The sequence below is a fragment of the Cydia fagiglandana genome, chromosome 18, assembly GCF_963556715.1.
Source record: "Cydia fagiglandana chromosome 18, ilCydFagi1.1, whole genome shotgun sequence".
Lineage (NCBI taxonomy): Eukaryota > Metazoa > Arthropoda > Insecta > Lepidoptera > Tortricidae > Cydia > Cydia fagiglandana.
In genome coordinates this window covers 8,607,125-9,521,131 of record NC_085949.1, presented here as the reverse complement: position 1 = coordinate 9,521,131, position 914,007 = coordinate 8,607,125, and the positions used below count along the sequence as shown (strand labels likewise).

General features: G+C 38.2%; 24 protein-coding genes, 1 long non-coding RNA gene, 1 other non-coding gene and 1 pseudogene across 30 annotated transcripts; 12 read left to right on the top strand and 15 right to left on the bottom strand.

Moving 5' to 3' along the window:
* Positions 1–35,446: 35,446 nt before the first annotated feature.
* LOC134673209 (CAAX prenyl protease 2) lies at positions 35,447–41,847 on the bottom strand. Its single transcript, XM_063531157.1, has 6 exons — positions 41,599–41,847; positions 41,280–41,524; positions 40,728–40,895; positions 39,376–39,444; positions 39,152–39,214; positions 35,447–38,226 (listed from the first exon to the last, which is right to left on the bottom strand). Exons 1-6 carry the CDS (start codon positions 41,712–41,714, stop codon positions 38,024–38,026), a joined length of 864 nt encoding a protein of 287 aa, XP_063387227.1. The 5' UTR covers positions 41,715–41,847; the 3' UTR covers positions 35,447–38,023.
* Positions 41,848–42,206: 359 nt separating this feature from the next.
* On the top strand, positions 42,207–381,144 carry LOC134673527 (F-box only protein 11). Of its 2 annotated transcripts, XM_063531526.1 has the most exons (15): positions 42,207–42,592; positions 45,519–45,759; positions 46,148–46,315; positions 47,057–47,261; positions 48,681–48,945; positions 49,693–49,917; positions 50,811–51,055; positions 51,597–51,923; positions 52,370–52,564; positions 53,348–53,653; positions 53,813–53,993; positions 54,586–54,733; positions 55,342–55,440; positions 55,559–55,692; positions 381,135–381,144. In XM_063531526.1, the coding sequence occupies exons 1-14, from the start codon at positions 42,496–42,498 to the stop codon at positions 55,686–55,688; spliced, it is 2,832 nt and encodes a 943-aa protein (XP_063387596.1). In that variant the 5' UTR covers positions 42,207–42,495; the 3' UTR covers positions 55,689–55,692; positions 381,135–381,144. The 2 variants fall into 2 exon arrangements, with proteins under 2 accessions (XP_063387596.1, XP_063387595.1); XM_063531525.1 differs by lacking the exon at positions 381,135–381,144 and having other exon boundaries at positions 55,559–57,384.
* On the bottom strand, positions 66,040–70,477 carry LOC134673495 (uncharacterized). 2 transcript variants are annotated; one of them, XM_063531488.1, is made up of 8 exons: positions 70,304–70,477; positions 69,897–70,079; positions 69,553–69,783; positions 69,124–69,264; positions 68,470–68,575; positions 68,241–68,385; positions 67,872–67,928; positions 66,040–67,755 (listed from the first exon to the last, which is right to left on the bottom strand). In XM_063531488.1, the coding sequence occupies exons 1-8, from the start codon at positions 70,415–70,417 to the stop codon at positions 66,162–66,164; spliced, it is 2,571 nt and encodes an 856-aa protein (XP_063387558.1). In that variant the 5' UTR covers positions 70,418–70,477; the 3' UTR covers positions 66,040–66,161. The 2 variants fall into 2 exon arrangements, with proteins under 2 accessions (XP_063387558.1, XP_063387557.1); XM_063531487.1 differs by having other exon boundaries at positions 66,041–67,755; positions 68,455–68,575; positions 70,304–70,476.
* On the top strand, positions 71,597–74,820 carry LOC134673483 (RAB6A-GEF complex partner protein 2). The gene is made up of 6 exons (XM_063531478.1): positions 71,597–71,905; positions 71,980–72,185; positions 72,412–72,692; positions 73,308–73,460; positions 73,751–73,937; positions 74,403–74,820. The coding sequence occupies exons 1-6, from the start codon at positions 71,784–71,786 to the stop codon at positions 74,609–74,611; spliced, it is 1,158 nt and encodes a 385-aa protein (XP_063387548.1). The 5' UTR covers positions 71,597–71,783; the 3' UTR covers positions 74,612–74,820.
* On the bottom strand, positions 74,760–79,068 carry LOC134673484 (RRP15-like protein). The gene is made up of 4 exons (XM_063531479.1): positions 78,881–79,068; positions 78,440–78,804; positions 77,863–78,182; positions 74,760–74,859 (listed from the first exon to the last, which is right to left on the bottom strand). The coding sequence occupies exons 1-4, from the start codon at positions 78,924–78,926 to the stop codon at positions 74,799–74,801; spliced, it is 792 nt and encodes a 263-aa protein (XP_063387549.1). The 5' UTR covers positions 78,927–79,068; the 3' UTR covers positions 74,760–74,798.
* Positions 82,067–96,502, top strand: LOC134673041 (DDB1- and CUL4-associated factor 5). The gene is made up of 15 exons (XM_063530981.1): positions 82,067–82,333; positions 82,803–82,960; positions 83,529–83,688; positions 84,437–84,566; positions 86,317–86,479; positions 88,461–88,584; positions 89,122–89,240; positions 89,853–89,978; positions 90,510–90,714; positions 90,975–91,083; positions 91,405–91,528; positions 92,269–92,406; positions 94,192–94,300; positions 94,810–94,905; positions 95,119–96,502. Exons 1-15 carry the CDS (start codon positions 82,144–82,146, stop codon positions 95,778–95,780), a joined length of 2,613 nt encoding a protein of 870 aa, XP_063387051.1. The 5' UTR covers positions 82,067–82,143; the 3' UTR covers positions 95,781–96,502.
* On the top strand, positions 97,335–99,340 carry LOC134673480 (tubulin--tyrosine ligase-like protein 12). Its single transcript, XM_063531475.1, has one exon. The coding sequence runs from the start codon at positions 97,413–97,415 to the stop codon at positions 99,252–99,254; it is 1,842 nt and encodes a 613-aa protein (XP_063387545.1). The 5' UTR covers positions 97,335–97,412; the 3' UTR covers positions 99,255–99,340.
* On the bottom strand, positions 99,364–103,006 carry LOC134673479 (zinc finger protein-like 1). Its single transcript, XM_063531474.1, has 6 exons — positions 102,756–103,006; positions 102,260–102,371; positions 101,845–102,038; positions 100,865–101,072; positions 99,974–100,094; positions 99,364–99,728 (listed from the first exon to the last, which is right to left on the bottom strand). The coding sequence occupies exons 1-6, from the start codon at positions 102,855–102,857 to the stop codon at positions 99,545–99,547; spliced, it is 921 nt and encodes a 306-aa protein (XP_063387544.1). The 5' UTR covers positions 102,858–103,006; the 3' UTR covers positions 99,364–99,544.
* On the top strand, positions 103,151–106,267 carry LOC134673658 (small ribosomal subunit protein uS5m). The gene is made up of 7 exons (XM_063531667.1): positions 103,151–103,399; positions 103,480–103,699; positions 103,996–104,129; positions 104,415–104,509; positions 104,674–104,809; positions 104,966–105,165; positions 105,861–106,267. Exons 1-7 carry the CDS (start codon positions 103,246–103,248, stop codon positions 106,215–106,217), a joined length of 1,296 nt encoding a protein of 431 aa, XP_063387737.1. The 5' UTR covers positions 103,151–103,245; the 3' UTR covers positions 106,218–106,267.
* Positions 106,946–144,054, bottom strand: LOC134673042 (autophagy-related protein 2 homolog A). Its single transcript, XM_063530982.1, has 38 exons — positions 143,644–144,054; positions 142,827–142,995; positions 141,309–141,449; positions 140,056–140,158; positions 138,904–139,491; positions 137,133–137,287; positions 136,415–136,570; positions 136,179–136,264; positions 135,686–135,840; positions 135,066–135,241; positions 133,625–133,742; positions 132,804–132,968; positions 131,995–132,169; positions 131,300–131,400; positions 131,007–131,212; positions 130,446–130,569; positions 129,716–129,864; positions 128,411–128,592; positions 127,770–127,920; positions 127,000–127,184; positions 126,338–126,522; positions 125,165–125,426; positions 124,040–124,229; positions 123,457–123,564; positions 122,597–122,847; positions 121,355–121,563; positions 119,959–120,093; positions 119,493–119,685; positions 118,987–119,154; positions 118,158–118,317; positions 116,876–117,043; positions 116,244–116,415; positions 115,076–115,222; positions 114,231–114,358; positions 113,263–113,417; positions 112,745–112,909; positions 112,029–112,235; positions 106,946–111,169 (listed from the first exon to the last, which is right to left on the bottom strand). The coding sequence occupies exons 1-37, from the start codon at positions 143,809–143,811 to the stop codon at positions 112,035–112,037; spliced, it is 6,450 nt and encodes a 2,149-aa protein (XP_063387052.1). The 5' UTR covers positions 143,812–144,054; the 3' UTR covers positions 106,946–111,169; positions 112,029–112,034.
* On the bottom strand, positions 144,486–147,028 carry LOC134673609 (uncharacterized). Its single transcript, XM_063531608.1, has 3 exons — positions 146,847–147,028; positions 145,453–145,536; positions 144,486–144,772 (listed from the first exon to the last, which is right to left on the bottom strand). The coding sequence occupies exons 1-3, from the start codon at positions 146,971–146,973 to the stop codon at positions 144,486–144,488; spliced, it is 498 nt and encodes a 165-aa protein (XP_063387678.1). The 5' UTR covers positions 146,974–147,028.
* On the bottom strand, positions 150,709–154,571 carry LOC134673608 (carboxypeptidase B-like; annotated as a pseudogene).
* LOC134673656 (glucose-dependent insulinotropic receptor-like) lies at positions 154,612–161,803 on the bottom strand. Its single transcript, XM_063531664.1, has 4 exons — positions 161,013–161,803; positions 159,546–159,680; positions 158,372–158,521; positions 154,612–157,576 (listed from the first exon to the last, which is right to left on the bottom strand). The coding sequence occupies exons 1-4, from the start codon at positions 161,281–161,283 to the stop codon at positions 156,618–156,620; spliced, it is 1,515 nt and encodes a 504-aa protein (XP_063387734.1). The 5' UTR covers positions 161,284–161,803; the 3' UTR covers positions 154,612–156,617.
* Positions 165,042–167,891, top strand: LOC134673540 (large ribosomal subunit protein mL40). The gene is made up of 5 exons (XM_063531538.1): positions 165,042–165,174; positions 165,256–165,345; positions 165,443–165,613; positions 166,667–166,865; positions 167,726–167,891. The coding sequence occupies exons 1-5, from the start codon at positions 165,140–165,142 to the stop codon at positions 167,840–167,842; spliced, it is 612 nt and encodes a 203-aa protein (XP_063387608.1). The 5' UTR covers positions 165,042–165,139; the 3' UTR covers positions 167,843–167,891.
* On the top strand, positions 173,258–176,405 carry LOC134673607 (mucin-2-like). Its single transcript, XM_063531607.1, has 3 exons — positions 173,258–173,922; positions 174,415–175,296; positions 176,374–176,405. The coding sequence occupies exons 1-3, from the start codon at positions 173,274–173,276 to the stop codon at positions 176,403–176,405; spliced, it is 1,563 nt and encodes a 520-aa protein (XP_063387677.1). The 5' UTR covers positions 173,258–173,273.
* Positions 178,016–179,248, top strand: LOC134673606 (salivary glue protein Sgs-3-like; the record flags this gene model as incomplete). The annotated part of the gene is made up of 1 exon (XM_063531606.1): positions 178,016–179,248. A coding segment is annotated over one exon (1,233 nt), but the record flags the coding sequence as incomplete, so codon positions are not given.
* Positions 215,098–676,807, top strand: LOC134673531 (uncharacterized). The gene is made up of 26 exons (XM_063531531.1): positions 215,098–215,275; positions 448,147–448,513; positions 644,695–644,894; positions 646,455–646,556; positions 647,939–648,021; positions 651,628–651,705; positions 651,787–651,863; positions 654,618–654,682; positions 655,574–655,739; positions 660,772–660,908; positions 662,100–662,304; positions 664,215–664,379; positions 664,838–665,031; positions 665,616–665,712; positions 665,968–666,216; positions 667,017–667,197; positions 667,952–668,057; positions 668,728–668,861; positions 669,558–669,712; positions 670,833–671,033; positions 672,111–672,255; positions 672,676–672,877; positions 673,329–673,464; positions 673,948–674,074; positions 674,873–675,008; positions 675,985–676,807. Coding segments are annotated over exons 1-26 (4,311 nt in total). The 5' UTR covers positions 215,098–215,273; the 3' UTR covers positions 676,586–676,807.
* Positions 241,997–449,590, bottom strand: LOC134673532 (uncharacterized). Its single transcript, XR_010099495.1, has 2 exons — positions 449,539–449,590; positions 241,997–242,112 (listed from the first exon to the last, which is right to left on the bottom strand). It is a non-coding gene; the product is annotated as an uncharacterized LOC134673532 (long non-coding RNA).
* On the bottom strand, positions 589,736–599,084 carry LOC134673551 (carboxypeptidase O-like). The gene is made up of 8 exons (XM_063531548.1): positions 598,710–599,084; positions 598,150–598,342; positions 597,241–597,316; positions 596,913–597,118; positions 595,625–595,709; positions 594,687–594,741; positions 594,019–594,185; positions 589,736–589,746 (listed from the first exon to the last, which is right to left on the bottom strand). Exons 1-8 carry the CDS (start codon positions 598,877–598,879, stop codon positions 589,736–589,738), a joined length of 963 nt encoding a protein of 320 aa, XP_063387618.1. The 5' UTR covers positions 598,880–599,084.
* A 21,857-nt stretch (positions 676,808–698,664) lies between the features above and the next one.
* Positions 698,665–726,846, bottom strand: LOC134673528 (lysM and putative peptidoglycan-binding domain-containing protein 2). Its single transcript, XM_063531527.1, has 4 exons — positions 726,635–726,846; positions 726,250–726,536; positions 702,667–702,891; positions 698,665–700,525 (listed from the first exon to the last, which is right to left on the bottom strand). Exons 1-3 carry the CDS (start codon positions 726,803–726,805, stop codon positions 702,684–702,686), a joined length of 666 nt encoding a protein of 221 aa, XP_063387597.1. The 5' UTR covers positions 726,806–726,846; the 3' UTR covers positions 698,665–700,525; positions 702,667–702,683.
* A 686-nt stretch (positions 726,847–727,532) lies between these two features.
* Positions 727,533–858,199, top strand: LOC134673530 (myosin-I heavy chain). The gene is made up of 40 exons (XM_063531530.1): positions 727,533–727,792; positions 765,045–765,096; positions 812,643–812,764; positions 813,520–813,582; positions 815,459–815,548; positions 816,309–816,468; positions 817,005–817,195; positions 817,409–817,630; positions 818,711–818,875; positions 820,605–820,847; positions 821,330–821,455; positions 822,258–822,377; positions 822,806–822,946; positions 823,484–823,617; positions 824,487–824,690; positions 828,510–828,651; positions 829,021–829,253; positions 831,641–831,875; positions 832,132–832,555; positions 832,864–833,017; positions 833,917–834,145; positions 834,715–834,892; positions 836,998–837,152; positions 837,323–837,451; positions 837,544–837,783; positions 841,381–841,616; positions 841,893–842,031; positions 842,486–842,662; positions 843,106–843,253; positions 844,511–844,682; positions 846,699–846,935; positions 847,585–847,753; positions 848,223–848,408; positions 848,748–848,933; positions 849,751–849,958; positions 850,364–850,496; positions 850,829–850,964; positions 851,569–851,802; positions 852,539–852,742; positions 854,134–858,199. Exons 3-40 carry the CDS (start codon positions 812,648–812,650, stop codon positions 854,257–854,259), a joined length of 6,786 nt encoding a protein of 2,261 aa, XP_063387600.1. The 5' UTR covers positions 727,533–727,792; positions 765,045–765,096; positions 812,643–812,647; the 3' UTR covers positions 854,260–858,199.
* LOC134673690 (U6 spliceosomal RNA) lies at positions 778,349–778,459 on the bottom strand. Its single transcript, XR_010099500.1, has one exon. It is a non-coding gene; the product is annotated as a U6 spliceosomal RNA (small nuclear RNA).
* LOC134673529 (DNA-directed RNA polymerase II subunit RPB7) lies at positions 838,857–859,514 on the bottom strand. Of its 2 annotated transcripts, XM_063531529.1 has the most exons (7): positions 859,377–859,514; positions 859,186–859,295; positions 858,950–859,109; positions 858,813–858,863; positions 858,592–858,729; positions 858,207–858,298; positions 838,857–838,871 (listed from the first exon to the last, which is right to left on the bottom strand). In XM_063531529.1, the coding sequence occupies exons 1-6, from the start codon at positions 859,386–859,388 to the stop codon at positions 858,248–858,250; spliced, it is 522 nt and encodes a 173-aa protein (XP_063387599.1). In that variant the 5' UTR covers positions 859,389–859,514; the 3' UTR covers positions 838,857–838,871; positions 858,207–858,247. The 2 variants fall into 2 exon arrangements, with proteins under 2 accessions (XP_063387599.1, XP_063387598.1); XM_063531528.1 differs by lacking the exon at positions 838,857–838,871 and having other exon boundaries at positions 858,204–858,298.
* A 3,338-nt stretch (positions 859,515–862,852) lies between these two features.
* On the top strand, positions 862,853–867,350 carry LOC134673234 (ras-related protein Rab-8A). The gene is made up of 5 exons (XM_063531185.1): positions 862,853–863,036; positions 863,301–863,361; positions 863,441–863,645; positions 864,183–864,323; positions 866,610–867,350. Exons 1-5 carry the CDS (start codon positions 862,913–862,915, stop codon positions 866,709–866,711), a joined length of 633 nt encoding a protein of 210 aa, XP_063387255.1. The 5' UTR covers positions 862,853–862,912; the 3' UTR covers positions 866,712–867,350.
* Positions 867,351–867,795: 445 nt separating this feature from the next.
* LOC134673232 (uncharacterized) lies at positions 867,796–869,507 on the bottom strand. Its single transcript, XM_063531184.1, has 5 exons — positions 869,308–869,507; positions 869,169–869,228; positions 868,920–869,093; positions 868,686–868,829; positions 867,796–868,310 (listed from the first exon to the last, which is right to left on the bottom strand). The coding sequence occupies exons 1-5, from the start codon at positions 869,377–869,379 to the stop codon at positions 867,948–867,950; spliced, it is 813 nt and encodes a 270-aa protein (XP_063387254.1). The 5' UTR covers positions 869,380–869,507; the 3' UTR covers positions 867,796–867,947.
* Positions 869,508–869,784: 277 nt separating this feature from the next.
* On the top strand, positions 869,785–871,173 carry LOC134673124 (protein SEC13 homolog). The gene is made up of 2 exons (XM_063531061.1): positions 869,785–870,444; positions 870,726–871,173. The coding sequence occupies exons 1-2, from the start codon at positions 869,878–869,880 to the stop codon at positions 871,095–871,097; spliced, it is 939 nt and encodes a 312-aa protein (XP_063387131.1). The 5' UTR covers positions 869,785–869,877; the 3' UTR covers positions 871,098–871,173.
* Positions 871,174–871,399: 226 nt separating this feature from the next.
* LOC134673122 (DNA polymerase epsilon catalytic subunit 1) lies at positions 871,400–912,782 on the bottom strand. Of its 2 annotated transcripts, XM_063531060.1 has the most exons (43): positions 912,638–912,782; positions 912,432–912,555; positions 911,259–911,477; positions 910,686–910,796; positions 909,968–910,086; positions 908,984–909,304; positions 908,174–908,274; positions 907,752–907,893; positions 907,185–907,317; positions 906,026–906,139; positions 905,090–905,264; positions 903,317–903,584; positions 901,583–901,692; positions 900,959–901,077; positions 900,465–900,604; positions 898,272–898,454; positions 897,555–897,673; positions 896,743–896,861; positions 896,034–896,235; positions 895,154–895,269; positions 894,472–894,677; positions 893,813–894,044; positions 890,685–890,843; positions 890,323–890,481; positions 890,023–890,110; positions 889,636–889,757; positions 888,920–889,152; positions 888,104–888,229; positions 887,222–887,312; positions 886,517–886,698; positions 886,030–886,226; positions 885,466–885,616; positions 884,485–884,640; positions 880,493–880,683; positions 880,008–880,152; positions 879,305–879,489; positions 878,647–878,771; positions 878,223–878,297; positions 875,821–875,981; positions 874,963–875,116; positions 873,749–873,927; positions 872,189–872,321; positions 871,400–871,626 (listed from the first exon to the last, which is right to left on the bottom strand). In XM_063531060.1, the coding sequence occupies exons 1-43, from the start codon at positions 912,718–912,720 to the stop codon at positions 871,459–871,461; spliced, it is 6,636 nt and encodes a 2,211-aa protein (XP_063387130.1). In that variant the 5' UTR covers positions 912,721–912,782; the 3' UTR covers positions 871,400–871,458. The 2 variants fall into 2 exon arrangements, with proteins under 2 accessions (XP_063387130.1, XP_063387129.1); XM_063531059.1 differs by lacking the exons at positions 907,752–907,893; positions 908,174–908,274; positions 908,984–909,304; ... (3 more) ...; positions 912,432–912,555; positions 912,638–912,782 and adding an exon at positions 907,492–907,588.
* Positions 912,783–914,007: the final 1,225 nt, after the last annotated feature.

Here is a 914,007-nt window from a genome sequence, read left to right as displayed (position 1 = left end):
TTAGAGCCACCCCACGCCGCGCCAGACGCCGACGCTCAAAAGACGCTAGTGTAGGGTGGCCCTTAGGCCCTTACAAGCACTTTCTAACGCCATCTATTGGCACGCCGATAGGGCTATTTACTTAAGAGCGCTATTACATTTCGGGGTTGAGCGAGTTTAGGTATTTTACGCGCTGCGGCAGGCCGTGCCAGCTCAGTATGCCGATCCCTTCTACCACACTCGCACTACAATGATGGATTAAACATTCTTGATCCTTCGCGAAGCATATTGAAATCAACCATAACAACACTAACTGTACTTAACTTTTAAAGTCCTAAAACTGTTATTTGGTAAGTACGAAAATACTAAATGCAGTGCAAATGTACATAGGGGCTGTTCATAAATTACGTCATCTATTTTTGACGATTTTTGACCGGGGCCCCACCCCTCAAATCATCCAAAAATCATGCTTCGGATGACTCTGTTTCCTCCTACGACATGCTACCATCATCCGATGTCCAGACCCCCCCCCCCCCCTCCTTCCATTTGAAACGACGTAATTTATGAATAGCCCCATACTCGTACTTATGAAGGTATATTACTCGAAAGAAATTATAGGTACTCGCTTATTTACATGTTTCGTCATTGCATTTGGTACCTATAGGTTGTAAAGTTTGTATCAACGAGGGTTTAAAAACGAACTGGTATGACCACCACCTTAATCATCATCATTATCATCAGATCCTCAGATCTGATGATAATGGTGATAATTAAGGTGGTCACGGATACCAATCAACCATGTAGTAACATGATTAGGCTCGTTTGATTCGTCTTAATAAGATCTTTGACACTGAAGATACACAGGGTCTGATGATGGAGCTGGAAGGTGGTCACCGGTACCAATCAACCATGCAACTAAACCACTTCGTGTTTGGGCTCGTTTGATTCGTCTCAACAAGATCTTTGACACAAGACAGTACTCAGGGTCTGATGATGGAGCTGGAAGGTGGTCACCATTACCAATCAACCATGCAACTAAACCACATCGTGTTTAGGCTCGTTTGATTCGTCTCAAAAAGATCTTTGACACTAGGTGATACTCAGAGTCTGATGATGGAGCTGGAAGGTGGTCATTCATCAGGTCAGTCATCATTGGTACCGGTGACCACCTTCCGGCTCCATCATCAGACCCTGAGTACTACCTTGTGTCAAAGATCTTGTTGCGACAAATCAAACGAGCCCACACGAAGTGGTTCAGTTACATGGTAGACTGGTACCCGTGGCCACCTTCGAGCTCCATCATCAGACCCTGAGTACTACCTTGTGTCAAAGATCTTGTTGAGATGAATAAACCGTGCCTAAACACGAAGTGATTTAATTGCATGGTTGATTGGTACCGGTGACCACATTCCGGCTCCATCATCAGACCTTGAGTACTATCTTGTGTCAAAGATCTTGTTGAGACGAATCAAACGAGCCTAAACACGAAGTGGTTTAGTTGCATGGTTGATTGGTACCGGTGACCACCATCCGGCTCCATCATCAGACCCTGAGTACTATCTTGTGTAAAAGATCTTGTTGAGACAAATGAAACGAGCCTAATCACGAAGTAGTTTAGTTGCATGGTTGATTGGTACTGGTGACCATCTTCCGGCTCCATCATCAGACCTTGAGTACTATCTTGTGTCAAAAATCTTGTTGAGACGAATAAAACGAGCCTAAACACGAAGTGGTTTAGTTGCATGGTTGATTAGTACTGGTGACCACCTTCCGGCTCCATCGTCAGACCCTGAGTACTATCTTAAGTCAAAGATCTTGTTGAGCCGAATCAAACGAGCCCAAACACGAAGTGGTTTAGTTGCATGGTTGATTGGTACCGGTGACCATCTTCCGGCTCCATCATCAGACCCTGAGTACTATCTTGTATCAAAGATCTTGTTGAGACGAATAAAACGAGCCTAAACACGAAGTGATTTAGTTGCATGGTTGATTGGTACCGGTGACCACCTTCCGGCTCCATCATCAGACCCTGAGTACTATCTTGTATCAAAGATCTTGTTGAGACGAATAAAACGAGCCTAAACACGAAGTGGTTTAGTTGCATGGTTGATTGGTACCGGTGACCACCTTCCGGCTCCATCATCAGACCCTGAGTACTATCTTGTATCAAAGATCTTGTTGAGACGAATAAAACGAGCCTAAACACGAAGTGGTTTAGTTGCATGGTTGATTGGTACCGGTGACCACCTTCCGGCTCCATCATCAGACCCTGAGTACTATCTTGTATCAAAGATCTTGTTGAGACGAATAAAACGAGCCTAAACACGAAGTGGTTTAGTTGCATGGTTGATTGGTACCGGTGACCACTTTCCGGCTCCATCATCAGACCCTGAGTACTATCTTGAGTCAAAATTAATACATATAGAATGTCAGGTCGTTTCAAATATTTTTAATCCTGTCCGGTAGTTTATTAAACTGTACCATTATAAATTATAATACTATAAAAACAGTGCTAGGATCAAAGTCTCTCGTTGCGGTTTACACGCACACAGTATAGCGTTTTACACGGTGCCCGCCGCACACAATGATAAAAAATCTCGTCGTCGTCGTTGAAAATGTGCGGAGCCGACCGACACACGTCCTACCTCTACAAGCTTTGCCGCGGCACTGAGCTGGCGCAGCGCGCGTCATCGGTAATATAGAGTAGTTTTCAAAAAATTGCCAAAAAATTATAGTAGAATTTCATAAACACTAATGTATACCAACAGTATAAGCAAACGTTGCAGATTGCTTGAGTATGAAAATGAATTCGATATTAAGTAGATTTTCGCAGGAATTGACACTTGTTTCGGAGAGAAAATTGAGTTCGTTTTACTTTGATTTTCTCTTTCTCAAAGGTGTGTAGGAAAAATATCGTTTGATATGCCTAAAGTACAGGGTATTAGTAATACAAAATAGCCAGGTTTAGCAGAGTAAACTTCTCAACATTTCCAGATAAGAGCTTGCCGTTCAGTGCTTCACGGGGTTTTTCGGAAACGACCATCAGAAAAAAAATCATTACTAATTTAATAAGTCCTTTTTCTAATATTTACAACGATATTTAAAAAGATAAGAAGACGCTTTTACTGGAACAAGTACTCATTGTTTCTAATAATGAGCACAAAGTCCTGAATTTTGTCGACTAGTATCATCAATTTTGCATTATTTCGACTTTTCTTGTAAGAGCGCTCTTAAAGGAAAACTTTATTTTTATTTTGGAGGACCGCAGCGTTGTAGGTATGAAAATTAACAGGCTATATTATTTACTCGTTATACATACCTAAGGCCCAATTTACACATTGATTAGTGTTATGTGCAAGTTCATACATGTGAGTCGCTTAACTTCAAACTCGGGTAAATCCATATGTCAGATTATGCGATTTTGGTATTATGAAAAGGTAATAGGTATAAAGGTCTTGTCTTGGTCTTGAATCAAACTCACTTCCAGTAGATATTTTCATATATTATTAGTGAAATTAAGAAAATCAACAGGACAAATGTTTTTCAGCAAAACGTCAATTCTCCCTCCTAATTATCTGTCAGGCTCTATTAAAAAAATAATATAGTATTGCCATATCAAAATGACGTTACCCAGTTTGACATAGAGTTGTCATATCAAAATCTAATAACACCCTAGAACATACATAGAGAGATATAGTACAGAATTAGTATTAAACTGTTATACATAATGTTATCATTATAAATGACCTTACAGCTCGGCCGTCCTTTTTTAAAGTGGGGTCCTCCCCATATAATTAATGAGAAAAACAAGTTCAGTTAAAATTGCAACATTAACACATTAAATAATCAAACAAAACAAAACAAGGGAACATCACATTTTGTAAATCTAATTACACAGTCTGTTGTGATCTACGACCATCTGTGCGGTGTTAATTGCTTAACACCATTCGTTTCTGCACTGATCACTTACAATCTAAATAACAACAATAATAACACTATAACTAATCTCATTAAACTATGTTGTTATCTACGATCATCTGTGCGGTGTTAATTGCTTAACGCCATTCGGTTCTGCACTGATCGCTCACAAACTAAATAATAACAATAATAACACTACCAGTCTCATCATAGTCTGTTGTGATCTACGACCATCTGTGCGGTGCTAATTGCTTAACACCATTCAGTTCTGCACTGATCGCTCACAAACTACATAACAAAAATAAGAACACTACCAGTCTCATCATAATCTGTTGTGATCTACGACCATCTGTGCGGTGCTAATTGCTAAACACCATTCAGTTCTGCACTGATCGCTCACAAACTAAATAACAAAAATAAGAACACTACCAGTCTCATCATAATATGTTGTGATCTACGACCATCTGTGCGATGTTAATTGCTTAACACCATTCGGTTCTGCACTGATCGTTCACAAACTAAATAACAACTATACTAGTCTCATCAGCTCATCACAGTAAATAGCCATATGTGCAGTATTAATTACATAATACCATTCATTTCTGCACTGAATATAGTCTAATCACTAAACATCCTCAAGGTAACAGTATAACAATATAACAGCAATATCTTTCATTCTTTTTTTTTTTTATATCAGGTTACTTATTATTGTTTTTTTTTTGTTAATCTTTCTAAGTTTAGCATAATAACGTTAACTTTAATCAGTCTCACTTGAGTTACAATTATCCTTATCATTCATATCACTACTATCACTGGTATAATCTTTAAAACTAAGCCAGGGGTGAATCTTGTCTAGTGCTACAACATTTTCATATTTTCTGTTTCCCTTTTTAGTTAGAGGTGTATCTTCAATTAGAAACCTATCATTCGGTAGAACTTTTATAATCCGGTACGGCCCATGGAACTTAGGGATCAACTTTTTTGATTTACCTATGTGATCCTTATCTGTAATAGTCCTTTCTACTCTAACCAAATCGCCGATATTATAAGACTTGCCTACCCGCCTATGTTTATTAAATTTCCTTCGAGAATATTCCTGTTGTTTATCTATTTTATCTTTAGCTTCCGTTCTTAATTGTATTAAATTATCACCTGTTACTCGCTCGGAAATTTCATCTATTGCATCATTTAACTTATTTTCTGATGTGGTTATAAAGTTACAGCCAAATAATAATTCCGATGGACTTTTACCTGTCGTTTTATTTACCGTAGTATTAATTCCTAATTGGATTTGTCCTACATATTCATCCCAAGTGTTATCGTTTTTTCCATGACATGAAGTACTTAAAGCGTCCAGTATTGTACGGTTAAATCGTTCAACTTGGCCGTTCGCCCTAGGTGAGGCAACTGCATTTAGCACGTGCTTAATACCTGTTTCGTTTGTATATTCCTTAAATTTAGCACTAGTAAAACAGGACCCTCGGTCTGTTATCAGACGAGACGGAGGCCTAAAATAACTAAAGTGTTCTTTAAAAACTTTTATAGCAGTACTCGTTTTTGTGTCTCTTACAGCCCGAATACCAACATACTTTGTGAACGCATCAACTATAACAAGTATATACATATTGCCTCTCCTAGAGCGCACGAACGGACCTAGATGGTCGGCATGAACTGTGTGGAAAGGCTTTTCGATCTTTGGAATCGGATGCAACAGCCCTTCCTTGCATCCTCCTGGAGCCTTATGGTGAGCACACTCAAGACACGCGGCTACGTATTTTTTTGTAAATCGCCGCATTTTTGCGAACCAATAAGTGTTACGCAATCGACTTAAAGTTTTTTCGAAACCGAAATGCCCAACATTATCATGATTCATGCGCAAAACCTGCCACCTAACACCACGAGGCACAACCCACCTTAGACTCCCGTCCTTTAAAATTCGGTATACATAATTTCCCTTCAACCGGTAATTCTTTTGAACATCTATTATCAATTTAGTATCTTCGTCTTGCAAAATGTGTTTAATACGCTTCAATTCATCATCGTCATCTTGTACTGTTGCTATCCAATCTTTAACATCAATATTCAGAACATCGATAACATGAGGTCGTGAATCATTCGTGGGGTCAGCAACAGGACCACGGCTGAGAGCGTCTACGTGTGCCATACGACACCCTGGCCTGTACTCTATCTCACAGTCGTACTCCTGAAACTGAACCCACCAACGAGATATACGAGGTATAAGATCTCTTTTGGTAAGTGTAGTCCGCAACGCGTTACAGTCAGTTACGATTTTAAATTTTACGCCAAGTAAGTACACTCTAAAACGGTTTAAAGAAGCGACTACAGCAAGTGTTTCTAATTCAAATGAGTGCAATTTTTGTTCGTCTGCAGTGGTTTTTCGACTGTAATACGCTACGGCTCGCAGCAACCCATCCAAACCACGTTGCATCAAAATGCCAGCAATGCCAAATTTAGAAGCATCACAATGCAATTCTGTTTCTAATTTAGGATCATACAACGCCAAGATGGGGCGTTCTACTAATTTCTGTTTTAAAGCGTTAAAAGCTTCTGTATGTTCGGTTGACCATTTCCATTCTAATTTAGTTCTTAATAGATCAGTTAAAGGACGTGCAATCAAGGCAAAATTTTTGACAAATCTACGAAAAAAACTAGCTAACCCAATAAAACGTCGTACTTCATGAACATTCTTTGGTGTCGGGAAATTTGAAATCGCTATTGTTTTTCGAGCACCCGGTCGTATACCTTCACCACTTACGTGAAAGCCCAAGAAATCCAATTCTTTATAGAAAAAGTAACATTTTTTTAATTTAAGTGTTAATCCAGCTTCACTTATGAGATTCAATACCTCATCTAAACGTATTAAGCCCTCTTCAAAATTACGAGCTGGAATTAGTATATCATCCATATAGATGATAACATACTTAACTTTTGCAAGCACCTTGTTCATCGTCCTTTGGAACACGGACGGCGCATTGGCTAACCCAAAAGGCATACGTTTATATTTATACTGCCCGTCCGGGGTCACAAAGGAAGTCAGATCCTGTGATGATTCCGCAATCGGAATCTGGTAGTATCCAGAGGCAAGATCAAGGCTAATAAACAGAGAATTACCTGCTAACCTGTCCAGCTGATCATCTATAAGTGGAAGGGGGTAATGTTCCTTCCGTGTTTTGCCATTCAAAGCCCTATAATCAACACAGAGTCGCTTTTCTCCAGTCTTCTTTTGCACCAATAAAATCGGACTAGCGTAAGACGAATTTGATTCACATACTATGTCAGCATCTATCATTTCCTGTACCATTGTACGCACTAACTCTCGTTCGGGATAAGACAATCTATAAGGACGATATACAACTGGCTGCTTGTCTGTCAATTCAATTTCCATCTGAACTACATTTGTAAAACCTAAATCTTTTAAGTTATTTGAGAAGCAAGCCTCGTGTTTCTTTAAAACCATTTTCAATTTTGATATTTCGTCATCACACAGATGTTCACTTATATTTAAATCCGTACAAGTATCATCTACCAGGTTGAGAGATTTTACATTGAGACAGAAATTTGTTGTTGTTACGCGAGTAACCAGCTCCCCTTTTAGCAATGTGAGCGGTAAGTCAGTGATGTTTTGTACTAGTATTCCACATTGACCTTTTTCAATAATATATTCACCCGGCAAAAGATATAATTCAGCATTAGGTTTCCCGCGCAAACCACCTTTTACATATACCGAACCTGAGTAATCTGTGTCTGATCTTACGTGAATAACCATTATTTTATTTGGTGAAATTTTTGTGTCTTCTAATAATATAAGCTGTAACTTAACCGGGAATCCTTTTTCAATAATAAGGGTATAATCAGTTTTTGTAATAATTATCCCAGGTTTCTCTGTAAAACTATGACCTACTAATACTGGATATTTAATGACACAATCATCAACAATATATGTATCTACTGTTTCAATTATATTATCTATCTCCATCTCAACGCTCACGTGACCTAAAGGCACAATGGCATTTGGTCCTATTCCTTTCAAAAGTGGAAGTTGACTATGTGTTTTCCAATTTATTCCCATCCTAACTGCCTCACTATATCTCAATAGTGTGCCTTCGCTGCCCATATCTATATAACCATGTGTAAGAAAATTATTTATTTTTATATTTTTAAAATATTTGCTATCACGGTTAGTGTCACCCTCAAAGTGTTTATCAAAATTAACACGCAGAACATTTTTTTCAGGTACACTCTCACCCCTGTCATTGCCTGGTAATTTTGGACAGTCTGTAGATAAATGCCCAATTCTATGACAAATATTACACCTTAAAATGGTTTTTGTACATTTATAACTAAAATGACCCGGTTCCTTACAGTTGTAACACACAATAGATTTTGAATGGGATTTTGAATCTGTATTTGAAACACCTTTTAAGTTATCACTTACCGCATTTGAAGTTTTGAGTTGTTTTGTCCAAGACCCAGAATTAAATTTTTGTTTTTCTGAATCCCGTGATTGTTTGGCAGATTGAAAATATTCTAACACTTGTTCTGGTTGTTGACATTTTAATGCCTTAGCACCTAACCGAACCGATCTATCATCAATTCCACTCAAAATACAATCTACAGCTCGCTTTCCGTGGATATCACAACGATTTAATAAATTTAATTTGGCATAAAAGTAAAGCTCTAAAGATTCATTATACTTAACTCGCTTATTCAGCATTTCTGTTAACAGTTCAGCATAATCATCAACGCTAGGGAATGATTCAATCAATTTTGTTTTCCATTCCGGCCACGTGAATGACATAGATGGTAAAGCTAAATACCAGTTCTTCGCAACACCAGACAATTTGGGTAATGCATAATGGATGATCTGATCATCACCCCAGTTATATAATTTTGCACACTCGTCTACCTTATTCAGCCACATATGTATAGTTTGCTCTTTAATCATTGGGTTAAATTCTGGTATTACATTGCCTAACATAGGAAATTTATTACCCTCTGGCCTGTTCTGTTTTAATGTTTTAACTAATTCTCTAAGAAATTGCTGATGTTCATTACCTTGAAATGTGTTCACATTCTCAATAGTCGTCAGAACTGGTTGATTCTCACCACTCTGCTTGGAAGTACCCGGCATGTGTGCGTGGTTGCGGCTCCCTAGATTGCGCCTGCTGTCATGAACGCGGCTACAGCTTCGTTGACTACGGCTCCGACTCTGCTGATCACATCCGCCGCTCTCACGACCACTGCTATAGCTTCCACTATGGCTCCTGTGATGACGAACACGGCTTCTACTATGGGAACTACGGTTACGTCGACCACGATTCGAGCTGCGCCGACGGCTGGTACTACGACTTCTTCGGTTTTCGTAGTCGCGTTTTCGACTGGGTTTTCTGCTTCGCGTACGATGCCGGTCCCGCCTGTGTTCGGACCGACTCCTCCGACCTTCATCGCACGCTACACGAACACTTTTCGAACGTCGATTCCGTATACTTCTACTTTGTTCGCGTTCATGGCGCCGTTGAACCTTCTTTTTCGCACGCGCCGATCTATGTTTACTGCGGCTGCGACCATTCTCTTTCTCATTACTATTCATTGTTGGAAGTTTCGTCCACAACGACGAAACAAAAATGTCACATTTATTTCAACAATTGTGGGCTTCTTCGGTAATTGTGCCACTTCTGAGTTATAAAGGTCTTGTCTTGGTCTTGAATCAAACTCACTTCCAGTAGATATTTTCATATATTATTAGTGAAATTAAGAAAATCAACAGGACAAATGTTTTTCAGCAAAACGTCAATTCTCCCTCCTAATTATCTGTCAGGCTCTATTAAAAAAATAATATAGTATTGCCATATCAAAATGACGTTACCCAGTTTGACATAGAGTTGTCATATCAAAATCTAATAACACCCTAGAACATACATAGAGAGATATAGTACAGAATTAGTATTAAACTGTTATACATAATGTTATCATTATAAATGACCTTACATAGGGTAGATAATTGCTGAGAGGGTCGAATGGATTTACCCGAGTTTGATGTTAAGCGACACATGTGCTACTTAATGCAAATAGTAAATGTCTCGCACTTAACTCTAATCAAGTGTGTAAATTGGGCCTATATGAAAGCAGGCTTGAATTAGTTTTAGCCGATGCCAGATACTTGGTGTCATCTAGATGGCATGTAAAGACTGATTTCATTTGTAAGCTCAATCATACAAAATCAAAATTTAAAAGAGAAAAATATATAAGTGTATAATTTTTGAATATTTATGTTTTAAATATTGTAAATATGTTAAAGTTGGGAGAGTAGTATGACAAAAGTATATGATTAAAATAATATGTAATGATTGTTTCAATATTTGTTGTTATATGACTATTTTAGTATAGAATCATGTATAACTTTGTTAGGGAACTTTTTTTAAATCAATAGGTTATTTGGGGGCAGTAACTAATGTTGAGTGTTGCTATAACTTAATACAAAAACAAGAATTAAATTATAAAAAATAACCTTTTTGGAAGTCAAAATTAAATATGAATGCATCCCAATTCCTACATGTATAAGCCCCCATTCGCACGAGAGCTTTATCAACGCGCATTAAAAAAGTGCTTGAATCTGTCCGCACTATAAATTCGATTTAACGACCAAGGCTTAAAGTCGAAAATCCAACAACGCTTGATAAAAAGCGCCACCGCTGTCGTGTGAATAAATAGACATACATGTGTCATTCAAACGCTTTTTTAACGCGCGTTGTAAAAGCGCCCGTGGGAATGGGGGTTAAGAATCAGGATAATAGTGGATTATCCTGAATAAAGTTTATGCAACGCTCAGGAGTGAGAAATTCAAAATAGTCCGTCGTACAGAAATGACGGTAAAAACGAAATAGGCGAGATCTTTGGTACCTACAAAGCCAGAAGGCCTACCGCGAACCACGTTCGACGTGTTGGCTCTTTGTTGAACTTGTAAATTCGTACGTAAGTGTGACAGGAAGGAAACAAGTCGAACGTGATTCGCAGTAGGCCCTCAGTTGTAGAAGGCGCTTTCGACGATGGGACGTTTCCGTTATGGAATTCGACAATCAAATTGACAGTGTCCTTTTATTTGCGCATAGAATTTCGCGGCAGACCCATTGAATCGCAGGTCCAATACCGGCAGTTTTATCCCTTTAATTATTGTCTGACATTCTAATAATTTATTGTATTTTTGTGGTAGCTCTAAGGTCCAGCCGCAAATACACGTAGTGTTAGGCCGCGGACTGGTAGCACGCGACCAGTCGACACTTCTTTCATGCCTCCCGAAGGGAGGTATGAGATGCCTTTCCATCCCTCTTGGGGATTTTTGGCGATTTCAAATCGCCGCCCGTGACTACGGGCGGGTCTATTCAGTGCCCTTGTTATAAGGGCGGGGGCTTCGTGGCCGTAACTAGCCATTTGGCCTGTCATGGCTTTTTTTCCCTTTCTATGTGGCCTTCCTGTAGCTTCTTGGACTGCGGGATCCTTAGCTACTGTCCGGCGTTTCTTCATCTCTCGCCAGTGCTCTAGGGAGCTGGCGTGATCGGCGGCTATCCGGCGGGCGTGTGTGCAGCGGCGCAATGCCCTGTAGGTGCTGGTGTCTGGAGTGGTCGGCGCGCTCGAACATTCTTTTCGATAGGTGGCTCACGAAGGCGTCCAGGCTCTGCCATTTCAGGCCTCGCTGAATATCTACGTTTCGCACGTAGCGGGGGGCATTTACTATGGTGCGCAGCGCCGCATTCTCCTGCGCACGCAGTCTTTTCTTCTGTGTTTCAGCCACCAGGGCGTACCATGCGGGAGCTGCGTACGTCAGGCGGGACCGTATGTAGGTCTTGTATACCCCCAGCTTCGTGCGACGGGGGAGGCTGCTGCAGAGCACTGGACGGAGCTGGACTCGTGCGCATTTCACGCGCCGGATCACGTCGTCCACGTGGGGCTTCATGGTTAGCCGCCGGTCGAGTGTTACGCCCAGGTACTTGACCTGTGGTAACCATTCAATCTGTTCGCCGTGCAGGCGAAGCGGCGGTGGGAGCTGGTTTGTGTGGCTGGAGATCAGCGCCTGCGTTTTGCCAACGTTCACTGACAACCTCCACCTGGAGAGCCAGTCGGGGAGTGCGTCAAGGGACCTCTGGAGTTTCTTGGCAGCGTGCTTGAGATTGATGGACGCGGCGAAGAGTGCCGCGTCGTCCGCATAGAGGCCCAGCTTGACGTCTCCAACGACCGGGAGGTCGTCCGTGTAGAGGGCGTAACAGGCCGGCGAGAGGACGCTGCCCTGGGGGACGCCCGCGTGGATCGGGTGTTCTTCCGAGACGGCGTTCTCCACTGCTACTCTGAAGCGGCGGTCAGTCAAGAAGGAGGCCACCACCTTGACTATCCGTCTGGGTGCTTCGGTCTTCGACAGTTTGTAGATGAGTCCCTCGTGCCACACTCTGTCGAAGGCCTTCTCCATATCGAGGCAAACGGTTGCTGTGTACTCCTTCCTGTTCATGGCCGCCGTCATGAAGTGTAGTACTCTGGTGAGTTGCAGGGTCGTTGAGTGGCCGTCACGGAAGCCGAACTGCTCTGGCCTTGGCTCGATGAAGGGCTGGAGCTTGCCCAGCAGGAGCCGCTCGAACACCTTGGAGAGGGTGCTGAGCAGGGTTATTGGTCGGTAGTTCTCCGGTCTTCCTCTGTCCTTTCCAGGTTTCGGCAGCATTATCACCCGACCAAGTTTCCACGGGGTCGGGTAGTGCCCCGAGCGCATGATCCCATTGAACAGGCGCGTCACCGCCACGACGGAACGCAGTGGCAGGTGACTTAGTGCCGCGTTCGGGATCTGGTCGGGGCCCGGGGCTTTCTTGTGTTTGCAGCGCCGGAGAGTTCGCTGCACTTGGCCGGGCGTGAAGAAGACCGGGTCGTCTTCTTGTCCCAGTGGCTGCTCGAAGAACCTCTCCAAGTGTTCAGAGACTTCGCGGTGGTGTGATTGGTCCTGGACTGGGTTGGGCTGGAATTGTCTGCTCAGACACTCGGCGAAGATCTCCGCCCTGTCCTCCGCCTTGTATCTGGGCAGTCCGTTGGCGTCCTTGAGTGGGCGAGTCGAGTCTCGCGTCGTGCCGAGTTGACGGCATAGACGGTGGATGGAGGGAACATCACCGTCTATGGACGCGATGTGACTCTCCCAACTCATGGCTGCGTGGTTGCTGAGCTCCTTTTGCACCTTCTTCACGAGCGCGTTGAGCTCCGCTCGAAGGGTAGGGCATCGTGTTGTTTGCCATCTCCTCCTCAGGACGTGCTTGCGCTTGATGAGATCCAGGATCCTTTGTGGCAGGAGAGGGCGTCTCCCGTCACTCCGGATGGTGTGCGCTGCTGTGTTCAGCGCGTCCTGAATGTCAGAGGTGATGGCAGCGGCTGCACTCTCCACTTCCTCTGCTGAAGAGACCGCCATGGTCTGGGGTTTCCCCTCCATGGCTCCGACGTACGTCTCCCAGCAGATACGGCGTCTGGGTCTGTTTGTGATGGCTCTCACGGGTAGGTCTTCTAAGGTCAGGAGTACTGGGCGGTGATCCGATGGTAAGTCGGGTAGGGTCTCCTGGCCGATGGCTGCGTTGATGTTCTTGTGTACCGCGAAGTCGATCGTGTCTGGCCCGTGCACGACGTCGTAGTGCGTCGGCTCTTCGGGTCCGGACACCCCGAAGTCGTGGTCCACGGCGGCTTGGTATATCACGCGGCCCGCTGCGCTCTGCCTCGATGCGTGCCACGCCTGGTGCTTCGCGTTCCAGTCCCCGGCCATGATGATCGGCAGGGGGGGACTGAGAAGCTTCAGCAGGTCTCTTTGCAGTGTGCCGGGTGCTCCTCCCGGCCTGTAGATAGCGTAGAGCCGGAGGTCGTGGCCCGAGACTCTGATGTCGACTCCCAGAGCATAGAGGGAGTCGAGGGGCTGGTATTCCACCGGCTGGTGGACGATGGACCTCCGGACTAGGACTGCGAGGCCCCGGTAAGCTGCGCCATCCTGCCGAAGCTCCTCCTTCCTGTATATGACGTAGCCGGGGATCTTGAGTGCGGTTTCGGCGCGCAGGAGCGTTTCGGACACCAGCATCACGTCCACGTTCTGCACTGCGAGCACGCGACCAGCGGTCATTCAAGGCTATTTAAAAGCACAATGGGCCAACGCCGGCCACTCCAACGGACGCATTTATGTGTTAGAGGAAGCAAGTGATATTGCTATCTCATTCTACCGCATGGCTGCGTCCCTTGGAGTGGCCGGCGCAGGTGTGATCCTCCACAGCCCGACCACCTCGTCCGATTGCGCTCAGTTTTTAATGGCGAAAAATACCTCTAATGTACTTCATGTACCTCGTCGGAAATTGAACGTACCTCTGTAGTTTGGCAGATATATGCGTTTAAAAGGGGTCCGGCTGGGGAGTAAAATCTGCAGCCGGACCACGCCTGGATCCGATCATATCTGTTATTTTGAGATATAATTTAAATATCAGATGAATGTACCTGTTACGTACCTCCGAAGAAATCGTTTTTTTATTTAAAAAATGGTCTAATAAATGAATTTTCATACATTTCATTTTTTGAGTATACGCGTAAGCGCCTGTCAAAAAATAATAGCAACATAGTAGAAAACAAATGTATTCAATTCGAGCAAGTCGTCTAACGCGTCAACTAGATACAAATGTGGGTGGTTATAGGGAGTGTTTTAAACCGACACGAGTTGCGAATTACCTTTTCGCACGTGTATTGTACAACGTTTTACAGTACACAGTTGAAATTCGCAGAGATGTTGCCGCAATAACAACAAATACTAAAAAATAATAAAATAAATATTAACGTGGGGCTCCCATGCAACAAACGTGATTTACTTTGCCTCTTTGTGCGTAATTTATAAATAAATATTAAGTATACGGACATTCTTATAGTAGACCGGCCAGCGAAAGAAAAGTGTTCTAGAAATCGATTTCCGCTCATGTCGTCCGGGATATGGGTGAATATGGTATCAATGCATTCAGTGTAATGCCTTGAACCCAAATATATGAGATGACAAGCGCGAAAGTGGTGGGGATAATTGCTGTGACGTCATAAAGTCAGCAGTACAAATATATAACGTACTGTAACATTTTCAATACTTGGTCGAACAAATTATTAGAAAACGTTCAAAAATTTCACAAACCACAGTTGGCTTCGAACTGCTATAAATTGAAAATGGCTGAATGGATTAGTCCAAAATACATACCAAATGACTGTGAATATCCTTTACATAATGTTAAAAAATGATTAACCAGATATATCAAAAAATAAGAAAAGTATATCAAGTTGGAAAAAAAGTGTAGGTCTCACAGTGTTTTATAGAAGCCAAAAAAGTGACATCCTCATTTTATTGAAGTTTAGATCATTACAAATGCGAGACTAAAATTCCCGCGTGTCCAATTTGCGTAGTTTTTGTGTAATTATTTTTTTGAAAATCGTGTTTTAGGCACCCGGATATAACGAAAAACTTAAAAAAAATTGCAAATCGTTTTATGAACTTTCCGTTGTTTAGTATTATTGGATAAACCGTTTGAAGACGCAAATTTAGAGGCAATTGTGACATCTCTAGGTATATTGGTTACAAAGATATTAATGAATTTATTGTTTTTGGTTTTTATTTTTTTTCTTCCATGTTCCGCCGTAGTAGGAGCCTGTGGGAACACTCGACTGACATCATGTGTTTTGGCAGAAACACGGAATTGTTCTGAAAAGAACAGTTTGCGATCGACTGACACTCTGCGATTAAACAGAGAAACATGACGTGCCCTGACAAGGGCAGTTTTATGTTGCTCTGAGAAGAGCACTTTACGTTGCCCTGATAAGGGCAGTTGCGTGCTCAGAAAAGAGCACTTTTATATTGTCCTGAGAAGGACAGTGTAATATCCGGAGCCCGCAGCATCCTCGTCGATCTCGTCGTGTCTTCCAACCAGCGAGCACGTACCAGCGGAGCGAGGCACGGCGATGCGACGACACGATGTTAACTCCACGGCGGCCGGCGAGCGAAAGGACACGCGCCGCCGGCGAACTCAGTTTTATTACAGCGCGGCACGCGCCGCGCCTGCGCAGTGGCACGCGCGCGCCCTCTCGCTTGCGCCCGCGCCCGCGCACCGACTATTCTCCATCTCACTCTATTATAAATATTTCTCTTTCTTGCTTTTCTTCTAATTGTGTATATATACCGTGACTTTTGTAAATAAATTATTCCATTCTTGTACATAGCAACGAGCGTTTCTCTTCTACCTAAAACCTTCTGATCCACTCATAGCCCTACCTTGCTAAAGTGGTGACCACCGACTCTGGACAAGAAGAATCACAATCAAGAAGATGCTTCCTGAAGATGAGAAGAAAAACGATGCCCCGGAAGAAACCAGTAGCGTCACCAGCCCATCTCCGGCAGCAGCACTCCTATCTCACGACGTGGCGGCGATATCACTCTCACTGCGCGTTCCACCGTTCTGGCGAGACCAGCCAATACTCTGGTTCTGCAGTTTCGAGGCGGCCACGGCAGAGCTGAAGAGAAGCCAGGCGCAGCTCGCCCAGATGGTTATCGCGCAGCTAGAGAAACAGGACATTCAAAATATCAGCGACCTAATCTACTCCCCGCCTGAAGATAATTACTACACCGCCATCAAAAACAGACTCATCTCGGTGTACGAGGAGAGCAACAGCGCGCAGACCAAGAAGCTGTTGTCCCAAGTCGAGCTCGGGGAGCAGAAACCAAGTCAGCTATTACGACGGATGAAGACGCTGAACAAGGAGAAGTTTCCTGAGTCAACGATACAGATGATGTGGCTTGATCATCTCCCGCCACACGTACGCTCCGTGCTCACCGTCAGCGAAGCGTTTAAAATTAAAACGACGCTAGAGGACCTCGCGCTGCTCGCCGACAAAATGTTGGAGCACACGCCAACATCAGCGTCGCACCAAATCGCCGCAGTTTCCACTCCCGCATCAGTCTTACCAGCTTCGCTTCCAACACCTCCACCGTCCACGTCAGCTCTCGACACCCAGTACCTCATCGGCGAAATTAGAAGATTATCACTCGAAGTCGCCGAGCTCCGTTCGAGACCACGCGAAAGCTATAATCAACGCTACAGCCGCTCTCACCGCCGTTTCCCATCACGTTCGCGAAATCATTCGCAATCGCAAGATCGAAGCCCACGCACGCAGCCGCAGAAGCTCGCCGATGCCGTATTGCCACTACCATCGCCGATTCGGCATGGACGCTCAGAAATGTGCACAGCCGTGCAGTTTCAAACCCATACCGGCAACTCCATCAGCAGCGGAAAACTAGACGTAACGCTGGCTGCGGCGGAAACCGGCGTTACAACAAGATCACACCGCCTCTTCATACGTGACCGAACCAGCAAGCTCGTTTTCTTGGTTGACACGGGAGCCAACATCTCCGTCCTGCCAAGAACACCCGGCACGAAGGCGCAACCCCTACCCTTTCAACTGTACGCCGCCAACAATACCGTCATTCCCACCTACGGCGAGAAGACGCTGGAGCTCGATCTCAACCTACGCAGACCATTCCGATGGAAGTTCATCATCGCTGCAGTATCGAAGCCAATCATCGGTGCAGACTTCCTGGACTACCACCACATCGTAGTCGACATCACCAAAAGGCGACTGATCGACGGCAAAACCCTACTGTACACGAACGCACAACTCTGTACTGCAAACATACCTACCGTGCGCAGTATAGACGTGCAACAGTCGTACCACAACATACTTGCCGACTACCCTGGTACAACTCGCCTCACCTCCATGAAGCTCAGCCCGAAACACAACGTCGAACATTTCATCGAAACAACCGGACCACCACTTCACTGCAGACCACGTCCGATTGCACCGCACCGCTACGAACTCGTGAAGAAGGAATTCGCCAACATGATGGAACAGGGCCTATGCAGACCAAGCAAAAGCCCTTGGGCATCACCTCTTCACGTCGTACCGAAGAAAAATGGTGAATTACGTGTGTGTGGCGATTACCGACGGCTTAACGCAATCACTAAGCCCGACCGCTACCCAATCCCACGCATACGTGATTTTACCTACCAACTCGCCGGCAAGCAAATATTCTCCACCTTGGACCTCAACCGCGCCTACCAACAACTACCAATAGCAGAGCAAGACGTCGAGAAGAGCGCCATCATAACACCATTCGGCTTATTCGAGTTTCCAAGAATGTGCCCCGGCCTAAAAAACTGCGGGCAGACATTCCAACGCTTCATACACGAAGTACTGCGCGACCTCGACTTCGTGTTTCCATTCGTCGACGACCTACTTATCGCGTCAGCCGATAAAGCTACGCACGAAGAGCACCTACGCGCCGTGCTGAGCAGACTCGAAGACTACGGTATCACTATCAACCCGTCGAAATGCGTATTCGGACAGCCATCGGTCAAGTTCCTGGGCTACGAAGTCAGCAAAGACGGCATTCGACCACCTACCGAGAAAGTTCAAGCAATCATCGACTACCCTAAGCCGAAAAACATCGATGAACTACGAAGATTCCTCGGCATGCTGAATTTTTACCGCGAAAATATAAAAAACGCCGCACAAATTCAAGCACCACTGCAAATACCTACACAATGCGAAGAAGCGCGACAAAACCGAAATCAGCTGGGACGGCGAAGCTAACGAAGCGTTCATCGCGTGCAAAGCGAGCATCCAAAACGCCGCTTTGCTCGCGCACCCCTCCCACCACGCCCCGCTAGCAATATTTAGCGATGCGAGCGACAGAGCCGCGGGAGCATCGCTAAACCAATTCGTGAACGAAGCTTGGCAACCACTTGGCTACTTTTCCAAGAAATTCTCCGACGCCCAGACCCGCTACAGTACATTCGACCGTGAACTACTAGCGATATACCTGGCTACGAAGCACTTCCGGAAGATGTTCGAAGGACGCGAACTTATAATATTCACCGACCACAAGCCGCTCACCTACGCATTCACCAAAACAAGCAATAACAACGAATCACCGCGCCGCACCCGTCAGCTGTTGTATATCAGTGAATTCACTACCGATATACGACACATACCCGGAACGCAAAACGCCGCTGCAGACGCCCTATCTCGCATCGAAGCCATCGCGTGTCCATCTCCTATCGACTACGAACAACTAGCAAGAGCGCAAGAGCGAGATAGCGACACCATCCAATCACTCGCACAGCAAGACAACCTATCCATGAAACAAGTCACAATTCCCGGAACTACAGTCAAACTCTACTGCGAAACATCGACGCCGCACTTACGACCTTACGTACCCGAAGAGCATCGCCGTGCCGCTTTCAACGCAGTACACAACATAAGTCATCCTGGAATCAGAACGTCACGCAAACTCGTCGCTCAACGCTACTTTTGGCCCGGACTAAATGCCGATGTAGGCAAATGGGCAAAAGTATGCGTTCACTGCCAACGTGCGAAAATCCAGCGACACACTGCAAGCCCTATTTCAAGTTTCCCGCCAACCACAAGATTCGAGCATATCCACATCGACCTCGTAGGACCGCTACCTACTGCTGCCAGCGGACACCGATACCTACTTACCATGATTGACCGCGCAACTAGATGGCCCGAAGCAATACCATTATGCGAGATCACCGCCGAAGACGTCGCTAAAGCTCTATACGAAGGCTGGATCTCCCGCTTCGGCTGCCCCGCTACCATCACGACCGATCAAGGACGGCAATTCGAGAGTCGAGTATTTGCGTCACTCACCCGCTTACTCGGCATCGAAAGAACCCGAACTACGCCGTATCATGCCCAAGCGAACGGTATGATTGAGAGGTTCCATAGAAGTCTCAAGACCGCACTCAAGGCCAGGCTACAGAACGACAAGTCATGGATCGACACATTACCTAGCGTTCTACTTGGACTACGAGCCGCACTACGCACAGACACCGGTGTAAGCCCAGCCCTACTCACTTACGGCTGCAGTGTACGATTACCCGGCGAACTGCTACTACCTACGCGCGATGACGTCACCATGGACTCCGACTTCGTCGAAAAACTACGAGCGACCATACACAGCCTAACACCGACAGCAATGATCCCGCATGGCAACAAGAAACCTATCTTCGTGCATCGTGACCTTCAAACCTGCGAACAAGTATTCGTACGAGTCGACGCCGTAAAGAAGCCGCTACAAGCACCTTACGACGGACCCTACCGAGTACTAAAACGCAACGATAAAATATTCACTCTGCAGCTACCTAATCGCCAGATGAATATTTCGATCGACCGCCTAAAACCCGCATTCATCATCGCCAACACCGAGCAAGATATACCTACAACTTCAACGACAGCAACAAATATACCTACAACTACAACGACTAGTACAACGATCGCAACGAAAATACCTACAGCTACAACTACGAGTCTACCTACAGCTACAACAGCGAACAAAACTACGCAACCGACTGTACCCACATCACAACAAAACAACAACAACAACCAACAACAGAAAAAAGGCATCCTGAAACGAAGAAATGAACCAGACACAACCACAACCACGCAAGTTCCTACAAGCGCGAGCACGACACGCCGAGGCCGCACTATTCGCCTGCCGGTACGCTTCGCTTGAGGGGGAACCCTGTGGGAACACTCGACTGACATCATGTGTTTTGGCAGAAACACGGAATTGTTCTGAAAAGAACAGTTTGCGATCGACTGACACTCTGCGATTAAACAGAGAAACATGACGTGCCCTGACAAGGGCAGTTTTATGTTGCTCTGAGAACTGAGAAGAGCACTTTACGTTGCCCTGATAAGGGCAGTTGCGTGCTCAGAAAAGAGCACTTTTATATTGTCCTGAGAAGGACAGTGTAATATCCGGAGCCCGCAGCATCCTCGTCGATCTCGTCGTGTCTTCCAACCAGCGAGCACGTACCAGCGGAGCGAGGCACGGCGATGCGACGACACGATGTTAACTCCACGGCGGCCGGCGAGCGAAAGGACACGCGCCGCCGGCGAACTCAGTTTTATTACAGCGCGGCACGCGCCGCGCCTGCGCAGTGGCACGCGCGCGCCCTCTCGCTTGCGCCCGCGCCCGCGCACCGACTATTCTCCATCTCACTCTATTATAAATATTTCTCTTTCTTGCTTTTCTTCTAATTGTGTATATATACCGTGACTTTTGTAAATAAATTATTCCATTCTTGTACATAGCAACGAGCGTTTCTCTTCTACCTAAAACCTTCTGATCCACTCATAGCCCTACCTTGCTAAAAGCCCATATTTGTATGACAGCTTCATTTATACGTCTTCTATCTACACTATTTTTTACAAGACCTAATTCCGTGGAAGATTGAATTTAAAGCCAATTAAAATTTTCGGTCAGGGCTGCCACTACCAATATCCGGGTTCAGCCGGATATAATATTAACGCTGTATACACAGTATAGCACTTTTATGGGTGGTAAAAACAAACTTTAATATGTTAATAAAAACCTACACATATGAAATAATAAGTTTTTTTAAGATTTAGTAATTTATTAGCTATAGATAACTTACAAATTCTTCCTCTTTATAATTAGGGTAGATAATATTTACATTTTGGTCGTTAGCTGTATGACAGTCAACTACAAAGAGACGTATACACTTTTGGACCTCATTACCATACAGTAAGGTGAAACACTGCTGTATATATCTGTTTTTAGTCGGGTCATCATTTTCTACTTCGAGGCTCTCTGCCCCACCTTGCACCTCGTAATAACTGTCGTCTGGACAGAACTCGGATGTTGGTGTTAGGGTTTCCTCCTGAGATTCCTGTGCCTGTGGTGATTGCGGTGCTTTCAATAAAGCTACTGCGGCAGATGGTAGGGGACGTTTTTTAATATATTTTATTCTCTGTGACATCTGTTGTTCGGAAATTACTGGATCTGATGAGACTAGTGCTCTGTGAAACAAATCAGACATTGTTTTTATCCTATCCGATTTCCGAGTATGGTGTTCTCGATCGTGACGCCAATATTTGTTCCGTGACTCTGCTGCTTGCTCGGAAAGCATACCAACTGGAACAGACGAGTTTCGAATGATTGCAGCGCCATGGGCCAAAATTTTATGTATGGTGACTGTCATAGGACACCATTTGTAAGTATTGACATATTTTTGGACTAGTTCTTTACAAAAATTGCCAAACTTCTCTGCGTCTATGGGAAGACCACCCGACAATACAACTAGAACTGTGTGGGGATCGTCCAGAAGCCACTTCTCTAAGCCAAGGATGTTTGCAAATGCTTCACGATGTTTGTCAGACAAAACTGTTCTCGCGGTATTGCCGTCATTAGCAGGGCCGGATTAAGCATGTCAGGGCCCCTAGGCAGTGCGAGGCTTGGGGCCCCCTACAGTCAATTCTGCACACAGCATATTCAGTACAGTGAAATAAGTGAGCGTTTTTAATTTCTATCTTCAGGCGTCGGCCGAGCCGATCGAAATCGAACGATGTTTTTTCACTCTTATTTATTGCGTGGACATAAAGCTTTAATTCTATCGGTTTTTGCCGATTCCGCGTCGCGTCAAGTGTGGGGAGAACCCTTTAGGCTTAAAGCCAATTCCCAGTGGAATACCAAAGATGGGAGCTTCAGCGTCACTTTCCTATCTACCTCTAATGGCAAATTTTAAACGAGGCTAAAGGCTAAGCTCAACTAGAGCCGCAAAGTAGATTTTCTCAAAAGTTAATATTTTGCGAGGCTGAACAGCAATTGTTCGACTAAATCAACCAAGTTAAAATCAACGTAATAATAAAGAACCAAAAATAAACGCGAGCACAGCGAGCGCGAAATTTTTTGTTAACAATATCGCAAATTGTAAAAGCATGTTAAAAGGCCGGGTACCGATCTTTACCTGGGGGCTGATTTTTGAATTTGGATCGCTCGATTTCGTCACTCGAAAATCGTTCGAAAACGGCGAAATGCTAATTTTTGAAATACGAGCGATAGAAATTTGGAATCTAGTGGCATTGACCACTCGTTTTTAATTCTATTGGTAGAATTTAAATGCGTAGTATTGGAGTTATTATTGAACGAAATACACGAAATCGAGCGGTCGAAATTCAAAAATCGGCGCCCTGGACCTAAAAGTCCGAAGGGCGAAGCGAGGCGAGCTTTCATGCGAAGTTAAAGCCATGCTTCATCAGGCTTCGGGATAAATAGTTGAGCACAGAGACGAACCAATGTCCGTTGTATTAAAAAGCGAGACCGCAGGCCGAGCTTGGCACAGCGAGGCCAAAGGCTAAGCTGAAATAGAGGAGATGTGGAACACAAACCAATGGTGAATTGAGGTTATCTGTGTCTATAGGGCCCCTAGATCTAACATTACTACCTTTTTTGAAAAATTAGATATAATGATGTCAAGAATAACAAAAAATAATAATCATAAAGTTATTTTGTGTGGTGATTTTAACATCAACCGCAACAATCAAAACTTAATTAATACTTCATTTGAATCTCTGTTGCTAGAATATAATTTCAAACTACAAATCCGTGAACCTACAAGGATAACCACTAAGACAAGTACTTTGCATCGACAATTTTGCCTTTAATTTTAAAACCAAAAATGTTGCAGTTATTCATGATTTAAAATTATCTGACCACACTGCCCAAACAATTGCCATACCATGCTTTAAATAAGAGAATATTAGAATCATGGTATATTTGGAAACGCGACATGAACAAAAATAACCGTAAAAAGTTTAGAGATTGCATTAATAAATTATCTTTTAGTGATACATTTAGGGCAAATAATGCTGACGAAGCATTCAGGGAATTTCATGATCTTATTACTCTATTTTTTGAATTATGCTTTCCACTAGTCAAAATTAAAATATATAACACGAGAAAGACAAAATATTAAGATTTCTGCAAAAGGTAAACGACACAGGTATCACAGATATATACATTTCCCCAATGAAAATCATAAACAAAACTATAAAACATACGCAAAACTTTAAAAAAAATGCATAGTAACTTCTCACAAAATATCAAATGCAAAATATGTTGAAAGATGTAATAATATTGTGAAAGGAACCTGGAACGTTATTAAAGAAAATACCAGTAATAAGGATTTACACGGCAAATGCATAGAATCAATACTGGTCAACAACAATTTAATTTCATCACCTGAAAAAATTGCTACTGCGTTTAATAATAAATTTATCGATGACATTAGTAATAACAGTGGACAGGGAACTAAATATACAAGTAATAGTTTAAAATCTAGTATTTATCTAAAACCAACAGATCCCTCCGAAGTCTATAGAGTTATTAAGAATTTAAAAAACACTAATTCAGTAGGCTACGATAATATTCCGACATCCCTCATAAAAGAAAATGCTGACCTACTGGTATACCCGCTAAACCATATTATCAATTTATCAATTAGAGATGGATGTTTTCCTCATAAACTTAAAGTGGCAATCGTGAAACCAATTCTTATTACCATATTACTGATATACATATTCAAACCATATTACCATATTACTGAATTATCTATTAATAAATTTAAGAATTATGTAAAGCGTAAACTTATTTCCAAAGCTTATTATACCACACAGGACTACATGAATGATAATACAGCGTGGGATTAATTGTTATTCGAAATGATTATTTATTTATTAGGTATATTTGATTATTGATGAGGAAATGGATATTCCGATGTAATATTATCTACTTGTTTGTTACTTATGCTTTTTTTTGACATTTAGATTTTATTCTAGAAATTCTAGACTAGTATTTTTTTATACAATTTTTTTTAATGTTTGACGATCCTTTTGTGAAATTCTTAGTGTTAAATTTGACATGTATAATAATCCAATTTTATTATGGAATAATATTAACATCAATAAATTGCTCTGATAATTAGATTAAGATTAATTACGATTCATAAGAGCTTGTTGCTAGGCCTACATGAATAAAGTATATTTTGATTTGATTTGATTTGATTTAAAAATGGTAAATCTTCAGATATGGATAATTATAGACCTATCGCCTTATTCCTGTATTCTCGAAAATATTTGAAAAAATAATGTACCATAGATTAATTGAATTCTTTAACAAATATAATATACTTACTAACGCACAATTTGGCTTTCGAGCAAATAAAACTACGGCTTTAGCTGTGTACGAGCTTGTTAAAATTGTCAGTCAATGTAGAGATGTCAGGACTCCTGTATCTGCTATATTTATGGATATGTCCAAAGCCTTTGATCGAGTGTGTCATAAAAGGCTTCTGGACAAATTATATGCATATGGGATACGTGGAAATTGTTATTCGTGGTTAATGCCATATCTCCAAAACCGATACCACTGTACTGAAATTCAAGCACATTGCCCAATAAATAATACATTCAATAACTACAGATCTGAATATAAAAAAGTGATGTATGGAGTACCACAAGGCAGCATTCTTGGTCCGTTGCTGTTTTTGATTTATATCAATGATTTACCGATTATAACAAAACTGTTAAGTTGTTTTAGAACGCAACCATTGTTTTTTTTTTAATCCGCCACCTCTGGCGCCTTTTTGATTGTCATCTGTCAAATGCTGTGAAATATACCGTTAAGTAAAAAGTACAATCTTTCTTTCATCAAATCACTATTAAAAACCACGAAATCCTTCATGGTAGCAGAGCGTGGTTGTTAATCAACGGAAGTGATCAGTAGTTGAAGGAAAATCCGAAGTATTTCAAGAATATATTGTTCGTACAGTACAGCGATACAGTCGCCGGGCATATCGACTGCAGATCGTCGTAATACAACGAAACAGCAATTATACCGATATCTGGACGTCAAGATGGGCACAAACTTGTTCAATTTAGAGAAATTGACCGGCCGTGACAACTATGCGACTTGGAAATTTAGTATGAAGACGTATTTGGAGCATGAAGATCTTTGGGAGTCCGTGCAACCTAGTGACCCGAACAAAGCGATAGACGCTAAAAAGGACATGAAAGCCAAAGCTAAGTTGATTCTCCTGTTGGATCCGCAGAACTATATTCATGTACAAGATTGCACAACGGCAAAACAAGTGTGGGAAAACTTACAAAAGGCCTTTGATGACAAAGGGCTGACAAGGAAAGTAGGCTTGCTTAAGGACCTGGTGAACACATCTTTAGAGTCAAGTAATAGTGTTGAAGACTATATTAGTAAAATAATGACAACCGCTCACAAACTTCGCAATATCGGGTTTGTTGTTAATGAAGAATGGCTCGGCACACTAATGCTAGCTGGTCTACCAGAAGTCTACATGCCCATGATAATGGGGCTTGAAAGTTCAGGTGTGGCAATTACCGCTGATCTCGTGAAAACAAAACTTTTACAAGAAATTAAATCAACAGATTCAGGCGCTGCCTTATACACAAACTTTAAGAAGACTAAGGACCATCAGCCTGTCAAACCTAAGGGCCCCAGATGTTACAGCTGCAACAAGCATGGTCATTATGCTAAATTCTGCAAGAATCCTAAGAAAACTACACACAAACAGCAGAAGAGTGGAGATAGTACAAATTTTGTGGCAGCGTTTTCGGCATCATTAGGAGGAGAAAGCAACAATAATTGGTTTATAGACTCAGGTGCGTCCATGACTATGACAGCTAGAAAAGACCTAATGTATAACATTGGCAAGCCACCAGTAACATCAATCACTGTAGGTAACAAAGCAACATTACCTGTATTGGGAGCCGGGTGTGTTGATGTGAAGTTGAGTAAAGGAGGGATTCTTCGACTGAAAAATGTCCTGTATACTCCTGGACTTGGTCCTAACTTGATATCAGTGAGTAGCATAACAAAGAATGGTTATGAAGTGAGATTTTTTGAAAAAGGGTGCCATGTTCTGAATGCAGAAGGAAAAATCATTTGCTCAGGAACGCAGATGAATAGGCTCTACCTGCTAGATACAGCCAATACCTCTGAAACGGCACAATTTTCTACAGCCAGAAGTGACGTTGACAATACCTTTTTATGGCATTTAAGAATGGCACATTTAAATGTATCTGATGTCAACAAGCTGCCTATTGCTGCCGAGGGTGTGACTATTGAAACAAAAAGTGACAATATCAGATGTACTCACTGTGCAGAAGGAAAACAGACAAGACTGCCGTTCAACAAGGTGGGTTCCAGAGCTACACAGCCCCTTGAGCTCATACATTCTGACTTATGTGGGCCGATGGAACACCTATCAGTCTCAGGTATGAAATATTTCATCACTTTTGTTGATGACTACACTCGTATGTTCCATGTATACTTTTTGAAAGATAAATTGAATATTTTAGAGGTATTTAAAGATTTTAAGGCTAGAGTTGAACTACAGCTTGAAAGAAAAATTAAGATGTTTCGCACAGATGGAGGCAAAGAGTACTGCAATAATCAGTTTGAAAAATATTTACGTAGTAATGGTATTATCCATCAGACTACAACACCATATACAGCTGAACACAACGGATTAGCAGAACGAGGGAACCGCACACTTGTTGAACGGGCAAGATGTATGTTGTTTTATGCCAAACTAGAGCCGAGGTATTGGGCCGAGGCCATAGCCACAGCTGCCTATATCACAAACCGCTCCCCGTCTAGGAGCCTGGGAGGTAAGACTCCATATGAAATGTGGTATGGGCGTAAACCTAACCTGTCCCATATGAGAATATTTGGCACGAAGGCCATGGTCCATATACCCAAGCAGAAGAGACAAAAATGGGACAAGAAATCGACAAAGTTGATTCTAGTGGGATACTGTGAGAACTCAAAAGGATACAGGCTATTAGACCCAACCAGTAGAAAAATCATCAAGAGCAGAGATGTTATTTTTCATGAAAATTATCAAAATAACATGTTCTATGAAAACACTGTTTCAGTTGATCTCCAAGGAGAAGAAGACCTGTCATCAGTCAGCTCCAGTAGTTCCTCGGACAAGGAGGAGAGCCCAGTGACCAGTGATGACAGCTCGAAAGGTAACACCGCAGATCATTCGAGTCCGTCAAATTCCAACAGTACACCAGGCAGCAAGGGTAAGGCTATAAAGCCTGTAAAAGATAATAACAGTGAAGATTCTAATAGTGAATATCAGACTGATACAGATGATCTTGATGAAACCTATTATCCCCCGGTAAATACAAGTTTGTCGCAAAATCAAGACAAGAAAATTACTCTAAGGCCCCGTAAGAAAGCAAATGAGAATACTCTGTTCTGTTTATACACTAATTTGTCCGATCCACAGTCAGTAGAAGAAGCCATGTCATCTCCACATGCCGCTGAATGGAAAAAGGCCATGGACGAAGAGTACAGCTCCCTGATGAAGAACAACACATGGAGCTTGACTAATCTTCCAACCAATAAGAAGGCCTTACATTCGAAATGGGTATTCAAAACTAAAACTGACCAGGCTGGAGAGGTTATACGTTTCAAGGCCAGACTTGTCATAAAGGGATTCGCTCAAAAGAAAGGGATTGACTACGAGGAGATTTACTCACCAGTAGTAAGGTATACAACCATACGCTACTTATTTGCTCTAGCGGCAAAATATAGCATGGATATTGATCAGATGGATGCTGTTTCTGCATTTCTACAGGGAGAGATAGATACGGATATTTACATGGTACAACCGGAACTATATGTACAAGGATCTCAAGTATGCTGTTTACATAAGTCTATATACGGTTTAAAGCAGGCTAGCCGCTTATGGAATATGAAACTAAACTATGTACTACAAAATATTGGAATGCAGCAGTCTAAGACAGATCCATGTGTTTATTTCAATGAAGAGAGGAATACTTTCATTGCAGTATGGGTCGATGACCTACTTATTTTTACATCTCAACAAAATGTCAAGGATATGTTGAAGAAGAAGTTGATGAAACATTTTGAGATGAAAGATCTAGGAAAAGCTAGCCAGTGCTTAGGATTCAACATAACAAGGCAAGGAGATACAGTTATGTTGGATCAGAAAAAGTATATTAATGAGGTACTAGATAGATTCGGTATGTCAGAGTGCAAGGCTGTAAAAACGCCTATAGAGCCTGCCATCAAGTTTAACCAAGAAGCAGAGCCAGACAATAAGTATCCATACCGACAAGTTATTGGCTGTCTTCTCTACATAGCTCAAGCCACAAGACCCGATATCTCATTTGCAGTCAATGCACTAAGTCGATACAATGCAGAACCGAATACTGAACATGTGACTGCAGTTAAGAGACTGTTGAGGTACTTGCAAGGCACCAAGGATCTCAGACTGAGCTATACCAAGAATGGTGACTCAATCATCACAGGATATTGCGATGCAGATTGGGCTGCGGATGTGGTAGACCGCAAATCCTGCACGGGCTACATCTTTATGTTACAGGGCGGTGCCATTTCCTGGTCGTCGCGTAAGCAGCAGACTGTGGCCCTGTCGACAGCCGAAGCAGAGTACATGGCGATGTCCTCGGCCACTCAGGAGGCGCTATGGTTGAGACAACTTAGCGCAGAGCTTGGCCAATGTCTGAACGAGCCCCTCACCATTTTCAGTGATAACCAAAGTGCGATAAAACTTTCTTTAAATGATTGTTATTTGCCTAGATCAAGACACATTGATATACGTTATCATTTTCTTAAAGAACATGTTTGTAATTCTAAGATAAAATTTTGTTACTGTAAGGGTGATGAAATGTTAGCCGACATTTTAACAAAAGGTGTAACCACCAATAAGATGTCATATTGTTTAGCAAGAATAGGCTTGCGTTCTAGGGGTGGGTGTTAAGTTGTTTTAGAACGCAACCATTGTTTTTTTTTTAATCCGCCACCTCTGGCGCCTTTTTGATTGTCATCTGTCAAATGCTGTGAAATATACCGTTAAGTAAAAAGTACAATCTTTCTTTCATCAAATCACTATTAAAAACCACGAAATCCTTCAAAAACATAAGATACTGCTTTTTGCTGATGATTGTTCGATAATTATTCGTAGTGATGAGACTGAAGATTATGAGGCTGAAATCAATAATGTGTTTCATGACGTTAATGTTTGGATGGAAGCCAATAACCTTCAAGTAAATTTACAAAAAACCAAACTAATGGAATTTTACTCACCACAGGGCAAACAATTGCAACCAAAGATTAGTTATAAGGATTGTGAGCTAGAAAATGTTAACCAAATAAAATTCCTAGGAATAATAATTGATTCACATAGCAACTGGCACCACCATACAGAGCATATTTTAACCAAATTAGCCAAATTCATATACCCTTTACGAAGACTAAAAAATATATAATCAGTACAAACAGCCTTACTTGCCTTCCACTCATATATAATGTCAAATCTGCGTTACGGACTAATAATGTGGGGAAACAGCAGCAATAAAGATAGAATCTTCAGATTACAAAAAAAATGCATTCGTTCAATTTCCGGTATCAATCAAATGGAATCATGTAGACCATATTTCATTAATAACAGAATACTTACTTTCCCATCACTTTATATATATGAAGTCTGCATATTTGTAAAAAATAATCCAGATTTGTTTCCTGTAAAAAACTCTACTACTCAACCAATCCGAACCAAATACATGTATGACATAATACCTTTGTAAACCTCACCCATAACCATACAATAAATATTTTTTGATTTTGATTTTGATTTTTGAGGTAAAAAGTGAGGCTGAAGGTCGAGCATTTCTATGAAAAACTGGGGACAAGTTCGTCTTCTTTGTTTTAATCAATAGTTCTCGAGATTCTGTGTCGAAATAACCAAAAGATGTTCGTTGTTCGAAAAAAATGGACCATTTTCCTGAAAACCCCTATTATTACAACTTTACAACAGGTACGCAGAATACGCCCCGTAAACTATAACGAACCTACTGCTTCAATTTTATTGCAGTATTTCATTTATTTAAAGAATGGATCGTACAAAAGCAATAATAAAGCATACTCATTATTATAGGAATAAAAAATTTACTCATGAATTTTGACCCTATGGAACAAAATTTTATTTGGTGTGCGCTGAGCCGCCGGGGCCCCCTAGCCGCGGCGGGGCCCCCTAGCCGAGGCGGGGCCCCTAGGCAGTTGCCTACTTTGACTTAGGGTTAATCCGGCCCTGGTCATTAGTAGTGCCCCTATTGAAACGTACTGCCCTAAATTTAAATTCCAATTATTAAATGTTTAAAAATTAAATTAAATAAAGTTAGGGTCAAGTAAGAGTTGGAGTTGCACATTGAGGACCCGTGTCATCGTACACTGTATGACATGGTAAAATTTTTTTAGACCCTTCGTGTGCGAACCCGACTCTCACTTGCCTGATAGGTACTTACTAAATCAGTTCTCGAAGCAGTGGGATCACATTTTTTTCCATATGAAGTCGAAACCAGATATCCCCAAGAAAATGGCGTATAAATAAAAATACCGAAGTGCCAACCCTAGTGGCCGGATAACCCAGATATAGTGTTTCGATGATTACTTGAATGTTTCACGGAATTAGGTCTTGTAAAAAATAGGGTGGATAGAAGACATATAAATGAAGCTGTCATACAAATATGGGCTCCTACTACGGCGGAATATGGAAGAAAAAAAATGAAAACCAAAAACATTAAATTCATTAATATCTTTATAACCAATATACCTAGAGAAGTCACAATTGCCACTTAATTTGCGTCTTTGAATGGTTTATCCAATAGCACTAAACAACGGAAAGTTTACAAAATAATTTGCAAATTATTAACGTTTTTCGTAAAATCCGGGGGCCTAAAACACGATCTTCAAAAATTTATTACACAAAAACTATGCAAATGACTAAAATGAAATGAAAAAGACTATGCTAATGAAAAAGACTACTAACTAAACTCGTGTCGGTTTAAAACACTCCCTATAACCACCCACATTTGTATCTAGTTGACACGTTAGACGACTTGCCCGAATTGAATACATTTGTTTTCTACTATGTTGCTATTATTTTTTGACAGGCGCTTACGCGTATACTCAAAAAATGAAATGTATGAAAATTCATTTATGAGACCATTTTTTAAATAAAAAAACGATTTCTTCGGAGGTACGTAACAGGTACGTTCATCTGATATTTAAATTATATCTCAAAATAATAGATATGATCGGATCCAGGCGTGTTCCGGCTGCAGATTTTACTCCCCAGCCAGCCGGACCCCTTTTTAACGCATATATCTGCCAAACTACAGAGGTACGTTCAATTTCCGACGAGGTACATGAAGTACATTAGAGGTACATTTCGCCATTAAAAACTGAGTGCAATCGGACGAGGTGGTCCGGCTGTGGAGGATCACACCCGGCGCAGGCCCATTGTGTACAGGGGCCATAATACAATAGCTCGACCAAATGTATGAAGGGCCTTGATTTGCCGCGCCGCCGGTCGCGTGCGTCCAGTCCGCTAATACAAGTGTAAACTCAGTTATTATGTGTATAAAATCAAATTAATTAATTGTTTATACACGTGTTTCATTTAACCTAGAACCCTGTTCCCTGGCGAGAGTTTCTTCCAAAGTAGGTACAACCAATATCAAACTGATGTTACGAAATAATACTCTGAGCTAAAAAAAGAAAAAGATTTATTTTCAAAATGTACAGTGTAGTGTTTATAAATATAACAATAATTTGATCATGTTGTGGCATACTAAAACTTAGTAATAACACGACTTAACCTTTTTGAGTTTAGGATCTATACAATCGGCTTCATGAGGGACAAAGTTGTTTAACCCGTTGTGCTAATATTTATACCCGAACGAACGAAAGGTTCCAAAACTGAACCAACTGAACGGTTTCAAGGCACGAGGGTTATGCTCTAGTTTCCTAGGATAGCGGTGCCGTCATATAGCGGCCGTCTCCATACAAATACTGCGACATCAATATTTAGCCGTATTATTTAGTATGGAGACGGCCGCTATATGACGGCACCGCTATCCTAGGAAAACCGATCTTTAACATATTCACTGCCAGCAACCCGCCAAACGGACGCTCTGTCCAAATCCAAAGTCGCTTTTCGCTACATATACATTTTCCCATGTAGCTAATCGGCTACGCTCGTAGCGCCTATAGCACGCGTTGGCACTGAATGTGTTAAACAAACTTTACTCCCAAATGAAAGACAAAAAATTTCACCACACCAACGCGAGTAGGTAAGCAGCCTACTTGAAGAAACAACTCAAAATTTTGCATTAGGTAGATTAGTTTGCTACTCTTGAGGATAAAATGTAACTTTCGCATCACCATCAGTATTTCAGAAGTATAAAGAGAGCCTTTACAAGCTGGGAGCCGATTTTTGAATTTCGACCACTCGATTTCGTGTATTTCGTTAAATAATATCTCCAATACTAGGCACTTAAATTCTACTAATAGAATTGAAATCGAGTGGTTAACACCACTAGATTCCAGATTTCGATCGCTCGTATTTCAAAAATTAGCATTTCGCCGTTTTCCATCAACTTTCGAGTGACGAAATCGAGCGTTCGAAATTCAAAAATCGGCCCCCTGTGTGGTGAAAATGGTATGAGTCTCATTTATTGATCGGAATTGTGTGATTTGTTGAAGTGAGCTAACTATATTTACATTCAGAAACATCAATGATATATTAGAATTGTTAATATCTAAGTTTTAAAAATGACTAGTTAAATTACATTAATTAACTCACTGCATTAACACTCTTCTTCATTGCCTTTAGCCACGGTGTAAGATAATATCATAGAATTATTTATAGTAAAAAAAATGTATACTGTATGAGAAAAAATCATGTCTCCGAGGTTGACTAACGAGCTAGATTATGATGACGCTATATAGCGGTATATGTTTTGTGATAACTTCAACTTTTGACAACCAAGATTACCGCACATTGTAAGGGGCCGTATCTAATTCGAAGCACTAATTTTTCTTAGACTTCACATCTTTTCCACTATTAATAACTCTTGGTTATAACAAAACAAGCAGTCGTAATGGTAAAAGAAAATTAAAATATTTAGATACCCTGAAAAGAAAAATATAGCTAAAAGGTATGTTTTGGACTCTGTCTAGTCTATGAGGATATGACTTGTTAAAGTGTATTTTAAATTAATATAGTCGGAAGCACAAAAATGTTACTTTCTGTGGTCGGAAGAGTTAAAATTGATAAAAATGTTTAGCTAAGACTTACGAAGAATTGTGGCATTGACATATTTCGGTAACGCGCCTGGCATGTTACTTCTATATGTATTGGGTAACGTACAAAATTAAACCTTATACTAGTGGCATAAAGTTCACTATCGAATGTACAACAAAGTTCCGTTTCTATAAGGTAAGTTCACACCATTGCGCTTTCGTATTTTAATTAAGCATCTCAGCGTTCAATATTAGAATCGCACGCAGCTTTAGGACATGCGCTATGGCAAAAAAAACGCAAGTAGAGGAAAGTACACAGGTGTGGAGTTACCTTTACATATTAGAATCGCGAGTTAGACTAGAACAAGTTAAATGTACTGAAACAATAACCTACATATAAACATTTCAAGTGACCCTGCAAAGTTGTGGGCTAGTCTATGGCACAACAAAACATAAACCTAAGTGCAGTGGGAGACTGAGGTTGAGCTACAGAATAATCTTTTTTTTTTTAATAGTTACCACTAATTAGTTGCTCATTTGTCTTAACGCAGTCCCTTACTTTAAATGGGGTTGGCCGGTCGAAGTATACACATAGTGCCAGCATAGGTGTTACCCGTCAATCGTATAAAATAGTACCAAATCACATAGAACAAAACTAGAAAAAGGAAACCTATGCGGGCGTCACCTATAGAAACCTTTTACAGTTGTCAACCCCATTTAAAAATAGTGATCCAAAAGACTCGAGCCCGTTATCTTTTTTTTAGGGCTCGCCTCATCTCTTGACGCCTAAAAGCCTATTTTGCTAATTAAATAGAAAAGGCTTTTAGGTTTCAAGAGATGAGACGAGCCCTAAAAAAACCGGGCAAGTGCGAGTCTGACTCGCGCACGAAGGGTTCCGTACCATAAAGCAAAAAAAAAAAAAAGGCAAAAAAAAAACGGTCACCCATCCAAGTACTGACCCCTCCCGACGTTGCTTAACTTTGGTCAAAAATCACGTTTGTTGTATGGGAGCCCCATTTAAATCTTTATTTTATTCTGTTTTTAGTATTTGTTGTTATAGCGGCAACAGAAATACATCATCTGTGAAAATTTCAACTGTCTAGCTATCACGGTTCGTGAGATACAGCCTGGTGACAGACGGACGGACGGACGGACGGACAGCGAAGTCTTAGTAATAGGGTCCCGTTTTACCCTTTGGGTACGGAACCCTAAAAAGAGCTAAAAGGCTCGAATCTTTTGGATCACTATTTAAAACCTTTTCTTTAAACTAATAAGCACTCAATTTTGTAAAGCCCTTTTCATATAGGTAATTTCAGTTTAGCAAACAGTTATGGTGGTAGAAGAGGTATAAAGTCTAAGAAAATGCGCGTAACTCGAATTTAACAGCTGATGTACAGTCGCCATCAGATATATCGGAGCGGCCAAGGTGCTCACAAATATCTGAGCACGCCTCTATTGTCAAGGCGTTAGAGTGCTTTGTTCAGATATTGTGAACACCTTGGCCGCTCCGATATATCTGATGGCGACTGTAGATGCCCCTGTTCGACCCTGTCCTGTCTTGTGTGTGTAATGCGGTAACAAAATATGGGGTCGTAAAACGCTATTTAGTTCGGCTGTCAAACACGGTGACACGGTTTTCTTGGATTTTATACATCTTCTAAAATAAATAAGCCTTTGGCTGTGATCAATAGATCGTAGGTCACTATTGCATTGAATCATCGAGGAGGATAAAATACTGGTTAGAGGTGCTAGCGTACTCTACTGTGTAAATGAATACCCGCAACATCGTTGATATAAGTCTAAATAACTTAGTACGATTCACAAATATGCTATTTTCATCATTATCATCATCATAATTCTTATATAGGCTTTTGTGGAATAACCGCCATTCCGTTCTTCTCTCTGCCACTGTTTTGAGGTCCTAATACATCACTACGTTCATTTTCTCTTTAGCTTGGTCCGAATGATGCGATTTCATGTGTCTAATATTTATAATACAGTGGAATCCGTTTATTATGACTCCGCTTATACTGACCAACCGCTTACTATGACGCAATTACTGTGCGAAGTTTGGTTTTCATATAAAAGTCTTTGTGACATAGTCGGATAAGATGACTTCGCTTATACTATGACGTACAAATCCTAATTTTATGAAATTATGTCCGGTTATACTGACACATTCGCTGGTTTTCGCGGCCGTCCCCACGTTTTTCCCTGCGAGGACGTTAGGTGCGTGCGTGGCGTATAAGTTGTTTTAGTTTTGATTCTCAGTGAAAGTTAATAATTTGTACAAGGTTAATAAAACTCATCTCTCATAAAGCCATTTGAGATTAATTTGGAAAAAATTGCAAAAATAAGAAGTTAATCAACTATGCTTTATATGACATCCGCTTAGTATGACGTGTTTGTCACTTCCCTTCGATGTCATTATAAGCGGATTCTATTGTACTGTACTATTGAAGAAACAGTCATAGTGATAAGTCGCCCATCTCCCATTGTATCATTTTTATCAGTGTCGTAGAGAAAAACTGTTTTTGAAGCCAGGAAATGTTTGTGATGGCAATGAATGACGAGCAAGATTGCGGTAGGCACTTCTTTTGTAGGTATTTTAGAGGCGACTACCATCTTAAAACTAAGTATAACATGAAATTTAGAGCAATCTTTATAATCATCTAATGAGCAATATTGTGAATTTATACATCTAGATAGTTTTAGTGCAATAGGTTAGTCACATTGTGATAGTAATAATTGTCTATAACTAAATACCATACAAACTGACACTGTGTTACAAAATACTGTCAAAAATAAAACAAATAAACAATACAAAATAAAATATGACAAAGAAAACACATTTGGGAAGTTTCTTTCCCAATTATAAAATTAATAACAATACTTACGTAGAACGAGACCGTCAAGTCAAAAGCAAGTATAAGCACTTACAGTACCCAGCCACTTGTAAACCTATATCATATTGATTAGGTATATAATTGTTTTGTAAATATTTGTGACGTTCCACGGCAAAAGGTACCTTATGGCGGCTGGCGCTTACTTCGTATAGCGCTGCAATAATATGGGAGCGGCGTTAATAATAGCGTAAGCGCCAGCCGCCATAAGGTACCTTTACCCGTGGGACGTCACATTTTCCTTATAAGTTCTTTATATGGGGCACTATCTATGAAAAGGGACCTTATTGTAGATGGCGCTTACGCCGCACAGCGCCGCGCGGCATTGTATTTATATCGGAGCATCGTTAATAATGGCGTAAGCGCCATCGACAATAAGGTCCCTTTTCATGGATAACGTCACATATGTGGTCATATTATCAAAAGCACGCGCACATATACAGGGCGTTTATTGGACAACTAGCCATATAGTGCAAGGTGATTATATAGGTAGGTCATAGTGAACAACTTTTTCTATGGGACCAACCCCGAAATCCCAAAAAAAATTGGCCTTCCCATAGAAAACGTCGCGTCGACATCCACTCGACCAAAGTGTATGAAACGGCCAAAATATTTTTGTGATTTCGGAGTTGGTCCCATAGAAAAAGTTGTTCAGTATGGCCTACCTAATCACCTCGCACAATATGGCTAGTTGTTTCAAAAAACGCTCTATATGTAACACTGATATATTTCAACTTCATTGCACTTGTTTCGAAAATTACCGACCGGAAGGCCACCTCTCCGTAAACTCGAATTTAAGCTGTTGTGAGACATACTAACATTGAATAATTTTACGGTTTAGACTCACTTGTTTTTAATCACTCGCGCGACATGTTTCGGAGAGCCTAGGTCTCCTTTCTCAAGCACTAACAGTGCGAGCAACGTTCACGACGGCCGTGTATCGCGTACTGCGGCTCGCGCAACAAAACATACACACACACACACATAACATATCGCATGTCGCGCGAGTGACTAAAAACAAGTGAGTCTAAACCGTAAAATTATTCAATCTCCGTAAACTCGTCCACTTATCCTACTAATACAGAAATTGAGAATGAACGATGAAAACTTACGAATTACAACTTCACGTTTCAGAGTACAATCTATTATCGTAGATATCGGGGCTGGTCATAGGCGTGAGGAGGTAGCACCACAAGACGAAGCCCAAAAGGAAGTTGAAGACGATCGTGATTCGCTGTAGAGGGGGGAACTGGCCGATCTCGCCGAAGTTGGGGAACCCCATGTGGTTGCAGAACATATGTGCGACTAGTGGGGCCATGAAGTGTCCTGAAAACAAAAAAATATTAACGTTTTAAGACCCAAGGTGCTACCTATAGGACTTATTCAGTTCAATGAAAATTAAATCATATTCGATTGCAACAGAGTTGCTTTTGCTTGGTATCGTTCAGTTTTTAAACAACTGAAAATCCACTCTATTTCCTACGCTAAAGGTTCAAATTTTGAATTTACATTTGTACGGCTGGGCCTTAGAAGGATAATTAAAATCTAGCTGGATAGGTACTTATACTCCTGTTTAGGTTTATTTCAAATGAAGGTTGTGGAACTTGTGAACAGTTAAACATCAAGTAGATTTGAAAAATCTATTAAAGTTGTAGTTCGTTTTTTTTGCATTAGAAAGAACTTGCAAGAAGGTAAGCGATCTTGACATGTCTTTTAATTGAAAAGCGCTTTTTTAAATCAAAAACTATTACTTATGAAAGCAGAAGAATATAAATGATCGTATTAGATTCATAATTGTTACAATATTTGCCGTAACTTATTTTTAAAATGTGTTTTTCAATTAAAATACACATCAAGATTGTTTACCTTATGTCTAATGCTAAAAAAAACGATCTATAGTGGAAAGTATTGACAGAATATGTTGCGGATTACATAATTTGTTGGTAGGTGACGAAGCCTGTAGCCGATTTCTGGGTTGTAACCGCGAAAATAGAAGTTCGCAAATTGCGGGCATCTTTCTCTATCACTCTTATTACGCCTTCTTTGGAGTAAAAGAGAAAAATCCCCGCCATTTGCGAATTTCGGTTTTCGCGGTAGCCCCTCTGTTTGTGTCCACTTCACGAAGCCCATGTCGCTGATCACAAAAAATTTATTAATGGTGTCCAATATTTTTTTATTGCAATATTCTATTTGGATACCTCACGACATATTGAAAGATTTAGTTATAGGTATTGTAAAACAACAAACTTACTAGTTCTGACAAAAAGGTATGCAGAATATGCTCCAAACAAACTTGTATACATGAACTGGAAAGCTGGAAAAAGAAAATTTAAATTATGTTTCATATTTCATATTAAAGACTCCATGACGTGACGTGAATGAGTGAGTATTAACAGGTGTGAGGTGAGTGTTTTGATTTTTTTTTTAATTTAATAAAAGTTGTTAAGATATTTTTTCATCATAAATAATACTTACTTGAGATCATTAATGCTGTTTTAAACTCAAACCCGGCCTTAAGCTGCTCAAACATGTGGTGGAAGTGAGCTGAAAATTATTATTCAAACGTAAACAATTTGCTTGATTGCATCCTTAGCAAAACAATACACCAGTTGGTTGTACCATCGCCCACACTGTTAAATGGTGGACCTTATGCCTTTTGTAACATAAGGACCACCAAAGTACAGTTAAGAGGGCATACCTGGGACGCCCGGTAGGGCGGAGGCCGATCGGACGTCCCAGGTACCGCTGGGGCGTTGCGGTTGAAGCGGACTTGCGCGATCTCCATGCCGATAACTGACGGGAGATGGCGCAGGATCGAGACAACTGGCGTGTACTCATGTCGGAGGCCAAGACTCATTTTGGGTCGTTGCGCCATTAAGTAAGTAAGTAAGTAAAGTACAGTTAGGAGTGTTGCTGTTTTTATGCAGAATCTACTATTCCGAATATTTATTATACAGCCAGGAAACAGCATGATTATTAAGGAATTTTTATGGAACAAAACAAACAAAGTTTGTAAGTAACTTTAGTTAGTTTCTGTACAAGTTTAATGTGGTTATGATTTAAAGTTCATACTTCAATTAGCTACAAATCAATGAGGATAAAAATTAAACATTTGTCATATTCAGCAATTGGGTTCATGTATTTTCTGTGGACACACCCAAAGTCAAAGGCTATGAAGCCAAATTTTTGATTTAAGATTCACTCAATCTACATGAAGGGTAACACCTGGGATAAAAATCATTACTTATATGCACACAAGCAGGTACCTATTATCCATATAAGAGTCATCTTTTGTTTTTATTTTGTATGTGTGGTCCTGGCTCCTTAAATGTCATAACTTTTTACTTGTATTGATTTTAAACTACTGTGTGCCTATTAAAAGGGAAGTATAGCACATGATTGTTCATACAAAAAGAGAAAACAGTTTTCCATTTCTAAATATTTTCCATTCTCCATGATTTTTTGTATGTTGTTGACACAATGAAAAACTAGGTTTATAGGATTTCCTCTTTTCAAAACTTGCAATACTAAATCTTTTTTAGTTTTTCAAAAAAGTAAAACCTATAAACCTAGAATATATTATGCTGAAGTGATCTATATCAAAAGTGATATGTTTAGATTTAGTTAGTGGAAATGTTTTTCTCCCAAAATGGATTTTGTATGAAAAAAGTTACTTTTGTCAGTAGCTATACTTCCCTCTTAAGTAAAATAAATGTGTTTAACCAGCAATGCTAAGGGAAATTAGCATAAAGAACTTGTGTGTGTAATTAGCTTTAGGCAATTCTCAACCCCATTACCAATAATAATTTAGATATAAAACAACTCACCAACACCAAATAGCAATGGGCCTGTGAAAACTGCTGTCAATGGGTCCAAGCATTGTAGTAATAGTGGCATCATGCAGGCCCGGAAGACCCATTCTTCGCTGAGCGGTGCCATGAAGTGGTTCCTCACCCAAACCCAATCCTGCCAGCTGGATACCCAGTACACAGGCTCTACAAGTACAATTTACAAATTTTGATGGTTTAGATTGTATTTTTAACATAATTAGGTACCAAAAAATGTTACAATAATTTACTAATTCCATATAAAATTTATAATAACAAATTATTTTTTGATACTACTAACTAAATTGGCCTCATAATAGCCTATTAGTAACATTACCATCAAGGAATCTGACCTAACCTGACCTGATGTGGATGAACTATCTGTATGATGACGAAGCCTGCACAGTGGATCTGAAGGTACTTACATACTGAATGTTATTATTATGTTGTTTTTTTGTGGGTCAATAATTTATTTTTTTCAAGGTATCTTAGGAAATATTTGCTTTGTTTCAGAACTGCATAGAACAGAGTAATAAATATGTCAATATTTACCTGCATATAGTTTCCAGATGCCTGATAAAAACTGCATAGTCAGAGGTCCCAAAAATAAAATAGCCGTTAGAAGTAATGGCAAGATAGAGGCACTAAAAAGCCCTGAAGTACGAAGCCCTAAGTGGTCGTATACGTCCCCGAGCCTTGTAGTATCTTCAGTGAAAAAATATTGAGTGAAGAAAGGGGCCAGAAGCATCATGCATGATACACTGAAAAACCTTCGTTTTATCGTCGAAGGATGGTCTCTGGAAGGAGAATAAACCCATATAAAGAACCTTTTAAGAATGCATATGCCAATTATACCCAGGTCGTCACTTACCTGCTCAATTTGGTTTTCCAAACGTATAAACTAGCGACATATGAGAACGTTAGAAAAATGCAAGCCAGCACTGAAAACGTACATGAATTTTGTTCCAAAAATTCAATTGAAGACATGGTAAAAGTCTTTATATAATTTTATTTTTAGTGTATTATAAAACTGATAAAAATAGCAAGAAAAGAAAAGGAAAACCTGTAAAAGGTGTTCTACTGTCTGTGTTGATTTTTCAACTTAAGTTTTTTTTTTAATTATTTGACAGTTGGACATTGGAAGCACCCCGCAGACCCTGCAATGAACTTAAAAGTAGATGTAGGCATGATGTAGGTATCTCGCTCTCTGTCACTTTAATAGAGAGCGACAGGGTATAATGATCTTGCATTCTCGAAGTTTGGGTAGCCCCCTAGAATAAATGTGAACTGTTTGTTAATACATTATTTTATGGAAATCAAAGTAATTCAGTACGTTATATGATTTACAGCAGTATTACCTAAAAATAAAAATCGTTTATTTATTTTGAGCGCATAGTAAAAAAAATCTTTACTATTGTCATTAGAATGAAGATGGCGCTAGTGTGATGGCCGCCATCTTTAAATCCGCCATATTTTGCTCGAGCAGAGTCGAGTCGCCCGTAGCTCGGCTAGGGTAGAGCGGATTTTTAGTATAATTCATTTAAATAATGATTTTTATGAGTTAACAGTTATCATTTTAGTATCAGTGATTAGTGTTTTGTTTGTAAATCTTAAATACATTAGTTTAGCAGTCACTGATGTGGTGTAATCTCTATTTCCCGTTTCGTTTTACCAATCTAATCTAAACAGAAAATGGCCGACGGTGTTGGTGCGGGTGTCTCCTTTGTTTAGTGCTGAATTCTAGTGAAAATAAGTATTAAAAGGAATAATGCCTAGTGCCTCGTTTTCCTCTTCGCGTTCTTACGTTCGCAGATCGCGAAGAAAAGGCGGACATCGCATACCATTGCCTTCTAGGACGCAATCGAGTAAGTAATCCGGGTCGGCCGATGTCGCCCCAATCCGTATGAACGGGTCATTATCGACATTTTCACAAATGAGCGATGTTTAATTTCATTGTTAAAACTATTGGTACTCAAGTGTTAATATTTTGCCACGACGATACCAAACAGTTTCTGCTAGCGCAAGTCAATTTTCCATATTTTGCAATTGTGCGAAAATCTCTCACGGTGTCTCGCTGAAAATATTTAAATCGTTGGTCATTGTTCCCGTCTGTTGATTGGCATGCTAATTCTTAGTTTCAATGTACGAATGTCTGTCGATGATATTGAATAGCGCATTTCAGTGACATTTTGCGCAATATGAGTATTGATTTAGTAGTCGAAAACTTATTTTGCACATATGATGAAACAGCTGTTTTCTAAAACGAGCCTAAGTTGGCAAAATACGGAACTACATTTTTCTGTTGGCATACTAAACGAAAACATACAAGGCTGTTTTCGTTGATTTGAAATCATGTATTCTGAAGTCATCTAGATTGAGGCACTTACGTACCATACTTATTTTATTTACATAATTACATATTGTATTTTCTTTGACCCAAGTGATAAGATACCGCAAATAACGATAAGTATATAGTTTTATATGTCAATGAAACCATTAATAATGTGTATAAAAGAAAAGGTGTAGAATTGAGTCGCTTAACTTCAAACTGGGGTAAATCCATCTGTCAGTTTATGCGATTTTGGTATTAAGAAAACGTAATAGGGTAGATATTTGCTGAAAGGGTCCAATGGATTTACCCGAGTTTGAAGTTAAGCGACACAATTGTTAGTTGTACATCAAACTTACAATTAGTCAAACTATGAGATGTTCAATTCTAGCATTGCACATGTGCGCACTCTTACCATTTCAGGTTCCTATTTTGTTACCCCCTGTATAGTTGTTTTATTTATAGGGGTGATGGGGCTGTTATAGAGGTAATTATCTCCAGCTTCAATGATACCTACTATAATATTCCAGGATTTTCTTCAGCAACCTCCTTTAATCTGTCCGATCCCAAGGGCACAAATATGTGGTGTAATTATAAGGCGTAGGTATATGGGTTGTGGGATCGGACAGGTTAACCCCCCATCCCATCCCTCTGGCCCATTGTTGGTCAGAAGTACCTTGAAGTTTTTAATTTGGAATTAAATTCTAACCCCATTATTCATAAATGCTTACTAAAGTTGACAAGCCGATTATAATCGTTTGTCCCTTTCCATGATACCAATACATTGGAAAAGGACAAACAATTATTATTGGCTTGTCAACTTTAGTAAATGTTTATGAATAAGGGGGTAAGGCTCTTTGGTGACAACCATAAGACAGTCAGTGGGAATTGATTGATTAATATTGCCCCCCATAGATACTAGCATAAAAATGTGTCAAATGTTAATTAAGGCAGTTTACCTGATGAAATAGAGAAATCCATGTTAACCTAAAATTTTAAGTTAATGTATTAAATACAAAGTTAGAAATTTTCAAGGTACATTAGATTGAGGTAGGTCAGTTTGGTCGGTGTCATTTTATTTCAAATGGTTCACAACTGTCTGTTTTAGAAACATTTTAGATAACACCCTGCCACATCTTACCTTAGCTTATTTATTTTTTATAAATGGTTTGTCTGGAATGCCCTATTTGAATATATTGTTTTGAAATCAAAACTTAACATGTAAATAGTTTCTAATCTACACAAAATAAGATTTAAAAAAACTTGTTTAAACATTTAAGACCCCTAGGGGTAATCTGGAGAGGGGAAGTTTATTTTTATCAAGATAATTTTAAGTTAAATGAAGACAAAAACATAAATCTGGGTGTTTTATTGTTGTAAGTTCCCAGACACTTTTTTGTTCTCTAGTAGAATCAATAGTACTCATGATTCTTAGTGAGATAACCTAAAATTTCTGGGAAAACCTAACAATACATAACAGTAAAAAAATGCCCATCACCCACTGCTATTACTAAAAGTTTTCCAAAGTAGGGTGAATGGAAAAGAATCAGCAAGGTTTGAGTAAGCATTTATAGCTGTTGGTTATAATGACCAGACCACTAATCTGAAAGTTTGCCAGTACAAATTTAGCTTGACAAGTTTTTTTTTAAGTAATGATAAAATAGTTTTGCTAGCAGAGTCTTCTAGCCTAGAATCATTTTTATAACAATCATAATAAAAACATAATACAACAGTAGGAACAAAACACTGAAAACATGATGTCAGCCATTTTGCATTTGGTTTTATTGGTGAACAGGTTTCCAAGAAATAAAGCAAAAGTAAGTTGAATGTGTTCTTTGTTTCGAACAAAAACAACAACATGTTTTTTCATATAAGTTAATTCTTACCTTTTCAATAATATTTAAGTGATACAGGTATTGTACCCGATGGATATTAGTAAAATCTATTTTTTGTTAAGTTCAATCTGTGATGTCAATTTGTAAAAAATATGTGGTAAATATATGAGTTGTATGTATAGTTGCAGGCAATTTAGGAATATGCCAGCAGCTATCAATTGAAAATTTTCATACATTCATAATGCAGCCACAACTTATGTAAATGGCCATTTTCATATCATCACATATTAAATTCTGATTTATGTTCAAATAAAACTTGTTAGTCCATACTGTGTTATGCAGTATTAAGTGATTGTTAAAAAAATATTATATTTCTGTTGTTGTTTGCTCAAGAAATAGGTAGGTATTTGCAATTCTAATAAATTTTAAAATTAGGTATACAACTCGACGAAAAAATAGGACATGTGGTTAATATTAACATTTGTAATGACTAATTGTATCTTTTCTAATTGTAATTGTATCTCATTGTAATTATCTAACATGAGCATCTAGCAGAAAATCTATCTTTTGGCCTGTAAACTGTCTAAAATATAGTTCCTCCTAAACACCAACCTTTTTAATTTCCAGCGGAGCCATGTGAATCAGTCCCGTGCCCGAACAACGTGACCGGCAGTGCCATGGCCGCCACGGCTTGCGCGGGCCCCAGCGGCAGCGGCGGCGGCGGCTCGCCGCCCGTGCCCGCCGCCGCGCCCGCCACCACCGCCGGCCACCACAGTCCGTACGACCTGCGTCGCAAGAGCCCGCCCGCCTACCATGAGCCCGGGCCTTCGGGTACTTGCTCACTGCCGGCCAGGAAGAGGCCTAGGACGTTAGTATACTTTTTTATTATAACTCGTCCTTGCCGTGTCTGGCTAGAGCATTTTTATAGAAAGTTGGGATTTGTATGTAATCCAAATGTATATTTCAAGATAAAATATTTTCATTCTCTTGTAGAATTTAATGTGTGATACATAAAAATGTAATCTCAAACCTTTTAATTGATTTCTAGGAACTGTAAACATTGTGTTGTTTATAGGTATTTACAATGTTTGCAAAATGCAGTCAGGGCTAGTACCTATTATCTTTATTACCCTATTCTAGAGCAAGCTGTAGTCATCTTCATTACTAAGAAATAATGTAATTCATTGCTCGACCGTTAGTAAAGTAAGTGTAACTCACTGGTAACTGTAATATGTACAAATAACATTTTTTTGTAGATCATTGTCACAAGGCGTGGACGTATGCAACGTATCTCAGTACCTCCAGTATGAATTGCCCGATGAGGTGCTTCTGTGTATCCTGTCGCACCTCACTGAACGCGATCTGTGCCGCGTGGCGCAGGTCTGCAAGCGGTTCAACACCATCGCCAATGATACTGAGCTATGGTAAGTCCTATCAACCAATTTTGCAAAGCAGTCTTGCTATATTTACCGGATGTATTAGGAATGGTAATGTTACAATGTTTGTATTTATAACGCTGGCCCATGTGGCAGCAGTGGAAGCGACATTCCGTCCTTCCTTTGACCGCCAAAAACGTCAACTGACGCGCGCAGTCGCAGCCCAATACCAACCCTTGTGCATTCTGACAGGTTCACGATGTCGAGCCGCGCCCGACATGCATGGCGTTCAAAAGGTGGAGGTTCGCTCCGAGCCAGAAAGACTCTCGCGTCTCTGTCGCCTGTCTCTGTCTCCTCGCGAACTGTCGCTTATATGTTGCCTAACGTCAAGTGACGGTCGCGGTCTTCTGTCTTGGTCGCTTCTCTCTGTCGCGGCGCGAACCTCCGCCTAAAGGGTTAATATGTATATCGATAAATTTTCGGTACCAATTCGTACATTGATTCTGACGTATACCTCGGTATTAAATTAAGACATATCGTTGCTTATCATGAACAGTGGTACAACTAAAAATGAAATGCTATTGCATTTAATATTCTATCTTGTACTGGTAAGACTTAAAGTCGAATGGCATTTCATTTTGTTTTGTGTCACTATTCATGATAAGCGTCGATATGTGGTGATGTAGAAATTCGTGTATCTGAAAAGGCGTAATCTACGCCTTGACAAAAAAAAATTGAAACATTCAACACAAACTGGTATAAAAACTAATCAAAAACATTTGATCACAGGAAAAGCCTATACCAATCGGTGTTTGAATACGACATGCCATTGATGCACACTGCGCCGTGCCAGTTCGAGTTCATGACGGCGGACGAGTGCGACGCCGAGAACCCGTGGAAGGAGAGCTTCAGGCAGCTATACTACGGCATCCACGTGCGACCCAACTTCCGTCCCAAGAAGGACTCGCGGATCAAGCATTTTAATACTATTAGAGTAAGTTTTTTTACCTTCAGTGAGACATTAATCTTTTAACCGCCAGCAATTTTTGATCGAGCATGCTCGTGTCGCCATCGACAGTAATTGTACCACGCAGAGTAAGGTTGGCATAGTTACGGGAGTTATAAATGTGCTGTACAAAACCAAATCAGATTATTTATCAGACTGTGGCGAAATGAGCTGGATATGTAATGTCTTATATGTCAGACTCTGGCGGTTAAAGGGTTAATATCAGCTCGGTTTTACTGTGAAAGTCAGGGCTTTGATGGAACTTATATAGGGTTTTAGCTCGATAGAGAGGCTGGGACATTTGCTATTTTATGTAGTTTTCTCGACACTAGTCATTCGGAAACTAGATCGAATCAACTTCTCGGTTGTTTACAATAGACTTGTTGTTTTTAAATGATTTAAAATTTGCAAATATATAGTCCGATACCTGGCGCCTATTTCACACATACGATTGTCGGGTGTCAGTCGTGGACAATTTTCTATCCATTTCTGGGTCGATACGTAACGACGGGACCTCGTGTCAATATTTACTCGTCGGGCTGGCAACGTACCGCGAATCGTCGCAGTCAGATGACAATCGTTCCATGGTGAAACGGGTACCGTCGACCCCTTTCAATCAAGCGTGGCTAACTCCGCGATTTTGTCGATTTGCAAAAGCTAGCTAAAAAAAAGTACATGTGTTCCACACCAATTTTGGTGGCTAGCCATAAGCCGCGCGTGGCGCTGTCGCCACCTAGCGGCCATATCTGTCCCGATCGTAACAGACACGTTTTGTTAGAGTGCGAGTCTTCAGTACCTTAGTACTATTATTTATTCTGTGTGTTAGTGCCGAAGATGCTAATATATAGTACATTATTGTCGAGGCTCGGAAGTAGCTACTTGCAGGCTGAGGATTCGTTTTAAACGGACGACCTTGGGAGTCCGTTTAATTGAATCCGAAGCCAGCAAGTAGCCTTCCAGCCGAGTCATATATAGTGCTTTTCTCAAAAATGGTGCAAGAAACATAAATATCATAGAAACATTTTACAAAAGCAACGTTCTTACGTATATATTTTCACAGAGAAAAGCCCTTGCCGCCTTTTTATTTTTTTAATAAAAAAATAGAAGTGTATTTTTCTGCCGAAAATACGCCAACCTATTTGAGACAACTAAATAGTCGCCGTACTAATCATCTGTTTGGCTGTTTAATGGGCCTGTGCCTTCATTTGATATGGCCATTTGAACTTTTAAAAAGTTTGGAACTCGACAAATAATGGAATTTGTATGCAACATTGCAGTCCCAAAATCGCGACTGCAATGTTTTTAACTTTTTAATTTTTGACTGACCATAAACTCCGCGCTTCGCGACCTATTTTTTAAACGGCAAAGTCGACTTTGCCGTCCATTTTTGAGAAAAAATAATTGTAGGCCGCTCTGGAGTACGTGGAGGAGCGCGGCGGGTCGACGCCGGCCAGCAGCAGCGGCGGCTCGCCGTGCGCGGGCGCGGGCGCGGCGGCGGCGGGGGCGGGGGTGGCGCCGGGCGGCGCGGGCGCGGCGTGCGCATGCGCGGGCGCCGGCGCCGGCCCGTGCGCGTGCCGCCGCGCCGCGCAGCCCAAGCCCGCGCTCGTGTTCGTGCACCAGGGGCTCTACCAGGAGGAGTGCCTCGCCATCGACACTGATGTGCAGCTCATTGGTGAGTGCTGAGCCCGACGTACCCTGGACATTGAGCCAGAAGTGTCCGGCTACTCTTTTTTTACCCCATTTCTATTGGCTGAACCGTAAAAAATTTGGTGATATGATGAGTATTGTTGTCTTTACTATTACAATACGATGTTAGAATATAAAATAATTAATATTTTTTTTGAGTTTTAAGTTTATTACTTTATATAGAAAAATCAATTTTCATAATCAGATTATGATATTATTTTCTAGACAATTGTATCAAAATTAAAGTCGACATTGACGTGATGACGTGTGATGTGAGTAATAATCCAATTATCAATTTGTTCACCGATTTAAACTAATTGAAAAAATAATCCATAGCGCTTATTCTCTAATTTTATGTCAGTTGTCAACCCTTATATTTAGTTTGGTACACCAGATTTTATACAACTTCATATACATTATTCAGTTTGGTTTACCAGATTTTAGACTCGAACAAATCTAAGATTTGCCTACAATTTGAGAACCTTTGCAATCGAAATAAGGTGATAACTTTATACATGTATATTAATAAGCGTATATATTTATTTATTTATAATCATTTCTCCTGCTAATATTAAATTCGCAATTTTTTATCGAATTATGGTTCTTATGTACCCAAAACTACTGCCCAGGCATCGTGCTAACCCCAGCCACACAGTTACAGTACTTACAATAACTCCTCTATCAGGTACTGTAACTGTGTGGCTATGTAACTATAACTACTTATCTATCCCAGGTTGTGCCGCTGGCAACGTGGCCGAGTCAGTAGTACTGGAACGCGAGGCGGAGTCGACACTGACGTTCGCGGAGGGCGCCAGCCGCGCCTACGCCGGCCACATGACGTTGAAGTTCTCACCTGATGCCACCAGCACCATGCAACACCACAAGCACTACTGCCTGGAGGTCTCCGATAACTGCTCTCCCACCGTTGATCATTGCATTATTCGGAGCGCCAGTGTGGGTAAGAATCCGGCCAGATTAGTTTGCATTCTATTTTGTTAGCGACGCGTATGCTAGACACTTAGTTTTAGGTTCGCCGCTAACTTAAAGGCGCGTCTCGATATCGCGCGGATGCCGCGCGAGCCAATGTTCGATAGCTTACCGCGCAATATGGACGGGCCTTAACACTACAAAAGCTACTGTCAGTAGCGTAAATATAGGGTGGTAAAATGCCAAGGGCCTCACTTTGACAAAGGCCGTGAGCACAGGTCCCCATTGCTGCCCCTATTTGATGAATTTGCTACGGGCCTCATTTGATATAGTGACGCCACTGGCCATTGTCTTGAAGAACAGTGTACTGAATAGAACCTTTGAACGCATGCCGCCGCCACAAGATGAAAGCGCGGTCTTTCAGAATTGCACTAGTTATTTTTAAGTCCACATTTTCTGTATGTGTCCGATTTTAGAAATGGGCTAAAGTGCAAACCTATATCCTTCTGAGCCTAAGCTGTAAAACTTATATAAGGTAGTTTACATTATCTCCTTGAAATATGAATGTAAAAAAGGAATTTAATAATGGATATTAGTGGGTACTAACATCTGGAGTTTATGATGCATCTCTAAGGGCTGATTTAGACGGCGCGCGAACTCGCATGCGATTTTAGTTACATTGCGGACTGTAGATTACGTCCAATTCAACCGACCAATCAAAACCTGCAATAGTATGACACTCGCACGCGAGTTCTCTAAGAGTGACATTCCATTTCCAAACGCGTCGCTGTCATTGTCAATTTCCATAGTAAAATGAACAGTATTGCAGCTGCAGTTGGAAATGGAATGTCACTCTAAATCAGCCCTTAGTGGGCACTAACATCCGGGGTTTATGATGCATGTCTAATACTGGTATTTCGTCAGTGGGTGCGGCGGTGTGCGTGAGCGGAGCGGGCGCCAACCCGGTGATCAAGCACTGCGACATCAGCGACTGCGAGAACGTCGGCCTCTACGTCACGGACTACGCGCAGGGCGCCTACCAGGACAACGAGATCTCGCGCAACGCGCTCGCCGGCATCTGGGTCAAGAACTTCGCCAACCCCATCATGCGCCGCAACCACATACACCACGGCCGTGACGTTGGCATATTCACATTTGAGAATGGATTGGTGAGTGGTTCTACTACTGGTGGCAGTGGGGAGACACTCCTCACTTCGGTCGAACTCGACTCCGTTCGGCTCAGCATTGCTCCGATCAATTATAAGGGTTGGCACCACTTGACTTCCTTTCGCGTGCGCGACCATAGATAAGATAATCACTTGAATTTTGACAACCCTAAATAGCCAAAAGGGATAGCATGATTCGACCCTGAACCGCTGTCAGACTTCGGGTTTGTAGGAAGTGTCCTTTCTGTACGGTAGTACTATTATTTATTCTGTGCTGGTGGTGGTAATAATAAGTTACGCAAATTCGCTCGTATCCGAATGATAAGTTAGTGCACTGCTCTGTAGATTCGAACGAGGCAAGCGAGAGGTCATTTCGCTCTCTTGGCCCTCGTACGCGATTGTTGATAGACGCTTTTACTTAAGTCATAACTAGTAATGTACTCCTGTAACGTAATAGGATGTTACTCGCATGCGTGCACCTTGACGCAGTATGTAAATCAGACTCACATTACATTTTCCTAACAAAACGCTAAATTGTTTTCAGGGCTACTTTGAAGCAAATGACATTCACAACAACAGAATCGCCGGTTTCGAAGTGAAAGCCGGCGCCAACCCCACCGTAGTACATTGCGAGATCCACCACGGGCAGACGGGCGGCATCTACGTGCACGAGTCCGGCCTAGGCCAGTTCATAGACAACAAGATACACTCCAACAACTTCGCGGGCGTGTGGATCACGTCCAACAGCAACCCGACCATTCGTCGCAACGAGATTTATAACGGACATCAGGGCGGCGTGTATATATTCGGCGAGGGCCGCGGGCTGATTGAGCACAATAATATTTATGGGAATGCTTTGGCTGGAATTCAGGTTAGTTGCTTGTTTACTTTATACTTATTATTTGATTCTAAAAGGAGCGATGAAGAATTTGACTCTTGTATGGGTATTTTCATTTTAAATTGCACTTCTATTATTCCAACTCATGTTATGTTTGAGTCTCGTAATACTTACTGTTTTGTGACTAAACATATCGTCACTTCTTGTATGTCACACTGCTGCTGCATTCAAAGTTAAAACGCAGTAGCTCTGTATGCATCCCTTAGGATGGTATTACACGTATCCAATTTGTTTGTCCAGTGTGTATAGCGTCTCACTCTCTCATTAAGCAAAATGTGAGACGAGGCCTCTCATACATCGTTACCACTACGTAGTTTCTTTAATTTAGTGACAATTATTAATAACAGTCAAGTATAAAATAGTCTAGAAAATATTATCTACATTTACAACAATATTAACGTAATAAATGTTGTGTACAGATCCGCACAAACAGCGACCCCATAGTCCGGCACAACAAGATCCACCACGGGCAGCACGGCGGCATCTACGTGCACGAGAAGGGCCAGGGGCTGATCGAGGAGAACGAGGTGTACGCCAACACGCTCGCCGGCGTCTGGATCACCACCGGCTCCACGCCCGTGCTGCGCCGCAACCGCATACACTCGGGCAAACAGGTACCCGGACTATTAGGATTGTCACGCTGGTGCGAAGACACCGTTCGGGTGTGCGCCGTGGTTATTCACATTTTATCGTATGGCGTAGTATACATAAACATTCTCAAACAATATGTAAGTAGCTAAATAAAATAATTATAAATCCACATTCAGGGTCCCGAGCCACAAGTTTACGTCAGGTGTTAATCTATACAGATCTTCCGGGGGGCCTGGAAAAGAGTGCAGAGTGCAGCGCTGTATAATATGCTCAACAGTTTGAGCCTCTTCACCGCAGTCGCAGAGCGCAGAATCCCGCCCCAGCCCCATTTATGGCGGAAATAGTTACAGCGCCCGTGACCTGTCCGTGATTCACATTCAATATGAAGAATTAAAGACAACCACAACTGCTGACACAAGCGTATGGTTTGAGGACTCGTACAACCTTGTTTCGAGTCACCACCCATTGGGGCGGCAGCATGTTGAATATTAGGCGCAAAATACCTTTCCTATTGTTTCGTAGAGTTGAAAGCAGAATAAAATATTTGCTATAAAAAATAATTTGATTCAATTACTAAAAAGTATGTAGTGTCAAATATAGAATTGAATAGCCTGAAATATAAAACCTTCCATATTTCATAGTGTGATTGTGAATATTGCGATAGCCCTTTTACTTAACATAGTGTGCATAAGCAACTCTGCCTCAGATTGATATCTAAAGATTCTAAAGCCACTTAATAACATAATTTGACACGTGATTACACACACACATACAGAACATGGCCTAATGTATTTATTTTTTCACAGGTCGGCGTGTATTTCTACGACAACGGCCACGGAAAGCTAGAAGATAACGACATCTTCAACCACCTGTACTCGGGCGTTCAAATCCGAACCGGCAGCAACCCCGTCATCCGCGGCAACAAGATCTGGGGCGGGCAGAACGGCGGCGTGCTCGTCTACAACGGAGGCCTGGGGCTGCTAGAACAGAACGAGATCTTTGATAACGCTATGGCGGGTGTGTGGATTAAGACTGACTCCAACCCGACGCTCAAGAGAAATAAGATTTTTGATGGGCGCGATGGAGGAATTTGTATTTTTAATGGAGGAAAGGTAAGTCCCGATTGTACACCCTAAATTAAAATAATACATTAAAGCCTCGTAAGTCCCCGTGTACGTGTACAAGTACAAATTGAATTCGAGTTATGATCTCTTATAGAAATAAAAGAAAGTTCCAAATTTAAAACCTATTATCTATTTTGGTGAACACAGGGAGTATTGGAGGAGAACGACATATTTCGCAACGCGCAAGCGGGCGTGCTGATCTCAACTCAGAGCCACCCGGTGCTGCGGCGCAACCGCATCTTCGACGGGCTCGCGGCCGGCGTCGAGATCACCAACAACGCCACCGCCACGCTAGAGCACAACCAGATCTTTAACAACAGATTTGGAGGTAAGATGCAGTTACTTTATTTATTTTTTCTTTTGCTTCTGATGGTCTGACAGTAAGGTTTTGTGTAGCCGATTACTGTAGAGATTAAACGGGCTGGCTAAAAAGTAATGAATTTTTTTATAAAGTTAAATTCAATGGTAGGAAATTGGCTAGGAGATTGACTGGTAGAGAATGCCTGATCGCATTAAGTCTGCCTTTTGTGCTGTAAAGATTGTTTTTGTGCAATAAAGGCTAAATAAATAAATAGTTACCAGGTTTAATTAAGGATATAACGTCAAACTACAGACAGAAGTTGGGCTGCCCGTTACATACTTTTTGCCATTTCGGACATAACCAAGAGAAGCTCTGCACTATGTTTTTAATTTTTATATGATCATCCCTTCTTTTCTTCATAATTCAATGAAAAACGCAATTTGTGTTGATTTATTGTAAAATGTGAATGGAATATTTTTATTACTAACCTATTTGATCGTAAATTTACATATTTGCTCGCTTGAAGGTTTTCTAAAAGAGATAGGATACTTGCTAAGTATTTTAGAAAGCACCCCCTTTACTTCTTTAATTGTTTCTAATAATGTCACATTGTTTCCAGGCCTTTGCCTAGCATCTGGCGTGTCGCCATTAATACGAGGCAACAAAATATTTAGCAATCAAGACGCTGTGGAGAAGGCGGTCGGCGGCGGCCAGTGCTTGTATAAGATATCGTCGTACACGTCCTTCCCCATGCACGATTTCTACAGGTAACTTTTTATATCATTGATTTAAAGTTATTTTTACGATTCAGTAAATTTTGCAGATCGTCGCAAATTTGTAGTTTAGGCCGTAACCCGTTCATACGATTAACCTCGTAAGGCCCAACGTCCTATTTTTAGGACAGAAATGTAGTCCTTCCGGCCCAAGAAACTATATTAATTTATCAATTAGCGGCCCAGAGTCCTAAAATTAGGTCATTCACTTCTGACACGTACCGATCCTTAATCCTTCCTTCAGCTAATAATATGCCAATTTCAGATTTTATAGCAAGTAGAAGGTCTGGGCCGCTATTATAAGTACCTAAAATTAGGCCGTTGGGTAGATATGATAAACGTCCTAAAAATAGCTTGGGCCTTACGAGGTTAAGTAATCGCTCAGAAATCTTATAACAACAATATAAGTTTTAATGGTTTTACCTAAAAATGTTGATTGTGTCACTATATAACATACAGGATGTAATGTTATTAATCCGTCAATTTTATTTAAATTATAATCCGTCAATGTTTTTTTAAATTATAATATCCTAAATTAATAAATCAAAACACCCCTAAACCTGAACTACAATAAAATTTCACCCATTCATTCATTTTTTTAGGTGCCAGACTTGCAACACGACAGACCGCAATGCCATTTGTGTCAATTGCATCAAAACGTGCCATCAGGGACATGACGTCGAATTCATACGCCATGATAGGTCAGTACTTTACAACAATTTTGTCCTTTATTTCAAGTTGTGTCGAGTCGGGTTTGATTGGAGAATAAATGTAGCAATAAGATGGATCGTAATAGGTTTTGTCTGTTGCCTACTGCAGATTTTTCTGCGACTGCGGCGCGGGCACGCTGTCGAACCAGTGCCAGCTGCAGGGCGAGCCCACGCAGGACACGGACACGCTGTACGACTCGGCCGCGCCCATGGAGTCGCACACGCTCATGGTCAACTGAGCCAGTACGTCCTACCCACTGTCCAGTGTCCGTCAGCTGAACCGAGACGCCGTCACGCTGTACTCTACGTCGGACGAATTATTTTTATTACCTAAATCTTCACGTTGTACATGTCATGTCGTGAGTCGCTAATATTTGTAGGGCGCTCTCCGCGCCCCCGATTCGCATTCGTGTAAACCTGTTATAATAATTAGGTACTAGTTGAACGATTGCTGGTATTTCGACGTTACGCTGTCTGTATATGTAGGGGCATTTTTTTAATCATCTGTACTTAATAATTATGTATTTTGTCGAGTAGTATCATGCATTCCCAAATTGTAATCGTACCATAATCTCAAAAATCACATTGATATATTAGAATAATGTTATTCGTTTTATAAGATGTACTGGTAGCAGTGTTTACATTATAATGTCTACTATAGTTTCATAATCATGAGGAATATTATTTTTTGTGCTCCTTCACTCTAAATTTTTCATTTCTTAATCAATATTGTTTATTATTATTTGTGTTTAGCACTTTATTTTGAAGCTACCATTTTTTGTTTCACAACGAATAATGTACGAAATCAATAGCAGGGATGACTGTGTTTTAAAATGCCATTTAAAATATTCATATAAGCCTATAAACCTTCTGTATAGTCCAAAAGTGCTAGAAGATAGGCAGATAAATTATCCTCGTATTATTATTTAGTACCTACCAAGATTTGGTTCTCCATCTGGCGACTGCGGACGTCAGGATAGCGTTTTGTAATATTTGCTGTCCACATTTTTATTGAATTGACGACACTTATTATATTTGATTTGGGGGCATTTATACCTCGGCTCTCCTGGCCCGGTGCACGGTGGCGGGAGCTTTAGTTAATAAAGATATGTAAGTATTGTTTGGGGTACAGCCGCGGTCGCGGCCGGACAGGCGCGGCGCCATTTTAATCTCTCCATTAGGAGTCTGCCTCGCCTAACTATTTTGGCGCTCCTAATGCGCTTTGTAAATATTTATGTCACACAATAATCGAAACGTAGTAATTAATGTATTTGTATCATTATATTTTTATTATTGATCACAACATGTATGTTTAATTATGGTTAGGTCGTCGTATGCTCAGAGCGGAGCCGCCGCGTTGCGGAGCGCGGGCCGGCCGGGCTCGCGCCCGCTACTGTATTATTAGGATGCAAATTTAAAGAATGTGCGTATTTAAATGGAAAAGATCTTAGGTACAATTGATATTTTATTATATTGTTAATTTAAATTTGGTATTGATATCGATCGAGAAGCAATGTTAGGAACTGGGAAAGGCCGAACGTGAGCGGCTAGAGTGCTGATAGTGATAAGTTAGCCGGTAAGCTATAATGAAAATCTAAATTACTCAGTAATCACTATTGCAAATTTCGAATTGTTAAATCGTCTCTCCATAGCACGGTATGTTCTGAATCTGCTTTTTTATAATCCTCAATCTGTGATCATCGCTAAATATGTAAGTGAAAATAATTTAGTTGGTCCCCACTACAGAACTATGACATTATTATTATAACATCAAAATTATTGTGGCGCTGATGCTTTATATAATTGAATGTGAAAAATTGTTATTTATTGAATTGTCAGTATGATCTTAATTTATTGAATTAAAATCTGGATATTTTGTTTATACATGAAGATACCACTGTAAAAGCCGTGATATACATCATATAATATTATAAATTGGCATTTTATTTACTTTGCTTTTCCCTTGATTACAATAAAATAGATCCTTTAGTGCGACTGTACCATTCCATTAGATATAATACGGCTCTACTAGCGGAAGCAGTTATAAAGTTGACCCAAAATTTTTTTATTAAGCTATGAGCTTCATCACATATGTTCCTTGAGTAATTCTAAGCATTTCAAGCCTGGGAGGCAATAAGAAATGTGTGTCTACTCGAATTTGCAATGGATTCAAATTTTCAACCCCTTTTTTACAGTCCATTTTTTAAATAACATAATATGTACTACAGTACCTACCTAATAAATTGTAAGTATTAAGTGTTAAGTTATATTAATACCTAATGTAGTTATAAATAATACCTTTCATTTATTTTCTGTAAACTGAAACCCTTTGACCGCCGTTGGCATGTATACAAGACAACGATAGAACGATACACTGGCGCCGCTGTCTTGTATACAAGACACAAATTCAACCGCTCCGTAAATGAGAAAAAACATCAATTGTAGTATTTTTTACACTCGTGTTAATATTTTTGGGTCTTTGATTTTTAAAATAATTGCATTCAAAGCAGATAAATAAATCCATTCTTTTATAATAAGGCAATCAAAAAAATTGCTCCAGTTTTCAACGTTTTTCATGTTCCTCGTCGCCGTTGTCTTGTATACAAGACAGCTAGGGATGGGAATGTTAACTCGATATGAGAATATTAGAGGTGCAACGGATAGTTGTTTGGCCGGATACCGGATATTCGGCCTGACCATCGGCCGAATATCTGGTATCCGGCCGCCGAATATTCGGCCAGCGGAGCTGCACCTACATTTCGGTTTTTCAGGTGCGCATTCTGCAGTTTTGACCTGTTTCTAAGTGAACGTTCGCGCGGACACATTTCTAGGTTCGAAATGAGTTCGAAGTCAGTGAAATCTCTAAATTGTTTTAAAATAATAAACAAGTACGATTATGACCGTGACTGTTTCTTAAATCCAATTCGTTTACTCCGAAATCAAGCAATGGTACTATCCGGTATCCGGCCGGATATTATAATACTGGCCGGATAGGCCGGATACCGGATAGTAACCGAATATCCGGTGCATCTCTAGAGAATATTCAAATTAAATATCAAGTGGCCAATCTGGTTTTATTTAAGCATTTTAACACCTGTTAAATGCCAATTGGTGATAACTAGTAACTAGAATACGTGAAACGAGAGAGAGACAGGCATAACTATAGCTGGAGTTCAGGGAACTTGTTCAGCTGTCCATAGTAGAGTCAGACAAGTAAATCTGTCCTTGTGGTCTATTTGCAGAACAAATGATTCATTTTGAGATGATAGTGTATACTGCAAAACGTAATTCAAGACCAAAAAAAGTAAGAAATGTTGCCACTTTTTACTAGCGCGTCTTGTATTTATGTACAAATAAATAAATAAAAGTACTTTATTAAATAGTAGTAGTAAAATTACTAAGCAATAAATTATCTGAGCGTGATTATTTATCAAAAGGAATTTACTATTTTACAAACAAATTATTGCAATGGCAACATTGTCGTACTTTTTTTGGTCTTGAATTACGTTTTGCAGTATAGTGGGGAGTGATACCCTGCAGTGACCGCTTCGCACAAGAATGGTACCTACAGGCGGACGCTCGGACTAGTCAGTGTCGCCTAACTATGAGAATGTTACCTATGTATTTGAAATTGACGAAAAATTATTATGGTAGGGAGGGTGTAATACGGGAACTGACAAGCTCTTCTAAGGAACATGTCGAATGTGAAACATGCATTCCCGAACATTTCTGATCCCCACCCTTTTCCAATATTATTGTTGTTCACTCATTGACAATTCAACCCACGTGCCATTTTCCCCAACGCAGTTCCGGTATATTTATGTTATCGACACACGATGCGCGGCTCTAACCTAACGCTTATAAAGTTTACGTACCGACAAGCAGGGGCGTAGCTAGAGGATATGGCGCCCGGGGCAGACACCAAATTTGCGCCGCCCCCCCCCCCCCCCCCCGCAAACGAAATGAACTTAAGGTGGCCACTGACAAGCCTTCCAACAGTCCAAATAGCGTGGCTGCAATCCAAAATCGGTCCGTGAATGTCAAAAACGTACAACGTTTAATATTAGGATGCCGTCCATTTGGATGAATCCATTGTAACGGCATCCATTTGGAAGGCTCGTCAGTGGCCTGCTTAACGAAACGAAAGGGTTATTTTTTGCTTGAATAAGTTTACTTTTAATGTAGACAAATACAGTGTAGGTACCTATGTTTTTTTAGTACATCAGTGGCCAACAAGCTTACGACCCACCTGATGGTAAGCGGTCACCGCATCCTATGGACGTCTACACTCCACTACACTACACTACACATGCGCGTTGCCGACCGTTTTAAAACGTATAAACTTCTTTTTTGGAGATCTCTATTCATAGGTACAGCGCGGCTTTGGACTGATTTGAAGGACCCAAGGTGGCATCCAGGTGCTCCTGACCAAAGGTGACAGCAGTACTCAATATATGGGATCAGTCTACCCCAGAGTAAAGTATGGCGGTGGCCTCCCTTTATTGAGCACACCGAGTTTTTTTTGATACGAGCGCAGCCTACCCAGCAAGGTGGCTACGAAATTATTGGACGTCACTGATGGAGATGTCAACACCGATCGAGGCTCCCAATTAGGGTTTGCACGACGGATCTGAAATGTATGAGAAGATCCGTGGATCCGGATCCAGATCCGGATAATTTCATACATTTCGGATCCGGATTGCAAACCTTACTCCCAATACTCCCTGACATGGGAAGGGTTGTGCCTTGAAAAATGAGGTTTTCTTAGCGGTAAACGCGCAAATTTGAGTCATGGTAGGATTGAATCGGATTAAATTGTCCTGATCCCACACCGAAACTCTGGATAGAATGCCTCGATACCTGACACAGTTATTTCTACTATTATTTTATGGGGTCACTTCCCCATCGCTATTTCAGTTCAGTCCAGTTCAGTTATCAGTGCAAATACCACGAACAATTATTAGAAGGCAGAAAAGCAAAGCAAAGCTTCACTCCAGAATTTCTTAACAAAAGTTATAAGTCTCGAAAACTACGAAAAATCGGCTAACATCTGGTACATGGGGTATATTCTGATAACCCACGACGAGGATTCTAAAAAAAAAATATGGGCGTCAAGGTTTGGACCAGCCTGTAGGTATACAGGGTGGCTAAAAAATAACTGCATTTTCGTTGCCAGGCAGGTTTTTGGATTATACTGAGCAACTTTTACTATTAGTCCAACCCCTAAGTCGCGAAAAAAATTTGGCTGTTTCCTACATTTTGGCTGGTCCATTTTCTATGGGAGGGTAAACTTTTTTTTCGCGATTTCGGGGTTAGTCCCGTAGTAAAAGTTGCTCAGTCCCAAAACCCAAAACCTCCCTGGCAAGGGGAATTTAGTTATTTTTTAGCCATCCTTGTATAGTACTGTCGTCCGCATATCGATGAATGTCGTCGATAGACAACATGTCACAGATATGCAGCAACTATTGAAGCAGCCGGCCTAGCCAAGGTTACAATCGCTATCGCTTCGACAACGAAAAGCATTATGTCTCTCTATCACTCTTCCTTATTAGTGTGACAGTGACAGTTGCGTTTCGATCGCTACAGAGCGTAAGCGATTGACATCTTGGCTACGCGGCCAGGTTCCGTCTACTACGGCTCATATGCGCCTGCCGGACCAAGGGCTAGCGATCCATTTGCATAGGTAGTCTCTTGGAGAGTCCATAAGATGGTAACTTCGACAGGAGACCCCTAACGGAAAAGACGCGCTAACACGGGACACAACTCTGAAGCACTCGGCCCGCTCGCCTTATAAAACGAAAGCATAGCAACTCCCGCCTTGATGGAAGTTTCTTGCATAGAGTATTCGCACTGCGGGATGGTGGGCGGTAGGGCGCTACCGTCGTCTGTCAAGGTCGAGTTCGAGGCAAAAAGAGTAAGAGTAAAAGATCGGCTTTCTCTTTTGCGCTGTGGGCCAGAATACCATCCGCATTTCACACTTCACAGTGGTGGTAAATATGACTGACAAAAGTTTCCCTGCTGCCTTTTAGCAAGGCGGAGAGGTACAGGTCTTTTGCTCATTTTGGCGCCCCCCCTTGGACGGCGCCCGGGGCACGTGCCCCCTCCAACCCCCCCCTAGTTACGCCTCTGCCGACAAGCGCTTACGCCGTTGACCTAGAGACTATTATTACTTAATCCGCGTGGAAACGGTCCTTGTCGGTCCGCACTGCGGGCAGTCCATGCGCGCCGTTGTCATGTATACAAGACTTCTCGTAGAGCCTAGTGCGGTGATATTACGTCATGAATCGATATTGTTTAGTGGTTGTTTTTAATGATAAAGACCTTTATTTTTAACATTGTCGTGTGTAAAAAATATGTTAAGTTTTGGCATTCTCGAAATAAATTAAAGTTGGTTGAGAACAAAGCCAAATTGAGAAGATTTTTACCATAAATTGTAAATATCGATATCACAATTTGCAATCCCTAAACTTTTTATTAGTTGTTTACTTAAAATTTACTCTGGCGTGTGAGTGAGCGTCTTTGCGGACTAGGTCCGGCGGCCAAAAGGCTGTTAGGGGATGAATTTTACAAAACGCTGAAATTACTTTTCCTGTCTTAATAATATCCCCAAATACAAAGATTCAAGTCCCGCGTTCGAAAAATTTTTTGATATCCATACAAACTTTCAACCCCTTTTTCACCACCTTAGGGGATGAATTTTCAAAAACGCTGAAATTAGTTTTCTTGTATTTTAATAATATATCGTTTTACGAAGTTTCAAATTCCTAGCTTAAAATAAAACTTGAACCCCATACAAACTTTCATCCCCTTTTTAACCCCCTTAGGGGTTGAATTTCTCAAAATCACTTAATATCTCTTGTACACTTTATAAATGTAATCTAGTGTGCAAATTTCAACTTTCTATCTTTTATAGTTTCGGCTCCGCGTAGCAAAAATCTCCAACCAAATTTTACACCTTTTTACGTTTTTCTTAAAAATTACTATGAAACTGAAAAAACAAATATCAGCAATGAATTCTACGTCTTTGGTTTATACGAAAATGATACCAAACTTGCCCTAGTACCCACCAGGATCAGAATAGATTTTTTTTAAAGATGACGGGTGGCGGCCGTCTTTGTACAAACCCCAGGCTAGAAATGCTTAGAATTACTCAAATATCAGATGTGATGAAGCTCATAGCTTAATAAAAAAAATTTGGGTCATGTATGGCAGCGTTATTACATAACTGATTCCAGTATACTGTCCAGAAATGGTTGAGTAGTCATACAAGTGTTTACCACTGTGTAACAGCTGGGAATAACCGAAAACTGCTAGATTAATCAGGATCGTAGTTATGCAGAAAACGACCAACCCCATTTTGTTATCAATGCAGAAAGCGACCGAAGCTACTGAGTTAGGATGTAAGTCACTTTGACAAAAATAAAAAGTTGATCGCTTTCTACAGAACTACGGATTGTGTACATACTCGTAGGGATACAGTCAACAGCAGAATGCAGGCGACGTGTTCAAAACGACTTAAACAATTCATATAAACACAACTTGAACTTGTAAACCGCGGGCCAGGAGCAAATATCGTCAGTCATCGCCTCCCGCTTGATACTTTGTCATATGATAGTTTAGATTTTATTATAAATAAAAACAATCGTCAGCCGGTTGTATAGCGGTGGAAAGACCGTCAGTTGATCATGTCCACAAATCCATAAGGCGTTCATTGAAATGCCTGATGAAATCCTACATGCAAAGTTTCATGATTTAGTTATTACTATAATAAAAAGGTACAGCGCTTATTTATTACATGTTTATGCAAGTAGCTGACGATCTTTCCACCGCTATACAACCGGCTGACGGTTGTTTTTATTTATAATAACATCTAAACTATCTTCTGACAAAGTATAAAACGGAAGGCGATGACAACATTTATTTTATTTTTTTACATGTTTCGGTGGCTGCCATTCCTCAACCCACCAACGGAGCGCCAGCTGACGTCCATGAGGGATTATCATACATAGCCGTTAACCAATATACGAGTTATGGTTAGGGAGGCGAATAGGGGAATTTTCGGCAATACTCGAGCGTGGCAGTTTAAGATATGAGAGATACCTTAGACCTAATAGAACAACCTTGTAAAGTATTTAGCTCTATATGTAGTGACGCGCGCCTAGGATAGACGATCAGATTAGTAAAAAAAAATGGATAGTCTGAAATACTCGAGCGCGTCAGATTAAGATATTGGGGGTTGATTTTAGTGTTTAAAGACTAAATTTAACTAATCTGACGATAAGTCCTTGAGTCCTTGACGCCGCCGAGTTATAGGGTCGCGAACTTGTAAAAAAAAAACGTTAATCCGGCATTCTCGAGCGCGATTTTTTTATTTTTTATCTTGAAGAATATAATCTAAAACTTACTAAAAATACAAAATCTGCCGGTTTCCGCATGACCGGAAGTGTGGAGGAGCCATTTCGTCTTCCTAAGAACGCGTTGCGGCATATAAGTCGCGAACGATACATTTTACAACAAAAAAAGTTTAAATAAACAAAAAAGGTTATTTTATTTTACACAAAAAAGGTCTCTTTACATTTTTGTCCAAAGTTAAAACTTTTTGACTTGAAGCATCATAAAAACTCAAACTCCCGGTTTTTTGAGTATATCTCGAAAACTGAGGGTGTTAAAAAAAATTGATATGAAATAACGGTGATTAAATTATGTGACTTTTATTATATCTCAATTTTTTTTTTCTAAAGCTTCTCGACAATTTTCGTGGACTCGGAAAAAGTTACGCGTATCTGTATACAAAAGTATTATTAACATGTACAGTTTCATGTATGTATATTATTCAATAGCCTGTTGATCCTCAAATTGTTTTTTGGACGTACCGTAAGCAAAACGAAGTGAAGAATTGAAGCAAAAAAGAGGAATTTGCCATAAACATGTAATACAGACTGAGCGCTTCGCGGAAATATGCCGTCCTACCAGTATTTTTCCTTTATTTCGCAACATTGATGGTGGGGAAAGAAGCGGTAGAAGGGAATTAATTTTCGGTACACCCTAATATATATATATATATATATATATATATATATATATATATATATATATATATATATATATATATATATATATATATATATATATATATATATATATATATTATGGTCCCCTAACGTAGACCTATGTGCCCTCAGTATGACGCCGATTGAAGAGAGAGAAAAGACCCGACGGTATATTTCTCGAATGTACAATTATAATCCAATTTTTATATCATTTCATTTTTTTATACAATAAATAATACACTTCGTACTACATTTCATCTACATTTACGTTGGTTGTATCTATCGCTTTATTGTCATTCTTAAATTCCCCGTTTTATCAAGGAGAAAGAAAGGAAAAAAAAGAAACCAAAAAACCTTTTTCGGTCAGATTAAGAGAACCCACCAACATTTTTGTCAGATTAAAAAAATATGCTTTCAGGATACCGAGATAAACCTCCCCTATGAAAATCTGACGCGCTCGAGTATTTCAAAAAAACTTTTTTTTTTGCATTTTCAAAAATTCATCGTAACTTATCGTCATGCCGAAATCGTCAGTTTTTTTAAAGGAAGCTTCCTTGGGGCCTACTTAACACCCCTTCCGAAAATCTGACGCGCTCGAGTAAATTTTTTTTTTTTGCATTTTTGACTACTTTATATGCCTACCCCCACCACGCATTCCGGCAGATTAGTATACCGTTGTTATCAGAGGCACTCGGGGCATACGTAGTATGAATATCTGACGCGCTCGAGAATGCCCAAGTAACTGTTTTTTTTAACATTTTTGAAAAACCGTACACGCCAAACCCACCGCTAAAATGGTTTTTGCCATACGAGCTTTTCTTTTCGAAATTATTTTATCTTTCGATTTTGATAGGTCGCGACGGCGCCGTTGAATTACGCCATTTAGCTACCTCGCCTCCCTAACTATTATAGCCCGGGAGGCGATTGGTCAAGAAATCTGTTCGTGGCTCGCGGTCTATTGAATGTTATGTAAAACCTGGCCAGGAATATATTGATCACGCGCCATGTTGCGGAATTTCACTAGAACTAATTTTTTCATACTTTAAAAATATACATGAGAAAAACAGTGCTCTCTGGACAATGATCATATACATAGAAGTTATGCCAACTCTCGCAAAATTGTATTTAAACGACACCTGTCAGCTCGCTAACTTTGCTACTTCTTTTGCTGACTGTACGGTATGTACATATGTGTATGATTGAGCAGTATTGAAATATTTGAAATGCACCCCTGACTTATTCAGTCGACTTAACTTTATGCACCCCGATACATAATAAGAAGGTATAATTGAGTAGCCTTTTAGCTGCCGTGTTTTTTTTTTAACTACTTGCAAGAGAGGGGCTGTAACTACGTTGTTTACCTAGGCAGAGGACACAGCGGTGGACCGATTTGTATGTTCTTGTTTGGAAGTTTATCCCGTTGCAATGAAGTCAGTACAAAACAAAAATACCACAGAGGAAGAAATCAATGAAACAACAACGCTCGATCGAAACAAATTATCTATTAGACTTTTGTATATTTATTTACACATGGCCACTTGATTCATTTAATCATCATATATCTTAAAACTTATGATTATTAAGTACAATTTCTTTCGTGCAAAATAAGATGATTGATTATTGATTAATACTAAATGAATAAAAATAAATGTAAAACTTTGATCAGTTAGCTTGTTGAGTGTACGCTCGCAACAGTTTTTGGCGCGGAGACCGTCTTCTAGGCGATACGTGTATCGCTTTGAGAGGGGTATTCGGTTTCTTGAGATCACTGGAACATGTAGGTGTCCGTAAACTTCTTGGTGTACAGAGAGGCTTCCTCAAGGCAGGGGTCATAAAAGGAGTAGTTTTTACAGGTAAAGGTTGTGGGGATACTTTTCTGATTGGGGGTGTAGTCTTTCTACACAAATGAAAAGTATCAACTGTATATTTACTTTGGGTTCCATATTGGCGGTAAGATTTCGGAGGCACGTTTGGAGGAACATCTACATTTCGGTGAGTTCGAACAGGTATGCCAGGAGCAGAGCTTTCAGTTACACTCGATTGAACTTTTGGTTTCACGTGAGCTATTAACTTCGGCTGCTTATTCAATTGGTTAACATTGACCCGAGGTCTCCTTGCGAAGCCAGAATGCGAGCTTTTATCGCTCCGTCCTGATGACTTGTCAGATCCTGATTCAAAGAGTTTGGCCTTGGCCAAAACTGCACCTGCATTCTGTTTCCTCAGTTTATTAACTGAAGGCCTCCCAGAGAGACCTGTGCTGTCCATCTCGCCAGTCTTGTCCATAAAGAAAGCTGCGGCACTCCGCCACTTCTGTTGTGAATTAGAAGGACTCTTTGTGAATTTTTTAAAATTTCTCGTAGTAACATTTTGGTAAACTCCCGATTGATTCATTGAGGTATTCGACTTTTCAGTTGAATTCAGAGTATTATTTGTAGAGTTGTCTGACGCTGTTGCGTCCCAGCTATTAATAGTAACGTTCAGAGATCTGCGCGTTGGACCTCTGTTAAATGATTTATCTAAATTATAATCAGAGTTGAGGCTGATTCGTTTACGCAACTGATACTTTTGACTAGAATCAGTGAGCGATTTGTCTGATAGTGAGGCATTGCTCTCGTTAGACTTCGGTGTCTTTGGTGCAGCTAAGTCTGGTTTGGCCGTACTGGTACGATCCCGACGAATCAGTCCCACGTAAGGATAAAATCTATCTGCGTTTTGACTAGCTTGTGACGCCACAGAAGCGTTCCATGACTTATGCCTAACAATTTTTGGAATGTTCTCTTTAGATCGGCGTCGTATAGAGCCGATTTTCCGGGCGCTCGGAGATCTTATTACCTTTGCCTGTTCATTAGGTCGTATTTTTAATTCCTTACTTAAACGTCTCGCTAAATGATCTGACGTTGGGCAGTTAAGCATCGCCACTTCCTCCAAAGTTTGCTCGTAGACACTCTGTACTTGTTGCAACGGCTCAACTCTAGGTATGACATCGGTAAATTCTCTAGACAGTCTATTCTCTATGGCGGATACTCGACTTTTGATTTCTTCGTATTCCTGTTTAGATATTCTGACATAGTCTTTGTCAGGCTTCTGGTCTGGTGAAAGGTCGATAGTGTCGTGAGCACTGAACAAACGTTCAGAGGAAGTGAGCAGGTCTTCACTGCTGGCACTTGTTTCGGAATTTTTCATATCGGAATTAATTATTGGGGTGCTTCTTGCATCCATTAAACTCAGCCTTATTCTCTTCCTTTCGGTGATGCCCCTGTTAATCATACAAGTTAATTAATGAAGTAGTATCTCATAGACCACAGTACATAGAATGATATTGATAAAAGATGAATAATGTATGTATTCCATTTACCAATTACTGTTACTTACATTTTCATTGGAGTAAACGATAGTTCTTTCTGAGGGAGATTCTTCTTTATCTCTTTTCTGTAACAAACATAAAAAGTTTATTTAAACTGTCAAACACTTTCAGAAAAATAGACATCATAAAGGAAACTCGCAGTGACCCTGACAACTTGGAGACTTGTGGTGACGGGAAAGGTGGACGGCAGACAACCTAGAGGACCAAGTCCAACAAGATGGTGTGACCAAATATCCACCCAGATGGACATCGACCTCACACTAAGCAACGCTTTCCACAAAGCAATCAACAGGGAGAAGTGGAGCTACCACATCGAAAATAAGTATGCGGAGTCACAATCCTCAGCAGTGAGAGACCGACTTAGAAGAGAAACTCACTTGGTTTTAGCTGAAAGTCCCTCATAGCTATCAAATTTCCGTTTGGACGCCGACTTGCTCAATATCGGAGTCTTCCCATTCTCGCACACAGTAGCTGGTGTATTCACACCTCCGGACACCATCTTACGCAGTCCACTCAACATGCCTAGAACAGAAAACATTTTAGAACATTGTTATCAATCGAGTTAACTTTTTAATTAATGTGCGAACTTACGATTAAGGGACCCACTTCGTCTCTTCTTTCTTCTTGCTAAATGCGCTTCTGTGTCGTCATCTAACTGTGACATAAGGTCATCAGTCAAAAGACCTATATGTTGAGAATTTTCTATAAATATCTGAAAATAAAAAAATTAAAATATTTAATATTGAAAACGCCTGGAAGAGCTTCTGGTCCATGAAGGCACTATTAAAGGGTGACCTTCCTCTGTGTCTTAAGCGCAAACTTATCGACATGTGTATTCTGCCTAACCTATGGTGCCCAAACATGGTCATTAACGGAGGCTCTAAAGTTCAAACTCAGGTTTGCTAGCGAGCGAACGCAGTATAGTACTGGCTGGCTAGGGCGAGTAGGGCGCAGGCAGATCAAAAAGGAGATGGCGGGACGGCTTGGACGCATTTAATCCGGATTGGCGGGAACATACAAACAATTGGGTTGAGTGGAGGAAAGGAGGGGAGGCCTTTGCCCAGTGGGACACTAAACCAAGCTAAAAAAACATTTAAATGGTGCCTAAAATACGAGGGGAAAATCCTGGACAACAGGATTTGAGGATTTCATCCCTTCACTTCAAAAACTGTAATTAATAGCTGCATCTGTACAAAACAAGGATAATACACAAAATTATTAAGGTTCCTTTTGTGTGGTAGCCTTGAGTTTGATATTCACCTTGACTAAAGCAACATGGTGCTCCAATCTCTGAGCAGACGAGGCAGCAGGTAAAGGCATGATGCTAGGAGCCATCACTATTGCCAGGTTTGAAGAATCCATCAAGTTCTCTTTGTGCCTTGATGCAATATAGTTGAGCAACTGAAACAATAGTCCACAATTTTAACAGTAAATCAGGTTTTCCTACCTGTAGGTTTCATCCCCGTAGTAAAAAAAAAACAAAATGTGTGACAGCCAGCTGAGGGTAGGTCACAAAAAACTCTCATTGTTAAGTAGTAAAAAATAAATTACATGAAAAACGTAAAAAATTAACTCAAGTATAAGATATTGGTTTACCTTTGACTGATTATGTTCAGCTTCATAAATATTTCCTTGTATACTAAAATTAACAAGAAAAGGTAGTATTTAAAGCAATACTGAAAAATATACCTCCATAATGTAATGCAGCAGGTGAACATGTAATACAGGTAACAGCAGCAATGTGTGCAGGAGTGGTTTCAAGGCATCATCACCAGCAGTGACCCTGCAGCGGAGGAGTAAGTCTTGCACTTCTGCACTGATCAGTGGTTCTGGTAAACATCGCAGGTAGAGCTTCAGTACACTCGCCACATCAACCGGATGATGTCCTTCTGATACACACCCACCGGCATCCAATAGTCGCTGGAACATCATTAAAACAAAATTTAAGGATATATGATTGAAAACCTTAAAATTCTCATTGTTACGCACTATTTACTCAAGTAAATACGATAAATATTAAGTTAATGGCTTACCTTTATATCCTTTTGACGAGTTTGAGACCCCGCTTTACGAAATAGGCCCTCGATGTGGGCGTTAGTACGAAGAACTGCTGACATTTCGTTTACCACTAGCGGTACACACAAATTACTCCCACAGCAAATAACACTGCCCGATGGCACTTTTGCCAAAGGAGCTCCGAATACCGTTTTGTGATCCTGTAAAGAAATATATGTGACTAAATAAAACAAGACAGCCGGCCTAGCCAAGCTTACAATCGCTATCGCTTCGACATCGAAAAGCATTATGTCTCTCTATCACTCTTCCATATTAGCGCGACAGTGACAGTTGCGTTTCGATCGCTACGGAGCGTAAGCGATTGGCATCTTGGCTACGCGGCCTGATCTACTTGCTTTTGCAATTAGACAACGACAGATCTTACCTTAACATTTTTCAATATGATTTTCTTTAGCCTATGCTTTAAACCAGCTTTCTTCAGTTCACCAACTATTATTGACTGTAATTTAGTATGATTAATCCCGTCTGATATAATCATTTTGTTTATTTGAACAAATTAATCACTAATTTCAATGATTATTTCAAACGTTCATATTCGTTACTAAACGTTCCAATTCACGATGTTAAGGAAATGGGTTCAGATACATTTCAGAATAGATAAATGCTTGTTTTTTTGTATGGTTTACAGAAATTTATGTTGAACTTTAACTGAAAAATATTAAATTTACATTTTTTTTGCTAAATATAATTCGGCATTCAGAATTCCTTATAAAATTAAACCAAAGATTGGATTTTATACAGCGTAATATGGATAATTTTCGTTTAGAAATAGTGCACATCGTGGACTTGTCACATGCATAGATGTAGGAAATAAAGTCATATAGATATGTCAATTTAACATATATTTTTTTATAAAAGGTTTGCATGTTGATATTTACTTTAATTAAAAACAATAAAGTATTCTTTGTTTGACCTGATTAAATATAAAAATAAACATAATATTAAAGTAATATTTTTTGTTCAGTTTTGAACGAATCGAGTGATACCAATTTTGTCCATTTCCCATTAAAGTGGTAAAATGTAATTCTTGCAATTCGTATTTTGGTCTTGCCCCGCCACTGTACTGCTAACAGGAATTGTAAATTACATTACAAATTATCGTATATTAAATCCAAAATGATTGGCAATAGCCATTTGTGCTGCGAGAAGGCAAAAAGAAAAAAAAAACATTATTGGGTCAATCACAATATTATTTATGTAACACGAAAGAATATAAATGAAAAAAAAATGAACTAAAAAAATTCCTTACAAAATTATTGCCATGTTTAAGCTTTTTACGTCAATAATGTGAGCTACGAAGAAAGTTGCGCCCTCCTTTAATTTCTACTCTTTCATGTCGCACTGTAGTTGATATATTAAAATAATAAATTTAAAATAGTTTTATTCCACAAGTTAAACAACAAAACTTGAAGGAATAAGAATAGGAACGGATTTTTTGCAAAAGGAGCATTTTGCGATGGGACATGTAGACAAAAGATATTCTTTCGATTTATATTCATATTATGCGCTTTAACTATATTTTTACGCATGTTTAATAAATTAATAATCTCTTGAAGTTAAGGGAAATAAATAAACATTATATGGTAACCCGTTTTTATTCATCCGTCAATGTAGGTTGTCAAGTTGTCAAAATTTATTGCCAAGAAACGTCAACTGCTTCCTTAACTTTTCCTTTCCTCTTGGGAGTATTGGAATTTGAATACAAACCATTAGTATTAAATTTACGATATTAACAAGTACAAAACTAGTATAGACGCAGAAAAACGTGAATCCTTTTTATTGGCTGTCATACTTAATAATGTTTTAAGATATAACAATCCATGGAAATAGCTCACTAAATAAAAATGATTGAGCTTTCTGCTAAGTTAACAACTGGCACAGTTTACTTAGCTGGTGAGGCCCTGGAGTGTTGTATCACATTTTGTCATACAACACAACCAGAACACAGAAATTCCCAAAGCCACAGGTATGTTAAAATAAAAACAATAATTTTCCATTAAAATCACCTCTCACTTTTGTGTTCTAACATGAATTTTACAGTGATATTTTAGAGAACTTAGCATGGGGCTCCGCACAGATCCACTGTTTCTATTCTACATCTGGGAGCATGGCTGAAAAAACACCTACTGTTGAGAAGACTACATCTTTGGAGGTGACTTCGTGTGACATCGGTGATGTGATATTTCATACTAAGCCAAAGATATTATTCTGCGACTTGACTATTCCTCTTGGGGAGACTAAAACATGTAAGTATCATATTTAATAAATTTGCCAACACCCAAACCTGAAAATTAATTATGAGTATTCTTTGCATGAATGTTTTTTTATTTCAAACCAATAACCTCATCTAAAGAAACTGCATTAAATCCTCACCTATCAAGAATTGTTATAGAGTTTACTCCAGACACCAAACACATTAAAATCATATTGTTTACATATTTTAACTAATGCCTAACATATTTTGTTTTGTAGTTTGGTACAGAGAATCATTACCAATTGAAGCACCGCCATCTTACCGTGGCACAACAGTGAAATACTCTTACAAAGTCACAATAGCCACTCAAAAAGTGGGCTCTCACATCAAAATGGTCCGGATACCTTTCCGAGTGCTACCTATTAGTCCAATAATGAACATGCAAGACCTTGCCGCGCTTTGTGGGAATGAGACAACTGAGGAGCTGCAGCCAACAAACCCATTCTCTGAAGAGAGGAAGGTGGAAACACCATTGACTATGGCTTTGCAAGTATTGCAGGTATACTTTAATATTTCTTACTTTGCCCAAACAAATGAGGTACAGATTTAGGGCATAATTATTTTTTCCATCCTATTTTCACGGAAACTTACAAACATATCTTGTTATTTCAGTCAGTCTCAGTATAGAAAGTACTGAGGTCGACTGAAGTAGCTGCTACTTGCATGACAAAATAAATACGAATGATTCTGAGAAAATACAAAATACAATGGAAAACGATTATGCACAACATCTGTATCTACATAAATGTACCTATTGTAATACAATAAAATAGAAAATGAAGATTATAAAAAATAAAAAGAAACAGGCAAGAATCTAAATCTCTTTATTCTCTTTAATATGCTATAGTATTTTTCAAATAGCTTGGGTATGGTGACAGATATCATCTCCATACAATTTGCAAAATTGTATTGAGATTACATCTGTCACCATCCCCAAGCTGTTTGAAATACACTATAGTACTGTTACTCCAAAAAAATACCCATTTAGCTAGTCCGCTTTGTTCTTTTAATCATTTTAATTAATATGTTATTGTATTTTGTTATTTACTTGTTACTCTAGCTGGATACTACCAAGTACCAAGTGTCATAGTCAACATGTATTTATGTTCTCCAGAATCTCACAGCCCGGAGGAGTCCTAATTCATACATGATAACCAACTCTAAAGGTAAAGTGGGAAGATTCTGCCTATTCAAGTCTGCCTACAAGCTGGGTGAAGATATTGTTGGGACTTTCGATTTCTCAGTCGGAACTGTTACTTGTATGCAGGTAATTAAATAACTATAATATTTGAATCATCTCTTGGCCATAGATAGTTATTCAGAACAGAATAAGGCCTCAACTTTGTGAAGAGAGACAAGTTGCTTTCGTTTTGATTTTTGTTTCGAAACCATTACTATTTTGTACTATACTGAATGTTTTATGCCTGCTATATGGCATAGTACTATTTTGTGTAGTTCTGATAAAAAAAAAGTTTGATTCTATCATGATTTGTCACAGGGCAGTGTTTATTGTATGTGTTTTGCATTATTATGCAAAGTATTTTTTTTTTCTTGTAGGTATCAGTGTCTCTACAGCCTGAAGAAATAGTTAAATCGTCACCAGCTAAAGCTAATAATAACAAAGAAACTAGCAGCAGGTCAATGACCGTGGCAAGATATCATGAAGTTACTTTAGGTCTCACCCATTCAGAGTTAATATTACCCATTCCATTGCACATCACTCCTGCTTTTGAGGTTGATGAAGGTACGTGGTTACATCTTTTTTTGAAGCTTAACCCTTTAACCATTTGACATTCCTTTCTAGTCATTTGTTTTCGAACCGTAATTCTTACAGTAGAGATGCGTTTTTGTTTTAAGTATGATGGCAAGTATGTTGCCGCTACGGACTAAAGGGTACCACATCCAAATTCAGTGTCCATAGGAAACATCAATGACTTTGTGTCATAATCATAAATCACTAAATTTTAGCGTGAGACAGACAGAACCACACCAGTCTTACTAAACTTGTACACTTATTCTTATTATATGTACCTAAATTTATAATTGAGTTACAGGCTGTCTGGCTGCTTTTGGCGTAACATCATTAACATCCTATAAGTTATACATTGTACATTTAAATTGAAAGCTTCTCTTTCCTAAAGTACGCTTGACACATGCTAGATAATTATAAAATAATTTTAATGTTTGTCATCTATTTTTCGTTTTACAGTAACACTAAAATGGCGTCTACACTTCGAGTTTGTAACCACAAATGAAAAACTACTTCCCAATCCCGAAGATAAAGATTGGAATGCACCCTTAAATGTGCCCATTGAAACTATGGTCTGGAATCTCCCTGTCAAGATATATTCTACTTTGCCCAAACAAATCACACAGCATGTGGTGGGCAATGATGCTTACACAATGTATATAAAATAATTTAATATGAATAAATAAATTGAAAAATAATACAGGTAGTGCTAACACACAATTCCATTTTTTTTAATAATTGCTATTAGCTTTTATCCAAATAAATTGCAATGTACATAATTATAATTAAATTAGACAGTAAGAAATGATTTTATATTGATTATTTATTAATGTATTTACAATTAATGTAATAAAATCATTCATCTACTGACTCTTTATCCCAGTCTTTCATCTTGGCACCCATCATAAAGTCATCTCTGAAAAAAAAAGTTATGATAATATAGTAAAATCAGTTTGGTGTCACCATCAAAGTCAAAGTAAGTCATAAAGGTACAAGTTGAAACACATTGTCATGTGCTGTGTTAATTTTGAACATGATTGCAGAAGTGTAGTGTCACATGCAGTTGGTTCCGAGTAAGAGAGGCACTGATGTGCAGTTGAGCGATACATCAATTGGCAAGATATAGAAACCAATTGCATTGTGCCAAGATATGTTGTTTGCAGTTGTACAGTCAGCAGCAGATATACCTGAGCGGGCAAGGTGTCCAAGAAAACATATACACTTCAATCGTCACAAAAATAAGGACATCTTAGTTGTCATTTTCACTTAGGCTTTCAGTTCGTCACATATACCTTAACTTCTGAGTTTTTCTTTAACACATACACCCTTATTTAATCACAATGACAATAACGGTTAGAATGTCAGTGGTAACTAAGCGCTCAAATTCAAGCTGCTGTCATTAATACCTACGCGCACTGCCAATCACGTACGTCAGCAGCCAGGGTGCCACCAGTTGCTAAGCAGTTGTTATTTTAATGGTAACTAAGCATCAACATTTTATCTGTTTAACTTTAAAATAAATACTTTCGCAGCTATGAATTGACACCTCCTTTCTTAAAGAAGTATTTTATCGTTAAGTGTCAAACTTAGACAATAAATAAGTAGGTTCTACGAGAATGATCGGTTTTTTATTTTAACTGTCATATGCGGCTGTTCTTCCAAACCGTAGAGCATATTATATATGTTAATATATTTATTTAGCCCGCTTATTGTACTAAAATATACTATACAGGGTGGCCCATTTAGATCGGCCAGTATGGGAAAATCTGATACAATAAGATATATTATCATGCCGCGATCAGAAAGGGATTAGAAATGACAGATTTCCATACACTTACGTCTAAATCAATATGGATTGACAGCTATCTCAATCCCTTTTTAATTGCGATTCAGTAATACACCGATCTCTTCTTAGGAACCATGTCATCGATTTTAGTAACACGAAAAACTGCATTCGGGAATCGAACCCCGAACGTTTTGAAAAATAAAACTAAGACTATTTCTATTTAATATCGATTGTGTAGGTTTATTTAAGCTTAAATGTTACTATGAAATATGATGTCTGAAATTAATAAAATGCATTGTTTTCATATCCTTTAATTTAATTTAGTAAGTTTTCGAAGAGACCACCATTTTTAGGGTTCCGTAGCCAAATGGCAAAAAAACGGAACCCTTATAGATTCGTCATGTCTGCCTGTCTATCTGTCCGTCCGTATGTCACAGCCACTTTTTTCCGAAACTATAAGAACTATACTGTTGAAACTTGGTAAGTAGATGTATTCTGTGAACCGCTTTAAGATTTTCACGCAAAAATAGAAAAAAAAACAATAAATTTTGGGGGTTCCCCATACTTAGAACTGAAATTCAAAATTTTTTTTCATCATCGCGTATAGGACGTGTGGGGTATCTATGGATAGGTATTCAAAAATGATATTGAGGTTTCTAATATATATTTTTTTCTAAACTGAATAGTTTGCGCGAGAGACACTTCCAAAGTGGTAAAATGTGTGTCCTTCCCTGTGATTTCTAAAATAAGAGAATGATAAAACTAAAAAAAATATATGATGTACATTACTATGCAAACTTCCATCGAAAATTGGTTTGAACGAGATCTAGTTAGTAATAGTAGTAGTACTAGTAGTTTTTTTTTAATACGTCATAACATAACATCGTAAACCGCAATTTTATTGTTGCTTGCTGCTATGGAACCCTTCATGGGCTCGCACTTGGGCGCTTTTTTCCGCACAGGAGTAATCTAAGTACCACCCACTGCGAGTTCAAACCTATTACAACGTTCTGATAGAAAGTCGTACATACGCTACATGTGACATAGCTTCAAAAATTATATACATAGCATAAAACCAAAAGACACAAATTATGAAATTAATAATAGATATGAAACCCAAAAAAAATAAAAAGCTGTAATCTCTAGGTGCGTACGACTTAGATTTGAACCCGCGGTCTCTGCTTTGAAAAGCAAACGCCTTAGTAACAAGACCACAACGTGCCTTGACAATTGGCTCTAAATTCCGCTTCAGTTAGCTTTCGCTATATGTCATTCGTTTTGACGATTCTGTTAAAAGAAATAGTTTGCAGTAAGTTGACCGAGCGCTCCTGTCAAATGGTTGAAGGATAAAACGTGAGATGGATGTATGTGATGACAAGACTGTACTGCTTTCGATGATTGTCAAAACGCTTTACCTGAAATTAGCATGGCTATCTTTCATTCAATATTCGACCATACTTGTATGCTTTAAAGTCTATTTTTCCATATTGTTCAGATATATTTGACACGTTGACCGCTTAGATACCATTGGTTTTTTGACAGCTAAGGTATCAATGACTTGTTATAAGTGTAGAAATTAATGAATAGCGACTGTTAAGATATTTGTGACACGTTAAGCGCTCACAAGTAAATACTACTATGACAGCCAACAACTTTTTGACAGTTTAAACGTTTACCTCTCTTTGAGCACCTGGAGTGTATAGCGACTTCTGCTGCTGACTGTAACACATGGCCAGGTTCCAACTTGTACCTTAGCTTCTCAATAACAACAAATTGTAAACTGGTTCAGGAGGTGTTCAGGAGTAACTAAATAAGTGTTACTTCTTAAGGAATCTTCTTAAGTATAAACTGAAATAAATGTCATATACTAAGAAAAAGTGGCTAACGTCTCTGTGACCCCGGTGGCCGAGTGGTTCAGGCACCTGCCGCGATAGCAGAGGACGCTGGTTCGATTCCAGCCTGGGGCACTGGAGGCCTTGGCCACTTTTTCTTAGTATATGACATTTATTTCAGTTTATAATTTATATAGTAGTGTTTCTACTTGATAAAAACAAATTAAAATATTTCCTGGAAATAATTTAATTTGTTCAAATACTTCATTGTATCTTCTTAAGTGTTACTACTTTAAAATACCTTAATGCATTCCACCTAGGTTTCTCTTCCTCAGACTTCACTTCATTCTTGGGAGCTTTAGTCTCCTGATCCACAACTACTGATTTAGTCTGTCCCATGAGAGTATCTAAGAATGCTCTTTTGTCAAATTTCTTTAAGATTTTCTCCTTCTTAGCTTCAGATAGATCACTCCTGTCCATTTCCTTCTCTAATGTCTTCTGCTGATTTCTGACTGCATTAAACAGCTGCACAACGCCTTTAGTTGCAATCTTGTTTAATAACCTCTCTCTATCCTTTTCTAATATGTTGGGTTTTACTCTTATTGAGGGCTTTTCATTTTTCTGTAAAAAAAACGACTTCATTATAATATTTCTGCTAAATAGTATTATGCAGATATTGTTAATACTAAAAATAAATATTTAAGTCTGTTGTTGACTAGTAAGTAGTACTTTATGTTCAATTTGCAATCCTCACCAATAATTGATTTATTAAAAAAAAATGTTTGTTACTGACTGTACATGATGACAAGTACATAAGGTACTTAAAAAAAATTACTACTTTTTTCATATTAATTTATTAAAAATATATTTCCACTCACTTTCTTTTTAGGCGCTGGTTCTGAAGTGTCTGGATCCTCTTTCTTTAACACTGGCTTTTCTTCTTTAGTTTCCCCAATCACTTCAAATGCCGGTTTTTCTTCCTTTTCTACCTTTTCTGTTGCAGAGTACTTTTTAGCCCTTGACAATACCAAAGTTTTCTTATTTTTGGGTTTAGTGGCGCTGAGAATCTTTGATATGGAATCGCCCCAGCCTTTGTTGGTCATTACAGCATCTTCATCGTCACTGTTGTCTTCTCCTGAAGCAGAGTTCCCACTTTCTTCACCTGATGCTTCAATTTCCATCCCCTCTTCTTTCTCTGAAACTTCTGATGCTTGATCATCACTTGAAGTTTCATCGTCGGACACTAAAATATTAAGACATCATAGTTTAATTGTTGTCCTTCTAAAACATTTTTATAAAAGTGTGTAAGAAACATTTACCTGAAACTTTTAGTATTGGCTTCGACATTTCTGGAGCTACCACCATCGCACATTAAATGAGTATCAAGAATGGCTTATATTTTCAGCACTAAATTATTTATCTCTGCGTAAATAGGGATTAAGAAATGAAGAAATACATAAATAAATCCTATTTCACGTGTTCTGCACCAAAGTAAACCAACACGCCGTTTTGTTTTGACAGTTTTGACATTTAAGTTGATGTTGCCATATAACAAAATATACTTTCCGTTTCGCGACTGCGAATCTACCCATTATCTTGATGAAATCTTGGCTGAATATGTAATACAATAAATACATTTTCTTTAAAGTAATTTTTTTGTAGTTAAATTGTGTTACATTTTTCTAAACTTAAACCAAATAAATCTCGTTTAATAAAAGAAAATAATCATTATTGATTTGTTTCACGTGTAAAGAAACGTAAAAGATGTTTTTAAAAATATTCTACAGTGCCTCTACCATCAGTTGGCAGAGTATTTTTCACTTACACTCTGTGAATAAACGTGCCGTGAGTCACGTTTTACGTTTCTTTACGGTCTTATGTACCTAACTTCACTCCACTCCAAACGATGCTGTCCCTTTCTAAGTATATTAAAAAACAGAGCAAGAGTTATATCGGAGTTTTATACAGCGCCTCTAGGATTCACCTAAAGAACTAAATAACAAAATTGACACATTGTCACGTCTACGTAATTTACTATCTATGCATCTCGCTCTCGCATATTAGTGCAAATGAGATGCACAGAAAGTAATGTTACATATACTGATGGTAGCCGTGAATATGGAGGGTAGAGGTAAGGAGAATCCTTTATGACTTTATGAGAAAACTCCTTTATGGGAGAATATTTGCAAAAACTGGGCACGCTGTCAGCTATTATAATTTTTCTAAATCTCTCCAGAGTAGCCAAAAAAAGAAAACCCATAAACCTAGTTTTTCATTGTATCAATACCGTACTAAAAATCATGGGGAATGGAAGATACTCGTATTTACAAGTGGAAAAACGTTTTCTCTTTTTGTATGGACGATTACGTAGTATACTTCCCTCTTAAGGTTTTTGACGGACACTTTTTCATTATTAATTACATGGAGATTGTATTCCTTACCTCTACCATCCACTAAGAGCATTTAGAAGGGAGATGTCATCGCTGTCATTTTCTTTACAAAACAGTCTGCCGATTTTTGCGGGGGAGGGGACGTCAAATGTATTGCTATTCCTACATGATTTGTACGTAACGTACAAATAGCCATGTCAGTCCATACAAAAGTTTGCACAATTGTGCAAGTTTTTCGGCAGAGGGGTAAGTAATAATGTCAGGAAAAAAATAAAGAGTATACCTACGAGACTACTACGACTATGATATTTGATTTATTCGGTTGTCAATATAAAACAAATGTAGGTGTTCTTTCTTCTCGTATGAGACGCCATTACTATGTAATCTTGCTTGAGATTAATAAACATTACCAATATGGTGTTAAAACAAGCTTTTCTTTCCTGCTTGGAACCCTAATCCTAAATCCTAACAGTAAGCACTCAATGGCCACTCCAGTTATTAAATGCTCTAAGACCAGTTTTGTCACTTTGTTACTGACTCAACCTTCATTCTACAATTTTTTAAAGATTTGACGTTGCCATAGTTACGAAAATAATAAACATCAATGTTAGTAAACAATGTATAAATTAAAATATAATTGTATTCAAGACAAAAATTGCAAAATATGATAATTACGTAAACATCATTAATAATCGAGTTATAATTATGACATTGCGTGTTAAAAAATAGGAAGCAAAGTATACGGCGCGATTATACAGGCTACATTTGGCTACATATTTATTACCTATGATGAAAATAGTACACACATGAGAAGAAATCTTAAAATATTAAAATAGGTATGTATTATAATGGTCCGCTTCAGTCCGCATCATGACAGCGGCCGTCTCCTACTGCTAAGTAACATTATCTAATAGAGTGTCCGGAAAGAGAAAAGTCGTGAAATTTAGGGGAGCCCATACATTATACCTACGACTCTTCTCTTTCCGCACAGACCCTACGTATGACCTTAATAGCGATCTTAATTTTATAGTACCTATATGATCTCGAGTATATTTCAGTGCCAAGCGCCCCATTTCCAATACAAAATGAACCCACGCAAAGGGTTTTTGGCAATAAATGTGTTTAGATCTTATTTAAATTTTCAGATTCAGAACCACCAGCAAAAGTTTTTGAAGAAAGTTTTATATTTCCTGTTACCAAGTTGACATGAAAAACGATTACCTAGGTACCAAACACAATAATTTGAACAACGGAAAATAAAATAATACTTACTTAGTAAAGAAAAATAAATAAACCCACAGAACATTTGTATATTTTATTTTATTTAAGATAATAATGCTTAATAAAATACGTAGCAATTCTTGTGTAAATATTATAATAGGTCTTGCGGTATGTCTTATTCTTACTATGTGTTATGTGCACCCAGCAACAAAAACAGCAACATGTCTATGTACCGCTCCTTGTATTGAGCCTTAATTCTTAATACATATGTAACTTCTACATGCATACATGATGCAATCCGGGTTTTCATGGAAATGTTGTTTTCAATCAGCTTCTTGCCTAAAACCAAAAACTGCTCGTAAACAATGTGATTTTCGCAAATGTAGCAGTAGAAATAGGAAAATATGATGTCAAGTATAACTCATTACCTTTGTACTAAATCAGCCTTTTATCGAACTATTAATTGATTTATCCCTTAAAGTTTTGCTTGAAGTTCACATACTGTTATAAATTTATACATATTACGTTGAAAATAGCATTAATATTCGTGAAAAATCTGCGTATTTGTTGTGTTTACAAGTTGACAGAAATGTCACGTTGGAAACGCACGTATTTTTCCATAACATCTGTCACGTTTACTCGCGTAAAGTATTTACGCAGAATAATTCTGGCTCAGTTTTCATTATATAATTAGAAAGAGAGCGTTTTAGGTGTGAAGTTAGGCAAGTATGGAAAACTCGCGTAAAAACGTTTGTAACTCATGGTACAAATTGAAATTTTTAGTTCTTTACGTGACCGGTAGAGGCACTGTACAATTACTCCATACATTTTCCTTAACTTTCTCACTATCTTCACTTCTCACTGTCATTCACGGAACTCATAGTAGAGCTACAGCTGACTGTCGACGCAGGACAGGACAAAGTTTTGATTATTCGTGAATAAATAAGAAAATGGTTGTTTAAAATCTCAGAATGGCGAATAAAGCTAACCCGTTACCATATATCCAGAAAAGGGAATATGGAATAGTGCCCGATCTTAAGGCTACGTTGTTTGAAAACAGGTTGAGTGCAGCGAAGAACCTGTATCGGAAGGATTTAAAGTGCCATTTTGGATGTGTAAATGCTATCGAGTTTTCCTGTAATGGCGAAATACTTGTATCTGGTAAATATTTTTATTATCATATGCAGTTCTTAGTTTGTTGTAATGACATTAATTAGTTTGCGGTTTTTTAAGTTCAAGCTTTTTGTACAATGGCGTCGCGACTACTAATAGGTAATCGAAAAATAAATAATGGGAACTGCTGGTATTTCGCAGAAATTATCTAATAAGGCGTCTAATGATTTATTTATAAAAAACTTATTTTTGTTTTATGTTATTTATAAACAAGTTTTGATTCAATTCCTCTCGAGATACCTACTTGTAAAATTGTTTACAAACACTTGTATTTGCCCGAATACGCAACTTAGTATTTTATTGTGCTTGCATTTCATATGATATATAAAGAAGTAGTAGTAAGGATGTGGTAGACCACATGCTTGTGATGTTTGTTGTTAACAACTAATGCAATGCTCTACACAAACAAAAAAAAAATCTACTATTAGGTATACCAAAACAATTATTGTCTTGCCAGGTGGAGATGACAGAAGGGTAATGTTATGGCAGTTTGGGCAGGCCATTGTGGATCGAGGCCAACCTGAGGCCATGAAGTCGACCCACCAGTCTAACATATTTTGTCTTGGGATTACTGATGACTCGAAGAAGATTTACTCTGGAGGCAATGATGATATGGTAAGATTAAATAAGAAAAACATGTCCCCTTGCCTTTTTATTATATTGTTAATACACTAACAGCTGAAAGCTGATGCGTGTATATCACTGCACTGGTTTTTTGTGCTGTTAACTAGGCCATCATTACTGTAACTGGACTTAATCACATGCACTTACTTTATTACTTGCCCTGATTTTTCAGCGCAGTGTTTGAGTGCATGTGATTAAGTCATCCTGTTTCAGTTTAAATTATGAATGACAATTTTATTGTGTTAAGTTAAATTAGGTCAGTTATAGGGCCACCATTGCTGTGTTGTACCTATTTAATCTCTCTGGCGTCTATTCATAACATTTAAAGCAACATTTACAACTGGTGTATGCCAGAAACTTTGAATTTGGCTAGCATTGTGGTTTTAGGGTATTTAATAATTTAGGCTCACTTGGGATCTGACTTTTTGGGAAAATATTCCATTTCTCACCTGGACGCAAGTGTTGCTTATAAAGTTATATCTATTATTAAGGAGTCCCGTCATTGTCCAGAATTCACATTATTTTGATCTGCTCAATTAATCTCCTTATGGTTTTCAAGGTAATCGTACATGATGTGGAGAGCAAGCGCCCAGTAGAAGTGTTAAGCCATCAGCGCGCCGTGTGCTGCCTCAGCATCGACCCGTTTAACGACCGTGTGGTCTCCACGGCGGGCAACGATGGCAGACTTCTGCTCTTTGATACTAGGCAATCTGTTCATGGTAAGAACCCCAATTTTTATCAAATTTAGCATGTCAATATATAGAGGCCCTCAATTAACACAATGGGAAGACGAAATTATACTCACAGTGGGACCACTCTGGACAAGGGTGGGAAGAGAGAGGAAATACTGGAAGGAGTTGGAGGAGGCCTTTGCCGACAGGCACACTGAACCAAGAGACTTCATATAAACATTCAAAACTAAAAACCAACAATCATGTTCAGAATAAAGGGCTATATAAATAAATGTCAAGATATGCTTGTCCAAGGCAGGGGGAATGACACAGATGGAAAGTGCTAGCCAGCTTTAACCCTTTTCCAGGCATAGTGCACCTAGTGACCACATACTCGCCAAGACAATTTCAACCTTAGGAATCCGATTTAAGGTTCATATTGCATTGGTCTTTGGGGAACAGTTACTTATAATTAAATGAATCATCAATGTTGCATAACTTAAATATATTTGCATTTTTTGGAAAAGCTTGGTGCGGCCTGGAACAGGGTTAAGTTCGACCAGTTAGCACATTCTTACTCACCCATCCTGGGTGGCTTGAACAACCCTGGTTTCTACAATAAATTATACTACCTAGAATAAAGCTTTTGTTTCAGACTACGTACTTAATATTAGTTTGTCTGTGTATTTTATTTCTATCATCTTATTTTATTTCATCCACCAAACGGACCATGCACATAACTTTTAAGTGTGGCATCATTGATGGCAATATGTGTACATGAATATTATTATTGTAGAGTCCTTGGTGATATCGCGCAGCAGGAAAGCCTTCCACGGTGTGATGTTCCACCCCACGCAGAAGGACATACTCGTGTCCGCAAACGCTAGGGATGGAGTCGCGCTCTGGGATCTCAAATCGCCTAAACGGTTAGTAGAATTGATGACGTTGCACACAGGCGAAAAATCAATAAAAGTCGGACAAAACCAAAAAACTTCTAAGTAGCCCCAACAGGCAAAAACCAATCTTAGCGGGTAGTTCAATAAACAGTGCACGCTACTCGCATAATCATTTTCATGTTAGAGTCATCTAAGCGACACGTTCTCATTCCAAAGTTCGACTTGTTCAAAGGCGAATATTTTACTGCTCTGCGAGTGTTACTTATGTGCTTATTTATTTATCGTTTGCTTTCAGAAAGTTGTGATTTAATGATGGATACCCTTCTAGGAGGTAATAACCTAATTACTAATAGTTACTTTTGATAGCTATGCTTTCTTGTTTATTATTAAAAAAAAATAAGTGTAATATCTTGTATTTTTTGCACATTGTTCAACTTCACCAAGGAGAAAAGTACAACTTCCTGATAGATCCGGTTTTGATATTATCAATTTTAGAAACTACAGAACCTGGGTTTTAACATGCAACCATTATTTTATGCGACCTTACGCGACGTTTTAACAAAATTTTCATTTTAATCGATGACTAGTGTAATCAAGCATGAGCGCTTAGTCACAGTTTTTTTAGGCAAATGGCTATGGAAAAGACTTTTAGTGTCTTCTGATCCTTATATAACAGGACTAAGAAAATTGGGTAGTAAAAAGTCGCTTCCCATATGCCAAAATGTTTTAAATCTTTTAGAAGGACCAGATATGATGATCAAAATTTAATAAAATGTCATAATATAATTGTAATTTTGTTTTTATTAGTAGGCAAACCTGCATTAATACGATTTCTATAATAATCCTGAATGTTTAGGTTTTGTCCGACTTTTATTGATTTTTCGCCTGTGTGCGTTGACGAGAGCATAGAGTAATATAAGTAAAGAAAGAGTGGTAACTCCATACATCACTTTTCTTACCAAAACTCGCGTTCTTTCGTAGTCGACGTCTAGCGTCACGTAGTGGTACTATGAGTACCGCTGGCACAAGTGTGGCTACTGACGAAAAATTTACTGCTAAAACAATTTACAACTAATATTAGAAGCAGAAGGTGGTGAAAATCGAGTTTCGAGTAATCTGGTTATAATATTAGCGGATAATTGTTTAGCATTAGAGTTTTTGTTCGCCGCGACATCTATTGTCGAATAGCAGTACTGATATATTCCGCTACGATGTCGACTACGAAATAACGCGCGTTTTGGTAAGGAAACTGATGTATGGAGTTACCATTCTTTCTTTATTTATATTACTTCATGACGAAAGTAAGATTTAATCGCGCACTCCTTCTTCTTCTTCTTCTTCCTGGCGTTATCCCGGCATTTTGGCTCATGGGAGCCTGGGGTCCGCTTGACAACTAATCCCATGATTTGACGTAGGCACTAGTTTTTACGAAAGCGACTGCCATCTAACCTTCCAACCCAGAGGGGAAACTAGGCCTTATTGGGATTAGCCCGGTTTCCTCACGATGTTTTCCTTCACCGAAAAGCGACTGGCAAATATCAAATGATACTTCGTACATAAGTTCCGAAAAACTCATTGGTACGAGCTGGGGTTTGAACCCGCGACCTCCGGATTGAAAGTCGGACGTCATATCACTGCTAGCGTGGGGACTATAGCCCAAGCCCTCTCGCGCATGAGAGAGGAGGCCTGTGCCCAACAGTGGGACAAGAACAGGCAAGACAGCAGTGGGGAAGATTTAATCGCCTACGTAACGAAGATTTGTACTATAATTTTGTTACAGCCCGTTGATTCGCTACTCAGGCAACGGCAACGGTCCGTTCCAAAACAGCATGTCGGTTCGCTTTAACAAAGCCGGCACGCATGTACTGGCGCTGCGGCGGCGGCTCCCGCCAGTGCTGTACGCGCTGTATGAGCAGGAGCCGCGTGCAGAGTTCTTCCACCAGGTGTGTGTAGTTTTCCCATAGACTAGGATCCCCTAGACCGAGTTTAGAGCAATTATTTCATGCAACCGATGATGCGGGGGTGCGCGGGACGAGGTGAGCGAAATCCCGTGCCGTGATTGGTCCGTTCAAAGACACGGACGTCACACAAAGACACTTTCGACTCGAACATGGAGTAAAATTACCGTATGCGTGGCAGAGGGGGTAGCGCGACTATGCTAAGTCTGGAAGATATTTTGTCTGTGAGTTTTCCCAAATTTTGTAAACTCTGCCCTTTACAGAACGGCTTGTCGGAGCGGTTTTACCCATCGAACTACCACCATACAACAAACTGACGCAAAGAAATTCGGTCCATATTGCTCTATAGTAACATGCGTTTGATACCGAGTCGCTACGAGCCAAATTGAGTTAATATCACAAGTACGAGCTCCATGTACAGGAGCCCCTACTGTCGTGTGACTTAAACATTAGTTCTACATTATACAGTAGATCTACCGTCAGGTGACGTATACATACTCGGGTTATGTTACAACTACGACCCTCAACAGAACGGCATCTCGGAGAGGGTTAACAGCGCCGAGAGGGGGGTTAACAAGCAAACCTGACACAAGTGTCGTCCTCACGCGGCTCCCGCCCGTGCAGCGCGCCTCTACGAGCAAGAGAAGCGTATACCATCAGGTGTCGTGTTATACCCGCTCAAAGTACTGCAACCGCTCTAAAATGCCGTTCTATTGCGGGAGGTGGCCGTAACAGGAATTTTAGAGCGGTTCCACAGGTGCTCGCGCGGCGGTGGTGGATTTTAGGCCCCCCCCCCCCACATCTGGCGTCTTTCGAGCGTCGGCGTCTACAACAACTGCGCAGCGACGTCATTTTCCATAGCGCTGACCAGACGCCGACAGACGCCGACGCTCGAAAGACGCTAGATGTGGGGGGGGGGGCCCTTACTGTTGCTGTACTCGCACCACGAATGAGAGTAAATTTATCCCTATATAAATCCACTTAGATTAAGTCGGCATCCTCGACTCCATTGTAATAATAATAATAATATAATAAGTGTAAGAATACAGATATTATTGAACCAACAGCTCTACCGTTAGCAGTCTGAGCTAGAAGTTGTAATTTTAGGGTATGTAGGAGAAGAAATAAATCGACTATCAAGTGGATTCTTGTGTTTTCTTTATTTTATACATTCCCCAAGTATTATGTAATCAGCCGGGTAGGTTTACAGGTTACATAATTGGCAGGGCAGCTTGTGGCGAGCTGTTGGGGAGTAACGACCCCACGGACCCGAGTGCTCTCGAGAGTCGGTCAGGGTCTCCGTCTCCGGCGTGTCTTCGTCGGTCGGAGTGGACCCCAAGGGGACCCGCAGGACTCTCAGCTCTGGCTTGCCTTCATTGGTCGTCCAGAGAGGAGTCGTTAGAGCTATATGCTCCAGGGGTGGAAGTGAAAGATGCATAAGACGCGAGTTGGCACAGTGGCTATTAACAGCCACTGGGTAGAAAGCGGCGCACACCTCTCGACACCCCTGAGCCGCTCACACCGATGTTGCTCCTGGTCGTCTTTACGACGGCAGTTTCAGGGGCCCATCTAGTCAGCGGCGAGTCACCGCCTGCCTCGATGACGGTGTTAACATTGTTATGGCAGGTGTCCGGACCTCTTTTACAATAGCCCAGTCTCATAGTCCACCCAAACTTCAATCCATAGACCGGTATACTGTTCTTTTTCTACAATAGTCCCAATGCCTGCTGAAACCGGTTCACGGGTGTCTATTGTTGCACCTGTGAACGGGTTCCAGCAGGCGTTCTACATGACATAAAAGCTCTCCAAGGGGCCTCTACGTGTTGGATCTGTGTCCCCACGCAAGCCTATCAAAAAACCGGGATTATAGGCCCGTGATATCCAAGGAGATACAATAATAATATATTATCTATGTAATACTATGTATACAATATGTAGGTATTGAAACTTTGGATTTTTTCTACAGGACTACTACAATTCGTGCACCATGAAGAGCTGCAGTTTCGCGGGCGAGGGTGACAAATATGTGCTATCAGGGTCCGATGATTTTAACCTTTACTTATGGAAAGTTCCTGAACCTGGAAGTGAAGGTAAGGTGTTAAAAGAACTGCCTAAAATCAGATCAACATTACATTAATAAACTTTAAATCCGCCTAAAAGTTGGTTAATTTACACAACGTATTCCACATTATCATACAGAGCTGGTTCCTACACTAGGGCTTGCCTGTGTCGTAGGCAGTGGCGTAGCTAGGGGGGGGCGGCGGGGGCGGTCCGCCCCGGGTGTCACCCATTTAGGGGTGACACCCGATCGTGAACATCAGTAGTGCCACAGTTCGTAAACTGAAAGCAATGGAGTAAATCCTGAGCTATTTAACAAAAATTACAATTACTCTTTTTAAATATATTTTACAATTTTGATTGAATTTTGGGGTGACACCCACAATTTCCGCACCGGGTGCCACCCATGCTAGCTACGCCACTGGTCGTAGGTAACCAATACAACAGAAAAAATTACACATAATGCGCGTAAATATAAATTAGCCTAAAAGGTTACATAACTAATGTGAATATTATCGTCTAGGTAAAGGAATATAGGCACTTCTGAAATGTATAAATATTTTGTACAGATGTGGTAGTGGAGAGTCCGCATATAGTGCTGTACGGGCACCGCTCGATCGTGAATCAAGTGCGTTTCAACCCTCAGTACTCTCTCATTGCCTCGTCCGGAGTAGAGAAAATCATCAAGGTAAAAAATATTTATGATTTCTTTCTTTTAAGCTTGAGAGTTATTAACTCAACGTATGAACTTATAAAAACTTGTAGAATTTCAAAAGAATCACTTCACGAAACTGCATTTCTCGAGAAAATAATTTTCTTAAAATGTCACCTTTTCAAAGAAACAAAAACGTTGAATTTCTCTCAATATCTACTCGGTAAAACTAGTGAATACACGGAATGCAAAAAAACTTTTTAAAATGACATGTTCTGTAGGTAGTTACTATTAGTCTGACTTTATTAGCGTCAGTTTCACCAAACTGTTCGTATTGTTAAAGAGTTCGCTAAATTTTTGTGTATGGAAAGTTTCATAGTAAAGCGCCGGCTGACGTTGATCAGTCTGTCAAATGTGGTTGGTGCAACTGGCCCTTAGTAATACATACATATTTTCAACTATCAAACCATAGGTATGCGCTAGTAGCATTTCTTCCTAAATGTGGCTTTCCATCAATTATGCTTCATGTGCAATAAGGGTAAAAACATCAGAAATTCCAAGAGAAATTGTGATATAAACGCCCTTATTGTACATTAAGCATAAGGACCCTTCTCTGATAGAAAGCCACAAATATGTTATATAATTCAGCTGTGGTCGACGATGGAGTACCCGGCGATGCGCGGCGATTTGCTAGAGAGCGCCACTGGCTCGGACAATCCGCGGGAGATCTACGGTCAAGATGACTATGTGACGCTCATGCACCTCAATGGACAGGTATGTTCTTATTACATATACAACCTTGTTTTGTATTGTTTTCTTTTATTGAGGTGTGCAATAAAGAGTATTTGTATTGTATGGTAAAGGCTTAGCTCTTTTTTGGCTAACTCTTAACAATCCCCCGTGATGCTCCGAGGTCATTCTCAGAGCGTTTAAATTTATACCTGAATGTGATTGAAATAGGGAAGAATATACATTGATAAATTTAAAGTGATCTGCGCTGCGCCCCGCCGGTTTACGCAGGCCTTAATGTGAGCAAAGAAGCTCTAGTACAGGCACAGGCCATGATTATTTTTTCTTTCGTTGTATTTACTTGTACGAGTTGTATGATACATCTTAGAAGTTTATATGACGCCGTAATTTAAGGCAATGTACACAACTTTACTGGCCTGTAGTCGTCGCCGTTTTGAATCAAGAATGATCTTCAAAAACTTGTTTTAAATATCATTAATTGGTCTCAACGTAGATTGATATACCTGTGCAGTTGTTGATGTATGTAAATCTATTAATTGTTTTTCACTTTCCCAGTACATATCGCACAACTACGCGGACCAATCCACGAGCGAAGACCCCCGAATGATGGCATTCTTCGACTCGCTTGTGCAACGCGAGCTCGAGTGCCTCGGCGAGAGCTCAGAGTCTTCGGAAGCGGCGCATCACACTGATTCCTGTGAGGAAGAGGCGCATCTACTAGCGGACTTCCTGCCGCTCGTACTGCCGCCTAAAATAAGGAGTGAGTCACAGTCAATGACGTAGTAAAGTATGAAGTGCCTCGGCGAGAGTTCCAAGTCTTCGGAAGCGGCGCATCACACTGATTCCTGTGAGGAAGGGTTAGGCAAGAAAGGCGAAGTTATAGTTTGAGATCGCTGAGGAAGTGCGAGGGTGTGCCCTGCGTTCTGAGGCATGTGCTTGTGGGACAGGCTGGGAATCAGTGAGAATAGTTCGAATGGACTCGCTACTGATGAGAGATTTATAGTACTGTTTTTTTTTCAGTAAGTAACAGCGCAAGCCGCAGTCAAAGGGGTCCAAATAGGCTGGCGCGGTTGGTAGCGTCGCGCTATCCAAAGAATTCACGTGAAGCCCAGAAAAGAGGCACAGTCAGGTAAGTGATTGAAACGAAAACCTTACTAATTAACGTTTTTCTAACCAACTTGATTTATAACACTTTAAACTCTCGCGATTTGTACACATATTTAATTACACAAACGGGTCTACCGCGATATAATTTCATTGTTTTTACCTTTAATTCCGACGTTTCAGCTGAGTTGCAACTTGCACCAGCTGTGGTCACGGAAAGACTCAACTTATTTGTACAAAAAGCGGCTTTATATGTGTTGTCAAACGCTAAATGAAGACTTTAATGTATATAGGTCGATATAGTAAGGCACGCAAGGAAGCTGAAGCGATGATAACTATGCTACAGACGCAGCAAGCACCTGGACCGGCGGGCGTTGCTCAGCAAGTTCAAGATGCTGCCGACGCGCGCGAGCGCCAAGGGCAAGCAGAGGTCGAGCGGGTCGTCGCGACGCGCTCCGCGGGGACTCGAGGTGGGTTCCTTGAAATTGAACACATTACCCATATCATTAACAATTAACCAAATAACGAATCAATAAAGATAATGTTAGTATTACTTAAGGCTAAAACAAAAACTTTAATGAAGGGTGAACTGCAGGCGTTCTAAATATAGTGTGTAGCTTTCAAGTAGAGCTCGACGGCTAATCCTATTGTCTATTGTTAAGTAAAACCGCACGTGCTACTTACCTGCAAAAAAGGGTCTTCATTATTCTAATTGGCACCTGAGCGCGGGCTAGTCCAACGCTCAAAAAACCAGTGTAGGTGCGCCCTCCGATAACGCGCCTTTGTTACGCATCTCGATGACACATTTTAGACGGGTTCTGTTGCGTTCGACTCGCCGGCACTCAGTAACCGAAGTACGTATTTTCTATGCAGGTGGTTGTGGGAAGTGGCATGAGCGGTTTTACTTAACAATAGACAATAGGATTAGCCGTCGAGCTCTATTTGAAAGCTACACACTATACATGGATTGCCGACGCGCGTGATGAGCGTCAAGGGCAAGTTTAGTAGCGGTCTAGTGGGTTTTCGCCGCCTATGTGGACTAGTGGATTGAAGATTGAATAGGTAAATGAAACGTCGAGAGGCTCGTCGCGACGTGCTCGGTGCATACTTGCCTATACGGAATATCAATGTACGAGGTAAGATTAAACTAATAATAGCGATTTAAGGTTTGCAGGACGTTTTTGATAGACGACGCTCATACCTCTTTCAGAACGGGCCGCGGTCTCGCTTGGTGCGGTGCGCTCGCGCCGGGCCGGCGGCGGCGGCGGCGGCGGCGGCGCGGCGCGACCCGCCCTCCAGCGAGCACGACGAGGACGAGCCGCGCCCGCTCTACAGACCCACAGGACGGGTGAGACTTACATACCCACTAACACGTGTGTAACATACGTGTCTGTTATTTTAGATTACTCTATAACGTATATAAAAATAAATCAAATCGGAGCCTGACAGTTTGGTATGTTTCCTTGTAAGTCAGGGGTCGGCGAACCGGGGCTCGCAGGTAGGGTTTCCGATACGTCAGGATTTGCCTTGACGCGGTGTCAGAATTTTTGCTCCTTTGTCATAATTGCGGGGCGACCTAGCGTGTTTCAGGGTTTTTAGAAACCTCAACTTACCACTGGAAGCTAATTAAAAGCTTGGCGGTGAGCAAAGGAAGGCCAGACTATGCAGCATATGGAGGCGAGATAAGGGACTAAGTGGCCCACGAAAGGTTATGGAATAACGGGTTTAACGGGCGCTTACATTTTGGACGAATCATCCACGATACATTTTTTTAGAGAAATACCCATCCTCGGATATGTCAGGATTTTAGATAGGATATTCCGTTCTTCTCTTCCACTTTTCTTTGGACATGTAGGTGCGGCTCTTTAGGGCGACAAGGTCCACGATGACTATGATGATGCTAATAATGCCCAATAAATGACACCATGCTGTTATTTTTAACTGTTAATGAATTGGAATAGTGAGCAGCGCTTGGACGTCTTCCTTCTTTCAATTTTATCTTCTTCTTATAGTTTAAGTTAACTCAGGTCCGTTACAACAAAAATAATAACGATAATCTATAACGTTTTCGGCATTGTATTGTCAATACATAATGACAGTGCACTGTCAATACATTTATGAGAAAATTCTGTATGTACATAAAAATATTGTAAATTTTAGGAAAAATTGTGAAATCCATAATATTAATACTAGAAATAAACATAAGTTCGCAGTGCCCTTCACTCGGCTCCATAAAATTAAAAAATCATTCATGGGTAATTGTGTAAGATTTTATAATAAACTTCCAAACCATATTACTGAATTATCTATTAATAAATTTAAGAATTATGTAAAGCGTAAACTTATTTCCAAAGCTTATTATACCACACAGGACTATATGAATGATAATACAACGTGGGATTAATTGTTATTCGAAATGATTATTTATTTATTAGGTATATTTGATTATTGATGAGGAAATTGATATTCCGATGTAATACTATCTACTTGTTTGTTACTTATGCTTTTTTTGACATTTAGATTTTATTCTAGAAATTCTAGACTATAGTTCGTTTTTTTTAGCATTAGAAAGAACTCCACAGAAGCAAGCGTGCAGTTTTTATCAGGCTTTTTAATTGTTAATAATTATTGAATTATCTAATGTAGCATGGTCAATACATACAATTTACTTAAAATTATTACAGCTAAAAGTGCCGGATTTGGAACCACAAGCTTACTTCTGCGAAGTTCTTTCTAATGCTAAAAAAAAACGGACTGTAGTATTTTTTATACAATTTTTTTTTAATGTTTGACGATCCTTTTGTGAAATTCTTAGTGTTAAATTTGACATGTATAATAATCCAATTTTATTATGGAATAATATTAACATCAATAAATTGCTCTGATAATTAGATTAAGATTAATTACGATTCATAAGAGCTTGTTGCTAGGCCTACATGAATAAAGTATATTTTGATTTTGATTTTTGATTTTGAATATTATATGTAATATTTTTCGAAGTCACTTTTTTGTAATGACTATTTGTGCCAAAATAGAAACAGGAAAAAAAAAGATGACGTCACTTTGCTACTGACATACTTTGCTTGACAGACTTCAATTCCCGTAATGGCATTATAAATCAGCTTTGTTTCAGAACCTCCGGCCGCTGCGCAGGCGGATGAATCTGTCCAGAGCATCAAAAAGGAAAACTAAAGCGACAAACACTAGTTACAGAAAGTCTGTTATGAATTTAAGAAGCAGTGGTAAGTTGACATGGTAAAGTATGGTTGCTTTCCCGATAGAGATGTGCTAAGGCTTACACTTTTTCTTGACCTGGTACTCTTGATAGTCAAAAATAAATACGACATTAGTACTGCTATCTGGTGGCCTAGCATAAGTTGCGTTCTCGCGCGCGAGTCCATACTTGATCGCGCTTGATGTATGACTTATGCTAGACCGCCTGATTGGCATAGATATGTCGATGCCGTACCGAAAAGTCAGAGAGGGTCCTAGCTTTTATATTCATACACAAATCTCTTTATGTAACAACACGAGGTGTCTCAAGAATCACTATATTGATAAGTGAAAACTGCATGAAAATCCGTTCAGTTGTTTTTGACTTTATTGCGAACAGACATACATACATACAGACGCAGCGGTAGACTTTGTTTAAAAGGTGTAGGATATTTTAAAGTTGAAAATCTGTTTAAATCCTTACTTTAATGATAATAAAATAAGCTAACTATAATTAAATATGTGACACTGTTTTTAGGATTCACCCAGGACAGCGATAATGGCGTTCCTCTTTCCAGTAGAGCTGACTACCTGGATGGCATGGACTCGATGACGTTACCAAGCACAAGCACAGGTAAGCCACAATAAAGAAAACAAGTATTTTAGAATAATAATGCCTAGAATGTAAGGCCAGGCAATTTTCTTAGCTTGTTATTGCCCGCTGCTGAGCGAAGTAGCATGAAACTTCCGGTTCTGTGTTAATCTCATCCATAAAATCCGCGATCTTCCGAATGCAGTCAACTCCTACACCTGAAAAACCATATACAATATCTCTGTTATTCTACAGGGTACAGGGGCGAAAACACATCGGCGATGTTCAGAGTGGCGGCCGATTCCGACGACCAATCAGGCAGCGGGTCGTCGTCCCCCGCCAGCGGCTGCGAGGGGCGGCCCGCGCACCGCGTACACGGCTTCGACCTCGACTTCACCACCCCTGGACCCTACAACATCGGTTCGTACACCAGAATGGAGGAGTACATGACGCAATACAACGGGGATGAAACGCGCGACTCGCTAATAGTCGAGCCTCCAGAGTCCGACTCCACCCCGCCACCTTTCGAAACCAGGCACCGGAGAAAAGGTAGGAGAATGGGAAGGAGTTTGAAAAGGACAGATTCCAGCGAATCGCCCCCGCCAAAAGACCAGGCGATCGTGCCCGATAGGTTATCTAAAGAGTATAATAACAGGACTATAGCGCGACTGATGAACGAGACGAACGAGAGTGAACTAGAGAGCAGTTGCAGCACCGAGGGGAGCATGTGGCCGGCGCCGGGCTCGCTGGGGACGCCGGACAGCGGCGTGGGCACGGCGGCCGGCAGCACGGAGCGCCGCTCGCAGCCCGCCGGCGATGTGTCCGATGACCAGGACTGGCAGGCGCTCAAGCTCCGGCAGCGAGTTAAAAAGGCGAGGCGCAACTATAGGAAACATATGGAGTCTGATTCTAATTAATATGAAAAGCGTTAAGATTTTATTGAGCGTCCAGGAAATAAATGGTGACTGAGCATTTTAAAAATATCTATTGAACGTCGAGGCACTTTAAGAGCAGTGTTGGGAGTGTTGGAACAACCTACGTTCGATTTTTTTTATAAATCATAATTAAGCATGGCCTCATTATTCTTATTGAAATGTATGTGATTACATCTATATTTTTATTATAGTTGAAAACTGTGCTCTTGTTTTCGGGCAGATGATTAAAACTAATTTTTCAGTTCTTGTTCAGTTGATCCAATCTAACCAATGTTAAGAGGTGAACAAAACCAAGTTTACTATGCTGTAACATTATTAAGTTGTGTAATCTCAAACCTAGAGGTTATTTACATTTAGTTATAAAAAAAGTTTGAAATGATCGTAGTCATCGTTTACTTTTACGAGTGCCCAACTCTGTTTTTAATTATGAGAACCAAAAACTATTTTGGGAAATGGGGCACTCATAGTTTTCGCCCTGGACCCTTCAATTGATAAATGTAGACACTATGCGACGACTTTTTTGCAGCTAATCAGTTTGAGTCATGAGTCTGACGGGATTCGGCGTTGATATACCCCATTATCTTTAGAGCACGTACAAATAGCAACACTCTTAACTGTACATCGATGGACCTTATTACAAAACGCATAAGGTCCACCGACAGACTGTTAACAGTGTGGGCGATGGTAGGCGGAGGTTGCGGTTGGGCGCGGAACACCGCACTACCATACTGTAAGTTGGCAGTAAAGTCGTCGTGTGGATGTGGATTGATACTAAGGCCTTGTTTTCCGGTTGACGCTTTTTTAGCTTCCAAATATGACGCATGCAGCGTGCGGCGTCAACTGGAGACCAAGGCTTAACTCGTAAACGCTCGAGTGCCACAAATGTGTATCTAATCAGTTTCCTTTTTGAATAGTTTATTATTATTGTAAAGGTATTGTGATCACTATTATTATTACTTAAATAGTCGTTAAGAGCCATCATGTTCTTTAAAATGGTTATTAGCGTTAGACCAATCTGGTGAATATATTATATTAACATAAATATTTTTGTTTATTATTTTTATATTTGGTTTTCCATATTTTCATATAAAAATACTAGCAACCCCGGCTTTCCTTCCTCAAGAATAGGTGAAAATCGTATAAAAATCCCTTCAGTAGTTTTTGAGTTTGTTGCGAACAAACATACAGACGCGGCGGGGGACTGTTTTATAAGGTGTAGTGATACCTTAGAGGATATAACCAAAGTGATACCGTCTTTCAGGATTCTAGCTTTACCATATTTCTAGTTTTCTATAATAAATAGTTTACCTGTAGTTTAATAGCCGTAACAGATTATCGCACCGCACCGCGAGCTTGGAGCTTATCTCTTTCTCGTTCCGACTTATAGCTGCGTCCTTAACACAAGTACTCCAACCACCTTACACACTATCAATACTTGCGTCGAGGTCAAGTCTGTTACGACTATTAAACTATTTTTTCCGAACGCATCCGATATGCCTTTTAATTTTGTTTTGACACTTGACGCTAGGTTAGTGATTGACTTAATGAAATAACCTAAAAAAATCAGTGCACTGAATATAATTTTCTCGTTCTTCGTTTTTACTCCCTTCCAAAATGGACGGGGTATCAAAGTATAACACATTCATAGCTATGCACAAACCTCAATTGCTTTTGTCTGGCGTTCCTGAGCACTTTTGGCCCGTTCTTTGCAAGAAGTTATACGATCAGATATTTGATTCCGGGTCCACATTCCAATTAGTACAAATCGATTACGAGGACGCTGAGAAGAAAAGCTATGATCCGCTCTGGGCCGTTGTAGCATTATGCGACATTGAACGTTCAGACCCGTCTCATATTTACTTGATTGATCATGCCTGGACTTTTAAGGCAAACAATGTTCAAAATTGTCTAAGAAATGTACCTGGACTTTTGGAAAGGATGTGTTTTCTCATGCAAATAAAGGGTGATTCAAATGAAGACAAGATTGAAAAAGTTTCAGAAAACGTCTGGAAATACGCTCACACATATGCTATTGGAGGGAATGAGTTCTCGGTTGAGGAAAGGGTGCCACTTTGGTATGTGTTAGACGAACTAGGATCTGGGATCACCCACTCGGACAACCCTAACTTTAGGGCTGTGCCATTTATATTTGTACCGGAGCAAATAACTTTCACTTTGCTCTTCCCTATTGAAAATGTGGAAGAAGGTGATTCTATTACAAGGAACTTTGTGGAGGGAGCATACTCTGATCCTCTGCAGAGAGAGGCAATGCTGATTCCTTGGAAACATTATGACCATTTTCATGATGATTTTTCTCAGAAGGAGCCTGGGCAGAATTATTTTCTAGAAGGACATATTGTAGAGACTCTGCCAAATCTTGAATTATTAAAAAATGTCCAGCGTGGGGATAAATTGAAGGTATTTTCAGAATACACATTTATAAATCAGTACTTGACAGACTCTGCATTTGAAATAGTTGACAATGAAGATGATGCTGATGTCCTGTGGTATACAACACATTTTAAAAGTTTCAAAGAATTAAGTGAATCATTTCCTTCAAAATTTGTTAACCAGTTTCCATTTGAATATGTTCTGACAGTTAAAGATCTTTTGGCTATTGTTTCGAGAAGAGCAGCCAAGAAAGATTCAGCATCTAAAGACAAGTTTGACACTCAGCCTGTGTGGTTGCCAACTACATTTAACATGAAGACAGAATTATCAAACTTGGTTGCATGTTACATGCAGAGAAAGATGGCAGGATTGGACAATCATTGGATTTGCAAACCATACAACCTTGCAAGGGGATTAGACACATACATAACTGATAATTTAGATTTCCTGTGCCGTTTACCTTTAAGTGGACCAAAGATTGCTCAGAAATATTTAGAAAGCCCAGTACTGTTTGAAAGACCTGAGATTGGTCAAGTAAAGTTTGATATCAGATATGTTGTTCTGTTGAAATCAGTTAATCCTACAAGTGTCTATGTCTATAGCAACTTTTTCCTTAGATTTTCAAACAAGTCATTTGCTCTGAGCAACTTTGAGGATTATGAGCAACACTTTACTGTAATGAACTACAATGAGAATGCAACTTTGCACAGAATGCTCTGTGCGGAATTCAAGACTGCTTGGGCTAGTCAATATGGTGACTATAACTGGGATGAAGTTGAACAATCAATATTTAAGATGTTTGCAGAATTATTTGCTGCAGCAACTAGTAAAAAAGCACCTTGTGGTATTGCAGAGAGTCCCCAGTCCAGGGCTCTGTATGCAGCTGACATAATGCTAAGTTGGGAGACTAGAGGGTCAGAAAAAGTCATACAACCCAAATTGTTGGAAATGAATTGGATGCCGGACTGTCGCCGCGCCTGCGAGTACTATCCAGATTTCTACAATGACATTTTCTCTGTTCTGTTCTTGAACAAAGAAGCAAGCACATGTATTAAAATAATGTAATATTTAAGTAACTTAAATTCTAGTGGGCTCAAAGTATTTATTATCTGTATAATCTGTATACCGTTTGTTTTTATGTTTATAATAAAGTACCCATAAAGAACAAATCTGATTTCATTTCATAACGTTTTTTATTTAGGTAAAAGGTTCTGTACAGCATCTCCAGATATTAAATTAGTATATGATTTATTAGTAATTATATATCACTATAAGATTGCTTCACTTTATACATAACATAAATAGTATAGCATTTAGCTGCTATGTTACTTCAAAATTGTATTGCTTCTAATCTGTCAGTTTTTCTGAAGAATCCTGTGGTCCTCGTCCTGAATGAACCCGAAGGGGTTTTCCTCGTCAACGTCTCTGTGGCTGAGCACTAGTAACACTATGACTACAGCTATGATTACAAACAGGAGGATCCAGTAGCGGCGGTAGATGCCTCCGGCTCTTCGTACCCGCGATGATGGTAGAGTATTTCTGATAACAGAAATAATAAATAGCTTTAGTGTTACCATTTACAGTGCGTTCAAGATAAATATGTACGTAATTAATTTAGGAGCAGGTGCTACATGCAAAGCATGTGAAAGGAAAGGTTTCTTCAATGTATTATGTTAGAATACAATTAATTCACTTTGTTGTGCGTGTGTGTGCTTACTACGCAAAGTAGGTTTATGTCTAAACGTAAGATTACGGTAGGCGCTATATTAGAATGTAATACATACTTCCACCACCGGCTGATCCAGGCGAAAGTCGATTTCTGTTTGTACTTGTTTTCGTCATGGTCGAACGTCGATGGTTTCGCATTGTCCACGGCCTTAAATCCTTTTCTCGGAGCTTGACCACCTGTTATTGAATATGGGAATAGTTAAAAAACTTTAATAATTATTATGCATGTACATTTATTACTACACTAACTTTTAAAGGGTTATTACAACATAGAGGATTCACCCCCAAGATATAGTCTAGCTAGATACACAATTAATAGCGTTGTACGACCTGCAGACAGCGGATCTAAATACTACGGGCCTCAATAGGTATATGCCCAACCAGCGGCGAGAAAATGAGGTATTGTACATCGTCCCGTTAATAAAAGAGATGCATATGTTAGTCTTCGCTAAGTATTCACACTACTTTTTCTAATTAAAAATACTCATCCCTCATTACCTCCATAAAATGTTATTGCCCATAAGCGTAATGGAAATAATTTGGCATTTCACGTAACAGCACAGGATTCATTAGCCCTCTCTGACCGGCTAGCAGGTTCTCGCGCGCGTATTTGATTAGCGTATTTGACACGCTAGATGTATGGAGTCGCGCGCGAGAACTCAACTCATAATTACTTAGTGCCGTGGCGCAGCGACCCGAAGTGGATCTTGGCCTCTGACACTAAGGAACGCCATGCTTCTCTGTCTAGCGCCGTTTCTGTCCAATCGACGGCACCGAGCTCGTTCAGATCTTTCACGACCTCATCGCTCTAGCCCAACCGGTCGTCAACCATCCGGACGGCCCGAGTACGCTCTCCAAACCGTTCGTTCTTCACCCATACGGACCACGTGCCCGAGCCATCGGAGTCTTGAACTCAACTCATGCAATTGAATAATACTTTCACTGACCTTGTAAACTGTCGCTCCTCTTGACAGAAGTGTGGTCATACATGTGTTCGTCAGGTATCTGTACTATGGAATGTTGGGCGCCGTTGTTACGTGTGGACTCATCGTCGCTCGCTCCGACCGGCGTGCCGCGCTGGGAGTCTGCGCTGGCATAGAACTCGGGCGACTGACTGCGTCGGACTGCGGCTTTTAGGTCTTGGTCCTCTGAAAGCTGTGTAGTACTGATATAGCTAAACTGCCCTCATAATGTATAGGTCTGTGAAGACGTGGTTTTTTTGCCTCTGGCGAGGCACGACTTTACATACTGAGCTGCTTCGCGCCACAATACCTTCATGATGCGGTTTGTTCTATGTATTCAACAGTATTTTTTTATTGCCAATATGATGTAACGCAAAAAGTAAATAGGTGACGCAATATTTTTAAGGTTGAACAATGATCAATTATTTAAACAATGGCCATGCTACGTACTTAGGCGGCTTGGCTTAATTAAACAACATATGTAAAATCTAATAGTGTATTATAGACCATTTGTTTTTGCTTTAGACACAATATAATGTGGAAAATAAATAACAAGGCCACATGCGAGTCTAGCTTGCATACCAAGGCACCCGCAAAAGCAGATTCAATGAGTGTGTGATGGTGAATATCTAAGAAAACTATGCAACTAATTTAGCATAAACATGTAAATATACAAAGTTATAACAATATGTTAGACCTTGATGACTTGACCATCACCATAGGTCAACCATTTGATCAAAATCTTATTATACTAAATAAATAAGGGTCAAGTTAGTCCAATTAACAGGCATTGGAGTTTTCATTGCATGGTAAGATTAATTATAGTGAGTCATGGAGTTTATATTAACATGAAAATGAATGTCTGATTCTGTAGCTCACTATAAACTTACCATGCGATGAAAACTCCGATGCCTACCGAATAATACTTAACAAGTTACAGCTAAACCTATAAAAATGTGCCTTACCAAAGGTAGACCAAGCCCCGCCCGGGCCCAGTTGACACCTGCCAGTTTTTCTCTCAGCACATCGGCCACCGGGGACACAAGATTCTGAGGTGGGAATACTGGAGTAGCACATGATGGACATTGGTAACCTGCTGGGGCCGTGGTTCGAGGGAGTGCCCGGTATCGGGCCTCAGTGCAAGCCCAGTGGAATACATCTGGACAAAATTCACTGTCATTAACCGGTGTAGAAAAAGAGTGTTATGCAAAATTTTGTTTCAGTCAAATCAAAACTTGTAAGTTGAAAACAAGAAAGTCTAATCACGCCATAAAATCAAACAATAATGTTATGAATTGTATTCCTTTTTGTATTTCCTGCAAATTCACTTCTACATATTGTTTACTGTTTGAGTACTTTCTAATAATAGAAAATACTTACGGTAACAAGTGAGTCGAATACACTCGCCCTCACTTAAGCTGTTTGTGCAAATTTCACAGATAGGATTGTAGTCACTGTCCTGTAGCCACTGCAGGTATGATTGAATTATGCACTGAAATGGTAATTGACTATTAACACTTTGACTACCGAGAACCCGCGTGGTAGGCACTCGTAATGTTTGGTCAGATGCCGGACAACCCGCCCAGCGGGTTGTTTTGTACGCAGATATAGAGGACCGGTTTCTGGGGTAGTGCGCCGTTTTTTGCCCGGTTGCGAAAGTGTTAAATTGAGAAGAAAACATGAATTCTATGTAAAGTTTGCTTTGGTTCTTACATTATTTTGCGGTCAATAATAAGATAATGAATTCCAACACTACTGTTACTAATAAATACAAATTTCATTAGAAATAAGAAATGCTGTTTTAACTGCATAAGTAGCAAATTGCAATAGCAAAATTACCTTCTATAGTAATCATTATAAAAATATAGTAAATTACCTTAGGGTGATTCGTGACCATACAATATTCACAAACATTTACTCTGTGTTCGAAACAAAACTGATTTGTAACTCGTCGTTTTGGACATTTGCAGAGACCCATGATTTACTATGACTGTTGGTATATTGATAATTTTCATAAGGTACAGCTGGTAATATTAAACACGACAAAAGTTATCTGTAAAATCCTTTTGAAGGCAAACAAAAAGCTGCACCTCAGCTGAAAGTAGCGGCCACGTAAAACAAATGTCAAAATAAGGTTGCGTTCTTTGTAAAAAATATAAGAAATTGTATCTTGGCACACCACCCGGACTTGGCCAAGATAGTGTCTCTCACAAACCGAGCCCATGCAATGAAAGTTACGGTTAAAAAAAACGCCTTTAATACGTCAAAACGAACTGTCACTTTTGTCAGCCATTAGCCTGCTGATATGCAGGCTATGGCTTTTATTTTATAAAATAAACAAAGACTTGTAAAGTAAAACTGTAATCATGACTACTAGATTACTTAGTTTGGGAAATATTTTAAGTAGGCCAATAAGCTTACTGTACAAACCAGCGCCTTTATTAGTTAACTATGCCGCTGCTAACCTCAAAAGGAACCTGGGCACTACATCAGTTGCTTGTGTAAATTTTTTCAACAAATGTAAGTAAAACGGAGTTTTATCTTATAAAATGTCTTTATTTAGCAACTACCATTAATGAGGTTATATTTTATGCCTACAGTACCTGCAGAGAAATTATGGAAGTCAGTAACTTCAGTAAGTAACCCTGGTGCTAAAAAGGGTCGTGGTAAGGGCGCGGGGCGTATCAGGATTCGTGATCTCAACCGCGGTCAGATGATTGGTGTGGGCAAGATCAACATGTTGTGGCCTGGTCTGTCTGCCCCTGTCATTCGCGGGAGAGAACTTCTGAAACAGCAACGCCTGCCAGATGACCCAGAAAGGTAAAGGAAAGGAAATCTTAACATAGATGTACCATCCTGAGAAAGACGCCTGTCTCTTCTTTGTTTGACTATGCAGTTATTGCACAGAATTGCAGCAGCCTATAATACCTACATACATTTATGTAACAGTATTAATTATTAATTTGTGATAATTATGATTTAAAAAAAATTAAATATTTTAAGAGTTAGCCTTGAACTGCCTAACAACTGAATTAATGCTTTGTGTTAAGTGTTTTTCACACCTTTTTTGTTTCCTAAATGTTATCCTACCACATTTAAAATTACTTCATATTCAGAATGGATAAACTCATTAAGCTTCGGGATTCCATGACTAAATTCCGCCGCCTGAAGCTTAGCCCTATTGAGAGAGGTTGGTCCGGCACCCGAATGCCAGGCAGAAGTATTGGACCCCCGGATCCAATTGGTGAAGGTATGTTAAAAGTTATCATCAGTATATATATTAAAATTGCTTGTGAAACCTAACTCAATACTGTAATTGCATATCTAAGAATACTTTTCTAGTAATAGTAGTGCAAAATCTAAGAATTTTGGTTAGTCTTTAACATTGCCTTAATATACAATGTTTCATACACATAAAAAAAATTTAAAAGCATAAATAATCTCTATTGATCACATTTTCAATCAATCAAACGGGAGCTGTAATTTTTGTTTATGATTGAATCTAAAGTACTAATCTTTATAATATTTATTACAGATGAATTTGTTGGGTTTGACACCAAAGTGCTCCAGCTTCGTTCCCTACTTATTATGAAAGGAAGTCTTGGCCGTACTAGGAACTACCAGGCAATGGTCAGTAAACCTTCTTAAATTTATAGAGCCATTAAACTGGGTTAACAACCATTTCAGTTGCCAAATGCAAAGTATGAGGTTGCCAGGAATTGGACAAACCAGTGTGAATACAACATAATACTATTTTTTAAATGATTTATTACTAAATATTGTTTATCATTTAGGTAGTAACTGGCAACAAGCAAGGACTGGCTGGATTTGGTTTTGGACGGTCAAAAGAGGCATCTGCTGCCCTGAGGAAAGCCAGGAATCGAGCCGGACAGAAATTAATGCATTTTGAAATTTACAATGGACACACAAGTAAGTGAGATTACATTACATTGAAACACCACTTTTTTTATGGACCTTACAAAATATTGTTTGAACATAAAATTTGTTTTGGCTGGTATTTAAATGACAAATTCAATGGAGTATTATTTTATGACAAAACTTTTATAAGGATATTTTATTTTTCAGTCTTCCACGATTTCTACACAGCATTTGGTAAGACAAAAATATTTGTACAGAAGAAAAATGAAGGCTACGGGCTTAGCTGCCACAGAGCCATCAAGGAAATCTGCGAGGCTATTGGCATCAAGGACATCCGAGCAAAGGTTGAGGGCTCTAACAACTTACAGCACATTGTAAAGGCTTTCTTCATTGGACTACTTCAACAGGTTTGTTTTGATCTTATTAGTTACAAGTATTACGACATTATTAACTATACTCCTGCAAGCTTATAGGTAATAGGTACTTAAAGGCAAAAAGAGTGGATAGTTAAAAAAACCGGGCAAGTGCGAGTCGGACTCGCGCACGAAGGGTTCCGTACCATAATGAAAAAAAAAAACACACCCAACTCACCCATCCAAGTACTGACCCCTCCCGACGTTGCTTAACTTTGGTCAAAAATCACGTTTGTTGTATGGGAGCCCCATTTAAATCTTTATTTTATTCTGTTTTTAGTATTTGTTCAGAAATACATCATCTGTGAAAATTTCAACTGTCTAGCTATCACGGTTCGTGAGATACAGCCTGGTGACAGACGGACGGACGGACGGACGGACGGACAGCGAAGTCTTAGTAATAGGGTCCCGTTTTACCCTTTGGGTACGGAATCCTATCATCTGTGAAAATTTCAACTGTCTAGCTATCACGGTTCGTGAGATACAGCCTGGTGACAGACGGACGGACGGACAGACGGACGGACGGACGGACAGCGAAGTCTTAGTAATAGGGTCCCGTTTTACCCTTTGGGTACGGAACCCTAAAAAAAGAACAGTAAATAATAAAAATGTAACCGAAAATTAACTTGATTACTACTGACTGTTATAGTTTAAAACTATTATATCAACAAAATACACTTCATTTTCAGAGGACACACCAACAGCTGGCTGAGGAAAAGAAACTTCACCTAGTTGAGTATCGCCAAGAAAATGAATACTACCCTAAAGTGATAGCAAGTCCTAGTGAAGTGAGGACCAAAGAGGAAATACGTAAAGACGAAACCTTAGACTTTATCCAGTATGTCATGAATGACAAAGTTATATTGAGGAAAAAGAAATTCCCCCGGTTTTACGAGACCATGCCTCACTACGAAATATTCCTGAATAAATATGAGAAGTTTAGGAATCACGAGAAGATCAGGAAAAACTTGAAGGTTGAATATGGAGAGGTAAAGAGTTTCCTCACTGACAAGTATCCGGAAGAAAAGACTGAGGAAGCAAATTAGATTAGTTTTAGGCCGTAATGTAATTTAGTGTTCAATAAATGTTTATAGTTCATTGTGTTTTATTTATTCACATATATATTAGTATGATAACAGTAACAAACATTAACTAAATTACTATTCAAGTATCGCCTAAAATTTGGTTAACGCCTAATACTAATTCAATTTCTGAAGATTTTGTGTACGGAATAAATTTAAGAGGCCCAGGCCCACCCATACAAATGAAAACGAAAATTTACTACTGTAATGTGAACCTATAGTGTGGGAAATAGAGTTGAACTAGTTTTGTTTGAAAATTGATTGAAACAAAAGAAATGCAACTCTATTATAATTGAATATGATTTAAATTTCATAGAATTGAATAAGTACTGTAGTAGTATGACCGTGAGCCTTAGGAGGATAGTAATGCATACTAATAAAATTACGGTGTATCATCCTCGGTTGAAGGCGCAACCCTTTTAACCTCCTCGATGTTTTGCAACTTAGATATAATCGGATATATAATTGTGATTTTAACCTTTTCGACGCCGTGTCAAACAGAAAAGCTGTCACTCGGACGCCACGTTACCCAAGTGTCAAAATTGAACTTTATACATATGCACGTAGGTCTAACTGGCTCTGTGGTCTGCGATCGATTAATCGGTCTGCAGTGCGGATATATAATTATATCGGTCATAAGTGTCCAAAAGGTTAACTGACGACAACATCATATTTTGAAATAAAACATCGAATAAAGTGTCAATTTTATTTATTTTCTATAAAGACTGACTTTTGATGAATAAACTAACATAAAACTTTCAATCTGTTGCTTCAAGATAATAACAAAATAAAATATTTCGATTGCAATAAAGTCTTAGTTTACTGCTAGAGGATCACACGTTTATAAATGTCATCACAAGAACTAATTAAATATATCGGTCCATTATTTATAAATTCTATAGAACTATATGTCAAGCAGATCACCCCAAGAGGTAGGTACCCAATTGATGGTGAAATTAGGGTTACCAGATGACAGGTATTTTCCTGACATGTCAGGAATTTTGGCCTTTTGTCAGGAATGGAGACGGAACACGACAATGTCAGGATTTTTTTAATTGCCCGACTTTTTTTATAAAGTACCATTTTATGTAATTAAATTAATCCAAAAACATTGTAAAAAAATAATAAATGAGATCCACTCAACTTATTAATAACTTCGTAATTATTAATTAAGAAATCTTTACTCAAGCATACATACATAGATGTAGGCAAGATGAAATAATGTAGGTAAAACATCTTGTTTTATCGGACTAAAGTTAACTACTAACCCACCAAAATAATACAATTATTGCACTACCTACCTGCGTATCTGGCTATCGACTTAATCGGGCCGCCATCCCGGGGCTAGAACCCCCACTCAAAAATACCAAAAGTCAGGAAAAATATTCGGTAATCAGGAATTTTGTCAGGAAATTCTAAATTTGTATCTGGTAACCCTAGGTGAAATGCACTTTAGCACTCTCTCTATCACCCACAGACCAACCACAGGCGGTTTTCTGTGCTATCACCATACGCTGGAAAATAGCAGCTACGGGCAGGGGTCGGAAACCGGTATTTGCTCCATACAAAAATACCGGTATTATTAGGTTCGGTTCGTTCTTTGGTTTATTATTTCATTTTTAGTGAGACAATCTAATAATACGAAGTTGTTACCTAAATATATGACTCGGTCCTTCGTACAAAGCATATAATAATTCAAAATATTGGTCTATTTCGGGGTTTTAAAAAAATACCGGTTCCGAGCCCTGGCTACGGGGGCTCTTTTCATGACAAAGTAGTGTTTAGGTCATTGTTTTTTGTGTTAAACATATGGCCCGCTTAGCTACTTCTGATGTCGACGATTTTTTTTCGATATGCTACCTCTAGGTATGGTTTCATAAGGAAAACACTCATACAGGTAAATTAGACTAATTCCGAGCAATATAAACACACGACTGGATAATTCCATTTATGACACTATGTGCGCTGATGGTGGTTTACTCTAACACGGACATGGCCAATACTATGACTGCATCAATATATCATTCGTTCTTCCTATCTTAGGGCAGTCTGCTTCACATCTTCAGGTAATTAAATAAAATTACTAAGTTGTGACAATAATTGAAAGTAGCTATTATCTCCATGAACTACAAGTATTTGTCACATTTTGATAGAAACAAACCGTCAGTTTGCATTGTACCATCCCGATAAACTACATACTTTTTACCCGGCTGCGCGACAGCAAAGACCGGCTTATTAAGTTTTTGGTGTGCAAAGGATACTCAATCGATGTATACATGAGACAAGTATACATAATACCGTTTAAAGGGATGTTACACCACAACGCAACACAAGTTATATAAGGTGTATTATACATACCTAATATTTAAAAATGTTATATAGAATATTTTAATTATGTTTACTCCTCTTAACATTAAGCCAGTCGCATTTGATTGAGTCAATTGCAATTCTAGATAATTTTAGACGTTTCATATCACATTTCTAAGGATGGTATTCCACCTATCCAATTTCTTTGACCAATGTCAGTGCGTCTCACTCTCTCATTAAAGCAAAACGTGGACGCAATACACATTGGACAAAGAAATGGGATAGGTGGAATACCACCCTTAGATTTTGTAAAATCTACAGGTTTTTGTAAAATCAAGCGCGTTACATTACTACTGTACTGCCAAAGTAAACCTTTATCTCTATGAGTACAAAGTTTAGAATCTAGACATCTTCCTCCTTGGTTGATTTTGGACGTTATATTCGGCCCATGAAAAAACTAAAATCACTAGGTGGCCTAGCCAAGTTGCGAATCGTTTGCTCCGTAGCGAACTATACGGTAATATCTCTCTATCACTCTTCTATATTAGTGCGACATAGACAGTTTCGCTTCGTTCGCTACGGAGCGTAAACGATTGGCATCTTGGCTACGCACCGTGATATAATGATACATCAATTTTGGATGCTACACATATCAAATGTGCAAGTTTTAAGTATAAGTTAATGTAGTTATAAGCTTCACAATCACATCCGATCCGATAGAAAGGAGTAGCTTTATACAGGGTGTTTGGTACATCGTTTGCCAAATTAAAACGGCAGATAGCTTGAGTCATTTGCTATCTTCTCATGCCTAGAAATTTTTAATTTGGCGCACATTTTTTTTTTCATTTCTATGCCAGTATATCGTAATTATCAAATTTTTACTTGCGTAGTAGTAAAAAAAACGATGGCCTTTTTTTTTCTAGGCCTGACAAGATAGCAAATGACTCAACCTATCTGCCGTTTTAATTTGGCAAACAATGTACCAAACACCCTGTATACAAAAAAGAAATTGCAATGGAAACAAATCGTCAGATTGTAAATTGTCATTTATTCACCTTTATTTGAGTTTATAAGAACTGATAGATTTGTGTCCTTAAAGCGGGTCCACTTCTTTTTGCGTATCTGCCGAAACGGACCAATTTCAAACTTTTTGAGCTAAGGAGTCATACTGGTGCAATTAATGATTATTATTCCTACGCGCTTGTATTTACAACAATATCATGTCATGGCACCAAACCCTGTCGTCACAAAGAAAATTATATTACCTATTGATGCCACATAATTTTCTTTATGGCGGTTGAACTGCTGTTCTAACAATTTGAAAAATTATTTACATCAACAAATTAAAATAAAAACTGAAACGTACAAGCAACTAAATGCTCTAAATTAAATGCTACTAAAATTAAGCACCATATATTTGAAAAAGTTTAAATCTAAAAATTTGAAAACTAATGTACCTATTAGTGAAATCCCTATCGATATAAACTATTGATAAAATTTAAATGTGTCCTTGCATTTATACGCCTATTTTAGTCGCATGGTTGTTCCACAAATACTAACCTACGAATTTTCAGCGTTCCGAAAACGCGGGTCGACGACGCGTTAGCATCGCGTCTATATAATAGCTACAGGCGCATAGCCGGCGCGCCTGCATCGCTGTAGGTGTGCAAAGGTCTACAAGCTGCGTCTGACTTGCGTGCGAATCGCGTGTGTATCTATACAAACGCGTCAATAGCGCGTAAAAAAGTCGCGATGTACAAGGGCTCTTAGGCTGTGGTTTTACTGTCACGGAGCGGAGAAGGGATGAACAAGAAAACAAGCTTTAATTCCTTCGAATCTCCTTTCATTTTGCAGTTCTTCGTGTCGGCAGAACCGCAGCCTTAGACAGGACGCAGAAAATACAAAAAGCGGTTTTCATGCTAGACCTAAGTATAGGATAATATTTCGAATATAATTTGACATCTTATGAGAACGTCAATAGTACAATGTATGGCTATGTTCTACACAAATCAGCTAGGCGATGTGTTAGCTGCCAGACAACTACACGTCTTTAATGTCCTCTTATACAGCTTGGCAAAAAAAGAGTAGAAATTAAAAAGTGGCAACATCGTAATAGTGTCGTCTCTTTCAAACCAATTTATATAAGAAAACGGGACGACACTACGGTGTTGCCACTTTTTAATTTTAACTCTTTTTTGCCAAGCTGTACTTGCAAATGTTATAATGTGTACAATATTACGTTGTAATAATTGTATTTCAGTTGATCAAATGATCACAAACGAATGATAATGACTACAAAAATACATCGTATCAAAACTTTGTTTTTGGCGATTTTTTTACAATAATTAATAATAGTAGTACCTTGAAATGTTTAAAATTAATTTATCCACCCTTTTAAGAGTGCTCGAAACGTTACATAACATTATGAAAGGGGGCGAATGGTAGGAACGTTTAGAAATTTGAACACAAGTGGATGTGATATTCCGTTGATCGTAAATTAAAATGAGCAATTCTTAACAAGTTTATGTACTGTATAATTGTTTACCAGTGTAAAGTATTGTTGAATTTTTTCTTCATCGAAGCTACTCATCGTGTGCGACGTACTTGTCCTGTAAAAGATAAAATTGACCATTAATCTTAAATAAAATAAAACTAAATAATGTGCGTTTTCCCAGAGATAGAGAGAATCAATTTTTCGTCCCCGAAAATCCACATATAGCAAATTTCATCGAAATCGTTAGACTCGTTTCCGAGGTCCCCGAATATAATTCTTGTATGTTTATAAATTTATATATAAATATACAAGAATTACGTATATAGTTTAAAGGTATAAGATAAAAGTACAATTTGAGAGTTTTCGATGGCATACGGTATCTTGTATTTTATGGTGGTGGTTCCACCACACGCGCCGCCCGTCTACTCTGCTTGCGTCCAGGCCGTGGCTGAAGGATAAGACTCAACATCCCATTAACCCGGGGTTAGGCGGTTAAACCGTTAACCCAGTGTCAAATTGTACTGGGGTGTTTACCCCAGATAAGTGAATGGTGCAAGTGGCCCTCAGTGGTTTAATTTGTTTATTTATTTGAAAACATACAGCATTACAGTCGAAACCAAATCACTGTACACATCAGATTACAGAATACATAATGTATTTACACAATTTAGGAAAATCAGATCACAATCAACTTTCGTCCATCATCTTACAGTACCGCATTAATGTAGTAGTACCCACCGTGGGACCCGGGTATATCCTTAAACTACGTCCAGGACCCGGGTATGTCCTTAAACCACGTCCAAGACCACCGGTGGACGGGCAGAAGCGTCCCTCAAATTCGGTGTACTCGACTGCGATCGCCAACCCGTCGGCCAAGCGTGGCGATTATGGCATTCACCACCCAAAAAAGGGGGAGACCTATGTTCAGCAGTGGACGTGTTATGGCTGAGATGATGATGATGATGATGACCCACCGTGTGTCAGTGCGCGCGCCACTTGTCGGCGCTGTCGCGGTGCTGGTGCGGCGCGAGCGAGGCGCGCACGCCGCCCAGCACGTCGGCCGCGCCGCCCGCCGCCAGCGCCAGCGGCGCCACCGCGGCGCCCGGCAGGTGCCGCAGCACGCCCACCCCGCTCGAGCAGCGCGCCGCCAGCGCCATCGTTGCCGCCGTCTCGGCGAAGCCCTGCATGATTATGGAAACAGCTCTTGAGGGCATTTCATTTGCAATATGTATTTAGGTGTTTCTAGAAAAAAAGTGTAACATCCTATTTTTCGAAAATTTAATAACTTGTTCACTTCTCATGCTCGTAAAGTTCGACTTTAAAATTGCTTATTATGTTCTAGAGCATAAAGTAAAATCATCTACCCATCTTGACTTAACAATAAAGTACAAATTTTGCCATAAAACTGGAAGCCATGCCGGCGCGCCCCCGATCGGCGTGTTTCCGACCGGCCCCAGTACAATCGAAGTGAAAAGTAGAGTATATAACTCAGGTATATATGTCAATTGTTTATCCTCGTCTAATATGTATATAAATTCCTTCGGATAAAAATGGATACAATCTACTTATGTATGGACGGGTACAATCTACTATTGGATGATTTATTTAGCATTCCAACAAAACTTCTATCGATACGATAACTATCTACCTCGTATACGGCACTTATTTGTACACCGCGTCTCGCACTTACCTCCTTAACGGTGTGGTAGGCGGTGGCGACGCCCTGGCGGATGTCCTGCGGCATGCGCGCGGGGTCGCGGCGGCGGCGGCGGCGGCGCTCGCGGCGCTCGTACGCCGGCGCCAGTTGTAGCGTCGGCGCGGGCGTTAGCATGTCGAACGCCGTCTCTGCCGTCGCCTGCCATAAACAAACAATTTTTATGACGCTAAGTAATGTGCTACGGAAGCCTACCATAATCTAGCGAATCTTTCCATTCCTTCCCTTATGTGTTTCTGGTAGGCTTCCGTAGCTCAATAAGGTGAAATAAAGCACCAGATAATTATTAGAAAAACACAGATAGGAGTTATTTTTGAACACAAGTTCTATTAAATAAATGGGATAGAAGACCTATAAGGGTTCCGTTTTTTCCTTTTGAGATATGATACCCTAAAAATGGTAAAAACTAAAAGAAACGCTCAGATACGTGTGTTCCAACTGTCTGGAACCGCCTCACAGTTTAATATATATACGGGCAATGAATGTTGTTAGACCTGTATGAGCTGCAGCAGACGCGTGGTGATGTCTAGCGCGGCGACGGCGGTGCGCGCGGTGAAGGAGGCGGCGCCGCGCCGCAGCCCGTGCACCAGCCGCCCGTCGCGCCGCCACTGCTCCACCGGCAGCCACACCAGGTCGCGTATGCCCGTTACTGCCGAAAAAAAACTTAATGATAAGAACGCTGGGTCAAAGTAGCCACGGAGTGGATCCCACAGAATGGATCTCGGGGCAGAGGAAGGCCCAGACGTAGATGGCCAGACAACCTCGATACATTCTGTGTGGAGTGGCGGGTGTGTGCATTAGATAGAGTCAAGTGGCGGGAAAGAGGGGAGGCATTTATCCAGCAGTGGCAAAAAAAAAGTGATAACTGGGTCTCCGAATGTGTAACGAGGTGTAGCTTGCTAGGTGCCCCAAAAAAATGTTCAGAGCCAAATCTAGCGAGGTTTTTAACATCAAAGATATACTCCTCTCATAGAGGTTTTGTAACTGCTTTCGTTGCAGGATTGTTATACTAGCAATACTGACCCTTATGAACGTGGCAATTTTTTTATTCATAAATTAGTTTCAGCATGAATCTAACAAAAAACTAAGTTATTAAAAATAAACATTTTAAGTGTAATTTTTACTCTTAACTGAAGTTTTCAGGGATGTCAGAACTGCAGCGAGTGCATGGGCCCAATGCCGCCGAGCAGGCCGGGGAGCTGGTGTCGCTTGATGTCCGACAACCACTCGTGCAAGGCCCATTGTACCAGCTTCTCTAGGCCAAGTAGCCCAAGTCAACATAAGTTGAGGATGTTGGCTACTTACTTAACTGCAGCAGCGAGTGCATGGGCCCAATGCCGCCGAGCAGGCCGGGGAGCTGGTGTCGCTTGATGTCCGACAACCACTCGTGCAAGGCCCATTGTACCAGCTTCTCTAGGCCTAGTAGCCCAAGTCAACAAAGTTGAGGATGTTGGCTACTTACTTAACTGCAGCAGCGAGTGCATGGGCCCAATGCCGCCGAGCAGGCCGGGGAGCTGGTGCCGCTTGATGTCCGACAACCATTCATGCAAGGCCCATTGTACTAGCTTCTCTAGGCCTAGTAGCCCAAGTCTGGAACAAATAATACTAAAATCAGTGTACGAGATGGCGCCACCATTAGATACACCTGAGTAAGACCCAGTTCCACCAACCACATTTAACAGACTGATTAACGTCAAACAGCAGTGTGGTATGAAATTTAACATACAAAAAAAATTGAGAACGCTTTAACGGTGACCGACGGTTTGGTGCAACCGACCCTAAGTCTACTAATTATTTAAAAAACAATCCGCTATTATAAAATTGATCTGCATATGTATTTCGGTCATGTTTCAGCAGACAAACTGCCGTGAAAGGTCAAAATAAAGTGAAAATAGTATGAATTTAGATTCTAGGTACTCACTTGTAGTCAAGCCTCTTGAGAGTGAGCTCCGAGCAGTTGAGCTGCCCCAGGCCCATGAGCAGCCCGGCCACCGGGCCCGCGGACAGGTTCACGCGCTTGCCGACGTAGTCTAACCGGATCGGGACCTCGGCGGAAAACACTACCCTCCTGTAGGAACACATGTATAAAGACAGATGTAATTCTAGGTACTCACTTGTAGTCGAGCCTCTTGAGAGTGAGCTCCGAGCAGTTGAGCTGCCCCAGGCCCATGAGCAGCCCGGCCACCGGGCCCGCGGACAGGTCCACGCGCTTGTCGACGTAGTCTAACCGGATCGGGACCTCGGGGGAAAACACTACCCTCCTGTGGGAACACATGTATAAAGACAGATGTAATTCTAGGTACTCACTTGTAGTCGAGCCTCTTGAGTGTGAGCTCCGAGCAGTTGAGCTGCCCCAGGCCCATGAGCAGCCCGGCCACCGGGCCCGCGGACAGGTCTACGCGCTTGCCGACGTAGTCTAACCGGATCGGGACCTCGGGGGAAAACACTACCCTCCTGTAGGAACACATTTATAAAGACAGATCAATTATTTTTGTTACTCGTTCATACAGTTACGTTTCCGAAGTCACCCTTTTAAACGATGGTTTCATCGAATCTAAACCGAACATGGAGTTTTTAACGGTTCCGTACCCAAAGGGTAAAAAAACGGGGCCTTATTACTGAGACTCCGCTGTCCGTCCGTCCGTCCGTCTATCGTCACCAGGCTGTAACTCAAGAACCGTGATAGCTATATACAGTTGAAATTCTCACAGATGTATTTCTGTTGCCGCTATAACAGCAAATACTAAAAACAAAATAAAATAGATATTTAAGTGGGGCATACAGCAAACGTGATTTATTTGCCGTTTTCTGCGTAATGATACGGAACTAGTCCGACTCGCACTTTGCCGTTTTTTAGGGTTCCGTACCCAAAGGGTAAAAAGGGACCCTATTACTAAGACTTCGCTGTCCGTCCGTCCGTCCGTCCGTCCGTCCGTCCGTCTGTCACCAGGCTGTATCTCACGAACCGTGATAGCTAGACAGTTGAAATTTTCACAGATGATGTATTTCTGTTGCCGCTATAACAACAAATACTAAAAACAGAATAAAATAAAGATTTAAATGGGGCTCCCATACAACAAACGTGATTTTTGACCAAAGTTAAGCAACGTCGGGAGGGGTCAGTACTTGGATGGGTGACCGTTTTTTTTTTGCTTTTTTGTTTTTTTGTTTTTGCATTGTGGTACGGAACCCTTCGTGCGCGAGTCCGACTCGCACTTGCCCGGTTTTATTTTGTAGTTATTAACCCGTTCCATTATTGGCTACCTAGTAAGCTCATACATGTTTGCACTATATGAGCGAACAGTTAGAGAGCCTTTCACAACCACGCGCATGTGCAGGCGCCGGATTTGGACGAAAGTTGTAAACGTTCGTATTTATAGATAGTTCGTATTTTAAATATTTTATTACATTTAGCATGACGTAGATGTCATTCACATCATATCTCACACATAATGCTCTAAAGTCTAAAACATACCTGAAATAAATCGGCGAGTCATCAACCGGCTCCAGATCCACCGCCACTTTAGTGGTGGGCTTCTCCTGACTGACGCCCAGTCGGTTGAAGTCCTCCTCCAGTTGTATGAGGTTCTCGGACACCAGGCGCTCGGCTTCGTAGGGCTCCATCAGAGGTTCGTCGTCTCGGATCACTGGAAATACAACCTTATTTAGTATAGTGTATGGTACAGTTTACTTCTAGTATTTTTAAGTCTCAAAATGAATACTTGCGAGAAAGAATCGGTGTCGAGTCGATCAAGTGACTCACTACACTTGTCATTAAGGGTCGGTGTGTCAAACCATCTGTCACAGTTAAAGCGTTCGGTAAATTTATTTGTATGGGAAATTTCATACTTCCCTGCTGTTTGACGTTAATCAGTCTGTTAAATGTGGTTGGTGCAACTGAGCCTTAGAGACATAGGAAATAAACCCTATTTTTAAAACCATAAAGTACACAATCGTACTAGTTTAATTTAGGATCATAGAAAGAGCGTCTCCAAGCAATTTCGATGCTGGTGGCAGGTCTTTCAAGTGATTCACTACACTGGCCAGTGATAGAACTCTGTCAGAAAATGACCTCTATATTTATAGCTTTAAAGTATACAGTCGTACCAGTTTCGTTGAGGCTCAAAGCATCAGCATCTCCCAGTGAAGTCGGTGTTGGTGGCGGGTCCTTCAAGTGGCTGGCTATGCTCATGACTGGAGGCCGGTGTGTGGGTGTGGTCTGCCGTGAGCTACTAGAGTCTGTTGACAGCCCGCTTATGCTTTTTGTGTCGTCATCTATGGAAAAAATGTTGTTGTACAGGATGTCTCTGACTATGGGGCTTTAAATCCAGGGCTCGATTCTACTCGCTAAACTGAGCTACTTTTATTATGGCACAAATCCTGAAATCCCAGAAAAAAAAAAAATTCTCATACATTTTGGCTGATCTGATGTCGACGTTTTCTATGGAAAAGCCAATTATTTTTTCCCGATTTTAGGGTTTGTCCCATAGTAAAAGAATCTCAGTTTAGCGAGTAAAATCAAGCCCTGGATTTAAAGCCCCATGGTCAGAGACATACTGTATAGTTTGGTTAGGAATTTAAAAACAAATAATTGGTATTTTAAATTTGTTATTCATAATCGTAACTCCTATTATTGTAGCATTATATTCAATATTCATAGTCATTTAATTTAGCGTTATTATTTTGTTATTAATTGCAAGAAACCGATTTTGGAGTAGGTATTAAAGAGTGCTAACGTCACTCGGATGAATAGCTCCATATGCTTAAATTATTTCATTTTGAAATGAACCATAATCGAGCGACTTAGGCTCGGTTGCACCTTACCGTCTGTCACAGCGCAAACCGTTCGATCAATTTTAAAGTAGATATGAGAAGTTTCGTAGTTTACTGCTGAGTCAGTGATCAGTCCGCTAAATATGCAACTGGCCTGGCCCAAATGCTGTCAGGTAACTTTACTATGCACGTTTATGGGAGTAAATTTGTATGATTTCATGTACATATATGTTTATTTTTTATATCAAATTCTATAAAGTTATGTACTCACTGAGTATAATTGCATGAATTATATGGTAATTTAAATTGTATTTTTCTTAATTACTCGTAATGCATGTAAATTATAAGATGTAATAATGTTTTGAAAAGATGTGTCCCGCCGAGTTTGTTGCCGGTCCCATATTGGGATACCCTCCTCCAATTGAGGGGGGATTTAAATCTTCTCGGGGCAGAGGTGTACGGTTGGAGCCGGTAAAGGTTTATTTGACGTTCATAAGCGCATTGTAATATGCCTACTTGAATAAACTATTTTTTATCTTTTATCTTTTTTTATCTTTTAAAGTACTGCAAGGAAGGAGAAAATAGGGGGGACCCTATTTCCGAATTTCCCACATACCATTGTTCTCGTCCGTGCCAAGTTTAGAGAAGAACCCGACGAGGAAAGCCAGCGTGTCCTGGTCGAGGTTGAATCGTAGCGGTAACAGTGATACTTTGAGGCAGCACTCGTGCGCGGAGAGCGCCGGGTCGGGTCTCATGTGCACGGCCTTTATCACCAACTGGGAATAAATGGGGTGGTTAATCATCCTTCAGTTGAGTTGAAGGAGAAACAGGCATAGCGTGTACGACAGTCTGAGTCTGTCATTCTAATACAGACTATCCCCCTTATTCATAAACGTTTACTAAAGTTGACAAGCCGATAATAATCGTTTGTCCCTTTCCACCGTATCGGTATGATGGAAAGGGACAAACGATTATTATCGGCTTGTCAACTTTAGTAAAAGTTTATGAATAAGGGGGTATATATATATACAAAGAAAATATCCAGGAGTAAATACTATATAGATTGTATTATTTACTTTATTTACAAGCCCATAGTGTCACCCTGCTAGGCAAAGGCTCCCTCTTTGTTTTCACGTGACCCTATCTTGAAAGTCTTCCACGTGATTCCTTACGTATTTAGTCTTCAGTCCACTGCATATTATGCCAGATTCATCGGTCTATTGTTACCTATTAGTTAGCTTTATAGCTATATAAAAAAATAAGTTCAAGGCAAGGATTAGTCAAAATAATTGCGTCTTGCATTGCAGCTATAGTTACAACTTAAGAAGGCAATGTGGTAGCAATTTGTAATAAATGTCCAAAAGAAATGCAAATACAAAGTTATTTGGACCAGATATCTTTGTAAATAGGTTAGTAAATACTTCTCGGTAATCGTCTTGACTGACCATATGAGCGTTGCTCCGTTCGGGCTCGTCCTTCAGCTTGTACTGGCTGAGCAGTTTGTTGATGTCGCTGCACACCAGCCGGTCGAGCACCTCGATCTTGCTGACGGCGAGCGTCTGCCGCGACGCGTGCGTGCCGCTGCTGGGGTATGTTTCATGTTGGAATTTAACCTAAAACAACATTTTATGTTGAAATGTGTGTTGTTTGTGATCATGCTCACACGCCTAAAAACTGCAGCATATAATTAACTATTAAAACTAAATTGTATTTTTAGCATTTGACTGATGTATATAGCTCCAAATATTAAAGAAGTAATAAAATAACTAACAAGGAAGCATACCATCCAGCTCCGATTTGATTTATTTTTATATATGTATGTTATAGAGTAGTCTAAAATGACAAAAACGTTTTTTTTTAGCTGTCCAAACTCTTTCTATTAGTCTGGCCAACTATTTTCTTTCGCTAACAAGAGACTGCCATGTTCATGTCCAGACTATGCAACACATACCTTAGTAAGACACAGTTTGACACAAGTATGGTGGTCCCTATGTCTCCCGCCCCTCGACTTGAGTTCTTTCCGCTTAGGGTGTGGGTTCCTGCGAGGCAAGACCCGCTCTGAACCGGACGACCAGCTGACTCCTTGGCGATAAGCTGCCGTGATTGCACGCCCGGCCTCGTATGGTTCGTAGTCCTTACTGCGTCTGTTGAGAGAGAAAGGCTGACTGTAATCTAATGTATAGTATTGTTTTTTAACACGAATTCGGTGCATGTTTAGGTATATGAATAATTTTTAAGAAAAAAAAACCGACTTCCATGAGGGCCGATGAAAGATTATTGTAGATGGTACACTATGTAGAAAAGGAGGTAAAACCACTTTTCTACTAGCATTTCGCTTCTGTATAATGGCAGTGTCCTTGGAGGAAGTGTCCTTTTTGTACGGTAGTACTATTATTTATTCTTTGGTAGTAGCTTACTTCGACGGCGTAGGTGAGCCCTGCTTGGTGTCGTCAATGGTGACGGTCTTTTTGGAGGGCGGCGGGTCGCCGGTAGTTTTGAAGTCGCTCCCCCCGAACATGTTCCATGTCACGCTCATCTCGCACAACGTATATCTGTTAACAATTGTATTCTTTTGTTAATATTCAGTATATTTACCGCCGTAGAAAAGTCGCTTCTATTGTAATAAGTTGTACAATGGGGTTGGCCAGTCGAAGTTTTTAGCAGATAGTGCCATCATAGCTTGCCCTGTCAATCCCTATAGAACTGTGTCAATTTTTTTGTTGTTTTAATACCCTGGATGCCAGCCCTTTAAGCCAAATCTCACAGAAAAAGGGCCAAGCTGTGATGGCGCCATCTATGCAAACTTTTGACAGTTTCCAACCCCATTAACTAATCTTAAAACTTCACAGAAAAACTGGTAGTGCGAAGTTCAAAGTGAAGGGGTCCTTGAACATATGTATACACAAGTCCAGTGTCTACCCAGTTGACGATCGGCTCTTCGAGGTTATTGTCCTCGCAGTTTCTGTGCAGTATTCATCTTTAATAATATTGCAATAGGTTCTAGAATTGACTGACCTTAAACTGGTAGAGGGAAGCTCTTCGGTGCTTTAAGTACGTCGCTACGCGCCGCGGGTACAGTGAAGTGGTTTTCGAACATGTACACGGGCCCGGGGCCTATCCAGTTGACGACCGGCTCGTCGAGGTCATTGTCCTCGCAGTTTCCGTGCAATATTCATCTTTAATCATATTGCAATAGGTTCTAAAATTGACTGACCTTAAAACTGGTAGAGGGAAACTCTTCGGTGCCTTGAGCACGTCGCTACGCGCCGCGGGTACAGTGAAGTGGTTCTCGAACATGTACACGGGCCCGGGCCTATCCAGTTGACGATCGACTTCGAGGATGTTTTCCGCGCTGAGATTTAGTGCAATATTGATCTTTATCCATATTGCAATAGGTTCTAAAATTGACTGACCTTAAAACTGGTAGCGGGAAACTCTTCGGTGCCTTGAGTACGTCGCTACGCGCCGCGGGTACAGTGAAGTGGTTCTCGAACATGTACACGGGCCCGGGGCCTATCCAGTTGACGACCGGCTCGTCGAGGTCATTGTCCTCGCAGTTTCCGTGCAATATTCATCTTTAATCATATTGCAATAGGTTCTAAAATTGACTGACCTTAAAACTGGTAGAGGGAAACTCTTCGGTGCCTTGAGCACGTCGCTACGCGCCGCGGGTACAGTGAAGTGGTTCTCGAACATGTACACGGGCCCGGGGCCTATCCAGTTGACGATCGACTTCGAGGATGTTTTCCGCGCTGAGATTTAGTGCAATATTGATCTTTATCCATATTGCATTAGGTACTAGAATTGGCTAACCTTAAAACTGGTAGCGGGAAACTCTTTGGTGCTTTAAGTACGTCGCTGCGGGCCGCGGGTACAGTGAAGTGGTTCTCGAACATGTACACGGGCCCGGGGCCTATCCAGTTGACGACCGGCTCGTCGAGGTCATTGTCCTCGCAGTACGGCTGAGATTCGATGATGCAGTATTCGTCGTCAGTGTTGCTACCGTCGCCGCCGGATTTGACCTAAAGGACAAATTATTGCAGATTTATAAGCATTTCTTAATGTTTAGTTGTTTTTCTATTTCTTTAGTTAGAGTATTACAGGCCACTATGTTGTGTATGGGTGTGTGTAATGTGTAGCTGACAATGCAATATCAGTCCAGTCTTTAAGAAAATAGTCACTAAAACAACGAAATTTTATAAACATAGCCCAAAGATATCAACTGACGCGCGCGGCTAAAGCCTAATAACAACCTTCGTGCATTTCCACAAGGTTCACAATAACGCAGCGCACAGGATAGGCACTACACTTCTTACAAAGGAACCCTTCCAAAATGGCGTTGGGTATAGAATTCATTCATAAACAAAGATGATGATGATGATGATGAACAAAGTCCTAACACTACCCTGCCTTTATATCCTAGAGGTAGCCAAACAGGTAAGGTTTAATTTCGAACAGTTCCAGTCTAATGGTGAGGAACCCAAATACAACTTTAGGCACCGCCACGAACTCCGTCCACCACGCACACGGCTAGCTAAATCTAGAAAATGTCTGCACACAATTGGCCCGAAAATCTACAACCGAGTCTCTGAAGACATAAAAACTGCGAATAGCAATAACACATTCGTACTCAAACTTAAAAAATACCTAGTCTCTGCTGCCTACTATTCATTGAATGAATTCTTCGAATAGGTGAATTTATAATAATGTATGCACTTCTTGCTTAATTTTAATAATGAAATGTATTATGTAAAATAATGTATTATAAATATAGAATAGTAATGTACCGAATAATATGACGTATAAAATTGTATTGGTTTTATGAATAAATTATTGTATTGTATTGATGTCCTCCCAGACGTATCCGTCGACGGTGACATCCTGACAATAAACAAAGGACTAAGGGTGGTATTCCACATATCCAATTATTTTGTCCAATGTGTATTACATCTCACATTTTGCTTAATGAGAGAGTGAGACGCAATGGCATTGGACCAAGAATATGGACAGATGGAATACCATACCCTAAGCAAAGTCCATAGTAAAATCCCATACCTTTTTCCGTTTAGGTTTCTTCGGCGTAGTCTTAGGCGTGGACGTCGGGTCACCCAGATCCTTAGCCACCTGCACCATAGTCGGCTTAGCTTCGAGCGCTTCATCTACCGGACGGAAGTCCTCGGAGTCCAAAGACTTGGGCTCGCATTCTTCAAGTAAGTCCAGGGGCCGTTTGGAGTTGGACTCGTCGGGGAAGAAGAATATCTCGACACCTTCTTTTTCTGTTGAACTGTGGAGGTCGTCGTCATCGACTGTAACAATGTGTTGGTTAAAGGCGTGTATACATATGGGAAGGAATGGAAAGATTCGCAAGGTTCTGGTAGGCTTCCGTAGCTCAATTGGCAGAGCTAACTCACGGATTGCGGAGATTGCGGGTTCAAGTCCTGCAGGAAGCGTAATTTTTTCATTTTTTCCTTAAATAAAAAATTTGGATTATCGCTCGCAGACGTTTCTGCATGTTAAAAAAATTGATTTAATGTATTGGTTAGTTGAGAATAGAGGGTCTCTAGTAATCCCAATAATATGGATAAATACTTAAATAAACGAAACTATTCTGGACTATTACCTATGATTACTGCTCTTAGTTTTAGTACGACGTATTGACGATCATAATGTAAATTCATATAGATTAGCATAAGAATAATTTATACTGTAATGTATCATTATGAAATAAATACACTAAACTAAATAAATAAATACATTGAAAGCATCCACAACTCAAGAACAGTGTATTTTGATCCATCCTTCTCTCATGCTTAAATTAAAAATCAGTAGGCCCATTTCATCTGATATCTGCTCTCCTCCTCATTATATAATTAAGGATCTTTAATATAATTTTTATGTTCAAGTTGAATACTTACGCGTATCGTTAGGGCTTTCTTTCATCGCTTCTGCCATCATGTCGTTCACCTGCTGTATTTCGCTGGGCGACAGTTCACGTATTTCTTCTGTTGGCCTGTCTTCTAGTCCTTAAACAAAATGGTTACAGTGAAACAAACTGTTTTGATAAAATTCATGACATACCGAAATATAACATGATACTGATCAGACAGACATATTGTGTATTGTAGTTCTAGGTGTAAGGGTGGTATTCCACCTGTCCAATTTCTTTGTCCAATGTCATTGCGTCTCACTCTCTCGTTAAGCAAAATGTGAGACGCAATAGACACTGGACAAAGATATTGGACAGATGGAATATCACCCTATTACAATAACGTTTCCCGTCAAACACTCATTCTCTCCTACGGAAAATCAGTCATGCAGTTTCCAACAAATCCCTTTAGGTGTTTCGGTATACCAAATTGTTTGGCACATCAAAAACCCATTAGACAGCAGAGTCCCAGCTGGTGTATAGGGTGACCAAGTGGTTCGACGATAAAAAACCTTTTAGGTTGGAAGTTCAGAGCGGAGGTCGAGCAGCAGGCACACCATGTAAACACTCACCGACTAGAGGCTCGGGCTGGTCGGAGCATATGCTTGTGTGCCGCGAGGAGCGGTCGAAGGGCGGTTGCGAGTCGCCGTCGGACGCCGCGTACGTCAGCAGCCGACATAGCGCCGAAGCCGAGTCCCAGCACGTGTATAGGGTGACCATGTTGTTCGATGCGCTGAGGTCGACTTGAGGTTGTTCTTTGGACTGGAAAAAAGGAATTTTGATCATTTATCATATAACAATAATATAGTACAGATAATAAGTAATATGTAGTACTACTGTACAGAAAGGACACTTCCTACAAAACCGAAGTTTGACAGCGATTCTGTCGAATCATGATATCCCTTTCTAACTTATTGCACTATCCTTTTCGACTATTTAGGGTTGTCAAAATTCAAGTAATTATCTGTGGTCGTGCACGCAAAGGGACGTCAAGTTGTGCCAATCCTAATAATTGTTTGGTGGAATGTTGAGCCGAATGGTGCCGAGTTTGCGAGGTGCCGAAATTTTGAGTATCTCCCCACTGGTATTGGCTTTGGAAATAAATCAACTTGCCAGATATGTACTCATAAAAAACAAAAACTTACGCTGTTGACTTTATCCTCCATCCTCAACGACAGCTCAAACAGGCCGACATCCACCACACAAACGTAATCCTTATGCACATCAGGCAACTTGTCGTCGTCTTGCGGTATATGAGTGTTAGGTTTCACGTTCACATGGCACAGGAACAAGGTGCATTCTTGAGCGAGGAAGCGTAGACTGGACGTGTTCGTTTCTGGGATTATGTTGTTTGAGACGCTGAAGTCGCCTAAATGTATTGGCTTTGGAAATAAATCTACTCATAAAAAACAAAAACTTACGCTGTTGACTTTATCCTCCATCCTCAACGACAGCTCAAACAGGCCAACATCCACCACACACACGTAATCCTTATGCACATCAGGCAACTTGTCGTCGTCTTGCGGTATATGAGTGTTAGGCTTCACGTTCACATGGCACAGGAACAAGGTGCATTCTTGAGCGAGGAAGCGTAGACTGGACGTGTTCGTTTCTGGGATTATGTTGCTTGAGACGCTGAAGTTGCCTAAATGTATTGGCTTTGGAAATAAATCTACTCATAAAAAACAAAAACTTACGCTGTTGACTTTATCCTCCATCCTCAACGACAGCTCAAACAGGCCAACATCCACCACACACACATAATCCTTATGCACATCAGGTAACTTGTCGTCGTCTTGCGGTATATGAGTGTTAGGCTTCACGTTCACGTGGCACAGGAATAAGGTGCATTCTTGAGCGAGGAAGCGTAGACTGGACGTGTTCGTTTCTGGGATTATGTTGCTTGAGACGCTGAAGTTGCCGAGCGTCACAACGGTGCGGATTGGTAGGTAGAGTGGTCTGAAAAATGAAAGTTTTGAGCGTTAATTTAAAGATCAGCTCTGTTTGGATTTGGGGCTGATAAAATACAGCACCAGTTGAGAAAAGGTCGCAGCGGCGCCGAGATAATACTTTCTCAGTCCAGCAAAATTCTCGCATTTATGTAGATATAGCGCGAGTAATGTATGAATTAACGAATAAGCACTGTTGTCAAATACTGATATTAGGTAATAGATCTTGTGCCTGGTTCCGTGCCTCGAAAGGAAAAAACGGAACCCTTATAGGATCACTTATGCGTCTGTCTGTCCGACCACCCCCCCTTATCTCCGAAACTACTGGGTCTAAAATTTTGAAAAAAATACATACAATTCTTTACCTATAGATGTCAGGAAAACCTATTAGAAATGTGCAGTCAAACGTGAATCGGACTTAATTACTTAGATTTTGATCCGAACCCTACGGGATTTTTAAAGACATTTTATTCACGTTCCACATAAAAAAATACATTGTTAAAAAGTGGGTACTGTACGGAACTCTTGGAACGCGAGTGTGACTCACACTTCACCGGTTTTTTTCAGTTTTATTTTTGTCATAGAATATGGAAAGACAAGAAGTCTTTTTCTGTGATGTGGTGATGAAATGGATTTTTACCAATGACTCACGGGTTTCGAATTCATAATGTTCACCTGTAGTCCACGGCGCAGTCGGCTATGTGCACGTGCAGCTCTGACAGCACGGTGGCGGGCGTGTAGCCGGGCACGGGGTAGTCCAACACGTCGAGCACGTCCATCAGTTGGGACAGCCAAGCTATCCCTTTGTCGCCACGGTGTCGCAATGTCGCTTGTTCTAAGCCCAGGGCTAGACAAGAAGTCTTTTTCTGACGAAATGGATTTTAACGAATGACCCACGGGTTTCGAATTCATAATGTTCACCTGTAGTCCACGGCGCAGTCGGCTATGTGCACGTGCAGCTCTGAGAGCACGGTGGCGGGCGTGTAGCCGGGCACGGGGTAGTCCAACACGTCGAGCACGTCCATCAGTTGGGACAGCCAAGCTATCCCTTTGTCGCCACGGTGTCGCAATGTCGCTTGTTCCAAGCCCAGAGCTATGCAGATCGTCTAAAACAAGACCATAAATCAGTTCATTGGAGGCGGCGTGACGCTTTCTATTGGGACTTTACCCAAAAAGCATAGTAAAATTTTAAGAAAACGAAGTAGCGCACAATAGGGTATTTTCCTACTAGTCAAATCAGTTACTTTTTTATAACTGTCAAAACGATTTGCTGATATGGAATTTATATGAAACATTGCATCGTGGCGTCACGGTCAACTCACCTATTTATATTTCTATCCGATTTATGAAATAGAACTTGTGTTTATAAATAACTCCTATCTGTGTTTTACTAATAATTATCTGGTGATTTATTTCATGTAAAATAATTTATTTTAAATTTATCTATAATACCCTATTTAAAGTTTAAGAAAAAGAAGTATCACACTATTTTAAGAACTTAATATTGCGTGTTAAGCGGAGTACTATTTTATTAAAATATTTACTTATCTGATTATTGTCCGCTATATCAAATCCTGTTTTACCTTTAATCCAGGTGTTTCAGAATCAGGCTCGACTTTCAGAGCCATAGAGAACATGTCCTTATTCTGATGTCGCTCCTTGATGATGACTCCCTTGCCGGACGGATAGATGGTACTCTTCAGATGTGGAGGCAGCGTCTTGCCGTATAACCTGAGGCCTGGTTTTTCGGATGGGATTGTCAGGAGAGCTAGAAAGTGAAAAATTGAAGATATATTTCCTATGTTGTTATGATATTAGAGTCAAATTGATATCAATTTAATACAAAGATGACCAGGTAGGTATAATTTTATGTATACTAATGTGTATTATACTAATCGAATGATATTAGATGACATTTCTGCATAACAACGCAGTTTTAAGCCAACTGTTGAGTTTGCTTTCTATGTACAGTCACCTGCAATAATATGTTACTCTTCGAACGCCGCAAAAATATGTGACACGCTCTTATGACCCTTTAAATAAGATCGTGTCAGATATTTTTGCGGCCTTCATTGTGTAACATATTATTGCAGGTGACTGTACAAGACTTTTTTTTATAAATTCGTGCATCTCCTCAATCGTCAAATGGTTCGTCAAGATCAGGCGAATACATCACTAACGCTTCATACGCATACCGCTCGCGCGCAGTAGCGTGTATATCTGATTTATGAAAAGCGCATCGTATTATATGTAGTACTCGTAAAAACAATAAAACAGCGCATTCACGGCGCGTTCGGTCTAGACGAACCTTTAGCCAGAAAGCCCAGCGTTATTTTAAATTGAACCTTCTTACCTTCGTGATAGAGTGTAACTTTCCCTGCGCGCATGCACAGTTGCGCAGTCTTGGGCTGCCCGTTGAGACCGCTCACTTCGCACATGGTCAGGTTGTGAGCTTCGAGTACCAATTCACCCATCTGACCGGGAACTACGCGTTTATTCGCATCCTGATAATACACACAAAAAATGGGTAAGTTTGTTTTTGCTTTATTAAAAAACACAATTTGCAAATTCTACTTGGCAAAAACGACCGGTATCAGTTAAATTTTTAATTTCCACGCATTTTTTTATGCTACGAGCAGGTCTAGCTCAAAGCAAAGCCTGAACTTTCAGTAGTATTTGTTTAGATAAATGTATACAGGGTAATTTTTGGACCGTTAGCCATATTGTGCGAGGTGATTAACTGATTAGGTAGGCATGCTGAACAACTTTTTCTATGGGACAAACTCCGAAATCACAAAAATTTTTTTGGTCGTTTCATACATTTTGGTCGAGTGGATGTTGACGTTTTCTATGGGAAGGCCAAATTTTTTTTGGGATTTCGGGGTTGGTCCCATAGAAAAAGTTGTTCAGTATGACCTACCTAATCACCTCGCGCACAATATGGCTAACGGTCCAAAAATGACCCTGTATATAAAAATATATAGCCTGACTTACCCGCACTGGTGCGTAAATAGTAAGCAATCCTTTTCCGACGCTGAAAGTGAGACAAAAGTTGTGCGTCTCCTTCTTTTCGTATAAACTGGGCTTGTTAACGCCGAGTCCCTTCTTCAGTTTGTTATCGTATGTCGAATAGTACAAGTTTTCTTCTTCCGAAGCTGAGCTTCCAGAGTCTGAATCTAAAAGTGAAACAAAATTGAGAAATATTTACGAGTACATTAATTAGCACTACAAAAATCAACTCTCTTAACTGTACATGGACCTTATTACAAAAGGCATAAGGTCCACCGATGGACAGTTAGCAGTGTGGGCGAAGGTACCTATAGCTGTCAGTAACCTAGGCAAGGTAGTATAAAGTAAAGATTGCATATTACGCATTTTTAAAATATTAACTAACCCAATCATCATAATTCAAACTTTTTAATGGAGTCATTCGACAAAATATGAAATTTGATGAGAAGTTATGAGAGAAGGCCTCATAATCGAAAAATACAGTTATATTGCTTCGTTGTATTTTATAAAAGAAATAATTTTAAAATCGAGTTTTCTATGCAATAAAACTAAATTACAGAGCCTGTCTAAAAATACTCTGCACAGACATCGCAGTAACAAAGTGCGGAAATATCACTATAAACGTAACGGCTCGGCCACGACATCGAGCGTCTTGCAACGGCGGGAGCGATAACCAAGCTCCAGCCTATTGTTATCGCACCCGCCGTCTTTTATTGCATAGAAAACTGGATCTTAATAGGAGCATTCCATGAAATCGTCTACCGTTTGTCCCGTACAAACGCGATTTTTTTGAAGATTTGCAGGTATAAGAGTTTCCTTTTCTATGACAAATAGACAAAAATATGCACAGAAAATTAATGGCCTGCTTTAAATGCCGAAAAAAAAGTCGCAACACAGGAAATTAAATGCGTTTGTACGGGACAGCCCGTGGAATGCTCCAATAGTTATTTACGATACAAGTGCGGAAAAGAGGAAATTCGAAACGAGTGGCGATAAATTAAAACACGACCGAAGGGAGTGTTTTAAATCGACACGAGTTGCGAATTACCTATTCGCACGTGTATCGTACAACGTTTTACAGTACATATGGCCCTTTAAACTTTTGACATCGCACGAAAAATGCTACTCCCCCCCCCCCCCCCGCACTAGTGCGTAAAATGCACTAGTGCGGGAAAATAGGACCATATGTACTGTAAAATTAATTCTTTTATATTTTAGGGTAGCACATCTCCCTCCTGAAATCTCTATTGTATCTTTCTTTCTATTGATAAATGATAATGTAACAGTTACCATATCCAGAACCCTTGCACATCCCGAAGGCCGGGTAGATGGTCCCGTACATGAGCGGGCTGATCTCAAACGGATCTATTATCTGAGGCTCCCACAGCAGCAGATCCGAGTTGATCCGGTTATAAATTATTTCGTACAGCTGCTTTGATCTGTGGAAAAGCATGTTATGTTACCTAACTGTCATGATTCCGAAAAAAAAAAACCACGAGTCTTAGCCATAGACAATGTATAAAACTAAGTCTCAGGGTTTTTTACTTTCCATATATTTTAGATCAGGACATAGAGGTAACTTTTCTGCTGACGCGATATCACTTCTGCGGGACTCGAGGGATTAAGCGCCTACATTATTTTAACCTTTTGAACGCCACAGATGGCAATTGACGTCAACGCAAAATCGTGACAACGACGCCAAAGACGGCATTTGACGTCGATCATTTTTTGATGAAAATCTACTGAAAAACACCCCACTTTTAGGTTGGCATTATCTATTCACAAAACTAAATTTTACCCCCGTGGCGTAAGTGGCACGGCAAATGGACGCGCCGTTTGGCGTTCAAAAGGTTAAGACTTCTTGTCGCTCTGTCTGTCGTTGCGGCTGCAGGAACGTAACCATTAAATTGAAATCTTCACAACCGTATTTAATAACAAAAGTATTTCAAAATTTAAGGCACAATGTTACGATTTAAATGTTATGATGAAGACGATCGTTTCGTTGTTTGTCAATACTTACTCGAGTTGTAGACTAAGTATGGGCAGATTGAAGTCCAGGTGGATAGAAGAGTGTTCTATGGCACTGTTACTGAAGTCATTCATCTCCTCCTCATTCCCAGGAACTATTAATTCTTCATCTTGACCTGTGAAACACAATACTCTATTCAGATAAACTTTAATTCTACTTGAAATATTACGTCGTAACAGAGGCAATACAAAGTACAATGTCATCAGATTATGGTCTGGTTTTCTAGGACAGCGGTGCCGTCATATAGCGGCCGTCTCCATACAAAATAACGACATCCATAAGGAGAACATAGGGGCCAGTTGCACCAACCACATTTAGCGGACAGACGGTTTGGTGCAACCAACCCTAAATAGGGTTTTCACAGGAAATAAAACTGGCAAAATTCTGGTTTCCCACTTGGTTGAAAGATACCACAAACAAATGCGCTGGGCAATCCGAAGATAATTTGGCTGAGATACTGTTTAATTACAATCGTAATACAGTCGGTGTTCACCCTGAAATAGGCAAGTCAGTAGAAATTGAACTCATAGACTGCTTTTCACTTTCACTTACCGTGCGGACTGCCCTCGTGTTTCGTAAAGCTTTGGTGTGCAGTTTTCTTGGCACTAAAGGGGCTAGGCTGGGAGCTGTGTAAGTTGTTCATTATGTACATTGAAGTGGTCATGGGGTTGGTGCTCACGGGCTCGAACGCTGCCTCTTCGTGGAGCGAGTCGAATGGGCCCTTGGGCGTTTTACTTGGCTTGAAAGTTAGAGTAATCCTAAAAAATAAAGTTTTTTTCTTTTTTACCATAACTTATAATCGGACTTCTATCTTGAAATTTAAGACATTATTAATAGAAACTTACATTGGCAATGGTGCTGTGATATCACCTTTTAGGACATCGCCAGCAAATGCGTCATCCATAGTAGTTTTAGCCATGTGAGTACCAGAAGATGTTTCGTTTTCCTAAAAAATATGTAATTAAATTAAAAGTCAACAACTCAACAGTGATAAATCATGATGAGCCAAGTTGATGTTTTAACGAAGATGCACTTATTCGACCTTTTCTACAAATGATTATATATTCCTGGTGGTGTAAGCATTGGCGTAGCTAGCATGAGTGGCACCCGGTGCGGAAATTGTGGGTGTCAAAATTCAATCAAAATTGTACAATATATTTAAAAAGAGTAATTGTAATTTATGTTACATAGCTCAGGATTTACTCCATCGCTTTCATTTTACATGATTTTACGAATTTTTATAGGTGGCACTACTGATGTTCACGGTCGGGTGTCACCCCTAAATGGGTGACACCCGGGGCGGACCGCCCCCGCCGCCCCCCCTAGCTACGCCACTGGGTGTAAGTTCTAGCTCCGAGAATAAACACGTTCATTGTAGTCTGTTTCACTTTAGCACTGAGAGCTCATAGTGCAAAAACATCATGTGAAGTTATCGAGAGTTCAACCTGCCCGTTTACTGTTGTAATATAGTTCGTCATGTAATAGTGTCTTCGATGTTATTTATGTTTATAAATACGATGGTATATTTTCTCACACTTACATGATAGTACAGATCTAGACTCATGGCTTTAACAGTGACGGTGGTCGGCTGCGGGCGGCCGCTGGGTGTCTGCTGCGAGTTGATGTTCACTTTCTGGAACTTGAACACGAGGTAGTCTGGTCGCACGCGGCGCACCTCGCGGCTGATGCCTGGCCGGAGGTCCACTATTGGAAACCTGAGAAAAGCGTCTCACATTTACTACTTGGGTTGTACACACGCAAATAAACCGGTGGAAATCTGTAGAGAGCTACAGATAATAAAAAAATAAAATAAATAAAGCGTTTATTCTCAAGCTTACTTACATCTAACTACTACATATGTAGTGCATAATCCTTTACCATCGTATTTTCACGGAAACGCACGACCGTGTTACGCTATTTCAGTCAGTCTTAGTACAAAAAGTACAGAGGTTGACGTTTCCAAGAAAATACGATGGCAGAGAATTATGCACTACATCTGGAATGAGATGACTTACGTAGGAAAACAAAATGTTTCGTATTTTTGCAAAAGTTAATGAAAACTTATATAACTTTAAAACATTCCCAATGTACTTAGATTTTTTCTGTACCAAAATTGTGGAATTATTTTTGACCGAGGTTCTTATTTTTGGATGGGACCTTATTTACTTAATGCTACTACTAACACATTCGCTGCCAATAACACGTACTGTAAACGGGGCGCTTGGCACCGAAAGTGTTAATTCGGTCCACAATATGTTCCGTTTAGTTTCGGTTCATATAAACAGTGACGAATGTAACTTGTGTTGTTTAGCTTTATTCAGCAATAACACAGTACAGCATTATGAATACCTTAATGTAGCGTTAAGGTCCGGGCAGTGCAGCGTACAGTTGAACTGATTCTGCGCGTTGTTCGGCGGCGGCGAGGCTGTGGTGGACGGTCCGTTGAAGAACGTGGCCGACATTCGCTCTATTATTGTCAGTTCCACGTCTATGTAGCATGGGAGACATTTTACCCTGTAATTAAATAAAATTGTGTGTGACGTCCCAAGTCCGCTCGCGTGGAACGCTAGATCAAGCCAGGAGACCTCTGAATAGCATCTTAAAGCTATGAATAAAACACAGTCGCCTGTCTCTAACAAAATTGATGTTGAATGACCAGTGTCTGTCATTCATGCCTGTGAGTAAGCCATTCATTATTGGCCACCTGTCAACGAATTTGTAATGATTTCTTAGGTATCAGGTAAGAATTTATTTATACAAAGATTGTGGCAAGCAAGCGCCCCTAAGTCCCCAATCTGTGTACTTTACATACTATGCACGTAAACTTGCTATTATTTTTTTGACAGGTGCATACGATTCCACATATACCCAAAAAAATTAAATGTATAAAAAATAAGATATAAGACCATTTATGAAATAAAAAAGACAATTATCAACAGGTGCTTAACAGGTACATTCATCTGTTATTTAATTTTAAATTATATCTTGAAATGGCGGATATCAGCGGATCCAGGCATGGTCCGGCTGCAGATTTTACTCCCAAGCCGAACCCATTCTAGGTATATATGCCAAACTACGGTGGTACATAAAGTACATATTTAAGGGTACATTTCACCATTTTCTCTGAAACCAGTAACTAAATTGTAGTATGAATAAAATGGTGGACTTACACAACATCCGTTGTGGGATAGACGAGTTTCTTCTCACCAGCGACCCGCGTGTATTTGGAAGTTTGTTTGAGGTTGATCCTGATGTCGGGTCTTGGCGGCGCTTTGGCGTCTTCATCATCTGTTCGACACATACATTTCAAGTGTTACTTCTTAAAATCTAGATTATTTTTCATTTGTGTCGCGTCTAAAAGTATGGCTCTGTTAGTAACTCATGATTTAATAACAATCTCTGTTAAAATTAAAAATTTCATTGCTGTTGCAATTTTTGACTACCGATTGTTTTATATTTGTACTATTATATCAAGAAAGTTTCAATATTTTAAATCCAAATTTCTAACAAGGACGAGGATACAATTATATACAGATACCGGCACAGGGAGAATTAAATAAATTTGGCTGAATTAAGATTCTAAGAATTACCTGCTACTTGATTTAAAAACTTAACCCACCTTTAGCTTCAAACCTCAGCAGGTCAAAGCAGACTCCGTAGTGCCACTTTCTGATTTGTAATACAGACATTCCTGTATCAGTAGTTGTTGTATGGCTGCTTCGCATACGGTCTGACTGCCTCGCGTCGTGACCTTTGATCTTCTAGACTAGACCTAACATACCTTTCGCTTCAAACCTCAGCAGGTCAAAGCAGTCAGACTCCGTAGTGCCACCTTCTGATTTGTAATACAGACATTCCTGTATCAGTAGTTGTTGTATGGCTGCTTCGCACACGGTCTGACTGCCGCGCGTCGTGACCTTTTATCTTCTAGAGTAGACCTAACATACCTTTCGCTTCGAACCTCAGCATGTCAAAGCAGTCAGACTCCGTAGTGCCACTTTCTGATTTGTAATACAGACACTCCTGTATCAGTAGTTGTTGTATGGCTGCTTCGCATACGGTCTGACTGCCTCGCGTCGTGACCTTTGATCTTCTAGACTAGACCTAACATACCTTTCGCTTCGAACCTCAGCAGGTCAAAGCAGTCAGACTCCGTAGTGCCACTTTCTGATTTGTAATACAGACATTCCTGTATCAGTAGTTGTTGTATGGCTGCTTCGCACACGGTCTGACTGCCGCGCGTCGTGACCTTTTATCTTCTAGAGTAGACCTAACATACCTTTCGCTTCGAACCTCAGCAGGTCAAAGCAGTCAGACTCCGTAGTGCCACTTTCTGATTTGTAATACAGACATTCCTGTATCAGTAGTTGTTGTATGGCTGCTTCGCACACGGTCTGACTGCCGCGCGTCGTGACCTTTTATCTTCTAGACTAGACCTAACATACCTTTCGCTTCGAACCTCAGCAGGTCAAAGCAGTCAGACTCCGTAGTGCCACTTTCTGATTTGTAATACGGACATTCCTGTATCAGTAGTTGTTGTATGGCTGCTTCGCATACGGTCTGACTGCCGCGCGTCGTGACCTTTTATCTTCTAGAGTAGACCTAACATACCTTTCGCTTCGAACCTCAGCAGGTCAAAGCAGTCAGACTCCGTAGTGCCACTTTCTGATTTGTAATACAGACATTCCTGTATCAGTAGTTGTTGTATGGCTGCTTCGCATACGGTCTGACTGCCTCGAGTCGTGACCTTTTCGCTTCCGTCTAGCGTCATCTCTGAGGCCATGAGCCTAGACAGGAAAACAGTAAATAAGCTTTTAAAGTTCTGCGTTATTTTGTTTGATCAATATTTGCGTTGGGTGTCTTATGTGACATAGACATACAAATGTATAGTACAAATGTATGTACACGTACCTAAATAGGTACGTGTTTATGTATGTTCGAAAATTATTTAACTGTACATAATCTTATTCCGTATTTTTTCTTTTTGGTTCCTTTATTATTATCACTTCTGAACACTAGTCCTTTACTAATACTGAGAAATGAGAATGCTAGGAGTTATGGATAGACACTGCACATTTTTTGTGTCAGGCAATACACCTATTGATCTTAGACTAAAAATTATCTTGCTAGCATTTTCAGAAGCATTAGGTAACATAAAAGCGTCCGTAAGTGGCGCTTTCGTGATGTTATACTACATTTGCTTGTTGATAGATCAAACTAATATATGTTACCTTAAATGGTTTCTACCGGCAGCATCTTGAATAGCCTTGTTAGTCACGGGGATGTCTTGTAATGTCTCAAAGAACTTATTTGATATCTCTTGCATTTTGCTAGCACTGACCGGTGATATGCAGTCGGAGGTTAGTGGAGCGGGGACTAAAATATCCTGAAAAAAAAAAACTCTTTTATTACTAAGTGCCCTTTGCTCGAAATTTTGTTTATTTTCATGAGACCTAAGGGCGTCCGCTAGCTGATGCGGTTGCACGAGCGGGTGAGCAGGTTAACGGAAAATAGTATTGAGCAACGCTAACTGGTGCGGTCGCATACGATAGATTTCATATACAATGGCGCCCGCGTGCGTGCGCCTAATAAGTAAACTGCGCTAAACTCACGTTCATAGTCTATATTTACAAAAATTGTGTCGTTTGGGACACAATTTTTGTAAATATCTAAAATAACCTTATCGTTATGTACCTAATTTATAATTTAGTAATCTGTACGAACCTTATGTAAAAGTACGCAGGACAGCGAGGCAACCCGAAAACTCATGTGAGATACTTCTGCTGTAGGATCGCCATCAATGTGTGGCACTGTAACAAGCAAAAATAAACCTTATACATAAGGATTTTAAGTCCATTTCTCACTCGTTCGTACCGTACATTAATAGTCATAAAAGACTTTAAATCAAATGAAAAGGGATCTTATTCTAATTGACTTAAAGTTGAAAATCGATCAATTACCTTTTTTATTCCTTTTAATTCTTGGCTGCACCGTAGGGATGTTAACGCTGGACGTCATACTTGCACTCATCGAGCTAACTGAAGACGAGAAACTCTCGGCCATTTGGCCGGGTGACGTCATGGGATGGAAGTTGTCACCTTCTGGGTCACTTTCTTCTGCAACGGACAAGTTAAGCAGATATTAGGTGAGATTAACTATTAAACGTTCGTTCATTTAAATTGATTTTCATCTTCTTGCCTCTCCTGATCTGTTAAGCATCTTACCATGTACGGTCTTGACGGAAAAAAAAAACTGCTGCATGTACACACATAATTATTAGACTTAAATAAACTGATTTGTTGTTTACACGTTTAGTACACATCAGCTTGCCTACAGATAATTACACATTTAAAGATAATAATAAGAGTCATTGTTCCGCCGTTGTCACCCTCAACTCCCCTTCATTAACCTTTTGGACGCCAATAACCGATATATCCGCACCGCAGGTCCAACGCGAAAGACGGATTAATCGGTAACAGACCACAGAGCAAAATAGACCTACGTTCATTAAATAAAGTTCAATTTCAGTTTTGACACTTCGGTGACGTGGCGTCGGAGTGTCAGCTTTTGTGTTTGACACGGCGTCGAAAAGGTTAAGACGCCACTAAGTATAATAATGTTTTTTTTAAATTCCTATTTCATAACACAAACAATATTTTTTTAACTATATTTTCTTACCGAAGCTAGGCCCGGACCAGCCATACATGCCAGTCCTCGGCTTCGCGTTCTCCTTCTCAAAGTTGCCCAGCAGCTGAGCCTCTATCAACTGGAAGTCAGCCGGCCGCATCGGCTTGCACTGCAAGTTACTGCCGCTGGGACGAAGCGGTACATTACTGGAATTATAAAAAAAAATATGTAACGCTAATTCAATTTAGAATTAAGATTATATGATGAAAGAACATACGTTTAATCATCATTGCACTAAATTTCCTCAATAGAAAATAAGGCCTGATTTATAAGTCCACAATAAAACATACCACACAAGAAGTGTTAATGTTCTTTGCGTCGATAAAAATAGGTATAAGGGCGAGGCATGAACTCTACGCTACGGTGGACAACACGATGTAGCGTAGCTATGCGTGAAGAAAAAACCAATAGGAAACTGTCCTGGTACCCTTGTGATTTTTCAACCAATCCACTTTTCAACCAAGGATTAGCAGAATTCATTAAGAGAGGGATAACAAGCCAAGTTTGCTAATGAATAATAAATGTGTTTGTTTCATCATCATCATCATCTCAGCCATAAGACGTCCACTGCTGAACATAGGCCTCCCCCTTGGACCTCCATTCGTACCGGTTGGAAGCCACCCGCATCCAGCGTCTTCCGGCGGCTTTAACAAGGTCGTCCGTCCATCTTGTGGGTGGACGTCCTACGCTGCGTTTGCTAGTCCGTGGTCTCCACTCGAGCACTTTTCGACCCCATCGGCCATCTTCTCTGCGCGCAATGTGGCCTGCCCATTGCCACTTCAGCTTGCTAATCCGGTGAGCTATGTCGGTGACTTTAGTTCGTCTACGGATCTCCTCATTTCTGATTCGATCACGCAGAGAAACTCCGAGCATAGCCCTCTCCATAGCTCGTTGAGCGACTTTGAATTTTGAGATGAGGCCGATAGTGAAAGACCACGTTTCGGAGCCGTAAGTCATCGCTGGTAACACACATTGATTAAAGACTTTCGTCTTGAGGCACTGAGGTATGTCGGACGAAAAGACATTACGTAGTTTCCCGAACGCTGCCCAACCGAGTTGGATTCGGCGGTTGACCTCCTTCTCGAAGTTGGACCTACCTAATTGGACTACTTGTCCTAGGTAGATGTACGAGTCAACAACTTCGAGTACCGAGTTCCCAACAGAGACTGGGATGGGCACAACATTGGCATTTGACATAAGTTTCGTCTTGTCCATGTTCATTTTCAAGCCCACCCGTTGTGAAACTCGGTTGAGGTCATCGAGCATCATGCTGAGTTCCTCCATCGACTTTGCCATGACTACGATATCGTCGGCAAACCGAAGGTGAGTGATGTATTCGCCGTTGATGTTGATGCCAAGTCCTTGCCATTCCAGGAGCTTGAAGGTGTCTTCCATTACGGCAGTAAACAGTTTCGGAGAGATAACGTCTCCCTGCCTTACGCCTCTTTGCAATGGAATCGCCTTCGTGCTCTGCTCCTGTACTCGGACCGACATGGTGGCGTTACTATACAAATACTTCAACACTTCGATGTACCGATAGTCAATATGGCATCGCTGAAGAGACTCAAGCACCGCCCATGTTTCCACCGAATCGAAGGCTTTCTCATAGTCCACAAACGCTAAGCATAATGGTAAGTTATACTCTTCGGTCTTCTGTATAACTTGCCGCAGCGTATGGATGTGGTCTATGGTACTATAGCCTTTTCGAAACCCGGCTTGTTCGGGAGTTTGTTTATAAATGGGTATTTAGAAGGAATATTACCTTCTATCTTCTAAATCTGGTTGATTCAGCGCATTGACTAGTTCTATCAACGTATGCAACTGCCTAGGCGATATAAATACAATAAATGATCCTAATAACATCTTCAGTTCCACCATGGGCCCTTCAACTTCCTCAGAATGTTTCATTTTGAGAGACAATTCTTGTTGACCGGTCAATTTAGCGAATAGTATGGGTTCTGGTTGGCTCGCCCTCTCTTCTGGTGTTGCTTCCCTAGACAGTTCTGGATGAGATGTCACTTCTTCAATAAGTTCTTTGATAGGATCGGATTCTATAGTTGATATGACACTTCTAGTCTCATAGAAAACATCTGAGATCATGCTTTGGTTTGGGTCCGTAGCTTCTGCTTGGCTATTTTCAGCCTTATCTGCTTGTGATGAGACTGACTTTTCAAGAACAAGGCTTCGGGCCATTGTCCGTAGTTTGGACGGAAACTCGTCCGTGTATAGAGTGACACCTTCGAATTTGATCTTTTTGTTCGAGTATGTGGCTACAATGTAGGTTTTAGTTTTTTCTGGGTCAGTGACTTCTGGAGTGGGCTCGTTTCCTGCTTCGTCGTAGTAGTCAATCCTGGAATTTCATTTTGTCAGTTTAGAAAAAAATACCTTGGTGATTTACGAAACTTACAAACTTTTGTTACATGTAAGTAGAGTAAAAAAATCTATGTATTGAATCTTATGAGAGTTATGAGTTTATGTTGGGTAAAAAAAACCAGTTTACTTATTATTATAGATTATACCTACAACTAGCTAATAATAGCAAGACATGTTAATAACTTGACATACATAATCATAATGTTGAGACCCTTTGAACGCCACGCCTATTATACATAACGCGCCATTGTAAACTTAATTGGAATGCATGAAGGTCGATATTACACTGTAACTGTACGTGTCTGTAGATGTGTTTGGGGGTCAAAGGGGTAAGTGTTTACATAAATCAATAAAAATTGCGGATTTTGGCATAATTTTATCATTGGAGTGACATAAATTACAAGGTTATCAGCTGATAGTCTAGTAGGCACGCGTGTTATAATCATATGCGTGAAGGTCGCTACCGATGAGGAAATTTGCAATAAAGAATGTGAATGAATCAATGACGAATCGTAGGAACCACGTTCATCAGTATACTCACTTCTCTATGTGTATTTCTAAGGCAATTCCTTTATTTCCATTCTTGGGAACATGCTCCAATCTTATCTTCGTGTTGACAAAACGGATTTTTACACGACTCAAAACTGCAAATATAAAAATATGAAATTAAACTATGTTTCTATGGTGCCAAACAAGCGATCAACGGGCCCAAATGTGCCATGATTAATTGCTTATCATAGTTATCTATATCATCTAGCGGCCCACCATAAAAGAAGTGTCAAATTTGAATTAATGGTATTAGAAATAGAATTGAATATAATACTGATATTATGTATCAACAATATCAACGTACAAGTATTTTAAATAAGTCTTTGGCATTGTCTGCTTTAATCCCTTTTGGGCAACATGGATGAACTTTGGATGGTTGAACTTTTCATGTTATTGTTTTGTTTCAGTTGGTAGGTATTGTGAGTAAAATCACATAAATAAATAATTAAATGACCGTCCACAGTGCACATTAGGGTTGCCAGATCGAAAGGCGCTATTATCGGGAAACAATATCAATTTTTCGGGATTTTGGGACTTAAGTCGGGAAAAAAAATTCATTCAAATTTTAGTAGGTAATTGTATTAAAAACAACGATATTTTACTTTATTGGTATTGGTATTGGCTTTATTGGCATTACGTCAGCTCGCTTGCTCGACGACAGTTCGGAACTTGAAATTATTGTTTTATAACGTGAAGCTGTTTTTCGGGACAGTTTACACTATGTCGGGAATCGGGAACACATGCTAAAAATCGGGAGAATCCCGCCAAATCCCGACCATCTGGCAACCCTAGTGCATGCACATAGTTCAACCACAACTAAATTTACTTGTGTTATTTGTACTACACTGCAAAAAATGTCTGATGAAAATACTTGATATAACTAACAGTACAGTAAAAAAATATTTTTATAAGGAACCACAAAGTTTCCTCCCTGTTTTTGTAAAAACATTCTTTGCACAGTCAATAAAGTTGGTCATTGTACACGTCACACTAGTGTTTTATTTATAAACAAAAGTTAGTTTAAATGTACTGGCATAAATCTATAACTTGAGCAAAAAACTCAATCCCCTTTTTCATTATACTTATTTTTTTCCCTTTACTTGATCCTCTCTTAGGCATAACGGTGTCTGATTCCGAAATAATGCAAAATTGGAATAAGACCATCAAGGAGTAAAAGAAACTCATGGAAATAAAACATACATATCATAAGTAAACTGTAGGTAAAATTAGCTCTAATGTACTTACTTGAATCTATGGCATGAGCAAACATTTCTATTCCCTCAACAGGGTTGGTTTCTGTGGGAGCAGCCTCTTTCCGGAGACATTCTTCAGCCAGCTGCATGGATGAGGACATGGAGGACCACATGGACTCCAGCATTGTGGATGCTACGAGCAATGTTAATAAAGAAAATGTACTAAACTAAATGTAAGTCGAAATGCATAAGATTATGGGGTAACAATATTATGTTTAACAAAACGGGAATAAAACCCTGTGTAACTGTCATCATCTCATCATTAATATTATAGATAAATTAAACAGATAATTTAAGTATGCAATATATATTTATGACGAACCTTTAGGAGATCAAATAGAAATCATCTAGATAAAATATAGATAGATAGATAGATAAAAGCTTTATTCAACCACAACTTACATGCTTTTTGACACAATAAATAATAACAAGAGACAAAAAGAAAGTTGACAAGAGACAAAAAAAAAGAAAAAGGCAACATACAATTTTACAATACAATAGCAGTAATAGCAATTTACATATTTGACATATTTTAAGTAGAGGGTCATGTGTTGTGGTAAAGAATAGGCGCTGACTCAGCATAAATACTGCGGAGACCGCAGCGCTGATCTTCCGTCAGGACCTTAAATAAACCTACAGTTATGAACGACCAGTGCAGCGCTGGTCGATGTATGTATGAAATATATATAATTAAAATTATATATATATATATATATGTATGTATCTATATGTATTTGTACATTTGTAATTGTGGATATTATAAATAATTGAAAAAAATAAAAAATAAAAATAGAATATACATAATATGTGTCGAGGAACGGTGTGTGTGTATGTGTGTGTGTGTACAAAGTATGACGTATAGTTAAATACTTACTTGTAGTAATTAAGTATTATAAGATTAATATGATGTGAACGCAAGTGGACAGGCGGCGATAGGTATAGGTACGTAACGGCAGGTAATGGCAGGTAATGGTGTGAGGGGTGGGGTTAAGTTTAAGCATTTCGTTTTTGTGTTTCTAGTAAGTATTGGCGTAATTTTTTTTTAAATTGAGGTTTACTTTTTAATATACGGATTGGTGGCGGTATGTTATTCCAACACTTTGTAGCACTATACCTAAAACTTCCCCTAAAGGCAGCAGCCCGGTATTTTTGAGGCTGCAGCATCAGAATACGCGGGGCTCTAACTGAGTGACAGCTTCTGTTTGTTGACCAAACCAATTTTTTGTATAGATAGTTTGGAGTCTGAGTGTTTATTACATCAAACAGTAAGCATGCCAACATTAGTTCCTGACGTGGTAGCATTTTGAGACAGTTACCGTTATTTATAATATAAATATCACTTAAATGCTCAAAACTTAGTAATGTAAACTATTATTTGTGAGACTACATAGTTGAATGATAAAGAATTTAAGATATACATATTATGTATGGGACACTATTTATTAAGTTGCTTGAGTCTTTATTTGGTATCTAAAAATTCCATTAAAATGACTAATTAATTATACAATACCTGGCTCCGTCGGCACTTTGGGCTGGACTGTGAGCGATAAGCCATTGACCTCAACAATGGAGTCATCGGTGAGTAATGTCGACCATGGTATTGTCACGGTGATCTTTTGCATCTGCCCATCGACAATTTCAAGTGGCCAATTTTGCGAGTCCCCCAGCTCATTGATTGCCTAGATTGTTTAAATAATATATAAGAACATGAGAAGGATTATAGCTTAGTGTAAGGTTGAGTATCAATACCCTATTACTATACCTATAATATGGTATGAAAATATACAATATCTCATGACAGTAAATAATTCATGATTTCATTAAGCCAAATTGGTCTTCAAGTAACCTGAATCAACTGAGAAATTAGCTGTGAAAGACTGTCATCATCATGTATTTATTTCAAATGTGAATTAAATGTGCCACTATTATCATTGAGATACTCCTGTACCAGATAAAATAGCTATTATTACATATTTTTCAAGTACCTAAGATGTGTGACATCAGCATATAGACATAACAATCATAGATTTTATAAATAATCTTACAGTTTGTGATAACAGGATAAATTGTCTCATGGTAATGTCAACTATGATTATGAAAAGTGTGCTATCGACATTCACAGAACAAAGCAATTTTAGAGCATGTTATTTTATTCTTCCTCAAATGAGTGCTAAAGTTCTTTGTTGAAAATCGAGCACGTGTTGATTTCGTTTATTGCGCACCAACATTTTACGGTCTATTTTTTAAATAGCTATATTTAAAAACAGATTTGGAGTAGTTTACTAATCGGGGTTAGGAATCTACTTAGAGATAAAGGAAATATTTACCTCGCAGTCAAGGCTAACGTCGCACACGGTTCCTGTACCATTGTATAGATCGACACTCAGCTGATCAAGAGTTAGTTTTTCTTCCAGGTAATTGCCCAAATAACGCTGGAGCAGATATCTGCAGGCCCTCTTCTTTATGCTCTCAGTCCCCGGCAGATACCACCGCATCTTTAGGGCTTTGGTATGTACATCACACTACAAATTTTCGCTCAATGAACTTTTGTGCGTAATGACTATTTGTGATTTTGCGTGTGATTGTCTTGAGAACGTAAATAAACATAACGTTCCGATTCACTCTTCTAATATGCGTTTCACAATTAATAAAATAACTAACTTATAAGCCGCTGCATTTTACTTTTATGATTAATGAAGGGAATAGAAATAAACTAATTAGCGCGTAATATTATGAACAATAAAACACGAGTAAATACGAGTTAAACTATAAAATTTATTTTTGGGGTTTTGACAAATTGACACTTGACAATTTTTCATTCTACCGTTTGAGGCATTGAATAAAACGTTAAGTAATACAGTGCTTTTCATAGCCCAGAATGAGCAAGTGTTATTTGAAAGCCGTAACGTACCGTACCGCGATCATGGTGCGGTGCGGCGCACTTATCGATCGTGTGTAATGTGGTCGCCGTACGTGCGTGAAGGACGCAGCTATAAGTTTGAGCGAGATATTTTGACCGAGGTCGTGGTGTGGTGCGGTAGTCTATTACGGGTTTTAAACGCCTACTTCTACGAAATTAATGAGTTAATGACTAATCTTCACTTTATTATTAAAATGAGTATGAAAACCTTGATTTAGTACCCCGAAATTAAACAAATTGGCGGTAGGCCTAGAGAGACTGATAACGAAATTCAGGCTTTTTCTTGATGTAGAACGGCATTTTCGGTAAACTTTCTATATCTTCCAGTGTATCCAGCTGTTCTTTCGTTTCGTCTTTATATTTTTGTATTGTAGGAGTACACGTAAAAATGTCCAGCTTATAGAACGTTGCACTGCCATGTATTGGAAATAAAATATTAGCGCTAAATTCTTTTGATCCTACATCATTGTAGGCTAGAGCCGCAAATTCAGTATTGTTGACTATTAAACGTATTTCTACTCTGGAAACCAGAGAACCTGAAACATAAGAAACCTATATATATATTAAGATACAGGCTGTAACAATAATAGTGGGGATCCGTTTAATGGCTCACCTATTCGGTATAGGTACCTACCTAGTGTTCAGATTAGGAAAAAGAAGAAAACATTTTTTGATGCGAATAATATTTTACAGTAGGTACATTATGGTGCTACTTTACCGCCCCAGTCTAGGGCGGGATAGGACAATACCTACGTGCCTATGTCAAATAATTAAAGGGCCATACACAAGCCAAGTAAAACCAGGGGTGCGAAGCTCCTGACTTCGGCCAAACTCGGCTCCGCTCGGCTCAGCATTGCTCCGAGCAATTATTAGGGTTGGCACCACTTGACTTCCTTTTGCGTGCACGACCACAGATAAGATAATCACTTGAATTTTGACAACCCTAACTGGCCGAAAGGGATAGTGCCATGTATTAGAAAGGGATAGCATGATTCGACCCTGAACCGCTGTCAAACTTCGGTTTTGTAGGAAGCTTCCTTTCTGTACGGTAGTACTATTATTTATTCTGTGGTAAAACGTTGTACGTTTCCCGTTAGTGTGGCCCCAGCATACTGAATTAATATTTAATGTGACACAGTTCCATCGTCTCTCCATATTCGTATCATACATACCTATATTGACTGCTATTGATAATTAAATAGGTACTATTACTTACTGTCGTTACTTTTGTAGTATATGTCCAAAACTCTGTTCAATTTGACAGTGGGCCAGACTTGTTGTTCGGAATAAAGTACTCGATCTATTAACAAAAAGTTAAGATTATTATAGTGACAGACCATCTCACGGAGACTACTAGGTACACGGAGCACATAAGACAATCAAGATCACCACACAAAAGGGCTCCCGTATAATGGATGGGACTGCGAACAACTGAAATTACCTTACCTATTTATAGAACAGAATTGGGCTTACCTATTCATATTTCAGTTGCGTCCATAATTAAATAAATAAATGAATTTAGGGGACATCTTACACAGATCAACCTAGCCCCTAACTATTTAAGCAAAAGGCGACGATATACATACTTATATAGATATATAGATACGACCAGTACCACAGAATAAATAATAGTACTAGGTACAGAAGACTCACTCTCTAACAAAACGCGTCTGTTACGATCAGCACAGATATGGCCGCTAGGTGGCGACAAGGCCACGCGCGGCTTATGGCAAACCCCAAAATTGGGGTCGAACGGATGCACTTTTAGCTTTTTTAGGATGCATTTTTATCTACCCGTAGCAAAGCGACGGAATCGCGGAGTGAGTCACGCCTGCCAGTACTTACTCGTGTAATTTAAAAATATTAACAAGAATTTAGTTTGAGCTACTCGTATCACTACACTTTATAAAACAAAGTCACCCGCCGCGTCTGTCTGTTTGTATGTTCGCGATAAACTAAAAAAAAACTGAACGGATATTCATGCGGAATCCGGAGGTCGCGGGTTCAAACCTCGGCTCATACCAATGAGTTATTCGGAACTTATGTACGAAATATCATTTGATATTTACCAGTCGCTTTTCGGTGAAGGAAAACATCGTGAGGAAACCGGACTAATCCCAATAAGGCCTAGTTTACCTGGGTTGGAAGGTCAGATGGCAGTCTCTTTCGTAAAAACTAGTGCTTACGTCAAATCATGGGATTAGTTGTCAAGCGGACCCCAGGCTCTCATCTCATGAGCCGTGGCGTGGCGAAATGCCGGGATAACGCGAGGAAGAAGACCTAATACTATATAGCGCAAGAAACATATTTACCTATAGATGTAAGTAATTTAATTGTCTTATTAGCACTTCTCCAGCGACACGATTGGTTGGATAAACTAAATATTTTACATATATATATTGTGACGTCCCACGGGTAAAGGTACCTTATGGCGGTTGGCACTTACGCTATTATTAACGCCGCTCCAATATTATTACGGCGCTATGCGACGTAAGAGCCAGCCGCCATAAGGTACCTTTTGCGGTGGAACGTCACATTAAGTACTTGATAAGTACCTACCTTACTGAGTTAGGTTAATTTACTGAGAAGGTATACAATGTAATACTTTACTTTTGCAATCTCCCAGCGACAGCAGAATTTTATAATGAGGAAAATGCACGGCTATGATAGTTTTGTCAAAATTAATCTGCCACGTGATGGTAACTAAAGTTAATAATACAACGGTTCGATGTACCATTTTAACACGTACAACTGAGTATAATGCACACCGTCGTATGGATAACGTGATAAAGGAGAGCGCGCGGCGCGATTCGGGAAATGAATTAGAGATTAACTAGAAACGATATAGTAAAGATATGTGACGTCCCACGGGTAAGGTATCTTATGGCGGTTGGCGCTTACGCTATCATTAACGCCGCTCTAATATTATTGCGGCGCTATGCGACTAAGCGCCGGCCGCCATAAGGTACCTTTTTCTATGGAACGTCACATACATTCACTATTTCGTATCTACATAGTTAATCCCTAATTCAGTTCCCGAATCGCGGCGCCAGCCGCCATAAGGTACCTTTTGCAGTGGAACGTCACATATCGTTACTACTTAATATCTAGTGAGTCTCTAATTCATTTTACGAATCGAGTCGTTAGTATTCGCAGACCAAACGCAACGCCTCATCGGCTACATACCACCATAATTACTCATTCATATTTACCTAATTATATAGATCTATATAGATCTGGACCAGGGTCATATGACCCTCAGGGTTATTAGCTATCAGTGTTCAGTCATGAAACGACCACTTGGAAATGGAAAAATAATTTCGACACCTACGTAAAAACTCCACTTCCTTCTGTAATCTGGACCTACTTATTTAACTTCTCTTCTCTATTCTTTGCCTTTCTCTATCCTATTTCTTTTCTCTATTCCTTGCTATCCTTAGTCTGTAAATTTCCTTTCCCTTTCATCCTTGATGGTGCCGCGGCCCTTTCGGCCACGACACCAATCTCTTCACACCAAAAGCAGTCGCTGGTCACTGTGTCGACCAAACTGTGTAATCAATAAAAAAAAATGGACCTACTTATTGTTTTTTACTAAGGCTTTGGGAGCCCGAATGACCATCCTATACAGGCTTCGCGACCTCCAAGGGAGTAGGTACCTACTATTATAATAACTTTATCTGAATAGTATCATTATCCTATTAGAATAATGAGATATTTTTTGATAGCGCGATTTAGGATAGTACTCGAAACAGCGCCATCACGCATACAGATGGGGAACTAAATACAAAGTGTGTTGTCTGTCTGTGTCAAGATCAAGATAACTGCCCTAACTCCTTTTGGGACTCCTCACTCTTTAAACCGGTAATTGAACCAGCTCACGTTAGATTTAAAATATACCTTAATAATAATATTCTACCTAATAATATTTTATATTTATCCTCTGACCAAATTTCATTAAGATTCGAACACAGAAAACCGCCTAGAGGTTGGTCTGTGGTTCCGAACAATACACCCAAATTAGATCTCAACAAAACAGCGCGTAAAATTATCGCGCGTGGTCTAGTTATCTAACGCTACGTCTTACGTAGGCGAACAACGCGCGAACGCGGCGAAATCAATCCTTTGATGCCCATAGAAGTGTCCTACGTAAGCGATCTCGTTGCGAACGCGGTGCGGCGCGATTTGCACGCGAATGTCAGGCGGCGCGGCGCGGCGCGGCGCGGCGGCGGCCGCTTTCGCCGCGCCGCGCCGCGCCGCGTTCGCGCGTTGTTCGCCTACGTAAGACGTAGCGTAAGGTAGGTAGGTACTCTAAAATCAAACTCAGGCAAATGTTTTGTGAATTAGGAATTGTTACTCAGTTTCTAACTAGGTGTTTCTATGGTCTATTGTTATTTGAAGACTGTTGTTACTTAGAACTAGAAGTGACTAGAAGTGTGTTGTTTATGTTTTTATTAGTTGCAGTTGCAACATAGTATCGATATGTGCATGTCGTTTCAAAACATAATTAAACTGTAAATTAAGACTAGCTACAGCGAAAGTTTACAAGCACTTAATTAAGAAGTTAGTTTTATTTTTTTATACTTGCGAATATAACTAACTGCACGGGATTTTTGTTTTATTCATCATCATCATCATCTCAGCCATAAGACGTCCACTGCTGAACATAGGCCTCCCCCTTGGAGCTCCATACGTGCCGGATGGGGGGTGAATGCCATAATCGCCACGCTTGGCTTGTTGTTTTATTACAAAGTTCTATTATCCTATGGCCAATAGGTACCTTCGCCCACCCTACGTCTCCATCATGAGACTGTAGTCGTTATAGTTTGCTATCTTAATGCATACGCCACTATAGGTTTTAAAATAAATTATAAATTGTAAAAGAAAAATCAAACACTAAAATTGAAAGACGAGAAGAGTTTATTTCAACATGTGTATCCACATAGATGGCAAGATAGAACCGTGATTAACCGCTCGCTCGCTCCTGCCGCTCGGCTATGCTATACCAGGCTAGGCTTCCTTGACAATTTGCTCCACGTACTGTGCAGGCACTTCAAACAAATAACCATGCAGTTCCAGAGTGTAGGTCAGAGGGACGCCTACGAAATTGGAGATTGACGCTAATTTCATTTCTGATCAAATCGACCGATTCCATCAGTCCCGTCTGGATACCACTTACGACACAATTCTTAGACACCGGGGGGGCCTAACCAAAATGACGACCGTGCATCGACAAACGCCAAACAAAAGAAAAAAACCGGGCAAGTGCGAGTCGGACTCGCGCACGAAGGGTTCCGTACCATAATGCAAAAAAAAAAGCAAAAGAAAACGGTCACCCATCCAAGTACTGACCACTCCCGACGTTGCTTAACTTTTGTCAAAAATCAGGTTTGTTGTATGGGAGCCTCATTTAAATCTTTATTTTATTCTGTTTTTAGTATTTGTTGTTATAGCGGCAACAGAAATACATCATCTGTGAAAATTTCAACTGTCTAGCTATCACGGTTAGTGAGATAGAGATACAGCCTGGTGACAGACGGACGGACGGACGGACGGACGGACGGACGGACAGCGAAGTCTTAGTAATAGGGTCCCGTTTTACCCTTTGGGTACGGAACCCTAAAAATTGCAGGATGATATAGATGCTTCGAAAAGTCGGTAACTATTTTTAATCATGAATCTAGTTCCACCATCTATTATATGTTTTAAATACCATAAAACGGGGTGAGTTGGGTGAGTTTTGACTTTCAAACCTCGATAAAAATTTTTTTTTACATGTGAAAACTGAATGGTGTACATAATAAGTGGTTCGGACGTTTGTATTGTAGTTTGTATTTTATTTTGGGTAGTTCCATTTCATAACTTTGACGATATAGAGGAAAACCCACCTCACCCCGTAGTGCCTCGTATTTGGGGTGAGAGGGCTTTTCATACAAAGGTGATTTTGGAAGATTGTTGGATCGATTTTTTTTTATTATGCGTATTATGTACTATAGCCCCATTTTAAATTGGAATACATTATTTTTGTAGCAGTAGCCTTAAAATCCCTTCTCACCCCCCTCTCAAACCTTCTCTCCCCATTCATAACCCAACTCTCCCCGCGAAACCTACTCACCCCGTTTTACGGTACATTATTTATTTACATTAAGATTGCAGTTTCCTATGAACGATTGACATCTTGGCTCGGCCCCTCTGATGGTCTAATCTAACCTAATTAAAATTAAGGTAATTAAACGTCCCAGTCCTCGACATGCTAATGCCCAAGTCATCATCTCTATTGCTAATATCGTAAGTTTAGTTAAAGATGACGTGCTGGGGTAATAGTGACGAACACTCAGACATCTACTTTACCTACTATATATAAGACGTCACGTAATTAAGTACTTGGTAGTACCGTCAAAGTTTGTTTTTCAAATGATTAATTAAACATTATGTAAATAAACGATGGCTGAACGCGACGCGAGGCAGGTATATAGATGGAAAAAACTTGCAAAGTCATGCTGACATTGTGCTCTTACAAAAGCTTTAAGGGCAAAGGTTATCACGATCTTACCTCATCTTGTGTATACTCATAACCGTCAGGGTTAGCGAGCGGATGACCCAGTCAATATCCAGAGGGGCTACCGCGAAAACCGAAATTCGCAAATTGCGGGGATTTTTCTCTGTCACTCTAATTACGCCGTCATTGGAGTAAAAGAGAAAGATCCCCGCAATTTGCGAACTTCGATTTTCGCGGTTATAGACCTGGGTTAATTGGCTATCCATAACTTATTGATGATATAGAGGGCTACCGGAGTAGTAATAACCCATTCCCTGGCATGACCATGGCGTCGATAATGCTGAACGGTTGTCTCAGGTCCTCAAAGCGTGTGGTCGAGATCCTTACGTATTTAATTGGTCGTCCTTCGTAACTGAGGGCGGGGTTGACTACGGTTACTAAATTGGGATGGGCATTTCTCAGGAGGGCCGATTTTACGTGTCCGGGGCAGTAATTGATTGAATTTACTGTTCAATAAATCTGAATTAATTTAGGCATGATCTTCAGCTTATATTCTGTCTGGGACACTATCAAATTATTTATTTATTATTTATATAATACAAGAAAAGAAATTCAAATGCCAAAAATGATGTTCGGTGGGCGTGTCCCGCACCCAGATTTTATGAAACAAAAAATTATTACTCAAGATGGGGCATTAGATCGGAGTTATTATGGGTATTCACGCATAGGGTATTAGTTAGCTTATCATAATCTTTATATCACAATAATGTGTTTGCTCAATACATTGAATAAAACCAAATTTACGATGTGTCCCGGGCTAGTGACTGATATCGGTGTAATTTGCAAAACATGTCAGTACTCCTTCAAAGTTGTAGACCAGGAACTCAGTGTCTCAAACATAGTATGCTTTAGTTGTGCCTTAACCGTTGAATAAAGTAGAGGTACAGTCACAGTACAATAAAGTGATTTTTTAAACGTTTCTCCGTCCTTCGCTGGGTTTGGTCCTATGTTTTTTTGAGATCGGTGGTGCAATTTACTCCGAAAGTTTTAGTGCAATTATCGTTATGTAAGTGATTAAGAAGTCATCGAAAGTACGTAAATCCAGCATTATTACATCTCCTCTGTATCGTTCATGCTATTTCTGTAATTGCTAAAAAGCGATTAATTTTGATATCGCTGGTGTTGATTTCCCTGGTTTCGGTGGATTTTTTGACCACCGATATCAAAAAAGTGATCACTGAATTCAAATCCTGCTTTGTAAACTAGTTTGTTGTACTAATTTATCATGTCTAAAAAGTGAAAGATACGTTGTACAAACGTAAAATTATGTTTGTAAGTAAATTATGTCATAGTAGGTACACAAAATCACTAGTTCACTATGAGTAGTTTTTTAATCCAGACGTATAGACCCAATGTTTCTTTCTCTGTCTTGATATTTTTTTCCAACCAATTAAGTAAATTATGTTCGTTGTCCTCTGTATCACCGGAGGCCCTACACCTCGATACCTTTAAACATGTCAGCCATGTTGAATGTGTATGTAAGTACTATGCAAGGTGAACCCAAGGGACAGGAGGTACAGAACAAGGGATTAAAAATAAAATAGCATTCTAATGTCGAGATCGCTTCAAAGGCACTGCCGGCCTAGCCAAGGTTACAATCGCTATCGCTTCGACAACGAAAAGCATCATGTCTCTCTATCACTCTTCCACATTAGCGCGACAGTGACAGTTGCGTTTCGATCGCTACGGAGCGTTAGCGATTGGATCCTTGGCTACGCGGCCTGAGCGTACCTACTGATCGATATTTCTAAAGGATAGCCATAGACACAAATTGAACACAGCAAATGTTTTAACAATCCTCAATGTCTTATGTCTTTGTCAACAACTTTGTTACAATTTAGCTCAAGTGTTTGAGGGTGCTGGAGATCATAATTAATTGGTAATTGGATCTTCAAGCATTACTCGACTACTTCAAATATTATAGTTTTAAATTGACGGAGTTCAAGCTTTTAAACTCTTTTATTAAAAAAATACTTGTTTTCCGTATTGCATCACATTGCTTTATAAGTACATTAAATATTTAATGAGCATTGAACACCACTCAAGAGTGTATTGTTTATCGGGTGCAGGTAACATAAGATTTTTTTTAGATGCGTGTGCGGTCGGATTGCGTGAAACAAACATCTTCTCCTTCATGTATATAATAATGCAATGAATAAATTATTATAATGTGCGAATTTGTGGTCGACAATGTCGACATGTCTGAAACTCGTTTCAGGGCCACACATCACCCTATTATATGAGGCCAGTCATATAGTGTGGGATATCTTCTAAAGATGTTGATTTACAAGCCATAATTTGGTTATTTTAAAATCTTGAATCTAAATCTATTAAATTTATGTAAGCTTTCGAGATCATTAGCCTTGTTACATCGCTTATCAACAAATGGGATTGAAAAATATGATTAAAATAATTATATAATTGAGATATAAAACCTAAATGTGATTTTGGTGTAAGCATTATTGAATTCGGTGACACAAATTGATTTCAGTACCTGCACATGATTTCGGTGTTTTTTAAATCTCAAATATCTTGAAAACTATAAGGTTCTAATGGAGGCCTCCACTACCAATATTTTTTATATTAAGGGTAGATTTTAGGAAATAAACTCGCATATTATATAAGTAAAAAAAAAATTTTGGCACCGAAGTCAGGCACCGAATGTCATCTCTGAGAATCGCCCGGATACTGTGCTGCTAGTTCGTCCAAGTGGTCGTTGATCCAGAAGTGAGCAAATATACAAGTAGCATTTAGTATTAGGCAATAATGAGCATCGCAGAATGCCAGAGGGATCTCAACTGATAGTAGGCAAATAAAATCACTAAAAACTGAGTTTCCTATACTTCTTGGTAAGTACCTGTAGAAAGTATTCCAGCCGATGTCTCGCCCGCTGCGTTTCGATGATGCCCTTGCAGCTTCAATTTGGGCGTCTTCATTACGGAAAGCGCTGTTTTTAAATAAAGATATTACTTCATTAAACGAGACTTATTATTAAGGAAATCCTTTGCAATTTTTTATTACTAGTTAACTTGTTTCGGTCACAAAGAGATCTTTGAGGTTCTATTGTAATTGTGCGGTGGAAAAAAATTCTACTGTTTTTTAAGCTATCCGGAGTCCTTGTTAAGTATGACTCACTCTAGAACGGCCCGGACCCGGGACGGCACTTATTTTTCTATGACAGGTGATCAGTGATCACGTGATGTTTCTATAGAAAACTGATGTATGGGCGCCCCGGCCCGGGCCCGGAGGTTTATAAAACCTTTCAAGATCTCTAACGCTACGTCTTACGTAGGCGAACAACGCGCGAACGCGGCGCGGCGCGGCGCGGCGAAATCAATCCTTTGATGCCCATAGATGTGTCCTACGTAAGCGATCTCGTTGCGAACGCGGTGCGGCGCGATTTGCACGCGAATGTCAGGCGGCGCGGCGCGGCGCGGCGCGGCGGCGGCCGCTTTCGCCGCGCCGCGCCGCGCCGCGTTCGCGCGTTGTTCGCCTACGTAAGACGTAGCGTTAATTAGCAACGGTTTAGTAGGATGCGTACATTTCAGCACGTACTCGGCTAGATTATCAATCACTTTCTTCTACGCGATCTGTCTCTCGTCGAAGTATAGTGCAGCCATTGTAGTTTTACTTCAGGAGACAGTCGCACTAAAGCTGGAAGCTGGCCCGTTTCCACGGATGGTTTTGCAGACGGAAGAAAGAATGAGCGCGCCGCGCTCTTTGTTTTGTGGTTTTGCAGAAAGGATATCCAACTTGGAGTCAAGTGACTCTATTTCCATGGGGACAAACAAGTAAAACAAACATCATGTTTTGTAATAAGTTATTTATTGACCTATTTAAAGCACTCTGTGCTTGTAAAATATTATTACTTATTTACACACACAAAATAGGCCCATTCAAAGATCTATCATCTCATCTGAATGTACCTTTATTAAAACTTCTTAATACATATTTCCAATACATATTTCTAAGGGTGTGTTTAAATCCAGAATGTCTCCACGCATAAATTAAAGGGTCTAATAGACAATTGCTTACTCCTAATAAATACAAAGGTCCTAACGTTAACATTTCTAGAGGAATGCAGTCGTACCCGTTGGTCATGATATCACATTTAACATAAACAATTATTGTTACATAATATGGAGCCCAAGTTCCAACAAAACATGCTGTAACCAATAGCACAGTCTTGACAGCTTTCAACTTACTCGGGTGCGAATCAACAGCCCTCGCTTTTCCGTAGTAGCTAGAGATCGCTTGAAATTTCTGTTTTAACTTATTTCCGATTCTCTTTTCTTCTACATTTTTCTTGCTTAGTTCATGCGTTTCTAAAGAGTTTCCAGCCTTTTCTGTTATAATTTCTTTAGATATTGTTATAGTGACCGTCGTTTTCGATTTTTCGTCAACATTGTTGGAGCTGTCTTCAGCTTCAGTTGTTTCGAACGCTTTGTTGACAAACGCAATATTGTAATTGTAGCTTTCTTTGATTTCTCTGATTCTGTCTACAGTTTTTACAGCACGGTGTAGAATAAGAAAGTACAAAACGCAAACCATAATGATGACTGATAGTACAACGACAGAGAGTATGATCAGTAGTGCTCTCGGGAACAGTGCAATGTACCAGCATCTATAGTTGGTGAAAGTCTGGCCTGTCCAACCCATGGCCGGTAAGCTTGCGACAAATATTCCTGTAAAATTTTGTTATAATAGTCTTTACATAGACTTTATTTTAAATATCGTGTGTTGGACATACAACAAAAAAGTGCAGTGAAGAAACTACCAGATTTTAGGTACAAAGTAGCTAGTATTCGTAAAACTACGTTAACACCTAGGTATAATTAGCTGACATCGTAAATTTTATAGCATTTTCGGTGCAGCAGAGTGGTGTTAACGGAATTGGTATAAACAATTTCAACCCTAATGATTAATTAGCGTTAATTAGGTTAATATTAACCTTAATTTACCATTTCAGTTGGAATTATCTATAGGTACGAATTCCGTTAACACCACTCCACTGCACCAAAATGCTATAAAATTTACGATGTCTGATAATTAGTAAACACCCGAACTATAGTTTATTGCGTCGTTTAGGTAAAGGAGCAGACGATTTATTAAATAAGTCAACTTAGAGTTGATGGCCTAGTGGACAGTGGTAATGCGACGGTTTTGAGTACGAACCCGTCTCGTAATGATGAGTTCCTTGGAACTTATGTACAGCTGCAGATAGTTGACTTCCCTGCAAATTTCTATGCATGGGGTCACATTTATCTCTGCAGGTGACTGTACATAAGAAAAGACAAATTACAAAACATCTTTTGCATTTTCCACTTGCCCTTTGGTGAACATAAATATAGAGAGGTATCTAATCTAACAGATTAATCCCTAGCTTAGGCCTAGGTTTCCCTTCCGGTAAGTAGGTATCTGCATCGTTTTGGTTGCCAAAAAGCAAGCAACCTATGCATTTATTGTATCCTGTGTTATTTAGGTTGAACCTAAACCTGAGATGGGCCTTGCTACCATAAAAGGATGAGTACCAGGATACAATACATGCAAATATTACTTACCAACGTTACTTTTAGTTAATAGAGGTCACTGAAAAATATCAATCATGTGAGTGGTTAAGGAAAAGAAAAATAGGATAACCAACGACGCATAAACTATATTTCTAAGTAGGTAATCGACTCTACAGAGAGAACTGTCATTAAACAATATATTAAAAATTAATTCTCTAAGTAATATTTTTCGTCATGGATAGGATATAGGAGCATTACTTTACTGCCCTAGTATGTTCCAAGTTCCAACTATTGGTTAACTCTCCCGGGACAAGATCATTGTGCAAATGTGCAGCTAGAACCAGATAAGAAGGAAACATTGATACTCCAATATTTCTTGAACATAGTTCGGACTGTCTTTTGGAAACCTTTATGCCACCATGCGTAAATAAGTGGATTTAATATGCTGTTTAAAAATGCCAAGGTAGGAATGCTACCTCCGAGCGCAATTCTGTACTGCATACACCTAGGGTTTGTCAATTTGTCTTCACAGAGTACAAAACAAGTGACGGTAACAAAATAAGGGAGCCAAGTGAATAGTAAACTGCCCGTAGTGAGCATAACTACGGTTATGGCTCGCCATTTGTTAGCTTCTTTTGGCTTCGGTGGGGGCTTTTCTTTACAAAACTTATTCAATATTGATTTATTTGCATAACGTTTTGACTTTGAACTTGAGGATGGGATGCTTGCTATAGAATAGTTCGATGATTCAATAGTGAAAACGCTTAGCTTGGAGTCTTCGTATTGACTTTTAAGGATTTCTTTGCTATTTTCCAAGTTTTTATTATAAGAACTGTCATCTGTGCCATTAAAACTATCATTATAAAGATCACCAATGCTTTTAGATTTTTCAGTTTTTCTTGTATATGTCCTTTTCTTCGAGTTATCACATATAGCATTAAAAGACGCACATCGTCTCATTGAGGTTTTTTGGGGTTTTGTCGGGAAAGTTCTATTGAGGTTAGTATTGCCACGATATATTCTGAGTTTTGGTGTCTCATTTGAGTTTGAATTAAAATTAACGGACTTTTCAGCTGCTTTTATCTCCTTAACGTTCTTAAGTGCACGAACTAGTATTATAGAATACAGTATAGTCACAAGTATGATAGGTATTAAACTTAAGGAGGAGTTAAAAAGTATGAGTGCGCCAGGGAAGAGTGCGTGGTAGTAACATCTAGTGTATATTAGCTCGTTATTGACCCATCCGGTAGCCGGCATAAATCCGAGGATGAGACCTGCAAAACGTTAGATACTCTGCGTTAAGTTAACACAAAATGTATACAGCACAAATAAGAAAAGCATTCATTAATTACGTACTTATAATAGCACATAGATACCTACAAGCAAAGATACGGTAGATATAGGTACACTCAGCTGCAAAAGGGCATGCTGATGGCCACTTTATGAATGAATTCCTTTCATAAAGTGAGTATGCATTTTTGCAGCTCGCTGTACGTACAAAGAGTTTATAAGTCATTGATGGGTACATTTAACGTCCAGTTGCACCAACCACATTTAGCGGACTGATCAACGTCACTCAAGTAACTTTTCATACAATAAAATTTAACCATGAAACACGGTTTGGTGCAACCGACTTACATAATATATATTAGTGTTATTTTCGACGTAATGGCAATATCTCTGGAAGTTACGAAAGTGACTTAGTTGATATTAAAGTTTAAAAACGGTTAAACTTTAATATATAAAGGAACATTTTGAACAATTCATTGCCTCAAACGGGATTCGAGTCCCCAGCTCAGCTACTATCATACAGCCTTCGGTAGGATGGTTTTCCACCTGTCAAAGTTCTTTGTCCAATGTGTATTTGCATCTCAAATTTTGCTTAGTGAGACGCAATGCACACTTGGACCAAGATGTTGGACAGGTGGAACACTAACCGTTAAACGAATGCAGTCGCCACTAATATCCAAATTAATGTGGCTTCGAATCCAGGCGGCAAATCTTAAAAATTTTCCCTTTCAAATAAAAAAATATACACTTAAGAAATATACTCGTATGTATTTTCTTACCTATCATCCAAATGATAACAATGGCAATCCTGACTCTTGTAGTGTTAAAGTATCTTTGGTAGTATAAGCCGTGTAGTATGTAGAAATAGCGGTCCACGGCTATCAGTCCCACGCTGAATATGGAGACAATCGCCGGACACACGATCATACCTGGAGATAATGTCGTTGGTATGTAAATACAAAAATACAGGGGCCTATTGCATAATAAAATACAAGTTACTACTATTAGTGATTTTGGATGAAAATTCACTAATAGTATTATGCAATAGGCCCTAGGCTGTCGCATTCGGTAGGGATCAAATGAAGGTACTTAAATGATAGAGGACCTTAAAGAATGCTACCGATTTGAACCCAAGTATTTTTAGCGAAAAGTAATACGAAGGTTAGTACGAATATAGGTAATCGTTTTAACGTTTAATAAATAACTAGACACTTGGTCAGTAACATTTTTGAAAAATTAAAATAAGTATACTAGGTGGGTTTAAAGTTTAGTTAACTGTCTCTTTTGAACTTGTGACACTTGTGTGCTTTTCGGAACCATTCTAAATATAAATTTGTACAGCCCTATATCAGTGGAATAAACTGTATAGCACATTCTCACACAGATTGACTAAGTGTAGTAGGTATCTTTATTTTTCTTTGTAGTGTGTAGTATCTTTATTAAGTAGGTACAGTCAAGGAATTAAAATTCCGACGCATTTCGTACTTTGTCACAGTGACAACCGTATGAGGTCTGTAGCGGCTTTCATATTGATTGTCACTGTGACAAAGTACGAAATGGGTCGGAATTTAAATTCCTTGACTGTACCTAACTTAAGTAATATCAAATGCCTTTCGAAAGAAACCAAACAGATACATTACTTATGTATTTTATTGCTTTGCTATTTTAAACTATACAAATGGCTGATCATAGTGTGTGTGACCAGATATTTATATCTGTCGTATCTCTCTTAATTGTACCAGACCAGCTTACTTTATGTACATATTAAGTACCTATTATTACTTAACTATTTATCTTGAGTGATTCTCAAATGACAGTAAAATTATAATCGTAATTGAGATGTTTTTATAAGTATTAGTGATTATATTTGTATAAGAGGTTTCGGCTCATGGAGTAGTGATGGCAGGGATACGGGACACTACGAATGATTAAGTACCTCAAAGTTAGACTTACCAATTTGAAAAATGCACAGTGGGTTGGAGGCCATGGAGTTGTCAATGAGAGCCCCGAAGATGATGGCAGCGCCGATGATCGTGTCCGCCAGCGACACATTTCCTAGCAGGAGGTAGGTGCTCTTGGGCTGCTGGCCTGGAAAAGTTATAAGGTGTTTTTGAAGGTGACTTTCTTTCTTAGGTCGCTTTTACAGAAAATCACTTTCTCGGTAGGTAGCAGTGGCGGAGCGTCCATAGAACTCGATTCCCATCGGCTTGTCTGATATTCAGGCTCTTGGGCCATTTTCTTTAAACTTATGAAGAAAAGGAAGGGCAACTAAGCTACGGCTTGCCTACGAACAAACTAGATGCGCCGCCACTGGTAGGTATAGGTATACCTATGTCATGTTCTTTCTAAAACGCGGATAACGTGGCAGTAAAAAGTTAAGAATTAAAAGGGGGCAATAAATTGTTATTTAACTCTCGTGCTAATATTGACACCCGAGCAAGCGAAAGATTCCAAAATTTAACCACGAGCGTAGCGAGTTGTTTGAAAAGTGGAATCTTGAGCGTTGCGAGCATTTTTTTATTTACGAGTAGTGTTTTTATTTTATTAAATTAGCCGTTTTTTAGGGTTCCGTACCCAAAGGGTAAAACGGGACCCTATTACTAAGACTTCGCTGTCCGTCCGTCCGTCCGTCCCTCCGTCTGTCACCAGGCTGTATCTCACGAACCGTGATAGCTAGACAGTTGAAATTTTCACAGATGATGTATTTCTGTTGCCGCTATAACAACAAATACTAAAAACAGAATAAAATAAAGATTTAAATGGGGCTTCCATACAACAAACGTGATTTTTGACCAAAGTTAAGCAACGTCGGGAGTGGTCAGTACTTGGATGGGTGACCGTTTTTTTTTCTTTTTTTTGTTTTTGTTTTTTGCATTGTGGTACGGAACCCTTCGTGCGCGAGTCCGACTCGCACTTGCCCGGTTTATTTTTCTTAGTGTCACCCAAGCAATTGGACTTTAAGTGAACCTTAAATATACGAAGTTTAGCTGGATAGGTACCACCGTTGTATTCTTTTGAATTACGTCACTTTCATACAATGGGCAAGTATCTATGAATTATACCTAAGCATATATTTACCTAAAGGATCCTGGTAAATATGTCACTTCACAAGAATTTCATTAAGTAGGTACTTACAGTTGACCCAAATTATTAGATCGATTAGCCTGAATGTAGTGAACGTGCGCCTATGATATATTTTACATTATAGGTAAGTAACAAGATGTCTGTACATGTTATCACCTCGTAAAGCTTATTTAACTAAAATATTAGTAGGTAACCGTTACCGTGTCAAACTCGATCTTGGATCTAAAATTGTAAGTTGATATGAAATAGGTAAATTAATGCATGACACCATACACGTTGCTTGACCTTGGCTATTATTCTAAGTAGGTATTCTAACAGAAAACATCGAAGACGTACCTCGTCGTAGTATCAGGCCGCTGGATATAACAACAATTAAATTACTTAGAATTATCAATGTACCGACAACGTATGCCACACTTTTGTACGCATTCAATTGCTCCTTTTCCTTCGTCCTGTAGGCTTCGTACAAATCGAAGAGTGTCTCTTGCTGCACTACACTTTGGTTTGTCACATTCGCTACACTAACGTTGAAGAAGTGAGCCACTTGCTTAATCAAAGTCTCATTAGTCACATATTCCATAATAGGTGATGCTGTGCTGTTCTCCATAACTTGTATGTTAACACTGTTGGTGCTCTATGAATCAGAATCTCAAATACCGCTTCACAATTTATCTTAGATCGTATAATGGCCCGCTGGACACGCATGTCAATACCGGTAACTGGTTAACGAATGAGTGTATGCCAAATATTCCGCATCTTAAGGAAAGAGGATAAGCTTGCTGTTAGAGTTTTGTTTATTTTAATGAGATGATTTACATATTTGTGGATCCGTAGGCAGCGTAGGAGATTGTTATGATTTCTTCTGAGTTTCCGCATTACTTGACGATGGCGAGCCGACCTTTCCTATGACTTTTATATTTGTGGCTGCTATGGTGACTCGTGCGTTTGAATAATATCGTCATTAGTATAATGATACCCGATTTGTTGAAATTATGGAAGGCCCTGTTCGCATATTCTTGGTAAAAACGACTTACGGGACCTTACAAAGAATGATTTTCTTTCTGATGGTAGGTAGTTTGTTATATCTACATTTTTAAGCGGTTACCCACATAGGTAGTTAGTTAGTTGATGTTGCCTGTTATTGCCAATTACTGTAATGAGCGCGCTGTAGTGCCCTGCTTTGAATACAAATTTGATGATCTTGTGCAAATAAAATGTTGCTTAGTACCTAGGTATAAGTTACCTCTATTCGCTGAATGAGATCTTAGTACCTACAAAGATTTATAAATTCAAGATGAAGAATTTGCAATAAAAGTTGGCCACGAAATAATAATTATCAACTTGGCCGGATGGTTAGCTATGTAGGTACCTAAAATGAATTGTTCATCTAGTTATAAATTTGAGTTGATTATATTTTTATTTTATAAGTAGGTAGGTTCTTACTGACACACCTGCAACCAAGTTGATCTGAAATGTAAGTAACAAGTAAATTAATTACGTAGTAGTACAGGTACTATCATCTATATGTACTTACAACAATGAACCAATACTTAACTGCATATACAATACAATACAATACAATACCATTTATTTCTCTCATATAAGCTTACAGTAGTTTACCAATTCGCTTACACGGTAAAATAGAAGATAAGACACATTAACAAATTATAAATTCAAAGAAGTAAAAACTCAAATACAGTGAAAACAAAACAAATAGAATTAGGAAGCAGATAGGAAAACAAATACAAATAGTGGCATAGCCTTAAACAAAGGTAAATATTTAATATTAACTACCAAGTTCGGTAAGGTTTAGAGCAGACATGGTGGCAATGATAAATTTCCCCAACCTGTCAGAGAATAAGTCGGCATCCGGGACCTGGGTGAGTATATTATTTATTAGAGAGATGGCTCGGGCGGTGGGCGCGTTTGCGGCATGCACAGTGCGTGTCTCAGGGCTCGCCAGGAGGCGCCGGCAACGCCGCGCGGGGCGCGCGCCGCCAGTACTCGCACCTTCCAAACGGAAGCTCGGCGTGGGAACTGCTAGACCCACCCGGCCCAAAACAGTGGGATTGTCGATCCCGCCATGGACCAGAGAATGGTAATGCACTATTAACATCAGTTTTCGTCTGAGCTCCAAAGTATCGAGGCCCACCATTCCCAGGACAAAGCGGGATGGAAAGAGGTATGGATAGTATCCATAAGTCCGTTTATAAACGTACCTAGCGAATTTTCGTTGAACTCGCTCAAGCATGAGCCCATACTTTGTTTCGTGCGGGTCCCACACGACGGCTGCGTACTCTAATCGGCTCCGAACATAAGCGTAATAAAGTGTTAAGGCTATTCTGGTGCTAGAAAATTGAGAGGCTATCCTTATAACGAATCCCAGAGCTTTACAGGCATTCTTACAGGTCATCGTCATGTGTAGTCTGAAGTCGAGTTGTGTGTCTAATGTCAGTCCTAGGTCGCGTATCTCGTGTACCCTGTGCAGCTCCGTGTTACTGAGGTGGTAAGTCGCAAAAATAGGGTTTTTGGCTCTAGTGAAAGTAATCACCTTACACTTTGAAGTATTGAATGGAAGCCGGTTGTCTTCGCTCCATTTTGCCACTGCGTCAATATCACGTTGTAAAAGTTGGGAGTCCTCATTGCATTTGATGTCGAGAAACAATTTCATATCGTCTGCAAACATTAGACATTTAGCGGCACTGACGATCTTCGGCAAGTCATTAATCATTATTAGAAATTGAGTATGTACAGAACCTTATGACTGTAGGTATATTATATTATGTTACGAATTGATATTAATCTTAATCATTATTTACTCGTAAACGGCTTAGATGTCGGTAATTCCCTTACTTTTCTCTTTAATATTAATGTTTAGGGTTCAGTAGTCAACTAGGAACTCTTAGGCGTCGTTTCCACCAGAGATGTGCGAGTTTACGGAGCGAGGGACGTGTTTGTCATGCACCAATAGAAACAATTCATTTACCTATCCTCGCTCAGCGCAGCTCTAGTGGAAACAAGAGAAGGATGTGTGCGAGGAATGAGTTGCAAGGTACGGATGAATAACTATCACCACAACTCGCTAGCTTATTTGAAAAGAGTCCGTAGAGCACGCTAAACACCCTCACGACGCATCCTCGCACATCTCTGATGGAATAATGGTCGTGTTTTAAAATTAGCCACCGTTGTTCGCTACTCGTTGCGAATTTCCTAATTTTTCCCACTTGTAAGATCGTAAATAACTATCTAACATAAGGACTGTATCGTTTATTATAAATACAGATAAAACCTGGTCTAACTGTTGACCTGTGTATTATTTTGTATTACTATGTTCTTAAGGTATAATCTGGGGGTATTTTTAAGCCATATCTGATATAAGAAGGTTTTACATTTATTTTATTTTAGGGACTTTATGATGATTTTAATACCCTCTAGCAAATGTAATTCGGACAAGCCTATCGAGCTTAATTTGAGACTATTTCACCGATTCCTTGGTCCGATTTAAAGAAACAAAAGGTTAATATGCTGCCAAAATATGCCATCTAAGGGTCCTTTTCATGATTGCTCAATTGAACATCCACAGAATAAATGTGGTGAATTTTTATCTTTACATGAAAACGACTTTTTATGCAACATTTTGGATTCCCGTCAATTTCTGACGCCAGCGAAATGAGGGAAACAGCTAAAAGAATCTACGGAAATCCAAAACCTAACGGACATTCATGGCGTTGAACCATGGCTAGAACAGGTCGATAGAAACGCTCCATGATGGTTATATCGTATACCAAAGTCGGGGTTGTCGTAAGTAACATGCCATATTCTCTAAAAGGCCACCAAGCACAGATCCAAAACTTTTTTTCCAACTAAAAGAAATGATTAGACTATGCCCAGATGTTTCGCTTTACGATTCATATGTAATTGCTGTTTACATAGTACGATTTTTTTTGTGTAATATCTCGTCTTGTTCGCAAACCGTAAATTTTCTTGTAGTATTTGTCCAAAATCGTTGTAGTTAATCGGGAGGATTGGGTAAATATTGTCCAAACCATATGCTTTACGTGATCTCCCAGGACGAAATGTTACTTATTATTAAAGCACAAATTAAACTATATGTGTAATTTTTTAATAAAAATATAATACCAGGAAAAACGGCTAAGTAAAGTTGTATTCATAACAAACGATACAGTCCTTAATATCTAATGTCATACAGTCAACATTCCTAGTTTATTTTTACGTCCACAAAACACAATTAAATTGACAATTTAATTGACTGCGATAAATTGTTGCCTACAGCGTTTTCGTACTTATCTTGAACAGACTTCATTTTAACATCCTGTCAAAATGACATCTCTTTGACAGATCTACGATCTAACATAACCTCTATTGCATTTCCAGTGTAATTTATTTAGATTAATTATAATAAAAACCACTAGTTTTTAGACTTTGCCCCGAACAGTTAAAAAATGTTTAATTTTTCTATTATAAGACAATTCTCAAGGTGCAAATTTGTTCATGTAGTTATAATTTATGATCAAATCGTATTGTTTACTGTGACATTTTAACCCGAGTTATTTTTCAGATTGTCGATATGCCCTGCGGCTAAGGTACAACTAACTAGAAATATTTCCACGACAACAGCCATTCAATTCAAAGTAACTGATTATTTATGGTAAGTTCTCAGTAGTAAGTAAGTCTTGAGTACCTGTGTGGGTCTAATCTTTTCATACATCTACAATAATACTAAAACTTTTATCATATCTTTCAAGTGCGGAACCAATGAAGAAAAAGAAAAAAATCGATCCAGCCATAGTGAAGGCGCGTGAAGAACGTCGCCGAAAAAAAATTGAAAAGCAGATCCGGAGGCTTGAGAAGAATGCAAGACAGCTTAAGCCAATAGACGAGTTGGAAGTGCCATTACATCTCATGGATCAGATACAGTAAGTGATAGTAATAAATGTAATGTTTTGTTTTTGGAGTATAATGGAAGTCTGCTTTAAAAATAATAATTTTTTGTTTAACCCTTTGAACTTTGCACCTATTATAAATAATGCACCATTGTAAACCTTATTCAAATGCATGAGGGTCTATTTTACTGTAACCATGTGCATATGTGGATGTTTTTGGTGGTGAAAGGCTTAAAAGTTTCTTTAATCATTTTCATCATTAGGCTATAGTTATTTGTTTCACAAGGGGGCAAAATTGTTGTTTTCACCGCTCGTGCTAATATTGATACCCGAGCAAGTCAAAGATTCCAGAATTGAACCACGAGCGTAGCGTGTGCTTTGAAAAATGGAATCTTGAGCATTTGAGGGTTTCAAAGCACGAGGGTTAAACAAAATATGCCCTCGAGTGAAACAAAATTATTCACCACACCAACCCAAAGCAACTATTAAATGTAAAATATCAAACCAAATCAATACCAAATTAATGTTATTAAATATTTATCATCCAAAATCATCATTTAAAACTCAATTCTACCAGCAAACATAAGAAAACAACTCAAAATTTGCATTTGATTACTTTGCCTCACATGTGAATAAAAAGCAACTTTGCTATCAGTTATTGAAGTGCAAAGTAAGCCTTTCCGAACTGGTGTGGTGAATTATTTTATTTTCGGGCTCTAATCATTTTTATTATTTTTATTAGTCTAAATATTTTATTTTCCTTATTTTGATACAAAGACCAATTCTTAAATTGCCATATTTAATCTAGTTGGTAGTGACCCTGCATATGAAGCTAATAACAGGACTGTTTGAATCCTGGTAAGTGCATTTATTTGTGTGGTCCAAAAAAATTGTTATCTGTAGTGATATTGTTGTTTAAATTGTTGGAAATAATAATCAATTTGAAAGTAAACAAATGCAAACTCTGTTCAAATTGAGCAAGCCTTAAATTGGGACTTAAAGTTGATTTTGTCAGAGATTGGAGCCTTGATATTTTTATTAATGGTAAGCGGGCTTGATACTTTACCAAATTTATTGTTTTTTTAGAAAGAGAAAGCGCCCAGAGCCAAAGCTATCAGCAGAAGAAATAGAAGCTCGAGCCATGCTACAAAAGGACTGGGCTAGGTACAAACGCGAGGAGTACATTGCCACAGTTGCCCAAATTGATAGGATCATGGCATCTCAACGGAGGGCCCTGGATAAGCTGTATGAAGTCTCCGAAGACTTGTATGATGAAGCAATTATGGTAAGAACTGCATATCAAAATTTATAAAAAAAAATTAGTATTAGTGACGTTAGTATTGTAATTGTTATTTTTCCGGTTGTTGTTGAAACTAAGTAATTTAGGCAAAGCCACAGACCAAAAGCAAAGCAAAATTAAAAAATGAATTTAGTGGCATATTAAATGTAGGAAAAATATTATTAGGTACTATTATTATTTTTAATGACATAGGAGGCAAATGAGCAGACAAATTGCCTGATGGTAAGCGATTAGCTCATAGACACCCGCAATACCAGAGGAAAATGCTCTTTTTTTGAAGATTCTATTAAGCCCTTCATGCGTCGTATGATAGTCCCTTTGACACTTCCTTCAAGTCTCTTTTGCCTGGGCTTAATTAAATAAAATAATTGGTGAAATATATTAATGTTAACATTGGCTCTGTTGTGGGTAATTTCGGACCTGCTGTTAATTTAAGTATCCCCTTCCCATCCTGTTCCTGTGGCACTGTGTGCTTTATTTTAATTATAGTTTTTTTATTGGAGAATTGTGGAGAATCGCGTATCCAATATGAAGACAGACTTAAGTTCGCCCTTCGCCATCCCTCTAGTTCATATTTATGTTCTATCTGATGTATCTGTATTCCTTTCTTCCGTACAATAAAGTGTTACTCACTTACTTACTAGGCTATAAGCGCGAAAATCGAAGTTAGCAAATTTCGGGGATTTTTCTCTGTCACTCTAATTACGCCTTCGTTGGAGTAAGAGAGAAAGATCCCCGCAATTTGCGAGTTTCGGTTTTCGCGGTAGCCGCTCAGGTGCTGTTACACTTGTAGTTATAAAGTGTGTGAAAGACGCGCGTTCAATTTATTTTGTTTTTTTTTCCAGCCTGATCTGCAACTTATCCCCTACTCAGTGAAGGGACCCGTGGCGACCCCACCCATCAAGGGATACGACTCTCCCGACGGCGAGTACATCGACGTGTCTAAGAAGTGGGATAATTAGTGGAAATATTGTAATTTATTGATAGATGTTAATAAAAATGTTGTTATAAGCACTTAGTTTTTCTTGCCTAGCCTTAATACAAATATCGGAGTAGAGATGGAATTGCCATCTTTAGGTATTTTTCTCTCTGTAAGGCCAGGTGGGGTAAAGGAAACATACTTTATTTTTCTCGGGTTAAGAGAAACCGTATGAGAATAGTCCTACGTAAATATTTGTGACGTTCCACGGCAAAAGGTGCCTTATGGCGGCTGGCGCTTACGTCGCATAGCGCCGCAATAATATTGGAGTGGCGTTAATAATAGCGTAAGTGCCAATCGCCATAAGGTACCTTTACCCGTGGGACGCCACATTTTTAAAGTTAATTTTATTTATGAATAATTTGTGAAATAATTATTATGGTAGGTACACAATTATTTTTAATATTATCATTTAATTTAGTTTTTAACCGACTTCCAAATCCCAAAGGAGGAGGTTATCAATTCGGTTGTTTTTTTTTTTTTTTTTTTTATGTTTGTTACTCCATATCTCCGTCATTACTGGACCGATTTGGAAAATTCTTTTTTTGTTTGTATGTATATGCATACAGATTGGTCCCGTTTTTGTCAAAATCCAGTTCTGATGATGGGATCCATGAGGAATCGAGGGAACTCCTCAAATCTTAAAGGCATACATATAGTGATTTTTTGTTTTTATCAACAAATTACGCATATACATTCAAAAACGTGACATTTGATGAAGTGGAACTGCTGATGATGTTCAGAACGGAACTCTTCAACGACGCATAGTTCACCTTTGGCTATTTGTCCTCTTCGTTATGTTTGTTAAGCAAGTTAAGTTTTTAAGACACATTTTTGTCAAGCTTGGGTTCTGATGATGGGATCCATGAGGAATCGAGGGAACTCCTCAAATTTTTAAGGCATGCGTATAGAGATTTTTTTATTTTCATCAGAAAATCAAGCATTTTCATTAAAAACTGTCGCATTTGATGAAGTGGAACTGCTGATGATGATCAGAACGGAACTCTTCAATGACGCATAGTTCACGTTTGGCGATTTGTCCTCTTCGTTATGTTTGTTAAGCAAGTTAAGTTTTTAAGCCACATTTTTGTCAAGCTCGAGTTCTGATGATGGGATCCATAAGGAATCGAAGGAACTCCTCCAATCTTAAAGGCATACGTATAGAATTTTCTGTATTTTCATCATAGAATCAAACATTTACATTAAAAACTGTCGCATTTGATGAAGTGGAACTGCTGATGATGATCAGAACAGAACTCTTCAACGACACGTACACGTTTGGTGATTTCGAATTTCGATTTTGACTTGGACTGGGACCCGGACTCGGACCCGGACCCGGACTCGGACCGGGACTCGGACCCGGACTCGGACTCAGAGACCCGGAGCTTGACCCGGAAAACCACTATGATACCTAAATAAACCTAATAACTAAATAAACCGCTATTATATGATTACCTACCATAAAATGTAGGTATAAAGTATGATGATGCCAAACCCCTCCCGCTCAGACCCCCGTACACGCCGTACACCGCACCGCATGCGCCGTTAAGTGGGTTAGGTTAGGTTTGAACTGCGATCCTCACAGAATCGAACAAAAGTGGGTTAGGTTTGGTTAGAACTGCGAGACTTACAGAAACGAAATGCTACTAGAAAAGTGGGTTTGGTTAGGCTAGAACTACGGACTGCAATCCTCACAGAACCGAACTGCTATCAGAGAAGTGGGTTAGGTTAGGCTAGAACTACGACCCTTACGGAAACGAAATGCTACTATAAAGTACTGGTTTTACCTCCTTTTCTACATAGTGCACCATCTACCATAATCTTTCACCGGGCCCCATAGAAGTCGGTTTTTTTTTCTTAAAAATTATATTAACCGACTTCCAAATCCCAAAGGAGGAGGTTATCAATTCGGTTGTATGTTTTTTTTTATTTTTTTTATTTTTTATGTTTGTTACTCCATATCTCCGTCATTACTGGACCGATTTTAAAAATTCTTTTTTTGATTGCATGTATATGCATACAGATTGGTCCCGTTTTTGTCAAAATCCAGTTCTGATGATGGGATCCATGAGGAATCGACGGAACTCCTCAAATCTTAAAGGCATACATATAGTGATTTTTGTGTTTTTATCAACAAATCAAGCATATACATTCAAAAACGTGACATTTGATGAAGTGGAACTGCTGATGATGATCAGAACAGAACTCTTCAACGACGCATAGTACACGTTTGGTGATTTCGAATTTCGATTTTGACTTGGACTGGGACCCGGACTCGTACCCGGATCCGGTTCGGAACCGGACCTGGACTCGGACTCGGACTTGGACCCGGACTCGGACCCGGACTCTGACCCGGACTCGGACCCAGACTCGGACCTGGACGCGGACTCAGAGACCAGGACCTTGACCCGGAAAATCACTATGATACCTAAACTAAATAAACCGCTATGATTACCTACCATAAAATGTAGGTATATAGTATGATGATGCCAAACCCCTCCCGCTCAAACCCCCGTACACCGCACGGCATGCGCCGTTAAGTAGGTTAGGTTAGGTTTGAACTGCGATCCTCACAGACCAAACAAAAGTGGGTTAGGTTTGGTTAGAACTGCGGGCTTTACAGAAACAAAATGCTACTAGAAAAGTGGGTTTGATTAGGTTCGAACTACGATCCTCACAGAAACCGAACTGCAATCAGAGAAGTGGGTTAGGTTAGGCTAGAACTACGACCCTTACGGAAACGAAATGCTACTAGAAAGTACTGGTTTTACCTCCTTTTCTACATAGTGCACCGTCTACCATAATCTTTCACCGGGCCCCATAGAAGTCGGTTTTTTTTTCTTAAAAATTATTATATCTTTAAGTACTTCTGTTTACAAGTTTCCCTACAAGTGTCCACCTTCTCCCATAGTTCCTCTTACCCCAACTGACTTTACCTCAAAAAATAGAGAAAGGGTTATATTTTCAAACAATAAACCAATTCTTTCCCTGCGTGATCTCTAAGTGGGTCATTATAGAGACTTTCGGTATTGCCCATGTAATTCAAATTTTTCGAGTTAGTTGGGGCCCATTGTTGGGGGATTTTGGACCATATATGGGTGGTTTTACGGTACTATTATAGGTATTATAACCTTTGTCGATGTAACGTGCTAACTTCTCTGTACGCACAAGTAGACATTTTAATTTTGTTGTGAATTGTAAATGTATAACGTAGGTATATGCTACTGTTTCTACTTATTATTTACATATTACACGATATCAATATGGAATATATCAAAGTCGCATTATGATTGGCTTAAAGTCTCGCACTCCTCGATACGATCGGATCAAAATCAAATTGCTCGCTAAAAGTAAAATCCCTAAACTTTTCCTAGTTACCAACTTAAAAGAAAAAAATAATTTCCTAAGATACTGGAACGTGTCATATTTTTATAGATTCGGAAATGGGCCCTTTAACTTGAAAAGTAGGGCGCAGGATGGACCCTCATCAGTACACTTGTTTTGTTAATTAATCGCCGTAAAAAATATTAAAAGAACAGGTAGACAGAGGGATTTTAAAGCGAATCAGTGCCATATCCATTAATTGCGGATGTCAAAGAAGCTTTTAATTCATAAAAGTCTTTCAAGGATTAAATCGATTTCTCTGCTTCATTGACCGCGAAATGTTTCAATAAATTCATCGGCATTCGACAACACAATGTTATATATTTTTACAGTGTATTGATTTAGGTACAGATACGTAATGTTTTTCAGAAGCTAATATTCACTTTAGATATATAATGTACTTTTACACACTGGCAATCATGATTATGCATCAAAAAATCCTTGCTAACAATAATTGCACACGTTGCCAATTACCTAGTGATGGTATGAATGTTCAAATATAAATAACTTGACAGTAAGTAAATGCCTAATCTAAACTACACTTTGTCTGTTGTGGATAGGAAAGTAACATCTTTGAAAATGGGTGTTCTGCCTTTTCGCAGAACTATTTTTGTCAGAATTTCATTTGCCAACCAACATTTCGCCGACGTTTCACTTTGACAACTAACGATTAGCAAATTTTTGTATGACAACGTTTCAATTGGTAGAATTATTGTAAAACAGATTATTATAACGCCTCTAAACTTTTGGGAGACTTATCATTTGTCAAATCTTTCACTTGGTCGAACAACTCTTGGACGAATAACGTTTCGTTGAAGCTACAGTTCGCTTTTCATACATTAGGCAAGTTACAAATAAGAAAAAGATACATACCAAAAAATCAAAAATGGCCGAGTTGTTCGACTTTTTATAACGTATATTTTAATATTTGAAGCCAGTGGCAGCGAGCGAGCGAAGCGAGCGAGCAAGACCTTCCTGGGCAAAGCCGACTTGGATATGGTTAGGTTAGAAGCTCCCGCCTTAGTCTTCGAGGTTATTTTTTTTTAACAACCTAAAAAACGTAATTACACAGCAACTTTCGGGTCAAATATCCCAACTTTCGTGTCAAATATCTCGGCCATTTTTGACTTTAGAGAAAATTTATTCCTACAAAACGGCCCCCCTTTGGCACAGTCTGACCAAATGAAACAATTGGCAGACAATAAACAACTAAGTGTATATTATGCCAACTAAAACATTCTACGACATGAAAGTTGGCATTTTGAAAATTGGCATTATAAAACACAGACCAAACGTTTAGTTGGTAACTGTGCGGTTGGCAAATGAAAAAAAACCATTTGATAAGTTGGGAAATGAAAATTCGGCGAAATAAAATTCCGTCAAACGTGAGTTGGGAAGTGATAATCGGCCATACTATTTTCGGCGATAAATAAGAGAAAAAATGATCACGGATTCACATTCATAAAGTTTGGCATTCGAGTCAGCAGCATCGAAGCATTATGGTACTTTCCTTCCTTCCTTCCTTTTCAAGATTCAAATATAAGTAGGTACGTTATTCATTGTAGGCCTAACAACAAGTTAATTAAGTAGTTAGGTACCTACCTAACGCAAAACGATAGCAAAATTACCCCGCTTTTTAGCCCAATGCACCTTACAGATTTATTCACAACTGTCCTAAATGTTTGATAATTAGATAATTCCATTGATCGGCGGACGAAGCGATCCAGATGAGTAACCATAGTTATTTCATATTAGGTAGGTAGTAGTAGGAACCTTACTTGGTAAAATAAATTAAAAACGCGAAAGTTTTAAATACCTATTATAATAATTATTATTATTTGTATAATTTCGGAGAAGGAAAATAGCAGTAGCTTTCGTAAAAACTAGTGCCTACGCCAATTCTTGGGATTAGTTACCAAGCGATCCCCAGGCTCACATGAGCTGTGGTAAAAAAAGATTACAAATTGTTTAAATATGTAAATATGTATATGACATATTTTCTTTACCTACACATTTCAGTGAAAATCTACATGACTCTTTTATATGCATGTTCGTTGTCACTGTACATTGAAGGGTCACAGACAAATGTACTTGATGACTACTCTGATAATTCCATTAAAGAGGATACAGTTAGGAAATGGATTCTTAATACAGCGAAACAGAAGAAGAAAAATATTGATGAAGCGGACACTACACATTCAACGGATTCAACTCCGAATACCATGATTGTAACGATTAGTAAGAAAATAATTGAAGAAAGACAACAGATTGACCCTGAAGACGAGCCCGTTATGTATGTAGACAATCCCGTAGAAGCCAAATTGCCTTGTCGCTGGATTAGTCGTAGCTCATTAAGGGAATTAATGAAACAACGTGGAAAGGGAAATTTTATTTCAAAACACCTAGAAGATTTAACAAAACATTGTATGAATCAAGGCGAAATGTTCAACATCCGAGCCAAATTACATGAAACCACCAAAGACCCTATTTTAGTAGTCGAAAATCCTGTAGAAGCGAATATAGCATGTTCTTTTATTTCACGAAGTAAATTAAGGACGATAATCTTAAATCGTGCAAAGGATAACATGAAAGGAATAGATAAAAACGATAAAAATTCAGTATTTTTTAGGATACCAATCGAATGTGCTAGACAACATGAAGAAATTTCACAAATAAAAGGTAAACGGGCATATTTTTTTAACTATCTTACAACATGTTGTATATACCTATACGCGCCACCAGCATGTGTATCCGAGGCACACGCCACCGTTTTAAGTCCACCGCCAGGTGGCTTGGGTTCGACGACGGTGCCGCCCTTCCACACATTGATTGAAACCACTTTTCTACCCTACCCACATATGTATTACCTAACCCTTTGCCTATGTACTTATGATTGTTTTAATGTAATACATTTTTTGCCTGTAAAAAAAAATACCTATAAGTACTACCTACACAAAACAAGTATTGTTATAGAAAATATCCATTATGAATGCTTATTAAGCTTCAATAAATATAATAGGTACTTCAATAATACTCTCTTCTTGTGAGCATGCATAACATAATTTTTTGGTCTACATATAAAATATTTTATGATTATATTTACTTTGATTAAACTTATGTAGATTAATTTTATTTGATGTCCTCTGCTCCTCATAAAATTTGCAATTACAGGAATTACGAATACATACTTTACAAGACCATCAAGATATACTTGTATGCCTCCTACAACACAAGCTAACTCTTGTAACACAAGAACTAAAACTACTGCAAGAAAATCTTTTGAATCTATTAAGACGAATGCCGCTGCTATTATTATGATGATCTTAACGACACCCAGAAATACCTTCGTACCTTTTACGACAAGAACCAACACATACATTACATCTTCAAGCAACACTAAAACTATCTTAGGAGCTCCAACAATGGGTGCATTTGTTTCTGCTGATATGCCTATTTTTATTCTTATGAATGATAACAAAATAACCCAAAGAAGTACGATCGAACCTATTACCAGTACTACAACTTATTTAACTAGGTCTTCATTCAGGCCAAGAAATACCACTAAATCTACTATATTAACAGCCTCTGTCGATACTGATAGACCCATAACGACACAAATTAATACGATTGATTCTACTGTTACGAGTACTACCTCTTATGATACTAGGTCTTCAATCAGTGCAATAAATATTACGGAACCTACTACTAAAATAGCCTCTATTGATATTAGTAAACCAAACATAACTCAGAGAAATACCTTTAAACCTACTATATCAATTTCCGATGTTTTTTTTATGTGGTCGTCAACCAGTCCAAGATTTTTCTTTGAACCTACTACAATGAGAGCCTCTCTTGATACTAGTAGAACTAAAACGACACAAAGAGATACTTTTGTTCCGACTGTTACAAGAACCACCACCACCAGCACCTCTTATTCTAGTAGATCTTCAAACACTTCAAGGAATACCATTGAACCTAATACAATGATATCCTCTGTTGACGATAGTACACCCAAAACGACTCAAAGAAATACCTTTGAACCTACTGTTACAAGTACCACCACTTATACTAGTAGATCTTCAATCCGTCCAAGTAAAAGCATCGAACTTACTACAATGAAATACTATGTTCATACTGGCAGGCCGAAAACAAATCATAAAAATACCTTTGAACCTACTGTTACAAATACCATTACTTATTCTGATACGAGTAGGTATTCAATCAAACCAAGCAATACTGAGACGAGTACTACCGATTCTACTATGACGTCTTCAATCGGCCAAAAAAATCCTGATGTACATGTTATCAAACTCTTTGCTACATCGACTACAAAGAGAAGGACAAAAAGAACTAGAAGTACGAGTAGACAGCATAGAAGGTTGAAGACCAGTACAATACCACCGTTTTCATATGGGGATTTTATATATTAAAATAAATAAGTAACATATCAAATATCAATACATACATTATTCGGGACATATTTAAAGGGATGGCTCATCATCGTGACGAAATCAGAGGGAAAATGCCAATCGTTTGCGCCGTAGATAACGAAACGGTAATCTCTCTTTATCATTCTTCCATACTAGTGCGAGAGAGAGAGACATAAATAAAGACATGAATAAATTATTTATATAAACTGATGTGATTTTGATTGATGATCAATTATAAAAGGAACTAATTCTTCATTGCTCCGAATTTTGAAGATTTATATGGTCTGGGCGATAAGTAATTAGTAAAGTGGTTCCAACGTATTCGAACGGGGTATAACTATTTTATTGACAATTTAATTAGTACTATTTTTCCAATGTTATAATGATACCTACTTTTAATTGTATATATTTCTGACATACCTAATGCATAATAATAATGTAAATTACGCATCTGTATTCTGTGACAATGTATGATCAATTGATCAATACAAATAAAGAATATGAATATGAGAATCCTTGTGAATATAAAAAAATATTCCATTCCTTCCACATTGAAAATTTGTCAGATTCCGATCAGACAAACCCTGATCTAACGATTCTAAGAATTAAACGTGCCATGCGGCATCGCCTGAGGCTAAAGTGCATACTGATCCATACATGTCTGCACTTACTTAAATGTAAATATATTTTCCTTTTTTAGTGTGGAACGTACCACATTATTACAATCTATAAATTGCCGGTCCAATGCGATGCGGAATTGGTAACGCATTGAACCGGCAATCCAAGGATGTGATGAATGACATCTGTATTTACAATTTATAGATTACTTATTTAAGATTGCATTTATATAAAGAGACTGAACGTGTGTACGTAAAGGTGTAATAATAAGTAAATTCCTAATGTAATTTAATCATTTGGGAGGGCTTTGTAACCGTGCACATAAAAATCGTTAAAGCCTTAAATCGATTTTTCTGCTTCGCTGCCTGCATTCATATCAATTTATCGTCGGTATTTCACGAAAATTGTTTTACTGGATAATATTTTGGATATGTGATCCGTCTGATGATGATGGCACTGGAGAAGAGTACGAATGTCAAGTTATTTGGATATTAAAAACAATAAATGTTATGTTTACCTGCATAACTTGACAGTAAGTAACACAATTATGGTTTAATATCTGTAACATTTATTATGAATATTTGTATTTAGTTTGATTTGCCCTAGAGTATGTATAGTTGCGAAACATAAATGTTTTATTATTTCTAAATCTTCCGCTACTCCGTAAGTATGCTTGTCCGTCCGACAGTATACACCTACAGTGTACAGTGGACGTCAAAGATATGTTTTCATTTTTGGCCTTATTACAGAGAATTAAGATGTAAAAGTGTAAACATAATATATCTTTGACGTCCACTGTATCAGCTACAACTGCAACAATATGGCGACTTTATGAATGAATTCGTTTAACAGTCTGCTAAATATCAGTCTCATAAAAAAGTACCTATATAACTTTTTCAGTGTTAATAACAATCCTGCTGTTAGCATGGAAATATGCATCAGTGTACGGTGAAGACACCAGACGACCCAATGCCGCAGAGGATCCTATCATCTTTCTAAAAAATCCTATAGAAGCTGAAGTACCTAGCCATTGGATTCCACTTGGAATTTTGAGACAAATAATGATTCAACGTGCAGAAGATAATGGCAGCCGAACTTCGAAAACTAAGGCTACAACTGCTAAATTGTATTATAGTAGTAGAGAGCGTTTAGATATAATTGCACATATAAATCCTAAGACGTTGTCGTCTTACGAGAAGAAAAACGCCGTAACAACAACCACTCGAATTATTAAAAATGATTTTATTATGAATACTCTAAGTACAAAAAGGACTCAAAACATTGTTCAAAACAGAGGAGTATCTACTATTGGAAGTAATATTATGTTGCACCATAAAATTCCTCACCAACGGCGTGATGTCATCCGTTCGAAACGTCCACGTACAAATATTATAATCCCGACTTCTGCACCCCGCTTTACACTAGTTACTAATGCTAAGGTAAAAACTACCAATCCAATTACTATTTCCACGACCATGTCGATTTTGACAAAAACTAAATCAAATCGGCCAAATGATAATATTGAATCTTCACCTGCTGTCACTTTTACTAGGACTTCCAATGATCTTACTAGAAACTTTACTAATAACATTTTGCATACAACCAAAATAATTACCAAAGTCAATACAAAAAACACATCTCAAACAACTATCACACACAATACCAAAGGTACTGTAAAACTCGATATCAACCGTTTTAACAAAACATCTAAGTCAAATCCCATTACCAACACAATTACAGCTGAAGTAGCTAGGATTCACACTACTAAGGCTAATATTACACCTGCTACAAAAACAACTGCCAGCATAACCACTACTAAAGTAACTCCTCACATTACCAGTCCTTCATCCAAAGTACCTACAAATCCCGCTACCCCTCCTATTACTACCACTCCTACCACTTCCAAAGCAACAACTCCCAAACCTACAACTAAGACAATCACCACTCCTACTACTACAACGGCTACCAAATTTACAACTAAGACAACTACCTCTCCTACCACTACAACGACAACCAAACCTACAACTAAGACAAGAACTACTACAACGACTACCAAACCTACAACTAAGACAACTACCACTACAACGACAACCAAACCTACAACTAAGACAACTACCACTCCTACCACTACAACGACAACTAAACCTACAACTAAGATAACTACCACTCCTACCACTACAACCAAATCTACAACTAAGACAACTACCACTACAACGACTACCAAACCTACAACTAAGACAACTACCACTCCTACCACTACAACCAAACCTACAACTAAGACAACTACCACTACAACGACTACCAAACCTACAACTAAGACAACTACTACTACAACGACTACCAAACCTACAACTAAGACAACTACTACTACAACGACTACCAAACCTACAACTAAGACAACTACCACTCCTACCACTACAACGACAATCAAACCTACAACTAAAACAACTACCACTACAACGACAACCAAACCTATAACTAAGACAACTCGCACTACAACGACTACTAAACCTTCAACTAAGACAACTACTACTACAACGACTACCAAACCTACAACTAAGACAACTACCACTCCTACCACTACAACGACAATCAAACCTACAACTAAAACAACTACCACTACAACGACAACCAAACCTATAACTAAGACAACTAGCACTACAACGACTACCAAACCTACAACTAAGACAACTACTACTACAACGACTACCAAACCTACAACTAAGACAACTACCACTCCTACCACTACAACGACAACCAAACCTATAACTAAGACAACTACCACTACAACGACTACCAAACCTACAACTAAGACAACTACCACTACAACGACTACCAAACCTACAACTAAGACAACTACCACTAGAACGACTACCAAACCTACAAGAAAGAAGAAAAGGTCAAAGAAACCTCGCCACCGGAAATCTACCACCACTGCGGACATTCCTTATTATTAGTTATTACTATGAATAGTACTTATAGTTCGTAGCTTCCTAATAGAGCCCGACGGCTAATCCTATTGTCTATTGTTAAGTAAAACCGCACGTGCTACTTACCTGCAAAAATAGTACATTATTGCAGAGGCCGGGAAAGGGCAATTCGTGGATGAGTTTCGATTTTGTCGGACGACGCGAAGCGGAGTCCAACAAAGAAGACGAATCCACGAATTGCTATTCCTGCCGAGGCATATATAGTGCTTTTCTCCAAACATGCGAGGAAAGAAGCTAAAATAATTATTATTTAACCATCAAGCATCACTCAAATCAAACCTTCACATCCAAAATGTCACACACAATTTCCCTCTTTAATTATTTTTTAAAAGTTAAAGTTACAAACTTATTCTGCCATTCAGTATTCGTTCATTCAATATAATTGTGCAATATAGTTGGTCAAACCAACTTTTCAGTCAGTAAGAACCAGGAAAACTATACCCATCCTTTTCTTTTGGGTGCTAGTACTAGTGTAAGACAAAGATAGTATGATTCTCTTTGTCTATGTTTGAAATGAGAAAGTCCTTTGACAAACTATATAAGCTTTATGAACAACGGATGAGATTTAAAAAAAATATAAAAATAATCTTTGATTTTATTAAGCAGTATTCGCACGATCATACACGTGAAATGATAGCTGATCGGGTCGTGTAGAAGCGGCTCGCGGCAATAATAATTGGCCGTTTGCGTTTTTTATTATTAAAAAGTAAAAAACACTACAGTAATAAGTTATTACTGTAGTGTTTTTTTACTTCCCGTCCGCTAGAACAGGACAGCGATAGTTTGATGTTTTTTAATTAGAGTTTGACATTAACGAAGAACTTCCCGTAGTATTTTTGCTACAGTAAGGTGAACATTTCCGAGCATATTGGAGAAAAGGGTCTTAATTATTCTATTTAGCACCTGAGCACGGGCTAGTCCAACGCTCAAAAAACCAGTGTAGGTGCGCTCTCCGATAACGCGCCTTTATTACGCATCTCGATGACACAGTACTGGTTCTGTAGCGTTTGACTCGCCGGCACTCAGTAACCGAAGTACTGAGTGCCGGCGAGTTGAACGGACCACACACATCGTAACAAAATTAGTTCATTTTGAATCTTATTGCAATTTCTCTCTCTAGGCTCTATTAGGAAGCTACGAACTATACCCACCTACGTATATATCTGCTTTATGATCCGCGTAGAAGTCAAATGAAATGAAATTAAAATAGTATTTTATTCAATCGTGATATGTATTATAACAGAGACTCGAAGAGTATAAGGAAGGTGTCTTGGTAGTAGGAAACGAAGCTTGCTGGCTCAAGTAAAAGAATTAAACAAAATATGTAAGTCTATTAACAAAGATGTTGGCTCGTTGATATCTATTGTAGAACAAGAAGAGACGGTCAAGAGGACAAAACCAGACCTTTTGACCGCGTCTTCCACTTGAAATATTTAACTAAATTATACAAATCATTATTTAGGTACATGTATTTGAAGTAAAAAGGTTGGCTCACTGCGCTAGAGCCGTGTAATATAGTTTTTTTAATATACTACTAGGTACTTATTTTATAATAGGTACTTATGTAAGTTATTTGTTGAATAAAGCATAAAAATATGAATAATTTATTTTTTTGTGGTAAACTATGTACTGTGAGAAATTTGACGACTTTTCCTATAACGTAACTAGCTTTTTTCCGCGACTTCGTCTGTTTGGAATTTGTACCAATAGTACCCCTAATTGGATAACTTATTTTTTATCCAACCTACTTTTTCATCAATCATAAAAGTCTTATACCTACTCCTTTTTCGAGATATTACTGTTCCTCTTTATTAACTTCCACCTTTTAAGGAGGGGGGAGGGGCTTTCCCTTCCTTAAGGGATAAAGGAACTGGTGGGAGGCGGATCAAGACCGGGAAACGTGGAAAGAGAGGAGGGAGGCCTTTGCCCATACAAACTTCCACCCCCCTTTTTTACCCCCATAAATGATGGGATAAAAAATATCCTATGTCGTGTCCTTTCCCGGGATCTACATCGGTTTAGCGGTTTATACATGAAGAAAGTAACAGACAGACAGACAGATGTAGGTACTTTCGCATTTATAATATTACTATGGATATGGCGTAGTCTACCCGTGTTATTGCTGTTAAAAAGGGACTGGCATCAAATAATAATAATATCGTTTGGTCTAGTAAATAAAATTGTTTCGGCAAGGTACAATCATTATAGGTGTTCTAATACAGTCAAATTTAAACTCTGAATACATGACACAGAGTCGAGTTTTTTTATCATTTATTTAGAAGTGTTAGACAAAAGAATTTGTCAATACATAGCTCTATTTGTGAGTAGGTAAATGTTAGTTTAACGAGACAGTGATTAGTTTTAAAATATATTTTTATAATATGTATGCTAGTTTTAAGGTATTTATGTATGGGCCACTAGTTGCCTGAAATAAAGATTTTCATTTCATTCATTTCATTTCATTATTGTATTAATGGTGATGACTGCTTCATGTGTGTAACATGTCAAAGCAGGAGTGTTGTGTCCACATTACCTTACACTTCGTTTGTAACTAACCGTAGTTTGTGTCCTGCCCCACTATACAAGTTTCACTACCAAATGAAAGAATAACACTTGCATAAGTACAGCTAAAACCTTCACCTTTACTGTACAAACAGCAACACTCCTAACTGTACAGTTAACAGGGTGGGCGATGGTACGAATACGTAGATAGAAATATATTATTCGGTCAAGATATACCTATACCTATGACTGACGATTCCCTGCGTGCAAGCTCATACTGCGTTACGCAAAATAAGGTTAGATGCTGCCAACTGCCAATGGGGTTGACCCATAGTCTAATAAAACATGGTCTTCTCTTCCCAGTGACACAAGTTAAGTCACAATAACATGGCCGCTATATATAGCGCTATCGCATATTATCACATAGCGCTGTCGCATGATGACGTAGGCTTGTGTCAGTCAGGTGACCTAGAAAAGACGGGAAGAGAGTACCAGGCGGAGTATATTAGTTATTATACCATGGGGTTGGCCGGTCGAAGTATTTAGCAGATGGCGCCAGCAAAAGCTTGCCCTGTCAATCCCTAGAATTGTGTCAAATTATTGTTTTTTTTTAATGGAATTTGATAGTTGTCAATCCCATTGGTTCAATGCAATCTTTGGGGAAAGGGAAAGGGCTCCAAAGGGCGACAGGTGATGACAGATGACGCGCTATGAGCGTAGTTGATAACATGAGAAAAACCGTATGTTGCGAAAAGCTCCGAACATACGAAGAGAGAACTACCTAGCGAGCCGCTGGCAGTGAAAATCTTTTCACTTAATTTAGTAGTGCCCAGTGCGAAAAGCTAAAATATACTGGGTCAAGCAAATCTTGTCAGTAGCAAACGGCGGCAAATTTGAAAAATCGCGGGTTAGCAACACTGTGTTCGAATAATTCGAAAATCGCGTGTCATCTGTGTTTTATCTGTGGAATGTGGATCGCGAATGACAGCCATCATCTTGTTTGTTTACAAATGGTTTACAATGTTTACATTATGAATCGATTCTATTTCAAGAGATATTTCTGCTGTGTCACCATTAAATACCAATATATTAAATAAGACTGTGCTTAATTAAAGCTAAGGTGCCTACAATGCCTACAGTGCCAAGTGAGAAATCTAATACAATATGAAAATCCAGTATGACATCTACCTGCTGAAGCAATGATTTTATTCATACATTCTTGTTTAACGGCATAGTCCATTTACAATTTTATTTTGAGATCTTCAAATTAGTTAATCATTTTTATAAACATCACACACCGCTTTTAAATTGTCCGTCCATGCGTATTAATAACAATTTCAAACATTTTCAATAGAGAATCCGCGAGTGACAATTTGAATTGACGTACGTGACAAGGCGCGCTCAGCGGAAAAAAAGTTTTGGTTCGATGTACATTGTACATTGCTGCTTTTCTTAGCGCAATACTACTCTTTGAGTGTTGCCCTACTTTAGTTTGCTTTACATTGCTACTGACAAGATTTGCTTGACGCACTATAGAAACTATTGTTAACACGTCGAATTGGAAAACATTTGAATTCAAATGAAACAATCATAAAGTGGAAAAAACGCAAAACAAAAGCCCGCTCGCAACACGATAGCAGACCGGCTTTTTAATTTTTTAAATACGCGGAAAAATGTCTCCTGGCATGATTCAAAGTACAGTCAGCACTAATACCAGAGCGGAGACACCAGTAATATCTGAAATGAAAAACGACTTTATTTTCTACGGAATAAGAAGATGTTAACTTGCACAGTCAAGATATTTACTACTTTGTCAGGTCTGAAATATTGGGTGACGACTGTACCTAAGAGCGTTATAATTAAAAGTTTCACTTTGAGCCGCGAGCTCAGCCTACATCCGCAATTATGCCGTTTGAAATGATTGCATCGCGGTTTTTCTTTAAAAGATTCAGCGCCAAATGTCCCAGGAAATGGGGTAACTCTTGAATTTAGGACAGGGATCCGTAGCTGCAAAACGAGGTTGCTGCGGAATACTTAATCTTCATAATAAAAAAAAAGTTAGCTAATCACTACACTAAAAAAAGCAAAGTCCCCCGCCGCGTTTGCCTGTTTGTGTGTAAGTATGTTCGCGAGAAACTCAAAAACTGCTGAACGGATTTTCATGGGGTTTTCACCTATCGATAGAGTGATTATCTTGAGGAAGGTTTAAGTGTATAATGTTCTAATCCGTGCGAAGCCGGGGCGGGTCGCTAGTTGTCAATAAAATAATTCCTCGAAAATGGTTTGGCAGAAAGGGGAACTCGTTTGAACAATAATAGGCATGACCTTCGGTTTAATTGGTTTTAAGTATTAGGAATTTGTTATTGAGTGAGTTTAACTAGTCAAGCGAAGATAATGTCGCAACGCAACGCAAGTGACAATAGGTGTATCAATACCTACTTTCGTACTAAAGGATTCAATTCATGTTCATTCCCTTGAGTCTCTTTATTGCTCCTCTACATGATGGGCCAACGCCGGCCACTCCAAGGGACACAGCCATGCGGTAGAATGAGATAGCAATATCACTTACTCCCTCTAACGCATAAATGCGTCCCTTGGAGTTGCCGGCGTTGGCCCATCGTGTATAGGAGCCATAAGCTTGGAATATATGTCCCACTGCTTCCGCGGCTAGGAGTATTTCAGTTTCATGAAACTTTTATAACGCGCCTTTGAGGTTAGGCTCAGGTATAAACGAGAAATGACGTGAATGTCCACGTTTACTGGGTCAAGTGAGTGCCATTGATGTCGCCGACGAGATGACATGAAGAGCTTTTTCATGAAAGGTTTACCGCGATTTGGTAGACTGTTTGGAAAGTAGGCAAGTGTAACTCGTGCCGCAAGTTGTCGGTCAAAGACATTTATCTAAATAGATTACCCAAATATTATTTGGATTAATTTTTCTAGGTGTTTACCTCCTCTTATTTGCAATTGACATTTCATTTCGAATAAAAACATAGAAATAGAGTCTGTGGAAAGAGAAGAGTCGTGGAATGTATTGGGCCCCACACATTCCACGACTATTCTCTTTCCGCACAGACTCTATTAGAATTAAGCTTAAATTAAATTCCTTTCTTTTCCAGAGGGGTTCGAAATATGAATGTCATTACAACATCGGATTTGATGTTATTATTACGCAATAATAACATTGTAACATTTTATAAAACTCCTGTAAACAGGTTCGGGTAGGTACCCGTGATCATGTCTGTGGAGTCAGCTGGCGCGGCGAGCACGGTACCTACATCCTTGCTGCTTTGATACCGTTATGTCATATAATCATATGCGTTTTATAGTGTTATATCACTTTTTGATACTAGGAAGCAAGCATGGTCAAGTGCTAAGTACTATATTAGTGGTTGGTATTTTTTTACGTCTAGGATAAACTGGGACGTGAGCACGAATGAAAAAGACCGTCTTTTTCATGCAAAGGATAGTTTCAGAGTACTTTAGAGAGTAGAGTACCTACAATATACCGTGTAACTTTAGACACAAAAGGAGACCAGTGTCTCAGTGTTAGTGCCTTTGTAAATTTAGGAAACTTCATTTCTTAATGGAGCGTAGAAACACAATGGACACGTGTTCAGTTGGTCTTTGATCTGAAAATGGTTGGAACCAATAATGATCCCATCTACTCGTAGATACTTACGTATCCAACGACTTTATCGCAAATGTATCGCAATAGGTACCTATTGAAAAATTGTTCTAAAACTTTTATTAGGGTAATGCGTACCTACGGCTCTTGAAAGGGTCCATGTAAACTTTGCAAGGCTAGTAGGTATTTCTAAAGCTAGCCGAGGTCAGAGCTGTGTGTGTGATACGTATCTTCGATTACTTACAGAAGTTAGTTGTTGAATTACACTATGTAGAACAGCCGGCCTAGCCAAGGTGACAATCGCTATCGCTTCGACAACGAAACGCTTTGTGTCTCTCTATCACTCTTCCTTATAAGTGCGACAGTGACAGTTGCGTTTCGATCGCTACCTAGCGTTAGCGATTGGCAGGTTGGCTACGCGGCCAGGTACGCTTATATATCCTGAGGGACCGGAATAAGCTATGCCGCATATGCGTGCAGGTACCTACTCGTATATACCTGAAATACCATTGGATTGGTAGTAGGGAATGCAAATCGGTTATTTTTTGTATGGTAATAACCGCGGTTTCGGTTAATAACCGATTATTTCCATACAAAAAAATAACCGAAAATAACCGATTTGCATTCCCTAATTGGTAGAGAATGCCATGATACATTAAGTCCATTTGTAGGTACCTACCTTTATTATGTGCAATAAAGTTTGAAATAAATAAATACCATGTTAAAATGTGGTATAAAAAATATAGACTTCGCGTAACCATGCGTAAAGGGGCCCACAACAGTCCGCCGGAAGGTATCGGGCTGTCAGTTAGAGCAAAATTTTGACAGTTCCGAACAACTGACAGGCCGATACCGTCCGGCGGACTGTTAAAGAGAAGGATAAATAAAAGTCAGTTATTCAATATTTGTAAATAAAACTAATATTTATTGCGCAAGACCTATCGCGCATGAAAGGAGGCCTGTGCCCAGCAGTGGGACGAACTCGTTTTGAGCCAAAAAAATCAGTTCGTCGAGTCAAAACTTTTGACTCGACTCGACGAACTGATTTTTTTAACCTGATATTTCAATCGCTTAGATACAATACTTGGATAGGTCCTACCTGGGTAAGCCAGCCTCAAAATCAAAGTGGCATGAGTCGAATTCTCTTCTGTGGTCACTAAGCGCTGGTAAAGGCAATACAGGGCCAAGGCTCAGAGTTTTCTTCAAATAGTTACTCCGGCGAAACCCTTTGCTGTGATTGTGGTTTGTAATCGAGAACGTGTCAGGAATGTTATCGGCGTTCACTTACTTTGCGAAGGGTCTCCAATGTTCCTAACTAATACAAGAGCCACGCACGTGAGGAACTTGGTAATTTCTATCAATCTCAAATAGTAAAAGCAATTTGATATGCATTATTATCAAGTAGGAAGCGAATGAAATCTAAAATATTTCGCTAACGTTAGTATATTATTATGGTATAGCTTTCTCTAGTATTTAGTTTAAAATACATTAGCTGTGCTAAAATAAGCTAAAACAGTTTCTAGTAAATAGGATAAGTAGCCACGGTGTAGGTACCGGTACCACAAGATGGGCGGGGATCTGGCAGGCCCAGGCGGAGATGGCAGGATGACCTGGACGCATATCTCAACGGCAGGCCGGAGATTGCTCTAAACTGAGACGGATGGAGATAGAGGAGGGAGACCTGAGAGGGACACCATATAGGCTAGTTAGGGTAAATCGTCAATCACTGGCCACCGGTTAATAACTGGCCACCTTATACTAGAAATTAATTCGATTCACCTAGGTATAAAAATAATTCATTTTAGTATAAGGTTTCAATAACTGGCCGGCGTTCAATAACTAGCCCACTCATACTAAAATGAATTCTGTTTCTAGATGAATAGAATTCATTTTTAGGAGAAGGTGGCAAGTAATTGAGGAATTATTCTCTCGAGGTAAAGAATTCGCATTTATTACGTTATTATTTGGGTTACCTAATGACGTCGATGTCGGTCGTCGCAACTCGTTGTTTCTGTAATATGGGGGGATTATATATTTCTTAACAATTTTCGAGCTGATCAAAAATTATTATAGGTTTTATTCTTTCTGTGAGAGCGTAAAATAAATTATCAAATAAAATCTAAGGTTAAATTTTCTAACCCAAGTATATATATAAATTAAGAAGGTATATATTTTGGCAACATTTTGTCATTTTGATTCATATATTTTAAGAGGCAAATTGTAACACATATTTGTATTTTTTTAGTCGGTTTCATCAATAAAATGTCGTTATACCTTATACCTATATCTAATAGTTATTCAGTAGGTACATAACATATAGTAGGTAGTAGGGCTCAGATTTAATTTTAGAGGAAAATGTTAGGTACCACTACTTTTGAGGTTATTAAATATCCAATCTGAAAAAAGAAACGGATTATAGTCACAATAATTAAGGGTGACCGGTTATTGCTTTATTAGGGCGTTTGATGTTTCCTGTATCACTCACCAAAAACCTCGCTAACGAACATTTTTCGTTTCGCTTCAGCGATTACTCCCCTCTGGGAATACTAATTGGGGAGAATATCTCGCAAATTGTTTGAGTAAATGAGGGGGCGTGTAAGTAAACGCAGAGGAAAAACTGAATTTATTATTTGTTACCTATGTAATGGTTTGGCAGTCCGTGTAGGTATTGAAGTTCATCGCTTAATCTTTTAATTTTATATTTAAAACCATGCTGATAGAATTATAATTTTACTTGCCACTTTGACTGGAGTCCTCCTAATAGGCGTGAAATTAAAATTATATTTTCCATTTTCCCCAGTTAAGTACAAAACGGAAAAAAAAACACAACGTATAGAAATATAATCAATCTAGTTCCAGTGTGCTTACCACGCCACGAAAGTACCAAGTCGTTTAGAGTTTATATTATTACCGAATATAATGAACACCTATGTAGTTAAATATGTCACTTATGGCCCGAGTTTAAAGAAAACTATTCGAAGCCCGTTTACGACCGTAGGAAAGTAATAAGAAATAACTATTGCGGCTCGTGGTAGTGTTTCAGTTCTACAATACAAGCTGTACAGCACGAATAAAAAAAAAACACTCGCTACGTGAAATCTACAGCAGGAATAAATCATTAAAACTCTTCATGCATTCAAAATGGAAGTGTAAGTGTCACAAAAGTGCATCGCAGCAAGCCAGACACTTCATACTTAGGTTCGCAATTAGCGGGGGCGCTGGAGTATCTGGATCACGGCTCTATTCATTTTCATAGTAATTAGTACCCGTACACAATGCTCCGAATTCGTTCCTGCATCTCACATCGAAACAATTAGGTAGTCTACTTCGATTACTCCCCGCTTTTCAAATTCGACGTGACTCGCCATTTTGCTTATTTTTTATCGTTGAAGCAATTTACAACAAGCAATTTGCAAGTTTCAAAAGAAGATGATACAATTACCTTTTAACAATACCCTCCCTTGAAGAATACACTCGGTATTAAATATGCATTCAATTTTTTCTTACCACTAATAAAAGAAGGGCGATAGTCAATGCATCTTCTGTTGTAAAAAATAAAAGGGTGATCTTCTAGCACCTATAATTAATTTTGTTAACAATCAGGCGATGACTAGATATTTTAGCAATTTTAATAAAACTGCCAAGTTATGATTTCATAGAATGCCATAAAAAAGCTTGGTAACGTCGGTATCTACTTTTGGGATTACGTAAGATGTTTGTTGGGTTATGTATGATGGAATTGATGGGTAGCCAATAAGGGGTGAATATTAGATAAACTCGCCTGTATTTCGATCGGCAGCGATGTTCTCAGGTGGTGTTCATCATTTATTTAAGGCTATGATGAAACACACATGTTTGAGAAGTTTTTTCATTTACGATTCATATCAGTGGATGCTGTAGTTATACTATATTCGTAGTATCAGTAGGGGGAAACTAGAGCGTTCGGGCGTTCTCTGCTCTGTTCGGCTCAGCGTTGCTTAGAGCTTTAGAATTATTAGGTTTGGCAAAAGATGACGTTCCTTTGCTTGCACATTGCACAACCACAAATGAGATAATGACATGAATTTTGACAACTTTAAATAGCCGAAAGGGATAGTTCCATACACAAGAAAGGTACAACATGATTCGTCCCTGAATTTTATTGCTGTCAAACTTCGGTTTTGTAGGAAGTTTCTGTACGGTAGTGCTACCTTTAATAATAGGACCTGGGCAGCAGTCGATCTTCATCATTTGTATAGGAAATTTAACTCTTCTTTTCTTAAGTTTAAATACATTTTTCTCTCGTAAAGCATGAAAAAAAAAGTACGCGCAGATAAATTCTAGCAAACAGTAATACCAAAAATATTTCCTTTTAAATTGGATCTCTCGGAATCGTACTCGCCGGGCGAACAAGACATATCGTAGTAGACGCCAAGTAAATATTTTAATTAAAGTGTACACTGGCTAAAAGGCTCGGATTTATGGTCTAAGTGCAGCTCTTCCCAACTATCTCACAGCTGAGCGTGAGAAGTGCACTGAACATATTGCACTCGATATCGATACTAAATAGTATGAAATTCGTACTTAAATAATGTTTACACTGTTTGCTGGAAATAGGTATGTTTTATTAAGGTGCAATACGTTCAGCCGGCAGAGTTTTCGAAAAATTGTAGAGCATTTTTAGTTCACAATACGGTTGCCAAAAATATTAGCAACTTGAGGCTTTTTTATACTAATTTTATCTATTTGAAAACTAATTTCTTGACTTACGCTCGATAGAAAAAAATACGAACATAAGTTTAAAATGCAACTTAAAAATTTGTATAAATTTTTGAACAATAGCTATAAATATGATAATTGCTTCGAAAATGTGCAATTTTACTTTTAATCGGACTCATTGTCTACCTACCTTAACAAATTGTTATGATGATATAATAAAAACCGGCCAAGTGCGAGTCGGACTCGCACACGAAGGGTTCCGTACCATTATCTAAAAAAACGGTCACACATCCAAGTACTGACCCCACCCGACGTTGCTTAACTTCGGTCAAAAATGACGTTTGTTGTATGGGAGCCCCACTTAAATCTTTATTTTATTATGTTTTTATGTATTTGTTGTTATAGCGGCAACAGAAATACGTCAACTGTGAAAATATCAGCTGTCTAGCTATCACGGTTCGTGAGATACAGCCTGGTGACGGACGGACGGACGGACGGACGGACAGCGTAGTCTTAGTAATAGGATCCCGTTTTACCCTTTGGGTACGGAACCCTAAAAACAAAATTTCCTAAAGAAACTCCTATGAAACAAACAAAATTTAAAAAGACATCAACGCGTGCCGACTGAACCTCATTCACTTTGATTACTATACAACACCTTATCTTAAGTACCTACTATTTAAGACTAATGCCTTGAGCATAATAACGAGGACCATCAGCATTCATCAAATCGCGCCGCACCGCGGTCACAACGAGATCGCTTACATAGGACACTTCTATGGGCATCAAAGGATTGATTGAGCCGCCTCGCGCCGCGTCCCGCCGTTTCGCTTCGGGATCGCGCGATGTTCGCCTACATAAGACGCTGCGTAAGCAAGATCCATATTTATTAAAAAACTTTCAACTTTCAAGATTCTTACAGATTCTGTCAAACAACATCCCATTTGACAGTATCTGTCAACAATAATACTTAAGTAATTTTATTTTGTACTTAACCATGACAAAATATGATCTTACACTAAATTTGACAAAAAAACTGTCAAATTTGACAGTTTGACAGGTCATGTCAATATACACTGGGACACTATAACATGTCACTTTGTACCAAATATTCCCATACGAAACCCAAAAAGTCGCCCAAAAATATATAAGCACAGCGATCACTGGGGCTGCAAGTGCGTTGCCGGCCCTTAAGATGAGAAATGCAGTCTACAAAAAATTACCCAACATTGATATTTAGTACTAAACTATGACAAAATATAATACTTTACACTAAATTTGACAAAAACGAACAAATTTGACAGTTTGACAGATTATGTCAATATACATTATGCCATGTCACTTACTAAATATTACCATACACATAAATGCATGTATATAAGTGGCGTACACGAAGAGAGGCCTATACTCAGCAGTGGGCGACTGAAAGCGAAAATGATGATGATGATGATGATGATGATGATGATGATGATGATGATGATGATTACCATATAAATCATGACCCGAACTTACTAACCCGAAATTACAAAAAAAAAATTAATCTATGTAAAACAGTCAAGTGCGAGTCGGATTTCAATATATCCATACAAAAAAGTCATCAGCGCCTGATGGAGTTAATAGCAAAGTTTTTTCGTAAATTCGTACCTTCAGAACGATATATCTCGAAAACGGTAAGAGATAAAGCAAAATGGACTTCAGTTTTGAGCTATCGTTAGTACTAAGTACTAAACGATTAATGCATTTCCGTATACATAGACCTTTTTTGGGACCGATTTGGACAAAAAAAAAATCAAAAAATTAAAAATAAAAATTTGACCCGGGTCTAAAATCTTTATTTTTAGAGCTAGAGAGATGAAAAAAAAACCGTTTCTGTAAAATTTTAATATCTTTTGTTCAACCCCAAATCCAACCATATAGTCTTGTAACTTTAATTAAAAAAAAAATAACTTTGGTCAAAAATCACGTTTGTTGTATGGGAGCCCCATTTAAATCTTTATTTTATTCTGTTTTTAGTATTTGTTGTTATAGCGGCAACAGAAATACATAATCTGTGAAAATTTCAACTGTCTAGCTATCACGGTTCGTGAGATACAGCCTGGTGACAGACGGACGGACGGACGGACGGACGGACGGACGGACGGACGGACAGCGAAGTCTTAGTAATAGGGTCCCGTTTTACCCTTTGGGTACGGAACCCTAAAAATGGCCACAATGGTACGAGCTATTATTAAAAAGAGGCGAATCGAAACGAGTTGAATGTTTTTCCATACGATATATTTGGTATTGAGCTCAGTAAGGCTATGATGGTCGACTGGATAAATGATATGGCTGTATAAATGATGATAAAACTGACATTTTATCCAGTTTTTATTGATTTGTCGTCTTTTCCACTTTTGACAGCGATAGTCGTTAAATGATTAACTGCATAACATGGTCGTTGGATAATATGTCATTTGTCTACATTTCCAACTTAAACTTAGTGGATAAGTGGATAAGTTAAATGATATAAATGCCACTTGTCTAGATTTATACAGTTTTATAACATTCATACCGTTTTGTCCACTTGGACAACAATACACGGTAAATGGCTACGATTGTTGGATAATTAGACATATAGTCGATTTTTGACGGCTAGCCTTTGATTAATTTATCGTAGTGCTCACTGGGTCACGATAAGCGCAGTTAAGAAGCTGTGATTAGTCTTAACTTAATTGATTCATTTGTGTTACGAAAATTAACTATGTAAATTGTATTGTTTGTATTTTATTGTACTTAAATCGTACACATATAAGTCTATAGCATTCGGTAACACACTTTCATGCATCTAACTTAAATAGAAATGGCTTAACTGTGGTAACACAATGGAATCAATTAACTTTGGACTAATTACAGGTGCTTAACTATGTACAAATTTTTTGCACTTCACTCATAAGCAGAGCTCGGATAGGGTGAGCTATTTGCCTTATATATGACATAAGACATGTCAAATTATAAGGCAAATAGCTCACCCTATCCGAGCTCTGCTCATAAGTCATAAGTGCTCTTGTGGTATATAAGTGGTGAAAAATGCAAGTTAAAATATCAGTAGGTAAGTATCTGTTTTTTTTCTTAAATATAATATGTATATACAATTTTAACTTTGAATTAAATTTGAATTTACTTACATATAACATTATCAATACGTACATTATTAATATCATTTCTTCTTGGCAGCTGCTGCTATCGAAGAAAAATAGCATAGATAACTCCAACGACGGGCCATTAAGGGCTACATGCAACCCATTTCATATGCCCAGCGAGGAGTTTCGGCACATAAATATAGAGTGCGCAAAGAATTGGCACTCTATTTGTGTGCCAAACTCGACGCTGACCTCAAGCCTCAACATGGCGATGGATTGCCGGCACATTTTAAAGTAAAGATACTCGTATTATGTTGCACTATTCCTCAAATCATTCTTGTCACCTTATTTAATAACGACATACCAACTTACAACTCTTTGTTTTAGGTTCTAACATCACTGCATCTACTGGCTGACGGTAGTTACCAAAGAGGAACTGGACAAGACCATGGAGAAGAAGTAGGAATAGTTGAAGTTGAAGAAGTTAGAGAAGTTGAAGTTGAAGAAGTTGGAGAAGTCGAAGTTGAAAAACTTAAAAAAGTTGGAGAATTTGAAGTTGAAGAAGTTAAATAAGTTGGAGAAGTTTAAGTTGAAGAAGTTGAAGTTCAACAAGATGAAGATGTTGGAGAAGTTGAAGAAGGTTAGGAAGATAAAGAAGTTGGAGAAGTTAAAAGTTGCTTTTTATTTATTATCCATACAAACTTCCACCCCCATGTCATCTCTTTTTCACCCTTAAAGGTAGGTATGGCTAATAAAATTGGTCACAAATACATAAACATTCTTTATCACCATACCAAATTTCATTTAAATCGGTTCAGCGGTTATTGATTGCCCATACAAACTTCCAACCCCCTTATCGCCCCCTTAAGGGGTGAGTTCTGAAATAAAAAGTATCCTATGTCCTTCCCCGGGAGTCAAACTACCCCTATACCAAATTTCAACTAAATCGGTTCAGCGGTTTAAGCGTGAAGAGGTAACAGACAGACAGACAGACAGACACACTTTCGCATTTATAATACTAGCTTTTGCCCGCGACTTCGTCTGCGTGGAATTAGTGACAGCAGCTAAAGTAGGTATAGCGCCTGGTTAATGCTAATAGCAATTATTTAATTCACGCATTGCTTACTTCATTTATTAGGTAATTCATCAACTCTTTCAATTCCACCCCCTTTGATTTTTTCCTTCCTTCCTTTAGTGAGGATGTTAAGTGCAAACACCTTTTTTTTCTTGATTAAAGCATGAAACTTGGCACAGTTGTTCCTCATATCAAATAAAGCCGATTTCGATCGGTAGCCCGAAGGAGCCCCACCGCTGGGGCCCGAGAGGGGGGGTCAAAGTACCGCTCCGCCCGGCTTCATTCTAAAAATTCTAACAGGGCCCCGTTAAGCTAATAGGTCATATTTGGTATCAATTTCGGATAAATCAATAACGTAGAATTCATTTCTGATAAAAAAAATTGCAATTTGTAGAAAAAATTTAAAAAAAAAATTAAAAAATCTAATTTTTCAAGTGTAATATTTATTTTTTATTTAGTATCAAAATAAAACTGCCTGGTTTTTCTACATACAAAAAATATGACAATAAAGCCTATTTAATGCAGATTTTAAAAACGTAACTTTTCCTTACCTTTATTAAAAGAAAATTGCATAAAAAAAATCTTATATCGTCTCGCGCGGTGAATATCTTTTTACCGACATCGGCATCGTTATGGACAACATCCGAAGTACACACTCCGGAGACCGATTAAATGTATTGTTTATTGTTGTAGATCCTTTATAGATCCTATTATAAAGATAGAAAAGTGTACAAATATTATTTTTTATGTGTCGTTCAGTAAAAAAAGGGACCTAGGAAGAAATTATCATAGAGCCTCGCGTTTGTATAGAAGCATACTCGTATTTAATTAACTGAAAGTGTCAACCACTCCATGGACTCCATGGTCGCTATTCTCAATGAATAAGAAGTAAACTGTAAGTATTATTAAATCTTTTTATTACATTATACCACACTTTAATTTTGCGACTTGTGTATTAAAAAATACAATTCCTTCCCCCGGCACATGAATGCGTACATTTCATCATTCACGTATATAATATATGTCAGTTTCAACCATATTCTGGCCACAGCAGGGTTGTCAGAACAGTTTGGAAACAGTCATCTGCTCCTTGCTTCCATTCCCAAGAAGACAGACTGAGCAAGTTTAAAGAGGAACTAACGTCTGACCCCCAAACCAAACATATAATTCTATCCTGATAAGGCTGCTTCTGTTTCAATAGTCTATTCAAGTAAAGAATTATTTCAGGCATTTTTTTTATTATTTAGGCTTTATCAGTAAGGTATTCACTTTACAAGGCTATTTCACATATCATCATATGAAGTTATAATAAACTTTTGGCGAATGTTATTTATTTACTGATATTGCTCTATCCTGTAGGAGCTTGAATCCTTGTATCGGCCAAGCTAAAAAGGGTCTATGCTTAGATCTCACTTTTATACACCGTATATTAAATGGGGAACCCGGTTCAAATCCTAGAAGGCATATATTTGTGTTTATGGTGAAAGCTTGTTCCTGAATTACCTATGGATGTTTTGAGTGTATTTATCAAATACATATTATCATATATATATCATCTAGCTTATTATCACAAGTCTTATTGAGCTTACAGTATTACAAGGTCGATCGAGAGAATGCTTGGAATACGAGTAAGACTCCTGGTGTTTCAGAGCCCGATAGAAATAAGAGTTAAATTTACCATGATGATAAGCCTCACTTATAACCACTGATCTTCTTCTTCCTCGCGTTATCCCGGCATTTCGCCACGGCTCATGAGAGCCTGGGGTCCGCTTGACAACTAATCCCATGATTTGACGTAGGCACTAGTTTTTACGAAAGCGACTGCCATCTGACCTTCCAACCCAGAGGGTAAACTAGGCCTTATTGGGATTAGTCCGGTTTCCTCACGATGTTTTCCTTCACCGAAAAGCGACTGGTAAATATCAAATGATATTTCGTACATAAGTTCCGAAAAACTCATTGGTACGAGCCGGGGTTTGAACCCGCGACCTCCAGATTGCAAGTCGCACGCTCTCACCGCTAGGCCACCAGCGCTTCCCACCACCACACCACTTATAACCACTTATAACCACTGATATTTTAATGAAACTCATTTCTATAGCACTAGGTAAATCATTTTGAGACACTGTGTTGACAAAACTTCGAAGAGTTATAAGTCCTTATTTATGCCATCGCGAAATTGTGTAGAGAAACATGTTATAAGTAATGTTCCTCGTGAGGTTCCGAATACTCCAAGAACCATGAAGAGTCCGATTCATTTCATATGATGGCCCTAGTTGCAGATGCTGTAAAACAGTCATTGCAAGGTATTGATAAGCACAGTAGACATAGACGATGTAGTTATAGCAGCTAGACTAGATTCATGCGTACGAATATTTCCCCAACTACAGGATTTGTGGGCTCACGTTGACACAGTGGAAAACTCAATTATATCACATGTCACTCCATTGCATCCACAATAGGCCAGGGAATTCTATTTTTAAGCCAATAAAATTATCTATTCTGTAAGCTACTTAACTAAACTCTTTTATTTACCCTAAAAGAGTTGAAGTCTTACCCCTGTTTCGAGCATTCAGTGGAAAGGGTAGAAAAAGTGAGTTCGAAACATGGAACCTGTTCAGAGTTCAGCCATGCTACTACAAGGATCCAAGCTCTTACAAGATGGAGCAATAGCGGTGGCTAAAAGCATTCCCCTAAAATACTAAAATGAGATATTATATGTTCGGTAATAAGTGCAATATTGAAGAAGACAAGTTACATCGGGATATTGAAATGAAGAGTTGTATAATGTTATACCTGTTCAAAAGGGAGCCGTATAAATGCCTCATTACGCGCAGTGTACCGTGTGGTTGATGTTTGGGATCAGACATTAGTTCGTCGTCAAACCGGTCAAACTTGCTCAGTCTGTCTTCTTGGGAATGGAAGCAAGGAGCAGATGACTGTTTCCAAACTGTTCTGACAACCCTGCTGTGGTCAGAATATGGTTGAAACTGACATATATACGTGAATTATGAAATGTATCCATACATGTGTCGGGGGAAGGAATTGCATTAATACACAAGACGCAACATTAAAGTGTGGTATAATGTAATAAGTAAGCAGATTAAATAATACTTATAGTTTACTTCTTATTAATAGGGAATATTACGCAAAACTCTGCGTAGGTAGCGCCACTACCACTATCTGTCAATCACTAACAATCTGGGGGTCTGCCGCGAAACAAGAAAATCGAAGTTTCGTTGTCTAATCCCTCTATCACTCTTGCATATTCGATAAAGAGGCAGATAACTTAATTTCGATTTTCGCGTTTACCGGTAGGCCCTGGTTAACAAACCGCCTTGATGCATCAATGTCATATTTTATTGTCTGTGAAAACTTGTCAAAAAACAGTTTAAGGTACAATATGTATAAGTTAGTTTATGAATTTACTAGAGTCGGTAGTGCTGCACTTTGGCGGCAGAACATTGCAGTAATATCCCCTATTGAGAACAGCGACCATGGAGTCCATGGAGTGGTTGGCACTTCTATACAAACGCGAGGCTCTGTGATAATTTTTTCCAAGGTCCCTTTTTTCAATAAACAATACTTTTAATCGGTCTCCAGAGTGTGTACTTCGGATGTTGTCTATATCGATTCCGATGTCGGTAAAAAGATATTCACCGGCGCGAGACGATATAAGTTTTTTTTAATGCAATTTCCTCTTAATGAAGATATGTAAAAGTTATGTTTTTAAAATCTGCATTAAATAGGCTTTATCATCATAATTTTTCAATGTAGAAAAACCAGGCAGTTTAATTCTGACAATAAATAAGAAACAAAAATTAAACTTGAAAAATTAGATATTTTGAGTTTTTTTTTGTTTTTTTCTACAAATTGCTAATTTTTTATACCAGAAATGAATTCTACGTTATTGATTTATCCGAAATTGATACCAAATATGACCTATTAGCTAAACGGGGCCTGTTAGAATTTTAAGAATGAAGCCGGGCGAGCGGTACTTTGACCCCCCCCCCCTCTCGGGCCCCAGAGGGGGGGCTCCTTCGGGCTACCGATCGAAATCGGCTTGGTTTGATATAAGGAACAACTGTGCCAAGTTTCATGCTTTAATCAAGAAAAAAAAGGTTCGACCTTTTTTTGTCACTTAGAACCCTAGCTACTTTGATAATTTCCAACATAAAAACTATCCTAGGTAATATAATATGTCCTTCCCCGGGACTCAAACTATCTCTATTATTCTCTATAACAAATTTCAACTAAATCGATTCAGCGGCTTAAGCGTGAAGAGGAGGAACAGACAGACAGACACACCCTTTCGCCTTTATAATACTAGCTTTTGCCCGCGACTTCGTCAGCGTGGAATTATTAATTTAGGTACGTAGCTATTATTTTGTTCAATCTGCGTTTTGTTGATTCCCCATACAAACTTCAACCCCCCTTTTCACCACCTTAAAGGGTGACTTCTTGAATGAAAACTACCATTTGTCCTTCCCCGGGACTCAAACTATCTCCGTACCAAATCTCGACTAAATTCTGCACCAGCGCCGGTCCTACACCGCGCGGGCGGGACAGTTCCTATTGAAAATGTTTGTTGTGCAGTTGTTGTTTAATTCCCCGTACAAAATTTCACCCCTTTAAGGCATGAAATGGTAGGCCCGTATTTTTTACATGTTTATGCAAGTAACTGACGGTCTTTCCACCGCTATACAACCGGCTGGCGGTTTTTTTTATTTATAATAGCATCTAAACTATCATCTGGCAAAGTATCAGGAGGCGATGATTAAAAAAAAAAAATTTGCATGTTCATGTGTTCAACTGACGGTCTTTTCACAGCGATACAACCGACTGACAATTTTTTAATTCACGATAGCATGTAAGAAACTATCATCTCAGACAAAGTATTAAGCGGGAGGCGATGACTGACGATATTTGCTCCTGCCGCAACATATAGGGCTAGTATAAGGCGACGCTTACGGGAAAGGGGCTGTGACCCTCGCTCTGGTTCTTTCTTGTCCAGCAAATATCACTGGCACATTACGTCCGGGGTACAATCCGAGTGGGGGTAATATTGTACTTGTTAAGTCATTTAGTTTTACTTATTACTATAGTTCGTTTTTTTCTGCATTAGAAATAAGGTAAACAATCTTGATGTATCTTTTAATTGAAAAACACATTTTAAAAATAAGTTACTGCAAATATGTAACAATTATGAATCTAATACGATCATTTATATTCTTCTGCTTTCATAAGTAATAGTTATTGATTTTTAAAACGCGTTTTTCCATTAAAAGACATGTCAAGATCGCTTACCTTCTTCCAAGTTATTTCTAATGCTTAAAAAAACGAACTACAGTACATATTATTCGCTGGGTCGGAGAACCACGAATCGATCGCAACGCGCACCGTGGCCCAAAAAGAAACTTTCGGCAGACCAACTGTCACTTTTTACTAGCGAGGTTTACCTACGTATCTGTGCATTTAAAGTAATAATAATAAATAAAGCACCAGCTTCCATTATTAATTTTAATGCTGACTCTCCCTTCAATTCCAACATGTAACGGTAAAGGATTACACCTAATTTTCTTTGCAGGTGCATACATTTCTTCAAAGTAGGTATTTCCCTTTTGAGTTATTTTCATTAGCGAACTATCTGGCACTAGGTCTGCCCAATTGCTGCTCTTCACTGGTTTTTGGGAAGCTTTCTTAGTAGTTGATGTAGTATATCAGAGCCGCGATATGTTTACTCCTAACGTACACACAATCACATTTTCCACTCGTAACATAACGACTAAAATCAATCTGTAAAAAATAAATTATTTCTTTACTTTCTATTACATTAATGGATCATAATATTATGTATGTACTACGTCAAAGATTGCAAAAACAGAAAAAAACACCTTACATTCAAGGACGTTTGTCACTGAAGTTTGACGAATTAGGTACACGAGCTTCAATGGTGTGGCTCTTATACATCTTGCACATGTTAAGCCAACTTATTATTATCCCTTTGGAAAAACACGAAAAGTCTGCATTATTAACGACACTACAGTCATATCTAATACCTTTAAACGAGCAATTCTTGGATATTTATTTATTTATTTCGGGGATCTCGGAAACGGCTCTAACGATTTCGATGAAATTTGCTATATGGAGGTTTTCGAGGGCGAAAAATTTGATCTAGCTAGGTTTTTATATGTTTTCCGAGCATAGGTCGGTCTCCCAGATATTTAGTTACCTATATGAAATGCGTTATTCGATTTTTATTTCTTTACTTCTCGTAAAGTCAGCCATGAGTAAGTCCGTGTGTGTGTACTACCTGAAATTTATTGATTGTGCCATTTAGAGGGGAAATGAAGATTTACATGTTCGAATAGAATATGTATATGTAAATTACAATATTTCATTGAAATTATTTGTTCTCTTCGTAATGACAGCCAGCCATGTGACACTTCAAAGTCCGCTGTCATATCGCACCCAGCGAATAGGTTATGTTTTATTTAAAAAAAAACGATTTCTTTTTCTAAACTGCAACATTCCTAACTGTAGGTACATCGGTGGACCTTATTTCAAAAGGCGTAAAGTCCACCGATGTGCAGTTAACAGTGTGGGTGATTGTACAATTCGGCCGTGCTTATAATAAGAGCAGTAGAGTCAGACCAAGAAAAGTCTGCAGCGGATTTGATAGCCCACGCAGTGCAAGTGTTATTTTAAACGTCAAACTTCTATGAAATTATAACGTATAAATAACACTTGCACTGCGCGTGCGTGGGCTATCAAATCCGCTGCAGACTTTTATTGGCCCGACTCTAACTCATTTTGAAGTATCATTCAATTGGATACTTTGTACTTGTACAATATTATGTTCACAATTGAAAGAGATTTCAAAATGAGTTACTGCTCTTAATAAGCACGGCAGAATTATTTATTTGATTTGACAGATCACCGTTTTTTAGGTTAGTAAGGTCGACTACTCTCCTTAAAATTTTGTATGACATTGCAAGCAAATATCAGCCTTTAGTCCGATAATGTATTAGCTTATTTCAAAGACTATGAATTCTAAGTACTAGAAATAAAGTAGATTTTGCGACATGATAAAGACGGTTAAATTTGAGGCGATGGAATAAAAGATTCACTTAAAAAAAAACCTTATATAAATTCAATTAGAATCTATATTTCAAAATCTTAAACCATTCAATAACTTTTAACTATCAATGCCACATGTGCATAAGTGGTGTGTGCGGCATGTCATTTAGCCTATTCATTAAAAAATACGCTTTAAGTAAACTTGTTTAGAATTGATTTTTCAAAAGCTCAATCTATGGATAAATTTAACTGTCAATGACATATCTAGATAAGTGGTAGAATGTGGTTTAACCATATTTTCTTTAAAATACACCTTAAGTCATCGAGTATAAATATGATTTTTCAAAACCTCAAAACATGTCACGCTATCATTAGTCACATATACGTTATCCTCGCGAACTATTAATTAAAATACGCTTTAAGTAAACTTGTTTAGAATTGATTTTTCAAAAGCTCAAATCATGGATAAGTTTTAACTCTCAATGACATATGTGAATAAGTGGTAGAATGTGATTTAACCATCTTTTCTTTAATATACACCTTAAGTCATCGAGTTTTAAATTGATTTTTATAAACCTCAAAACATATCACGCTATCATTAGCCACTTATACGTTATCCTCGCGACTTTTTACCGAATTATATCATTTATCAGATAGTCGTCATATCATGCATTAAATGATTAATGATACGGTGACATAACCATCATAGCCCTCCAGTTCGGGAATTGAAGAAACCCCCAATTCGTTGTGCCGAATTTGATTCAAACCCGTTCAAAAGTTTTTGTTAAAGTGATTAATAAACATACAAACATCCGATCTTAAAGTTATACATATAAAAGCTGTGTGATGGGTCTCGACATAAGCTTTAATCTCCCTAAGACCCTTTATACTGAATGACATATTATAATCATATTTAACGCTACAATACACTTAAGTGCCGGGCACACGACTGTTACTAATGTAGGCCGCAATTTAGCTCTCGTAATGACTTAATTGTTTGTGTATCTATTAACGATATCGTGGTATATTTCGGCAACACTAGAACTGAGCTTCGTACATCCAACGAGTCAAACGAGTGAGTAATTACATACCTGCATGCATAACGAATGTCGCTGGCATTTATTAATAGTGCTGCGAGTGCTAATGCTTCTAATGCCTGCCCGCCGTCGTTAAACACTTCAAGTGGTTCTATGTTTAGTAGATAAATAAAAACCTACATTATAAAAAGACTGTGATATTCTGACTCAAAAAACGTTTCCTATTTAAAGAGTAATGACAGTATAGATTAAAAAAAGGTTCAAACGAATTATTACGACGCCGACACTGGTGATGACTGTATGTGTATGGCGGTCGACGCTAACTAGCTTCAGCAATGTTTTAGTGGCCGAGACAAGAACACCTTACCCAGGTCTGTATCTTTAGGTATTAAATAAAAGTAAACAAAATCTACCCTCAAATAGTTCCTTAAGCCATTTGAGGGTAGATGAAAACATTACATGATCAAATAAGGTAGGTTAAAGTCAATAAATGTTATAAGTAACTACCCGAAAATGTACAAATTATTTGTTTACTTTTATTTAAATACCTGAAAATACAGAGTATAGGTTAAGTTAATATTATTATCGTTAAGTCTACTTAGGATATTACGTAAGAAAGACCGGCGTACCTAGGAGTGTAGCATAGCAGTGAAAGCGTTAGTATATACGGTGAAAATAATTTTCCAAAGAGGTCTGTAGAGCCAGAAAGGGACACTTAAGTGAAAGGGAAGGAACCCAAATTAAATTAACTACGCCTGTTGATTGCGAATGACAGAAAATCCTTGTGTTTACCTTCGTCAGGGTAAAAAAATCAGTGGTAATCTGATACGGGATCAACCAACTTTGTAATGTAGTCTCACATTATTTCCATCGGGAAAACCTAATTTACGTAACATACTCGTACGTACCTACCAAATCGATTTCGCTTGGCATTATTTTAAAAACGTACTAGATATAATTATAAGACTGTTGGGGTTGGACTATGAGTGTTTAATTTTTTTCCATTAAGGTACGCGACCCTACTTGGGACGAAGAAGTTTCACTTAAGAGGGGGTAACGCAAAAATATAGTTTTTATATTGAATTTTCACACGTTTTGATCAAGGGCAAAAGCCGCGAAAAAAATGACATGGAGACTAGACTAGGTATATTAAACTTATTTGTAAAGGCAGATTCTAAATAAAATTATAAAAGGCCAAAGTTGGCTCGATAGAAAAATCACGAAAACAAAATTAATTTTCATTTCTTTTCAGTTTTATATCGTTACTCTGCATACCATTGCACTTTCATTTTAGTACAAAATAGCTAGTGAAATTTTTAGAGTATTTGCGATAAGGGGTCATCCATTAATTACATCACACGTTTAGGGGGAGGGAGGGGGTCAAGAAAATGTGACATATTGTGACATGGGGGAGGGGGGAGACACAAACTTTGTGACGTCACTTTAACTTCATCAGTAACCGAAAATGTATTCAAATTATTTTATTCGCTATACATTTAAATAACAAGTTTTTAAAACGATAATCGTATTTATTCGTTTAATTTTCTTTCCTAAGCAGTTTTGGGTTATAAAATTACTAATATTTATATCGTCAAAAATATTTTGATAAAATATTAATAATACTTAGGTACTTACTTAATTCGATTTGGCGATTTCATAGAAAAAATGTGACGTCACACTAGGGGGGAGGGGTTTGCCAAATGTGACCAAGTGTGACAAGGAGGGGGGGAGGGGTCAAAAAACCTAGAAATTCGTGTGACGTAATTAATGGATGACCCCTAAAAGGTAAAAACCCGCGAAACGCCCATCCGTAGTAAGTTTTGCACGGCAGTCCATATCTTTTGTTTCCTTCTAATTTCCTAGCTATACGCCCCCTCTTAATCACCAATCAATAATCATCATTCTATTTTCAAAGTTCGAGTGTCAAAGGCCAAGACATTATTAAAACGTATTTACCGAAGCCTGTAATTATATTAGATTACGCCCGTGGAATCTGGTGCGCGACGCGTGACCAGCAAGCTGATCGGATTTAAATTCGTGACAACTACGCGTTAGGTTCCTTATTGATTCCCGATAAGGTAAAGAAGGTTCAGAATCAGATATATTAGGGGTTGAAAATGTTAACTTAAGTTCACTAAACGTAATAAATGAGATAGTTTGTTGTATTCATATTAATCTGGGAGACCGAGCTTTGCTCGGCAAACACAATTATAAAACCTGAGAAATGCGTATTTTGTCAGAGATAAGAGTTAGCTAAATCGATTTTTCACCCCCGAAAACCCCCATATAGCAAATCGTTAAAGCCGTTTCCGAGATCACCAAAATATATAAAATATATAATATCTGGGAGACCGAGCTTCGCTCGGAAAACATATAAAAACTCAAAGATGCGCCTTTTCCCAGAGATAATACCTAGCTAGATCAATTTTTTGGCCCCGAAAACCCCCATATAGCAAATTTCATCGAAATTGTTAGAGCCTCGCGTTTCCGAGATCCCCGAAATATATTATATAAACAAGAATTGCTCGTTTAAAGGTATGATAAGATAATAAGGTTTGCGCATTTATATTTACGAGTAGATACTCGTATATAGGTAAATACTCATATTGATAAAAACATATAGCAGTTATGTTGATTATTTTTTCCGAAACCTTGATTAGGTAAACTGTACAATATATTTTACAAACAGATCCCTCTATCGGAAAGCTCTCCTGGCCATATTCTAGTAACATTAAATAAAATATGTGTTGCCTTTATTTGTTTCTCTATTGTGTATTTCCTTTGAGAATTCTATTTAGCTATGTACCTAGATATCTTACACGTGGAGGAAAAAAATCCAGTAAACATTAGTACGTACCTAAGCAGTCCATACCCCGGATTTTCGGGCGCGGGACTGATTTCGTGTATTTATAACTTTGTTTATTGTAAAATAGTTACCAAACTATGAATAAAAATAGGCAGTAAGCTCCAAACGGGCTTAGCAATGTTCATAATCAAATAATTTCTTTTTTACAGTTTTTACCTATTTTTTGGCTGACGTAAGACCTTCCCGCACCTAAAAATCCGGGGTATGCTACGCACCAATTGAATGATTGGACCCCTTAATAAACATATTTCATCCTCACAGGGAACACTTCAGAGTTCTGACAACAATATAAGTCACCCGTATATTACTGGAGTCAGTTATGTAACGCTGCCATACATGACCCAAAAATTTTTTATTAAGCTATGAGCTTCATCACATCTGATATTTGAGTAATTCTAAGCATTTCTAGCCTGAAGTGGGGGGGAGGGTGGGGTACAAAGACGGCCGCCATCCGTCATCTTTAAAAAAAATCTACTCTGATCCTGGTGGGTACTAGGGCAAGTTTGGTATCATTTTCGTATAAACCAAAGACGTAGAATTCATTGCTGATATTTGTTTTTTCAATTTCATAGTAATTTTACAAGAAAAACGTAAAAAGGTGAAAAATTTGGTTGGAGATTTTTGCTACGCGGAGCCGAAACTACAAAAGATAGAAAGTTGAAATTTGCACACTAGATTACATTTATAAAGTGTACAAGAGATAAGAAGCGATTTTGAGAAATTCAACCCCTAAGGGGGTTAAAAAGGGGATGAAAGTTTGTATGGGGTTCAAGTTTTATTTTAAGCTAGGAATTTGAAACTTCGTAAAACGATATATTATTAAAATACAAGAAAACTAATTTCAGCGTTTTTGAAAATTCATCCCCTAAGGTGGTGAAAAAGGAGTTGTAAGTTTGTATGGATATCAAAAAAATTTTCGAACGCGGGACTTGAATCTTTGTATTTGGGGATATTATTAAAAGACAGGAAAAGTAATTTCAGCGTTTTGTAAAATTCATCCCCTAACAGGGTTAAAAAGGGGTTGAAAGTTTGAATCCATTACAAATCCGAGTAGACACACATTTCTTATTGGCTCCCAGGCTTGAAATGCTTAGAATTACTCAAGGAACATATGTGATGAAGCTCATAGCTTAATAAAAAATTTTTGGGTCAACTTTATAACTGCTTCCGCTATATTGAGTTCATACCTACACGGTTATCGAATTTGGCACATGATTTAAAAATAACGTGATTATTGTCGTGCCGTTTTTAAAGGTTAATTATTACTAAAAGGTAAATATAATTATTTTTTCACCACACCAGCTCGTAAAAGCTCTCTTTATTGTTCAAAAACTGATGAGAAAGTTGCATTCTATCTACAAGAGTGGCAAATAGTTAAAGTAATTTCATGCATTTGAGATGTTTTCTCAAGTTGCATGGCGAAATTAGTATTTTAAATGATGATTATCAATATTTATTAGCGTTCATTTGATTTGTAATGTATTACAGTTAGTATTTTTCTCGAGTTGCTGTGGTGAAAATTTTTGTGTTTCTGTCGATAGCAAAGTGTGTTCAACCCTCATGCCTTTAAACCCTCGCAACGCTCAAGATTCCACCTTTCTAACCACTCCCTACGCTAGTGGTTCAATATTGGAATATTTCGCTTGCCATCCTTGTAAAATCTATAGGTATTGCTTTTTAGGGTTCCGTACCCAAAGGGTAAAACGGGACCCTATTACTAAGACTTCGCTGTCCGTCCGTCCGTCTGTCCGTCCGTCCGTCCGTCCGTCCGTCCGTCTGTCACCAGGCTGTATCTCACGAACCGTGATAGCTAGACAGTTGAAATTTTCACAGATGATGTATATCTGTTGCCGCTATAACAACAAATACTAAAAACAGAATGAAATAAAGATTTAAATGGGGCTCCCATACAACAAACGTGATTTTTGACCAAAGTTAAGCAACGTCGGGAGTGGTCAGTACTTGGATGGGTGGCCGTTTTCTTTTTTGCTTTTTGTTTTTCTTTTTTTTGCATTATGGTACGGACCCCTTCGTGCGCGAGTCCGACTCGCACTTGCCCGGTTTTTTTATCCTTCTAGCTTTCCCGGATCACCCAGTCAAAATACTGCATTGCCTATTCAGGGTTGGGAACCTACTCAACTTCCGGTATCGGATCGGCACAGAAACGATCTCTATGGCTGCATTGTTATGCTTCCTTAGTCTATAGTAATAAAGTAGAATCCTGATTTATGCGTTCAATGCGGTAAGCAGCACAATACAGACTACCGTCGTCCCAACGCTGGCTGTATTACTTTATTGATGACGGCATTGTATTGCCAAAAGCTGTATAGGTGATACATATGTACATTTAATGAACTTGCATTTTGATTTACGAATATCTAATAAAATAGGTAAAGCCTTTTCAATTATATTGTAAGTTTCAAGTATACCGGGTGTGGCCTGTACCTAATATGAGTAAAAAATTTAACTGTAGGCTGTACACCTCGTACTTACTGACCAACATTTGTTCAGCGACTTTTAAAAATAACTTGTGTTTTTATTTTTAATATGCTTTAAACTTTAAAGTTTATTCCAAGACGCAATGTATTGCGAATTTTGTTATATTTAAGGCTTGACCAGCAACGTCAATCACAATGATATGGCGTGGCGATGGCATGCATTGAAGATAATATTTATTTTGTATGAAAAATAGCGAGTCTAAATACTTCATTGGACGCAGTCCAATACGTTGGTCCGACCAGATCCGCACCGCTCTTGACTCCACAGTCCACAGGGCTCTCCATACCGCCAAGGACAGAACCAGATGGGGAGAAATTGTGAGAGAGAAGGTGATTCAGAAGGGAGGTCACGACCCTCATCACTGAGGATAACGACGCAAGGAGGAGGAAATACTTCATAATTTTTAAAAGTTGTTGAACAAATGTGTCACCGTTTGAAGAGTATAATCTATGTTTTAATTATTTGCTCATGTTACAGGCCACACCCGGTATAAGTACATTGGCGTATAGTACCACTCATACATAGCTCCGCGATTGTTGCGCCATTCAGGGTCATAGCTAAATTAAGCTTAGAATAAATTTAAAAGTGGAAAAATTACTGTCTTGGGTGAGAATTGAACTCGCGGCTTCTGGATCGATACTCCAGCGCCTTGGTGGCTCAGGTGGCAGCCTGAGCCACCAAGACCTCATCCATAGCCAGCAAATCTTTCCACCATATTACGGATAAAGGGGACCCCAGCGACATCTACCTTAAGAGTGTTACATTGGAAATTCACCAAATTTTCAATTTCAATTTTAGCTAAATAGTTGTTCAATATTTACGCTATAGAATTTGGAACCCTAAATGGCATAACAATAACGTGTAACTACATTATGGCTTACGGCGTACGTCCCTGACAAACTACAATCTCATTTTCCTGACTCACACATTACTATGTCTATAATATATCTACCAGCATTTTTTTTTTCTTTCTTCCTCGCGTTATCCCGGCATTTTGCCACGGCTCACATAGGAGCCTGGGGTCCGCTTGACAACTAATCCCATGATTTGACGTAGGCACTAGTTTTTACGAAAGCGACTGCCATCTGACCTTCCAACCCAGAGGGGAAACTAGGCCTTATTGGGATTAGTCCGGTTTCCTCACGATGTTTTCCTTCACCGAAAAGCGACTAGTAAATATCAAATGATATTTCGTACATAAGCTCCGAAAAACTCATTGGTACGAGCCGGGGTTTGAACCCGCGACCTCCGGATTGCAAGTCGCACGCTCTTACCGCTAGGCCACCAGCATTTATTTCCGATAAATAGCTCTAGAGCTCTATTGAATGGCTACCCCAAGCTAAATGTCATTTTCTCAGAGATTAGGTGACGTTAGATTTCGTGATCGATATGGGTAAGTAAATGCTTATCAATCATCAATTTAAAGGATTTCAGTACCGCTAAATTTCCTCTATGTATTTTTAAAATACCTTGACGAAAACGCTTACTCAGGCAATAAAAGCAGTAATGTGACAATGTGACATGCATTTGCCACCAGGGGGCCGATTTTTGAATTTCGATCGCTTGATTTTGTCACTCGGAAATCTGTGGAAAACGGCGAATTGCTCGAAATTTGGAATCTATTGGTATTGACCACTCGATTTCAATTTAATTAGTAGAATTTAAGAGCGTAGTAGTGGAGATATTATTTAACGAAATACACGAAATCGAGTGGTCGAAGTTCAAAAATCGGCCCTGAGGGTTAAAGGTATGTATTTGATATAGGTAGATACCATTAGGGAATATTTATTTCATTCTTTATTAAATTTTAGTTGCAAACTTTATGAAGAAATAATAAAATATTTCAAGTCGACTGAAAGTAATGTAAAATTAAATGAGTAATCAAATTACTACAAGTTTCAATAAATTATTCGCGAGAAGACAATAAAGACGCAGATATTAAATTTAGGTGAATTTGATACAAGAATCTATGCCGTAAAATAAAATAAATATCACTACAAAACTGAATAAAACTAAACCTATACCTATCTAAATTAAACTATTAACTAGGTAACTAGCTTAGTACTTTAGTAACCCACCACGCATCGTTCCCGACGCAAAGGTGCCCATTACGCAGAGCCAGGAGCGACTGATCGAGGCCCCTATCCTGCAGACGACGACTCAGCTCCCAGACGAGGAAGCAGATAAGCAAGCTCTCCAGAGCAAGGAGGATGTATGTAAGTAGGTAGTTGGACAACCCCGCTTGTCCCTCCTTACTCTCTTTAGCGATGGCGCCTGTTCAGCGACCGCTCCTGCCAAGTGCAAAGTGGGGCCAAGGTGTGTGGCGGCAAAGTCACAGAACACCGCCTCTAGAAACCTAATATTGGCCATTTTGTTCCCGACGCAAATCACCAAACTGTGAGGTGCGGGAGGGGTGCTCACGGCGTTGCGATTGGTCGTTTCAAACATGGCGCGCTGATACGTAGGGATGGGACATGTTCATTACAGCTAGTGGGTACTGCTACTAGTGATACCGAAATTTATTGTGGTAAAATTGTTACCAATTTAGTATACTTAGAGTAAACTTACTTAATAATTATATTGAATAATTTAATATTTCATTAAGTAATTTAACAATGTACCTGAAAATTTTACTTAACATATTAGGGCATTTCTGTTTAAAGTACCCAGAACTTGAATTTTAAAGTTTAGAAATTTTATATTATTTCCACTCAGAATCGCAACTCTTTCGATACGAGAAAAAAAGTGTCGCCAAAATACCTATCAAAAATTTTTTTTTTGTCCCTTTTATTAAGGTCATAGAAGATTGTATTGAAAACATATTCAAATGGACCAATAACATATGCCTATTACAAATCAACTCCGAGTTCTCTCGCACTTCTTTGAAGTTCATCACCAGGTCCATCTCGTGACATGAGACCTAACTGCTCACCTAGAGGATTCTAAAAAACCCATACAACATATGTCTATCACAAACCAACACCGATTTCCCTCACACTTCTTTGAAGTTCATCATCAGGTCAATCTCGTGACATGAGACCTAACTGCTCACCTAGAGGATTCTAAAAAACCCATACAACATATGTCTATTACAAACCAACACCGAGTTCCCTCGCACTTCTTTGAAGTTCATCATCAGGTCAATCTCGTGACGTGAGACCTAACTGCTCACCTAGAGGATTCTAAAAAACCCATACAACATATGTCTATTACAAACCAACACCGAGTTCCCTCGCACGTCTTTCATCATCAGGTCCATCTTATAACATGCGGCTCCGCTGGCCTAGAGGATTCTAAAAACATATTACCTACATATTATGTCTAAAATGGTACAATACGGCATGACGAAGCACGAAGTTTGCGCAACTGACGAAACCATCATCGTCACATCACTAGTCGAAAGGGAAAGGGATAGCACATTGCATTTTCAAGTTGACGAAAAGGGACGGACTACTGCGCCTCTGCTTAGTGACCAGTATAAAATGAACCCCGCGGACAAGAAACATTATTCAATGAAATAATGAATTTTACTTTCCAGTGGGATGTTATTCCATCTGTTTTGTAAGTAGAAGTCTTAGATGACTTGCCACACCATTTTATGCTGCAATATCCCATGATTTCCCAATGAATTCTATAGTTTACGATTTATTTTCTGAGACTCGTGCACACTGCTAACAGGTCGTAATCTTGGGCGCAACTGATCGGAGTGGCGCGCGAGCAATCTTATATTTGACCTATACACCGTGCGGTGACCGCGAGTCGTCCTATAAGCTCGGTCTATAGGGGTTGGTCTGTGCGGCAAAGTACTTGCATGAAAAATATACGCAACCCATTTACAAAATATGTATACCTAAATAAAAAGTAGTCCATCGAAATCGAATCCAACGTAGATAAGTATTTAAAAAAAGTATAAATATGATATAACATGAATTTGGAATTTACCCTTCGGCCGCGTACGATACCGGAGATTCGTAACCAATTGCGACAGAAGAAAGAATCTACTTTTTACGATACTAGTTACAACTCAAGGCTTTTTTTTACTCAAACGAAACCACGTAATTCTTTCGTAACTGGTTTCGAGCGACAATTTTTATGTTTTTTCCGAAACTAGTTTCGAACGAGGGTACGCGGGATAGTAATATGTATAATTGTATATTCTATGTCTCTTAATATCTATGGCGTATTGTGCATTTAACTTGGTTGTTTTTTTTAATAAATAAAATGCCGTTAAACCCGGTAAATGTTATGTATTTGTCTTTACATGTTATTAATTAACAATTCGTCACAATGTAGAGTTCTTTCATATCAATTTATGAATAAAAAAGAAAAGATGAGGCTATACAGTTAATGTTTAGTAACGCTTGTCTCATAAGACGAACTATGTCTTGAGTATGCACTCTATTAAAATCTTCTACAACGTCTGAAGCTTCGATCAACTCCTCCCAGGCACCTGTTTCTAAATGCTCCCGGCACACACGTGTACGCTGAGGAATATAGAAATCGAAATCACATAAAAGTTTTATTCTTATCATGTTTGGTATTTCCTGCAGCGTCAGAATGTTGCATCTTTTAAAAATACATTTTTCAATGTTTTCCGCAGCTCTGATAATTGTCAACGGCTCACCGACTGGGTTCATTTCGAAATTCATAGTATCCAGTTCTCTCTACTTTTATTATCACGATAATTCAGACTTCCTTTTACGAAAATCTAACACGAAAAGATTCCTGCCGTAATCTTTAATTGTTCTAATAAAAGAAGGACGTCATTGTTGACATATACAATACCATAGATATAATTTATATATGTCACAGTATAGAGATTAGAGATTCAAACTTTTTTTTACAAGTGAAAAGTCCAGTGAATCAGTGATAATTAAAAAAATATTTACTATTTTAATATCTTTATTTAGTTTATGAATTTATATCATAACGTATGTGTATGTAATCACAGTAAGAAGAAAAATTACAAATTACTTAAACACACGGTCAAACAGCAAAGCTTTGCCGTTGGTAAAGAAAACATCTACGCTGAACTGGCTTAACTAAAAACAGAACAAAAGCAAAAAAAATTAAAATCGAAAAGGAGCTATCAATTCTATACAATGACCCACCGATATTTCGTTTCGGTTTAGTTGTGCAATTGATTGCTTAATTTCAGCCTCGATCTCTTGGTACTCCTTTGACATTTTCGTTTGTTTCTTAAATATGTTGAATAATTTGGTTTCTTTGGATAATATCTCGAGCAGTTGTGCTAGCGTCGGATTCTTTCGCCCAACAAATCTATTTAAACGGCTGTGCCAACCTTCGATATTATTTGTTGTTCTTATTTTTTCCTCAGAACAGTTACAGACTCTAACAAAATCAGTTCTTTTCATCCATTGCTTTTGGAAATATTCATTAAATTTCTTTATGTCATCCCCATGTGGACTTTTACACATCACATAAGCTTTACCTGTTTGAATGTACTCTTTTGGCAATCGAGCAAGGCTAGCACATCTTGCTACGTGCCTTCTTTTGACCCTTGTAGTAATCTTCAAGAATTTGGCTTTTCGGAACAAACACCTGTTAAGGTGATAGAAACATCCCTTGACGACCACCGAAGGAAAGACTTTTCGAATTGCTTTCATTGGGGCTAATTCAAAGTCAACGGTAATTTTTTCTGGTTGCCAGTCTTCGAATTGAGATTGTATTAATCTAAATACAATGGTGTAAGTTTCAAATTTTTTATCAGGAAGTAAGCAATAAATCAATGGTATTATATTTGACGTATGCTCGTCAACTCCGTGAATGGTGTATAATTGTTTGAAGCCTTTAGGGCTCGAACTAAACGTACCATCGCCCAAAATATGCATATATCTTCCTTCTTTGATTAATGGTACAATTTTTTTACTGCAAAACAGCAAAATTTTTCTATCGTCATCCTCATATTCGGCCAGCAGGAATGTTTTGAATTTTTCAGGTATTGTGACTTCTTTACATGATTTAAATCGTAATTTAGGTGCTCCAAGAACCCTTTTCCTTTCATTATAAAGCCCAGTCTTAACGTTCTGAAAACCGGGGATCGATTGTAAAAGGTCAAGTCCTTCATCCTCCAAATTAAATACCATGTCTTCGTATTGTTTTTGAATACTCTCGAAATTATGAGAACAGTTCCTCTTCAAAGTATCCAGTTCTTTAAGAATCCTATTGGCAGAAAAATCTTCTTTACAGGTGTCGATATGAATTTTAGTTTTCACCACTTCATTCCTGTCATTGAGAGAGACACTGCCTTTACAACCCAGGCTACTATTATTAAAACAAAGCCAAAAAGTGCCACCGTTTGCGTAGAATTTCTTTCTATGATATCTACGACCATTATTCAATAATGATCTCCCACCCCTCTTTGTGGAAATGAAGTCTAATTCCATATTAATTCTGTTTGTTCCGTCCTCTTATTTATCTTCACTTTACTTTAACTGTAATCAGCTTTTTTTAAGGTTTTGTAGATGAAATATCAGAATTAAACTAAATGCTCATTCAACACAGGCAATTGACATCGATAAAGAAATAAACAAGACATTGACAGTATAACCGGCCAACAATCTAGAGAGGGTTTAATGCTATCAATATTTAAAGAGGTTCTGATATCATTTTGAAAGTTTATTTTAGTTCCGTATTAAGAATGTAAAGTACGCTTACGTAATTCATTATTTCAATAGAAATTCCTACTTCGATACTAGTAACGTGTAAGGAAAAAAACTTATTGCTTAGTAACTAGTATCGTAAAAAGTAGATTCTTTCTTCTATCGCAATTGGTTACGAATCTCCGGTATCGTACGCGGCCGAAGGGGGAATTTATAATTCTGAAAAATGTTTTGTAAGGAATCTTTAGTTACCTCAAAAATATATTTAGGCCGAAGCACTCTAGCTGCTAGTTTACATAAGTGTGTTTAAAAAATAAGTTAATCTTAATTCGTAAACAATTTAGGAAGGTCCCTTTAAAATAGTGTCGAATGTTGCAAGTTTAAAGTCACTAGACTTACCTATAGTAGTTGTAGTTATTCAGTTTATATAAATACTTTGAAACGATCCTGTTGGTTGATCCTATCCTATCCACTGAAACTGTATAACACCTTAAATTATTAAATAACAACTCCACTGATAGCGTTATTGTTGAACGTTAAACCACAACCGCTTCAAGTTATAAGTAATTTAATTTCGATGAAGGGAGACAATACGCGTCAAGTGCGTCGAGGTGCAAGACCGTTAAGTGGTAGAAAAGGGGTGGGATAGGCGGTTGTCGTTTTTCCCATTTTCCGTACTTTGCGAACTGAACACTTCAGTACCCCGGCGTCAGTCGTAGCTGGCGGTTGTCTCTGTGCCGGTCTATCTCGCGCTCGCGAGTGTATTCGTAATACGATGAGTGGTGTATTTTATTCGAAGTGTGATTTGTGAGTGTTGAAAGTGGTTCGTGTATCGGCTGGAGGTTCGCTGCTACACTGCGCTAAAATGTGAGTTTTATTTTAAGCGAGGGTAGGTTTTGAGAGTATAAAGTTAATTTATTTGTTGATGGTAGTGACCTTAGTTATGGTTAATAGTCAGAAATTACCATTTATTATACAGGCTCATTGCATTAAGATCTAGGTGCCATAAGTGAGTCTATATGGATTTCTGAACAATAGACTATTAAATAATACTGTACAGTCAAGGAATTTAAATTCCGACCCATTTCGTACTTTGTCACAGTGACAACCGTATGAGGTCTTAGCGGCTTTCATATTGATTGTCACTGTGACAAAGTACGAAATGGGTCGGAATTTAAATTCCTTGACTGTACTATACAATTATGTCGTTATTTTAAAACTAAAATATAACATAAATAGGTAATGATGCTTTTTACGGTAGGTCTATTAAAAATATTTTTATCTTAAAAAGCAATGAGTTCTTAGTTCTGAGATTATGCGTATGTTATGTATAAGTAATGTAACATTATCTACTCTTGCAATAAGGTGATTTTCTAGGAAATCTTCCACCTACCCACGTCTTAACATAGCTCGGATGAATATGTTTTAATACCTCTGACTACTTACAGCGAATGTCTGAACTAGATAACACGTATAGATGTACCTACTCTTAAACTTCAGAAGATAGTTTTCATATAGTTTAACGTGAAGCGAGTTCTGAATTGTAACTTGTGTGTAATGTACCGTAACTTTTTTGCTATTATCTACGTAACTAAAAGGAACTATTTCCGTTGGGTTACCCCTTGCTTATTGTCGTTATTGTTTAGAAGGTTACTTAAGTGGATTGTCTAGGGGTTGTAGAAGAATATAAGAGATAGTACCTACTTGGAACCCTAGGCAATGATGTCATTTAAAGCGAGCAAAAATTTTTTTTAATAAAATCATTGAAATTGTTTTTTTTTATGTTAAATTATTTGTCGATCCCATCTTCTCTTCTGGTGAAATGTGAAATTTTGTGAGATTTGGCCCTTCTGCCCCGCCCTCCAAATCTCACATGACTTTTTCGCCACACCATCTCGGAAAGGCTTACTTTGCACTTCAAAAAGTGATAGCAAAGTTGCAATTTATTTCACATGTGAGGCAAAGTAATCAAATACAATTTTTGAGTCGATTTCTTATGTTTGCTTATAGAATTGAGTTTTAAATGACGATTTTGGATGATAAATATTTAATAACATTCATTTGGGTTTGATTTGGGTTGATTTTATTTGATATTTTACATTTAATATTTGCTTCGATTGGTGTGGTGAAAATTTTTGTGTTTCACTCGGGGGCAAATTTTGTTTAACCCTCGTGCTTTGAAACCCTCGCAACGCTTAAGATTCCATTTTTCGAACCACTCGCTACGCTCGTGGTTCAATTTTGGAATCTTTCGCTTGCTCGGGTATTAGCACGAGCGGTTAAACAACAACTTTGCCCCCTTGTAAAACAAATAACTATTTTAATGATAAAAAATAATCGGCGGCGGGGGACTTTGTTTTCGAATATGTAAGTACTGACAAATCTGATAGAGTCGTAGAATAATATCTAAAAATGGTTTGAGGGTAATTCACCGACAAGTAAAGTGGGGATGATTTTTTTTTCGTTTTAACGTTATATGGTGTAGGTGGGGTGTCGTTGGATAGGTCTTTCAAAACGAATAAGGTTCTTCAACAAATAAAAGAAGAAATCAGTCAGTTGCGAATTTTATTACAATGGTTTCACTGGAATTAAAAGAAAAATTCTAAAAAACAAGGACCTTTAGTTTGTGCTACTAGTATACAACGTGGAAACTCTCGAGTGTATACATGTAAACCTAAAACATCCTTAGATACTTATTTACAATGAGTATGACCGATCATAAAATACGTATTGCTAAACTTCGGCTCTATGGAAGGTAATTCATATGAATTGGCGTGAATACATATGTGACATTTAATTTGTAGTTACAAGTTAAAGCCTGATAACGGGGTGCAAGCATGGCTGCAAAACCGGTTTAATTTTATCGGTCGCGTGACTCGCGCAAGCCTACCGGCCGGTATCATCGACTTTATTGTGCCGATATTTGTCACACGGGCTTTATTCAGAAATAAATATTGAATAGCTATACTATACCAATACTAGCTTCTATAATTATGGTGATAATTATGATCCAAAAAATGTCCATACCTAGGCATTCATCTAAATCGGTTCAGTGGTTACAGCGTGAAGAGATAACAGACAGACAGACATACATAGAGTTACTTTCGCATTTATAATATTAGTAGTATATGTAGCAATAATCTATTCAATACGTTGGCATATGTGTACCTAGTTGTGAGTTCGCCATAATTAAAACTTTATTTGTAAATCTCAAAGCAAAATATTTATTAGTGTTTTTCTTCAACGTCAAAATATGTTTTTTTTACGAAATGTCAAAACGATCCGTTTGTATTAAGTTGATGTGAATGCCTTTGACATACATCGGTCATACATACATAATATTTCAGTAAGCAAATTGCCTCCATCTTAGTTACAAAGTACAAAAAAGTAAAAACTTGTTTAGATACACTGTAACTTATGGAGTGTTTCTGTTGTTGAATAATATTTTTTTAACAATTAAACTAATTTACTCTGATCCCCCATTGAAATGCGGCTTTGATTTAAATAGGAGTAGGTACAAAATTCATTATAACACATAAAATAAATACACTTTTAGCAAATAAAATTTAGGGGAGTGCCATATGTGTTCGAGAAACCCAGTGTTTTTTTTGAAATTAACATGAAGAATAAGAATAAGAAAGTTTTTATTGTCTACTGTGTAGGTATACATATAGATGATCTTTACAAATAAATGGTATCAACAGCTGCCCTTTGCGAACATACAATACAATTCTTAAAACTACTTATAAACTAAATATAAAATGCTATATGCATGTTAATGCTATATTAAGCTATATTTAAAGTTAAAGGAAAATAGGCATTATTATACATAGTAGGTAAAGGTATAGGTAGATACTTACATTAACTAAGAAATACATGTATAACATAATAAGAGGTTGTGATGATTTATTGCAGAGTTTTATGACCGTCTGCGGTCTCATACATGACTAGCTTGAAAATTGCAATGTCTATATTATTACTATGGTATGCAATAAATCAGCAAATGTATGCATATCTTCACCGAAAAGCAACTGGTAAATATCTAATGATATTTCGTACATAAGTTTCGAAAAACTAATTGGTACCTACGAGCCGGGGTTTGAACCCGCGACCTCCGGATTGAAAGTCGCACGCTAGCTCTAGGGCCATAGAAAATTTGAATTTGCGCGCAATTTCTACGGACAAGTTGTTTGATCGGCTATACCTACAGAAATATTAAAACCGGCTGCCATAATTGCTCATATCCGCATGCGGCTACAATAATATGTGTACGTCAGTAATTAATACTTTACGTGCGAAACAGGTGCGAAATGTCTAAGGGCCGGTCACGGATGTAGAGGTAATATACCAGATAGAGTACATTGACCAAAAAGTGTGTCTACATGAGAAGTCAAACTAGAGCCCTGCATCTCGTTCTAATTAGGGTGACCATAAGCCATATGTATGTGGGATATTAGGATAACATGGAATATATTAAATATTGGATTTAAATTTTGACGAAAAAGAAATCTAAAAACATGCCGAAAAAAAGATATACCTACTATTTAGATAAACTTACTTTTACATTACTTACGTAATAAGAATTCTATAAGAGATAGTCACCCTAATGAGTTTGACAATGTTGTCTTGTATTTTAATCGTAAAATGTAATTGTTGTGGCTTACTTGTGAAACGATATTCCACAATTAGCAAAGCTTTTACACCCACAAGCTTTAACACAACATTACTTCACCATTTTTAAGAAAATTTTCATTCACGTTTGAAAACTAGTCATCAAGCCACCACCAATTCATATTTAAAGTTATTACAATGTCCACCATGCTAAAATTAATGTATTTTTTGTTGTGCACATATGTACTTGGTTTAGGTAATCAGTTAATTATATTGTGCTCACAATTATTTAAAAATTACTTAAATGATATCAGAACTGTAATAGGAATATAGCACTAAAATAGTATAAGGAGGTATTTAATTAATTTCAGTAGTGTATTGACGGTTTTGACCGACTGCAACTTGCATGAGAATTTCACGCCGACGTTGCAGTTGGCGTGCAGTTTCCATTCAAATTGTAGTCAGGTTGCAGTCCGTGTGTATCGGCCCTAAGATAGTATTTTGTGCAATAGATTCTTAAAATTCAAGGGCCGAAGTTGAGACGAAGTCCATTTTTTTTCTAAGACAGCAGTAAAAATCTAAAATGGTAAGTAAAATCGAAATAAGTACCTTTAAAACAGTAAATCTATTTGGTTTGTAGATCTTTGCTTAGAAGTTAATTTATGAATAAGATGACTGCCAAGCAGTTGTATTATGATCCTAAAATAACCGCCACTGGGCCTCCCGCGCCTCTCTTCAAATAAAGTTGATTTAGATAACACTGGCATTCATTTTATTGACAAAAATTAAATGAACTGCTGGAGTAGAAAAAAAATATAAATAAATACTTACATCCACAGCATTTTATCATTATTAAAATTCCTTAAGGGAGCATTCCACAGGCTGTCCCGTACAGACGCATTTTATTTCCTGTGTTGCGAGTTTGTACTGGCATTTAAAGCAGGCGATTATTTTTCTGTGCATATTTTGACTATTTGTCATAGAAAAGGGAAGTATTATACCTGCAAATAGAAAATTCGCGTTTGTACATACGACAACGGTAGACAATTTCATGGAATACTCTTAAGTTGTATCAATAGTAAGGAGTATAGTAGTTTAATCGGACTAAAATTGCAGACAAGAAATGCCCGAGGTTTTTGTAGTAATGTTGCGTCTACCATAATACCAACTAAGCCTAATTAATTTTATGAAGCAATTAACATTTAATATACTTACAGTCGTCTCATTTCGGTAAGGTGGCAATGTGTCAAGTCTTAACTTCCTCACCGTTTACGAGTAAGGTATCTTTTGGCGAACTCATTAAAAAAAGGCCTCACTGACCCTTACCATCGCCTCCGCACGGCTCACTTCTAAAATAGAGGCATATTCAAATTCACCCACTTTTGAAAAGTCGCATAATAATATGACATCTACATTTTTCGTGATTAGGATTTCGAACTTATCGTGCGGTGTGCCAATAAGCGACACGACCTTAGCTCTCAACATATGTACATAGATAATTAACCTTCTACCTACTTGCCGCAAAGGCCAAGACTGGGTTTGAATAAAATAATTATAATTTACCAATGTAAACAATAGGAAACTTCGATCACATTTGTTTTCGTTCCTACATCTGTTATTTGTGCCTTGATTGTGAAACCAATTAGATCAATGCGGACAAATATATCAGTGAATAGGCTGCAGGCATTAAACGTTCGATGTGCTGTGTTTAATTATCTGACAACATCGGCCAGCGCCATACAATAACTGTCGTTTCAATGCACTACAAGTAGGCTAGACGTCAAACTGCTTCAGAATATGATTTTATTTAATAATAAGAAGCCATTTAAGTATAATTTTGAATAAAAACTAAGGCAGATACATTTTATAAATAAAAGACAAAACGACCTGACCCTCCATTAACTCTCGTAATAGGTATGTAGTTAGTAGAACAAATGGGGAGCATAGTAGGCTATAAAAAAAATACTTGATGAACTATTAGAAAATTCAAGAGAGGCACTCGGATTCAGATTCAGATTGCTCACTTTACGTATTTAGGTAGGTATCCCAAAAGCGATGAGATACCCATGGGTAGTTAATAATTATAATCCCATCAACACATGAAAATTAAATGTGAAATGAGAGCCAAGTTCAATATTAAAAATATGCGTCGTTGTTGACTTCGCCAACCTCTAAAACTAAACACTAAAATCTCTAGCAAATAATATTGATATACAAATAATTGTATTACCTATAGGTGACTATAGTTCACAGAAAATATGACTATAGATAGACCGTAAATTACCCTGTCTAAGCCAATGATTCTGTAAAATATAAAGTAGCATAAGTACATGTTTGTGTGCAACTAATGACCGTCTAAATATATATTACGTACAACATTAACTCGTAGATACTCGTGTCTTGGCAAGAAACACAAAACATTCATTCTAATGCATGTCCTTCCTGAGGGCTTACCGCGAACCAACGACGTGTTGCCTCTCTGTCGCACTTGTAAATTCATACGTATGGGTGTCACAGGGCGGCAACACGTCTAACGTGGTTCGCGGTAGGCCTTCTGTTATATTTTTTAATCAAAGGGAAGGTAAGTTAATATTATATTGTGATACTTGTTTAGTTATATGTAATTTCGCTTTCAGGTATAATATAATATGATGTGTTCGTCAACAACTTCTGGTTGTAGAATAAGTGGCTGGTTGGGTACTATGGATCGTACCCAACTAGCCACTTATTGTACAACTAGCGGCAATTACACGCCCGACCCGATTGATTGTTATTGTTATGAGTGATAACGGTTCATTTAAAATATATTAACGAGATTCAATATGTCAATCGAAAATCGAATACCAAGAACACTGGTATTCAAACAAATTAATTATTTGCAAATATATGGCGATCTACATAATTAAATCGGTAACGATTCCTGATTTCAATTTGTAATTTGCACGTGTAATAATAGGTATAAAAAATAACTATGCTTGCGCTGTCTAACACGCAAAAGAGGACCTATTGTTGGCATTAAATACGTCAAATACAGCATCAACAAGTGGCCGTCCTGTTATAGTGATTGGAAAACCAAATTAATTCCCTATAATTAACGATGATCCATAACCAGGATACCAGAGACCAGACCTATAGCTGTTTGCCGAGTTAATTTACATTGGGGCATAACCTATGTAGAACACAAGTTCCCATTTCGGTCGCCATTCATCTTGTTTGCCGCTATTGCTGCACAATGAATGGCGACCTACACTGCAGTTCTATCAGAAGCGCATACGAACCTTGAATGCGCAATATCGTATCATCCAATTCGATATCACTTATTTACTGTTTAATGAAATATTTTTCTGACTTGGCGGTAGTGCAATGCTTGTTTTTCTATTGAGTAATAATATTGTATGAGATGAGTGACGGCAATGTAGATTGTGTTATTGTTTTGTGCCCACTAAACGAGATGCGTAGCTGGTTTGATGGCATTCTATTATTATGAGCAAGGTCTTGTTTATGTTTAGATAGTCGAGTACCTTGCATTAGTATTGTTGATTGCATTGCAGCCTGTAACTACGTCTCATTAATCTGCATCCTAAAAGTTAATGCAGTAAAATTAAAAAGGTTAAGTACTTATTTACAACGTTCTTCTCTTGTACAGTCAACAACAGAGCTATGAATACAGGAAAAGTGTCAAAAATATCTATACAGTACTTTATTGCCTGTACATTAAGGTCTTGTATACATATTTTTGGCACTTTGCCTGTATTCATAGCTCTGTTGTTGACTGTACATAGCGATAATTAGGTATGTCCATTTTTAACTGTTAACATTTTTGTGTACAATTCATACGAAAAGTTTCAAAAAGAAGTTTTACTTGTGCATGTTGTAAACCTGTAGATATGCGTATTTGAATAAGTAGGTAGGTGTTAATTATATTTAAATTTGACTTACGTAAATGCAAATAATATACTAGATCATTTACATTCGTTGCTAGAATTTAAATAAATATTTTAATGAGTAGGTATATTTCTAGAAACTATTCATGAATAGCCCTGATTTAAACTTTCACGATTATTAAACATTATCAAACTGCACAACGGGACTTAATCGCGTATTTAAGTTTTAAGATTTACCTCCGACGTTTCGAGGACGGCGTTGTCCCCGTGGTCTCGGAGAAGACTGGCTCAAGTTGACATCAACATCTTCTAGCCGCGCGAGTTTTTCGAACTACCCGCACTTGGTCTTGTTTATCAGTTTGAACGTTTTGCGCACTAGGGATGTCACTCTGTCGACACACAACACTAACGATATTCGAATTATCGACTGTCGATATTCGTTTCCGCTTACATTTGCTGGAGGCAGGACCAAACCACTGGATTGAGCTGCATAACCCTAAAATCCTCTCCACGGATCGCCATTTCTACAGTAGAAAAGTGCGGGAAGCCATTGAAATCAAAAAACATTGCAATTTTAATCGGGACGAGGGTTTTAAGATCTCATCCACATGGAATCCAGTCATTAGTAAATGTAAGCGGAAACGAATATCGACAGTCGATAATTCGAATATCGTTAGTGTTGTGTGTCGACAGAGTGACATCCCTAGTGCGCAAAACGTTCAAACTGATAAACAAGACCAAGTGCGGGTAGTTCGAAAAACTCGCGCGGCTAGAAGATGTTGATGTCAACTTGAGCCAGTCTTCTCCGAGACCACGGGGACAACGCCGTCCTCGAAACGTCGGAGGTAAATCTTAAAACTTAAATACGCGATTAAGTCCCGTTGTGCAGTTTGATAATATTCATGAATAGGTCAGGTAAGTGTTGCAAGATTCATTTAGTGGAAAGGAATCTCATTTTAAATTAAAATTAATTCATTGTTCTTCGCTCTTCACCCACTAAATCATGCATTAATGACATAACATAAACAAACTAACGGTGGGGCTGTATAGTTCGTTTTTTTAGCATTAGAAAGAACTTGCAAGAAGGTAAGCGATCTTGACATGTCTTTTAATAAAAAACGCTTTTTAAAAATCAAAAACTATTACTTATGAAAGTAGAAGAATATAAATGATCGTATTCGATTCATAATTGTTACATATTTGCAGTGACGTATTTTTAAAACGTGTATTTCAATTAAAAGACACATCAAGATTGTTTACCTTTTTTCTAATGCTAAAAAAAACGAACTATAGAAGGAGCATTTATAACTAATTTAGCTAGACTTTAAAATACTTTGTTACATTCAATTTAAAGCTACTTTTTATAGTTTTTTTTCTATCAATTTTAAAATCTACTTAATCTAAAAAAACTAAATTCGTTTTTAGTATCTTCGGGCAATTTGCACGAAATCTTTATCCGAAATCTTCATCTTCGGCAAATTAGGACCTTTTAAGAGACAACCTACCCTACAGCAAAACTTTTTTAATTTGGCCCGCGACATTTTCTGCGGCTCGAGTTGTGAAATGAATGATGGAATAAAGAAGTTTTGGAGTTACTTAATTATTTTTTGCGGCAACTTTAATTACCCACAAACGATTAGTCTAAGTAATCTCCAACGTAGATTATGGTGAGCTTTCCATTCAGTTTTACAAGATTATGGCCTCATTCTCACGAGCGCTTTTACAGCGCGCGTTAAAAAAGCGTTTGAATGACACAAATGGATGGTTTCGTGTATCGCCCGGGGTAGTAAGTTTATATTTTTTTCTTTATTTCTAAACAAAGTTGACATTAAGCACTAAGCGCTCGGTTGTTTTATGCAGCATTGAACTCATTCGTCAACGGAATGTATAGCCACGTCAAATTAAGCCGAATTTGGGCAAGCTGCGGAAATAATTCGTGTAGTTTTGAAAATTGGTACAGGCATACCTTGTGGTGTCTAGATAAACATACTAAAAGTCCTCGAGGGTAGGGGGTGTGCTGGGGGTGTAGAGGGGGGTTGAAGGTACCTTTTTTCATATTTTTGCTCATATCTCGAAAATGTGTACGAATAGCATTATAATTACTTCGGACAAAAGTTTTAACATAAAATTTACTACAAATTTGGTTATGTTTATTTTTACTCTGCGATCAATACTTTAGGAGCTACAGGCTGTTAAAGTTAAATAAGAGATAAAAAATAGACGGTTTAAAAAAACGTCGTATTTTCATAATTGTTCATCATAAATAAAAATTTTAATTAAGAATAAGCAAGCTAAATGACCTGCTGATAAAATATAAAAAAAACCGGCCAAGAGCATGTCGGGTCATGCTCAGTGTAGGGTTCCGTAGTTACCCGTCCGTCAAAATAGACTATTTGCAAAAACTCAAAAACTGCTTAATCGATTAGGTTCGCTATTTTTTTCTCTGAAAGTCTTTACTAAGCTTTACTTTCACGATTTTTTTCATATTTTTTGGACCCATGGTTCAAATGTTAGGGGAACTAAAGTGGTAAACACAACTTTTTTTCTTTCAGATCGATTATTTCCGAAAAGCAGATCAAAAAATGGTTCTCGAAGACCCGTATTCGTTTTAAAAGAGCTATCCAACTACACCCCACACTATAGGGTAGAAGCGAAAAAAAATTCATCCCCTTTTTAATGTACGGCAGCCACCCTAAAAAAATATTTTTTCTAATTTATATTTTACAACTTTGTCAGCGTAACTGATTTATATATTCGTGTCAAATTTAAACATGAATACTAGAAAAATTTTTTTTTATGGTGGTTGCCCTACATTAATGTGGGGATGAAATTTTTTTTCGCTTCCACCCTATAGTGTGGGGTGTCGTTGGATAGGTCTTTTAAAACGAATAAGGGTCTTCAAGAACCATTTTTTGATCAACTTAATATTTTCGGAAATAATCGATCTGAAAGAAAAAAAGTTGTGATTTACCCCTTAGTTCCCCTAACTTTTGAACCATGGGTCCAAAAAATATGAAAAAAATCGTGAAAACATAACTTAGTAAATACTTTCAAGGAAAAATATAGCGAACCTAATCAGTACAGCTGTTTTTGAGTTATGGCAAATAGTCTATTTTGACAGACGGGTAGTTACGGAACCCTACACTGAGCATGGCCCGACATGCATATGGCCTATTTTTTTATATTTTATCAGCAGGTTGCTTAGCTTGCTTACTCTAAGCTAATTTTTTTATTTGTAATGAACAATTACAAAAAAACGACGTTTTCTTAAACCGTCTATTTTTAATTACTTATTTAACTTTAACAGCCTGTAGCCCCTAAAGTATTGATCGCAGAGTAAAAATAAATATAACCAAATTTGTAGTAAATTTTATGTTAAAACTTTTGTCCGAAGTAATTATAATGCTATTCGTACAGATTTTCGAGATATGAGCAAAAATATGAAAAAAAGTACCTTCAACCCCCCTCTACACCCCCAGCACACCCCCTACCCTCGAGGACTTTTAGTATGTTTATCTGGACACCACAAGGTATACCTGTACCAATTTTCAAAACTACACGAATTAATTCCGCAGATTTTTCTAATTTGCTTAGGCTAGTAGGAAAAATGACAATGCGCTTACTACTGCGTTTACAGCATTATCATCAGCGAAGACATTTTCCATAGCGCTGACTACACGCCGACGCTCAATAGACGCTAGTGTGAAGTGGCCCTTAGATAATCTGATGTAAAATGGGTATGCGGCAAACGCATTGCGTTAAACCCTGCGTTTATATTGCATAAAGCAACTGCGCGCTTTGCTGTGGTCCTTTTGATGCTATACTCGCCGTTAATTTTAATGTTAATTTATCTAAAGTTTAAATCCTTGCATCACCTAGCTCACTAGTAACCGACACATTGTTTTGATTAATGGCTAATCGAGTGTACTCAGGAGATTACTAATTCCTATCATACTGCCCTTAGCCCCGAGGCCTATGAGACTTGCTAACCTTGCTTCCCGAAACTTGCTAACTATAATCTATTAGGCCAATTAAGATAACTTGCTGGAACCTTCTTGCTTAAATAAGCAGTGAGTTAATCAATGTAATTGTAAAAGTTAATATAACATGTGTTAAGTATCATAGAGTTTAGTAATTAAAGAAGAGTGATAAATGCCAATGTCAATGTTGGTGAGATGATATTAAAATATTATTTTAACATTTTAGTTAATAGCATATAAAAACTACTATTTAATTTCATATAAAAAATTAAAATAAATATAAACCGCAGTAGTAATATTTACAAAATTAGTATTCATAAAAAGAAAAAGGTTTAAATAAATAACATAAAACAAGAACTATCATTCTACATCGCTATCCGTAAAATTTACTTCCGCGTCAAGTCTGGCCAGATGGCAGATATAATAGATATGCAAGTGTGTAGATGCATTTACGCATATTCATCCTGTGCCATCTAATCGCATCAAGGCAGTCAGCCAACCGGCAAAATACCGTGATTCATGTTGAAATAGTTATTCATGCGTCTACGAAATAACCTACTCGTACTGGATGAAAGTGATGAATGGCCATTTATTAATTAAGGGACTAAATCCGAATTTAAATTTGGCCTCATTTCACGCGAATTGGTGTGCCAAATATTACCGAAAAAAGATGTTTCGCTTTTGTTTGTTTAGGCGTCATAAAATATGCCAGAAACCTAGCTAGGTAACAAAGAATCTCCAAACAACGACGCCCCGTAAAATACAAATGTAGTGTATAAACCTTTACCATCGTACCTCGGAAAAGTTCGGATTTGTCATGCTACATCAGTCAACCTCAGTACTTTTTGTACTGCTATAACACGTTCGTGCGTAGCAGTACAAAAAAGTAAATGATGCTGCTCGTTAATTACGTACATACACGTTTTATGTCCAGTCAGCCGGCCTAGCCAAGGTTACAATCGCTGTCGCTTCGACAACGAAAAGCATTATGTCTCTCTATTTATCTTCCATATTAATGTGACAGTGACAGTTGCGTTTCGATCACTACGGAGCGTAAGCGATTGACATCATGGCTACGCGGCCAGGACCAAAATTTCGCCTCCTAATCAGTCTTTTCCCAATCCGATAAAGAAAATGGGAAGGCAATATTATTTAACTTCACTAATGATAGCCAAACAAATGAAAACACAAATCTGCACTCAGCATAATGCCATGAAGGGATATTTTCGGATTAGTATGGAGTGGAGGGAATGGAGAGATCTGACATAAAAATTAAAATTATCTTAACAATTTGATTTGCGTTTTGCTGCGGCCATACATCGTGATTCGGCGAATATTCGTTATGGCATCTTTTTAAATTCCATGATAGCGAAAGAATACAAACAAGAATTCCGGCGACGACGGGATGTCCTGGACATCGTCCTTAACAACTGACCGGCTAGAGGAAGCACTAAACCGGGAGTCATGAAAATCAAGGGGAGAGGTTTTTGCCCAGTAGTGGGACGCTTAAATCGACTAGTAAAAAAAGTATACGTCCTACTCGATTCGCAAATCTTTTCTTGTCAGTTGTTACGAGCAGTTAACTACAATAGCAAAGTATATATTGCCCTTTTAACCCAACCGTTTCATTGGAAGTTTCCGCTTACCTACAATTAAGAGGGCGTCGAGGAGGGTAAATTTTCAGATTCTGTCAAATTACCCCATTTCACACACAAACGCAGCTCACACACACTACCTCAATTTACTGGGACTGGTCAGTGACCCCTAATGTTTTTTTAAAGGTGCTGTTTCGAGTTTAGTGTTAACTACGGACCTTCTTCCAGGAATTTAAACTGTCAAAGCTTTCCTTTGTGAGAAGACAGAGAAAAATCACTTTTTATATATAGCTTTCCTTGTTTGTTCATGTCATGTCATAGGTATGTGACGTATTAGGTAATTAATTATTTTCGTTGTTGACTTTTATTTGTATTAAGATAGGTACAAACGGCGATGCTCTTAACTGTCCATCGGTGGACCTTATGCCTTTTGTAATAAGGTTTACGAACTGTCAGTTAACAGTGTGGTCATGGGCGATGGTATGCGGTTTGTAAACATAGTCCGAATTTACCTACTCGAAAAAAGTGGACTATATCTAAAATGATCCCCTCATTAGTTATAGGGCTTGTAATATTTTTTTACAACTAAAAACGCTTATTATATTTCACTTATAACTTAATTGATAATAAGGCTTTAAAAACCTCTAATAAAATTCAGGTACTACATATGTACTACATTTATACTTTTGTAAGTCAGTAAGTGATGCTTATCGGGAAATCAAAGAACTCATAATTACCTATATACAGGGTGATTCAGGAGACGTGAGCAGGACTAACACTGCGCATTTCGTAAATCATAAGCAACTGTTTCGTATCAGTATTAGTGAGGTTAACGTTAATTTTCAAGTCGTGTTGAAAAAAAAAGTTATTAATTTATTTACGACATGCATGGTCACCCTACAGTTAGAATACTAAACTACCGATATTCTGTGTCAAATTGAATGTCATCACGGACTGGTTACTTTTGAAAACTCGTATCTCACTCAAGTTTGACAGTTTATTTTCTTCGTAATCATAATGCTATCATTACGGTTAAAGAGGTTTTATGTTTATTAATTAGGTCTTGTAGGGTGACCATGATTGTAGAGAATTAAATTTGCCCTCGCCAAAAAGTTAAAAAATAGGAAAAAGTGTGGTTGTTTCACCTAAATACGACGGTGATCGATCAATTATCAGTTACTGAGTGTGCAGGATTAGTCCTGCTCACGTCTCATGAATCACCCTGTATAAATAATTAAATTTACTATTTCGTCTCACGTTCAATAAGGCCCGGGGCCGGGCCTTGTCACCCGCACAGACAGAGGGCCTTTTTAGCCCAAGTACAAGTTCAAGAATAACAGAGAATATAGTAAGTATAATTTAGTTTATTTACCTCAATTATACAATTTTCACACAGGTAAAATGTACATACATTTCAGCTTGTAGGTACTTATCATATAACGATCGTTTTTGTCATAAAAAAATATTTATTTATTACACTGTGCTAAACATGAGAACAATATGTTATAATCTAGTTCCTTTTTATCCTATTCAGTTCACATACATTGTTCGTGGGTAATAAGGCCTACAAAATTTCCCTTTAGGCCTTATTATCCTTTATCTGGAATTAATTACGCCTTAAATTTAAAATGGTATACAGGGTGGAAAGATAAGTCGGGCCCTAGAGGGAGCCTTAAATCCTTAAGCTGGCTCATTTTACTTAAAAGAGACATTCCTTTATTTTTAAAAAGAAACAAAACTGCATTAAAAGTAGTTTTCTTTTTTTATTCAATCTGGCTTGTCAAACGAAATCTTAAGTACTAAATATTAGATTTTATGGATATTTTGTACAACAGACGAGTGTAAGACCTAATGTTTCTTGGAGAAATGTTATCATTAACATTAACTGTATCGACTAGTAGAATAAAATTGCGAGTTTTTATTTTTTGGAATTTTTAGTCGGTTCGAGTCCCGGGCGAGGCAAGCGAGTTTTTAGAAAATCTTTGAATGCAGTTTTGTTTCTTTTTAAAAATAAGGTATAATTAAGGTAATTTCCCTCCAGGGCCCGACTTATCTTTCCACCCTGTATAGTAAATTAAGGCCTAGATTCATTTGATTGTTGGCATTTTGTTTTATAGTTTCATGTGATCCACGATGACGCGCTGCTTTGGTAAATCTAACCTTTAATAACATGGCAATACAAGTCAAGGCACGCGTTTTCGTGAATGACACGATCTATACTTTGCATTTGTAATAGGTACAAGATTGTAATATAGAGTGTTTGTTACCTAACTTACTAAAACAATCGATTCCAGGTATAAGACAATTTATTCTCAGAAGAATATACATACCTATACAAACTTCACTTTTCCGTGAATGTACTCGTAAACCTCTATCCGTTAGTATGCGATTCATTAATGGACGCACCATCGGGACACGGTTCTTTAACACGTAATGTTAATAATCAGTGAACATCTTTAATTACGCTCAAATGCTTAAGTTTCAGTACAGGTTTTCATATGAGCTGTACTTTTAATTGTTAGTACAATCGGCATCAAATAGATAGTGACGGCCAAAGTGACCAAATATAGCTATAGGATCTAAATGTGGACGAATAAGGTCAGGTGAAGCATATAAGGCCCACCTTTATTTTAACTGAAATAGTTCTATTAATAATCAGGATATTATTAACAAATCAATTCAATATAGATTTCTCATTTGTTCATGTTTCTTCACATACCAAAATAGTTATATAAATATTCCAGCGCTTTTGAAAAATACACGTTTTATAAAAAAAACCGGGCAAGTGCGAGTCGGACTCGCGCACGAAGGGTTCCGTACCATAATGCAAAAAAAAAGCAAAAAAAAAACGGTCACCCATCCAAGTACTGACCACTCCCGACGTTGCATAACTTTGGTCTAAAATCACGTTTGTTGTATGGGAGCCCCATTTAAATCTTTATTTTATTCTGTTTTTAGTATTTGTTGTTATAGCGGCAACAGAAATATATCATCTGTGAAAATTTCAACTGTCTAGCTATCACGGTTCGTGAGATACAGCCTGGTGACAGACAGACGGACGGACGGACGGACGGACAGCGAAGTCTTAGTAATAGGGTCCCTTAGTAAAAGGGTAAACGTTTGGGTACGGAACCCTAAAAACCATACCATGTTGGTTCGGAACCGGGCCTTGTTACTTGCACTGACAGTTGAACACTGACTTGAACAGAAGTTCAAGAATAACAGAAAATATTACCGGGCCTTATTAGCTTTTATCATGAATTAATTTCATCTTCAATTTAAAATGGTCTATAGTAAAATACGGCCTACATGAGTCATGGAAAAACAAATTGTATTTTATTTAGAAAGTACTTATATGTTGTTCATAATCTTCAGTAAGCTGACTTCTAAGAGTCTATCTATTATAATTAATGTAGATTGACAGTTTACTTAGCAAATTGTACTTTTATACCTTTAGGTTTTATGTCGGAAGTATTTCAGCCAATTTGATCTCAAATACTGAAACAAGCATTTGAGCGTAATTAATGATGTTTACTGATTGTTAATCTTAAATATACCTATTATGTAGGGCACTTAAATTATTTTAGCGGACCGAGCGGATATGTATGTTTGTAGACCACTTATTTATTTAAATAATTAAATTGTAATTCATTCAAAAAAAGGTTATTAAATGAGGGATATAGATACCTCACCTACCTTATTACAAAGCATTACAAAAATGTCCAAAGGCCAAAGCCACGCTGATAAGACATAAGACCTCATAAATACCTATAAATAAACGTTCACTGAAAAAACTTTAAGGCATTTTTGATAAGTAATTATTTTTCGTTACCTACTGAGTTATCGTTTTGCACCGAATATCAATGAAATAAAAGCACGTTGTTATTTGATAGATACATTTATATAAACATCGTCACATGAAACCAATATAGGTACTCGTAAACCATACCACTGCGATGGAAATATCGTTCTTTCAACTGATAATATAGCCACAAAAACACGCTGAGACTGCAGGTCGAGTCTTGGTTTCAATTTCTTGATGATATATCATTGAATTAACTTTCAAAGCACGTGATAGCTCTCAGAATAGCAACAAAACTGGTTGAAACTAAAAATTTTATTGCTGATATTATGTGAACAACATTGCTTCGTCTTCATAAATAAAATTTTAATAATTTATATTGTTTACGTTAAAATGTGAAGAAATTTGTTGATAAATTGTCTATCTAGTATATTGACATTATGTCATATATGTTTTTAAAATGACGTAATATGAATGCCAGCACAATGAAAATTTATTCCAATAAGATAAAACAAATCTTCAAACTTTTTTTAATTTTTAGTGAATTAGGAAGAAACTAATTACGCTGATTTGGTTGTGTTCGTATATATTTTAAATAATTTGTTATATTTTTAAAGTATTATGACTTATGAATAAAAACAAATCAAAATTTTAATGACTCTGGATCTCCGTGTGACATTATTCATTTACCCTATTTATTTTGAACACAGTTTTTCACTGGTATCATCATTCGTATACGGACATGAATTTCTGTCAATATATATGCCAAATTGAAAAGTCAATTTGGAAAAAGCATGTACGCGTCCGCTTCCAACGGCCCACAGCGGGCATCTGAGGAGAAGGAGAATTTGACAGATATGGCGGATGTATGGAAATTTTACGAAAGTTTACGTTTACGATTGAATTTCTCTGTAGCCTTTAAGAGGAAAAATAGGAAAAGCCTGATTCGTTGTAGTCTAGTTATCTGGCTTTCGAAATCACTCGATTTTGTAGCATGAGCATCGATTTTTTTATACAAATTTTACTAAACGCTGACACTCGTTCATCACGTTTTAGGTACAACTTTGCATGAGTGTATTTATTATATTGTAAAAGATTTCAAATTTTCAAGGGTGATTCGTTGTAAACACACTCTTTGGGATAATAATGATATTTATTATAAATTTTTTTATCAAGCGATGTGGACGCTAGCGACTAAACGGTGACTGCCTTTTTCGCTGATTTTGCACGACGCAGTCTTAAGGTGAATGGTTATGTTGCAAATAGCTATACACGATAATCCAGTTGGGTTCCTGTAGAACATAAATTCCGAGGCGGTAAAGGGAACGAACTTTCTGTGCTGTGAAATTTGCTTTACGTTTCATTGTGTTCAGCAACAAAACTTGGTAAATGCGTATTGTCCAGCCCGGCTTTTTCTGTCTCATCGTTTTATATGGTTGCGAGTGAGAGAGCGTATTTTACATGCCTGGGATGAGGTGCAGAAAGTAATAAAGTTTATAGCCAGTAATTCCTTGTGCGATGCTCAAAAGTCATAAAATTCCTTTTACACCTTGTTTTTTTTTAGTTTAGATAGGTACACTGGATAATAAATCAAATTGCTATACAGCCTATGCAGCGGAAATTGCTCAGACAGTTAACGACATGTCGTTGTGATATATGTTCTAAGAAAGAAACTTTAAAATAATTTGTGAACGAGTACAACTTACTCAAAATTTAATTAAGAAATTTAACTAATTTTTAGGGTTTTTAGGTACCCAAACCCAAAGGGGTAAAAACGGGACCCTATTACTAAGACTCCGGTGTCCGTTTGTCCGTCTGTCTGTCACCAGGCTGTATGTCATGAACCGTGATAGCTATAAGCAGTTGAAATTTTCACAGATGATGTATTTCTGTGGCCGCTATAACAATAAATAAAAACAGAATGTAAATATTTAAGTGGGGCTCCCAAACAACAAACGTGAAATTTTTGCCGTTTTTTTGCGTAATGGTACGGAAGTTACGGAACCTTTCGTGCACGAGTCGGACTCGCACTTGGCCGGTTTTATTTACTTTATTTTAATTTTAATAAATTTTAGTTCGTTGCACTTGCATCGAATTATATAAGTTAAGGTACCTGCCTATATTTCTAGAACGGGTCTATATTAATTCGCATAACGTAAAACTCCTAATTCAAATTGGCATAACATAGATTACGCATAACTTTTAAATCGCATAACATTATTTCGCATAACTGAGTACGCATAATGTTAATGCGCATAACGTATATTGTCATAACGATGACTTAGAATAAATGTAATAAGCATAACGTTACTTTGCATAATTATTAAATGATATAAATATAAAAGGAAGAAAAATTAAAATTTCGTTTGGATGGTTTTTTCCATCCTACCGTTTTATAGGTATAGGTTCTATTTACCAAGTTAGAGGTACTGACAAATAAATGTAATTTTGATTGTATATATTATTTTATTTATTTAATAGATCTGAGGAGTTAATCAGGATGTGAATATATCTATTATCGGACTGTTATAATAAAACCTATCGACACATCGAAGGCTATGGCCATCTGAACCTAACCTAACCGAGTTGGGTAAGTTGGTTTTGCCCTGATCCATTTAATACGCTCGCTTTATAAAATTATGCTAATTCATTTTATGACAGTTAAAGTTATAGTTAATAATGTTATGCATATTTAAATTATGCGTAGTCATTATTATGCGCAATAAGTGTTATGCTTTTTTATTATTATGCCTGTTCAATGTTATGAACAATTATTTTATGCCAAGCCTGTTATGCGAATTCATATTATGACAATTAATGTTAGGCGTATTAAGGGGCACCCTTCTAGAACAGTAACCTGAGCATTTATTTACATTCTTATCTACTCCTACACAAAAGCCGCAAAAATAATAATTTTAAACAATCAATATATATATGTATATATATATATTTAAATATGAATATTATTTAATAGTGTCAACTTACATAAACTATTTGATTTTATATTGTTGTTGCAAATATGAGCATATCCAATAAAACAAAGTGATCCCATAAGTGTTCCGTGACCAATGTTTCGTACGGAACACTAAAAATTAAGATAAATCAAATCAGCCATTGTAATACTAATAACATACAAGGTTGTTGAATGGTCAGATAAGCATCGTGTTGTATCATCGACCTATAGACAATGCATTTTGTGTCACGATAAAATCTGTTGACTTATCGAATCGGTTTGTTACTCGATCACGACACAGCCTGAATTTGTCGACTATCCAGTAGGGATGTACCGACTAGTCGCCGACTAGTCGGGAAAGCCGACTATCCGGCCACATTTGTAGTCGGCGATTAGTCGGCGACTAGTCGGCAAAAATGGCCGATTAGTCGGCACTTTATTATTGAAAGAAAACAGAAAAAAAAGAAATCCACAGTCAATATTTACCATATGTTTTATGTCTATTTTACTAAAATACCTATTCAGGATGCAAATGAAACTTTTGTTCAAATTATTGACCGTTTGATCGTTATTGTCTGTTGGTGGGCTAGTAGTGTTAGTTTTCCTCTACAGGTCTATCTCAACTGATTATCTTGTAATTTCATGGGCAAGTTCTATAGTAAAATAATTTTATTATTAAGTTTTTGTTTTTGTTTAATAGTGGAGCCATGGGAATCTATTAAGTTATTGCAAAATTTAGAGATTTAGACAGGGCACGTTGCTTGTAAAGACGCTGACCACGGGGGATAGGTTCTTAACAGCCGACTGCGTAGGGGAAATAGAGCGTTGCAAATACCTCCTACAAGCGGTAGTACTGACGGTCTGCTCAGGATGGCAAAATAAAAGAAAGGCAAAAATTTAACGAGGATTCTTGTGATAGGTGTTAGAACCTGTAGAGAGCACCTTTTTGCCAAGCTAATATGATGAATAGCGCAATCAAATGAGCAAAACTATTGTTTTTCACCAGAACTTATACGAAACTAATGATCTGGCCGACTAGCCGACTAGTCGGCCGACTAATCGGCCGTTCGAGCGCCGATTAGTCGGCTAGTCGGCTAGTCGGCCAAATCAATAGTCGGCACATCACTACATAGGAAGATGGATTAGCACACTAACTAGTTCAGTACGAGTAAATAATGGTATCACTGCTGCCCTTTTCCTGTTATAACATGACGACCCTGCCTATGAAGCCGATGGTCCCGGGTTTGAATCCTGGTAAGGGCATTTATTTGTATGATGATGATGATACAGATACTTGTTCCTGAGTCATGGTTGTTTTCTATATATTTAAGTATTTATATATTATATATATCGTTGTCTGAGTACCCACAACACAAGCCTTCTTGAGCTTACTGTGGGGTTTAGTCAATTTGTGTAAAAAAAATGTCCCGTAATATTTATTGTCCCATAATTTACATTTTCTTATGTACTATATTATTTGTCACTACACAAAAGTTAATTAGCTCTCAAAGCAAAAAATCTCAATCAAAATGTTCACCTTGTTACGTTTTTCTTGTAAAATTATTATGAAACTGAAAAAACTAATCATCATCATCATCATTTCAGCCTATATACGTCCCACTGCTGAGCACAGGCCTCCTCTCATGCGCGAGAGGGCTTGGGCTATAGTCCCCACGCTAGCCCAATGCGGATTGGGAAAAAACTAATATCAGCAATGAATTTTACGTCTTTGTATTATACGAAAATGATACCAATACCCTAGTAGCCATCATGACGAGAATTGTAGTCATTGGGTTATATCGAGCGCGGCGCGCTCATTCTTTTTCGTGGGTTAGGTATATTCTTGAAAATATTGAGTAAGTAAATAATTAGACCTTTATTTTATTTCAATCAATCAATTAATATTTTTATTTGTTAAACATAGGTACATAGGTGTTACAATTAATTACTTAGTATCACTATGTCTTACCAGCATTGGGTATACAAATTTATTTGCGTTGGTAAGTTTAACAATAAACTGCATGCATAAGTCTTACCTTACTCTAAACATTAAATAAATATTGCATTAAATTAAATTATTGTCTCTTTTATATTCGTCAATGGAGTAATACGCTTTGTTTGATAAGAATGTAAACAGACGTTTCTTAAATAGTTTTATGTTATCTGTATTTAAAATGTTGTTTGGTAAAATATTGAAAATTCAAGAATTTTCAAGGATGCCATTCCAAAAACACTTTTAGATAATAATGCCGTATTGAATGTGATGGTATTGCTAATCTTTCCTTGTTGACGTACACTATTAAAGGTTTGGAACTGATTTTTATTTTGCTTAACATAACATGCAATTTCGTAGATATATAGGCATGGAAGAGTCAGTACACGTAGTCTAATGAAATGTTCTTTACAAGAGTCAGTTGGCGGGATACCACATACGGCGCGAACACATTTTTTCTGACTTTTGAATACCATCTCACGATCAGAGCAATTGCCCCAAAACATAATTCCGTAACGTAATGTTGAGGTTACATAGGCATGATATGATGTTAGAACCGCTGATTGGTTTACCAACTTGTGTAAGTTATACAAAGCAAAAGAATATTTATTAAGTTTATTACAAATTATTTCTGCTTGATTTTCCCATGTCAACTTATTATCTACTCTTAATCCTAAAAAGTGTGTCACATTTGTTTCCTCTATTATATGGTCATTATAAGCTACAGTCAAATTATTCATTTTATTAGTCCGTTGTTTAAAGCTCATTATTTTAGTTTTATCAAAGTTTATTTTTAAATTATTTTCATCAAGCCATGCAATTACCGTACCTAATGTCCTATTTATGTCTGATTGATAAGTGCTTATATCTATATTTGCGTTTTCTGCCGAGAAAATGTTGTATGATATAGGTAGTCAATGCCTGAAGTGCTCAACATCTCTTTGGCCAATTGCATGGATTTAATCAACTTGTAAGTACATACTAAGGTTATACGAGTACATTTTATAATTATTTATGGTATGGTATCACAAGAGATACATGTAAAATCTGAGGTACATTTATCCACATGTGCCTGATATGACGTGAATGGACACGTAATTGAATAGAGCCGCGCGACAGCCAGGTCTATAACCGCAAACATCGAAGTTCGCAAATTACGGGCATTTTTCTCTGTCACTCTAATTACACCTTCATTGGAGTAAAAGAGAAAGATCCCCGCAAATTGCGAATTTCGGTTTTCGCGGTAGCCTCTCTGTTGAGACAACGAACGCGATTGATGCCATAATGCAGGGTCGGGGCCAGAATCAATTTTCTCTGACTCATTTTTTTGTTAGCCTGACAAAGCACTGGCACACACCACAATGAAAAATTTTGGTGTGCTTATTTTTTTGTTCGTGATTTTATTTATCAATTTGAACTATAAATTGAATGGGTTTATTAATTTAACTGTGAACATTTTATCATATTACAATTTTCCCCGTAATTTCATTTTAGGGAATCATTAAAAGGCATACAATGTTACAAATGTATTGTTTCTATTATTAATATAGGTATGAAATAAATCTATGGAATTGGATTATATCGTGTATAATGAAATTACTCCCAACGTTTCGAAGCCTTTACAGCGTTCGTGGTCAATCGTTCGTATTCGTAGTGGCGATATTATCCGTATGCATAGTTTTATTTCATGAATAACTATCGCGAGAAACGAAGACAATAATTATTATAAACATTAACTTCTAACATATCTAGGTATTTTTTTTATAATAATTTAATTACAAACAAGATACCTACAGTGTTATGTGTTATATTTTCTTGTTTTTTTTTATCATTCTCTAGTATAATTTATTTACGGAATAAAACACATTCAAGCATTTATTATAACAATCATAAGTAATACATTCTTGTTTTTTTTTATCATTCTCTAGTATAATTTATTTACGGAATAAAACACATTCAAGCATTTATTCTAACAATCATAAGTAATACATACAAAGGTTAGGTTTATGGAATAAAATGTAAACACAATAACAAAACTTACAAGTAACTACTTATTTGAACGTTTGTATGCAGTAACATTTACCGCTCTAATCGATTCGTCAGCATGAGATGAAAAAAGGCAATATTTTCTTCCTTATTTAATGGAATTCTATGAAGCGTGTAAGTTCCGTGCCTAACCCGAACCCGGGCGCTTTCTGAACACTGCCGAACGGTCCACTTCATATTTCGCTTGACTTATTCTAGTGCTTCAAGGGTTTCTAAAAAACATTTTTCATTTTCTAAAAAGCGCTTAATTGTTACAATATTTGTATTCCTTTTGTTGCCAACGAAAAGCCTAATTTTCCGCTATGAACATCACTGAGAAATAATCCAATAAGTATCTCGACAGAACATTCATGCAAAATGAGGAATCAATTTCATTATCCAGTAAATTACCAAAACACGAGAATTGGGTTGGCGAAACACAATTTCGCTGAAAATACCTCCCCCGGACCCGCGAAAGCAAAACGTTGACGAACGACGTAATTAAAGAGTTATATACTTTTTGAGAAAGGACGAGCTTCCGCCACAACCTTCCGGGCTTTTCCGAATTCATTATAATGAGCATTTTAGCGATCCAAAGCACTTATTCTGAAAGTAAGACCTTGTATAAAAGCTAAATTAATTTTTACGTGAAATATTTATTCCTAAACGAGTGTTTTTTATTAAGTACTTTGTTTTGCTATAGGTTGCCACGAAACTAGGTTGTATAATTTCTCTAGTTGGCGAAGTCGAGTCGATCTTGTTACGAGTAAGACTTTCTAATAATAGGTACCTATTAAAAGTTAATGTGTGAAGTTGTAGAAAGCATAAGATAATAAAGAGTAAGTTATTTAATGTGCGATTTTGTATAATATATTCTAGAATCTAGATAGTTTAATGAATACATCTATTCATACGTTTCTTTTTTTACTTTTAACTTAAACCGTCTTAAGATATGAATAGAATAGAATATAATATAATAGAATAGAATGTTTTTTATTCGCAAACACACAGGCAAAGCATAATATTATACTGCGCATTGCAAGTAGGTACAACAAATACAAAAACCCCTAAAAGACTCAACCATTGACAAGAAAACTTTTCCGAAAAACAAACTAATTACGCCCTCATCAACAAACATGTGCCTGGAACTTCGCTCATTACAGAAAGAAACAAAATACGTGTATTGAACATATCACGGCGGTACCTAAGTTCGTTAACTTGGGATTATCCGATTGGATCAAACGCTGCGTAAGTACGGCTTAACCTTTTGCGGAAATGACCGCAGTGAGTAGAGTACCTAAATACCTACTACTATCCCGTAGCATTCATCGATAATATTGGTTTTCGAATGGATTTTGTTTTACAGTTTTTAAGTAGATCATTAAACATTGCTTTTCAGTTAGTTAGTATTATTGTTTTTAACCATATACGGAGTTCTGGATCTGAAATAAAGATAGGTACCTAGGTATAATAATTAAATTAAATTTTATATAACACGGATACCAATTAATTGGCATTGCACAAATGGATTTAGAATGTTAATAATCTACGGCGTTCTTAATACTTGTTAAGTCTATCAAATCCTTGATAATCATTTGTCCTTATCCGTCATTTTGATATTTGTGTTTGTTAGAAAGGGACTGAATTTAACAAAGGTTTGCTGAGTATTTTGAATACGGGGAAAATTACATACAAAGTCTTATTGCTATGATTTTTTTCTGTAATAAAACGTAAGTACCTTTAAAATACCCGCAACAACTGTGTGGCTACCACCAGTTTGGCACTGACATAAACGCTCGTGAACGTAACTTACTTTCTATGCATCTCGCTCGTACTGTCATATTAGTGCGAGCGAGATGTATAGAAAGTAAATTATGTAGACGTTGACGCATATGTCAGTGTTGACACTGTCCGTGGCTCATGGTACGCGTATGCACATGCACTATAGTTCGTTTTTTTTAGCATTAGAAAGAACTTGCAAGAAGGTAAGCGATCTTGACATGTCTTTTAATTGAAAAACGCTTTATACTTAAAAATATAAAACTATTACTTATGAAACCAGAAGAATATAAATGATCGTATTAGATTCATAATTGTTACATACTTTCCGTAACTTATTTTTAAAATGTGTTTTTCAATTAAAAGACACATCAAGAATGTTTACCTAATTTCTAATGCTAAAAAAAACGAAGTATATGTTGCACACCCTAACGCGACTTAGGTGAGTGGATGTATTTAACAAGTCACTATCAATTGATTCAGTTCGCAGAATCATTCAAATTGGTTTTTCATCTGAACAAACGATTGCATGCGTGGCCAAATAATTGCCATATGGCCAATATATCTGCTTACTAGAAATGCTCTTAATCACGGTTCCGCTTTGTTTGAATAAAGTAGAATCTATGATTGTTCCTACTAAACAACCTAAAATAAATAATTAATTAGAGCTATCGTTTTGTTTTGTCCTCTTGACCGCAGCGGAACATAATTGGTCAAATTCATTATAGTTGACTACAGCGTTTGCTTATGAATATTATAGTTGACTCAGAAGCCCATAGTGAATAGTATGTGATTTCAATTTAGTATCTTCTTCCTCGCGTTATCCCGGCATTTCTCCACGGCTCATGAGAGCCTGGGGTCCGCTTGACAACTAATCCCATGATTTGACGTAGGCACTAGTTTTTACGAAAGCGACTGCCATCTGACCTTCCAACCCAGAGGGTAAACTAGGCCTTATTGGGATTAGTCTGGTTTCCTCACGATGTTTTCCTTCACCGAAAAGCGACTGGTAAATATCAAATGATATTTCGTACATAAGTTCCGAAAAACTCATTGGTACGAGCCGGGTTTGAACCCGCGACCTCCAGATTGCAAGTCGCACGCTCTCAGCGCTTCCAATGTGATTTCAATTTAGTATATGAAGCCTTAATTCAATCATTGTAGTCGACGAGTAGATAAAAAATCTATAATAATATTCTGTAGTAATATATTTGTATGTACAATTGTGAACAATGTCTTAAATTTGCAAATAGTTGCTATGTTTTCTGAAATATTATTCTCACAGCATCCGCGTTCCAGAATTTTGATTTTCATTCATGTCATTTTTAGGGTTCCGTACCCAAAGGGTAAAACGCGACCCTATTACTAAGACTTCGCTGTCCGTCCGTCCGTCCGTCCGTCCGTCTGTCACCAGGCTGTATCTCACGAACCGTGATAGCTAGATAGTTGAAATTTTCACAGATGATGTATTTCTGTTGCCGCTATAACAACAAATACTAAAAACAGAATAAAATAAAGATTTAAATGGGGCTCCCATACAACAAACGTGATTTTTGACCAAAGTTAAGCAACGTCGGGAGGGGTCAGTACTTGGATGGGTGACCGTTTTCTTTTTGCTTTTTTTTGTTTGTTTTTTTTTGCATTATCGTACGGAACCCTTCGTGCGCGAGTCCGACTCGCACTTGCCCGGTTTTTATTCTTATTGTTTAGTTTGTATTTTTTGTCCCAATAAAATCTCTTTTTTGTTTTTCATCTTGCAACAAAGGATACGAAAAAGCATAAGCATAAGTACGAAGCCTTAATTCAAGTGGTCAGTAAATATTCCTACTAAATATCGCTTGAAAATCAAAATCAGTTATGGAACGTTTGATTGAAAGAACGTGTGGTCATAAAAACTGAAACGTGTACCGTTTGGTGCTGTATTGCTATTAAGTCAAGATAGTTACATATTGGATAAAGTGATAAACTATCGAACCGAAATATCGGCTCTGAACTATGTTCCCACTGGAGGCTATTAAAAAGGACGACAAATAAAAGTAAAAATAAAAAAATATTCCAGGTACTATTTTGGCAATTGGTTCTGTTAACTAAACAGAAAGCCATACCGAATTCCCATGATAATTCCACACAAAAAATCTTTTTTGCTCTAAAAATATTTATTAGGTAGGTACCTATGTCGAAACCCAACAAATACACCGAAAGTACCGACTTTAGCTGAGTTATTAATGTTTAATTTTATTCATCATTTTTCTTAGGCTAGGGTTTTTATAATTTATAACCAATTTATTAATGTCCTTGGATATCACGGGCCTATGATCCCGGTTTTTTGATAGGCTTGCGTGGGGACACAGATCCAACACGTAGAGGCCCCTTGGAGAGCTTTTATGTCATGTAGAAAATGTCATCTTTATTAATGTTATTATTATAGTGTGCGTTACGTCTAAAACGAGTAGGCATTTCCGATGTGAGCGAGCGAAGGTCACTGTCTTATAAATGGTTTATCTCTACTTTAATCTGAGTCGGTATCAATAATCGAAAATTTATCGACCGTACGAGTAGCTTTGAAGTTTGAAGTCATTAAATGATAAGTATTTTTTATTATTAGTTTTTGCAGTTCAACACAGCGTGGAATACTAATTGCTCTCTATTGCCTGTTTTCACTTAATTGTGTTTCTTAAGAAACTAAGTTTTCGTCTAGACTGAGAAACAGTTGAATTTATTTTCACACAACAAAATTGAACAGAAGCAGGTTCTGGCTACTCAAACTTGTACTAACGTCGATGTAGAAGATGGGAAAGATGCTACAATAGGGTGGTTTAACAAACTTAAGTAGCTCAGTTTATTCTCTTCAAGCATAATATTATACCTAAACTATTTTCTTGGACATGCTCTTAAGTTTTATTCACAGACGGAGTTTTCAATTTTCCAGATGGTTTTAGTAGATTCAGAGATCAAGTTTCAACAAACATTTTATTTTTGTTGGTAAAATAACAAAGTTATTGACTGAGAACTAAACGAAATATCTTTCTTCTTCTCTGTATAATATGCGGGTTTGTATTTTATACAATAAGTTAACTGTTTCAGTTTATTTCAGTTATTGCACGACTAATAAAGTCTTGATTTGTTTATGCACCAATAAGTAAATATGGAACTTTTACCTTTCGAAAAAGCTTCCTTCTACGTAATTCACTGGTTTTTTTTTCATATCCATTCTATAGTTTCTGCCCGTTTCGAACTTTAAGATACGTCAATTAATAGATCTAGAAACGATATGGATTAGATGTGTCAGTGTCAAAAGTGACGTTTTTGTTTGAAGAAACGTCACATTTGACACTGACATTTCCAATCCATTTCGTTACTAGATCTATTAATTAACGTATCTTAAAGTTCGAATCGGCCCATTAGTTAAGTATTTCAATAAATGTTGTCGTATACCTAATTAAATTAAATTAAATTTTGTGAAAAAAACAACAAGCTAATTATGTAATAACGAAGAGTTAGACCAAGATAAGTCTGCAACGATTTTGATAGCACAGTTATCTAATTTAAACGTCACGTCAAACTTCTATGAAATATGACGTTTATAAATAACACTTGCGATGCGTGTGCTATCAAAATCGTTGCAGACTTGTCTTAGTCCAACTCTAGTACACTTTATAACTCGAATAGCACGTTGGTTTTAGAAACTTAATGATATTATTGTTGCAAACATGATGTGGGAGAATAATATTACTTTTTCCGGGTTTGCGTAGGATGAAATGAAATACAACCTCGCTATCTATAGGTATCTTTTAACGATAATTTTGTCTGAGGAAATAGAAACAGGGAAATAATTATCGAGTAAAAAGGACTCATGAGAACATCTCGTCTAATTGCTCTCCAGGTGAAAATTAATTAAATATAGAAAATCTCGTGTATTTTTCTTTTCTTTTCCTGGTTTAACGTTACAAAGTGTAGGAGGTATATAATGTAATATTTACTTAATTCAAACTGAACATATACATATATGTTTTTGTGTAACAAGTTATTTTTGGTGGCGTTTTTCCCTATCAATAGTATTTTATTGGACCGCATTGCGAAAAAACAACGCGCAATATTTTTTCCGCATTTAGCAATCTGTGTAAAACCCGTGGTGATTCAGAGTTAGGTATCCACGTCGTGACATTATTTTATCGTGATACGTTATTTTTCACCACACGAGCTGGTAAAGGCTCTCTTGATTGTTCAAAAACTGATTACTTATTACATTTTATCCACGTGTGGGGCAAAGTAATCAAATGCAAATTTTAAGTTGTTTCCATATGTTGGCCAGTGAATTGATATTTTACAGTTAGTATTTTCATCGAGGTGAACAGTTTTGTGTTTCACTCGGTGGCAATAGAAGATTGTTAACCAAGGGATGAAAGGCACTTATTTCTGCCGAGGTAGTTTGCTCGAACGCAGCAAGAGCCCCAATAGTCCGAGGCTGGAATGATGCCTTTCACCCGAGTTAAATACTCTACTTTACATTTCGAATACGTTTTTTTAAAAACATGGCTAAATATATATTTTTGTAAGTAGTATTTTTTAGGGTACTTTCATTTGACAATTTAGACAAAAGTATCGTTATTTATGGAATGGGGGGTTTATGAGAATGAAATTTGTATAACAAATGAAATTTGGGTATAAATCCAAATTGCAGAAACGTATCATATTCTGCACACCTTTCTTTCTTTCAGAGCATGAGAAATAAAAAGATTGTTTAACCCTCGTGCCTTGAAACCCTCGCAACCCTCTAGATTCAGTTTTCGAACCACTCGCTACGCTCGTGGTACCCGAGCAGTGTATCAATGTTTGCACGAGAGGTTAAACAACAACGTTGCTACCTAATTATTGTTTAGAGTAAATCTGTAAAGATTGCATGTAAGTATTATACTGCTTCTTTGTTTACTATAGTTTTTTTTTTTTAGCATTAGAAATAAGGTAAACCATCTTGATGTGTCTTTTAATTGAAAAACACATTTTAAAAATAAGTTACGGCAAATATGTAACAATTATGAATCTAATACGATCATTTATATTCTTCTGCTTTCATAAGTAATAGGTTCTGATTTTTAAAAAGCGTTTTTCAATTAAAAGACATGTCAAGATCGCTTACCTTCTTGCAAGTTTTTTCTAATGCTAAAAAAACGAACTATAGGTAAGTAATTAGCAAATTTCAATGTTAATTTACTTTTATCTAATGTTGATATTTTTCGATTTCATTAGAACACTTCCTTAACAGCGCATTTGATAAATAATACAATTAAAATTATGCTTATAGATCTGCAACAAGTTTGATGTACTTATCGACAAATTGCATGACACATGAATGGAATGTAACCGGGGCCGTCGCCAGTACGTAGGTACTTGATATCAATTATAAACACTGCAATGCACTTTGCATGTGACGTTATAATATATTCATGACTCATAGTATGACCGGCGGTAATTCAGTAATTTGAAGTACCGTAAAATGGGGTGAGTAGGGAGAAAACTCACATTCAAACCCATTTTATTTTTACACATGGTGTATAGGTATAATAAATGTTCCGGCCGTTTGTATTTTAGTTTTTTTATGATTTTGGGTAGTTCTATTTCATAACTTTACCGATAAACACAAAATCGCTCCTCACCCGGTTGGGGTGAGATGGGATTTCATACAAAGGTGATTTTGGAACATTGTTGGATCGATTTTTTTGTCTTATAAATATCACTATAGCTTCTTTGTAATACGAATACATTATTTAGGTAGCTGTAGCCTTTAAAAACCATCTCACTCCCCTGGCATCTCTTCCCTCCCCATTCATAATCCAAATCTCCACGCAATCCCTACTCACATCATTTTACGGTAAATACTTTGTTTACAGGCTTAATCGTAAATTAAAAATGTTTGTTTACATGACGGATGACTAACCTTTAGTGTGACAGACTTACAGATAGAGGTGACCTTGTCTTTGGTCTCTATAGGAATCTACCGTGTCAGTATAATGTAGGACAGGAATGCAACATTGCAGCAATGCAATTTGTCTCGGAAATTGGCAGTGACATCGCCCATTTTCCGCTGCTGCAGCGCAGAAACGCTGTTACAGTCTCAATTCCAATGCAACCATAACTGGCATCCTAAATATGTTTGTGCTCTCATAGCGTGTGCATCAGAATGGCGGATGGATGACCGCCATTCTTACGCACGCCAATGTTGTGGCGCCTATTTTATCGTATGGCATGCAGATATCAGAGTACAACTTTGAGGTTGTTAAGCCAGGTAACTAATAATACTCGTAAAGAAGTGATGAGGGCAGCGCCGGTATGTGTGCTCATACTGGAATCAGTAATGTATCGCTGCCATACATGACCCAAAATTTTTTTATTAAGCTATGAGCTGCATCACATCTGATATTTGAGTAATTCTAGGCATTTCTAGCCTGGGAGGCAAAAAGAAGCGTGCGTCTAGTCGGGGAGGGTGGGGTACAATGCAAGTGTCCTGGCTGACTGACTGATTCATCAACGCAGAGCCGAAACTACAAAAGATAGAAAGTTGAAATTTGCACTCTAGATTACATTTATAAATTGTACAAGAGATAAGAAGCAATTTTGAGAAATTCAACCCTTAGGGGTTATTTGGGTTAAAAAGGAGATGAAAGTTTGTATGGGGTAAAAAAAAAATATTATTAAAATACAAGAAAACTAATTTCAGCGTTTTTGAAAATTCATCCCCTAAGGTGGTGAAAAAGGGGTCGAAAGTTTGTATGGATATCAAAAAAAATTTCGAACGCGGGACTTGAATCTATTTATTTGGGGATATTATTAAAAGACAGGAAAATTAATTTCAGCGTTTTGTAAAATTCATCCCCTAACAGGGTTAAAAAGGGGTTGAAAGTTTGAATCCATTACAAATCCGAGTAGACGCACATTTCTTATTGCCTCCCAGGCTTGAAATGCTTAGAATTACTCAAGGAACATATGTGATGAAGCTCATAGCTTAATAAAAAAAATTTGGGTCAACTTTATAACTGCTTCCGCTATCAGTGATACTTTAAGGCGCTAATATTTTTAAACCAAAGATATGCTTGTTGCTATACAAGTTAAATCATGTCCAGTTACAACCATATACGATTGCAACTGACCGTTATGTTGCAGATGTTCTATTTCAAAATTATGAGTTTATTTTAGATTATACAATTACGTGAATGTAGCAATATTTTCCACCATTGCATGCACCAAATAAGGTGTACCGCAAAATCTGCAGTCATGATTAAATTGATTAAAATTAGCTAATATGGTACACCAAAATTTACGAATCAAACATTTATATTAATGAATACCTAGTTATAATTTAATATTTGCGGTTTGTGGTGACTATTTCGCATTAAAAGTGTGGGAATCCAGCTTTGGACATGTTCATTAGAATTAAAGAGTACAAGAGTAATTAACAGATTATGCACAAGCTTTGAATGAATTTCTAGGGATAACGAGTTACCCTAGAAATTCATTCAAAGCTTGTTAGTTACGAGTTAGTTGCGAGTTAGTTAGTATACCTATAACTACACAAATATTTTTAAGTTCCTACTCTTCTATCAATATTTACTTGTTTTCCTTTATCGTTGGGGATACGGGTACAAAACCCTTGTATGCTTAACGAAAAGAAGCGAAGTGTGTCAATATTAGTAATGTATTCTAAGGAAAATAGCTGTTGTTTTATTTATACAAGAACACTCGTTTGATGGAACAAGGGATAACTTCGCATCTATGACGAAAGCGTTCCAAGGCTAAGAGGGCGTTTATCTTAGAACCGGTTTGTTACGCCGCAGAATCATGTAAAAATACCGGTTTACTTAAAGACGAAAGCGCACCAATAGAAAAAATATGAAAATTTACTATATATGTATATTTAGATTATGTTACCGATTACCTTTAAAATGTTACCTGATGTTACCTTGTTATGACTAGTATTCGATAATATTCAAAAATCAGGAAATTATTATGTTAATATGTAATGATTGTAATAAATGGATCTGAGAAAAAGGTTACTCATCGTAAAATTAAAATTGTGTCCCTGTTCACGTTCAGTAATATTAAGTACGTAAGTTATAATACTTATATAGTACCTACGCGGAGGTGAACCATCTTATTTATATACAGTTTAACGACTGCCATGCTGACGAAGTCTTGAGTAGAGGTTACTTATGTTTATTTTATTATTTACTGTGCAACCAAGTTTAAATAAATACATTAATTAATTAATTAATTATTCTTAGTTTATAAAATGCATATATGAAATTTATGTTAGAAATATAAATTAGTTGTGACTTAAGTAACATTATTGCTTGGATACAATTTTTTATTTAGTAGGTTTTGTGGAACCTCTGTATTATGTATTCTGTTACAGTATCTTTCTTTCGCACAAGGGTATCCAAACGCTGACCAGTCGATCAATAGGAATCCACGGTTATTCATGTTCCAAATAGTTAACTTTTTCAAAATGTCTTGGAAAATATAAAACTAGTTTCTAAGTTTTCAAAACTTCTAATGACTAATGACAGGTAGGTGAATCACATAAACAATTAAACACCACTGTAGATTTTTGAATACCCTAATTTGTTTTTCTACTGCTGAGCAAAGACTTGTTTTTTGATTAATCATTCTTTTAGGTTATATTTTCCGCTATTTCATTATTGTTTGATATCTTTAATCAAACAAAATAAACAGATTACCACCAAATGAGATATTACGACATACAGCGAGTAAGCATATCCATATTCGCCGTAAGTATGTCGTAATGTTATAAAAAAAAATAACAAAAGGAAAATGGCATCATCAACGGCATTGAAAGGGAATATCAAAGACATTTGTCAGTGACTTGTCCTAAATATCATCGTGTTTTAATCTAGTAACAGTAGTAACGTGCTTGTCTCTTTTAAAAAATTGTGTCACGATAGTGTCCCACTAAGATTCTAGTATTATGGAAGCGAATATCACTGCTAGCATGGCTCTGATCTAGTCATTAGGCATTGTTTCGCATCGTGTTTCTTGCCTTCTGGGAAATACGTGATTGAGGGCTGCTCAGTTCACCGGCGAGATAGATACACTAGAATGAAAAAAAAATTACGGAGGCAAAATAGTGTTCAACTTTACGTCAAAAACATGTAGTTTAGTGAACAAATTATAGTTAAGACATGGTATTTAATATACCATTGTATTTTTTATTTAACATTTATAACATTCACATATTTGAGTTTTTCTACTTAAAATTATACACCGAGGGCCAATTAAACCCCAGCGCGCATTCCTGAGGTCATAAGGAGCAAAAAAAGGAGCATTAAATGTTATATATATGAGAGTTTGTTAAATACTGCAAAGAAAAAATTACATATTCTCTCAAACAAGATCGATGTCAGTAAATTTTACATGATATTTTAGTTTCTGCGGCCAAGAATACCTTTAATATCTGTCGGTTTAATAGACCCTTGGTGTATAGGTAATATAATATACGTTTACACGATGACAATGCTTTTAAATTTAGAAATTTAGAACCGGCTATAACTCTTGGTAACAGCCATTTGTAGTTATGTACCGTTAAAGACATTACTTTTATTATACCGTGTAACAGTAGTTAATAATAGTGTCCGTATGTTATGCATGCCGTTGCAATGCGCCAGATTTAGAACCACGTGCATGTTATTATTATATTCAATGTCACACACATCAGCATCACACGTGTAGGTAGTGCATTAATATGTAAACAACTGACGAGAGCAGCAGATCAATGAGGACTATTTTCTCAACCGCTCGGTAATTTATGTTTTTTCTTTCAAAATTGTACTGGGATTATTATGCCTATTTCTCTTCTTTAAAAAAAAAACAACAATAATAAATACAAGAGCCTACACTACACCTATTAGGTAATTGTGTGGTACAACTGCATGAGATTGTACCAATTTAAATAAAATTGTTTATCATATTTGCTCGAAATGATGATGTTTACTTAGGACTCCGGATGATAATAGTGTAGGGTCTCCCGGTTGGGAGTTTCTTTGTTTCGAATAAACGGTAGGTACCTATATTGTAATTATTTTGGCTTATATCATGTTATAAACTGAAATAAATGTCATATACTAAGAATAAGTGACCAAGGCACACATGACATTTATTTCAGTTTATAATTTATATAGTAGTGTTTCTACTTGATAAAAACAAATTAAAATATTTTCTGAAAATAATTTAATTTGTTCAAATACTTCATAGTATTATATCATGTTGTCTAATTATATGCATATTTACCTACACTAGAAGATTTATATTGCCCTAAACAGTATATTGCATGAGCAGTCATCATCAAACCAAAACACAAAAACACCCTAAACAACTAAAGAAGTTGTAAGCAATATTTCGAATATTTGAGGTATTCGAATCTCCGGTTCTCCGATTTTTGCGAAAGGCATTTCACAAGAACAGCATTTGACTTTTATTTTTAACTACAGCTTATGACTTGTCATATGGTAAAAGTTCCGTATAAAGTGGCAAGTTCACAGGAGGACTTTCAAGTGTAAGTTTTGCTATTCAAGAGAGAGTTGAAGTACACTTAAGGCCAATTTTGTCGTATCACGACCATTAGTTATACCTTATCGGAACTATGTAGGTAAAATATCAATCTTGAAAACTTTCAAATTTATAATTTTTGCCTTCATTTAACGGCATATATGTATGTAACTATAATAGTTTTTTGCTTTGTTTAACATGGTGCTGTTTCAAATTTGTGCTTTGTACGTTGGCAACATTTGTTTTGAATAGGTAAATAGACTTTGTTGGTTACATTTTAACAGGACATGTGTCACAGAATGCAAACGCGGAAAGACCCGTGCAGTGGCATTAATGTGTACTGCAGCGCTAAACGTTATCGTACCATATTTAATCCCTAATGAAAAATACGTGAATTTAAATAAATAGAATTTATTGCCATAAGCATTAGCATTTAATTAAAAACTTCTGGAAATGCTATTTCCGCAGAGCATATATCAATATCACTGATAACTATATTATGCCTAAACCAACGCCAGATTCCAACTTTAATATACGTCAAATATCCATAATATCGTACCTAGACCTTATACAATGCCTCAAGGGCCTATTTTAGATTTAAGCTAGTTATCAAATTAGTAAAGTATTTGATACAGTGGTAGTACTATTAGTTATTCTGTGGTACAGTTCCTTTAGTAGGTACCTCTGTATACATAACAATAATCTAAACAAAAAACGGTCACCCATCCAAGTACATACTGACCCCGCCCGACGTTACTTAACATCGGTCAAAAATCACGTTTGTTGTATGGGAGCCCCACTTAAATCTTTATTTTATTCTGTTTTTAGTATTTGTTGTTATAGCGGCAGCAAAAATACATCATCTGTGAAAATTTCAACTGTCTAGCTGTCACGGATCGTGAGATACAGCCTGGTGACAGACGGACGGACGGACAGCAGAGTCTTAGTAATAGGGTCCCGTTTTACCCTTTGGGTACGGAACCCTAAAAAAACGACGCACAAGTTAATTATTTGAAAACAACAATAAAATCATAATTTTCTTTCTATTTCATTTCAAATGCAAAAAACTTCGATAGCTACCTACTTGATTTTTATTCTTTTTTCAGTTCCTAATGTTCTTTATTTTGTTCCAAAGTTCTTTATAAACATTGCATTGTATCGTTAATCAGCCGTTCGCACTTCGCACACGTAGCCGTTTAAGTACCTACAAGTCTATTAAAACAGACGTTAACAACACTATTTATTGCCAAGTTTATTGCAGTCAGTTGGCTTGTAAAAGATAGCAAATACAACTTAAATGCAATTGTGAAATTCCATCTCTTTCTTGCTTGCCTTATTTTGTAGGTAGGTACTTTTTTTTGTTATTATATTATCCTTCATAGCATGTCACGGTAATTTGTCTAAAATTATGTGAAATTGAGTAATTTTCTTTTGTCAATATCGTTTCCTCCTTCGTCATGACTTTGACTAAAATTGGCCTACTTAAAGAACAGAACAAAAAGATAACGGCGCCCCTTAGAATTCTTAGAATAAGACTTTTCAAGCAAAGTGAAAGCTGTCAGGAAAAATCCTATTGCGTCTTTGAACTCATATGACACATTCATTCATTCGACTTCATAAAATTGTCAGCGAAAAGTAGAGAACAATATTACATGCTACAGTAGTCTGTTTATAGTTTATGTATATGTCGGCGGCCGATCGTAAAATCAGGCATGTCGTGAAATTCCTAGGCATATCGTGAAACGTGAAAATCTTTGACCCATTCCCTGAGACGACGGAGCCCCGCTACGCGGGGCTACTATTTCTGGACAGTTTGCCCTTCGGGCATCTGAAGCAATCTAACGCACCTATCCTACCTATATATTGTGTTAATGTGACTATCGTTAAAACATTATACAGGACATTACTATCTGCCTGATCTTACGATCGGCCGCCGACATATACACTGATAGGTAAATAACCGTCTTCAGTGGGACCAATTACTTACACGTGAAACAGAACGTTCGTTTACCGTGGCCTCACTCTGTCTGAGTGAGGCCACGTACCGTGGTCTTACCGTGGTTTACCGTGGTCTACTTACTCGTGGTGAGTAGAGGATTATGGTTTTCACTTGTAGGTACCTCTGTTTGGGTAAGATCCTATGTATCTTTTAATAAGCGAGAGGTACCTATCTATATAAGAATCAGATACTAGTACGTCATGTACAGTCAGCAAAGCGATTAGTCTACCACCCCTGCATACAAATAATATTATGTACTTATACGCTGTATAGGTCATAGCTTTATATAGTTTTGCTGAAGGTTCAGTACCACCTTAGAGACAAATCGTATGGTGCCTGCAATATAGCCATATCTTTTATTTATGGTGACTAATCTCAATCAAGGTTTAGACCTTAATTAACTTAATTTACAAAAATATAAAGAAAAGTATCCCTTTATGCCTTTTGTGCCCGTGTTGCCGTATTGCTGGGACCATACGAAATGTGTTTGTGAAAAAGTTACTTTATTACAGGAACCGGGCGTTTTTTGTATTTTCACAGCTCTTTGAGCATCACTCACCTGTGTTATTAGGTTTTCTATTGAGTTAGAAATAAAGATAATGTGACTCCCGAGTACAGAAAAATGTATTTGTATTCGGTCCGAAATCACACGTACATTTTTCTCTGATTAATGATTGATAGGTAATCATAATAAACTGGGTGAGAATACTACTACGTAAGAATGATATGTAATGAACCCTAGTGGACGTCAGCTGCCGCTTTGTTGGTGGGTCGAGGAACGGTAGCCACCCGAGCACGTAAAAAATATCGTCGCGTCCCCAGTTTTTAATTTATCAGATGATTGTTAATTTAAAATATCATCAGCCAGGAAAAGTTCCAGCATATATTAGATTGTCGGTTATTTATGTGTGAAATTAATTCGATCGCGGTTGAGGTGTGTCGCAATTACTATCAGTCGCATGTAGTTTTATCTGATTACTGATGAATGAGATGCCAATGCACGGCGTGACATTATTTATTAACGGCTGACCGCCAAGCGGTTCAATTTCTCTCCACAATAAATAGCATTTAATTATTCTTTTTATTTGCTTGTAATCAACGTTGGTTTTATTAAGGTTCGGCCATGCGGTAGGTATGCTTAAAGTTGATCTAAATATAAATTTCAAAACTGATTAAATTTATTTAATACATAAATAAAAAATTAAAATTGAAGTAAACATTTGCAATCGCTTAAACTTGTGTGCACGCAACTAGTTACTTACACCACCAAGGCCTATATTCCGTGATTCTTAATCCAAATGTAATAAGAATTAAATCTGATTCTTAGTTCTCTTTCTATCACTCTTCCCCACTAGTGCGACAGTGACACGGCTCCATTCGGGAAATGAATTAGACACTCACTAGATATGAAATAGTAAAGATATGTGTCATTCCACTGCAAAAGGTGCCTTATCGCGGCTGGCGCCGCGATTCGGGAAATGAATTAGAGAGTTACTAGATATGAAATAGTGAAGATATGTGACGTTCCACGAAAAAGGTACCTTCTGGTGGCCGGCGGTTACGTCGCATAGCGCCGGAATAATATTGGAGCGGCGTTAATAATAGTGTAAGCGCGAACCGCCATAAGGTACCTTTATCCGTGGGACGACACATATCTTTACTATATCGTATTTAGATAATCTCTAATTCATTTCCAGAATCGCGCCGTAGTTGCGTTTTGTTCGATATGGAGCGTTAACGATTGCACGTTGGCTACGCACCCTGTTCACGTCAACGTTAGCAGGGTGCCGGCATACCGATAGAATTCCAATGTTATGCACACACCATTAATTTCCATTTTAGACTCGACGGCTTATCCTTTAGCGGGACAGAATTGCTGTCTCGCTCATTTCAAGTTAGAGCAATTAATTTCCAATTGAGATCTCATTACGCTGTAGTTCAGTTCCTAATTATTGCGATTAGGGAGAAACACGTACGATGCGCACCCTACATAACAAGTGACTTATTGGAAGATATAGTATAGTACGATTTCTGTGTCGTAGCGTAGCCGTTTCTAGCTTGATCAAGCGTTTCACTTTGCCTTGTAACACAAGAGTTTTGTTTTAGTATATTCAATTAGGTACTAACATTATTAAAAAACAATCCAACTATGCCGTGCATAACGAACACTGGCAGTTTCAGGTTCCAATAGACATCAATATTTTTTTATTTCATTTTAAGGCCAATATCAATAAATAAATAAAAAAATCGAAAGTAACACTTAAGTACCTAACATTAAACGTGTAAGTCGGTCATCAGATTAAAATAACTTAAGTAATAACTATTTGCATTTTAATGTTTATGGTAAATCGAACTAGTTTTCCTAAGACAGACCTGAATTTGGTAGTTAAAACTTCGCTCTGTGGATGTTTTTGTAGGAGCAGAAAGCATTGGGAATTTCCAACAAATCGACATTCGCCGGCTTGCATAAACTTTTTGAAAAAAAAGTCAAAATGGAATTGAGTTCCGCTTCAGCGGGCGCCAGGAAGAAAGTTCCTGGAAAAACTATCCCTAATTGAGTGCGCCAGTAAATAAAGCAAACAACGTTTTGTAAAACTACTCGAAACTTAAGTTTGCATAATCCAATGACTGTCCGGTGAGATCCTTTTATCTTTCTTTTCAAAGAATGGGATGATGGAATACTAAACTGAAAAGTGTACAAAACTTAAAAAACTTATTAAACCTACCTCTACTCTGTTCTGTACTGATTTTATTAATTAGTTACAGACTTATGACTGTTGTCAAAACTTATTTGAATAATGACTGTTGGTGTTGTGGGTCGAAACAATTTATCAGCTTTATCAACGTGTTAACGTTAAAATTATTACGTAGTTTACAAAATGCACATAATAACAGTAAATGCCTGAGTCTCCATGGCAGACCCTGATTGGACTTGAGCTATTGGACTAGCTTTACCCGCTCAATAAAGCAGACCGATAATCAGATGTGGCTTCGGGTACGTGACATGACTCTCAATCTTACGATTGTGTTAACTGAGTTTGATATAATCCCCTAATAGAGACCCACATTCACATGGAAGACATGTAGTAGATGAAGTAAGACACATTATCTTGGTGACAACATGATTACGGTTTGAATGATGAAGTATAACGATAGCATCTCGGTAGTATCTAATGCTGTGGTCAAAAGACTAGCTTAATCAATTACACGGTTTTGGAGAATCGTGAGTCCATAGTTCCGGGTATTAGTTATTCTGTCTCTATATTCTGCAGTGGGCATCGAAAATACTTATCGCTGTTGTTTGAGTCCGTCACGCAATTGTCTGGTTTTTTGCACATGGTAAACGTGTATAGAAGAGCAGCGTTGTTACGCGGACAAATCTCGACTGCACAATCAGATAACTCAATTTACTTATGAATCGCCACAAAACAAACATAACTTATTACGAGTAAGTAGGGACGCCACCATGATGTAAGTATGTCACAATTTATCAACTTTGAAGCAAGTATTAAAATATCATAACTTCAGAACTGCCAACTATTTCATTAATAAATTACCCGCTGTCGTACCCATGCATACATCCGCAATACACCCCTAGCCTGTTACCATTCAAAATTTTTGTACAATAATGCCTAGGACGACCAGTGTAGGTACTCGTAATATACGTAATATTAACTGTGTCTGTGGATAATGAGGTTAGGAAATCGTTAAAAAAGTAATTTGAGGCTGAGACAAATGTTTATTAATTAAGGTGGGTTGAAGAACTTTGTTTCCGCACCAATAATTATCACTAAACAAGTTCCCTAAATGACTTTATTTGTATAAACAACTCCGTTTTCGTCGTTTACTAAACTTTAGACCACCGACTAAAGTTTCGTAATTTGAAATTTATTGTTTACTATAAATACAATTAGTTGTCATCTTGTATAACAAAATAAAACGTCTAATTTAAGGTTAAATAATATTAATATTTACCTTCTCATAGTCGACTAAGTACATCTACTATCTATGTAGAGTTAAGTACATAATGTATTGACAAATCATGTTTATTGTTTTTGTATGTGAAATCGATCCTAGATTTTTATGACTATATACACTACAGGCCCGTGACGTGATCATTCCTATTCCTAGTTTATTTATATAGCGAAAAGTCTATTTATAGGTACTTACCTAGTGTTAGTTACATCGTTGAATGGAATATTGGGTAGCACCTGGAGCATGAGACTGGTGTATTTAGGTAGGTACTAACTATTGTTTAGTCCAGGCATTATCGCGTCCTATCTCGTCACACAGGCTAATACGCCCGCTTAACACTAACGAGAGAACCCCACGTCAGTGCCGTTACATTAATGGTAATTAACCCATTTCTGTCTTCATCTCGATCTGTCCGAATACGCTCTTGTAATAATTATTTCGATATTCGAGTAAGCGTAAACGAAATAGTACTCTATACCTATGGAATAGGACCACTTTCGATTGTTGGCTGCAGAACGTGGGAGGAGCACACATATTTGCAGATATCTCAATGGCCTGAGTGGAATACGGCGCAGATATGGTAATGACACGGGATCCAAAGCAAACACCTCCACGTGTAGGTAACATGGTAAGACAAATTCAGTAGGTAAATATTATAATAGGTAAGCTGAATATGCAGGCCGAGTCAGAGGGTCTTGCGGCATATAAATTGACACAATACACAATACAGGAATGTGATCCCACTACATACTACATCTATGGGAAAGCTCTATTTGTTAAAAGTACTGGATTATCACTATTAGTTGTTAAAGGTAGGTAATATTAGAATTTTAAAGAAACATTAATCTAAGTCGAACCGGCGATAAAACAAATGATTATTTTATTGTTGATATGATAGTAGTATACGATGGCTCGGCGGTGGTAATTCTGTTCTGCTGTGTTATTGTAAGTACTGTGAAATGTCGGTACATACCTATAACTTGTGATTACAGGGTTATACCTAGGTAAGTAATACCTAGTAAGTTACCTTTTGTGATTTGTTGTTGTATAGATTAGTAGGCACTCTTTTTTATATTATTTGCATTATATAAAAGATGTAATAACTGTGATGGGAGCTTACATTTCGAACTTCGAATAGGTACTGAATTTATGTTCAATCTCCACTACTGTAACCCCTAGATTTATTTTAATAAATAATATAGAATATGTGCTTTCATGTTACTGAAAATTCTCATTTAATATACATTTAGCCGTTTTAAATCTGTATACCAACGTACATATCTTGATGTTTGGTACAATAAATACAAATAATTAAAATATATCTCTTTTATAGGCCTCATACAAATTTTTATTTAATTATTTTATCATTTATTATTACAATGGCAATATAAAAACATATTGTGTGTGAATTCCAAACTTCTCTCTAAAGTAAATAACACCCCCGCACATTGACATAATTTACATTTTTGAGATAGAACTCGCTAACACACAGACGGACAAACGGACGGCCAGCAGCGTAAGCTTAGTAATGGTTCCGTTTGTCAGAGGTTTGGCACCGTTCGGTTACGGAACCCTAAAAAGATGACAGAATCAAATAGGTATGTTTTAATTTTTCAGCATTCTCTCAGAAATAATTCGTAATAATTTATAACTTCAATCTTTCAAGTAAATGCCCTGAAACTTTGCTCACAAATGAAAATTTAATAAACCTAACCTACCTACAAGGTTAAATTGGATTTTGACTTTTATTCTGGAACGCGCTTTGGCTGGACGTGAAATCTTGGGAAGATGGGAATAAATTAAAAATTCCACCCTTGGAGGGCCGGTGTAATAAAACCCCAAATACCGTACTTTATGAATTAATGTGCTGTATTCAACATCCTTGCGAAGTTAAAATAAAATTATCCCCAATATCTTAAGGCCGTGACGTAACGTAAGACGCGATCCCGGCGGTAACGAGGATGCAGCTTCCAACAATAACATTATTGTCGGTTCGTCAGTAGTCATAATTTGCAAAGTATTACTTTTCGGACTTTTCGTCCTGTGTCCAAAATGCCGGCGTGTCTTAAATGCGTATAAGGCATATAACGAAATTTCGATTTTTGGTTTTCGCGGTAGGTCTCCAGTAGTGTACGAAAATTTATGGTATGGAGACTGCATATATTAGGTATATATTCTTAATCTTAATTTCTAATAATTAATATTCGTTACGATGCACGATCGATTCTTTAAACCAAAAAAATGTAAATATTGCGATTATAACCAATTAAATGTTTACGTATACTTCGTTTTTTTTAGCATTAGAAATTAGGTAAACAATCTTGATGTGTCTTTTAATTTAAAAACACATTTTAAAAATAAGTTACGGCAAATATGTAACAATTATGAATCTAATACGATCATTTATATTCTTCTGCTTTCATAAGTAATAGTTATTGATTTTTAAAAAGCGTTTTTCAATTAAAAGACATGCCAAGATCGCTTACCTCCTTTCAAGTTCTTTCTAATGCTAAAAAAAACGAACTATAAGATTAGTTGATCATGTAAATAATATTTTACAAATAAATAAGTAGGTAGACTTCATATTTCACCTCAACAAAACTGGTTGCGGTCATTTTTGAAAGCACTCGTGCCATCGCCGAGCAGAAAACATTATTTGCAAATAATTCAATTATCTCATTTAAATTTAATCTTGTAATGGACAAAATAATCCACGCTTTTAAATTCGATTTAACGGAATTATGCAAATGTTGTCCTACGTAACAGGAACATTCACCTTTATTATCCAAATTTATGTAAATTTGCGAAATGGAGTATTCTTACCACAGAGTAGCAAGTCTTATAGGCAATGTAATATTAATTCTATAACCGCAGATCCTGGTTTAGGGGTAATCTCTGTGATACTGCGCAAATTTACATTGTTTAGGGACCGGATTTCTAGCAATGCCACTGGATTATGCTTCTTGAGAACTTGTCATAAGATCTATATTAGACGCAATAAGAATTGACATGAAGCATTATCAAATTATCATTCATTCCGTAAATCCGCAGGCCAATCCCAACTTACGAGTACATTTTGACATCAGTACATCGCGCCAATAGATGTACGGACAAGTTCGAGTGAAATGCACGATCGGCTGACATCATTACGGCTCGATTCGGGAAATGAATTAGAGATGCACTAGATATGAAATAGTAAAGATATGTGACGTTCCATGGCAAAAGGCACCTTATGGCGCCTGGCGCCGCGATTCGGCAAATTAATTAGAGATTCACTAGATATGAAATAGTAAAGTTATGTGACGTTCCACGACAAAAGGTACCTTATGGCGGCTGGCGCTAACATCGCATAGCACCGCAATAATATTGGAGCGACGTTATTAATCGTAAGCGCCAACCGCCTCAAGGTACCTTTCTCCGTGGGACGTCACATATCTTTACTACATCGTATCTAGTTAATCTCTAATTCACTTTCCGAATCGCGCCGTTAGGCATCAGTTTGACAGTTTGAATTGGCCTTTGTTAAATTGTCTTTGAAAGTCTTTGTTGTAAAATAAACTGAGAGGACGTTTCCAAATATAGGTATCGGCAATAAAATATGAATTTGTCTTTTTATCTAAAATATTGATAAGCTTGTTCATGTTTAATTCCCCGCAACAGCGGACTCTCCGGGAAATGTGTATTAAAATTATTGATATCAGGCTCATGAAAAATTGTAACTTTCTCATTTTGGGTAGTATCATGCAGGTATTAAATGGGTAGATAGGTAAGTCTAACCTATCTACCCATTTCATTTATGTTAGTAGTAACAATATAGGGTAGCTTAATCACATTTACGAACGAATCGCGGACAGAAGCTATAGTTATCAATATACGAGTGAAGTAAGTACTCTAATCTAGGAAGTTATTTGTGAATAGATATTGGAAACAATCATTAGTGCCTATTATTTAGTGAATTTTACCTAAAATGCCAGGCTTTGAATTACTATTGTGGCTTCGCAGTCAACGCATGGCGTATCGTCATTTCAGAAGATATCGCAAGAATTAAGTCCTTTTAGTGACATTGATTAACTTATGAATATCATCATTAAAATAATATAATGAAAATCTATGGTAAGTGTCAATTAACCATCCGCTTCTAACCATAAACTCGGGCGATGCATCAAATTTATCGCACAACTTATCGCATTATCACCCCGTAACTAGTTAACGACGTTAAACCGTTAATTCAAACTAGCATTAGCGCGGGGGCTTTACTCAAAATGTTTTAATGACAACTCGTGACATAGCGGATACAGTTTATTTGTTGCGATCACCGCGACATAAATAGTCACAAATTCGATAATATATATAAACTATAGTAGGTATGTATATAAATGCATGTGTCCTGAGGTCCTGACTAACTCATCAATGTAGAGCAGAGATTAGTAAAGCTAGAAAGTTAAAATTTGCTCATATAGTTTGTAATGTGTTAGAGAAAAATTCAACCTCTCTGAGGACTCAAAAGAAGTTGAAAGTTTGTATGTGGTCCAAGTTTTATTTTAAACTAGGAATTTAAAACATCGTAGAAAGACAACATTATATAGGCACGTATAAAATGGTATTTCCAAGCTTGTTCTACAAACGGACAGACTGTTTCGTGGGACTGTAGTTAATATTAAAGGGAATGTGCTCGATTCCGCGGGCGGGCAGAACGGCCCACAGGGGCGTGTTCGCTCATAAAGTAGAGCCCCTGAATTAAGCACTTGGACGTGTTTTGCATGGGCCTGATTTTAAATTCAGTCTGTGAACTGTTAAGAGCCACGGAGATAATTTATATTAGAGTTATAGGACATACGTTTTCTAGGCTAACTATATTATAGCACTAAGCGGTCCATTCGATCGCGCACTGACATCAGAATGATGACTGAATTATGTCATTTAGTTATCGTACGTCTCGCTCGCGCCAATACACGAGTGAACAAGTACAGGCGGAATACACGATAACTAACTGACATCATCCAGATCTGATATCATTCTGATTTCAGTGTATGTTCGAATTGGCCTGTGAGAAGTTCGGTCAAATTGGGCATTTACCTATTCCTAATTTTATTTCCCTTAGTTGAGTTTATTCACTCATTAGAAATGAGGAGAACCGCAGAAGAACACTTAGTGAGTTGTTAATATTGAACGGCAGAGAGTTCGATGATCTGGGTGTCTAGCCAAGATGCCAATCGATTGCGCTACGACAACCAAGTGCTATCTGTCTCTCTATCGCATTAATATAAGACTGATAGAGAGTACTAGACTCCTTAGAGGAGGATCTTGTTATGCATTGAACGTTTTCCGTTAAAATATTATATAATTCTAACTAAATATGAATGTACGCCCTGCAGGTTCTTTTTGTACTGTCCTTTGTATTCCAGAGCTACAAAAGTACACTTAAGCTAGAAAAGATTTATTTAGAGATTGTTTCGTACATTTGAATGTACTTATATTTTTCATGCAAGGATATTTAAAAGCAGCACTGAGCGCCATTTCGAGTAATTTATAACTTGTAAACAAGCATCGTAGCTGTTTGTTGACTTTACGATACATATACCACACCTACCCTTTATCTTCATCTAATCTTTTAGTAATAAATAAAATACCTATGACTAAACTGTGTCTGGTGCACTGGTGGCACAGCTTAAAAGACAGTTAGTCCAATAAGTACAAACACTTTTATCAATTATCATACTTCAATGATCCTGATATAGGTACCTACTAGTAGAATAGAACCTACATATGTAGGTAGTACTTATTTCATACATATAATAATGGCCAAGCTCTACTTCACCCCAAATGGACTCACCCCGAGGCGGCAGCGGCAATTTGACTTAAAATTTACTGATTCTCAGTTATATTGTCATAGCAATGATCTGTTATCATTTCAAAATCCCGGTGTAAGTATATTGTGTAATTGTGCTTGGTTGAATGGGAGCTTGTCAATTTCAATAAAATGGTAATTAAGTAATATTGCCTTGTAGTTTACATAAAAGGTACCCTTAGTTAATTATATAAATAATTTTGCGTATTGCACGTTGCATAAACACGCAAGGTGGCTCCTTCGTTTCTTACTGTTCAGGTTTTTTCGTGTCGAGGTTCCCTTCAAAGTGAGTTGTTCCATGTATGTACTTAACTGTTTTCATTCATCAATCAAATGACTTTAGCTACGTTGAGGTGGTTACTTCGCTCGCTTTAGGTATAAAATTTGCGTACGGCCTTTATGGCGAGCGACCAGCGGCGCGTTCAGCGTAGCGCTGAGCGTCCTAGGTGTTTGGGTGTGTACTTAATGAAGCCACTCGCAAAATTATGTTTCCATTTGTTTAACATGGACGTCCCGCTGGTCGCCGCCGCTCGAGCGTCCAGTCAGTTTGCGTCATAACTGGTCAAGTTTTCATAGCCTAAAGCTGTTACCTGTTACAGTTACACTCCCAGATGTTGTGCAATTACACTCCCAGAAATCTGAAATAAACTGTATCTAAACCGTGAAAATGTATTTAGGTATGCAAGAGGTGTCATGTGGCGCGGTAGTTAGTACTAGTACTCCCGTTGGAATACGAAGCAGCTGTGCGCTGTACAACTTTATCGTGCAGCGCACCATGAACACAGGCATCAATCATGACGGCTTGTTTGCCTTAAGGAGACTACGCCTTCACTTGTTATGAGAAAAATGCGCCAGGCAATACCTCCTCGGATTATGCAAAAATCGTGTATGCCTTTAAATTTTATGACATGAGACGGTAGTATTTTTCCCGTTTTATTTGTTTTCCCGTTCTTGTATGCGTGGGAGGAATTAACTATGCGATGCGATGGTTGAAATTTGTAAGATAACAGGTTTATTAGTTATAAACAAAAATATCTAAATTCTTAATATAGCCGTGAGTAAGCAATATTGCATGCTGAAAATTTACGTTAAACAAGTACCTAAGTATGGTATCTTTCAATTAAATAATACTGTACGTGGATATACTATGCAACCGCAACACGCATAGCTTTTTTTTAAATAAGTCTACTGCGCCCTTAATTCGCGAAGTAAATAGGTAGGAACTTCGCGTATGCTTACCTACTGGTATAGAAATGAATTTAATCCCAATAAGGCCTAGTTTACCTTCTGGGTCGGAAGGTCAGATGGCAGCCGCTTTCGTAAAACTAGTACCTACGTCAATTCTGGGGATTCGTTTTCAAGCGGACCCCAGGCTCCCATGAGCTGTGGCAAATGCCAGGACAAAGCGAGGAAGATAATGATAAAAATGAATTTAATGCCACATCATATGTTTGAGTCGTTTCTATTTTTTATTTTATTTTAACGTTCATCCCATATTGCCTCAATGACCGGTCTTACACCAACCGCATCCAGCTCTTTGGTGGAGGCCTGTCCTGCAGTGGACGTCCTCTGCTTGATAAGATGATGATTAGTCCCATATTGATTCTTTTACGAATAAAGTATGGCCTTTTTTTGCCGTAGCTGTGTTTCAAGTGATAAAAAAATATGTTTGACATGCGTAGCCTAGTATTTACGGTTACTTTTGCCCATAAAGTGTATAAACATGGCTGCATTCGTTTTGCTAGGCCAGCACTCGTGAATAGAGATGGGACACACGTTTATGAGTTGAAGGAGTTAAAAAAAAATCGTTTCTAGTCGGTCAGTAAAATACGTATACCGGACATTTCGAAGTCCAAATTAATTGTAAAGTAGAAAAATGGATTAATGCACACTATTTACTTAAGCTTGATTTGTAATTTTCAATAACCCAGACATTGACCACAGAGATTGAGATTTAAAGTTTTCCGTTGCGTTTGCGTTTTCCGGGCGGGGCGTGAGCGTTTTATATGTAAAAGCGGCGCGCCTCGCTCACGTCCCGATCGGAAAACGCGCCTAGCTGTGTGACAAAGCCTTTACAGTTAACACATTAGTGGCTTTAACTATAGATAAGTTAATAACAAAGCTATACAAAGTCGCGGTCGCTCATAAATGTTCTTCGAAACAGTTTCCTAAGTAGGTAATTAAATATATGGCGTTGTGGTTTTGCTACCGTGTTACCGCTTTTATTAGCGCCATCTACAACAATGATGTACGAGTATATGTAGGCATCTGTGGGTTTAGACAGAATGATAATCATTCGGTGATAGATGCTACGAAAAGTCACGAGATTATTTCCATACTTTATTAAAGGTCGATTGCCGTTTTATACCAACGATTGTCATCTTCTCTAGGCCCCCTGATCTGATTAGCTACTTCGTTGGTATAAAATTATTTACAATAGTAATAGGTACAAGAATTTTACAACGTATGACCACACTTTGCAAACTAATTACTACTACTACGTACTATGCCATGACTTACATTTCGGCTGATTAGATATTAAAGTTTTTAAGGAACTTTTTTTTTATTTAAAGTGTTCTATTCGTAGTAAGGCAACACGTTGAAAAAAATTTGCGCCTTGTGAAATTTGTGACAGACTTGGCGTGATACTGTAAACTTACGTGGTAGTGCTTTGGTGTGATGCTGTACATTGATGTATACCTATTTAAATAAATAGGTACATATAATTAAAGAATATATTCTCGATTGAAAGCGCGTGTTGCTCATCACTAGCCCAGCCGCAGCCAGTAACAGATTCGGCTGATGGGCTGTGAGTTTTGCGTCGCGAATCTGCATATCGCGAAAAATACACGCACCGCTTTTTGTGCGAGCGTTTCCATGTATGAGATTGTAATGTTTGACGATCTACGCCTAACGCTTTGAACACGCCATTAGCATGTCGATGTTTGTGTTTATATAAAGAGGCATATCTTAATCAGCTGATTTGTGCTTCTTTGTGCGTCACAAGATAACGGTGCCTATATATGTATATAAGTTCTATGGTTCTGTTTTTAGATGTGAACAAAACGTAAGTGATTGTTGAAACTATTTGTTCATGTTCAATTTATGAATTGTTCAACAAAGCGTTAGATTTCACTATTTCTTATTATAAATATGCAATTTTTTTCAGAAATTCTGTGAATTATAATATTAATGTGGGTACTTATTCATAACGAATTTATTATCATGAAAGTACTAGTGCTAGATGCAGATTATGTCTATTACCTACATATCAACTTTCTTAACTATTGGATAATTGAAAATAATATCAATAAAAAAAATATATATACATAATTAACCTTCAAATCAAGAGTGAACAGGCACCTTCTGGGCGAGCTCGCTCCATCGTAGGCCACGTCTACGCCTCGGCTAGTCTGTGGCCATGAGTAAGCCCATTCATAATAAAAAAAAAATACTTCTGTTAACATTTACCTACAGCAATATTTAATTTTATTTCATAAAAGTATCTCAATAGAATGCCCAGCAAAACTGACTAAACTTACACAGCAATTTGTCCCTTATCACATGTGATAGTTTCGAGTTATACAATTTGCATTAGATTTCCAATTGAGCAACGCGTTAAGGCCTTAATGACCGAAAATGTAAATGTGAAACTACAAATATTTAACTGCTAATGTCCTTAATTTCGACTACACTTTGTTCGCAGATGCTAACGAGTGCGGACGCATCCTTTTAAATGTAAATTGCCAAACTTTCCACCTCACAGTTTCACTGTTTGCAGCATGTTGTGTGACTTGTGTCGCTACAAATTTTAAGCTTTAATACCTCGATATGATACTGAAATAAACTTTATTCGTATTTGTTAACTAGGGCTTCGCTCGGATTAACAAATTTTACACCCAAACCTTTCTCAAGAATCACAGCCGTATTCGAACAATGAGATACGTCAAATACTAGATATTGAAACGATATGGATTAGATATGTCAGTGTCAAACAAGTGTCAAAAGTGACGTATTTGTTTGAAGAAACGTCAATTTTGACACTTGTTTGACACTGACATATCTAATTCATACCTTTTCTAGATCTATTAACTGACGTATCTTAAAGTTGGAATCGGGCCGTTACTCTATTGATAGATGAAAATCGCATGTAAATCCGTTCAGTAGTTTTAGTTACAAACAGGAAGACGGGGCGCGGGACTTTGTTTTATAAGGTGTAGTGATACAATTACAAGAATCAATTTAGTAATAGTACCTAAGTAATTAAGTAATCTTGTTATCAAGTTCACAAAACAACAAAGTAGCGTATTATTATTAATCATATCGTGAGGTTTAACAGCCCGAAGACTTTTTAATGATGGTTATCATTAAGTAGAACCCCGGCCTTTACTTTGATGTTACCGCCGAGCCTTACTTTGTATAACTAATAAACACATACATAGTATACAGCTTTTTATTGCTCTGGTGCACAATATACCTTTAACTGCAAATTATGGAAGATAAAAAAAATGGTACTCAATAACTTATTATTGACCCACCCTTAGGTGAGTTGTTAAGAAAAGTTAATCACTGCCAATTTTGTGACCATTAAACTTTAAATTAAAAAAAACTTGGTTTTGGTGTTCATTTCATATACTATAAGTGATATTACAATGTAAAAATATGCAAAAAGTCCCCAAGATTCCCATAAAGGTTCATGCTTAATTATCGTTACAATTCTGACAGCGATTAACTTTTATTAAGTATTCCCGCCAATTATTTACAAATTTTTTTCCGAAAACTCCCGTATTTATAACCATTATTACATCTATAAACGTACTCCCTATTACTATTACTTCCAATTGCTACATACAATTATTTAAACACTAAGATTTGATTCTCCATAAGTAAAAATTCGATGCAAATTTCGATGGCGTCTAAAATGTTTTTGTCCGGTAATTGTTTGAAACTTTTCACCCTTTTTTCCTACACATATCGTCAAATATCTAACGATACTCCAATGGGACTGTCTATATAAAATAGCAAAACTCATATAATCCAGTAAATTTGTCGAATTTTGTAACCTGGCTCTTTTGCGTCAAATCCGGTAGTTCTGATTTTTTGCAGACATGTTTATGATGTTGGCCCAATGAATAATCCAAGTTTGTGACCTCGAGCGCCGAACGCAACTTTGTCAAAAATCGAATAACCCGCATTTTTTTTTAGATTTGGGCGATTATAACCCTAAAGTACTAGTTTTTGATAGTAACTTCCTAGGGCGTTTTTAAAGTAGACTAAATTTGCTACAATAAGACACTAAAATTGTCTCTGTATATCTAATATTTTCCGAGATAATGCCTTTCAAAATTTTATAATTTTACATCTGTTCTTAGGTATAATATAAGGGTTAGGTAGGTAATTTATATGGAATACATCACCGCCACGTTCTACAAAATATTTATTTTCCAAAAAAAAAATATTTTTTTCAAAATAGGCACTCATACATTTTTTTATAGACAATTATAGTGTCTTATTGTAGCAAATTTAGTCTACTTTAAAAACGCCCTAGGAAGTTACTATCAAAAACTAGTACTTTAGGGTTATAATCGCACAAATCTAAAAAAAATTGCGGTTTATTCGATTTTTGACAAAGTTGCGTTCGGCGCTCGAGGTCACAAACTTGGATTATTCATTGGGCCAACATCATAAACATGCCTGCAAAAAATCAGAACTACCGGATTTGACGCAAACGCAAAATGTATAATTTTACTGTATTAATAATGGAGCGTATGAGGAAGCTGTGCATTGCGCCGGGCACAGTCTACGTCAAAAATATTTTTACACTTTTACACCTTACTCCTTTGTAATAAGGCAAACAGTGTAAACATAAATAACTAAACAATAAACAATGTAGATATGTATCACACCTATATACGAGCTACGAATGGAACGGAACAAAAACGGATATTGTTTCTTTCTTAAATATTTTTATAGTGTCTCTATTTTTAGTGCTATGATGATAACCGCTGACCACATGTAAAATAAAGTAACACTGAAACTTTTTACTCTTACACATTCTTTAATTGAAACTATAAAGCCATTCAACAAAGTCCCACTCGGCAAAAGTTGTAAAATGTGCGAATGTAAAATGTCAACGTCTTCTATAACGAGTTCATTTTGGCACCGATGAGACATTCATTGCAATATTTCAATATTTTTTAACAAGGAAACTGTATGCGTAGCCAAAACAAAGCATTTTTGTTTGGCAAACATATGTGTCAAAGTGTTATAAATACAGGCTTTTATTACAACCCTTTAGCCATATTGTGCGAGGTAGACATGCAGATCATATGCTAAATAAATTTCTATACGCAACCAACCCCGATAACGAGAAAAAAATGGCACCGTGTTGCCTGTTAGTATATTTATTTGTCACTTACCCAGGCAGCCTATACGGCTTGTTTTCCATGTTCATGGTAAAAAAAAATCGACACACGTGATAAAAGGTGACGTGGATACCATATTCATCTACTTATACCGTAAATTATATTTTGGTACAATATCGGTGGTGACGGTGGTACATCCGAATATATTTTTTGTGCATTATTACTACTCATCATCATCATCATCACAGCCATAAGACGTCCACAGCTGAACATAGGCCTCCCCCATTTTTGGGGGGTGAATACCATAATCGCCACGCTTGGCAGGCGGGTTGGCGATCGCAGTCGAGTACACCGAATTTGAGGGACGCTGCTGCCCGTCCACCGGTGGTCTTGGACTTGGTTTAAGGACATACCCTGGTCCAACACTATTACTACTAGAATGTACTTAAAGATAATAAAAAAACCGGGCAAGTGCGAGTCGGACTCGCGCACGAAGGGTTCCGTACCATAATGCAAAAAAAAATTATTTTAAATTATTTTATTCTGTTTTTTTAGGGTTCCGTACCCAAAGGGTAAAACGGGACCCTATTACTAAGACTTCGCTGTCCGTCCGTCCGTCTGTCCGTCCGTCCGTCTGTCCGTCTGTCTGTCACCAGGCTGTATCTCATGAACCGTGATAGCTAGACAGTTGAAATTTTCACAGATGATGTATTTCTGTTGCCGCTATAACAACAAATACTAAAAACAGAATAAAATAAAGATTTAAGTGGGGCTCCCATACAGCAAACGTGATTTTTGACCAAAGTTAAGCAACGTCGGGCGTGGTCAGTACTTGGATGGGTGACCGTTTTCTTTTTGCATTTTTTTCCGTTTTTTTTTTTGCTTTATGGTACGGAACCCTTCGTGCGCGAGTCCGACTCGCACTTGCCCGTTTTTTTAGTATTTGTAGTTATAGCGGCAACAGAAATACATAATCTGTGAAAATTTTAACTGTCTAGCTATCACGGTTCGTGAGATACAGCCTGGTGACAGACAGACGGACGGACGGACGGACGGACGGCCGGACGGACGGACGGACGGACGGACAGCGAAGTCTTAGTAATAGGGTCCCGTTTTACCATTTGGGTACGGAACCCTAAAAATGTAATATTGAAGATTAATATTTAATCAATAATCAGATAATGATAATTATCTTTAAATCGTTGGGTAGTTTCCTTTGTATTTTCTTTTATAGTTAAAAAAATTGTATTGCGCTCTTTGCGCTTAGTTTTGTTTGTTCATATCATTACTGTAACCCATCCGCATTTTATTCATGTGTGAGTCACGTGTGACTCTGCCATTCACATTATTTAAAACCTTTACTCCAATGAATTGGGACTATTTATATTTACTAATCGTGATACTTCTTGTTTTCTTATATTAGTCTACGCATATCATGCGTATATCTGGACTATTTGAGTAACTGACGTCATCGTAGGTTGACGAATAAAAAGTTATTTATATAAAAGTGGTGCCGAGATTTGAACTTTATCAATCTTATCTTGATATGATTTTATTCTTAATGCATTTTCCTCGTAGTTATTAGTTTATTAGCTAAACTAGTGTATTTTAACAAGCTTTTAAATAATCAAATGTTGCAAGTTAAATTTGATTTATATCCCGGTTTCCGATGAAGCTGAAAATATGCATACAATATAGAAGTCTGGCGATAATGCAATATCGTACTATTGAGCTGATCTGATGATGGGCACAGGAGATGGCCATAGGAACTCTGTGACAACGCAAAACAACACAATCTAATTGCATTTGGAGTTTTTAGAATTCTCTCGACGAGTATTAGTTGTTTGCGAAAAAAAAAGTTTTGCCAAAAAAATTTTTTCAGTTGTTTTTTCTTTTGTCAGTTGGCATCTTTTTACTGGAAATGCTTCGGTGACTGGTTTAAAATATATTTCTATTCGTCTTCATTAGGAACATCATTCCGACACGCAAGCTTTGTGCGTTTTCGCCTTTGAGTACGACTGTTATTTATTTTTACACACTCGTTTCTATTTTAAGTGCTGCTATTTTTTATACTACAGAAACAAATTAATATCAAAGATTTTTCTTGGATCATGTTTGATGTTCATATTCTCGATACAATAACACTAACGTGGTGTAATTATAATTACATGATTTATTGAATTTGTGTTATAACTCGGCTGATGAGTGTAGTGGGGCAAAGCTATAGTTGGGTTATATATACCTATTTATCAATACAATAGTTGTCATTCAGTGGACAATAGCTATAGTGCATATACCTATAAGTACTAATTTTAACGCACAGGTAAATAGGAAAGGATAACTCCTTAAGCGAATAAGAGTAGATTAGTCTTCCTTCAGAATAGAGGCAAATCAAAAAATACGTCTACGAATGATTCCTCAAAGATTTCCCAGCCAAGATGGTTTTGATCGATTACCTGTGGCTTCGCGACATTCCTAAAGCCACATTTTGTACTGACGGTTAGGGTTTTACACGCGCTAACAACACGCGATATGCTACCACAGACAAAATATGAATAACGAAATATATGTAGAGACATCTAAATACAGGGTATCGCGTTCAGTACGGATCAAATGAAAGATGCGAATACATAACGATAAAGGACAAATGCTACCGATGCATGTGTGAGTGAATCATATTATTTAATAGTTATTTTTGCGCCATGTACGTAAGCTGTATAATTGGCGGCAAAATTATTTTGTCTTACCTGTCCGAGTAGGAATCTCTTTATCTATGTCTACAGGTAGGTACCTAATCTTATTTCATACATTTACTTCTTATGAATTGATTTAAGTTTCCTAAACGCTCCCTGATTTGCGACATAATCCTATAAGTAATTTGCGAGGTGCGGCACGCAAACGATCGGTATTTGAAGAAAATAAAATCTTAAATCCATTTTACGCCTCTAGAGTATTCCTTCCTTGACAGTCGATAAGATAAATGAAATGTTTTCATCAAATGTATATTCAAATATTAAACAAATGTACCTAAATAAATATGTATCCGAGTGAATTATTGCATCAAAAATATATACCTAACTGACTAGAAGTGTTATATCAAAATGAGGATCTATCTGTGTCTGATCTGTTTTCTCTCAACGTTAAAGTTGTATTGAATCTGACTACCTAGGTAATATTTTGAGTTTTGATTACAGCACTCGACGAGTAGCTAACTGTACAGGGGCACTAATAAGGACGTGCGAGTGATCTACATTCCTTATTGACATGATTTAGTATTAAAACGAGATGAAAACCTTTAATGAATTTTAAAATCAGAATCGCCATACATTTGCTTAAAACTTTTTTTGTGTGTATACATTGTAATTTATCAGTTCTCTAAAAATATACTGTGCGGTAGCCCACACAGTAATTATAAAAATCCCTCGTATTTCACAAAAGTTTAATGTAGAACGTAAAGAAGGAGCACATAAATGTCATAAATATTTTAATTTGTAAAGCTCGATGTAAAATGGGGCAGAAATCTTATCAAATAAAGATCCCGATTAAAGGAAGTAAAGTTTTTTGACGTTGAACATCGTATCAGACTTCTAAATTAATTTGCTCAAAAACTTCGTCAAAAGACTCTGAAAACGTATTCACGTAAATACATTTAAAACCTTTTTTTCAGAAAAGGGGCTCAAGTTAATTGAAAACATTTTTCCCGATCAGTTCCGAATTCGAAACGATTGAATAGAACCGGTAACAGTATAATACCGATTCAGTAGTGTCTCGAATTTTAAAACGGAATGCCTCGATTGAGACAGTTTATGAGAAGTATAATCTCAAAGGGAAGTTCGTTGTATTATTCAAGTTCTTGTTCTTACTCGGCAATGATTCTTGTTATTGCATAAACAACAAGGAAGTTTGAGTATACGTAGAGTAGATAATGGCTCTGAAATATAAAATTATACTGTATCTACCTACGTATTTGCTTCTACTTGTTGTATACCTGTACTTAGAATACTTAAATTGCACTGAATAAAAAATAAAACAGGCTTGAGTTACTTTTTTGCAAACCATAATAAAATTATGCAGGCAAAAATATTAAAACAACGTATATCATCGCAAAGTGGAATCAAGTTTTGGTTTCGAGTCAATGATTTTATTTTGTCTTGAATTGATTATGCAATATCCAAAGATTTTCGATTATGTTCTTACACTTTACGTGGTAAAAGTGTGCGAGGTATTTATGTAAAGGGCACGAAAGAATTCGAGGCGATGGGGAGATCTGTCGAAAACATCGTTAGCCGAAACTTGGCGCAATAAAACTGAAATATTCCAACGAAAAAACAATTTATGGAACAACTTCTGTTTTTTTTTTTATTTTGTTAATGTTCTCCCTGTTTGAATTTGGAGGATGTTTCACTCAATATTGGCTGGATATTGTTTGATGAATTATTATTTGACAAGCTACTTTCAAAGGCAATACATATCATAAAATAATATTTTATATATCTATTAATTCTAATCTTGTTGCAGTTAACACAAACAAAGATAATATTATAAATATAGACAAGATTAAATACGTATATAAATTACGAGTAGGTAAGTATTTTAAATAGGAGGTGGTCCGATGTCAAATTTTCGATTGTTGTTGTTTTTTGTTGGTAACCATAATGTCACTGACACCTGTTACTCGTACCAAACATCTTAAATTAGTATATAAATAGGTATCCAAGGCAAGGCAATTTTTCAAACTCGACTTTTATTATCCTATGTTTGGTTCGTCATTGTTGTTTATTGAGTCGTTTTGATAAAAGGTAAGTCAATATTTAGGGACTACACAACTCCAACAGTAAATAAATATTCTATGAACTGCAACTTTTCAGATCGTTTCTTTCTTCAACGGGGTTTGCTCTCTTCATGGTATTACAAAAATAAATAACGAAATTCTGTTAACTACACAAAGTGAGTTGCCAACTCTGTAAAAGCGACTGTCAGTATTAAATGAACGTCAGCAAGTTCAGTGGTGTGTGTGTGAGGGGGGGGGGAGGGGATGATACTATAAGTAATCGTACCAAAGCATCCCGATTCTGTAGTGGGTCGTCAATATTTTTAGTAGACAAACCAAAGTAAGTACCTATAATTGACTTAGGTACTTTTTCTCCGAGAACTTTACTAAGCTCTTCGCCATTACCTATCTGAAAATAGGAGAGCCGGTGAATGTTTAGTTCGAAACCGTTTTGAATCATTCAAATGCCCAACTGCAGTGCAATGCAGTGCGACGCCTGACACACACAACTAGCTGCTTGGTAATGTTTACTATTTCATTTCAAACACAAATCATTAGGTAGGTACACGTATATATTTGGGACCGCTTGTATTGGGGACTCAGGGTTATGAGTTAAAAATAGCTGACATCGAAAGGCATGTCGTGGCTAAATGCTAATGTGACCGCATGACCGCGGGTGCAGGCAACCACATTTAAAAAGATAATGATGAAAAATGTTGGTTCAAAGTATGCACAAACTTTTTAACATTAGGGAAGTATCTAGTAGTAATTTCAATGAGAATCGGTGTGTATAATTATGTTACCAGGAATGTATGAAACCTAGGAATTGTATACAATGCAAATCGCAAAGAAAATGTATACAATTTCAAGGCTATTTGGGAAATGTAAACAATTTAAAGATTGTTTATTTAATACACACGTATCTTGGGAAATGTATATGTTACGGGTAATATTAGAAGGTAAATTAAACTCAAGTTTACCCTGGTATAACTAGGTACTATTTATTACCCAGGCCTTTTGGGTAAAGGCCGAAAATTTAAACAACATTAATATGTATTCGGCCTTTACCCGTACACGTCTAGGTCTACCCAACACTGGCTGGGTAATGTGAGGTGTTGCATCATCACTTTTTTTCTTTTCCCTCCCAGTAGAGTTAGGTAGACCAAGATGTAGGGTAACCGCCGAATACAAATTAAAGTTGATGAAATTTTCGGGCTTTACCCAAAAGGCTTGGGTAATACTAGGTATACCCAGGTAAAATTAAATTTTACTTAAATGTTACGGGCAATACTAGAAGGTTAAGCATGACGCGTTATAATTTATGATATACCTATTACGAGATTTAAGAGTAGTTTTTAATTACACCGTTAGCATCATGATTCGTAGCAATATTAGTTATAACAATTGATTTTACTTACAACATATTTTATTAGTTGCCGCAGTCGTCCTACATTAACCGGATTATTTCCGTCGCATTGGGTTAATCGCATGATGCGACCACATTTACAAATTGCATCTATTCAGTAGACTTGCGAATATGAAGCTCGGCCAATGAAATCTATTTATAATGAGCTCTAGCACAGGCCGTTCAACCCGCTTCAACAGATTACGTTTTAACAAGGCAGGTAATTTGGTACATTATTTTTTCTCCTACACTCTCTTACACTCGACTTCAGTTACCAGCGCCGGCGAAAATTTAGGTAGGTACATAACTGTGGGATGAAATTGATCGAAAAACATCGCCACAAAGAATATTGTGGGAAACACTAAAACGACTTGAGTCGAGTCTAAGTAAAAAGACCGAGTAATACAAAATTTTGCTTATTTTTTTTTCATTTAGTCTTGTAAAATGGTTGAAAAGGCGTACTTTAGACAGGGCGACCATCTTGACTTTATGTTTCCTTGTAGTGGCCGAGTTTAATAATAAGCTCACAGTGCAGTGACATGTACTCTAATAAATTAATAATTATGCTTCTAACAAAATCTTGGTAGGTACAATAACGTGGTTCAAACTAAAACTATACATGTAAGTAGTAGTCCAATTAAATATTGTACTAGGTGCTACATTGCAAAGCAGATTAGTTATTTTTAATGAGAGTAAATTATTGCATGGTCAAAGCTGAAACAATTGTTTGGAATGAGAAATAAGTGCTCAAATAGGAACATATTTCTGTGTCAGGTATTTGAATACTTAATTTTAATTTCGTATAAATTCGCTTTTGTCAAGTATGCTAATCGCTCTGCCGAGAGAATATTTTGTACCTAATTTACGTTTTATAAAATTATGCATATAATTTTAAGCGGCTTCTCAAGCAGTGATTACGCTGCGATGTTTCAGCGATGCGGAGTCGCGATTGTCACACGCGTAATATCGCGTAATATGCAAATTGCTAAATAAACTGGCAAACACACATATTGTACTGAATCCGCACACCCGGGCCATGAAAATATTAAACGTACTCAGTTTACAATAACAAAAGATGTCTGATGATGGAGATTTAGAATTAGGCTGGCTCATGTAGGCTAACGTAGTATACATATATTGATTTAAACTTTCACGATTATTAAACATTATCAAACTGCACAACAGGACTTAATCGCGTATTTAAGTTTTAAGATTTACCTCCGACGTTTCGAGGACGGCGTTGTACCCGTCAGTCTTCTCCGAGACCACGGGGACAACGCCGTCCTCGAAACGTCGGAGGTAAATCTAAAAAGCGATTAAGTCCCGTTGTGCAATTTGATAATATACATATATTGTTATAAACTATAAACATACCCTAGTTATTTAGTGTAGAACCTAACCAATTTCAATGCATTAACCTAGAACAAATTAACATGTCTCTAATAGTTTCAGATTTCCCCTCCCTGCCCTATTTTAATTGCTCAATTTGTACAGTCATATCCCAAAAGTTGACAAACACAATGAAATTGCTTTCGCAGAGCAGTATTACCAGAAACCGTAATTCTAATTACCATACCGTACTTTGTACTCTAATACAATATACATCCGGCAATATGTTCCGTATGAAGCAATATCGCGCGGGTAACGTCATTTACCGAGATATTGCTTAAATAATGGTTAACGGCAACTTTTATAACATCGTGGGTGCGTTCTAACGTACCCAATCTGGTATACTCCAATACCCAAAGAACTAACGTATGCAATTATTTTCAATGCACTAACCAGTCTAACCACTGTGTCTGAAATTGTTCAGTTTTATTCAATTCTTAGGTATGAAGTCATTGGGCCAGTGGCTCCATGCAGAGGGCAGCCCGCTAAGGAATTCATCAAAAGTAACTTAGTCGATTGGAGTAGACAGATATTTCCAGCGTCTCAGGAAAAACAGACCAAGCCGTATTGTTATCGCCATCGTCAAAAAGATTTGCCAAAGAGAGCGAGAAATAGCCGAAGGCCGAACAAGGTGGCACAATCGTAGAGAGGACAAGGCCTTCGTTAAGTCCGCGATAATAAGAGATTCGGCTTAATCATAAAATCCTTTTTGTCGGTTCTCGTTTGTCTACTTAAATGGCTTTGAAGCATGAGAAAACTAGTGCGTAATTGTGTAGGTATAACAATTCCGTTCACAGTTTTATTTATAGCAATTACAACGATAGATCAGTTCGGTAAAATGTTGTTTGGTCTATATAGGTCCCACTGCTGGGCACAGGCCTCCTCTCAAGCACGAGAAGGTTTGGGCTATAGTCCCCACGCTAGCCCAATGTGGATTGGGGACTTCACATACACCTTAGAATTTCTTCGCAGATGTAAGCAGGTTTTGCACGATGTTTTCCTTCACCGAAAACCTAGTGGTAAATAACAAAGGTCGAGCGCTCTCAGCATCACTTCTTTTTGTTTATGTGTTTTGCAAATCAATAAGTGTAAACCAATATTATGTAATATTGCGACCAAAATATGATCCGTTACTGTAACATGTAACGGCGTTACAAGATATCATCTAAATGTCAATTTTAGTATATATAGTGATTTCTGTTGTGACTACGTGGTGACTATTTTAGTCACTTACTAACACAAAACAATTTAGGTATCAAATAATAAAATTCATGCCATGATTCTTTTTAATTACGACTAAAGTGTTATACAGCAATAATTGTTAAACTTCGTTCATTATTTGGACGACAATATTTGTCAAGGAGGAAACAAAAAACGTTACAGAATATTCAAATTCAGCTGTGCAATCTCGTAAATTGAATAAAGAAGCCGGCTCAATTTGTACACAAAATTAATATTTTAAGTTTTAATTGTGCCATAACTTCATATTTTAGAATTCTCGCTAGGTATCATCATTAAAACTTATTTGACCATTTTAACACAGAAAAACCAAGCAAGAACAAATAATGACATTCTTGTCTTTAACGTCTTACTTACCTACTCCTCTGGCGCAGTGAAGCAAAGTGTGTCTTTGATGTCTTAAGTAATAGGAATTCAGAATAGGTGTAATGCTTTACCATCGTATTTTCTCGGAGACGTTTGTAACTGACTGAACTAACATGACACGTTCGTAAATATGTTTGCGTAAAATGCGATTGTAAAGGATTATGCAGTAGGTAGGTATATGGCAAATTTCTAAAGGCAATAGAGTCACGTTATCATTATCACCTATCCTATGCAAACAGAATAACGCTTTAAGTACATACATAAAATAACGACTTGTTTATATTACATACAAAGCCACATCTGCAATAATAAAATGGAATAGGTACAATAGTGCAAAATAAAATTTACATTAGATATCTAGGTTACTAAAAAAACTGCATTCCAATTGTGAATGCCGTTCTAAGCCTTGAATACGTTTAGTTTGCATAAAAACACTACGAACTTGCTATTGAAAAAAGTATTTAATTGTAACAATTGTAGAATTGGGAAGAGTCGAAAACGAAACTAATTTGAGAGTTAGGGTGCGAACCAGCGCAAGCGTTGCGGGACTGTGCGGAATGCAAATGAACAAACTGAATTACTGTCGTATTGTTTTAGGCTTTTGTGGGGCTTATACTTGTAAATGAAAATTTTAACTTTGCTTTTATTTATTTAATTAATTATAAACATTGACTGGTAGATTTTTTTGATTAAATTCCTTAAGGTGACAGTCCATTTCCAACGACAGCTGCATTACTGTTCATTTTACTATGGAAATTGACAATGACAGCGACGCGTTCATTACCGGTAGTGCAGCTGCGGTTAGAAATGGAATGTTACCATTACTCCTCTGGCGCAGCGACTGAAAGTGTATCTTGGCCTTCAATGCGACTCGCCACGGATCATGGTCCTGTGCAGTTTCTCGCCAGTCTTCAACCTGGCGCTCGCCTACGTCCACCATATCCGCCCACCGATATCTAGGCCGACCGGCCGGGCGGCGCGCTGTCGGTGTCTTTCAAAGGCTCTTTTCACCGCCCGATCGCCTCCCATTCGCACTCGATGGCCGAGCCATCGAAGCCTTTGTGCTTATAAATATGCAATATATGTATAGAGGCGGGTAAATCGCAATCGAGATATTGCCGCGGCGTAGTTGTGTGTGCTAAAGCCGCAGCCGCTAAAAAAATATGACAGTTTATTAAGTACTAGCCATGATTAAATGCTGGAGGCTATTTGAGAATTACTAAATCGTTTAAGTATTCTTTATATTACGTAACTACCATGGCTGCAATAAATGATTATGATTATACGTGGTTTATAAATAATTAAATATGAATTCTGTGGGTCCAAAATAATGTTCAATGTTAATTTGTTGCAATTATTACCTAGTACTTGCCTTCAATATCTCAACAGAATCACCACTTTCCTTGTTTCGTTTATTTCTGTATTTCTGCCAAGTACAAAATATAAAATGTAAGGTATTTAAGTAGGCCGTAGACAAATCCAGAGCACACATTGCGAAAAGTTTTGCGACGCAATGAATGCAAATTCCGGGTAGGGGGTGAGTATTAAGGCGACCCTGTTTTTTATACTAATGGCTTGAGTATCTGGTACGGGTAGAAATACTTGGAAGTATGTAAATACTTGACGCCGTGTTAGTGTATCGTATTACTTGATCAGAAATTTTTTTTGACAAGTGTTTGTTTATTGAAGAATGCTTATAGTTTTATAAAAACTAATACTTTTATATACAACCTTGTCGCCATTTTGTTTAGGCGGCAAATCTGATAGTAGTGATAGTTGTTACATGAACTTTGTACAGATACTTACGGCAAATTCTTTTGAATTTTGTACAGATCATTAGTTTCACGAAAACTCCATTCATTTAAATTCGAATAAAATATATTTGGAGAAAATTCTTGAAAGTATGTACATATAATTGAGGTATGATAATGGATAAAATTCAACTTAATATTTCGTGATCCTTTATTTGCGATTTGTGTAATTTTTGAAATAATTATAAGCCCTAGTACAATTAATAAATGTGAATCATCCCTACTGTGGGTTCCAGAAATGAGTGCGGGGTACAGATATTTGACTTGGCGCCGCGAGAGTAGGTGGTGGGGTGGTTATAGGCGCTCGTCTTGGAGAATTTTAATTAACGCGAGATTTTCTTTTAATGCAACAATGCGGCGTACGTCGGTACGCTTGTTAACTTAGTCAAAAAGCTAAAGTCGCAAGTTACGCCGCCCCATTTTCTACAGATGTTTTTATTTTGTAACCAGATTTAGTCATTTTGTTCTTTGTTCTCGTGGATGGAGATTAAATAATATCCGGTCAGACAGAAGTTTAAACTGATTGATGTCTTTGAATTAATTTTCAATCAGCACTATGATCTATAGGAGTTTATGTACCTATACAATTGTTAATTTGAATTATTCATTAAGATAGGATCTCCAGGTTTTCATTATTACCAAATTAGTTAATCGTCTTCACTTTACACGCTTGACACCAGCAACCATAGATCAGGCCACGGTAGTAATTATCTAAATTTATTGAGAAAATATGCAATGTTCGGTACCTAAAGGTTATCGCCTTGACCATACTGTACCACCACTTATACTAATAATCCAGGGAATTCCGCACAGATTCTAGTGTTATGGGCGTTATGGCCCAATTCGAACTTTAAAATTAAAATACGTCAATTAATAGATCTAGAAACGATATGGATTAGATATGTCAGTGTCAAATGTGAAGTTTCTTCAAACAAAAACGTCACTTATGACACGGACATATGTAATCCATATCGTTTCTAGATTAATTAACGTAATTAATACGTAGGTTAAGTAATTGACGTATCTTAAAGTTAAAATCGGGCAGTTAGTCGAGAAAACTAGTTTAATTCAACTCTTTTCTTCCGCGGATAATGAGGGCTGTGTAGATTTTTCGTGAACACAATATTTACTTTAACACAATATTTATTTCAATTTATAATGTATTGTTTCTGCTTTCTAATAAATGTGATCTACCTACTTATTGAAAAAAAAAATTATACCTAAATCCATAAAGATGTTGATTGATTTTATTTATGCTGATTATTACTGGTTGAGCAAAATATGAAATATTGTTGATTTCATAATAAAAGATCTTTCAATCTAATATTAATTGCTAGATCTTAAACATTTTACGATCTTTTTACAGAGAATTTTTAAAATCCTTTGGGTATTAACCGCTTAAGTTATTCTCCTCAGCAAAGATACAAAATATGCTAAAATACTTAAAAGAACATTTTGTAAAACTATTTGCCCCTTAATATATTACTTTACTCGTTTAGTGGTGGCTTCACGCCTTATATTTCTTTTTTCATTAGATACCAGGCCACTGCGGTGGTTACTGACGAAAGAAAATGCCTCTCTAATTAAAATACTTTGAGGGCCCCTACGCCTCAAAAGAATGCGAGCCGAAATGAGGTCGGTAACTTAATATACCTTCTGAGATATGTTAAGTATGGAAATATGGTGGGATGGATATGAAATTCTTTTAGCCGTCAGCTTTAAGTTCTTTAGGTAGGTACATACTCGTACATGAATTGGAGAAAATATTAAATTATAGCTGAAGAGCATGATGGTAAATATACATACTTTATAATCAGGTTTTTATTTTATAGGTAAGTTTCTTTTATTTTAGTATTAATTTTAATTCAACTTGACACATGACAGCGACCTAGGGAGTATTTTATATTTATAAGTTTATTTGTAAGTTTATTTATAAGTCTATTTATATGATTATTTTAAGTTTTATATTCCATTTAGTGTTATTATTGTTTAGTTTGTATTTTTTGTCCAAATATAGTCTCGTTCTAAAATTTTAATATGTTTGTAGTTTTAGTTTCTTTTAATAACTTATTTTATATTTAATAATTATGTTATATATACATAGATAGATTCTGAGAATGAATAAATTCACTTAGTAAAAAAAAACATATATAAGTACTTATGATGAGTTTATTTATGCTTGAACTAATCAACGTGGAGATGAAAGATTTGGAATGTCGACCACTTACCAGACGCATCGTACAAAGGTTCGTGTCTTAACACTTTGGATTGGTCAAAGCGGGGGAATTGTTGGATGCGGCCAACCCCTGAGGGATACTTGTAGAGTTTCTGGAATAAAACAATATTTGTATGATAATAGCGATACAAACAGATTAAAAACAATCAATCAATCAATCAATTTGTGTGAAAATGTCCTATAATATTTATTTTATTTTATTTATTTATTTATTTAAAAACAATATAATAATTTTTCAGCTAAATCTAAATTCGGGAAGTGGGTCAAATTTAGCTTCCATGATTTGATCCACACTAACAAACTTACATACTAAAAGGGCAAGTAGTAAAACGGCGCGATTCACTAGATATGAAATAGTAAAGATATGTGACGTTCCACGGCAAAAGGTACCTTATGGTGGCTGGCGCTTACGCTATCATTAACTCCGCTCCAATATTCAGCCGGGGCAATGGTACGTTTTGCCGTGGAACGTCACATATCTTTACCCGATTCTAATTCATTTCCCGAATCGCGCCGTAGATAGGCAAAGTAAAACTACATGTGCCTGTTCCTTCAGAGTATTCCTATTTTTAGTTATTGCATTCAATTATGAATACCTTGAGAATTGAACCTGAACTCGATAACGAGAACGCATTTTATTTGCGTTTTTTGCATTTTCCATTCGTTTTCCGGGTTTCGCTTTAGTCTCGCTAGAACTAATAGTGGCAATAAAAAGTTGGAATTTCAGTTGATTACCAGTCCGCCTGCAGTCTCTGGCCTTATCGGGCGGCCTGCCGTCCTAGACCAATAACGTCCACAAACATAAGCGATTATTGCCGGCCGGCAATGGTCTGCTGCCACCTCTGCGACTACAGACGAGTCGTCACTTTCCCACCGTACGGCCGCCTGCCGGCAATAGTCTGATGTAATTTTGACAGATCCCTACAAATTGACAGTTCGCCGGACGATATTAGCCTGTCAGTTAATCGCAGCAGGCCACACATTAACAGTTCTATTTCAGATTTTGGACTGACGGCAATTCGGACTACGGCTCGTCGATTCCGGTCAGCGTCGACAGATATCTGCCGGACAGTCCGTGGCCTGCAGGCCAATTTACACACACATTATCAGATAGCCGGCCGGTGGCCTGTTGGCCGTCATCTGCCGTCAGTCGAGAGCCTTCAGTTTCGTGTTTTTCAACTAGTTTAATTTTTTCCTCAAAATGGACAGTCGACGTCAAAGATAATGTTTACACTTTTGAACCTTATTCCTTTGTAATAAGGCAAAAAATGTAAACATATTTTTTACTACTACAGTGAAACCTGGTTAATTGGATAAATGGAAAACCTCAATAGTTGCAACCAAAGCTCTGGTTCTGGTCCTTTGGAACCAAAGGTCCTCTATACTGCCGCCTTAAGAAAAAAAACCATAAGTGACAATTTTTGCGAAATTGAGTTATTGACACCCTCGAAATCAGGAAGAAAAATGTGATTTTTCTATCTAGCAGTTATTTCTTTATCTGTAACAGGTCACGATTTAGACAAGCATAACTACACACCATTTTGGTTAAGTTACTGCCTTTTTGAAAAAGAAAAAGCATAAGTATATATTCATAGACAGAAAAGTACTAAATTGAGGACTTGTGTTTTTTTCCTTTGTCTTGAATTTGAGCCCAACAATTATTTCACAAGAAGAAAAACCATAATATTGGTTTTCTATAAAATTTCTATGTAAAAAACCCATAAGTTGACAGAAGTGTTCATTCTTGTTAGTATAAAATAATTATTAGTCATAACTCTGGGAATCTGAAAAAACAGAAGTTGCACGTTATGTTTTTTCTATCTCGTATGACTCTTCCTTATGCTTTTTCTGCTTATTGTCGGTTGCAAAAAAAGTAAACTTGTGCTTTATTTATTAAACGTTGTGGTCAGTTATGCTTTATCAGGCTAGTAGGTAGTCCCCCTCCGGTCCCCTATAAGGACAAATTTTGGCCGGTTCACTCCTGGTTACTTTCCTTCGGAAGAGGTTGCGCGTACGACGCACGTATTAATTACTCCTGTGCCTACTTCAAAAAATGGAGTGTTAATGTGTATACGTGATTGTAATAAGTGTCAAAAATTATTTGTAAGTATACTTATATCCATGTTTCGTTACTCATCTCGTCGTGTATTCCAGATTTTGCCTATATTTTTGAATAACTTTAGGTATATTTGTCACGGTCATTTTAGTAGGTACCTACGTTAAGGCTTGGCGCGCGTATTCAAATGTATACATATGCGTATCTGGAATTAACATTATCTCTTTATTTATATTGGTGTTAAGTAACTTGTCTATTGAGATTAAAACATATTAGATAAATTAAAATAATTTATATTGTAATTTAATATTATGAAATAAATAAATCTAAATCTAAATCTATTATAACCCTAACCACGAATTTAAGGTACAATGGCTTAAAATAACGTGGCTTATAGTTTCGGTCCTATGTGTGATCACTCCGGCACCACCGAGCTTTATGTATGTTGCAAAATATAACACTTACAGTTTTACATTGGCACATGGCTTAATTTTAGTATGGGATACACCGCCCAATGTCATGCTTGTTCATGAAACAGGCATTTCCCAACTATTTATTTTTCATTATGTTTGTTTCATGAGTGTCGCTTTGTTGTTATTTTTATGATTGCAAGTTTTGTTATAATGAAATAAAATTGATAATTTTCTGAGTGTTTGAGCTGTATCTAACATTCTAATTCTAACCATATTTTATTCTAGAACGCAAAGGCTGTTTGTGCTTGCTTCTTGGCTGTGGGTGCGCTTTTTTTGTTTTGGTTATCAGATTACTAATGGTAACACATTCCATTTCTAACCGTAGCTGCACTACCGGCACTGAACGCGTCGCTGTCATTGTCAATTTCCATAGTAAAATAAACAGTATTGCAGCTGTCGTTGGAAATGGACTATCACCTTAACGATGCGGCAGTCGTCCAGGAGCAGACGGTTGCTTCTTATGGCCAGATGTGACATTCAAGAAAGTAATGTCTAGCCACAAACATCAGCAGCATCTCAATAAATTAAGGACTAGTACTTAGTACAATCTACTTGTACCTCATTTCAATTTTGTAATACATCATGTTCATGACATTTTAAAGGTCCCTAATAGCATTTTTACTTAGGTAGTGCAAGCTAATTGTGCATTTTATTAGTTTTATATAGTATTATTAATCAAATATATCTAAAATTATCTCATTTGTTTTCTTTAAATAAGAACTCCTTTAACGAGATAAATCATAATTTGATAACGTTAATTAAGCAAAAAAAACATATAGTACCCAATTGTGCTTTTTCAGCTTCGAGATCGGTCAGTAACATAAGCACAACTGTGTACTTGTGTTTTTATTTCTTAGACATCGTAGTGCAAAACTAACACAAAAACCATAAGTACACACTTATGTCATTTAATGTTAGTAAAGATATTTTTATTTTATTTATATCACGAGGCAGTAACTATTTTTTCTAAATAACTTATTTAAATAAATAGATATCGAATAATTTACAACGCATAAAAATTCTACACAATTACTTTGTTCATAAACAAAAGTTTCAACTTTGTACTTTGAATTTAACCTATTTGAACAGGAGTGCAAAGTTTTTTGGCTTTTTCTCGAAACTTACTTTTTGTCAGTTATGGTTTTTTTTCTTAAGGCGGCAGTATAATTGAAATTATGAAACTTTTTTAGTTGTAGAGTTTCGTATCTTTGCCTGCGCTACCTATTTTCGCCTAGTTTGACATAAGTTGCCATTAACAAAATGTTTCTAATGTAAGCCTTACATAAAACTGATAAATACAAAGTATTTTTTACGGATGTCAAGATTCTTCGAACATTCTGCGGCTAACTTCACACAGTTGACCTTTAGTGAGGTTTTTTCGCGACGCCGACCACACGTTTTTTTAAACCATTGTTTTAACTTCACTTTTAAACGGACCCGGTAATGTTAAACTTTTTACATGATTATATCCTATAACTATCTCTTTTTCATATGAAACTATTATTTAATAGCTAGCTTACGTTTAGAAGTCACAATTGGATAAAACGTTGGTGAGGGTACTTTGCGTCCATCTTGTTGCCAAATTTCGCCTACCCCTAGGGTTGACAAATTTTTTGTACCATACTAATTGGTGGATGACATTATTTGTTTCCAAATTTAAATATTTTCTTATGTTTGGTTTACGCTATATGCAAATGTTTATTTCTACTCTTACCGATATTGAGTAGGTACCAAATAGGTATTTTTATGTCTCACTTTGTGTAAATAAGATTGATTTGATGTCAATCATTGTGCACAATAAAGAATATTATTATTATTATGTTCGTCCTTTACATAATCTCGGGACCATGGGGTCCCGGACATTTGGAAGGCGTACGTGGGGCCGAAGCCAACACGTAGAGGCCCCTTGTAATAAGACAATTTACTCTAAATGTAACGTGACACCAACCGACGATTATCCCTGTTTGCGCTATAGTAGTGCACCCAAGGACAAGCCCCGGTTAGTGTAGGACTATTGTAAGAAAAGGTACAAAAAGAAACCGGGCTATTGCGTTGAGTTGCTAGTGGGCTAGTAACCGGGACTATGGAGGAGACTATGGCACCTGCCCTGCTCATATGTTAAAAAACATGAAAAAATGGGCCAGGTGGTGACTCGCCAACTCACAATATGGGTCCCCGAAAACGGCCGCTCGCACGGAGCGACAAGGGGACAACATCACGTGAGCGGCTCAGGGCGTGGAGAGGTGTGCACCGCTTTCTACCCAGTGGCTGTAAGCAGCCACTGTGCCAACTCGCGTCTTAGGCATGTTTCACTTCCGCCCTGCGAGCATATAGCTCTGACACCCCACTCTGGACGGCCGGTTAAGGCAAGCCAGAGGTGAGAGTCCTGCGGCCCCTGCTCAGTGTTCACTCCAGCCGGCCAATGAAGGCAAGCCGGAGAGAGGGGCCTGACCGACTCTCGGGGGTATGGGACCCAAGGGACGTCACTTCCCATTCAGCTCGCCACAAGCTGCCCTGGGGGCCCATTCAGCTCGCCACAAGCTGCCCTGGGGGCTTATTATTATTATTATTATTTGTATCTCCTTGGATATCACGGGCCTATAATCCCGGTTTTTTGATAGGCTTGCGTGGGGACATATTATTATTATTATTTTGCAACAATTTAAAAAATTTATTAAAATAATTATTTTTTAACTTATAAACCATTACTCCCCTTTATTTGGCATGTTGGTTAATTTTTGGCAGCCCTAGCTTCATTATAGAAAATGTATGAAAACAACTTCAGACTGTTACCAAACTTCGCCTACTACCCCGTTTTTAAAATATATGCCTAGTCTGGTGTAGTTAAGGTTCATAGTGTATTGGCACATTCCAAGGAGATACGACTTAACATGTGTAAGTCACAGAAAAGTAAGTATTAGCGGCAAGGCATGCCATAGGCGAAGATTGGGAAAAATACCCAAACATCGCCTATTACCTTTGGAGCCATTTATTACCAACTTAACCAATGAAATTTAAAGTTTTAGTGGTGTATACTGATAGTTAGGAATACTAAACAACGTTTTTTCGCCTCAACGGATTAAAATGCTTTCAAATTTGAGAGATATTTTTAGAAAAGTGTCAAAACCCAGGCGAAGATACGAAACTCTACGTACATGAAATTTGATTTGATGTTTTTCTTATGTTTGCCTCCGTAATTAAACAGATTGCATAAAGTAGGTACCTAATACTCTATAATTGTAACAGTTTCAAATAGTTCCACTGTTTGGTCCTATTTATTATTTCTACTAGTAAAATAGGATGTAGGTATTTGAAATATTTATTTATTTTATTATTTTATACTTTATTGCACAAAACAAGTTAAAGGTACAAAAGGTGGACTTAATGTTTTAAGTTATTCTTTACCAGTCAACTACTGGCCCAACCAAAAACTATTTTACAAGCTTTTATTACCTAACTGACTTTCAAATCTGAAAAGGACTAAGGTTATCAATAGGGAATAAGTATTACGTGGAACTCTGCGTATAGGGGGCGCCAGACCGTTACAGAAACGAAATACTACCAGAAAAAGGTGACGAAGTGGATTACTATATGTGGTGATTTACGTATTTTTTTTGTTTGATTTCTTGTAAATTATAAAAATCTTTTATTACAAGGTATCAAACAAAAAAATCACTCGTAAACCGCCCAAGTAGACCCAAGTAGACCTAATATTATGTAGAAAAGGTTTTAAAGAGTAGAATGAATTAAAACAAAAACATAACAGTAAAGTATTTTCATTTCTTTCAATTTGGTATACAAAGATAGCACCTAAATAAGAGCCGGTGTAAGTAAAAGTAGGTTGAATCCGTTGAATCCACCGCTTGCAGCTTGTGACTCCATATCCTTTTTTTGTAATAATTGTCGCATAGTAGGAGAATTTCGGGTAGGTAATATCGCCACGCCACGCTCTGTAACTCCGAACACAGTTTGCTCCAGATATTCTTTTAACTTAAAATGGAATGAATTAATGTTGTCATAATTCGGATCCAACTTGTAGCTGAAGAATTTCAGGCATAGATCTTATCTCTTGTCTAAGCAGGTACCTCCATACTTGCGCTAGTGTTCCTTCCACGTGTCTTTATAGCGGAATCAAATCGCACAATTTTTGCAGAATGTCAGTCGTGAATAAAATCAAAATTGTCATATTATGTTTTCGATTTTCTTATAAAGGTATTTTTCATAGCTAGTCTTTTCATTGCTAGCTGCCGTGAACGCCAACGATGCATGTTATACCTCCCGGCGTTGTCTTGAGAACTATTAAAATTTTAACCAGCGTTGTAGGTAATATTGGGAGGCTAATTTCCCTATTTGAATCTTTGAATGCTTGCTCCTTTTTTACTCGGTTACACTTACAGCAATCAATAATCATGTCTGTATTTTCGAATATATACGCCACGCAAATAACAATATGTCACGTTTAAAATTAATAGAGAAAAAGTAAAGTTTATGTTATAATTCTCTTTACGACATTTATTTTTGACTGACAGTAAACAACAGTTGCGAGGTAACAACATGATAAATAAAGAAAAGTCTTGACAAACTAGATACATGCAACCTTCGCATTGTTGTATTCATGCCTTTAAATTGTATAAACTTTATACTGACATCTGGTGACGTAGTTTGCATATTCGGAATAATTCTATTTCAATTTGACAAAAGCCTTACCGTATTTAAGATTAATAAGGTCTACTGGCCGTAAATTGTGTATGAAATTACAAGCAAATATCAGCCTCAAAGAATTAAGTATTGGATCCGTGATGTTCGAAGACAAAAAGTCGTATGCTTATATTGCTTATTAGGGACTATGAACTCTTAAGTATTAGGAATAAAGTAGAATTTACTAATGTAGTAACGTGTGTCGATCGCCGGCCGGCTACCTCATGATGTGTGTTTGACTGGACTCGAGGCCACGGACTGTCCGGCGGATATCTGTCGGCGCTGACTGGAATCGTCAGGCGGCCACACACGATCAGTTCGTGTAAGTCGTCAGGCCGAAAACTGACAGAGAACTGTTAGTGTGTGGCCTTTTGCGGTCAACTGACAGGCTGATATCGTCCGGCGGACTGGTAATCAGTGGGCCCCTTTACCATATGGGCCAATTGTGAGTTTCTGCTATGTTTTTATATCCTAGACCTATGTACATTGTATAAATCTATGACTTAAGCAAGGGGATGCACGGGATATATTTATCTTAGCCTATTTGGGTGTCCCACTGCTGGGCAAAGGCCTTTCCCCTGGTTTTCTATTATATTTCTATATTATAAAAGAAAAACGTAAGCACATCTATCAAATTCACACCACGTAACGTTAAAGTAACACTGCACAATCCAACATATCCTTGTTTTGTGAAATTCCTTGCTCGCCTTTTTTGTGGGCCTCTTAGTCTCAGGCTTATTACTTATCTTGACTACTCGCAGGAGGTTACAAAAAATGAGTGTTTATATTGGCTGGAACTGGAAAGAACAAACGATTCTTAACTAATGGAGACTAATGAACAGACCGAACGATCTAGGGTAAGAAGAATTTTATATAGCAATGGGGAAGTATTTTTACTTTGTCCCTATTTGTAAGGCCGTACTAAAACAATGTTGCTAATAGACAAAATAATTGTTTGAAAAAACAAAGTTTCTGGTGTACTGTTTACAGAAACAAACGAAGCGTAGGATTGGACCACATTTTATTGTACCTATATGCTTAATTCGTTTGCTTCTTTCCTGGAGACCTCGCATACTTAAGCGAACACAAAAGCTAATTTTTGAACTATTTTTTTTTAGTATCTACTTGAAACTTCAATAAGAAAATCCAAATGGATTATTAAGGTAAACATACTAGTGCTCGACATGCAAATTGCCCAATAGATGACACCCTGCTGTCACCTCTATTGACATTGTAGATAACATGTACTGGGTCCGTGACGAGCACTAGTACGTTTACCTTACCTAAAGATTGAATGCATTAAAGCAACTTGGGGTCCTATTTTAAGTTAGCTAATTCTTGTTGAACAGTGTCGTTACGTCGCTAAAGTATCGATCTTCTATCGAATGCATCTTGGAGAGTGTGAATCAGCATGCAGGAATCGTATGAATTAATTCCATCGTCTCTGTTCCAACCCCAAACGTTCATGCGTGGGAAACGAAAATATCCTAACGCTTTCGGCATAACATTCATTCGTATGAAGCGATTTGCCTCGTCTTTCTGCTAAGGAATGGAATTCGTTAGCGTCGTCTGTATTCTATCACAAATATGACCTAGCTATTTTCAAAGCAAGAATTAGTCACTTAATCATAAAGTTATAAATAACTTTGAATAATTTATTATTGTGTCCACAAATATAATTTTTATCTTCTTTTATTAGAAATACACGTCGTCGTGTTCAATATACATCAAACGAAGGCTTAGCTAAAGGATCTGAAGAGTCAGAGCTAACGAGAAAGAACTTTTATACTACTAGGTATGTATGTTCAACAGAATTAACGGTTTCAGAAAAATCATCGATTTTCTGTGTTTAATTAGACAGAGTCTTTATAGTTTTCCCAAGTCGAGGGAATTTAGGGCTACGTTTTTAACGACATTCCAGCTGTAAGATGGATGCTAGGGTCTAATGCGTGGACCATTAGGAATAATGCTTGCTCGTCGAAATCTGCAGTAATAGGAGTGCCAGAATCTACTACATAATTACATATTAACATGGTTTTACTGAAACTTGCTGGACATACACGGGGGTCACATTGATAGTTCTTAAGGTTCTCTATCACCGACCTTCGTCTCATCCATATTGAACGTCATCATCATCATCATCATCATCATGATGATGATGATGAGGACAAGCAAATGCAATTAAAGCGGTGAGCTGCAGACTAACAGAGTTAATAGAGAACAAGCAACGCACTAAATTGACCTCCATTTGTCTTTGCGTCTGAAACGTTTTCGCAAATAGTTTCAGAAGGGAAACGTGCGCGCAATGCATAAATAAATACCTATGCTTGTTATATATTCGTATCATTTTAAAGCGTCATATATATACAGGTATATGACTTTAAAGCGGCTTTAAAGGAGGAACGTTATTAAAACAATAAGGCCCCCCCACATCTAGCGTCTTTCGAGAGTCGGCGTCTACAACTCTATGGCCGCTGCTCGACTACAGGCTTCGATAAATTTAGAGAATTATTTTCATCAATTGGATAAACAGTGCCTTAAAAACGAGTCTTTAAGTGGTAAACACTACACTATTCAAAATGTACTCCACTCGGCAGAAAGATAAACGCAAATTCTCGTCTTCATTGAAAATAATGAGGTGTTCCAAGTCGTTCAGGAAATTTGTCGTGCAGCCGAAAGCCTCCTGTCCTTTGCTCGTTATTAATGGCTGAGAAATGTCCCGGATCGCTCAAGATAATAAAGATCTCTCCAAATGACTCTTTTTTGGGGTCCAATGCCGAATTGAAAAACCTCGGCTATTCTGCCAGTCACAGGTTAAAGCTTTGTTGATAAAATCAAAGGAAATCGGACCCATACGCACTTAGAGAGATAGGTATAAAAAAAACGAGAAGAAACATTAATTACGTTCATTTGGTAGATTTTCGTATATTTTGTAGAGGATCTCAGGGGATTGATAAGGGGGTTTGAAATAACGCGCTTTGCTTTTTAACGCAAGTGATTTTTAAAGTTTTAAGTAAACGCTTATTGTTTTTGTATTTATTTAACAAAAATATGTTTGTTTAAAATAGACTGACGACTTTTTCAGTTTAATTTGCTTTGTTTTGTTTATATTTGTTATTTTTGTACGAGTAAAAATATGAACGAAAGCATTTAACTACCATTAAAAAGTCGATAAGTACTTACTTATTATTCCAAAACACAGTTTTGTGGGTATTTAGGTATTTACCTTCATTTTAATTTTGCACAGAAAAGACGATACTGATTGGCAGTAAAATAAACCTTAAATAACTTCTTGACCAGTAACTTCATTATTTCTTTACAAGTGCCTACCTACTGCTATATCGTCGGGTGACAAGCAAAAGTCACTAACCATTCACTAACTATATAATTTCAATGGTGTTAGTTACTTAGTTAGTGACTATCGGACCCATACGCACTTAGAGAGATAGGTATAAAAAAAAACGAGAAGAAACATTAATTACGTTCATTTGGTAGATTTTCGTATATTTTGTAGAGGATCTCAGGGGGATTGATAAGGGGGTTTGAAATAACGCGCTTTGCTTTTTAATAAAGCAAGTGATTTTTAAAGTTTTAAGTAAACGCTTATTGTTTTTGTATTTATTTAACAAAAATATGTTTGTTTAAAATAGACTGACGACTTTTTCACTTTAATTTGCTTTCTTTTGTTTATATTTGTTATTTTTGTACGAGTAAAAATACGAACGAAAGCATTTAGCTACCATTAAAAAGTCGATAAGTACTTACTTATTATTCCAAAACACAGTTTTGTGGGTATTTAGGTATTTACCTTTATTTTAATTTTGCACAGAAAAGACGATACTGATTGGCAGTAAAATAAACCTTAAATAACTTCTTGACCAGTAACTTCATTATTTCTTTACAAGTGCCTACCTACTGCTATATCGTCGGGTGACAAGCAAAAGTCACTAACCATTCACTAACTATATAATTTCAATGGTGTTAGTTACTTAGTTAGTGACTTTTGCTTGTCACCCGACGATATATAAAAATTACACGTTTCTTTTAAAAGCACAAGGAATGTAAAGAATGGAATACTTCCATAAACTTATAGAAAGGGTGAAGTTTTTCATCGCGTATCTTTTTGGTTGACCAAGCAGCCGCTGAGAGGGAGTAAGTGGTGCTGGGCGCAGAGTCTTGCGGGAAATGAAAATATTATGTGGAGATAAAATCACGACTGAGAAAAGTTCGCTAAGTGGAAGGACGAATCGAATACAGAATGAAATGAAACCGGCTAAGATGTTAGAGCGAGATGCTTAAGTAGCTTATAACACGTACGTACTAGTACCAACGCCCTTTCATTCATTCAATCTTTAAGAGAGAAGTATAGCACGTGATAGTTCGTACAAAAAGAGAAAACGTTTCTCTACTTCTAAATATTTTCCATTCTCCATGATTTTTTATTATTTTACTGACACGGTGAAAAACTAGGTTTATAGGTTTTCCTTTTTTCAAAATTTGCAATACAAAAATAAATAACCTAAAATATAAGTATTATGCTGAAGTGGCTGAAGTTGACATCAAAATCAAACTGATATGTTAAGATTTTCTTAGTGGAAAACGTTTTCTTCCGAAATGGAAATTGTATGAAATAATTTACTTTTGGCAGTAGCTATAGGTACTTCCTGCTATGGGAGTTGTTCAATCAATCAAAAAATCAATATAAACTGGGAAATCGCGCATTTTTGAGTTTTTTTATATAAGCAAAGCTCGGTCTCCCAGATATTAAATATTTAGCTACGACTATTGACTAATATTTATACAATGTGTAGCATATGTACATTGCTTAGCTACTTGTTTATCAACCTTGATTTCTCTCCTGCGCTCTCCTGCACAATCTCGATCCTTTGTAAACAACTTTCATTCTTACATAACCACATGTAGACGTTTTCGTAACTAACCGTTATCAGAACAAAAGTGATGTTTAGAATTCTCAAACATGTAGGTATACCTATACCGGTTGATACACGAATTTATGTACCTATGTATATAATACATATAATATAACAAAAGTAAGTCTAATGTTTACAAGAAGTCGCGAGCAAAGTTTTAATTAACTATGTGCTTTATCTTGTTTCAGGTAAGAAATCATAATGTATTCCGGCTGACGACTTAAGTATAAGTATTATGGTTATACCCGTACGTTGAGTTGGTTTATTCGTTTACACATAAGAGCCTCAGCCTACTGACACGCGTATTCGGGAAACGAGATAATCACAAGATCTAGAGACGATATAGAGATCAACTAGATCTACATTAGATATCGACTAGATGTGACTTGGATATCTAAGTCATAACTTGTCGAAATCGTTCAAGAGGACCTCCAGAATCGCGGAAACGTCAAATTTGACATATCTAATATCTATCTTACAAATATCTTTAAATTATCCATATCGTAACTTGTTGAAATCTAGTAGAAATCTAACTCGTTTTCCGAATCGAGCCGTGAGAATGAGACTACTGAGACTTGACTCCTGAATGTTACTTATAATATTGAAGTTATTGAGACGTAAGGTTTCTTTTCCTCAACTATTACACCGAAATTCGGGATTAAAAAAATTCGGAAATTTAAACATCAAACATCAAACATCAACATTTATTCAGCAAATAGGCCACAAGGGCACTTTTACACGTCAACATTGAATTTACATAAAAGCAAAAATAATAACATCAACAATTTTATAAAATAAAACTAACAATTCAATCTAACGTATTACAATTACTAAGAGATGTATATGGTCTCTTAATGTCGAATTACATACAAAATACAGATAAAAAAACACACACAAAAAAAATCTATAATATTTAGAGGTGTAAATGTCTCTAGGTGTCAGAACTATAAGATTATATAGTTTATCAAGTTATCCTTAGAGATGTATAAGGTCTCCAAGAGTCAATATCCTGTATAATTAATACATTCATTAAAAGAAAAGAAACATACGAGAACAGAATGAGGCGTCTCACTGTAATTAATTAATAAAAGTTACTAAGTATAATAGCTCGTGTTAGCTTAACAGACCAGTCTCCACAAACAGCACCCGTTCACGAGTATGACGCGTATCTCAGCCATCGCCTCCCTCAACCTTCATTCGGGAAAGTGGCGACCCGATCAACAACGCCACCGTAAGCAAAGACTTTTAAGCGAGCATGACATGTTCAAGCTACCGGCCTATATTAATATTAAAATAGTAATAACATGTAGCTGTAAGACACGGCATTTTGTGCTCATATGTTACATAAAAAGACAGTAATATAGCTTCACATAATTACTAGCCTAAGTTGACTTAGAGATGTAAAGGTCTCTAAGTGTCAGAAACATTAAAAATATAGGTAAGTATGTATAATCAAAAATAAAAATCAAATAAATAAATATGTACTTAGAGATGTATAAGGTCTCCAAGTGTCCAAAACTAAAATTAAATTAAACAATATAATCAAGCGAGAACATCATTGTCTCATGTGTCAATTCTACTGGACACTAGCATATTTAATTCACAATGTAAAAAAAAAACAATATTTATTTAATTCTTATTATACTAATGAAATCAAGCTACCGGCTTAAAAGCATCTCTATCGTTTATAAAATCATTTACAGTGTAGTACGCCTTACGTAACAAGGAGTGCTTAATGTGCGACTTAAATTTATGAAGTGGTAAATTCACTACATCAGTGGGGACTTTGTTATAAAAACGTGTACAGTTCCCGACGAAAGACGTACTAACCTTACGGAGGCGGTGGGCGGGCACAGCAAGTTTATGTTTGTTTCTAGTGTTATAGTTATGGATATCACTGTTAACCTTGAATTCGTGGATGTTTTTCCGAACATACATAATATTCTCTAGTATGTATTGAGATGCAACGGTAAGAATGTTAACTTCTTTGAATTTCTCTCTTAGGGATACTCGAGCGCCCAGTCCATAGATGGAACGTACAGCTCGTTTTTGCAGCACAAATATTGTCTGAATATCTGCCGCTTTTCCCCACAACAGAATTCCATAAGACATAACACTATGGAAGTAACTAAAGTATACCAGCCTGGCCGTCTCTACGTTTGTCAGCTGTTTGATTCTCCTCACTGCATAGGCTGCTGAACTAAGTTTTCCGGCTAGAGTGCCTATATGTGCATGCCATTGCAGTTTGGAGTCTAGAGTGACTCCCAGGAAAACAGTTCGGTCCTCAAATTCCAGCGTATCACCTTTTATTTTAATCTTGCTGTTATTTACCTGCTTGACGTTAGGTAGCGTAAACTTGATGCATTTGGTTTTCTTGGCGTTCAAAAGCAAATTGTTTGCCGTAAACCAGTTTACAATGGTAGATAGCGCGTCATTAATGCTCTCGAAGCTATTTTCCTTTCTGTCCACTTTAAATATAAGGGAAGTGTCATCTGCAAATAACACTATATCATGTCTATCTTGCACAACTTTTGGTAAGTCATTAATGTATACCAAGAACAGGAAGGGACCAAGAATTGAACCTTGAGGCACTCCGAGGGCTACCGGGGACCCCGCCGATTGAGTTCCATTAATAACTACTCGCTGAGTTCTATCCGAAAGGTACGATGAGACCAGGTCAAGGGCACTAGCTTTTATCCCATAGCGGCTTAATTTTCTCTTTAAATTTTCGTGATCAACGCAATCAAATGCCTTTGACAGATCACAGAAAATTCCAACAGCATCTTGAGCTTTTTCCCAAGCATCAAAGATGTGTTTTAGAAGTACCGCACCGGCGTCAGTAGTTGATCGACCTTTGGTGAAACCAAATTGATTGCTGTCAAGCAGTTTGTTTCTGTTGAAATGTGACAATAGTTGATTCAGAATAAGTTTCTCGAACACTTTGCTTAATGCCGGTAGTATTGAAATCGGTCTAAAGTTCGTGGGATCTGTTCTCGTTCCTGATTTAAACAGAGGGATAATTTTGCTATGTTTCATAATATCTGGAAAAATTCCAGCATCAATGCATCTGTTGAAAATCTCAGCTAAGTATGGTGTAATTGACTCAATGATGGAATCTAATACTTTGACAGACAGGCCCCAAAGATCTTCTGTTTTCTTTAAATTTAAAGACCTAAAAGTCTTAAGAACTATATTCGATGAGACATACGAAAATTTGAAGATTTCTGTACATTCTGCCACATTTGTCTTCAAAATTTCTTCAGCGACGTCTGGCGATGAATTAAGGGATCTTGTTGTTTCTACCGGGATATTCGAGAAAAACCGCTCAAAATGATCTGCCACTTCACGGTCGGAACTTACTAAAGTGTCAGCAATTCGTAGGTTGTAGTGCGGATCCTTCAGTTTACGTTTTCCAGTTTCATTACTGATAACTTGCCATACAGTTTTGACTTTATCGCTGGAATTTAGGATCTTTTTCGACAAATAATCGGCTTTAGCGGCGACACACAACATTTTAAAAGATTTAGAATAATTTTTGACGTACTCCAGAAATTCCGGTCTTTTATCAGTTGCCTTTAAATCATATAAGTCGTAGAGCCGGCGTCTTTTCTCGTGAATATCCGGTGTAGCCCAGTCGCTAAATTTAGTCTTAGCCTTGCCTTGCACCTTTTTCTGAATGAAACAGGCATCAAATTCCTTTTTAATACAATTAAACAACTCGGAACTCAAACAGTCAGGGTTTTCCTGGGTACATGAAAGACAACATAATTGTTTAGTAATATTACGATTGAATAAACCTAGGCGACTTTCGGAAATCGGCCTACACAAAGTGTCTTGAGGAATTTCTTCAGTTTTCCCGCTGAAAGAAGCTTTTAGTCCACAGTGGTCAGAACTTAGGTTGTTAATAACAGATTTACTAATCGCGTCATTATTACTAAAGATGTTATCTATACATGTAGCACTGGTTGCTGTGACTCGAGTGGGTTCACAAAATAAATTGACTAAATTGAAGGATTTAAAAGTATTTAGTAACCTTCCACATAATGGCGAATTTTCTAGCAAATTAATATTGAAATCACCACATACAATTATATTTTTGTGACTTCCAAAAACACTACTAAGTACTTCATCTATGACCGATTCGAATAAGTTATAGTCTGCCGATGGGGGCCTGTACACGCATATAATTATAAATTGTTCCAATTCAACACAAGAAAGTTCTATAAGGCGTTCCACAGACATGTCAACAATGTCTTTACGCTCCTTACTTTTTAAATTATGTTTTACCATTATCAATGACCCGCCGCGATTGCAAGATCTCCTAAAAAATGAACTTACTATACTATGATTATTGAAATTAAACATAAATTCATGACCTTTAAGCCAGTGCTCAGTTATACAGAGAATGTCAATATTCGAGTACTGTATAAACAAATCAATTTCGTGTTCCTTACAGGTAAATCCTTGGATATTTTGATGAACTAAGTTCAATAAATTGGTTTTACTAAACATACTAGCATCACAGTGATCAATATGAACGGAGCCGGCTGGTGCACACGTTGTCGTAGCGATTAGTTTAAATTCAAATCACCAGGCGGCTCCATCTGCTTATTCTGCAAGTAGGCTCTTTTATTTACGAATTAATACAATATTTACCGTGACATAGTATGGTGACATGAAAAATATATATGTAGCAACATGTAATACATACAACCGCCAATACCTAGATTAAATATATAATTACTACAATATAATAGAGATTACTGTATAAGTTTACGAGTATATGGGTAAATTATAGGTAGGTATACGATGGAGATACTACCTAATATTATTTTACTTTCTACTCATAACTGCTATATGACGAGCATTTGTGTTTAATAATACATATATTGGACCTGGGTATGTCCTTAAACTACGTCCAAGGCCACCGGTGGACGGGCAGCAGCGTCCCTCAAATTCGGTGTACTCGACTGCGATCGCCAACCCGCCTGCCAAGCGTGGCGATTATGGCATTCACCCCCCATCAAGGGGGAGGCCTATGTTCAGCAGTGGACGTCTTATGGCTGAGATGATGATGATGATGATGATATTGGTCCTTTATTATTAACCATGTAACCTACAGGCTACAGGTCAAATGTAAACAAATTACCATTATTTAAGTTAACCAATCAGATGTGCTAAATTTACTCTTCTAACTATGCCAGGTATTAGGTAAATAAAGTTGAATTTAAATTAAAAAATATGCCTTTAAATACCTTATGATATCTTTTTATTATTGGCTATTTTTGGTAAATCGGTCTAGCCATGCTAAGATTTTTAGAAGCATTTAGAATTTTAGACAACAGTATCCGCCAAATAGCAAGCCTTACATCCAGCGAAAAAGGAAAATACCAAAGAGTCTAGACATTCTTAAATTAACTATGATACTGGGTCAGGCTGGTTCTATATTTTCCTAAATACGTGGCCAAGTTACAAAGAGCTTTCTAAGATACGCGCGACCGCACTTTCATAAAACAGATTCCGTGTCATTTTGGGTTGTATTTTAAAATTTGACAACTTTACGAAGGGAACTGGGAACTGCTTGGCAGCCGATATGGGGGTCTACTGGACCCACTCCAAAACTCGTAAACTTAAACACTCCGTTGTTTAGGGTTAAATGTTGTTTTAAATAAACTCGGTCGAGTATAATCCTTGAATAACCATGCTTTTTTAAAAGAGCTAAAACGTCAGCTCCGCGTGTTGGTTGCCTGCTTTTCATTAAAATAGTCGGGTTCGGTTTTGTAAAAAGGAACGATCGCAGTAGAATAGAAATACATTATTCATTTTAAATTTTTAAAATTGTGAATGTTCAAATCAGTGCGATTAGAAATAGTATTTTGTGATAAGAAGCGTTGCCGGAATAGTTAACTGATGGTACGAATTCTAAGTAAAAGTGCCCTGATTAACTGCTTCTGGGATAATTTGACTAATGTGTTTCGGTTCCTCGTTTTTTTTATCAAGCAAGTTAAGGCAGCAAGCGAAAAGTATGCAAAGCATTATTATTAATCGTTATAACAGTTATTTTTACAAGAAGAACACTATGAAGTTTTTAAGACATTTTTAGTTTACCCACTCTATGTAAGTTAAATCGATTTTGTAAAACTTACTTCATAGGCAAAAACAATAGATTCAACTGCCAATACCGTATACCCTCTTACCAAAAGCAATCGAACGTCAAAGAGCTTTTCAAGTGATTAGTTTTATAAGAGGCATGGTAAAATCTCACGACGCACTTAGTGGCTGGCAGTGGAGTCTGGCCTCCATCCAGAAGTCAGAGCAAATAGCGACCATCGACTCGAAATGCCTGCGAACCAATCAGTCCCGTCACCAGTGCGAAAGACTTTGGCTTTAAGTATTGTGATTTTTTTAAAAGACATTGTTTATGGAAAAAATCGGTGGAACTATTTAATTCGAGTAAAATTTCGTTGACCTTGATCATTCAGTTTTACGAATATAGATTGCTACATGTTGTGTCCAAAAGTATTTGTCACATTCTAGCATAGGTAAGCCTTGAAGAATAATTTTAACGCGTACCGATCCGCCATCCGCTAACATAAATTCTAACTGAACCTATTATATTGTATTGTAATCATTAGTTACATACATATAAGGTTCATTTAGTAGGTATCTTTTGGTTTCTTGGACTCTTATTAAACTCTAGAATCGGTATCAGAATATGTCTTAATTCATTTTTTAATGCAGTAACTAACTAAGCCGTTGTTATGTACTCACCTACTCATTACCTATGTCATGTTAAAAATTACATATAAAGAAAAAAACATTCCTTCTTATTCATTACAGTTTTGATTAAAGCCTGCTACATCAACTGTCACGCGATGATTGAAAAAGTTTTCAATCAGTACTCGTACAAGCGTGCCGCAAGTCAATTTGACGAGAAACAAATTCTCCTTTGTGACTTACCTCACAAAGAATAAAATGAATCAAATATATTCCTGCGTTATTTATCGTATTGCCTGATTCAGACAATGGAGTCTCTTTAGTATTGTTTTCAGAATCACTTCTTTAGCGACGTAAATTGCAATTTCGGTACATAATATTGTGAATTATTTATTTCGCTGAATTTTAAATAGGTATTTAGAAATTATAGGTATGTACAACTTTTAGGGCAATCAAATATCGAGAGTTTTCATAATTATTTTAGGTTTTTTTGTTGAAAGTGTAGATGGAACTATGAGAAGTATTAAGGCTCCGTCACACAGGCGCGTTTTGCGGGCGGGGAGTGAGCGTTTTATATGTTAAGCAGTTTGTCAGCATGCATCGCGTTTACATTTAACTTTGAATATAACCCTATTAGTAGAGCCAAAATAACTAAAAGTACTGTACGCTTCAACTAGCTTTGTTTAGTTACGAGTATTTTACGTAAGGTAAAAGCGCCTTTCGGGTTGCAGTGGTGCGTGAAAATGCTTTAAACGTAATTTTGCCGATATTTGTTCCGAGCCATTTCATACCCGCTTACATCATAGGTTTAAATTACGTTTTGCAAATACAATATGATGCAGTTACTTCATAGATTCTACGTTTCAGTGGACATATTCACTGTACAGCTTTGTACTGAATCAGAAACAGATTTTAAAGGTAGGTGTTCTCATACTCATACTCATATATTTTATTGCATTTCATGTGTACAGAGGATCTTAGGGCTAAGTACAGTTTCAACATGAACCCTGCGAGGGTATAGCCACATATTTAAAACTAATTAAAATTAAACTAGAAAATTTAGTTCTCACTTAAAAACTCTTGGATACAGTAATATGCTTTGCTAATTAAATGTCGCTTTAGTTGCACTTTAGATCTATTTATGTTTGTTTCTACCTGTATGGACTTTGGAATTTTATTATAAATATTGACTGACATGGCAAACGTGACATGACGTGTTTTAACGATTGTTGACTGGAAATATTGGCTCATTGAGTAAATACACCGTTTTATCTACACAAAGAGTTTACAACCGGTCTACGCTATGAAGATCAAAGTATAAAGAAAAAAAAATACTTTTATACAAAGTTTTAAACTATCTTTTATGTCTTACAATTCAATAAACGATGGTATAAATTTAGTTGGGCAACTCTAAATTTTCCCATGTGATATAGAGCGGGGAACATTTTTCCAGCTTGCCAGTCGGAGGACCGAATACTTCGTATGAGGGTACTTTAAGTCTTAATAAAATATGGCCAGGCTTGTTTATGGACGGGTATGCTTGGTAACCAGTGCTTTGTGGAATTAGGTTGAATATGAATGAAATAAGCTACGAATGCTTGTACCTAGTTGTAATGTAGTGTTGGTATTTATCTTTAGAATCTCGCTTCGATACAAAAAATAGTTAATCCAATCAGTTAATCACTTACTATGAATTATTGTTTTAACGTAATTGTACCAATAGTTACAGGCGATCAGCAGGTTTCTAGATGATTGTAAAGTGTAGTCATCCTTACGTGTCTTATCATGGAAACAAACGTGACGTCAAAATGTCATTCCAACAATGTCATGACAGCAAGGTGTCATCTATTGGGCATAGCATTAGCAAGCATTAAATAATATTTTAAGTGATGATTATTGTGTAATTCCAGAGAAAAGTGTGAATAATGTCTTCGAGAAGTATTTTGTTTACATGTTAGGACAAGTAAGGATTAACACACTTTAGGAAGTGAGCCTATTTGTAGCACAATGTCGCCTTAGGTACCTAATCTACTCATAAATCGGTTTTTTAACCGACTTCCAAATCCCAAAGGAGGAGGTTATCAATTCGGTTGTATGTTTTTTTTTATTTTTTTTCTTTATTTATTTATCGTCTTAGGTTAGGTATTTTTATAATATGAATATAAAAGTAAAATATAAAACCACTTACAAAACAATAAAAATACATATAAACACATTATAAAAAACCTAACCTAGGGTGCCGCCAGCAGCGGGGCAAGGCCCAAGCTACCGGTGGTCAGGGCTGCAGAGAGAGGAACCGACGTTACTATCCGCGCCGTGTCCAAGATCACCGCCTTCTGCATCTGTCCCTTGATCCAACCACCTAGCGAGAGTCTCTCGAGATGTTGGTCGAGACTCTTCGCTATTAAACCGTTCACTGAAACGACTATCGGGACAATGATCGTCGAATCAACATCCCACATGGCGGTTATCTCGTGAGCCAAGTCTAGGTACTTACTGGACTTGTCCTTCTCGGCCTTCACGAGATTCTCATCATGGGGGATGGTGATGTCAACGAGCATGGCCCGACGTTGCGATCGATCTATTATCACAATATCAGGCTTATTGGCTACAATAGTCCTGTCAGTGATGATAGATCGATCCCAATAGAGCGTGGCACGACCATTCTCGAGAACAGGCGCAGGTGAGTACTTGTAGTACGGTACTTCGCGGTCCACAAGGCCATATAGAAGAGCAAGTTGCTGGTGAATAATCCTGGCTACGAGATTATGTCTGTGCAAGTACTCGCCGTTAGCAAGATGAGAACAACCGGAAATGATATGCCTGAGTGACTCTCCGGGACGGCGGCATGCCCGACAAATGTCGACCGTACCGTCCTTCAGGATATATTTCCGATAGTTGTTCGTCATCATCACTTCGTCTGCAATTGCACAGGCAAAACCCTCGGTTTCTCCGAAGAGGTCCCCGAATCGTAACCAGTTCACCGACGCGAGCAGGTCCACATCGGGTCCCGTGAGGGCCTTGTAGAACCGCCCGTGTAGCATCTTACTCTCCCATGCCGCCTTGCGATCCGCAGCACTTAGTACCACAGGTTTGCGCCAGTTCTCGTTTGCCAAGGAAAGCGGCGTGAGGTTCCTATCTACTGCCACCACATCACGATGCATCCCACACTCGTTGTTAAGGAAATAGTTCCTGAGATTGTACACCTCGCGGTTGTGGAGATCCTTGGCGTTTGGGAAGCCTCGGCCTCCACACTTCCGTGAGATGTACAATCTCATAACTGACGAGCGTGGGTGTAGCATGCGATGTGTGGTGAGCAGTGATCGGACCCTCCGATCCAGGGCGTCCAGCTCGGTCTGAGTCCACCTTAGTATGCCAAAGGAGTATGTGAGTAGGGGCATTACCCAGGCGTTGAAGGCGCGCACTTTGTTGCCTCCTGACAAAAGACTGTTAAGGACTTTTGTGAGCCGACTGAAAAAGCTCTCCTTCACCGACCGTCTAATACCCTCGTCCTCAATACCCAACGACTGTGACATACCAAGGTATTTATAGGTTTCTGATTCAGAGATAGATCTGAAAGACATTGTCTCAGACAGTTGTAAATTTGTTGAATTTACAACCCTCCCCCGCTGTACATGCATAACCGCACATTTATCGACACCAAACTCCATGTTGATGGCACTACTGAAGACTTCCGTGGTTTTCAGTAGCTCCGACAGGTCTTGGTTGTTTGGTGCAAATAATTTGAGGTCATCCATGTACAGAAGGTGAGAAATGACTTCACCCTCTCTCCGAAGCCGGCAACCTAGTCCCAAATCCTTCAGCAGGGTGCTGAGGGGATTTAAAGCTAGGCAGAACCACAGGGGACTCAGACTGTCGCCCTGAAAAATTCCTCGCTCAATCCTTATAAAATCCTGCGGGCCAGGACGGTCGTCCCTGCCACCTGGTTGACGAAGGACTGTGGTCCACTGTCCCATACACGCGCTTAGGAAGGCTCTCAAAGCTGCATCAACTTTATACAACTCTAAGACCCTCCCCAACCATGAATGAGGCACCGAATCATAGGCCTTCTTGTAGTCAATCCAAGCGGCCGAGAGGGCACCCCTGTTCCGCCGGATTTGTTGGCAGATGGTCATGTCTATGAGGAGGAGCTCTTTAGTACCATGGGACCCAACCCTACATCCATTTTGAGCGGGAGCCAGAATATTGTTTGCGACAATGTGCGCGTTGATTTTTGCTCTCAAAATGGATGTAAGGAGTTTGTAGAGTGTAGGCAAGCATGTGATGGGTCTGTAATTCTTCGCTTCCGTGGTACTACCGGACTTATAGAGCAGGAAGGTGACACCAGTTGTTAAGGAAGGTGGGAGGGAACCAAGCTCGAGGGCTTGTTGAAATTGTGCTGCCAAGCGCGAGTGCGAGCATCGGAACCACTTTAGCCAGAAGTTGTGCAATCCATCCGGCCCAGGACTTTTCCAGTTCTGGGCCGAGCGGATGGCACAACTGACGTCATCGGGGCTGATGGTGACTGCCCCCATAGGTTCGATGGACTCGCACTCACGCTCGACAACACTCATCCAACCCCCCTCGGTGTGTCCGACAGGCACCGACCAGATGCTACGCCAGAAGTCGGTCATGGCAGTAGCATCCGGCGGCTGCGTGTCGGGCGTACGAAGGTTGGTTTCCTCCCACTTCCGGTACACCTTCTTTTGGTCACTTTGAAAAAGGCGATTCTGCTGGAATCGATCCACACGCTCTCTGTAGCGGCGAATACGGTTTGCCCACGCATAGACTTTCTGCTTTAGAAAGTCGATGCGCTCTGTGACATTGGCCATGTAGTCGCAGGGCCTGATATCCGTCCCCGCGAACGCCTGGTTCACAAAGCGCATTACTCGGGGGCGATTGTTGCCCCCCCTGAAGCAGATCAGCTTTGCGATGAGAGTCCTAAACGAGCTGATACGTCGCTCGATCCGCGCTTGCCATGCAGGGACACCTCCGACGGTCCTAGGTGCACGTTCAGCGTCCGGGAACTTGATGCGAGCAACACGGCACGCCGCGATGGCTCCGCAGTACATGATCGAGTGCGTATCATCTAAATCTTTACTAGTCCGTAAATATGGCTCTAGTAAAGCGTTTAGGGCTCCCATTAGCGCTAGATTGCGTCTATTCATAGGCAAACGTGGTAATCGGGGCCTAGAGTTGGTTGTGGCGCGATACTGCGTAATCGCCTCTTCCAAAGTCCTCCTCAGTTGCTCATTAGCAGTTGTACTCACATTCTGACTCGCGAAGTCCCCCTCGTCGGTACAAAAATCAACCCGTGGCGCCCCCGGTGCCAGGTCGGGTGCGGGCACCGGATCCGGCGACGTGGCGGGCAGATCTCGCACCGAGGTGAGGTCCGCGCGAGCAGAAAGAGCCTCCTGGCGAAGTCGATCAAGTGTCGCGTCATCCAATCGCTTTAGCCGCTGAATGACGCGCACCTGGTCCGATAATCGCTGCTCCGACACGGTGATGGTAGGTTCAAGAGCCTGAAACAGAGGCAGTATTCTCGAACGATAGGCGGACAGCTGTGTTCCCCCCTCTGTAGCCCCATAATAGGCGCGCATGACATTCTCGTTCATGTCTCGAGTCCATCTCATGCGTCGCACTATACCACCGGTAGCGGGAGCCGTGGGCGGGGCAGGATGTCCCGCAGGCCCCAAGCGTGCCGGCAGCGGTGGCCGCCCTCGTCGCGCAGGTGGTCGTGGCGGCGGCGGCGGCGGCCCGCTCTCGTCACTGGAACCGTCTGTGTCAGGCGCCGTTGCGAAGTCGTCGCCTGACGACGATGTGGACGAGGAAGTGGACGAGGCGGGCGGGGGTGGTGGGCGTGCGCTTGTTGTCACCGCTTTAGCTTGACTCCTCGTAATCATTTCTTTCAATTTCGTAGTGGTGCATGACAAATGTCAACACGGTAGCGCGACTGCGACACATGGTCGCGGTGTTTATAATGAAATATATTAATTATCTGCATGATTTACTAATAAACATGAGTATATTATCAATATTTTACTGCAAAAACCACATGTAAAAATATTATTTTGAAAAGAAATTTTAAAGGACGTCCGTCAGTGTCAGCGGTTTTTTTTTTATTTTTATTTTTATTTTTATTTTTATTTTTTTTATTTTTTATGTTTGTTACTCCATATCTCCGTCATTACTGGACAGATTTTAAAAATTATTTTTTTGATTGCATGTATATGCATACAGATTGGTCCCGTTTTTGTCAAAATCCAGTTCTGATGATGGGATCCATGAGGAATCGACGGAACTCCTCAAATCTTAAAGGCATACATATAGTGATTTTTGTGTTTTTATCAACAAATCAAGCATATACATTCAAAAACGTGACATTTGATGAAGTGGAACTGCTGATGATGATCAGAACGGAACTCTTCAACGACGCATAGTTCACCTTTGGCGATTTGTCCTCTTCCTTATGTTTGTTAAGCAAGTTAAGTTTTTAAGCAACATTTTTGTCAAGCTTGAGTTCTGATGATGGGATCCATGAGAAATCGAGGGAACTCCTCAAATTTTAAAGGCATGCATATAGAGGTTTTTGTATTTTCATCAGAAAATCAAGCATTTTCATTCAAAACTGTCGCATTTGATGGAGTGGAACTGCTGATGATTATCAGAACGGAACTCTTCAACGACGCATAGTTCACGTTTGGCGATTTGTCCTCTTCGTTATGTTTGCTAAGCAAGTTTAGTTTTTAAGCCACATTTCTGTCAAGCTCGAGTTCTGATGATTGGATCCATAAGGAATCGAGGGAACTCCTCAAATCTTAAAGGCATACGTATAGAATTTTCTGTATTTTCATCATAAAATCAAGCATTTTCATTAAAAACTGTCGCATTTGATGAAGTGGAACTGCTGATGATGATCAGAACAGAACTCTTCAACGACGCATAGTACACGTTTGGTGATTTCGAATTTCGATTTTGACTTGGACTGGGACCCGGACTCGTACCCGGATCGGAACCGGACCTGGACTCGGACTCGGACTTGGACCCGGACTCGGACCCGGACTCTGACCCGGACTCGGACCCGGACTCGGACCCGGACTCGGACCCGGACTCGGACCCAGACTCAGACCCGGACTCGGACTCAGAGACCTGGACCTTGACCCGGAAAATCACTATGATACCTAAACTAAATAAACCGCTATGATTACCTACCATAAAATGTAGGTATATAGTATGATGATGCCAAACCCCTCCCGCTCATACCCCCGTACACCGCACGGCATGCGCCGTTAAGTAGGTTAGGTTAGGTTTGAACTGCGATCCTCACAGACCAAACAAAAGTGGGTTAGGTTTGGTTAGCACTGCGGGCTTTACAGAAACGAAATGCTACTAGAAAAGTGGGTTTGATTAGGTTCGAACTACGATCCTCACAGAACCGAACTGCAATCAGAGAAGTGGGTTAGGTTAGGCTAGAACTACGACCCTCACGGAAACGAAATGCTACTAGAAAGTACTGGTTTTACCTCCTTTTCTACATAGTGCACCATCTACCATAATTTTTCACCGGGCCCCATAGAAGTCGGTTTTTTTTTCTTAAAAATTATTTACTCTTCTATCCTTGGACTACCTGCTAACAATATAATATACGGCTTTGGTCGGTCACTGATAAACAAAAAATAAAAAAAATCAGTGCGATTCACAGTTTTGCTTCATAATAAATCATTTGTTTCTACAACTGAACTGTACAATTGAATCGTCTATTGAATTGAATTGTCTTTAAATCTCTCAATTGAACAAAAACCTTTTCTTGAGCCAAAATACTAATTGCGCGGATTATGGAAATGAATGGAGTGTTCTGAAGGCAGTTGTGTTTACGCTTAGCTCCTAAACGAGGGGTACGGTTGCTGTTTAAATAAAATTGACGACGAAATTAAGTATTATTATTTTAATTAGGCGAGGATGTTGTTACCTCTAAGAGATTAAATTGGTGAATCTATCTTTCGTTTAGTTGTACCACTGTATAGTAGTGTACCCTATGATGGGCGTGGAACCAGTAATGGGACAAAAAACCACAAATCCTGTAAAATAAGTGTCTAAAAGTAGTTTATAAACATTGCCTGTATATTATCATAAATAAGAGTCCTAGAGCTGTTTCAGTTTGAATTTTTATTAAATTTGGTTGTTTTTTAAGAAATTGGCGTCAACCCAAAAGTTGTCGTGTCACTGAAAAAAAATACCACTACGAATTCTTAACAACTTCGCTAAGAGAGGTGAGTTAATTTATTAAATTTTAATTAATTAATACTTGATGAAAACTAGAATGTGTTTTGTTAATTGCATTTACCATGAGATAAGGTATACAACATACTATGTTGTGACTCCACAGATGTAAAAAAAATAGTGGTATTTAGCCCAATCCCATTATAGGAGCTGTAAAACTGCATACCTCCTATAATGGGACAATTTACATAATGATGCTTGCCATGCCATCATTTCATGTTTAAACAATACAGAAGTAAATTTAGTTACGAAATATGTCAACCAGGAGGTATGCTCGGACTTCGGATAAATTAATATCGTTTTTTAGTGTGGGTCAAATCTTGGTAGCCGAGTTTGAGCCACTTTCCCGTTTTCCGATTGAATTGAAATTTTGTATTCGTAATTAAATATGCAAATCGGATGATAATGCAATATTATGATAACATGGACCAGATCTGATGACCTATTTCACTATTTTATACTGATAGAGCAGTGTCCATTACTGGGGGGCCCATTACTGGAGCTTTGGTGTCCATGACTGGAGAAAAATAGCATAGTTTTAATTTGTTAAGTATGTGGAAACTCATTGAAGTATCTTTGACACAACACGCCTGAAACATGAAAGACGGGTAGGACTTTCATCTTTCAATACGCTAAGCGGTAGACCATTCAAATGTATTAGGGAAATATCACAAATACTCCAAATTCTCTCTTAAATGTCCCATGACTGGTGCTGTTACTATATATACATTGTATGTAAATAAATGTTTTTAAAAATATGAATCTATTTTAAATTCATAGTCCAAAAACAAAACGCGCAATTGTTATGCATTATATTTTCATGATATAATTTAATGACGAATTCATTAAAATTTTGCTGTAATCCGTTTGGTTAGTTAAATGATCATCAACTAAAATCATCACTGATCACTGGAAAACAAACGTCAAGCTAAATTTTAATGTAGGGAAAATAAACAAAACCTGGTAGTTTTGCGTAACATATATTTTTAGATTATAATTTAGCATTTTCTTCACACTAGCCGACATTGACAAATTTAACTTTAATAATATAATTAATGACAATACAAAAAAAGTAAATATCGAAGGTTTATACCCCTTTGTTGTATTGAAACAACTTTCGTTCCACCTCTACCAATATATTGCCCAAATTTTGCTTGAAGCTGTGTCATATAAAGCCGATCAAAATCAATCTGTATTTATTGCTATACATATCCTATTTACCAACACCAAGCAAATATTTGTTTATCTCAAGATTTGGTAACCCCAAGGCAGAATGTCGGTAATTCAGCTCCCCCGGGTCCCATCTGTGCGAGAAGATATTTTTCATCGTTAAACTGAATACAATATGAGCAAATAAGAAGAAAATTTTGTATCTAATAATAAAATTTTAGAACCCCGTAAAACTTAATTAATTTTTGAGTTTGAGTTTTCATTCGGGTATAATTTTGCAACTCTTATAAATTTATAAACAATATCATGTCCTCGCGGTTTGTCTAATTATAATTAAAAGACAATCTTCTTGTACTAGAGGGAAATATTTACTGTTTATTAAATATATGGTAAGTTTTATTTATAAGTTACACGACACAGCGTAACAAAGATGCTTTTATTTAATTGTATTGTAGATTTTCTGCCTTAAAAAAATAATTTATCTAGTGTACTAAGTGTCCTAAGAACAAACAAATATAATTGTGTTAATTACGTACTACCACTATTACACTAAGAACAAATTACAATAGAGTGGCAAATTTACAATGTAACAAAGCTAAACAAGTGAATTAATTGATCGAACGCATTGTTTTCGAAATGCGGTTTTACACAATAACTCAGTTTGGCTTCGTGAGGTCGATGCGACGACAGAGTGTTACGTCCTAAGCTTGGTTTACGAGACCATAAACGCAAGTTATATGCTGTTGACATGTTATATAGACTATGAGAATGAGAATAAGCAATTTATATGATTCATGTTGCTACTAAATAACAGAATTACGAACGAAGACAGGGTAGGTACCTACTGGTCGTCATTTGCTAAAATATCGATAAATAAATTATCGGTTGAAAAGAACTGATGATCAATGGAGCAAGATATAGATATTTAAGAGTCATTATTGAGGGACATGACATTCGTCTACGAGTACGTTTACTCGGGAACAAGCAGTCTATCCATATTAATGATTAATACAGATCAAGAGCATCAAATACGCCGGGATAACTCAATGAATGCGCTAATGAAGCGCGATCTGTCTTTCAGCTAATATTCGAACTTTAAGATACGTCAAATAATAGATATGGAAACGATATAGATTAGATATGTCAGTGTCAAACAAGTGTCAAAAGTGACGTTTTTGTTTGAAGAAACGTCGCTTTTGAGACTTGTTTGACACTGACATATCTAATCCATATCTTTTCTAGATCTATTAACTGACGTATCTTAAAGTTCGAATTGGGCCGTTTGTGTCTAAAGAGTATTTTATCAACTTCAATTTCCTATTCATACTTAATCTAACCTTAGGAGCTCTTTGAACATAAACTGAAGATCAAAATTATAGACTTAAGGTTTTAGTAACCTATTAGGTACAACATTTAGGTATAGGTTATGTTATGCTAATTACATTATGGATTTGATAACAACTGTAACGGGCATATTGAATTGGTTATTTTAATATTAATATTACTGATTTTTACGATGTGTCTGTTCGAGCTACATAAAATTTAACTTATAAAACAACAGTGCTTGCAGATCAGCTTATTCCCTCATGGCAATGTTAACAAATATTAACCTTGAGCCGTACCATTAACGTTAGTTTTGGCTCATTCAATAATACGAGATTTTGCATGTACATAGCCTAAATTCCGCCGTTCGGCCGCGGCTACCAGCCGTCTGACCCGGTTCCACCGCCACACAAGCGTCGGCGTTTTTCCACTTTGCAAACTTTTACCTTTGATGTTTTATTACCTTCCCTTGCTTCTGTAATTTCTTCAAACACGACGTTATGGAAGCGTGCACATTTCCGAGAAATCGGATTTGTTTAACACAAAGGAAAATAATTGTAATATATAGTTATGCCAGTATTCAGAATTCAGATCTCAGCGATTTGTTTCTTTGAACATCATAACATAACATGACACCGTACAATTGACATAAAAAAATATAGAACTGACAACATTGTCAACATTTTACATTTGTTAAAACGTAAAAAGAGACTTCGTGGAGCTAACTAATAAATTACCCTATTTTCTATTCTTTCAAGGACAGTCTGGGCTGATAAAGACGTTGGAGTAATTTATTTCATAATAATTATTTATAGCACCCTTGCTTCTACAATTAATTGCCATTTGGTAGGCGAAAATGTTAATAAACACTCCTCCTCTACCGCTCCATTGAACTGCTGCGGGTGTGACAGAGATAGAGTTTTATGAAGATTTTTATGATTGCGTGGTAAATAAGGGCTTAGGAAGAGCTTCTCTGACAATATTTGCTGTAATACCCCGGGCATTAAAGCAAATATTCATGATATTTCGATACTTGTCCTATACTTAAGCAGTGTGAGGCTATCGTATTTAGTAATCTGTGCTGTCGTTTCGATTGCCTTTTGTTATTATGTTTTTATCGCGGGTTTCACACGTAAAATTAATAATAATATTTACACAATAATTGAGTTCTGCGCTAGTATATTTAACATATTCCAGCACCTTGGAAATTGTAGGAATAATAACAATATGAGCCGGGCGTTACGACAATTGAAGGATCAACTGTACCTGCTTACTATTAACTATTATTAAAAGACATGGAGGAGTATTCTGACTATGGATATGATCAGTTGATCACACACAGAGCGCCATGAGCGTACCATTTTATGGATACGATCTGTGTCACAAAAGTGACATTTCTTCAACCACAAACGCCATAGATCAGAATATGTTTCCTTATTCTGCTTCACCAGATATTTGATATTTATTGAAATCAAATTTTACAGCATTACAGCTAACACCAATGCACTGTAAAATCAAGTAGTAAAATTAATATGTATAACAGTAAAGTATTTTCTACTAAAGTGTCATTCTATGGAACTTGCTAACTATGTAAACAAACCGCCATATTGAAATAGTCAAAGAATGATGAATTTACTAGTGACTTTTGTTTACATAGTTAACATTTCCATAGAATGACACTATATAAACTAGTAATACTACATACTACAAAGGCCATGAAATAAAGCAGCGTTTTAAGCTTAATTTTGATATTTTAATCTAAAATTTGTACTTAATCTAAAAAATCGAGCCAATTTCTTAATACTGATATTACTTTGAAGAAGTCTTCCTTTCAAATCTTCCAATTATCAATTTCCTTCCTGTAATATACCTATAAGTATAAAGGAGCTTACGCAAAATTTGCCTAGCTGATCCGACTTAAGCCTCTTTAGGCAGACAAGCGTGGATAATTAGTGAATTACAAACATCAAGTTACCAGTGACAGATGCTCAGTGAGATCATTCATGGATGGCTTCCCCCGTACAAGTTTCTTCAATTATGTACTTAGTCTAAACTCGAAATTCATGTTCATTACTTTTGTAACAAATGACATTATCGAAAGCTAAAATAAAGAGAACTTTGATGTATAATTCATTTGACTTTTGTGTTAAACTCGAGTTTAAATTAAACAAAATTGTAAAGGAATTGAAATAATGAAATAATATTAAATATTAACTAAGACGACAATATTAATATTAAATATTGCAACATTAACTCCGCTTAATATAAATAAGCAGTGGTGGCCGAGTGGATATGACGCCCGACTTTCAATCCGGAGGTCGCGGGTTCAAATCCCGGCTCGTACCAATGAGTTTTTCGGAACTTAGGTACGAAATATCATTTGATATTTACCACTAGCTTTTCGGTGAAGGAAAACATCGTGAGGAAACCTGCATACATCTGCGAAGAAATTCAAAGGTGTATGTGAAGTCCCCAATCCGCATTGGGCTAGCGTGGGGACTGTAGCCCAAGCCCTCTCGCGCATGAGAGGAGGCCTGTGCTCAGCAGTGGGACGTATATAGGCTGAAATGATGATGATGAATGATGAATATAAATAAATTATAGTAAGCAGAGTTAATGTTGCAATCAAAATGAACAAAATCATTAAAGAACACTATGAATGTGTATAATATATGCACTACTCGGAGCATGTTTGTATACGTATATCTGCGTCAAGTAAAAAACATTCAAGTATATCATTCTGTACATACTAGTTGTTTTCGTTGAAATTTCGGATACCTAATTTTGTTTTGCAATCGTAAAAAAGTCCAGGCAACCGCTTTCCGATTCGACGCGAGAATACGAACACGGTATTACGTTCAGCATCTCGAGATTCGATACCAGTGGGACGCATCTGCATACCAATATGCTGCTTTGCCAGAAACCATTCTGGAGAGTGTGAAAAATAACACCAGGTGTATATCCATATTCTCAGTCAATACGATCATGACGTGACTTATTGGTTATTGAAAATAGTTTCCAACCCACGTCCATCCTGACTCTTCGTCAACTCCCAAACTTGTTGTTCAAACTAAAGGTTCCGTCACAAAGGCGGGTTTTCCAGGTGGGGCGTGAGCGCGGCGTGAGCGTTTTATATTTAAAAGCGGCGCGCTCCGCTAACGTGCCGCCCGCAAAACGCGCCTGTGTGACGGAGCCTTAACACATTCACTGCCCCCAACGCACATGTGCGTTCACCGTCATACAAGTTTGTTCCTAGGCCACGCCCCCTAGCAGTGAATGCTTTAAAGCAACCACGCGACCACGCATGCACGGCATTGCTCGACCGCAGCGCATATATTTTGACAAACAGATTACGTAACGCTATAATGATGACAGGCATGACAGCTGTCTTTTCATACGGGTGCTGTCGCGCTCGAGTTGCCGTGATGCCGTGTATGTCGCGTCAGTGGCCTAAGAGCAACGCTTTGAGACCATTGAAGCAAGTGTACACATCATTGTCAATAGCTGCATAGCTGGGCAGAAATAAAGGGTTTTAAACGATTCAAAATAAGCTTTACTGATTATAAATGCATTAGCAACTGATATTATTATATGTAGATACAATACAATACTGGTCAATAATACCTCCATAGAAATATAAATACCTCCAAATTACCTACTAAAATCGACAACTTTTCCCTTCACAGGTTGGACAGTGTGTTGAGTTGTTGACGCCATTAAAATTTGTCTTGGCACCGACTTCAGTTGCTGCCGCATATAAAAGGGACAACAATTTTATTTATTCCTTTACGAAGTTTTCCTTAGAATAATTAATATTTAATTCTGGCCTAAGTTATTATTGACAAAATGAGAGTAATGAGTCCTGTTCCATTGCCGGCAACTCTTCCACAGCTAATTGTTTCTCAGTAATGTGCTCGGTAAGATTACCCGTTCAAGAAAATATCTGGTTTCTAACAATTTACTCAATGATTATTTTTATTGTAAACATTTCCAGGAAGGAGCGATTTTACAGCGACAATTAGTCAAGATAAAAATAGGTTTTTGTTTTTCCCAAACGTATAATTGTTGGTACAAGCTTTTATCGCTCTCTGTAGGTGCTTTTTTACCACAGGCAACTAATAGTTATCAAGACAAATCTAAAAACCCCAAACACAATAAAATTAGGTTGCTTTGTTGCATCACATAGTCCCTATGGCCACCTCCTATCTCCATCATCAAGGTCAGCTCGATGGTACCATGATATTGCATTGTCACCTGACTTATATGACATATGTATGCACATTTTCAGCTCAATCGGAAAGTGGGTCTTTAGCTTCCAAGATTTAACCCACACTAACTTTAAAATAACTACCATACACTAACAGGGCAAGTTATATAAAAGATTGTAAATAATAAAACTATTCTGAGACCACAATTGATCTGGAATGACAAGCAAGCAAGTACTTTTCTTTTTAAGAGAAAAGTGGACGACTGCGCGCGACCTCTTCTCTGGTCACTGTTTAAAAAGTGGCCAGTAATTGACAAAATACCCTGTGTAATATATTCGTCTAGTATACATAATACAAGCTTTATTGAGCTTACTGAGGGAGTAAGTCGATTTAAATACTTGTAAAATTGTCCATTATTTTATTTTCTTGAAATTCAGGTTGCGTAATGAAACTACAGGATTAATTTATTGTTTATTTAAATAAAATAGTAGTTATTAAATAAATAATATTGTAGGACATTTTTTACACAAATTGACTAAGCCCCACGGTAAAGTCAAGAAGGCTTGTGTTGTGGGTACTCAGACAACGATATATATGTCGGGAATTGTGGGCGTATCATACTATCGGCAGCACATCAGAACCTTCAATCGTGGATGACGAGGGCCTTCAATGAAATACGATGTTTAACTCACAATCTTTACTGCACAAGACTCATTACAAATCACACCTAGCGATATGTTTCTTATCTTAAGCAAACCAGTGGATTCGACCCAAGAACCGCTGCTTCTCCCGTTCGATCTCGTCGTGCTCCCTCTGAAGATTGATTGACAGCATAACTTCAATTGTTCTCGACTTCAATTGTTTTAACAGCGCACTCTATGACGTCTTGGCGGAATTGCGTCGAACGCCACTCAGGTGTACGTAACACCCTAGTTTGCTCTATTTGTCAAGGTTTGCATGATAAAACACCTCTTGAAGGCGACAGATGGCACATTTCAGCCATTCTCCGACATATATAATATATAAATACTTAAATACATAGAAAACAACCATGACTCAGGAACAAATATCTGTATCATCGTACAAATAAATGCCCTTACTAGTATTCGAACCCGGGACCATCGGCTTCATAGGCAGGGTCACTACCCACTAGGCCAAACTGGTCGTCAAAGTTATTATGTGTTATTATGTGTTAAAACCGGTCGATCGTAAGGGAAGAGCAGCTCTGGGGTTACCAAAATTGATGAAAATGATCCGATTTACATGAAATCAATATTAACGCAACGCTACAACGCTACGCGTGTAGCCGACTAACAGGCCTATTCGAACTCGAACGTACACTGATATCAGAATCACATCTAACTGATGTCATTCAGTTATCGTGCGTATCGCTCGTACTTGTCCATACATGATTTAATAACATGATTTAAATATCATTCTGATATCAGTTTGAATTGGCCTGTACGTTATGAGGTATTTACTCCGCCTTGTAACAAACTTCTCTAACATTTGATTCACCTAAACTAAACATTTTCCGATTTTCTCTTGTGAGTTAATCAAGCCTTTTCCGCACGTTTTGGAATGGTAATGTACCTAATGATACATTTCCAAAAAACATTTCCCACAACTGAAACATGTCGAACATATACGAGTAGGTGTATAGTTGTATAAAAGGTAGGGTTTGTTTTTGTAAACATTGTTATTCTCATCTTTAGTAACGGCTGTGTTTGAATGACTTGCAAACATATAACTTGTGGACAAGGTTTTGTTTACCTAACTACTGTTGGGGCGTGGGGAGTGTTATAGTAAACTATCCTATTCTCATTGTATTAAAGGTGTGTTAGAGTGACTTGCATATATCTTTTTCTAACCCTACTATGCAAACATCTTAAATATTCTCAGATTTTGTTTGTCGCGGGACTAACGAGACCGCGTTAATGGGTAGGGTGGGCAGCCCGTATCGTAAATAACTGAATAACACTTAGTGTGGGGTAATTCACAACATTTTAGGGTCTCCCTGCGGCCTATACGAGCAATTAAGGAAGTAATGCCCGTCACGTGGTCAACTAGTTTACTTTTATAGTTGTCTCGGTGACGTTAATATTGATGCGGTTGACCGCAAAATATTTTATTCATAAAGATTTGTAAGTCACTTTTGATGCTTGACAACTTTTGAATATTTTATGCGTAGTAAGTCGTTCTTTGTTCTCTTCTTTCTCTTAATCTTTTGTTTATTTTTGTGAAGTGAAAGGAAGCTAATAATCTATCCAGGACCAGTTTTTTAACAAGCATTACACTATCAATAAGATAAATAAATAATAAAAAATCCAGCCTATATAACGGCCCACTCCTGGGCATAGGCTTCCTTTCATGCGCGAGAGGGCTTGGACTATAGTACCCACGCTAGCCCTATGCGGATTGGGGACTTCACATACAAATTTAATTACTTCGCAGATATCTGCAGGTTTCCTCAAGATGTTTTCCATCACCGAAAAGCTAGTGGTAAATATCGAGTGATATTTCATACATAAGTTCCGAAATACTCAGTGGTACGAGCCAGGATTTGAATCCGCGACCTCTGGATTGAAAGTCGGACGTCATATCGACTCGGCCAACCACCGCTTCTATACACTACCAATAATGTCAAAAATCTAAATCAAGAATGGCTTTGTTTCAGCCGTAATTGTTTCCCAGCAGGCGTCTGACTTACCTCGCCGAGACTACATGATATAATGTCTATCCGGATGATACTGCCTTCACTATCGCTATGGCTTTACATTGTTTGGAACCAAACTATAGTTCCAACTATAACGATACGTTATCTGAGTCCCTGTACTGTAATCTGGGGTGAAGCCAGAGGCCGTAAAATTCTCCAACGGAATTATAGCGAACAATATACATTTGCCACTCGTAAAACTAACTTCCCCGATAAAATTGTTTTGGCGTTGCGACGTTGCTGACGTTGGAATTAGATCGTAAGATTGACTATTATGTTAATTACAAACATATTGAATTAATACATACATAATTAAGCAACGCTAAAATAATTTTAGTCACAGAATAGTGGACAGTTTTATAGAAGCGCACATAAAACCAATCCAGAAGCATACATTAAAATTCAGAAGGAGGTACGTTGCTCACAGTTCATAAAAAAGAATTTACCATGTTTGAATCCAATTTAATCGGTATCCATACTAATATTATAAAGGCCAAAGTAAGTCTGTCTGTTACATCTTCACGCTTACTCCGCTGAACCGATTTAGTTGAAATTTGGTATAGAGTTAGTTTATTTCCCGGGGAAGGACATAGGATAGTTTTTATGTCGGATATCATCCCTGAGGAGAGTGCAAAGGGCGATGGGATTGAAAGAGTTAATGAGTTAACGAGAGTTTAAAGTGTTATATAAGAGTTAATGAATTGCCTAATAATTGAAGTAAGCAATGCGTGAATTAAATGATTGCTATTAGCATTATCCAGGCGCTATACCTACTTTAGCTGCTGTCATTAATTCCACATAGACGAAGTCGCGAGCAAAAGCTGGTTATTATATAATTGGACACGCTCCACGTGTAATCTGTGATAACTGACAATGTGATGATTAAATTACTGATGTCTTACAAACTCCGCCAGGAGGTAGCATTACACGCAGGCTTTCCTCTATTAAATCAAAACACAATTCAAGTACTATAAAATCAAAATCCTTAGCAAAGTTTATGATGATGAGTGAGAGAAGGAGTGTGATGAGCAAGCGACATACGGTTCAATTAAGATTAACACTCTGATATGTTTTCACGTCGCCGCAGTACCGACAGCAAAATAATGGAGCGAATGAAATATGAGGTTTATGGAGGTTACAGGGTATCTGAATTGCAATCCGGCTGCACAAAATACAATGGCGCTGAAAACTTATCGTTTATTATTTAGCTACTTTGGCTTGTAAGAGATTTAATCAAATACTCGCTTTACAAGGATACAAGGCAATAAGTAGAATCAGGCGTTTACGGAAATCCTGACGAGGAAATCCTGAAACGACGCATCTTCAGGAGATCTCCTGAAGATGGCTTTTAGAGAGGCGAAACACGTGTCAAATATTGTTCTTTTGGTGGTGGTTTGTTATATTTGTGGAATATTTACTCAATAATATTATTAAATTGGTAGGTAATTTAATTTAAAATCATTCAGTCAAATATTTACTTATAACTGATCATTTGATATTTACCAGTTGCTTTTCGGCAAAGGAAATCATCGTGACGAAACTCGCTTTCGAGGCAGTCGCTTTCGTAAAAACTAGTGCCTACGCCAATATTTGGGTTTAGTTGTTCCAAGCTGTTGAGCCGGCAAAATGCCGGGACAACGCGAGGAGCAGACCGGAGATACGCTTGACGCCACCTCTGCGGGCGAGACAGCGGATGGCGGGCTTGATGATACCCTGGATTTGGATGTTATCCCGGAGCACCTTCCTGTGGCGTTGGGCTCCTGGAAAGGAGGACCATTCCCCAGACCTCTACCTCCCTTACCGCGACCGGTCATTGCGACTTGTAGCACAGAATAAATAATAGTACTAGGTACAGAAGACTCACTCTCTAACAAAACGCGTCTGTTACGATCAGCACAGATATGGCCGTTAGGTGGCGACAGCGCCACGCGCGGCTTTTATGGCTTTCCCCAAAATTAGGGTGAAACGGATGTACTTTTAGCTACCTGTAGCAAAGCGACGAAATCGCGGAGTTAGACTTCTCGAATAGATATTATAGAGAGAATATTTACGCTTGCCAAAACACTTCATGTTCATAAATCTCATACGATTAACTAACTAAAAGCGCCATACGCGATCCTATAAACAGAACGCCAATAAAAATGATTTACACGCTTTTATATTGGCTGCAAAATCATTTGCTTGCAATTATTTTGTTGACGCTACAATGTATTGGATCGACGCAGAGTTAATGAACTATCACTTCTGGCTTTGTATTCCTATCTTTAAAAGAGTATTCGCTTCAGATTAGTTGATATTAGGTTGATATCGAGAGTCGTAAAAACTATACATGACCGGAGATCATACTTTTAGTGGTTCACTTGACACTAATGCTCGACAAGCAAAGTGAATATAAATCCTGGCTGTTCGATAAAACAAAGTAAATATATTCGACGGTTAATTGGAATTCTTTGCGTTATTATGAACTCTATCATATTGTCGGCGACATATTGTGATGTTTTTGTTCTTTAACGAGGGTCAGATATACTATTGGTAGTACATGAGAGCGAGTTTCTTCTCGGTAATCTTTTTTTCTGACGAGATAACGTCTTATTAATCGACGAATACCGGTAGCATGCACGAAAAAGTGTCACGTTGTGGACAAATCTCCATGGTAACGTTACGGCCACGTTTTCTTATTTTTTATTTTTATTTTATTTTGTAAGGAGTACCAACAGCTGCAAAAACATTCTATAGATTTAGGTAACAATACAAAGCCAATTACAGGTACTCACAGATAGAAATGAAGTAGACAATATATCAAATTTTGCGCGCAATTTCACACATGCTGACAGTACGTTTTATACATTAACAATATATCAAAAAATAAAGACACTTAATTTATAGAACTCATAACTTATCTAGGATGGCTGCTAACAATACAAACAGTAAAAATAGATGATACGTAATAGATACTTAAGCACCCAGACAATTCACAAATCTGCTACTTAAATGTGAAACAAAACAATCGAGATCAAAGTGGGTTAAAAAATAGACTTGCTAATTTTCGCTTCACTGAAGGAATGGAACTATTAAATACATCAATGTCCAAATCTCTGGATAGAATATTTAAATTACGACTAGCACGACACAAAAAACTATTTTGTCTGTAATTGGATGAAGTACGTTTTAGCGAGATGGGGGGAGCGTAACGTTTAGATCTGGCGGGCGTATTAAATGAAAGTTTAAATAGCAGTTCAGGGCAATCAATATACCCACTGGTGATACTTAGCATATAGGCAATATCAGCAATCTCTCGCCGTTTATTTAGTGGAATAAGATGGTGCTTCCTGCATATCCCAAGGTAGTTAGTTAGCTTATGGAATCTACACGGATGGTAGTATCTCAGCCAAGTTTGTAAAGCGAAAAAGGCGACAATCGACCTGACTCACACAGGCGAAAAATCAATAAAAGTCGGACAAAACCTAAACATTCAGGATTATTATAGAAATCGTATTGCATTTGCCTACTAATAAAAACAAAATTACAATTATATTATGACATTTTATTAAATTTTGATCATCATATCTGGTCCTTCTAAAAGATTTAAAACATCTTGGCATATGGGAAGCGACTTTTTACTTCCCAATTTTCTTAGTCCTGTTATATAAGGATCAGAAGACACTAAAAGTCTTTTCCATAGCCATTTGCCTAAAAAAACTGTGACTAAGCGCTCATGCTTGATTACACACTAGTCATCGATTAAAATGAAAATTTTGTTAAAACGTCGCGTAAGGTCGCATAAAATAATGGTTGCATGTTAAAACCCAGGTTCTGTAGTTTCTAAAATTGATAATATCAAAACCGGATCTATCAGGAAGTTGTACTTTTCTCCTTGGTGAAGTTGAACAATGTGCAAAAAATACAAGACATTACACTTATTTTTTTTTAATAATAAACAAGAAAGCATAGCTATCAAAAGTAACTATTAGTAATTAGGTTATTACCTCCTAGAAGGGTATCCATCATTAAATCACAACTTTCTGAAAGCAAACGATAAATAAGTAAGCACATAAGTAACACTCGCAGAGCAGTAAAATATTCGCCTTTGAACAAGTCGAACTTTGGAATGAGAACGTGTCGCTTAGATGACTCTAACATGAAAATGATTATGCGAGTAGCGTGCACTGTTTATTGAACTACCCGCTAAGATTGGTTTTTGCCTGTTGGGGCTACTTAGAAGTTTTTTGGTTTTGTCCGACTTTTATTGATTTTTCGCCTGTGTGTGACTTCAAAAAAATTTGACGTCTGAACATCATTATTTTTACCACTGACTGACTCACTCACTCGCTCATCAAAAAGTTTGACTACATACTTCGAGATGACCTAGAAAGTTGAAATTTTGTATCTAGCTAGGTATTTATTTGTACATATAGGTAAAAAAAGAACGGTTTTGCTAATAAAATAAGTGGGGTTAACTGAAAACCAAGTTTTTTTCAAAGCCCCCTTAGACCACAGCTTTTCATGCTTCATGCATAACGTTCTTTGCTACAAATGGTTTGTTATGTTATTTGTTATTGGTATATGAGTTACAAGTACCTAAAAGTAGAAAGTTGATAGTTTGTAGTGAAAACGTGCGAGTTGTGGGGAGACGTGCTAGGCGTGCTAATGCTGACAAAAAGTTACTTATTAAAAATTATACTTACTCTACTTTCGGAGTATCAACTTATAAGTATATTAAGTTTGGGACTAAATCGTGTTTACTTTTAAAATTGGTTCTTTTGAGATCGTGGCACAGAATAAATAATAGTACTAGGTACAGAAGACTCACTCCCTAACAAAACGCGTCTGTTACGATCAGCACAGATATGGCCGCTAGGTGGCGACAGCGTCACGCGCGGCTTATCGCAAACCCCAAAATTGGGGCCGTCCGGATGTACTTTTAGCTACCTGTAGCAAAGCGACGAAATTGCGGAGTGAGACACGCCTGGTTGTGGTCACAAAATATGAAATTTTCTCGAGAACGTCATGTTTAACAATCTACTGCCCGACAACATTCGGTATTCCTTATGGTGTTTTTTTCTTAGGAAAATACTAAATTAAGCTACGTAACAATAACTTGTATGTTAGGTACGTATATAGTATAGGCTAATTGTGTTTATACTGCTCTTTGTGTCGCTTAAATAATTCTAGCTCCGCTTGGCAAATACAATTCGTTACTCAGAGTACAGTAATTAATTTTGATTCTGATTTTCAACAGGAAATAAGCGTAAGCAATTTGTCGGGGAGAGTAATTCGTAAATTTTTCACGAGGCTTTCATGGATTAAGGGTGCCGCAGTCTTTGCTAAGCTTTTTTGTTTGGATCTTTATTTTAAACAAAATCTAAGATAAGCTGTGGATCAACAAATATAAATATGATGACTTTAGACTTTACAGTGATTTGTATGATGATACTTTGTAATAACGTAAATGATTCTATAAATGCTACTATACTTACTTAATTATTTAATAAGTTGTATGGGACGTAAGGTAAAAATTATTATAAATTATATAGTTTTAATCTGGCCTAAAACTTAATGTTTTTGAAGTTTATATTTTATTGTAATCAAGTTTCGCAAAGTTCACTAAAAATATTATAAATGTATGTATAGAATGAGAACTCTTAGCTTACTTATTTCTTTGTGGACAGTGTTAATAATTAAAACTTGTACTTTTTTTATGATATAGGAGGCAAACTAGCAGACGCATCACCTGATGCTAAGCGATTACCGCCGCCCATGGACACCCGCAACACCAGAAGGGTTGCAAGCGCGTTGCCGGTGTTTAAGATGGGAGGACGCTCTTTTCTTGAAGGTTTGAACTTAATCGTTCAATGCAGTATTGAATAAATACAATAAATAATATGATCGAATGATCAGCTGCATGTAGAGCTAACATAACACCATAAGTGATAACTTTGTAGTAATAGCGATTTACATTGTTCTTGTATCTGCCTAATAATTTTATATAGGAAAAAAAAAATATAGTCTGCCTAGCCATTTCCGTCAGTAGAAAGAAAGCGGCAAATAAAAAAATGACGATTTTAATTTTGCACCTTTTTTTACTGCCAAATAAATTATTTATTTTTCGTTATTTGACTGGCTATAGGCACCCGTGGCACTTCGTATAACCAACTTTTGATATTGGTGTTATCAGATTATTAAATAGAAATGAATAAATAAAATTGAAATTTCCAGAAATGTTATTTTGACTCGGGCAACATTTAAGAAGAAGTGAAAGAGAAGCAGAATGGATTATCCCAGAGCTTAAGACGAAGACGACCTTAATTCGGAGATGTCCCAATTTAATTTGACGATAGAGACATATGACGTTATTCAATGCGATACTGGCCTGAATTAGCTATGAATCGTCTGTCTTCATCTGGTATTTTGACTTATTAAAATTACCTTTGCCTACCTACCTACTTGTACTCTTCGGGTTGAGTTAATGTTTACCTAAAGAGATTAAACTCCTTAATAATAATTTATATTTTATCCTTTTCCCGAACGATACTAGATGGAAACCAGCAGATGTTTTTGTTGTTATTGAACCTCAAAGGCGATACTTTTATGTAAACGTTCTGTAATTCAAAAATAATCATGTATCTATATCTAGGCCACGTGTTGGGAAGTGAATTTGTATTACAAAGGTTATGTAGCATTTACCTTAACCTTTTAAGTACCGAAGACTGATATATGTATAAGACATAAAAAATCGGGCTCAATTCGCCGCGATCTGATAAATAAGACAAAACTTCGGCGACACGAGCACACTCGATGAAAAATTAGGTACCTATATGGCGGTTAAAAGGTTAATATATTAATAAGCTAGTTTTGCACACCAAGTGACTGCTTATTTCTAAAAGCGAAGAAAATCAATATAAATCGAGCGCTTATGGAAACCACAAAAACACTCCACAAAACATCCACAAAAGCATTTCTAATACCAGGCCCCGTAGACAACATACCAATCGCTAACGCTACGTATCGAACGAATCGCACCTGTTACTGTCACACTTATATGGAAGAGTGATAGAGAGACACAAAGCGGTTCGATGTCGAAGCGCAAGCGATCATCACCTTGGCTAGATCGCCTGGGCCACAACTGCCACAAGCTTGGATCTCATTAGCAATAGTGACCCGCCGGGAATCCGGTAATCGTAAGGGTGAACGGCTTAGCATTCGATCCACCCGTTCCCAGAATAATTGAGCTCAACGTGTCAGTGGCTTTCCGGGTGTTTGGCCGGGGCAATGGGGCGTCTCCTCGTGGTTTTTCCTAACGTGCTGGCGTAAATATAAATGACATACAAAACGGCCATCATATATTTTATCCTTATTTAAAATTGTCTAGGTACGAAGCCAGATTGAATGTACAATTTTGATTTGTTTTTAAAAGTGTATAATGTGTGATATTTATAAATACCCTTATTATAATAGCTCCAATGGCTGAAGTAACCTGACGAACTTATCCCTCTTGAACTTTAAGTTAACCCGAGTGGTGGTCACGACTTTTATTAGCACACAATTTGAAATTGGCGCAGCCAAACATAAAAATGCTTAGTGCCTAGGCTAAAAATACATTTAAATCGATTTTAGATAAACCTAAACACACATGCTCGTGCCATTTTTCTTTCAACCCGCAGTTGCCTAGATTTGAATTCTTTCCAACTTTGCTTGGTATTCCTAAACTCAACTAATACAATGAAAGCTTCTGTTTACACAATCTGCAAGAACCTCAAGAAAGACTCAGAGAATGCGCTAAAACTTGCATAGTTGGGAACTTAAGTCCCGAGCCGGTGGGTGTTGGATAATTTACAATGAGCCAAGTTGATTAAAAATGCATTTTCTCCTTTGCGTTGTTTGAAACAGCTATTGCTGTAATCGCTAATTTCTTGTACCCATAATATATCAAGCATTTATTATAACAATCATAAGTAATACATAGGCAAAGTGTTAGATAATACATAGTAGTGGACACTTGTACCTACATATAATGATTTTGCATCAACGACAATGAAGTAGATTTAATGAATAAAATAAATAAAATCAATAATTGTTCACTATTTTAAGTGTACAAAACAAATCATGAGCTATTGGTCATGTTGATGCTACGGTTATTTACTTACCTGTGACGTCAAATCCTAAACAAAATAGCAGACCGTATCTGTAATTTTATCGCACTAATTAAGCCTAAAACTTTCTTGAAAAAGCATTCCCTACACGGGAGGTATAACATTATGTTGTAAACTCGAGACATATACTTAAACACTCCGCGCTGCGCTGCAATCCTCGCGTCGTGTTACTATATTGACTCTCCTTAATAATTTTGTCCATACCTCCCTTATTTTATTGCACAATGTAAATGTCTTGAGCAGGTATTCAGGTTTAAGGCCTGTTCACACTGGCTGCGTGTGCGTGACGTACACGTGCGCGTGTATACAGATCCTTAGGGGAGACGGCACACCGCGTGCGACGCCCCGCTTCTGCTTGTGACGTGTGCGTGTGCGGCTCCAACATTTTAGCGCACGCGTACATACACGTCACGCACGCGCATGCCGATGTGGCCAGGCCTATAAAGATAAATCTTTCATAAGATCATTAAATACCACAACCTATTTTATTATCACAGTCGTTACTTTCCCCTGTAGAAGCGGATATAAAGACCATTATCATTATGTTCATTATCGTTAAGCGGCAAGATATTTCCTGAAGTCAAAATTAATCGCTGGGCAGAAAGTCATTATTAAGAAATTACTCTGTTTTATGTACATTGTGCGTTAACTACTGTATCAAATTTTGTTCTAAATAAAATCTACGACATGACCCGAGACGAGCCCGAGACATATCACAGTTTGTGGTGTTTGTTATATTTACCTATTCTAAAACAATTATCATTCCGGTGTCGACGAAATTTCTAAAAACCATGCTTATGGTATTTACACTATTGCGTACTGTAAGTACTGTTGTGTAAGTACTGTCATTTTACATGCACTATTGCAGCGGTCGCTAACTCCGAAAGTTAACTACCGTTTCCTGTGATACAACACTCCACGCATTTTAAACGGATAGCAATAACACAAGCGGACTAACATAAGCTGTGCTCACCTTTTCATGAATTTCATTCAAAACCGCTGATATTTACGATGCAATCGAAAAAAAAGCATCCGGCATGGTGAGCAAAAAGCCAAAGGGAAAACCAATTTGGCTTTGCATACGGCTCCGTACCGGCGCGGACGTATCGCGAGGGAATTTATAATATCACTGAATTTGGTCGAACGGTACAAACCAATTGCTCAAATCCGGTGCTACCTGTAATTTTTTTTAGGCTGGCTCTATTCAGATTTTTAATAAACGTAGCCTGAATGCCATCAAAGCAAATTTAGTTGTGTTAATATACACAGAAAAAGGACTTTTCGAGAAGAAATAGTTGTCCGTCTGCGAATAGGTACTAAAGTCTTGGACTGAGAAAAAATTATTTAAAAGTAAAGTGTGACTTGGCTTGTTTACACGTGTATCTTATGCCTTATTGCCTATCTATTACTTGATCAACAATGTCCCTAATACGCCCACTAGCCTGAACAACCTATTTATAAAATAAGGGCACATTACCATTCAAAGGCAACCATTGAATGAGTTTACATGTATCTTATTGACTAGCCCAAATGCCGGATATCGGTCTCGACCTTCCTGCAAACGGTTTGCCATCAACGCTCTCGTTCACAATAGTTAACTTTAATTCATTTACCCACAGGAAACGAACCGCGGGCTAGTGGACCGTTCGTTCAATTACCACTCATGTTTACATAATACCTAAATCCTACAACCCTGGATCCCTCAAGCCCTTGTATCCTTCAATTGTCGTGAATCCGATCCCGCATTTTACGAGTCCGGGAACTTCTCGGCAATTACTGCGCCGGAAATTAAACAAAGGCTTGACCGCGGCAAAGGCAGTTTTATTATACAGAACGTAGCTCGCTTACGGCGGGGTTAATTGAATGCGATCGTGCATGGAGATTTTTCAATGCTGATAATCTTGACCGCCTGAAAACCCCGAAAAGAATTTTGCTACGCGAGTAATATACCAAGAAATCAAATGCTGCTACAAGCTACGTCAATCTACCTATTAAAAATACGGTTAAACATATTTCCTAAATTATTCTTTGAATGACTACACAATACACATAATAAATATTAAAGTTATTAGGCAATGCAAGTGCAGATGAATAACATTCCCACGCGGACGGAATATTCGGAGTCATTTTGCTACGTCCATTATAAGAACATTATATTCCTGGCAAAGGTATAAGCGATGTTTATTTAGGGAACAAAGGATTGGTGAATCAAATGCTACCGTAACAGGAATTTGTAATTCAATTAAGAACCAAACCGATGCGTACCTTTGTAATATTAACAAGAAGCCGAGGCCTTTATCATGTTAATTTACTTATTAAACGTACATAATACCACGGACTACCACGTATATATTCATATGTTGTAGGTGGTTAACACCTACTAAAACCTCTAAGGCCAGAAATAATAACGCGAGTGCTACTCACTCACGTCACGTTAAGTCTGTCTAAAAATATGTTATTTATGGTGCTAGGTATTAATGTAATATGAACTTACGCTAGGCCGTTGTAAACGGAAAAAAATAAGCTCTAGCAGTTAGTGGATATAAAAGTCGACTAAGTTCCGGTTGGCAGCTTATTCTTAGCTTTAAGAGGCACAACGAAACTAGCTAAGCTACCGCGGTATCTGAACTACAAACGTAAGAGTTCAAAGAAATTTTAAATCTAGTCTTTGCTATACCTACACGAGCAAGTGCTTTGGCTTTGACGTCATGTTATAGTTAAAAAAATGCGAAGGACGCATTCGCAACCTGATATATTTCATACGAGAGGTATGAATCTTTTCCCGATTAGTTTTTGACTATTAAATATTTTGCTGATTTTACACTAGGTACAAAATACTCAATGAAGCGTGTAAGTAGATTCGTATTTACTCCATGTGCTGAAATGTACACGTATAGTTAGTATTTTTATAAACACAATTCTACTTTATATGTTATTTATACATACCTATATCTCATTTCAATCCTTTTCCCACCGGTAAAAAAAGACGAATGGCACAACAACAGATACGGTTAACTTTGGCACACGTGAAATAAGTTTTCCCTATTTCCCATGACGGGGATATTGTATTAAGCGTGGATAACAATTTATCCCGTATCCTTTCTCACCAAATTTAAAGTTTCACGATTATAACTTAAAACGGCTTGTTGGGAGGTAAGTAATCTGGAAAATAATGTTGTCATTTTCTCTTTTGTTTTATGTAAATCTCACTCGCATAAATTAGCTTAGGGGTAATTGTACGATATTTAATATGATTATAACCAGTTGCTTTTCGGCGAAATAAAACGTTAAGGGGCCCGCAGATTACCAGTTCACCGGGCGATATCAGCCTGTCAAATCGCAAAAGGTGACAGTTCCGAACAACTGACAGCTTGATATCGTCCGGCGAACTGTTAATCTGTGGGCCCCTCTATGAGGAACCATAAAGACCAGAATAAATTCAAACGTGTCTGAAGTCCTTAATACCTATACATTGGGCTAGCGTGGAGACAGTTCTGCCTGAATTAAACAACTATTTCATTATATTATATTTTATTTAATGACAGGAGGCCTGTTGCAGTAGGATGTAAAAACTAGTAAAAAGCCGATAAAGAACTAAATGAAAATGTGTTTTAGCGTTTAGTAGCCATAAATAATACCATAATGCCTAAAACGAGTAAGTAAGTACCTTCGCACTCGGCGGTTTGTTTATGATTGTGAATTTATTACAATGACCCTTTAAAAATAAATATTGCTTTTAATTATTATGTCATTTCTATTGGCGTAAGTGTTGTAATAGATTTCTTGTCAGGACAATATTACATATCAATACAGTCGATTTTAACTATGTAGTTTACATATATTCGAATAAGTAACGACAACGACCCATATCTAAGGACCGATATAGACGGACTGCAACCCGACTGCAAATTGTATGGGCAACATTACATCGTGACGTCACGGTCAACTCACCTAGTATTTATATTTTTATCTCATTTATTAAATAGAATTTGTGTTTAAAAATAACTCCTATTTGTGTTTTTCTAATAATTATCTTGTGCTTTATTTCATGCATTGTGTAAAATAATTTATTTTAAATACAGTATAATACCCTGTTGTTTTATAAAAATATACCCATTCAACTGAAATTGTTTAAATATAATTATATCTGTAGATTTAATAAGGTTGCATAGAGAGGAATAACCCTAGATAATTACTTGAATTACGTAAGTCACATTTAAGTCTGTAAGGCAGGTGTTAGGTAATCGACACAATTAAATCATTCATTATGCGTAACATGCTGATTTAACGCTCACATATGATAATTGGTAACCACAATGGTTGTCACAACTATATTTACTGATACCTTCAGTAGGTAATTGCTTTCTTGTAAATGGCAGGACGCCATTAGTACCTGAAGCAAGCAAATTAATTAATCTACTTCAAAGGCTCACTTTGTAATTCCAACAGCAACTTTTTTGGTTTCTGTGTCACAATCGCGTATAATGTAGAGGACACATAATTACTTAGCACAAATTACTTACCCCCGTATTCGAACAATGAGATACGTCAAATACTAGATATTGAAACGATATGGATTAGATATGTCAGTGTCAAACAAGTGTCAAAAGTGACGTATTTGTTTGAAGAAACGTCAATTTTGACACTTGTTTGACACTGACATATCTAATTCATATCTTTTCTAGATCTATTAACTGACGTATCTTAAAGTTGGAATCTGCCCGCTAGTGTTAATTTTAAATCTCTTTAGTCGCGATACCTAGACTAAGGGCCGGTACAGACGTACTATAACCCGACTGCAACTTGTATTCTACAACAGTTCTAAAAAAGTACCCTATTAAAAACTTTCTTTGACGCAAATATTTGCGCTATTAATTTTAAATGAACATAAGGACGCCCCTAAACCTCCTAGTAATGGAAATTATTCAAACAAGGGTCGGACCTCACTTCTATTAGCGGGGAGTCTACTCAAATATCGGCAAATTGGTTGCGGTGGTGACCGGATGTGGATGTCCGCAGTAGCGTGTGCGCATAGTGGCCCCCGAGCGGAAAATTGGACTTAATTATGATTTGAAATTAACTGGCGTAGGTTACGTTAATTATGGTTTTTGCGTTACGTAGATTGCTAATTTGGGTGAGTTAGGAGTAAAATGGATAGAGGTTTATTGTTTAGACATGGGTTAGACGACAAAGTACCTTAGCGTTGCTAGTTCAGTAAATTTTATATGAAACAGTCTTTTAAAATGTTGTTAAGAATGATTTACTCTTAGATAAAGTAAATAGATAGGTATTCGCTGAAACTTAATTTTATCTCAATCAAATGTATTTTTTGATTGAATAACGCTACGATTCAAAAAGTGAATAATGAGCGTTGTGAGGAGTTCAAGGCACAAAATAGAGTGGAAGACATTTTTTTCTACTTCATCATTGCAAATAAAAAATTGAATTGAATTGAATTAACCCCTTACTGCATATAATAAAAAATATTTGTTGAAATTTGAACTTTAATAGCTGTCAATAGAGTTAAATATCATATCCGCCGTATATGGCTTTGTATACGGTAAGGGGTTAAATAAAATTTGTATGTAATAAATTGTGTGCAATTTTATAAATCTTATCCTACTTCAAAGTCATCACTTAAAATTTCGTTGTTCCAGCCAAAGTGATGAAGCAACTCCTTTTTTGCATTAAGTATTTATGTCATTTAAATTGCTGTATTCTTTGTATTTTCATCTTTAATATTGGTGTGTGCAATAAAGTGTATTTGCATAAAGAGAGCGTTTACGAGCGTGTGGTAAACAACTTTATAAGTACTTAGTTTGTAATTAGAAAATTCGGCCATAATTATGTTACAGTGTATTTAAATACTAGTAGTTTGATTAAATTTGGTAATGTAACGCTCAAAGTTTTATTGTTATTATTAGAGGCAATTTTGCTTGGTTTCCGTCTGGGAAAGGGGTTAACTAAAAAAATATGGGTACGAGTAAGAGTATAATGGTATAATTAAGGGTATATAGTAATAAGGGTAGATAAAAATATAATTTTAACGGAAGTATAATAGTAGGTATATCCCTTTAGTCGGTGAAAAGGGGGGAAAGAGAGGTAACGATCGAGATACGTGTGCGAAAGAGATAGGAACAGGTGGGTCAATGTACAAAATTCTTCATGCTTACCATAATTACTTTTACAATACCTACGTGAAGTTTCTTGTGAAATACTCGCTACCGCTTGCTAATAAAATATAGTTCATTATCAAGCACTCTCAAATACTGAGTGAGATAGCGTTTCTGAGTACTCTACATATGTAAGAGGAAAAGTAACTTAAGGATGATTATTGATAAGTATTAGAATAGGTAAAGGATGACTCACGTTAGACCGGGCCGTGTCCGGGCCGGAACTTCCGGGGCTTACTTTTCTATGACATGATAGGTTATCACGTGATGCTTTCCAAAGAAAACGATGCGCCGGAAGCTCCGGTCCGGACACGGGCCGTTCTAACGTGAGTCATCCTTAAGAATAGGTAGGGGACCATTGGGCAGTCGGGAGGCTCGGGCACCCCCTTGGGCCCAACTGGCTAAGGGTCTCCCCTGATATATCGACGCGCATTCGGCAAAAGCCGATAGGAAAAAGCTTTATGTCCACGCAATAAGAGCGAAAAAGCCGTCGACGCGTCGGCAGGCGCCGGCCGATGCGAGCCGAGCCGAAAGACGACTTTTTCGCTCTTATTGCGTGGACATAAAGCTTTTTCCTATCGGCTTTTGCCGAATGCGCGTCGATATATCAGGGGAGACCCTAATGGTCCCCTACCTCCCCTATACATATAGAACTTTTTAATACCTACATCCTTCAATATGCACATAAATAGTAGGTAATTGGACAAACTTTTTTTCATAGTAACTCCCAACATTCAGGACTTGAATAAGGTCAGGTGGGTTAAGAGGAACTATGGGGGAAGGCGGACACTTGTAGGTACATTAAAGTTAGAGATACATAAAGATATGTGACGTTCCACCACCGTGACCTTATGGAGGTAGGCGCTTACGCTATTATTAACGCCGCTCCTATATTATTGCGGCGCTATGCGACGTAAGCACCAGCCGCCATAAGGTACCTTTTTCCGTGGGACGTCACATTTTAACTTTTGCACTTTTGGATGAGACTAGCCCAGGACCGGGATAAGTGGCGTACACGAAGAGAGGCCTATGCTCAGCAGTGGGCGACTGAAGGCTAGAATGATGATGAAAGATAATAATATTAAGTTATTAACTTACCTACCCGGAAAAAAAAAAAGTATTTTTCCCTTAGGGTCAGGTGAAGACCTGACTTAAGGTAATTAATTCTCTTTTTTTGGGTTCCGTAGCCAAACTGGCAAAAACGGGATATACCAATCGGCTCTTTACCCCTGGCTTGTCGCGTCATCGTAACAGAGCAAACAAATTGATTTCACGAAATAACATTATTTACCCTCGAAAACATTCATTGTGACAGATTGATCTCCATTGTTAATTAATTGGATTAATTATGAAGTTCCTACAATTAATCACGAGGCTTTCACCCCTGAGGGGCTTCTGTTTCAACCGGAATCCGAAATTCAGAACAAAAATCCATTTTAATCCAGTTTTGCACTTTTATTCCCACAGTGGTTTAGATTACATCGGTATTAATTTACCTGACCAAAATGTATTTTTTCGAGCTTTTAGTTAGTTATTTTGTTAGTGTGGGTCAAATCTTAGAAGCTTAATTTGACCCACTTTCTGATTTCCGATTGAGCTAAAATTTTGCATACTTATGTAAATCGGATGACAATTATTATTTATTACAGTTTTTTTTTCAGTATTTCAGGATGGAATAATATCTTCTCTTATTTGAAAGTTAACGTGATCGAGATTATCATTGAGATTATGTTTCAAGCCTTATATAATTTGATCGTAAATATTTCCGAAATAATTTTTTTAGTATTTTCAATTTCTTACCTATTAAATCTTATACTCAGAGAGCGCAACTTTGGTGCCGATGACAGACGTATGACGTGAAGCTAAATACAGAGTGTTGTTATCTAGATTATAGATACTTAAACAAATAACAACTTATTAGCCTCTTTAGTTTACTGATATTTCACTTGAGTTGAGAGTTTTTATACGTACTGGCCACGTATAAAAACATAACTAACTGTCTTTGTCACGTTAAAAACAAAAAAGTCGCTATGGAGTCTATGCACCCGTATTTGCAGAAATTTCCTTTTCTGATTGTAAAAATGAAAAAATGTGACCAAAATTTAACAGCAAAAGCAAGCAATATAGAGAAACATTTGAAAACAACAAAGCATATTGAACGAGAAGGAGATCGTTTCGTATCGTTTTTTAATGTTTACATTATTTTTTGTGTAAATTACCAAGCATTTTTATAAATAAACAATTATATTTATATACATATTATCATTATTAAGAATCATTGAGGTGTTACAATGTTGTTTTAAAAAAACATCCTATATGCGACTTAACGTCATAATGACGTCATCGGCACCAAAGTTGCGCTCTCTGCTTATACCTAACTAAAACTATTTCCCACGGAAAATTCTCATTAGAAAATTGTTAGCGGCTATCCGGTGCATTGGAGCGTTTAGGCTCCAAGTTAGTGGCTGGAGAGACGCCAACGCGCTATCTGAGGCGCTGGGCGCGGAGACAGACTATTTGGCAACTGCGAGACTGGAATTAACTAATCGTCTGGATACATCGATAAACTTATTTATTGTAGCCGCGGATAACGATTGCGATGATTTTATTGTTATTCTTATAACATAACTACCTAAGTATTATCATTGACACAAAAGTCACTATGCAGCGTTCTTTCAAACAATTTAAACATTTATTATTCCTAGCGAGAAAATGTTAATGATAACAGAGGTTTAATACCTACACAAATGGACTCAATAAATTGCCAAATAAAGTAAAACTATAGTTGTATTTCCCTTTAAGTATTCCAGTACGGATATGATGGCCGTTCTTGTCTTCATGACAGCGTGATAAAACGGTGTCCGTCACTTTCTATCTCACAGTGTTAAACAGTGACAGTTATTTTATCACGTGGATACAGATGGATAAAGTTATCCATAATACGCCGGCTGATTGTTATACCACAGAATAAGTAATAGTATTATCATAGTTATACTCTAGACCCGAGGGCTAAATAGTTATCAATAAATCATTAACGTTTGCGATTATCGAAGGGACGACCTTGTAACCCAGTTTGAGTTAATTCCCGTCTGTTAAGATTAGCACTGACCGCATCCCTCGGCCCGCTTTGGACCACTGGCAGAATTATATTACAAGCTTTTATTTAACTTTGCCCTGTTAGTATGTTAGCTGGTTTATTCGTGTAGGTCAAATTTTGGAAGCTAAATTTGACTCACTTCCCGTTTTCTGATTGAGCTGAAAATTTGCATACATATCAATTCGAGTGACAAATGCAATATTATGCTAGAGTCGTGCTGATTAATCGAGACAGGAATAGGCCATAGGAACTCTGTGATGAAACAACGCAAACTAATTGTGTTTGATCGGGTTTTTAGAATTATTTATTTATTTATTTATTAGTCAAATAAGTAACACAGCATTACAGTAAAACCAAGGCACTGTGAAACTACAAAATAAAATACAATAAGTACAAAGAAACTACAAATAAAAACCAAAGACAAATTAAACATTAGATTTGGGCGACGACGTAACAGCGTGGCTCCGTTGCGTCGTCTGACTTAATCGTCAATCGTTAGTCGTGATTATCTCGATGAGTATTGCATTCCTGTGGTACGGTAGTACTATTAGTTATTCTGTGGCTGTGGTAATAAAGTACAGTCCGCAACAAAAGCTTGTACCAATAATGATATATGGCAAACACTTATTTCACTGTAAACTGTTAACTTACTTATATAATAAGTACTTTTCAATACTTTAAATGTAGGTATGTATATACCAGTACATTTGAGTCTTTAGTATTACTTGAGTAAAATATTTAAACGCAAGTTTACTCATTCTTCATTAACAATAACAATTATTCATATTATATTTGAACGTAATTTGACTTAGTCATAAACTAGAGTTTATGTTTATGCTTTTTCTAATATTCTACCTGATGTATTTTATCGTGGATGGTGTTTACCAGACATGAGTTCCTATACAGGTAGAATATTGGAAAAAAGCTTAATAAAAGATGTTTTCATATAAATATCACTGAGTGAACTAATCTTTGTTATAATGAAATGGAATAAGTCCCTAGCCCGCAATAACGCGCCGCTGCCCAGAACCAGGAAATTGTCACTTACAGCAAACGAACCCATTTATTGTATTATTTACTTATCCGGATTTACGTCCAGCGCAAGACAAGATAACGATTTAGGCAGACTTCTAAATTTTTGGGTTGTGTTTAACTACGGAACAAATCAAGTGAATTTAATAAATTTATTTTTTGTAGGAACATTTTAGATTGCGTAAATTATATTGGGAATAAAAATTTACGAAATTAAGTAGGTACATATTATGTTGCGCATATAAATTAAGTTGTACTTTTTTCATAAAGTCATAAACCAAGACGATAACTGGCTATGTGCGATGTGGTGGGGTAAATACAGACGATGACAGTGCGCCGCGAGGGAAAAATGACATATTTCATGTAACGAAATCTTCATACGAAATGGGGCTACAATAATGAGACGTATACCATAATTCCTGTGAAATTCATAATTATTATTTAACATGAGTTTTTAAATATTGACAACATTTCACCATAAACAAAAGTCATCTTTATGATGGAAATTCTATAGATAACAGACTCTTTATGCTGACGTTCGGATTTAGACTGCACCAGAAGCAACGCGTTGCAATGGACGTCGACTACTACGCACGACCAAATCTAAGGGTCTCCCCAGATAATTATATCGATGCACATTCGGCAAAAGCCGATAGGAAAATGCTTCATGTCCGCGCAATACGAGTAAGAGTGACATTCCATTTCCAACTGCAGCTGCAATACTGTTCATTTTACTATGGAAACGCGTCGCTGTCATTGTCAATTTCCATAGAAAATATACAGTATTGCAGCTGCAGTTGGAAATGGAATGTCACTTTAAGAGCGAAAAAGCCTACGCGTCGGCACAGGCGCCGACCGATGCGAGCCGAGCCGAACGATGACTTTTTCGCTCTTATTGAGCAGAAATAAAGCTCTTTCCTATCGGATTTTCCCAATTCTGTGTCAACATATGTGGGGGAACCCTCATATGAACATAGTTAACCCCTGGAGCGCCCTATTGTCACACGTGTGCTGGTAACTAGATAGGAGTTCCATAATACGGTAATTCTGGGGCGCTCGACGGGTTAATACTCCGAAACTAAGTGATATTGTATTGTTGTACGTGCCTATTACTAGGTACCATCACAGAATAAGTAATAGTATTATCATAGTACCATTCTACATAGACAAGACAAATAGTTCCAGGCTCTACCGAACATTTCAAAGTGATTTAAATTTATAACGAGCCTCCGGGTCTCAATTCCTAATTGGCCCTCTTTGCTATTCAAACAATTAATCGAATAGATTATAACTTAATCTAGCCACGTAGCCAACGTGCCAATTGTTAACGCTCCGTAGCGTATCCTAGTCACCTTTCTAGGTATATCACTCTTCTATAATAGTGCGATAGTAATACGGCGTGATTCGGGAAATGAATTAGAGATTAACTAGATACGATATAGTAAAGTGTGACGTCCTACGGTTAAAGGTACCTTATGGCGGTTGGCGCTTATGCTATTATTAACACCGCTCCAATATAATTGCAGCGCTATGCGACGTAAGCGCCGGCCGCCATAAGATACCTTTTGCAGTGGAACGTCACATATCTTTACTATTTCATATCTAGTGAGTATCTAATTCATTTCCCGAATCGAGCCGATAGTTGCGTTTCGTTCGATACGGAGCGTAAAAGATTGTACGTTGGCTATGCACTCTAAGCTTTCTCTTGCCCATTTTAATGGACAAATAGTGCTTTGAATGTTATTGCTCTCATTGTAAGACCAATTTTTTTTTTATAAGATCGCTGAGGGCCCAAATAAAATTGTCAATGTAAAATTTTGCATATTGTAGATGCGTAGAATTTTATGCAATAAATTGTATTATTAATTGTATTGTAATATTATTTTACTGTGTTATTTTGATGTGAACTAATAAGTAGAATATATTTATAGTATTTATCAATAAGTCAATAATAAAAATAATATTGTGATCAAGCTTATGCCGTACTTATATTTAAGAATTAGGTACTTCATTTTCAATGAAGCCTTATAGTATACTTCTGAAAAAGGCTAAATAGTATTTTATGCAACAGTTTTATAAGAGGGGTCAAAAAATGTGAGTGGCGTGGGTAACAATGTGAGCCGAAGGCGAACATTGTTAATAAATACGCCATGAGCATTTTTTGACTACTTATACAACGTTGCATACAATGCTTTTTCTATGAGTAGGCAATATTAAATAAAATACAAAAAAATATAAACAAAATTTTATTTATGAAAATGTCAATGTAAATTTTGGATAGTAGGTATTACTATATGTATGTAGCTCTTGTCTGCGACAAGCACCCATAATACCAAATATTACTGCAACCTGTAACAAGAAAAAGGAGAATTAAATAATATTCAGTTTCAATGCAAAAATATAAAATGTACATAAATATAGCTCGTTGTACTGTGTACCCTAAAAATGTGTATCAAAAATTTTTATAACATATACCAACCTTGCTTAAAAGATAGATCTGATCCGGTGCTTCCAATTAGTCTTTGAAAATACACCAAAGACGTTTTCAGAGAATGACGAAGTTTTGTGCTCCAATCTCCACGCCATGCACTTCTCATAAGATTTGTCGTATAGGTGCTGAGATTTAGTACTTAGGCAACAAATTTTCGATCGCTGCTTGTGCTGCAGCGGATATTTCTTCAGGTTTAGAAACAATGTAGTCCTCTTTGTCCATTTTCAACACTTTTTATGAACGCAAAACAAATAATAACGCAAAGTACTCAAAGAACAAGAAATTACCGGGAAAGGCGGGAAACGAGAAACAAACGAGTAATGTCTATGGTTATGTTTTTTTTAAAGCCGTTACACACTACCGCACCGCACAAGGGTCGTGGTGCTGTAGGGTATAAAAGTATTTTTTATTATGTTGGTAGCAATGAACTCAGTACAAATTTGTTTCTTTTTTAATAAAAACCGTATGCATTCAATCGTTTGTCACGTTGGTAGCAATGTACCGGTTTGTGCCACCTGCTACCCTGCACTAGCTTACCGTATCGTAATGTCTCTAAAACGATACAAGTGCTTTTTTGGGCAATAGGCTATAGACTTTTAAGGAGTATTAATAATTTACGCCCTTATATGTTCGTTCGTGACTATGTAAATGACAGATAAAAGTACCCGAGTAGAAAAAATAACAAAAGAAACGCGCTAAAATTGCAGGGCCTTCACAAGTCTGACCATTCAGCAATTCGTTTCACATCGTGAAATTCTTCCCGAGCTTTTTTTCACTCTTTCCTAGACTGATTTATGCTCTTGTGGTGGGCTAAATTCGAAAATTGCTCTTGTATTGTTGCGCTTTGTATCACAGGACGGTTTTTCATGTAATGTGTTCGGGCTAAGCGAGGTTGTACGTCTTGGGCTGACGTTTTTATTATAACAAGAAGGTTAATCCTTGAAACATTAAAACTAGTTAAACTTGGACATGCTTACCTAAACAAAATTTTAAAATTTTTAAAATAGGAAGCATTATTTTAAAGAGCCTTACCGCCCAGACTTAAGGTAATTTGCATCATCATTAGGTAGAGATCAATTTAATGATACTCTATAAGTAGGTACGAACACGTTGATATTTAATTGCTCTTAAAAGTAGTTAGTTGACAGTACAACATAATTATTTGCACGAGTTCGCATGCAACTCTCAGGTAGTTTCGGGTGGGAAGTTCTCTTTGAAATTAAGTGCAGCAAAGAGATTAACAGACTACGCTCGTGTGAACGGCTCAAGTCATTTCCGCAGTTTTGTACCTAAGTATTTATGTTTGCTCCGCGTGCATATACATTAAAACTCTCGCGCAAGCAGTAAACTGAGAAACTAAAAGCTTTGAATCTTCATCCGTCCAGTAGGTATAAAACGATGCATGTTCTGAAGTTAAAGGTTAAGTACATTATGGTTACATGTCACTATTTTAAATTCGGCGTGATGTGTAAATAAATTAAATCTAAGGATGTAAAAAATCTAGCTTATAGCACAGAATAAACAATAGTACTAGGTACAGAAGACTCACTCCCTAACAGAACGCGTCTGTTACGATCAGCACAGATATGGCCGCTAGGTGGCGACAGCGCCACGCGCGGCTTATGGCAAATTAACCCCAAAATTGGGGCCGAACGGATGTACTTTTAGCTACCTGTAGCAAAGCAACGAAATCGCGGAGTGAGCCACGCCTGCTTATAGTTGGTTTCGTTAGCTTCACTTGGTTCGCTTGAAAGTTCCGTCGGTTCGCTTTTTCATGAAAAAGCGTCAGTAATAATATTTATGTTTGAACTTTCTTCGGTGCTTAACATTAATGCCTATTTAACATTACATTTTGTATATATTCCCAGCTCTCGACACAAGCACCGTCAGCGCAGCGTACCCGCAGCGTAAAATCAACGGCCTAATAAAAACTTTTACGTGCCACTCTAGTATTAACTCAAACGGCATAATTAAAAAGTTTATGATAAGTATTTTTGCCTAAAGTATTTTTTATTTACATTCAAATGAATCTTGGAATAATATTTTGTTTAATAGGCAAGATAATAAACAGTAGGCTAGCGGAATGACCGTGTGACATTTAACCTAAAGGGCGGGCTTAGGCCGAAGCTCGGAACTTATGTACGATACTACATAATTTTTTGATTTCAGTGAGGAATATAATATGGTTAGGAAACTGGACTAACCCAAACTTAGGTCTTGTTTCCGCTCCGGGACGGATGGCCAGAAGGCAGTCGCATTCATAAAAACTAGTGCCTACGCGAATCCTCGGGATTAGTGTCATAGCGGATCCCGGGCTCCCATGAGCCGTGGCAAAAAGCCTGGTACAACTCTAAGAGAGCGATAGGGCAATACAATAAAAACATTAGGCGTGTTATATATATGATAAAAAGTAAATATTTGGGCGGTTCAACAATTTCATGTTATTATTTTTTCTCGTTAGCCAGGCAAATAATGTAGGTACTTTCTTAGAAGTCATGTTATACCATACGTATTTAGTAACGTACTCAGTAGATACCCATTATAAAAAGGGCTTTAAACTACCACAAAAATGCACGTTTCGCTTAATTTCTATACCATAACTACAATCACGGCTTTAAGAGTAACTTAGGAAAACAGCCCCATGACAACAAGTGACAATTTGATTCACCTATTTTCTATACAAATAATTTTCCTAAAATAGATAGGTAGGAAATCGAATACATACCTTAAGAGTGTCTGTTTGTAAATTACATGGAGTACTTTCGAATAAATATTAGATAGGTAAACAATTTAGATCCAATAACAAACCAAATTCGAAAAAAATTCTTTGCTCAAAGGTTTTGGTATTGTTTCTTGTTAATCAATAAGTTTGGATTATTAATTAATGCCCCTTAAAATAAGTTTAATTGCTCCGTGTTTTCACACTTCAATAGGTACCCCACATTTAAATTACAGAAGGAACATTTAAGTAGGTACCCGTACAAGTTAAAACATTATTCAGTAATTAATAAATTTTATAAAAAACATATTTTTCAGTACGTTATTAATATCATATAAAAGTGCAAAATCGAACTACATTTTAAAGCTAAATTCTGTCAAATTATCTAGAAAACTTACCGACTATACTATACTATAGGGCTTGTTTGACACAAACCATGTTCACACACCGTTAAGACCATGGACGACCGCAGCTCCATACAAAGTTAGTTCACATTTCCTCCCTATAGTTCGTTTTTATTAGCATTAGAAAGTACTTGCAAGAAGGTAAGCGATCTTGACATGTCTTTTAATCGAAAAACGCTTTTTACAAATCAAAAACTATTACTTATGAAAGCAGAAGAATATAAATGATCGTATTAGATTCATAATTGTTACATATTTGCCGTGACTTATTTTTAAAACGTGTTTTTCAATTAAAAGACACATCAAGATTGTTTACCTAATTAGTAATGCTAAAAAAACGAAGTATATATATTGTCTTTATGGAAAATATTTTTACCCAGTTTATTCTATATTAACCATAGCTTTGCCCGTTCCTTTGGATTTTTTTTAAGTATAAGAGAGCGAAAAACAAACTCCTATAATGTTGTCTTCTTCTTCTTCCTCGTTTCACGTTCACATGAGGTTATCGTTTTGTGCAGCAAGGCTCGACATTCTGCATGATTTTTGGCCGTCCTAATAATAGGCGCTTGTGTAGATCCCGGCACGCCTGCTATACAATATCTACCCAGCGGATCCGTGGGTGTGCATAATATTTAAACTTGACTAAATTAATCAGCACGGAAGCATTACATGACGGTGGCACTGCATCGCGTAGAGTGCTAGCTTTCTAAGGAACTCATTACTGTCCCGACCTCTGCCGTCGCTAACTCCCACTTCTTAGAGCCTTCCCTAAAATCTATTTAGAGGTTAAAGCAAGTTTGCGAAGCGTGGTCATTAATTACGCTCAGTAGGAACTCAAACATAAAGTCAATTAAATAGACGCGGCATCTGGGTCTCAACTTCTTAAATGCGAACCCTTACCCGAACTTTTCAAAGGCGCAACATTATTTACCACTTACATTTTAATTGCCGTTTAATTTGCATATCGAAGTTATGATATTTATTATTTTCTGTTTTGTTCCAGGTAAATGAGCTGTCATCTTCAGGCTACGTTTATCTTTAGCTTTTGTTAATACAATGTCGGTTATGGAAAAAAAGCAGAACAACAATAGTATTTGGAAATCCTTATTAGATACTAAAGTTTGGCAAGCCATTTCTGTCAGTAAAAAGAAGCGGTATGCTATATTTAAAAATGTAGGGACGAAGGGTTGACCTACAATAATGCAATGTTGTGTGAAAATCCATTGCCAGCGCGTTTTATCAAAGCTCTTACAACAACAACATCAACAAGCCTATTATCATGCATGATGATATTATGGGCATGTTGGAAAAAAACAATTGCTTGTCAAATTGACAAACTAGTGTTGCTAAATGGAGCAATAAATAGTAGTTCGTTTAGTGTAACCAACTGGTACGACCGATGTCCACAGACGCTGCCGCTGTGTAATTGCCTGAGCTTTTGTTGCTCTCCGATTCGGACGTTTCGTTTCGTTTTATCGTATTGCGGGTTAACAAGCGTAAAACATGATTTCGCACATCTTTTGTAACTAGTCAAATTTGATTTGGCTGTAACATTATTACAGAATACAGAAAAAGGATTTATATATACCGCTAACCTTTAACTATTAGTTTATACTGTAAACTAAAACATGATGTACGCAAAGTAAAATAAAATGACTAATGGGAACATTAAAAAAGTGGCTGTGACCTACGGACGGACAAACAGACAAACAGACATGACGAATCCATAAGGGTTCCGTTTTTTGCCATTTGGCTACGGAAACTTAAAAACCAAACAGTATTTATAAGGTGACATGACTTATCTTAAGTATATCTAGTAAATACGGTAGGCTGTAAGACGCCTAAGACGTGCCAAATAATCACACTATCTACTGTAATATGGTATGTGTATGGTAGATACAGGCTACTGTAGTATGGTAGATACAGACATCCTAGATTGGAGAACTTTGACTTGTTATCTTGTCAAGCGCTACAATTAGCATTCTTCGCAAATAACCAAACAGAATTCATGTGACGATAAACCAAATTTACAAAGTACCACCTGGCAACACGTGCTATTAATTACCGTATAATTGTTCCGCAGCACGCATAAAAACAGTAAGTGACATTCGAAAACTCATTCAATTGTTTACTGTATTCTCATGCATCAAATTCCAAATTCAAACAAATTTTCCGATGTATGTTGTGGTTGGTATGCTCGGTGCGGCAGAATTGCTGACCGCGCTCATAAGCTTTATTAACATCAATTAACGGCAGATTTAAAGTGAAATTCTTCAATAACTGCCGAATTCGAACTTTAAGATACCTACGTCAATTAAGAGGTCTAGAAACGATATGGATTAGATGTGTCAGTGTCAAAAGTGTCATATTTGTTTGAAGAAACGTCATATTTTACACTGACGTATCTAATCCATACCGTTTTTAGATCTATTAATTGACGTACATAAGTATCTTAAAGTTAGAAACGGGCCGTAAGCTTCGAGAAGTATCTTAATTGTAATTTTCAGTAAAAAGTATTATTCGAAAGTGAGCAATCTTGATAACAAAACTTCCGTGAGACACAGATATGTTAAATATATTAAAACGGGCCACTCAAGTATTTTAAGTCGAAAATTGCTCAACATTTTTCGCTCCGTACAGAGTAGCATCGTCGGAAACACGCGTTGGCGGACGGACGCAGGCCGAGGCAGGCGTTTTAATATATTTAATGTGACCAATCTTGGTGTTCAATTTAAGTGATTCAATGTTATGTCTGGCTGAGCAATCATCACATTACAACTTTAATTTTGAGAATACTGAATCTAACCTGAATTATCAGTGTTACCTGTTACCTACTCAATATAGTTTTTCTAACTACTAAACTATAAAATTAAGGTAAACTATATTTATTTGCGCGATTTAAAAGACTATATATAAAAATGTATCTACGATATAAGTCAAATCTAATCAGATAGAAATAGAAAATGAGTTTCGCTAACCTTGATATGAAATGACTCGAATCTGGGTCCATTTTTTTGCTGCCGCTCAGAGAGTGCTGTTTTTGCTGTGGACCCCTGATATCATCAATCACGAGCATAATATATAAGGTTTTGTTTGTTATGTATTACGTGATGTAAAGCTATTTTACCATTTGGATCTAGCGTGTATACAGGGTGATTTCGGGGTCGTGGAGCAAGAGAGCCAGACATCATACAGAATCCAAAGATGAGCCTAATGATGTTGTATTATTGTTTATCACCAATAATGATGATTATTTTCCAGGTGACAAGTAGTAAAAAACATTTTTGCATACAATTTGGTGACCCTACTCAATGTGACGTCTTGTCGCTTTCCATACAACGTATGTCAAAAGTCATAGGTTGACCATAATTACTTAGTATAACATTAATTTTACTTGAAAAATAAGAATAATTAAAGTAATTATCCTTTAACCAATACTACCATATGATAATATGGATCATTTACAGAGTCAGAAAAAGTGGTTCTGGATCACGATCCCGTAATCACCCTGTATATTTCTTGTGTGAAATGGAGTAAAAAGTTTAATTATCAGTGATATCTGAATAAACTCATGTCAAGACTATGTAGGTCTTTCGATTTAGTACTTTACTGATTGAATCCGATGACAAAGTCAGTCTTTGTTGTTTTACATGTATGTAAAATGTATAATTATTGGTGCGATAAAGAATACTTACTTACAAAGGGACAGACGGGCATGCTGAAAGTTAAAGTGTTTCTTGATGATTAGAGAATCATTAAAAACGAGTGGTACAGTCGCCATCAGATATATCGGAGCGGCCAAGGTGTTCACAGTATCTGAACACGCACTCTAACGCCCTGACAATAGAGGCGTGTTCAGATATTTGTGAGCGCCTTGGTCGCTCCGATATATCTGATGGCGACTGAACTATGTAGATATGTAAAGTATAATGATTATAAAAAGTCAAGCAAAACAAAACATAATTTTGATTTATGCGTTTATAGTAGCAAAGACTTTATTTCACAATGCAAGTACATTACACAGAGAGAATACAGTAAATGTGTACAAAGGCGAACTTATCCCCTTAAGCCAGCTTGAGTGAGTGTTGGCGCAGTCGGTAGATTTTTATGTTAAAATTATAGTTATCAGAAATTATTTTCTAGAAAAGACCATTACGAGTTTTAGACGACCAAACGAGTACCATTCTGCAAAAAACTAGTCTTTTTTATGTATAGTAAGGTAAGGGACTACAATAAACACAATAATGGAACTTATTATACTTTACTGCTTAAAGAGCTACAACTACTAAACTTCACTTACCTACTAAATATTAGTTAGCTAGTTATTAATTTCGTTTAGTTGTAACACTGTATATATATTGTATGTAAATAAATTTTCACTTCAAAAAAAAAACATTAGTAGGTAAGTGAAGATTAAACGTTTTAATGGATTTATAGAAATAACGACTCCCATTGAAAGAAGACGCAAACTACATATTATAAAGTAAAAAGAAATTTACCACAAAATTGTGAATGAAATCACTTGTATGACATAATTAGGTTGTGCCTGATATCGTATTAACCTGCTTACCTTTGCGGTGCAAATGAAAGGATTAATGCCTCGAAAACCAGCTTAAACCAATCCATATTCATATAAAAATGCCGCTTACGCGAGTAAAAGCGTCTAAGATTACCATTGCAAAGAGCCAGCGGGACAAAACCAAAGAGGCACTGAAAAAACCCGTCACAGCACAGAACAGTTACTGAGGCTCCTTTGATGCGAGCTATGCTACAGAATAATAATATCAAGCAATTCACTCCTATAAACAAAATGAAAATCTAGCTGTGTATGGCATATTTTATTGTATAGGTACTAATTGTTATTACCCTATTCAATTTTTCTCCAATCACGTCGAAAATTCAATATATTTAATCGAGTTATAGGTAGATACATTAAAAAGAAAAATAAACTAACTTATCTATCTATAAAATAAAACCTAAAACGAATACTTAAAATACATCCAAGAAATTGGACCCCTTTCGATTCTTCTTAACAATGATTCTGTGAGGTTTAATTGCATATTATCCAAAATATGTTTTTGAGATTGGTATGCGCTCAATCGTATCGCATAATCAAGTGTGTGACGTGCCTCTTTGATAAACAGTCTGGTTTATTTAATTAGTCAATTAATTTTGTAAAACGTATTCAAGAAATAAAATAGTGGAACTTCTTTGCAATAATAAGCTAAGCGGCTCATTCGCTGTGATTGCGTTCGCAAAGCGTTTGTGGCTCGGCGATTTAATTCACTTAAGACGTTAAGTGCTGCCAATTTACTGTCACAGGAATCAGGTTTTTGTGTTAAACTGAAATTGACTGCAAGCAATTGGTTGTCCGCAGTGTCATGTCTTACATTAAATCCTTTTATTAAACATACTAAGGTAGTTTTTTAGTTTAGGTATAAGTATGTCACTATTATTTTTTGATTATGACCCGTATTTATTTATAGTATACGTAACTAACGTAACATACAGAATATACAACAAGATAAATTGCAACGGACCATTACTCACAACTCACAAGCCTTTCATACTACAGAACATATCAATAGAACAGGTTAAGTAGTTGGTATCAGTGGGAAGTGTTGTTACTAACTATTCCGGGTGTAAGCGTATCCTTCAAGTATCCCTATGGCCATATATAAACTGCCGCATTCGAACTTCAAGATATTCACAAGAGACGATATGTACTAGATTGGACATTAGACATTGGTATTGGTATTGGATTGGGTATTAGATTAGAGTGACATTGGTTGACTGGTAGAGAATGCCTTAAGGCATTAAGTCCGCCATTTGTACCTTCATGTATTGTGCAATAAAGATTAAAATAAATAAATAAATAGATCCATTCTAGATACGTTATAGTTTAGATATCAACTAGTTCTCTTTTGCAGCGCAATTCGGGCAACCAATGTCACTTTTACGTTAGATAGAGTAAGATATCTATTAGATGTGAATTGGATCTCTAAGTCATATCCTGTGGAAATCGTTCAAGAGTATCTCAAGAATCGCGCAAATGTCAAATTTGACAGGTTAGATCTTAAACATATCGTTATCGTATCTTGGTGATGTCTAAAAGATATCTAATAGATATCTATTTCAAAATCCGAATCGGGCCCAAAGAGCCTTCAGTACCGAAAGGAGCTCATGGCATGAATTTCTAAAACAGCCAAAAACGATTACATAATAAAAGTGTCTGTCTCGACGTGGACACCAAGACAGGGATAAAGCGAGTTTTGAAACTTTTAAAATGGGGTGTAAGCAGAGGATGAACTAGATTAGAATTGTACTGGAAAACAACGAATGAACATTTTTATTTATAAGTTGATTTTAGTTTTAATTTTAATGTTTATTTATTTTGTTCGTTATTATGTCATTTTTATAATGATTAATTGCGAACGAGATAACAGCAAATGAAAAGGTAATTGTTTACTTACATACATAAATACGGCTTTCATCAGTTTGGCGTTGACATAAACGCTATCGTGGACATAATTTACTTTCTATGTATCTCGCTCGTATTGACATATTAGTGCGAAAGAGATATATAGAAAGTAAATTACGTTCACGATAGCGTTTATGTCAATGCCAAACTGATGGTACTCGTAAAAGATGAGTAAGTATTAAGTACTAACTATAAGCCATCATCACAAGTCTGCTTCTATTGCAGACAATTTATGCATTGCTGTTTAGCCAACGGGTTTGGTGACTGTGGTGATATGTATGGTGTGTATTATAAGTATTGAATAGAAAACATTTTTTTATTCAATTAAATTTTATTAAAGCTATGTCATTATACGTCAATTGTATTTTTTTTTTGCTTACAACGACACAAGAGCAATAAACTTGACCTTCGATACAAAATAAAATACACTTAACTACACTGGCCAGCAATAAAGCATACTTGGGTCACTTTAAACGTTCCTGGAAAAGACAGGGGTCGAACCCACATAAATAAAATATCCCACTAATGTATATCTTTTTGCTACGTCTTTTATCTAGTAAAAGACGTAGCAAAGATTTACTAGATGTGCTTGTAAAGTCAATTTTAGGAAATACAGATATTGAAAAAACTACGTATACATTTTCAGTACCTACTTATAGGCTTATTTTCAAAATTACTATGATTTGTATTTAATAATTTTAAAATAGTGTGCTTACCCACATTACATAGATATGTATTCAAATATTTCATGTATGTTTAAAAAGTTCATCGATAAATAGCACATTTTCCTTTCTAGGCTACCTTGAAATTCAGTTGGAGAAGTATGCGACATTTTCATATTATTTATTGTAAAAATATTTTCTGCGCGTACGAAAACGTTTGAATAAAATCTGGTAACTGAGTAGCATTTTATGAGAAGCCTTCTGAGGCTGGCAATACAATGATTTCCTTCAGAAAGCGAATTTCTGCACAGAATTTTGGATAAAAGAGGAACCGCGTGAGATGGCTTAGGCTTTTCAACATTAGATTTGGGTAAATTTATCTTACGAGTCTTTACATACCATTATCTCCAGGTAGGACGAGAATTTTTTATCATTAAAGATTAAAATATCTGGGAGACCGAACTTTGCTGGGAAAATATATAAAAACTCAAAAATGCGCTTTTTCCCAGGTATATAAGGCCTAGATCGATTTATCGCTTCCGAAAACCCCTACATAGCAAATTTCATCGAAAACGTTAGAGCCGTTTCCGAAATCCCCGAAATACAGTTATTAAAAAACAAGAATTGCTCGTTTAAAGGTATTACGTTAGATAGAATAGAAATAGGTAATTTACATGGCGTCAAAATAAAACTTAACCTACAAATACATCTTATTCTTATACATTCTTTAATAAACACCCCCTCTTATTTATAAATTTTCCAAGTTAATTTATGTTGAATCCCTTTCTTTTTTTTCTTCTGATGACTGACTGACTGATACATTCTAACTCCAAAATAGATTCCACTCGGCTATTCTTGTTAAGCTATTAGAATATCAAGCATGTGTTTATTATTTAAATAAGCCTAATAAAAATAAGCCTTTTTTATTTCATTGCTCATTGCCTTTGTATGAAAGTTTTCAATGAACTAATCCCTCGAAAAATTTATATACAATTGCAATATTACATTGTACATGCGGCTGTATACCGGTAAATAAGTTAGGTATCGGATTTTATTATTTAAGAATAATCTGTGTTTACTCGATATTGGTACCTACTCGTATATTTTCATTTACCGCTTCCAAATCACAAAATAAAGCTCCGTTAAGCATAAAAGTTGGTTAGCCTTTGATAATCATCAAATACGACCGTTTACTTTAAGCCAAAAGCCAGATTACGAGGCCAATGTTTACGTTTCTATTAGAAGGGTAACTTTGCTGCGGGTTGAAGCATTTACGGCTAAACTTGACCTTTGGCATTAGGTATAGTCCTACTGCTCCATTTATATTTTAAATACACCCACAAAAGATCGACCCCAGAACACGAATATTAAAGATAAATTTTGGAAAAAGGACCGATTTTTTTAGTATAACGGATATTTCCTAAAGAATATTTCACGATTTTAGAATTATATACCTACGATATGCATATACTGGGGAGTTTTCTTTTTTAAAGCAAATAATTTGAAATAGGTAACCTAAATGGCTAGGAGATGATATGTAGCGCTTTTGCCTGTGGAATATTTAGGAGATAAGTAGGCCGTTACGTAACATCTGAGAAAAATAAAATAATGAAAATAACTTAGGTATGTAACTTCGGCATGGTTAACATTGTTAGATTGATTGAACTCGCTAACCCTATTACTTGTTTAATTTGTTGTTTTTCGTTGGACGTTAGCTGCCTTTTACATTTATTTGGCGTAAATATTTCTTTTTTGTCACATTTAGTTTAGAAATAATTGAGTCATATAAAATTAATTGGTTTTAATAAATAAGTCCTTGTTAATGTTAAGTTTCATGGCGCATTGGATCTGTATGTAAGTAGGTGATGTAAACATTTTTCGAATAAAATAAAATAAATAAAATTTATAAAATCAAAGTCAGTAACATTAAAGGATACTTGAATAGTTACAAGCAATATGTAGATATAAGCAATATATTTTTACGAAGACGTTACTTATTAATTTAAACGATGAGCAGATTGATAACAATTCCAGATTAAATTCATAACCTGTTGCTACAATTAGAATAAGACTCAATAACAATTCCAGAGTAAATTCATAACCTATTGTTACAATTAGAATAAGACTCCTGTTCTCATGAATCTCAGAACTTTCAGTTGTAAGGCAATATAATTGGTTCCTGTCTTAATCATACGAGGTCTCACTCCAAGACGTACCAACTCTTACGTTCCGTACGCGCTCAAGGCATTGCAGCGTGATTTCTCGATGGCTTCACTTCATGGAATGCAATTATGGCTTGAGTACCGCGGAGTACCTACGTCGCAATCGCGTGCGATGTGTTTATCCGTACACATGTTATTAAGTATGTGTTTTGCTTTTCATTACATTAATACGACTATTAAAATAGCCTGACTTATTCTATACATCTGTTTATTTATCACTGACAAGCTCTAACTCAGGCAATCATTGCAAGTAATCCGTTCTATCTGTACATAATTGAGAAGCGATAACAATGGCTTAAAAGGATACATCTAAATCCCATTTGGCCCTTTTTGATCCCTTCTACGGTCAATATTCTCTTAATTGCCATATCGCATAAGCCCCCATTACTGAAACAATGCAACAGTCTCGTATGTGATACAGAAACCGGTCCATCCCGCCTTATCACTGGCTTTAAACGACGAAAAAGTAAAATGGTGTTATTCCATTCGAATACTGTGTGATTAGGGAATGCAAATCGGTTATTTTTTGTATGGAAATAACCGCGGTTTCGGTTAAAAACCGATTATTTCCATACAAAAAATAACCGATTTGCATTCCCTATGTGTGATCCACACAATACGTGCTCTACGTGTAAGTGCAGGTCGTACCAGAAATAGCTTGATTTTATTGACTTAGGTTCACGTCAAATATAGTTTGGCCTAGATTCCCCTCTGGGTTGGAAGGTCAGATGGCAGTCGCTTTCGTAAAAACTAGTGCCTACGTCAAATCATGAGATTAGTTGTCAAGCGGACCCCAGGCTCCTATGTGAGCCGTGGCAAAATGCCGGAATAACGCGAGGAAGAAGAAGGTTCACGTCAAATATATTTTTTTTTCCGATGGAACTTCTTTTGCGCAGGCATCTACCTATTGTAAGTAAGAATAAGCTTCATAAAAAAATATTTTGGGCCACTCTATAAAATGGAATTAAAATCTTGAGGTTACCATTATACTGGTTAAACTGTGCTAAACTTGGGAATAAGAGGACATAGCCTGTTTGCAACTTACAGCCAAGTTCTCGCTACCGAGATAATGTTGATGAATGACTTTCTACTCTCATTGTGTATCTTCTGCGTCTTGGCGAGGAACTGTGGCTTAAATAAAAACTTTGAGTCAGCTAAATTTAGTCAAGTAATTAAATTTTCTTTGCTGAAAGTGCTGGCTATGTTTTTTTTTAAGTAAAAATAACTTAATACTGTTTGTGAAAGAACATTGAAGTTTTATTTGAGTAACTTTCTGCACAAACTATAACAAAATGAAAAATATATCGAGGATAATTTTTAAATATTATAAAAATAATTACTAGTAGTTTCAAAAAGTGTTATACCTAAACCAATGATAGCCTTTGCCTGCGACTTAGTCCAGCTTAGTAGGTAGCTGTAGGCTTAGTAGGTAGCTGTAGGCTTAGTAGGTAGTAAGTAATAGAAGGTAAGTATCTTAACAGTTGCAATGGGTTCATCCAGAAGTTTTTGAAAAATCGCAGCACTTTTTAAGATCATACTTAATACTGTTGACAAAAAATAACGAATTAATAGAAAAATTAACACACACAAATCTAAAACGCATCATATTTTTTTAAACTATTGAACTAAAGCTATGACGCTATGAAGCTATGAACAATGAACAATGAAAACTTGCTTCTAAAATGCGTATTTTAAGTTTTGAAGGAACTAATCCTTTACATGATTATTTGTTTATTCATTCCCCTGCCAACTCAAATAAATCCTATTTGCAGAAACACATCATCACCGCTATTTGTAACAGTTGGTGCCAACTGTGCCATGAAACCAATCACATTCTTGACCCTCATTCTTATACCCTCATTCGGCGTCAGAATGCTCGACATACGACATCAGCCTAGTCCAATACGCATGTAATATTGAAACTGCTCACATCATTTTCATTTTAACGTTTCTAAAGTCTTAATGGCTCAATAGCCATCAGTATAAATTCGTATTGAACCATTTTCAATGTATCATTATTAAGTATATACATATTACATATTATACATATTTCTTATTAGGCTAAGTTCACACGGTGTTAATTTTTCCAGTGTACTATATAGCTACGGAATTTTATCAAATAGTACCGTAGTGACAACAAAATTTGTATGGCAGTGTTAACAATTATTCACACGGCGTCTTTGCGGGAAAGCGGTCTAGTCGTGTGAACTATTGAAAGTTGCTACGTATACAAATAAGTTCGCCTTTTTATTACTCATTTATGTTTTATCTGATGTTTTTCACTTGTACAGTCATCAGCAATAGTATCTTACACAACTAGGGCCGCAAAAATATATGACGCGCTCTTATTGCGCTCCAAATAAGAACGTGTCACATATTTTTGCGGCCCTAGTTGTGTAAGATACTATTGCTGATGACTGTACAACATACGGAACACGAGCGTTCATGATGGCATGAACTCAATGAGGTGGTTCATTCGGCAAACTAGAATCGAATAGACGCTATGTGAATTCCGGTATCGTATACAGTAAAACCCCATACGAGAAAATATCGAATCGAATGGCCGCACATAGCCTAAAGCTATAATTTTCTCTCGTTTTTTAAATAACCTGTAAGGGAGAGACTCGTTTGGTTTACGCTAAGTCCTTCAGAATACAAATGATGATTTTATTATGCAACACGTGAACATTTAGCAAAACACAATCCACACAGTCCCAGTTATAATTAACTGAATAATTACAAGGCACTAGGTCTAATAAACACAGCTAAATTTCAAACGAGAAGGGCTGAAATAGAAGGAAAATTAATTAACTTCACATTAATTGCACCTGCTCAGAAATTAGTTCCAGGTATTTTGAGCTAATTGGTTAGTGAAATAGGGTAAATTAGCGAGATCCACTGGGTGTAGCTAGATGGAGTTAGGTATTGAATAATAAAATTAAAGTACGGCAACGAAAGCGAAGATGAAAAATGCCACTGGTGTGTTATTATTAATACACAATACAGACCTTAAATCTAGACGTCCCTGTAAAACTGTATTTACAGTTTGCGTGCAGTTAAGTCTCTATATGTACACATATCATGTTCTTGGGTAAAAAAAAAACAACGGGTTGCACTCCGGGAGTGCCGACAGAAGTGAAAACTCAATGACTAGTCCAAAATGTCTGCAGCACTATGTATAATTGACCCATCCTCCTTTCTATTGAAAAACTTTAGTTCCGAAATTGCTGGCTAGTGAGCTTAAATTTGTAGCGTTAATTGTTTAAAATTCGAATAGAAATTGTAAAGTTACCTTGCAGACCTCGCATCTAAATATATTTGGTCATGATATTTTGAGTTTTATTCACCAGTACTAGAGTTCACTTTTATTAGCGGTTTCATCAAGATGTAGCTTTATTGAATTATATTTGAGTGATATAAAGTTAGAATGTAACTGTGAGATCCTCGTATTTCAGCTCGTACAAGATTAGAACATTGAGCTTTATTGCTTAATATAAAAGTCCAGATTTAAATAATTGACCTGATTATGATACGTTATGACTAAAGTTCTTTGGTGAATAACATTGTCCGTGACACATGACATCAGCGTTACGTTACGCATTACGCTATATATCGAGTTTATCATTTTTTCCTCACCTCAAAAAGTGCTCAGCGCCACTAAAGAAGTTTTCACCTTAAAAAATTTGTTTGGAGTACACAAAATGTTAAATTTAATAAAACCATTATACATTCTCTTATTTGAATAAATAAACAATAGGCTACATAACTAACTTTGTAAGTATTCTGATCGTGAAGCTGAAGATAACTGATTGCATTACAAAATACAATACTGCGCTGCAAAACTCGATTAACTGACGTAGTCTAAACTATCGCCAAGCTTAAATGGGACCAGGCAGGACACGACCGTCTGTTGATATGACCGCCTATATTGTCTATGCTGGATGACCTGCGGGCCAAGACCCGGCTACACAAAAATTGGGGTCACGGATATTACATCCTCGTTCTCGTGACGGGTCGAGCTTGACACCTTTCACAAAGACTGGCGGGAAATTTAAGATCCTTTGCCCAGTCGTAGGATAATATGGGCACGAAAATAATAATAAATAAATTAAAAGCGTGAAGCTATGTAAGGTACCTAAACTTAAGAATTCATTTTAGCAGAAAAATCGTCACTGCTGAAAATAAGATTGAAGATGCCAAACATCGATGAGAATCATCCGTGACGTTGGTTATTGTCATATTTTAGAATAGCGTTTCTAGTGCGCTGCGCTGTAAAAAAAATATAAACTTTGGCTCTCAATTTTGGTTTTTGTGTAGGTTCGAATTAGATACATTCAAAACGTATAAAAAAAATAGATTAACATAAAAAAGCTAGTCAAAGTGAAAATGTTTGTGTCCAATTTCATTTTAAAACTAGATAGGAGTTGCAATGCAGAACTATAGGAAAAAAATCATAGAGTGCTCACTCCATACATTAGTTTTATTACCGAAACGACTATTATTTTCGTAGTCGATATGTGGAATAGCATCGAGTAGTGGAATTATCAGTACTTACTTACTACTACTTACTGTACCTAGCGATAAATGAAAATTGTGACGTCAAAGAAGATTTAATTTTCTTCGAAACTAGACCGTGAAACTCGACTCGACGGCCAATTAATTCCGAGTAGAAAAGTTGGTTCTACTTAGAAGTAATTCGAAGAGGTTTAGTCTATAACACCTGTAAGGAAAACCGACTGGCCGTGGCAGTCCGCGGTCAAGGGGCGGAATCTCGAGTTAAGGAGTTTTGATCCCCTGGGATTGAAAACTTGGTCGACGGTTGAATTTCGTTCTCAACGGGGTTAAATATTCCATCTTAGCCTAAATTCACCGATGCCTCAGATTTAACGCTATGTTATTTGATATAGACTTGCTCATATTATTGTGGCGGCTTAACGTGAAAGTTGAGACGCTATTTACCTTACCATTAAATTATAATTATAAACTTAAATACGTTTCAAATCTAGTCTCGGGTAAGGGAAGCCTTAGTCACATTTTATTTCATACATGAAATCTATTTCAGTAAGTGTTTTAGCTTATATGCACTAAAAGTAGCAGGTAACTTCGGAACACTGATCATGACCCGACTTGGTCTTGGCCGGTTTAATAATGATAACTTTCACCATTATTTTCTGCAAACTAGATATACAACATACATAATATGTTCTTATTTTGTCTCTGGAAATAAAGTAAAGTGAATTTTGCTCATTTAAAGCTTGGAAACAGGGCACGGCACGGGTCTCTAGTGAATTGTTCAGTGACTCCAATGCACTTCAGTTGCATTGTGGGCCTTGTTTATGTTTGTGTTGCTTTTGTTATGTCGTAGTACGGTTTGTGAATATAAGTTCTACTTTGTACATACGTAATACATACATCGTTATAACTAATATGTCAGCGATCAGCTTTTAGCAGTTTTATAGAAGTAGAGGTATATTAGGACAATGTTTTATATGATATTAAGTTATTTTAACATTAAAACTTATACAGGTACTTTCATAAGTGTTTAAGGTTAGGTATGTGTCAAATAAATAAGTACATAGTACACATTTATCTTCTTCAAAACGCGGTAGTTTCTCCTAACTGCCTTAAGTTTAGTTTCACTCAACAAGTAAATTTATAATTAGCCTTGATAGAGTTTGAGCGCCCTACTTAAAGCAAATTTAAGTGAAGTGAAGCAAAAGATAAAAGTAATTTTCTCTTTGGAATCAAAAGTGGCTTGTTTGAACAAAGGACTCAGTTGGACAATAGCTAAATGGCGCATCGAAGATGTTCCGGGTATGGAGGTAAGAGCCATCGTTAAATAGAGAATTCAACAATGTATAATGAATCAATACCGCTCATATTCATTAGAAACGTACCTAATTTAACTAAAGAGGAAGCTGCTATTAAGAAAATGTTTTAATAATTGTTCATACTATAATTTTACAATTATGCTTCATCTTTTACGGTTTGTTTTATAGCTCATTTGTTTTGGTAATAAAATAAATTAAGTTGATTTGTCTAGAGCTCAGAAAATTTAATGAATCCGAGGTTGACAGAGCGACGCACGTGAAGTATTTCATTTCTCAAAATGTAGCTTTTTAGGCTAGATTTAGTTAATACCTCTCGCTTCCAATGATGGTACCTATGACAGTTCGAAATCTCTTTTGGTTGAGGTTAATAAAAAAAAAAGGAATATGTTTTTATCGTAGGTGATACTATGTTACCTTTCTGAATAATGTGCTTAACGTCCAAAAAATGTCTACAAACGTTTTACGTGACAGTCACTCCATATAAAATTGATTTGTCATTGGGACTACCATTCGAGGCGAGAGGCATAGGTACTATTTATCTTAAGGTATGTTATTTGAGTTCCAACTTCACTATCAAGGTTTTTTATTCAGATAAAATGTAATTCAGTAAATAAACATTGACAAGTAGAACATTTAAGAAATCAATGATTTTTCTCGTTTTCAAGATTCTAGTATGTTCCTTATAAACCATAATTTTGAACATACGTATAAGCTTTGGATCCAACCAAAGTATAATAATGTAATTATCGCAAAATTTGAGCTGAAAGCGCCGCCGCCCGTCTGAATCTATTCTAGCTTGCTTGCGAGTAACATGACACGTTATTAAAGACCGTCAAACATGCTTAACGCTGTCTTAAAAAAGGCGGCTTTTTTTTAAATATGTGCTACATATTTGATAGGATATTTAGCAAAATGGCCGTAGTATAGAAGCGACGATCAGAACAGAAGTGCTACGCCATAGCACGCTGTAGTGCCGTAAGGCGATCTCAGAATAAGAAATAGGTATGTATATTTAAGTACCTATACTCATTTGATTTCAGTATTATTAGAGCGCTTATACCAATACAATGCGTGCAAGAGAATATCAAACAGTTCTTTTTCATTATGTTTCTGGTAAAATTACGTTCAGTCGGAATTAATTCGTGGAGATTATAGTCCATTATAAAATGTGTACTTACAAGTTACAATTAGGTAAGTACATAATATTGCACATTATTGTATGTACAACGAGAAATTGTACTAATGGTTACCTGCCATTAAGTGGGTTTCTTATATGTTCTTTGCACCTTTATTAAACATACCGCAGAGATCCGTGCGCAAATAAAGGGAAGTGTATATTAAGCCCGCCTGTCGGTAGCAAAGCTGGAGGTAATGTGTTTATTTAGGTATCCGAATGCTTGAATTATGTAAATGTTACGGATAGCGTTAGCGAGGCCTACTAGACAAACATATTCCAGGATATTATGTAACTTTGAGGGAAACTCATCCTTGAGAATGATGTTTTAATGCTACAGACAAATGCTTGATGTTTACATCAAACAGACGTTACAATATTAAAATACTAATACTTTTTGTAACCTGGTAAAGGTCGCGGGAGTCCGCTGGATGCGGGTGGCGCAAGACCGGTCATTGTGGCACTCTTTGGGGTAGGCCTATGTCCAACAGTGGACGTCCTCTGGCTGATATAATGATGATGATGACTTTTTATAACTGAGCCGAATAAAGTATTTAAAGTGGGAATGCGCATTACGGGTAATAAGCTGGAATGAGATAAAATAGATATCATAATATTCATTATTTTTCCTTGTCTGCTGGAGATAATTGTCACAGTGTTTGTTTGTTATACATCGACTGGTAGGTTCTACTTAATTAGCTTTTAAGAACAAACGTAACAAAGAGTCTTTAATTTAAAGAAACACTGTAACAATTAGTTCCAGAGCGCATTTGAACATTTTTGTATGAATCGCGCTAAGCGCCGGGATGTCACGTCGCAAAAGGCGGGGTCTGCGAAGAATGGTCTCAAGACGTCTAGTTAATGGATCTTTGAGGCGAGCTGTGTTACAGAGAGCTTGGCCAGATGCTTTTTGTGACGTTCCAGTACTATGTAGCTACTTTAAAATAATCACATATCATAAACCCTTTGTGATGCGTTCAACCGCAAAATACGGCCAGCATAAAAATAAATTGATTTTTAAAATAAAACTACTGAAACTGATTACCTTATATCGCGTATATTGAATTCATACTACATCCCGACGTTGCGAACCCTTTACAGTGTTCGTGGTCAACGGGTGACTTAGGAAAAACTACACTGTGCAAAAACTACCTACTTAAAAAATAATGAACACTAAGAGAAGTATTAGAACAAATTAAATTATTATCAGAAAATATTTTTATTTGTTTTTATATCAAGTAGAAACACTACTATATAAATTATAAACTGAAATAAATGTCATATACTAAGAAAAAGTGACCAAGGCCTCCAGTGCCCCAGGGTGGAATCGAACCAACGTCTTCTGCTATCTGCTAGAGTTTCGACTGATTTTGTACTAGATAAATAATGATTAAACGAACTTACCATAAGTGAAGTTCTATCATAATTATCCGAGTTGCTTCGTCGAATATATTAGAAATAAACACAATATATATTATTACTGGCATTAGCAACCCCTTATGTGACATTTATCCGTTTGATCCTTTCGTCGCTATGCGATAAGATGAATGTTTTTTTTGCACAAGAACATGTGGTTCTGATCAGGAGCTGAATGACACGATTTATGAAGATAAAACATAAGTTATATGTTAAAATTTGTTATATTTCAATGACTGCAGATATTCAATACACAATTTTAGTAGAATTGGTTTGATAGAAAATAATTCCGAAGTTAGTTATTAAAATCTTGGTCTAACCAGTTTTGTGTCTGTTATTTAGGAAACAATATTCCAATATGGTATGTAGGTACCATACCCTACTAAGGTAAAGGGCCCCTGTTTCGGCAGGTTAAGGCTCTTGAGAGTGAGTTGAGAGTTTGTGTATTTTTTTTAAATATTACTAAGCATATCAATACCTTGAAAGCTTTTGAATATGTTATATTAGTTCTTTGTTAATAATTTAATGTATAAACTGTAGGGTTTTAGTTGAAACTTTTTTTTATATGAATTTTTTTGTGAACCTCTTATTTGGCTCCCATTTCGTGATACAAATTTAGGTATAATTTTTTCAAATATTGCAGCCGCCATTTTGGAAAATGTCCGCCATCTTGAATTCTAGTGAATGAAATTTGTGTTTCCTCGGATGAAATCATTCAGATTGGTCCCTAGTATCACTGGGCAAAGCGGCTTGCTTTCTGCCAAAAATGCAGTTTCTTTTCGCTAAGCTCTATCACTATAAGTATATACGTATTACACTTACCTTTGCTAAATCGAACGGAATAAAAAAGAGTAATAAACTAATAACATAGCTATTAATAATTAGTGGACATATTAATTATACTTACTATATGGGTTTCGTGAGACTCAAAAAATACTCCGATGAAATAAGAAATTCACTAACGGATGCCTATTTTATGGCGGTTGGCCAGAAATAAAATTAATACTACTTTATTTTAAACTCTTTCGCTATAGGTAACATAGATGTATATTATGCTTATAGAGTTAGATGAAAAAAAATTACAGATGTAACCTTAGCATATGACCTTGACATTACAATTTAATATATGTCATCAGAATATAAAAAAACAAATGTCGAAACGGTATATAGGCTCTTTGTGTATTGTTTTACGGGTACTCCAAGACCGTAATAACTCTTCTGCGATCGTGCGAACACGTCTGAATAAAGGAAATAAAATTCAATGCTCAATCAAAATTGATATGACCTTTGTCAGTCACAGAGTTCGATTTGGCGAAAATCGGCAACAAACGAGTGACATTACTTGTCATCGAAAGAACATTGGTACAGTCAACGTTAAAGACAAGTTTAAACTTTTTGCCTTATTACAAAGGGGTAAGGTGCAAAAGTGTAAACATATCTTTGACGTCAACAGTGCCTTTCTTTTAAGTAGGTTAATTTAACATGAATAATATTAATATTAGGTTGATTATTACTTGTGTTAAAAAGTGAACTAGGTATAGGTAGGCATCGTATGTCAACTAGAATATAAAAATAAGTAGTTATAACGCTACATTTGAACACATGAAACAAAAATACTATCCACACACTATAGCCTGCAAAAAAATAATGATTTTCTTTTGGTTTTGCCTTACTTGGATAAAAATAAGAGATACTCTAACGAGCACGTTCTAAGATGCGGCTCACGCGAAATGCCACAGAGTGAAGAATATTTTAGATATCAAAACCAAAGTAATTCATTTCTTATTCATAGTTTGTCCCAGTTTTACAAGCTCGCATGTACTCGTATAAACTTCGTGCGTAATAAACTGAATGCTTTTGGGGAGACTATTTTTTTGACGCAAGCAGCCGTATTCGAACAATGAGATACGTCAAATACTAGATATTGAAACGATATGGATTGGATATGTCAGTGTCAAACAAGTGTCAAAAGTGACGTTTTTGTTTGAAGAAACGTCAATTTTGACACTTGTTATATGGTTCATGAAAAGTTCAAATTACTTAGATTGCACGTATATGTACATTGTAATGTACATTTAGTCTTAGGACGTTAAGTAGCCAAATTGAATAAAAACCCGTGTGTGAAAACTAAAAAGGTACCTAAATATTAGGTAGGAAATATAAGTAATATTAGGTATCACTTTCATGCTCAAGATTTCGTATTTATTAGCGCTAAGAAATTAATATTCCCAATACTGTGCTCTGTACTTTGCAATAATTCAAAACTTATTTCTAACACTTGAAATCCAAATAGTACAATAATTCCAAGCTATAAACCACCATAAAAATCCTATCGATATGTACCTAACGCTATTGCACGAAATAAGCGGCACGACACATCGGCAATTTGTCTCCCAATGGGATCGGGCTGGCTCTTAGCTGATGGATCGCTGCGCGATACATTGCGGGGCTTGCATGCATCGTTAGCACATAGTGTATCACGCACAGCGCAATGTACCGATGCAGATTAATTGCACGGCAAATCTGGGTCTGATCTAAATTAGGTAGCTTGTAAGCAATTATGTTAAAGCGGACAAATTTGCTAGTAATAAGGACGTTTTATTGGAAATGCTCGATTTATCGTCGTTTTGGTTAAATTATCAAGTGTAACTAATTTGTCTGATAGTACCAATTTTTTTTTAGTGGAAGCTTTGGTGCGCATAGCGCATAACACGTATTTTTTGCATTTTTGCGAAAAGTGCCTACAAACAGAGAACTCGCGCCAAGTGTGTCGTTGGCAGTGAATGTATGAATGCGTTAATTTACTTAACAGTTTTTAGCTATTTGTTCTAAAATCAGAACCAGTACGTACATACACAAGTACATAATAACATAATAGGTACATTTATTTTAAATAAAACTATAGTTAAGAAACTACTTCATTTGATTCACTAGGTACACAAAATGCAAAAATACTTACACATTTTCTAAATCTAATATTAAAATGTCGGTATTAATTTTCTTTGAACGTAGTTCCCGATTCAGTAATATCCGGGCCGAGGCGACGCAGTGAAAGTATGTTCTTTTATACCTGCTTTTCATAAATTGCTTATTAAATAAGTTGATGCAAAGAATCTGTCAAGGTATAATTATTAGTAGGTAAGTCACGTCAGATAATTATGTACACAGATAAAAATGACAGTTAAGATTGAAATAGTTTACAAGAATAGCTCACAATAATTTTTAAGAAAAAAAAACCGACTTCTATGGGGGCCGGTAAAAGATTATTGTAGATGGTATAGGTATACTATGTAGAAAAGGAGGTAAAACCACCCACTTTTCTACTAGCATTTCGCTTCTGTAAGGGTCGTAGTTCTAGCCTAACCTAACCCACTTCTCTGATAGCAGTTCGGTTCTGTGAGGATCGCAGTTCAAACCTAACCTAACCCACTTAACGGCGCATGCGGTGCGGTGTACGGGGGTTTAAGCGGGAGGGGCTAGTAAGATTGGCATCATCATACTTATATACTTACACATTTTATGGTAGGTAATCATAGTGGTTTATTTAGTTAAGGTATCATAGTGGTTTTCCGGGTCAAGGTCCGGGTCCGAGTCCGGGTCTGAGTCCGGGTCCGAGTCCGGGTCCGAGCCCGGGTCCGAGTCCAGGTCCGGTCCGGGTCCGAACCGGATCCGGGTATGAGTCCGGATCTGGGTCCGAGTCCGGGTCCCAGTCCAAGTCAAAATCGAAATTCGTAATCACCAAATGTGTACTATGCGTTGTTGAAGAGTTCTATTCTGGTCATCATCAGCAGTTCCATTTCATCTAATGCGACAGTTTTTAATGTAAATGCTTGATTTTATGATGAAAATACAAAAAAATCTATGCGTATGCCTTTAATATTTGAGGAGTTCCCTCGATTCCTTATGGATCCCATCATCAGAACTCGAGCTTGACAAAAATGTGGCTTAGAAACTTAACTTGCTTAACAAACATAACGAAGAGGAAAAATCGCCAAACGTGAACTATGCGTCGTTGAAGAGTTCTGTTCTGATCATCATCAGCAGTTCCACTTCATCAAATGCGACAGTTTTTAATGAAAATGCTTAATTTTCTGATGTAAATACAAAAATCTCTATACGCATGCCTTTAATATTTGAGGAGTTCCCTCGATTCCTTATGGATCCCATCATCAGAACTCGAGCTTGACAAAAATGTGCATTAAAAACTTAACTTGCTTAACAAACATAACGAAAAGGAAAAATCGCGAAACGTGAACTATGCGTCGTTGAAGAGTTCTGTTCTGATCATCATCAGCAGTTCCACTTCATCAAATGCGACAGTTTTTAATGAAAATGCTTGATTTTTTGATGTAATTACAAAAATATCTATACGCATGCCTTTAAGATTTGAGGAGTTCTCTCGATTCCTCATGGATCCCATCATCAGAACTCGAGCTTGACAAAAATGTAGCTTAAAAACTGAACTTGCTTAACAAACATAACGAAGAGGACAAATCGCCAATCGTGAACTATGCGTCGTTGAGGAGTTCCGTTCTGATCATCATCAGCAGTTCCACTTCATCAAATGTCACTTTTTTGGATGTATATGCTTGATTTGATGATAAAAACCCAAAAATCACTATATATATGCCTTTAAGATTTGAGGAGTTCCCTCGATTCCTCATGGAACCCATCATCAGAACTGGGTTTTGACAGAAACGGGACCAATCTGTACATTCAATTAAAAAAAAATTTTTCAAAATCGGTCCAGTAATGACGGAGATATGGAGTAACAAACATAAAAAAAAAAAAAATAAAAAAAAAAAAAAACATACAACCGAATTGATAACCTCCTCCTTTGGGATTTGGAAGTCGGTTAAAAAGCAAGTCAATCATAAATCTTTCTTATTATAATTAACAATATTTTATAATAATCTAGATGTGATCAACATAATATTTTGAATGTTACTATATAGAGAGGAAAATAAACTCAATTTTTTTGGAGAAGCGATTCTTAATACCTATTTATGTAATGAGTATATGATACCATACAATGATACAACCTATATTTATACGTCCCCATTCCACAAAACACATAGAACTGATAAGTTTTGAGCCTCTGAATAAATCACGTTGTTACTGGTTCCGTTTATATAGGTCTTACCGAACAATTGGCCCAGGCTCCCATCAATCAGTGCCTAGCGAGATAGTGTAATAACATTCCACTGTTAGGGACATAATGCGAGTGCTTGCTAACAAACTTTGCTGGGAACCGACGTCTGCTTAAGAAAATATATGTGATTATATTTTTGTGATATGTGACAGATATTTTTTCTTAAGCAGACGCAGAATGTAATAACATTAGCTACCTTTTTATTGTGGCTGTAGAATCACTTATAAGTTAGGTATATTCTTCAAATGATATAGAACGTCACTAAGAACCGAACCTCTTGGAAAATAAGGAAAAATTATAAATGCATACTTCGTCTTCTTTTAATTTACCTAACTTACCAGTTTCGGTACATCAAAAATTACTACAAGGCTAACTTGGCTTTTGGCTTGCTTAATTTATACATATTTACGTGTACAATAACATAAAATAATGTTCTATAAATGTGCCGTAACTAACCTACTTTGTTGCCAGAAGTTTGTAAAAGGGATATGAATTTACCTAAAAAGGGAATAATTGAAAAAAATCCGCCTCGGGCGAGATTTTTTCCTTTATTGCAGGAATTGTGATTTCATTAGCAGACGGGTCTGCTAAAATGAATTTCATACTCGTTGGATTTCCAGCGGCAAAACCAAATATATAGCATACGTGGATATTATAAGGTAAAGAAGAACTATAACATTCGTAGAGGACCGGCTCTCCACTGACCACGGATCACGTAGTGTCTCATTGGCGAAACGTGCTCTTCTTACACTCGTTAGTTTTCAAGCGAAAAATTCAACTATTAGGGTGAACTTTTCGCCACATCGTAATTTTATGAAAAAAAAAATGTTTTTGCACCGTTTCAACTTAATAGCTCAACTATTACATTCAACAATCAAGTTGAATTTTTCTATATCGTAATTGTATGAAAAACAATATTTTTAGCAGCGTTTCATGTTTAGAAGCATAAATTTTTAAGCTAAAGGCACATTTGAAGGTACATTTGAACTAATTTGAAGTCACAGAATTGGTTTCTTAACAAAAGGAAGTACTACCTAAAAAAAATAATTGAATTAAAAACCCCTTTTTATAATGTAAATAATGACCTCGTAACGCTTATAAACTTAATGACACTATAAGACAGGTATTTTGATCAGTTCTTAAAGAAAACAGAGAACACTCAAATAATATATGTAGGTGCTACAATATCTTTTTTATTGACCTTCCATATTTCATTCCATTTGGTCAAAATATTCGATAAAAGCCTCAATTTGTCTGTTTCAAAGTGATACGGGTCCGTCATGTTTCGGGAAAATGCCGAGCGCATGGTGAGGGCGCGCGTGAAATTGAAGAGATGTTTATGTAAGTAGGCACTCAACGTAACTGACTATTTCAACTTGAGACACTAATATTACTAGACATGTTAAACAAAAATTACCTAGGTACTACTTATAAAATCCTGTAAAATATATCTTTTTTTATCTGTTGGTAATTAAATATATTCATGAACGACATTTTCAAAGATTTTAGCTTAACAAAAACATCTTACTAAGTTACTGCAAATAAATATCTGGGTAAACTATCATAAATACTGCAAGAAAATTATTCCTAGCCAAAGCAAATATTCTGTTTTAAAATTCATGGATATAGAGTGCGGGCGCTTATGTAAATACTATGGTTTCACGGTAGCTAAATGATATTTTGCCTTGTTCGATAAATTGATCTGATTGGATAACCGGCTCGTATCTCTACTTAATATTATAGGACGTTATTACACAAATTGACTAAGTTCCACAGTAAGCTGAATAAAGCTTATGCTGTGGGAACAAGAGACAACGATAGGTATTAGGTATATCATTCATAGTCATTATAATTCATAGTCATTATAATTAAGTAAGAACTTGTTCCTGTTTTGCCATTTCCTACCAAACTACTTATTTTCACATTTAAATTTAATTTATAGTTGTTTGCTAAATGCAATGGTAGAGTTTATGCAAAGCCATAATAATAATTTTATTGATATGTATTTTGATGGTTTTATATTACCTACCTACTCGTAAATTTATTTCGCTAGTTTTGATATTTGATGTTATTGCTACCAATAAGTACCGAAGTATTTCAGTCAAATTTGAAATATTAATATCTAGGTACCTGTTATGTCCTTTAAACGAAAGATACAAGTAGGCACAAAAGGCTACTGATAATATTTTTATTAAATGTGCATTTACTGCGTCGAGAAGAGAAAATTATCTCTGTTTCCATCTAATTGTTAGTAAAATGTTATCATTAGTTTGCCGTGCACCTTCATGATATACCTACGTATAAATAATTTTAATGGTTTTATAATACATATAAAGGTTACGTATACGAAATTATGGTACATAATAATAAATTAGCCAATATCCTAGTGAAATATAGCCAAATATGTCTAATATTTGCCTAATTTCAGCTCAGGACGCAAGTCACGACGGCAATACGACACATCTGTCGGCACCAGACACTTATTTAATCTTACGGTGATTTATAGTATAAATTATACCGTATTATACGACGCGCTGTGTAATTCTCTAATAATAGGAGCGCAAATTGCTTCTTAGATTCTATTTCTTATTGCTGAGGTTGCTTATTCATCAATAGAACGAAGCAGCTCTGTTATTTAAGAAAATAAAAGGCACAACTATGTACTTACTAGTTTGACGCGTATTAAATTACACAAACGGGTCTACCGCGATATAATTTCATTATTTGACAACAACAAACAATGAAATTATATCGCGGTAGACCCGTTTGTGTAATTAAATTTGTGTACAAAACGTAAGAGATTAAAGTGGGTGTGTGTGTGTTTAAAGTGTTGTAAGTGTGTTTAACGCGGTGACCCAAAATGAGTTTTGGCCTCCAACACAAGAGGCAGAATTGGTATGTGCTAAATAGGTATATTATGTTAGCAAATATGCGCCATTAGTTCTTCTAGAAGTTATGAGCTTTCGAAGACTCAGCTGACTTTTATGACACGGAATCTTTAAAGGATATAAAATAAATTGAGCCGTGAGTTGTTTATGCTGCGCGATCTAGATCAGGAACCTTCTTATTTTATGCGTTGGTTCGACCCGTTTATAGTTGAGTAAGGACACAAATCGATTTCGCGTAGAAAGCTTTTACGATCTCTATTGAAATTCGATTCACAGGTTTATGTGCGGCTGAGATAAGACATTTTTAGACTTTCCGAGTTTCCGAGAGGACTCGATGCTTTGTTGCGTAAAAGCCACTATTACTGATGCACGTGCAAGCTGTTCACATCATAGCGTAATAGCGACCCATTTCATTCTCTAAGGGACGGTTATTCCAAATGTGATCATAAATTTTATAGTTTTTTAATGCTTTGACTGCTATAACATATATATTATAATTCTGTCTCTCTTCAATCGGTCCCTCATTGCTGAGGATCGTGACTCCGTTTGATTCCGTCAACTAGTTGTCTCCATCGGTCCCGTTCTGTAGCTTGGTGGAGTGCGTCGCTGACGGGTATTTTTAGTTCCTTCGCTATTTGGTCCGACCATCGTTTGGGACTTCTACCCCTAGGCCTTTTCCCCTCTATTTTACCGGTCACGATATTATAATTACAGAAAACTTTTCGGATGTAAAAATACTCCATTTAATTTATTTTCACACACTAGAATAGCTTGTTATTTTTAAAACGTTCCAATCAATAAGGATTAGTTTTTAAAAATGAATAATAAAATTAAAAAGCAGAGGCAAGTTTTGCTTCAAATATTTTAACACCTTTATAATATGTTGTAGCATTTACCTTGGAATTACCGCCTTCCTCTGTTTATTGTATTCCAATTCCTTCATTTAGCTTTCCAAGTCCGATCGTTCTGACTTGCTTATTATGGCTCCGATCACATTATGATACTTCTTGAATTGTATCTGAAATTTACAGACTCTAATAAGACTCTTAAAGTCCTTTTCAACCCTCAGGATGCATGGGAAGACTGGGACTTCTGCCTGGCTTACTTTGGGCTATTATTTTTATAACTTTTCATATGCAATGCGGCCCTAAGCCACCTAAATACATACCTTTAGGGTTTTCCAACTATTTTATATAAATCTAGGGGATTTTTGTTAATATTATCGCTGTATTTTTCGGGATTCTTTCATTGTTTACATTTTGTAAGATGATTGACGTAACCCGTCAATCGGCTTTCAACTGTTCGGATTTCACCACTAAAAAGACTAGTATGTATACTTTCGGCAAAGGTTAGTCAAAATTTTGGTAAAATCATAACTGGTACTCGACTATTTTTAAATTTGAAATCTTGTAAATCTGATTCTTTAGATGTTCCAAAGAATCAGGTATAAAAGCGGTACAACCGTCATTCTGTTTTTAGTTTATCGCCAGCTCTCATCTGAGCATTTTCTAAATTAAGGGTCCGTGCGGGGCCAAGTGAGGCCCCGCACCTTCAAGAAACCCTCCTCTTCCTGGCGTAACTTACTATAAAAATACTTTCACTATAAATTACAAACGCAAATCTACTACAAGCCTCTGATTTGGTGACCTTCGCTGAACGCCTGTGCGCACCCACCTTCACGTCGCGCGCCCGTTCGTGCCCTCCTCGTGGCTGCGCGCCTGTGCGCGCCCTTCTTGATTCCGCGCGCCTGTGCGCGCCCTCCTTGACGCCGCGCGCCCGTTCGCGCCCTCTTCGACGCCGCGCGCCTGTGCGTGCCTGTGCGCGCCCGTTCGTGCCCTCCTCGTGGCTGCGCGCCTGTGCGCGCCCTCCTCGACGCCGCGCGCCTGTGCGCGCCCTCCTCGACGCCGCGCGCCTGTTCGCGCCCTCTTCGACGCCGCGCGCCTGTGCGCGCCCTCCTTGACGCCGCGCGCCTGTGCGCGCCCTCCTTGACGCCGCGCGCCTGTGCGCGCCCTCCTTGACGCCGCGCGCCTGTGCGCGCCCTCCTTGACGCCGCGCGCCTGATCGCGCCCTCCTTGACGCCGCGCGCCTGTGCGTGGGAACGCGTTTCCCAGGCGCCGCACCCCGGAGCACCGTGCTACCTACCACGCTACCACAACTTCCCGGTGTTGTTGGACAATTTAAGTTCCCAGCCGTGCCATATTGACCCACCATTTATACCTGGAAAATAAACGTTACCTACCCCTGAGTCCTTACTTTTCATTTCTTCACCCTTCATCCTTCCAGCTGCTCAGTTGCGTGCTCTACCAATTCTTTGGCAGAGCACGTAACGCGACAGTTTTGGCGCCCAATAGATTTTTCCAGGCCTTAACTTTTTCAAAATTCCAAATTAAAAACAACATCCGTGTTTTAAAATTTTAAACCCTTTGGCCTTATTTTAGAACTCTAAATTATTATTTTTTAACTGTCTGCTAGTCAATATGGCACGTCCTATTAAATATGCTAATTTAAACAAAGCAGAATTAGAATATGAAGTTCGTGTTAGATTAGAGGAGCCTAAGGATAATTTAGCTGCTCTAAAAAAGCAGGCAGAGGTCCTAGGACAAGCCCAGCCTGCATCAGAAGTTCTCTATTCCATTATTCCTCCTGAAGAAGAGTTTGAACAAATCGACACCTGTCTCAACTTCGTGCAAGCGAAAATTGAGCTACTCCAAGCCAAGCCTTCACTATACGTAACTAAAAGGTTAGAATCATTTCTTAATCATTTGTATCATAGACTTAATCGTATTGATCTAGATCATGACTCTCCTTTGACAGATAATCTTAATAATTCCCTTGAAAGGTTTAAATCCTTGGAGAATAGGTATGAAAGTCTATTATTCGAGTCTGCAGAATCTACCCCTCAGATTTCCCCACACCCTCCCGAACCCCAGACCTCGACATCATCACTGACTACCCCCGTAACCCCCGCTGACTCCCAACAATTAACTTCCTCTGACTCCCATCAACTAAACCCCCCTCTCAACCAACAAACCTTCCAAAAGTTGTGGTAGCGTGGTAGGTAGCACGGTGCTCCGGGGTGCGGCGCCTGGGAAACGCGTTCCCACGCACAGGCGCGCGGCGTCAAGGAGGGCGCGATCAGGCGCGCGGCGTCAAGGAGGGCGCGCACAGGCGCGCGGCGTCGAAGAGGGCGCGAACAGGCGCGCGGCGTCAAGGAGGGCGCTCACAGGCGCGCGGCGTCGAGGAGGGCGCGCACAGGCGCGCAGCCACGAGGAGGGCACGAACGGGCGCGCACAGGCACGCACAGGCGCGCGGCGTCGAAGAGGGCGCGAACGGGCGCGCGGCGTCAAGGAGGGCGCGCACAGGCGCGCGGAATCAAGAAGGGCGCGCACAGGCGCGCAGCCACGAGGAGGGCACGAACGGGCGCGCGACGTGAAGGTGGGTGCGCACAGGCGTTCAGCGAAGGTCACCAAATCAGAGGCTTGTAGTAGATTTGCGTTTGTAATTTATAGTGAAAGTATTTTTATAGTAAGTTACGCCAGGAAGAGGAGGGTTTCTTGAAGGTACGGGGCCTCACTTGGCCCCGCACGGACCCTTAATTTAGAAAATGCTCAGATGAGAGCTGGCGATAAACTAAAAACAGAATGACGGTTGTACCGCTTTTATACCTGATTCTTTGGAACATCTAAAGAATCAGATTTACAAGATTTCAAATTTAAAAATAGTCGAGTACCAGTTATGATTTTACCAAAATTTTGAATAACCTTTGCCGAAAGTATACATACTAGTCTTTTTAGTGGTGAAATCCGAACAGTTGAAAGCCGATTGACGGGTTACGTCAATCATCTTACAAAATGTAAACAATGAAAGAATCCCGAAAAATACAGCGATAATATTAACAAAAATCCCCTAGATTTATATAAAATAGTTGGAAAACCCTAAAGGTATGTATTTAGGTGGCTTAGGGCCGCATTGCATATGAAAAGTTATAAAAATAATAGCCCAAAGTAGGCCAGGCAGAAGTCCCAGTCTTCCCATGCATCCTGAGGGTTGAAAAGGACTTTAAGAGTCTTATTAGAGTCTGTAAATTTCAGATACAATTCAAGAAGTATCATAATGTGATCGGAGCCATAATAAGCAAGTCAGAACGATCGGACTTGGAAAGCTAAATGAAGGAATTGGAATACAATAAACAGAGGAAGGAGGTAATTCCAAGGTAAATGCTACAATGTTCTATACTTAAGTTACATATTATTTTGATTGGCTCACTTATCAAATTTAATGGTCCGTTAAAGCACGGGTGTGCCATATTTTGGCTCAAGATTAATGGAGCTCGGCGGAGGCAGATTGTGTCGAGTATCTTAAACAGGTACCATTTCAATCTAACCCTCGAAATAAAACACAACTATTATCCGTTCCGACAGGCAGAGTTTCATTTTAGATATACATTTTATATAATTATTTAATAGAACTAGAGTATTGTTGCCCACTGCTTTGACACCTGTAATTTCAGTACATTATCTATAAAACGGATTACATAATTATTCTGCACTAAAGCTTGTATTTCGACTACGTATACACTTACTTTATTGCTTTGGAGTATGAAATATAGTATGTACCTATAGTATACATTTAATAATTTTATGTGAAAATTAGAGTACATAGTTTCCTGGATTCAACGGACATTAGTAGTAAACTTTAAAGGGCTGTCACAATAATAGATCACTGCTTGGTCGGCTTGGCACTCAAAGGCCCACAACACACAGAACACATTAATTAGGTACTGAGGTCACCAAAGGCGGTGTCTGACCCTCTATCGTTCTGAATTTGACACTAACTAAATCGGGTTACTATGCACGAAATAATGACAAAAATCCGATTGAATCGACTGTGTTATCAATCATTTTTAAGAAAATTTGTCAATTAATACCTCATAGAGCGTGAATATATATTTTGTTTCAATTTATAAATTGTGCCATTCAAATAATCCATGAGAAATACTATAGATCACCTTAGTATAGTCTGTGCGGAAAGAGTAGAGTCGTCAAATGTATGGGATCCAATAAACTCTACGACTCTTCTCTTTCCGCACTGTCTCAATGTGTCTGTAATCAATGACCAGCGTTCGTGTTGACATGTTTTTATAAAACCTATAACAAATTAAAGTATTTCCATGCCTTTTTATTCCCAAACAAAAGTTTTGACAGATAAAGGAGGTATAAAGCCGGTCGCAGCACAGTGTAATGTTTGCTGTCTCCTCGAGTTATCTTTATAGCTGTCCTGATTGCGCTTTCTTGTGCCGACGATTTGATTAGCGAAGCGCTAACTTTGCGTGTTACGCTTTATTTTACGCAGGTATATTTAGCGCACAGTTTTTACTAAAAATTGCGGTCAACTGCAACTGCTAAGTTTTGCAACTGTTGCAACCGGCGAATCTACGAACAACACTACTTTTATCATGAAAATTGTCAGTGCCACTGCCTTCGTCTACGTCTGCGGCTTGCCGCAACAGTAATGCCATGGAAGTTAACATCCGATTATCACTTTTACGCTGCATAGCAAAGCTGCTATGGACACCATCTGAATGAAACTAGGAGTAGCAATATGTGTATCTTGAACATAATTTATCGTTTAAGATCCCCAGGAGAATCCGGTTGGGTGGTATTGAATATACTAGCGGTGATGTGATGTACAAAGTACAAAACCCGTTAATATTCCACAATGCCTGAAACCTGTTTTAATGTTTGACCAACGTATCTTGCCAAACATGATATAAATAGGAACGGCGCCGAGATATAAGCGCTGCTATGGAGGATATGTATAAAATCGGAGTAGCACAAAGAACCATGAAGCGCGCCATGCTCGGCATTAAGTTTCAACATCGCGTGGGATACGTCACTATCATTACCAAACTAAAATGAAGAGTGGCGGGATATGTTCGTTGCCAGGCTGATTCGTGACAGGTGGGCCAAAAGGTTAAAAACGGTATGGTGAAACGGCAGTAGGCGATGAAAGACTGTAATTAAATTTATGATGATAATTATGTAATATTTTGTTTCTGGGAGTTAAAAATAATAAAGTAGATAGTCTAGAAGTCAAAAGAGGACACAATTCTAAAGAAATTAGTTATTTACTTACTCGAGTCTAGACTTAATTACGGCAATATTATCACGCTTTGGACTACAAAGAAACGTTTAACAGTGAAGGTTAATGAGTACTAAATTAGTTAAAAGTTTACGAACTTAGTTCAAGCCTTAGTGTAGAATTTTAATATCAAAATTAACATTTTTTTCAATACATGAATTTAATGTGAAATCATTAATTTACAAACAAGATATATAAAATGGTATTACTAAGAGAAATTAATACATGAATTTTAACTAATAAAACATCTCATATACGAAATAAAAAAATCATCGAGTATTTGTTTTTTCGTATATAATACGACATGTTAAATACATTAAAATCAAACGTTAAAAACTATTGAAATCATTTTAATACAAGTTTCAACATGTTGATAATTTTTTGGGCTTATAACATCAAATTTTATAATTATTCCTAACTATAAATAATTACATAAAATATTTTGTGATTGAGTCTCAGTACAAGCACTATTTAACAAAACAAAATAAAATGAATTTGCTAGTTTTATTAAAAAGTATCTTATTAAATAGGTACAGTTGACGTAAGGTCGAAAACTAGGTACATCATTGATTTTATGTATTTAATACTGCTGAAAATACCTTGTAAAAATGTGTAGCAAATTATTTTCTGTTAAAAGAATTCCATGGTAAATAAACTCAAGAGAAAGTTTGTTAGGTACCTACATAAATAAGGAATGTGATTTATTCACTTCATTTGAGGGTCTTTGAGGCAAGCTATTTGCCAAAAATGTAAGAAGGTTAAGGCAACAAGTTTTCCAGAGAAGTACGCATAATTTATCATTCGCTTAATAGTAAACAGGAGCCGTAATTCCATTTATGACCAATGTTACGTATCGTTTTTTATTATTATAGAAGTCAGAAACAAAAACAAAACCATATTAGTTATTTACGATACAAGTGCGGAAAAGAGGAAATTGACGGAAACGAGTTGCGAAGGACCTATTCGCACGTGTATTGTACAACGTTTTACAGTACATATGGTCCTTTGAACTTTTGACATACGCACGAAATGTGCTATTTTACGCACTAGTGCGGGAAAATAGGACCAGATGTACTGTAATAGTAGATTGTTAACCAAGGGGAGAAAGTCACCCATTTCCGACGAGGTAGTTTGGCGCTCGAACGAAGTGAGAGCGCCAATAGTGCGAGTCGGAATGGGTAACTTTTACCCGAGTTAAACACTCTACTTTTCAATTCGAAGTGAGGAAAGTAAAAATAAGCAAGGACAAAGTTTGAATGTTTTTATTAATAAGAAAGTATAAAAAGCAGTACTATTTACTTAAAGTTAATTGAAAAATTTGAGCAATTGTTGAATGAAAATGTTACATTTTCCCCTGGAATAGTCACATTAGATACAGACTGAGTAGGTCGTTGTTTATCTATAAAGCGGGTGGAAAATGATACGTTGAGGCCCTAGGGCCGCAAAATGGTATGTGCCTATTTTCTGGGGTGGGCTATTAAGACTATTTTAAACACTTTGTTCTACGCGGTGCTGACAAGGCGAGCCCTAATAGGCACATACCATTTTGCGGCCCTAGGGCCTCAACGTATCATTTTCCACCCGCTTTATAGATAAACAACGACCTACTTTCCGAGCATGAGAATTGAAAAAATATTTGGAAACTCAAATCCAATACACCTACATAATATTAGCAACACTGAAAGATCGATTTTTGTTACAATTTATAAATAACGACCATGGGCCCGTTTCTCAAAAACTTGTAACTTGTAATACAAGTGGAAGTCCCTTTCTAACAAAAGCTGTCAAAAAGTGACATCCGCTTGTATTACAAGTTACAAGCTTTTGAGAAACGGGCCCCAGGTAGCGAAATGTTTATTCAAATATACGCGTAACCAACCTTTTAAACACAGAGCGCAGTCATCAAAAGCCTATCGTCAAGTCATTTTGAAGAGGATAACTGCCCGATTCTAACTTTAAGGCCTGAGTTACACTTGTAAGTTTTACTTACGTAAGTAGGGACACGGCTATACTACAGAATGAGAGATGAATATCGTGATCTCATTCTAACAAATAGCTTTGTCCCTACTTACGTAAGTAAAACTTACAAGTGTAACTCAGGCCTAAGATACGTCAAATATTACGACAAGTTACGATAATTATGGATTAGATATGTCAGTGTCAAAAGTGACGTTTCTTCAAAAAAAAAACGCCTGTTTTGAGACTGACATATTTAATCTATATCGTAACTTGTCGTAATTCATTCATTCATTCATTCATTCATTCATTTGACGTATCTTAAAGTTAGAATCGGACCGTAATTCAGTTTGCGGGCTAGGTACATTCAGTTTTCAATCACAGCGACCTTTGATTTGCTATGCACAAAGTTGGTTCGAGAGGAAAAGGTGGCCTTAGTCGACTCTTAGCGCATATTTTACGGTAGATTTCATCGTATTTCATTTAGAATTTGGTTTCATTTCAGTTTATAAGTAAGTTGTAGGTAACACTGAAATTTCTTAAAAAAAATCACTTAGAAAACATCAACAAAAATATTCTTTCACACATTTACAATTACCTAGAATAGTTGAAGAATACTTACTCTTTGACTATTTTGGTGGAAATATTTTTCCAATCTTAAAAGTTTTTAATCTTTATTATTTTCATATTTGGCCGCACAAGATGGTAAAATAAAACATTTATTTTAAATATTGCTGTAACTTACCTACGAATAGACTAATGAATCGATATTAGAAACACAGAGCCAATAAAAGTTTTTGTTTTTAGATATAGTATTACTTACTCTTACCTACTCAGTTTTTTTTTCTTTCAGAGCGATGTTTTCCGAATATATTATGCTTATCAAAAAAAAAACCGTTCGTTTTGAAAGACTTATCCAACAACAACCCAGTGTGGGTTGAAACGAAAAAATCAACCCCCTAAAAATACTTTTTATAGTTTTTATTTAAACATGACATGCCGAAACTATAAGCGTTCCTAGTTTACTATAGAACCCTAAAAATGAAATGCGCGCTGTTACCATTTAAACTCAAAAATATTTTTAAGTACCTATTAACCACGATGAAAAATATTTTTTCTTCTTTGTTAGTATTCAGATTTAAAACAAAGTTATTTTATAAAACAAAACTTTTTCAGCGGATTAATTGATGTATAAAGAATTTAAAATTCGACATTTCGAACCTTTTACACTGTTGTGGTGAACGGCAGACTTAAATTTTTAGTTTACGTTCAATATTTTTGTACGAGTATATAAATGGGTGGCTTTGCACATTCTAATTTTGACAGAGGTCAATATTTTTTTTCTCAGACACCAAAGACAAGTGGGTAGCTTGTCGACCGCCATCTTGGTGACATACTCGGTGACATATAATATTGCAAGCTTATTATGCAGTAAACTAATGTGGAAGTGTGCGGATAATAGTATATTACAAACAGTAGCAGCAAAGCCAAGGGCAAGGGCGGTAAAGTAAGAAATGTCTTAGATCACATGTAATTGTCGGCCGAGGCGAAGTCGAGGTAGACAAACATGTCATCTTGAGGCTATCTTATTTACTGACTAAATATAAAAATTTTCTGTACAAGGTAAGGTGCCATTGCCACCACCTTCTTGACGCGGTCCCAGTACATGTGTCATCTTGAAACTTAAGTCATTGTCAATAGAGGTGACAGCAGGGTGGCATCTATTGGGCATTAGCATGTTGAGCACTGGTACCACCACCTTAGCTGGAAAGCGGCCACTTTAATAGCAGCAGGCTTGATGACATTTTCCGGTGGGAGGACAAAAAAAAAAATTTGGTACATTCATAATACGCCAATAGAAACATTCTGAACTCTTACTTACGAGCAGAGATGGGCATTAATCGATTAATTTTTTAGTTAACTAATCAATCGATTAAAAATATCAATCGTCAAAATTTAATCGCGATTAATTTAGTTGCGATTAAATTAGTTGTAAGAATGTACAACTAACAACTAAATTAGTTCTAGTTTCAATCGACTAAATTTCACGGTTAAATCTATATTAAAACTATGTCATCGCTGGTTTTTGCATTTTTTATTTAAGGCGCTCTTATAGTTGAGTTTTACGTTTCCGAGGGGGTGAAGCAGACGAGTGGTAGAACAGGCGGGCGGGCGCCCCGCGCACCCCGCCGCACCATTCCCGCGCAGCACGTGTATGTCAGATTTACTTTAATATTATCGTTGATAAAATAGGAAATAAGGATGTAAGGCAGTATTTAATTAAGACTAGTTAATTATTGCTCAAAGTAATGTATTTATTATAGCGACAACTACAAGGTTTAGAATATGAAAAATGGTAGACATTATTTAAGTAATATATTTATATAAGCAGATTGTAAGTAAAAGTATATTGTAGATTTACGGAACAATTAATCGGCTTTATTATCACATCATTCACAAAAATATTATTTTATGCGTAATAAATATTGGTGGCTTAATAGTTAGTACTGGCTACCTTAACGTACACACTTGGCATAGTTTAAAATAGTAATAAAGATCGAGCAATAAGCCACATGATGTATTACACCGTAATCAGTTGGAATATACGTTACATAGTAACTATTAAAAACTCATCAAAGGGTTATATTCACATTAAAGATTGTAACGTACATACCATCAGACTATAACACAAAGAAAACATACAGAAATTTATAACAAGTCATAAAATCACAATTAAATAAAATTGACACTTAACTTCGTTCGTCGTCGTAGCTCTCCAACTGAGAAGTGACCCACAACTGTCAGACACCCGCTTATATTCGATTAGACTTCACCCCTTCTACCACTTCTTGGTGGGAATAACAAGTAAGATGTTTCCTGCACATCCGGTTATTATAATAATTCAATTCAACAAATGTATTTGCTGCATTTAGTTTAATTTATTATAGAATAATTAACGCAAACTAATACAAATTTAATATCATGGCTTATTATTATAAAATACTTTATTTACCTTACTTATGTTCTGACAGTTATGGTCAAGAAATATACATGGAGGGTAGTTGTGTTATTGAACAGCAGTTCTAACTTATTATTTCGATATAAGTACGTATTAGCTTAGCAAAAGTGACCATCTCGTAAAAATGTAAGTGTAATCTTTGTTTTTATACTACGTATCTCACACGGCCATACTGACAGGTGCTTCGTTCTCGAAGTACCTTATTTCTATATTTATTATTATTTATTTATTATATTAAACTTAGTATATGCAATTACTATTTTTTATTAGTCAGATACTATATCACATATCACATTAATCAAGTGAGAGCTCGAAGGCTCGGCAGCAATTATCCTACTTACAATCACCATACTACTGTTTCACTTATCACATCAAGTGAGCCTCAGTAGCATGTATCACCCTAGGTTGGCTACTGGTCCACTTATAACATCAAGTGGGGCACACAGGCTCTGCAGCAGGTCCCTATATTGCTACTTTTTCACTTACATCAAGCGAGAGCTCGCAGGCTCGGCAGCAATTATCCTACTTACAATCACCATGCTACGGGCACTTATCACATCAAGTCAGCCTCGGTAGCATGTATCGCCCTGAATTGGCTACTGGTCCACCTATAACATCAAGTGGGGCACACAGGCTCTGCAGCAGGTCCCTATATTGCTACTTTTTCACTTACATCAAGCGAGAGCTCGCAGGCTCGGCAGCAATTATCCTACTTACAATCACCATGCTACGGGCACTTATCACATCAAGTCAGCCTCGGTAGCATGTATCGCCCTGAGTTGGCTACTGGTCCACCTATAACATCAAGTGGGGCACACAGGCTCTGCAGCAGGTCCCTATATTGCTACTTTTTCACTTACATCAAGCGAGAGCTCGCAGGCTCGGCAGCAATTATTAATCGGTTATTATTTTGTCAAATAAGCTTTTTAACTACACTGGAATGATGTACACTGGAAGTTCTCAATCGATCGATAATCAACTCATGTCTCATTCACATAAGTAAACTTTATAAACTTTTCTTTTTTTTCTTTTTTTTTTAATACATGAATTACCTTAAGTATATAAAACTTCTTAATCCTAATAATTTTATAAATTAACCTGAATCGTTTAACAGAAATAAACATTTATCATTTTTTTTCGTTCTTTTTTTTTTTTTTTTTTTCATTCCATTAGAACTTCCTACGTTGGGCACTCCCATGAATTATATAAACCTAATGTAACAGAATTTTAAACTCCGTTCGGCCATCCCACAAAACAACTATTTTAAAAGTCAGTGATCAGTATTATCTATAATGTATTCAATATGTATAGATCTATCTTTTATTTAGCTGAAGCTTCGGTGGCAAAATAAAAATGTGGTTACAAATAATAGGCAACGTATTTCTTTTTATGAAATGGTATTTTGGAGCTTCCATCGTAACTGTCCTTAAACCGCAGGAGATAACGCGATATTCTTCCAGTTGAATCTTAACTTATCGTACAAAGGCGGATTCATCTTACAAAAGTTGTTCTCTAGGATGGGTCTAGGATGTTTTGGGCTTCTGGGTAGGACACAATTAATTCGAAGACATATTATTTATATCAGTCATGCTTCATTATGGCAATAGGTTAGGTATAAATAAAAATAAAAATTGATGTTTGCTAAATACTATAGAATCAGGATTATACGATTCGTTTTATTCCTGAACAGCTCACTCATAGCAACAAGTGGCACCAAAAGGTTAATTCACCTATCTACCTTCCACTTGGCTTTATCAGTATTCCGGTGGTCTTATGTTTTCTTGTATGTACCAAAATTAAAACAAACATTAAAATGAACCAGAAGATCATAGGTACAAAATTGCCATTGTTATAGGCATTTTATTACCGCAGCATATTTAATTACCGCCAGACCAGGTAAATGGTGGTACATATACCCAAGGGCTTATGCGAGTTTACTACGAGAACTGGTAAAGTATATAACAGTTTAAAATATCGTATATACATGGTGTTCACAAGGAATGCGAAAGACCTTAACCACGCATTTCTGAGGTCAAAAGAGAGAAAATAATGTAATATGTGTATATGTCAATTTCGCCCAAAAAAAAAAAATTTTTTTTTTTTAATGTACTTGTACATTAAAAAGTATATGTTATTGGTAAACATGTCACTTAAAATGCATTTTTACAATTTTTTTTTTCGTAAATCATAGTTGTTGCAAAGTGTTACTTGTTACTTTTTGACATCTATCGATAAGGATATTTAGACTACGTCCCATAGTAGTAACATCGTCGACAAAAAGAAAACTAGTTTTTTTTTAAATTTTTTTTTTTTGTATTTGTATTAAATGAACTCTGAAACTAGGCGAATTTCAAAAAGGTTTAAAGGACTTTGTCTCTAAATATAATCAGGAATACGCTGCTAAAACTATTCGGCCCCCTCATGTTACACCGTGTATATATTTTTTATATTCCTTACAGGTAGGGTTGCCAACCGTACTATATTATATCGTATTGTACTATATTTTGGCTCTTTGTACTATATACTTTTGGAAAAATATATAGTACGCTAAAATACTATATTTCCGATAAAAAGTATATTACACTCATGTTTAGTATTTTATCTAAAAGTACTATTTTTTTTTTGAAATGTACTATATTTTTGATGCCTTATTCTGGAAAATACTATATTCCACCAAAAAAAAGTTGGCAACCCAGTTACAGGTCACCTAGATGAATGGTCCTAAAGGAATACGTTTACTTTGTATACATTTATTGTACTCTATGTTGTATATTTACCCCTTTTTTTTTTGTAAAGTATTTTTATTACCAAGAGAATATGTGCTTTTTATTTACTGACTAATTTGCATGTGCAAAAATCTTTCAACTTCACGGTTTCAAAACATAATTTACTAACACGGGACTTGAATTACCTCTGATTACCACAAGAACAATACTAACTAGTCTACTATTTTGTATGACGTAATTGTCTAAGGTTGTCACTGAGATATCCTTTTTTTTTATAGTCATTTAATATCCATCAATCAGTAAATTTATCAAATTGGAAGCATACTTTCAAAAACGCTTTTATGCCAAACGCGTATTACTATCTGTACACAGAACTCGCAATAAGCACTGTAGGTGCAAAATTGTAAATAGCCGTTATTACTATTTATGAAAGTATCACGACTACCACCGACTGTTTTAATATCGATAAGCTTACGAGGGGCTTGTAACTGAAAACCAAAAGCGTGTTGACTTTATCCTTTACAGTTTTAAAACGACCTGACAGTTTAATATTGTTTACTGTTTTATACTTATTGAAATAGTTCCTTGATAAGATCCTGATCGGTGAGATAGAATCTTTAAGATATGTGCCTTCGATATCAGACTATTGAACCTAAGTAACTGGTGTTATATAAATATTTAATCGTATCAATCGTAACAAAAATAAGAAATAATGTGACTAAAAAAATTCAAAGGACGTATAAGGGTATTTCCACTTAACTGTATACCGTTAACGGCCGGTTAGGAAAAGTCACAAATCTGACGACAAATATCATAACCGCGACAATTAAATTAAGTATCAAATTCGTAACTAAACCGACAGCTGAACCTGATTTGATAAACGTACCTAACTTAAGACACGCGGTAAGTTACAATTAAAATGCCCATTGTTATTAACCGCCTAAAATTTCCAACGTAGTCTTTAATGCAGACCTCAAAATCTTATAATGAGATTCGAGTTGTAGCTAACTGATCACGATAAAATATTTATCCAGGCCATAAATAACGTTATTCCAACGTTTGGAAACTTATTCAAACCAAACTGCTTTTCTAAAATCCAATTTCACAAATAGCTTCTTTTTTTTATTATTATTCGATTCAGTCATTAACTAAGTCGTCATTTAGAATAGTATAGATTAGAAAATATTTATTTATGCGTCATTATGGTTACATAACAGGTTATGAAAAGGACAGACGTTTACGTTTATCTAACTCTGTAACTATTCGATGTGATTTGATATCTAAACATACCTATACAGTCCTATTTTTAAGTGTAACCAAATTTTAACATACCAGAAACAACATCATTCATCAGTCATCCTTCCAGACAGGCGCCACTCCGCAGCGTCTCACAGGTGCGGCAGTTTCTGTTTTGTGAAGTACTTTTGAGCTGCTTGCTGCGGTTCTCCATAAAAAGCATCATGCTTAGTATACCAAATATCTTGTTTCACCTGGGGTTTTCACTGAAAGTGAAACACCAGTGTCCTTGTGTCCAGGATAGCGCGGCTTACAGTGTCTGTTTGGAGTTGGATGGCGTCCCGCTGTTGACTAGCATAAGCAGTCCTTATACTCGTACTGCTCCTGAAACATTAGTTTTGTAGGCATAGAATGTGTGTAATATCATCCCACTTCTGATGTCAGATTTACTTTAATATTATCGTTGATAAAATAGGAAATAAGGATGTAAGGCAGTATTTAATTAAGACTAGTTAATTATTGCTCAAAGTAATGTATTTATTATAGCGACAACTACAAGGTTTAGAATATGAAAAATGGTAGACATTATTTAAGTAATATATTTATATAAGCAGATTGTAAGTAAAAGTATATTGTAGATTTACGGAACAATTAATCGGCTTTATTATCACATCATTCACAAAAATATTATTTTATGCGTAATAAATATTGGTGGCTTAATAGTTAGTACTGGCTACCTTAACGTACACACTTGGCATAGTTTAAAATAGTAATAAAGATCGAGCAATAAGCCACATGATGTATTACACCGTAATCAGTTGGAATATACGTTACATAGTAACTATTAAAAACTCATCAAAGGGTTATATTCACATTAAAGATTGTAACGTACATACCATCAGACTATAACACAAAGAAAACATACAGAAATTTATAACAAGTCATAAAATCACAATTAAATAAAATTGACACTTAACTTCGTTCGTCGTCGTAGCTCTCCAACTGAGAAGTGACCCACAACTGTCAGACACCCGCTTATATTCGATTAGACTTCACCCCTTCTACCACTTCTTGGTGGGAATAACAAGTAAGATGTTTCCTGCACATCCGGTTATTATAATAATTCAATTCAACAAATGTATTTGCTGCATTTAGTTTAATTTATTATAGAATAATTAACGCAAACTAATACAAATTTAATATCATGGCTTATTATTATAAAATACTTTATTTACCTTACTTATGTTCTGACAGTTATGGTCAAGAAATATACATGGAGGGTAGTTGTGTTATTGAACAGCAGTTCTAACTTATTATTTCGATATAAGTACGTATTAGCTTAGCAAAAGTGACCATCTCGTAAAAATGTAAGTGTAATCTTTGTTTTTATACTACGTATCTCACATGTACATCCTTATTCTGGCGCCATCGGTATTCTGAATATTCTGATTTACAGTTCCGGGATTTTTTCCGGCAAATAATATCGAATAAGGTTTATTAGCAAATTCGTAATTTAATGAGTACTTAATGAAATTATATACAATATGAGAGTATACCCCGACAAACTAAGAACCTAATCAAATTATACCCAATTACTATGAGCTACCTACCTTACAAATATAATAGAGTTAGACCAAGAAAATTCTGCAACGATTTTGATTGCACACGCAGTGCAAGTGTTATTTTGAACGACAAACCTTCTTGAAATTATGATTAATACTTGCACTGCGTGTGTAATCAAAATCGTCGCAGACTTGGTCTAATTCTAGAAGTCAATTTCGGGCAAGTAGGTATTGAAAATAAGGAAGAATACTGTAGTTCGTTTTTTTTAGCATTAGAAAGTACTTGAAAGAAGGTAAGCGATCTAGACATGTCTTTTAATTGAATGGCGCTTTTTAAAAATCAGTAACTATTACTTATGAAAGCTTATTTTATATATTAGGACTTTTATTTTATATAAAATCAATCAACATTTGGCATGATGTGTCATATCCCCGTAGCTGCAGGCGTCCATAGGCTATGGTGAATGCGGGTCGTATGCTGGCTTGCCACCAGTGTGGTATATAAAAACAGCATTTTTTGGAATAAATTTCCATATAGCACGGTACGGACTTGGCGGAAATAAGGTAGAAGTACTAGTGCACAACGCTGCACTAGTATTCGACACGGGCACTTTATGTCAAAGTGACAAGAATTAAATTTGAATACAGAAAGATCGTCGCCGTTCAAATTTAACCTATATTACTTTGACATAAAGTATAGTGTGTAGCTTTCAAATAGAGCTCAACGGCTAATCCTATTGTCTATTGTTAAGTAAAACCGCACGTGCTACTTACGTGCAAAAAAGGGTCTTAATTATTTTATTTGGCACCTGAGCGCCGGCTAGGCCAACGCTCAAAAAACCAGTGTAGGTGCGCTCTCCGATAACGCGCCTTTGTGTCATCTCGATGACACATTTTAGACTGGTTCTGTAGCGTTCGACTCGCCGCACTCAGTAACCGGAGTACGTATTTTTTATGCAGGTGGTTGTGGCACGTGGCATGAGCGGTTTTACTTAACAATAGACAATAGGAGTCTGTGGCCATGAGTAAGCCCATTCATAATAAAAAAAAAGGATTAGCCGTCGAGCTCTATTTGAAAGCTACACACTATACCCATGTCGAATACTAGTGCAGCGTCGAGCACTAGTACTTCTACCTTACCTAATATTAAACACAAAACCATTTTAGGCATTTTTCGACCACTTCCCTTAAAACGCATGTAGGTAACTCGGAAACTAAAAGCGGTGAAATGGTTAGGTACCACTCGGAAGCCGGTGTTGCTCGAAGGGTACCACCATACACTAAACACTCCCACATAGGTATTTGAATCCCGTACACATATGTTTAAAAATGATTCAATTTGAAATAGCCTTTAATAAAATTTGTTTACACAATTTATCAATCGTGACTGAATTCCGGATTGGTTAGACGGGTGTGTGCCTTTGCTTCCCAACTTGTTATAAATTGACAATATGACGGGCGAATGTCTGAAATGTCACAGTAATTAAGAATTATTTTGCTTTTCTTCGTAAGAATGTTGAAAAACATTGTGTGTATAACATATTTGCATATTTATACAGTGGTTACCCATTTTATGAAACGTCCACTAAACTAGCATAGGTCCGACGCTGGCAGTGGCCACGGGCGTACTGGCGCGGGGAATAGGCGCAAGGTATTGCCGCGTAGGGTGTAATTTAGTAGGCAAAAGTTGAATTCATAAAATTATGAATGAAAAGATTAACGTATCGATAAAAGGACCAGCAAAAACGAAGATTTACTTAAAAGCTATCGAATGAGGTAAGTTTCATATCCATTTTCGTCGTAGTACTTCTAAAATATGGATCAAAAGACAGCTTTAAGCATGTTTTCAACTTAAGATTCTATCGAGAAAATAATGAGCCGTTGTGTTTCTGACAAGCAATAACGTAGTTCAAGGACTAAAGTTATACATACTAGAAAATAATGCATGAAATCCTTGTAAAAGTCTGTAAATATGGTTACAAAAAAGCGCATTTTACTACACACCGCGCCTTAACTTGAAATATGTAACTAAAAGTTGGTATGTATGTACATTGGAGGTACTTATATGTTGTACCTGTGTTGGTTTGGGTAGAATCTTGCAGCTTTTCACCTTCAACCGATTGAGCTAAAATTATGTATACACGTTTAATTTAAAATGCTTGAATGACAATGTAATATTATGGGCAATAATATAACGATATATGTGTAGTATATATCGTTATATTATGGATACAGATAAATAGCGAAAAACTGCAATGTTTACAAGTCGCAAACAATAATGAAGATTGGTGCATTATTAATAATTAAGTTGTACACGATACCGTAAAATGGGGTGAGTTGGGTGAAATTTGACTTTTAAACCTTGATAAAATTTTACTTTTACATGTGAAAACTGAATGGTGTATATAATGTGATTCGGACGTTTGTATTTTAGTTTGTATTTTATTTTATTTATTTATTTATTTATTTAATCTTTATTGCACAAAAGAAAAATCTTATAGTACAAAAGGCGGACTTAATGCCAAAAGGCATTCTCTACCAGTCAACCTTAAGGCTAAGCAGAGAGATTGTGAGCGGTGCTATAATTACAACAGCAAAAACGAACAATAAATTACGTTAATTATTTTGGGTAGTTCCATTTCATAACTTTGACGATAATGAGGAAAACCCACCCCACCTCGTAGTGCCTCGTATTTGGGGTGAGAGGGCTTTTCATACAAAGGTGATTTTGGAAAATTGTTAGATCGATTTTTTTATTATGGGTATTATTATAGCCCCATTTTAAATTGGAATACATTATTTTTGTAGCAGTAGCCTTAAAATCCCTTCTCACCCCCCTCTCAAACCAACTCTCCCCGCAAAACCTACTCACCCCGTTTTACGGTACTGAGTAAATCTTAGACAAAGAAATTATAAATATTCTGCTGTCGCTGTCAATAATAAAACTCTTTTTAGTTACACGCGGCGACAAAACAATGGGATAATCCTACTTACCTGGAAGTTGTTTATTGCATTTTGATGCAAGTGCCGACGCATTTTCTAAAAAAAAACACGTTCTATTTATTGCATGAGACATCTGCATGTTGTTTATTATCTATGCCGTCTAATTTGTTTGTCAATGCACAAAGTACCCAATTTTTATTTACCCTTAGATAAGAGAAATTTTACACTCCATAAAAATGGTCAAAATATCGCAAGTAACACATGTGCTATTTCATTTTAATACATGCGTTAAGATGTCCTAATCTGCAGGCTGTCAACATAGCCATACCGAGGTTTTCCATTTAATTTGCTTCTAACATTAGTCGCGGAAAAAATAGTCTAACTAATTAGTCGATTACAAAAATTAGTTGTCCGTAATCAATCGGCAACTAATTTAGTTGCAACTAAATTAGTTGCACTCTATACAACTACGATTGATCAGTCGTCGTTTTCAATCGTCAGTCGCAATTAATTCTTGTAGTCTTAATCGTTAATCGTTAGTCGATTACATTTTGCCCATCTCTGCTTACGAGTAGGTACCGATCTGTTTGTTTACTTATACCTACTTCGGGTCACTTCAACGCCGAGAAACAAAACTTTCCCTAGCCCGCAAAAATATTTTTATTGAATACTTAAAAGAGTGAAAACGTATGCCAATTTCTTTATCATTCCCACCCTGATATAAGGAGATGGATCGTTTTCTTTTTCTATTGAAGCTCGTGATTTTGTGAGCGCTCATATTTTCGTTCAGTCGAAAGGTCTTTGTGAGTTCTGTGACAAACGAGTGGGGCAAACAGAGAAGTCAGCGCCAATGAAAAATAACTGCAGATATAACCGACGCTCGATATGTTCACAATGTTGATTTTTCAAAGCTGGTTTGAAAAACCCGTTTCAATGAATGAAACTGTATGTATTTTCGTCAAATATCCTCTGTAAAGATTGACACGCCACAGGTGATGATAACCGCGTCGCAATATAACGGTGAATACGATGATAGCTCATTCACGCTATTTTTGATTAATTGATATGTACTTGTCTAGTATTTGAATAGTATTATTTAGAAACGTAAATATCGATTAATTCTAATTAAAGAGTGATTAATAGTGGCAGAGGTATAAATCCAAAAAAAATGCGTATGGAATTTGATAACTGAACTAGACATTATGCGCGTATTATGCGTTAGTTCTGATTTTCAAAAGTTCATGGTTGACAATTCAGTAACATAACATAACATTTGACGACGTACGTATACCGCCACGAAAGTGGCTTTTAAAGAGGCACGATTTGGTTTTAAATGTTTCAAGTCTTCTGCAAGCAATAACGTAATTATGTTAATTTAACGAAATATGATTGGATACGTAGTAAATGACTTAACACATGCATGGTACGTGATATAAGTAAGTATATGAATATAAAGGTAGGTATACAAATTGCTTCTTACATGGCGGATATGCTTTGCTCAAAGATTTATTTATTCGAAGCAGTCTGAAAATCATGTTGCACGATTTCTAGCACATCAACGCTGTAACGAGTTAGGAAATCTAATTCCCGCCAGCGAGTCAGCCATTTGCAATTTATCAAATAATTTATCGACAGCAAATAGCATTTTAACACGATCTCGTTTAGATAAATCATTTCGATATAGATTTGCATACAAATCGCGCTCAAATCCAGTTAATTTTAGTGAAGCGTGCTACTTCGAAGCTATATAATTGAGCTGAAACGATAAAATCGAAGAGAAAAAGACCATTAAGTCCATCGAATGATACCTACTTCTTAAGGTATTTTGTTTTAAAAGGCATAAATATTAATTTACCTGATAGGTACCCATTTTGGAATGTATAAAACAAAATGAATAAACGTTGTATAAGTAAATGATTTTATCATAACATAAATCATTATAGTTCTAAGTACAGGGTTTGGGCTCCTGCCTAAAAGAGGATTGTCTCATAATCAAAGACAATCTTTTATGTTTTCCATACCTAGAAGCTCCGCTATAGGTAGTAATGGCTAAATTTAATAAGGTACCAATATGATTGAGGTATGAGACTTAACGTGATGTCATCTGTCTTTCGTGAGCCCACTTTCACGGAGATTTACCACTAATAGGGAGAAGAAGTTTCGTATCATATACTGGCTTAAACATAATTAATGTTAACTTAGATCAGTCTGACTCTCGTGTACTTATAGAATATACACGAGATGTTCCAAATAAAATACACCCTTTTACACAACGTTCTAAAAGCTCTAATGACTTGCAGTCTAGCCGAGATAGATAAGTCATCCGAAATAGCTTAATTATGTTATCGCTGTGCAAAACGCAGACTACGCCGAGCCTTATAAATTATCACAAAACCCTGCCCATGCTCCGTGTAGTTCTTCTTGCTATCTGTAGCCATGAGCCCCTTAAAAGGTTTTTGTTAATTAACTCTGTATAGCGCCTCACGAAGACTACAAATTAATGAAATCGTATATTCCGTTTTCATACAAGTTGTAAATTAAACTTTAACCCTTATCTTGGCAAGGCTCAAAATATCTTAAATATAAACATTTTTTTAGTTTTTGTCACCTATTGAGCATACTAGACTATTAAAAAATAATAAAAAAAAACCAGGATTTTCCAGTTTCGGAAAATCATATGTATCATATTTGATACAATGCCAATAACTCGATAAAATAGTTACCTAGTTTTAAGACGAAAAATGAAGATTTAAATAAAAATAAAACATGTAATGCAACAGAAATTAGCATTTACTGCTAATTAAACGCAATCTAAAGCATCAGATGACTAGATTAAACCTGTAAAAATAAATTATATCTACGAATACCTGATCACATGGGCGGAAAATTAGATCCCGTAAAGTTTCAAAAAAGTCGTCAGCAAAAAGTTGAGTAAAATATGAAAAGTAAACAAATAAATAAAAGTAAAAAAAAAATATTTTTTTTTACTTTGGGGCCATTTATTGCCATACACATATTTTTCCGTGCTACGGGCTACGGCGTAGCGATAATGCTACAGCGTACGAATATATAGTTAAATAACATCTAGTACTTTAAAAAATCAAAGTTTAATAACTAAATAATACGACAACTAATATTAAATAATTGAAGCATGTTTTGTAACCCCACAAAAATAAAAAAATAAAAAAATCATGTAAAAATATTTTGACGATAACTTGGCAATGTATTAAATGTAATACAATCCTTTCGATATGTACATTTCTGAGTTCTTGGCAGTGTATCAAATATAATACATATCAGTTTCATGTAAGGTTCTGTGTATTAAATGTTTTTAAATTCGAAGGCATTGTAAATATGTATGCACTAAGAGACAGTAAAGATATCAAAATGTAGATTTTTGAAAAATATATACTAACATAAGAAATAAATGCAAAACTTCCAGTACGAACCGAAATCTATTCTTTCCGCGGAGCCATGTTGATTATTACTAATTAATGAACAATGACACTCGTGTCAATTATTTTTTTCTATAAGTAAGGAGGGTAGCTCGACATATTGATGGCAGAATTATTGTGTTAGGTAATAAAGTGAACCTGCTAGATTTTTTTAAGTTCCATGTATCACGGGTGTTACGATGCCAAGATAAGGGTTAAATATAAGTCAGTACGGTTGATTTCGCGAAGTAGACTACACACTGTAATAAGAGGTCATGATAGTAATCGTTAAGGTCAGTGAACTTTAACTAACTATCATTAATTACCCTTGGGATTAATTTGTCATTATGTATGAATGTAAGGCAACAATAAATTTGGACAACCCCTACTTATTAGCGATTTATGTAGTAAGTGAATTTTGATACTGGCCATCCCATTAGATACGAACTTAGGTAGGTATATAAAAAAATCTTGATAATCATGTCAGCTTAGTTAGCTACATGTCTATTTACTTAGGTTCTTATTTTACTGATTATACTACCGACATAAGTATGCAATGCTTCTGGAATAGTTGCCTGGCCATTTCTGTGAATAGCTAAGTTTTAGCAGGTTGATTTACCCACTCACTGAATTTAGTTGCAAACTCTCTTAGTCCGTAGTTACAGCGTTCATCGTGATATCTTTCGTTACGGGAAGAAAAAAAAAACTAGTTTTTACCTACAAACTAATAAGAGGTAAACGAATATGAAACTAAGTTAAAGATAGTATGGATAGGTATACATGGTTTTTAACGACGAAAAGAGTACTTAAACACACATCACCTTTCTGATGTGGTGATCTTTGTAGACTTGATGTTTGCCCTATGAGAGGATCTCTATCCGTACTTTACCTATCAGTCTTTCTATTTATAGATACTGTATTGTGTTCGTGAGTTCGCTCCTCCGTATAGGTAAATTACTATTGCCAAGTTCTCATTCAAAATTATAATTTAGCGCAGCGTTTCTTGGACCAAGCTAGCAAGAATTTACTTTAGGAGTAGTAAATATGAATCGTAACAATTGGGATATTCTCGGAAGGACCGTGCTCCAATAATTTATATTATCTAGTTACTAGACTATTATCACAAGCAGTTCTGAGCTTCGAGCTTTAACACTGACTTTAAATTTAGAGCATTTATTAAGTACCAAAATAAATATACAGTTTGGGTACCTATTAGGTGACTAAAATTAAATACTTCGTAGTCGCTGTACAATTATTATTGTTCTCTACGGATTGTTAGAGCCGCAATTCACTTGATCTAGCAATTGATTGTATGTAATCGTATGTATTCGCCTATCGGCTAGTTACAAGGTAGGAACATTGCGGGCTACTGCCTAATAACCATGTCTATTTGTATTAGTTCAGTTCAGTTCAGTTTATTTATTCAAGAACAATTCTGTGGCCCTAGTGAAAAAGGGTACAAGTCTCGCGCAGCTTAGGTGTAATAGGGCATAAGTGTTACTTGGAACTTACGTCCTTTTACAACTGCGCTGTCCGAGACTTGTACCCTTATTCACTAGGGCCACAGAATTTTTACATCGTGTTTGAATATTCAATATATATACAATTATGATTAACCTAGTGATTAGTAGACAAACACGCCGTACCCCTGTAATATTGAAGATATACATTGCAAGATTATGTTTGTCTGAAAATTTCGTGTGTCTTTATAGGTAAGAAAGATATGAGGGGGCAGGTGATGGAGCCTTACTTGGGATGATGGAAATCAAAGGCAGGTACCAGGGTCGACGATAGGTGTTTATTGAATTTAATAAAAAGGCACCTGTTACAATACAGGTCAAGGGTTAGCTGTGCGATGCAGTTACACATATGTATAAAACACTTTCGTAAATTAGATATTACAAAAACGTACAATTAATGTGCCTTTAAGATGTGGGTTTATCTGGAGTTTATCAGCTTGGGTACTAGGTAATCGTGCACACTATTCACTGCACTTTTCAGATTGTATTAACTATTTAGATCACCATACAATAAAATAAAACTTAGAGAACTATGTAGGAAGTAAGTACATTCCGTTAAAATAAAAATATGTTTATTGATCCAAGTTTTGGATCGAACTGAAAATAAACATCATGAAATGGAATTTGAATTTAAAAAGGGAATTTAGAATTTGGATGGGCCAGTAACAATAGGAAAGATGGTAGGGTAACGTTTCGTTGCACACACCGTTACAAAATAAAATGGCGGGCTAATTAATTTTTAGTTTTAGTAAGTAGTAGGTACAATCGGTCCTTGAATATGAAGACCACAACATAGATGTAGAATGAAAACATTAAGAAGGTATAAGACAAAACTACATATGTTAAGTATTACCTATACTATACAAGTTAATTTACACACATTACTCGCATTCAGCTTAATCAACGTGTTGCTGACATGTATTGCTAAACTTCTAGTTAGGAGGTAATAACTTGGCAATTAATTGCGTTACAACAATATGTCTAGACTTATGATCTGTTTTAGATTTATCGCCTTAAGGGTTAACTTAATCTGTTATTAGACATCAGGATATCCATTAAGAGAAAAGTGGACGACCGCTTCTTATACAAACCTAGTCCCCATTTTCCTCTCTGGATATTTTTAAAGGTTAAAAGTTAAAGTTTACGTGCGAGGGTTAAAGGTTAACTTATTTAGAAAACGCATGGACACCATTATCATATCATTAATATAACGCACATGTTGATACTAAAACTAGCAGTGTAGGTACATCATCGTTTAATCCATGATTAGACCATGCTTGGGGATCATCCATTAATTACGTTACACGAATTTCTAGGTTTTTTGACCCCTCCGCCCTCCTTGTCACACTTGGTCACATTTTGCAAATCCCTCCCCACCTGGTGTGACGGTGTGACGTCACATTTTAGGCAATTTTGTTTTCAACGAGATCGGCGATACTAACTCGGCATATTTTTTTTTAACTTATAGTTCGTTTTTTTAGCATTAGAAAGAACTTCGCAGAAGTAAGCTTGTGGTTCCAAATCCGGCACTTTTAGCGGTAATAATTTAAGTAAATTATATCTATTGACCGTGCTACATTAGATAATTCAATAATTATTAACAATTAAAGAGCCTGATATAAACTGCACGCTTACTTCTGTGGAGTTCTTTCTAATGCTAAAAAAAACGAACTATAATAAAATAATATTTTTGGGAAAATAAATATTAGTAATTTTATAACACAAAACCAATTAGGAACGAAAATTACCTACATTCAAAACCACATTATTTAAATGTACAGCGAATAAAAAAATATAAATTAATTTTCGGTTACTGATGAATAGTGTTGAAGCTAAAATGACGTCACAATGTTTGTGACTCCTCCTCCCCCATGTCACAACATGTCACATTTTCTTGACCCCCTCCCACCCCATAAACGTGTGACGTAATTAATGGATGACCCCTTGATACGTAGTACAAGACAGGCACCGTTGTGGTTGCCACATTGAATGTGTTCTGACACAGTACACACAATGAGGTACTAATTTATATTATAAAATCTATTACCATCTAAATCTTTCCACCAAGTCTGAAGCTCAGGTCACATTAAATCTCAAATAAATTTAAGAAGTGATGGTGATGTCGACTCCTATGTAATGTAAATCTATAATATAATATAAAAATAACATATTCATATTTTGATTGAATACAGGGTGATTCATGAGACGTGAGCAGGACTAATCCTGCACACTCAGTAACTGATAATTGATCGATCACCGTCGTATTTAGGTGAAACAACCACACTTTTTACTATTTTTTATCTTTTTGGCGAGGGCAAATTCAATTCTGTACAATCATGGTCACCCTACAAGACCTAATTAATAAACGTAAAACCTCTTTAACCGTAATGACAGCATTATGATTACGAAGAAAATAAACTGTCAAACTTGAGTGAGATACGAGTTTTCAAAAGTAACCAGACCGTGATGACATTCAATTTGACACAGAATATCGGTAGTTTAGTATTCTAACTGTAGGGTAACCATGCATGTCGTAAATAAATTAATAACTTTTTTTTTCAACACGCCTAGAAAATTAACGTTAACCTCACTAATACTGATACGAAACAGTTGCTTATAATTTAAGAAATGCGCAGTGTTAGTCCTGCTCATGTCTCCTGAATCACCCTGTATAGGTACGTACTATCTACGCGCATTTTTAATTTTTTATGTCTCACATAAAAACTCAAAAATGCGCGTTTTCCCAGATATAAGACCTAGATCTTATATACCTACATCGATTTTTTGCCCCCGAAAACCCCTATATAGCAAATTTCATCGAAATCGTTATAGCCGTTTCCGAGATCTCTAAATAAATAGATATATAAATAAATAAATAAAAGAATTGCTCGTTTAAAGGTATAAGACATATATACAAAAATTGTTCGAGTGTTCACGAGCTGGTATGGTGAAATTATTTTAGCCCTAATTGATAAATTGATCGCACTGTTCTCAAATGTGGGTACTGTGCTACTGTATGTAAGCTACGTGGTCGCTCTATTCACGCACCTGAACAATCAGAGGCGAATGCGGTGAGTATTAGGTACCTAGCTGCGGATCATAATTGCCGTTTGTGTTAAACAACCATACAGTAATAGGTAAGCTAAATTGTTTTCAGTGGCTAACTATTTATGACACGTCGTAGGCACTGTATTTAATCATAACCAAAATATAACATACTGCCGTATTCGAACTTTAAGATATTCACAAGAGACGGCACGTACTTACTAGATCCATTCTAGATGCGTTATAGTTTAGATATCAACTAGTTCTCTTTTGCAGCGCAATTCGGGCAACCAATGTCACTTTTACGTTAGATAGAGTAAGATATCTATTAGATGTGAATTGGATCTCTAAGTCATATCCTGTGGAAATCGTTCAAGAGTATCCTCAGAATCGCGCAAAAGTCAAATTTGACAGGTTAGATCTTAAACATATCGTTATCGTATCTTGGTGATGTCTAATAGATATCTATTTCAAAATCCGAATCGGGCCCTTTGCTAATCCGCGAAAAGATAACGTGCTAGTCAATCAGTGCTAACCCGTTATCACATTCACTGCCCCCGACGCACATGTGCGTTCACCGTCATACAAGTTTGTTCCTAGGCCATGCCCCCTGGCAGTGAATGCGTTATACTTACTTGCATATTTTTTACATGCAATTAATGGCACTGTATTTGTCTAGTGCTTCGAGGTTTGATCAACTCTTTTACACTGTCAAAGTAAACTAAGGTAAACATTTGAACAATAACGACTCACAAGTATATGTGGGTACTGATGACTTCCGGTCTTTGAAATCTTACTGCCATCCAAGATACGAATTCCTGAGGGACGCCCGATACATGTGGGTAGTTTCCAGTACCCACAGCGCTCTTATGAACAAAATAGAATCATATCAAAATATTTAAAACGTTCTGGAGATCAAAACTTAAAATAATGGTGGTGTTGATTGAAGTGGTTTGCAATCGGTGGTGATATTTACAGCACTCAAAACACTAAAACAAAAAACAACACCAAAACACAAAACACACGTAAAACATTTTTATTTGTCCGTACATGGATGTATAAAGGCTGATTTAGACGGCGCGCGAACTCGCATGCGATTATTTAGTTGCATTGCGGACTGTTGATTACGTCCAATTCAACCGACCGATCAAATCCGCAATGTAATGAAACCCGCATACGAGTTCTCGCATCGTCTAAATGAGCCTTAATCGTCGTCGTTTCTAGGCGACCTAAAGCTGATCCTGTATCCACTTAATTTGTAAACTTAAGTTTGTTTTGGATCCCCGTCACGCACTGGGCTATAACCATGAAAATCGAAGTTCGCAAATTGCGGGGATTTTTCTCTGTCACTCTAATTACGCCTTCATTGGAGTAAAAGAGAAAGATCCCCGCAATTTGCGAATTTCGGTTTTCGCGGTAGCCGGGCAGGTTGGATTTTATGTTTAATAAACTTGTAGACTGGCTAAGGCTACGGTCTGCCTTAAACGCCACCTGCGACGGACTTCGTGCCGTGACGTCACGAAAGACGACTAACACGCTACCCGCCCGAGGAAGCCTAGCCAAAATGCCAATCAAGGGAATAAAACGGTAATGGCTCTCTATCACTCTTCAATACAAGTGAGACATTAGAGTTTCGTTCGCTACGGCGCAAACGCTAGGATTGACATATTGGCTAGGTCCCCTGCTCTGCTTGATCACGCGCTTCCGCCTGCCATACAAACAGCAACTGCACTAAACTCATAAGCAGCTCATCTGTTTTTGGTAAATCATATGTTCGATTAACAACAAGCCAAGCGAGCTATTACAAGCCTTATTGAGCTTACCGTGGGACTAGATTGGTCTGTGTAAAATTTTCCTATAATATAGTATTTATTTACAATAGATGTCGAGTTGGGTGTGCGCCGCATTGCTATTGTGCCATAGTTTGAATGCCGGTCGCCATCCGCGGAAGGCCTACTGCGAACCATGTTCGACGTGTGGGAGGCAACACGTCTCACTTACGAACGAATTTAAACAAGAGCGATAAAGAGGCAACACGTCGAACGGGGTTCGCGGTAGGCCCTCTGTTCCGTCACAAGTGGACGGCGTGTGTGGCGGGTGAATACACATATAGTTCGTTTTTTTAGCATTAGAAAGAACCACAGAAGCAAGCGTGCAGTTTTTATCAGACTCTTATTGTTAATAATTATTGAATTATCTCATGTAGCATGGTATTGAATACATATAACTTACTTCAAATTATTACCGCTAAAAGTGCCGGATTTAAACCACAAGCTTACTTCTGTGAAGTTCTTTCTAATGATAAAAAAACGGACTATAGATGTAGCGTTAGACCAGGAAAAGTCTGCACAGATTTTGATAGCCCACCGCAGTGTAAGGGTTATTTTAGACGTCAAACTTCTATGAAATCATGACGTATAAACAACACTTGCACTGCGTGGGCTATCAAAATCGCTGAGGACATTTCTTGGTTTAACTCTACCAATATAGCATTTGGACGTCGTTGGTCGCATTTTTTTTCGTATAGGGTAAGACTACCAGTGAATGAACACTTAAGCAATTATCCAAGTTTGAAAAATCATTGCTCAGCATTAATTAATAATTGGAATAATTAACTGCAATTGAATCAATCCTCGTTTAATAAATAAGAAAGTAATTTCTGCGATTTTTAATTACTTTCATAGTTTTTGAGTTATACCAGAATTTACCAAAAACTACCCAAAAACCTAATGAATGAACATAAAAACTAGTGAATGAACACCGAAAAACCCAGTGAATGAACATTATTTAACTCTTTTTAATTAGCATAATAAAATCATTTTTATCACAAACACCGTTTCCGGCTCTATTTTAATAGATAAAGCGATAGCGTTTATATCTTTTTATCCCTCCATATTGACTTCGAATCGATTAGAATGTAATAAAATGATGGATATTCACCAATAACATAGAAACCCGTTACATATTAAAAGGAAAAAATAAAATCAACCATTAAAACAAGAACCAACGTGCATATTTTGATGAAAAGGGGTCATGCTCACCAAATAATGCTTAAAATGATAAACTTGTCACTGCATTGTTCGTGGTTACACTGTTCATACATAGAATTAGTAGAAATCCAATAAATGAACATGCCAAATTTTGTATTGTTCATACATAGGCATGACCAATCTAGTAAATGGACTATAGAAATTTGGTTTGTTCCAATACTGGCTAAATGAATCAGAATCGTTATCTGTGCAGAATCACAAAAAACAAGCTCAATACGATTGCGTTTACATATACATTTGGGAAAAAAATTTAATCTACGCGACACCAGTAAATGAACACACTGTTCATTTACTGGTTTCAGAACATTTGATGAGCCAGTAATGGAACTATAAAAAATAAAGACTTAATCGCATAATACGCCGACAAAGTGTACATAAATAGAAGGTTCAACTCTTAATCTAACCAAATAACTAAACTTTGTACTGGTAAAGACTGGATAAGCACTGCATATGTTGCTCCAAACGTACACTGTTCTTATCTGGGATCTAAGATTTCCATACAAAACTTCAAATCCAGAAATACGTAAACTTCAAACGCCAGTCACATCCTAACTGGTGAAAATAAATGTATTACGGGTTGTCATTGCATAGGAAATAGAGTTGTTAATAAGAAAAAAAAATAAGAGAAGTGGAAGAAATTGCTATATTTCTTATTTTAGACAAAAACGTGATTTTGTTCATTCACTGGGGGGTGTTCATTCACTGGAGGGTTTACCCTATAAACTAAATATATAATGTACCTACGGAAATAGATGATTTCGGAAGTCAATAAAAATTTGCATAGTCTGAATTCCTAACGCTTGTCAGAATAATTTTGTCAGATTATCAATCTGAGAAACTCATAGTCTGGAATAATCCGAATATGTGTGGAGAATTGTTCAATTGTATGCATTCCCGTGCGTTCGGAATTGAGTTTGTGTATTCATATTATGAATTCATATTCGGATTCAGACTGTGTGAAAGGCTAGCCTTAAGGTGACAGTCCATTTCCAACGACAGCCGCATTACTGTTCATTTTACTATGGAAATTGACAATAACAGCGACGCGTTCAGTATACCAGTAGTGCAGCTGCGGTCAGAAATGGAATGTTACCATTAAGGGGCCCACTGATTAACAGTCGGCCTGTCAGTTGTTCGGAACTGTCAAAATTTTGTTTTAACTGACAGGCCATAAGTGACCATGGCGAAAAAGAAAATTATGTATTTTGACATAGATTCGATTTAATTTGATTGCAAATAAACTTATAAATAAAGTTTATATTATACAAACCATAAAAAAATCTTAGTAGGTATCACAATCACTGAACAATTGCTGCCTTCCTAATTTATTTGTAGTAAATACTCGTACATAAATATATAACAAGAAAATAATTGCGTTCCAACTGTTTTCTACCGTTTGAACTTAACAGATAGTTATTTTTATGCTTGGAAAACAACTTAATCTCGAAATAATTTTCGGAATTAATTCAGGTAGAGCTCGAGGCGTCAGCGTCTAATAAGGCTTTGTGAATCTGAATATAAAAGAAGAAACAGAATACCTACTGATCGACTATGAACTGTTGCCAGGCATGATTCACTCCATATTTTATATTCTGCGATGCTAAAATTGCGCGACCTAGCTAGTAAGCTCCAAGTTGTCATGGTTACCGCACCGCTCTTTATGATAAGGTCGCGTTTAACGAAAATAAATAAAATGTTCCAATTAGTTTATACGAGTAGGTAGAAATAGCTACTTACTTCTATTAAATTACTTTTTAAATACATATTTATCAAAATGATATTCACATTAGCGCAATCCAAGCAATATCAATGTACGTATTGAAAAAAGTGGGTTACTAAACTTACTAATCATTCGTGTGTGAGGAATGCCGAGGGTAAATGAGAGAGCTACTTATTTAAATAAATAAATAAAAAGATATTTACCGACACAAAAAAAATCGAATTGCAAGTACAGTAAAGAATACAGGTAGAAGTTACAAATACTTGTGCAGTAAAATGGATGAGACTCAGTGAGACCGCTGATTTTCAGTCCCCAACCAGAAAAAACTTAAAGCTAATTCTTAACTAAGTTCTTTAATCTAACCTAACTAACCAGACGAATTAAATAGTTCGCTGCCATTGCCAAGGCGATGATATTGGACAGTTTATCATTTTAAAGAGTTTACGAGTTAGAGTAGGTACGGACCTAAGAGTTTCGCTACTGACTATTTTAATTTTATCTACTAGCTGGCCTATCTATCTAACGTAGGCCATATAAATATAAAAATGTAACACCTATTACCTAAATCATTTTTTTTCCTTTTACCTAACTAAAACAATTACGGACACTCTATGATTTTTAATACATATGTACAGTCGACATCAAAGATAATTATGTTTACAGTTTTCGCCTTATTACAAAGAAGTAAGGTGCAATAGTGTAAACATATCTTTGACGTCGACTGTACCTATACTAACCAACTGGCGTTGTTTGTTACTCAACAATAACGATGTGTACATATGCGGTGATCAAGTTGTATTTTTATGTTTTGGGAACAAGAAGATAAATTATTCATCAATCATTCATCATCTCGGCAGGCGTGTCTCACTCCGCGATTTCGTCGCTTTGTTCGCTTTGGTAGCTAAAAGTACATCCATGCCACCCCAATTTTGGGGTTTGCCATAAGCCGAGCGTGGCGCTGTCGCCACCTAGCGGCCATATCTGTCCTGATCGTAACAGACGCGTTTTGTTAGAGGGTGAGTCTTCTGTACCTAGTACTATTATTTATTCTGTGATCTCGGGAATATAAACCCTGAATATGTTTGGTACTTGTGGTTACGTTTAGGATTTCAGGTAAATCCACTGAAATAATTGATTATACTATTCTCACGTTGTCTACTTGACTATTGGTTCAAGGGGTTTAGAACATTGTGACAAAAAGGAATACACAGTGTAGTGTACATTGTGACAGTTGCACAAGCTGCTTGCACGTAGTTAGCTATTCTAGTATGTTTTCACTAAATGTCCAGTTTATTATGCAGCCGAGTTCTAAATAGTTAATATATTTAATTAAAACCGTCCAAGCTCAGCACTTGCCTGGCAGTGTTATGCTAAAGCGCAGGCTCCCATTTCTACTAAAGCATTTTCGTGCCATTAATTTTAAGGAGGCAAAGGAATCTCACGGTCCTGGCGAATGGGCGAAGGCAAAGTGAAAACTTGATCCTATGTTTGCTGCCTCCGGAGATTGCCCTATACGGAGGAAGAATGGATCACTTTTGACGCCCCAAGGGAAACCTACTCGGCGACTTTACATAACTAAAGATGGATGGTACAATGTCATCGATTTCTTAGTTTTTGTACAGTCGCCATCAGATATATCGGAGCGGCCAAGGTGCTCACAAATATCTGAGCACGCCTCTATTGTCATGGCGTTAGAGTGCTTGTTCAGATATTGTGAACACCTTGGCCGCTCCGATATATCAGATGGCGACTGTACCAACTGTAAAGGCCAACGGTTTCCGAGTTTTTTAAATTGTTTCCGCTGTCTGTTCGACCGTCTGTTTGGCAGCAGGCTGTATCTCATGAATTTTAAAAGGTATATCAACGTTCGTTTTCTTCACACATATTGGGTTTTATGCACTCTGATATAGAGAAAGAAGTAAACTTAGAGTGCTCACTCTATACATCAGTTTCCTTAATTACTTACCCCCTTATTCATAAACGTTTACTTAAGTTGACAAACCGATAATAATCGTTTGTCCCTTTCCGACGCATTGGAATGATGGAAAGGGACAAACGATTATTATGGGCTTGTCAACTTTAGTAAACGTTTATGAATAAGGGGGTATATAAATAATAAGTTGTTGGGAGGTATGATAGAAATAATTATCAATAAGTTTTTAACTCGCTTAAAACTTATTATAAATGAGTTTTTATGTATGTATGGTGACTTGGTGAGCACTTGAATCTTGCTTTTACATATTTCTCTGTGGCTCTGATATTGAACCCCAACAAAAACATATTTCTCTGTCTTTTTGGTGTAGAGGACCCTTTGTGTATATGCCCGGCTTACTCTATCCGGATTTATCTACTTATCCCTGTCTACCGGCAACCTGCATAATCCGATATTCTGTTTGTATGATGCATTCCATAGAACACCTAAAACGTTAAGGCAATGAACGAAATACAATGTATTCCTTACTTTGACTACGGATTTTTAAGTTTAGCCAGCTGTATTCTTATTTATAAATTAGATAATCGTTCATCGTAGAATACATTTTAAAAATCTTAATAAGTAGGAAGTATTTTCATACAAATTCTGGAGAGAAAATATATCAACGTGGACTGTGTATTGTTTAGCTAACTTCGACAACATGATACAAACGGTCTGAATAGGTGATCAGGTTATCCGGCCGTAATGTATGGAGGAGCGGAGAAATGAATTCCCACTTCCAATATTCAATAGCAAGAAATAAAATACCTACATTGGCAAACGGTATGAATTGTTTAGCTAACTTCGACAACATGATACAAATGGTCTGAATAGGTGATCAGGTTATCCGGCCGTAATGTATGGAGGAGCGGAGAAATGAATTCCCACTTCCAATATTCAATAGCAAGAAATAAAATACCTACATTGGCAAACGGTATGAATTATTTGTTATTACCCATTACACTCAGTATAAGCTTATGCGCATGTATTCTTTAAAACCTGTAAAGCAACGTAGGTACAGTCACACAAACAAAACATAACAATTCAGCCTATATACGTCCCACTGCTGGCCACAGGCCTCCTCTCGTGCGCTAGAGGGTTTGGGCTATAGTCCCCATTCTGGCCCAATGCGGGTTGGGACTTCACATACACCTTTGAATTTCTTCGCGGATGTATGCAGGTTTCCTCAAGCTGGTTTCCTTCACCGAAAAGCTAGTGGTAAATACCAAATGATATTCCGTACATGCGTTCCGACAAACTCATTGTTACGAGCCAGGATTTGAACCCTGCGACCTCTGGATTGAGAGTCGGATGCGGCAATCATCGCTTACAGTTAGGTACAATCAAGTGTAACATGCATGAAGCGTGCGATTTTTGGCTTAACGGCTCGGTTAAAACTTTGCGTGACCGGCGGCAACTATTAGGTGGGAACAAAAGGTCCAATCGCTGTATCTCGCAAAACCTATGATTGCCGCCCGCCGCTGCCATCGCCGATCGCGGAATGTCGTGGACGAGCCGTAAGAATACAAGAAAACACCAGCTTGTTGCAACTAAAATTAAATTTACACTATTTATGGTGATTTTATTAAGCACTCGACGATGCGCCGTCGCACAGCTACGGAACTAATTTGCATGCCGAGTGTCAACTTAGTTACCTACATACGTTTTTAGTAGTAAGTGTTATAATATAACTATGCACTATTTATTTTAGTTTTTAATGTTCTCATGTACCTAAGTGAGTTTATAATTCTTATGAGAATAAAGAATCTTTAACCGTAATATTATTTCACTTTTTTATAGGTAGGTGCAAAATCACACAGATAAAATTATCTCCAAATGAAAATAATTCCTTTTTATATTAAAGGAAAAAAATGAAAAAACTGGAAAAATTTATTCTCTAAGTATTTTCCTCATTGTTTATGATTTTAGCCGAAAGTTACGCATTTGGTGACTTTGTAATATATAATATAAGATAACGTTTTCACTTTTGTTCAATAATGCCAAGGAAATACGCGCCAAAAATAAGTTGGTATTTTCTATTTTCCCCACAAAGTGTAAGACGAATATAAATATATAGGTTCCTACGGTCACTGATTTATTGTCTTGCAGACGCCGATATTTCAAATGCTTTTTCTTATAGCAGACCTTATTTTCCGGACCGGGGTTTGACATCGCTGACGTCCGCTGCATTTTTTAGCTTTTTCCCCGTAATCTTAAAAAAAGCCAACGGTTATGCGAGACAATACGAATGATTGTTAAGATTGAATCATTAAAGTATTGATAAAGTGCATGAAGAGTATTCATTCAATGACTGGCATAAATAAATATATACTAAAAAAATTACATCTATTACTCGTGAGCGGGATTTTGTCATAGGATTGTATACAAGGCCCTTTTATTCAAGAGCCTGGATGTTCTGTGAGTTCTAGGGTATTTCGTTGAGTGAGTTGCGATAATAATATCTTGAGTAATTTCATACTCATTTTTCCTTTCTTTTTACGGAGCAGTTAAAAGTAGCCCAACAGCTGAATTCAAAGAAGTACAACAATGTAACATCAAAATTCTAATACTTTTCAAAGAATCAGCAAACACGAAATACAATTCCTCCGTGACGTCATGTAGGTAACGTCAGGCGTGGCACCGGTGTGAAGTTATCGGCCAAAGTTATCGGCGAACAAAAACCCGACCAAATTAAGAAGTCGAGATTTTTAATGTTTCTTTTCGTCGTTAAAAAGAGCGTAAGTACATTAGTTTAAGGAAAAGTTGAATGTCATCAATTCTATTAAGAACATTTCATCATAAATTTTACTATGTAGCTGAAAAACATGCATCGTGACTGGTCGTAGAATTTTGTACTTATCAAACAAAGAAAATCCTACTTTCTAGCCTACAAAACGCTTCAAGTCTATTATTTGTAAAAGCTATTGACAAGAGCTTTCATTTTTCTGTTAAAAAAACTTACTTTCTTTGATAATCAAAGATTTAACGATTGATAATAGTCAGCGCCCTAAAGATTCTAGACATATATTGATCAATTTGACCAACTTCCGGGTAGAAGACCACTGTCTAACTGACATCATCAGAAACTGTACATCAGAATCATTCATAAAACGCCTTCAGAACCCACTTAGCGAGATAACTGTAGCTGCATTAGCTAAAATAAAGTTAGCGGCGGAACGATTTTGTAAACTCATTTCAACAAAAGAAAATTTCATAACTTACATAAACTGAAAATTTACATCGAGAGCTTATAATTTAAGCTTTCATAATCCACCAATCTTGGTATTCTAAGTATTTTTTTTAAATAATTCATTGCAGAGTCAATGGCTGAAATATTCCAAATACACATAACTAATTTTGACCCACTTCTAGACGAAAGACCACTTTCATTTTGACATCATCCGGAACTGTACACCAAGATCTTTCATAAAACGCCTTCAGAACCCACTTAGCGAGCTTACTGTAGTTGCATCAGCTGAAAGAAAGTTATCGGCGGAACAGTATTATATCCTTTATTATTTTTTATTATTTATATTATAATTTTGACCCACTTCTAGACGAAAGACCACTTCCATTTTGACAACATCCGGAACTGAACACCAAGATCTTTTATAAAACGCCTTCAGAACCCACTTCGCGAGCTTACTGTAGTTGCATTAGCTGAAAGAAAGTTATCGGCGGAACAGTATTATATACATTATTAATTCAGAAAAAAAAAACTCTGAATCTCACAAGATTTGTGAATGTAAATCAAGAGCTTTTTCATAAAGCTTTCAGAATCTATTGTTTTAGGTGTTCTAAGATTTATTTTTTAAATAATTTTTGACCAAGTCCGTGGCCAAAATATTCCAAATGAACATCACTAATTTTGACCCACTTCTAGATGAAAGACCACTTTCATTTTGACATCATGCGAAACTTAAAACCAAGATCTTTCATAAAACGCCTTCAGAACCAAGTTAGCGAGCTAACTGTAGCTGCATTAGCTGAAATAAAATTAGCGGCGGAACGATTTTGTAAACTCATTTTCAACAAAAGAAAATTACATAACTTACATATACCGATAATTTACTTCGAGAGCTTTAATTTTAAGCTTTCAGAATCCACCAATCTAGGTATTCTAAGTATTTTATTTAAACAATTCATTGCAGAGTCAATGGCTGAGATATTCCAAATACACATAACTAATTTTGACCCACTTCTAGTCGAAAGACCACTTTCATTTTGACAACATTCGAAAGTGTACATCAAGATTTTTCATGAAACACCTTCAGAACCCACTTCGCGAGCTTACTGTAATTGCATCAGCTGAAAGAAAGTTATCGGCGGAACAATATTATATCCTTTATTAATTCAGAAAAAAAAATAACTATGGCTTTAAATCTTTCATGATTTGTGAATGTAAATCAAGAGCTTTTTCGAAAGCTTTCAGAATCTATTAACCTAGGTGTTCTAAGATTTTTTTTAATAATTTATAACCAAGTCCGTGACCAAAATATTATAAATGCACATCACTAATTTTGACCCACTTCTAGATGAAAGACCACTTTCATTTTGACATCATCCGAAACTTTACACCAAGATCTTTCATAAAACACCTTCAGAACCCAGTTAGTAAGCTAACTGTAGCTGCATCAGCTGAAATAAAGTTATCGGCGAAACAATATTATATCCTTTGTTAATTCAGAAAAAAAATAAATCTTTCATGATTTGTGAATGTAAATCAAGAGCTTTTTCTAAAGCTTTCAGAATCTATTAATCGAGGTGTACTTAGATTTTTTCTTAAATCATTGATGACCAAGATCGTGGTCAAACTATTCAAAATGCAAATCTCTAATTTTGACCCACTTCTAGATGAAAGACCACTTTCATTTTGACATCATCCGAAACTTTACACCAAGATCTTTCATAAAACACCTTCAGAACCCAGTTAGTAAGCTAACTGTAGCTGCATCAGCTGAAATAAAGTTATCGGCGAAACAATATTATATCCTTTGTTAATTCAGAAAAAAATGAATCTATCATGATTTGTGAATGTAAATCAAGAGCTTTTTCTAATGCTTTCAGAATCTATTTATCGAGGTGTACTTAGATTTTTTCTTAAATCATTAATGACCAAGATCGTGGTCAAACTATTCAAAATGCAAATCTCTAATTTTGACCCACTTCTAGATGAAAGACCACTTTCATTTTGACATCATCCGAAACTGTACACCAAGATCTTTCATAAAACGCCTTCAGAACCCAGTTAGCGAGCTAACTGTAGCTGCAGTAGCTGAAATGAAGTTAGCGGCGGAACGATTTTGTAAACTCATTTTCAACAAAAGAAAATTTACATAACTTACATAAACTGATAATTTACATAGAGAGCTTTTATTATAAGCTTTCAGAATCCACCAATTTAGGTATTCTAAGTATTTTATTTAAATAATTCATTGCAGAGTCAATGGCTGAAATATTCCAAATACACATAATTAATTTTGACCCACTTCTAGTCGAAAGACCACTTTCATTTTGACACCATTCGAAACTGTACATCAAGATCTTTCATGAAACACCTTCAGAACCCATTTCGCGAGCTTACTGTAATTGCATCAGCTTAAAGAAAGTTATCGGCGGAACAATATTATATCCTTTATTAATTCAGAAAAAAAAAACTTTGGCTTTGAATCTTTCATGATTTAAGAATGTAAATCAAGAGCTTTTTCTAAAGCTTTCAGAATCTATTAACCTAGGTGTTCTAAGATTTTTTTTTAATAATTTATAACCAAGTCCGTGACCAAAATATTATAAATGCACATCACTAATTTTGACCCACTTCTAGATGAAAGACCACTTTCATTTTGACATCATCCGAAACTTTACACCAAGATCTTTCATAAAACGCCTTCAGAACCCAGTTAGTAAGCTAACTGTAGCTGCATCAGCTGAAATAAAGTTATCGGCGGAACAATATTATATCCTTTGTTAATTCAGAAAAAAAACTGAATCTTTCATGATTTGTGAATGTAAATCAAGAGCTTTTTCTAAAGCTTTTAGAATCTATTTATCGAGGTGTACTTAGATTTTTTCTTAAATCATTAATGACCAAGATCGTGGTCAAACTATTCAAAATGCAAATCTCTAATTTTGACCCACTTCTAGATGAAAGACCACTTTCATTTTGACATCATCCGAAACTATACACCAAGATCTTTCATAAAACGCCTTCAGAACCCAGTTAGCGAGCTAACTGTAGCTGCATTAGCTGAAATGAAGTTAGCGGCGGAACGATTTTGTAAACTCATTTTCAACAAAAGAAAATTTACATAACTTACATAAACTGATAATTTACATCGAGAGCTTTTATAATAAGCTTTCTGAATCCACCAATCTAGGTATTCTAAGTATTTTATTTAAATAATTCATTGCAGAGTCAATGGCTGAAATATTCCAAATACACATAATTAATTTTGACCCACTTCTAGTCGAAAGACCACTTTCATTTTGACAACATTCGAAACTGTACATCAAGATTTTTCATGAAACACCTTCAGAACCCACTTCCCGAGCTTACTGTAATTGCATCAGCTGAAAGAAAGTTATCGGCGGAACAATATTATATCCTTTATTAATACAGAAAAAAAAATAACTTTGGCTTTAAATTTTTCATGATTTGTGAATGTAAATCAAGAGCTTTTTCGAAATATTTCAGAATCTATTAACCTAGGTGTTCTAAGATTTTTTTTAAATAATTTATAACCAAGTCCGTGACCAAAATATTATAAATGCACATCACTAATTTTGACCCACTTCTAGATGAAAGACCACTTTCATTTTGACAACATTCGAAACTGTACATCAAGATCTTTCATGAAACACCTTCAGAACCCACTTCGCGAGCTTACTGTAGTTGCATCAGCTGAAAGAAAGTTATCGGCGGAACAATATTATGTACATTATTAATTAAGAAAAAAAAACTCTGAATCTCACAAGAGATGTGAATGTAAATCAAGAGCTTTTTCATAAAGCTTTCAGAATCTATTTTTTTAGGTGTTCTTAATTTATTATTGAATAATTTATGACCAAGTCCGTGGCCAAAATATTCCAAATGAACATCACTAATTTTGACCCACTTCTAGATGAAAGACCACTTTCATTTTGACATCATCCGAAACTTTACACCAAGATCTTTCATAAAACGCCTTTAGAATCAAGTTAGCGAGCTAACTGTGGCTGCATTAGCTGAAATGAAGTTAGCGGCGGAACGATTTTGTAAACTCATTTTCAACAAAAGAAAATTACATAATTTACATAAACTGATAATTTACATCGAGAGCTTTATTATAAGCTTTCAGAATCCACCAATCTAGGTATTCTAAGTATTTTATTTAAATAATTCATTGCAGAGTCAATGGCTGAAATATTCCAAATACACATAATTAATTTTGACCCACTTCTAGTCGAAAGACCAATTTCATTTTGACAACTTTCGAAACTGTACGTCAAGATCTTTCATGAAACACCTTCAGAACCCACTTCGCGAGCTTACTGTAGTTGCATCAGCTGAAAGAATGTTATCGGCGGAACAATATTATATCCTTTATTAATTCAGGAAAAAAAATAACTTTAGCTTTGAATCTTTCATGATTTGTGAATGTAAATCAAGAGCTTTTTTTAAAGCTTTCAGAATCTATTAACCTAGGTGTTCTAAGATTTTTTTTTAATAATTCATAACCAAGTACGTGACCAAATTTTATAAATGCACATCACTAATTTTGACCCACTTCTAGATGAAAGACCACTTTCATTTTGACAACATTCGAAACTGTACATCAAGATCTTTCATGAAAAACCTTCAGAACCCACTTCGCGAGCTTACTGTAGTTGCATCAGCTGAAAGAAAGTTATCGGCGGAACAATATTATGTACATTATTAATTCAGAAAAAAAAACTTTGAATCTCACAAGAGTTGTGAATGTAAATCAAGAGCTTTTTCATAAAGCTTTCAGAATCTATTGTTTTAGGTGTTCTAAGATTTATTTTTTAAATAATTTATGACCAAGTCCGTGGCCAAAATATTCCAAATGAACATCACTAATTTTGACCCACTTCTAGATGAAAGACCACTTTCATTTTGACATCATCCGAAACTGTACACCAAGATCTTTCATAAAACGCCTTCAGAACCCAGTTAGCGAGCTAACTGTAGCTGCAGTAGCTGAAATGAAGTTAGCGGCGGAACGATTTTGTAAACTCATTTTCAACAAAAGAAAATTTACATAACTTACATAAACTGATAATTTACATAGAGAGCTTTTATTATAAGCTTTCAGAATCCACCAATTTAGGTATTCTAAGTATTTTATTTAAATAATTCATTGCAGAGTCAATGGCTGAAATATTCCAAATACACATAATTAATTTTGACCCACTTCTAGTCGAAAGACCACTTTCATTTTGACACCATTCGAAACTGTACATCAAGATCTTTCATGAAACACCTTCAGAACCCATTTCGCGAGCTTACTGTAATTGCATCAGCTTAAAGAAAGTTATCGGCGGAACAATATTATATCCTTTATTAATTCAGAAAAAAAAAACTTTGGCTTTGAATCTTTCATGATTTAAGAATGTAAATCAAGAGCTTTTTCTAAAGCTTTCAGAATCTATTAACCTAGGTGTTCTAAGATTTTTTTTTAATAATTTATAACCAAGTCCGTGACCAAAATATTATAAATGCACATCACTAATTTTGACCCACTTCTAGATGAAAGACCACTTTCATTTTGACATCATCCGAAACTTTACACCAAGATCTTTCATAAAACGCCTTCAGAACCCAGTTAGTAAGCTAACTGTAGCTGCATCAGCTGAAATAAAGTTATCGGCGGAACAATATTATATCCTTTGTTAATTCAGAAAAAAAACTGAATCTTTCATGATTTGTGAATGTAAATCAAGAGCTTTTTCTAAAGCTTTTAGAATCTATTTATCGAGGTGTACTTAGATTTTTTCTTAAATCATTAATGACCAAGATCGTGGTCAAACTATTCAAAATGCAAATCTCTAATTTTGACCCACTTCTAGATGAAAGACCACTTTCATTTTGACATCATCCGAAACTATACACCAAGATCTTTCATAAAACGCCTTCAGAACCCAGTTAGCGAGCTAACTGTAGCTGCATTAGCTGAAATGAAGTTAGCGGCGGAACGATTTTGTAAACTCATTTTCAACAAAAGAAAATTTACATAACTTACATAAACTGATAATTTACATCGAGAGCTTTTATAATAAGCTTTCAGAATCCACCAATCTAGGTATTCTAAGTATTTTATTTAAATAATTCATTGCAGAGTCAATGGCTGAAATATTCCAAATACACATAATTAATTTTGACCCACTTCTAGTCGAAAGACCAATTTCATTTTGACAACTTTCGAAACTGTACGTCAAGATCTTTCATGAAACACCTTCAGAACCCACTTCGCGAGCTTACTGTAGTTGCATCAGCTGAAAGAATGTTATCGGCGGAACAATATTATATCCTTTATTAATTCAGGAAAAAAAATAACTTTAGCTTTGAATCTTTCATGATTTGTGAATGTAAATCAAGAGCTTTTTTTAAAGCTTTCAGAATCTATTAACCTAGGTGTTCTAAGATTTTTTTTTAATAATTCATAACCAAGTACGTGACCAAATTTTATAAATGCACATCACTAATTTTGACCCACTTCTAGATGAAAGACCACTTTCATTTTGACAACATTCGAAACTGTACATCAAGATCTTTCATGAAACACCTTCAGAACCCACTTCGCGAGCTTACTGTAGTTGCATCAGCTGAAAGAAAGTTATCGGCGGAACAATATTATGTACATTATTAATTCAGAAAAAAAAACTTTGAATCTCACAAGAGTTGTGAATGTAAATCAAGAGCTTTTTCATAAAGCTTTCAGAATCTATTGTTTTAGGTGTTCTAAGATTTATTTTTTAAATAATTTATGACCAAGTCCGTGGCCAAAATATTCCAAATGAACATCACTAATTTTGACCCACTTCTAGATGAAAGACCACTTTCATTTTGACATCATCCGAAACTGTACACCAAGATCTTTCATAAAACGCCTTCAGAACCCAGTTAGCGAGCTAACTGTAGCTGCAGTAGCTGAAATGAAGTTAGCGGCGGAACGATTTTGTAAACTCATTTTCAACAAAAGAAAATTTACATAACTTACATAAACTGATAATTTACATAGAGAGCTTTTATTATAAGCTTTCAGAATCCACCAATTTAGGTATTCTAAGTATTTTATTTAAATAATTCATTGCAGAGTCAATGGCTGAAATATTCCAAATACACATAATTAATTTTGACCCACTTCTAGTCGAAAGACCAATTTCATTTTGACAACTTTCGAAACTGTACGTCAAGATCTTTCATGAAACACCTTCAGAACCCACTTCGCGAGCTTACTGTAGTTGCATCAGCTGAAAGAATGTTATCGGCGGAACAATATTATATCCTTTATTAATTCAGGAAAAAAAATAACTTTAGCTTTGAATCTTTCATGATTTGTGAATGTAAATCAAGAGCTTTTTTTAAAGCTTTCAGAATCTATTAACCTAGGTGTTCTAAGATTTTTTTTTAATAATTTATAACCAAGTCCGTGACCAAAATATTATAAATGCACATCACTAATTTTGACCCACTTCTAGATGAAAGACCACTTTCATTTTGACATCATCCGAAACTTTACACCAAGATCTTTCATAAAACGCCTTCAGAACCCAGTTAGTAAGCTAACTGTAGCTGCATCAGCTGAAATAAAGTTATCGGCGGAACAATATTATATCCTTTGTTAATTCAGAAAAAAAACTGAATCTTTCATGATTTGTGAATGTAAATCAAGAGCTTTTTCTAAAGCTTTTAGAATCTATTTATCGAGGTGTACTTAGATTTTTTCTTAAATCATTAATGACCAAGATCGTGGTCAAACTATTCAAAATGCAAATCTCTAATTTTGACCCACTTCTAGATGAAAGACCACTTTCATTTTGACATCATCCGAAACTATACACCAAGATCTTTCATAAAACGCCTTCAGAACCCAGTTAGCGAGCTAACTGTAGCTGCATTAGCTGAAATGAAGTTAGCGGCGGAACGATTTTGTAAACTCATTTTCAACAAAAGAAAATTACATAATTTACATAAACTGATAATTTACATCGAGAGCTTTATTATAAGCTTTCAGAATCCACCAATCTAGGTATTCTAAGTATTTTATTTAAATAATTCATTGCAGAGTCAATGGCTGAAATATTCCAAATACACATAATTAATTTTGACCCACTTCTAGTAGAAAGACCACTTTCATTTTGACAACATTCGAAACTGTACATCAAGATTTTTCATGAAACACCTTCAGTACCCACTTCGCGAGCTTACTGTTATTGCATCAGCTGAAAGAAAGTTATCGGCGGAATAATATTATATCCTTTGTTAATTCAGAAAAAAAACTGAATCTTTCATGATTTGTGAATTTAAGTCAAGAGCTTTTTCTAAAGCTTTCAGAATCTATTAATCGAGGTGTACTTAGATTTTTTCTTAAATGATTAATGACCAAGATCGTGGTCAAACTTTTCAAAATGCAAATCACTAATTTTGACCCACTTTTAGATGAAAGACCACTTTCATTTTGACATCATCCTAAACTTTACACCAAGATCTTTAATAAAACGCCTTCAGAACCAAGTTAGCGAGCTAACTGTAGCTGCTTTAGCTGAAATGAAATTAGCGGCGGAACGATTTTGTAAACTCATTTTCAACAAATGAAAATTACATAACTTACATAAACCGATAATTTACATCGAGAGCTTTAATTTTAAGCTTTCAGAATCCACCAATCTAGGTATTCTAAGTATTTTATTTAAATAATTCATTGCAGAGTCAATGGCTGAAATATTCCAAATACACATAATTAATTTTGACCCACTTCTAGTCGAAAGACCACTTTCATTTTGACAACATTCGAAACTGTACGTCAAGATCTTTCATGAAACACCTTCAGAACCCACTTCGCGAGCTTACTGTAGTTGCATCAGCTGAAAGAAAGTTATCGGCGGAACAATATAATATCCTTTATTAATATCGAAAAAAAAAAATAACTTTGGCTTTGAATCTTTCATAATTTGTGAATGTAAATCAAGAGCTTTTTCTAAAGCTTTCAGAATCTATTAACCTAGGTGTTCTAAGATTTTTTTTTAAATAATTTATAACCAAGTCCGTGACCAAAATATGATAAATGCACATCACTAATTTTGACCCACTTCTAGTCGAAAGACCACTTTCATTTTGACAACATTCGAAACTGTACGTCAAGATCTTTCATGAAACACCTTCAGAACCCACTTCGCGAGCTTACTGTAGTTGCATCAGCTGAAAGAAAGTTATCGGCGGAACAATATTATGTACATTATTAATTCAGAAAAAAAAAACTCTGAATCTCACAAGAGTTGTGAATGTAAATCAAGAGCTTTTTCATAAAGCTTTCAGAATCTATTGTTTTAGGTGTTCTTAGGTTTATTTTTTAAATAATTTATGACCAAGTCCGTGGCCAAAATATTCCAAATGAACATCACTTATTTTGACCCACTTCTAGATGAAAGACCACTTTCATTTTGACATCATCCGAAACTTTACACCAAGATCTTTCATAAAACGCCTTTAGAATCAAGTTAGCGAGCTAACTGTGGCTGCATTAGCTGAAATGAAGTTAGCGGCGGAACGATTTTGTAAACTCATTTTCAACAAAAGAAAATTACATAATTTACATAAACTGATAATTTACATAAACTGATAATTTACATCGAGAGCTTTATTATAAGCTTTCAGAATCCACCAATCTAGGTATTCTAAGTATTTTATTTAAATAATTCATTGCAGAGTCAATGGCTGAAATATTCCTAATACACATAATTAATTTTGACCCACTTCTAGTAGAAAGACCACTTTCATGTTGACAACATTCGAAACTGTACGTCAAGATCTTTCATGAACCACCTTCAGAACCCACTTCGCGAGCTTACTGTAATTGCATCAGCTGAAAGAAAGTTATCGGCGGAACAATATTATATCCTTTGTTAATTCAGAAAAAAAACTGATTCATGAATGATTTGTGAATGTAAGTCAAGAGCTTTTTCTAAAGCTTTCAGAATCTATTAATCGAGGTGTACTTAGATTTTTTTTTTAAATGATTAATTACCAAGATCGTGGTCAAACTTTTCAAAATGCAAATCACTAATTTCGACCCACTTCTAGATAAAAGACCACTTTCATTTTGACATCATCCTAAACTTTACACCAAGATCTTTAATAAAACGCCTTCAGAACCAAGTTAGCGAGCTAACTGTAGCTGCTTTAGCTGAAATGAAATTAGCGGCGGAACGATTTTGTAAACTAATTTTCAACAAATGAAAATTACATAACTTACATAAACCGATAATTTACATCGAGAGCTTTAATTTTAATAGTAGAAGAGCCGGCCGCAAATTTTCTAACCGACTTGATACCACGATGAAATGCACAATGGTTTCCCATAAAAGTGATGCTAAGTCCGAATTCGATAGTCTGCCACGGCGGAACTTGCCGAAAGTACGAAAAAGAAGGCCACTTCCGGTGCGAAAAAAGGGGGCTGATTTAACCCATCTGATACCGAAATAATAGTTATGGCAGCAGTTAGAAATTTACATGTAGACACATAAAAGCGAAGTCTGCCAGTATTTTTTTTGCCGGAAGTGCTTGGCAGACGCTCTCAAAGGTGGCCAACGGAACCCCTAATTTAACCCATCTGATACCACCATGAAACCAATTCCAGTCGGTAGGTATGAACCCTCATGTCAGGAATATATAAGTCTGCCAAGGCTTTTCCTGCCGAAACACCTTGGCAGACGAGATTATGTAAGCAAGGTCGGCATCGGTTACCCTACACTAACCCATCTGATACCACCATGAAACCAATTCCAGTCGGTAGGTACGAACCCCCATTTTAGGAATATATAAGTCTGCCAAGGTTTTTTCTGCCGAAACACCTTGGCAGACGAGATTATAAACAAGATGACCATCGGTTACCGTACACTAACCCACCTGATACCGCCATGAAACCAATTCCAGTCGGTAGGTATGAACCCTCATTTCAGGAATATATAAGTCTGCTAAGGCTTTTCCTGCCGTAACACCATGGCAGACGAGATTATGTAAGCAAGGTCGGCATCGGTTACCCTACACTAACCCATCTGATACCACCATGAAACCAATTCCAGTCGGTAGGTATGAACCCCCATTTTAGAAATATATAAGTCTGCCAAGGTTTTTCCTGCCGAAACACCTTGGCAGACGAGATTATAAGCAAGATGACCATCGGTTACCGTACACTAACCCATCTGATACCACCATGAAACCAATTCTAGTCGGTAGGTATGAACCCTCATTTCAGGAATTTATAAGTCTGCCAAGGCCTTTCCTGCCGAAACACCTTGACAGACGAGATTATGTAAGCAGCATCCACATACGAGGGATCCGTATTTTGGGATTATACAGATTACGGACATTATTAATAGCTGTAGGCTTATTTATTACTTTATGCTTATACATATTTGTATATTATTATGTTATTAATAAAATATATTTATAATTTATTAAACCTAAACTTAATACATTGGGAATTCATTACCTGCTTACGGCAGTAGTAGGGATAAGTGGTGAGTTCTGGCTCACTGAGCCAGGCCAACAGTCCCTCCCCCTTTTTTCCCTTGTTGAGGTCCTGCAACCTTGCCTTGAACCCAAACTAATGTCATTGTAGCTCGAATCTAACCTAATTTATTTTTATTGCTTTTAGAATATTTCAATTATCTACTTTTGCAAAGTTAAATGTTAAAATCTCTATTTCGAAAAATGGAATTTTAATGTGACTTTAACAAGTTCACTGCGTTACGGGGGCTTTAAGCCCCGTACGATGTCATCATTCAGTGCGAAGTTAAATTTATTTTAGAAGTTAAAGGGGGAGGGGAGGGTGCACACATTTTACCACTTTAGAAGTGTCTCTCGTGCAAACTATTCAGTTTAGAAATAAATGATATTAGAAACCTCAATATCATAAGCGATAAGACCGCCTGTTGTTACCTCTATTGTCTTTTTTTATGTTATTGTCCATTTATTGTAAACTAAGTGTATGTGAGGCGTGCAATGAAGAGTATTGTATTGTATTGTATCATTTTTGAAGACCTATCCATAGATACCCCACACGTATGGGTTTAATGAAAAAGACATTTTAAGTTTCAGTTCTAAGTATGGGGGACCCCCAAAATTTATTGTTTTTGTTGAAATCTTAATGCGGTTCACAGAATACATCTACTTACCAAGTTTCAACAGTTCTTATAGTTTCGGAAAAAAGTGGCTGTGACATACGGACGGACAGACAGACAGACATGACGAATCTATAAGGGTTCCGTTTTTTGCCATTTGGCTACGGAACCCTAAAAAGGAGGTATTAATTCGGTTTTTTAATGTTTGATATCTCCGTCATTTCGGGATCGATTTTGAAAATTATTTTTTTAGTTGAGTAGAACTTGTAAGTATATACATACAGATTGGTTCCGTCTTTGTCAAAACCCAGTTCTGATGGTGAAATTTATGAGGAATCGAGGGCACTCTTCAAATCTTGTAAGGGTGGTTCACGTTTATATGGGAAAAATTCAAACTCTAGCTAGAAAAAGCGGCACCCCCTCATTTTGTTACACTTATTATGTTGACAAAATACGCCAAGTTTGTAATCTTACAATCTTAACTACAAGGGGGGTGCTAATACACTTTGAAATTTTTCAAATTGTATGAAATCAAAAAAAAATTAGTTGCTATTTTTTTGATTTTTATGTAAGTAGTAGTTTTCACATTATTTGAAAGTGTGATTTAAAAGATATTATTTTGAAAGAAAATGTTTTTCTACTTCAAAACTTATACATCACATGTGCAAATAGTATGAAACCAGATATTTAAATAAAATTCTGAATCATAAATACTCTTTTTGTTGGGTTTCAAACAACATACAAAATTTCAACGTGATTAAGCACCCCCTTGTATAATTCGTTTTTTTAGCATTAGAAAGAACTTGCAAGAAGGTAAGCGATCTTAGCATGTCTTTTAATTGAAAACGCTTTTCAAAATTCAAAAACTATTTCTTATAAAAGCAGACGAATATAAATGATCGTACTAGATTAATAATTGTTACATACACTCGCGTGCAAAAGTATTGCATCACTTTGCATTTTTTCAACTGCACCCAATAATTTTGTGAACCGGTTATTTTCCATTAATTATTTTAATGGGATCATGTCCCTTGAAGTTTTAGCTTTACGAAAAGTTAAAAAACATGGAAAACGGCCCAGTATTTTTCAAATTATCGGCATTTTCCCGATTTGTGAGCGGTTTCGCGTTATCACGCGCACGAGTTGCGCTACCCTTGACCCCTATAAAACGGGGGGTAGGGGAGGGGTTGTTATCAGTCACTTATCAAAAGTTGACCGGTACACATCTCCGCATATTTTCCCGTGAAGAAGACCTGTGAAAAATGGAAACCACTGAAGCTGAAGTCCGCCAAGTCGTCCAGCTCCTGCAAGAGGGGCGTAGCCAACGTTCAGTAGCTGCCACGCTGAATTTATGTCAATCTACAGTTTGCAGAGTTTACCAGAGGTTCCAACGGACTGGATCCTTTACTTCAAGACCAAGAAGCGGCCGCAAAAAGTGTACATCAGAGAGGGACGACCGCTTCATTGTCACAACATCTCTCCGAGATCGACACCTGACAAGCGTTGCCATCCAGCAGCGTCTGCGTGAGATACGAGGAGTGGCTGCCAGTGAGTGGACAGTAAGAAGAAGACTCAAGAAAGCGAACTTGATACCCAGGAGGCCTGCAACAGGGCCCAGATTGCTGGCGCGACACCGTACAGCCCGAAGATAGTTTGCAGAAAATCATACGGACTGGACCATTGAGCAATGGACCCCAGTTCTCTTCTCGGACGAGTGCAGAATATGTTTGAATGGATGTGACCGAAGAGGAAGAGACTACAGAAGGCCAGAAGAACCGACTAGAATTGGTTTCATGGTGGTATCAGATGGGTTAGTGTACGGTAACCGATGGTCATCTTGCTTATAATCTCGTCTGCCAAGGTGTTTCGGCAGGAAAAGCCTTGGCAGACTTATATATTCCTGACATGAGGGTTCATACCTACCGACTGGAATTGGTTTCATGGTGGTATCAGATGGGTTAAATTAGGGGTCCCGTTGGCCACCTTTGAGAGCGTCTGCCAAGCACTTCCGGCAAAAAAAATACTGGCAGTCTTCGCTTTTATGTGTCTACATGTAAATTTCTAACTGCTGCCATAACTATTATTTCGGTATCAGATGGGTTAAATCAGCCCCCTTTTTTCGCACCGGAAGTGGCCTTCTTTTTCGTACTTTCGGCAAGTTCCGCCGTGGCAGACTATCGAATTCGGAATTAGCATCACTTTTATGGGAAACCATTGTGCATTTCATCGTGGTATCAAGTCGGTTAGAAAATTTGCGGCCGGCTCTTCTACTATAAGGTTTCAGAATCCACCAATCTAGGTATTCTAAGTATATTATTTAAATAATTCATTGCAGAGTCAATGGCTGAAATATTCCAAATACACATAACTATTGTAGTGGTCTTTCATCTAAAAGTGGGTCAAAATTAGTGATGTTCATTTGGAATATTTTGGCCACGGACTTGGTCATAAATTATTTGAAAAATAAATCTTAGGACACCTAAAACAATAGATTCTGAAAGCTTTATGAAAAAGCTCTTGATTTACATTCACAGATCATGTACGATTCAGGTTTTTTTCTGAATTAACAAAGGATATAATATTGTTCAGCCGCTAACTTCATTTCAGCTAATGCAGCTACAGTTAGCTCGCTAACTGGGTTCTGAAGGCGTTTTATGAAAGATCTTGGTGTAAAGTTTCGGATGATGTCAAAATGAAAGTGGTCTTTCATCTAGAAGTGGGTCAAAAATAGTGATGTGCATTTATAATATTTTGGTCACGGACTTGGTTATAAATTATTAAAAAAAAAATCTTAGAACACCTAGGTTAATAGATTCTGAAAGCTTTAGAAAAAGCTCTTGATTTACATTCACAAATTATGAAAGATTCAAAGCCAAAGTTTTTTTTTTTTTTTCGAAATTAATAAAGGATATAATATTGTTCCGCCGATAACTTTCTTTCAGCTGATGCAACTACAGTAAGCTCGCGAAGTGGGTTCTGAAGGTGTTTCATGAAAGATCTTGACGTACAGTTTCGAATGTTGTCAAAATAAAAGTGGTCTTTCGACTAGAAGTGGGTCAAAATTAATTATGTGTATTTGGAATATTTCAGCCATTGACTCTGCAATGAAGTATTTAAATAAAATATTTAGAATACCTAGATTGGTGGATTCTGAAAGCTTATAATAAAGCTCTCGATGTAAATTATCAGTTTATGTAAGTTATGTAAATTTTCTTTTGTTGAAAATGAGTTTACAAAATCGTTCCGCCGCTAACTTCATTTCAGCTAATGCAGCTACAGTTAGCTCGCTAACTGGGTTCTGAAGGCGTTTTATGAAAGATCTTGGTGTAAAGTTTCGGATGATGTCAAAATGAAAGTGGTCTTTCATCTAAAAGTGGGTCAAAATTAGTGATGTTCATTTGGAATATTTTGGCCACAGACTTGGTCATAAATTATTTAAAAAATAAATCTTAGAACACCTAAAACAATAGATTCTGAAAGCTTTATGAAAAAGCTCTTGATTTACATTCACATCTCTTGTGAGATTCAGAGTTTTTTTTTCTGAATTAATAATGTACATAATATTGTTCCGCCGATAACTTTCTTTCAGCTGATGCAACTACAGTAAGCTCGCGAAGTGGGTTCTGAAGGTGTTTCATGAAAGATCTTGATGTACTGTTTCGAATGTTGTCAAAATGAAAGTGGTCTTTCATCTAGAAGTGGGTCAAAATTAGTGATGTGCATTTATAATATTTTGGTCACGGACTTGGTTATAAATTATTAAATAAAATCTTAGAACACCTAGGTTAATAGATTCTGAAAGCTTTAGAAAAAGCTCTTGATTTACATTCAGAAATCATGAAAGATTCAAAGCCAAAGTTATTTTTTTTTCTGAATTAATAAAGGATATAATATTGTTCCGCCGATAACTTTCTTTCAGCTGATGCAACTACAGTAAGCTCGCGAAGTGGGTTCTGAAGGTGTTTCATGAAAGATCTTGATTTACAGTTTCGAATGTTGTCAAAATGAAAGTGGTCTTTCGACTAGAAGTGGGTCAAAATTAGTTATGTGTATTTGGAATATTTCAGCCATTGACCTGCAATTAATTCTTTAAATAAAATACTTTGAATACCTAGATTGGTGGATTCTGAAAGCTTAAAATTAAAGCTCTCGATGTAAATTATCGGTATATGAAAGTCATGTAATTTTCTTTTGTTGAAAATGAGTTTACAAAATCGTTCCGCCGCTAACTTCATTTCAGCTAATGCAGCCACAGTTAGCTCGCTAACTTGATTCTAAAGGCGTTTTATGAAAGATCTTGGTGTAAAGTTTCGGATGATGTAAAAATGAAAGTGGTCTTTCATCTAGAAGTGGGTCAAAATTAGTGATGTTCATTTGGAATATTTTGGCCACGGACTTGGTCATAAATTATTTAAAAAATAAATCTTAGAACACCTAAAACAATAGATTCTGAAAGCTTTAGGAAAAGCTCTTGATTTACATTCAGAAATCATGAAAGATTCAAAGCCAAAGTTATTTTTTTTCTGAATTAATAAAGGATATAATATTGTTCCGCCGATAACTTTCTTTCAGCTGATGCAACTACAGGAAGCTCGCGAAGTGGGTTCTGAAGGTGTTTTATGAAATATCTTGATTTACAGTTTCGAATGTTGTCAAAATGAAAGTGGTCTTTCGACTAGAAGTGGGTCAAAATTAATTATGTGTGTTTGGAATATTTCAGCCATTGACTCTGCAATGAATTATTTAAATAAAATACTTTGAATACCTAGATTGGTGGATTCTGAAAGCTTAAAATTAAAGCTCTCGATGTAAATTATCGGTATATGTAAGTTATGTAATTTTCATTTGTTGAAAATGAGTTTACAAAATCGTTCCGCCGCTAATTTCATTTCAGCTAATGCAGCTACAGTTAGCTCGCTAACTTGGTTCTGAAGGCGTTTTATGAAAGATCTTGGTGTAAAGTTTCGGATGATGTCAAAATGAAAGTGGTCTTTCATCTAGAAGTGGGTCAAAATTAGTGATTTGCATTTTGAATAGTTTGACCACGATCTTGGTCATTAATCATTTAAGAAAAAATCTAAGTACACCTCGATTAATAGATTCTGAAAGCTTTAGAAAAAGCTCTTGATTTACATTCACAAATCATGAAAGATTCAGTTTTTTTTCTGAATTAACAAAGGATATAATATTGTTCCGCCGATAACTTTATTTCAGCTGATGCAGCTACAGTTAGCTTACTAACTGGGTTCTGAAGGCGTTTTATGAAAGATCTTGGTGTAAAGTTTCGGATGATGTCAAAATAAAAGTGGTCTTTCATCTAGAAGTGGGTCAAAATTAGTGATGTGCATTTATAATATTTTGGTCACGGACTTGGTTATAAATTATTAAAAAAAAATCTTAGAACACCTAGGTTAATAGATTCTGAAAGCTTTAGAAAAAGCTCTTGATTTACATTCTTAAATCATGAAAGATTCAAAGCCAAAGTTTTTTTTTTCTGAATTAATAAAGGATATAATATTGTTCCGCCGATAACTTTCTTTAAGCTGATGCAATTACAGTAAGCTCGCGAAGTGGGTTCTGAAGGTGTTTCATGAAAGATCTTGATGTACAGTTTCGAATGTTGTCAAAATGAAAGTGGTCTTTCATCTAAAAGTGGGTCAAAATTAGTGATGTGCATTTATAATATTTTGGTCACGGACTTGGTTATAAATTATTTAAAAAAAATCTTAGAACACCTAGGTAAATAGATTCTGAAATATTTCGAAAAAGCTCTTGATTTACATTCTTAAATCATGAAAGATTCAAAGCCAAAGTTTTTTTTTCTGAATTAATAAAGGATATAATATTGTTCCGCCGATAACTTTCTTTAAGCTGATGCAATTACAGTAAGCTCGCGAAATGGGTTCTGAAGGTGTTTCATGAAAGATCTTGATGTACAGTTTCGAATGTTGTCAAAGTGAAAGTGGTCTTTCGACTAGAAGTGGGTCAAAATTAATTATGTGTATTTGGAATATTTCAGCCATTGACTCTGCAATGAATTATTTAAATAAAATACTTAGAATACCTAGATTGGTGGATTCTGAAAGCTTATAATAAAAGCTCTCTATGTAAATTATCAGTTTATGTAAGTTATGTAAATTTTCTTTTGTTGAAAATGAGTTTACAAAATCGTTCCGCCGCTAACTTCATTTCAGCTAATGCAGCTACAGTTAGCTCGCGAAGTGGGTTCTGAAGGTGTTTCATGAAAGATCTTGATGTACAGTTTCGTATGTTGTCAAAATGAAAGTGGTCTTTCATCTAGAAGTGGGTCAAAATTAGTGATGTGCATTTATAATATTTTGGTCACGGACTTGGTTATAAATTATTTAAAAAAAATCTTAGAACACCTAGGTTAATAGATTCTGAAATATTTCGAAAAAGCTCTTGATTTACATTCACAAATCATGAAAAATTTAAAGCCAAAGTAATTTTTTTTTTTCTGTATTAATAAAGGATATAATATTGTTCCGCCGATAACTTTCTTTCAGCTGATGCAATTACAGTAAGCTCGCGAAGTGGGTTCTGAAGGTGTTTCATGAAAAATCTTGATGTACAGTTTCGAATGTTGTCAAAATGAATGTGGTCTTTCGACTAGAAGTGGGTCAAAATTAATTATGTGTATTTGGAATATTTCAGCCATTGACTCTGCAATGAATTATTTAAATAAAATACTTAGAATACCTAGATTGGTGGATTCTGAAAGCTTATTATAAAAGCTCTCGATGTAAATTATCAGTTTATGTAAGTTATGTAAATTTTCTTTTGTTGAAAATGAGTTTACAAAATCGTTCCGCCGCTAACTTCATTTCAGCTAATGCAGCTACAGTTAGCTCGCTAACTGGGTTCTGAAGGCGTTTTATGAAAGATCTTGGTGTACAGTTTCGGATGATGTCAAAATGAAAGTGGTCTTTCATCTAGAAGTGGGTCAAAATTAGTGATTTGCATTTTGAATAGTTTGACCACGATCTTGGTCATTAATCATTTAAGAAAAAATCTAAGTACACCTCGATTAATAGATTCTGAAAGCTTTAGAAAAAGCTCTTGATTTACATTCACAAATCATGAAAGATTCAGTTTTTTTTCTGAATTAACAAAGGATATAATATTGTTCCGCCGATAACTTTATTTCAGCTGATGCAGCTACAGTTAGCTTACTAACTGGGTTCTGAAGGCTTTTTATGAAAGATCTTGGTGTAAAGTTTCGGATGATGTCAAAATGAAAGTGGTCTTTCATCTAGAAGTGGGTCAAAATTAGTGATGTGCATTTATAATATTTTGGTCACGGACTTGGTTATAAATTATTAAAAAAAAATCTTAGAACACCTAGGTTAATAGATTCTGAAAGCTTTAGAAAAAGCTCTTGATTTACATTCTTAAATCATGAAAGATTCAAAGCCAAAGTTTTTTTTTTCTGAATTAATAAAGGATATAATATTGTTCCGCCGATAACTTTCTTTAAGCTGATGCAATTACAGTAAGCTCGCGAAATGGGTTCTGAAGGTGTTTCATGAAAGATCTTGATGTACAGTTTCGAATGTTGTCAAAATGAAAGTGGTCTTTCGACTAGAAGTGGGTCAAAATTAATTATGTATATTTGGAATATTTCAGCCATTGACTCTGCAATGAATTATTTAAATAAAATACTTAGAATACCTAGATTGGTGGATTCTGAAAGCTTATAATAAAAGCTCTCTATGTAAATTATCAGTTTATGTAAGTTATGTAAATTTTCTTTTGTTGAAAATGAGTTTACAAAATCGTTCCGCCGCTAACTTCATTTCAGCTAATGCAGCTACAGTTAGCTCGCTAACTGGGTTCTGAAGGCGTTTTATGAAAGATCTTGGTGTACAGTTTCGGATGATGTCAAAATGAAAGTGGTCTTTCATCTAGAAGTGGGTCAAAATTAGAGATTTGCATTTTGAATAGTTTGACCACGATCTTGGTCATTAATGATTTAAGAAAAAATCTAAGTACACCTCGATAAATAGATTCTGAAAGCATTAGAAAAAGCTCTTGATTTACATTCACAAATCATGAAAGATTCATTTTTTTTTCTGAATTAACAAAGGATATAATATTGTTTCGCCGATAACTTTATTTCAGCTGATGCAGCTACAGTTAGCTTACTAACTGGGTTCTGAAGGTGTTTTATGAAAGATCTTGGTGTAAAGTTTCGGATGATGTCAAAATGAAAGTGGTCTTTCATCTAGAAGTGGGTCAAAATTAGTGATGTGCATTTATAATATTTTGGTCACGGACTTGGTTATAAATTATTAAAAAAAATCTTAGAACACCTAGGTTAATATATTCTGAAAGCTTTCGAAAAAGCTCAAATCAAAATCAAATCAAATCAAAAATATTTATTTGCATAAATAAGGGTACAATAGGTGGTATACAAAGTTTTCAGTCGCATTCCTTATTTTACCATAATATGGCGTACAAATATTCAATATGTTACCCCTAAGAGCTATATTCTGGCTATATGTACATACATGCATTCTTATAAGCTAAGTATATGGCACAATTTTACACAAAGTCAAAAAACCCTCAAAAGCTCTTGATTTACATTCACAAATCATGAAAGATTTAAAGCCATAGTTATTTTTTTTTCTGAATTAATAAAGGATATAATATTGTTCCGCCGATAACTTTCTTTCAGCTGATGCAATTACAGTAAGCTCGCGAAGTGGGTTCTGAAGGTGTTTCATGAAAAATCTTGATGTACACTTTCGAATGTTGTCAAAATGAAAGTGGTCTTTCGACTAGAAGTGGGTCAAAATTAGTTATGTGTATTTGGAATATCTCAGCCATTGACTCTGCAATGAATTGTTTAAATAAAATACTTAGAATACCTAGATTGGTGGATTCTGAAAGCTTAAAATTAAAGCTCTCGAAGTAAATTATCGGTATATGTAAGTTATGTAATTTTCTTTTGTTGAAAATGAGTTTACAAAATCGTTCCGCCGCTAATTTTATTTCAGCTAATGCAGCTACAGTTAGCTCGCTAACTTGGTTCTGAAGGCGTTTTATGAAAGATTTTGGTTTAAAGTTTCGCATGATGTCAAAATGAAAGTGGTCTTTCATCTAGAAGTGGGTCGAAATTAGTGATGTTCATTTGGAATATTTTGGCCACGGACTTGGTCAAAAATTATTTAAAAAATAAATCTTAGAACACCTAAAACAATAGATTCTGAAAGCTTTATGAAAAAGCTATTGATTTACATTCACAAATCTTGTGAGATTCAGAGTTTTTTTTTCTGAATTAATAATGTATATAATACTGTTCCGCCGATAACTTTCTTTCAGCTAATGCAACTACAGTAAGCTCGCGAAGTGGGTTCTGAAGGCGTTTTATAAAAGATCTTGGTGTACAGTTCCGGATGTTGTCAAAATGGAAGTGGTCTTTCGTCTAGAAGTGGGTCAAAATTATAATATAAATAATAAAAAATAATAAAGGATATAATACTGTTCCGCCGATAACTTTCTTTCAGCTGATGCAACTACAGTAAGCTCGCTAAGTGGGTTCTGAAGGCGTTTTATGAAAGATCTTGGTGTACAGTTCCGGATGATGTCAAAATGAAAGTGGTCTTTCGTCTAGAAGTGGGTCAAAATTAGTTATGTGTATTTGGAATATTTCAGCCATTGACTCTGCAATGAATTATTTAAAAAAAATACTTAGAATACCAAGATTGGTGGATTATGAAAGCTTAAATTATAAGCTCTCGATGTAAATTTTCAGTTTATGTAAGTTATGAAATTTTCTTTTGTTGAAATGAGTTTACAAAATCGTTCCGCCGCTAACTTTATTTTAGCTAATGCAGCTACAGTTATCTCGCTAAGTGGGTTCTGAAGGCGTTTTATGAATGATTCTGATGTACAGTTTCTGATGATGTCAGTTAGACAGTGGTCTTCTACCCGGAAGTTGGTCAAATTGATCAATATATGTCTAGAATCTTTAGGGCGCTGACTATTATCAATCGTTAAATCTTTGATTATCAAAGAAAGTAAGTTTTTTTAACAGAAAAATGAAAGCTCTTGTCAATAGCTTTTACAAATAATAGACTTGAAGCGTTTTGTAGGCTAGAAAGTAGGATTTTCTTTGTTTGATAAGTACAAAATTCTACGACCAGTCACGATGCATGTTTTTCAGCTACATAGTAAAATTTATAATGAAATGTTCTTAATAGAATTGATGACATTCAACTTTTCCTTAAACTAATGTACTTACGCTCTTTTTAACGACGAAAAGAAACATTAAAAATCTCGACTTCTTAATTTGGTCGGGTTTTTGTTCGCCGATAACTTTGGCCGATAACTTCACACCGGTAGGCGTGGCTCACTCCGCGATTTCGACGTTTTGCTACAGGTAGCTAAAAGTCCATCCGTTCGACCCCAATTTTGGGGTTTGCCATAAGCCGCGCGTGGGGCTGTCGCCACCTAGCGGCCATATCTGTGCTGATCGTGACAGACGCGTTTTGTTAGAGAGCGAGTCTTCTGTACCTAGTACTATTATTTATTCTGTGGTAACGTTATATTTTGCGCCTCAACAAATTGACTTATTTAGAAGGCATCAATATCCAATTTTGTACAAAATACAACACGCCAACTTTTGGTAAATTAACTACTTTAAGGCCCCGTTGGTTCGTGTTCTTCTTTCACTGAGCGTAAGCGTGAGCGTGATGGATGTATTGTGGGTCCAGGAGACCGCAGATATCATGTTATTGAATTTTAATTTACTGTAAGCTTAAAAAAAGATTAAAGTAATCACTGAGTTCCCTAAAAAATACGTATTTTTAGAAGCAAATTTCATATTTTTAGCTTCTGTGCATAAATTGATACAAATTTTGAAAGTGCGTTTAAGACCTGTTTGTGATTTTTTTTCTATTGAGCGAAAGTAAAAAATCATGATTTGAATAGCTGAAGTCCTTAAAATGTAGTCAAAATTGCTAATGAAATATTTGACAACCATATTGTTACCTACCTACCTAAAAACACGGTGCTGTTTTTCAAAAATCCCCTCTCTGAAACTACACTGCACCTTAACTATTTTGGTAGTGTCGGATATGACAGGTATATCTACTACATAAATAATGATTAATTTCAAGAAATTTTCTTACAACTTGACGAACGGAACCCCAGCAATTGTACGGTGTCGTTGATTGATGGCGGAACTTTTTCACGGCTCGCATGACGGATAGCCAGTTACAATGATGTCCAAAACAAATTGACCAATTCCCTCTTAATTGGCCATATCAGTGTTATTGGCCTTCGGAAAATAGGCTATTTAATCAATTCTTCTCTGCATTGTTTGCTCAAACTGTTTGTTCTCAGTTGTAATTGTTGTATAATTTTTACAGTAAAAATATGATATATAGTTTAGCTGAAAAAATCTGCCAACATTGGTATGAGCGTATTATGTATTCTATATGTAAGCAATTTGACAAAAGCAACCACTGTACCGTTTTTTTTTTCAATTTCGTCTGGTACACGTATGACGTAGAAGTTCCTGAAGCTTGCGACATTTCTATGTCGTGTTCTACATTATTCTCTGGGTCTGCATATTGCTATCCCAAGAGAGTAATAGAGTTAAGATTTATGCCGGTGTATGTCGACATACATTTTACGTTTTCCACATTTCTGAGATAGCGACAGTGCGCTGAAGTAATAATAAAACACAGTGTAATAGAAAAACTTACATTATGCTACAGATGTTTCCTGCATTTTGGTGCATCTCTGGATATTAAGCACCGCGTCCAAAGTGAACGACCTGCTGAATAGCCATTGTGCATTGCCTAAATTATTATGACACGTGCCAAGGTGAATTACTATAGTTGTATTTACCTACGACAACACTGTGTTTTTTGCAGTTTATGACAATTAAGATAAGGCGTACTAGGCATTGATAGCAGTAAATAGATAGATAGGTAGTTTTGTTACCTACTTAATGTTTTAGCCGTTTTATTTGGTACCATTTGAAAACATTCCGCATTTTATACCAGTTGTTTCGATCCGTCCGTGCAATTTTGTTGAACCCCTGGCTCTAACATAACCCTATGCTTCCCAATAATATGAATATTCATCGCGTCGGTCTTAAAAAATAAATGGTGATTATTTCTTTGCCTGTAATAACAATATATCATTTCAATGCGCCCCCACTGGCAAATAACTTGTTTTATTATTGTTGTCTACAATTCCTCGCTGTCATAAAGTTCGGGACGAATGAAATATCCAACGGTAATATAAAATTTTGTAAGAATAAAAGCTCCGAACATATTTACCGCATTTCATTTTGTTTCAACTCTGGAAAATTGCGGAATAAGGGATATTTATTCGTATTATAGCTTCAATTATTTCCACTAAACAGGAAGCTATTGAATAAGCGGTATAGACGAGACGAGATATTTACTAAAATGAATTCACAGAACTACTACTTTTAACTAACAAGTAGCAATTTATACACAAAGGAAAAAAGGCTTTTGCTTTAAATATTTTGGCTTGAAAAGTTTCAAATTGGCGCGGAATTAATTGATAGAATAGAATTATTTTTAGTATTCGTAATTACACACGAGACCCGTGGAATCTTTCCACGGCCGAAACTTAAACTGTTTAGGTACTATTTTAAAATATTGTTCATCAAACTGACAGCGAAATAATAATCCAAAAGGATCAAGACTGGAAAGTTACACATAAGCTTTTCTTATATTATGTTTTCAAAGTCACCCTGACTGTTTATTAATATCACAAACTGCCTAATATTTGCCTCACGAATATCCGCAGTGAATCAAGTGGTGGCATCTAACTTTGTACGTCACACGCATGCCGCTGTCAGAGTAAATAAACATGAGGCCTCCTTCAACATGATTTAACTATTGCATTTTTCTGGAAGAGGCTACAACAACAACAACAACACACAAAAATACACAACAACAATAGGACAATTCGAATACACTGACATCATAATGATATCGTATCGAGGCGTACGATAACTAAATGACGTTATTCATATGTCAGTGTAAATACGTTCGAATTGGCCTGTTTATAACATTATTTGTTTGATAAATATTACGGTGTCGTAGTTTCAGAGCGGAGTTTCAGAAAAATCGTACCGCTTTTTTAGATCACAATAAGGTTGCCAAAACTTTAATAACAATCTTGAGGACTTAGCGACTTCTTCGATTCGAATCCTGATTTTTTAACATGGAGTATGTCACTTTCAGTTTACTTGTATCATTGTTGACACGTATTGCCAGGGCTCCGTCGTTACGGGGTGAATATATAAGGGAGATAGGCCTGTGGTAAAGGTGAACCACTTAAAGTCACGATGTAATGTACCATGGTGACACTTAATAATTTGTGTCAGCACAGGATCTACTTATACAACAATTACTTCGTTCTTGCGTAATACTAATAATTTCTACTTTGCGTAATATATTTTATATTCATTATATTAAAATACCTACTCAGAATATCTTTAACAGAATGGTCAAGATTGCAAATGTTTTGACGTCATAGCTTTCTACTACAATTACCTACTCTAGTCAGGCGTGGCTCACTCCGCGATTTCGACGCTATGCTACAGGTAGCTAAAGTCCATCCATTCGAACCCAATTTTCGGGGTTTGCCATAAGCCGCGCGTGGGGCTGTCGCCACCTAGCGGCCATATCTATGTTGATCGTGACAGACGCGTTTTGTTAGAGAGTGAGTCTTCTGTACCTAGACTAAGTATTATTTTTTCTGTGCTGTAGTTCCCAAGTACAACTAGTGACAATACTATGTCGTTACATAATTACCTACGTAAAGTTTATGCATGCAGCAAGGAAACGTGATAAAACCGCTATGTCGGAATCAGATTTGGGCTCTCAGATTAAAAATACTAGGTACCTACTGACCATATTTATTTAGTATATTCATTGATTAATATTTATTCCGGCTTTTCCTACTGAATCATCTATAATTGCCCACAAGCCCTTAAAATATTTATCAACCCCTACCAGATGCATTGATTTATACAATTGACAAATTCAAGTTAATCTATTTAAAGAAAATAATGTAGTGTTACTCGTACCTCATATACTCATATATCTTCCTTTCTATGAATCACTTCTCATACTCAACCAAAGCAACAAGTAACTAAATTACCAAATTAGGTACCTACAGCTCAACCAAACGTCGATAAATTTATTGAAATTAGTTGACAAGATTGGAATAATAAGCCAACAGACAAATAAATACGCTGTTCTTTGGAAAGATGTAAATTAATATAGCGTAATATAATTTGCGACGGTTTCAACGCATATTAATTAAATATTATTGTTTCCACTGTACAATAAGCCCTAATTAACATGCTTTATAGTCGTATGTCGTATAGTAATCGTTATAATTACCTTTTTTTTTTATGATGAATGGGCTTACTCATGGCCACAGACTAGCCGAGGCGTAGACGTGGCCTACGATGGAGCGAGCTCGCCCAGAAGCTGCCTGTTCACTCTTGATTTGAAGGTTGCCGGGTTATAAGAACACGACCTCGAGTATTGTGTTTTGTGCAAGAGGGAACTGCAATGTTGCAGTGTAAATAGTGTATGTGTGAGATGGCTGATTTTCTTACGAGTACATTTATGTGATTGTACTGAGAAATCCTGTCTGATACGTAGGGTTCTACGTATCTGTACGGTTACCACCAGTTTGACACTGCTATGACAGTCGTGGTAATGCTGCATAGTGGTAATTATGGAGCGGTTAATAGGCGTTAATGTATGCAACGTAAGACTTAAATAAATAAACAGACTTCATTAGATCAGATGCTAAAGAAAATAAGTATAATCGACGGATTTTAGGTTTTTTAAAGATGAAAGATCTTCCTACTGCCATCACCTAATATTCCTATACTTTTAAGTTTGAACAATAAAAAAACTGTAAATCCCTCGTGCTTTTATGGAGTGAGAAAAACAGTACAAGATACTGATTTGCAAACAGATTTCTAGTTCAATTTAACTCAAAAGTCTCAAAGTCTTCGTGAAGATAAATGGGATCCACAAAGTTGCAGCCAGGAACTGTTTCAGCTAAGGTCCGCATTAATAGTTCAAGATTGAACTTTCTGCAGAGTTAGTTTAAATCTTGTTTTTAAGAAAATGCGAGCTGATAACCATTTTTAACTGTAAAAGGGCGATTCTCAGAGATGACATTCGGTGCCTGACTTCGGTGCCAAAATTTTTTTTTTACTTATATAATATGCGAGTTTATTTCCTAAAATCTACCCTTAATATAAAAAATATTGGTAGTGGAGGCCTCCATTAGAACCTTATAGTTTTCAAGATATTTGAGATTTAAAAAACACCGAAATCATGTGCAGGTACTGAAATCAATTTGTGTCACCGAATTCAATAATGCTTACACCAAAATCACATTTAGGTTTTATATCTCAATTATATAATTATTTTAATCATATTTTTCAATCCCATTTGTTGATAAGCGATGTAACAAGGCTAATGATCTCGAAAGCTTACATAAATTTAATAGATATAGATTCAAGATTTTAAAATAACCAAATTATGGCTTGTAAATCAACATCTTTAGAAGATATCCCACACTATATGACTGGCCTCATATAATAGGGTGATGTGTGGCCCTGAAACGAGTTTCAGACATGTCGACATTGTCGACCACAAATTCGCACATTATAATAATTTATTCATTGCATTATTATATACATGAAGGAGAAGATGTTTGTTTCACGCAATCCGACCGCACACGCATCTAAAAAAAATCTTATGTTACCTGCACCCGATAAACAATACACTCTTGAGTGGTGTTCAATGCTCATTAAATATTTAATGTACTTATAAAGCAATGTGATGCAATACGGAAGTATTTTTTTAATAAAAGAGTTTAAAAGCTTGAACTCCGTCAATTTAAAACTATAATATTTGAAGTAGTCGAGTAATGCTTGAAGATCCAATTACCAATTAATTATGATCTCCAGCACCCTCAAACACTTGAGCTAAATTGTAACAAAGTTGTTGACAAAGACATAAGACATTGAGGATTGTTAAAACATTTGCTGTGTTCAATTTGTGTCTATGGCTATCCTTTAGAAATATCGATCAGTAGGTACGCTCAGGCCGCGTAGCCAAGGATCCAATCGCTAACGCTCCGTAGCGATCGAAACGCAACTGTCACTGTCGCGCTAATGTGGAAGAGTGATAGAGAGACATGATGCTTTTCGTTGTCGAAGCGATAGCGATTGTAACCTTGGCTAGGCCGGCAGTGCCTTTGAAGCGATCTCGACATTAGAATGCTATTTTATTTTTAATCCCTTGTTCTGTACCTCCTGTCCCTTGGGTTCACCTTGCATAGTACTTACATACACATTCAACATGGCTGACATGTTTAAAGGTATCGAGGTGTAGGGCCTCCGGTGATACAGAGGACAACGAACATAATTTACTTAATTGGTTGGAAAAGAATATCAAGACAGAGAAAGAAACATTGGGTCTATACGTCTGGCTTAAAAAACTACTCATAGTGAACTAGTGATTTTGTGTACCTACTATGACATAATTTACTTACAAACATAATTTTACGTTTGTACAACGTATCTTTCACTTTTTAGACATGATAAATTAGTACAACAAACTAGTTTACAAAGCAGGATTTGAATTCAGTGATCACTTTTTTGATATCGGTGGTCAAAAAATCCACCGAAACCAGGGAAATCAACACCAGCGATATCAAAATTAATCGCTTTTTAGCAATTACAGAAATAGCATGAACGATACAGAGGAGATGTAATAATGCTGGATTTACGTACTTTCGATGACTTCTTAATCACTTACATAACGATAATTGCACTAAAACTTTCGGAGTAAATTGCACCACCGATCTCAAAAAAACATAGGACCAAACCCAGCGAAGGACGGAGAAACGTTTAAAAAATCACTTTATTGTACTGTGACTGTACCTCTACTTTATTCAACGGTTAAGGCACAACTAAAGCATACTATGTTTGAGACACTGAGTTCCTGGTCTACAACTTTGAAGGAGTACTGACATGTTTTGCAAATTACACCGATATCAGTCACTAGCCCGGGACACATCGTAAATTTGGTTTTATTCAATGTATTGAGCAAACACATTATTGTGATATAAAGATTATGATAAGCTAACTAATACCCTATGCGTGAATACCCATAATAACTCCGATCTAATGCCCCATCTTGAGTAATAATTTTTTGTTTCATAAAATCTGGGTGCGGGACACGCCCACCGAACATCATTTTTGGCATTTGAATTTCTTTTTCTTGTATTATATAAATAATAAATAAATAATTTGATAGTGTCCCAGACAGAATATAAGCTGAAGATCATGCCTAAATTAATTCAGATTTATTGAACAGTAAATTCAATCAATTACTGCCCCGGACACGTAAAATCGGCCCTCCTGAGAAATGCCCAAAAGCAAATTGCTATGCTAGATATTAATACATAGGTATACAGGGAGTTTTTTGAATAACTAGATTGTGCTTGGTGGTTTGTGTGTTGGTGGTTATATAGGCCATACTGAACAACTTTTTCTCTGGGACCAACCCCGAAATCTTAAAAAAAATTTGGCCTTCCCATAGAAAACGTTACCACCCACTCGACCAAAAAGTATGAAACGGCCAAAATTTTTTTTGAGATTACAGAGTTGGTCCCCTAGAATGAGTTGTTCAATATGGCCTATATAATCATCTCGCACAAATATGGCTAGTTGTTCAAAAAAACACCCTGTATATGAGATAAAGTGTATGAACAGCAAAAATTTTGGAGTAAATTTAGGAGTTGAAAGCAGTTTAATAAGTATAAGGCCAATATAATGGATATATCATAACTAATGGTAATTAAAAGGTCGTACGCTCTATCGCTCATTCCTGCTACAAAATAAATTTAATATTTGAAAGGTCTAACATAGCAGAGTACAATTTAAACCCTAAACTTGCTCCTAAATTTTTATGAAACGGAAGTTAACCAATGTTTATGTACCTATACCTGCCAAACCGCATACTCTCGAAAACAATAGCCGTATCAAAACAACGATCCTAAAACAACAGTCGCACTGGTGAGCAGGTACTACGGTACGGGCATCGAAATATGCAATTGTATGAGTAATTTTATGCCAGCAACCAGTAATCCGATTCAGATTTTTGGTTTTGAACAGATTTTGATACGACCCTGACGATCGTCTTGGTGATTGGCGCGCATGTCACGCCCGACTTCGCATGATCCATCACAGGCCTTTTCGTCTATTGCAGACGATTTATGCATTGCTGTTTAGACAACGGGTTTGGTGACTATGGAGGCAAATGCGTGAGCGGCAGGACCTCCCACATTTTTGACAAAAAAGCTCATGCCACCTGAGGTTCCAGTGCCGGTTTGCTTTCTGCGACACCTGCTATCCAAAGCATTAAACCAGCCTGCTCCTTTCCACAACACGCTTGCGCTCTTAAGGCTTCCCAGGCATGGTGGTTGTTGCATGATCCAACGACGTGAGCAATCTTCAAGGTCGTATCAAAATAAGATCAAGTTGTTAAGTCTGAATCAGGCTCCAGGTGGAACTATGATCTCGTTTTGAAATATCTCTCTGTATTTAGCTTGTATTAAGTAGGTATACATTGGACATTGGTGCGAGCGAGACGCAATACGAACGATGCCAAAAAGGTGAATTTACAAAATTTGAGTGCGGTTTCTGCGCAACTAATACGTTAATGTATTTACCCACAACCTGGTTGTACTTAACAAATACGAATACAACTATATCCATTAGGAATAGTGAGTTCTGCTAAATCACATTGCATTTCTAATGTATGCAAGCGAGGCATCTATAAATTGATCTTTGGAGAAGAGAGGAGGGTGAAAAATGCGGACAGATGTCTTTTAAATACGTTCATGCTTAAGTAAATATTGTATAATAAATAATGAATACATATGTACTTATGTAAATATGTCTACGCATAGGTACTTTTAAATTTGCGTGCAGATTACATTCTGCAGGATTCGTTAAAAAGTTTCGCGCGTCGGGTACCTTTTTAGTTTCAAGGTCTGAATGTGAATACATCTAGATTTGAGGTGTTCCCTCAATTCCTCATGGAACCCATTATCAAAACTGGACCTTGGCAAAAAAATTCTTTAAAATCCTTACTAGCTTAACAAACTTAACGAAGAAGAAAACTCGAAAAACGTGAAAAACAACTCTTCAAGAGTTAGGTTTTAGTTTTCATCAGCAGGTCCACTTCATCAAATGGCACTTTTCATGTACTTATGCAAATGCTTGATTTGTTAATGAAAGTACAAAAAACACTCTATGTACCTACGTTAAAAATTTGTGGAGTTCCCTCAATTCCTCCAGGGACCGTATAACCGGTTTTATTAAATACCTGTATATAAACTGTCAAACGAATACCGGTTAAAATGTTATACCTATATTCGAATTAGAGGTATTGCTGTCATTCCGTTTTTGTCTTTATCGCTAAACTACACTAATTGACATAATGAAATACCGGTATTCATTAATACCTCAATAATAACAGGTATTCAGTATACCGGTAATGGTTATCGTATTTAATACCGGTATTCATTGCACTTGATCAAAGAGTAACCAAAAACTTTGCGACAAGAGGTTAAAGTTTTTGTTAAGTCCTCATGCTAATATTGATCGCTGTACAAGCGAAATATTTCATAATTTATGAGCGTAGCAAGTGGTTCGAAATTGCGACCGTTTCAAAGCACGAGGTTAATGAATGAATTAATGAAAAGAATTAACCCCAGAAAACATTTCCATATGAAATATGAGCGCCGCGCCGGCGCGCCGCCGCCGCCATCAAAATTTTCGCGCCGCCGCCGCCGCCAAAATTTTCGCGTCGCCGCTGCCGACACTGCGCTATCGCCGTGGCATCGGCGTGACCTTGTTAGATACTAGAGTCTGTCTAAGCTAACTTTGCACCGATTTGAACAGAACAAAGTGAGGGAGTGTTATTATAATATAAACGTCATATTTTCATAGAAATTTGACATTAACGATGTAAATATCATCGTTCATCGTTCACACGTTGTCGTTGCAAATGCTATGCAGATTAGTTTGATCGGGAATTTATTGCTTTTATATAAGGTGCTAACAAATTAGGTACCGATATTTTAAGAGATGGTACTTTATTATATAAAAACAATTAACTTTAAATAGAAATCAAGAAAACTTTTCATATCATATTTTTGTTTTATTTACCGAACAAAAAAATAAATTAGAATTATATTAAAAAAATTAATTAAAAATAATCATTACGTGCATTTAACCACATAAAGAAAAAATACATAGAGTGCTCATGCTCACTCCATACATCAGTTTTGGTACCAAAAATACTATTCTTTTCGTAGTCAACATCTAGTATCGAGTAACGGAATTATCAGTACTGCTACTTGACAATAGATGTTGCACCGACCGAAATGTCTAATGCTCAACAACTTTCAGCGAATATTAAACAAGGATTAACTGGAACTTATTTTCAACTCCTTCTGCTTTAATATTAGTTGTAAATAGTTGTTCAATACAATTTTCGTGAGTCGCGACATTTGAGACATCTAGTATCAAGTAGCGGTACTGATAATCCCGCTACTCGATGCTAAATGTCAACTACGAAAATAATAGTCTTTTTGGTACCAAAACTGATGTACGGAGTGAGCACTCTATGCTTGCTTACTATATTTGTCTATGATTTAACTGACAAGATGTTTAACACTTTCTGTTTTGTCAACAATTGTTTGTGTTAAATGTCATTATCATCAACGTGTCATTTCATTTATCAACGTGAAGTGGCCAGTTAAAAAGAGGACTCATTTAATTATCTCATTAACAGGGTGTTTTTACGTAGCAAATTTGTTTTCCAATTTTCTCAAAAAAACATAAAACCTAAATGTTTCATACTTAAATATATTCCAGGAGTCGAGTATTATCAGCTGTAAAAATATTGGTAGCTAATTTGTTAGCACCTTATATTAAGTTCGGATATATACATTTTTTGGCTAATATATATTAGACTGCATGCTTTCTCTTGTCTATGCTTAAGCTAAACATGTGGCAGTAGTTAGCGATTCGGTGGCCAGGCAATGTCAATGAATAAGAAATAGGTGATATGGAGCCTAACCTACTACGTCTATTCCAGAACATATCCTCAACAATTGCATGTAAAGGTATGAGCACGATAGTTGAAGTCACGCACACAACAACAAAATCATGTAATGACAGTGAGATTTTGAAATTAATATTCTTTTTAGGGTTCCGTATTTCGTACCAATATCAAGTTGATATCAACTGTAAAAAAGTTTCTTGAAGGTTTTTTTTATAGGCTTTTAATATCGTACGTTTAAGTCGCATTCACTCATTGATTCATTCATACTATTTTTGCGATTAGTAGGTACTCTGTGCGAGCAGTGTGTGTAATCATTCACCTCTCCTGGCGATACGTACATAACCCTAAATAACTATTATATTTGACTATAGCTACCCGCACTGACTTCGCACGGATAACACAAAACCTTAACAAATTGTACACCTAAACTAAAGCTTCCTCAAAAATCTTTCTATTGATAGCTGAAATCCGCATGAAAATCAGTTGAGTAGGTTTTGAGTTCATCGTGAACATACATTCATATAGTTACAGACAGACGCGGCGGGGGACTTTGTTTTATAAGGTGTAGTGAATTAGTGATAGATTCAATTAACAGTAACCTCACAATATAAAGATGTTCATTGTGCTGCTTATCTACAGTTCATGGCATGAAAAACTTTTTTCCTACCATAATTCAATAAATAATCCTTGAAATTAAAAGGTTTGAATTATCTTCGCATAAACCAAGTTTTCAAGGCTACGCCGCCGATTCGCCGCCACCGCCAACCAATTTTGACCGGCGAACCGTCGCCGGCTAAATGCCTATCGGGCGGCGCTAGACGTGCGCGCCGGTCGAAAATAATTGGGCAACGGCGCGCCACCTAAAAATCCACGGCGGCGGCGTGGAATTTTTCAACTTTTCCATATTAAGACGTATAATGAAAAGTCATGCTTAACCCTTAAATCGACAAGGGAAAAAAAAATCTTAAAAACTGTGTTAGTATCATTTTTTTGGTGTTATTATCTTATTATAGTAGAAAAATCATGAAAAAATCTATTTATAATAGTTTCGAAAAAAACATAGGTATGACAAATATGTTGGATGTTGCCAGGTTCGGTGTAAATAAAAAGATACGCCGCATAATGAAAAGACGTCTAGTATTTTGGACGTTGCCGAATATACAGTACTTTATATGCATGAGGTTTTTTTTTGTCAATATCATGTTTTTTTTTAATTAATATAGAATAATTGCATTTTAATTATAAATACACTTATTGATAATGTCAACTTATAAACTAAAGTAAAACCTATTATTTTCATATTTTTCCAAAAAGTTTATAGCTCGTAGGTGGTAAAATTTTACCAGTCATTGGCGTCATTTTATTAACATTAAATCAAACTTAGCGGGGTATCGTAGGATGCAGCAACATCTGAACAATGGTATACAATAATGCATGTAATTTTATCAATATTTTCGTAAGAAATTTCTTAAATGAAATCGGGTCTGTCTCTTGATGTCTTGATGAACGCACAGGAAAAAAAATCCGTAATAATATTTTTTTATCTATTTGGTTCATTACGTTGTAATACGACAAATAATGACTTAGTATGGTGTTGGTGCGACATACAATAGTAGAAATTCAATTATATAACCAGAAAAATTCCGTAAGTACGTAATTATTGCCATTTTTAAGTAAGTATTTTACGTCAATAATGTGAGAGTTACGTACGAGCCCTGATGCAAATGATTTCGTCTAGTTCCGCGCAACAATTTTGTTTATTTTAATAAATTTTACACATGAACATATAATGACCCAGTAATGGGAACCATAATAGCAATGTTTAATGTAGTTTATTTTGATCGTATAATAAAATTGCATGAGACTTTTATTGCTGAAAAAAAGGAGTTTTCAAAAACGTTGTCCAAATCATATTGTCCTCTCTTACAGCACTGCTGCATGCATGGGCTCGAAACAAAATTTTCAGTACATTGGCAGAGCCCTATTGCTTTCTCTGGTAATAGCCCTTTTCACATATGTTGTAATCCTACCCGTCAAAAAAAAAATAAAAAATCATAATTTTTTTTCTTTCAGTACAAACGGTATTTCTTGTATTTGGATTTAGTTATTGCAGAGTATTACCATATAAAATTAAATTACATTAGTATAAGCATTAAATATTAGTAATTTTTAAACAAAAACATTATTTTTGAACAAACGCGAGAACCTCAAAAAGTGGGGTCACCTGACGAAAACATATGCATCGGGGCTCGTAGGAAGTGGCGCCCGCAATAATTTTCAACTATTTCTTATCGGACTATAACCTATTACATATTTTAACGCTGCATAATACTGTCTTATAAAAAAATATTCGGCGCGAATTTTAAACTACCGGCGGCGGCGGCGGCGCGCGGACTCCTTATGGCGGCGGCGCGCACGTCTAATCGGCGCTCATATCTTTGAGATTATAAACTACATACATAATAAAATACAATTAAATCAACAATAAAAAAACAATTAAAAGAATCAAATGAACGCTATTAAATATTTATCCATCAAAATCATCACCTAACAGCTAATTTCACCAGCAACATGAAAACGGGCATTCTAAGATCCGAATCTTAAGTATTTACAACTTTACAAGCGGGCCGGACAATGTCCTTGACGAGTAGCGAAGGAACGAATCGTGGTACTACTACAACCGGTATTGGGACTTACTTATTACCGGTAATAGCTTTAGGAGTAAACTATCAAATAGTGGTATTTGTTGTCAATTGGCTAAACCGATAACACTATTGAATACCGGTATTCGAATACCTCTATTCGGAGCTTAAGTGATATAAATACCCAAATTCAAATTACACCGGTTATACCTCAATAATAACCTGTAGTCAGAATACCGGTAACGGTCCCTGAATTCCTCATAGATCTCATCATCAGAACTGGATTTTGACAAAAATGGGACCAACCTGGAACTATATAGGTACTCACATTTTAGCAAAAAAAAATTTCTAAGTCGGGTCAGAAATGACGGAGTTCTGAGGTAACAAACATACAAAAAAAACGTCGAATTGATAAACTCCTCCTTAAAATAAAGGTATCAAATACGTAATAGTGAGGGGACAGCTTGTCCCCGTCAACGTTTTTATACCATTATTTTTCAGTTTGTTTGTTCAGGACTTTATTTGTTAAAACTATTACTAGTACATATTTATTCACAATATCAAAACAATAACCTAAATAATAGTCGCAAATGAAAGTGTGAAAATATTGTGAGATATCTCTCAAAATTAAAATATACGCAATATACTAAAGTGAAATATTTTTTATTTCCCGGCCCGCTATGAAGTGCAATATAGCGGGAACGTGAGATTTCGTTGCAGGCTGCACATTTTTCCGGGCCGCGTATCTGCTTAAATTATCCACATTGTTCTTCAGACAAATGGGCCGAGGGCGGGCTTCAGTTTTGTTGTGAAGTTAGGTGCATTTGTGGGTGCAGTGGGTTGAGGAATGAGTAACGACTGACATATTGTGTACTTGTATAAAATAATATAATTAATCTGTATCATGTTAATAAATCTTGATCTAAATCCGATGTGATGAGATGAGGTAATGAGTGGGTCGTTTTATTTAAGTTAAGGTCAATGTGGCTAATTCCGTCATAGTGGATATTCCGCCCACGAGCGTATATTTCTTTGATATTCAATCGTAGAAAAAAACCATTTGCTTTTGATTGCTGAAACTAAAAGCAATCGCTGCTATTTTGACGAAATAATCAATGTTGATCGTTGTTCGAGATTTAGAGAAAAACGGTAGTGGACTGATTGGCCCCTATGACGGAATTAGTCACATTCATTTGAGCCCTATTTTTAGGTTTCCGTACCCAAAGGGTAAAACGGGACCCTATTACTAAAAAGGGGCCCACTGATTAACAGTCCGCCGGACGGTATCGGCCTGTCAGTTAGGACAAAATTTTGACAGTTCCGAACAACTGACAGGCCGGTACCGTCCGGCGGACTGTTAATCAGTGGGCCCCTTAAGACTTCGCTGTCCGTCCGTCCGTCCGTCCGTCCGTCCGTCTGTCACCAGGCTGTATCTCACGAACCGTGATAGCTAGACAGTTGAAATTTTCACAGATGATGATGTATTTCTGTTGCCGCTATAACAACAAATACTAAAAACAGAATAAAATAAAGATTTAAATGGGTCTCCCATACAACAAACGTGATTTTTGACCAAAGTTAAGCAACGTCGGGAGTGGTCAGTACTTGGATGGGTGACCGTCTTTTTTTGCATTTTTTTTTGTTTTTTTTTGCATTATGGTACGGAACCCTTCTTGCGCGAGTCCGACTCGCACTTGCCCGGTTTTTTATTTTGTGTTTTTCTACTCACAATCACAAGCTGATTCGATTATACCTATTTATATTTTTTCATAGATTTTAAGGAAGAAACACAAAATATATTATACAGATTTTGGGTCCCTTTTCTTTTTCTAAGGATCGAAAGTGCTCGTGAATTTTAGTAGAAATAGTATAATAATTCCAACATCTGAAAAGTGTGTAGGTATTGTACAACGTTTGATTAAAATGTTCCCGGTAAGCATTGACTTGTCTCCATTTTTACTGTCCCTATTTTTATTGATACAGTTTCGGCTAGGTCACGTAATCATAATTAAAATGAACTTTAAACATGCCGTCCGAGTTTAAATTGGATATGAACCGATTTACCTAGTGTTTATAATATATTACATCTGTAGCAAAAACCAGGCAAAACCGCGAACTCGATATAAAGGAATAAAAACATCCCACTGAAAAATGTGCACCCTTACCTGACTCGTTTTGCAAAAACCTGTTACGTAGAACAAATAACTTTAGAAAAATATTTCCTTTGAGGAAGACCACCCAAGCTAAAATGAAACTAAAGCTGTTTACACACGAAGACGCCAGTATTATTGCAGGAAACTTAGGACTGCCAACATACTAATAGTAGTAGTAATCTTGGCCTTATTTTCGAACGAATATAATATAAGTAAGTATAATTCGCGTGCGGACAGTTTCAGTAAGAGGTAGTGTCAAATTATTAAAGTATAACAAATTCGAAGGTGTATTTTCTTATTTGTCAACAAACTGCAGCATTAAGCATTTTTTATTGTAAGTAATCATCATATAAAAGACTACCCGTAATTGATCTACGAGTCAAGTGCTAATGGAAAAAACACTATGACTGCCACTATGACAAACAAGCGATCCTCTACATGTTGAAATTCCACTCACACGTCATGAGATTGTGAAAAAACGGCGTAAACAATAAGTTCCAGAATTTGGTTCACTTTACGTGCTTAAGCAAGCCACTGACGAGCCTTCCAAATGGATGCCGTTACAATGGATTCATCCGAATGGACGGCATCTTAATATTAAACATTGTACGTTTTTGACATTCACAATTTCCTGGACTGTTGGAAGGCTCGTCAGTGGCCACCTTATCATAGGCCAGGAAATATTGAAAAGATATTGTAATGACAATTTGCTACCGTCGTCACGTTCATGTTATTTTGATACACGCATTCTCCTATTTAATATTTTCTCTTTCCTTGAATAACTGAAGTTACGGGCAAACTTTTTGGCAGGTGTTAAAACTTCAGCCAAGAGCATGTCGAACCATGCTCAATCTAAGGTTCCTTTAGTTACAATAGGCTACCTTGAACGGGGCTTTTAGTAAATAAGTATCAACATTTCAAGTAAACCTTTGCAGGACTTTAAATACATCTTTTTACTAAGGGAATATTTATGCTAATAGGTAACTCATAACAGCTAACCCATCGCTATTATAGTTTTCATTAAAAATATTAATTAAGTTCGACAATATAAATAAACATTTCGCCATTATTGGGGTACCTAATCGAGCAATTATACTCACAATAACAAACCATGAAGATAATTGTCGCTATAATATGACATCAATATAATATGACGCATATATTTTAAGCACATGGCACTGGTATACATTTATTCGTGTCCAAGTGAGCTGACTGAGAACGTAAAGGTCATAACATGGTATCAAATCTACGTCCAATATGAAAACGCCTTCAGGGCGTTGTTAGGGTTTCCCACGACCACAGTTCAATGTTTGTTGAAACGCCACGCAGCAGGCTAAACTATGTAATGTGATTTCTGACGATGAAGTTGGATAACAACTTTCAGAATTACATCATTAGACCGTAGCTTGAAGGCAGATTCGAACAAATAAATTGATGTCAATTTTAGTGTCTTCTTGATATCACTCGCTTGCACCGGGCATCTAGCGTGTACCTACTATGTGTGTGTAGTAAATATAGAGCGTACACTGGACCGCCATAGTAATCTTTTGCCTCTCCCTGTTTAGACATACCCAGAAGTTAAAATCGTGGCTAGGGTACGAGTTCTCGAGTTCCCGCTTATGAGGAGTATAGTTTAATATACAATCGTGTCAAGCAGCGTCGCCTGAGATAAAACTGCCACCCTAAATTCCTGTGTTCTTTTTCATTTATTATTAAATTGTACGTATTGTGCTGCATTGTTACTATAGCCTACAACTACTAAATGTGTACTCACAACCATGCATTATCGTTTCCATTGCTCTGAGGGTGTAGGTACACCTAAAGATAGACAACCGCGAGCGCTAATGAAACCACACCGCAGTGGTTCACCGCGGCAAGGTAATCAGGAAGAGGCTCGAACGAAACTACCAATTTAAGTATTTGCTTAGATTACGTACAACTCCGTGCCGACTGTTATTTGTTTTACACAGGATTAGGAACTAGGTTGTGTGTTTTCAGCGCTTAAAATACTTATTTATAAACTGTGACGCTGAAAAGTGTTTGTGTCAAATATGAAGTTGGGAGTTACAGCCGTATTCGAACAATGAGATACGTCAAATACTAGATATTGAAACGATATGGATTAGATATATCAGTGTCAAACAAGTGTCAAAATTGGCATTTCTTCAAACAAAACCGTCACTTTTGACACTTGTTTGACACTGACATATCTAATCCATATCGTTTCAATATCTAGTATTTGACGTATCTCATTGTTCGAATACGGCTGTTAATTTGGTGGGTAAGTAGAAAAATTATGCTGGCTTGTAACAGGGCTGTTAATGTTCGTAAATTTAAAATTGTTTTGCTACCGGTGGGCATCATCATTTTCAATATTTTACATACTAGAGACCATTTTAAAATATTTTTATTAAGTATGTATGTATGTATGTACCTTTAACAAACTAGTCACTTGTAGTCAAACTGTTAGTGCACGTATTCAGTCTAGACATTGATTAAATTTGTAACAATTTGGCAAAGGATCTCACGGCTGTCTAGCGTTTAGTAAAATATGGGTCGTTAGACTTAAAGTTTCTATCGACTAGCTCTCCCGAGGCACAGATATACGGGAGGATGTCTACACATAATCCGAATTTAGGCACTAATATATTTTGGACTAATCTGAGCGCAATCATCCAATCGGTATAACGTACTTATAAATACTAGTTTGCTTGATAGGGAAGGCAAAAGAGGTGATAATTATGGGAATCAAATTTAGCACTTAAGACATGTGTCTTATTTCTAAGTGATTTTATATAGTTTGGATATAAAATTCTGCAGGTACAATTACAATCTAGTTTCGGTAGTATATGCAGGGAGCGTTTAAATATTAAAGTAGAACAGACGTAACCAGGAAATGATTCCGCTACGGGTTTGAATTAGTAAAAACAAAGAAAGCAGAGCAGTTGGCGTTTTTTTACAACTTTTAATGAACCGTGTAGAGACTATGCTGAACCAACCACAAAACTCATATTCGTATTTTTCTTGTTTCAGGCTAACCATGAACCGGCTAATCGGCATCACACTTATCACCTCTATAGTACCAACCGTCTACTCCGAAAAAGACCGAGAACACCAAGGCCCCCAAACATGTGGGGGTCACTTTAAAGGCCCAATAGGCTCCTTTGGCGTTATTAATACTCCTAATTTCCCGAACGCCTTCACGACGCCAATTAAGTGCAAGTGGGTGATCGAGCGTTTGAACGACACGGGAACTATATCGATATACTTCACGCAGCAGTACACCACTACTGGGCTGACGTTTACGGAGTACCTGTACTACGATGAAACGTACAAGGCGGGGGAGAGGCGAGCGTTTACGGTGACGGAGGAGAACATCACTAGGGTGAAATGGCTTCAGGTACGTTATTTTTTGCCCTTTTTTCTAGATAACATCAAAGATAACAGAGTGTATAGAGGCGGATTGTCCAAGTGATTCATGTAGCCACTGTAGCCATCTTTCGACAGAAGATTAAAACTATTAGAACGCCATTTGACTTTGATCCTTATTCTTTCACTGCATATGTGTTAACTTGTTAATATTAAGTATTATTAATATTAACGCCATTTCCTCGACTGTAGGCCAATCTTTTCGAGCGATGGCGCCATAACAGTAATTCAATCCTGGTCGGACAAATATGCTTTCACGCGAAGTACGAAGAAATTGATCTTTATTATGAGGCGGAGAAATAACGGTGTCTTGGGGTTAAGGGCCCGCGGAAAGGGGAGTTAATATAGTACCACATTAGTGTAATTTTTCAACGTAACGAGTTTGTCGCCGACTGTACGGCCGCAATGAGAATATATATCGCGAAATTATTTACTTTGAGACGTGTGTCTACAGCAGTGTACGGAAACCGAGATAATGTTAAAGATACATTTTATTTGTCTAAGTACGAGTACCTATGTACGTTCCGCAACTTAAGGGGCCCACTGATTAACAGTTCGCCGGACGATATCAGCCCGTCAGTTGTTCGGAGCTGTCAAATTTTGCGTTTAACTGACAGGCTGATATCGTCCGGCTAACTGATAATCAGTGGGCCCCTTTACTATTGTAGTCACTCTTATCGCCTGAAGATTGTAGAGTGATAAACATCGATCAAACAGCGCTAAAAATATATTCTTCGTCCTCGCGTTGTCCCGATTTGGCCACAGCTCTTAGGAGCCTGGGGTCCGCTTGACAACTAATCCCAAGAATTGGCATAGGCACTAGTTTTTACGAAAGCGACTGCCATCTGACCTTCCAACCCTGAGGGTAAACTAGGCCTTATTGAGTCCGGTTTCCTCACGATGTTTTCCTTCACCGAAAAGAGACTGGTTAATATCAAATGATATTTCGTACATCCGAAAAACTCATTGGTACGTGTCGGGGTTTGAACCCGCGACTTCCAGATTGCAAGTCGCACGCTCTTACCGCTAGGCCACCAGCGCTAAAAATATATGTATAGCTTAAATAATAAATCAGTCAAGCCTTAACAATAAGGACATAGGTCTTGAATGTACATGTCAATCTTTGCACAAAAAGGTTTATTGACTCTGTCTACTCTAGTGACGAAGGTGCGACAGTAAAGAGTTACTAAAATCTTTAAAAGTACTCTCGTGTGGTTTGAGTTATAAAAGTTAGTAAGTAAAAAAAACTTTTTAACTTTTTATCCAGTGAACATAAGAATTTTTTTATTTTTATTAAATTTATTATTAATAACACATCGTTATAAGTCAGTATATACAACAAGTAAAAAGAAAAAGTGAGTAAGTGAGAATAAAAATGTAATCGATTTATTTATAATTACAAAAACTTTACTAACATGTATATAGGTTAAATTTAATTCATGTCCTCCTCCTTGCATCGGTTTCCTCATCACTGAGGGTCATGATGTCGTGAATTCATGTACTGACTTTTTTGTTGTAATATAATTTTAGTAGTAGTAGTAAACACTATATTGCACAGTTTATAGTACAGCCTGGCAAAAAAGAGTAGAAAGTAAAAGAAAAGAAAAAGTGGCAACACTATAATGTCGTCCCTTTCAAACCAATATGTGTATATAAGAAAACGGGACGACACTACAGTGTTGCCACTTTTTAGGGTTTTGTACCCAAAGGGTAAAACGGGACCCTATTACTAAGACTCTGCTGTCCGTCCGTCCGTCTGTCACCAGGCTGTATCTCACGAACCGTGATAGCTAGACAGTTGAAATTTTCACAGATGATGTATTTCTGTTGCCGCTATAACAACAAATACTAAAAACAGAATAAAATAAAGATTTAAGTGGGGCTCCCATACAACAAACGTGATTTTTGACCGAAGTTAAGCAACGTCGGGCGGGGTCAGTACATGGATGGGTGACCGTTTTTTTTGCCTTTTTTTGCATTATGGTACGTAACCCTTCGTGCGCGAGTCCGACTCGCACTTGCCCGGTTATAATTTCTACTCTTTTTTGCCAAGCTATGGAGTGAGCACTCTATGCTTAGGTACTTATTTCTCTATACAACAGTGGGCTTTAACAGCAATTTTGTAAAAATCACATCCGCTGTGCTTTATCTTCCGGTGCAATTTTCTTTGTATATAAATTCTTCGCTGCACCAACTTTTGCAATATTTTTCCATGCATTTATAATGCAACAGCGTGATATATGATATTGTGGAAAAACGCAACAAAATTCCAAGTACACTACGTAGGTATTCAAAACTGTGGTTTTTTTTTTACTGAATTGGAAAAACATATTAACGCATTCGCTGCGTTACGGGAAGCATTTGGCTATATTGGACTTTCCGCCGGTGCAGCAGCTATCTGCGCTTGTCTTACCCCCGGTGCGACGGTGGTTTTTCTATGTTCTCGTGTAAGTAAGAAAAAGATGACTATACTCCAGATATTCTAACTTCAAGTAAATTCTATTTAAAAAAAAATGTACGGGAAGTATTTTTGCGTAACGCACTGAAAGGTATTTTTTTTCTGTAGCGCGGCACGGGTACTTTTTATCCGTACTCCATCACCCCGTACCGTACCGAAAGGTGGGTACGCAGCGCTCAGATTGGTCATAGTGCTGCGCATTGTTCACGTTTCCGCGTCGATACGACGTATTAATGCGACAATTCAAGACTATGACATCTATATTGAAAATTACTGTGTACAGTAATTTACTGTAAAGGCAGTCATTTTTCCACTTTTAAATTTATTCTAAACTTAATAGCATCGTTCGCTGACGTTTCTGCTTGTTAAAAAATAATATTACCTATTCTAAAAGTCCGATCCCTTTTTATAATTATATGAGGATGAATGATATTTTTTTTAACACGTACAGATACCATGACGATAGTAAATATTTTGTCGATTATAAAAGTCGTTATCGATTCTTTAGTATCCCATCACTACTGTTATATACGGCCTGTGCGGAAGGGAAGTATATTCCCGTAAAATTAAGGGTTTTGAAAAATGCCTATATCTTTTGTAATTTTATACAGATCCGCGGGCGACGGCAGCTGTATATACACAAGGGTATAGCCTATTGATTAGAATGACTTTTAGTTCAAATCGATAACATTCCAGGTCTGTAGGGACCTTTAAAGTCAGGACATGGTACGGGAAAATATAGGTCGTGCTTGACATTCTCAATACGGGAACTATATGACTCGTATAGCACTGGCAGTAAGTTTAGGTTTTGCGCTGCCGCACCGAATGTGTTAATGATTATGTTTGAGATAAAATTTCTAATGAACAAGAGTAAAATTAATTTCATATTTTAAAATTTACGCGATTTTACTGAAGAATCTCTTATAAAAAAACAAACACAAAATCACGTTTTCTGCTAGCTAAGAGCTAGTTTACATGGGCGAAATATTAAAATTTCCTGGGTGTTATAAATACGGCAAATACGGAATCTTATGAATAGCATCAAGGCTTTCATAAAACCCGGAAGTGAAGGCATAATTAGCAGTAGGTACACAAGGTCCTAGGAAATGCTTTGAACCTACATTTCAGCTGAAATAATTTTCTTTCCCGAAAGCCAAAACAAAATTTAAAATTTTAATTACGTTCCAAATCTCATTATTTAATTTTTCTTACAACTTGTGACCCCATCTTGTCACCGACTAAACACTAAACCAACATATCTTATAAACAAATGATATTTCCTAAAAAATCTACAAACAGTTTACATTAAATACTTATAAATGTGTCTGCACGAGTAAGCAAATATTATGGTTGTACACAATCATAATAATAGTTCTGTTGTAGGCCAAAATCATTAGGTAGCTATTTAACTCACAATGCCGCTCTTGCACTTGTCGATCGATACCTACACCATCCGCTGCTTATGTTTTTCCTCAAAATCCCTTTTATATCATGTTTATATCCATGGCTTTCTAGATTTCAACAATACCTCATGAAGGGCCCTTTTCATTTAACCACAACAGCAAAAGATACCAAATGCCCAGTGCAACAAGAGATACAATGTTAAGTGAACGTCTGAAGATGGATTTAAAAGAAAAGCTCTTTTATAAATTGAACTGGGAACAGGAACATTGAATCCATACCAATATTGCAGGACTCCGACAGGAAAACAAGGCCATTACAAAAATAATTGAGAAATGTACAGAGCAATGGTAATTTCCCACAACGAGGGCATTCTGGGAAAAGAGACGGAAATTCTTCCGGAAGCGGGACAGCATCACATCGGTCGAATAGGATATTAATGCCCGGAATGTAGGCTCGTAGAACTTTTACGGTTTGAATGGCTCTTGGGTGGTCTCGGCTTTTCTTTTGCACTAGCAAATTTTGCTGGGACCTAAGTGTTTTATTTCAATTTAGTCTTTGCGCAAGATTTCAGTTGGGGTAAATGTTCATTACTTGCTTTTTCTATAAAATGCTTTGCGGAACGCTCAATGCTTAAAGTTCCAAAGTAGAAATGCTTAGTGTAGATTTTGTTTACTGACGTATTTCAAATATCAGGGATTAGGTCCGCCTACAAAACCAAAATATTCACATTCATCTTGAGAAATTCTCGTTACTTGATATGCTTAGCACCGCCTACGGGCTACTATTTTTAGTCAGCAAATTCAAAAAACCGGGCAAGTGCGAGTCGGACTCGCGCACGAAGGGTTCCGTACCATAATGCAAAAAAAAAAGAAAAAAAAAGAAAAAAGAAACGGTCACCCATCCAAGTACTGACCACTCCCGACGTTGCTTAACTTTGGTCAAAAATCACGTTTGTTGTATGGGAGCCCCATTTAAATCTTTATTTTATTCTGTTTTTAGTATTTGTTGTTATAGCGGCAACAGAAATACATCATCTGTGAAAATGTCAACTGTCTAGGTATCACGGTTCGTGAGATACAGCCTGGTGACAGACGGACGGACGGACGGACAGCGAAGTCTTAGTAATAGGGTCCCGTTTTACCCTTTGGGTACGGAACCCTAAAAAGGGTCAGCAACGCTCATGTTTACAGTAGAAATAATTTCAAAATAACTGCGGGCCGTAGTTACATTTAATAACCACGGATCATGATGCATTTCTATTCTCATCTGAACAACTTACCCCCGGCAATTTTAGACCCGCTTTTCCCGTGGCTCTCCCCAACACCTAAAATATGTATTATACAAAACATTTTGATATCACTCAAATAACCAATAAAACAAACTTGGAAACTCGATTTAGTAATTTTGTTATTCAAGCGACAAAACAAACATACGTCGAAAAGAACCGATTCAATTATTCGAATCGAAATGCATCCAGTTGGACTGTGTTTTATTTAATTGGGATAGCTAGTCCACATTTCGCATATGCACCGTCAATAATTGAGTTCTGAGATGATAAAGTGTACCGTTTTTTACGCCCGGACGTTTATCAATACAGTTGTAACATGGGTGTCCCATATAACCATTCCAGTCGCAGAATCATCAAAGTGGTAACTAAATGTCAAATGTGTCGTAACAGAGTCCACACAATGTGTCTAGAATTGTTTCGAAACAAAGTGTCGTCGCCGTGTGTACACTTTTCCGTAACAAGGTGTCGACACATTTGTGTGCACTTTGCGTGCGGTTTGCGACTAAATCTGACAGCAAATTTGTGACAGCAAATGTCAATATAAAATACCTCTTGAAAACCAAGGTTTGTCAAACTACTATTATTGTCTCGTGTGCTCGTAATTCTAGTAAGTCATCATGGGCGATGCGAATGATAAAAATCGACCAAAACCATATAAACACCCAACACCCGTCAACCTTTTACAGAAAAGTTTTTAAAGAAATGCAATACGCTACTAGGTCAGGCAACGAATGCTCAAATTAGTTGTAGAGGGAAATGCTCGGAACACAATTTTTGACTCCGTAACTTGGTTTGGACAAGTTAGGAGGTGAACATATCAAAAGTCCTCGGCCGTAGCCCTTGAGCGGGGGGGGAGAGAGGGGGCTTTGAAGATCCCATTTTCCGGTTTTTCGATTATATCTCGGAAACTATGCATCTTAGCGACATGGCCACTTATACAAAATGAAAGTAAATTTAATTTGTTACAAGTTTATTTAGTCAATTTTTTCCATATATTGAATAGTTTTTGAGATATCCGCTCTTGAAACTTTAATTAGGGCTCTCAATTTTATCTTGATCTCTACATCAGTGAAGGTGCTAGGCCGTGTTCCACAAAATTTAAAAACAATTTTTTTAGGGTTCCGTACCTCAAAAGGAAAAAATGGAACCCTTATAGGATCACTCGTGCGTCTGTATGTTTGTCCAAAGTCAAAGTCAAAGTCAAAGTCAAAAATACTTTATTCATGTAGGCCTAGTAACAAGCACTTATGAACGTTTTACATAATAATATATTATCTTAAGCTAATTATCAGAGCAATTTATTGAAGTTAATATTATTCCATAGTAATATTGGATTATTATACAGATCAAATTTAATACTAAGAATTTCACAAAAAGATCGTCAAACATAAAAAAAAATTGTATAAAAAATACTAGTCTAGAATGTTTCTAGAATAAAATCTAAATGTCAATAACAAATGTCAATAAAACTTAACAAAGAAGTACATACATTGAATTATCTATTTCGAGTCACCATTAATCCCACGTTGTTTTATCACTCATGTAGTCTTGTGTGGTATAATAAGCTTTAGAAATAAGTTTACGCTTTACATAATTTTTAAATTTATTAATTGATAATTCAGTAATATGGTTTGGAAGTTTATTATAAAATCTTACACAATTACCCATGAATGATTTTTTAATTTTATGGAGCCGTGTGAAGGGCACTGCGAGCTTATGTTTATTTCTAGTATTAATATTATGAATGTCACAATTTTTCCTAAAATTAACAATATTTTTATGTACATACAGAATATTCTCATAAATATATTGACAGTGCACTGTCATTATGTCAATTTCCTTGAATTTATCTCTAAGTGAGTCTCTATGGTTCAATTTATATATTGTCCGTCTGTCACAGCCTATTTTCTCGGAAACTACTGGACCAATTAAGTTGAAATTTGGTACATATATGTAAATTAGGGACCCAAAGATGGACATGTAACGTAAACAAATTGATTTTATATCCAAAAAATGACCATTGCCCCCCCCCCCCTTTATCTCCGAAACTACTACGTCTTAAATTTTGAAAAATAGTCCACAAATACACACACACACAAAATAGTCCTTTACCTATCACGATTATTAAGATGACAAGAAAACCTATTACAAATGTGCAGCCAAGCGCGAGGCGGACTTAATGTACGGAACCCTTAATACGCGAGTCCGGCTCGCACTTGGCCGGTATTTTTTAAACTCCTCTTGACGCTTAACCGCTGAACCGATTTCGTTGAAATTTGGTATAGAAATAGTTTGCGTCCCGGAACAGGACATAGGATAGATCTTATAACCAAAATCATCTTTTGAAGGTGTAAAAAGTGGCGTGAAAATTTGTACGGAAAATCAATAACCGCTGAACCGATTTATATGAAATTTGGGATGGTCTACAATTCTACATCTTTGATTTAATTGAAAATGATAAAAAACATGACTTCAAACCTAAACTTAAACAGTAAGTATTAACTTCAAGAATTCAATTCTGAATTCCCCCCTGCACCACATTTCACACCTTTAAAGGATGATTTTTGAGATAACTTATTATGTCCTGTCTCGGGAATCAAAATATATGTGTACCTTTAAATTAAAACTGTTCAGCAGTTTAAGCGTGAAGAGGAGTTTAAAAGAAAGTATTTTAATAAGTTTATATGTTTTTACTTCGGAATGGTGTCAATGTGATACCATAACTAAATTTGGTACTGTGAATTTATACGAAAACGATACCAAACATGGCCTCATAGCTTTACTGATGTAGAAGTCAAGATAAAATTGAGAACCCTAAATTCTTATTACTTGGCCTAACTTGTGTAGAAGGAAAAGGAAAAATAAAAGTCTTCGGCAGGAATATAAGACACAAATATAATTTTTAGAGTTACTATTTCAATCATCAAACATAAACATACCTTGATTATATTACTTATTCTAGTGAGAAACGCATAGATAAACAAAATCATTAAAAAAATTACAAGGTCGAAATGTCACGGAGCTTGTGTGAGTTATATGTGAAAAATAAAAACTTTTATGACAAAAAAATCTGAACATAATTTAAGAATCATCCAATTGCGTCGAGGAATCATCAGTATTTTTGCTTGTTTCATTACCTCCTTGCTTCTTTTTTTGTCCTTTGTATTCTGTAGCAATTGGTTAGATCTGAAAATAAAGATAACTTGCATCGTCACGGATGTCGATTTATAGGTTTTAGGGAGTGCAGAATTCGAAAATGATGACCATTTTATAATCCAAGATGGCGGCTACGCATTTTGTCATAAAAGTCGTCATGAATATCGTTTTATAGGTTTTAGGACGTGACAGGTCCAACAATTGTCTACATCACTGTAATTGACATCACAGGCCTCCATGGGCTACGGTAATCGCTTACCATCAGACGGGCGGTGTGGTTGTTTGCCACCAACATGTTAATTAAAAAAAAGCTCCACTATATCGCCAGTTAATAAGTACTTATTTTGCGAAGCTAATGACATTTGTCACAATTGTCACAAGAAATACGACAATTGTCACGAAATTCCGACACAGAACTCAAGAATTACCTACCGAAAGTTCTTTGAAATTTTGTGACAATTTTCATCATTATCATCATAAACATCGCAAGAGAAATACCTGTTTTTTGCCGATATAATAAAGTTTTTAAAAATAATACAATGATGGTGACAAACAGGAATACGGCCCGCCCGATGGTAAGCGATAACCGTAGCCCATAGATGCCTGTGACGTCAGCAACAATGAGACTTGTCGAAATGTCGCACCTGTCACGTTAAGTCACATTGTCACGCCAGGGAATACATCTGAAAATTGTGTGTTCCCATTTGTCCCCATCCCGATAAGGTAGGAAAAAATGGGAAATATTTACATGCAAATCCTATTCCATCTGTTCCCTACGGAGATAAATGGGAATACATCCGAAAATTGTGTGTTCCCATTTGTCCCCACCCCGATAAGGTGGAAAAAATGGGAAATATTTACATGCAAATCCTATTCCATCGGTTCCCTGCGAGGATAAATGGGATTACATCCGAAAATTGTGTGTTCCCATTTGTCCCCACCCCGATAAGGTGGGAAAAAATGGGAAATATTTACATGCAAATACTATTCCATCTGTTCCCTGCGGGGATAAATGGGATTACATCTGAAAATTGTGTGTTCCCATTTGTCCCCACCCCGAAAAGGTGGGAAAATTGGGAAATATTTACATGCAAATCCTATTCCATCTGTTCCTTACGGGGATAAATGGGAATACATCCGAAAACTGTGTGTTCCCATTTGTCCCCACCCCGATAAGGTGGAAAAAATGGGAAATATTTACATGCAAATCCTATTCCATCTGTTCCCTGCGGAGATAAATGGGATTACATCTGAAAATTGTGTGTTCCCATTTGTCCCCACCCCGAAAAGGTGGGAAAATTGGGAAATATTTACATGCAAATCCTATTCCATCTGTTCCCTGCGGAGATAAATGGGATTACATCTGAAAATTGTGTGTTCCCATTTGTCCCCACCCCGAAAACGTGGGAAAATTGGGAAATATTTACATGCAAATCCTATTCCATCTGTTCCCTACGGGGATAAATGGGAATACATCCGAAAATTGTGTGTTCCCATTTGTCCCCATCCCGATAAGGTGGAAAAAATGGAAAATATTTACATGCAAATCCTATTCCATCTGTTCCCTGTGAGGATAAATGGGATTACATCCGAAAATTGTGTGTTCCCATTTGTCCCCACCCCGATAAGGTGGGAAAATTGGGAAATATTTACATGCAAATCCTATTCCATCTGTTCCCTGCGGAGATAAATGGGATTACATCTGAAAATTGTGTGTTCCCATTTGTCCCCACCCCGAAAAGGTGGGAAAATTGGGAAATATTTACATGCAAATCCTATTCCATCTGTTCCCTACGGGGATAAATGGGAATACATCTGAAAATTGTGTGTTCCCATTTGTCCCCGAAAAGGTGGGAAAATTGGGAAATATTTACATGCAAATCCTATTCCATCTGTTCCCTGCGGGGATAAATGGAATTACATCTGACAATTGTGTGTTCCCATTTGTCCCCACCCCGAAAAGGTGGGAAAAAATGGGAAATATTTACTTTCAAATCCTATTCCATCTGTTCCCTGCGGGAATAAATAGGAATACATCCAAAAATTGTGTGTTCCCATTTGTCCCCGCCCCGAAAAGGTGGGAAATATTTACATGCAAATCCTATTCCATTTACGTACAACAATGGCCCCCTGTCAACTTCCAACCGAGATTTAATCGATAATTTATTCGATTAATATTCAGATTAATTCAATTTCAATCTATGTTAGGTCGACTAAACTAATCGCGATTAAAATTTGAGGATTAACTTTTTTTATTCCATTAATTAGTCGAATAAACAGTTAATCTATTAAGTCCCATCTCTGACCACGGCATTTTTACACTTTGAGAATATCTGAAAACAAATGAACACAAGGAGCCATTTTGCAAATCCAGTACCTTTGTTATTACTTTTGACAGCGCGTGTCATGTGTCTACACAGAGTCGACACAAAGTCGAAACATTTGCGACTACTTTGTGACTGCAATATTTCTCAGACTTAAACCATATTTATACATCATAATTAACAAGTTTCGTAGTATGTAAAGCGTTATTTCTGTTATTTAAGTATAGTATACGCATCGAAGTACTAAAAATGCATCAAATAATATAGTTATGAACACAGGCACTGAGAAGTAAACAATTTCATTTCCGGCTAAACTAAAACAATGTGGTGGCGCGTTGATTATATTACACTTAGTTTATCAAATCACTCGAGCAGTTTAATTCCCCATAATAATTTAAGTCCTATTGTAATATAAATGCAAACAATATATAATTACGTCTTGTAATCCGTTTTAGAGATGGCGTATTAATGTCACTTATTTTTATTTAAGTATTTTTCCATCTGACAGTTTCCATTTGACAGGAACAAAATGAACGAATGAACGAATGATTTTGGCATAAAGTAGTCGCAAACCCGAAACAATGTGTGCACACGGCGACCACACTTTATGTCACTTTGTGTCATGTGTCGACCCTTCCCCATTTCTGGTAACTGTGTCGACACGGCGACGACTCTGCGACTGGAATTGTGACCGAAACAGACGGTGTCGACACAAGATGTGTCTACACCGCGTCGTAACGGCGACTGGAAATGGTTGTATGGTGTGTATGGGTAAGTACGGCGCCAAACGTTCAATCAATGGACTCTGATGCGATTGAACTCCAAGTACGAAAACCAGCTTTGAACAACTGTTAGGCAACAGTGATTGCGAATTGATAGACGTATTTCAATGCCTTTTGGTCTCACTCTGACCTATTAGTAAGCTTACGTTTAAGGTTTTTCCCACCGTAGATCGTATGAAATTTATAAGTAAGTATTGAAAGAAATCAGTTTGTACAACACGGATTAACACTAAGTAAATATTTAAAGAAGGCAGTTTATAGGACACTCAGCTTCAGAGCCAACGGAGAGGAGAACCCAACAATTATGTAATAATCAAAAAGTACTATACAGAGTGTAAATAAAAATATGGAAGCGAATCAAAGTACGAAATAATAACCCTTTCATATTAATTGCAATGGACGTAAAGGAAAATATAGAATTGACAATTCAATCAAAATTGATTCATTCAATACAGCGTATTATTGGTAATATTAATTATGCAAATTCCTATACTAATCAATTAGCACTAATCCATATTACATAGTACCGCTAATACTCGACGACAGTATCGCGTGTCTATTCGGAAACTTCGCCCCAGTATTATACATTCCTGCGGCATTTTGCGGGGCGGTCTTTTTGCCTCAGTTAGGGCTCGTGGTCCCCGTAAAACGTGCTCAGAATCCCAATCACCTTTCACGATAATAATAAGATATTTTTTAAAGACAACCGACAAGTTATATAATAAATATCGATACAGTATTTTGTCCCTGAACTTGATATTAGGTATTAATATGATTTTTTTTAATTGACTTCGATAACTAATAATGAATACTCTGTAGGTGTTATACCTATAGGTAGGTAGGTACCTATGTACAGTCAGCAGCAGAAGTTGCTAAGCGGGCGCGGTGTTCACACGCTCTTAATCTCTTAATAATTGTTTATTGTTTATTAACAAACACCACACAAGCTTAAGACGCTTTCATGCTGCATTATAAGATTTATAAAGAATTTACAATATATACTTACACAAAAAGTTAAACATCGCAATCTAGGTACAAACACTTAAAAACATATATAGAGCTGCGGAAAACGAGCCTGGAGAGTCATAAAAGACATCTATATCGGGTCTTTGCACTGATAATTCGTTAAGGAGTGAGAGTGCCCGATTGGTGGGTAATAAAGTCGCGTCATGATCATTTTCAACACCTGGCCCGCTTCGAACTTCTGCTGCTGACTGTATATACATTTACTAATTACTAAAAGATTATGATAATTTAAGTATAAACTTGTTGGCATTTTAACATAGGTGGTTTTAAACACAAAGTAACTCACTAACTATATGCAAATTCTTATTGCGAAAACATTCACATTTTAGTGCTAGAAAATGTTTTCAGAAGTGTCTAAAACAGTTTCGCAATGAATCACCTAAGGGAAAATAAATTTATATGCAAACAATGTTTAGAGCGCAGACTCGTCACTAGGGTAATAAAATTGTTATTTTGTATCGTCTGAGCCCTGAGACAGCAAACGTGTGTAAATACATTTTTATTTTCGCTTTTTGATAAACGAGAGCACATAGAATTACGAAGATATTTAGTACGGTGCGCTGCCATTACGCCGAAAGATTCTGGCCTAATTTCACTTTCCAACCACTTATTGCAGTACTTATTTACATATTAACAGTAAAGGATGACTCATGTTAGACCGAGCCGGAGCTTCGGAGCTTCGTTTTCTATGGAAAGAACCACCTGATCACCGATCAGCCGTCATAGGAAATGACATGCTGGACGCCCCGGTCCGGGCAGCGCCCGGGCACGGCCCGGTCTAGCGTGAGTCATCTTTTACTGATTCATTTATTCTTTATTTATTATTAATCACAAGAACGGTTACAGTAATACTTATATACCATTTACACTTGCTACTACTTATACAAGTTATATAATTATATCAATAGAATTTTAAAAAATTAACCACATCATAACATCATTAAAAGTTATACAATTATAACAATATAATCTCACATTACAAGTTTTCCATTCATCATCTATTCATTCATTGAGACACTGAGCCACTAGCCGCATATTTCGCTTACCCATCACTTCAGTTTCTGTACTCCGGGCTGACATGTACCCTTTCCGATAGGTACGCCATCGGTATCGCCAAAAAGGTTGATTCCGTCCGACCCCTTTCAATTCACATTTAGCGTGTTTATATCTCTTAGTTTTCCGATCATCATTTCTTATCCTAAAAGAAATTTTGTACTTATACTAATCTTATATTTTGTAAGTCAGTGAGTTACATATAACCAGCAATTGTAGAAATTAATTTAAAACAGTTTTCCGGCATAATGTTGGTACCTATTAAAGAGACAATAACAAATTTAATCATTTTGTAACCTAATTGTATAAAGACGAGTAAAGAAAATGACGAGGCTCCCGGGCTTTACCACTGAGGGTTTATGTTTCAATTTATAGCTTCTTTGAAGATAACAGAATAATGAAAATCGCCATAAAACTCTCTTGAGACTCTTATAAAATCCATATCAGATACTTCTACATACCTCTCCACAAGACCAATAAATAGGCTTTTTCATTACTCCTGACAAGACTTTTAATAATTGTAATTTCTGAAATGAATTTGCCGGTTTTTTCTCAATAGGAATAAAATACTGGCATGCATGGTATGAGGCATCGCGGTGGTGCTTAGACCTCTCGTTTCATATCGTCTACATTCTACAATGATTATCCTTTTCGCAAATGTTATTTAGGTCGAAGATGAATTAACTTGCTTAGTTTAGCGCCTAGTAAAATTCCACGTTGATGAAGTCGCGTACTGAGCTGAAGGCTGCTAATGATAAAACCGGGCAAGTGCGAGTCGGACTCGCGCACGAAGGGTTCCGTACCATAATGCAAAAAAAAAACAAAATAGAGCAAAAAAAAAAAACGGTCACCCATCCGAGTACTGACCACTCCCGACGTTGCTTAACTTTGGTCAAAAATCACGTTTGTTGTATGGGAGCCCCATTTAAATCTTTATTTTATTCTGTTTTTAGTATTTGTTGTTATAGCGGCAACAGAAATACATCATCTGTGAAAATTTCAACTGTCTAGCTATCACGGTTCGTGAGATACAGACCTGGTGACAGACAGACGGACGGACAGCGAAGTCTTAGTAATAGGGTCCCGTTTTCCCTTTGGGTACGGAACCCTAAAAATTACCGCTCGACTCGACATATAAGCATAGGTACTAGTTTGATCCTACGGCCGCATTCAGAATGGACAAAAGTCTTGAAGACTAAATAAATGTTAAAAATTCTTTTGGCCTGCTTATTATGTAAATCGGCTTTCTATTGTCTGTATTTGTAGTCTATCAAGCCATTTCCTTTAGTGGGAAAAGGCAGCATAAATATATGCACGAAGCCCGAGGCCGGTGATGTTATAGTTCCATTTAAATGTGAATTTCTCTTTGTTTTCTACTGACAAAGTTGTTTGACCTACTATATTATTTATATTGGTCATATAACGAAAAATAAGTTACAATAAAGTTACGTTAATTAGTTTGAGCGTTCCACGCTACATAATTATGTTAAATTTACTCCCGCAAAACTACATACATGTGTACACACATATACCTATAATCATATGCCTATTTCCCGAAGGGGTAGGCAGAGATTTCCACTTGCTACGATCCTGACATACCTCTTTCGCTTCCTTCACTTTCATAGAATTCCTCATACACGCTCGCCGGTTTAGGGTGCTCTTGACCTGGCCTTTCTTCAGGATTTCCCCGATCTGGTTAGAGAAACCCATTTCCCGCATACGAGTAATTAAATGTTGACAGAATAGAAATCCGTTTTATGTAAAATGATGAAACATTTAAATATTTTATACACAAATTCAGATTGGCGTCTGGAGGCATTTTCTGATAGTAATAACAGGTTATGTATATGATCTGGATTTAATATTGATATGACCCGTCAGTGTCAAAAGTGACATTTCTTATTTAGGGAACATATACATATACATACATATTATTATAGCAAATGGAATCTAAATGTTGTAGGTATGGCATTGGCACGAAAGTTGTGTTAAATAATTTAAATATGCTTAATTTCCGTTAGTTCGGGAACAGGGAAGTATCAAACTTAACTTGCAAGATTTGATTAAAGTTTCTCTAGATGGGGCTAGTAAAGTCTAGCTTCGACGATCCTCATTATTTATGAGATATAAATCCAAAGGAAACAACTACAAAACGCTTTGCAGAAAGAATCCGTAATCGTATTCAAGTCTAGTTGTCGATCGCTCCCGAGTGGGAGTGCACAGCGAGGTTCAAGATAACACCATCCTAAGTGATGCTTTAGCCCACCTGCTAAGAATAGGAAACAGTGAGCTGAAGTGATTTTTAAAGCGATCGCCCAAATGTTTGTTGCTGTAAGTAGTTAAGATTGTATTCTTATGTTACAAGTAGTTATAAAATAGAGAGAATAGCTGATCTGAAACGTTACTCAGATTTTTAAACTTCAACTACTTCAACTTTGCTACACTTGCGCATATTTCACCGACTGATTACAAAGTGTGGAGCAAGCCTTATCGAGTACTCTGTAAATATGGCCAAAGTTATAAAGTTTATCCGTCTGTCTTTGCTCATGGCATAGCTTAAATCTGAAAGCGGAATGGTATAGCTAGTGTTCAGAAACTTCCACTTTATGAGCACATGATCAACATTTTGTACGCAGTCGTTATACAAAGCCGGAGTTTACAAGTTTAAGGTACGGTTTTGGAGCGAGAGCTAATTTGTTGTCTAGATGTTAGTTTCTTATCGAAACTGTTCAGGAGTTCGTTGTGGGTTGAGTCGGGGATTCGGCTCAAACAGATGAGTTTGCATTTACAAACATAGGTACTAAATGTCGGTTTAATCTAAGGAAGCCTGATATAATCAGTGATTTATTTCAGTGCACTAACTCTTAAAGATGTTACTAGATCCAGCGAATGCACTGCGTGTGAGCAAATGTGGTTGTTGTAGAATGTGTGCTGTTCGGAACCAGACTAAATCAATATTACTGCTACAGTGTTGCAGGACGACATTACTGCTGACTGCATTATTGCTGTAAATGTCAAAAATCCGGATAGCAACATTGATTCTCAACCGTGTGAAGCGGACTCGTGAGTAATTTTTTTTTAACTCCAAACGCAAACATTTTTGTATTTCCTAAACAGGTCATATTTACACATCAAGATGCATTTTACATACAAATAATAACAATAAATGATCAATTTAATTGATCAATCTTATCACACATACAACATATTTTGTGCACTGACTAATATTTAAATGAACCTGTATAGAAATTAATTAATTAAATAAACTCTTTACATTTACAAGAAACCACGCTATCACGGCACTAGTGTGCTTGATGAAAATATTCTATTGTGTTATTTGCCGAGATTAAAATTCATACAGTTTATAGTGGAAAAAAGCTCGAGCACTTTTTAAATAAAGCAATATCCTCAACTTTTCCACCTGCGCATATTTTCTTTAACCTTTTGTTGTACAAACTCTTAATATAAGACATTTTATTATAAGTGCTTCTTTTTTGCGCTGTTGGAATCTAAACGAGTAGCTTGTTCTAGAGCCGGGCCGCCAAGCGCCGCGAGCACGACAACATCAAAGACCTCTTTAATACGTAGCTACACACTGAATGCTTCCAAATAAACCCTTTATATAGATGAAGACAAACGAAACTTAATGGTTTCCTTTATGATTCACAAGATCGGTGTTACATGTTTCTGCTACAACCGTGTTATATTTTAATGCGACAAGAGTATAAAACGAGATGACGACCAGAAGCCCGTTTCATTATTAACACAAACGAAAAGGGAGGCTTTCGTAAGGAAATTTCTAAATTAATTTCTCAGCTATTAAAAATATCGTTGTAATAATTTGGTATCATAAAATATAATATATAGGTATTCTAAGTTAGAATTTCTAACAAAACAGAAATGTGAAAATCGACCCACTTTTCGTTTATATATTTTTAAATGTGGGGCAGCCAAGGATGCCAAGTCAGGAAATTAAATTAAAGGAGTTAAAAAAACATTGTATAATAAATACGGGCAATAAGGCAATAAGAAAACGATAACAATGAAGGCAAACTTCAAAAGGATAATGAAACCTTAAATTGTTCATTCACAAAGTGCAAAACGCACTTAAACTGTTTCGCTTAAACAAAATTACCTTGTTATTAATTTTTACACTGAATCGTTTCATAATACAAATGATGAATAGTAGACAACAAAATAATACCCATGGGTAATTTTGGCTAGCGGATCTAGACACGCGGCAGCGTGTCAAGCCAAGTTCAAGCAAAGGAACCGGCTAGCCAGCGCCGAGTGTAATATTACACGAACCACTTGGTGCCACTTTTGACCCTTCTATAACTCAAAACATCTTTGACGTAAACACATAAAACTACGTGTGTTTAATTATATCCATAAGGATATGTAGAAGCCCAAATTTCATGAAGCTAGCTCAAACGGTTATAAAGATATGAAGGTCAAAAAGTCGTAAATTTTAAGACTGACTTATGACTTATAGTACCTAAACCTAACCTACTTCCAGATGACCTAGAAGGATGAAATTTGGAATCCAGCTTGGTTATTGTGTGTAACCGTAGGAAAAAATCTAAAAATAAAATAAAGTTAAAAAATAGGGGGGGTCCCCATACAAAAAAACCACTTTTTATTGGGACTGACATATAAGTACCTAAACCTAACCTACTTCCAGATGACCTAGAAGGATGAAATTTGGAATCCAGCTCGGTTATTGTGTGTAACCGTAGGAAAAAATCTAAAAACAAAAAAAAGTTTAAAAATAGGGGGGGTCCCCATACAAAAAAACCATTTTTTATTGGGACTGGTATAAGTACCTAAACCTAACCTACTTCCAGATGACCTAGAAGGATGAAATTTGGAATCCAGCTTGGTTATTGTGTGTAACCGTAGGAAAAAATCTAAAAATAAAATAAAGTTAAAAAATAGGGGGGGTCCCCATACAAAAAAACCACTTTTTATTGGGACTGACATATAAGTACCTAAACCTAACCTACTTCCAGATGACCTAGAAGGATGAAATTTGGAATCCAGCTCGGTTATTGTGTGTAACCGTAGGAAAAAATCTAAAAACAAAAAAAAGTTTAAAAATAGGGGGGGTCCCCATACAAAAAAACCATTTTTTATTGGGACTGGTATAAGTACCTAAACCTAACCTACTTCCAGATGACCTAGAAGGATGAAATTTGGAATCCAGCTCGGTTATTGTGTGTAAGCGTAGGAAAAAATCTACAAATAAATAAAAGTTAAAAAATAGGGGGGGTCCCCATACAAAAAAATATTTTTTTATTGTAGCGTTGGAACCGTTACAAGCAGATATTTGAAACTACCCCAATATATGTATTATTATATTTGCTATATTAAAATAAAGTTTAGTCAAAAAATAAGTGGTGTCCCCATACAAAAAACTTTTAATACGCTCTAAACAACCGGCCAACGGTGTGTCGTCGGCGGCGCGCGGTACCACATAATTATACAAAGAACAGAAGTAAAAACCATACAGCGGAAACACAAGAAAAAACATTAAATCTCAATACCTGCCTAGTTTTCTTTACAAAAAGTATTGATATCCCACCAAAAACATAAATGTAAAAAAGGAGAGCCAAGTTCAATACAAAAATTATGCTTGGCTGTGGGGCTCGCCGCAAAAAGAATGGAGATCTAAATGAGTGCCACTGCCAAGTTCTATGCAAAATCCAAATATGTATTTATAGGAACAAAATAACATTATAAACAAGTATTAAACTCTATTTCTTTGCTTTATTGGATACCTATAACAATTGCTGTTATTTAAAAAAATGTGAGATCTTAAAGTAGGTTAGATTTGGCTTGGCCAGGTTTTATCAGAATTACAATATATATAAAATGATTGATATAATGAAAACTGGCCAAGTCAAATCTAACCTACTTTAAGATCTCACATTTTTTTCAATAACAGCAATTGTTATAGGTATCCAATAAAGCAAAGAAATAGAGTTTAATACTTGTTTATAATGTTATTTTGTTCCTATAAATACATATTTGGATTTTGCATAGAACTTGGCAGTGGCACTCATTTAGATCTCCATTCTTTTTGCGGCGAGCCCCACAGCCAAGCATAATTTTTGTATTGAACTTGGCTCTCCTTTTTTACATTTATGTTTTTGGTGGGATTAGTATTAGAAAAGGCATTTCAACTGAAGAATATTCAATTATTTATACCAGGAGAGTTTTATTTGATCTGTATATTAAATAGACCAAACAGATAAATGTTGAGTATTTTGAAAGAAGCCGGACTGGATTTTAGAGATAGGACAGTTATTTACCAACTGTATAAGGAGCAAGAAGCATAGGTGGAGATTGGAGAGGAAAACGGGAGTGCAAGAATCAGGCAAGGTGTCAGACAAGGGTGCCCACTTTCACCACTAATATTTAACATATATATAGAGTACGCAATTAAGAAAATTAAAGAAGCTGACAAGGGTGGGGTCAAAATGAATGGGGAAACGATTCACTTTATCTGGTTCGCAGACGACATCGCAGCATTTGCAGAAACAACAGATAAACTAATAGAACTAATATCAACAATGGATACAATATTTAATGAATTAGGTTTGAGTATCAACTGCAAAAAACAAAAACGCTTACCACTACAAAATGCAATAGGCAGCATACACCAATAGTGATCAAAAATATACCCATACAAAATGTGGATTGTTTTAAATATTTAGGTAGTTTAATTACAAAGAACTCCAGATGTACGCCAGAAATTGTTACACGGATAGCCATGGCAAAAAAGGCGTTTAACCAGAAGAAGCAACTCTTAAGATCTAGTTTGTCATGTAAGAGCAAAAAGTTGATGATTAAGGTATATATTTGGAGTATCGCACTTTATGGTAGTGAAACGTGGACTATGACTCAGAGAGACCGAAAAAGACTGGAAGCTTTCGAAATGTGGTGTTGGAGACGTATGGAAGGTATAAAATGGACGGAGAAGATAACGAACGAAGAGGTATTACGAAGAGTGAAAGAGAAGAGGATGATATTGAACACCATCAACAACAGACGGGGAAAAATGATTGGACATTTGTTACGGCACGACAACTTCTTTAAAACCATCATAGAAGGTAAGATAGAAGGAAAGAGAGGCAGGGGCAGACCAAGACGTAGCTATATAGACCAAATAAAAGAAATAGCTGGTGTCGTGTCGTATCAAGAGGTCAAAGCTATGGCTTATGAGAGGGAGAAATGGAAAATACTCCACCGACAAGAGGATACCTCTTAAATTGAAGAAGAAGAAGATTAAATAGACCTGTATTGTACAGACCTCAATTTATGCATTTCGTCATTTCTTTCAAGTTCTTTGCATGTATTCATTCGCGTAGTCTTGGGGGATACTTATACGTAAATATAGTTTTTTTTTGTATACCTAAAAGTAAAGGAGAATTTTAAGTGAAGATATATTTAACATTTAATAATTATACGTATATATACATTTTGTACAAACATTTGTGAGATAATTACTTCGTTAAAGTAACTTCATTTGTTTGCATTGAAAATGTAACGACGCAAATGTTGAATATAAAAACCTATTGTTATATAAAAATATTTTCGTTAAAATAATAGTAAGGTAAACGTACTAGTGCTCGACATGCTAATGCCCAATAGATGCTGACACCTCTATTGACAATGACTTAAGTTTCAAGATGACATGTACTGGGGCCGCGTCGAACACCGGTAAGTTTACCCTATTAATATATACAATACAGACAACATTACAAATTACAACACACAGGGCTGTATTGTTAATTTACTACCGATAAATATTTACAACCAAACCATTCCCAAACACTAAAGGCGCAAAATGTAAGTTAAAGCGAGTAACGGCAAGTCATGCACCCACTTTGTATTCAGTCAGGGCCGACTTCCAGCTACTGGAGTCTAGTGACTGGCAAGTCCATGTGTGCATAATGTATGCGCCGTAATGCCTTGGTCTGCTCGCGTTAAAAATGCAAACTCTGGCGACATTTGGTGACTTTTGGGATGCTTTTACACGACAGAGATGCTTTTCTAACATCAATAGTTAATGTAAATCAAGGAAATGTAAAGTACCGTTAAATGGGGTGAGTAGGGATTACAACGGTAGTTGGGTTATGAATATGAATGGGGTGAGGAGGGATGTTAGGGGGGAGAGATGGTATTTTTAGACCAGTACGGCTACCATCACTTTGGCATTGACATAAACGCTATCGTGAACGTAATTTACTTTCTATTTATCTCGCTACTAACATATTAGTGCGAAAGAGATATATAGAAAGTAAATTACGTTCACGATAGCGTTTATGTCAATGCCAAACTCATGGTAGTCGTACAGAGTTATCACATGGTTACGTAAATACTTTATTCTCTTGAGAAGCCAAGCTATTGTAATATTGTGTCAATTCTAGCAATTGTCCCATCTCACTTAATTCCTATCCCCCCTAACCCCAACTGCGGGTTGCGCTGGGATTTCCTACTATTTTTTTTTGTGTTTATCGTTGAATCTATGAAATGAAACGACGGATTATCATTGAAAAACTTAAGTTTATACTTACTACCGGAACACTTTTCGAGTGTATAAATCAACGTGCCACATATAAAAATAAACTTTTATTAAGGTTTGAACTCCGAATTTGTCCCAACTCACCCCATTTTTCGGTAACTAATAACGAAGCGAATATTTAAACCAGTTGCCGTATTTGGGAGAGTAAATTTGGACATGACATGACTGTGTACCTGTGTAGTTAATTCATTTCAAGAACCTGTTGTCTATTTTTAGCGTAAAACACTACTTTGTCTAACATAACGACAATGCGGCCAAATCCACCTGCAAGATTTTCCGCACCACAGCTCGTTTTATTAAAAACACTTTTGTTAACTTCATCGATAAAGCAACGAGCTTTTAGCTCCAGCAGTCAAAAGCAGACGGGACGCTGTAGCCTGTGGTTGAAAAACAAAAAACGTGCAACAGATTTGGCGGCAATTACTTTAGGTACATAGGTTTTTGCAAAGTTTTGCGATTAATATTGTTTATTGTTTTTATAAACGTCTTAACAAGATTACCAATAATTCGTTTTACTATTACCTACAATCAATCAATCAATCAATCAATATTTTATTTGTCATAATACGGTTCACATGGGATCTTAATTTAATTTAAAGTAGTACATGCGTATTCAACCTGCATGCAGGTGTACAAATATTGCAACGTTTTATACAATAATAGGTCAATACATTAGTAATATTAATGTGTTTACATATTATCGCATCCATTTAGTCCCTATTTATATTATTCTATATTATTTACATATTTACATTCAATTCTAAACATTATGTACATTAGAAACAAACAGAAAAGAATTTTACAAATTTACTTCAATTAGGAATAGTCAAATAATAAATTAATAGTTGCAATAAAATAATTTAAAATACAATCATAAAAATAAGATAAAAATTACATTATAAATTACAAATTAAAATTTATTTTCCTCTAGGTCGTCAATATTCGCCCATACAATTATTACATATTATCTAAATATTCCTTTGTACTATAAAAGCATTTTTCCTGTAGCCACTCAACCAATTTGATTTTAAAACAGTGACTGTTCTGTAGTTTAATATCGTCAGGTAATCTATTGTACAGAACTAAACACATGTTAAAACATTTTTTTTTATAGATTGTAGTGTGACAAGGAGGCTGATGTAATAGATATCTGTATTGAGTCCTTGTATGCCTTGTGCTAGTTTCAGTGCGTCGAATGAAACTATCAGGGTTTTCTTGGACATATAGACACGCATCTTTTATATACATACATGGGAGCGGGAGCAGATTACATTTTTTGAACAAGGGTTTGCAGCTTTCAAGATACCATGCGTTATCTAAGGCTCGGATACACTTTTTGCAATAAAATTATTACATATATCAACGCATATATTTAACATACAAACCATTTGTCAGTTTTAAAATCAAGTAGTTTTGTTTCCTCCCAAGTAACTGCAACGAATATCATTAAGTAGGCGTGTTTCGGTATAGATTTACTATTTTAGCAGACCGTTATTACTGACTCATTTAAAACTCTGATTTCTAGATATCCAGGATAATACTGTCTGTTGAATTCCCGTGAATGAAATTGCAAAACAACTAGCTCAATACAAGGGAACAAGAGCTGTGCTTAGAGCATAGTCCTCTAATATTACGCGGATTTCCGCCGTTCATTCCCGTCACGTTCTGCGCTCAACGTGTTTGCGAGAAATTAAACGTATTCAGTAGGAAGCTATAATTGGTCTGTTGGCAGGAACAAATTTAATATCAAGATTGAAAAATGAATTTGAATTTGTTACGACGAAATTAAAAGACTACAGTTCTCTTGCAATAATTTTATTATTATTCCGGATGGCAATTGTTTTTATTAGGCACGCCGACTAAATTAAAAAACAAAATTTCACCTTTTTGGACGTAAAATTGTAAGAAACATTATAAAGGCGACAATAATTGGAACCCTATTACTGAGTTTACGATTAAACGTTCGTCTGTCTGTGAAAGTGTGAACCCAACACATGCTCGCCGGTTTTTATCTATAATATTTGTTTAAAAAGCTGATACGTCTGCGAGCTATACTCCAAATTTTATATTAAGTAAAGGAAAAAATTCTAAATTAATAATTTATTAAGGGCCACTTGAACCAGCCCACTAATCCGGGGTTAAGCGGTTAAACCGTTAATCCAGTGACAAATCGTACTGGTCACCATGGTAACTCCACGTTTAACCGGTTACCCCGGGTTAATGGAATGGTGCAAGGTGCCCTAAGAGTAAGTGTTAATTTAACAAACTCATCAAGCTCAACAATATTGAGCTAAAGCAGTATTCGTATTGTTAAGAAGCTGTTATTGATTTTATCACTCGCAGTACTCTTGCTATAATGTACATATAAGTAGATTATATCAAATTCACGTCAATTTGTAAGTTAGAATAGGCCTTCTGATGTTTCGATGGCTCAATATTACAAAGTTCTATGTTACTTTTTCAAGATAGTGGAAATTCGACTTTATATCACTATGATAATGTTCTAATTTCAGTTGGATAAAAGTGACACATTGAACCCTGTAATATTGGGCCAGCGGTTTGTCATCGCCACGCGATCGTTTGAAGTCACTGCAAAGGGCGCGCGACGCATTGACATGGAAATTCCTATTACTTCTCGCATTCATAGGTCGCGATGCTTCCACCAATTATGGAAATATCCTGAGGGCTTTTGAGCCGCGCCGTTATCAATTTATGATAGTGTGCTGGATGAAAATAATGACACATTTTTCGGATGACCAGTAAAAGCGCGCACCAGAATTATTATTGTACATACAATAATTAATTTGATGATACATCTATATTTACATGAAGGTAGTCCTATAGTTTGTGTGCGCACACAAACACAGGCGGAGAGAATAAAGTTCGCTTTTCGGCTTCCACAAAACCAGAAGCAAGGGCGGGGCCCGTCTCAATGTGTTTTTTACCGATGTAAACTGGTGTCATTCTTTTAACTTGTTAATCCAAAGTAGGCCACTAAAGTTCATAATTTCTTGGTGCTTACCAGCGACACCCAAGTGCATGTATTGATTTATATCTATCTATGACATATACCTGTCGATGCCAGAAATACGCGGGGCTCCGTCGACTCAGGGATCGAGTCAAAGATTTTCACGTTTCACGATATGCCTAGGAATTTCACGATATGCCTGATCTTACGGCTTATCGACGTCTAATACCGACAACATAGGTTATGTCGATTTGTAGGGAGAGGGCCGGCGGCAGGGAAGGCGTAGGCGAAACTACCCTTGTTTTCGGCATTATTATTCTTGTTGTTGTTATTATGACGGGTTGCACACTACATTCACTAGGTACTTCATTAGCTAAAGGTTCGTCCACAATGTTCACCGTCGTAAATAGGACCCAAAACAATTTTCCATGCAGGAGGCACTGACCAGTAATATTTAGACACGTTTAAAGTTCGAATGTTAATTAGGTACTTATATGTCCAGAGGGCTCCGGTTCTATTTTTAAAATTGAGAGAGGCGTCGCAAAATCGCGTTACTTCCGGGTACTCTTCTGTAGAGGGAGAAGGCCCCCTTTATGTTAATATTTACTTAAGGTAAAGCCCGCCGCGAGTGTTTCTTTTAATTAAAGTAGTAAGTGGGAGAGAAGGTTTCTTACTTTCGGCACTCCTCGAAACCTATTTCACCTTTTAACGAAATACAATAAAACCTTTTCGTCCTTTTTGACGTTAGTATAAAAATATTACTTCCTCCTAAGTGAAATATATTTTGCCGGCTCTCGTGAAAAAGACTTGAAGGAATTATTTTTGGCGAGTCGTAAGCGTCCTCAAACAGTACGAAAATAAATAAACTGTTAAACAAAGTTACTTAACGCGGAAGCAAAATTTGCAGGCAAGAAACTCGGAAACTGAGGGAGTTTTATGAATTCCGGGAAACAATTTACAGGCCTTTGTTACGTCGTAAGAAAAACAGTAGTTAGTTTAGGCCGAGCCAAACCAGGAACTTCTTTTAATAGAGTACTAAATATTTGGGTACCAAACGCTAAATAATGCAGGTAATACCAAGGTAATACTTGTAGACTGAAAATCTACACCAGCTGTTAACAACATGCCAATTATAAATAATTAACACAAGATTTTAAAAATACTATCACGTAGTTTAAGACATTAAATAAAGTAAGTATTTACATTATTCAGTTACTAATAAATTTATATTAAGGCTCGTAGGTAATTAATGTAATATTTTTATACCGGATGTGGCCTGTAATATGAGCAAAAAATTAAACCGTAGGCTGTACTCCTCATACTGACCAACATTTGTTTAGCGACTTTTAAAAACTGCTTGTGGTTTGATTTTTAATACATTAAAGTTTATTCTAAGACGCAATGCATTGCGAATTTTGTTATGTTTAAGGCGTGACAAGCAACGTCAATCACAATGATAATGGCGTGGCTATGGCGTCTATTGAAAATAATATTTTTTTTGTATGAAAAATAGGGAGTCTAAATACTTCATAATTTTTAAAAGTTGTTGAACAAAAGTGTCACCGTTTGAGGAGTACAATCTATGATTTAATTATTTGCTCATGTTACAGGCCACACCCGGTATTACGCTAATACTCTTTAAATAAAATACTTACACCTCATGGAATGAAACTAGAATCAAAGAAACTACCCAAGAAACAACCCTCTAAAACGAGATTACATTCAGATGCTCGTAAAAGTTGTAACACAACATAGTAGTTAATTTTTCCCAACTAGAGACGAAGTAGGGTTCCACAGGCTGCAGCGTTGCAAACACGCTCAGAGGATGTGGTAGAAGTTCTTAAGCTTATTTGCTCATTAGTGTTGGTCCTAAATAAGTAAACAAAGAGAAATAGACGGCGTGGGTGACGCATATACTCGTGTAAGTGGACTGCTCACGTGGAAGTGACCTACTACAGATAAACATATTTGGTTATATTAATACCTACAAGGGAAGAGGCCTTTGCCCAGCAGTGGCACACTATAAAAGGTTATTAATATAAATAAATACTGCAATCTCGATAGACGTAATAAGTTACCGGTTTTAGAATGACAAATGGCACCTTACTTAATAAATACTGTACGTAGCTATTTATTTTATACTAGGTACCAGTATATTAGTAGCAAAACTTTATTTATACTAGGTACGAGTATGGTGTAATTGAGGATTCTCACAGAAATATTTTTAAGTAATTTTAAATTAGTCATTTTCATCGTGGCTACGGCTCCTACCCTACCACACAAATATCAATAGTTTAAATAAAGGCGGCGAAATGTATATACGAGTACTCGTGTACAAATATTTGTATGGCAAACTATAAATTTTCCAATAAGAAAATTATTGTTTGGGTGAGCTCCCACGTCTATTGTTATAATTTCATCGCAACATTCCTAAGTTCGGAATTGAACTTGTATTGAATGAACAAGGGCTTATAACTTGATTGTCACGTTCGTGTTACCAATACAAACAAAACCATTCAATCCTGCGACAGCGATTTGTTATATAACTATTGTTTTTATTTGTGTTGTCGTTTCTGTTGTTATTATGTTTGTTATAGAATTTAATCGAATGTACACTGTTGTGACAAGTGATTCGAAACCATAACTTTATTTAATGTTTAATATTTGTTATGTTTGTGTTAAACAAAATTCAATTCTGTTGGACTTTAGTTTTAGTAAAAAGTACCGTGTTAGTTATTTGTTAATTGATTTGCGTCAAATAGTATGAAAATAGACTTAGCTATTTACGAATATGTTTGTAGGTACTAAGTATGTATAGTTAAGTTATAGTTTTCTAACTGTACGTGCAAGATTTTCTCTTAATTAAGTTGAAATATTTGTCCGATTAACATTCCCGTCGCCAAGTCAACCACTTCTTGTTTTATAAGAGCCACATGAAGAAAGTTCCGCCCCTAATGGGTTGCCCTGGAACAAGAAAAACTATGATTTATCTTGTTTCCCAAACAAGGAAAAACAATTTTGGTTCCTTTCCGGCGGAATTGTATGCCAATAGGCGCTTGTTTACCTATATATAAAAACATTTGTTTGTTTTTTCAATATTAATACTTGTGTATACTACCGGGTATGGCCTGTAACATGAGCAAATAATTAAAACATAGATTGTACTCCTCAAACGGTGACACTTTTGTTCAACATCTTTTAAAAATTATGAAGTATTTAGACTCCCTATTTTTCATACAAAAAAAAATTTATCTTATATCATTGTGATTGACGTTGCTTATCACGCCTTAAACATAACAGAATAAACTTTAAAATCAAACCACAAGTTATTTTTAAAAGTTGCTGAACAAATGTTGGTCAGTATGAGGAGTACAGCCTACATTTTAATTTTTTGCTCATATTACAGGCCACACCCGGTATATTATAAGCATTTTTCATTTTAACTTGTACTTTAAAGCGCAACTAAAGTCGCGTTTCAGTTAAGTCTAACCGTCACATTTATGGAGGCAACTAACAAAATTGATGGACGCACATTGCACAGTGAAGCGAAAATGCCCATAGTATTATTAAATATTTTATATTATTAGCCTGCATTAAGTATTTAATTATTTAATGCAGGTATTCAAAAAACAATCACGAATGAGGGGTTGGCAACTGGCTGCATTTTCTGTACTTTTTAGGGTTCCGTACCCAAAGGGTAAAACGGGACCCTATTATTAAGACTCCGCTGTCCGTCCGTCCGTCCGTCTGTCACCAGGCTGTATCTCACGAACCGTGATAGCTAGACAGTTGAAATTTTCACAGATGATGTATTTCTGTTGCCGCTATAACAACAAATACTAAAAAGTACGGAACCCCCGGTGGGTGAGTCCGGCTCGCACTTGTCTGGTTTTTTTGTTATTTATTCTTATATTTTTGTTTTCTTAAATGGTTTACATGTTTAAGTATATCAGTATGTAACTGTTATAATTTATTTATGAGGTTCTTTTAAATTATCTGACGTCTACCTACTGTGGACGACGCACCTTTTTATACGTTTGCTTTTTTATATTTTTGAATTCGTATGTTTTATAGTAAATTGACTGATTGATTGATTGTTTGTTGATTGATTGATTGTTGATTGATTGATTGTTGATTGATTGATTGATTGTTGATTGATTGATTGTTGATTGAGTAAGATGGACGGACGACCTTGTTAAGGCCGCCGGAAGACGCTGGTTGCGGGTCGCTTCCAACCGGTACGAATGGAGGTCCAAGGGGGAGGCCTATGTTCAGCAGTGGACGTCTTATGGCTGAGATGATGATGATGATAGTAAATTGATGTTTTTTTTATATCCTATTTTTGTTAATTCTTCTTCTTGATTTCGCAAATAAACTGAACTAGTGATCTTATTATTTACACCTACGTTTAGACATGTATTATATCTGTTAATGATTCGTATCTTAAAACTTTTCGAAGTTTTTTACTTACTCGTCATAAATTATTCTGCCTAAGTTGTCGTTATCTATTTTATTACCCTTCTGGAAACTTCTACCCACTAAGTATTTAACTTTCAGCAAAACGGAATCAGAAATATCTTTAAAGTAAAATTAAGTGAAAACTACATCAGAATCTGTTACGAAGTTGTGTTACAAAACTGCTAAGGAGTTCACCTTTCATACGGTTGGTTTTGAAGTAATCTCTTATGACTCATCTACACGATGGGCCAACGCCGGCCACTCCAAGAGACTCATTTATGCGTTAAAGAGAGCAAGTGATATTGCTATCTCATTCTACCGCATGGCTGCGTCTATTGGAGTGGCCGGCGTTGGCCCATCGTGTAGAGGAGCCATTATATTTATTTTAATTAATACTCGTAACGAAGTGTGCACTGGGCTACTACCAGCGGTTATTTATATAAATAAATATTTTTTCCTCTTGTATCTATTATAATTTCGAAAAAAATCTAACTTTCTTACTTTGTTTGATGGGCCTTCATGGCTGAGGTTAATATACATCGAATCGTGTCAAAGTATTTCCAATAATGTTAAAATCCAGTGAGGAAAATGAAGTAGTCTTTGTATGGAAAGGCGGTTTCGATAGGTGGTCTTCCACTTTCATGCTAACCGCTTTTCCGGAGGCGAAGTAGCGGGCCGAGGCAAGTGTCGATATAAAATGAAAATATGTATATCCGCTACGCATACAGCCAGAAGTTGCTTGAAACTAAGAGAGTATCCATTACTTATTGTTTGAAAGTTTCCGATTGCCGTATTTAAGTTTTCCATTTAAAATTCAACATCCGCGGCTCCAGGGGATACGGCCAGGACCGACGACGGTTTAAAATAGTGGCAATAGCGGGTAATGATTTAGTTAGATTGTTAGTTCAAAGATTTTTCATTGGTTTACTTTTTTTTCGAACTGTACGCGACATAGTAAGTGACAACACGACCAAATATCACTGGTTCAGTATTACTATTAAGGAATGCAAATCGGTTATTTTTTGTATGGAAATAACCGCGGTTTCGGTTAAAAACCGATTATGTCCATACAAAAAATAACGGATTTGCATTCCCTAATCACTATATACAGTTTATATGGTAACATTCCATTTCTAACCGCAGCTGCACTACCGGTACTGAACGCGTCGCTGTCATTGTCAATTTCCATAGTAAAATGAACAGTAATGCAGCTGTCGTTGGAAATGGAATGTCACCTATGTTTAGCCTATATATAGGTAAATAATATACTTATACAAGGATGCTGGATATACATCCAGCATTGTCTTTCTTGAATGTAAATCATGTTTGTAAGGGAATATGGGCGGGACATTACCGACTTAAAGCCAACATTGTTAAAAAATGTTTAAGCTGAGGCGTGTTTCTTGTCTTCAACATTTCGGGCAAACAGTCAAACGGACAAACATAAACATTATTTTTTCAATATAATATAATATAATATACGAAGGTTCTGTTACGCTTTTTATCACTTTTCCAGAGTCTCAGTCTCATCTTATCTACATCACATCTAAAGGATTTGATAAAAAAACACTCCATCTTAATGTTCCATGGTGCGTACCTATACATATACAATACTACCTATACATGTCCGAAACGTGGGTAGGCAGATATTAATACAATATGCGTAGTAACCGAGCCGCCCTAACTCTTGCCAATTGCACCAACACATAGCAATAGGGGATATGAAAAAGTTATACTTGCCGGGACTTGGACGCAGCTTGGGTGTATTAACATAAATATGACAATGTAATGCCTCGGCCAAGCACGATAAGTATCCCATTATAGCAAAAGTACGACGCTGCACTTTATATAAAATGTTGGAAAAATGCTCTTTATGAGAAACTTAATCAGAAGGCTTAATAAACTCTGTAGATTATTGCAGTAAGGGCGAAACGACAAACAAAAGTTAATAGGTATAGCGCAATTTTAATAAAAATATTTTATAATTTAGAAGGATTAACATATAATGATAAACTCATATCAGATTCAGTATTGGAGATAATACATATAATACGACTACATACTACTAATACTTATACATATAATGATTATGTCTGTCAATATAGATTGTAATCATAACATTTCAATTCCAACCATCTGTCGACAAATTTGTCATAATTAATTGTTATGTACAATGTACATACCTACCCTTAACAATTTTCAATTTACGAACTAAATGAGCTGTTTGAGAATAATATTTTCTTTATAATAGGCTTAAGAAAAATGTAAGAGGAAATTTAATTCTTGCTTATTATATAAGTCTAAGAACTGGGCAAGCGCATCAAACAAACTTCACCGTTGACAGAAACTTCCAATTGTCTTAGCAAATAGACGCGAGATTCCTTTATTTCCGCGGGGAAATAAAGTAAGCAAAAAATAAAGCCACCGTGACGGCAGTCAGGTTAATAAACTTAATAATAAACTTGTTAACCGGCCCGCCTTGCTCGGACGGTAATGAAATTTTACCGCAGGCTAAGTAAAATGCCAGTAGATAGGTTAAGGTTTCGAATTAATGTAGTAACTAGTTTAGGAAAGCAACACGATTAACGAAAGGTGACGATCGCTTGCGCTTTCCCATCGATTCGCTTTGTGTCTCTCTATCCTTCCATATTAGTGTGACAGTCACAATATTTTGCATTTCGTAGCGTTAGCAAGTACAGTCATCAGCAATAGTATCTTACACAACTAGGGCCGCAAAAATATGTGACACGTTCTTATTTGGAGCGCTATAAGAGCGCGTCATATATTTTTGCGGCCCTAGTTGTGTAAGATACTATAGCTGATGACTGTACAAGCCCTGTAGATAACAAACATGCCCTGTGCTCTTAATTACGGCAACTAGCTGGCTGCGTAGACCAAATGCCAATCGTTCACGCTCCGTAGTGTAGCGTAGTTATCTTTATCACTCTTCCATATTATTAGCGCGACCGAGTCAGTCGCGTTTCGTTCGCTACGGAGCGTTACTAACGATTGGTATCTTGTCTACGCACCCAGTTGCTTCTCGCTCAATAAATGTACTCGTAGGTGAGATGTAGTTTTCGTGTGCAAACAAGATACAATTTAATCGTGTTTACACTGCCAGCCCAACAGATAAACATTGTTATTGCTAGTCCTTTCTAGCTTAATCGTCGGCGGTGATACAGCTACCTTAGGTTAGGCCGTATTTTGTTATTTATGTTTAACCTTACAAACCTAGCTCGGTTGTTATTGAACAAATGAAACACTGCTTAGATGCTGTAATTCCTAGCAACATAATACCTGCATTTAGTAGGCATGTTGTTAAATTGATGACTAAACTTGCTTATAAGTAATCTGAAAATTATTCCAAAACTCTCCAGATTCCAGTCTCCTTAGAGTCTACATCCCGTATAATGACGGCATCTTGTAATTGCCCCTTTTTACGCAGAATTTATATTCATTTATTATCAACTGCTTCTTTTGGTTAATATCACAATTTGGAGTTTTTCTACGATATGAATTTTATACTTGCTTCTTCTGTGTTTCAGGTAAATCATGTTCCGGATTATTTGCCAAGTTTTATCATAAATACGGTAAGGACATAAAGAACTCTTTACCAACATAGTCACCAAGTAGGCAGAACCCAATGGGCTCTTGAGGCATGAGAAAATGCTGTTGGTAGGAGTTTTATGACACGCTTATGTGGCACCTTCCGTGCATGAAACGAGCGTTCTGAAAGAAATCTCAGCGAATACCGCTTTTATGAGTATGTTTGACTATTTTATTCACGAATCATTTAACAATTTGCCAGTCGTGTGTAATAAAACACGTTTTATGGGTTCAGAGGCTAGATATTGAAAGAGATTTGTTATAAAATATAGTGAAACGATTGCCTGCCACATGACTTGCTTAAGTATCAATTGGTAATATAAATACAGGTGGTTTATTAAAGGCACTTTCCCTTCAGGGCCCATTTTTTCCACATTGTATAGTATATTGCTTATATATAATAATAAAAATCTAATCCAAATCATTCAAAATTATTACTTAAAAGTAAATTCTACCACCCAACAGGAGAAAACAACTCAAATAGCAGGAACAACAAAACTGAGCTCAAATGCTTTGGATTCAGAATGCCCTCCATTCGGACAAGAACATTGATAATGGATTGATTGAAAAGTGGATCGAAATATGTCAAGCTATTGAGTGACCCGTTTAAAATAATTTTAATACGGACAAGACATGTGTAAAATAACTCATAATTTAATCTGACATTAATACCTACCTAAATAAGTATGTTTCCAGTAAAGTTTTTTTAACAGACTTCATTCCAGCCTAGTAACTACTTACTCCCTTATTCATAAACGTGTACTAAAGTTGACAAGCCGATAATAATCGTTTGTCCCTTTCCGACGTATTGGTATGATGGAAAGGGAGAAACGATTATTATCGGCTTGTCAACTTTAGTAGACGTTTATGAATAAGGAGGTTAGAGTATCGCTGGCGAGAGGAATGGTAATACTATTTCAAAATGGAACTTTCGTCGAGAAAACTTGACCGTGCTCATTAATCTCATTATGAAAGTGTTCGAAGTAAGTAAGTTTATTCTAGGACTACAAATAAGTCCTTGCTTTTAAATGAAATAAATGATATTTCAAGCTGAAGCGTCGGTAAGTTTTTAATACTTGTTATTATAGTAAAGTATTGAAGTTGGTTTATCCGCAGTTTTGTTCGCTCGGCTTATTTATCTTATTAATAAACAATTTTATTGTTATGTGTACCTACCTATTACGGAACATATATGTGTACCTATTACCGACACACTCATTATTTAAATCAAATTTCTTTAGACATGTGCGCTGGTCCTATTGAAGATCGAAACATGTCGAGCAAAATTTAATCTAAATGAAGTGTGTGACTGTGACCCGTATTACGTAAACATATTTTATTAATTCTGAGTGCAATATAATATTAATATGGATTTGTGCGTGTATCTTTTAAGACCATTATATGGAATTTACTATAAGACATCAATCGAATAATATACGGATGTCATTTTTTTCAGTAAGATCATTAATACAGCTTGTATATATGACTAGGTTCACTTGATTTAATTTTACATCTACGAGTAGGTACGAAGTTTACGCCTCAGTAAATGATAGCCAGCGGAGTAAGGCAATGTTATGCAAGCAGAGATAAGGTCTTCACTAACGAACTCGACTAAATGGCTTTCATCTCACTACCTATAGTTGCCAGTGATATACTCGTAGCAGTCGTAGCTGCTAATTATTGAGTAGGTAAATATATACAATGTTTAAGTACGATTATAGTTTATGTAGCTGCTACATAATGAAGGGCATTAAAACTCGGGTGTGTGTTTATGAAACGAACGAAATGAGTATCATAAAGTGAGTATATCAAAAACGTAACTGTATTAAATGTAAATAAGTACCTAGTTAAAATAAATAGGTAATATTTAGGTACGTATTAATTGATAAAATCATGAAAATATTAGCACGTGCATACAAAGCACAAGGTTGTATATTTACTAACGGTGCTTTGGTTTAGGTTCGTAAGAGCGTCAGACACATGCTATATTAATAAATAATAAATAAAATAAATAAATAATAAATAAATATTTTAGGACATTCTTACACAGATTGACTAAGTCCCACAGTAAGCTCAAGAAGGCTTGTGTTGTGGGTACTCAGACAACGATATATATAATATACAAATACATACTTAAATACATAGAAAACACCCATGACTCAGGAACAAATATCTGTATCATCATACAAATAAATGCCCTTACTGGGATTCGAACCCAGGACCATCGGCTTCGCAGGCAGGGTCACTACCCACTAGGCCAGACCGGTCGTCCAATATTGCTTGAAAACTACTAATTTAAACTTAAAGGTCCCTTGATAAACCCCAGCGATATATATTTCTATCCAGAAAGCGCTCATCCTTACCAGGCGGAAGTTAAAAGCAACAATAAATAAATGATAGGACATGCTTGTACCGAAACAAAATAAAGAAGATAAAAGAAAAGTTTCATAGCTGGCGGCAAACTTGAGCGCGGCCTGTTTAGGGTTCTGTGGCTTTTTAAGGCTTAAACAAAACATACCTACTTGTAATATTAATATAACAAATTTTTTATATCACCTTTAGTATTCTATATTAAACTTTCGCGAGACATATTTTAAACTGTTTAGACGACTACGGTTTAACACATGCAACATGTTTCGGGCCCTTCGGGGGTCCTTCCACAGTGCTCGCGGCAACTGTAATTCACAGTGCACGAGTTGTAGTCGCCGCGAGCACTCGAGCTTGAGGAAGGACCCCCGAAGGGCCCGAAACGTGTCACCAATAGCGACTAAAAATTCAAATGAGTGAAACCGTAGTTGTCTAAACACGTTTAGTATTATTATTGTTGTTACTTATTGAAACCATGACTTGTTTAACATGTATAATAGAGATGAAGTTGTTGACCTGAAATCTATCCCTGCTGGCCTAAGATGGCCGCTTCGTTGTTGTCTATAATCGTCGTCGTCATTTTCGAATAAGAATATAAACGTGATAGTGACCAATGGCACAACAAGCTATAACGGCGTAGTTTTCGACTCGTGCAGAGAAGCTACAACTTTAACATACATTACACAAAAGTAGCTATAGCTAGCTCCCTTCAAGCTTCGTCATTTAACGTAGCCTCTAAACTTAAACCAGTAAATCCACTGAAGGCATAAACCAGTTTTATAAGAATCCGCTCATCAATTTTGCGGGTCACAGCTTAAATCCCGGAGTAAATTTAAACGGGACAATCGAACTGAATGTCGAAGAGCTACCCATAAATTACTATTCCGAACTGTCTTACTTTGTAAGTTGGCTCGACGTCCATGTTCGACCTCATATTTGACAACTTTGTCTCCTATAAATTTATATAGCCAGCAATAATTTGCATGATCAAACGTCAGCCAAAGTAATCCTGAAAAGTTTTTCGCGGAGCAAACCTCAAAAAGCAAATACGGAGTTGAGAGGATGTTGAGAAAAAACACCAGCAAAAATATTAAGCCAAAGTTAAGAAAGCTAAGCAATAAATAAGTTATGATGGTACTTGCGTCAGGTAATGCCAATACCTGCTATACAAAAGAAAGAAGATTTTAGACGCAGTATCTTCGCAACCGCTGTTATATGTACTTAATATGTTTTTATTTCATCATTAGATTCAAGAGTCGAAGTTTATAATATTATTGAAGATATGTTTTGCAACACATTAAATTTTTCCGTCAATATTGTAAACATATCCATAAAGAGAATCATTATACACGTATGTGCAACATATATCCGAAACACAATTGTGTTTTCAATCTCCTGAGAATGTTTCTCGAAAAAGAGAAATAGGATACGAAAGGCATTTTCACAGAACGTCCGAATAAAATCGAGACATCCGTCGCGTAGGAGGGTTTAGCTCCGAGGCCAATACAAACGAAATACCTAGTATTTGCAAAGAAGGATCTAACTGACGTCTATTTTCTACTACGGTGCGTCCTCTTGGATAAAGAAAGTAGAGGTATTAAGGCTTGACCGGCTTTGTATCTGCAAAGAGATTTCAGGAGTACCGCTCGCCTGATGTATTTTAAGCTGTGTCCTGAAGTTTCACCTCCAGCGTTTTAAAAGCTTTATAAGAATGAAACTTATGATTTTAATTGCAATTCATCCTGCAATACATCTTAATTCGAAATATGTTACGCCTGATTTGTAGTACTATGATAGGTACATGTGTGAAGATTTACTTAGATGTTTTATTTAAGTATTTTAATTTTAAACACCAACTAGTAAAAATAGGTACTAAATTATTAAAGCAAACTCCAAATTTTGCACACAATACCTTTTAGAAAAAAACCTTTACACATATTTAATTATTTATTTAAAGCCTTTAGACTATAGATAGCTCATGGATGATGATCAAGAAATATAGTACTAAGGTACTAAGGACTTGAGAAGAAAGTGAGATAGAGAAGTATAAATTAAAACACAAAAAATAATGCAACGCAAATATTCATTTTTATTTAATAAAAGCTGCTAAAATATTGCTAGCTATTTATAACTAATCTACCATCTTTTGTTTAATTTTTTGCTTGTGCTTACCTACTACTAGACCTGTATTGTATAGGTAATTTCGTCGGGTGACAAGCAAAAGTCATTAAGTACCACCACAAGTTCATAGCCATAGTGAACCATATTAGTACTGAAAGAAGGTCGATTTTTGTTTAATTTTTTTTTTTGTAATTAGTGACTTTTGCTTGTCACCTGACGATTTAAAAATCTTACAACAAAAATCGTGCACCTCAAATCGTAATAATCATTCAAAAATGCCAAACAATTATTTGCAGCTGTTTTAGGTTTATAATAAAACAAGCTATCTACTAACCATTAAAGAAATCGTATTGGTACAAAATATGAAAAAAAAAACGAAGCAGAAACCTCCGTTTGAATAAGAATAAACGTCCGTCAAGTGATTCGATTCGGCTTTTACCGGTAATGCCTATGGCGTTGAAAGGAAACTTTCTTGTTTTCTCACTATGATTGAAAATAAATGCCACAATCACTCAATTTGCAAATGTTAAACGTATTAAGTTTATTTTTGTCGTGTTCAGAGGTATAATTTAAAAATAACCCTATGTTTATTATCTTTTTAATTGATCTGTGTAAGACTTTACCAAAAAAACCTACAAAACGTATTACATTAATAAATAATACAAACCAACTTTAATTAGTTATGTGGAATATACAGATCCTAATTTCTTGTTATAAATTTGTAATAATAATATGATCGGTCAGCTGTCCAAAGTGATATTTCTGGTTGAATTTTCCTTTATTTTGATAACTAAAGAATTACGAACGGATTTTAGGATTCTAAAATTCTAGTTAAATTGTGATTTCAAAATAAACTTCATTCAAAAGTTTCGGACCGCGGAAAACCCAACGTACAAAATTCAGTTTTAAGACGCTTTCGGGAGCGTGGAACCGATTCGAACACTTACATTTTGATGTAATTTTGATATCATTTGCCAATACTATTAGGTATATACATCTAACTCGCCTCAATATATGTACTTAACAAGTACGAGCAACGTGCATGCACGAATGATCATCATTCATCATTTCAGCCTATATACGTCCCACTGCTGAGCACAGGCCTCCTCTCATGCGCGAGAGGGCTTGGGCTATAGTCCCCACGCTAGCCCAATGCGGATTGGGGACTTCACATACACCTTTGAATTTCTTCGCAGATGTATGCAGGTTTCCTCACGATGTTTTCCTTCACCGAAAAGCTAGTGGTAAATACCAAATGATATTTCGTACATAAGTTCCGAAAAACTCATTGGTACGAGCCGGGATTTGAACCCGCGACCTCCAGATTGAAAGTCGGGCGTCATATCCACTCGGCCACCACTGCTTGCACGAATGATAATAAAATTATATTATTTTGATGTCGGAATGTAAGTTAGAGGTCTCAGTGAGCCTCAGCACGGCCAGAATATGTATAATTAGTTTTCCAGTAAATTTCCTTTGAGGCACACATGACTTGGCAAATATAGTTCGTTCCAATTAAACTTGAAGCCGCTCGTCTGACCGCACTCGACGAGCGGAGAAAATAACAGTAGGTACTTTTATTTTAGATTATCCTTCAGAACGTGACAAAATTATTACAGACGCTACTGCATGGACGTGATATTTTTAAACATATTTATATTGTTTATATGTTTGTATACTTACAAAGAAACACATTGGAAATAATATGCCAGACGTATTTAAAACCCGATAAAATAAAAACTGGAGTCCGTTATGTCAGAATTGTTTTTCAGTTCTGATTTTTTCTCATTTGCAATTCCCTCCATGTTTCACGCTGTTATATAAAACTATATAAAAATGGTGGCCTAAATATAACTTCTTTATAACTTTAACTTAACTTGGATCTGCTTGTAATAACAGCAGCTTAGAAAGAGATTACTTCTAATAACCTCCAGTTTGAAACAAACATACATCAATATTAATTAAAATTGTATCAATATTAATTACCAAACAATTCAATGTATATGCTGCCTGCATTTACCTGTTTTAAATGCGAATATACGCATATACATACATAATATCATGAGCATGCTTAGTTATCGTAGTTTAATATACTCGCCTACTGACCTTTGATCCACTGGTATTATTGCTGTATCTACACTAACAACAATACTGAACATCACTATGTTATACGTAACTTTATTGAACTTTACTTAACATTGATAGTTCTTACGTGAAATTTAAGACAGCCTTTATTTATTTATTTTGAAGTTAATTTTACAGAATAATCCGTTTCAGTACAAGAACTTTAAATACTTGACACCATATTATGTAGCCTTTTAATAGCACTGTACTTATTTAATCTTCCAGAAACATATATGTATCTTCGTAGTACGTACGAAAAGCTTCAAATACAATATTAGAAATTACTTAAAAAAACATATACATATGTACAAAGCTAATTAACTACAAGTAATGTTTCAGACAATCTTTATGAAGCATGTATTTATCCTGAATTTTTACCTTCACAACACGCAATTTATTTTGAATCTTTTCGTTTACGTATAAATCCCGGTGCGATACCAGGTATTGTGCTTATTTCCATTGTTCCATACAAAAGAGAGGAGGTGAACCTTTGGTCTGCTTTTAAAAAAGCGTTCTAATATTTTACCGGCGGTGTAAAAAGTTGGCGGCTGATTCGCTAGCCATTGGAGCTAGCTGGCACTTGCCCGGCACGTCGTTGATGGAAAGCGTTGGGGCGTGCGGACTGCTCTTTTAATGAACTGACACTATTGTTAACTGTCGCCGCCTTTTGGGGCTGCATGAATAGTATGTTGTTTGGGCGGGTCGCTTTTGGTACTTTTTGGGACAAAGGGAGTGCTAACTAGAATAAAAATCTACAAATGAATATGTATTGTTAATGGTAACTATGGTAAAAATAAACTGGAAGTTTACTTATGAAGCGAACACAAAATAAGCGAGTATATCATTGGGTTGAAAAGTATCTACGAGTAAGTATGTTGGAGAAATTGTTGAATAATCATTCTTTTACACTGCTGTTATTGGCAACCACATAATAATAACCATGTCAATGTATTCCAAAACTATCACGCGTATTCGGGAAACGAGATAATCACAAGATCTAGAAACGATATAGAGATCAACTAGATTTACAATAGATATCGACTAGATGTGACTTGGATATTTAAGTCATAACTTGTCGAAATCGTTCAAGAGGGCCTTCAGAATCGCGGAAACGTCAAATTTGACATATCTATCTTACAAATATCTTTAAATTATCCATATCGTAACTTGTTGAGGTCTAGTAGTGATCTAATACGTTTTCAGAATCGAGCCGTATATCCTATATCATTATATCACTGAAGCACCGCAACATACGGCGTACTTTCGTTACATAGCTTCACTTATCTAGGGCATTTTTAGAATAGCTACGCAAAGCGATCTACTAAATATTTTATAACCGCCTCACCGCCTCAGGTCCTATTTCATACTTTCAATTGTTTTGTCTTCGTATAGTTAAGTCGTCCTTAGCTTAGAGCCTTTACGTCCTTTTATTACGAACATTTATAGGCAGGTAGATTTTAGTGTTTCAGGTCAACGTATGATAATTAAATATAGGCAATATAGGCATACCTATACGTGTTGTAGTCGCTGACCGCAGAGCACGGAACGCCGAACAACTTTTGCCGCGCAAACTCCACAAAACAAGAAAAGTTTCAATTGGCGGCATTTAGGTAGCCCGTATAGCTCATTCGCTACCGGTCTCACTATTCCACATAGACGTTTAATATGCTGGCTTTTATTGTAGATTATGCAGCTTATAAAATACTTATCTACTGAAAACATTAATTTCTATTATTCTTTATTCCACTGAAGCCGATATACCGATATACCGACGAATAGACTAAACTAAAGAGTCTTGTTTAGTTTAGCCCAGGGCTCGGAACCGGTATTTATAAACAACCCCAAAATAACCCAATATTTTGAATTATTATATATATATATTGGGCTCGGCCACTAGATCTTCGATTTCCTGGTTCCTGCGTATCCTCCACGAGCCATCTTCTCCGCGAGTGGGTCCCAGTATCTTCAGTTGGACAGAAACGGCGCTAGACAGAGAAGCATGGCGTTCCTTAGTGTCAGAGGCCAAGATCCACTTCGGGTCGCTGCGCCACGGCAGTAAGTAAGTAAGTTTTGAATTATTAGGTATATAATAATTCAAAATATTGGGCTATTGGCTCTTTCTCTTCCTCTTCAATTTAAGAGGTATCCTCTTGTCGGTGGAGTATTTTCCATTTCTCCCTCTCATAAGCCATAGCTTTGACCTCTTGATACGACACGACACCAGCTTTTTCTTTTATTTGGTCTACATAGCTACGTCTTGGTCTGCCCCTGCCTCTCTTTCCTTCTATCTTGCCTTCTATGATGGTTTTAAAGCACCCAAGTAGCATTGCAAGCTGTATATAAGCTGTATTGAAGTTTATTTGTATACTATAAGCTGTACAGTTAGGCTGTACAAAGGCTGTATAAGCGCTTATACAGCCCTTATAAGTTAAAAAAGGGCCCAAATTATACAGCCTTTCGCGTTATTAGAGCTGTAGAGTAGCTGTATAAGCAATACATAAGCTGCATAATAGCTGCATTACAGCTATATTTCGGTGTAACAGGAAACCTTAACACTACAGATAATCTCTTATAAGTACCATATAAGAATATGAGTTTTAAAGAAGTTTTTAAAAATGATTACAAGAGAATAATAATCATTTAGGAAACTAAAATGACTTAATCTTGTTCATTCGTAATATAGTAATGGCGACAATAAAGTGTTATAGTGGATGGTAAAAGTAAAAGTAAATATTATAGAGGACTTAAATGGAATATTATACTATTTGTAAGTGCCGATTATTATTTATTGTGAACCTATGTATCTTTTCTGGCAAAATATTCACGCGCCTGCAAAATAACAAAAAGAAACCATAAGGAAAATATCAAAAATCGGTAAAGTTAGTGTTTGTTTTTAACAAAAAGTTTTATAAATATTAATTCTAAGGCTAAAGTTAAGTTATTTTAGCTGATTATCATAACACGATGTTAGTCTGCTTAAAATTTGCAAGTATTTCCTTAATTATATTTACAAATACTTTTTTTTTTCATTGGATAATGGCGACAATTTTTAAACAGCTTACAGGATAGTTGGAGAGCATTATAATCTTAGTAGCTGTGCTGTGTAATAAATGGAGTGTCATTTACAGCTTTTGTAATTAAAACAGCTTTAGAATAGAAGATTTTTATTCGTTTGGCTGTATTTCGGTTCTCCGTACATAAGTTATAAGTCTCTTTAGAGATCCGTATAACAAATAAAAAACCCTTAGGTCCAAATGTATTTGGTCTATTCTTCGTTCAATTTCATAATTTTCTAAATTATTAATTTTGTTCATTACAATTTTTTATTTTCGTGGTCGAAATATATACTTATACGAGTGTAAAATTACGCCGAAATAAGCGACTCTGTCAGTAATACAGAAAAAAGCTGTACTATAGCTGCCATTTATTCGTTTAGTTTTATAATACCCTTACAGACAGAAGTTATACAACTACTATTCTTATAGGAGAGTAAAATTACGCCATAAGAAATAGCTTTAAAACGGGGTTGACAGATACATTTGTACAGCTACAAGTGCTAAGTGATACTACAATACAGCCTGTATACAGCTCTTACGATAAAATTAGCTTGTAGTGTTTCACAACACTTAAAGTTTTAAAACGGAGTTGACAGATACTTTTATACAGCTAAAAGTGCCAAGTGTTACTACAATACAGCCTGTATACAGCTTTTACGATAGAATTAGCTTGTAGTGTTTCACAACACTTTTAGTTTTATAGTAGATTTTCTATATTCTTATAAAGCACCCCATGATTCCGCAGAATCCTTCATAATGATTTTATACAGCTTGAGCTGTATAATGTCTGTAAAATACCTTTTATACAGCTTAAATCTTTTCTGACACTCTTATACGTCTCTTAAATCACTCTAAGTTCTAAATTGGCTGGTATATTGATGTTGCCGACACTTCCATGCTACTTGGGCAGGTTTTGGAAGGTTTTGGTTATTGGCTCTTTACGTAGGACTAAATCATGTATTTAGGTAACAACTTAGTATTATTAGATAAGTAAATAATAATCCTAATAACGCAAAAGAACGTAATAATACCGGTATTTTCGTATAAAGCAAATACTACATAGTTTCCTACCCCTGGTTTAGTCTATCCTTACTTGTATGGGAAATTCGTGCTGACCGCTCGCTGGCCAAAATCACAGTTTAAATACAAGCTGTATTCGGTATGGAGTCTGACTGTACCGGTACCGGCCCTTGAGGCGTATCCTAATTATATGTACCTAATAACAGGTTTATGAATTCGATGGATTTGTTATGGATATGAACTGTCAGTAGTATTAGTGTCTAAAGGTGACAGTCCATTTCTAACGACAGCTGCACTACTGTTCCTTTTACTATGGAAATTGACAATGACAGCGACGCGTTCATTACCGGTAGTGCAGCTGCGGTTAGAAATGGAATGTTACCATAAAGTGTAATTTATTCAACCAGAGAGCGTCACTATGCTATTTTCTTCATAAGTTTTCTGCATTCACTGGAGGTTTCTCGTAATATGATTTTATATAAATCCTCTGGCTGGCCAGCCAGGCAACTTCATTTAAACTGGATCCAGGGCAATAACTAGATCAAGTTCTAAATTCCGCGCAGCGGGAACGTCCGATATAGATTTACGAAACAATCTAACCTAACTAACGTGGTGGAACAGGATAATCGAAGAGAGATAGGGTTATAGGATATCACGAAATTTGATTCAGATTTCGAAATCATACATGCGTACACATACGAATAACAGACGTATATATATATAGAGCCTTATTCTACATGTAACACCAGGTTATGAATTTAATTTGGATTGGTTATGGATATAATCTGTCAGTGTCATTTCTTTCTTGTTATTACCATCAGAACAAGCCTCATAGATAGTTTATCACATAATTAGTTGTTATTATAAGTAGTTGACATTGAATAGACTGATCTAATAGCGATTCTGTAGTGTTAATTTACATTTTTATTCCAGTCCAAAGTCTGTTGAGACCAGTCTGTATCAACTTTTGCTCAATTTATTTATATGGATTCTGAGAAATTTGTTCTGTATTGTTACATCACATATTACTTTGTTCGTTGAAATTATCAGCCACCCGCTGGGAATGAAGTACTAAACCGCCGATTGAGAAGTTATTGCCGATAAAACCGGCACTAACCGCGCAGAGCAAGACTTATTTACTCGTTGAAATAATACCTGCAGAGAAAACAAAAGGTGAAAAGACTGTAAATGTAATTCACTCCGCCATTGTGGAAAGAGGCAGTCATTTTATTTTTGTGCGCTATTAGGTCAATAAATAACGCTGCGCATTTATTAATTAGCAGCTCTTTCTGTCTCTCAGTGAACATACGCAATGAAAATAGTACGCGTAAGTAATGAAACATAGAAAAATGTAATGCATGACGTCAACTTAGAATTCACTTAATCAAGAGCTGAAGATGAAAAGATGAATATTTATTATTACCTAATAATAATAAAAAAAAACATTAAAACTAACTATGAAGTAAACATTTAAAAACTAAACTAAAATTAAAATAAAAGACTGAGTTTTATTTGTATCATTGTTTTATTTGTAGTCCTCACCATTAAGGTGACGGTATTTATAGTGGTGATACAGAATAAAATATGGAACGAGATTTTAAAATGGTTTGCATACTCGTAGTGCCACCTCAAAACACTGGACGATACAAGTATGTAATTGCTTTTGAAACCTCACCTTTTAGTCGAGAATGTTTTCTATAGAGACTTGCAGAGGCACGATACATTCTGTGTCGTGCGTGTGATGCGGGTCAGCGGTTGTCAGGGGTCCGTCCCTCCCAAGTCATAAGAAACACGACTCTAAGGTTATAGGTTATTTATTATTTATTTTATTACAATGTCACTCCCATTGGATTCTTAAGCCAGTTTCAGAACCCGTAGGCACCTAATGCAATTTCAGATTTCTAACCATTCACTTTTAGGCCAAGCAATAAGAAGTTATAGAGGGAAATGCTAGGAACACAATTTTTGACTCCGTAGCTTTGTTTGGACTAGTTACGAGGTGAACATATCAAAAGTCCCCGGCCGTAGCCCCGGTGCTGGGGGGTAGAGGGGGGAAAGAAGGTCTCATTTTTCGGTTTTTCACTTATATCTTGGAAACTTTGCGTCTTAGCGACATGACTACTAAGACAAAACAAAAGCTGATAAAATTTGTTACAAGTTTTATTCAGTCAAGTTTTTCGATATCTTGAATAGTTTTTGAGATATCCGCTCTTGAAAGTTTATTTAGGGCTTTCTATTTTATCTTGATATCTACATTAGTGAAGCTCTTAGGCCGTGTTTGGTATCATTTTCGTATAAGTCGTGGGTGCTGAATTCATTTTTGATATCACATTGACACCATTCCTAAGAAAAAACACATAAACTTTAAACAAATACCTTTTTTTTAAATTCCTCTTCACGCTTAAACCGCTCAACCGATTTAATTGAAATTTGGTATACAGATATTTCGAGTCCCAAGACAGGACATAAGATACTTTTTATCTCAATAATCATCCTTTAAAGTTATGAAAATGAGTATGGGGGGAATTCAACTTCGTCGACGAAACTGCATTCCTGAGGTTAATACTGCTTAAGGTAAGGTTTATAGTCATGTTTGGTATCATTTTCATCTAAATCACAGATGTATACCATCCTAAATTTCATCTAAACCGGTTCAGCGGTTATTGACTCCCCATACAAACTTCCACCCCACTTTTCACACCCTCAAAAGATGTTTTTCGTTATAAAAACTATCTTATGTCCTGTGTCGAGACTGAAACTATTTCTATACCAAATTTCAACAAAATTGGTTCAGCGAGTTAAGCGTGAAGAGGGATTTAAAAAAATATGTTTTTTTAAATTTTGGTTTTACTTCGAAATAGTGTTAATGTGATACCATAAATGAATTCAGCACCCCCGATTTGTACGAAAATGATACCAAACATGGCCTAACAGCTTCACTGATGTAGATATCAAGATAAAATTAAAATCCCTAAATAAACTTTCAAGAGCGGGTATCTCAAAAACTATTCAAGATATCGAAAAACTTGACTGGATAAAACTTGTAACTAATTTTATCAGCTTTCGGTTTGTCTTAGTAGTCATGTCGCTAAGACGCAAAGTTTCCAAGATATCAATGAAAAACCGAAAAATTCGACCTTCTTACCCCCCTCTACACCCCAGCACCGGGGCTACAACCGGGGACTTTTGATATGTTCACCTCCTAACTAGTCCAAACAAAGTTACGGAGTCAAAAATTGTGTTCCAAGCATTTCCCTCTACAACGTTTTTTGAGCATTCATTTACTGACCTATTTGTAATCATTTATTTTTAAGTTTGCTTTTGTACTAATAATGTGTGTTCTTTCATGTTTTATGTTTTTTTTTTGTATAATAAAGTATTTTCATACGAATACTACTACTATTTATATTATAGGAAAAATGGATTTTTTTTTATCAAAGGCACATATACATAATCAATTTTAAAGTTACTCGCCAAACTACGTAGAATGCAGTTTGTTGGCGAGACAGCGCTCATTTTATACACTTTTATGCACCTACTTAAGTTGCTATCATTCTAAAGCTTACCCTAAATTTAACTTAATTTCGGATAAAACTCACACTTGCGACTTTTGGTAACACCATAAGCGTGTGGATTTTTTTATTACATGTAAGTTTGATAACTCAAAATTTTGCAGGATAATAGAGATAAACAGGTACCTTATGGCGGCTGGCGCTTACGCTATTATTAACGCCGTTCCAATATTCAGCCGGTGCAATGGTACCTTGTGCCGTGGAACGTCGTATATCTTTACTATTTCTTTTCCCGAATAGCAGTGTAGAAAAAATAAATTCCCCGCATCTCATGACTTGGGATAAGCATCCTTAGAACAGAGCACATTTTAGGCTATTTCTTATGGCGCACACGTCTTTCGACCATTTTCAATTAGAGTCGGGGCTAAAACGTTCTCGTTTAATAGGAAACTGCCATTCCCCTGTACATAAATCTTGCTAAACGTCGTTCAGTTCCTTTGACATTATAATGATAGCCTTTTTCATATTTATAAGTTTAGTGAATGTAAGTACAAGTGATCGTTATCAACGTGCAGTTTTCGTTGGCAGATAAAACAAATACATTTCAATATTCACTTTTCTTTCTTAACTATAAAATAAATACTTATCTTAGGATTACACCTCTAGATATAACTCTTTATGGTATGAAACCTTTTCCGCCCAAATATATTTTTAAAACAATGTACGTCAAATGACATTAAATGTCATAAAAATACAAATAAAGGTGCGTGCAATATTTTAGAGACTTAAATTAACCTTCTTGTGACTTCTGTTAAAGTAGAAAGGTCATTTAGCTATTTAAAATGGATTTTTCCAATTGGCGTGAACGACTGACAGCCAAATCTGTTGAGCAAATTTCAGTCGTTTATTCAGTATAATTTTGACAAGTGATTATAAATATGTATATAAATCTCATATTTGTGAAATATATAATGTTTAAGATACTTGCGTATTTGTTTTTTTGTCAACCATACTTTGCTACCAATACAGCACGTTGATAACGATCACTAGTAAGTACTTAATATTCCGCTTCGCAAGTATTATTATCATTGTATAATTTACCATAATATAGTTAACTCACTGAAAACAGGTCTGTGAGTCAACTACTTGGAACTGCCTATTTTTGTTTCGGTACTGACTGGTGGTTTCGATGATTGCGGTCCTAAACGAATATTATTGGATTTCGTCAATTGGAAACTGTAATGAATAAATTGATTTAAATATTATTTTGATAGTTACATAATTATGATTTTTTTACTAACCCGATTTAAATAGTCTAAATTAATAGTTCGTTCATCTCTCAATTTTGGTTTCGGTATCCACATACTGCCGTATTCAAAGTTCAAGATATTCACAAGAGACGACATGTACTAGATCCATTCTAGATACGTTATAGTTTAGATATCAACTAGTTCTCTTTTGGAGCGCAATTCGGGCAATCAATGTCACTTTTACGTTAAACTCTAAGTCATATCCTGTGGAAATCGATCCAGAGTATCTCCAGAACCGCGCAAATGTCAAATTTGACAGGTTAGATCTTAAACGTATCGTTATCGTATCTTGGTGATGTCTAAAGATATCTAATAGATGTCTATTTCAAAATCCGAATCGGGCCCATAGACATTAAATGACCTGGCTAAGTAATACTAACTTGTTGAACCTCAAAATCGATCTGACCCGTAGCATTTGCCTTCGCCAATTTCGACGCAATAAATCGCGTGACCCTAAACCGGATATAAAAATGGGTCGTTTTTTATAAGGCACTACAGCACTATTCCATTGCACTCCCGCACCGGGGGCATAAATTCTACATTTTATTCAATAGTCGGATAGCCAGCATTTAGTCGTTGAACGTTAGAGACCAAAATGGGACAATTTGCGATCGCATAAAATTTTACAGCCCGGGACTCGTCGACACTTTACCAGAATATTCAACCGCTCACAAAATAGATTTTATTTTAGATAAAAAATGGTAAAACGTTTTTTTTTTTTGGGTGGAACATTGCAAGGGTTGTGCATTAACAAACATGTAAATATTTATTTTCTAAATTCACGATATTAGTAGTACCTACCTAAATGGAATTTAAAAAAAAATCGTTTATATTTATTTTATATCACCAGGAGACGTATTTTGATTGTGATAACAGGTTATGGATTTGATCTGAATTTGTTATGGATAATGATCTGCAACAAGGTGGACGACCTGATAAAGGTCGCGGGAGTTCGCTGGATGCGGGTGGTGCAGGACCGGTCATTGTGGCACTCTTTTGGGGAGGCCTGTGTCCAGCAGTGGACGTCTTCTGGCTGATATGATGAGGATGATGATGATATGATCTGCAGGGTCAAAAGTGACATTTCTGGTTGAAGAAATTGACAAAAAGAAAAACACTGACCGATCGTATCCGTAACAAATCCAATACAAATTCATAAACTGTTTAAATTATCACATCACATCACATCAGATACGGAGGCCCCGCATTGTCGCATATGCTGGCCATACTGTTTACGGCAATAATTAAAACCAGTCATTTGCCGCAGGACTTGACAGATACCGTTATTGTACCTATCTGTAAAAATAGGAGGAAAAATGTCGCAAGTGCCAGTAATTACCGACCGATAGCTCTGGCAAATATAATAGCCAGACTACTGGAAAGGGTACTGCATCAGCTCGCAGCTCCATATTTATACAGTGCCGATAACCAGTTTGGGTTTAAGAGTGACGTTTCAACAACTTCGGCTATATATGCCTTTAAGCAGATAATAGGCTATTATAAATCTAGAAAAACGCCTGTATACGCCTGCTTCTTAGATCTTAGCAAAGCCTTCGACAGGGTTGACCACCAACTGCTTTGGAATAAATTATATGAACAGAAAACACCCACACCAATTGTTAAGGTACTGGAGAAGTGGTATTCCCAGCAGAAGAACGTCGTAAGATGGAAATCTACTCTGTCCACAGCTAGCGGACTAAATTGTGGCGTAAGGCAAGGTGGGAGTATGTCCCCGGCACTCTTCAGCGTCTACATGGATGAGCTTTCGCAGGCTCTGACAAGAACCGGGGTCGGATGTTCCATCAATGGCACAATGACTAACCACATAGCGTATGCGGACGATATGGTCCTACTAGCGCCATCGGTGGGAGCTATGCGTGAACTACTCGCAGAATGCGAAAGGTACGCCAGGCAGCATAATATGACGTACAATGCTGACAAGTCGAAGTTTATGCTTATGGAGGCGGCAAACATGCCCGTACACATACCACCGCTGCTGCTTGACGGGGTTCAATTGCGTCAAGTGCACGAGATCAAATATCTTAGCCATATTCTACTGTCTAGTTTAAGAGACCAGGATGACATAGAAAGGCAAAGGCGAGCTACTGCGGTACGGGCGAATATGCTGGCTAGAAGATTCGCCAAGTGTAGCAACGAGGTAAAAAGGCAGCTGTTCCTCAGTTTCTGTACAAGCGTCTACACTGTGGAGCTATGGGCAGACTACACCTGCGCGGCGATCAGAGACTTCCGCGTGCAGTATAACAACGCATGGCGGGCGCTGTTCCGCTTGCCGCGCAGGTGCAGCGCGAGCGCCATGTTCGCGGAGGGGCGCGCGCCGGGCTGGGACGCGCTGATGCGTACAAGGAGCGCCACCGCCAGAAAGGCAATCTACTTCTCCTCCAACACGCTGCTGTCGGCGGTCAGAGAGTGGGACGCTAGTCCGCTGCACGAGCGATGGAGGGCCTACCACAAGCCTGTCGTATCGGGGTCGGGGTGACCCGAGACTCAGGTCCTTATAATTAATTGTTGTGTACGTCTTAATTTAATTTAATTAATAATAATTGTATTTTATTATGTAATTAGTTTTAAATGTTTATAATCACATATGGATTATTTCTGGAATAAAATTTCATTCATTCATTCATTATCAAAATACGCCTCCTGTCACTACATCACTACATGTTTACTGTTAGTAAAGTACTACGTCACGCGTAGCGCTTCTACACGCGTAGCACTCCTACGCAGTCAAGCAGAGTACATAATAATAGAGTATTGAATAATTATTTCACAACAGTTAACTCTAACAGTGCATGGCGTGGGTAGTTGAGTGGGTTCAGTCAATCACAAATTGTATGGAAATTATTTGTTTATTTTACAGTGCCTTTCTATTCTAGTGTGTACATAAAAGACCGCAGTTTAGAGGTTTGTATTACACAGTAAGTTTCAGAAAACGAAAACTAGCTAAGTGTAGTTTCATATTAATAAAAAGCTTGGTTAACCCGGCTTATCTACCATCGGCCCGTTTTGACTTTAAGATCCGTCAAAAATTATGACTAGATACTATATATAGGTAGATTAGATATGTCAATGTCAAAACTGACGTTTTTGTCTGAAGAAATGTCACTTTTGACACTGACATATCTAATCCATATCGTATCCCGTCGTAATATTTGACGTATCTTAAAATTCGAATCGGGCATTGTTACTCGATTTCTAACATATTTGCTATTCAGTACATCCATGAAAAATCATTTATTCACAAACAAAATATATACAGTGGTATTACATCCATTAATTTCGCCCCACGTGGAAAAGAAGCCTTGCGTGTTCGCGACTTGATCATTATACTAAGGAACCAAGCAACCATAAATAATTAAAACAAATACACATTCATTCACCGCATTCCGTCAAAATCATTCCGTCAGTCGGCTGAAAAAGCAAGCACTCGCATGAAACCGCCGCCGCCGCCATTGTTATCACAATTGGATGTGCTATAAAAACGTCCGTCAACGCGTCGCTCACAGTCACCCTGATATTAAATTCAGTGACGGTGATAGTAGTACACAGATTTAAAACAGTATTAACGAATTTAAATATGAAATATGTCACAACTTTCTGTATCATGCAATTGATACGTATTTAACTACTGCTACTACTACGTACAGGTACATCTCCCTCTCTATTTTTTTATGAACTTATCATATAAAATCAGACCAAGACAAGTCTGTAACAATGTTGATAGCACACGCAGTGCAAGTGTTATTCATACGTCATTATTTCATAGAAGTTTGACGTTTAAAATAACACTTGTACTGCGTGTGCTATCAAAATCGTTGCAGACTTGTCTTGGTCTGACTATACCTACCTATATTTATAAAATACAATACAATACAAATACTCTTTATTGCACACCTCATTACAGAAAACAATACAAATAATACAGGAAGAAGAGGTTAAACAACAGGCGGTCTTGGCGCTAAAAAGCCGCTAAAGCTGCTTAAGCTAAAAGCTGGTTTTATTACACCTAAAACTTTACCTAAAAGTTAGAGAAGAGTCTGTCTGCCTCTGTTGCCACGGTAACAAGATATAAGAATCAGAATCATAATAAAAAATATGTATTGTGTAAGTTATACTTCTTGTACCTACACAAGGTACAAGAAGTATAACTAAGTACATTTTACTCTTTTCGGGCATACAATTTATTTTATCTTAAATTAAACAGGAAATACTTATATGTATTTGGGTATTTTGGAAGTATTGTTGCATGTATTCATTGGGTATTCATTATTTCAGTTAAGTTTTGAAATCCATCTTTGTAATAATAAAAAATAAAACATTTATTTCAGAACAATACATCACACTGTTAAACGGCATCGACTGTGACTCAACCAGAAGTAGCTGTTAGCGGGATTAGCCGACGACGTATTAATTTATGACCTCTCGGAATTACGCGTCTACCAAGCGGAAACGAAAATTTACTTTATTACTTAAAAAATCTAACGCTACGTCTTACGTAGGCGAACAACGCGCGAACGCGGCGCGGCGCGGCGCGGCGAAATCAATCCTTTGATGCCCATAGAAGTGTCCTACGTAAGCGATCTCGTTGCGAACGCGGTGCGGCGCGATTTGCACGCGAATGTCAGGCGCCGCGCCGCGTTCGCGCGTTGTTCGCCTACGTAAGACGTAGCGTTAGGACTCTTTATTGGCGAACATGAATTACATTGATTAGGTATTGTTAATTAAATTATACAAACTGGTCTACCGCGATATGATTTCATCATTTAGCTTATATTCCGACACCTATTGTAAAATGATTGATTGAGGTACCTATTGTAAATTGGTACACTCGGGTATATAAGCAATTATATTGATAAATAAACTATTCTTGTGAATACTTCATTAAGTAAATTTTATAAACAAAACGTATTTAATTTTTAACTCACTCTTTTATGAAACGATAAATACGACAACGTAGATAATCTATCCCACGTAGATAATCTATCCCACCTGCAAAGTAAATAGTGTTAGTAAATATTTCATGAATAAACAAGTTTTTTTAATATTATTAAGCATTGAGACCCGTATGAATACTTTAGGTGTGTACACTTGTACAGTATGCAGAGTAGTTTTCAATCTCACTTTAATGACTTTAATCTCACCGCAATAACATAATGGGACGAATACCCACAATTTTCTATAGGCTTTTAGGAAAACGACCACTCGGCTTATTGCGCCCGCTGACAAACGCGTCGGCCATGCACAATCGAATTATAATACTAGGCCGGTCAACAACGCAGGCATTCGCATATACACCGTGAAATTTTAGTGGTTGTTTTCCCGCAACGAAATGATTCTGCTATCGATATACAGTCGATGTGTTATCTTTTTTTTAAATAATGTTAAGAAATGCCAGATTTATAAATGTGTCGAACGAAACTCGAAAGTGACCTAACACCAGTAGTAGCACTGCAGTAGTACCAACCTAATTCTTTTGAGTGAATGAAACAAAATAACCTAAAAAGTAGTTCCATTTATTTTTCCTTCACACATTTTACGTGCAGTTAGTTTGCAGATCCTTAAAAGTAAACATAACAAGTTAAGATCAAGCTTTTAATGATTAAAAACTTAAACACTTAAACTTCCCGATACCGCAATAATTGTTCGAACTGCAGTGCGCCACGTTCAATACACAATCACCTCTGCCCTGTGCATGTGCTGGGGTTTGAAACTGCCCGTGGTTAAGCAGCCGCTGTGTTGCGGCGACAATTGTTCGTCCGTGTGGAACTTGGGGGTTTAAAATCCCCCGAAGACGCAGCGACTGTAAATGGTCCGGTTCCGCGTAAAGTCGCCGGGCGGCGGCGGCGTGGGAGTCGTAATAGTTAGCCCTAGCGTACAGCTGCACCATCGCGACGTACTCTAAATTAGAATATTCGTAATGTTGATCCATTTTACTAGAAATAGCAGTGATGACATTGACAGGATCTGTTATCATATTAGTTTAATAAGCGAAGAGGATGTAATTATTCGATTTACCAAAGTTGACACAACGATCAAACTAATAAAAAGGTTTTATTTCAACTGTTGTGAAGGAACAGTCTAAGTAAATTTTAATTTTAGTTGTCAAACAGTAAAGCACTCTAGCCTGTTACAAAGTTTAAAAAAGTAACATGTGCTTGTTTATTTGTTTATCTGTTTACAATATCGGGAACTGTCGTCGACTTGCAGTTATAGTGTGTTACTATTGTTTTTCGCTTGTTCGAGTTTAGGTTATTTTTTTGTAATTATTTTTTTTTGGAAAACAGTTTATTTATAAGTTTGTCTATCATAATTCGAAAGTACTACCGATAGCAAATCGCCCTGCCGCGGGAAAACAACCACTAAAATTTCACGGTGTATAACTAAATTATATGTATGTATATAAATTGTAAGGAATAAATAAAGCATTCGCCTTGTCGACACTAAAATAAGGAATATTAAGGTTTAGACATTTATAAACTGATTTAAATGATTACAAATATAAATTAAAGAAATATATATCCAACACTAAAAACATTTATATTAGGTATGCAGACTAAAATTAGGACTAAGTTGACTAAGTTTAATATCGTAAAAATAAAATAAAACTTGAATTGAATCGTAATTTTTTTAGTAGGTAATAAATTAACAGATCTATATATAGATGTTAAATTAAAAATAAATTATAATTACTGTTTTGGTATATTATAATACTAGATGAAAACCCGGCTTCGCTCGGGTAAAATAAATAATAGTAATAGGTAATACTCATTATGAATTAAGTAATTATTTACTTTAAACTTTATTAGTGTATACAAACTTAATACCTACAAACAAAAATCATGTTTTAAGTATCATTTTTGTTTGTAGGTATTAAGTTTGTATACACTAATAAAGTTTATTGTTAGCAAAAAAAAAAAAAAAAAAATTATTTACTTTTAGACTTCAAACCTTCATCAAGGCGGTTACAAACCTATCTCATCTCAGAAAACTTTAAATCCGTAACATTAACTCGAAAAATTTACTATTCCGATATATCTAAAAACAAATATGTAATTAAAAAAATCTCATCTGCTTTTCTGGTAGCAGTTCGGTTCTGTAAGGGTCGCAGTTCTAACCTAACCTAACCCACTTCTGGTTGCAGTTTGGTTCTATAAGGATCACAGTTCTAACCTGACCCACTTTTCTGGTCGCAGATCGGTTCTGTGAAGGCCGCATTTATAACCTAGCCCACTTTCCAATCTTAAAAGAGGGAACCCTTTTGTACCTACCCTTCATGGCACTAAAGTGAAAGTATGGAAATTATGACTACTATTTCATTCTTTAATATGAATGCCTATCCGTTAATATTAAATTCGTTAAAAAAAAACTGGATAAGTGCGAGTCGGACTCACCCATCAAGAACGGAACACTTTTAAGTATTTGTTGTTATAGCGGCAACAGAAATACATCATGTGTGAAAATTTCAACTGTCTAGTTAATCTAGTTATCATGAGATCTTGAGATACAGCCTGGTGACAGACAGACGGACAGCAGAGTCTTAGTATTTAATAGGGTCCCGTTTTTACCCTTTGGGTATGGAACCCTAAAAAGTGACCAAGGCCTCCAGTGCCCCAGGCTGGAATCAAAGCAGCGTCCTCTGCTATCGCAGCAGGTGCCTGTGCCATTCTGCCACCGGGCCACGGCGGCATAGGTCGAATTTTTGAATACTAAACACAATACTCCCATGGAACGCTTTGAAGTTCAAATCTCGTTACGTTACGATGGCGTTTGCACTTTGCACTATGTTCGGTGACTATTTTTTATTGTTAACACACACAATACACTATTTAACAGGTTTTTATCACGTATTTTCGAATAAATTAGTAATTCAAAACACCCCAAAGCCGAATGGTGTTGACGTCTAGGCAGTGTTGCAATCGTCTTAAAAGCCGTAACAGACTATCGCACGTTCTGGTTTAAAAAAAAATGTAATAATTCTACCGGTATACATATCCATATGAAACGAAACTTAATGCAAATAATAACCATTATACATACCGGAAAGTCATCAAATAAACAGTAATAGTCGTCTTGCTTTTTATTAAAAAAAAACGACCAACCTAACTTGTAAGCATGTTTGCAGTTTCTAAACGCAACAAACGCTGTCAAATGACAACCAACAAATTGAACATTTGCATTCTTTGTCGAAATTTTTTCACTTTTAAATGCAAAATACTCGACAATACGAATTTTGCGGATACATGTTCTCGATTCAAAAGTGATATTTTTTCAAGCTCTTTCGATTGAGTATAATTTCATTCGGTTTTACCGTCAGAGCCGCTCGCGTTTATATATAAAGATTTTACATACCTATTCAAAACTTTGTACAAAATTTATTCCGCATACGTTATAAAACTACATGTCCATGATTTAACCAATTTTTTTAGTCATACGACACTAAAACCGCGAGTCTAAAAGTAAAATTGCTGTTTTAACAAATCCTCCATGCGCTGGATGAGGAAATATATTTTATTTAACTAATTTAACCATTAGGTATTTTGTACACTCCAGTCTTGTTTCGAGTGGTTTCACGTGGACGTACTCGTATAGTTCATAAAATAAATCCCAGATTAAAAGAGGTTTCATGGCTGCCTGTCTAGAAACTATTCTTCTGATTGCGTGGAGTACACGTGGTACTTGTACCGTATATCCTCGTGCGCCCACCATACAAAATTATATCCAAGGAAGTTAGAATCTTGTTGTATTTTCAATTGGGTTGAATTTCATTTGTTCGAAAATTTTACGAGACAAATGAAATGCTACTTTGTTTTTCGTCGATATTGCATCGGAGCTGAGTGTACATCCTAATGTACATTGGGCGGCACGAGGATAGATATATGAATCTCCAGATAGTCCGACACAAGGGAAGGATTGCGCTCGAAATAAGAAAATGTGTTTATTCCGGAATATGAATGTTTCCCGTCCTAATTCCATTAGACGTTTCATGAGCAAAAATGAAAAAATCTTCCCCTCTATAGTTCTATTCCAGAGATGAGAATATATGCGATTAGTGTGGCTTTATTCAATCAGCATTATTGCATTCTATATGCGACGTAATGTTCCAATTATTATGCATTAGACCATCAATATACAATACAATTACCAGATATATTATGTTAATGAAACTGGAATATAACATGTACCTATAATTTTATCACATTTCGAATTATATTCACATAAACACTTTTTTTAATATCTTGGGTGACAACAATATAAATAAACATAACATAAACAATCTCACAATATTGATAATCTAACAAGTTTATAAAAGTTAATTCAAACGGGTTACTCATGTGATTCAAATAAACGCTCGACATGTTTCAATTCAATTTCCGAGATCTTTGTCTAATAGGAGCAACGACTGCAGTGCGCCTTTACTAATCGAACTGAGTACATGTCGCGATCGAAACAAGTTTATTCAATTAAGTATGATGTTGAAAAATAAGGATGTTAATTAAATACTAAAATTAAGGAACCTAACTTACTTAGTAGTTCTTAAACGTGTAGGAAAGATCCTGGTTGCGTTGCGTTTCATTAGCAGGCATTACGTATGGAATCTTGAAAAACTTTACTACCTACTCGTACCAGGCAAATTCTAGCACCTAGGTATAAGTACCTATATCATGAGCATGACTTATAATCAATGCTTAGAAAGTTCGAGTCCGTTCCGTGTAATAACCAAGTTTGCGTAGCGCTCATCGTGTACAAGATAAGTTATTTCATATAACAAAGTTTAATGGCATACCTAACCTTGTAATAAACATGTACTTAGAAGCTGAGTACCTACTCGATCAAAAGTTAAACAAGTTAGCTTATAAACAGAGTAACTCTATAGTTGATTTTTAGGGTTCCGTACCCAAAGGGTAAAACGGGACCCTATTACTAAGACTTCGCTGTCCGTCCGTCCGTCCGTCCGTCCGTCCGTCTGTCCGTCCGTCTGTCCGTCTGTCTGTCACCAGGCTGTATCTCACGAACCGTGATAGCTAGACAGTTGAAATTTTCACAGATGATGTATTTCTGTTGCCGCTATAACAACAAATACTAAAAACAGAATAAAATAAAGATTTAAGTGGGGCTCCCATACAGCAAACGTGATTTTTGACCAAAGTTAAGCAACGTCGGGCGTGGTCAATACTTGGATGGGTGACCGTTTTCTTTTTGCATTTTTTTCCTTTTTTTTGCTTTATGGTACGGAACCCTTCGTGCGCGAGTCCGACTCGCACTTGCCCGGTTTTCTGTGTTGCGAGATAATTGGTGCAAGTAGTTTACTATTAATTTTGATAAGAACTAGCTTCACAGCTGAACTTATCGTGTTTAGATTAAAACCTCCTTAATATACTTATTCGCAGGCAGATGTGCAAACATTTATAACACATACTGTTATAGCCTGTTAATTACACATTATTCTAATATTTAAGTATAATTACTCAATAAGAAACTTTCATAATTATTTTTAATTTATTTCTTATTTTATTACGTATCATTCGTTCGTTCTTTATTCGTCTTCTTCGTTTTTTGTCATTACCTGCTACGGTCAAAGTTTGTAACTTGTCCGGGACAAGTTGTCCCTCTCGTAATGTGTCTTATTCGTTCTTCGTCACGGTCTTTCTCCATAAGAAACTTTCGTAATAAAGTTTCGTTTATTACTTATTTCGTATCATTCGTTCGTTCTTTATTCATCTTTTTCGTTTTTTGTCATTACCTGCTACGGTCAAAGTTTGTAACTTGTCCGGGACAATTTGTCCCTCTCTTAATGAGCCTTATTCGTTTTTCGTGACGGTATTTTTTGGTCTCATTCGTTGTTTGTCTTTCTCATTTTTTGTTCATCTGTTTCTCAGGTTATTAGTAATTATGAAATAAACGAAAAACGAATGAGCCGAGCGATCATGTTACGAAAACAACTCAATCAGCTATAATTATTATGTTAAAAACTTTATGAGATGAACGTTTTTTTTTCGAATGATATTTATTTTCCCAATTTGTTAATCACTTTTTGTATTAAGTGAAAAGTAACGTTTATGTATTCATCTGTGCCCCAAAACGCTGCAACAGTCCGCTGAACAATTTACGCCAAAGTAACGCAAGATACGCTGTTAAAAGGATGTTAAATCCTTTACAGGACGTGAATAATAAATTTCATGCAGGGTAATTCGTTCGCTGGGTCCATATTTAATAAAGATTACCTGATACGGCAACCTACGTTACTAATTTAAAACGACTTATATTCATTACAAGCAAGTTGGACTTACTTCATATTAGCTTAACTAATAAAGCTGCCGAGGTCTGCCCAGGCTTATCCCTGGGTCAGTGGCTTCCGCATTTTTAAGTGATAAAACCGTTTACGAAACCCATTTTAGAAATATTTCTTCGTATTATATAAGGGCTAATTGAATGTTAAAGTAACGAGAAATATGTAAGAGAATATGTAAAGTACATATTGTGTGGCGTAAATAGCCATAGAGCATGATATTTTATTCGAAGTTTTTTCGTTCGAAAATTAGCTCAAGACAACAACGCACATAACAACCTCATTTACACGATGTTGTCACGATGAATACGAGTATAATTTTCATATTATTTTTGTACTAAATAAAGATGTCTGCAAGCGATGTTACATTTTCTTTAATAGTAGTAATAAATGAAACGTATATGACAATGACCTATTTTTAATTTACTACATTTATGTTTATTAAAGTTACGAATTAAAATTTGTTTTATTGCGCCAAGAAACACAAGTAAAAACAGATACACTTACTTATACAAAATATACAATCTTATAAATTTATATCAAGAAATAAAATTGTTTAAGTTTGTTTTGTTTCAAACTCTATAAGAGAGGTTTATTTATAATTTCATCTTTCTGGAACATTGATTATATTTCCGGACACCAGTCCTTATAACAAGTATTAATCCATGTTGGTATTAGGGAGAAATCCGGTTGTACTCTCATTTCCTTCAACTTCTTTATCTGTCTTTGTTGAATGTCATGCGTTACGTTACAAAAGTAAATCAAACTTGGTACCAAAGTTAATCAAACTTTAGAAGACTGCGGAGGTATTTCCGTTACGATGTTTTACTGTCAAAATGATAAAATCAAAGAGTTGTACGAAATCTGGAAGTAACATAAAATACAGAAACATATGATATGGACGTAAATATTATGTAAAGGGGTAAAGATCGCGGGAGTCCGCTGGATGCGGGTGGTGTAATACCGGTCATTGTGGCACCCTTTTCTTCTTCTCTTCACGTCCAGCTGTGGACGTCCTCAGGCTGATATGATGAAATATTATGTATATCCCCATTGGCGGTATATTTAACTCTCTTGAATTTATTATGGAATATGATATTAAAAATGTATAGTAGAAACCGATTTCATTTTCAGGTGAATACAAAACCACGGTTTTAATAATATGTATTGAAATATATGAAGTTCGCAAACAGCAGGCTAGGCCTGTAAAAGCAGTCACCGTGAAGTTTAAATGCGCGCAATTCTGGAGGCCACTACTTCCGGCGGCTGGTGCCAAGACACTCGCTCGTGCGCCTGTCACTTGGGTATAAACACTGCTTTATGATTATGCAGACTATTGGGTATTCCGTTTTAAAGCAGTTTTTATGATTGAAAAAAAATATGACTGCTGGACAATAGAATGACACTTAACAAGGTACCTAGGTACTTTAAGTAATCGTATTGCATTAGACTAAAGGTAACTTTGGTTACAGTCTATTTATTTCGTAGGTACGCTATATGCGAATTAGTTTTAGTAATGTTTTAGTAACTAAGCGCTTTATACATTTTGATAAAGCATACGTTTTCTATGAATAAAAACCGGGCAAGTGCGAGTCGGACTCGCGCACAAAGGGTTCCGTACCATAAAGCAAAAAAAAAAACTGAAAAAAATGCAAAAAGAAAACGGTCACCCATCCAAGTACTGACGACACCCGACGTTGCTTAACTTTGGTCAAAAATCACGTTTGCTGTATGGGAGCCCCACTTAAATCTTTATTTTATTCTGTTTTTAGTATTTGTTGTTATAGCGGCAACAGAAATACATCATCTGTGAAAATTTCAATCTAGACTATCACTAGACTATCACGGTTCGTGAGATACAGCCTGGTGACAGACAGACGGACGGACGGACGGACGGACGGACAGCGAAGTCTTAGTAATAGGGTCCCGTTTTACCCTTTGGGTACGGAACCCTAAAAATGAATAATTATTTAATGCATATTAACTAAATATTCGTTCATGTTTCATAGCTTAGTTATTATTTGATTATTCCTTTTAAGCAGTTGAATCATGTCTCATATAAATATATGTGAAATATAAAATATAATAAACATAAAATAATTCTAATAAAAACATTTTGTAATATATTCTATAGTCATAGAATGCGACCCGATATGAACTGTTAAAAGCTCGCCATAGTCTATAAAGTGGGCCTCGTAATATTCCATTTAAAAAAAATTTATTTTCAACTTTCACTTTTCAATTTTCCTCCAAAAACTGACTTTTAAATTAGTTGGTGAGACCAGATGACGTACTTCGTCAGATGTTTAACCAAAAACTTTGTATTTTACTGACCCTGCTAAATTCCAATCAAAACTCAGGAAATTGCTTTGGAGTTCAAAATGGAAAATTACTCAATGCGATAGATAGCTATCGCCAGTTGTAACGTTCGTAGTGATTACCCGCTTTAGGATAGGGGGTGACACAAAGCGGGGTTTTAAGGTATCTTTATTTATTTAATAAATAATTAATAGGCAAGAATAAAACAGGATTTTGCTGGGTGAAATGACGCAGTCTCAGTCTTATATTGAAGTTAGATACCTATAAGTCTTCTATCGAATGGAATGAAATCTGTTTGTAAAACGAAATAAAAACTAAAATATTTCGATCTCCAGCGTACCCATTTTAGGCTTCCCAATCATACATTAAAACAGCTCAAAGTCTCTACACACTTAGTACTTAGGGTAAGGGCCATAAGTCATTAAAACGACACATTCCGTTGAGTGGCCGGAGACAAAACCGCGGTTCAGAGAGCCATCCGGTGACACGTTATCCGGACCTTCATTACAGAACCCAAATTTAACTATAAACTCAACTTCCAAAGTCACAAAAGTTAAAGGGCGGAATTGATGTTTTGGATAACTTTTATAGGAAGAGTAAATTTGGCTATTATCGCTTAATCTCTCTTACTTAGCCTAATTTATCTTAGCCTTCTCCAGATTAATTTAAACGGCCTTTCATTATAACGCGTTTGCGAGTAATTTAATTAAAACATAAGGAAATAAAACTATGGATCTACCGTTTAGTTGAGACGGTTGGTAAGAAGTTATAGAATTAGACCAAGATAAGTCTGCAACGATTTTGATAGCACACGAAAATAACTTACGCCATAATATAAATATAAATATATTATAGGACATTTTTTTACACGAATTGACTAAGCCCCACGGTAAGCTCAAGAAGGCTTGTGTTGCGGGTACTCAGACAACGATATATGTGTCGGGAATTGTGGGCGTATACTTAAATACATAGAAAACAACCATGACTCAGGAACAAATATCTGTATCTTCATACAAATATGTATAAATGCCCTTACCAGGATTCGAACCCGGGACCATCGGCTTCATAGGCAGGGTCACTACCCACTAGGCCAGACCGGTCGTCAAATATAATGTCATAGAAGTTCGACGTTTTAAATAACACTTGCACTGCGTGTGCTATTAAAATCATTGGAGACTTATCTTGGTCCAGATATTTAGGTACGTAGAAGAAAATACATGTGAGTAATTTCAATATGGACTTATTTAGTGAAGCTCCAGGCCTAGAATGCCTTTCCAAAAAAAAACCAGCCAAGTGCGAGTCGGACTCACGTTTCAAGGGTTCCTTACATTAAGCATTTTTTAACGATGTATTTTTATCTGAGAAACGTGAGTGAATTGCCTTTAAAAACCCGTAGGGGTCGGATCAAAAAATAAGCAATTAGTCCGACTCACGCGTGACTGCATATTTCTAATAGATTTTCCTGTTATCTATAGGTAAAGACCTATTTTATGTATTTTACTTCTAAACTGTTTATTCTAAAATTATTTAAAAAAATATTTGAGATTTTCACAATGAGCACTTTTACACGATATAGTTAACAAAACATTATTTTTTTATTTTCTCATTTACTACCCAAAAGTGGCTACCATGTTTAAAATTCATTTGTTTACATTACATGTCCATCTTTGGGTCACAAACTTACATATCTGTACCAAATTTCAACTTAATTGGTCCAGTAGTTTCGGAGAAAATAGGCTGTGACAGCGGACAGACAGACGCAAGAGTGATCCTATAAATAAGGGTTCCGTTTTTTCCTTTTGAGGTATGGAACCCTAAAAACACTAGTTAATCCGTCAAAATTGAAATCAAATCCGTCAGTCAAAATCCGTAAGCCTGTACCTGTACTGAAATGTACTAAGTTATAATTTGAGTCTACATTATATATTATTATTTGAGTATATTATTTTACATTATATTTAATCCTAGTTTACCTTTCAATAACAACGTCTTTTTCAAACATCTTAAACAGGATTATAGAAGCGCTGCGTGTTTTATTAAATGTTTTATAATACCTACATCTAGATCAAAGTCTGGGCTTAATATTAAAATTGAAATACGAACTTGTGTGCTGTGCTCCTCTGGTTCACATATTTCAATAACGACTGTCGCTCAAGCGGGGACGTGTATGCCATCTCTTAATAAAACTTTTCCGATACACCGGTAGTACGTTTTCATCATGTTTATCTATGTGTGTATATCTCATATCTGCACTAGGTCTACAGATTTCTTCTATGGATTTATCCATAGGATAGATTATTCTGTGACAATCACCATATACTTATAGATAGGGAGTTAGCCACGGAAAATTGCAACTCCGCCGATGAACAGCTGCCAGATGCCCGGATCTAGTAATAAGAATAATATAGAAAGCTAATTAGTGTTTCGTTGCTCTTATTATCACATACCAATTTCCGGTGCCAGCTCTTAGTCTAAGATTTTTTTGATTGAAGTAGACTACATTTTGTAAATGGAATTGACTCCATGCCTAAATAAGTAAATCATTTTATGGAGACTCATAAGATTCCCGTTTAGAATTATAGTCGGCTTCAGACCTAGTTGACCCCCTCAAACCCAAACAAATCTCTGCAACACTTCTTTCCCCTGCCCTTATCCCACGTTATGTGGGGTCGGCCCAACATGTTTTTCTCTTCCATTCTCCTCTGTCTTTCGTGTCCTCAGCACTCACTCCTTTCTTACTCATATCCTCTTTCACACAATCCATCCATCGTTTTTTGGGTCTACCATACGCTCTCCGTCCATCAACATTCATCCCTAACATTCTTTTGCCTATATGGCATTCATCCCTCCTCATTACATGCCCATACCACGATAACCTAGTACTCCTCATTTTCTCCGTGACTGGAGCTACTTTCAAACTTCCTCTTATATACTCATTCTTAATCCGATCCTTTCTCGTCCCTCCACAACACTATACTTCAGAAATCACAAGTTTAAGGGTTGTCCATATTTGTGTCGGCGCATTATGGTTTGGTTGTTTTTTGACATCTGTCTGAAAGTTGTAAGTAATTTAAATGAACCAGGCTGCTTTCAAAATGCTTAAAAGTTATCCGGTTTAAACCTAACGATCAAATTAGCTTACATTGTTTATCCATGCAATCCATATTATTGAATATTCCAGCAAGTTAGATCCGCTCGTTTGTCAGAGTGATCTGCGAGGTTACTCCGGTCGCTCACTAAGCGGCGACTAGCGTTCGCCTCAAGCGACCAGTATTAATGTAATAATCCAATAACGCATGGCTGTTTCGAATCTCGAGGTGCCTAAACATAACTTGGCTCACTTAAACTGAATGCTTTTCAGCGGTCGGTATACGATGGGAATGACAAGCCTTGCGGATGAGTGACGTCACATGACGAGGGTACACACGGCTTCATATCGCCGTGTCAACTTGAGCCATCTTTGTCACAGTTGCCACGATTTCTGCGTATTAGTTGGAGTTTGTGACAAAGATTGGGCTCTGCCTTTGACAGATGTGATGTGATAATAGCTGCATTAGGTAGTTCACGAGTTTACTGCCATAATGACTTAATGTAATTTTATTTCATTACTTCATTTTACATTAGTCTTTTATGTGTCAATGTCGTTATAGTGTAAGTGTTTTTATAGAAAACGCATGTTCCGTTGTTAAGAATACATAGTTTTATAGACGAGGCGTTTTAAGTGATATAATTATCAGTGATAACTTGCTATCGCAAAGTGCCGTGGTAAAAACTAGTTTTGACTACTTGTTCAAAAATTAATTTCAGTTTTAACTAGGCTGTGCATTATAGCAAAAGAAAATGTTTATAAGTTAACATTATAAAATTCAAATAAAACTGGTTTTGTCCCACTTAAAAGGAAAGTCAATAAATTAGAGGGGTACATAAAATATGCCACGCTGTACGAAACTGACGACGGAAGATATGGCCATTTCACAGGTATTTCTTACCAAAATTATACTGGTGAGATATGAAATAATAATATACAATTGAATATATGTAAATGAAAATTAAACATTTCGTGATTTTTTCTATCGAGCCAACTTTACATACATACATACATACATACATATAATCACGCCTATTTCCCGGAGGGGTAGGCAGAGACCACGGATTTCCACTTGCTACGATCCTGACATACCTCTTTCGCTTCCTTCACATTCATAACATTTCTCATACACGCTCGCCGGTTTAGGGTGCTCTTGACCTGGCCTTTCTTCAGGATTTCCCCGATCTGATCAGAGAAAGTCCGCCGAGGTCTACCCCTTCCAACTCCCATTTCCAACCAACCAACGAGCCAACTTTAACCTAGTAAAGTTTAGGTCAGAGGCAGGGCAGACCCTTGCAAATATAATTTAGTTTTCATGTGATTTTTTCAAGGCATTTGCGTGCTTAACAAGGTGTAGGTAACAATTCAATATCAAAGCAAAAATGTTGCGTTAGCACCCTCTTAAGTAAAATAACTTTCCCAATACCATCATTTTCTATATAAACCACAAGGGCTACTGTTATTACTTACATAAGTCAAACAGGTAAATAGTAGTGAAAATTCACCGTAACATTCAACTGCGATATCACGTCATGCATAATCAAAGGGTTGGAAGGATTTTAAAAGCAGACGATATAGTCAAAGGCACCTGGACATCGTTCAATCTCCGAATTAACTGACCCAAGATCCCAACAGCGTCATTTCACCCAACAATGACGCATTCTTAAAAACCGTACCCCAGGGGAGCAATAGCTACAATCTACATTGTCCTCTGAAAGGCTCATGTTACTTATGGAGTGGGCCTTTTTACAGCGAGTGTTGTATGATTTACGACTTTCTTGTGTTAAATTTAGAGTTGATTTTAGATCTGGAATCCATTCTTGGGTGTGTTTGTTGGTTGTAAATAAAACAAAATACAGTTTAAAATAGTTACAGCCTAAATATACGTTGGGTTAGATACTCGTATGCGATACGAGAGTACACTTATACCGATTAAGCAAGCAAGCAGCAAGGTACCTATGACAGTTAAGTGGTAGCAGGTATATAGTAGCAAATATTTTGACACGTCATTAATTTAATCAATCACATTGATTCCAGAAAAGATCGATAAAAATCTTTAACATACGTGATTTTAGGGCGCTTTTAATATAACTATAGGTATGACAAGCAAATCGGCTGTGTACCAGCAGCAAGCTGTCTGCGCAACCAACCAGTATGATTAAACCTATAGGTACCTACTGTAGTGGTTAAACTGTTGAACAAGTTGTAAGTATCATCCACCAGCTGAAGCTTTTTTTTTAATTCCATATACAGATTGACAATCGCTCCACAAAAAACTCCGACATACAAATTTAAGTAAATCTATAATATGTTTGATAGACCGGTTCTCAAAGTATTGATGAAGTGTTTTAAATTGATTCTTAATTTTCGACAAGTAGACCCCGCGCTAAAAGGTGCCCCACCTTCAAGTTTTCACTCTAACTAGGCTCTTTTGAGATAAAGGACGATTCATGAGTGAGCCGTTTTTACGTCCACAAAGACCTTTTTAGGGTTCCGTAGCCAAATGGCAAAAAACGGAACCCTTATAGATTCGTCATGTCTGTCTGTCTGTCTGTCTGTCTGTCCGTCCGTATGTCACAGCCACTTTTATCAGAAACTATAAACACTATACTCTTGAAACTTGGTGAGTAGATGTATTCTGTGAACCGCATTAAGATTTTCATACAAAAATAGAAAAAAAACGGTAAATTTTTAGGGTTCCCCATACATAGAACTGAAACTCAAAAAAAAAATTTTCATCAAACCCATATGTGTGGGGTATCTATGGATAGGTCTTCAAAAATGATATTGAGGTTTCTAATATCATTTTCTTCTAAACTGAATAGTTTGCGCGAGAGACTCTTCCAAAGTGGTAAAATATGTGTCCCCCCCCCTGTAACTTCTAAAATAAGAGAATGTTAAAACTAAAAAAAATATATGATGTACATTACCATGCAAACTTCCACCGAAAATTGGTTTGAACAAGATTTGGTAAGTAGTTTTTTTTTAATACGTCATAAACCGTAAACCGCAATTTTATTATGTCACTTGCTGTTACGGAACCCTTCATGGGCGAGTCCGACTCGCACTTGGCCGCTTTTTTAGAGACTCCATTCCTTCGGGTAGGCGCTATATGTGGTTAGCACATTTCCCTCAGATCTCGTTATGGATATGACCGAGAAACGAATTTATGATTTTTTTTTGTACCGGCCCTCTTTACTCGCTTATTTATACAAAGCGATGAACCTTCATGTTTGAATGGGACTACTATAATGACGCATGCCGTTATGGACTCTAAGGGTACTGTGTAATGACTAGATTTGCATGTGAGACAAGAGGACTCGCTGCAGGATGTGGTCATAATAATAAAAATGGAGCTGGATGGGGGTTTGAGCTGGGTCTCGGTTCACATTTGTATGCCATGGCCGTCTGTTTTAATAACTCAAACCAAAGAGATCATTCGCATAACATTTAATAGGTATACTTCGTTTAAAGCACCTTTAGTTCCTACCTGTCGTAATTATTACCGCCATGACTGCTTTATTATTGCATTTAGAGGCGCATAGGTATAATTGTTTAGCAAAATAAATTAAAATACAGCTCAACAATAATTTTAGTGTAAGTGTTAGGTAAACTATAAAATATGCGGTAATAATGTGACTTCTGCCAACAAACATACCTACCAGGTTATACCTTGCAATGCATAGTATTTTACACGTAGGTACTAGGTACGTATATAGGCACCAATTCCCAAGCAAGGGTAACTTCCTCGTCGACTTGAAGGTTCTTTGATCTAACATGGACTAATTTATTCATGGAAAACCAACGACCTGAACTATTGCATGTCGCATCTAAGAGTAAACTTTTCGTCATTTAGTTTAAGTTAGATAATAAGATCGTTTTTTCGTACACTACACTTACCCCTTTATTCATAAAACTTTACGGGTCTTATTTACTTAAATCATGTTTTGTCCCTTACTTACAAATACATAAGTCAAAATGACAGATAAAGACAAACGATTATTAGCTAATTGAGGCTTGCAGCTCATTCATGAATAAGGGGGTTAGTGGCTATAAAGGGAAATAGAAATCGACTAATATTTAACGCTTTGCTAATTATTATTGAAATACTGTTTATTGCTGAAATAACAACTCAGGAACGCATACCGACAGTAGAGTTAAGTCCGATCGTGTATGGAGTATTGCAGCCACCTGTGGGATGGCTCAGCTAAATACCAACTCGCCGCTTTGGACTCAGTGGAGCGCAGATCCAGGAGAATAATTGGCTACAAGAAGCTACGGCTAAGCTTCAGCCTTTGGCCCATCGGCGGAAAATCGCCAGCCTGTCGGTATTCTATAGGTTGCACTTCGGGGAGTGTGCCCAAGAGCTACACGAGCTTATTCCACCATCCCCATTCTACCATCGGACTTTTAGACGCACGGCCGGTTTCCTTTCTAACTTGGTAGATATTCCACCAATTCGCACGAAGCGCTTTGCTTCTTTCCTTATGCGCACTGCTAGGAATGGAATTCCTTGCCGGCGTCTATGTTTCCGTGTTCTTACTCGTATAACCCGGCAATCTTCAAATCAAGAGTAAACAGGCACCTTCTGGGCGAGCTCCATCGTAGGCCACGTCTACGCCTCGGCTAGTCTGTGGCCACGAGTAAGCCCATTCATAATATAAAAAAAACATTGGCCTTCTTTAAAAGTCGTTAAAAAATAGGTAAAATTTTACAATAGTTTTCTAACTGTTCTTGTTACTGAGTGGCTCTAAAAGCCTATAGAGATAAAACTCTGTCGTATAAAAAAGAATAAAACCAGCTTCCAGGCCAGAAACGAAGCGTGTTACTTCTGAATTCTGATTGAGCCGAAAGTCGGAACCAACTAAAGTTTCATTCACTGCAATCCCACCATTTCATTGTTAGTACGAGCTTTTGTATATATTCTTTACTTTTGTAATTAAAAGAGACGAATGTGCTATTGACGGCCTCACGAACACAAGCTCTTTTTTACTCTACCACGCCAGTAGCTAACGTCCATATTTCTCGCAGACAAATATTCAAATAGACTGAGCATGTACTGAGATTGAGGCGTTAATTCATTTTAGTGATCGACAAAAGCCATGATCTATTTCTTTGTCTTTGTGGTAATATAGTACATTATTGCAGAGGCCGGGAAAGGGCAATTTGTGGATGAGTTTCGATTTTGTCGGATGATTTTTACTTCCGTCTACTAAAACAGGTCAACGATAGTTTTTTTTAATTTGAGTTTGACAATAAAGAAGAACTTCTCGTACTATTTTTACTACAATAAGGTGAGAAAAATATACTATTTCACATAACCCTGGCCTTAGTTTTACTTCTAAACTGATATTTTTACATTTTATGCCGTAAATATGTAACATACATAGGTATTATACACTGCAGATAATGTAAGATTTTAAAAACTTGTTCATATGAGTAACTGGAATTATTTATAGAACGATAATAAAACTTAAGTAATTTAACTTCAAATGCCTATAAATAACGTTTGTTAAACTCAAGTTTGGGTGATCTACCTACTTGGAAATGCGTGTATATTTTCCCAGTTGGCCCCGGCTACCCTAGGTGGCCTATTTCGGCCGCGAGCCGGATATTGGGTCTCCGGGTTATCTCAAAGGTAACTGAAAGTTTCCATAACTAAATTTAATGTTTGATTTCAGGTACTTTGATGCAGACATCGTCATTCGGTATTTTGGTAGCACTCCAACAAACAGTACCTACTCATACTCGTACCATACCACTTGAGTGGCGCTAATACTCATTTAAATATTTTTTGGTTGTTAAAGTGTTAAGATAAACGATTAAAATCTTCAAACCAACTTTTGTGCCATTTTTAAAACCATTAAATGAAGAGCGTTAAAAAGGGACACTGTAGTGGAAGATTTTTGTTTTTATGTAATAAGTACGAAATGCGTGCGAAGTCTAATAGCGTTCTTGTAAGCATGTATTCATAGAATTATAGAAATCTACATAATTATCTAAACTATAATAATATTTTGTTAAAACAATGTTAAACTCCCAACACGTAAATGGTCGGCTTTGGAACCCACGACCCGTTTGCTTATTTTACCCAACATTAGGCAAATATTTAAATTTACGTATCTAAGTTAGGATGTTATTTTATGTTGGGAATCATCGGCAAAGTTCAACGAAGCGATTAATTAATGTTCATAATAGCGTTGACTGTTGTAATCCCGTTTAACAACTTACGGTAGGCAGGTTTAAAGTATTTTACGTTAAAATTCGATTATCTGATTATTATTAAAGTAACTTGCGGTTAAGTAAGTTTGCAAAAGCCAACCCATAATACTAATATAAAAAGTGAATTTTAACTATCTTTTTACCTCCACGCATATCATAAATCCTCTATTTATGATGCGTCCAAAACACCAAATTACTACCAGCAAAAACTGTTATTCACAAAAAATCTGTGAAAATTGCTTCAGAACATTTTTATGAAATAAGATATTTTTCAAGCAAGTGTGATGTTCATGATCAATTCATACATCGGGGTTTTCGGTGCGGGAATGTTTTACACTAGCCAAATAACAGGTAAAAACTGTAAAATACGATACTAATTTAACATTTCTAAATTTCTAAGCATATTTGGACCTTACTACCTACGTTTAATTCATAGTTTGGTAATTATTTTACAATAAACAAAGTTATAAATACACGAAATGATTCCCGCACCGAGAACCCCGACTTATTATTGCATAGTTAGATATCACATCATATCGATTTTATGATTACATTCAAACTTCGAAAAACTCTTAAAACAAAGCTATTTGATTTTTGATTTGACCTTTGTTTTAATATCAGTCGAGATGACGTAAATATGTTTGGTCAAAATAAAGTGACAATAGTAATTTATGTGACTGCTAAATAATGAAAGACATTAAAATACATTACAATAGTGCCATAGGGCATTGAAATAGTGGACTTCAATTTTCTATCTGGTTGCATTGGTCGCGTGATTTGAATGTCAAAACAGCTGTACCTAATAGTTCGTTTGCACTCCAGTGAGCTAGATTTGCCGACAATGAAACAGCTTTACTGAATCAACTGGATCCATTCAAACCAGCTTTATCCGTGCCACAGTGGATTAAGTATTTACTGAATAAAGAGGATTGTGTCATTTGAGCTAAATTTTCCGTGATTAAAGTATTAAAGAAAAATTTAAAAAAAAGAATTAAAGTGATTTTTTAGCATAGTTAGTACCTCGAATCACCGATCACCGAGGTCTCTTGCAAAAGTCGTCGACAAAATTAAAGGTCTCCTAGGCTTCTTGGCTAAGTTACGTCGCCAGGAGTAGTGCCGACATCATTTCGCGCAATATAGTTAGGCACAATTTATGTGGTCAAGCTACGGATATCGAACGCGTGAAAACCTGTAACCTATAATATATTATAAGATAAAAAGGTTAAGCTAAACATCGTCGGGTGACAAGCAAAAGTCACTAAGTACTATCAAAAAATTAAAGTAACAATGCACTTTATTACACTTTTACGTAACACGGTTCATTGTCCAATAATTTCAATGGTGTTAGTTAGTGACTTTTGCTTGTCACCCGACGATATAATAAATGCCTACATGGTCGACGTATAAGCAAAAGGCTTTGGCGACATAAACTAACAAGAGAGCAAGTTTAGTAAAAATACCTTCCGTAGAATACAAATATGGGGAATATTCTTTCTCTTTGTAGAATTTTAAAGAGCACATCCGACATGCATTTGAATATAAGACTCAAAGCATCACACACTCCAAGCGAAACATATCTTCACTTAGATCGAAATCAACCCAACTTGTTTGAAGCTTACACGAGCAAATAGGTAAGTAGTCTTACTGTCCGATTCGAACTTTGGGATACGTCACATATTACGGCAAGATACGATATAGATTAGATATGTCAGTGTCAAATATAACGTTTTTTCAAACAAAAACGTCACTTAGAAGAAACATAAGAATTTACGACGAGATATAAAATGGCTTAAGACATTATTCAAATTTGTACGATGGAGGTACACAGATCGTTAAATATTTAGGTTGAATAGGGAGTCGAAGCCATTTAAAATGATTATTAATTAGTACTATATCAAATTACACATACAAAAAACCTTTATATGTACAGATTGGATTTTTAAACGCGGCACTGAGGGCCGACGTCGTTTTAACTTGATGAAGATATATCTTACAGAATATGATACTATATCTAAATGTCGGCATGTGTCATCGTCCCGTAATCGGTACCTATATCATCATGAATAGGGTCGGATTGACTGGCGCATCAGTATTCTGTCACCGCATAGCGTTTTGACCACTATCACTGCATAATGATCAATAACTAAGTAGCTACATTTACATTTAACACACATAGTCCAAAATTAATACGTTTTACGAAATTGTATGTCGTACATAATTAACCGTAAAAACTATGTCGATTTATTAACCGTTCGCTAGTTCAGACGACTTGATACTAAATAATAAAAGTTTCGTGGCCGACGGCCAACTTGATAGGATAGATCTTAGAAAACCCGAATAAGTCGGTAATCGATACTATTTATATCTGCCAGACACTGCTATTAGGCACGTTTGTTTGTAGGTGCGTGACGTTTGGGTCAGAAACAATCAACATCCAGTATCCTAATTGACTCAAAATCGCTACTGAAACTTTTATTATGTTTCATCATCATCTCAGCCATAAGACGTCCACTGCTGAACATAGGCCTCTCCCTTACATAGGCCTTATTATGTATATTCTAAACAATATCAAAAGGACTAAAATTAAGACCTTATTGCCTTACTTAAGATAAAGATGAGAATTGGGTCGCCTATATAGGTAGTCTACGAAACACCAGCCTTATGATAATTTTAAATTTCTTCAAATTCTAGTTCCAGTACCACAATATATATTAAGTTTTTGCCTGTGATATTTTTATTTAGTGATATTGTGAGCAACGTGAAAGACCGGTCTAAACCGACATTCCATAAAATCTTTGCTCCCTTTTTCCAAAGTGATGATGAACTTATAATTATACAGAAACAGTAGGAAATTCGAAAGACCGTAATTTCATTTCAGAAAAATAATTAAAGCGTGCCTGCCCCTTGTCTATACAACGTTACGCAGAAATACAGAAGTGTTTCGGATAATTTTATTCTGTATTTTTTGCCATTTAAAGTAACGAACATAAACTGAAGGCACAAACTTCCACATTTATAATATTAACATTTTATGGGTGTACAAAAGGAATTTGAAATTCCACGACCATGTACATTAAACATTAAATTCGCATATAACACATACACAGCGTACTTTACAGTATATCAGCATAAAGCGGCTCATGGCCTTCTCTGCAAGTAGGCCACACCGCGATAATACACTGTGAAGCTAGACTCGGGATAAACAGAAGGCTTGATGATCTGACGATACGCCAGTCACATCACGTCCGAGCCAAGTTCTGTATCTATTATAACCGGGCAACTTTGCGCCAAGTCCCCGTAACTTTGCCATTGTGATGGGATGCGATTGCGAGTGGTTGGCAAACTTGGCTCGGAAACGGCGTTTCGTTGCGTAATGTGATCCTGTCACGGGAAGTTGACGGAAGATTTTAATTAAATTGGTGTGTTGATGTTTACATGGAATAGGAATTTAGATGTTTATACGCTGATACCAAATTCCGTTGGTGAGAGAAGGTAAATCAACTTTAAACAGTTTGTGATACTTATATAATATAAAGACAATATTAATATCCAACTAGATACGTAGCTTTGAGCCTTCTAAAATCACAAGAGAGCGTGAGCTCGAGGGGAAACCACATTTTAGCTCGGGCACACGCCAACACACACGGCACAAGATAATTTGCGCGATAATCTAACGGTTTCTGAAAGCTGCCTAATGTGAAGTCTAAACACCTATCCTTAATCCAGTCACGTTAAGTTATTACCATAACCATGGCCATTACCTACCCAGATACCATAGCCATTCAAATTTATCCTCATAGTACCTATACTTATCTGCCAACTGCGTATAGCTTAAGTTTTGATGCAGTAGGTACTTACAGTAAAATGACTTACCAAGCCCGATTCTTCCGGACACAAGAACGGAACCAAGAAAAGGAATGTGAAAATCGATAATAAGTAGAATAGATATCAAATAGATTAAATCACGCAAAACACTCCACTCTTCTCATTTATTGAAACATTTTTTAATGGCCATATTCCTAAATACGCTACAAAGCCCCAACGGCGCGATTCCGGAAATTAATTAGACATTCACTAGATATGACATAGTAACGATATGAGACGTTCCACGGCAAAAGGTACCTTATGGCCGCAATAATATTGGAGCGGCGTTAATAATAGAGCCTAAGCGCCAACCGCCATAGGGTATCTTTTGTCCTGGAACGTCACATATCGTTACTAATTCATATCTAATGAATGTCTAATTCATTTCCCGAATCGCACCGCAATTAGCTATTACCCGTTTGCCATCTGTCATTTTGACTTATGTATGTGTAGGAAAAGGGATAAAAGATAAATTGACTTTGACGCTTGAAAAGTTTTATGAAAAGGGACTTTTAGCCATCACACATAGGTGCTTGCCAATACTATCGAAGTATTTGACGTGCTCTCGGCAAATTAGTGACAGTTTTTTTTTAACTTTTCATGAGACCTATATGTACCTACTTTCACGTTACGTTATACGTATCCTAATCCTAGGAAAGATAAAATTAACTTAAAATACTGACCATAATTGTGGTAGGTACCGTAAACTCAGGTAAGTAACTATCTACTCCTTAAGTACAACTATGTTCCAGTTTTTAACGTTGATTCTTAACGAGCCTTTATGTTTTCTACTCGTTACATTTATTTTGGAGCTTAGATACACTAATTCTCTTTCTATATTATATACTCTCGAAACATCATTTGAAAAATACTTATACATCATTTACTGGAACTTGAATTTGGACCATACATATAGTTGTAAGTTGTGGACTAAAGTTACCTGATTTTACGCTACTGGTATTGTCATAGGGCCTGATTCGGAGTTTGAAATAGATATCTATTAGATATCTTTTAGACATCACCAAGATACGATAACGATATGTTTAAGATCTAACCTGCCAAATTTGACATTTGCGCGATTGTGGAGATACTTTTGAACGATTTCCACAAGATATGACTTAGAGATCCAATTCACATCTAATAGATATCTTACTCTATCTAACGTAAAAGTGACATTGGTTGCCCGAATTGCGCTGCAAAAGAGAACTAGTTGATATCTAAACTATAACATATCTAGAATGGATCTAGTACGAGTCGTCTCTTGTGAATATCTTGAAGTTCGAATACGGCAGATAAACTAACGTCACCCGTTATCGCTCGCACCCAGAAACCGCAGCGCAGTGATAACAGCCCTCGGATTAGGACAGTTCCCCTGAAATATCCTGACAATGTTTCAACTGTAAACTCCCGTGTGACAAGACGTGTGGCCAGTAGTTATTGTCGTCCGAAAAAAGAAAAAGGATCTTGACAGCCTGACTGATGGCCAACTAAATGATCCCATATAAGGTTTCGTTTCTGCCTTGATAGATATCTTTTGTCATGTTTTTCTACATTCTATAATTCAAATGGGTATTTAATTATTTATTATATTATATAAAGAAGGTATTTTTAAAATTACAACTTTGGTGCTTTTATTTCGGCGTCAAAATGAAAAATATCGTGTTATTAACAAAACACATTCTACCTTAACGTAATTTGTTTTTACTTTGATATTTCATAACATTTTCATTTCTAAATTTTTGGAATTGTTGAAACAAACGCCTTGGCTTATTTGAAACTAACGTTTAAATACTTGAAACTGTACTTTGTTGAGTTAGGATGTGTAGATAGGGTGTTCTTAGTGAGATGGATAGTTTTAGAGATGTGATTGATTATTTATTTATACAGTATATCATAACAAAATACATACATGAAACCAACATATCAAATGTCTGAGAAAGAAAGAGACATAACATAGGTACCTACAGGCAGGAAAGGTAGTTTAGAATAATAATATAATAATTTAGGTTTACGTATTGCCAAAAATATCAATAGATATATGAGAAACAATATTCATTAAAAATGTAGTTTGGATTGAGATAATTTAGGTTTACCCTATACTGGAAAATTCACTTGTTTTACCGTAGATTTCCTCCTGATGGATTTCTCTGGAAAATCTTTCTTTGATTTTTCCTTTCCGATGGTTCCATTTGGAGATTTAATTTGTGTAGAGCAGGTTACGTAGTTTTCGATACACGCCTCGTCCTCCTCCTATAATACACGCAAAAAATCCCCTTATTTCAGAAATTATTGCGATAAAATCTCAGTCGTTTTCCTAATAATAAAACCTAAGAAAAAGAAACAATATTCATACCCCATAGGCTATATCGAGGGTTTTTATATAGTTATTTCCTAAAGCGACCAAAGAAGGGAAACTCTCGACAAATCAAGGAAGGTAATCCGATAGAAAGACGTCATCTCAAAACACGCTGCTATTGCTCGCAGATTTTTTCTTCAATAACTTTTACAAAGACTTACGAAGCTCAGCTTTGTTGTAACATAATCAACCTTAATTGAACGGATTTAAGTTGAAATTACAATCGATGTAAATTCATGGTAAGAACTTCGATAAGAAATATTATACTGCGACTTTTGTATTTCTCTCTGACAAATCGTTTTGGGTCCCACGGTACTTAACAGCGTATGGCTAGCAAATTATGAGCTCATAAGGTTACTTTCTTTAATAATGTCATTAGATACCTAAATAAAAGATACCTAAATAAATTATCTATTAGGTTGTTGCGTAATTCTTTTCCCACTTTGGAATAAAACTATTTCTTTGTAATAATTATTTATTGAAACAATTAATCGACAATATAATCACCATCATTATCTAGAACATGTAACCATCTGCTAGGCAAAGTTTCAACTCAACAACTTAATACTAATTATATGGATAATTAGAGATACTCGTATGAAACTAGCTGTCTCAAATAGGACTCTGAAAATATCTTCTGAACACCCAAAAATAAATGCTTTATAATATTCAAAACATAAAAAAAACTTTTATTTGTTGATTTTGTTTAATTATAACAAAATGAAAGTATTTAACCGCCTGTTTACAAGTATCTTTTTTTCTACTCTAGCACTTTTATTTTTAGAATAAATGACTGCCAGCTCGACATCATAATAGTTAAGCGAGCCGCGAGGGGCCCCGGCGCAGTGTTCTTAGGAATATTCATACAATTATTATGAAACTGTTGTTTTTCTTTTTTAATTCTGACTTCCAGGCAAAGATCTACAAACAATTATTTATTTATATATTTAGGTGTTTGCTGCTGTCATAAAAAATATTGTGTGCAACAAGTACATACATAATAAGGGTTCTTAAAATTCAAGGGCTGAAGCTACAAAACGAAACGGTGTTGAGTTTTGTAAAGACGAGCCCGAGAATTGTAAGACCTTGTTATGTACCTGTTGCATACAATACTATTGGTTAAAAGTTAGTTAGAGTTTTCTTAACATCGTGAGACTAAATGTACAATACAATGTACAGTCGCCATCAGATATATAGGAGCGGCCAAGGTGTTCGCAATATCTGAACATGCACTCTATCGCCTTGACAATAGAAGCGGTGTTCAGATATTTGTGAGCGCCTTGGCTGCTCCGATATATCTGATGGCGACTGTACATATTCGTTGCAATCTAATTAGAACCTTTCATGAACCAAATAAAGTAGCATTTCTTTTGTTTCAATGCGTTTCAAAAGAAACAAAATTAATCCCAATTTTATTTTCTTATAGAACAAGGTTCAAATTAAAAATAGGAAAACTTTGTATGGCGGTTCTTACGAGGTTCAGAATTATCTTGTATAAAATGTTCTTGTAATTCCAGAGAAATGTTGTATAAAATATAAAAGGGTAACATTTAAAATTAAAAACGAAGCTGGAGGCGGTGGAGAACAAATTGTACCGCCCAGGTCCATAACTCACAGCGCACTAATTGAAAACGAGAACGTATCCTGCGTGGGAGTGAAAAATTATAAGCTATTTTGAGACGTAAGTATTTGTTGTTCTAACGAGTGAAAGTCGCATCACCCGTACTTTATCATTTTTTATCTTTACTGGATACATGACTTGATACATTTGCCTTCTTGATACGTGACTTGATTGATACATCTGATCTTTACATTTGACTTTAATTCAAATGAACAAGGTCTGCCATTCTACTTATGGTGTGACACAAGCTATGTCTGTATCCACTATCGATAGTGACGTAGCGTTATACACGGTTTTCGCGATTTCGGGGTTGGTTCCATAGTAAAAGTTGTTCAGTATAATCCCAAAACCTCCCTCACAACGGGAATACAGTTATTTTTTAGCCACCCTGGAATGTATAGTATGTATAGGAATGGAATAAATGAAGCAAATATTTTTTATCGTCAGTCATGTAAATAAGTAATCTATGTAAAAGATACAATTTAATTGTTTGTGTAAGCAAAGAACACCAACCAAAACCATAGACAAAGGAAAGGAAAACCAAATTAAATATACGTGGATTAGCAACCAAGATTTGCTTATACCTTAAGATAATAGGCTAGGCTCAGCTTAATCCCTGAAAGTTCTCGCCAATTGAAATAGGCTTACTTGCTCTGACAAAATAGGGTTACCGCAACATTTATTACGACTTTATTAGGGTTGTTACTAGCTGGTTTTGCATATTAAGTGGATATGCAGGGCTATAACCGCGAAAATCGAAGTTCGCAAATTGCGGGGATTTTTCTCTGTCACTCTAATTACGCCTTCATTGGAGTAAAAGAGAAAGATCCCCGCAATTTGCGAATTTCGGTTTTCGCGGTAGCCGATCTGTTTGTTATGCCGACCGTTGAAGAGTGAAACCGATATTAGCAGATATTAGCAGAGTGTTATAGTTAAGTTTGAAGTGATTTTACACTGATCTGAGTGTACTAATGGCGCGATATTCTTTGAAAAGTTCCTTGGGTGTTATAAGTTTAAAGAAGAAAGTTACCGTACTATGTTTTGCAAAAATAAGTGCAATCTAGAAATGGGTAGCTGCGCCATAACGGCTCGGTCATTTAGAAAAAAGCTAGCGAAATATACAATACAGGAACAAAGCCCAAATTCTTACGCAAAGGAGGCCATGCCCATACAAATGTCCATATAACGGGTAGGAGCCCCTTTCGAATAAGAATGGGCGATTTACAGCGATGCTGCACGGGAATGGAAACAAATGGTAACGCATGTGAGAGATGGTGGGCGATGGCGACCGCCCCTTGATGGATAGCTGGTTTCATTATAATTCGAGGAGTTTCTAGTACAATTTGTGTACCTAAGTTTGGGAAACTTCGAGAAGTTTATCTAGTAAATTTCTCTTCTCTAGTGTCCACAAATTACGCCGTTTAAGTGATATGTGACGTTCCACGGGAAAAGGTACCTTATGAGGGTTTCTAGTTTCGGAGATATGAAATGTTTTGTAAAGAGGTGAAAAAATGCTCAAATTTTTTTTATTGTGTGATCTGAAACCTTAATGCGTAACGTTTGTTTACCTGTTTTTATTTTTGTTATAAGTTAGTTATAAGCCTAGTAATGTCGTCTCAGAGTATAGTACAAAAGGTACCTTATGGAAAAAAGGTTGAAAATTCCCAAAAAAACTAGTCAATACGAGAAAAGAAGTTTGGTAGAGAACTGTATTAGCATTCCGCAAAAATAATTTGATAATTTCAGTTCTGGTTGGGGCGCCTAGCAAATATTATAACCGTACATCGACCGACATTACAAATCCAAGTAGCCTGCTATTATACCAAAGTTACTCTCGTCAAGTCTTTCTGAACTAGAATAATCTTCATTTGGTTTGGTCGCATGCAATAAATCAGCCATTGGTTTGCTGAAAAATGCCAATACCCGACGCATTACCTTATGGAATATCTGAGGTCATTGAACCTCAATGCCGCTTGTCTTCAATGGCAACCAAAATATATTATTGATAAGAAATAGACGATTTATACCATCTTTACCCCAAAATATTATTAGTTTATCCTAACTGTTCCATCATCATCATGCCTCATCATGTAACTTAACCACAAGGTACCTTTTCATTACATACAAATTATTGGTCTTTTTTAAGATTATTATGACGAAGAACTAATTAAATTTGTGGCAGTTTAATGTAAATTAATATTTTCTATTCATAAAAGATAAATTCAATGTGATTGATGTTTTGTAGTGAAGTATTATGAGATTTATTTCCATAAGGTACCTTTTCGTAAATGTATGGAGCAAATACTGTTATTGTTATGTAAGTTTAAAGTGGCATAAGGGGTTAAATATAGTATTTAGTTGGGGTTTTAGGATTTATTTCATTTGAATGACAGAATTTCTTTCATATGTGCTCAGAAAAATTGATTGTGTGTTACATTAAAAGTAAAAATATTCAATTTTCTGATTTTATATGAAAAAGTTAAAAAATAAATTTTTACCTCTAAATAGGTATTGTTTTTTGCTTAAACTGTCTCTCAGTGTCGTTTTCTAATAGATAAAATTTAAATCTTGAGAGCTCATTGCAATCAATCGTGAAAATGAAATAAAACTTTATTTTCAAGAGATTGGTTAGTATACATATAAATCAGTCGATATCAAAGGTTTCTATTTGCATTACAGAACACGTCGCAACATTTTTTTAATCTCAGATATATAAGGTATTATTATTTGTAGTCAACTATGTAACTTACTTCAGGAACATAGTTTTTTAGGCGGCTAAACTTAAAACTTCTCTATCGTAAAGTTACTCAATTCACAACATTATTTTCAAAAAATCATATCTCTGTAACTACGCAACTTAGGAGGTTGATCTTTTGTGTTATCGATAGCTTATTTATTGTAGATTACTGGGGTATGCATAACTCCATACCCGCCATAAGGTACCTTTGACCGTGGGACGTCACATATTAGCTATTTAGTTAGTAAACATAATAAAATGCGATATTACATTACCATTACTAATAGAAAATATATACTACTCTACATTTAGTATTAATAGACGTGAGGACTGGTTCGACGATAATGACGAGGCCTTGACCAGTGCAGTCGGAGGACACCGTCAAATTCTGCGCAGTAGTCGAGACGCACAAATCATCAAGCGCAGTAGTGCGGAGCTGCGAAGATTGGTGCGCGAAATAAAAGATCATTGGTGGAAGAATAAAGCCGCACACATTCAATGGCTCGCAGATACGAAACAACTGTCTGAGTTTTATGACGAGGTGCGTAAGCTTGTTGGTTCGACCCCTCGCAGCAGCGTGCCACTAAAAACTGCAGACGGCACGAAGCTGCTGACCAGCAAGCAAGACGTTTTAAAACGATGGGGAGAGCACTTTAAGACCCTGCTTAATGTCGATCGTGCTGCAGATTTGCAGTACATTGATTCATTAGCGGCACTCCCTATTGTCACAACGCTTGATGAGCCATTGACTTTGAAAGAGGTTGTTACTGCTATACATCAGCAGAAAAATAAAAAGGCTGTGGGCATTGATAACGTGCCTGGAGAACTACTCAAGTACGGAGGAAATGAGCTGCATGAAACTGTATGGAAATTGTTTGAGCAGATGTGGGAGCAGGAACGAGTTCCTAGTGAATTTCGGATATCCCGCATCAGCTCCTTGTACAAGAACAAGGGCGACCGTTCCGACTGCAACTCATACAGGGGTATCTCTCTCCTAGCTTCTCCAGGAAAAGTCTTTGCCCGCATATTACTAAACCGCCTTTTGCCTATATCAGAAAACTTATTGCCGGAGACGCAATTTGGCTTCCGACCTGATCGAGGCACCTGCGAAGCTATCTTCTCTATCAGACAACTTCAGGAGAAGAGCAGAGAACAAGGTCAGCCACTATTTCTTTGCTTTGTTGACCTGGAGAAAGCTTTTGACAGCGTGCCTCGCGAAGCCTTGTGGAAGGTGCTAGCGAAACAGGGATGCTCGGCTAAGTTTGTCAGGCTTGTTCGGCTTCTGCACGATGATATGCAATGCTGTGTCAGCGTAAAGGGTGAACAATCTGAATACTTTGGCGTCAGTTGTGGCGTCAAACAGGGATGCGTTTTAGCGCCAACTCTTTTCGCCCTTTACTTTGCTGTAGTCGTCAGAGATGCCCTACAAGCCTTGGCGGATGGTATCCGGATTCGCTTTCGCACTGATGGCAGTGTTTTCAATTTATCACGACTGAAGGCTCGCACGAAGGTAACTCAAGCCACTATCACGGAGATAATGTACGCGGATGACCTGTGCTTTGTGGCGGATTCCCCGGATAGTCTACAAACGCTTATGACGAGTCTCAACGAGTCCTGTCAGCGCTTCGGCCTTAAAATCAGTGTCAAAAAAACCGAAATCATGGGGTTGGAGACACTAGCGCCCGCTGACGTTAGGCTCGGCGACGACTCTCTTAAGCAAGTAGATAGATTCAGATATCTGGGGAGCACAATAACATCCAAGTGCCACCTTGAGGACGAAATAAACAGTAGAATCGGAGCGGCTGCTGCTGCTTTCGGTAAACTGCGCGTCAAGGTGTTCCGTTCACATGACATTAAGCTCCAGACAAAGGTCTCTGTGTACATGGCAATAGTTCTGCCCAATCTCCTGTATGCCTCCGAAACGTGGTGTCTCTACCGAAAACACATTCGGACTCTTAGGTTTCACCTTAAATGCCTGCGTGACATTATGAACATCTCTTGGTCAGATCGTGTCAGGAACACCGAAGTTCTACGCCGTGCTAATGTCAGCGGCATTGAAGCCTATCTAATACGGCGACAGCTGCGATGGTGTGGTCATGTCTGCCGTATGTCTAACGACAGAGTGGCTAAGTGCATCTTTTACTCTGAGCTGCAAAATGGCAAGCGGAAACAGGGCGGCCAACTTTTGCGCTACAAAGATGTGCTGAAGCGCCACATGCGGAGATGTGACATTGAGCCATCGCACTGGGAGACTTTGGCACAAGATCGGCCAAAGTGGAGGCATACAGTGAGTACCAAAGTGCAAGCCTTCGAAGAGCAGAGGCGAGTGGAACTCGACGCGAAGCGCGACGAGTTAAAGGCCCGACCACCTGCGGTCATCAATTACAATTTTGTCGGAGGGGTGCTGACATGCAGTGAATGTGGCCGTACATTTACTGCTAAGATCGGTTATGTCAGCCACCTGAGAGCTCACGAACGTCGCTCTCAGTAATCAGTACTATACAGTCGCCGTGGTCGAAACCGGCCAGGAAGGTATGATGATGGTATGATATTTAATGTACCGTAAAATATCGAAATATATCTTATAGTACTTATCTATAGCTAAGCACCACACAAGACCACGATACTAACATATATATCGCCGTCTGTCTAGCACCTACATTGAAAGAAAGACGAAATATACCAAAATACTATGATAATTAGATGTTAACTTTTTTGTAATATAAGAGAGTAGAGACTGCACGATCCCACAGTCAAACCGTGTAAACTGTTTTGTGGGACACTGTAATTGTATAAGATGTATATTTTTATGTTAATAAATAAAAATAAAAATATCGTAATATACAGAGCTAAGTATAGTTACTATAGCAAGGTCGATCGTGGACTCTGTCAAATAATACCTAATACATATGGTAACTATCTTAAGATGCCTTGGTATAAAATATATTTTGGTATATTATCGCTCTGTATGTGACGGGCTTAAACCTGAAGTGCAATCAGACCCACAACCCACAAACCTCGTGTTCTGTTAAGGGAACTTCAAGATGGGTAGGGTAATAAATATAGCTATGCGACCATTTGTGACTGTTAGGTTGTTGCTTTTTTGTGTTTTAACCTTTACCCCTTTTTATACACTTTGGTAAAACGTATGGAATTCTTATGTATTAGAAAATATAATTATTAACGATTATAAGTAAGTGCAATTTCAGATGCATAAACTACAAGCGTCAAAGCAGAAGCAAATACTCATGAACCCGCCACGTTTCTCTAGTCACGGACAAGAGCTAGTAGAGCTTAACTAGAATACCCTATAATTGACTCTGCAAGCAACACACGTTCAAACTACACTCACTGCCGTATTCAAACTTCAAGATATTCACAAGAGACAATCAGCTCGATTCGGAAAATGAATTAGATCTCTACTAGACCTCAACAAGTTACGATATGGATAATTTAAAGATATTTGTAAGATAGATATGTCAAATTTGACGTTTCCGCGATTCTGGAGGTCCTCTTGAACGATTTCTACAAGTTATGACTTAGATATCCAAGTCACATCTAGTCGATATCTAATGTAAATCTAGTTGATCTCTATATCTTGTGATTATCTCGTATCCCGAATACGCGTGGACATGTACTAGATCCATTCTAGATACGTTATAGTTTAGATATCAACTAGTTCTCTTTTGCAGCGCAATTCGGGCAACCAATGTCACTTTTACGTTAGATAGCGTAAGATATCTATTAGATGTGAATTGGATCTCTTAGTCATATCCTGAGGAAATCGTTCAAGAGTATCTCCAGAATCGCGCAAATCTCAAAAACAGGTTAGATCTTAAACATATCGTTATCGTATCTTGGTGATGTCCAAAAGATACCTAATAGATGTATATTTCAAAATCCGAATCGGGCCCTCCGAGCTAATAGAAATACAAACCAAAAGGAGAATTTCAGAGAGAATTTCCACCACAACAATGATGTCTGCATATCACCGTACCACTGACTGGGTACATTTTAATGTATCAAATTGAATATTCATACAATTTGAAAGTTCAAGTTGACACTGGGTTTTTAAAAGTGTGAAAAATAGAAACCATTATTTTTTGCCGCATAATTATGGTAACAAAAACTCTATTTAGGATTTCGTAGCCAAAAAGTCTTTTTTTACATTACCTACGCGTTTTTGCTATGTGATCTCAACCAAGATAATCATTATAATATACGTAACGTAATATTTGTTACTAACTTGAGTGTGCGACAAAACAAATTATTCAAGATAAAGCTAGCGATATCGCTATTTTCGGACATCAGATAATGGTTTCATAAATAAGCGAAGTACTGTCTCATTTATAGACTGACACAATAATCGCGATAGGATAGACTTCGCACAACAAGGTGCGACTCGCACCTTGTTACTGCTGATAATTCAGAAAGGACACTATCTACTTTACTTATCGCGTTGTGGGAGTGAGAATTGTATACTTATATAAAGTAGTTTAAGGGCTTTTAGAAAACTGATATTTATTATATTTGTTACGCAATAAACAGACATCGGCAAACAAAATTTGTTCCTCGTCGGCTTTAACCATTGATAAAATATATGAAGCTTTGCGTATCTTGTGGTAACTACGTTCGCAAATAAAGTTAAGTATATTTAGAAGATAATGATCATCGATATCCAGGACCACACGACCTGGGGGCCGATTTTTGAAATTCGATCACTCGATTTCGTGTATTTCGTTAAATAATATCTCCACTACTAGGCATTTCAATTCTACTAATAGAATTGAAATCGAGTGGTCAATACCAATAGATTCCAAAAGTCTATCGCTCGTATTTCAAAAATTAGCATTTCACCGTTTTCCACTGATTTTTCAGTGACGAAATCGAGCGATTGAAATTCAAAAATCGGCCCCCAGGACTGCACGTAGGTACCTCCAGTAAATAAAGTTGACCTTTATTTAAACTATTTTTAAAGGAGTGTTTCGTCACGCAGTGAAGCTAAGTAAAAAACCCTTAGTTCGTGATTAAATATTCCTAATTAGAAATACCGCAGTCATTTTATTTTATCTTCTGTAATTTATGTAATATGAATCGGGTAATGAATATTAGATACCTAGTAAAATAATTACAATTTTGCTGACTGGATAAATAAGTTTTTATATCTGAATGAAATGTTTCGCCGGTTTCGAATTGAATATATATTTTTAAATGAGACCTGATGCGCTTGAATCATAGAATACTACCTATGTAAATATGTATACATTGAGTAGTAAGGCTAAGATGGTCGGTTCTTTATCATTTGTCACCATGCCTGTCACGTTCTTACAAATATGTAAGTGCGAAAATGACGCATGGTATGAAAGGTGATAAAAATGCGACCATGATACCGCTGCTGGTTAACAGACAACAAATAAGCGAGATATGAAGCTTTGAATGCTAATTCGGGCACTGGTTAACTAAGGCTAGTAGCTACAATCCGCATAAATTACACTATCCTACTAATTAATAACGGTTAGCCAAAACACTATTATTCACCTCAGCGACTCGAAAGAGCTTACACTATTGCACGAAAACAGTCTGAATTCGATGAACCTATTATACCCACAATATTCCGCTTGCACGGGATTCGAACGAGCTCTTGAAGCAATAACAAACTTTGCTCTGTAATTGCACAATGCATACATGGTATCCAAATAAGATTACCTATTACGAATAAGGTTTAGGTTATCAGACTCAACTATAATAATATAATTTCAGTGATAAACGTCATCTATCTCATTAAGTATCATGTACCTACATACATTTTTTTAGTAAAAAATATTCTAAAAGCACACAACTCCTTCAAAACGGCTGTAATTTATCCACAAAAACTGACTTCTTTGCTGTTTACTTACAGTCGTCTTGACAAAAGCTGCTCAGGAATTACGATTGTCCGAATTTTCTGCAATAAATTTTAACCGTATCCACATGACGAGGGTGCCGTTACACTGGCAGGCCGAATGGTTTGCTGTAACAACATATATTATTAAATAAGTTACCAGCATATAAAACTAAATAAATTATAAAACTAAAACTATAACTAGTGTGATGGTAAATAAATAACTAAACGAAAAATAAAAATAGGTAGTATGAGTTGTTTTATGATTATGACAAGTACTTATGACACGCAGTAACATTTTCTAGTCCGACACTTTTTTTTTGCTTCAGTATTATATCTGCATATTTGCTTAACGGAAAAACCAGTTTATAGAAAATATTAATTTTGAATTATAATGCCGGAGGCAGGCGTGGCTCACTCTGCGATTTCGTCGCTTTGCTACAGGTAGCTAAAAGTACATCCGTTCGACCCCAATTTTGGGGTTTGCCATAAGCCGCGCGTGGCGCTGTCGCCACCTAGCGGCCATATCTGTGCTGATCGTGACAGACACGTTTTGTTAGAGAGTGAGTCTTCTGTACATAATACTATTATTTATTATGTGCCGGAGGTAGGTATCTCATCCAAATGCAAGTACTCAATATAGAGCGCAAAACACATTTAGTTTCTAGTCAATTTACTCTACGATGCTTTTGGCTGACGTTTTGCATTTCTTTCGTTGCGGTATTTAATTCATATATCTGAATGACCTAAGTATAAAATTACTTACTCATTGTATTCATAAAACAAAGTAGCTATCTACTTTCGTATGTCTATACATACGAGTATACATATACGAGCAATCAGGTAACTAAGTATATTATTGGTAATATGTACTATTAGTAATCCCATTGAGGCAAACAAATGTATTTTGCATCACTAACTAAACTACTCCGTAATTTATATTCTATAGACGCATTCTCATATTCTCATGCATAGTATTCCCGCGTCAGCTGCGTTTCCGGCCCTGGCGGGTAATTAAGAAGCTAGTAATGCAACATGCATGCGAAATAATCCGGCACGTTAGCCCATCAGTTTCACGCGCGGCTACAACCGTGAATTATGGCAACACAATGAACACCCTAGCCAACGTGCTCTTTTGGTGCTATGTGCGTGCTAATGTCGCAATAATTTCCTTGGCTTTGACACTATTGGGAGGAAGAGTCTGGCTTGATGAAGCTGTCATATCCAACGTTCATTCTCGATTATTAGAGCGCAGCCAATCTACAATAGCAAATGAGCACAGCTCATAATGGCACATTCACTGCCAGGGCGAGCTACGCGCTACGTGAGTAGCCGATAACAAAACATTTTCCCGTTTGTAGCGAAAAGCGCCTTATTACAGAGAACCCACTAAGCGGGTCTATAGCATTGAATGTAAAATTAAATTCCGGGAAAATTAATATTCTCCAAATATTATATTCCACTTTGTCGAATCGCAAATTTCATCAAAATAATTGAAACCTTTTCTTTTTATTGAACATAGAACATAAATAACGATTTATTTTTTATAATCACCTTAATGGTAATTACCTATTAGCATAGAATCCTTCAAAGTTGATTTTTGGTAAACATATAAGTAACTAAATTTTTTGTTAGTAATGAATTAATGGCTGTCAAAGGCACCTTTCATTAGGTAATTTACATACTATAACAAACTCAACAATTTAAAGTCATAACAACTTGTTTTGATTGCAATTGTTTAGTGTTTTCATCACGAATAGGCTAAGGAACAAACACACGAATAAAGTATTTGAATATTACTTATCAGACTGTAGTAACTGAAAACGGCTTCTCTGAAAAGGTTGAAAAGATTTAACACGAGTAGTGAGAATTAGACTATGGTACCTTAATTATAATATATATCTTCTTAATAAAATTACAAGCATGAAACAAAAAAAATACAAGCATGTACCCAACTTTTATTTTAACTGAACGAGAGGCCAGTAAATATAGGTAGAAGACTAACAGCTTTTAACCCATACCGCCTGCCTCACCATTATTGTAGTTGTAGGCGCTATTTTTATTTTATATTTGTATGTATGAAATCTTACTGCTGTTTAAATCGATATTGATAACTTATCTGATTAAATACGTAGATGGAATTGATTGTAATACAATAAGTTCCTTTTTACTGCACTCCAATCTGTGTAAAGCTACCTGTGTTACCAATTATATGTATACACTTATCCAGAATGATGCATTTCACTGCGTCGGCATGCAGTTAGCGCTGCCCCGGGCCCGTGATCGACGACCGGCTAAAAATTGCATTTCACACTCGGAGAACAACGCCACGAATGCCCATTTGCTCCACACACACAGTATGCAACTTTCTTTCAACGTTCTATAATCGTTAACAAGAAGTGTTAAACCTAAGTGAGAAACGTGCTTTGATAAAATATATTGTATGGTCGCGTGTGGCAATAAAATTATCTATCCATCTGTTTGAAAATACAATACACGATAAGCTTGAAAGTTGAAAGTCAATAAATGACTATTGCCCTATTTTCTATGTGGCCGACAATAATATTACAAAAACATGCAGATTCATTACAAAACAATAAGGTTTTTAAAAATGACATTTGGAAACGCTATGGTTAATAACAATTTATAATCTTTATCATCATCAACCACCACCTTTTATCGCCTACTGCTGAGCATAGGCATCGCGTACGCCGCTTGTCCCGGTTCTGAGTCAATCTCATACAGTAAGTTAAACATGTTTTATTTACATAGTAACGATATAGCACATTCTATAGATATAGTACAATACAGTTATCAATTCTGATATCAAAGAGTTTGGTTTTATACAATAAAAGGTGTCGTGAGTGACAGTACAAATAAGCTAAAGGGTACGAGTATGTATTAATCCCTGTATTTATCCCGTCGGTCTTGCATTCAAAAGGGAAGCGTGTGAATTTGTGTCGGCTTAAAGATTCCAACTAATATATACTCCAACTAATAACGAAACAAGTCGATCCGAAAACTTCCGCTACGACTTATTTATGATACGGAACGTTTTCTTAATATCCCCGGATATCACCGCCAAGTTGAGGACATCACGCACCCTTGACGGGATTTCCTTTTTGATACTAATCGAAGTAATCGAAGATGTCAACAACACAAGATCTTATAAATAGCGCCATCATGAATAAAATCTTTTTTTTTCGGTCTTCATATATTAGTAAAAGTAGGTAATTTTACCGATAGGTAAATCAATTATAATGTATGTAAAAAAAACATGTTTATTTATTACTTTTTCAATTCTGTGTACTAATCTACTTCAAAGGCCTGAATTTTAATTAGTTTAACGGTTTTTCATTACCGACCTATTCATTAAAACACCCTATCATTCAGCCATATCATGTAGCACTACATAAGTTAATAATTAAAATTAAAATGAACAATAATCTGAGGCTCTTACGGCATTTAATATTTATTATTTAATTTAATTATACACTTCAAAAAACTTGTTACTTTACTTTTTTATAATTCACTCAGTAAAATTAACGATTGAACATTAAACACAGATTTTCGCTCGTTACCGTCTCTCATTACGTAACGTTAAATTTATGTAATTTTTGAATCATACCACGTTTTATGAAGCGCAGATAGGATAACGAGTTTCCTGTGAAAACTTTGCGGCGTCGTCGCTATGAACCCAATTAAAGTTTCACGCTATTGTTCGTCCAAACACGTGACAAAAACAAAAGAATCTTCGTGAATGTATTGCAGTAAAATAAAAATTAATTATGAAACCTGAACGCCACATTTTCTCGGATTTATACAGATCTGTTTATCTGTTTACTTTAACGAGTCTATTTAAATACTTCGCGGGTGATTGATAACGCGGCTTAAGTACCTAAGATTAGTGATATCTTGAAAGGATAAAGATTATCAACAATTTTTTTAAATAATTCTTTTGAGAAGAAAAAATCTTTAGCACTGAATCATGAGCAGGCTTCGTGTTAAATTACACGGATTCCACAAGTCCACACTCACCTCTACAAAAGTGAATATTAATATCATCGAAAATAATGTTTTTTTTTTATAATATTTTGTAGATTAAAAAAATGAAATGGGTATTTTATATGCCATTCCATCTCCAATAGCCAGATTGAAACTGGCGCAGCTTTCTAGTTCAATTAAAAAAATATGAAATTAAGTGGTTTTCACCCCAATTTTTTGAAACCGTAAGCATGTCGTTCACTTTCAAAATATAGGTTTTAAAATAGATACTTAAAATAAGTAACAGTTTTCTAGCTTAAAATAAAATGTAAATAAATAATCAAAGAATTCAAAGCCTTCAGAAGTCTGGAGGTCACTTTCAGACCACTCCTCCTCGCGATCTACCGCAAAGGCAAATGTAATTGACTCCACTTAGAGCTTTTTTATAGGGTATATTCTGTTTTTTTTTTAATTATGATTTACTGCACGTAGGAAATATTAATAGAATGCTCATTTGTTTCTTGCATAAAAAATGTACGAGGGCTGGCTGGTAAGTCTCCGAAATGAAAGATTAAAAAAAATATAATTAAAAAAGTAATAATGTCATTCTAACCTCTTGGCTTTTACGTTAATGCGGAAGCAATATCAAGTTTTTATAATATAAATAATAATATATTAAAGCGACCTAAAGAAAAACTGTATTCATTTTCGTGAAAATGGAAAAATCGGAAGTGCGTGCGGTAATTAAGTTTTATGTTTTGAAAGGCAAAACTGCAACACAAATTAAAACCAAACTGGATCGCGTTTTAGGATCTTCTTCGCCTTCTTTAAGCACAGTTCACACTTGGGTTGTCGACTTCAGACGTGGTCGGCAGAGCTGTACAGATGCTCCCCGCAGCGGACGGCCCAATGAGGTAACGACTCCGGAAATTATCAACAAAGTAAAAAAAATTGTATTGGATGATCGCCGTGTGAAGTTGGTGGAAATAGCAGAGATGGTAAACATTTCAAAAGAACGTGTTTTTAACATTTTGCACCAACACTTGGAAATGAACAAGCTCTGTGCTCGTTGGGTGCCGCGTCTCTTAACAGACGAGCAAAAACTAACCCGCAAGGATGTTTCGACGGAGTGTTTGAAGAAGTACAGGCATAATCCTAACGAGTTTTTACGTCGCTACATAACGGTTGACGAGACGTGGATCCACCACTACACGCCTGAGACAAAAGAACAGTCTAGGCAGTGGACAAATCGGGGTGAACCTGCCCCTAAGAAAGCAAAAGTGGTTTTGTCAGCCGGTAAAGTAATGGCAACCGTATTTTGGGATTCCAAAGGACTGGTTTTCGTGGATTACCTTCAAAAGGGAAGAACCATTAACGCCCAATATTATGCTGATCTGCTACAAAACCTCGATAACGCAATCAAAGAGAAAAGGCCTCATTTAAATAAGAAAAAAATTTTACTCCATCAGGATAACGCCCCTGTTCACACGGCTAAAATTGCAATGGCTAAAATCGAAGATTTGCACTACGAATTGTTACCTCATCCCCCGTATTCACCAGATTTGGCCCCTTGCGACTTCCATTTGTTCCCAAATCTCAAAAAGTGGCTAGGCGGACAAAAATTTTCGTCGAACTCTGAAGTCATAGAAGCTGTTAATAGGTATTTTGAAGGACTCGAAGAATCGTTTTTTAGAAATGGGATAATAGCCTTGGACCTACGTTGAAAAATAAAATATAACATTTATATATATTGTCTTATTTCTGTGCCGTTTCGGAAACTTATCATCCCGCCCTCGTATGGTGTAATATATTATAGTTAATATAAAAATACCGACTATCGTGCTATGTCATTTACAATTTCACAAATTGAAAATGCTTTTGAAAAATAAGTCACAGCAATTATGTAATGATTAAATAGTAAAGTATATATTCATTTACATTACTTTGATTCCATAAGTAATAATTACAATTTTTAAGCGTTTTTCAATAAAAAGACACTTCAGCATCGTGTAGTTTTTTCTAATGCCTAAAAAACGAGGTATAGGGCATAATAAACAATTTTGATCTAGACCTAATATATATTGTTATCTCGGAGGCCTAGGGCATTACAATAAGAAGGGATCGTATTTTGTATATCCTGCGGCTCTCGCTTCCAATTTAGGTTGGGAGTCGATGTATATTACCAGAAATTTAACGTAGTAAGCGGTATTCAAACAAACTGTGTCCATACCTAATAACATCAAGCTTATCCGTTTTCTTAGAATTTTAGTAATACTTGGATCTGAAGGGATAAAAAGTTGAATTCTGAACTATGATACCATCCGGAACCAAGAGGAATGCACCTAACAACGTAGCATAGCTTACTTTGAGAAATGAGAATAGTGCAATTCGCTTTGAACGATGACCGTAAATATTTTCTAATAAACGAACATTTCGAGGATCTTTCGTTCAAGTAAGAACCATTTATTAACAAAACAAGGATTGGTTTAATATACGAGACTCATCGAGGTACAGAATCGACCAATCAATGATGATCTAAATCACGCTTTTTTTTCTAGGTCGCCTCAGAATCGTCTTACTGTTACTTAATATTTATTAAATATTATCTATTATAACTATTATAAGTACATAAACATAGATTCTATAAGAGATTATTAATATTTGCCAGAGTACCTATACCTAAGATTAGTAATAAATATTGCTTTTTCAACATAATAAGCTCTCTGAATCGCGTGGAAGCCTCCCGGCTATTTATACTGACGAGATTTCATCCTTTCTTCCAATATACACGGATATTCTAAGATAAATATTTTGAACTTTTCGAATATGGGTGTTTCCAATATGGGTGTAATCAACTAGGGGGCATCCAGATCAAAATACACATTATAACAACGCCTTATTATCCGCAATAATGCCAATAATGTATGAATTATGCCAAATTTAAATAATATGTAGAATCGATTGGATATAATGTTGGTAAATTACTAATTTGAAAATATGAATAAGGTTCTAGGTTCTTAAGTTCACGATAATGCTTTTTAAGGTGCCATATATTCAGAGAGCGGAGTTTTTGAAAAATCGTACCAAAAATTTAATCAGCAATCTTGAGGATTTTCTCTAGTGACTTCATCGATTCGAACCCTGATTTTTTGACTTTCGCGAGATAGAAAAAATATTTTAAAAACCGGACAAGTGCGAGTCGGACTCGCCCACCGAGGGTTCCGTACTTTTTAGTATTTGTTGTTATAGCGGCAACAGAAATGCATCATCTGTGAAAATTTCAACTGTCTAGCTATCACGGTTCGTGAGATACAGCCTGGTGACAGACGGACGGACGGACGGACAGCGGAGTCTTAGTAATAGGGTCCCGTTTTACCCTTTGGGTACGGAACCCTAAAAAACACGAACAGATTACGCACAAAAGCTAAAAATATGAATATGCATTGCGTCTATTTAGAATATTTGCATATTTATGCACAATTTTATTTTTGAGGGAATTCATTGATTTTTTTTGTTAATAATACTTACACATCAAAATTCTAAAATATGATATCAGCGGTTTTGAACACGCAGTCGTTTTTAAAGGAGCCTGCTACGTTGATCGATACTATACGTTCTACTTTAATGTGCAAATTATTGTTTTGTTCTTTATTTGGTTGTTCTTTGTTTTGTTGTTTGTTTGTATAATTGTAACATTTGTATAAACCATGGAATGCAATAAATAAATGACACGAAATGAAATAATGGTTTGTAGTGCAAAATGTGTACATAAACAATCACACATTTCTCATACAAAATCCTTGAACGGTAATAAATTTGACGAACGCCACAAACATAACAGGGGCAGGAATTCTATTCAGAGGCACGAATCTGACATAAAACAACTCTGACTTATTGAACTCGTCAAAATTAATTCAACGCATTAAAAGTTTGTAAATGGCAATACAGGAGTTAAATTTAGGGTCATAACAAAACAATGAATTTGAACCCAAACAAGTTTCCGCTCACTGCGGTACAACCAAGTAACTATAATTTTTCGCGTTTCATGCTACGTACTGCAGGGTCCTCTACTGTAGCCGTTTGACGTTACGGTTACGCTGCGTATGATTTTAATTAATTTAAACTAATCATGGTTCATCATCAACTAAACAGCACAGGGCAGGGACAAATGGGCAGCACTGGAGAAGGCCTATACCCATTAGGGATTCATGATTAAAACACGAATTATGAAGTTTTAGTTTTATTTCAAATTTTGATGTAAACATTTTACAATGATTTTTTTAGTCATTCATTAGTTCATTTATTTATATAAACGCAATATACACGGCGGAGGAATTGTGAATTGTTATCCCGGTGGTAATCGGAACAATTCGTTACTTCATCTGTAACTGACTATAAAATTATAAAAACTAGGTATAGTCGAGTTAAAGTTGCATAAACATTTTACTTGTTATCTGACGAAACGAGACCTAGGCAACAGCCAAGAAACACCCACGCTAGCACAGACTAACAAGATCACAAAACATTAATTTTTGACTTACTAAGTTTTATCTCATGCCGCCAAAGTTTCACTTTCAACCGTAGGAGAACGCGGGCTGAATAAATGCTAAATTTATTCCTCTCCCGGGCCGCGGTGCAACTAACTTTACCAATAAAATTTATCACTGTACTGAATACGTGTACATATTATCTTTGAAAATATTTATGGGATGAATCTTGTTTAAAGCTGGAGCGTGCTGCGTGACTTCACTTCATTATGAGCTATTTATTATCTTTTCCGGAATCAATTAAGCTTCAGCTGAAAATCAAATCTACAGATTCTTATACAAGCAAAGAAATATTGACATCACGCAGGCAAAATTTTGGGCGTTTTTACAGGACATACAATCTAGGATCTGTAATAAATAAAGGAGTGTAAAGGATGACTTACGTTTGACCGGGCCGTGTCCGGGCCGGAGCTTCCGGCGCTTACTTTTCTATGACATGACACGCGATCACGTGATGCTTTCCATTGAAAACCTTTTATCCTTTATCCATACGGAATGTTGATTTCCACTTTGATAATAATAATTATGTTAAATATGTAAAGGCAACCAATTTGCTAATTATTTAGGAATGCAATCAACAAATATATATTAACATCTACTTTTTATTCTAACTAATAACTTCTATAGTGATTCGTACTCGTATCTATGTATTGCATTAAATTAATCCTAACGAAATTTGTAAATTCAGATCAAAACAGAAGTACCTATATTTTAAATTTTTATTCTACTTATAACTTCTATAGTGCTTCGTACTCGTATCCATGTATTGCATTAAATTAATCCTACCGAAATTTGTAAATTCAGATCGAAACAGAAGTAACACCGTGATGTATAAGTCTGTAAATAAATACATAAGCCCTATTTAGAGTGAACTATTAATCTGGCTGCATGAATCAAAAGGACAGACGTCTACAGAAGCGCTGACAGAAGCCCATTTAATTAGCAACGTGTATCGCAGCAATGCCCAATTTGCCGGCAATCTCCATTTAGAAATCACTGTTTATTTGATTACGTGTTTGTATGAAAGGATTGAAAGGCTTATATTAAATAAATAAATATTATAGGACGTTCTTACACAGATTGACTAAGTCCCCAGTAAGCTCAAGAAGGCTTGTGTTGTGGGTACTTAGACAACGATAGATATAATATATAAATACTTAAATACATAGAAAACAACCATGACTCAGGAACAAATATTGACACAGATATTCACACAGTCACACAAATAAATGCTCTTACTAGGATTCGAACCCAGGACGATCGGCTTCACAGGCAGGGTCACTACCCACTAGGCCAGACCGGTCGTTAAATATACATATTTATAGTAGTATATTTTGTCAATGTAAGCAGTAGATAAAAGCTAATAAAATTATATACGGCTTCAGTTCCAGTTTCGGCATGAAAATCATGGATCGGCCGAAGCTTTCGGCCAAAAATCTGCCCAACCTTTAGGCTACGCCAAAATTGTATTTTAAGTACTTAGTGTCCGACCAAAAGTTCGGTTTAGTCAAAAAATCCAGCACTAATTAAATGCCTACATATCATTAACATGTCGATAAGCTAATAATATGTTATCTCAGCTCGAAAGCGGTTTAAATATAACCGGAGGACGCGAACGTTTTAAACACAATATTTGTAACTAAATTTACCCTTTCGACATATTCGACAAGCAAGGAAATGGAAGGCAGACGGTTAGATAAAATTTGATTTAAGCTTTTCAGTCTATTTCGGATACCTTTCGCAGCAACAAAGCGGGTTATATATATTTTTTATACAAATATGTAATTAACTCAATATATAATATCTTTATATAATTCAAAATAAATTATACGTTAAATAAATGCCAACGGTTTGATATAAACGTTGATCTGACGTACCGAATTCAGATAACATTGAAGTCAGTCTTGGGCAAGAAGGCTTCTTAGCTAGGCAGAAGCTTTCACCATTAACTGACATGATACTTCTATAATAATAAAATATTTTAAACTTTCGCGTTTTGAATACATATTAACTCACATTATAGACTTCTATAATACTCAGAATTACTGATGTCCCATCGGAAAATTTTCAGAATCTTCTCATACTTTAAGTGAAAGTTTCCTTTGATTCCTGACAATGTTTCCTAAAATTTCCGAGAAGTTTTCCAAGTTTTTGCATTGATTTCGCAACATGCACATACATACTACTCCAACGAGCTTAAATGTATAAGTACATTTAATATTTGCAAGCCAGCTTCCGAAAAGAGTTTCATTTCACTCGCGCGCTGATAAATATACCTACCTGTTTTTATGTTTATAGAAACAAGCTATTGCCGACACTAATTTGTTAAACGAATTATTTCTGTGAAAATCTCGCAATAAAATACCTACGTAACAATGTTTCGACAAATGAAATAAACAGGGCCTTACGAACGTGTTTACTGTTTCCCTTGCGCCATGTTATTTATTTCTCTCTTTTTATTGTCATCTGACAATCATTTAGTGGGCAGTGACGGGCTGTCCTTCGGCAGTAAACTCGTTTTATGATCCTGAGAGAATGTGAATTTAGCAAAAATAAAACTGCTACACATTTATGGCATTATACACTTTAATCCGACTGAACAAGGCGTAAAAGAAATTGGAGTTGGTTCTTTGTGCGATAGAACGACCTGTTGTAACATGTCAGCGGCTTCCTTCCATGTTAACATTATATGTGAACATAGTATTGTTCTATTTTTAAGTCGGTTAAATTTCAATATTGTGTCCCACGGTAATATTTCTTCTCATATCTCAAGTAGGCCATTTCGTCTGAAATTCTAGATATGGTTTTGGAGAGCTTAGTGATTAATAGTAAACCAAAATATTAAGATACTTATTCATAAAATAATTTGAGCTTTATTTCAATGTCATAAAGCTTTTGTGGTATAAAATTCTGTTAAAAAATCAGGTTGGTTTCTTAAGTTTCAAGTGTTTAGACTCCGATTGCAGACGTCATCGTAAAATTGAATGAATAATGTTTGTTTTGGTTAAAATATTCTATGCAAAATTGAACCATATTATAAAGAATTAACAAAGGGCGGGGCTCTACAATATGTGTCATATAGAAAAACAAAGGTGGTTAGAATAAAAAAACTGTAGTGTCAATCCCATAGGCGTAAAGAAATAGTTTAAACCACACCCAAAAGTAGGTCAATTTGGACCTTATTTTAATTAGGAAATAAGGTGTAATTAGTGAAAGGATTGTACGAAATTATGAAATTCAGTATTGGTTATGGAAAATACCAATCAGGAGCAAGGAAGTGGGATTTCGGGATTAAGGTAGGGATCCAGAAATAGCTTTACGAGTGGATTCTTGGTCGCCTTCCGCGGACCGTCGGACGTCGGTTCTCTAGTTAGGTCTATCTAGGTTACCTATGTTGTGTCCTAGTCTGAACTTTGCTAGTTTCTCATGATTCTGGTAGAGTTTGGATTGGAGCATAATATAGTGTAATTTGTTGTGGGGTTTTACTTGAATAATTTTAGAGAAGTAAATTTAAATTGTGTTAATTTTAGTGGGTTTAATTCTTTTTGTGTTGTTTATTGATTTGTGGTTCAGACAAGTGCTAGTATTTAATATTGTACTAGTAAAGTTTAAATTATAAATCAATAGACTTTCTTAATATTGTAAAGTTAAATTTGTTCATAGATTTTTCTTAATTATTTATTGATTTGTGCTCAGACAAGCGCTAGTGTGTAATAATATACTAAGTGAAGTCTAGGTTACAAATCAATAGAGTCTTAAATATTGTATAGTCTTGAGTTGTTTCCAGTGAACATTAATTAGTTTGTGTTTTAATTGTGTTTAATATGTGTAGTGTTTTGGCCTGGTTTATTTTAGTGATATTAAGCACTGAAATGAACTTGGTTGGAATACTCTATATATTAATTTAAATTTAGTTTAGTGAGTTATTTCGTTCATACTTATGGGTTAGAGAGAACTAGTTCCGATCCAACATAGTGTTGGGGGGTTAGTGAGTTGGACGGGTAACCTCACGGTGTCAACTATAGTCCAAATTACTAACTTGCGGTGTTTTGGATAAAAACCAGGTGGGGGCCTGGCAGTTCCTGCTTTTATTAAGACAGGTTCACCCCCTAGGATCTGGAAGATTTGGGTTGTCATTTAGACTTCTTAAAGAAGCCAGGTTCTAGTCCAATTATCCCGTATCTATATACTTATATATTCACTTTTATATTACCCCTTTCCGGCCTTACTTTCGCTGTCCCAATCCACTGTGTGAAAGTATGGCTAGCACACGGAGAAATAGGTTTTTTAGGTCTAAAACGAGGTGTCTCCACTCGTCTTAGTTAGCTATAGAATAGAAAATTACTCATTGCACATCGAGTAATTGCGCGTGTAAATTAAATGTGCATCCCGGGATGCTAGTTTGCAAGTATATCAGTAGAATAGTTGGATAGTTTTAGCTGTTAGGTTAGGGTTTTTATTAGTCTGGTCTAGGGCTTTTGTAGGATTGATCTAGATTTTTAATTTTAATATATCAAAGCCATTAGATATTTACAATAGATAGCTAGGTTCCCTTTCGATACATTTATGGCTATATTATTGCATTTGTTGTTCATTATTATGGGTTTATGGGTTAAATTCAGATTAGAGATAGCTAGGATGTAGTTTGGGGTTAGGGATTGTTAGGACTTTATTACATATACTTATTTATGACTTATTGACAAACTTGACTTACTTATGACATGACTGTATATATTTGTACCCTTGCAACGCTACTGGTAGAAATATATTGTGGGAAAAACTAAAGTTAATAACCACAATATAATGTAGTATTGTAGAATCAATTTGCTTACAAAGAAATATTTGTTTTGCCTGTCCCTTAGCAGTTTGTATGATGATTACATTCTGTTTTCTGCAGATTATCTGTGATTTTCACACTTGACCTTAAAAATACAGGGTCATATATATTATTAAAATTATATCAATGAGTGATTTATCCAGGCTAGATCGAGGCAGATGCAAGATCCGTGGTTTATTTTGGTCCGAAAGTGTGATTCAAAATGACTACAATTATAGTTTGGATAATATTACTTCATTGAATACTAAAATGTATTACAAAATTGCAGAGTTCTGGAGAATTAGAGTGGATCAAATACTGCTGCTCTACTACCAGTATTTTGTTATGTTAAATTGTCCCTTTGATATCCTCTCATTGTTGACGAAAAATGTCACAAAATAATGATATGGTCGAATGATGGTGATGGCCTGTCATTATTAAAAGATGTCCCTTCTGGACCACAATATAGTTCCTTCAGAACTGGGGCGGGGATTCTGTCCTGCAACTGGATGATGATCACGGGTGTCGCGGAGGCGGGGCGACATCTATACCCCAAAAACAAAATATTGTGACATTTATTAGTAATTGTACTTGCCCAACTGACTATTACATTTGACAAACTTTACTTACATTGACAAACTTTACAGACAATTTGACAAGGACATACTACAGACTTATTTGATTATGACATACTTACTATTGATTTATTGATTACATTTTATTACAGACTTAATTTGATTAAGTCTGACTTTACTATAACTTGCAATGATCTTTCTTAGAATTATGATATATTTTACTCTGACGTAATTCATGATTTAATAATTATTTAACATTATTGGTATTTATAGGCATATTATTCATAACTCTTTTCTATTATGTGAAAAGGATTTTGGTTACTATTAACGGTTACGACGAAGGGTTCTACATAAACATTAGACGATCATTTGGCCAATCTACTGATCCAATTCAAGATATTAACTTATTTAATTAGAATTTATTTAGGTTATTTTCATTATTTCATAATAACTACTAAAGGTAATGACGGTTTACGGCATTTTTAAGAATTTTAGATTTTTAGATTTTCTTATTGGAATTTTTAGTACTTTAGGCAGGTCTAGGTCTAGCTGAGTAGGGGTAGTTAGGGTTAGTTTTAAAGAGAGGAGGGGGAGAATGTTACAATTGGTGCCGTAGTGACCAGGATTAAGTTTATTATTTTATAATAATTCATATTTTTGTACTATTGGTTCGCATGACCAGGATTAAGTTTATTATTTTATAATAATTCGTATATTTATTAAAATTGTTGCCTGAGTCCAGGATAAAGTTTACTTTATTATGTATATTTTATAATAATTCAAATTTTCCTGTAATTGTGCCGCGAGTCTATTTAATTTGGTTTTTATTATTTTGATTAACGTCACTAATTTTCATTTTGAGTTACATGTCTTGTTTTGGATCAAAGTTGTTGTTATAGTTGATTTGTGTAAACGGTCGATTATAGCAACACAATTGTTGTCGTGAAAACGGATAGCATATTATGGAATAGAGTTATTGAGTGAATTAAGAACGGTTTTATGATTTTTATGTTTAGTACAATTTTTATGCGTATGCCAATTTAGTCATGGCTTTTACATGTTAGTTACGCGATTAAATACTTGAGTTAAAAAAATATATATTTTGTAATAATTAAATAATTGTTAGTGCAGTAAAGTGCTAAAATTATTAAAGTTGTATACATGGGGAGGCGTACGTAGTTATGCTTAACATGGTCTAAAATTGTAATTTTGTTGGTTATAGATTTCGATTTGAACTCTATATGTACAATGTAGATTTTAGAAATTAGAGAGCCAAGTCTATATGTTTATATATTATTTCGTCTAACCTAAATTAAGCATAAAAGGTTCACTAAGCGTATAATGATCCCATGTTAAGTTTAGCTTTAGTTTGTGTAATAATAGTTCATCAATCTGTAATCAAACTAATTTCACAATACATTTTACGTTCGTTTATATTACATATATGTCTTAATTTGTGTTGAAGTCGGTTGCGTAATTACAATAAATAAAATCTGGGTTCGACTCCTAGATGCCGTAGCTTATAATAGGGATAGCTACAGTCAGAAAACATTTTAATATGTATATTTTAGTATACTTAACTAATCACAAAACACAAACATTATCATTGCTAACTGGTAATGCTAGTTGAGTTTTGTAGTTTTCGGGATATGTGTTCAATATTACAGTTTCATTAGGACAATATTAACATCTTAATAGTTTCAGTCACTTAATAAAAGTTGAAAAAAAAATACGGGTACATTTTATTGCGATAGTATTGCGATTGGACATATGTAGATAATACGAATTACCTGGTTTTGTAGCAAATTTTTAAACGTCATCATTTTATCATTTTATTTGTTTTCATAAATAAAAGTTAATAACTGTTAAAATTCGGTCATATACTATACATAATATTATTAATTACCTGTCAAAATTGTACAACTAGGGAGATTATTATTCAGGGATAAGTTCATTTTGTTGCATTAATTTACTTTGTAACTTTGTATCTCGTATTTCTGTTTCTATAAATCATAAACATACATACATACACTGTTAGTACATTTTCATTAATGCGTCGTTTGGCATAATTACTCGATTAAAGTGTAGTATTATAAAATTTTAAAAATTATACTAGGGTTAGTCATTCAGAAGTATTACTAGTTTACTTACCTATCATACAGTTAATTTTTACTTATTAGGAGACCCAAGTTAAAGTTAATACATTATTTTAACTCTGTTTGTTTACGGTTAATTTGTTATCGGCGTCACTCGAGACATTCTTAAAAGTTATCGAGAATAGTTAGACTGTTAACAAAAACACGTCGCGCCGGCCACTTGACTGAAATTTGAGTTAAAAGTTTAAGTCATTCGAAGAAATTACAAAAAGTGTTGTGCCAACCATTTGAGTGCTATATGATAGGAATGTGCTTTGTCGCTCAAAGTTAAAGTTTGAATGTTTTATTTTTTATCATGTAAGGAATAACGTTTGGTATGAATTCAAATAAATTTTATAATTTACATATTTATAGGTTGGGTTTATGCTTAGTGCTTTAGGTTAACATTAATTTAATAGATTCACTACTTTTGGTTACGATAAGTCTAATTAATCAAGGTATATTAATTAATTCCTTATATACATAATTGAACATTAATTATATATTTCACTAATATTATAGGATGTTACTTTCAATCTTGTTAACACTGCGTTATTAAACAAAGATTTTGACAAAGTTCGTAGGATAGATTCATTGACTTATAGATAACTTCGTATAGACGGGTTTTACGAACATAACGAAGTGGGCTAGATTATTGGTACGCAATGGAGTTTGTGCACATTACATTATGGTGCATATTTGCTCGGCATTATATGAATGAGTATATCTATTTATTTTCGAAATCTTGGAGTAGGTATAGGAATGCGAGAGTTACTCGGTCGCGATTAATCTATTGCTTTATTTTATCTATTAGTGTTTATTGAAGTGGCTTATAACTTTTGTTACTATTGTTCTTATGTGTAACCATAGGTTGTTAATAGTATTATAATTTCTGAGCTATAATTGATATCGAATAAATTAAAATATAAAATGACAATAAGTATTTTGAAGTTCAACTGTTTTACGGTACCTATATAAGAATCGGGTTACATTGTATTTACATGTTCAGTTACTTTGAGACTTTACCTTTTCAGGTTACATAATTTACATATTCATGTATATACTCGGAATAATTATGAGTAGGTAAATAATACAGTAAAACATTTTTCTATGAGCCACAATTTTGCGTTTGACTTTTTAAACAGCTTCATATCCACGACATTCAAACAATTAGGTATTTGCTGAAGCTTGTGACACATATAATAAGGTCCGGTTTTGCAGTGAGTAACAAGTTTAGTTTAGGTAACCTGGGTTTGCATTTAGATATAATTACGTGTGATTTAATAAATTTAGACTAAAATAAAGATAAATAATTAGATTTCAATATGTACGATATATTGGTCAATGAGTGGGTGCGGTTAAAATAAAAATAAAATATATTTTAATAGCTTCTTCATTTTTATTTACGTTTTGAATTTTTAGTAATTCCTAAATATAGTTTAAAGTTTATTTATGTTTATAGTTGGTTATCAGTTATCACATTGGTTCTTTTCATAAATACTTTAAATAATTATGTTAATTTTAAATAATTTCAAAGCTTAATATGTTTATTATTATTTTGCTTGGCTCTTCATAGTCATATTTTATAGCGAGTAGATGTAGTATAGTTTTTTGTAACAAGATGTTATAAATAAATACACTTTGCTATGTAGTATATTACATTGTTATTTTCAAATAGGTAATAGAGTTGGAAAGATATTTATTTTTCTTGTAATAGATGTATTGATTGTATGTTTGCTAACAGTAAATTTTCATAAAAAGATTACATATTACTAAAACTTCTTTTTATTTTAATTGTTTATTAGTGAAAGTTTTGTTAGATTTTCAGGGATGTATGAAAAAAAAAAAAGAATGAAGATTCGATGAATGTTAAACTACGAGTTAGTGCATGTTAGTTATTGCATGAAATATATTTCTTTATGCAGGGCCCTGAGAAAATAGCAAAACTAAATTCAAAACACTTTCTTTTGACATTCTGACTGGAACATTACACTATACAAGGGAGGTAACACGGTAGTTTGGAGTTAGGTTAGGCTCGCTAAAAAAAAAAAGAGCATACTTGCAGATTTTAAACTGCTTCCGTGTTATCTCTATACTACACACAACACCAGATCTAGAACTCACACACCCATCATTAATGTGACGTCATAGTGCTTTCTTTATGGAAAAGCATAATGCGAAGTGAGCTTAGAACTTTTTAATGACGATATGTATTATTTAGCTCATTTCGAATCAGTTTAATGATTAGTTGTGCTTTTTTATTGGTCAGTACTATTTAGGAATTTTATACAAAATAATGTTTATAATAAATTTATTTATTTAGCGCTTCATTGTAGAAACGAAAGGTTAAGCATTAGTTTAATCTTTTATATTAACGTCCCGTTAATGATGAACATGCGCCCGACTGGGAAAGGCTTTTTGGGAGATTTAAGTCTTGAGTTACGGTGTTGGAATTAAATCTTTTAAAGAAAATGTGTGGCATAGAATGCCCTAAAAACCCCTCGAGTGGCAAAGAGTGCTCCTTGGTAAAAGGTTCAATCTTGTCTTAAAAAGAGATACGTCTGTTCCTCTCTTGGTCGCTAAAATATAGACATAAAGTCGGAAACGACGTATGTATCATTAGGATCGATAGAAGGTTAGGACAAATGTCCTACAAGCACAACTTCTATTTTCTTGTTGAGGCAAGCTGAACTGGTTGCGTTTTTTTAATTATTTATTTCTAACATGTCTGAACTTAGAAACTTATTCTTTCAGAAATGTCCATTCTTTAGTTTGGTTTAAACACACACCACACACAGCCGCAACAAAAAAAAAAAGGCACACACAGAAGGGAAGAATGTTAAAAGGGTTCTTATTATATTCAAATTGCATCATTTTTTAATTTATATTATTTTTATTGTTTTGTTTTGTTTCGAAAATTTACTTTCGCAAATATATAGTTAATATATTTAAGCTACAGCAAATTTTGGGAGGCGATTGTAACATGTCAGCGGCTTCCTTCCATGTTAACATTATATGTGAACATAGTATTGTTCTATTTTTAAGTCGGTTAAATTTCAATATTGTGTCCCACGGTAATATTTCTTCTCATATCTCAAGTAGGCCATTTCGTCTGAAATTCTAGATATGGTTTTGGAGAGCTTAGTGATTAATAGTAAACCAAAATATTAAGATACTTATTCATAAAATAATTTGAGCTTTATTTCAATGTCATAAAGCTTTTGTGGTATAAAATTCTGTTAAAAAATCAGGTTGGTTTCTTAAGTTTCAAGTGTTTAGACTCCGATTGCAGACGTCATCGTAAAATTGAATGAATAATGTTTGTTTTGGTTAAAATATTCTATGCAAAATTGAACCATATTATAAAGAATTAACAAAGGGCGGGGCTCTACAATATGTGTCATATAGAAAAACAAAGGTGGTTAGAATAAAAAAACTGTAGTGTCAATCCCATAGGCGTAAAGAAATAGTTTAAACCACACCCAAAAGTAGGTCAATTTGGACCTTATTTTAATTAGGAAATAAGGTGTAATTAGTGAAAGGATTGTACGAAATTATGAAATTCAGTATTGGTTATGGAAAATACCAATCAGGAGCAAGGAAGTGGGATTTCGGGATTAAGGTAGGGATCCAGAAATAGCTTTACGAGTGGATTCTTGGTCGCCTTCCGCGGACCGTCGGACGTCGGTTCTCTAGTTAGGTCTATCTAGGTTACCTATGTTGTGTCCTAGTCTGAACTTTGCTAGTTTCTCATGATTCTGGTAGAGTTTGGATTGGAGCATAATATAGTGTAATTTGTTGTGGGGTTTTACTTGAATAATTTTAGAGAAGTAAATTTAAATTGTGTTAATTTTAGTGGGTTTAATTCTTTTTGTGTTGTTTATTGATTTGTGGTTCAGACAAGTGCTAGTATTTAATATTGTACTAGTAAAGTTTAAATTATAAATCAATAGACTTTCTTAATATTGTAAAGTTAAATTTGTTCATAGATTTTTCTTAATTATTTATTGATTTGTGCTCAGACAAGCGCTAGTGTGTAATAATATACTAAGTGAAGTCTAGGTTACAAATCAATAGAGTCTTAAATATTGTATAGTCTTGAGTTGTTTCCAGTGAACATTAATTAGTTTGTGTTTTAATTGTGTTTAATATGTGTAGTGTTTTGGCCTGGTTTATTTTAGTGATATTAAGCACTGAAATGAACTTGGTTGGAATACTCTATATATTAATTTAAATTTAGTTTAGTGAGTTATTTCGTTCATACTTATGGGTTAGAGAGAACTAGTTCCGATCCAACATAGTGTTGGGGGGTTAGTGAGTTGGACGGGTAACCTCACGGTGTCAACTATAGTCCAAATTACTAACTTGCGGTGTTTTGGATAAAAACCAGGTGGGGGCCTGGCAGTTCCTGCTTTTATTAAGACAGGTTCACCCCCTAGGATCTGGAAGATTTGGGTTGTCATTTAGACTTCTTAAAGAAGCCAGGTTCTAGTCCAATTATCCCGTATCTATATACTTATATATTCACTTTTATATTACCCCTTTCCGGCCTTACTTTCGCTGTCCCAATCCACTGTGTGAAAGTATGGCTAGCACACGGAGAAATAGGTTTTTTAGGTCTAAAACGAGGTGTCTCCACTCGTCTTAGTTAGCTATAGAATAGAAAATTACTCATTGCACATCGAGTAATTGCGCGTGTAAATTAAATGTGCATCCCGGGATGCTAGTTTGCAAGTATATCAGTAGAATAGTTGGATAGTTTTAGCTGTTAGGTTAGGGTTTTTATTAGTCTGGTCTAGGGCTTTTGTAGGATTGATCTAGATTTTTAATTTTAATATATCAAAGCCATTAGATATTTACAATAGATAGCTAGGTTCCCTTTCGATACATTTATGGCTATATTATTGCATTTGTTGTTCATTATTATGGGTTTATGGGTTAAATTCAGATTAGAGATAGCTAGGATGTAGTTTGGGGTTAGGGATTGTTAGGACTTTATTACATATACTTATTTATGACTTATTGACAAACTTGACTTACTTATGACATGACTGTATATATTTGTACCCTTGCAACGCTACTGGTAGAAATATATTGTGGGAAAAACTAAAGTTAATAACCACAATATAATGTAGTATTGTAGAATCAATTTGCTTACAAAGAAATATTTGTTTTGCCTGTCCCTTAGCAGTTTGTATGATGATTACATTCTGTTTTCTGCAGATTATCTGTGATTTTCACACTTGACCTTAAAAATACAGGGTCATATATATTATTAAAATTATATCAATGAGTGATTTATCCAGGCTAGATCGAGGCAGATGCAAGATCCGTGGTTTATTTTGGTCCGAAAGTGTGATTCAAAATGACTACAATTATAGTTTGGATAATATTACTTCATTGAATACTAAAATGTATTACAAAATTGCAGAGTTCTGGAGAATTAGAGTGGATCAAATACTGCTGCTCTACTACCAGTATTTTGTTATGTTAAATTGTCCCTTTGATATCCTCTCATTGTTGACGAAAAATGTCACAAAATAATGATATGGTCGAATGATGGTGATGGCCTGTCATTATTAAAAGATGTCCCTTCTGGACCACAATATAGTTCCTTCAGAACTGGGGCGGGGATTCTGTCCTGCAACTGGATGATGATCACGGGTGTCGCGGAGGCGGGGCGACATCTATACCCCAAAAACAAAATATTGTGACATTTATTAGTAATTGTACTTGCCCAACTGACTATTACATTTGACAAACTTTACTTACATTGACAAACTTTACAGACAATTTGACAAGGACATACTACAGACTTATTTGATTATGACATACTTACTATTGATTTATTGATTACATTTTATTACAGACTTAATTTGATTAAGTCTGACTTTACTATAACTTGCAATGATCTTTCTTAGAATTATGATATATTTTACTCTGACGTAATTCATGATTTAATAATTATTTAACATTATTGGTATTTATAGGCATATTATTCATAACTCTTTTCTATTATGTGAAAAGGATTTTGGTTACTATTAACGGTTACGACGAAGGGTTCTACATAAACATTAGACGATCATTTGGCCAATCTACTGATCCAATTCAAGATATTAACTTATTTAATTAGAATTTATTTAGGTTATTTTCATTATTTCATAATAACTACTAAAGGTAATGACGGTTTACGGCATTTTTAAGAATTTTAGATTTTTAGATTTTCTTATTGGAATTTTTAGTACTTTAGGCAGGTCTAGGTCTAGCTGAGTAGGGGTAGTTAGGGTTAGTTTTAAAGAGAGGAGGGGGAGAATGTTACACTGTGAAATTGCTACCGCGGATATTGGCAATATAGCCCAATGATTTTACTGTGTCAATAAGTTAAAGCTGTCTTGTTTTAGAAATTTGTTTGATATACCTTAATAATAATATGAAAAACCCATGTAACCTTCCAAACCAAACCATTCCCATGTACAAAGTTTGTTTAGAGATAAATTGATGTCAAATTATGTTATGTAATATATTTAAGGCAAGACTTGATTATTTAGTCAAAATAGCTTACTGATAGATTAATATAAAATATGTAAATGTATTTTGAATTAGCGTATAGCGAGGACCTAATACGGCTCAAACAGCGGCCGTGTCGGCCTTGAGTTAGTTATGGCGCCGTAAATTAGCCGCATGTCGCGACACCAGGGAACGTACCTATCAAAAAATCAACTAACTAGGCTTTTCACTTAGGCCTTTTTGTACTTAGGTTGAAATTTGTCGTTCATGTTTCTGATACCTATATTAAGGAGATATGCCTACAGCCGGAAACGAAATTGATAGCCCACCATGCGTGCATATATTATGGATATTATTGGCTGCGTTTCCTATTTTTCAGAGCTGGTGGATAAATTAAAAGCCGTGTCTACATGGGATTCATTTATTATCAGAATATTTATTAAATCATAACATTCGTACCTATATACATAAATAATTTATAAAACAAATCCAAATTTTCTAAACCTACATTTTCCTTTGTAAAACATTATGGATATTTTATGAACCATTTTATTTTTCTATTGGACGTGTTGAAATACTTTTAATTCAGTGACATATAAAATGCCTGGGATTTTAACGCAGAACCGGATTTTTATAATATATTCGGCTTCGCACCGGGCAGTAAAATTTTCATGGCATATAGGAACTAACCGCTGAAATTTGAATAAAACAAAAGACCTAGAAGAGAAATTTTTTTTTTTTTTTTTATTAGCCTATTAGTGTGTCCCACTGCTGGGCAAAGGCCTCCCCTCTTTCCCGCCACTTGTCTCTGTCTAATGCACACTCCCTCCACTCCACACAGAATGTATCTAGGTTGTCCCGCCATCTCCGTTTGGGTCTTCCTCTGCCCCGAGATCCATCCTGTGGGATCCAGTCCGTGGATACTTTAGCCCAGCGTTCTGGGTGCATAGAAGAGAAAATAATTTCTATTAAAATATACCTCTGGAAAAAATAGACTATCATCGTTTTTGAGGACACGTTTCGTTTTAAAGTGACCAAGCCGATTAGTAGTATTATTGAATTCATTTTCTATAATTGGGTAAACCATTCCATGTGAAGAAATTGGCTTATTGTGAGTCGCAGTTATCGTACAGTTGGTTTAAAAGGTTTTCGATTGTAGCATCAATGCATTAACAAATTCATAACATCAGCAACTACATTTCAATAATCCATGAATATTTAACCACGTATTTATATAGACGCAGCAAAAAGCTACTACTTAAAAACCCGTCAAAAGAATATAGCTAAAACAATCAATGTGAAAGGTCTTCACAGTAGGTAATTAATAGAGCTTTCTGATTACAAAAGTTAAGTCGTCTAATCGTTAATTTAGTACTCTTTCAACAAAGTTGAAACTATTTTAATCTAAAATCAATTTAAAGTTCAATGTCAATGTCAGAATGAGTAGAATGACGTTAAACGCCCATCTCTGTATAAAATAACATTTGCGTGGGCGTCTTTTTAATAAATACCTACCTACTCAATATCTGGGAGACCGAACTTTAGTCGGAAAACACATAAAAACTCAAAAATGCTCGTTTTCCCGAGATAAGACCTAGCTAGATCGATTTATCGCCCCAGAAAACCCCCATATAGCAAATTTAATCAAAATCAATCGGCTCTACCGTTACCGAGATCCCCGAAATAAAACATATAAATAAGTAAACAAGAATTGCTCATTGGTACCTATTAGGCCCACTTGCACCATTCTACTAACCCGGGGTTAACCGATTAAACCTGGAGTTGCCATGACTACCAGTACAATTTGACACTAGATTAACGGTTTAACCGCTTATCCCCGGGTTAGGGGGATGATGCAAGTGGGCCTTAGATACGAGTGCATGCAGTGTGAACATGCCGGAATGGCAACGTGCGAGGAATCGGCATGCTCCTAAGAGATACAGCATGGTATATTTAGGAGAGACAACGGTGAAACATGTTAAGAGCCCTTCAACGTGCACACTAGCGCCACTACTAAATTATCGCGATTATTTAAATTTCACGAAACATATTTAAAAAAGGAGGCCGCTACGGACTGTATTGTGTATTTAAGTACCTTTTGAATACATCAAACTAGTTTTTATGTTGCTTATACCTGTCGTTAAATAAAAAAATCACGATTATTTAGCAGTGGCGCTAGTGTGCACGTTGAAGGGCTCTTAAGGGACACTATTTTATATAAAAAAAAATATACGAATTAGCTCTTACCTATCCTCCAAGGACATATAAGGTTCAATTCTAAACCACGATAATTCTGTGGCGTTTACGACATGTTGAATATTGACGCTAGACATCAGTTGGATGCTTTTGCCACGCTAACTATGTACCGACGGATACGGAATTGAAATTGAAATTGTTATAGATCTGTGACCCCGTTCATACAATAGGAAGTTGGATTTCAATGCACTAGGCCCGACATTGTTTGCACATACCTGTGCAAACTTAATTTGAACACTAGTAAAATGCTAGTCACCTGTGTGACCAAACTTTTTTTATGTGTATTATTTTGTTATAGAAACTAGAAAATAAGGTTTTATTTAATATGACGAAGGACAAATCATCGTTGATAGATTATTAGTTAGTTGAAGTTAACCGGCCTTTACGAGACTATGATCGATTTCGGATTAGAAGTCGATGTTTGTGTTCTAGTCAGGAACCAAACTTCGCTTCCTGTGTACAATACGTGCGCAGGAACTTGCCCGAGGGACTCTCACACATTGTCTACAAGGATAGGAAACTATTATTTACTAAGTATATACTTATACACTGTGTGTAAACTGTGTACTTCATCCTCCTCTGTATACAGCAGCACGGATATGACGGTCGTTCTTGTCTACATGACACCGTGATAAAGTGTCCGTCACTTTCTATCCCACGGTGTTAAACAGTGACAGTTATTTTATTACGTGGATAAAGATGGATAAAGCTATCCATAATACGCCGGCAGGTGTATTATTTATACCTGCTGCGGCAATTGGCAACATTTTATATTTTCAAGTGATTGCTTTTATTAGGTATGTAGTACAAAGGACGCGAAGTACAAAGATGGATATCTTATTATAGTATTTATATCAGATAAAACGAGAAAATATTTTAAAAAGGTTGATTCGGCTGTTACATTTATGCTAATAAGCAGGGCAGTAACCCAGTTACTGATTTATATTAAATTATTCCGTATTTGAATCCAAAAGAAACTGAAAAGTAATTTAGTCTGACTGGTAAGTTCAAAGTACAGTAAAGAACCTTAGAGTGCGTAACCTTAGTATAAGTAGTACCTGTTAGTTTAATATTATGTTACTACCTGTGAGTTCCTATAATTGGCTTTCTGTATCCACTATAATTTCTATGGTATTGTCATAGCTGTTGGTTCTCCAAATAAATAAAATAAAAAATAAAAATAAAAGAACAAATTTATCATGCATGAAGCTTATGTAAATAGGCTTAGTAGATGCTGTATTATGATTATAACTATTCTAAAATATAATATACATTATCTAAGGCACTGTATAGTACAAAATAGCTCTCCAATTATCCATTGAAAGGAAGGAACAGCTCGCTGGGATACACGGCAATATGGCACGGGTACACAAGTGCTAACGCTCGCCGGCGGAACTCCCAATATTCACTCGCCCCCATTGTGGTCCGCACTAAAATACAACGCATATTGTTCAACCTTCCATGCCAAATTTATCCGCGCGAAAATTCCGACCATATCTTTCAAATTTATTGTTGTTTGGTGCAGTCTCCTTGCGCTGGAGCGGATATTGGTTTATAATTTATCTGCCTCTATTGCTCAATGTTACCTGAACTAACCGTGAGGCGTATTCCGATTGTTGTAACAGATTATGAATTTGGTCTAGATTTGTCATGGATGTTATCAGCGTTAAAAGTGAAATATTTTGAACCAGAAATGTCACTTTTGGCACTGATAGAGTATATTCATAACAAATCCAGATAAAATTCATAATCTGTTATTACAAATTGAATAGCTACACTCCATAAAGGTGTATTGTTAAATATTTCTTAACCTGTTAAAATACTATCTGTCTTTCGCTGTTATCATCAAAAAGGTGCTATGTCCACTATTTTTTTTTTATTATTTTATAATTTTATGCTAAACCAATACGGATAAGTGTGGCATAGGGATAAGTGTAGCTAGACTTCACATTGAGGCCTGTTTTCACATTGATTAGTGTTTATTGCACGTTCATATACATTTGCTACTGGCTACTCACGTTAAGTTACCCGTATGCTACACTTACCCGTATTGACTATTTAGGTATTACTGTTCTAACGACTCTTTGATAACTTTCGACTCGTCCGTATGATTTTAAAACTTCTACTAAAATAAATGAAGGCTATGTTTTTAAAGAAATGCTTTAAAAACATAGCCTTCATTTATTTTTATTTTTGTATTGGTTATAAATTTATTTAATAGTTTTACCACATTTTTCTTGGACTTAAATAATTCGACGCTAAAAACAGAAAGTAATAATACCAAATATTTTGTTTAATGCCTTGAATAAAATGACGAAGAGGGTTATAAAATAAAATGCTAGAAAAATAATTGAAACTCACAAAAAATACCCGATAATTAATCTACAGCTAGACAGGTTTTAGCCAGCATATTACTAGGCGTCCAGCCTTCAATTTGTTATTTGTGAGTTCTATCGTTTTGTTGCAATGTAATATGCCATTGCCAGCTAAATATGTATCGTTTTTTTTTCAGGTATGTGATGGTACACCACAAAACTTTTCCCAGAAGATGAAGTTTCCGTAGCTAATTAGCTATCGCGATTAAACTAAGGTAAGCCAGGACATTCCGGTAGCAAGACCAATGCTTTTTCATAATTCCATGCGGATCAATATAGGGTCTAAACCTACCTATGAAAATTCAGTTCTATGTAACAAAAAAATTGAACTAAACAGCCTACTTGAGTGTAACTGTATGTTAATGTATTAAGGCTCCTCTTCACATTGGGCCAACGCCAACGCCAACGAGGGACGCATTTATGCGTTAGAGGGAGCAAGTGATATTGCTATCTCATTCTACCGCATGGCTGCGTCCCTCGTTGGCGTTGACGTTGGCCCAACGTGAAGAGGAGCCTTTAGGGCATTGGTTCTTGTCAATAGTAAGAGACCACTCAACAAGATATATATTTCGCCAAGGGCTACCAACTGTTTGGGAGTACAGCCGGCGTATTAGGGATGGTTTTATCCATCTTTATCCACGTGATAAAATAACTGTCACCTTTTAACACCGTGGGTTAGAAAGTGACGGATGCCGTTTTATCACGCTGTCACGTAGACAAGAACGACCATCATATCCGTACAGAAAGACCTTTGCGAATTAAGTTAACAAAAACAACAATTGTTTTGCTTGTGAATTCAAGGACCATTGATTAGGAACCTCTGTTTAAGGTTATGTAAACACGCCAAATCGTATGCTCGAGAGAGATAAGTATAGAATAAATTTCCAGATTGAAGCCGAATTTGAATTTAACAAAAACACATCACGAAACGCGCTTCCCAATCACAATATTGCCATTCATTCAGTGAAAGCTAAATAAAACGAACGGGAATTTTAAAGTAATCACAATCAGTTTAAAAACGGAACATGTCTAATTGTGTTAAGTCAGTCATAGATATAGATTATAAAAAAATGAAAAATAATAGGACATTTTTACACAAATTGACTAAGCACGGTAAGCTCATAAAAGGCTTATGTTGTAGGTGCTCAGACAATGATAAGTATATATAATATATAAATACTTAAATACATAGAAAACAACTATGACTCAGGAACAAATAAAATCTGTATCATCATACAAATTAATGCCCTTACCAGGATTCGAACCCGGGACCATCGGCTTCATAGGCAGGGTCACTATCCACTAGGCCAGACCGGTCGTCAAAAGTTAGATTATAGCAAACAGAGTTAATATACAAATATGTTAGAAAATAAATCATAAATAATGTTTAATATAAGAAACTAGTAACTATTGTGAACTTGTGCATATGGTGATCACGTTTAATTGCATTCCGAAATAAATTATCAATTTATCATAGCCGCAGACTGCGGGCCGCGCAACGTCGATTATCATCCTAAACAGTAAATGTACATGCGATTAAATTTAAATTTCATCAACCAGTTCACAATAACTGTAGTAGTGGCTGTGTTATGAGTAAAACGTGTCATATCAACGTATATATTTCTTTAATTTGTAATTTTCCGGAACAAAATATATCGATTTCGATATACATGTTTGAAAACAACGTCTTTTATCATGCTACGGTAATAACAATTGAAAGCCGACAGCGAGCGGTGTATAACATTTGATTGATTAGGATATTACTTGACTTTAGGAATAAGTGCGTCGTAAATAATTACATATAGGTAAGTACATTGCTTTTACTTTTAATAGGTACCGAAATCTATGGTGTAAACAGTAAACAATTACGTAAAATGCTTTTTAATAGTACTATTACCACAAGTATTCAAACATATTCCATATACTACATTCGCTTTTATAATGGAAACTCACATCTTTTTAAGTAGATCACAATGTATGCAAAGTGCACCTGAGCAATGTAATAAATCAGCCCTGGCCTAGGACTATTATTCTCAATGCTTTCCAAGTATTCGTCTCGGAGAAACAATACCGTATTATGCAAATATTACAAACATCATTAAATAACCGGCCAAATGCGAGTCGGACTTGCGCCCCACGGAACATTCACACAAAATTTCCTAAAATTTATTCAATTCCAATCAATTAAGAGCGAAATGCACGCGCGAATGATAACAATATGACATCATTTTGATACCAGAATGTACATAAATTCGAATTCACCGCTGAAGGTCTGGTACGTTTGCTACAAGTCGAGTGCTCGGTGTTCAAAGGCAACTCAAAGCCAGGTAGTCGAGTCAGCTGCCGCACACGATACGGAACCTTAAGCCTTATTTATTTTGCCCCTATTCAATTCACATTTGAGTGCAATTTTCGCCGCGTCTCGACTGGTAACTGAAATATTATTACAGCGTAGATGGATTTTAGACTAGATTCGTTAACGTTATTGTAACTTTCATGATGCTTATGTAAGTTACAAGAGCTGGTGCATAAAGTATTAGAGAAGGTATATTTCCAATTTACAATGCAAACAAGCGGCATATAGGCAGCAGCACTTTCCGCTGCTCTATTATAATTATACAATTACAATTTTGGGCTTAGTTGCTTTTTGCTTTAAATAAAGGTTTTTAATTATTATATTAAAAAACACAAAAGCAGCCGAGCGAGGCCCTTAACACGCAAAAATACAGGGCTCTCAATGCCAAAAATATTAAAGCAATTCGGTCCGTGGGGTCCAGCGGCACAAGGCGTGTTCCACAATTTGGCCAAACGGCTGGTCGAAGTCATCGGTGACAAAAGAGCTGAGAGCTTCCTCGCTAAACGCTTAAGCATTGCGATTCAGCGGGGAAATGGTGCCAGCATCTCCACAATTAAATTAGGTTATTTTGAGTACCAAATAGTTGTTAAGTTACACATTAAGTTTTATTTTCAGGGTCTATATGTTTATTATACAGGGTGGAAAGGCACGACGATCCTTCCCGGAAGTATTAGGTCGTTTAAGCGGTACAGAGCAGAATGGTAATGGTATGAATCGTTAATTTAATAAAAAATAAAAATACCAAATTTTCTACTTTTTAACTGTGGTGATAACCCTATACCATGTGCACATGACGGCTAGATTAAGGATCCCCGTCGGGAAAGCTCGGGTCTTTACGCTTTTTTCCGATCGTTGACAGAATCGCAATGATCTATGTATCTATGAATGACGCATAAATGACAAATAAATCAAATGAATGCAAAAATATTACATACAATTTTATTACTTTCTTAGATAATTACTGGCAAAAGCCAATATTTAATTCTACCTTCTCTTTACATACGGTGTCTTATAGCCCGCACCCGAGCCCGCGCACATTGCCCATGCGATAGTGTAGGTATGCTCTTCGTAATTTTTCCTCCGCAGATTGTCAAAAGCAGCAATTAGCCTTTAATGTCTCATTTCGCCCGCAGTTTCACATTCCGTTTGGTACACCATATCTTTTACACAGCCCACAGATTTAAATAACCACGAGCATCTTACATGGCATTTTTATTTGCAGAATATGACATTATCACATTAGATAAATAAAGTTCAATGACAATTTAATTTCAAACATCAGACGTCTTGTCTATTTCCTACCACGCAAGAAGGTTTGTTAGTTAGGTATTTAAGAAATATTTATTCTTGATTTATTCTTAGTATTTTATTTTTGCAAGTTCTTTAATCCATCAAACACAACCTACTCGGGGTGTTCTTTTTATAGTCTGGTTTTTTGTAGGTAAGTATATTTTGTAGTTTGTATTTTTATTTTATTTCTAGTTTAACTTTAGTTTTAATATTGTATCCAATGTAAGTATTATGTTTATGGTTATAAACAAAGTCCATAAAATAAATGATTTCATACCTACTTGTAATTTTTTATTATTTTAGATAGTTTCTAATTATTCGAAAATAATTTTGTGAAACGTGTTAAGAAACTAAAACCTTTTTATCAGTCAAGGAAACCAGAGATATTTATAAGACAATTGCGTACTTTTGAGTGGTTGTCAATGTCACAATTTGAACTGTCGTTGTAAACAATGTTGTGGTTAGTATTATTAATATTAAGGAATAACATAACTACTTAATTCAAGTATTGAACAAGTGGAACCACAGAAAGCGAAAATCCTGCAACGATTCTTACCGTGTTGTAAGCAGACCTAAGAATGGTTAGATGGCAACAAATTAGCATAATTTCCTGTCGTATACTAATTGTTTACAAGTAAGTTCATTGACCCTGTCACCTGTTAGGGTTACAACAAAGTAGTTTTGTGCATGGATGTTTAAAAGGCCATAATTTAGAAACGGTTGCCCATATTAACATAGTTTCTATGGAGAAAATATAGAGCTTAGGCTAAACAACCCCCCTTTTGCGGAAAGGATCGTCGTGCCTTTCCACCCTGTATAAATATTAAATAGGTTACTTACTATTACAATTTATCTTAAAAATGCTACACTGCAAGCAATTAACGCATCTATCGTATTCTTATTCCTATTCGTTGAAGATTGAAAATTGCGAGCGTGACATTTCCTTCATGTATGTCATAATAATGATGATGAATTCAGGGTATTGTTTCAAAGGGTACAATTTAATAGGCATATATCTGTCTTCTGAATAAAATAACGTCTCGCGATATCACGTCGTCGAGCCGTTACCTAAAATTATTCATCACTTCGGTAATAGAGACTGATGATTGTAAATATAAATGTACCTATTTATTGTTACGGCTTCTGAATGTAAATGAAAATGAATATATTCATTACATTAATAAATGTTACATAGGTAATAAGGTAACAGGTTGGGACTTCTTATTAAGTATATTATACCTGTATCAGGAAGCGCTCCTCCGCCTCCGTAGCAACAAATTGTAGGTGCATGAGATTTCGGAACTTCTTATACAATGGGTACTTTATAGTACAAAAAATATCTTTGAATTAATTTGTCATATGTTTTGTATTAAGTATATCTGAAATAAGTATGCCTTAACATCGAGGTTCTAGGTGGGTCAAACATTTCAAGCCAAGCAGAGCATTTTGCATTACATTTTTATTCTGTATTACATTGCGAGAACCCGAACTCGACAGAACGCGAGTTTCATTACGTTGCGATATTTAATCGTCTGCTGAACTGAATGTGGCCTCATTGTGTGCGCAATTTAAATAAAATCACATGCATGTTCGCAACGTGTACATAAACCCTTAGACTGATTGGTTATCACATTTATTAAGTAGTTTGTTTGGTGTGATATAACAAATTGGTTCATAACAATAAATGACTGCTTATTACGTGCGGTTGTGTATAAGTAATTGATTTTGACGGCGAACAATATGCCCTCTCTATTACAAAGAAATTGTATGGGCGTCGGGCTGAATTATTGCCATTGTAGACGAAGCAAGGCGGAAAGCTTTTGTTGCCATCAAATTACTACCCACTCGAATCGAGAATATATATGTAATATGTGATTACCAATGTGCTCTCGGAATGTTTATAATATTGCGAAATATTCACATGGAAACATTTCAGGGACTTCTATGATTTTTGTATAGCGATCGAAATTTTCCATTTATAAATGTTTCCTTTATTTTCACAGGAAGGACAAAAATATTATAATATTGATTTATGCAGAAATTTACTCGTATTAGTTTATTAGAAAACACAATTTCCCTATGAGGGCCCCACTGAACGGTCGACCCAGTCTTAAGCTATTTTCATCCTTCATTCACGTTGTTACAAACAACATAATATTAATCTATAACAATAGTACCCTTACCATGAATTCAAGCGAATATAATCACTAGCGACAGCGTAAATTCACTCGCAATGCCACTCGATACCAATATATCAGCGAGGTTAGGTAGATGTCAAACGACCTAACGTTTTCCATAACGATTCTCTTCAACCATAACAGTCGCCGCGCGACAGTGACAGCTGAGACCATCCGAGACAGTTCACTGGTCAAAGCCACACATGCACAAATTTTACGGGTTCAATGCAAGTGTGCCTCAATATCGAGCATGACAAATATTTAATAACGTGCATTATGCTAAGTATTTAATCGTTCAACGAAATCTATGATGATCGGTTAAACTGTTATAACTTTTTTTAAGTTTTCACAAATGGCTGTAGGTTTTGCTTGGTATGCCCATGGTGGGGATGGTGGGGTTCCTTTGTTTCCCATAAAGTTTTAAGTCATAATATGTATTGTTTGTTATATTATCGTTAGTCATAAAACTGAAACCGTTAACTTTTCAGGACTTTCGTAAGTTTATTCTATAGATAGGTTAGGTTAGGTTTGTTTTATGGCAATCCTGAAAAGTTACGCGTTTCTGAGAAAAACCAATCATGACTAGCGAAAATTCGGATAAACAATACATTATGACTTAAAACTATTTGGGAAAAAATAGAGACCCGTCCATGATATCTAGAAAACCCAGCCGTCAGTCTATTGTGACGAACGGGCAACTACGAAACCTTACCCTGACTATGGGCCGACATGTTCTCACCTGGTCCGTTTTTCGTATTGATAACTCTCTCATCCTGCATCCCTGGCAGATCAGCCAGTTAGTTGCACTCGCATTTTTCAATCGAAATTCGTTGATAGTTGATACTCGTAGACATAAGCCTTTAATCACATCCCGCGATGGATATTCGGATCCGCTTACTGGTGATGACTTTATCGCTTCCTTGCTTGCCAGACGAGTATAAATACTTGCTAGTATGAGTACTTTATACTCGCATGAAATGAATAAAATATTACAACCATATTGGAACAAGTACAAATACTGGTTTCTGACGTCCCAAACTTTGATTGTAAAATTGCCGCTCTGAATTCTGTTGCGTACCAAATAACAGCTCTGAATGGCTTGGCAAAATGGAGCCGGTTTAATTCCGCTGCATGGAAGATGTGTTCGCACAAAAGATCAACGTTCATCAATCTTAAGACTCGATAGTCTAATAAGACATTATTCTTTTAAGCGTATTCTTGCTCGAAATATAAAGGTTTCAAGGGTTTTTAAGGATAATTTTGCATTTGTTAAATTAAATATTTAAATAGGTTTTGATGACAGAGCATGTCCAATTTGACTTCAAAGAATCGTCTTTTACGACGACTTTTAGACCCACTTAGTAATTTCTGGCATACCTGTGTGTTATTGTGTACGCCACCGTTTTTGATTAATATTTAATATATAGAAAGAGTTTATAATACTAAAAACAAGGAATACGTAATATAAGTTTCACATGTATATGTAAAAATATATTACAAGATACAAATTCATTAACTCACACATGGAAATACACAGTAAATATACTCGTACTAATGACGTATATTTACTAAAATTATGTGACGTTCAATGTTTGCGAATTTAGGTAAGTGTTAGATAACACTAAATGATTTAAATCCACAGTAAATCTGATATACGATAATGAACTAGGAATTATTCCAAATTGAATTCGAATTACGCAGTTTGGTAAACATTAGACACAAACTAGGGTAATTAATGCTCTCATTTGCTTTTGCGTATTGAAATATTTGAAGTACATATATTCAAGTGTACTCATCGACGAAACAAACACATTCGGTTTTGGTAACCTGATTTCTAATATTTATTTAATCCTATTAATCCACTCTCCACTTTATTTTGCCACAAAAACTTCTGTCTGCAAATAAATATAAACGAACTTACTTTTCGCTTTTGTTTCATGTTATCAAAACAAAACACGGTAAGATGAGCACTTGAAATTTAATTACGTTAAGGGCATCGGATCCAAGTTTATCTTGAAATGAATTCAAACGCTGCCCTTCATTCGGGTATTCCCATTAAGTTGGCCTCTGTTTATTACTCGGCTTCTTAAGGTGCAGTGGGCTCGGAGAACGCAGTTTTTGAAAAGTCGTAGCGCTTTTAGATGACAGTACGGTTGCCAAGAATTCAATTACAGATGTAAGTATAATTATTTTCCTTCGTATTTTCATGGAAACGTACGAATATGTCTTGCTATCTCAGTTAATCTCGGTACAATAAGTACCGATGACTGAAGTAGCATGACAAATACGAAGGTTTCCGAGAAAATACGAAGGAAAATAATTATACATTACATCTGTAGAAATCTTGAGCCTCTCTAGGTACTTCAGCGATTTGAATGTAGAAAAACGCTCAATGGAAAAAAAATCACGAACGGTCTAAAAGGCATTTTAAAAAAATTATAATGTATATTGTACAAAAACTAAAAATATAAAAATTATTTCTCTGAACTCAGCGGTTACTTTTTTATTATTAAAACACAAAAAAAAATCAAAAACATGATATTTGTGGTCTAGAGCATGCACATTCATCTCGCCTACGCTTAGTGGGAGTGAGAGAAGAACACGAGTCTACTGGGCCTTAAATGGGATCATGACTGGTCAGGAGGTTGTCTAGACCTAATACTAACGGTATGCACAGTGTTAAATACTTGTAGGAATGCTTTAGAGGTATCTTATCCTATTACATCTCTCAAATTATCCTAATTCACATAGTATCAAGAAGAATAACAATATTATAATATATGAAAGAAAAAACGCAGCTCTGCTCTTTGAATTAAACTTCACGATGGGTGAAGAGGCAGATTTTGTTGATTTTCCGTTTATTGAATCTCTACTTATTATGAATTATTGTAATATTATTATTGTACTACACAATCTGAATTAAATATAAATATATTTTTGTTAATTAATAATTATTGTGTGATATTAATAATGCAACTTTAGTCTCAATAATGGCCCTGGCTACGAATGTTTTCATGTTTAATCAAACTACATACCTATATGAAATTTGAAATATTTTTTACAATTTTCACGTTACATGTCCCGAAGCGAATAAGTATGTTCTGGAGATTCGTTTCTGCGTCAGAAGAATTCAATTCTAAGCGAAGTCCTTTGCCGGCGCGTATCATGAATATTATACCGGCAGAAACATCCACATATATTTGTGAAATATATTATACCATATTTGTAGAATATACCTATATTATAACTACAACCTTTCATTTCTCGCTCAATAAGTCGCTTTTATATCTATTAATTTGATTGTACCGTGATCTGCGAAATTGCATGAATAAATTATGAATGAAATCATTGATATGCCTGGTAGAGAATGCCTTATGGCATTAAGTTCGCCTTTTGTACAGTGTATTTTCTTATGTGCAATAAAGATTCAATGATCGCTATGCGCTTTAGCGGGTGATGGTACGTAGTTACGTACAGTCACCTGCAATAATATGTTACTTTTCGAAGGCCGCAAAAATATGTGACACGCTCTTATAGCTCTACAAATAAGATCGTGTCAGATATTTTTGCAGTCTTCGTTGTGTAACATGTTATTGCAGGTGACTGTACACTACGTACATGCTAAGAGTGCTACGCCGTGGCTCGTAGCATTCTTTCCCGCTTTTATCTTTGCCACGATTTCATTTCATGTTAAATAAAATGTTACGTTTAAGATATTGAATTTAAGATATGATGTCAACATTGATATTAATTTTAGTATGTCGCGCTAATTATTAACGACGCTCCAATATTATGCGCAATGCGACGTAAGCGCCAACCGCCATAAGGTACATTTTGCCGTGGAACGTCACATATCTTTACTATTTTATATCTAGTGAATCTCTAATTAATTTCCCGAATCGCGCCGTGATATTTCACGCGCATTTTTATTAGCGCGACATACTAAAATTAATATCAATGTTGACATCATATCTCAAATTGAATATCTTAAACTTGAGGAAGATTAATTGCTTTGTTTGCCCGGTTCTATTATTTTCTACTGTTCAATCTGTTCATCGTCTTACATGTGAACTATTCCAACTAGTCTGAGCTTAGACGTAATGAATATTAATTACCGTGAATATCTCGACGGGGCGGGTCGAGTGCTAGAATCAATTCGAACACCCTACCTGCTCGCACTGAGCTGACTGATATCTTCCGAGACCCTTAACCGCGTTAATTTCATTATCTTAATGCATAGTGTGGCTTCGGAATTACATTCTAGTACTTATTTATTAAAATAAATTAGAATAATATTCACTACTTCATGTAGTGGTCAATTTACAAGTATTTTCGTGCCTAACTGAAGATAATTCGGTTTTCAAATGTTGACAGAAGTTATTTCAAATATTGTCATTAATATTAAAAGCACCACTTTTCATATTATAATCTACAACATAGACAACGACCACTTAGAACACGACACTTCAACAGTATGGTGTAATTTATTAGCATGTTACTTATGTAAGATATTGGGAATGAAAAATTTTCCATTCCCTATATTTAGAACTTATCAGTTTTTGATATTATTTACAATCATGTTTTTGTGTGAACGAGACACTTAGTTACGGAAATTCACATAGGACCTTTCCAACGAAAATATCATAAAAGCAGAATCTAAACCTATTTAAGCAGACAGATGTACCTAACATCCATTTATGAGAGTTACGAGTTACGAGTGCAAGAATGGTTGAAAAATAAGTTAACATGTAAAAAAGAGCGATTCTTTCTCTGGTAAATCGAATTCTCGTTTGTCTAGCGCGTCAACTCGCGTAACCCGCTTTTTAACGGATATCATTTCTGCGAGGATATGTCCTACGAATAGGGTTGTATCTGAACAGCAATAATATTTTTTTATTTATTTATTTTATTTTTATGTACCTACATATAAGTACCAAAATAGAAGCACTGTGGCTTAGCGGTGAAAGCATCAGGAGGTCGCGGGTTTAAACCTCGGCTCGTACCAACGAGTTTTTTGGAACTTATGTACGAAATACCATTTGATATTTACCAGTCGCTTTTCGGTAAAGGAAAATATCATGAGGAAACCGGACTAATCCCAATAAGGCCTAGTTTTGCTCTCTGGGTTGGAAGGTCAGACGTCAGTCGCTTTCGCAAAAACTAGTGTCTAGGTACGCCTCGAGATTAGTTGCCAAGCGGACCGCAGGCTCCTATGAGCCACGGCAAAAAGCGGAGATAACGCGAGGAAGATGATGACCTATTAGTACCAAAACTTCAATTTTCTCAAGATGGCATTGGAATTTGATTTCAGTTATTCCAAAACGAAATGTCGAAGTGATGTTCAAGATTTTAAGAACAAAGCCTGGTACGTGAACCAACCTAAGGTCGAGTGAGTTAAGAGAAACATAGTTTATTACTTTATTTTACTCGAGGCTCAATTAGTAATAGAATGCGGATTCCCTACAAGTTTTACTCTTGCCCCATTATTTGTCTTACCCCATCTGACCTTACTTGTATATTTTTATATGAATTCGTCATTTAAAGTAACGACATATAAATGATTTTCTTTCTTTGACTCCAAATACTTAACTAAACAATTTTCTCCGAGACCATTAAATTACGCTGGACATACACGGGGGTCAAATCGGTAGTTCTTATGATCCATCGGTTCTAAACGGGACATCAACTGTAATCTGTACGAGTATAATATATAATTGCACTTACAAACTTGTTAGAACGTGACACAGACAAAATCCGTGGGTAAGCGATAAAAGCATGGTTATTTTATTATATAGGTATTCGTGACAGCGGCAAACCGATACCGGATCAACTCTACTGAATAATGTAGCCGTACAGTTCACGATGTGTCAAAGAGCGCCTAAGTTACTTGCGAGTATTTAACTACAGCGTTATTACCAGGGATCGTTAAATTTAACGTTAACCTTAACCACTCCGTAGAAAAAAATTGAAGAAAAGCTTTTATTTTTACTATGCTGCACCAAAATTGCTGGAAAATTAACGATCACTGGTCACCAGTTTATTGATAGAGTTTTTAATTATGTACGAATGTTAAATTTCACGTACTCTATTAATAAATCAGCCGCGTGGCATCCCTAGCGATGGTGGACGTGGCATTATTTATGTGAGTGCAAGAGCGAGCTGTCAGTGGTTGTATGCAAGTTTAATGCATGTCTCCAGTTGGCCGTTCTCCAAATCCACGGCGACTCATATTTGAAAATAAAAAAGATTTCTGTAACTTCACTGATTTAAATTTATAACTAATTCTTTGTTCTGCCATATAAGCTTTTACCGGTATTATAAAGTTTATGATTTAGAAGCTATGCTGCCTGTAAGTTACAACATCATCTCGTTGTATAACGGCTCGATTAGGAAATGAATAAGAGATGCACTAGATATGAAATAGTAAAGATATGTGACGTTCCACGGCAAAAGGTACCTTATGGCGGCTGGCGCAGCGATTCGGGAAATTAATTAGAGATTCACTGGATATGAAATAGTAAAGTTATGTGACGTTCCACGATAAAAGGTACCTTATGGCGGCTGGCGCTTACGTCGCATAGCGCCGCAATAATATTGGAGCAATGTTAATAATCGTAAGCGCCAACCTCCATAAGGTACCTTTATCCGTGGGACGTCACATATCTTTACTATATCGTATCTAGTTAATCTCTAATCCACTTTCCGAATCGCGCCGTAAGTAAAGGTTTTTCTACTTACGCGTTGTAGTATGTCCAGGAAATTATCACATTCACTCACTATTTATGCCTATAATACGTATAAAAACATAACACTGATTCCATTGCACTTTGTGTTCAATCTACCACCAAAGTTATCCGATTATAATAAATTACTTTATTATGGCTGATAGATATAACATACTATTACACCAAACTCCTACTTTCATTATCATCAGCTTTCTGAATTGTCTTTGACTTTCAATATTTAAAACACTGTTTTATAAGATGTACTTTTTTAACCGACTTCCAAATCCCAAAGGAGGAGGTTATCAATTCGGTTGTATGTTTTTTTTTATTATTTTTTTTATTTTTTTTATTTTTTTTATTTTTTATGTTTGTTACTCCATATCTCCGTCATTACTGGACCGATTTTGAAAATTCTTTTTTTGATTGAATGTATATGCATACAGATTGGTCCCGTTTCTGTCAAAACCCAGTTCTGATGATGGGTTCCATGAGGAATCGAGGGAACTCCTCAAATCTTAAAGGCATACATATAGTGATTTTTGGGTTTTTATCATCAAATCAAGCATATACATCCAAAAAAGTGACATTTGATGAAGTGGAACTGCTGATGATGATCAGAACGGAACTCCTCAACGACGCATAGTTCACGGTTGGCGATTTGTCCTCTTCGTTATGTTTGTTAAGCAAGTTAAGTTTTTAAGCTACATTTTTGTCAAGCTCGAGTTCTGATGATGGGATCCATGAGGAATCGAGAGAACTCCTCAAATCTTAAAGGCATACGTATAGAGATTTTTGTATTTACATCAAAAAATCAAGCATTTTCATTAAAAACTGTCGCATTTCATGAAGTGGAACTGCTGATGATGATCAGAACAGAACTCTTCCACGACGCATAGCTCACGTTTGGCGATGTTTCCTCTTCGTTATGTTTGTTAAGCAAGTTAAGTTTTTAATGCACATTTTTGTCAAGCTCGAGTTCTGATGATGGGATCCATAAGGAATCGAGGGAACTCCTAAAATATTAAAGGCATACGCATAGATTTTTTTGTATTTTCATCATAAAATCAAGCATTTACATTAAAAACTGTCGCATTTGATGAAATGGAACTGCTGATGATGACCAGAATAGAACTCTTCAACAACGCATAGTACACATTTGGTGATTACGAATTTCGATTTTGGCTTGGACTGGGTCCCGGACTCGGACCCAGAACCGGACTCATACCCGGATCCGGTTCGGACCCGGACCCGGACCTGGACTCGAACCCGGGCTCGGACCCGGACTCGGACCCGGACTCAGACCCGGACTCGGACCCGGACCTTGACCCGGAAAACCACTATGATACCTTAACTAAATAAACCACTATGATTACCTACCATAAAATGTGTAAGTATATAAGTATGATGATGCCAATCTTACTAGCCCCTCCCGCTTAAACCCCCGCATGCGCCGTTAAGTGAGTTAGGTTAGGTTTGAACTGCGATCCTCACAGAACCGAACTGCTATCAGAGAAGTGGGTTAGGTTAGGCTAGAACTACGACCCTTACAGAAGCGAAATGCTAGTAGAAAAGTGGGTGGTTTTACCTCCTTTTCTACATAGTGTACCATCTACAATAATCTTTCACCGGCCCCCATAGAAGTCGGTTTTTTTTTCTTAAAAATTATCATATTAAAATTTAGTGTCACAAATAAACGAAACAATTACAATTATTGCCATGACATGACATTTTTTTAGTTTTCTCTAATACCATAGAGTTATGAAGTGTAGAAGTAAGTACTCTAATATTCTTTGGTACTACTCTATCTTCCATATTATAAACCTCGGAGTAATTACTCCGAGTTATAAACCGAAGTGTAGTATAATATACATATATGAGAAACACGTGAAACACGATAATCGAATGTTCGGTTTCTGCCTCTCTATCACTCTTGCTTCAGTAGAGTGGCAGATAAAGAAATTTCGATTTTCGCGTTTCCGGGTAGGCCACCTGTAAACAAACCGCCTTGATGCATCAATGTCGTAGTAAAAACTTGTCAAAAAACTGTTTAAGGCGTAGTACGATTATGTATAAGTTACTCTATAGTTCACTAAACAAATTAGTGCCGCACTCTGGCGGCAGAACATTGCAGTAATACTCTACTTACTTCTATTGTACACTCCATACTCCCGATTTTGGAAATTGTTCAAAATGGCGGAGCCTACATTTACTTAGTTTTAACTTTTTAAGTTATGCTCGCCAGGTCTACAGCTCATAAAGCCACTAGTTTAGTATGTAAAGAAACATTTCTGGTCTTATAAAATATAAACTCTTATCGTAAAAGAATGATTTATCGTAAATCGAACAACATGAATATTTCCATAACCCGCTTTGATGTCTTCCAAGTATTGCAGTCGAGCCTGAATTTCCCTATGAAAACAGAGCCTAAGCATTCAAATGTAAAAGCGCGAATAAAAAAATAACAATATTTTTTTGACTTAATTTCTCAAGCACTTTAATATTTCAAGCTAAGCATCTCGTGTGCTATTTAATAAGAAATGAATAGCTACCTAAATTGATACTAAAATAATATATTTATTTTCATAAGTAATGGTAGCTATTAGGTAGAAAGGAGCTTTGAAGTCAGACTTTATTATTTAAATATATATTGCCAAGTAGGCAACCTCCACTAAAACTTGAACATATATTATTCAACAAGCTTGAACTATTCGGACATTAGAGAAGAAAAGCGTTTTATGGTGGTCCCACACTTGCTGATACATAACGTTATAGAACATTGTGTGACACGGGCAACACGAAGTTTTATAATGGTATATAACAGCCAGTGTGGGACCACGATTAGCCAAGCATTTTATGTGAAACTATGTATGTTCAACTATATGTAACTGTAACATGTGACCTGTAAATTACAGTTGCTCCTCGGCAGAGGGTACTGCTGGGGTGAAGGGCTCGAATTATATTCTTCCACTGCCACAAACGTCTATTTCTTGGCAGATTTTACCTATTAGTCGGTGTTGGTCTCCGACTAATAGGTAAAAAAAACCGAATGGTTAGCGATTTCCTAACTTACTCTACCCTTAGCTCTAGTAGGTGTAAGCCGTGTAAGTAGTACAGTCACCTGCAATAATATGTTACTCTTCGAAGGCCGCAAAAATATGTGACACGCTCTTATAGCTCTACAAATAAGATCGTGTCAGATATTTTTGCGGCCTTCATTGTGGAACATATTATTGCAGGTGACTGTACCATGGTCCTTGGTAGTACTAAGCATATGGAATGTGTGGTACAAAATCCACTAATAATGATGTACCTACATACATATACAGTAATCTAAAATAATATTTTGAATGTACATAATATGTAATAATACTAATAATAGAGCTGGGTGTAAATCTATTGAATAGAGCAAATGGAGCGGACCGGATCCGATCCCACGCAAAACTGTAGGTACTTACCTTCAAACTTTTTACATTATCAGATTATGGGGTTCGCATTAAACGTCAATTTCCAATTTAAGGGTCATTATTGAGAGCCAAACTGAGTTTTAAAAGTAATTCCTGTCGTTCATAAACAGACCAAGAGTAGGGTTTTTACTGACCCAACCAGGGTACACCCAACTGCAAAAGTGCTTGGATACTTTGTGAATGAATTTTATAACGATTTAAGTGTCATTATCGAAACTTCCATTTATAAAATGTCCATGCACTTTTGCAGCACGATGTACACGGTACATGCACCTAAAAAAGTACTTATCAGAATATTAAAGAGAAGTTTATAAAATAATTATAAAAACATAAGCGGTGAGTTTTAACTTTAACACAAATAATTTATTGCATATCTCATGATATACACAAACACGTTACAAAAAAATATAATTTTAACACAGAGTCGATTTTTCCCTAAGGTGCTACGCGATCTCATGAACCTTTTAGATTGGGGAGTAAGGACTTCTAGCAGGCCGTCCATAATGGCCTGGCAGGACGGCAGGATGCGACCCGGCGGCAGCGCGTAGCCGTGGGCCCCCGTGTCGGGAAGCTCAATTGTTAAAACATAACTGAAAAAACAATATAAATCTTACGAACTATTATATACCAGTACCTAGCTAGGAGTAAAACAAGAGCTGCAATTGCGTATTATTTTAAGGTGTAGAAATACGCTTTTTTTTCCTCAAAATTGGGAATGTATATGTTTAGGTATTCTACTTAGAATCACAAGGTTCGTTAGGCCTAATAGGAGAAAAGAGTACTATGATTTCAACTTCCATTCCGTTACCATTTTTCATAGACTTTGTATGACGGTAACTGAATGGAAGGAACGAAAAATTTAAAGAAAAATTATGACACTTTTTTGATTCTGAGTAGAAAGAGCATAATACATAATTTGAATAGAGTGTAGCTTACAACTTTAAATAAAATGAAATGCTCCAATCACTTCACCACTGTATATTCATGTCGAATATTAGAAAACCAAATAAGGTTAAGGATAATAATGTTTAGGTTTACCGGCGGGAAAACTTAACTGCAGACGGACTATAGTAGTAGTTTAGAAATCATAACCATAATAATAATGGTATCGTCTTAGGTCGTCCCATTAGTTTTTCGTCAAGTTCTTAAATTAGTCCTATTCTGCTTTCGTCACTCATTCTACATTCGTTACAATCGTCGGTGGCTTTCAATGTAGAATGAGTGACGAAAGCAGAATAGGACTAATTTAGGAATTTGACGAAAAACGAATGGGACGACCCAAGACGATACCATACAGATAATAATGAGGTTTTGTCGTGATTTAAGATCACCTATTTTTATTTCTAGGAACGTTCAAAATTAAATCCAAAAAAACAAACCAGTTGTGTATAAATAATATGAACTAGCACACTTACGAAACATTTAAGGCTCTCTTCACCCAGTCACTACTCGTTCCGGACGCCAAGTATCCTGCAAAAATTTGACACAATAAAGACCAGTACGGATATGATGGTCGTTCTTGTCTACGTGACAGTGTGATAAAACGGTGTCCGTCACTTTCTATCCTTCGGTGTTAAACAGTGACAGTTATTTTATCACGTGGTTAAAGATGGATAAAGCTATGCATAATACGCTGGCAGGATTTTCTTGTGGTTTCAAAGCTGCTATAGTACCTATAGATTGCGTACAATCGCGAACACTACGAAAATCACTTCGAAAATGTCACCAAGTATAATTGACAGATAAATAAATAATCAAATACATAGAAACAGTCAAGATATCCGTGCTCTTCACAAAATGTGCCCTTACCGGGATTCAAACCCATGGCTACCACTGCTGAGAAGGCAGAATCACTACCAATTAAAGATAAAGTGACTGTTAAATGTTTATTGTACTACTTGCCCACTGTTTCAAAGGCAGTGCCTGATTTATATGTAGTCCCGTGATATTTATTCATTCGTTGAGTTGCCTTATCGGCCAACGCTTTCTGAAATGAATAACATTTATCATCGTGTTAAATCTAATACCTTTAAACGAGCAATTTTTGTTTATTTATACATATATATATTTCGGGGATCTCGGAAACGGCTCTAACGATTTCGATGAAATTTGCTATATGCCCTCATATTTTCAGGGGCCATAAATCGATCTAGCTATAATAGTCTTATTACTGGCAATACGCGCATTTTTGAGTTTTTATATGTTTTCCGAGTAAAGCTCGGTCTCCCAGATATTCTGCTTTTAATGCAAAAACAAAGATAAGCGGCGCCATTCGGGAAATGGATAAGAGATTCACTGGATATGAAATAGTAAAGATATGTGACGTTCCACGGCAAAAGATACCTTATGGCGGCTAGCGCTTACACTATTATTAACGCCGCTCCAACATTCACCCGGGACAATGGTACCTTTTGCCATGGAACGTCACATATCTTCGCGCCGAAGGTTTAATAACAATGGTAGCTTACCACTTGGTCATAGTTATCCTCGTGCTCTATCAAATGTGTGTAAGGTATGATTAAAAACTGGCCATAAGAGTGGAACGAAATGTAGTACTCTAACTTGTGTCTATGTTGTCTCGCCATTGTTGCCATAAAATGTGTCTCCGGTTCGGAAAAGGGACTGTCACCACAATATTTTATACTGTTTGGATCATTACTTGCACCGTGACCTGGGTCGGAGGATTTTATTAGTATTTATTTATTCGTATGGCATATACAGAGTCGCTAATTATCAATTACATTACAATACAATATCTAAATTCTTCACCCATTGGGCAGCATAGAGATGGGTAGGGGTGAGTAAATACTGAGTATTTACTTGGTATTTACTCAAAGCACCCGATAAATACCCGTATTTTTTACTCATTTAGGTGGGTAAAAACGATTGCTTATAAAATATTCAAAAAGTGAGATTTAAGAACAAAATTGTCTTTTATTGAAGAGTGCTAACGTGTATTAACAATATCTATAAAATAAAAAGCATAGAGGGCGCTTAATTTAGGAAAAAAAGGTAATTATTAGTGAGAGGCAAATTGTGATAACAATTTTGTTTTAAATAAGAAGGTATTTACTTAAAAAATATGAGTACTTAAATTCTATCGATGTTCTAGATAAGTGCATGTCGCGCAAAAGTGCGTGTTTACGTGGCACTTACGACCTTTTATTAAGGGTTTTTTAAAGAAAACTCAAAAATAGCTCAACCAATAAAGATAGATAAAAAGATAAAAAATAGTTTATTCAAGTAGGCATATTACAATGCGCTTATGAACGTCAAATAAACCTTTACCGGCTCCAACCGTACACCTCTGCCCCGAGAAGATTTAAATCTCCCCTCAATTGGAGGAGGGTATCCCAATATGGGACCGGCAACAAACTCGGCGGGACACATCTTTTCAAAACATTATTACATCTTATAATTAACATGCATTACGAGTAATTAATACAATTTAAATTACTATAGAATTCATGCAATTATACTCAGTGAGTACATAACTTTATAGAATTTGATATAAAAAATAAACATATATGCACATGAAATCACAAATACGTAGCTCTTTCAGAAAACAAATCAAATCTTACAAAAGGAAAAGAAAATAAAATCAATAAAAGAAATGAGAATACATATTATATGAATCTAACTGATTGTTATGAGATGCTTTCATACAATTTGATGTGCTTTCTTACCTGAGCTGAGTCACCTTTAACTCTACACATAATACAATGTTTTTAATTGCTACTTGTCGTTATTACAGTTTCTGGTTTGGACCATGCATGTTTGTCTGTCAAGTAGTCCTCGACTCTGTAATAAGCCTTCAACATCAATGACTTTTTTAAGTAATTCTTAAGAGCTGGAAAGGGTAATCTTAAAGCATCCTCAGGTAACTTGTTATAAAAATGAATGCATTGCCCAACGAATGACTTCTGTACTTTACGAACACGAAACTTTCTGATAGCAAGCTTATTTTTATTTCTAGTATTATAGTTATGGACATCAGAATTCTTAGTGAAGGAGTCTAGATTCTTAACAACATAAATAATACTATCATATATGTATTGGGAAGCTACAGTTAAAATATTAATTTCTTTAAAAAGTTCTCTTAATGATTCACGCACCCTTAAATTATATATAGAACGAATGGCTCTCTTTTGTAAGACAAATATAGTCTGTATGTCAGCTGCTTTGCCCCAAACCAGAATACCATATGACATTACACTATGAAAATAACTATAATAAACAAGGCGAGCTGTCTCAACATTAGTCAATTGTCTAATTCTCCTCACAGCGTAAGCGGCCGAACTTAATTTGTTTGCTAGTGTTCTTATATGAGGACTCCATTGTAGATTTTTGTCCAATGTTAAACCAAGAAACAGTGCTTTATCTACCATCTCTAAGCATTCATTATTCAAAAGTATCTTAGTATCGACTGGTTTAACATTCGGCAAAGAAAATCGAATGCATTTAGTTTTCTTAGCATTAAGAAGCAAATTGTTCATAGTAAACCAGTTTAGTACATTAACGAGTGTGCTGTTAATTACACTGTAATCGGTAGATTTACGATCAACCTTAAAAAGTAATGATGTGTCATCAGCAAAAAGAACAATTTCACAAAGATTTTCTACTACACATGGCAAATCATTTATATAAACCAAAAACAGGAATGGACCCAAAATAGAACCTTGTGGCACTCCTAATTGGACTACAGTACCGCTAGACCGGGTTTTGTTTACAACAACTGTTTGTGTTCTGTTGCTAAGGTAAGAAGACATAAAGTTTAGGGCATTTACTGACAGACCATAGTGTTCTAATTTCAAAATGAGCGTTCCATGATCCACACAATCAAATGCTTTAGAAAGATCACAAAATATGCCAATTGCATCACAAGAATTTTCCCAAATATCATAAATATGTTTAATAAGTACCGAAGCAGCATCGGTCGTGGAACGGCCCTTTGTGAAACCAAACTGATTGCTTGTGAGTAAAGTATGTCTGTTGAAGTGACCCAGTAGATCATTTAACATTAACTTTTCAAAAACTTTACTTAGTACAGGAAGTATTGATATTGGACGGTAATTAGCCATATCACTCGAATCACCCGATTTAAAAAGAGGTATGACTTTGCTATATTTCATAAGATCTGGAAAGACTCCTTGTGAAATTGAAATATTATAAATTACGGCTAAGTAAGGCGCTATTACGTCCAAGACATGACTAATGACTCTAACGGATGTTCCCCATAAGTCTTCCGTTTTCTTTAAATTGAGTGACTTGAATGTTTTAACAATAATTGCTGAATCTACTAGACTAAACTCAAAGTTAATATTACATTTCTTAACATTAGCACAAAGTAAGGAATGAGCTCGAGACGAAGATGAATATAGACATTTCGTGGTATTAATAGCTATTTTAGAAAAATAATCTTCGAATGCCGAGGCAACATCGTTGTTTGACATGGTCTGTTGTTTATCCGAGACAATGTTGACTTGACAATCGCGTGATTTACATTTACCAGCTTCCTTATTTATAATATTCCATGTTGTCTTCACTTTGTTGTCCGACACTTTCAGTTTAGAACTTGTATAGTTTGCTTTGGCTGTTAAACACACTCTCTTGAAGATTTTTGAGTAGTTCCTCACATAGTCCAGGAAATCTGTATTTTTGTTCAGCTCTCTCTCACTACAATGATGTTCAAAATATTGTTTTTTGTACTCTATTATACGGCTAATCTCCCGATATGTTTTTTCTGATCTTTGGTTCGAAAGTTATAGAGAGATAAACATTATTTTGGCCTATCGAAACGGTTTTTTTCCAAAAATATTCAATCAAAAATAATCAATTTATCCAAAAATGTTCTTAGAAACATTCCAGTTATTTTTGAAGACCCATTTAATGACGTGCAACACGTTGGTGGTTTCTGAGATATTTTTTTGTGACAATTAGTTACATGTATGGAGTGCCCCTCTTAAAAATACATTTCTTACAATTTTGAGTACTTAATCCAGTAGCGGCTTACAAAATACACCTATATTTCAAATTTATATGCCCCTTTCAGCACTCTAAATAGTTTATACCCACCAATTTGGGTATAAACGAGTAAATACGGGTATATTGAGTAAATACTGAGTATTTACTCGGTATTTACCTGTGAGTATTTACTCACTACCCATCTCTAGGCAGCACATGTGCATTAGGTGAGTGAAGGTCTAAGGCCTCTCCGACAAGTAGCTAGATCAGTGTCCCAAACGCGTTAGTTCCGCGTAGCATTATTGCCGGTCGCTTTTTTAGACAGCGGGGGTTCCTATTTTTTGGGCGGTTTGCCCTTCGGGCATGAAGGAAGCTACTTAACGAACCGAACCTACCTACACAATTTTTCCCAAAGTGTAATGTTTTCATGGACGTCACACTAAATTAATAGGTTAGGTAGGTTAGGTTCGTTAGGTAGCTTCAAATGCCCAAAGGGCAAACCGCCCAGAAATAGATGCCCCGCGAAGCGGGGCTCCGTCTAGCTACGTTGTGAACTAAATATGAACGAAAACAAACTCTAGTGGAGAAAAATGCGACCGGGAATAATGCTACGCGGAACTAACGCTAGTGGGGGAAAATGCGACCGGGAATAATGCTACGCGGAACTAACGCGTTTCGGGCACTGATCTACCGACCGACAAATTTCCGTATCGGGCAATTATGTATACTGGGGCCCCGCAGTAGCATTCATGTCGAATTTTATTAGTATCATTGTTGCCATTCTTGGAGCTATGCAGGTATGTATCAATAGAGCGAAGTTTTTTGAGTCAAATTGTCCGAAGAAAGAGAAGCAAAATTATAAACCAAAAAGAATAACAACAACAAAAAATATGAGGTTCTTAAGACGATTATATAAATAGAGATATTTAGGGCCACTTGCACCATGCACCTTGCACTGGTAACCATGGTAACTCCAGGTTTAACCGGTTAACTCCGGGTTGGTGGAATGGTGCAAGTGGGCCTTAGAGCTTTTTACCTCTAGCGATAAATTCGAGGACCATCGAGTTATAAAACATTACAAAACGAATGACACTTACTTCCAAATGCAATACCATAGTTTCTATTTAAATCTACAGCACCGCCAGGGCGACGATTTTTCCTCCACAAGCGATCCTAAAATGCAATATGTAATAGTTATTTTCACCACACCAGCTCGGAGAGGCTTACTTTGCACGTCAGAGGCGTAACTAGGGGGGGGTTGGAGGGGGCAAGTGCCCCGGGCGCCGTCCAAGGGGGGGGCGCCAAAATGGGCAAAAGACTACCCCTCATCCTGGTAATCTGGCCCACAGCTCAGAAAAGCAAAGAGAAAGCCGATCTTTTAGGTACTCTTTTTTGCCTAGAACTCGACCTTAAAAGACGACGGTAGCGCCCTACCGCCCACCATCCTTCAGTGCGAATACTCTATGCCAGAAACTTCTATCAAGCAGAGGGATATTCGGTAGGAGTTGCTATGCTTTCATTTTATAAGGCGAGCGGGCCGAGTGCTTCAGAGAGTTCAGAGCTGTGTTCCGTGTTAGCGCGTCTTTTCCCTCAGGGGTCTCCTGTCGGGAAGTTACCATTTTATGGACAGTCCAAGAGACTACCTATGCAAATGGATCCCTAGCCCTTTGTCCGGCAGGCGCATATATATGAGCCGTAGTAGACGGAACCTACTCCAATAGCTGCTGCTGCATATATGTGACATGTTGTCTATCGGACGACAGTAGGTACGGGGATTCCTATATAGGCTGGTTAAAAATAACTACATTCCCGTTGCCAGGGAGGTTTTGGGATTATACTGAGCAACTTTTACTACGGGACCAACCCCGAAATCTCAAAAAAAAAAGTTTACCCTCCCATAGAAAATGGACCAACCAAAATGTATGAACCAGCCAAATTTTTTTTTCGCGACTGAGGGGTTGGTCCCATAGTAAAAGTTGCTCATTATAATCCCAGAACCTCCCTGGCAACGGGAATACAGTTATTTTTTAGCCACCCTGTATACAGGATGTTCTCTACCGCTCGTAGGTAAGTACAATGAGCTGTTGTCTGAAGAATTGTTTGACATGCTGCCTAGTTGCCAACGGTGACAGCTTGCCATCACTGCACCGCTCGCCGTATTAGGATAGGCAGAGTGTTTATCCTCACACCCTAGAACCTAAATGGTCGCGTACTGTGCGGTTTAAGAGGAATTCCTTCCACAGTGGTCGGGAGGAAATTTGTCGAAAAAAGGGAGCTCATTCCACAATAAATTGATTAAGTTCCTTTTTCTCGAGAGGCTACAGTATGGAGATCTTCAAAAAAGTGCATAAGTTTTAAAATGGTCGGCAACGCGCTTGTAACTCTTTTGGAGTGTAGACGTCCATATGATGCGGTGACCACTTACCATCAGGTGGGTCGTAAACATGTTACCCACCGATGTCACAGAATAAATAATAGTACTAGTTACAGAAGACTCACTCTCTAACAAAACGCGTCTGTCACGATCAGCGCAGATATGGCCGCTAGGTGGCGACAGCGCCACGCGCGGCTTATGGCAAACCCCAAAATTGGGGTCGAACGGATGGACTTTTAACTGCCTGTAGCAAAGCGACGACATCGCGGAGTGAGCCACGCCTGCCGATGTATTAAAAAAACACATATACACTGTATTGTCTAAATTAAAAGTAAATTTTAGTTAAAAAAAAAGTAACCCTTTTGAAGTTCATTTCGTTTGTGTGGGGGGGGGGGCGCAAATTTGGTGCCTGCCCCTGGCGCCATATCCTCTAGCTACGCCTCTGTTGCACGTCTAAAACTGATCTAAGCAAAGTTGCATTTTATTCACATGTGAGGCAAAGTAATTAAATGCAAATTTTGAGTTGTTTTTTCATGTTTGCTGGTAGAATTGACTTTTAAATGATGATTTTGGATGATAAATATTTAATAACATTCATTTGGATTTGATTTGGTTTGATTTTGTTTGATATTTTACATTTAATATTTGCTTTGGGTTGGTGTGGTGAAAATTTTTGTGTTTCACTCGGGGGCAAATTTTGTTTAACCCTCGTGCTTTGAAACCCTCGCAACGCTCAAAATTCCATTTTTCGAACCACTCGCTACGCTCGTAGTTCAATTTTGGAATCTTTCGCTTGCTTGGCTATCAATATTATCACGAGCGGTTAAACAACAACTTTGCCCCCTTGTAAAACAAATAACTATTTCACTACATAAGCTCGTGAAGACAATTTTCAAAAACTAAAAGAAAGTTTAATTTTGGTCCACAATTATTGCCACTATTATAGTGGCAAAGTAATTTTATGCAAAATTTAAGTTGTTTTCTCAAGTTGGCAGTTGCAGAATTGACTTTTAAATGATGATTTGAATGATAAACAGCAAAGCAAAGTTTGTTTAACCCTCATACCTTGAGTCCCTACCTCAAATTTCTACTCGTGGTTCTTTATTGGAATCTTTCGCTTGCTCGGGTATAAATATTAGCAAGAGGAGTTAAAAAATTACTTTGCTCCGTTGTAAAACAAATGAAGGAAACAACCTAAAATTAGCATCATATTCATTTAACACTCTTGTCGATAAAATGCAACTTTCTCATCAGTTTTTGAATATTAAAGAGAGCATTTAAGAGCTGATCTGGTGAAAAAGTGTTTTTATGCTTCAGAAAATATGATGTTTAGTTTTAGATTTTTTTATAGGAGGTAAATTAGAAAATTTTGAACAATCAGCATTTTTGCCGTTAAAATTTGAATTATATTTTGACCACGCAATTAATCATTCAAAACATTACAATTCACCGTTGTATGACTATATTCATATCCGTCTGGGTTCATGACAGGTATAAAAACCCAAGTGTACGTGTAGGCGATCCTCTCCAGCTCTATGTCTTTATACTTATGGGCATTTAATAATGTGTATAACATGTAAGTTACAACCGCTGGAGACAACCACTCCCGCGCATGGCAACCTCCTTCCACTATCACTTTGGATCTGTAACACACAAATATTGTTTTAAGAATAAACGTTTAAAGGTTCCATCACACGAGTATGCGCTACACTTCCCTCTTAAAAATAAATTGTAAAACATAGGTACCTATTTTTGGAAGGCTATTCTTCCTTGGCCAAAAACTTTGTCAAAGTCTCATCTACTTGGGAACTAAGCATCGCTGACAATAATATTTCAGTTATGTCATTATGACATAACTGAAGCAATCTTTTCGTAGTACCGTAAAAAGGGGTCAACAGAAATCGCGGGGTGAATAGAGACATTTTGAATATTATCTTTCAATTAGTTATATTTAAAAATGTACATCTCTAAAATTAGAATATTGGAATAAATATATAGTAGACTATTTATTCTCTACATTGATACCAAAAGAAGTTAATCAAACTGCCTAAAAGTTAGATTTTTTGACTTAAAAGTAAGGCCTCGCCGAGGTAAGAAATGAAGCCTGTTTGAACTTGGTTCTAGCGGTAAATGTAGTGAAATTAACGTAGTTAAAGTTAGCTAACCTGGTAATATAGTATCTGTAGTACCTAAATAATAAATAATATCACCAATTTTCTCTATAATAAAGCATTTTTTGCAAAAAACTATCAACAAGCAATTTTAAGTGAAAAAGGGGTCAGTGGACACACATATGGGGTGAATAGTTACGTCATAGGGGGTGATTAGATACCACAAAGGGGTGAAAAAACACGCGTTGGGGGTTAAACGACACGGTAAAATATTTTTGTATCAAATAACTGTTTAACGGATTTATATACTATTTGCCAATAGAGTATCAACATAATAATGACCAAATTCGATGCCTATGACAAGTAAAACTTCATATTTCTATTCACCCCTTTCTTGTGTCTATCGACCCCGTTTTAAGGATTTGGAGAAAACAGGTAGTTTTCTTTGATTTTCTTTGAATTGGGTGGGTCAAAATTGATTTCACAAATGCAAAATTGAAGAGCTAACCAAGACTCATAAAATGTCGTCAACATACTTAGGATTATTGGCGAAAATCGTGGTTGAAGTTGAAAATCGTGTCTTTTCACCCCGTTTTACGTTGTGAAATGCAAATATTTCTTAGTAATTTTTAAATTTCATCATACATTGAGTATTATTTACTTACCGTGTATTTTACCTGTTTCATAATGTTACGAAATAATGTTTGGTAATATAAATTAAAAAAATTAATTTGGTCCATCGATGATTACCTCCATTAAGTATTTTGTAAATGTATACGTAGCCAGGATGTTATATTCTAAGAAAAATATTTCACGGCAAACTTTTCAATAAATCAGTGTTGCGAAAACGGTATACATATTTATGTACAGCCGACGTCAAAGAAAATTTTTCGCCTTATTGCAAATGAATAGGTGCAAAAGTTTAAACATATTTTTTGACTTCGACTGTACGAAGCTCCTTATAATTTGCATTATTTTAACCTGTTTCTGGACCCTTTCAATCTCAGTCTTGCAGACATAATTGTTCTGTTTTCGTGAGTTGTGCCAACCCTTCGGAGCTGCACCTCCCCTGGGTAATGAGAGCTAACATCTTTAAGCCAGTCATAAATGTCGTCCAAGCGATAGAAGTTGTGCCAATTGAAGGATGCCATGTTACGCCTGAAGTAAGTAGTGGCTTTTTGTTTGTCGAAGGCACTGAAAACACACAAACACAAATTAAATCATAATCTGCACGTTCTGTTTTATTTATTTGTATCGATTCATTGATACCTCTACTTCTTAGCTACGTTATAACTATTTAGAAATATAATAGAAATACTTTATTTGGTGTGAAAAGTAAAACTTAATATGTACATCTTATTCTAGTACATTCGAACACCAAAATTGATGTCACTCAGCATATACCGATGACTAAGTAGTGGCCATGGTGCTGGTTTTCAGGGCAACCAGGGAAAACAGAAAAAAACTAAGCTATATAACATGTGGGAGAAAGTGAGTTTAAACTATTACTAGACAAAAAACCAGTACACAATCCGTGCTTTGAACAATTCAAATGTATTTGCGTTATTGAATTAGTAGCTCTATCTGGAAAAGATGTAAAATCTCCTTTAAATTAATTACGTACATATAACTAATATTATTGGATGACACTATAAGAAGGTCACATTGGGCAACGTTGATACACAGAAGGAATTATTTAGATATTCATAATATCTGTATCCGTGTACAATCGACGTTAAAGATATGTTTACGCTTTTCGCCTTCTTACAAAGGAATAAGGTGTAAAAGTGTAAACATATCTTTTCACCACACCAGCTCGGAAAGGCTTACTTTGCACTTCAAAAACTGATAGCAAAGTTGCATTTTATTCACATGTGAGGCAAAGTAATCAAATGCAAATTTTGAGTTGTTTTCTTATGTTTGCTGGTAGAATTTACAAATTAAATGTTAAATGGTGGTTTTGGATGATAAATATTTAATAATATTAATTTGAATTTGATTTGGTTTGATTTTGTTTGATATTTTACATTTAATATTTGCATCGGGTTGGTGTGGTGAAAAATTTTGTGTTTCACTCGGGGGCAAATTTTATTTAACCCTCGTGCTTTGAAACCCTCGCAACGCTCAAGATTCCATTTTTCGAACCACTCGCTACGCTCGTGGTTCAATTTTGGAATCTTTCGCTTGCTCGGGTATCAATATTAGCACGAGCGGTTAAACAACAACTTTCCCCCCTTGTAAAACAAATAACTATTGACGTCGACTGTATACACTTTCAATAGCGTACCCCTGTAAATTCCTGATCACAATCATGAACCGGACGGTCAACTTCTCCGTATCCCTATAGAGTGCAGCCAAGTTACGAGGAGCTATGCTGAATTCCACCGGTTTATGAACTTGAGTTGGTTCCTTCCACCACGTCACATCGTAGACCTTGTCCAGTGTTTTCATGAATATCAACTCTGATTCATCATACGGAACGCCACGCAGCAACGCGTAATTTTTATAAGATTTGCTGTCACATCTCGTTAGTAGTAAGAAAATAAAAAAGCCAGCAGTCATGAAATACATCACTGATTATTATTACACATGAAACATAAAGAAAACAACAATAAATTTTAAAACCAACTTCCAAAACTTTCAATTACTCCCCAATTACTTATACGATGACACTGTCATCAATAATCATAAGTCTCAATTTTTCAAACATTTTTTTATTAAAAGAGGTTTGAAGATATAGCCGAGTATTAAAAAAATCGCAAGTAGAGAATTTTACGCAAAACTCTGCGCAGAGGGCGTCACTGGCACAATCACAGGGCCTACCGCGGAACACGAAAATCGAAAGTTCGGTTTCTTGCCTATTTATAGAGAGGCAGATAACGAAATTTCAACATTTCGCGGCAGGCCAATTGTAAACAAACTGCCTAAAACTGCCTTGATGCATCAATGTCATAGTGAAAACTTGTCAAAAACTGTGCTGCACTCTGGTGGCAGAACATTGCAGTAATACTCCCTATTTAAAACTATTTTAAAACATTCCCTTCGGTCGTGTCATGCCGTGTTATATCGCCACTAGTTTCGAATTTCCGATTTTTCGCATCTGTATCGTAATGTACCTATAATACAACGTTTTATTAAATAATCCGTTATTTACATATTCTCTTTAACAACAGCCATGCATGTTAGACAACTAAGACGAAAGTGGACGTAGTCCCCATTATCCTCTCTGGATATTAACATTAATATTTTGAACACCACCGCACACCACTACACGCAACTCAGGCAGACCACCTACCACGGTGGACGACGGTTGAAAAATACCTAAAAGAAGTTCATTTAAATAATAACGTCGCGGAAGACCGCGCTAGATGGAAATTGAGGACAAGGAAGGCCGACCCCAAGTAAATGGGAACAGGTCTAGCAGGAAGAAGAGAAGAACATTAACATTTTTGAAGAAAATATTTTGAGACAGTTTGATGCGTACCTAACAGCCACAACTACATTTTACATACTTCTCAATTTTTAATTATTATGAGTATTTATGAGCATTTAAAAATTTGTATGGAATTCGTTTTTCGCTATAACTCTTAATCAATAAATCAAGAACCGCCTAAAGAATTCTCATAGAATATGGTCAATATATATTAAATTGTTTAAACGTGCTTTCTATAAAGTTAATATCTAGCGAGTAATATAACGGGAACTATGTTTGTATGGAGAAGCGTTCGTCGTTTCCTCCTAATTGATTCTATACAAAAAAACAAAGAGCCATGTTACAAAGTAGAATAACTGTGGCATGGATACGATGTTCTTGTGTATTTTTATCGCCACTTCTTAAGAATTTATCTATGTCCGGATCGAAGAAAAGCAGCAGTCCGTCCATTGTTGCCTGGCAAACGGGCAAGATTCGGTCCGGGGGCAATGCGTATCCGTGGACACCCGTATCGGGAAGCTGAAAGGTCGCCACGTAACTGAAATAAACATTTGTATTTTATAATTATAACGGCCTGATTCTAACTTTAAGAAACGTCCGTACAACTGACATATCCGATCCAAATTTTTGGCGAATCTTAAAATTCGAATCAGGCCGTAAGACTGTTGTACGGCGAATAGCAAAAATACATGGACAAATTAAGAATTAAATCATTCATAAAGTGACCATGGAAACTTGAGTTAAAATACATAAAAAATTTAGCGATTCTGGCCGACTTGTAAGTCCATTATCTGAGCGTCGGGGCAATAAATCATTTTATATACGTTTCAATAGTGATCTGGTCTCCCAGTGCTATCGATAAAAAAAACATTTAGAGTAGAAATTCCTTCATAGGTAGGTGCCTACCTAGTATTTTTTACGACTAAGAAATATATATATATAGCCGTTGCTTTATAAAATCTGAGTCTGAAAACAATGAGCATGGAACTGTTTGTTAATATTACGAGCTGTTCTTAAGTAAAATATTGACTTGACTCACGGTACTTGCAAAGCTTTCTTTACCCAGTCACTGCTTGTTCCTGACGCCAGGTATCCTAGAGAACAAATTTCGGTTAAAGGCCATAAAATATAGCTAACGCGTTTAGACATAACAATCAATTTAATGTTTATTTATTCCACAGCCCGGTACTTAGTCGATCGCTTTCACCCAGTAGCCTAGTTAATTTTAAATTCCATCAACTTCCAATATTCTTTTCATCACACTCGCTCAGTAAATGTGGAATTGCACGCAGGTTTAGCGGGAGTTATAGAAAAAGCGTTCTCCCTAGGGAGTTATGAAGTTTCTAGTGCCATACTTAAGAGTTTTTTTGTCTTTATACTTAATTTTTGTATCGAAAGTGTGATGAAAAACATTGTGTGTAACTCGGGGCGTAATAATATTGCAAACTCGAGTCTATAAATCGCTCCGGCAAGCCGTCGCGATTTAACTTACTCTCGTTTGCAATATTCAACTTACGCCCCATGTTGCACAATGTACTAGTACACCCTGTCGGGTGCTGTCTCACGGCTCGATTCGGGAAATGAATTAGAGACTCTCTAGATATGAAATAGTGAAGATAATCTTTACTATATCGTATCTAGTTAATCTCTAATTCATTTCCCGAATCGCGCCGTCAGCCTGAGTCCCATGACACGGGCAAGGACAGAATCTGCTTGGTATACATTTCATTTAAGTGTCAAAAAGCACTCTAAGTGTTGGCTTCGGCACCGCGCACGCCTCCCAAAGGTCCGGAACACCCGTGGGAACACCGATGTTCCGCGATGGGGAAGACAATTAATGATATAACAAAGAAACTAATTTATATAAATACATAATATAATATCAAAACTCACATATTTGTTATAAAAAATAAAACATTCGTCACTATTTCATACAGGTTCGTTACCTTATATTTATAAGTATTTTTATCTACGTACCCTCAATATCGTAATTATTGCCAACAGTATACTGTAGACTATGTTTTTCCAGTATTCGACTTGCAACCTTTTCAGCTTTCATTTTCTGAAAAGGTAAAGATTTCTAGTAAAACGATAGTTTCTCTGTATGATATCTATCTCTGTTATCTCCAATTGCCAAAGTGAGACGCAGACAGGAGGGCACTTGAATAGTTTTGTTTTGGTTCCCTTATCTAAATTCATATATTTATAAGCATATTTACATTTGACTTCAGCGCAAAGGTACATAGTATTGCTTTACATGGGAATTTATTTCAAGTTTGAATTGATACAATTCTTAGTTAAATCATAAATGCGGTTATTAAATAAAGATTTAAGTCTCCCAAACATTAGTCCAGATAGTGAACTTAGAATAAATTAAATATAAAGTTGCTACCTATCTATATCTCGTATTATATTCTTTGGGATTAAATACTTGCTATATAACTAAGTATTAACTTTTTTATTGTTAAAACTCGTCATTTCAATACAATTTTGCGAGATTTAGCGTTTCTAGGTTATAAATAATATGGAAATGACATGATGATGATGATAACATGTGACGTCCCACGGGTAAAGGTACCTTATGGCGGTTGGCGCTTACACTATTATTAACGCCGCTCCAATATTATTGCGGCGCTATGCGACGTAAGCGCCAGCCGCCATAAGGTACCTTTTGTCGTGGAACGTCACATATATTTTCTAAGAGTCTGAGCTTGACCTATTTATTGAGTTTTTTTAAATAGGTACTTATCACGTAACTCTTAAAATAATTGGGTTGGCTGGTCGAAATTTCTTACAGGTGGCGAAAGTAGGTATAGGTTTGTAATATCGATAGTGTCAAATTCTTGTTTTTTGGAACTTTATGGACTGGATTCCTTTAAGCAAAATCCAATAGTAATAGAGGAAATAGGCATCTATAAAAACCTTCGAAAGTTGGCTTACCCATGAAAGGAAAACAAGATGTACCTACCTGCGATAAACATACATTCAGTATACATTATTTTCTTTAGTAAATTGTTCAAGGAGAAAAGTTACAAGTTTGTATACAGAAGTGATCAGTATACCTTAGCGATCATGAAAGACTTACATATCACTATCATTTATCATTTCAAGTTATCTTATGGTCTGTCAGCAGCAGAAGTTGCTAAGCGGGCGAGGTGTTCAAAATTACCTTGACACGCTCTTATTCTCTCAACAATAAAGTCGCGTCACGATTATTTTGTACACCTCGCCCGCTTAGCAACTTCTGCTGCTGACTGTATCTTACCACTACATTGTAGTTATCTTTATGCTCTACAGATACAGAGTAAGGTAAAATAATGTGCTGTCCGTAGGAATGGAAGGACAGGTAGTACTCCAAGTTGTCGCTGTTATCTTTTGTGTATAGTGCCATTGCTTCGGATTCTGGCTCGGAGAACGGACTATCACCGCAGTGTTCACGACTTTCGGTGTTAGATATGTCTGGGCAGTGAGCTGTTAGTAGAAGGAAGACATTTATAATAACTACAAATAATAAAATAATTTGAAATAACTAACTGATAATACCTTCCAATCTTAAGGTTTAATGAAGAGGTTTTAGGGTTAGCTACACTTACCCCCAAAACCGATTCCATAATTCCGATTTAAATCCACGCCATAACCACCACGTCGATTTTTTCTCCATAATCGATCCTACAATCATAAAGTCATTGATAGTAGGAGAGGTGTAAAGTTCTGATAGATTTGAGCATTCACTAGAGCAGAATGTCGAGCATTCGCAGTTTTTAATGACGCACTACCGTATTCAAACTTCAAGATATTTACTAGAGACGACACGTACTAGATCCATACTAGATACGTTATAGTTTAGATATCAACTAGTTCTCTTTTGCAGCGCAATTCGGGCAACCAATGTCACTTTTACGTTAGATAGAGTAAGATATCTATTAGATGTGAAGTCATATCCTGTGGAAATCGTTCAAGAGTATCTCCATAATCGCACAAATGTCAAATTTGACAGGTTAGATCTTAAACATATCGTTATCGTATCTAGGTGATGTCTAAAAGATATCTAATAGATGTCTATTTCAAAATCCGAATCGGGCCCAAATTCTAGTACATTGTTCTGTTTGCGCTACATAAGTGAATGCTAAAATACTGAAGTCTATTATCACCACCTATATATTAACACCTTAAGAAATAATGTTTGACTACTATTAATCACTTTTTGTTAAAATACAAAAATATTTGATGTCAGAAATAGTAAACAGAATATTACGATGTATTCTGCGCTGTTACATGAGGATTTAGCAGGTAAAATGTATATTTAACCTGACTGTAAAAGTAAGTTCCCTTTTTCTCGCGAAAAACGTAAAAGTATATCATTGTTTACAATATAAGGTATTAAGGAGGCCCCCTGTAGTATAAATATGCTGCTACGGCCTAGTTTCCATGATTCTTACACCAGAACATTTGTAACACTACGGTTGCAACGAATAAATGGTTTGCGAAATATACAGACTCACTGTCGTATGAGCGTACTCATAGCCGTCTGGGTTCATTACAGGAACGAAAATCCAAGTATACATGAGGGCAATAGTTTCCAATTCGTCGTTTTCATACTTTTTGAAGTTTAGTAATGTATGTAACATGTAGGTCACAAACGCTGGGGATATCCATTCATTTCCATGACAACCCCCTTCGACTATTATCTTGCCTCTGTAACAAAGCAAAAATGTTTTCACAAAGTAAAGAAATTAATAATATCAAGCTTATATATTTTAACATATGAAATTTTTACTTAAGTTTTGCTATCAATGTAACGCGCCACGCGAAACGAGAGACGAAACATTTTGTTCCCAAGTTACTGCGAGGTTTTAGCGCTGCCGAATATGATACAGTAGGTATATAATCGATTATTATAATAAAGCGATGGTGAGAGTTAGGGTCGGTTCCACCAAACCGTCCGTCACCATTAAAGCGTTCGCTAAATCTTATTGTATGGGAAGTTTCATAGATTTCTGCTGCGTGCTATGAAACTTCCCTGATCATTAACTGTGGTGCAACTGGCCCTAAATGTTCCTACCTCCTTATAGATCCCTTTAAAGTAAGCTTCACTGCCATTATTGTCCGGTTTTCATAACTCTTTCCAATAGTGCGCAATCGTACTTCGTCCGGGTATCTGTCGCTAAGGTCTTCAAGCCAGTCGTAAATGTCGTCAAGTCGGTAGTAACTGTGCCAATTAAAGGACTGCATATTTGCTCTATTATACGGCCGAACGTTTTGTTTGTCGAAGGCACTGAAACCAATTTATACATACATACATATAATCACGCCTATTTCCTGGAGGGGTAGGCAGAGACCACGGATTTCCACTTGCTACGATCCTGACATGCCTCATTCGCTTCCTTCACTTTCATAACATTCCTCATACACGCTCGCCGGTTTAGGGTGCTCTTGACCTGGCCTTTAGCTTCAGGATTTCCGAAATTCAATTATGAGAATTATAACATTGTTAAATTAGCGGGGCAACGATCTGTAAATGAACCTATAAGTTATTACTCAGCTTTAAATTCATAATTTATAAATTCATAATTTAAAGCTGAGTAATAACTTATAGGTTCATATATGCGTAATACCTACCTTTGTATTTTTTTTTGAGCGGAAAAATATATATTTATTTATTATACAAAAGGTTAATGGTACATAAATAATCATACAAAAGTAACTTAAATATATCTAAATATTAAAATATTTTAATCTAAAAGACCTCCGCGGGCTGTACCGGGTGCAAAGGTGCCCATGATACTTGCCGCGTTACCACGTTGTATTCATTATTATTCACAACGACGGGACTTAATCGCGTAAAATTAAGTTTTTAGATTTACCTCCGACGTTTCGAGAACGGCGTTGTAAAAAAATAAAATCATAATTAGTAAAAATCGTGAAAGTTTAAATCAGCGTACCTTTGTATATTCTTAGTCAGAGTCGTAAAATGAATATTCTGTTTCGCTGTATCCCTATAGAGATTAGCTAAATTATCAGGACTTATACTAAACTCCACTGTATTATGAACCAAAGTAGGTTTTTTCCAAAATGTGACATTATAGAAAATTTCTAGTTTCTTGAAGAACTCTAAACCTACGAAATCCGTAGGGACACCACGGATCAAAGCATGGTTCTTGTACGATTTGCCTTTTAGTGAATGAAGACATAACGCAAATATCAGGAACACGAGATAAGGAACCCTTCTGGAACACATAAGTAATTTGTCGAAAATCACATTAAACTGCAGTAATATACCCTAACTGCAAATTTAAACACATATTCTCACATATTTATTACATTTATTGAATAGACTGATAGAATTATGACATTAATCGCGCTTGGAAAAAATATTTTGTCAAACCAATTTGTCAGTCGGTAAGAACCAGGAAAACTATACTCATCCTTTTCTTTTGGGTGCTAGTACTAGTGTAATACAAAGATAGTAATAATTTTCTGTCTATGATTGAAATGAGACAGTCATTTGACAAACTATATAATCACAGATCTAAGACATCGGTTACACGCTTTTTGTTCTGGTGTCAGTTCAGTCATAACGTGTAACCGTGGTCTAAAATGTGTGTGGTCTAACGTGGTAGTACGTACAAGCGTAAGTGTCATTCCTAGATCTGTGGAAATCATGAAAAAATGTCATTTAACACGATAGCACCAAAGAGCATATAATCACTACGTTTTAAGAGTCGGCACTCTCGAACAATCCTCGAACCGAACTTCGAATTATGAACGTACATATCCCAACACACCAAATACAGGCTTAAAGATCTCGCATCCAGGCCATAATTGTTAAAAAAAGAAAAACCACACAATACTACCAACACAAAAAAAACAACGCTAGGGCTCGACACTCCAGTACCTACTGTTTATCGATATCGATAAATGTGCGATACGTGCTGCTGTATTTACCTACTGTACTACCTATTAATAAAATAAAAGAACATTATATATATATATATATATATATAAACAATTTTATTTTACATGATAAAAATAACATAGTTTATTATTCAAGTAGGCATATTACAATATGCTGAATGCGCGCGCATTCTTTTTTAATCTGGTCCCTTTTTATTGAAGGCACTGGATGGAGAATGATTTCCACAAATGAACTTGTTTCCATTCAGCTTTTGAATAGGTAAATAAATACGCCAAATCCTCATTTCCTTTTCCTCAGCTTTGCCCATAATCGACATCTGAAATAAAGAGATTATCGATAAAATTGGTCGTACACTATTCGTGTCATAGGTTACTTAGTTTTTTACTTAAAAATACTTTATTCACAAAATATTTTCGTTTTAATCATGGATTGTACACGACTAAAACTAATTAAATTAGTAACTGTTAACGACTCAAAGTAAAAAATGAAAATATTGCATACAAACATCAGTTTACCGACCTGTTCGGATGAAGTTGGAAATTTGGCCAAAAATGCATCAGTAGTTAGTCTTCTTACACACCCACTACAAACTTCACATTTCCTTAAAGATTTGGCCCCCATTTAAATAACAGCTAAAGTTATTTTACCAATTACAATAAAAAATAACCACGTATTTCCACGTTCACGACAATTCAAATGACGTTTGACGTTTTACTACCAATCATACCAACCTAAAGAAAAGTAAGTATAATACGTCTATGTTAAAAGCAAGTATGGTATGTGCCACCAAAATGCAACAGCAGTCATTTTAATTCGATAAGATTATTTCTATGCCTCAATGTTGGTAACAAGGGCTTTCATCATTTATCAAAGTATGGGGTGTCGATGGGCATTTTTGGCATTTATTGGTCGGTTGTTTGTAAAAAAGACTGTTGACGCCTAGAATCAGACAAAATAAGTTTAGGTAATCTCAGATCATAATCATAACTTTATTCTGCGAATTATATAAACACTTTAGATAATTGTATTCATTTTTATTGCTGTAGGCGTACAAACGTCAGGTAGGTTCAATAGCAAAATTCCCAACCATTAGCAAGCTGCGGTTCTGTGCTCATCACTGCAGGTGTTTGTTTTCAGAGAGCGGTACCTAAAGGCGGACAGCACTACAGACAATACAAACAAAGCTGCCAGTGCCTCAGTGAGGGACAATGGCCCGTAATGGCAACAGCCAGGTCCATAATGGCTCGATAGTGCTGGAAAACTGGAGACTTCACTTATTAGTACAACAGGTACGAGATTGTGAGGTGGGGTTAGAGTCAACAATGAACAAAGGCGGTTTATAGCTACCTACCATTAGTATAGTGGGCCCCGAGCTAACTACTCGTACTTTTAAATGTAGGTTGGAAAGCTTGAAGTTCACCTACGTGAAAATATAAACAGTTTTTGTAGATTCGTTACTTATTCTATTACATCTCTTACGTGCACTACATGTCGCGTTGGTTACAATATAGGTAGGCGGTTATTGTGAACAAATCACGCATTTTTTGACATTTTGGTGCATATGATTCTCTAGTCCAATAGATGCTTGGAATTTGATTTCTAAGTTAGCTATATTGAAGCACGGAGCATATTATTTGCAATGGATCAACATCTCTCTACGCCATAATCGCTGAACTGGAATATCGTATTTCACAGTCTTACCTTACCCTAACGGAGGTTTATTATCTGCGTATTCCGATGCCGCACTTGCCGTAGTAACTGATATTACAATCCCTAAAGAAAATGTATCTGCGTCGAATTGAGACGCCGCACAATAATTAGGTCATGATATCTTCGGACCGAATAACATAACGATATCGAAATGACCTGTATCTAATAGCATAAATAAAACTCGTAACCTGACTCGGCAAAATAACGGTAACCAATGTAACCATGCTTAGTTTAACTCCATTCTATTTCCTACCACTATACAAATTCACTACCCAAAAATAATGTTATAATCGATAAAACAACAAAATGTGTAAAGATAAAAGATAAAGATAAAAAATAGTTTATTCAAGTAGGCATATTACAATGCGCTTATGAATGTCAAATAAACCTTTACCGGCTCCGGGTATGCAGAAGAAGATAAACTGAAAAAAAAAACTTAAAGTGCGGAAGAATCAATAACGAGTATTTGAAAGATATGGAAACTGCGCATTTCTCCGTTGGATACCAGTCTTGCTGAGTCAACAGATCGCATTACTCACCGGCCAAATCCTTTACCTTTCATCACGCAGTCACCTCGATGACAACTCTATCAAGCGCTGTTTGCTTGATCTCAGGGTTATTGATGACCCCTCGTAGAGATGGGACGAATAAGATAATCTTGCGGTGGGTATGATTCGAGATGTGACTACCGTGAAAACTCGAGCTGGCCGAGTTGTAAGTGACACGAATCAAAAATTGAAACCATATTGAAACAGTCGCACTGCGTCCAAGGTTTCTAGTCCAAGCTTATTCGCGATTTTCAAATGATTAACGTACTTTTTGCGCTTGTTCGATATAAAATACATCAACATATAAGTAAGTACACGTGTCCTACCGTCCCATATTTTTCTAATATTTTATTTATTACAGCCCCTAGCTTTTATTACTTTTATTAGCAATCGATTTTCTCTTTTTCACTAAAAATAAAGTGAATTAAACCCGATGTAAGTGTAAAATACTTACAATTCTTTGCTTGATTTATGTTTTCTGAAGGGCCCATCTTCTCGTGAAACCAGTAAAAAATACAATTATTTAATAGGTACCTATTGTATTAGGTACAACAAGAAAGCTCGAGTTTTGAACATGGCTCGAGAATCTCGAACTTAGCTGTTCGCACTTTAAACGTAGGTAATCATAACGCGCCCCACCAAGGCCCCACCGGACAATCAATCACCAAATGCCAAAACCGAGATAGCCCTGAATTTTGTTGCGATTCCGTTTGCTTTGCTAAATCAATTTGCAGATAACTTAGTATCATCATAACACATATTTTGTATTATATAAAACGAGCTGCAAAATTTCATGGATACATTATGAAATGACCATGCACTTTTATAGCTGGGTGTACGTAGAATTTATCTGCTATGAGAAAATGCTTTAAGAAATTCGCTAGTGGTTTCAGAACCATTACACAAATTTTAATTTTGAACAAGCAGAAACGTCTGCGAACGATGCTATTAAGCTTAGAATAAATTTAAAAGTGGAAAAATTACTGTCTTGGGTGAGACTTGAACTCACGGCCTCTGGATCGATACTCCAGCGCTCTGCCATCTGAGCCACCAAGACCTCATCCCCAGCCAGCAAATCTTTCCACCATATTCACCCAAGACAGTAATTTTTCCACTTTTAAATTTATTCATTACACAAATTTTTCTGACTTTTTTATCCTCGGATTTGAAGTTGTTATCCGTTTGAAGTTGTAAAGTTTTCAATTTGTTTATCTTCCCCATACATCGGAAACATAATACAACCGAATAACTTACCCTCTAGCTGCCGTGCGTATGCATATTCCCACTTATGTGTTCTGAGATGAATATTGTCTAGAATAAGTTATATTTGTATGTAATTCGTATGTTAATTCAAGTCGGTTCATATTTGCATAAGCGTACGATGTTGAGCCCGGTGGTGCTATTCTAATTTATATCGCTTATATGTAATTTTAGTACCATTATCCATTTTCCACGTTATTATCCGACCCAATATGGGTGCGTAGGGGAAATGTTCGGAATGAACATTAATTTTAAATTGTGAATTAAAACTGATGTAGGTCAGGTATCTTTATTTGAAAGAATTTCTTAAAATTAACCAAATTAATTTTAAATACATTTATTTATTAAAATGGCAGTTTATTATTCAACATGCACTTATTATACATTATACTGCCTACTATGGTTACGTAATACCAGAGATATATGTATATATAACTCTGTTAATACTAACCATCATTCTAAAGGTGAAGTTAAAAATTACTTTGAACTCTAGCAAAGATCAATTTTATTTAACATTTTTAATTTAGTGGATGTCTCGAACATAAAAGTCTTCTCTAACGCTTTTCACTTCTTTTAAGCCGGTAATTATGTTGTGACATTGTAAAGGATAGTGAGTGTTCTATCTTTCATTTTGGTCTCGTACAGTGGCCCATGAAGCTTTATAAAACGCGACCTTCACTGCACTATTTTTCATAATTGAGAAATAAAAAACGATGACTGAACTATGAAGTTTAAATTTCCGTTGCAGTTGTATTTTATAATAAGCCTTTGGATATTGTCGCACAAGCCTCTGTCTCAGGTAGAGATTTTACGGTTAAATTGGGCGAAAAACTTCCACTACCCCGATATTGCTGAGACAACAACTAACAACTTGATCTAATGATCTGTAAAACGAACGTGAGGTTACGTGAAAACGCATCACGTTCTTAGATCAAAATAAATCACTCACTTTAAATTTTAACTCATATCTTGTCGCCACAAACTCAAAATCAGCACTTCAAGCAAATTATGGGCGATTATGGGTTTTTGTGTAATAAGTAATAACACTTCCCCTTATTTTCTATGTCGACCAGTCGCCTCATTCGATAAAATTATGGTGGAGCATACGATACATACGTACATATTACACAGCTTCAACACGTGTATATCGAATACTTAAATCGAGTTAAGTCGAATACTAAAAAAGAGAATTGGAAAGAGCATTCCCGAACTCTCGTAAACTGACACTTGCCTTTGAACATAAATCACCCACACACGCATTCGGTACATGGTTTTCGAGCAGGAGTAGATCGAATCAGCACATTATATTATCATTCACTTTTCCTTATCTCAGCACGGAAGTCGTTTTCCTCTTCCATGGCTAGCACGTTTCTTTGTCAATGTTGTACTCGTGTGCTATGATTTCCCTGCTTAGGTTGTATTAAAATTAATATACTAAAAACAAAGATTTATATTATCTAATAGAAAAGTTAAATTAGTAAGCAACCTGGCAATGAATTCGTCACGCAATTTTTGGCGACTTGCTTATTTCATTTTGGTATTTTTGATAACATAACTTAATTATTGACCAACACAATAGTTACAAAGTGACAAACAGAACTCCCCTATTATAATAGAGATGGTATCACTCATTAAAAAAACAGACCTTTTATCAAAATGTAAAGATTATAACACAGCAAACAATAATAATAAGTTAAGTGCTAAACATCTTGGCCACACTTCACTTGACACTCCCATCTTCGTCACGGAGCACCTGACAGCTAAAGCGTCCCGCCTACGATTTCTTGCACGTGATTTAGCTCGGTCAAAGAGTTACGAGTTCTGCTGGACAGCATTCGGGAAAGTTTTCGTTCGGAAAAATAAAACATCACCCGTAATTCTTATTACAAATGAGATGCAGATACAGCGGCTTTTTCAAGAGTCGTGACTAGCACCTAGGCTCTCTTTGTGTAATTGTTATTTTAAATGTATTTTAGCAATATATATGTGGAATACGTTTTTGTTTCTGCTAGATTTAACTTGTGTAATTACACTAGACATGACATATAAACAACTCACTACGAATCACACCGCCACTTACACTTCTAACACACCTCTCTACACATCAATTATATTAGCTTTTAATTATAAAATCATCGAAATATATACCACTCTAAAAAAACAGCGCACCCAACAGTTTTCAAATTATCCATTGCCGTTACATAATCAAAATTATTCAATATACATATTATTATGTGATTGCTACCCGTACAGTTTTAAATATTACTTTTTTAATGAATAACACTCTTTCTATAATTAATGAAGTGGACCATTTTCTTCTTGCAGAAAGTGCTGAATGTAAATGTCATGAAATTACGCAACACATTAACTTTCACCACACAGAACTCTCAATTGCTTCGCAAAATATTAGAAGTATTTTTTGTAATTTTGATAACCTTACTGTAACTCTTTCACAGATAAAACACAATATAGATATTATAATTCTAAGTGAATGTCGATTGCACCCAGATAAACCCCTTCCTACACTGAGCAACTACCAAACGTTTTTCACCACTCATCATCTGAATCAGAACGATGGGGTTATAGCCTACGTAAACAATTCTCTTAAAGTAAAAGTTAATGAAATACAACTCACTCACGCATCATGTCTCGAAATATCGACCAAAGACAAAAAAATATTAGGAATCTATCGGTCACCATCAAATCATAGCGCTGACAACTTTATACACTCCCTAAACTCACACCTTGAGCGTATAAAAACGTGTAAAAATATTATTATTACAGGTGACCTAAATATAAATCTTATTAGTAACCCCAATGAACCGTCATATGCTACTACAAACAGACTAAATTATTTAAATATGTTAGCAATGCACGGTATACTCCCCGGTCATACTCTACCGACTAGAGGCAGATCATGCCTTGATCATGTGATGATCAAACCGGGCGATGAAAATTTAAAAATGACTGTACTTGTGCTGGACTCTACAATCACAGATCACGCTATGACTCTATTTAACCTTAGCAAGTACAATGCCCACGCAGCCCCTAAAAAGACAAATACTAGTATTAATTTTGAAAATGCAGTCAAATGCCTATCTGAGGAAAACCTAGATTTTTTGTACTCTTTAACTGATCCTAATTATCTTTTAGATCTTATTGTAAACAAAATTCAAACCTGCCTTTCAGCGAACACAATAACTACACTGATTCCAAGAAACCATCGGATAATCAAACCCTGGATAACTGTTGGCATACTACGATGCATTAGAAACAGGAATAATATGCAAAAGAAACTCCGATCTAACCCGGAAAACATTACGCTAAAAACTACATACAGACGGTACAGAAATTTTTGCAACGCTCTAATTAAAAAACTGAAACGTAAGTATGACAGAGAAAACTTAACTAAAGCGAGCAAAAACTCTAAAACTCTATGGAAGGAAGTCAATAAAATAACCCATAGAAAACAAAATATGAATGACAACTCAGAATTATTAGACAATAATGGCAACTGCCCAACCACTTCAGTAAATTCCATCAACAACTACTTCTCGGATGTCGGTAAATTACTTGCAGAGGACATTATGTCCAATAATAACTTTTCTTATAACTGCTCTAGTAATCTCTTAAGCTCTAATACTAACTCATTTGTGCTTTTTGATACTAATCCTAATGAAGTATTTATTATTCTATCTAACCTAAAATCAACAAGCGCCCCTGGATGGGATAATATACCAACCAAATTCCTTAAATTAGCGAGCAAGACTCTGGTCCCCATAATTACTCACCTTGTAAACCTATGCTTTAAACTGGGAGTATTTCCAGACTCTCTTAAAAAAGCGATTGTCACCCCAGTGTATAAGGGTGGGAATAGAACTTTAGTATCGAACTATAGGCCCATATCTGTTCTCCCAGTCTTATCAAAAATATTAGAAAAACTAATAAATAACAGATTAATTAATTATCTCAATAAATTTAACATTCTATCGTCAAATCAATTTGGTTTCAGAAAAGGTCTTTCCACCGAGAATGCAGTTACAGCTCTTTCCTCTCTAATAGTTCAAAAAGTAGATAAGAAACGAAAGTGTTTAACTGTATTCCTCGACTTAAAAAAGGCCTTCGATACGGTTTCTATTCCCACTCTTATAAAAACTTTGGAAGGTATAGGAATTAGAGATATACCGCTCTCTTTACTGAGTTCTTACCTTCGAAATCGAAAACAAAAAGTGAAAGTCGGGAAATATGTAAGTGACGAGTGCGACGTAAAATTCGGAGTCCCGCAGGGGAGTGTCCTAGGCCCAACGCTCTTTTTAATCTACATAAACCAACTCTGCGACATGCCTATCGACAATGGCTCTATCTTTTCGTATGCGGACGATACGGCTGTTGTGTTTTATGGAGATAATTGGGAAGACGTGCGTACATCTGCAGAGATCGGCCTTAATAAGATTGCCCGCTGGCTACAAGCCAACCTCCTTACCTTAAATCGAGACAAAACAAACTACATCTGTTTCACCCATGACTGTAGAACTCAACCCGACCCTACTTTCACTCTCAAAATCCATAATTGCAATGACATCGATTCTACACTTTGCTCTTGCCCTCCCATTGAAAAAGTGGAACATATAAAATATTTAGGGGTTATGATGGACCAGAGACTTGCTTGGCACTCTCATACGGAACTAATGATGTCCCGAATTAGGAAACTTATTTGGACCTTTAAATGCTTAAGATATGCTGCGACCTCAAAACTATTAAATCAAATTTATATTGTCCTAGCTCAGTCGATCCTTTCTTACTGTGTTTCAGTATGGGGTGGAGCCAATAAAACAAAATTTTTACAACTTGAAAGAGCTCAAAGAGCACTGATAAAAGTCATGTACTTTAAGCCTTATAGGTTTCCAACCGTTGATCTGTATGACCTATGTGGCCTTTTATCTGTAAGAAAATTATATGTGCTAAATGTAATCTTACGGATACATAAGTCTACGTTTTATTACCCTGTCTCTAATACCTCTAGAAGGTTAAAAAACGAACATAATCCCTATTCCACCAACAGCGTCTGCCTTTGCCAGAAGACAGTACAATGTCCAATCGGCTAAATTGTACAACTTCCTAAATAAAGAAATAGATATATATCCCTCCACCTATAGAGAATGTAAAATAAAAGTAATAAATTGGTTAAAGACTAAAAACTACGACGAAATAGAAAAACTACTTAAAACATAATGTAATCTAATATAATTCAATCAACCAAACTATTCCCTTAACACACACAAACACAAACACACACACACACACACACACACACACACACACACAAAAGTGGCTCCTAAACTATTAAAATTTACATTAGTTGCTCTAGCTGCTACTCACATGTTAGTTTTATTGTTACGTGGTTAACTTATTAAATTGTTTAGTTTTATCTAGTTTAATTTAATTTACTTTACTGTTATTAAACTTATCATCATAGTTTTTCTTTTAGCTTGTAGTTAATCACTAAGGAAGAGCGGTGTTCCTTAACACAGGTATTTTTATACTTAAAAAGGGACACCAACCTGTATTTTGTTAAATATTGCTTGTTAGCGAATAAATATTTTTTCATTTTTTTCATTTTTTTCACTAGCGGTGCAATTATAGAACTCAATTTCCACCGAAATATCTATACTTAGGAGCTTATTCTAGAGGTCTCAAAGAAAGGCAGCCAAATTGGTTGCGGCTCCGTCACTAGTTTAAAACGATAGTAGACGACTACAAATGTATTAATAATTTTCTTCCCGGACATTGACATCATGGAAAATACATTTTTTTATTTTTTTTATTTATTATTATTAACACACAGTACAGAACATATAATTGAACAGGTCCCTGCAAAACTGTATTTACAGTTTGCCTGCAGGTAAGAGTCTCTACATACACATGTATTTAAGTGAGTACTAATTTTAAATTATTATTAAATCTAAACACTTAGTGGCACTTGCACATATGCAACTGTCACTTAAGTGTTTGCAATAGGTACAGTTTTAGGGCACTTTTAAATTTATTTTTATTTGGCTCATGCCGAATGTTCTCGGGTAGACTATTCAGGAAATACGGAACTCTTTTCCTAAGAGTTCTATTACCAAAATAGTTGCTAACCCGGGGGACTTCAAATTTTCGCGCAGTTACTGCCCTTGTTTTATGCTTATGTTCTATTAGTATTGAGTTATGCTCTTCATTGCCATGGTTGTTAACTGCTAGAAGGAATTTGTGCTTTAAACTAACTGGTAGTATTTTGCAATTTTTGAATAGTTTATAATAATCGTTTTTACAGCTGTTTCTGGTTTTCTTATTTACGAGTAGTTTTAGGAATCTAATTTTTAGTGCTTCTAATTTATCTATGTATGATTTAAAAGTAAGACCATAGCAATGAAGTGCATAGCTCAATACAGATTCAACTATTGCAAAATATAAACATTTACACAATTTATTTTTCTAAACCATAAACATAATTTATAACAAACTTAGAATAAAAACTAACCTAAAATTAAAACTACCTACAAAACTAAAACTAATACCTAAAAAAAATATATCGTATATAATCCCCTTCGTTTGACTTTTTTAGATTTTTGATTCATGTAATGCTACACAATGTACAATAATAAATAAAATAATATACTGACTTGGCTTATTTTCAATTTAAATATAAACCTGGCGCTCAGATTGAATAGGGTATGAATCGTGTCCAAAAGGGCGTGAAAAAGAAGGAAAAATTGAATATTATTCCGGTCACTACGTTACGAGTACCGAACATTTGGGTCACGACAACACATCCGGGTTTGTTTAGATACATATGAGCTAGGGGTCTTAGCGTATGGTCAAACATATTTTTTTAAAACCGATCAACTGCGAATTGGACTCGCACACGAAGGGTTCCGTACCATTACGCAAAAAACGGCAAAAATAAATCACGTTTGTTGTATGGGAGCCCCACTTTAATATTAATTTTATTCTGTTTTTAGTATTTTTTGTTAAAGCGGAAATACATCATATGTGAGAATTTCAACTGACTAGCTATCACGGTTCATGAGATATAGCCTGGTGACAGACAGACGGACAGACAGATAGATAGATGGGCAGCGGAGTCTTAGTAATAGGGTCCCGTTTTTACCCTTTGGGTAACGGAACCCTAAAAATGACAATAATTATGTACATAAGTAGACTTTATATTTTCTTAAGCATAACTAACATAGTTAATATTTTCACGAAGAATATTTTACTAAAATAATACCTATGAATTATGGACAAATACCTTCATTTGTAACAAATGTAAATACAAGTATCTGCAAATGATTCGTAGAACCATGCCCGTTCTAAAAATCATTTGTACTCCGTAAGAAATAAAGGTAAATTGCTTTCATTTTTATTGAAATATAAAATTACTGTGACATACGGACATACGGACGAACGGACGGGCGGACAGACAGGCTAACGGACGAACAGACGGACATAATGAAACTATAAGGGTTTCGGTTTTGCCATTTTGGCTTCGGAACCCTAAAACTACACAATAGAGTATTATTAACCCTGGCCGTATAAATTAATTACGAGTCATTAGTGAAGTTTCATGACTTTAAGCATCAAACAGGCGCTCGTAATTCTAATTTGTCTCTAACAGAATAGGTACTCCCATTGGTGACATTTTATATGTTCCAAGATTCCGTCGATTTCCCACGTGGCCTCTTATAATTGAGCTTCGCGAAAATCTCTCTAACCAAGCCTTTTTTCCGTCACTTTTCAAAGCATCGAAATGTCAAGATACCAATGTAATAGCGAACTCAGTTTGTTGACTGCATTTTGACGGAAATATAAACTTGATACGGTTAGAACAAGGCCGCATTTCCTTTGGCAGCAAATGGAGTAATTTTATCAACGTATTGTGCTGTTGCCTGTCGCTTATCGAGCAAGGGATAAGAGGATTTTAATCCTTATTTACATGGAGCTTTATTAAGAGAGTGCGCGGATTTTAGTCCACGGATAGGTTCTTAAGCTGATACCGCTCCGCTCGGCTGTTAACCGTTTCAATTTCCAAAACTGTAAAAATATTGTTGAGTATTCTGTAAATGCAATAATAACTATGTTGTAGGTAGTTATTACTACGTATTTGATACGTACGTAAATCATGCCACAAAAAATAAATAAAAAGTATTACGTGTGTATTGACGTCGTTTTCATGCTGACTTTTTTCAGACGTAGGCGTGCTCGCAGAAAACCTAGCAAAGTGAGCTTTTAGCGCCCCATGATGGAAAATGCCTGTCGTGTCGTTGAAGCTTTCACCCGCTACATATAATACTACATATTAGGTATTATTTCAAACACTAGAGAAAAAAACAAAAGGTTTTATACCTTGTTATTGTTATTTATTAGCAACTACCGTGGTATAAATTCAGACCATTTCTGTTATGTTGTTAGTTATTACCTAAGTTTACAGTTAATTACCGGCATTCTTGCAAACTAGCGCTCTGTTTGAACAGAGGAATTTGAGGCGGGAGACAAGAAATGTATACCTAATTACAAATAATAGGTACAGAAAATAAAGTGTTTCACTCGGTAGCCAAGTTTGTTTAATCCTCGTGCTTTGAAACCCTCGTGACGCTCAAGGTACCACTTTTCAAACACTCGTGGCCCCCTTGTAAAATAATACTAATAACTATTTTAGATGAGTGCAGGTATTATTAAAATTTAAAGTTGAAAATATTTTGAGGTCTATACCTACAATAGAAAAACTTTTCAAACAATTTGACTACAACTGGAAAATGTTCAGTTTTCTACTTCGAGCAACACGGAAGGGAGGCGGCATTCGCACTATTTCCCCTCTGCCGAGGTACAAGATTAGCGCGTCAATTTAATCTAGCGCGAGTAATAAAACTAGTTGCACTTGGATTTTTCACTAGACCGAGTCCAGACGCGCGCGCGAACACTGCTGCACAAAAATGCCTGTTTGCTCGGTTTTTTGTTATAAAAAGAGGTCGGGGACATCAAATTTACAAAAAGAAAGTGTTACATTTCACATGTAATTTTTTTTTTACATATCATACGTTAAATTACATTTAAATACAATTATTATATTTTAGTCCCAAGTAATTGTTGGATTTATCGATTTTGCTCGCTGAGTACAAATTGCGGATCGGTCGAGCGACAAATCCGACTTCTCATCTCTCAGAATACAATGACATACTTCAACGAAAATGTGTTAGTGTGCGTGTTGTGACACTAGTCACTGTCCGTACACAAAAAGAGATCGAGGTTTGCAAGATTTGTCTTTGACGTGTGTCATTTTCTATGTATTTGTGTCGTCATTACAGATTGGATTTTGTATGTAAGTGTGTGAGAAATGCGACTGTGTGCACCTTTCCCCCCGCGAAAAATGGCAGAAAGATTTGTACGGCGAGATATCGCTTGGGCCCCTCCCTTCCGACATGTCGGAAGCCGGTGTTGCTCGAAGGTTTTCTATTTATTTCCAATGTCTTTTGTTCACCAATATCATGTAGAGTAACTATAGTTAAATGTTTACAATCCATTGATTTGGCCAATTTCACACCACTTTCATTCCATGTTCATATTTTCACTTTTATGTAAACCGTCTGAGAGCTATGTTTTATAAGAACAGACAGTCGCGGATTTGCCCTAAGGTCCAGTAAGGCGGCAAATTGTCATAAAAAAATTCGCTGATGTAATTGTCAATATGATGGTTGCTGCGAAAGGGGCGGCTATAGGGCCTGGGCCTAGGGCGGCAAAGACTGCAAATCCGCCACTGAGAACAGATGAGGAATATATGAGTAACTGCCGTATTCGAACTTCAAGATATTCACAAGAGACGCCACGTACTAGATCCATTCTAGATACGTTATAGTTTAGATATCAACTAGTTCTCTTTTGCAGCGCAATTCGGGCAACCAATGTCACTTTTACGTTAGATAGAGTAAGATATCTATTAGATGAGAATTGGATCTCTAAGTCATATCCTGTGGAAATCGTTCAAGAGTATCTCCAGAATCGCGCAAATGTCAAATTTGACGGGTTAGATCTTAAACATATCGTTATCGTATCTTGGTGATGTCTAAAAGATATCTAATGATGTCTATTTCAGAATCCGAATCGCGCCCTAAGTAGATATTCCACAAAATGTCGGCCCAATTCGAACTTTAAGATACGTCAGTTAATAGATCTAGAAAAGATATGTATTACTCGTAGATCAGTGTCAAACAAGTGTCAAAAGCGACGTTTCTTCAAACAAAAACGTCACTTTGACACTTGTTTGACACTGACATATCTAATCTATATCGTTTCCATATCCATTATTTGACGTATCTTAAAGTTCGAATATAGCTGTGTGTGTGATATGTTTTGTATAGTTAAGTTCTGAAAATGACTGTACGTACTTTTATCTAGAGTTCAAAATAAAACGAAAAGTTGCGACAAAGGTGCACTAAATTTTATCTACAAGTATACACTTGTTGCTGCGGCCTGCGGGCACAATCCCGACTCTAATACCGGTCTAACGCGGACTTACTGCCGGCTGCACTTGCCCTTCCAATTTATTTCCTGCAGCCAAATTGACGGAAGAGACTTTGTAGCAGCCTGTCTTTTATTGCAGCAGGTATTGGATTTTAATCTAATAGCCAGACCATTCTTCCTGTTTTGTTTTCTTATTTTCATGTCGTGATATAAATACTCGTATCATAATAAACATAGTCAGATACATGTGTACGAATAGTTAGGTAAATCATTTCAATCATTTTGTAACATGGTTAACAATCGACAATCAGTCAAATACCTACACGTAAGTTCATCGCAAAATCGTATGTTGGCTAAGAACAGATTAAATTACTTTGTATGAAAATATTTTAATATGTGATTTTTACAAGCAGTCAAACTACTATTTTTTAACTATAAACGAAATAAACAGCATGTACAAAGGAAACAATTCGGAAATTTTTATATATGTACTTGGAAATATCGACCCATGCCACCGAGCCCGAATGGCCGAGCGGTTCAGGCACGCATCTGTCGCGTAAACGGAGGGCGCTGGTTCGATTCCAGCCCTGGGCCACACCCCGGACACTGGCGATCAAACGTATGAAACAAACGCGTTCCTACGCACACAGAGAAGCTCGTGTAGGTGAACGCGTACCATGCTTGTGTGAGTGAGATAAGACGTGCGAGGGTTCTCGCCAGTTTGTTGTCAAGTTCGATGACCTCAATGACTCAAAACTCATTGCGCGAATTAGGAAGAAATAAGAATCGTATTATGTTGTAAGGTGGGTATCTAAGCTCAATTTATACAATAGTTTCCTATTTTGAATCAGTATAAACAAAGTAACGAAAATTTCGTAAGGAAGATCAGGCCACCAACATATTACGTAAGTTGTAAACATGATTTTTTGTTCATATAGATATTGTAGTGGTTTCAGTGTGATCTGATAGGTTTTGTAAATATTTGTTGAATATTTGAATATTTTACGTGGTCTCCGCTCTGCGCACCGCGTCGTCGCGTCCTTGCCAGCCGGTAACTGTGAGGTAACCGAGAGCGGGTGGGCGGCACTTTCAACGGGAGGCAGGGAGTGTCCATACTGTACGTTAGTACTCTTTATTATACTGTGCCTGGGCACTGGAGGTCTTTGTAATTTTTAGGGTTACGAATGTCCTTTGTATATGACATTTAATTCGTTTATAGTATGTTTTAATACGTTAATGAAGTATTCCCGATTATCTGATTTTAATAAGTAGGTATCTAATGTACACTTATACAGACACAGACTTTCTACGATTAATAATTATTTGCAACGCCATCCTTGTTACAAACATTATCGAGAACATTCCGTGTTACGCCTCTTTAAAGGGGCCCCCTGATCAACAGTCCGCCGGACGGTATCGGCCTGTCAGTTGTTCGGATCTGTCAAAATTTTGTTCTAACTGACAGGCCGATACCGTCCGGCGGACTGTTAATCAGTGGGCCCCTTAACGTATTTATTAAGATACTTACACTAACATCTCACTCTGGCATAATCCGTGCAACCTGGTTCCTAAGAGGCCAGTCCGAGTAAGCTTTAGACCCACTTAAGTCTTAAATACTTAAACACTCGCTGTAGTGGCTGAAAGTGGCAAGCAACTGAAACTAGTCTTGTCCCTTTCACGGTTTAGGAGTGAACAGTAATTGTGAGTAAGACAAAGTATTCAAAGTTTTAAGCGAGTGGCTTTTTGAATTTGGTTTGCACGTTGCTCTAGGATTATTACAAACGCGAGAACGGTTGGGTAAGTATTCATAATGGCTGCCGAGGACGGCCGATTTCTTCGCTAAGTATTTATCAGGTATTAAGTGTTTCACGGCTTTTGTTTGTGATTTGATTATCATCGGATGAATAATTCGACTAACTCTTAGAATATTGTGTTTTATATTACTTACTCGTGTTTTTATGTGGCAAAGACAAACAACTCATAGCTTATTCATTAGTTACATAGATATAAGTATATTACCAAAACAAATACAAGCTAACAGTGTTGTTTCCAAAATAACCAATATATATGATCAAGTTGATCAACAACGTTTTATTCAATTAATTAAATGTCCTTATACCTACTGATTTTACATAATATTAAGTAGCAGATCTTGTTGTCAATATTCCCTTTGATGCATTTCCAATAACTGAAAGATAAACGTGATTCCTGTTTGTAATGGGTAACATATAATTATAAATGAAATACTTAGTCTAATATTTGATTTTAATTTAAATAATCATAATTGGCGGAATAATCGCGTAACAAAAATATAAAGTCAAGACGCCTTTCTTTTCTGAAGACGGTTAAAAACACGCGCATTCAAATAGCTAATTGATTAAGCGTCATAAAATCCACTTGCACAAAACCGGGCTTGAAGTATCCAATGAAGATTACCTGCACCTGACAAAAAAAAACAGTCATGAAAGTCGATTTACTATGGTCACTCTTAACGAAGTAAGTACCTACTGTTAAAGAGATCGTTCTTGTACCTGAAGAGGCAGGGAGCTGAGTACAGCTCAAATATTTACTTGGAGGGAAAATACTTAATTGCTTTACACCGAACCTGTCCTGAAATATAAACACAAATAACCTCTCCATCTCCGAGGGTCGTGTACCCTCAACATTGTATAACAACACTTCGCGTTTTACTGTTTTAATTTTTGTTATGTTTTATTATATTGCATTTGGACAAACATACTAGGAATAAAGATAACTAAATGACATCATTTAGATATATTTATCGTTCTGATATCAGGGTACATTCGAATTGGCCTGTAAATCTTGCGTGGGAGCGTGTTACTCCGAGCTAACCTATCAAAAATTTTAACAATGTAAATTTACTAAGCGGCCCAAAACGATTCTTGACCTCCAACACTGAATACCTATAATACCATGAATTATAAGGACTACCTATCGATATCACACGACACATTTTCATAATACCTTCGTCACCCTGTGGTAATTGTCGCTAAGTTCAAAATGACAATAAATGTAGGATATATTCAAGATCCAGCGTTACCTTGTGATTTTCACACCTCAATGTAAATACAATTGCAAATTCAAACTAGCACGAACGCTTGACTGATTTATAAATAAACAACTCTCTTTGCCAGTACCTTCGTATCGAAGTTCACGTCAAGTTAACTTCGCAGCTCCAATAAAACACCTATGTATTATTGAAAAGTTGCACCGGGAAATGCTTCCATTCATTGGCAACTGCCAACTCTCTAGGGTGCCTTGCGGATTGCAAGTGAAATGGTTTGCTGCCATTCGGTTGAGAAATACTTTTCTGAGACCTATTAAATTTGAACAAAAAGTTAAAGCCTGACCAGTAATATGTTGAGCCTGACCAAGGCGCTGTTATTCTTATGTATAGAGTGACAGTTCAGTACAGTACGAAAAAAAATTTTCGTTGAAGTATTGTTTTAGGTGGTTCAGCAAGTTCACTATTGTGCATCACTCAAAAATAGAACCAGCCCAAGAAAAGTCTGCAGCGATTTCGATAGCCCGTGTTAGCCGATAGCAAATGTTATTTTAGACGTTATAATTTCATAGAAGTTTGACGTTTAAAATAACACTTGCACTGTGTGGGCTATCAAAATCGTTGCAGACTTTTCTTGATCTAACTTCTATCAAGGTTATTAAGATTTGAAATCATCTTATAAAAGTCTCTTACGTTCAAGCATAAGAACATGAACATGAGATAGAAAATACAAAAAATATATTTAATGGTATTCAAACTTTGCACGAAATGTAAAGAAATTTCAGATCAGAGTTTTTTTATGTTCTTTGTTTTTCGGAACAGAGGAGATATAAAAGCCATAAGACGTTTGTAAACAAGAGATCTATTCAGTCAGATAGTAATTTCTCATTATCAATTTGTAACAAATAAAAAAAACTTGTAAACTTATTACAAATTAATAAGAAGAAATTACTCTCTAAATACGCATCCTAATAATCTCGTACAAAAAAGGCAAGTGTAAATATTTTTAGCTGTTGAAGCAGATCACCGAGAAACATTTTAAGCAAGGGATTAAGACCGATGGCCGCAGTTTTAAGATGGCACCCGCAAGCGGCTTAACAACCAAGTTCGCAATGTATTGAGTCCCCACTCCCCGTTTGACTTTAAGATTAAATGGGAGCCAGTTTTCTAACTAAATAGAAAAATAAAACTTTGAAACTAAAATCTTGAGATTAACTTGGTAACTTTGAAAGAACAAACTCGAACGCTATGAAATTAATTTTTTGATGTAATTAAGTAATATCATGGTTCAAGAAAATTGTATAAGTTCCTTTATCAATATTGACATTTTTGAAAAGAGTTATCTTTTTCTCATTTTCGTCTATATTTTTATATAACTAACTATATGGATGCGGGCTTAAGCCATAATTGGTTTTTAATTTTTCTTTGAAGTTAATATTCACAGATTTAATAACTTTGGTAGACAGACGTCACGACACGACATTACACTACGACGGGTTCCATTGTGAATACAATGCACATCCATAAAGTTTATCCATAAGAAATTATTGATAGTAATTATAATTATAATCACTTATTTGTCGTAGGTATAGGCACATTAGACTGTTTTTGATATATTTAAAAGTAAATAGGTATGCTTAAAAATGTTTGAGCTGAATCAAATGCTACACAGGTCTTTTGTAGGGTTCCGTACCCAAAGGGTAAAAACGGGACCCTAATTACTAAGACTCCGCTGTCAGTCTGTCTATCTGTCACCAGACTATATCTCATGAACCGTGATAGCGAGGCAGTTAAAATTTTCACAGGTGATGTATTTCTGTTGCCGCTATAACAACACCTACTAAAAACAGAATACGTAGGTTGTTCCATAAGTCTTGCAAAAGTGTATCTTCTTATTAAACTTTTTCAAAATAAAAACCATCACTGTTAATACACTTATGCATGCGTTCCAACCACGTATCAAACATGATCTTCCACCGCTCCTTTGTGACGGTGGCGCAGGCTTCATCCCATGCACTCAATAGCTCGTCATCAGTTGCAAACCGTCGTCCTTTTAATTGGCTCTTGATCAGCGGGAAGAGACCAAAATCGCACGGTGCAAGGTCGGGGCTGTAAGACGGGTGGTACAGTACAGTAAGCCCCGATTGCTCCAAAAACTCCCGAGTTCTGATCGCACGATGAGCAGCAGCGTTATGATGGTGGAAGTGCCAACTGCCCAGATGAGGGACCCAGAGAGAACATAACTTTTTAACTTTTAGGTCTTCGTGTAAAATTGAATTAAGTGTTGATGCACTAATATGGAGAATGTCCTCAATCTGCCTGCACGTAATTTGCCTATTAATAGTTATCAGTTTTCTAACATCATCTATGTTTTCTTGGGTCCTGCTTGTAAAGGGTCGGCCCGGTTTTTCGTCGTCGTCTAAATTATATTTGCCTCTTTGAAATTCCTTGTACCACCTGAATACGGTAGAAAGGGAACGGCACTCTTTACCAAAGGCACCGAACCGAACATTTCCTCGTGGCACTCTTGGTAAGATAATCCACGTTTGAAATTATAATAGAAAATCACTCTCAGTTACCCTTTTCACATTGTTTCGATCTATTTACCGACTATCACTGCTGGCAGGCTCAACAAACACATCATGTAAGAACTTGTAATTAGTGGCAGATAACCATACGCTCAGTCATACATGTCAAAGCTTGTTAGATTCCTTCCATTGCAAGACTTATGGAACAGCCTACGTATGTGACGTCCTACGGAAAAGGTACCTTACGATGACGGTTGACGCTTACGCTATTATTAAAGCCGCTCCAATATTATTGCGGCGCTATGCGACGTAAGCGCCGGCCGCCATAAGGTACCTTTTTCCATGGAACGACACATATAATAAATATTAAAGTGGGGCTCCCATATAACAAACGTGATTTTTACCGTTTTTGCATAATGGTACGGAACCCTTCGTGCGCGAGTCCAACTTACATTTGGCCGGTTTTCATTATCACATAAAAACTGGTTACATACGTTAAAACAAGCTGTCAAATTAAACAAACACTCAGACAATTCCGTTCACGTATTTGAATCAGTAATGCCACCTCCCCTGCTGCTTTTTATCTGTTTTCCTTTATATCGTTATCCACCGAGAAATGAACGAATTGATTACTTAATCCAATATTGGGGGCTACTTTGGCCGGCTTGATTATTCCAATTCCATTTGGCCAACTACTTACTTCGTCGAAAGCCCGGCCAACGATTATTCCCCGATGTAAATGTAAAGATGTTTATGTTGGGAGATTGGAAGTGTTTTTGGAGATGTAATACCGTAAGTATACGTCTGTGTGGAAAATTACGATAAATTTTAAGACTTTTCTAATTGTTGATCTCTCCATGTGTCTTTTTGTCGTATCTTCAATTACTTATCTCAAACCTATGTAAATTCATCATCAGATATACCGGAGCGGCAAAGGTGCTCAAAAATATCTGAACACGCACTCTAGCGCCTTGACAACAGAGACGTGTTTACATATTTGTTAGCACTTTAGTCGCTCCGATATATCTGATGGCGATTCGACTGTCACACAGTGTTAAAACTGTTAAATATTTTTGTTACACATATTTTACACGATAAATACAATACGATGCAATAAAAATATTATTTTTTGTTCACCTAATTTATTTTTTATTTAATTTCCAAAAAAAAACTGTGGAGACGGCCCATCATTTATTCAAAATAAAAACCAACATAATACGTTTAATGACCCTCCATGGAGTTTACCATAAATTACGGAACCGTATTTACCGTATGACATCCGTAAATCCCAAAGCAACACAGTTTAATTCTTTACTTAACACGGATTCAATCTACGCAAGTGTCAAAGGGGAAAAGCTTCGTCCCGAAACACGTTAAAAGGTAATTAGCTAATTTGTTAGCGGCGACATGTGTTGGACAAGTCTATGTATGTATACCTACGTAGGAAAAACACACAAACACTTCTACTGTATTCAAAATTTGTACGACATATTGTTAAAGCTTTTGATCAAACTAATAATATGTTCTGTGCCAAATTTGTCGAAGACATTGATATATATAATTCTAAGTACAGTTATTCAAAAAATATACTAAAACAATAAATAGTTATTTGTTTTACAAGGGGGCAAAGTTATTGTTTAACCGCTCGTGCTAATATTGATACCCGAGCAAGCGAAAGATTCCAAAATTGAAGCACGAGGGTTAAACAAAATTTGCCCCCGAGTGAAACACAAAATTTTCACCGCACCAACCCGAAGCAAATATTAAATGTAAAATATCAAACAAAATCAAACCAAATCAAATTCAAATGAATGTTATTTAAATATTTATCATCCAAAATCATCATTTAAAAGTCAATCCTACCAGCAAACATAAGAAAACAACTCGAAATTTGAATTTGATTACTTTGCCTCACATGTGCATAAAATGCAACTTTGCTATCAGTTTTTGAAGTGCAAAGTAAGCCTTTCCGAGCTGGTGTGGTGAAAAATAACTTGATACTTCAGCAACGCAACGTTTGTTGTCTCTAAGAACAATTCGCTACATTTTGCAGCAGGGCTTTAGGACACGAAATATTGCGTAACCACAAAATTATTAGTAAGTAATCATTTCAAATCAGTTTACAGATGTTACAGTATTATTTGATTATCTAGTGAGTGTCACAATCAATAAGCCAGTATATTACGCTGTCAATCTATTCAAGATATTTATCTAATATATATTTTATAAATTATGTCCTACGTAGGCGTATTTATAGGCACACAATTACATACATCACTAAGTATACAATAATACCGAAGCTTCAGACCTACAAAACGTACTTGGCTAGCTTTTACATAATGAGCGGTCGCTCTTCATTGGCAGCCCGTAAAATTGAGGTTTAACTACTTTAGAGCTAGAAGGATGGAGATTCTGCCTACAATGTGCAAATAAATGAAATAAAAAAGTAAAACGGTTTTCGAATAACACCCGGTCTATGCTAAGTTTACACCAACTTGGAAGTGGCACTGAGGGAGCGCTACAGTTGAAGTAGCGCTGGGCGTGAAAACTTGGTACTGTTATAGGGCAGCCTCCGTTGGAGTTTCGAAGAAAACTCTTGAATACAACCCAAACAGTTTATTCAACCAAAATACACAGCACATAAACTTACACACTAAAAGATTTAGGATATGACTAGATCTATCTATGTTAAAGACGAAAATTACGAGTGTTTTTACTATTATTCGAATTTTTATACAGTAATATTGCTGTCAATGCTTCACCTACATTTTAGTTCCAGCGTGTTAGGGATGGCTTTATGCATCTTTATCCACGTGATAAAATAACTGTCACTTTTTAACACCGTGGGTTAGAAAGTGACGGACACCGTTTTATCACGCCACGCTGTCACGTAGACAACAACGACCATCATATCTGTACAGTTAATTTTAAATTTATTTTTATAAATATTCAATATCAAAGTGATTTTACTTAATGCTTTATTTTTATAACTGTACAATGGCCTGCAAGCACAGAATAAATAATAGGATTAGGTACAGAATACTCACTCTCTAACAAAACGCGTCTGTCACGATCAGCACAGATATGGCCGCTAGGTGGCGACAGCGCCACGCGTGGCTTATGGCAAACCCCAAAATTGGGGTCGAACGAATGTACTTTTAGCTACCTGTAGCAAAGCGACGAAATCGCGGAGTGAGCCACGCCTGCTGCAAGAGGAACTTTAGCTAAGTATTTTATAGGCAGGTAATTACTTAGACAACTACTTCATTTGTTTCGAAACGCATCAAATGATGCTGACAAATAAATTTTTATCCAAAAACAACCAACGAAATCGTTTTTAATCAACCGATTTACTCTAAATCAGATTATCACACTCCGCCTCATCGTGTTCTCGTTTATTCATTCGTTCAGTTAAATAATTTGGGGTCAATTTGTTGAGTTATTTAGCGAGAGAAGAAACAATAAAAAGAACCTTTTAAAGCCCGCAGCTCCGAATGATTATGACGTCGATTGGGACGTAAATTACTGAAATTATTTAGCCAGCTTCAACCTGATGAGATAAAAGATAAAGTTCTTTGAAAAAAGAACGTTCTACAGTGTTATAATTTAAAGTAAATGTAAATACTCTGGCTGTTTTTATCGCTCGCTATTTTGCCGGAGTAGAATAAGAATAATAGAATAAATAAGGAAAGGTCGTTTCAAACTCTGTTTTTCCCACAAATGTCATGTATGACATTCCCAGAATTTGTGTTTGTGTGTTTGTTAATTATAACCACATTTGTTTATAGCACTTGAAAGTATAGTATTTAGTGAGAAGATTTTTGGCATATTTTGTGTAAATAAAATTCTCGATATGTTTTCATTGAAAAGAAAATGTTTAATAACACTACACACACATTTTTAGGTTAATCATAAACTGTGACTTTGTTGAAGATATTGATATAATTTAACTCTACACTGACTCTACCTACAGTACCGTACTACAGTACAGTACAGTTAATCAAAAAATATACTAAATCAAAAAAATAACTTAAGAGCCAACAGGAGTGGTCATTTCTCCATACAAACGTACTCGACTGTTTCCTCCGTGGCTTTTGATGCTAGAGCAATGATATTTTTAACCTAGATTATTATTGTCAATATGTATCTGTGTCGGACCGTTTTGTTTTTTTTATATTTTTGTTTTTTAAGGCGCTAGCGCTAGAGCCCTTCAAATATGCCTAACATGGCCTCATTGACTATGCCGCAATGAGAGGCGTAGTATTCAAAACTGATATCAATTAGGCAAAAAAACAAAACGGTCCGACATAGATAATTTCATAATCATTTAGATTTCCAAATTTGGTTACGATTGGTTAAGTTTTGGACGAGGAAACAGTCGAGTACGAAACCTCGATTGTTGAGATTTTTAGGAGCCGCTTCCGTTAGCGAGACGGGTATATTTACCTGAAATATTTAAAACTCAGCTCCTATTTCGTCTTTCCTTCAGCAACACAACGTATGTGGGTATAGGTGGGAACGATTTTTTTATTAGGTTCCTTTAATGTATACTTAATTTTAATAATAGTTTATAAGTTATGTTAAATAAATTTCCACATAACATAATATATAGGGTTATGAAGCCTATAATCATAATTATTTTATATCCACTTCTAATTGACAAGGTTACAGTCGACGTCAAAGGTATGTTAACATTTTTATACAAAGGAATGAGGTGCAATAGTAAAAAATATGTCTGACGTGGACTCTACATAGACAAAGTATTTTATCGGGTGATATATAGCATAAATAATATAAATATTTTAAGTGAACAACAGAGTTACCTCTGTTACAGCTATAACTATTTAAAAAGCCAAAACATCGTCTTACAAATGCGAGCTTATCAATCATATGCCAATTATTTATATTATTTAAATAGAAGAGAACTTACCATGAGTAAATTTCAATTTCAAAAGAAAATTCTCCAAATATGTTTATCATTTTCCCAAACCGGAGCTAGTGACTCATAGGAGTACATTCGACATACATGCCTCAACACGAGTTTAAATGTGAGGCAGCGAAGCATAGATTAACCAGCCTGTTATTCCTTTCAGAGTACTTCACGCTAGCCAGAATAAATGTGATCTCTGACTGTTTACACTTGTAACGGGCGTCGTGGTTACACTTATACTGGTTGTTACCGGCGACGCGTCCAGTGAACCACGGAAATAACCACCAGTGTCTGGCGTCGGGCCAGCAACCGTCAGTTTTATACAATCAGCATTTTGCCAGTGCACTTACATAGTGAGCGGAATTCGAATTTTTAAAATATGCCATTGATTTGTTAACACGACTCGTCTCACTCGCACCAATCTATATGTACGAGTGAGATGTACGAGCGATAATTATAACAAAATGAGGCCAAAATGATATCAATTTGTAAGTTCAAATCGGCCTCCAAAATCGCCGTACGGCATTCTCTGTCTCTGAGATTAACACACGATTACATTAAAAGCCGCCATACACGAACTGCTCGAGCAGTAACCCAGTGATCAACATACACGGACTGCTTTTGCAGCTTGACCGCATGATGAAATTTCACCGGGCAGCCAACCGCCCGAAGCAGTTGCAACTGTTTGAGCGGTTCGTGTATGTATTGCGAATGACGATTTTGTATTGAAACTGCAGATCACCCAACGGCGACCGCTTGAAGCTGTTGGCACTGACTGCTCAAAGCAGTCCGTGTATGGCGGCCCTAAAACTTATAAAATAGTGTTATAGTTGTACTTTGAAGGTATTGTTTATGACGGTTGTTAATGGTTAAATACTCGTATTGTCCGTGATTACGTTAAAAACGAATGTTACTCGTAAATACTTAATTTATCGGATTTGTGGTTTACGTCTCTTTATGCAGTGACACATATATTATTACTTATAGGGGTAACGTATTTACTATACATACATGGGTAGTAATTTGTTATTTGATTAATATTTTAGCTAAAGTAGTACATAGGTATTTTGATAAAATTCCGTTTTGATTTTTAATCTAATCACAGCTCAGAACTTGGCAGCGAATCAAATTAGATCTAGACTCTTAGGCTTATCTCAGAGTAAAAAAGTATAAGTATTTTCTAATAACAGAGAAAGCTTGTTAACTGAGGAATTCAATTTGGGTAAAATCCTTTGGTGTACCTCTGAACAAAGCTTTGTCACCGACCGATAGGTCTGGCTAATCTCGGCTCAGACGTTTGTTTAACTCAGGCCTTGTTCGGTTGTGCTTTTAATAAGTTTGGTCGCTAGAACATACAGCCCGACATAATGGGTGTGATAAACGGCATCAAATGAACACCTGTGTTAGTATTTCTGAACAGCCTTTCCCCTTTCTCATTTATTTACTAAAACGAACCCTTAATTTGAGGTTCTTACCATCTTATTTGTAAGAATAATTTGTGAATTATGGTAGCGATATTTTTTTCTGCACGAGTTCTTTATTTAACCCAGTAGCGGAAGCAGTTATAAAGTTGACCCAAAAATTTTTTATTAAGCTATGAGCTTCATCACATATGTTCCTTGAGTAATTCTAAGCATTTCAAGCCTGGGAGCCAATAAGAAATGTGTGTCTACTCGGATTTGTAATGGATTCAAACTTTCAACCCCTTTTTAACCCTGTTAGGGGATGAATTTTACAAAACGCTGAAATTACTTTTCCTGTCTTTTAATAATATCCCCAAATACAAAGATTCAAGTCCCGCGTTCGAAAATTTTTTTGATATCCATACAAACTTACAACTCCTTTTTCACCACCTTAGGGGATGAATTTTCAAAAACGCTGAAATTAGTTTTCTTGTATTTTAATAATATATCGTTTTACGAAGTTTCAAATTCCTAGCTTAAAATAAAACTTGAACCCCATACAAACTTTCATCCCCTTTTTAACCCCCTTAGGGGTTGAATTTCTCAAAATCGCTTCTTATCTCTTGTACACTTTATAAATGTAATCTAGTGTGCAAATTTCAACTTTCTATCTTTTGTAGTTTCGGCTCCGCGTAGCAAAAATCTCCAACCAAATTTTTCACCTTTTTACGTTTTTCTTGTAAAATTACTATGAAATTGAAAAAACAAATATCAGCAATGAATTCTACGTCTTTGGTTTATACGAAAATGATACCAAACTTGCCCTAGTACCCACCAGGATCAGAGTAGATTTTTTTTAAAGATGACGGATGGCAGCCGTCTTTGTACCCCACCCTCCCCCCCACTTCAGGCTAGAAATGCTTAGAATTACTCAAATATCAGATGTGATGAAGCTCATAGCTTAATAAAAAATTTTTGGGTCATGTATGGCAGCGTTACATAACTGACTCCAGTACAGCCCTTACAAGAATAGCGGTACACTAAAATTTTACTTTCTTCGGGGTGAATGCTTCATTTTAGAAGTTGCACTGTTTTAAAGAGTTTTATGGTCAATAAAATGCCAATAAACTTAATTTCGTGGAGAGCTGGAGGTTTGACACCCTCTAAAATTGAAAACAAAACAACGTTTCTTTTTTTCACAATCGCTTTCAGTATGTTTAACAATGTTTTATTTTTTGAGTAAAAATAAAACAATGAGATAGTATTAAACGAGAAATATACATACATATATTTATTAAGGTATGTTTTAAAACTGCATATCTTTTAACTCAGACCTAATAAAATATAGGTAAGTAAGCATAATGTGCAGCCCACAAAAATTCAAAGATCCCTAAGATAAAATAGGATATTAAACTCCCATGGAGGTCGTTAGTACAGCCTGGTTATCGCAGTCACATCCGAAAGCCCAGCATTTTAATTCTCTATGAAAATGAAGCGTTTCATATTTGTGCACGCTCGTTAACATCCGCAAAGCGGGCGTTGTAATGAATAGCTATTACAAAGTGCACACAAAAACTGCCGCGATACAATTTCGTGCAATGACCGCGGGATGCATAATTGCAGAATGTTTCAAAACAAATGTAAGTGTACCTTGTCAAAATTGGTCCGTGAAACTTGAATTGATAACTTCGGTGTCCGACTGTCCGTCTATCAAAAACACTTATATTAATTGATTATTATAACAATCTAACAGAATAGGATCTTTAAGAACAATTTCTTGATAAAGATAATCATTTCGGAAAAAATCGCTCTGAAAGAAAAAAAGATGGACTAGGTAAGTACCTAATCCATTGGTAACAAATGTCCATGTTACAATCTTCTTCAACCTAGCGTTTTCCCGGCATAGCGCCAGAGTCCGCTTTACAATGTGGATTAATAACGTCACGTCATTTTGACATAGTTGCAACCGTTGCGGTACCTATCATGGTCGCATTTTTATCACTTGTCATGCCATACGCGACTTTCACACTTACGTATTTGGTAGATCGTGACAGGCATGGTGACAAATGACAAAGAGCCGTCTACCTACAAGTTTTCATTTTCAAGTGTTTTTAATGGTATAAATAGAAGAAAACACTACGAAAAACAGTTTGCACTAGAAACGCTGTTCCAATTTAATTACGGCATTGGAACCTAATAACTCCAGAAGTCAGACTGCACAAAGCTGACTCCCACCTTCTATTTTTCATTCGCGATCTTTCATTTTCGGTGCTATAAATGCAAAGAGGAGCCGCAATTTCGCGTCAGACCGCTTTCGGCCATTATCGTGCCGGCGCTTCATTTGGTTTCGAATATAATTCACATTTGAAGCACCCCGGTTGTTTGTGCGGCGCTAATCTTTTTTTAGGATAATGTTGATTATTTTTTGACCGTGCTTTCTTAGTTTAAAGCCGAAGGGTTTTCTGAAGTTTAAGTAATATAATGCCTGTTCCAAACGAAAAAGTGTAGGTAGAAGCTATTTCTGCAAAAATATGTGAAATAGCTAGGAACATTAAAACCGAGACAACGCGAGGAAGATGATAATTTGATGATACGTTATTATTCTTTATTAATTTAATTTCTTAGATTAGGATATTTATAATATGAATATAAAAGTAAAATATAAAAACACTTACAAAACAATAAAAACCACATCAAAACACACATTATAAAAACCTAACCTAGGGTGCCGCCAGCAACGGGGCAAGGCCCAAACTACCGGTGGTCAGGGCCGCAGAGAGAGAAACCGGCAAACTATCCGCCACATGTCCAAGATCACCGCCTTCTGCATCTGACCCTTGATCCAACCACCTAGCGAGAGTCTCTCAAGATGTTGGTCGAGACTCTTCGCTATTAGACCGTTACTGAACCACTATCGGGTCAATGATCGTCGAATCAACATCCCACATGGCGGTTATCTCGTGAGCCAGGTCTAGGTACTTACTGGACTTGTACTTTGACTTTTACGAGATTCTGATGATACATTATTATTAAGATATGATTTCAGCAGGTACTGAAGCGGCTTACTCTGCACTACGTTGGCAATCGTGTGATTTTAAGCGGTTTCATATGTGATTTTTTTCCCATATCGTCAGGCTCAGTTGTGAGCTCACTATTTACATTTTAAGTTACACAAAGTATCTGTTTTTATCATGTCCATGCTATTAACGCAGCTATAAACAAGTCAATATTAGGTACGGTAAATAATGAAACCAAAAGAAAGACAAACCACAGTAGATATATACAATATCAAAGCAACCTGAATACAATGTTGTAGATCGTAGGTTTTCGGGTTACTCGATCCTGTATCGTGTATAGGTATTATTGACAATATTGTTTCGACACTAATCAGAATAATTTAAGTGTTTAACCTCTCTTGCCTCATGACCAAAAAAATAACTCATATTCATACTTACCTACCTATAAATTGCTTCTCTAGACTAAGGCTATTCTGAAACGCTTAAATAGGCTTAACGTACCTATACAAATTATCACCAAAAACCTTACGTAACCTATTTATGATTGATATACAAAAAGAATGACTCCTCTCAGCCAGCTGCGGCTAGTAATATTATAAATCACGCTAAGCCCGGCTTTCCGGTACATTTCCAGGTGCGGAATGTTAATCGGCGGCAGCTTAAGCCCAACCATTTTTGCACAATATTATCTTAATCCTTACCCTGGACTTGGCTTCAACATGGAGCTTTCGTACAGGTTATCCAATACATCTAAAATTTGTGGTAAAGTCTACAACGTCTGCATGTGATTTTAGTAACATTTCCTATGATACTAGATAAGAAACAATATCCGGTAATATAGAATACCTCTTAGGCAGGCAAGTCAGTTGCACTTAGTATTAAATATGCATAATACCAGAGTATATTGCTTAGAGTAACTGCTATAGTTATTATGTGGCTAATTACTATGGCGGGGCCAATAACTATAGCGTCGCCCTAGCAGCTTTGTTTACTAGAAACAAATGAAATAATAATGAAGGAAACGGTCCGTTTTGACTTGAATCACCTTTCATTACAAAATCAAATAGGTATGAATGAGCAAAGGAATAATGAGTAGGTATCACGAGTATCACGATATTCTGTCGTTAAGCATAAATTTCGTAGTACTCATAAGCCTCTAGAGTTCACCAGCGTGAACCAAATCGGGTAATTTTGTGTGGATACGCAGCAAAGGAAAACCGGACTTACGCAATCTGCACACCAAAAGAGGATAATTTGTATAAATTGTTTCGGGTTCTTGCATGAGTGTGACTCATCGTGAGCGACTTGAGGTAACTTTTGTAATTATACCAACTAGGTACTTTTGTAACAGGCTATATTGGTGTTTTGGTTTCTAAGAGCTATGGACTATCAGTGGTACTCAGGGTTCGTGGGTCTGACGCTCTATTGTCACACTACACGTCTGTGATATTCCTAAAAATCTATTTAATGAGTAAAATTAATTTTAGACAGAGAGAATGGGCGCCAGCACGCTGTAAGGCGTACAGAAAGGTAAAAATAAGATGAGGAAAAGAAAACTATTGTTTAAGCTCGAGACAATTAAATATAATATCAATGTTTCACACGAAAACAGTAGTATGGTTAGCAATACAGAAAATAAGCTTATGCTATTATTATACTAAGAACACTATGCTATCGGACTGGTTACGCAGTCTCAGTTAAAGTTTATTATGTCTATACACTAATTATGCACTGAGCACTTGAAGTTTATTAAGAGGCCACTATTGCGTGAAGTTAATTAAAGTCTATTGATTAGTAGCACACCTAAATCACGTGTCTATAGAAAGAAGGCAGCCTAGCTGTGACCAAGTCACGCCAGAGGCGCATAGGTGGCAGCCAAAAGCCGCGGTGACACGTGCTGAAACCGCCAGCCACGTGTCCAAGTGACCGCCTATCTAGCACGCCAACGTCGCGATGAGCAACAGGAGTCACGAGCTCGAGAGAGCCAATAACAAAATAGATCTGACCACACCTGAGTCACGTGTCCGTAGCAGAAGCCGGTGAAGCCGTGGCTACGCACTGCCCCAGAGGCACGCAGGGGAACAGCCAAGAGTCGCGGTGACACGCGGTGATACCGTCAGCCACGTGTCCAGGTGGCTGCCTGCCCGCTTCGCCAACGTCGCGATGAGCAGCACGAAGCTCCAGCCCAACGTCTACGGCAACGCCCAGCGCCGACACGTGCCCGAAGAAAAGCCCAGGGTAGGGACCGGCATAAAGGCTAAAGGGAAAAAAAAACCACATATTGAAACCCAATATAAAAAAAAAGGATTGATTCTCCACTGAAATTAACTGGACAATTACTAAACTAACACACCGATCTGGCATTTACAGGAAAACCTACAAATTGGCCATGCGGTCATCCGACACACATGGGCAAGGACAAAAAAAAGGTTACATTTCCTACAATAAAATCGCAAATGCTTACCCGGATCTCAAGTGAAGCGATTGATGCTACACTGCTGACATTCATAAAAAAATATTTCTTTAGGAATTATCCTCCATGAATTCAATTTAGGACGCCATATTGCTCTGTTTGCTGTAACAAGGAAATGTAAAATCAGTAAAGACGAACGTTATAAAAAACCGGGCTATATTTCTATAAAGATTTGCGCTGTGGCTTACCTCGCTACAAAAAGTGAAGATGTATTTCCATATTTTACAGGGATGGCTCCCGTACAAAGCGACCAGAGAATATCTGCACCAACTTCCTCACATGGCTGCGGAAATCTCAGTGACTTGATCTCGTTCGACAATCCATTTCCTCTCTTGTTATTTTTTTCTTATCTATGAACCCACGCGCAGAGCCAAGGAATTTTGCCAGGCATTGCAAACGATGTCCCAAACAATATTTGAAAATTATAATATTAAAAGACCAACGATACCGAGTACTAATATTTTTGAGGAACTAAACCTAAATATTTCAACCATTAAAGAAAATATTGAGTACTAAATAAGAACCATAATGTTTTCTAGACCGACAGCTCGCGACTAAGGGTTCAAGTGTCTCCTTGTGCGGATAGATGGCGCTGAAAACAATCTCGTTCGGCCTGTTTTGTTACAATGTCGCTGTGAGTATGGAACTAAAAAAAGGAAATTGCTTTAGTTACGTTTGAAACGTAACATTACCACCCAACTTAGATAAAAAAAAATGTTAATGTTAGTGAAACATTTTTTTTTTTTAACATATAATTAACTATATTGGCTATGCCATGAGGTTACACAATCCTAACTACCAAGTTAAACTATGTTTATAACTAACATGCAAGAAAACTATCGACTAGTGAGAGATTGGGAGAGTAAATCTCGGCGGTGCAGCGAGCGAAGAATAATTCTAGGCGGGGTGCACGTCCGAGCTTTGCCTACTCCACAACCACTAAAAGCTAAGAGTAGACTGCAGAAACACCAGAACGTGGCGTACGGACAGGAAGAAAACGACATTTCAACCTTATCGACTCCATGGAGGCGTGCAGCAGAAGAACACGAACTCCCCATGCACGGACCGCAAGCGAGAATCCAATGCATGAAATTAAGTGGACCACAAGTTAGCAGTCATATGCATTCCTAATTAAAAGAAACTACAAAATATTCTAAGTGTCAAAACCAGTGACACATTTTACCCCTCTCTCCCCTATTGTACCAAATGTGCAGAAGCACACTGAAGACTACCGTCCCCTTTCCGAGATACAAAGAGAAGCATCCAGATTAAACTATTTTATCAAAATATAAAGTTACGTAAGTATAAGTCCTTAAGAATTTGTCTCAACAGAAGTGAAAACAATTTCCCATACACTGTTTATAGAGAGAGAAACAGTGCACAACAAACAGAACGTACCTACCCAGAAAACTTCAATTTCTAATTAAAGTTTAAAGTTATTATAAAAAATTAGAGTTTTAAAAGAGATGGGCACTAAATTGCCCCAGTCTCCCCTTTTCTAGTGTCACTATGTGTAGGAACACACCATGAAATTATTTCCATAATATAGAACACAAGAACTAACACTTGAACACAGATCCAATTAGGTTTTAAGTGAAACGGAACGCATACCGCTTGACGTGTAGGCTTCCCATTCCAAAAGGTCGTAAGCGCCAAAGGAATTGAAAATGGACGTTATCTACGAGTGCATAATGAAAAAATTTCGCTCCAGATGGGATTGAAACTTCATCCAATGTTGAAGGGAACATGGAATTACACATCACTGCACTTGTAATCACCATTTTCACTTCACAAAGCACTGATTCATCACTTTAATAGATGCACTAGACCAACCTTAAATGCCGAAATCAGCTGACGCGCTAAGCACCAAAAGACGAAGTCACATCCAAGAAAACTCGTTGACAACGAAACCTCGATGTCAATAAGCTACAGCGAGCAAGCAAGCAAGCCGCAAGCAAGCAAGTCATAAGCCAGCAGTATCTTCATTGCCTGTAACCAGCCATAGAAGAAATCAAAGCGAAATCCAGCATAACAAAAACACTTTATTGGGTTATGGTGAAAATCAAACATAACAAAGACACTTTATTAGGTTATGTGAACTAAAGTCAAATCCAGGATAATCTAAACAGTGGGCTCCATGCCAAACTATTCAAATATGTAGTGTCATAATAATGTAACTAAATAACTTGCTTTGTTGTTTTATTTCACAACCATGTTCATGGAACATTTAGATAGCAAAGTTATCCAGTGTCAGTGACCCTAACCTAAAAATATTTAAAGTAAATAACATTTACAAGAGAAAGTAGGTATTTGTACCTTGCAGAGAGGCAATAGTACAGCGTTCATTTTAGAACGATAGAAATACCTGTGCAACATTCCTTTGTTGAACATTGCATAAATTAAAAGATAAGTTTCTTAAGATAATACCTATAGTAGTAACATCTATAACTAACATATATCTAATCGTCTGTTGAAAATCTGCATGCTTGCAATAAGAAAATTATGTTTACACTATAAAGTAAAGTAATATAATAATATCTATTAGCTAGGAGTAGGTACTGTCAATTATGATCAGCACAGTATGTTTATTTTTAGAACACAGAGATGAGTAACATTTCTCATCATAAACATTACTTCTAAGTAAAAAATGAAAAAATTAAGTTTCTTAGACCTAACTATAGTAAGTAAGTATTTTAAGAGTATCAAGAAGAGGTAAGTCAGGCGGTAATAAAAGTTACTTTAAGAACTAAGTTTCCTTAATTAAGAAATATATTTAAGTATCTACAAAATAAGTAGGTACCAGCAGATAGGCTTGGTACAGTGTTCATATGTTAGAACATAGAAAGTATCTTCCCTTTCAGTGAGTAGTAGTAATAAAGTAGAACGCTTTAGCCCTAAATTACCAGGCCTATAAAGCAATAAATAAATTAATATTATAATATTTAAAGCGAGACAGAGCGAACTAACTTTGACCTTTCAGAAGAGATGACCTGTGCGGAGAGAACCAGAGATGACTGCGAGACAACGTTGAGAGGTATGAACCACCAGCAACATCCGCAGACCTGAAATTGACCAGCGACCAACAAGTTTGAGGAAAAAAAAAGATAGATTAATTTTAGTGCTAGAGCTTGGTGCATTTTTGAGAAAAAAATGTTTTAAAGTTTTACTTAATAGTGGTCTCTTTTTACATAAAAAAAAAAATGAGTGCATATTTGAGCAACAGTAAGCATACATATGTAAGTCTAATTTTACATACAGAGTAATATTATTATTAAATCATTGATATACAATTTGGGTACAGAGTAGTAAATCTTTAGAGAGTTTCTTACATAAAGTTTTAGAAAATACAGTTTCTTGTTTTTAGTGAAAAGTAATATTACATATTTTAAGGTAATAGAGATAACATAGTAAAAGGTCAAAAGGTCAAAGTATAAATAATTGTAGGCAAGCAAACAGAGAAAATAGTGGCGTCTTAAAAATAAAAAGAAAGATGTGCACAGTGCATTACAGAGCTCAAAAAATAGTAAAGAGAGATTTCTTCGGAATCCACAGACTGTGACAACATTATTAAAAAAATAAAGCGTCGCCCCTTAGTTGGGTGTCAAATGTAACAGGCTATATTGGTGTTTTGGTTTCTAAGAGCTATGGACTATCAGTGGTACTCAGGGTTCGTGGGTCTGACGCTCTATTGTCACACTACACGTCTGTGATATTCCTAAAAATCTATTTAATGAGTAAAATTAATTTTAGACAGAGAGAATGGGCGCCAGCACGCTGTAAGGCGTACAGAAAGGTAAAAATAAGATGAGGAAAAGAAAACTATTGTTTAAGCTCGAGACAATTAAATATAATATCAATGTTTCACACGAAAACAGTAGTATGGTTAGCAATACAGAAAATAAGCTTATGCTATTATTATACTAAGAACACTATGCTATCGGACTGGTTACGCAGTCTCAGTTAAAGTTTATTATGTCTATACACTAATTATGCACTGAGCACTTGAAGTTTATTAAGAGGCCACTATTGCGTGAAGTTAATTAAAGTCTATTGATTAGTAGCACACCTAAATCACGTGTCTATAGAAAGAAGGCAGCCTAGCTGTGACCAAGTCACGCCAGAGGCGCATAGGTGGCAGCCAAAAGCCGCGGTGACACGTGCTGAAACCGCCAGCCACGTGTCCAAGTGACCGCCTATCTAGCACGCCAACGTCGCGATGAGCAACAGGAGTCACGAGCTCGAGAGAGCCAATAACAAAATAGATCTGACCACACCTGAGTCACGTGTCCGTAGCAGAAGCCGGTGAAGCCGTGGCTACGCACTGCCCCAGAGGCACGCAGGGGAACAGCCAAGAGTCGCGGTGACACGCGGTGATACCGTCAGCCACGTGTCCAGGTGGCTGCCTGCCCGCTTCGCCAACGTCGCGATGAGCAGCACGAAGCTCCAGCCCAACGTCTACGGCAACGCCCAGCGCCGACACGTGCCCGAAGAAAAGCCCAGGGTAGGGACCGGCATAAAGGCTAAAGGGAAAAAAAAACCACATATTGAAACCCAATATAAAAAAAAAGGATTGATTCTCCACTGAAATTAACTGGACAATTACTAAACTAACACACCGATCTGGCATTTACAGGAAAACCTACAAATTGGCCATGCGGTCATCCGACACACATGGGCAAGGACAAAAAAAAGGTTACATTTCCTACAATAAAATCGCAAATGCTTACCCGGATCTCAAGTGAAGCGATTGATGCTACACTGCTGACATTTATAAAAAAATATTTCTTTAGGAATTATCCTCCATGAATTCAATTTAGGACGCCATATTGCTCTGTTTGCTGTAACAAGGAAATGTAAAATCAGTAAAGACGAACGTTATAAAAAACCGGGCTATATTTCTATAAAGATTTGCGCTGTGGCTTACCTCGCTACAAAAAGTGAAGATGTATTTCCATATTTTACAGGGATGGCTCCCGTACAAAGCGACCAGAGAATATCTGCACCAACTTCCTCACATGGCTGCGGAAATCTCAGTGACTTGATCTCGTTCGACAATCCATTTCCTCTCTTGTTATTTTTTTCTTATCTATGAACCCACGCGCAGAGCCAAGGAATTTTGCCAGGCATTGCAAACGATGTCCCAAACAATATTTGAAAATTATAATATTAAAAGACCAACGATACCGAGTACTAATATTTTTGAGGAACTAAACCTAAATATTTCAACCATTAAAGAAAATATTGAGTACTAAATAAGAACCATAATGTTTTCTAGACCGACAGCTCGCGACTAAGGGTTCAAGTGTCTCCTTGTGCGGATAGATGGCGCTGAAAACAATCTCGTTCGGCCTGTTTTGTTACAATGTCGCTGTGAGTATGGAACTAAAAAAAGGAAATTGCTTTAGTTACGTTTGAAACGTAACACTTTGACTCGACGATATGCGAACACGGCACAGGCAGCGTATGTAATTTGTTACTCTTGCTCTACTTACTATTTTGAATAAGTTAAGAGCTCTCATTATCCCTGTTGCAAAAGTATACATGAAATGCTGCATGTTACAAAAAACGGACGATGTCACTGTCTATTTCCTTGATAAATTAAGTTGCCATCGTTGCCAATGTTCTGCGATTGGAACGTTTAAATCCGTTACTCAATTTATCAATATTTGCCATGGTGCATGAATATCGCCCTTTTCTCGTAGCATTCAGCATCCTGCTATACGTAACAGCAATGCTTTGCAAATGGAGTGGTGCCTTATTTCTTACGCGAAAAACGCCAAAACACCAGTACGGATACGATGGTCGTTCTACGTGACAGCGTGATAAAACGGTATCCGTCACTTTCAATGACGGATATTTTGTCAAGTGGATAAAGCCATCCATATTTCCATAGTAGGCCTGCAGTGGCGGTATCATGGTCGCATTTTTATCACTTGTCATATCACGCGTCACTTTCGCACTTACTAATAAACATGAAACTTAACATCAATGTATTTACATCGGTTAATTTATTAAAGAAATAATATAATAATAAAGAAATATATAAGAAAAGTCTACTTTTTTATAACGAAGATTCTTTACCTCAATTAAAAGAGGTAGATTGGCCCATTCACGTCCTTCCTAATAAAAACATAAACGGAAAAATGGGAACATTTTTCGTTTTATTTTCCTCGGATTGAATGAAATGACAGTCGCTCTCTTACAATCACAAGAAAAAACGTAAAAGCGAAACAGTGTCGACAGAAGCAACGTAAATGGTAACTCGTTACGTCACATTATTCCACTAACGAAGCTACTTATACAGCTAGCCTTACAGCTAGCGAAGTGGAAGAAAAAACAATAATATGTGTTTTTGGAAGATGGCCAAATCCCGTTTACTTCGTAGTCCGTAATTCTTAGTTGAGAAGTCGCCAGGAGACAGCTGAAGGAATAACTTCATAAATAATTCGACAGCACATTTCTTACGAGTCCGAAGAGGACTTATGTCCCGTTAGGTACTTGCGCTAGTGCTGAAGCTTACCGGGAAGCTTCAATTTGAATAAGGATAGAACGGAAAACTTTTATGTCACACGTGTATTTATCCGATAGTGTGTTTTGTTAGAGATTGACTAAAGCAGGCGTGCACTGAGAGAAAAGTAGGTACAACAAAAATACACTAAGGCCCACTTGCACCATTCCACTAACCCGGAGTTAAGCGGTTAAAACATTAACCTAGTGTAGGGTTGCCATACGTCCCGGTACGCCGGGACATGTCCTGGTTTGAAGCATGATGTCCCGGTGTCCCGGCCCATAAGCAAATTGTCCCGGTTTATAAATCATAGTTATTTAGTAGGGGGCATTGAGACAGATAGACGGCCGGACGGTCAACAAAGTGATCCTATATGGGCTCCGTTTTTTTCCTTTTGAAGTACGAAATCCTAAAAATCTACCTACTATTATCTCGAAAAAATTTCGCGCTCGCTTCGCTCGCGTTTTCATTTAGGTACCTACATTATTTGTGACAGTTAAGTGGAAATTTGGTACACATATATTATGTCAATCTATAACCCGAAGATGGACATGTAACGTAAATAAAATGAATTTTAAACACAGGGGGCACTTATTGGGGGGTAAATAAGACAGTTAATAAACAAAGTTTTGCAAACTATATGGTGTTATATATCAAGTGATAGAGCTGTGGGAATCTCAAATATATTTTATTAATAATTTTAAGATTAATAGTTTAGAAGTAATTTAAGTAAATAGACAAATAATTTTTAAGAAAAAAAAAACCGACTTCTATGGGGGCCGGTGAAAGATTATTGTAGATGGTACATTATGTAGAAAAGGAGGTAAAACCACCCACTTTTCTACTAGCATTTCGCTTCTGTAAGGGTCGTAATTCTAGCCTAACCTAACCCACTTCTCTGATAGCAGTTCGGTTCTGTGAGGATCGCAGTTCAAACCTAACCTAACCCACTTAACGGCGCATGCGGTGCGGTGTACGGGGGTTTAAGCGGGAGGGGCTAGTAAGATTGGCATCATCATACTTATATACTTACACATTTTATGGTAGGTAATCATAGTGGTTTATTTAGTTAAGGTATCATAGTGGTTTTCCGGGTCAAAGTCCGGGTCCGAGTCCGGGTCCGAGCCCGGGTTCGAGTGCAGGTCCGGGTCCGGGTCCGAACCGGATCCGGGTATGAGTCCGGTTCTGGGTCCGAGTCCGGGACCCAGTCCAAGTCAAAATCGAAATTCGTAATCACCAAATGTGTACTATGCGTTGTTGAAGAGTTCTATTCTGGTCATCATCAGCAGTTCCATTTCATCAAATGCGACAGTTTTTAATGTAAATGCTTGATTTTATGATGAAAATACAAAAAAATCTATGCGTATGCCTTTAATATTTGAGGAGTTCCCTCGATTCCTTATGGATCCCATCATCAGAACTCGAGCTTGACAAAAATGTGGCTTAAAAACTTAACTTGCTTAACAAACATAACGAAGAGGAAAAATCGCCAAACGTGAACTATGCGTCGTTGAAGAGTTCTGTTCTGATCATCATCAGCAGTTCCACTTCATCAAATGCGACAGTTTTTAATGAAAATGCTTAATTTTCTGATGTAAATACAAAAATCTCTATACGCATGCCTTTAAGATTTGAGGAGTTCTCTCGATTCCTCATGGATCCCATCATCAGAACTCGAACTTGACAAAAATGTGCATTAAAAACTGAACTTGCTTAACAAACATAACGAAGAGGACAAATCGCCAACCGAGAACTATGCGTCGTTGAGGAGTTCCGTTCTGATCATCATCAGCAGTTCCACTTCATCAAATGTCACTCTTTTGGATGTATATGCTTGATTTGATGATAAAAACCCAAAAATCACTATATGTATGCCTTTAAGATTTGAGGAGTTCCCTCGATTCCTCATGGAACCCATCATCAGAACTGGGTTTTGACAGAAACGGGACCAATCTGTATGCATATACATTCAATCAAAAAAATAATTTTCAAAATCGGTCCAGTAATGACGGAGATATGGAGTAACAAACATAAAAAATAAAAAAAATAAAAATAAAAAAAAACATACAACCGAATTGATAACCTCCTCCTTTGGGATTTGGAAGTCGGTTAAAAAGTTGATTCACCCAGGTGTATAATTTGTTAAATGTGTAACCCGTGCTGGGGCGGGTCGCTAGTGTTTTACTAAATACACGATTAGACTTTAATATTTTCGAGACGTTAGCATTAACCCTTATCAATAATACAACTTCATTGTCAAGGCCTTAGAGAACTGTTACGTTATTAGGTACTTACTACATCAAAAGTAAGAATAATAAATACACATATTAATAAACTAAATGATCTTGATATAAGTCGTGACATAGTGTAGGTATGTAATCATACCTCAATCATACCAATAGGCATATTGGTGCACAGACTTTGAGTGTAGCCTTTCTTTACCACACTCTTCACTCTTCACGTCTCAATGACGCCGCTGACATAATCGCCTCTGAAATATCCGAGACGTGAAATAGTTGTGTGACGCCAGGGGTATAAATACTGCGGAGACGTCACTGAGGGACGTCGCGTCTAGTAAACGCGAGGCACTGATGAATGCGCGAGCGGCGTTCGCGTCACGCCTACTGATAAAACATGACACGTAATCCTTTATAACTTCCTTGTGAGATTTGTCATCTGAATTGAGAGCACTCCAAACAGGCCCCACAGACAACATGCCAATCGCTATCGCTCCGTAGCGAACGTACCGCATCTGTCACTGTCACACTAATATGGAAGAGCGACAGAAAGCGAAGACACAAAGCATATCGATGGCGAAGCGCAAGCAATTGTCACCTTGGCTAGGCTGCCTGGAGCCGGTTTAAATACCTACATTGAATCTTACTTAACGAGTTGGGTTAATTAAACCTAATTATGGGAAAATAAATAAAGTACGCTCTATCGTTGTTTGTGCCTTATGTAATAGCATAATTTTTAAGAAAAAAAAACCGACTTCTATGGGGCCCGGTGAAAGATTATGGTAGATGGTGCACTATGTAGAAAAGGAGGTAAAACCAGTACTTTCTAGTAGCATTTCGTTTCCGTAAGGGTCGTAGTTATCTAGCCTAACCTAACCCTCTTCTCTGATAGCAGTTCGGTTCTGTGAGGATCGCAGTTCGAACCTAATCAAACCCACTTTTCTAGTAGCATTTCGTGTCTGTAAGACTCACAGTTCTAACCAAACCTAACCCACTTTTGTTCGGTTCTGTGAGGATCGGAGTTCAAACCTAACCTAACGCTACGTCTTACGTAGGCGAACAACGCGCGAACGCGGCGCGGCGCGGCGCGGCGAAATCAATCCTTTGATGCCCATAGAAGTGTCCTACGTAAGCGATCTCGTTGCGAACGCGGTGCGGCGCGATTTGCACGCGAATGTCAGGCGCCGCGTTCGCGCGTTGTTCGCCTACGTAAGACGTAGCGTAACCCACTTAACGGCGCATGCGGTGCGGTGTACGGGAGTTTGAGCGGGAGGGGTTCGGCATCATCATACCCACATTTTATGGTAGGTAATCATAGTGGTTTATTTAGTTTAGGTATCATAGTGGTTTTCCGGGTCAAGGTCCGGGTCTCTGAGTCAGAGTCCGGGTCCGAGTCCCGGTTCAAGTCCGGGTCCGGGTCCGGGTCCGAGTCCGGGTCCGAGTCCGGGTCCGAGTCCGGGTCCGAGTCCGAGTCCGGGTCCGAACCGGATCCGGGTATGAGTCCGGGTCCCAGTCCAAGTCAAAATCGAAATTCGAAATCACCAAACATGTACTATGCGTCGTTGAAGAGTTCTGTTCTGATCATCATCAGCAGTTCCACTTCATCAAATGCGACAGTTTTTAATGTAAATGCTTGATTTTATGATGAAAATACAAAAAATTCTATACGTATGCCTTTAAGGTTTGAGGAGTTCCCTCGATTCCTTATAGATCCCATCATCAGAACTCGAGCTTGACAGAAATGTGGCTTAAAAACTAAACTTGCTTAACAAACATAACGAAGAGGACAAATCGCCAAACGTGAACTGTGCGTCGTTGAAGAGTTCCATTCTGATCATCATCAGCAGTTCCACTTCATCAAATGTGACAGTTTTTAATGAAAATGCTTGATTTTCTGATGAAAATACAAAAATCTCTATACGCATGCCTTTAAAATTTGAGGAGTTCCCTCGATTTCTCATGGATCCCATCATCAGAAGTCAAGCTTGACAAAATTGTGGCTTAAAAACTTAACTTGCTTAACAAACATAACGAAGAGGACAAATCGCCAAAGGTGAACTATGCGTCGTTGAAGAGTTCCGTTCTGATCATCATCAGCAGTTCCACTTCATCAAATGTCACGTTTTTGAATGTATATGCTTGATTTGTTGATAAAAACACAAAAATCACCATATGTATGCCTTTAAGGTTTGAGGAGTTCCCTCGATTCCTTATGGATCCCATCATCAGAACTCGAGCTTGACAGAAATGTGGCTTAAAAACTAAACTTGCTTAACAAACATAACGAAGAGGACAAATCGCCAAAAGGTGAACTATGCGTCGTTGAAGAGTTCCGTTCTGATCATCATCAGCAGTTCCACTTCATCAAATGTCACGTTTTTGAATGTATATGCTTGATTTGTTGATAAAAACACAAAAATCACCATATGTATGCCTTTAAGATTTGAGGAGTTCCGTCGATTCCTCATGGATCCCATCATCAGAACTGGATTTTGACAAAAACGGGACCAATCTGTATGCATATACATACAATCAAAAAAATAATTTTCAAAATCGGTCCAGTAATGACGGAGATATGGAGTAACAAACATAAAAAATAAAAAAAATAAAAAAAATAAAAAAAATAAAAAACATACAACCGAATTGATAACCTCCTCCTTTGGGATTTGGAAGTCGGTTAAAAATGACCACTTCCCCTCTTTATCTCCGAATCTACTAAAATTAAAAAAAAAATACTAAATAGTTCAATACCTATAGATGACAGAAAAACCTATTAGAAATATGCAGTCAAGCGTGCGTCGGACTTATTACTTAGTTTTTGATCGTCCCTTACGGGTCTTTTTTAAACATTTCACTCACGTTTCACATCAAAATATACATTGTTGAAAATTGTTTAATGTACGGAACCCTTGGAAGGCGAGTCCGACTCGCACTTGGCCGGTTTTCTTTAAATGTCCCGGTCTGAGCCCCCACACTTATGGCAACCCTAACCTAGTGTCAAATTGTACTGGTAATCATGGTAATTACAGGTTTAACTGGTTAAGCCCGGGTTAGTGGAATGGTGCAAGTGGGCCTTAGAATTACAAAAATAAACTTAATCCGGGGGCAAGGAGAGTTAACTAATAGGAACAAATTGACTTTTGTAATTTATATTAGTTCTTGCAATTTCTATTATCTGTTTGTTGAAATTATATTTGGGATTACTGAGCTGTTTGTAGAAATAAATAAACTTTACAGAAATAGTGAAACGTCCACAATTATTACTAAAACTTCATTTTTTCCCCCAGTACCTACAGAACTGTTTTTAATTCCTGGTGATGATTTTTCTCTCAGTGTGGCTCACTCTGCGATTTCGTCGCTTTGCTACAGGTAGCTAAAAGTACATCCGTTCCGCCTCAATTTTGGGGTTTGCCATAAGCCGCGCGTGGCGCTGTCGCCACCTAGCGGCCATATCTGTGCTGATTGTAATAGACGCGTTTTGTTAGAGAGTGAGTCTTCTGTACCTAGTACTATTATTTATTCTGTGACTAAAGGCCACATGCACCATTCAATATCCCGGGGTTAACCGGTTAAACCTGAAGTTACCATGGTTACCAGTATAATTTGACACTGGGTTAACGGTTTAACCGGTTAACCCCGGATTAGTGGGATAGTGCAAGTGGCCCTAAGTCAACTTTATTGTTAATCTAGTTAGTAAGTATTTGATAACCATATTATTTATAATGTCATAATTTTAAAAGGGATCTGCCAAATGAAACTAAATATTGTGTGTTGTATACTAATATATTATGTTTTATATACTCGCAGTTCAGGCAGGTCTAATTAAAGAAATAAACAAAATTATATACTTACCTACACATAAAACATCATCCATAATTTTCCACCAGTATTCGAAAAAAAGAAGTGGGTTTCCAGAACTTTTCTTCACTTAATTTTATGAGTAATGACGTAACAAACCAATGATAATAAATAAAAGGTAATCTTTGTTGCAGATCAACAGCCCAGTCCTCGTAGTCGAGCTTAAGCTGAACAGGCTGGAGGGCACGCAGCTGCGGGCTCTGGGGCTGCTCTCGGTGTTCGGGTTCAACATGACGTACGCCGTGCGCGGCCCCGCCGAGCCGCCGGGCCCGCACTCCTGCAGCGCCATCGAGTGCCGACTGCTGGGGCACTGCTACGCGAGCCACGACTACAGGTGAGCCAGTACAACAGTCTCGGTGTTCGGGTTCAACATGACGTACGCCGTGCGCGGCCCCGCCGAGCCGCCGGGCCCGCACTCCTGCAGCGCCATCGAGTGCCGACTGCTGGGGCACTGCTACGCGAGCCACGACTACAGGTCAGCCAGTACAACTGTCTCTCGGTTTTCGGGTTCAACATGACGTACGCCGTGCGCGGCCCCGCCGAGCCGCCGGGCCCGCACTCCTGCAGCGCCATCGAGTACCGACTGCTGGGGCACTGCTACGCGAGCCACAACTACAGGTCAGCCAGAACAACTGTCTCAGCTAAGACAATTGTCGGTGTTCAGTTACGTTAATCAAAATACCTATATGAAATAGAATATTGCAGGATTAATGATTACTTACAGAACATTGAATATTATTTAACGAATACGAGTAGGTGGTGGGTGCTATTCTAACCTATCACACTGGTGTCTATTCTAACCTACATAGCAATATCAGATTTTAATTCAGCAACGCATTAAGTAAACAGCCAAGTTCAAGATAAAAATACATTTCTATATAACCACACAATAGAAAACATATTTCTCCTGGTTAATGTTAACCGAGCTGAGAGAAAACTATGTAATTGAGAAGCTAAGTCAGTTTCTTGAAATATTATTATAAGAGATGCCACTTTAATTCCAAGATATTAAATCTCGCCTGAACCGCAAAATTATTAAGATATTAGGAGCGGTTTAATTCTGCTATCTGGATCATCATATTGTAATATGAGTAAAATAGTTCTTCTTCTTTACGTAAAAGATCGTGGATAAAAAAGTTTTATTATAACATTTTAAATCCAGCAAACTACCTATACAGGATGTTACTGACCATGGGGCTTTAATTCCAGGGCTTGATTTTACTCGCTAAGCTGAGTTACTTTTATTATGGGGCCAACCCTAAAATCGGGGAAACAATTTTGGCTTTTCCATAGAAAACGTCGACATCTGATCAGCCACAATGTATGAAAAAGTAAAAAAAATTTCAGGGTTAGTGCCATAATAAAAGTAGCTCAGTTTAGCGAGTAGAATCAAGCCCTGATTTTAAAGCCCCATGGTCAGTAACACCCTGTATATTACATTGTTGTACTTATATCTGGGTAAATAAGTTACGATAATATTGAATTCGATCTATGACTTCACTACAACTACTACCTACCTCAATGGAATTCAAGATATACTTAAATAGGTAATGACCAGGCAACACATATGCGGGAAATGTCCCGCAGTATAAAAACAACTAGGAATACTTAAATCTACATTTTTAAGGGATACAAATATTTCAGCGAAATTCCCACTCGAAAACCTATTATCGCGATCAATAGAGCGTGAAAATTTAGTGCGAAGCTGAACAAAACGGCCGCGAATCGATGACACGCACCATGATCCAGTGGCAAGGATATAGTGGCATCATTCACTGTTTACAAATTCGTGCACGGTTAAAATGTGCCCTCTCATATCGCGTCGCAGCGGGCATTTCAACGCGGGTATTTTACGAAATTTATCACTCAGCTCGCAATATTTTCCGCTCGGCAGGGAGTTTTTCTGCGCGTGTTTTGAGGGCTACTCTGGTGCGGACTGCGGCGTTGGCCCACTCTGCCCGCGGACCAACATGTGCAAAAACGGCGGGACCTGCAGGTAACTCGGCTACATCTATTTAATAACTAGTGTCCCGGGTGGTGCCCTGAATTATACATTTCCGTTTTCTCACTGCATTCATTTAAACGAGAAGCGGTCGCTCGTTTCCTTTAATGTTGTGCAATTTCCTCAGTATAACGAATTCCGCGCGGACCGCGGTGCTATTTCGCGGAAACCCCGATATTTGTTGAGAAACTTTCGCTCGTTACAAGTTAAATGCATATTATTCTGAAGTGGTTCCGTCCTATTTAGACTACATTTTATGCTGGGTCTCGGGGGCGTCAACGCCGGAGAACTTCATCGCGATGTCCCCGAGTGTTGCTTGAGTTTTGCCAATTGTTTAACTGACAATGAATTCAGTGGGAATGTTATTAAACGTAGCGAGTCGAGAGCAATCGAACTATTTATAGAACTTGTCAGGCGGATGTCGTTTGTTTGTCAGGACATGATACCTGCGCCAGTATAAGTAAGAGAAAAACTTCGCAAACTTGATCATATTATTATTATATTACCTGATGTAAACATGGATCTCAGTTATTTTCCTCAGTCGATGTACATATATGTACACAACATATTCCTTGCCATCTGTTGCTATTACTGAAATGAGAATGGAATTAGGAATTACGACAGTACCTACTAATAATTATCGCATTGAAAAAGTTTATAAAAATTTAACATACATGCACTGCTGACGAATTAAACAGTTAATGATTTTAAATGGAACATTACGACACACGCCGCGCGTCATAAGGACTGAAGCTCAACATATACCACGCGTATGCCTTTTAACTAGTTCTTTGTTCTTATATGAATAATATTTTCCTGTATAAAAATGAATCCAAATTGGTTATAATTATAATTTCGACTTAGTTTCGAGTTATTTATTAAGTGCACACATATCATTAATTTCGATATTTTATGCAAAAACTTGTGCACAATAATGTTCGGGGCTTGAAAAATGATTGAACTATCTGGGCCTGATTGGTTTTTAATTCAGTTTACTACTTTGTTTTTTGATGCAGGTATGCTGTCTTTTTATTCTTCTTTCTTCCATACACTGAGAGAAAAATCATCACCAGGAATTAAAAAACAGTTCTGTACTGGGGGAAAAAATGAAGTTTTAGTAATAATTATGGACGATTCACTAATTCTGTAAAGTTTATTTATTTCTACAAACAGCTCAGAAATCCCAAATATAATTTCAACAAACAGATAATAGAAATTGCAAGAAGTAATAGAAATTGCAAAAGTCAATTTGTTCCTATTAGTTAACTCTCCTTGTCCCCAGATTAAGTTCATTTTTGTAATTCTAAGTGTATTTTTGTTGCACTTTTCTCTCAGTGTATGTTTGTTCAAGATACATAATTAATAAATGTCCGCAGTCAGATGGGCCCCGCGGCAGTCAGCTGCGCGTGCACGTCGGGTTTCACCGGCGATTTTTGCGAATCGCAAAATTCCGCACCAGGTATGTACAAGTACACGTACGTATCTCGACAAAATTTGTGGTTTCTCTAACCCGCCTCTTCTGAAGGGTTGTCACAAGTGCGTCTTCACTTCTCACTAGGCTTTTCAATAAACATTAATGTAATTTTATTGCCGCCGATGTAGGTATACGCAATTTTCCTTGATAAAATGAGTGACGGAGTGAACGTCTCTTTGAGCATTAGGTTGCAGCGAACGTCACTCATTTTATCAAGGAGATTGAAATCTACAGTCGCGGCAACAACGACGCTGCAACAGCAATACAGCTGCAGTTGACATCCGAACGTCACATTAAGGGTAACATTCTATTTTTGACCGCAGCTGCACTACTAGTCCGAACGCGTCAATGTTATTGTCAATTTCCATAGTAAAATGAACCGTAGCGCAGCTGTCGTTGGAAATGGACTGTCACCTTTAAGAGTAAACATTTCTAGTTTCACCCCCTCGAATGATTGACTACTATTTGACTGGTCACTATTTTAATGGGTTCAAATAGTGACGTTGATCAATTTGTGAAAGTTTGAATTCAGAAGCATAAATTATTTTGTATAAGGAACCTTTTGTTGGGTAGTATACCCTAATGTATTGCGTTAGATATTAAGATTTTACGTTTATTATTTTAATTAGCTTGACTTGTTACTTGATCAAGTGGAAATATTATGATATACAATACTTGGTCAGTAATCCTTTCAGATTTTTATTTGTTTGAACTACCTAATGCGAAATACAATAAATATGAAAAAATATTTTTTTTCTAAATCACGTACGATGTAATAGGCGGTTAGACCTCGTAAAGGTTGAAAGACAATTATTGTACCAACCCTACTACATTTTGTTCCCTCTTCGTTTTATAGGCAAACAAAGCTTACAGGCTTACAGCTATAAAACAATTTGTTCTCGTTAACCGTTACACTTGTGTGGTTTCTAACTCTGCGTACTTTTTGCCCGAGTGCCGCTCAAAAATAACCGCACGACCCTTAATAAATTACTGAGATCGCAGCTGGGGTTGTTTCACATTCGTGAAACAAAACATTGTTAAAATAAAGCTGCTATTAAACTATCTTTATTCTGCATTATCCATTTAAAGTTGTTTATGGTCAGTTAGATGTCTGGCATTGGTGACTATATTATCACCATGGACCGCTGTCACTGTAGTATACTCGTAAATAGAGTGAATCATACTAACTTGTTGTCTTTTGACGAAGACGAGATAGGTAGGTAATCTAATGAGTGCCTTACGGGCACTAAAAATGGTACCAATTCAGCGGTGTCACTCAGTAATTCAAGCCAATCGTGCAGTCTAACGCAACTAGTTGCGACCAATCGCTCGCTTGATGCGATCTCACCAACCAATCGCGTTGTAGCGGTGTCACACCGCTATACTGGCCCCATTCATGCCCCATTCTTATATCCCGTAAGGCCACTCCTGAGATATATACGTCAATCGTAGGTTCGTTTCGTTTATCCTTCGCCCACCCAGCTAAAGCCGTTGAAATGTACGTCGAAATCTTCTTGTGTACATGTGACTACGGGTATAGTGGATTTTTCTAAGATCATATATTTGACAGTTATGAATTGGCTCCTATATGTATGAAACTAAGACCTACCGTTTAACCTATCTTATATCTAAAGCTCAATACATAATTCCCAAATTTTGTTTGACGTACGCCGTAGTAGGTTGCGCCGACTAATACACACACGGGACTAACCAATAGACACTAATCAATATGTGCCAGTATCATGGATATCAATCTGGAACAGGGATGTCACGATTGTCGCATTCTTCACATTCGCGAATGCGAATCCGAATGTCTAGAATACGAATGTCCGAATGCGAATACGAATGTAAGGAAATATGTAACGCGGGCGAGACAGGACATACGATCTGTGCACATTCGCACTCGCAAAACATTCGCTTCATTCGATGCGGACGCGAATGTTGATGCGAATGTTTAAAATGATGAGAGTATTCGTGTATACGAATGAATAACTACTAATCTGGAATAAAAAGGTTCATTAAATCGTTAACTTACAGTTTGTGCAATAATTCTGGAATACTGCTTACTCTTTCTTCCTTGTGCTAAAAAGCCAGCATTAACTGCATCCCCAATAAAGCAAGCAGGCATTGTTCGTGCTAAAATAATGAACTTCTTGCACGAGTTGAAACTACGATATCATAAAACTGTTAGCTTGGTGCGCCAGCCAACAGGTGCGCAATGCTGCCATTTAGTTTCTGCAAAGACGATAAACCATTTAAACACTTCGTTAATTATCCTGTACGTGGCGCAATGTTTGAAACGGTTTATTAGTGCCCGGATCTCATATAACTGTCATAATTTCTATGAAATAACTATACTACAGGCACAGAATAAATAATAGTACTAGGTACAGAAGACTCACTCCCTAACAAAACGCGTTTGTTACGATCAGCACAGATATGGCCGCTAGGTGGCGACAGCGCCACGCGCGGCTTATGGCAAACCCCAAAATTGGGGCCGAACGGATGTACCTACTTTTAGCTACCTGTGGCAAAGCGACGAAATCGCGGAGTGAGCCACGCCTGCTACAGGAGAGACGCTTTCCACATAGATTTTCGTACACCTCTAGCGGCCCACCATACAAGGAAAATTGGCAATCGAATTTGAATCAACGGTATTAGAAAATAGAGTTGATTTTGTTTTGTTTTAAAATCGAACGAAACGAAATAAAAGAAACTCTATTCCATTTAATTAAGATTTAAATTTCATTGGAGGTAATTTGTACTAGTATTAGGACATTGAACCCCAAGAGGTTAACCGGCCTGGTTGCTATCTCTATTACACACACATAATTATGACCTTGACAGCAATATATTTAATTATGCGCATGCAATAGAGATAACAACATCCGAGTCAATGAAAGAAAATCTATGTGGAAAGCGTCTCGTTGCTTGGCGGATAGATATTTTGCTTCAACTTCGTATGTACGTACATATTCTGGCCGAAGTTCAAACAATTTCGATAGATTAATATTTACAACATACAGCTAAAATTTGTTAAAAATAAAAGAAGCAATCACAAAATCGAAGAAAAGAAGAGAATCTGTCTCTCTGTATCTCTGTATGACTGCTGCCTGGAATAGATAACTCTTTAGCGATAAGACCGCCTGCAGTTTGCCTCTATCTTTAAACGATTGTTTTTCTTAAAGCAATATCTTTTACTGAGGTCACAGAATAAATAATAGTACTAGATACAGAAGACTCACTCTCTAACTAAACGCGTCTGTCACGATCAGCACAGATATGGCCGCTAGGTGGCGACAGCGCCACGCGCCGGCTTATGGCAAACCTCAAAATTGGGATCGAACGGATGGACTTTTAGCTACCTGTAGCACAGCGACGAAATCGCGGAGTGAGCCACGCCTGCTGAGGTGTGCCAATAAAGAGTATTCTATCTATCTATTTCTCGTTTAAACGTATTTATATTTAGGCATATGTTGTTTCGTAATATGGGATTACCTAATGTAAGGACCAACTCCCGGCGTGTGGGTTTCTACAATTATCTTCGTAGTATTCACCTGTTTTCTTTAACCCGAAATTGCTTTTTTACAGTGTGCGGAATAGAAGAGTGCTCAGAGAGTTGTAAGGAGGGTCGAAACTGTGATTGCGATCCCAAGGACTCGGATTCCAGTAAGAGACATTTTGTCCGTTTTTTCAGTTTAGCTTGCTTAAAATATAAGTACTTATTACTAAATTGGATCTTCATTCCAGATTTGGCGAGGTTTGAAACAAAATTGCAAATTGTGGACCAAACGGATAGCGACATATCTCAAGAAATAGTGAAACAGGTACCTACTATTTTTAATCATTGCGATATTGAAATAAAAAAATCTAGATTCAACTACGTCCATTTAGCTACACTATCCGAATATTTCTTATTATTTGTATTGATGGCGTTTCATGGAGTAAGAGGGGGCGTTATGCCAGGAAATTAGAAGGAAACAAAAAATAAACTTGCGACGGAAGATATGGCCATTGCACGGGTTTTTTTACCTTTTATCTCAATTAGTCAATTACTCTAAAAATATATTCGTTTTGAAATTCTGCTCGTCCCTCGGCTTTATCACTAGCCATTTTACACTAAAATTACACTGCTATGGCATGCAGGCTTACGATATACAACTGAAAATTACACGTGATTTTACCTATCGAGCTAACTATAACCTTAAATTTTAGATGCATACCGCTATTCAACAGTCTTTCAAGTTTATAGTTACATGAGAGTATTGAAAGTATTTACGGAACCTTCGGAAGTTAAATTCGCATTTGTCCGGTTTATCCGAATAGAACGTTAAACCCACATCAGCGAGTGTTATGAATAACAATCGGAATACAAAATGATTCTGGTATTAAAATGAAACGCTTTTAAATGACATATAAAGTATTTCCAATGCTTTTAAATCAAAGTGATGACGCCATGACGGCACTCAAGTTTAGATGAGAAAAACATTTATTTTAATGGAATATTTAAAGCACTCCTTCATGAAGCGCTGGTGGCCTCGCGGTGAGAGCGTGCGACTTTCAATCTGGAGGTCGCGGGTTCAAACCCCGGCTCGTACAATGAGTTTTTCGGAACTTATGTACGAAATATCATTTGATATTAACCAGTCGCTTTTCGGTGAAGGAAAACATCGTGAGGAAACCGGACTAATCCCAATAAGGCCTAGTTTACCCTCTGGGTTGGAAGGTCAGATGGCAGTCGCTTTCGTAAAAACTAGTGCCTACGTCAAATCATGGGATTAGTTGTCAAGCGGACCCCAGGCTCTCATAGGCCGTGACAAAATGCCGGGATAACGCGAGGAAGAAGATTTAAAGCACTCCTTCATAATTATATTCAATGCCATATACTTAGTGTTTTACAGTGTAATTCGATTAAATGTCACATTACGAGTATTTAGTGTAATCTTATATGTCTTCTGGTTGAGATTGGTTCAAGACGCCATAAGTGGCTCTATGATCAGCAGTGGGCGATAAAAGTATGATGATGATGAAGACAATGAACCTTATGTTGAACAATGGTTCCATAATAAATCAGTTTGATATTTCAAAGTTGAATAATATGGCACCGAGGTATCGCCTGAGATTGAGGCAAACTCAGTTTTTTTTATTATTCTTTCCTTTTGTTAAGTACTTATATTGTTTGGGTACCTATTTTATCTATAACTAATCTCAAAGTGCCCTGTAATACTCTACCTACACAATCAAAAATATCTTGATAGAAATATAGTGCCCTACACACACACACATTACCCTTACACTTTACCCTTACATTACATTACATTACATTGCCCTTGTAACTCTTTAGGATTCTTATACCTTGCTAACTAAGAAAATATTTTGAAAGGTTGGACATAAAATAATTCGTAAACACAGATGGATATGAATAATTAATATGCAGGCAACACAGGAAATCGTAAAATCAGCTTGCAAATCACTCTGCATTGGCCGGACGCACTTTCGTTCTCGCCCCTCTGAATTTCACAAGTAATTTGTTCGGAGGATTCCCTTTGGCCTTGAACGGTTTTATGGCCCATGCAAATGAGCCGCATTGTTATTTTGTTTCCCATTTGGCTTTTCTTCAGAAAACTTTTCTGGTTCAGTCAAGGGCGATTGGTTCATTCCATGTTCATTCATTCATCGTTCTCTTTGAAAATATGTTTTGTTTATTACGCTCCAATACAGATTCTCTCAAATTTTATTATCCAGTAGGTAATGTTCCCAACATCAAATAAAATTGATGATTTTATGCTTCCGTTTTATAATCTACTTTTTCACTTCTCATGCTCAAAAAGTGCACCTTTATGTCGTGCGTAGACGACATAAAATCACATTTTATGCTCTAGAGCATAAAAGTACAATTTTCTTCTAAGACTAAGGTAATCGGTCTCAACAGCCAAACAGTTAAAACATTTTGCACAATTTTACTGAGCAATAAAATTGTGTAGATGACAAAACTTGTTATATTATATTATTTTTGCTACAATTTATTAGAAATCCGTATTTTCTGCCATTAAATTTAGTAAATCACATAAAATAGGAGTCTATTATCGTTCAAAAATGCTCCGAAATGTTTGACTTGGCAGAAAACCAAGCGTCTGAAACTCTGATCACATGTTGAAAATTTAAAAAAAAAATTAAAAGTTAAGTGGCGGGAATTGGTTATGTATTATGTTATTTCGCTTTACGACTATTTCGTGGTGTACATTGCCGTGAAAAATGTGTTTTATTTTCCTCGCAATCGAAGTGAAAAGCATAGTGTACAACAAGGGCACTCGTCTACTATTTTGGTCTTCGCTTCGCTCAGACCAAAAATTACCTCGGCTAAAAATGGGTCACTTTATGCCCTTGTTGTACAATCTACTATTATATCCTGTAAATAAAGTTCATAACAACAATTGTTCTTTTCAAGGGACATGTGGATTGTATATTTAATTTTCATGTAGGCCTGCGAATACATGAAACGCTTCTCTGGAATCCGGATAAAATCATTATTTTAATAGTCTGTCTTTTGAATCAGTGAACTTACCTCTATTTATTTTCAGATAACGAGCCACTTAAAAATATCAAATATCACGTTAGAAGCTGAAATTGAAATTTTAAATATAAGGTAAGTGCTATTCTGTTACAAAGATTCAATGTTAATGAAATTTCGGGCACAGAGCTGCTTAATTTGAATCCAAATTTTAATTAAATGCAAAGGACATGTTCAAACACAAGGACTTGGCAGGATTCCATTCCTGGTCCATTCGAGAATGAAACCATCTTAATATCCTGCCAAGTTATTGAGAACTTACTTTTACGAACAAACATAAAGTAAGACCAAGAAAAGTCTGCAGCGGATTTGAAAGCCGACGCAGTGCACGTGTTATTTTAAACGTCAAACATCTATGAAATTATGGCGTATAATTGATACTTACAATGCGTGGGCTATCAAATCCGCTGCAGACTTTTCTTGGTGCGACTCTATTTTCCTGTCCACTTAAATGCGGAAGTTTCGAATAGGGAAAATTTTATTCAATAATATTAAATTGGGTTCTTTATAAGTCCTATTAATCACAGATATAATTGAAAATATATTTACCTAAGACGAAAGTGGAGGACCCGTGCAAAATCGCCTTTTCATACAAACGTTGTCCAAATTTTCCTCTCTGGATATTAACATTATTGAAAATATGTATTTTGACACAATTTGTTATGTTTCAACCAAAGTAAGCCAAGTAAAAAAGCTAATTCATAAAAAAGATTTTAATTTTACTCGCTGCATCATTGGTTCGAAAGGAACAAACTAAGATTGTGCCATGAATGCGTTTTATGTTATAACCTCTAGCCGCCCAGATACCTATAAAAAGGTCTCCTGTTCCATTCTAATTTGAACTTTGTGTTGACAAAATAAAATTTAATTTTGCTTGGCAAGGTTTGACTTATGGGCGGCTAGAGGATAATAAACCGTATCGTTTTCCTTTTATGTGACCCGAGCCTTATGTTACTATGATTTCAGTTCCGCGGACTCGAATGGCGCGCGTACCGTGTGGCTGCGCGTGTGGGGCGCGCGGCGCGAGGCGGGCGCGGTGAAGGCCGCGCTGGCGGCGCTAGCGGGGTCGCGGTCGCGCGCCGCCCGGCTCCGTCTGCTCAACTTCGATATGCAGCCGGCGTTGACGCTGCACGTGAGTTCTAATTATGAATTAATACAGTTGGTTATTGATTGCATTAGGCATCTTACGCGTACCAATAAAGTGCTATCTGAGCTGATCAAGGCTCGGAACCGGTTTTTTCTTCATTCAAAAAATACCGGTATTATTACGTTATTTTTCGTTCTCATGTTTATTATTAAATTTTTGATGGGTCAATCTAATAATACGAAGTCGTTACCTAAATATATGAATCAGTTCTACGGAAATGGAATATAATTGTTAAAAATATTGGGCTATTTTGGAATTAATAAAAAAAACCGGTTCCGAGCCCTGGTCTAAATGTCACTGCTATGACTAAAGACGCGCTGTAGTTTGAAAATATCAAATGCAATGAGCCCAGCGCGAAAAATAATTACTTACGAGTATATTTTTTTTTCGTAAAACGCTTTTTAATAGGGTTATCGCAATCGCATGGTGTAACAAGATCGGCTTAGTCAATAGGTAGTTACTTAATTTCGAAGTTTTAACCCTTTAGTCCAGTGGTCGGCAACCAGCGGCCCGCCAACCTCTTGCTTGCGGCCCGCGAGTCTCCCTGGCTATTTTGTATGTAATACTGATGAACGACAATGTTTGCTAAAGTCACAAATATTACCAAAGTGCGGCCCGCGTCATCTTTGTTAACTATTATGTGGCCCATGGCTGCTAAAAGGTTGCCGACCGCTGCTTTAGCGTAGCGGCAACATACTTGCCATCATATTTAAATCAAAAACGCATATCTGCATCAAGCATTACGGTTCAAAATCGAATGACTATATAGAAAGGAATGTCAAATGGTTAAAGGGTTAAACCGTTATTTATAACCTCAAATAACATTTACAATGCAAAATTCTTCAAATGAAATTCTAAATTTCGTAATCCGTATTTCTATAAGTAAATGAAGCAAAGGTCAAAGACCCGCCCGTAATTTCACCCTCGTAGCCCGAATTTTGATGATCAGCGGTCGGTAAATTTTAACATCAAACCTAAGTTCTTTCGACGTTATCGTCAAAACGTTCTCATTATCATAATGCTTAAACGATTTTAGATCAAAAGCAATTTAGAAGGTTTAACTTTGATTATTTAATACGTGGTGTATTTGGGTATACCCGAGAATGATTAAAATTCTATCATTTTACAAGAATGAGGGTTTCCGTGATCGAGTTTTTCACTAAATGACAGCACCGAAGAGAGTGGTCTAGCTGTCATAATCCACCAATCGTGTTAAACCATGTTTTATATATTGGTGGATTTTGACAGCAGCTGTCAAAAAGACCTCTCGTCACGGTGCTGCCATCTAGTGAAAATCTCGATCGCGGAAACCCTCATTGTACAACCAAATTTACCTACATTTAATAAATAATTTAGCATCCATATCTAAGGATTTTATCCATCAGTTTTGTAATCGAATCTCAACCCGATTCCAATTCAATCTGTTTATCGCTCGTATCGTAGGTACCTACATATTTGGTTTTTCATTAGCGGAAGCATGGGAAATGCAATGTCGGGCCGTGATTGCCAATTCCAAATCTGGCCTAAAGTTCTCGTCAGCTGTAACTTTGCATGCCTTCAGTATTATTTTTACTTTGCTGTATTATTATTACTAGGTACTTAATATATAGTTGGGACGGCACTAGTTTCAGCGGTACAATCAGTAAAACAAGGACAGTTAATTCCTAAACCTGTCAACACATTAAATCATTTTTATGCTTAAAATGTAAATAAAAATCCTCCGTGTAAATGTAAAACCACTAAATAGAGTTGCAAGCGCTCATTCCCATTAGATCTAATAGAAATATAAGTGAGCTTTTAATCCCACCTGTAATGCTCAATTGCTCATGGCAGCCAATGTGTTCCAAAGCTATGTTCTGGGATTTAGTACTATATATTGGTACTATTGGTAGGTACCTAAAAAGCTAAACTATACCAATCCAGTTCCTTTAAAACCTTTCTTAATCGATGGCCCAAACTTTGCAGCAAATGAAGCTACCAACGCAAGAAATGGTCCAACTTTTCTTCGGAAATAGTCTTCGGGGCAACTTTGATCGTTTCAAATGTGATCTTTTACGAGGTGCCATTTTGTAAATGGGCCCTTTTAACACTGGGAATGGTACGCAGTGTCACACGTTACGGCCGTAAAAAACATACTGGACGCAAATCGCTAAATCAAGTCGTTTTAATAATAGCTTCCTAGGACGTCTGTACGTTTGTGCCCATTAAACTGCCCATTGTTATGAACTGATTAAAGTCTCCTCTTTGTGTACCTATACAGAGTGCTTCCTGTAACAGGAGCAATAAATAAAACTAAAGGCTGTACTCCTGAAACTGACCAACATTTGTTCAGCAACTTTTAAAAATTATGAATCGTTTAGACTTCCTCTTTTTCATACAAAATAAATATTGCCTTCAATGTACGCTGACATCAGTGTGTTTGACGGTGAGTATTATATTCTTTAGTTTGACGTTACTGTCACGCTTTTAACATAACAAAATTTGCAATACATTGCGGCTTAGAATAAACTTTAAAGTGTAATAAAAATCAAACCATGAGTTATTTTCAAAAGTTGCTGAACAAATGTTGGTCAGTTTGAGGAGTACAGCCTACAGATTAATCTATTGCTCCTGTTACAGAAAACACACTGTATTGTGTCGGTGTCACTAATTTTCTGCACACATACTCCTATTAAGTTTCAGTACGTGTGTGACATTAGTGATGTAAGGCCCGTTCTCAGTAATACATGTTGCTAGAGTAATTACATTTGTCTTCGACGCGAGGCTGGGCGCATTACCAGAGTTGATTCAGTTAGAGTAGTCGGTCTTCAAAGTCTTCTAACATAAGTTAAAAATATGCAAACCGCACGCAGTACGACTAGCGGTATACCTACGCTACAAGGGCGCCGTTAGCTTGATTAACCTGCATTAGTAGGGGTGAACATCGAAAGTGAATTCCTAAATATATCCAGGAGATAGGTTACTGTAGTTAGTTCTTATAACTATGGCATTACTGGGTCATATTATCTTATCACCTACTTCCATTCTTCTCTAATGGATAGTACAGTTACGAGGAAATACACAAATTTCATTATTTTAATGAGCCCTTGGTCTCTTTTGTGTTTAGTAGGGCTTTTGATTCAAAGTTTGAACATTAATGTGTGCTCTCGAGCTTTAAACACTTTTGAAACATAATAAATAGCTTTCAACAAGAAGTCGTAAAGGAAATCATAAACATTACAGTTTCCCTGAATTAGTACTTACTTCAAAGCGAAATCTCGAAGCGCATTCAAAACTTAAAAATCTGATATTACTCCGTGTGTATGACCGCCTACGCCTGTGTATACTCAAATCAATATCAAATATAGGTATTAGATAAGATTTTAAAGTTCTTAGGATGCACTTCTTAATGCTCGTCAGAACACGTAGGTACGTACCTAATTGAACAATGTCACAAATACATACCTTCTTACTAATATAATTACCTATATGCTAGCATAGCACATCTGTAATCAGCAGAAACTAATCTCGACATTGCGTGCACATCAATAGAAAATCAGTCGGCCGATTAACTAAACCGATATTTCTTTTGATCGCAGCGATAGCGATCCGTATGAACATTAAAAAGTCTGAAGTCCAATTAAAAATCTAGTCGCCGACTTAGGCCATAACGTCGTCGGGCAAAGTTTAATTGTTTGAAATGTGCATTTTCTAGCGATAGTTGGCGCGCCGCCAGCCAGCCATTCTTAGCAGCGGCTACTTCTCGTTAACCTGACTTAGCACCTTCTTTATTATACTAATAGTGGAGGAACATCTTCCCGCTCTAACCTTTTAAATGGCACGTAAATTCACGCTTTCTCGGTGAACATTATTATTACGAGCCTGTTTTGTACGAAATGTAAATGAGGAATAATGTAAGCCTCTGTGGGAGCGCGTTAGATGCCTTATTATTTAAATTATGGTTGAGCAAATAAACTTAGAGTATAACATACTATTATTCCGAGGCTCAAGTTTTGCTTATCTACAACTCCATACAGAGACGTATTTTTTTTACTTACACTGCGATATAAATATGTAATGTAGACTATATCTATTCTTTAAAAACTTTTACTAGTTTTACTATGGGATTCAACCCGAAAACGCGATAAAAGCTTCCATAGACAACATTGCCATCCAGGGGCCCACTGAGGTCCACTGAAGTGCCGTGCCGCAAAAAAATTACGTTAATTTCTAAAGGGGCAAGTTTCGAAAACTTCTCATATTTTCTATGAAGATTGAGACTCCGTTTCCAAAGCATATTATTAATGAGATTTTTCAGAAATTTCTGAAAAAATTTCCAACTTTTAGTGTTCTGCAATTTGCTTATTTGTACGGGGGCCTAGCCAAGCGCAATCTTTTAAAATATAAAACTACAATGTAAACTTAAATAATACCAGGATGACTTGGTGAGTTTCCGAATCTGTCGTCACAATATATTTATACTTTTCGATTTGCATTTGTCGATATACGATTGCCATTTTAGCTACGGGTGATTACGGCCTCCAATAGAACGAAACATATTATGAAACATGTAATTGCTTATCCCGATGTACAGAGACAATTCTAGTGTCTTATTGTAGCAAATTTAGTCTACTTTAAAAAAGCCATAGGAAGTTACTATCAAAAACTAGTACTTTAGGGTTATAATCACACAAATCTAAAAAAAATGCGGTTTATTCCATTTTTGACAAAGTTGCGTTCGGCGCTCGAGGTCACAAACTTGGATTATTCATTGGGCCAACATCATAAACAAGTCTGCAAAAAATCAGAACTACCGGATTTGACGCAAAAGAGCCAGGTTACAAAATTCGACAAAGTTACTGGATTATAAAGCAAACTTAAAGTAATATTAATTTGACCACATATTCACCTCAACGAATTGGTACCTAACAATAAAAATACTATCCTGTGTTTCCTGTACTACATAATTAGACCGCCCGGATAGTTTGAAAAATTTACTGGACTTTATTCAATTAGAAAAAATCCGATATTGTTGCAGGCTTTGATAATGAACCAGCGTCCCGAAGTGTGGGAAGGCTCAGAGTTCATCCTCAGCTGTATGGCCTACGGCTCCCCTGACATCGCTTTCACCTGGTACAAGGACGGTGTCAAAGTCAACTTCAATGGAACTACCAGGTAAACTGACATTTTCGTAAATCCTATAGTAAAATGGGTACTATCAAAGGGAATGCTCATTGGTAGTATTATTCCATAAATAATGTTTTCTTCGGTAGAACAAAGTGAAGTCTTATAAGCCGACTTGTAAACTTAAAGTACGGTCTCAAATGTAGCTTGTGTAGGAAAAAAAATAGAAGGGATAGCAACTTGTCAAGTGGGTATTTTCCAATCTTTTTCCCTCTTTGTCCCATTTTGCAGTTTTTCATTGTTATTAATGAAAAATATATTGTTAATTAGCAGTTTTGTTGTAACTTTAACGAGTTAAAAAAAACCACATATTTACTTGTAAGTACCTAACAAGTTTTTATTTATATCGTAAAATGACGTGCCCTCATATTTTGTGATGTGTCTCATAAATTTTACTTAATGTTGTTATGTCTAAGACTTATTCACAAAACTTAATTAGCAAATGTCAAAGTGAGTATTAAAATTACCTACATATGGAAATGTCTCCAGCTATATCATGCGAAATTGTATACTTATGCTAAGTGCGTACAAACAGCTAGTTACACTCTTAACTTTACATCGGTGGACCTTATTTCAGAAGGCATAAGGTCCACCGAGGTACAATTAACAGTGAGAATGATGGTATATAGAATAGAGACAGGCAGAGTAGATGTTTTTGTCGAGTAGACATAATTATTAACAACTCTTCAATACCTAACGCTTTTATTAAAAGTTTTATCAACATGGAGACCATGGAGCGGCGTTCAAACTTATAAATCACTTATTGATTTTTAAATAAATCGAGTATACATATATGTATTGCTGTGAACAAGATGCGCTAATAAATCCGGATCAAATTCATGACCTGTTATTACAATCAGAACCAAATATATATATATACATCAGTATACTTCGTGTGCTACGACGTAGCCCGTAGCATCAAGATTCCGTTTCGTAGCAACCATCATTTGTAATTAATATTTATACTCACGATAAATGCATTTGCGAACCGACGATTAATGAGTAATCAAATAAATTTTACCATGTATGAGCCTTCTATAGTTTAACCGACTTTTATTTGTGCAACAACACTACAATTTTGCTCAGTGTAATCTGCCATATGTATAGTTTTAGAACAATATATGTATATCGCTCTTCCTTTTATAATCGGCAACATAAATATAAAGCTATAAAATTTCCCAGGGATATTTGGACCAGAACGGTGGCAGAGGACGCGTTAGGGCGTCGAATGTCGGTACTAGGCATAACAGAGGCAAAGACGGCCGACAGCGGGCGCTGGTCGTGCTCGGCCGACGACGCGGGCCGCAGGCGGTGCCGCGCGCTGGAACTGCACGTGCTTAAACCACCTGACATCAGGCTACTGCCTACTGCGCTCACTGTCAATAAGGTACACTTTGTGATATTTGGACCAGGACGGCGGCAGAGGACGCATTAGGGCGTCGAATGTCGGTGCTAGGCATAACGGAGGCGAAGACGACCGACAGCGGGGCTGGTCGTGCTCGGCTGACGACGCGGGCCGCAGGCGGTGCCGCGCGCTGGAACTGCACGTGCTTAAACCACCTGACATCAGGCTACTGCCTACTGCACTCACTGTCAATAAGGTACACTTTGTGATATTTGGACCAGAACGCTGGCAGAAGACGCGTTAGGGCGTCGAATGTCGGTGCTAGGCATAATGGGGGGGGGGGGGGGGGGGAAGACGGCCGACAGCGGGCGCTGGTCGTGCTCGGCCGACGACGCGGGCCGCAGGCGGTGCCGCGCGCTGGAACTGCACGTGCTTAAGCCACCTGATATCAGGCTACTGCCTACTGCGCTCACTGTCAATAAGGTACACTTTGTGATATTTGGACCAGGACGGCGGCAGAGGACGCATTAGGGCGTCGAATGTCGGTGCTAGGCATAACGGAAGCGAAGACGACCGACAGCGGGGCTGGTCGTGCTCGGCTGACGACGCGGGCCGCAGGCGGTGCCGCGCGCTGGAACTGCACGTGCTTAAACCACCTGACATCAGGCTACTGCCTACTGCACTCACTGTCAATAAGGTACACTTTGTGATATTTGGACCAGAACGCTGGCAGAAGACGCGTTAGGGCGTCGAATGTCGGTGCTAGGCATAATGGGGGGGGGGGGGAAGACGGCCGACAGCGGGCGCTGGTCGTGCTCGGCCGACGACGCGGGCCGCAGGCGGTGCCGCGCGCTGGAACTGCACGTGCTTAAGCCACCTGATATCAGGCTACTGCCTACTGCGCTCACTGTCAATAAGGTACACTTTGTGATATTTGGACCAGGACGGCGGCAGAGGACGCATTAGGGCGTCGAATGTCGGTGCTAGGCATAACGGAAGCGAAGACGACCGACAGCGGGGCTGGTCGTGCTCGGCTGACGACGCGGGCCGCAGGCGGTGCCGCGCGCTGGAACTGCACGTGCTTAAACCACCTGACATCAGGCTATACTGCCTACTGCACTCACTGTCAATAAGGTACACTTTGTGATTTGGACCAGAACGGTGGCAGAAGACGCGTTAGGGCGTCGAATGTCGGTGCTAGGCATAATGGGGGGGGGGGGGGAAGACGGCCGACAGCGGGCGCTGGTCGTGCTCGGCCGACGACGCGGGCCGCAGGCGGTGCCGCGCGCTTGAACTGCACGTGCTTAAGCCACCTGATATTACTTGTTACTTTAATTTTTGATAGTACTTAGTGACTTGTGCTTGTCACACGACGATATTATATTAGTAGAATGGTAGGTAGCGATGAATCGTCTATCGTCAGTGCTTCCTACAGTCAGTAGTGTAGTTGTGTAGTAGTAGTAGTGCGTCAGTGTTTATAATTGGGATTGATTAGTCAGGTTTCCTCAATAAGTTCCGAAAAACTAATTGGTACGAGCCGGAGTTTGAACCCGTGACCTCCTAATTAAAAGTTGTACACCCTTACCGCTAGGCTCCCAACAACGCTTATATTTGTATGTAGGTACGAGTAATATTATGAATGCTTGAATCTCTGTGAAATACACATCCTAACCACGCCACACAATTTTTTTCATAAACATACTACTAAGTATATCTACATGTAACCTGATGTAATTAAGGTCACAAGTTATAAAGTTCTTCATGTGAATGTTGCCAACGGCTGAGGAATAAATAGGTGAATTCTAATCATCTAATGGACCCCACGTCGCAACAACAACACGATAGTTAGATTTCGGCCTGGACTTCGTCCTTTGACTTTGAACTGAGTCCTTCTTTTGTTCCAACTTTGTAGAACTGTAATGGTCAAATGGATATCCAATTTTCCTTTTAAGGGTGATAACGTGAGCATAACGTGTCTGGCCGTGGCGGGGCGAATGCACGGTGTTCTTGGCTTCAGTTGGGCCCTGGGCAAGAATCTGCTGCCCATGGTGCCCGGCCGCGAAGTCTGGGAAGACCTTTACCCTGCCGGCAGCGTGCTCAAGCTTTTCGATGTTCAGGTAAGCTGCCAAACCTTCTAAAGCTTGTTGGTAGGTACTCCTAAAAATGATAATGCACTATTCTAACATAATTATGTTGATGGAGTCGCCATTGCCGGATACGGCAAGGAAGGAAGCTTCTAATATATGGTTTATACAATAGGTTTTTCCGAGAAATCTTTCCGATATAATTAATAAACATATACTAGTTAGTAATGACACGGTATACTTACACGCATGACACACGCAAGAGATATTTTCCGATTCGCTAGAAATAAGTAAATTTTTTTTTTACGAGAAATATTTAAAACGTCTCCGTAAATATTACTACAAAAACTTTACTTTTCAGCTTTTTCCACATAGAAAAAACCAGTAAACATTAATTTTGAACACGTTTAATCTAAGAAATGTCTCTAACTGTAGTGATTCATCTCGTGCGTTATTATTTGTTCTTACCACACAAGTTTCCACCTTTTCAGAAATCGGGCAAATATAATTGCCAAGTATCATCGGTAGCAGGGACCAATTCTAAAGGAGTCACTATGTGGGTGCTAAGTCCAAACGACGAGGCCTGCGAGGCCGAGGCTTCACACGGGCTGCGATGGCCGAGGACCGCTCCAGGGGCACACGCCTCAGCTGTATGCCCACCTGGACACAGCGGAGAAACCACTAGGTAAGCAATGAACCAATAGTATGTAAACATGAACACTAAGGAATGACCCATACGAACCCGAACGACCGAGGCCGAGACCACTGCGCTGGCCTAAAGAGCACTTCGGTCACGCAAATTTACCCGCCCAGACAGTGTCTAAAAGGCACGTAATAACACTAATAACTGCTAGGTACGCTTAGTACATTTAGTACATATCAACACTAAGGGTGTGGCTAAGCACTAGTAAAACTAAGACCTAGTCGGTTATTCGCTTTAAATCGCAAGCTCAAGATGCTTTGTAGCAACACAGCATTTGGCTACTTTTGTCAGTGTTTTAAGTTTGAATTTTTGTGTGATTTCATATTAACCTGGCTCGTTTCCAACTGAATGCAAACAACAAGGTAATTGTCGCTAGAATTTTCTATACTACTTTTTAAAGAAGCTGTTTGTGTTTGCACTTTTGTTTTACTTAAACGTTTTAAGCGAGAAGCTCAAATAAAAATTGCTTACTTATTCTAATGTTATTTTTCAGTACCACTTAGGTAGTGTTGCAGAAGATTAACATTTCTTTGAGGTATGCTTCATTTATGTTTTGATTGTTACAGGTTTTGTGAGCCAAAGACTGGTCAGCATGGAGTAAAGTGGCTATTACCTGACTTCTCCGGGTGTATTGCAGATTCATTGAAAAACATTTATGAACAGGTATAAAATCTTGATAGCTGATAATAAAATTTACAAAAAATGTAATACCAGTTAACATAGTACATACTTTACATTAGATACCTATCTTGATAAAACTAAATTATTTTCCTTGGTTACCGTAAAACGTATGGCGCCGCGTGCAGCGCCTTCCTGTGGCGTTGTTAAACAAGTTCCACGATTTATTCTTCGTCTGCTGCGTACTAATATGTATAATTATTTTGTCTATAATAATGACAATCCGTACATCCATTTCAGTTCAGTCGAATATACCACGGCTACTCCTGGGGCAACGTATCCGACATAGCTCGCCAATACGGCGCGGTGCTGCGCTCCCTTCCCTCGCATCCCGGCGAGGGCACCCTGCCCTTACAGCATTCCCGACAGATGCTGTACTACCTACTCTCCGCCGCCGGGAAGCCAAGGGACCGGACGGAGAGCGTGCCGCATCTGCTCAAGATATACGATACACTTTTAAAGCATCCAGACACCTTTTTAGATGAAGAGGTAGGTTCAACGCATTATGCCAGGCATATAACGAACCTTCACTAGGTTTATCTTTACATTTCATTATCAATTTTAAAATCTATCTAAATATACCTACAACAGATCGTCATATTTATTTTGTCGTTTGTATGGCAATGATATTCAACAAACATACGTCCTAACATTGCATTGTTAATTTGGTTAATATATATGCCTAATAGTTAAACCACACCCTCTTCAGCAAACTAAGCACTGAAACCAAATGGACAGAATACCTTCTGTTATACACGGTGTAACATGAGTAAACCGAATAATTTTAACAGCGTATTCCTGATCATATTAAGAGACAAAAATGTCCTATAAACTTTTTTTGAAATTCGCCTAGTTTCAGAGATATTATTAATTAAAAAAAAAACAAGTTTTTATTGTTACATAGTGTAAAAGGCCTTTTTGATGATGATGTTGCTGCTATGGGACGTAGTCTAAATATCCTTATTGATAGATGTCAAAAAGTGACAAGTAACACTTTGCAAAAAGTAACTTCTACGAAAAAAAAAATTAAAAATCAATTTTAAGTGACAAGTTTACCAATAACATTTATTTTAATGTACAAATACATTCAAAAAATTGAAAAAAACAAAACAAAAAAAAATATTTTTTTTTGGCGAAATTGACCTAAACTCGTATTACATTTTTTAACTTTATTTACCTCAGAAATGCGTGGTTAAAATTATTCGGTTTCCTCATGTTACACCATGTATGTTATATGATATGTCTGTGTATGTGCCTACATTTAAACCGTCTTAACTACTGTATTCCAGAAAATATACGAGCTACAAAACGCCATCGCAGACGCCGCAGGCATGCGAGACAATCACGACCTCCACCTGCACCATTTTGATCATTTCTCCGTGAAAACCAAGCCCGTTTTGGAAGATAACGCTGCACATTTCAAGATGCATGCGGAGCGCACCGGTACGGAGGAATGGCTACTCGCCTCAGGTATACCACTATTTTCTCAGTCCACAATGTATTTGTAATTCTTGGACGGGTAAGGCGTAATGACCGGTTCCAACAACCATATGTTGTGGACGCAGGGAAAAAGTGTTAGGTTAGAAGGGAGTATTTTAACTACTTACCCCCTTATTCATAAACGTTTACTAAAGTTGACAAGCCGATAATAATCGTTTGTCTCTTTCCGACGTATTGGTATGATGGAAAGGGACAAACGACTACCTATTATCGGCTTGCCAACTTTAGTAAATGTTTATGAATAATAAGGGGGTTAGTATTTAAGTGCGCACTTGGCCAATAACTAGTGGAGAGGCGTAACGTAACGGATACTTGTCGACTTTAATGGTTGAATTACTTTTCACTGTGGGCACTTGACTCAACTATAATGACTTCTATACTCGTACGAAATGATTTAGTGAACTATGTATAATGAATTTGACCAATCACGTCCCGCTGCGGGCATGAGGACAAAACCAAAAGATAACAAAAGATGATGCTTTTAATGAAAAGAAGTTGCTTGATGTATTTTGTTTTATCCTTTTATCTACTGAGATACTTACCTAATTTAGGTTTAATTATTTAAATTGTATAGAAGAAAAAGTATTGTTTTAGTTGACCTAAACACGGTAGTACTCGACTGAAAAGCTCTCCATTATATCACTATTGTATAAAATACTATTGTATCTTTGTTTTGTCCCGAATTTGTAACACGTAGGTGCTATAACAATTCATTATATTTCAGTGGGCGTAGAGCTGGTGGGAAGGAACGGGAATGCGTCGGTTATAGCCATTCAATATCACAACCTTGGCACTCGACTGCCTTCGCTGGGCAGGTCTATTGAATTCAAGTAAGTTGTAGTTATTTGGGTATCGTCTTGGGTCGTCCCATTAGTTTTTCGTCAAGTTCTTAAATTAGTCTTATTCTGCTTTCGTCACTCATTCTACATTGAAAGCCACCGATGATTGTGACGATTTTAGAATGAGTGACGAAAGCAGAATAGGACTAATTTAAGAACTTGACGAAAAACGAATGGGACGACCCAAGACGATACCGTAATTTGTAATTTTTTTTAACTATCTAAGTATATGTCAATACCAAAGAGTATCGTAGAAGTTTGTAAATTCTATGAAAAATAAAACACATCCCGAGTTTGTCAACTGAAGTAGATGACGCTGAGCACTGTGTCATTGTTTTTTGATAACCAGAGTTACCTATACCGCGTAAATCTTTGGTAAATTAAATACACAATCACATACCTACATTTAAAACTTAAAAGGAGCTAGGTTACGTTTACTTTCTATCCTATGCATATCTTCATTATTTTTTTACAGATATACCTATGTACTTATCTGTAAAAAAATAATGTGGCATTACGATATTAGATAGGCATAAGGGTTACAAACTATATGCTCTTTTGTCATTAATTTGCATTTAATTAACCATTATATTAATTTTGTATGATTTATTAGTAATAATGAGGCGATGTCCGGGCGCAGTTGTAGCGGATCTAGTTGTAGGAGCGGCCGCGAGATGGAGTTCCTGGTGGCGTCGGCGCAGACGCAGCTGTGGGGCGCCGGCGCCGGACTCGACCGCGCGCTGCCGCACACCGTCACGCTGCTCTTCACGCACGTGCACAACTACAGCGCCGTCGGTGAGTAATAATTAGGCGATGTCCGGGCGCAGTTGTAGCGGATCTAGTTGTAGGAGCGGCCGCGAGATGGAGTTCCTGGTGGCGTCGGCGCAGACGCAGCTGTGGGGCGCCGGCGCCGGCCTCGACCGCGCGCTGCCGCACACCGTCACGCTGCTCTTCACGCACGTGCACAACTACAGCGCCGTCGGTGAGTCATCAAATATTCATTATCAACAGCTATTACATTACCTTTCCTAATCTTCACTTATTTAATATTTCTAACGAAACCACAGAATAAATAATAGTACTAGGTACAGAAGATTCACTCTCTAACAAAAGGTTTGACACCTTTTGTTAGAGAGTGAATCATTTCAATCATTCATGCGACAATTTAGTGAGTTATAAGTAGTAATCATTAGTTAACACTTTTAATACATATATTAGATATGTACGAAGTTGGTGGTGGGGCGCGACAGTCATGCACGACGGAGGCGGAGGGAATACAACAAAAAACATCAACGAACCTTAATCTAACAGGACAGGATGTATGTTCTTCGTTTCTGCGGGACTTAGAATTTCGATAATAGCTTTATCATTTCATTATTATTTTGGTTCATTCGTAGAAAAAGTATTATACCCATACAATATTGACCTAAAATACTAATGTGTCAGAATCTTCAAACCAGACAATTTACCTACCGTTTTTTTCTTTATCAGCGTCGAAGCTGGCCTGCGGTGTACGCACGGTGGAAGAGCCGCGCGCATGGAGCACAAAGGCTTGCGAAGTGCGAGTCACCGAGCCTACGCATGTGACGTGCCGCTGCCGAGGGCTGGGCACTTACGCACTGTTCACCATCGCTAGATCCACACTAGTAAGTAACCCTACTAGTAAGTAACCCTAGTATTAGTTTGTACGACATTAACATGTAGGTACATTTACACACACGTGTTACTGTCACGTGTCGTACTTCTGTAAGCTTCGAGCAACACCGGCTTCCGACACGTCGGAAGGGAGGGGCCCAAGCGATATCTCGCCGTACAAATCTCTCTGCCATTTTTCGCGGGGGGAAAGGTGCACACAGTCGCATTTCTCACACACTTACGTACAAAATCCAATCTGTAATGACGACACAAATACATAGAAAATGACACACGTCAAAGACAAATCTTGCAAACCTCGATCTCTTTTTATGTACGGACGAGTGACTAGTGTCACAACATGCACACTAACACATTTTCGTTGAAGTATGTCATTGTATTCTGAGAGATGTGAAATCGGATTTGTCGCTCGACCGATCCGCAATTTGTACTGAGCGAGCAAAATCGATAAATCCAACAATTACTTGAGACTAAAATATAATAATTGTATTTAAATGTAATTTAACGTATGATATGTAAAAAAAAAAATTACATGTGAAATGTAACATTTTCTTTTTGTAAATTTGCTGTCCCCGACCTCTTTTTATAACAAAAAACCGAGCAAACAGGCATTTTTGTGCAGCAGTGTTCACGCGCGCGTCTGGACTCGGTCTAGTGAAAAATCCAAGTGCAACTAGTTTTATTACCCGCGCTAGATTATTTTGACGCGCTAATCTTGTACCTCGGCAGAGGGGAAATAGTGCGAATGCCGCCTCCCTTCCGTGTTGCTCGAAGTCTGTAAGAATATGTTCCAATACGGAAAGACGACTCACTGCTCATTTGCTCAAAAAGGTCTTGGAAAATCTAGAGTCCTTCGAGATTGTCATTGTGCTCCGTGTACCTACCTCGCTTGTGATAAAAATAATGTTGCTAAATGAGTAGCTACACTCTGAAAGAGTCTCCCAAGGATTCGTCTGGTCTTTTAAAAGTCAAACATTGCATGTTTTGTGTCCCACTCCCACACGGCAAATCCAAATCCAAGTTGATCTTCGGGAGTCCAAGTTGACTCTTATCACTTTTGGACAGACCACTCATCAGCTGTAAACTTCAGTGTATTATTTCTATCCATTTCAGACTGATGTGGAGAAAGATCTCCGTGGAATAGTGAAGATCACGGTCGGTCTCGGTGGCGCCATGTGCTTGGCGGCGGCAGCGCTGCAAGTGCTGGGGCTAGCGTCGGGGAGGAAGGCGCGTCTGCCCGTGCTGCTGAAGGCGGCCACAGCAGGAACACATTCCGCAGCGCTCTTGGCGTTACTCGAGTGCGATACTAGAGAGGTTCGTATTTTAACCTGATGAGGAAAAAGATCTCCGTGGAATAGTGAAGATCACAGTCGGTTTCGATGGCGCCATGTGCTTGGCGGCGGCAGCGCTGCAAGTGCTGGGGCTAGCGTCGGGGAGGAAGGCGTGTCTGCCCGTGCTGTTGAAGGCAGCCACAGCAGGAACACATTCCGCAGCGCTCTTGGCGTTACTCGAGTGCGATACTAGAGAGGTTCGTATTTTAACCTGATGTGGAGAAAGATCTCCGTGGGATAGTGAAGATCACGGTCGGTCTCGGTGGCGCCATGTGCTTGGCGGCGGCAGCGCTGCAAGTGCTGGGGCTAGCGTCGGGAAGGAAGGCGCGGTTGCCCGTGCTACTGAAGGCAGCCACAGCAGGAACACATTCTGCAGCGCTCTTGGCGTTACTCGAGTGCGATACTAGAGAGGTTCGTATCTGATCCGTAATGATTACTTCGCAGTGCTTTTAGCGGCTGTTGTAGAGGATACTAGGCAGATTCATATTAACTTTGTGAAAGTGAAAATGACATGTTAACATAGGGTTGGTTTCAAACTTAGAAGGCGTAGTTCTCTGTAACACATGCTGCAGGAATGTGACACCAAGCAGTATTAAAAAGATAGTGGAGCTTTATATCAAGCTAAACAGAGCCATATTTTTGAGTTATACGCAGATCCCTGGACCTAGATTTCTCTGAAAAGTTATCACTTCAAAAACACATTAAACAACATTTTATAACTCTTATACTCGTAAAGTCGTAACACAACAACATGCAACATTTGGTATAGTTCGTTTATTTAGCATTAGAAAGAAGGTAGGTAAGCGATCTTGACAAGTCTTTTAATTGAAAAACGCTTTTTAAAAATCGGTAACTATTACTTATGAAAGCAGAAGAATACAAATGATCGTATTAGATTCATAATTGTTTCAATTAAAAGACACATCAAGAGTTTTGTTATTCTAATGCTAATAAAACTAACTATAGTTTCATGTCAATCTGCTAATACTTTACTTCTTATCATTCCCTAACTAAATGATCGAACGAGGCACGAGACCGAAGCTAATAAAGTTTTTTGCAGGAGGAAGCATGCCCGGGCGCACTGGGCTGGGTGTGCGCGGCATGCTGGTGCGCCGGCTGCGCAGCGTTGTGCGCACAGCCACTGCTGCTGCAGGCCGAGCTGGCCGGCCGTCAGCAACGGGCACCGTCCGTGGGGCTACTAGCAGGTATGGATGGGCTTCTTAAACATGTGGGTTGATCGGTGTGTACAAATATTGATCGATCATTTTACTCAAAATTGCGAAAAATTAAGGATATTTTAAAACATAATTTATAACACGTTTAAAATATAAGATTTATTTCTGACTACCGTCTTTTGCACGTTTATGATCCAAACTTTTCTAATGAGTCCAAACTTACGTTTGTTTGTAAGTATTTCTCTGTGATGCGACTTCCGACTGCATCATCAAATCAGCTCTAAGTTAGCGTATTATATATAGCAATGTCATCTAAATAAACAAAGTGTACCGAATTCTAGCTCAAACCTCTTTGAATAACTAGTTAGCCTAAAAGTTACCAGCTTTAAATAAAATTCCATGGCAAAGCGGGTAAGAACTTAACTGACTACCGGTTAATTTTTATTCCAGGAGTGTGCACTCTGGCGTGGCTGACCGCGCGGTTATGGGGCGGTGCGCCTCTACAACTGGGCGCAGCGGCGCAAATTGTGTGCGCTGCAGGCTGCGCGCTGCTAGCGTTGCTGTGCCTAGCGCTTGCTTTGTGCGCTGCATTGCGCTTACGCACTATCACGCATAAGGTTCCTGCCGAACGCCGGAGCTACCTCGCTGACCGGTTAGTATTTCATCACATATACATACATCATTTATATATATAAATATATATCATATAGACATAGACTACATCAGATAATCTATCGCTTTGACTGATGATTATTCAGGGGCAGTCACTTCATCTGAAACCAAACGATAAAGCAATGAACAGCTTTCATCCTAACAGTTCTAATAGAAAACCAAGTTTTGAATAGTTACACACGCCGTTTACTAAATGTTATACCTACGATCTTATTTTTCCTGTTCCACATGAAATGCCCCTGGCACAGGTTTAGGCATATCATAATTCCAAAAACATACATATGCTGCTACGCGATACGTCTTCATGTCGTGATTTTTCACGATGCGCAGTGTTGTAAATCCAAATCAGTATCCGGTTAGAAGGACCATTTTTTTTATTTAATCGATGTTTATGTATAATTCAGACTTAGAATGTAATTTATGTAATGCAGGACGCGGGTGGTTCGACACACACTAGCGTTGCTGCTAACTACTTCGGCGGCGCAAGCGGCGGGCGTGGCGTACGCGCAGCCGGGCGAGCGACGCATTTCGCACGTCGCTGCGCTTTCCGCCGCGGCCCTCGCCAACGTACGTACCTATTCTTCTCAATCATTGATCACTCTATGTCATTACAAAATATGATTCGCCCAACAGGCTAAACAATAAGTGCATAAGAGCTCTCAAGAACTGAAGGAACGGAAAGGAAAGCACCGTGCACCAGAGAATTACGTATGCTGAGTAAATTGCCGGAGCGCAACTTTAATATTGTTAAGATGAAAACCCAAGTTCCACTTCTTCACCACATATTCTAATGTCAGATTCAGATTGCGACCCCCAAGCCAGTGTTGAAAAATGTTAACCTCTAGCCGCCCAGAGACCTATAAAAAGTTCTCCTGTTCCATTCTAATTTGAACTTTGTGTTGACAAAATAAAATTTCATTTTGCTTGGCAAGGTTTGACGTATGGGCGGCTAGAGGTTAAACCGATGTCCTAAGAATAAGCTGATATTGATGGTTTCACAGGACGTACCACTTCTATCTAATGTTTTACTGCTTAACTTTTTTTTTTCAGGGCCTCGCTATGTTAATATGCTACGTAATCCGCGACGAGGAGTGCCTGCGATCAGCCAGGCGCGCACTCTCTATGGGCGAGCCTAGGGACTGGCAAGACTCGCCCGCTGGCGATACCTCTCTTAGTTGTAAGTAATCCAAGACAGCATTCACAAACAATCTCCCTTTTTAGTTTAATAATATAAATGTTTAATAAAGTATTTGGAAAGCTCTGACACCTTTGGATATTGATTCCAAAATACAGTTGGCCCATAGCACGATGGCTACCATACTAGGTACACCTACAGTATTGCTCCCACGCTCATCGCCACGCAGAGAATATTTGGTAGGTATGTGATCCCACCGATGATGCTCATGGCAGCCAACGTGTTAATTTACAAGTTCAAAACGGCAGCCACTTAAGTACTTATAATTTGTTCGTAAATTTAAAATAGACAAATCCGTAATAACATATACTAGTCTATGACAAATCCTGTCCCCGGACTTGACAGCTAAAGCAGAAGGCGCTGTACGCTGCCATATTTCTAGTCACCATAGTCACTTCAACTTTTAACAACCATTCAGAGCTACCGGCGCATATTATATCGCCCGTACCTATTGGATTTAGGGTCTCCCCAAATATATCGACGCGCATTCGGCAAAAGCCGATAGGAAAAAGCTTTATGTCCACGCAATAAGAGCGAAGAAGCCGACGACGCGTCGGCCGGCGCCGGCTGATGCGAGCCGAGCCGAACGACGACTTTTTCGCTCTTATTGCGCGGACATAAAGCTTTTTCGTATCGGCTTTTGCCGAATGCGCGTCGATATATTTGGGGAGACCCTTACACACCGTATAACCGTACAGTGCTCGAGCTATCAATTTCAAAGACTAAACACATCTTATACAATCAATGAATCGACTCCTACGGGATTGTTTGCGTTTCCAGTGTACATAAAACAAGGCGGTGAGGTGGAGAGCCGCGGTGGCGTGGGGACCTTAGAGTCTTCGCCGACGGCCTCCTCGCCCGGCGCCTACTGGCGCGCGCCCGCGCCGGGGCTCGACACGCCCACTCGGCTGCACAGGTAAGTACTCTCCTCTCTACACGACCTACCAATGGTAAATTTAGACGATGCGAGAACTTGCATGCAAGTTTCATTACTTTGCGGGTTTTGATCGGTCGGTTGAATTCGACGTAACCAACTGTCTGCAGTGTAACTAAAATCGCAACACCGTCTAAATCAGCCCTCAGAATCCTGCCCGCAAAATATGGCTGTTAAAATAGTTGCTAAAAGTGACTAAGTGACATGTTTGTACAGTCCCGATCATGAATATATGTCTGTCATCATCATCCCCCTACATAGCCATTTTTATCACGGCTCTCTGCTCGGGGTTAAATGTATAAAGCGTGTGCGCCTTACCGGTAGACCACCAACGCTTCCATGAATTAACTTCGAACTAGTGACTTGTACAGTTTTGAAAAAACGTGATCATAGGACCACTTAAGTGGAGAAAATCTAATCTTACAATTTATAAAACAATAGTGCTATGATATCATTCAAGTTATATTTTTGAACATCATGGTTTATTTTCTTAGTATTGGTTTTAATCATAGTTACTAGTGGAGTTTTTGTTGAAATTATTTCATTTTGTTTACTTAGCCTGCGCCATCTTACCGCTGAGCAAAGACCTCCCTCTAAGAGTTCCACATCCCGATATCTCTTGCAACCGGCCCGTCGTTAAGAAATGACTTTATCTGCGACTGGGCGTTGCAGCGATCGTCTTGTCTAGTGAGTAGTTAAACTTAATCCACCTTCGATCCAATTAATAGTCTGATCGCATTCCATGCTTTTGTGTCTTTAATCCTAACAAAGGCCCACTCTGCTATTGAATCACGATCATCCACGTATATCCTGCAGTTTTCCTAACTCATGCTTACATCCGCACACTTTTTAACACCTTAATTATGTTCATTGTGTTCGGTCACCCTTTCTTTTCGAATAAGTTTGCAGATTTATATCGCTTAGTAGACTCGACTCAAGTGATATGTGGATGTAACAGGCGGCAGTCGACGCCGGACAGCCGCGCGGACATCGTGCGCTGCGTGGAGTACAAGGAGACGGTGCTGAGCCCGCATCGCTACTCGCGCCACTCGCGCGCCGTGTGCGACCTCATCCCGCGCGTACCACACCCCGCGCACGCCGCGCAGCCCGAGTACCTGGCGCGCGTGTGCCTCGAGCTCGGCGTGCTCGACGCCACCCCCGTGTCGCCCGCTCCTCTCCTCACCTGCTCCGTCGACTTCGAACCCTACACCGAAAAACGGTTCGACACCGCCAAAGAGAACTGCACCCTCTGTGTTCAGTCCGACCCGGACGTCTCCAAAATACCCTCGCCGCCCATAAAGAGCTGCCTAAAAAAATCTAGCAAAAATCAAGATTTCACGTCCAGTATATCCCTTCCCTCCATGGAAATATTGAAGGAGGAGGCGAAGTCTAAGTCGGACATCGAGCAGGTGAACAGGGAGTGGAACAGGGCGTACGATTCGCCCGAGACTGACCGAATGTTGAACAAGATATCCGACGATTTGGATTTTTTATTAAATAGAACTCAGGACGCTAGCGTTAATGTAATACTTGACCAAATCGAGGAGGCCCCCGCGTAGGATACGGAGTGAAACGTTAGAGACGGTAGACTTTAGCCATGTAAGTAAACGAATAACATGGAAACAGGGGTGCAACATGCCACTAGGATAATGTGTACATATATATTATAAAGTGTTTTATAGATAATAATAAAAAGTTGTATCATGGAACATTGTGCATGCGATTTATATGAATTATTCATTTTTGTAAACTTTAATAATGTTATTGAGGGATTTTAAAAATAATACATATAAAACCGGGAACATACTAAGGCATAAGGACACCCAAAGCTGAGAAAAATATCGTTGGCGTGGGTTTTGACAGCTGAATCAGATTGCGCAGTATGAGTGCATGTAAGTTATACAACCTCGAAAAAATACTCGATAAGAGTACCTTCCTAGAATGTCAGGTTCGGCAATGCCCTTAACGTATGGCTCCATTTAGTGTGATCAGCCTTCGAACCCAGCCTAGGATATCTTGGAGCACTATGCGTGTCTTTATCCCCGTGTCGGTTCGGTACGATTAAGCGATCAAGTTTGTAACTAGTCAAATTCTAAAGTGTGCGATAGGTAGATAAGGTTGTTAGCATAATTTAAACACGTTGTGATCTGTAATCTCAAATGGGTTATTTATACAATTTAGCTTTATAAAAGACCATATTTAATGATTTTCCGTGTCAGTATTTAATTTACGTTAATATAACTATTTATATGAGTAGATATTATATCATTAAAACAAATGTGATAAATTTATAATAATTTAAGATGTACTTACGCGAATTTATCGTTTTGATACGTAATCACACAAGAGGGATGAGAATATATTTTACAGTACATATGGTCCTCTTTTCCGCACTTGTATCGTAAATAACTATTTTTAAGTTGTATATTTTAACTCTAATTGTTTTAATTTATTGAAAATTTTACTTATACATTTTTGCGTTATGCATGTCTCCCTGGCGATGTGATTAAGGAAGATGTATAATGAAGCATCGTGAACGTCAGCTACGTTGTTAGATCGTCGAAACATGAAAAAAGTAGTTTTTCCTTCCCGACTGAGTTTTTATAAAAGAAAGAATATGTAAGGCGTCCCCTGTCAAAATCTTTTAGTACCGTTTGGTAACCAAAATTTCGTAACCAGCTACAGAATGGGAATCAAGATTCCCAGTTTGTAGCCGGTTACGTATTGGGCCAGTGTGTTACCGTTTGGTAACTAGCTACAAAATGGGAATCTAAAATTCCCTGTATGTAGCCAGTTACGAATTGGGCCAGAGTGGTACCGTTTGGTAGCTAAATTTTGTAACCGGCTACAAAATGGGAATCGAAAATTAGCTGTTTGTAGCCGGTTACGTATTGGGCCAGAGTTACTGATCGGAATTTATTCTACCAAATCGAGGCTAGAACGGTGTACATACGAAAGCACTTCAGACTTATTGTGATAATTTCTCGCTGACTGTACATTTTATCAAAACCTGTAAATGCCAATTGTCACCACTTAAAAAGTTAGAGATGGTTTCCCAAGACCATTTTCGAGTGACAGTAAGCTGCCTTTACTGCCCCATATCAACTTTCGCCCCTGTATACAACTTAATGAGCCACTTCAAAAGTTCCATTTTGTAACCAGTTACAACGCGGGATATTTTTTCCCGTTTGGAAGCTGGTTAACCAACCGTGGCTACGAATCGGTAATTCAAAAGTCCCATTTTGTAACCAGTTACAACCCGGGATTTATTTTTCCCGTTTCGAAGCCAGTTACCAAACGTGGTTACAAATCGGTAAAGGAAGAGTCCCAATTTGAAGCCAGTTACGAATTGGCATTTCTTTCCCGTTTCGAAGCTGGTTACCATTTTTTAGTTACCAAACGGTACTAAAGGGTCAAAATGTTCTAAAGTACGAAAGCCATCTTGACCCATGCTTAACACATTCATTGCCACTAAGTGCTACGGGTTACGCTCGTAGCGCGTAGCCGCATTTTTGCCGTATGGAGCGCGTAGTCGCTACGAACAGTGTAGCCGACAGTCGGGTTCTTGGCCCTGAATGTGTTAAACCTCGGCTTAACACAAATAACTTTTTTCATTCAGTCGACAGCCTTAATGAAATATGTTATATTATGTGTTCCGTACTCCACATCGGATATCTTCATTGAGAGAGTAACGCGATCGTTGACCAATGATGCCGCTAGCGTCTATGTAGTCGCTCCGCCCCACGCCGTGACGTAGTTCCGCTTCCACTTCCTGCGAACCGTTGCTCGCTTCCCGCTACTCGCCACCGCCATGTCATTGTTTCGTCGACCGTCTTGACCGATGGTCCGCAAATATTTTTTGCGTATATTTTTGCAGCATGGTGCTTTAACATTTCCGATCCAAAGCTCGGTCGATTAAATAGTGAGATATGGCAGAGATCGCCACTATTAGTCTTTTGGCGGTCTCGCGATCGAAGTCATCGAACGGTGCTTTTCGATTCTACCCACTTTTTTCTTGCTAAATTAATTTTCACATTCCATGCTGCTAAAATCGTTACCGTTAACTCGCATTTTCGAGATCGAAGTAGGAAGTGCGTCAGTGGTTTTTGTTAACAAGTGGTAACAAGTCGCTCCGCATCGGAGAGGGAACGTGCGGTCATCGTGCCTGCGGCGGCGGCGGCGGCGCGGCGGCGGACGGCCTGCGCGCGCCGCTGTCGGGTGCCGCGCTTCGCCGATAAGGAGGTTTGGATTGTCTCGAACCATCCGGTGAGCCAGTTTAAGATATTCTAATTTTATTGGCGTTCAGAAGTTACTTCGTCACTCGCGGAGGGTTCTCAGGCAGTAGCCTGGGAGTACCTCGTGTTGTTAGTTGCGGCGCGACCGGGGCGCCCCGTCCCCCGGCGCGGGGGCGCGGGCCCGGCGCCCGCCCCCGCCCGCGCGCGCCGCGTCTTCTGCTGTCGTCCAAGGTGACTCCGAGACACCGCGACGCTGCGGGCCACGGTGGACGCCTCCAGTCCGCAGGACTCGGAGAGACGTCACACGCCCGCTCCTGTTACTGCAGTCGCGCTGTTGCTGCAGTCGCGGTGCGGACGCCTCCAGTCCGCGGGACTCCGAGAGACGTCACACGCCCGCTCCTGTTGCTGCAGTCGCGGTGCGGACGCCTCCAGTCCGCGGGACTCCGAGAGACGTCACACGCCCGCTCCTGTTGCTGCAGTCGCGGTGCGGACGCCTCCAGTCCGCGGGACTCCGAGAGACGTCACACGCCCGCTCCTGTTGCTGCAGTCGCGGTGCGGACGCCTCCAGTCCGCGGGACTCCGAGAGACGTCACACGCCCGCTCCTGTTGCTGCAGTCGCGGTGCGGACGCCTCCAGTCCGCGGGACTCCGAGAGGCGTCACACGCCCGCTCCTGTTGCTGCAGTCGCGGTGCGGACGCCTCCAGTTCGCGGGACTCCGAGAGACGTCACACGCCCGCTCCTGTTGCTGCAGTCGCGGTGCGGACGCCTCCAGTCCGCGGGACTCCGCGAGACGTTACACGCCCGCTCCTATTGCTGCAGTTGCGGTGCGGACGCTTCCAGTCCAGCGGGACTCCGAGAGATCCGCGTGGCTCTGCGAGACGTCACACGCCCGCTCCTGCAGCCGCGGGCGCATCGCGGGTGGATCGCGCCAAGGTGAAGGCGGACCGCTTCTGCGTCCCGACTGCTCGAGCGGAAAGAAAAGTTACGTGTAAGCAGTGGAAATGCTACGAGTACAGCGACGATCGCCGCGTTGGTTGCCGCCCGTCATGACGTCGCTGGTGACCTACGCGCCGGTGGTGGCCACCACGATGGCACCGCCGAGGGCAACAGCGTCGCCGTGATGATGCGTGCAGCTACGAGCCTAGCCATCGGCGCCTCCCGTGCCGGTAACGTCCGTCACGCGCACCGGCGCCTGTCGAGCTGGCCGCCACGACGGCGCCTCTCGCACCTGAGCCTGGCGACGGTGGCCGCCATGATGGCGCCGCCCGCTCGATGACGCCGCCTGCCCCCCGAGCTGGCCGCCACGATGGCGCCTCTCGCATTACGCATCGACGCGGCGGCGGCGGCTGCCACAATGGCGCTGCCCGCCACGATGATGCCGCCCGCCACGATGGCACCACCACCTGCGCACTGGCGCCTCTCGAGCTGGCCGCCACGATGGCGCCTCTCTCCTCACAGCAGTGCCTCCCAGACCAGCCAGCCAGACGGCGACCGCCTCATGCACCGGTGCCTCCCGAGCTGGCCGCCACGATGGCGCCTCTCGCCTCACGCACCGGCGCCTCCCGAGCCGGTGGCGGCGGCCGCCACGATGGAGCCGCTCGCCTCACGCGACAACGCCTCTAGAGCGGGCCGCCACTATGGGTCCTCGCCTCACGCACCAGCGCTTCCCGAACCAGTGGCGGCCGCCATGAGCCGCCCGGCCTCAGGCACAGGTGCCCCCCCCCCCCCCCCCCCCCCCGAGCCGGCCGCCACGATGGCGCCCCTAGCTTCACGCACCGGCGCCTCCCGAGCGGCGGCGGTTGCCACAATCACGCCGATGCTGTCCACCGATGCTGCAACTACGACGATGTCGTCCCTTGCTCGCTGGGCGCCACAGTGTCAGTTTTGTCCTGTCCACATGGTTCCATTGAGGTACGCAGGCGCCTATAGCTATGGTGCAGGTATAGGTATGGTATGGTACAGCACGAACAGACCGCTAAGCTCTTGGTTTCGGTTAAAGAATCCTCCGGCGACGGCAGACAAGGTCGTAAAGAGCCCCGTCCTAGCGCGGCTCGACTGCCCGGAGTTGAAAGCGGTAAGATATGTCGATACTCAGAGGAAAATACGTCGTGTTCCCGGGCTTCATAAAGGCGCTGATCGACTTCGCTGTGTCGCTTCGAAGTTCCTACGACTTCTCGAGGCCATGGAGTGGTCCAACCGGAGAACAGCTAGCGACAAGGCCCTGTGCGACCGCTCGAAACCGAGGTGAAAGGCATCGAAAAAGTCTGCAGACTTCACATAATTATCTCTGCTTGCTCGCGCTCTCCAGCTTAAGTTCCGTCTTACAAAGACGAACTCGTGCGAAAAGCCATAATAAACAAAATGGGACAAATAAACCCGCTGCGCCTGAACAAGCTTGAGTTTCCGGTGCTAAGAGAAAGGGGCCAGGAGGACTCCAGCAGTTTCCATCTGTCTGTATTCGACTTTATCGAAACAGTTTTGTTACGCAAAGCGCCAAAATCGATTTTAGACTTGATTTCATCAGTTCGATTTCCTTAAAAGCATGCTACTAACTCGATGCCCTATACTAACTCGATATAGGGTGTCTCTTCGGATAAAGCGAATTAGACCATCACGCTCCTAGACATCACGTGGGACACGCGGCACAACACACCGATTGAAAGTTTTCTTTTTCGCGACATACAGGCCTGCCTTGCTGCAGAGTTTCTCGCAGAAATGAGACTCAATGCCTTCTGTTCAGTCTCAAATTCGCAAACTTTAGTTCATGGAGGAAGGTGAAGCCTTCGCAGTCCCCAGCAACACGGAGCTGCCGAAAGCCTCGCACCACTTTCTTCCTCATCTTATGCAAGCAGTCCGTTACAATCTCCAATATTGGTAGACAATGTACGAGGTAAGGCCCTTTCAGCGAAGAGTAACCGTTAACGGGCCGCATCTGCAGCGCTGACGACAGAAGTGTAAACATACAACCGCACCGGTACAGTATACATAAAACGACGGCGACACTACATCCCTTCCGTTACTACGGCTGTCGCAAAAACTGCTGATGCCAGCAGATCGTCTACAGGTCGCGCTGGTTGCTTGCTACTTGCCAGGTCGGTACAACCCCCGAGGGCGACGGTTTATCAAGAATTCACTGCGCGCCCGAGTGGCAGCTGCGCCCAGCAGCCGCCGAGACTGTCTTCACCTGACAGGCGCCTTGTTGGCCGGCCTCCGCTTTCGAGAGCCCTCGCACTGTGCCACGGTATTTCTTAACAGATTCATTGAACTGCTACCACGACCTTTGACAGCTGCCTGTGAGACTTGGCATGGATGTCTCCACCTCCCAGCCTAGTCTGTGTACTGCGACGGCGTGATAAGGAGTCTTAAAGCAGCTGTGGTAAGCTTGCAATTTACTGGCGGTCCTAGTGAACACAACGTCAGACCGCCCTCCCTTACGAGTCAACGACTTTAAGAATGAGGCGTAGCTCCTGTCAGATAGGACGCTCCAACACCGAGCTGGCGGGATCAGGAGTGACGTCCGCTGCTGGCGTGACTGGCGCATGCATATAACATGCCAAGGTCTAACGCTACGTAGCGAACGAAACGCAACTGTCACTGTCTCACTAATATGGAAGAACCGGATATTCCCGATTCCGGTACTGTGTTTGTATAGAAAACAGTAACGGGAGCCCCTAGATCGTCCCCTTGTCTAGGCTGCATGTACGGCCACAATGTAGAAACGGTCTTTATGGTGCATCAAAAATAAGATCAACTGCCAGGTACCTCTATCCAGTGAAGTAGCGAGCTATCTCAGACGTCTATTTCTATTATCCATGTTAGCTTTCAGAACGATACTCGTTCATAAGCCTCTCACAAGTGCTGTGTATGAACCACTATCGGACACTATGCCTTCTTCCAACGCCATTAATAGCGAGACCAGCGCCTCCCAAAGCACCAGCTTGGGACGCGAGACATCTACTTGCCCTAATTTAAATAGCCCTACAACGTTAGGTACGTTAGAAGAAGTACGATAGAATAGCTGCCGCACTTTTGCTGTTAGCATCAGGCCGCAGGGTCAATGACCTTACTCTACTACACTGTAGCCCGGGCAATTACATAGATAACTTTAACGCTATTATTTTGTGTCCGAAATTCGGCTCTAAACCAGATAACGTGTCTTACCGACTGGACTCTTAGAAGCTCCGGAATAAAGTATAGACCCAGTATAAGTAGGTAGTGTGGGTACGTCACCTTGCGGGAATTACACAAAATGTTAGGGGACACTTCGCTTATTTCTTTCAGCCACGGTCTCATCCAAGCCGGCCTCGCCTACGATTGCTTTTGATCCACGATGTACTTAATAACTAAATTGGCTGGAAAGCTATTCACTTAGCGATATTTTCGCTTATGTTAATTGGGAACATGACTCGCCGAGATTCTGCGGATCGGATGCGATTTCGAATGAGAATTCTCTTAAACCATTTTAACGTCAGATTCGAACCTGAGATTACAATTTCAATTCTCAATTTCCTGTAATTCACATTATAACGAGTCACTGTGATTTCATGGGTTGCAATATGGTGTATACATATTTATTCTTTCTCTGAGTTCTATGACAGTAGGTGTAGCCCTATCGCTTGCGCGCCCGCTAACTCGCCACCAGGAGATAATAAACAGGTCTCAATGAAGATATCCGATGTGGAGTACGGAACACATAATATAAAAATTTTACCTTCCAATAAAATTATTATTATGTTTCCTATCCACATCGGATATCTGAGTAATGTCTTCCTGGCAGGCTACTAGGCTACTTTTATGCCGACGGTACTTCTCCTCAACAATGACATGGCGGTGGCGAGTAGCGGGAAGCGAGCAACGGTTCGCAGGAAGTGGAAGCGGAACTACGTCACGGCGTGGGGCGGAGCGACTACATAGACGCTAGCGGCATCATTGGTCAACGATCGCGTTACTCTCTCAATGAAGATATCCGATGTGGATAGGAAACATAATAATAATTTTATTGGAAGGTAAAATTTTTATATTATATCCAAATATGCAAAACGTCGAATTTCAACAAGATTGAACATATGAATTTCGTATCAAAGACATAAAAGTATTATCTTAATTTACAGACATGTGATTGTATGTGTCTAATGTTAGTATAATTGTAAACAAAATGTCGTGCCGTGTCACCCATTTTATTAATTTACGTTTTACCTTTATGTAGTAATTTTTTTTTTAAAGTGGTTTTCACGTACAACACTAATCATAAATTAGTTATTCCAATTAAGTTATTTGATCACCCACCTTGATTATACATATGTGATGATAGTATTCAATTGTACCTTATCTCTTCGTTGTAAATATAGATACGTAAATCAATTACTTGATAAATGTGTTTAAAGTAGAATAGGTAATTTAAGATATCTAAACGAATTATATTTTATGTTAAATCGGGTACATACAATATATTTTTATTTACAATAAATTTTTTACAATTGAATTTCGTTGTTTCATTCGAAGGTCTCGTTTCCAGACTTATTTGTACACATCGGTAACTCGTGGCATTTAGGTAGCACTTACAGTGGCGGATTTGCCCTAAGGCACAGTAGGCCCGGGCCTAGGGCGGCAAGATATTTAGGGGCGGCAAATTGTGACAAAAAATTCGCTGAAGGTAACAAGAAATAACTCAAAATGTATTCAATATTATGGGTGCCTTGAAAGGGGCGGCTACAAGGCCTGGGGCCTAGGGCGCCAAAGACTGCAAATCCGCCACTGAGCACTTAAAAGATTTATTCTTAATTATTGTTTGGGTTAATTAGTTAATAATATTAAACAAAGTTAAAAAATAATAAATAACACTAATTCCTATACGAGTCGAGAAAAATAAACCACTAAAAAAGGGAATTAATTAAAGTAATATTTTAAGTGCTACCTAAATGCCACGAGTTACCGATGTGTACTTATTTGCTTGCGGCAATAAAACTCTTATTAAACGTGTAATAAAATATGTTTTATTTAAAGCTCAACTAGCATAAATTAACGTAAGCAGATACAATTTACAAACAATAGGTAGCTAAATAAATTACCAGGCAAATAAAACTTATAAGTTATAACATTGTTCGTCATTAACAAATACATCGATTTATTACATTTTTACATTTTCTTATTAGTTTAACAATGTTATATTTCGAATTGTGCATTAACAAAATTTTGTGAATAACACACTTAGACACAAATTTTATACAAGTAGGAATATAAACATGACTCTTTGTTAATATTATTAAGACCATTTGATTTCTTTTCGTTACGGCACAGAGAGTATAAACCCACTTGAATTATATTAGCGTCTTGGCTATACAAGTTACACATGTGACCTTAGTGTGGGTGAGTATCAGTTGACGTCTAGGAGTCAAACTCGGAACCCGAATTGTCTTACCCCCTTATTCATAAACGTTTACTAAAGTTAACAAGCCGATAATAATCGTTTGTCCCTTTCCGACGTATTGGTATGATGGAAAGGGACAAACGATTATTATCGGCTTGTTAACTTTAGTAAACGTTTATGAATAAGGGGGTTAGACTTTACACATCTTAAAATGCAATCAATCAATCTTTGTCTATGTTAACTGAAATAGTATACCGGGTGTGGCCTGTAATATGAGCAAAAAATTAAACTGTAGGCTGTACTCTTCATATTGACCAACATTTGTTCAGCGACTTTTAAAAAAAACTTGTGTTTTGATCTTTAATACACTCTAAAGTTTATTCTAAGACGCAATGTATTGCGAATTTTGTTATGTTTAAGGCGTGACAAGCAACGTCAATCACAATAATATGGCGTGGCGACGGCGTCCATTGAAGATAATATTTATTTTGTATGAAAAATAGGAAGTCTTTATACTTCATAATTTTTAAAAGTTTTGAACAAAAGTGTCACCGTTTGAGGAGTACAATCTATGTTTTAATTATTTGCTCGTGTTACAGGCCACACCCGGTATAGTACAAGTACAGTCGAGTTCACGAGTTCCAATAATATATGGAACGTTGGCTTGTAAAGATGTTTGTGAACTCGACCGTACAGTCAGCGTCATATAATAGGTAGCATCCAAAGTATTCAGATAGGTAGGTACACCATATTATTTTTATGGCGTACCAAACTATTTGAATACTTTTGATGCTACCTACTATACGACGCTGACTGTAAATACAGTACGTACGTATATTATGTTTAGTTCGGCAAAATGTAATTCCTTTTCGTAGTTAATCTTGGAGAACACATAAGTAGTTTTATTAGTATTTATGTCATTCAATACGGGTCAATGGCGTCCCGGACATTTAAGAGGCGTGCGCAAAAAGAAGCTAACACCTAGAGACCAAATAGGAGGAGTAGGTACCACAATAATTACGATCCACCATCAATCATTACGGGTAATCATCACGCTCGTAATTTACAGATGTATTTTATCTTATAGAAACAATACCAAATAATTAAGAGCGAATTCGTAGACCATAATGTACTTTATAGACCGGGGTATGACGACTGAGGGTGGCGGGGAAGGTGTCGGTACCGTACGCCTGCCCCCACACCCACAGTCGTCCGACCCCGTCGCCCCCGTACCGCGCAGTGGAGGACTCATTGAAGCGATCGGTCTATACAGTGGCGTAGCTAGCATGGGTGGCACCCGGTGCGGAAATTGTGAGTGTCACCCCAAAATTGTAAAATGTATTTAAAAAGAGTAATTGTAATTTTTGTTAAATAGCTCAGGATTCTCCATCGCTTTCATTTTACGAATTTACTGATGTTCACGGTCGGGCGTCATCCCTAAATGGGTGACACCCGGAGCGGACCGCCCCCGCCGCACCCCCCCCCCCCTAGCTACGCCACTGGGTCTATAGTAAACTAAATTTCATCGTTTACAATGTGTAATTTGCTGCTACACGCTACAATAAGCTGGAAGTTATTTCTATCACAAGGCACTGAAATTTTAAGACTTGCACACACATCGAAACACACAATGATCAAACAGCGCGAGTAATTACAGCGAAAAGAGCGTAAAATATTGGCTATGTGCGTAATTCTGACGATTTTTATATGATAATTGTTCACTAAGTTCGGTTTGGTTCACAAAGTTTTCTCACCGCGCACTTAACCCTTTGACCGCCGTTGTCCGGTATAGAAGACAACGATAGAACGATACGCTGGCGCCGTCGTCTTGTATACAAGACACAAATTCAACCACTGAGTTAATGGGAAAATAATAACAATTGCAATTTCATTTACACTCGTGTTCATATTTAAGGTCTTTGTTTTTTCATTTATTTGCTTTTTAAGCCGCTATATAAATCCCTTCTTTTATAATAAGGCATTTAAAAAAATTGCTCCAATTTTCAACATTTTTCATGTTCCTCGTCGCCGTTGTCTTGTATAAAAGACAGCTAGGGATGGGAATGTTAACTCGATATGGGAATTTTTAAAGTAAATATAAAGTCAGAAATATGTTTTTATCTAAATATTTGAACACTTGTTAATCGCCAATTTTTTTCAACGAGTAGTAGGTATAACTACTTACGAGTACTAGAATACGTAGAACGAGAGTCAGATAGGCATAACTATATTTAACCCTTTGACCGCCGTTGTCCGGTATAGAAGACAACGATAGAACGATACGCTGGCGCCGTCGTCTTGTATACAAGACACAAATTCAACCACTGAGTTAATGTGAAAATAATAACAATTGCAATTTCATTTACACTCGTGTTCATATTTAAAGTCTTTGTTTTTTCATTTATTTGCTTTTTAAGCCGCTATATAAATCCCTTCTTTTATAATAAGGCATTTAAAAAAATTGCTCCAATTTTCAACATTTTTCATGTTCCTCGTCGCCGTTGTCTTGTATAAAAGACAGCTAGGGATGGGAATGTTAACTCGATATGGGAATTTTTAAAGTAAATATAAAGTCAGAAATATGTTTTTATCTAAGTATTTGAACACTTGTTAATCGCCAATTTTTTTCAACGAATAGTAGGTAACTACTTACTAGAATACGTAGAACGAGAGTCAGATAGGCATAACTATATTTAAAGTTCAGGTAGCTTCTTTAGCTCTATAAAGTAGAGTCAGACAAGTAAATTTGCCATTGTAGATTGTGGACTATTTAATTGCAGAAGAGATAAATAAAAAAAATAATTGATGTTATTTTATAGCTTAGTGGGAAGGGATACACCGCAGCGACCGCTTCGCACAAGTGTGGTACAGGGACATACCTGTTTATCAGACTTTACTTTTATTGTTATAACATTGAAGTTAATGTGTAATTTTTTTATAACAAGTCGTTGAACGTTTTTTTGATAAGAGTTTACCTATAGATTAATGTAAACCAAACTGAAATTATAATGATAGATTCTAATTCCGGAATAATATCTTCACTCAAAAAAAATTCAACCCACGTGTAATTTTCACTAAAACAGTTCCGGTATATTGACTTTATCGACACATGATGCGCAGCTTTAACGTTACGCCAATAAAGTTTACGTACCGACAAGCGCTTACGCCGTTGACCTAGAGACTATTATTAATTGATCCGCGCGGAAACAGTCCTTGTCGGTCTGCACTGCGGGCAGTCCATGGGCGCCGTTGTCTTGTATAAAAGACTTCTCGTACAGCCTAGTGCGGCGATATCACGTCTTGAATCGACATTGTTTAGTGGTTGTTTTTTATGTTAAATCCCTATATTTTAAACATTTTCGGGTGTAAAACATATGTTTAATTTTGGCAATTTGGAATGAAATTAAAACAGGATAAGAACAAAGCTAAATTAAAAAGATTTTTATTAAATATTGTAAATATCGATATCACTATTTGCAATCCCTAAACTTTTTATTAGTTGTTTACTTAAAATTTGCTCTGGCGTGTGAGTGAGCGTCTTTGCGGACTAGGTCCGGCGGCCAAAAGGTTAAAGTTCAGGCAGCTTCTTTAGTTCTATAAACTAGAGTCAGACAAGTAAATTTGCCCTTGTAGATTGTGGACTATTTAATTGCAGAAGAGATAAATAAAAAAAATAATTGATGTTCTTTTATAGCTTAGTGGGAAGGGATACACCGCAGCGACCGCTTCGCACAAGAGTGGTACAGGGACATACCTGTTTATCAGACTTTAGTTTTTTGTTATAACATTGAAGTTAATGTGTAATTTTTTTATAACAAGTCGTTGAACGTTTTTTTGATAAGAGTTTACCTATATTAATGTAAACCAAACTGAAATTTAATTATAGATTCTAATTCCGGAATAATATCTTCACTCATTAAAAATTCAACCCACGTGTAATTTTCACTAAAACAGTTCCGGTATATTGACTTTATCGACACATGATGCGCAGCTTTAACGTTACGCCAATAAAGTTTACGTACCGACAAGCGCTTACGCCGTTGACCTAGAGACTATTATTACTTGATCCGCGCGGAAACAGTCCTTGTCGATCTGCACTGCGGGCAGTCCATGCGCGCCGTTGTCTTGTATAAAAGACTTCTCGTACAGCCTAGTGCGGCGATATCACGTCTTGAATCGACATTGTTTAGTGGTTGTTTTTTATGTTAAATCCCTATATTTTAAACATTTTCGGGTGTAAAACATATGTTTAATTTTGTCAATTTGGAATTAAATTAAAACAGGATAAGGACAAAGCTAAATTAAAAAGATTTTTACCATAAATTGTAAATATCGATATCACTATTTGCAATCCCTAAACTTTTTATTAGTTGTTTACTTAAAATTTGCTCTGGCGTGTGAGTGAGCGTCTTTGCGGACTAGGTCCGGCGGCCAAAAGGTTAAAAAGTTATATTTACCTATTCGTCAGACACTTTCTGCTGACATTGCACGGAAACAATATAATTATACCATTATCTGTCCCTTTCAACAGAAAATGTCCTGAAAAAGGATTTTCGTAATAACTCATTTAGCCAATATGTGCAAAATAGGATAGTTTAATGTACGCATTATATGAATATTACTCAGTGATAGGCAATGTGCAAGCTCATTCTCAGTAATTATTATAAGAATATCTAAAATGCCAAAGGGTTATACCAAAACAAATCAAATCCTTGGTACGCGTAATATAATACAAGATTATTTTAATACTAGAGGTATTTTGTAGCTTGCGACAATAAGTTTAAGGATCAGATAGTCCTGGTATAACTAGGTACAAGTTAAGTTGATATAAATGTACTAGGTACGACCATAGATTATTTTACTGCCCTAATTTAGCTAACTAGGGAAATATATATTATCTTTGGCTGGAATAACATTGTCAACAAATGTTATCCGCGCTGCTTCATATGTATATTTTATAAGGTTTTGATTAAAATCGGAGTTTATATTGTCAATTGTTTAAGTAAGATTCTATACTTATTATCTAGACATTATATTGATTGACGGGTAGAACCTTAGAGCATTTAGTAACTGGAGAAGTCATCGCTGTCATTTTCTTTACAAAACAGTCTGCCGATTTTTGCGGGGGAGGCGACGTCAAATGTATTGCTATGTCTACATGATTTGTACGTAACGTACAAATAGCCATGTCAGCCCATACAAAAGTTTGCATAATTGTGCAAGTTTTTCGACAGAGGGGTAAGCTCTTAATGGCCACTCCAGTTATTAAACGCTCTAAGGGTAGAACACGTACGCGCAACGGTAAACAGTATTGGGATTTTATTTGACAACAAACATATTTCGAAGGACATTCTACCATCTCACGTAGGTACCATGTGTGGCGTTATGGCGAAGTGTCAATATAATTCCATAAAATCAAGCGAAACATATCACTTTTCGTGTTATCTATGTCGTAGTGCCCATACAATACTGTACCTACTCATCACCAACAGTGCCGTTTATCAAAAGCTTGTAACTTGTAATACAAGTGGAAATCCCTTTCTAACAAAAGCTGTCAGAAAGGGACTTCCATTTGTATTACAAGCTAGAAGCTTTTGATACACAGGGCGCAGTTTTATAAACGGAGCATTCCACGGGCTGTCCCGAGTACACACGTATTTTATTTCCGACCGCGACTTTTATTTAGGCAGGCGATTATTTTTCTGTGCATGTTTTAGACCATTTGTCATAGAAAAGGAAACTTTTATACCTGCAAATCTTCAGAAAATTCGCGTTCGTACGGAACAACGGTAGACAATTTCATGGAATGCTCCAAAGGAGCAAGTAAGGTGTTCTGGGTCAAAGGGTTGGCGTTAAGGGGCCCACTGATTAACAGTCCGCCGGAAGGAATCGGCCTGTCAGTTCAAGAACAAAAAGTTGACAGTTCCGAACAACTGACAGGCAGATACCTTCCGGCGGACTGTTAATCAGTGGGTGACGTGCACGTGCGCGTGCGGCGTTGTATAGTTCGTTTTTTTTTAGCATTAGAAAGAACTCCGCAGAAGTAAGCGTACAGTTTTTATGAGGCTCCTTAATTGTTAATAATTATTGAATTATCTAATGTATCATGGTCAATACATATAATTTACTTCAAATTATTACCGCTAAAAGTGCCGGATTTGGAACCACGAGCTTACTTCTGCGAAGTTCTTTCTAATGCTAAAAAAACGAACTATAGTATACAGATCCTTATGAGAGACGGCACACCGCTTGCGTGACGTGTGCGCGTACAGCTCCAACATTTTAGCGCACGCACACGCGCACGTCACGCACACGCAAGCCGGTGTGGCTTGGCCTTTAGAGTACATTTAATTTTGACCACGGATATTTTTTATCATAACTGTACACTTTGCCACGGCCCCTTCTGTTATAACAAATTATACTAGGTATTTATGAGTAAAAATCTGTTAGATAATGAGTGCATGCAACATGCATTTACATTTATATGCATATATTTAGCAATTTAAATGGTTAATCAATAGTGATATGCAAGCAATTAAATAATATTATATTACATAGTTAACATAAAATTACATAATTTATGAACATATATAGCCACAACATCATATATATATACAAACATTCGTACATTTACTTTGACTAAGACATCTATTTTAAATCACACCAAAATTAGTGCCTTATTACACACAACACGTAGGTATAACATATTATGTATTTATGTAACTACATTTCTATCTAATATGTAATTGTTAATACGGATAAATAAATTAGGCTGTAACTGAATATTGAATCATCATTACTTTTTGTATGTCACTCGATACAAGTTATATATACTTTATTGTTGGTTTGTCGCAGTAGAGAAAGTACAGTAAAGTACTATTTTGTCCATTTTAGAGTAATACAATTAGTGTTTTAGACACTTGAAATGCTTGCAGTTTTGTATATAATTAAAACGTAACGTAACAAAAAAAGAGAAAAGAATTAATAATATTTTATCTATAAGTAAACGGTTCCTACATAGAGTAAGGTTTTTACTTTAACAAACTATGCCAGTTATAAAATAAACTAACGTGTAAGTAGGGACATTAGCTGTCATATATTAACTTGCACACTAACCCCCTTATTCATAAACATTTACTAAAGTTGACAAGCCGAAATAATCGTTTGTCCCTGTCCATCATACCAATACGTCGGAAAGGGACAAACGATTATTATCGGTTTGTTAACTTTAGTAAAAGTGTATGAATAAGGGGGTAACAATATAACAACGACTGCGATTATATTACGTGTTTAATTTTACATCACTTTGATAATTGCTACAGTTAGCACAATCCAGTGCCAACATTCCAAGCTATAATTAGAAGCGGGTAGCCCCATATTAGTTATCTAAGTCAGTACTTTTTTTTCTATTAAGGTTAATAATTTCCTGTAAAAACATAATTATGTATACTTTATCGTATGGAAGGTCAAATACACCGCGAAATAAATCTGACGCACAAAACATAACCATGTACCTACATTTACTTATTTAATCACATATATAATTAATGTTTGTTGTTACAATGTTTAACTAGGCAATTTTCAATAGCACATAGGGTGACTGCTCTAGTTATTGGCCACTACATATATTCTGTATCTTTAGGTATTTAAATAAAAGTAAACAAAATCTACCCTCAAATGGCTCCTTACGCCAGTTGAGGGTAGATGAACACATTACATAATCAAATAATGTAGGTTAAAGTCAGGGTTTGTATTTAGTCGGTTAACCAATAAATGTTATAACTACCCGAAAATGTACAAATTGTTTGTTTACTTTTTTTAAATACACAATACTAAAGATACAGACTATAGTAATTGGGCACTCTTAACAATAAGGGCCACCCCACATCTAGCGTCCCTCGAGCGTCGGCGTCTGGTCAGCGCCACTCAGCGCTATGGAAAATGACGTGGCTGCGCAGTTGCGTCGACGTTGCGTCGAGCAGCGGCCATAGAATTGTAGATGCCGACGCTCGAAAGACGCCAGATGTGGGGTGGCCCTAAGGATTCGATTGACTTGTTTCTTTCTGATTTGTTAAGAGTGGAGTGGCCTATTACTATGTATGTAGTGGCCAATTACTATAGCAGTCACTCTACGCTTGTTATGCTATGGAACTCTGACTATACAAAATATTTTTTAGAGACGAATAACAAAGTATAGTTCTGTTACACGTTCACAAAGTATGTTAGGGTAATTTTCTACTGAATTTGATAGTATAAAGTGACAATATTATTATATATTACCCTTTTGGAAATACCATATCTAACAAATAACTAAGTTACATGTTTTTGACAATGAACTGTGATATTTGGAGTTTTGTTAATGCGTTGAATTTATGAATAATTAATTTAAGTATTTATTGACAGTTCAGTTTTATTGTTTTGTCTGCGTCTTTGTAGTGGGTCTTAGCTTAAAATGTTATCATCAGTTTTTATTTTAAGCTGTTGACTATATTACCATATTATTAAAGGTTTTCAAGAACTGGATCGATGAGCCTCTCGTAGTATAATACAACGTAAAAAACTTGAAAATTGTGACATAGCTATGTCACCAGCGCGCCATGTCACCGCAGCGACGCGCCCTGTACGGAATCCGGCCACACCGACACGACGGCGCGGTGCGGGGCGCGACGGAGGGGAGCACCAACCGGCAGCTATATAACCGCGCGCAGCACTCAGTACAGGATCCATTCCGTCCCCGCCGCTTCTCGGCGACACACCTCTCCTAGTCCCTTCCTGCGGTCGCGGCCGGGGTGACATATGTGCGCCTAGGCCAGGCTGTTCCCTTCCATCACGGGCTGGAGCGGTCACCGCCCGCCAGTGAATCCTCATACGCAAGGCCTGTAGCGGACACCGCCGGCCGGCGTAGCCCCTGCCCTCAATCTAACCTTCCCACCGACCACGATTACTTACACCTCTCCTAGCCCCTTTCTTGCGGTCGCGGCCGGGGTGACATATGTGCGCCTAGGCCAGGCTGTTCCCTTCCATCACGGGCTGGAGCGGTCACCGCCTGCCAGTGAATCCTCATACGCAGGGCCTGTAGCGGACACCGCCGGCCGGCGTAACTCCTGCCCTCGATCGTCCCTATCATTCCCGCCTACCACGATCTAACCCGGAGCTAGGTTTGCGTGTAGATTACCTAGGGCACTCGCGTATCCCGCCGCTACTATAGGGAATCGGCCTACCGGGGCATATTAGTGATAAGTGTTAGCTATTAAGTGTTTTCAATAAACGGCATAAAGCCCCGTCTATACCAGTGTACTATCCGTGTTTGTGTTAACAACCCGTAAGTCCCCTTTCTCCCAAATCTGAGACTAGCTCGGTAAACCTCTCCAGCCTTCCAGGCCGAGGGGATATGTGACTCCTGCTTAGGCAGCACATCACATTTGGCGCCCAACCGAATAACTCACAATTAGGAGTCTTATAGACTCGGGAGAAAGGTAACTAATAATATACGCGACGCGTCCCATCCGCCCGTGCAGCTCCGCGAACCGGTCACCGTATCCTGTCAAGCGAATCGTTATAACTCCGTACCGTATCCTGTCAAACAAACCGTTATAACTCCGTACCGTATCCTGTCAAGCAAATCGTTATAACTCCGTACCGTATCCTGTCAAGCAAATCGTTATAACTTCGTACCGTATCCTGTCAAACAAACCGTTACAACTCCGTACCGTATCCTGTCAAGCAAATTGGTATAACTCCGTACCGCATCCTGTCAAACAAACCGCAAACTGCGACCCAACGCATCGCGATAAGGGAACAACGTAGCCTGCAATATATCAATGCCAACTTCTTGGATATACCACTTGAAGAAGCCAGAATTGATACAACAAGCCGAAGATAGAAACATCCCAACGACAGACCTCACAGTCGAACAGATAAGAAAACTGCTGGTAGAGTCCATAAAGGCCACAGACGAATTCCAAACTCCAGAGAAGGAACGACCGGCTAGAATGTCTGAAGACGAAGGAAAAGTAGACGCAAATCGCTTATCCAAGCTAATCCGGGAATGGAATCTCTCATTTAAGGGATACGACGACGCCGAAGAGTTCTTGGAAAGACTAGAAGAGCTTATCGCAGCAAGCGGGATAGACAAGGAAGACATATTACCCGCGCTCCCACGTATCTTACAGGGAAAGGCCCTAGCGTGGCATAGGAACAATGTAGACTCATTCAAGGACTGGGACAGTTTTCTCAGTCTATTTAAACTATACTACTATCCGAGTAACTACGAAGAGGACTTAATCGTCAAAATAGCAGCAAGGAAACAGAGGTTTCGGGAAAGCTTCGTCGACTACCTAACCGACGTGCAAACGCTGATGCGGAGATACGGAAACTTAACCGAAAAAGAGAAACTACATAGAATACACGAAAATATGGCAAAAAACTACAAACTTTACATAAAGAAAACCGATTTCAAAGACTTAACCGAACTAGTAAAACTCGCAGCGGAGTACGAGAGCATACTAGCACCCGTGTACAGGCAAATGACACAGGGAACCGAGGAGCGACTGGAAGAGAACAACTCGTGCCAAGAGCAAGGTGACGAGATACCAGAAACTTTACACCAAAGCACATCAGCACGCGATCGCCAGCATTGGCAACAAGGCAGCGGAGCGGACCAAGGCGCGGGCGAATGTATGGCAATACATCCGAAGTACGATCCCAAGACCTGTTGCTGGTCGTGTGGGAGACCAGGCCATGACGCAGCACAGTGTCGCTCAAAGCAGCGGATATTTTGTAGTACATGTGGTACGTTAGGCGTACTCAGCAGGAATTGCTGTAAAAAGTACAACGGAGGGGCCAGAATGGCCAGATTACAACCAGCAGGCTCAGCAGGCCACCAGAATAATGACGACAATAGACCATTCATCGATGTTGATATAAACGGGAAAACATACAGGTGCCTTATAGACACAGGATCGACACACACATATGTGAACGAGGAGGTATACAAGGAATGTAGAAAAAGGCGAAATCCAGAACGAGAAGTACAACGAAGAATAATCCTGGCGAACGGAGCGAAAACCACCGTGACGACAGCCGTGCAAGCAGAAATAAAAGTAAAACAGATCAGAATTGAGCATTGGGTACGGATACTCCCCATGGCGTCCACCGTCATCTTAGGCATGGACTTACTAAGAAGGATAGGCGTGAAAATTACGTGGCCTGACGCCCAGGAGGACAAAAGCGATCACCGCGACGAAATGCAGGTAGCAATTCCAGTCCAAAGGTCAACGCATCCAGACACGAGTAATACGGACCTCCAGACAGTAACCGACCCCACAAGGAAACAACTGCAAACTCTGACAGACTCCCGAAAACAGTTAGAAAAACGACCGCAAAACAAATCCGCACAGTGTGACACCAGCCCCAAGGGGAACATATGTGTTCAAACTAAAATAAAGATAAACCACAACGAATCTATCAATCAAAAATATTACCCAAGAAACCCGGAACAGCGAATTAAAAATCAACACGTCAAGGACAGGCGCCCGGAAAACATAACAGACAAATCGAGCAACCCTTGCAACCAGATAGCAGATGAACCGTCGGGGAAACCGGTATTTACTCCGCGCACGCAAGGGTGGTACGAGAAGACAGTAGACCTAGCGCAAAAGGAGTCAAATATGACACAGGAATACGGCGCGGAAGGAGGAACATTATACAAAAAGATAATCAATTCAAGATACAACACACAAACATACCGAGACACAGGCTGGAAGTTGGGTGTACCAGAATCCGACAGGCTACAATTAATACAACAGCATAAAAAAAAAAAAACAAACCGTAGCGCAAGATAGATCAGGCACAATTTACAACTAATTATTTTAATTAAACCTTTATCAATCTTAAAAAAAAAATTACACTACAAAAAAAAAACTTACCTATAAAAGGGAAAAAAAGTTTACGAAATTTAAAAAAATAAAATAAAAAAAAATAACTAGAAAGAAGATATACTAGGGAAAAAGAGAAAAATACGTATATATAAATATATTATATATTTAAAAAAAAAAGACGTGTACAATAATATGGAAAAAAATAAGAAAAATACTATATATCCATTTAGGTTAGTAATTTGACGGTGATTTTTCCCCAGGTAAAAATCTCCAAACCAGGGAGGGGTATGTGACATAGCTATGTCACCAGCGCGCCATGTCACCGCAGCGACGCGCCCTGTACGGAATCCGGCCACACCGACACGACGGCGCGGTGCGGGGCGCGACGGAGGGGAGCACCAACCGGCAGCTATATAACCGCGCGCAGCACTCAGTACAGGATCCATTCCGTCCCCGCCGCTTCTCGGCGACACACCTCTCCTAGTCCCTTCCTGCGGTCGCGGCCGGGGTGACATATGTGCGCCTAGGCCAGGCTGTTCCCTTCCATCACGGGCTGGAGCGGTCACCGCCCGCCAGTGAATCCTCATACGCAAGGCCTGTAGCGGACACCGCCGGCCGGCGTAGCCCCTGCCCTCAATCTAACCTTCCCACCGACCACGATTACTTACACCTCTCCTAGCCCCTTTCTTGCGGTCGCGGCCGGGGTGACATATGTGCGCCTAGGCCAGGCTGTTCCCTTCCATCACGGGCTGGAGCGGTCACCGCCTGCCAGTGAATCCTCATACGCAGGGCCTGTAGCGGACACCGCCGGCCGGCGTAACTCCTGCCCTCGATCGTCCCTATCATTCCCGCCTACCACGATCTAACCCGGAGCTAGGTTTGCGTGTAGATTACCTAGGGCACTCGCGTATCCCGCCGCTACTATAGGGAATCGGCCTACCGGGGCATATTAGTGATAAGTGTTAGCTATTAAGTGTTTTCAATAAACGGCATAAAGCCCCGTCTATACCAGTGTACTATCCGTGTTTGTGTTAACAACCCGTAAGTCCCCTTTCTCCCAAATCTGAGACTAGCTCGGTAAACCTCTCCAGCCTTCCAGGCCGAGGGGATATGTGACTCCTGCTTAGGCAGCACATCACAAAATAAAAACGAAAATCGGCTTCTGCGACTAAACTCTTTAAGTGTAGGATTTTACATTAATTATTTACAGTATAGTTAATAAATACATTTAATTGTGTATTAACACTTACAGTATTATACAATAATTATTAAATAAAATGTGTTGTGAACTTGTATTTGAGATACATTAACTGTTGTTGTATAAGACCACCCAGTAATTGGTATTAATTCGGGGCTTATGATACGAATAAGTGTGTAAGTAAACATAGGTAGGTATTTTTTTTATTGTTGGGTACCACCTTTGCAAAATTTTCAATGTAAAATAAAGCATCACAGGCGAATTATAGTTTTCTGGACAAAAATTAATAGGCGCTCAACAATTTAGTTTTTTACTTCAAATAGAAATAATAAAAACTACGTAAAAAACTGTATTAATGCTTAAAAATAGGATAAAATAGGTTGTAATATCGTCTCATTGTACATATTTAATCTACTAATGTATGTAGGTAAATATGTATAACATTGACTTGACGTTTCGATTATGACTGCATCACTATACATTTTATTTTAATTGATAGTGTAATCTATTCAATATTTATATTCACACTGCGCGTTGGCCTAGAAATGATAAGAAAATGGGACCCTGTCGACTTACAAATAAAAAATAATGATGAATCGCACTTGAACCCGATAATATAGACAGATTTTGTATTTGAAACAGTGCAAACATATTTTATATTTGTGTTGGTTGTGGTCGTTAAGTTCATATTTTTTAATGAATCCAAGAGCAACAAATATCTGTTTACTCTATATATTTGTATGTTCTTAGAGTGATAAAAATAAATAAACGAGCGTCATAAGATGATTTATGTCACTGTTTACTGTAACTTGGTATTTTTATGCATAATCTCAACTTTTATTCAGTGCCTATATAAAATCGTAGGACGATTAGATGAATCAGGCCTACTTTGAAATCGTTTCAATAGTTCAATTATAGTTCGTTTTTTTAGCATTAGAAATAAAGTAAACAATCTTGATGTGTCTTTTAATTGAAAAACACATTTTAAAAGTATATTACGTCAAATATGTAACAATTATGAATCTAATACGATCATTTATATTCTTCTGCTTTCATAAGTAATAGTTTTTGATTTTTAAAAATGTTTTCCAATTAAAAGACATGTCAAGATCGCTTACCTTCTTGCAAGTTCTTTCTAATGCTAAAAAAACTATAGTAGTAAATATGTCATAATTTACGACAAGCGTAAACCACGCAACTGGCATTCATTATTGATATACATAATAAAAATGTAAAAAGACATAATCAACATGGTACAGAAAGTTTGTTTATAAACTTCATTGTAAAATAACTCAAATTAATTTGGTTACTTCATAGATTTACAGTTCACATTAAGTTCATGCCTGATACAGTGCAACATCAGTTAGAAAACTCCAATATCTTTACAATAAAACGAATAAGTTACATCACTGAACCTAATGTGAACGTGCCTTTACAAGTATGATCATGTAACGACACATTATGGCTCCTCTACACGATGGCCCAGCGCCGGCCACTCCAAGGGACGCAGCCATGCGGTAGAATGAGATAGCAATATCACTTGCTCCCTCTAACGCATAAATGCGTCCCTTGGAGTGGTCGGCGTTGGCCCATCGTGTAGAGGAGCCATTACAGTAGTCCATAATTATTCACAAAATGTTTATTATGTAACAGATCATAAATTTGATATTATTAATCGTTTATATCTAATATCACTCGACGTTGACACGTGCAACTCACCGAGCTTGTTCGTGACGCTAACAATGACGTCACGTGACGCCACGGGGAGGACGTGACGTCACGGGGACGGCGTGACGCGGGCTCATTGGAAACGCGCATATCTGGAAAACAAATGAAGATATACTTTATGGGTGCAACCGTGGACGATAGGGTATTTTCCTGATAATCAAATCAATTACTTTTTTAGAACTGTCAAAACGATTTGCTAATATGGAATTTATATGAAACATTACATCGTGACGTCACGGTCAACGGATAACGGATAGAAATATAAAAACTTTTTATATTTCTATCCGATTTATTAATTAGAACTTATGTTTAAAAAATAACTCCTATTTGTGTTTTTCTAATTATTATCTGGTGCTTTATTTCATGCATGGTGTAATACCCTATTGTGGGAGGTATTATTAATGTGGAATATTTGCAATGAGGTAGTGGGTTCATATTACCTATGGTTTTATGAAGCCACTTTCGTATAAATTCGAATATCCACAGCAAATCCGAAAGCAAGAACCGCTTGCACTGCTGAGAGGGAAGGAATGGTACAATCGATTACAAAAAATAACAGTAGTGTATTTACAAATTGTCTAATAATATATATGAAATATGATGTGTCGCAAATAAATGACTCATTGGTTAAAGACCACCACCACCACCAGCCACCACCACCAACCACCACCAGCCACCAGTTACCAGCCACCAGTTAGACCAGCTTTAACTAAGTTATTGTTAGGAGAAATGATGACGTCACCAACGTTACTGCGTTAACCATGTCGGCGGCCCATCGTAAGATCAGGCAGATCGTAATTTTCCTGTGTAATGTTTTGACGATAGTGACATTAAACCAATATATAGGTAGGATAGGTTCGTTAGGTTGCTTTAGATGCCCGAAGGGTAAACTGCCCAGAAATAGGAGCCCCGCATAGCGGGGCTCCGTCGACTCAGGGAACGGGTCAAAGATTTTCACGTTTCACGATATGCCTAGGAATTTCACGATATGCCTGATCTTACGATCGGCCGCCGACAACCACACCAGCCGCTCTTTATTCTTCAAAAAACTGATGATAAACTGATGACTTTATCCACAAGAGTGGCAAAGTAGTGATAATTTTGAATGATTAATATTAAATAGAATTCATGTGGATTTAATTTGTAATGTTTTACAATTACTATTTTCCTCGCGTTGGTGCGTTGAATAATTGTGTTTCATTCGGTAGCAAAGTTTGTTTAGGCCACGTGCCTTGAAAGCCTCGCGACGCACAAGATTCAACTTTTTACACCATTAGCTAAGCTCATAGTTCAATTATGGAATCTTTCGCTTGCTGGGTTATCAATATTAGCAACGAGGGGTTAAAAAACAACCTTGCCCCCGTCACCGAATAAATAATATTACTAGGTACGAAAGATTCACTCTCTAACAAAACGCTTCTGTTACGATTAGGACAGATATGACCGCTAGGTGGCGCAAGCGCCACGCGCGGCCTGTGGCTAGCTACCAAAATTGGTGTGGGACGGATGCACTTGTATTAGCTACTTGTTACGACGCGACGAAATCGGGAAGGAGTAAGCCACGCCTGCAACTTTGCCCCCTTGTAAAACAAATAACTATTGTAGTGAAATAGTTAAGTATTTGTTTTACACGGGGGCAAAGTTGTTGTTTAACCGCTCGTGCTAATATTGATACACGAGCAAGCGAAAGATTCCAAAATTGAACCACGAGCGTAGCGAGTGGTTCGAAAAATGGAATCTTGAGCGTTGCGAGGGTTTCAAAGCACGAGGGTTAAACAAAATTTGCCCCCGAGTGAAACACAAAATTTTTCACCACACCAACCGGAAGCAAATATTAAATGTAAAATATCAGACAAAATCAAATTCAAATTAATGTTATTAAATATTTAACAATAAAAAATTATCTTTTGAAAGTCAATTCTACCACCAAACATAAGAAATGAACTCAAAATTTGCATTTGATTACTTTGCCTCACATGTGAATAAAATGCAACTTTGCTATCCGTTTTTGTAGTGCAAAGTAAGCCTTTCCGAGCTGGTGTGGTGAAAAATGTTATTATAGACCGACCGCTTATGAGTCCTCGCCCACCCTTATGCAGCTGTCGCGCAAGCGTACGGCGCCCGCACCTGCCCCGCCACCCTCAGTCGTCCTACCCCGTCGCCCCCGTACCGCGCAGGCGAGGACTCATTTAAGCGGTCGGACTATAGTGACAGAAACGCCGACATTGCCGACCTGCGCTGTCTCGACCGCTACAATTGGAACAGGTCCTCGTGCGTCCGCTCCAGCCTCTTGAGCGACGTGTCGACCCGGCGGCCCTGCGTCAGCATCGACGGCGGCGGCGGCAGCGGCGGCGGGATGATCTCGTTGTACGAGCTCGACGCGCCGAGCGACGCCGACTGACGCAGTCGCGCCGTCGGTCGGTGCCGCACGAAACCATCTTCAAGCTCCTTTACGAATCTGAAAAGTGACACGTGGCACAGTCAGCAAATATATAGAGCTGAGGGCCAACCGCGAACCATCTACGACGTGTTGCCTCCCTGTCACACTTACGTACGAATTTACAAGTGCGACAGAGAGGCAACACGTCGAACGTGGTTCGCGGTAGGCCCTCTGATTGCTGAGCTTAACGAGGCACTTCTGAACGTCTCTTAAATGAGCCTAGTGAGTTTTAAACTTCTTGTCCTGCCGGGCTAGCACATGATTGGCGCGACAGTATCTCGCCCGCGAGATAGACTACCCGTTCTTTTTTAATTAATACAATTAGAAAGGTACTCTGAGAGAAAAATCATTAGTAAACTAAACCAGGAATTAAAAAACAGTTCTGTACTGGGGGAAAAAATGAAGTTTAGTAATAATCATAGACGTTTCACTATTTCTGTAAAGTTTATTTATTTCTACAAACAGCTCAGTAATCCTAAATCTAATTTCAACAAACAGATAATAGAAATTGCAAGAACTAATAGAAATTGCAAAAGTCAATTTGTTCCTATTAGTTGACTCTCCTTGTGTGTTTTTGTTATCCTTTTCTCTCAATCTATCTCGCAGGCGAGATACTGTCGCGCCCCTCCTGTCCTAAGCCTACTGTGTAAATTGATTACAAAAAACATACAGAAATAGTGGATTCGGTTGGTGAATGGAACTACAATAGTTCCGGCATACGATCTCGGGAGTTAATAAAACCCAGCATAGATTATATAATACCCAGCTAAGTTGAATCCACGCGTTATTGATTGTCCCCGAGGTAAAATATAATTATACTGCATTGGGTGACTTCTAGGTTTTCCCTTCCGGTACATAGGTACCTACGTAAGGACCTACGTTAAATGAGGGAGAATTTCACATGGTTAACTAATTATTCGAATGTATTCATCATCTCAGCCATAAGACGTCCACTGCTGAACATAAAAAATAATCGAAAGTATTACTTTACTAATAATTTATTTTTAAATAAACTTAAGAGTTTCTTTATACACGTGTAAGTAGGTACTGCTTAAATCTAGATTCTGTTCTTCCAATAATTTGTATTTCAGAATATGAAGCGACGAGTAGCGCGTTAACCCCATATCATTAACAAATGTACCTACCTACCTGTATACTGCAAGTCACCTAACGCATGAGTCATACCTACTTAATAGCTCACATGATAGCTTAGTATACGTACCTATCTATAGGTACCAACATCTAAGGTTAGGGAAGAAATATGTTAGGTATAAAAGGTATATACATCCACACTTATTTCATACATATTCTATTGTTATTGTGTGAACATATCTTTCCAGGTTAAAATGCTTCTCCTTCGGAAATGACAGTTATGTTTTATTAACGAGAAGTGTCTGCTGAAGCGATACATTAAATTGACGGACAAATATAGTAATATAGTATATTTAGCGAACTGAACCAACCCTATACAAATGGCAAATTGTCCATTAAAGACATCCGCCAGATAGATAATATAAAGGCTATTTACAACTCTACGTAATACAGAATAAAGTTGTAGTTTGAATTGCTTAAGGTAAACGATTATTTCCCGTCGCAGTATGCTGCATCGATAGCACCTTATCATTATTTATGTAAACTGCGATGAAATATTAACAATTAATGATATACGTCAATATGTCAAATTAAGTTTGCTCGCGAACGCTTTGTATTTCAGCTATTACGATGACGTGACGTCAAGACCTCGTGATTTCGTTTGCTTACAACTACAGGCGGCTTGTTACATATAAACGGAAGTATTTGTTTATACCTCGTTATGACGAAGAAGCAAACGAAATGTGTACATAATACTATTCATACTTAAATGTATGTATTTGTATCAGCAGTGCAGTATATAGACGTAACTAACGGTTTTGTTTGATGTTTACTTTCCCGTAAACCAAAAGACAAGTATACCTATTACCTATACAATACATCACATTACATTTGGACTACTCACATACGTACTCAATAGATGTCCGTCAAGACGTATGTAACCTCTAGAAGTCTAGAAAAATGTATAGATGATACAAAACTCAGGTTTAGCTGATTCTGCAAAATCTTATTAATAAGCGCAAAACCAAGATGTCAAAGTACAAGATAAAGGTGATTATCTCAATTAATTAATTAATAATATATTGACAACCGTAAATAAAGTCACAGTACAACTTCCATATCTAAAAGCATTATTCATTTGACTTTTGAGATATGAAAGTAGAAGCTACCTGTTAGCGACGCTACGACAAGGCGCGGATTAGTCTAAGCTAGATTTAAAATAAATTCGATTAAGGCTGTATTCGAAATAAAGATTTAAAGATAGGTAGGGAAACCGCGATTAGATTGTTAATAGATATAAGGACTTGTAATATTCGTTAGTTAAGTCGTAAGCTCGTATTAAGTTTTAGGTCACCTAGTACGATAGGTAAAAATGACTAAACTTATTTTCGGAATCCCAAGTAATCCCTATAAACTAGGCAAATTAATGTAGACGCTGCCATTGGTCAACCAAAGTGGGCGGGTCAAGACAGAGAAGTCACGAAATGAAAGGGACGGCGCGATACGCTCCCATTGGTCGATCAAATCCGGGCTCAGCGCGACAGTATAGCGCAATTTTCACTATGAAACTAGCATGTTTCCTTTAATAGGTCATTATCCGTCAGAGTTACATCATGACAATGTTTGTAAATATTGTAGATCATTAGCCTAGTTACCCAGTAAGATAAGAATCGTAAGGCAAAACAAGCAAACAAAGCCCTGCGAGCGGGCGAAGGGGTAATAAAACGCCTATTGTTCGTGCACCGTCGGCCTTTTGTTATCGCTCATGGATAGGTCGAAGGGATTACTGAGCTCGTTATTGTTTATTTTTGTAGCTAAGTAACGTGTTTAACTATTTGTAATAGTTTTAAGTCGATAGATAATTAGGTATTTATAATATGAGTCGCGAAGCGATATGGAGATAATGAAAATTCACTCGAAAATGACCGTATTAAGTGACTAGCCAATCATAGGCCGAGAAAAACCGCGAATTAAGATTTGATTTTATCTCCCTATCGAAGGTGATTCTCTTTCTAGATTTTTAGTATAAAAGCCAGACGGCACCGCTTCGGATCGTACAGTAATCCAGCAGCAGCCGAAAAGGAAAAAAGGAAAAAGGAAGAAAACCGAAGAAAGCCTGAAGGATCCGAAGCTGTACCGCCTAATCGTTATAGGAGCATTTTTATATGAAGAACGCCGTCAATAAAAATCAGTTTTTTATACTCGGAATCCTTTTATTCATCGTCGGGGCGATCGAGGACAATTCGTTGAGGGCTTCGCATTACGGTGCATCAGAGTCTGGGCCGGCTGCGGTTTCGAGCGAGGCGCCAGTAGACCAGCTACCTTCTCCAACTGCTATCGTCGGCTATATTGGACGTTGAGAGTTCAATATTTTCTGGTCCTTCGAGCCGGATCTACTGTCAGCGCACCGGGACGTCGTGTTCAAGACTACAGTACCTGCGAAGCAACTATACAAATGACTGACAAAATGGTCATTACGCGTTCGAGGAAGGCAGCGTCGGTGCAGAGCGACGAGGATAGGCGACGTTATCTGGCTGAGGGCGCGGCGGCCGCGGAAAGGGCTGCCCGCGCCGAAGCGGAAAGGGCAGATGGCGCCGAGGCGGCGCGCCCGCTACTGACACCTATATCGTCGGCCGACGCGCTTAGCGATCGTCCGCGGGCCGCTAGCGCTGAACCGTTTGGCGCGGCGACCGCATCACAGAATACCTTCAGGCCACAAGGGACCCCCTCGCAAGATAATACACTGTTGTGGAGCAGGGAGCTCCGCAAGCGGTTACGACGACTTGCGAGGCCCACACCGTTACCAGTGCGACGGGCGAAGGCGAAGCCCAAAGATGTCGCATCTACGCAGCAACAGGGAGTCACTATGGAGTCGAGCACACCGTATGCCCCTGCACCCAGTCAATCCGTACATTCGTGCGCTAGTACGGTCATCGAGGCTAGGCTCTCTCAAGTCGAGCTTGAAGCGAGCGAACGTCTAGCGGAGATACAGCGAAAGGAGTTGCAGATCGAAGCCGACTTAATAAAGAAGAGGCTAGAAGCACAAAAATCGCAGATTCGAGCGGAAGGAAGTGTAGGCGCAGTCTCAGTCGTAGGGGACGTCGAGCCACAACGGAAGCGGATCCTGAAGTGGATAGACGACTCTCAGGACGATAAGCCGCTAACCGAACATATCGAGAAGAGGTTAGCCAACGAGCCACCACCGGACTACGAGACTCCTAGACGGCCTACGCGGGACGAGCGACATATGCGACGCCGCTCACCGAGCCGCGAGGAGCGTCAACAGCGATCGGAATCGCCACCGGAGGAGCCCCGTACGCCGCACACGGCGCGTACGCAACATACGGAAGGCACAGTTGCGGAGTCTATGCTGCACTTGTTCGAGAAGATGCAGATGGCGGCTCGCCCGGCACCTAAGGATATCTTCGAGCTACCTCACTTCTACGGCGACGTGAGCGAATGGCGAAGTTTTTACAATACCTACGTCGAGACTACGAAGCGCTACAAGTTTACCGACTACGAGAACGTTGCAAGACTGCGTATGGCGTTACGCGGGGACGCTAAGATGTGCGTGTCACATGTCCTGTCTACAGCTACTCGTCCAGACATGGTTATACGTATACTGAAGAAGCAGTTTGGCCGAAGCGAGGTGCTTTTGGATAAAGCAATCGAGGACCTACGAAGACTGCCACCGTTGGGGCCGAGTGCGAACGACCTCAACACGTTTGCAATCAAGATTATGAACGTCGTATCTACTATCATGGACATAGATAGAAGACACTACGCCGACAATCCGTTGCTGATACGAGAAGTAACCGACCGTTTATCGCCTCATCTACGAAGCAGATGGTGCGACTACGCCAACAGACATCGAGATACTGATGACCCCGAGATCCTGCAGTTGGCTGATTTCCTAATGGAAGAGAGCGAGCTAGAGATGTCGTTCTGTCACGCTCGCGCGCCGGTGAAGCGCGCGCAGGGACCGACGACAGCACCGTTCGCGCGCGCCCGGCGCTAGACTGAACGCGCCCGCGCCGCGCAACTTCATCCCTACTCCAGCTCCGGCCGCAAATCGATGCAGCGGAGCGCAGAAGGCTACGTACGCGGCTCGACAAATCACCGCGAAGAGCACGTGTCTGTACGGCGGTGGCAATCACATTACTACAGATTGTCGCAAGCTGGCCGCGCAGAGTATAGGCGCTAGATGGGAGTGGGCAAGACTCAACCGTATATGCTTCAGATGTATGGACGCGAAACATTTGAAGTCGCAATGCAACACGAAAGGGTGTGGCGTGACAGGCTGTCCGCACACGCATCATCGTTTGCTGCACGCCGAGCCTATGCAGGCTAGCAATAATAACAGCGGAGCTACGATGGCGGTAGCTCAATCGACGCATCGAGTGGTCGCCTCACCGAGAATGACGTCATCGTTTGCGGCAGCGGCCGAATCGGAGCCACGGCCTACAGAACGAGAGGACAACGACCCGCGCATCTACGTGTCGTCAACCCCAAATTTCAACGTGCTACTGAAGGTGCTGCCAGTAACCGTCACGGGGCCGAAGGGTACGGCTCAAATATTCGCATTCCTCGACGATGGGTCAACGCTTTCAATGATCGATCAAGACGTCGCGGACGAAATCGGAGCAGTAGGTGAAGACGAACCTCTATGTCTACGAGGTATAAGAAACCTGAAGCATACGTCCATCACGCAAACTGTAAAGGCGCAAGTGGGACCACTACGAGGAGGCACCGTGCACGAAATCGTCATGAAAACCGTAGAAGGACTTGGAATACGATCGCAATCACTCAACAAGGCCGAGTTGATGAAATACAAGCACTTAGAAGATCTGGGCGACGAATGCTACGTGGGTACAGGAGTACCGCAAATGCTGATTGGAGGCGATTTCTGCCACCTGAAGACCCCCATCGAGATCAGGCAGGGCGGAGAAGACGAGCCATGCGCGATGAAGACACCCTTAGGCTGGGTATTTTTCGGGCGCATGCCGCGCATCATTCGTACAGTCGAGCAAACCGTACTTCATTGCCGCACAGATGACGACGAGTTAATCGATCAAGTGAAGAAGCATTGGTCGATTGAAGCGTTAGGAGTAACGAATAAAGAAAACGTCAGTCCGAGCGATCAGCGAGCCATCGACATTTTCAACGCTACAGTACGCAAGACCGCAGCGGGCCGGTACGAGGTCGGTCAACTGTGGGCGACGGACAACGTAAAGCTACCACCGAGCTACGTCATGGCGCGATCCAGATTACACAATTTGGAGGTGAAGATGCGGCGCGATAAGGATTTCGCTGAAGATTACGAGGCCCAGATACAGAAGCTGCTACAGAAAGGATACGCGGAACGTATCATGGAGCCGCCGCAAACCGACCGGACTTGGGTTTTGCCGCACTTCAGCGTTTTCAATTTAAATAAAGGCAAAAGAAGAGCCGTTTTTGACTGCGCGGCAAAAAGTCAAGGAAATAGTCTGAATGACTATATTTTATCGGGGCCAGACCTACTACGGAGCTTGTTAGGAATCCTACTACGATTCCGCGAATGGAATTTCGCGGTTGTCGCGGACATTCAAGAAATGTTCCTACAAATCCAGATGCGAGAAGAAGATCAACAGAGCCAGCTCTTCTTATGGCGCGGTACTAGAAGAGATATGGAGCCTCAAGTCTACAAACTGAACAGAGTTTGCTTTGGCAACGTGTCATCGCCTTTCCTAGCGCATTCAGTGCGCAATAGGAACGCAATCGACAATCGGGACAAATATCCGGACGCGGTCTACGATATTCACCACAACCATTATATGGACGACTACGTGGCATCGTACGAGACCGAAGATGAGCTGCTACGGGTATCGCAACAAGTGCGAGACTCGCACGCGGAGGGCAGCTTTTATCTACGAGGCTACGCGAGCAACAGTACGCGAATGTTAGCGAGCGTCGAGCCTGAATTACACGCAGCGCAAGGACCGACGCACCTGGGCGAAGGTCAACCTACGGTTCTAGGCATGACGTGGGACCCTAGAACTGACACTTTGGGCTACAACACGAAAATGCTGCGAGTTCCCGAGGCTGTGAAGCTACAGGAGCGGCCGCCGACGAAAAGGGAGCTACTCAGCGCGATAATGTCCATTTATGACCCTATGGGACTTATCGCACAATACGTTATCAGCGCGAAGATAATATTTCAACGAGTATGGACGAAAGGTACGACGTGGGACGCACCGCTAGAAGAAAAAGAAGCCGAGGACTTTTTTCAGTGGCAGAACGCACTGAAACACGTAGCGGCGCTACGCATACCAAGGCGGTATGAGTCACCGGGCGGAGCTACGAAATATACGCTACACATATTCACCGACGCGTCAACTGAAGCTTATTGCGCCGTGGCATATTGGCGTATCGAAAATTTAGAAGATGTACGAGTCAGCCTAGCAGCGGGCAAAAGCAGAGTCTGCCCCCTGAAAGTACTGTCAGTACCACGATTAGAGCTGACAGCCGCAGTTATTGGAGTTCGACTGGCCGAGACGATTAAAAAGGAGCAGCGATACGACGTCAAGAGGACTATCTACTGGACAGACTCGCGAGTATTGCTAGGATGGATTAAGGACGACGCGAGAAACTACAAGCCGTTCGTGTCACACCGTTTGGCTGAAATAGCTGAAAAATCGGACCGGCGAGCGTGGATGTACGTGCCAACCGACGTGAACCCCGCAGACCACGCTACGAGAGGAAAGCCGGCAAGAAAAATCACCGCACACGACGAGTGGTACAAAGGACCGTCATTTCTTTACCGACCAGAAACGGAGTGGCCGAGTCAAGAAACAGTCAGACCGACTGAAGACCTTCCTGAAAAGAAGAGCGGAGTCATAGTAGAGACTACGTTATCTACTACTACGTCAAAGTTAGATCCGTCGAGCGTGCTACCGGATATACGACGCTTCAGTAACTACGATAGACTGATAAATTCGACAGCCTACGTACTGCTTTTCATAGAGAAGCTGAAAACCAGAAATAAGACGCTACAACTGCAAGTGAAGCACATAAAGCGAGCCGAGCATATGTGGCTTCAGAATAGCCAGCGACGAAGTTTTCCCGACGAGCTACGTACACTAAGCGCAGGACGTGATTTGGACAGGAAATCGCGAATATATACTCTAGCACCCGAGCTGTGCGACGACGGCGTGCTACGCATGAAGACAAGATTGGGAAACGCTCCAGTGTTGTACACATCGGTACGACCCGTAATACTGGACGGCAAGGACTCATTTACCAGATTAATGGTCCAACGCGCACACAGGCGAATGGCGCACATTCACAACGAGGCGATAATAAATCAGCTACGTCAAGATTACTGGATCCTACAACTACGACCTACCGTGAAAGCTGTAGCGCGAGACTGCGCGCTGTGTAAGCTACGTCGAGCTTCACCGCGAGCGCAGCCCCTTGGCGATCTACCACCCGAGCGGCTACAGGCTTACCAGAGGCCATTCACCTACACCGCGCAAGACTACCTCGGGCCTATGTACGTGACCATAGGACGACGACGAGAGAAACGCTGGGTGTGTCTGTACACATGCCTAGTAACACGGGCTATTCATTTGGAAACAGTACATAGCCTGTCGACCGATAGCGCTTTACTGGCGTTAAGGCGCTTCGCCGCACGAAGAGGATGGCCGAGCGTTATGTACAGCGACAGCGCGACGTGCTTCAAGGCGGCATCGAACGAACTACGCGAGGCCTACAGGCAATGGCTTCCGCAGTTGCAACAGTACGGCGTACAACAACGTATGGACTGGAAGTTCATCCCCCCCGGCAACCCATCTGCAGGCGGAGCCTGGGAGCGGATGGTACGCACCGTGAAGACAGCGATGCTCTATACATTTAACACTAGAGCGCCAAAAACCGAAGTGTTCGAGACTCTACTGGCAGAGATCGAAAACATCGTCAATAGAAGGCCGTTAACGCACGTGAACGTCGATCCGGACAGCGAGGAAAGTCTCACACCTGCGCACTTTCTTCTACTTCACAACGCGAACCTACCAATGATTGGCGCTTACGACGAGAACGACAAGCGACAGTGGAGGGCTGCCCAGGCGCTAGCAGACCACTTCTGGCGGCGCTGGACCAAGGAGTACTTTCCACTGCTGGCACCGCGCAAATCATCCGACGACGGAGGACGACAGATCCGGCCGGGAGATGTAGTCATCATTTCCGAGCCCAGTGGACCACGCAGCGTGTGGCCTAAAGGAGTCGTCGAGACCGTCTACCATGGACCCGACGGACGGGTTCGCTCCGCAGACGTCAGGACGAGGCACGGAACGCTGCGCAGGCCGAGCTGCAAGTTGGCAGTCATCGCGTCGCAACCCATGCACCAGGAGTCTTCGACTGCGGGGACAAAATGTTAGCGACGCTACGACAAGGCGCGGATTAGTCTAAGCTAGATTTAAAATAAATTCGATTAAGGCTGTATTCGAAATAAAGATTTAAAGATAGGTAGGGAAACCGCGATTAGATTGTTAATAGATATAAGGACTTGTAATATTCGTTAGTTAAGTCGTAAGCTCGTATTAAGTTTTAGGTCACCTAGTACGATAGGTAAAAATGACTAAACTTATTTTCGGAATCCCAAGTAATCCCTATAAACTAGGCAAATTAATGTAGACGCTGCCATTGGTCAACCAAAGTGGGCGGGTCAAGACAGAGAAGTCACGAAATGAAAGGGACGGCGCGATACGCTCCCATTGGTCGATCAAATCCGGGCTCAGCGCGACAGTATAGCGCAATTTTCACTATGAAACTAGCATGTTTCCTTTAATAGGTCATTATCCGTCAGAGTTACATCATGACAATGTTTGTAAATATTGTAGATCATTAGCCTAGTTACCCAGTAAGATAAGAATCGTAAGGCAAAACAAGCAAACAAAGCCCTGCGAGCGGGCGAAGGGGTAATAAAACGCCTATTGTTCGTGCACCGTCGGCCTTTTGTTATCGCTCATGGATAGGTCGAAGGGATTACTGAGCTCGTTATTGTTTATTTTTGTAGCTAAGTAACGTGTTTAACTATTTGTAATAGTTTTAAGTCGATAGATAATTAGGTATTTATAATATGAGTCGCGAAGCGATATGGAGATAATGAAAATTCACTAGAAAATGACCGTATTAAGTGACTAGCCAATCATAGGCCGAGAAAAACCGCGAATTAAGATTTGATTTTATCTCCCTATCGAAGGTGATTCTCTTTCTAGATTTTTAGTATAAAAGCCAGACGGCACCGCTTCGGATCGTACAGTAATCCAGCAGCAGCCGAAAAGGAAAAAAGGAAAAAGGAAGAAAACCGAAGAAAGCCTGAAGGATCCGAAGCTGTACCGCCTAATCGTTATAGGAGCATTTTTATATGAAGAACGCCGTCAATAAAAATCAGTTTTTTATACTCGGAATCCTTTTATTCATCGTCGGGGCGATCGAGGACAATTCGTTGAGGGCTTCGCATTACGGTGCATCAGAGTCTGGGCCGGCTGCGGTTTCGAGCGAGGCGCCAGTAGACCAGCTACCTTCTCCAACTGCTATCGTCGGCTATATTGGACGTTGAGAGTTCAATACTACCACTACCAGACTTCCTTAGTATTCACAAAGTTCTATCCAATCTAGTGACACTACTGGCACCAGCCTATACACCGTGTTTTTATTGAATTTCGTTATCTTCGGGGTATGGTTAAGTACGTTTAAGAGCTTGGTTGGTTGGTTAAGGGTAAGAGGTTGGTTAAATTTCATATAAAAAAATTTTTTTTTAAATTTTAAGTTTTAAAAGTATTTAAATGTAGCATATAACGTTGTTGTAACACGGGCATTACATTTAACTCAACCAAACAATTGAAATCTGTGACTTATCAATGTCATATCGAACATCGATCGACCGAGATTGTACTTAAGTTTAGTAGCAAATGTATGAACTCATTCTAAACACTAATCAATATGTAAACCGGCCCTAAGACAAGTGTACACGTTTGTAGAGGCCTTATAGGAAAAAAATAAATTATTGATTATCTCCGAAATGGAGTTAATTAAAATATCGGTGTCTTTGAGAAAGTTACTTGATTTAAGCTCAGGAATGCACCCTTGAAATTAACGGAAAACAAAAAAAACACGGTGTATAATTTTTGAAACATATTGGTACAACGCGTATGACTCAAGTCCATATTTAAATCATTTATGGAATCATCGAAATGTTATTTAAAGTTCCCTAAAGTGAGCTCAAGAAATATTTCAAGAGCTTTCTGGCAAGGTTGAGAGCTCTTCGCTGTTTACAATCATATTCCGAGTGTTTACTTATCAATCAGTGTCAGGGAACATCCTGTTGATATCACACTGAACGCGTCTTAAAAACCCGTAAATAAAATTATAAATATTTGCATAACTTTACGTCAGATATACTTGGTCAAGCAGATCTTGCCAGTAGAAAAAGGCGGCAAATTTGAAAAAACCGGGCAAGTGCGAGTCGGACTCGCGCACGAAGGGTTCCGTACCATAATGCAAAAAAAAAAAAAGCAAAAAGAAAACGGTCACCCATCCAAGTACTGACCCCTCCCGACGTTGCTTAACTTTGGTCAAAAATCACGTTTGTTGTATGGGAGCCCCATTTAAATCTTTATTTTATTGTTTTTAGTATTTGTTGTCATAGCGGCATCATCATCTGTGAAAATTTCAACTGTCTAGCTATCACGGTTCGTGAGATACAGCCTGGTGACAGACGGACGGACGGACGGACAGCGAAGTCTTAGTAATAGGGTCCCGTTTTACCCTTTGGGTACGGAACCCTAAAAATGTAGACGCGAAAGGATATCGTCCCATAGAAAATTTGAATTTCGCGCCTTTTTTTACTGACATGATGTACTTGACCAGCTATACCTTTTTACACATAAACCATGATACACCATTGGACTTTTCGTGCATAATGGCGCACCGATCGGCGCATCGATTTTGATATTTAGTCCCCATTTCCGACGGTTGGAATAATTTGAAAATTGGTATATCGAACAAGTACGCGTAGGTATGTAAATGTGAATCTAAATGTAAGTATTTAAATAGAATCGATATCACTCGGACAAAAGCATTTGTTATCTAAAGCTTTTGTTTATACAATATTGGAATATTGTATGAATAAACGCATTACTTTCAAACATTTGCGCGGGAATTTCATATTTTGAGATGCCCTTTAACCTAACTTATCTATAACAATTATTGTACCTACAATACAACACACGAGCTGCCGAGCAAAGACTACGCGTCCCTCTTTTGTTAACATAGTTAGTAAAAGACGGGTAGTCTATCTCGCCGCGAGATACTGTCGCGCCAATCATGTGCAAAGGCCTACTGGAGCGATAAAATCCAAATATTAATACGCATTTCCATAATGGCCTTAAATTATCACCCAACACACACACACACAGTATATACATGTACATACTGTCACACACGGGTAAAAGTTTGGGGTACATAACAAAGTGTGTGGTATGTTCGAGTAAAACGAAAAATTGTGCGAATTTGAAGATAACTTCTGTACAAAATAAGGAGTCTTTTCAAAAGGACTTCTTTCTCTATAGACATTAGATACCATACAAAAATAAGCCTTTTGAAAAGACACTCCTGAAATAGCATCAGGCGTTTCTAATAAAGCATAAAGTACCTACTCTTTATTGCTCTGTACAAGCGAATTATTGTAAAGTTATGTAAATACCTATTTACATAGGCAATATTTTTAGGCATATTAAAATTATTTCGGAATTAAACTATAATCTCAATGCAAAATTTTGGTACTTTAAACGTCATATGACATTTGAACCCAGTCGCGTCGGTTGGCACGGACGACAATATGCGACGCCCCCTCGCATGACCTACATTTACATTAGTAGTGTCTCAGCCATTAATTTGGCTAGATAATACAGCAGTTAAAATGCCTGTCTGAATCCCTAGATGTTAGAATGCCGTGACGAATGATGCCTACAACTAATCGACTACAGTCATTAATAAGTAGGAATAATTTTATTGTTTACATTAAACAAAATACAGTGTCAGTAAAAAACAAAAGGAAGCCAATGTCGGTAAGGTAAAACGGTGAAACAATTAATTACTGCCTTTGTTTTTGCTATACCAATGTTAATGCTCGGCTGGAGTTTTTTAAGGACATTTATATACTTGTCAGAAAAAGTAGCATGACGTGGTAGGCTGTTATGTCGCAGTCAATTTTTTTGGGAGTAACGGGGGGTCACTAAGGGCTTTTTCCACCTACGACATACACTCATATTATTCAAATGATAATGATCACGGGCAAATCTGAGTCTTTTGTATATTATAATAGAAATACTTTTTTATTCTCTATCATTTATCGTAGCCCTAAATCGTGCAGTGGTTTCATTCATGTAATTGTAATAAAAACAAAAACTTGCGTGTATGGAAAGTAAGTCGTCTTTACTTTCACCGTCGCCTCTTTCGAATTAAGTACAAAAGATGAAATAATGATTTGACCAGTTTTAGCGACTTCACCGGAACTAGGTTTTATCCGAATCTATAATAATATACAAGGTGTAACATGAGTAAACCGAATAATTTTAACAGCGTATTCCTGATCATATTTAGAGACAAAAATGTCCTATAAACTTTTTTGAGATTCGCCTAGTTTCAGAGATATTATTAATTTAAAAAAAAACAAGTTTTTATTGTTACATAGTGTAAAAGGCCTTTTTGGTGGCGATGTTGCTGCTATGGGACGTAGTCTAAATATCTTTATTGATAGATGTCAAAAAGTAACAAGTAACACTTTGCAAAAAGTAGGTTTTACGAAAAAAAAATGTTAAAATCAATTTTAAGTGACAAGTTTACCAATAACATTTACTTTTTATGTACAAATACATTCAAAAAAATAAAAAAAAACAAAACAAAGAAAAATTATTTTTTGGCGAAATTTACCTAAACTCGTATTACATTTTTTACTTCTTTTGACCTCAGAAACGCGTGGTTAAAATTATTCGGTTTTCTCATGTTACATCATGTATTCATACTAAAAGATGTGTAAGTATTATAATAACGTAATAACCCGTTGGGGGATGTATATAAAGGCCAAATATGATTGACGAGTCTATAGGAAATTAGCCTAACGTGTGGTCAAGATAATGAAGTGGATCAAACTTTTCTAGAATGACTGGCAATATTCAAAAAAAGGTAGGTACTCGTAGGTAAACCGTTAAAACACGAACACGCATAAGTCTATTTCTAAATTACTTTTGTTAAAAAACCTTTCGCTATTCAACTGGTTACTGCGTTTAATTTTTTTACCACGTAGCAAACAAACAGCTACCAAGCAGACGGCTCTATGGTAAGCGACCACCGTAGCCTATGGACGCCTGCAACTCCAGGGGTGTTACATGCGGGATGGGCCACTCTTTTTTTTTTAAGAATCCCATACGGGAACAAAGAAACATCCCTAAAAAAACCTCAGTTCTTCAGAATCGACAAAAAGATGAAAAATGAATGAATGAATGAATGAATGAATGAATGAATGAATAATATTTATTTCAGGACTAGTCCCATATTATGTTAGTAACAGGTTTGGTACATACTTAAATTTAGTGTTAGTGCAAAACAACATAAATAAAATTTATAATTTATAATCTACCTACGTGGAGCGCGATACATGGAGCTGTGTCCATCTCCGCATCAGCGCGGAATCCCAGCGGTCCGCGAACGCGCTCAGGATCCCGTTGGTGCTGCAGCGAACTCGGGCTAGCAGGGAGGCGCACCGCTTGCGCATTATGGCAGCAAAATCGTCGGTCCGCGCCTCCGCAAACATGCCCGACGCACTACAGTGCCGCGGCAACCCCAACAGAACCCTAAACGCGTTGTTATATTGGACTCGCAAGTCGCTATATGCCCGCTGCGTAAAGTTGACCCACAGACCGCATGTATAAAAAGATTGGCAATATGCCTTAAACAATGTAGTTTTCACAGGCTGTGAGCATCTTGCGAACCTGCGAGCCAACATATTACAACGGACAGACAGCGACCTGCGCTCCCTCTCCACGTCACAATTATCTTTTAAGTCCTCCGTGACCCAGTGACCCAAATACTTCACCTTTTGCACCCTGTTGAGAGGTGTGCCACTGAGCGAGATACCAGGAGCGTCCGTATAGGTCTTTGACCCTGCCTTAAAAATAATCGTCTCTCTCTTTTTGGCATTGTATTTGAGTCCATGGGTCACAGCGTACGACTCACACATTGCGACCAGTTTTCGTAACGCGCCAATCGATGGACTCAGCAGCACCATATCGTCTGCGTAACTAATGTTATTGACACAGATATCGCCAACGTGACATCCGATATTAGTGCTGCTGAGCTCAACGATTAGCCGGTTCATATAAAGATTGAAGAGCCGCGGCGAGCTTAGCCCCCCCTGCCTCACCCCGCACTCCAACCCATATTCATCTGAGTATGATCCACCCCATCTTACTCTGTTCTTTTGATTGCCGTACCAGTAGCGAAGCATCAAGGCGACCTCTGGCGGTAGTGTGGTTTCATGCTGCAACTTGTTCCACAGCGCATTATAGTCTACTAGATCAAATGCCTTTGACAAGTCCAAAAAACAGGCAAAAACAGGTGTATTTTTATCAGTGTAGTACTGATCAGTTTGCTTGAGACACAATATTGCACTCTCCGTGGACAACCCCGGCCTAAAACCAAATTGCGAGTCGTGCAAGTTTAGGTGCTTAGCGAGTTGTTTATCAAGCAAACTGTCCAGAACCTTGACCAGTATAAAAAAATACTTTGCCTTACGTAATGTACATCATTCCAGTTCATAGACGCCGCGACTTTCTTAAATAGGTACATAAGAGACTCATTATCACAAGAAGTAAAAAGATAAACCCTTATCAAAAATATATATTGATATGAGAATTTTCATTAGTGTAATTGTGATGAGGTGGCGATCTAACGATAAATTAACGTGCACTACATCACGATCGTGATAACAGACAGATAATAGAACCGGCGTGTATAATTATTACACACTCTGTTATAATTTTATGCGAGTTTTAATATGACAATGTAACAATACTACCACACAATCAACTACTGGTAATTTTATCAGCTATAAAAATATAAGAGGTAGGATCATATAGGTAAAAAGCTTTACTCCTATTTGAATTAATAGTACATATTTCGATGATATACATGACACACTAGTTGTTCGAGCTCTGCACGATACTGTCATATAATATTGCCAAGTATGTTAAAATAACAACAATAATGCATACATGATCCAAATGTTACATCTAAGTATATAAAATTTGTTTAATCGTATATAAATGGTAGAAATGCTAAATACCTATCTAATCGAAGTTTGTATGTACTCATAAAAGTCATTTTAAGCCAACAACAAAACCATCCGAGAATGGTTGGCTGAAGATATAAAACTAAGCCATAAATTCATGAACCTTTTTGGCCCGCGTGTCCAAATCATGAAGAATATTTCAGGAACACGGCTTTGGTGTATTTCTCACAAAAGATTTAAAAGGAGCTGGCCAGCATTAAAAACACGTGAGCCGGGTTCAATAAACTTTAACTAAGACCAGTGGCGTTTCGCAAACAGTTTTTATGATAACCGCATCCCGTGGCCGAGTAGAATGTTATTGTATTTTTATCGCAATCGATTTATGATACGATAGCTGTGGAAGTGTTATTAAAATAGTTTTGAGTTTTAGTAAATCTTGCACGAAGAAGAGGTTTGAAGCTTGGTAGTAGAATTTGATTACTTTATAGTAGGGATGTACCGACTAGTCGGGAAAGCCGACTATCCGGCCACATTTGTAGTCGGCGATTAGTCGGCGACTAGTCGGCAAAAATGGCCGATTAGTCGGCACTTTATTAGTGAATGAAAAACAGACAAAAAGAAATGAACAGTAAATATTTACCATATGTTATATGTCTATTTTACTAAAATACCTATTCAGGTTGCATACGAAAACTTTAGTTCATATAATTGACCGTTTGATCGTTATCGTATGTTGGTGGGCTGGTATTTTCCTCTACAGGTCGATCTCAACTGATTCTCGTGTAATTTGATATGCAAGTTCGATAGTTAAATAATTTTATTATTATTCCGTTTTTGGCTTTTTTTATGGTGGAGCCATGGGGAACTATTAATGATATTGCAAAATTTTCAGACTTAGACAGGGCACGTTGCTCGTAAAGACGCTGACCACAGGGGATAGGTTCTTTACTGGCGACTACGTAAAGGAATTAAAGCCTTGGAAATACCTCCTACAAGCTGTACTGACGGTCTGCTCAGGCCGTGTAGCCAACATTTCAATCGATTACGCTCCGTAGCAATCGAAACGCAACTGTCACTGTCGCACTAATATGGAAGAGTGATAGAGAGACACAAAGCGTTTCGTTGTCGAAGCGATAGCGATTGTAACCTTGGCTAGACCGGCAGGATCGCAAAATAAAAGAAAGACAGAAATTGAACCTGTAGAGAACACCTTTTAGCCAAGCTAATATGATGAATAGCGTAAGCAAAGGAGCAAAACCCCCCTACCTACTACCCGGACTACCTGAACTTATACAAAACTAATGATCTGGCCGACTAGCCGACTAGTCGGCCGACTAATCGGCCATTCGAGCGCCGATTAGTCGGCTAGTCGGCTAGTCGGCCAAATCAATAGTCGGTACATCACTACTTTATAGATAAAACTGCGGGCATACGCCGCTTGGCCCGCTTGGTCCATGTGGGACGCTGTATGATTTTCACTTTGTTTATCTATCAGTATCGGGTCGTCCATATAACTCGATTCCCATCCGCTTGTCTGATATTCAGGCTCTTTGGAAATTTTCTATAAACTTATGAAGAAAAGGAAGGGCAACTCAACTACAGCTTGCCTACGAAAAATCTAGACGCGCCGCCACTACTATCTATTATATCTGGGCCCTAGACACAGCGAAAAAGAGAAGCTAAGATTTAAGTCTAGATTCGAAAGATTCATTAAGAAATTCAAAGTAATTTTGCATTTATAACAGACATTACAAAATGCAAGTGAATCAGAAGAAAACAAAAGGAAAACCCATCGACTTTCAAAGGCAAAATATTTACATGAGTCAGTCTAAAAACCCAAATACCTTAATGTTTAATTAAACATTTGATATAATTTGTCGGGGAACTTCATCGTCAGATATTTGTTTTGAGGAAAATGAGTCTAGGTGTTCCGATTCCAATAGGTTTTATAAAAAAAATCTATGTAAAGCTGGAGCTGGGTGCATGTAAAATTAAAAAGTTTTGATTTGAATCTTATTCTTTAAAGTTTAAAACCATAATGAAATTATACACTATCATAGCATCTACCTGCACATAAGCCTGATAAGCTTGTTTGCTATACGGATCTACAGCCACTCGTAGCTTAGCTGTGGGACCGCGTGTCAACTTAAGCGAGACGTAGGTACTTTATTTCGACACTTGTTTAATAGGTCATATTGATTCTTCCAAAATACTTACCTATTATTGCAATGTAACTCTTATGATCTATAGACATAAGTTAGTTAAACTCGAGGCGGCGCCGGCGACCCACTGCATCGCATTCAAAATTTAAAGTAACAAATGTTTCTTAAAGCTTAAGAAAACAATATAATAATGATAATTTAACCATGGCTGTCCCACAGGCACAGGCCCCTTCTCATATGCAAAAGGGCTTGGGCTATAGTCCCCCGCTGGCCCAGTGCGAGATGGGGACTTCATTATACGCCTTTCAATTTCCTCGCGGATGCGGATGCGGTATGCAGGGATGCATGTTAAAAACATAGCTTTGCGGCGTGCGGCGCAGTAGATCTTATTATCTTATTATTCTGATTAATCTGGTTATCTGTCTGAACAGTGACTATAAAACTGTCTGCCTAAAGCAGTGACTTGTTTGCTTTTTCCCAATTTATTTATACCAATGTAGTTGCAAACAATCGTACAACCTGTAAAATGTGGCCACCGCAGCCGCTGCATACCTATAAACGCTTGCAGCTTCGACATTTTAAGTACATAATATTTGCTTGACAGTAATGCAAACGTCGATAATACCGTCGCTCGCCAAAAATCGATGATTAGCGCGTGGAGCCCTTTAACTCGCTCTAATGGTATGTTCGCAAGTTAAAGATGACCTATCGGATTATTGACTGGCCCGTTCAAGGCACTTGATAAGGCGCCAAGTGACTAAAGTAAACTTGGCGCAGTTTGTCGGCCCCGGTTATCAGTTTTATTGCAGTCTCGGAAAAGAAATACCTACTTAGTCTATCGTTGAGAAAAAAAAGGACATTTAAGAGTAAGACGAAATATTAACTCAAGGATAGATCAAATTAGATTGAAATTGAACTAGCGATTCGTTTCATAAACAGATACAGTGAGCAGTGTATAACTATAGTTCGTTTTTTTTAGCATTAGAAAGAACTCCACAGAAGCAAGCGTGCAGTTTTTATCAGGCTCTTTAATTGTTGATAATTATTGAATTATCTAATGTAGCATGGTAAATACACATAATTTACTTCAAATTATTACCGCTAAAAGTGCCGGATTTGGAACCACAAGCTTACTTCTGCGAAGATCTTTCTAATGCTAAAAAAAACGAACTATAAGCGGGCTTGGTTTTTTTAAAGGAGGCAAGCTAGGTTTCCACAGTTTAGCTGTGCGGGGCAAGAAAATTCTAGAGAAACGCACCATCTAAGTGGTGAAGAGGGAAATGTTGTCGCATGGAAGTCCCCAACCCGCATAGGGCCAGCGTGGGGACTATAGCCCAAACCCTCTCATGCTTGAGAGAAGCCTGTGCCCAGCAGTGGGACATATATAGGCTAAATTATTTATTTAAATAACTTTAAAAATAAAAATCCCTCAAAAAGATGTAACAGCACTATCTATTTCATTATAACATATAACATAACAAACCCGCAACCAAATCGTCTGAGCCGTTAAGGAGACAAATGCGGACGTTCATTCATGTACAATTGTACACCAACATACAGTGTCTCACCTCTCACCCTTAATGCATAATAAGACGTAAAAAGGGGACAGCGGTGTTCACCAACACGGGCATATTTTTGCTTACACGGTAGCACCATCCCTTGCATCATATTTTATGTGTATTTTTTTAAATAAAAAAAATTGTATTTGTATTGTATTTGTAAAAGCACTATAATCCTTGATGTTATAAATAAGTATGAATCACGTGATCCGTAGAAAGTTGCGTTACTACGTAACAGTGCGGTGCAGGCACGACCTTGGCACTTGGCAGTCACGAGATCGCAAAAACATTCCTCCTACAGAGCCAACTAAGATACAGCTACAGCCTATTATAAAAGTACAGTCGACGTCAAAGATATTTTTACACTTTTGCACCTTGTTCCTTTGTAATAAGGCGAAAAATGTAAACATATTTTTGACGTCGACTGTACCTGCTAGCAGCAAAAAAAAACATTAATAGTTAGCTGAGAGAAAAACCGGACAAGTGCGAGTCGGACTCGCCCACCGAGGGTTCCGTACTTTTTAGTATTTGTTGTTATAGCGGCAATAGAAATACATCATCTGTGGAAATTTCAACTGTCTAGCTATCACGGTTCGTGAGATACAGCCAGGCCCCAATTTCACATCGGTGAAAGGTGCGAGAATTGTAAAACATCACTGTTGCTGACGTCACAGGCATCCATGGGCTACGATTACCACTTACCATCGGGCGGGCCGTGTTCCTGTTTGCCACCATCATTATTATTTAAAAAAACTTTATTATACTGGAAAAAAACATATATTTCTTTTGCGAAGTTTCTGACAATTGTCAAGATTTAGAAGAATTGTAGGTAATTCTTGACAGGTAATGAGTTATATGTCGGAATTTTCTGACAATTGTAGTGTTTCTGTGACAATTGTCATAAACTTAGCAAGAGAAATATCTGCTTTTTCTGATATAATAAGGTTTTTTTTTAATAATACAATGATGGTGGCAAACGGGAATACGGCCTGCCCGATGGTAAGCGGTAACCGTAGCCCATGGATGCCGGTGACGTCAGTAACAGTGATATTTTACAATTGTCGCACCTGTCACCGTGGTGAAATTGGGGCCTGGTGACATACGGACGGACGGACAGTGGAGTCTTAGTAATAGGGTCCCGTTTTACCTTTTGGGTACGAAACCCTAAAAACTAACGTAGCGAGATATCAGCGTGTTTCTTAAGTACCTATTTACAAACTGTTTAAAAATATCTAAACACAAACTTTAAGTGCTTAATCTCACTTGGGTCTTGGTAACATTGTTACAATACCAAGTGTTATAAGTTATGAACCATATTTTACTCAAGGAAAAATAAGGTTGCTTAAAGACTATAATTTATTTTTATTTTATTTACAAATACTATAGCAATTATTAATGGGAATTTTCTATGAACGGTGGCACTTTTTTGACCAGTACTATACTATTTAATGTTTAAAAAATTCTTTTTAACGTAAACAAGATAAACTAATATCTCTTCCCATAATTGCTGGCAAATAAAAATAGATTCTAAAGAGTAAGGTGCAATATATTTTGATATGATTTGATGTAGGTTTGGACTAACATAATGAGAATGATGCGAATAGGTTGTTAGTTATAATTAGCCTTGGCATATCAATTTATATTACCCAAATATTATTTTGAAAACAAAGACATTGGTCTTTGTTTTACTCCTAGCTAATAATTCACATTGTGATTGACATAGTTAAGCTCAAGTAATCTATAGCATACTGTGAGAATAAAAGAATGGAACAAGTCACTAACATTCTACTTGATTTTTTTGTGTGTGAGAGACTAACATGTTGTGTGAGTGTGCATAAGAACACAATTTATTATAATAATGTGTTTGGTAATACTAGGTAGTTAGATAAAATTATCTTGCAATGTAAATAGCCGCCAAAAGTCAAATAATGCTGTTATCAGCACCTACACCTACATTGCTATCAGAGTGGTACTGAATTATTTACACAGGCACTACATATTAATATATTGCAGAGTTAAGCAAGTTCAACTAGAAAACAGCATGTTTTCTAAAATACTTTTTGCTGTAGACTTATGCATGGACCACAAAAAAACAACAATTTGGTCAACACTCACTGGTATTCCACCTGTACAATATTTTGGTACAATGTGCATTGCGTCTCTCTCTCTCACTAAGCAAAATGTGAGATGCAAATACACATTGGACAAATAAATTGGACAGGTGGAATACCGCCCGCCCTAAAGAACAGGCAAGGGAAATAATAATAAATAGTACACTTGTACTAAAACACCAAAGAAAGAGATAGCTCATTTTCTCCTACTGAGAATGACCAGTTACCAGTTAAATCTAGAGATCAGTATTACGTATTTTACTGAGGGTTCTTAGGAACAAAAAAAGTTGAACCTTAGTTTTCTTGACCTACATAAGAAACTTGGTGTGATTGTTCCTTATGTCAAAATAAGCCAATGAAGATTGGCAGCCCTGCCACAGGGGTGCCTCAAATTTAAAAAGAAAGTTACAGTTTACAGACTTATTCTTAATTTTATTCATTGTCACAATTAAGAATTGTCCAAAAGATGGCACCTTTTATTTTGATATTTAAACCATATTTGTTGTATTTGTTTGCCAAAGAACTTAGGTCAAAGGGCACTATTCATCAATAGCAAGAATAAGAAGAATATTTGTTTTTTCCAAATGGTAGAATTTTTTATTCTTTTGTTACTTGATATTGAAGTCTGCGTGTTTAATCAATATAATTTCAACCACCTATAGTTCGTTTTTTTAGCATTAGAAAGAACTTGCAAGAAGGTAAGCGATCTTGACATGTCTTTTAATTGAAAAACGCTTTATAAAAATATAAAACTATTACTTATGAAAGCAGAAGAATATAAATGATCGTATTAGATTCATAATTGTTACATATTTGCCGTAACTTATTTTTAAAATGTGTTTTTCAATTAAAAGACACATCAAGATTGTTTACCTAATTTCTAATGCTAAAAAAAACAAAGTATAGCAATGGACAATATTCTGGCTAGTAACATAATAAGATTAAACTTGGCTATGTAATATAATTAAAATGAAATCCAGCAGGTTTCTATTGCATAATTTACCTACCTATGCTCATATATTCACTTCTAAACCGAATAACTAAGATTGCTTGAATATTGCATGTTTATCTGTTGTAGGCAATAACATTTTGGTTTCATAAAAAATGTTCAGATAGTTACTTACTCACTATTTTCCTTAGTCTTCTCGACATGTTTCTTGATATCAGCCAGTGATGAGTCCACCCTGTTCAGAAACTCGTCGAAACTCTTCTTCTCGTCTGGACTGCCCGGTGAGAAGTCTCTCGTTGGCATGCCCGCGATCGAGGCGCGGTGATTCGGCGGCGCGGGCTCGGTGACCCGCTCACCACTCTCGTAGAAAGGCGAATCTTTGGTCACAGGAATCAACAGATATTCCCTCAAAAATAAACTGTCCGACGCGAACAGACGGTTCGCTCTCCTTATCTTCTCCGTCTGAAACCAACCGATAACACAATCACTTAATTATCCATTCAAGACCTCAAATACAAACGAGATAATAACACTTTTTATTGAGATCGTTCCGCACTTACAGTTACACCGTATTTTAGAGCTATCCCTTGCAACGTATCACCTTTGGCCATAACATGTTTGATATATTCTTCGTGCCTTTTCATGTGGTTGCAGGTGCTACCGTATTTTTTAAGGGGTCGAGCTGATTCCCTAATTGAAACCCTTTCATCGAAAAGACGTTCCTCCTCCATTTTTTGACGTATTCTAAATATGTTCTAAATTGTTAAAACTGACAGCTCCTCTGTCAGACAACACAACTTTGATGAAGTTAGCAATAATCGGAAGTGTTTTGATCAACAAATAAATCTGACCAATCACTGTGTGGCAACCACATTAACGAACAATGTGATTGGTTAATGTTCATATTAATGAAGTAGGTAGCCGCATTGCTACCAACATACACAACGTTCATATTTTTTTTGTTGCCAGGCTTTCTTATTTTTTACCCGTAAATTACATTTACGGCTGGTGTAATTTGTATATTGTAACTCGTTAAATCTAAAATTCTTTCGCGCCGTTGCTTTATGAAATCTTTTGTTTATTATTTTTGAATAGCTGCTACATACACACTATCAACTTACAATACAGTTTCTAATTTTATTATTGTAAGTAGCGTAGTTGTGTTGTAGTGACTTATTTTATGGTCCGTGTATTAAATAAGTTTTTTTCTTTCCACTTTAACCACGAATATTACCAAAAAACTTTGCAATTTCCATTCGACTGGTAGCACTGACGAAGTTTTTCCCTTGAAGAACTAGATGGCAGGAATATAAAACTGATTATAGTGCCCTCTATCACTTGATACCGTAACTACGTCGAAATTCATTCTATCACTACGTTTTATAATACTGGCAACTAACAACCATTCATTCCCCCCGTTTTTCATTCGGTCACTGCGATTTGAATTTCGTTTCGATTCGATCTGTCAGTCTTCGGCCGGGCGTTGTTGTGTTGTTTGTGTCAGATCTGTCAGGATTAAAATTAAAAATCTTGACGATCAAATATTTTTTGTGGTTTCTGATTATTGTGTTTAGTGTTTTGGACGCAGTTCTATTTTATAAGAATATTTTAAGTATTGTGTTTAGTTATTATCGATGTATTGGATTTTTTGAAACTATTTGTGTACACATGTGATCAAATCGATACAATAATTTGCGAGTTTATCTGCGTTTCTGAGGGTAAGTATGAATGAAAGGTGCATTAAGTTAGTGTCCTTAGTGATATTTATGAAAACAGCGATTTATTACGTGCTAGGATTGTATTTTCCCTTGCGCTGGTGGGTCGTTCCGAGCACACCCGCCCCGCAGCGAAAAATACAATAAAATTGCGAGGGTTGTCGGTCGAACTGCAAGACGATATTTTTATTACCGTGGGGCACTTTTTGTTATTGTTACAACCAAATGAATCAGATTTCTGGCTAGTGCAGTGGGACGAATATTTTTATAGATTTCGTTGCTGAATGTTTATCATGCTAATCGCAAACAGTAAATTGCGCAGAGACTGACCCGTCAAAAAACTATTGAGTTACTTACCTAAAATTATTAGGGTAAAGTATCAGGAAACATTTCTTCACATACAAATGGATTGGTATGTACTTATATGGTTTATTGTCTACTTATCCTGTTTGCGGTCTCAGCCGGGAGTTTTCCAGGGCTTTATTTTTTAATAAGGGAAAATTAATCCGATACCAACGCTAATTATAAAAAATAATTGGTGACATTGTGTTTTTGCTAATCCGATCCCTTGTAAGTAGGTACCTAAAGTCATTTGATTGAAAAAAAAATTGGTGAGTGTCGTGGAACACTCGGTTGGAACGAAGTTAATGAAGGCTGGAGAAATGTTCATGTGCTCATGCTGATTGTTATGTGTTCTTCGTGTCTGTGTCCATCGTCCTCACCCTCATTTTGATTCTCATTAGTCTAATTACATATTTCTTAATAGTATGGTCTGTGACGGCAAAACCTTACACTTCACTATTCGCAAAGAGTATGGTCTGTGACGGTAAAATCTTTTACACTTACACATTTCGCAATAGTATGGTCTGTGACGCCAAATCTTACACGTTTTTCGCCTACGCTAGGGCGTCCGCCAACCGTCCGATAAGGAACTTCGTTCCACAAATCATCTAACGTTCCAAAAATTGATAGGTAATTGTCGCCAGCCTGAAGTCAATGGATCATTCAATTCTAGATGTAAGTTGCTCTCCTATCAACTTTTGGCCTATTGATTAGGCATTGTGCAAAATTTTAGGGGCCTTGGTATACCTACCTTATTTGCTAGAAATTAAGGTTGAAGGCAACTACTGGAGCACTCAAAAAACCGGTCCTTTCCCTTAACCTTTTGTCTTAATTTACGCGATTACATGTAAGGAGTTCTTACGTACTTACTTACGTAGGTGTAGGTAGGTACCTACCAACTCTTGTGCCAAAAAGTGCCTAGATAGGTAGGAAGCTAGTTCTAACTACTTCTAAAATTTTCTGTCAATTAAATGCGGCATCGTGATCTATGTTGTCTAAGGACCATATAAACCCTCCAGAGATTCTGATCAAATCGTGACCGATCGACTCTGTAGATACAATCCCCCGTCATACAAATCAAATCATAGGTACAATCTGACCGGCGAAACAGTCAAAACCGTATTTTCACTGATGATGAAATTAGGTAAGTACCTACGTAGTTTTCCATTATCGTTTTGAAAAAAAAAAGCATAACGTCATAATCAACCCATTCAGCCTTTTAGCCGTCAACAAAGGATCCTGTTATCCACGGCAACAAAAAGGAAGAAAAATACCCCTGACTCACTAAACGGAACTCGACCGAAACAAAACAATAACTAAGTCAACGCTCATTGTTGTGATAAATTGCCCAGGGTCATTCTGTCATTCGTAATCCAGATAGAAATTGTTAACGACGTGATTCATAGGGTCATCAAAACTCTCCGTTTCGCCTATCGTTCGAAGACTTCCTTTAAAAATAACAGGCCGCGTAGCCAAGATGCCGATCGCTTACGCTCCGTAGCGATCGAAACGCAACTGTCACTGTCGCACTAATATGGAAGTGTGATAGAGAGACATAATGGTTTTCGTTGTCGAAGCGATAGCGATTGTAACCTTGGCTACGCCGGCTGATTTGCAAGACCGAAGTGATCCCATAAGTGTTCCGTAAACAAAGTTTTGTACGGAACACTAAAAACTATAGCAGCCCTACTACGGTCATGGCCGTGATTCGTGATAAATGACCACAGTCATGTCATAATCTAGTAAGAAATTCATAATGACGTGACTCATAGGAATTCTCGGTTTCGTTGACTTCCGAGGAATTTCTCACCTATGTATAATCTGTCGGGTCAAGTGTGCATGAATGAATTGACCATTATGGTGTTGGTTTACAAAATTACTATTGTCAGCACGAATTAAAAGAATAGTATAATTTTTAAATGTTTTGAAATCTTTCTATCCTATGTAATAGATATCTTGCATTCCTACTGAGGGTAGAGTGGTAGGGCTCTTCGTGAGTAATTCGTATGTATAGTCTAGTAGCAATTAATTTAACCAGATCAGTGATAGTTGCTACACAAGGCCTACCGCGAACACCGAAGTTCCCAAATTGCGGGCATTTTTTTCTGTCACTCTAATTACACCTTAATTGTAGTAAAAGAGAAAGATGCCAGCAATATGCGAACTTCGGTGTTTGCGGTAGGCCCACAGAATCAGTAAAATCATACATAATTTTATATTTACATACCATACAATTCTGTTATCACTTAGCATACAACGTGCCTACATTAACTATGATCACAGAGTTAATGACCTCGTTAATTAATAATAATAATGCTCATTATACCTTACACCTTCTCACATTAAACCAAGCGATCACCGACATCTTAAATGTCTCGGGAAATGCATCCACGGCGCATTAGGCATAGCGAGAGCGATTTAAAACATTCGATGACGTCATCGCCAACCGGTCCAGGAACCAGGCCAATATTACTTAACAAGAAGTAGGACAGGTGATGCATCATCAGATCGTCACACGGATCCGTGGTTCCGAGAACATTGACGTGACTTGCTGACTTTTGTCTCGACTGGGACACCCAGATCTGTATCTATTGTATATAATGGCACATAATGGTTCGTTTGAAGCGATGCACTCGGTAAACTTAATGATAATGACAATCATGGTTTTACGTAATCTATAACATTTAATTACCTACGCATTGAGGACTCGATAAAATGACGCAGTGCTAACATAATGGACCCACAATATGAGAATTGGATTTCATTCAGGTTTTTAATCGGCCTCGAAAATAAAAAGGTTTTTTATTCTACTGCATTTGAATCTGCTTCTCAGAACAGAACCGATAGTAACCAATTTTTGGAATATTAAATGAATCGACCATTTCGACCAAAACACAAATACTTTGGACGGACCGGCACATATTCTCACATTAAAATATTTTTGGTGGCCCTGAATACTGTATGTATATTCAAAATGTATCCTAAATATTTCAAGCCGAAGTTCCTAACCCTGATAGCTGACAATGACAACTCTTGTGATCTCGCTACGCTACGTCGAGTTTCCTCTGCTTTGCTTTATGCGTTTCCGAGTGCTTCGCTTCTGAGTAAAATAAGTTCTGCCGGAAACCATCCACAACACTAGCTACTATTTGTCTTATTTTGTAATAATATGGATTAAAAAATCAAGATGAAATAGAGACTAATTGCGTCTGTCTAGTGACAACCGGCAAAGTGCATACCTGAGTGTGAGCCACGCCGCTCGTATATAGGGTTGCCAGATCGAAAGGCGCTATTATCGGGAAACAATATCAAATTTTCGGGATTTTGGGACTTAAGTCGGGAAAAAAAAAACATTCAAATTAAAGTAATTGTATTAAAAACAACGATATTTTACATTATTGGCAACTACGTCAGCTCGCTTGCTCGACGACAGTTCGGAACTTGAAATTGTTGTTTTATAACGTGAAGCTGTTTTTCGGGACAGTTTACACTTTGTCGGGAATCGGGAACACATGCTAAAAATCGGGAGAATCCCGCCAAATCCCGACCATCTGGCAACCCTACTCGTATAGAACGCAAATTAATAAAGATAAACAATAACGTAACCTACATCGCTCATGTGTTCCATACGGGCGAAACTGTAAATTCTGGTTTGATGGTCATCTATGCAACGCCTCCAGGTATACCCTGTCAAAAGCATGTCTAATAACGCACGTGAAAGGGCTTAATACCGTGCATTGGGCACAAAATTGTTGATAAAATCGCAGCCATAATGGCATGGGACGGCGAGTGGACACGACGTGACCCGCCCTGAGGCGGTTGCCCTTACTATCACGACTTGGAAGTGACTTTGTGACATGTTATTGTGCTTTAAACAGTTATCTCGCGTGAGAACCCGTTTTGTCTCCATATATGTGAGAATTTAGAGGTGTACAGCATTAACCTAGTCGTAATCTGTACGCTGACACGAGATTAATTTTGCTGATTACGGCAATTAGTTGTAATCAAAGCATAAAAACGAGATCTAGCCTATGTAAGTCAGCTTTTTCAAATCTACGTACGTATAAAATGTCATACGTTTTATGCGGGGACGAGTGTGAATACGTTACATTTTCACCATAGGTACAATTTGCTCAACGCTATGTCAGCATATCCTTTAACAAGAAATGTAAGAAAACCTCACTAAGTTGGTCAAATTTGCCACAACAGTTCTGGCATCGTCCCAATTAACTAAATACGATGAAACAAAAACCATACAAACAAGTTATTTTCACGCATATATGGCTCGAAGCGATGTTTTTATCCATCAGACGTAGAAGCTACGGCCTATAATTTACTGGTATCAAATTGCCAAATAAAGAGGCAGCTGCTTCGCCTTCGGAACAGGTGTGCACGCGCCGTATTCTCTTAAAATCCTCTCTCTCACTCACACTTACGATAACAACAATAGATATTTAGGGACGTGGGGAACAATGGACGTCAAACGATTTTTTAAGTGAGAAAAAACGCTTTTTTAACGCTTATGTCGACACGTTTAGGTCGAACCTCTAATGAAAAGTTAGTCACGCGTTATGATAAATCGCCGTTTGGAATTTGATTTTAATGGGGATTTCTTTGAGCTTATTTGTTTGTTTAACACTCAACCCAAAAAAAGGTATCAAAATTTTGTATTTTTCAAAAAATTCTGTTAATAGTTTTTTATTATGTATTTTTTCATTACTTTATTGATTGCATCTAAGTGTTCTTCGAAACAATACCCTAAGTTGCCGTTTATGACTAGGGATTGGTATCTTGACATCTTGATAAATGACCTTACCTACAAAGTAAGTAAATAGCAGATGCCATCCAATAACTTGCAAAAAACCTGCAGAAATATGATGTCAATTACTACAAGGTGCAAACCGTATCTTTATGTATAAATTTCATCGACGTCCGATAAATGGCTATCGATATAATTATGCGAAAGGTGCGCGTCCCGCTCCACTCGTTGGCTCAGCAGCTGTGACAGATTCGTATTTTTTGCACGATCTCCAGACATCGATTTGCAATATATTTTAAGACAAGCGACCTTTACTTCGCTTCCTACCTGCTTTGAGGGCATAATAGCCCGCTCTTGTAGGTTGTAGGCAATCCACTCCATCGACGTCGCGTTTCTAACGCAGACCGCTAATCGAATTTTAATAACATCCAATTTTGCTCTTTAAGCACTCCAAAAAGCATTGAATTTCCAAGTCATGCAGCTCTTAATTTATTCTGAAATATTCAACCGGCGATGAAACATGAAGCCAAACATGTAAATGTAGTTTCAACGATTCCACTTGACTTGTAGATTGCGTGAAGCGTAACATCTGGTGGCCATCTTCAATGTCGGCTGAATTCCGAAAACCGTCGCTTCTCTTAGGGCATCAAAGGACCGAGTACGGGGGCCCCGAAATAGCCGGTGCCTCTTAATAGCTCGTGGCTGCCGGCAAACGCGATAAAGATACAAATTGCCGTTTATGATTCGGTGAAATTGTGTTTTTTGAAAAACTAATTATAGCCAGCATTCTATGAATGTAGTATGATACCTTTGGGTATGGTGCTTTACGCACACTAGCGTCCCTCCCCCTCCCCCTGACGCAACCCCCCCTTTTAGCTTGAAATATGTCCCGGTTTACGGTTTTTTTTTTATTTTTGAGAAAAGTATTAGAGTTAGGAAAAAAGTGGCAAGGCAAGAAATGTTCCCTATAAAATTCTTAACAAAAAAGGTTATATTATTTTTTTTGATACGACGCACCATATTGATGTTTTAGCTAGATGAACTTCGACAAAAATTTTACCGTTGAAAAACTTGTTGAAGTTCAATATAACATAGTACGTGACAGTACTGAAAGAAATCTTCACGAAGAATAAGCTTGCAAGCTTATTCTCCGTATTAGTTTTATTTCAGTACTATCACGTACTAACTTATATTGAACTTCAACAAGTTAATACATGAATATGGTGAGTCTTACCAAAAAGTTGTATATAACCTTTTTTGTTTAAAATTTATTAAGGATTATTTCTTACCTTGACACTTTTTTCCTAACTCTAATACTTTTCTCAAAAATAAAAAAAAACCGTATACCGGGACATATTTCAAGCTAAAAGGGGGGGTTACGTCAGGGGGAGGGGGAGGGACGCTAGTGTGCGTAAAGCACCATACCCAAAGGTATCATACTACATTCATTGAATGCTGGCTATAATTTGTTTTTCTTGCCCATACATTAGAACATAATTTAACCGAATCATTAAAGGAAACTCGAGACGAAGAATAAAGAGAGCCCAGCAATTAAGCTTCTCACAAATTAACGAATCTAAAAAGAACACCACTCTACTAAAGTTTTAATTCAGAACGTACAATTAAATGCTGTACCGTGCATGGTCTTCCTGAATCGAGCACGAGAATAATAAAAAAATTGTAATTATGGCTCTAATGACGACAAATAAGGCTCTTTGGCACGTATTTAAAACAAAATATAAAATTGCTGCTGTCATGTGTAGTCACATTTACATATTTTCTTATAATATACTCCAAACAAGTGCTATCTGTGGACTAGATCTAAATAACATCAAGATCGCAACATGTAGCGTGGGATTTGGTTTTAGAATTCAGTCTGTAAGGTAAACGTACTGACTGGTGCTCGACGCGGTCCCAGTACATGTCATCTTGAAACTTAAGTCATTGTCAATAGAGGTGACAGCAAGGTGTCATCTATTGGGCATTAGCATGTCGAGCACTAGTACGTTTACCTTATATAAATTACGACGATATTGGCAACCTAGCTAAAGCCGCGCTCAATTTCTAAACCGTACTGAATGCCGTCGGAGAATTCGAAACGCCTTGACAACAGAAATTACTCTTTACGCCGAACTTATTAACCCGAAGAGTATTTACCGATACCCATGAAGTCTGTGAGTAAACAGCCATTGTGATGTCTAATAGAGTGACCATCCGTCCGTGTCTCCCGACTTTCCCTTTGGTAATTTGCCTCGACCGTGGCCGGTGACATTGCCCATCAATCATAAACCTCTTTGTTGAAAATGCATGGAAATCAACCGCAACCCGCTCTGCCTATCTAGTGCTTCCTTCCTCAAGCTCATATCTGTATTTTCCTTTTTTAAATTTTCAACCTTATTTGGACGTTATAAAGTAACTTTTCCTATTATACAGCGGTGAATATTACGATGTTGCTAATAAGCAGTTGCCATTTGCCATATATATAGAATACATACAGGGTGTTACTGACCATCGGGCTTTAAATCCAGGGCTCGATTCTACTCCCTAAACTGAGCTACTTTTATTATGGCACCAACCCCGAAATCCCGAAATTTTTTTTTACGTTTTCATACATTTTGTCTGATCAGATGTCGACGTCTTCTATGGAAAAGTCAAATTTTTTTCCCCGATTTTAGGGTTGGTCCCATAGTAAAAGTAGCTCAGTTTAGCGAGTAAAATCAAGCCCTGGAATTAAAGCCCCATTGTCAGACACATACTGTATAAACGTTTATGTTTTGTTTTATGGTTATTTTTATAGTTAAGGATATTGCTGACCTGACCCAACTGAACTGTATAATAATATCATTATCATTTTAACCAGAGTAGGTAGAGGTAGTTTTCTAGGCTCCAGTACATTAGTATGTTTTGCTTCGAATGTTATTCTTAGTAGTGAAATAGAGATATTTACGATTATTTTCTCAGGACCGGGTTTATCTGATGTAGAACGGATTAAAGAGATTTAATTCCAGTTTCATTATCCGAGCTTAGCTGTCGAGGAAGATTACATTACAGAATACTCATTAGTAAACGTATAAATACATTTTAAAATTGAGTTGGTAATAAACATCCTTATCCTCCTTAAGAGCGCTCTTACAAGAAAAGTCGAAATAATGCAAAATTGATGATACTAGTCGACGAAATTCAGGACTTTGTGCTCATTATTAGAAGCAATGAGTACTTGTTCCAGTAAAAGCGTCTTCTTATCTTTTTAAATATCGTTGTAAATATTAGAAAAAACACTTATTAAATGAGTAATGATTTTTTTTCTGATGGTCGTTTCCGAAAAACCCCGTGAAGCACTGAATGGGAAGCTCTTATTTGGAAATGTTGAGAAGTTTACTCTGCTAAACCTGGCTATTTTGTATTACTAATACCCTTTTTTTTTTTTTTGACGGAGTGGGAATGCTTTTACGCACAGTGTGTGGGACTCGCCGCTCCTTATCCCTCTCTTAGCGAGAGGGAGGGAGAATTTGGCCCTACCCACTAAACCCACTCCGGCGTTTCACCCTCTTTGCCGTTCGTGAGGGCGCACTGGGATCGAGGTCATTCCACCACAGCGCCCTCCGGCAGCCCCGGCTTGTCGCCAGGGCACCCTCACAATGCAGAGGGGGACCAGAAACGCTTGATCCCCACCCCTACGATGTGTGTGGGGCCGATGCGATGCGGGTTCGGTACCCACTGGCCCCACTAGGGCTCGAGGCGAGCATACGCTCCTCGCCTTCGACCCTGCCGCCTGCGTCGGAGAGGAAGCGCGTCAGCCGCCGCTTCTCGCTCCCTCTCCGCCTCCTCCTTCTGCGACATTACTTCTTCGCAGAAGGAGGCCACCGCTTCCCATTTCCTCTCGCTACCCAGCATCGCCGCTATTATGCTGTGCAGCGAGAGATCCGCCACCCCCGTCGCTGCCCTGAGGGAAGCTCTTTCCACGGCCCAGCGATTACACTCTTCCAGAGTGCGCTGAGCCGTATCATCCGCCGCGCCACATTCGTGGCACTGAGGCCCCGGCTCCCTCTGTATTTTGTGCAGGTAGTGTCCGAAACAGCCGTGTCCGGACACCACCTGCGTCACCCTAAAGGTCAGGGCCCCCCTGCCCCGATCCACCCACTCGTCCATTACCGGGAGAATAGCCCCTATGGTTCGGGTTCCATAGTGGCTATCCTCCAAGGCCTCCCGCCACCTCTCCCGTAGGCGCTCCGCGGCTCCCCGCATCACCCTCTCAACCTCCTCCGCGTCTGGGAGCTCCCCACGCCCCCTGGCTTCCGCCCTCAGCCGGTACCTGTCCGCCAGCACCCCCGCTTCCAGCTCCCAAGGCGGGGTGCCGGCAAGGAGGCATGCTGCTGCGTGAGAGGTGGTGCGGTAGGCCCTCACCATCCTCTGGGCCACCACCCTCTGTGGCCGACGGAGCAATGCCCTCGCGCGTCCCGTCAGTCGTCCGGCCCAAATTGGCGCTCCGTAGAGCGCCATGCTCCGGACGATCCCCGCATATAGCCGCCTACATGGGGCATTCGGCCCCCCCAGATTAGGCAGTAGGCGGCCCAGAGCCGAGGCAGCACCTATGAGACGAGGAGCCTGTCTCGCAAAGTGCTCCTCGAATGTCCATCTTCTGTCCAGGACAAGGCCCAAGTACTTGATGTGGGCCCTGACCTGGACAGCTTCGCCCCCCACCCTCACTGCAGTGCCTTCCGGCAGCTGCCCCCACGCCCTCGTTCGCCCGAGGACCATGGCCTCGGTCTTCGGCAGTGCGACCCTAAGCCCCAGGAGTCCTATGCGGTGCACCGTGAGCTCGGTCGCCACCGCTGCCCTCCTGAGCACCTCTTCCAGCTCCTTTCCCCGCACGGCCACCAGTGTATCGTCTGCATAACATATGGTGACCATGCGTGGAAGCTGCGACCCCCGGATCACCCAGTCGTAACCGAGGTTCCACAGGAGGGGACCCAGGACAGACCCCTGTGGGACCCCACACACCATGGCCCTCGCGCCCCGGACACCCCTCTGCTCATAGAGCACTACCCGCCCCGTCAGGTATTGCTCTATGACGCGCCTCAGATAGTGAGGCACTCCATGGTAGCGGAGTGCCTCCCCTAAGACCGTATAGGGAAGGGACCCGAACGCGTTAGCGATGTCCAGTGACACCGCCACCACTCCCTCCCCCTGGCCTGCCGCAAGTAGCCCGAAATCCCTCAACGCGCCCACCGCGTCTATAGTGGACCGCCCCCTACGGAACCCGAACTGGCTGTCATGCAAGTTCGGACCTGTTTCCACTAGGTGCTGCTGTATACGGGAGGCCAGGATTCGCTCGAAAAGCTTCCCGACCTCATCCAGCAGCACGATGGGACGGTAGCCAGCAGGCGAGTCTGGTGGGCGCCCCTCCTTCCTCAGTAGACACAATCGCCCCTCCTTCCAGCATCCCGGGAAGCGCCCCTCCTCGAGGCAGTCGTCCAGGAGGGATTTGAGACGGTTCCCGAGGTGCTTGAGTGCCAGGAAAAGCACTTTTCCTGGCACTCCGTCCGGTCCCGGCGCTTTGCGCGAGCCCCTGAGCCGGTCCATTGCCCACTCTATCTCGTCGTCGGTGATGGGGACGACGACAAGAGGTTCCACTGGGTCCACTATTGGGGGGGCCATCGCCGGTGGGACAAAGTGCGGTGCCTCCGGAAACAGGCCCTCAACCACTCTCCGGAGGAGTTCTGGGTCCATGGACTCCATGGGTGGGGCGCTCTGCATTTTGTTGCGTACCATTTTGTAAGGGCGGCCCCATGGGTCCCTATTGAGGGTTGCCAAGAACTCCTCCCACCCCTCGTTCTTCGCCTTCTTAATGGCCTGCTGGAGGGCCCGCTTCTTCTCTGCCCATGCGGTGCGGAGGAGCTCCTCCTCCTCAGCGGTGTGCCTCCTGTATTACTAATCCCACCAAAAACATAAATGTAAAAAAGGAGAGCCAAGTTCAATACAAAAATTATGCTTGGCTGTGGGGCTCGCCGCAAAAAGAATGGAGATCTAAATGAGTGCCACTGCCAAGTTCTATGCAAAATCCAAATATGTATTTATAGGAACAAAATAACATTATAAACAAGTATTAAACTCTATTTCTTTGCTTTATTGGATACCTATAACAATTGCTGTTATTTAAAAAAAATCTTAAAGTAGGTTAGATTTGACTTGGCCAGTTTTCATTATATCAATCATTTTATATATATTGTAATTCTGATAAAACCTGGCCAAGCCAAATCTAACCTACTTTAAGATCTCACATTTTTTTAAATAACAGCAATTGTTATAGGTATCCAATAAATCAAAGAAATAGAGTTTAATACTTGTTTATAATGTTATTTTGTTCCTATAAATACATATTTGGATTTTGCATAGAACTTGGCAGTGGCACTCATTTAGATCTCCATTCTTTTTGCGGCGAGCCCCACAGCCAAGCATAATTTTTGTATTGAACTTGGCTCTCCTTTTTTACATTTATGTTTTTGGTGGGATATCAATACTTTTTGTAAAGAAAACTAGGCAGGTATTGAGATTTAATGTTTTTTCTTGTGTTTCCGCTGTATGGTTTTTACTTCTGTTCTTTGTATAATATGTGGTGCCGCGCGCCGCCGACGACACACCGTTGGCCGGTTGTTTAGAGCGTATTACAAGTTTTTTGTATGGGGACACCACTTATTTTTTGACTAAACTTTATTTTAATATAGCAAATATAATAATACATATATTGGGGTAGTTTCAAATATCTGCTTGTAACGGTTCCAACGCTACAATAAAAAAATATTTTTTTGTATGGGGACCCCCCCTATTTTTTAACTTTTTTTATTTTTAGATTTTTTCCTACGCTTACACACAATAACCGAGCTGGATTCCAAATTTCATCCTTCTAGGTCATCTGGAAGTAGGTTAGGTTTAGGTACTTATATGTCAGTCCCAATAAAAAATGGTATTTTTGTATGGGGACCCCCCCTATTTTTAAACTTTATTTTATTTTTAGATTTTTTCCTACGGTTACACACAATAACCGAGCTGGATTCCAAATTTCATCCTTCTAGGTCATCTGGAAGTAGGTTAGGTTTAGGTACTTATATGTCAGTCCCAATAAAAAGTGTTTTTTTTGTATGGGGACCCCCCCTATTTTTTAACTTTATTTTATTTTTAGATTTTTTCCTATGGTTACACACAATAACCAAGCTGGATTCCAAATTTCATCCTTCTAGGTCATCTGGAAGTAGGTTAGGTTTAGGTACTATAAGTCATAAGTCAGTCTTAAAATTTACGACTTTTTGACCTTCGTACCTTTATAACCGTTTGAGCTAGCTTCATGAAATTTGGGCTTCTAGATATCCTTATAGATATAATTAAACACACGTAGTTTTATGTGTTTACGTCAAAGATGTTTTGAGTTATAGAAGGGTCAAAAGTGGCACCAAGTGGTTCGTGTAATATTACACTCGGCGCTGGCTAGCCAGTTCCTTTGCTTGAACTTGGCTTGACACGCTGCCGCGTGTCTAGATACCCTGTACTTTAGGCATATCAAACGATAATTTTCCTACATACCTTTGAGAAAGAGAAAATCAAAGTAAAACGAACTCAATTTTCGCTCCGAAACAAGTGTCAATTCCTACGAAAATCTACTTAAGAGCGCTCTTACAAGAAAAGTCGAAATAATGCAAAATTGATGATACTAGTCGACGAAATTCAGGACTTTGTGCTCATTATTAGACACAATGAGTACTTGTTCCAGTAAAAGCATCTTCTTATCTTTTTAAATATCGTTGTAAATATTAGAAAAAGGACTTATTGAATTAGTAATGATTTTTTTTCTGATGGTCGTTTCCGAAAAACCTCGTGAAGCACTGAATGGCAAGCTCTTATTTGGAAATGTTGAGAAGTTTACTCTGCTAAACCTGGCTATTTTGTATTACTAATAACCTGTACTTTAGGCATATCAAACGATATTTGTCCTACATACCTTTGAGAAAGAGAAAATCAAAGTAAAACGAACTCAATTTTCTCTCCGAAACAAGTGTCAATTCCTACGAAAATCTACTTAATATCGAAGTCATTTTCATACTCAAGCAATCTGCAACGTTTGCTTATACTATTGGTATACATTAGTGTTTATAAAATTCTACTATAATTTTTTGGCAATTTTTTGAAAACTACTCTATATTACCGATGACGCGCGCTGCGCCAGCTCAGTGCCGCGGCGAAGCTTGTAGAGGCAGGACGTGTGTCGGTCGGCTCCGCACATTTTCAACGGCGACGACGAGGTTTTTTATCATTGTGTGCGGCGGGCGCCGTGTAAAACGCTATACTGTGTGCGTGAAAACCGCAACGAGAGACTTTGATCCTAGCACTGTTTTTATAGTATTATAATTTATAATGGTACAGTTTAACAAACTACCGGACAGGATTAAAAATATTTGAAACGACCTGACATTCTATATGTATTTATTTGACTCATGATAGTACTCAGGGTCTGATGATGGAGCCGGAAGGTGCTCACCGGTACCAATCAACCATGCAACTAAACCACTTCGTGTTTAGGCTCGTTTGATTCGTCTCAACAAGATCTTTGACACAAGATAGTACTCAGGGTCTGATGATGGAGCCGGAAGGTGGTCACCAGTACCAATCAACCATGCAACTAAACCACTTCGTGTTTAGGCTCGTTTAATTCGTCTCAACAAGATCTTTGACACAAGACAGTGCTCAGGGTCTGATGATGGAGCCGGAAGGTGGTCACCGGTACCAATTAACCATGCAACTAAACCACTTCGTGTTTGGGCTCGTTTGATTCATCTCAACAAGATCTTTAACACAAGATAGTACTCAGGGTCTGATGATGGAACCGGAAGGTGGTCACCGGTACCAATCAACCATGCAACTAAACCACTTCGTGTTTGGGCTCGTTTGATTCGTCTCAACAAGATCTTTGACACAAGATAGTACTCAGGGTCTGATGATGGAGCCGGAAGGTGGTCACCAGTACCAATCAACCATGCAACTAAACCACTTCGTGTTTAGGCTCGTTTAATTCGTCTCAACAAGATCTTTGACACAAGACAGTACTCAGGGTCTGATGATGGAGACGGAAGGTGGTCACCGGTACCAATTAACCATGCAACTAAACCACTTCGTGTTTGGGCTCGTTTGATTCATCTCAACAAGATCTTTAACACAAGATAGTACTCAGGGTCTGATGATGGAACCGGAAGGTGGTCACCGGTACCAATCAACCATGCAACTAAACCACTTCGTGTTTAGGCTCGTTGTATTCGCCTCAACAAGATCTTTGACACAAGATAGTACTCAGGGTCTGATGATGGAGCCGGAAGGTGGTCACCGGTACCAATCAACCATGCAACTAAACCACTTCGTGTTTGGGCTCGTTTGATTCGTCTCAACAAGATCTTTGACACAAGATAGTACTCAAGGTCTGATGAGGGAGCCGGAATGTGGTCACCGGTACCAATCAACCATGCAAATAAACCACTTCGTGTTTGGGCTCGTTTGATTCATCTCAACAAGATCTTTGACACAAGATAGTACTCAAGGTCTGATGATGGAGCCGGAATGTGGTCACCGGTACCAATCAACCATGCAACTAAACCACTTCGTGGTTGGGCTCGTTTGATTCGTCTCAACAAGATCTTTGACACAAGATAGCACTCAGGGTCTGATGATGGAGCTCGAAGGTGGCGACGGGTACCTGTCTATCATGTAACTAAACCACTTCATGTTTGGGCTCGTTTGATTCGTCTCAACAAGACCTTGGACACAAGATAGTACTCAGGATCTGATGATGGAGCTGGAAGGTGGCCACGAATGGTGGTACCAGTCTACCATGTAACTGAACCACTTCGTGTTTGGGCTTCGTGTTTGGGCTTCGTGTTTGGTTCATCATCTAGTGTCTAAGATCTTGTTGAGATGAATCAAACGAGCCTAAACACGAAGTGGTTTAGTTGCATGGTTGATTGGTACCGGTGACCACCTTCCAGCTCCATCATCATTCTGAGTATCACCTAGTGTCAAAGATCTTGTTGAGACTAATCAAACGAGCCTAAACATGAAGTGGTTTAGTTGCATGGTTGATTGGTACCGGTGACCACCTTCCAGCTCCATCATCAGACCCTGAGTACTGTCTTGTGTCAAAGATCTTGTTGAGAGGAATCAAACGAGCCCAAACACGAAGTGGTTTAGTTACATGATAGACTGGTACCCGTGGCCACCTTCCAGCTCCATCATCAGACCCTGTGTATCTTCAGTGTCAAAGATCTTGTTGAGACGAATCAAACGAGCCTAATCATGTTACTACATGGTTGATTGGTATCCGTGACCACCTTGATCATCATCATTATCATCAGATCCTCAGCACCAGTTCGTTTTTAAACCCTCGTTGATACAAACTTTACAACCTATAGGTACCAAATGCAATGACGAAACATGTAAATAAGCGAGTACCTATAATTTCTTTCGAGTAATATACCTTCATAAGTACGAGTATGGTGCTATTCATAAATTACGTCGTTTCAAATGGGAGGAGGGGGGGGGGGGGGTCTGGACATCGGATGATGGTAGCATGACGTAGGAGGAAACAGAGTCATCCGAAGCATGATTTTTGGATGATTAGAGGGATGGGGGGGTCAAAAATAGTCAAAAATAGATGACGTAATTTATGAACAGCCCCTATGTACATTTGCACTGCATTTATTATTTTCGTACCTACCAAATAACAGTTTTAGGACTTTAAAAGTTAAGTACAGTTAGTGTTGTTATGATTGGTTTCAATATGCTTCGCAAAGGATCAAGAATGTTTGATCCATCATTGTAGTGCGAGTGTGGTAGAAGGGATCGGCATACTGAGCTCGCACGGCCTGCCGCAGCGCGTAAAATACCTAAACTCGCTCAACCCCGAAATGTAATAGCACTCTTAATATCGAAGTCATTTTCTTACTCAAGCAATCTGCAACGTTTGCTTATACTGTTGGTATCAGAGCTCGGATAGGGTGAGCTATTTGCCTTATAATTTGACATGTCTTATGTCATATATAAGGCAAATAGCTCACCCTATCCGAGCTCTGGTTGGTATACATTAGTGTTTATGAAATTCTACTATAATTTTTTGGCAATTTTTTGAAAACTACTCTAAATTACCGATGACGCGCGCTCGCCAGCTCAGTGCCGCGGCAGAGCTTGTACAGGCAGGACGTGTGTCGGTCGGCTCCGCACATTTTCAACGGCGACGACGAGGTTTTTTATCATTGTGTGCGGCGGGCGCAGTGTAAAACGCTATACTGTGTGCGTGTAAACCGCAACGAGAGACTTTGATCCTAGCACTGTTTTTATAGTATTATAATTTATAATGGTACAGTTTAATAAACTACCGGACAGGATTAAAAATATTTGAAACGACCTGACATTCTATATGTATTTATTTGACTCAAGATAGTACTCAGGGTCTGATGATGGAGCCGGAAGGTGGTCACCGGTACCAATCAACCATGCAACTAAACCACTTCGTGTTTGGGCACGTTTGATTCGGCTCAACAAGATCTTTGACTTAAGATAGTACTCAGGGTCTGATGATGGAGCCGGAAGGTGGTCACCAGTACCAGTCAACCATGCAACTAAACCACTTCGTGTTTAGGCTCGTTTTATTCGTCTCAACAAGATCTTTGACACAAGATAGTACTCAAGGTCTGATGATGGAGCCGGAAGGTGGTCACCGGTACCAATCAACCGTGCAACGAAACCACTTCGTGTTTAGGCTCGTTTTATTCGTTTCAACAAGATCTTTGACACAAGATAGTACTCAGGGTCTGATGATGGAGCCGGAAGGTGGTCACCGGTACCAATCAACCATGCAACTAAACCACTTCGTGTTTGGGCTCGTTTGATTCGTCTCAACAAGATCTTTGACACAAGATAGTACTCAGGGTCTGATGATGGAGCTGGAAGGTGGTCACCGGTACCAATCAACCATGCAACTAAACCACTTCGTGTTTAGGCTCGTTTTATTCGTCTCAACAAGATCTTTGACACAAGATAGTACTCAGGGTCTGATGATGGAGCCGGAAGGTGGTCACCGGTACCAATCAACCGTGCAACGAAACCACTTCGTGTTTAGGCTCGTTTTATTCGTCTCAACAAGATCTTTGACACAAGATAGTACTCAGGGTCTGATGATGGAGCCGGAAGGTGGTCACCGGTACCAATCAACCATGCAACTAAACCACTTCGTGTTTGGGCTCGTTTGATTCGGCTCAACAAGATCTTTGACTTAAGATAGTACTCAGGGTCTGATGATGGAGCCGGAAGGTGGTCACCAGTACCAATCAACCATGCAACTAAACCACTTCGTGTTTAGGCTCGTTTTATTCGTCTCAACAAGATCTTTGACACAAGATAGTACTCAGGGTCTGATGATGGAGCTGGAATGTGGTCACCGGTACTAATCAACCATGCAATTAATTATCTATCATGTAACTAAACCACTTCGTGTTTGGGCTCGTTTGTTTCGTCGCAATAAGATCTTTGACACAAGATAGTACTCAGGGTCTGATGATGGAGCCGGAAGGTGGTCACCGGTACCAATCAACCATGCAACTAAACCACTTCGTGTTTGGGCTCGTTTGATTCGGCTCAACAAGATCTTTGACTTAAGATAGTACTCAGGGTCTGATGATGGAGCCGGAAGGTGGTCACCAGTACCAGTCAACCATGCAACTAAACCACTTCGTGTTTAGGCTCGTTTTATTCGTCTCAACAAGATCTTTGACACAAGATAGTACTCAGGGTCTGATGATGGAGCCGGAAGGTGGTCACCGGTACCAATGAACCGTGCAACGAAACCACTTCGTGTTTAGGCTCGTTTTATTCGTCTCAACAAGATCTTTGACACAAGATAGTACTCAGGGTCTGATGATGGAGCCGGAAGGTGGTCACCGGTACCAATCAACCATGCAACTAAACCACTTCGTGTTTGGGCTCGTTTGATTCGTCTCAACAAGATCTTTGACACAAGATAGTACTCAGGGTCTGATGATGGAGCCGGAAGGTGGTCACCGGTACCAATCAACCGTGCAACGAAACCACTTCGTGTTTAGGCTCGTTTTATTCGTCTCAACAAGATCTTTGACACAAGATAGTACTCAGGGTCTGATGATGGAGCCGGAAGGTGGTCACCGGTACCAATCAACCATGCAACTAAACGACTTCGTGTTTGGGCTCGTTTGATTCGTCTCAACAAGATCTTTGACACAAGATAGTACTCAGGGTCTGATGATGGAGCTGGAAGGTGGTCACCGGTACCAATCAACCATGCAACTAAACCACTTCGTGTTTAGGCTCGTTTTATTCGTCTCAACAAGATCTTTGACACAAGATAGTACTCAGGGTCTGATGATGGAGCCGGAAGGTGGTCACCGGTACCAATCAACCGTGCAACGAAACCACTTCGTGTTTAGGCTCGTTTTATTCGTCTCAACAAGATCTTTGACACAAGATAGTACTCAGGGTCTGATGATGGAGCCGGAAGGTGGTCACCGGTACCAATCAACCATGCAACTAAACCACTTCGTGTTTGGGCTCGTTTGATTCGGCTCAACAAGATCTTTGATTTAAGATAGTACTCAGGGTCTGATGATGGAGCCGGAAGGTGGTCACCAGTACCAATCAACCATGCAACTAAACCACTTCGTGTTTAGGCTCGTTTTATTCGTCTCAACAAGATCTTTGACACAAGATAGTACTCAGGGTCTGATGATGGAGCTGGAATGTGGTCACCGGTACTAATCAACCATGCAATTAATTATCTATCATGTAACTAAACCACTTCGTGTTTGGGCTCGTTTGTTTCGTCGCAATAAGATCTTTGACACAAGTTAGTACTCAGGGTCTGATGATGGAGCTGGACTGTGGCCACGGGTACCAGGCTACCATGTTACTGAACCACTTCGTGTTTAGGCACGTTTTATTCATCTCAACAAGATCTTTGACACAAGATAGTACTCAGGATCTGATGATGGAGCTCGAAGGTGGCGACGGGTACCTGTCTATCATGCAGTGTTGGCATCAATCTGAACTAAATCAATCCGGATTGATCAATTGAATTGACGCGTCAATCCGAATTGATCAATTCGAATTGATTTAATTCTGATTGACGCGTAAATCCGATTGAATCAATTGGAATTAACGCATCAATCCTCAATTCGGATTAAATCAATTCTCAATCTAGATTAACCTAGGGTCCCTTTCCCTTCCCTAAGATTTGTTTTCAAAGGTGTCCTTTTTAGGGACTTACTTACTGGACTTTAAGTCGATATCTGAGGTTCCCATAGGTTCGAAAACATGTTCCTGATGTCAGTATTGACTGATGTCCCTTTTAGGGACATTTTTCGAAATTGGCCAATTACGTTCATATTCGTAATCGATGTCGACCATAGGTCCCGAAAAATGTTTCTGACGTCAGTATTGAAGGATGTCCCTTCCATTTCGGGACATTTTTTTAAATTGATCGTTGGCACTTTAAAACGATATCTGAGATTTCCAAAGGTTCCGTAACATGTTTCCGACGGCAATACAGACGGAGTTTCCTTTTTTTCTGGACATTTATGGGACATTTCTTCAAATTAACCGATTGCGTTTAAAATCGATATCTGAGGTGCCCAAAGGTTTCGTAACATGTTTCTGACGGCAATACCGAGAAATGACCTTTTTTCAGCAGGGTGGCGTAATGCAGGTAGTAAAGTAAGTACGCGGCTAAAGTGTAGAATCTAAATATTGCCGTTGAAACCATATTTTGCACCTCAGATATCGATTTTGAATGCAATCAGTCACTTTCAAAGAATGTCACTAAAATGTCCCAAAACAGGACACCTTTCAATATTGCAGTTGAAAAGATGTTTAGAAACCTCTGTTTACCTCAGATATCGATTTTAAACGCAATCGGGTAATTTCTAGAAATGTCCCAAAAAAGGACATCTCTCAATATTTCCCTCGGAAACAAGTTTCGAAACCTTTGGGCACCTCAGATATCGATTTTGAACGCTATCGGTTAATTTCATGGAAAGTCCCGAAAATGTTCCAAAAAGGACATCCTTCATATAGCCGTCGGAAACATGTTTCGGAACCTTTGGTAAACTCAGATACCGCTTTTGAACGCATTTGGTCAGTTTCACAAAAATGGCCTAAATAAAAAGGGCATTAGGTACATACAAAGTAATCGTCAATCCGAATTGACGATTGAGGATTGACCGATCAATTCGAATTAACGATTAGTAATCGTCAATCTTCAATCAGTAGATTTAGAATTAGTTTCGTCAATCGTCAATCGTCAATTCGAATTGATTTTTTGCCAACACTGCTATCATGTAACTGAACCACTTCATGTTTGGGCTCGTTTGATTCGTCTCAACAAGACCTTGGACACAGGTTAGTACTCAGGGTCTGATGATGGTGCTGGACTGTGGCCACGGGTACCAGTCTACCATGTAACTGAACCACTTCGTGTTTGGGCTCGTTTGATTCGTCGCAACAAGATCTTTGACACAAGATACTACTCAGGGTCTGATGATGGAGCTCGAAGGTGGCGACGGGTACCAGTCTATCACGTAACTGAACCACTTCGTGTTTGGGCTTCGTGTTTGGTTTATCACCTAGTGTCAAAGATCTTGTTGAGACGAATCAAACGAGCCTAAACACGAAGTGGTTTAGTTGCATGGTTGATTGGTACCGGTGACCACCTTCCAGCTCCATCATCAGACTCTGAGTATCACCTAGTGTCAAAGATCTTGTTGAGACTAATCAAACGAGCCTAAACATGAAGTGGTTTACTTGCATGGTTGATTGGTACCGGTGACCACCTTCCGGCTCCATCATCAGACTCTGAGTATCACCTAGTGTCAAAGATCTTGTTGAGACCAATAAAACGAGCCTAAACACGATGTGGTTTAGTTGTATGGTTGATTGGTAATGGTGACCACCTTCCAGCTCCATCATCAGACCCTGAGCACTGTCTTGTGCCAAAGATCTTGTTGAGACGAATCAAACGAGCCCAAACACGAAATTGTTTAGTTACATGATAGACTGGTACCCGTGGCCACCTTCCAGCTCCATCATCAGACCCTGTGTATCTTCAGTGTCAAAGATCTTATTGAGACGAATCAAACGAGCCCAAACACGAAGTGGTTTAGTTACATGATAGACTGGTACCCGTGGCCACCTTCCAGCTCCATCATCAGACCCTGTGTATCTTCAGTGTCAAAGATCGTGTTGAGACTAATCAAACGAGCCTAATCATGGTACTACATGGTTGATTGGTATCCGTGACCACCGTAATAATCATCATTATCATCAGATCCTCAGTACCAGTTCGTTTTTAAACCCTCGTTGATACAAACTTTACAACCTATAGGTACCAAATGCAATGACGAAATATGTAAATAAGCGAGTACCTATAATTTCTTTCGAGTAATATACGTTCATAAGTACGAGTATGGGGCTATTCATAAATTACGTCGTTTCAAATGGGAGAAGGGGGGGGGGTCTGGACATCGGATGATGGTAGCATGACGTAGGAGGAAACAGAGTCATCCGAAGCATGATTTTTGGATGATTTGAGGGATGGGGGGGGGGTCAAAAATAGATGACGTAATTTATGAACAGCCCCTATGTACATTTGCACTGCATTTAGTATTTTCGTACTTACCAAATAACAGTTTTAGGACTTTATAAGTTACAGTTAGTGTTGTTATGGTTGATTTCAATATGCTTCGCGAAGGATCAAGAATGTTTAATCCATCATTGTAGTGCGAGTGTGGTAGAAGGGATCGGAATACTGAGCTCGCACGGCCTGCCGCAGCGCGTAAAATACCTAAACTCGCTCAACCCCGAAATGTAATAGCACTCTTAACAAGATTCTCAATACATTTTAAAATTTCTAGATAAAAGCGAAAATATAATACTCTTGTTTTTTTTTTAACAATTTTTTCTTGAATAAAATACTGCGTAATCTAATGTTTATTAAATTACTAAGCAAACGAGGTTTAAGATAAGACTCTAAATCCGGGATTCCCTTCGAAACGGAAGGCTAAACTGGAAGACGGAAGCATTAAATCTCACAAGAAATGCCAACATGAAACTGTCAGTACCCGGGATGTTTGTGCAGTCACGGCGTTTAAAATATCCTCTGATGGTCATTAACCGGACACCAACCAGTGTCTTATCAGTGGCACCGCGCTGACGGCCTTATCGGGCCCGACCGGGATAATAGGAATACCTTTATTGTTGTAGTTGTCTTTGTTAAATCTCTTGGTAGTAGAATGGAACATAGATTTAGCTCTGGAGCTTTTTATTAGTGTTCCGTGCAAAACTTTGTTCACGGAACACTTATGGGATCACTTCGGTCTTGTTAATTGTAATGGAAAATACATGATACCGAAATGTTGATGCCAATTTTATCGTACTCGGATACAGATAAATTTCGTTAACAACGTTTAAAATTTAGGGTGCTAATTTTTATTGTCTTAATGCACGTAAGGTCTAACTAGAAAGCGTCGTTATTGACAACGGACATTGGCACCATGCTTAAAAACGTTTCAAAATATTTTGGCCTTTTCCACACAACATTTACGAGCAACAAAATTCAGAAGATTAATATTTTCCAAACTTTCGTTTCAAACCGAGATTATTTAATTTTTGTAATCATATAGCACAATTTCCAAACTTATCCAATTACGTTTGACTTCAACAAACTGCGACAGTAGCCGTCACTGTATTCCAAATTACATGTTGCTAACCTTTTATACCGCTTCTCAAAAATAATTGTCGTAGCACTAAAGTTCAATAAGAAGGAATAAAGCCTACTATTTCGTTTCTTGGTAAACCTACCACCGCATTGCGTTACCCGAAAACAATAAAATTTGACCTGTATCATTGTTGTAACAAGTATGAACATTCTTCGTTCACGCCATAAATGTATGTTTACATTTGACGGCGTGTCCTGCTGAGGCCACAACGATCAGTTTGTACCGGCTTTGTATCGAATGATCATTCATTTTCCGCTAGTCGACAGAAATATATTGTATTGTAGGTAATGCCAGTCTATTAAAATACTAATCTTCCTGTCCTAATTTACGTTCCTGTCTTTATACGGTAATTTTATTCGTACAGTACATGTCGACATATTATATTATACAGTGAAACCTGGATAAGTGAGATCTCAAGGGGCGAGCAAATTTGTCTCACTTAAAGAGGTTTTCCACTTACCCAGGCTCCCAGTTAGCCAGGTACAAATAAATTTCTGTCTCATTTACAGAGGGTTCCATTAATAGAGGTGAGAATAGAGTATATTTCAGTTATAGAGGTGGTTAATAGGGCATTTAGTAATTATCTTTAAAAATAAATAAGGTAAAATAATCATTGTCCCGAAATATTTTTTTAGTCTGTTTAAATATTTCTTTGAATTAATTTTGAATGATTCTCCAAAGGATAGATATTTCAAAATTAAATTAAATTTGATACGAACTTCAATGCGTATTAGAAATTTAATAAATGAACAATTTATTATTTCGTGTTACTTATCAAAATTTCAGCTTTCGTTTCGATAGTTTTAACTACTTACATAAATTAACTAAATCAAACTTGAAGTTCTTTAGACACAATTAGGCAAATGCCGAATTTGTGGATTGACTAAGAGTTAGTAAGAATACGGAAATTGTTCAATGAAGTCCAAGTTAGAGAGGTCATCGATTGACGTTATCTCAGATACAGAAGTCAATTCCCTATAAAATTCCAAAAAACAATTAGGAAAATGTAATCTTATAAATATAGTCTCAGTAAAAGAGGTAAAATACACTCTCTGTCTCAGTTATAGAGGTAAATGTGACTATAAAATCACAATAACGAATCCCAGTTATAGAGGTTCGTTTTTTCTCAGTAACAGAGGTAATTCAGTGCTAAAGTGTCGGGACCGCGCCATGAGTCCCAGCTATAGAGGTTTCTCACTTATCCAGGTCCCACTTAACCAGGTTTCACTGTATATGATGAATAATAAATATTATATAATATTAATAAATGGAAGTCATCGGTAAATTAACATAATATATCTTCAATCTTCATATTGTTTCTGCTCCGTTCGGATTGACACACGTTATAAATAATTTTAATTTAATCTAGGCAACAAACAACTATAACCAACTCCTAATATGCTCTGAGCCTAACTACATTTCATTGTTTCATTATAATAACAAATTATACATTCCTATCGATTTACATGTATTACGGCATAAATATTTACTTTCTCGAAGCGATGACCCAAAAATTGTTCGGCACTTAAGACTAAACAATGAAACCAGAAGGGTAATAAAGAGTAAGCACGTGGTCAGGTCGTTGGCCCCATGGCCAAAACCCCCCGCTGGCCCGCACGTGCGTTTGTTTAACTGTTTGCTCGAAAAAATTAGATCCCTGGTAATAGGTATGGGAAATATGGGAAAAATAGGTCAGTGCGTTGAGAGATGTTATTTTGAATCTTATGACCTACACATTACGATATCATCATGACATTTGTAGCAAAAGTTTATGTGGGCGTTCGTTTTCAAATATGTCTATCGGCCAAAGCTAGAGTCGACCACCTTAAAGGCGCATTTTGTTTGAAGCGGGAACATCTGCCCGAGGCTCTTCAGCTTTCGTCCACCAATGAAATTTGGGGGCGGACCACTAGAATTTCTCTTGAAGTTTTTTGTAAAAAAAATGTGTATGGGTATCGGTCATCTGTTTGAAATGCAACGTCTGGTCATGTCCTTTAGGACCCCAGCAGGTAAACGCAGTTATTCGATGCTCGACTGTCCAACGAAAAACCCCCACGCTATAGTGAACGTCTCTAATATTTTGGAGCCCTGGACTAGTACCAACTGTTGGAACAGGAAGCTCAAAATATGTTAGTCCCCGTATGGTGTTGATAGCTTTGTAGACTAGGAAATAAGTATAACTTATAACGCCACTCCAAAGATGCGCAAAAGGACACTTGTAAACTACTTTTAATATTACCGACCATATTCCAATACAATCGAGCATCAGTTTAGGCGACAATAGTTGAACGCTCTTACTGATTTAACTATAAAGTCGAGTTCATTTAGGGTCCATATTGGGTAGCATAATAATTGATTGTCCTAATGTAATGTTACGCATAAAACTCATTTCGCATAATTGTTATTGTGCTGGAAATATAAACCTAACCTAACCTAACCTACCCTATTCTATACAACCTATGCAAAATATTTTGGAAAATACTTCCTGTTTCAGCTGGAGAAAAAATATGCAAAAAGAGATTTATGCGTGACATTGCATTATGACAATCAATTATTATGCGATGAGATAGGATCCCGTTCATTTATATTTAACCAGTTTGTCCGCGTAGATATTTTTCGACCGCATTCAATTACTACTCGAACGTAAATTTTAACTGATATTGTTTTACATTCTCAAAGCTAAATAGCCGACAAGTCAATAAAACATTTGTTGTGCATCGGGTGCAGCGACGGTTGAGCATGCTACATCGTTTTCAAATGCAGTCCAAGATATTTGACCAGTAACTCTAAATTTTTAATATATACGTAACGTGCCTAACAATACGGTACAATTTACAATGGATAGGAAATCGAAAGGAGTAGCTTTTTTATACTATAAGTAAACCACCAAGAAACATCTGGCTACACTCACTTAAAATTGAATGCATTCTAATGACCCAACTCAAATTCCTAACCTCGCAGTTTCGGTTCTAAAATTAAATCTTTTGACGACTGGCCTTTTTTCTGATTGTGAACAATGACAGTTACTTAACAAAAAAAGGATCTTTGTTTCTCATTGGTCAACAAATTAGGGGCGGGTCAACTCCAAAATCAACGTTTGCAAGCGACACTGTTTTGAAACTGGTCGACTCTGGCTTTGGCTGATAGTACTTTTCTACACGTTAAAACGACAGTTATTAATAAAGAGAATAAGCTAATTTAAAATTAGTTGCAAGTGATGCTTGTTATAAAGATCTTATATTATTCTTCCTTTTTTTCTCCCAATTTTGATCAAATACATTAAATAAATTTGACCAAATTGTAATGTTTATGCTAGCCTTTTTGATGTTACTGAATTTATCATAAAACTAAAAATTAGGACCAAAACAAGCCCCTGGAATTCCCTAGAACAATTCAACATTATGTTGCTCCTTCAAGCGATCCAAAGCTAGCATGGGCACCATTTAGTATTTTCACAGAGCAATGACGCTGTCGGAAAAGCTTCAGACGCTCAATTCGATGGCTCGCCATGCATTTTCAACAAACATGTACTAATCATGTAAAATCTGAATTTACGCATACATTTGGCCAGTTTTCTGTTGTTACGAGTTACAACATCACTGCACGATATTAAAAACCCTCTTAATCAAGTAAACACTTCGTCATTAGACATTTAGTAGTGACGCTAAAACCGTTGCAATACAACACGAGTCACGTAAACAAAAGCGCTTGAACCATGTTAGCTGAAGGGTCCTCTGATCGAAGCAAACAGGGCTACCCTTCCGACTGCTATCTATGGAAAGCGTTCACCGCAAACTATTAGTGAGATCTATGATTGCGAACAGTTTTATCGGCTGCCGGTGTCACAGTTCTTCTGGTTCACGTGAATGAACGGTACCCTTGCTGGGTAAGCAATTGAATACTAATCCAGGCCGAGTGTCCGTCCCAGGGCCTTTTGTCCGCCCGCCTGTTTGCCCCCATCCTCTCGCAATCAACTCGGAAAATACCATTTTGCCTCATTTATTTAAGAGCTTGCTTGACATACAACAAAGGCATTTTCATTACGTCCTTAAAAAAACAATTCTCTTCGACTTGGATTTCCTAATACATAATAAAAGAGTCACAGCATAAAGTTATCTTGTCACATCGCTCTCTACACTTGTTTATCATGCAATTCATTAAATGAAACGTTTCGTTCTCCCTTTGACTTTCCGTACCACCCGTTGATTGAATATTTATAAGACATGATATTTATACATTGTCGATATCCGTTTAATAACAGTCTCTACTAAAATTAATCATGCGGGAGTAAGTAATTGCGTAAACTGTTGACTCGATGTAATTAAGCTTGTTTTTGCTTACGGCGGTCGGGTATCAAACGAACCGCCTGTACGAGTTTCCACGGTTACAGCAACTACATGTTACATGATGACTTTCTTCACATTAGATAGCAATCGTAATCTTAGAAGCCAAGGCTAACTTTTTAACAGGACGCCTACATACCTAACTATGAATGTGTTTTACTATAGTTAAATTCCCGAGTAAATTCTGTGGTCTTTCTTGATTTCGCATACTGATAAGTACTTACAACTTTTTCTGGTCTGGTTATGCTTTATGCTATCAATCAATTGGTCTTCAACAAGTAAGTAAATAATCATCACAACTACATAAAACGTATAGTTAACGTACTTATCTCCTAGCTTTGAAGCAGACTAGAGTTCTAGAACGTAATTTATGGAGTCGTAAATAAATGTACAGAACGACCAAAATAGCGTGTTGTTGCAGTATACGGGTGTTCTACTCATTTCATACGAGCTCCATAGTAAGGTACGAAAGGTTTTTGGGCTTACGGTGCGATGGGACATGCTAAGTCCCCTCTTGGGGATGATTCATTGACATTACGGTATTCAACACTCTTATGGGGCGTTTGTACGAGTATTCGACATTAGCTATTTCTACATTATTCTGCCTTTTTACAAGCTTTTTTTAATTTGCAATGTTTGTACTATTTTTGCAGTTGAGTGACTTTGGTGACATATGCAGGGTTTACAGTCCCGCCCGTCTGTCTGTGTCTTATATCTCACGTGGGTTATCACTACACTGTATAAAACAAAGTCCCCCGACGCGTCTGTTTGTTTCTGTGTTTATATGTTTATTCATGAACGGATTTTCATGCGGTTTTCACCTATTAATAGAGTGATTCTTAAGGAAGGTTTAGGTGTATAATTTGTTAACCCGTGCGAAGCCGGGGCGGGTCGCTAGTACGAATAAAACATAAACAAATGATGTAGTTACAACTTAGCCAAGTGTGTAGTAATGATTGGTCAGTATAAAAATGATGTTACGCTTAAATAGTAAATAGTATACGCAACGCAGTTCGCGTGACGATGTTCTATGCAAACGATATTCACATGCTCTGGTCCTAATCATGATAGCATAAGTACATAGTATTTCGCTGGAGGCAACAACTTATTTAGACACACAATTGTAAGCTCTACAACTTGGTAATAAGAACAGTAATTAGTAATATTTCTGTACAATCGGCACCCACAAAAAGGAGCGGTTTTTCACACTTCCGCGCCTATCTGCGATATGTAGATATAACGGTTTTTTGTAGAACGCTTGTTAAGTTTTCTTTGTATGAATTGTTGTAACCGTCAATTATCTTGCACTAAAAAAGCTCCCAGTGCACGGTAGTAACGAACTGTTTATTATTACGTGCCTGCATCAGAATTGTATCCAAGTACTGAGGTTATCAGATTTAAGACTGCATCGAGCAAAATCAGCGAAAAAGGCAGTCACCGTTTAGTCGCTAGCGTTCACATCTCTTGATAAAAAAAATTATAATAAATGTCATTAATATCCCAAAGAGTGTGTTTACAACGAATCACCCTTGAAAATCTGAAATGTTTTACAATATAATAAATACACTTATGCAAAGTTGTACCTAAAACGTGATGAACGAGTGTCAGCGTTTAGTAAAATTTGTATAAAAAAATCGATGCTCATGCTATAAAATCGAGTGATTTCGAAAGCCAGATAACTGGACTACAACGAATCAGGCTTTTCCTATTTTTCCTCTTAAAGGCTACAGTGAAATTCAATCGTAAACGTAAACTTTCGTATAATTTCCATACATCCGCCATATCTGTCAAATTCTCCTTCTCCTCAGATGCCCGCTGTGGGCCGTTGGAAGCGGACGCGTACTTCTTTTTTCCAAGTTGACAGTTCGATTTGGCATATATATTGACAGAAATTCATGTCCGTATACGAATGATGATACCAGTGAAAAACTGTGTTCAAAATTAATAGGGTAAATAAATAACGTCACACGGAGATCTAGAGTCATTAAAATTTCGATTTATTTTTATTCACGAGTCATAATACTTAAAAAATATGACAAATTATTTAATAAAATATATTAATACAACCAAATCAGTATAATTAGCTTCTTCCTAATTCACTTAAAATGAAAAAAGTTTGAAGATTTGTTATTTCTTATTGGAATAAATTTTCATTGTGCTGGTATTCATATTACGTCATTTTAAAAACATATATGACATAATGTCAATATACTAGATAAACAATTTATCAACAAAATTCTTCACATTTTAGCCTAAACAATATAAACTATTAAAATTTTATTTATGAAGACGAAGCAATGTTGTTCACATAATTTCAGCAATAAAATTCTTAGTTTCAACCAGTTTTGTTGCTATTCTAAGATCTATCATGTGCTTTGAAAGTTAATGCAATGATATATCATCAAGAAATTGAAATCAAGACTCGACCTGCAGTTTCAGCGGGTTTTTGTGGCTATATCATCAGTTGAAAGAACGATATTTAAAGCCAGTGGCATCGCAGTGGTCTGGTTTACGAGTACCTATATTGGTTTCATGTGACGATGTTTATATAAATGTATCTATCAAACAACAACGTGCTTTTATTTCATTGATATTCGGTGCAAAACGATAACTCAGTAACGAAATAAAATTATCAGAAATGAATTTGGGTTTTTTCAGTGAACGTTTATATTTATGAAGTCGTTTATGAGGTCTTATGTCTTATCGGCGTGGCTTTGGCCTTTGGACATTTTTGTAATGCTTTGTAATAAGGTAGGTGAGGTATCTAAATCCCTAATTGTAATAGCTTTTTTTGAATGAATTACAATTTAATTATTTAAATAAAAAAGTGGTCCACAAACATACACATCCGCTTGGTCCGCTAAAATAATTTAAGTGCCCTACATAATAGGTATATTTAAGATTAACAATCAGTAAACATCATTAATTACGCTCAAATGCTTATGTTTCAGTACAAATTGGGTGAAATATTTCCGACATAAAACCTAAAGGTAAAAGTACAATTTGCTAAGTAAACTGTCAATCTAGATTAATTATAATAGAAAGAGTCTTATAAGTTAGCTTACTGAAGATTTTGAATAACAAATAGGTACTAAATAAAATACAATTTGTTTTTCCATGACTCATGTAGGCCGTATTTTACTATAGACCATTTTAAATCTAAGATGAAATTAATTCATGATAAAAGCTAATAAGGCCCGGTAGTATTTTCTGTTATTCTTGAACTTGTACTATGACTAATTGTAAGAAGGCCCACTGTCAGTGCCAGTAACAAGGCCCGGTTCCGAACCAACATGGTATGTTTTTTTTATAAAATGGATTTTTCAAAAGCTGTATTAAGAAACATGAACTAACTAACTAACTATTTTGGCTCAGCGATCCAAAGAGAGTCTTGGCCTCCGAAACGAGAGCGTGCCACCTGTCCCGCTCCTGCGCAACTTCCTGCCAGTTACTGACGCGAAGCTGAAGTAGATCCGCCGCCACACTGTCTTCCCAGCGATACCTGGGCCGACCCACCGGACGGCTACCAGTCGGACGTCCCAAGAACGCCTTCTTGACAGCCCGATCCTCTCCCATTCAGAGTAGGTGACCGAACCAGCGAAGTCTGTGCGCTTTCGTTTCGCCGATGATATTGGGTTCGGCCACTAACTCCTCGATCTCGGCATTTTTCCAGATCCTCCAGGTGCCGTTATCTCTCTGAATAGGTCCCAGGATCTTGCGATAAACTTTTCTCTCTGCTACCAGGAGCTGACCTTCTTCTTTTAGTGTTAGGGACCAGGCCTCACAGCCATACATTAGGATAGGCCGTATAACGGTTTTATATATCCGTAACTTTGTATGTTTGCTGAGAAGCCCGGACACCAACACTTTGTGGAGGGCTGCACTGCACCGCAGGGCGTTTTGGATGCGTATTTTGATCTCCTCCTCTCTGGTGTTTGTGTCGGTAACAGTAACAGCAACAGTAGCAGTGTAGCAGCAACCACTTTTTTCGAGTAGATAGATGAGATGATTTCTTATATTTTTAATAATAAAACTCCTAGGTTTAATTCGGTCTGTCTACAAACCGCATACCTACCATTGCCCACCACCACACTGTTAACTGACAGTCCGTAAACCTTATTACAAAAGGCATAAGGTCCACCGATGGACAGTTAAGAGCGTCGCCGTTTTGAACCTATCTTAATACAAAAGTCAACAACGAAAATAATTAATTACCTAATACGTCACATACCTATGACATGACATGAACAAACAAGGAAAGCTATATATAAAAAAGTGTTTTTTCTCTGTCTTCTCACAAAGGAAAGCTGTGACAGTTTGAATTCCTCAAAGAAGGTTAGTAGTTAACACTAAACTCGAAGCAGCACCTTTAAAAAAACATTAGGGGTCACTGACCTGTCCCAGTAAATTGAGGTAGTGTGCGTGAGCTGCGTTTGTGTGTGAAATGGGGTAATTTGACAGAATCTGAAAATTTACCCTCCTCTACGCCCTCTTAAAGTAATTCTGCTCTAAATTTCAGTCAAAATTAAGAACTTTGTTGGTTGTCAATACAAACGACTGCCAATCGTATCAAATACCAGATGTGCCTTATCAACAGACAAACCGTCAAAGTCGGCTTTTCCCTTATGTACGAAGCTTTTTTTAAATACAGTTATTGTGTTTTTTTTTAAACTATGTATTGTATTATTGCTCAAATATCTTATTTAAATTTAGCTTGCATATCGAATAAATATTTTTGATCTTATTTCAACCATTATATGGAAATATTATTTCCTTAGCACAAAGTAAACTGTCACTAACTTATCGGAAATATGCCGCCAGCTGTTAGCGATATTAAACGCAAATACACTGCTCATTTGTATACACGATTTATACACTCTACAAGTAATATATCCTTGTATGATAAACGTATGTATGTACCTAATACATCGTACGGTGCAACTTGGGAGTCATTTTAATTAAGATTGACGGTAATAGGGCAAACATTGTCAAGATTTATTAACTCTACAACTTGGTCCAAGTACACTCAACAACAATGTTTCAAAGTCTTGCCAAAAGTTTCATAATACTAAATTAGATACACCACTCTTATAAATTAACTGTAATTTCCTTTATAATATTTTTTTAACAGTTGTAATACGGAATTAAGCATGGTGTTCACTTGAAAGACGCGACGAAGATTTACTGCCGCGCCAGGGGTGCGAAACTCCTGACTTCGGTCAAACTCGGCTCCGCTCGGCTCAGCATTGCTCCGAGCAATTATTAGGGTTGGCACCACTTGACTTCCTTTTGCGTGCACGACCACAGATAAGATAATCACTTGATTTTTGACAACCCTAAATAGCCGAAAGGGATAGTGTCATATATTAGAAAGGGCCAGCATGATTCGACCCTGAACCGCTGTCAAACTTTGTTTTTGTAGGAAGTTTCCTTTCTGTACGGTGGTACTATTAATTATTCTGTGGCCGCGCGGTATTGTAATATTAAATATAATAATTCGGGCATGTATTCTTCCGAACTGAAGGTAGCGTATCTGCTGTAGTATTACTCTGTGTTGAAGCTAGTGACACTGGTAAATTATCCGGTGTTCGGAACGTGTTCTTGTCGGCATTATCGTAAACAGGCCTCCATCGTAAAGATCGCCGTGATTGCACGTTTTACGCTTAGACCATAGACAATTTAGTCTTTTTTACAACAACGTTCGTGTTTGATTTTGATAACCAATTACAAGACAGCGATTTCACGGTGGATTGCAATTACGGCGAACACGGCGTATACATCACTTATGTGCTTGAATTTCGATCTACGTCGTAAATCAGGGCTTAATAACGACCTCGAGCTACGTACAGAACCTAACATCTGCCTGATCCTTTTAAGTTTGAGGTCCAATGTTTTGAAGTCCACGTTTTAACCTAAGACAGTTGAGGACTAAATATATTGTAGTTAGCTCGTATTATCCACAAACGCCACAACAGCTGAACATGTACAGTCAAGGAATTTAAATTCCGACCCATTTCGTACTTTGTCACAGTGACAATCAATATGAAAGCCGCTAGAGACCTCATACGGTTGTCACTGTGACAAAGTACGAAATGGGTCGGAATTTAAATTCCTTGACTGTACAGTATCAGTGTAGATAATTCGTCTTCCACATTTCCTCACATATTTGAGTTTCGGCAATGTATCTAAAACGTTATCCGAAACGGCTGGAAACCTCATAAATCTGCAGAATGCAGTGTTCCGCTGCAGGCGCTTTATCTATTCCCAAAATATTTAGTCTCCAGCTCCAGTCACCTCCTTATATAACTTGATCCCTAGTCACTTAACAACTGTGCACATTTAGATGTCAGACTTATGTTGGTCTGTCCAATGTTGTCGGTGTTTTTAACAACGGCCCGGTCTGTATCGAACCGGGACCAACGGAAATTGCTCATTGCGCACACACTTTTTAATAGTTTTTAATGACCATTTCCTTAATGAAAGCTTAATGGGCGAATATGGTCTGTAAATTATGTGATAATATGGGGAAGTTTAAATATTTTACGGTGCATAGTGCAGCAGTTATGGTTTCCCTATTATAAATATCATACTTTTGTTTGTTTTCCTGCTAGTCCAAGAATTATATGCACCTATTACACTTGACACCTACTGAACTGAATTTCGATGTTCAGTGTGCGGCGCGGCACATGACATGCGATCAAACTCATTTTGCCAGCCTCAGCCAATAGTGATGTATGGGGATATTGGCGATCCAATGCCGGCCGCTAAAATGGCCGCCTCGCTAAAATTCGCCAGCAAAGTGAGATTTGGCAGTCTCGAAATGAATAATCCCAGTAACAGTATATAGATACTATCGATAAAAACCTCCCCTACAAGACAATTATCATTTTCCAAAGACATATTTTTCTTAATCCCGCCAAAGAAATAATGGCCGCCATCGTGGGCCCCCTGGAAAGCTCCCGCGATAAATCCTAATTCACTCACTCACGCGACCTGGAGTTCGGCAGTTCCTTGCGTTTATCCTTCGTTAATGCTTAATAGGTTGGCGTGCTTCAAACTGAGTAATCAATTGCAGTTGTTGGGTGCAGTTTGTTTCTTGGTATGTTATTTTATTTTAGTGAAATTGTAATGTTGATGTTCGTGAAGATCCGGTGGAAATTATCTTTTCTATACTATTTTTGCTTGTTGTATATTGTACCCGAACGTTTTGTTAATATTAACAAATGTTATCTTCGGAACTTTACAATTTCGACAATTTTAATAGCCCGGATAGAATCATCCATAAAAACGCATTACCGGATTCGCCGGTGGTGATCCAAGCACCGACCGCCGCTTCCGCGCCATCTGTTTTAAATTTAAATCAAACTATTTAGTATGACAATCGCGCGCATCGCGAAGTTCAAAAACCTCGATCTTTTACTGAAAATATCTGTCACAAACTATTTATACAGAAAGTCTCAATTATTTTCACCTAGTATATACAAATTGTAGATATCCAATAGAATAGAGCTAATACTAAGCAAATGTTAAGCCTGCATGAACTTTGATACTTCTAAAAGGTTTGATACAAAATGATGATTAATATGCTACATACAAACAGCGACACTCTTTAACTGTCCATCGGAGGAGCTTATGCCTTTTGTAATAAGGTTTACGAACTGTCAGTTAACAGTGTAGGCGATGGGGCGATGGTACTACTCTACATAATATAAAATATTTTACTCTAACTACTCGTACCTATAAGGTTGTTTTTTTTCTTTCTTTGTTTGTTTTATTAAATATTGCTTGACACGGGTAGTATTTTAAGCCGTATTATATTATAATCTGAAATTGCCTCGAAGTTTTGAAGTCGCTACATTGCCATCGCGTGCTATATGCAGTGCACTTTCTGCTCGTGCTTATTTCGTGAAAAACTTATGATGGTATAATGTGTCGATATAAATTCGAACGGTACCCGTCATTTTCCGGTGCACGCGCCAGCTAGGAGACTGACGGTATCCAAATTATCATACGTTTGTTTAATAAGTTTAATAACTGTATAGTTGTATACTCGTAATGTGTTTTTAATAGCTATTTCGTGATTTATGATCGCACTATTAACTTACGTAGAGTACAGAGTCAGTCATACAAGAAACACTAACGCGCTCAACAATATTTTATTTATTTTGAGTGCAACAATTTGTCAAAAACATATTATTGAGAGCGTTGGTGGGGTTATTCGGGGATGGTCTAGAACGCAAAATGACTAGTGTAACATTTTGCCTATTATATCGCTCTTAGTCTACATCGCAAACGGTCCAGAACGCAAAATGCCTACATCATTTTCCGTCGTTTTATCTTTACGTTAGCGATGTCGCTACCGCGGGGCTCCTATTCTGTGCGGTTTGGCCTTCGGCCATTTGAAGATTACTAACGAACCTAACCTACCTGAGTGATATAAAAAATTGGTCATTTTTCGTTCTAGACCGTTCGCGACTATACCCGTTGGTGTCGTAAAAGTTGTTTTTTTCCTAGCTGTACATATTGTAACTATGTTTCCAGGTAAAATAAGTTTAAATTATAAGTTTGTGGAGATTGGGGATAAATACATATACTTCCCTATGTAACTAACAGCTAATTTTAGCCTTTTATGTTAGGTAGGTACACGACCTACACGTACAATTCTTGCATGTTACAAAGAGATAATCGTTTTTAATTTGTATTGTTACCTGTCCAATTGTTATAGTGTCATTGTACACCGGCCCGCATATAGGTTTTATCTATCATCATATTGTTTAATTTTCTATTGAACCATTTTCTCATCATCAGATTACATCACACTTGCACAGTTAGATATAGTATAAAAAGTATGCGCGTATTATTTTATTTACTATACGATAGGTTATGGACCCAGGGGCTCGTAGTAGTTATTTACGATACAAGTGCGGAAAAGAGGAATTCGCACGTGTATCGTACAACATTTTACAGTACATATGGCCCTTTAAACTTTTGACATCGCACGAAAAGTGCTATTTTACGCACTAGTGCGGAAAATAGGACCATATGTAATTATTGATTTGTAAAGCAGCATTCGAGATACCTATAAGTAGTATATAATAAATATGCGATCTAGTCCCGTTTAGTTAAAATAATGTGATATTGATCACAAAACCCCGAGATCAAACATTTTATAATTTTATATTTTCTCTTATTTTAACTAAGCTAAGCTAAGCATTTTAATTATAGAATAAAACCTTTCCTGTTCGAAGCTTGAAACCCAAATATTATGCCTCGGCTCGTATAACATCCAAACTTCCGAATCATCTCGGAAACGGGAAATCCAATATTATGGTATAAACGGTAAGTATTCCACATTGCATTTCGCAAATATTTCCTACCGGTGACCTAGATATGACGGTAGGGGAAAATCGAAATTGCAATTTGCACCTCCAATACCCGCCCTGAAAATCAGGCGAGGTGTTGGTGTATGGCTTAAAATGTAATGCCATTGGGTATGCTCTATTTCCGGAAACTTCAATGACCTATATGTGTAGACAACCAATCGTACCTAATACCTGCATCGTAACGTAAATGACAGACTATGTCAAAACTTGATGTATAAATATAAATATTATAACATGCGTCGTTGTGGCTTATGCATTGTATTTTTGTCAACTGACAACACACACACACTGACAACTGCTGGTCTAGTATCGATGAAGAATGTTTGCGATTTAGGAAATTAATTTACTACCCCACTTGCATACTTTTAATATCGTGATACGTGTCTTGATTAAGGGCTCATTTAGACGGTGCGAGAACTAACTCGCATGCGCGAGTTTCATTACATTGCGTTATTTGATCTGTCGCCTGAATTGTTGTAACCTCAATGTTCCGCAATGTAACTAAAATCGCATGCGAGTCCGCGCGCCGCCTAAATGACCCCTTAACCCTGCTGGTTATTTATATTTATTAGCAATATTTTTTCATTTTTTCAGATTTTTGAACGATGATTCAGCCGTAACTTGCCGGAGCAGTATCTCCAAACAGGTGAGCGTTTGACAAGGGTTTCACCATAGGTAAACTGAGTGACGTTACATGTCTATTCTATCCGCCTCCATTGAAAACAATCCTGCAATGCAACCGAGCGTTCAAAGCGAATGTTTAAGGTTGGCTATTTTATTTATATGTATATCTTTGATCGTCGTGGTATAGCTATGTACCTACATATGTATATAATTGAAGGTGCTTATAAAGATACGGACAGCAAAGAGTGTTCTTTCTTAAACTATTCTTTATGAGTGTTACTAAGGTTTAATACCACGAGTTAAACTATTAAAAGATTGATAGGCTATGAAGCTAGGCTTTATTCTTGGGAAAACTCGAGCACTTAACCGATGTTTCTGGGTTATTCTAATAATGATTTATTCGAATAAGTAGGTAGGTTATATTGTAGGTACATATTTAATATCTACATTTCAAACCAAAGAAAGTAAGTTAAAACTTCTCAATGCTAAACTATTTATCACTGGGCGATATTACGTTGATATTACGTTACGTACGGACCCGCGTATGTCCTTAAACTACGTCCAAGACCACCGGTGGACGGGCAGCAGCGTCCCTCAAATTCGGTGTACTCGACTGCGATCGCCAACCCGCCTGCCAAGCGTGGCGATTATGGCATTCACCCCCCGTAAGGGGGAGGCCTATGTTCAGCAGTGGACATCTTATGGCTGAGATGATGATGATGATGATATTACGTTGGCTACAATCAGTAGGTAGATAATTACCATTAATTTTTTTTTTAATCAAATATGTATAACAAACTGTGCCTTGGGTGTGTTGCATACAGCCCATCTTTCTCAAGATACGCTTTTAAGGGTTCAAAAGCATCCCATATTCCACTGACAATAGACAATAGCTGTTTGTCATTCCGGTTGCCCGCCAGTAAAGGAAACACATACGTGTCGAACGGTGCCAAAGGAATACATCAGCCTTAATTATGGTACACCTGACGCATGCTGCTTCTCTTTCCAACTTTAAAATTCTACACGAGGATAACCGAGAAAAAAGAAGCTCGACTTATTAGTATACACTTTGCCTAAATACATTATGCGCCGTGGGTCTCACTATAAACTTGTGACGTTTTTCTTTTGTATGAATCTAGGTATCTGGTACTAATGACGTGGGTGGGAATTAGGTGCCTTAAGATCAGTTTATAGATGTTAATGTATTCAATTCACTGTATATTAAACACGGGGGTTAATTGTGCCCATTGAGTAGACAAGTAGCACAAGTACGAGGTGATACGTACAAATTAAACTCATGTATAATTCATGCTATATAATCTTTGATATTTGCGCTACCTTCGCCAATTTTTAGGGTGGTAAAGGTATTACCAATTAAGTAGGTAATATTTATCAAGGGTTAGTTTCCGGCAGTATGTTGAAACGTTTGCTTCCGTAACTGTAACTTAACTTCGCTTGGCTGTGGCTTGTTCGCTGGCTTAGCTTGACTCTATTAGAGAAATGTATGTACTAGTTGTACTTATTATAATATGCTGCCAACGGGCAGTCCATATTAAACTCATAAATCACTGAATTTTTTAATCATCTAGTAGCAAAACCCCCATTAAAAATCAAGCCATGTTTACACTACTGTAAAGCGGTCCCATAAATAAAGCTTAAAACGTAATTCACCCACTGTGCGACACTCGGGTTCGTTAACCCTAAACTGCTGGACGGGCATAATGGGCCGGAGAGCTGTCCTATCATTCACAAAACTTTTTCTCTTCACTGTGAGCTCGTCCCAAGTATACCTTGGCCCCGAGATTCTTAATAACTGTGCGTAACCAAGGTATAATCTAAACTGGTTCACTTGGAGCAATTTGCTTAGTGATCATAGTGAATAAAGGCCCAGCTCTCGTGCTCAAGTGTGGCCTAGTTTCTTTTACAGACGAAGCCACAGATTCAATCTTGGTTCTAAGCCTGTAGTGTTCAGGACTATTGTCCTGTATTAGGTACTTAGTTGCCGTGAATGTGAACGCCCCCCTTAACCCCCTTATTCATAAAATTTTATAAGCATCAATTAGTTAATTTTTGTTTTATCCCTTATTTACAAATACGTAAGTCAAAATACTGTTATGAGTACAAACGATTTTATGAATGACGTATTAACTATCTGCGCTTTCTTCGTATCTAATATCACTGGACGCTTTTTCGTTTTTTCCTTGTGTTCCAAAATTATTCAACAATTCATCTAACTTTCCTACTCTCCGAATTCTGGTGATTCATGTCTTCTTTCTAATAAGTAATCGCTATAGGTAATATGGGTGTGTCTTTTGTCATACTAAAACTGCATCTATACGAGACGAGAGAGACATTATAAAATAACTGACGACCACGGGCCCTCCTGATTATAATTTAACTTATTTTGTTAGAAGAAAAATAAATGACAGCTGAATCCGTGTTCCTGTCAGCCCCATTTTTTTGTATCTAGCCCGTGCTGATGTCATTCTCGTCCTGCGTGGGGTGTTAAACGGATCATTACGTATTTGCTTTGTGTTGCGTGACGATTATTTTATAGGGCGGATACTCTACTCACCTTCCCCACATATTAACTAACATTTCCCGTTTTTTTTAAGAGAAGCTTGTTTTCTTTAGAGCAAAGTTTTATTTATTTAACACTTAAAATATGACATAATTTTTTATGAATCCAGGAGTTGGAGATTAATTATTATCAATTCCAACATAATTAACAATTTAGTCACAGCTAAGCTGAAACACACACACACACACACCAATATGTGCAAGCTACTTATACTGCTGAGTTTACCTAGTATACCTAGGTATACCTACTCTGATGTGCAATTTTGATTTCGTCATTGACCGTCCAGAATTAAGACTTTTTTTTCAACATTTGACTAGGTATACAAATTGGTCAAATCTAGTTTAATAGAAGATGTTAATTTAGTTCATCAGTTTAAGACTTGTTTACAGGCACAGCTAACGGCTCTTTAAACAAAAAAAAATGTAAGTATGTTGAATGCTCTTTCTTAAAAACATTTTTTTACTTCCTCCCGCTCTTGGACGGCTCGGCCCAATTCGCTTACAAGTGGCCTGGCCTGACTCAGCACTATTGCGTAAAATAGTTTCTCGATTAACTAATTAACTCAAACTAATTTAACCATCCCAACCTCAATAACAAGTTTACATTGAACACTCTCTAATATAGCTTTTGTAATAAATATTCTAATGCTTGTTAATGGTACTTAATTAATTCATTGACAGGAAATCTTTACAGTGTATATTTAAACAACAAATTTCCAACTCAAATGTAAAGTTATGTGCATGTGTGTGCGAATACTAACAAATTAACTAGGACTGTATTGTATAATATATCTCCACCCTTCCTTATTGAAAATACATTGGAGCTGATACTAAGAAAAATATTTTCAATGCAACAAATATTGTCGGGTGTAACGCCCTGCACCGCCTACATGCGCTGCACATTTCAGCGCTTTGAGAGCGAAAATGCACGCAGACTCATCCATTGCGGATGCCGCGACAATCTCTTTGATACGCGACAGCCCTGCAAACCTATAATGTGGGTATATTAGCTTATAAAACTGTTTTGTAAATATTTGTTGTAATGTTCCGATTCACAGCAAGCAAACGAGTAAATAAACATTTATAATAAGGGTGTAAGTATGTAGAATATAATTAAAATTCGCGAATAAGTAAGCCATGTGCTGAGAAGAACTACAATGAATATTATATACTAATGTATAATGTTTGTATCCAAATTAAAATTACCGTCTGTTCTTCCAATTCTCACATACAACATCAAGAAAACAACAAAAATAGACAACACTATTGGGATAACGAGGTGGGTTTTGCGGGTTTCGAGTATATCCTAAACGTTCACTTTAAATACAACTGTTACAATGCAGCATTCACAATACTCCAGGAAAGATACGCTTACGTTAAACATTAATTAGTAATAGGCAATTTTTTTTTATTCCTGTTCTTTAGATCATTTTAAGATACTTTATTTTCGAATCCAACCAACTTTCTCTCCGGAAGTAGGTAAAAAAAAATAGTTTAAAAAAAGAGCCGTTCTTGTTTGTTAAAAATAGTAATAGTATTTTTAGTTCGTAAACGTGACGAAAATAATATATATAATGAGTCGACAATGGAATCGGTCAAAATATTTACACGAAAAATAACTAATTCAATAAATGGCGGGACCTCACGGATATACGTCGTAACTTGATATAAAAAAAAAGTTATAATTAAGTCTTTGATTTAATTACCATAAAACTACTTCATTAAGCTATTTATCCGAGAATCCAACATCAATATTATTTGTATCACTTGTATATATATTTACGCCTTAAACGTGCTAGAAAAAATGGTTATAGATATAATTTCTAGCAGACTTTGTTCTGATAACGTTCAAAGTGATATTCAATACATAATCACACAAAAACATGGTCAATGTAATAAATAAGAGCAATTTAACAAATTCGCTAAATGAAACTACCAAATTTGAACTCTGTGCGCTAATGCTAAGGATTACATTTCCTTGCGGCGCGCGGGGACAGTTTCAATGCGGGCGGTGGCGGGAGTTCGTGCCAAGGACGCGTGGATAGTATGTAGGTAAGTATGTACTTAACTACAAGTTGCTACAAGTGACAGGCCAATTCGAACGTGCGCGGGCGTCTCGCTCGCACCAAATATTTGTGCGGCCAAGTCTGAGCGAAATGAACGCGCGCGTGAATGATAGCTAATTAAAAATAACTGATATAATTTCCAATATTATTTTAATATTGGTTGATGTTCAAATTATATACGTCAGTAGTCAACGTTATGACCCACTACAAAAATAAAAATTTCGCATGACTATCGTTCTTATTTAATTTCAGAATGGCATAGTGTGGAGTGGCATTATAAAAGGAATACTTATTATCGTAGTCATTTGACAGTTTTGGTGACACTTCACATTCTGTCACAGCGAAGTGTGTAGGCCCACTCTTTAATTTTATATTAAAGTCTATCCAACAACTTTGTCAGTAGAAAAAGGCGCGAAATTCAATTTTTCTATGAGATAATAACCTTTCGCGCCTAAGCGTCTGTATACTTTTTGACGTGAAACGTAGGTAAACGTCTTTAAAAACCCGTAGAGGGGCTCGGATCAAAAACCGATGTAACGAAAAAGTGTTATGGCGCGGCGGCTTATATCTCCGAAACTATAATATCTATAAACATAGTTTTGATACAGATGTGTAGAAGAAAGTAGCCATTACTCGGAACAGCACGTGCCGCTGACATAGATGGCGCTGATTCTGCGCTAGACACGACGTATTCGGAGCAAAAATGACCCCTATTTTCAGTGTTCATTTAGTAATGACTCATCAGCCCATTAACTGATTTCGGTAAAATTCATGTCATTTGATAGATCTTACTTTATTTTAATGAAATATGAGAAAAATAAAGTACGTGGAATTATAATAAGCTGTTAAAAAATAAAAATGTGACAGTTTTTACAGATTTTTTATCACTGCTCTTGTTTGAGGCCACCGTGTGCGAAAAATAGGGCGCAAAACTGACAAAATATACCTGAAATAGTAAGATAAAGCAATAACGGTTCTTTTAATACCACATTCACCATAGTAATACATGCTCATCTCCTCAAATAATGCATTAGCATCTAAGGCGGCGCGGCGGCGCGAGTTACTTTGATAGAACACATATAACGTATGACGGCTGCTTGACAATCCCGAGTTCCTAATGCTAGTAAGTATATAGTAGTGATGTGCCGACTATTGATTTGGCCGACTAGCCGACTAGCCGACTAATCGGCGCTCGAATGGCCGATTAGTCGGCCGACTAGTCGGCCAGATCATTACTTTCGTATAAGTTCAGGTGAAAAACAATAGTTTTGCTCTTTTGGTTGCGCTATTCATATATTAGCTTGGCTAAAAGGTGTTCTCTACAGGTTCAAAGACCTATCACAAGAATCCTCGTTCAATTTCTGTCTTTTTTTTATTTTGCGATCCTGAGCAGGTAGGTACAACTTGTAGGAGGTATTTCCAAGGCTCTATTTCTCGTACGTAGTCGCCAGTTAAGAACCTATCCCCTGTGGTCAGCGTCTTTACGAGCAACATGGCCTGTTTATATGTCTCTAAATTTTACAATAAAATTAATAGTTTCCCATGGTTATGGCTCCACCATTACAAAAAAAAACTGAATTATAATAAAATCCTTTAAGTATAGAACTTAGCCATGAAATTACACGAGAATCAGTTGAGATCGTAGAGGAAAACACCAGCCCACCACCATACGATAACGATTAAACGGTCAATTATATGAACAAAAGTTTTCCCATCTTGAATAGGTATTTTGGTAAAATAGACATAAAACATATGGTAAATATTGACTGTTGGTTTCTTACTTTCCGTTTTTCTTTCACTAATAAAGTGCCGACTAATCGGCCATTTTTGCCGACTAGTCGCCGACTAATCGCCGACTACAAATGTGGCCGGATAGTCGGCTTTCCCGACTAGTCGGCGACTAGTCGGTACATCCCTAGTATATAGTAATCTTAGTTAGGTACTTTCTGATGTAATGGGTAAAACATAATTTAGAAAAGGTCACTTCTGCGGACAAGAGGTACTATAAAAGGTAACGACTGTGGTTCATATATATCCCGTTTTTCTCATTTGAGTCTCAAGTATTGAATGAAATATTCTGCCTGTAAAGGTGCTGCGTAAAAAAATGCTTTTAGATTCCCTTAAATGCGATGGCTACAGGAAAGACACGAACGAGTTTGCTATAAAACGTGTATTACCCGTATAAAATATCTATTCTCGTAATTTTGGTTTGTTATTTACAAAAAAATTGTACCTAATCGTTACATTCATTACTCCAAAATGAATTGATCATTTAATTATTTAAATAGGTGTAACGCTGTAATTAATTATTTTAAAATTACCCATCACATGCCGCATTCAAGTTCATCTAGATACAGTGAATCATTATGACCCCAAATAATCTTTACAGATAAAATTTAGATATTATCCAAAATTATTATAATACATTGACATAGATATCTAGGGACTGGCTTTACGGACAATAATAATGAGGCATGACAGGGGCCAGTACAGCGGTGTGACACCGCTACAACGCGATTGGTTGATGAGTTCGCATCACGCGCGCTATCACGCGTCGCAACTAGTTGCGTTAGACTTCACGATTGGCTGGAATTCGTGAGTCACACCGCTAAACTAGTACCATTTTTAGTGCCCGTAAGGCCAGTCCATACATATATACGTTAATGTTATAATACATCACGCATTCGCGAGATGTGCGACTTCGGTATTCAAACACAAAGCAATAGTACAAGAGTCTAACTAAATGCGAAGGTCGAAGGCTGCGCTCTACGTAAGGCCGAAGGCAAGAAGCGTCCAGGATGTCAGTGCTTTAACACAGAACAATATTACAAGTGTCTAAATGCGAAGGCCGAAGGCCGAGCTCTGCGTAGGGCCGAAGGCCCGAAGCGTCCAGTCTGTCAGTTCTGTGTTTAACCACTGACATCCTGGACGCTTCGGCCTTCGCATTTAGACACTTGTACTATTAATCTGTGTTATAGCACTTAAATCCTGGACGCTTTGGGCCTTCGGCCTTCGCATTTAGACACTTGTCCTATTTTTCTGTGCTAAAGCACTGATGTCCTGCACGCTTCGGGCCTTCGGTCCTACGCGGAGCTCGGCCTTCGCATTTAGACACTTGTACTATTGTTCTATGTTAAAGCACTTAAATCCTGGAGGCTTCGGGCCTTCGGCCCTACGCGAAGCTCGGCCTTCGGCCTTCGCATTTAGATACTTGTACTATTGTTCTGTGTTAAAGCACTAACATCCTGGACGCTTCGGGCCTTCGGCCCTACGCGGAGCTCGGCCTTCAGCCTTCGCATTTAGACACTTGTATTATTGTTCTGTGCTAAAACACTGATGTCCTGGACGCTTCGGGCCTTCGACCCTACGCGGAGCTCGGCCTTCGGCCTTCGCATTTAGACACTTGTACTATTGTTTTGTGTTATAGTACTTAAATCCTGGACGCTTCGGGCCTTCGGCCCTACGCGGAGCTCGGCCTTCGGCCTTCGCATTTAGACACTTGTACTATTGTTCTGTGTTATAGCACTTAAATCCTGGACGCTTTGGGCCTTCGGCCCTACGCGGAGCTCGGCCTTCGGCCTTCGCATTTAGACACTTGTATTATTGTTCTGTGCTAAAACACTGATGTCCTAGACGCTTCGGGCCTTCGGCCCTACGCGGAGCTCGGCCTTCGGCCTTCGCATTTAGACACTTGTACTATTGTTTTGTGTTATAGTACTTAAATCCTGGACGCTTCGGGCCTTCGGCCCTACGCGGAGCTCGGCCTTCGGCCTTCGCATTTAGACACTTTTACTATTGTTCTGTGTTATAGCACTTAAATCCTGGACGCTTTGGGCCTTCGGCCCTACGCGGAGCTCGGCCTTCGGCCTTCGCATTTAGACACTTGTACTATTGTTCTGTGTTAAAGCACTAACATTCTGGACGCTTCGGGCCTTCGGCCCTACGCGGAGCTCGGCCTTCGGCCTTCGCATTTAGACACTTGTACTATTTTTCTGTGCTAAAGCACTGATGTCCTGCACGCTTCGGGCCTTCGGTCCTACGCGGAGCTCGGCCTTCGCATTTAGACACTTGTACTATTGTTCTATGGTAAAGCACTTAAATCCTGGACGCTTCGGGCCTTCGGCCCTACGCGAAGCTCGGCCTTCGGCCTTCGCATTTAGACACTTGTACTATTGTTCTGTGTTAAAGCACTAACATCCTGGACGCTTCGGGCCTTCGGCCCTACGCGGAGCTCGGCCTTCGGCCTTCGCATTTAGACACTTGTACTATTGTTTTGTGTTATAGTACTTAAATCCTGGACGCTTCGGGCCTTCGGCCCTACGCGGAGCTCGGCCTTCGGCTTTCGCATTTAGACACTTTTACTATAGTTCTGTGTTATAGCACTTAAATCCTGGACGCTTCGGGCCTTCGGCCCTACGTGGAGCTCGGCCTTCCGCCTTCGCATTTAGACACTTGTACTATTGTTCTGTGTTAAAGCACTAACATTCTGGACGCTTCGGGCCTTCGGCCCTACGCGGAGCTCGGCCTTCGGCCTTCGCATTTAGACACTTTTACTATTTTTCTGTGCTAAAGCACTGCTGACATCTTGGACGCTTCGGGCCTTCGGCCCTACGCGGAGCTCGGCCTTCGGCCTTCGCATTTAGACACTTGTATTATTGTTCTGTGCTAAAACACTGATGTCCTAGACGCTTCGGGCCTTCGGCCCTACGCGGAGCTCGGCCTTCGGCCTTCGCATTTAGACACTTGTACTATTGTTTTGTGTTAAAGTACTTAAATCCTGGACGCTTCGGGCCTTCGGCCCTACGCGGAGCTCGGCCTTCGGCCTTCGCATTTAGACACTTGTACTATTGTTCTGTGTTAAAGCACTAACATTCTGGACGCTTCGGGCCTTCGGCCCTACGCGGAGCTCGGCCTTCGGCCTTCGCATTTAGACACTTTTACTATTTTTCTGTGCTAAAGCACTGACATCTTGGACGCTTCGAGCCTTCGGCCCTACGCGGAGCTCGGCCTTCGGCCTTCGCATTTAGACACTTGTACTATTGTTCTGTGTTATAGCACTTAAATCCTGGACGCTTCGGGCCTTCGGCCCTACGCGGAGCTCGGCCTTCGGCCTTCGCATTTAGACACTTGTACTATTGTTCTGTGTTAAAGCACTAACATTCTGGACGCTTCGGGCCTTCGGCCCTACGCGGAGCTCGGCCTTCGGCCTTCGCATTTAGACACTTTTACTATTTTTCTGTGCTAAAGCACTGACGTCTTGGACGCTTCGGGCCTTCGGCCCTACGCGGAGCTCGGCCTTCGGCCTTCGCATTTAGACACTTTTACTATTGTTCTATGTTAAAGCACTTAAATCCTGGACGCTTCGGGCCTTCGGCCCTACGCGGAGCTCGGCCTTCGGCCTTCGCATTGGCGGTCCACACCACGTTTCACGTCAGCCATAGCGGCTGTGTCCCTGATACAGCCTCTCTCATTTTTTTTTCAACAAACGTATTATATTGACTATTTCGTGCTCTTTGTATTCATAACTAGTTTACGTTCCTAAGTTTCATAAAGCCCCCTCTCGCTGTCTGTGAAAATCGACGCCACACTCGCGTTCGCGGCTTCACACCGCGATTCGCGCACGAGTGTGGAGGAGGCTTAATAAGTATAACATAGTATAATAATAGTCGACGCCAAAGATATGTTTACACTTTTGCACCTTACTCCTTTGTAATAAGGCCAAAAGTACGGCTTTAAAATGACAACGTTTTACACAAAAATAAAACGCTAATTACATAACTTACCATATTCGGAACCTAAGAACAATATTGAGAGTGGCAACACTTTCACAGGAGGCTATTCATAAATTACGTCATTTCAAATTTGGGGCAGGGGGAGGGTCTGGACATCGGATGATGGTAGCATGACACAGGAGGAAACGGTGTCATGCGAAGCATGATTTTGGGGGTGGGGGGGGGGGGGGCAAAAATCGTCAAAAATAGATGACGTCATTTATGGACAGCCCCTAGGTCGTATTGTCTTTTTCTAGCATATACGTCCCTCTCTCCCCCACACTCCTACCACACAGGCAGGTTGCTTTGTCAGTTATACAAGATAAATTTTCAAGTCATTGTCTCAAAATTATACATATGTGCACCATGCAGGATTAAAACTTTAGGTTCCGAATAGAGATGCACCGGATATTCGGTTATTATCCGGTATCCTATCTCGCCCTTATTTTAATAGTAACTATGCTTGATATCGGAATATAATCGTACTCGATTATTATTTTAAAACAATTTAAACGTTCCATTCACTAGCTCGCGCACTAATTTCGTAGTGATAGAGCTATATGAGTCCGTGCAAAAGTTCATTACGAAACAGGGCAAAACTTCCACAATGCTCACCTGAAAAATCGGAATGTAGGTATATTTTCGCCGGCCGAATATTCGGCGCCCGAATACCGAATATTCGGCCTATGGTCAGGCCGTACATCCGGTGTCCTGTATGCGGCCAAACAACTATCCGTTGCATCTGTAGTTCCGAATATGGTAAGTTATTTAATTAGCGTTTTATTTTTGTGTAAACGCTGTCATTAAACAGCTGTACCGATATTCGGAACCTAAGAATAATATTGAAGCATGTTTGTTATCGCCTGGTGGTGGGAAGCCGCCAAACCAATGTGATTATACATATCCTATGATATACTTATTATGTGTATGTAATATAATTATATTATGAGTGTTTAATTAATTATGTAGTACACCCTTTATTGTAACACCAATGAGGAGAGAGATATTTAGTAAAGTATACAATTTGATAGGTACATTTTGTATAATTAACATAGGTATATATGCCATTAAATAAATAAATACTATAGGACAATTTTACACAGATTGACCTAGTCCCACAGTAAGCTCAATAAGGCTTGTGTTGTGGGTACTAGACGACGAAATATATAATATACACATATCTATAAACTAGACGGGCCCGCAGCTCCGCTCGCGTAAATGAAATATAGAATTTATCTTATGTTTATTTAACTACCCACTCCAGATCACGCCATGTTTCTCGGTCTTGCGATAGCTCTCGCCAGTCAGCATGGCGGAGGTTGGGCAGGTCTAGAGCAACTACGTCGTTTCAGCGGTACCTAGGACGTCCATCGGCTGTCTCCCACTTCGTTGTCCCAAGTACGCTCTCGGCACGATCCTCTCCCATTCTCTTTGTGTCCGAGCCACGGAAGCTCAGCCGCTTTGGTCTCTCCAATACCCAAATATATCGCCAAATATATCGGAACACATCCTTATTTCTATGGCAACAAAGTTATATTACGATATTGTTTGGCTACTTTAGCCGTCACTATCTATTTCATACTGACTGTACATTCGCTTTATGAATGTGTAGTCGCCATTAGATATATATCGTAGCCACCAAGGTCGCTCAAAAAATATCTGAACGTGCACTTTGATTACATTATACATAATTTACATGGTTCAGATATTTGTGAATACCTCATCCGCTCCGATATATCTGATGGTGACTTTCAGCAAGAAGAAAAATCTTACCTGGTCGAGTCGTATCCTATTACGCGAGTAAACAATTCCCGAATTGATTATATCTCTAAAGTCATCCCTTGAACTGATGGACTTCATATTAACGTATCAACTTTTTATTTTTGGGCTTTCTCGGCAGCCCGTTCCCCGGACGAATGGCAATGGTTGCCGAAGCCGTAAGTTATCTGAATAATATAACTCGAAAATAAATTTAAAACAACGAAATGCAAATTATTAGTAATATGACAGAAGTCATTCGTATGGGGGCTACGAAGGTTGACATTGACAGCACTTTTTATTTTACTTCGAGTAAAAAAAGCCGAAATCACTGCATACCAACATAACAAACATAATTTTGGTTATTTGAAGATCGAAACGAAACCAACAGAGTTTCCGAAAATGGCCGATAGTCGTAAAATGAAGAATGTTATGAAAATTTCTTTTGCTTATTGTAAGTTAAATACGCATCGAAAGCGATAGTTTTTATGCTCTAGTTATATTCTCATATTTAGATAATAGATTAGAACAGCTTTTTCTTATCATACGTGCGTCTTATTCGTGAAACGTGTCAAAAACTTTTTTAGAAATTTGTAAGGTGCCATCTCTCTTCTTCCCTCATTTTTTATCCCGTTCTGGTTTTTCGATTTTATATATATGATTTGCATTTGTGACCACCTGACGAAGCCTGCGTTGTGGATATCCTACCTAAAAATATAAAGCCTATAAGGTGTCCCACTGCTGGGCAAAGGCCTCCCCCCTAGACCTCCAATCCTCCCGATTAAGTGCAGCCTCTGTCCAGTTGCTGAGAAATGTGTCCAGGTCGTCCCGCCATCTCCTCTTAGGCCGACCTTGCCGGCGTTTTTTTATAGATGCATATTTTTATAGATGTTAAATAAAGACTTAGATAAAAAATTATATATATGTGAAGTGTAATTAAATCCAAAATAACAACTACATGCAAAAGTTCTTTTCCTTAACCTTTTAAGCTATAGGTAAGTAAGTACCTGCTAAATTATTTATTTAAGTACCTACCTACATTTTTACCAATATTTTATTCAAAATCAAAGATCTAGTTGGAAAGAAATAAGTAGGTAGATAAAGAGTGAAATATTTCACGATTTCGTATGTCATTCTTGCGCAGAGCCATGCTAATCTCTCTCTGTTTCTAGTCAAATTTAAGTATATGAATTATGAATTGCCGAAGTACTAACCCACAATGGGATGTAGGTTTGTTCGTTACCTTGTATCTCTTTTTATCAGCATTTTTATTACTAAAAGTTTATTTGTGACGTCCCGCGATAAAGGTACCTTATGGCGGCTGGCGCTTATGCCGCATAGCGTTGCAATAATATTGGAGCGGCGTTAATAATAGCGTAAGCGCCAATCGCCATAAGGTACCTTTATCCGCAGGATGTCACATTCTGCTATATTATACTAACCCTGAACGGGATAAAAAGACAAATTGCTGATAGATACTTAGACAGATGAAACCTCCTCGCCATATCATAGTCTACCTTAAAACGTAGGTTCTACGTAACGCGTATTAACTAGTAGTAGTAGTAGGGCTTACGGCGATATTTACATCGAAAGCTGCATTTTTGGCAGAAAGCAAGCCGCTTTGCCCAGTGATACTAGGGACCAACCTGAATGATTTCATCCGAGGAAACACAAATTTCATTCACTAGAATTCAAGATGGCGGACATTTTCCAAAATGGCGGCTGCAATATTTAAAAAAATTATAGACACAAAACGGCTGCACCGATTTTGGTGATTTATATATCGATCAATTCGTATTGACACCTGTAATCGAATAAAAAATATGGCATTTAAGAAATTAAAGATGGCGGCTGAATATTAAGAAAATTGTGTTTTTTTTCTTTAATTTTATTCCTTCTAATAAAAATAACAACTAAATATTCTATAATATGATCACATATTCTTTAATTTAAATGAAACCTGATAATATTATCTGTAAAATAAAAAAATAATCTTAACAATCCGTTGAGTAGTTTTTGAACTATGCGCATTTCAAAAAGCGCGTAACTGCCGTACGAAACGGCCCGCTCGCGCGGCTCGCGTCAAAACTGAGAACTTTAATGATTTAAAGGCAAAAAAAGAACTGAAAACATATTTACTTTATTTATTAAGCTATAAATTAATTAATTAATTGTATTTCCGCTTATTATTTGTGACCATCACGGGAAAAGGTATGGCGGCTGGCGCTTACGTCGCTTAGCACCGGAATAGTATTGGAGCGGCGTTAATAATAGCTTAAGCGCCATCCGCCCTAAGGTACCTACACCCGTGGGTTCAAATTTATTCCTCTTTATCATCTTCGTCCGATGTGTTTGAACAGAAAGAAAAGAAAATTCATATGAAATCAGAACAAAATATACCTAATATAATTAAATTATATATATAGAGATGAACTACGCCAAACTGTTCCGCCCCTCCATTACTATTTCAATGTGTGTAGTATTGAAATAGTAATGGAGGGCGGGACAGTTTGGCGTGATTTACGTATAAGTACCTTCCGTTTTTGTAGTTGCCTTTGCAAGTGCTGCATTGCACTGTGCAGGATAGACCCACCCTCTGACACGTGCAGTGTGCAGTGCATTGTTTCGCAGCCTTTTTTAGAGCCGCAATGGTCCAAGTATGATAATTCACGCCATATCTCCCTGGCATCAGACCATTGCGATTCCCAACTGCCATTAGATGACTTCCAACCCCAAGAGGATGGCGATGGCACAGAGGCATCATGAAGAATCAGGTTTCATGGGCATATCACCCCATAAGTGGCCCGCTTGATATGTGAGACGGAGCGCGTGTTTATGTAATGCTGCCGATGTTGGGGGGATGCTGGTTACCAATTTATTTTTAGTAGCAAATAGCTCCTTGCGTACCAAGTTGACCAACGAATGTGCTATTTGTGGGTCATATAGGTAGCAGGTGAACTTTTCCAGCATAGCCATGATTTCTTCAGGAAGGCTTTGTAATGGCTGCGATATTTCTTTCAAAGCTGGTGTAACTTCAGGGTGTGACAACCACGTTTTGAAGCAAGACTTCTTTCCTTTAGTATGGAAGTAAGAAATAGTGTCACACCCTATAGAGGCGTGAAAGCCACGAAGAGCGGTTGATCTGTCAGGACCCAAAGTATTTGCTATTTGTGAACATCGATATAACGGCGTTTATTTGCAGCCCCAGTTATTAGCCATAACTCTTGCAGGCCACTCTCAATTAAAGTTTGATTATATGATATCAATAACACCAAAACATTTGTATCGGAAGATCTAATCAAAATACGCCTAATTCCCTGTTCTTCCTGATCTTTCGCGTGAAGTACGATGCGGCCATCAGCTTCTTCCGCATGTGTTCCTATTCATAAGATCAGGCAGAACAGGGAATTAGGCATATTTTGATTAGATCTTCCGATACAGATGTTTTGGTGTTATTGATATCATATCATCAAACTTTAATTGAGAACAGGGAATTAGGCATATTTTGATTTGATCTTCCGATACAGATGTTTTGGTGTTACAGATATCATTCATCAAACTTAAATTGAGAGTGGCCTGCAAGAGTTATGGCTATTAACCGGGACTGCAAATAAAGGCCGTTATGTCGATGTTCATAAAATAGCAAATACTTTGGGTCCTGACAGATCAACCGCTCTTCGTGACTTTCACGCCTCTACAGGGTGTGACACTTCTTACTTTCATACAAAAGGAAAGAAGTCTTGCTTCAAAACGTGGTTGTCGCACCCTTAAGTTACACCAGCTTTGAAAGAAATATCGCAGCCATTACAAAGCCTTCCTGAAGAAATCATGGCTATGCTGGAAAAGTTCACCTGCTACCTATATGACCCACAAATAGCACATTCGTCGGTCAACTTGGTACGCAAGGAGCTATTTGGTACTAATAATAAATTGGTAACCACCATCCCACCAACATCGGCAGCATTACATAAACACGCGCTCCGTCTCACATGTCAAGCGGGCCACTTATGGGGTGATATGCCCATGAAACCTGATTCTTCATGATGCCTCTGTGCCATTGCCATCCTCTTGGGGTTGGAAGTCATCTAATGGCAGTTGGGAACCGCAACGGTCTGGTGCCAGGGAGATATGGCATGAATTATCATACCTGGACCATTGCGGCTCTAAAAAAGGCTGCGAAACAATGCGCTGCACGTGTCAGAGGGTGGGTCTACCCTGCACAGTGCAATGCAGCACTTGCAAAGACAACTGCAAAAACGAAAGGTACTTATACGTAAATTACACCAAACTGTCCCGCCCTCCATTACTATTTCAATACCACACACATTGAAATAGTAATGGAGGGGCGGGACAGTTTGGCGTAGTTCATCTCTATATATTTAATTTAATTATATTAGGTATATTTTGTTCTGATTTCATATGAATTTTCTTTTCTTTCTGATCAAACACATCGGACGAAGATGATAAAGAGGAATAAATTTGAACCCACGGGTATAGGTACCTTAGGGCGGATGGCGCTTACGCTATTATTAACGCCGCTCCAATACTATTCCGGTGCCAAGCGACGTAAGCGCCAGCCGCCATACCTTTTCCCGTGAAGGTCACAAATAATTAGCGGAAATACAATTTATTTATTTATTTATAGCTCAATAAATATAGTTAACATGTTTTCAGTTCTTTTTTTGCCTTTAAATCATCACAGTTCTCAGTTTTGACGCGAGCCGCGCGAGCGGGCCGTTTCGGACGGCAGTTACGCGCTTTTTGAAATGCGCATAGTTCAAAAACTACTCAACGGATTGTTAAGATTATTTTTTTATTTTGCAGATAATAATATCAGGTTTCATTTAAATTTAAGAATATGTGATCATATTATAGAATATTTAGTTGTTATTTTAATTAGAAGGAAAAAAATTAAAGAAAAAAAAACACAATTTTCTTAATATTCGGCCGCCATCTTTAATTTCTTAAATGCCATATTTTTTATTCGATTACAGGTGTCAATACGAATTGATCGATATATAAATCACCAAAATCGGTGCAGCCGTTTTGTGTCTATAATTTTTTTAAATATTGCAGCCGCCATTTTGGAAAATGTCCGCCATCTTGAATTCTAGTGAATGAAATTTGTGTTTCCTCGGATGAAATCATTCAGATTGGTCCCTAGTATCACTGGGCAAAGCGGCTTGCTTTCTGCCAAAAATGCAGTTTCTTTTCGCTAAGCTCTATCACTATAGCCGTACCATTCGTATTCGAAAACACAAATCACTTGAAAACTGAAGGGTATGCCATTCACCATTTAAGTATTCAAATTTCAAACCTTATTATACACACAGAAAGATTTAAACTAACAAGACTCAGAAGAGACTTCATGTAGGTGTAAAATTGAATTCTAATGGTAACACGTGCACGCTTTACTAACTCGATGTGTTTTTAAAGATATGTACTTCAGTATTTTCATTGGCATAGCCACGGTGCACGCAGGCAGCCTTTGAAAACACTTTCACATCATATCATGGCATAAGCCGTTAGAAACTGTTTTTCACCACACCAGCTCGGAAAGGCTTACTTTGCACTTCAAAAACTAAGAGCAAACTTACATTTTAATCACAAGTGAGGCAAAGTAATCAAATGCAAATTTTGAGTTGTTTTGTTATGTTTGCTGGTAGAATTGACTTTTAAATCATGATTTTGCAGGATAAATATTTAATAACATTCATTTGTATTTGATTATTACATTTAATATTTGCTTCAAGTTGGTGTAGTCAAAGATTTTGTGTTTCAATTGGGGCAAATTTTGTTTAACCCTCGTGCTTTGAAACCCTCGCAACGCTCAAGATTCCATGTTTCGAATATTGATACTCGCAATATTAGCACGAGCGGTTAAACAACAACTTTGCCCCCTTGTAAAATAAATAACTATTTCAATATAGTCAGCTAAACTGAGGTACAAATTCAAAAACTCACCAGTAGTTTAGCTTCACGACCTTCTAGATGGAAAAACAGCAAGCCAATGACTTGAAAATTTGCCTTGAATAACTGACAAAGCAACCTGCCTATGTGGTGGGAGTGTAGGAGCGAGGGACGTATAAGCTAGAAAGGGGCAATACGACCTACGACAGTGTTGCCACTCTCAATTTGAGATGCAATGGATAGTTGTTTGGTCGGATACCGGATATTCGGCCTGACCATCGGCCGGCTGAACAATACCTACATTTCGGTTTTTAGGTGCGCATTGTACAGGTTTTAACCTGTTTCGTGGTGAACGTTGGCGCGGACTCATTTCTATGTTCGAAATGAGTAGGTACCTACGCGTGCAAGTGAGTGGATGTGGATGTTTAAATTGTTTTGAAATAATAAACGAGTATGACCGTGACTGTTTCTTAAATCCAATTGTTTACTCTGAAATCTAGCAAAGTTACTATCCGGTATTCGGCCGGATAGTGGGTCACTAATGTCACTATCCGGTGCATCTCTACTCTCAATATTATTCTGAGGTTCCAAATATCGGTACAGTTGTTTAATTGTTGCTTAATTTGGAGATTGACCCCAATTTCATTTCTGATCAAATCGGTCGATTTGATCATCCCGTCTGGACTCCACTTAACACCCGTAACACATTAGCGCGCCGTTCAAGGTCACGGTGCGCCAAACCATAGCCTGATGTCATGTAGGCATGTACTTAGTCCAAAATTATGTTATTTATATGCAATATATGCATTGAACGTTAAATCTGAACCAATTCGATTACTATTCTATAGTAAATCAGCATGACTTGAAAAAGCGCGGCAAATTTAAAACATGTATGTAAAAACCATTTAAGGTTTCAATAGCCCTCATAGACCTGACTTTTATCTCGATATCGTAATTTTCTAGCGACAAACCCATTATCTATACAAAACTGTCGCAAAAATGTTATCGCTTGTATATCGTGGTACAGGATAGGATGGAGCCATAGACTTACTACTTGCTTGCAGGTATCGTAATCAAACAAAGTGCTTGCTAAGTAGCTAAATACGCGCAATGTATTTTTATGTCAAAAATAAAGTATTTATTTAATGTTAATTTAGTATGAATTATATAGTAAATATGTATATTGTTTTATCCACAAATATGAACAATTGTAGTTAATTTACAAAACGTAATTTATACGGCCACAAATAAAATATTAAATGCTTCTAAAGTCTGTTTGATTATTTCTACATGGAAACGAAGTCATTTCAAATTATAAAAACATTAACTGAACACCTTATTGCTACCTGCATTCACCGCTCGCCGCTCAGCTACCCACTGACGAATACCACGGCCTTACGTTTTATGACAGGACTCTGAGTCAGGGGAGTGGCACACTTGGTCCGCCATTTTAGTCAGTCATTCCATGTTCGGGTGCGCTTGCGTTCAGTCGAGTTTTGGAATATTACTGCAAATTTTTGTTGTTTGTTAATTTGTTGGTTATGGTGTCGACTTTTATTGCCCTAGTCGCCAAAATAAATGATGTTACTTAGTGAAATTTTAACCGAGACCACACGGTAAAAATAAGTTTAACAATAATTACTTAGTTAAAAATCGAGTAAAAACGGTATTTCTAATACTTAACTTATATTTTTTGCTATTCAATTAAAGAGTAGTAACAAAATCCTAACTCAATTAATTAGTGCAAATATTTTAAGGTTTGCGATTCCTGCTCGGCCTTGCGTCGTAAGGTGCCCGGTACCACTGTATTGCAGCAATAACTAGAAATGCTTACTTTGGGGAACATTAGCAACTGTCGTTTTTGATAATTACATTTTAGTGGTGAGGGGTGGTACTTAAATGACCGCTATTGAAACCTTAAATGGTTTAAACTTATAGGCGCGAAGAATTGAAATCCCTAAGAAAATTTTAATTCCGCGTCTTTTTCTGCTATCAAATTATGTGTGTTTCGGTATAATAGCCCAATATAATTGGCCTATTATTGTATTAAATTTAACGCGCACGCAAAGACGGAAAGTCTACAATTATATACAATTTACTTTCTTATTTACAGCACTCTTGCCCAGATTAAAGCTGATAATTAGTTCGAATCTAGTCTCCCATATTTTTTAATTTCACTGGTACATATGTCTTGACCGAGTAAACAGTAAATATACTAAATACTTTTTTAAATATTCGCGCTCGGGGCGATGGAAGTTTCATCGTTCCGCCACCCGCTCCATGCAACGACCAATCGCATTAGCTCGCTGGCTCGTGCGCGGCAACTTTAAAGCAACGATAACGTTTTTGATGGTTTTTTGTGTTACGAATCATATTTCAAGCCGATTTTTACAGTATTCGACGATCGAGAACTCATAACGAAAATCCCATATGATATTGATCTATTACCATTTTTAACCAGGAAATTAAAGCACAACCCCATAAAACCCACCATACGGTATTATTTAGTGTACGATTAAATTGCAACGCTTGTACTTATTATAATTTGGAAATAATGAGAGAAAAAATAGCCTATTACCATTTTTGAGGACGGAAATATACTGAATTTAATAATAACCGTAGGTTACTTACTTTAAATGTAGGATACATAATTATTTTTTGTGTGATTCATGCTTAATGTTATAAAGCAAATATTTCTCTATGAGTATTAATTTAAAAAATGTTATTAATATTTTTTACTAATTTTCTGTGAATTTTTATATTTTTACATTTTTTTTTAAATACCTAAATGTAATATATTTATTTGGATTATGTGTCGACGTAATCACTAGATTTATTGTCTGTCCCATACACCGAATAGTTCAGCTATTACTAATTATTTCCATTCCGCCATACTAGCCGACCGTACCATTCTTGGGCTACAAGGGGCCTTTGTCCCAAAACCAGACTCTGTAGATAAAAGGAATAGACTACTAGATAATAGATTTATACATAGATATACGGTTGCTTGAGTTAGGATGCCCTGATACTGACATGGAAGGATGAGGCGACCCGAACACAATGCTGAATCAAGTGGAAGAAGTTAATTCTCAGACTACACTCAGGGTCCCTGTTAAAATTTAAAGCCTAGAGTCGCTAGTCGGTAGAGTACATGTATTACGTATGATATTTGATAAAATAAGTATTTCACACTAATTTCGCCTATTTTGAATCTGAGATTTACTTTCTAAATATTTTCGTTTTTCTTTCCCATATTTTTCTTTATCCAACCGGCACCCTTTAACGTTTTAACTTTCATCTTTGTATCTAATTGAAAACATAATGTTCTGCAATAAATTATAAGCGACACATTCACCACGATCCCCGTGTTCGTAATCGCTGACGGCTAAACATTCGTGCATAAAGAGGGTGTGGTGCATAAGTAATATAGCTTTTTAACCTAATTAATATTTTTCTAACACTTTTTTGCGCATAATCGTGAACATGCTCAACTCCTACAAATTCGCTGCGCATAATCCTTTATATTAGATAAAGAGTTTTTACGGTTGTTAGTCATAACATGTGGCCACAAGGGACATTTCAACTGTACATACATTGTAATGTTATTATATTTACAGTACATCTGGTACTCCATTTAGATATGAGCGCCGCGCCGGCGCGCCGCCGCCGCCGACGTAATTTTCGCGCCGCCGCCGCCGACGCTGCGCTATCGGCGTGGCATCGGCGTGACCTTGTTAGATACTACTACTTTCTGAATTAGATTTTATCTAGTTTAGATCTTTAACGGCGCCACTCTGAATAGCTTATAGACATTCAAAAGTTAGTTTAGGTCCATATAATTCAAAAATATTGAAGGTAAATTCAAGCTTTTCTGTCTGGTATAGTTCGTAGGTTTCAAACAGAGCCCGAGCTAATCCTATCTTCGAGCAACACCGGCTTCCGACACGTCGGAAGGGAGGGGCCCAAGCGATATCTCACCGTACAAATCATTCTGCCATTTTTCGCGGGGGGAAGGTGCACACAGTCGCACTTCTCACACACTTACATACAAAATCCAATCAAAGGCCCTACCGCGAACCACGTTCGACGTGTTGCCTCTCTATGGCACTTGTAAATTCATACGTAAGTGTGACAGGGAGTCAACACGTCGAACGTGGTTCGCGGTAGGCCCTCTGTAATGACGACACAAATATGTACATAGAAAATGACACACGTCAAAGACAAATCTTGCAAACCTCGATCTCTTTTTGTGTACGGACGAGTGACTAGTGTCACAACACGCACACTAACACATTTTCGTTGAAGTATGTCATTGTATTCTGAGAGATGAGAAGTCGGATTTGTCGCTCGACCGATCCGCAATTTGTACTGAGCGAGCAAAATCGATAAATCCAACAATTACTTGAGACTAAAATATAATAATTGTATTTAAATAACGTTACCCGCGCTAGATTAGATTGACGTGCTAATCTTGTACCTCGGCAGAGGGGAAATAGTGGGAATGCCGCCTCCCTTCCGTGTTGCTCGAACAATCCTATTGTCTATTGTTAAGTAAAACCGCTCGTGCCACGTGCCACCACCACCTGCATAAAAACCTGCGTACTTCGGTTACTGAGTGCCGGCGAGTCGAACGCTACAGAACCAGTCTAAAATATGTCATCGAGATGCGTAACAAAGGCGCGTTATCGGAGAGCGCACCTACACTGGTTTTTTGAGCGTTGGACTAGCCTGCGCTCAGGTGCCAAATAGAATAAGTATGACCCTTTTTTGCAGGTAAGTAGCGCGTGCGGTTTTACTTAACAATAGACAATAGGATTAGCCGCCGGGCTCAGTTACGAAGCTACGAACTATAACCGCGCTACTAGTCTTAGGACAACGAAATTACAGCAATTATTTGCCAGCTGGTTAGGTCATTCACCGCGAAATCAACCATTGCAAGCATGGGTGAATGTTTTTAAAATGTGTAAAAAGGGGTTAATTTCAGATATTAAGCGTTTTCACGTCCAAAGGAAGGGCGTCGGAAACGGAAACGGCTCTCATTTATTTGGCCATTGTTCAAATTTCAATTTTCTTTGGCCTCGAATCGCTCGCATGGAAGTATGCCGCTATCTGAACCGCCAAGTTTTCGGCTCTGTTTGGAGCTCAACTTTCGGCCTCGCTTTTAAAATGTTTGGTCATTGGTTTTTGTCCGATCTTAGCTCCACTGCAGCACGGCCTTTGGCCTCGCACGAATGCGCATGCATCTCCAAGTTTTTACCATTATGGCCTCGGTCTTTATCGGCCTTCGGACTTCCTTACACTGGACCACTAGTTCAAATCTAAGCTCTGCTCTCTTTGCAGCTTGGTCTTCGGTCTTGCACAGAAGCGCACCGCAATCGGCGCTCCAGGCATTCGGCCGTCAGCCAAGCTCACAATTGGCGTTCGATTCTAAGCTCAATACCAGCAGCTTAGCCTCTGGCCTCGCATGCTCACATGGGAAAGCGTCGGAATCAGGTCTTCGGTGTTAGGTGGAGCTCGGCCTCGAGCCTCACCTTTAGATATAAATCGGTTTTGTTGGGTTGATTTTGGTTAACGACAAAGCTTGATTTTCCTCAATTCGGCTCTTTAGAATATAGACAAGACGTTTTCCTGACGATACAGTCAATCAGCTACTTTTTAGTTAGCACAAAAGATAAGGGCTTCGCAAAGATCTTCCGGCCAGGGCCTCACCAAGATTAAGACCGGCTCTGATGCCGCGCGATACCGTTTATGCGAGTGTTTATACTATATAAAACAACTTTCGTACGTTTATTCAATAAATTCTCCTTGAAATTGAAAAATACACTTATTTTATAACTTTCTTACAGCAAAAACATGTTTTTTCAGTAAAATTTCGGTTTTAATTATTTTTTCATTAATCAAAGGTGTTTCAAGGCCACGCCGCCGATTCGCCGCCGCCGCCGACCGATTTTGACCGGCGCGCCGCCGCCGGCTAAATGCCTATCGGCGCTCATATCTAACTCCATTACAACACCCTGTGCTATAATGAACACATTACGTTACTACGTCGAAAATTTAAAGGGCCATATGTACTGTACAAGTTGTACAACGCTCTACGATACACGTGCGAATATGTAATTCGCAACTCATGTCGGTAGCCCAACGGCCTGTTTGCTTTTAATATGAGGGAATAATCATACCGCTTGAAGTCTTGCAAAATTAATAGTTCTCTCGAAAAGGCGAGGCTTATTTCAGGAGGCTTTATGATGTGTGTAACCAGAACCACACCACGGGCTTTGGCGTACATAGGTCACCGGGTTACCAGGACATCAAACCCACTTTTAGTTTTGACCCAATTTAACGCTGGAGGGGGGCGACTGCAGCATTCACAGCTTTGAAATAAGCTGCTTTGAATGAGAACTCAATTATTTCGCCGCTTTGTGTACTCTGCGGTTTGAAATGGATTCACATTTTCCTGACGGCGGCTTATTTTTATGCTAGGACATCAAATATTTTTGTAGCAAAGCATATTATGTCATGATTCGTAATAAAAGTTATCAGGTAAGGTCGAACCACATACGAATGCATAATTTAATTAGCACTGCTTCCGCTCCCTAATAGCTGCGTAGGGCCAACTTAAGATTAGAGCACTCTAAAACCGCCCGAACTCGTCTTTTTATCATAAACCATATACTTAAAACCAAATGTATACAATACCTATGAAGTTTCCTACAAAGACTACTGAGCGGGTCGGGCTAAAGCGGCGCTGGTGCCGAGATTTTTGGTGTGCTCGTCCTCTAACTCTAACCTATACATCGTTTGCGTAAATGTACCTATGTTCCCTACGCATCCGTTACGACCTGGGCTATAACCGCGAAAATCGAAGTTCGCAAATTGCGAGCATTTTTCTCTGTCAGTCTTAAGTATTACGCCTTCATTGGAGTAAAAGAGAAAGATCCCCGCAATTTGCGGATTTCTGTTTTAGCGGTAGCCCCTCTGTTACGAGTACTAGGTATTGCAAAATAAATTAATAACTCAATCTACCTAATGTTACATACTTAATTGGAGGCATTGAAACCATTGCACCGCCTAGTATCGCGTTACATCTACTCTGAACTCTCAGTTGTTTACGGTGCGAGATTATATTTCAGATATTACTTAATAGGCGAGGGCGAGCAATGCAAATAGGTCAGCGGGGGCATTAAAACAAGTTACAGGTACTCGTATTCGTAAGAAGTATAGATAAGTTAATACGTTAAGTCTTTTTTCAGTGCAGTTTTCTCTTATGTATATCCAAAAAAATATCATGATGCCATCAATTTATCAATCTCTTATAGGTAACAAAAGTTTAATGGCAGAATAATATTTATGCGTTGATTATGAAGCCTGCAGTCGTTATAGGTACCTACTTATATAAGAAAATCAATAAAATTCCAGTGCCTTACTCCATTAACCCTTTACCAGGCGAAGGGATATATATTTCCCACATATGGCACTTCAAACATGTGTCCTATTTTTGATGAGTAAGACTGACATTTGATTGTCAATTATTAAATGTCAGCCTTGTAAAGGGTTAAATTGCACTATAGTGTTTATTTACAACATCAACTAGCAACAAGTGCAGTGTACTTTTTGCGAGACGAAAGCCAACTGCATATTTTACCAAGATTAAACCGAGGAATACGGTAACCGTCTCGTGAAAATGTCTCTATGTGCATAGCAGCTGGAATATTCCAACCAGCATATTGTTTAAAAAGCGGTACCGTCTCAGTCTTACATTGTCTCCAGCTCAGACATTCGCAATGAGGTGGCCAGACTATCTGCGTACTATCTCCCTACCCCTACCACCCTCTATTCTGGTTCTTGCTTAAATACCGTTTTTAAGTTGATTTAAATATGGAGGGTTAATATTTGCCGTTAAACCACACCTCCACGAATGTACAGTCGACGTCAAAGAGATCTTTACGACTAACGTTACAAAAAATTATTTACACGACTTTATTGTCATAGCATTTAGGTCGTGTAAACATTTTTTTGTTACTTGGGCTGTAAATTTCTCTTTGACGTCGACTGTACCTATTTTTTCACGTAACATCACAGGCTGTTTTGTTTAAGAGCTGTTTCCCACTGACGTTCAGTTTTTTGCCGGTACCTACGGTTTTTTGCAGGATCCCGTTTTAGTAGTATACGTGCTAATATACTTAGTAACATTCCCACGAAGATTCTGTTTGCGGGATCCTGCATGCATACTACAGAAAACTGGATCCTGCAAAAAACCGTACCCGCAAAGAACTGGACATCAGTGGGAAACAGCTCTAAGTCGTAAGCGTCGTTTTAATGCTTATACTCTTTGAAACAATCTTAAGATCTAAATGGTTATATAACTTATATAGGCCACTAGGCAGCAGCACCTACAGTTCTGTATAATAGAAATATTGTGCCTTGACCAATGGCTTTAAATTAGAGGTAATTTAAAATAAAACCCAGTAATCACCGTCACAACATTCACAACTCTGTCATAGTCTCGTACTCATGGGCCTGTAATGACAGTGCAAGCAATCACGAATGGTAGAAAAAAAACTCGGCATGAATATAGAGTCGCGATTGAAGCACAAAGGTTTTGCAAGCTCCGGCGAATATTACTTAGTGCTGTAGAGTAGTCAACCCTAGTCGTGTAAAATATGTTTAAAACAAGCTTTTTAAATCTATGCATAGTTTTTTTGATTTATTATTTGATCGCAATATCAATTATTAATAATTGTCTTGTTTGACGTTAAAGTAAAATTAAGGAAATTAGTATTTTAGAAGTAAGTAATTAAGTATGTATTTTCCAGTGCAAGTGTCAATTACAGGTGTGTATAGAAACGAATGAAAAGCCGGGGATATTGGCTTTTCATATATAGGGGGGATATGTAGAGTTGTAGAGGCAAGTTCGTATCAAACCAAACGACGCTGCAAATCTAATAACAATTTATGAACCGTACGAAATATTATACGACAAGAGTTAAATGTTTTATCTAATTTGCGGACGCCGGCGCAATTGTTTCAATTGTTACGCAATATTAACCTTACAGTTAGATCGAACCAATCTATGCCGTATCACAAAGGAGAAAACAGCAAAATAGACGTGTACCTTATTTTGTACTGCAAGTTGCATCGGGATGTGCACTCGTGCAGTATCTACAGATTTTATGGAAGCATTGCGATGATATTTTAGCAAATTTCATGTAGTTATTACTAATCGTACATATCATTATCTCAGCGTATTGTTCTTATTTAGATATATATTCAAAGAAAATCAAATAACCTCCCGAAACAGACACGCGGCTGTAAAGTAAATACAACTTGGTACCTAAAACAAATAGAAAAGGTAATCTTACACGAGGATAAGTTAATAAGAGTCCCAAGAACACAAGGCTTGTTTGTGTGGCCTATTATATTTTTCTAGGTCAAACGGCAATGCTCTAGATTAGGAAAATTAGAATGGATTACACGAGCATATTAACGTGGGTGGAATGTATGAGACATTATCACATGTCTCGCCTTCTAGAATAATTTAATTTTTGAGTGTATCTCTATCTAGGTAATCCAACGTTTTTATTTGTATAATAACATTGTTACTTGTATAAGATACTTTTCCTTTAGGTATTAAGTAGATATACAAATTTTCTAATGTTAATGTGACGGTGAAATATTTTATTATTTTCTTGTTTTCAACGCGTAACCTAAGGACCTGACCACAAAGAATAAAAAATAGACTGTATTCAAAGCTTCGAACAAATCCCTTGCAAGTAGACAAATGATGTCAGAATTAAAGATTAACATAGCTTAGCCTTAAGTCCAACTGGGTCAAGATAATTTATCGTTGTCTAAAGACGCCTGGCACAGGACTAAATATCGTGGTACAACATGGCGGAAACATCAGAATACATTAATTACATCAAAATAAATGATCAACCTGAACCGATTTATTCTAGTAATCTTATTGATTAGCAGTTCCTTATAAATCATTCCTTAAAATATCAATTTTCAATATAATTATTTAAAATGGCCGACTTTTATGTAATCATTCGACTTCAAATGCAGCAGTCGTAAATTGAGTACTATTCATTAATTTAACGAGCAATTTCTTCTAAACATAACATACATAAATCGAAATGATCGGTTCGGACGTAGACTTAAAAAGCCAAGAACAGACAAAACAATTTAGCACTCAGTTGAGCCAAAACTAGTGCATAATAGGAACCAAATACATTTTACAAGTTTACCTTAGTTTGGGTAACTACGTCAACCTTTATCCGAACTGAAAGTTCAAAAATGACAATCAAATCAGTCTTAAGTGCCCCATTTGGTTGCTAAATGGCATCTGCATTGATAGGGGTTAAAAGCGCGGTTAAAACAAAACGATCATATTAAACTAGTGGTTTATCTTATTACTTGAACCGCAACCCCTAACCATGGAGCGTGGTGTAGTGAGACATAGCTCTATGGTATCTATTTCCGACGGCACGCGCCGCTTTTTGTTCAGCCAATTAGATAACAGGAGATTTACGGCGCACGCGCAGCCGCTGCAGCGCCACAAGCTACAGCGCAGGGGACAGCGCACTCACTACAACTATATCTTATCCTACAGGATGGACCATAGTACGGCCAAGGAATTTGATTTATTTTCCAATTTATTTTGATTTATTTTCCTTGCCACAGTGACATAATTATAATATAAGATCTCTAATAGTAGCTTGTCAGTGGGAAAAGGAATTGGAAACATGCATTCGGCCAATAATATGTTTCAAAACATCGTTGTCTGAAAAATCATTGAATATATTATATAGTTAGTTTAATCAGTCAGTATTCTTTAGACAGATCAGACCTTCTCACCACTCATCAGTTTGTACGGTCACAGACTTTAATTGTTGAGCCATTTATGGTTTACTTTACATTGGAGATGTCATTGCGTTAGTATTGACACCCAAATTAGCTTGAACCCTAAATGGCTCAGCAATTAAAGTCCTTGACTGTACAAGATTTATATATACCTAGCTGTTTGTAGTAGAACAGTAGATAATCCGTCGTCACAATGCAAGATTTATTAGGCTTATTAATCATATTATTTCCTACATGCGGTTACGCAATATTAAAACAAAGGCAAAGAAAACAAAATCACGGTCACGGCAAAGTTATGACACAGATCCGTAATGCTATTGTTATTAAATAAAATAATTATCTTCTAAGTAGGTATATATGACTCGCTGTCCAGTTAATATGCAGGTATGCGGTTTTTATAGACCTGTTAGAGTTTACTGTTGCCTTCTTTCATCTGACAAATTACAGCAATATCTTGGGACTAGCACTGATTAAAAGCTTGCTTTTTCTTACTAGCTTTAAATTACATAAAGGCTTGGCCACACACAGAGCGCGACGCAGCGCCGCGTCCGCGCCGCGTGATGCCGACGCGAAGCCTGGTCAAACAGGGCGCGCGCCGATCGCGCCGGCCTCACGCTCTCAACACGCCCGCAAGGCGCGCGTGAACGCGGCGCGGCCGCGCGGGAACGCGGCGCACCGCTCGCTGCCTAACGTCCGATCCTACTGACGTGACCTTGCGAGACGCGGCGGGCCGCCGCGTCCGCGCGGCGCAGCGCTGCGCACGCGCCGCGTGGACGCTAGAGGCCGCGCGGCGCGGGGCGCGACAGAAGCGGGGCGTGATACCGGCGGGACGCAGTCTGTTTGACGTCGGTAACCTGTTAGCATGTGCCGCGGTCGCGCGGCGTGGACGCGGCGCGGACGCGGCGCTGCGTCGCGCTCTGTGTGTGGCCAAGCCTTTACGCTACGTTGATGATGCTACGGCTCGGCCATAATAGAAAATAAACAGTGTAAATTTGATCTTCCGTTATTTTTCTTACACTCACCTCTTACTCTTAACAACTTCACTGTCTATTTACTCAAATATTATTCATATTAGGTGCAGTTTTTAGTTACACTTTTTACTCAAGAAACATGCCAAATGTGTATTGGTTATCATTGCAGTGGCTATGTCTAGTTTTGAGCAAATTATCCCGTCTGAAGTTAAAGTTACACCAATGTTCTTATACCACGGTAGACTAATTATACCTTTTAACTTTTATATGTACTTGCCTTTTGCACAGAATCCGAGACATGAACATGTGAAAATATCCTAATTTATTAATCACGTTTTGTTAAGACACGTTAGGAACAAAGTTTTTAGCAGATAGTATCAGGTGGCGGTAACCCCAAAGTTTATTGTAGGGAGTTACAAATTCTATCAAAAACATAATTTCTAGAAACTAATATGAAAGTAATAGTTACCTTTCCACCATGTAGAGTCACGAATGTGGTTTCACAACATTTACAACAACCCAACTCTAGTGGGCGAACCCAACGGAACCTGCACTGATTTATAGTACTAGTACCGAAAACCTCAAAAACTCAATCATATTTTTGGTTTGAAAGATGTACTTTAGATTCGCGTTGTAAAGTTGTTTTTAAACCAAAATAATCTTGTGAAATAATGGTTAGTAAAGACAGTAAAGTTATTCCTAGACGTCTAGTCTTCCGAGGCACATAGTTATTGGACAGTGGGGCGCAATAAGCAGCCGAGTCGACGAGCCAATGTAATGAGCCGCTATTGTATTGGCCGTCTATTGTAAAATATTGTGAGAAAAGCTTTTTTTTTTTTTTTTTATTATGCATGGGTTTACTCATGGCCACAGACTAGCCGAGGCGTAGACGTGGCCTACGATGGAGCGAGCTCGCCCAGAAGGTGCCTGTTCACTCTTGATTTGAAGGTTGCCGGGTTATAAGCTTATTCAGGGCTTGCTTGTTATCTTCTGTATTTACGGTATTTGGTCTAATATTCCTAGCTCGACTAGGTTGGATTCTTTACGTCCAACTAGAAAACAATATCTAAGAAACTATAACTCTGTATCTTTAGGTATTTAAATAAAAGTAAACAAATAATATGTAAATTTTCGGGTAGTTATAACATTTATTGGTTAACCAACCAAATACAAAATCACCTGGATCTGTCACTGAACGACCAGACTTTAACCTTCATTATTTGGTCATGTTATGTTTTCATCTACCCTCAACTGGCTTAAGGAATGGTTGAGGGTAGATTATGTTTACTTTTATTTAAATACCTAAAGATACAGACTATAAGCAAAAGCTAAGTAGAGTATTAGGCGCGTTTTTAGTTAACCTCTTGGTTTCAGGTTGAATTGGTTCTAGAAAGTCGGGTACGATTAATGAAATCACTATAACTATTCCGCGACATCCTCCATGTAAAAAGACATCAAACTCCACAGATTTTGTACTTCCGTCCTATCCTGCAATGAAAGGAAAATATAACTTTTCTTTCATGTAGAGAAAAGGCTGGCTGGACAAAAACAAATCAAAAACCAAACCCGTGTTTCCCACTATCAGAAGCCGTAATGACTGTGCTAAGTGACGTCCTGCAATACTGCAAATTCTGCATCCACAGGGGGTGGGGAACTGGAGCAACGGCCGCACAGCCTGCACGGAAGCGATGTGCATTTCACGCCAGGTCCGATGGAGCAGGAGGGATGCATGTGGGGCTGTGCGCTTTTATTTTCACCCTGTGGCCCGAGATGCATATTTAAGGCAAAAATAGTTACTGTGACTATATGTTTTGTATTGCCTGTCCAATGTCCATAATCCATAAGTTTTGTTTCTTCGTCGTATAATTATATATCAAAACATAATAAAATGTTATAAAGTACCACACGGTTGGATAATATAAATTGACTCCATAATTCCTATAAATATTTGTCTACATTTATATTAAGTACATGTATGTCGAAATTACGCTATCGCAAAAAGATTAGTAATGACAGGATGGTGACACATTTATTAAAAACTTTATTGTACGAGTAGCTATTATTAATTTAGTTCAGTCAAAAACATCGGTTATAACAAAACAAACGGCTCTTCAAGTCACCCAAACTAAGTAATAAAATTTAACAGCTTTTGGATACATGGTAACAACATTTACAGATCCTTGAGATTTCTAAAACTGGTGATTTCTACTCGGTTGGCTTTTCAAAAGTTTGGCGACCACTTGTCTAACGCAATGTTTATAGGTACTTATTAAAAAGCACATTTATCAATCTCTCAAAAACCACCTGAAATTCCCTACTACGAATGTCCGTGGAATGGAAACCCCAGTTTAATTTTTTTTTACACCGTGGTCCCTTCTACAACGTCATTTCGTTGACAACTGTTTAACTTGTCTGCAAAACACCCCAAAATTTTAAATCATGTATGTACAATGTGTCATGTCAAGTACTTTAGCGTCCGTAAAAGTCAAACGTCAACACTCAACAGTGTAAGCCCTCATAAAGTAGTTAATCCGTTTCAAAGCGGATAATATACTGTCTTGAGGTAATCGTTAGGCTCGGGTGGCTATGTCGGTACACCTCATTATCTACAGTCATACTGTTCTAATTGATTATTAAAAAGCGATTTATGTTCTCCTGTAAAAGATATCATCTAGCTGTTTTTAATTAAAACCATTCAAGCGGTGTGGCATTTTCGATTTCTACATAAAATCGCAATGATCATAGGTTGAATATCGCCTTTAATAAACACTTGTCAAGTTATAATGTTGGATCAATTAAAACACTGCCTTATACAGCGTCACAAAGAAACCCGTGGCATCCAGTCCTCCCAAAATAACTTTCACATGGTCCTTGAGGGCCGGCATTGTCTTCCACATTAGGTAAGGAATGAGGACCGCCCCTCCCCCCACTGGCTCATCTTGCGGACTCACGCTCCGCTCCTGCACTCGGTAAACAACTTATGGACGCTATAAAGAAAATTACGATGCAGACTTAATTTTGTGAAATTGTATGTCGTAAAAAGAGGTATTTGAGAAATATGCCATGCCCCCTATTGTGAAGGCAATGCACGTCGCATTCGCTATTGACTAAGATATTAATTTGCTTAAGGGTAACTCCAAAAAAAGTAGCTCATTATCTTTATATGTAATTGCGAACAAGTTTTAAAAATAGTTGTTTATTTGTCTAGCAGAATAATAATGTTATTGTGTCTCTTAACGTTTAATGAATTACCTAGCATTTCATACATTCTTGAATTTATCAACCTAAACGTTATTGACAAGGAAAATACAGTACGCTTACTTATTTCCCAGGAGAGTTAAGTCATAAAATTACTAGGGAATTTCTTTGCCAGATTGTTTTGATCATGTCACGCTTCGCGGCGGTAATAGAGCCTACTTTGCAATGAACGGCGCCCGTCAATTTGTCGCGTAACAGGTCGTCTATGATCGCGATACCGTTTCCTTACTTTCTCAGCCTATCAACTCCCTTTGGGTTTGTATTCAAATCTGAACGTTGTGACGCACAGAGGAAGGTTATATTCATAATCCTGCAACAAAGTAAGATACGAGGTTGATAAGGCTAATGTTGAATATCTTTGTTCTGTGTCGGCTTTGATCGAAAGTTATGATTTAAGTAGTCGGTTCTCAAGGGAGCGAGCGTTGTGGGACGCTTGGTTACGCTCAGTGGAGTCCGTGTGAATCTTGCCATCTACTTGCACTACCTGCATATTTAAATTAAGTACATCGCAAGCTTAAGGGCTTTGGAATGCAACAGTTGTATTCGAATTCACAACTCGTTTATTGTCTTTAAGAAATGTTAATTGTTGGTTAGTTAGTGCTTGTTGATCACCTAGCCCTGTAAGTATAAGTTAACTAAATGGGCGTAATGGGGTATGGGCGTCCTAAATAAGGTGAAGCGATACTTCACACCTGGACAGCTTCTAACACTTTACAAAGCTCAAGTCCGGTCGTGTATGGAGTATTGCAGCCACCTGTGGGATGGCTCAGCTAAATACCAACTCGCCCTTTGGACTCAGTGGAGCGCAGAGCCAGGAGGATGATTGGCGACAAGAAGCTAACGGCTAAGCTTCAGACTTTGGCCCATCGGCGGAAAGTCGCCAGCCTGTCGGTATTCTACAGGTTGCACTTCGGGGAGTGTGCCCAAGAGCTACACGAGCTCATTCCACCGTCCCCATTCTACCATCGGACTTTTAGACGCACGGCCGGTTTCCATCCTTACTTGGTAGATATTCCGCCAATTCGCACTAAGCGCTTTGCTTCTACTTTCCTTATGCGCACTGCCAAGGAATGGAATTCCTTGCCGGCGTCTATATTTCCGTGCTCTTATAACCCGGCAACCTTTAAATCAAGAGTGAACAGGCACCTTCTGGGCGAGCTCGCTCCATCGTAGGCCACGTCTACGCCTCGGCTAGTCTGTGGCCATGAGTAAACCCATGCATAAAAAAAAAAAAAAACTATATATCTGTTAACAACGTCACTTACGTATGAATAAGTGTAATATATAAACCAATTTTTTTTTATCTAATTTTTATAGAGGCTTTGGACAACCAATAATCTGTTATATATTATAAGAAATTTATTATAACAGACGATCTGCAGGTAAACAAAGCTTTCTTATTCTATTAGGTCCTCAAATCCCCTTGATCCCCTCCATATAATTTCAATCTGTGTCTGTTTACGAATGCCGGGGTAACATTATTAAATTACGTAGCAGATAATATCTCAAAAGGCTTTGGATGCTAATAACTTCCAAGACCCTGAACAATTAAGCCAGTTTTAATTTTCGTTCATTGCGGTTTACATCGCTGATCTCCAACAGATGAGGAATTCTGAAAGAAGAATTTACTTATTGGAATTATGTTAGAAAATTTGTTCGCGCCCTTCTGACAAACAAGATCCATTGCGATGATCATATAACATGAATCATTATTATTGTAGCCGAATTAAGGCCAAAATGTATGTATGTAGATAAATGCGAGAGCTTATTGATTCACAAAATTGAAGAGGCCTTAGGAAAAAGAACTGGAGATTATTAATTGAAGGGATGTTTACAAAAACAACATAACTGACTACACTGATGGTTGACACCTGAAACGATTAACAATGTTCTTAAAAAAGTGTCAACCGCGCTAAGCAGTTATGTTGTTTTTGTAAACATCCCTTCAATTACTTTAAGTAGGTACCTACACTCTACACTTCTACAGTCCTACAAAACCGACCAAGTTCGAGTCGGAGTCGCGCACGAAGGGTTCCATACCGTTACGCAAAAAACGGTAACAAAATCACGTTTGTTGTATGGAAGCACAACTTTAATATTTGTTTTATTTTGTTTTTAGTATTTTTTTGTTATAGCGGCAACAGAAATACATCATCTGTGAAAATTTCAACTGTCTATCACGGTTCATGTCATGAGCTACAGCCTCGTGACAGACAGCGAAGTCTTAGTAATAGGGTCCCGTTTTTACCCTTTGGGTAAGGAACCCTAAAAAACGTTGCCGGGCCCTGCGTGTAAAGTATTCGTTTTTGCAGTGTCATTGCCCCAATTTGTCGCATACCAGCAATCCTTTATACGATATTAGGTACTCATTTCGAATGTAGCTAAAATTTTTCCAAATTTTTACAGCAGTGTTTTCCAAACAATTTCATGACACCATGACTTGACAAACCCTTAATATGACTTAAAATATGTTTTTTTAGTCGAACCCCTTGCAGAGATTTGCTAACACTGCTTTGCAATTTCAGTTTTCGAGATATTTTCACACTTCGTTCGCTATAATCCCCCTCCACAAGTGTCTCATCCAAATAGCAATTAACTTTCCAAAGGCTTCGCGATTAAACTGGCTTAAATTACATCCACGGACCCTTAATAGTTATTTTGCTTGCGGCCTCAACGTGCTGAGCTTATGTAAACAAGGAAAACATGCACAACTTTCAGCGAATTGGTGAATAACTTTCAACTTCGGAAACTTAATTACGCACAAGGCATTTGCCGACTGCCTTCTGATGGTATTAAAGTTTTCCACAGAACTTAATAAATTTTGTTTGAAGCTCTTGAAAGTAGACATAGAACATTTTTACTAATGGCGGCTGGGTTTACATTACAATTCAATTTACACGTATTCTGCATCACTTAGTTTTATTTAGATCTAACCAGAACTAAAAGATGCCCCGTGGGCTGGAATTAAATAGCGAAACGAAACGAATTATAAGCAAAGACTTATTTTCTTTGATTCTAGCTTGATGCGTCTATCATCCACCCACGCTGAACCTGAGCTCGCAGCCATACAGGTTCTAGAAATTTCTTTTTACCCTAGACAATGTCACCAGTCTAGTCCGCCCACGACCGACCATCCATTTTTTCTGTACTAAAGTAAATTTTATGTTATACAGTTTATTTTTTATTCGATTACCAATCCTACACGCGCTGCTTCGATCGTTTCACAACTTTATTGATGTTAAACAGTCTATTGACGCCCACAAATTAATTGTATTTTTATCTCATAAAAGGGCTTTTGATATCATAAATTAAGTATTACTTTCTCGACAGTCTTTCTAAACTGATCAGATCGACTGGCCAGAAAGTTGCGAAAATGCGTAAAACCGGCCAAGTGCGTGTCGACGACGCATAGTGGAGGGTTCGATCCGTACCTTCATACCATTTTGGCTACGGAACCCCTATAACCGAGGCCTGACAAACTGAGTTCCAAACAAATTGAATCCTCTCTCGGTTAGACTACCTCGCCAGAAATTTTAGAGTTTTCCTTCTAAATAAGTTAGTATAATCGGATGATAGTTATAAGTGTAATCAGATAAGAAACGGGCGGCGTGACGACCCATTTAAATCTAAAGGGAAAGGTGGTCCTTGGAGGTCACGAGTACAAAGTTGCTAGGGACCGTGGGCGACGGCGCCCGGCGCCTCCCTCCTACACCTAGCGCGGGGGGTTAAGCTACAGGCAACTTCCTGTTTTATTTATTTGAATAACGGTATTATATCGGATTAATTCACTTAATTGTATAGGACATTCTTAAATCAATCCCACCATTATTGAGTGGGATTGATTTAAGACATCTGTGGGATTGAGCTTGTGATACGGGATCTTGTAATGAGAAAACTTGTTGAATTCGCTGCAGTGAACGGAACTCGCTGGCAGAATTCGAAACAAAACTAGACCTTTCAGGGTTTGTGCTTAGCTATTCTTTACTATGAGTTCTAGCTAGGGAAAAAAACAAGCAAACGTGCAAACGTGAATAATGATCGGTGCAATTAGCGATTCTTCGAAGAGTTTGTCACGCATTACATCCTTAAAATTGAAACAAAGTTAAACCGAATCGAAATTTTGATTTCGCTGTCGTTTATCACTCGAACCACGTACAACTAACTCTACGGGACTCTTTTGTACGTCGCGTCAGGACGACAGTATTGTATACCGTCCAGCGCTACTGTGTCCTCATGAAAGGCATTAACTCGACACGCGCTGCACCCCAAAACTAGCGATTATCGACCGGCTCTTATTTCAATTTGCTCCATAATGACTTCGCGTCAACAACGATGACTGTCATCATGACAATTTACTATGATTGTTATTACGAGGGGTCCTTTCGTTAAAATAGTTTCGTTTCGTTAAATTCGTTAACCTAATCCAGGTTTCTTCTTTTCGTGTCCCCGTTTTTCTGAATTTCTTCACTACTCTACTTTCGAAAGTAAAAAATAATGCAAATTATTTTCTAGTTATGAATATAGCATCAAAAAAACAACCCGCCACATTTGCGGCTTGCATCGAGATTGCATGTAGGTGTAAATATTTAATAAAAAAATGACCAAAATATCTGTAGAAGTTGTCTGTAGCAGATGTCTGTCCTGCATTATCACCCCAGCAACGTCAAACTGACAAATGACACAAATTATAAACGGCCCACCAAGAAAGCAGTGCGTATCCAATCCCCTTAGGCCCATAGGAGCTTGAATTGAATAAGTTCCTATTCATTTGTTTTTTTGTTTACCATAAACATAATCGATAAACACGGCGCCGCTTCAATTGAATGAGGGTACGCATTCGATTTAATTCAATTACTATTATTTGTAAATCGATTTGAGACTGCCAGGTGTTTTGTAATAAAGATACACGTTCAAGATCCCTTTGTCATGAAGAACAATTAACTGCATGCCTGCGACAAGATAAGGCGCAATGTTATTCACATATATGAAATACCTACGTACAGTAATTACTAATGGATATGCTCTAGGCCCTCTAGTTAGGGGCCACTTCCTAAGTTGCTACATTTGTGTACTGTTAGTATGTAGGTATCTATCCTTTCCGAGCTTTTAGAAACATATTTTTTTTGCGGTTTTTGGTACTTATACGATCCTTAAAAACAGCCTAATAAACAAATTGTTGTTGTTGTCCTAGCTAGGGCACCCCAAACAAACAAAATACTTGCGTAAATATAGAATTCATTATCTTCATTGAAGATGAATAATATTCAATAAATTAATAATTTTCTTGTCATGTTTTTCTCTCAAGGATTCATCCTTATTGTGCTCAACGATGCTATATCCGTACGTGGAAATAGATCAGCGTGTTACAGAAATAAACTAGCTTTCCTTTTTACGTGCGGGAAGTTGTGACAGACGTTATTAATTATATCCAGTTTTGCCTTTTTGGGCTTCACCTCGCCGGAGTGCCAATTATAGGCAGTCTGGGTAACATCGCTACAGTTATCGCCGTAAATAGGATACAGACTATTTTATTGCTAGAAATATAGTGCGCATTGCAGTCTCTTGACCGTTTAGATATTGTGTGTACACAAAAAAAAAAGTTGTCAAATAAACCTTCAGCTTATAATAGTACATTACTACAGAGGCCGGGACGAAAGGGGTTGCCGGCCGAAGACATATAGACGATATAGAAGACGGATAGGTCTGAGCGCGGGCAACCCCATTTCCCGCCGAGGTATGTATAGTGCTTTTCTCAAACATGCAATGAAATAAATAAAATAAAAAATCCACGAAACCCAAGTTTTATTTATAGAAAAAACTAAAAGTAAACTATACCCAAAATATAACCAACATGTACCTATATTATTATCACGCGTATGTTTTACACAAGTCGTGTATTTTTACTACCCGTATATTTTCATGTATCTTTGATTTTTTCGCCTTGTATCCGTCTGAGTGTTTTCGTCACATAAGTTTACATAGTCTTTCATGTTGATATCATGTTTCACATACATCGTTGCTTTATGCATGGAGTAAATAAGTATAATTTCCACAGTGTTGACGAATTTGTAGTTACATTCATTTAAAATATGCCACAAAACTGTTTCTAATAAACTGTAAGTCATTTTTCTTAGTTTCTCAAATAATAAAATTGCCATAAGCAACCATATACATACTTCGTCTTTGACTTGGCGGCAGAGGCAGCAAGTTATTTAAAATCAATTCTGCTTACGCTGCCAATTCCAACACCTACGATTACAATTAATATTAATTTCATTATTTCGTCGGAACTCATATTAAAGTAAAAAAATCAACAACGCACCACAAATCCAATAAAACAGAATGAAAATGTTTCAACTTTACCTCCATAACAATTTAAAAAAAATAACTACGCGTGTTTGAGTAGACCTTTTTACCGCTAACGTTTAGATGAAATATTTTAAATGTTTTTATTTGTGTAGTTAAATTTATAATTTAAAATTATAGAATTTGGTTAATAATGTATTATTTATTAAGTTCATGTTGATTTTATACAAGTAAAACTGCAAATTATAGCAAACATTGTATTTTGTTTTTTTTTATAGTGTAGTGGCAGAGTGTCATTACGAACCATAAAGCAAATACTGCCTCTAGTTTTTTTTAATGGATGAATGCCAAGATGCTGTGTCACAAATATCTGTGAAATGAAAATTATAAAAGAGGACTTTGCCGGCCTAGGCCTGCAAGATTTGTATGAAATTCCATTAACTACCTTTTGTCCTAGCCGCACCTGAAACGTCATACTTCGCAGCCTATTATAAGGAACATAACATCAATATTTCATTGCATGTTTGAGAAAAAGGATTTATTTAATTACCTACAGTAAACCTAGTAATAGTACATTATTGTCGAGGCTCGGAAGTAGCTACTTGCAGGCTGAGGATTCGTTTTAAACGGACGACCTTGGGAGTCCGTTTAATTGAATCCAAAGCCAGCAAGTAGCCTTCCAGCCGAGTCATATATAGTGCTTTTCTCAAAAATGGTGCAAGAAATATAAATATCATAGAAATATTTTACAAAAGCAACGTTGTTACCTATATATTTTCACAGAAGAAAGCCCTTGCCGCCTTTTTATTTTTTTAATAAAAAAATAGAAGTGTATTTTTCTGCCGAAAATACGCCAACCTATTTGAGACAACTAAATAGTCGCGGTACTAATCATCTGTTTGGCTGTTTAATGGGCCTGTGCCTTCAATTGATATGGCCATTTCAACTTTTAAAAAGTTTGGAACTCGACAAATAATGGAATTTGTATGCAACATTGCAGTCCCAAAATCGAGACTGCCAGTGGCGGATTTCCCATAAGGCACAGTAGGCCCGGGCCTAGGGCGGCGAGATATTAGGGGCGGCAAATTGTGACAAAAAATTCGCTGATGAGAAAATTTAAAAATAAAGTTTTTCAAACTATAAGTATCGTGTTACATATCTATTCAAAGAGCGCATTGTAAGAATCCCAAATATTTTTTTTATAGTTTTAGGATAAATAGTTTAGCAGTTATTCAAGAAAACAGGCAAAAAAAATGTTTTTCTTATGCTTCTTTTGTTAGATTTTTTTGAATATTTTTGTAGGTACATACCTACATAAAAAGTCAATGTTATTGGTAAAACTGTCACTTAAAATGAATAAGTATTTGCTTATTTTTTTCCTAAAACCTATGTTCCTATGACCATGTCACAAGGACGTATAGTTTCTGAGATATAAGTAATAAGCGAAAAACCGAAAAATATGACCTTCAAACCACCCCCCTACTTTTGATATGTTCACCTCCTAACGAGTCCAAAAAAGTTACTAAGTAAAAAATGTGTCCCAAGCATTTCCCTCTATAATATATCTTTTCGTTGCCTGATCTAAATGTAGTCAATATGATGGGTGCTGATGCTGAGAAAGGGGCGGCTACAAGGCTTGGGGCCTAGGGCGGCAAAGACTGCAAATCCGCCACTGGAGACTGCAATGTTTTTAACTTTTTAATTTTTGACTGACCATAAACTAAGCGCTTCGCGACCTATTTTTTAGACGGCAAAGTCGACTTTGCCGTCCATTTTTGAGAAAACGTTATTTACTGACTACAGGACAAGTACTATATGACGAATCATTTAAATTTTTATAGCCTCTGTAACATGAGTTTTACGAATATTTTTACCAATCCTAAGAAATAAAAGGAATTCTCTAGCTTCATATAAAAATAGATAGTGTTTCTAAGGGGAATAGCTGGTTTTATTCCCAAGAAAGTTTTTCCACTCATAATTAATGGATGGTTTGTTTTTTCTTTCATTAGGAATATACGATTTCACAACTGATGAAGTAATTTCCATTGTTATATAACAAAATAATGAAAACATGAAATCATCAACATACAATAATAAACGCGCCACTACATCAAGTATCGCTATGATTCGTCGTTATTGGTTATTATAGCACATGTTTCAACAGTTACTCCCTATTCAATTAATTGTCATAAATCTTTCCTGATTCTGCGTCGAACCGCGAGGGCGCGAAGTGACGTTGCTCCACGTCAGCCCAAGTGACATATCCGCCCGATAACTTGACCGGGAACGTCCTGCCTCAAGGCTCTGTATTCTCATTGCTTACGAAAGTCCAACGATTAGGTTAACCTGTGTAACTGGAACCTCAAACTCCCTAACATCTAGAGTACGCATGTTTTTTTTTTCTTTCAATTTAAGAGCTGACCTCTTGTCGGTGCAGCGTGATGAAATTGTCTCCACCTTGGTCGGTCCAAAACCAGCCCCTTACGCATGTATATTAGTTTATTTTTCGTAAGCTTTACTAACGTCCGCTCCAAAAGCAAGCGGAATAACATCCAAGGACTATTTACTCTCATCACTTGCGAATATTATGCCTTTAATAGTACAGTTTATGCAAGGGACAGCGCCCGTGTGAAGAATCTGATTGTACTAAGGAGTGGGAGTGGGAAACATCCGTCTCGCCTCATAGCTCTTAGGACTCGTTAAGACGTTTTATCTATTTGATTATCTCAGGGGCGGTGAACTGTGGAGTAAAGGTGAAATAGTGGGGTCAAATGGGAAGACCTAGGATTTACTTCTAAGGATCTAGGGTTTACCTGGGTTTTACATGTGTAAGTAACGTGTAAGGTAACTGCACATATTTAATTATTTATCAGTAAATAAATTTTTCACACAGTTTTTGGACTTGTCGAAACAACAAATTAATAAAAATAATGAAGCACAATTAGGGTGTTACTTTTATAATCAAATTATTATCCTTATTCTCCTTAATAAAATTATTATCCTTAGGCTCCCCTTGAAATTTTTGATACATCATTAGTATTCATTACTCAATTCACAAGAGTCAGAACTTAGTTCAATGTGTTAAAAGGGAAAATTAGACAAAAACCGGGCGCTGATGTCTGGTATAACAGAAACAAATCGAGGGGCGACTTAACCATCGCCATTTAAATAGACATATATGATTACCAATCGCCGATTAGCGTTATAGTACATTACTACAGAGGCCGGGACGAAAGGGGTTGCCGGCCGAAGACATATAGACGGCCGAGCGAAGCGAGGCCGGATAGGTCTGAGCGCGGGCAACCCCATTTCCCGCCGAGGTATGTATAGTGCTTTTCTCAAACATGCAATGAAATAAATAAAATAAAAAATGCATGCATGGATGGAGTAAATAAGTATAATTATTATGCATGGAGTAAATAAGTATAATTTCCACAGTGTTGACGAATTTGTTAGTTACTTTCATTTAAAATATGCCACAAAACTGTTTCTAATAAACTGTAAGCCATTTTTCTTAGTTTCTCAAATAATAAAATTGTCATAAGCAACCATATACATACTTCGTCTTTGACTTGGCGGCAGAGGCAGCAAGTTATTTAAAATCAATTCTGTTTACGCTGCCAATTCCAACACCTACGATTAGAATTAATATTGATTTCATTATTTCGTCGGAACTCATATTAAAGTCAAAAAATCAACAACGCACTATAAATCCAATAAAACAGAATTAATATTTTTCAACTTTACCTCCATAACAATTTAAAAAATATAACTACGCGTGTTTGAGTAGACCTTTTTACCGCTAACGTTTAGAAGAAATATTTTAAATGTTTTTATTTGTGTAGTTAAATTTATAATTTAAAATTATAAAATTAAATAATGTATTATTTATTAAGTTCATGTTGATTTTATACAAATAAAACTGCAAATTATAGCAAACATTGTTTTTTGTTTTTTTTTTTATAGGCGTAGTGGCAGAGTGTCATTACGAACCATAAAGCAAATACTGCCTCTAGTTTTTTTTAATGGATGCATTCATCCATTTAAAAAACTGCCACGATGCTGTGTCACAAATATCTGTGAAATGAAAATTAAAAAAGAGGACTTTGCCGGTCTAGGCCTGCAAGATGTGTATGAAATTCCATTAACGACCTTTTGTCCTAGCCGCACCTGAAACGTCATACTTCGCAGCCTATTATACGGAACATAACATCAATATTTCATTGCATGTTTGAGAAAATATTATTTTTGATATTTAGGTGCAATGTAATGCCTATTCGTTTTAAAAGAGAAATGCTAAATGGACTATTATTAATTAAAATAAATATAATAGTTAATAAAAAAGAAGTGAATTTGCGAACATATCTCAAACTGAAGATAAAATCACAATAAATTACTGAATGACGTCATAAGGTAACGTCAGTATTGCGTGTCCAAGTATTCATAACAGCTGTACGAATATGATTTAAAAACAGGAGTTAGTCGAGCGTGCGTAAATGCGGCAAGGGTGCGGTACCTTCCGAATTCACTGGGTTTCCACCCATGCGAAGCTCTATTCTATAGGAATCGCTTAGACGCACATACTTTCGGGAGACAGTTACACTATTTTAGGTAAGATGCTATTCTTGTCGAGCTCATTGTTATTGAATATTGTCTCCCCGATTACTAAACACAAAATTAAACGGTCGAACTAAATTCCAAACATTGTGGTCAGCCGCGACACGGCCTGCAACCGACAATTAGTGCCTAGAAGCCCTTGGACCACATTTGTTAACCATTAAACAACAACAGTAAAAAGGCCTGCGTGATTCAACCCGATTAGATGCTTTTTTTGTGTTGTCATCTTTGCTTATTCATTTGTAAACAGACATGAATGGATAAATATTCCCTAAACTTCTAAATGGCGATGGCGATTTTTCCTAATGTAAAACATAAGAAATAATTTTTCACTACGACGTTTGATTTTGCATTTTAAATGATAAAAGATCCCGTAAAAGGGAGTGAGAAAAACCACTTCAAATTCGTGTTAGCGAGACTATTTGGACGATCGTGGGCACGCGATAAATATAATAAAATCGTTTAACAGTCGATCAGCGGTATAAAATCATATCTCATGGCTCCCCAGTGCGAGGGCGTCGGAGGGCGAGAAGTCAGCCAAGATCGATGTAAATTGAGCCCTGATACTTACCCGGGAATTACATTTCGAACATCTTGTTTGTTTATTTCCTTGCTAGGGGTGATCTTGAGTACCTATTTCACTCGTTATTCAATACATCTTCACTGCTACGTTTCTTATTCCAATTCTAAGAAGGAAGTCAATGACACCTCTCAAATTACACTCGCTTTGAGCAGAACGCTTTAAAATAAATGCTTAATTAGCGACAATTATCATCGAAGCGAGTACGTGTTAACAAAAAGCGATTTTGTAAGATAATTACATGTTTCACGGTCACGGTTTCTACGATTAATTATGAGTTTACTGATGTCTTAAGTCGTATGTATATGCATTTACACTCAAGAGCAATGGAAAGCGGTTGCTTTATAGGAAGTTATGAACCGTAGGATGAAAAGTGACTTTATTCATACATAACAGTCAATGGCTATAAAAATATTAAACTAATATGTGAATGCTAAACTTTTGCGTGATTCATCCCTTGTGTGTAAAATTATTCGTGTGGCCATTTTCTTCCGTCCATTTTTGCCTGAGGGCATACTTACCCTTTTTGAAGACTGAACCCATCTGTCATCTTTGCCATGGGGTGCGCGTCACGTGAATTATTTATAATACATCAATCACACCGTGCCGAATCGATGCTCGATATTTGCTTTTTATATATGTATAAAACTGTAGCGAAGAAATGATTTCATTTCATACCTCTGCTGTTGCCTATTAGGACTGAATACCTAAGCATAATTCAGGATATGTATTTTTCGAAATTTATGTGCGACATCTAATTTTATTAATAAAATAAAGATTATATCTTTAGGTCTTCGGTTAAAGATCATTCTATCAGTGCCAAAAGGTTTAAGTTGACAAGTGAACTCATAGATCCTTTTAAATTCAATCGAGCAATACCTAGATGAGGAGGAACAACTTTAGTTCAGTAGGAGACAATCTTTCAAATAATACAACACTGAACCAATTTGTTGACATAACCTTTTAAAATAATAAATAAAATAAAAATAAAAATAAAATAAAATAAAAATAATTTATTTCAGACAGTTGACAGTCCATATTTTAAATGAAATAAAATTAAAATTACAATTAAATTAAAGATAAAATATTAAAATTAACAAACAACTTACACATAATTAAAATACAATTTAAATTTGAAATTACTATTAACATTCATAAATAACATTAGATTAAATTAAATTTACAATTATTAAAACTAACATGTAGGGAGGACCAGTGCTTTAGCAAGCCACTGTCCCACCTGTTACCCACTATAGCCAGGAGGCTGTGGCGGCTGTCACGCACCCTGCTTAGCATCGCGGCGCAACGCTTGCGGAGCGTGGCGTGGAAACCGTCCACGCTCGCGTCCGCAAACATTCCGGACGCGCTACAGTGCCGCGGCAGCCGCAACAGGACCCTGAAAGCGTCATTATACTGGACTCGCAGAGCGTTTAACGATCGCTGAGTGTATCTTGTCCATAGGCTACAGGTGTACAGCGATGTACAGTACGCTTTAAATAAGGTTATCTTTACTTGGGCTGTACATCGGCTGAACCTGCGCGCTATCATGTTTGCTCTCATCGCTAAAGCTCTGCGTTCCCTCTCGATGTCTGCATCATCGCGCAGATCATCGGTAACCAAATGCCCAAGGTATTTAAATGAGCTCACTCTATTTAGTTCCTGGCCATCAAGAAGTATAGGAGGGACATACGATGGACTCTTGGTTCCGGCTTTAAAAACCATATATTCGCTTTTAAGCGCATTATACTTTAAGTTATGGTCACGAGCGTACGATTCGCACATGTTTATTAGTATGTTCAATCCTCCAACCGATGGGCTCAGCAACACCATGTCATCCGCATAACTTATATTATTAAAACAGACTCTGTCAATATGGCATCCGACATGGGTGCTGCTGAGTCCGTCGATTAGGTCGTTAACGTATAAATTAAATAATTTCGGTGAGCTTAGCCCCCCTTGCCTTACACCGCACTGCAATCCGTACTCGTCCGAAAGTACGTTGCCCCAACGAACGCTGTTCCTCTGGCCACCGTACCAACACCTAAATATGCGTGTTAGCTCCTTGGGAAACTTGACCTTGTCAAGCTTTTTCCAAAGTAGTTCGTAATTAACAAGGTCAAAAGCTTTGGAAAGATCCAAAAAGCACGCATATATAGGTGTTTTTCTTCTAGTATAATACTCGACAGCCTGCTTTAGACAAGTGATTGCGCTCTCTGTGGATAAGCCGGCACGAAAGCCGAACTGAGCGTCATGTATCTGCAAACACTTGTCCAGTTGCACACTAAGCAGGCCGTCGAGTACCCTAGCTATAATGGTTGCCAGAGAAACAGGTCTGTAATTCGTTTTATCGGATACATCACCAGTTTTATTTTTGATGATGGGAACTACTACCGTTCCCCATTTTACCGTGTACAAAATTCACTGAGCTTTATAAAATCCGGCCGGCGTTGAGAGCGAACGTACAGTGCCGCAACCCGTGCTCTGAGCTTTGAGGCATTTATTCATTTTGCTAAAGCTAAAACACGTCTAAAAGTCTGTTTTACATTTGTACCTATGTTTAAGTCCCATAAAGTTAAGCTACTCCAATCTAAGTTCAAAAATTAAACTTTCTCGTCGTATTTCGACTACCTACTCAGTGGCGGGTTTGCAGTCTTTGCCGCCCTAGGCCCCAGGCCCTATAACCGCCCCTTTCGCAGAACCCATCATATTACATTTTAAGTTATTTCTTGTTATCATCAGCGAAACTTTTTGTCATAATTTGCCGCCCATAATTTTTTACCGCCCGGGCCTACTGGGCCTTCGTGCAATCCGCCGCTGTACCTACTATTTTATGCCAAATGTTTTTATATAGTGTCATTTAGTAAGTGTATTTGTTTGTGTTGTTGCAGCCATCATGGAGGAGCGGGAGGCGGAGGGCCCGGGCGTGCCCGACATGACGATGATGCCCCAGATCACCGAGGACGCCATCAACGACAACCTCAAACGCCGCTACAAACACGACCTTATATATGTATCCTTTTACAACATTTTCTTCAACTTCCTACATTTCCACGTATAATTTACAGATTGAGGTACAAAGGAGAACTTATACCTATAATGGATCTCTTCCACCTAACATTCGACTTCAATCATTTATATAATTGAGCTAATACCATTCCGTACCTATATCAAACCTGCAACATGCTTACGTTTATCTAGACCAGCGGTACAAAATAGCCAAGGCGGCTCTCGGGCCGCAAGTGACAGGTTCACAAGCCGCATGCGGCCCGCGGGCCGCAGGTTTCCGACCGCTGATTTAAACTGTATGAAGAAATGTACCTACGTAGATTTTTTTTCAGACATAAACGTCTGGTTTGATAATTTGAACTGGATTTAGCCTCCACGGCTATTTTATAAACGATCCCTAAAATAAAATTATTTTTTAGCTATCTAAACTAAACCGTAGTGATTATTGTGGTGTAATATTAACAAATAATGGATTTGGATGCCTTCAACCAAATCTAAATATTACACGCCGTATTTTTTTAAATTGTAGCGTAACGTAATTGTTCTTACACTTCATGCGCGAATACCCAAGACGACTTGGTGTTATTTTCGACAGACTGCGAAGTATTTTTATGACTGCAGCTGGAATTAGAATTTACATATTTATTTAAATTTTCAAGGAATCATCCTTGCATGTTCCATGCATCGTAAACACGAGCTATTTTAAAATAACATTACATAATAATTATACTAGCATATTTTCCTTAATTATTATTACAGACATACACAGGTTCAATTCTAGTCGCAGTGAATCCCTACAAGGAGCTGGGATGTTACACAACGGTGAGCCCCTACTATCTAATAATGTTACACCTATTTTCGATCAATGGTATCAAAGCAATCTTACCCATGAGTAAGATGCGTTAATCCAGAGGATGTGTCATCGTTCTGAGCAGGGTTGTTGCGGATATTCGCATCCGCATCCGCGGAACATCCGCATTATTTTCAACATCCGTATCTGCATCCGCATCCGCATAAAATTGATGCGGAGCATCCGCATGATGCGGAGCATCCGCATGATGCGGAGCATCCGCATGATGCGGATGTCGACCAAGTCGGTAACAGGAATGTATTAGCGGCGGCGCCGGCGGCGTAAGTGCTAGTAATTTCGTCATTACGAAATTGTCTAGATCCCGAAAAGTCGGCCAAGTTACTGTTTATTAAATAAATTATTCTTGCGCAACTACTAAATGTTTCGTTTTTTTTAAATAAAAAATGTAATATTTTACGTTTTTTAAGTACTAAATCTTGACATCCGCATCCGCATCCGCCGATGTGAGGCTTTAAATATCCGCATCCGCGTCCGCGGATGTCAAAAAATCTGCATCCGCAACATCCCTGGTTCTGAGTAATACAATGATAACAGAAAGCTTCTACAAATAAACATACGGAATTAGTTAGAGAGCCTGAAATGAAAACCGATTTACAAGTTGACTATTTGCCAAAAGATAAAACGCCGAGCGTTTATTTAACTTAGGTCATATGACTCGCTCTTACCGATACACATCTCGCCAATATTTTATCTAGATTCAGTAGTCGGATTTAGTTTAGTTGAAATCTGATATGCTTGTGTAGGTGCCGGTGACTATCGTATCATTTTGTTTACCGCATATTCCCAATCCTATTTATTTTGTCATACGTACGAATGATAGGTATATGAGTATCAGATATACTTAGATACTGTGCTGAGATGATAATTATAAAATTTTGCATTCTAAGGCTTCAATAATAAATACGCAACAGAGTATAGAGCTTCAAGAATATATGAAACAAGACAGACCATTTTGTAATTAATTTAATAGATAACCAATATAGGTCCATCATTTTCATACAATCATGTTAAAGATAAAACTTCCTTTTTTTTACGTTGGGGAAATGCATTTACGCGTGCCACCTGATTCGGGGGAACCAGGGAGGATGACGGACTAACCAATGAAGGACTACCGTCTAAAACCACCAACGAGTGCCAACTCCGCTTTAGATGGGGTGCCGCAGGGTCGCTATCAGCATTCGACCACGTGCAAAGATAAAACTTCCTGTTTTCATAGAAACATTTGCAAACAATCGTTCACTTTCTAGGAAGTAACGCGCTGTGGTCGGAAACAATGAAGTTCTTCATAAAAAAGTGATAAATTATACGTCACACCGTCATCAATCAGAGGAAATCATTGATGAAGACGCTCATTCAACAAGCGAGTTACGCTAAGCCATGTCATTTATTCCTTCCGTTCCTGTTATGTATATGACATTAAAAAGAACCTCCTTAATACTGTTACTATTGTATAAGCACATACATATTATCTCACTTTGGCAACTTATTTTAACAGAGTTGACACAGTTTAATTTCTCACATTGACATTTGTGAAAAAGGGCTGTTTTCTCAAAAGGGTTTACGTGCTTACCACATTAGGAGCATTCCACGGGCTGTCCCGTGCACGTTTGCACGTTTAATTTCCTGTGTTGCGACTGTTTTTCCGCGATTTAAAGCAGGCGATTATTTTTCCGTGCAATATTTTGACTATTTGTCATAGAAAAGGAAACGTATTCCTGCAAATCTTCAGAAAATTCGGGTTTGTACGAGACAAAGGTTTGACAATCTCATGGAATGCTCTATTACTGAAAAATATACTCTAACGGTAAAATAACTTGAATGTTACAGGAGCACATGCAAGAATTTCGAGGCAAAGCCTTTGGGAACCTGCCGCCGCACGTATTTGCTTTAGCGGAGTCCGCCTACAGCTCGCTACGGGTAAGCTCTAACTTTATATTACAAACAGTTCCATTCCTAAGGCCAAGCGCGCACCACGACTTTTTATCGCGCGATAATTTAGTCGCAGAAATGTAACGTATGTGTTTATATGGCAGTGCGCGCATATGCGACAAAAAAATCGCAGCGATTTTAAAATTGTGATTTGTCACATTTTTCCGCGACAGCTCGCGACGCGATTGTCGCAAAGTGAATTGCAGCATACGGAGCTGTATGGCCCCGCGCGCACAGCGATTATAAAATCGCACCCCGGATCTCAGTCGGCATTTGGCTTTCCAAGCGTCAACATATCGGAACCTGCTTCTCCAATGGAACCACAAGATGAGACGCTAGATGTTGACCGTTTAATTATGGAAATAGAAGGAGATCACCTTTGTTGTGTGTTTCTGCGATATATTACAGCGCGATTCTAAAATCGTGTCGCAAAAATTTAAATCGTGGTGCGCGCTTGGCCTAACCTACTAGTTACATATTTACTTATACAGTTTCACGAGTAAGCGCAAATTTAAATCGCTGGCATTATCACATGACCTACTTATCAATTACAAAAAATTATGTTGGCACATTTATACTTCCGTAGTGACTCGCTGTTGCCAGTTTCATCATCAACCAGATACAAATATCTCATCCTGCTTAAGATCGATAATCAATCCAGCGGTCTCGGGAAACGGCTGTCAACTGCCAATCAATATTGAACCCTTTTAATCTGCAAGTAATCACTTAGACTAATCTTTCTTCTTAGAATGGTGAGAAAAATCAGTCCGTAGTGATTTCGGGGGAAAGCGGTGCCGGCAAGACGGAGACGACGAAATTGATATTGCAGTACCTTTGCGCTGCTGGCGGCCAGGCCACGTGGGCGGAACAACAGATCCTTGAAGCCAACACGGTTTTGGAAGCATTTGGTAACTTTACACCTTACACATCACATATCATGATATCATATACAACCAGCTATCCATGTTTACTGAAATAGTATCGTATGATCCCGTGTTAATTTGAATGTTTTTGGAAGCTTTGTACTATTACTATTTAAAAATGTACAGTCGCCATCAGGATCGGCTAAAGTGCTCACAAATAATTGAACACACCTCTATTGTCAAGGCGTTAGAGTGCGTGTTCAGATATTTTGAGCACCCATGCCGCTCTGATACATCTGATGACGACTGTACATTTTTCACGTATTTTAGTGACTGTGAGTTAATAATTGTGATACATCTGCCTATCCAGAAAGAAATGGAAAAGTGTCGCTGTTATATATCTACGAATATTATTCATAACCAGATTTCACTTAGACGATTATATATGTATGTAAATTGTATAAATCTGATGATCATTAATTGTTTGACTACAAAAACCTTTCTGCTCTCTGTAGGTATTACTTTGTGTTCTCTGTACTTACTTGTACCTGACACTCTATAATATATTAATCTTACTTCAGGTAATGCAAAAACAGTCCGCAATGACAATTCATCTCGCTTCGGAAAATTCGTGGAGGTGCGGCTCGACAACCGCGGAGGCATCCGCGGCGCTGTGCTCCGTGATTTCCTCTTGGAGCGGGCTAGGATCACGGGCCCTTCGCCAAGGGAGACCAACTACCATGTGTTCTATCAGCTGGTTGAGGGCGCTAAGGTACGTTCCAATGTGAATTAATCAAACAGTGGTCAGTGGCAAATAGACCGTAATATCAAACTTGTCTGCTTCGGCAAAGTGAAGTTACTCCATCCCCGCAGTAGGATTCAAGACGCCCTGCTTTTTCCTCTTGGAGGGGGCCATTCCCATAAAGAGACCAGGTACTCATCATTATGTATCAGTTGCATAATGCTTTAATTTCTTTTATTCCAGCACAACACCGAACTACGCACAGCCCTCCGTCTCCGCGACGGAGTTCAGTTCAAATACCTTCGCCCGGAAGACGAAGACGCTCGCAAAGGCCTGGGCGGCGAGCAGGGCAAGCTGGAGGCCCTACAACTGGCCTTGACAGTTCTACAAGTGCCGCTACAGATGTGCGAAGGACTGTTCAAAGTGCTAGCAGCAGTGCTGTGGCTTGGGAATATACAGTTTCAGGTAAAGACTTGTGATCGTGTAGCACTATAATTATACTAATCTGATTAACCCTTTATAAGGCAGAGACGATTTGGAAACCACTTACTTAATAAACATTTACGGAGAAGAACATCCTCTTTTTTACTTAACTATAATGGTATTATATAGCGAATATATTAGGCTTTCTTTCCTCATTCATACCTTTTTGGTCAGTATTTAATTTTAATGTAATTAATTAATGTATAGTATGTGGTCATTTTTACACTATGCCTGTCAAGGGAAGCAAGCTATCGTCATTGTTTCCATTAAACTATTAAAAATATACACGTCGCTGTATCCAATAATTTGAATTATAGCTCTTGCAATTCACGATGGCGAGTGGCGAGACTCTTATTGGTATGATGACAAGGTTTAATTTTGATAAATCCACTCTCCATCGTGAATTTTCAGTGATATTCATATATTAATCCTACCCACTACAAGATACACAATAACGTTCGATTTAGGTACCGTATGTAGTCAATTAAACGCCAGTCTGTACAGAGCACCTTATGTTTGTTATGTCAATGTCAATGAATAGGTTTATTGGAAACAGATCATCTGAAAACTCAAGTGCACTAACAGGCTGAGTGCATATATTGACCACATGTTTTTCTTAATGATTTTGTTTTGGTTTTTGCCGTAGATGTGTTCCCCAGCGCATTACAAACATGGTAGTGTATTTAACGTAGCATATCTGTATAACTGGGAATTGTTTAGACAATTTTAGATTTAGAGAACCAAACAGCACGAGAGCGCCGCGACAGTATGGCCTGATTTAGACGCCGCGCGAACTCACATGCGACTTTAATTACATTGCGGACTGTTGGTTATTACGTCTAATTCAACCGACAACCGATCAAAAACTGCAATCTAATGAAACTGGCATGTGAGTTCTCGCATCGTCTACTCGTAAATGAGCCCTAACTCGTGCGCGAGAAAGACTACCATTTCGTGTTAAGCCTACGACTGTTCAATATCAATATTACTATTATTTATTGAAAATTGATATACTTAATAACCAGTCCACATGTAATACAATTGTTATTTGTTAACTTTTAGGATGTGGACGGAGAACGCAGCGCCCTGGCGCCGGAAGATGCAGAAGCGGTGGACGCTGTCGCGAACCTGTTGGGCCTGGCGCAACCCACCGCCCACAAGGTGCTGCTAGAGCGACAGATCAACGTGCGGGGCAACGTTACCGACATTCCGCTCAGGTTACACGAGGTATGGAACCGTTGAGGTTGGGATCCTATCTCGTCGCATAATAATTGTCATAATGTAATGTTACGCATAAAACTTTTTTCGCATATATTTTCTCCAGCTGAAACAGAAAGTATTTTCGAAAATATTTTGCATAGATTGTGTAGAATGGGGTAGGTTAGGTTAGGTTTGTGTTATAATTATTCAGAAATATTAATATTTTCAGTACAATAACAATTATGCGAAATGAGTTTTATGCGTAACATTACATTAGGACAATCAATAATTGATTGTCCTAATGTAATTTTACGCATAAAACTAACGTAATTATTACTGTGCGACCCAATATGGACCCGTTGAGTTTCTTATAGGTTTGTGGCAACGCCGCTATACTTATAACGTCATATTTTCAATCAGAATTTTGACATTAATAATCACACTACCACACTCTGTCATGTCATTGCAAATGCCAAGCAGAGTTAGCTTGGTCGAACTGTAAACCTAATTTTTCCGTAATAGGAAATCAAGTTGATCTAACATTTAGGGTAATTCGCCAATAGTAAGTAGACTACTACGTTTATAAAGCCACATCAATAAGGTTCACTCTACGTTGGCATTGTTCTGTTGTACCCTTTCACAAGTCATTCCTCAATGTTCGTGTATATTGCGGGAACCGCCGTATCATGACATCTGCTGTCTATACGCGTACAAATTCGTGAAATCCTAATCTTAAGGCTTGGCCACATACAGAGCGCGACGCAGCGCCGCGTCCGCGCCGCGTCCACGCCGCGCGACCGCGGCACATGCTAACAGGTTACCGACGTCAAACAGACTGCGTCCCGCCGGTATCACGCCCCGCTTCTGTCGCGCCCCGCGCCGCGCGGCCCCTTGCGTCCGCGCGGCGCGTCCGCAGCGCTGCGCCGAGCGAACGCGGCGGCCCGCCGCGTCGCGCAAGGTCACATCAGTAGGATCGGACGATAGGCAGCGAGCGGTGCGCCGCGTTCCCGCGCGGCCGCGCCGCGTTCACGCGCGCCTTGAGGGCGTGTTGAGAGCGTGAGGCCGGCGCGATCGGCGCGCGCCCTGTTTGACCAGGCTTCGCGTCGGCATCACGCGGCGCGGACGCGGCGCTGCGTCGCGCTCTGTGTGTGGCCAAGCCTTTAGATCTTTAGAAAAATATACTTTTGGATAACATCATCATGAAGGAAATATGGTTTAATTTATTTTGTTTCGAAATCGAACGATACAAAGGAAATGCAATTCTGTTCCAAATGAAAATGGTTTAAATTACATTGAAGTGATTATTACTACGCACGGGTAGGACCGTGAGGCTTACGATGTTATAATGTAAGGGCTGATTTAGACGGCGCGCGAATTGACATGCGATTTTAGTTACATTGCGGACTGTAGATCACGTCCAATTCAACCGACCAATCAAAACCCGCAATGGTATGAAACTCGAGTTCTCGCATCGTCTAAATCGGGCTTAAACCATTGACATAGATATCTAGGGACATGCCCTACGGACAATAATAATGAGGCATGACAGGGGCCAGTACAGCTACAGCGGTGTGACACCGGTACAACACGATTGGTTGATGAGTTCGCATCACTCGCGCTATTGGTCGCAACTAGTTGCGTTAGACTGCACGATTGGCTGGAATTCGTGAGTCACACCGCTTAACTGGTACCATTTTTAGTGCCCTTAAGGCCAGTCCATAGATATATACGTTAATGGCTTAAACGTTGTCCACAGGCCCGAGAAAACCGGCACGCCATGGCGCGAGCGCTGTACTCGCGAACATTCGCGTGGCTGGTGCGCCACGTGAACAGCTGCTCGGCGCCGGGCCGCGAGGCGCCGCGCTCGCTCGGCGTGCTCGACATATTCGGCTTCGAGAACTTCGCCGCCAACTCGCTCGAACAACTCTGCATCAACTACGCCAATGAGAAGCTGCATATGTTCTTTAATAACTACGTGTTCGCGTTGGAGCAAGAAATCGTGAGTTTATTTTTTTATTCGTTTCACACAATTAAGTACAAAATTACGAGTGCGACAGAGAGGTAACAGTGGTTCGTGGTAGGCCCTCTGAACTCATCGATGTAGGGGCCAGTTGCACCAACCCCGAAATCGATGGATTAATCAGAGTAACTCGGCAGATACTATGAAACTTCCCGTACAGTCAAATTCCACCCCCAGACCATTCGGTGCAACCGTTCAGCTGTAGCACAATGTTATAGTACAATATACAGAGCCAATTGGATAATGTACACTCACCTGCAATAATATGTTACTCTTCGAAGGCCGCAAAAATATGTCACACGCTCTTATGGCTCCACAAATAAGATCGTGTCAGATATTTTTGCGAAGAGTAACATATTATTGCAGGTGACTGTACGTGCAGATAATTTCGATAAATCTTTATTACTTTGCTGCTGTGTTGTTGACATGTAACTAATACTTGGTTTAATTTTTTCTTTCAGTACCGTCAAGAAGGCATAGTGTACAACCAAATCCAGTTCACGGACAACGCGGCATGCCTCGAGTTGCTGGAGAAGCCGCCGCGAAGCTTGCTCAAACTGCTAAGTGAACAGTGCCATATGCCCAAAGTAAGAACTTGTTCAACTAGTCACTAGATAGTAAAGTGTCATTCTATGGTACTTGCTAACTATGTAAACAAACCGCCATATTGAAATTGTCAAGGAATGATGAATTTACTTGTGACTTTTGTTATAGTGGTACCAATATAAGCCTGCAGCGGATTTGATAGCCCACGCTGTGTAAGTATTATTTATACGTCATAATTTCATATAAGTTTGACGTTTAAAATGGCACTAAACTTGCACTGCGTGGGCTATCAAAATCGCTGCAGACTTATTACGGTCTAACTCTATAAGTTTGCATGTTCCATAGAATGACATTTTAGATGGAATACTCTCTATTGGAACTCTTCAGTAAAAGACATAGCTTAAAGAAAAACAATTGATTAAAGATAGAGGCAGTCAACATTCTTGTTGATTTTGCTTTTTATAATGTCACGATCAGCTGATGACAGTGATGCCAGTCGTTCAGGTTTAATTTATTCTTGCTCCTACATCTGCTCACAAAATAACTGCTACATTATGTACAGTCGACGTCAAATATATGTTTACATTTTTCGCCTTATTACAAAGGAGTAAGGTGCAAAAGTGTAAACATATCTTTGACGTCGACTGTACCTAATAATCAAAATTCCACTGCTTCTGAGATATATCTAGCAGTTTCGCCGCTTGTTGCACTGTAAACTCAAGAAAATTGCGAAATGGATCGTTTCGTATAGAGATTTTTATACTTACATAATTACCCGTTTACATTACAATGGATAAACAATACAACCGAGGCAACGTATCATTGCTATTCTAATTGTTCCAGGGCTCAGATGGTGCGTACCTGACGAATATCCAGGGTGAATTCGGCGAGCACCAGAGCTTTGTGAAGGGCTCTAGACGGAAATGGGAGGAAGAGTTTGGTGTTCAGCATTATGCGGGCACGGTAAGTAGTAGAACAGAGTAAGAGAGACTGTCTTGACACACATACTTTACTACGTCTACCGAGCGTCTCCCGAGCGTCGGCGTCTAGCCAACTCTATGGCTGCTGCTCGACGTAACGTTAGCGCAACTGAGCAGCGACACCATTTTCCATAGCGTGGACTAGACGCCGACGCTGAAAAGACGCTAGTGTGGGGTATCATAACCTCTAGCCGCCCAGAGACCTATAAAAAGGTCTCCTGTTCCATTCTAATTTGAACTTTGTGTTGACAAAATAAAATTTCATTTTGCTTGGCAAGGTTTGACGTATGGGCGGCTAGAGGTTAAAAGTGTCCTACTAATACGAAAGCTTTAAAATACATTTACTTTTTCAGGATAAAAGACCTTATCGACATGTGATTAAGTGCTATAATCGTATGTGACTTTGCGCAGGTATGCTACAGCGTGCAAGGTTTCGTGGATAAGAACAGAGACACGCAGCAGGACGCGTTTATAGACCACCTGAGCAGATCGGCCAACCCATTCGTCAGAGAATTGGCCGATTACGTCCAGGATTTGGCGCCTCCTGGACAGGTAATTCCTAGTATAGCTTAGTCTTTGTGGTTATAAATATATACTAAATCTGTTAACGACACATTTAACTTGGTACTATTATATCAGTAACCTTATCTAATCCTTGCAATACGGTCAATTAATTGTCAGCTGCTCATACTGAAACGAGTGGCTGACATAGACTAGGAATTCTCTAGACGGAGCTTAGAGCAATTATTTCATGAAACCGATGCTGCCAATAATACTGGGGTGCGGGAGACGATTTGAGCGAGTCCCGTGCCGTGATTGGTCCGTTCAAAGACACTTGGGCGTCACACAAAGACGCTTGGTCGAAAATGGAGTAAAACTACCGTATATTTGTAGCCGATGGGGTAGCGCTAATATGCTATGTCTGGAGGATTCCTAGTCTATGGCGACTGACCACGTCTACGAACCTGGGACACACGATTTACCGGAATGTTTATAATAATAGCATGTTAAAATTAAATGTACCTGCGTCATTTTCTGACTGATCTTGAAGAAGTTACTATATTCCTATTATTGTTTAATATTTGACAGGATCTGTCGCTTTCAAGTCCAAGCTCAATGGGCACCACGCAGCGAGGGACCTCCAAAGGTCGGCCGACCGTCGTCGACACGTTCAGAGCACAGCTGCAGTCGCTGGTCGATATGTTACAAGCCACCGACGTGTGGTAAGCACTTATAACATCATAGCTGTGTACTTACTAGCAATTTCCGGTAATAACGAGACTAATTCCAGGTTTATTTATATCAGAAGCTTTATTTTCCTACTGCAATAGTTTTGGTATATCAAAGTTTTCGAGTTGGCTGTGCAACAAAAACAAACTAGACTAGTCAATTTTTCACTAATCTGATTAAATTGCCCGATCGAATCAGGACGTGGGGACGCAAACGCCAATTTGGTTCGTCGAATTCAACCACCTATAATGACCGATATAACCGATAAAATGAGGTGCGGACGCAGGAATACCAATTTGTGACGCCAGTATTTTCGTTCTGGGGCATTTTTTCAATTTAGATGGCTCTAATATCACCATAAATCTAAAATTGGTGATTAAATTGGAGATTGACGCCAATTTCATTTCTAATCAAATTGGTCGAATTGATCGTACCGTCTGGATACCGCTTTATTAATCTCTCCATTTCCCCGTAGAACCCCACTTTATTCTTCAACCGATTGTACAGTCAAGTGGAAAAAATTAGGATGCATATAATTTACTCAAAAATATGTCCCATAGTTCTTAATTCACTGACATAATAGCTATGGGACATACATTTAATTACACAAACGGGTCTACTGCGATATAATTTCATTGTTCCTATGGGACACATACCCATATTTTTACACTTGAGTGTACTAATGTCACCTTTAACCTTTTGACCGCCAAAGACGTCAACTGACTCGCGCGGCTACAGCCCAATATCAACCTTAATGCATTCCAGCAAGGTTCACGATGACGCGGCGCGCACGATACGCGCGGCGTTCAAATGGTTAAAAATAGTGTCACTTCCACACGATTTGTAGATTCGCTCGTTTTAGGTACGTCCGCTGCATAAAACCGAACGAGAACAAAGAGGCGGGCACATACAGCGACCAGCTCGTGCTGGAACAGCTGCGCTACCTGGGCATGAACGAGATCGTGCGCATCCGACGCGACGGGTACCCGGTGCACCTGCCCACGGCCGCCTTCCAGGCGCGCTACCGCTGCCTGCTGCCGCACCCGCGCCGCCAGCCCGACGTGCCGTGAGTATACAGAACAAAGAGGCGGGCACATACAGCGACCAGCTGGTGCTGGAACAGCTGCGCTACCTGGGCATGAACGAGATCGTGCGCATCCGACGCGACGGGTACCCGGTGCACCTGCCCACGGCCGCCTTCCAGGCGCGCTACCGCTGCCTGCTGCCGCACCCGCGCCGCCAGCCCGACGTGCCGTGAGTATACAGAACAAAGAGGCGGGCACATACAGCGACCAGCTGGTGCTGGAACAGCTGCGCTACCTGGGCATGAACGAGATCGTGCGCATACGACGCGACGGGTACCCGGTGCACCTGCCCACGGCCGCCTTCCAGGCGCGCTACCGCTGCCTGCTGCCGCACCCGCGCCGCCAGCCCGACGTGCCGTGAGTATACAGAACAAAGAGGCGGGCACATACAGCGACCAGCTGGTGCTGGAACAGCTGCGCTACCTGGGCATGAACGAGATCGTGCGCATACGACGCGACGGGTACCCGGTGCACCTGCCCACGGCCGCCTTCCAGGCGCGCTACCGCTGCCTGCTGCCGCACCCGCGCCGCCAGCCCGACGTGCCGTGAGTATACAGAACAAAGAGGCGGGCACATACAGCGACCAGCTGGTGCTGGAACAGCTGCGCTACCTGGGCATGAACGAGATCGTGCGCATACGACGCGACGGGTACCCGGTGCACCTGCCCACGGCCGCCTTCCAGGCGCGCTACCGCTGCCTGCTGCCGCACCCGCGCCGCCAGCCCGACGTGCCGTGAGTATACAGAACAAAGAGGCGGGCACATACAGCGACCAGCTCGTGCTGGAACAGCTGCGCTACCTGGGCATGAACGAGATCGTGCGCATCCGACGCGACGGGTACCCGGTGCACCTGCCCACGGCCGCCTTCCAGGCGCGCTACCGCTGCCTGCTGCCGCACCCGCGCCGCCAGCCCGACGTGCCGTGAGTATACAGAACAAAGAGGCGGGCACATACAGCGACCAGCTGGTGCTGGAACAGCTGCGCTACCTGGGCATGAACTAGATCGTGCGCATACGACGCGACGGGTACCCGGTGCACCTGCCCACGGCCGCCTTCCAGGCGCGCTACCGCTGCCTGCTGCCGCACCCGCGCCGCCAGCCCGACGTGCCGTGAGTATACAGAACAAAGAGGCGGGCACATACAGCGACCAGCTGGTGCTGGAACAGCTGCGCTACCTGGGCATGAACGAGATCGTGCGCATCCGATGCGACGGGTACCCGGTGCACCTGCCCACGGCCGCCTTCCAGGCGCGCTACCGCTGCCTGCTGCCGCACCCGCGCCGCCAGCCCGACGTGCCGTGAGTATACAGAACAAAGAGGCGGGCACATACAGCGACCAGCTGGTGCTGGAACAGCTGCGCTACCTGGGCATGAACGAGATCGTGCGCATACGACGCGACGGGTACCCGGTGCACCTGCCCACGGCCGCCTTCCAGGCGCGCTACCGCTGCCTGCTGCCGCACCCGCGCCGCCAGCCCGACGTGCCGTGAGTATACAGAACAAAGAGGCGGGCACATACAGCGACCAGCTGGTGCTGGAACAGCTGCGCTACCTGGGCATGAACGAGATCGTGCGCATACGACGCGACGGGTACCCGGTGCACCTGCCCACGGCCGCCTTCCAGGCGCGCTACCGCTGCCTGCTGCCGCACCCGCGCCGCCAGCCCGACGTGCCGTGAGTATACAGAACAAAGAGGCGGGCACATACAGCGACCAGCTCGTGCTGGAACAGCTGCGCTACCTGGGCATGAACGAGATCGTGCGCATCCGACGCGACGGGTACCCGGTGCACCTGCCCACGGCCGCCTTCCAGGCGCGCTACCGCTGCCTGCTGCCGCACCCGCGCCGCCAGCCCGACGTGCCGTGAGTATACAGAACAAAGAGGCGGGCACATACAGCGACCAGCTGGTGCTGGAACAGCTGCGCTACCTGGGCATGAACGAGATCGTGCGCATACGACGCGACGGGTACCCGGTGCACCTGCCCACGGCCGCCTTCCAGGCGCGCTACCGCTGCCTGCTGCCGCACCCGCGCCGCCAGCCCGACGTGCCGTGAGTATACAGAACAAAGAGGCGGGCACATACAGCGACCAGCTGGTGCTGGAACAGCTGCGCTACCTGGGCATGAACGAGATCGTGCGCATACGACGCGACGGGTACCCGGTGCACCTGCCTACGGCCGCCTTCCAGGCGCGCTACCGCTGCCTGCTGCCGCACCCGCGCCGCCAGCCCGACGTGCCGTGAGTATACAGAACAAAGAGGCGGGCACATACAGCGACCAGCTGGTGCTGGAACAGCTGCGCTACCTGGGCATGAACGAGATCGTGCGCATACGACGCGACGGGTACCCGGTGCACCTGCCCACGGCCGCCTTCCAGGCGCGCTACCGCTGCCTGCTGCCGCACCCGCGCCGCCAGCCCGACGTGCCGTGAGTATACAGAACAAAGAGGCGGGCACATACAGCGACCAGCTGGTGCTGGAACAGCTGCGCTACCTGGGCATGAACGAGATCGTGCGCATCCGACGCGACGGGTACCCGGTGCACCTGCCCACGGCCGCCTTCCAGGCGCGCTACCGCTGCCTGCTGCCGCACCCGCGCCGCCAGCCCGACGTGCCGTGAGTATACACGAGCGGAATTATACAGTGCAAGCACAGAATAAATAATAGTACTAGGTACAGAAGACTCACTCTCTAACAAAACGCGTCTGTTACGATCAGGACAGATATGGCCGCTAGGTGGCGACAGCGCCACGCGCGGCTTATGGCTAGCTAAAGATCGGTTTTCCTAGGATAGCGGTGCCGTCATATAGCGGCCGTCTCCATACTAAATAATACGGCTAAATATGGATGTCGTAATATTTGTATGGAGACGGCCGCTATATGACGACACCGCTATCCTAGGAAACTAGAGCATAACGGATGTACTTTTAGTTACCTGTAGCAAAGCGACGAAATCGCGGAGTGAGCCACGCCTGGTGCAAATGGATTTATTAAGGGCCAGTGGCACAGTCTATAAAATAATGGCTGATTTAGACGGCGCGCGAACTCGTATGCGATTTTAGTTACATTGCGGACTGTTGGTTACGTCCAATTCAACCGACCGATCAAAACCCGCAATGGTATGAAACTCGCATGCGAGTTCTCGCATCGTCTAAATCAGGCTTAATACAGTAATTCGACGAAGCCGTCGGCAATCGTGCGGGGTGCGTGGCACCCGGCTGCATACATCGCCATTATTAGTAGCTCAGTACTACTTACAGGGCTAGCGTGTCATATTTGAAACGTGCAGTTTTTTGGACAGTTGTTTAAAAGTCTGTGACAACCCTAATGTGTTCTTGTGCGGTGTCGGCATTACGCAAACAACAGCGTCGGTCCGCTGTTACTTTTTAGACTGTGCCAGTGGCCTGGTCAGTCACTCAGCAGTGAACTTGAAAACTTCCCGTACTATAAAATTTAACGAACGTTTTAACTATGACAGACGGTTTGATATTTTGATGTAACCAACCTTAACACTCGGCCGTCGACGGCTACAAGATTTAGTACAGCAAGCATCTGCAAAAGGGTCCACAGATTACCAAGTTCGCCGGACGATAAAAGCCTATCAGCTGTTCGGAACTGTCACCTTTTGCGTTTAACTGACAGGCTGATATCGTCCGGCGGACTGGTAATCTGTGGGCCCCTTTATGGGCCTAGAAACTGAGCTGTATTACTTACAAGTTAGTTTCTAGATACATTATTATCTGTCGTCTGAATCGCCAAAAATAATACATAAAAATATCATATCGATATTATTTTGTTTTCAGAACTGTAATGTCAATTGTGAACGCGCCGCAAGGCGACTGGCAGATCGGCCACACGAAAATATTCATGAGAAGTTCGGTCCATTTGCCTCTCGAAGCCAAACGGACACATTTACTTCAGTCTTCAGCATTACGGTTACAAAGGGTAAGTGCCCATTTTGATGTTATATTTTAGAAATACGAGTGATGAGATAAGATTACTTCTCATTAAGTCCGGCCGCAAACAATGGCTTTCGCCTCGTTAAAAGGAGATGGATTTTCAATAGTCTTTTATTATCATTTTGATTCCAATTAGCAGTTATATATCTCATCATCATCAGCCCGTTTCAGTCCACTGCTGGACATAGGCCTCTCCCGGGGTACGCCATGTGGCCCGGTTTGACGCTTTATGCATCCAGTCGCTGCCGGCCCTCCTGCGCAAGTCATCCCACCATTTGGCCAGAGGGCCATATATCTAGCTATATATATAAGAGGGGATATACCTAGGTATATCTGTAACATATTAATTTTGCAGTGGTACAAGGGCTCCGTGAAGCGCCGCCAATACCTCCAATGGCGCAACGCCGTGATAGTCCTCCAGGCGGCGTGGCGCGGTTGGAAGGAGCGAGCCGCGTTCCTCCGACTACGCCGCGCCACTTTGACACTGCAGCGGCATCTGAGAGGAGCCTTCGCGAGGGAAGTCGCGGCAGCGCTGAGAGAGATGAAGCGGGTGAACCAGGAGATCAAACTGAGGGAGGAGAGAAACAGGTTAGTAAAACGTAGAATAGCCGTAGACAACAGTAAGGGGCGTGGCGCGATTGGAAGGAGCGAGCCGCGTTCCTCCGACTACGCCGCGCCACTTTAACACTGCAGCGGCATCTGAGAGGAGCCTTCGCGAGGGAAGTCGCGACTGCGCTGAGAGAGATGAAGCCAGTCAACCAGGAGATCAAACTGAGGGAGGAGAGAAACAGGTTAGTAGTTGATAATAGTGAATTAGCCTTTACATTTCGCTGGCCCAATATTACAGGGTTCTATGTTTCACTTTTATCGAGCTGAAATTTGAACATTGTAGAGTGTTGTCATAGTGGCATCATCATCATCATCATCATAATTTAAGAGCATGGCTCTTGTCGGTGGAGTATGCGCCAGTTTTCGCGGTCCTCGGCCAGGTTCTTTAGGTCCCTGTAAGACACGACATTTGCTTTTGCTTTTAGTTGTTGTATATAGCTTGCTCGTGGTTTTCCTCTTCCTCTCCTAGCTTCGATTTTACCTTCTAATATAGTTTTAAAGAAAGTGTCGTGTCTTATCAAGTGACCTATCATTTTGCCTCGTCTATTTTCTATGGTCCTCAGTAGGTTTCTTTTCTCTCCAACGATTTGCAGCACTTCCTCGTTCGTTTTTTTCTCCGTCCAACTTATCCTCTCCATTCTTCTCCACAACCACATCTCAAAAGCCTCTAATCGTTTCCTATCCTTCTGCAGCATTGTCCACGTCTCACACCCATACAAAGCGATGCTCCAAATGTATATCTTAATTAGGCGTTTTTTTGTACTCTTGGAGATCCTAGCCTTAAGCAAATGTTTTTTGGCGTTGAAAGCTGTTTTTGCCATTGCTATCCTTGATACTATTTCATCTGTACATCTGGAGTCTTGCGTAATTAAGCTGCCTAAATATCTAAATTTGTTTACTTGTTCTATATGTGTCCCTCTGATATCAATTTGTTCCTTAACCGGGCGAAATTTTGAAACAATAAGTGTTTTAGTTTTATTAGTGTTAATTTTGAGTCCAAATTGTGTAAAAATTAAATCCATCTGCTCCATTACTTTTTTTAATTCATTTGAGCTTGGGACCAGTGCTGCTATGTCGTCCGCAAATCTAATAAATACTATTCTTTCCCCATTAAATTTGACTCCTCCTTCAGTTTCTTCTAAAATTTTTCTAATGGCACACTCTATAAATATATTAAAGATAAGGGGTGAAAGTGGACAACCCTGCCGCACTCCTTGCTTTATCCTTGCTCTGCAACTTTCTTCTCCCACACTGATAATTGTCTCCTGTTCCTTATATAAATTGAAAATTATTCTTCGGTCTCTGAAGTCCAAGCCTGCCTCCCTTAAAATTCCCATCATGCTCTTCCAATTGACCCTATCAAAGGCCTTTTCCAAGTCAATAAAGGCTATATGTGTGTTTTGGCCCAAGTCTATTCTCCTGTCAACAACCATTCTCAGCGCCAGTATGGCCTCTCTCGTACCTTTTTTCTGTCGGAATCCATATTGGTCCGGTCCAAGGTATTCTTCCATAACCGGTCTAATTCTATTTTGAATAATTTTCAGTAATATTTTCGACGCCTGTGAGATTAAGCTTAGTGTCCTGTGTTCTTCGCATTTTAAAGTGTTCGTTTTTTTGGGCAATGTGATAGTTTTACTGACTTGGAAATCCTTTGGTATAACTCCTGTTTTGTATATATCTTGTGTTATCATAAAAATCTCTTCTTTGATGGGGTCACATTCTGCGTACTTAATGTATTCAATGTATAGGCCATCATCACCTGCGGCTTTTCCATTCTGTATTCCTATTAGCGCCTTGTTGAATTCTTCCCTAAGTATATCCGGGCCCATTCTATCTTTATCAACTGTTATTTCAGGTTCTATGTCCTCTATGTCCAAGCCTTGACCCGAATATAAGTTTTCTATATATCTCTTCCATCTATTTATAATATCCTTATCATTTAGAAGCATTTTTCCTCCCTCATCTAATATCACAGTACTCTTCGTTTTGTAGTTCTTATTCATTTCTTTTATATTTTTATATGCTTTATCCATATGTCCTCTATTCATGTAGTGTTCTATCAGTGTGTCATAGTGGCATTAAGTCGAATTTCAACTATCCCTAAAATGTAACATAGAACCCTGTAATATTGGGCCAGCGATTTGTTAAACTAGAATAGAGCGACAGTAAAACACGCGAGCAGTTCGCGAGCCTTTCGCGAACATGTGCATTCTCTAAATTTCGACGCACTTAAACGATTGTCATGTATTTGCCTGTGGCATCTGAGCTGTTATTGACGTGTTGAAGGCATTTAATCCCGTTAAATAATCTAAATCTTTCCACTTCTTCACACGGATTTTGTTTCTAACGATCCCGTTATTTTTCAGCCTCGCAGAGAAAGCGAACCAGGAGCGAGTGGAGCTCGAAAACATGGCCGACCAGCTGCGCGGCCTCGCCAACCCGAGCGGGCGCGTGGACTCGGTCAACCTGGACAACCTGTTCGACTTCCTGGCGGACGTGCCGGCGCAGCGCGGCGCGCCCGACGGCCAGCCCGCGCACCAGCCCAGCATCGCCGAGATCGGCGACTCCATGGAGCGCCTGGCCGAGGACCTGCACCATGAGGTACGTGGCCACTACGGCTACTTGGACAATAGGGGCTGCACTATCCGAATTCCTCTACATAACATATACACACAGACACAGACATATTTAGCTTCACAGCTCTGACTAAAAGGGATATTTATCCGCGTGATCTAAGCAACACTTATTTGTCGTTACGCATACTGTCTTTGGAAAGTTTAAAAAGTCACTGTGATGTTTACCAGACGAAACTGTTGGAATCGATCCTGATTAATTTTACTTTCATTTATTCCTCTAGCTGGAACATGTACTGGCTGCCGAGATGAACGAGCTAAGCAAATCGACGACCGAAGCCCAACGCAAGCCAGACGGCGCGCCGTCAGACGCCATACCACCCCCACCGCCCTCCTCCCTACCCCTCACATCCATCCTCCAACCATCCACTCCCGTATCCAGCACGCCCATAAACGGCACCAGCGTCATGACTGCCTCTATGAACGGCACATCTAACGCGATGACGTCATCGGTGAACGGGCTCATGTCGACGTCGATGAACGGCGTGATGACGTCATCGAGCGGGAGCGACGTGCTGTCGGCGAGCCTGCCGCCGCCGCCGCCGCCCGCCGAGCCGGTGCCGGAGTCGCCGGTGTTCCCGCCGCCGCCGGTGTGCATGCTGCCCGAGCCGGCTGGTCCACCGCCGCCGCCGCCACCTGGAGGCAAAGGTATGTGGACCTCAAGACTCGCAAAATTTCGATTCATTATCATTCGCTTGCCCTTTTCCCATTATTTGGCATCGACGCAGCATGTCTTTTTCCTCCATACCTTTCTGTCGTTCGTTATCTCATCATTCACCTCCTTTCTTTGCATATCATCTCTCACACAGTCCATCCTATCAGTAAATAGCTAAATTCAGACATCAGATCAACAACAAATCATTAAATAATGATGACTTGTCACACTTTTTGACATTAACGGTGCACTAAATTTGAAAGTATTTTTTAACGTCTATTAATCTTTAAATTTCTTCTAGACACAACTCCGCCGGAACTCACAAACGGCGTAATACCGAACGGGAAACTCTCGGTATTGAACGGCAAAGAACCAATATACGAGGCGGTCATACCACGACCGAATGCCGAGCCCGAGCCAGCTCCGCCGCCACCTATGCTACCACCGGAGAATGGGTAAGCATTTATTCATTATTATAGCTGTATAATAGTGCTGTCAGCTAATAAGCTAAGATAGGCTTAAACAGCCTATTGATACGAAGAAAAACCATCGCAGGGAACACATTTCTCTTCAGAGGTGCGTGACTTACGGCTAGAAGGATTCCAATGTCTTCTATTCCAAGTATGCCAAGAGGGATACGGCAAGTTACATTGTCTCACAGAGCTTGGAAGTAAAGAAGTTAGGCTTGGCAGGTGTACCTACTTTTTTAGACACAGATTGCATGTGAGCAGCCTTTGACTTCGAAAAAGCACGGGAGTTAATTCTGGCGTGCATGTCCTCAGTACCTACGGGGTTGGCAACACTAAATAGCATTTGCGTAAGTACCTTTTTGTGGGTAAAAAAGAAATAAGACGTAGATGTCGTGCCAGGTGGTGCTGCAGGTGTCGCGCTGCCAGCGCCGAGGCACGAAGAAACCTCCAAAAGACTGGCAAATAAAAAAATGTGGTAAATAGTTTGTTTTCTCTTCTGCGTTCTGAGACGGCAATTCAAGTTTTAGCAGTAGAGGAAGTTAGGGACGGCAGATCACCTCGACTGATTTATCTAGGGAACAAAACGTTTTTTCTAACAGAAAGGTACGAAACCAATTCCCGGTGAATTAGACCAATTTCAGTGATGTTGTTGAGTCATGTCAATTTTAATGTTTAATGCTCGGTTTTCCTAGGATAGCGGTGCCATCATATAGCGGCCGTCTCCATACAAAATAATACGGCTAAATATGGATGTCGTAATTTATGGACTATGGAGACGGCTGCTATATGAAGGCACCGCTATCCTAGGAAAACCGATCTTTATCCTAGGAAACGAGCTTTACTGAAATCGCGCTCTGTACAAAGACCATAATACTTTTCCGTAGTTTCTCATCGCGAGAGCCTGAACCTGAGCCTGCGGCCCCACTCCCGCCGCTACCCGTTCAAAAGACGCCCCAGCCCAAGCCGCCGAGCATCATGACGAGCAGCGTGACGTCACAGAAACTCCCGCCCTCGATGACGAGCAGCGTGACGTCACGCAAGTCGGCCACGCCGCCGCCCCTGCCCATGGACACCTGCATTAGCCCGCCGAATATGATGAACGGGGATACTAATGTGAGTTTGTGCGGTCTTATTGAATAATTCAATTGAAGGGATGTTTACAAAGACAACATAACTGCTTAGAGCGGTTGACACTTTTATAAGAACATTGTTAATCGTTTCAGGTGTCAACCAGTGTAGTCAGTTATGTTGTTTTTGTAAACACCCTTCAATTGTGAGTGGCGAAGGCCAAACTTAGCTTATAGTTCCGGCTTATTTCGTCTAACATCAATATCTGTTTACGGAATTTAGGAATTCATTTCAATATTGAGTTTGTCAATTCGTTTTAAATTGTAGCTAACTAAGGTAAAGACGAAAGCAGGATTTTAGCGGCTATACAGAGTGTTTTTTTTTTAATGAGAATTAGGCAATCCGTAACGTTTGAAGATAGATGAAAACTGTCATTAGAAATAAAACTTTTTATGTTTGTATCTTATGATCCAAAGCTTCGGGATTATTGAGTCGATTTTGATGAATAATAGTTATGATTATATTATTACAGAATTTCAGAAATATGAAGAATTTGTCAAAAAAACCGTAGTCAAATTACAATTTTTATAAGTACTTTATTTCCATGTGTACAGAGCACAGAACGCAACGCGCGTCGTAAAGAGCGCGTTGAGCGTCGCCTCCACCAGATGGAGGCAGCCGCCAGCCCGCCCGCCTCCGCGGTTCCCCCCACCACCCCGCCCGCGGACGCCACCAACGACCTCAGCGAATTTGCTAAGCTGTACTTCAATGACCACCCCAGGTCGCCTGAAGGTAAGAATATTGTCATGTTGACGTGTACATACATGGCTAGGTTCTTATACCCCATTGGTAGATACATACTAGCGTCTTCCTCGATAAGCCGCCTCCCCTAGACGCTAAAGAAGCGATGGAGTCCTCTAACAAAGCTACCGTGGGCTCAACCCATGTGCATATTGAGCATATCCATTTAAGTGAAGTCCGCACGGTTTTGAAGAAACTCGCGTCTAAATTCACTCAGGGACCAGACGGTGTCCCGCAGGTTGTTGTCAAGGATTGCCACGAGATCTTTGCAGCACCCCTTCATTATATCTTCAATCTCTCAATCAAACAAGGGCAATACCCTTCCCTTTGGAAAACCTCAAAAGTGATACCCATTCATAAGAGCGGTTCTAAATCCGAAATAAAAAACTATAGACCAGTGGCAGTCTTGTGTGTATTTGGAAAGGTTTTCGAAGCGATAATATATGAAAGGCTATTCAATCAGCTAAAGGGGGAATTTTGTGATGAACAACACGGTTTTTTGCCACAAAGGTCAACCACGTCCAACCTAATGAATATCACTACATTTATAGCAAATAATCTGGAAGTTCACAAGCAGGTCGACGTAGCGTACTTTGATTTTCAAAAGGCGTTTGATCGGGTTGATAACGGAATACTATTGCACAAGCTGGCTCAATGTGGTCTGTCGTTGAAGCTCCTTGATTTCATGGCTGACTACATGTCAAAACGGATGCAATTTGTGCAATATCAAGGATGCAAGTCTAAACATTATCAAGTAACATCTGGCATAGGTCAAGGAAGCAATCTCGGACCTTTATTATTTTTAATATTAATTAATGATCTTCCGGCACAAATATCTCATTCCTTTTGTCTAGTCTTTGCCGATGATGTAAAACTGGCTTATCCTGTTGACGACTTGCGGGATACGGCCGTACTTCAGGTTGATATAAATCAAGTACACCAATGGGGCATAAAAAATAGTCTCTCGCTTAACATTCCAAAATGTTCTATAATCTCATATACACGATCAAAATCTCCATACCATAATGACTATCACATAGCGGGGGAAAAGATAAGGCGAGCTGCCTTAGTGAAAGACTTAGGCACTTGGTTTGATCCACAGATGACATTTCATCACCAGGTTCTTCAAACCTGCAAAGAGGCCCAAAAACGTATGGGTTTTGTTAAGCGGCAGACCAAACACTTTTCAAATAGACGAACTCTGAATCTGTTGTACTATTCATATGTTAGAAGCAAACTAGATTGTAACGCCATTGTATGGAATCCTCATGAAGACAAATATGTCCTAACAGTCGAAAAAGTGCAAAAATCCTTCGCGAGATACTTGTTTAAGAAAATGTATTTTTACTATCCGTATCTGTATCCAACCCCGTACGTATTGGGTATGGTGGGATACCAGACACTCGAAGCTCGAAGAAATGTAGCCTTGGTACGGTTCTTGCTTCGTTTACTACGAGGCCAGACAAAGAACAGCTACCTCTTAGCGCAGGTATCTTTCAACGTTCCACCTGTTTCAAGGCACAATCTCCGTCCTCGTAAACTACCCTTACTCAACCTCCCAAACACCAGTAAGTCGAATTCGCACTCACCTCTCTACCGAGCTCTAAAGTTTATTAACGCCATATTGACCCAAGACGATTCATTGGACTTATTTTCGACTCCTGAACCGAGATTCTTAGCCACAGCCGGGCGCTACCTCGAGGCTATAGTCGCCCCGAGCACCATTAGTACTGACTAGATAATAATATTATTTAAGTTTATGACTTACTGTTTGTTTTTGTTAATAATATATTATAGTTATGTATAATTCAATTTCATGCTTATATTCCTATGTGTCATGTTTAGTATATACTGTAAGTGACATTATAATAAATAAAAAAATAAAAATAAAAATAAATAAATACTTTAATGCTTGCCTTGCGCGGCTATTTAAACAATAAACAGACTCGCACACAGATGCGCTGAAATATTAATTCTGGAAGTTTATAGCTTATATGCATGCACAGAAATGACAAGGAGGTATATTTTATTTACCAGTGAATAAATAGAATCCTACCGAGAATTTAGTTTTGGGACTAATATGCGTTTCATTTCAGGTACAATAATAGCAACGCTCACACGCAAGAGCAAATCCATGGAGTTGCTAACCAAAGAGGAAATGATAACGTATCACAAGGGAAACAATATTCCCACCTCACACATACAACTGCACGACCCGGACAGTGTCACGGCTGCCGTCAATATATTCCGCGTAAGTATTCTGTTCAATGCAATTTGAATCTTGTTTCTGTAACATACGGTCTACATTTCATTACTCGAACGACGTGTTGTGCTTACTTCATAAATCACGTTCTAAATTGAATCTTATTTCTATGAGCTTAAGTTGAAAAATGTAATAACTAATAATGTGTGGCCTTTCAGGATTTGTGTCGGTATATGAGAGGAGAGCTAACCGCGGATAAGGAGACACAAGTGATTCAAGCTTTGATCGGCAAGGGGTTAGAACGGGAAGAGTTAAGGGATGAAATATTGGTTCAATGTGTCAGACAGGTAAGATCGTCAAATGAAAATCGTAAATTAAATATTGCGGATATCACAATACTATTAGAAGCATACAAGTGACTTTTATTTTTTCAAACCAGATCACCGAGTGCCCCGTCGAAGAATGGGCCGAGCGAGTATGGCTGATCCTCTGCCTGTGCGCCGTTGCCTGGCAACCGTCTCGCGGTCTCTCGCGTTACTACTGCGCGTGGTTGCGACAGCGAGCGCGGGTGTCCCCTTCAGCGCCCGCGGCCCGGGCGGCGCATTGCGCGCAGTGGTGTCTTGATAACTGTCGAGGCGCCGCGCCGAGGTTGCTACCGCCTAGCACTGTCGAAATTGCGGTAAGTACTCTAGAACTACTATACTAAGCAGCTTAATAAACCGTTTCTCTTTCAACGCTAACTTATCATCCGACACCACATATTTTTAACCGACTTCCAAATCTCAAAGAAGGAGGTTATCAATTCGGTTGTATGTTTTTTTTTATTTTTTTTTTTATTTTTTTTTATGTTTGTTACTCCATATCTCCGTCATTACTAGATCGATTTTAAAAAAATCTTGTTTTGAATGTATATGCATACAGATTGGTCCCGTTTTTGTCAAAACCCAGTTCTGATGATGGGATCCATGAGGAATCGAGGGAACTCCTCAAATCTTAAAGGCATACATATAGTGATTTTTGGGTTTTTATCAACAAATCAAGCATATACACCCAAAAAAGTGACATTTGATGAAGTGGAACTGCTGATGATGATCAGAACGGAACTCTTTAACGACGCATAGTTCACGGTTGGCGATTTGTCCTCTTCGTTATGTTTGTTAAGCAAGTTAAGTTTTTAAGCCACATTTTTGTCAAGCTCGAGTTCTGATGATGGGATCCATGAGGAATCAAGGGAACTCCTCAAATCTTAAAGGCATGCGTATAGAGATTTTTGTATTTACATCAGAAAATCAAGCATTTTCATTAAAAACTGTTGCATTTGATGAAGTGGAACTGCTGATGATGATCCCACCAAAAACATAAATGTAAAAAAGGAGAGCCAAGTTCAATACAAAAATTATGCTTGGCTGTGGGGCTCGCCGCAAAAAGAATGGAGATCTAAATGAGTGCCACTGCCAAGTTCTATGCAAAATCCAAATATGTATTTATAGGAACAAAATAACATTATAAACAAGTATTAAACTCTATTTCTTTGCTTTATTGGATACCTATAACAATTGCTGTTATTTAAAAAAATGTGAGATCTTAAAGTAGGTTAGATTTGGCTTGGCCAGGTTTTATCAGAATTACAATATATATAAAATGATTGATATAATGAAAACTGGCCAAGTCAAATCTAACCTACTTTAAGATCTCACATTTTTTTAAATAACAGCAATTGTTATAGGTATCCAATAAAGCAAAGAAATAGAGTTTAATACTTGTTTATAATGTTATTTTGTTCCTATAAATACATATTTGGATTTTGCATAGAACTTGGCAGTGGCACTCATTTAGATCTCCATTCTTTTTGCGGCGAGCCCCACAGCCAAGCATAATTTTTGTATTGAACTTGGCTCTCCTTTTTTACATTTATGTTTTTGGTGGGATATCAATACTTTTTGTAAAGAAAACTAGGCAGGTATTGAGATTTAATGTTTTTTCTTGTGTTTCCGCTGTATGGTTTTTACTTCTGTTCTTTGTATAATTATGTGGTACCGCGCGCCGCCGACGACACACCGTTGGCCGGTTGTTTAGAGCGTACCTATTAAAAGTTTTTTGTATGGGGTCACCACTTATTTTTTGACTAAACTTTATTTTAATATAGCAAATATAATAATATATATATTGGGGTAGTTTCAAATATCTGCTTGTAACGGTTCCAACGCTACAATAAAAAAATATTTTTTTGTATGGGGACCCCCCCTATTTTTTAACTTTTTTTATTTTTAGATTTTTTCCTACGCTTACACACAATAACCGAGCTGGATTCCAAATTTCATCCTTCTAGGTCATCTGGAAGTAGGTTAGGTTTAGGTACTTATATCAGTCCCAATAAATAATGTTTTTTTTTGTATGGGGACCCCCCCTATTTTTAAACTTTATTTTATTTTTAGATTTTTTCCTACGGTTACACACAATAACCGAGCTGGATTCCAAATTTCATCCTTCTAGGTCATCTGGAAGTAGGTTAGGTTTAGGTACTTATATGTCAGTCCCAATAAAAAGTGGTTTTTTTGTATGGGGACCCCCCCTATTTTTTAACTTTATTTTATTTTTAGATTTTTTCCTACGGTTACACACAATAACCAAGCTGGATTCCAAATTTCATCCTTCTAGGTCATCTGGAAGTAGGTTAGGTTTAGGTACTATAAGTCATAAGTCAGTCTTAAAATTTACGACTTTTTGACCTTCATACCTTTATAACCGTTTGAGCTAGCTTCATGAAATTTGGGCTTCTAGATATCCTTATGGATATAATTAAACACACGTAGTTTTATGTGTTTACGTCAAAGATGTTGTGAGTTATAGAAGGGTCAAAAGTGGCACCAAGTGGTTCGTGTAATATTACACTCGGCGCTGGCTAGCCAGTTCCTTTGCTTGAACTTGGCTTGACACGCTGCCGCGTGTCTAGATCAGAACAGAACTCTTCAACGACGCATAGTTCACGGTTGGCGATTTGTCCTCGTCGTTATGTTTGTTAAGCAAGTTAAGTTTTTAAGCCACATTTTTGTCAAGCTCGAGTTCTGATGATGGGATCCATGAGGAATCAAGGGAACTCCTCAAATCTTAAAGGCATGCGTATAGAGATTTTTGTATTTACTTCAGTAAATCAAGCATTTTCATTAAAAACTGTAGCATTTGATGAAGTGGAACTGCTGATGATGATCAGAACAGAACTCTGAAACGACGCATAGTTCATGTTTGGCGATTTTTCCTTTTCGTTATGTTCGTTAAGCAAGTAAAGTTTTTAACCCACATTTTTGTCAAGCTCGAGTTCTGATGATGGGATCCATAAGGAATCGAGGGAACTCCTCAAATATTAAAGGCATACGTATAGATTTTTTTGTATTTTCATCATAAAATCAAGCATTTACATTAAAAACTGTCGCATTTGATGAAGTGGAACTGCTGATGATGACCAGAACAATCAATCAATCTCTTCAATGACGCATGGTACACGTTTGGTGATTACGAATTTCGATTTTGACTTGGACTGGGACCCGGACTCGGACTCATACCCGGATCCGGTTCGGACCCGGACCTGGACTCGGATCAGGATTCGGACCCGGACTCGGACCCGGACCTTGACCCAGAAAACCACTATGATACCTTAACTAAATAAACAACTATGATTACCTACCATAAAATTAGTGTAGGTATAAAGTACGATGATGCCAATCTTACTAGCCCCTCCCGCTTAAACCCCCGTACAACGCACGGCATGCGCCATTAAGTGGGTTAGGTTAGGTTTGAACTGCGATCCTCACAGAACCGAACAAGAATTAGGTTAGGTTAGAACTGCGAGCCTTACAGAAACGAAATGCTACTTGAAAAGTGGGTTTGATTAGGTTCGAACTGCGATCCGCACAGAACCGAACTGCTATCTGAGGAGTGGGTTAGGTTAGGCTAGAACTACGACCCTCATGGCTCCTCTTCACGATGGGCCAACGCCGGCCACTCCAAGGGACGCATTTATGCGTTAGAGGGAGCAAGTGATATTGCGATCTCATTCTACCGCATGGCTGCGTCCCTTGGAGTGGCCGGCGTTGGCCCATCCTGTAGAGGAGCCATTATACAGAAGCGAAATGCTAGTAGAAAAGTGGGTGGTTTTACCTCCTTTTCTACATAGTGTACCATCTACAATAATCTTTCATCGGCCCCCATGGAAGTCGGTTTTTTTTTCTTAAAAATTATTTTAGTAGTAAGACTGATTTGATGTTTATCTTGTACCCAGGCGATGCGACGGCTCGGCACGATAGTCTGCCGATTCTTCTTCCTCGATGGGCGCACTAAAGCCATCGACGTGCACCCGGCCGACACCGCAGCGGCGGCGGCCGCTCGGCTCGCCGACAAGCTGGGCCTAGCGCCGCATTCAAGGGCCGGCTGGGCTGTGTACCAACAGCGAGGGAATCGGGAGGAGCATGTGCGCGCCACGCACTATCTATACGACGTCATCGCTGCTTGGGAGATGTGAGTACAAGTGCGATTAATCATATAAAATGCATGCATACACGGTTCATAAGTTCAGATGGACAGCGAAGTTTTAGTAATAGGGTACCGTTTTTACCTTTTGGGTACGGTACCCTAAAACGTATCGTAGCGGTCAGACGCTATCGTTGTCCAATTCGCTATCCAACAAATTCTTTGTTTCGTTGGTCGCGGTCGCGCATTACACAGCTATTATAACGTAATTCAGAGTTTACCCGAATTTGTATGATATAATGTCGATATTGTTTCGTTTCCTAGGCAACAAGGTCCCGGCGGCGGTTCCGCAGACAACCGCTTCGTGTTCAAGCGGCGGCTGTTCCGCGGCGGCCGCGAACTTCCGCACGACCCTGTCGAGGTGGCCCTGCTCTACGCTCAAGCCGTGCACAGTGTCGTCAAGGTAAAGGTTCATTTACAAAGTTCTTTTTGACCAAAATGTACTTGGAATTATAGATTTTTTTCTACTATAATGTGTATAGTTGTGCGCACTATACTCTGTATCTTTAGGTATTTAAATAAAAGTAAACAAATAATTTGTACATTTTCGGGTAGTTATAACATTTGTTGGTTAACCGACTAATAACAATAACAAAATATAAAACTGGCTGGATCTGTCACTGAACGACCTGACTTCAACCTAAATTATGTTTTCGTCTACCTTCAACTGGCTTATTTGATAGATTTTGTTTACTTTTATTTAAATACTTAAATATACATACTATAAATGCCGACCTTCACCCGACCTTTTTATACATATTTTGTGCGATAGATAAGTGCGAGAAATACTTAACTATCATAGGTAATTTCTAGAAAGGCCTTAAATGCTAACAGTCCTTGAAAACATTTGTATGCAGATGGACGAGTTTCCAGTGTCGGAGAAGGTAGCCCTGCAGCTGGCAGGGCTGCAGGCGCAGGTGGCGCTGGGCGAGCCGCCGCCGAGCCCGCCGCCGCCGCACACGCGCGCCTACTACGCGCACCCCGACCAGTTCCTGCCGCAGCGCGTCGCGCGCGCCCGCCCGCAGCACCAGTGGGTGAGTGACACCAAGCCCTAGAAACGTATGCTCCGAGCCAGCGTTCCGCCCCTCAGCGACAGTGGGTGGACAAACCGAGTTATCGCGAAATATAGTACACGTCTTGCGCCATCTAGTACAGTTACCAAAACATCTCTATACTCTTGAACAGTGTCCATAACGTACGCACGCATTAGTACAATGACAAACTGCCATGGGAACGGGTAGACTCAGCGAGCGCAGTTTCGGAGCGATTTCCGCGATGACGCTAACCTAACTTTAAAAAGCCAATTGAAAACGGTTACCACGGATCTTACGGTAGCTGGATGACATGGCTATACCTGGTGGCCCGTGAATTCCGCACGACTTACGAAAAACATGGTTTACCCCCATGGGTGAAGCCGATACCCGTATGAAGTTTAACGATATTCTTAATAAGTTTTTTTTTTCTTTTAACCCAACAGGCCACAATTCTGGCTCAAGCGCACCGGCAGTTCGGCGCCGGGCGCGCGGAGCTGACAGCCAAGGCTCTGTACCTGTCCTGCGTCATGCAGTACCCGCTCTACGGGGTCACACTCTTCCCTGTCACCTACAAAGGATACTGGGCGCACGGTAAATCCTACAACAAAATGATCCCTTCGTGTATAAAAACCCCTAAAAAAATTGCCAGTGTAATGAAAAATTTATGTAAATAAATTTTTCATGTTGTATTTTTTTTATTTTTGGCCCAGTTTTAGTTATAGTGTCCCACTGCTGGGCAAAGGCCTCTCCCCTTGATATGATTCGGTTAAATTATGTTCTAATGTATGGGCAAGAAAAACTAATTATAGCCAGCATTCTATGAATGTAGTATGATATCTTTGGGTATGGTGCTTTTCGCACACTAGCGTCCCTCCCCCTCCCCCTGACGCAACCCCCCCTTTTAGCATGAAATATGTCCCGGTTTACGGTTTTTTTTTATTTTTGTGAAAAGTATTAGAGTTAGGAAATAAGTGTCAAGGTAAGAAATAATCCTTAATAAATTTTAAACAAAAAAGGTTAAATACAACTTTTAAGTAAGACTCACCATATTCATGTATTAACTTGTTGAAATTCATTATAAGTTAGTACGTGATAGTACTGAAAAAAATCTTATACGGAAAATAAGCTTGCAAGGTTATTGTCCTGTATGATTTCTTTTAGTACTATCACGTACTATGTTATATTGATCTTCTGCAAGTTTTTCAACGGTTAAATTTTGTCGAAGTTCATCTAGCCATAACATGAATATGGTGCGTCGTATCAAAAAAATTAATATAACCTTTTTTGTTTAGAATTTAATAGGGAACATTTCTTTCATTGACACTTTTTTCCTATATTATATACTTTCCCCAAAAAACAAAAAAAACTCCCAACCGGGACATATTTATGCTAAAAGGGGGGGGTTGCGTCAGGGGGAGGGGACGGGTCGCTAGCCTGCGTAAAGCACCATACCCAAAGGTATCATACTACATTCATAGAATGCTGGCTATAATTAGTTTTTCAAAAAACACAATTTGACCGAATCAATTTCCACAACTCCCGTTGTAGTGCTTTTTCCGAACAGTTACTGATGAAGGCGTCTAAGTCGTCCCGCCATCTCCGTCTGGGCCTGCCACGTCCGCGCTTCTTTTGCGGCATCCACTTGGTGGCTATACTAGCCCATCTATCCGGATGCATGCGTTTCATTGCATTTAATTGTCTATTAATATTAATATCTACTTACCGGTTGAACTCCCACAGAAACACCACCAAAGAATTCGTTTAAACGCTTTTATAATATTGAACCCTGCATTGTCTAAAATAACCATTTAATAATTAACATATTTACAAGACCATTTAATAACTCAGGTCCTAACGTACTACTCGGAGTGGGCGCCGAAGGCGTCGTGCTAGTCCGTCCGTCGGACAAGGTCGCGCTCGCCGAGTACCCGTACAGCAACATCGCGGCGCTCGTCATGGACCCCGTCGACAACGGGCTCACCATCAGCCTCACGCACCACGGCCAGCACGACGGACACCGGTACCTATAGCTTCTATAGACCGACCGCTTAAATGAGTCCTCGCCTGCGCCGTACGGGGGCGACGTGGTGGGATGACTAAGGGTCGGTTGCACCAAACTGTTCGTGTTCGTAAGAGTTCGCTAAATTTTTATGTATGGAAAGTTTCATAGTAAAGCGCCGGGGCGCGCCGGCTGACGTTGATCAGTCTGTCAAATGTGGTTGGTGCAACTGGCCCTAAGAGTGGCGGGGAAGGTGCGGGGGGCAGGCGTACGTCGCGGCGGTCGGTCTATACATGTTTTCAGGTTTCGTCAGGTGTAGCTCACTCCGCGATTTCGTCGCGTCGCTACAAGTATATACGGCCCACTCAAATTTTGGTGTCTAGCTATAGTAGTTGCCGCACATGCACCACTACGGAACGGACGCCTGCTCGCACTTGCGCCACCTAGCGGTTATATCACTCGTAACAGACGCATTTACTACGAGTGAACTTTCTGTACCTAGCACTAATTTTTGGCACATTGGATGCGATGCAGATTAAATGGTGCCGATGTCGATGATAGCTTTGGCATTCTGAAGTCGATCGTCTTAAAAGTTCAGCGTATAAGGGTTACCACTACTCCACTTGTCCAAGTTCTTTTGCCAATGTGTATTTGCGTCTCACATTTTGCTTAAAAAAATCCTAAGTCGTTCTCAGGAGACGAGTCGAGATTCCTTCTCGCTTCGTTCGTCGTCACACCATTTTACTCGAGATAAAACAATCCTCTCCACTCCGCTCTTTTCAACTCAAATCTTTATACTCATTTATAGAGCTCCGTACAAACCTTTGTTCACGGAGCTCTTATGGGAGGGTGTGTAATGTTTAATATAATTATAAAAAAACTATCATACATTTGTTATAACGCCATTTGATATATTATTGTATGTTATAATGTAATTTTTATCATACGTTTCCTTTAATATATTGTGATTTCATCTAAATTGTCATGATATAATGCCTAATGTGATATAATTTTCAAATATTATAAAGACATGTTTTATAATAACATTTGTTATATTATATTTTTGTATAACGTAATACTTCATACAATTTTATCAAGTATAAATACATGTATTGTATAACCTTTTGTGTCATATTTCATTTACTGATAACGTAAAGTTTTACATACTTTTTATAACTAGTACTTTTTATAACTAGTACGCAAGCCTACTGCTTTTGCTAGCTATTTTAACCTAGGGAGGTCACAGTTCTAACCTAACCTAACCAATTTTTTCACGTTTTTCGTTCTGCGGGGGCCGCAGTTCAAACCTAACCTGAACCACTTTTTTGTTAGAGTATTTTATTCTACGGAGGGTCAAAGTTCTAACCTAACCTAACCCTCCTTTTGTTAGGTAGTTATTCGTTTATACATAAATAGTCGCAGTTCCAACCTAACCTAACCCATTTATGTCATGCAACTATTATGCCATACAAATAATTATGTGATGTCACTTGTTATAACAAATAATACACTTTAGAGTATTTAACCATTATGACAATGTATGTTAGGGGAAGTGTAAATATACCTTATGATCATTATATCAATAATAACATTATGTATACCGTTAATTAGGTATTACGGTAGTATGCCATTTATTACGTTATTCCAAATAATGATATATCAAACTATAATATATGAAAAGTAATTATAACAAATGTAATGCACCCCTTATGGGATCACTTTGGTCTTGCAAATCGGTTAAATGCGTTTTTCTCAAAGACCGTTTGATGTACGAGTAGGTACCTAAAATTTTGAACAGTTATAGCAAGTACTATCACTAATACTGTGTATGGCGGTCAGCAAAATATACACAGCGCGTTTCGATAACTTAGTATAGGTTAGAGCACGCGCTGATTCAGTTGAGATATTGTATGTGTCGTAAAGATAACAGGATGATGAGAATAAATTGGTCTAAGATCACCAGTCAACGGAGTCTTTTACTCACTCTACCCAGTTCCTCTAAACTGTGAATAAGTCAAAACCGCTCATTTTGTTCAGGTGCATAGTCCTGGAGTCGGCGCAGAAGAACGAGGCGGCGTGGCTGATGGCGGCGTACAGCCCGGTGCTGGGCAACGGGCTGGCGGACGAGCCGCCGCGCCGCGCCGCGCCCGCCTCCGAGCGCGCGCGCCTGGCCGCCGCGCTGCGCGCCGCGCGCCGCGCGCTCGTCGACGCCGCCGTGCTGCGCCGCCCCACCGACCTCTCCGCCGGGAACTTCCTGAGAAACACGCTTAGAAGGTCACTCAACAAAACTATTATTCAATTGTTTGCCAACTTGTCATATAAATAGCCAACGGTTATATCAATTTTATGGTCGTGCAAGACAATTTTCGTAGAGTTTCATCTACTCCTCTTCTTCTCCTTCCTCGGGTTATCCCGGTATTTTGCCACGGCTCACATCGGAGCCTGGGGTCAGCTTGACAACTAATCCCATTATTTGACGTATGCACTAGTTTTTACGAAAGCGACTGCTATCCGACCTTCCAACCCAAAGGGGAAACTAGGCCTTATTGGGATTAGCCCGGTTTCCTCACGATGTTTTCCTTCACCGAAAAGCGAGTACAGTCCGGTGCGAGTGTACGAGCTTTCGTAGAGTTTCATCATCGTCATCATATCAGCCAGAGGACGTCCACTGCTGGACATAGGCTTCCCCCAAAGAGTGCCACAATGGCCGGTCTTGCGCCACCCGCATCCAGCGGATTCCCGCGACCTTTACCAGGTCGTCAGTCCACCTTGCGGGGGGTCTACCCACGCTGCGCCTTCCGGCACGTGGTCGCCACTCGAGAACCTTTCCGCCCCAATTGGCCATTGGTTCGTAGAGTTTGTATACAATTTTTCCTACATATCACTATTTTCTTTTCACCAAATGCACCCATATTGTTTGCAGACTGAGCAAGCACCGTCTCGAGCGGGTGCGGCTAGACATGGCCGCGGAGACGCAGGGCGAGTGCTACAAGGGCTTCCCGGCCGGCTACTGGTGCTGGTCGCGCACGCTCCCGCACAGCCTCACCAAGCTCAACGAGGCCGAGGAGGTGGCCGCCATGCAAATATTCAAGGTGACTCACTCACTATTGAGCAAATATATACTAAACAAGGCAGAAGGGGGAGGACCCCCGCTATGAGTCGTTTCTGGTACAAAGGCTATCCATAGCCATCCAGCGCAGCAATGCCGCGAGTATTATGGGCACTTTTGCACCGGATGTTTAGTTAGTAATTTGTGTGTGTTTAGTTTGTAAGTATGACTGACTGTATATATAGCAATTCTATTTTTACTAAACACGCATTGGATGGCTTCTTCCAAACATACCGTAGTCATCCCAATAAATGCACGAGTGACGGACGAAGTTAAGATGATCTATCAAACGAGACGCAAGCGGCTGAACTCCTTGTCGTGCACAAATATTAAGTACGTGTAGTTACGAATGTTGTGTGCTTTATCGGGAAGTACATAGGAAGTGAAATCAGTTTTACACAATGTATTGAATATTTCAGCATTAATGACAAAATCATATTAATTGTTGACAGGATATAATGAGCCACGCAGGCCTGAACACCAATGAGGGTAGCACCACCAACTTGGCCAACAACAACAGCGTGAGCAGCCAGGAGAGCGACAGCGACGACCGCGTGGCGCTAGCCCAGTCGCTGCTGCAGCGCTGCTTGCAGAAGGACACGCTGCTCAGCGAGCTGTATGTGCAGCTCATCAAGCAGGTAGGTTTTATTATGAAAAAATATGTTTCACAGAAGGCAGTGGACATATGCCATCGATTTATCCCAATTTTTCTAGCTTATCCATTTTTTATCACAGTTGTAAAATTTACATTATCCAGACGGCGAATGTGTCGCTAACGCATCATTTACTAATAGCTCTCGCATTACATATATGTATTATTCTATTGCGCTACGAAATACACGCGAGCATATAGTTATCTTATTACAAATGATTAGCGAATAAAATAAGCGGCACATTTGCCAAATTTATACCCAATTCTACAAGTAGTCGTTTGAGTTGAGAGCAGTCGAATATCTAAGACGTAATGTGTTGTACAGACGACGGACCACCCCGAGCCATCGTCGCGCGTGTCGGCGCGGCACTGGGCGCTGCTGTGCGCGGCGGTGGGCGCGGCGCTGCCGCCCACCAAGCCCGTGCGGCGCCTGCTGCTCGCGCACCTGCGCTACCGCGGCACCGCGCTGCACGCCGGCGAGGAGGGCAAGTTCGCCCGCCGCGCCGAGCAGGTACCAACAACACCCACCCACACCACAAATTAAATGATAGTACCAGTGGCGGCGCGTCAAACATATCCATAGACAAGCCGGGGCTAATTTGGCTTAATATTTCCTTTACAACTCTGCTCAAATGTCCAAAAACAGGCAAGCCGGTGGGAATCGGCTTTTATGGACACGCCGTCACTGAATAGTACTAGGTACAGAAGACTCACTCTCTAACAAAACGCGTCTGTTACGATCAGGACAGATATGGCCGCTAGGTGGCGACAGCGCCACGCGCGGCTTAAGGCTAGCCACCAAAATTGGTGTGAAACGGATGTACTTGTAGCTACCTGTTGCAAAGCGACGAAATCGCGGAGTGACCAACACCTGCCCACATTATTACGACGACCCGGCATTAAGCGCCGCTATACGCGGCGGACGGCCATATATATACAGAAAGTGCGACTTTACACGCATGCCTCATCGCGTGGTCGATCGTCATGACAACTGGACAGTGGTGGAACCGGACGTAATATCGCGCCGTCGGGGGCTAGGAGGCCGTTTATCACACTTTATTTATCTACGTTGTTACCGTGTGAATATACGTTACTTGTGGGAACTTGGGAAGACAATTCGCATTCGCTTGTGTTTTATCGCCGCTCGTTTCGAATTACTTACCCCCGTATTCATTAAACTTTACAGCCCTGATGTTTTATCCCTTTTTACAATTACATAAGTCAAAATGACAGATAAAGACAAACGATTATTAGCTAATTGAGGTTTGTAGCGCGTTTATAAATAAGGGGGTTAATCTCCACATCTGTATACCATAACTTTATTATAGGTGGCACTAAGCATAGCGCAAGTGCCTCGTCGTGCCGCCGCTCCCTCCAAGGAAGAGTTACTGTGCGCGGCGGCGCGCAGGCCACTCCACGTGCGAGTACTACTGCTGGACGGGAAGCAGCTGGGGCTCGTGTTCGGGCCGGCCGCCACCGCCGACCACCTCGTGGCGATGCTGCGCGACAAGATCGGCCTCAGCGAAGCCGCTACAGGTTGGTTTAGTTTTACGATTTTCAATCGCAGGAATACTAGGGTTATGTTCCGAATTACGTTCACAGCGCCCATAGAACGCTCACGATCATAGATACTGTGACGCTTACATGGGATATTGTGACGTCATTAGACGGCGCTCACGGTGACGTTTGACAATGATAGGACAGGCGCGAACAAAAATTTCATTTAGCTAACTGATTCGGACCGGCAGCCAACACTGTAAGCGTTGTGAGCGTGATTCGGAACATAGCTTGGAGTGTCCGGGTCGTGCGCCACGCTCTGCAGATGCATTAAATGTCAACGTTTGATTGGCCATCTACCTGTCTCTGTCTGTTATTCATTTGTTTGTTCCTTTTTACAAACTGTTAACTTAGCACGAATATGTATGTACGTTGTATGTGCAGGGTACGCGCTGTACGAGGTGTGCGCGAACTCGACGCCGGCGGGCGCGGGCGAGCGCGCGCTGGGCGGCAGCGAGCGCGTGGGCGACGTGCTGGCGCGCTGGGAGAAGGCCGGCGCCACCGCCGCCGCCTGCAGGTACCTATATACACATCACTTTACACATGTGTCGTTCACGAGTGAGTGATTTAAATGAACTGTATCATTTGACTGAACTCACTCACTCTTCAACTCAGTGGAGATTCAACTCGCTCATTTCGCTCAGTAACTCATCTATCTCAGTGTTCCTTGCTCGCTCTTTCCCACTCATGATTCGAATGAGCCGGCCGAGAGTGACGAGCGAGTGAGACGATGCGAAAAACATGGCGGGATCGTTTCGCGTGATTCGCTATCTTGGTCGCACTTGTGGCATCTGATTGATTGACATCTCTCTCTACTCACTCATTCTAAACATATAATTTGGTAAACAGGCTAGTGTTCAAGAAACGGCTGTTCCTCGGCGAGCGACCGCTTCACACGGCGTGCGCGGCCGAGATGGAGCTGCTCTACTACCAAGTGCTGCACTCTATACGGCACGATCGCCTGCCCATCGAGACCGACGAAGCTGTAAGTGGGGATCGGGGCTTTTTGCGCCATCTTTTATTTTTCTAATCTAGTTATATCATATAATCATTTATAATAAAGTGCAGAATGTTAATGTTGTTGTTGAAATTCGCCTAATTTTGACTTTTATCTTCTTAAATTAGTCATTCTGTCATTATTTCTGAATGCGCTTACAATAGGATTGTCAATTATTCATGGGTAAAAAGCATTTTCGAGTAGTTTTGATCTCACTAGTTACTTTAATTAGGTTGCTTAAGTACTTGTAACACGTAAAATGCGGAGATACTATCATACACCAGTGCCTACCCCGAAAATCGGGATTTTGTTATTTGCCTCTCTACCGCTCTTGCATATTCGAATTATATAGACGCAAATAGTTGACCAAAAAAAGTGGTTAGCGATAGGTCATCTGGTCACAAGTTTAACCTAATGCAGGCTGTGCACTCGTTGAGAGACCCCGAGACAGGCAGGTAAGTGTGTGTGTACATATATACTGCTCCCTTCTCGACTCGCGCTTCTCCGATTGGATCGGAGCGGTGCCGAGAGTCTCAGCGACAGGCTATCGATGCGTGTGTACATCCTGCATAATAACGCCCCTCTTGTATAGGTGATGGTAGCGGCCCTCCACGCGCAAGTGGTAGGCGGCGAGTGCGCGGGGGGTGGAGAAGAATGCGCGGCGGCGGCGGCGGCAGTATTACCTGCAAGGATCGCGCTGCCCGCGCCGGCCGTGCGCCTGCACCACCTGGCGCTGCGCGGCACGCCGCCGCACGCCGCCATGCAGCGCGCGCTCACGCTCGCCAGCTCCTGGCCGCTCACCAGGGCCACCATTTTTGACGTCATGGTGAGTAGTATTTTATATGTTCAGACTTCGCTATTCCGCTGATGTGACGACAGTACCATTGTCCAAGCTGATAACTGACAGTTCGTAAACCTTATTACTAAAGGCATAAGGTCTACCGATAGTCAGTTAATTAAGTGTTGCTGTTTGTATAGCACTATAGGTCAATGTTAACTTCTGGAGCGATACGCCGCTATATTTAGACTTCCTTGTTTCCTGTTGCTATATTAAACTCTAGAATATACTGAACTGACGTATAACGGGGTTCGGAAGCTTGGCATTGAGAGTTAGGGCTCGTTCAGCACTTACGTGGACTGACAAGGAGCTGAATCTTTGTACCTTTTTTTTTTCAACACATCGGTGACAAACGAGGATACGGCCCGCCTGATGGTAAGCAATCACCGTAGCCTATGGACGCCTGTAACTCGAGAGGTGTTACATGCCCGTTGCCAACCTTGACGATGGTTTCGTGACAGAACAGAAAATTTACCTACAGTACCTGTTTCCTGGTGAATGCATTCAGTGCGGTCTTCAATCCATTCTTTGCAACGTTATTAGTTGGGAGTCGGTATCCTTCGCAGATGAAGTGATTTCGTCAAATTTCCTTACGATCGAATACTATGTATAAAAATTTGTCTAATTTAAATTTTCAGTTCCTATATTAATTCATCTTCGATTTCTGTCTTCCCACAAAAACGAATTAAATCTTGACTGGATATGAATAGGTATATATTTCCAGCAATCGTTCACATCGAACTGGCCGCGCGCGCTGTGGCTGGCGGTGGACGCGCGCGGGCTGACGCTGCTGCGGCGCGGCTCGCGCGCGGCGCTGGTGTCGCACGACCACGACCAGCTGCTAGCCGTGTCGCCCGCGCCGCGCGCGCTGCTGCTCGTCACGCGCGCCGAGCGCAAGCACGCCAAGCTGGTGCTCTCCACCGACCAGGTACGTTCGGTGTGATGCACCTTAACACGTTTTAAGCCGAGTGGGGCGCGTGCGTCTGGTCAGCAAAAGATGCAAAACGTCAATCATTTACAATAAAATTACTTTTAGTGTGCTTTTCGCGTCCATCGCGACCGGGTGCATTCGAAACTAAAATTTTTACTAAGGTTATAACATTTTAGACTTAACTTATTTAACAATTTAAACGCAACCCACATAGGTGCCTATTTTATATTGATCCACTCCACCATTACGCTTCATACAGACAGACATACGCTACTGCTTCATACAGGCTTACTAATTTAACGATGTTCGTGTGAATAGATTGTTCATTTATTTTAGATTGACACATTTTTCATTAAAACATGACCTTTTAAATGTAAATGACGCACTAATGTATGAAAGTAATTTCCCTTCTCATAGAAGTCACAATTTATGAGTACGAGGCTGAATTCCAAGTAAAAATTAATTTTCTTCTTGTATTCTATAACATAAAGTAACCATTATTGCATAATTATACCAATACCAAAGACATATGTAACTTCGTATGATGAATAAAGTCTAAGGAAAAAAGCGGCCAAGTGCGAGTCGGACTCGCCCATGAAGGGTTCCGTAACAGCAAGTAACATAATAAACTTGGGGTTTACGGTTTATGACGTATTAAAAAAAAACTACTTACCAAATCTTGTTCAAACCAATTTTCGGTGGAAGTTTGCATGGTAATGTACATCATATATTTTTTTTAGGTTTATCATTATCTTATTTTAGAAGTTACAGGGGGGGGGGACACACATTTTACCACTTTGGAAGTGTCTCTCGCGCAAACTATTCAGTTTAGAAGAAAATGATATTAGAAACCTCAATATCATTTTTGAAGACCTATCCAAAGATACCCCTGGGTTTGATGAAAAAAAAATTTTTGGGTTTCAGTTCTATGTATGGGGAACCCTAAAAATTTATTGCTTTTTTTCTATTTTTGTATGAAAATCTTAATGCGGTTCACAGAATACATCTACTCACCAAGTTTCAACAGTATAGTGCTTATACTTACGGAAAAAAGTGGCTGTGACATACGGACGGACAGACAGACAAACAGACAGACATGACGAATCTATAAGGGTTCCGTTTTTTTGCCATTTGGCTACGGAACCCTAAAAAACGTGCCTCGGAAATCAAGAAATAGTCAATCTCGCATAGATGGCGCACACACCTTTGGCCTATGCTGGGCTAGATGGCGTGACGACACCGTTTCATATCCGTGTCGATAGATGGCAGTAAATTTACAGTGACTACAAAATTTACTATGACAGGACCCCTCTACACTATCTATTCTCTTTGCCAATACCAATACTTACCTAGTCGATAGAAATACTGTACGTGTATTTTCCCTCCAGGCGTACCAGATAGCCACGCTGATAAAGGACTACATCGAAGCGGTGCGCGGGCCCGTGTCGCCCGCCGTGGCGCCGCCCGCCGACCCGTGCGGCGCCGCGCCCGCGCGAGCGCCTCCCGCCTCGTGACACCCGGCCACATAGTGCCAGTGCTTCCACGTCCGGCAGTGAACGATCAGGAGACAGCACGACACATTCGCTGACCGAAACTAAACCTTACATCGTTGAGGTAAGGTTTACTGGCGATCAGCTATGTGCCGACGGTTGAGAAGCGGCGACTTTGCTGACCGATTGTGGACCTTATCCTGCTGCGATAAGGTTTTCGAACGGTCAGCTAGTGTCGACGCCGGTACGGGCGGGTTGCGGTTTGGCTGACCGTACATACAGTACTACCTCTTTTATAACTACATACTATTACGTTCCTTGGTCTTCTTGATGGACCTTCGGCTAGGAATTGACTGAACGAGGGTCTATACTTCGTTTTTTTTAGCATTAGAAATTAGTTAAACAATCTTGACGTGTCTTTTAATTGAAAAACACATTTTAAAAATAAGTTTCGGAAAATATGTAACAATTATGAATCTAATACGATCATTTATATTCTTCTGCTTTCATAAGTAATAGTTATTGATTTTTAAAAAGCATTTTTCAATTAAAAGACATGCCAAGATCGGTTACCTTCTTTGAAGTTCTTTCTAATGCTAAAAAAAACGAACTATAGATAGAGACCTAAAATGGCACATAATTTCCTAACAATTAGTGCCCATTTTAATAAATAAAACATTGGCGTATGATGGATATCATGTGTAATTTTAAGGGTCTTCGAGAGACTAATAAGACCGAGGAATATTCTCGATGTAATTTATATCTGTGGCTCTGCTGGGCACGATCTTTTAAAAGACGGTGAAGATAATTTTGTTTTAGAAAGGTAAATTATGAGCTTCCGATTTGCGTCATAATGTCTTCCGTTAGTTACCGCCTTACTAGAATATCGATTATACATTCGGCAGCCAAACTTTACAAACCCCAACTTAGCACTCGATTTTATGTAGAGTAGCTAAGTTGGTAACTACTCCTCGTTTAATGGTCGTTAGTTAATATGAAAGATTAGACCAGACTAGGAGTGGTTTCGCTCGTCAGGTCCGGAAATGTTAAGCCAAGACGGAGAAGTAAATGTTGAACTCACACCTGATTGATAAAGAAAATTAAACCTTATCGCTATAACAGAGGGTTTAAATTACGACTAGTATGATGCTGAAAAGGTTTACTAGGCTGGCATAATGCAAAGCTTTATTTTTAATATTTATCTAAAAGCATATCAGCGAGACAGTGTAAAATCCGCATTTACTTCAGATCACAGCAGGCAGGTACAGTGGTGTTCGGTTTCGAGTGTCAGGATGGACGATTTCAGTTACCAGAAGACGGGGAAGCAAACAAAATTAATCATAGTATACAGTAATCTAAAACGGTACATAACTGTAAATTTACCCCCATTCACATTGAGCCTCTAGCCGCCCATATGTCAAACCATGCCAAGCAAAATGAAATTTTGAGTTTGTCAACACAAAGTTCACATTAGAATGGAACAGGAAACCTTTTTATAGGTCTTTGGGCGGCTAGAGGTTAAGATGATATTAACTAATATAGGATTCAGTGACAAAGAGTGCGGGTAAATTAACAGATATTACAGATCTTAGAGTAAATAACTCAGACAAATCAATCCGCTAAATAATAATAGAAGTAATATTCCACGTTTATCCATTACCTAACATAAAACTGCCAGTATTAGTGCTGTTAAAATTGAAGGTGTTACTAATTAATGTTGCAGTTTAGACTTATTGAGTGTTAAAAATTATATTCAAAAGTTAATAGATAGCGTAAAGTTAATCTAATCTATCCCTTCTCTGTGGTTAACTGTAAGCAGCTCGACATTTTACCCTTTAGCTAAGGTACTTATATTGTGCATTTTGTGACCTAGTAAAATATACATTTAAATGAATTAAATTACTCATTGATATAGTTGCTCACGTAACGATAACGGCGCTACGATTTTACTCAATTTTCTAATCGTTATGCGCCTCTCAATAGTATATAAGATTAGATGTTATGTGGCCACGAAATGTACTCCATAAGTAAATGTATTCACCGACATTGGTTAGCAATATAACAAGCAAATAGGTGTTATTAACTTAAAATTCCAAATGGAATGAAATATAGCTAAATATTTACCCATTAGCTTAATTTCTAGCTAATCAATGGTGTTTTAAATAAACGTAACATCATCTAAGATAAGTAAATGTTGATGCTAGCTAGTGTAACCTTCCTAATGTAATCCAGCCCACAGAATCCTCCCATATGAAATATCGAAATGTATTTTTAAAATATAAAATAAGGTAGTTTCTCACCTCATATCATCACTCGTAATATGATTGCATACTTCTTTAGAACGACCTAGGTAGTTATAGTAGGTACTAGGTATCCTCTAGCTCTCCACGTATAAAAACTTTCCAAGACAAATGTAATTTTGATTTGTCGAAATGAAGTTTAATATTAAAATGGCCTTTTTATAGGCCTCTGGGCGGCTAGAGGATCACATTAATTTCTGATGTCTACGAACGCCTAACATTCTTCTTCACTTGATAATGATAACTGAAATCTTTTCAATTTCTGCATTTCAAAATCTAAGTTGAATATAACTTATATATTCGTGCGGCGGTATGATCAACTCTCGCCCACAATTGATTCAGCCCATTGTGGCCACAATGCCCAAGTTAGAAATTCAATACGACTTTCCGCCACATAGTAGTGGCTCCATTATCACGAAAAGGATTTATAAAATCTACCTTTCTCAATAATTATAAAGTATTATTCAGTGTGCGCATAGATCGCTTTTCGTATGGATCCAATTTTTCGTTGTAATAATTTGCGGCCCGACTATTGATAGCGTTAAAATTTCTTGACTTTGATTTACAATGTAAAAATTGGGTATAATATACATTTGCATAAATCTCTTGATATCTTGTGTTGTGCCTTGAACAAGCAAGAATAATGGTGCTAATATCGACCTAGATGACTTGACATCTAAGGTATGTCAGTAGCCATTATTCTTAGCGTCTTATATTCAGTGAGCGACTTGTGCAAATTTATTGTGACTGCGAGATAATTACTTATTGTTTACAAATTATATAGCATCATCTATTATATACTATACTAATATGCACAATGTTATAAATCAATATTTTATGGTTATACATAATATAGATCTAATTATGCATTTCATGCTAATGAACTTAGGGTAACAAACTAGCTTAAGGCCCTATACTCCCTTTTAATTGAGTCCTACATATAGAGGTTAATTCTCAACAATGTGACTCAATGCTTGCACCTATGTTGACTGTTTATCAGTTTTCCGCTGGTTTGCTAACTTGTGTTTCTGATCTCATAATGAGTATTATTTATTTAGAGGCCATATTGCGTTGTAATTAATAGTTATTTTTTTAAATTTATTTATTGCGATTAATGTACATATTTGCAAGAAACAAGTAAACCAAAGATTTTGAATCATCCCTTTGGATATTTTTATTTTTGACAAATTTAACTACTTTTTATAATTTAATATTAACATTTTGTATATAAAATTATCATTAGAATGATAATCTTTATGACGTAAAGTTCTCTTTACATTATAGGAGATATTTAAAGCACTAGGGCTAATGCAACATTTGGCATTCAACAAAATATAGTTAGCTTCAGCTTGTAATATTCACTACAATTGTTTCTGCATGCATCAGTTTCATGCTTTGCATTTATTGGATTAGGGTACTACATTGTAATATTCAGTGCTGTTAGTGATGACAATATTTTGTAACAGACTTGTTTCTTTATAGGTTTAAGATTCTAAGTATAGAACTATTTGACCCATAGGTTTTGCGTGACTACCGCACTGTACTGCCCGAATAGACTGAAATGTCCAAATATTTCCTTTTTTGATATTTGATAAATTGTTTTGTTACATTTATGTATGGTATTTTACCCCATGATTTGAATGCCAAATAAATAATAATTGATACTTGTTGAGTTTTATTTCAAAATTCATAATAATTAAAATAGTTAATCTTCACTGTGTTACTAATCCTAAATAGTCATCCATCAATGTTCCAATAGCAAACTGAAACAAAGTAAAATATTATTTAACAATACATTATTTTAACAAAGGCTTATTGGTTGCAGAAGAGGTGTTAAGTAAGAAAAAAATCATGCCACTGCATTTGACCACCAATATAGAAAGTGCTGTATCTATGTATTATCTAAAAAGGAGACCTGAATTTCTGTATTGCAATGTTTCATTATGCTCATTTTAAAAATCTATAAAAATATTATTGTCTATTAGATAAATGTTCATTTCAATTTGATTGAAATTGGGCATATAAAAGTAAAATTGTGAACTTGAAAGATACTTACAATACCAGTGGCATCAACCCTGGTGCCCACAATCTTCAGTCTAATGACATCTTCCTCCTGAATCACATTGTCTTCCTGCTTGCTCTTATAACAGGGGGGGTTCACATTTGGGCAGAACTCCATATCTGCTGGAATGGACTGCAAAAGCCAAAATATAAATAAGTAGGTACTCAGTTTTCATATGCATATTGGGCATTAAAATGAGCTTTCAAAAAACTTACATGATGAGATATAAAACAACTAAGGGGTCCGATTTGAGCAAACATTCCAACCTGGAAACAAAATGACCATTTATTTGACAGGGTAATAAATTAGGATATTATAAGCTGAGTCTGTAACACAACAATAAGTTAATTACCTTGTTAACTTGTGTGACAATAGCATCAAGCACTTCACCCTTGAATGGCCGGAAAACTATGGCCTTATATTTGATTGGATATACTACAAAGCCTTGCCCTGGCTGTATGAGGCCTGCGCCTATATTATCTATTGTGGTGACAGCTATCACAAAACCGTACCTGTAATAAACAGATCAGTCAAGATTCAAGAGTAACCCAAAATATAACCTAAACCGTCCTATCGAAATTTACTTACTTTCCCGTGCATGTTCCCTCTACTTCAGTGTATAGTTTTTGTTTTACAGTATCCAACAATTGTGGTCCAAAATACCGCGGATGAAGCAATATTTCATGTTCCAAGGATATCTGTAAAATAATTTAAAATGTAACAATAAAGGGTCACCGTTATAACTTCTGATAATATATGTAAATATTCACTATACTCACGTGATAAAACATTGTACTTATAAATATTTTATCTTAGTAAAAAAACATTATTTCTTATCGTAAATCTCCAAAAACTCAGTAAATACCGCGTAGCGTCCGCGTCCGAGCGATGAGAGCGGCGAACCATTGACAGTGACGTTTTGCTCGTGAATGTTGCCATACCTTGCTAAAGGCTGGCGTCCACTAGACTCGCCGAGTCGAGTCGAAACGCGTAGAGTCTGTGCGGAAAGAGAAGAGTCGTGGGATTTGAGGGCGCGCCAGTGCTATTTTATTGTTTTTGCTATGCTGACAACACTGGTCACGTGATTATAGTACGACACTAAAGGTCATGATACTTGAATCCCTTTTGTCCCAGTTTTTTACCACGGCTTACTAAACGGAGCCTAGTGGTGGTGTCGGCTCATCAACTCAATCCCCTGATTTAGCGCAGGCACTAGTTTTCTTTTTAAAACACACTTGTTTTTACGTCTCAGATACTAAAAAGTGACAGTGCCATTGACAAAACTGCGAAAAGTGCTAAAACTAGTTAAGAATCTGCCCAATACATCTGTAATTTTAGTACCAAACAAGATAGAGTCTCATGTATGTACTGCCTAATCTGTGCAGTCCAACAGTTATTAAAACCGGGTAGATCGGGTAGAAATTCGTCACACGAATTTCTAGGTTTTTTGACCCCTCCCCCCCTCCTTGTCACACTTGGTCACATTTTGCAAATCCCTCCCCACCTTGTGTGACGTCACATTTAGGCAATTTTGTTTTCAACGAAATCGGCAATACTAACTCGGCTTTATTTTTTGTATAAAAAAATATTTTTTGTAAAAGAAATATTAGTAATTTTATAACGCAAAACCAAGTAGGAACGAAAATTACCTACTTACTTCCAAAACCTCATTATTTAAATGTACAGCGATTAAAAAAATATAAATTAATTTTCGGTTACTGATGAATATTGATGAAGTTAAAGTGACGTCACAATGTTTGTGACAACATGTCACATTTTCTTGACCCCCTTCCACCCCCTAAACGTGTGACGTAATTAATGGATGGCCCCTAAGTAGGTAGGCCTTATTGGGATATGTCAGGTTCTCTCATCTCACGATATTTTACTTCACCGAAAAGTCACTGCTAAATATGAAATATAATTTCGTAACTAACAGAACCTACAAATAAAGAAATATTTTATTAGAAAAAGTTTTATTCTTTGTAATCGAAGTCTGAATTAAAATATTCAATGTCACTTATGTTTGAGCTAGCTTCAGAACAACCAGGGACACTCATAGAACTATCTTCATCTGAACTGGATGTGCTTGAATCCGGCACGTAGATTACGAATTCTTGCATATCACCTACTTAGCGGTCTTTTATTTGAGATACCGTAGGTACTTTTACACAATCCTGAAAAAAATAAATACATATAAATATGCATAAAATGGCAAGTATCAAGACTATTTGTCAGTTTTTTTAAAGACCATGAATGACCTGCATATTTATGAAAATTAATATATTTTGAATGAATATACTTACCGATTATGTACCGGAGACGGTGTACCCTTGTTTTGCCGACAAACTTTTCATCGAATATTATTTCATCGACAACGATTCATCGAAACGTTAGTACTAGTAATATTGTTTGGCGTTATTTTGTTTAATATACTATTTATTTCAATTTTTCTTACTGCGTAGAAATACTATTCAACGAATATTACTTGATCGCTGATTCATTTCAAATTATTTTAATTGGCACAACTACTAAACATTGCAATTCATTTGTTCGACGTATTACTTTAATACATTTTTATGTCGTACTACTCATTTATACATTTTTCTGTTGTAAGAATTTTAGGTTTCGGTTAGGTTAGAACTGCGACTCCACACAGAAACGAACGGCTATCAAAGTCGGTTTAGGTTAGGTTAGAACTGCAACCCCACACAGAAACGAACGGCTTTCAAAGTAAGTTTAGGTTAGGTTAGAACCCGCGACCCCACACAGAAACGAACGGCTTTCAAAGTAGGTTTAGGTTAGGTTAGAACTGCGACTTCACACAGAAACGAACGGCTTTCAAAGTAGGTTTAGGTTAGGTTAGAACTGCGACCCCACACAGAAACGAAAGCTATCAAAGTAGGTTTAGGTTAGGTTAGAACTGCGACCCCACACAGAAACGAACGGCTTTCAAAGTAGGTTTAGGTTAGGTTAGAACTGCGACCCCACACAGAAACGAACGGCTTTCAAAGTAGGTTTAGGTTAGGTTAGAACTGCGACCCCACACAGAAGCGAACGGCTTTCAGAGTAGGTTTAGGTTAGGTTAGAACTGCGACCCCACACCGAAACGAACGGCTATCAAAGTAGGTTTAGGTTAGGTTAGAACTGCGACCCCACACAGAAACGAACGGCTTTCAAAGTAGGTTTAGGTTAGGTTAGAACTGCGACCCCACACAGAAACGAACGGCTTTCAAAGTAGGTTTAGGGTAGGTTAGAACTGCGATCCCACACAGAAACGAACGGCTTTCAAAGTAGGTTTAGGTTAGGTTAGAACTGCGACCCCACACAGAAACGAACGGCCGTCAAAGTCAAACTGAAATAATTTTATGCGTAGTAAATTTTATTAAATGCAATCCAAAATGAAATAAGAAAACCCGTAAAGAAATACCACGATATAAACTATATACGAAATAACTCGAATGCCAATTAAAAGTCCCCGATGTAAATTTACTAGTATCAATTCTTCGACGCAATGACTTGTCGATGAAATGAAAATACTTGAAACGTTGTCTTCGAAATAACATTCGATGAAATGTCTGTCGGCAATTCAAGGGTAAACCACCGGAGACAAGTTACTTAGGGGGCTTATTAAATAGGTAATTATTTAATATTAAATACAACATCAATACCCGCGAATAGCGGAAACACGTTCCGCGACTTTTTGTAAGTCGATAGTCGGCTTTTAGCCGTTTTCTTCCCGCTGACAAAACCGAACAATGTTAAATATAATTTTCCTTGTGGTTTTATGTACGCTTTTATCGTGTTTTGAAAATATTTTATACATAAAACTTGCGGTTTTTGTTAATAAATATACAATGACAGAAGTTTGTTTACTTTTTACATGACAAGGTGTCAAAGGTTTGATTGCCATATAAAATTTAAAATGTTAGTTCCCGTTTCTGCCACGACTCTTCTCTTTCCGCACAGACTCTAGCCGCAGAAATTCGCCTGACGAGCAATACGCGCGGAGAGTCGAATCGGCGCGCCGCGGCTATTCGTCAATGGACGCAGTTGCATAGAAAATATAGGAGGCGAATTATTGTGATTCGATTCGATTCGCCTCGGCGAGTCTAGTGGACGCCAGCCTTAAAAAGTACAAGCAGTTTTACACTAGGCTCGAACATTATTAAAGCGGCGTAGTGTTGTTTACCGGTTTTTGTAATGCTGAAGTGGACGACAATGTTATCTTATCTATAGCAAATTGACACATCACTAGCTATTACTCAAAAATGCTAATGAATGGATATGTGTATTCTATACTAACTTTGTTGTAAAAATGGCAAAAACTTACGATTATTTATTTAAATTGCTTTTGATTGGTGACTCGGGAGTGGGTAAAACATCTATATTATTCAGATTTTCGGAAGATGCTTTCAATATCTCATTCATATCGACGATTGGTAAGTGCTCAGTGTAGACACCAAAGGTTATTGTCAGATAACTTGTACCTTTTTTTTCATATAATTTGTCATTAGAGAGGCCTTTTTGTTTTCCTGGTCTTTGTGATTTTTTGTACCCGTCCGAACAGAACAGTGCTGCGAAAGGGTGCGGCTCCTTGTTTAACAGAACCCTTATCGAATTAATGAAGGAACAATTCATGACATCATACACACTAATTTTAATTATTAGAAGGTTCTAATTTATCAACTGCTGGCTACTTTCAGGTATCGACTTTAAAATTCGGACAATAGACCTTGATGGAAAGAAAGTAAAGTTACAAATATGGTTGGTATACTTTTAAATGTTTTTTAAAATCATGAATGATATCTATGTGTTAAAATATTTATTATTTTTCTAATAATAGGGACACGGCAGGCCAAGAGAGATTCCGTACGATTACTACTGCCTACTACCGTGGTTCAATGGGCATAATGCTTGTTTATGATGTTACAAATGAGAAGAGCTTTGAAAATATTAAGAATTGGATAAGAAACATAGAAGAGAATGCCAGTGCGGATGTGGAAAAGATGATCCTGGGCAACAAGTGTGATCTAGATGCAAAGAGACAGGTAAACCTTTTCAATAAAACTATCAGAACCTATGTAAAAGTGTAGCCTATGTAATTAGTTATGTTTCCTGCCTCTGGTTCAATGGTGTCCTATGCTCATAATTAATTTTAATTGCTTATTTCCCTCTGACACATTTCTTAAACTGACCTCTTTTTGTGACATTGGTTCATCATATAGGAAAAAAAATTGTTATAATAGTTAACTGCTTTTCCAAATTATTGTTTCATTATGCTCATTTTAAATTATTATTTTCATGTATTTATACTGAATATGCTTATTTATGCTTTGGCATAAATATTTTGTTTATTTCATTTCTTATATATTATATCAATATTACACAATACCCACTTTCTATTAATGTGACATCCTCTCAACTTCTAATATTAAAACAGGGAACTACATTTATTTCAATAATTAATGAGTCATACCACATTACTTCCTTTTGTGTTGTATGTTTCTGAATTATTATTATTGCATGCCTACTATTATATTTGTTTGAAAACTCATTTCTAATATAGCTACTTTTGTTCAACACAGGTTTCAAAGGAGAGAGGGGAACAGTTAGCTGTAGAATATCAGATAAAATTTGTAGAGACATCAGCAAAAGATTCATTAAATGTGGAAACTGCATTTTACACCTTAGCGAGGGACATCAAAGCAAAGATGGAAAAGAAACAGGTGTGTACCTTTTGTAAATTAGTAAACATACTTAATGCATTTTCTTTTTGGGATAATGTTTTTATACTATGTGGTGGCGGGTTGAAGTGAATATCTCAACAATGATAATTTTGTCGCATTAATGGGTTATTATGGGTTCTTATCATTGTTATCAGTTACGTATGAATAATGATGATGTACATAACAAACTTTCTCAATATTAGTCAGTAAAATATCATAATCTGGTATCTCTTCTGCAAGTGCAAACCTGTATCCTATAGAAGGTGGTGCAAGGTAACTGCATCTAGTAAATTTAAGTTTCAGGAAAGTATATGTCTGGAAATTAATCCAGATTATATCACCAGCTTAACTAGTACCCTACTTCTACTTTCACAGTGATAGTGTGTGATGTTCTGGAATCTAGGTAAAAAAAGACAAAAGAAAATTAGCTAATAATGACTTTTTTTTTGTTTCATGGCTGTCTTTGAAAACAGAAGGTAAAGGTCCCAGTATAGTGTTTGTTGTTGTCATTGTTTTCATTTTAGAGTATCAGTGTTGCCTTTTTTAGAGACCAAAGAAGGAGAGGACTTTATTGATCTTTGCTCCGCTTCCAGAATGCTCTCCAGCATTGGTCCTGTGTTAGTGCTAGCACAAACTGTTTCTTATTTATGCAACAAATATTATTTCTTCAGTTAAAGAGGTGTAAAACTGGGCAAGGTGTCTCAGGAAATTTGTTGTGAACAGTTGTGCTAGACTTTTAACTGTTGTTGGTTTTTGCATGCAATTAAATCAACTGTCACAAATTAAAACCTATCGAGTTCAATCTTTTGAGTGTCCATGCCTTTTATTAGGATTGTAATGTAAAAATTTGATAGGTCTTGGTTTGAGGCAGCTGAAGAGCATACCCCATCTTTGAGAGTTATCTTACCAATTGTAAGCCTTATTGCAAAGAAATAAGGGTGGATCAACGTTTTTTCGCTGTTTTTCTTCAAATATACTAAGTAGATGATCCATTTATGGAAAGGGCTTAAAACTGCCATAAAATGTATGTTTGATTATTTTAAAAGCCTTGCCAGGGTTTCAAAAGTGACCCAGGAGAACGTAACCATGACAACAAATTGAAATGCCACTAAAAGTTGATTCACCCATACCATAAGGTCTACTGTTGGTCGGTAAAGTGTTGCTATTCATACTTCTTATCAGTGAATGGGGCTAATGAGGACCTGTGTTCTCGGTCAAACAAGGGCCCGTGGTATTTTGCCCGTTTCGCCACCCTATAGTTACTCCACTGCTTTTTACCCTACCATTCCTACCCAAGTGAACCTGTCACACCCCATACTCCTAAATTTTATCAGGGTAAAATAGCACTTGGATTAATGCTCAGAGTATGAAAGAAAGAAACATAATATTACTGATCCAGTGTGGTAGGTACTTAGTTAAATGACATAAAATGCTTTATCACTATCAAATAATGCAAGTAGTGTATGCTTCAATAGTTTGCGCCCAACATTTTTATTGCTATTCATGAATGATTTTTATAGAGTTTTTAGTTGTTTCTTGTACCTGACGTTATCTTATCGATCATTAATCATATCGTGACGCTGCACGGTTTGCAGTTCGATATATATAATCACAAGATCTTATGGGTTTAGGTTGCGTAATCATATGAACTTGTAGTACCTACGCAGTATTCTATTTATAATTAGACATATGTACATCTCCACAGACTATTATACCTTTTAAACTCATAAGTACCTCAATGTTTAAACTAGACGAAAATGGTCATAAGTACTGCAACTATTAAGGATGCTTGCGGCATCTACTACATTACTACATACTTCCTCATTTTACTGATCCCTATTACTAGTAGGTACTACAGTCGCCATCAGATATATCGGAGCGGCCAAGGCGCTCACAAATATCTGAACACGCCTCTATTGTCAAGGCGTTAGAGTGCGTGTTCAGATATTGTGAACACCATGGCCCCTCCGATATATCTGATGGCGACTGTATATATAACCAATACAAGTAAAAAGCAATTTGTTACCAAAAGGGACTATATAAAAGTTCAGGAGAGCCTGTATTGAGTTTGAAAGTAGATATGTATAGAGCTATTGAGTTAAACAAACAAAGCACACAAATGAACACTCTAAATTCCCAAGCTTTTTCGGTCAGAAAAAATGAGTAACAGGAAATGCATTGTATTTTAACCCAGTGATAACGAGATGATAAGAATGGGTTTACATTGCCCTTTAGCCTCAAAGTCCCCTCATAATTAGTCAGCCAGCTAAATGTTTTGTGTGTCAGGAGGCGAGCAACCCGCCGGCGCGCGGCGACCAGCGCCAGATCAAGGCCAGCGACCAGCAGCGCAAGCCCGTGTCCTGGCTGTCGCGCTGCTCCATCCTCTGACGACCCCGCGCCGCCGCCGCCGCCCCACCACTCCAGCGTTTTTCAGTTCTCACCGCCCAGGCGATAGCAAACATCCTCGGTCCATACACTGAACCCTCATTCAACTTTGCATGCTAACACATTCCCAAATTAACTCAATTCACGAACGCTCGACGACCTTCGGGGTTTGTTAGCGTGCTCCGTGTTTACTACTTTCTCGCTGAGCGTTCTGCAATAATAATGTAGACTGACTGTTTGCTGCTGAAAAACCGAATTTACATCACTGTGACCGTGTACGAAACCCACCTCGACTATATTTTTCGACCTTCACTTTATCCAAACTGGTGCGATAACTTCACACGGGATCAGACTTGCTTTTTGTATTTTTATATCCAGGATTTATTACTTTTCTTAGTTGAAAAAAAAACAGTATTTTTGTCTGAAATTAGCCGTAAATTTTGTTTACTTCTGATGTGACAAGTTTATTTTTATAGGGCAAAATTTAAGGGTGTTGTTTATATTGAAAGAAAAAAGTGTTTTAAAGATATTATTTCAATAGTTTTATTTAGTTGTATTTTTCCATTTGCTATTTTAATTAAGATATATATTTTAATGTAATATATACTATTTAATTTGAATAAACAGTGCTTTTTTACACAACATTGTTATTGCTTTATAGTAGACACCCCTGTTGAGTGTGGCACCAATAATGAGACGTAAACCACAATCCTGTAAAATAATTATTTTTAAAACTGACAACATATTATCTTAGTTTGTGATTTTACCATAACACAGTCATAGTGCTGCTTAAGTTTGACTTGTCATTAATTGTATGTTTTAAAAGAAATTGCTCTATACTGTCCATGACTGTAAAATAAAAATGTTTAATGTATTAATAATAATGATGTTGAACTAATTGCTGTAATTTGTTTGTGTTGTCGAAAATATAAAAAAGACCAATAGGATATTCTACTATTAAATCGCAAAGCGGTAGAAATGATTCAGGTATCAGTGAAATATCAGAAATGCTCCAAATTTTCTCTAAAATGTCTCATGATTGGTGTCACTATAGCATAACTCCGATAAAAATAAATATATATAGATCTTTTTACATTAAAATCTTTATTGCCAACAATATATACAAGACATAACATTTTGTTTTTGTAAAACAATTGGAAGAGCTTGTTAGCAGTGAGCATTCAAATCCCAATTGGTTTTCAATGGTTCTACAATTTAAGTAACAAAGTGGTAAATGCTTCATGATGCCTGTATCTGCTTAGGCGATGGTCTCAGTGGTCTCAGTACCAGGTTCTTAACTCCATTAAAGGCTGCACTAGAGACAAAACCTAAGAGCTTTATGAAGTGCTTAGCTGACAGAATAACTAAATCACCAACTAACTGCAATCCATTTCTCCAATATACAGCATATATTGGGATAGGGGGCAGTTTTTCTGACCACACACCATTGCGGTACTTTTTGGCGTGTTTTTCTGCTGACAATATGGCGGGTGCTAGTTTGGACTCAATGGAATTCTTCCCAATACTTTGTGGCACAGAGGCTTTAGCAAAACCAAGTTCAACCAGCTTTTGGCCAATATCTAGAGTTTCCACTTCCTTTGTCTGAAAACAAGAAAAATATCAGCTTATTGAAATCATACTTATAAAAAATGATTTTTATTTGTATTAAATCACATATAAAATATGGATTATAAATGACATAAACATGCTAATAGACTTGAGCAGAACATTGAGCATTTACAGATTATAAGCAGATTCTGTAAATTTATTGACAAACAGTAGTACATTCTTATGTTTGTGAGAATGTTCATTTATACAAGTGTATAAGCATCTTAAGAAGCCTAAGCTATGGTAATAGTATTGATATTCAGAGGATACAAAAACACTAATTAAACTTGATATGGTGTTTTTATAGTTTACATAGGTCAAAGTTGCACACTTTGATCTATGTCCTGCCTTAAATGAAAACAAGATTACCTTGGGTTGTTGTAAATGCAACTGCACAGTGGAAACCAGGCTGTCCTTGTCCCTGGCTATGGGATTCAGAGTGACCTTCTGATCACGCGCCACACACTCTAACCAGTTGACAGCATTCCCACTCACTATGTCAACACCCCACAACTGGAAAAAAGTGAAATAATTACATTTTTTGTAATCTTGGCAGTTTCTCAAATGTGTCAAGCTCAAAATTATAGAGCGTTGATACACAACCTTGACTGGCAACGGCGGTTTACTGGAATGCCATAGCGGTAAGTAGATTGGCGCGCGGTGATCCACCAGCACCCTCAGGGGGGAGTGTTGTATCCCGGCGTAGCGCCCTCGAAGCGGCTCATGCTGCTTGATGAAGTGGTTCGGGACTTGACTTGCTTTAGAAAACTTGCTAACCTGATTAAATAAACATAATTCCAGTTATGTAACGTCGTTATAAATAAACAATTATGGTAGAAGATCTATATTTACCGGACGGATCTTATGCAGCGAGACAGCGAGGCCTGCAGTGGCTAATGCGTAAACCGCTATCTGTAGATAGTACAGGTATTGAATTAGTAGATAAAAACATGTCGTTTATTTTGTTGATCTTTGTGACCTATTTACATACATTCACCCCGCGGTAATCCTGTTGTAACAAATTGTTTAAACTGTGTAAATACCCGCTGTCGGCTGCAGACATTTTGTTACTCAATAGTAGAACGAACTTTCATAGTTTAACAAGAATTAGCTCATTTATATTTTAAGAAAAGTCCAAGACAAGAAAATATCCGATTTTCTAACTTGAACTTGACAATCAACTGACATTTGGGCCAGTATTGTAGTTGAGAAAAAGGAATGCCACGTTTACCGATTTATATTTATTTTATACCAAAATGTATATACTCGTTATTGTTTTTAATTTTGGATGTATACATACATAGAATGGTGTTTGTAATAACAAAACAGCCTTGTTTTCTATTATTAAGTCCTAATGGGAAATCAGTTTAGGTTACAAATAATTAAAGCTTTGTTATCGGTTTTTGTCCGTCTCAATTAGTGAGTATTATATTCTTTGGTCTCAATTAATCAGTTTTTGTATAGCAACATTACATTCCACGTCAACTTTTTGACAGCTTGCTCGCGGATCTGCTGTTTGTTCCTTAAATTCGTATTAATTTTAGAAAGAAAAACATACAAAATGATTACTGTGTTAAATACAATTGATACTGGCCACGAGGATATGATACACGACGCAGAGCTGGACTACTATGGGTTGAGACTGGCCACGTGTTCATCGGATAACTCGGTGAAGATTTATGACATCAAAAGCGGCGCCCAAACACTTGCAGCTGATTTGAAAGGACACTTCGGTCCCGTGTGGCAGGTGGCCTGGGCTCACCCGAAGTTCGGAAATCTGTTAGCGTCGTGTTCCTATGATAGAAAAGTGATAATATGGAAGGAGACCGGGGAGTGGACAAAATTGTACGAGTATACAGGTCACGAGAGCTCAGTCAACTCGGTGGCGTGGGCGCCTGCGGAATATGGGCTCGTGCTGGCGTGCTGCAGCTCCGACGGCTCCATCTCCGTGCTGACGTACAACCAGGACGGAAACTGGGATGTGAAGAAGATATCCGGCGCGCATGCCATTGGCGTTAATTCCATAAGTTGGTGTCCTGCTATCTCTGCGGAACTTAACTTGGACCCACTTAATAATAAGGATGCACCCAAGAGAATTGTTTCTGGTGGATGTGATAATTTAATCAAGGTTGGTTCTCTTTCAATTCTTATAATATTTATGTTTAAAATATATTATTATCTCACAAGACTCACAATAGAATACTCATAATTTGGGAGCTTTTCTAATGCATGTTATAAAAAGAATAGATTACAATTAAAGATTATTAAATTAAAATTATTGCAACAATATTGTTTACATGACAACAAACTTTGAGCATGTGTTACATTACATAGTTACTCCTTCTTACAGGTTCTTAGAAAAATTACTATAAAGGCATATTAATACATATTGTTGTTATCAATTTGTAGATTTGGAGAGAGCAAGGAGACCAATGGGTTGAAGAGAATCGCTTGGAAATGCACATGGACTGGGTGAGAGATGTTGCATGGGCACCTTCCCTGGGGCTACAGCGGTCCATGATCGCCAGCTGCTCACAGGATAAAAGAGTCGTCATCTGGACCAGCGACGATAATGTCTCCTGGACACCCACCATTCTGAATACATTTGATGATGTTGTGTGGAGCGTCAGCTGGTCTCTAACGGGCAACATCCTGGCTATCTCGGGAGGTGATAACAAAGTTAGCCTCTGGAGGGAGGGCACCGATGGCCAGTGGGTGTGCATCAGTGAGGTAGCTAAGGGATTGGGGCAAACACCAAACGATGAAAGGAGTACACTTTAATTTTAAACTAATTGTATTACTTAATCTTGTTAAATATGTAATGATTTGCTAATAGTAATAATTATTGTACTTTACAAAAGTTGTCTTTTTCACTGGAACCTCTTAAAAGTAAGGATAATGTTGCTTGATATTATGAACATCTATTGAATCATTTAACATTCCCAAAGCAAAGTGAATATGTATTAAATATTGTAAATAATTAAACAAAATTTGAATTCAGCTATATGAAGTACTTGCCTTTCTGAGAATCATGAAAACGTGATTAATGTATTCAGGAATAATGGTACAGCATTAAAACTCAGTTTAATAAACTTAAAACAATTTTATTTAACCTTAAATTATTAAATTATTTTTTTAAATATCACATGTTGTTTAGGTGGAAATCTATCAGTTCTAGAAGCAGCGGCATCTTGTAGTACTCTGCTATGGACTTGAAGGTCTCCAGCTGAGAGTGCACCTCCTTTACAGGCACAAGCGGCCCGAAGTTGCCCGCACAGTCGCACACTGTTGACAGGTTCTCGCGTTTCACCTGGACAAACAATTATATTGCTAGTTGTACTAATTATTAATGATACAAGATTACTACTTGTTGAAAAAACTACTTTTAATGATATAAATTGTTAAACATGCCTATTTTAACTTAAGTTTGTATTAACTTAATATTGTATTGATGCCAATTAACTATTTTATCATCAGCTTAAATGCAGCTGGGCACGAAAGATAATAATATTGATTACACGGTCAGGAAGTATGTAATGTATGTATACAACAGATAATAAAAGCCGGCCAAATGCGTGTCGAACCACGTAGAATGGAGGCTTCCGTACCTTAGTGTTGTTGTATTGTTTTAATAAGAAGTTTTTCAAGTTTTTTAGAAACACAATTGACTAATCCGAACATGTGCAAAATAATTTTCGTATATATCTTTGTACAAACAGCAACACTCCTAACTGTACATCAGTGGACCTTATTACAAAAGGCATAAGGTCCGCCGATGTACAGTTAACAGTGTGGGCGATGGTACACAGTTAAACAATTAACGTATCCTTGCTTACCGTTGGTCAGTTAAGAATATACTAGCTGTTTAGTACCTGGTGGCAGCGGCTGCAGATGAGGTCCTGCAGCGTGTAGGCGAGCGCGCGCCGGTCCATGGCCTCGATGAGGCGCCACTCCAGCTCCTGGTTGTCGTAGGCGGCTCCACACGTCGGGCACACGCACACGGGGCTGTCAATAAAAGGCAATTGTGTAATGTCAGGGGTCATTTTGAAACAATATATTTTAACCTTTTGAACGCCACAGACGGCAATTGACATCAACGCAAAATTGTGACAACGACGCCAAAGACGGCATTTGGAATCGATCGTTTTTTGATGAATATCTACTGAAAAACACCCCACTTTTAGGTTGGTATTATTTATTCACAAAACTAAATTTTACCCCCGTGGCGACAGTGGCACGGCAAATGAGGCACCCTTTGGGGTTCAAAAGATTAATCTGGAAAGGGCGACAGTGTTGTATTTTGTTCCTTTTTTGATTTATGCTTGTCAGAAGGGTTCTAAATAATATTCTAGAATTTAAAAGACTTTCTAAAAAAATGGTCTTTAAATATATAGGTATGCATTGGCTAATATTTGACACACAGGTTAGTCAAAGGCATAGTCTAATAAAACATGGTCTTCTTTTCCCAGAGTGACACAAGCCTACGTCACAATAACATGGCCGCTTTAAATAGCGCTATCGCATATTATCATATAGCGCTGTCAGTCACGTGACCACGAAAAGACGGGAAGAGAGTACCAGGCGGAGTATTAGTACATTATTGCAGAGGCCGGGAAAGGGCAATTCGTGGATGAGTTTCGATTTTGTCGGACGACGCGAAACGGAGTCCGACAAAGAAGACGAATCCACGAATTGCTATTCCTGCCGAGGCATATATAGTGCTTTTCTCCAAACATGCGAGGAAATAAGCTAAAATAATTATTATTTAAGCATCAAGCATCACTCAAATCAAACCTTCACATCCAAAATGTCAAAAACAATTTCCCTCTTTAATTAATTTTTAAAAGTTAAAGGCACAAACTTATTCTGCCATTCAGTACCATTCAATATTCGTTTATTCAATATAATTGCGCAATATAGTTTGTCAAACCAACTTTTCAGTCAGTAAGAACCAGGAAACCTACACCCATCCTTTTCTTTTGGGTGCTAGTACTAGTGTAAGACAAAGATAGTATGATTCTCTTTGTCTATGTTTGAAATGAGAAAGTCCTTTGACAAACTATGTAAGCTTTATGAACACGGATGAGATTTAAAAAAAATATAAAAATAATCTTTGATTTTATTAAACAGTATTCGCACGATCATACACGTGAAATGATAGCTGATCGGGTCGTGTAGAAGCGGCTCGCGGCAATAATAATTGGCTGTTTGCGTTTTTTATTATTAAAAAGTAAAAAACACTACAGTAATAAGTTATTACTGTAGTGTTTTTTTACTTCCCGTCCGCTAGAACAGGACAGCGATAGTTTGATGTTTTTTAGTTAGAGTTTGACATTAACGAAGAACTTCCCGTACTATTTTTGCTACAGTAAGGTGAACATTTCCGAGCATATTGGAGAAAATTATTATACCATGGTCAAAGGTTCACTTACACGTCGTCCACGGAGGCGATGTCGGTCTCGCGACACAGGTCCAGGTCGCGGCAGTGGTTGCACACCTTGCAGATGAGCTCGGTGAGCACGCAGCTGGCGCACGGGTCGCGCCACTCGGCCGCGGCGCTGAACTCGCCCACCCCGATCAGCCGGAGCAGGTTGCGACGGACCAGCGTTATCTAAACGAAAAGTGGATAAGCTAAATAAGCGGATAAGAACGAAACAACAACACATGTATGCAAGAAATGATATCATCATCATCATCATCATCTCAGCCATCAGACGTCCACTGCTGAACATAGGCCTCCCCCTTTGGGGTGTGAATGCCATAATCGCCACGCTTGGCAGGCGGGTTGGCGATCGCAGTCGAGTACACCGAATTTGAGGGACGCTGCTGCCCGTCCACCTGTGGTCCTGGACGTAGTTTAAGGACGTAGCCGGGTCCAAATGATATGTATATGACTTATTCAGTTAGTTCGTTCAGTTGAAGACAGGAAAATTCATTCAATGATCAGCAGACCGAAGTTTTTATGGCAAAATAAAGTGATTGACAAAACGAAATATAGACATATCTGTTATGTTATGTACCTTAATACTTACTATTACTATACTTAGATATTTATTACATTTTATAAGAAGATACCTCGAAATACACAACACGTTCGATATCTTCTTCTCTTTTTCATATTAGTAGGTAGTTTTCTATTCTTTATAAGTGTACGTTTTAATTTTTAAGTACTAAATATATGTAATAAAGAAAATATGTACAGTTTTGTAATTGATTTGCATTATTGAAATTTCTCGGCAACTTACCTACAGCACAGAATAATTAATAGTACTACCATACAGAAAGGAAACTTCCTACAAAAACGAAGTTTGACAGCGGTTCAGGGTCGAATCATGCTGTCTCTTTCTAATATATGGCACTATCCCTTTCGGCTATTTAGGGTTGTCAAAAATCAAGTGATTATCTTATCTGTGGTCGTGCACGCAAAAGGAAGTAAAGTGGTGCCAACCCTAATAATTGCTCGGAGCAATGCTGAGCCGAGCGGAGCCGAGTTTGACCGAAGTCAGGAGTTTCGCACCCCTGCCTACAGCAAGTAGAAGTTACCTACATATTTTAAATAGTCATAGATTAGACTTATCGATGCTTCATTTTCTCAAACACTCGTTTTTGCGACAAAAAACTATGTCTGATGATCAGATTTAGTTACCTGTTCGTCGAGCTTGGGGTCGAGCGAGATGACCTTGCAGAGCGCGTTGACGAACTGCAGCGCGGGCGGGTGCTGCGCGCCGCGCCGCCCCGGCCGCGCCTCCACCTCGCCCGCCTTCAGCACCGGCATGCGCGTGTGGATCTTCTCAGTCATCCTGACGAGATCGTTGTTCATAAAATTACAATTAATTATTTTTATCTTATGTCTACTGTTCTTAGAGAATATAACCAACGGAGACGCCATGTCTATAATTTTCGGTACAAAATAGTCTGCCGTTTTTTGCGGGGGAGGGGCACATCAAATGTTTAGGTACGTCATGTCAGATGAACGTCAGTCCATACATGTGGTTGACCATTGGCCGCCTATTTTCGACAGAGGGGAACGCCTGTTAATGATCACTCCGTTTGGTTATATTCTCTAAGCTACAGTTGCATGACTATCTTGCTAAAAGATTCAGAAAAGGGTGAGTAATGGACCGCATGAAACTCAGTAAAGAAGCTCACGTAGTATTTACAATCGCGTCAATACATGGAAAAGTGTTCGTGAATGCTTCACACTTAAAGTAAAATCACAGAATAAATAATAGTACTAATGTACAGAAAGGACACTTCCTATAAACCCGAAGTTTGACAGCGGTTCAGGGTCGAATCATGCTATCCCTTTCTAATATATGGTACTATCCCTTTCGGCTATTTAAGGTTGTCAAAATTCAAGCCATTATCTTATCTGTGGTTATGTACGCAAAAGGAAGTCAAGTGGTGCCAACCCTAATAATTGCTCGGAGCAATGCTGAGCCGAGTTCGACCGAAGTGAGGAGTCTCCCCACTGGTAAAAGTCTGTGAAAGATAGTCTACTCACTGGAAGAGTTTCTGCGCGATCTCGCCGGCCAGCAGGTTGGCGAGGCCGTTGGGCTGGGCGGCGGCGGCGCCCACGAAGCCGCTGACGGCCGCCGCGAACGGCTCGCGCACGCCGCGCGGCAGGAACAGCGCCAGGTTCCAGTTCATCACGATCATGCCCTCCTGGTACACATAATACCAGCTTATAATTGAAACGTAAGTGAAACTTTACATAATACAGATGGTAATTCGTAAGACCGGAAGTGGAGCGAACGTTTAAATAAGGGTTCCCTTTTTGTCCTTTTGAGGTACGGAACCCTAAAACAGGTTCAGAGTGGTTTACTATCATCAGCAGCCTCAGCTATGAAATAGATGGGGAAGAAGGAGATCCTTTTAGTGATTACAAAAAAGTTATACACATTAATTATTAATATTATCTATTATAGTAATTCAGAGAAGGTCGCGGGTTCAAACCCCGGCTCGTACCAATGAGTTTTTCGGAACTTATGTACTGTAACGTAGCACATTTTTCTAAATTTAATATAAATATTTTGGGTCGATTGATAATTAAAAGAAAAATACCTCTTCTTATTTCAACGTTTTTAACGGTGTCCAAAACAAACCTCATTGATTGCATTTCTATGCATAATCTGTTGCATTCAGATGCACCTCTCGATGCTTATCTGTTGTCGGGGTTGTCATATGACTAAAAATAATTAAAACTTGAGATATTCATGTTGTCACTCCAGGAAAACTTTGTATGAATTAGGTATGATTTATTAGATAAAAAACAAATTTGATGTAAAACAAAACATAGAAATTACAGACTTACAAAGTGGCTCTGGAATGAAACAATATTAGATTAAATGGTAAAAATATATTTCTTAGGCTCAGGAGTGATATTGTCTAAATAATTCAGACAGAATTTTCGTGGGATTTGTGTCTTCAAGGGACTGCCACCCTACCTTAGGGCTCTCAGGGACTCCATATTGGAGATCATTCGAGAATGATAGGCACATTTGATTTGGGAACCCCTCTGGGGACACTCGCTCGCAAGAGCCCAATTTGTGGGAAGACCACAATTTCGGCATGGTGGTCTGAAAGATGGAAACGGCTTGAGTCCTTCGGAAGCTCCACTGAGTGAGTAGAAATTAAATTTCGTGGTGATCAACTCCACAATGGCGCGAAACGTTGTGGGTTTGTTCTTAACCAAATTTTGGTTCTTTGCAGAGAGACTCCTGCTCGAGGGAAGGGAGCGCTCCGCCAGAAGGCTTAGCAGCTACCAGTGCGGTGAGCCAAATTTCCAATGGTTTCATCTCTTTTCTAGAGGCCATAAAGGGCGTAGGCTAATATAACCTTTTCTCGGTTTTCAGGAGCCGGGATTTACTGATTTATTCATTCATTTATTTCATTCGTTGAGTAATTTATCTCAAAAGCTTCAAAAATCCTAGAAGTCAATTTAGTTTTGGAGACCTCCTGGAGCGAAGAATTTAAACACGCCATCTGCCTCTGCCACGTCATTTTGGTACCACGTGCGCGGCCCCTGAGCTCTACGTCTCCGCTCAGCATCTAGCTTCACCGGGGAAAGCAGCCTGTCACCCCGCTGCGTCTGAGGAACGTTTAAATTCTGAGGTCGGTCCTTTCCATGATTTAATTTAGTAGGGCATCAGCGCCAGCTGCAAAGTTTAGAGTAAATTTAGAATTTTGAGCAACCACTAAAGTAAGATAAAGACATTTGAAAATCCTGGTACATAGTATTTAGTATAAAATAAATTAGTTCTTAAATAAGTAGAATTCTGTGTGAAGCTTTATCCTGGACCTGTTAAGCGGCCCAGCTTTCCACTGAGCTAAGTTCTGAAATTAGGTGTCGTCAAATCAAGTTAAAGGTTCACATAGAAGTCAACAAGTTTAGATTTATCAACTAACATTCCATAGGCAAGATATTTAGGCTTAAATAAAGTTTCTATAATATAATTTGTGTTCACCTTTTTCATCTCCCAAAATAGGTTCCTATAGCAAGCAATTTAGACACCACATTTTTTATTAAGATTTAATTTCATTTTTTTGTGCTAACGTGCTATAGCTTTCTTTGAACAAGCCGGAGCTTTGCAATATTATTTAACCCCTATAAAATAGCACGTTTCAGTACGAAATATCATTTGATATTTACCAGTCGCTTTTCGGTGAAGGAAAACATCGTGAGGAAACCGGACTAATCCCAATGAGGCTTAGTTTACCCTCTGGGTTGAAAGGTCAGATGGCAGTCGCTTTCGTAAAAACTAGTGTCTACGTCAAATCATGGGATTAGTTGTTAAGCGGACCCCAGGCTCTCATGAGCCGTGGCGAAATGCCGGGATAACGCGAGGAAGAAGAGGAAGAAGAAGAGTAATTCAGAGAATGATGGCTCTCTAGGCTAAAATATACCTCATCTTCTGCATTCTCGTCCGCTGGCGGCAGCTGTGATGAACCAACTTCAACGAGACCCTCTGGTAATTTACCCTGCCAAATAAAAACAATTGGATTATAAATTATAATTTATTTTTTAATCCTAAACTAATAACACCGGAACATACATAATTGGCTTTATCTAGTTGCAATAAGATTTGGCGTTAATGGTTAAGTACAGTAATAGTTGAGTATTATATATGGTCAGGCGTGGCTCACTCCGCGATTTCGTCGCGTCGCTACAAGCACATGCGGCCCACACCAGTTTTGGTGTCTAGCAGTAGTAGCTCACACCGCTACGGAACGGACTGCTTGCGCCTCCTTGCGTTCATATCTGCCGTAATAAACGCGTTTTGTTAAAGCGTGAACCTTCTATTATTTATTCTGTGATACGGTGAGATACCTGCACGCCGGCATGGTTGGCGGGGTCCAGCCACAGCAGGTAGCTCCAGCACTGCTTGTAGCGGATGTCCACGCCGTGGAACAGCTCCTTGTTGCGGATGCTCTGCACCACGAACTCCACGTAACCTAGAGGACGATTGCACAAAACAATAAATTCTACCATAGGGCTAAACAGAAATAGATACCATAGAACCGTAAGCCCCCCCCCCCCACATCTAGCGTCTTTCGAGCGTCGGCGTCTACAACTCTATGGCCGCTGCTCGACGCAACTGCGCAGCGACGTCATTTTCCATAGCGCTGACCAGACGCCGACGCTCGGGGGCCCTTATGTGTTTCGACATGCCAAAGGTAAGGCGTCAGGTCTTGATCTCCAGTTGACGAATCGCGATGACTCTATAGGACATGACGCTGAACGTAGCGTAAAGCGTCAACTGAAAACCAAATCTTTAAAGGGGCTCACAGATTACCAGTTTGCCGGACGATATCAGCCTGTCAGTTGTACGGAACTGTCACCTTTTGCGTTTAACTGACAGGCCGATATCGTCCGGCCGACTGGTAATTAGTTAAAGAAAGTAAACTTATCTATTATAAACTATGGAATCTTTTGCAAAACGAAAACACAACATGAGGTCACGTAATATGTCATTTTCTGGACTTACCTATGCCATCCATAACAGATTTCTTCTTAGTGCATAACAGTATCTTGTTGAAGTCCGCGTACACTATAACAGACCCTAATCGCTTGAACTCTGCCACCAACATAAGGAACAGTTTCTTCATCAGCCCGTATAGCGTGCGTCGTAATGCTGGGTCGTAGAGAAGCGACGTTGGGGTTTTCAACCATCTGTAATAGTATATGGTGTGGAGAATAAGCAACTACCAAATGAGTAAAAATCATATTTTTCAACACTTTATAACAAGTCACATTCAGCAAAACCATAAGTACAGCACACTTGCATACATATTTGTGTGCAGAAATTATAAATTATAAGAAAGAGTTTTATTTTGTATTACCCTTATTTTGTAGTTTCATTGCGGTCCACTGCCTACTTCTAGTTATTAGCGTAGCTACTAGTATTTACAGCAGCGACCACTAACTGATTTTCCAACTCCCAATCCCTTTAAGAATTCGAACCCCGATCCCATCAAATATCAAGTCAAGTTTGCATAAGTGATGTTAGTAATCACAAGTTGCTCACAACCACAATCCATAGTCAGACACAAAGCTACATTAATAATTTATTTAATTAATCTTTATTGCACATAAGGAAATACACTGTACAAAAGGCGAACTTAATGCCATAAGGCATTCTCTACCAGTCAACCTTTAGGCAAAGCGATTAAATTAGAAGGTAACCAAACCTGTAGAAGTGTGTAATCTGGTAATCGGCGAACACGTTTTTATACACTGTGACGTCCCTCAGCCAGGATGCTATCATCGTCCGTAGTACTCGGAAGGCGGCGCTGCATTGTGCTGTTTCGTCGTAGGCTACCGACGCGTTCACGCCTGTCAACATAAAGACTGTGTGGAAAGGATGGCGAAAAAGGGTAGAAATTCGCCACAGACGGCAATTGACTTCAACGCAAAATCGTGACAACGACGCCAAAGACGGCATTTGACGTCGATCGTGTTTTGATGAAAATATACTGAAAAACACCCCAATTTTAGGTTGCCATTATTTATTCACAAAACTAAATTTTACCCCCGTGGCGTTAGTGGCACGACAAATGGATGCGCCGTTTGGGGTTCAAAAGGTAAAGGACACAACTTTGTTGACCAGCCTTTTGAAGCATTATAAAGGCAATCTCCTGTGGAAGTGGAATGAAAAAGTAAGGCATAATCTCACCCATAGGATCGTTAGGCTGTGTCCGGCTGAAGGCCGTGGCCACGCTGGTGCCCTCCTGCTGCAGAATGTGGTGCGCCTGCAGTAACGCACACACACACAGCGCGTCGCTCTCCAGCTCCACGCACACGGAGTCGTACGCGCCCGACGCGTTGTGTGTGCACCCGGACATCTCTTCCACTTCGCTCACTAGTCTGCAAAAGATAGGTTAAAGATAAAAAAACATAAAGATAGAAAAGTAAAGGAAAAAAGAAAGGAAAGAAAGATGGTAAAGATAGGTTTATTCACATTCATTCATTGACAGTAAGTAGGTAACATCTATAAATATAAGTACCTAACACAAAAATTTTCTTTTTGTTGGTGCTAAAACGTTCTATAATAACAGCTCTGTCGGCCTTGACTGAAATATAAATCTCGGGCTCTCATACTCAATGGCGACCCGAAGTTCTTTTTAGGTATTCTGAGCCCCTCCACTCGCGTCCCTTTTGAAGTAATTCCAGTACCCATTCCACCGCGATGGCGTGGCTCTAAGGCTGTGGCCCTGGTTTCATTATACTCTGTAACTTTAGGTATTTAAATAAAAGTAAACAAAATCTCAACTGGATTAAGGAGCCATTTGAGGGTAGATGAAAAGATTACATGATCAAATAATGTAGGTTAAAGTCAGGTCCTTCAGTGACAGATCCAGGTGGTTTTGTATTTGGTTGGTTAACCAATAACTGTTATGGCTCCTCTTCACGATGGGCCAACGCCGGCCACTCCAAGGGACGCATTTATGCGTTGGAGGGAGCAAATGATATTGCTATCTCACTCTACCGCATGGCTGCGTCCCTTGGAGTGGCCGGCGCTGGCCCATCTAAGCCATCGTGAAAAGGAGCCCTTATATTATAACTACCCGAAAATTACAAATTGTTTGTTTATTTTTAATTAAATACCTTAAGATACAGACTATAGTCTAAATATAGATTAGATTTCAGGGCACAGTGTTTCGTCTAGAACAAGCTAGGTGGACAAAAGTCGTTATCAAATTATCTCTAATGAGTCATTAGATATGATAAACAACATGTTGAAACCCCCAAACCCATTAATAGATTATGTCTAACTTTCTAATTTTATGAGCCATAGGGTGCAGAAGTCAGCTAATGAGGTAAGTGCAATTGCACAATTTAATCAGTTGCAATTTTGTGATGCGTTCAACGACATCTCTTACAAGTAAAACGTTATTTTATGAAAAGGTTTGGTAATAGATCTTATAACTGAAGGTAAGCACTTTATATTTTTCATAAAAACATGTTCATATCAGTTGTAATAATGCTCGTATAGAGCAATAAATATGCACTTAAAAACGTGGTGAGATTTTCTTCATTTTAGAACTTTGATAGACTAGCAAATACTTGACACCGCTTGACACCGGTCTAGATTTTTGATATTATTTACTTGCATAATTCTATTTTATGATGGTGTATATTTCATTTTGCAGAAATTTGCATAACATTTTTTTTTCATTTTTTTTGCAGAACACGTTTTCTCTATTTTAAGGAAGGGGTTTTTGAAGAATGGACAAATAAGGGGAAAAACGACGAAAATTTCCACCTTTATCAGTTTATATTGGTAAAATATGAGTTACGAGATTTCAAAGAAGAGTCTGAGAGACCGTTAAAATATATTTTAACCAGTTATTCATCAAAACTGAATACCAAGTGGAATAGTGCGTCAAGATTTAAAGAAGCAATTTGTGGAAAAGTTTAAAAGTGGTATGGATGGCCAAAATATATAATTACGAGTGTACATAACTAGACCAAGTGCATCAACGTCGTCTGAAAATGTTAATCCTGCAGGAAGACCCAAATTAAACTTCAAAAGTTCCCCTTTTAAAACGGAAAAAACGCTGAGTTAAAGATCTGATACAATTACGTATCTATGTTTTAACTGCTGCCGAAATCCCGATTGATTCGTGATCGGCAGAAAATAGAATACGGCAAAAATGTTAAAAAATATTAGAGAAAGTCCACATAAGCCAACGTAGTCTTGTTCTTACGACAGCAGTAGGTACTCCAATGAATTCTAGGCAGCTAAGTGTTAATGAGGCATTAGCATATTATATTGAGACAAAATCGACAAATACAAACTTACAAGCAGACTAAAATGTGGTCAATGAAGGCTGATTATCATAAATATTCATCATATCATTATTTTCCCAATGCAAAAGGTACAAGCGTGTTATATCCTTAAGAAGAACTTTAAAAAACTTACGCAAAACAAGGAAAACAATTATTATTCTGATATAATACATGAGTTAGAACAGATTATTACGTTATTAATAATTAACAGATTAATTATTAATAATAAGTTAAGTTTTAATTAATTTTCTATATTACATTTTTATTTTTTTGTATATATTAAAGTAAATACTATGAAAATAATGTATCTAATGAACTGTAAAATTTTGTTTATTATTGTGTTAATAATTTATTTGCAAAAAAATATATAATTAATTTAAATATATATTTTATTTTAATTTTTTTACTTTTTTTCATGGTATTTTAAAATTTTTAGTAAATTATATTTAATTAAGCAATACTAACCATAATACTACCCAAAAACACAAAAAAATAATTTTGTCCACCTAGCTTGTTCTAGACGAAACACTGTGCAGGGGAGGAGAGACGTTAACAAAATAATTCTTCTTCTTCTTCCTCGCGTTATCCCGGCATTTTGCCACGGCTCACATAGGAGCCTGATGCTTTTTGTTTTAGGAGCTTCCAACCCAGAGGGGAAACTAGGCCTTATTGGGATTAGTCCCGTTTCCTCACGATGTTTTCCTTCACCGAAAAGCGACTAGTAAATATCAAATGATATTTCGTACATAAGTTCCGAAAAACTCATTGGTACGAGCCGTGGTTTGAACCCGCGACCTCCGGATTGCAAGTCGCACGCTCTTACCGCTAGGCCACCAGCGCTTCCAACAACAACAAAACAAAATAATTAAAGATTCAATTTAACTGCATGCAACTGTATGTATTTTTATGCAGGTGGTTGTAGCACGTGGCACAAGAGGTTTTACTTAACAATAGACAATAGTACATTGTAGGAGAGGACGGAAAATCGCTAAAAGATGGACGAGTGAGTTCGAGGGCCGACACGTTAGTGGAGGCCCTCGAATAATGTAATGTAATGTAATGTAACGTTTATTTCAGACAAACAGTCCATATACATAATACGAGTCCATCTTTAGCGTTTCCGGCCGAGGCATTACAAAGTGCTTTTCACGACTACTGCGAGGAAATAAGAAAACATTTGCATAACTATAAGTACTAGCCCGCGATTTCTCTGGTAGCAAATTACTAGCCACTGCCTGTACTGTCTCTTGAATTTCGGTAGGCGTCAGCGTAAGAATATCATTTCCTTCACTAGAAGAACTCATTTTTATAGCGAGTGTAGATACGCGTTTCTTATATTTTTTAGTCAAACATAATTTACACTATCCAATTCAGTAGGTATTTTCAGATCCCGCCTTTTTTTACTTTTTTTACCACTTTTAAGAGGCGTTTTTCTGTTATTTGCTTCAAACCGACTCTAAAATTAGAAGCGTTTTTGCTAATAAAACCACAAACAGCTACAAAAGTAAAAAACGCCTTAAGCGTGAACTGAATGGATAATTGTTAAAAAAAAATTAAGTGAATGGTTTTGATATTTCTTTTTTTTTAAACAAGAAATTGGTGCTATAAATAACCTAATTTTATTTTTGAAGGAAAAAGTTGCGCAAAAAAAGACCTTTTATTGATTTTTATGTTTTAAATGATACTCATTGCTGTAGCGAACTGTCACCAATGACAGATGATGACAACAATGAAACATTGTAGTAGTGGTGCTTCAGGTGCTACAGCTATTGCCTACTTTCCAGCTTGGTTTTAGACCATCTATTGCCACATTTCCGAACAGTGGCGTGAAAAGGATTAACCGTCGCGGTCTATTAGAAAGCTACAAACTATAACCTGTTGTCGTCGGTCTCGCGGCCGCCCAAGTCGGGCCGCTCCAGGTTGGAGGCCCACAGCACGAAGTTGTGCTTGACGAGGTGCCGCGCGTAGAACAGGTCCGCGCCGAACAGCGTCGGGTCCGCTGGCAGGTTGCCTAGTGGCACGTGGAAGTATCTGCGGGAGACAATTTCAGATATCAGAAAGCAGAATTTTGGTAGAAGGCGATATTGTATCAACATAAACAATCGCGTTCGAGCTTAAATAGATGTATTTTGTGCACGAAAGCCATGACACTCTAAATATAAAGTTGACTAAGCGTTTTGCCTTTATAAAACTATTTTTATATATACATCAATGTTATAATATAAGTTTTAATTTTTAATTTAATTTAATTTTATTATTTTAAATCTAATGGAATTTAGTTACGATGTGGATTCTATGGTCCGAAATAAATGAATTTTATTTTTTTATTTTTTTTATTTAATCCCTATTTCCCTTGATCACGGCATCATACGTGAACGGGTGGACCAATTTCGCTAATTCTTTTTTGTTGTGTTATTGTCAGGAGTAGGTTTTTATGACATAAAAAATTAAGAAAGTGACAAAAAATATAGTATGTAGTATATAGTACATAGATTAGTATATGTTATGGTATAGTATATATACTCGTAGGTGAAACGAAGTTCGCCGGGTCATAGACTAATATAAAACTAACGGATTAGCGGATTACGACAATAGGATATTGATTAAGGCTGCAAAGAACGTCCTGTTCCTGTAGGGTGACTTTAATATTTAACGACGAAGTACGAGTAGTGCCAAGAGTTACCCAAGGGTGGTATTCCATCTGTCCAATATCTTGGTCCAATGTCATTGCGTCTCACTCTCTCATTAAGCAAAATGTGAGCCACAAAACACATTGGACTAAGAAATTGGACAGGTGGAATACCACCCTAACTTACACATTATGACAATAAATGAAACAAGATGATATGTGATTACCTGCACTGCTCGGCGGTGAGCGTGAGCACGGAGTCGAGGTTGAGGTAGTGGCGCACGATGGTGCGCGCGCCGACGCGCTGCCATTCCAGCGTGTTGTACAGCGTCTCCACGTCGCGCACGTGCAGCGGAACCAGGGGGAACTCCGACAGACCTGTTTAATTAAACTTCATTGTGATGTTGCTACGTCATAATTCTGTGGCAAGAAGAGTCATTCATCGCATCATTATACTTTAAATTTCTGATTTCGGACGATTCCCGTGCACTAGCTATAAAGGTTCACCGGGGCATTTCGCGTTATTAACTAGAGTGCCATATATGTCCAGAGCGCGAAAAATATGTGTTGTGTGAGACTTAGTTAATAATGTAAAACATTAAAGATATTTCGATTAGTTGAAATGATCCCGCAGTCGAGATAGCCCCGCTGCACCTTAATATCAGCAGTTGAAAAACAACTGGAGCTGTGCTTGATGACGCGCTGACTTTAATCAGACGCGTGTTTGTAGGAACAAAAACCAAGGCGTGTGCCTAGGACTCGCAGTACCGCTGTACTGGACCCATTCTTACCAGGTACCAAGGCCAGCAGCGCCGGCACGCTGTGAAGAGTCTGTAGAGCAAGTAGCGTGGGCCCGGAGTGTTCCTCGCGGTAACGCTGCAGCGCCCGTCCTAATCTCCGGTATACGGCGCGAGGCTCCGTCTCCACAGCCACCTCCCAGGTCAGATCGGTGCTTGGGAGGGTACTCTCGTCTGTGCCCAGGTTGATTCTGCGGAAATAATTACACTGTGATGATAGAGTAAGCGTGGGTAATGGCACACCTTAGACAAAGTTGTTAATCCCAAATCCGCACACCACAAATGTGCTTGTGGAGCGACGAAGACTGTTGCCAATAGTTTGGAATTAGAAAGAGTGTCTATACAAAGATACTTGTTTACTTTTAAAGTTACTTTTATTTTCACGCATAAACCTCAGTTTTATCCGTCGCAAACTGCCGTCATTTTAATCTTTCTGGTCCCATGACTTCCAGCTTACAGCTTGAGCTGAACCAGTACTGACTTGGCGGTGGTCTCGGCGGCGAGCAGCGTGTGCATGTTGGGCAGCTGATTGGTCTTGACGGAGTCCTGCACCACCACCAGCGCCTTCTTGGTGGGCCCCAGCACCAGCGCCCACATGCTGCGCGAAGAGTTCAACGCCGAGTGTTGGTATAGGTAGATGTGTTTTAATGGTGCTACGCCGTTCTGCAAGATAATGGAGATTAAAAATAAACCGGCCAAGTGCGAGTCGGACTCGCGTTACAAGGGTTCCGTATATTACTAAATTTTTATCAATGTAGTTTTTATTTGGAACGTGAATGAAATGTCTTTAAAAAACCCGTAGGGGTCGGATCAAAATCTAAGTAATTAAGGCCGACTCACGCCTGACTGCACATTTCTAATAGGTTTTCCTGTCATCTATAGGTAATGGACTATATTGTGTATTTTTTTAAATTTTAGACCCAGTAGTTTCGGAGATAAGGGGGGGGGGGGGGGACAGACAGACGCACGAGTGATTTTATAAGAGTTCCGTTTTTCCTTTTGAGGTAAATGAAGGGTTTGGAACCACCATACACAATTGTTTATTACCACAGCAACCGTTAAATACTGAAAAATAGACTAGTCCTTGAGCAATTATTTCTTTAATTCGTCAATCGTTTGCTCGGTGTGTCTTTAAACTTCAAAACCCATACGAGGCAACAGATAATAGATTTTATTGTTTTCTTACTTGTTTCTGAAGATACGGTTGATGGGCGACGCTTTTGAACTGCAGTTGGCTCAGTGTGAACGAATCCGAGTTCGATCCTTGCTGGATAAGTCTGACAACATGCAAAAATAACATTTATTATTATGGATGTAATGCAAAAATAACATTTATTATTATGGATGTAACATTATATGTACTGTAATATTTTTAAACTAACTAACTATTTTGGCTCAGCGATCCAAAGAGAATCTTGGTCTCCGAAACGAAAGCGTGCCACCTGTCCCGATCCTGCGCAACTTCCTGCCAGTTACTGACGCGAAGCTGAAGCAGACCCGCCGCCACACTGTCTTCCCAGCGATACCTGGGCCGACCCACCGGACGGCTACCAGTCGGTCGTCCCAAGAACGCCTTCTTGACAGCCCGATACGTAATATTTCAGCGACGGTAATATAAAGTTACATAACAAACTTGATCGTAAATTACTTTAAACATAGATTATTTCGATGTAGTTTTGAAAAATTATCAGCTATTAGGATTTATTGTGAAAATGGCGCTTGTAGCAGTTCTGCAATCGATTAGATAGCTAGAGTTAGAGGCCCAAAAATGGTTAGGGTTAGCCCCTCTGCGCCTACTTGATTCACTAGTCAATCGCTAGATATAACACTTTAAAGTCTCGCGTTTTGTACACATATTTAATTATACAAACGGGTCTACCGCGCTTTACATTCATTATTTTTATTTTTACCTTAAATTCCGACGTTTCCGTTGAGTGACACCAGCTGTGGTCACGGAAATACTGACCTGACAGTCTTTCCGTGACCACAGCTCATCGCGAGCTCAGCCAATCTTCGAGTTTAAAATAATACAAGATAATCGAAAAAGATAAAAAGTGTATGGGCGTACCGCCTCGCCTCGTCCGGGTCGACAGTGCAGATGCAGCCCAGCTGCACCAGCACGCGGAACTCCAGGCTCATCTGCGTCTCGTAGATGCCTTCGATCTCGGGTGCCGACAGCTCCGCTATCAACTCTCTGCAACAAATAGAGTATGTAGGATATGACCTTCAAACGAATTTCAACTCTATCGTCATAGATAGAACTTACAAAATTATTTAAAAGATAAATGGCATACTTTGACACGCTACTTAACGCCTATATTTTCCCTACGAGATTGCCGCTAGTGAGTACCGACGTCCTCATTGTTAATTGACAATTCGTGAATCCTATTTCAAAGACATAGGAGCTATAATTATGAGATAAGATGTAATGTATATTTTTAAATGTGCTGGCACAGGTATCTAATCAAGTAAAAAGAAAGTTATGATAGGTAGGGTCATTATTAATGACTCATTTATGATTTAATCATTTGTAACTGACTGCGCAAGTTTCATCGCGACAGGCGAGCTACTCGAACGTTCTTACTCCTGGCGGTCTAGCATAAGTTGCGTTCTCGCGCGCGAGTCCATACTGGTGTTGTTAGTAGAGCCGCTAGCAACCTAGCACAGGATGTGCCTGCGGCAGTACGCGGCTGCACTTGCGCCAGTACTGGCAACTGTCGGGCGAGCTACTCGACCGTCGACTTACTCCTGGTGTTCTCTGTAGAGCTGCTCACTGATGCTGTACAGTGTATGTACTGGTACAAGTGTAATACAGGGTGTGCTCGCGGCAGCACTTGCGTCAGTACTAGCTGCTGTCCAGCGAGCTACTCGACCGTCAACTTACTCCTGGTGTTCCCTGTATAGCTGCTCACTGACGCTGTACTGGTACAAGTGTAATACTGGGTGTGCTCGCGGCAGTACGCGGCTGCACTTGCGCCAGTATTGGCTCGTGTCGGTCGGGCGAGCTACTCGACTGTTCACGTAGAAGATGCGCGGGACTGTCAGCTTGATCTGGTGGAGGTCTGAGCCGACTAGGGCCCAGAGGCGGAAGAGACCGGGCTCCGAAGTTTCGAGGACCTGGGCAAACGAATTAGTTTCACTAAATATCTAACCATCGGAAAAAAGACGAACCAGAAAGATTATGTATATAATGTCAAATGGTAATTGTGATGTATTCATGCCGCGGGACAAGTCAGTCATCAAATTGACATTTCCCGCGGTAATGCAGACGATATCGTTAGCAATTCGGTGCAACTATGCTGCCGGCTGCACGGCTAAAGGTGTAAATTTCACTTTAGAATTTAACTTCTTTTAACCTTCAACCCATATTCTGTTTAGTATTCAAGATACTTTTTATGTTTAGGTAACAATTGTTGAAACCGAAGACGCCGGTGAGGTACCTGTATGATCTGCCACGGCGTGTTGAGCAGAGTCCGCTGCGCGCGCTTGATGAAGCTGCCGAGCGTGGTGGCGGAGCCGAGTTTGCGCGGCGCGGCCGTGGAGGCCTCGTTATCATTCTACCTGTTATTCATATTGAAACCGATGACGCCGGTGAGATACCTGTATGATCTGCCACGGCGTGTTGAGCAGAGTCCGCTGCGCGCGCTTGATGAAGCTGCCGAGCGTGGTGGCGGGGCCGAGGCTGCGCGCCGCGGCCGTGGAGGCCTCGTTATCCATCCTACCTGTTACCACATTATTGTTAGGGCCCATACGAGTGTACTCACTAGGGGTAGTAGGGGTGGCAATCGCGGCGGATCGCAACTTTGATTTTACAACGACAAATGTACAGATAAAAAGCTAAAAGTCAGTCTTAGTTCACCCTAAAGTCACACACTTTATTTTAAGAGTAACTTTAAGATGTTATAAAATTCAACATGTAATAATGATAACAACCCCATTCTAGGCATAACCAAAAATGATTACGTAAGTAATAAGTTAATTATGTACCTCGTTTGCTCCTGTTGGACATCTTTCGCTGCTCGATCTGCCATTTCCATTTCTTCTTTTGGAACAAAATCCAAGCTCTTCGTTCTTCCTGTAAATAAATACTTTTGTTACACTCAAAATATTTTGAGGGGTATTAGTGATGATAAAATAAATATAGGTACCCAGGTTATTCAAATATTTTCTTACTGTGAACTTAGGTGGACCCGATGTCCTCACCTCAGTGACAACGGTGTTCTTCATAGACGTATAAATGAGAAAGTGAGACGCAATGACATAAGACAGGTGGAATACCACCCTTACCCGCGTAGTTCCAAAAGGCGGTGGCGGCCCGAAGGCCTCCCGCCAAGTAGCGGCTTCCTTCACCGGCGACTCCTCGCGTTTTCGCTTCACTGTCACCATGGGGCGGGACGGGCGGGGCGTGTCGTCTTTGCCGATATCCTCCATATCCACTTCGGTATCCTATATAATAAGTTCAAAGTTAGTTTAGAAAACCTGCTTAAATCTGTCGCGTCGTCACTTGTTTTTACCAGAAATCCGCTCATTCTTTTTGTTCAAAGTAAGATTACACGTACACGATTCTCCTAGGAGCAGCAGTGTACGTTGACTTATACCCCTAGTGTCCATAGGGACACTTCTATTCGAATATCGATCGGTATTCTCACCACATTCCCATCGTTTTCACTAGTAGCATCGGGCCGCTTCTCCCTGGGCTGCGCGGTGAACATGTCCGTGATCTTCCTGGTCTTGAACTTGTCGGTCTTGGCCAGCATCTTCTTGTGCAGCCAGTCGGGGTACTGCACGCGCGGGACCGGGTTGTCCAACTAGTTACGAGAGAAAAGTATCCTTAGCATATGGAAATTGTAAATAAGGCAATGGATAAAGATTGTGCTTAATGTGCTTTTTTGTCGGGTGTGAAATATAGTAAAGAAGCCAGTTCAGGCGCTTTTCGCTGTCATCGGTGGGTTTTGTAGCTTGCTAGGGATATTATGCGATAATATTATATTATGGGATATTATGGGTCGAGAAAAACTTTCTACAGTAAAGTCAATGACTGCGAAAAAACAAGTGTTTATTTATTAAGCGAAGAAAAACATCGCGAGGAAATCGGACCAGACTGATAAACCCAAATTTCATCATTAGATTGGAAGGTTAGATGACATTCGTAAAACCGGGCAAGTGCGAGTCGGACTCGCGCACGAAGGGTTCCGTACCATAATGCAAAAAAAAAAAAACAAAAAAAAAGCAAAAAGAAAACGGTCACCCATCCAAGTACTGACCCCTCCCGACGTTGCTTAACTTTGGTCAAAAATCACGTTTGTTGTATGGGAGCCCCATTTAAATCTTTATTTTATTTTCTTTTTAGTATTTGTTGTTATAGCGGCAACAGAAATACATCATCTGTGAAAATTTCAACTGTCTAGCTGTCACGGTTCGTGAGATACAGCCTGGTGACAGACGGACGGACGGACAGCGAAGTCTTAGTAATAGGGTCCCGTTTTACCCTTTGGGTACGGAACCCTAAAAACCAGTGCTAAAATCTAAGGATTGGATTCCTAGAAGCGGACTCTTTCAGGATGCAAGTGAAAATGCGCTAACATGAGAAGGAGAATACTATTAGTACCTTCTTAGGGTGCTACTATGGACTTTTGCCTTTTGTCAAACAAGATCAATTGCTGGGACTGTATGTGTAATACCTATATTGTAAAGTTAACTTATTGTGCATTCTATTTTAGTTTAATTTAAGTTAATGTAGTTAGTAATTAAGTTAATTTAAGGTAGTCTTATTTAGTACAAATTTAATGTATTATAAGGACCCATTTGCATGCTGTCAAAATCAGCTAAAAAGGCTTGGACATGTAACTCTATAACACCTTTATGTAAAACCCTTTTTATGTGCAAATAAATGATTATGATTAAGATCCAATCAAGAAATTAATAAGTTGTCTTATGATATCGAGCTTGCGTGTTACTCTTCAGAAAATCAACATTTTAAACCACTTGTGATGAGCCAGGTGATGTATGGTCACAGGGCGGACACGCCATACATCGAAAATCATTTGCGTTTATATGTGTGCACGGCACGTCTGTACACGCGTCATTGTGTGAGTAAGTGGCTTAGGGCTGACTCGTGCGGCGCGCGGGGAAGGCGAAGCCGAGGTTTGCCGAGGCCGGCCGAAGGACACGACGAGCGGCCCGCTGCGTTGCATAATTCGACCGAAATACGTAAAAAAACAAAATTTAGGTTTATGTTTAACAAAATATAGGTTTATGTTTTATTTCGCTCCAATTGTTGAATTGGCTTTGTCAGTTTATAGTCCTGCACGTACTTGGACTTTCAACATGCCATTATTAAATGTACCTTATTGTTGATGCCTATTGATTATTTTATATAACATTTTAAGAAATAATTATGTAAATTATTTCTTAAATTCTTAAAATTAAATTAAAAATCAAACGCGAATGTCCCGCGACCAACAAGTTCTTTTTTGTGAAAAGAGTGTTAAATTAAAAATAAAACATTTACGAGAAATATCTGTGTAGAAGGTCTAGTTACCTTAGGTACTTTAAATATTAAATGTTGGCTTAACATTCACAAATTCAACGAACGGGTTTTAATTCATATGATATTATTATTTTTACGCAAAAGTATAGCCTTATTTACTGATACATATTTCGTCTCTTTGGAAAACTATATTATTATTCATTTCTACATTAAGTAGGTATCCGTACTACCCGTACATCGCACAATACACCGGCATTTTGAACGTTGCGTCATCGCGTCGCGGCGTCGCTAGCCGAACTGAGCGTACGTCAGGAGTCCGTCAGAACTCAGTCGCGGGGCGAGGTAATCCGAGTCAGGGCGGGGCGGTGCGTGTCCGTTCTGTATGATAATACTACAGTGAAACCTGGTTAAGTGAGACCTGGATAAGTGAGAAACCTCTATAGCTGGGACTCATGGTGCGGTCCCGACACTTTAGCACTGAATTACCTCTGTTACTGAGATAAAACGAACCTCTATAACTGGGATTCGTTGTTGTGATTTTATTGTCACATTTACCTCTATAATTGAGACAGAGAGTGTATTTTACCTCTTTTAGTGAGACTATATTTATAAGATTACATTTTCCTAATTGTTTGTTTAGAATTTTATAGGGAATTGACTTCTGTATCTGAGATAACGTCAATCTATGACCTCTCTAACTTGGACTTCATTGAACAATTTCCGTATTCTTACTAACTGTTAGTCTATCCACAAAATTCCGCATTTGACTAATTGTGTTTAAACAATTTCAAGTTTCATTTAGTTAATTTATGTAAGTAGTTAAAACTATCGAAACGAAAGTTAAAATTTTGATAAGTAAAACTAAAAATTTTTTTTATTTATTAAATTTCTAATACGCAATGAAGTCCGCACTATCAAAATTAATTTAATTTTGAAATATCTATCCTTTGGAGAATCATTCAAAATAAGTTCAAAGAAATATTTAAACAGACTTAAAAAATATTTATATAGGGACAAGAATTATTTTACCTTATTTATTTTTAAAGATAATTACTAAATACCTATTTAACCACCTCTATAACTGAAATATACTCTATTCTCACCTCTATTAATGGAACCCTCTGTAAATGAGACAGAAATTTATTTGTACCTGGCTAACTGGGAGCCTGGGTGAGCCTGGGTAAGTGGAAAACCTCTTTAAGTGAGACAAATTTGCTCGTCCCTTGGGATCTCACTTATCCAGGTTTCACTGTATTACTTATTCTGTGGTATGGTGGTGTCACTTACCCCCTGCATGGCGGCCGGGATGGTGATGATCTTCTGTATGGCGCCGCTGAGCCGCTCGATGTAGTAGGCCCAGTCCAGCACATCCCTGATGTCGATGTGTTCGCTGACGCTGCTGTCCTTGAGCCAGCGCCGCAGGTGGTGCCGCTTGACGCCGGCCGGGGACTGGAAGATGGCGAGCGGGATCGCGCGCTCCGTCACCGGCGCGCCTTCTGGCTTGCGCGATATTATGAATCTGAGGGTGATGAATACTTTGTATTAACGTGATTTTTTTGTCTTGATAAATAAATAAACTTTATTGACCTAAAACCTTAACTCACTATAGCATTTCTATATTATACGAAATACAAAATAGCTAGGATTGAGAAACTGTCTTCCAAACCGGCCTACAAGGCCTGTCGGAAGCCGCCGATGCCTCAATGCACGGTGGTTACAGACCAGTGATATAAAACGAAAGAGAAAAATAATACCTACCTATTTAAAAAAAAGGAGGAAATTGATAAAAGTTCTCGGTGCAGCATTCAAATAAATATAAAAATTCTAAAATAAATCTGACAATATATCCGGTTATATGCTAGTTTTATTCCATGGCTACAGAGAGATTAACAACAGCTTGCGTAATCAATCAGCGTAAGCGGCTACCGAAACCTATGGACGCTCACCTGCAAGCCAACCCAGCATCCTTCACCATCTGATCTCCCAAGAACTCTGCGAGTCGTTTCGCAGTGGATATGGACGTAGATTTCTGCCCCCCATAGTCTTCCAGCTTCTTAGACATGGAGCGGTTCTCGGAGATCAGCTCGAATAGCTCGGAATCCGGCATGTTGGAGCCCTTGCTGTACAGTACGTCCAGCCAGTAGTCCGCCACCTATCGATTCAATCCTTTTAGGCCCACTTGCACCATTCCACTAACCCGGGGTTAACCGGTTAAACCTGGAGTTACCATGGTTACCAGTACAATTTGACACTGCGTTGACGGTTAAACTGCTTAACCCCGGGTTAGTGGGATGGTGCAAGTGGCCCTAAGTCTTCTTGATTTGTCGGTACAGAGTCGATGAGGACCGCAGTTTTACCTGATTGGTGCGAAGGCGTAGGTGTGGAGCGCACCTCGCCTCCGCGCCATTCCGGTAGCAGTATTGATTTGATCGACGATACCTTGCCTTACCACCGATACCTTAGGGTCTTATTCTACTAAAAAATTCGTAAATTATGACATTCAATGAGGAGACCGCCGCAAGCAAATCAAAACAGCGACTCATAACAGATTCATATGGCAAGAACATGCATGTGGATTCATAGTAACATTAACGCAATGTAAATATAAATAAAATTCAGTAAATGTACCTTGGCCACCGATGCATAGCAAGACTTCAAATCATTTCCCTTGAGAAACGCTTCGAATACCGACGATTGGAAGATTTTGATAAGTTGCAGTTCTCCACGCCGCTTCACTTCGAAACCTGACAATATACAAAAATACTATAAAATTTTAATAATCCTTGTGGGTGGTAGCGTCCATCCAAAGTGGCCCTGACCTGGAAGATGCCCGGCAAACGGAAACATGGTCGCCCTAAATTGACTTGGCGCCGTTATGTGGAGCAAGAGGTGGGTGTATTGGGGATGGGGTGGGAGGAGGCTACCCAAGCTGCCCAAGACCGGAGTCAGTGGAAGAAAAAGATTCAGCAGGGGGTAACAGGATGGAAAGAAGAAGAAGTGGGTGGTAGCGCGCGTCCACTTCATAAAAGATAATAAGTTCTCAGCTCATTGCGCGTAGTTCTAAATGAAACCAACCAGTTTAAAGTATCACTATTTATTATAAAATAAGTCTCGCCGCGTCTGTCTGTTTCTATGTTCGCGATATACTCAAAAACTACTGTACGGATTTTCATGCTGTTCTCACCTTTCAATAGAGTGATTCTTGAGAAAAGTTTAGATGTATAATTTGGGTATCGTCTTGGGTCGTCCCATTCGTTTTTCGTCAAGTTCTTAAATTAGTCCTATTCTGCTTTCGTCACCCATTCTACATTCGTCAGAATCGTCGGTGGCTTTCAATGTAGAATGCGTGACGAAAGCAGAATAGAACTAATTTACGAACTTGACGAAAAACGAATGGGACGACCCAAGACGATACCATAATTTGTTAAGGTTTTGTGTAAATTGGTTGCACCACCCGTGCGAAGCCGGGAAGGGTCACTACTGTCACTAGTTCAAAAATATAACAAACCCTTTAACTCAGCCAAAGAGCCGTCAAAATTAAAGACAGCGTATCGTTTCTTGAGTCTCTTGCCCTCCTCTTTGGAGGCCGGCAGTACCATCGCCAGGTACGGCCCGTCCACCTCGAAGAAGATGGAATTCTCGGCGCGCTGCTCGTACTTCTTGGCCACGGGGTCCACCAGCTCGAAGTATTGGTCGTTTGTGAAGTGGTCCTGGATAGAAAGATTATTTAACACTGAATCTTAAAAAACTGCATACACATTGTAATAATTTCAGCTTCTATTTTTCTATATTCTATATTATCGGTGTACTACTACCCGTTCACTTTGAGTTGGCCGTTACATAATGACGTCCCACACACGGTCACAGTATTACTGCGGGCCTGGATTGCGGAGTGGTGCGGGGGGAAATAACGGCTAACTTGAAGCGTACATCTAGTAAGGCTTATTTATTAAAATTCAATCTAGTACACGTTCAAAGATGTCTTAAGCAGTTATAGAGCAGTTTCTACTAATAAAAAAAACAAGGTACTAGTTTTCATGGAACGGGGAATTGGTAGAATACATTGTTTATCTATGAAGTTGAATGGATGTCTGTCAATGAAGAATATCATAAAGATTACAGAAAAAACCTATATAAATTACATGGCCGAAATCCGACAAAACAAAAAACTCATTTTCTTTTTGAAAAAAAAAAGAACCATGTTTCTATTTTTTTACCTTAACCATGGCGTTTAGAACTGCATTAGGATAGGACACGTTAATCTTCTTCTTCTTCTGGTGTGTGGTGAGAACCGTCACGGTCTCAGGGAAGGATGCTGGCAGGACACACCAGATACCTAGAAAAATGCGTGGGTTTTATAAATCTTGAATATAACTGTATCAGGCATTAGGGGTGGGGGAACATGACTGAACGGGATAGTCTTATGTATCTATCAGTAGGAGAGGCAGTGAAAGCGCTATTATTATTTGTCCTTGTCACAGTCTCAAATTTTTGTATTCCCCACCGTAAATTTATTATGGATTATGGTGGGCAACAAATAAATTCGACCAATCATAGTATCGCATTGCGTATGTTTTGTCCCTCACGGTGGCACGCGTATAGCACATCTATAGGATCCTACCGTCTGTGGTAGGTTTTCAAAGTAGGAAGTAAAAGGTCTATTGCCGCAGTCGCAATATAAATGCACAGAATATCGCACAGATGTAAACTATATTGGAGCTATAGAGACCATGATATCCGCGAAAAAATGATTTTTAATTACACTTGCTCTTGAATAACTTCCGACGCGCACGCGAGTTTTTCTGTGACTATTATGAGTGACTAAATGTGCCATTCTCGACCAAAAGGGTACTTGTTTTCTGTTGTCAATAACCTAACCTTTTGGTTGAAAACGTCACAAATGTTCTCTTTTCGCTATAATGAAGATGTATACGTGTTTCGACTAGGCTGTGTTGAAATAAATGTAAAACGCTTGAAAAAATTGTATGAATTATACCATACAGATACATGTTGTATGAAATATATATACCATCAGTGTCCAATTCCAAGGGCCTGCCGACTTGCTCAATGATCTCCCTGGCCTTCATAATGATGTTAGCACCCGTGTAGCACACGATCCCTGCCATTTCCATACTGTGCCAACGAGCGCTGTAATACACAAAATAAATATATAGAAAACGGTATCATAATACCCCTTTTACACTCTCATAGTTGCCACAATTCATGCCGCGCGTTGCGTATGATAAAGCTGCTGCCGCTGCCGATTGTGACCCAGGCATGATCCAAGTACGAATATGCTATGAACAGAGTGTAAGTGTAAACACAGCTCATGTATCTGTCGGTACTCTGAATGCTGTGTTGCTGTCCGAAAAAAAAAAGACGGAAACCTCGACGATCTTGCTAATGCCAATTTTATAAGTTTCATCATAACATTCAATAGTGCTTGTTGCTACAAATAATATTTTGTTTTTTTTTCTTGCACCCTGCTTACACAGCGGCATGGTCTAAATGGGAAATAAGACAGAAGAATTTGACCGTTCGGGTTCTGAAGCGAGGACTTAGGCTCGACCAGGAATGCACTTTCATAGTAGTACTATGCTACATAAATTTTATAGAAACGCCGTTTAGATAATTACAAATTTGAAACTCATATATGAGGAGAATAGGCGTTGAGCTTAACAATGTATGTTTCGTAAGGTCTCTGTTCGGAGCAAAATATACCAGTGTACAGAAGTTTAAATCTCACCCTCGTCGCATGACGTATCCGTAGAACGAGTTCAGGATACACTTGTGGGCCAGCTGCAGCGAGTCGTACAGCACCTCCCTGCTCTTGGCGGACTTGATCTCGGCCGCGTCGCCGCTCGCCACAGCCTCCGCCACCTTGGCCTTGGCCTGCTTGTTCAGAGCTTTGTATTCGTAGCGGCGGTCTCTGTAATGGGAAGGCAACTTTATTATACGTTATTCTCTGTATCTTTAGGTACTTAAATAAAAGTAAACAAGTAGTGCATTTTCGGGCAGTTATAACATTTATTGATTAACCAACCAAATACAAAACCACCTGGATCTGTCACTGAACGACCTGACTTTAACCTACATTATTTGATCATGTTATGTTTTCATCTACCCTCAACTGGCTTAAGAAGCCAGTTGAGGGTAGATTTTGTTTACTCTTTTTTTTAAAACCTAAAGATACAGACAAGGGCCATTGATGGCCAAGAAAGGGGCCATTGATGGGGTAATTGCGACTAATCTAGTTCTACTAATAGTAAGGATAATACAATTTCACTGTGGCGGCAATTCCCTGATAGTGTAGGATAGATACTCGTGCCTTTACGCTTGCTACAGATTTACTTGCTAGTTGGATCCCTAGAGTTAATATATCCCTCAAGATTGCAATTTTTATGACTAGTTATGACTAGATATCGCTGGCCCAATATTACAGGGTTCTATGTTACATTTTCAAGACTGTTGAAATTCGACTTAATGTCACTGTGACAATGTTTAAATTTTAGTTCGATAAAAGTGAAACATAGAACCCTGTAATATTGGGCCAGCGATATATGGAATGGAAGTGTGTATGTATAAAAATTTGGTCTTACCTTGCTGCTTTCAAGCGGAGGCATGTTAAAGAGGAAATTACTTTTGAATAGATAATTACTGAAGTATTTATTATGTTGCATCTTACTAAGGGTACATACTCGAAAACACGAAAAAATAAACTTTCCTTCTTAGTTACAAAATATTTGCTTGATCTTGATGATGATTAACTCCTAACCCCTAAAAATAGTCCGCTAGGCTGTAGACACTAAAATTCAGATTTAATTTGCTTATAACATCTATTAGCATTAGCACCTACCTGAAGACACATACAATGTCCACATAGAAGGAGTTTTCCTTCTCACAGATGGTGCTGATCCACACCTGTCTTACGTCACCTTCCAGTAGTCCACTAATCTAAACGAGTCTTTATCGTAAGTGCAATATGGTTTATATTCGTACTCACCTGAAGGCCCGTACAGTGTCGACGTAGGAGTTTTCCTTCTGACAGATGATAGTGGTCCCAGGTGCGGACCACTATACTTATACTTACGTCACCTTGCAATAGTCCACTAAGCTAAACGGGTCTTTATCGTAAGTGTAATATGGTTTATACTCGTATGAGTACTCACCTGAAGGCCCGTACAGTGTCGACGTAGAAGGAGTTTTCCTTCTGACAGATGATAGTGGTCCGCACCTGCCTTACGTCACCTTCCAATAGTCCACTAAGCTAAACGGGTCTTTATCGTAAGTGTAATATGGTTTTTACTCGTATGAGTACTCACCTGAAGGCCCGTACAGTGTCGACGTAGAAGGAGTTTTCCTTCTGACAGATGATAGTGGTCCGCACCTGCCTTACGTCACCTTCCAATAGTCCACTAAGCTAAACGGGTCTTTATCGTAAGTGTAATATGGTTTATTATACTCGTATGAATACTCACCTGAAGGCCCGTACAGTGTCGACGTAGAAGGAGTTTTCCTTCTGGCAGATGATAGTGGTCCGCACCTGTCTTACACGCCACCTTCCAATAGTCCACTAAGCTAAACGGGTCTTTATCGTAAGTGTAATATGGTTTATACTCGTATGAGTACTCACCTGAAGGCCCGTACAGTGTCGACGTAGAAGGAGTTTTCCTTCTGACAGATGATAGTGGTCCGCACCTGCCTTACGTCACCTTCCAATAGTCCACTAAGCTAAACGGGTCTTTATCGTAAGTGTAATATGGTTTTTACTCGTATGAGTACTCACCTGAAGGCCCGTACAGTGTCGACGTAGAAGGAGTTTTCCTTCTGACAGATGATAGTGGTCCGCACCTGCCTTACGCCACCTTCCAATAGTCCACTAAGCTAAACGGGTCTTTATCGTAAGTGTAATATGGTTTTTACTCGTATGAGTACTCACCTGAAGGCCCGTACAGTGTCGACGTAGAAGGAGTTTTCCTTCTGGCAGATGGTGGTTGTCCGCACCTCTGTCTTGGTCACCTTGGTTTTCTTATACGCAACCTTGCAGTAGTCCGCTAAACGCTTCTTTTCATACGCAGCCTGGAGAGGACACATTTGTATTTATATACACATATTTAACAACTATATGTAAAACAAATTATGTACAAAATCAATGGGTTAAACACAGCTTTACCTTTTGAACGCCAAACGGCGCATCCATTTGTCGTGCCACTGACGCCACGGGGGTAAAATTTCGTTTTGTGAATAAATAATGCCAACCTAAAAGTAGGGTGTTTTTCAGTAGATTTTCATAAAAAAAAACGATCGACGTCAAATGCCGTCTTCGGCGTCGTTGTCACGATTTTGCGTTGACGTCAATTGCAGTCTGTGGCGTTCAAAAGGTTAAAGACTTCTGATGTTGACTGTAACTTCATGTTATTAAATAACCCTGACCTGGTCTTCCTTGGGCAAGTTGTGGAAAGCCCTGGGCGGGCCGCCGGGGTGCAGCGGCGGGAACCGCTCCGTCTCGAGCTGCTGCTGGATGCGTTGGTACTCGCTGCGAGTCGCCGGCACTAAAGTGTAAACAGATATTGTTGGAATTTGAACTTTGCGGGTGAAAATTTAAGGTCTAATTTTGCTATAGGTCTAGTGTTTTACTGAAGTCCTTATGCCGCTGGCAGCAGATTGTAGGTTTTCCCACCATTGTGGGCTCTGATACCACACTGTAAGGTTCAAGTTTACTAACAGAAGTTCCACCTTGACATACAGTATAGGTGGCGATGGCAGCAGTTTGTAGGTTTTCACGCAATTGGGAGCTCTGTTACAACACCGTAAGGTTCAAGTTTATCCATATCCAGTCCGTTTGCCGCTGACAGCAGATTGTACTTTACACGTTATTGTGAGCTCTGTTACCACACGACAAAGTTCAGGTTTACTTACAGAAGTCCCCCCTCCCCCCCGCCCCCTCAACGAGAGTTCATAGACTGAATAGTCCATGTAGGTACCGCAGGCAGCAGGTTGTACTTTACACGGTATTGTGAGTTCTGTTACCACACAATAAAGTTCAGGTTTACTTACAGAAGTCCCCCCTCCACATCCAGTCCATGTGCCGCTGGCAGGTCGCCCCCGGACGGTTGTAGTCGCACACGGCACAGATGCTTGCGTTCACCATTGCAGACGGTTGCAACCTGTTTAAAAAAAATCGGGCTCTGTCTTGTGTCGGGTGGAGCAACTTTTTCTTGTCACTCCTCACATCTCCTTACTCAAAGCATTGGTTTGGATTTATGAGTTTTAAATTCACGAAGCATGCCTATGTCTAGTAATCAAACTGACAAATACCTGATTCAATTCGACTTTCATCTAAAAAAAAAAAAACTAAATTGACTTACTTTTATATTATATACATAGATTTAAGATTAGCCTTTAGTACCGTTTGGTAACCAAAATTTCGTAACCAGCTACAGAATGGGAATCAAGATTCCCAGTTTGTAGCCGGTTACGTATTGGGCCAGCGTGGTACCGCTTGGTAACTAAATTTAGTAACTAGCTACAAAATGGGAATCTAAAATTCCCTGTATGTGTATGTAGCCAGTTACGAATTAGGCCAGAGTGGTACCATTTGGTAACTCAATTTTGTAACCGGCTACAAAATGGGAATCCAAAATTACCTGTTGTAGCGGGTTACGTATTGGGCCAGAGTTACTGATCGGAGTTTATTCTACCAAATCGAGGCTAAAACGGTGTAGGTACATATGAAAGCACTTCAGACCTATTGTCATTGCATACGTTTATTTTAAGTTTTAATGATAATTTCTCGCTGACTGTACATTTTATCAAAAATCTGTGAATGCCAATTGCCACCACTTAAACAGTTAGAGATGGCTTCCCAAGACCATTTTCGAGTGACAGCAAGCTGCCTTTACTGCCCTATCTCTACTTTCCACCCTTAATACAACTTAATGAACCACTTCAAAAGTCCCATTTTGTAACCAGTTACAACGCGGAATATTTTTTCCCGTTTGGAAGCTGGTTACCAACCGTGGCTATGAATCGGTAATTCAAAAGTCCCATTTTGTAACCAGTTACAAACCGGGATTTATTTTTTCCGTTTCGAAGCCGGTTAACAAACGTGGTTACAACTCGGTAATGGAAAAGTCCCAATTTGAAGCCAGTTACGAATTGGTATTTCTTTCCCGTTTCGAAGCTGGTTACCAATTTTTAGTTACCAAACGGTACTAAAGGAAGATTAGATCCTAAGCATGTGATACTGCTATGCCCTCACAGGGTCCATGTGGAACTACCCAGACATTCTAATATCTATAAAAATACCATAATTGCAATAAATAAATATGATATGATATGATATAAGCTTAATTAATCATATTAAGCATGCCATTAATGCATCATATTAATGTTATTTTATTACTTTGTTGCTTCCCCTCACTGACAGGACAGAACAACAAAAAGACAATAGTTGATCCACCCTTATACTACATTTTTTATATTGAAAATGGACCGCTTCGTTTTTATGGGGCATAATTCTGAGGGTTTTACTTGGGCTAAAAAATCTTTAAGATTCTCTGCAAATCAACATATGTTTACTGACAAACACGTTGGCTTAAAATAGCTATAGGATTACTTTTCTTACATGGTATAGTCAACTGTAAAAATATGGGTGTAGCCAACTTATTCAAAAATATGTCTCATAGTTTTTAATTCGCGGACATAAGAGCTATGGGACATATTTTTGAGATGATTTGTGCACCCATATTTTTACAGTTGACTGTACCAATAAGCTGACGTGTACTTTACCTGTTCGTCAAAATAATATTAGGGTACATAGCGCCCACATCCAAATGGTAAATCAGCGGGTTCTCATCCCTCCTCGGATGGTCCCTCATGTGCTGCAGTTTCTCTCTTATCTCCGCGCACACCTCGTCCAGGTTGGTCACCATCGCCAGGGGAATCCCCTCCTCGACCTCGATGGCGTGCCTCATGGTCTTGTCTATGGTGTCGATCAGCTTCTCGACGGCTGATGGCTCGATGCGGAACTTGCATTTTATGTCGGCGCGGAATACGCCTGTGATGTTTGAAAGAAAGCTTGGTTAAGATATCGATTATTACTGTTTGGCGCTTGACTAAGATTTCATAGTGTCATCATAATTATATTTAATCAGTTTTAAATAAATCGATTAAAATAAATGTTACCATGTTCGTATCAAAATCTCTAAATGCATCCAGATCTGGCAAATGCGAGGTAGCGTGCAATTCTGGAATCTGTCGCGCTAAAGTATTGTGTAACGCATGCGAGGGGTCAGCGAGCCTTTCGCATACAACCACGGCACATGTATATTTAAGCATAGTCGAAAAAACCGGGCAAGTGCGAGTCGGACTCGCGCACGAAGGGTTCCGTACCATAAAACAAAAAAAAACGGAAAAAATGCAAAAAGAAAACGGCGGCAACAGAAATACATCATCTGTGAAAATGTCAACTGTCTAGCTATCACGGTTCGTGAGATACAGCCTGGTGACAGACAGACAGACAGACGGACGGACGGACGGACGGACGGACGGACGGACGAACGAACGGACGGACGGACGGACGGACAGCGAAGTCTTAGTAATAGGGTCCCGTTTTACCCTTTGGGTACGGAACCCTAAAAATGAACCGCATTTCAGGGCTATACTTGGAAATAATCCTCCAAAGTGTCAGAGAACATGTCAAGATTCCACCAGTAGGAGGATCAGTACTATCTTTACCATAAGGGCACACGGGGCCCATGTCCAGGGCCCGCATCCTCAGGGGGCCCCGAAGGACAGACAGTAACAGTATATTTGATTACCCATAATAAATAGCAGATCATAGTAGAACAATGTAAGTTTAATTCGCTTTCTTTACTTTCCAAAAGGGCCCCAAATTTGTATGTGCCCAAGGGCCCCTGCATAGTTTAAGACGGCCCTGAGGAGGGTCATGTCTGACCTGACTCGAGCGCCTCCACGTGGCCGCCGACGTAGGTCTCGGCATCCAGCAGGTGCCCGTCGGCCGTGAACTTGTTCAGAGAACATGTCAAGACCCCACCAGTAGGAGGGTCATGTCTGACCTGACTCGAGCGCCTCCACGTGGCCGCCGAAGTCGGTCTCGGCGTCCAGCAGGTGCCCGTCGGCCGTGAACTTGTTCAGAGAACATGGCAAGACCCCACCAGTAGGAGGGTCATGTCTGACCTGACTCGAGCGCCTCCACGTGGCCGCCGACGTAGGTCTCGGCGTCCAGCAGGTGCCCGTCGGCCGTGAACTTGTTCAGAGAACATGTCAAGACTGCACCAGTAGGAGGGTCATGTCTGATCTGACTCGAGCGCCTCCACGTGGCCGCCGACGTAGGTCTCGGCGTCCAGCAGGTGCCCGTCGGCCGTGAACTTGTTCAGATAACATGTCAAGACTGCACCAGTAGGAGGGTCATGTCTGACCTGACTCGAGCGCCTCCACGTGGCCGCCGACGTCGGTCTCGGCGTCCAGCAGGTGCCCGTCGGCCGTGAACTTGTTCAGAGAACATGTCAAGACTGCACCAGTAGGAGGGTCATGTCTGACCTGACTCGAGCGCCTCCACGTGGCCGCCGACGTAGGTCTCGGCGTCCAGCAGGTGCCCGTCGGCCGTGAACTTGTTCAGTTCCTCCACCTGCTTGTTGGGGAACACGATGTTGGCGTGGAACGCTTCCACCATGAGCAGGGATTCACACAGCGTGCCGGAGCCTTTACGGAGTACCTGGATAGTTTTATTATAATTTAGAGCCCTGTTTCAAAGCTTATCTTCCATCTGTCCAATATCTTGGTCCAATGTCATTGCGTCTGACTCTTTCGTCAAGCAAAATGTGAGACAAAATACGCATTGGACAAAGAAATTGGATAGATGGAATACCACCCTTAGTTGCTCTGAATGTTTGCTGGAGCCACAGACAAGACATCCTCCAGACTGAGCATAGTAGCTCTACCCCCTCTGCCACGCATACGGTAGTTTTACTCCATTTTCGAGTCGAAAGTGTCTTTGTGTGACATCCGTGTCTTTGAACGGCCCAATCACGGCACGGGACCTCGCTCACCTCGTCCCCCGCACCCCCGTATTTTTGGCAGCATCGGTTTCATGAAATAATTTCTCTAAACTCCGTCTAGAGGATTCCTAGTCTATGGCTGGAGCATTATTCGGACCAAAAGGTATTCTAATAAATTCCAAGTCGCCATCATACGTACTGAATTCAGTTTTTATACTCTTTCATTTAAATTTATTTTGTCTGGAAAGTAATCTGGTGGGATTTAATGATGCCTTGTTCTTCTATCTAAAGTCACAATATAAGCTGTCGTTAACGAGAAATAAAGAATTTTAATAGAGATGTAATGAATCAGAAATGTTGTCAGAATCAGACTTGCTAAAACTCGGCACGATTTTTTAACATTCAACAAACGATAAGGCTGCATTTTACAGGTAAATCACAGCTTGGTAAGCGAGTGGCTATCTAGTAATGTTCTTACCTCATCTGGCTCCAAGGGGATAATGGTACACAGAGCGAATATGAAGGGGTGCACGTACTTCATGTACAAGTAATACGTGGCCACGGCGTCAGACACCGAGTAGTTTGACAGGACCTGCCGGCAATAACTGAATATAAGAACTAACAGAACAATAAATAAAATAAAAATAAAAAAGTTTTTATTTTACCATAAATATGAATTTTCACTAACATTAACATTACATTAATAACTGAGTGATTTCGTTTCTACATGTTATAATTTTATTCAAATATATTATCACTGATATGGATAATGAACTGTCAATATTGTCATACTCGTATAATTTCATGCATTTGAATAAGTATTATATAACAGAATAGAAGAATGCACTCATTCCAGTCTTTTTAGTGTCCAAGTTAACCCTTTACCAGGCTAAGGGATATTATTTCCCACAATACGGCACTTCAAACATGTGTTCTATTTTAGATGAAGGAGTAAGACTGACATTTGTCATTTTTGAATTGTTAGCCTGGTAAAGGGTTAAGTAACTAATGTAAATATCTTATGTCGACTGTGTACTAATGTAAATGTATTGTACAATGGCGTAGCGTGAACTAATCTAGCCGTGGGCGAAGTCGCATCTGCGAGTCCCTTTTGTTTCACTGTGCCCCGTTAGGGGGCGAGGCCCTGGGCGACGGCTCACTTCGCCCACGCCTAGCTATGCCACTGGTATTGTATACTTGAGGTATCTCATTCAAAACACGGCCATCAATACTCTGTCATGAAAAATCTGTTTTCTCCTTCTCCAAGATTAAGGCTGGACCGTCCAGACTGGACGGAGATTCGCTTTAATCTACCATTTCATTTATGTTAAATGAATTATCTGTGAATTTCAATTTATAAAGATATTGTGGCAAATAAAAGATTTTTGTTTTTTACTATGTTCAATGATCTAAAGTTCTAAAGTATTCATTTCAAAAATCTTACAATCTACTTACAAAATGACAAATGTCTTAACCAAAACTAACAACTAACAACACAAAAACTATTCACCAAATTCGCCCCGCGCCCCTCTAAATGCAAAGGAGCCCATCACGCTCGCCGCGTGGCCACATTGAACCGCGATGGACATCCTTTGCATCTCTAAAGTGTAAAGTGATGATGTAAAGTGTAAAGTTACCTGGGGCTGCTCAGCCGCCATGCGGCACATGTCCTCCGGGTCGAGCTCCACGGGGTCGTAGCGCAGCTTGGCCTTGGCGACGGCCTTCAGCCCCTGAGACCCCACCGGCAGGTACGAGTCGCGCTTCACCCAGCTACAACACACCACTTGTTATACATACATAGTACATACATACATATAATAACGCCTATTTCCCACGGTAGGCAGAGACCACGGATTTCCACTTGCTACGATCCTGACATACCTCTTTCGCTTCCTTCACTTTCATAAAATTCCTCATACACGCACATAGTAAGGGTATGTTTACCAGAGACAGTCCATGTGCATGGCGGGGCGGCAGGCGTAGGTGCCGTCCCGGGCCGCCAGCTTGCTGAAGCCGATCTCCTGCTTCACATCCAGCCCCAGTATGGGTATGTTTACTATATGGGTATGTTTACCAGAGACAGTCCATGTGCATGGCGGGGCGGCAGGCGTAGGTGCCGTCCCGGGCCGCCAGCTTGCTGAAGCCGATCTCCTGCTTCACATCCAGCCCCAGTATGGGTATGTTTACTATATGGGTATGTTTACCAGAGACAGTCCATGTGCATGGCGGGGCGGCAGGCGTAGGTGCCGTCCCGGGCCGCCAGCTTGCTGAAGCCGATCTCCTGCTTCATGTCCAGCCCCAGTATGGCCGCGCGAGCCTCCACGAACGGCCAGTCGAAGAAATCACCTGTAACATATACCCATCAATATACGCCATACGATTACATAATTGAATTCCTTGTATTTAATAAAAGTAAACCACCGATACGTGGCAGCAAGTAAAATTTACCTTTATTTAATTTTTAATAATGTTTACTCACTATTATTGCGAGTTATCTAAAATATTGTGGTGGTCAAGAAGTTATTACATTTAACACTACATTAAATCAGTAAGTACTTTCCGATCGCTAAAGCTATGTGTGTGTAGTGTATACTCAAGTTATGTGTAGATCCAGAAAAATTCTTACCGTTATATGTGACAAAAATATGTGGTTTTACGTCCATAATGTGATCGAAGAACTTCTGAATCAAAGCCATTTCGTTTGCTTCATTGAATACTATGAACTGCCTGTAAAAATGAGATTATTGTAGAATTTAATTAAACACTTTTTATTTATAGTATTTGAATGAGTAGCATGATACACAAGAAATGGGTTGTGCACAAATCACGCGAGGTGTATTTGGCTACTTTTTGATTTGTGCACAAGCCCAAAGATCTTATAAGTCACTATAGCAGTACTTGTTTTACTTAGATTAAAATTAACTAGGGTAAACTACCCTGTCCCACCCCACTAATGGTTACCAGTGCCACCTTGTACCAGTTGTACCTTATTTTAAGCCAGCAGGTTTCCTAAGAAAATAGGTCAATAAATCATTGGTAATTTTACCCTTCATCAGTATAGATGCCTTGCTCCAGTTGACACTCCTCGGTACGGAGTGAAACATGTCGAGCGTTTTTCGACTTAAAATACGTGAGTGAACCGTTCTTAATATATTCAATATAGCCACCTTTAACAGTAACTGGCCGGAAAAAGCACAACAACGGGAGTTTGCCCAGCAGTGGGACACTATAACCAGCTAAGGCCCACTTGCACCATCCCACTAACCCGGGATCTTGCGGTTAAACCGTTAACCTAGTGTCAAATTGTACTGGTAACCATGGTAACTTCAGGCTTAACTGGTTAACGCCGGGTTAGTGAAATGCTGCAAGTGGGCCTCAGAAAATAAAAAAATATCCTAAGCGATTGATTTTTCCAACCTCTAAAATTACCACTTACCCTTCAAACTCAGGTTTAGGCGTGTATTCAAAATCCTCGACATCAACCGATATGATCTCCCTATTGGTTATCAAATAACCTTGTCCATCTATCATATAAGAGATCATCATGATCTGGTCGGTCTGCGAATCGGGGAACTTAAGGGGCAGCTTGGTGGTCTCGATGTCGAAGGCGAGCACGATGGGGTCCGGCCGCTCGAGGATGTCGTCCCGCTTGGTGAAGAGCGGCGGCTCCGTGCCGCGGCTCTTGACGGTGTACCACGAGCCGCAGAATATCTTCATGTCGATTGACACCCGGGCGTGGTATGGGACGTCGTGTTCTCTGATAGAAGAGTTATAAAATGAGGTTAATTTTTACAGTCTTAGGGTAAAAATGGGACCCTATTACTGAGACTCCGCTGTCCATCTGTCTATCACCAGGCTGTTTGTCATGAACCGTGATAGCTAGGCAATTGAAATTTTCACAGATTTGATGTGTCTCTGTTGCCACTATAACAAAAAGCACTAAAAACTGAATAGTTAATATTATCGTCATAAGTGGCCGCATCGCGCGAATATTTGCTCACAAAGCAGGTCGTTCTATCTAGATGGCGACACCTAGAATACTTCCTCAAACGTAAAGTCAACTGTAAAAATATGGGTGTAGCCAACTTATTCAAAAATATGTCCCATAGTTCTTAATTCGCTGATATAAACCATACTCACAAATAACCAACTGGATCAAAGTTAAAATACAAATATCAATCATCAGAGCGGTCTCTCTAAGAATTAGAGGAATGAGAAGAAGGATAGAAAGATTTGGATCTGAAGACGGCTGTGGAATACCCATCCTTGAAGATTAGATTTCTCTTCTTTCTACCGCACAACTGTTTTTTAAATACGTTTAAAATTATATTATTTAACGTAATACATGTGTTATAATGGAAAAAAATAGGACATATTTTTGAAATGATTTGTGCACCCATATTTTTAAAACTGACTGCACCTGATATCTAATATATTTTCCATGTGGTCTGTGGTCTTCTTGGCATGTTCAATGGCCGCGGCGCTGGTGAGCGCGTTGGTCAACATCTCCGCGTAAATAGCGTCTTTCTTCTCTCGCTCCTGGAACGCACATCAGGGATAAATAGATATTTATTCAAATACATAGCAACAATAGAATCAAACAGTGACAGATTGTTTTTGTCCTTTCTTGAAAACATAAACCAAATCATAGTTTGATATTCAAACTAATATAAACACTTTTTACCCTCACAAGAGGCATTGGGCAGGACAAGCCACTAAGCTAAAAATAATAATCATAATCATAAGTATCGTAACTTATAAAAGTTATAAGACAGTCTGAAGTAATTTCTAGTAACATAGGGTTTTCATAAAAAAAATCTACCATTTACTTTTTTCGAAAAACCAGCAACTTTTGGGTTATTTAGACTCAGAATCACGAGTACTATTGGATGAGACAAAAGAGTGTCCCCAGTTATTCATACAAATTTTGGATGTCAGTTATGTAACGGTCCATACAAAATGTATGTGAGAATGTGTTACAACACTGTCATTTTTTTGGGATATATTTTTCTTTTCTTTTTAAATTGATATTCTTCTTTATTTTGAGTAGAAATAACCTAAATGTTGATGGATTTTAGAAAAAAGTAAATGGTACACTTTTAAGTGAATATGCCGATGACGATGGAGTAGTGCTTCACCTTGTTTTTGTTGACGGCCGTCAGCACCTCGCGCCGCACTTTCATCATCTCATTTTGCGACATGAAAGAAAGCTTCAGGTAACGCTGTTTGAGCCCCGAGAGGTGATTTAACTGCAATAAGATAATTATTTTGTCCAGCATAGAGTAGCATACAATAGCATAGAGTATAAGGCCCAGCCATACAAATGAAAGACCCATAATTTGCCAAAGAAGTTTGAACCTTTAGTGCTGGGAATAGAGTTCATTTTGGTTTTGTTTGTAAATCGAATGAAATAAAACAAATGCAACTCTAATTCAATATGATTTAAATTTAATTGAACTGAATAAGTACTTTAGGTAGGACCTTGGGCCTTAGGAGGATGAACATAGCATACTTTATACTTACTTAAAGGATATTCATGTTAATACCTAAACAGTATTTTTTCTAAAATAGCTTTAATCACAATAGTGGCATTACAATTGAACCCAAGACACAACATCTCACCAGGTCATGAAGGGTCATAAAATCCTCAAAAACTACTGACATCTCAACTAATGGATATTCTCTAAAAGTGATGATTTCATGTCACATACCAAATCCAAATCCTCCTTCTCAATAACTTCTATTTTATGAATAGTGCCAGCATACTTCTTGGACAAGTACTGTATGACCTCCTGCTCACACTCCTTGCGGGCGAGCAGGAGGAAGTACGGCTGGAAGGTCAGTGAGATCTTGAACCGGCTACCATCCATTTCTATGAAGTAGTAATCCATGGCTGCTACGAGGCGCTTGTCTTCATCAAGAACTTCAGCCTGAAATAATACATTAAGCATTTATTTAAGTAGGTATAGTATGCATATGTAAGTTTATTTTCATTAATATGTATTATTTATCACTGTTTTTTTGTTTTAAGATAGGTACCTATTCTGCATTTTTTGTTTAACGCTGTGCCGGCACCCACTACCGTTTCTGTTTAGCCTGATGGTTGACTGGTCGAGAATGCCTTTAGGCATTAAGTCTGCCATTTGTACTTTATTTGTTATATTGCGCAATAAAGTTTAAAATAAAATAATAAAATAAATAATAAGATTTTTTTTTACTTGTAGGGCAGGCAGTTGGAATAACTGAGAATGCCTGTATCCAGAATCATCTTAATGGTTTGTTTAATTAAAATAATGTTGAGAACATATAAAAATACACAACAATCATGTCATTTCTAGTCCATTCATTACTTTAGTATTAATGTAAGTAGATTGATTGTGAAATGATAAGAATTGAAACATGCATTTTTGTAATTTAATTATGATGTATCACCCCTTTCAATCATCTTTGTGAAAATTCACAAATCAAATTCAGGTATTTAAAAAAATGCATCCTTAGTTTACATGTTATAGTTATAACAAAGTATTTAATAGTGCATGTCACACAATTTATGGAGTACAACATACTTTCCGATAAAATAAAACTATGAAAACAGATTATAACAGGTGACACACTCATTATCTGCAAATGCTGTATAGGATTGTACACCAGGATGTATTTTAAAATTTTTTAATTCATAATTTTATTTCATGATTAACTATTGCGGTAACCAAAGACAATATTATACTTTCAGATATTACGAATTTACATGTATGGTATTGCAACTATCCAATTTCTTAATCCAATGTATATTGCGTCTCACATTTTGCTTAATGAGAAAGAGAGACTCAATGACATTGGACAGGTGGAATACCACCCTAAGCGTACAAATTACGAAGATTTACCGTATGCATGTTGATCAGGTACCCTGTTCTCTCTTTGGCATCGCGTACTCTGTCGAAGCCGTACTTGGAATCGATCCTATCATTCTCCAGCGCCACACGGATCCGCGACTCGGAGGATTCCTCGCTATGGAACGAAATATAATTTTACATTACAGAGACGGGCAGAACATTGGAGTTGCAGAATATAGTTGATATAAATGAAGTACCGTGAGCCCGAAGATGTGCCAGCATCTCGCTTATTAGGCTCTTCTTTATCAGCTCGATATTTCCCAGTATTTTGGAGGACCATTTGTTAGGATTTCCTTAAAAATATAAATTGTTTTCCATTTACTCCACACAAGTCGATTCAAAACTGTCACTTGTCACATGTCAATATTGTAAATTTTCGCGCCCAAGGGCCCAACCTTTTCTGTTCTCTTTCACGACGCAGCAACTAGTATCATTTCTCTCACCTCGTTCTTTTAAAATGCCGTTTGTCAAAAAAGGACAACCATACTGTTGACAAGGTGGACTTCAAATCAAGTGTTGCCTTTCTTGATGCGCCCAGGCTGTGTATGTGTGCGTAATAGCGTGTATGTGTGCTCTTTTAGGGATGTGAAAAGTCGATTTTAATCATGTTATATATCGATAAACGCTACACAGCGGAACGAAATAGCGATTAAGTGAAGCTTCAATATCTTCGTTAAACATAAACATAATTGAAATGCTAATGGATAATGAATATATTATAATATAATAATATAATTCAATTATTGCGGAACACCTATTTTAGGAGGTATTTATGTATTTTAATTAAATATCTGAACTTTCCCTTGGTTCCCTGCTGGGGCGTGACTATAAAATTGTGATCTGATAACCACAATAAAGAATAAAAGCGTTTTTGGTCATTTTAGGTATCGTTAAGCCTTTGAAGTAATATTAAAATTGCAAGAAATGTCGATAGTTTATCGATATGACTTTATCGACATGGCTACAGCAACGTGGGCCTCATTGTTAATCGTACACTAAACAAAAGTGGCAACAGTGACAGCTCGCTGAGACTACGTCTTTATATATTATAAGTCTATGTTCGCGCCAATCCAATAACGCGATCTGTGCGCGATCTCATGCATGAATCTGCTGATTTTTACGGTTTTTAACAATAACCTAAACAGCGTCAATTACGAATCGCAATCGTCTGTAGAGCCCTTAACCAACACGAAAGGCCGTAACACACTATCGCACCGCACCAAGGTCATTGTGCGACGAACCGATAAGTAAGAGCGAGAAAGAGATTTCGCTTTCTCGCTCTTACTTATGCGTCGCACAATGACCTTGGTGCGGTGCGATAGTGTGTTATCACTATTAAAGCCAGTGTTGCCAACTTGGCATAAATGATGCCACATATGGCTTATTTTCACTCGCTTTGGCACTAAATTTTCATTTAGCATCTGGCATAATTTTTAGCATAATTTAGTCTAAGCCAAGTTTTCACCAACTTGGCAACAACAATATGCGCCATCGCCTTATGTGGTTCATATTTTCATATGAATTTTGACTTTTGTGGGCGGATGATGTCGCGAAATACGCGATGATT

Coding starts and splice junctions, on each gene's coding strand:
- LOC134673209 (XM_063531157.1), bottom strand. CDS start 41,714: ATGTCTTCAATTGAATTTTTGGAACAAAATTCATGTACGTTTTCAGTG. Junction 41,525..41,598: donor TGGAAAACCAAATTGAGCAG/GTAAGTGACGAC, acceptor TTCTCCTTCCAG/AGACCATCCTTCGACGATAA. Junction 39,215..39,375: donor AACAGCATTAATGATCTCAA/GTAAGTATTATT, acceptor TTCTTTTTCCAG/CTTTCCAGTTCATGTATACA.
- LOC134673527 (XM_063531526.1), top strand. CDS start 42,496: ATGCCTAGTGCCTCGTTTTCCTCTTCGCGTTCTTACGTTCGCAGATCG. Junction 47,262..48,680: donor AGCATTTTAATACTATTAGA/GTAAGTTTTTTT, acceptor AAATAATTGTAG/GCCGCTCTGGAGTACGTGGA. Junction 55,441..55,558: donor GAATTCATACGCCATGATAG/GTCAGTACTTTA, acceptor TGCCTACTGCAG/ATTTTTCTGCGACTGCGGCG.
- LOC134673495 (XM_063531487.1), bottom strand. CDS start 70,417: ATGATTATATCAGACGGGATTAATCATACTAAATTACAGTCAATAATA. Junction 69,784..69,896: donor CTCGTCAAAAGGATATAAAG/GTAAGCCATTAA, acceptor ATGATGTTCCAG/CGACTATTGGATGCCGGTGG. Junction 67,756..67,871: donor TCGTTTACTCCAATGAAAAT/GTAAGTAACAGT, acceptor TATGATTAACAG/GGGCATCACCGAAAGGAAGA.
- LOC134673483 (XM_063531478.1), top strand. CDS start 71,784: ATGATTGAGCTTTCTGCTAAGTTAACAACTGGCACAGTTTACTTAGCT. Junction 72,186..72,411: donor TCTTGGGGAGACTAAAACAT/GTAAGTATCATA, acceptor TTTGTTTTGTAG/TTTGGTACAGAGAATCATTA. Junction 73,938..74,402: donor TGCTTTTGAGGTTGATGAAG/GTACGTGGTTAC, acceptor TTCGTTTTACAG/TAACACTAAAATGGCGTCTA.
- LOC134673484 (XM_063531479.1), bottom strand. CDS start 78,926: ATGGTGGTAGCTCCAGAAATGTCGAAGCCAATACTAAAAGTTTCAG. Junction 78,805..78,880: donor GCCAATACTAAAAGTTTCAG/GTAAATGTTTCT, acceptor TTAATATTTTAG/TGTCCGACGATGAAACTTCA. Junction 78,183..78,439: donor AACCAGCGCCTAAAAAGAAA/GTGAGTGGAAAT, acceptor TTTTTTTTACAG/AAAAATGAAAAGCCCTCAAT.
- LOC134673041 (XM_063530981.1), top strand. CDS start 82,144: ATGGCGAATAAAGCTAACCCGTTACCATATATCCAGAAAAGGGAATAT. Junction 88,585..89,121: donor TCCTGAACCTGGAAGTGAAG/GTAAGGTGTTAA, acceptor TATTTTGTACAG/ATGTGGTAGTGGAGAGTCCG. Junction 92,407..94,191: donor TCTACAGACCCACAGGACGG/GTGAGACTTACA, acceptor GCTTTGTTTCAG/AACCTCCGGCCGCTGCGCAG.
- LOC134673480 (XM_063531475.1), top strand. CDS start 97,413: ATGGACGGGGTATCAAAGTATAACACATTCATAGCTATGCACAAACCT.
- LOC134673479 (XM_063531474.1), bottom strand. CDS start 102,857: ATGGGTCTCTGCAAATGTCCAAAACGACGAGTTACAAATCAGTTTTGT. Junction 100,095..100,864: donor GAGGAGCGACAGTTTACAAG/GTCAGTGAAAGT, acceptor ATTCAATAACAG/GTGGTCAAGCTCCGAGAAAA. Junction 99,729..99,973: donor TGGATCAGCCGGTGGTGGAA/GTATGTATTACA, acceptor TTCTGTTATCAG/AAATACTCTACCATCATCGC.
- LOC134673658 (XM_063531667.1), top strand. CDS start 103,246: ATGACTACTAGATTACTTAGTTTGGGAAATATTTTAAGTAGGCCAATA. Junction 104,510..104,673: donor CTAGGAACTACCAGGCAATG/GTCAGTAAACCT, acceptor TTTATCATTTAG/GTAGTAACTGGCAACAAGCA. Junction 105,166..105,860: donor TCATTGGACTACTTCAACAG/GTTTGTTTTGAT, acceptor CTTCATTTTCAG/AGGACACACCAACAGCTGGC.
- LOC134673042 (XM_063530982.1), bottom strand. CDS start 143,811: ATGCGGTGGTATCTGCCGGGGACTGAGAGCATAAAGAAGAGGGCCTGC. Junction 124,230..125,164: donor TGGAGGATAAAGTCAACAGC/GTAAGTTTTTGT, acceptor CCTTTTTTCCAG/TCCAAAGAACAACCTCAAGT. Junction 116,416..116,875: donor TTTGAGCCTCAACGAAACTG/GTACGACTGTAT, acceptor TTGTATTTCCAG/TGATCCGAGACGACGAACCT.
- LOC134673609 (XM_063531608.1), bottom strand. CDS start 146,973: ATGGTACATCGAACCGTTGTATTATTAACTTTAGTTACCATCACGTGG. Junction 145,537..146,846: donor GTCGCTGGGAGATTGCAAAA/GTAAAGTATTAC, acceptor TTTTGTTAATAG/ATCGAGTACTTTATTCCGAA. Junction 144,773..145,452: donor ATACTACAAAAGTAACGACA/GTAAGTAATAGT, acceptor CTTATGTTTCAG/GTTCTCTGGTTTCCAGAGTA.
- LOC134673656 (XM_063531664.1), bottom strand. CDS start 161,283: ATGGAGAACAGCACAGCATCACCTATTATGGAATATGTGACTAATGAG. Junction 159,681..161,012: donor CGGCCTGATACTACGACGAG/GTACGTCTTCGA, acceptor TAACTTTTCCAG/GCCAGCAGCCCAAGAGCACC. Junction 158,522..159,545: donor ACTGTGCATTTTTCAAATTG/GTAAGTCTAACT, acceptor CATTATCTCCAG/GTATGATCGTGTGTCCGGCG.
- LOC134673540 (XM_063531538.1), top strand. CDS start 165,140: ATGTTTAATTTTTCTATTATAAGACAATTCTCAAG. Junction 165,346..165,442: donor AAAGTAACTGATTATTTATG/GTAAGTTCTCAG, acceptor ATATCTTTCAAG/TGCGGAACCAATGAAGAAAA. Junction 165,614..166,666: donor CATCTCATGGATCAGATACA/GTAAGTGATAGT, acceptor TTGTTTTTTTAG/AAAGAGAAAGCGCCCAGAGC.
- LOC134673607 (XM_063531607.1), top strand. CDS start 173,274: ATGACTCTTTTATATGCATGTTCGTTGTCACTGTACATTGAAGGGTCA. Junction 173,923..174,414: donor AGAAATTTCACAAATAAAAG/GTAAACGGGCAT, acceptor TTGCAATTACAG/GAATTACGAATACATACTTT. Junction 175,297..176,373: donor CTTTGAACCTACTGTTACAA/GTACCACCACTT, acceptor TTCCTTTTTTAG/TGTGGAACGTACCACATTAT.
- LOC134673531 (XM_063531531.1), top strand. Junction 651,706..651,786: donor TCCCAAGGACTCGGATTCCA/GTAAGAGACATT, acceptor TCTTCATTCCAG/ATTTGGCGAGGTTTGAAACA. Junction 655,740..660,771: donor AGCCGGCGTTGACGCTGCAC/GTGAGTTCTAAT, acceptor ATATTGTTGCAG/GCTTTGATAATGAACCAGCG.
- LOC134673551 (XM_063531548.1), bottom strand. CDS start 598,879: ATGCAGTCCTTTAATTGGCACAGTTACTACCGACTTGACGACATTTAC. Junction 597,317..598,149: donor ATGAGTACGCTCATACGACA/GTGAGTCTGTAT, acceptor TTATGATTGTAG/GATCGATTATGGAGAAAAAA. Junction 597,119..597,240: donor TTATGGAATCGGTTTTGGGG/GTAAGTGTAGCT, acceptor TTCTACTAACAG/CTCACTGCCCAGACATATCT.
- LOC134673528 (XM_063531527.1), bottom strand. CDS start 726,805: ATGGAGGAGGAACGTCTTTTCGATGAAAGGGTTTCAATTAGGGAATCA. Junction 726,537..726,634: donor CTCTAAAATACGGTGTAACT/GTAAGTGCGGAA, acceptor GGTTGGTTTCAG/ACGGAGAAGATAAGGAGAGC. Junction 702,892..726,249: donor AAGACTAAGGAAAATAGTGA/GTAAGTAACTAT, acceptor GTCACTTTTCAG/ATTCGTAAAGGAGCTTGAAG.
- LOC134673530 (XM_063531530.1), top strand. CDS start 812,648: ATGGAGGAGCGGGAGGCGGAGGGCCCGGGCGTGCCCGACATGACGATG. Junction 823,618..824,486: donor TTACAAGCCACCGACGTGTG/GTAAGCACTTAT, acceptor CGCTCGTTTTAG/GTACGTCCGCTGCATAAAAC. Junction 842,032..842,485: donor CCGTGCACAGTGTCGTCAAG/GTAAAGGTTCAT, acceptor ATTTGTATGCAG/ATGGACGAGTTTCCAGTGTC.
- LOC134673529 (XM_063531529.1), bottom strand. Junction 858,864..858,949: donor TTGTCACACAAGTTAACAAG/GTAATTAACTTA, acceptor TTTTGTTTCCAG/GTTGGAATGTTTGCTCAAAT. Junction 858,730..858,812: donor GTTGTTTTATATCTCATCAT/GTAAGTTTTTTG, acceptor TGGCTTTTGCAG/TCCATTCCAGCAGATATGGA.
- LOC134673234 (XM_063531185.1), top strand. CDS start 862,913: ATGGCAAAAACTTACGATTATTTATTTAAATTGCTTTTGATTGGTGAC. Junction 863,037..863,300: donor CTCATTCATATCGACGATTG/GTAAGTGCTCAG, acceptor GGCTACTTTCAG/GTATCGACTTTAAAATTCGG. Junction 863,362..863,440: donor AAAGTAAAGTTACAAATATG/GTTGGTATACTT, acceptor TTCTAATAATAG/GGACACGGCAGGCCAAGAGA.
- LOC134673232 (XM_063531184.1), bottom strand. CDS start 869,379: ATGTCTGCAGCCGACAGCGGGTATTTACACAGTTTAAACAATTTGTTA. Junction 869,229..869,307: donor AGGATTACCGCGGGGTGAAT/GTATGTAAATAG, acceptor TACTATCTACAG/ATAGCGGTTTACGCATTAGC. Junction 868,311..868,685: donor TGCATTTACAACAACCCAAG/GTAATCTTGTTT, acceptor TCTTGTTTTCAG/ACAAAGGAAGTGGAAACTCT.
- LOC134673124 (XM_063531061.1), top strand. CDS start 869,878: ATGATTACTGTGTTAAATACAATTGATACTGGCCACGAGGATATGATA. Junction 870,445..870,725: donor GATGTGATAATTTAATCAAG/GTTGGTTCTCTT, acceptor ATCAATTTGTAG/ATTTGGAGAGAGCAAGGAGA.
- LOC134673122 (XM_063531060.1), bottom strand. CDS start 912,720: ATGGTCCTCCAAAATACTGGGAAATATCGAGCTGATAAAGAAGAGCCT. Junction 901,693..903,316: donor AATATTATTTTGACGAACAG/GTAAAGTACACG, acceptor TTTTTTAAACAG/GTTGCAACCGTCTGCAATGG. Junction 880,684..884,484: donor CGCGAGACCGACGACAACAG/GTTATAGTTTGT, acceptor TATCTTTTGCAG/ACTAGTGAGCGAAGTGGAAG.